The sequence below is a fragment of the Mauremys mutica genome, chromosome 3, assembly GCF_020497125.1.
Source record: "Mauremys mutica isolate MM-2020 ecotype Southern chromosome 3, ASM2049712v1, whole genome shotgun sequence".
NCBI lineage: Eukaryota > Metazoa > Chordata > Testudines > Geoemydidae > Mauremys > Mauremys mutica.
The window spans coordinates 124,288,897-125,358,443 of NC_059074.1; the positions used below are offsets into that span (position 1 = coordinate 124,288,897).

Sequence of the window (1,069,547 nt, forward strand, 5' to 3'; positions counted from 1 at the left end):
GTTGGATCAGATCCAAACCATGACACATGTCACACAAAGTTGCCCTGGTGGTAATAAACACAGATTCCTATCCAAAAACGTGAATGCAGTGCATTAGCGTTAAAATTTGGATCATCATATTGAATGACACCATCATCACAGCAAGGTCACAATTCTCCAATCTGTTACACTAGTTTTATGCCAGTGTAACTCCAGATTTATAGAGTTACACCTGGTAAAGCTGATGTAACAAAGTGGAGGATTGTGCCCTAAAACTATATAACTACATTACTGGAAACCAATTTTTTTTTAATGCACAATGCAGTTCTACTCTAAAAAGAGATTCCTTCCCCCCCAACCCCAATATGGCATCTTAGGGTGTTGTTTACAGCCACTCGGTGATGCCAGATCAGATTACAAGTAAAAGATGACATTAAAAGAAAACTAATCACTAGCTCAACAATGTCAGGGCAGGAACTGAATTTCAAGCTTTGTTGGAGTTATTTTGCACTTATCACTATTATTAAAAATTCTGCATATTGAACTTGGTTATCAGTTATGATGATGACAACATGTGAGCCAGCATAGAACCCAATTCTCTCTGCCAAGAGTAAAAATATAGTCATCAAAATCAATAAATATAACTATACCTCTAAGGGAGCTGATCCGTTGCTTAAGAGGGTGTCATTTCCATGTGGTCCCTTTTCTGACTACATAAGTGCATTTCTACACAGCATGCATTTCATTTAATGAAATTTGACTGAAAGTCAGAAATCGAATGTCCGCAGATTTCTTGTGAGGGAATTAAGAAGAGATCAACAAACTTGTAACCTTAGCCAGGATTTGAACTTGTGTATCAAGTGAGCATACAAACTCGATGACTCAAGTAGCCCTACAGCACCAGGAGCTTTAAAGGAAGGGATCTTTAATCTTTGCTGATGCATGGTATTACCTATGCAATGAATTAGTCTCTCCTCCTATTGCTCTCCATCTCAGATCCTCCATTCAGAGCCTATCATCTTACTCCCAGGAACATCACAAAACAGACATGACAGATGTTAATCGCATCACTTACTGCACTGGAAGACACTCAGCTATTACTGCGATGAGGGTGGTATAAGAACCTGTACAGAATAGATTAGAAAAAAGATACTTCACAGTGCCATCAAGTAGTCAAGTCTACTCAATACACCTAACGTGTTTTGCAATTTCTTATTCCTATCCTCTCTGATACGGATCCATCATACCATGGATGTTTCTGTGTTTTCCCTTTAAATCCATAAACCATTTTTACTTTGTATACTTGAATATAAACCAGTATAAATGATTTGTTAAGATTAAAACAATAATGGGTATGTTTGTGCTTACTCAAAAGTCTAGAAGGCTGCTAACTAGGTAACAGTTTGTCACCGGTCCTTTCAGCCTGAAGCTCAATTACTGTAGAAGAACGAGCATTCTCAGCATTTCACCATGTCAAATAGAAGATTAATGGCAATTATCCGTCTGTCTCTTCCCGCTTCCATGCTCACTCAGACCAGTGTAATATTCAGGCTCGCCCCCTACCCCTTTCTACACCCAGGGCATCGTCAAAAGTTCAAATGCCCCCATCTTCCCACCCCCCCACCCAACCAAACTCTTTTGCTTCAGCTCAGTCAAAGGGTTGCTTGCTTCATTTACAGATAGGCAGCTGAACAAATGTACTGAGCTGTTTGCATTTAAGCAGAAAATGACACTGATTGTCACTAAATATAATGAGTGCCGTATGTACGTTTCATTGGAAACGCAAGCTCAAATTAGCCTGTCAGAATTTCACTGTACCCTGATGCCAGCTTGTCAAATGACACAATTAGCTCAAAAGAATAAAGAAAAGGCTTGTCAAAGGCATCAAGGCTTTCCTCTTGCTCAAGTCCCATCCCTTTGCTCACTACCTTTATTAAATCCAAATGCATTTCATACTTGCAGTTAGGTAAATGCTGTCTATGTCTCCCCTGCATCCCCTCCTGCTCACCTCCCTCCTCCCACCAATCAGTCCCCCTGTCATACTTTAAAAAACCATCAACTCTGTGAAGAGGGAAGGGAAATAACTTCCTTAAAAGCCTCAAAGTTTGGTTTTCTAAAGGTGAAGGGGATGTTTAATGGTAGATGAAATCTTATCAAAGACTGAACCCTAGTGCTGTGCAAGGAAAACGAACAACAACAACAAAAATACCAGATTTAGAGCCAAACTGGAGAGCGCAGAGTTGAAGTACAATAAATGGTGATAATTGTCTTATTTATGAGTATCTTCTTCCTGACCAAAGCACACAGGAACACAATATATCTTTTGTCACAGCTTCAGAATTCTCAAAGAATAAGGAATCGAGCTCAGAATTGGTATCTGCTGCCTCAAAGGGATAGCAGCGTCAAGCACAAAAAGCAAACTCGCTAAACCCAATCACATCGGAAACTGGCTTGGAGGTTGGTGACCCTGGAGTTGCAGCTAGATCTGCAAAGAAAGTAGTAAGTCTAGATGCCTTCCCAGCAGCAGCACCTTCTTCCTCTCCCAAGGAATCTCTTCAACTCCTGCCCAGTGCTCTCCACACTCAGAAGTTCCCACACAATCACCATATTCTCTTTGGATCCCTGAACACTGATCTGATCCTGGGTTAATGTACTTCCTGATATTGTTGCTTGCTCAAATGAAAATGTGGGCAATATTTCAATTACAGGAATTAGTTGTTCCTGAGGTCAATATTTTCATGTTTTTCCCCTCTGAGCCAGCATATAGTTGTAGTGAATAATCAGTCTATGTCTCCTTTTCCTAAGCCTGAACTACAAAGCCTCATTACAGTACTAGTGTTTAAACCAGGATCTGGACTCTGTTCTGATAAACAATGTTCATGGGGACCATGCCTTAGGTGAGAGTGCGTCTCAGGCAGAGTCAGTGGAAGGACACACTCAAGGAAGCACAGGGAGTGCTGAGCAAATGGACTGGAGCCTCTGGGATCCCTTTCTGTCCCTCCAAGCAGCCAAGAGAGGTGGAGTGGAGAAGAAAAGTGTCTTGCATTCTCTCCCATTTGCCATTGGCGAAGAGAGGGGAAATATTGCCTCAAAGTTGTAGAAAGGCACAAAAACAGTGGTATCAATGTCTTGACGTTGAATTGTGATGTTCACATTATAGCGTTGCATCAGCATAGGAGATCACTGTTTAGCCATGGCAAAATGTCATGGTACAAGCACTGCACTGGAGTGTCAGCATGCCACCCCAGGGCTGCCTGACTCCTGGAGATAGCTGTTGAAATGCCTCTCCAGCTCTCTCAGCAAACCCCATTTCACGCTAACCTCCACCCAAATCAGACGTTAAAGTTGTACACTCTAAAAATCTGCTCAGCCAAGGAGTACAGTAAGGTCTTGTCTTGACTATCATCTAATGCTATGATATTACATTGTGTTATCTAGCTCAATCTAACCAGCACCTTTGTACTTTAGCACATGCTAAATTGAGCAGATTAAAGTCTAGGATCCCCCTTAGGCTTTAACTTGACCAGTTTATCATGTGCTCAAGTACAATTTGCCTTGTCTTGACTAGAGTTTAGGAAGGCATTAATTAGATAGAGCTAGATAGCATGAGCTAACACACTTTTAAATCCTAGTCCCAGTGAAGCCTAACAGTCTACATTGCATCCTTAGTTGTGCTTGAAAATTGAGGTTGGGGGTTATAATTTGCCTTAGCCCAGTTACCATCCACCCCCTCGAGCACTTTTTCTGGAGACACCCATGTACATAGGGCTAGAGTCTAATGAAAGACAGTCCCACTCCTTGGATCTGCTGTTGGTGTCTGCACTACTGTACAGCAGTATCCTGTTACAAGAGTACCATCTAAGGGTAGCTAAACAAAAACTTCAGCAGCGCAGAGTAAGAAACAGAAGAACATAACTAATGCTCTAGCACTTAAATATTAATTAGACAGGAATGGAACATGGAAAAGTTTAAAATAAATGCTCTTGGTGATATTATTAAATGTTAACTTTTATGTATACTAAATCATTTTGTAGCCTGTTAAAATAGCTTTGTTGTGGCCTAGGAAATGCATAATTAATATATTTTTTTCTAGCCATTGGTGTTTAATAATTAAATAGCTTGACTAACATTTAGATGCGAAAAGAACAAAAGTCCTTTGAAAAAGCCTAACATTTCATAAAGAACATTACTGAATTGTCATTTTTAAATCATTTATTTTAAAATAGCAAGCACCAGTCTCTTTGGGCCTTTCTGAAGTCCAGTGGGGATGGGAAACAGGGTTTTTTTGGTCAACTCCTGAATTCCAACATATTTCCTTTTTGAATGGACAAGCTAACTACATGGAAAAGCCGAATCAATATAGAAAAACTCTCTTACAGAGTAGCTAGATAAATCTGATTGGAGATTTTTTGCCATTACAATTATATTTAGCATCAAGCAAGAATAAGACTTTTCTTAATACTACTACTACTTATTTAGAACTTTTCACCATAGATCTCAGAACAGTTTGAAAAGTGAGTATGCATAATTTTTATAAAGAGAAACTGAGACTTAGATAGGTGAAGCGACTTGCTCAAGGGCACACAGCTGGTCAGTGGCAGAGATGGGAAGAGACCCCAGGTTCCCTACTAGTTATTTTTATGAAAAGTATGAGAGGATTCTGGAACCTTTGAAGATGAAGGGTGAAGAAATCTATTCTTCCTTTCCAAGGTAAACACCAAAAGTGTAGCTGTCTACTGCTACTCTTTGTCTCACATAGCCAAACACTCCCATCTCTCCAATTGATCACTGCACTAACTTGCACTGATTTAGGTTTTCCTTGTAGTCTGTTTAAATAGCTACATGTACATGCAATTAATATCTCTATCACCTTTTTCTGTTAATAAAAATGTACTAAACAAAACAGAGTCCCTGTCCCATGGAACTTACAGTACAACTGAAAAAAATAGGAACAGGACACAGTGGCATGTCAGTGGTGGACACAGGGTGGAGCAGGTGGATTATTGGAAAGGATTTAAAACAGGAAAGGGAGAGCATTTGAGGAAGAAAACTGAGTAGCTCTTTCTTGCATAAGACATGATATGAAAGAAGGTACCAAAGAGAAGACTCAGCACCTGTTGAAGTCAAGCTCCTATTGACAAAGGAATGGCATGCAGATCAAAGTTCAAGAAGATATTTTTCCGTTTGCTTATTTTACGAAGTATGAGAGCATTGCCATTTCATTTTAGTCAGAAAGAAACAATCTGAGCTCCAACAAATGCAGTGATGTGGCTATTTATGCAGGTACACTGCTGCTTTATAATAAGCGTTTTTCATCAGAAGCAGCAGCTAAGCTGATAACTGACTAATGCAATTAGTGGTGAATCATTTCCTCAAAGTTTGGTAAATAAGTATAAAGTATGTTTTACTGGGCAACATTCCTTCTGAGCAATAATGTTCTGTGTACAGAAGAAGAAGCCTGGAATTGTATGTTAATGAAAATTTCATATACGCTACATTGTTCTCAAAAGCTCACAGAAAAAAACCTGCAGCCTCAGGGAATATGTCAGAGGGGGTTTAAAACTACAACAGTTTTTGCCTATTGCAGTGTTCAAACAAATGGCATTTTGTAACCTATGTACAGAATAAATATGAAGTTGCTAACAAAAAACTTCAGCTCCAGTTCAGCAAAGCCACTTAAGCATGGGAGTAGTTCCACTGAAGTCGATGCACATGCTTAGTGGATGGGGCCTTAGAGAATGAAGTATCTTTCCTCTTAATAGATAACTGTGGTTAAAAAGAATTGACAAACAATTTTACTTCAGTCCCTAAACTATTCCCCTGTGATCCTGATATATTCTACTCTTATCAACCACTTGGCAATACTCTCACTGGAGAGGACAGTTCTGACACACTGCTGTTCAACTTTCTTCAGAAATTTCATCTGTCATGTTTCAATCAACCAAAACTTCAGCCTGTTTTAACTGCAGTCTGCAACCTAGCATTTTCTAACCCGCTAAGATTTGGGCTGTACTGCCATCTAATGGACGTTTTGAAAGAAACTTGGAAAGTGAAGCTAGCAGGAGGTGCTGTAACATTCAAAGAGGATGAAATGGATTTGATATGCATTGTTATACATGCTGTATCACAGACTGACCTCTGAAATAGGTGTTGCTGTATCATAATAATTAGTGAAGTAAAAAGTGCAGCATACTTAGATAAAAATCAACAGGATGTCAACCAATTAATATTCAAGATCCATTTAGTATAAGTTAATAAAATCATTTTCCACAAAATTGTATTTAATACACTAATTTCTCAGAAATCTGTGAACATATATCCAGTTTCATTTGTAGTACAGTTTGCAAACACTATCTGACCATTGAAGATTACATAATCTTCAGACTTCCCCCGACAGGTACTAAAGGCATCTCCCACAACAGGTAGTCATAAAACAATTAGTTCATTCTTCTATAGTATATGCAAATATTGGCAAAGTGTAGCACAGTCAAAATAAACAGACACAAATCCAAGGTTTCAGTATGTAGCACTTTTCACAAATAAAACTTCACAAAAATGCTACAAAGAAGATGAAGTTTAAAAACAATGGAAAGTATTTCAAGAACATTTTCTGGGATGTGCAATTTTGGGGCAAAATTCCTCTGACATCAGAGGAAATTCTGCATATGGATCAAACACTGAAGACACAGGAGATATTTGTAGTGCAGATGGCAGAGGAGAATTTTCCCCTCAATCTCTGTGTAGACTCCTAACAGAAGGCAAGGAGATGGTGATCTAAGCCCAAAAGAAAGTGGAATACTGGGAGAAAACACAAGGAGGATGGTACAGCGGGGAGGAAGTTGGGCAATTGGCTAGTTATCTTAGGTGCCTGTACACAAATGCAAGAAGTCTGGGGAAAAAGCAGGAAGAATTGGCAGTCCTGGCACAGTCAAGGAACTATGACGTGATTGGAATAATAGATACTTGGTGGGGTAACTCACATGACTGGAGCACTGTCATGGAGGGGTATAAACTGTTCAGGAAGGACAGGCGGGGGAGAAAAGGTGGAGGAGTTGCATTGTATGTAAGAAAGCAGTATGATTACTCAGAGCTCCAGTATGAAACTGGAGAAAAGCCTGTTGAGAGTCTTTGGCTTAAGTTTTGAGGTGAGAGCAACAAGGGTGATGTTGTGGTGGGCATCTGTTATAGACCTCCAGACCAGGAGGATGAGATAGACAAGGCTTTCTTCGGACAACTAACAGAAGTTTCCAGATCACAGGCCCTGGTTCTCATGGGGGACTTCAATCACCCTGACATCTGCTGGGAGAGCAATACAGCTTGCACAGACAATCCAGGAAGTTTTTGAATAGTGTTGGAGACAACTTCCTGGTGCAAGTGCTGGAGGAACCAACGAGGGGCCAGGCTCCTCTTGACTTACTGCTCACAAACAGGGAATAATTGGTAGGAGAAGTAGAAGTGGGTGGCAACCTGGGCAGCAGTGACCATGAGATGGTCGAGTTCAGGATCCTGACGAAAGGAGAGCAGCAGAATATGGACCCTGGACTTCAGAGAAGCAGACTTTGACTCCCTCAGGGAACTGATGGGCAGGATCCCCTGGGAGGCTAATATGAGGGGGGAAGGAGTCCAGGAGAGTTGGCAGCAGGGGAGAAAGTGAGCCAGTATGGGCTGGTATTCCGTACCGGTAAGAACCCGTACAGGCCCATACCCAGCCCACATTAAAGTGCTGCAAGGGGCAGTGCTTTAAGGATGGTCCTTTGCCATGGCAGCACTTTAATGTTGCTGCGCCCCCCCCACACCCACACCCACACATTGGCGGGGCCGCCAACAGGGGGGGTGGCGCAGCAACGTTAAAGCGCTACTGCAGCAAAGGATCCTGCAGCGCTTTAACGTCCCTGCCCCTTTTGCCCCTCCTCAGCTGCTGATGGGCGGGGGGGGGGAGCAGCTGCCCTGGGGCTGGCAATTTAAAAGGGCCTGGGGCTCCGGACGCTGCTGCCGCTACTGCAGCAGTGGCATCTGGGCTCCGGGCCCTTTAAATCAACACGGGAGTCCTGGGCAGTGCGGGCCAAGGGCTGGCTGGGGGATGCTCACCCCCCCAACCCCTCCTTCTGCCCGAGGCCCTGCCCCTTCCGGGGGCCAGAGCCACCTCCCCTCCCCCTGTACTGGTAAGTGTCCTCAGTTTCTTTCACCCCTGGCTGGCTGTATTTTAAAGAAGCCTTATTGAGGGCGCAGGAACAAACCATCCCAATGTGCAGAAAGAATAGCAAATATGGCAGGCGACCAGCTTGGCTTAACAGGAAATCTTTGGTGAGCTTAAACACAAAATAGAAGTTTACACAGATTACTAGGGAGGAGTATAAAAATATTGCTCGAGCCTGATTACACCCCTACATGAAGGCCAAAGCACAACTGGAGTTGCAGCTAGCAAGGGATGTAAAGGGTTACAAGAAGGGTTTCTACAGGTATGTTAGCAACAAGAAGGTGGTCAGGGAAAGTGTGGGATCCTTACTGACTGGGGGAGGCAACCTAGTGACAGATGATGTGGATAAAGCTTAAGTACTCAATGCTTTTTTTGCCTTGGTCTTCACAGACAAGATCATCTCCCAGACTGCTGCACTGGGCAGCACAGTATGGGGAGGAGGTGAACAGCCCTCAATGGTGAAAGAACAGGTTAAAGACTATTTAGAAAAGCTGGACATGCCCAAGTCCATGGGTCCGGATCTAATCCCTCCGAGGGTGCTGAGGGAGTTGGCTGATGTGATTGCAGAGCCATTGGCCATTATCTCTGAAAACTCATGGCAATTGGTGGAGGTCCCAGACAATTGGAAAAAGGCTAATATAGTGTCCATCTTTAGAAAAGGGAAGAAGGAAAATCTGGGGAACTACAGACTGGTCAGGCTCACCTCAGTTCCTGGAAAAATCATGAAGCAGGTCCTCAAGGAATCCATTTTGAAGCACTTGGAGGAGAGAAACGTGATCAGGAACAGTCAACATGGATTCACTAAAGCAAAGTCATGCCTGATCAACTTGATTGCCTTCTATGATGAGATAACTGGCTCTGTGGATATGGGGAAAGTGGTGGATGCGATATATCTTGACTTTAGCAAAGCTTTTGATATGGTCTCCCACAGTATTCTTGCCAGCAAGTTAAAAAAGTATGGATTGGATGAATGGACTATAAGGTGGTAGAAAGCTGTCTAGATCATCAGGCTCAACGGGTAGTATCAAGAGAAGTACCCCAGGGGTTGGTCCTGGAGCCGGTTTTGTTCAACATCTTCATTAATGATCTGGATGATGGGATGGATTGCACCCTCAGCAAGTTCGCGGATGACACTAAGTTGGGGGGAAAAGTAGATATGCTGGAGAGTAGGGATAGGGTCCTAGAGTGACCTAGACAAATTGGAGGATTGGGCCAAAAGAAATCTGATGAGGTTCAAGGACAAGCGCAGAGTCCTGCACTTAGGACAGAAGAATCCCATGCTCTGCTACATGCTAAGGACCAACTGGCTAAGCAGCAGTTCTGCAGAAAAGGACCTGGTGATTACAGTGGATGAGAAGCTGGATATGAGTCAACAGTGTGCCCTTGTTGCCAAGAAAGCTAATGGCATATTGGGCTGCATTAGTAGGAGCATTGCCAGCAGATCGAAGGAAGTGATTATTCCCCTCTATTCAGCAATGCTAAGGCCACATCTGGAGTATTGCGTCCACTACCTAGGGAGGTGGTGGAATCTCCATCCTTAGAGGTTTTTGAGGCCCAGCTTGACAAAGCCCTGGCTGGGATGATTTAATTGGGGTTGGTCCTGCTTTGAGAAGGGGGTTGGATTAGATGACCTCCTGAGGTCTCTTCTAAACCCTAACCTTCTATGATTCTATGGTAAAAAAAAAATCAGAAAAAAAAAGTGGAAAAAATATTTTTGGTAGCATGCGAAACAACTGAAAATGAAAATGTTGACAAAGAGGAATATACCATAAACCAGAATCTGACAGACACCCTTATTCATCTTGGATAAGTTGTTATTCTCCAGGTAACCACAATGAAATCAATGAGAGAAGTAAAGAAAAAAATAAATTCACAACTAAAATTCTAGGGTTTGTTTTGTTTGTTTTTTTTACTTTATTTTTCAAAACACTCATCAGTCAGTATAACAGCTAGTGAACTGCCCTTATAAAGGGACATCTGTAACTATAGTTTTAAAATTAAAGTTTGATTCTCAGAAATACAGAGCTCAGCTCTGAGAAATTGAAGTATTTCACACTTTCCGAGGGTCGCACCATGTGATAACTGTACCTGTAAGCATAGGTACAATCGAGTTATTAGTATGAGAGCATCTACAAATGAGATCATGGGACTGATTTTGCTAATGTCCAAGGTAAGCTTTAGAACATGCCTAGTGTGAAATAGAGGTTTTCAGAAGTCTGAGCAGACTCAGACTGCTCTGAGTGCCGATGCCATTAATACAAGCACTGAGCCTTCTCTCCAGACAAACCTGATTCCTGAGTTCCTTAGTAAACATTCCAATCTGAGGTTTCTCTTCCAGAGCCTGGCCTCTGCACAGAACTGCTATTGACTTCAATACACGAAGCAGCTGCTGGACCCTGTTCAGCCTCAGAACACCCATTTTTATTCGACAGAGTCAAAGGAGAGAAAGAAAACTGATTATAGCAAAGGGGAAAGAGAGGTGTCATTATTATAACTACCGCCTAGAGAGAACAAGGATTACAGGGATTTTTTTTCTCCAAAGGTTATAATGAGGGCTGTATGAAATTCAGATGCTTTGGGAATTCAAACCACAATATTCTTCATAGGCCCATCCAACTGCTGGACTTCTGCTTTGAGTTTCAGATTCGAATGAACACCTAACACTTCATTCAGCAACTTTGCTGAGAGAGGGTGCGAGCAGCCCTTACCTTATTGAGAGAGGTGTTTCAAGATCCGGATCTGAACTCTGCAGACCAAGCGCAGATCTAGTTCAGATTCCAAAACCATAAAGTGGTGCAGCATCACTCTAAACCAGGTCCACATTCACTCAAAAGGCTTGTGAACTTTAGCTGGGACATTTCTAGGAACCTGAGCTGAGTTTTCTGTTTCCAATAAAAACCTAGAAGAGGCAAGTCTCACCTGGATTCAGGTTCCACTGTGAACAGTTTGCACAGCTCTCATTATGTATGATACATGATTTCTACAAACATTGAGGGCAAGTCTAGGTCAAGACAAAACATGAAAACTTCACACACCCTTCTCCCCAGGATCAATCTGTCTTGCTCCTTGGGGCCCTCTTCTTCTGCATTATCCCTTCCCTCTCATAGGACTCCTTGACCTCTCCAAGTTTTCTCAAAGATTCTTACGCTCAGATTCTCAAAGGTATTTAGACACCTAATTCCCACTGTTTCCCATAGAAGTTAGAACCTAAATACCTTTGAGGATCTGGGCTTCAGTTTCTTAATGACTCCCTGCTGTGACTGGGTCCCTCACACCCAGCTCTCTGTAGCCTGCCTTAACCCTAAAGCAGAGCTACATTGTCTCTTTAATTGAACAAGGACTAATTAATGTATACAATTAAAACACAGTAACCTGGAAATGGCCTGAGACATTGCAACCAAACATGCTGGGAAAGAGGTAGCCTCCTTAATATAACACATGGCAAGATCTAAGGTGAGGGATACTACTTTGAATCCTTGCAGCCAAAACTCCAAGTATCAAACACGATTTCCTTCTATTCTAACATATTAGTTGACAATTTCCTTCAAATCAATAAACAGCAGGCTATTGCACACCAAAGTATGGATTGGATGAATGGTAACCAAAAATCAAATATTTAAAAAGCCTAAAAGGTAATAAACAAAAACAGAAAAGAAAGCATGATTTGACTAAGAGTTCAACCCTCAAAGGGTCTTCATTTGAGACATTCTTTGTATAAAAGAAAACACTCTTGCCCAGCACAGCAAACTGGCTGATTATATTCAGATCAGGTGCTTTAACCAGATGTTACATATAAGCTCATCAGCATAATACATGGTTATTGTGATAATCATGTAGATATCAGATTCTGGAAGAACCAATATCTGTGAGCAAAATAGGTGCAGTGGGTGTCATTACAATTCCGACATTTACTATTTGTAGTAAGCATACTTATGTTATTTGTGGAATTTCATTCTAAGTACATGGGGTTTCTGCAGACCATGTTGTAATGGTAAATACTGAAATACTGTGCTACAGTCAACTCCAATGGCTTGAGTTTCTTTTACCCTAGGGTCCACTTTTACCACTCTGGCAGCATAAAGGGGTCTTAAAGTGGCTCTAAACTGCACCTTAAGTGCGTGTAAGGACCCTCTACGCTGCCAGAGGGGTTTCAAGGGCCCTTTGGTTAAATGCAAATCAGGCCTTGAGTTTTTTAAAGACAATATAACTGCAACAATATACCTTAAAATATAGACTCGCACCAGCAGTCACAGCCTCCAAAGTTTGATAGTCTGCTTGATAAATATCTGAGGACAACTCAGTGAAGGAAAAGGGTGACCAGTCCACACAAGCCACTGTGGCATATATAATAATGGCTGCAGTTGGAAAGGGTCAAGTAGAATTAGTTTCCAGTTAAATTTCTCCTCTGACATAGGAATAGTTTTGACTGGTTTCATTTTCTGTATTTTCCTCATACTAGATTAAAATCAAAGCAACAGTAACATAAATGTGCACAGTCACTATTTTAATCTAATTCCAAAGGAAAGCTGCTGCTTGACACGAAGCCCCAACTCTATTAAAGTGCTACTTAAAAAACAAGAACAAAATATTAGTAATTGTGTAAAGATAATCAGATTTCATAGATGATGCAAACATAGTAGGATGAAATTTAATAGTGAAAAGTGCAAGGTCATGCATTTAGGGATTAATAACAAGAATTTTTGTTATAAACTGGGGACGCATCACTTGGAAGTAACAGAGGAGGAGAAGGACCTTGGAGTATTGGTTGATTACAGGATGACTATGAGCCGTCAATGTGATATGACTGTGAAAAAAGCTAATGCGGTTTTGGGATGCATCAGGCGAGATATTTCCAGTAGAGATAAAGAGGTGTTAGTACCATTATACAAGGCACTGGTGAGACCTCATCTGGAATACTGTGTGCAGTTCTGGTCTCCCATGTTTAAGAAGGATAAATTCTAACTGGAACATGTACAGAGAAGGGCTACTAGGATGATCTGAGGAATGGAAAACCTGTGTTGTGAAAGGAGCCTCAAAGAGCTTGGCTTGTTCAGCCTAACCAAAAGAAGTCTGAGGGGAGATATGATTGCTCTCCATAAATATATCAGGGATAAATACCAGGGAGGGAGAGGAATTATTTAAGCTCAGTACCAATGTGGACACAAGAACAAATGGATATAAACTGGCCATCAGGAAGTTTAGACTTGAAATTAGATGAAGGGTTCTAACCATTAAAGTGAAGTTCTGGAACAGCCTTCCAAGGAGAGCAGTGGAAGCAAAAGACATATCTGGCTTCAAGACTAAGCTTGATAAGTTTATGGAGGAGATGGTATAATGGGATAGCCTAATTTTGGCAACTAATTGATCTTTGACTATTAGTGGTAAATATACCCAATGGCCCATGATGGGACACTAGATAAGTTGGGATCTGAGTTACTACAGAGAATTCTTTCCTGGGTGTCTGGCTGGTGAGTCTTGCCCACATGCTCAGGGTTTAGCTGATCGCCATATTTGGGTTTGGGAAGGAATTTTTCTCCAGGGCAAATTGGCAGATGCCCTGGAGGTTTTTCACCTTCCTCTGCATTATGGGGCACGGGTCACTTGCTGGAAGATTCTCTGCACCTTGAGGTCTTTAAACCACAAGCTGAGGACTTCAATAGCTCAGACATAGGTCAGGGTTTGTTACAGGAGTGGGTAGGTGAGATTCTGTGGCCTGCGTTGTGCAGGAGCTCAGACTAGATGATCATAATGGTCCCTTCTGACCTTAAAGTCTATGAGTCTACGTCCAGACTCCAGGGCTTCTAAACATTTACTATAGCAAACAAAAAAGGGATTGAAACCCCATGATTTCTGTAGGTACTATGGAGTCATCCGTAAATATGTAAAGCATGTTGGAAAAAAGCAGGTGCGTCTCTGTGCGCTATGAAGCAACAGATCTTATGTGCTATACTGGTCGGGGGGGCTGGAACTAGGTGCAGCAGCACCCCCTGGCTTGAAGTGATTTCCACCATATACAGGGTTTACAGTTTTGTTCAATGGCTCTCAGCACCCCCACTATAAAAACTGTTCCAACACCACTGATGCTGGTTTTATTTCTTTTGGCAGATCTTCATGGGCATATGTTTCTGAATGGAGCTTCCACTTCTAGCCTTTTCATAGGACAAAGCCTAATTCTGTGTAATCTCACTCACGAATAATTCTTATAAACTCAGTGGCACTACTCGCATGTGCAAAGACTGTTGCGTGAATAAGGGTTACAGTATCAGCCCTGGCACAGTGTTTATATTTTTGATTAGACATAGGTTGTACATATTCATTTATTTAAATGGCATTGCCCCTGGTTGTCCAATCCAAAATGTGCTTCCAGAGCCATATGTTTATTAATAGACATAACAGAGCGGAGTAATAAGTTTGCATGTGAACTAACATACTGATTATTCCCCTTTGTGGCATTGTGCAAGCATGGATCTGAGAGAACTGAACTTCTTTTGATCGTTAAACTAAATGTTACCATCCCAGAACAGCCTGTGCTTTCTGTTTAATTCACATTTTCTGATGCTACAAAAAATGTTGATTGAACTGAAAAAGGATCCAATTGTAATTTCTGTCAAATCCTTTAAAGTCTTCTTGCCCAATCTGGATTCTTTTTACGCTCCTCAAATACATTGGGCCAGACTCACCACTGGCTTATGTTGAGTTGCAGCCTTTTCCACCACTGGTGAATTTGGTTCACTCAAGAAGCAGATACATTTCCTGTCTCTTCTCTTCACTTAGGGCCGTCTGAACAAACTGGAATGCATTGCTTTGAAGTTTTTGTGCTCCGCTCTCCAAGTAATCACATTTTTTGCCCTCTTTATTGACCTCAGCTTCTCTCTCTCTTTATTAATCATAACCATATGGACATGATTTATAGTGGATGCATATGAACACTGAATTTTGGGACCTCTGGAATAAAGCAAACTATTATCAGGCTATGCTGCCTGAAATGGAGTCAATTTTAAATCATTACTGCTACTTAAATTAGTCTTTCCTTTCATTTTGGGCTTAATTTTCAGCCAATATAATCATCCTCTCCAGGCTTTCGAACATTAACTTCTCTGACTTGTATTTTCTATGTTAAAAACCCTCATCAAGATTAAAGATGAGCATGAAGAAGAACTGAAAATGTTTTAATTGTATTCTGCTCCTAAGTTAATATCAAGGACCGCTAAGGGCAGGTATACTAGGAGAGAAGAAATACAGTGGTCAGGGACTTTTTGCATGACCCCTTAGACAAGCAATCCATTATACAGTAAGTGAAATCCTATGCAGTAATTGTTCTGCCTGTGGTGCTTCATTTTTTTTTTTTAAGTATCATAATACCTGTAAAATAGCAACTCAGTGAACATTATAGAGAATTGCTACTCAGGGCACTAGACAATTCCACTACATGCTACTAATATCTGAATGACACAGGGAGACTTATGCTGTTCCCCCTCAGGGAACTGAAGGATGTATGTATACGTAAAGAGACCACCCCTACAATTCAGACCATTTTGGCTTATGTTACTGTGGTAAATTTGGTGGGAACATTGTGATGCTCATTTATAAGGGCATTTGAAAAAAAATGAAATGGAAACCCCTCTGTGTGCGCACACACTCTCTAGAGCTGGTCAGGAAATGGCCTTTTTGCGATAGAAAATTTTGACTTTTTGATAAAAATTTAAAACCAAAATATTTCAATTCAGAAATGCAGCTGCAGGGCCTCATGGTGGGAGGGGAGAAGGGTTGAAATTCAAGTGCCTCATGTTCCCAATTTCCTCTATAGATTGGGCTCCCTGGTCAGATTACACCTGCTATGATGAGAGGTTGTATCATGGGAGAATCTGCCTGTGATGCACAGCAATCAAGGTAAAAATTAACAAAAAAACTTATTTGAAGTTTTACATTGCACAGGTATAGTGGTGGCTTTAGAAAAGTCAGAAAGGTGCTTGTGACAGGAGAGGAAGGCAACCTTTGTTTTGCATTGAAACAGCATATATGAGAAGATACAGATGGTCACTTCAAAATACTATATGCTTTTCAGTGCAAGAAGGAACATTTAAAGCTTTAAAAAAAAAGGCAAATAAAACTGGGCATCTGCAGAATTCTGTCCAGTCGTGACATAACAATCCTATGTACTATTAGTATTATGCTTTATACGTAAGCTTCAATTTACTTTAAAAGATTGTTTAAAAGACTGCATTGCATAGAAAGAAAGGCATTGTTGTGCCACATCATGCTAAGCATTTATTAACAACTGGTCCAGCAATGACCTCTCAGAAATTGCAAGCTGCACAACAGGCTAAAGTAGGTGTGAGGGAGTGACCTCACAGCAGCTTATGGCTTGTAGCAGCCCAGACAAGCTAGAGGCGCAGCTGGCACTATCTCACAGTGGCCTATGGCTGGTCAGCAGCCTAGCAGACCAGAATGGAATGCACAGAGGCTTGAAGCAATGCAGCAGCCTAGAAAGCTTAAGGATATAAACAGCCTAATACAGAAAGGTAAGAAGCCCTGAAGTTTAAATTGAGTTAAGCAAGCACCTCACAGAAACCTTTATAAAGGGGGCTTACCTCCACTGCACTTGAAATTCAACTGGTCCAAAAAGCAAGGTGTTCTCTGTCCAGTCAGGGAGTTTTTCCTCTAAGAAAAAGAAGCTACAGGACAAATAAGTTTTGGGTTTTTTTAAATGTTTAGTTAATTCATAGGCAGCAGGTTAGTTGGAGGGAAGGCACAGGACGTAACAGCACAAGCAGCGAGGTCAGCCTGAAGTTCACATGTAGAGTTACATTTTCAGAAGTGCCTACAGGCCTGAGGACCAGATATTTTTTTTTTAAATCAATTGGAGTTAGGTGCCTAAATACCTTAAAAAAAATCTGGCCCTTAAACACTTAAATCCCCCTGAAAGTCTATGAGACTTACGAACTTCTGAAAATTTACCCATAGTGCACATGATCAGAGGCTTAAAAGACATATTAACAGAATTACACCCATATTACCATATGCATAAGCTCATCTGTATAGTCACTCCCATGATGATAATTCAATATCTAGTCTTTCGCTGCATGCACAGAGTGGTTTTATATGTTGTTTTTAATTTACTTTGTTAACAGTGTCCCTTCATCACATGTTTATCTTTTCCCTAACGAGACTGGTTGTTAATTACAGAATCTTACTATTATCCACTTCATGCACTCAGTTTATTGGAAAATAATAAAAAAGATTGAATACACCAAATGTTCTAGGTTAAATAATTTAATCACTTTGGATAATGGCTTAATTAACTAGAAAAACAACACTGGAGAAATGTGCGCCACATTTTGATTGTCTGTCATGTGTCCAGATTTGTAATGACTTGAGATAAGTGTCCTGCTTCCCGAGAGCTAATAATGGAGAATTACTTGTCTTCTAATTCAACTTCTCTGAAGAGGATAGTTATGCCAGATTCTCACACTTCTGTCTCAGCCCCCTGGCATGAGAAAGACTGAGCTCCCCTAGATCTAAAGGACTTTTTGTTCCTAATGGTAGTGGATAGGAATCTGAGCCTCTCTGTCCACCACTGATGGTCATTCCATCCTGGAACCTTAACCCTTGGAAGCTTCCATACAATTCCTAATACGAATGGGAAACCAAAGCTTCCCAAAGAAAAATAAACCAAGGGACAAAAAATAAATGAACTGACAATTGTAAAACATGAACAACAAAGTGCACAATCCCACCTCTACATCATGTGGGTTGGCGAGTGAGAATCCTGCAGAATGAATCTTCAGAGGATCACCAGGGAAGTAATGTCTCCTTTCTGAAGATACACCCAAGAATGAATTTGGACTGGGTATTCCTTAGTGGATTCCCTGTGGGGTTGGCCAGAGACAATGTACACCACCTCAGCCACACACCAAACTTTTCCATTCACACCTCTGAATTTTGAGTTCCTCTAGTGGGCTCTCCTTTCTGGGGGGTGGGGGGAGGTGATCCGTGCACAGAGGGCCTTTCCATGATTGAGACCCTGGGAGATGACTTGGCCTTAAACTAGGAATTCAGGGTCTGGGATTAGAAGGTCTTCACTTTCCTGTGAGCAATTTGCTGCTATAATGCATGATCAGATAACCAAAAGCTTCCCCACATCATCTCCAGTGCCACAAGTATGAAATATACAGGATACTAACCCTCAGGAGTGAAATCCTGGCCCTCAGTGAAGTCAATAGGAGTTCTGCTATTGACTCCAACAGGTCAGAATTTCACTGCAGACGTGTTTGCCAGAGATGTTTAAACTTAAGAAATGGGGTGTCCAAGTCTGCAAGCTCATCATCATTCACCCTCGTTTACAAAACCGCCACAACTCTTGGGTATATATATTTCATGTCTGCTTCGCTTACAAAAAATCCTTCATAGACTGCTAGGACACTGAAACATGACCAGAAGGGGGAGGCAGTGCAGCTGTTGAAGGTGAAGAATATGTTGTCAGCAAAAGAACTGCATCAAAATCTGCTTCTGAAAATAAGGCCTTGTTCTATGATCACTGGTCTTCCAATCTGAATGGCTCCATTATGCAAACTGCAGTGGATCACATCCTGAGGGTCTTCTCTCTCTGATCCTTCAGCCAGATGGGAACATCAAAGCTGGTCAGCAAGTTTCCTCAGTCCCACCAGTCCTGCTGACAAACTGGGCTGGCCAAATGAGCCCAAGGCAATAGGACTGCTAATATAAGGATCACCAAAGCTCTCACTTGTGTTGCTTGCATTTAAGGCTAGCTCACTGTGTGTTTGTGTATAACACTGAGCATCCAAGAAGCTTGGGGTAGGAAGAGAATTACTAGTTATTTTTCTGATTCAACTTTTGTATATAATGTTATAGGTGTGAACAGCATTTATGCAGTGTGGAGGCACAGCCCCTAAGGAGAGCTTGCCATGGTCAGAGTGTGGCAGCTAGCAGGGGAGGGAAGGCATGCATAGATACAACATAGTGTTGCCAAGATGCCACTGTGAAAACCGTGTTAGTAGTACCAAAGGTTGTTTTCTCTCTCTTTTTTCTTTTTCAATTAATTTTTATGAGTAAATGTATCCGGAATAAAATAATATTTAAACTTTGTTTATAATTGAAAATCAATGTGCTGGAAAGCAACATGTCAAAGAAGGAAATGACAATTTTACTGTTAAACAGAATTCTATCAGTTTAACAAAAACCAAAACAGTACCTCTTCGAAATCTAATTAAGAGGCCTGCTCTCCTTGAACATAATGAGTAACATTCTATTTTAAGGACTCAGTGGAAAGTTCTAAAGAGACCTTGAGAGTTTGCTAGTAGAAAACATTAATCATACAGTCGAAGGAAGACCTAATAAAAGGCATTCTGTATGGAAGGTACAAACACATGTGGAATTAAATCTCAAGCCTTCATTTTGCGATAAGACAATTTGTATTCTAAAAATAACATGCACTTCACTAGCTAGTATCATTTATACCATAGACATGTTAGGAAAGGAGGATCTCATATCCAAGACCATTGAAATTAATACATAGACTCAGCATTTAAGGTAAAGAATGAGTTGTGGCTGTCTATATAGAACTTACTAAACGCTTCTAAAATGTCCTGTTCTAACATATTCAGGGGGTTGTTTAAGACCTGCAAGGGACTCTTCAGAGACGGGATCTACTCTGATTGTCTGAAAGTTTGGGTCTGGGACACAGATGGGAACTTTTATCTTACTCCTCTACCATTCATTACTCTTGCTTTCATGTCTATGCGCCCTTTATGCCTGAAGCATACATACTGTCCCCATCCAACAAACTCTCCAGTCTTTCTTACTCTTCTAAATCCTTCCTTAAAATCCACCTTTTCACGTCATTGCTCTTCCATTCTATTCATTATCAGACTCTCACCCTCCTTCTGCTGAGCTGCTGTCCTGGCTCTTATGTTTTCTTTGTCCTATTTAAACTTTTATTTTCAGGAGATGGAATGCCACCTATCTAGATTTGCAAAATATCTTGTAAATTAAATGTTACACAAATGTTTTTAATAAATAATAATGTTGGATTTTACACAGAGAATGATCATAGTCTAATTTGTTGCTTATCCATCTTTGTGCCAGAGCGAGAGAACTAGGGGCAGTTTAAGCCTTTTGTGGTTTCTTCTTAGGGAAATAAAGTCCACTAGAACTTTAAATCACCAGTGTATTTCCATCTTCCAAACCTTCTTTGTCCGCTCATTGCCAAAAACAGACCCCCCGCCCCCTTGGTGAAAGGAAAAATATTTTCTAGTGTCAAACCCAATCTTCTCTAATATGGGTGTGCCTTCTAACTTGACATCCAGCATCAGATGAGGGAGGAGAACAGCCATAATTGCCAACTAAAACATAATTTCCTAGGCTACTGCATCTGAGAAATGGAAGGAGAGTATTATACGAGCCACAAGCCTTCCTCTTCCTTCTACAAGCAGATTTACCACTGCCTGGGAAGAAGGATGGTAACAATATATAAAAAGGTTATAAAAATAGTTCTGAAATTAGTTGGTTACCAGTCCAGTTCTTAGTGAACACATCCACAACAGAAAAACCACCACAACCACCACATTTGGCACTCCTTGTTGGCCATCTTAGTAGAAAGGCACTGCACTGCCATATGTATGTTGGAAAAAGTGGAGGATATATTCTGAAAAGAAAAATAAAATGACTGAGGGACTGGAAGGATTGATTCATAAGAAGAGATTAAGGGCCTGATCCAGAGTCCATGGACATCAATGGAAGCATCCCCTATAAGGACGATGAAATAATGAGGACGTTCCTTGGTAGCATCTTGTGCTGTCTGTATACAAATGTTAACAAAAATGGAAGGTAAAGATTAAATATGGCCATGAGTGCCAGGTTAAGTGACAGCTTCTCTTATAAATGAGATGCTGTCTAGCATTTTGATTATTAAAAACAAAAGAAGAGAAAACAACTACTTTGTTCACGAGACTAAACAATTACAGTCCTAAGATTTACATATACTAGAAGGCAGCATACACAGAAGTTAGCACAGAGGACTAGGAGTCAGGACACTAGAATTCCATGCCCATTTTGCCCCTGACTTGCTAGGTAACCTTGGGAAAGTCATTATTTAGTTTCCGTTTGTCCATCTATAACATGGAAGTGTTGTGAAACTTAATTAATGTTTGTAAACTACTTGGAGAGTCTCCATTGAAAGATAAGCACAAAACATTATTATACTTTCAACACCTTGGAAGCACCCATATATTTTCATAAATGCACTAATAAATTCGGAATTACAATTACTAATCTGCTGTAACACTTAGCAAGTTCAAAATGCATATTTTAGTTCATAGAATACCTATGTACACAAGAATGCAAATCAAACTTTATGTATTGATTGTTTTACTTTTCTAACAAAAATGTGAGATGAAGAACATTTTCCCTGCATTCAGCTATAAATTTCTGCAGCAGAGCTCCTATTACCTTTTTCAAGTTATGTTATAGTGATTAGATGTGTACAAAAACACAGAAAGAATGAAGTATGGAAGAAAGATGGTCTTGTAGTTAAGGCACTGGAATGGGCCTCAGAAGATCTGTGTTTAATTCCTTGCTCTGCCAGAGACTTCTTGTGTGACCTTGGGCAAATCATCTAATCTCTCTCAGTTCCTCATCCGTAAAATGGAACATAGGAATTGCCACACTGGATCAGCCTCATGATTCAGCTGGTCCAGTATCCTGTCTCCAACTGCAGCTGGTACCAGATGTTTCAAAGGAAGGTGAAATTAACCCCACAGTAAACAGCTGTGGGATAGTTTACCAATATTAACTTCCTAGTCTAATCCATAATAGTTAAAAACTGGTTTAAACCCTGAAGCATGAGGTTTTGTTTCCCTTCCAAAACTGATTTATTTTTTTAGCATTCACAGTTATAAAAACTGGATATTCTTGTAATCCATATAAACATTCAATATCTCTGAATCTTGCTCACTTCTTGGCCTCCATGACATCTGGTGACAATGAGTTCCAGGGTCTAAAATTACTCAGGTTCTGACAGTCCTCCAGTATCTTTCCCAGATTGGACAACTGACAACTAACTGGGAAAGAACTATGGAATATGCCCATAGACACAAATAGGCGCAAACAGTGGGGACACTCATGTCTGGGCTAAGCTTATCTGGCTGCTCTGACCTGGGGACCAGTCAGGAGTTATTTAGCTGTGCAATGTAGACATAACCTGGGTGGAGTGTGAAATGTCCCCTTAGGCTCCTGGGTTTTGGCTCCTTTTTGATTGGGGAAAATAATTAGTAGGGGTACTCTCCCTCTTGTTGCCTGGCAACAAAATGAGCTGTTACTTGCAGTGAAATAGTTAACAATGTTGACACTTAAAATATCATCACTGGCATCTGAATTAACACCCCTTTGAGATGAATGGGGCAATACACACTTCTGAGCTATCTTTTCAGGCACTCTGCAAATTCAGGCAGACATTGCTGCTTCACATATACTTGGTTTGTGTTTTCAAGGTTGTTGGTTTTGTTTTGTTTTGTTTTTTTCAACAGTAACAGCTAGAGGTTTACTTTTCTAAAATGGAAGCTGAGATTCTGTAGAACAAGAAGGCTGCCAGGAGATGTGCCAGTATGCCATATGACTGTATACCAGTCCAAATCAAGTCCTGTATGCAATACTTGCAAGAAAGTCTTTGCACACAGTAATATAAATAGATCTTATTTAGAAGCTGCAGCTTCCATTTACTTGAATAGCTTTTAGTTGTGAGTTTCATCCTGGGAGTTTAACAAATAACCTCTGCCACATGCATAACAAAGGTTCCATGACTAAGCAAGGGCAGCTTCTATTGAAAGCTGCATGGAAAAGGCACAGCTACTTAAACAATTGCTATTATTAATGCAGAGCATTTTCTAGATAGTATATAGTAATCTCTCTATAAATATACAGAATACCAAACCATGATAATTTGTGTAAAAAAATGGCATGCATTTCTATTTCTGACATTGCATTATTATACTTAATTCTGAGACTCAACATCAGTTTTTCATATTTGGATTTCATTTGCATGGTTTCAAGGTGTCAAGTATACATTCAAGGCATCTACGATTTATCTTCCTACACGTTCTTCTGAATTGTCTGAAGTTGGTTCATTATCTTCAAGTGACAAGAATGTCTTCAGCCTCTCCCACAACTTTCTAAAAACAAAACAAGAAGAAAAAAAAACACACAATCAGTACACTAAGTGAGGAGAAAGCACAGGGTAAAAGTGTCACAGAAAACATCTTTGACAGAATAGCAACCCCTCCATGAACTCTTCCACTGTCAGCAATAGAAAAGGAAAGAAAAGTTACTTACCTGTACAGTAACTGGAGTTCTTTGAGATGCGTGGTCCCTATCAGTATTCCATTTAAGGTGTGCATATGCTACATGCACTAAGATGGAAGATCTTTGCTAGCAGTGTCCATTGGTCTGTGCTTGCACCCCTCTACTCCTCATGCTTTGAACTGAGCACATAAGTGGCGGTGTGGCCTCTCCAGGTACTTTTCTACTGTGAATGGCTGTAGGATAAGGCTCCACAGGAGAGGAGCAGGAAGATGGGTAGTGGAATACAAATAGGGACCACACATGTTGAAGAATTCCATTTAATGTAGAGATAAGGAGAGGTCATTTAGCTTGTGCAGTAACTGGAGTTCTTCGAGATGTGTGGTCCCTATGGGTGCTCCATTTCAGGACTTCCATGCACCCATGCATGCTTGATCAGAGATTTTCATCAGTAGTGTCTGTGAATCTGTGCCTATGCCCTGCATATCCTTGTGCTGCTGTGCAAGAATATGCAGGGGAAGTGGACCTGCTGCCACTCCAGTTCCTTCTCAACCATTAAGTCCAGAGAGAAAGACTTTGAGGCAGAAGGGAAAGAAGGTGGGGAGTGGAGCACTCATAGGGGCAAAACTTCTTGACAAGCGTGAGAGAGTAGTGCTGGAAAAAGGTGTGCACTGAAGATCAGGTAACAAATGCCTGAGATGGATGGTTTTTTAGTAGGCCCACAAAGGTTGACTGGACCCTGGTAGAACAAGAAATCACCCTGGGAGGGGGATGCACCCCCAAGACATTGTAACAGGTAACAAAACCCACTTAGACAGTCTTTGAGTGGAGATCAGATCAGATTTGTTCTGTGATCAAGATGAAAAGTCTACGGCAAGCCCTAAACTGCTTAGTCCTGTCAAGGTAAAAAGCAAGCGCTCTTCTAGTGTATGAAATTGAGGCCCCATGGTGGAGTAGGTTCTTTGACAGGAGAAAAAAGGTTGAACAGGCCATTAGCAAACCTCATGGTAGTCAGGTGAGCAAAGACTGAAAAACATTCAATGAGGACGTGAAAAGCTGTAAAAGCAGCCAGGTGAACTTGGATTCAGCTTAGTGACAATCCTGTGGTTTTTAAATTCAGCACGTAATTCAGAATATGTGATAGACAAGAGGAGGTGCAGACTGATGGCTGCACCAAACTTGAAAATGTTTCCACTTCTGTAGGCAGGTTTTCCTCATAGTGGATTTCCTGCTGTAGAGCAGTACTGTTTATACCTCTGCTGACCAAGCCTGTTCTATGCCAGTGAGCCATCTAGTAGCCAGGCCTTGAGGTAAAGAACTGAGAGGCCGGGTTGGTGATGAATCTCAACTCCTGGGTAACAAGATCCAATGTTAGAGGAAGGTGGAGAGGTGGCTGCAGAGCCAGGCAAATCAGCTCTGGGAACCATACCTGTCTTGGTACAACAGTGCTATGAGGAAGGTTACTAATTTCTCCTGTTTCAGCTTGTTCAGGACCTTGCTTAGAGATGGCGTTGGAGATAAGCATATAGCAATATATGAGGCCTAGGAGTGACTAGGGCATCTCCCATTGAGTTGTAGCCATGCTCCCCCCATAACAGAATCATCTGCACTTTGCACAGGATGGTGTTGGGAGAGATCTATCTCCAAGTGACCCCAGGTAAGACATATCCTTCAGAATACCACATTGTTCAGCTCCTGCTCATTGCTGAGGCAGAAATGCCTGCTCAGGGAGTCCACTATTGTTTTCTGCAATCTTGGTAGATAAACCACAGAGATCAGGATGCGGTGAGATATGCACAAGTTCCATAGTCTTATGGACTCTGTGCATAAAGACTGGGGTCTTGCTCCTCCTCATTGATTGATATAATATATTGCTGCTCTGTTGTCCAGCATTATTCTGATTGGGTGGCTCCTGATATGGGAAGTGATGGCAATGACACTCACTACTCTGAGCTCTAATACGTTGATGTAGGGGTTGCCTCCTGGGAGGCCTATTTGCTGTGAGCTGTGAAGTCCTGAAAGAGTGCACCCCAGCCTAGTAGAGAGACATCTGTGGTGATCTTTATGGGGGGAAGCTGTGAGAACGGAACTCCCACATATACCTTTTGAGGATCTTTCCATCAACTGAGGGAATTAAGGACCCACAGAGGTATGGACACCCGCTTAAGTACACAGTTACAGATATAAACAGTTCTCAGTCAGGCTTGAAGACACTAGGAGTGTAGTTGCTCAGGATGTTACACATGTATAGGCTGCCATATGGTCAAGGGCCCAGGAGTTGCAGCCGACCTCTTACTGTAGTTTTTGGGTTCTGTTGTATTGTAGAGATGAGGCTGAACACAATGTTAAACCTGTGGGTGGGCAAGTATGCTCTGTGGTAATGGAGTCCAGAATAGCCCTGATGAAGTCTATTCCTTGTGTGGGTACGAATGCAGACTTCTCTGTGCCGAGGCAGAGGCACAAGGGATAGGGCCTTGCTGGTTGCTGCCTGCACCTCAAGAAATGAGCAACTCTTCAGAAGCCAGTCATCCAAGAGGGAAAAACAATTATTCCCATCTGGCAGAGATGGGCTGCGCCTGCTGACAGGACTTTGGTAAAGTACCTTGTGGCACTTGAGAGACTGAAGGATGGGATGTGATATTAGTGGTAGTCCCTGCCAGCCAGGAAACATAGGAAATGTGTGTGAGGGGGGTGCATAGCTATGTGTAAATAACTGTCCTGAAGGTCAGGGGAGTTAAACCAATCTCCTGGGGATCCAGAGAAGGAATTATGACTGCTAGGGTCACTATCCTGAAACACTAAAAGCAGACAAAGGTGTTCTAAGTCCCTAGATCCAGAATCAGTCTCCAAGCTGTTTTTCTTGGGCACCAGGAAGTATTGGAAATAGAACCCTTTCTCAATGAAATCCAGAGGAACAGGTTTGATTCCAAGTCCTTGCATACAATTGAAGTCAAACTAACAAGCCTGTAGCTTTCTGGATTGCTTTTTTCCCCTTTCTTAAAAACAGGAACTATATTAGCAATTCTCCAGTCATAGGGTATAGCCCCCGAGTTTAGATTAATTAACAATCCTTGCTATAGGTCTTGCAATTTCAAGTGCCAGTTCCTTTAATATTCTTGGATGGAAATTATCTGGGCCCTTTGATTTAATCCCATTAAACTGTTTGAGTTTGACTTCCACCAAAGATGTGGTAATTTCTACTTCCATATCCTCATTCCCATTAGCCACCCTGCCACTATCCCTAAGCTCTTAATTAGCCTTATTAAAAATTGAAGCAAAGTATTAGTTTAGGTGTTGGGCCATCCTAGATTATCTTTAATTTCCACCCCATCCTCAATGTTTAGCAAGCCCACTTCTTTCCTTGTTTTCTTTATATGGCTATAGAATCTTTTACTATTGGTTTTAATTTCCTTTGCAAGGTCCAACTCTGGCTTTTGGCTGTTCTCACTTTATCTCTATACTTTCTGACCTCCAAGAGGTAGCTTTCCTTGCTGATCCATCCCATCCTCCATTCTGTGTAGGCTTTATGCTTTCTCTTAATCACCTGTTTGAGATGCTTGCTCATCCAGGTTGGTCTGCAACCTTTCCCTATAAATTTTCCCCCCTTGCTTGGGATGCAGGCTTCAGATCTTTTCTGCAACTTTGACTTAAAGTAATTCCAAGCATCCTCCACATTCAGATCCTTGAGGTTTTCAGTCCAGTCCACTTCCCTAACTAATTCCCTTAATTTTTTTAAATCTGCACTTTTGAAATCAAGGACCCTCATTGCAGATCTATTTTTGTTTATTCTACAATTTAGTTTAAACTAAATTAGCTCATGATCCCTAGAACCAAGGTTATCCCCATAGCCATATTTTCTATGAGGTCCTCACTACTCACCTATATCAAATCTAAAATGGCATCATCTCTTTTTGGTGTAGCAACTATTTGGGGAAGAAATCAGTCAGCTATCACATCCAGGAAAATCTGGGCCCTTCCATGTTGCTGTCATCCCGACAATATCTGGTTTCATATTCTGTACCAGTGGTTCTAGTTCCTCCATTTTGTTACCCAGTCTCCTTATCTGCTTCTGCTTGGCTTCGCCCACATTCCTCACCCAATTGGGTACATTCATTCTACTGCCAGTATCGCCTACCTGACTGTTAGTGCCAATACCAATGGAGCTATCTTTTCTCTTAACATCCATTCCCCTACTCACTGCTGTTCCTTTCTCCATTGCTGTATCCTTTCTTACCTGATTTTCCTCCCACTCAATCTTACTATCGGGTATGGAGATTATATGTGCATCACCGAGCTGTCTTCCCCGAGTTCCTAGTTAAAGCTCTTTAATCAGTTGTGCCAATCTTCATCCCAGAAGTCTATTTCCCTCACTGCTCAGGTGGAGTCCATCTCATGAGACCGCTCCTCAGTCCATGAATGTCTCCCAGTGGTCAAACATCCCAAAGCCCTCCTTATAACATCACCGCCTGAGCCTGTTGATCATCATAATCTTGTCTCATCTTTGTTCTCCTCTAGAGACAGGGAGAAGAATACCATTGAAGATCTATTTCCTTAACCATCTTCACCAGCCTGGCAGAGTCTTCCCCAGCCTGGCAAGAATCTAGCTGTATCCTTTGTTTATCCAGCTGTATCATTTGTGAAGGACAATCAGTGGATTCTTTCCTACTGCCATTAGGATCCTCTTCAGCCTCTGGCTCAGGCATACATCCCATATCTGAGCTCCCAGCAGCCAGTATACCCTTCTGTTCTCCAGATCCAAATGGTGCCAGCACTGGTGGCCAGTGAGAGCTCGGTAACTACATCGGTACTGGAAGCCAAGACTTCAGTGGAAGATAAATTGGTTATGGAGGATAGGTTAGTACTGGCTGAAAATCCCTCTCAGCACCACTCAACGGAGCTACTTCAAAAGGTCTGAGTGGAGCCAGAAACCACATTGGTACCAGAGGTCGAATCATCATTGCAGAGTATGGTATGACCAGAGGGTGAATCAAATCTGGAAGGTAAGTCAATACCAGTAGGAAATGTGTCTTGATATCCCTCAGCAAAGATGAATGAGGTTCATTTGGGACTGAAGGTCCTCTTGGGAAAGGAGCCTGGATGGTACCAGGGAGTCTGGATAGGACTGATCTCAAGTTGCAGTGGGGGAGGTTTAGGTTGGATATTAGGAAAAACTTTTTCACTAGGAGGGTGATGAAGCACTGAAATGGGTTACCTAGGGAGATGGTGGAATCTCCTTCCTTAGAGGTTTTTATGGTCAGGCTTGACAAAGCCCTGGCTGGGATGATTTAGTTGGAGATTGGGCCTGTTTTGAGCAGGGGGTTGGACTAGATGACCTCCTGAGGTCCCTCCCAACCCTGATATTCTATGATCCTCAGAAGTCAGAACACTGGGGGTACTGAAGCCTGTTCTGATGTGAGGTCCATGTGCTCAACCCAACAGTCTACAGAAGATAGTACTGAAAACAATTTTGCCTTGGTTTTAGAAAATCCTTGTGCTCTGAAGGCACTGAGTCCAGTGCTGATTCTGATGCTGTTTCAGGAGGACTGCTCTGCTGAAGGATGTGTCTGCTATAGAAGTTTGTATCATGACATAATGTTTTACAAAACTGTGCATGGAGCCTCATGCTGCAGCCCTACAGATCCCCAGAAGAGGGACATCTCAAATTAAGCTACAGATGCAGCCAAGTTTCTAGTCAAGAGGAGCCTCAAACCTTGTGAGAGAAGGGTCGCTATTAGTTTATAACAAAGCAAGATGCAGCCCGAACTCCATTTGAAAAGTCTTTGTGTAGAGATTATTTCCCCTCTCATACACTCAGCAAAGGAGACAAAGCGTTCAGGAGATTTCCTGATGGGTTTTGTCCTTTGCAGGTAGAATGCCAGGGCTCAACGGTGTAGTTTCCTGCCTTCTCTGGTAGCATGTGGCTTTGAATAGAAATTTGGTGAGTGTATAACCTGGTTTAAAGAAATTCTGAGATGAGTTTTGAATGAATTTTGGGTGCAACCTCATGGAAACTTTATCCTTGTGGAATTCCACATTTAGGTCCTCTATAAGGGCCCCCAGCTCACTTACTATTCTGGCTGAGGTGACTGCAACCAGAAAGGCAACCTTCACAGATAGATGAGCAAAGGCATATGATGCTAAAGTTCTGAATGGAGAGTTCATTAATGCCAATAGGTCAAGGTTGAGGTCCCGTATTGGGGTAAATGTTAGTAGTGGAGGAAAGAATCTGATAAGTCTCATCAGAAACTAGTAGTAGGATGGGCAAAGACCATATGGCTGTCCACTGGAGAGTGAAAGGCTCTAACAGCTGCCAAGTGCACCCGCAAGGAACGGAGAGACAACTCTGACATTTTTAGAAGGAGGAGGTAGTCTATAATAGTAGGGATCTCAGCATCCTCTGTAGGCATCCCACAATGCTGGCACCAGGTAGAAAATCTTTTCCATGCTATGTGCCATATATTTGAATGAATTGAGCAGAGGGTTGAATCTGTTTATGTGAATTTGCAGTTATAGTTTCTTAAGCTGTTGCTTATGTTGAATCTGTTGTTATATAGTAGTTATTATGTTTTTCTTCTCTCTCTGCAGTATAAGACTTCGTCAGCCATCATGGCTCAAACCATGTGTACATGAATGTGTTTCTAATTAGGGACTTGTGCTATATCTGCCATACAGAACAACTGGCGATGAAGATTTCAAGAACATTCTATGCATCAAATTAGCAAAACAATCTCTGACATTGCTTACAGCCCTGGGTGGGGAGAGGAGTCTGCTATAACTGAATACTCCGAAGTACTAAACTAACAGCAGCAAGGTCAAATGGAAGGCTGTATTGGAAACATGGAGGCCTTCAACACTGCCGTGGAGGACTAGCTCACATACAGAGAGAGTCTGGAGCAGTAGTCTGAAGTAAATGAGCTTACACCAGAAAAACATGTAGCAACTTTACTGTGTGTGTTAAGAGGAAAAACGTAACAGTTTAATATGCAGTCTGTTTGCCCCAGAGAAACCAGCAAGCAAAACCCCTTTAAAGAGATAATGCAAACTGTTCAAGAGCACTTGGCTCCCAAGCAAGCCTCTGATTATAGCACAAAGGTTCAGGTTTCATAAGAGGAATCAACTTGAAGGTGAATCTATTTCTTCCTTTGTGACAGAGTTAAAAAGATTATCACCACACAATGCTTTTAAGGATGGGCTTAACAAAGCCCTAAGTGACAGACTGGGGACCCCTTGGGGTTCACGGACCACCAGTTGAACACCACTGACTTATAGTATTTAATTGAAGGTAGATGCTGAATTGGAACATCTGGAAAGGGAGGGCATACTTTCAAAAATGGCCTAGAGAGCAAGTAGAGAACTCCTATCATCCCAAATGTAAAATAACATGATGCAGTAAGGGTGTGTGGAGATTTTATGGTCACCATAAACCCTGTACTGACCATTGAAAAATGCCCCCTGCCTTGAATTGAGGACATTTTTGCTACACTGGCAGGGGCAATGATTTAGCAAAATGGGTTTGTCACAGGCCTACCTATGAATGGAATTGAAGGAGAGTCTAAGGCAAACCTCACAATCAAAAGGGTATGTATCAGTACCACAGGCTATTGTTTGGTATTGCTTCAGCTCCTGCTATATGGCAATGGACCAGATTTTGCAAGCTATTCTGAGAACAGAGTGTTATTTGGATGACATTACTGTGACCGGTGGAAGTGAAGAACATCATCTGGGAACCCTGAAAAACATATTAAAACATCTAGAAGAATATGGATTACGAGCCAATCACATAAAATGTGAATATTTCAAGGACTCGATAGCTTACTGTGAGCACGTCATTGATGCATAAGGCCTACATAAATCTCAGGAGATGATAAAAGCAGTTCTGAAAGTGCCACTGCCAAAGGATGTGTCACAACTTAGATCATTTCCAGGATTTATCAATTACTATAGCCATTTTGTAGCAGACATAGCAACTGTATTGCATCTACTTAACTGTTTACTGCAGACTGGTCAAAAATGGATATGGTCATGTGAGTGTCAAAAAAGCTTTCCTGGAAGCAAAGCAATAGGTCACTTGAGAAAGTGTGCTTACACACCTTAACCTATCCTTGCCTATCAAGTTAGCATGTGAAGTGTCATCCCATGGAATTGGGGTGGTTTTATCGCACTCCATGCCAGATGGCAGTGAGAGTTCCATAGCATTTGACTTAACATCTCTCCCAGCAGCAGAACATAACTATGCACAAATAGACAAGGAGGATTTAAGTTTGGTATGGAGTGTGAAGAAATTCAACCAGTATCTATATGGGAGGAAATTCACCCTTGTCACCAACCACCGACCATTAATGGCAATCCTTCATCCGAGGAATGGAGCTTCTTTGACAACAGCAGCATGAATGCAATGCTGTGCTCTTGTTACTGAAATATTGGGTTTGCCTAGCTGAGAGCCAATAACAGCCTGACAGGGATAAGGAAAAAATGCTTTATTTTGCAGAAGAAAGGAGAGCTTTGTAATAGATACAGAAGACTTTACTGCACACAAGTTTTACAAGCTTTTTATACATTTTTAGACAAAGACCATGCCGTGTTAACACTTTATTGGTGGGTGTTAAGCCCCGTGCTTTTGTTATCTGGTTAGCGCAAACTGGCTTGGAGCAAGATTTTTTTGTTTTGTGGCAGAAGAGGAAAGATAGTTGGAAAGTTTAGGGTACTGTGTACGTGAGGCCTTTTGGAGGCTTCTGCCTCCACCTACTGGCCGTTTGCAAAACTATTAATGGGGGGGGGGGGCGCTACCGAATTGCTTTTACAATCCGAGGAATAGAGCTTCTTTGACAACAGCAGCATGAATGCAATGCTGTGCTGTGCTCTCTTCTTAGCTGGTTATGTCTACAACATCAAATTCAAAAGAAAAGAAATGCACGCAAATACAGATGGGCTCCACCGCCTGCCCCTGCCAATTGAAGGGTGACCTGTAATAGAGACAGAATCTATCAAATTTGTCAATTTGTTGCAGACCGAGTGCTCCTCATTGTCTTGCAGAAACTAAGAGGGATCCCACACTAGCTCAGGTTTATGAAGCCAACTTTGAAGAGCTTTAAATATACTGATTGCCCTAAGCTGGCACCCTTTTACATACGCAAAGGTGAGCTTACCATACATCAAGGGTATGTCATGAGGGGAATTTGTGTTATTATTCCTAGTAAATTGTGCACAAGAGTATTAGATGAGATTCATGTAGGTCTGTTAGGGGTAGTAAAAATGATGGCACTCACCAGTTTTGTATGGAGGCCAGGGATTGACCAAGAAATAGAGCAGCTTGCTAAAGAATGTTTGGGATGCCAACAGGTACAGTGCATGCCTAAACCAGCACCATTACACCCTTGGGAATGGCTATCAGCTCCCTGGTAATGTCTGCATTTTGATTTTGCCAGACCATTTTTGGGTATGATGTATTTAGTAGCTGTAGATACCCATTCCAAATGGCTGGAAGTTTTTTCCATGAAAACCACCACAGCTGCACAGACAGTATAAAACTTCAACATTTGTTTGCAAGAACTGGACCACCAGAACAAGTTGTGAGTGACAAGGGTCCTCTGTTTAGTTCAGAAGAATGTCCACAGTTCATAAAGAAAAATGTTATTAGATATATTACCTCTGCACCTTACCATCCAGCTATAAATGGCTTTGTTGAAAGGTTTATATACATTTTTAAGCAAGCCCTGCAATCCATGGCAGATGAGAAGGGGTCACTACAGCGAAAGCTGGAACATTTTTTGCTAGCATATCAAGATGCAACATATGCCAATGCTGTTTATGGGCCAAAATCTCAGGTCACACTTGGGCTTATTAAAGTCAGATATAAGCCAGAAATAATCAAATAAGTCAAGTGATGGTGAGAGGGACCAGTGCACCTCATCAGCTACAAGTGGGTCAAACAGTACTGGTTCATGATTATTGGGGACCCAGTACATGGCTTTCATCAACTGTTAGTGCACAAGTGAATCCTTTGTCCTATACAGTACAAGTGGCACCAAATATGTTTTGGCACTGGCACACTGACCAATCGCGAGATTCGTGGGTGACTCCATGTCTGACAAAGAAAGCAAAATTCAGGGAGCTGCTGAATTTGTGCCCCAGCTTGAAACAACAACCAATAACATGATACCAGAAAGCAGCTGTGCTGAACAATCAATATCATCTGAGGGAACATATGAGTCAGACCTTGCTGCAGACACCCCACTTCCTCAGGGGAGTGTTCAAAATGTTGGCAGACATTATCCAGAAAGAAAACACAAGCCACCTGAAAGATATGATTTGTAATTGGACCTTGGGTTGTTCTGCCACAAGTACTTCTGACAGCATTGTGCCCATTATATTGTGGGGAGAAGACAGATGTGATATATTTGAATGTATCAAGCAGATGTTGAATCTGTTTATGTGAATTTTGCAGTTATAGTTTCTTAAGCAGTTGCTTATGTTAACTCTGTTGGTAGATAGTGGTTACTATATTTTTCTTCTCTCTCTCTCTCTGCAATACAAAAGTCAGCCAGCCATCACGGCTTCAGCCATGTGTACGTTTCTGTGTTTCTAATCAAGTATTCGTGCTACATCCACCATACACAACACTGTTAGATGGAGGGATGCTGGGTTGTGGTATTTGCTTCTGTCTGAATCAGCCAGTCTGGGAAAAAACAAATATGGATGCACAAGGACATCTTGAGAATGCTTGGACACCAGAGCTATCTGGGCCATTGGGGAGCAATCAGGATCACCGACTCTCCATCTTGTTTGATCTTCTTCAGAACTTGAGGTAAGAGAAGGATCGGAGGAAACATGTACATCCTCTGTCCTGACCATCAAATTAGACATGTGTCCCCTCTGGAGTTGTGGCCTGGAGCAGTAGGTTGGGCATTTCTTCTTCTGTTGAGATGCAAAGAGATCCCAAGATGGCAATGCCCACAGCAGAAAGATGCTCTTCACCACTAAGTCAGATAATTCCCACTCCTGGGTCATTGGAGAACCATCTGCTAAGGATCTCTGCTATAATGTGTTGTGCACCCATGGAAGGTGCGCTGCTGAACAAGTGATCTGGTAGCAAATGCACCAGTTTGAGATTGCACAGAAGCAGTACAAGAGGGATGGACCTTGTTCCCCCTTGTTTCTCACTGTGGTCTTTGGTACTGATGCCTTCTCACTCTGTGTTGGTACTGACAGCATAGAAGATGCCTAATGCCTTTTTTCCTTTGCCAGTTAGAGCTGTTTTCAGGGTGCTGCTGCCCTTTGGTGCCAGGAAACCAGTACCATGTTCCTTGTTGAGCTCCTGACACTCTCATACTGGGGTGCAGCGTCTCACCTGACTTAGTGGATGTCAGAGATGAGGATCCCTTCTTGGATGTGGACATGCACAGGCTACAGCAGGAGCTGAAAAGGGAAGCAGAGAGTAGCTCACCTGCAGCAGCCAGTGAAGGTGAGTAGACCTGCACTCTGAAGCTCTGCAAAAGGAGAATTGTGGGAGGCCCAGCTGCCAGGGCCCCTGACTATTGATGGTCTACACATCTTTCCCTGCTAAGAGAAAAGGACTCTGGACATTTGCAAGGTCAGAGTCTTCTTCTCTGGCTTATTTTCTTTATCTGTCTTTGCTGTTTTCTCTTGCATGGGGAGACTGTTAGGAAATGATCCAGGGAGGCAGTCGCATAGCACTCCAGGGTGCAGGACTCAGCTGTCTGCATCTGGGCCCTGAATCAGAACCTCATGGAGAGAGTGGGACCAGGTTCCCCTACCCATACACCCTGCTTCTGATAGGGCTGGAGGAAAAAAGCCTACGTCTGACACCAGAGAGTCAGTATTAGGAAGACCCCCATATCCCACAGAGTCCTGACTCAGGGACTTTGGCCAGGTGAAGCCAGACGCCCCGAGCTGGGCTGCAGAACTATATTTTGTGGGACTCTTCACATACCCCAGAAGGGGTGGATGCAACTTGTAGCCCACTCAGAGGGCCAGTCACAGAACAGTGCCTGTCACCCTTCTCTGACCACTTGGTGGTACCCTGTGGGTTTTAATGGGTAAGGCAATAGAGCAGGGGTGGGCAAACTACGGCCTGTGGACTGGATCCGGCCCCTCAGAGCTTTGGATCTGGCCCACGGCACTGCTGGCACCATGTCCCTGCAGCCCCTGGATGGGGGAGCGGTTCCGTGCGTTGCCTCTAGGCACTGCCCCCCGCGGCTCCCATTGGCCGGGAACGGGGAACCGCAGCCAATGGGAGCTTCGGGGAAGGTACCAGGAGGCGCAGCAAAGGCAGCACACAGAGCCCTCCGCCCCCCAGGGGCCGCAGTGCTTCTGGGAGAAGCGCAGGGCTGGGGACAGGGCAGGTGTTCAGGGAGCCAGCCCTGGCGCGCGCCACTGTCACCCCGGAGCCACATTAGGTAAGCGGTGCTGGGCCGGAGCCCAAACCCCTCCTGCACTCCGCCCCCCAACTCCCTGCCCTGAGCCCCTTGCCTGCACCTCGCACCCCTTCTGCACCCCAACTCCCTGCCCTAAGCCCCCTCTCATGCACCCCGCACCCCTCCTGCACCCCAACTCCCTGCCCTGAGCCCCCTCTCATGCATCCCGCACCCCTCCTGCACCCCAACTCCCTGCCCTAAGCCCCCTCTCATGCACCCCGCACCCCTCCTGCACCCCAACTCCCTGCCCTGAGCTCCCTGCTGCACCCTGTACCCCTGTGCACCCCAACCCCCTGCCCTGAGCCCCCTGCCGCACCCCTCCTGCACCCCAACCCCCTGCCCTTAGCCTCCTGCTGCACCCCACACCCCTCCTCTGCCCCAGGGGCGGCTCTACGAATTTGGCCGCCCCAAGCAGTCATGCGCGGGAGGTGCACCGGAACCCCGGGAGCAGTGGACCTCCCGCGGGCATGACTACGGAGGGTCCGCTGGTCGCGCGGCTCGGCTAGACCTCCCGCAGCTGCGGAGGGTTCGCTGGTCCCGCGGCTCCAGTGGAGCTTCCGCAGGCGTGCCTGCAGGTGGTCTACCCGAGCCGCGGGACGAGCGCCCCCTCCGCAGTCGTGCCTGCAGGAGGTCCAGCCGAGCCGCGCGACCAGCGAACCGTCCGCAGTCATGCCTGCGGCACGTCCGCTCCTCCCGGGGTTCCGGTGGACCTGCCGCAGGGATGACTGCGGGAGGTCCGCCGGACCCGCCTGCCGCCCCTGCCGGCAAATGCCGCCCCACGCGCGTGCTTGCCGCGCTGAGGTCTGGAGCCGGCCCTGCGCTGCCCCAATTCCTTGCCCTGAGCTGCTTCCTGAACACCACACCCCCTCCCACACCCCGCACTCCCTCACACACCCTGAGCCCCTGCCACACCCCACACCACTCCTGCACCCCAACTCCCTGCCCTGAGCCCCCCTGTATACTCCACACCCCTGTGCACCCCAACCCCCTGCCCTGAGCCTCCTGCCGCACCCCTCCTGCACCCCAACCCCCTGCCCTTAGCCTCCTGCTGCACCCCACACCCCTCCTCTGCCCCAATCCCTTGCCCTGAGCCCCTTCCTGCACTCTGCACCCCCTCTCACATCCCGCACCCCAACTCCCTGCCCCGGCCCAGCATACAATTTCCCCACCCACATGTGGCCCTCGGCCCAAAAAGTTTGCCCACCCCTGCAATAGAGGCATGAGTTGTGGTCATCAGTGATCAGAAAAACCCAGGGGAGCAAGCCATGCACATTTTTAATGCAGGTCACATTTTTAATCCAGTTAGTTACCAATAGTTGTAAACCCGTTTTTAATAGTCACAGATCTGTACATCCTTTATAATGCTAAATGCAGGCATCTTCACATCCTGCGTTTAGCTCTCTCCCCACAGCTACATGATGCTTTCCTATGGAAAGAGGAGTAAGCCATGGATCAGGTGTTAATGATGCAAGAAGCAGCATTAATTTATACTATTAACTGCCCTATGTGCTACTAGGGATGACTTTGAGGGCAGAACAATAAATGCAAATTTTCTTGTAAATATTCACATGTTTAAACACATTCACTTCAACCATCTTTGTGACTCATTTTTGGCCATTTTCTACAAATATTTGAGGGATCTAGAACTGTGAGAATAGCTGTTTTTTCAGGTTGGTGTCCCAACTGAAAAAGTGTTTAAGAAAAGAAAGATTGTTTCAGGTCAAGTGACACAAGGGGGAGGTGGAATGGCATTTAATTTTTAAGGAGGTTCTTTTCCATTTTTAAATAAAAGTGAAGTACAATTCAAAACAAAATGTCATGTTGAATTGAAAAATCAAAAGGTTTTGATTTTTCGCTAGTTTGTTTGTTGCGGGTGGGGGTTATTGCCCCCAAACAATTCCGTGAATTTGACACAAATTTTCAAAATGTTTCAATCTTCCTGAATCTGCATTTTTTTTTTTTGGCAAAAAAAGTTTCATCTGAAAAACTTCATCTAACTTTAGAGAAATCCAGTTTACTAGCATAAATGATTTCAGAAAGCTAATTCTGAAGGGAATTTTTACTCCTAGTGCTGCAATCCCATGCACACTCATCCAACCAGGGAAACAAACAATACGATGTGACTTAATCTGTCCAATTACAACTAAACAACAGAATTAGAGTTTAGAATATTTGCAATTAATCAACAGAGCAAAGATACTGTAAAGCCATTCGTCAAATGGAAAATAAATCTGAGGAATTCACAGTCATCTTGCAGAAAGCTGAATAAATGTCTGCAAAAGATTTTCTCAGCTCTCAGCACAGGCTGCATGTTTCACCCCTAATTCACTGAACAATCCCACAGCACCTTGGGGAAGCTGCTGCTGTAGAGATTAAATAATTAAATTGTTAATCTATGCCTTGCCTGTAATTAAATTCCATATTAATAAAGTTATGTGCTTTAAGGGCAAAGGATGATAAAGTTCTGACATCAGACAATTAGATAGTCTCCTTCAATTGTGCCTCCAGACAGGCTTTGATTCAGAAATCTCATGCTTTTGCTAATGTTTTAGTTTTCCTGATCTATCCTGGATAGGAAGAGTAATGTCAGCTCCAGAATTGAGAATCATAATACTAGGAGGGCAGAATTTGGAAATATCTCATTTATAAAATGCCTTATTATGCAAATATCCTGAGGCACTGTACATTTTTAAAGGGTTTAAACTTGAGCTCTGCTGGAAGCAAAACTTAAGTCTTTATGTTACATTAAAAAACATTTAGTGAGGGCACTTTCTTAAGTACCTCAGGGCTAATTACTTTTAATAATTAACACCATAGAAATGAAACTAATTAACCTTGTATTCAAGTATATCTACTACTAATTGCCTTGATATTTTATTTCTAATAAGCTCTTGGCTAAGCAAGCACTGCATTTGAATGATTTTAAAACAATGCTACTGAATTTTTATTTTTTACAAAATAGTTCTCATTATTCTTTCAGATGCAGTGACATTCCATTTTCTTCCAAGTTTCCTGTGGTTCCATTGAGTTTGGTTTGTGAGGTGCCACTCCTGCTCTCTGGGACATGCAGTTCTAATCTAAAATGTTGTTTTACCTCACAGAACCAAAGGAATATCAGAAACTAACATCACATGCAGTCCTGTAATTCTGATCCTCCCTCTAACCAGATCTGAGTTGTCACAGTTCCTAGGCTAACCCACACCTCTGACTTCTCCAGCTGTTCCCACTTGGTATCAATAATCAGTGGGTCAGAGATTGACTCTATAGCCTGGTAGTCAGAGCACTCACCTGGCATTTGGGAGACCCAATTCTGAGCTCCAAATCAGGCAGAGCAGGGATTTGAAAACAAGTCTCCCACCCTCCCCCGATGAGTGCCCTAAGCACCAGGCTCTTGGCTGTATTGACATGGGAGGGCCTTTTCTCCCATCCCCACTGCCCTCTCCCCCCCACACACACACTTTCTCCCATGAGAAAGTGCTGAGCTGGTTTAGGTGCCTAATTCCAGGAGAGGGTTCACAGCTGTGAATCCCAAGGAGAGATGGGCACCTCCTCCCAGCCCTGCATTAGGGCAAGGGCAGAGTTGAGGCCCCACCTCTATCCTTGGCATTTTCTATTGGCCAGCTGAGTTAGCTCCCCACTCACATGCTCTCTTCTATGAATTCCATTCTTGAGCACCGACTCTCCCCATGTATTGTGGAGTCTGAGAGCCTAAATCGGGTTTGTTAATTCTACTGGGCAACAACTAATTCCCTTTGTGAATTTAGGCCTTTGTAACTGGTTATAGCCTTTTGATCCCTTCTTCCCAGCTCTGGCAAAGCAGCCTTGCAACTTTAGGCTGAAAAGTAGGTCATTGTCTGAGGTAATTATTTGTTGGGAGATTGCTTATCTAAATCCATTGTGTTGCTTTCCTGCCTGTTTTTCCAACAGTCTCCTATCAAGCTAGTTTAATATATTCATACAGGAAAGTCTAATAACCCAAAATACAGCAACTTCACTTTACTGACCTGGTCACATAAGTATTCATAGCATTACTACAGCTCAGTATTCTTAGATAATTACATAGCAGTTCTGTGTCTCCCCTAGGAATTGTGAGCCATTTGGCAATATGGTCCTCCCAAAATAAAAACCACTGTGATACCAGGTGCTGACAATCCACAACTGAGTAAAAGAGCATGAAGCAGATTCTGAAATCTTCTCTTAAATTTAACACTGAACTGAAAAGCTTTTAGCATGCCAATAGTTAAGATCGCAGTTCTCTATTTGCAACAAGACTTCATTAAAATACCTAAAAGAGGGATGTGACTTGTCTACATTCCAATGGTCAATTTAAAAGTTAGTGATTCTGTCAATGGCAGCAAATAAAACACAGACCCCCTTTAAATGCAGGACTTGGCAGGTGAGCAGAGAGGAAAACAGTGTTCCACTCATTGGTATTAATATGCCATTTTAATTTGAGTCTACACTTATAGATTCAGATTTGCACCATTAGTCACATAACTGCATGTGTACATTTGGGAATGTTGCAGATCATGACCCTGTATCTACTGGCACCATTGTTGTCTGCGGGGATTGAACGTGGGACTTTCAGGCGTACATACCTCCCATCTGAGCTCAGGGAATGCTGTCTGTAGCTATGGTTAAACAGCATAGTGTTAAAATACTATGGGGACAGATACTGTAAGGAGATAGGCACTTAATGTCTCAGATCATTAAGTCAATGAGAGTCTTTTCTTTCAGGGTGCACTGGATCAGACCCTATACCAGTATATGATGTGTGTCTAACTGGCATATGAAAAAAAATCTGGCCCAAATACTATCACTGAAATGGACTCTTAAAACTTTTTATGCTTCTTTCAGTCTATTGTTAACCTCTTTCTGCTACAGAAGTTTGCAAGTTAGGTTTTCATAAAACTATATTGCAGACCTATAATACATACCCAAATCTAATGTTATGCTACACTAATTTGAATACAGACTATTAAGAGAGAGAGCAGTATGCGGTTAGCTGAAAACCTCATCTGTGGACAGAATAAATGAAGTCGGGCTAAATCTTTGCACATAATTGAAACCAAAACAATAAATACATTCCGTACTTACCTCTGAAATAAGCATAGATGTCAAAAGTGTACTCTTTATGATGCAGACTTAGCTGCCTGCTGTCTCTTTTTTCTTTCATTCCATCTTGATACTAATAAGATGTACTGAAGGAAGGTGAGGAGGATGCCCGAGGGGAGTGGTAATGGAGTGTACAGTCTTCTGCCCCTGGCAACCAATTCAGATCCAGCCCAGCTCAGTAGTGACTAAAACTTTCTAACTCATTACTTTACAAAGCACTCTACTTAAACCCAGAGTGCGACAGACAATAAAGAAGCTCTGTGTGTGAAATAAGGTCTCAATTTGGTTCCTATGGACATGAGGCCACATAATAAAAAACATTTCACACCTGGCATTGGACTGCAGCCTCAGAACAGAGGCCAAGGACTGGATGGGCATGGAGACTGTGCTACCATCTCATGCCTAGAGGTCACCTCTCTGGGGCAAGTCTGAAGCATATCAGCAGGGCCGTGGGCGGAAGCTTAAACAGCCTCTGCAATATATCTGCTCTGTAGCTGAATAGACAACTGCAGCAAGTGCAGGTGTCAATCAAACACCGTGCATAAGCACTCAGATTCACATTCTTTTTTCTTAGCTTATTCTAGACTACAGGGCCTTATTTAAATTGAGTCTTTACCTTAATCCCTAAAATGCTACTGTGTATGTTGTACTAAGTAATACTTAAACCTAGCAGCTATAAATAACTGATCTTTCTTACTCAGCTCTGGGAAGTTTTTATAATAGGGGTTTCAGTCATCATTCTGTAACATGTAACATTTATAATATAGACGTAAAACAATATAGTAAATCCAAAATACGTACTAACATTCAAAACTCACCGCTGACTTTCCTGGGTGACCTTCTGTCTATTTAAGATGTCTGTGATGTTGTATTGAACGTCCTAAAAAAACACCAAAACCAAAAAAACTCATCTATGTATAAATGCAGAGAAATATTTGTCAGGGGTTAAGAAAAAAATTGTTTGTGATATTAGTGGCAATATCTGTGATAAGTACTTGGTGGTGCTGAAGTCTTTTTTAACGTCATAACCATAATTTATGGGAAAGGGATACTGTGGTTCCTGTGCTTTAAAAGGTTAAACTTCAGCAGGAAGGTGGGGGGGGGGGGGTGCTTGTGAGCGAGAGCAGCATGTGGAGACTCCTGGCCCCTCCACCTAGGAACTGGATCTGCTGGCCGTTTCCGGGACACAGTGCGGAGCCAGGAAAGCCAGGGAGCCTGCCTTAGACCCACTGGCCATTGACTGGGAGCCGCCCGAGGTAAGCCTGTGCCCCAACCCTGAGCCCCAGCCCCCTACCCCAGCCCAGAGCCGCCTCCTGCACCCTGAAGCCCTCATCCCCAGCCCCACCCTAGAGCTCCCAACCCAGAGCCCATACCCCCTCTTGCACCCCAACCCCCTGCCTTAACCCGCAGCCCCCTCCCAGATTCAGAATCCCTCACCCCCATCAAACCCAGAGCCTCCTCCTGTACCCCAAATCCCTCATCCCCAGCCCCATCCCAGAGCCTGCACCCCCATCCAGAGTCCACACCCCTTCCTGCACCCCAAATCCCTGCCCCAGACTGGAACCCCCTCCTACACCTTGAACTCCCATTTCTGGCCCCACCCCCCAGCCCACACCCCCAGTTAGAGCCCTCACCCCAACCCCCTGCCTCAGCCCAGTGAATGAGGGTAGGGGAGAGCGAGCCACCCAGAGAGGGGGGATGTAGTGAGCAGGGGGCAGGGCCTTAGGGAAGGGGCAGTGCTAGGGTGTTTGGTTTTGTGCAATTAGGAAGTTGGCAACCGTACTCTGTTCTGAGTTATGCATTTTGTGGGTATGTTAAATCCACCTAGCATGGGAACCCGTCCTTCATGCTAGTTCCCTAATTAGACTAGCAGCTTTAGCATCATCAGCTGGGTTATGGATTTTGAAGCTTTGACAAGTTCTTGTAAAAAATAATTCAAATGGTGATCAGGAGAAATTTGCTTCTCAACAAAGTACCATAATAGCTCTCGTAAACAGTGAACAATAGAGTAGAGGGACAACCAACACCTTTCTACTCTCTAGCAGGTGGTTCACCTTGGGCTCATGCAGAGCCCACAGTAGTCAATGGGAGTCTTTTCAATGACTTCAGTAGGCTCTGGATCAGACCTAGTGAAGGCAACTGGAGCAAACAGCTTTCTAATGGGGCTTTAGGACCATATCACAGTTCTAAAGAAGGAACTTACTTTGATTTGGTGTTGAAGGAAGCTGTTGGCTGAGTTGAGTTTGAGAGCTTCCGCCTGTAAAAAGCAATAACCCAGCTTTGTTAAACTGTAGCACAACATTTCCAAAAAAGCAAACAATTGAACTGACCTATTTTAAAAATTCCATATATGTGCACAGTACATGTTCCTGCCATCTTAGCATTATGAAATCACAGTGTTAGGAGAAATACGAAGATGGGCTAGTTCAATTAGCTTGCTCTTCTTAAATGATAGCATACTTGCCCTTTGTCTAAATATCCAGTGAGTGCAAGGTTTAGATTATAGCTTTATTATTACGAATAACAATTTGAAATCATATACACTTTACACATACAGACCCAGATTAACTAACCAACCATTTGCTGGGGGGCTAATGGCTCAGACTGTGTAGAGCAGTGGTTCTCAACCAGGGGTATACTCACTCCTGGGAATACGCAGACGTCTTCCAGGGGGTACATCAACTCATCTAGACATTTGCCTAGTTTTACAACAGGCTACATAAAAAGAACTAGCAAAGTCAGTACAAACGAAAATAGGGTAAAGACAAATGACTTGTTTATACTGCTCTATATACTGTACACTGAAATGCAAGTACAATATTTATATTCCAAATGAGAAAGCAAGCAATTTTTCAGTCGTAGTTGCTGTGACACTTTTGCATTTTCATGTCTGATTTTGTAAGCAAATCGTTTTGAAGTCAGGGTATGCAACTTGGGGGATGCAACCTGAAAGAGGTACAGTAGTCTGGAAAGGTTGAGAGCCACTGGTATAGAGGGTCCATTCACTCCCAGAGTTCATATACTTGTTGAGAGTGCCTGGAGTGGCTGCAAATGAAGCATTGGGCCTGCCTCGGGCAGCTGCTGTGTCTCTGAGGCTGACAGTGCTGTGCAATATTGCCCTCTGCTGGCTGCTCTTCCTCATTCCAGCTCAGGTAAAGTTGGTCAAAAAATAAAACAAATGAAAATGACATGAACAAAGTTAAAACCATATAAGGAACTTCTGGATACTCATCTCTCTTTTAATAGGTGTCTCTGGAGCAGCGAAAATAATTTATTCTCTTAAGGTGCTTCACATTTTGTCCAGAAATTAATTGTTTATTTAGCTGTGAGGGGCATAACTCATGCATTGTTGATGAGTTTGCAAAATAAACTTTTCAGAAAACATCTTGGGCTTATACCTTTTCTATGCCAGTACAAATAAGGAAGACTTTGGTGGCTTATAGTTGTTATTCTCTGATCTAATATATTAACACTCTATACATTCATCTGAGTCAAGACTTTCTCTCCAAACGAGTGTTTGTCATTTGTGGGTAGCAGGTTTTTTGTTTTGTTTTTTTAAAGTGAACTACAGTTTTCTGTCTTGTACAGTTCGATAAGAAGACAAGATTGAATAAACTGGCAGGCAAGACAAAGAATTGGAATGTAGCCAGTCAGTTTAAAGGCATCCAAGTGAAACCCAGCAAACATAATGATGGTATGTGTGTTTGATCTGGAAAAGACCAGTGTGGAGTGTGCATGATTTTTGGTCTGTGTGTTTGTTTTCATATTTTTTCCTGGATGCTACACAATTGCATGGCTGCTCTGTTTTACTACCAGTACAACAAACTGAATGGATCTGATGTCCTCAAGGAAGGCTAAATTCAGCCTCAGAGGATAAAAGGTTGGGAGAAACATTTGAATGTTTTTTTTAATTTTATAGAACTGGAAGGGACCTTGAAAGGGCATGGAGTCCAATCCCCTGCCTTCACTACAGGACCAAGTACCTCCCTGAAAGATTTTTGCCACAGCTCCCTAATAGCCCCCCCAAGGATTGAACTCACAACCCTGAGTTTAGCAGGCTAATGCCCAAGCCACTGAACTATCCCTCCCCCGTGTTAGAGGTGTATTTCAATCATGTCTATCCATCATTAACTGTGCCACATTTCACTTTCTGCACAAGCAGAGAATATTCAGCTTTTATTTGATTTCAGGAAATTACTTCACTTAAGACACCTGGGATTCCTATTCACCTGATCAGGGACAGGGAAAGCATGGCTCTGTTGAGCGCTTGTGGTATTGCTAGCGGCACAATTTCCAAAGGAAAGAGAATGCTGCTTTTAATGTGTTAGGCACCAGTCCTGCAGACACTAACACACTGTCAATGGGACCACTCACAGAGCTAAAGTGAGGCCCTTAAGTCTCTGCGAGATCAGAGCCTTAGATTGCACGCTCTGGAGCAGGGGCTGTCTCTAATGCCCAACACAGTGAGGCCCCAAGCCTCACTGGGACCTCTGAATGTTACTGGAATACAAACAAATAGATGATAATTTTTGTAACAAATATTATTAACATATACTTGAGGTTTTATTCCTCTGCTTGGCTTTATTAAATAATTATTTTATTAGATATTGACAGTATATTATATAGACCTTATATTTTCAGTCTGGAATTGTCCAGGCTTTCCTTTCTGTGCCTCAAATGTGCTCACAGGTAAGTTCATTTAGACATCCAAGAAATTGATTTGCAGGCACATTCATATATTTAGATGTCTACCGGTAGGATTTTTAAAAAGTGCTCAGTGCTGGCCCAACCATGATCCCTTTAAAGCCCATGGGAGTTTTACCATTGTCTTCAATAGGAGAAGAGTTAGGCCAACAGAGTGCTTCTGAAAATCTCACCTATTATGACCTTACCGGTGCACACAGTTATTGCCACCCACCAAGTGCAGGAGCAAAAGGCGAGAACATCAATTTAAAAAAAAAATAATCAGACCCTGCACCTGTATCACTTACATATGTACTTTAAATAACATATGACTCTAAAGCCTCAATCTTGCAATGTGGGGTGTGCAGACAGACCCCTGTGTCTGCACAGCTCATTTACTTTAACGTGGGGGTCCCCCCATATGCATCACATTGCAGGATCAGAGCCTAAACACCATGGTGTTTGGGGCCATATAAGTACAAGGAGTAGAGATGTATGTTCTCAGAGGAGAAAATACAGGCAACTGAGTCACTATCTGTCTCTTCTAAAGAGCCTATCACCAAAGTAACTAGGCACCAATAAACTTGATAGGAGCTGTTTAGAAATAAATTATGTCATGCCTCTATGTCTTTAACCGTCTTCTCTATAGTATTTGCCATCCCAGCATGAGTCATGGTTTCTCGAATCTCTTTCTCTATCGCTTGCATTTCCTCCCACTTAGCGAGAACTTGGCACCTCATAGATTCAATCTGTTCAGCAAGGGAGAGATGTTTCTCTTCAGGCAGTTTCATAGCCTGGTCACCGGAGGTCTCTGGAACTATAAAAAGGCAGGCATGGGTAATAGCACACTGTTGCCAGAGAGTTATTTGGCTATTTTGAGCTAAACTGTTGCAATCTCAGTTTGAGGACCCAGTGAAAATGGCAAAATGTCTACAGAGAGGCCAATGAGAAATTAGATCACATGCTCTTTTCTCAGAAATTGCCAGATGACAAATCAGCTTGCAGACATGTATGGTACCTAGGAATTACATCTTGTCTGGCAGCTCAATGGGTATGATAGTGTCTGGTTCATTCCTAGTAGATAATAATGTTGATTGGGTGTTTTAACAAAAGAACGAAAAATCTGCCCAGTTAGTGAGTGAAGTATCACTGCTAAGTATCTGCTAAACTATTCAAAAATAACCCTTCATAAATTATACACTGTTTTGTTATGGTGATGCTCTAATGTTCTTTTCAAACCAAGGATCCTTCTCTAGCCAGATGACCCTCCCCAACTGCACACGTGCTTGCCATCCCCTGCAGCTACCTGCGTTTCTAACTTAGGCTACGCCTACACCATGCACATTTTAGCGACACAGCTGTGCCGCTAGAGCCGAGCCGCTAAAAGGTGCACAGTGTAGCCGCTCTATGTCACCGGAGAGCTCGAGAAAGCACTGTTCACATCAGCGCTTTTCATCAGTAACACTTTAGTCATTCGGGGGAGGGGGGGTATGTTTTTTTCACACCCCTCCCTGAATGACAAAAGTTTTACCGATGGAAGTCCAGTGTACACAGTGTACATTTCCTGTTCCAAGCAGTGAGCATCATCTTCTTCCACTCAGCCCCCACCAGGAAACAGGCGGCATCATATTTCTGCCTTTGGTTTCAATAGTCCTGCCAGTGATCATACTTGGTATAATAAACAGTGGTCACAGCATACCCACCTGTCCATTGTAGGTAGGCCTCACAGTAGAGGTGAGTTTTGAGGAGGGGTTTGCTAAAAACAATGCAGTAATTTGTAATGTTTGTAAAGGTTTTGAAGGCACAAACTGCTAAAGATTATCATTATGGTTAAGGTTCTATACTCAGGAGACCTGAATTCCATTCTTGCCTATGCCACAGACTTCCTGTGTGACCTTTGCCAAATATCTTAATCACTCTGCTTCAGTTCTTCATCTGTAAAATGGGAATAATAGTAGTATCTCCTTTTCTGTCTTGTCCATTTAGACTATAAGCATACAGAACAAGGACTGTCTCTTACTATGTATTTGTATAGTGACTAGCACATTTGGGCCTCAATCACATATTGGGTTTTTAAGCGTAGTATTCAACCCCTTCTGATTTTGTTCTCTGCAATTCCTTTTCATCTGAAGCTTTCCACATACAGTTGTCTAATATCTTGAAAATGTTGGGGAGCTTGGATTAATTGGACCAGCATTTCTGAGATGCAAGACTTTGAAAAGGGAGGCGTTTTCACATAGTTCATAAGTCTTTTAACTCGTTTCATGCACAGCCATCCCTGAGAAATGTCTTAGCCTAGAAACTTCAAATTCATTAGTTCTGTCAGTGATCTAGAGCCAATGATCATTTCTGAGAGGGACAGCTGTAAAGCTTTGGAATTCAAAGCCTGTGCCAAGCTGTAGAATCAAACATAGCAAGGCAAATGCAGCCCTGGCTAAGTCCACTGACATGCATGGAGTTACATCAGGGAGGAATTTGGGCCAGCGCATTTCCCGAGTGATGAAAGAGCAAAAGTTGGTTTGATTATATGGCACTTTTCATATGCAACGTGCGTTCATAGTAATGAGTAAGATACTGATAGTAGCACCTAAAATACAACACCGATAACAGATCACATGGAGCCTTGGGTATGATGCTGTGTTTAATTGAGAGGGAGAGAATGGGCCAAAACAGAGTTATAGCCTCCCTTTCAGAAGCTGCCATGTTGTATTTAATATATGTGTGGAGCAGCTATCAGAGACAGTCAGAAAGCATCTCACCTTAACAACTCATGTGGCTATTTATTCTCCCTATTTCCAGTGTAGAAGCTTACCATGTTATATGGTCACATGCTATGTGAAGAAGCCATGTTTTGCATTTGCCATAAATACAGAAGTTTAACCAACGCATGAAATATAGATGCGCTATGCAATCAGTCTTGGCACAGTGTATTCTGCCCTGATGACATTTTACAGAAATTCAGAAATGGCCTAGTTCATGAGAAAATAGTCTCTTTCCTTTTTGCCCTTTCATGAGCTTCCAGATTTACATACTCTTTTTTTTTTATTGAATCAGCTGAAAACTCTGATCCAATGCTCACTGAAGGCAAATTCAAAACTGATCAGAGGAGATAATTATTCATGCAGCACAGAATTAGACTGTGGAACTCATTGCCACAGGATGTTGTTGAGGCTGAGAATTTAGCAAGTGTCAAAGAGGGATCAGACATTTATATAAACAACAAGATTGTCCAGAGTTATAATAGCTGATGCTTAAAAGAGTTTATGAAAGGACTACAAAAGCTCATGCTGCACAACTTAACCTGCCCTCTCACTGTTAGAGATCAGGACAAGACCTTAATGAAGTGTCAGATTATCTCACATCTGAGGCATCTCCTGCTGGCTATAACTTATTTAACAAGATGGACCACAGGTCTTATCTGCAATGGCACATGCCCTGTGTTCTTTAATAAATGCAAATTCTCCTGTTGATTTCAGTGGGCTTTATCAGGCCCAGAATGAAAGGCAAGAAAAATATTATCCCACAAGATGCTCAGCACCACTGAGAGATGTATTTCTTTGCTTTTTGTCAGAAGCTGTTTAGTTTTAGTGTGTTTCGGTACCCTGATTCACAATATTTGTGTGTTGGGGTGTGTTTGTTTGTTTAAATAAATAAATATAAATAATTTTGTTTGTTTGTTTTTTTCTTGCAAGACACCCCTTCTGTAAATCCACACTGTATTGTTACTTACCAGTTTTACTCTCAGGAGACTGGTTCACCCATAGCTGAATTTCTAATTCATTTCTGAGTCTAGAATGGAACAAGAGAGAACACTGTGTTAATGTGATCACAGCCATGTTTTGAGTATCACTCTGTGGATTAGACATGAGCCAAGGCAATTCAGGTAATCCTGCAGCTCTTCCCACTGACATTCATAGGCCAAATTCTGAGCTCAGGTATACTTGTGTAAATGCAGACTAATGGTAAATTCAATTAAGTGACTGGAGTTACTCTGGATTTGAGTGATATAAATCAGAGAAGAATTTGGTTCATGATCCCTGCTCTGAGAAACTTGCAGACTCGAGACATCCTCACACTGAGCCCTTGTTTCATGAAGGAAGTAGCATTAAAATGGCAACAGAGAGAAAACAGCTACACATTATTTAAACACATGGTAGGAAACACATCTGGAGTGCTATCCATGTAATCCATTGCAGACCCATGTGATGATCATCTGATCACATACTTGGCCCTCCTCACCTGCTCTCTGCTAATTAATCCATGTCCCCGGACTCGTTTTAAAATTGCAATCAGCTTCAAACAAATGCCATTTTTAAAAGATATCAACCAAGAAACATTTCCTTCTTCTCCCTCTCCTCCACCACCAACAATTACATGATTCCAAGCAAAATTCAGACCTCCACCAGTAACACCTTTGGTCAACTTAAAAATGTTACAGCTTTAAATTCAGATTACTACTGGCACAAATGAAGATACTATTGGGACAGGGAAATCCTCAGTTTCTCTTGTCCTGGAAGATTTTGTGATAATGGACTTCTACCCCTAGCATTTTCACAAATTTGAAGAACTATTTTAGTTCATATTTGGAGGTTCTTCTTCGAGTGATTGCTCCAATGCATTCCAGTTAGGTGTGCGCGCCGCGCGTGCACGGCTTCTCCGGAACTTTTTTCCCTAGCAACCCCGGCGGGCCGGCTGGCGCCCCCTGGAGTGGCGCCGCTATGGCGCTAAATATATACCCCAGCCGGCCTGTCCGCTCCTCAGTTCCTTCTTACCGCCCGTGACGGCAGTTGGAACTGTGGAGTGCTTGATAGCTCTTCACGTCCCTAGCTTTCTCTAGTTCATTGTTGTACATAGTTAGCATAGTTAGTTATAGTTGTTAAGTTAGCATAGTTAGTGTTAGATAGATAGGCTAAAAAAGGGGGGGTTCCCCCTTTTTTTTTTTGCCTTAGCCGGTGCGGGCTCATGCCCAAAGCACCGGGCTTTAAGCCCTGCACGGGGTGCCAGAAACCGATGCCCGTAGGAGACCCGCACGACGCGTGTCTCCGCTGCTTGGGCGAAGGGCACCGAACTGACAAGTGCCAGATCTGTTTGAAATTCAAACCGCGGACCCGCAAGGATCGAGATAGCCGCTTGAAACAGATCCTCATGGAGGAGTCCCTCCAACCACCAGCACCGCCCGCGCCGCCTCCGCGGCCTCCTCCCGTGCAGGACACACCGCCGGCACCGACTGCGGCACCGCCGGCGAAGAAAGCGGTTGCAAAGACTCGGCACCGCTCGCTCTCGCCCGCCAAGAAACAAAGACTGGCGAAGGCTCTGGCTCAGGCTCGCGTGCAGGACTCCGCCAAGGCGACTCCGCAGCCTGCAGCCCCTGTGGTGCCTCTGCACAAACAGTGCACTGCACCTATGACTCCGGCGCCGCAAGGGCCGTCGAGTCCGGCGCCGCCTCGCTCCCCGGTGCCGTCCGTGGTCGAGCCTCGGCGGCCGTCGACGCCGGAGACGTTTACCTCCGCGCGAGAGCTGATACAGCTCATAGAGGCTCCAGGCCTCCGGCCCCCGGCACCGCCGGCGCGGGCTGTCGTCTCCAGGGGCAAACCGGCAGCAATGGTCCGGCCACCCTCCCTGGAATCAAGGCGTGGACGTCGGACACGGTCCCGGTCTCGTTCCCGCACTGTCGACAGCTTGCCGTCCCGCTGATCGCGGTCCCAGCACCGCACTCCCTCGCGGCATCGATCGCAGTCTGCCCGTCGGTCGAAGTCCCGGTACCGCTCCGCTTCGCGGTACCGGTCGCACTCCCGACGTCGCACCAGATCGAGGTCGCCACCATATCGGCACCGACGGTCTCAGTCCCGGCACCGTTCCCGGCACCGCGACTCCCGCGGCCGCTCCAGACGTCGCGGTTCGCGCTCTCGGTCGAGCTCCCGGCACCGGTCGAGCTCCCGGCACCGCGATGGCCAGGGTCGGTCTCGGCATCGGAGATCTTACTCCCGGTCGAGCTCCCGGCACCGGTCCAGCCCCCGGCACCGATCGAGGTCCCAGCACCGGTCGAGCTCCCGGCACCGTGGAGAGAGTCGAGCGAGGTCGCCTTCCCGGCGTCGAGGGGAAGAGCAGCCCTCGGCGGTATGCCCTGGACCCTCATTGGCACCTCCCTGGCCTTCCCGCCCTGAGTCGGTCGCCTCCGGCGTAGAAGCCTATGGGCTCCCGCCTCCGACGCCACCAGCCCAGCCTAGCGGGGCCCAGCAGTGGGGTTTTTGGGTCCCATGGGCACACTATGAGTCGGACGCTGTGCCCGTTCCGCCGAGGCCTCCAGGGGCCCAACGCAGAGTCCCAGAGGCGTCGATATCTTGTCCACCGCCATCCCCACCACCAGCCGTTCCGGTGGCGCCAGAGGGCCCCTCCGGACCCCTCTTCGGCTGAGGTCGTTCGGGAGTTATCCTCCTCATCCTCTCCCGATTAGGCAGTGGCCGGCGCGGCATCAAGGGAGCCGCCCCCCGTTGATGCCAAGGCGCATCAGGACCTACTCCACCGTGTGGCGACGGCTATGGACCTCCCTGTAGAGGAGGTAAAGGAGGACGAGGACCCCATCACAAACGTAGTGGGGTCAGACTTGCCGGTCCGGGTTGCATTACCTTTTGTGTGCACGGTCCAAAAGAACGCCGCCACCATTTGGCAAACGCCCGCTTCCGTGCCCCCCACAGCCAGGGGCGTGGAAAGAAAGTACTCAGTCCCTCCCACTGGTACAGTCAGTTAACGATAGGGAGCGTAACGGCCAGCCGGCCGCTGCTCCGAAGTCAAAAGAGGCACGTCGGATGGACCTTCTCGGCCAAAAGGTCTATTCTGCAGGGGGCCTGCAGATGAGAATTGGTAACCAGCTGGTCCTCCTGGCCAGATACGTGTTCGACATACTCACGTCCCTGGCCAAGTTCACTGACCTCCTGCCGTTAACATCCCGCCAGGACTTCACCACAATGTTGGAGGAAGGGAGGCGATCCTCTCGCTCCTCCATTACAGCCGGCCTTGACGCGGCGGACTCAGGGGCACGGACCTTAGCAACAGGGGTCACGATGCGACGCATCGCCTGGCTTCAATCTTCCACCCTGCCTCCAGAAGTCCAGTTTACTCTCCAGGACTTGCCCTTTGACACCAAGGGCTTGTTCTCGGAAAAGACGGATTCGCGGATCCAATCACTAAAGGACGGCCGGGTGGCGATCCGTACACTCGGTATGCATACGCCGGTGACGCAGCGCAGGCCATTCCGCCCGCAACCCTCCCGCTATCAGTCGCGGTACCGACCCTACCCGGCTCGGCGACCGGCCCAAAATCGCCGTCGCCCGTCGGGCAACCGCCGAAACCAGGGCCAGGCCGCTTCCAAAGCCCCACAGGCGCCGAAGCAACCCTTTTGATGGGACGCACGAGGGCTGCACATCACTCTCCCCTCCGTATCCTCCCCGTTTATTTCACAACCGCCTCTCCCGTTTTTTCTTGGAGTGGTCCCGAGTAACGTCGGACAGCTGGGTGCTCAGCACGGTCCACTCGGGATACCGTCTTCACTTTGTTTCGCCCCCTCCCTCCCACCCACCTTCCCTGTCCCTCTTCAGGGACCCCTCTCACGAGCAAGCCCTCATACAAGAGGTCCAGACTCTGTTGAGCGTGGGTGCCATAGAGGAGGTGCCTCCCTCCAGGCAGGGCAGGGGATTTTACTCCAGGTATTTCCTCATCCCCAAGGCGAAAGGCGGGCTCCGTCCTATCCTGGACCTTCGCGGGCTGAACAGATACCTACTCAAGCCCAAGTTCCGCATGGTCACCTTGGGTACCATCATTCCCTCCCTGGATCCGGGAGACTGGTTTGCGGCCCTTGACATGAAGGACGCCTACTTCCATGTCGCTATCTACCCCCCTCATCGGCGCTACCTTCGGTTTGTGGTCAACGACGCCCACTACCAGTTCGCCGTGTTGCCATTCGGCCTTTCAACCGCCCCCAGAGTATTCACCAAATGCATGGCGGTCGTCGCCGCAGCACTGCGACGGAACCAGATACACGTTTACCCGTATCTGGACGACTGGCTGATTCGCGGTCTGTCCAGGCAACTTGTGGAGAGTCAGATAGTAGAGGTCCTGGCTCTCTTTCGGCGCCTCGGTCTTCTCGTCAACACCGAGAAGTCAACTTTGATTCCGACGCAGCGAGTCGAATTCATTGGGGCGGTCCTCGATTCCACGATGGCCAGAGCCTGTCTCCCTCGCGCTCGACACCAGACGATGGTCTCCATCATCCGAGACCTCGTCAATTTCCCGACTATGACGGTGCGGTCATGCCTCCGCCTCCTGGGCCACATGGCATCGTGTACGTACGTCACCGCGTACGCACGACTTCACCTTCGTCCGTTTCAGTCCTGACTTGCGACGGTGTACCGCCCGCATCGCGACACCATCGACATGGTGGTCACAGTCAACAGGACGGCTCTCGACTCCCTCCGCTGGTGGCTCGACCCGGAGGTCGTGTGCGCCGGAGTCCCGTTCCACCCTCCTCGGCCATCGGCAACGTTGACCACGGACGCCTCTGCGCTCGGTTGGGGGGCTCACCTGGGAGACCTGCACACTCAAGGCCTCTGGTCAGCGAGCGAGCTCACACTCCACATCAATGTCCGCGAGCTCCGAGCGATCCGCTTTGCATGTCACACCTTTCGGACCAACCTACAAGGCCGCTGTGTGACAGTGTTCACGGACAACACAACAGCAATGTTCTACGTGAACAAGCAGGGCGGAGCCCGCTCGTCCCTCCTCTGCAAGGAAGCGATCCTCCTGTGGGGCTTCTGCGTGACCCACTCCATTCACCTGGAAGCGTCCTTTCTTCCGGGAGTGCAGAACACGCTGGCCGACCATCTCAGCAGGTCGTTTCTCTCCCACGAGTGGTCCCTCCGTCCCGACGTTGCTCACACGATCTTCCAGAGGTGGGGGTTGCCCCGGGTCGACCTCTTCGCCTCCAAGGCGAACAGGAAGTGTCTCCAGTTCTGCTCGTTCCGGGGGCACTCGCCGGGCTCTCTGTCGGACGCTTTCCTGTATCCGTGGCAGACTCACCTCCTCTATGCCTTCCCTCCGTTTCCGCTCGTGCACAGAGTGCTCCAGAAGCTTCGGAGGGATCGAGCCACCATGATACTAGTGGCTCCAGCCTGGCCGAGGCAGCATTGGTACACCCTGCTGCTCGAGCTCTCCGTTCGGGAGCCCATTACCCTCCCTTTCTGGCCGGACCTCATCACACAGGACTTCGGCAAACTCCTCCATCCGAACCTGCAGTCCCTCCATCTTACAGCCTGGTACCTGCGTGGTTGACCCACGCAGAGAGGGACTGTTCGGCGGCCGTGCAGCAAGTCCTGCTTGAAAGCAGAAAGCCTTCCACTCGTACCACCTACATGGCGAAATGGAAGAGGTTCACGCTCTGGTGTGACCAGCAAGGGCTCAACCCATTCGTGGTACCTGTCTCTACCATCCTAGACTACCTATGGTACCTTAAGGAGCAGGGTCTGGCGATTTCCTCCTTGCGGGTCCACCTCGCATCGGTGTCCGCCTTTCGTCCGTCAGTAGAGGGTCGAGCCATCTTTTCCAATCCGATGGTCTCACGCTTCCTGAAGGGCCTCGACCGCTTATACCCGCCAGTGCGTCGCCCTGCCCCGACCTGGGACTTGAACCTCGTCCTGGCCAGGCTCATGCGTCCACCATTCGAGCCTATGGCCACGTGTTCTCTCCTCTACCTCTCCTATAAAACGGCCTTCCTGGTTGCCATAACATCGGCAAGGAGAGTCTCGGAGCTCCGAGCGTTGACGGTGGGCCCCCCCTACACCGTCTTTCACGCGGATAAGGTGCAGCTTCGTCCTCACCCAGCCTTCCTACCAAAGGTGGTCTCGGCCTTCCACCTTAATCAGGACATCTTTCTCCCGGTCTTCTTCCCGAAGCCCCATGCTTCGCCCCGGGAACAACAGCTCCACACCCTCGACGTCCGTAGGGCGCTGGCGTTTTACATCGACCGGACAAGGTCCTTCCGGCGTTCCACGCAGCTCTTCATCGCAGTCGCTGATCGCATGAAAGGCGAGCCGGTCTCTACCCAGCGCATTTCCTCCTGGGTGACTCAATGCATCAGGTCATGCTACGAGCTGGCTCACGTGACACCATGCCGACTCACCGCTCATTCTGCGAGAGCGCACGCCTCGTCAGCCGCCTTCCTGAGCCATGTCCCCATCCAGGACATCTGCAGAGCGGCCACCTGGTCTTCGGTCCACACCTTCGCCTCCCACTACGCGTTGGTGCAGCAGTCTCGAGAGGATGCAGCCTTTGGCTCTGCGGTATTGCATTCCGCCACGTCTCACTCCGACCCCACCGCCTAGGTAAGGCTTGGGATTCACCTAACTGGAATGCATTGGAGCAATCACTCGAAGAAGAAAGGACGGTTACTCACCTGTAGTAACTGTTGTTCTTCGAGATGTGTTGCTCCAATCCATTCCAGACCCGCCCTCCTTCCCCACTGTCGGAGTAGCCGGCAAGAAGGAACTGAGGAGCGGACGGGCCGGCTGGGGTATATATTTAGCGCCATAGCGGCGCCACTCCAGGGGGCGCCAGCCTGCCCGCCGGGGTTGCTAGGGAAAAAAGTTCCGGAGAAGCCGTGCACGCGCGGCGCGCACACCTAACTGGAATGGATTGGAGCAACACATCTCGAAGAACAACAGTTACTACAGGTGAGTAACCGTCCTTTTGTTATTCCCTCTGAGCCCAACACAGTTGGATTCATGGTAACTAAGGCAGCTGGGTTTGCTACTGGACAAATACAGAAAATAGTAAAAATAGCATTTTTCTTAAAATCTAACCATTTGTAAGATATGGTGCATATACAGAATGCATGAAGTTGTGAGATGTTATAAAAATTTTACAACACACTCCAAACACAACACACAAAACCATTCTCTGAAGTGTCCCTAGCCACTGTTTGCCAGAAGCTGGGAATGGGTGACAGGGAATGGATCACTTGATGATTACTTGTTCTGTTCACTCCCTCTGAAGCACCTGGCACTGGCTACTGTCAGAAGACAGGATACTGGGCTAAATGGACCATTGGTCTGAATCGGTATGACCGTTCTTATGAGCCATCCCAAACTCATGTCAATAAAACCCTTCTCCCATACCACTCTGTCACACAATCTGTCTCTGTAGACACCTACACACATGTATAATTGTTTGGTATAATTGTTTGTCCACTGTTAATTAGCTACTTGTTTTTGCTGCAGTTTCCTTTGGTGTAAACAAGGCTTTGTCACACTTTAATATCGTAATGATCATAGAATCATACATAATAAGTTTGGAAAGCACAGTGTTAATGCTGTTATGTACACAGTTTTGATCAAATAAAAATAAGTACACAACAAAATAAACAGACCTATTTGTCTAGGTAGCTCATGCATCTAATCTAGGTAGCTCATCTAACCTAGGTAGCTCATGCACAATCTAACCTAGTTGACTTTTGCAAAAGGGGGCAAAAGTCAACTAGGTTAGATTGTGACTCGTTAGTTCTTGACTTTGATGGAAGGGGTGTTGGAGGCAGGAGCATGTGATTGAATGAATGTAGGTGTAATAATATTGTAAGAGTGTATTTGAAACAAAAAATGGTTTGTCTCCAATTCATGTGAATGGGTCACCAGCAAGATTTCAACAGTCCAGTATGGACTCAACAACTTGAGCTAGGAATAACTCCATTTATTTTGCGGTAGTAACAGATTCTCATCCTCTATGCATACTAGGCACTAGAGTGAGATAACACATCTGGTTTGCATGTCCCTTACACTTATGGCACTTACTCTTCATTTCTCTCCAAGACACTTTTGGCTTTTTTCACAAGGGTCTGTACTTCTCGCCTGATCGCTTCTATTTCTTGTGTCTTCACGGGTCTTTTCCCCATACCTTTCACCTGAGCCATCAGTGTCTGAGATTAAATAAACAGGAGTGAAATATGAGGACATGCATGTTTATAACGGGCATACAGAAGAAACATACAAGAACTTGTACCATTTTTCTTCACTGAATATGCAGGACCTAGCACAATATATATATATATATTTTAGGTGAAAAATCAATTCTTAGGGAAGCTTCTGAATGAGGATAAGTGCTAATGCTAACACTTCCACTGATGAACCAGAAAAACACCCATCTCTATAAATAGACAATTCATTCTAATTCCACAGAGACATTGGAAAGGTAAAATAAAGGTGGTTACCAACAGAGAAAGGACTGACAATGCTGTGTCTCCCCTAGCCGACTGTCTCTCCATTCCTACCCAGCTGAAGGCTTTGCTGCTTGTGGGATACACAGTAGAGAAGCAACGAGAGGGATTAATGGGCTAGTTATGCTAGAGCAGGGGTAGGCAACTTATGGCACGTGTGTCGAAGGCGGCACGCAAGCTGATTTTCAATGGCACTCACATTGCCCTGGTCCTTGCCACTGGTTCAGGGCCTCTGCATTTTAATTTAATTTTAAATGAAGCTTCTTAAACATTTTTAAAAACCTTATTTACTTTACATACAACAATAGTTTAGTTATATATTATAGACTTATAGAAAGAGACCTTCTAAAAAGGTTAAAATTTATTACTGGCACGCGAAACCTTAAATTAGAGTGAATAAATGAAGACTCGGCACACCACTTCTGAAAGGTTGCCGAACCCTGTGCTAGAGAAAGCACACTTCCACTGCTGTCAGCTGTGCCAGGTTCATCATTACCTTCCACCGTGATTTCAACAGATCATCATAGTAATACAGCAGCACCAGGACCCCAGCACAGAGTGCCATTAAGGAAGGGAGGTGGTATCTAGGGTGAAATCCTCACCCCATTGAAGTAAATGGTAAACTCCCATTGGATTTTACTCCCACAGGATTTTCACCTTGAGCCTACAACAAAATCATGTACTTGTGGTTGGCAGGAGACCATTGACCTAAATGATTACTTTTATATTTCACAGTAAAAGCAAAATGAAAGTATAAAATGTCACCCAGTATCCTTGTGTTACGAGCTTCATGACAGCAATATATAACACAGCAGAAAACAAAACAATTGCCAGAGAGAATAAGGTGTGTCAACACAGCAACTGGGAGCATGCTTCCCAGCGCAGGCTGACGAATGTGCCCTAGCTCTCCTTGAGTAAGAGTGCTCAAACTAGCAGTGTGGTCACCACAGCATGTGTGGCGGGTTGGGCTAGCGCCCCTGAGAACAAACACGCCAGATTACCTGACTCCCTGGGTCTGTAGCCACACAACTATTTCTAGTGGGCTAGCTCAAGTGGAGCTAGTATGCGCCTGTCTACCCACTCTGGGATCATGTTCCCAGCTACTATGGATCCATACCCTTAAAGAGCCAGTTTCTGCTACCTGATTCAAAGCTACCCAGTCCCTGGCCCAAAGGACTACATGCTGCTGGAGAATCAGGTGAATCACGGCACTCTCCATCCCTGTCCTGCCTGCACTGCACCCCAGAACACTCCTGACATGTCTTTTTCTTCCCTTTTTGCTAAGGGGAAAGAAGGGGAGAGGGGCAGGGAGCTGATGCAGAAGGCGCAGGGAGCTAACTTTTCCAGTTTCATTCCAGTGGTGAGTTCCCGTGCACAGGAGGAATTCTCTTCCTGCTTTAAGGGAACAATACACCACCAAATTGCCTTGGACAGGAGTTTCTGGCTTGAAATGTTTACACAGCTCTGTGTAATTTTCAGTACAAATACCAAAGTTTAAATTCAGATTTTGTGCTTCCCACAAAACCACTGTGCAGAACATTTCTTGGAGGCACCCTCCCCACTCTCTTAGCTTTAAACATCTGGCTGTGTGAACATATTTTTATGTAACGTGTCTACACATAGCTGGATATTGCAGTTTGGCACTTATTCAGAATGCTTTCTTTCCCATTTGTGTGGGTGGTATTTTATGACGCAGATATAAGTCCACTAGGAATTGGAGTGAAACCGCTAGCTCACTCAACAGAGAGCAACAAAACAGATGTCAGTGGTAGTGACGAAAAGTCACTATCATTCTGTGGGTACTTCAACCAGTGACTTAGAGATAAATACTGAATTTAAATTACGAATCCCCGAGCCATTCGTTCTACTCAAATTCCCCCTTTGGACCACAGAAGAAAATGGAACATATCTTAATACAGAATGAACAGTGTGTAGATGCAGTATGCATCAATGAAGTCAAAGCCCCCAACAATACATATACTGCACAGCCAGAGTTCATGGTTGGGTGAACTGCTTCAACACATTCAATTCATGCTGTTTCTGCCAACTCTGTTTTTATGCCTGAAATCTGCTTCCACCTTAACCTTTTGCTTTTGGTGCTCCTGCAGAAGTCCTCATGAGCAGTGAAAGAATGGGCAGACTTTGGATCTTTGTATCAAAGATAAGTGCACATCACTTTCAGTGGTCCTAAATGTGTCTAAAGCACAGGACAAAATAAGGGCTATTCAGTTTCATGTAACTTGTTTCTGTGTGAGCATGTGTGTGCATGTGTCTGTTTGCATGTGTCCAAAGGAAGTTTTAACTTATGCATTTGGCTCCGCTCGCTGTTTTCTAAGTTTTGAATGCAAATAACGTTGACCTTGTGACCTCATTCTGCGCTGCCACTGGCAAATGCCTATTACCTTGTATTGTGTTGTAGGCAGAGAATCCAGAAGTATCACCATGTAGAGCTCATATTCATTCTAAACAAACAAAGAGGAATGAGGAACATTACAGAACAATTATCAACAGTGTTCAGAGATTATACAGACTGGATTCACTTTACATACTGTATGTGCTCTACAAGAACCTTTTCTGAAAGGGCTAGGAGTGAGTGTGGTCTTGATCTCACGGAAGTCATTTGAAAGAGCTGGATCATGTCATTTGTTAGTAAATATACCGATCAGAAGTGCATTCTTTCCACCCCCTTGAGCTTCCTTTAATGTAGACTGTCTTTGTTCTCCAACCCTCTTCCAACCCGCCGCTCCTTCCTTCTTGCTGCCATTCATCCAAGATAGTACTCTATTTCCTGCCTTTTGCCATTACCCACTGCCAACTATTGGAAGGCATTGGGGTGTGTTCACTTTCTTAACAAGTGTGAATTGTTGCCATTTCTCTCCCTCTCAAATATCAGACGGTATGTCAACCTGGCACTGTCTAATGGCAATGGCATAACTCGACTATGTACAGAACAGAAAGAGTGAAACTCAATTTTCGTCACTGAATTTTTAGGTTCTGTTCCATATTAGAGTCACTATCACCAGGGTACAGTTGGAGGGACAAATAGATTTGATGTCCAGAGAGTTTTACATGTTATCTTTCAACCTGACGACAGTTCAGAAACAGAGGGGGGATAACAAACACTGACTAATGCAGCTAGTTGATAATACAGTCATCAGTATTTTTCATACATAGATCTCTAAGGCCTGGTCTACACTGGGAGTGGGGGAGAATCGATCTAAGTTACGCAACTTCAGCTACGTGAATAACATAGCTGAAGTCGATGTACTTAGACCTACTCACCATGGTGTCTTCACTGCAGGGAGTCGACTTCTGCCGCTTCCCAGTCAACTCTGCCTGCGTCTTTCGTGGCGGTGGAGTACAGGAGTCGACGGGAGAGCACTTGGGGGTCGATTTATCACGTCTAGACTAGACGCAATAAATCAATCCCTGCTGGATCGATCACTGCCGATCCAGCGGGTAGTGTAGACATACCTTTAGAGCTTTACACAGGAAAGTATTATCATCCCCATTTTACAGAGAGGGAAATTAAGGCACTGAAAGGTTAACCCTGAATGACAAAAGTTTTGGCCAATGAAAAGTGCCGGTGTGAACAGCACTTTGTTGGCAGAGCACTCTCCTGCCAACAAAGCTGCCGACAAAGAGTGACTACACTGTGCGCCTTTTAGCAGCACAGCTGTAACTGCACAGACATGTCACTAAAAGGTGCATAGTGTAGACAAACCCTTAGAAACTGGAGAACAGCAGCCTAAATGAAGATGAAAGGCAAATATTGAAAATATAAGGAAAGATAGAGTCTGTAGCATTAATAAAGTCACAGTTAAAGACCTTGTGAAACTCAGGATTTAGTACCTTTTAATGGCATGTGCTCTATGCCTATTAAGGTTGAAGATTTTGTCAAGTTATGTTAAGAGACCTAGTTAATTGCTATAAACCTTCAAGTGTAACCTTTGATTTATGTATTTCCAATTTGCAGTTTAAAAATGAGGGAAAAAACCAAACTGAATTTTTTAAGGCTTGAACCTGCAGAGTGATTATAGATAATTTAATTTAGTGGTGGACTATGAATGGCACATTATGTGATAACATTAAAAATTTTATTTAATATAAAATAGTTAAGAAAATAGTCATTACAATATAACCATACGCTACATTTATACTTACATTTTAAGGTGAAATGAGGCATTTTTAGAGGTGATTAGTCCCTAAATGAAGAAAATGGGTATAATCCTTTTTCTAGTGGTTCCTTCATGGTGGATGGGCTTACCTAAGCTAAAAGTAGCAGGCTACCCTTTTTATAATCAGTTATAACACCCCTTAAATAATTAAAATTAAACGTATCTTTTACCATTCCTATATTTCCACTACCATGATTAACTATATTTTTACTTTTTCATTGGCTATTTAACATTAAATATGATTTTAATTAGCATTTGTGTAAATACCATACCACTAACATTTTCCAAAACATTAACAATTTATTTAAAACACTTGTAAAAACCAGTTAAGAGCAAACCATGTTTACAATGACCGCACTGCAGCTTAAGTTGGGGGGGTACGGTGACCATTTTGGCTGGGACAGGACCTTTTTAAGCCCTGTCCTGACTTTTTTTTTGGCAAAAGCGGGCATTTGTCCCATTTGCTCTTGCTGACTTGATCAGTTGGCAAGAGCAAACGAGACAAATGCCCACTTTTGTCAAACAAGCGGGGTACAGAGGAATGTGCGGGGTGGGGGGGCAGCAATGGTAGCCCACGCGGGGGGGGGGCGCTCGGATGAGCGACTCGTGCCAGCCCTGTAGGGGAGGGGAGTAGCTCAGGCTAGCCCCACATGGTGTCCCATTTTCCCTTTGGGAACTATGGTCACCCTAGCCGGGGGAGGGCATTGCCTGGCTTGCCGGGGGAGGGGGAACAGTTATTTACAGGCAGGAAGTGAGAGAAGGGCTCAGAAGCTGCTGCAAAAGTGGGTGTGGGAAGGGTTTTGGAACAGCGTGATGGATACTGGCAGGGGCAAGAAGTGATGGTCAATGACTGATCAAGGAGGCAGGGGTGAATCCATTATTCTACAGGTGGGTGGTGAGGCTGAGGTCTGCCCCATGGAGGCTTTGAGGGTATGCATGGGGATACACCTAGAGAGGGGTGGGTCTCTCTTTATGCATGGTGACGGGAGTCCCCTCGCAATGTACCAGTTCGTTACAGTGTTGAGACAGGGACTGACAAGGCTGATACTGCCAACCCAGGAATTTGATTCCCACTCATTCAGGATTGGGGTGTCACCAGCAGCAGCACTGCTGGGCATGGGGGCAGAAGCAATTCAGGCAATCGGATATTGGCATTCAGAAGCCGACAGAATGTATGTGAGATCCCAGGTAGTGAGTCAGTGTTAATTTATTGTACTTCCATTCCAGATGTTGGATGACCAGCCATGCAGATGGTGGTGTGGATCTGCAGGCACAGTATTGGGGTTTTTTTGAGCGCATAGGTAGGCATCCAAGTTGCCTGAGGGTTTGCAGCTGGGATTCAGTGATGAAGCAATCCTGAGATGGCACAGAAAGAGGGGCATGTTATGGAACCAGCTGATGCCACAGCTGTATGCTGTGAGGGCTTATCAGCAGTCACCAGATTTAATTGTGGTGCACATAGGGGAATGTGTGAAGGGGTGGACTTAATGGAGAACTTTTTCCAGGAGTAAAAGTTGTGTGGTTAGATATGCTTCAGTGCAGAATCTGGCAGGGAGCTGTGAAGCCTCCCCAAGGTGGACAAGGTAAGGGGGTATGTGAACAGGGAAGTGGCCAAATTCCTTGGAGCCATAGAAGGGTCAGTAATTTTGCATTCTGGCATAGTGTATGGGGCACCAGAGTTATTTCAGGACGATAGGGTCCACCTGACAAACTTGGGCACAGACACATTTTTGGCTGATATAACAGGGGCATTAGGAGATGTCTGGGAACCTGCCTGGATGGTAATTACTGGCACCTCCTTGTGGCAGATGTCCAGTTCAGGGGAAGGATAAGGTGACCAGATAAATGGCTTGGTGAAGGTCTTAAAAAGGAGCTGTTTTTTAAAGAAGCAGAAGTAGGGGTGGGGATTCGGGGCTCCTATGACTGGCATGGCAGGAAGCCGACCGCTCTTTCTTATAGTCCACCTTCAGGCTCGTTCAAGGGGTGGTGGATGGTAAGTCCCAGCAACAGGTTGGGAGGGGAAAAAAGGGTGGGAGAGGTGCTGGTGGAATCTCCTGGGAGATATTGAATGATCATGGAGTTTCCTGCACTGTACACTTTTATCTGCCAGGTAGTCCCAGACATCCAATAATAAGGTTGCACCCTGATTAAAACCGTATCAGGTGTCCCCTGTCCTTCGTTCGGTATAACCAGATAACATGACTTGGGGTTATGCCCGAACTTATTTCCAACTTGCTTCTGAACTGTTTTACTTAACTTTCCTTATATTTTACCAGGCCTCACTTGGCTATTGTCAAGCCTTTTGGGGCCTACATACATTTCAACATATTTTTATATGAATATAAGCAAACATTATCTTTATAGGCTACGCAAGCCCCCACCTCCCACTGTGTGCATGTTTACAGCTTGCGCAATGCTGCCATCCCCTGAATGGATCTGTGGAAGATTAGCAAAGTGATACCTGGTGATGGTAGGGGTGCAGAACAAGCTTTTGTCACCTCAAATTGCTGGGCATGCAGGCAGACTGACTTTTTCTACAGTTGCTCTCTCTCGCTCAACACTTCTCTGCTCTTGTATGTTTAGCAAAATAGAGCAGAGGAGCCAGGAGAGAGCATAAATGAAGACAGAATCATCCAACCCCTGTGGGAGCATAGCAATTACATACAAATTAGGAGGTTCTTTGAGGATATCAGGAGCACAGGAAAACTTAACAGGTGTGTCTGATTTTAATGTGTGGCCAAGAGATCAGGGAGGAATAAAAGGAAAGTATAAATGTGGAAATGCTGGTTGCATAGAGTAGTGTTAGCTGATTCAGTGACATTTTGTGAACGGTCCCTAGGGTGCATAGGGCACAACACTGGTAATACAAAACAGGAGTTAGAGAACCTTTAGATCACAATGTGCTAAGCCTGACTGGTATCTCTTACCTTAACTTCCTTCAGAATATCACCAAATATCAAAGAGCTGTTGCAAATATCTTCAAACACATCCCCAAAGACCTGCAACCGTTTGAAATGGGGACGGTTACAATCACAGATCTTCTGGAGCTCCTGCAGTAAAAATCAGAATTAACAACTGCACGCAGGTGCGTGTTGGATGCGTCATCCCCACTCAGCTCTAGGAGGTACAGACAGCACAGCACAGGCTTGAGACTCAGGGATATACTTTAAAGCAGTGACTCTCAAACAGCAGTCCTTCAACCCTCTGTGGATCTGTGGAGCCCTTTCTGAAAGATTGCAGGATTAGGCGGAGATCACTCAAGGAAAGATTTTCTCTCACTCATATAACATGGTTCACAGGATGAAAAATACATGTGGCGAACCCTGCTCAGCAATAAGAAGAAAGGCTCAGATTGGGAAATGAAAAGTAAGTGTTGTTTATAACAGCCAAGAGGAAATAAAGAGAAGCTTGAGGAAGAGTGTTATAGGCAGTGATTAGTATATTACGCCTGAATATATTGTTAAGTATCACTGCTTAGACATTTAAGGCCTATTCCTCAGCTGTTATAAATCAGTGTAACGCCACAGGCTTCCACAGATCTATGCCTGTTTACAACAGATGAGGATGTTGCCCTTAGAATCCATCATCTCATTCCTTAAAGAAAACTGTTAGCATGGAGAGTGAGAAAAAGAAGAAAATCTTGGACAAGGTATGCAACATTTATAACCTCATGGCTCGGGCCCTACCAGATTCCCAGCCATGAAAAATGCATCTCGGACTGTGAAATCTGGTCTCCCACCATGAAATCTGGTCTTTTGTGTGCTTTTACCCTATACTATACAGATTTCATGGGGGAAACCAGCCTCTCTCAAATTGGAGGTCCTGACTCAAAAGGAATTTGCAGGAGGGTTGCAATTTTAGGGGGGTTATGGTGCCACCCTTACATCTGTGCTGCCTTCAGAGCTGGGTGGATGGAGAGCAGCGGCTGCTGGCCGGGAGCCCAGTTCTGAAGGCAGAGTCGCTGCTAGCAGCAGCACAGAAGTAAGGATGGCCTGGTATGGTGTTGCCACACTTACATCCTGCCGCCTTCAGAGCTGGGAGGCTGGAGAGCGGCAACTGCTGACTGAGGGCCCAGCTCTGCAGGCAGCAGCGCAGAAGTAAGGGTGGCAACACCATACCAGGCCATCCTTACTTCTGTGCTGCTGCTGGCAGAGGTTCTGCCTTCAGAGCTGGGATCCCGGCCAGCAGCCACCGCTCTCCAGCTGCCCAGCTCTGAAGGCAGCGCCGCCGCCAGCAGCAGTGCAGAAGAAAGGGTAGCAGTACCGCAACCTCCCCTACAATAACCTTGCACCCCCCTCCCCACACACACTTCTTTTTTGGATCAGGACCCCCTACAATTACAACACTGTGAAATTTCAGATTTAAATAGCTGAAATCATGAAATTTACAATTTTTAAAATCCTATGACCATGAAATTGACCAAAATGGACCATGAATTTGGTAGGGCCCTACTCAGGGTGTTGTGACTGTTCATATAGGCATCTCTTCTGATTACAAAATCTTAGGCATTAGAGACAGAAGAGCTATGTCAGGTCATCTGCTCCATCCCCATCCACTGCAACATTTGCTCTATAGTGCTTCTAGTCTAGTCTTCTAGTGCTCTGTCCATCTCCAAATCATACCTGTTTCAGGGAGATGTCCTTATTCAGGTGATGAGACATGCACAGTTTCACTTTGTGAACATTAATATTTCCCAACAGAGGCAGAAAGGAAAATTTGCAGATTCGATCAAAAGCCAGAGTTTGCCATTGCTGCTGGCTAACAGCTTTAACTGTAGTCGACTTTCACAAAGTCGCAAAAAAATGTGATGGACTCAGACTTGTCCTGGAGGAAATATTCTCTGCATTTTTGTAGAGAAATGTCAATGTTTTTGCATCAAAACAGTTGTGGGGTTTTTTTTATTAAGGCTACACTGCTCTTTTATTCTAATAGCAAGATGCCATTTTCCTGCTTATGATAATGAACAGCATACAATCCCTTCATTTCAAATTGTGGCAAACCTCGCTCCTCTGATTCTGATTCACAACAATGTACCTTCTCTAGCTCATTCTACTGGCAGCATGACCATACTTTCTTCCCAGTGAAGAAAAGTCTCTCTTGATTCGTTATCACCTGTAACAGAGTCTCTTGGATGAAGAATTAGTAAATGCAAGGTTGGCCTATAAACTCTTGGTTTTCTGGGCATCTTTAATGCAACGTCAAGTCTATAATCAGGCAGTTCCTGGAAGGTCTCTCTCAGGCAGTTGTTCATTCCTTTGCCTACTCTCCTCTTGTTCTCCCTGATGCACCCTGGGACCAAGTGGAGAGATATTCCTCTAGGGCAGTGGTTCCCAAACTTTAACAACCCACAAACCCCTTTCACCTAAATGTCAAGTCTCGTGAACCCCCTCCTAAAAATGAATATTTCCAAGGATTTTCTCCCTAACCTCAGCATAAATTATAAAAGCAGTGATCTTGTAAATATAAAACTTCTTTTTATGACATGCTTATTACACACTATTTATTATTATTTATCGTTACAGGATTTTTATTACATTATGAAAACGGCAACACTCTTCCAAGATCTCACTTTTGTAGCTTGTATCAATTTTGATGAAGCCTGTTACAAGACAAGGCTCCTATCAGAGGCACCAGTAGAAGAAAGGGGTGGGCAAAGCCCCCACGCAACCTGGGCCCTGGTGGGGGGGCACCACCAGAAAATTGGGGGGGCCCATGGGGACCGCCAGAAAAAAAGGGGAGGGACCTACGGGGGGGGGGGCAGTCCAGGCAAACAACGCACGTTACGACAAAGCTTAAACTTGTTCTTCATAATAATTTTAAAACAACACTAGCAGCCTATTTAATTTTAAAAACAGCAAAAAATATTCACCTCTCTTTCTATTTCATATAAAGAGTCTTGAAGTTTCAATCTCCTCAGTGTGGTAGATATGCTTGCTCTGATCTGCTTAGCTCTTCGAAGTCCCCAAGGCTCCGAGCTGCTGGCCCCGTGCTGCCTGGGGTCCCTATGGCTCTGTCGCCATTACGGAATTTTTTCCCCAAGAACCCCCTGTAACATTTCGTGAACCCCCATGGGTTCACAAACCCCAGTTTAGGAACCACTGTTCTAGGAACACGTATTGCAAGTGGAAGTAACCAACTTCTTAGCCAATTCTCTCAGCATGGCAGCTTGTGTCTCAGAGGAGCCAAAGGTCTGGTGGTGGTTATCCATCCTCAAGCACTTGGCCCTCTTACCAGAAATGTACACTTTGTCCTAGTGCAGCTGCTGCAGTAGGTTGGAGGCATCCAAGAAGTGGGAGCACTCCTTTCCTTAGCTGTTCATCACCCATTTCATTGCCAACAAGCGGTTTGCACAATGCTCTCACTGCTGCCTCTTTCAAGCCTGGACTATCAGTCTCCCTCTCTGCCGAGCAGCCATGACTAGTCACTGGCCTGTTAAGCTCAACTCCCTGTCTGCAAATACCCCTGATCACCTACCTGCGGCACTCTTATAAAATAGCTAATGTGCAAATTGGGGGAGGGGGAGCTTTGGCTCTTGCACAGCCACAGGATAACATTTCAAAAACCTTGTATGCTGCAGTCAGACAGATTTCTGTTTCTGCCATAGTAGTTTTAGCTCTCTAGTTATCTCCCTGCCTACTGCATCATTCCCAAGGTCTCTGAATACCACGGTGACCTAGGCAGACAAAGCTGACAGAGAGGACAATTAGGAGCCATTGTATCAATCGCCAAGGACAACTAAGCTATCTAAAGTCCCCCTGGCCCATCAATAGAGTGGCCCATCAGCAAAACAGCATCCCTCCTTAGAGACCTCTGCAACCTGGTGGGTTTCAAGAATACACAACAATTAGTGTTGGTGACTTGAATGCTGCAGTGCAAGCAGGGATTCTATGGTGCACCAGAGAACCTCTGCTAGTACCATCTTCATCCCATTCTGAGATTCACATCCAAGCTGGACACCCTTAATCAAGGCCAGTTTTAGAGTGGGAGACCACTTGCATTGAAGGGTGGATGCAAAAAGCTTGGCTACATCACCTCCCAAACTCTCTCTTGATTCAAGCTGAATAGAGTGCCCAACTGGAGTCATCCAGTATGCAAAGCCCAAAGCCTCATCCCAAATCAAATCATGGTTAGCCTGTATTCCTGCTGTTAAGTTTAAGAACTCAAGAGCAAGATCAGGATTAGCCAATACCCTGTGCTTCTGAGAAAGGCCCCATGCGATACATGGTCATTGGGACCAATACTGACACACTGTCAGCCTGTGCTATGATTCTTCCTTGGCCTAGAACAAATTTGTACCCACCCTCACACCCCTGCGCACCATGAAAAGGATCAAGGGACACAAGCCCTTGTAAAAATGATTCTCTCACATGCCCAGACAGAAATACATTTCCCTGCTCACAGCAGTATTAATCAGCTGTTAGGTGACCCAGCATTGCAGTTCGGTGCCCAAATGAGAACCTAACAAGTCTTTTCAGTCTCTAACTACTACTAAATGAATCTGGGACTGTAACTCCTTGGCTACGAGTGGGGCTTTCATGTAGCAATGATCAGATTTATCATTTCTTACCGTGTCCAGTTTAGAAAGTTTGTAGGATCTGGGGGGAGATGGTGGTGGTGTGGTGTGGTGTGTGTGTGTGGGGTGGGAGGATGTGTTGTTTTTGTAATAATTACTGAGATGCTTTTCCTTACCTGAGCCAACTTCCTTTCATGCCGCTCTGATGCTTTGCTCCCAGTGATGTCATTCTCTAGCAGATCGTGCTTGGCAATAAAATCCCTCTGAAAATGTAAAAACTTGTTAAACTGATCAGTTTTAGTCACTCCAGCCAAATATGAAGGCATAAACCGGTACTCGTCCTTAGCAACTTCAGCAGCACAACGTCGGCTGTTCTTAACTGGCTTGTACTTCAACACCTTCATCTCTGGCACATCTAACTCTTCTCTTTTAAGTGGCTTTTTGAGTCTGTCGGTTTCCTCCTCTATTTTCTTTTTAAGCTCTTTCAGCTGCTTTTCCAAAGGAGTAGAAGTTAATGGGCCATTCACTGAGCGATCAACACTGGCCATGAGGGCCTGAGAGTGTCTGGAGATAGGAGAGGCGGATTTGGCAAGTACTGGAACCAGTGTGGTGCTGGGGGTGAAATCAGCCAAACTATTTTTCATCTTCTTGGCTGTCTCATTTTGAGCTGGGAGTTGCTTTCTTTCTGTCATGAAACGTGCTTGTTTCTTGGCGCTGTCCCAGTATCCCGGTTTTACAGTCTCTCGGGGCTTATAAAGCTTGTTATGGTTTAAGTGTCCTGAGGTGTAAAGTTGAACATCGGCTCTGTGGGCCTTTTCCAAGCCATCTAAAAGATGAGTCAGGCTCCTCTCTTGCTTGCTTTCCGCCATAGTAAAACTGATGATTATATCACAGAAAACAAGAAAAAGTAGTATAGTTTTAGTTGAGAAAAACATTGAAGATATGCCTCAGCTCTTCTAGCTTCATAATAAAATATTTTAAGTGAAATTAGTGGATGGATTCTCAGCCCTGGATAGCCAAGCCCATGAAGTATGAAATCAAACAGCATAGGAAGCAGTCGTGTCAAATTCAACATGACTTCCTCACAATGTGCCCCATTCAGCATGCCTCAATCTTGAGCTGGGAGTACCACCTGTAGGGCTAAAAGTCTGAATCCATTCTCCATGCCCAGTAAATTGCTGATCTCATCCCTACAACCATACCTGTAGGTGCCAGTTGTGCTGGGAATTTTTGTAGGACCCTTGAATGACTTTAGACTCTACAATGAGATAGACTGCAAACACAGTGATCTGTGGAAAACTATAAGAAAGAATTCCAAGAGTTGCCAGAAATATTAGTGACGTGGAAAACTGTGAGGGGAATTTCCTGATTATTTGCAGAGAGGAAGTGAGGGGTTGTTTTTGTTGTTTTTTTAAAAAAAAGCCTTTTGTAACACATCTGATTGTCACTCACATTCTGTTTCAAAGTTATGTCTTAAATCAGATCACTGTCCTGTCATGGTCTCTTTGAAGTCACTCAGGAAAATGCCATTTCTGCAAAGCATCTGACAGAGGACGTCTGTGTAGTTTCATCAGGAAGCAATGTGGGAGAGCTGTGCATAAAGCCCTAATCCTACACCTATTTATACCTTTGCTTAACTTTAAACACTTTAAAGTCCCACTGATTTCAATGAGATTACTCATGTGCTTACAGTTAAGCATGTGTATGCATAAAAGCTTGCAGGATCAGGACCTTAGTACTACACCCAGTGTGTGACTCAGTCTACAGTAGCTAAACAACCAAGTGTAACTAAGGTGCTTAAGTTTAAACTCAGTTGCAGCAAAAAGTTCATCTAATAGAGTTTGGGCAGCCACACTAGACGTGTTAGAAGGAGAAATATTTTGCATATGCAGGAGCCTAAGCTACTCAACGTGGTTTTTGAGTATAGCTGTAACATAGTTTGACTCCATGCACAGCAGCCAGTTATCACAGCTTTTTCGTCACTATATGTAGGTTGGTATTTACCCAACAAATCTGTTGGACAAACCAGGCTTTGCAGAAGTATGTGCTGGCCCCCCATCTTTGCTGGCCGTAGGACAAAGTTTGAAAATCAGATTTAAACATGGTTCAATCACTGCTCCATCTAACATAACACAACGTGACACATCAGTATTGTCTGTGGCCACCCCTTGTTTGGGGCTAGGCCTGGCAGAGTGTGGGACACGTTTTTTAAAAAGGAGATTTGCCAAGGCTTGGTTACAATTTTCCTTGATAGTAAATTGATATGAGAAAGTGACAAACCACCCAATACTCCCCCTGCCCTCCCACCCCTCAAGGTTTACATTTCTTTTCTTTTAAAAAGCCAATTCTAATTCACTTCTAATTCTAAAACAGCTTCATTGTTATCTGGACAGACTTGTGTGGAGGGATTGAACTGAATGTTCTTGTGGTAAAAGCACATGAGAGAGAAAAGAGCACACTGCCAGGTTTAAGGAAGGGGAGAAGCTATGACAGCTGGAAATGAAGGGTTAATGGGGTTATCCGTCATCAATTAAATCCCAGCTTGTTTCTTTAAATAAACAAAACAAAACCCCTTTGTAGCAGATGCTTTTATTTTCTCCTGCAGCACAATAGAGTGACCAGTAGGATGGGTGCATGTAGGGAGGCAGAAAGGGTCTGGCAGCATCTAGCCATTACAGTGCAGTTCTCCCGTGTGCAGTCAGGGGAGGGCCCGAGGAGAGCTCCACCCTCGATGGAGAATATAGAGCTGGGCTGAGATCAGAGCATGCTCACAAGTTGTCTTTTTAGTTCCCTGTGGGGCAGAGCCATGGTAGCCCACAGTTCTCCTGTGGCTTTGGAGACTAAACTAGCCCTGGAGGTCATCTCCTCCAGGTCAGATTTGAGGCGCAATAGTAGGGCAGTGTGGGGAAATGTTCATTACTGCTGCCTATGCTGCACCTGGTCTGTGGATTTTTTTTTTAAAAAAAGGAACTTCAGTTTTTCAGGATCACTAAATTCACACACTTAAAACCAGAAGAAAAGTCCTGGCATATTTAACCAATCCAGCGCCTTGATTAAATTAACACCCAGTTTTATACTAAATATAGCAATGAAATCCACTGGTTGGACCAGAGTCACAGGTAAGTAAAAAAGTCTAGAGGGAGGCTAAGTGGAAGCAAACCTATGCTTTCATACAGATCCCTCAACATTTATGATATGCCAACTTAGATTCCCTCTAGACTCTTTCTAAACTCATTTATGTAGACTCACAGGGGCACATTCAGTCAGGAAATGTAAATTAGATTCCCTTACACTAAACAGGACAGCCATAGAGCTACTTACACCCACTCGCCCAGTGTCTGGAGTGTGTGCTATTGTAATTTGCACCTCAAAGAGTTAAAAAATGTTCATTAATTAGCTCCTCCCTTACTTTGGTTTACACCTTTTACATCTCATTCCAGGCTCCATGGTATACACGGTACATCAATGTATAATCCTTTAGACATCAGTGTGTACAAATAGCTTAAAGGGAACTTAAACTAGAGAAAGGGGATCTAACTTACACATCCCATCTGAACTTGGCCCATTGCATTTTATTATAAGGAGACAAGTTGAGATTCTAATCTGATTTTAGATTCTAAATGCTCTGGAGCAGGAACTGTGTCTTTGAATGTGCTTGTACAAAACTTAGCACAAAGGGGTCCAGATCGTACCTCTGGACATTGTTATAATATAGGAAATTACATACAACAAACTATGTTAAAGAACATTATTAAGGTTGCAAATTCAAGTACGCAAAAGTTAAGATTAAGAAATGCCAGAATTAAGTTAGGACTGTCTGTGCAAACTTAATTCACTCCCCCCTTGTGAGTCCGTCCTGTATACTGAATGAGGTAGGGGCCCTACGGGAAAATATACTATAGTACTAAAGGTGGGTGGGAGCATGGCTCATCTCCCTTGCCCCTCCTTACTTGGGAATTCAGGGAGCTCCTGCCCAGATGGTGTCCCAGAGGCTGCTAAAACCATGTGCAGGGTCTAGGGCAGATTTACAGAAGCACATAAGCAGGGGAGGGATAGCTCAGTGGTTGGAACATTGGCCTGCTAAACCCAGCGTTGTGAGCTCAATCCTTGAGGGGGCCACTTAGGGATCTGGGGCAAAATCAGTACTTGGTCCTAGTAGTGAAGGCAGGGGGCTGGACTCGATGACCTTTCAAGGTCCCTTCCAGTTCTAGGAGGTAGGTATATCTCCAATTATTTATTTATAGAACGTCCATACTGGGTCAGACCAAAGGTCCATCTAGCCCAGTATCCTGTCTTCCAACAGTGGCCAATGCCTGGTGCCCCAGAGGGAATGAGCAGAACAGGTAATCATCAAGTGATCCATCCCTGTCACCCATTCCCAGCTCTTGGCAAAGAGAGGAGCCTGGTCTGACTCTCTCTCACCCACCCAGATGCTAGGACTATGTGCTGGCCTGGGGGTGTAAGGAAAGAAGGGGTTGTCCAGGCAGCCCAGCCGGGCTCTCTCCATTCCCCTGCCCACAGTGCTGCTACGGCTCTGGCAGGTCACTGGTATTCCTAGTGCAGTGGGAGTGACAAGGCTGAGCTCTTCCCAATATTTAGTGATTTGAGCCAAAACATTTGGAGCTTATCTACAAGAACAATTCCTGTAGTTGTTCATGGCAAGCAGGGGCGTGAGTGTGCGCTGTACTAGCCTTCTGGGGTCTGATTGTCTGTCAGCATCCTGCTGATGTGTGTTAGCAGCTTGGCAGAGCGCTTTGAGCTAGTCCTCTTTGAAATGAGACTAGCTCAAAGCGCATCATCAAAAACTGGGGAATGCGCATCAGCACAGTGCTGAGGGACAGTCAGACCACAGCAGGCTAGTGCAGAGCAGATTAACACCCCAGTTTGCCACAAACTCATTGTTCTTGTGGACAAGTCCTTAGCTAAATCTCAATAGACTCTCACCAGACACAGAAAAGGCACTTTTGTAGCATGAGGGGATCTCCCCGTCCTGAATGTCAAACAATGGAGGTGCTAATGCTTCTTAGAGAAAAGGTCCCCAGAATCCATTATAATGGACAGTATTAGGAAACAAATATAGGGGCTTGCTACTACCTCACCCTATAATTAAAAAAGAACAAGCAACAGCGTAAATAAATGTGTTTTATAATATTCTACAGTATTTGTCCAAAATAGTACATTGTACAACAGTACATTATAATACAATACTACATTATAGCTCCAGACTGCAGAGCCTGGAGCCTTTCCTGTGCAAAACTCGAGTAGTTCTTTTACAAGGTTACTTATGCCTGTTGAGTGTTCTCAACCCCCAAGTGCTGCTCAGATCATGCTCTGACACTGTAAGCTCACAGGGCAGAGAACTTGAGTTCAATTCTGGTCCTATTTATGCTGGTGTAAACAGAATTATTGGAGTCTTTGGAGTTACTCCATACAGGGCCGGCTTTAGGGTGATTCCCCCGATTCCCGGGAATCGGGCCCTGCGCCTAAGAGGGGCCCCGCACCCTCTGCCGAAGTGCCGCCGGAAACAGCAGCAACCGATTGAGCTGCTGCCAAATTGCAGCCGTCTTCAGCGGCATTTCGGCGACAGCTCTTTCGAATCGGGCCCCACACGTCCTAAAGCCGGCCCTGACTCCGTATTTATCGCAGCGAAGCTAGGAGCAGGTTGGGACCCTGCATCTGCCGTTATGCTTTACGTAGCACCAACTACATGGCTGGTATTGAATAATGAATGGTAGTAATCCTGCTTTGCTTCTCGGGCTTGAGTAAACTGAAAGCACAGTTCATTTTCAGACATTCCAAACCTGCAGAAAAAACGCAGACATTGGGCTTGGTTTTGGCTTAATTGGGTTGTGAGAGTTGCTTGTTGGCTAGTTTTTGGCCTGTAGCTTGTTGCAGCTTGTTGCTTCTGTTTTTTTTATCAGCCCCCGGCAAGCCGGGGCAAAGGGGGGGGACAGAGTCAGGGATGCACAGTGGGCCCACCACAGTCCCAGACTGCACGCTGGGGGCAGGGTCGGATTAATGCAGGGGCTTTAGGGGGCTGCATCCCAGGGCCTTGGACTAAGGGGTGGCCCCGCAGGCCCACGGGCTGGATGGGGCCTGCTGCTTCTTTTGATCCAGCCGGCGGCAAGTTTCTGCGCTGAGGGCCAGTCACTAGTCCCTGAGCCTCGGCACCCTGCCACCCGCTCTCATGGGCAAGGGGCGTTCAGGGGCATGGGCAGGGAAGGGGATGCGCACACACGCTTAGCACCGCTGCCACACACAGTCATGCATGCAGGGAGACGCGCACACACGCTGTAGCTGGACTGGAGCCCAAAACACCTGATTCAAGCTCTCATTCTGATTGGCCGGGACCAGGGGCGGGCCAGGGCTGGGAGCCAAACAAGAAACTACAAGGTACTGTAAAAGCCGTGAAAGCCAAAAAGCTAGCCACCACGCAGCGCACGAGCCAACTCAGCCTAAACCAAGCCCAATTTCCACTTAGTTTCTGCGGATTTGGCAACTCTGGGGGATCCTGCCTTAGCCCCGCTGCGCCGCCGACCAGGAGCCGCCCGAGGTAAGCACCTCCTGGCCAAAGCTTGCACCCCACACATCCCCTCCTGCACCCCAACCCCTTAACCCAGCCCAGAGCCCCCTCCTGCACCCAAACTCCCTCTCAGACCCCACACCTCCACCCCAACCCTGTGTCCCAGCCCTGAGCCCCCTCCTACACCCAAACTCCCACCCAGAGCCTGCACCCCAAACCTCCTGCTGCACCCCAACCCCCTGTACCATCCCTGGCCCCACCATCCAGCTGAAGCTGCACCCTCTTCCGCACCCCAATCCCCTGCCCCAGGCCTGAGCCCCCTCCTGCACTCCAACCCCCCAGGGACCCCATAAAATCGAATAGCCCTAGGCCCACAGGAGAGTTAATCTGGCCCTGGCCAGGGGGATCTAGTCACATGGAGTGTTGGGGTTCTTCGGGATTGGCTTGTTTTGGCCTTGTTTTGAAATGGGATTAGCTTGATTTTTGGCTTATGGTGATAGTCGCGGTGCTTAAAGTTGGCAACTGTGATGGTTTTCTGTAGCGCCCTTTCACTGCACCTTCTCGTGGTAACTCACTCATTGCGCACGGCCCGGTGCACGGCCTCCAGGACCCACCCAGGCACCTGCGTTGCTTTTTAAAAACGATTTGCTCTAACCACTTTCCCACAGAACCCAGCCACGAGAGACACATTGCAGCAGGGGCCCGAATGGCGGAACAATAACTTACGTCAAGGCTCCGCCGTCCGCTCGCACTGGCTCCGCTGTGTATCCAGCATAACTGCTTCCCTTCGGCCGGGTGCTGTTACCGAGGAAACCAGCTAAACATTCTGCCTTCCACCCGCCTCGCTCCTGCTGCTGCTGCTGAGCAACCATGCACGCTGCTGTGAAGGGAACCTCAGAAGGGAAGGGTATTTCCCCGTGGAGCCCAGCAAGCTTGTGGAATCAAAACCGCCTCCCTCGTGGGAATCCTTTTTCACCTCAAGGTTTCCAGTTGATGACTGGTATTTTAAATTCCAACCAGATTGTTTTTTGTTTGGAAATACTGATCTGTTAAAACACACTGGACAGTTGGACACATTCCTAGGAGCTATTCTGAATCCCAAGGAGCAATAGCCTGTCCTTCTTTGTATACTGAATACACTTAACACCTTGTGCAAAGCCTATTTCTCCCTGCTGTCACAGTTCAATATTTGCAAACAGAGAACACCCCTGAAAATTACTATCTCAATAATTTAAACTCTTCAGATCAAAGACTATCTTTGTTTTTGAGTCTGATACAGCATCTAGCATATCATAAATAATCATTAAATAATAACTTAGTACTCATGTAATTGAGGGCTGTTAGGCCTGGCTTGAGCCAGGTATTGTGCGGGCAGATGCATTGCAAGCTCTTATGTAATATGACTCAATGACAGCACAGTGCAAGTTCAGTTTTGGCACAATGATATACTGTGTCAGAGATACGCTGGTAATATAACAGGGGTTTATATTTACAGATGTGTGGAGCACAGCAAGGGCCCTGGTCCCATGGTATACTTCCTGCGTAAAGTATTCTTGATAGATATCACAACACAATGGCATCACAATGGTTAAACTTAACACCCACCTTCTGCTTACTCTGTACACATGATACCATATATCAGAGGTTAATATCTGCTGCTTTGTGAAGGGGTGCTTCCATGGTGGGCTCATTCCAAGCACACTTCTAAACGCATTATTAATATATAATTATTAAGCTTTCCACCTAAGACACTCAGATACTATAGTACTGGAGGACACAGATTCTTAGTAGATCAATAAATAACTACAGTAGTAGTATTTAACTGCTATAAAAGTACCACTTATTACTGATCATCTTACTACTACAATACAAAAGGCATCATGAGGTATTTATAAGGTATTTATTTTACAGAATACTTCTGGAAGGCACAACAATGAATTATGAACACAAGGAGCACCACAAAACAGAATTTAAAGAGATCCAGGCCACCAACAAATATTACAAAATAAGAATAGGAATGGGGAAGAACTAAGAATGGGCTCAGGCCTGCGAAGATGAATTTGCAGAACCAGGCGCAGTGTTTGGGGAAGAAGCTGAGGCTAAGGGTGAAATCCTAGTCCCATTGATTTCAATGACAAAACCCTGCTTGACTTCAACTGGGCCAGGATTTCACCCTAGAAGTTTTAGAAGACATTTGGAAGTCCATGTACAGAAATAATATATTACATAGCAGAAAAGAATCTATAGATAGAGTTTGTTACATCAAAGAGAGGCAAAAAATAGAAAATGGATGGAATCAGGAACTTAATGGAAGAGCAGCGTGCAGTGGCTAGCAAAAGAAAGGGTTAGATTTAGGTACGAAGTTTGGATAGCATGGAAACAAGATGGGCCAAGCAAAATTGTTGAATCAGAACTGTGAACTCCATGTAAATTTGACTCAATAACCTGATGAAGCAGTGAGAGAACAGGCGAAATAGGATGGGCTGTAGAATCCATTCCACGTAAGGTAAGAATGACCACCTCTAGGACACAATCTGTTTAATCTCAGTTTGAACATCTGTATGTGTTCATGGCAAGGGTAGAAACAAGGTGACTAGAGACAATGTTAATACCTGTGTATTAATCCTCTGAGCATGCTCAGAAGCCTGAGCAAAGTCAGTCTGGTCGAGTGCTCATGGTGTTAACATAAGCATTGTGCTGCCTTCTCCTGACAAACCAGATGACTGCGTGCTTACTGAACACTACACCCAGCACTGATTTTTTTTCTCTACCTCAGAGTACAGGCATATGGCTGTTCTCATTGGCAATAGCATTTCTACAATCTGGCACAAAGCAGCCCAGATTCTCTTTCCAAGGAATTGTAGTATTTACATGCATGGGATCCATGAGACAATTGGATCTGGTAATAGTTTGGAATAAACCTGAAACTGTCCGTCTGTGCCCAGAATTGATGTTTCCCAGATGGTAATGCTGTATGTGGCCACAAAGCCAGCTAAAGCAACATCATTTTTTAAATCATGATCAACTTAAGCACTGACCAATATCCTTCGGCTAATTCCCTATTCCTCAAACTATGTTTGTTTAAAGAGTAAAGCGGCTGAAGCAGTCTTTTCAGAACTATTGTTAGTGCCACAAGACTTTTGTTTGCAGCAACCACCACATTGGGCTGCCTGGAAACCAGACCCACTGTTACAAATGTTATAGATATTATCATTCCAAAACATGTTCATGAGGCACATTTCTAATGTTGAATGTCATGTTTAAAACAGAAGTTCACATTGCTAGTCCCACCTGCTTTACTTTCACTCTGTTATTGAACAATATGTATTCATAGTAAGGTAAATTCACCCTACCACAGAGGGTCCATACATATCATATAAGCCCTGAAGGCATAATTCAGGGATTCAGAGCTCAGTTGAAGTATCAGCATAGATGGGAGGAGCGAATCTTCCCTCTAGGCTATAGAGCTGTTCCATGGAGGCTGCTTTAGCCCAATGGCACACTACGCTGGCAAGTTTACCTTGACTGTGGCCCCGAAGGGTGGGATTTTAGCAATATCACTGGCAGTAGAGCTAGGCCAATGGTGAGTGCCTTCAAAAATTCTATCCTAAATTATTTTTTGTGTGTGTTAATAACTAGGGTAGTTGGGTCTATTGCCTGTTATTCTGATGATTGGGGTTATTTGCTGTTTTTTTAAGAGGACTGTTTGAGATATGAAATGGCTTATGAACATCATCCTACCAAGTTCTGAGCACCTCTTGCAAATAATACCGAGTGCTTCCCTCTGCTTCCACTGAAATCAGTGAAATTGATGTGCTGATCACTTTGCAAGACTGAGCCCTATACATTCATAGCCTCTAAGGCCATAAGGGACCATTGTGATCAACTAGTCCAGGGGTTGGCAACCTTTCAGAAGTGGTGTGCCAAGTCTTCATTTATTCACTCTAATTTAAGGTTTCGCATGCCAGTAATACATTTTAACATTTTTAGAAGGTCTTTCTATAAGTCTATAATATATAACTAAACTATTGTTGTATGTAAAGTAAATAAGGTTTTTAAAATGTTTAAGAAGCTTCATTTAAAATTAAATTAAAATGCAGAGCCCCCCAGACCGGTGGCCAGGATCCGGGCAGTGTGAGTGCCACTGAAAATCAGCTCACGTGCCACCTTCAGCACGCGTGCCATAGGTTACCTACCCCTGAACTAATCTGACCTCTTATATAACACAGGCCATAGAACTGCCCCCAAAATAATTCCTAGACTTTATCTCTTAGAAAAAACATGCAATCTTGATTTAAAAATGATCAGTCTTGAAGACTTCATCATGAACCTTGGTATATTATGCCAATGATTAATTACTCTCACCATTAAAAAACTACACCTTATGTCCAATCAGGGGTAGCCTTGTTATCTAAGTGTTACATGGCTAAACTGTTTGAGGTTCTGTAGTGTTCAAACTTACATACTATCTCTTCCTGCTATTTCAGTTGGAGATCCTTCACTTCCTATCCTACACTACTGTGCAATATATCTGGTCCTCTTAAAAAACTACCATGGTCAACCCCACAGACAGCTTTATGTCATTGGTGGATCAAGTAATCCCTGTATATAATCTCTAAAAACGTCACATGGTCTCTCTGTATGAACAAAGACGCTGTATATAAAACAGATGGAACTCTCAGGGTGAGATTCTGTTCTGTGCCTCTGAGGGGTGCAACTCAGAATTCACAGCTCAGCTCTGAGGCACTTTTGAAAATCCCACAAGCTGCTTAAGCACCTAACTCCCATTAATTTCAGTGGGAGTTAGGGACCCTACCACTTCTGAAAATCCCACTAGGTGCCTATATGCATCTTTAGGTGCCTGAATATCTTTAAAAATCTGACCCTTGGTGACTTGTCCAAGGTCACAAACCCAGATCTCCCAAGCACTTAACTCCAAATTGAAATGGAAGCATCAAGCAGGATTCTTCACAAAATCCCATCATTTTTATGTCAACTATCATGTGCCCACCGTTTGTCACCCTTTCCTTCCCCAAGCTGATCCATACTGCTAACAATAATTGTCAAGCGAGGTGATTCTTTACTGTTTAAAAGTAACTAAACTTTAGTACTTTTACAAGAGGCACAATACAGGACTTTACCAATCCTTAAAAGTGGGAATTGAGGGAAGGGTGGAATCTCCTTGGAAACTAGGCAAATCACGTTCAAGTTCCACTTTACTGTCATTAAGATCAATCTGTTGGTCTGTGGTATTTCTGGACTACCTATTCCCCACAGTATTTGGACACTGATGGTAATATTTTCAGAAGTGCCTAGCAGATGCTTGAAGTCCCTCAGGTACTAGTGAAAATTTTACCCCGAGACTTGGAAACTAGGGCTCTTTTCTGGACCCATAATTTTCATTTATTGGTGCAAGATGCTGTTAGGTTAAGAACAGTGTAATTAGAGGTAGTTCTCTAAACAATGTACTGGATCAACAGCCATTTTTGCTGTATTCTCTCACTGGTGTTCAGGGCCCTAAATAAAATTCCTTAACAAAACAGGTCAAATATTTAACAGGCACTGTGACTGCAAAGATCATCTAGACCTTCCAGTAATCTTAGAACATAAAGGACAATTACTTACCTGCTGTAATTCAGCTTTTCCAAAGGTATCATTTGACTGGATTCCTATTGTTGGATTTCAAGTTTCCAGTGTGATACAAGAAGGCACTCTTGTTGCTCTCAACAGACTTTTGACTTTCAAGCACAAGTGGTGCTTGAAACCAGACCCCAGGGCCTTCTAACATGTATCCCTTGGGCTTCATCAGCAGGAAGCAAAGAGCTCCTTCATCTCCAAACAGCATTTATGCCTGATATAAACTTTCCTAAGACAAAATGAGCAGAAAGTTGCTGAAAAAGCTTCAGCTTCCCAATGCTGAGGGGAATGCAGGTGTGGGTGAACAGTCAAATGATATCTTCAGAGAAGCTCTCCAAAGATAACGGGGGAAATCCTGGCTCCTCTGAAGTCACTGGTAATTTTGTCACAGACTTCAATGGCACCAAGATTTCATCCAACACATTGACCTGGATACCTATATGGGAGGGAGCCTGATCCCAAGTTCATTATAGTTAATGAAATGATCCCTCCAGTAGCTTCAATGGGCTTTGGATCAGGGCCTTGGAAACTAAAATGTTCAAAGGAAGTATCCACAAAGCAGTACATTCTTTAATTTATAAGTGGGCAAGAAAAATTCAGAGGCATTTTTGTAAGTCTTGAGAAACACCTTTCATCAAACAGGAGGTAAAAGAGTTGGAGAAAATATTACTGACTGGGTAGCGAACAGCCACTGGCATGCAATATTCTCTGCAATGTAAGAGCAACTACATTGCCTGTATTGCAAGGAGGAAAACGTGAAAAGAGCAAAGAACATGTGCTCTATTGCCACCAATTTGAGAAGGTGGATCAAATAGTAATGAATCGGTCCAGAATACTAGTTCTTATCAACCATATAAAAATTGGTGGAAAGGACCAGCTTAATGGAATTTGCAGAAGCATTGACCTTGTGCAAACATGTTGGGATGGGGGAAAATGCCAAACTAGGATGAAAAAACCTTTGTCCTATACACACATGTCAAATCTCAGCACAGTCAATGTATTAGAGGTGGAAACAATCCAGTTAGATAAAAGGAGTTTAGAAGGAAAAGGGAAAGGGTTTGTTTCCCTAAGGAATTCAGAAACAAACTTCAAAACACCCTAAGTGAAGATGGGAAAAGACAAATAGCCTCTGAAATATCTTTGAAGGAGGCACTCAGCTTTAGCACAGCATCAAAACTAACTGCATTGGTGAGAAAGACAATGCTCCTCCCCTCAGAAGAGCTGAAGCTGTTGATGTGCTAGGGATTGAGGAGTCCCACATGCCATATTGACACATCATAGCTGAGAGAGAACTGAAATTCCCCATCAACACCAATTTCAAAGTCCTAGTTGGTTATGAAGTTGAAGGGCTAAGAAAGAGATCAGTTCTCCAAGGAATCTACTGGCAACAGGGCACTGAAAAAAGGATACAAAGCACTGTCCAAGTGGAACTGAGGTCTGCAGAACTGGATCCAGCCTCTATGGCGGCAATTCCAACAAGTAGCTCCTTTGACAAAGTCAGTAAAAAAAAAAAAAAAAAAAAAAGGAACCGAAGGGGAACATTACACGGTTGGGATTTTCATGCTTTTTAAGTGTGTGGACCCAAACCATAATAGACTGTTTCATGGATCATCTCCCCTTGATTCCTGACATCATGGATCTCTCTTCCCCCTCCACATACTGTCAATCGCATAAAATTCTTGTGGCAACTACAACAATTGCTTACTTGGAAAAGTAACATAAGGAGATAATGTATGTATTTGTATTAGTCATCTAATGCAAGGCAGGAGCTGAAAACAGAGGGAGCCAACAGCATCTCACCAGCCAGTTCTCCAGTGATCACTAGTGAGTGCCCTGTGTTCAGTGGGTGGTAGTTTGAAAACTGTTCAGGAGGGCATTGAGGCACCTATTAATGTCTTGAAGGGTCAAAAACCATTGAGACAGATGAGAGTTCCTGCCATTCATGCTGGAACTTTGATACGTAAAAGTAAGAGTCCAGTCACCATGGTATCTTTAGATGTATTTTTATTATAGTGATCACCATTAAAAAGTCAACGTTTCCCCATAGCTACCCACCATTCTAGACCCGAAATAACACATTTCCCTGCACAAACAACAAGAAATCTCAATTACTATGGGCGAATGTTGATTTTTAATGGCAGCTACTGATGAAGCTCTTGTTTTGACAGAAGCATATATAAAATCACCTGTTGTATTGAAATTAACTCATCCATGTTATTTTCTACAATTGCCAATACTACCTCACATGATCACATGCTAACCCAACAGAAGGCTCTTTGGAGCAAGGCTTTGTTTGTATAGCATCAAGCAGAATCCCCGTCTGGAACGTCTGAGTGCTACTGTTATATAAACCGTAATAAAAGGAGGAGTGGCAGAATTATAAGTACTGTAATAAGGTGCATTCATATTGTCTTTTTTTAAAATCTGTAATTTTGTCTAGCCATTTCTACTGTGAGGTTTGCTTTAGCACACCTTGCTCTTCCTGGGAACAAACCTTTTATCTCAAAGTCAGCTGTATCTGGGTGGGTCATGAAAAACAGGGTTTGGAGCATAAGAGTTCTGAAGGAAACCCATGTAAAGAAACTATTCTAACAATACTAATTTTTTGCCCTCTTTCCTCCTTATCACTGTGCCTAGACAAAAGGGGCCACAAATCTTGTCCAGCAACATATATGTAGTTCCAAGATGCTGGAAACAGATGGATTGTAAATCTACTCAATTAAATGCAATTGTGAACTAAAAACGGTAGCCCAGATTTTCAGCATAGAAGTCAATGTAGCTCTGGCAATTTACATCAGCTGAGGAGCTGATTGTAATTTGAGTATTTAATATACAGTAAGACATGTTTTGTTATAGAAAATACCTGCAACAGCAGATGTTTGGAAAAATGCACCTCAACTGATAAGTTGTCACATGTACAGAAAATCAAATGTTGATCTTTTTCATGGATTCCATTGCCTTTTGTTCTCATTTTTCCTTGTATTTTACTTGTAGTATATCAACAAACATACACACAGGTCCACAAGAAGTCCCCATTCCTCTCCCCCACTCACAATAACACCAAAAAATGAACATAGAAAATATTAAAAAACTCTGTATTCAGTAATATTCACACCAAAGTGTATGGATATATATATCCATTAAAATTATGAACATTTCTAAATATATTTTATGTATCATACATATATTTATATGTATAATTACATATCCACAGAAGTTGTCTTGCTGTGCTAAAACCAGCAATTAAAGCAGAAACAGGTTTCACAACAGGACACCCATATATGCATATGTACTGGCTGTTTGGTTTGTTAATTTATTTACAATTTAACTATATCATAATAAATGAGTACTGCTCTATTGTACAAACATAATAGTAAAGGTTTAGGTTTTGTTTTTTAAATACAAAGACTGCAAATGAATACATGAAAAAATACACACCATGTACAGTATTTATAATTTATAAATGCAAAGGTAAGACCTCTTTAAATTATTGCACTTGCATTTCTTTTTACAAAGAAGATAGTTTATATGTGTCATATACATAAAATCAATTTTTCAGCTTACTAGATGTCATAAAGTTGAATGCTGTTATCTTGAAGTTCTTTCTTCACAGAACTGCCCCCTCTGAATTTTGAATATACATGGATCTACTCTACAAACCAGTTTGATCTACTCTGCAAACCAGTTCATTACTAACTTTTTCAGTTTTTGACAGAGCATACACCCAAATTACAATCAAGCACAGTTTTTGGTCAGCAAGCAGACAAAAGATAGTTGTAATGTGCCTTTGCTAGATTGGGATACATAACCTAAAATTTGAATATGAGTATCCTTATAGAAGAGTGAAGAAAGTCACTTACCCTCCTTATGATGAACAATTTACTGCACCATTTCACAGAATGGCAACTATGTCACAGTGTTTTAGGCAAATGCATTTCTTCAAGAAGGTTGCAATTGTTTGAACAGGTAAGGGACTTGGGTATTTCTTTTAGATAAATAATGCTATATGTTGCCCTTACAATTTTAACACTAAGTGGCCTGAACACAGTAACAGCAAAAGACTGACTAGCTAGTACAAAATATTTCTACTTCTAAATTTGCAATCCATGCAGATTATTTAAAACACATCTAAGTACTCTGTACTGTGTGCCATATGAAAACATAAGTGCCACACTGCATGCCTCTGAGGATCTAATTAACATATTTGAAAATGTTCTTCCATTTAAAAAAAACCCAGTACATTATTCTAATGTATTGCTTCTACAGTGCTACAATGTATAATAATGTAGCTGCAATGTGCTGAACCATTACAGTAGAATATTGCACTATCTTACAAAAATTCTTGATTACCGCAGTAATGGAGTTTCCAGCAAAGCTTTTATAGACTACACAGTATATTAAGTGAGAGCTAAAATAGCTAATACCATCCTGTGCCATCCACTTTTCACAGGTTGGCTACATTTTCCTAATTCGTTATGTTCCTGGTATTGTTTCAAGATGCTGAATATGCATCCTTCTCAAATTCAGCTTCTTTTACCTACTCAAAAGAATGCTCAAATATTAAATACCGGTAGTCCCTTTTTTCTATTGTTTTGTTTAGAGGGGAAAAGGTCATTAAAACTTTAATAAAAAATGCTCTTTTGGAAATAAAAACTATACATTTTATAAGACTTCTAGAAAAAAAAAGTCTGCCAATTGTTAAAAAGTTCTTATTCATTTTGTGTGGCTAAATTTTTAAAGGGATTCAACATGGACCTGAGTCATGACATTCAAATGACAAACTACTACTTAGATTAGGGTTTTCAGTTCTGGGATACTGATTTGGGTTTACTGCTGTCAAACACCTGGATGCCTAAAACTGTACTCACTAAATTAGTCTATAGGACAAATTGATGCAACTTAAAAAAATTCGCCCATTAAAACTATTGTTTCCGTTGTTGCCTAAAATATAGGTAGACTTTATCCGTATGGTTTTACTCCTTTCCCCTGTCTTACTCCAGAGGAGAAGAAAGGGGGTGAGGGGGACTGTATTAACTCTAATGGAAATTTAACTGTAACAAACTGTTTGAAGTGGTTCGGGTTACTCAAACTGTCAAGTACCAATATGGTTGTCTCATCACATTAATAGAACTATTTATTGCAACTTTGCTTAATTTGTTAGGGAAATATATAAAGCACCTATATGATACTGCCAAGCATTTTCAGCGACGACTCATGATCTAGCTAACTTTTACAGTCAGTGACTGGAAATCAGACAAACTTTCTGTGACATGAATATAGCATGTGACAAGGAAAATTTTGCAACACTGACAAGATCAGCAAATAGAGGGAGAAGGGGATGGTAATAACAGACATGCTTGAGCCATGAAAGAGATTTTCAATGAGTTGTTTTGGGTATCTCACAGATATACAGACAGACTGTATTTGAGGCCACCACAGATCTGTGAAGTTTCCACATAAATCAGTAACTCTGGGTCGTGTCCCAAGTTCTTTGCTTGCAGTAACAACACAGGCTGCGTATGAATTGCATTATTTAAACCAGAACTGATAAGGAATAAAGTAGAGGACACCACTTACATTGATCTTGTTTGTTTAGTTTGATAAAACTGCATCCTTATAATTTTTTTTCATTTCAAAAAAATTCACTGGTGACTATGCAGAGAATAAAATCATTTAGTATTGGCAAAGCACACTAAGTGCTTGCATGGATGCTGCTAGACATCCTTGGTCCCCTGTATGATTCAAATCTGAACTTCATATAAAAAGATTTGATCAAGATACCCCAAATCTAACCCTACATGGTATCTAATGTGCTGCAAAGGCTTATGTATAAATTACGTGATTATAGATCACATAATGTATATGCATACAAACATAAACTGGTTTGTGCTCGACCAGAACAAAAGGCAAATCTCTTCAGGGACCCAAACATTTAAATAATAATAAAAAAAATAAGATGCATGCTTATTAGATCAATACAGTTCAGTAAACAAGCAGAATGGGAAAACAGATACTACCTATTGCCTTTAAACTGCTGACTGTACTACTTGTTGTTTTTACACTACACTGTAGTGTTGCCACTGAACCACTTCAAGACTTGCCTATCTGCAAGCAGGTAAGAAGAGTTGTATAATATAATGTAGGCTCGGCAGTGCAGACTAAACTAATGCAGTGTTGCTAACGACCGGGGTATAGAAAAGATGTACTATATCTATGCTGAAATTTTATTTTATTTTTAAAAAGAAAGATTCAGGGTCAAATTTTGTATATTGAATTACACCCTTTGCAACCACATTACAATCAAAAGGGTTGCATTGAGCATAGGGCCCCGAACGTCAAACAGTTATACATGTGCTTAATGTTAAGCATGTGCATAATAGTTTGCAGGATCCAAGCCCTACAGCAGCACAGAATTTCTTCCAGAGCTTCAGTTTTCTGAATCAGCTGTTTTTCTGCTTAGTTAGGTAGCTGTAAACTTGGAAATGTTTGCTGAACTAGAAAAAAAAGCAAAACATAAAAAAAGGTAAATGGCTTCCCTTTTTTTTTTTTTGGTAGTAGAAAACATACAGTACTGGTGACCAACATAAAAACTAGTCAAAGGAAAATACTTTCCTCTTATTGTGAAGGTACCGCAGTTATGCCTTGTATACCTGACTTTGCTGACAAGGCTCCTATTTCCAGCAGAAAGTATTGTACGTTAAACATGTCTAATATTTTCTAAAATATGATTCGCCACGAAAAATATTAGCATGACCACTTGTCATACAGCTAGCTAGGCAGCCAGATCTCTGCTATTACATTCAAACTTTAGCCTGTCATTTTAGTCAATGTTGATAAAAAGGTCCAGCCTGAAATTATGCCTGCATCTTTCCTCACTGGAGATAAATATCCAGTACTTCCAGTGTATGAATGGATGAGCTCTCTAGCATTTCACATAATTACAAAGAACCAAACACCACAGCCAGTGCTTTCAACATTTAACTTGAGAAATAAAACAGTTGCTCTGTGATACCTAATAGAGTTTTTGGAGCCTTGAACCTAAAAGTTGATTTTCCTTCCGTCTGCAGCAAGATAATTCAAGTACTGTAACTTCAGGAAAAGTTACAGTCCCAGAGGTTTTCTGCTAAATTTCAAACTGATTACAAGTAGATCACACATAAACATTCACAATAGCAATGTGTAAAATGTTCTATTTATAGCCAAGAACTCCCAAGTGACACTGGTGTTAAATCCAGCCACAGTACAATATAATAAAAGTACCATTGAAACCCTTACTAGAAAGATACAATTTTAAAAGTACCCCCTAATATTTTTCCCTTCAGTTTTGAATTAAGGCCTCAGCAATGTAGCCCATGAGAAAAGGCCAGTCTTTTATATTCACATGTCATAAGTTTGCTTTGATAGCCGATTCTGAAGCAACCGAGTTGTCAGTCTCTCTCTGGTTTATGTTGTGTCACTGATGTTAGACAGGAGACTGGCAGACAGTCGCCTAGCTGAGGTAACTCTGTAGGTATTACCTCCACAGGCAGATCTGCTTCTTTGCATTTGTAGCTTTTTTTTTTCCTTTCCAAAAAAGAAAAAACCCAAACCAAACCAAAAAAACAAAAACAAAAGGAGAGATGCCTTAGAGTTAAACCAATTTGTCATGGTTGTTTAGTCATCAATCTTCACAGGAAGTGAATCCGAGGTCTGGGGATCATGTGGTTGGGATGGAATCCATAATGAAGTTTCCTCTCCTTGCGTCAATTTTTCCCATTGTTTGAGATTTTCCCTGGAGATGCAAAAAGAGCAATAAAATAATTTAATATTTTGTTCATAATAATTTCTGCTATATTATACCAACAGAAGTAGTTTTATGGCGTACATAACACTGATTGATAACGTTTTTCTTACTACTGTATTATTTCAACTTATTTCTTTCTGTCAACTCCATATTTTAATCTAAATAGGGGAAGTATATGCTGGCTATTGCCAGGATCCTGTTTGTTCTGCAATACAACAGCTGCCGATTTGCCACAGAATTCACCCCTTGCTAAAGAATTGTGCTAAGGAGTCTAATTCTCATGATTGCAGAGATGTCTTTGAAAGCATGACCTAATGCAGTGATGCCTGCTCAAGGCTGCAGAGAAACTGAAACAATAGCTCTTGAGAGATGTGACCTGTCCCATACCTCACTCAGGGCATCATGGACTCTGTGGCAACCTAATTTGTCGTTTTTCCAGGATGCCACAGAATTCAGCATTCTTGCCATGCCATTTGCCTCTCCGGAAGCCATGGCAACCCATATTATCTCAGATGTGGCTGCTTTGGTATGCACTATGTGTATTCCATTTCCAAAACAATAATGGAAGTAACACCATACAAATACAACACTGTACAAATTCAGTAAGAAAGTAAACTTATTGTTCAGAACAACAGATTTATTAAAACAGAAATGTAGAGCAAACTATCAGATAAATTAACCTTTCAGATTCTTAGGTAATATCTTATTCCAACAAGTCTTTTTAAAAGGTACAGCTGGTATGATTCATATGCCTTTCTGCTCACCAGCAAAGCTCTGGCTCTGAAGTGCCTGGAATAAAGGCCCACAGTCTCTCAAAGTTAAAACCTTTGATGCTGACAGGATGTCCTGGCTGCTTGTGTTGCTACTACTTTGCAGCATTTGTCTGCATTCCAAAGAATTCAAGGACACAGCATCTTAAACATCGCATTCCAGAAATTAATATTATGGGTATAAGGGTGATATCAAAATGTATTTAGTCAGCAACTGAAGCAGTATTGAACGCGTCTCTTCACTGTGATGAAAGTCATTTGCCTCTCACTAAAAGGGCCATATGCAGCACATTCTAGTTATCTGAGGGTATGTCTACACAGCAACTAGACACCCATGAGAGCCTGAGTTTGCTGGCATGGGCCAGCCACGGGTGTCTAGTTGCTGTGTAGAAATACTCCCAAAGGGCCCTGGGGAAACCCAAGTCCCTCAGTTAGACAAGAATTTTGATAATCAGAGGAACTGGCCAGTGAACTTTGAAATACATATTCAGGGTTGAGTTCAAAGCCCCTTGTCTGGCTCCCCCAGCTATAGACAGCCCAGAACTGGCTGGCTCAGTGCAGCTCCAGTCTTGCTGAATTTAGGATCTCTGCAGAGGTGGCTTTGGTTGTGCAGAGCTGCTACGTTCTGAAATCAAAGAGCTGCTGATGAATAGGAGGTTAGGCAAAACTCTTACATTGTAAGATTTCAGTTTATCAGGAGCCATTTCAATCTTGTGGTGATCATTAATTCTGCTCACCTGAATATTAGCAGTTCTACACAACTTTAGTCAAACCTTAGGAAATGTACTGGACCTTGAGATAAACCAAGAGTTTAGCTTACCTGGTGTCTGGATAACTTAAGTTTGACTGTAGTTGACAAGGGATTTTAGAAGTAAAAATATTGAATCTTGGATCCCTAATAGTGAAGCATGATTACTGGGATAGAGAACACCAGTGCAATCAGTACTAAGCAGTCTGATTACTGTTAATTCACACACCATATGCTGGTCCAGAAGAAACACATTCTTTGAAAGATGCTCATATTTATTCTAAAAGACTCTGCGCCTGACCTTCAGAGGCACAGAGCACCTGTAATTCCCACTGAAGGCAAGTAAAGTTGTGGGTGTTTGGCACCTCTGAACATCAAGCCTTAAGCATTTCTATTTGAGTGTCCAAAAAGTGAGACTCCCAAAATTAATAGATATTTTAGAAAATTTATTTTAACAACATTGTTTAGAGTAGGGAGGTTTTGCTTGTCTAAAGTTTTGGGAATCTGGCCAGGAATCAAGAAGGTTGGGGTCTAACTGGAATCCTCATCCTGACTAGAAGTTTGTGAAATTTTTCAGCCAAAATTTTTTTTCAGCAAAAAATGTAGATTCAGTGACACTGAAATGTTTTGTAAATTTGAGCTGAATTTGCCAAATTGTTTCAGTTGGACAAGAAAATCCCAAAACCCTAAATGTTTTATTTTGACATTTTGAAAATGAAATGTTTCTATTTTTCTGTTCAAAATGACTTTGGTCTGAAACTTCCTTCAATGTTATTAAAAATTTTAATTTTTTTTAAAAATGCTCAAAATTTTTCTTTTCAAATCAAAATAAATGTTTTGGTTCAACCCAACATAAAGGTTTTGTTTGATTTTGTTCAAATGGAAAGACATTTAAAAAAAACCCATTTTGATAAGCCTAAAATTTTGAAAAGTTTTGGGTCAATCCAAAACAATTTTTTTTGGAACGTGCCTTGTGCTAAAAGTCCTGACAATGATATGCTTTGTAACCTTATGGATCTTATTTACCCTCTCTAATCCTGAATTTCCATACCTCTAAAATGGTGATAATGATGCTCAACTACTTCACACAAGTATTGTGAGGCTTATGTAAATATTTGTAAAATAAGTGCAAAACATAATTAAGGCCAGTCAGGTGACTGAGGAGTTCTTGGCTTCCAGTCCTGAGGTTAATCCATTAATCATGTGGCCTCTAAGAAGACTTCTTTCCCACCTACTTCATAATGAAAATATTTAAGTACATATTTCTGAGCAAAAGTAGGTTTCTGATTTTGAAGACATCCAGCTAATGGGAAATATTTCATGAAGAAATTCATCTGAAGTTTTCATAAATGTAAAACATTTTGAGGAAGTTGAATAAGTTTAAAAAAAAGACAGTATACTTGAGAAAAATTGTGATGGGAACCAGCTCTGCCACAGAATACACAATTTGTCTTTAGGCCACAGTGAAACAGGCAGCCAACATCTAGCTTTCAGCTGTTGATATTACTGGATGACTATTTAGTAATCTATCCCTCACAGGTATTACAAATCTAGCAATTAGCTAGGTTGCAAGACTGCACAAGCTACCTTTACAAGACAGCTGACTGATTCACAGTCCAGTAAAATTAAGAATGTTTACAAGTAGTTTTATAGGGAACTTCAAGTGAACTAATTTTTTGCTGAAATTCTTGGGGTTTAGCTTTGGCCTTTTGTTTCTAGCATTAGGAAGGGAGTCTGGAGCCTCCAACACTGAAGGGAATGAGAGACATAAGGTTCCACCGAGGGAAACTCAGTGTAATAACAAAAACCATGTTAAAGCAGATAGGAACATCTGGAGTAGGCAGGCGCAAGTCTTGTCACCACAATTACATTTAGGCAATTGATGGGCTTATATCCGATATGTAGAAAAGGAGAGAATGCAGAGGGAAAAAGGTATGTGCATGCATGGGTGGGAAAGAATCAGAAAAAGCCTCCATCACAATGGAGGTCCAGAAGTGATAGTATTTATTTTATTTAGCATTTGCATATTTGCTGAGCCAAGCAACGTGGCCAAGTGGAGCTCTCGGAGCCCACCACTGAATTTAGTTAGCAGGCACTCCTCAATAATGTATATCATTGTTTGATCTGCACCACAGCTGCAGCATGGATTGTCTCGAAGATTCGAGTGGTGCTGGTTGTCTGCACAGAGGCCTTGCCCAGTCCAGGATCGACTAAGAAGGACCCACTGATGACGTGGCAGGTTGAAGCTGGGCGGGAGAGCAGTAGGGTCTGTGATGAGGAACCGATTTGTGGTTGGTGATAAGCACCAGTCTTCCTGCCACCGGGATTCTGCTGTCATGTGCTGGCATGGCAGCCTTGACCACAGTGGGTGTTGTAATGAAAGACATGTAGCTAGTGGGCTAAAAAGGGCACTGAACAAGGGCAAGTCTGGGTTGGCATGTACCTTATCAAGCAGCTTGCCAGCTGCTATCTCCCTCCTGATGTAAGGGGGAGCAATGTGGCTCAGAATTGGAAGCCACAGAAGATGAGTCAGTCAAACAGTTCCTGTGATAATGTGTAATTGTTGAGTTGATTTGCATGTCAACAAGTTTCGTGTTCCCTGTCCAACTCCATACTGGCACACAGAACTACTGCTATTGAGTACGAGATGGCAAGGGCTGAGGTCCTTAGGGCTGGAGCATCTGCTCCCCATGAAGAACCTGCCAGTTTGCTGAGAAGGTTGTTGTGTGTCTTGACCTTTGCTTGCATTTTGCTCAGGTGGCTTTTGTATGTCAGTGTTCAGTCAAGGGTCATGCCTAAGTAAACTGGGTAAGCTTCATGCTTCAGCCTCTGGCCATTCATTATGATGTTTAGTTCCCTCTTAGCGTTGGCATGGTGGAAGTGGTATGGGCTAGAGTCTGTCTTGCTGGTGCTAGGTGAAAGTGCCATGTCTTGAAGTTGTCAGCCAGGTGTGGCAGTTGGGCTAAGTAAGCCACCATCTGAGTATTCTTGTCATATAACCAATGGAACTACTGTATGCAAATTAGCTGTAGAGCAAGAGTAGTGATTTGACGACTTACCTGTGAAATCACATTAGTCTAGGACTGTTGGCATGGCATAGATACATACCTTGCTGTCACATGGATATAATCTGTGAAGTCAAAGTGGCTGAGAACTTAAAAATTGGATGATAACAGACCACGTATCCCAGTGATGACTGAACCTGGTGATATTCTGAATCAAAAGAGCTTTCAGCCAAGCTTGTAGCTGTTTCCATGACTTCACGCTGACTCAGTCATTCTAGGCTTCAGAGTATACACAAACACACACACTTCTGGACCTCAACTATATATTTTAGATCAGGGGTCTCAAACTCAAATGACCCCGAGGGCCGCATGAGGACTAGTGCATTGGCGCGAGGGCCGCATCACTGACACGCCCCCTTGCTGCCCCTGGCCCCACCCCCAATCCACCCCTTCCATGAGGCCCCGCCCCTGCCCTGTCTCTTCTCCACCTCCTCCCCTAAGCGCGCGGCTCCCCGCTCCTCCCCCCTCCCTCCTGGAAAGTGCTAAGCGCCACCAACAGCTTTTTCAATGCACTCTTCCAATCCTTGAAATATGTCACGTCCCGTTGTGATACCCTTCAGTGGCATTAAGTCTAGCAATTCTTCAGTTATATTCAAATTGCAGTCCACATCTCTAATGAACACTGCACACTGTGCGGTATCTGATACATCTGTACTCTCATCAAGAGCAATTGAAAATACTTCAAAGTCTTTTGCCATTTGAATCAATTGTTTTTGCACATTATCAGCTAAATCCGTTATCCTGCAGGCAACTGTATTTGCAGACAAGCTTATGCCTTCAAAAACTTTCTTCCTATCAGGACATAAAATTTCACTGGCCTTCATAAGACATTCTTTTATGAATAAGCCTTCTGTAAAAGGTCGCGATGATTTAGCTATCATTTCGCTTATCACAAAACTTGCTCTTACTGAATCTTCGCTAGACTTGTTAATCCCTGAAAATAAATGTCTTTGCTTGGCAAATGCTGCTTTAAGTTGCTGAACTTTTTCCTCTCGGATTTTTCCGGTGAATGCATCATATTTTTCACCGTGCATCGTGTCATAGTGCCGACGCACGTTATACTCCTTGGGAACAGCAATCGTTTGCTGACAAATAAGGCATTGAATTTTATCTTTTACCTCTGTGAAAAAATATAAATTCTCCCATTTGTCTTGGAAAACTCTCTTTTCTTCCATGAGTGTTCTTTTTTTTGACGAAGTCATTTCCAAGCAGTTTTAATAAATATATACACTCAGTAATGCACCTCACTCAAAGGACAAAACACACACTTAGATTTACTGCCTAAGGCTCTGGGAGGGAGTTTGGGTGGGGGAGGGGGTCTGGAGTGCAGGCTCTGTGCTCGGTGCAGGCTCCAGGCTGCGGCAGGGGGTGGGGGTGCAGGCTTTGGGATGGAGTTTGGGGATAGGAGGGGGTGCAGGGGTGAGGGCTGTGGGGCTGAGGGTGAGGGGTTTGAGGCATTGGAGAGGCTCGGGGCATTGGAGAGTCTCAGGACTAGGGGAAGGGCAGCCTGCCCTGGCCCTAGTGCAGGGGGGCGCTAGGACCCTGCGGCAGCAGGTGATGCCGGAAGCCGGCATAGCAGAGGAGTGGAGTCAGCGTGAGCTCCCGGGCGGTGAGGGGGCAGCAAGTGGGGGCTGGTAGACACTGGGGGGAGGCGCGTGGGGGCGGCAGGTGGGGCCAGGGGAGAGACCCGGCCCCAAACTTTGGGGAGCAGCGCGCGGGGAGCTTAGGCACAGAAAATAACTCGGGGAGGGGGGCGGGGGTGAGGGGAGTTTGGCGGCGACAGGAAGTAACTGGGGGAGCTCCGCGGGCCGCAGGGAAGAGCTCCGAGGGCCGCATGTTTGAGACCCCTGTTTTAGATGGATAAATGGATGGACAGATAGAGAGAGGGGATTTCCTTCTGTTTACTTTACACTGTCACTATACCCAGAAGAGAAAATGCTAGTGGTTTAAAGATCTGAAGAATGAAGAGTGTACTCTGATTTGCCACATAGGAGAGAGAAACATGTCAGTTCAACTAGAATACAGGAACACAATCAGCAGAAAAGGAATAAGAGAGAGATGAGGTGACAGTAAAAGCACAGAAGAAAAAGGTATTTTAATTCCCAGTAGTTATGCGCATGAAGCAGACAGAGGGAAGTTGAGTTGTACTGGGCTAGATGGAGGCAGCTAACTGGGGGCACATTACCAGTGGACCTGCTTGTCTACAGGTAGTTTTGACACTAAATAAATTTTAATAGCTGCATCCATAGACCTGTGTTGGCTGAACCTACCCAATAGTCCCTGCCTCCAGGTGTTGGATGCACTTGCTAAGAGAAGAACATTTATGTTTGTCTATATGAAATATTTGCAATGTAGAGGCATATATTTTTAGACAGAGATATGTAGTGGGGCATGCTCTCACCCAGCCAAGATATATGCTGTGCAAAAACTTGCACTGCTACTCACCTGCATGCCCGGAGTAGTGGCCCAGCAGGAGGGAAGATCTGTGTGAGTGTAGTGTAACATGGGATGGCTACAGCATTGTAGAATCCAATCTGTGAAAAAAACAGTGGAAAAAATATTGTCAGGAGCCAAATTATGACACAGTTAACTGCAAAAGAGCCCCAAACTAGTCTATTTACTTTCTTACAGTCTATCTTACTGTTCCATACTGCTGCCCATCACCATAGCCTCTGAGCACCAGTCAAAGTGAACTCAGTAGCAGGCAGTTCTCCTTTTGGGGGTAAAACATACTACTTGAGGTAGGTTTTCTCTTTGGATTTTGTTGCTAGGTTGATTTGTTCGTTGTGGGGGTTGGAGGCAGTGGGTAGATAGGACTGTCCATGTTCAGAGTGTCATTATATGGAAAGGCTTTTCAAAGAGGAAAATATTGCAGTGTTTCCAAAAGAGGGTCAGATTCTGGATTTGCCTTATGTCCTCTGGAATTCTGATTCATCCCTGGATTCCTAAGGATGGATGTTCTAAGGATATTGTATAGTGGGAACGTTTTCTAAAAATGTCTCCTGTTTCTAAATACTGGTTTAGCTCTAACTGTGGGGCCCCTCAGAAGATGGTTCAACTGACATTTTTAATGCTGTGTCTCATAATACTGCTCAGATCTGGTCTAGTCAACACAGTGTTAAAGGTGCCACTAGCCCATCTAGGGTAGGGCTCCTAATGTTGCTACCACTGGTGTTAACGGCAGGACATTTTCTGAAAACGGCCCTGCTGTAATTTCACTGATTTCAAGGGAGTCGTGTTTGCTTACACTACACGTTTAAATTTGACCCCCTCCTGCTGCCTCTCACTTAAAAAAAAAATGAAAAAAATCCCCAAAGCTTTAATAGAGGACCACACGTTAGCCAGTCTAGTGCAGGAAGATCCACAGCGTGGGCTACCAGTCTTTCCTTCTGATATATAGCTTTAAATGCATTTTAGTGAAATAGCATACTGTACCATTATCACAGGGTCTGACATGTAAACCCCCTTTTATCTATTGACATATTAGACCTTATCCACATATTAAAAAGAAAATCCTGACTCTACCTCCACAGAAGCAGAGGCTCCCTCTGCAATGGAACTGGAGTGTAAATAGGTGTGTTTGGTGCTTTACAATAGATGGGAGATACAGTCCCTGTCCTCAGATTCTTACAATCTAGACTACAGAATATATGACATGACTGACAGAGAGGCTGCAGTTGGTAAGGGGGCAGGGCTGCAGCAACAGGAGGGAGGTTTAAACATCATAAAGGAGCTCACTATTTTAAACTGTATGTTTTATATGCACTCCATGGGGTTTTTTAAAGAGGTTTGTAATTAATTTTTATTTTACTTTAAGAACTGATAGACTGCTACAGACCTGTCACAAATTCTAAAGGAGATATCTGCTTAACCTACCAATATTAATACCATGGCAAAAAGAGAGACGTTTTGCCAAAATTAAACACATCTGGGATTTACATTATAGAATCCTATCACTGAAACCACAGTATTTAAAAATAAAATAAAATATTATGGTTTTGGGCCATGCAAATAAAACCACTTTCTTTTAAAAAATACACAACAAACTGGACAAACTCTGAGAGGGTTAAAAAGAGCTAGGGTGAAAAAAATGAATAAAACCAGTTAATCCATGACAATTCCTTGAGATAATTTCCATTTCTGACCAGGAGTTTTAAATGTTATATTTTTTTATTTTAAAAATGGCATAGATTCTCCAAACTAACATTCCAGTTCTCATCCTCTCAACCATACATCCACATTTTAAGGACAGACTGTGGCTAGATTAAAGAATTTCATATAGTTCCTCTTTAATTCTGTTTTACAAGTACATGAATATGTAAAAGATCGCAGGAAAATTTTCAGAAGCACCAAGGTGACTTGGGCACTTAAGTCTCATTGACCTTCAGTTAGACACTGGCTCCTCAGAGCCTAAGTCCCTTTTTAAAATGAAATTTAGGCATTTTTGAAAATTTTACCCAATACTTTTCCATTTATTAATAACCAACATGTTAAAACCATCACTAGCTTTCACAAACAAGGCTTTTACCTTTCAGAGAATAAAATTTAAAACAACTCTTTCAGTTTTACTGCATAAGAAAAATTATATTTTATTTTCCTACCTAAAAATCCGATTTCTGAGAAAAGCTGCCCTTAATCTGAAATGTGTGGGTAGCTCTTTCTTCCCTCCCTTCATTACTATGGCTGCTTATCAACAGGGCTTTCTGCTCAATGCATAATTGTGGCAATCATGCATCCGTTCAATGAACCTCAAAAATCATACTCTTCCAGGTGGGAGTGGAAGTCTTCTGAGTGAGAGCTTTGAATCTGCCCTCTCCCAGCAGTTGGTTAAAAAGAGCTAAGGTCTAGAGGAAACAGAGCTGCAACACACTATATTTCAGGACAGCATGAAATAGCATGATCTTGTTCCAACAATGTCTCTGAGGAGGATGTTTCCAGTTGCAATTTTAAAATCAGCTATGGGTTTGTATGTAAAGTGTGGAATATGGCATGACAACTCACAGGTCAAAAAATTATCACATGCCTTGCTACAGGCCAGTATCATATCCCTTATCATGTTTTACTTGTGTGTATCTTGCAGCCATTATAAAACATTTAATTTTAGACAGCCCATACTTGGCCTTGAGGGACCTCATCCTTCTTATCTCTGTCCATCATAGGTATAGGTTGAATACCTATCTTCTTCATTTCATCACCCTGGAGAGAGAAAGAAAAGAGAGTCATGTACTTCCTGAATAACTAAGGACATTCAGAAGAAAAATCAAGATTTCTTAAATCAAAAGGTGTTTCTGGTTTGTATTATTTTTAATCTAAGTATTTAGAATTCAACATATCATATGGGAACAACTGAAGATACAATCTCAGAAAACTGTACAACAAGGACTCCTTTCATGAGGATGACACACTCAAATGGTAATATAAGCTATAACTCCTAGAAACTAAGCATGGCTGTGATATAGTTTTGTGTATTTAACTTTGTTTTAGATGGGCCTATCCAAGGTTGAAGCACTTGTACAGAGTAAAAATAACAGACCAATATAAAGATTTATCTGTCCTCCCCACAATCAACCCCATTTCTCTCAAAATGTGTCACCAATGCCTCATAAAATAATGACCTGCTTTGACAAGTTATCCCACATCCCTCAACTAACTCATTCAGGAAAAGCCTAAGAGATGAATCTTGCAGCATGTCCTGAAGGTCAGTTGATCCAGGCAATTTTGGACCAAAGGTGAGGAGTAAGTTTCTCAGTATTGGGCACTTTGCAGAAAGTATCTTGCCAATCAGCCATATCTTTTAGAAACAGGTGGTACCAGCCACATGCTCGTGCTCATCACAAATGCTGCAGTATTACATGGTGAAAGAGGCAGAATTTCAGGTAAACGGGAGCCACACCTTTTATAGGGCAAAACCATCACCTTAAATTCTATCTGGGAACTAAAGAGAAGCCAGTGCACCCTGCTGAGCACCAGCATAATGCTGTAAAGTTGCCCAATGGTCTTAAAACAGAATGTTTAGAACACTGCAGAAGTGTGATCTAAGAAACGTATAGATGCAATAAGATTAGTTTTGGCCACCGCTATTATTTGAACATCCAGGAATAGTAGAAAACCAATTGTGACCTTCATACTGCAAAACTGAGTAATAAATGTTCTAGAAACTACCTCATGAAGTTGCTGATATAATCTGTGCTTGTTTCAGACCTCTACTGTATTCATAAAAGGCAAATAATTTGAAAAGCAGGTACAGTTCTGCACACTGTAAGAGCAACACATCTTACAGTACATACTGCTCTCTAATGGCAGATGTATGTGCAAATCTGGTTGTGAGTGAGGTTTCCATATGTACACTTCTGGCAAATATGGTCAGTGTTTAACTCATATATGAATGTGTATGGATCTTTGTTTACACGTTTTTGTCTGTTTGTATATCTTGTTCGGGCAGTCCAGTCCAGTCCAGCCTTCCTAGCCATTTCTATAAACCAGAACAGTAATTGAAATTAGCATGATGTGAGACTAACAAGTTGAACCAGCAGAGTCCAAATAACTAGATAACATATGCAGGTATAAAGGAGCTGGAGAGAATTATTCATTTGCAGGGATCCTAGAAATCCATTTGCCATGGAAAAATGCAGAATTTGTGTTTTTACAGAGAATCTTTAGATTTTACATGTTGTGAAAAAAATAAAAACAAATATTAACTACATTTTACGGAAAGTATCAGTGTCACTTATTCAATGAGTACAACCTCCCCCCTTGTGGCTGATTTTTGAATGTGCTGACCACCCTAGCCCCAGGTAGCTGGCGGTTTGATTAATACAGAACGCCGGATAATGGAGGCTTGGATAAACAGAGTTCTATCGTACATTGCTAAACATACTCCAATAAACTGCTTCCGGAGTATAGCCGTTACTCAATGCATATAGGGATTTGTGTTTTAAAACATCTCAAATTTCACTTTAGCCTCCAGGACTAATTCAGAAAGTGAGTAATGTTAATATAAAAGCAATTTTTACTTTATTTTTTATGCTTTTCAACAAAAAATCTGAAAATATAGAACACAGACATAGAAGTATTTGGTATATGTAAGAAATACAAATTGCAATTCTATTAATTTTATATTATAATGATCGATGGCACTGGTAGGCTTCAAACTTGCTTAAAAATTGTAAATATATCAATAAAACATTGTGTTCAACTGATACCTATATATAGATATATGGTCCTATTTAACAATCACACAAAGTGAAGAACGTTTTAAACATACTGGTATTATTAGTAACTTGTATTCAATATATTGAAAGTAGCTATTAATCTCATATGCAGATTGTAAGCAAGTGGCTTTTCCACTCAGCTCTGAGAACTGTACAGACAACAACTATATCTTGTCCAAACTTACCCCATTACCAGAGTTTATCATTATTGCTAACTTAAGTAACAACAAAACATATGGTGGAATGCAGTCAAAATTTTCTACTGAGTTTGGCTGTTCTTAGAGTTTCCCCTGCTGGATACATCTGTACCTGCCCCTAGTTTCCTCTGCTTCAGAGGAACCTTCAGACCCTTTTATGTTCCTGCTGGTGCACCCGCCTGTGCTGTCTGCTAGGACAGGTGAGGCACCGGAATAAATGCATCTTCTACCATCTGACACCCCCTCAGATGATCTTTTTCTGAAAAGTGATCCAGTAAAATATTATTGCGGGGCTCTGTGTTTGTGTTTATTGTCAATAGTTTCCAAAGAAAATATCCTCCATTTACAAGTAAAGAGATGTTTCTCCCAGACACATCCTGGGATTAGAGAGTCAAGTTAAAGTTTTTCCTTCTCGTACATCCTCACCAGTCAAACACTTTGCAGGGCAAATTTTTTCCTTAATCCCACCTTTATTACTGATAAGAAGAAAATAACCCAACTTGACTCTCCTGCTCCATGTTAGGTTTACAGCTCTGGCAGTTACAATAGATGTCTTTATACTTGTAAGCAAAGCAAATTTGCTAAGGAATCATTGAGATAAAATAAAACAATAACCAAATCATTCACATTTTGAATTCCAGAAGAAAGTAGTCAAGAAACAAACAAAATCTATGAAAAATCCACGTAACATCAACTCTGTGGGCCTGATTCTCGCCTCACACCATTGTAGATCAGGAGTAACTCCATTGAAGTTAACAGACACACACCTAGTATATAAGAGAAAGGAATCAGGCCCTACAATTTACACATGCAAGATCAGTTCAGAATATAGAACAGATCTTCTGAAACTGAAGAATTGTAGGATAGTTCTGGTTTTAGTTTTTTAGCCCATATTCTCATCTTTGTTCATCTAAACCACTGGCTATTAAAAGGGAAATTATCAATCTCTTTAGGCTCTAAAAATCTTTTCTTCAAAAGAAAGCTAAATCCAATGCAACATTCTTTGAATAATACCTTACATTCACTTCAACAATCATCCTTTACCTTCTTGGTTTTTTTGAATTACCATAACAGTATTTGGGTTCTCATTTATCTAAGCATAGGACATAATTGTACAAGTACAACTATGTTCCATGTATAGATTCTCATTACATCGTCTTTGTAAAGGGAGCTTTGTGGCTTATTACAAGGCTACCATCACAAACAGCTAGGTCTATTTCAGAGAGCTTTCACTAGTAACCTGAAAATCATACAGATTTTCTTCTCTTTTGTCTTGTTACCCATTAAATCACTTTCTATTATGATGAGATGCCTTCTAAATATAAATCTTTTATTTTGGGAAAACAATATACTTCTTGCTTGCAAGTTGATGACAAACCAGCATACTAATTTAGCTGCTCAAATGCTTTCCAGGGAGCTTACAATACATCTGCACGCATAAATAAATATATTTCAAGAAATACCTAGTAAGTAATCATTGAAAATTGTTCTAGATCAACCTACTGTTGTGTTCCTTTCTCTCATTTATCTGGATATTTTCCATATGTAGAACAAATGTGAGAGACATATACATACCTCAGCCCAGAACTCTGCATATATATCATTAGCTGTCAATCTGGTAACTGGCCACAACTTTGTTACAGAACATAGATCACAAGCTGTCATCATCAGACCAATCATACGATCCCTAGAATACAAGAATATGAAATTTGTTACTTAGATAAAGCTTTATATTATTGTGTTTTGAAGCTGTGTGTGTCCTGTCATATATATGCCCAACAACAAACAAAAAGTACAAATTCTACAAAATACCTCACACATAACTCTCCACCATCCCCCTTTGATATTAGCTCATTGATAATTCATCACATGAATCATATTAGTACCATATCATGCTTATTCAGTTCAGTAGCTTATATTATTGAAAAAAGGCTCTATTCAAGAGCAGCCAAGTGAAAAATTTGAGTCAAATGGCTGACCCAAGCAAGTGTAAATAAAATGTAATGTTTCGAGGAAGATCATGCTATAAGAAAAATTTTGAGAAAAATTATGTCCTGTGATTTATACCTGTTGTATTTGTGAAGTTTTTAAGCAATTATTATATCTGACTTGGTACTATACTAAAATGTCCCTTTCTATTTTAAATATTGTATGATTCTAGTCTGTTTTGAACATGTGTTAGTAGTAAATTAGAATTTCATTTGTGCTAATAGCCTGTATTTTTATTATAAGGTAGATTAATTTAGTGTCATACATATAACGTGTAGGAAATATGAGCAAAATGAAGATCCTTTCATACTTATGCAGAGATATAAACATTAAGTAGTTAAAGGATATCAGTGGTCAGGCAGTCTCATTTTTAAGCAGTAATATATGTGCCCACTCTAGGATGAGTAAATTTAGCCCAGAGTTTATTTTCTATTAATTTACATAATGGCACGTCTACTCTTGGAAATTTACCAAAATATCTATTTTGTAATAATTATTTCAGAATTGATATTTTGGTAAATTTCCAAGCCCTCAGAAGGACTTTTCCATTCCTGGGACATTCTCAGGGGTGCCATCAGGAGGATAATCCACTTTTGTTGTTTTCAAAGAGGGCTTGGGAAGCAATGGGGAAAAAGGAACTTGCTGCCTTCCCTGAGCTTCAAGATACTACCATGATGGGTGCTATAAGAAACCCTTCAAAATAGTCAAGGTGGAAATATAGTTATTCTTTATATGGTCAGGAAGCTTGTTCCAGAGTGTTTTCCATTCAAGTACCAGTTTTGCATCAGTGTAAGACATACCAAGGGACTGAAAACTGGTCAAATGGTGGGATTTTCTACAGGAAACTCTCTCTCTCTCTCTCTCTCAATTATTTCGAAAAGTTTTGTCAGACTGTGCTATTTTGGTTTGGAGGGATGGAATGTGTCTATGTGTGGTGCTTTTTTTTTTTTTAAATAGGTATTTGGGCCTTTGTAATTCACAGGTATTTGTAATTAAGGACATATATTGGAATTGCACATTTGAATTGAGAAATTATGATAAATATATATCATAAATGTTTAATGTGATTATTGCTAATGACAATTAAAATGTTATAAAGCACAAAAATATGAATAATTTGAAATATCCTGAATTAACTCTCTGAATTGGTTTAGGGTAACTGATTAGAATCTGAGATACTAGGAGAAAGCAGGGGCTAACATATTTAAATACCTTTTTACATGTCACAAAAATGCTGCATGTTCATATTGTGGATAAGTAATGATCATTCTGTTATATCCTCTCAATACATGATTAAAAATACTTAATTAAAAAACTGCATCTATCCTATTTTGTTTTGTCCAGAAGTATTAAATTTCAAAGGTTAATGCAAAATTGCTTTAAGTATATATTTCTGAGTTTAGTTATGTTGAAAGGTACTTGTGATCTTTTGTGCTTTCAGCTGATCAAATTCTGAAGTACTTGGCACAAGAGTCCATTCTCCCCTATACCGGATATTTTAATATGGTGTAGTGGTAGTGCTCAGATTTTCATTTTGGTATGGATGAAAAAACATCCCATACAATCCCTGTGTTTTGCATACCCAAAAGTAACAGATTTCATCCAACTCACTCTGTCAAGCAAAACCTTAATAGTGACCTCAGCAATCTTAAAGCAGAGTAAATGGACTGTGTGGCAGTCAGATGTGTCAATCTGTTGATATAAGAGAGTATGAGATCACCATCAAGATTTGGCATGACAGACCAAGCTGGATGAAGCTGGGGTATGTACTGCTTTTCAGTATGTGCTGGAGGTAGAACAAATGTCTTATAGAGTGTGGGGTGGGTTATGTGAAAGTGGCAAAAGAGATTGGAGACTTTTCCCTTAATTTCTTATTTTCATGCTTTCAAGGATTTAGGTAGGTGATGTGAATCCTGGTGCAACTTTCATTGTCACAACACTTAGTTTTTGTTTAGGCATGCAAGTGTGAATGTATATTATAAAACCTGATGTTTCTGTGGTCTAAATCTTCTCTCACTAACCCTGGGTTTCCAACCAGTATAACTCTACTGATGTCAATGTAGCAACTCATTATTTACATTGGCATGGGAGGAGAATCAGGCCCTAGGGCTAAAAGTATTTTTATATTAACTGTATGAATAGGTAATTACCACTAAAAGGATTAATTGATTTTAACTAGAGTCAGATCGGGAATTTAGGCCCTGATCCTGCAAACACTTATGCATGTGCATAATTTCACAAATATGCATAATCCCCTTGAAGTCAATGAGACAGGTGTAAAGTTAAGCACGTGTGTAAGAATTTGCAGAATTGGGGCCTGAGTTACTAATGAACTCCTCAATAGGAACAGTTTGAAGGCTATGAAATGTCAGTATGATAGATTTAAACAAAGTATCTGAACACTGTAAATTGCCTTTTTATATCTGGAATACTATATTTGTGCATATATATTTGGTCTTAGAGCTTACTCTGTGTAAAGCAGGGTTTCTCAAACTGGGGTTCAGGACCTCTCAGGGGGTTACGAGGTTATTACATGGGGGGGGTCGTGACCTGTCAGTCTCCACCCCAAGCTCCACTTGGCCTCCAGCATTTATAATGGTGTTAAATTAAAAAGCGTGTTTAATTTATAAGCGGGGGGGGGGGGGGTCGCACTCAGAGGCTTCCTATGTGAAAGGGGTCACCAGTACAAAAGTTTGAGAACCACTGGTGTAAAGAACAAGATATTGTGTGCATGGTAAAAAATCTCATCTTAATTCTTCTTTATTGTCATTTCCAGAAACAAGGCTCTTTCTTCAAGTTATGAATGTTTGCTTGTTTGCTTTACCTATGTGCTTGGTTTTTAAGGTTTAAGGCTCCTGTCTGATGCAGTTCTTCCAGCTGTTTTCTGTTTCCAAAGTACAGGGCAAGGTCTGTGGCAATGATGGCTTTGCGGATGATCTCCAGGACCTGCTCATACTCGTTGGAGCTCAGTTTGGAGAAGATATTGTGCCCTTCCAGCTATGAAAAAATAAAAAATAAAACCAATAAAAAGCACAAGCTCTAATTTTGAAATGATTCATGGAGGATAGGTCCATCAATGGCTATTAGCCAGGATGGGCAGGAATGGTGTCCCTAGCCTCTGCTTGCCAGAAGCTGGGAATGAGCGACAGGGGATGGATCACTTGATGATTACCTGTTCTGTTCATTCCCTCTGGGGCACCTGGCACTGGCCACTGTCAGAAGACAGGATACTGGGCTAGATGGACCTTTGGTCTGACCCAGTAGGGCCATTCTTATGTTCTTCTTATTCCTATATTTATTTATCAGTTTAGAAAAGTTTCACAGCCCGCTAGGGATTTTTGTATTTTATAAATGAAAACATGAACAGCATGAAACGTGCTTTGATATTTTCTTTTTAAAAGGTTAACATGGAGCTGTTGCTATGATTGAATTGCTGCTCTGTGTTTAGGGTTCAAAGACATGCATACGTTAGACACCATCTCTCATAATACTCCATTCATAGATCCCTGTTTTTTGCTGTAATTCGTCCTACCGTGATTAGCCCAATCCATAGTCATTAACAAACATAGTATCTCTATTATGAATCTTAAATCTTCACTCCATTGATCTTTGCACTCTTCATTTCCACAAAGTTTACAAATGAATTTACATTGTGGGCCAAAGTTTAAAAATTAGGAACAAATATCTGCATGTGTCTAACATGTACACAAATAACACATGTGCAAGTTCAAACCAAAGATTTGGGCTCTCACATTGTCAGATGTGTGGATAACTGGGCATTTGCCCACCTTAGTACCTGAACTGCACACAAATTAGGCACTTGAAATATTTACATGTATCTAACTTAGAAGATCTAGCCCTGCAACCCTCCCTAAAGATCTGGCCTGATGCTGGAAGGTGCTGGGTACCTACTGTCAAGTACTGAGTGCCCCTCCAGCCCTGGAGCTGATGGTTCTCAGCACTTCTCAAGCCCAATGTTTGCTTGTTTGGGGTTTGTTTGTTATTTAAACACTCCTTTCTCCTTCTAAGTGGAGAAAGCTCTCTGAAGGTAGAAGAAATTACTCGGCAGAAATACATTTTAACAAAACGTTTCCCAGCAGTTCTACAAAGCACTCCCACTTACAGCTGGCTTGGGAGCCTGGGATTCCCAGCCTGATCCAGAGTGCTGAGATGCCACTAGCCTGGCAAACTGGCTTGGGATTTCTTCCTGAAGATAACAGGAGTGTTTTAATAGTGCACAGTGTATGCGCAATATTTAATATCAATAAAGAAATATCTAGTTACTGTAAAAGACGGTTACTCACCGTAGTAACTGTTGTTCTTCGAGATGTGTTGCTCCTATCCATTCCAGTTAGGTGTGCGCGCCGCGCGTGCACGGCATCTCGGAACTTTTTTACCCTAGCAACTCCGGCGGGCTGGCTGGGCGCCCCCTGGAGTGGCGCCGCTATGGCGCTGAATATATACCCCAGCCGGCCCGTCCGCTCCTCAGTTCCTTCTTGCCGGCTACTCCGACAGTGGGGAAGGAGGGCGGGTCTGGAATGGATAGGAGCAACACATCTCGAAGAACAACAGTTACTACGGTGAGTAACCGTCTTTTCTTCTTCGAGTGATTGCTCCTATGCATTCCAGTTAGGTGATTCCCAAGCCTTACCTAGGCGGTGGGGTCGGAGTGAGACGTGGCGGAGTGTAATACCACGGAGCCGAAGGCTGCGTCGTCTCGAGACTGTTGCACCAACGCGTAGTGGGAGGCGAAGGTGTGGACCGAAGACCAGGTGGCCGCTCGACAGATGTCCTGGATGGGGACATGGGCCAGGAAGGCGGCCGACGAGGCGTGCGCTCTCGTGGAGTGAGCGGTGAGGCGGCATGGTGGCACACGAGCAAGCTCGTAGCAGGTCCGGATACACGCTGTGACCCAGGAGGAAATCCGTTGAGAGGATATCGGCTCGCCTTTCATGCGGTCAGCAACCGCTATGAACAGCTGGGGCGAGCGCCGGAAGGGCTTAGTCCGCTCGATGTAGAAAGCGAGCGCCCTGCAGACGTCGAGGGTGTGCAGCTGTTGCTCCCGAGGCGAGGCGTGCGGCTTCGGGAAGAACACCGGGAGGAAGATCTCCTGGTTGAGGTGGAAGGCTGACACCACCTTTGGGAGGAAGGCCGGATGTGGTCGAAGCTGCACCTTGTCCCCGTGGAAGACAGTGTATGGCGGACTAACCATCAGAGCGCGGAGCTCAGAGACTCGCCTCGCTGATGTAATGGCGACGAGGAAGGCCGTCTTCCAGGAGAGGTAGAGCAGGGAGCACGTGGCTAAGGGCTCGAAAGGAGGACCCATCAGCTTGGTCAGCACGAGGTTCAAATCCCAGGTCGGGGCAGGACGCCGCACCGGCGGATACAAGCGGTCCAGGCCTTTAAGGAAGCGGGAAACCATCTGGTTAGAGAAGATGGACCGACCTTCCACAGATGGACGAAAGGCGGACACTGCTGCCAGGTGAACTCTCAAGGAGGAGACCGCAAGACCTTGCTCCTTAAGGTACCAGAGGTAGTCCAGGATGGTAGGGACAGGGACTACGAAGGGATTAAGGCCTCGCTGGTCACACCAGAGCGCGAACCGCTTCCACTTCGCCAGATAGGTGGAGTGAGTGGAAGGCTTTCTGCTCTCTAGTAGGACGTGCTGAACTGCCGCGGAACAGTCCCTCTGTGCGTGGGTCAACCACTCAGGTACCAAGCTGTAAGATGGAGGGACTGTAGGCTCGGATGGCGGAGTCTGCCGAAGTCCTGAGTAATGAGGTCCGGCCACAACGGGAGGGGGATGGGATCCCGAACGGAGAGCTCGAGCAGCAGGGAGTACCAATGCTGCCTCGGCCAGGCCGGAGCTACGAGAATGACGGTGGCTCTGTCCCTCCGAAGCTTCTGTAATACTCGATGGACGAGCAGGAACGGAGGGAAGGCATAGAGGAGGTGATCCTTCCAGGAATACAGGAAGGCATCCGACAGGGAGCCCGGCGCGTGACCCCGGAACGAGCAGAACAGGTGGCACTTTCTGTTCGCTTTGGATGCGAATAGGTCTACTTGGGGAAACCCCCACCTGCGGAAGATTGTGTGCACGACGTCGGGACGGAGAGACCACTCGTGGGAGAAGAAAGACCTGCTGAGATGGTCGGCCAGCGTGTTCTGTACTCCCGGAAGAAAGGACGCTTCTAGGTGAATGGAGTGGGTCACGCAGAAGTCCCACAGGAGCATCGCTTCCTTGCAGAGGAGGGAAGAGCGGGCTCCGCCCTGCTTGTTCACGTAGAACATTGCTGATGTATTGTCCGTGAACACTGTCACACAGCGGCCTTGCAGGTGGGTGCAGAAGGTGCGACAGGCCAGACGGATCGCTCGCAGCTCGCGGACATTGATGTGCAGAGCGAGCTCCTGGGGCGACCACAGGCCTTGGGTGTGAAGATCGCCCAGGTGAGCCCCCCAACCGAGCGCTGAGGCATCCGTGGTCAGAGTGGCGGACGGGCGAGGAGGGTGGAACGGGACTCCCGTACAGACAGTCTCCGGGTCTAGCCACCAGTTGAGGGACTCGAGGGTTGGCCTGGAGACTGTGACCACCATATCGATGGGATCTCGATGCGGCCGGTACACCGACGCGAGCCAAGTCTGGAACGGGCGGAGGTGAAGCCGCGCGTACGCGGTGACGTACGTGCATGATGCCATGTGGCCCAGGAGGCGGAGGCAGGAGCGCACCGTCGTGGTTGGGAAGGAGACGAGGTCCTGGATGAGGGAGACCATCGTCTGATGATGAGATTGCGGCAGGCAAGCCCGGGCCAAGGAGGAGTCGAGGACTGCTCCGATAAACTCCACCCGCTGCGACGGGATCAAGGTGGACTTCTCGGTGTTGATGAGAAGACCGAGTCGTCGGAAGAGGGACAGTATGTCCGTCAACTGGCCCATCACCAGCTGCCGAGACTGCCCGCGAACCAGCCAGTCATCGAGATACGGGTAGACATGTATCCGACGACGGCGGAGGGCTGCGGCAACCACCGCCATGCATTTGGTAAATACCCTCGGTGCGGTGGAGAGCCCGAACGGCAACACAGCGAATTGGTAGTGGGCGTTGTTGACCACAAACCGGAGGTAACGTCGATGGGGAGGATAGATTGCGACGTGGAAGTAGGCATCCTTCATGTCGAGGGCGGCAAACCAGTCTCCCGGATCCAGAGAGGGAATGATGGTCCCCAGGGTGACCATGCGAAACTTGGGCTTGAGCAGGTACTTGTTCAGCTCACGAAGGTCCAGGATAGGACGTAGCCCTCCTTTCGCTTTGGGGATGAGAAAATAACGGGAGTAGAATCCCCTGCCCCCCCTGTCTTGAGGCACTGTTTCTATGGCACCCACGCTCAACAGAGTCTGGACCTCTTGTAAGAGGACTTGCTCGTGAGAGGGGTCCCTGAAGAGGGACAGGGAGGGTGGGTGGGAAGGCGGGGGCGAAACAAACTGAAGGCGGTATCCCGACTGGACTGTTTGAAGCACCCAGTTGTCTGTTGTTAATTGGGACCACGCCGAAAAGAAATGGGAAAGGCGGTTGTAAAATAAAGGGGAAGGATCCGGTAGGGAGAGTGATGGGCCGTCCTCGAGCGTCCCATCAAAAGGCCTGCTTGGCCCCCTGAGGGGCCTTGGAAGAGGCCTGGCCTTGGCTACGCCTATTGCCGGAAGGACGATGGCGATTTGTAGCTGGTCGCCGGCTATTATACAGGCGGTAGCATTGTTGGTTGAAGGACCGGGGGGGTTGCTGCCGGAAGGACCTGCGCTGCGTTGCCGGCGTGTGCATCCCGAGGGTGCGGATGGCAATGCGGCCGTCTTTCAGGGTCTGGATCCGGGAATCCGTCTTCTCGGAAAATAGACCCTGCGTGTCAAACGGCAGGTCCTGCAGTGTATATTGCACCTCCGGCGGCAGGGTGGAGGACTGTAGCCAGGCGATGCGCCGCATCGTCACGCCGGAGGCTAAGGTCCGAGCTTCGGAGTCCGCAGCGTCGAGGGCGGCCGTGATGGAGGACCTAGATGATCTCCTTCCCTCGTCTAACATCGCCGCGAACTCCTGGCGGGAGGCTGTTGGCAGGAGCTCTGTAAATTTCGCCAGGGACGCCATGATGTCGAAGACGTACCTGGCGAGGAGGACCATCTGGTTGGCGATACGCATCTGTAGTCTGCCAGCGGAATAGACCTTACGGCCTAACAGGTTCATACGTCGCGCGTCTTTCGACTTGGGCGCAGGGGCAGGTTGGCCGTGCCTCTCCCTGTCGTTGACCGACTGCACGACCAACGAGTCCGGGGTCGGGTGAGTATATAGATACTTGTAGCCCGTGGGAGGGACAGAGTATTTGCGCTCAACCCCACGGGCCGTAGGAGGGATGGACGCAGGCGTCTGCCAGAGTGTGGTGGCATTCTTTTGAATCGTCCGCACGAATGGCAATGCCACTCGCACTGGAGCCTCTGACCCAACGACGTTCGTTATGGGGTCCTCGTCCTCCTGGACCTCCGCCACCGGGAGAGCCATAGCCGTCGCCACACGGCGAAGTAGGTCCTGGTGCGCCTTCAAGTCTATCGGCGGAGGATCCTTGGTCGACGCTCCGGCCACCGCCTCATCAGGTGAGGACGAGGAGGATAAGCCCTGGACGACCGCCTCCGACGATGGATCTGCTGCCTGCTCGTCAGGAGGGTCGGGCTGCGCGTGCCCCTGGGGTTCAGGCGGTATGGAACCCGCGCCTGGTGGCGAAGGGGCCCGTCGGCTGATTGTCGCCTCTGGAACCCTGCGCTCGGACGCCGGAGCTCTCGGGGGGAATGACACCCCCCTGAGCCTCATACTGGGCCCAGGGAACCCAGAAGCACCACGGCTGTGCCCCCTGAGGATGGCCCTGTGGGGTAGGTGGCAGGTGGCCGTAGCCGTCTGTCCCGGAAGCGACCGACGCGGGGCGGGATGGCCATGGAGGTGCCGAGGCGCTGACGGAGTGCGCCGCCGAATAAGGCAGTCTGTCCCCGGACGGCAGCGAAGATCGATGCTGGTCCGCTCGGTACCGGGATGGCGACCGGGAGCAACGTCCGTCACGGTGCCGGGAGCTCGACCGGTGCCGGGAGCTCGACCTGGAACCGGATCTGCGGTGCCGGGAGCGGCCGCGCGAGTCGCGGTGCCGGGAACGGTGCCGGGACGGAGACCTCAGCTGGAGCCGACGCGACGGCGACCTGGACCTGGTGCGACGCCGGGAGTGCGACCGGTACCGCGATGACGAGCGGTACCGGGACTGCGACCGGCGTCGCGACGGCGATCGGTACCGCGACGGCGAGCGGTGCCGAGATCGCGAGCGACGGGACGGAGATCTGCCATGGGACCGGGAACGTGACCGGGAACGGGTGTGCCGTCCATGTCGTCTGTCCAGAGAGGGCGGCCGGGGTCATTCTGGCCGGCTTTCCCGCCGACACGACAGCCCGCACTGGCGGTGCCGGGGGCCGGAGGCTCGGTGCCTCTATGAGATGAATCAGCTCACGCGCGGAAGAGAATGTCTCCGGCGTAGACGGCAGCCGGGGCTCAACCACGGTCGGTACCGGGAAGCGTGGTGGCACCGGACTCGACGGCCCTTGCAGCGCCGGAGTCAAAGGCCCGGTGCACGACTTGTGCACGGCCACCGCGGGGGCCGCAGGTGGCGCAATCGTTTTCGCCGAGTCCTCAGCGCGGGCCTTAGCAAGCGCCTTCGCCAGCTCGTGTCTTTTTGAAGGTGAGAGCGAGCGGTGCCGGGTCTTCGTAGCCGCCTTCTGAGGCTGCGGTGCCGCCGGTGCGCTCTGCACCGAGGAAGCTCGCGGTGCCGGCGCGGACGGTGCCGGGGGCTGGAGCGACGCTTCCATCAGGAGCTGTTTTAAGCGGATATCCCGCTCCTTGCGAGTTCGTGGTTTGAAGGTGGAACAGAGCGAACACTTATCTGTTCTATGTCCTTCGCCCAGGCAACGGAGGCAGGCGTCGTGCGGGTCTCCGACGGGCATAGGCCTCTGGCACGATGCGCAGGGCTTAAAGCCCGGTGCTTTGGGCATGAGCCCCCACCGGGGGAGGCAAAGGGGGAAACCCCCCCTTAACCTTATCTAAACACTAACTATCTAACTAACAGAACTGTAAAAACTAATCACTAAACTAACTATGTACAAACAAGTAGCGAGAGCTAGGGTTGTGGAGGACAGAGAGCACTCCACAGTTCCAACTGGCCGTCACGGGCGGAAGAAGGAACTGAGGAGTGGACGGGCCGGCTGGGGTATATATTCAGCGCCATAGCGGCACCACTCCAGGGGGCGCCCAGCCGGCCCGCCGGAGTTGCTAGGGTAAAAAAGTTCCGAGATGCCGTGCATGCGCGGCGCGCACACCTAACTGGAATGCATAGGAGCAATCACTCGAAGAAGAATAAGGTTATTGCAATTTGATTAAAGTGCCCTTAATAAAATTTAATTAATAGTCATTAGCAGATGCAATTTCCTCTTTCAAAATGAAGTTAGGTATAGTACTTTCATGTGTGTATATTTAGGGAAAGGCATCTTTGTTTAAGAATGAGCTGACTTATGAACTAGAGAGAATAAATGTCTTACACCATGGAGACTATGGCAACATGCCATGCTTCATGCCCTTTCCATTTTTGCTATCATTAAACCATATGTAATGAACAATATCCATATATGGTGACTGCTAGTGAAAACTACACCATATAATTAGAAAACTCTGCACTATCCAATGTTTCTCTCCTTTTGGAAACAATTAATTTAAGGTCTTGCTAAAACCCAGAGGGGGCAGGAAGGAAAAAGGATGAACTAGCCAAATCAAGGTGCATATAAACAGAAAACATTAAAAATACATTAAACTTGGATGTGCTTCAACATTTCATTGCCACTTGTGCAGAACATAACCAAAGTCTCCCTGCCTTTTGTCAAGCATTATCCATAAGGATAAGTTGTTCTAAAACAATTTCGTATTGGTACAAATAAAATAGGCTTGTTTTTGCCCATCACCGGGAATGTGAGCTTTATTTTACAATATTTTGCTTGGACAAACATATTTATTGTGAATAATGAAGAGAAAAAACAATCCATTTGTGTCTCAATGTTCCTTTGACAATGTCCCAAGTCATGGTACAGGATGTTTCAAGAAACTCATTGAAATCCATCGTCAGCATTCTGGTGCCAGACAGTGTTTAGCAGAGTTCTCCTAGTCTGGATTTTTGGCATTTATTTTTTTCCTACTCTTGCTGCATGATTACCATTAATATGCTCCATGTTCTATTACTAAGGTTATGCAGTGGAATAACACCACAGGGTGTGCAGTAGGCACCTTTTAGGACCTCAGAAGTTACAATATCAGGAACATTAACATGACCAGATGGTTATGACTGTTTCTGCACACAGTATTAACCTACAAGAACTAGTTGCTTTCTTATGTACTAATGGAAGCTGCCACTTTGGGTATGCCATTTATGTTGCTGAACAGTATGTGGAATGCATGCCTGCTGATAAGATTTGATTCTTTCCATGATCAGCTAAAACTGGTAACTAGAATCCTCTATATTTATACCAAATAAGTAGGGCAGTCAATTAATCATAGTTAACTCAAGCAATTAATGCAAAACAAATTAACTAGATTTAAAAATATAGTCACAATTAACCACAGTTTTAATCACACTGTTAAACAATAACAGAATACCAATTTAAATATATTATAAATATTTTGGATGTTTTTCTATAATTTCAAATATATTGATTTCAATTACAATACAGAATACAATAGTGTACAGTGCTCACTTATATTATTTTTTATTACAAATATTTGCATTGTTAAAAGATAAACAAAAGAAACAGTATTTTTCAATTCATCTCATACAAGAACTGTAATGTAATCCCTTTATCATGAAAGTGCAACTTACAAATGCAGAATTATTTTTTTACATAATTGCACTCAAAAACAAAACAATGTAAAACCGTAGAGCCTACAAGTCCGCTCAGTCCTACTTCTTGTTCAGCCAATTGCTAATACAAACAAGTTTGTTTACATTTATGGGAGATAATGCTGCCCATTTCTTATTTGTAATAAATAATAATATATGAGAGCACTCTACACTTTGTATTCTGTGTTGTAATTGAAATCAACATATCTGAAAATGTAGAAAAACATCCAAAATATGTATAATACATTTCAACTGGTATTCTATTATTGTTTAACAGTGCAATTAAAACTGTGATTAGTCACAACTTTTTTTTAAGTATCAGAGGGGTATCCGTGTTAGTCTGGATCTGTAAAAGCAGCAAAGAGTCCTGTGGCACCTTATAGACTAACAGACGTATTGGAGCATGAGCTTTTCCACGAAAGCTCATGCTCCAATATGTCTGTTAGTCTATAAGATGCCACAGGACTCTTTGCTGCTTTTTTAAAATCTCATGATTGTGATTTTTTTAAAATCATTTGACAGCCCTAAAAATAAGTATGGCATAAATCTATGTTTATGACGGTTGAAACAAATAGCTATAAAGTTCTAATTAATGTAACATTTTTATTATTACTATTTTTACTGCTGACATACAAGGCCAGATCCCTCAGCTCTTGTTGGTGCTAGTCTAAGAAGGTTCCCTGATCCTGGGGCCATCCAGTCCCTAGTGCAAAACAGAGCAACCTAAAGGTGACCATTTTGGCTGCCAGTATTTTAGCATACACAGTAGCATCCTGGCCATGTCCCATTTCCCAAAACACCACCCTGTGCCCAACTGCCAGGGCTAGGATGTGGCACAGATGGTGGATCTGTACAACTCAGGGATTCCACCATGCAGAGGAAACCCCAAATAGGCCATTACAATACTGATTTAAGTTTGCTTCGCACTGCCAGAGTAGCAAAGAAGTCTTAATAGGGCTGAGTTTCTTGCTCACTGTATATAAACTCATTTGAAAAACAAATATTAAAAATCTAATGCCATATTAACACTGAGGGACTCATTTTCACCCTCCTAAATGAAGGAACATTAGGAGTTAAGGCTTACATTCTGTGAAGGCTTCCATGTATATGATTCCTAAAAATATGAATCTCAAGATGTGCTTATGAATGTGATACAGAACATGTGTTTTTATGAATAGCTGATAAGATATTTAAGAAAATAAATAAGCTTCCCTTGAAACACCAGGAAGAGAAAAAAGTTAGCAAGGGATTAGAGACACATTACCATGAAAAGGGTGTGTATAGGGAATATGCACACCAAAATGAAAAGCAGTGAGCACAGAAATCATAAAGGACTAGGAGCTATTTTTGTAGCTATGAGGTCTCTCTCTTTCCAGTTCAACAGCAGTTTATTTTTAATGAATGACAAAATACTTATCACTAAGTTTAACTTTCCTGAAATTGGTTAGCACACTCTTAGTAGGTTTGTATTAACTCAACACACAAAGGCACTACTACTTCATATTATGGACCCACTGGCATACAAGATTTAATATTTAAAACAGTTATTTTTAAATCACAGAAGAAGAAGAAAGCATATGAAAACAAACTATTATGTACATTTTTCCATGCACGCCAAAAATTATGTTTGCTCCTAGGTATAAAGGATTCATGCACAGTTAAAGCCACGCATTTAATTCTCCCAGGAATTTATTACAGCAGATTACTAAAACTCTGAAATAGACTGAAACAAAAGACTAATAAGCACTGTTGCCAATTCTTGTGATTCTATTGTAAGTCTCAAATTTGGTCATTTTAGGTATGTCTACACTATAATCCAACATCTGTTTACCTGTGCCAGAATGGCTAAAAACAGCAGTTCAGGTGCAGTGATGCGGACTTTAGTGCGGGCTGGACCAGCACCCCGGGGACCCAGGGTACCTACTTGCATTGCTAGTCCATGCCGTGGCATCTACCTGCCATTTTAGCCATGTTAGTGTGCGTAAAGACAACGTAAGCCTACCTGAGCTGCAACCACATTTCAGAGTGCAGTGCAGACCTACTCTTTCTTGAAGCATCAGCTGCTGGAATCATCTGACAATATGGGAGTCTCAGGGAATTTTTCATTTAAAAAATAAGTAAGTTTCTAGGCTTTCATGGCTAGAGAAAAAAGAATCAAAACACGACCCAAGTGCACCCCAAAGGCTCAGAAACCAGACAGCAAATAAAAAAACCTCAATTCTTTATATTTTTAAAATCTATGGATTTTTATGGAAATCTCAAAATTTTGGGGGAGGGAGTGATTGACTCCTGATTTTTTTAACACTTAGGATTTGCCAATAGTGGAATACAGGCTTGCTGTAATAAACTGTGGCCACATCTCTTGCACATATTTTTATTTTCTAGACTAGCACTACAAATCTAGTAATGAAATTAAACATGCTTAAAAATAGCTATTAAGAAATGGTGAGTCGACTACATTCACTATTATGATTCTAAGCTCTAGTGCATTCAGTAATCCTACCTGCAGAATGGCCACTGTCTGGGAGAAGTGGTGTTGCTCCATAGTTGAGGTGGAATAAAGAGCTGCCAGAGGGTGATCAAATTTCTGAAGGTAGCTGTTGCTGTAACCCCTGTGATCCAGGTCATGACACAAGCATGCAACTAGGAGACCTTTTCGCTAAAGAAATGTGTGAGGCAAACACAAAGAAAATGTAAGAAATGAAGAGATGCATTGCCTTGCCTCTAGATTTCACTTTAATCTCTTTAAATATTGTACAGTCACACTACAATATATAAGTTAAAAAGAAACCAAATGGCAGTTTGTTCACTCTATGCAATGGATTTTTGATTATCTCAATTTTCCATTTTATTAGTATGACTGTTTCAGGTTTCCTGTTTAAAACATGTTTTCCCGGTATTCTAAACTTTACGTAGTTGTCCATCAGATGCACAGACTATAGCTTTGTTTTATCACAGAAGTTACACAGAGTGTAAACATATTTGGCCAAATTGTTCTCATTAGATACATGAACTGAGCTTGACCTTCTCACTTGCGTGTGTGTGTATCAGCTACCTGCCCCCCGATCCACTGACGAGTTACATTCTACACTCAGCCTGAGCTCTGCTCAGACACATTAAAGGGGGAGGCATGAGAGCTGGTTATTTCTAGGAGCAGAGCTCATTTACGCCAGTAATGTAAGGTCCATCTTATACCAGCAGAGAATTGGGAGTAGAGAGGAGCAAAGTGGATTTAGCAGACCAGAGAGAATCCAGCCCAAAGATTCTGTGGCCTGGAAGGGATCATTGTTTATTTAATGGGATTTAACAGCAACATAACAAGCTAACCTTGTTTTGTTTTTTATCACATTTTTTAAAAAAAATTGGTCTGTCTGTTCTTAAATTACAGGACAAAACAAGGATGCTAATTAGTTTTAGATTATTTTTCCCATACAAGTTTCACAATGATAGTACAAAGAATTAAATTTTTATATTGCAGGCGCTCTCTCTACCATATAGACAAATTGCATTTGATAAGAGTTTTTAAATAAAATCCTTATTTGAACTAGAACATCAGTGTCAAGCTCTGGGGTGCAATCCAGACCAGTGAAGAGTTGTGTCACCTTTTACCCTGGGACCCTGAGTGCCTTGCTACTGTAGCTCTTTGCCCAGGACACCCACAACTAGCAACAACCATGAGCTCTATTGTCTACGCATTGGGCAGCCCTGATCCAAAGCTTTGGATCCTGGAGCTTGCCTGCAATGCCAGACATCCACTGCTCTCCACCAGCCTTGGTTAACAACTGGGAAGGTGATGCCACACTCCACTCCAGCCCTGAATTTTCCCAAAACATATGATCTGATCCAATCAGAGGAATGTTAAGGTTCGTTGCTCCTTTAAAGGGTCACTATCCAACAGTTGTTATTTTAACTGGAGCTCCCAAACAGTTCAGTTCAAACACAGCATTGGATTGGTACAGATTAAAAATAAAGCAAGTTTACTTCATTCCAAAGAGATAGATGCTAAGTGTGTACAAGTATAACGATTAAAGCCAGAAATGGTTACAAGAGAAATAAAGATCAAAATGATTTCTAGTAATTAAAACTTAACAAGCTAGACTTGGTTCAAGGTAAAATCCGCACCACGGCTTTCCATCAAGATGGCTGATCAAACCCACTGGTCAGGACCTATCCCCCAAAATCAAATGGTTGGTACCTTTGTCTTCTTAGTAACTACCTTCTATCATAAATTGCAACATGAAATGAGACAAAGGCAGATGTAGACGGGGAGGGGCAGAGTTGAGGAGGGTCTTCAAGGATGACAATTTTTATTATTACATGTGCGAGGTGCTTTCCAAACACAGAGGATGAGAGAATCTGTGCATTTAATAGAATATAATCTGACTACTGAGGATATTCGGAACCCTTTGTTTCCTATGCTACCAGGAAATTAAAACAAATATTAAAAGATTATTTCGCCATATAAAAAAAAGAGAACAACAAAATAACTGGAGTCACTTTGCAGCGAGGAAGTGTAGAGATTAAGAATTATCTAGTTATGACCCAAAAGCTAGAGCAGTGGTCCCCAATGCGGTGCCCGCGGGCGCCACGGCGCCCGTGGGGGCATCTTAATGCGCCCATATCCTGGACCCCGGGAGAGCACCCGCTGAAATGCTGCCGAATTTCAGTGGCATTTCGGCGGGGACACCTCTTGATGACGCCATTTGCCGTCGACAAGTGATGTCATCGAGAAGCGTCGCTCCCGAATTTCGGCGGGGACACCGCTCAATGACGTCACTTGTCGACGGCAAGCGGCGTCACCACCGAAATTCGGCACCATTTTGGCGGGTGCTCCACCGCCACAGTGGTCCTTCGTCTGGCACCCGCCAGATGAAAAGGTTGGGGACCACTGAGCTAGAGGAATACTTTGTCTCCATTTTCAGTAAGGATGCTAATGTAGAATATCGGGGCAAAGGCAGGATGACAAATGGGTGCGAGTAAACAAATGCAAATGGTCTTATTTAAACTCAAACAGTTTCATATGTTCATGTTGTGGTGACTGGCTAAGCTCCATCCCAGAATATTGAAAGAATTTGCAAATAACATTTTAAGTCTGGTAGCAAAGATTTTTAATAAATCTGTCAGATTTGGGGTGGTACCATATGACTGGAGAACAGTAAAAGTACTACCTATATTTAAGAAAGGGAAAAAAGGTGATCTGGACAACTGCAGACCTGTTAGACCGACCTCAATAGTATGCAAGGCTTTAGAACAAATTCTGAGATGAAAAATCATTAAAGATGTGGAGGCAAATGAAAAATGAGATACAATGCAACATGGGTTTACCAAAAGTAGGTTGTGTCAAACTAACCTGATATCTTTCTTTAACTGATATCTTGGAGCTAAATAAAGCCTTTTATGGATATCACATGGGAAATTATTAGTTAAACTGGAGAAAATGGGGATTAGTACAAGAATTGTAAGGTGGATGAAGAACTGGCTAAAGGGGAGATAACAGATTCACCTAAAGGAGAACTATTGAGCTGGACGGAGGTTACTAGTGGAGTTTCTCAAGGATTGGTGTTGGGACAAAATGTATTTAACATTTTCATTAATGACCTTGGCACAAAAAGGAGGAAGTACTAATACAATTTGTTGATGACACAAAATTGGGAGGCATTGTCAATCCAGAGGAGGATCAGAATGTGATACCAGAAGAACTGGATGACCTTGAGGACTGCAGTAACAGAAATCAGATAAAATTTACTAGTACAAAGTGCCAAGTCATGCAATTAGGAGCTAACAGCAAGAATTTCTGTTCTAAACTGGGAAATCATCAGTTGAAAACAACAGATGAGGAGAAAGACCTGTGAGCATTAGTCAACTGTTTGATGACCATGAGCCATCAATGTGATGGGGCAATGAAAAAGGCAAAGGCAATCCTAGAATGTAACAGACAAGGTATTTCTAGTAGAGATAATTAAAATACATTTATTCATGTCTAAATTAGTGATATCGTAGCAGAATTTTTGGAAGGTTTCTTGATCCATTGCTAACTTCAAGCACTCAGCCACTGACCTCCCAGGGATCTGCTGCACACCATCTACACACCTCCTTGCTGGTTGTCTGCTACTGCAATGACCTGCCACCATTCCTTCCCATAATAACTTTCTCCAGTTAATTTCCATTTCTATGCCTGATGTGATCAAAATTCATAAGTTTGCACCTGCTGATATCTGACAGCAGGGTCTGCTTCTCTCCAACAAGGAAATGTAATCAAAAGGTGGAAGAGTTGAATCATTCAGGGAAGGAAACTGGAATCCACCCTCTGTACTTTCGTAGAGATAGGGAAGTATTAATGCCATTGTACAAGATACTGGTAAGACCTCATCTGGAATACTGTGTACAATTCTGATTGCCCATGTTGGAAAGATTAATTTAAACTGGAATAGGTGCAGAGAAGGACCAATAGGAGGATTAGGGGAATGGTGGATCCATCTTACGAGAGAAGACTGAAAGAGTTTGGCTTGTTTAGTTTAGCAAAATGAAGGCTGAGAGGGGATATGACTACTCTCTGTAAATACATCTGGGGGTAGGCACTAGGGAGGGAGAAGAGCTATTTAAACTAAATGTTGGCACAAGAACAAATGGTTATACATTGGCCATGAATAAATTTAGTCTGGAAATTAGAAGATTGTGTCTAACCATCAGAGGAGTGAGATTTTGGAACAGCCTCCCAGTAGCAGAAGTGGGAGCAAGCAAACTAGATTTAAAATTGAGTTTAATAAATTTATTAATGGGATTATATGACAAAGTTGCCTACGATAGCAGGGGACTGCACCCAATGACCCAGGGGGTGACTTCCAGGCTTATGATCCTCTGAAGCAGGGGAAGAAAATTCCCTGTGAAATACCACTGCATTTTATAGTGAAATTTGTGCAAAAAAAAGTATTACATTATGCACTGACTTCAAATGGGAATTTTGCATGCATATAGAACAGGATGTGTTTTTTCTTTTTTACGTTGTTAACCGAAATACCACCCAAATGAAATGTATTTTGGGCAAAGAATCTCTCTCTAAGACCAAATTATTTTTGTCAAAGTTCTGAGAGGTTGAAAATATATAAATAAACCCAACCACCTCCCCCCGCTCCAAGAAATCCCCACACCATCCAATACACACTTGTAAATCTGAACCCTAGAACTGTTGTCTTGAGGATGGAAGAACTCCCAATTTAAGAAATACATTTTGAAATCTTATATAGCATGGATTCCATCTAAATCAATTGCTGAACTAAAAACATTTTGTTCTTTCAGATCTGGAAATTATTCCTTGCACAGTATTAAAATTCTGAACAATCATCATCATGCTGTGTAAGAATTCTAATTTTACTTGGCTTAAAGATCATTCTTCATGACTGTAAGCATTATGATGGTAATTTTATCCATCCTGATCTACATCTGAATTGTACAGAAAGCAAGCTTTAACTTAGAGAAAGAACCCCTTTGCTTTAAAAGAATATAGAAGGGCTTTTTTCTTTTACAGAGTTTGCCATTAGAAAGTCAATATTTACACACAATTACCAAACAGTGGCACCAGATATCACATTATTTCCTGTATTTAGAACAGCTATGTGTTGCTGACAACACTGTGTGGCAAGCATGGATAAACGCTGACTTTTTAATGGCAATCACTGTATGGGAGAGTGCCATCTTGAGGACACCACTTTGGTATATAAAGACCAAATTTTATGGAGAAGCCCACAGAGAATAAGTTTACAGAAAAACTCAAAGCAAAACAATAATAGAGGAAAGGTACTGTATGTATTTCCAGGACAATTGACACCTTCCTTCCTAGACAGCAATGTAATTCTGAGCTGAGTTATGAGATTTCATGAGAGTACTATGGTCCCCATGCTTACCTCCAGGTCTGTGAAAAGCCCTTGGTTGTTCTGAAGTATGGCATACATGCAATGTGCAACTGTAATTGCATGCTTCCAGTTGTGATAGGGCACACGGCGATAGTTCTTCTTTACAGACATAGTAAAACGACATAGCTTTTCAAGTTCAAAGCTTCAAAGAAAAAATTTGAGAGAGAGAAGAAACAGAATGGAAAAAATGACAATAATTCTAATTCACCCAAAAATAACCCACTCTTTATAACAAAAAATATATGATTTGGTTCCCTTTCTAAGATCTATTAGAATTATGAAACATTTAGATTCCAATAGTCAGAGTATAATCCAAGGTGGTGGTCTGATTTTGGTCTGCCATTTTCTGATACAGTCAATCTTCCCAAGTAACTCTCAGGGTTCATTTGCACAAAACCCTCAGAATCCCTGACTGTTGCTTCCTTAAACAGGTATCTACTGCTAATAATCTCAAGAGAAATAATGAGCTTAAAGTGGACTATGTTTGGCAAGAAAACATAACAATTTCTCCTCTTTTCTCCTTCTTTGATACATGTTTGTCTATGACTCCATTCCAATTGTTGGAGCATGCAGCGGCTCCAGAAATAGTCTCACTGGCTTTTTTATTGGGTTATTGTCACTCTAAACATAATTGACGTCCTCTGAACATAATCCATGTCTCAATCCAGATAGTTTGAGGGGCTATTTTATTTAAGGAAACCTATTTCGAAGCCTGTTTACCTACCATAATTACTTAAAACAGACTGGTGGTCAAAAGAAATTGGAGGGGGGGGGAGGTAGCAGTAAAAAGGATTGCTAAATCAGCATTATGTGATTGAGCATAAGCACGCAGCATTAAGAATATCTACCAGCATCACTGTTTCTGACTGTCAGTGTATTTATGTGGCCCTTGTCAAAAAAGTGTCTGAGTGTCTCACAATCATTAATGGATTTTATCCACATAACACTCCTGCAAAGTAGCACGAAGCAGTATTCTCATTGTTACACAATGGAAATTTAGGCACAGATTAGTTTAAAGGTAAAATTTTCAAAAGCCCCTGCATGACCTGTTGAAGGTCACACAGTAAATCTGTTGAACCCAAGTCTTTGAATTAAACCCGAGTCTCCTGATTTCCAATTCTGTGCTCTTTCAAATTGACCATTCTTCCAACCTATTATCCCAGTTTCTTTGAAACTGGGGGGTTGTTCTGTAGCATGATAATTTCTTCTACATGACATTAGCTAGTTATTATCCTGATACTGTTTGTGTGTCTAAAAATTGAGGTTACTTACTTACTTCAAGATAGATGGTCCCTATCTGTATTCCACATGGGCATGCATACCCACAAGAGGAATATACATGGAGACCAACACTCAAAGAAGAAATGGCAGTTACTTACTGTAACTAGAGGTTCTTTGAGATGCGTGGTCCCTATCTGTTTTCCACTCAAAGGTACGCATGTGCGTGTGGAATACACAAAGGATTCAGCACTCAAAGAAGAACTAAAACTTTGATTCTATATAATAGTTCCTCAATAATAGTTACATTTCATACACAATACTTCACTCAAGTTTAAATGCCTGGATATTGAAATGTATGTCATATGCATGATTACCAACCACATGGTGAGTTCTGCAATATTATGGTTGAACATGGAAAGTTAAGGATGACATGGACACTTTAAGCATAAACCCCTTCCTTTTGGTTAGTGTGAATTGACTGTCTGACCTCATCTGGGTGAGTTCTCTTTGGTTTTGTTGCTCTTTTATATAGTGGCAGTATTAATGTCCTGATTTTACAGTGTATGTGGGCTGAAAAAACAGAGCTAAATGGCTCTGACCTATCATGTAAAAATGTAAACACATTTACTATAAGAAGCTATTTAGACAGAAAAATATAGTTCTTCGTGCTTATTATTTACTATTAGAACATTTACAAAACTTTAGCCTTGCATCAGAAAAAAAGCTGGAGGCATATTGTCTTTCACAAAATGTTTAGTGTTTTTTCTTCTCTTTTTTTAAATTCCAGAGGTTTCAGTCAGACATTTTCAAACATTTGTTAAAAATCTTTGAAATAGGATATTCCTCAGAATAGATACATTACAACGATCACTTCCATTCTGTCAAATACCTGTCCGTGCCTACTTACTTTCAGAAACTACTAAAGGATAGGACAATCACCACCAAAAGCAAAACCACCACAGACAGGATACCTCAGCCTAGAATATAACTATTCCCTCTACTGCTGTGCTCTCGTTAGAGGGCAGCAGTATATTACTTCTCACTGGGAGCAAGCAAGGAATTGTCACTGGGAGTTGCAGCTCTTTCCCTACACTCCCTCTCCGTGGACAGCTTAACAGCTACACTCTACCCTTTACACAAGACTGTGCCAAATGGCATAATTCTAACCTCAATACACTCAGCATCTAAATGCAATGTTAAGACAGTTGCAGACTTTGATTTGGAGAGATAAGAAGCTTTTTTCTCTCTCTATGTATTTTTAAAAACATACAAGAAACTTCAAAATAATAAATATATTTGGATGGGTTGAAGGATGTTAAATTCCAGGCCTCCCAATCTTGACAGTGTTCCTCTGAAATTATTTTTTTCACATCTATTTATTTTTTTTAAATATCTGTGGGCTGAGACTCACTAAGCAAAGTTTCAACTTGGTGCAATTTTTTCCACAGCAAATTGAAACCCCCTGGAAAACAAAATTTAGAAGAAGCAATTTAGGAGTAAATTTACCCCCTATCTCTGGAACCAAAGACTTCTGACATTGGAAACAAGATGATTTTGCTGTGAAGCAGGGTGCTGTATTTAGGAGGGGCTACTGCTCATCCACTTTGCAGCATGGAGGAAGAAGGGAGCAGAGAGGGTCAGGAATGGGGCCAGAAGAGCCATTCATGTCTTCTGTTCCTGTCCACTGTTCTAATAGATAATATCTTTTTAGACACTATTTAAATAATATTTTAATCTAATTCAGCAGCTATATTTTGAAATCCTGGGTAGATGGACCTTAGATCTCCTTTACTATTGAGAGATTACTATTGCAGGGGAGGGATAGCTCAGTGGTTTGAGTGTTGGCCTGCTAAGCCCAGGGTTGTGAGTTCAATCCTTGAGGGGGCCGTTTAGGCATCTGGGGCAAAAATCTCTTAGGGATGGTATGTGGTCCTGCTAGTGAAGGCAGGGGTCTGGACTTGATGACCTTTCAAAGTTCCTTCCAGCTCTATGAGATAGGTATATATCCATTTATAAAAAGTTGTCATCATCCTTCTCATTGAGGAGCAGCAGATGCATTTCCACTCAGAACTGAGCAATGCTGCTGTTTACTCAAAGGGCCGTTGTCCAATAGGAAGAGTTCCCTCACTTGGAACTGAACCCACAACATCCCCAGCCCTACCAGCTGAGGAACAAAAACCAGGCCTGGAAATCCAATTTGCTTACTAGATTCCTGTGTAGATGAGGTATACTATGTTACTAAAAAAAAAAAAATCCAAGCATGAGGAGTTTCATTACAACATTCAGTAAAAGAAAAAATAATAATCACAGAACCAAAATAATAGTGATGAAAAATACTTGTAATTCATACCAGGTTGCACCACAGGACTGGTGGACCATGTAGACAAAAATGGCTGGCCAGACATCCTCATAGGGACCGATATCAAAGTGGTATCTGACAAAAAGAATATTTAAGTTCAGCAGCAGCAAATATCTTTTAATTCTTATTGTAATTAGGCTAAAAAGTGCTAGATGACATACTCACCTGGCAGCAGAGTCTTGTTTCTGAACATGCACACTATATTGACGTTGTTGACCAGATCCTCAGCTGGTGCAAGTTAGTGTAGTTCCACTAACTTCAATGGAGCTATGCAGATTTACATCAGCTAAGGACCTGGCCCTATTTGCTTAATAGAAATATCCTCCCCTTTCCCTTTTTAAGGGAACTATATCGTTTAAAGAATGTGTCAGAGAGTTCACCAGAATCTTCTTTGTTGAATTAGGATAATGAGGGGAGTTATAATGTCATTCAAAAGTATTCAAATTCAAATTAATCCTTCGCTACAAAAAGCTTTAAGGGTGGCTCATATATAATGAGAAATTCACTGGTGTTTTCAGGGCTGGTTGAAAATCACTTATTTCAAGAACTGGATGCAACTTCCACCAAGTTTCATTTTTGTAGGGAAAAAAAAGAGCTTTTTCTATTTAATAGAAACTAAATTAAAATGTCAAAATTTACAGATTTAATACTGTATTTTTATGCTTCATTAGTTGATGTTTCCCCCCGTCATATCAACAGTCACAGCCTCATGTTGGGAGGCCAGCATAGCAGAGCTGCGTGTTCGTCCATTATTAATTAACCCCTTTCATTGCACCTGCTGTGCTAAAATGTTCTATTTACTTCCCATTGAATCTAACTAAATGTTAGAGTGTCTGTGATACACTGAACAGCACAGCAGGTGTGTCAGATCTGAAGGTAGCTGAATTGTTTGGAAAACGATTACCTATGTTCAGATTCTAAAACAATGGGGGTTTGTGTTTCCAGAAAGAAAGCCTGCCTATATTTAAAAGTAAAAATCATTTTGTTGAGGAGGTGGGTTATATAATATAATTCAACAAAGCATTAGAAAGTATACTGCAAAGAATATCCTACATTAACGCTTAATGCTGAAAACTCCTGAGCACTCCAACAAGCAAAGCACTTAAGCACATGTTTAACTTTAACCATGAGTAGTCCCAGTTAAACTTAAGCACATGCATGCATGCCTTGCTGGATTGGAGCCAGAGTGCTCAACACTTTGCATCACTGAGCTTCTGTATTTTCATATTTTTTTGTGGTTTGCTTTTTATATGATCAGAAAGTCAGGTGTCCCTTACTTGGTTTCTCCTGGAAGCCTCATTCACTACAGGAGGACTAGTAGAATTAAGATAGCAGAGATCCTATGCAAATAAAGCCTAATTAATAGATCTTTTTTCTCTACATTCCTTGGGCTTGATTTACTGTTGCTGTGCAAAATATATCGTTATTTACACATGTGCAAAATGGATGCAAAATGCTTCTACTCTGATTAGGTAACATTTTACATCTGTGTTACACTTACTTTGTACAGATATAACAAGGTGCAAAGCAATTCAAAATCAATCCCGATAGCTTTAGGATGTTTCTTTGATAACAATTTCCACAAACCCTCTGTTGTACATGGAAAATGTATCTTTATGAGCCAAAGACAGGTTATAGCTGCTGCTGAAATGACAAAAGACTCACAGTTCAATTTCTTTGCAGATGTGGGTAGGGAGTGTGCAGTTCATGAGATTTTGCCATTCTTCTGCTGTACAAACACTGTGATAGGACAGCTTCTCCATCGTTACACGATAAATACACTCCGAATGGCGAATTCTGTGGTACATCTGAAAGAACAATTGTTATTCATTAACACTGGACTTCGGTTACAAAGATAAAGCCTGTTTCCCTCAAGATCAAACATTTATTCTTAAGAATAAAGGCTTACATTTTCAACACTGACTAGTTATTTTGGATGCCCTGACCTGACACATTTTATAAGAGCCAGACTTTACGAAGATGGAAACTTAGCGCTCCTGAAAATCAGGTCCTTTCCCTTTAAGGTGTCTAAACCTGGACACTCAAAAAGGTAGCAGCTCTGCAAAGCCTATTTCAATGCCCTTGCTCTGACCTGTGATGTGGGTAGAAGGTGCAGAACTGACAAAGGGTCACACTGCATCCTTTTGCACCACTGCGCTAAACAAGCCACAATTTAGCCCAAAAGAAGTAATTAAAATAACAATATTTTCTATACATTTTCAATCTCCCACTGAGTTTCTCCAAGTAATGTTTTTGCACTGTTGCTTCAGGGACAGCGTTTTTCACAACAGAGAATGGACAAATTACCACTCAGCGCTAGGAAAAAACAAGTTCAATTATATATTAAAAGATTGAAATTCAACTATATTAGGCATGGTATGGATTGTAAGCAAGTAAAGAGAATTATGCTTCATTTGAAGAAAATCCCCAGGTGGAACATGCCTTGAGGGTTCATCCTCTAACATGGTAGATCCATGTCCAATAGAGGGACTTGACTGGACCTGATCCTGATTTACACTAAGACCACTTTATACCACTCTAAAGAGGGCTTAAAGTGGGTGTAAATATAATTGACTTCCCCTTTACACTGTCAGAGTGCTGTAAAAGGGGTCTTATGAGATCTCTGGCTTGACTATGTCATTGTAAAATATCCTTCTGCAATAAAATGTGTTGAGTTCCTTTTTGTAATGGTCAATATTTCATTTTTATACCTATATGGTAATGATTATAAATGTTTTTATGCTTTATAAATGAACAGTTATCTTTCTTAAAAAAAAAAAAAAAAGGTTGACTTTCACAAATAATAGCATCAACACTCATCTACATGCATGGGTAGTTATATGTGGAAAGTCCAGTATGTTAAAATAAATGTATATTCAAATGTATTTGATATACTCCCTCCACACTAGGTATTTGAGTACACTCCCACTACCATGCAGTAAACTGTGTAAAATACATACTCTGAACCTGAATAAATGACTCGGGCCCATTCACCATATCTGAACAGAGTTAAGTGGTGCTCTACATACTTTGACTGGAGTATATTGTTTTACGTTAGCTGTATATAACAAATATATCAATTGCACAATTATTTCAGAAGAAATCAACTGAATCCTTATTGTGAAAGAATCAACATATTACTGATGCCCCATTAGCTCAACAAAACAGAATTATTAATCAATTTTAATTATTTGAAAGATGAAGTGGAATTGATAAAATCCCAAACTGATCCTAACTCTATATGTTACAAGCAATAGCTGACAGAACTATTTTCTTCACACTTCATAAGCTTTTGGGGGATAAAACTTACATTAGCACAGTGTAAGGCTAAAGCACAAAAGACTGCAAACATTTTAAAGTTGTTCTCATCGGTTTTAGAGAAGGCACTTCCACTTATTTTGTTCACCATCTGCACAACGCCTATTACACTCCCTCGGCTCACTATAGGCATGCACAGAATGTTCCTGGTTGTGTAGCCTGTGTAGAGGTCAACTTCTCTGGAGAGTTGGGGAAGAGAAAGAGAAGGACAACAGTTAATGGTCATCCCTTCTTCCCTAGAAAGGTCATTTAAATATACACAGGGTTCACTAATGTAACATGCATGCATCAATTATTATAATACCCATTTAAAAGTTAAAGAAATAAAACTTCAGCCAATTAAGTCAGCTCATTCATAAAAATACTGTAAAAGCAGCAAAGAGTCTTGTGGCACCTTATAGACTAACAGACGTTTTGGAGCATGAGCTTTCGTGGGTGAATACCCACTTCGTCGGATGCATGTACACCCACGAAAGCTCATGCTCCAAAACGTCTGTTAGTCTATAAGGTGCCACAAGACTCTTTGTTGCTTTTACAGATCCAGACTAACACGGCTACCCCTCTGATAAAAACACTGAAATGTTTTAAAAACTCTATTTTTATGACTTCGCTGGTCATCAAGTGACTGAAATACACCGATTTTCTAAATCAATCAGATTGAGTTAAGGTTATTAATCTACAGCGGGCAATAGTCCATCCAGCTGTACAAACTTGTATCTAGAACAAAATAACTAATGCTTCCTCAATTATTTGGTAAAACAGAATCAAAATCATGTTAATAGAATACAGTCACAAGATCAGATTGAATGCTATGAAAATAAATGTCAAGTTTGTTTCTTCTTCACGACCCCTTAATCCCATGAAAACATACTAATCAATTGATAATGTCTTTAAAATTTGAGTGGAACATTAAGTAAAAAGCTAGCTATTTTGTTTTTTCCTGTCCTAGTTGTAACTAAAGAATGTCTTACCTGTTAAAGCGTGGATCTGCATAGGCATCAGGAATGTTAAGGACTTCACCTGTTCTTGCTACCTGACCCGCTATTCCTTTCTCAATAGAAAATCTGCACATATTAAAGAAACATGTTGATCAGCATATGAACAGTTTGAATAAATATCTGTTCATTGTAGACTACCCTGAACATACAAATGTACCTTCAGTCCAAACCAGCTTAATTTTGTTGTTTGTAAGGATAAAATTCTTGAAATACAAGAAGGAATTGTAAGGAATAATATAGATATCTACTGAAAATAGTTTATATGGATATAGAGCAGAGGTGGGCAAAGTTTTTGGCCTGAGAGCCACAAAATTGGGGTTGGGGTGTGGGGAGGGAGGGCTCTCGTTGGGGGTGCGGGCTCCAGGGTGGGGCCAGAAATGAGGAGTTAGGGTGTGGGAGGGGGCTCCAGGCTGGGCTGGAGTGCAAGGGAGAGAAGGTGTGGGCTCTGGGGTGAGGCTGGGGATGAAGAGTTTGGGGTGTAGGAGGGTGTTCCGGGCTGGGACCGAGGGGTTCAGAGCGCAGAAGGGGGATCAGGGCTGGGGCAGGGGGTTGGTGTGTTGGAAGGGGTGCAGGTTCTGGCTGGGGGTGTGGGCTCTGGGGTGGGGCTGTAGATGATGGGTTTGGGGTGCAGGAGGGTGCTCTGGGCTGGGACAGAGGGGTTAGGTGTGTGGGAGGGGGATCAGGGCTGGGGCAGGGGTTTGTGAGGGGGTGAGGGCTCCAGCTGGGGGTGCAGGCTCTGGGCTGAGAGGCTTGGGATGCAGGAGGGTGCTCCAGGCTGGGATCGAAGGTTTGGAGGACAGGAGGGGGGATCACGGCTGGTGCAGAGGGTTGGGGTGCAGGGGCGGTTCAGGGGTGTAGGCTCCAGGCGGCGCTTATCTCAAGCAGCTCCCAGAAGCAGCGGCATGTCCGTTCACTAGCTCCTACGCAGAGGCACAACCAGGTGGCTCTGCACACTGCCCTATCCACAGGCACCGACCTTGCAGCTCCCATTGGCTGTAGTTCCCAACCAAAGGGAGCTGCAGGGGCAGCGTGCAGAGCAGAGCCCTTGGCTGCCCCTAAGTGTAGGAGCCAGAGGGGGGCCATGCTGCTGCTTCCTGGAGCCACGTGGAGCAGCCCCCGACCCTGCTCCCCAGCTGTAGCGGGGCAAGCCCCAGACCCCACTCCCCAGCAGGAGCTCGAGGGCTGGATTAAAATGGCTGGTAAGACGCATCCGGCCCGTGGGCCGTAGTTTGCCCACCCCTGATATAGAGCTAAAAAAGGTCCCATACTACAATCATTTTGGTTCAATAAGGATTGCTGTCCATAATAAGATTAGAGGTTATTTCTAATTCACGTTCATTACATTCAATTATATTTGTGCAGTCTGATGACTTGTGTTTAAGTCATCAGTGTACTTTACAATTTATCAATTGCGTCTCTTATATCCAAGCTATTTTATGAATGAATCTCATGGATAAATTTCATTTTACAGCAAGCTAAGATGCACTATTCCTGACAGAATCTTGTAGACCTTCCACAGTGAAATCAAATACATGAAGCATACTATAGTTGAATCATACAAATCCTGCAGTCAATATTATTACAAGAATATAATTGGGATCATTCCTCAATATAAAATACTTCTGGCTTCTATAATTCAAAGGAGGCATGGATGAAATAAGCAGAGACGCTCAAAGGTGGGCCACACACAGAGTTAGTCAAAGTGGGTAAATCCTGGCTCCACTGAAATCTATTGCAAAACTCCCATCGACTTCATTAGGGCCAGGATTTTACTCAGTACAGTAGAAACGCAGAGTTATGAACTGAACAGTCAACCACACACCTCATTTGGAAGCAAATACAGTACAGTACTGTGTTAAATGTAAATTACTAAAAAAAAAGCGAATGTTTATAAAAAGATTTGACAAGGTAAGGTAACTGTTTCTGTGCTTGTTTCATTTTTCTTCTGTATAACAAAGTTTCAAAGCTGTATTAAGTCAACATTCAGCTATAAGAACCACCATAACGTTTTGTTCAGTTATAAACATTTCAGAGTTACAAACAATCTCCATTCCCCAGGTGTTCATAACTCTTAGGTTCTACTGTATGTCTAGAAGAAGTTTAAGTTGGTGTATGCTATTCCTTCTTCTGCCTATCCCCACAACATGTACGCCGATTACAGCATTATACCAATTCAGACTACTTCAGACAAACTCTTACCCTCTTGCAAATGTATATGTTACAGTCCTTTCATAAGAACATAAGAATGACCCTACTGAGTCAGACCAAAGGTCCATCTAGCCCAGTATCCTGTCTCCCAACAGCAGCCAGTGCCAGGTGCCCCAGAGGGAATGAACTGAACAGGTATTCATCAGGTGATCCATCCCCTGTCACTCATTCCCAGCTTCCGGCAAACAGAGGCTAGGGATACCATTCCTGCCTATCCTGGGTAATAGCCATTGATGGACCTATCCTCCATGAATTTATCTAGTTCCTTTTTGAACCCTGTTATGGTCTTGGCCTTCATAACATCCACTGGCAAGGAGTTCCACGGGTTGACTGTGCGTTGTGTTAAGAAATACTTCCTTTTATTTGTTTTAAACCTGCTGCCTATTAATTTCATTTGGTGACACCTAGTTCTTGTGTTATGAGAAGTAGTAAACAACACTTCCTTATCTACTTTCTCTACACCAGTCATGATTTTATAGACTTCAATCATATCTCCCCTTAGCCGTCCCTTTTCCAAGCTGAAAAGTCCCAGTCTTATTAATCTCTCCTCATACGGAAGCCTTTCCATACCCCTAATCATTTTTGTTGCCCTGTTCGGAACCTTATACATCACCCCTGAATTTGCCTAAGACTCCCTTACACTCAAAGTCAAAATTTGTGTAATTCTCGCACAGAGGCAACAGACGAGAGGACTGTAAACAAGAAAATCAATTTTCAGGAGGGTGTAAGAAAGTGTAAGTAGGTCACCTCCTTCTTTAATTTACACCATCTTCTTGCTCCTTTGTATGTAAACTGCACCAGTGTAGACTCCCTTATGCTCACGCACACAATGTAGTAAGAAAGAATAAACATCAGCCTACGTGAGCCCTATTGAGAGTAAGGGAATCTGACTTACATTCCCTTATGAACCATATCTGATACTATAAGTTTAAAGATACAAAGAAACAATTGAATAAACCATTTTAGAATGTCATTGCTGAGTGAAGAGCTGGGTGTATTTTATGTTTGAAAGGTTTTGAAGTAATTCATGGGATTTAGTCACACATTTTTTCACTAATTATAAAACAATGTGGACCCAAATCCCCTACCCTGCTTTGAAAAATCTCAACCTATATCCATTAGGGATTTTCCTGGATGAAAGACACTATATAAATCATCATTCTCTCCATAAACTAAAATATTTAAAAAGTTACCTTGTTATTCTGACTGTTTTTTCCACTAAGGAGGGGTGTATGTGTAAAATATAAACATTAATGAGGCAATTTGTACCATGCAGATGATGCATTTTTTTTAAAAATAACCTTCCACACCTGTGCAAAGCTTAAAATTGACCAATTCAAGTGCACTTTAAAATCACAATTATTCAAATCAGAACAAAGTCCAGATTCATCATATCAGGTGAGGTAAGGAGACACTAAACTAAGAATAAATGATTAGATTAGATACGACCCAGTTGTTACTGGCAATGCCTGATTCCCCAACCAGAATTACCCACTATAATTTCCCTACTTTGCATGTGTTTGAGAGAACATGTCACATTTAGATTGATCTTGGGAACACCAATAAATGTCTTGTACTTGTAGAACTGTAGATAAGGGGGTTTAATTTAACACCTGCTCCTTTACCTACCTTGGAGCACCTGTGTTTTTTTCCAACATGATTTCCAAAAGGACCGCCTCCGGAAGACGGCATTTCCAGGAGTGACGTTATAGCTTCAGAGACGTTGTTTCGATGGCACTGCAATGTCATTCCCAGAAGTACTACCTTCTGGAGGCGGGTCCTGGTGGGAATGATATCACAGTATGACAAGTATTGTCAGAGTAGGCACCTGCAAGTAGGCACAGACACTGGGTAACAAGATACCTGCACATCGCTAGTTAGAATTAAATTGCATTCTTCTGCTGTTCCTACCTTATTTCTTTGGTCTTCTTGAAGACAGGTTTCCCCTCCTTCTCCTCTCCAATATCGAAAAGGTCTGAATACAGTTCCTTGTTCTTGTGGTCAACCTGGAAGAGTGCACAGCGGTCTGCATTCACCAGGTTTTTTGCATATATCTATAGACAAAGAACAAAACTAAGATTAACCATCATGAGGTTCAGGTGAATTTTAGTCACTAATCTGTTCATGAAGGTAGACCTTTCAAATATGAAAGTTCTGCCAGCTTTTCTAATAGAGAAAGCATTTTCCAGAAATTTCCTCAACTAAAACAATTTAGGCTACAACTTAACACATAAAAATAATGTTTTTGTTTTATACAATAATTTAAATCAAGCTGCAAAGAGTCTTGTGGCACCTTATAGACTAACAGACTTTTGGAGCATGAGCTTTCATGGGTGAATTCCCACTTCGTCAGATGCATGTAGGACTACATGCATCCGATGAAGTGGGTATTCACCCATGAAAGCTCATGCTCCAAAACGTCTGTTAGTCTATAAGGTGCCACAAGACTCTTTGCTGCTTTTACAGATCCAGACTAACACGGCTACCCCTCTGATACTTAAATCAAGATGTCATTTACAGTTTTAACATTTACATTTTAAAAGTCAGGGTTTTTTTTTAGATGCTTCAGTGGGTGATGTACAAGGAGAAAAATGGGTCTCCACTGAAGAGAGATATTTTGTGGGTACAAAGTCCTTGCTTTTGGACTGAGAACCTTTTCCCTACTTTTTAAAATGATTTACTTTCAATTACTTTAATAGATTTGAAGATACAACATCAAAGAACTTTTTATGGGCATTACGACTTCTAAAACTCTGAATAAACAGTGTTCCTAATGGAAATGCAGACTGACAAGTCACTATATCATTACAGCTAGATGCACCTATCAAAATGTGCTTTGAGGCCAAAGAGAGAAGCATTGGTGCATCCTCCTTTAAAATTAGAACTTGATGAGATTTTTCTGACATTTCTTTTCCCCTTTTTTTAATAAAATAAAGACGACAAGTCCTTGCTTTCTTACATCCTTTATCATTAATAGCATTTATTGTATTGCGGTAGCATTTAGATGCCTCAGTCAGATTGGGACCCCTTTGTGTTAGGCACTGAACAGACATATAATAAATGTCAGTCATTGCCCCCAAAGACAGAGAGACATCAAACCCTTTGGGGTTCAGAGTGTTTTCTCAAGATTAAAATACTCCACATTTTAAATGATAAGCCAGATAAATATTTATTGTCTGAAAATAATAACATGCTTAACTCCTAAAGTGCTTACCTGGGTTACTTCTGTACTATACAAGAGCAAGAAAATTCTGGGATTAAGAGCTAACTCGAGTATATGAAACACAATCCCTCTTGCGTATATAGTGCAGCTCATAAGAGCACAGTTTAGCCCAAATACACCAAACTTCTCATCTGCAGAAGCCTTGAAAAATAACTTTATGCATAAAGTCCAAAAGTACTTTTGGTTAACTCAAGTACAAAATGCATATCCTTTTCTAAGAGTTCTGAAATATCCAGGCCTAACAGTGTGACCTAAGGACACAGCAAAAATCTCATCTCTGAATTCCTCCTCTCACTTCAAATGAGAACAGGTTAACACTTCCCACACACTACTCTGTGGGGTCACTTTTCAGAAAATTAGTTTGCAGCAACTAAAAAAAGAAGAGAGAGAGAGAGCAATGTACAGAGAATATCCAAGTGTATGATTCCAGCTGAAGTAAAAGACGACTTTATATAAATATTTTTCAAATGTATTGTGTAACATAGTAGTCATTTTGTTATGAAGTAACAGGATTTAATGCTACTGTATGTATTACATAAATTATATTCTGACATCTGAAAATATAGATCACAAAACATGTGTATAGCAGGAGTGCTCTCTCCTTATACTACTAATATAAGGGTTTGCATACACACAGTTTCAAGCTTCTCCAGGACACACACAAACGTGAAATCCATCAGTAACAATCCCAACCAGATTTTTAAAAGGATGCAAAAAATAAAATCAAAACTGGACTTTAGGAGACATTCCCAAAATTGAATGCTCTAATCATGATTATTTCAGCTGGACAAAACACAAACACACCTGATTCTTTTTTTTCCCCCTCATTTGCTTTGCCATTGTGAAGAATACCCCTAGATATGTTCATTTACAGCAGACAAAAGGGCCAGACCTTAATCTCAGATTTTAACAACTCTACATTTGTGTGCATGAATTTTGTTAAAATATCATGTGTGTGTGTGTGAAATACTCAAGAATGCTAGGATTCTGAAGTTTGCATATATTTCTAAAGAAGCAAAAAGTGCCATTTTTGTCATGGATAATAGCGAGATATAAAAATATTGGGTCAGATTCTCATCTGTACCAACGTGCACTGGACTCAGCCTGGCTTGCAAAGAATCTGTGTGTGGCTCCCTGATTCTGAGGCTAATTCTATGCCAACTACATAGGTACCGACTGCCAGCCAGGGACTGCTGGACCACAGCAGTCCTGTCGTATTTTCTATATCCTACCCTTTATGCTGCGACCTGTGTAGGACTCAGCTACACCAGCTGAAGGCTCCCCTCATGCTGGAAAAATCCCCAGCTGGAGAGATCCAGCTGTATTCTGGCTCCTTGGTGCCACCAGACTGATGCAAGAAGGGCAGATGGCAGGCTGAGAGTCAGGCCCAAGGTATCTTTTCTCCATGTGGGAATCAGGGCCTGCTCTACAGTTTTCGCTGCCCCAAGCAGCGCACCGAATTGCCGCCGCGGATGGCAGGGGCAGTCTGTGTGCTCTTAGGGCGGCACATGCGTTTCTGTGGCGGCTCCAATTCAGCGGCAGCTTCTATGTTTAGCTGAAGCCGCCGCGGACAGCTAAACATAGAAACTGCTGCCCAATTGCCACCACTGCGGAAACGCACGTGCCGCCCTAAGGGCACACGGACTGCCCCCGCCATCCGCGGCGGCAATTCGGTGCGCTGCTTGGGGGCAAAACAACAGGGACTGCCACCCCTTGCAGATTGCCGCCCCACGCACCAGCTTGGAATGCTGGTGCCTGGAGCCGGCCCTGGTGGGAATTCATTAAAAAGTGTAGCCATTCCCATTATTCCTTTATTCTTTCAAAGCAGAGGAACTATTTAAACCACTTTGGCAATTCCTGGGATTACAGTAAGGGCGGTTTCCCTATGTACCTTCTGAAACCATATCAGGTGCTTTGTAAAGCATCAATATTTTAAAACACATCACAAGGCATTGTGTTCTAATACATTCAACTCTTGAAGGATGGTGTCATTTATCTTATGTCACAACCTATTTTTGTAAGACTTGCCTGCTTAAAATACTACTGTTTGTGGAGTAGATGCCTAATGGGTTTGGCAAAGCCCTTCTTCACTAGGTCATTGTCTCAAATCCAACCCAGCTTGACACTGACTGTCAGGGGATACAATCACAACAGGTATCCTTGTATATAGAGTAATAGGGAGGCCAAGGACTGAAGGGAACCAACTTATCATCTCTCCCTTTAGGGCAGAGCCTTCAGAATAGTACTGAAACACATTAGTGAGGCAGTTTGTGGAGAAACTTGCACTCCTGTTCCCCACGCTGCACCACTTCTGTGGATGAAGAAAGACCTTTATTTTCAGGTGCTCCCAGTCAGGCACCTTTTACTCCACTAAATTCAGTAAGGAGTTCGAATAAGAAAGAAACAAAGATATAAAGACAAACAAGCAGAGAAATGTATCAGAAGGGTAGCCATGTTAGGGTACGTCTACACTACAAGACTATTTCGAATCTACTTAATTCGAATTTGTGGAATCGACCTTATGAAGTCGAATTTGTGTATCCACACTAAATACACTAATTCGACTGTCTGAGTCCACAGTAACAGGGCCAGTGTCGACTTTGGAAGCGGTGCACTGTGGGAAGCTATCCCACAGTTCCCGCAGTCCCCGCTGCCCATCGGAATGCTGGGTAGAGCCCCCAATGCCTGCTGGGGGAAAAAATGTGTCGAGGGTGGTTTTGGGTAACTGTCATCATTCAACCGTCACTCCCGCCCTCTCTCCTTGAAAGCGCTGGCGGGAAATCTGTTCACGCCCTTCTCTGGTCGGTTACAGCTCGGACGCCACAGCACTGCGAGCATGGAGCCCGCTGCGATCATCGCTGCACTTATGGCCGTTGTCAACTCCTCGCACCTTATCGTCCACCTCTTCCACAGTCAGCTGCTGAGAAATCGGGCGAGGAGGCTCCGGCAGCGCGGTGAGGACAGGAAGTCACAGAGTGGCGCAGACCTCTCACAAAGCAGGGTACGCCGCGCAGTGGAGATCATGGTGGCAATGGGTCAAGTTCATGGTGTGGAACGGTGATTCTGGGCCCGGGAAACAAGCACGGACTGGTGGGACCGCATAGTGCTTCAGGTCTGGGATGAATCACAGTGGCTGCGAAACTTCAGGATGCGTAAGGGCACTTTCCTTGAAATCTGTGACTTGCTGTCCCCTGCCCTGAAGCGCCAGGACACCCGGATGCGAGCAGCCCTGACTGTGCAGAAGTGAGTGGCCATAGCCCTCTGGAAACTTGCAACGCCAGACAGCTACCGGTCAGTAGCGAACCACTTTGGCGTGGGCAAATCTACCGTAGGGCTTGCTGTGATTCAAGTAGCCCACGCAATCGTTGAGCAACTGTTCTCAAAGGTGGTGACCCTGGGAAACGTCCAGGTCGTCATAGATGGCTTCGGCGCGATGGGATTCCCAAACTGCGGTGGGGCTATAGATGGCACTCACATCCCTATCCTGGGACCGGCCCACCAGGCCAGCGAGTACATTAACCGAAAGGGCTACTTTTCTATGGTGCTGCAAGCATTGGTGGACCATAGGGGACGTTTTACCAACATCTACGTCGGGTGGCCGGGCAAGGTTCATGATGCGCGTGTGTTCAGGAACTCTGGTCTGTTTAAACGCATCCAGGCAGGTAGTTTCTTCCCGGACCACAAAATAACGGTTGGGGATGTGCAGATGCCTACAGTGATCCTCGGGGACCCAGCCTACCCGCTAATGCCCTGGCTCATGAAGCCCTATACAGGCGCCTTGGACAGTGAGAAGGAACTCTTCAACTACCGGCTGAGCAAGTGCAGAATGGTGATGGAGTGTGCTTTCGGACGTCTCAAGGGGAGATGGCGGAGCTTACTGACTCGCTCGGACCTCAGCGAAAAAAATATCCCCGTTGTTATTGCTGCTTGCTGTGTGCTCCACAATCTCTGTGAGAGCAAGGGGGAGACCTTTATGGCGGGATGGGAGGTTGAGGCCAATCGCCTGGCTGCTGATTACGCTCAGCCAGACAGCCGTGCCGATAGAAGATCCCAGCGGGAAGCGCTGTGCATCCGGGAGGCTTTGAAAGATAGGTTCCTCGGAGATCAGGGTAACCTATGACTCTCCAGTTGATTTACAGAGAAGCTGAACCTGAGCCTGTTTCAGTGACTGTTGACTTCGATCTGCGGTTACATACCCCGTTCTCCAGGTTTCCCCCCTTCCAACACACGTTTTAAAATAACTTTAATGGAACAGTGATTATTAATAAAGTTTTCTTTAATTATGAATTCCTGTTCAAGGGTTGAAACATGGACGCGGACTGTGGTGGGAACGGTGTGCACTGATGTACAGACCGCTTCTACACTAGAGGAATGACAGGCTCCTGCTCCTACAGCGGTCTCTGGGGGGAGGACGGTTGCAGGTGGGTGTGCAGGAAGGGGTGGGTTTGCAGGAAGGGGTGAGGGGTGCCGTCTTTGGGACGGAGTTTGGATGCAGGCTCTGGGCTGGGGGTTGGGGCGTAGGAAGGGGTGAGGGGTGTGTGGGAAGGGTGAGTATGTGTCTGTGGATGAGGGCTCTTGCTGGGGCTCAGGGCATCGGAGAGGCTCGTGGCTAGGGTGGAAGGGCATGGTAAGGGCAGCCTGCCTTGCCATTTGTGGATGGCAGGCGCTAGGACCCTGGGGCAGCATACACCTCACAGACTGACCCGGGGCAGCATTCACCTCCCAGAATGACCCTAGTGCCTAGTGACTGCACCCTGGTAATGGAGGCTGTCCTATGCAATTAAAAAACCCCTCCCCCCCCTTCACACAAAGTCTTCTGACAAGGAAAATGTGACGGAAACAGTGAATAACAACAAACTACTCTTAATACTCAACTACACAGTGGGGGTATGAAACTTGGATTTGGGACTGGGTGATCCAGGAAGGGAAGCACTTCTCAAAATTTATGCCATGAGAGCTGTTTGGTACATGAGCGCTCCGCTGGGGTGGAGTGACAGTTTTCACAGCCTCTAGCGCCCCTCCTTCTTGTGATTTTGGGTGAGGGGGGGACAGGACTTTGTGGCGGGGGAAGGCGGTTGCAGATACAGTTCAGGGGGGCTCTCTGCTCCTGCCTGCGGTCCTGCAGAACATCTACAAGGCGCCGGAGCGTGTCCGTTTGCTCCCTCATTAGCCCAAGCAGCGTTTGAGTCGCCTGCTGGTCTTCCTGCCGCCACCTGTCCACCCGTTCGCTGTGTGAGCGCTGGTGCTGACATAGGGTCTCCCTCCACTGTCTCTGCTCGGCCGCCTCGGCTCTGGAGCAGGCCATCAGTTCCGAGAACATGTCGTCCCTAGTCTTTTTCTTTCGCTGCCTAATCTGCGCCAGCTTCTGTGAGGGGGAAGCCGGGGCAGTTTGTGAAAGAGCCGCAGCTGTGCGATGGGAAAAAGGAAGTGATTTCCTTGAAAAGATACATGTTTGCGAACACTGAACACAGTCTAGTCAGTTTCTGTGAACAAGACCATACAGGGCACCTAGTCTCACGAGCTCTCAGGACAAGTTCGAGATTTCGGAATACGCTTTCATTGGCTGTGGTCTTGCACAGGAGATCGGACAAGGGGGGCGGTACAGCTGAATCCGTGTAGCAGCCAGGCCTGGTAAGCCCTGCACTATAGGCTGCTTAACAGTTAATGGATAGCTGTGCCCTCCCGCTGAAGGCAATCTGTAAAGCATAAAGTCTGACCCTGTTCCAGCCACTCGCGGCTGTGCCCGGGAAAGATCACTGTATGCTTTTCCTCTGCGGCCTCCAACACGTGGCTGTTAAACGAAGGTCATTGCTATGCAAAGTAAAAGTCAAGCATTCACAATAGTAACAGTACACTAATTGCCCTAATTAGATGCAGCAGTCGCCGAATGAGATCACCCTGGGGCGGGTCACTCGGAGAGAGAGAGAGAGGATGCTGCTAGAATCCCTGCACAGACCAGGACCGTATGCTGCCATGCTGGTGGAGGCAATGATTCCGCTGTACATTAGGATGGCCTGGCGCGGAAGAGTGTGCTTCCACGGAGCACCAAATAAGGCACCTCTCCCCAGGAACCTCCTGCGGAGGCTTTTCGAGCTCCTGTACGAGAGCTTTGTGGAAGTGTCCCCGGAGGATTTCTGTTCCATCCCTATATGTGTGGACCTTCTTTTTATATAGTTTTATATGGAAAAGTTTTTATATAGTTTTTATATATTTTTTATTCCTGTTTTTTAAAAAATAAATGTTTCCATGTTTATAGCACTTACCGACTGATCCTTCCCCTGATTCTGAGTCCGGGTTAATGGCCGGGGAGGGTTGGTAGGGGATCTCTGTGAGAGTGATGAAGAGATCCTGGCTGTCGGGGAAAGCGGTATTGTAAGCGCTGTCGCCTGCATCGTCCTCCACAAACCCTTCCTCATCTTCCCCATCGGCGAACATCGCTGAGGAACTGCCCGTCGACACTATCCCATACTCAGAGTCCACGGTCACTGGTGGGGCAGTGGTGGCAGACCCACCTAGAATGGCATGCAGTGCCTCGTAGAAGCGGCATGTCTGGGGCTGGGCTCCGGAGCGTCCGTTTGCCGCTCTGACTTTTTGGTAGCCTTGTCTCAGGTCCTTGATTTTCACGCGGCACTGCGTTGTATCCCGGCTGTATCCTCTGAGTGCCATGGCTTTGGAGACCTTCTCGTAGGTCTTTGCATTCCGTTTGTTGGAGCGCAGCTCCGAAAGCACAGACTCATCGCCCCACACAGCAATCAGATCCGAGACTTCCCGGTCAGTCCATGCTGGGGACCTCTTTCTATTCTGGGATTGCATGGACTCCTCTGCTGGAGAGCTCTGCATCGTTGCAGGTGCTGCTGAGCTCGCCCCGATGTCCAAACAGGACATCAGATTCAAAGTGCCCAGACAGGAAAAGGAATTCAAATTTTCCCGGGTCGTTTCCTGTGTGGCTGGTCAGAGAATCCAAGCTTGGACTGCTGTCCAGAGCGTCAACAGAGTGGTGCACTGTGGGATAGCTCCTGGAGCTACTAAGTTCGATTTGCATCCACACCTAGCCTAATTCGAGATAGCCATGTCGAATTTAGCGCTACTCCCCTCGTCGGGGTGGAGTACCGAATTCGAACTAAAGAGCCCTCTAGGTCGAATTAAACGGCTTCCTGGTGTGGACGGTTGAGCGGTTAATTCGAATTAACGCTGCTAAATTCGATTTAAAGTCCTAGTGTAGACCAGGCCTTAGTCTGGATCTGTAAAAGCAGCAAAGAGTCCTGTGGCACCTTATAGACTAACAGATGTATTGGAGCATGAGCTTTCGTGGGTGAATACATGCATGCATCCAATGAAGTGGGTATTCACCCACGAAAGCTCATGCTCCAATACGTCTGTTAGTCTATAAGCAGAGAAATGCTACTATTATTAGTACAAGAACCATTAAAAGCTTTCATTGTAATCTCTAGGAGGTGGACTGGGGAGAGGAGATTGATTCTTGCTGTTCTCTCACTCTAGGAGATAGGGTGAGTCACAGAAACGATACATCTGGTCTCCAGTACAATTGCAGTGGATGCACAAACTAGCAGATCCAGTCTTCTCTTTCTGCTAGACCCAGAAGAAGCCAATTGGCACAGACTTCAAAGGAAGTTGACTGTGAAGCATTAATGCAGGTTGTACAGCAGAATGCTGAGAGAGCAGGTGTTGGGAAGGAAGATGAAAGAATAAGCATCTTGCATTGCCATGTGTGTATTCTACTTGGTGACTGTTCACAGAGAAGAATATCATTATCTGTCATTAAGTTCTGTGTATTATCTTTACCACAGTGCTTTTAAATATTAAACAATGTTGTGAAGCAATTTGTGTAAATAAGAACAGACAAAGCTGCTGAAACTGAGGAATGTTTCTTGTGCATTGAAGAGAGCAATACTTGTCTGTGTAGTACCTGGATTCAATTAAGACTGCAAAATATTTCTCCTGAATATTTATTTGAATTTCTAAACAAATTTGCTTTGTCATGGTTTGCACTCTTGGTGTGCTTACTTTCTGTGAAGATTCTAGCTAAAAAGTTCACTGATAAGATTAGGGCAAACATTGGAGAGTATTGTTGGATAGTGATTTTTAAAGTGGTAAAAATGCAAGCACTCATCAGAAAACTGACTCTTATTTATGCTCATTCAATCAAGGAAGAGAACCATATTATTCAACATGTTTGTCCCAAACTAAACACCACTGCTCACATTCAAACACTCAACAAACAATCTACAGGCAAATTTATTTGCAGATATGTTCAATGAATCATTCTGAATAATGAATAAATTCAAGAAAATTGTGATCGGTTTATGAACTCAAAAAAAAGGGAAATCCATTGACTAAATAATCTTTTAGTTATTACTATGCAACCAGCTTTAATTGCTGCCATAATGTTCTGTGACTGACTGTGCCACTCTGTAATTGTGGAATCTAAATCGGTTTATGTCCTAATTGGGAGGTAACAACTCTCTTTTGTACCTATCACATGTCATTGGATAAACTATCTATGGGTAATGCTGGCCATTTCCACATGGCTTCACACAGACAATGCTCTTCAATCAGAAGGGCTATTTTTGTGGGTTTTTTGAGGAGTGCATTGCAATGTGCGGTGATTTGAACGTAGAAAGAACCAGTCAGAGGAACAAGTTGAAATGCTAAGAAAATACACAAATATACAAATATTCTATTTATCTAGCAAATCTAAGATCAACATTTAGTTCACAGAGACCCCATAACTCAGTACGTATGAAACTGTGAAATGAAGTTTTTGTAATAAATAAAACCAAGTGGACCCTTAGCACTATTTCCTTACAGACCATCCTCAGAATTACCTATCATATGAACACATAAACAGCTTCTATGGTTCAACAATGCTGCACTTTACTTGAATGAAAAAGAGACTGGAAGACTAACAGATGTGATGTGTACATTTAAAGATGAAAAAAGATAGCTTACCATTATATGTTCAAGTAGAGAATCTATTGCGACTATATTATCAAAATAGGTTCTGTAAAGAAGAAGAGATAAAAAATTAGTAAGTAATGTTATTTAGATTGCTGCAGCACAAGGATTTGGGCAGGTTCCAAGTTTTAGTCCTTTTTAGATAAACATGCAACTCTGTTAAAAATAAATAAATAAAATAAATTAAATGAATGAATGAATAAATAGAGAGTCTACCATATGCTGCTTCAGGCCCTTATTTAGCAACACACTTCAGCACATGCTTCAGTGCTTTGCTGCCTTTCAGGGTGAGTATTCCTTACACACTCTCTCTCTCTCGTTAAATGCTTTAACATATGCATTATTTAATTGCTTCCAAATATACTTCATTAGGTTTATGTATTAGGTTACTTGTCAAAATTAATGTCATACCAAACCACTTTTCCTGATGGAGGCAACAACCTAGAAAACACTTAAATGAATGTTCTTTATTAACCCAGGTATTGCATGGTGTGGCTGGAGAGAAAGTCTGACCTTGTGGTTGCAAAGAATGAACGGAGATCTCATTCTCACTATGAAGTGAGATTGTCCAAGGAGAGTCAAAAGTATTGAAAGATTAAAGTCGAACTTTTAAGTTAAAAAAAGCCTAAATCTTCCACAAACTTAATAAACTTTGGATTACAACATTCCTACAGACAGGAAAAGACATTGTCCCATGGCCTTGAGCACATATACAGCTCCCTTTGTGTTGGGTCCGGGGGAAGGAAATATATAATAAATTAATTTTGCATTTCCAGTGACTGCATGAAATGTGGAGCATTTGTATTCTGTATCCATTCTAAAACCTTACAGAAAATATCCCAGTAACACTGCGTGTCAACAATTTGCTCAATGAATTGGAAACCTGCTTTCTATAAAATATAAAGTGCAGACCATTTTTAAAGGCGATTCATATTTTGCTGCTAGTGCAAGCCCTTCACCTGCAACTGCTTGGACAGTTGTCACTACATGAGTTCCTAGTTTGTGGGTGAAATATATTTTTCTGCAGACAGTGATAATCCTAATCACTGATATGATTAATCATATTTATTTACCTATAAAATTCCCAGGATTAAAATATTAAAGCCAGAGGTGCTTTTAGAAGGTTTTAGGGTAATCTAGCGCTACAAGGTAGGGAAGGTATATCTTTTATTGGACCAACTTTTGTTGGTGACAGAGACAAGCTTTTGAGCCACACCGAGCTCTTCTTCACCAACAAAAGGTGATCCATTAAAAGATATTACCTCACCCATCTTGTCTCTCTAATACCCTGGGACTGACACAGCTACAATTACACTGCATATAACATTAGAATAATCTGTCAGATGCAACAGGCCACCTGATCCTAAAACAGGTAGGCCTTGATTCACCCCAAGTTTTACAGCAGGTTCTGTCAGTACAGACTAGTAGCACAAAGTCTGCTTGGGTGGGTGGAGGCACAACAATGCAAGACACCTGCACCAATGGGGGCATTAGGGAATGCCAGTGCAGAAATGGGTGGTGCTGGCGAGGGAGGGCCTTGGGTGACAGGAAACACACTTTGAGTCCTGGCAGAAATTAAATTCTGGGGAAAGCAGTAGCGTAAACACCACCTGCCCTCCCCATTTATGGCTAAGTTCTCTCTCAAGCACAGAAGCCCCCACACTAGAGAAGCTGACCCACACTGCTGTATTCTCAAAGTAAGATAGAGGGCCAGACTTTTTTTTAAAACTGTAAGTATGACAAGACATCTCGGAAAATAAAATAGTCTTGGATACGCTCTGTCATCATCACAAAGACAATGGAAAGACTTCATCCACACAGGCCTTGAATTTACTATATTATTATAGACAAGGTGTCAACCCTTTGTGCTGCACCTGGTGTTTCTTCAGATTAAGGAGATGTTACTTACCTGCACAGTAACTGGAGTTCCTTGAGATGTGTGGTCCCTATCTGTATTCCACTTGAGTTGTGCATGTGCTGCATGTTCTTGATATCAGAAAATTTTTGCTAGCTGTATCCATTGGTTCATGCCTGCGCCCTTCTCCTCCCTCATATTCCAAATAGAGGGCATAAGGGGGAGTGAGGACTGCCTGCCTCTCCAGTTACCTTTCTGCTGTGAATAGCCCTGGGATAAGGCTCTGCACCAGAGGGGAAGGAGGGCAGGTAGTGCAATACAGACCACATATTTCAAAGAACTCCAATTAATGTACAGGTAAATATTTTCTTCTTCTTCAAGTGATTGTCCCTATGTGTATTCTACCTGAGGTGACTTATAAGCAGTATTCATTGAGGAGGACAGTGCAAGGAATGCTGCTGTACCACATACTGAAGGACTGCTAAACCAAGAGGCTTCTGCTATAGAAGCCTGTACCAGGGCAAAATGTCTAACAAAGGTACAGATGGAACCCCACGTTGCCACTTGGCAGATATCTAGAAGGATGTCTCAAAGTGAGGTTACTGAGGTAACCTGGGTTCTGGTTGTATGGCTCTCACCACCTGAGGGGGAGTAGTCACTGATAGTTTGTAACATGTCAGGATTCAGACCAAAATTTCTATAAAGAGCCAGCTTATCTTCTCATGTATTTGGCCAAGGAAACAAACAGTTTGGGAAATTTTCTAAGGGGCTTCGTCCCTGTAGGTAAAAGACCAGGGCTTGGCGAACATCCAGAGAGTGGAGTATTATGTCCTCTCTAGTGACATGGGCATTTGGATAGCAGACAGGAGGGTGTATGACTTGGTTCAGATGGAATTCCAAGATTACTTTAGGAGACTACATCCTAAAGTCAGGAAATCCTTATCCTCATGGAAGACCATACATGGATGGTCAGCTATAAGAGCATTCAGCTTACTGACTCTTCTGTCTGAGGTGATTGCCATGAGAAAGGCCACCTTCATCGAGAGACATGTGAATGAGGATGAAACTAATGGTTCAAATGGGGTCTTCATCAGTGTTAATAAGAGAAGATTGGAGGTCCCATGTCAGGGTGGGTCTCAGCACCAGCGGAAAGGTTCTGATAAGCCCTTTTAAATCCTTCCTGTGGTAGGATGGGTGAAGACTGGAGGGCTTCCCACTAGAGGCCGAAAACTGCTAATAGCCACCACATGAACATGCAAGGAGCTGAGGGATAATCTCATGTCTTTCGAGAGAGGAGCTAGTCTAAAATAGTAGGGATTTCAAAAGTTTCTGAAGGTATTCATCAATGCTGGCCTCAGGTAGAGAATTCTTTTCCATTTTGTGGCATAGTGTTTTCTTGGGAATCTTTCCTACTATTGCTAAGGATTGTACTGCCACTGAATGTGCCTTTTCTATGTCTGTCATCCAGCCAAATAACATGTTGTTAGATAGAGGAATACTGGATTGGAGTGTTTGATTCTACCTTCATCTTGAGTCAGTAGGTCTGGGAAGAAGTGAATATGGACACAGGGGCTCGAGGCCATCTGGAGAATGCTCAAAAACCAAAACTGTCTAGGCCACGGGGGAGTAATCAGGATAATCAGCTCTCTCTCTTGTTTGATCATCCTCAGAACTTCAGGTTCGCCTCAGATGCAAAGAGCTCCCACAATGGTAATGCCCATTGCTGAAAGATACTTCATACCACTGAGTTGTGCAGTTACCACTCATGGTCCTTGGAGAAATGCCTGCTGAGGCTGTCTGGCGTGACCAAAAGGTGCACAGCGAAGAGGGTGAGCTAGTGGTGAAGACATTAGTTCCAGCTATTTACTGCAAAGAGGGGTGGACCTTGTTTTTCCTTGTTACTTGATTTAGTAACTATTAGAGAGACAAGGTGGATGAGGTAATATCTTTCAATGGAAAAATGTCTGTTGGTGAAAGAGACAAGCTTTTGAACTTACACAGAGCTCTTCCTCATGTCTGGGAAAGGTACTCAGACTGTCTGAGTTAAAGACAAGGTGGAACAGTTTGTTAAGCAAGAGGAATTAACACATATTGCAAGAGACCTCATCCACTTTCTCTCTCAAATGCCCTGGCACCAACCTGGCTACAACAACACTGCAAATATAAACTATTGTTATGTTGTCTGACATGACCTGGATGTGGAAGGTCTAAATAAAGAGTAGGAATTGTTCATAGGCATTATATACAGGATGCAACTTCAGAAGGTTTATATGCAACTGGGATTTTTGGCTTATCCAGGAATCCCTGCATTACATGTTCATGTAGGTGAGCTCCCCGCTCTAGCAGGAAGGCATTTGTGATCAGCATTTTTGTGGATGGGGGATAGACTTCAATTCCAAGCAATTATAAGCAAGGGTTATTCTTGATTCTTTGAAGGAATGCAATGATTCATCTGTCTTTCCTCTCAAAAGGTCATTTCCCTCAAAAGGCAGATCTTCCATGGTGGATTGGACTTCTTTGGGAAATCTGGAGGACTGGAGCCACAAAGATCATCTCAGGACTATGGAAGTTGCCATCAAGTGGGAGATTGTATCTGCTGCATTCACTGAGGCCAGGAGAACCAATCTACCCAGCTAGTTACCTTTGTTGATAATTGCTTGAAATTGAAGTCTATCTTCTTGAGGGAGTTTGTTGGTGAAGTCTGATAACTTCTTATAATAAAATCATATTTTCACATTAAAACTTGGTGGTTCACTATGCACAACTGTAAACTCACCAAAGTGAAGTTCTTTCTCCCAGAGGGGTCTAGATGTTTGGACTCCTTATCAAAGGGTGTAGATCTGAAGCAGTATTGCCTGTTTATTTTGGGGAAGCTTGTTTTGATTCCTGGTGTGATCTTATGGATTTGGGATGTTGCACTTAGGATCCTAGAGACCCCAGTAAACCCAGTGTGAGGGGGCTGAAAGGAAAAGGGGGCGTCCCCATGACTGTATCTAACCACTGACCCAAAACTATGGACCAGACTTCTTTCTTTTGGTCACATCAGTGGTGTTGGTCTTGCCATGGTCTACAGTACTGACTCCTCCGTAGGCTGCATTGGTATCATTGGAGTAGGAGGCATCTGCTGCCTTATTTCCCTCTCTGGTACTGAGTATGTTCCCAATATCATTGATCAGGTCTGGTTTTGGGGCACTCTTGCCCTTTGGTGCCACAAAACTGGTACCATGCTCCCTGTGAGCTCCTGACAATGTTCACAGGGATCTTATAGGCCAGGATCAGACTGGGGCCTCATAGCGCAATCCATTAAGGATGCTCTGAAGCATATACCCAAAGGCTTGACAGGTTCTACTTGAAAAGGACCAGCAGATACTGCACTTGGAGTAGAGAGGAACTGTAGAGGTGGTCAATCTGCACTGCTGCTCCTTATGCCCTCATTTCAGAGCATGAGGAGGAGAAGGGCATAGGCGTGGACCAATAGCCACTGCTAGCAAAACTCTTCCAGTCTCAGGCATATGAAGCACATATACACCTGAAGTGGAATACACATAGGTACCATTACTTGAAGAACTAACAGTTCGATATAACAGTGTCCAGCAGTGCAGTAAGGACTGCAATCATCATCAGTGGCAGCAGCAACTTCACATGGCTATGATGTAGTTGTGGGGGCACACAGAATGGACTTCCATCTTGAACAGTCCTTTGCAACTCTTCTTCCTTTGGTAAGATTCAGTCTGGGAGGATTCAGGCTTATTAAATCCTTCAAAACTGTAACTTTCAATCTCATTCATGGTCAGCCTCCTGCTCTCCTTCCTTGACCTCAGCTCCATAAACATGTAAAAACATACTTTCTTTTGCACGGTGGACATAACCCCACCACTGCAGTCAATCTTGCTCTCAACTGGTGCAAGAATGCAACTTGGTGCGATCATCTAAATATCTCCTCCATTGTGACAAAATCAAACCAATGGATGTTAAGAATACAGTAACTCCTCACTTAAAGTCGTCCCAGTTAACATTGTTTCATTGTTATGTTGCTGATCAATTAGAGAACATGCTCGTTTAAAGTTGCACAATGCTCCCTTATAACATTGTTTGGCAGCTGCCTGCTTTGTCCACTGCTTGCAGAAAGAGCAGCCCGTTGGACCTAGCTGCTGGGGGCTTGGAACCACGGTGGACCAGAAGCCCCCCATCAGCTCCCCGCTCCTCTAAGTTCCCTGTGTGGCAGCCCAATAGGCTATCGTTTGCCGGCAGTTCAGCTGTCCCTCCCCCCACTGCCATGTGTTGCTCCTGCCCTCTGCCTTGGAGCTGCTCCTGGGAGCCTCCTGCTTGCTGTGCAGGGGGGGAAGAGGGCAGTTAATGTCAGGGTGTCCCCCTCCCCCCTGCTCCTGCCTCCCCCCGCTTACCCCTTCTCTATAGAGCGGGGGGGGGGGACGACGACAGGGCTCAGAATGGAGGGAGCTTGCTGGCAGCAGCTGCTGTCTCAATTTGCTGATCTACTTAAAAAGGCTATGTACTTAGAGTGCGGTCAGCATACTTAAAGGGGCAATGCACATCTTTCTCTCTCACACATACACATGGTGTGTGTTTCTGTCTGCCATGCTGTCTCCCCTCCCTCCATTTGTGCTGCCTTTTAGAGTGTGACATTAACAACGTGTTAACCCTTGAGGGCTCAGCCGAGAGCTAGATCATCATTTAGCAGTAAGGCATTCCCTGGGAAATATCCCACCCTCTTCCATCCTCTGACTTCACCACCTCAAACTTAACCAAGCTTCACAACTATCATTGCTGTGTACAGTATTAAATTGTTTGTTTAAAACTTATTGTGTGTGTGTGTGTGTGTGTGTGTGTGTGTGTGTGTGTGTGTGTGTGTAATTAATGTAATGGGGGGGTTAGGTTCCAGAGGAAAAATATATATATGTTAGTCTTTTTTCTGGTGAACAAAATTTCCCTGGAACCTAACCCCCCTATTACATTAATTCTTATGGGGAAATTGGATTCGCTTAATATCGTTTCACTTAAAGTCGCATTTTTCAGGAACATAACTACAACGTTAAGCGAGGAGTTACTATTTAACTTTTGACACTGAAAACTTTTGATTACTTCCTCTCCTCAGCTGTTTTTAATGGCCATGTTTCCATCTCCATATAACAGAGTTGTCATCACCAAACATGTTGAACATTTGTATCTCAATTGTCACACAAACATCTCACTCCCCAAACAGAGGTCTTTGATATTGCTGAAATGCCAGCAATGTAAGACCAATCCAATGAGTGATGTCTTTGGACATAGAACCTCTTGCTGTCAAATGACTACCCAGACAGATAAAACTACTCATCCATTCAATGTCATTGCCAACTACATGCAGTATTAGCAGGTCATTCATTTCCATTTTATAGGAGGCATGCATAAATTTGGTTTTTATCACCATTGATCTTAAATCCTATAGGTTCTGCAGTTTTTCACAGTTCTTCCAGCATTAGCTGTAGTTGGTCAGTAGTCTCTCCAAATAAGGCAATATTATCTGCCTACCCAAAATTCACTCCTTCTCCTTTAACCTCTATCAGCTGTGTCATCAGATAGTCTATTAGAACATTAAATAATGTAGGTAAGAAGATGTGACAAAGTGGGACTGTTCTTAATGTTTCCTCTGAATACTGTGTGAGTGCCTCAGTTTTCCGTATGCATTTCTTAAGTCTCTAGGGGGTGAGATTGTTGCAGAGCAAAGGACCAGTGCACATAAATGGCTGGCACTCTGTCTCCTGGCAACTAATGGCCGGGGCCCTTCCCTCCTGCAAGGAGATAGCTAAAGGTGTTGGAGAACAAAGAGATCAGGTGACCTCCTGGCCCAGGAAAGGAACAAAGCCCAGAGAGAGGAGGGGCTGGAGGGTGAGTCAGTTTCGGGCTGGCTGGAAACGAGGAGTGAAGTGCAGTCGTGGTTGTCTGGCTCACTACCCCCACAAAATGGATCTGGCTGAGGGGTCCTGTTCTCTGTACCTACAAGCTCTGTTTTAGACCATGTTCCTAATAAACCTCTGTGTTACTGGCTGGCTAAGAGTCACTTCTGACTACGAAGCTGGGGTGCGTGCAGGACCCTCTGGCTTCTCCAGGACCCGACCTGGGCGGACTCGCTGTGGGAAGCTCATGGAGGGGCAGAGGATTCTGAATGCTCCAAGGTCAGACCCAGGAAGGTGAAGCCATCTGAGCTTCTTGCCCTGAAGACAGTCTGCTCACAGAGGGGAGACTTCACCAGAGTCCTGACTGGCTTTGTAGGGAGCAGTTCCAGAGCATTGCCCGGGGACTCCGGGACAGAAGCATCCCTGGTGTATCCTTGATTCTACAGAAAACGAATGTGTAATACAACCACTGACCCTCACACAGTTAAATGTACCATAATACAGTTCCTCCACTGGGCACACTAAGTTCTCAGGCACCCCATATCCACAGTGTTGATCAGTGCACTGAATCAAAAGCTGAATTAAAATAATTAAAAGAATATTAAAAAAGACACCACACGCTTGTATAACACTTTGAAAATGTAAATGGGATCCTCCAGCAAAGGCAGTAAAGACTAGTCTTACCATTCCTGACGTACTAAGGTTAACAAAAACCCAAAGCGCAAATTAAAAAAAAAAAGTTTTAAACAATCCTTTTCAAACCTTCTAACATGTATTAAAAGCTAAAAGAGATACAAATACAATTTTCTATTTTTCTGTAGCAGGTCACCTTTAACACTGGAGAGAGGAGAAAATCATGGAGACAAGAAAAAACAAAGACAAACAAACAACCCAAATAGAGAGCAGCAGCAAATACAACACCTTACTCTTGTTTTAATGAGATGTGAATTTCAGAGCCTGACACCATTTAAATGCTATTATTAAGTAGAGTTACTTTCTCCTCCTTTCCTCATTTAAACAAGGTAACTAATGGAAAAAATATTGACCCGCTGGTTAATCCAATGATACTTTATGGGCCCCTTGATAAAGGGTTGGGGCTAAATCAGAAAGAAGGTTTAAGAAGCCAGCTCCTAAGTGACTAGAAGAGCTAGTGAACTGGTGCAGCAAACAGGGCAGTTTGGTGAGGGAGTTCTCCATGAGAAGGAGGAGAGACTACATGACCCTTGCACTTGGGGCGAATTTGTCTGTTACCTTGTTGTCTGCTAGTTTGTTATCTGCTTGCTTGCAGTGTGTTTGCTTGATTAAAAAGTGTAGCGTGGTCTGCTGTGGGGCTGTGTGCTGAGCCAAGCGGCCTGCTACACTAGGCTGAGAACTTCCTAACAAGGCTCTAGCCTGCCATCCTTTGGTCCCTTACCCCTTTACAATCCCTTGATGGGGAGAAAGGGAGGTGGGTTAGCTCAGGGAGAACAGGGGTTTAAAAAGCCAGTTCCTAAGCCACCAGAGGAGCTAGCAAACAGGGGTGTTTTGCAAGGGAGGGTGAGAGGCAGACACACCTAACAAGTATACTCTAAACTTAGGCCAATAACCCCCCAAAAAACAACCAACCAAAAAAATCCCTGCTAGAGTAGAAACAGTGCAGGCAGAAGTCTAGTAGCAGAGTAGGGGCTATCCACTTTATTGCTCTGAATGCAGCATGTACGATACCTGCCTTGTATGCAGGTGCTGTATTGTGCAGTCAGCACAAGCAACTCGGGGCCCTCAGAGACCAAAGCTGCTGAACTTGACAAGCTAAGAGAGACAGAGAGATACACAGAGAAGACTTTGAGAGAGACAGTAGAGCAGACCCACACGTAGTGTGACAGCCTTTGTGCTGTTGAGAAGGATGAAAGTCTCAGGGAAGGAGTGGAGGGAAACAATCCCATATTTGGGACCCTCCTTTTCCAGATGATGTCATGATATCTTCTCTCACTCAGGATACTCTTCAGGGATGGGACTCCAGTTATGAGGAAGAAACAGGTAATAATAATGGAGGGATTTGATTATTAGAAATACAGAAAGCTGGGTTTGTGATGACCAGGAGAACTGCATGGTGAACTGCCTGCCAGGTGTGAAGGTTGCAGGCTTCTTGAGACATCTAGATAGATGTATGTGCGGTGCTGGGAAGGAACTGGTGGTCATGGTACCTGTAGATACCAGTGACATAGGGAAAGGTAAGAGAGAAATCCTGGAGGCCAAATTTTGGCTGATAGGTAAGAGAGTAAAGACCAGGACCTCTATAGTAATATTCTGTGAAATGCTTCCAGTTCCATGCTCAGGGCCAGCTAGATGGACAGAACTCCAGGGTTTCAATACATGGATGAGATGATAGTGTTGAGAGAACAGGTTTAGGTTTAGTAACTTGGAATCTTTGAAGAAAGGAGACTTTTATACAAGAAGGATGGGTTCCACCTAAACCAAAATGGAACCAGACTGCTGGCATGTAAAATTTAAAAGGCCACAGATGAGTTTTTAAACTAAGGCCTAAGGGAAAGCCAACAAGTGTGGAGGAGCATATGATTTGGAGAGATACAGCCCTTAGGGGAGGATTTATTTAAGATAATGTATATACTAGTAAACAGGAGAGGATAAAAGTTGATAAAGTACAAGTAAGAGCTGAAGAGAAACAGTCAAATGAAAAAGAGTCCCATTTAGTTACAACATATGAAGGCAGACAACTAAATATTGACAAGTTTTATAAGTGCTTGTATACAAATTCAAGAAATATAAATACTAAGATGGGTGAACTTGAGTGCCTGGTATTAAATGAGGATATTGATATAATCGGCATCACAGAAACTTGGTGGAATGATGATAATCAATGGGAGGTGGTAATATCACGGTACAAAATATATAAAAATGACAGACTAGGTCACGCTGGTGAAAGAGGGATACTATATGTAAAAGAAAGCATAGAGTCAAATATAGTAACAATCTTAAATGAATCAAACTGTACCATGCTTGAATAATAAGTGTATAAAAGTAGGAATACATTACTGACTACCTGACCAGGATGGTGACAGTAATTGTGAAATGCTCAGGGAGAATAGACATGCTACGAAAACAGAAAACCCAATAAAATAGGGGATTTCAACTAACCCCAAATTGACTAGACACATATCATCTCAGGATGGGATACAGAGATAAAATTTATAGACAACATATGACTGTTGCTTGGAGCAGCTAGCCCTAGAACCGACACGGGGAGATCAATTCTTAATTTAGTCTTAAATGGAGCACAGGATCTGGGCCAAGATGTGAACATAGATGAACTACACGATAACAGCAACCATAATGTAATTAAATTTAACATTCTTGGGGGCTGAGGGAAATATCAAAGAAACCCACCACAGTCGTTTTTTTAACTTCAAATAGGGGAACTACACAAAAATGAGGAAACTAGTTAAATGGAAATTAAAAGGAACAGTCACAAAAGTGAAATGCCTGGAAGCTGCATGGAAACTATTTAAATACACCATAATAAAGGCTCAAATTAAAGGGATACCCCAAATAAAAAGAACTGTAAGAGGACCAAAAAATGCTACCATGGCTAAAAAGGAGAGTAAAAGAGGTGGTTAGAAGCAAAAAGGCATCCTTTAAAAATTGGAAGTCAAATTCTACTGAGGAAAATAGAAAGTAGCAAAAAGTCTGGCAAGTGAAATATAAAAGTATGATTAAACAGTCCAAAAAAGAATCTGAAGAGCAACTAGCAAAAGACACAAAAACTAAGATAATTTTTTTTAAATACATCAGAAGAAAGAAACCTGCCAAACAATCAGTGGGATCTCTGGATGATCGAGATGCTAAAGAAGCACTCAAAGAAGACAAGGCTGTTGTGGAGAAGCTAAGTGAATTCTTTGCATCCGCCTTCACTGAAGAGGATGTGAAGGAGATTGGCACTCCTGAGCCATTCTTTTTATGAGACAGATCTGAGCTACTGTCTCAGATTAAGGTGTCAATAGAGGTAGTTTTGGAACAAACTGATACATTGAACATTATTAAGTTACCGGTATACCAGATGGTATTCACCTAAGAGTTCTGAAGGAACTCAAATATGACATTGCAGAACTACTAACTATGGTATGTAACCTATCACTTAAATCAGCCTCTGTACTAGATGACTGGCTGATAGCTAATGTAACACGAATTTTTCAAAAAGGCACCAGAGGTGATCTGGCAATAAAAGGCCGGTAAGCCTGACTTCAATACTGGGCAAATTGGTTTAAACTATATTAAAGAACAGAATTATCAGACACATTGATGAACACGATATGTTGGGGAAGAGTCAATATGACTTTTGTAAAGGGAAATCATGCCTCATGAATCTATTAGAATTCTTTGACTGTGTCAAACATGTGGACAAGGGTGATCCAGTTGAGACAGTGGACTTTCAGAAAACATCTGACAAAGTCCCACATGAAAGGCTCTGAAGCAAAGTAAGCAGTCATGGGATAAGAGGGAAGGTCCTCTCATGGATAAGTATTTGGTTAAAAGATAGAAAACAAATGGTAGGAATAAATAGTCAGTTTTCACAATGTAGAGTGTTAAATAGCAGGGTCCCCCAAGGATCTGCACTGGGACTTGTGCTGTTCAACATATTCATAAATGATCTGGAAAAAGAGGTAAACAGTGAGGTACAAAGCTGGCAGATGAAACAAAATTATTCAAGATAGTTAAGTCCAAAGCTGACTGCGAAGAGTTACAAAGGGATCTCACAAAACTGGGTGACTAGGCAACAAATGGCAGATGAAATTCAGTGTTGGTAAATGCAAAGTAATGCACATTGGAAAACATAATCTGAACTATACATATAAAATGATGGGGTCTAAATAAGCTATTACTGCTCAATAAAGAGATCTTGGAGTCATCGTGGATCATTCTCTGAAAACATCCGCTCAATGTTCATTGGCAGTCAAAAAAGCTAAAAAAATGTTATAAACCATTAAGAAAGTTATAGATAGTAAGACAGAAAATATCATAATGCCACTGTATAAATTGATGGTACACCAACACCTTGAATATTGCATGCAGTTCTGGTCATGACATCTCACAAAAATATATTAGAATTGGAAAAGGTACAGAGAAAAGCAACAAAAAATGATTAGGGGGTATGGTACAGATTCCATATGAGGAGAGATTAAAAAGTCTGAGACTGTTCATCTTAGAAAAGAGACAACTCGGGTGGCGGAGGGGAGATATATCAAAGGTCTGTAAAGTCATGAATGGTGTGGAGAAAGTAAATAAGGAAGCATTATTTATACCTTCATAAGAACCATGGGTCACCAAATGAAATTAATAGACAGTAGATTTAAAACAAATATAAGGAAGTACTTCTTCACACAACACACAGTCAACCTGTGGAACAAAGTAAATGCCAACTATGATTTTAACAGCCACATTAACATGTTACTCATGTTTATTATTTCTTTTACTATTTTTCTAATTAAATGCATAGCTGAATTATAGGGAAGCAATGGACTCCACATTCTAATAAGGACATAAAAGAATGCATATGTGCTGTGGCCATCTTCAATTACATTCTAAACATTAGCAACTTCACATATTTCTACAAAACAGTAGAAATGTGGTAAAATGTCTTAAATTTGAAGTGTAATGATCAGAAAACACACTAAACACAGTAAGTGACCTTGAATCAAAAATACAAATATTTATCATGTGAATTAATGAATAAAATTGGACTTTACAATACTTGTATTGTACAAGAGAAAGCCTCAAGCAGAATTGAAAAAGGAGCAAATGCAGATAGAGGAAACCCATAACCAAACAGGGAAAATGGAAGGGAAGCACAAACATACACATTGCCAAGGAAAAATATGAATTGGTAACTTTCACTTATCAAAAAAGGAGCCTGTCACAGAAGCAATCATTCAGCTGAAACGGTCTTGTTGCAAATCACACTTACTTTGATACGTCAAGCAGGAAGTCATTCAGTTCAGTCTGTTTGGCAAGACCCCTGCACACCTGAGGGAAACACATTATACATTGTTGCTTATTCCAGGAGAGCACTGCACTCATAGTGAAACTGTAGGACAAACATTTTATTGGTCTAATCTGTATATAAACAAACAAGCGTAAGCCACTACATATAACAACATTGTAAACTGTACCAAAAAGCTAATACAGACTTGTGTGTCAGGCTTCAAGTTTAAATATCTTTTTGCAGAGCTGTGGATACGTTAACATGTATGAGCAATACGTTTCTCCATCTTTGCTAAAAAAAATACTGCCTATTGTTCAGTGCTGTAAAATTTGAGGTGCCATTGACTGGCATCTTTGGGTCCGGCTATGAAATCAATTTAACTACTGCACTTCCATAACAAATTCTACAGCCTTGCTGGGAATGCTAATAGCATTTGTTTCCTTTATCCCTTATCCTGTTCCTTCATCACTTCTCTCAGTTTGCCAAAAGAAGCCCATAAAGGCACCTAATGAGTGAAGTGAAGCAGAATTGCTAGACTCCCCTTTCCCATGCTCTTTCTTTGGGGAAGTCAACAGGATTACAGAGACCGAATACAAATAGCAGTGCAGAGAAAGGAAAATATTGCTAGATGAAGTGAGGACTTTGAACCCCATTGCTACTTCATCAGATTTCATATTCATTTCATATTAGTTGACAAAAGAATTTTATTCCTAGAATGTGCAGGGAGCTTTGTAGGAAGAATAAAGAAAATGGACCTTTACCGCTATGCACCTTTTATATCATAAAATACTATTCCAATCTCATAATGCTTTATGCATATGCAAAGTGGACATAAATAAATACACAAAATGTGAAGAATCAGATCCACCGTTTCTACTTAGATTTACTCTATGGCTCCTTAAAAGTGCTATGAAACAATTAACAATTAGGCTAAGGGATGACTTGATCACAATCTCTGGAGAACAAAATTTTGATAATCGGTTCTTGAGTCTAGCAGACAATGGTATAACATGATCCAATGGATGAAGTTGAAATAAAAAGAAATTCAGACTGGAATAAGGCACACATTTTTAACAGCGAGGACAATTAGCCATTGGAACAATTTACCAATGGTGCTAGTGGATTCTCCATCACTGCCAACTTTTAAATCAAGATTAGATAGTTTTCTAAGTTATGGGCTCAGACTTTTAAAGGAATTTAGGCATTCCTGCACTGAGTCTTGCAATGCCTAACTGGTTTAGGAGCCTACATCTCATTTTTCAAAATGGATTTAGACACTTAATCAAGGGGATAGACAATGGGATTTAGGCTCCTAACTGCCTAAATCCCTTTTGAATATAAATTTTAGTCTCCTAAATCAGGTGTTGCAAAGCTGAGCACAGCAACTCCTAAATACCTTTAAACTCTGGGCCTTGCTCTAGTTCAAACAGGAATTCATTCAGGGCTGTCCTATGGCCTGTATTATGCACACGATCAGATTAGATGATCACAATAGTCCCTATGAGCCTAGTCTATGAATTCAGACTCACCTGTACTTGATGTATTGCTACCGAGGCCCATGCAAGATTTGCTGTTGCAACCTGAAACAAAATATAAGAAACTAACTTTGAGGAAGTCCAATAAATTTCAAATCAGTTCTATCATACCGTTTTTTTATCCAGTTGCTAAATGTCTTTGAATATTCTAACACTTTACCTGCTGAGATGTTTTAGATCACCGGCAGGGAACTATATTTTGTAGGGGAGGGAGGACACACAATGAATTTATTAAAGGTGTAACATGACTACCAGTGGTTCATTGTTCTAAAAGAGTATTCAGGTCACACACAGGAAGTGTTTAATACTTCTAATTTGTTTTGTGCCATTGGGAGGCTCACAGAGCTGTGCTCTCCAGAGGCAGCATGAAAAATTCACCCCCAACAAATACAAGACAGAAGCAGCCCTTCCTAGAACTCAAGAGGGGCTTTAAAAACTACATTTCATACATTGTTAAAATGTTTCTGCCACACAGTGAAAGATCCCATGACAATGAAATATTCTTCGTGAGGACCAATCCATTAAACAACTAATATTTCTAAGGGAAAATCTCTGCTTGTGGACAGAGACTGCTTTTTTCATTGCCATTTGTGTTGCAGAAGAATCAGATATGACCACTAAAAGAAGACTACTGTTTAAAATATGTCAGTTTCTGTACAACATTTCAAACAAATGTCATGTAATTTGTAGTTAACTAAGTTTAAATAAGATGTGCTATCAGGCACACTCTCCTGTCCTTAGAGCACACAGGTTTTGTTGTGAACAAACAGAACTGTAAAAAGTCTACTGCTATATACTCTATTACAGTATTTCTCAAACTGGGGTGCGTGGACCACTAGGGTCCCCGAGGGTACCCCAGGGGGTCAGCGGGCCCCACTGATCAACTGCTCCCCCTCCCTTCCCAGTGCCTCCTGCACCCAAACTCTCTCCCAGAGCTCGCATCTTGCATCCACTCCTGTGAGTGAGGGTGGAGGAGAGCAAACAACAGAGGGAGGGGGGATGGAGTGAGCAGGGGTGGGGCCTCAGGGAAGGGGTGGGGCCTCGAGGAAGGGGCAAGGGCTGAGCGGGAGGTTTGGGGGTCCCTGAAAATTTTTACATGAAAAAGGGGGTCCTCGGGTTCCTAAAATTTTAGAACCACTGCTCTATTAATATACATATTTCCTATAGAAGATACTGTAGCTTTTTTAACTGCATAACTGTTGCATATGATGTTCGCGAGATAAAATTAAAAAGATTAAAAGGATACAAGCTACCTTAAAAATGCTTAGATTAGAACTAAAACATTTTATGCAGCATTTATTTCTTAAACAAAAAGCTAATGAATTATTGGAAATGTGGCAATTAGTTTAAAGTAGGTCCCAAATGTAAACAAACTGTCCAATATATACACAGCTTTGTACAGAACAAAATATGTGTAAGACCTACAAGAAGTATGGTTTTACTAACTGTTAAAGTTACTCTAGGGAAGGTGAGGTTACTCACCCTGTGTAGTAACTGTAGTTCCATAGCTTTATTACTTTGGCACAAAGAGAAGGGGATCTTGCCAACCATTGTTGGTTGACGTAAAACATGCAAGCTATGCTGTCTGTCATGATATTAACAGATTTGTCTCTGATTCCTGACTGCCCTTGGCTCCAGAAGGTTGTTGTGTAAACGACCTTCTTGGGCAGACCATCTGCCATAAATGGTATATGTCCCTAGATGAGCCTCCCAACCCAACGACAAAGTTAAATCTGTCTTTAAGGTGATGGTTGGAGCTGGCTGGATAAAGAGGACACTGGCACAGACATTGTGAAGGTTCTTCAGTATATAAACTGGAAGCAGAGAAGGCATCACCTTGCATGACATGTTATGACAGTGTCTACCTTTGTATGTCCCAGAAGCTGAAGACAATTTCTTGTCAAAGTCCAGGGGCTTATTTGAATCTTTGCAATGAGATTTGAAAGGGTCGAGAATGAGTCCATGGGTAGGTAAGCTCTGGCTGCTAATGTGTCTAAGGAGGCCCCTATGAATTCTACCCTTTGTGGAGGGGGCAAAGTGGACTTTTCTACATTGACCTGGAGACCTAGCCTGAGGAAAAGGACAAAGCTGTCTTCATGGTGGAAAGAACCTCACAGAAAGACCAGCCTTTGAGCAGCCAATTGTTGAGGTATGGAAAAACTATCATCACCCTCCAACACAGACAGGCAGCAACCACTGCCAATACTGTTGAGAATACTCTTGGAGCAGAGAAAAGGCTGAATGGAAGTACCCAACACTGGAAGTGGTCTCGGCTGACCAGAAACCAAAAGAATCTTGTTGTGAGATGGGTGAATCGTGATATGAAAACATGCATCCTGAAGGTCAAGGGCCAAAAACCATTCACCGGGATCCAATGATGGACTTTTTAGCTGCAAGGGTCCCCATCCCAAATTTCTGTGCTTTCACTAAGATGTGCTCAAGTCTTAGCTCTAGAATAGGTCTCCACTCTCCATTCTTCTATGGGACCAGAGAATACTTGGGAGTAAAATCCCTTCTCCCTGTGCTGAGCAGGAACTGCTTCTATGGCTCCTAAGCATAAAAGGGAACCAATTTCCTGTCTCAAGTATTTGTAAGAGGGATCCTTGAAAATGGACAGGGAAAAGGGGTGAGGTAGGAGATGCAGGTAAAATGAATGCAGTAACCTGATCTTATAACCTCCAAGTTCAAGTGGTGAGTCAGGTGATCCCAAGGAGACATGTAATTCCAGCAGCTGTGTCAAACCTGGCACCAATAAATGCTCAGTACTCATCAGGGGAGGGGAGACTCAGGATCATCTGAAACTAACAGGTAGTTGGAATACCTAAACTCCTGCAAGACCGTGTGGGTTAGCGGTACTGAGAGAGGAGTCTACCTGGATGAGTGTGTTGCAGTGGAAGTCGGTACCAACAACGTTCACTGCCTCAAAGAGAGTGTGGTCGGAGGTGGCTTTTTCAACTGAAGGAGTCATTGTGCTAGGTACCAGAGGTACCTACGAAGGTCCATCGGTACCATCTTGCTAGAAGCAAGCTGTTTCTCTCTGCTGCCCTGATTGCGTTTTGATGGTACCAAAAATGGTTTAGGTACCAATGCACACTTGGAATCAGGGCTCCTAGAGGAACTCAGAGTCTTAAAAGCCTTATTGGTACAGGAGGAGCATGGAGCCTCAAATAGTACCCAGCCCAGAACCTGACTTGGACATGGTCAACTTGTGAGAAAACCAAGATCTTTTTGAAACAGGCTCTTTGTGAGGAGAGGTAAAACTCATTTTCTGAAAGGCATTCCCAGAATGTGGTGTCATGGTAGAAAGAGCACTCTGTTCACTTGGAGACTCATAACCTGGGTCTGAGGCCGGGTGAAGAGAGCTCTCTATGATAAAGAATTGCAGTCTAATCTCTCAGTTTTCCAAGCCACAGGACTGATGCAGTTAAGGCATGTCAATTTCATAGCCAACAGTACATAAGGAAGTGATGTGGCCATCATCATGTCCAACGGCCTTTGACTGCCCTAACCCAATAGATCAAATACTCATTTTGCCCCATGTGTACTGGAAGTGGCTTTTCTGTGGGAGACTGAGTAAGATTCAAACCTCTAACCTTCAGGATTGTAGTCAAGGACCTTAAACACTCAGCCACCACACCTCGAATAGCACTACACCTCAGCTCTGAAGGGCTGAACAGAAATTGCATTTCTGAGGAATGTGCATGCCCCCAGATAAGGAATGCACCAGGAATGTCTGCTGCTGTCCAGGATAGCCTATTGGTAGGTGAGACAAAACATGAATCTTCGTGATCCTGGCATACTCCCTCACCTGGAGGGAAAACCTCCCAAAATGAGGTGGGGGAGGACCCTGAACAGGCACTGCTACCAAACATCTCTGATCAAAGATGCATGTAATACATGCACACTTGAAGGGGAGCACCCGTAAGCACAGTACTCAAAGAATAAATGCTTTGTAAAAGCTGACCATTTGAGCTCTGGGTAACTTGGTAAAGGCCTTTTAAACAGGAGCAGTTTCATTCTGTAACACTATTTCATGCACTTGTAATAGGCTGAGCTTTCTCTGATCCACCCTTCCATAAAGGTGTTGACAACATCTATAAAATCTATTATTTTAAAATTCATAATCAATAAACAATTGATAACTATATGCTTGAAATTATTTCCACAAGATGGAACAAAACAATTAGAGAATTTTGTGCGTATTAAATGAATCTTCCCACTCGGAATACCAATGAGCATCAACCAGCCTTATAAAGCCCACTCTCCAAGTATGTAACAAGGCTCAATTACAAAAAATATCAAAACAAAATGAGGAAAGAAAGAAGTCTGGGGTCAGAAGTAGCTGGCATCACCTTGAAGAGGGAAATTTAAAATAAAACAGTTGCAGCATTTTAGGCCTTACCTCCTGGTGACTGAGATGGAAGGCTTCTTTGCCCCAATGCCGATAAAGCTCCAGGATACCAATCAAATCACCAATTGCAGTGACAATCGGCAAACAAAGAACAGATTGGATACGAGTCCCTGATTCCAGTCCAGTACCTTTGGGAAATCGTTCATCCTAAAAAGTGCAAACAACGTTTCATCAAATGTAAGTATTATAACATTAATATAAAAAATAAATTAACATTTCTCTCTCAGCTGGCTGAACCACTTAGCACAAACAGCTAAACCCTTCGCATTCAAGAATTCAATCAAAAATATCTCTCCATACTTATTTTACAAATAGAAATGACCTTATCCAAAGTTAGAGTCAGTTATAGTAACAGATGCAAGTTTTGTATTTTTTTTTTTTTAAGTACAACTCTTTTACCCTCACGCTCAGCAGAAACAGTATTTTATTGCTGAGACTAGTCTGGACAATGGTAGAAAGAAAACTAAATACACTGGTAACTGCGGCTATGTCTACACTACTGCGGTAAGTCGCCCTAAGTTATGCTACTCCAGCTACGTGAATAATGTAGCTGGAGTCGACGTAGCTTAGGTCGACTTACTGCTGTGTCTACACTGCGCTGGGTCGATGGGAGACACTCTCCTTTCATCTTCCCTGATTCCTCTCGTTCCGGTGCAGCACTGGAGTCGACGGGAGAGCACTCTTCACTAGACCCGCTAAATCGATCCCCAGTGCATTGATTGCAGCAGTGTCGATTCTGCAGTAGTGTAGACATAGCCTCTGAATTGAATTGCAGCAACTCAAACCACAGGGTTACCAAGCAGGCAATAGCCTCTGTGGAAGTAAGTAATCAAAGCCTAAGGCACTCACTAGGTGCCAAAGGCCCCATGGAGACACAAATCTGCACTAACAATTCCCAAACTATGCCAGTACTGAGAACAAGTGTTTTCTCTCTACACCTATGCAAGACAGAAAGGCTCTTCTCCATATCTTATTGTGCTTTACCACCCATCCTTAGTATACCTGTTCTGAAACTTGTGCAAAAGTTACAGGAAAGAATGTCATGACAACGAACTGCTACCACAAAGGGGTCCAGTCTACCAAGCTGTGCCATTAATAAGATTGCCCCAGGCTTTACAGACTAAATGCCCCATGAAAGGGAACTTATCATGAATAGAAAAATTGCCCATATGTTATTTTTTACTGGGGTTGTAACTAATCCCGAGTTGTAACTGTGGGCCCACACTCTTGAGCACTAGCCCTTTAATCCTCTACTCTGAACAGATGATCCTTGCAGTGTGCTCCAGGGAAAGGAGAACACCCCTCCTAGCTTGGCGAATGTGCTGTAGTGGAAAAAAAAATGCCTTCCTCACCCCAAATAAGGTGATCAGTTTCCCGATTAGCATGACAGCGAAGGTCAATCTGAATGTCACCCATCGCCTGAAAACAATTGTCACTCAAGCCAATGGTAAATAATCCCTCCCTCAGGCAACCCCAAAGGAAGGAGAATGTGGAGAACTTCAGGCTGTCAGCAAGGAACATACCAGGAGGATCCTACTTCCACTGGCAGACTCTTTAGTGCCTGCTTGCATGGAGAGGGATCATGCAAGTCAGTGTATAAGGGCCTGCTGCTTCCCCTTGTTGAAACACTCCCAAAGCCTCTGGAACCCATTCACCACGGTCAATAACCCCCTTGTAGAAAAGCAAACAAGAATAAGGGGTCTGGAAGGAGAGGAAAACAGGCCCAGTGGAAACAGACCTTGAACTTTTCCCAAATCCAACCCACAGGCCACCGTAACACTGCTTACACTCTGCTGAGATGGAGAGCCTGAATTCCAGAAGAACATACACTAAATAGAAAAGATTTCTTCTGAGCCAAAAGTGAATGAGTCGGCACATATGGATATGCACAATCTTTGCAAATAAAGAGCTATTTGATAAGAGAAAAGCTGCCATGCTATACTGGTGCTCTGGTGAGAGTGTAAACCAGAAGTTATCATTCATACATTTTCCCCCACAAAAACTCTAGAATTTGATTATGAATATGAAATATACATATATAAAACATGAAGGTATGCACTGAAAACTACAGAGAACATTTTAAAGTAATGCAAGTAGTGTCATGTATTAAATCAAAATTTGGTTGGCTATGTGCAAGTTAATAGAGTGCCAGTCACTTTAGCAGTCGGGCTTGGCATACTGCCTGTTCTGAGGGCTAGGAAGGGAATTTTTGGCTGATCATGCTTTTTTCCTCCATGGATTTTTATTGCACAGAAGTGTTATTTCCCTCATCTGGCACAAAAAAGTTATTTTTTTAAAAATGTGTAACATTTGTAAAAGTTAAAAAAAATATATAGGGAAGAGTTTTTATTAAACTAATCCAGACATAGAGAATTCATGCTTTTGGTCAGACACTACTAGTAGCAATGTAAATTATTTACTATATGAATAATCCAGTTTACATTTCAACAGTAATACATTTTTTGGGGAAAAAATGTATGTATCTCTTTAAAAAGAGAAAGTAATTTACCCCCAGAATATCTTCTACTAACAAAGTTTTTCTATATTTGGCTACATATGCAGATATTGTGGTGCCAAGTGCAATGGGCCCTGCAGGAATGAGCTGTGGTTGTCCTTCCTTAGCTCCCGGAGGTGTGAACACACAGAGGCTCTAATCAGAAGAAGAAAGAAAATGCCATTAGAAAGTTTCACTGTACTTGCATAGTAATTTGTGTTATTATGTACAATAAATAATAAGAAGAATTAAAAGGATACATTAAAATAATTTAGGTAGATCCATTTTTAAGATGACGACAATGAAACTGAGGTGGACTGATGGACTCAGCTTAATTCTGTTAACAACTGCATCAAGAGATAATAGCAAATTCATCCCTGGCATACATGGATACAACACCTATTGTAGTCAGTATCAGCTGTGCTCACTTACATCAGAAATCGATTCTGCCCTTTTGAATACATTATGTATTGTATAGAACTCCAGAGCAGTAAGTGACCAGATAACAGAAAACTACTCTTTTGTCAAGGATACATTTACTTCCATCTTTTCATAGAAAAGTTTTAACAAACACGGATAACTCCACGTTCTAATTTCTCTTTCCCGTTACTTCCCCACCTCTGTCTCCATGGTCAGGTGGCTTTGGCCCTGAACCTGCAATTGTATCCAGGCAGATCGATATTTGAACCAATGTGGAGCACAACTGACGACAGTGGGGCCTCTGAGCAAGTATGAACGTGTCCCCCTGCATGCACTCTGATTTGCTGGCTTTGCTACTCGAGATCAATCCGAGCTGATTATGTTGCTGGAGACTCAGAATTAGTTATGACAACTTTCACTTTATGAAAGCCTTCCACAAAACAATGACTTTTTTTCTTTTTTTATAAAGCTGAAGTATAAACCAAGGTAGCATTAGTAAAGTAAATGGGGTCAGCACAGGAAAAAGCTGCTGGCTACATAGATCCAACTGCAGCATCAAGGCCTAAGGGAGACTAAACTAGAACATCTATATTTTTCCTCTTTATTATTAAAATCAAACATTAAATTACAAAAAATAAATAGATTGAACACAACCCACAAGCATACACAGAAGCTAACCTGCCAGCCCTCCGGGTGCCCATCTCCCATTGGGAGTCTAGGAGAGTCGTGTTCACAAGGATTTTAGGATCAACTACATACTGCAAGGAATAATCACATGCTGTAAGGCAAATGGACTAGATGATCACCATCTTCCATTTCATGAGTCTATGGAAGTAGTTATGGCTTTCTGACTGTAAGGTATTTATTGCTAGATGCATGAAACAATTTCCCGGCCTGCAATGAATCAAAGTAGCACCATTATCTTCAATAAGGAACTGGCCCACAATTTTAGTACTATTTGCCTGTTTGTTATTGCAATGACAGTGCTGTTTGAGTTACTGTTTTTTGTTGGTCACTACTTCAGAGCTATTTTGGCTTTCTTCACTAGCCAGTTGACACTGTACTAGCTGTACAATTTGAAGGTTTGCTTGGTCACTCAAAAGCATCTGACAGGCTGCCACTAGTGGCTGAAATACTGAGAGAATCATGCATATCAGCAAGAAAATTAGCTAAAATTGTGATTAATGGGTTAAATAATTATTTAAGTTGTATTTCTAGAAAGCAGGACCATTCAACTTAATTTCCTCTTTGCTTGTTAGTAAAAATAAATCCACAAATATACCGTTCTCTACTGTCAGAGTGTTATTTTCTCTTCCCTGCTCCTAACCACTTCCCCTTTAAAATAATTTCTTTTTTACTTCTCAAATAATCAGACATCCAAAGTTGAATGGCAAAACAACAAAGCAACATGTTAGTGATTGTCAGTATAACAGTAATATAAGACAGTTATATGCACAGGAACCAGAATGATATTTCAAATCTTAAGTGAAATCCTGGCTCTACTGAAATCAATAGCAAAATATCCATTGACTTCAAGGGGCCAGGATTTCATGCCCTTATCTTTATCTACTTTAGGTAATTATATGGCCCCTGATATCCATCACAACCACCCGCAGTGAGGTAGGGCAGTACTATCACACTCATTCTACAAATGGGGAACGGAGACACAGAGAGGCTAGGTGACTTCCCAGTCACACAGGAAGTCTGTGGCAGAGCATGGAAACACATTCTGGCTTCCCAAGTCTGAAGCCTAGTGCTCTAGCCACTGGACCATCCTTTTCCCTCCTCCTTTTTTATACATTCTTTTCATTAATAAAACCAAAATCACTTTTTGAAGACACTCTTTTTAAATAGGCAAGGGGTGGCTTATTATTAGTTTGGTGCTGAAACCATTAGTCCAAATGGTTTGATTTATTTCAATAGCAAAATTAAATAAATCTGTTTTAACCAATAATAATATGCAGGATTTCCATACAGTAAGTAACAGTAATGCTAATTAGTATTATGATTTTTGGTAAGAAATAGACAGGAAATATACTAAAGATGAAAGATCTTTATTCATGCAAAATGTCCCTATTAACAAAAATTATGGAAACAAAAATCAGAAAATATAGAATATTTAGGGAACGATTTCTCCGAACAGAATGTATTACAAGCTTTTTCATTAGGCATCAGAAAGTCTTAACTGTCCAGACACATATGCAGTCATATGATTGCACTGATTAATTTTACCATCAGATGCTGCTTTCATTAAGTCTATTATAGGGATTAAATTTCCCAAGCTTCAAATACTATCACACACATTATTTTTAAGGATAATTAATATTAATGAATTTGTCTATATCCTAGGTATTCAAACCTAAAGATTCCTTTGCCAACAGTGGAAAGTGATACTGCATGTACTCTTCCGCTATGAGAGAATCCAACTGTTCAGAACAGAGCATCACCTTGAAAGCCAGAACAAAAACACCACCTTCTTTCTGAGGCCCTTTTATTTTCCTAAAATGGTTTCAGTCTGGACATAAGGTTGAATCAGGGGATTAACAGTAATTTTGTTATTATTTAAATATTACAGTGCCTTAGATATGAATGACCCTTTGTAGACAAAGCAGCAGCAAATCCCAGTAGATCTCATAATCTCAGGGGCTGATCCTGGAAACACTACCAGACACAGGATTTACCACCATGAGTAATCCCAGCCAACTGATTCCTCATTTGGTAGGTTCTTGAGTTATATCTGATTGTTGTTTGTTTTACAGCACCCAAACTGTGCTAAGCATGTTATTAAAACACCAAAAAGACAGGTCCCTATCCTGAAGGAGTTCACAATCTAAGTCGATATGACATGGGTACAAAACACAAAGACAAGGAGTAGCAAGGGGCCAGAAGGACAACGGGTACAAATACAGAATCATGAGCTGACTTTGGTGGTGCTTAATGCATCTTGTGGATTTTTTCATGTATTAAATGTTTTGTCAGGTGGAGGTTTTGACTACGCAAAGGGGGACAAAGAAATGGTTGGGAAGGTGAGACGAATGGCCAAGCCAGAGGAGCAGAAGAGCATGCAGAACTCAAGCAGAGTAGGAGGAAGGAATGAAAACTGAGAAGGGGATTGGATCAGAGGATATGTAAACTTTCACTTGTGTCTCTGGGTGGGTGTTATAAAAGTAAATGCCACCTGCTTGCAGGGGCCTACATTAAATTAGATGGTAGTCTTGTATCCAGATCACATAAATACCACTAGAACGATTGTTGACGGTGTTAGAAGAGAGGTTAAGGGCTTGTCACTGCAGAGACTTTGGACAGGGCAAGCCAGGCTGTGAATCTACAGTGCACTAGCCTGCTATGCACTAAAAGTTACATAGTGCGCTTTGACCTACTGTTTCTAACTTTTAGCTCTCATGGCAGTTAAAGTATCAGAGTGACATCAAAAAATACTGAAACAAATAGTGGTATGTCAAATCACACTATGGAACTTTTAATTCATGGTAGCAGGGTACTCATTGCCACATAGTACATGGCAGCTCTAGGCACCAGCAAACCAAGCATGTACTCGGGGCGGCATTCTGGGAGGGTTTTTTTTTTTTTTGCTTTGACAGTTGTGCTCTTGGAGGTTTGTTTGTTTGGTTTTTTTTTGCTTGGCGCAGCAAAAAATCTAGAGCCAGCCCTGATCCCGGTTCACTAGATCTCTGAATAGACATGCCCTTAGTACAGAATGGGCCTGGATGCTGTGCTCCCTCTAGATCAGGACTGAGGCACATTGATGGAGGTAGTGAGGAGAAGCTGTATCTCTTTTGTAGATACAGACCTTCAGTAACTTGTGATATCAGTCTGATATTCTCACAGTGATGGAAACCAAATTATCTTAGAAATAAAAAAAAAGAAAAAAAAAGAATAAATAAATCAATAAATAAATCGTCCTTTAGCTCTGATAGATTCCACCATGTTGTATTCCATACTACTTACGTGATCTGAAGAAACAACACTTCTTTGGACAGGAAAGTGCTAGTGACCATACACAAGACAACCATTTTCTTCTGCTGCACCTAGTAGAGGTAGGTGCAATACTGAGGTCTGGCGCTCATTCACTTAAGTCTAATCTGAGACATTATGCTCTGAACCCATATAAATTCACAACTTCTTTTTAAGTTTGGCCTCTTGAAGGGACAAGGGAACTGTTCAAGTCAGATTTTTTGCTATACAAGCATAGTTTCTTATATGTAGTGAGAGAGCAAATTTAAGAATCCAGCAGAAATCTCCCTTTCAATATATTGGATAAACCCATATAAGCCTGCAAAACACTGCCAGAATAGAAAAGCATTTTTATTCTGTTTTCAATTACATTCTTATAATCTGATGGCATGCATATACATTATTATATTCAATTAGGAATTTTACATTTACATGGCTACCTGCCTTTCATGAGACTTAAAACTTAATCCAAGTTTGATGTTATTAAGCTTATTTGAATAAAAGCAAGAAGAATATTTTATGCAACAGACAGAAAGTAGGTGTCTTGGGATCCGAATAGAAATGAATCTTAATAAAACTCAGGAAACCAGAGCACACAGAAAAAGCAGTTCACTCCCCACCCCACTACCCCAATTTATTTGTTTTTTAAAAAATAAAATAAGCTAATAAACCTACATGCACATTTCTTTCTTTCTAAATGTTTTGTTTGTTAATTTGTACCCTTCTAAGGGAAAGAAGGGCTGAAGATTTAGAAAAACATAAGACTATGATTATTGGCATGTGTTAATAGTATTATTTGTTTAGCACTGAGAGTATACTTGACATTGTACAGTTTCCAAAAATGCAGATGGTCCATGAAACACACAAAGATGGGAGTAAGAATGATGTAATATGACATGTGGGAGTATGAATGAAAATTGCATTAATGGGACACTGACAAGCCAAGATGACCTCTTGCAGACTTTAAAGCTAACAGTTTGTTTCAAACCAATCTCCTGACCCCCTCCCCGCCCCCCGCCCAAATGTATCTGGTTCCCCAAGATGACAGCTGAACATATGTGAAACTCAATTCAGCAAAGCAATGGTATCACTATTTTATTAAGTAATTAATTAGATGTATTAAATGTGCTCTTCCACATAACTCCAGGGGCATGTCCAACACCAAATATAAAAACCCTACACACACAAATCTCTCTCTTCTCAGAGGCAACCTCCAACCCCCTTTCCTCCTCAAAAAAACCCAACAAAGCAAAGCAAAACTAACAAAAATCTCGTAATAAAGGATGCTCCATCCCATTCACGGGCCTTCCACTGTGTCCTCAAGGCCAATAAACTGAGACATCTCTATTAATGGGTAAACATCAAAAGGATGGGAGAATCAGTTTGATTTTGAAACTCTGGAAGCTTGCTTGAAATTCCAATCCTGTGTCCTAGAGAGTAAGAGCTCCTTCCATCCCACTCAACAGCCCTCTGCTCTTCCCTATCTTGATCTGTTATTCCCTCTTCCAGAGGCAGCAACAAAATCTCTTCACTTAGGTAGGACAGTGGCAAAGATTGACAGACCTTTATCCCCCCTTCTTTCAGCAAGGTCTGTTTGGTGACAGACTTCTCCCTCAATGAACTGTGGCTAGTTAGAACGACCCAAGACTCTCACTGTTGACCCTACTGCAGAGGCCCCCAGAGTGTACTGGAAACTCCCTTACTCCCTTCTCTGTCAGAACTAAAAAGTTAAGAGATTTGCAAACAAAGAGGTGAAGTATTTTTCTATAAAGTTCCCTCTAGTGTCAGTTTTTTAGACTTACATTAGTGTTTATCATCCATGAACAAAAACAAAAAAATCTCATGAATCTTGGTTGAATTGTATAACTATGCATAAATAGTGATCACTTTTCAAACTCAAATAGCTCAGTCATTATTTATGAATTCTGAAGCATTTCAATGTACCAGGATTCATATTAAGGATTGAAGGCCTGTAAAATTTTAGTTGATAAAGAAATACATTTTTAGTTACAGGACTGTACAAAAGTATCTACAGCTACACAACCCACTACCTTTGCTGCTGTTATTGTTTGGTTGGTTGCATGTTTTGCTGTGCGGTGATGGTTTTTTATTTTGTTTTGCTGCCTATAAAATAACATCGACCAAACCAATTTAAACCAAGTTTAGCACTATAATAATTTGTTAAAACAGTATGCTAAATTTTGGCCTCAAATCTGCACTGGTCATATTCTGAGTCTCACAAAATAAGAGTTGCTAAAAAGAAACCCTAACAACTTTCACTGGTAGTGGAAAAAAAACCAAACCCCACACAACTGCCACTCAACTTCTTATGTACGCTACATATACACAACCTCTACTATAATAATATCATCACCATGACACTAATATATTAACAAGTTTTATGGTTTACCATAATGAGGAGTGATGCATGTTATAATGAATTTTGGAAGAATTTCATCAACTGGAGAATATTCTCAGGTACCTGTTACTGTAGCAAAACTGATTTGTTGGATATTTTAAGTGTGATTTTAGTGTTTGATTGAAGTGCTAGATTGAGAACCCCTGAGATCGAAGCCCTCTGTCTATCAACAGAAATCATACAGCATGAGTAGCAGTAGTCTAAGTTTCCCCACACTGTGCTACCAGTGTTCCTCAACCATCTCCTGGAAGATCCACTTCTAAGGCTAAGGGGGAACTTCAGTCCACGGGCTCAGTCAGTCACTGGCCTTTCAGATGAGACTGATAATAAAGGAGCCAATTCATGCCAGCTCTTATTGTGGTTGCTGTGCTGTAGCAATTGGGAACCTGGTAAATCGCCAAATACATTTTACATAAGCAGTCATCAGATGATAAAAAGTTTCCTTGGGCTGCATTGAACAGGAGACCTGAGTCATTAACAACTAGTGAGCCATTCAGTTGCTCTTTTTCTTTTTAAAAAAAAATACTCCTGCTCTGTTAAGCAATAACAATAACAAACAGATTTTTAGAACACTTCGGATTTTTATTTCACAAAGACAGAAGCCAGATTTTGCAGTTAGAATGAGTTTAGGGTTAAAGTAAGTACACACGTTATAAAGCATTCAAATAAAAAATTTTGGTTTGGGGTTTTTTTTTTTGTTTTTTTTTATTACAAGGGATGTGATCTTGCCTCTATTTCATTCACAGAGAGTTTTGTAGCTCATTTCAATGGAAGAAAGAATGGGTCCAAAAAATGCTGAATGGAAAATTATTTAACATCCAATTAATATTAAATGGACACATCAGTGCTAAATTATTGTTGTATACTTTGATGCCTAGAAAAGACATTTCCATTCAAGAGAATTCTATATTAAGCAAATTGATATTAAGTGAGCTTAAGCATATCTGCATCTCATATTCTCTTCCATTTGGTAATAGAGGCAGAGTGGTTTGTTTTGTTTGTTTTTTGTTAAAGGACATGGCAGCCCAACATATAAGAGCATATTCAAACTCTTGTACAATAAAAATTCTTAGCAAATATATATCAAGGACTGTGCCTTAAAATCATATTCTTAAATGAACAAAACTAAGCCCAATAGAAATGATGACCAATACAATAAACCAAATTAATAGAAAAGTATCCCCAGCAGAAAAGGTTGGAATTGTAAAATGCCCAAGTTGAAGAACCAGCCAGATGCTATAGCTCTAAAAATCTCCCACAGTTAAAGCCAACTGTATTCTGTGTTTGAACACAATTGCCAGCAATCCCACTGCTAGGAGAAGTCAGCCAGGGGGGAAAAGAACAAACAATAACTTCTTGCATTTTTACAGAAACATTGATAACTCATGATTTATCTGAAGAGCTCTGCATTTTTCTATAATACAGTATTTAGTATGCTGGGAAAACAGATATAATGTTAGAAAACTGAAGCGAAGACAACATATGTGTACACTGTAAAACAATTTGTAACATAGCTGATAATTTTGGGGGCCTATGATAAACTAATCACTTAAGAATGCGGAAGCTGAATGATGGGAATGCTAACTTATCTCATAATTAAAAGTCATGTGCTAAAATTCCAAACTAGTTGGTATATTTTCTGAGTTAGTTTGTTTTTAAGATGGAGGCTACCATTTCTAAATGTATTTAATTTCTGGAGACTTTGCTATTGGGCAGTGCAATGGACACTGTCAAATATGGAAGAAACAAAGATTTTTCTCTGTACATATACAAAGGATGTATAATGGCAGAAATAATTTTAGTGATTTTGGGAGCTACCAACTTGAGATACCTTAAAGTGATTGATTTTCAGAGAATGGGTGCTCTATACTTTCACAAAAATCAGTGGCCTTTAAGCTGTCTCCATTTGGCCATCCAAAAACTGAGACAACTACAATCACTAGTCATTACTCCAGAGTTCTTAATATCTACAATCTTCCTTCTACATAAAGTCACTAGATGGCGCTGCATATCTAGCTAGAACAATAATTTCTACATACTGTAGGAATTCTAGAATAATAACTCTATTACATTCACCCTGAAGCGCAGAGTATGTGCACACACTTGTGGCCTCTAACAATTCTCTTTACAATAAAGCTGTTGTGAATCACCATCTGAAGGGAGGATGATTGGTTTGGCATAGCAATTTACAGCATCAGGAAATAGATAATGCTCACAATATAAGATAGAAACTAATGTAAGGGTCTTGCTATTATATTTCAAAAACTAAATGGGCCCAAACCTGCACATCCTTATTCACATGAGTATAGTATTATAATTAACCAGTGCGGAATTACTCACAGGAATAAAAACTACAAGAGTAAGAAAGAATTTGCAGGAACTGCTCATATATTAATACATAAATATTGTAGTTATGACACAAAACAAAAAGTTTTGGGAACATTCACACACAGGCCCCAAACTGGAAGCATGTGCTTAAGTCCATCCCTATTTAATATAGTACTTAGGAACATGAGTAAATTCCACTGCAGTCAATAGGACTTAATTAAGTCATTCAAGTTAAACACATGATTAAATACTATGCTCAATTAAGACCAAAACTTTTGCAGTTATGAACTGTATGTAATTCCCTGTTTTGGGTAATAAAACGGAGGGAACAAATAGGGTAAAAGTCTTTCCCTGAGAGTTGAGAACCATTGCCATTTGCTTACAAGGCTGTTCCAGTATCCAAGGTAAACACAATTAGTTGGTATTTTCAAACGCATGTTAGTGTCCTTAAGACCAAAGTGTCTTATTTGTAATTGTACCAGCCTATCAGACAAACTTGTAAGTAGACCATTTCACAGGCTAGTTAGGACAGGGGCACAGGGAATGTGTGTGCAGCAGGGGGGTAAACAGGACACAAGAAGCCCTTTACACTCTTTCAGGGAACAGTGTAGGAAGCAGCAGAATCCTGGTGCTTGAACTTCCTGAACACATCATGAAGGGAGTGTTAGCACTGCCAGAAGTTCTAGACAACCGAATGCCCATGTTCCCTTTAACATCTGCTAGAGGCTGCTGGTTTGTGTGAAAAAGCACAGTGAACACTTTAAACAGATGTAGCGGCTGACACTTCAGAGATCCTACTCCAGAGATCTTGGGGGCAATCTACTTGCCTCTTTTCTCAGCAGGAAACTGCTGCAGGTACATAGCATCACCACACAACTCCAACATACCTTTATGGAAAAGTCCTGTAGAATTTAATAGAGATAAAACCAATAAGGTTATACAGAAATTACTCTGAAAACCTATGGAATTTTATTAGGAGTGACAACTATTTAACATATATTTTAACAATCTTATAAAATTCAAGAGTAGGAATATAATTTCCTATTCAATTCTGTAAGAGGGTTAAAACACCTACAGAAAGATATCTTGTTCTGTTAAATTATATAGGACTTTTCTCCATTAGTGAGATGCCTCTTTGGAAGCCAGTGTGACACCTGTATTATGCACAAAGCAGAATACAGCAGACGGACTAATTCAGAACTTTTTTGTTGTATTAATCAAATATGCAGTCATTTTTTTAAAAAGGCATATTCATTTCACCATATTCAAATGCAATTTTCAAGTACAGAAAGGGCTATCCATACTAAAAAACCAAGAGAGTGGGAAGCATTTATGACTAATTTACTAAAGCCAGTTTTAAAATTGCAATGATGAGGCTGTTTTCCTGTTCCTTCAACATTAAAAATAAAAAGCACAAACATCTTCCATGATATGAAGTAATCACTTGTTGGGTCTCACTTTGTAAACCTAGATTCTAAAGTATCTGAAACAAGGAAACTTTCTTCTCTGCTGTGTATAAATTCATGCATTAAAATTGGCCAAAAGGTATTTATTGGAAATCTCATACCAAAAAGTTGCTCTATGGCTATCAACTTTGCATGGCAAGATTCCCACAGTAAGCTTTTATAGCAACTATAAATTGTACAAATAAGGATTCATAATGGAATCCCCAGCTTAAGAAAGCAATTGCCTTCACTTTTCTCTTGATCCTGACTTTGTAAGTCCTTAGATGGGGTCACAGCACACGTTACCGGTGGATTTGATACTGTCTTGCATTACCTTCTCATAAACTAACTAGGGAAATGCAACTAGGGTGACCAGATGTCCCGATTTTATAGGGACAGTCCCGATTTTTGGGTCTTTTTCTTATATAGGCTCCTATTACCCCCCACCCCCTGTCCCGATTTTTCACACTTACTGTCTGGTCACCCTAAATGCAACCTACATGGAGCTACTATAAGGTGGGTGCAAAACTGGTTGGAAAACCGTTCCCAGAGAGTAGTTAGTGGTTCACAGTCATGCTAGAAGGGCATAATGAGTGGGGTCCCGCAGGGATCAGTTCTGTTCAATATCTACATCAATGATTTAGATAATGGCATATAGCAGGGGTGGGCAAACTATGGCCTGTGGGCTGGATCCGGCCTGTCAGGGCTTTGGATCCGTCCCACGGGATTGCCACCCCCAGAAGAACCGCGGCCAATGGGAGCTTCGGGGGAGGTACCCGCAGGTACCTACAAGTGAGGGCAGCACGCAGAGCCCTCTGCCTCCCCCCACTCCCCAAGGGGCTGCAGGAACATGGTGCCAGCCGCTTCCGGGAGTGATGCAGGGCCAGGTCAGGCAGGGAGCCTGTCTTAGCTCTGCTGCGTGCCGCTGCCACCCTGGAGCTGCTCAAGGTAAGCGGTACCAGGCCGGAGCCTGCATCCCGCACCCCTCCTGTACCCCGCACCCTAACCCCCTGCCGCACCACTCCTGCACCCCAACCCCGTGCCCTGAGCCCCCAACCCCCTGCCCTGAGCTTCCTGCCACAGCCCGCACCCCTTGTGCACCCCAAGCCCCTAACCTGAGCCACTCTCCACACTCTGACCCCCTCCTGCACCCCAGCCCCCTGCTCTGAACCCCCTTGTACACCCCGGACGCCTCCTGTGCCCCAACCCCTTGCCCTGAGCCCCTTCCTGCACACCGCACCCCTCCCACACCATGCACTCCCTCCCGCACCCCAACCCCCTGCCCCAGCTCTACACTCATGACCCTGCATGCGATTTCCCCACCCAGATGTGGCCTACGGGCCAAAAAGTTTGCTCACCCCTGGTATACAGAGAACACTTATAAAGTTTGCGGATGATACCAAGCTGGGACGGGTGGCAAGTGCTTTGGAAGATAGGATTAAAATTCAAAATGATCTGGACAAACTGGAGAAATGGTCTGAAGTAAATAGGATGAAATTCAATAAGGACAAATGCAAAGTACTCCACTTAGGAAGGAACAATCAATTGCACAAAATGGGAAATGATTGCCTAGGAAGGAGTACTGCGGAAAGGGATCTGGGGGTCATAGTGGACCACAAGCTAAATATGAATCAATGGTGTAACGCTGTTGCAAAAAAAGCGAACATACTTCTGGAATGTATTAGCAGGAGTGTTGTAAGCAAGACATGAGAAGTAATTCTTCCGCTCTTCTCTGCTTTGATTAGGCCTCAACTGGGGTACTGTGTCCAGTTCTGGGCGCCACATTTCAGGAAGGATGTGGACAAATTGGAGAGAAACAGAGAAGAGTGACAAAAATGATTAAAGGTCTAGAAAACATGACCTATGAGGGATGATTGAAAAAATTGGGTTTGCTTAATCTGGAAAAGAGAAAACTGAGAGGGGACATGATAACAGTTTTCAAGTGTGTAAAAGGTTGTTACGGGGGGGGGGGGGGGGGAGAAAAATTATCCTCCGAGGATAGGACAAGAAGCAATGGGCTTAAATTGCAGCCAGAGAGGTTTAGGATGGACATTGGGAAAAACTGCCTGTCAGAGTGGTTAAGTTCTGGAATAAATTGCTTAGGGAGGTTGTGGAATCTCCATCATTGGAGATTTTTAAGAGCAGGTTGGACAATCATCTGTCAGGAATGGTCTAGATCAGGCCTGCACAACATGCGGCCCGCGGAGCCTCACTGTGCGGCCCGCGGGGGGATTCTGAATCCCCCGCACACGGCACTCTGCGGGCAGCCCAGAGCCCTTTAAATCCCAGCCGCGGCAGGGAATCAAAGGGCTCTGCGCTGCCCGCAGCGGCGGCGGGCAATCAAAGGGCTCTGGGTTGCCCGCAGCGGCGGGGAGCCCAGAGCCCTGTAAATCCCAGCCGCAGCGGGGAATCAAAGGGCTCTGTGCTGCCCACAGCGGTGGCAGGCAATCAAAGGGCTCTACGCTGCCCGCAGCAGAGGGTAGCCCAGAGCCCTTTGAATCCCGGCCCGCGGCCGCTGATTGCCCCCTCCACGGACCCCTGCCCTAACTGCCCTCCAGGACCCCCACCCCCTATCTAACACTGCTGGTCCTTGTCCCCTGATACCCCTCTCCCAGGACCCCACCCCCTATCTAAATGCCGCTGCTCCTTGTCCCCCGATTGTCCCCTCCTGAGACCCCTGCCCCTAGGGACCCCAGCCCCTATCTAAGCCTCCCTTCTCCTTGTCCCCAACTGCCCCCTCCTGAGATCCCCCCAACTTCCCCTCAGGACCTCACCCCATACCTGTCTCCTGATGAACCCCTGAGACTCCCATGCCTATCCAACTGCTCCCTGTCCCTTGACTGCCCCCCAAAACCCCCTACCCCTTCTCCAACCCCCAGCCCCCTTATTGTGCCACTCAGACCAGCGTGTCTGGCTCCATGCAGCTCCAGACACGTTGCTGCCATGCTTCCCCGCGGAGCCCCCCCACCCAGCCCCTGCCTTCCAGATTTGAACACCTCAAAATTCAGGAGTGCTCAAGCTCAGTTTGGGCAGCTGTTACTTCATTTCTCCCAAATCAAATATACTGATCCACTGTAACTTGCTGTAGAAAAAGTAGGATAAAATTGAGCAAGAAATGCTTATTAGCACTGGAATTGCTATTTTCAACAGCCATTGCCTTTTTGTTTGTTTAAAAGGAAGACAGTGATATTGCATTGGCAAATTACCCATAGAAAGAAAGAGTGGAACAAAAGAATAATAAAGGCACCTCAACTTTCCCTCATTTATGGAGGACAGTCTTATAATATGCATCCAGATATCCTCCAATCACACAAGCTGAAAATTGTTCCACTTTACTGCAGCTCTGTAACCAAATGGGAACCAATCCTGTCTGTGTTTTGTGCACATCCAAAATTCCTGCTGAATGACCCACCCTGGGAGTGAGTTACCAGTGACCCAGGGCTGAGGCGGCAGGAGGTGTGTGTGGGGGGCACTGGTGGGGGGGAGCCCAGGGCTGGGGCAGCAGCAGGGTGGGGGGAGGGCACTGGTGGGAAGGAAAGGGGGGAGCCCAGCGCTGGGGCAGCAGGGGGTGTGGGTGGGGGGAGAGCCCAGGACTGGGGCAGCAGGGGGGAGCCCAGGGCTGGGACAGGGGGCAGCCAAATTTTTTTTTGGTTGGGGCAGCAAAAAAACCTAGAGCCGGACCTGCCAGGTTCCCCCAGCCGCTGGAGCCCCGGGCCCTTTAATTTGCCCCTGAGGGCTCCCAGCCACCTCTTCAGCTGGGAGCCCCTGGTTGATTTAAAATCAAGTATCACCTCCCCACCCCCAACCTTCCTTTTTGGCCCACAGCTGTTTTGGTGGGGTGGCGCTGGGGAAGGAGGGTTTGTTTCTGCAGGGCTGGGCGGTGCTGGGGTGGGGTGTTTCCGCGGGGCCGGGAGGTGCTGGGGGCAGGGCGTGTTTCCACGGGGCCAGGAGGTTTCGGCCCTCAGCTGTTTTCTTTGGAGGAATATGGCCCTCGCCGCTTTACGAGTTGTGCAGGCCTGGTCTAGATAATATAGTCCTGCCATGAATGCAGTGGACTAGACTAGATGACCTCTCTAGGTCCCTTCCAGTTCTATGATTACACTAGGTACCAGGATTCCTAGGTTCTTGATTACCCTGGGTACCAAAGAACACTGGGTGCCAGGATTCCTAGGTTCTTATACAACAGCACACCTCCTCTCTCCAGATACATACATATATACAGACCCACACACAATGATGTCAGTAGTCTCAGACACCAAAACTTCTCAATTATTCCTTCAAAAAGCATGATGCTATGAGGCTCAAACAAAGATTGGCTTAATATTAAGGTAGTCATCCTGACTGTTGAGATTACTGACTGGATGGATTCAAGAAGCTTTACAAATATTTCCAAAGCTAGCTAAAAAAGCCTAAGGCCAACATTTCAAAATTGTCCACTATTGTTGGTTGCCAAACTTGATAGAGTATAGCTATCCATATCTCAAGCTGGATACCTGAAACACAGCCACCAAAAATTAGAGGCCACTTTTGAAAATGTGGGTGTAAATATTTAACTGCATCATTCATCTAAATTTAGAAACTTGTATCATTTTGCATTTATATATGCTATACAGAATAGAAGTGCAAAACATGGGAAGTTTTATCTGTGCAACAGAAATAACTGTAACTAAACCACCAAGGGGGATACTTTCAAACACACAACTGGCAATGAGAGATACCTACCTCACACTGATAGTCAATGGTAGTTAGATACCTCACTGCCATTTGTGCCTTTGAAAATGTAACCCCCTTAAAACCACAAAACTTAGGGTAGGACAAAAATGTTAAAAGTCCAGTACACAGGAACAAGGATCCCCAATTAACTGTTAGTTACCATTTTTTTTTTACAAAAGACATCTACTGCATTACTATTAAGTGACAGGAGTACAATATGGACCTAACCTATGTGCTTAAATTGCAGCAAGGGAGGTTTAGGTTGGACATTAGAAAAAACTTCCTGTCAGGGTGGTTAAGTACTGGAATAAATTGCCTAGGGAGGTGATAGAATCTCCATCATTGGAGATTTTTAAGAGCAGCTTAGAGAAACACTGGTCAGGGATGGTCTAGGTAATACTTAGTCCTGCCTTGAGTGAACTAGATGACCTCTTGAGGTCCCTTCCAGGTCTATGATTCTATGATAAGTGAACAGAAAATCTCACACGGATTTTGATGGGCTTTGGATCAGGCCCTATATGAGCAGATGAACACCATGCCATTGTGGGGCAATTGTAATCACATTTCAGTGACAAATGTAATCAATGTGTATTTTTATGCAGCTGGTATTTTTTTTCAGTGGTAGAATTAATTATAATGGAACACATTATCTTGTTTGTCTAAAAAGCTATAAAGACAGCAAAGATCAGTTTGCATACAGTCTCCTTGTCAGCTGCTCAAGAGGTCATGAAGTTGTAAGGTACCCCTCCTCATCTTGTGCCCCCCATGCAGGAGATGGGCATAATCTGAAATCTTGAGCTGTAAGGTTAATGCTGCTACTAGTTTCTGCAAAGAGCAAGTGGAGGAGGTAGGGGCATTGTTCAGTTCTCACAGAGTACAGCCAGAAGCAGAGCTAGCCATCCATCCACATGCTGCACCCTCATAAGTGAAGGCTAAACTTCCTGCGAGCTCAGTGGAGGTTTTCATTACCCCCAAACTGGAACAATGATTAAATGCCAGAATTGGGCAGAAAAAACTGAAGATGGTATTGACAGTAGGTGGGCAATGTGTGGTGAAGCATATGCCCACGGAAGAAAAGTGGTAAGTCTTTTGCAAGAAATACCTATGTTACAAAACTCTCTCAGAACAGGACTGATTTCCGAATCACAAAATGGGTTATCTTTATTAGACGAAATATTTATTAAAGGAGTGAACTAGAACCCAAAAGTTAGATTCATTTCTTACTTTGAAAGGGCTATTGTACGACATTTAATTCATACTTTTGAATGGGACACTGGTCTGTTTTTAAAAAATGAGTTAAAAGTACTTTCAGGTAGTATACTGGCCCCCTGTCAGTTTGTGCATCTTAACAATCATGCTTTCCTGCTGTTTTGTAAGTCATTTTCTCTTCTCTTTTGCTGCATGAAAGACCCACACAAACAGCAGCAGGGGAAACTGAATAATGGACTATGCAGGAATAAACCATGAGAGCTGACTAATGTGAAAGATTAGACTAAAACAAGGGAGAAAAATGTTTTGCCTCTCTAATCAGTTTCGTTTATAAGAGTTGGTGGTGTTTCCTGTACCAACAGTAGGCAAACATTTTTTCAGACAAAAGTGTGATTTTTAACTCAATGGTGTGCCTTTAAAGTGTAACTACATTTTCCTGCATGCAATTTTGTCAAGTAACTAAATCTTATATGATGGTATCTGGATAGAATTGCCAAGATAAACATTTTTGCTTAACTTAATGCATTCTAAACACCACAGCAAAATTGTGATTATGCAACTAACAACATTGGACTAAACTCATTCCTGTTATAATTATTGTAGCCAATTAATTTATACCACAAATTAATTTGGCTAACTCATTTTAAATGTATGTGATCTATTTCTTCAGGTTAATCAATGCCTGAGTTTGAAATTTAGGTTACTTCATTTTCAGGCTACCGTTGACAACAACAGAGAAACTGATGAAGTTTAGAAACCAGAAACTTAACAGGATAAAAAGAATAAGTCACATTTAGAGGAAATCAAAGTTACATTTTCTCTCTTTAAAGAGAACATCTCTGGATAAATGCCTGGACTTGTGCTTGGCCATGTTGTGGGGTAAACTGTATAAGAACGCAGTCTTGCAGCTTCATAATAACATAAGAGCAGCCATACTGGGTCAGATCAACATCCACCTGACCCAATATCCTGTCTTCTGACAGTGGCCAATGCCAGATGCTTCAGAGGGAATGAACAGAACAGGGCAATTATTGAGTGACCCATGTCCTGTCATCCACTCCCAGCTTCTGGCAGTCAGAGGTTTAGGGACTACTAGAGCATGGAGTGGCATCCCTGACCATCTTGGCTAATAGTCATTGATGGGCCTATCCTCCATCAACTTATCTAATTCTTTTTTTGGAACCAGTTACATTTTTGGCCTTCAGAACACCCCCAAGCAACGAGTTCCACAAGTTGACTGTGTATTGTGCGAAAAAGTACTGTATTTTGTTTGTTTTCAACCTCTGCCTTTTATTAATGAAGTTGCTAGACTTTAGAGAAAGAATATGATTATAAAGCAAGGCCCTTGGAAGCTCAGTGCAAAAAATTATTTTGCTCGTCACTAAATTCAGCAACATTGCATCTACAGAAACAAAAATAATGTAAAATTAATATTCAGCACTTAACTAGCATTTCCTGCTGAATGATGTACAAAATAAGATTACAGTATATTTGGGGAAGTGGAAAATGCACTTTTAGTTAACTGTACAGAAAAGCAGCATCTAAATCCAGAATACTTACATTATTGCAATCTCCCAGGAAATATAGTGCAAATCCATCAGCTTTTGTAGCTGCCAAAGCAATAATAAAAGAAGTAATTGTACTCAGAGGGAGAATATAACTTTTGCATGTTCTCCAAGGTGAAACCACAGACTCATTCCACTTAGGACAATCAGCTAAACTTCTGAACGTGAAACACCATTGCTGTATCCCCTGAAACTGCACAGAAACCCTGCAAAGTTAGTGGCATATGATAATACTATCTGTTTGCCCCCCCAAAAAATTTTAATATATTTGAGACATAATTGGAAGCTGCAACCTGATAAACTTACCTAGTCTTTACTTCATGTCTACTGAATATTACAATGCATTAATACATATTACAGCATATGAATTAAATAAAAATACACATCCACAATGTAATCATATAGAACATAGATAGCACATTTTCCATCAACAGAAGAAAAGTTGTTTCCCATGTATAGAGCGTAAATATCTCTGTCCTTGCCTTAAGATACATAAGCATGGCAAAACAATGAATAAGCCTCAAATGCTGCCACTAAGTGTGTATGACGGGATTGTTTCTAGTTTCTATGACATGTGGAGGCCTATGTTTTCCATAGCTGTTCTGTATTAAATACATTAAGTCACTCCAGGGAATAAATATCTGCTGGCAATTACTGCAAGACTCAGGTGGTGTTGTGAGGCATAAGGCCAAAGGCTAAGTGTTTAAACATGAAAAAGTGCAACAATCCCTTAGAAATAAACCATCAGAGGTATCTTATTGCTAAAATGAAAAAAACTCTTGGAAATAGAAGAACACATCAAGCCTGTGCTTTTACATTCAGTATTACAAAATAGGCTTAACACTTTGGGCACAAGTAGACCCCTCTGTCCATCAGTAATGCTATCTCCTGTGAATACACAGGTCTGAATGATTTCCTCATTTTTATGAGCAAATAAAACACATCAGGCAGTGCATTTCAGGGAAATGATTATATTTTGGGGGCGGTTAAAGTCAGTTGGCCTTCTATGTGTGTCTGACAGAACCAAAACCCCACTGTCTGATTGCTTAATTATTTACATGGATATGAATGACATCATTGCCAGTCAGTGAGAAGCTCATTTGTATTTGAGTTCCAAAGTCATTTCTAGAGAAAATATTATGTGTCTATTGGACATTACAGAAAAGAAGTGCATTGTAAGTTAAGGAAAGAAAATGTACTCTCTAGTCTACTAGGAGTATGGAAGGATGTGCTGCCTCTGTCTCTCCTCCAGCCTCTCATTTGCTCTCTAACATAAACCAGTACTGACCAGCTGGGTTGAAGTTGAATCAGAACCCTCAGGGGTTCTCAAACTTCATTGCACCACAACCCCCTTCTGACAACCAAAATTACTACATGAGCCCTGGAGAGGGGGCCAAGGCCTGAGCCCCACTGCCTGGGGTGGGGGGGCAAAGCCCCACTTGGCTCCAGACCCCATAAAAACAGGGTCCCCACCCACTTTGGGGTCCCCACCCACAGTTTGAAAACCGCTGCATTAAAGTGACAATAAACAAATACAGTCCATTTGAAACACAATACATATAAAATAGAAGAACCAGCTTCATGTTACAAAGAGTCAGAGTAGTAGGGATATGTGGGAAAGGTTGTAAAACAACTATTTGCAAAGTATGTGAGGTAAACAAGCCTGAACAGTTGCTTTCAATGCAAATCTGTCTGTACTCACGTTGGTTAAAATTTGGGGCGAGGGCAGGTTGGATGAAAGCTTTACATTTTTACAGGAAACATGATTCACTTTTATTCTTGGACAATATTCTTTTTCACAAAGAGGCACCTATATCACATCAAAAAGTGCTGTAACTCTATAGAGTTTTATTTTCTCTTCAAGGAAAACACACACCCAAATCACCTCACTTTTGTTAAAGGAGCAGTCAAGATTTGCAATAATATTGCTGATAGTTAATTCTATGACTTTCCAAATCAATCAGGCAGGCAACACCAAAACTAGAATAATCTAACCCTAACCTTAATCTATCAGGTGGTTTGCCTTGCAGTTGGCCCTGATCCTGCAACTGGATTCATAGCTGGGTGGACCCTTGCCCCAAGTTGGAGTTCCACTGACATCAGTGGGGCTCCATACCAGTGCAAGGGCTACGTGGTGTGGATGCAGTTGCAGGATGGTGTACCAAGCATGTGCGGCTATTCTGTAATAACTATATTTATTTAATAGCATAAGTAATGCACAGAGTACCAGGACAAGGCTTCAAATAGAGGGCATCAAATCGTTTTCCTTACCTATTTTAATGATGCTGCTCAGTTCATATAAGAGAAGCTGGTTGTCTCCGCCTGTATCCAACCGTTGTTCTATGTAGCTGTTCAGTTCATATACCACTCCTTGCATATTTGTATCCTGATACTATTGAACCAAAGAGGAAAAACCCAGTTTAGAACAAACATATTCTACAACTTGAAAAAAGTGTTCTCAACATACGTCTATAAAAATACAGAGTGGATGCAATGTATCTAATCAATCCTCGATTGTCAGCCCTAACCCAATTACCTAAATATTCACACCATGGCCATGTGATATGAATTTAGCATTCCATGCTGTAGCCAGCTAGTCAATTGTTCAAAAGGTATTGATCAATTATTAATTGGCTACACATGGCCAGAGTCACGATCATATCTCAAGAAACTGATGTGTGACAGTTAATAGGCAGGTACCCTTCATATGCCTCCCTTTAACTCCTTCTTCCATTATAAACAAGGCTGCTATTTTTGCCTCCACCTTCCAACTTCATTACCTACTTCTCTAGTACTCCAACTGATGTGTGTCTGTTTTCCCCTCACAGCTTCATATATATCTACACTTTGGAGACTCAACAGTGTCCTAGAATCCTCTCCATCAGATGTCACAGTGCGTCAGAGCTTCCTGGCAACTGATATTGAGGTTACTGGAGTGCACTGGAACCCCAACATGTTGGTTCATGAGGCATCATTTTTGCAGTGGGGAGCATCAGAGTTTTGAGGAGCTAGCACAAGCAACTCAGACCTTGAAATATTGCATCAGCTGGCACAAAGTGTTCTACGTTGTCTATGAGTTAAACAAAAGTTACAGAAATAGCAGAAATGCTAGCTGCTGCGGCTTAGTAGGCATTCATTGCAAATAAAAATGAAAGACAGAGAGCTGGGAGGGAAAAGAGTTTAACTTCAATAATTAGGACATTGAACTGGAGGCAATTGGGAAGCTGGCTGCTGTGAAGAGTTGCTGGTATGAAAAAATAGGAGTTCCTACAAATAATTCAGGTAACCTCCAACCTTCCCTATGATGTTGTGGGGAAAAGGAGGTGCAGCCTCAAACCCCATTCCCAAAAGCCTCAGCTGCATCCTGGTTGTCAAAAACCTCAAGAGACAGGTATCCATTTCCTGGGTGGAAGTGCAATTGTACAGTGAATGCTCCTGTGTAGCATGATACCATGGCAAATACAGCATCATAAAAGGCAGTACATGACAGTGAGCACAGGTTCAGAACCATAACCAAAACTGGTGAGGTAGTTACTGGAAAGAGGAGAGGAAACCCAGAGTATAGTAAATTATGTAACTGGGCCAAAAATAAAACAAAAAGAAAGCAGTAGGTGAAATGTGCACAAATGAATGCTGTGTGAAAAAGCCACTAGGTCGCATTCTCCTGCCAGCTCACACCGTAGACCAAAATATGATTAGGTCAGATCTGTACTGGTAGTATTAAGGATTATGCCATAACAAGATTCTGAGCATCACAACCTGTCATTTTACATGAATAAACAGGGCTGCATTTGTATGCTGGTATAGAGCCTTTCCATAAGAATGGCCCTACTGGGTCAGACCAAAGGTCCATCTAGCCCAGTATCCTGTCTTCTGACAGTGGTCAGTTCCAGGTGCCCCAGATGGAATGAACAGAACAGGTAATCATCAAGTGATCCATCCCCTGTCGCTCATTCCCAGCTTGGCTAGGGACACCATTCCTGCCCATCCTGGCTAATAACCATTGATGGATCTATCTGCCACGAAATTATCTAGTTCTTTTTTGAACCCTGTTATTGTCTTGGCCTTCACAACATCATCAGGCACGGAGTTCCACAGGTTGACTGTGCGTTGTGTGAAGAAATACTTCCTTTTCTTTGTTTTAAACCTCCTGCCTATTAATTTCATTTGGTTACCCCTAGTTCTTGTGTTATAAGTAGTAAACAACACTTCCTTATCTACTTTCTCTACACCAGTGATGATTTTATAGACCTCAATCATATCTCCCCTTAGCTGTCTCTTTTCCAAGCTGAAAAGTCCCAGTCTTATTAATCTCTCCTCATATGGAAGCCATTTCATACCCCTAATCATTCTTGTTGCCCTTTTCTGAACCTTTTCCAATTCCAATATATCTTTTTTTGAGATGGGGTGACCACACCTGCACACAGTATTCAAGATGTGGGCGTACCATGGATTTATATAGAGGCAACATGATATTTTCTGTCCTATTATCTATCCCTTTCTTAATTATTCCCAGCATTCTGTTTGCTTTTTTGACTGCCGCTGCACATTGAGTAGATTTTTTCAGAGAACTATCCACAATGACTTCAAGATCTCTTTCTTGAGTGGTAACAGCTAATTTAGACCCCAACATTTTATATATATAGTTGGGATTATGCTTTCCAATGTGCATTACTTTGCATTTATCAACATTAAATTTTATCTGCCATTTTGTTGCCCAGTCACCGAGTTTTGAGAGATGCTTTTGTAGCTCTTTGCAGTCTGCCTGGGTCTTAGCTATCTTTAGTAATTCTGTATCATCTGCAAATTTTGCCAACTCACTGTTTACCCCTTTTTCCAGATCATTTATGAATATGTTGAATAGGACTGGTCCCAAAACAGACCCCTGGGGGACACTACTATTTATCTCTCTCCATTCTGAAAACTGATCATTTATACCTACTCTTTGTTTCCTATCTTTTAACCAGTTACCAATCCACGAGAGAACCTTCTCTGTTATCCCATGGCAGCTTACTTTGCATAAGAGCCTTTGGTGAGTGAGGGACCTTGTCAAAGGTTTTCTGAAAATCTAAGTACACTATATCCACTGGATCCCCTTGGTCCATGTGCTTGTTGATCCCCTCGAAGAATTCTAGTAGATTGGTAAGACATGATTTCCTTTTACTAAAACCATGTTGATTCTTCCTCAACAAACTATGTTCATCTGCTTCTTTTGGGTATGTAGGCACATTTGACTAACCACACTTATTGATGGATTCAACACACAGCTTACCCCGGGCATTGCAGTATATGGTGTGCTGTGATTTCTGCTATTGCTTTCTTGCATAGATTTCTACTATTTGTATAACTCCCTCCACACTTTCTGCCACGAATACAGAACATATGACCCTATACATCTGTGAGTCATTTGGTTTCCTTGTTTCAAAACAATTAAATGCTTGCTGAGTGAATAGCATTAATTCCCAACAGCCTTATTTAAATTGAACTTTTGTCATCAGTGGAACACAATACTGACCAAAAATGCTGATGGGAGAACTACTCATTGTTTGACCCATAACTTCTTCTTAACTACCTTAATACTGTGTCCATCTATTGCTCCAATAGACATGTAGAACTGCATGATACCTGGCAGCTCTGGATATCCTCCTTGAGGCTAAGGCATAACAAATTGTTTCTAAATGATATAATTTTATTATTATTATTACAGACATTCCTGAGGCAAATATTAGGTGAGAGTGTATGTTTGTGTTTACATTTTGGAAGAGTGTGGTGGTTACCTAAAAGAACATCTACTAACATTTTTTTTAAGAGGTGCACACAGTGCAAGTAAGGTGCTTGACAAGCTTCATCCACATACTGGACCTGGTTCTCCACTGCCTTGCCACTTGTGTAGTCATTTACACCTTTGCAAAGGGAGTACAATCAGAATGATAGTATTCTACATATAACTTAGCACTCACTTTGCACAGGCACAAGTAACTACACAAAGAGCAAGACAATGAAGAATGAGGTCTGGTGTTGCCAGCACACTTGAGCCCAGATCTGCAAACTCATGTTGCCACAGTATGGGTTTCTCTAAAACCAGAACTGTACATCATGAAAAATTACACAGTGGATTTGTTATGTGGAAAAATGTCCTCAAAGGACTTGGGGGTGACCAAATTCATTTTCACCTGTGACCTAGAGTAATCAGGATTTGAAGCTAAATCTTCAAAGGTTAAGGTTTGCATTTTAACCCACTCCATCATCTACATCAATCTATCAGCATATTATAACCCTTTACTCAACTTTCACATAACTAAGAACTACATGCATATTGTAATTATGCAGTTAACTACGTGAATAAACTATGTCACCTTTGTAACGTGTTAGCAAATATAAATCTAAGCAGACTGAAGTTCCTGCACACATTTATGCAACTGTAAAAATGCTGCTGCAAAACAAGAGTATTAATTTGTAACATGGCAGATTTCCATCCTGAGATTATCTGGATTTGACAACTGGCAAGATGAGCAGAATTTGTTTAGAATCATAATCAAGTCATTTATAAGAGGTTGATGAGGTCTAAGACAAGTGGAAAATAAAAAGCTAAATCAATCACTATGATGTTAGACCTGTACTGGATTCATATTATAACACGGACTAGCACATATTTTATACAGATTTGGCAAAATAAAATCTAAACTGATCCCAGCTGATGAAAGGAATACCTCAAACAATTCAACATTCAACAGGAAAAAAAGGCATTCAAACATGGTTATTTGCCATCACATAATTATGAAACAATATTTAAACTGTAACAGGACTCCTGAAGTTTAAAAATGATCAACAATACTCAAATCTAACTAACCCATTCCTCTCACCACTCAACACTTTATGTATCAAACTGATGACCCTACCAATATTTTGTGGCTTTTAATTGGGAAAGCTCAATGTCACTGTACTAAGATAAGGTAGCATTCATCTATTTTAAGTAATTCTATCAGTGCCAGTGATAAAACTGCATCCTACTCACATGTTAACTCTACTAATCACTTAAATCATAGTACCGTAAAATGGGATAATAATTTAAAGGACAAATCACTTTGTAAACACCCATGATTAAAGAACTTCTTGCAGAGATTTTTCAGAAATACTTCTAGCACCTGTTTATCTTTAGAACATACGAGTAATGCGCAACAGCTGACAGCAAATCAACAGTGAAAAATAATTGGAAGAATACTGCTAGATTTTCTATCTAAATAAAAGGACGCATACTTTTTTTAAAAAAGCTACACAAAAATTACAATGATAGCTTAGTCCATGCAGAGATATTGTGACTTCAGAAAGAGTCAGATGGATGTGAGTCATTCAATATTAAGAATTAAGTAATCAAAAAGTAAAGTGTATGTAACATTAAATGAAATATGAATAAGTATGAAGAACTAAAGTGACAGATTAATCTGCATGCCTTGCTGCTTATAAGATAACTGTGCCAGGAACATTCCTCCTCTTACTATTGGGGAGGGGGAGAGGGGACTCAACAAAAAACGACTGATACAATCTGCTGTAAAAGAAGGGCTGTGGTAATAGGGATCAATGTCAGTAAATACAAAGTTAAAAATCAGAAGAAGACATGTGCCTATCTTAGTGTTTTCTATAGCTTCTTGCAGTGTTTGCAGTGTTCCTGTGGTAAAATAGTTAATTACTATAGTATCAGTTTTGTTATTGTTAATTATTATTATTATTTTCTGCCCCCAAATCAGTGATTCCCAGCCTGTGAGGTACAGCCCTGTCCTTTTATGTGAATTCAATTACTCAGCAGAATTCACTTTGCAGTGTATGAAATTACCTACAGGAATTTAAAAAAAAACTAGGACTGTAGCTTCCCTTTGATGTGGAAGAAGGGCATCATGGGAGTATAGAGGATTGGAACTCAGAAACCTCTCTGGATGAGGTGAAGAGAGGTGAGGAAGCCACAAAACGTGACGGAAGAAGGGGAGGAAGAAGGAAAGATCACAAGCTTTAAAACAACATTGCTTGAGACATTTAAAAAATGAACTGGCCAGAGCACTAGAAAATATTTATGATGGATTTGGAGCTATTCTGTAATAAAGTTAGGGTGACCAGACAGCAAGTATGAAAATCAGGATGGGGTGGAGGATAATAGGCACCTATATAAGACAAAGCCCTGAATATTAGGACTCTCCCTATAAAAATGGGACATCTGGTCATCCTAAATAACGTATTGTAGCAGGGTGCTGCTGCAAGGGCACCTAATTAGCCCCTGCTCAGCCAGCCCCAATCAGGGGAAATAGATTGGGGCTGGGGAGAAGTCTGGTGCCTGGCCTCTGGAACTGGCTGCACCTGTGGGCCTGCCGGTTCAAGAGCCATAAAGGCTGGCTGGCAGCCAGAGCAAGAGGGGAATGGCCAGGGAAAGGGCAGTCTCCAGGCTGGGGGAGACTCCCTGTAAAAGAGGAGACAGTAAGACCTGTAAGACTCTGTAAATAGTATCACCGGTGGTGGGAACTTTGTGTGAATAAAAGCCACGGGTGCTGAATCAAGAAAAGGCTCGCAGTGCTTTATTGGAACAGCAAAGAGCCCAGCGGGGGCGGCCGAGGAAAGGACTCGGTTACACATGGGGGCTTGTCCGGGATCCTTGCCATAGATGCAGTGTGGCAGCCTGGGCATGGAGAACACCCTGCAATGGCTCGCTGAACAACAGACTGAAATGCAAAAGACGCTACAGTCCTTCCAGGAGTCCCACCAGGTGGAGCGGCAGGCTCTCCTCGTTTGGCAGACAGAGCAGCAGAAAGCCCTCCAGGACTTCATCAAAGAGCAGTCGACTGTACAGCAACAGCTCCTGCAGAGATTGGTGAGTCCTGCTGTGGGGGAGGGTACCCGGATGCCAGGCCTCAGCCTTTGTAAAATGGCCCCCGCCGATGACCCCGATGCCTTTTTGGGTACCTTTGAGTGGGTGACCCTGGGCGCTGGTTGGGACCGGACCACCTGGGCCCTGCGTCTGGGCCCTTATCTCACCGGGGAGGCGCAGGCCGCATATATGGCCCTGACGGAGACCCAAGCCAGGGATTACGATGCGGTGAAGGTGGCAATTTTGGACCGCCTCGGGCTGTCGGCTGAGAAATATCGCCAGAAGCTTCGGGCAGCCCGGTGGACAGGGTGCATGCGACCCTGGGCCTTTGCGCAAAAGTTAACGTACTGGGCAACCCGGTGGTTGAGGCCCGATGCCCAAACGGTGGGCCAGATAATGGACCAGGTGGTCCTTGAACAGTTTCTACAGGGCCTCCCTGACAGTGTGCGGGTTTGGGTGCAGCGACATCAGCCGGCCACTCTGGAAGCGGCCGTGCAAAGGACCGAGGAGTATGCGGCGGCTGACTTCCCAGTGAGGGAGCATCGAGTCCCCGGGACCCAGAGGGGAGCAGGAAACCATGTGAGCACGGCGGGGTGAAGCTGCTGGATAAGCGACGGGAGGAGCCCAAGGGGTCCCCTAGCCACCCGGGGCAGCTCGTGTGTTGGCGGTGTGGTCAGCTGGGACACAAAAGTCGGGACTGCCCGGTGATGGAGTGTGGGGCGGCGGACTTTTGTGGATGGACTAGGAGTGGGGCATGGGAAAGGAGGCGTGGGTTGGCCACCATCCCAGTGCGGGTAGGGAAAAGACCCCAGAGGAGTCTGGTGGACACGGCCTCCGCCCGCTCCTTTGTACAGCGGCGCTTGGTGAAGCCGCACTGGCTTATCCCTGGGGGACGAATGCATCCACAGGGATAGGAAATGTTGTCCCATGGCCCAGGTACCTCTCGAAGTGGACAGGCGGTTTACCTGGAAGTGGGTGGGGGTAATTGAAGGGTTAGCTTACCCCGTGGTCCTAGGCCAGGACTGACGCTTTCCCCTGAGGGGAAAGGCGGATGGGGGGAAGCGACTGGGAAAGAGGAGAAAGAGAACCCTGGAAAGGGAGGGCAAGGCCCTGGGGAAGGCGGATCCAGAGCAAGGGAAGGCCCCACAACCTCCAGGGGGAAAATTAGAACAGCCTAGACAACTGAGCCAAAATAGCAAACAGGGGGGAATGACTGAGAAGCCCAGGGAGCTCCCGGGGCAGGACCACCTGGGGAAGGGAGCCCTCGGGGAGGTAGAAGACGCTCAGCAGGGGGAGGCCCCGCAGCACAGGGGCGGAGGGCCTGGACTGGAACCGGGGGGCCAACTCGGAGCAGCGGGCTCTGAGTCAACACCCCCAGTGAAGCAGGAGGAGGAGCCTCGGGAGCGGCCGGCCCAGCCGTGTGAATGGTGTGAGGACCTCTGGGTGAGGGTGGACCTGTGGGGTGCCCCACCCCCTACTGAATGCACCTTTTGTGGGTGGGGTGTGCCAAAGCCCCAGCGGGTTGTTCCTGGGGGTCCCTCAGCTGGGCAGGGGGCCCCACCGCATAGTATTGTCTCGGGCTGAGGGAAGCGAGGTAGAGGGAGACCAGGCCTGGCACCAGCTTAAGGGGGGAGGTATGCAGAAGGGTGCTGCTGCAAGGGCACCTAATTAGCCCCTGCTCAGCCAGCCCCAATCAGGGGAAATAGATTGGGGCTGGGAAGAAGTCTGGTGCCTGGCCTCTGGAACTGGCTGCACCTGTGGGCCTGCCGGTTGAAGAGCCATAAAGACTGGCTGGCAGCCAGAGCAAGAGGGGAATGGCCAGGGAAAGGGCAGTCTCCAGGCTGGGGGAGACTCCCTGTAAAAGAGGAGACAGTAAGACCTGTAAGACTGTAAATAGTATCACCGGTGGTGGGAACTTTGTGTGAATAAAAGCCACGGGTGCTGCATCAAGAAAAGGCTTGCAGTGCTTTATTGGAACAGCAAAGAGCCCAGCAGGGGCGGGGCCAAGGAAAGGACCCGGTTACACGTATGAATATTATATATTCTAAGCATTTGATTGTTGGGGGGGGAGGTTTACTGTATGGATACAAAGGGTTAATTCAAGTAGGGGCCAGCTGCAAATATGCAGAATAATGGACAAGAGATTTAAATAGCAACCCATTTACTCAAACTTCAGGGAAAATATTCCTCCTATTCACTTTAATGTCCTACATCCAACCCGCTATGGAGATCAAGAGACCAGTTTGTCATGGGGTGATCTCAGTTTGTAAACATAAGAGAACCAAAAAGCCTGTGAGTCTAAGACAAAGGGCTCCTGGGGGGATAAAAGTGCCATTCTTGAGGGAGCGGGGAGCGGGTGTTGGGAGTTGCTGATGAGAAGCAGGTTCTCATTGGGTACGTCTTCACTGCAAAACAAACAAACCGGCAGCACTATGCCCTAGAGCAGGGGTAGGCAACCTATGGCACGCGTGCCGAAGGCGGCACACAAGCTCATTTTCAGTGGCACTCACACTGCCCGGGTCCTGGCCACCAGTCTGGGGGCTCTGCATTTTAATTTAATTTTAAATGAAGCTTCTTAAACATTTAAAAAACTTTATTTACTTTACATACAACAATAGTTTAGTTATATATTATAGACTTATAGAAAGAGACCTTCTAAAAACGTTAAAATGTATTACTGGCACTTGAAACCTTAAATCAGAGTGAATAAATGAAGACTCGGCATACCACTTCTGAAAGGTTGCCGACCCCTGCCCTAGAGCCCGGGTCTATAGACTCAGGTTTGCACTACAGCACTAAAAATAGTGGCTTAGTTGTTCCCACCAGGGCTGGAACTTGGGTTCTGAGACATATCCACAGAGACAGACCCAAAAGATCAGGGACTTGCTGAGGGTCTCTGCAAAGGGATGGCAAACCTTTAGGTGAAACAGACATGTGTATAACCCTTTTATTGGTTTAAAAATCTTTTATTTTCTTTTATGTTATGCTTTGTTCCTACTGTGGTAAATAAACAGTACTTTGGAGAAGGCCCACTGGTCATCTATATTAACCACCTGTCACAGCTCCCAAAGGGAAGACTTGGAGGTGGTAAACACAGTCTGGCCTGTTGAGTAATCACAGTTGGTACAAAGGATGCAGGGAAGGAAAGTGCACGAGGCCTGACATGTGAAGGGGTGCACTGAGAGAGACTAGCGAGGGGTCAAAAGTGCAGTTAGCCCTATAGCTATGATGATATTCTCCAGAGAAAAATCCTGCACTGACCCTGGGATAAATTATCCACTCCTGCTAGATGAAGTACACATTCTGCTAAAGTGTAGGTAATATGACTGTGTGTCTTGCCTATAACAACATATCTTGCCCTGCCATCAAGACAAATACTTTTACGAAACATATAAAGGAGAGAATCTTTCAGTATTGCTGGGTCTCTGACAAGAAATCTGATATTCTAGATATTTGGCCAACCCCCCGAAAAAGTCAAGCCTCCTTAGAATGAGCACCAAAGAGTCAACTCTCACTTTATGTCCTCAATACTTGGGCCAGCTCCCCAAGTTTCATATCTTGTTCTTTACAACTGGCAATTAACTTTCTTTTCCAGGAAGAACTGAATATATGCCTCATCTAGTTTAGCAATGGTTAAGCAGTTAATGTCAGCAGAGCCACTGTCCAGTAGAGGTCTCTCGTAGTGTATTCTAACATGAGATTTCCGAAATGGTTGGCAGAAACCTACTGACAGAATTCACTGACTCATCATTTTGGGCTGCAGCTCAGCAGTGTCAGAGAGAGACACTGGGGAGCGGGCCCCCCTCAAATAAGTACAGCAGAACTTCAGAGATATGAACTGAGCGGTCAACCACACACCCGATTTAGAACCAGAAGTATACAATCAGGCAGCAGCAGCGCGCGCGCACGCGCACACACACAGTGCAGTACTGTGTTAAATGTAAACTACTAAAAAAATAAAGGGAAAGCAGCATAAATAAAATAAAATCTTCTGCATAATAAAATTTCAAAGCTGGATTAAGTCAATGTTCCGTTGTAAACCTTTAAAAGAACAAGCATAACATTTTCTTCAGAGTTACGAACATTTCAGAGTTATGAACAACCTCCATTCCCAAGGTGTTTGTAACTCGGAGGTTCTACTGTAACCTATCCAAGCCACTCATTCTTTGTTGCTGTGTCCAAGACCTCTGGAATGTGAATAGATTGTAGGGTCAAATCTACATGATAGTGAAGAGAATGAGGAATTTAGAGTGAACCCTGAAACCTCTAGGTCCAATCTCCATCAGTTTGTGAGGGTCAGAATCAAAGTCTGAAGAAACCTGATCTCATTTCAGAAGGAGCCTGTTTTGTGGGCCAGATAGTTTAGGCAGGTCTCTATAGGGGGGTCTCTGATTCGCAGAGTCTTGAGGCCTAGTGGCTCGAGTCAATAGTGGTTCCCTGGGTAGGCAGACCTAGTGGCTGGGGTCTCTGAGAAGTCCCTGGGCCACAGGGTAAGCAGGCCTAGTGGCCAGAGTCCATGAAGAGTCCCTGAGCGGCAGGGTAGGCAGGCCTAACGACCAGAGCCAATGGAGCATCCCTGATTCACAGGGTAGTGGACCACCCCCTGGGGGAGGGTGGCGGCATAGGGTAGGGGGATCCGGACCCTCCCTACTCCATTGGGTCCCAGCCCAGTGCCCTAGTAGTGGCAGAGGGTTCCACTACTGAGGTCAGCAGGGATCCAACTGCAACAAGCTGCCTGTGTCCGGGACTATGGCTAGCCCCCGCCAGGCTACTTCCTACCATGGTTCTGATGGCAGTAGTTGGGGTGTCTTCTGGTTGCTCAGCTGGGGCTGTTCCCAGTGTCTACAACCCCTCTTGAGTATCAGCAGGTGTTTGGGCATGGGCCGGGGCCTCAGCACTTTGGGCTTCTGTGGGGTGGGTTGGTAGCTGCTCCCCAGCAAGAGTCTGTATGCTATATCCTTCCCCTCCGGCGGTCAGCCCCAACTGAACTGGGCTGCCTGCCTTTATACAGCCACGGCACCTGGAGCATGCCCAGTAGGGCCATGGCTTCCTCAGCTACCAAGGAAGAGTTAACCCCTTCCTGTCCAGTGTGAGGTAAGTATACCCTGTCACAATCTCACAGAAAGCCATAACCAAAGTTCCTTTAAAGACCATGCATACTGTAATTATGTGATGTTTGTTCATACACAAATGCATTACAAAACATCATGTCAATGTTTTCCCTGCTAGCAGCTGCTAATCCACAAACCACCATCATGATGATCTCCAGACAGCACAAGTTCATTACTTTAACAACAAGATCCTTAGCACTGAAACAGAGAACCATCAGTGGACAAACTATGCCACCATTTTAAAGGGCTAGAATAATATTTTGTCTGGATGCAAATAAAAACAATGTGATCCTCAATGTAGTCAGGGCTGAGGAATGCTGATGGTGTTACATAGGGAAGTTTGCAATGCCACTGATGTACTATATCTGTTTTGTAGATCATTAAAAGATTTCAGCTCCAACAGCTACGATCCTGCACCTTTCACTATTGCTATATTATTCAATAATTTAAAAAATAAATCAAGATAATTAAAATTATTTGATGTCTTCTGTTTAAATGCATTAATTGCCCTTCTTTTGAAGTAGCATTGTGGTCTTATGAAAAAAAGAAAGTCAATTAGGAGGTGAAAATGTACTGCATGAATTTATTGGGCTCTCTCTACATATGATTTATGCACTGTCTACACCATCATCTTTCTTCATGGCAGAATATTACAGGCTGTTGATCTATCGTATCATAAAAAAAAATCAAGATATATAAGATGAAGAATTGTATGACCATTGGCTTATTTGTCCACATAACTACCCTTCTCCTAATTTGCTTTTAATACAGAAATGCATTATCTTCTCCCATCTTCCTTTGTGGCCCACTTTAAAAAAAATATTAGAAAAGAAACACTGCTGTAAAACAGTTTTCTTAACCTCAGCCTACCTGCAATGATACTAGTGCAATGATACTGTGAAAACAGTTAAACCACACCTGTGAAGAACTGAAATATGGGACACAATTTCATGCTTCCCAAAATTATGGAAGGTCATGAAATTCCATTAAGTCAAAAGCTTGATTTTTGAGGGCAGAAGCACTGAGCGGTGGGATATCATTTACTTGGCTTCAGAAATAAAAGTACACCTCTACCCCAATATAACGCTGTCCTCGGGAGCCAAAAAATCTTACCATGTTACAGGTGAAACCGGGTTATATCGAACTTGCTTTGATCCGCTGGAGTGCGCAGCCCCGCCTCCCCCTAGAGCACTGCTTTACCATGTTATATCCGAATTTGTGTTATATCGGGTCGCGTTATATAGGGGTAGAGGTGTATAGAGGAACAAATAGGCTTAAAGTATCCACCAGGCTTTCAAAGCACTAGAGATGTTGAAGAGAGGAAACAAAGAAATCTCCTTGATCCAAAAATCAAGGGCTGGCCTGTGCAAGTAGTTTTGTTTAAGCTTGGACACTGGAAAGCATGAAGCTATAAAAAGCTATCTCTGCTGTGATTAATTTTAATGCTTGTACATAGCCTGAGAGAAAACTGCTGCTACACGTATTTGTCTGACGTCTATTCTTCTTGTTTTGACTGAAGAGGACATGGGTTATAACTTGTTCAGTAAATAAAGCTTAGCTGCAGCACCATGCACAGGTATTTATGAATTGTTTGTTCACACATCAAATGCTGCTCATGACAAAATCAAAGGAGGGAAAAATATGAAATGACAGCTGGCAGGACATGCCCTATTATTAAGTTAAAGGCCGCAAAATAGCTCTAGTACTACACAGAGAGAGCTCACAATTTTTGAAGGCATACATTTCCCAGCTTGTTTATACAGCTGATTTTCAGGCCTGATCTTAGAGAGAGAGAGAACACACTGCCTTCTGAACATCAACTTCCTGCCACATAGTCACTGATCACTGACATCCAATCCCAGAGACTTTCCTTCATTGGTACATGTCAATATTGAGATAAATTTAATGTTTGCATTGAGGGAATCTAAAATTATTTATAACAGAGTGAAGGAGGCATTGACTGGACTATAAAGACAGAACACTTTGATTATGTGGAACAGAAAAGACAGCCCCATTTTATAAAATCTGATATTCACTGAAGTGTTACAAAGACCACACTGTACCTTGGTTATACCACTTATCCAGACAACAGCATTGTGAAAAACATTTAATGAAGTCCATTAACCTTTACATTTTAATTTGGCAGGTCTGGATATTACCATTTATTTAAATTTGTCTTGATAAACTGCACATTCCCTGTTAATATAGCTCTGTTGATGCCTGACCTGCAACCACTCCAAAAGACATCATGAACAAAATTAAAAATATGGTCCAACCTTTTTCCATCTCCATACTGCTTTCCCTAGTCTCTTACTATACCAACAGTATCCACAAGCCTCCTTCTCCATTCCAACTTCATAACATGCATTTTCGTCTGATAACACTTGATGTCGTATTATATGCATTATCTTCTGAAGGATATATATATTGCTCCTGAGGATTATGCACCACTGCGCATGTGCGGAATTCACGTCCCCGTCAGATTTCTTTACTTCCCTGCAGAAAATGACTTTCTGACGGGGAAGCAACGAGAAGCCACAAGAGCGGTCATATGACTCTCCCCAGCAGTATGTTTTGGGTGCCAAGGGCAGCTGGCAGAGAGGTAAATCACTGTGAGGAGGGGGCAGGACTGGAGAAGACCCTGCTGGGCTGGGGAGGATGGGACTTCCTCTTTCCCTGCACAGCATCCAGGGCCAGGTCAGACCCATCCCCAGATTTCTTCCCAGGCTGCAGGGAGCTTTGCAAACTCAGTACTCCCCGACTTCCTGCACCCATCACTCCTCAGCTGCAGGAGGAGGGATCACTCCCTCATCCGACTAGACCCCCTCATACTCAGACCCTCACACCCCCGCACCCAGAAACTGTCCCTCCACCACTCCCCCTACCTGGAGCACCCTAACGAGTCATCCAGACCCAGATCCCCATCCCACCGAGCCTCAACCAACTGCACCTGGATCCCCACCCCACTGAGCCCTCACTCTCGCCAGCATCTGGACCCCCCAATGAATCCACCACACCCAGACCCCGCTGCTGAGCTCTATCACCCGCCGAACCCAGACCTACCCCTGCTGAGCTCCATCCACCTTCACCTAGACCCCCCTGCAGCATCCCATTACTGTTGCACCCAGAACCCCACAACAAACCCCTGTGCATCCAGATCCCTCCCCCCACACACTCAGGTCCCCCCACTTAGCTGCTCGCACCCAGATTGCCCCATACATAACCCTCTCAACCGACACCTGGATCCCCCCCCCCACTAAGCCCCTCCACACTTAGATCCTGCTGGGCTGAGCCTGCCTGCCCACACCTGGTGCACCTGGCACAGAGGGGGCAGGGCCCTGGGGTGTTTCTAGGGCAAGCCCAGTCCTTGCACTATGTCAGGGTTGGGTGCAGTCTCACTGCAGAGTTTGTGTCCCAGGGGGAGCTGCAGAGTGATCTCCACCTCTGTGCAGCCAGTGGCCTGTGCTCTCCAATGCCATGCTGGAGCCTCCACATTTATTACACAAATAAAATTTGCAGAATTTTGCAGAATTTTAAAATGTGCGCAGAATTTTTAATTTTTTGGTGCAGAATGCCCTCAAGAGTAATATGTATATGTCTGATGTCCTAACCCTTTTCTTTTAACTGTTCATTAAACCATTCATTTTTGGTTTGTTGTGAAAATGTTTAAATCCTATGATCAATAAAGAAACAGTGTGAAGAATGAATAATGAACTTGCTGTGGCAGGGAGATACGGAAGGGATTTAAATGAGACAGAGAAATCATACAATTATTAACTGAAAAGATACTAATTCTGTAACTTTCAGTGGCATATTATGCCAGGGTGTTACCTGGTGCCAAGGCAGCTGCCAAAAGCCCTAAGTCCAAAAACGGGAAAGAAGAGGATTAATGTGTTATTGCCATTTCCAAGAATAAAGTACTGTAAATGAGTTAGTCACTTGCTAGGTAATAATTTCATGGTGTTTATACTGTAAACTACAGCAAAGTGAATTGCTGCTGTGATCACCACGGTTTACAAAGCAAACATGCTTGCCAAAATGCAGCTTCACCATGGGTACTGTACAAGCCAAAGTGGAATGGAAAAGAAGCCATTATTTGAATGAACAAGGGTAATTTCACTGTGATCATATCAGGCACATTGAGCATTTCTGTTTAAGTTTAAGGTTCTGAGATACAACATGGCACACAGCCACCACGGGAGAAGGAAGCAGCATACAGGACAAAATCCTGGTTATGATTTAAGCAGCAGTATTGGATATGTTAACCCCTGGTCTGCATACACATGCCAGCTCTGCACCAGATCCATCCACCACACAAGTGATATCTTGTACTTTCCCCTCCCAGCACAGCTGCCTGTGATCCCAGTCCTTTTCTACCCATGGACTGGGAAAGCAGACACACAGTACCTTTCACTGGTCTGTGTGTTCTATATAGTCTCACCAGTCAGCCCACTCCCCCGTGATCTTGGACGGACATTGTACATGCTTAATGTCTCTCTAATGTCATTTCTAATGTCTAGATGAGGCAGAATTATGGACTTTACCTCTGTTTTGGCAGCCATAGAAGACTGACACCTCTCCAATTCACAAATAATGTTTTACTAATATTGTGAATGGAATGAGTCCTTACCCCAGTCTAGCACAGAACACACACATGTATAATTAGTGCCCAAACTCACCCTTCTTCCTGTAGTAGTTCTTTTCTTTGGGGGTAAAAGAGCGATAGCACAATATGAAGCTTAACCTACTATCTCCACTAGGCTGATTCTAGGTTTTCCATCCAGAACCTCTGTCCCAAGACCCTCTGCCCTGATAGCCACACCCACCTCTAGCATACCTAGGAAAATGAAAAATGAGAATAAAAGAAAAAAATGAAACATGAAACAGAACTCCTGGACATCATTTTAAACAGTGTTCAGTGACAAAAAGGTTTTTAAAAGAGTGGGGTGGAGGGAACAGAATCTCAAAAACTTGAAATTTTCAGAAAAACAAAAAATTGTTTCACTTTGAACCCTGCAAAATAGAGACAACTAAGCGAAACTGTCTTTCCATTTTTCAACCATTTCTACCCATACCTAGGGTGCAGGAAACAAGATGATATCTGCACAGTAAATGAGCAGGAATTTCCATACAGGTTCCCAACATTTGTTCACAGGATGGGTCAAAAGAAGGTGCTTGCCACCCATTACAGATATTGAAAGATATTTCACAAATGTTACAAAGTTCAAGTGATAACATGCAGAAAAAAAAGTTCCTAGGTTCAAAGTTTGGTCACGGATGTTTATGAAACATTCTGTGACCATGGTTCTTGCATTTTTGATGGCGGTAACAACTCCGTGTAATCAGAAAATCCTTGGTAGAATGACTTCCATTTTTGTGGGGGACAATATTTATATCAAGACAATCTAACATCTTTACTTGTGATTTCTGAACCCAAGTTGGTTGAAAAATGGAAAGAATTGTACTTAGAACCTGGCAAAATAGAAACAACTAAGTGAAACAATTTTTTTTAATGTCAAGTTTTTGAGATTCAGTTCCCCTCACTTCCACCCTTTCAAAAACGTTTTTGCCAATAGAAAATGATGATGTCCAAGAGTTTTGTTTCACGTTTCATTTTTTCTTTTGCTATTCTGTGACTTTTCAAACCTTTTTCAATTTTTGAAAAGATGCAGAAAGGAAAAATGAAATTAACTCTGGGCCTCTAATTTTTCAATACTTTGCCACTCTGTAACTTTTGAAAAGTTGGAAGAGTTACAAAGCTTCATTGTTCCGTTTTCTGTTCTCACTTTTTCAAAAGTTGAGCAAATTCTGAAATGTTACAGAGTGGAAAAATGAAAAAAAATGGAAAAAACTCTACAAATCACTCAATCAATTGAATTTAGTGATAGAAGGGAATAAAAAGAAAAAATTGGAATGGGGGGAACAAAACAAAACAATTCAAATCTTTCAATTGCAACAACTCCTCTCCCCCAAAATATAAAACTATTCCTAAATGAAAGTTTTTATAACATTTTTTACTTTTGAAAAGCCATTTTTAATTGTGCAAGAGAGTCCAGAACCAAGTTGATGGTAGAACATGAGTCTGATTTTCATTTTAAAGTAATTTTTTCATGACACATGGTGTAAAGAAAAATGATTTAGCTAAGAAAAAACAAGTAAATTTCCATTTTAGAACTTTGAATAATTTAAGGTTTTTCCATCTATGTGCTCATTTTTACTCTGCAATAAAATAGCTTTCATTGAGCTCTTTGCTTACACTGTAAATTGCCTCTGACACAGACAAAAGTCTTTTTTGCAACATTTCCAGAAATTAAAATGTACCATTTATTGTCTTTAAAACTCCCACACAGACTTAAAACTACTTTAAAAATTGTATTTTTTCTGGGTATGGAGAACTCTAAAATTATTCAAGTTTATTATTTTCAGAATTCAATTCTTGAGCAGAGATATATTTACAATCCAATTACATTTGAACCTGTTTTGGGTTGTTACTGAAGGTAAGCAGTGCACTACCATAGTCTAGATTATTATATACTTTTTCTCAGATAATACAATATATGCTAACAAAGATGTCTACAACTTTATATACACATGTCCATTTGTAGTACTGTGTTTTAATCTGTGCATGTTAGACGGAGTCCATTAAAATTATGCATATGAAAAGTGCATCATACTTATTTAATACACTACACATATTACATACAGAGTTACTGATATTAAACATTTGAGGAAAAGGGAGACCCACATTTATACCCCAAAATTCTGCACTGCACATTTGTATGCAGATAAGTTAGCTTTGTACTCAATTGGCTCCAAGATCTATACTGAGGACCCAATGGTCTCTGGCTGGAGTTTAAGGTGTTTCTTATGACTTATACACCTATAAAAGAGTTGGGACTGGCCTATCTGAGGGATTGCCTCTCTCCCGCTTCCATACTGCCACAGCTGCAGTCATGGGAGATACCCAAGCTGGATCCCCTCACAATAAAAGAGAGGGAACAGCTGGCAGGGCATTCTCTGTCAGGACGCCACGACTCTGGAAACTGTTCCCCTGCTAGGTCCTAAATAACCTGAATCTGGAGGCCTTTTGAGCACGCTGCAAAATAAATGTGGTTGATAGGGTTTTTGGAGAGGAGTGAAGAAATGATTCCCAGAACATGTAAGGGGTGGAAAGGAGTTTCTGTAGGTGGCCGGCCGGCTGGTTGGCTGAGTTCCTGTTGAAATGATTAATGCTGCTGGGGTTTTACTGTAATGTTAATGGTGTGTTAGGGCATCTAGAGCTATGGCATCATTTTAATTATTTTAAATCTAAACAAAATAAAGTAAATTATTAAATATCCCCTCAATTATACAATTAACAGTCACATGAGTACACAGACAAATTAGTTTTATAGATAACCACACTATCCCCCTAATTTCAAAAGCCCTTCAGACATTTCTGGCATGTAAAAGGATATGGAGGACTGACCTCGGCATAAATGCACTCAGAAATCTTTCAGTTTCTCATAAATAGCCTGCTTTAGGGATTAAGGCTCAGTTACCTAACACATCAGTCCTCTGCCTAGAGGGTTACTAATCCAAGAAACTTGGTATCAGACTTCTCCTATACTTTCACAATACCTTTCTTCATAGCTGTCATGCAAAAAAAAGGTTCACAGTGCAAGCATGACACTTCAGCCTGGGTCTGTGGTCCACTGGACAATCTTCTTTTTAATCCTCTAGTGGAGACCTCACTATATTGGTTTCTGTCTCCTTCTCACTTTGCACACAAACAGAAACCAGAAATAAAGACTGGGTGTTTTTCTAAAAGCTATGCTCTAGGAATTATTTTGGGGAAGTTCTACAGTCTGCGTTATACAGGACTTCAGACTAGATCATCATAATGGTCCCTTCTGTCCTTGGATCTTTTCCCCATCTTTTCGAAATTATATTTTTGGACTTCAGGCTGAAAAGTTTGGACACCGCTGCCGCTGTCTTAGAAGGAAATATACTGCCTTATATTGATGTTTCTTCCCTCTCCAGAAGGAGCAGTTAGCCACTAGTAGCTAATGGGGCTAACTCCCACCACTGTCACAACTGTGTAGTGTGACTGATGTATTGCAGGGTGCAGTAGCACCTGATGCTACTGGCAGGACTCTTGGCATAGGTGCTGGAACTACAGGTACTGGGGGTGCTGCCGCATCCCCTGGTTGGAAGTGGTTTCCATCATACACAGGGTTTACAGTTTGGTTCAATGGCTCTCAGCATCCCCACTATAAAAATTGTTCCAGCACCCCTACCTCTGGGGGGAGGGGAGGATGGGGAGAGGAAGAAGTTGTTCTAGCCCCTGGAAGATGCAATATATATGGCTGCCACCAGGGGACTTTTGGCCCTCAGCCCATAGACTGCAAGCCTCAGAGGAAGGCAGTATAAAATAGGGAACACAGGCTTCACTGATTCTAACCCCACAGGTGCAGAATCTAGCATGCTTTGTACATTCTCTCAAACTCCTGAAATCCATGCACCATATGGAGAAGACACAGGCTATTTCAGATCACATGCTCCCTGCAGCCTCTGCTACTGCTTTTCCAGACCCAGCAACAAGTCATGGGGAATTTCTGAGCAGGGTGGAGTGGAGCTTCTGAGTCTGGTGATGAGTGTCAGGTTGTAGGGAGAAGAATTCTGAGACTGAGTTTCCTTTCCCGGAGGGATTGAGTGTATGCAGGGGAGATACTCTAAGCTATGGAAATGTTAAATAGGAAGAATAAAGAGGAGTCCAGTGGCACCGTAAAGACTAACAGATTTATTTGGGCAGCTTTCATGGGTAAAATGAGTGAAAATCATGGAGCAAAAATTACAGATACAGGCATAAATATATATTGGCACATGAAGAGAAGGGAGTTACAAGTGGAGAACCAATGTTGAAGGCCAATTTAGTCAGGGTGGATGTTGTCCACTCCCAATAATTGATGAGGAGGTGTCAATACCAAGAGAGGGAAAATTGTTTTTGTAATTAGCCAGCCACTCCCAGACCCTATGCAAGCCCGATTTGATGGTGTTATGTTTGCAAATGAATTGTAGCTCAGCAGTTTCTCTTTGAAGGCTGTTTCTGAAGGTTTTTTGTTGAAGTATGGCTACTTTTAAATCTGTTATTGAGTGTCCACGGAGACTGAAGTGTTCACCCACTGGCTTTTGTATGTTACCATTCCTGATGTCTGATTATGTAGAGACTGTCTGGGTTGGCCAACGTACATGGCAGAGGGGCATTGCTGGCACATCATGGCATATATTACATAAGTAGATGTGCAAGTGAATGAGCCTACTGATAGTGTGGCTGGTGTGGTTGGGTCCTATGATGGTGTCACTAGAGTAGATATGGGGACAGAGATCCATCAACTTCATGAAAAAACTTGCACAGATACGGAGAGACATCTTCCTCTCCAAGTGCAAACAGATGAACATCATACCAAATGTACTGAAGGTAAAAAATCCATTGCAATCGACATACTATATTGACTATGGTTAGAGATTGTGCCACACACTCTCAAAGAAACTGAGGAACCACCTGATCAGCATCCTGTACAGCAAACAGGAGAAGGTCAAAAATGAGCTCTCAAAACTAGAGACTCTCATACAAAACCAACCTTCCACACAAACTTCCACATGGCTGGACTTTACAATAACAAGACAAGCCATTTACAACACACACTTTACTTCTCTACAGAGTAAAAAGGACAGTAAACTATCTGAACTCCTACATGCCACAGGCCTTCAACGCTGGTTCTCGACTTGAAAGGTTCTGGGTTGTAAGGTTCATTAATGATCTGGAGGGTGGCGTGGACTGCACCCTCAGCAAGTTTGCTGATGACACTAAACTGGGAGGAGTGGTTGATACACTGGAGGGTAGGGATAGGATACAGAGACACCTAGACAAATTAGAGGAGTGGGCCAAAATAAATCTATGAGGTTCAACAAGGACAAGTGGAGAGTCCTGCATTTAGGATGGAAGAATCCCATGCACTGCTAAAGACTAGGGACCGAATGACTAGGCAGCAGTTCTGCAGAAAAGGACCTAGGGTTTACAGTGGATGAGAAGCTGGATATGAGTCAACAGTGTGCCCTTGTTGCCAAGAAGGCTAAAGGCATTTGGGGCTGTATAAGTAGGGGCATTGCCTGCAGATCGAGGGACGTGATCATTATCCTCTATTCGACACTGGTGAGGCCTCATCTGGAGTACTGTGTCCAGTTTTGGGCCCCACACTACAAGAAGGATGTGGAAAAATTGGAAAGAGTCCAGTGGAGGGCAACAAAAATGATTAGGGGGATGGAGCACATGACTTATGAGGAGAGGCTGAGAGAACTGGGATTGTTTAGTCGCAGAAGAGAAGAATGAGGGGGGATTTGATAGCTGCTTTCAACTACCTGAAAGGGGGTTCCAAAGAGGAGAGATCTAGACTGTTCTCAGTGGTAGCAGATGACAGAACAAGGAGTAATGGTCTCAAGTTGCAGTGGGGGAGGTTTAGGTTGGATATTAGGAAAAATGTTTTCACTAGGAGGGTGGTGAAACACTGGAATGGGTTACCTACGGAGGTGATGGAATCTCCTTCCTTAGAGGTTTTTAAGGTCAGGCTTGACAAAGACCTGGCTGGGATGATTTAGTTGGGGACTGGTCCTGCTTTGAGCAGGGGGTTGAACTAGATGACCTCCTGAGGTCCCTTCCAACCCTGATATTCTATGAACTCCCTTCTCTTCATGTGCCAATATATATTTATGCCTATATCTGTAATTTTCACTCCATGCAACTGAAAGCTTTTTTTTTTTACACCCAGGAAAGTTATGCCCAAATAAATCTGTTAGTCTTTAAGGTGCCACCAGACTCCTCGTTGTTTTTGTGGATACAGCCTAACACGGCTACTCCTCTGATACTTAAGTAGGAAGAGGAGAGTGAGTATGTGGAGGGCTATTTCTTGAGCTGGTGAGGATTTGGGAGGCTGCAAGCTGGAAGAGTATGTGTTAGGTTGGCTTAGGTTGGTTAGGTCAACTGATGAATGAGATTGTGTGTAAATCGGACAGGAGATGGTAGGATCAGAGCTAGATTGGAGGAGCAGAAATTGGTTTAAGAGAGAACACTGAAGGAGTAACAGTATAAAACTATTATTTTCTCCAACACTTTCCTTTTCTGTAGAGTGCCCCAGTTTTTCACTTCAAAAATACAATCAACCTCAGGGGAGCGGGAACTGGAGGGAGGTGCAGATTGCTACTTGCAGCCCTACCACTTATTTTGGGAATGAGCTGTCACTCTAGGAATCGGCCTACTTCTTGTTACTTCCCGTAAGCAATGTCCAGATACATGACTATCCATGACTGAGAAAGAGAAAATTAGTTTCCTTACTTATAAATTTTATTTCCCATAACAGGAAGCATCTGGCTTGGATAAACTCTTCCTATATATCAAAATGTTTTTGATAAAACAGACTGTAGATGTAATAGTCTTTATTCTATTAAATTTACAATCTACAGTGGTATTACCTGTCTCTTCTAACTAGTTTACATAGTTTCAACTTCAGAAGATTTCATCTGTAATAAGAGTATGGTACTGCAGCAGACTCACAAAAGAGGTCCGAATTCAAAGCAAGGAGGAAGGAAGGGGTGGTCGGGGGGGAAGTGTTTAAGATGCCTGTATTGCTGTGAAATTAGTAAGGCTAACCTAATGAGTAATGCTGAGACCAGTTAATTCCCTCCATTATGAGAAATATAACTACAGGGAAGGAAACTAAATGTCTCCATTCTCAGGAACTTTTATTTATTCAGATATATATTTTGATTTTACACAAACTAGAAAAACTAAAAAGGCACACATTTCTCCCACTGTAGGGGATGTTTTGGAGGAAACTACGGGAAAAAATTCAATACTCAGAATTACACACACACACAAACACACACACGATACCTTTGGCTTCGCCGCTCAAGTTTATGCTTTTATATGGTAAATATGACAAATTACAGTTAGGTTCAGATTGGTCTGAGATGAGTGAGGTAGTGTTTCTTCTTTTCTATGATTTTGGTTTTAAAAAAACACAGCAGTTACACACCCCTCTCACTAGTTACCCCTCCCGCACCATGGTCATTTTAATGAATCTAGGTTTGATGCATGAACAGCTCAATCAAGTGACTTTCGCATAACTCTCCATACTGGCAGCTAGTTAGGTAGGTGGTAGGGGTAGAAGGTTCTAGAGCCCAGGTAGCTCTAACAAGCCTTAAACTGATGACTTGGGCAAATGTGTGTATTGTGCTGGGAGATTTGCGTTGACTTGTGTGGGTGGCAAATGAGAGATGCATGTTGCAGTGCGGGTCACTGTGTGTGCTGGTTGTATTGCTTTGTGGGTAGTTTGACTGATTTTTTTCAGGGAACTGTGCTGGGGGTTTGTGCATTGATTTGCGTGTGGGTTATGCTGGGAAATTTTGTGTTCCTTTGTGTGGATTGTGATAGGGAGTTAATGTTGAGTTGTATGAGTGGCAAATCAACCCCTGAAGAACTGTGGCAACTGGGCCAAGTAACCCACAATCTGTTCAGTCTTCCTCATATCATTGATTACAACCAATGAAATTAGCAGTAGCATGAGGGTGGTGATTGGTTGAGCTACTTCTCAAAGCACAACAGTCTAGGATTCTTGCCATAGAAACATCTTTCCAATAGTCACAGCAAATTATATATATCTTATACATTAAATATATATAATTTCCTGTAAAACAGGAGTACTTGTGGCACCTTAAAGACTAACACCACTAGCCATCACCTACAGCCCCCAACTAAAACCTCTCCAGCGCATCATCAAAGATTTACAACCTATCCTTAAAGATGATCCCTCACTCTCACAGATCTTGGGAGACAGGCCAGTCCTCGCTTATAGACAGCCTCCCAACCTGAAGCAAATACTCACCAGCAACCGCACACCATACAACATAAACACTAACCCAGGAACCTATCCTTGCAATAAAGCCCGATGCCAGCTCTGTCCACATATCCATTCAAGTGACACCATCACAGGACCTAATCACATCAGACACACCATCAGGGGCTCGTACACCTGCACATCTACCAACGTGATATATGCCATCATGTGCCAGCAATGCCCCTCTGCCATGTACATTGGCCAAACCGGACAGTCTCTACGCAAAAGAATAAATGGACACAAATCTGACATCAGGAATCATAACATTCAAAAACCAGTGGGAGAACACTTCAACCTCTCTAACCACTCAGTGACAGACTTGAAGGTGGCAATTTTGCAACAAAAAAACTTCAAAAACAGACTTCAAAGAGAAACTGCTGAACTTGAATTAATATGCAAACTAGATACAATTAACTCAGGCTTAAATAGAGACTGGGAATGGTTGGGTCATTACACCAATTGAATCTATTTCCCTATGTTAAGTTCTCCTCACACCTTCTATGGGCCATCTTAATTATCACTTCAAAAAGTTTTTTTTCCTCCTGCTAACGATAGCTCATCTCAATTGATTAGACTCTGCCTGTTGGTATGCATACTTCCACCTTTTCATGTTCTCTGTATGTATAAATATCTCCTGTCTGTGTGTTCCATTCTATGCATCCGAAGAAGTGAGCTTTAGCTCACGAAAGCTCATGCTAAAATATATTTGTTAGTCTTTAAGGTGCCACAAGTACTCCTGTTTTTTTTTGCGGATACAGACTAACACGGCTGCTACTCTGAAACCTGTCATAATTTGCTGTGACTAACAGTTTTGTAAGTGTTTGCCTGGAAAAGATGAATTGTACAATGCTTATTTCTTTCGTAAACCAAAAAAGACGGTTACTCACCGTTGTAACTGTTGTTCTTCGAGATGTGTTGCTCATATCCATTCCAGTTAGGTGTGCGTGCGCCGCGTGCACATTCGTCGGAAGATTTTTACCCTAACAACACTCGGTGGGCCGGCTGGGTGCCCCCTGGAGTGGCGCCGCTATAGCGCCGAATATATACCCCTGCCGACCCATCCGCTCCTCAGTTCCTTCTTGCCGGCTACTCCGACAGTGGGGAAGGAGGGCAGGTCTGGAATGGATATGAGCAACACATCTCGAAGAACAACAGTTACAACGGTGACTAACTGTCTTTTCTTCTTCGAGTGATTGCTCATATGCATTCCAGTTAGGTGATTCCCAAGCAGGGCCGCCCAGAAGGGGGGGACAAGTGGGGCACTTTGCCCCAGGCCCCAGGCCCAGCAGGGGCCCCCACGAGAGTTTTTCGGGGCCCCTGGAGCGGGGTCCTTCACTCGCTCCGGGGGCCCCGGAAAACTCTCGCGAGGCCCGGGCCCCTGGAGCTTCTTCGCTCCCGGTCTTCGCTGGCGGGGGGTCCTTCCACTCCGGGGCAGAAGGACCCCCCGCTGCCGAATTACCTCCGAAGCGGGAGCCGCCGCTGGAGTGCAGCCGGGTCTTCGGCGGTAATTCGGCGGCGGGGGGGGGTCCTTCCGTTCCGGGACCCGCCGCCGAAGTGCCCCGAAGACCCGCGGTGGGCGCTGCACTTCGGCGGCGGGTCCCACTTCGGCGGTAATTCGGCCGCGGGGGGTCCCCGCTGTGGGTCTTTGGGGCACTTTGGCGGCGGGTCCCGGAACGAAAGGACCCCCCCCACCGCCGACTTACCGCCGAAGCGGGGCCCCCCACCGCTGAAGACCCCGGGCCCCCGGAATCCTCTGGGCAGCCCTGTTCCCAAGCCTTATGTAGGCGGTGGGGTCGGAGTGAGATGTTGCAGAATGCAAAACTGCTGAGCCAAAGGCTGCATCATCTCTGGACTGTTGAACCAATGAGGCAAAGGTGTCGACTGAGGACCAGGTCGTTGCACGACATATCCCCTGGAAGGGTAAGTGAGCCGGGAAGGCAGCAGAAGAAGCTCGAGCCCTGGTGGAATGTGCAGTGAGGTGGCTCGATGGAACATGGGCCAAGTCAGAGGAGGTGCGGATGCACGATGTCATCCCAGATGAAATCTTCTGGGAGGAGACAGGTAGGCCCTTCGTTCGGTCTGCCAGTACGACGAAGAGTTGGGGCGTTACGAAAGGGCTTTATCCGCTCGAGATAGAATGCGAGCGCCCTACGGACGTCTAGGGAGGGCAAATGTGCTCCCCTTGCGATGAGTGTAGCTTCGGAAAGAAGACCGGAAGGAAGATATCCTGGTTGATATGAAAGGTCGACAGCACCTTGGGGAGGAAGGCCGGACGTGGTCACAACTGCACCGTGCCCTTGAGAAACACAGTATATGGTGGGTCCACCATGAGAGCCTGAAGCTCGGAGACTCGTCTGGCCGATGCAAAGGCTACAAGGAAAAAACTGTCTTTCAGGACAGGTATATTAGCGAGCATGTTGTCAGTGGCGCAAATGGGGCAGTCATAAGACTGGTTAGAACCAGGTTGAAGACCCAGGTTTTGGCGGGGCGGCGAACTTGGGGGTATAAACGTTCCAAGCCCTTGAGGAACCTAGAAACCACAGGGTGTGAGAATATGGTGTGGCCACTCTCTCCTGGGCGGAAGGTAGAGATGGCTGCAAAGTGTACCCTTAATGATGACCGCGCCAGGCGCTGCTGTTTGAGAGACCAGAGGTAGTCCAAGATGGAATGGATCGGAACCTCGGTGAGAGAAACATTGTGCGTTTCGTAGCTGCAGGAGAAACGCTTCCACTTGGCCAGATACGTTAACGGAGTGTGTTTCCTACCACCCAGTAGAATCCTGTAGAACCGAGGCCGAACAACGTAACTCGGATCGGTTTAGCCACACAGCAGCCATGCTGTGAGGTGCAGGGATTGCAGGTCTGGGTGAAGTTTGCCGAGGACCTGCGTTATGAGGTCTGGGCAAAGAGGCAGGGGAATCGTGTTGGGTACCGACAGGTCTAGCAACATGGGTGTGCCAGTGCTGCCTGGGTCACGCTGGAGCGATCATGATCAGGTGCGCTCTGTCCCTGCGGAGTTTTAGCAGGACCCTGTGAACCAGCGGGAACGGTGGAAAAGCGTACAGCAGACGGCTCGTCCACGGCATCAGAAAAGCCTCCAAGATCGAGCCCGGGGAGAGGCCTTGGAATGAACAGAACTTCTCTCTCTTTCTGTTCTCGCGAGAGCGAAGAGGACTATGCGGGGAAAGCCCCACTTCCGGAAAACGGAATGGATAACGTCTGGAGGAATCGACCAATTGAGAGACAGGAAGGATCTGCTGTGGCGAGCCACCAGAGTGTTCCGGACCCCTGGGAGAAAGGACGTTACCAGGTCTATCGATTGGGCTGAGCTGAAGTCCCGGAGTTGGATAGCTCCCTGCAAAGAGGGGAGGACCATGCTCCTCCGTGCTTGTTTATGGAACACCTGGCCGTTGTGTTGTCTGTGAACACCGAGACACAACGGCCTTGCAGGTGCTGCAGAAACGCCTGGTACACAAGGCAGACTGCTCTCAGCTCCCGGACATCGATGTGCAAGGCCAGCTCTTGAGCCGACTGAAGGCCTTGAGTGCGAAACTGATCCAGGAGAGCTCCCCTGCCGAGAGATGGGGCGTCCGTCCTGAGGGACACCGAGGGGTGAGGTGGATGGAACAGCATCCCTGCACACACCAGGGAGGGCGTCGACCCCCAGTCGGGGGAGCCTAGGACGCTCGGGGGGATCGAGGCGACCATGACTATGCTGTCTCTGCCCGGGTGGTACACCGAGGTGAGCCACGATTGAAGTGGACGGAGGCGAAGCCTGGCATGATTGGTTACGAATGTGCAGGCAGCCATGAGACCCAGGAAACCTAGGCAACTGCGAGCCAAAGTTGTCGGAAAGATCCGTAGACCTTGTATAATTACCATCGCGTGAAACCGAGGCTGAGTAAGCAGGCTCTGGTGAGACTGGAGTCCAGGATGGCCCCAATGAATTCTATTCCCTGTGTGGGAATCAGAGTGGATTTCTCTATATAGATCATCAGGCCTAAACGCAGGAATAGATCCTTGTCGACGCCCACATGACTGGTAACTTGGGCCCCGGTGGTCCCTCGAATGAGCCAATCATCTAGATACGGAGAACGTGTATCCGACGGTGGTGGAGAGAGGCAGCGACTACAGCCATGCACTTTGAGTACACTTGTGGCTGTATAGAGGCCAACCGGGAGGACCGTAAACTGGAAATGATGATGGTTGGCCACAAACCGTAGGTACCTTCTGTGTGGAGGATAAATGGCGACGTGAAAATACGCGCCCTTCATATCGAGGGCGGCATACCAGTCTCCGGGATCCAAGGATGGGATGACGGTCCCCATGGATACCATGCAGAACTTCAGGTGTATGATGAACTTGTTGAGTTCCCGCAGGTCTAGGATAGGTCTGAGACCTCCCTTCGCCTTGGGGGATTAGGAATTAGTGGGAGTAGAACCCTTTGACCCTTTCGTCCTTTGGTACCTCCTCTATAGCTCCGATGGTGAGGAGCGTCCGCCCCTCTTGCAAGAGGAATTGCTTTGGGGTCCTGACTGACACCTACGACAGCCTCAGCGACGCCTGCTGGCAAAGTCCTGTCTTTGTCTAGGTGCAGGGTAAGGGCGGTGAGGCTGGGGGCGGAAAGGTCGGTGCTGAGTCACCGGCGTGTGCATGCCGAGAGGGAGCGCACAGTGACCTTGCTGTCCTTTAGGCTTTGCAGCCTAGGGTCAGGTTTTTGTTTTGTTTTTTGGAGAACAGGCCTTTGCTATTGAAGGGCAAGTCCTGTATAGTGTGCAGCAGCTGCGAGGGAAGGCTCGATAACTGGAGCCATGAAATGCGCCTCGTGCCAACACCCGAGGCCAGAGTTGTGGCTGCGGAGTCATCTACATCCAATGAGGCCTGGAGGGAAGCTCTCACCTCCTTCTTCCAGGAGGGCAGCAAACTCTTAACGGGAGTTCTGAGGAACCGACTCCGTAAATTTGCCCACTGCCGCCCATAGTAGCGGCTAAGCAGGGCTTGCAGGTTTGCTACACGACATTGCAGGGCCCCTGCCGAGTACATCTTATGGCCCAGTAAGTCCATTCGCCTAGCCTCCTTGGATTTAGGGGCTGGTGCCAGCGGGCCATGGCGTTCCGTCTCATTGGCGGACTGGACGACAAGGGAGCGGGGTGTGTGTGTGTACATATAGGTGCCCGTAGCCCCTGGAGGATACCATGTACCTGCGTTCGACTCCCGTGCCCGCGGGTGGGTTAGTAGCTTGAGACTGTCAGATGGTATCCGCATTGGCCTTGATCGTCGGAATGAACGGTAGGGCCACTCTAGTGGGGGCGTCAGCCGAGAGAATGTCTACGACCAGATACCATATCTCCAAGACTTCCGCCACTTGGAGATCCATATTGAGTGCCACCCATCTCAGGAGGTCCTGATGGCCCCCCCCCCAAGTCGATTAGAGGAGGGCCTGAGGAGTACGCTCCTGCCACAGCCTCATCTGGGGAGGAGGAATAAGAAAGGCTGGGGAAAGCGGGTCCTGTGTGGGCTCGCGCTCCTGGACGACCTCCTGATTCGGTGGGATGTGGGAGTCCGGTGGCTGAACCGGGGCTTCCTCCGTACCGGTCGGAGGGGGGCAGCTAACTGTCGCCTCTGGCACCCAGTGCTCTGATGGAACAGAGGTAGGTCTTTGGCCTGATGGCACGCCCAAGATGTACAGGGTGACCACTGATGGGGTCAGGGTCCTGGGCCTGGGGCACCTGGAAGACTCCGGTGTGCACATCCGAATCACAGTCCTGCGCATGTAAACTGCCTGCGCAGGACGACAGTGATGCATGTTTGGATGGCCATGGAGGAGCTAAAAAGCCCTGGGCAGAGTCTCCCTCTCTAGCTGACATCGCTCGACGCGGCACCGGGGATCGGTACCGGGAGGCATACCGGTACCAGGAGCGAGAACGGGACCTGCGACCGGAGCGGCGCCGGGAGGTTGACTGAGATCTTGAGGCTCGACGTCGGGAGTGGTGACGGGAGTCCAGTGCCTGGAGCGGTGCCGGGAGCTGGATCGGCGCCGAATGTACCGGGCCGGCGAACGGGACGCTGATCGGTGCCGCGAGTACGACCGGTACCGAAATGGAGAACGGTGCTGGGACTGCGAGCGGCGTTGGCACCTGGATTGGTGATGGGACCGAGAACATCTGCGGGACTGCGATCGTGAACGGTGCTGCTCTGCGGTGCCGACGCAGGGTGGTCTGATCAAGGCAGGCTTGCCGATCGACTATATAACCCGCACCGACGGTGCCGGGGGTTGAGGCAGCGCAGGCGCTGTCATTGCAATCAACTCCCTCGACGTGGAAATGTCTCCGGCATGGAGGGAATAGTGAGCTCCACCACGGCTCGCACCGGGGAGCGTTCAGGTACTGGACTCGATGGCTCTTGTGTGGCTGGAGTCGACGGTGCCGATATTGTCGGTGCCATGGCAGGTATCGGAGCCAGGCGGTCCGACTTAGTATAGCGCTCGGGCTGCGGAGCAGGCGGCTCTGACGCAGCTTAATAGTGAGCTCAACCACGGCTCGTACCGGGGAGCTTTCCGGCACCGGACTCGACGGCTCTTGCGTGGCCGGAGTCGACGGTGCCGATATTGTCGGTGCCATGGCAGGTATCGGTGCCAGGCGGTCCGACTTAGTATAGCGCTCGGGCTGCGGAGCAGGCGGCTCGGACGCAGCAGGAGTCCTGTGCCTCTTCATCCTCCAGGAGAGGGATCCGTGCCGAGCGGACGTCGGTGCCAGCGACGGCAGGTGCCGAGAGGCCTTGGTGGTACCGGCGATCCGGTGCTGAGGGAGCGCTTCTTGAACACTGACCAGCGCTCGGTGCCGAGAGCGGAGGAGTAAGAGCTGCCTCCCTCAGGAGCTGCTTGAGACGAAAGTCTCGCTCCCCTATTGTTCTCGGCTTAAAGGCCTTACAAATGCAGCACTTATCTGTTAGGTGAGATTCCTCGAGGCACTTAGGAGAGGATCTCTTGTCGGCATCAGCTAGTGGCCGGCCGAGCACGGTTTGAAACCCTGTGAACCGGGCATAGTACCCGGCACCGGGTGCAGGGAAGGGGATAATCCCCGAACCCCTGTAAACTAAATACACAAACTATACTACAAATGACGAAAGTTAACTACAACTTTATAAATCTGAACTATATATACAAGAATTAATGAGAGTAACTACGAGTAGCTAGGGAAGTGGAGGTCAGCTAAGCCGCGCTCCACTGTTCCAACAACCGATACGGGTGGTAAGAAGGAACTGAGGAGCAGATGGGTCAGCAGGGGTATATATTCGGCGCTATAGCGGCACCACTCCAGGGGGCGCCCAGTCAACCCACCGAGTGTTGCTAGGGTAAAAATCTTCCGACGAACATGCACGCGGCGCGCGCACACCTAACTGGAATGCATATGAGCAATCACTCGAAGAAGAATATGGAGTTTCAAGATTACAATACACAATTTGCACTCAGTAGTTGGATTCAAAAACTTAACTACTGTGCATGTAATCCCTGGGACTTCAAACAGATTTCACATATATCTTAGATAAATAGTCTCTACCAGACTTATCTCCTCAAGGACTCAGACCACAGTGAAGATGAAAACTGCAGATGTACAATATAATCCCAGGTGTGAAACTGAAACCTGAAAGGCTAGTCTTGATTCAGACACTGATGCTACTGGATTTATTTGAGAGTAATTAATTTACACATGTATAATTATTTATATTAATAACTTAAATACCAGGATAGTGTCAGAAAAGTAACTAATGCTACACAATGCTTTTCTTATTTCCTGTTCTTTGTCTAACTTTTATTTTATGCTGTCTGATTGTTATAAGGATTATAAGCATGTCATTGTGATCTTAGTAATGTTTAAGAAATTTGGAAAGACTGACTTTAAAGTAAGTCCTTACTCTTTAAATTTCCACCCATTTAAAAGATTCTAACCTATTTCTGGGCAGAAGGTTTACTTAAAAGGTTATTTTATCATCACTTCTCCCTCACAGACAGATATACTAAAAGGTTTGCATGACAAATGTATTGAAAATATGCTTAAATAATAAACTGATCACTTTTGGATTTACTTTTAAGTGCAGTATATACTTAAATTCCATTTAAAGTAATAGAATTGTTACTCTAGATTTTGTTTTTCTATGTTGTAGTCTTCTGTGGTAACTTTTGATTCTGTTAAAAGTTAAAGTTGCTACATGAAAAATATATCAAAAAATAAAACATTTGTAAATCTTGAGAAAAAAATGTATACAAATATTTTGATTGAGATACTGAACTTGACTGACTATAAAACTTTCTACCTTTAGCTTATTCAAAGTTATCATAAGATTGATGGTTATTGGGCTGATGTTCCATTTTCCCCTCTCTGTGAGGGCACCATTAATAGGTGTGAAAGAAAGAGGGCACTGAAAAAAGACCATCCTTTGGCTAGGGCTGATACATCAAGCAAATCCACCATTCATAAGCAAAGTGTAGAAAAGGCTGTTGATGTCCCTTGATGACATGATTATATCTATAACTGGCTGATGACACAAGACAGACAAAATAATGTCATTGGTGGAAGAGAGTCAACAGTGACAAAGGGAAGAGCAGAGAAGTGTTTTTAGAAGGAATAAAGAAGGTGGTAACTGTTTGTTTGTGTGGCAGATGGAAGGTTAAGAATGCAAATAGAGCAGAATTATTGACCAAAATATCAGGGTATAACATGGGAGCAAAAAGACATCACCACCTAGTTATCACAAGATACTACATGGTAGATTATGGGTAACTCATTCAACATGAAGTATTTGTTCACTGTATATATCTCCCAAATAAATAGGACACTGAGACAGAAAGAAATACATCATTCTCAAACACTGAAGTTGTGTCACATTAGTTTTCATTCAATAGATTGCAAAATATTTTACATCAATGAATTTAGTTCTTCTGTACCCTACCATATCTCAAACGGCAGAATTATACAGGACATAATCCTTGCCTTGTTTCCTCTTCAATAGTATCATGCATGACATCTCTCATGGTAGTAATACTGATTAAATAGTGGGTAGTCATATTTACAATTAATCAGAAAGTTCAAAGTTGCTATGAATTTCCTGTTTTCGTTTAAGCAGCCTTGTTCACATGGGATCATACCAGTAGTTCCCGTATAATCTCCCTTATTTTGCTAATGAAAAGTAGTGAACTTCACTCATTTACAACTAATCAAATGTTTTGAATGCTAGGATTTTGTTTTTAATTGCTCTGCAAGTTGTCAGTTAGATATACTTCTCTGGAGATCTGATTCATTCAGGGAATAGAGCAAAGCCTTGATCAGAGACTGAAAGAAAGTTACCTCAAGTGACCAGTGGCCACAGAGACCTCTCTTTTTTCTCTAGTGTGGGATGGAGAGACATCTGTAAGCAGTACTTACCCTGCTGACTTCCTTAGGAGTCGACTCATCTGTGAGGAAACAAAACAAACAATTAGGCACTCTGGGAAGGTTCTAGAATGAATGTAGAACAAGATATTGTCCTTCAAGAAACTTTTGTTCTGTTGTACAAGACTTTCTCTGACTTAGTTCATTATTTTGGTCGAAATGTCTGTTTTTACTGATATATATTCAACTGGCTTGCCAATAATTAAGGAGTATAAAATTCCACACCTAGAACCACAGCAACAGTTTGATTAAACAGGTGGCTTCACTGTGTGCCGTAACACTTAAATTAGGACTCTATTAGACAAGCTGGGGAAGAGAGTTACCACCAGATCCCACATATGCAATGCTAGAAACTGAGGGCTTGATTCTGCTCCACTTGAAGCCAATGACAATACCCCCATTTACTTCTTTGGGTGCAGGAGAAAGCCTTAGTGACATTGATGATGTTGTCTGGCATAACATTCAAAAAAAGAAGCATAAATTATAGAAATATATCTCACTATGTTTTCCATTTTTAGAATATATACAGGCTGTACTGTGCATTTTTTGAAGTTTACATTTAAAGTTATAAAGACAGATATAGAAACACGGCATATCTTTAAAAGCATTGTGCAACATTTCAGCAAGTGAGCAAAGGGAAAGTGATCATACAGTAAGAGACCCATTACCACATGAAGGTGATTGTGAATCTACAACCTCATGCGTCTTCTGCTGCATAATTATTTCTTATAAGAAAACATGGAACAATCTGTATCTTTCTATTTTTGATCCCACAAGCTAAATTATTACTTTTTGGACATTAACTCCAAATCACAAATCGATTTCTTCATACAAAAAAGGTCATATCCTTATTGGATCCCATATGTATACATATTTGCATGTATCTGCCTAGATGTGGATTTTCAAATACTGCATCTCTGCCAAATGCAGTCATAGCAATACCCCAGCATAACCACAACTGCCTTTATTTGGTCACACTTTGTTCCCCTGAATAGGGTTCATTGTATCTCATACCCACTATCAAAGGAATTAAAAAAAAAGTGTTTGTGACATAGTTCTGGACAAAATTTACAAGGAAAGTCTGATATCGTGTTCATCTCCCCAGATTTGTTTGAAAGATGCTAAGTAGAATAACAAATTTCATGTTTATGAACCAGCATTATGCCTTACCTTAGTTACAAAAAATAAATCTTACATTGAAAATTCTATGCAGAAAGAGTACAGAGACATGCCCAGCTGAGCCATTTTAATTAGTCCTGTTAAATACTTATCAGCGGACCCCATGCACTTTGCAATGTGACATACTCATTGTACATGGAAGTGTACATCAAAGACAATAGATCACCTTCCCTGGCTGGATCAGTCCAATGTGATTGTCCTTGCAATCACATAGCTTTCATAGCATTTCAAGACGTGATTCTCACTACAACTCCAAATGATAGCTAGAACATGGATAAACCAAATGCCACAAACCTAAAATCAGCAAAGAGTCTATCATGTTATATGCAGCCTGATTAGACCTCCATTTAAGATAGTAATTCCAATGTCTTAAACACCAATCCATGGCTAGATATTGTTGTGCACCTTCACATTGTGATTTTAGACTCCTCTCTGAGCTAAATAATTTTAGGTGTATTATCTGCTTAATTTGAAAAAGCATTTCATTCTTCCTGTAAATGTTTTGTGCAAGGCTTTGGTATATGGGTTATCAGACATTTTGAGGTCTTGCAGTTCACAGTTAATTCCTTTATTATTATTTATATTTTGTAGTAAGGAAACATGTAGAGGCCTCAATCAAGGCTTGGACCTTATTAGTGCTAGGTACAGGACATGCAACATGAATACACCGTCCCTGTACCAAAGAATTTACAATCTAAGCGCATCGATAAGCGGATATAACAAACAGATAGGGAGGAGGGGATGACACACACAAGGAATCAATGAGACAATTACGATTAGAATAATAAACAGCAGTCACAACACACTAGCCTCCTAGCCACTGTCTTTTTATTGGGGAGGAAGGCGGGGATGCATCACAATGGTAAGTTTTAAGAAGGAGTTTCAGGAAGGACAATATAGTGGTGTTGCAGATTTTTCCATTACGTTCCTCCCCGTGGCAACATTGGGAAAAGCACAATGGTATCTGAGGGAAAGCAGAGGTTGAAGGCTAGATGCTAAACAAGAGGTGACAGGACAGGGCTACGGCATCAAGGGTCTTAAAAGCAAAGACAAGTTATTCATTCAATATTCATAAACGGCCTATTCCAAAGTCCACTGAAGTCAATAGAATGTTTCCACCGTCTTCAATAGGCTTCGGAGAAGGCCCAAAACCAGCAAGCTTTCGCGACAGACATGTCCCAAATGGAACTTAAACCACAGTGTTTAATATGTTGAGTTTCAATTCTTCCAAACTGAACTACATGAGAACTTTATTTGCTGCTCAGTATAAAAAGAATATACTGGTACATTAAAATTCCAACTCTCAGTCTCCATGGGGAAAGCATGTTACTCAAGACAGAGTAACAGTAATTGAGGCAAAACAGTCCCCAACCCACATCATAACAATGGGCTCTGTAATAAAGTGCGGCTCAATTCTCCTCTATGTCTGAGAGTCACTTGGCACATGAGGAGAGTAGGCGGGACAAGCTGGCTCCCTGATTTAAGCCTAGCTCTGAGATAAGTTACAGCAGGGGGCCACAACCTTCGGCATGCGGCCCATCAGGGTAATCCACTGGGGGGGCCACGAGACATTTTGTTTACTTTGACCATCCGCTGGCACTGGCCCCTGCAGCTCCCAGTGGCCATGGTTCGCCATTCCTGGCCAATGAGAGCTGCAGGATGCGGCAGGCCTCAGGGACGTGCTGACCACCACTTCCCATAGCTCCCATTGGCTGGGAATGGTGAACTGCCTTACTATAGAGTTAAAAGCTTAGGGCAAAATTCAGTCCCATTCTAAGTAGATGGTTCTCATTTAGTCCATGGGGATAGGCGGAATTGACAGAATTTGGCCCTTAGTGGAAAGAGGAATACCAAACGCATGTAGTACACAATTTTCAATACAATTTTTTCATTAATGTTTTGACCAACCAATCCATGGTGTCCATCTTTATTGACAACTAAGTCCATGGCAAGTTTAAATTTTGGAGTTAAGAGACTGCAAAAAAGAGTGTGCTGGGAAAGTCTTCTATTATCATGATCTGTTAATTTAAAATTACTGAACAAAGTGTTAAATTTAAAAAAAAATCAGCTTTGAACTGATGGGGGGAAAATATCAGCCATTCCCCCACTTCCCCAGAAAGTTATAAACAATTAAAAAACAGGGTTTAAAATGAAATTTCTTCCTTTGTAATGACTGCTGTATGTTGTCACTAATATGACACTAAAAAGAAAACAATGGTCCATAAAATCAGTCCTTCCTTCACTTACCTGAGTGCAGGGTTTCAAGCAAGGGTCACACTAGAATAGCTCCCACTGGCTTGGCAAGACAGCACTTTTTTTTTTTTTAAATTTAAAGAGGCTATCATCTTGTGCTCCAAATGCTAAACTTTCAATTAACATTAACTCTCGAGCTCTTATGGTTGAAAATTTTTCAAATGTGAACCAAGTCTAACAGTGCAGTGATATCTCCCTGATTCCACAGACAACCTGAAACAATGATTTGGAAAAGCATGACTTGCCCCAGTTTGTTTCAGTGGCTGTTAACATTGAAGCATAACAATGACAATTTCATTGACAACATTGTTAACTCTTGTTAAAATGGCAGATCATGCAGAAAAACCTGCATATTCTACAGTGAATGGTCTCCCATTTTGGCATACCAAACAGATTGATCTTTCTTTGTGAACAGAGCCTGGGAGAGTGCATCTACTTTATTTCCAGCTCAGTCTCTACCATCAGGGTGTAACTTAAGATATTCTGTAATAGTCTCTGGAATCATTAACACCAAGCACTGTGTAAAGAAAGGATCTGGGGAATTTAGTTCCTGCACTGTATGAGTTGCTAATGTCATCAACTGTTGCAGGAGCAATATACGTATATCCTGTTTTTCAGATATTAGAATCCTTTGGGATATTACTACAGTCTGGCTGGCTGTGGAGAGAAACAATGCTGATAATCATTCCTGCTATAGTTCAATATGTGTATAGATGATAATTCCCAGAAAAAAAAATACCTGACTTTCAAGAGACAAAATATGCCATGTTCCTGGGAACTCTTATAATTAACTCGGCCACATTGCTCATAGTTGTGTAATACACCGTCTCTTACAATTGTGGTTTGTGAGGTACCTTCAATTAGTTAGCAGAGCTGCTTCCATCACACCTCTGAAGAATGTGCAATTGAAACAAGAAGTGGGTTTGCCATTCTAAAAACTTGCAGTTGGGCATGTGTCAGTTTTCGAGCAGAGTTCCTTCAGTTAGGCTGGTGCTTAGAACCTAAAGACTGATAAGTTTCAGGGAATTAAGGTTAACATCCTGCAAGGAGGGAAAGGTAATAGTTCAGCTACAAAATGGGGGGAATATAACCAAGTAGCTATCCAGCTCATTAAAGCAGTTACTTTTTAAATCCTTTTCCTTAATACTTTGCAAATTTACTTTAAAAAAGCCGCAACACCATCATACCCAGGCATTAACGATGCCACAAAGGAAGTGTGGGATAGTGAGGGGAAGTGCCATAAAAGGATCTCAGTTTTAAGTGGTTCACAATTTGACAACTTTGAATGCCTCAGCCTTAGTATGTGTAATTATGACTAGCATCTCTACATATAGCACCACAGGTGTGCATAGCACTTAACATGGTAATTAAAGATAACCCCTGACCAGAAGAGCTTCCAGTCTAAACTAAACGTGGGAAGACTGGAGAGGAAACAGAGAAAAAGATTAGAAGGCTGAATGGAAAGAGTACATAGAAGGTGGTTATGGGGATACAGTTTAATCTCAGAGTGACTAACACCAGAGTTACAAACTGACCGCTCAACCACACACCTCATTTGGAACTGGAAATATGCAATCAGTCAGCAGCAGAGACACACACATACAAAAAGCAAATACAGTACAGTACTTGTTAAATGTAAACTACTAAAAAATAAAGGGAAAGCAACATTTCTTCTGCATAGTAAAGTTTCAAAGCTGTATTAAGCCAATGTTAAGTTGTAAACTTTTGAAAGAACAACCATAATGTTTTGTTACGAACATTTCAGAGTTATGAACAACCTCCATTCCCGAGGTGTTTGTAAATCTGAGGTTCTACTGTCTTCTTCTTCTTTCATGTGGCTTGGGTAGGTAGCAACAACTACAAATTTATATCTAAATTTGACAGCCAGCACATTACCGCAGAAGTGAGCTGCTGAATATCCTTCAGGGCCCCAGCAAAAGAACAAAGGGGACACTCAGATATGATGTGCTCTATTCTTTGTGCCTGGTGATCACAATTGCATACAGGGGTTTGCCTCATTTTCTATTTAAAGAGGGTTTGTCCACATCTCCCATGAGATGTCCTGATGAGATTCAATCTGCATCAGTCTTTCTGACACAAATCAAAATGGTGGTTCCTCAACAGGATCAATGACAAGTAGTTTGTTTTGAGTGAAATGTTCCATGTGACTCTCCATTGAGCCTCAGCATCGAAGTTGGGTGTAAGGGTCTTGATACGGTTGCATAGAGGGTTGCAGAATTATAATCTTATCTTTGGTGGGTTCTGCAGGTCATGGTGCAGTGGGATACTCGCATTTGCATTAACAATGGTTAAGAAAGCGAGATGTCTGTGCAGCCCTTTGAATCTGTGGAGGCTTGATGTGCGATAGGACCGTAAGCCAGTCAACTGTAATTGGGAGGTACAGTACAAATCAAGCTACTTGCTAAGTTTGTTTTCGTTTTATAATATTTTGTGTAAAGCAAGAACCTTAATTTTGGAATTTCTTGATTTTTGTGCTTTCAAAGTTTCATCCTTCGGATATGCATATTTCATAATAGAAGATGTAAACTTCTATTTTACAGAGGGGGATGATTCTCTCACAGCTGCACATGGGTAGACTAGAGTTGTAATGAAAAAAACATGACGACAAGCAGTCTTTCAGCATCTCAACCACAATTTATCTGATGGGTGTATTGAGGAGACACCTAGTAGGATGACCAGTCATTTGTAGTTAAGAACTTATTAGTAACAACAGTATTGTATTTTCCCTTGGGTGTTGAACTGCTTTCTGTTCTGTGCAGAAAAATAATGCGGTACTATATTGGAATATGTTTCAGGTGCACAGATTAAGGGCTGATGTTTATGTTCAACAGGAGCTTTAGTGGGGGGAAACTACAATATGAAGTCAGGTCAAATATAGCCCAGATTTACACCTCACAGAACTCCATGGAAATCAAAGGGACTTCTGGGATATGAGTCAGGAGAGATTTTTGTTCCAGAGGCGGGGGGAAAGAAGAAAAGAAAGTAGTGGTAGTCTAAGCTTCACCCACAAACTCCACACACTTGAGATCCCAAAATGATATACTGCTCAAGGTAGAGTGGTCATCAATTAAAAATATGATGATGCATTCTCTCTGGGCTCTTTTGGGCCCCTTGAGTTTAGTTTGCTCATGTTTAGCCATGGATGATACAATACCCTCATGACTTATGAGCAGGCCTCTAGCAGTTGTGACTGGACAGAGTCAAGTGAGGCCATAACATGATTCTTCACTGTGTCTGAGCACATGGGAACCACAGTGGTTGTGGCTTCCTGATCCCAAGCCACTAGCTCTGACACTAGTTAGAACTGCATAGAACTGCAAAGGAGGACTGGACATATTACTTGTATTACAGTAGCGCTTAGAAGCCCCAACTAAGATTGGGGACCAGTTGTGCTGGGTGTTATACAAACATTAGGTGGGGGAGGAGGTGGTAGCACCGCCTGTCATTAAGGATGCCTGACACTCATTTATAGGAACCTGTTTTATGTTGCTTCTAACTTTGTCGAACTACAGTTTGGGCTGAAATTTTCCAGGCCAGATGCCTGACTCAGGCTGATTTTTGAAACTTTCAGACAAAACAGTTGACCCATTTCAGAGAAAAAGGCTAGTGGAAAATACACTGTTTTGCTCATGTTAAAAAAAAATCTGGTGATCTTTTATTTGAACAGCTCTAGCTCCCCCATGCTACAAAGTTACACACGAAATATGTATGGTAAAAGTTTATTAATGTTATAAAGTCCAGCACTCAAAAGTTAAGAAATATCAGAATTAAAGTTTGCCTATGCACCCCTAATTTTGCCCTCTTGTGCTTATGCATGTTGATACATGGATCAACCTGCTTTGCAAATACATCAGGGTTGCATAGTGAAGGAGACTGTTACCTGTAGGACACTGGCCCCAGTAGTTGTGGTAGCTGGAAGGTGTGTAGTGAAGGAGACAGGGGATTACAGACAGAGAAAAGGGAGTCTCGTGGTTAAGGCAGTTGAATGCTGCCCTGGAGAACTGTATTCTGTCCCTGACTCAGCCACACAGTCCCTGGATGATGCTAGGCAAGTTACTTAAACCAATTTTTCACAGGTGGCCACTAATTGTGAGTTCTTGGTTTTATGGGGGTTAAAAAAGACAAGACCCTAGTCTGTGTTGCAGAAGTGCTGAGCATTCACAGCTGCAACTGTGAAATCAATGGGAGCTATGTTCTGAACACTTAAATTATTGTATAAAGCGAAGTACTCTGAAAAATCAGGTTCTAGGCATCTCAAATTGGGCAAACCAAATTAGTGGATACTTTAACATTAAACTCTCTGTGCCTCAGTTCCCCATTTGTAAAAGGGGAATAATATCCAGTCATCTCACAGGGGTGTGGTGAAAAATAAATTCATTAATATTTGTAAAGCACTCAGATATTATAGTGATGAGTGCTATAGAAAATCCCATGAGAAAATTAATTGTCTTCAGAGCAGGATTTGAACAGTGTGCAATAAATGAGGTTTTGAACTATGAGGATAAAACAAAATGTTGAGGAACTGCTCATTGAATGTGCTTCATCCATTCTATACACTGAAAGAGACAGGGGTCCTGTGGAAAAAATAGTCTGGGATCATGTAATTAAGGTCCATATCATAATGCATACATACAGTGCACAGGCAACCTTAACTCTGGCATTTCTGCAACCTTAATAATGTGCTTTTAATGTAGCATGGGCATTTGTAATGTAGCAAGAGACAGTGTCTGCCCCCAAACAGCTTACAATCTAAACAGACAAGACAGACAAATGGTAGGGATATAACATACAAGCAGATTTATCATGATGGGCTTGTCTTCATAGTGCATTAGTCCGCGTGAGAGGGGTCTAAACTCTAGTTGTGCACTAGCGTGTTGAGCACTAACTGGCTAGTGTGGACTCTGGTGGTGTGAACTAGAAGTGCCCTAGAACAAACCTTGCTGAAGAAATGCTATTTAATCACTAGTTTCATGGAAGCAATATTTAAAGTAACAACATCCTTGATGTCCTTAGCCTTTCTATCCAATTTTGGCAACTACTCCCAGCTCCTAAGAGCCTGAACCCAAGGAGATAATTACAAATACAGGGATGGAAAAAAGAGTAATAGTAAACAGGTCCTTGTATCAGAGAACTTCAAATGTCTTTATGTCTGTATTGTGTCAGAAACCAGGACTAGCTGAAATTACAATAACTAGCCCCCACTGCTTCCCCGCTGTGTTCCTGAACAAATGGTGAAGTACATATTGGTTGATATTGGCTGATGATATAGCGCACACTGTCAAATAAAAGGTGTTTGCTCACCAAGACTTTGCATGGTTGGATTAGGATTCTTTTTCCAAGGGATATGAGTTAGCACATACTGGGAGACATATTCAGAAGATATTTACAGAAGGTTGGCCATATAATTTCGTTTGCAAAAATGTAAAAGTGAAATTGTGGGCACTAATTTTTGCACTCAGTTATCATGTTTGGTTATCATGACCACATGCACAAATTGGGTATTTATGTGCATAAATGACCTGATAATTCTCTGAGCCAGAGAGTCCTGATCCTCACGTAGGAATGGAAAGGACAGGCACTGCTTTCTCCTCCCTCAAGCTCTGAGTGACCCCCCTCAGCCATATATGTAGAGGAGAGGACAGGTCTGGGTGGCTGGGACAATGTGATGGGGAATTCTCACCTCTGGTCAGAAGCACTGTTTCAGAACGGACTCAGAACTGACTCAGAACCCAAATGGGCCATGCACATTGGGTGAACTCTGTGCTTCTGAAGCAGCAAAAAAAGGATTTAGTACTGTAATAGGAATATGATGTGATGGTCCTTGTTTCACTGTATTGTAGAAGCCCTGGAAAAATTTCAAGTGGTATGCAAATATTTTTACTTCAGTTCTGCATTTTTTCCTTTGGTGCCTGTTATGTTACTCTCATTACTACCCATTTTATTTATTTGCCATATTTTCACCTGTAACTTTTTTATTAAGGAAATAAACAAAAAAATATTCCTGTGCCACAAGAGAAGAAATGAAGTTATTATACCTCTGTGAAATTGCTCCAAACTCCCAGCTTCCACTTCTCATCAGCCACAGAATATGAAATAGGCTGAGGAGCTTTGCTTACTGGCTTACTTACTGCTGCCTATGTCTCTGAATACATTGAAAAGAAACAGATTTGTGCTGAACTTTGTAGTGGAACTCTCAACATCTGCAGAGAAGTCAAGACTGAGCAGTTCTCTCTTCTCTTAGACCAGCTGACAAAGGAAACAAAAGGAAATGTCCTGGGGGAATAGTCTGCTAACGTCAACAAGGGTAAGAAGATCATTAGTAGTTGAGATGATAGGTTATCACATGGGAGTACCATAGTGATCCAGTGTGGAGCATACTTACGTCAAGGGAATCATTTAATTCCCTCTGAAGGAACCCTGCTGTAACTACAACATACGTACATTTGTATTAGAGACGTATGTTATTTATTTTGCCCAAGGGACTGAAAACAAGGAACTAAAATGTGTTCTGTGTCGTTTAAATAAATACTATAATAGAATAAAAATGACAGAATAAATGCTTGTATGCAGTCATTTTAGGATTTTCCACTGACCTATTTGTAATCCCAGTCCAGGATGTGGATTGTATATTACAGAATAAATGATATGCAGACAGTTCAAGATTTTAGAGTCTTTGGAAAATGGCAAATTAAACTAACATGATAAAGTATCAGCAGCTCACAATAAATCTGAATGATTTAGCACTCATCACCCTTCTTAGCAATATCGCTACTGGGAGTAAAGCATTTTTCTCTGCTATAAAGAAATTACTTATCTGCTGATGTCTGAAGATGTATGTTGTAACAGATTCCCACACTCACATCCATTCTCCTAGTGCGTGACTGGTGGGAACTACCAAAGCTTCACAATTTGGGGGGCAGACTCCTCAGCTCCACACTAGAACAGTGCAGGAGTCCCTAGAGTTAGTTCCTTTTTTAAAGACACTAGAAAGCATTAAAAAATATCCAAATGTACCACCAAGTCTGGGGGTACCGACAGGAAGAACCCAATCCTCAGTGCATTGGTGACTTCTCCATCCCTGGGCACATCAATGTTTAAGGTAGTGGTTCTCAAACTTTTTGCATTGGTGACCCTTTTCACATAGCAAGCCTCTGAGTGCAACCCCTCCCCCACATATACATTTAAAATGGAGTTTTTAAATTTTAATTTAACAGGGGTTTGGGGATGACAGCACCCACACATGGCTGGGCTTGACACTCCCACATAACTACTTTGTGACCCCCTGAGGGGTCATCACCCCCAGTTTGAGAACCCCTGGCTTAATGGAATCCCCTTTTCATCTCTCTGGTATCATGACTCTCCATCAGCACTTAAGTGCTGGAGGGAGACAATGATATGTACCATTGTTTGGAACATCAGTGGTTCCTTGGTGCACCAGTGCTTATCTAGTTATCAACACTCACTGAAACTCCAGTATGGCTGCAAATTGATCAACTGTGGGTTGACGAATCCTATGTTTGTCAATTACAATTTCACTTTTACAAATTTCATTTGCCATTCTGTGTCTCTACCAACACTGGCCCACCTTTCTAATGTAACCAGGTGCCACACTTATAGCTTGAATAGGAATTTTGAAAAACAAGTTTGAGTATGTGACTGATTCTACAGAAATCTTCTGCATATACTGCTGCATCTACCTGTAATGAGGAACTCAAAGAGTTTATTATATTGTCTGCAACCACAGTTCAGTTTGTTTCTAACTTTTCATAGCCAAGCAGAGTAGCATGAAATCTCTCATATGCCTCAGCTTAAATTTTAGAGTATTGTGAGAGTGAGTTAATACTTTTACTGAAAATAACCTAATTCTTTTCTAACAGGGTGAGGGAGGAGCGACTTGCCCAACCCCACTATCTCCCGTCCCAGAATTATCTGGGGAGGTAGTTTTCTTTAATAGGCGTCCAAGAAACTTTAACAAAAGTTTGTCTCATCAACACGCAGCGTGTTCAGGCTCCTTTCTGGTGGTAGGGGGTCCCCAAACAAACTTAAAAGGGAAACAGAGTCCCCAAAATCTGTCCCAGGGCATGGATCTTACCTCAGAGCCTGAGTGAGTGAAAAGGGTTCCTTCAGAGTGTGTTTCTTATCGGCTTGCAGATGCCCCGCCCAAGCTGACTTCCTTGTGGCTTCTCAGTCAGACTCACCTCTCAGAACTGCTTCAACTTTCTTACAAAGGAAACAGCCGTTTAAGGTTCCTTTTCTGAGCCAGGTGTCTCTGATTGGCTTGTTTAGTAACCCTGCTCCAGGCTTTGAGTCTCCCGCAGAGCAGCTCCCTCACTCCCTGTCACATCCTTACATATCCTTATCTACACACACTTCAACAGTTTAACATAAAAGATGGATTTTTTAAACACACAAAACTAATAAGAAAGACACAAGAACTGTCAATTGTTTAAAAGTGCTAAATAGAGAGTAAGAAAAAGGTTATATTACTCTTTTACTGACGTTGCTGTATACATGCAATGTCTAATATTTGATTTAGGATTGTGCCATAAACAATATTTACATATCAAATGGAAAAATAGTAAAAACTAAATATTCAAACTTTACCTTCCTGCTAATTTACCACAGAAGAGAATAAAATCCCTCCCAGTCTTCCATGCACACAAATAGAGGTGTGTACCACTGATAATCCTTGCAGCAGTTATTTAGTCCTTACTCTTTCCTAACAAGTCTTTTTCAAGGTCTCCTCCTCAGAGCTCTTAGGGCTAGTCTACACTTACGAGCCGGGTCGACGCGGTGAGTTCGACTTCTCGGAGTTCGAACTATCGCGTCTAATCTGGACGCGATAGTTCGAACTCCGGAAGCGATAGTTCGAACTCCAGTACTCCACCACTGCAAAAGGCGGTGGCGGAGTCGACCTTGGAGCCGCGGACTTCGATTCCGCGGCGTCTGGACGGGTGAGTAGTTCGAACTAGGGTACTTCGAATTCAGCTACGCTATTCACGTAGCTGAATTTGCGTACCCTAGTTCGACCCCGCTTCTTAGTGTGGACCAGACCTTAGAGATACCCAAACAGTCTCTTTTCTGTCTAAAGATTTCCTCCTCAGAGCTGAAAGTCCACACCCAAATTATCAGAAGGCAAATCCAACCTTCTCCATTGCAGTCTGACATACAATCCCCCTCACAAACATGTTATTTCAGAAACTTCTAAGTCCTCTTTCTAGAACCCCAGGCAAAAGATTAAGGAATTTACATTGCGAAGTTACTATGGTAACTGCTGTGTGTCACATTTAGAATGTCTTGAGGCTCTGTAGATTCCAGCTCTACAGTTCAGATTTCCATCCCATGCAGTTAAGATGATTTTTGGGGGTCCAATTTAATAGGAATCTGCAGTCAGAAGTGATGAGGAAAAAGTGCTCAACATCCATTAGCACTGAATTTTATGGGAGCTGTTGGACACTTTACCACTTTTGAAAATTAGGCCATTTACACAGATGCCTAAATAAGGGAGTGAGATCAAGTAGAGAAATGAAACTTCAGAACAGAGCAGAACCACTACAGCATAATAACGAAGCAGTGAGCAAGAGGTGCACAAAAGCAAACACTTGAAAAAAATAACTAACAACTGAGAAAAGGAAATGGAAAGTCAAAGAAAACAGCTTCAGACAGAGTTGCTACTTGCTGAACCACTCTGCGCAGGGGGAGAAAGAATAGAGATTCTGGGAATATTAAGAATCTTAGGGAAAATTCTCTATTGCAATTGGCTGTGACTTGCTTCACTAATTTCTGTAGGAATTACCTCATCTGCTTCCCTGGTAGAAAGAGCACATTCTGCCATTCTTACCCAGAGGAAATAGAACAGTATCCTACTTCACAAGTAATCCCAGTGAAATCAATGGGTCTATTTAAGGAGTGAAACAGTACTCACCATAACTATAGGTGGCAGAATCTGAGCCAAAATGAAGACAGAATTGTGAAAAAAAAGTAAACTTTGAATAAAAAAGCAAAAACTGGGAATTTAACCCTCAACCTTTTGAAACAGTCAAGTCAGGCATTGCAGTGTACTAGATTGATTTCCATAAAGTGAACAGATGGCATAATTAAAATTTTAGAAGAATCAAGTATTTGTAAGTTCCTTAGAAAACTTTCACTAGATGAAAAAATTGAGATAGACAAAATTAAGCTCCAGGATTCTACATGACATTAAAACACAAGCAACTCTTCAACATTTATAAGACCAAAATTTGTGAATTAGTTTTAAAAAATATTAACTATTGCATTATGGAACAAAACTACTCAGGAAATACATTGAAGGGACTATAAACCAATGATTCAGTTTCAAAGACTATTTCCAAGTTGTATAATGTTTTCTGAACTGAATTGCTGTTAATTTCATTTGAAGGATGGAAGATGAGGAGTAAGCAGTCTATAAAAGAACTGAGGGAGGAAAATAGTTCTGCACGCTTGTTGGTCTCTTTGCATCTTTCTGCCTCAAAGCCACGGCATTAATTTGAGGGATACAATACACTTAGTGTGCAAAACTGCCTTTACATATATATTAAATAAATAAAAACAAAATTACACTTTAAGCATAATCTATGCAGAAATACAAACCTTATTATCTAGGGTGAAGGTTCTCATAAGATAAACAAATGGTCATCCAAATGTCTAAAATACATTTGCCAAGGCTTTTTAATGTAATGTTAGATCTGCTTATTTGACACCCAAACTGTTTTACTTTACTGTCCATTTCACCAACTTGAATTATTATACTGGATGGGATTCAACTAGGCACCATATGATTTCAAACAGCTTGTCTTGTTTTCTATTGTCTTGGTTCTAGCATCTGCAATGGCTTGATTCAGTAAGATGATGTCTGCTGATATTTTAATTTACACAAAGAGATGAAGATTCCTTGTCACCTACAAAATGTGAAAAACTCGGTCTATTATGAACAGGTGACAGACTAATGACACTGCGAAAATTCAACTTTCCCCCACAAGCTAATATGCAAAATTTGCATGTAGGTTGCCTTACTAAGATAGATATCATTTCTTTCACCTCAGTTTTTATTAGCATAATCTGGAGTGTAGTGAAATTTGCCTCTTTTAAGCCCTTTACCTCCTCATTCTAGATAAACATTCAACAAAATAAAACAATTACATGACAACTGAATTATATTCTCAAATTTTCATTTTTTAGAAGACAGTGTCAGTTATGGGTGTTCTACAAGAATGTGTACATTACAAAAACAACAGCAAGCATTTTCCCAACAGTCAAGGTCAATGCATGGACCAAACCTGTTAAAAATGCTAAAAGGCGAAACTATGAGACAGCATTGCCCAGCCAAAAGTGTCCTTCCGAAGCTTCCTCAGGTCCAAATTTGTAACTAGAACTCTGAGGAAGAGGGAAACATGCATGTAGAGTGACACTGTGGAGAGGTCATCTCAAAGAATTTTGGTAACAGGTGAGCAACCTTCACTTCAAGTAGCCTCTGCACAACCTCACACTTAGAAGTTTGGTAAGCAGTGCTCCTCCCTCCAGATGCTGAGGCCTCATTTAATTGGGATTGCAATATTGCTTTACCAAATGAATAGTGTGATCTAAGAAATAATTTTCTGAGAAGTATGAATTGAGATTCAAGTAGCAACTCTAGAGATTTCTAATATTGGAATATGTCTAGAAGGACATGAAAATGGCCTGTGTTAGCTGAGTGAGATCTAAGCCTTTCTAGAAGGGAAACAGAAATGTATTTTTAACACTCTTCACTACAGACTCTAACCTCTCAGAAAGGTATTGGGATGTGACTGCCCGACCGCTCTACTCTTATGAGAAGAGACAGACAGTCTACATAATTTTCTGTATTCCTTAGATCTATTCAAACAGTAGGCAAAATCCACATACTTTGCTGGGTCATTAGGTTTAGATTTGTAGGAAGTAACAAACTCCTTGTGATATAGTTGCAATAGATCCTAGAATCATTTTTGTCTCACTCAGGCTGGGGCTATCAGGATAACCTTCAGTCTCATTTGATTTTGTTGAGAACTCCCTCAGTTAGATGAAGGAAGGCATGGAGGAGACCTATCCCCCAAATCACCCCAAGCTTAGAGGAAATGCATTTGAGATGGACTGGTTGTCTTCTCCTAGTTTGGAGCAAAATTTTGACATTTGGAGTTGTGTCCCGTTGCAAATAGCTCTTTGGATACCCCCAAAGGGCAAAGATGTTTGTTACTGAGTTCCTGAGTGGTCATTCATGCTCATGGAAGCAGTTTCTGCTCAGCTGATCTGCCAGTATATTGTGCCTGCCTGCACAGTGAAAAGCTATAGGATACCTTTAGTGTACTATGCACCACTCACACAGATCTATGGTCTCTTTGCACAGCTGGCTGAAGTGTGTTTCCTCTCTACTTGTTGTAAAATCTCTGTACTGTTGTCATTGACTACTTCAACCAATCTGCCACGTAATTAGGGACAAATGACTTGAGAGCTCAACACGTCACTTAACTCTAGAACATTGGTATGGAGTTTGTTCACCCAGATGCTCTCAGAAATTGTTCAGTTCTTGCAATTGGCTCCCCGGTCCAGACAGAAAGCATTGGAAGTGACTGTGAGTGACGGAGCTTGAATGCAACTCCTTTGAAGACAATGTGATGTTGAATCTACCGCACGAGGGACAGAAACACATCCCTGGGCAGTGTCAGTGCTATAAACATGCTGTTTGTACTGGGCATATAGTGTCTTGCAAACCAATATTACAAAAGCTTCATCTTTACATGTGCATTCCATTATGCATATTGCTGAAGACACAAAGGCCATCCACTTGAGGAAGAACATTACTGTTTGACATGAGTTCTCCTGCAGTATTTGTACAGCTATAAGGATTTTTAAATTCTTTCTTCTGGAAGAAAAACTTTGCCTTTTCAAGAATCCAAAATGGCCCCAACAAAAGGTATGATCTGCACTGAGACTGTGTCATTTCTTCCAGTTTATCTTGAATCTCAGTGTTTGGAACAGAGTACCTGTTTGTGACATAGCTTTTGCTAGGTCCTGCAAGGATAACCTGATGAGCCAGTTGTCCAGTCAAGGGTACATCTGGATACCCTGACACTTCAAATAAGCTGCTACTGCTCAAAGGCACTTTGTGAATACTAAAGGTTCCACAGCTAAGCCAAATGGAAGGACCTTATATCGGTAATGATGATCTCCTCCGAAAACAAATCTTAGATATTTTTGGTGCAATGGTCAGATTGAGATGTGAAAACGTACTGAAAGGTTGGAATAAATTCTCAATAATGCTCTCAAGATTCACCGATCTGTTCCCTGGGAAGAAAGGGCAAAGAAAGGTATTAGGCCAGTTGTTGTGTGATTCTGGATCCAAGTGTGGATCCCAGGGTATCAACAATAGAGTGGTTAAGTGAAAAGCCAAAAGGGATGAGAGATATTTCACTAGGGAACAAGCAGGGATCCTGGGGGCAATTCATGTATCTTCAGGATAGCTAGGGAAATAGTTTTAGCCTTGTAAGGTTTCTTTATCTTTCCCCGAGAAGTAGAAGGAACTGACCCCACTGCCATACACTTCTTTCCTGTATGTTTCACTTTGGAGGATAATGTATACAGTGTTGCATGACGAGGCCCCGATCCAAAGGGTCCAAATGAGTGTGTTGCAAAGGCACAGCATGATTAACCTGAGCCACCATGGTAACTGTAGAGCCAGCAGGAATAGATGGCTCCAAAAAATCATCAGGTGCCTTTTAAGGCTTACAATGAGGTTCCAGTCATGGAACTGATGGCTTCGGATGGGGGCAGGTTGTGGAGTTAGGTGTTTTGCAAGATGCATGAAGAAGGCATGAGAAAAACTGCTCCCGTACCACAACCAGTAAGATGCATTTGTCTGAGATTTTTGTTTTTAATTGTTAGGGAAAGAATGAAGAAAAACAAAGTCAGATGTCCCTTAATTACAGACTTTTATCTGGGAGACAAAAATGATTGTCATGCATTTGATCTGGCATTTGTTCCTGAGGAATCTGTGGAATCCTGCTTGGTTTTGCCTCTTTCATTGCTCCTATTTCAAAATTTGGCTCTGCTATAATTGGAATCTTTCTTGATTAATTTTTTTGTTATACAGGCCAAATGAATGCTTCTTCTTCAAAATAATTTCATCCCATCTTTAATGTTCTGAGGAAGGTTTGGAATGTTTAGCTTTTTCAGCTGATCCCAGGACTAGTTTTTTTAGAATCTTGCCAAACTGTCCACCCTTTCTTAATTTAGCAAATGAAAAGGTTTAGCAAATAAAAATTATTATAAACTTGCCAACCGTGTAAACAGAGGAGTCTTTTCCGCTATGGCATTAGAGACAACTTCAAAGTAATCTATAGCAACATCTGCTATGAAAAATGTGACTAAGGTGAACTTCTTCAAAGTGGGTTTGAAATTATTTTTTTTTTAGCATCTAACCAGTATCGCTGCACCAGGAAAGACAGCACTTAAACTGAGCTGTCTGTGAGAAAACATACAACTTCTACATTTATCTTTATAGTTCTTGAGTGTTTTGACCTCATAGATTTCTCTCCAAGGAATATTCTGATGGAATGACCATATCTGTGACGAACAATATTACTCCAGTTTTGTGTTTGGGACAGACACAATGCGGGATTTGCAATGTTGCAATTTATAGCGTGGTTTACAGATTTACCTTCAGGATTCTCACTCTGAATGGGCAGTCTCCTCAAAAGAAGAATAGCGAGATAATACCTTATTTTTATTTGTGGTACACTGAATTGCCATACTAGATCAGGCCAAGAGTCCATTTAATATTCAGCCTCTGAAAGTGGCCAGTAAAAGAACTTCAAAGGAAAGTGTAAAAAAGACTGAGTGTAACAGTATTTCTGAGAAGATTTACTATATTTTTATTAACTCTCCATTATCCCTATGTGTTGAGTACTTTGAATCAAGGTTTCAAATATTTTGCAGGGAATAATTTAGCTTACTGGTCCCAGTCAAACTGTACTGATTCATAACTTGACAACTCCCATTCCACAGTTGAACTAAGAACTTTTGCTAGAAAAAAATAAAACTTGATACCAGATTTCTTAATTTTTTCTACATTTAATTTTAAAGACTTTTTCCTGTCGACTTCTATGCTGCCATATTCACTGTATTTTACCATATGTATAATGACTGCTAATATAAGCACCTTGGATATTAAAATGTCCCAGAAATTTATTCACAATGGTCATTGATGCAGCTGTCATGGGCGAATGCGCACAAGCTAAGCTTTCTGAGGAAATGTGGTAACAAGCACATTGCTGGAAAACACTTAAGTCATTGTAGTATAAATCTTTTATCTGACTGGAGGACATGTGAGAAAGAGTTTCCTACAAAGACATGGCTATGACAAGTTACTAGTATTTGTACAGTTACAAGTTTAACAAGAGGAATAGGCAACAGGGAAAAAAACACAGGACTGTTCCTAATGTGTATTTAACACATACATGATGACCAAAGAGGAAGTGTAACCACAACATCACTTCCTAGCTCATTTAAAGAAAGAGAAAATTAGATATTAATTACAAATGTCAAATGAAGTAATCCTCTTCTTCCCTAAATAGGAATTTATTTTAGTGGTCATGATGATACTGACTCAATAAATAAGTAACATTTTATAGTTATTAGGAGTTATATAAACTGTGTTTTAATAAATGTCGACAAATGTTCCACAATGAGCTTAAAGATGGTGCCTACAAGTCTCTTGGAATAAACTTATCTCATAAACTAATCAAGGCATACATATGACTGTGTGCACTCAAGTGCAGATATGTCAAAATGTTCATAATGAATGCTGAATCCACTTGAACTGAGTCTGCGTACAAGGATTACTATAACAGTATATCGTGAACCTCCTCTCCTCAACCAATAAAACCCAAGCCTCTCTGCTGCTAATTACTACTAGTGTCTTCAAGAGTAAAAAATCCCCAACTTTAATAGAACCATCAAGGTGTGCACATACACTTATAGAGTAACAATGGGATCTTATTACTGTAACCCTTGTCCTTCCTCATCCCATCTCCCTTTGTTTCTTTCTCTCTCTCTCTGTCAAGTCAAATTAGATTGTAAACAGATCAGGAAAGGACCATGTCTTTGTTCTATAAAACACTTAACACACTTCTGGCAGCTGAGCAAACAAATAATTAAAATCTAGCTTCCTATTAAACTTAAAAGATCCAAAAAAGTTATTTTATTGCTCAACATTGCTCAGGAATTTCAAATGGCAATAGATAACATGCACTCTCCTTGAAAAATGGTACTCCTTACAGATTCAGTGCATGGATGCTGTTACAAATCACAATGGGATCACAAAAAAGATGTCACTTAGAGATGGCTCCCAAATCGTTATACAGCACAGTTGGGAAGGTGAGAGTGAAATAACTCCACTCAGCCTTGGAGCCATCAACATGAGGTACATACAAAGCGTTATTACTACAGAGCCCTTGTGTTACAAGTTGGCCCCAAGTACATCTTCAACATAACTGACAAGGTCCATGAACAACATTTCATAATAGACAAAGTTTTTGTATAAAGTACATTTCAATGCATTATCAATTTCAGCTTGATTTACAATTATGGAGGCATTGGCTGCTGCTAGGGGTCCCGTCCCTAGGTCAGTAGTTCTCAACCTGGGGTAGATGTACCCCTATGGGTATGCAAAGGTCTTCCAGGGGATACAACAATTTATTTAGATATTTGTCTAGTTTTACAACAGACTACATAAAAAGCATGAGCGAAGTCAGTAGAAACCAAAATTTCATACAGACAATGACTTGTTTATACCACTCTATATGTTATATACTGAAATGTAAGTACAATATTTATATTCCAATGGATTTATTTTATAATTATGTAGTAAAAATGAGATCAGCAATTTTTCAGTAACAGTGTGCGGTGGCACTTTTTTGTTTTTATGTCTGATTAGTAGTTTTTAAGGGAGATGAAACTTGGAAATCAGACTCCTGAAAGAGGTGGTCTGGAAAGGTTGATGGCCACTGGCCTAGGCAACAGAAGCTTGCACACTGCACTGATCAAGATACTGCTCTGCTGTGAAATTGCAAAGTCCAGGGCCAAATAATGGTCTCTGCTGTTACGGCTGGCATTAGCACCAACCATACTTCTACACCAGATAGCAGAGGAATTCACCAACAACAAATATATAAGCAACAGTAAGTGGTGTTCACAATAAATGTGGCTTTAGGAGCTAAACAGATTAACAGAAGCACCTGTTCATGATTACTGATTATTTGATTATTGATTATTTGAAGCAACGAGTTGGGTGGTGGATAGAATGAAAGAGCTGGGAATGAGATGGCATATTCAAGTCTTTTACTAAAGAGCTGCAAATTAAGATGCATTCATAAAACATGCTACTGTAGGTGACAAAGTAGTTTAATGCAGTCTAATTTGCATTTAATTGTCAGCATTTATTTCAATTTTTACAGTATAAAGAAGTGCACAGGATAACTTGACTTTTATGTAATTTTACTTCTTCAAAGAACTACTGATTTAGAACTACTGATGGTCAGTAAGATAATAAGGTGAATTTCAATTACTCAAAAGATAAAACAGGCTCTCTCAGAAATATTTTTTCAACGGCAGATGAAAAGAGACTGGGCAGACAGATTAAATCTATATCTAGCCAAGCACACAGTATAGAATAATCAAATTCCTATAATCATCTATCTGACAAGACTGCTAGAAATGATAGCTATAAAACTGATAGCCCTGATTCATCTAATACTAATTCCTCTGTTACAAACATTTTAAAATTGATACACTTTGTGTGTGCTTCATAGTCTTAGACAACCTGAATGTTTATAAAAAGCCTGAGTATGAAAGAAAATTTACTTTAGTTGGCATTCTTTACTAAAGGTCAGTCAGAGATTGAGAGAGATGTGGATACTTGCCTCTTCCCATAGAGACACAAAGACATCAATTTGTGAAGCATAATATATATATTACCATTAGCACATTTCCGTGGAAAGAGATGAGTTTACATTCAACTTCAGGTGTTCTATGTTTCCAGGGAGATAAGTAAATGGCAATATTCACTGCATGACTCACCAACACCAACATATTTTTAATACCATATATACAAGATATAGAACACATTATCTGGATTTTTGCTGCATTTATTTTTCAATTTATGTAGCCAATATGTAAATGACAAAATAAATGCAATGTTAATTCATAGATTAATGAAGTATAAGGCCAGAATGGACCACTGTGATCCTCTAGTTCAATTTTCAATCTTTTTTTCATTTGTGGATCCCAAAAAAATTTTGAATGGAGGTTGGGACGCTTTTGGAAATCTTAGACATAGTCTGTGGACCCCGAGGAGTCACAGAAAACAGGCTGAAAACCACTGTTCTATGGTAACAACCACCTTTCACAGACCTCTTAATCCAGAGGTTTTCAAACTGCAGGGCAAGCCCCACTAGGAGGGCATGTAGGAATTTTTGGGGAGGGGGTCTGGAGATGCCAAGCAGCTCGGGCCAGCAATGCCAGGGGGGCTCAGGGAGGAAGCTTCACCTCCTCCCCAATTCACCTCAGCAGACCACCCCACGTGTGGATCAGTGTCAACGCTGCTGCACCAGTTTCCGCTCCCAGAAGCCTCTGCCCCCAGAGACTATTGCACACGCCTTCCCCCATCCTGCAAACCGGGGAGGGACAGGTATTGTGTCTATTTTTGTCTATGCAGGGGGGCACAAGCAAAAATTGTAACTCGAAGGGGGGGCTCAGCTCAAAAAGTTTGAAAACTGCTGCCTTAGACATAGTCTGCGGACCCCCAGGGGTCTGAGGACCACAGGTTGAAAACCACTGATCTAGACTGATATCCTGCATAAAACATGTCAAAGGACTTCCCTGAATTAAGTTCCTGTTAGATTTAAAGCATATCTTTTTTTTTTTAATCTGACCTTGATTTTAAAATTGCCAGTGATGAAAAATCCAACACAACCCTTGGTTCATTGTTTTAATGGTTAACTACCCTCATTGTAAAAATTTTCCAACTTATTTCCAATCTGAATTTGTCTAGCTTCAACTTCTAGGCTTTGGATCCTGTTACACCTTTGTCTGTTAGACTGAAAACTTTTCTATTATCAAATTTCCATTCTCTATGTAAGTATTCAATTCATAAAATATTAGGGTTGGAAGAGATCTCAGGAGGTCATTAGTCCAATCCCCTGCTCAAAGCAGGACTAACACCAACTAAATCATCCCAGCCAGGGCTTTGTCAAGACAGGCCTTAAAAACCTCTAAGGATGGAGATTCCACCACCTCCCTAGGTAACCCATTCCAGTGCTTCACCACCCTCCCAATGAAACAGTGTTTCCTAATATCCAACCTAGACCTCCCACTCTGCAACTTGAGACCATTGCTTCTTGTTCTGTCTTGTTCTGTCTGTTAAGAGATGACTGTGATCCATGTCATCTCTTAACCTTCTTTTTGAGAAACTAAACAGATCAAGCTCCTTTCACTACAAGGCATGTTTTCAAATCCTTTAAACATTCTTGAGGTCTTCTCCAGTTTATAAACATCCTTCTTCAATTGTGGGCACTAGAAATGGACACAGAAATAGGGGGGAGGGATAGCTCAGTGGTTTGAGCATTGGCCTGCTAAACCCAGGGTTGTGAGTTCAATCCTTAAGGGGGCCATTTGGGGATTGGTCCTGCTTTGAGCAGGGGGTTGGACTAGATGATCTCTTGAGGTCCCTTCTAACCCTAATAATCTATGATTCTAGTATTCCAATAGTGGCTGCTGTAGTGTGAATACAGAGAACAGTACAAAGGTAATATAACCAATTGTAATCCTGCTCCATATTCCCTTGTTTATTCATCACAGGATCACCTTACCCTTTTGGCCATAGCATTTCACTGGGAGCTGATTATAAGCCTGTCTTTTTCAGAGTCATTGATTCCTAGGATAGAGTCCTCCATCCTGTACACTTGGCCTACATTCTTTGTTCCTAGATCTATAACTTTACACCGGTCATACTGAAACACATACTGTTTGCTAGCATCCAGTTTATCAAGCAGTCCAGATTGTTCTGTATCAGTGACCTGTCTTTTTCATTTTCTACTACTTCCCCAATCTTTGTGTCATTTGCAAACTTTATCATTAATGATTTTATGTTTTCTTCCAGGTCACTAATTAACACATTAAATAGTGTAGGGCCAGGAACCAAGACCTGCAGGACTCCACTAGAACGCACTTGCTTGATGATGATTCTCCATTTACAATTACAATTTAAGATTTGTGTTGTTTGCACTGATGTTGTAGCCATATTGGTCCCAGGACGTGAGAGACACAAGGTGGGTGAGAGAACCTTTTATTGGACCAACTTCTGTTGGTGAGAGAGAGAAGCTTTCAAGCTTGACAGAGCTCTTTTTCAGGTCAAGAAGAGCTCTGTGAAGCTCAAAAGCTTGTCTCTTTCATCAACAGAAGTTGGTCCAATAAACGATATTACCTCACCCACCTTGCCTCTCTCAGTTTAAGATGTATCAGTTAGTAAATGGATTAAAAACTGGCTATGTGCAATATCTTTCTAGTTTTAGTCAAAATATTGTGCAGGACCAATTCAAATGCCTTACAGAAGTTTATTATGTCAACACTTCTACCTTTATCAAGCAAACTTGTAACCTCATCAAAAAAAGATATCAAGTTAGCCTGACAGAATCTATTTTTCATAAACCCATGTTGGTTGGCATTAATTATATCACCCTCCATTAATTCTTTATTAATCAAGTCCTGTATCAGCTATTACATTATTTTGCCCAGAATCGGTCAGGTTGACAGGCCTATAATTACCACCACCCTAGGCTTGTGCTTATGCATTATGATACAGTCTTCAGTTACATGATCACATACTATTTTTTCTCATGACATCTGCCTCATTCAGTGCATAGGACAGAAAGTGATCATTATATGGGTAGCTATTCAATATATTGTTTTATCCTCATCATTTAATATGTGGTCCTAGGCTTTATTTACTGGACACCATCCAAATCCTGCATTGCATACAGAATTATTAATTTTCTTGTGGACTCTTCTATGGTGTTCCTCACCATAGCATCCAAGAGCATCAAAAATATTAATGAATTTATCTTCACAACATCCCTCTGAAGTGTGGGAATGATATTATTATCCCATTTTACAGATGGAAAACTAAGGCATAGAGGAATGAAAGCTAAATTTGTCAAGTATCCACTAATCTGGAGTGCCCAGGGTGCAATCCCTATGGCCTGATTTTTCAGAGTACTTAGCATTGTATAGCACCTTTATATGTTCAGAGCAGTGGTCCCAAGTTGCAGTTGTGAGTGAGTGCTCAGCACTTCTGCAACTCTGACTCCAAAAGTTTCAAGTTGCACAACCAGAAAATGAGAATCACAATTAGTGGCCACTTGTGAAAAGTTTGGCTTGGGAAATGCAGGGATAGAATCCAACTCCCCAGGGCAGCATTCAGCTCCCTTAACCATGAGACCATCTTTTCTCTTCCTGCAATACCTTGCCTGAATCACTACACACCTTCCAACTGCTGCAACAAATGAAGCAGTGGTCCTATAGATAACAGTTCTTCCATTATGCAACCCCAATTCATCCCCTGATAAAAGCATACAAAGGCATAAGAGTATTCAGTGATTGATAGCTGAAGTTAGACAAAGTCAGACTAATTTTTAACAGCAATAGTCATTTACCATAGGAATAATTTACCTAGTGATATTGTGAAGTCTCCATCATTAGAAGTCTTTAAATAAAGAGCGGACGTCTTCATATAAGATATGTTCTAGCTCAGGGGGTTCCCAAACTGTGGTGCATGTACTACTGGTGATACCTGAACTTCATGTTCCATCCATTTACTTCATAACATTTTTTAAGGTGATACATGAACCAGTAAAGTTTGGGAGCCTATGCTCTAGCTCAACCAAAAGTTAACGGCTTGAAGCAGGAAACACTTTGTGAGGTTTTATGGCGTCAGTTATGCAAGAGGTCAGACTAGATGATCTTAAATGGAACCTTATTCCTGACCTTCATATTTATAACGGGGAAGGGAAGGAATGGAGATACGTAAGGAAATAAGGAAGAGGATTAAGGGAAGGAGAGGAGTGAAGAAGGATAGAAAATGAATTATTTCTCTCTCATAATGTCATGTTGGTATATGTGACAATGCTTGGGGCATCTGAAATGCTACTGAGTCAGTTACGTAGTTCAGTAGCCTCACCAGCCAACTTTATTATTTCGAACAAGAAGTAAGCCATTTGATAAAGCAGGGTATGCTCATAACTTTCTTTCTAATCCTACCAGTCTTCATGGTACCTTACATTTAAGAGAAGACTCCCCAGATACTTCTGAAAATTATAAATGGTAGGATTAGATGATAAACTGTAAAGCTAACAATTACTATCTCAGTGCCGTACTGTAAGTGGAACACTGCTCAAACAATTCACATATTCACTGTTCATTTGTGGCAAGTATTCATGCTTGTCTGTATATCCTGGGGACTCAAGCACAGCAGGGCTGCATCAGGATGAAACAGCATGCTTACAGCATCAATGAAGCATGAATACAGCTTAAATATAAAACATGGAGGTTATTAACATGCTGCCATGTCATTTCCTTTTGCACAGTCTGATGAGGTATCAGAATTGCAGCGAGTTATGGAATGTTGCTACTAGAGTAATACTCCCCACTTTTTGAATATATTTACTGCTCTTTCATATACACAATTTAGAAGTACGTCATTAACCTGCAGAAAAAACTAGCATCAGCAACTGGGTGGTTTGAAGCTGTAGAGCTCCCCAAAATAGGCAAACCCTCCATAGGCTCCTTCCTCCTATTTTTACGGGCTGACAGCAAACTGCCAGATTTTTAGCACACATATACACTGATACAAGAACGTTCCTGCTAAGTAGAAACATTTGGCAGTTAGCCACCTTTCACACATTAAAAGTCTGTAGACAAATTGAAAATGACACATCTCTATATTGCATCATTTAGTACAAAGTTCTTCCAAATAAAACCTTGAAAAATGTAGGCTGTACAAAAACTCAGAAAGTAAATGAAGGGAAAACAAAATCATACCTTACTCTAAAACCATACACTTTAGTATTCCCTTTGTTGTACCCTTATTATTAACATGCCCACAACACAGCAGAAAAACAATTCCCTTTTCATACCATACCCACAGGTACTGAGAAATTACCTACTTCCTATTGGTAACAACCCATCAATTACTCTCAAAGACTCGCTTGTGTAGGAAAGGAGACTGGGGTGAAAGGAAGAGATTAATGTAATAGAAGTCAGTGTAGTGTACTCTAAAGTTGAACATTATAATGTGAGGTATTGCAAAAGAAACAATTCCCATTCTATTTTGGACCACAGAAGAATTGTTTTTCCATGATGCAGCACTGGACAGGTTTGCTTTTAATAAGCCCTAAAGGACTAGTGGAGAAATTCTCTCTTCTGTGCAGAAGACAACCTCAGGGTTTGAGAATGACTGAGTATTTTGGTGCAGGTCTCAAAGTTTAATAGCCATTAAAACAGAAATTGTCAACATCACATGTCAAGATATTCAAAGTAAATATCCTTCAATAGACCTATGAGTCTATGAATCTAAATCAAACTCCAAGTTCTCAAGCAGCATTTTTCTTTGCCTATCTGTACATTTCTACTATCACTGATGGAAATATTTTTTCTGTCAGTTTGTATGTGTATGACGAAATTGATGTTTACTGACATTTACCATTAAAAATCTAATCCTTTCAAGTCTAGGTGTAATGTAGCTGAGTCTGGATGGCATAGTTGCCCCTCCTTCTGGGAGATTACCTCCAGAAGAAGAGGTACATATATCCTGGCAGATGAATGGATAGATTCACTGGGGCTGAATATCAGAACTGATTATAAAGGCGGAATCCTGTCTGAGCTTCCAGATGGCCCGTAGTACCAGCGGGATAGGTAGGCTGATGTACATTATTCCTGGAGCCAGGGTATCACAAAGGCATTTGACAGAGATCTTGGGATCTGGCTCCCTCTGGAGCAGAACATGTGGCATTTTATGTTCTCAGTCTTTGCAAATAGGTTTATAATTAGGTGATCTCACTTGTTATATGTCCTGTTTGAGGGTGTCTGACTATTCATGGTCATTTGCAAAATGCTTACTGAGGTGGTCTTCCAGGATATTCTGCAGCCTGGCTGCAGAAACAGAATTAAAGGCAGAACTGTAAAATATGCGAAGGAAAGATAGTACAAATAGTAAGAGGCCAATATGGCTCTTTCAGGAGCTCTTTAATTATCTCAAAATCAAAAAAGAATCCTACAGAAAGTGGAAATATGGAAAAATTGATAAGGAGGAGTACAAAAGAACAGCACAAGCACATAGGGACAAAATCAGAAAGGCGAAGGCACAAAACGAGTTACACCTAGCAAGGGACATAAAAGGCAATAATAGATTCTTTAAATACAGAAGGAGCAAGAGACAGATGAAGGAAAGCATAGGTCCTATACTTAGCAGTGAAGGAGAGTGAGTACCTGATGATATCAAGAAGGCTGATGTGTTTAATGCCTGTGTTGCTTCAGTATTCATTAAAAAGCTTAATGGTGACCAGATACTCAACACAATTAATATTTACTCTAAGGGGGAAGAAACGCAAGCCAGAATAGGGAAAGAGAAGGTTAAAGAATATTTAGATAAGGTAGATGTATTCAAGTAGGCAGGACCTGATGAAAGTCATCCTAGGACAGCATTTCTCAAATGTGGCCACTGTAGCCGCATGCAGCCAGCCAACAGGGGCTTTTCTTGCAGCCACGGGCTTCTGGGTGGTAATTGGGGTGGGGCAAAGAAGTGGCTCCTCCGCTGGGGTGCCAGCAAAGTTTGGGTCCTGCCCCCCTCTGGAGCCACAAACACCAGAAAAGCAGGCAGCCGGTGTGAGTTCCCCACCTTCCTGGAGGCAGTCGGGGGCAGACTTCTGGCTTCAGCCCTGAGGTGGCAAGCTCTGGGCACATGGTGGTGGCTTCAGGTGCCAGCCCCAGGCTCATGACTCCGAACATTGCCCCAGGCCCCTGCTGCCTCCCTATCCATCTCCCCATCCAGGACTTAATTTGTCCCCTGGCTTGCTGGGGGTGAGTAAGTCTGCTGTGAAAAGTGATATTTGTGTATTAGTTAATATCACTTTTCAGTGCCTCCCAGCTAGCTAGCAGACTTACTAGCTAGCAAATCTAAAAAATAAACCAAAAAAGCAAAAGAAACAACAAAAACAAAAAGACAAGAACATGCAAAGCACCTTATTTGTGTTTCTATTCCATTTAGGTTCAGTAAAGAATAGAGATAACCATACATTATTTTTATTATTCAGTCTGCAAACAAAACCCTACATAAATAAATTACAATGATTTGGACATGTACATGTGCATATTTATTTGTTTTTCCTAAAATTAATTAAGTAATTTAGGAAAAATTGGTGGCTGCACTCTGAGGCCATAAAAGAATTTGTTGTGAAAATCCTTATTCTAGGCTACTTAAGGAAATAGCTGAAGTAATCTTAGAACCATTAACAATTATCTTCAAGAACTCGTGGGGTCTGAGTAAAGAGCCAGAGGACTGGAGAAGGGCAAACAAAGTACCTATCTTTAAAAAGGGAGAATTAAGAAGACCTGGAGAATTACAGACCAATCAGCCTAACTTCGATGCCCAGAAAGATACTGGAACAAATTATTAAACAATCATTTTGTAACCAGCAGAGGATAATATGGTTATAAGAATAGCCAGTGAAGAATTTGTCCAGAATAAATCAAGCCAAACCAACCTAATTTCCTGCTTTGACAGGGTTACTGGCCTAGTGGATAGGTGAGAAGAAGTAGATGCAACACATGTTGATTTTTGTAAGGCTTTTTTTGATACAGCCCCATATGATAGTCTCATAAGCAAACTAGTGAAATGGGGTCGAGATGAAATTACTAGAGGATGAGTATGCAATTGGTTGAAAGGCCATACTCAAAAAAGAGTAATCATCAGTAGTTTGCCATCAAACTGGGAGTGGATATCTAGTGGGATCCCACAGAGATCAGTCCTGGGGCTGGTACTATTCAATGTTTTCATTAATGACTTCGAAAATGGAGTGAAGAGTTTGCTTATGAAATCTGAAGATAACACCAAACTGGGAGGGGTTGCAAACACTTTAGAGGACAGGATTAGAATTCAAAATGACTTTGACAAATTAGAGAATTGGTCTGAAATCAATACGATGAAATTTAATTAAGACAAGGACAAAGAACTTCACTTAGGAAGGAAAAATCAAATGCACACCTACAAAATGGGAATAACTGGCTAGATGGTAGTAATGCTGAAAAGGATCTGGGGATAATAGTGGATCACAAATAGAACATATGTCAACAATGTGATGCAGCTGCCAAAAAAGGCTATCATTACGGGGAATATTAACAGGAGTGTTAGACATGGGAGGGAATTGTCCGACTCTACTCAGCACCGGTAAAGCCTCAGCTGGACTACTGTGTCCAATCCTGGGCACCATAATTTAGGAAAGATGTGAATAAATTAGAGAGAGTCCAGAGGAGAGCAACAGAAATGATACAAGATTTAGAAAACCTGTCCTATGATGAAAGATTAAAAAAACTAAGCATGTTTAGTCTTGAGACAAGAAGACTGAGGAGGAACCTGATAACAGTCTTCAAATACGGTAAGGGCTGTTAGAGAGGACAGCGATCAATTGTTCTCCATGTTAGCTGAAGATAAGACAAAAAGTAATGGGCTTAATATGCAGAAGGGAGATTTAAATTAGATATTAGGAAAAACCTTCTAACTATAAGGGTAGTTAAGCTCTGGAACTAGCTTCCACAGGAGGTTGTGGAATTCCCATCATTGGAAATTTTTAAGGTTGGACAAAGGGATAGTCTAGGTTTCCGGTCCTGCTTCAGAGCAGGGGGCTAGACGTGAGGTTCCTTCTAGACCTTCATTTTAATGATTGTATTAAGTCTATTTTTAGATACACAGACTTCAACCACCTTTGCATGCAGTAAAGCCTGAATGCAGTGTCACACATATGCAGGAGGCCATACATCCCAGCAATCTGAGGAAGTCTCTTACTGATGTCTATGGATGAGCTTGTAGCTAATTGACAAGATTCACTATGTTGTCAAAAGTATCTTGAGGTGAATAATCCTTTGCTGTGGTGAAGTCTAGTATTGTCTGTATGAATTCTATCCTCTGGGTAGGCACTGCCTTCTCTTTATTGACTCTTGTCGCAATCCGATTCATAGTTATGGCTATGTATGGCCACTTGTCGGTCCATGGCCATCTTGTCCTGTTAAAAGGACAAGGCAGCCTCCATTTTGGACCAGGTTCCTGTTGTATAAGAGAGGGCAGAGACTCAATCCTGCCCAGCAACACTAGCTGTGTATGCTCTCCTGTGTTTTTGTTTTTTTTCTCTCCTGCTGGGCCATCTAAAGGTCAGGCTAGTTCTGTGTGTGGAGGCCTGATTCTGCCCAGCAACCTGTTTTTTTTGGGTCGGTCGTCTGGAGGTCAGGTTAATTCTGCCCAGAGACTCATTTTCCTGCTCTTTTTTGGACCCAGTCATCTAAGGGTCAGGTTTGTTTACTCGTCAACTCCAGTGTGCCGTGTGCAAAGCCTTCCGACGTGGGGTGGCAACAGCTCGAAACCTGAAGGGAGGAGGGACCAGGGAGCCAATCAGATGCTGACACGAGGGAGTGAGACCCTTCTATAAAACTAGGTTTCCCCCCAAAATTTGTGTGGAGCATCCGCGTGTTAGCTGAAGGACCTGATCACTCGTTCGGCCAGGGTCTCCTCCCGGTAAAGTGCACTCGTGTCGTATCGTTTGGATTCGTTGTCGTTTGGACCCGATCCCTGTCTGCTCGTCATGCTTCTGGTGTCTGTTCTGCTGGTCAGCTGCGCCTGGAGTGCGGTATTTGCTTTTTGATATCTGACAGTTAGCTTATCTAGCCTCTTATTTGTTCCCCTCCCTGACTTGGTACCAAATATCTACTCAGGATATCAGGATTGTATTAGTGAGCTCAGAATTGCACAATTGCTTAGCTAGCTTGTATAATAGTTCTAGCTGTTATTAAATTGTTAATTGCCAACTGCTTTATGTGTTTGAATCACTGCTCTGTCTGTGTCCAGTGTGTGTGTGTGTTTAACTTGGGAGCTGCCTCTACTTAGAGGGTAGCTGACCAAGGGGGTCCAGTCCCCGCGGTCTGAGTGAGTGGAATCTGCCCAGCTGCAGCCGCACCACACTCTGGGTTTACCCTCTGTGTGAAAGCAAGGGTGGCCGAGGCAGTGGCCCGTGGGTCTCTTTTCTGTGTTTGCACCGGGCATCGCCCTGACGAACCCGATTCCTATCTGTGTGAGTGGTGTGTCTGCCTATTTGGTGTGGTGTGGTGAGCAGTATAAAGTGTATTATTACTGTGTTTTGGGGTGTGTTTGTACTTTTGATACCATCCCAGCCAAAGTTGCCTACTCCCCCAGCCCAAGTTGTAATTATCCCCTAAATAAACGCAGCCACTTGGCTTTTTAGTGTTACCCTGGTCCTGCCTGTCTTTTCCTCACTCAATACCAAGCTTGACGAACCCCCAGCTAATTCAGACATGGCGTCACGAACAGGATTGAGTGAGGAAAATCCTTCCCGGTTGTCTGTACAGTTTGCTTGTCCGTGGCGAACCAGGGTCACCGACAAAACCCCAGAGGACGAACTTAATCATTTTCAACACCATGTTTTACTTGATCGGGGGAGGCAGAGGCCATTGGCTGGAATTGTATTATTGGGGAGGGCCACCTGAGCCGAACCTATGCTGCTAGCTTGACTGTTGGTGCTGCAGGCTGTCTCCTGACATGCCACATGGGTCTGCGGTTAACCCCCACGGAGGCCAGTGACCGGCCAACGTGCATTAAGGCAGGGGAAGCCGGCGCTGGGACTGATCCAGTCCAGCTGTGGAAAGGTGCCCGAAAGATTTTAAAAGCAGCCGGGGGCACTTGTCCATCAACTGTTACTCCCCCGAGACTCCCAAGTGGGGGCCCTGCACATGAATTGGTAGTCCAGCTAGTGCAGGAGTTAGAGGAAGGGAAAAAGTCCAGAAAGCTCCTCCCTGACCAGTACAAATCTAAGATCGTTGCCAGTACCTATCACAAGATTTTAGGTCTGGCTCTGGACAAATTGACCGTTGTTATGGGGGCTCTGGCGTCCACTGCTCGGGAGATGGCTGATACCCCTGAGGATCCCGGTACAACCCAATCCCTACCTGCAACCCCATCTCCTCCCTCTCTGCCAACTCCTAAAACCCCCGAACCCTTCCCTCCACCATATCCAACAGCGCCTAGTTTGTACCCGACCCTGCCATCATTGACCCCCGAAAAGGTAGCTCTTAATCCTGCCGAAGCTATGCCAGTACAAATCACTCGGACTAAGGTGGACCCCACAGGGGCACAGAATGTCGTTTTTGAGTGGCGTACACGCAGCAAGGCTGAGATGAAGGAGTTTATCAAGGACACAGGGCGGGGACCAAACGAACCTGTATTCACCTGGTTAGGACGGCTTATTTTAGAATATAGTCAGGAACTTATTGATCAGGAGGAGGCAACCCTTATTTCCCGGAGTGCTGCCTGGTCAAGGGGAACGGGCCGAGGGGTACTGTTAGCTGCTCCTGTCTGGCCAATCTCCGTGCCAGCAGCTGCTTTCCTTCAGATTCAAAATAGTGCTGTAGCTTTTCAGCTACCTCCCAGCGGGATCACTACCCCACGCGATCTCATTTTTACCATCGCGGGGGCATCTCTTATTTGGTGGGAGCCTGCACAAAACCCCCTAGGCTTAACACTGGCACAGCAACAGCTTCGGTCATTTGAAGCTTATTGCTATGTTACTGATCCAGCTGCTATTCCCATCCAAGAGCAGGGGATAGACGTGGCCCTTGATAGCAGCCCTCTGGGGGACACTAGCACGCTGCTGTGGATGCGGGGGTTCCAGGGGCGGCCGGTAACCGCGTTGTTTCAGGCTATGGATCGCCTGATGTGGCCTGGGCCCCAACCGCCTGCGGTGGCTGCGGGCACTGCACCCCACGGGGGCAAGCCCCGGGCTCCTAAGACCAATAGCGGGGAGCCTAGCAAAAACACTGTTTGCAGGGTAAGCTCTATATCGCAAAAGCTTCTGGCTGTAGTGTTGGGGTGGCATAAATATATTGCTCCAGAGCCGCCTCCACTTTGAGAGCCAGTTGTTCCTTTTCCCCCTTTTGTTTTTCCAGGATGCGGGTATGGGTATCTGCCCTAATAACATCTAGGCCAGGCGACCCGTCTTGCGTCCCAACCCCTTGTATGCCACGAAGCCCCACGACCCTGACTCTTCAAACCTGGGCATCGCTGGCCAGTCAAAAAGTCGGCTGGCCCACATCATAACAGGACCTGCCCTAGGGCTCGTCCTATTCTCCCCATTTTTCATTCCAGGTTTGTTCACAGCGGCGCCATCCCCATCCAAACCCTCTACTTAACCAAACTGTGGCTTACACTCATCAGACACTTTTGGCCACCAAGTCAAGTGATGTACCCTCCATGTCTCCAGACCGTCCTGGCTGGAACAATGTCTCTGCCATTACCCAGCAGCTGTCGTCCCTGGCGGTCCGCATCCGTGAGGAGCGTCAATCCTGGGACTGGTGGCAAACAACCTTGTCAGGCTGGGGACGTGGACAATGGGCACAATCCTTAAAATATTGGTTAATTGCAGCAGCAGTAGTTATTGTTATTTTCTGCTTAAGCCTTGCATGTACCAAAGCTCTAATTAACAGAGCTGTGTCAGCACTTCCTATCCAGACTGTGCACTACACTGCCTTCACGTCAGCTGACGACCAGTCAGGCTCTGAGCTTTCCGCTTGAATTCGGTTTTCCCTTATGTTCCCTAGGTTCGTTCCCTCCTAGGTGTAAGCTGACCCTCCCGTGATGGACCGCCAATCGGCCACGGGGGCATGTCGCAATCCGATTCATAGTTATGGCTATGTATGGCCACTTGTCGGTCCATGGCCATCTTGTCCTGTTAAAAGGACAAGGCAGCCTCCATTTTGGACCAGGTTCCTGTTGTATAAGAGAGGGCAGAGACTCAATCCTGCCCAGCAACACTAGCTGTGTATGCTCTCCTGTGTTTTTGTTTTTTTTCTCTCCTGCTGGGCCATCTAAAGGTCAGGCTAGTTCTGTGTGTGGAGGCCTGATTCTGCCCAGCAACCTGTTTTTTTTTGGGTCGGTCGTCTGGAGGTCAGGTTAATTCTGCCCAGAGACTCATTTTCCTGCTCTTTTTTGGACCCAGTCATCTAAGGGTCAGGTTTGTTTACTCGTCAACTCCAGTGTGCCGTGTGCAAAGCCTTCCGACGTGGGGTGGCAACAGCTCGAAACCTGAAGGGAGGAGGGACCAGGGAGCCAATCAGATGCTGACACGAGGGAGTGAGACCCTTCTATAAAACTAGGTTTCCCCCCAAAATTTGTGTGGAGCATCCGCGTGTTAGCTGAAGGACCTGATCACTCGTTCGGCCAGGGTCTCCTCCCGGTAAAGTGCACTCGTGTCGTATCGTTTGGATTCGTTGTCGTTTGGACCCGATCCCTGTCTGCTCGTCATGCTTCTGGTGTCTGTTCTGCTGGTCAGCTGCGCCTGGAGTGCGGTATTTGCTTTTTGATATCTGACAGTTAGCTTATCTAGCCTCTTATTTGTTCCCCTCCCTGACTTGGTACCAAATATCTACTCAGGATATCAGGATTGTATTAGTGAGCTCAGAATTGCACAATTGCTTAGCTAGCTTGTATAATAGTTCTAGCTGTTATTAAATTGTTAATTGCCAACTGCTTTATGTGTTTGAATCACTGCTCTGTCTGTGTCCAGTGTGTGTGTGTGTTTAACTTGGGAGCTGCCTCTACTTAGAGGGTAGCTGACCAAGGGGGTCCAGTCCCCGCGGTCTGAGTGAGTGGAATCTGCCCAGCTGCAGCCGCACCACACTCTGGGTTTACCCTCTGTGTGAAAGCAAGGGTGGCCGAGGCAGTGGCCCGTGGGTCTCTTTTCTGTGTTTGCACCGGGCATCGCCCTGACGAACCCGATTCCTATCTGTGTGAGTGGTGTGTCTGCCTATTTGGTGTGGTGTGGTGAGCAGTATAAAGTGTATTATTACTGTGTTTTGGGGTGTGTTTGTACTTTTGATACCATCCCAGCCAAAGTTGCCTACTCCCCCAGCCCAAGTTGTAATTATCCCCTAAATAAACGCAGCCACTTGGCTTTTTAGTGTTACCCTGGTCCTGCCTGTCTTTTCCTCACTCAATACCAAGCTTGACGAACCCCCAGCTAATTCAGACAACTCTGAGATCTAGTGAGGTGAAAAGTTGGAGTATCTGATGATTGGAGTATCTGATGATTGTGGAGATTTCCCTTGAATTAACCAATCAATCATCGAGGTATGGGGAAACTTTGATTCCTGGTTCTGAGGTAAGCCGCCACCACTGCAATGCATTTGATGAAGTCCCTTACTGCTGTTAATAGCTGAGGTAACACTCTGTCTTGATGATGGAAACTCCTCACATGGAATCTCAAGTATTTCCTGTGAACAGGATGGATTCCTGTGTGAAAATAGGTATCTTGGAGGCTGAGAGCTGTGAACCAATCTAGGGAGAGGATTATAAAGGCCAGAGTTATTATCCTGAACTTGAAGCTGCAGATACATGTGTTTAGCCATATTAAGTCCAGAATTAGGTGTTAGCCCTCCATTTTCTTCAGTAAATAGCCTTCCTTCTATATTTTAGAGTCACTCAGACCACTGCTCTGTGGCTTATAAGTGACTCCCCTCTTCATATAACAGGCTGTCATGACAGAGGTCCCTGAAATGGGACCTTGAAAGGGGGTAGGGAAGGTCTGGAATTATATAGAATATTCCACCCTCCACAATCTCTAGGACTTAAAGAGCTGTAATGATAATGTTCTAAGTCCTTCAAAAATAAAATAAATGGTACCCAATAAAATAAGAGGGCAGTGAAAAGATCTTCCTGAAGATGTACACAGCTCCCCACCAATGAGTCAAATTGACTGCCTCGCTGATGGTGTTACAGAGTAAATCCCTGATGAAGAGGCAGATAGTCTCCATCCCTGATACCTCCTTCTCCTTCCAAGAGGTTAAGATGGCCTCCGATGAGCGTAATAGCTCTGTTAAGAATAGGGCTATGGCCTTCTCCTCTAAGCAGATGGTTAGACATCTAAAGATCTAAATGTTGCTCAAGAATATTTAAATGAGCATAGAGCCTTGTCATAACTATAAAGGGAAGGGAACAATACTATAAAATCCCTCATGGCCAGAGACACCAAAATCCTTTTACCTGTAAAGGGTTAAGAAGCTCCGGTAACCTGGCTGACACCTGACACAAAGGACCAATAAAGGGACAAGATACTTTCAAATCTTGGTGGGGGGAAGGCTTGTGTTTGTGTGCTCTTTGTTTTGGGGTTGTTCGCTCTTGGAACTAAGAGGGACCAGACATCAATCCATGCACTCCAAATCTTTCTGAACCAGTCTCTCATATTTCAAACTTGTAAGTAACAGCCAGGCAAGGCATGTTAGTTTAGCTTTGTTTTCTCAACTTGTAAATGTTCCTTTTGGCTAAGAGGATTTACCTCTGTTTGCTGTAACTTTGAACCTAAGGCTAGAGGGGGTTCCTCTGGGCTCTATGAATCTGATTATCCTGTAAAGTTATTTTCCATCCTGAATTTACAGAGATGATTTTTATCTTTCTTTCTTTCTTTAATTAAAAGCCTTCTTTTTAAGAACCTGATTGATTTTTCCTTGTTTTAAGATCCAAGGGGGTTGGATCTGCACTCACCAGGAACTGGTGCGGAGGAAAGGAGGGGGAATGGTTAATTCCTCCTTGTTTTAAGATCCAGGGGTTGAATCTGTGTTCACCAGGAACTTGGAGGAGAAGTCTCTCAAGGCTACTGGGAGGGAGATAGTCTGGGGGGAAGTAGGCAGAGTTTCCCAAATAACTGTTAAAGGATTTGGGTGGTGGCAGTAAAACCAGATCTAAGTGGGTAATTAAGCTTAGAGGTTCTCATGCAGGTCCTTACATCTGTACTCTAGAGTTCAGAGTGGGGAAGGAACCTTGACAAGCCTCATCGGTGTTAATATTAAATAAGTGACAGCCTTCAAACAGAACATCTTCTATTGTTGTCTGTACCTCTGCAGGCATGCCAGAAAACCGTAACCTTCAGGATCTCCTGTTAAGAGATGGCCATGGAACCTCAGAGACAAGAGACTTAAATTCTTCCCTGCTGTGATGATGAAATTTGTCTATGAATTTAGAACCAGTGTCCCAATTCAAATAATCCTATTTTGTGGTTGCTTCTAACCCTATCTGTGACACTCTGTACCTCAAACCAGCATCCTGGAGCCCCCATATTCACCACTATGATATGATTATGATAGGTTTTGTACAAAGTGTGCCTCGTGAGGTATCATTTGAGATGTCATGATCTGTTGAACATTACCATCCTGTTGAATTATGCGTGTTATCATTGTATCTGAACTTATGAAGTTTTGCTATGTGTGTGTTACTGAAATATGTTGAGTCTGAGAGATGCCCACAGCTGGCATTTCTGTGGCAGCAAAGGAGCAACTAACACCCTCATGAGAGATTTACATTAGGCAATGTGTTGATGGCCCATTAAGGAGAATCCGCTCTCTCAGTGAGCCGCTCCTGAAGCACTTAGACAATGGGGATTGCTTAACTCAGCAGGGGACATAGAACATGTGATTCCTAACTCCATGTTTAAGACAGTATCTTTCCAAGCTCATGGATTGGGAGGGTATAAATTGGAGTCTGTGACATCAGCCCAGGGCCTCTCTCCTACCTCTCCTGCTCTGAAGGCAACAAGAATATTTAGTAGAAAAGACCTTGCATTGGAGAGACAGGTCCAAAGCTGAGCACAGAATTAAGCCTGTGTATTAAGAACTGTGGATTGCTTACAACACCTAGTGGGGTGAGAAACTGCTTGATTCAAATCTTACTTAATCTGAAAAAAATGTAGAATTTAGACTGCAAATGTATTTTTATTTCTTATGTAACCAACTTTGGTCTCTATGCCTACCACTTATAATTAAGGCTAAGATTTTGTCACGGTTATTTTTACTAAAAAGTCATGGACAGGTCATAGGCAATGACCAAATATTCACAGAAGACCATGCATGGAGTGTTTCTGCTCAAAAGTTCAATTTTTTCAGAAAATTAAGAGCACGTAAACCAAAGGGTTATTCACTCAAATTGTTTTGCAACCTTAACGATAGCATTTACTGTCAAGTGAATGTTATAATATACAAAAAATTAACTGCAAGCTGAATTTGTATGGAATGGATCTGCTGATGAATATTAATCTACACAGGAAGGTAATTAAATATACCAGTTACATCATGGAATGCCATCATCTGTCCACACATTGAGTTTGCAGCTCTTCATGCTTACTTTGAGAGAGACTAGTTAACCTTTCTGTCTAATTTTCTTGGAATAATAAATAAATAAATAAATAAATAAATAAGCACATACCAGAATGTTGCAAAATTTCTATTTTAGAGACAATTCCAGGTTTAGGAAAGAAGAGATAAAACTCAGCCAATGTCTAGAAGGTACCACTGGATGTCCTTCACATGCACTTAAATATTAAATGAAGCTGCAGATTATGTTACAAATCATATTTATAAGTATGTGAATCATAGACGTGAAAGATCCTAATGTAACCAGAGCAGGTGGTGTCAATGCTTCAATTTTTCTACTTTGTGATATATTACAGTGGTTCTTAACCTTTCTGTACAGCTAGCCTGCACATTCCTAAAATTGTTCCTCAACAATAAATGTTAGAGTGTCTTCTTTCTGTTTGTCTTAGTTCTAGGATAATTTGTTCTCTTCATATTTCTTCTAGTTTGTTTCCGTCTGATTTTGTTTGCATGCCTCAGAATTGTCTGTTTTTTGTTGTGTCTCTGTTCAATATTTTGTTCTGAGTCGTTACTAGATAGATCATTTGCTATGATAAGTGAAGTTATAAGATCTTTCTTTTTATTTCCTGAATTGTTGTATTCAGTCTTTTGTGTGCATTTTTTTCATATGCATTTTTCCATTCTCTTTTGGTGTCTTCTGTTTTCTTCTTTTTAGTGCCAAGGGTAGAAAGGGAAACTTGAGACTGTTGAGAAGGCCAAAACCATAATGGGGTTCAAGAAAGAATTAATCCAAGAAAGTTCATGGGGGATAGGTCCATCAATGGCTATTAGACAAGGTGGTCAGGGATACAACTCAATGCTCTGGGTGTCCCTAGCCTCTGATTGCCAGAATCTGGGTGTGGATGACAAAGGCTGGATCAATCAATGATTGCCTGTTCTGGTTTTTCTTCTGAAGCACCTGACACTGGCCACTGTCAGAAGATAGGATACTGGTCTAGATGGACCATTGGTCTGATCAAGCATAGCCATTCTTATGAGAAGGAAAAACAGTTGGCGTGCATTACAATGGTGCATGTCATATTCTGCACATGTGACTACAGGCTTCCAAGAACAACCTTAATTTCAAAGAACTGAGCAATTTGGAGTAGTTTTAAAAAATAAATATCTGCCTGTACAACTCCACAGAGCCAAGAATGTGTACAACCACACCTCCCCTGCATAGCAAAGAGAATTTTCAAAGCCCAATAGTGAGCATTCTTTCAACTCTGAGCTGCATATTACTTACATATGGAAGTCAATCCCCTATTTCTGAACTCCCTTTCCATTCTGCTCCACAGCATTTGCTTACTGTAGGTATACAGTAAACTACATAATAGTAAATATGAAAGAATCAACACATGTATGAAAAGGCAATCTAGATGTTCAAGCAATCCTCTACACTTGTATAATAATATTTTATACAGTTACTGGGCAGAGATGTAAGTATATACAAAATCTGTCATGTCCAATTATATATTCATTTTATTGTTGTCAAGATACACTGTAAGATTTCACTCATTCCAAAATTTCATACTTATCAAGCTTTATGCAACTCATTCAGAGTTTGCATTTGCAGCTAAACATCACAAGAAAAACATACAATAATGACTGCTTCTCATTATAATAGCATCCTTAGGATGTATTAAATATGTTAGTTTCTTAAAAGATGATGATTTTTTGCCATTACAGCTAATATATAGCATATGTGGCTTTCTTTCAGAAGTTAAAATAGTCTTTTTGGCTTATGTTTATCTAAAACATTTTCCTTTGCAAAGTCCAAAATGGAATAGCTGAAGTATTTTTGTATGTACAATGGTCCATTTAGGGCAATTGCTTCCGAAGCCTTGGCAGGATCCTACTCATAATTTAATCTACAGGATATTTTATTAACAAATATGGATAATTAATAACATTTCTCCTGTTATTTATTAATTGTGGTTTCCTCATCTGTAGACTGGGGAGTGTAATACTTTCCTATCTTACAAGAAGGCTGTGATCATTAATTAATGTTTGTATAAAGTTTTGAAAATATAAATGCAAATTATATAATAATATGAATGCAAATTAATAATAATTTGAAGGAAATAATCTCTCTTCTCCTTGGTTACAGTTGTTCAGATGTCACGTGAGCAGCATGAAGGTTGCTGACAGGCATATTTATTTGCCTGATTTTGTAAATAGCTCCAGCCTTTTTCCATCTAATTTTTATGAAGTCCTGAAATGGCAATATAATGCCACTCAGGCAAATCTGCACCCCTCCCCCTAAACAGTTTGAAAATACACTCATGAGTATACCTAAAATCTGGATTTGGACATTCAATAAATATGCAAAAATATGCTTCCTTATTGGGCCAATGGAAATCACAATTATTGTTTCTGGAACTTTTAATTTTATCTCCTTCAAAATGTTACTTATAAAAAATGTTGTTAGATTTAAGAAAAACCTAGCTCAAAATCAGAGACTTCTAGCTATCTCTCACAAAAATATAGAGAAAATATGTAACAATCTATACACTAACTTCACGTTTCAAGGAAAACCAACGTTTATTGACCCTAAAGTTGCCAACTGTCTAATCACACAAACCCAAACACCCTTGCCCCGCCCTGCCCCACCCCTTCTCACTCCATCCCCCTTCCCTCCGTTGCTTGCTTTCCCCCACCCCAGCAGGGGGTTGGGATATGGGAAGGGGTGTCGGCTCTGGGCTGGGGCCCAGAGTGTAGGAGGGGGGCAGACTCTGGGAGGGAGTTTGGGTGCTGAAAAGGGCTCAGGGCTGGGGCCGGAGGTTGGAGTGCAAGAGGGGATGTGGGGTGCGGGCTCCAGCCGGGTGAAGCTTACCTCAGGCAACTCCTGGAAGCGACCGGCATGTCCCTGAGGCTCCCAGGCCAGGCGGCTCCGCGCACTACCACTGCCTGGCGGCACTGCCGCTGTAGCTCCCGCTGGCCATGGTTCCCAGCCAATTGGAGCTGTGGAGCCAGCGCTTGGGGCAGGGGCAGTGTGTGGAGCCTCCCTGATTGCCCCGTGCCTAGGGGCCGCAGGGACATGCCAGCTGCTTCTGGGAGCCACACGGAGCCAGCCATCCCCGCTGCTCCACCGACCAGATTTTTGGCCTATTAAAATCTTCCAGATTGCTTTCAATAGCAACCGGGAGATTGAGGCCAATTCCAGGAGAGTTGGCAACCCTAATTGACCCTCAAGGTCAATATTTACCTTGTCTTTGTTAACTGGCTGGCTCAATACAACTTGAAGCTTACTTCCACAGAAGTCACCATTATTATATTTTTTTCATATCACACCCAAGTGTGGGAACAAACATCATAACATAATGGCAGCAGAAAAATTCTAGGCAAACCAAAATAACTTACACTTAAAACTGCCATGTTCTCTGAACTGAAACACTATCCAAAACTTTATGCCACATTTGAGCACTCATATTCTTAACTCACATCATAACCTACATTTCACACTGAAGATCACTCCCTGTACATATCCTGGATTGTTGTAGAAAATCATCCTTTGCACAGGGTGGCAAGACACTATTGTCTAAAATAATGATTTTCCTGGTAGCACCAAAGTATTTACTAATTTGTAAGAAGTCTGACTCAAATTAGTCCATTAGTGGTTAGTAGGTTATTCTGCACCCCATCCCACAAAGCTCTCTCTACAGATATAGTGCACACTTATGGTTCTATTGGGTATCACAGTTCCCATGAGTATCAGTCAAAATAAAAAAAACCCACACCTTTAGCTCAATACTTGACACACAAACTTGATACACAACAGCATTTTTCTGTATGTGTAGGTAGATTATAAATATAAACACTGTGTTGTGTATCTATTAAGGTTGCACTATACCTAAAACAAAACCACAAAAGTAAATGAATGAACAATGAAGGTACCTAATAGTACATACCCACCACTCCTTCTCCTTAACACAGGTAGATCACCATTAGAACAATCATTATACACCAAAGAAAATACACTGCATCTTAACTCTGCCAACATAATAAAGCCATCCATGGAGTACCACCTTTCACATACTCCTTAGCACCATGACCACAAACAGACCAGATTCACCCACTACTGTCCTTTCTGCATTGTTTTAGAAAATCATATTCACCCGTATATGGGAAAGTGGCAATATTCCATATATTTAAAATGGGGAATGTTATTCAAACTATTATTTTTAAAAAACAAAACAAAAACTATTTATTGCTGCATATACCAAGCAAAATCAGGCTTTTCCCTCAACCTACTGTACCGCAACCTTGCGTACAATTTGCTACTGTGATACAGAACTTTACTAGAATTCCCTCTTTCCAAGTATCTCCTTCGCATTGACTCTCTGATGTCTGGATGATGTTTTTCCCCCAGATGAATTTATTCACATTTTTCCAGAAAAAATATCATTGTTATTGCCTGTCAATATTTTTTCCTGGTAATTTTTATTCTCTTCATTCCTCAGTGTTTGCAACAATTTGATTTCATTTCATCTGCAGATCTAGGTTCCAATGTTGCAAACTACTGAAAAAGAAAGGACCTTTCAACTCTCAGCTCCACTAAGGTCAAAAGAGTTCCAGGGTACAACAGCTTGTAGGACTGAAGCATTAGTCAACAAGTTGGTTATCAATAAGTCAAGGTAATTAAAAGGAGAAGAGCTCTGTGTAGCTCTAAGTCTGTCTCTTTCACAATAGAAGCTGGTCCAATAAAAGATATTACCTCACCCACCTTGTCTCTCTAATGTTAAGTATAAGTTAAGCCTAATACTGATTCTGCAGCAGTGCAAGACACCTCCCCATAATTCAATACATTGCTTTTTATCATTACCCTTTGCTTACAATCTATGTGTCACTTCTCATATCCAAACTCTTTTTAATTCATGTTGCATGTAGGAATTTGCGATGTAACGTACCAACTATTTTACTGAAGGCTACATATTATGTGTTGCATAACCTTCTTTCAGTATTTTAGCAATTTTAGAGGCAAGAAACCAAATTATGTTCTCAATAAACTTGCACTGATGTAACAAAGATTAATGCTTGGCCCAAATGTTCATATTTATTCATTTTCAGTTACAAATATTGGACTAAACTTCCACAAATGAATACCAGTACATTCAACCAGAAATAGCTAAAGGCTAGAAACATAAGGAATTCTTAGTCCTTTTTTTTAACTTTATTAAAAATTGTGCAACCTTGACGTGTAAGCTACAAAATACAAGTTTTAAAAAATGAAGCTGGTTCCTTTATAAAACCAATCTGTTTAACATTAATGTTTAAATCACAATTAATAAGATTTTACCTTCCTGTCTGTTGTTTTTTCTCTTCAGCCATTTTTCCACTGTCTCAGCACTTACACTCTCTGACACAAATTCATCCAGTACCTGGGGGTGAAGAGAAAGATAAGCCTTCACTTTTTCATCTGTCAAACCTGCAAAAGAGCAAAAGAGAATATTAACTGATTATATTATCACATTATCCCTTATAGTAATGCTTAGAGACCCCAGTCTGGATCAGGGCTCCCAATTGTGCCAGGGACTGTAAAAATACAAATGTACACATGGTTCCTGACCTGAAGCTAGGGTTGCCAACTTTCTACTCACACAAAATCAAACACCTTTTCCTCGCCCCCCACTGAGGCCCTGCCCATGTCCTACCCCTTCTCCGAGGCCCAGCCCCTGCTCACTCCATTCCCCCCCTCCTCTGTCACTCGCTTTCCCCACCCTCACTCACTCGCTCATTTTCACCGGGAGGGTATCAGGGGTGCAGGCTCTGGGCAGCACTTACCTCAAGCAGCTCCTGGAAGCAGCCGGCATGTCCCCCTCCAGCTCCTATGCAGATCAGTAGAGGTGCGGCCAGGTGGCTCTGCACACTGCCCCAGTCACAGGCGCCGCCCCCACAGTTCCCGGCCAATGGGAGCTGTGGGGGTGGCACTTGGGGCGGGGGCCACGTGCAGAGCCCCCTGGCTACCCCTACATATAGGAACCAGAGAGGGGACATGCCAGCTGCTTCCCCAGAACTGCGTGGCATGGAGGCTAGCAGGGAGCCTGCCAGCCCCGCTGCACAGCGTCGCCAACCGGACAGTCAACGGCCCAGTCAGCGGTGCTGACCCAAGCCTCCAGGATCCCTTTTTGACCGGGTGTTTTGGTCGAAAACTGGACACTTGGTCACCCTACCTGAAGCATTTACAATCTAAGACAGGAAATGACATGCAAAGAGTGGGAAAAGGGGAAATTGATCCATTCATGGAATATATTCCTACTATAAGAACAACACACAAAGGCTGTTACTGGTGTTGTGGGAGAAAAGTATAGGCAGGAAATCAAGACTGGAATCCCTGGCACAGTGATAGGAGACATGTAGGCAGGTCTGAAGGGAAATGGGGAGGCAGTGGAGCAATTTCAGGGGCAGTATGATCTAAGCAAGAGGATCTTAGCAGATGCATTTTGTTGGATTGAAGAGAGGGGATGTGAGAGAAGGAAACTGCAGTAGGTGGGGCATAAAGGCTTAAATGGGATTTTTTGAAGCAAGGACAGAGATTTTAGAGACATTATAGAGGAACAACCAGCAACCTTTGGACACAGCCAGGGGAGTGTAGGGTAAAGAGTGAGGAGTCAAAGATCACCACTGGGTTACAGGCCCGAATGACAGGGTGGCTGGTGAGAGTATCATCAGTGACACAGAAAGGGAGAGTAGGGATGGTTTTGAATGACAAATCCAGAGTTCAATTTTGGCCAGGCTGAATGTAAGCTAACAGTGAGACAGACATTCAAGATGATATAATTGGAGAGACAGGCTGAGATGTATGGTTGGATGGAGGAAGGTGGTCAGGGGTAAACATGTCTCATATACAGAGCCAATCTCAGTGTCATCACTTAAACAGCAACAAGAGCAATAACTACAACAACATGTAACATCAAAATTAGGTGGAAACTTAAAAAGGAAAAAAGTTACAGATGTAGCTTTAGAAGCAGAAGCAATATTCTAACCAACAGGCAATCATTATTTTAGAAATTCAGTTATCATGCTAAGATTATACTGAAGGGTAAATTTCTTTACATCTAACAACAGGAAACCAGTGGTATGTATTTTAGAAAATGCAGGACATCCAAAAGGCCAAATCAGAAAGTCTGATATGTGAAATTCCTGATATCACAAACCTACTGCACCATTCAGAAGTCCACTTAATGTTGCAAGTGAAATGAAGCTAAAATTTTTCAAAGGAGAATAGGAAACAAATGTCACTGTCTTGAGAGAGAGACATGTTTTCACAAACAGAAGGCATACTGAATGCAGAAGTGTTAATTAGTTCTGCTGGGGACTGAAGTAACAACTGCAGTAACTCCTTAACTACTGCTTCTCCTCCAGAGTTGTGTGTACATAAACATATTTTCAGTGCAACTGTGAATTAACAACAGAGCTAGCACAAGTAACGTGAAAGCAGATTAGCATTAGACAAACGTAAAACTCTTCTCAGTGTTAAGTTCATTTTGAGAATACTGACAAAATACCAAAACACTGATGCTTCTTTTCATATTTCTTGCTTAATACAGTGTTAGAATGTACTGAAAAACATCTTCAGTCAGTGAGATTATAAATTGTAATACTCTATAGTAATTTTAAAAATATTATAGCTACTGTCTTTCAGAATGAAAATATTTGGCAAGTAATATCAAAATACAAAAACAAACACAGCATTGACATAATTTTGTACTGTCCAGATTCACTAACACTGAATGTTGGAGCTACAACACACCAACACTAGATCAGCCACACCAGACCACTAGTACCAAATTGACTACAGATCATACCACTAGTGCCAAATTAGTGCAAAATCTCAGTCCACCTAATCCAGCAGCAATCAGTACTTGATGCAGCAGGTAATAGTTTCAAAATACCAACAGCCTGTGCTTGCACAATTTAAGTTAGACCACTTAGCGAGATGCTTGATTTTCATTAGTGATGAGCAGTTGGAACTCTCATTTAAGTCAATGAGAGCAGCAGATGCTCAGCAACTCTGAAATTCAGGTTACTTCTTTGGATGCGTAACCTTAGGCAACATATTTTAAATTTATACCATAATGCATCTACCATAATCCAGATGTATATGCTCTGCATGGATTAAAATCTCTTTCAACCGATGTAGATAATCAGCTCACATCCTGAAGAATGAGATTTGATTACCTATATATAATTTTTGTAACTGGCTGCACAAAGAAATACATAATAATATTTTGGCATATAAAGTCCTGGTATTCTTATAGGACAACAACATGTTTTAATTTGATAATATGTTTATAGTAATGATGTATAACAAACGTTTTGGAGATTCAGTTCAGTTAAGCATCAGAAAGTTGTTTGAACTTAGCCAAAGCTCTCCAGTCTAAAAATATGACTCTTAACTCGTTAGTACAGCCTGTGTCACAAAATGCCTACTATTTCCAGGTTATATGCAGGTTGCAACTACAGAAAAAATAGCATTTTGCAGTACTCCTGCTTCTGGCCAAAATTAGGAATTGGGAGGCATGTAAAAAATAAAATAAATAACTCCTACAAGGTTTGATTTGAATTTTAAGTGAAAGTTCAGGTCTCCTCTCATTTATCTGAACTAGTCAGCTAATTCTTAAATTTACATTGCAACATAATGCTAAAAAATTATTAACTATGGCCCAATCTTGTAAATCATTACTTATGAGTAAAGCCCTACTTAACTTGAGATATTGCGGAAATTGCAGATTCTGCAATATTAGGTTTCCACCACAGTTTTGACAGTGGGAGCCCCCGCTCTGAGCCCCAGGCGTCCGACAGCAGAAAATCGCAGAAAAGTAATAATGGACTTAAGTATTACCACAAATAATAAAGTCCATTATTACTGCTCTGCTATTTTCCATGGCTTATCCACAACTCAGCCACAATTTTTTTGACAATCATCCTGCAATTCAAGTAGGACTTTACTTACGAGTATAGTCCTTATTCCTTGCCTTCCAAGAAAATGAACATGTGCTTTAAACTTTTATAGGATCAAGTCCTAAGTTAACACTTGCCATCATTCAGTAAAATGTCCACATGAACTAAGAGCTTACATCTACATTCCATAGATGTAACTATAACTTCAAAAATAATTTTGTCCCAAATGTCTTGCAAACTTCAGCTACCCTGTGCTGAGGCTTCTGTTTTAACCACATGGGGACACGAGTCTTTCAATCAATAGGAGAATTCCGGCAGTAATCCAAAAGGAGCACATCTGCATTTAGCTAAGCTGTACATGTCCAGACTTGGGGGGGTGGGGGCGGGGGTGGGGGTGGGTGTGAGAGTCAGACAATCAGAATAAATAGAATAGAATTTAGAACCTATAATTGCAGAGGTGAAAAGAAGTTGCAAGATTAATTAAAAAATAATAATTTGAACTAATTTTCTTTGGAACATAACACAGATATTTTATCTAGGTTCTAATCTTTGGCCTTCTCTATAGAAAAAAAAATGTTATAGCCACACTAAGAAATCATGTTTTAACCTTACAGATTTTAAGCACTGTTCACTTAATATGGCTATAAAATTTATTTTTCTTCTGTACACAAAGACAAATACAAGTGTTATAATACAGTTTGGCCACAAAATTTTTATTGCATTTAAACAAAGCTATTTTGTGGTGTAGATGGAGCTTTCCAGGTCACATGAATTTATAGCTGTTAAATTAACTACACCAGTGCTATCTTGTTGATCCCTCAGTGCAACGGAACCAGAATTAAAAAGGCAATAGTCAATTAATAAAAATTTAACATAAAGGTCTATAAAATTTGTACCAAGATGCACGTGCCAGAAATTTTTCATGCAAATCTGATTTATTTATTTTTTTAAACAGGGCATTTAATTTCTTCAATAAAAAAAACAGAATGAGAAGGAAGAAAAGGGCAAGACAATTTTTGCAATAAAGCTCTCTTTAAATGTGGCAAAGCCTTAATTATCAGTGCTCTTAAAATATCCTTTTCTGTAATACAAAAATGTATTTTTACATTAAAAATATTTTTTCACTTTCTCTCCACCTCCACCCAAACTTACAGCTTATGTAAATGTAATGAACTTCATTCACCTATATGACTTAGAATTTACACTTGCAGATCTTTCGGAAGATACTCTGAATGAAACCTTAGATCTCACTGACTTCATTGGAGCCAGGATTTCACCCTTGTTGTTAGCAATTCTGACACTGAACATTTTAAAACTATTTAAACAGCATTTTACAGAAAACATCTCTCCAGAACTTTGTTTCTATTTGATGAGCTCACAAAGCTTCACAGAGCAATTTCCTCCAAGGACGTACATTGATTCTTCTGGCAGAAAATAATGAGCATTCTCATTTCCTGAAAACAATTCTATCCTCCAACAATGCAGGGATAATATCAAGAGGGACTATCACTCAGGAGACCTGAACTTGGGCCACTAGTTTACTATACACAAAGCCAGAGTGCACAGAAAGGTTTGGAACTGATTCTTCTGGGAATTAAAAGGAAAACTTGCATCTCAGTTGACCATTCAATGGTTCCCTATACGCATTAGACTTTGCCTTGCTGATTCATACATAACCTGTTGAATGAATTAAAAAATAAACAACTACAATGCATCTTTCTTCCAACTCCCATTTTTCCTCTTTTTAGGTGACAACCCTATATTTTGGTGCTGACAACCCTTGCTGCAACCTGCTAATCCCCTGTTACATACATGTTAACGATTTGTTCTGGTTTTGTGATTAAACAATGACAAATATAATAAAACTAAAACACAAAAAGGACACGCATATCAGATAAGCACTTCCTTTCCCTCAGAGTAAACTGCAAGCAGAGAAACTGTGCAGGGTCTACCCTCTGCTTGTGCTAGGTCAGTAGCTACTAACTTCCTGACCAGCACATTTGTTTAGGTTCTCTTTGTGGCGCTCACTTAGAAATGTTCCCTTAGGCCATGCCATCCAGTTCATAAAGTTAATTCATATGTGGGGAAATCATCAATCAGAAGGTTATGTTATTTTCCCCTGGCTATTGCTGTCCTAATAGTCACCACATCACAACATCACGGTTGTATAAATGACAACTTCCATGTGAGTTTTACACACTGTTGTTCTCTGTGTGTCATTAAGGTTAGCCTGTTTATTCTATGGTCAGGAAGAGATTAACATTTTTGGAACCCTGTAAAATGAAGAAGGGAGAGAGGAAACAGCATGTTTTTTACTAAGACAATGCTCTGATCCGTAACAATGGTATTTATAACTGACGAGGGATAACCTCTGTTGGAATTGGTTTACCCAATAGCGTTTGGGCAATATCCATCAGACAAGAGGGAAAGAAAGGGGATAAAAAGATGAGTTTTCATGGTATTTTTCTACTTTGATTTGACATGGTTAGGGTGTTAGTTGTGGCCTACTCATATAGTGACTATAAACATTTCGATATTGCGTCCAGTGCAGTCAAGTGTACAGTTAAGGTATGATCTGTTCCCTAATCTGGCACCAATGCCTAGGCAGTTTATAAGGATAGATTTTTAAAAAAAAATTAACTTCCTGGCCTTGAATGGAGCACGCAAAATGGCAACATTTTTATTCTTTGCACAAAGCAACAGAAACCACTGAATTTAACATTACAATTCTCTTTATATCAAGGCAGAATTAGGGATGGAGTCTTTCCTCCTCCTCTTCCTATTTTTTTTAACCCATTATAGAAAATTGGAACATACATGTTTTTCTAATATTACTATTTAATGACAGAGTTTAGTTTTCTAAGCACAAAAGTTGGAGCCATGAATCTGAGTGCTAAGTCTGGCTTTGCAATTTTCTTTTTCTTTGGCCTTAGGCCTGTCACTTAAAGTGCAAAACTTCAGTTTCCTCATCTGAAAAGCAGAGAGAAATCTTACAAAGTTATTGTGATGATTAGAAAAGTTAGTGAATTAAATCACTTTAAAGATGAATAGCACTGAAAGTACATGTAACGGCTAAGCATTAATATTATCCTTTATTTCTGATTCCATCATTCTACTGGCACTAGAACATTGGGGCCAACAGCATAACTAGAACTTGGATTCTATTGCTAGTAGTCGTACGACTCTACTTCTTGTTTTTTTAAAGAAAGTATGGTATGAATTGTAGTATTGGTGAAAGGTTTGGTTTGCAAAAGACTGTCTGAGAACCTCCACTTGTCCACATGAAATCCTGAACATTTTATTAGCTCTCACTTTTTATTTGCAGTGACTACAAAGCAAACCCCAAAATGGATTTTTGAACTCACTGCTCAAAACTGGATTCTGTTTCATCTAGTATCCAATGTTAGTAAATAATCAAGAGCTTCACTAAATCAAACAGCAAATCCATAACAGAGTACATGCTATTGGCTTTGATGAGAAAGATTTATACGATCTAAAGAGAAACCAGAGCCTGCACAAGAGAAACAAAGTGGACTTCTTGTAGCAACTGTGAGTACTACACAAGTGGAATATGTCCACAGAATCAGTTTCACTGCAACTCAAGTGAGCCCTGGTCTACACTAAGGTCGGGGGTCGAACTAGGGTACGCGAATTCAGCTACGTGAATAACGTAGCTGAATTCGAACTACCCTAGTTCGACTTACTTACCCGTCCAGACGCCGCGGAAGCGAACTCCGCGGCTCCAAGGTCGACTCCGGCAACGCCTCCTGCCGCGGTGGAGTACCGGAGTTCGAACTAGCGCTTCCGGGGTTCGAACTATCGCGTCTAGATCAGACGCGATAGTTCGAACGCCGAGCAGTCGAACTCGCCGCGTCGACCCAGCAGGTAAGTGTAAACGTGGCCTGAGTCTCCTGTTCACTATAACCCTTTTCAAAACGGCAGTCCCTCACAGAGTTTAAATAAGATTTGATACAGTGACTGTGAGCAAATGCTTCAGTCACAGTGAGCTCAGCAATAGTTCACTCACAGCCTAGGAAACTCTTATTGAGAGAGGAATGTTGGCCATAACACTGGAGCTATCTTTATACTTTTTTTAAAAAATGCAACATGAACCTCTAAATTCCACCTGAAAAATCACACAGTCACAGAAAAGATCTTGAGTTAACATTTTATATGGAATAATGAACCTGTAAATACAGCCAAGACCCTCACCAATACTTTAGTGTTAGAAGCAGAGGGTATCAGTGCAAAGAGTTTTTGAGATGTCTGAAATCAGAACAAAATGTTTCAAATGAAATGCAGATATTTCCATTTCAATCTGGTGACTAGAAAATAAAGAATAAAGCAAAGCCAGAGGACGAAGCTTACAGAATAGGAAGACTAATGCAACAAATGTATGGGCACTCTCCCAGTTGATAAACACAATACTCATAATTTCTATGGTAGGATTTAGGAGAGACAGGACCTCTAAATACTGTCATAGTCTTATATACAGCAGTCCCCTCAAGATGCCCGCAAAATATTCCATGGAAAGTTAGTCTGTATGAACATTTTAGTTTGTCCAGTGCAAAACACTATCACTTTAACTTAAAAGACCATCGTATATTCAGCAAGTATGACAAGGTATATCCTTTAGAAAGTAGATGCCTTAAAAACTAAGTTTACAGATTTAAATTAACTGTATCATATATGGACTTGAAAAACACAATGGCAACTGAGTATGAAATGGGATTTCTTTAAAATAGGAGTGGAGGGGAGGTAGGATTTACAAAGAGAATAAAATCTTTCATTCCTGCACCCCTCAAAAAAAATAAAAATCCTTCCTTCATTTGGAATTTACAATGAAACAAAAAAATATCAAAATTACATTTCTGCTATTAAGTGTATTGTAAGCCATATAAAAAAACATAAGTTCCTTAGACATTTTGTTAGTTTTGTTTTCATTAACAGCCCAATTCTGGGACTCTTACACACACTGTATATCACTTTGCTCTGGGAGTAGCTTCATTGAACTCAGTGTAAAGTACTACTCACTTCCACCATGAATAGGTGGAAGAACTGGGCCCTATAGCTACACTTTAAAAATCTGCTGTGTTTGGCACCAAGAGCAAGTTACTGCCTTTCCGGCTCTGAGTTTTATCACAAATCTTGCCTTACTTGGTGTTGTACAAAAGGCGCCAGCTAACAGAGCCACCCATGTGACTCTGTGAGAATCTCATCTTTCATTTAAAACAAGTGTCTAGATGCCCTGGCTGTCAAGAAAAATTTGAAAACATAAAACCTAAAGGCTCAAACACCAGGAAACAAATAAAAACAACCCACATTTTATTTATTAAAAGCTCGTGATTTTTAAGCCAATCTTGTGATGGAGTGGGGGGGGGAGGGGGCTGGCTCACAATTTTTCCACAAACCTATTTGGAAATACTGCAGTCACTGCTATATCTCAAGACCCTTCTGCAACACCCTCAGTGGTATATCTTGTTGGTCTAGACATGGCCAATCGCTTTAATAACCATTGCAAGAAAGAGCACTAAGAAATTAAGCAGATTTTTAAGTATAGACCAACAATGATGGTGAAAAACAGCTTCAAATATTACAACTTCTTTGGTAATAGAAGTTTTTTTTAAAAGTTGGTTTTGCTCTAACTTTGATGGACCACTGCAAAATATTTGGCAAGGGCAAAATCATCACTTCTTCATACAGTTAAGACAGATATTGTACCAAGCATAAACTTTAGCAGAAACACATTATGATAGACTACAGATTAGAAAACAACCTTACCTCCAATAAGGGTACAAATTTTGTAATATTAAAATAAATCCTTTAATTTGGACCCTAAAAAATGATGAACAGAGATGTGTAATAGCACTTCCTATAAATAGGCATTTGAACTGGAGTGTCATAGTTGTACACAGTGAGATATTTGCCATGAAACTTTCTCAAATTAATCCAGCAAGGAAATTAAAATGCATTTTTGCACCTATCTTCCTTCCTGAATAATTTAAACAGTCCTGTCCCATGCCCACCCAACACAAAAATCACCTCAGAGTGTCTCAGTACAGAACCTTATAACTGTTATTTGTACTCATTCTTGAAGGCATTCAAAGCATGTGTGTACATTGCTTCACTTGGATTAAACACTAATCCCATTAAATCAATCCCTTCTTTGTTCATAACATCAGGGTTCAAAACCACAGACATAGTCAGTTTTGGAATATTCTTTTCAAGTCAGACTTTTTATCTTAATCCATTTAAGTATACAGGAATGTAATGCAACCAAGTGCCCAAACTGCACAATACCTAACCTTACACTGGTTTGGCAAAAAGTGTAGTTGTCAATTGCTAGCAACCAGAATGGTTGGATCTCTTCTTTTGTTTAACTGGCATTCAGGCTATCTATGAACAGCTTCATTTAATCTCTTTTCCTTCTTCCTATCCAACCCACCACAATTAACCCAAGACTAAACTGACAGAAAAAAAGAAACCATAAATTATTCTTTTGTACACTGAACAGCAAACCAAGTCATTTCTATATTAAAAAACAGTTACAAATATTACAGTAGTCGTAGATAAAGATATTATAGTGCACATCAAAAAATACAACAGTGAAAAGGTATCTAAAGGTAAAAAGGTAAAAAAAATCTAAAATTGTCTTTAGAGTTAAAAAACGTAGGTGTTTTACACATCCGATATAGTTTACAAATATATTTGTATACATGTTTTACATATTTTAAAATGTGCCTTAGTTGTGAAGGGACTATGTTAACTTGAAATGGTATGATAAATGTTAAGTGAAGTTATGGGAAGGGGAATATTGTTGGACAGATATCAACAAAACACATGCTGCTGTGTGCAAGGAGATACAGAGGCTTAGACATCTGGACAGAAGCTCCACTCAACCTGCTTGTTGGGAAGTTGGGGGGTTGGGGTGGGGGTAAAGAGGAAGAGTTGCTGGTTGTCTCCTGAGGGAGGGAGCAAGCGAGCACGATCAGGGAAAGGGCAGAGCTAGACTGTGGTCAGGAAGGGAAGCACTGCTGGGCACTTATAAGATTAGGCTTTCCCTTTGGAAATACGAAGTAGAAGGGTTATTGAATGCTATTGCTATTTTAATTCAATATTTTATTATTTTATTTAAAGTTTAGTGGTTTTTTGAAACCCAAATTTGGAGGCATCATTAATCAGTGTTTTTTGAAGAGATCTTCAGGGCCTTCAAAATATACTTACAAAAAAAGCAGCCAGAATAGCCCATTATTCACAGGCAAGTGTCCTGAAAGGAAGCTTTGGAGGAGTGAAAGGGCTGTACTAGGTGACGCAGAGACACCATTGTTGAAAGGGGCATGCTCAGGAAGGGGCAGGTCATGACACTGTATGGTATTGTAAACTGTGTACGTATAGGGACTGCTTCATTTCATCCACCACCAAAATGCCATCTCAAAAGTGGAATATGGTAATTAATATAAGGATTCCAGCAGCACTACACAACAGTTTGAGAGAGAGAAAATGAAGAATACCTCATCCAATTAAAGCAACGAAGAAATTTAGGCAGGTAGAGCACTAGTAATTATACTGGAATTTAGCCAGGATACCACGGTTCAAGTCCCTTACTCTTGTGAAAAGTGCCTTAAGAAACTTTAATGACTACAGGGGGCTTGATCCCACAGTCTGAGCAACAACTTGAGGTGCTGATCACCCTCAACTCCTACTGACATCAATAAAAGTAGAGTGCACTGAGCACCTTCAGTAACTGCTCAGTTTCTTACAGGATCTAACCCTAGAATTGGTTATGCCCTCTATCTCATGTGTCATCCAAAATATTACATGCTGATGCTCCAGTAACTCCAGGGCAGAGTCCAGATTCAGTACTACCTATTATATGGAAGAACACCATCTACAGAATCCTTATCAAGTTTAGTTTTTATTAACTAGGGTAACAAAGGTCTGTTTTCTTAGCTTAAGACTTACACACGTGTTCAATGGGTGAATAACCTCCCATGATTTTCGCATTCAATTTTCAATAAAGACAAATATTAATACTGAATTGAAAATCTATATATTATACAACACTGCAGTACATGTATACTGTTCTTATAGAACATTATCCATCAGTTAATATACAGGTATTTGATAAAATTGTGAACATTACTGTTATGCCCTGAGAGCAGGTCCACTACATTTCTAACTAGAACTTTGCAACAACTTTAAAGAATGCATAACAAGTTTTAGTCTCCACCCAAGTGCATGCTGGGGCAGAAGACGGAGTATTTAGTTAGTGCTATGCAAGAAGCTCATGGAATGAATGTAGACACACTAACAGTTTCAGATTTTAATCAAACTAATTGCAAAATTTGCCTGAAGAATAAACTAAATATTCACTCAGAATTCATGCTAAAGGTGATTACCAACATTTGTAATAAAGAAGTTTCAAAATTTCTATAAGTAGCAGAATTAACAACAAATATATAATGAATATTTCACTACAGTTTAAAATCATTTGCCCTTTTTTCCTTCTCTTGTGTAGATTCATGAAAATATTTCCTATAGCCCAGGTTTCCACCCAACATACTCTGTGCTAACAAAGTCTAAATTAACATCAATCGGTGCTGAAGCCTGGCTCAGCCATATCTGATTATATATTATATAATTCATCCAAAATCCAAAACTAAGTAAATTCCATAAAATAAACAAAGTTAATTACTCAAATGTCAAAAAATGCCAAAGGATGCAACCTTAGTCCTGCCCTTGGGTGTCTGCATTATGATACAGTCCTTAAATATACATTATTTCTCCTATAATACACTTTAGTATACAAACAACATTTTCTACAATGCTGGGCCTGATCCTGCAACATTTATATATTTGAATAATCTCACTGGTCTCAATATTAGTCTCATTATCTATAATCAAGTACTACAGTATTTTTTTATATTCATGGTTAGAATTCTAGTTACATTAGCCAGAAGGTAATAGTTTGCCTGATGAACAAGTTGGATACAGGGGTATTTACTTCTGAAAGGAGCAAACAAATCAGCCAAACAGTTGCATGCTCAGACAGTTTACCTGGAGCACACAGAAAATCATTATCATGACAGAATCTTTTGATGTAACAATTAACACAGAACATTTATGCAAAATAATCTATTGCATAGCAATGAGACTGTGTACATGTGTGTTTTCCACTTTGGTGGTATCGGGTGCCCATTTACAGCAGCATACCATAGCTCCACATTTCATTTTAATTGTTTCCAACCTTCAATGTATGTTTTCAGAGAAAAAAAAAGGCAAAGTGCACTAAGGGTATGTCTACACTACCAGATTAGTTTGATATAAGTTAATTCGAATTTGTAGAATCGACCTTACAAAGTCGAATTCGTGTGTCCACAGTAAGGACACTAATTCGACTTTGTGAGTCCACACTAACGGGGCAAGCGTCGAAATTGGAAGCGGTGCACTGTGGGAAGCTATCCCACAGTTCCCACACTCCCCGCTGCCCATTGGAATTCTGGGATTTCCCCCAATGCATGCTGGGGGGAAACTGTGTCAAGGGTGGTCTTGGGTAACTGTCAGCATTCAACCGTCACTCCCGCCGGCGGGAAATCAGTTCGCGCACTTTTCCTGTTAGTGACAGCGCGGACGCCACAGCACTCCATTCCACTGCGATCATGGAGCCCGCTGCGATCATCGCTGCACTTATGGCCGTTGTCAACTCCTCGCCCCTTATCGTACACCTCTTCAACAGTCAGATGCTGAGAAATCGGGCGAGGAGGCTCCGGCAGCACGGTGAGGACATGAAGTCTCAGAGTGGCAGAGACCTCTCAGAAAGCACGGTACGCCGCGCCGTGGAGATCATGGTGGCAATGGGTCATGTTCATGCTATGGGACGGCGATTCTGGGCCCAGGAAACAAACACGGACTGGTGGGACCGCATAGTGCTGCAGGTCTGGGATGAATCACAGTGGCTGCGAAACTTCAGGATGCGTAAGGGCACTTTCCTTGAACTTTGTGACTTGCTGTCTCCTGCCCTGAAGCGCAAGGACACCCGCATGCGAGCAGCCCTGACTGTGCAGAAGCGAGTGGCCATAGCCCTCTGGAAACTTGCAATGCCAGACAGCTACCGGTCAGTAGCGAACCACTTTGGCGTGGGCAAATCTACCGTGGGGCTTGCTGTGATGCAAGTAGCCCACGCAATCGTTGAGCTCCTGCTCTCGAAGGTAGTGGCCCTGGGAAACGTCCAGGTCGTCATAGATGGCTTCGCCGCGATGGGATTCCCAAACTGCGGTGGGGCTATAGATGGGACTCACATCCCTATCCTGGGACCAGCCCACCAGGCCAGCCAGTATATTAACCGAAAGGGCTACTTTTCAATGGTGCTGCAAGCATTGGTGGACCATAGGGGACGCTTTACCAACATCAACGTCGGGTGGCCGGGCAAGGTTCATGACGCGCGTGTGTTCAGGAACTCTGGTCTGTTTAGACGCCTGCAGGAAGGTAGTTTCTTCCCGGACCACAAAATAACTGTTGGGGATGTGGAGATGCCTATAATGATCCTCGGGGACCCAGCCTACCCGCTAATGCCCTGGTTCATGAAGCCATATACAGGCACCTTGAACAGCGACAAGGAACTCTTCAACTACCGGCTGAGCAAGTGCAGAATGGTGGTGGAGTGTGCTTTCGGACGTCTCAAGGGGAGATGGCAAAGCTTACTGACTCGCTCGGATCTCAGTGAAACCAGTATCCCCATTGTTATTGCTGCTTGCTGTGTGCTCCACAATCTCTGTGAGAGCAAGGGGGAGACCTTTATGGCGGGATGGGAGGTTGAGGCAAATCGCTTGGCTGCTGATTACGCTCAGCCAGACACTCGTGCAATTAGAAGAGCCCAGCGGGAAGCGCTGTGCATCCGGGAGGCTTTGAAGGATAGGTTCCTCAGGTTGCAGGGTAACCTGTGACTGTTCAGGTTCTTTACAGAGAAGAAAAGTTTCAGTTACTGTTGACTTTCTTTTGCGGTTACATAGCCCGTTCACCACGTTTCCCCCCTTCCAACACACGTTTAAAAATAAAGTTAATGGAATATTGTTAATTAACAACGTTTTCTTTACTAATGAATTCGCGTTAAAGGGTTAAAACAGGGACGCAGACTGTGGTGGGTAGGGTGTGCAGTGATGTACAGACCGCTTCTACACTCGAGGAATGACAGGCTCCTGCTCCTAGAGCGGTCTGCACTGCCGGACTGGTTGTTTCAACTAAGTCTGCCATCCCTCCATTTCGGGACTCTGTGTGCGGGGGCTATGTGGCCTTGTGGCGGGGGAGGACTGGGGGGAGGACGTTTACAGGTGGGTGTGAAGGAAGGGGTGAGGGGTGTGTGGGAAGGGGGAGGAGGTGTAGGGGGATGAGGGCTCTGGCTGGGGCTGAGAGTTTGGGGCATTGGAGAGGCTCAGGGCTATGGTGGAAGGGCAGGGTAAGGGCAGCCTGCCTTGCCATTTGTGTATAGCAGGCGCTAGGACCCTGGGGCACCAGACAGCATTTCTGCGGGGAGCCGCTCTACTGTCAGGCAGGTACGCAGCGCGGCGGGGCGGGGGGAGACCCGTGGGGGCCAGGGCCCGATCCAGGCAGGGCCGGGGGAGAGACCCAGCTCCAAATATAGCTGGAGCAGGGCACCTGCCGCCTATGCACAGAACAAGAAAAACACCTCCCAGACTGACCAGGGTGCCTAATGACCACACTGTGTGTGTGACCTGCTGTAGATCCTGCCCCCGTGTCTGTACCCAGGTAATGGTGACCGTCCTATGCAATTACCAAACCCCTCCCCCCCCTTCACACAAAGTCTTCTGTAAAGAAACATGACGGAAACAGTAATGAACAGCAAACTATTTTTAATAATCAACTACACAGTGAGGGGATGAAACTGGGATTTGGGCTTGGGTGATCCAGGAAGGGAAGGACTTCTCAAAATTTAGCGAATGAGAGCTTTTTGGTACTTGAGCACTCTGCTGGGGTGGAGTGACAGTTTTCACGGCCCCTGGCGCACCTCCTTCTTGTTATTTTGGGTGAGGGGGGTATTGGACTTTGTGGCGGGGGAGGGCGGTTGCAGATACAGTGCAGGGGGGCTCTGTCCTCCTGCCTGCGGTCCTGCAGAACATCCACAAGGCGCCTGAGCGTGTCTGTTTGCTCCCTCATTAGTCCAAGCAGCGTTTGAGTCGCCTGCTGGTCCTCCAGACGCCATCTGTCCTCCCGTTCGCTGTGTGAGCGCTGCTGCTGAGAGAGGTTCTCCCTCCACTGGCTCTGCTGGGCCGCCTCGGCTCGGGAGCAGCCCATAAGTTCAGCGAACATCTCGTCCCGTGTCTTTTTCTTGCGCCGCCTAATCTGCGCCAGCCTCTGTGAGGGGCATGCTGGAGCAGGTCGGGATACAGTTGCAGCTGTGTGATGGGAAAAAGGGATTGACTTCCTTATAAAGATACATTTTTGCAAAGAAGAAATATAGTCTAGTCAGTCTCTGTGAACAAGACCATGCACAGCACTCACTCAGGGAAAGTTTGAATTTTCGGAATTCGCTTTCATTGCCTGGGGGATTGCACTGCAGCTCAGACAAGCGGGGCAGGACAGCAGAATCCGTGGAGCAGCCAGGCATGGTAAGCCAAAAACTTTTGGCTGCTTAAAAGTGAATGTATACCACTGTCCTCTTGCTACAGGCAATCCTGAAAGCATAAACTCTGCCCCTGTTGCACCCCCTCGCGTCTGTTCCCTGGGAAAGATCCCTGTATGCTGCCACTCTGCAGCCTCCACCACGTGGCTGTAAAGTGACGCTCATTGTTATGCAAAGGAACAGTGAAGCACTCCCAATACTAATAGTACACAAATTACTGTAATTAAATGCAGGAGTCTCCGAGCGAGATCACCCTGAGGACGGTCACTGAAGGAGATAGAGAGCGCATGCTGCGTGAAAGCCAGCACAAACCAGGGGCCTATGCTGCCATGCTCGTGGAGGCAATGCTCCTGGAGTACCTGATGATAGCCTGGCGTGGAAAAGTGTGCTACCACGGAGCACCCAATAAGGCAGCTCTCCCCAGGAACCTCATGCGGAGGCTTTTCGATTACCTGCAGGAGAGCTTCTCGGAAATCTCCCAAGAGGATTTCTGTTCTATCCCCATATATATTGACCTTCTTTTCAACTAGTAACTATTCCTGCTCCATTAAAAATAAATGTTAACATGTTTAAAGCACTTACAGACTGATCCTTCCCCTGATTCAGGGTCCGGGGTAATGGCTGGGGAGGGTTGGTAGGGGATCTCAGTGAGGGTGATGAAGAGATCCTGGCTGTCTGGAAAATCAGCGTTGTAAGCGCTGTCGACTGCCCCCCCGTCCTCATCTCCTTCCTCATCTTCCCCGTCCGCGAACATCGCCGAGGAACTGGCCGTCGACACTATCCCATTGTCGGAGTCTACGCACACTGGTGGGGCAGTGGTGGCAGACCCACTGAGAATGGCATGCAGTGCCTCGTAGAACCGGCATGTCTGGGGCTGGGCTCCGGAGCGTCTGTTTGCCGCTCTGATTTTTTGGTAGCCTTGTCTCAGCTCCTTGACTTTCACGCGGCGCTGCATTGCATCCCGGCTGTGTCCTCTGAGTGCCATGGCTTTGGAGACCTTCTTGTAGGTCTTTGCATTCCGTTTGTTGGAGCGCAGCTCCGAAAGCACAGACTCATCGCCCCACACAGCAATGAGATCCAAGACTTCCTGGTCAGTCCATGCTGGGGCCGTCTTTCTAGTCTGAGACTCCCTGGACTCCTCTGCTGGAGAGCTCTGCATCGTTGCCAGTGCTGCTGAGCTCGCCACGACGTCCACACAGGAAATGAGATTCAAACTGGCCAGACAGGAAAAGGAATTCAAATTTCCCCGGGGCTTTTCCTGTGTGGCTGGTCAGAGCATCCAAGCTCAGACTGCTGTCCAGAGCGTCAACAGAGTGGTGCACTGTGGGATAGATCCCGGAGCTACTAAGGTCGATTTGCATCCACGCCTAGCCTAATTCGACATAGCCATGTCGAATTTAGCACTACTCCCCTCGTCGGGGAGGAGTACAGAATTCGAACTGAAGAGCCCTCTAGGTCGAACTAATTAGCTTCCTGGTGTGGACGGGTGCACGGTTAAGTCAAATTAACGCTGCTAAATTCAAATTAAAGTCCTAGTGTGGACCAGGCCTAAGACATCATGTGGACCTCACTAGTACACACCACAAGTTCCATATTGTGGTTTGTCGTAACTGCAGTACGTCAAAGTTCACTATGAACTTGTAGTATCTGATATCTGAGCATGTGGTAAGAGGGCCCACTCAGCAATGTAGTGTACTGCAGGCTAGTTCGCTGCAGATTTACAACCCAGCTAGCCATGCACTAAGTCTCCATATAAACAAGCCTTTTGTAAGCTAAACCCAGTATCTTGACCAAACTCCAGCACAGATAACCAAAAACCCAATTCTGAAAAATAAAATGTAGCTGGTTTCCACACAATACAAGTTCCCCAAAATTGACTTGTATACCATGGACCCTAGATGTACTGCATTTTTTGCTACATCTGACTCCTAAACATTAAAAGAACAGGAATACTTGTGGCACCTTAGAGACGAACAAATTTATTTGAGCATAAGCCCACGAAAGCTTATGCTCAAATAAATTTGTTCGTCTCTAAGGTGCCACAAGTATTCCTGTTCTTTTTGCGGATACAGACTAACATGGCTGCTACTCTGAAACTAAACATTAAAGTTGCTCATGTCAGAGAAGTTAATAGCACATTCAGTGCTCTGAAAACTACTCTTCTTATTCTGTCTCAATACTGCTGCAAAATACAGATACAATATGTGTCTCTCTTCAAATCCAATGCAGTTCTTGATTGACATTAAAAATAAAAATTACCAGTCAAATTCTTCTGTGGGGAAAAAAAAATCCCACCTTCAGACTAATTAAGCTTTGAAAGTTCGGCGCTGACTCCATCAAACTGTCAGAAAAAAGTTAGAAATTCCAATTTATTTAAAACAAGATAAATGAAAAACAGTGTGTTCTTTTTCAACATCTCAGTCTTCAGATGTGCAAGTGAATAGAGTGAGAGAAGACTCTTTAAAGATGCTAATTCTGCTCAATTTTATGGTGATGGATGTAATGATATCTCCATGTCAGTAAAATATGGCCTAAAAAGAGCAGTATAATTTAAGATATTTCAATAAACACTCTGCTAAAGTGAACAGTGATTTAAAGTGACAATTAAATACTTGTTAAGCTTACTTTTATATTATAAATAAGACCAAGTTACACAACCCGTGCTGTAAGCACTTACTCAACTCGAGTATTCCCACTGACGTCGGTACATTTGTGTGGGTAAACGGTCACCAACATGATCAAGGGTTGTGCAACAGAGCCCCAACCATGTTTTATTCCACACATTGGTTCAGACTTTATTTCTTTGCCAAAAGTTGCTGCTTAATAGTATGTACAATATTACTTCATTAAATCATGACAATACACAAAACTCTTTTCATGCACAAAATATGGTTACAGAATTGTTCAACAGCAAGTTACAAATTATGAACCCAATCGGGCTCCAATTGAAATCAATGAAAAATCTTCCACTGATTTGGGTGGGAGCAAAATGGGATCATAAACATAAATGCATTTCAAAAGATGCACGGTAATTTGGGAGGATTTACTATTTGCTCTTAAGATAAAATAGTGGGAGATAAAAGGAAATGTAGAACAAGCAAACTATGGATATCTGCTGAACATCAGTGTGCAAATTCAAAAGATACGCATGGGCTGTAGCTATTAGAATATGAACACCATGTTTAAATTTGAAATATGAAAATTGTTGATGATCTTAATACTTAATAGCTCGTTAGTGCCCTTCATCACAAAAGATCCCAAGGCACCGCATGAACTATGGAAATCCTCCTGCCATCTTTAATCATCATAAAATTCCTAAAGGTTCAATGTGCTATTATTTTCACAGGCCCTGAAATATTAATACAGAATTTTGAAGTACTGTTACTCCCATATTTGATGCTATGCCATATTAATAAATTCAGATCAAATTACAGTATATGCAATTCAAAAAGTTTTCATTAAGAATGTATACAGTTTCCTTTTCAATATATTAAATATATTATATGCGGTGAATGCAATTAGCCAATGTTGCCATGAGCATATTAACAAATTACACATTCCAGCATTTGTAATTCTTTTTTGACAGAAACAGAATGAAAGGTTCTAAGTTATGATAACATCAAATCAAGAACTGAGTGGTTTGCATGTTACATGAATGAAAACTTGAGAACGTCTGGACTAGGTTTTACAAACTAACCGTTTACACCACTACAAAGCACTACGAGCTGACAATAGCTAGACATATATTGTCCCAAGACCTTTGCTTATTGTACAGTAATTTGCTCACTTACTCTTCCCTTATCACCCTCATTCATGCCCTGATCACCTCATGCCAGGACTACAGCAATGTAGCACAGCTCGGCATGATGCCTTCACCACTTATGAAAAACCAAATAGTACAGAACGCTGCAGCACATCTCAGCAACATGGGTTACGGTGACCACATCAAACAGGTCCTCCACTTTCTACACTGGCTTTGTCCTAGGACTGCAGAGATGTTAATTATCCACTTCATTGTGAATGGCTTCTTGTATTATGCATTAACTCCTTATACTTAATCTGTTCCATCTTGATACTCTGATTATCTTTCCCAAATCGGAAGAAGAGCTCTGTGGACCTCAAAAGCTTGTCTCTTTCACTAACAGAAGTTGCTTCAACAAAAGGTTAAAAAGTTATATTTTACAGAATAGTGCAGACAAGTAAAAGGGTTTTGAATATGTGTGCCGCAGTTTATGGGAGATGGTCAGTTTTCCATGAAGTTGCATAGATGTTTGAAAGTACAGCCAGTATGTCTCTTCTGCCATCCTTTTCAGTGAGTGGTAGTATATTGTGACAGGTTTTTTTAATTACATTGTTCACCTGCACAACCATAGGCAGGAAAAACAATGGAAGGCAAGCGAAGACAGGTGGACCAATTGTGGATGCAGAGACTAGCAACAGTACTATGAGTGGAAGGGACAAAGTTCTGAACGTAATAGAAACACAGTGTCCCAAAAAGGTAGAACAGCCATGGAGAGGGAGTGCTATTTACTTTTCCCCCCCAAAGAATAATTTTAAAATTCAGAATATGATTTCTCTTCATCTGCAGCTCCAATTCTATTTCTCAAAAAAAATTCTAAACATACATTTTAAGAATCAAAATTGACAAAAACAACATAAGATTTTAGCTTTAATCATAAATACTAGTGATAATAATACCTTGACACCATACATTGCCATGTATATGAGAACCTCAAAGCACTTTCCAAAGGTGGATAAATATCAATGCCCACATTCTGTAGATAGGGAAAACAAGCACTGGGAGGTAAAGTGACTTGCCAAAGGTAACATAATGAATCAGCGGTAATGTCAGGAATAAAGAACCCTGGTCTCCTGCCTCCCAGGCTTCTGCTCTAACCATAAAAAAAAATTCAGAATGCTGCCTATAATATCTAATATTGGAAGTGACTTGCAGAAATAGCAAGATAAATACAGAGGTGACTGGCACTCTGGAAAGGGACACATTTTGAATGGCTGGTTTTCCAAAGCTTTCTATTGGGGTGGCAATCTTCCACTAATGGTAGATTACTTGGCAAGTGATATTCTAATCAATACAACTTAGGACATGTAGTCTAGTGGTAGTTTCAGTTATAGATGTTTCCCCTCCCTACACCCAATCTAAAAAAGTCACAGGATTCCTGTCAGGTCTTCTAGTTTACCACAATGCTTAAGCAAATGCCACAGAATTCAAGGCTGGCCTCAGAAATTAAAAGTGAGCAGCTGTTTCTCTTCCCTGTCCTCCTCCCCCTCATCACTTCCCCACCCTTTTTTGTTTGTTTTGGAGACAGTGCAGCTCTCCACCATGTGTTAATGTCTGAAAAGCATCTTCAAAGGAAAAAAGAGTTGGAAAAGGAGTGGTAGATGGAAAAGGAGAGATTTTCCCCTGTGTTTGTTCAGGACTCAGAAAACACCTAAAAGAATTAAATTGCAGCCCCCACCTTTGCATTCACAGTGTGTCTTTGTTGTAATGACTTACATAAGTGCCTTTCACACAGAAGGATGATAAAGTACATTGCAAACTCTCTTCACGTACAGAAATAACTTCACCCCCCTCCACTGCAATGCAACTTTATGATACATTGACATATATATGCACATTCAGAAAACACTTTAAAGTTACAAGATGATTCCTATAAACTGTCTAATGCAGAAATACCATGTACAGTTTTGTAGGATGTGTACAGCATTAGTCAGTCAATAAGCATTGTGTAATGCTCTCATTCTAGACTGTTAAGCACCTAAAGCCCAGGATTCTAATTTTTGTCTGGTGCACTGACCAAACGCAATGGTGCACAAATTACAGTGCAATATAAATGTCAAAATAATAATAGTGAAAAGAAATGTGGAAATCATGAATAGGGCACTTATAAACAGACTGACCTGTTGTCAAAATGAATTAGTTAGAAATTGCAACATTAGAAAATCTCCTGTAGCAGAGGTATACTGTGAAATAATCACTTAATGTTTAACTATTAAAATCAGTGAAAAAACACAGAGGCTTAATAAAAATGTAACTTTTCAAAACCTCAAAATTAAAACCTTTTTTGGTTGACTCAGAGAGGGCCTCCAGATTAGCAGTAAAATTGCTGCACTTGTAGGCGAGAGCGCATTAATTTAAAGGCAGCTCAAATTAATTGACAGTGACAAGAAAAGTCTGGAGAAAGAATCACTAGGGATAGCAATTGAGATACTAAAAGTACTGCATCTGTAGGATGCAGCACAGGGAAAATTGCATACAGAGGTCTCTCCGAGGTATGGCACAACACATTACTGTTTCTCCTTTTGCTCTTTAGATTGCCCCAGTTTCAAACCTTGAGTGACAATTTTTGGGACTTCATCCTGCTGACATGCTATTCATGTTATTCCATGTGTTAACACTTAGGAAGGCATACCTTACACTTCACTTCTAGTTAACCCTCTTGGAAGGAACAACTTATTCCATTGAACAATGAGTCCCAAAAAGATACAATATGCTCAAACTACCACGACTCAAAGATAAGATCTTAAGTGTGAGACGCACTTTATGCAATTATTTAATTCAGTAAATATTATACTATTCAAGAAATACAAAACTTTTTCTTCTAAAGTGTGTTTTTTTTTGTTTTCCTGGTTTTAATGTGAAAAGTAACCCTGTAAAAATGACAATGTGAGGTTCCATATTTATACTCTCTTAATTGCTCCATATCAAGTGACTTGACAAAGTGCATCCAACATAAGAGCAGTTGGAGACTTCTTAATCTGTCGGTATTTTTAACTTTGAGGGGGCAAGCAGAGAGGAGGACTGCACAGAATGAAAGGGGAAAGAGGGCAGACAAAAGGGGATAATGAGAGCCACGCTGACTCACAATTCTGATGAATAGCTGCCTCCCACTGTAATTGGCAGGCCACACAAAGCCTGCTGGGTGCATCAGCAACAGGGAACCATCCCAGGAGCTCTGGGAACATCGCTATTATACAGGGAGAGAAAGATAGAGCACAGCTGGAAGACAGCACAGATGGGAGAAAGATATGATCTCCAGAAGGTGTGCAGATAAGCAGGGAGCCAGAAAGAATGAAGAGGAGATTTAAGAAACAAGTGAATGAAATTTCTGTGTAGGTGGTGGTATCATGATCAGCTGAAATGGAGTCACAGGACCCATATTCCTTGGAGGGATTGTTATTGGTGGGACACCAGTAGAACAGGAAATGCAGGGAGTTAGGTGGGAAGCAACTTGGTCACATGGACACAGCAGTGCACAAACTTAATGATGTTTCATTTGTTCAACCTAATCTGCATTCAGTTTCACATTTTGCAAATGAAACAGGTAGGTGAGGCAATTCTATGGAAGGGTGGAAACGAGAAAAACAAAAGAGAAAGGACAATTCAATTGGCCGTGGACATGACTTCTTGGAAAGCAGGGAAAATGTTTTGCAAGAATGATAGGATGTATACTATTTTATCATAAAAAATAAGGTCTTAAGGGAAGCATAGATAAATCCCATGACTGCAGCATGACTCTTCTCTCCCTTCCCTCCCTCCCCCCCAAACCTGAAGAAGGAAAAAAATCAGCCATAAAACCACACCAAGATAAAATACCTAGTGGAAAGCAACCTCAAAGAGAAAGGGGAGTGGACACGACACTGGAGGTGGGAGGGATCGTGGAGGATGAAGGGATGAAGATACCGAGGGAATACTTTCAATGTAATCTCAGAATTTTATTTGTATTGTTTCATTTTCTGCCCCCTTTTGGGGCCAGTAGTACTGTATAGTTATATTGGGTCTGCTGTGCTAAAAGTAATTCACGTCAGTAAAGTAGAAACATACATAACTAATAAACATAGGGAGCTAATATGTTGTTAGATGTCATATAGCCACATTTTTACCTGCAAGTATATAATGTATAGAAAAGATCAACTACCCACGTTAATTGTACATGTACACACAATCATTTAATAGTTCAACTGGATTTTTTCACTTGTGAGATAAAACAAATAAGCTCCACTGTGATAGGATCCCTGAGATACAACCTGGAACTGTGGGACCACTACGCCCCCTTAACTCTCCAGCCTGGGCTGTCTCCCACAGGGCTTTGCTAGTGACAAGCAGCAAACCCCTCCAGGTCCTGTTAGCACTCAGCCACCAGCATAAAAGATATACACCCAGCTAAATTGCATGAATGCTCTCTAACCACTCATGAACTATACAGAGGGAGACATCAGCAAATCTCCCCAGCCCCCAGCCTTGCACCCTAGAAATGTAGCATCTTACACTGCTCAAGACCATCTCTTGAGCAACACAAGCTCATTAATTAATTCACCACTTTGTCAAAGGATAGTGGACATGCACCAACCTATGAAATCTGATCAGATTCCCCTAGCACTTAGGATAAACTCACTGGTAAGGATAAAACATTAAAGTAAGTTTACTGACTACAGAAAGATAGATGTTAAGTGATTATAAGTAGTAGGCATAAAAGTCAGAGATAATTACCTATGAAAATAAAAAATTAAACACCCATTCTAAATTCTGAACTTTCAGACTAAGCAAGATTTGAATTAAGCAGCTTTTCTCACCCCATTGGATGTTGCAGGTAGGTGGGAGAGGAGAGAGGTAATCTCCTGGTGCCACTGTCCCTTATTTTATACTCTTAATTCATGTTTCAGGGAAGATACTGTCCCAGGCATGTCCTGGTGGGCCCTGCTGAGTCACAGACTTGAGCAATTCTCATTGTGTGGTGCTTGCACAACTGTCTTACAGAATTGTAAATCTCTTGTTTACAATACCCCTGCTGATCAATGGCTCATGATAGTCACTTAACGACCACCTTTGTCATCACTGAAGAGCTAGCAGTGAGTGTCTACCAAATTCACAACATAATTATTAGGTTTGGAAGGGACCTCAGGAGATCATCTAGTCCAACCCCCTGCTTAAAGCAGGACCAATCCCCAAATCCCTAAATGGCCCCCTCAAGGATTGAACTCACAACCCTCAGTTTAGCAGGCCAATACTCAAACCACTGAGCTATCCCTCCCCCACATATTTCAATAATAACCATATAGCAAAATCTCAGAACTTTATACACACTAACGATATGCCTATTTTGACAGAACAATGAGTTTCAGCAGATCATCACTTTTCATATGATATCTTACATGGCATGCTTTGTATGAAATATCACAACCATATACAAATGACAAATATGGGGGCTCCAGGGTGCTACTTTGAAGCCCAGTGCGTCACACCCATCACAACTGTTCTCACTGACTACACATTCACTTTATGGGAGCATGAAGAATATGTCACAATTTTTAGGGGAAAGTATCTTCTGCACAAAACCTTGATCTGCTCAGCCTTCTTGGCATACAATAATGCACCCATTGTACAGTATTGTGTTTCTTATGGCAAACTGTTTCTATGTCATCAACTCTGTCATCAAGCCATTTTATTCCCTACAGCTGTAAAATTTCTTTAAACGCTGTTTCTTGTGATAGAGGTGTTTGCTCACATTCAGAGGCTTATCTAAAGGGATCATGTATGAATAACTTGCCTTTTTAATATTTAAGACCAGTGTAACAGCCTCGGAGATTAAGTACCACTAGACAGCTACAGAACAGATGATGCAAGCTTCCTCGCAACTCCCTGCTCCAAAAGGGCCACCTCTAGGAATGAGAGCAAGATTTGAAACTATTTGCCAGTGGAAAATGGGAAGACTGCAAGGTGAGCATGGGGATCCTAAGCCATCAGTTTTTGCATAATTTAAACTTTCATTTAAAAAAAAGGAGTATGTTTTTAGCCCTTATGGTGGCATGTGAAGATTTCATTCTGTTCACTTTTTGAAGGTTAACTGATGAAGCCACCATAGTCTGCAGAGATAACTCCAGTGGCTCTGTTGTTCAAAGCTTTATCAAGTAGCCTTAGAGTGAAATAACAGGTCTCTGTTCAATGTATTGTTCTTATTCAGAACCCTGAGGGTCATCAGGAAACTTTTAAGAATGTCAGTTTCATGTTGCTACTTTTTAGGGAAAGCTATCAGCAAAGGCAGGCAGCGGAGTTATTCACAGGAGAGGAAAACACCTCCCCCTGCCCCCCCCCCAAAACACAACAAAACAACCCACTGCCACATACCAAAGGCAGTTTGAAGAGTAGAGCAGTGGAGATATCTTTCCATTTTCATCACAGTGGGAAAGATACTCTTTGGGAATGCAAGGGGGAAAGGAGGGGAGAAGAGACAAAGTTCTTTCTCCCTTCCATCAGCTAGTCAAAGAGAATGGGGATAGATTACAAATGTACAAGCTACTAGCTAGCGACTGATAAGAAAGATGGAGTCCCCCCACCAAAAGGGTCCATGGATATCATCCTAGTAGATATCACTCATTTCCACCAACTGGAGGCAGTAAGGAAGCTTGGCTTCTCAATATGCATTTACTACTGCACCTCATTAGTGGGGCTCCCTATCCTCATTTATTTTATCTATTTCTGACTATAGTCCTCTAGCAACTAGGTGTCTAGTAAATTTTTGAATCCTCTAGAGAAGCGTGTAGCTTATCCAAACCTTGGCCTCTGTGCTAAGAAAGTTACCAGTTGGTGCCAATGTGATATATGAGTGGCATTGGCACCAGTCCAGTGGGAAAAGGTCTGCAAATACCAGGGAGGACAAAAATCAACAATTTTTGTTAAATAAAAAAAATCTGGTATTTTTATTTAAATTGGAGTTTTTTATTAAAAATTGGATTTTATGTCGATCAAAAAGGTTTACTTTTAAAAATAAACATTTAAAATTCAATTTGAAATTAACAATCTACATTAAAGCCTATACTTATAATCGATTCAAATACACCGCTACCTCAATATAACACGACCCGATACAACACGAATTCGGATATAACACGGTAAAGCAGTGCTCCACGGGGAATGGAGGGGCTGTGTGCTCTGGCGGATCAAAGCAAGTTCGATGTAACACGGTTTCACCTATAATGCAGTAAGATATTTTGGCTCCCGAGGACAGCGTTATATCAGGGTAGAAGTGTAATTTAAATTAAATACCAAAAATAATACTAGGCAGTACATGTTTGCTGTCAAGTTTTAAAGAAAGCCAAATCACTGAATTGGTGAAAGTCACTGGCTAAGGACCTGGAACCAGAGTTTATGGAAGTGCTAAACCAGCTTCTGGCAGCAGTAGCCTCTTTTGTAGGTGCAGAGAGAATATTTTCATTTCAGTTTATTCAACTAGTTCAGTATAAATTAAGAAACTAACAGGAAGTTGAAAAAGGAGAAGAAGAGATGGTTACTCACCCTGTCCAGTAACTGAAGTTCTTTGAGATGTGTCCTCCTGTGGGTTCTCCTGTAGGTGAGGCAGCCCACATCTGGGATCGGAGATCTTTGGAAGCAGTGCATGTCAGACCACACATGCGCTGCTTCCCATCTCGTACCATGAGCAGCATCTAGATATAGCACTTTTCAGTCCAACTGTTCCCCAGCTCCTCCTTTTCCACAGAGCTTATATGTCAGCTCCGAAGCAAAGGGGAGGAGAGCAGGTAGTGGAGCACCCATAGGGGGACACATCTTGAAGAACCTCGGTTAGTGCACAGGGTGAGTAACCTTCTCTTCTTCTTCTTCAAGTGATGTCCCTTTGGGTTCTCCACTGAAGGTGACTATAAAGCAGTGCCCTTAGTTGGAAGGCTGGAGCTTCAGAGCGGCATTTAATGCAGAGGACAGGACAGTGCATCCTAGTAGGGCATCTGAAGCTCCCTCATGAGTAATTGCGTAGTGATGGCTAAAAGTGTCCGCAGGTGCCCATGTGGCTGCTTTGCAAATGTCAGTAATTGGGACACTGTTGAGAAAGGCAATCAAGGTGGAGAGAGAGCAGATGGAATGTTCTCGAGTTCCAGGAGGAGGCTGTTGAATGTGTAGTTGGTAGGAGAGGTGTATACACTGCGAGATCCACTTGGAAAGATGTTGCTTAGAAATGGCCATGCCTTTTGATCTTTCAGCTGTTGATAGAAATAAGCTTGGTGATCGTCTGAAAGGTTTAGTTCTGTCCAGGTACAAGGCTAATGCTAGTCTGATGTCTAAGATGTGTAATGCCACCTTCTGATGGTTGTTGTGTGGTTTTGGAAAGAAGCAGGAGAGGTGAATAGGTTGATTTAGATGAAAGGAGGATAGTACTTTTGGGTAAGAATTTCAAATGTGGATGTAACGTAACTTTATCTTTATGAAAAATCATGTACATGGGAATGCCATGAGCCTGCCAATTTCACCTACTCCTTGGGCAGAGGTGATAGTAACAAGAAATGCTGTTTTCATGGATAAATGAATATAAGAACACATTGCCATAGGTTCAAATGGTTGTTTAGTAAGAGAGAGTAGAACCAGGCCAGGAATGGGATCTTGTATGTGAGGGTAAAGATTTTGGAGGCTTTTCAGGAATCTTTTTATGAATGGGTGAGTGAAAACAGAGTGGCCATCTATATTGGGGTGAAAAGTCATCATGGCAGCTAAATGTACATGAATGGAGCTTGTGGATAACCCTGATCTTTTAAGAAGTAAAATACAGTCTAGGATGAGCAGTAATGGAGTGCTCTTTGCCTCGACATGATTGGTGGTGCACCAGGATCAGAATCTTCTCCATTTGTGGAGGTTTAGTGCATCGAATTGTGTCACCTCTGCTATTCAAGAGTACTGCTTTTACTGCCTCTGAACAGGTCATCTCTGAATCCCGAAATGATGGAGGAACCATGCCTTCAGAGGAAGTAGCTATGGATTGGGATGGAGGATTCAACCCGCATCCTGCGAGAGGAGTTGTGGAGTCGATCACAGAGTGATAGGAGGACATATCACCATGCAAATAAAGTAAGTTCACCAGATCTATCATGGCCATGTTGGAGCTATAAGGGCTCAGTCCCCTTGGATCTTGTGGAGTACTCTGAACAAAAAGGGGAAAGACTCATAGACTTTAAGGTCAGAAGGGACCATTATGATCATCTAGTCTGACCTTCTGCACAATGCAGGCCACAGAATCTCACCCACCCACTCCTATAACAAACCCCTAACCTATGTCTCAGTTACTGGAGTCCTCAAATTGTGGTTTAAAGACCTCAAGGTGCAGAGAAACCTCCAGCAAGTGACCCGTGCCCCACGCTGCAGAGGAAGGCGAAAAGCCTCCAGGGCCTCTGACAATCTGGCCTGGAGGAAAATTCCTTTCTGGCCCCAAATATGGCAATCAATTAAACCCTGAGCCTGTGGGCAAGACTCACCAGCCAGCACCCAGGAAAGAATTCTCTGATGTAACTCAGATCCCACCCCATCTAACATCCCATCACAGACCATTGGGTATATTTACCTGCTAATAATCAAAGATTAATTAATTGCCAAAATTAGGCTATCCCATCCCTTCCATAAACTTATTAAGCTTAGTCTTGAAGCCAGGTATGTCTTTTACCCCCACTACTCCCCTTGGAAGGCTGTTCCAGAACTTCACTCCTCTAATGGTTAAAATCCTTCGTCTAATTTCAAGTATAAACTTCCTAGTGTCTAGTTTATATCCATTTGTTCTTGTGTCCACATTGGTACTAAGCTTAAATAATTCCTCTCCCTCCCTGATATTTATCCCTCTGATATATTTATAAAGAGCAATCATATCTCCCCTCAGCCTTCTTTTGATTAGGCTAAATAAGCCAAGCTCTTTGAGTCTCCTTTCATAAGACAGGTTTTCCATTCCTCGGATCATCCTCATAGCCCTTCTCTGTACCTGTTCCAGTTTGAATTCATCCTTCTTAAACACGGGAGACCAGGACTGAACACAATATTCCAGATGAGGTCTCACCAGTGCCTTGTATAACGGTAATAACACCCCCTTATCTTTACTGGAAATACCTCACCTGATGCATCCCAAGGCTGCATTAGCTTTTTTAACATCCATATCACATTGGCGGCTCATAGTCATCCTGTGATCAACCAATACTTCGAGGTCCTTCTCCTCCTGCTACTTCCAACTGATGTGTCTCCAAATTATAACCAAAATTCTTGTTATTAATCCCTAAATGCATGACCTTGCACTTTTCACTATTAAATTTCATCCTATTACTATTACTCCAGTTTACAAGGTCATCCAGACCTTCCTGTATGATATCCCGGTCCTTCTCTGTGTTAGCAATACCTCCCAGCTTTGTGTCATCTGCAAACTTTATTAGCACATTCCCATTTTTTGTGACAAGGTCAATAATAAAAAGATTAAATAAGATTGATCCCAAAACCGATCCCTGAGGAACTCCACTAGTAACCTCCTTCCAGTCTGACAGTTCACCTTTCAGTATGACCCGTTGTAGTCTCCCATTTAACCAGTTTCTTAGCCACCTTTCAATTTTCATATTCATCCCCATCTTTTCCAATTTAGCTAATAATTCCTCATGTGGAACCGTACCAAATGCCTTACTGAAATCGAGGTAAATTAGATCCACTGCGTTTTCTTTGTCTAAAAAATCTGTTACCTTCTCAAAGAAGGAGATCAGGTTGGTTTGGCACGATCTACCTTTTGTAAAACCATGTTGTATTTTGTCCCAATTACCATTGACCTCAATGTCCTTAACTACTTTCTCCTTCAAATTTTTTTCCAAGACCTTGCATACTACAGATGTCAAACTAACAGGCCTATAGTTACCCGGATCACTTTTTTTTTCCTTTCTTAAAAATAGGAACTATGTTAGCAATTCTCCATTCGTACAGTACAACCCCTGAGTTTGCTGATTCATTAAAAATTTCATGTGCCAGTCCCTTTACTATTCTTGGATGAAGATTGTCTTCTACCTCAGATGTGGTAATATCTACCTCCATATCCTCATTCCCATGTGTCATCCTACCATTATCCCTAAGCTTCTCATTAGCCTCATTAAAAACTGAGGTAAAGTATTTGTTTAGATATTGGGCCATGCCTAGATTATCCTTAACCTCCACTCCATCCTCAGTGTTTAGCAGTCCCACTTCTTCTTTCTTTGTTTTCTTCTTATTTATATGGCTATAGAACTATTGGTTTTAATTCCCTTTGCAAGGTCCAACTCTACATGGTTTTTGGCCTTTCTCACTTTATCCCTACATCTTCTGACCTCAATAAGGTAGCTTTCCTTGCTAATCCCTCCCATCTTCCACTCCTTGTAGGCTTTCTGCTTTTTCTTAATCACCTCTCTGAGATGCTTGCTCATCCAGCTTGGTCTACAACTCCTGCCTATGAATTTTTTCCCCTTTCTTGGGATGCAGGCTTCTGATAGTTTATGCAACTTTGACTTGAAGTAATCCCAGGCCTCCTCCACCTTTAGATCCACAAGTTCTTCAGTCCAATCCACTTCCCTAACTAATTTCCTTAATTCTTTAAAGTTAGCCCTTTTGAAATCAAAAACCCTAGTCCCAGATCTATTTTTGTTTATCCTTCCATCTAGTTTGAAATGAATTAGCTCATGCTCACTTGAACCAAGGTTGTCCCCTACAACCATTTCTTCTATGAGGTCCTCACTGCTCACCAAAACCAAATCTAAAATGGCATCCCCTCTTGTTGGTTCTTCAACTACTTGGTGTCACATCCAGGAAAATCTGAGCCCTATTATTATTACTAGCACTTGTCCTCCAGTCTATATCTGGGAAGCTAAAGTCTCCCATGATCATGCAATTCCCATTAGTGTTTACTTCATTTAAAAACATTAAAGAGGTCTCTATCCATATCCAAATCGGATCCTGGCAGTCTGTAGCACACCCCAAGCACTATCTCAGGGGAGGCTTTAGTAGCTTTCTTTCCCAATGTGATTTTTGCCCAGACAAACTCTGTCTTATCCATTCCATCATTCTTATTTCTTTACAGTTAACCTCATCATTGATATACAATGCTACTCCACCACCTTTGCCTTTATTTCTGTCTTTCCTAAACAGCACATAGTCTTCAATACCTGTACTCAAGTCATGACTACTATGCCACCATGTTTCTGTTATCCCTATAATATCTGGTTTCCCTCCTTACTCAGGTGAAGTCCATCCTGAGAGAACAGTCCTCTGTCCATGAATGCTTCCCAGTGGCCATACATCCCAAAGCCCTCCTTATAGCACCACTGCCTGAGCCATCTGTTGATTGCCATAATCTTGTCACACCTTTGTTGCCCTTCTCTAGGAACAGGCAGAATCCCACTGAAGATCACCTGAGCCTCGATTTCCTTAAGCATCTTCCCTAGCCTGGCATAGTCTCCCTTGATACGTTCTAGCGAGAATCTAGCTGTATCATTTGTTCCCACATGAAGGACAATCCGCGGATTCTCTCCCACTGCCGTTAGGATCCTTTTCAGCCTCAAGTCCACATCTCGGATCTTAGCACCCAGCAGACAGCACACCCTTCTGTTCTCCAGATCAGCTCTAGTTACAGGCCTGTCTATTCTTCTCAGTAAGGAGTCCTCAATCACAAAGACCTGCCTTTTCCTGGTGACAATGTGATTCTCTGGTCTGTTCCCTCTGGCTGCAAGTCCTCTCAATTTCTATTGTCCCTTGCAATCCTCCGCAACCCATCCCGTATCCTCCTGGGGCTCATATTTGGTGGTGTTATCTCCATTCACTCTTCCCCTCTTCCTATAGGACTAGCTGCTCTTTTCTTCCTTGCCATCTCACCTTCAGCAACCACCTACTTTGCCCCTTCTTCATTTTCCAACTCTGCAAACCTGTTCCTGAGCTCTATTTCTCCTTCACTAGCCCATCTTTTCCTCTGCCTGGTTCTCTTAGTCACATGCTTCCACTGTCCACTTTCCTCACCTAGATGTCTCCCCTCAGAATTCTTTGTTCCTGCTTCCATCTGCAAGTCTGAGCTTTTCCCTTCAGCCTCCTCATGTCTTTGCTCCATCATCCACTCAAACCCCCCTCTAAACTCAACCAGAGTTTCCACCTGCATCTCCAATCCTCGAATCTTTTCTTCCATCAGCTCTATCAGGCGGCACTTCATGGATCACGTATATGCCATAGCTTCCACATCCACATTCCACAGAGAGGAAAGGTGTAGAGTAGTTAGGCATTCTATGTGAGGAGGAACGCATCTCCCAAGGGATCCATGGCCTAGGCCTCCTCTCGAGCAGAAATGAGAACGTTAGGCATTCTTCAGGGTGGTGAAGAGATCTATGGTGGGGAATCCCCAATGGCTGAATATGTGGTGTAGAGCTTCTGTATCCAGCTCCCACTTGTGGTCTTGGGAGAATCTCTTGCTCAATGAGTCCACTGTGGTGTTCTGATGTCAAGGGAGATATGTGGCTGTCATGTTGGATACACTAGTTCCAAAATTCCTGTGCTTATGAGCACAAAGAGAGGGACCTCATTCCACCTTGCCAGTTAATGTAGAACCTGCAGGCAATATTGCCCACCATAACTCATACTGCAATGTCTGATCAATAGTAGAAAATGTCAGCAGGCATTGTGGACTTCTCAGAGCTCTAGGAGGTCGATATGCTGGGTGGATTCAGCTACGGACCATCTGCCCTGCACTGTATGGGTCTGAAGGTACGCTCCCAAAACAATTAAAGAGGCATCGGTTGCTAGCAACATGGATGGTGCTTGCTGAAGGAAAGGGACCCCGACGCAGAGGTTTTTGGGCTGTCTACCAGAGTAGTGAGTTCTTGACCTTGATAGGCATGGATAGGATCTTGTGAAGGCTGTGTCTGTGAGGTACATTAACTGTATGTAGCCATGCATGGAAACGGTGCATGTGCAACCTTGCGTACTTTACCACAAAAGTGGTTGCTGCCATGTGGCTGAATAGTTGAAGACATGTCCTGGCTGATATCTGGGGACAGTTTCTCACCATGGATACCAGATCGACTATTGCTGAAAATCTTTGAGGTGGAAGGAAAGTTCTGGCTTGTATGGCATCCAATTGTGCCCCTATAAACTCCAGGTGTTGCACCGGTGACAGTGTAAATTTTTCTAGGTTTATGCAAAGGCTGAGGCTTGGAAAAAGGTCCATTGTCAGTCATACAGCATGAAGGGCGTTGGCCTTGAATGGAGTTTGTGGAGACAGTCATCTAAGTATGGAAATATGACAATGCCCTGTTTGCATAAGTAGGCAGTCACTACCATAAGGACTTTGAAGAATACTCGGGGGTGTAGAGAGTCCGAAAGGTAGTACCCTGTATTGATAGCGATTGGTCCCCATGATGAATTGGAGGAACCGTCTGCAGACAGGGTGTATTGTGTTGAGGACCGAAAATCAGTCCAAAAGGGGAAGAACTTGACCAGGGCTGTGACAGATGTGCAAACAGAATATCTAACTCAACAAGAAGGATTAAACTACTCCTTTTGAAGGTGGGTGATATGCTTTTATCAATTCAGAAAGATTGGTTACTTTCCTAAGGATTTCTCCAAACAGTTTTGCACCTGAAATTTTTTTTAGAAGTCAGCAATAGTTTTCAGTGGTTGTCAGCCTTCCAAGGTACTATATTAATATTTTTTCCTTACGAGCCATCAGTGGCTCTTTCCCAACACAGTCCTTTCTCAACACAGTCCCAGTCCTAAATAACTTACAATATAAGGGCCTCATCATTCAGACTACTTCACCTCAATAAAGCTGAGCACCGGTACCTAAATCAGAGACACAGAACAATTCAGACACAAACACAATGGATGACTAGATGACGGTCAAATCTCAAAGCAGTGTACATTGGGAGAGTGACTTCAGCCAACAATGGCAGAAAAATGTTAACTCCCCTTCACTGATTCAAGCAATAAAAGGAAAGAAGGAACAGAAGATAGAAAATCTTTTCTTGGCTGGATGCCAAATTGCTAGTGGAGAAGTCAACCCTGGATTTTATTTAAAGGGGTGAAAGCATTTGTGCAAACTTGTCATATTTAATATATGTCTACAGTCCTCTGTTGCACAAACTGAGCTGAAGGTCCTCAGCTTTCTCAGAGATCATGAAGCAATGCATGTTTTTTGCAAAACACACAAATTATAATGGCATGGTTTTAACCCAAAATCTAGACTTAACCCCTTCACTCCTGGAGAAGCATCATAGCATTGTGCGCTAGAAAGCATATATGCACTAGAAAGCACCATTATTCTTGGGATTTCAGAAGAAGATATTTAAATATTATTGTTGCATACAGCCTAGGGTGGAACTTGCAGGAAATGTTAAGCATTATGCAAATGTTAAAGATTATGAATAAAACAGAATCAATCAGTATTTTGTACTATGTACATTGCTGGTATCTTGAAATTCGACCTGTCCTGAAGGAAGGAAAGCTTTTGTTTTGATCTTAAACAGGAACCCACTAACATTTAATGGTCTTTGCCCTACAGGAAAGGAAATCTCCTGCAGGACAGGTAGAATTTTATCCTTCAGAATCTTTTTTTTATATATATAAAAATCACACACACACACACAGAGGGAGAGCGATAAAAATCCTTAAGAATTAGTATACAAAAATGTACATCAGAATAAACCACTGTTAAATACTACGAAGTAACTTTGTTCTTTTGACTAATTAGAGAAAAATATAGTAACAAAATAGTGATCCATCTGTGACACACATTTGTCACAGTACTAAAAATTGAGTTTTTATTCAATATTTGGGCCTAATTCTATAGTCTGGGATATCCACAGGCAGGTCTCCTGACTGCCTATGGGATCTCTGCATATCAGCAGAGCAGCACAAAGCAGTCCGAATACCTCCCAGTAGATCTAGCTATTGAAGAGTAGTTAACACATACCGTTTTCAAGCACATAGACAGGGTTCAAACAATAGCTTGCCTAACAGCCAAGTTTAGTTATTAAAGAAGCAAGGTGTGTGAGGTGCTATCTTTTATTGGACCAACTTCTGCTCGTCAGAGAGACAAGCTTTTGAGCTAACACAGAGCTCTTCTTCAGGTCTGGGAAAGATACTCAGAGTGTACAGCTAAATACAAGGTGGAACACACGGTTTAGCATAAGTAATTAACATATTTCAGGGGACCATCTGATAACACCTCTCCAATCACTGGAGGGAAAGGACAGCTGGGGGGGAGGCAGGGGAAGGAGGAGAGAATGCCGCAGGAGAAAAGGGAGTTGTTAGTGGGTTATAGATTGTTGTAATAAGCCATAAATCCAGTTTCTCTAGTCCACGATTTTTAGTGTCTAACAAAGTTATGAATTTAAGCTCCTAGGTTCATCTTTTGAAAGCACTGTGGAGGTTTCCTTTAAGGATGAGGAGGCCTGAGAGATCAAATATAGCATGATCACTTTTTGAAAAGTGTTCACCCACAGGTGATATGGTGTTTTTCTCTTATCAATTTTCTGTGTGCATTCATTCAAGAGCATAGTGATTGTCTGTTTCACCCACATAGTTGTTATTGGGGCATTTAGTGCAGTGGACGAGGTACGCCACATGCTGTCATAGACAAGTGTGGGCCACATGGATCTTGAAAGGTGTGTTGTGGGCAGTGTTGATCATCACAGCAGTGGAGACATGTTTGCAGGTTTTGGATCTGTTGTTCTGGCAGGATCTGGTGCTGCTTTGAATTGGTGTGTCCTCTGTCTGCGGGGAGCTTGTTTCTGATGATGAACTTAGAAAGGTTGGGGGTGGGTGTTTGAAGACCAGAAGAGGGGGTTCAGGAAAGATATCTTTCAGGATGAGGACCCCATTGACTATGGGTTGTAGTTATTTGATTATATGGGTTACAGTCAGTGTGGGGTGGCAAGTGTCAAATAGAGGTGTGTGGTCAAAGGGGAGCTTATTTCTGTACTGAAGCAGGTTTTCTCAGGGTAGTTGGTGGGCCCCTTTCCATTATGCAATCTACTTCTCTGGTGGAGTGCCTTTGGTGAAGCCAATTTGGAGTGTGTTAAGATGTATATCTTGAACTTTCTTCCCGGAGCATATTCTGTAGTATCTGAGTGTTTGGCTCTAGATAACATTTATTGATGTGTTTGAGGTAGTTACTAGAGGTATGAAGGTAGGTGTGGTGACCAGAGAGCCAAAAGGAACATGACAGACAGATGGCCAGGGCTGAGGCTGCCCACAAAAGAGCTATGGAGGAGAAACAAAAAGAGATGGAGGCGAGAGAAAAAGAGATGGAGGAGAGGGAAAGAGAGAGAAAGCATGAACTGGAATTAGCAAGGGCTAAGCAGGATGTACCAGCCAACCCTAACAACCCTTCTCCAGGTACTGCTTCCCATCCCAGAAAATTCCTCACCTACAAGGCAGAGGATGATACTGAGGCCTTCTTAGAAAATTTCGAAAGGGCCTGCCTTGGGTACAGCATCTCTACAGACCAGTACATGATAGAGCTGAGGCCACAGCTCAGTGGACCCTTAGCAGAGGTGGCGGCTGAAATGCCTAAGGAAAGCATGAACGATTATAAACTTTTTCAAACCAAGGCCAGAATCAGAATGGGGCTAACACCTGAGCATGCCCGTCGGCGGTTCTGAGCCCTAAGGTGGAAACCAGATGCGTCATTTAGCCGACACGCCTACCACATTGGAAAGAATTGGGATGCCTGTGCTAGTGCTGGATCTGTGGAAGCTCTGTCCTTTCTAATGCAAATGGAGCAGTTCTTAGAGGATGTTCCTGAGGAAATAGAAAGGTACATCCTAGATGGGAAGCCCAAAACTGTAACCGAGGCGGGGGAGATTGGAGCCAAATAGGTGGAAGTGGCAGAAAAGAAAAAAACTACTAGCAGTTGGAGCAAATATCAGAGAGGGCAAACCGAAACTAAACCCTATCACCGGGGGCAACCCAAGGCCCCACCTACAACCCAAGGAAAGCCCCAGACACCTTATTGTCCCACCTCACCAGTCTCCAGCAACCCACCTCGGCCCAGTGACCAGTCAGCTGAGCGATGTTTTAAATGTAATGAACTGGGACATATAAAGGCCCACTGCCCCAAGAACCCCAACCGATTACAGTTCATTACACCACAATCACACCAAAGATCCCCAGGCCCAGATGCCTCTCAAATACCCTCGGAGCGAAGGGAAACCTTGAGAGTGGGCGGAAAGAAGGTTATCACGTGGAGAGACACTGGGGCACAAGTGTCAGCTATCCACCAATCCTTAGTGGACCCCAAATTCATGAACCCAGAGGCCCAAGTGACAATTCACCCATTCATGTCAAAATCTTTAAACTTGCCTACAGCTGAGTTGCCTGTCCAGTACAAGGGCTGGTCAGGAATGTGGACTTTTGCAGTCTATGACAATTATCCCATCCCCATGCTACTGGGGGAAGACTCGGCCAACCATGTGAAGCTGGCCAAGAGGGTGGGAATGGTCACACGCAGTCAGGCCAAGGAAGCTTCCACACTCATCCCTGTTCCTGAGCCGTCCACCAGGGCCCCGTCTGTGTTACCAGAGACCCAGACAGAGGTGGTGGAACCGGATCTTCTACCCATGAATGCTACAGCCGTAGTGAATCCAGTCCCAGAACCAGAACTGGCAAAGCAACCAGCACCAGAACTGTTGCCAGCACTGACTCCAGCGCTTGCAAACACATCCACAACTCCAACACCAGAGGGCACCAGCGGGCCTGAACTGGCAGAAGCAGCAGACAACCCTACCCAAAAGGCTCAGCCAGAGCCTGAAATATCACATAGTGCACCAGCGGAGAGCGGTTCACAATCAACGAAAACAACCCCATCACCTACATCGCTTCCAGAGGGACCAAGCCCAAGTCCACAGTCTAAGGAGTAACTGATGTCTCCAGCATCAAGGGAACGGTTCCAGGCTGAGCAGGAAGCAGATGACAGCCTTCAGAAAGCTTGGGTGGTGGCACGGGGCACCCCACAGCCTCTCAGCTCTTCTAACCGATCCCGGTTTGTTGTAGAACAAGGGCTTTTATACAAGGAGACTCTTCCTGGTGGACACCGCGTCCTCAAAGACAGTTGGTAGTTCCAACTAAGTACCGAGTAAAGCTCTTAAGCTTAGCCCATGATCATCCCAGTGGCCATTCTGGGGTGAACAGAATCAAAGACAGGTTGGGGAAGTCCTTCCACTGGGAGGGGATGGGCAAGGACGTTGCTAATTATATCTGGTCTTGTGAGGTGTGCCAACGAGTGGGAAAGCCCCAAGACCAGGTCAAAGCCCCGCTCCAGCCACTCCCCATAATTGAGGTCCCATTTCAGCAAGTAGCTGTGGATATTCTGGGTCCTTTCCCAAAGAAGACCCCCCAGAGGAAAGCAGTACATACTGACTTTCATGGATTTTGCTACCCAATGGCCGGAAGCAGTAGCTCTAAGCAACACCAGGGCTAAAAGTGTGTGCCAGGCATTAGAAGACATTTTTGCCAGGGTAGGTTGGCCCTCTGACATCCTTACCGATTCAGGAACTAATTTCCTGGCAGGGACCATGAAAAACCTGTGGGAAGCTCATGGGGTGAATCACTTGGTTGCCACCCCTTACCACCATCAAACCAATGGCATGGTGGAGAGGTTTAATGGAACTTTGGGGGCCATGATACGTAAATTCGTAAATGAACACTCCAATGATTGGGACCTAGTGTTGCAGCAGTTGCTTTTTGCCTACAGGGCTGTACCACATCCCAGTTTAGGGTTTTCACCATTTGAACTTGTGTATGGTCGCGAGGTTAAGGGGCCATTGCAGTTGGTGAAGCAGCAATGGGAGGGGTTTACGCCTTCTCCAGGAACTAACATTCTATACTTTGTAAGCAACCTACAAAGCACCCTCCGACACTCTTTAGCCTTTGCTAAAGAAAACCTAAAGGATGCTCAGGAAGAGCAAAAGGCCTGGTATGATAAACATTCCAGAGAACGGTCCTTCAAAGTAGGAGACCAAGTCATGGTCTTGAAGGCACTCCGGGCCCATAAAATGGAAGCATCGTGGGAAGGACCATTCATGGTCCAGGAGTGCCTAGGAGCTGTTACCTATCTCATAGCATTCCCCACCTCAACCCTAAAGCCTAAAGTTTACCATGTTAATTCTCTAAAGCCCTTTTATTCCAGAGAATTAAAGGTTTGTCAGTTTACAGCCCAGGGAGGAGATGACGCTGAGTGGCCTGAAGGTGTCTACTATGAAGGAAAAAGTGACGGTGGCGTGAAAGAGGTGAGCCTCTCCACAACCCTGGGACGTCTGCAGCGGCAATAGATCAAGGAGCTGTGCATTAGCTTCGCACCAAATGTTCTCAGCCACCCCAGGACGGACTGAACGGGCATACCACTCCATTGACACAGGTAATGCTCACCCAATTAGAACCCCACCCTACAGGGTGTCTCCTCATGTCCAAGCTGCTATAGAACGGGAGATCCAAAACATGCTACAGATGGGTATAATCCGCCCCTCTAACAGTGCATGGGCATCTCCAGTGGTTCTAGTTCCCAAACCAGATGGGGAAATACGCTTTTGCATGGACTACCATAAGCTAAATGCTGTAACTCGTCCCGACAACTATCCAATGCCATGCACCGATGAGCTATTGGAGAAATTGGGACGTGCCCAGTTCATCTCTACATAAGACTTAACCAAGGGGTACTGGCAAGTACTGCTAGATGAACCCGCCAAGGAAAGATCAGCCTTCATCACCCATGCAGGGGTGTATGAATTTAATGTGCTTCCTTTTGGGCTGCGAAATGCACCCGCCACCTTCCAAAGACTTGTAGATGGTCTCCTAGCAGGATTGGGAGAATCTGCAGTTGCCTACCTTGATGATGTGGCCATTTTTTCCCGATTCATGGGCAGAACATCTGGAGCACCTGGAAAAAGTCTTCGAGCGCATCAGGCAGGCAGGACTAACTGTTAAGGCTAAAAAGTGTCAAATAGGCCAAAACAGAGTGACTTACCTGGGGCACCAGGTGGGTCAAGGAACAATAAATCCCCTACAGGCCAAGGTAGATGCTATCCAAAAGTGGCCTGTCCCAAAGTCAAAGAAACAGGTCCAATCCTTCTTAGGCTTGGCAGGATATTACAGGCGATTTGTACCACACTACAGCCAAATCGCTGCCCCACTGACAGACCTGACCAGAAAGACACAGCCAAATGCAGTTAAGTGGACTCATGAGTGTCAAAAGGCCTTTAACCAGCTTAAGGCGACACTCATGTCTGACCCTGTGCTAAGGGCCCCAGACTTTGACAAACCATTCCTAGTAACCACAGATGCATCTGAGCGTGGTGTAGGAGCAGTTTTAATGCAGGAAGGACCGGATCAAGAATTCCATCCTGTCGTGTTTCTCAGCAAGAAACTGTCTGAGAGGGAAAGCCACTGGTCAATCAGTGAAAAAGAATGCTACGCCATTATGTATGCCCTGGAAAAGCTACGCCCATACATTTGGGGACGGCGTTTCCAGCTACAAACCGACCATGCTGTGCTAAAGTGGCTTCATACTGCCAAGGGAAACAACAAAAAACTTCTCCGATGGAGTTTAGCTCTCCAAGATTTTGATTTTGAAATTCAACACATTTCAGGAGCTTCTAACAAAGTAGCTGATGCACTCTCCCGTGAAAGTTTCCCAGAGTTAACTGGTTAAAATTGTCCTTAAAATGTGAAAAATCTTGTAGTTTTACATAATTAGTAGTATATGTAAAGGTGCATGTGTTTTATTAATCTGTTTATTCTAAAGTTCTAGGAAGAAATCACCGCCAGTGTGGTTCAACACTATCTGAGATTTGGGGGGCGTGTCATAAACAGATAGTTAAGGGTTAATGCCTCTTTTACCTGTAAAGGGTTAAGAAGTTCACCTAGCCTAGCTGACACCTGACCAGAGGAACCAATGGGGGAACAAGATGTTTCAAAAGGAAGGAGGGAAGTTTTCCTTTGTTTAGAGTTTCAGTTTCAGCCAGAGTGAAAAAGATCAAGGAACCAGCCTCTTATCAGAGTAGTAAGTTTTAGAAAAGGATAAATAGGTTTATGTTTATTTTCTTTGTAAAATGTCTTGGTACCATTAAGGGAATTATCAAATTTGGGTATTCTTGTGTGTATTAAGATTTTTGCCCAGGGGAACATCCTCTGTGTTTTGAATCTGTTGTCTGTGAGAGTAGCTGGTATGCTAATCTCTCCCAGAGGGTTTTCTTTTACCTTTCTTTTCTTTAATTAAAAGCCTTCTTTTTAAATACCTGATTGATTTTTTCCTTGTTTTTAGATCCAAGGGGGTTGGATCTGGATCCACCAGGAGTTGGTGGGAGAAAGAAGGGGGATGGTTAATTTCTCCTTGTTTTAAGATCCAAGGGGTTTGGATCTGTGTTCACCAGGAAATTGGTGAAGTCTCTCAAGACTACGCAGGGAAGAATAGTAGTGCTTGGGGGTGGTGGCAGCAATACCAGATCTAAGCTGGTAATTAAGCTTAGAAGTGTCCATGCAGGTCCCCACATCTGTACCCTAAAATTCAGAGTGGGGAAGGAACCTTGACAATTGTCTATAGGGCTCCATTATTGCAGCTAATTGTGGTATCCAGGAAGTTATGTTAGTGTGGGAGTGTTCCAGAGAGAGTTTAATGGACGAGTGGTGGTTGTTGAAGTTGTGGTGGAAATCCATGAGGGATTTTAAGTCATCTATCCAGAGGATGAAAATATCATTGATATATCTCAAGTTTATCATTGATTTCATGATACATGTCGTCCAGAAATTCTTCTTCAAGGTTGCCAACCTCTTCATGGGCCATCTTGATGATCTCGATTAAGAAAGGTGTACATTGGATGTAAGGCAGTGGTTAGCATCTAGTGTTGGCTTCTTCAGGACAAGTTTGATTATTGCCTACTTCATGGCAGATTTTGATGACATTGGATACTAGTGGGTACAGATGTTCTTAACTGCTTTTCATCAACCATGAGGGGTAGACATCTGTTGCACATATGGTGATCTGGACCTGCTTCATAGCCTAGAGAGCTTCCTATTTGTATGGTCAGAATGAATTCCCTGTAGTATGGATTCTCTGATTTAAAGAGGCTTGTTGGTTCAATGCATCTTGTTCTAGTTGTCAAACAGAAGCAGACTAACTTTTTTCAAATCTGAGTATCATCCTAATTGCATAATACAATTGTCTGAAACATTGTATCTGTGTTTCTTCTGAAAGACGAGGATCATATTGGACAAAAATACATAAAGTTCTAAACCAGATAACCTCAAAAAATGTTTTCTAAAATTGATGCATACCAAAAAGTCAAAGGTCTCACAACTCTTGTGCTAGACGCTCAGTCAAAGCATGTTTGCGGTCATCAAAAGATTTGGCTCCAAAAGAATGCACTTAGGGTCACAGCATTTGTTGGCATATTGCATACGTTACAGCTAAAAATCAGATGTGTGATCCTCTTCACTTTACTGATATGCAGACCATAAAAACCCTTCACACATTGGATAAACATCTTCTATTGCTGCAGTCTCATAAATGTTCAAACACAAAAGTACACTTTTTGTTCAGTCAATAAGTGTGAAGTTTCATCTGTTGCCAAATTAATATTTAAACTATAAATATTTCTGAGTTTGTTTGAGCTGTATAGCAATGGCTATTCTTGTTCAAAAATGTGCATGCAACCTGAGTTCACTCCTGCACATGTGCTCATTATTTAAGGGCATTTTTAAAAATGCCCTCCCAGTTCTCTACAGTGGCTGCCAAGATATTCAATCCAATTTTCCTGCTTTTGCTTTGGAGACTTATCCTGGAATGTGCACATGGGCACTACACAAAGCTTGGCGCTCTGATACAGCTGCCCAAGAATATGTGAAAACTCTTCTATTACCAGAACATTAATACTGGTGGACACCATATAGAGTTGAAAGAAAGATATATTTATTTTAGGTTGTCCCAAGATGCCAAAAGGAAAGTTTTGGAAGTAAAATCCTCCCACATCATCTCAAATCCATAAAAGGTTCATGAGTGATAAAGTCGGAGTTGGACTCTTTACATTAATACATAAGAACAAAGGGTTAAACTGAAATATAAATTAAAAACAGAAATTAAAAGGTACAGTGCCAAAAGTGAAATCCCTGCAAGCAACATGGAAACTTTTTAAAGACACCATAATAGAGGCTGAATTTATATGTATAAGCCAAATTAAAAAACATAGTAAGAGAACCAAAAAAGTGCCACTGTGCCTAAACAAAAAAGTTAAAGAAGCAGTGAGAGACAACAAGGCATCCTTAAAAAAGTGGAAGTTAAATCCTAGTGAGGAAAACAGAAAGGAGCATAAACTCTGGCAAATGAAGTGTAAACATATAATTGGGAAGGCCAAAAAGAATTTGAAGAACAGCTAGCCAAAGATTCAAAAAGTAATAGCAATTTTTTTTTAAGTACATCAGAAGCAGGAAGCCTGCTAAACAACCAGTGGGGCCATTGGACAATCAAAATGCTAAAGGAGCACTCAAGGACGATAAGACCATGGCGGAGAAACTAAATGAATTATTTCTATCCGTCTTCATGACTGAAGATGTAAGGGGAATTCCCAAACTTTAGCCATTCTTTTTAGGTGACAAACTGACGAATTGTCACAGATTGAGGTGTCATTAAAGGAGGTTTCGGACCAAACAGATAAACAGTAATAAGTCACCAGGTCCAGCTGGTATTCACCCAAGAGTTCTGAAGGAACTCAAATGTGAAAATGCAGAACTATTAACTGTATTTTCTAACCTATCATTTAAATCAGATTCTGTATCAAATGACTGGAGGATAGCTAATGTGATGTCAATTTTTTAAAAGGGGTCCAGGGTGATCCTGGCAATTACAGGCCGGTAAGTGTGACTTCGGTACTAGACAAACTGGTTGAAACTATATAGTAAAGAACAAAATTGTCAGACACATAGATGAACATAATTTGTTGGGGAAGAGTCAACATGGTATTTGTAAAGGGAAATCATGCCTCACCAATCTACTAGAATTCTTTGAGGGGGGTCAACAAGCATATGGCCCAAGGGGATCCAGTGGCTATAGTGTACTTAGATTTTCAGAAAGCCTTTGACAAGGTCCCTCATCAAAGGCTCTTAATAATAAGCAGTCGTGGGATAAGGAGGAAGGTCCTCTCATGGATTGGTAACTGGTTAAAAGGTAGGAAACAAAGGGTAGGAATAAATGGTCAGTTTTCAGAATGGAGAGAGGTAAATAGTGCTGTCCCCAAAGGGTCTGTACTGGGACCAGTTTTATTCAACATATTCATAAATGACCTGGAAAAAGGAGTAAACAGTGAGGTGGCAAAATTTGCAGATGATACAAAACTACACAAGATAGTTAAGTCCCAAGCAGACTGCGAAGAGCTACAAAAGGATCTCACAAAACTCTGTGACTAGGCAACAAAATGGTAGATGAAATTCAGTGTTGATAAATGCAAAGTAATGCACATTGGAAAACATAAGCCCAATTATACATATACAATGATGGGGTCTAAATTAGCTGTTACCACTCAAGAAAGATTTTGGAGTCATTGTGAATAGTTCTCTGAAAACATCCACTAAATGTGCAGCGGCAGTCAAAAAAGCAGACAGAATGTTGGGAATCATTCAGAAAGGGATAGATAATAAGACAGAAAATATCATATTGCCTCTATATAAATCCATGGTACACCCACAATTTGAATACTGCATGCAGATGTGGTCACCCTATATCAAAAAGATATCTTGGAACTGGAAAAGGTTCAGAAAAGGGCAACAAAAGTGATTAGGGGTATGGAATGGCTTCCATATCAGGAGAGATTAATAAGACTGGGACTTTTCAGCTTGGAAAAGAGACGACGACTAAGGGAGGATATGATAGAGGTTTATACAATCATGATTGGTGTGGAGAAAGTAAATAAGAGTTATTTACTCTCTCTCTTAACACAAGAACTAGGGGCCACCAAATGAAATTAATAGGCAGCAGGTTTAAACCAAACAAAAGGAAGTATTTCTTCACACAACACACAGTCAACCTGTGGAACTCCTTGCCAGAGGATATTGTGAAGGCCAAGACTATAACAGGGTTCAAAAAAGAACTAAATAAGTTCATGGAGGATAGGTCCATCAATGGCTATTAGCCAGGATGGCAGGGATGGTGTCCCTAGCCTCTGTTTGCCAGAAGCTGGGAATGGGTGACAGGGGATGGATCACTTGATGATTACCTCTTCTGTTGATTCCCTCTGGGGTACCTGGCATTGGCCATTGTCGAGAGACAAAATACTGAGCTAGATGGACCATTGGTGTGACCCAGTATGGCCGTTCTTATGTTCTTAAGCTAAGATTTCTACATTTATACCAGAAATGTTCTATATATTCTGCAAAGAAAAACAAAACCCTTAGAGACTGTGATGTCAGCCTTAGCTAAAGAGCTGCACAGTTTTAATTAAAGGAGGCACCATAACTCCATAGTTAAGAATACTCTTATAACTCTCTCCTCTGGTTCTAATTCACAAAAGGAAATAAAAGAATAAGGAAGTTCAACCCAGTACATTTCTCTATGTGAAGTCACATTGCTAATTAATTGCTGTAAATATGCCCACTGTGCAAAGGGTGTACATACAAGGCAAAATTTATCCCTGGTGCAGCTCTCACTGAAATCAATAGAACTACAACAAGGATGAACTTGCCCCACTTCTTGTCAATACTCTACGACTATTTCCAAGAATATTCATTTATGCTCTCAAGATTAATGAAGTAAATATGTTTTTAATATCTTTATACATATATATATACTTATTATAATGATGCACAGAACACAGCTCAATTACTCAATAACAGTATAATGGAAGTGTTCATCAAAACATTATTAATAATTAAATATAACACAACAGACGTGCATGGCACTTGACAGGCATGTCCTTGCCCTTAAGGATTTACAATTTAAAATACAATGTATAAAGAGCACAGACAAAGGAGTGGAAGGGTGATGAGTAAATAGTGAATAGAAAGGATATAATTAGAATTATATTACCCTAGCATGTAGGGGTATGTCCACACTGCAAATGTAAGCATGCTTCCCAACCCTGGCTGGAAAGACACGTGCAAGCTTTGCTAGAGTTGGTGTGCTAAAAATAACAGTACGGACACAGTTCAGGCTAGTCACCCAAGTATCTCCTTCATTCAAAGTTACAGCCTTTCTAAAATGCTACGAATAGCTATGCTGCTTTGAACACTGGCTCACTGTAATGTTATGAATAGGGCCCTACCAAATTCACACCATGAAAAATGTGCAACGGACCATGAAATCTGGTCTCCCCACGTGAAATGTGGTCTTTTGTGTGCTTTTACCCTATACTATACAGATTTCATGGGGGAGACCAGAATTTCTCAAATTGCGGGTCTTGATCCAAAAGAGAGTTGGAAGGGAGTCACAAGGTTATTTTAGGGGCGTCACGGCATTGACACCCTTACTTCTGCGCTGCTTTCAGAGCTTGGCGGCCAGAGAGCGGAAGCTATTGGCCAGGTGCCCAGTTCTGAAGGCAATGCCCCGCCAGCAGCAGTGCAGAAGTAAGGGTGGCAATACCATACCATGCCACCCTCTGTGCTGCTGCCTTCAGAGCTGGGTGGCCGGAGAGTGGCGGCTGCTGACTGAGGGCCTAGCTCTGCAGGCAGAAGCGTAGAAGTAAGGGTGGCAATACCGTATCATGCCACCCTTACTTCTGTGCTGCTGCTGGGATCCCAGTCAGCAGCCGCCACTCTGCAACTGCCCAGCTCTGAAGGCAGAGCCACTGCAAGCAGCAGCAGCACAAAAGTAAAGGTAGCAGTACCACCCCCCCCTCAAATAACTTTGCACACACACCCCCCAACTCCTTTTTGGGTCAGGACCCTACAATTACAACACTGTGAAATTTCAGATGTAAATAGCTGAAATCATGAAAGGATTTTTTAAATCCTATGGCTGTGAAATTGACCAAAATGGACCACGAATTTGATAGGGCCCTAGTTATGAACTAAGAAAAACCTTGTTATGGGTTAAGGTTAATAGGTGTGAACCTTCAATTAACTTAACTAAGGATACATTAATTACAACTCTCCCACCCCCCACTTAGAACAAATAGGGTTATGTGAACCTAGCCAGAAGTTTTGGATTGTGTAGACAGAGGGGCTTTTGCTGAGTAAGCACAGTGTGGCTTTGGAAAAAGTTAAAGCAAGTGCACTTTTGGGTCTGGGAGGCTGGCTGAAGAGGAATGGGGCTGTAAATTAAACTGTTCCTTTTCCCTTTGGTTCCTCCTGTGTTAGCAGAAGCAGGATGTTGTATATGCTTTACAAATAAACAAGATTGCATCAAGAAAATACCAGACTCCATCATCAATTTCTGCTCCCAATGGAACATCCCCAGGGCCTCAAACTTTGACTAGCTGCTCGGTTCAGAAAAGGTGCAACAATCACTTCAGAAGCAGTAGAATCTTCAAAATGTGCTTAATGTACCCAAATAATAAGAAAACAAATCTGAACCTCCTCTTAAAAAAAAAAAGTTAGTGTATGAAATTTGGAAAGCCGTAACATTGATGTCACAATAGCCTATATTTATATTCCTGTTGTGTCATTATTTTTAAATAATAATATAAATTGTTTGTACTCAGCAATAACCTTTTCTAAGACTTTCTGTGTATCTTGTTCCTAAACCAAACAACATGCATAAAAATCATGTTAGTATCCACTGCCTTTATATTGTTATTTCAATATCAAAACATGGACTTCCCATATTTTATCAGAGAGACTCCACAATACTCTATCATTTTTTGTCTAGCAAATACTACTTTGCACTTAAACAGAACTTTGAAGCATTTTGAAACACATTAAATTAATTAAGCCCATGAGGTAGGCAAGAATTATGAACTCATTATAGATATTTTATAGAAGTAAAAACAGATACAGGAAGGCTAACTGATTTCTCCAAACTTATACAGCAAGAGCTGAGAGCAGAATCCAGGATCTGATTTCCAGTTCTTTGTTTTAACTATTGAACCACTCCCTATCATCTTGAGGGAGCTAACAGTGCTCTCAAACTACTGACAATTGTTTATGATAAGACCCCTGCCAAAGCTTCTTAAAACAAAAACAAAAAGCCTTTTAGTTTAAAAGGTTTTGACATCACTGACACAGAGGGACAAAACTTTAATGAGAATTTTAGCTTTAAATGCTAAAGCTGTGTTCTCATAAGTCCAAAACCATTACATCATTAGCATCTAATTATCTGGAAGGCATATACAATATTTACAACTTCTAAGAATATGCCTATGAATATTTGGAACACCCCAGATTCTGTATGCAATGACAATACTGTTCGGAGCTTATGTGACATGAAGTAAGTATAAAAATGTTAAAGATCTTTCAATTAACAAGAATATTTTCTCCCATGATATCTTCATTCAAAAATTAGCAAGGGTGAATATTTATGGTACAGAGAAAGCAGAATCAAAAGCCCCTCTCCCCCAAATGAATTTCATTGGCTGCCACCTTCTTGACAACAGAGGGAGAGACCAATGCATCCATTTTCACTGGTGGCAGCCTGATCACAGATCTGTCAATACAGAGTGTCTTGAGTAAGAGGTGGTGTGACTCCATGCTGCAGACAAAGGACTGAACTATGACTCAGTCCCTTGCTCCACTGGGGAAGTAATCTGTGGCAACCCTATACCTGATGTAGACAAATTCCCCTCTGTGCTGACAGGAGCATTGGGAAGGCAGAGTCAAAACTCCACACATTCCCCACCCCTGTCAAATCATTCCCTATCAACCTGTATGGGAGGAAGAGTAGTAGCTCCATGGGACTTCTCCCCAACTCCCTCCCCACACACACACACACTGTGGTTCACAATGCAGGGGGTCTACCCCCAATTGCTCAAAAACAGCAAGGATTTGAGAAAGCAAGGAACATTTCCAGAATATAGTCACTCAAGTAAATACAAATCTAGTACATTAGGCCAAGAGTTAAAAAATGAGTGCCTAAAGTTAGGCTTGTAAACCCTTATTTAAGCTCCTAAATAAATAGCCCGATTTTCAAAAGTGCTGAGCATCTGTCAACTCATATCAAACACAACAAGAGCTACTGGGTGCAGAGCACTTTTGAAAATCAGGTGGCATGATGGGCTAAATATGGCCTCAGAAGCCTAGTTTAAGCATACATTTAAAAAAAAACTTTATGTAGGTAATCTGCATACCTATACAGCACAATACTGTAAGGAAAGATATTATGACATAAAACAGGACCAGGCATGTAAATCAGCCCATAAATACAAGACAATCATGGTAAATAATGTAATGAATTGAGGCTATACCTGTACAACTCATGAATTATGTTTGATATTGTGAAGTCGGATTATGAAAAACTGCTTTATCATCTCTGCCTACATATATGAGACCACCACTACTGAGAGGACCTATAGCAGAAATGCAATGGATGTGGTCAATGGGAAATACTTCAGGTTAACAATGGTACTTAAATCTCACAAAAAGTTATGCTAAAAAGCAGTTGCAACCTTAGAAAAACCAGTTTAACTGATTCCTCTGAAGGGATGGGGGAAGGTAGGAATAGTGGAAAGTTATCAGGAAGAAAACAATAGAGGCCAAGTGAGAGCAAGTTCACAGAAGCTGGATAAGGGGATTCAGGAGGGAGAGAGACCACCAATAGGTCTGCATAAGGAGGGACAAAGTGGGTGAGGTAATATCTTTTATTGGACCAACTTCTGCTGGAGAGAGATACAAGCTTTGGAGCTTACACAGAGCTCTTCTTCAAGCCTGGGTTTGAGAAGGGGGCACCATAACCACCAGCCTTCCTGGACACCGATGGTCCCTAAAGACTCCCAAGGGAAGGGTGAAATAGAAAGAGACATGTGTGTAATGTTTCTTGGTTTATATGATCTGTATTCTCCTGTGTCTTACATAATTAAGTATAAAGAGCATAAAGGTGTTAGACCAGTGGTGGGCAACCAGCGGACCGCAGGCCGCACGCCACCCATCAGGGTAATCCGCTGGCAGGCTGCAAGACACTTTGTTTACATTTGCTTCCTGGAGCTCCCACTGGCTGGAAACAGCCACGGGGAGCTGCGAGCGGCCATGTCTGCGGATGGTCAAGCGAAACAAACTGTCTTGCGGCCTGCCAACGGATTATCCTGACGGGCAGCGGGCAGCCCGCAAGTTGCCCACCACTGTGTTGGACCATACAAAGTGTGTGTGTGCTGACTGCATTACAACTGCTGTGTGCCCAGGAGAGAGCCAAACTGTAACCAGAAGTTTCCCATCTTTGGAGCTGAGTTCTGGGAGAAGGGTATGTTAAATAACTTGGGGCATCTTTGGGTAAGTGTTGGTCCAGGGGGCCTAGGGCAGATGGGCTGAGGAGCTCCATTTCCAAGAAGGGGTAACAGGGGCCATGTTTACACTACCACTTATGTCAATATAACTTATGTCACTCAGAGGTGTGAATTAGCCACCCCCTCGAGCAACGTAAGTTACACTCACCCCAGCACTTAGGTCAACAGCGCTATGTTGGTGGGAGAGCTTCTCCCACCGACATAGCTACTGCCGCTTGTTGGGGGTATATTAATTAAGTCTATGGAAGAGCTCTGTCCCATCAGCTTAGAAAGGCTACACTAGAGAGCTTACAGCAGTGCAGCTACATCGGTGCTGCTGTAAGCTCTCTAGTGTAGCCATAGACAGGCAGAGTCAGTGCCCAGGAAATGTGCCAGAGTGACCAAGGGAAGAACCAATGCTGCAGCCTGATGAGGCTCTAGAAGTTTAACAAACCCCAGGGCATCCACAACAGCAGAGGCTTGGATTCCACTCACAGCAGTGACAAGCAGGGAGCACTCACCAGAATCCATGACAATCTGCAAACCTGGATAGCACAAAACTGTAAGGAAAGATACAATATAAAATATGACCAGGCATGGAAATCAGCCCACAAGTCAGAAAGAATCATGGTAGATATAGCAACTCCATAGGTCACACTTCCATTCTAAGCTCTACTTTCCTTTTCCTCTAACTTTTTATTAGAATGACTTTGTGGGGGCGGGGGGGAGCGCAAATAGGATGCTAAAAATATGGCATGAGAACTTTTTCTGGTCATTTGGAAAGCACAAAATTAATCATGTTTAGATGTTACTCATTCAAAAGTCATATGAGTTTTAAAAAAATTTCCCAGTGTCCCATGATTTTTCAGTCCAGACATTCTCAGAAGGGCTATACAGGGATTTAAGGCAAACCACCCTCAATTCCTTCTCTATGTCAGTGTTCCCTAGGGAACAATAGGAAGCACAGGGGAAGGAGGGTGGACGTTGGAGCACCCATATGACACACATCTTGAAGAACTACAGCTACTGTACAAGGTAAGTCACCTCTTCCTCCTCTTTGAGTAGCATCCCTATGGGTGTGCCACTTCAGGTGACTTTCAAGTTTCAGAACAGTCTAGAACTGAAGATAGTACTGCAAAACCAAGTGCTGCATCAGATCATGGATAAGGGCATAATGTTTTGTAAATGTATGTATCGAAGCCCATGTAGCGGCTTTACATATCTCAGATATTGGTTCATTCTTCAGTAATGCTGTAGACGTTGCCTGAGATCTTCTAACATCCTGGGTATGGAAATAGGATTTCTGCTGAGAACTATGAGATTTCAGAAAAAAATACTCATGGACAGATTGATTGAGGTGGAAATCCAACAGAACTTTTGGTAAGAATTTATGATGCGGGTGCAAGGAGTCCTTATCCTTGAAGAATACTGTAAAGAAGGGATCTGCCATTAAGGCCCTGATTTCCCCAACCCCACAGGCCATGTGATGGCAACTAATAAGGCAGTCTTCATAGGTAAATGGAGCTGGGAGCAATTTGCCATTGGTTCGAATGGAGGTCTCACAAGGTGATTGAGAAACAGGTTGAGGTCCCAGGTAAGGGTAAGCTATATAAACATGGGGGTAGAGATTTCCTAACCCATTAAGGAATCTAGATGATACTGGATGAGCAAATACAGAGAATCACACTTCACTGGGGGATGAAAGGCTGATATAGTGGCGAAATGGACCTTAATTGAGCTGATGGATAATCCTGATTTCTTCAGATCCAACAGATAATCAAGGATGAGTGGAAGTGTAACTGAATCAGTTCAGAAGGAGCAATGACCGCATCAATGAGAGAATCTCTTCTATTTCTGTAGGTAAGTAGTGTGGGTTGAGGTCTTTTTAATATTTAATAGTACTTGTAGTACTTCCGCAGAACAAGAAGCCTCTACCCCCCAAAACTATCAAGGAATTACACTTGAGGCATAGAACCACTAGACTGGGCTGAAGCACATGACCCACATCCTGAGATTGGAGGTGAGGAACAGCTGGAAGGTTGAACAGATAGGTGAAGCAGGTACAGGGAACCAAGGTTGTCTTGGACAGTTTGGCAATATAAGGATACCTCTGGCTCTGTCCTATCTGATCTTGATCATGACCCGGGGAATTAAGGATGTAGGGGGAACCGCATTAAAAAGACCCTTCTTCTAAGCTAGAAGGAAGGCATCTCTCAAGGAATGGTGACCTATATCCCCTCTTCAGCAGAAAAGAGGGCAATACTTGTTTTTGGAGGTGGCAAAAAGGTTGACCTATGGCAGTTCCCATTTTTGGAATACGCTGCGGAGAATCTGAGACTCCAACTCCCATTCATAATCCTGTGAGAAGCATCTGCTGGGGGCATCGACTATGGTATTCTGAATGCCTAGGAGATAGACCACTGAAATATGGATCTGATGGGTTATGCAATTCCATAGCTTCAGTGCACAAGGAAAGAGCCCTTGCTCCTGCTGCCTGCTGATGCAGAACATGCAGGGCATGTTGTCCATTAAGACCGTGATTTCTTTGCCTTTTTTGAGGGGCAGAAAAAGACAGCAAACATTCCTGACAGCCCTGAGCTCCAATAGACTAATGTGTAGACTGCTTTCCTGGGCTGTCCATCTGGCCTGAATCATGAGGGCATTGAGATGCGCTCCCCATCCTAACATGCATTGGTTGTTAAAGCCACGATGGGGCTGGGCAACAGAAAAGGACACCAGCACAGACGTTGATTTGCTCCTTCCAACAGCTTAGGGGTTTTTTTACTTGCAGAGGAACCATTACTTGTCCGTCCAGGGTGTCCCTGACTGGGGAGTAGGCTGATCTGAGCCAACCTTGGAAGCATCGAAGACACAGCCTTGCATGATCAGTCACAAAGGTGCAAGCAACCATGTGTCTCAAGAGCCAAAGAAAGTTCCTTATTGTGGTCTAAGGGCTTCCCTGAATTGCCCCTACCAGACTTGACAAAGTTAGCAATCTGTCCAAAGGAAGGTAGGCTCTGGCTGTCTGTCAGTGAGTCCAAATGCAGCCTTCTCCTGGCTGCTCTTCCCAGGCACAAAGCCCCTTTCTGACACTCATCTGCATGCCTTGCCACCTCTCTTTCTCTTTATGACCCAGGGTGCTCTCCCTTCTTGACTTGGCCCTCCAGCCAGATCACTGTGTGCTTTCCCCTTCCGGGGGATCACAGTCCCATTGCACAACTGTCCTAGGGAGTCTTCTGGTCCACTACTTGGTCTGTGCCACTTCCCCAGTGTCTGGTAGGGGAACCTGGGCCTGCCCACTACTCCAGGTTCCAGCCCAGGGACCCTACAACCAGCAGCCAAGGTCTGCACAACCCCGAACCTTGCTATTATTTCCCTGGGCTACTCCTATTTTGCCTCTTTCTTCACCGTCGTCTGGGTACACCCTTCCCTCAAGGCCAGGATCCCAGGGCTTCTATTCTCCCCTTGGTTTTTTCCTTTCCTTCTCTACAGCTAGAGTGAATGCAGGCCTCCACACTGCAGCCCCTTTCTGCTGCCAACTTCCTGGCTTTATCATAGCTTCACCTGTTCCTTCTCAGATCAGCTGTATGCCCCATCACAGGTTGCTTATCCCACCTAATTCCCCAGATTGTCTAATTCCTCAGATGTGGTCTATCCAGTTATTTCTTAGCCTCATTAACCCTTTCAAGGCTGGTGTAGGGGTGAACACCCAACCATATCCCCTATAAACTGTATCCTTTGTACGAGCGTCAATGTGGATTTCTTTTCATTCAGCTGCAGGCTCAATTCCTGGAACAGGGCAAGGGGAATGTGAATTGACAACAACACTGATTCATATGAGCAACCCTGGAGCAGCCAGTCATTGAGGTATGGAAAGGCTAGGATCACTTCCTGCTGAAGGTTAGGTTTTATCAGAAAGAGTGGCTTTTTGAGAATACATTTGGAGCTGATGATAGACTGAAGGAAAGCACCCAGTATTGGAAATTATTCTGGCCTGTGGTGAAGCATAGTTATTTCCTCTGCAATGGGTGTACTGCTATATGAAAATAGGCATCTTGTAGGTCAAGGGCTGAAAATCAATCCTCTTCCTCCACTAAGGGAATTATAATTGCCAGAGTTACCATCCTGAACTTTTGTGGCTTCACGTACTTGTTTAATGTATGTCTATACATACAGCACTGCAGTGCCACAACAGATGCACTTAGAGTGGCCATCGCTTACAGGAACAGCCTCTCAGGAGGAGAAGCAGTGTTTAAAGCCTGGCAAGCCAAGCATGCCCTGTGAGATAAACAAGGCTCCCGGAGGAAAAAGGGAGAGGAGAACAAAACAATCCACTCACTACCTACACAAACTATCTATACCTATACTAACAACTACAAACTAAGTATATTAATACTAAGGAGATAGAAAACAGAAAGGCCACGGCACGTTCAAAGCAGACACGCTAAAGTTCCATCACAGGCATAGGTGATTGAGAAGGAACTGAGGGCACTTTGCCCGTGCACCCCTAAGTAGCCTCCGTTTCTGGCACAAGGAAGCTTAGGGTGCATGCTTGGGCATTATGGATACTGCTAGCTGGTTGTGGGTCCCCTTATCAAATAAGTTGCCTGTCTTTTTATTGGCAGAAGCCTAGAGGCATTCAATTAAGCATTTTCAAAAAGAATTCCCATCACCTTACCATGAAAAAAAGAGTGAAGCCTGTTTCTCTAAAGGAGACTCCAACACTTGCTTAACAGAGTAGTTGGTACCCACAGATGTCTTCAGGCAAACATAGCTTACTACCTCATTAATTAAACTTAGATTGGGGTTGAAGATAATTTTTTTAAGACTATGGGCCAGACTTACAAAGGTATGTAGGCATGTAAAGAAATGGGTAGGTGCTCAAATGTGTCACTTTGAAACCTAAGACCCACCTGTTTCAATGGAAGTTAGGCATCTAATATGTTTAGGTGCTTTTGAAAATCCCACTAGGCAACTATCTGCATCTTTGGGCACCCAAATCTTTTGTAAAGCTGGCCCTAAGACTCTCTCTATTCTGTTGTCAGAAACAATTCATTTATGTTTGAATAATTAATATCAAGTTATGGTAATGTATTGTAATAACATTGTGCCTTTCATAAAAGGACGACTGTCAGTTTAAATTAGTTTACAAACAAGGTGCCAAAACATTTTTGCTGCCTGGCCAGACCACCATCACCACAAAGAGGCTCTGAGCAACAACTGTCTCATGGCTGCTTCTTTTCAGCCCACACGCTGTACTCCTTCAGGCCACTGACTGAACTTGCCTGCCTATTGTAACTGTAACCCCCACCTTTTTTTGAAGTCAAACCTTCCATCATTTCTTATTTGTCCTAGTCCTGTCTCCTCCTGTACCACTATATTAAGGTGTGCCAACTACTGAAAGAAATAACAGCAGCTAACTGTACACTCAGCTGCTTCACTTTGGTTTAGATATTGTGTAGATGACTGAACATGTAAAAATTTCAACTGCCATGCTGACTACGATGGGCTGCATTACAAGTGCTGAAGGCTTATCCAATGTGTCAGCTCAGTGTGACACAAGAAAATCTTTGTTTTCTCTTAAATTGGTTACAAAGTTCATAATATGTATCAGTAAGATTACCTGCTTTACATACACCATTGTGTATAGCACAGTATTTACAGAAGCAATAAAATGCTACTGACATATGCTACAGCAGGGGTCGGCAACCTTTCGGAAGTGGTGTGCCGAGTCTTCATTTATTCACTCTAATTTAAGGTTTCGAGTGCCAGTCATACATTTTAACGTTTTTAGAACGTCTCTTTCTATAAGTGTATAATATATAACTAAACTATTGTTGAATGTAAAGTAAATAAGGCTTTTAAAATGTTTAAGAAGCTTCATTTAAAATTAAATTAAAATGCAGAGTCCCCCCGGACTGGTGGCCAGGACCTGGGCAGCGTGAGTGCCACTGAAAATCAGCTCACATGCCGCCTTCGGCATGCATGCCGTAGGTTGCCTACCCCTGCACTACAGCATTCTCCAGACTTAGACTCACTGATATCTCTATTCCTGCCTAAATCACTTCGTTCTTGACTTCTGCAACTCTCTCTCATTCGGGCTTAAATCCACACTCCAAATTTCAGGAAGCCAAGAATACTGTGGCTGCATTCTGCAGTCATGCCAGGAAGTGAGTTTATTTCATCTCTGCCCTCCATTGCCTTTACTGGCTTCCTATAGCCACCTCCATCTCCTAGTCTAAATTCGTTTTCAAAACTTTGCCTGGACTCACTCTCCACTCTCTCTGAACCGTTCTTCATCTTTTGCTTGTTCATCCTGCTCCTCTAATCTTGGCTCTCTCTCTATTCTCACCTGGCAATTTTCCATAGTTGGAAGTGGGGGGGAGGGGTCACCCTTTCTTTTGTCTTGAGCCCTAATTCTGGAATTCTCTCCCCCTTCTCTGAAAAACTGAGTCACTGCCTCTTTAAATCTTGCCTTAAAAAGCCTTTCATTTTCTCCTTAGATTATGATTGTGTAACTTCTTTGTGCAGCATTTTGTGATACTTGCTACGAAAGAAGCCATATAAAAAATACAGTGTAAAAGTGAATGAAGTTGCTCAATCACATTAATTTAACTATAGTTTAATGATGACACTGTACATCTGTTTTTGCTGTTCTGGAGGGAGTAGGAAAGCTGTGAAAGGAGCTCAGTCTATTGTTTTTTGGAGGAGAATGGGAGGGATTTTCCAAAATGCATAACACACAAATTATGAGTTGCCAAAAGATTCAGGCCAGGGGCCAACATGTAGGTTGGTCTCTGAATTTCTCACATGAATTACTGGGAAAAAGGCAGAGCTGAACATACTTTTGCATCATTAAAAAAATGTTTAAAACTTAAGCATTAATTCTTTATTTTTATGGAACCATCAAGGTTGCCCTATTAAAGTTATCAAACAAAGTGACTGTAAATATAGAATTACCTGACCTTTCTGTACTATCCTTTCTGTAACTGTTGTTCTTCAAGATGTGTTGTTCATGTCCATTCCATGTTAGGTGTGTGCACACTGCATGAACCATCATCAGAGATTTTTTCCTCAGTTGTATCTGTTGGGCCATCTGTAGCACCCACTGGTGCCACATGCCTATGCGCGGGTATAAGGGGCACTGCTGACCCCGCACCCTCTCAGTTCCTTCTTGTCAGAGAACTCCGACAGAAGGGCAGGAGCATGGGTCATGGAATGGGCATGAGGAATACATCTCAAAGAACAACAATTACAGAAAGATTAGTAACCATTTTTTTTCCTCGACTGCTTGCTCATGTCCATCACATCTTAGGTGACTAACAAGCAGTACCCTAGGAGGTGGGCTCAAAGTTCATGGATATGCAGATTGCAACACTGCTCTCCTGAACCTGGTGTCATCTCAAGCCTGCTGGATGATGGTGTAGTGGAAAGAGAAGGTATGCACTGATAACCAGGTTGCAGCCCTGCAGATGTCTTGGACTGGGACCTGGGCCAGAAGCGCCACTGATGAGGCCTGAACTCTCGTCAAATGAGCAGTGAAGGTTGCTGGAGGTGGGATTCCTGCCTACCTATAGCATGCCTGAACACAGGTGACTATCCAGGATGAGAGTCTCTGGGCTGAGACTGGCTGGCCTTTCATCCTTTCTGCTATTGCTACGATCTACAGAAGGGCCTGGTCCTCTCAATATAGAAGGCAAGAACACATTTAATGAAGAGTGAAGAGATTGCTCTTCTGAATTCTTGTGTGGTTTTGGGAAGAAAACTGGCAGGAAAATGGCCTGTTTACTATGCAACTGCGAGACCATCTTTGGAAGGAAGGCTGGGTGGGGGTGCAGTTGGGCCTTGTCCTTAAAGAATACCATGTATGGTGGTTCTGATGTAAAGGCCCTGATTTCTGAGACCCTTCTTACCAACATAATCACTACTAGGAAAGTGACCTTCCAGTAGAGATACAGAAGAGGGCATGATATTAGCAACTCAAGGAAGGGCCCACAAGTCTTGACAGAACCAGGTTTAAGTCCCACGGTGGAATCAGTTTGCGAATTTGAGGGTGTAGTCTTTCTAACCCCTTAGGAAAGCTAATGGACATCTCATGCAAGAAGACTGACTTGCTGCTCACTGGAGGGTGGAAAGCTGAGATCACCACCAGGTGTACCTTGATAGATGCAAGGGCCAGACCTTGTTGTTTCATGTGGAACAGGTATTCCAGAACAGATTGAAGGGAGGACCAAGACAAGAAAGACCCCATTGGGAAGACCATACCAAGAAACATTTCCACTTGGCCAGGTAAGTAGCTTTGGTAGACAGCTTTCTACTACCCAGCAAGACCTGGCTTTGAACAGGCTTGCTCCTCCAGATTCAAATACCGAGCTTCCCAGGTGAAGGGAAGGGCCCCGAGGTTCTGGTGGAGTAAATGGCTGTGCTCTTGTGAGATCAGGTCTGGGCAGGTTGGAGGCAACAGCTGGGGCACTATTGGTAAGTGTAGTTGTGTGCCAAAACAGTGTTGGCGTGACCACGCAGGGGCCCTTGCCTTGTCCTGCTTGACTTTCAGACAGACCTTGTGCTCCAGAGGAATCAGAGGAAATGCATAGAAAAAGGAGTTCTGTCCAAGGGAGCAGAAAGGCATCTGAGATGGAGCCTGGGCTGAGACAGCCTAGTAAGCAAAACTGCTGACATTTTCTGTTCTGCCTGGTTGCGAAGAGGTCTGTCTGGGGAGACCCCCACAACTGAATGATGTACCTGGTCACTTCTGAGTGAAGGGACCACCAGTGGTAAGAAAAGAAAGGTCTGCTGAAGTGATCTGTGAAGGAATTCTGGGCTCCCGGAAGATGGGAAGCCTTGAGGGGAATGGAGTACTTTACACAAAATACAGACAGAAGGCCTTCCGGCACAGGGTAAAGAAGTGCACTCCTCTGTGTCTGTTGATGTTGATGTAAAAAATAGCTGCCATATTGTCCATAAGCACTCAAACACCTCTGCCTGTGATCTGGGGAACAAACACTTGGCAAGCTATGCGGACCGTTATGAGCTCCCTGACATTTATGTAAAGGGAGAGCTCTTCCTGTGACTGCAGGCCCTTCATCCTGAGGTGTTCAAGGTGGGCTCCCCAATCTAGATTGGATGTGCCCAAAGTTAGGGATCCTGAAGGCTGATGGGTGGTAAAGGGAAGACTCACAGCTACTGACTGGGGGCCCACCATCAGTCAAGGGATGCAAGTCCCAGGGAAGGAACCATAAGCACTGAGTTCAAGTGGTGTCTGTTTGGTGAGTACACTAAGGCCAGCCACATCTGCAAGGTTCTGAGGCACAGCCTTGCGTGTCATACCACATAAGTGGACACAGCCATGTGCCCCAAAAGTATGAGCTATTGTGATGGGGTGGACCTTGACCCTGGATATCAGATCCAATATTGTATGGAAACAGGCCTATGGAATGAAGACTCTGGCCTGGGTCAAGTCTAGCACTGCCCTGATAAACTCTGTTCTCTCTACTGGAACAAGAATCAATTTTTGTTTGTTTATCAACAGGCCCAATATTTGGAAGGTGGCTTGGACCAGGCTGATGCTGTTCCTTAGTTAAGTCTATGAGTGGCCCTTGACCAACCAGTCATTGAAGTATGTGTAGATTTGATCGCCTTGCCAAGGGGCTGCCAACAGGCCAAAGGGGAGGATGGTGAATTGGTAACACTGGTGTACAATTTTTGAGAAATCGTCTGCTTCAGAGATAAAATGTGGTATTTATTATGTATTTTGATGTGCTGAATTCAAATATGACAATTAAAATAACTGATTGACAACTGTTTCTAAGATATTTAAGTTTTTACACTTGATGTCTATGTATATTGTGTAGATAGAGTTTTAATCATAAATTGTAAACCTAGGTCTTTTCATGTGTTTATGGTTGCTTTACATGATAATATTTCACCTGTCCTGTTTATGTAACACTTTAAAATCAGCAAAAGGGTTATATAAATAAAATTTATTATGAAACAAAAGGCAAAAAACTATTATGTACATAGTTTAGTCCTATTCAGTGTCTACTCGGCGCTTCTTGGCTTGTCTCTTGTATTCATTAAATGGAGCATCTCTTGTCACTGTCCAGCAATAGTCTGCAAGCATTGATGGGCTCCATTTGCCCTGATAGCGTTTCTCCATTGTTGCAATGTCCTGGTGAAATCGCTCGCCGTGCTCGTCGCTCACTGCTCCACAGTTCGGTGGAAAAAAATCTAGATGAGAGTGCAAAAAATGTATCTTTAGTGACATGTTGCAACCAAGGCTTTTGTATGCCTTGAGAAGGTTTTCCACCAACAACCTGTAGTTGTCTGCCTTGTTGTTTCCAAGAAAATTTATTGCCACTAACTGGAAGGCTTTCCATGCCGTCTTTTCCTTGCCACGCAGTGCATGGTCAAATGCATCATCTCGAAGTTGTTCACGAATCTGAGGACCAACAAAGACACCTTCCTTTATCTTAACTTCACTTAACCCTGGAAATTTTCCATGGAGGTACTTGAAAGCTGCTTGTGTTTTGTCAATGGCCTTGACAAAGTTCTTCATCAGACCCAGCTTGATGTGTAAGGGTGGTAACAAAATCTTCCTTGATTCAACAAGTGGTGGATGCTGAACACTTTTCCTCCCAGGCTCCAAAGACTGTCGGAGTGGCCAATCTTTCTTGATGTAGTGGGAATCTCTTGCACGACTATCCCATTCGCAGAGAAAACAGCAGTACTTTGTGTATCCAGTCTGCAGACCAAGCAAGAGAGCAACAACCTTCAAATCGCCACAAAGCTGCCACTGATGTTGGTCATAGTTTATGCACCTCAAAAGTTGTTTCATGTTGTCATAGGTTTCCTTCATATGGACTGCATGACCAACTGGAATTGATGGCAAAACATTGCCATTATGCAGTAAAACAGCTTTAAGATTAGTCTTCGATGAATCAATGAACAGTCTCCACTCATCTGGATCGTGAACGATGTTGAGGGCTGCCATCACACCATCGATGTTGTTGCAGGCTACAAAATCACCTTCCATGAAGAAGAATGGGACAAGATCCTTTTGACGGTCACGGAACATGGAAACCCTAACATCACCTGCCAGGAGATTCCACTGCTGTAGTCTGGAGCCCAACAGCTCTGCCTTACTCTTGGGTAGTTCCAAATCCCTGACAAGGTCATTCAGTTCATCTTGTGTTATGAGGTGTGGTTCAGAGGAGGAGGATGGGAGAAAATGTGGGTCCTGTGACATTGATGGTTCAGGACCAGAAGTTTCATCCTCTTCCTCGTCTGACTCAAGTGAGAATGATTCTGGTGCATCAGGAACCAGCAGTCCTTCTCCGTGGGGTACTGGGCGTATAGCTGATGGAATGTTTGGATAATGCACAGTCCACTTTTTCTTCCACACTCCTTTCCCAACTGGAGGCACCATGCAGAAGTAACATTTGCTGGTATGATCTGTTGGCTCTCTCCAAATCATTGGCACTGCAAAAGGCATAGATTTCCTTTTCCTGTTCAACCACTGGCGAAGATTTGTTGCGCAAGTGTTGCAGCATATGTGTGGGGCCCACCTCTTGTCCTGATCTCCAATTTTGCAGCCAAAAGAAAGGTGATAGGCTTTCTTAACCATAGTGGTTATACTGCGCTTTTGTGATGCAAAAGTCACTTCACCAAAAACATAGCAGAAGTTATCTGCACTGTTCACACAAGTACGAGGCATCTCTGCTCACTTTGGCTAAACAGAAATGTGTCCCTTTGCAAAATCAAACACTGACAAATAAAAGAGCACAACACTGTATGATTTCTAGAGCTGATATAGGGCAATTTATTCAGTAGAGTGATGTAAGCTTCATTATGATTGCATCATCCATGACTTCTAGGAATAGCATGATGCAATTCATATCATGTATGATGCAATACCAGCTTCAGATTGCATCATTCATTGTTTTGCCTAAAAAGCAAGTACTGTCCAAACCCAGTCATAGATTTATTCATAGATCCAGTCAAAGATGTATTTTAGACATTTCTGGTTTAAATTGAGATCCCTTCCCTTTATAACTCCACTTATCCCCCGCCATTCCCAAGTCAAGGGTCGTATATACTGACCCAACAGCATATCTTTAAACTAGAGCCAATCAACAATTTTAAGCATCATTTTCGTTCTCAGTGACCCAGAATTAGTAAAGTTTGACTACATTTATTTCAGAAGCATTTTGGCTGTAGAGCAGTGTAATGGGTTTGGGTTACAATAAACCTGAGGAACCTTCTGTAGCCTCAGAAGACAGAAATAGGCATCTTCAAGTCAAGGGTGGCATACCTGGATCTAGGGAGTGAATGATGGAGGCCAGGGAGACCATGCTAAATCTCAGTTTCTGTTGAGGCAGTGCAAGTCCAGGACTGGTCGAAGGCCTGGCACTAGCGGGGGGAACTGCACTGGGGTTCGGTGCCAGGTAAGAGCTCAGAGCCCCATGCTGCCTTCTGTTTGTTGAGCTCATTGAAGCTGGTGGTTGTCCCATCGGGTTCAATAGTACTAGGAATGATAGTAAGTCCCTGCCCACTGCAAAGGCCCCTGGGGTAGAAGGCACCGCGATCCCGCTGTTACCGCAATGACTCCCTGGCATTGGTGGGGAGGTCCTGCACCGGACTCAACGGCACCTGCGATGGGGCAGAGTCTACAGTGCTGCTAGGGAACCAGGAGTGAAAGAGTAGCCTGACATGGGTCAAACTCCACTACTTTCCCTGTTTGTTCTTCCTTGGTACCGGAAGGTGTCCCATCTCAGACCCCTGCTTCTTATGTTCTTCCTTGGCACCAGAGATGGAGAATGGTGCCAAGAAATGTCCAGTGCCGGAGAATCACTGTGCACTGAAGCTGAGGTGCTTGGTGCCAAATCCAATCAGTATGGCTCCAATGCAGATCTAAGTGTGGCTTCCATCAGGACAGCCCTCAGTCTAGTCTCCCTGTCTTTCTTTATACAAGGATTGAAGTCCTGACAAATTTGACAGCACTCTCGTACGTGAGTCCCTCCCAGGCGCTTCAGACAACTGGAGTGTGGGTTGCTCACCGGCACAGGCTTGCTGCAGGAGGCACAAGGTTTGAAAACCGGGGACCAGTGCATGCCCATCCCCAGAGACAAAGGGAGCCCCTCTATGCTAAGAGAGGGGGACAAACTATATACACTATACTATTTACACTACTACTAACTAAGACTAATAAAACTAAGTTGAAGAGAAAACCACTGAATAATACCTTGTCGAAGCAAGAGGAGTTGTTCCAGCAACTGTCATGAGCAGTAAGAAGGAACTGAGAGAGCGCAGAACTGGCAGTGCTCCTTTTACCGGTGCATAGGCATATGGAACTAGAGGGTGCTGACTCTAGCACCCTTTGGTGCCATATGTCTATGCATTGGTAAAAGGAGCACTGCTAGTTCTGCGCTCTCTCAGTTCCCTCTTACTGCTCATGGCAGATACCACTGATGGAAAAATCTCTGGCAATGGTTCACGTGGCGCGCACACATCTAATGTGGAACGGACATGAGCAAGCACTTGAAGAAGAATGACAAGTTCTCCTTAATTAATGCTAACTTGTACAGAAATATATTAACATTTTAAAGCACTTAAAATATGTTGCACAAATGACAAAAGAGTTAATTAATATTTAAGGCCAATCTGCTATCCTTAACTAATAGAGTTATTGTAAAGTGGCTTTGACAGATGTATTTCAATCTTTATTCAAAAATCAATTTAAGTGATTATAAACATACTGTAGTTTGTGGTGTTTTAAAGGAAAATAGTACGGTAATATAAAGAACATCAGAATCACTGTATCTAGTTACAAAGAAGGGGGCATGATGATGCTTCCCCCACAGAAGTCAACAGACTATCTCCACTGACTTCAGTGAAAGCAGATTGAATCCCTCATCACAAAATGTAAACAACAGAACTATTTACATTCAAATAGGAAGCTGTCCTCTTGTCAGTCTGATATTGTAAAGAAGAATACTGAATGTCTGAGATAGAAGGTGACTTTCAAAGTTATATGCTAATTGTATTTATTTTCTAAACTTTTTTTAATCAAGTATTTTATATGGATAAACAGAACTTACAGTTTTAAAAGTCATCAATTCAAATGGGAACTGAATAACCTGTTCTCCCACATCAGATTTCAGAAACTCCTATTGACTTCAATTGGGGATATTCATACCCTACTGCAAGAGAATAGGGACTCAAGTCCTAAGGTAAAATCCTGACCCCACTTAATTTATTGGGAATTTTGCCATCGTCTTCAGTGAGGCCAGGATCTTACCCCTAATTTACAACATCAGGTTCTACCTCTTGTTGGGGAGTAAAATTAAATAGCAGATCCTACAGAGAGACACGATTTAGAGTTATGGAGATAATGAAACAGTGGTTGGTATTTCTAAGATCTTCTGATAATTCATTTTTATTATGTAGTACTTTTGTACTAAATATTTAAACTGTCTATTGATCATTGCAGTTTTTCTTTCAAATAAAAGTTCGTGCAAAAGTTCTAAAATACTTGGTTATCCATCGGACCAGACAGCTCCAAATGTGTCAGATACATTTAAAAGAATAAATTATTCAAATATAATGTATGCCACATATTCTGTTTTTTTATATAAGCAAATATGCACATTGTCAAAAAGGTTTGACCAATGAACGGAAAAGTACCTCCCCTCACCCCCTGAAATACCAATAGGGCTAAAGTGATTAGCTTACACAGTGGGTTACCTTATGCCAAATTTCATTTCAATATCATTCAGATGAACTATCCACATGAGCTCCTCACTTCAACAGGCTCTTATCTGACTGTTCAGTTGGGAATTAACATGATATTTTTCACAAAGAAATAAAAACAGTGTTCTGTCCAGTATTCCCACTCTGAATAAAATCTGTTTGAATGCATGAGACAGTGTATAAACTGCTACCAATACAGTCACTCCTACATTACCTCCTACTCAATCATTGTGAGCCCAATCCTGCAAGCTCTCCGTGGCTGGAACTCTGACTTTAGTAGGAGTTCCACATGCAGAGAGAGCCATTGTAGGATCAGGCTCTTGATTGACATATTGTAAAGCTGAATTCTGAGTTGCCCAGAATATGAAATGAGCTATATAGAACTAAATTCTATTACACTGGTTTTGAGAAATATCCATAAGAGGTTTTTCCAAACTATTGTGTGTTTACAGGCAGGTGTGCATTCCATAGGTAAGGATGAATTGACTTTTGTACTTAAAGGAGCAATTCAACCATGTTGTTATGCATGAAAAACATAACATGAATCCATCCGTGTAGCTGCTCTATGCCGACAGGAGAGAGTTCTGCCATCGACATAATTAAACCACCGCAAACAAGCGGCGGTAGCTATGTCAGCGGGGAAGCGTCTCCCACCGACATAGCGCTTTCCATGCCAGTGCTTCTGTCAGTGTAACTTATGTCACTCAGAGGGGTTTTTTTCCACACCCCTAAGCGACAAATTATACCAACAAAAGTGCTAGTGCAGACACAGCCTTAGAAGTATCAAAACTGGAAATGCATTATAAAATTTTACAGAATAAGAACCATAAAGAGAGAAGATAAGGAACAACAGTAAACAAAGGAAAACCAGTAAGAATATTGTGTCAGTTCTCATACTCTAGAGACATTCAATACTATCAAATTATATTAATACTATTACATTTCAAAATATATCACTTAAATTGTGTAATATTTTGAGACAACACATGCTTTATCTAAAATTATTCTTGATTTCATGACATTTCTTTCTGGTCCTCAGCAAGAAATTGGGTTCTTGAAAAGCATACTTCACAGAGCTTTTAAATAGCACTCTGTAATACGCAAAAAGTGGGTTCAGACATCCCATTTTAAAAACAATACATGCTGTATTCTGCATCTGATGCCACAAGCATAATGAAGTACACTTTATGAATGATGAATTAAACACACTTTTTTCTAGCGGACATTTATTCTTGCCAAACAATTTAGAAATAATACTAAATAGTTTAAACAGACAGGACTCTGGCTTCAATTCAAGAAAAGCAATAAGATGTTAAAAAAATACCTCAACAAAGCTGCCTTTTTCAGACAAAGAGCCCTTTTTCCCCTCTGGCACAGAAGTTTGGGAACAGAGCCAAGGTGCTACTTATCAGCTGTTTGACATCAGGGGAGAACTGCTTGCGTCAGTAGGCCCAATAGAGACCCCAAGCTTATGGCAATGGACCATGTGGTTCTTATCTTATCACTCGCAGGGTTTGGCACTTCAATCCATTGCAGTGTGAACAGAAAAATAAATAAATAAATAAAAGCAGGAAGGTGTGTATAATTGGGAGGGAAGAGTTGAAAGATGACTAGTGAACCAGGTTATGGTGTGTTACAGCTGGCAGCCCGATTCTGTTTGAGGCTTAGTTTACTGTACAGTGTTGCGGGGAGGGCGTAAGAAGCTTTCCTCACAGTCCCCCCCATTTAAGGTTCAGGCAGTACTGCAACCCTTGTGTTCTGTGTCCACAGGGATTGCTCCTTCCCTGTTTGCCTGGGAGCAGGCAGGGCAATGTCTCTGACTCCTCATATACACCAACCAGTGGAACTGGCTACTCGGGTAAGGGGGAAAAATGGGGTATTATAACAAACATACTGCCTCCTCGTGACCAAAATCTTTCTGCAGCAGTACAGCACCACATGATACCTTACTATGGAATGCGTCTAAATTGCACAGCACAGGGCCGCCCAGAGGATTCCGGGGGCCTGGGGTCTTCGGCAGCGGGGGGCTCCCGCTTCGGCGGTAATTCGGCGGCGGGGAGCCCCTTCCATTCCGGGACCCGCCGCCAAAGTGCCCCGAAGACCCGCGGCAGGGGCCCACTGCCGCGGAAGTGGGACCCGCCGCGGAAGTGCAGCCAGGTCTTCGGCGGTAATGCAGCGGTGGGGGGCCCCCCGCCACGGGTCTTCGGGGCACTTCGGCGTTAGGTCCCAGAACGAAAGGGCCCCCCGCCGCCGAATTACCGCCGAAGACCTGGCTGCATTTCGGCGGCGGGTCCCACTTTGGCGGTAATTCGCCAGCGGGGGGGTCCTTCCACCCTGGAGCGGAAGGACCCCCCGCCGGCGAAGACCGGGAGCGGAAGACGCTCCGGGGGCCCGGCCCCGCAAGAGTTTTCCGGGCCCCCCCAGAGCGAGTGAAGGACCCCGCTCCAGGGGCCCTGAAAAACTCTCGTGGGGGCCCAGGCGGGACTCGGGGCCTGGGGCAAATTGCCCCTCTTCCCCCCCCCCCCGGGCGGCCCTGGCACAGCATAGTCCTTAGCACAGCTTCAACAGGACTTATTACTAAAGAATATTAGTTTTGGAGCAATACTGTACCACGAGGTACATAACTCACCATGCCTAAGACCCGATTGCACAAAATTACCATTTATTTTTAATTAGAAAAAAAACATTCACCCAGAAAGGCAATCATAAAGTAAAACATTTCCTTTTCAACAGTGCTATGCCAACTGAAAAATGAGTAACTTACAGATACCACTCAGAAAAATATAAATCTTCCCACCTCTCTCTCTCTCTCTCACACACACACACCCACACCCACCATGTACGTGCAAGTTGGTGAAACAGAAAGCTGTCTCCTTTGGATAAATTTTCTTTTAAGTAATAGACATCTCTGCTGAGAATGAGAGTGCAGTTACCCCATATGTTCTAAAGCTGCATCATAAGGCACATATTATACAAGCTTCATTAAGAAGCTGGTTAAAATATCTGTGGAAACTAGCAGTTTTATGTCCTTGACTAATTATAATTCTGTTCAGATTTTTTCCTTCCAAAGATTTTTTACCTTATACTGCAGTAAACCAGACTAACAATAACAGCAGTACACAATACAGTTCAATTGCATAACATTTTAGCAGCCGCACAGAAACCTTGTTTATTAAAGATTCAAGGCACTTTTCTAGAACTTTTATCCCCTCTTACCAAAGTCAGAATTAGCAATGGGCAGTTTATGGTGAACCTCTGACGACTTTAATTGAAGGTTCCTTGCTTTGTTATTCCAAATACATTTTATATAAATAATGTAACTGGGAATAAATATTTTGCTGCATACAATCACCCTTTACTCAAAACATTACATAAGTTTTGTCCATCATGTTACGGCAGCTCTCTCAATCATAATAAACTCAGGCAGTTTGTGGCCCAACGTTGAGCTTAAGTATTATTCATCTGAAGAGGCAATATACTTTTATGGTAAAAATATACTACAATTAATGATCAATTGAAAAAAACCATACCTTAAGCCTTGGTCAACATTGCCACTAGAAAAATTAAAGCTATACTATGAGCTAAATGTATTTTGCTGAATTTTCCAGTACACGTAATACAGTTTCCTCACCCCAGCTTTATAAGAAAGCTCTTGGTATTTATTAGGTAAGACTAACAATGTGCTTGGAGCGATACAGGGCACAGAATAAAGGCAGTCCTTGCCTCAAAGAGTTCACAACCTAAAGTCTTGACCCTGCAAATACCGCCTACTCAGTGAAATGCTATCTATCCTGTGTTTTACAGTGAGACCATCACCTCAGTATCTAAGCACCTCTGAGTTCAAAGGAACTACCTACTGACAGTTTCCCCTGTTTAGCAGTAAGTATTTGAATGTTCAGATTCTAAAAGTCAGAAACCAAGAAGCCATGATGCATTGGAAAACCCACAAGAAGAGTTTGCAGGTTTGGGGGTTATGCTATCTAATCTTTACAGGTGGACCTTTGGGCCCCATGAGGGAAGGCACCATTAACTTCAGTGAGGTTCTGTGCAGATAGAAGGGTCTGTGCATGTTGATCTGATTATAGCATCAGTGTCCTGTATTGTTCTGGGGGGAGGGAGGTGCAGCGAGGGAATTGCTTTTTCTTGGAGTTAGGGCTTGTCTACATAGGAGACAGGGGTTAATCCACAGCTTTTCAAGTTAATCAGGTTTGAAAACACTTATGTACACACGACAATCTATTACAGTGCTCTGACTCCACATTTATCACGAGCTCTGAAGTCTTCTTTCAAAATGAACTAACTTTAAATATTAGTCCAATATCTGGTTCACATGCACACAATGCTGCTCATAGACTCACAGACTTCAAGGCCAGAAGGAACCACGATCATCATATAGTCTGATTCCTGCACATCGCAGGTCACAGAACTTCACCCATCCACTCTTGTAATAGACCCATATCCTCTGCCTGTGGCAAACAACTTTAGTAGTCTTCCAACAGTGGTCCCACACTGCTTTGCAGGCAACTGTTACTGATCTGTCTGTTTCCCTGTGTGCTCCCTCCTCCCCCATTTATAAACTGGCACACCACCAGATTTTGTCCATTTGCTTCTGAATTTCAATTTATCATAATAACTGCACTATTACCCCAAAGCCCTACAACAGCTGCTTGGAGCTGCACAGAGACTTTGGATCTCATTGTCATCTGGGGAAAAGCATCAATGCAGGAAGCTCTTGTGGCCAGCTACTGGAATAAAGACCTTTTTGTGGACACTGTTAGGCAGATGTCCACAAGGGCCACAACCGGTACTCCAACCAGTGCCCAGGGCTGCCCAGAGGGGGGGGCAAGAGGGGCAATTTGCCCCGAGCCCCACGGGGGTCCCCACCAGAGTTTTTCGGGGCCCTGGAGCGGGGTCCCTCACTCGCTCCGGGGTGCCTGGCAAACTCTTGTGCGGGGCCGGGCGCAGGAGCTTCTGCTGCTCCGGGTCTTCGCTGGCGGGGGGTCCTTCCGCTCCGGGGCGGAAGGACCCCCCGCTGGCGAATTACCGCCGAAGACAGAGCGGGAGCGGGACCCGCCGCCAAAGTTCAGCCCAGTCTTCGGCGGTAGTTCGGCGGCGGGGGGCCCTTCCGTTCCGGGACCCGCCGCCGAAGTGCCCCGAAGACCCGCGGCGGGGGCCCCCCTCCGCCGAATTACCGCCGAAGACCGGGCTGCGCTTCGGCGGCGGGTCCCGCTTCGGCGGTAATTCGGCGGCGGGGGGTCCCCGCCGCGGGTCTTCGGGGCACTTCGGCGGCGGGTCCAGGAACGGAAGGGCCCCCCACCGAAGACCCCGGGCCCCCGGAATCCTCTGGGCGGCCCTGACAGTGCCAGGTAAAGAGCAAACAGCTCAAGAGGACCTATATTAAAATAAGAGACAACAGGAAAAAATCCAGCAGGCAACATGTAACCTGTCCATTTTTTGAGGAACTGGTCAGGATTTTACATAACTACATGATCACCCCACCCAAGCATCTTGTGGAGCTTGCTGGCTACCTTCTCTCTGGTTGCGCACAAGGAGACCAGTTAAGAAATCAACCCGAAAGCCAGGATCTTTTTGGGACTCAGGACCCTGATGCCAGTCAGGCTGAAGGTGAGCCTGAGTCCTGCCCTAGAGCACACTGACCCCAGTTCCCAGGTTGCTATCCAGACTGGGACTAAGGAGGCTGATCCTATGGAGGGACCCTCAGCATGTAAATTTGTTTGGTTTTTAAATAATTCCCTATTAAAAAGTTTTATTTTATTACTCTGCTATACTGCCATGCTAGCTTCCGTTCTGGGTGCCCAATCAGCACAGACATTGTAGGCATATATGCACTAAAAGCCTTTCTGAGGCCCTCACCTCCCTCCCTCGGCCCACATTATCCATTCCCCGCAACCCACATCTACCTTTCCAAAATGGCAGCTACTCCAGCGGGGCAATGGGCTTCTGTCTCTTGCTAAAGCCCCAACTACCAATCATTTTTAGGCCCATGCTGGTGAAGACACATGCCCAGGGCTGGCTCCAGGCACCAGCTGAGCAAGCTGGTGCTTGGGGCGGCAGATTCTAAGGGGCGGCATTCCGCCCAGGAGGCACTGACCCTTTTTTTTTTGTTTGTTTGTTTGCTGCTCTGGCCGCCCTGTAGGGGGCAGAGGAGGGGGAGCGCCCTGCAGCAAGCCCGGCAGGGCAGCCCGCGTCCTTCCCTCCCCACCGACCGGAGCAGCTTGGAGCCCTCCCGGCAGGCGGCGCGGAGGTCGGGGCTGCGGGGTGAGCGCCCCCCTGAAGCCCTGGCTGCCCCCCGTCTCTCTCTCCCCCCTCGCTCCCTCCCCTTCCCCCCATTAGACCGGGCACACACTCTGCAGCACAGGGAGTCCCCTAGCTCCGGCCGCCCTGTAGGGTTTTTTGTTTTGTTCTCCCCTGCTTTGCCGGCCGTGCCGTCCCCCACCCCCACTTTGCCGCTCCAGCCGCACCGCAGGTTGGTTTTTTTCCACCTGATTTGCCGCTCCAACCGTGCAGGTTTTTTTGGTTTTCCCCCATCCTGCTTTACCACTCCGGCTGTGCTGCAGGTTTGTTTGTTTTTTCTTCCCTGCTTTGCCATTCCAGCTGCACCGTTTTTTTTGTTCCCCCACCCTGCTTTGCCGCTCTGGCTGCGCCGTGTTTTCTTTTTCTTTTTTTTTCTTCACCTGCTTTGCCGCTCCAGCGCCCTGTTCCCGCCCCCCTTTACCGCTCCAGCCCCACCATGGTTTTATGTTGTTGTTTTGTTTTTGTATTTCCCTGCTTTGCTGCTCCGGCTGTGCTGCAGTTTCTCCCCCTCCCCCTTTGCCATTCCAGCCGCACCGTTTTTTTTGTCCCCCCCCACTCTGCTTTGCCGCTCTGGCGCAGCTGTGGTTTTGTTTTTGTTTTTTCGCCTGCTTTGCCGCTCCGGCGGCCCCTACCCCCCCCCTTTGGGGGGGGGGCAGCAAAAAAGCCAGAGCCAGCCCTGCACATGCCCATGTATCTATTTTCCTTTCTCTTCCACTTACCTGTCCTGCCCATTGAATGCCACCCCCCCCCACACACACACACTCTCAAAGTATCCTCATTTGCCACCTCCAAAATGGCAGTTACCAGCATGGCACTGGCACAGCCTCTACTCCACCCCTCTCTGCTCCAGATTTGAATATGGGAAATATTCTTCTGTGCAAAGCACAAAAGTTTACTGAGACAGCAGTTACAGGAAAAGAAGTTTGGTTGGTGTTTTGACTCTACATGAGGTAGACATGGGCAGTGCATGCCCATAAAGCTATGAAGAGCACAGCTTCCCTATAAACGCACTCTAATATTCATTCTTATGTACTGGTAACAGCGAATGTTTCAGACAACCATTGCAGAACCCAAGCTTTTTTTCATTGCACGTTCAACATGTCTGCAGGGGAGATAAAGCAAAATCTAAGCCTGAGAAATTGCTCAATTTTTGTTTGGAGATTGAGGAATAACTGCACAGTCATTTCCCCAGCTATAGCTCGCAGTTCCTTTCCATTCAATGCAATACTTTGGGCGTGGGGGGACACCATATCGGTGAATAACTTCACAGTGTACCTTGCTTTGTCTTTTTGAACATGGCCATTCTGTGCCTTCTAGCCACCCACCTCAGTGTAATGTCATCCAGAGTCAAGACACCCTAATGTGAATTTAGGGGGGATTACTATCAAGCTCACCCCCAGATGCTCTCCGCTAACCCCTCCAATACCATACAGGCACTTCCAGGCACAGCAAAACTACAAAGACAGACCAGGAACCTAATTCCCAACCCCATCTCCTGACCATGAACATGATTCCCAATCCCACTCCACCCACAGCCTCCAAGGCACAATGGCAAAGCCACACCACATACACTGTACAGACAAAAATCCCAATTCGCACACTACTGACTATCTCCCAGGTTCCCTCGCGACTGGGACGAATTCCAGGGAGGTAAAACCAGAAATGCATGTTTAAAAAAATACTATCACAGCCTCCCTAGAATATGAACAATAAGTGCTTATCTTTTTTAAAAAAATATCTCCACAACTATGGTAACAACACCGGCCAGACCTTCAAGGACAGGGGCCTTATCAATGCCTGAGCAGCTGGAAAACCTAAGGGGGAGAAAACAGAAAACTCATGATGAAATGTTTGTGGACATCATTACAGAACCTCTCAAAAAAACAGCAAAATGCAGAGAGGTAGAGGCAACGTGTGAGGGCAGAGAAGAATCTGATAAGGAACTTTCCAGGGAGCTCATTGCTGAGTGACCAGTGACAGCATGGCAGTTTCCAGGGAAAGCCTTGTCCTGGCCAAAGACAGTACGGAAAAAGACAGGAAGATGCAGAGGCAATTCCTGGAGGCAAGACAAAGCGCAATGCCCTGTTGCAGCACATATTACTATTAGGGCAGCAGGCAATACAATCCTGTAAACCAACACCCAGCCATGTTGTACAGCCCCTAGACCGGGGTGGACAAACTACAGCCCGGGGGCTGCATCCGGCCCTTCACACATTTTAATCCGGCCCTCAAGCTCCTGACGGGTAGTGGGGTCTGGGGCTTGCACAGCTCCCAGAAGCAGTGGCATCTCCCTCCTCTGGCTCCTACATGTAGGGGCAGCCATGGGGACTTCACACACTTCTCCGCCTCAAGCGTTGCCCCCACAACTCCCATTAGCTGGGAACTGAGGCCAATGGGAGCTGCAGGAGCGGCACCTGCAGACGGGGCAGCGGGCAGAGCCACCTGGCCGCGCCTCTGCATAGGAGGTGGAGGGGGAACATGCCGCTGCTTCCAGGAGCTGCTTGAAGTAAGCGCTGCCTGGAGCCTGCACCCTGACCCCCTCCTACAGCCCAATCCCCTGCCCAAGCCCTGATCCCCCTCCCACCATCGGAACCCCTTGGTCCCAGCCCAGCACATCCTCCTGCACCTCCAATGCCTCATACCCAGCCCCACCCCAGAACCCGCACCCCCATCTGGAGGCCTCACCCCCACTCCCCCACGCCCTCAACTCCTCATTTCTGGCCCCACCCCAGAGCCCACACCCCTGGCTGGAGCCCTCACCCCCTCCCGCACCCAACCCTCCAATTTCATGAGCATCCATGGCCCGCCATACAATTTCCATACTCAGATGTGGCCCTCGGCCAAAAAGTTTGCCCACCCCTGCTCTAGACAATACAGGCTACCGGGAATAACAGAAACTCTACCCTTCTGTACCTCTACAGCACTGCTCCCAGAGGCCATTCCCCTCTTAGACCCCAGCTTAGGGCACAAAGAACAGTGATACCTGGGACCCCAGCTCTTTTGAGCCCTCTGTCACTGATGGTAGATTGAGCCTCAGCACTGCAGGCCAGAAGAGGCAGAGACAAGACGTATACTCACCTGTGACTTTGTGCCCTGCACTGCACTGTTGCACTTTACTGTTTTGTTTCGCTGCCGGTTAAAGGAAAGGGTTCTTTGAGTTAGATCACAGATTGGTTTTTAATATATTGTTTCATAATCAGAAGCGGTTTTTCATTTAAGCTGAAGGTTCATTTCTGTTTGTTACATGTTTAATATTGTTTAATAATAAACAAACTTTAAAATTTCATTCATAGAGAGAGTCAACAGTTCATTTTGCATAGAAAATAATTAAGTGTGCACTAATTCATAAGGTTTTGCAAACACAGACAGACAAAAATACAAGATACAATTAAGGATTGCCACAAAGTTGCACTTCTACTGCCAAAAAGCAACACTGAACCGCACAAAAATCTTCCACTCCAGGCATTAACTGCTGGAGGTACAGCCGCACCATTTCGGGGCTGACATTCAAAATCAGAGCAACAGGCACCCCTGACAACCTTCCTTTGCCTATTTCCATTTTGTATTGGATGCCTTGCTGCTTGTTCAAACCAATGAGCAAGTCTCTGCACCTCGGCTTTCCACTTATCGCTAAGGCTTTCTCCTTCCCTCTCATAAATACTGTGAAAATACAACATGCTGGGTTAATCCTTTTTTTTTCCTGCCTGCAACCTATTCCACAAAAAGTGCCACCTTCCTTTCAAACAGCCCAATGCACCCTCCAATACCATTCTGCAACTACTGAGGGAATAGTTAAACAGCTCCTTCCTTCTGTCCAAGCAGCTTGTGAATGGCTCATTAACCAGGAAAGCAGAGAGTAAGCCGGGGTATCCAGGATAACTAGAACAACGTCCATACAATTAATATCCATAGTGCTCTCAGGTGCAAACACGCCTTTTTCCGTTAATCTAAACAGAGCTGAATTCTGCAAGATCCTAGTATCATGGACCCTTCCAGATTGCCTAGCATCTATGTCTGTAAACATGCCACAGTGGTCAACCAGACCTTGGATCACTGTGTACAAATATACTTCCTGTTAACGAATTCTGAGCCTGGGCAGCACGAGGGCAGGGGGACGACAAAGGATAGGTACATGGGTTCCATCAACTGCCCTAATATGGTTTGAAAATCTCATGGGTGCAAAGCCATCAATAATATCTTGAGTATTGCCAAGCTTTATAACCGGGTGCAACAGTACCTATTCCATGGCATCACACACCTCCATGACAAGGGCCCCCAACATCTCTCCCCAACCCAAGCTGGTTTGCTACAGACCCCTTACATTCAGGGGGTGACCAGCTTCCAGATGGCAATGGCAATGTACTTGTGCGTGGATATTGGGCACCCAGTGTTGGCAGGCTGACATTTTAGGGTTAGTTCAGCACATATCTCCAGAAAGGTAGCCTTCCCCACCCTGAAATTCTCGTTACTGTTGGTCATCTCAGGTCTGCAGAAAAATCCTCTCTCACCAGCATGAGCCCACAAACAGCACTGCACCCTGTGAAGCTGCTCCAGGAACCAGTCATCTACTATCAGTTGCCCGGTGTCTTCCTCTTCTTCCTCAAACACATCCAAGTTCAACTGCCACTGGAGTTTTGGTGCTTTTTACTCTTGTGACACAGGAAAGCCAACAGAGTTCTGCAAAAGTGAACTAGATTCTGTTCCTTTTTGAGCATTAACCACAGCATTGTTACTAAATCCCAATTAGTTATATTTTGACACATCTACTGAAGACAATCGGTTTCGCAATGGTGTTGCTGTAGGCCTACTTTTACCAACAGAATATTTATTACAGGTGATGACATAGAAGAAAGAAGGAATCCAATTCGATTTTCAGGTCTTGGGTTGAAAATGTATGTTCTTACCTGAGAACTGAGCACACCAGACATGAAAAAAAAAATCAGAATATTAAACAAAGAACCCCACAATGCTATTTTTACAGAGTCATATTTCAAAGCAGAACTGTGCTTTAAGGGAAATCAGTTTTGTGGTAAAACTGAAACACTGAGTTTTCAGTTTTCAAGATAGTTAAGACCAAAGCAGACTGTAAAGAACTTCAAAAAGATCTCACAAAACTAAATGATTGGGCAACAAAATGGCAAATGAAATTTAATGTGGATAAATGTAAAGTAATGCACATTGGGGGAAAAAAAAAACCAACTATACATACAGATTGATGGGGGCTAATTTAGCTATAACTAATCAAGAAAAAGATCTTGGAGTGCTCGCAGATAGTTCTCTGAAGAAGTCCACGCAGTGTGCAGCGACAATTAAAAAGGCAAACAGAATGTTATGAATCATTAAAAAGCGGATAGAAAATAAGACGGAGAGTATCTTATTGCCCTTATATAAATCCATGGTACGCCCACCTCGTGAATACTGCGTACAGATGCGGTCTCCTCATCTCAAAAAAGATATACTGGCATTAGAAAAGGTTCAGAGAAGGGCAACTAAAATGATTAGAGGTTTGGAACGGGTCCCATATGAGGAGACATTAAAGAGGCTAGGACTTTTCAGCTTGGAAAAGAGGAGACTAAGGGGAGATATGATAGAGGTATATAAAATCATGAGTGATGTGGAGAAAGTGAATAAGGAAAAGTTATTTACTTGTTCCCATAATATAAGAACTAAGGGCCACCAAATGAAATTAATGGGCAGCAGGTTTAAAACAAATAAAAGTAAGTTCTTCTTCACACAGCGCACAGTCAACTTGTGGAACTCCTTGCCAGAGGAGGTTGTGAAGGCTAAGACTATAACAGGGTTTAAAAGAGAACTGGATAAATGCATGGAGGTTAAGTCCATTCATGGCTATTAGCCAGGATGGGTAAGGAATGGTGTCCCCAGCCTCTGTTTGTCAGAGGGTGGTGATGTACGGCACAAGAGAGATCACTTGATCATTACCTGTTAGGTTCACTCCCTCTGGGGCACCTGGCATTGGCTACTGTCGGTAGACAATATACTGGGCTGGATGGACCTTTGGTCGGACCCAGTACGGCCATTCTTATGTTGTTATGATGTGAGTAAACATCCACTAGGGAGTAGACTCAAATAACCTGATTGTCACTTGTAACACTTTCATTTAAATAAACAAAGGTTCCTTCCTAGACTACTGAAGTAATATCTACATGGTATGTTGCACTTATTAGGAGAACTTGACTTGGGATTGGAACTCTGGATCAGATATCAGAATCTACCTTTGAGACAAAACATTCCTTTTGAAGAGGGAAGTGTCAGATGTTTCCTACTGTGGCTAGATTTCTTGTCAACAGAAGAAACACACTGCTGCCAGCTATAATCCTACCCTAGAGGAAGAAATCCTGATGACACATTGGCCTAAATACCGGAAATAATAATTTTAAAAAAAAGAAAGAGAGAGAGAGAGAGAGAGAGAGAGAGAGAGAGAGAAAAAGAGAGAGAAAGTGAGTGTGTGTGTCTGGCCCTCTGGTAGAGTATATGATCTGCCAGAACCATATTTCATGAGATTAGTAAAGATACTGCTGCAGTGTAAACAACAAGTCTGTTAAAACTTGGTCTGGTATTCAGAAAAACCAGTAGTAGCTGCTGTCCTGAAGTAGGCTAACACAACACAACAGAGATGAATTAAAACTAGTGATTTTAAAATTCAACCCAGTTTCAATATTAATACTTATCAGACAGTAAATTATTAAGAGGTGTTTTGTTAGGGGTTTTTTTTTTGTTTGCTTTGTTTTGTTTTTTTGGTTTACCTGGTCATTTTTTGAGGGAAGTAAAAATAAATGTTTGAATAATCACCTCAGTTCTTCATCACTGCCATTTTTAATACACTATGGTACAAGATGTTAAATATTAATTTGCCTGAGGTTAAAAAAATATATTGAAAATGAACAAAAATCCTCATTTACTATTTCATCTTTTTTATTTCCCCCCTCAGTAAATGGTAGCAAATGAAAATTCAGAATGAGAAGTCTATTTTTCTTAAAAATCAAGAGCAACAAGGAGCTCCACTATACAAGTGCTAGACATCACAGATAAAACAGTACCTTGTTGAATCACTACATCAGATAAATGACTGGCTTGCTGTGCTATCCAATGATGTAGGCAAAAAGTTCAACAAAACTACATAGAGCGAGTTTTGATTGTTAAAAAGGAAGACTTGCCTTGTGAACGAAGATCTGAGTTCAATTTTCACCTCGGTCTCAGACTTAGTTGTGTGACCTTGGCAAATCACTTAATCTCTCTGTGGCTAATTTCCATATCTGTATAATGGGGGAAGACTTTTCTCCCACACTTTTCCTCTTCTACTTGGGCTAACACTCGGACACTTAACTTGACTCTTGCGAGTAGTCTAATTGAAGTCCATGGAACTAATCATGTGCTTAAAGGAAACAACCTATGGAGCCCTGGACTGTAAACTCTTCAATGCAGGAACTGTATCTCACAAGGTATGTGTACAGCACTTAGAACAATAGGGCCTCAATGTTGATTGTGGCCTCTAGGCACAACTGTAATGCAATAAATCTTGTCATTAAATAGCTCCTTAGAAATAATCAAAGCAATAATATTTTACACCTTCACAGCAGGCTTCTCCTGAGGATTCCAAACTGCTATACAAACTACCTAATTTAAGAGACAACACCCTTGTGAGATAGATAAGGGATATATACAGAGCACTTCACCCACCAGTGAAATGGCACATCACCTGGGGTGGAACCCTGCATAGTTTTAACACCATACCACAACACTAGTAAACAGTCAGAGATAAGCAAAGAAGAGCACAGTATCTTACTGAAACTGAAAGGGGAATTTAAGTAGCAAAAATTAAATTACCTAAGTTAAAATTTGACCAGGTCAATTGGGTTAACATCCTCACCCAAAGAGTGCCATGAGAAAGTCAATTACCCCAGGTAGTAGGGACTATTGTTTTACCCAGAAGTTCACACCTCAGATAGCAAACTTCTCCTAAACACTATGCTGGAACAATGATTCAGTAGTGACTCAAAGGAAGAAATGTCACTTACTGAATCACCAACATGACTTCCTTACCACCTGCATGTTTCTTGGAGATCCCCACTCAAGTACTAACCCAGCATAGCTCTGCTTGGTTTGTGACATCTGCAAAGATCACAGCTCAGTTTGTACAGTTGCAGGCAAACTGTCTCAAATAAAAATGAAATAAAAACACATAAATACATATAAAAAACTCAAATAAAAACACATTGAATATTCTAAAAATACAACAGAAAAGTTATACATAACTGTGCTCTTTACAACCCTAAACATTTATTTTTTTATAAGTGTATATTTTAGCCACAATGTTACATGACCTACATCAACTTTGACAAGGGAAAGAGTTGAAGAGGGATGAATCATAGACCACAGAACATTTGCTACAGATAGGTGTTTTGAGGCCATTATAATGGGGTTTACTTTTTTAATATGAATTATGCAAAATCACCTAAAATGTGGCTTTATCAGACATTCTGCTATGTCTTACTTCCCCTTAGAAAATAACCACCTTTTTATAGACTTTTTAAACTAGTCTATTTAATAATGACATATCTGCTATGGAATTCTACAGAATGGATAAAAATATACGTAAGAGAGATTTTTGAGTAATTTCTATAGAATCCTATTATTTTTAATGAACCCTGTAATGTTTTTCCATAAGGGTATTAGTACAAGAAATTAATATTCTATTACATAAAGCATGCAGAATTGGATACCCTTACTTTGTGCCATTTATGAGAATTGTGTGATTATTTCCTCCCAAAATACAATGAAAACGCATATCCCATAGCTTTTACAGAAACAGACAATCTGAACATGTAACCTTCAAAAATAAATGAGAGCCATTATTTGTATTTTGGCACTTACAACCATCCTTTTAATCTTCACTAGTACAAGGCGGTTTATTGCCTTTTTTAACTCCTGTTTTTATTTTCTCATATAGAATAGTTTTGTGGATTTTAAAATCACAAAACAAAAGGTTGTAATTTCAAGGTGATTTTGGAAGGACTGCAACCAATGGCGACAGACCAAGGGAAGGGTCAGGGGACCACTTTTAAAAGTGGCAGAGTTGGGAGGCGGGGGCAGGGGACGACATTGCCCCCCTGAACTGCAAGCCTCGGGCTGCTCTATGCCTGCCCAAGGCCTGCAGTGCAAGGGGGCAATGCCATCCCTTGCCCCAAACTACACCCATTTTAAAAAGTGGGGGGCATAGCCCCCACCACCCACTACCACAAATGTTTTGGCACACCTGACTGCAATAGCATTCATATCAAGAAAGTTTGCAGTAAAGGATCCAGGCAATTATTATTTTCCTCACAGTAACAAAAGCTTTACTAATACAAACAATGCTGTCTTTACCTCTAATGTTGCCATGCAGCACATGGGGTTCCAGGCCTACACATTGCATTACCTGACCTTCCTGCAAATTTATATTGTGTCCCCAGTACATACCTTTTTTGCAAACTTAAGCCTTGTCTACATGACAAAGTTTTACCAGCATAAGTTCTGCCAGTGCTCTAGTTATTTCACCAGACTGCATTCATATTTGTCTGCCTTTGACAGTGCAGTATATCTTCAGAGCATCAGGCGGTACAGACCAAAGATGTGTGGCACTGTCAGTAGGCATGCCAGTATTCCCCGCTCCACCATCTGGTGCACTACCTTGTGGGCAATGTTTGCAGTTTATTGTGGGGCTGCTGCCATGTATTGTGGGATATCATCCCTCCTCCCAGGGAACTTTTCATTCTATCATCTAGTCTTTTTCGTGCCATTTTTTCATTTTGCACCCAAAATACATGGATGTGATACAGATCAGCAGAGCTCTCAACCATTTTAAAGACAGGGGAAATTATTGTTGTGTATTTGTGGAACAACAGCTAGCACACAACACGTTAAAACAATTTCTTTGTCCCATACATGATCAGCCACCATTTTGAGAGAGAGATGTTTCAGGGGCCTCGGAGAAAATAAACAAAATGGCCTCTATTAGAGGAATAGTCTTACTAAATTGCACGTACCCGAGCCACCTTCCTCAGTGACTGACTGAGTCTTTGGGGCTGGCTGGTTCTCTAAGGGTTTCTGGCTGTTGGACTGGCCCAAACATAGTCCATGTCCCTGTTTTCGGTGCTTTTTTCTTTGGTCACCAGTTGTGGGGTGCCATACACTGCAGCACACGAGGTGTCCACTGTTTCTCTTAGGGGAGAATCTCAACTCAGTATGGCTATTATAGGGGCAAGTCTTGGGGAGAACACAAACTTGAGGTTGTGCTCCTTTGTCTTCTGGTAAGCCTCCACAGCTCCCCTCAAATTTGACCAGAGTGGTCACCACTGCAGGGAGAGCTGCACTACAAGCTTGCTGCTGGAGGGCTGCATTTACCTGTGTAGTGTTACTTCTGCATCTGCATGGGCATGGTGCTAGTCAAACTATACCAGTAGAGGGCTTGTTTCATTCATTCAATTTTGCTGGCAAAAGTTGAGGGTGTTGACAGCAGACTCAAACAGAACATGAACGCACGCAAGGCTATGCTGACATAAGGAAAGTTTGGCTGGTAACACTTTCTAATGTAGTCAGGACTTATGCTCAAATCTGCAAATATGTATGCATGAAAAATCCCACTGAATTCAAAGACACTGATGATGTGCTTAAAGTTAGTTACTCACATACAAAGGTATTTGCTGGACTGAGGTCTGATGCTGTATGTGCAAGGGTGCTAAATTTGTTAAAAAGAAACATTTTCATAAGGGCTGTCAAAATCTTTCAAGACTCCTCATTTATGGTACACTTTGAACAGTATTTTTTTCTTCAAGTAAAACTTATAAAAATAGGGATATTTATATGTGCTTATCTGAAAATGTCCTTTCTTCAACTAATGAAATCCAGAGATCCTAAAGGGCAGCTCTGTGCCTAAAATGGAGGGGGTTGGGGATTTTTTTTTTTTTTTTAAGATGTACATCTTCATGGAGACACACCCAGGGTCAGAACCCTCCTTGGTTTTGATCCTACAGTTTTTGCACTTCTTTATGAATCAGATACAGTAGGTATATCTGAGGAAGGCCAAAGAATTTCCGTAGAATGCCAGAGTCTCCCCAGATGATTGTAGCTTTAGTTTGCCCTCCGGGGCTAATCAAACCTTTGTTCTCCTTATCTAGGCAATAAGGCTTCATTTAGATTAGAATTTGGAAGGGGTTTGTTATTACCTGTTATTCTAGACAAGGCCTTAAGACTTTCTTAATCATTATTTTAATTGACCAACAATTAACTCAGGTTGTTTGCACTGTTGTACCAATGTTGGTCCCAGGATATTAGAGACACCGGAGGAAGTTTTCTGTGCGGCTAGAAAGCTTGTCTCTCTCACCAACAGAAGTTGGTCCAACAAAAGATGTTACCTCACCCACCTTCTCTCGCATATTAACTCAGGGTAATTTACATATTTGTAAAAACTAAATCTGGACACTCCTCAAACATTTATTCCAGGCTACAAATATTTATGAAGTGTCCAGACGAGCCTTTATAAAATGTTAACAACCTTGAGATAACTGGCAGTCAATTAACTCAAGATAAATTTATAGTGTAGTCAAAGCCTTAGAGGTAAATTCTGAGAGTGGGCCGCTGATACGTGCTTGGGCTTCTCTATGGGATTTTTTGCCCAGGATGGACAGTCTTAGGGGACCCTCAAGGTTCATTTAAGGTATGTCTACACCGGAAACTTCAAAGCACTGCGGCAGGAACGCTCCTACGGCAGTGCTTTGAAGTGCGAGTGTGGTCGCGCATGACTGCTGGGAGACAGCTCTCCCAGCGCTCCTGGTAATCCACTTCCACGAGGGGATTAGCTCCGAGTGCTCAGAGCCTGTCTACACTAATGCTTTAAAGTGCTCAGACATGCTGCACTCAGGAGGGTGATTTTTCACCCTCCTGAGCCAGCACGTTAGAGTGCTATAAAACGTAAGTGTAGACAAGCCCATAAACTAAGGGCTTATCTTCAAGTACAGCGCTACATGGCACAGCTACACTGATGCAGCTCTAGTGCTGTAGTGAAGATGCTACTGCACCAACAGGAGAGCTTCTCCCATCGGCATAGTTAATTCACCTCCCCAAGAAGCAGTAGCTATCTTGGCGGCAGAAGCCCCCCCATTGACATAGCTATACACATGCAGGGTTGGGATGGTATAATGAGGTCGCTCAGGCGTGTGGATTTTTCACATTCCTGAGTGACACAGCTATAGCAATATAGATCTGTAGTGTACACCTGGCCTAAGACTTTTGCATGCATGCTTCTGCCCATAGCAACACCTACTGATTCCACTAGCTAATCAGTTACATCACAAACTGCTGCCACAAAAAGGACAATGAGATTTTAAACAGAACACATTAAGGGCTAAGAAAACTGCAGATTCAGAAGACGGACAAGGGGGAACTGTTTTATGAGTCATGGGAAACTAGAACAAATAGTCTTATTCTTATTAATTATGTAGCAAAGGCAAATACTGAACTTCAGAAGATGGACAGATAAGTCAAACATTGCTGACAAATGTGATTGAAAGCAGTCTGTCTGCACCATTATTTAGCTACAGGAACAAAGCTTTTTACTGAACTCAGATTATAACATACCACTAACAGTCATGACTCTGAACTATTAAAATTGTCACAAAATGTCATCACAACAAAAATGTAATTCTACAACTTAACATAACCGTTCTTTACATTTTAGCTACTAGTACTTCCATCTGAATGGCAAGAGAAGTGGGGGGAAAGAAAGAAAAATTGGGTGGATTAAGGCCAAGGCCTTCCATCAATTTGCACCAAGAAATCCCACTCAAGTCAATAGGTTGTGTGTGTAAAGAAAGATGACAATCTACAACCTCAAGTGCCAAGGATTACACATGAAGGCAAGCTATACATCTCTAAGGCACCTCCTTTTTAATGGTTAGATAAGAATACTATGCTGAGAATTTAACACAAAGAATAAAAGGGGTGCTCCTGGAATAAAGACTATTTTGGGTTTACATTTGATCCAAAACAGGATTGTGCTTGGCAACATCTTTTGCCCAAGCAGACTGAATAAAGCTGCAATAATAAATACCATGATGGCTAGGGGCCTTGAAAATAAAAATAAAAAAACCTATTAAATGTCTGACAAATCTTTGCATGGTTGGTTGGAACTTTAATCTTCAAAGGACTGCAGTCATAACATTCATACTATGCACTAGGTGCCATGCTTTTCTTGAGAGTTTATGCCCAATTGCTTATTTCCTACCCTTAATTCCATCTTTTCTCTCCCTGCTCCATTTCTTTTTCTCCAGTCTAGCTGCATTTTTAAAACAAATCCACTATTTTTAATCTCTATTATTTGTAATAAAATGTATTTTCTACACCATTTTAAAGCAGCCTTATCATGAGGGCTTGAAAATTCTGAATGGTTAAGAGCACCGTGGCCCTGATCCTGCAAAGCACTGAAGCATGTGTTTACTTATAAGCATGCAGCCACATTAATAGGCACAAATTTCTACTAAACAAAAATGTGCGTTGACTTCTCTTCATCTCTACAAGCAACATCAGTGATGTTTAACAGGACTGATAAATACACAGACTTGAAAATGTTAATGTATTACCACATGGCAGGGGTACAAACAACTGTTTTATTTGGGGTTGGGGAAAGCTAGATTTAAGAAAAATAATAAAATAAGAGATGTTGAATATCGCTTCAGTGAGCAGTTCTGTACCATGAATAAATCCATCAATTTTTAATAAAGTGAGATAAATGATCTAATACAGGTGTTTTCTTTATTAATGCAAACCCTAAATTCCTAAAGCCTCACTAAGTCCTCAATTGCCTATGCACATACAGAGGAGGACTGAATAAAAGTATTAACTGTAGTACAGGTCAAATCCCTTCCACTTCCACCAATAGAGTGGACTCAAATAGGGTGGATGGCATATAGAAAGCAGAGGAAATGCTATTCCAATGTTGTGCTTTCCCCAATCCCTAAAATACTCTTTACAGGTGCAAAATGGTGTCTTCATGCGTCTAAAGATGTGCCAGTGACAGGGGGAGAAAAAATGATGGTCACTATGTGGCATCACCCTTCCTTATACTCCTCAGGGATTCCAAACGTGAAATAATGCTAACTATCAGAATTATCTTAAATGAAGGGCTGTTCCATGCACTGAAGGAAGTTATAGGTACAGCAAAAGCAAGGAGGCACTGGCAACACGGCTCCTGAGTAAACTGGGAGGCCTTGAGTGATGGGGAATGATGCAGAAGTGAGGGTCTCTTAAGTATTGGGCATCCATGATTTTAGTGGTAGCAAAACCCCTATCCCAGCTCTCTCTTCCTCATGACAACAAAAACACAGTTTGAAAGAAAGTCTATGAGCTGAAATTTGAAGTTTCCTACCCTCTTTAACATAGCTTTATTTTCTCATGTAGGATTTGGCCTTTACATGTTAAAAAGGAATCTTCTTAATCTGTTTAGAACTAAAATGTTACCTACTTTTTTAATTTTCTGGTGAAATGGTCTTCTAGGCACTAAATATTAAAATCCACAAAGCTATTTCTTGGCAAATTAAAGTTGTGTTAAATTTTCAAACAAGCACCTTCATGCTGTCCCTCCCAATTCTGAGGAGCTCCTCACAAACATCCGTAAAGCTACCTCATTATCCTCCTCAACACTCTGCTTTGCCGTGACGCCTACAAAAATAAAAACTGACAATGTTTAGGCTGTTGGTGTACAGAGACCACTGTCTATCATGCTGATCAATGTTGTCTAATTGTTTCCTTGAACTTCTCCTTCTGTCTGTATCCATCTGTTGTCTTCCTTATACTTGGATTATAAGCTCCTTGGGACAGGGACGGTCTTTGTGTTCAGTGTTTGTATAGCATCTAGTACAACGGGATCCTGGGTCCATGACTAGGGCTCTTAGGAGCTACTGCAATACAAATTATTATTTTGACTTGAAACACTAAAAAGCAATATGCTCCCAGCAAGCAACCACAATTTTGTGAACCTGTGTTTTGGGAGACCTGGTACCAATGCTGCAGACACCATAATTTTAATATGCTCATGTTTTTTGCACTCCTGTCATTTCGTTCTCTGGAATAATAATTATGGTTCTTAACTTGCTTCAAGCTTAAAAATCAAGGTAGATGCAAAATTAAACCACCAAAACCCAGCAAACCCTGCCTGTTCAAGATTAAAGGATGAATAATGTGACCCTTAGAGAAATAAACAAAATGAACATCTGTGAGATTTCCCACAAAAAATAATGTATAGCAAAATTCCTTTCTTCTTGATGAATTATGGTGTCAGCTATCTTTATTTTTCTTTGGAAACTGCACACTGTAATATGAAAAATTAAGATTTATAGTAGGACTGAAGCAAAAATAACCGACTTTATCCAGGATAATGTGTAGTATGTATTGTATTACACCATGGAATAAGAAGAAAAAAGTGAGTGCTAAAAACATGGACATGCAATTTGGCTGCCTGCAACAGAGACTGTATTAATAACTTTCACATAGATTTATAGGCCATTACAGATATTTAAAAACTAATGATTGTAGAGAGAATGTTGAAAACTGGGATCAAATCTCAAATATATTTGCTGCATTGAACCACTGGTATAACATGTAGTAGTTGCAGTTAGACACAAATCCTCCCATGCAGCACACAGACTGATACTTTGCTGAAGAGCAAGGCCAATTGGGAAGGAATCTTCCTCTGAACCATGGGCTGTTCTGCAGTCACTACTGCAGCTCAAGGTGCCAGTAGCCTCACAATCCTGCAAGCAGGTTGCCACCTTAGGGTTGAATTCTATATAATACCAGCCCCCGGTTTACCCCCCTAGAACTGCACCATTTCCACTGTTAAGAGGCTCTCTGCACTCAGAGGAGGGGGAAGCAGATTTTACTTACTAAACAAGAACTAGCTTCATCTTCATAGAGTGCAAAGGAAACCTCACTAAAGCTGTATGGAGTTTAAATTGATTAGCAAGTTGTGATCTTTAATACAGTCTAAGACAGGGTTTTCAAACTTCTTCCACATTTTAACACAGAGGATTGCCCCCCTTTCAATGGACCGACTACTTCCCTCTCATTCCAATCACACAGCACAACACCTCTGTGGCATCTACAGAAATTGCCAACATAAAAAAGTCATATCAGGAAATTATTTTATATATTTAATGTCCATCACCTTGTGACCAGCTAGCTGCCTCCACAGATCACAATTTTGTCACTCTAAAATTCAGCCCCCTATCCCAATACACACACACACTTCATGGGAAAATGGCAGAGCTAGCATAAGGAGGTAGAGTAATCTGGATAGTCCTCAAATTATTAGTCTTTATTTTAAATGGGTCTGAATCAAAACCAAAGATTTAATCTTCATCTCTGTATAATGGGCCACATCACAAATGACCACATCTAAATATGGAGGTTCAAAATCTGTATGCAAACTTGAATGCCAATTAACAAAATATATTGGAGCATAGATTCAGTAATCATGCATGTCCCAATAAAGACACAAGTCAGAGCTACAAATTCAGACCTAAACTCAGATCTATGTCTTAGGCCAAACACCAATTTAAATATAAACCAAATCTAGGGTCCAAAGATATTGGCAATCCATTTGGAACAACAGTTGCCTCTGTTTTGTTTTCATATTTATTTGTTTTGTTTTCTCTACATCCATTCTCAATTATTTAGAGGACTGACCCTGTCTTCTTTTCTCTGCAATATCTTTATCTATTCTTGACCACATACCACATTTCCCCTTTGTGCTATAATAGATGGGTCCAAATCTTGACATCAGAATGAAAAGATGAACAAAAGTGCTTTCTAAAGAAATAAATGTATAGCTTAAAAACTCAAATTATGAATAGAAATGTGTAAGCTTAAATATTATGAACAAGTGCATTTAAAAACAAGATGAAAATATTTTTTGCTGTCAAGTAGCTGACAGTACTTGTATTCAGACCTTTTGGGTTCAGTGTTCCCTCTGTTTAATTGGTAGCTCTACTGATGCTTAAAGCAGTGAAAGAAATGCAATTCCCCCAGTTTAGGTATAAGTGACGTCTCCAACTGTTATGGGAGAGAAACATAACTCTGAGGGCCTGAACTCTGTTCTTGGCAGGAAACACCCTTTCAATTGACCTTTACATTTAAACTGCAGCATTACTTACTTTAAATCATAAGGTGAAAAGTAAAATTACTTTTTAACTACACAATATACCATACCATTTAGCAGATTTGCATTAAGTTTTTGTTGTTAAAACTACTAAAGCAGGTATGGGTTGATATACAACTTGGGTGTATATTATCATCCCCTCGTTTTCTTAGGAAATAATTTTTTATTTCTAGGTAGAGAGTAAATCATTGTGTGACAGATATGGCAATTACCTGCAATATCCTTGAATACCTTGTGGTTTTAAGTTTATGTATTATTGTGGGCCAGGACTGTATCTAACCTCTTAAGGAGAGAGATGAGAACTGATATTGCAATGCCATGCAGTATCTTTGGGATCCAATGTGTTAAATGAAAGTTTTATGTATGACTGTGTTATACTCCATGGGGGAGGGATATCACAGCTCTCCTCTAGGAACTAAGCACCATGTGTGGTGATTATGGCAAATCAAACAGGTTGTAACCCCCCACAAAGGTACCATGTATACTAGTTCAAACTGGATTCTCCAGAGGCCAACAGACAAAGAAAGGACTTTGGGATAAATAGCCTGCATTTGAACTGACTTGGTGCCTTCTTTCAGATCCAAACAATAAACAGAACCTCCAGTTCAAAGGGGGTCCCAACCCTTGCAGAAGGGTCGGAAAGACTTTGGCCTACTGAGGCCTCGTAAGATTGACCGCTGGTAAGCTGATAGCATGAGTTTAGGAATGTTTATTTTTTTTATGTCTTATCTGTAATGCTTTTTACCTGAAGAATAAATGCACTTGCTTAGAAGGAGCTGTATTGTAACTTATAACTAAGAACATAAGAATGGCCGTACCAGGTGAGACCAAAGGTCCATCTAGCCCAGTATCTGTCTACCTGGCCAATGCCAGGTGCCCCAGAGGGAGTGAACCTAACTGTGGTCAATGCATGGGTCTTATCCTCTGGAGAGGCAGCAAAGCACAGATGCTGGCCTGTTTTAGGCAGTCTGGCTTGTTAGGGATATCACAGTGTAAATAAATCCATTTTTCCACTGCCTAGACTCAAGTATTTTAATTGTTAAAACACAAGTTTAGCACTTAATCCAGAAAAAAAAAATCAAAATCATCTGATATTTAACCCAGTTTTTGTAAATAAGAGTGCTGTCTCTGTTAATCTGAGCTTCATGTCAGCTGGTTTTGTATGCAGTTTAAGCTCCTTTAGCTTAAACAAGTTCCTACATCATCATCAATTCTTCCATATTTCAAATGTGTAGGATTTTCTATTTCTACTTTATTGGTTAATGTAAATCTCAACAGACCGCATTACAGTTTATATGTTGTTAAATGAGTAACTTAAAATATACAAAGTATTCAACATGTCCAAGTTAACGTTGCAAACTTCAACAGCCTTTAACAGTGCAGAAACATTTTTTCTCCCCTCATGTTTTCCACCTTTTCAGGTGGAATGTTACATTGTCATGTATAGTCTGGGGTCCCAATCTTACAATGCAATGTACATAGGCAGACCTAGGAGCTCATGCAGTTCTGAAGTCCATGGGAATGAATAATATCTTAAGACGAATAAAAAACATATACAACAAATCACATAAGCACTACTATGCAACTGTCAATCACTATTCAAGAACATCATGCAATCAGAGCAGCTTAGGTGTTTTAAGACATTTTTGAAGTACACTGACAGAGCTGTGTTGGGAAGCATGCACGAGACCCGTTTGCTAGCCAAAGCACTTGGATCTAGCTAGTAGTTTAGTCCCTCACTTTTGTGAGTACTAAATACACTCAAATTTGAAAACAAAAGCACAGTCTATAATACATCAATTAAGCCCTGTAAAGAAATTCTCAGAAGTGATTCAAGTAAAATTCTCACAAAAAAATGTCATGGGGAAAAAAATTAGTAACAGAAAAAATTAAGCTAAGGGAAAGAACAAAGAAGCTGAGTGCAAGTTTCTGTGTGCATGTATATCAAATACAGCATCTTTGGAATAGAGCGGCTAATTACTAATGTTTGTTACTTATAGTCACTCTCTGCAGTAGTAGATCCCATAGCACTAAATCTGTTCCATGTAAAACTTCAGCTTCAGAAAAATCACATATTAGTGTTGTTATAATTGAAATTTAGGAAAATATGTTCTTTGGGTGGGCAAAAATGTTTTCCTCCCTGTTCCACACATATCATATTTTAGGGCTAATAATTATGAGGTTATGTTCAACAGGCATGTTGTTCAAGCATCATACCACTTTTTTTTTGGGTGGGGGGGGAGGGAAAGAGCCTCCAAACACTACCTGCAATTCAGGTTGACCGAAGACCAACAGCGGCATGCGAGGGTGTGCATGAGTTGATGTACAGTCTGCACAGTATTTACGTCTTTGTCATAATACTGCCAGAGAAACTAGCAGGAGAATAGTGAAGGACAACTCTTGTTATAATTCAAAGGGTGTAGACCGTGCTCCTCCTAGTGTTGCTTTACTGATGCATTATGGGCAGAGCAACAGCTCTATATGCACACATTACTACCTTGCCCAGATACACCCTTTTTGGTGCCAATGACAGCCAGCAGTAGTACAATCTCCCCACAGCCATCAGCCAACTTCTGGCTTCCCCTGCTCAGATGCATAAAGAGCAGGAGAGGGCTTCTTATGCCTCCTTTCCCTTCTAGGGCGCCATGCTAGAGCAGCCGTACTCTGAGCCAAAGCCTAACAGTTAACATGAGAAATAGCAGACCAAAATCCAATTATCCTGAGAAGAATTGTAGGTAATACATATGACTGAGTTATTTGATAATTTGTAATAAATCCAGCAAAGTAGTGGTAGTCTAATTAACTGAACCTGGTAAGGAATACAAGCCATCTGAAGACTGTGACACAACTTCAACTAATTAATGCTACAATTTAAATTTAAAGGTGAATTGAACAGCTTTAACATTGCCAAGATCAGAATTCAGGACTTAGGGTTACAATTATTCTCCTGCAATAGTCAATGACATCACTAATGCCAACAATTACACCACTTTAGGTGTTAGTGAAGCTGTCAAGTGCAGCAATGGCAACATGGAATCAGAAAAGACAAATAATATGAACACACACTATAAATGGGACACTGTCAAGGACAAAAGGCTTAAATTGTGATGTGTATGTCACACCATCCTTCTGCGTTGCTCTTCAGCTCCATTCTTAGGAGCAGGGGAAGTGTGAACATATACAAGTGTCCTGCTTTCCAAGGGGAGCTGTACAAGCCACTTCCTAGTAACAAGCTGAAATTTTATCTGTGCTGTTGGAAGGAGGAACTGATAATATTTTCTCAATCAAGGGCCATGAGTGTATTTCAAAATTTTGGATTGTGATGACCGGACATTCATTTTAAGTTTTTTTTTTGTTTTTTTTTTAAACAAGCTCTCTGTTCTACTCTTGAATGTGTGTACAGCACTTAGGAAACCTCAGACATAACATTCTGGCGAAAGCGTTAACATTTACTTTTCATTTGGCCTGGCAAATGACACCTTTTTTATAAAACCTCCTCCAATTTTGTCATTTGGCTGCTTTATATTTCACACTATTGGTGGAAATGTATTAAAATACAGCACGTTAACGTAAAACAGGGTGGGGTTTTGTTTGTTTGAAATCTAGACATTTATATCAATAAATAAAATCTGTGTGAAAGGGAAATGTTTTTGTTACAAGATCCCCTCAATTTTCAGATGTATTGAATCAAGACAATTAAAATAATGATGCAGAGCTTCTTTTCACAGGTTTCATCTGAATGTGTTTGTCTTTTATTAGTCATGTGCCTTAGAAGTGCAGCCCAGCAATGTTAAGAGGTATTTTTATAAAGCAGGAAGCGCACATTTGGGAGGGAGGTGATTTAAAAGGAACTATGCACAATACTCTCTGGATAAGACAGTTCTGTCAAAAAGGGAATTATGCTGCTACCTTCCTGTACAGCCAACACAAAGGTGCTTTTCTTTTACAGTCACAAAGAAGGGTGAACATGTTTAGAGAATTTTATTACTGCCAAGTTTTTCCAGTCTTTTTTTTTTTTTTGCGCGCTGGGGGGGGGGGGTTAGGGAGGGGAAGGAGAAATGTCTAACACAGTGGCTCTCAACCTTTCCAGACTACTGTACCCCTTTCAGGACTCTGATTTGTCTTGCATATCCCCAAGTTTCACCTCACTTAAAAACTACTTGCCTATAAAATGAGACATAAAAATATCAAAGTGCCATAGCATATTATTACTGAAAAAATGCTTACTTCCTCATTTTTAACATATTATAAAATAATCAATTGGAATATAAATATTGTACTTACATTTCAGTGTATAGTATATAGAGTAGTATAAGTCATTGTCTGTTTAAAATGTTAGTTTGCACTGACTTCACTAGTGCTTCACATGTAGCCCGTTGTAAAACTAGGCAAATATCTAGAGGAGCTGATGTACTCCCTGGAAGACCTCTATGTATCCTCAGGGGTATATAAAGTCTGGTTGAGAACCACTGGTGTAAAAAACTTTGTAGCAGACGCTAAAGCTGTTCCCACTGTATTGATGGTAGTATTTTGTTTTATTGTAACTGATCTGCCAAATTCCAACTGTTGCCTCTCATTTAAAACCTACATTTTGCAATAAATAGGAACCACAGCTGCTTAAAACAGTTCACCAGAGATTTGAACCACCACAAACATTACTCATCTGGTCCTGCCCTGATCAGTTTTTTTGTCCAAAAGTCAGGGTCAGGCATGCCTGAGACTTGGGACATACAAAGTAAAACTTTAAAATATTACTTTTCTGAAGATGAAAACTATTTCTCATGTAGCCTCTAAAAAGTTACATATAGTTCTGACCTAGGAGGCAATATAATCTACCATGGTTGTTTTTTATGGATCCTCTACATTAAATAGTTATGGGATAAAAGGACTATAACTTATAACTTGAAACATAGCCACAAAACTACATCCATCCAGCCATCATGGTTACCAAAGGGGACAACACTTCACTTTAAACAAAAGCAATCTGTAAATGTTTCTCTATACACATTCATCTAACAGGTGCACACAATTATAAAATGCCATTAAAAAGCATTGCATTCTGATTGACTAATAGACAAGGCATTGTGTGGTATAAACAATAGCACAGGCTCAATTTAGTTTTGTTTGCTGAACTGCATCACAAATACTATCAATAGAGCCACAGAAGTTATGGGTACTGACATTTAATGTTGCATTGCTCATATTTTAATTGTATTTTTAATCAATAAAAGCTTTGCACATGACAAAACCAAAACCTTCCTTTCTTCTATCCATTTATTCCTTGTTTTTTGTTTACTAGCCTGTATTTATTTAAAAATACATGTCTTAACTTTTCCCTTCCTCTTTCATCATGCTTCTCTGGAAGGCCATGACTTTACCCTCCTGCTGGCTTCTTCTGCCTCTTGGTCTCGGATTCTCTACCTCTCTTTGCCTCTATTACCTTCCCTCCGCCACATTTTGTACCATTCTGGGGAGGCTATTGTAGCTTTACATTTGAGAATACTACCCCCACACACACACACATTTGTATAGGACTTTTTCATTTTGAAGGATTATAAAACGCCCTACAGACTAACACGAATTTTTCTGTTATTAGGCAAATAGTCTCCCTAAACTTACTGAATACAAGATTGTTCCACCTATCCAGCCAGCAGTTTCTGTCAAATACATAATTGTTCCTGTCCCTGGCAGATGAGTGTGTACTGTATATGTTGTAGACTGAATTAGAGAAGATAAACCACTCCCTCACTACTGAAATGCAGCTTTTCTGAGTACAACATGGCAGACATTCTGCACCAGTACCAGGCACACCAGCCTTTATGAGAGAAGTGGAGAATATCTTCTTCCATAAAAAGAATTTTAGGTAAGCAGCATGGGTATTCGAACAGGTATTTAGTGAAGTGACAGTAGCTAACACCACTACGCCTAAACAGAGTAGCGTGGGATATTTAACAACAAATGGACAGGATCTTCGGTTTTAAAGCTCATCCAAAGCCACAGTCAACAGCATAGTGTCCTCTAAATTTACATGCAGGCATTACTTCATTATTGACACAGAAGAAAGAATGCCATGCACTGAATCGCCAAACTATTTCCAACACCCTGGGTTTGAAGGCATCTTCTCCTAAATGCTGACCAAGCTTATTCACCTGCTCTGGAGATGATATACTACTGCAGGCACTGAAATAATATTTTCACCAAAATAACTTCTCATCTCTCCTGCAAGGTTTTCTAAACTTTTACATTTAAAAGTAAAATAGCTGAATCATTAATGATTCCAGAATCAAATCTAAAAACCTCTCAAGCAAGAGCAGATGCTATGTTGGTGGATGATGCGGTGAGACCGGAAAGGAGACTGTGCAGGATGCCAGTTTCTTCCAGAGACAAAAGAAACAGAAAAACTAAGAGGAGCAAGTTTTTAGATTTTAAAGGTCTTTTCTTTTAAAAATGTATTTATATATTCCATCTTTAAAGCTTTCAGTGGAGAAAGTTGAGTCAGCAATTTGTGGCAAGTGTTTAATGGCAAATTTAAGATTTTGCCTTTTTTGAAGCTTTTACAAGCTCAACTGGCAAATTTATAGAGGCAAACAAAAGGAACTGACCCACTTGCAGTAGTGACTAACAGGGATGTTTCAGTCACTCAGAGTGACGTATGCATAATACTATTTTGCCTAAAGCTTTCTGGGACTGAAGCCAAAACACCTACCCCTTAGAAAAGCAGCTAGTTTCACTTGACCCAGCAGACTCTCTCTGCCTAGTTCTTCCTTCTCTCTCTTGAAGGAGCCAGCCAGCCCACTCCATTCACTCTCCTGGTCGAGTTAGCCAACTTCTGTCCTGGTGAGAAATTGATATCCCATCCTGCCAATGGGGCTAGCCAGTTGCATCACTCTCCTCCTTAATGAGACTTGCCAACTCACCCTCTAGCAGGGTCCAGGTAGCTCTGCTTCCTTCCGTTCACTTAAAGTATCTAACCTTTCACTGCTCCTTTCTGATAAGGCTGGCAGGCGCCAACCTGCTCTGCCTTGCTTCTCCCAGACTCCTCCTCCCCGGTCCAGCTTTCCCTCTCCAACAACTCTCTCTTGCACCTTCCAAGCTCCTGCAAAACCTTCTTGACAGCTTCCCTTGTCGTCCTCCCATTTTCTGTAGGTCAGCCTTCTTCAGCAGTAATTACAGGGTGTGGTGTGTCTGCAAACCCTGCTAGCAAGGGCCTAGTTACCAAAAAGGAAATTAAACTTTAGTTTGTAGTGTTGACAAAGCCAAAGTCACTTAGGAAACCATTTTTCAAAAAAAATTACTTACAGTATCTGAAAACTATCAACAGGGGCATCTGAGGAGATAAATAAGGACACAGAAATACACTGGATTTGGGGAGCTTTTGAGAGACGAACACGGAAAAATGGTACGTAACTGGCTTGAACAACAGGTCTGTCCCTCCAACCTAGCAGTTCAGTCAGCATGGGTTTTGCCACTTACATGAACAGAATTACAAATATGGTAATTAGAAACAAACAAAGAAAGAAACACACACACACGCAAAACTAGTTTCAATTATGCCCTGCTCACACGGGCAACAAAACCATGTGAGGCTGAAATGTTAAAATTTGATTTGTGAAACTCTCTTACTTTGTTGTACCATGTAATATTTTCCACCATTTCAATAAACGTGCCCCCACCACCACCATGCGCTGTCACCTATCTGCGCCCACTCAAAAGTTTGAGACACAAACGCTTCTCCTCACCGAAGTTTTTTCCTGCCATCCAATCCATGCTCTGGCTTTTGGTTTTCTGGTCCCTCTTACATGCTGCAGCAGGTGGTTCTGGTGTTTTGAGCATGCCAAGCTTGGCTGTCTTGCTCCTCTTCTCGCTGGTGTCATCCATGCGCTCGTGCTGAGCGCCTGGCACAGTGCTGCTTCTGGTGCGGCTGGCGAAGCACAGGGAAGCATCAGATAATGGGCCTGCTCAATAGAGTGCCGTGACACGGGTTGGGACAGCAGACGCTGAGTGACGGACACACAGACAGGGCTCCACCCAACAGACGGTCTGTCTCTAACTGACCAACTGACTCTTCCTAGAACTTTCTCCCCAGGCCACTGTGACATCAGCGTCTCCTCCCTTTCTGACCCACTAGATTCTAAGCAGCTCTCAGCACCAGGTGACTGTAAAAAAATAAATATTACAAAGGGGCACTACAGGACTAATACTTACAAAAACTTTTATTGTGCTAATAGCGCTGTGTGAGATGACTAAATCTGAAAGTATCTTAAAAATCTAATTCAATTTACTTTTCACTAGTCATGCCATTGGTTTATGTGTCACACTTCCCTCAGCTTGGGCAATGTACGTCACATTACTCACTGCTACGTGATTATGTTCTGAAAGACCTTACTGTATATGTATATACAAGGGGGAAGAGGTCAGACTGTTGTAGGAAACAACCTTTAATGAGACTGAAATCACAACTTTAAAGATTCATCAACTTTTTTGTGCATGTTATTTTTAACAACACATGTTAATTTTTAATAGCATGTGTTAGTTCAGTGTTTCTCAAATTTTTCCCTAGTGGGACTCCCTTTTCCATATCAGAACTTCTTTTCCCATGCCTCCTCGATCTAGCTGGACCTAGCTGGCAGCACCCACCCATATAATCATATGGAAAGGGCAGGGTTGGCAGGACCCCTAGAACCTGTTTGCAACATGCTTTTGCAGTGTGACCTCCATTTTGAGAACTCCTACATGAGGCACTTCACAGGGGTGGCAGGAGTGAAAACAAAACTGCAGAAAAATCCTTCTGGAGACAAAAGCGTGGCAGAAGTCTAATGTAGAAAAGATACACATTTCAAAGAGTTCTTCCTTTTTTACAAATTGGCATTCTCCTGTCCACGAATTGGCCATGCTTAACTTTGCCTAGCTGAGAGACCTGACATAGCTCACAGCGGACATCAACCCCAAATAATAATACAAATAACTACCACTAGGCCACAAGGCAAAAGCTCAAATATATAAAATCTCTACACTTAATACCTCAGAAAAATTAGACAGAACAGTAGCATTGCCTACAGTTAAGGTTGCCTAACACTTTCCATTATAATCCCCCTTTACAGTGGTTTATGATTACAACAATTTTTAACTATTTAGGAGGAAATTTTCCATGTATGGTCTCTACTTCAGGTTACTTTTTTTTTTTTTTAAATAAAGTTGAGCAAAAATGGCTTGACTGTTTCGTGGTGAAAAATATATAGGCTTACCAATGCTTAAAAAAAATCAGTTTGTTTATATATTTATTTTCTTAGTTCTAATGTCTCAGGAATTTAGGAGTAGGAATTTGACATTTGGCAGTGGGTACATCTGAGGTCAGAAACGAGCCTTTCACTGTCTATGTGAAGATTTGACCAAATATGGCTATGTTATAACCAGCCAAAAATCATCCACTGAACATGGACAGAACTTGTTCTACACTTGTCCTTTAACTTTCTAAATATTCTGACTGAACTTCACATGCTCCCAGAACCTGCTGAGCCTCCTGCAATACACACAGCTTCAGACAGGTCACAGAAAAAAACGTTATGCTTCTGCTCTTCATCAAAATACCGCTAGCCTTGTGGAAGATGCACTGTGTTGGGAGCCAGGAAACCATTTATTCTACTCTTCACTCTTCCACTGACTTCTGGTAGTACTTCTGTGCACTTCACAATCCTCCTTATTAAGCAAGGCCTCATACCGCTAACTCAGGAGGCTGGCATGTAGCCTGCCATTTCCCCTCATTTACAAACGAAGTAACAGGATCTCTTACAGTTGCGCATAATGGAATTTCTTTGATTTTTCAGTTTTCTGTTTTAAAAAACCTAGGTAATTTCATATTTTAAAAAAAATCTACATTGTACAACCTGAACTGTGCTCTGTGTTTTGTATATCAAGACATTTTATAGTGAATACTGTACCTCTGTTCTTTGACAGAAAAAAAATTGGGATGGCTGAACTATACTTAAGTAAATAAAGAGCACCTGTGTACTGTGGGTAACATTATATAGAAGAATGAGAATGATCAAAGCACATCAGGCACTGTTAGCATAGACAGCATTTGTACAGAGCAATTGGCCTCTACGTGAACTATAATGGTAACATTATCACTCAACAAAGTTTAGCAAGTTAGCTGAGCTTGTTGAGGTCAAAGATTGTCTGTGACCACTACAGATTTGCCTGCACGACAATATAAACTTAGCCTGCTCCACAAAACTCTGAAGCAGAGTTTTATTCATCTCCCATAAGGACTATGGGGCTCACAAAATCCTGACCTCAAAGTCCAAAACTAAGGAACTATTATTGTCGCCACAGAGGTATTACCAATCTTTAACAAATCTTACCCATCTCCGATAACACCACTACAGATAAACTGACTTTAATTACATTATTCATTGTTGCATAAAATTGCTGAATGCTGTATTATCACTGAATTGCAAGTACATCTTTCCCTCTGGAAAAATGCTAGTACTTTGAAATGTAATACAGTCTCTCAACAAGTATCACTTGCGCCAGGGATGATTATACTGCTCAAGGTAAAACACCTAACATTAAGAGACTGGAATAACCATTTCTGACCAGAGCTGACATGCCCCTGCACATCACAGCTGCTAGGGTTTCCTGTTACTTCGCAGATATGAGAATGGCTTTTATCTGCTGCAGCTAACTCCATTAGTGAAGTAAGAAGGGGAAAAGTGCGACTGCATTATTTAGGAGTAGAATTAAATTAATTACGAAACATACCCAGGGTTACTGATATGCCTTCTAAGGCATTCCTTTTCACCAAAACTGCTAAGAATGCTTCTATTTATACATTAATAAATAAATCCCAACAGGATAGATAAGGTTCCACCCATTTCTCATTTACTAGGTAATTTAAAAAGGTAGCCCTCATGGGGCTCCTCCTGTCCCCTTGTAATCAAGGTAAGTTTCACTGCTGACTTCCATGGAAGCAAGATCAGGCCTGTGTTTATTATCATATTTTGCATGATGTTTTTAAAATATATATTTTCTGGAAAGTAAAATAAGTAAAATTAGAACTATAAAATTTAACTGAGCAATGACACCACATATCAGACTGCAGCAATTTTTAAGATCAACTCTGCTTGCTTTGTACGACAGCTAGCATGCTTGGTTATACGTACTGACCTGCCTACCTGAAATCATTATTTAAGATGGGTCTTTCAGTTCTATGCATTAAGCCTATTATGCAATTTTACCAAATAGCTTGAAATATTATAGTACTGTAGTCAATTTTTAAACATAAAAATTAGAATTGTGTTCCAAATGCTATCTCGATTATCTTTCCAAGCACAAAGATGCTGCTGACTCATTTGCTGAATCTGAATCCAACTTTGCACTCTGTCCAAACTCATTCACATTCCCTACATGGGCAGCTTACTGTAGAATAGGCATTCACAAAACCTACATGTGCATAAAACAATACCAAAGTTTTACTATGTACTGTAAATACAAAAGCAGACTAAATATAATCAGCATATTTGGTGAATACAATCACAATTAGAGAATGATAATGAACACACCATTTATTGAATAAATTAAAAGAACTGCATAATTAAACATTGGAACCTTTTTAAAAACACACATGGATAAGATTTTAAATAAATTATTAGACTTAATACTTATCTAACATTAGACATTTTTCATTTTAAGTGCGAGTTTCCTGAGCAGGTTCTGTACAACCCACGTCACTAAAACTGTTTATTTTAATATTGTTGGGATGACAGACAGTTGGGATTTCATTCATGAGTGACACACAAAGGAAGATTATGAGTCTATAATGAAAGCAAGTGGATATTATCATTGGGTAAAAGAGACAAGAAAATAAACTTTGAACACCAATAATTGTACTGATGTAACTCAATAAGTTACAATATTCGGCCTGGATTCCACAAAGAGATCCACCAGTATGCACCCAAATCTCTACACTTACCTGAAATACTTTAGTAGGACTCCAATGAGCATAAGGGTGTTGTCTAGTGGTGGTTCCTTTTGCAGGATCAGGGCCCTAAATTGCTACAGAAAGTTGAGGGGGAAATCTCTATGTTCTGAAGATAACTGCAAAACAGTCAAAACAACACTGACATAAAATACTTTTAAAAAAGCTGATCACTCTAGGTAACCAAAACTGATAGAATCATTAAAAGCTAAATTAATTTCTATCATGTGTTGTTTACTCTTTGCATGTCATTTATCCCAGACAGTGACACTAGCCTGGTCACTTCCACTTTCTGGTTCTCAGGCAATAACAGTGCAAGCCTACAAGGAGTGGTTACATTAAAAACAAAAGAAAAGGTTAAGTTCACTGAAATTTTATTTTAAAAAATTAAAACATCTAGTAATTTAGGTTTCATGAGCACATTGCTTTTTATTTTTAACAGAACCTACATTTTGGGCCTAAACTAAGCACCATATGACAGTGTCCTTGTAATTCATGGCTGATGACCAGAAAGGCAAGTTTTCAAACTCTTGAAGTTATTTCAACTTAAGTTTTCTTTCTGCATTGCTTTCCCAGTTTCCTCTCTACATTACTTTCCACGTGCACAAAAATCTAAAAGTTCAGTACTTTGACTATTTGTTATTTTAGAACAGATGCACTAACTACTTATCATTAAGTTTACACAAAGAAATAAAAACAGTTCTTCCAGAATTGCTCATTTTACTGGATCTGGTTATAAATACTGAAAAACCTGCCTTAGAGATCACCTCTGAAGACAGAAAAACATGTAACTACTTGCAGGGGCCAGGGAACGCCACACTCTCTGGTGTGCAAATTTTTGGAGAGAGACCACTTTTGCTAAATCCCAGGTCTGGTCGCTCTTGGCAGGTTTTACTGTAAGTATATAATCATACAGGAAAAATCAATTTCCACCTGACATCCAGTGCAACACTGACTACAAGGAAGTTGCAAGGAATCTTGCTTTAGCAAACAAAGAACCAGACTGGGAGTCAGCAGCCCTGAGCTCCATTCCCAGTTTGGTCACTGATGCGATGTTCAGCTGGGGCAAGTCAGTTCACCTCTCTGTTCCTCTCCCTCCTTTTGGTTGTGTCTCATGTGTTTATCATGTAAGCTCTTCCTCAGGGCAGAGACTATTTCTTATTATATGTGTTTGTACAGTGCCTAGCACAATAGAGCCCCAACTATATTATTTGTAATTCAAACAAAAGTAAAATCAAGAAATTATGGGCCAGACAGCGCATGTTAGATTCACTTACAAATCTCACAAATCTCTTCCAGGCAGAAAGGGAACAGGACACAAATCAATCACCTCTGCAGTCCCCTTCCTGAAACCACGAGAAAGATACTGCATAGGTGGTATTCACAAGGGAAAGGAGGCAGGGATCCAGTAGTCCTATATTGGGCGAGGACATGGTCAGGCCAGTGTGAGGCAGAATGTACCTTATCCCTCTTATCTTTAAGGAATCACATTCTAATTCCAGAGGGGATTCTCAAGTGATGATGTCCATGCTTAACAGGAGAAAGATTCATTTTATTAATGTCTTTAGCTGCTATTCAGATTAAACTAGAATAACCCCTAGCAGAATATGTGCTGTTAAATTTAATTAAACAAAAAAAATACACATGTTCCAATGGCCTGGTGGTGGCACTATGTACTGCCAAGTGGGAAACCAAAGTTTGGATCTCTGAAATAGCATTTTGCTTCTTAGGCCAGTAGCTTTAAATTGATGCAATAAACTCCCTAGAGCAAGGGAGCCTCATGTTGCTTTAACAGCAGTTTACTCCCTTAAATGGCTGCTCTATGAGCAGCTTATGCTTGGAAAGGTGATCCAGGTCTAGTTACATGGCCAGAAAAAAGATTAGGGGAAAGCAAAGCAAGATCTATTCATACAGGATAGATTTGGAGAGAAGGACAAATTCAGATCTCCGTTTCTCCAGTTTAAATCTCGACTGACTTCGCTGCAGTTACTCTGGATATATACCAATGTAACTGAGGTCAGACTCTAGACCAGAATGTTCAAAAAGAAAAATGTGTGCTCTTCAGACCTTCCAACCAGGGCCGGCTCCAGACTATTTGCCACCTCAAGCGGCGGGGGGGAAAAAAAAAGCCGCAATCGCGATCGGCGGCAATTCGGCAGTAGCTCCACCGCCCCGCTTTCTTCTTCAGCAGCACTTCGGAGGCAGGTCCTTCCCTCCGAGAGGGACCCGCTGCCGAATTGCCGCCCCTTCGCCTTGGCCACCCCAAGCACCTGCTTGCTGAGCTGGTGCCTGGAGTCGGCCCTGCTTCCAACCTAGGCCCTGACACTGTTTCTGATTAGTCTAAGTATCCCAAAAAGAGGGGGAAAAGGTGTCGTGTATGTCAGCTACTCTGAGGTTGAGGAGACACCTGTTAGATGCAGCCAAGGTGGTTAATAAAGGAAATTAAAAGATTCAAAGAACCTTGTCATCAAGACTAAACACATCTAGCATTATGGTTTAAAGAGTCCTCTTCACTGTTCAGGAAACTCCATGGGGATCCACCAAACAAGTTATAAACCAGCTGGGACATTGCAACTGTCACATCAATCTTTATGTAGGTGGAGAAGATGATAATCTTCTCGTCATTTGTAGTTTCAAAGTAAATTGAATTTTTATTTCCAATTTTAGAGTCATACAATTTCATAAACATATTTTTCTAACTTTTGACAACTACCTCAGACACAAAGCACAATCCTGTACCTAGTTATGTAAATGGAAGTTTTGCAAACAGATTTGATGGCAGCAGGATCAAACCCAAGTTAACAAATCACCTAAAAATCAAGATAGCATCTCAAAACAATTTAATACATAAAACTTAGCTATACTTTATAAACGAACAAACATTAACAGATTAAACTGGCCCATGGCAAGATACTCTCTCATCTGGACTAAAACCCTGCAGTCTGATTCCTTTGCAATGGTTGCTACATATTTTTAATGCAGTACTTCACCATTTTCTTTGCAAAGAGTGGAGAAAACACATGCTGACAAGAATTAGCTACCTCTTGCATAGCCTGCAACAGTTGGTGTAGCACAGAATCAAGCCAAGGTTTCTACAGCATTGCTGACTTGACCACATTGTCCATATAGAGCATTTTCTATTCCTGATTCTGGGGCAAATGTGTAATTTATCATCTTTCTATGTTGTTGTTAGATACACACCACAAAATATACAAATTTAAAGATTCCAACAAGACTTTGAAGTTTACACCTCGTTAAGATGAACAGGTTAACGGACAGCAGTGTTTCCATCTTTGATGATGATTCTGTTTGCCAGAAGATAATCTTCTGCAAACCTGAATTAAATACGGCGGCATCACATTGGCTTATATAAAAAGAAAAATAGAAATAAGAGTCCAGAAATTGCAGAACATCACAAAAAGCAGCAGAAACTACAGAGGCACCTTAAATTGCCGGATCTGTGCTTTTTTTTCTTTGAGACCATGGTTTCTTCCTCTCTTTGATGTTGAGGCAGGTTTGGTTTGATTTGGTTTTTTGAAGATTTTGTTGTGTGTGTTTCAGTAAGATATTTACATCAGCCTTGCATAAACTGTCTTAGCAGCAGTTATGGACAATGAGAATGTGGCATTCAGAGAAAAATGACATGATGTCTCAAAGGAGATGGGGTTTCAGCGGGCTTTGACAAAAATCTGAGATAACCTCCAAGCATGTTCTGCAATGACGTTCTATCACTTAGATGTTAACCAAGTGTCATGCTACATGTGTGATGCACCTGCAGGCCAAATACCACCATCACCACCACACACTTCTGTAGTCCTGCAGGATTCTCTGACCCATGGGCTGCAGGGTGGCAGTAGTGATTCCCCTGCAATTTATTCTATAGAGTGCAGGGGCTGCTGTGGAGCAGAGATCAATGGTATCTATTGGGTTTCCAGGAAATGGGGCGGGCGAGCCCGCCCCATGCTAACGGAACCCCCCCAGCCTAAGGGGAGGTGCCACAGAGCCTCAGAAACCCACTAATTGCGGGGGACAACTAATAAAAGAACAGGGACAGGAGTGCGGTCAAAGGGTCATAAGAAGGGAGCCTGACGGTGACACCGAGCAGAGAACTCCGGACAGCGCCCACTGCTCCTCGAAGGCGTCAAGGGAGCCAGCGGACGCCGCCCAGAGGAACTCCGCCCGGAGACGTGAGCGGACTAAGGATCGGAAACAAGCCCCACAGGAGTCTTCATTGGCCAACCGCCTCTCCCTGGTCGCGTAGATGGCCATTTTTGCCAGGGCGAGGAGGAGGTTGACCAGGAGCAAGGTTTCCTCTTTTTCTCTCCTCATAATGTTACTCCTGGAGGCCATCCAGCATGGAACAGCCAGAAGTAAAGAGGAGACAGCAATGGCAGACCTAGTGCAAGTGGGTGAACTGAGCATTGGGGTCAAATGGGGGAAAGCTGCCTCTGGTTCTCCATGATCCTGGTCAACCACCCCCTTAGGCTGCCCCAGATCCCCTGCCACTTCCACACACACAACCCCCTAGTCAGTTCCACAGCCAAACTACATCTCTTGGTGGCCTAAGGCTCTCCGCCTTCCTCTCTCAATAACTGCCCTTCCCCAAAATATTCTCCACTGATTTTGTTCCAACACCTCCCTCTTGTCAGGCTTTTTACCTGAAACTCAGGCTTTTGCAGGATTTCTCAGGCCTGCCTCCAAAATCTCAGAACATGTGGTGCTGCAAGTAGGTCAATGACACTGAATACCACAGATGAGGAAGAGGGCAGGGAGTCCTCTCCTGGAAGTCTGCAAAGATGATAGTTCTCAAGCCATTTGGGCAACAGAGGATCTTGAGTCACAAAGTCAAGGAACATATTATTGTTTGATCAACAAGAAACTTTGGAGGGAGGGAATACAGGGAGTGGTTGCCAAGATGAAATAAGGAAGCAGACAGCTGTGGAGAGCAAGGAGGCACAGAGACGGAACAAAACTTGAAAGAGGCTCAGAGATCTGAGGGGACAAGAAACAGAGCATAAATAAGTTACAGACTTATATGGAACATGTCCAGAGAAAGCAGGGAGGGGGTTGGCCCTTATTGGAAAGAGGAGAGCATCTCCTGAGGTTGCTGCAGGGTGGCAGACCATCTGCCCCTGCAGATGTGGAAATTAGGGGGGAAATGCTTGGTTTCATTTTCCCAAAGAGAATGACTATTAAAATATACACAAATTAGCAATTACGTCAAGACACATATAAAGGGTTTATCTAGATTAGAAAAAAAGTCTTCAAGCTTAGGTCAGGCTTAGCTAGCTTGCATTAGCTGAGCCTCACCTAAACTCCAACTTTCTCCTACTGAAGACAAGCCCAAATATTGGCTCTCGGCCTAAGGCCAGGCAGGATAAAGGTCAATCTCAAAAGAATTTTCTTTTTAAAAGAATGGTGTATAGAACCTGAGAAGGCGGAGGCCAAACCAAACTAACAAAAAAACCCTCCACTCTAAGAAGGCCTCCTAACCGACCTCCACTGGGCAAGTACCTAGATCTTTTATGATTCTAGGAGGCAGGCAGGCAGGCTTTCTTCTTTCCCTTTGACATCAGGTTGTGGGAAGAGCAGATTAACAAAGTTTATAACCCCCTTACCTCAGAGTCTTGAGTCAGTGCAACCAAATTTACAGTCAGCAAAACAAGAGTCTCTAGGGCTCTGGTCAAGCCCATGTCCTTGTGCCTAAGGGGGCCTACAATCCATGGCAGCCAGCAGGACTTCTGCCTCCCCAGATCAGCATCCTTTTCCTGTTCAAATAGCCCAGCCCCTAGTCTGGGGCAGGATGTTCCTTGATTGCATCAAGGCTGTCTCAGCTATAAGCACCAGACTGTCTCTTAAAGGGGTAGTACACCTCACTTAGGAACTTCTGAAAAGAGAAGGTTGTAACAGAAACCATTTTGCAGCCCTAACAGTATCTTTTGCTTCTAGCAAAAGTTATAATAGCAAAAAGGAAACCACCAATGATTTTAAGTTAGCTTAATATAGACAGGAAGATAAGACAATGTAGTGATCATTTTCACAATTTAGGGGCTACCAATTAATTAATTAGAGCAGATATGGTTGTACCTCAGTGCTTGGCTGTAGACGATGGATCTTGTGGTGTGTCCGGGATGGAAGCTGGAGGCATGAAGGTAGGCATAGCGGTCAGTAGGTTTTCAGTATAGGGTGGTGTTAATGTGACCATCACTTATTAGCACCGTGGTGTCTAGGAAGTGGACCTCCCGTGTAGATTGGTCCAGGCTGAGGTTCATGGAGGGGTGGAAGCTGTTGAAATCGTGGTGGAATTTTTCCAGAGTCTCCTTCCCATGGGTCCAGATGATGAAGATGTCATCAATGTAGCGTAGGTAGAGAAGGGGTGTGAGTGGACGGGAGCTGAAGAAGCGTTGTTCCAGGTCGGCCATAAAAATATTGGCATATTGTGGGGCCATGCGGGTGCCCATAGCGGTGCCACTGATCTGGAGATATATATTGTCATCAAATTTGAAATAGTTGTGTGTGAGGATAAAGGCACAGAGCTCAGTAACCAGTTGTGCTGTGGCATCATCAGGGATACTGTTCCTGACAGCTTGTATTCCATCAGTGTGTGGGATGTTTGTGTAGAGAGCCTCTACATCCATGGTGGCTAGGATGGTGTTTTCTGGAAGGTCACCAATGCATTGTAGATACAACAGTATCTGCTCTAACCCCGCAGACAGAGACCAACACCTAGAAAATCTCCACCAAGCATTCTCAAAACTACAGTACCCGCACGAGGAAATAAGGAAACAGATCAACAGAGCCAGATGTGTACCCAGAAGCCTCCTACTGCAAGACAAACCCAAGAAAGAAACCAACAGGACCCCACTGGCCATCACATACAGTCCCCAGCTAAAGCCCCTCCAACGCATCATCAGGGATCTACAACCCATCCTGGACAATGCTCCCACACTTTCACAGGCCTTGGGTGGCAGGCCAGTCCTCGCCCACAGACAACCTGAAGCATATTCTCACCAGTAACTGCACACCACACCATAGTAACTCTAGCTCAGGAACCAATCCATGCAACAAACCTCGATGCCAACTCTGCCCACATATCTACACCAGCAACACCATCACAGGACCTAACCAGATCAGCCACACCATCACCGGTTCATTCACCTGCACATCCACCAATGTAATATATGCCATCATATGCCAGCAATGCACTTCTGCTATGTACATCGGCCAAACTGGACAGTCTCTAAGGAAAAGGATAAATGGACACAAATCGGATATTAGGAATGGCAATATACAAAAACCTGTAGGAGAACACTTCAACCTCCCTGGCCACAGAATAGCAGATCTTAAGGTGGCCATCCTCCAGCAAAAAAACTTTAGGACCAGACTCCTAAGAGAAACTGCTGAGCTTCAGTTCATTTGCAAATTTGACACCATCAGTTTAGGATTAAACAAAGACTGTGAATGGCTTGCCAACTACAGAACCAGTTTCTCCTCCCTTGGTTTTCACACCTCAACTACTAGAACAGGGCCTCATCCTCCCTGATTGATCTAACCTTGTTATCTCTAGCTTGCTTCTTGCTTGCTTATATTTACCTGCCCCTGGAAATTTCCACTCTTGCATCCGACGAAGTGGGCATTCACCCACAAAAGCTCATGCTGCAAAACGTCTGTTAGTCTATAAAGTGCCACAGGATTCTTTGCTGCTTTTACACAACCAGGGCTGGCTTTACTGTTTTCGCTGCCCCAAGCAGCGCACCAAATTGCCACCACGGACAGTGGGGACAGTCTGTGTGCCGTTAGGGCAGCATGCGTGTTTCCGCTGTGGCAGCAATTCGGCGGCAGCTTCTGTCTTCAGCCGAAAGACAGAAGCTGTGCCACCGCAGACAGCTGAACATAGAAACCGAATTGCCGCTGCTGTGGAAACGCACGAGCCGCCCTAATGGCACACAGACGGCTCCCGCCGTCCGTGGCGGCAATTTGGCGGGCTGCTTGGGGGCAAAAACACACAGACTGTTGCCCCTTGCAGACTGCCACCCCAAGCACCTGCTTGGGATGCTGGTGCCTGGAGCCGGCCCTGCTCACAACCATAAGACAGAAGGTCTCTTGCTTAGAATCTACTCATGAAATAGACTGACAGAAACAAAAATGTTTTCCCCATGGAAAAAAAAATCTAGGGTAAAATATGTAAGCCAAAGTTCAGAAGTTCAAACCACATCTATCTAATGTTGACTGAAGAGACTGAAGTTTATAGAACCCCACACATTTACAGATAGACTACCGGAAACTACATTATTTGATCTTCTTCCCAATGAATGCAGTCAATCTAGGCGTTGCTCCTTTACATTTGACCACACCAATCTCAAAGAAGAAAAGGATCCCCCTGAACTCCTTAAATTTCATTCCGTTTGGCACCAAAAAGTATCTGAGGCTACCCGGTTAATCCTTTTTTAATTTAACATTTAAAAACAATCAAGTTAAAGGGATAATATCAATTTAGGCAAAACCTCTGAAATTATCAAAAAAAAAGAGGCCATTACATTTCAAACTATTGCCATGCCTCCCCAGTCTGCAGTACAATATTTTATAAGGAATACATCTGGGATTGTCAATGGTGCCTAAAAGAATTAACTGCCCAAATCCCACTGGCTTCCCCATTGCCTTTGAAAAATCCCACCCATCATCTTAATATTCATTTTTCCTTGAAAGCACAATATTTAGAAAAAATACCACCTTGGGTTGTGATTTCATAAAATCTCATATGCTTAGAGTGTCAAATTCGGTCAGTTCTAGGGAAATCTTCAGAGAAAATCCAATTGTTGTAGAAAGTGATTTGGTGAGTCAGAAGGTTGCACATTTTCCTTTGACAATGCTTAAACAATGCCCTACAATAGTACTTTTGGGCACTATACTAAAGGTGCACATTTTTTGGATAAGACCTACAAATGAGGTCCTGGCCATCTGCAGCCATTAAAAATCCCAAATCATTTAAAACAAAAAAACAGATCAGGAATAGAGACGTTAAGCATAGCACGCCAGCCAAATTCTAGTTTGGCTGATTACATTCTGTCTACCATAAACATACCAATTTAGTTTCACTTGGCTACAGTATTCTTCACTTCCTGTCCTAACTGTAACATGATGTTTCTGTGTTCTTAGACACAGCAGCTGTGTCTTGCTCTAGAGATAGCTGCATTTCATCAGTGGCTAAAGGAATTCCTAAACATACCTTATAAATCAGCTTGTAGCATTTTAAGATTTCTGAATGAAAACTATGCATCTCCTAGCAGCTTCACACTCCCTTTGTACATATAGGGAAAAACTGGGGCAAAACTCTACAGAACCCCACATGGCAGCCTTCTGGGTGACTGAAAACTATCACCACACTCTGGGATCAATCTTAAACAATGCCTACATGAGGATCAAGGTTTCCCAGGCAGCTCCTGAATCTCCCATATGGTAATGCTTAACATTGTCATCCAGGCCATCAACTCATGCCAATGAAGGACTTTCTGAAAGAGATAAGTGCAGTACTGAGCTGGACATGACCTAAGACGGACATACTGAAGTAGATATGATTTTTGGTTTGTACTTTCAACTTCATGGTAAAAGCACCAAACTTAACTTTAATCCAAATATTTCCAAAGCTTAATAAAGATGTATTGGAAATCCATAGGTCCCATCTGTACCAGTGGCAATGTTGATTTTTCTCAAAATAAAAACTTGCCAAATAAGTAGGGTGAGAATAAACATATTTATGCTAGCCATTTACAGCAGTGATTCTTCTCCAAAACAGTCTCATGCTACAACCTTCAGTCCACACTGTTTTGAACATCTAGTAGCCCATTATTTTAAGTTGGACCTTGGTTTACAAACCCTTCACTTTCCAAAAAATCGTGTAATATTCTATGCTCTTCTGAAAGATTACTGCTTCTACTCAGCTAGGCAGAAAATTTGTCCATATATGGACAACTGAGAAGACAACAAATGGCTCTTTTCCCAATCTATCAAGCCAGGAAATTAGAGGGCCTGAGGTAGTCTGGCTTACTTATTTTGTTCAGAGCCTTGACGAAAACCTTTATGAATTAGTTAGTTTTATGAAGAGATGGATACGCTACGATATTGGCTGCAATCAACACTGTTAATTTCATAAAAAAGCAGAAGATGTGGCACTCGTATAGATACAGAGAAGAACTGATGCTGACTGCTGCCATACTCCCCAAAGGAGTGTCTCCTGATAAAATGCATATCAATAAATCCAACAAAGCTTACAGGAAAAACTGGCACCAAGGAGAAAGTCAATCCCTTATTTGCTGCTTAAAGCCGTTCAGAACTTTCCTCTTGATTGCTAAAATCTTGCTTGGTTCTTTATAAATGTAAAATTTGCTGACTTTGATCAGTATGCAACATTGGGTTATCTGTAAGACTGTTTAACTTTCTGCAGTGAATTCTAGCTGAAACTGTTTTCTTCTGATATCAGAAAGTGCACTGGATGAATCAATCAAATTATGGTACTTTGAACCATTCTCAAAACATAGATTTAAGATCTAAAACAAGCCAAAATTTCACAGGTAAGCTTTCTCACATTGAAACCCTGGAAAGAAATTCCCTTCCGAACAGTCAGCTCAGCTGTCTAGAAACGTAACAGTATGCCGTGCCTTGCCTTTTTAAGCTGCAACAGAGGAAATGATTAAGGAAGCATTAAAACCTAAATGCACCATAAAAGGCATCTGCCGGAAAACTAGCTGCTATTTGCAGTAAGGAAAGTATGTTATTCACACAACATAAAGAAACAGCAGCATTGTTCTCTAAACGTTCCTAACCAAACATGGATGTCACATGAACCATGAACAGAGGTTGGCATTTCAGAGTCTCTAACTGGCAGAGTTTATTTCAGGAACTTGAATAAGTGGGGCAGTATCTCTCCAGTGACAAAAAACATGAATCAAAGTTTTAAGAAGCTTCATGCCCCAATTTTATTTGGTTGGGTTTTTTTTAAACCTTTACCTTATGCCAGAAAATCCTCATAACCCCTTCAATTTCCTGATGACTGAATTGATTTTTTTGGCAGTGCTTATTTTCTTACTGGAAAGAAACACTGACATTCTCTGCCTTGTTTCTTTTTGTGTTTTCTGTCTTCTCTTCTGTTTTCCTACTAATACGCCATCTTGTCAGTCACCCCACTCTTAACCTTTCAGAACACATCTAATGGTACAAGTTAGCAGCCATTCTAGTATCTTAGCCAGCCAGCATTTAACACTGCCAGGAATGGGCATAAAATACTGATACAATTGATACCTGCTATTGGATTTTTCAATCTCTCCTGGCAATAGTAGCATGATTTAGAATTCATTACTAGAGAAAAATTCCTACAAACTTTTCTTAAAGCTCTTTTGTTGTAAGAAAAAATTAAAATGGACCAGGGAAATAGTAGTCAATGAAAAGCATTTGAGTATTCCAGTGTAAATTGGATTTGATCAAACTGATGACATAGTTGCACTCTGCATAAATGCAGTATATTTTACATGGGATTTTCTTGTTCAACTCATAAAAGCGAGGAAGGAAGGCCAATGTGCACACAATGCGTGTGGTGAAAAACATAGTGCAAGTGAATAGTGAATGAGGCAGGGCTGTGCAAAACTGATGTATAGTATTCTTTGCTTCAAGAGTTGACAGCCTCACCAAGTGAGGTCAGATAAGGCGAGTCTAAGAGCTGCTAGAAAGAAGTCTCTGTTCTGTACAGTACTAGTTTAATAATAAAAGGGTTTACAGATTAATATATTCATATTAAAATCATGCTACTATTACCAGGAGAGATTGAAAAATCCACTTACAAAATACAAGACCAAGCATGGGGATCTAAGACATTAATGACAGCAGCATTTAAGCTTATATATATATATATATATATAAATAAATAAATAAAATGTATGTGCATTAGCCTTTATGCACCCTCCACATGGGAGCTTACTGTAAACAATTTCAGTGCCATCTTCCTGAGTCTGCAGACAGACAGATAGATAGTTCCAGGGCTTCTACTGCTGCTCATCATAGAGTGAAACTACCAAGATTTTGGGAACTTTCAGTGCTACTATTCAAAAAATCATGGGGTAAACATCAAACTGCCCGTTTTTCTCAATTTTATGCTGCTTCTGCTTGGGAAAGCTGTGATAGAACGCTTGGGAGAGCAGGCGAGGCAGAAAGTAGAGCTGTTGAAGGGTAAGGCCTCCCACACCCAAAAAATGGAAGATGGGGTGGGAAAGAAAAATGAAAAAACTTCCTCCACCCTCTCCCCCCACCACTGCTCACAGCAGCCAGGAGGCTGTGGGTAGATTAAGATAACATTGATCTACACAGCTGGCAGAAGTTCTGGAAGGAAGAGAAGAGACAGAAAGCTCTCTTTCCTTTCCAGCAGCTAGAAGGCAACTTTATAATTCACCTGTCTGCCTCAAGAGGATATGAAAGGTGGAGCCGTGAAGCAGGGTTCAGGAAAAACATATATTGGTAGAAAACCCAGCACCCCATTTTCCCAGTAGCTAAAGGGACACTTTATGCTACTGTAAAATAGATATTAAATATTTAATAACAATCTACACAATATTAATAATCTAAACATATGAATAAGGATTTTTACCATGTCAGTTTGAAGTCCATGACTTTCGTGACTGATTGTCGTCATCATCATCATGTCTGGGGTTTTTATTTTTAATATCTAACCTTTCACTTTTGGGGATTTGTGTGCACGCACACATAAGTGTTTGGGAGGGTTAATGTGATTATTAGCTTTCAAATATATTTCACTGAGAACAGCAAACTTATGCCATTCATTGCATAAAAAAAGCTAATCTACAGCATAACATAAAAATGTAAGAATGGCCACACTGGGTCCATCTAGCCCAATATCCTACTTTCTGATGGTGGCCGATGCCAGATGCTTCAGATGGAATGAATAGAACAAGGCATTATCGAGCAATCCATCCTGTCATCCAATCCCAGCATCAGACAGTCAGAGGCTTAGGGACATACAGAGCATGGGGTTGCATCCAGGACCATCTTCGCTAATAACCATTGATGGATCTATCCTCCATGAATTTATCAAATTCTGTTTTGAATCCGGTTATATTTTTGGCCTTCACAACATCCCCTGACAATGAGTTCCACAGGTTGACTGGGGGTTATGTGAAAAAGTACTTATTTATGTTTTAAACCTGCTGCCTATTAATTTCATTGGTTGACCCCTGGTTCTTGTGTTATGTGAAGAGGTAAATAACATTTTCTTATTCACTTTCTCCACACTATTCATGATTTTATAGACCTCTATCATATCTACCCCTTAGTCATCTTTTTTCCAAGATGAACAGTCCCAATCTTTTTAATTTCTCATGTGGAAGTTGTTCCATACACTTAATCATTTTTGTTGCCCTTCTATGTACCTTTTCCGAGATGGGGAGATCAGAAGTGCATACAATGGTCAAGGTGCAGGGGTGTACCATGGATTTATATAGTGGCATTATGATATTTGCTGTCTTTGCAAAGGCTGTGCTGACTCTTCCCCAACTTATCATGTTTCTCGGTGTCTCTGATATTTCTGCCCTTTACTATAGTTTCAACCAATTTCCTTGATACTGAAGTTAGGCTGACTGGCTTATAATTGCCAGGATTGCCTCTGCAGCCTTTTTAAAAAATTGGCATCACTTAGATCATCCTCTGTACCAGATGACTGGAGGTAAGCAATAGGTTATATTCCACAGTTAGTAGTTCTGCAATTTCATATTTGAGTTCTTTCCGCATACTTGGGTGAATACCTTCTGGTCCTGGTGACTTATTACTGTCTGATTAATCAATTTGTTCCAAAACCTCCTCTATTGAAACCTCAATCTGGGACAGTTCCTCAGATCTGTGAGCTAAAAAAGAATGGTTCAGGTGCAGGAATCTCCCTCACATCCTCTGAAGTGAAGATGGATGCAAAAACTCCATTTAACTTCTCCACGATGAAAAAGGTATGCATGAATTGCTATGAAGTGAAATCAGTATGTTTTGCCCAGCTGTATGTGTCACACACGCTCTAATAGACAAAAGACGGTTACTCACCGTAGTAACTGTTGTTCTTCGAGATGTGTTGCTCCTATCCATTCCAGTCAGGTGTGCGCGCCGCGCGTGCACGGCATCTCGGAACTTTTTAACCCTAGCAACTCCGACGGGTCGGCTGGGCGCCCCCTGGAGTGGCGCCGCTATGGCGCTGAATATATACCCCAGCCGGCCCGTCCGCTCCTCAGTTCCTTCTTGCCGGCTACTCCGACAGTGGGGAAGGAGGGCGGGTCTGGAATGGATAGGAGCAACACATCTCGAAGAACAACAGTTACTACGGTGAGTAACCGTCTTTTCTTCTTCGAGTGATTGCTCCTATGCATTCCAGTCAGGTGATTCCCAAGCCTTACCTAAGCGGTGGGGTCGGAGTGAAACGTGGCGGAGTGTAATACCGCGGAGCCGAAGGCTGCGTCGTCTCGAGACTGTTGCACCAACGCGTAGTGGGAGGCGAAGGTGTGGACCGAAGACCAGGTGGCCGCTCGACAGATGTCCTGGATCGGAACGTGGGCCAGGAAGGCAGCCGACGAGGCATGCGCCCTCGTCGAGTGGGCGGTGAGTCGGCACGGGGGGACGCGAGCAAGCTCGTAGCAGGTCCGGATACACGCAGTGACCCAGGAGGAAATCCGCTGGGAGGATATCGGCTCGCCTTTCATGCGGTCAGCAACCGCTACGAACAGCTGGGGCGAACGCCGGAAGGGCTTAGTCCGCTCGATGTAGAAAGCGAGCGCCCTGCGGACGTCGAGGGTATGCAGCTGTTGCTCCCGAGGCGAGGTATGCGGCTTCGGGAAGAACACCGGGAGGAAGATCTCCTGGTTGAGATGGAAAGCTGACACTACCTTCGGGAGGAAGGCCGGATGAGGGCGAAGCTGCACCTTGTCCCCATGGAAGACGGTGTATGGCGGGCTAACCGTCAGAGCGCGGAGCTCAGAGACTCGCCTCGCTGATGTAATGGCAACGAGGAAGGCCGTCTTCCAGGAGAGGTAGAGCAGGGAACACGTGGCTAAGGGCTCGAAAGGAGGACCCATCAGCTTGGTCAGCACGAGGTTCAAATCCCAGGTCGGGGTAGGACGCCGCACCGGCGGGCACAAGCGGTCCAGGCCTTTGAGGAAGCGGGAAACCATCTGGTTGGAGAAGATGGACCGACCTTCCACGGATGGACGAAAGGCGGACACTGCCGCCAGGTGAACTCTCAAGGAGGAGACCGCAAGACCTTGCTCCTTAAGGTACCAGAGGTAGTCCAGGATGGTAGGGACCGGGACTATGAATGGATTGAGACCTCGTTGATCACACCAGAGTGCGAATCTCTTCCATTTCGCTAGGTAAGTGGAGCGAGTGGAAGGCTTCCTGCTCTCAAGCAGGACCTGCTGAACTGCTGCAGAACAGCCCCTCTCCGCGTGGGTCAACCACTCAGGTACCAAGCTGTAAGATGGAGGGACTGCAGGTTCGGATGGCGGAGTCTGCCGAAGTCCTGGGTGATGAGGTCCGGCCACAACGGAAGGGGGATGGGTTCCCGAACGGAGAGCTCGAGCAGCAGGGTGTACCAGTGCTGCCTCGGCCAGGCCGGCGCTACGAGTATGACGGTGGTTCTGTCCCTCCGAAGCTTCAGGAGCACTCGGTGCACGAGCGGGAACGGAGGGAAGGCGTAGAGGAGGCGATCCGTCCAGGGGTAAAGGAAGGCGTCCGACAGGGAGCCTGGCGAGCGACCCTGGTATGAGCAAAACAGGTGGCATTTCCTGTTCTCCCTGGAGACGAATAGGTCTACTTGGGGAAATCCCCACCTCCGGAAGATTGTGTGCACGACATCTGGACGGAGGGACCACTCGTGGGAGAGGAACGACCTGCTGAGATGGTCGGCCAACGTGTTCTGTACTCCCGGAAGAAAGGACGCTTCCAGGTGAATGGAGTGGGTCACGCAGAAGTCCCACAGGAGCATCGCCTCCTTGCAGAGGAGGGAGGATCAGGCTCCGCCCTGTTTGTTCACGTAGAACATTGCTGTTGTATTGTCCGTGAACACTGTTACACAGCGGCCTTGCAGGCGGGTGCAGAAGGTGCGACAGGCCAGACAGATCGCTCGCAGCTCGCGGACATTGATGTGCAGGGCGAGCTCCTGGGGCGACCACAGACCTTGGGTATGAAGATCGCCCAGGTGAGCTCCCCAACCGAGCGCTGAGGCATCCGTGGTCAGAGTGGCGGATGGGCGAGGAGGATGAAATGGGACTCCCGCACACACGACCTCCGGGTCGAGCCACCAGCGGAGGGACTCGAAGGTCGTCCTGGTGACCGTGACCACCATGTCGATGGGGTCTCGATGAGGCCGGTACACCGACGCGAGCCAAGACTGGAACGGGCGGAGGTGAAGCCGCGCGTACGCGGTGACATACGTGCACGAAGCCATGTGGCCCAGGAGGCGGAGGCAGGAGCGCACCGTCGTGGTCGGGAAGGTGATGAGGTCCCGGATGATGGAGACCATCGTCTGGTGTCGAGCGCGAGGGAGACAGGCCCTGGCCACCGTGGAGTCAAGGACCGCTCCAATGAACTCCACTCGCTGTGCCGGAATCAACGTGGACTTCTCGGCGTTGATGAGCAGACCGAGTCGCTGAAAGAGAGACAGGATTTCTGTCATCTGGTCCATCACGAGTTGTCGGGACTGACCTCGAACCAGCCAGTCGTCGAGATACGGGTAGACGTGTATCTGACGATGTCGGAGGGCTGCGGCCACTACCGCCATGCATTTGGTAAATACCCTCGGGGCGGTGGAGACTCCGATCGGTAACACGGCGAACTGGTAGTGGGTGTTGTTGACCACAAACCGGAGGTAACGACGATGGGGAGGATAGATTGCGACATGGAAGTAGGCGTCCTTCATGTCGAGGGCCGCAAACCAATCTCCCGGATCCAGAGAGGGAATGATGGCCCCCAAGATGACCATGCGAAACTTGGGCTTGAGCAGGTACTTGTTCAGCTCGCGAAGGTCCAGGATAGGACGTAGCCCCCCTTTCGCTTTGGGGATGAGAAAATAACGGGAATAGAATCCCCTGCCCCACCTGTCTTGAGGCACTGCTTCTATGGCACCCACGCTCAACAGAGTCTGAACCTCTTGTAAGAGGACTTGCTCGTGAGAGGGGTCCCTGAAGAGGGACAGGGAGGGTGGGTGGGAAGGTGGGGGCGAAACAAATTGCAGGCGGTATCCCGACTGGACCGTTTGGAGCACCCAGTTGTCTGATGTTAATTGGGACCATGCCGAAAGGAAATGGGAAAGGCGGTTGTAAAATAACGGGGAAGGATCCGGTAGGGAGAGTGATGGGCCGTCCTCGAGCGTCCCATCAAAAGGCCTGCTTGGCCCCGAGGGGCCTTGGACGAGGCCTGGCCCTGGTTACGGCGGTTGCCTGAAGGACGACGGCGATTTTGGGCCGGTCGCCGGCTATTGTATGGCCGATATCGCTGCTGATAGAAGGGTCGGGAAGGCTGCTGCCTGAAAGACCTGCGCTGCGTCGCCGGCGTGTGCATCCCGAGAGTGCGGATTGCAATACGGCCGTCCTTCAGGGTCTGGATCCGAGAATCCGTCTTCTCTGAAAAAAGACCCTGTGTGTCAAAAGGCAGGTCCTGCAGTGTGTATTGGACCTCCGGCGGCAGGGTGGAGGACTGCAGCCAGGCGATGCGCCGCATCGTCACGCCGGAGGCCAAGGTCCGAGCTCCGGAGTCCGCAGCGTCGAGGGCAGCCGTGATGGAGGACCTAGATGACCTCCTTCCCTCGTCCAACATCGCCGCGAACTCTTGTCGGGAGGCTGTTGGCAGGAGCTCCGTAAATTTCGCCAGGGACGCCATAATGTCGAAGACGTACCTGGCGAGGAGGACCATCTGATTGGCGATCCGCATCCGCAGACCGCCAGCGGAATAGACCTTACGGCCTAGTAGGTCCATACGCCGCGCGTCCTTCGATTTGGGCGCAGGGGCAGGCTGGCTGTGTCTCTCCCTATCATTGGACGACCAACGAGTCCGGGGTCGGGTGAGTATATAGATACTCATAGCCCATGGGAGGGACAGAGTATTTGCGTTCAACCCCACGGGCCGTAGGAGGGACGGACGCAGGCGTCTGCCATAGTGTGGTGGCATTTTATTGAATTGTCCGCACGAATGGCAGTGCGACGCGCACTGGAACCTCTGCCCCCACGACATTCGTGATGGGGTCCTCGTCCTCCTGGACCTCCGCTATCGGTAGAGCCATAGACGCCGCCACGCGGCGAAGTAGGTCCTGGTGCGCCTTCAAGTCTATGGGCGGAGGCTCCTTGGACGACGCTCCGGCCACCGCCTCGTCAGGTGAGGACGAGGAGGATAAGCCCTGGATGACCGGCTCCGAAGATGGATCCGCTGCCTGCTCGTCAGGAGGATCGAGCTGTGCGTGCCCCTGGGGTTCAGGTGGTATGGAACCCACGCCTGGTGGCGAAGGGGCCGGTCGGCTGAGTGTCGCCTCCGGTACCCTGCGTTCGGACGCGAGGGCTCTCGGGGGGAAGGGCACCCCCTGAGCCTCATACTGGGCCCAGGGAACCCAGAAGCCCCACGGCTGTGCCCCTTGAGGATGGCCCTGTGGGGTGGGCGGCAGGTGTCCGTAGCCCTCCGTTCCGGAAGCGACCGACGCGGGGCGGGATGGCCATGGAGGTGCCGAGGCGCTGGCGGAGTGCGTCGCCGAATAAGGCAGTCCGTGCCCGGATGTCAGCGAAGAGCGATGCTGTTCCGCTCGGTACCGGGATGGCGACCGGGAGCGACGTCCGTCACGGTGCCGGGAGCTCGACCGGTGCCGGGAGCTCGACCTGGACTGAGACCTGCGGTGCCGGGAGCGCCCGCGCGAGTCGCGGTGCCGGGAACGGTGCCGGGACTGAGACCTCTGCCGGTGCCGACGTGATGGCGACCTGGACCTCGTGCGACGCCGGGAGTACGACCGGTACCGCGATGACGAGCGGTACCGGGACTGCGACCGACGTTTTGACGGCGATCGGCACCGCGATGGCGAGCGGTGCCGAGATCGCGAGCGACGGGACGGAGATCTGCCATGGGACCGGGAACGTGACCGGGACCGGGTGTGCCGTCCATGTCGCCTGTCCAGAGAGGGCGGCCGGGTCATTCTGGCCAGCTTTCCCGCCGACACGACAGCCCGCACCGGCGATGCCGGGGGCCGGAGGCTCGGTGCCTCTAGGAGCTGAATCAGCTCACGCGCCTCAGAGAATGTCTCCGGCGTCGAAGGCAGCCGGGGCTCAACCACAGTCGATACCGGGGAGCGTGGCGGCGCCGGACTCGACGGGCCTTGCGGCGCCGGAGTCAAAAGCCCGGTGCACGACTTGCGCACGGTCACCGCTGGGGCCGCAGGTGGCGCAATCGTTTTCGCCGAGTCCTCAGCGCGGGCCTGGGCAAGCGCCTTCGCCAGCTTATGTCTCTTTGAAGGCGAAAGCGAGCGGTGCCGGGACTTCGTAGCCGCTTTCTGAGGCTGTGGAGCCGCGGAGCCTGAGCGGCTCGGCGCCGCCGGTGCGCTCTGCACCGAGGAAGCTCGCGGTGCCGGCGCGGACGGTGCCGGGGGCTGGAGCGACGCTTCCATCAGTAGCTGCTTTAAGCGGATATCCCGCTCTTTTCGAGTTCGCGGTTTGAAGGTGGAACAGAGCGAACACTTATCTGTTCTATGTCCTTTGCCCAGGCAACGGAGGCAGGCGTCGTGTGGGTCTCCGACAGGCATAGGCCTCTGGCACGCTGCGCAGGGCTTAAAGCCCGGTGCCTTGGGCATGAGCCCCCACCGGGGGAGGCAAAGGGGGAAAACCCCCCCTTTTACCTTATCTAACACTAACTATCTAACTAACAAACTGTAAAAACTAATCACTAAACTAACTATATACAAACAAGAAGCGAGAGCTAGGGTTGTGGAGGACAGAGAGCACTCCACAGTTCCAACTGGCCGTCACAGGCGGTAAGAAGGAACTGAGGAGCGGACGGGCCGGCTGGGGTATATATTCAGCGCCATAGCGGCGCCACTCCAGGGGGCGCCCAGCCGGCCCGCCGGAGTTGCTAGGGTAAAAAAGTTCCGAGATGCCGTGCACGCGCGGCGCGCACACCTGACTGGAATGCATAGGAGCAATCACTCGAAGAAGAATGATACATACACAAAGAGCACATTCATGTGAAATCAGTAAGAAAAAGCCCTACTTTAATTTTCTAGATGAAAGGTCTGTCAGAGTTAAAGAAATACCTTTGGAAGATCAGCTGCTCATAGGGGAACACAGTTCTCATCAGTAGAGTACATTTACATAGATTCCAAATTGCTGAATACCTGACGATAGCTGACCTAATATTTCTGAATCAGTATCAGAAGTGAGAGACAACATTTTGATATGTAATTTAGGCAGAAATAGTGGCCACAAAAATGCCAGCACCTCTTCCTCCCAGCAGGAGTTCATATTATCAAGAGACATGCTCAGCTCCTATTAAGTGGTTTTAAATACTGTTCAGTGGAATCTTTTTTACAGGGAAGAAATATTTTTACCACAACAAATACAGATTCACTTACCGTTACAGCAATTTGAACACTGCCACAAACTGAAACAATGCAAAGCTTTCAACGTTCTGCACTCACGATTAAGTTTTACTATATTAGGCTTATGTGCAAGTGGGCTCCAACAGTACTTTAAAATAATTGATAACTTACGTTCTTTAGTAAGTTTAATTCAGTGACTTCTAGGAGGGGAAGAGCAAGTTTGACAATTCTGAAATGATCCAACAGCCAGGCAAACACAACTGTTCCACAGTGGAAAAATCAAGGTGTGACCAAAAGGAAGACTCCTGCATAGGCCAATCCAATGTCTATGCACCACTCAAGTCCTTCTTAAACCATATATGGAGGGTTTTAATGGGACTTGAGTGGTGCACAGACCTTGGGCTGGGCCTCTGCAGAGGGGTGCATGTCATCCTACAGTGTGCATAGCTTTCTCAAAAATATACTTTATTTTAAAAGCGTCTTTGGCCATTTTGACAAGCTGCCTTAGAAAAGCTTTGTGCAAAGTTGACCATTTGGGAAACCTCATATTCAAGAAGTGTGTCAATCTAGCCCTTCTACCTTAAGGCGTTAGCTGAAGCCACGGAAAGAGCAGTCTGTCCCATTTCTTCTTTTCACTGTAAACTGGGAATAACACTTATCTTCCTCCCTCACACAGCTGTGGTGAGAGTCAATCAGTGTTTGTAAACCTCTGAGATCCAGGGATGGAAGGTACTATACAACAGTGAAACAATTGCTCTTTATTTGCAATTTGTGTCTACTTCACATATCAACAGAATGGCAAACAATCTTGAAGTCATTTTTGCTATTAAAACAGCATCTCTAATTGTTCAGATAAACTTTAGAGAAATGTCTAAAGTGAATATGTTCATAACTAAAGCCATTAAATGGATTTTGCTGAATCCTGAAAGCATCCAAAAAGTGCTTAATACAAATAGGCTGATTCTGAGTTTAAAATTCTTTCTTCAAGGATAATCTAATCTCTTTCATGATATACCTACATTAGTTTATACACACACACTTTATTATATACACACAGATTCCCTTTACCCCTATCTTCACCTCTCATCACACACAAAAATTTACTTACAAAATTACCAAGGGCCAAACTGTGCCCTCAGTTATACCCATTCAATCCCACTGAAGTTAACAGGTATAGCTGAGGGCAGAATTTTGCCTTGCAAGTACTGTTAAAACTCTTCTGAGTATGCCTTCTTTACACAATTATTCACCACATAAATTAGGGAAGTTTGTGGTGGAGGAAAACACATTTGGACTTCCCAGCAGTTCAGAGTGATTGCTGGTACATCAAGTAGCTCATATGTGCAGACTGTCAGCTTTCCTTATTCTTTCTGAAGTGACTAGAGAAGAGGCCATGCCAGACAGTGTGTAAGAAAGTCATTAGCTTCAGAATGCCAAAACCCAAATTCAAAACAAGTTATTTCATTTTAAATCTTTAAAAAATATACAGTAATTCCTTGAGTGATGGAGTGTGGTGTGTTCATACTTCAAATTAAATGAATTATTGTAATATATTTGGACTAAATAGCTGAAATAATACATAATATATCAAACTGATTTGGTTTAAACACACATTAATGAAGTGGATAAGGTCCAGGTGATTATGTCTCTACCTAATGCACTTTATCTTCCAAGAATGCAGAGTTTAGCTCAAGAAAGGCCAGGAGGGAACAATATGTCTTCATCAAAAAGTATTTAGTTGTTAAGGTTAGTCATTTTCCATGAAAGTACCATACATTAGACAGCTGTATTCTTTAAATACATTAAATGTTTATTCTTATTATCAGATTCATGAGCTTTTATGCATTTAGCAGCTCTTATTATTGAATCAATTATCAAGGATTCCCTGGTTCAGCATAATGCAAAACTAAACAGAGGTTTCATTAGTGCAAGGAAATTTTCTGAGTTTAAGTTTAAAAATAAAGCTCTTTCACTAGTTCTGTAGACAGCTGTAAGTGAACAAAACAAAAAACCTGCAACTTTGCAATGAGGGACCAACCTCAGGAAACTTGTTTCCTAGACCAGCAGACAAACAACAAGGGTGTCACCAACAGTTAGGGTGAAATTCTGGCCTCACTGAAGTCAATAGCAAATCTCCACTGACTTCAATGGAGTCAACATTTTGCCCTTACTTTGAAAGGGACGCGAATGAATTCATCAATGGAGAGGCATTAATGGTATAATCGTAACTGCAGAGACAAATCCCATAATGACAGCTATTTAGGTGAAGGTATATTGGTGAAGAATTTTGGGAAGGTATGGAGCCTCCTCAGTGGTCATGGGAACTTTGACCACATTCTGAAGCCTAGTATGATCATATCCTCCAAGAACAGAGAACTCTTCAGTCTTAAAAGGCAAGAGTCATCATCAGAGAATCATGGCTGCATTAGAAATGAGTATGGGCATACCCTTAAACAAATCCTTTCTGGAAATTCATTTGGACATTTTTCTAAAGGATTTATTTTTTTTAATTGCTGAAATGCTTTTTCATGATTGCACATATGCATTTCACCAAGATCTCAGCAGAAAAACAGAAAAAACATGCAAGTCAAGAGCCTGGAAAAACACAGACTGATCCTGTGAAAGGAGACCGTGATTTGGAAATATTCAAACAAGTTATCACACTTCTACTAAAAAGGTGAGCAGGTGTCAGTAAAAGTAAATATAAGTCAACATTTTGTGTTTTACCCACAGATACTCACGTTACTTGGGTAACAGAATATTTGAATGGTGTAGCTTTTCCAGAGAAGTACTGTTACCAAACAAGTGTGGGATAAGAAATCATTGTAAGAATATCTAAAAGTGAATCTAAAAAAGGTAAATTAACATAGGCCTTTATTTGACAGAAGGTGGTACTAATTACCAAAGGATTAATCCCCTGCTCAGATACAATACTGCACAGCCAATCAATAAAAACCAAACACCAATAAGCAGAGGTCTGTAGACAAGCATTAGTTCTGCATTTTATCGTATGTAAATACCAGCAAATCATCTGGTAAGCAGTCTAGGAAAGAACTGGCAACCAGCACTGCGGGGCCTGAGAGCACATTCCAGCTTCTCTGTGATTGCACTGCACGATGTTAAACATCAATGTTCAGTCCTCTTTCCTTTCTCCTCCCTGTCCTCTGGTATTTATGAATGCATGATGGTTTCAGTGCAAGAAGATCTCTTACAGTTTCTAAAACTTCTTCATAAAGTTTCTGAGCACAAGCAAAGGAGAATGCTGGATAGGATATCGAGAATGACCATAATAAGAGCCACCTTGCATACTCTCCAGTTCTGCCACCCTTAGATTAAGCAGTAGTTTACTCTGCAAGTTATGCCACTGAAATCAATAGGACTACTTGTGGACAAAGGTTCTAGTCAACATAAAGGAGGAAGAATTGGGCCCTTAGTCTGAAAGCATGAGGCAAGTACCACTGCTGCAGCTGAAGACCGATGGGGGAAAAGAACCACCAAGGTTAAGAAGCAAAATTTGCTATAAATTATGAGGGCCGAATATAAGTATGGCAGAAGAGACCAACTGTCCAGAAATCTTCTGGGCCATACACAGAGTCTGACAGCATTTTAATAGTATCCTTCCCTATTTTCATCTCCTTTATTTATTTTCTTATTCCCCCCCCCTTTTTTTTTAAATTACTATTGCCCAGGTAAGATGGGCTCCATTATTATTTCTGCCATTTCTCAACAAATATATCATTAGTTCCTGAAATGGTGATTGCTTCCAGTGAATGAGGACTTGTCTAACTTAGAAAACTCGCACCGGTGTAATTAAATTGATCTAATTACACCATTTCAGCACTCTTAAAGCAGTTTATATATGCCTGTATGAATCAGTGTTTCCCAAACGGTGAGTCTTGACCCACAAGTGAGTCATAGGAAGGGTCTAGCAAGGTTGCTTGTCATTGCCGCCCTCCCTCCGTGTCATTCCCCACCCCGTGCATACCCCGGAAGCACTCCCCTACGACAGGGGCAAAAGGGGCAATTTACCTCAAAGCTCAATTTGACACGGTTCCCAAATTGAGTGATGTTGCAATCAGGTGCACAGGGTCACAGTGCCACTCAGTTTTGGCCTGTGCACCATTCTGTCATGATGGAGGGGGGACCATGCCAAACCTGAGTGGCGCTGAGACCCCATGCAACAGGAAGCAATGACCGAAGTGGGGACCCGTGCCCAGCTGGGTTGGCGCGGGCTCACTCTTAAAACCACCACCAGGAATTCTCCAAACCAGCTGAGGAAGGTAGGACAGGAAGCTGGGAGGTGCTAGCAGTGTAGAATGCACATAATATTGTGATTTTCTTTCATGTTGGAATTTTAAAAAGTTAATATATAGTAAATAGTAGTTACTACACTTACATACGTACTCTCTCTCTGTATAATATATGCAATGGTCTGTCACCTTAATAAAAAGCCTGGGAACCACTTGTTTAAATAGCTCTTGAGCCATTTTAGATTAAACACATTAAATTGTGTTCCTCATTTTCTAGGTGCTCAATCTGAGACATCTGAAGCCTGATATGCAGAAGTTCTGAGCCCCCACAACTGCAACTGAAGTTACTGGAAGCTGTAGATACTCAGCACCTTTGCCAAGGCAAAGTGATTCAGAGAACTGAGGACAAGGTAGGGAGCAAGGAGGCCTGAGTTCTAATTCTGGCTCTCTACTGATTCATTGTGTAGCCTTACACAAGTCACTCTGTCATTCTGTCCGTTTCCCAGTCTGTAAAACAGGGATGACGATGATGCCTACCAACTTACCTTCCAGGTGTGCTCTGATCAGCCAATGCCTGTACAGTGCTTTGAACGAAAAAAACACTCAGAAAAATCAGTATCTCAAATTGGGGGGCAATCACTGAGGTGCCCAAAGTTAATGAAGACTTTTGCACAGTGGCCTCAATCTCCCTGTTTCGCAGCTCCTCATCTGTACAATGGAAATTACATTACTGTCTCACAACGGAGTTGAGTAGATAAATTCATTAATGCTTGTGAACCTCAGATATTACAGGGCTTAGTACCATAGGAAAGCACATGGGAAACTAATCACTCCATGCAGGGTTTGGACGGTGTGCATAAGACATTGCATAATGAGGAAAAAATAAATATTACATAGTAATAAATAATAATACCTATCTCTTATATAGCACTTTTCATCATTAGAGCTCAAAGCGCTTCACAATCTGCTTTATTCCCAAAGCACTATCTACCCTGTGCACTGAATGAGGCAGAGGTCCTGTGGAAGAAACAGTAGGTGATCATGTAATTAAAGACTGTTTCATAATGCACATGCACAAGGTGGCAAAGGCTGTACAGGGATCCTCAAATCAGGCATTTCTTAACTTTCAAATGAGGTAGATTTTGCAACCTCAGTAATTTTTTTAATTAGGGGTTTTTACTTGGGAGAGTAGGAGAAAGAGAGAAAGAATGATTGCAGGCAGAAAGAGCATGCTGGTACAACACTTTTAAAAACTTCTAAAGCTAATCAACATTAGCTAAAGGTGCACTGAAAAGCAAAATATATTTTCTTGTTAATTTAAAGTAAATATGTACTATTACTTTGGCTCTGTATGTATCACCAGTAATCTACCCCCAGACTGAACCTCCTCTTTTTCCTATCCTTTAAAGGCATCTATGGTGAGCTTTTTTTCCCTCCCAGGGGTTCTCAGCACCTTGCAGGATTAGGCATTTAGTGCCCCTTCTGATCCTATTGAAATCAATGGGGAGAAAGATACTAGCAGTCAATAAAGCTCTTTGGAATCCATCTGGATGAGACACTCTACAGAAATGTGAGATCCTTATCAGAAAGACAAGTAACCAGCACTTTGAACCTTGGCAATTTAAGCAAATGCACACTGATTACAAGACACTTGAGCACACAATTTAATGTAAGTATATAGAAAAGAATAGCTCCTGAGAGTTGATACTTCTAGTTTCGAACATAAAGGAGAAAATAAGTCACATTAAGTTACACACAGCTGAATGCACCAAAACAAATAAAAGTCCAGTTCTTACAGCCATGTTGGAAGTGAACACAAATGAACATCATATTTGTGACCCTGACAGCAAATATCGACACTTGTCTGGGGGCCAGAGTAATTTACATACTGCCCACATAACTGTCATCTGGTATCACACCGACACACAGGTCCTTTAGAGCAGTGGTTCTCAACGAGGGGGTACGCATACCCCCAGGGTATGCAGAGGTCTTCCTGGGGGTACATTAACTCACCTAGATATTTGCCTAGTTTTACAACAGGCTACATAAAAAGCACTAGCAAAGTCAGTACAAACTAAAATCTCATACAATGACTTGTTTATACTCCTCTATATACTACACACTGAAATGCAAGTACAATATTTATATTCCAAAGAACTTATTTTCTCATTTTTACCATATAATTATAAAGTCAGCAATTTTTCAGTCATAGCATGAATGCTGTGACACTTTTGTATTTCTATGTCTGTTTTGTAAGTAAGTAGGTTTTAAGTGAGGTGTAACTTGGGGAAACGCAAGACAAATCAGACTCCTGAAAGGAGTACAGTTTTCTGGAAAGGCTGAGAGCCACAGCTTTAGAGACAAATCAGATTAACAAATCAAAGATGGGCAAGCAGTATGTATGTAACCATATTTGTATTATTCATAGAGAAACTGTGCCGGGAGGGAGAGGAACAATAGGCACTAATCATTGTGTTACAAATAAAGGATACAATGAAATGCACTGAAGAAAATACAGAAAAGTCCTAGAGTGACTTAGCAGAAAATGGTAAAAGACTGGGCCAGTTTACATATTTCTTTATACCAAACCTTTGTATGAGTCAGATAAGAATAATAATGTTTAAACTGCAAAAAGTGAAGAATACACATTTTAGGCATTTACTGCAAATGTATAAATAAAGTCAGAAACAATATACCAGCATGGATGCTTGGTGACTTTTATTGATATTAAATAAAGGAAAGAAAAACATTTTTGTTGAAGGGAGGTGATGATGATAGTTAAAGAAAGGGCTGGAGCCACGTACAGGAAAAAACCTCATCTTACTTCAATGAAAGAATATCTACAAAATCCTATCAACAACTTGCTGACAGATATCATTTACACAGTAATGGAAAAATTGTTTCATCTACCCCAAAGACATAAGATTAGAGTTTAAATATAGCCTTCTCTAAAGGGATACACCTTTTCTTCAAATGTAATCACGTTCTTTTGAGCACTGAAAACGTTGCATTCTCCTTCTTTCCTATAATGTTTTTCACTTTGATTTCTTTGTAATGCCACCACTTTAACTAGATATGTTGCTGTCATTTTCCCCTAATATCTGCAGTCAAAATTATTAGCATATTCTAGCCTCTTGTCATGAATAGATAAACTTTTCCCCCAACTTATAAATATACTTAGCACTTATATAGCAGTTTTCATCCACAGCTTTCAAAGAGTTTTACAAAGTATTGTCAGATGGGCAACAGACACAGATGGGTCAAATGATTTGCTCACAGTCGCACAACAAATCAAAGTCCCCCACTCTGGTGCTATATCCAATGGACCACTCTGTTTCACTTATCAATTTGTATGACATATGGCTCTGCTTTAAAGATGAAATACTGGCCTATGATTTTGTGGAAGTAAGGGCTGCATTAGCCCATTCAACAGCATATGCTAGCTCTGCACTGGTTCAAACAATTCCAAGGTATAAGAGGTGCAGACAAGCTCCACAATCAGAATCTGTGCAACTGCTCAGCAGGCAGGAGGCCCCTGTGGATCACAGACCATGTCCTTCCCACACAGTCTATGCAGGTTTCTCTCACTAAACAGAGTAGATACATGAGGAGAAAGAAAGGCTGGAGCAATGTCCCATTCCCCCTAGTTAATATCCTTGACCAATGCAGAGTTTTCACTGAAGAGAGTTTTGCAGGGATGGCTGGGGAAGCAGTAATCTCCTTTCCCTCCACAACCAGGACAGATGTTTCTGCAGGCCTGTACACATTCCCAGGCTACCTAGTTCTTCCCAAACTCTGCATTACATCTGGAATTTGGCCTTCAGTTCTTAGAAGAGGACATAATATTATTTAGTCATGACCCTGAGTCACCTAGAGTTTCTTGCCTCCTAGATGCAGTGGCTGGAAAGAAGCCAGCAGTCCTGAAAGCCATGCTGAAGCTGATTATACTCATAATCATAGACTGACGGATCTGAAAACTAAGTTCCACAAATTAGGATCTATGCTAAAGATCAGCTTCTCAAGGGAAGCTGACTCAAAAACACTATTTGTGAAAATTAAAGACAGACAATCTCCTTCCCCATAAAAGTAGTTTCCGTACAGATTTGTAGTGAGGCACATCAGAAGGCTGGAGTGAAGAAACGTGTGTATGCTGGTTGAGACAGCACCAGTTATGAGAATAGATTACTTCAGTTTTCTATTACATCAAACTGCACCTTTTATGAGAACTGTTTGCTTTAAGAAAAAAAAAATACTAGTGATCTCACACTTAAGGCAAGGCAGACAGTGCCAGATTAGGAAATTCAGTGAATCACAGGAAACATGCAACACACATAGGAAGGTTTTTGAGATTGCTGGGTGAGATTTGGAATTCTTTGAGGGGGGGAGGAAGGGTGAAGAACAGGACATATAGGTAAAATGAACGTGAACTGAAGTAACACCAGTGCACTGGCTCAGAGGAAAACAGCTGATGGGGGTATGGGGGGGGGGAGTAATTAAAACCTGTAGATAAGGATAGGGTAAGGAGTCAGGCATATGGGGGGGAAGGGAAGGAATCTCTACAGAATCCAGCAATCAGGAAGGAAACAGCAGCTAGAAGAAGCTGATGGGTGGATAAGGAGGAAATAATATTAAGCAGAGAAACAGATAAGGCCTAAAAGGGGCGGGGGGAGGGGGGGGATGATCATGAAGACAAAACACAGGAAACAGGGCAAAACTCCAAGAAAGCAATAAGGAGTTCAGTTAGAAGAAGTTTCCAAGATATATGAAAGAAGCATATCAAAAATAAATAAAATAGACAGTACAGGCAAACAAGTAATAATATATCACAAGCTTGACATGAGAAAAGTCAGTGAGGGATAAATATTGAGGGGTATAACTTTGCTTTTAGGAAATCTCAGTGTAGAAGAGAGACTAGTAGCTTTAGACATACAGAAAAGTTTGGAAGTAAATGGAATAAGACATCATGGAAGGAACTACTGTTGAGGTACAAAGATTAGATAATGAAGGGGGAGGACAGATATCTAGTTATCACACTAAAGACAGGAGAGCTCAAGTTTTGCCTCTTGTTCTCTGAATCAACAGAATTTCTGAGAGTTGCAGAGATGTTGCCGAAATACCCAGGGCAAGGAAAAGATTGTGTTTTCTGCTAATATGATGTTACCCTACAGGCTGAAGCAAATTAAAATTGCACTCCTAAGGGGTATATATACTAGTTTATGTTTTTAGCTGCAAAGCATTAATTCCTAAAAGATCAGGTGTTCCCAAGCAGGAAGAGGGATTAAATGATCTAGATTCTGACCATCTACAACTTCTGAAGTTCCCTCCATCATGCAAGATCAGGATTATTATTCTTGTTGTTATAGGATTTTTTTTAAAAGATATTTTATTTTTGAAAAGCCACTTTAAAACAAAACAAACCACTAAAGTAGTTTGGGTTGCTCCAAAACTGGGCTGCGATTAACATCCCGAAGTCATTTATTTTGTGACTTTTTAGGGCTAGGTCAGCATGCTAAACCCCACCGGAAATCAGGGATTCTCCCTCCCAGTGGTATAGAGCTCCCATTTCCAGCCCTTTGGGGCTGTGAGATATCACTTTTTGCAGATGTGACAATTTAATGTACTGAAAAGCTGTTACTTGCCCTGGATTAAATCTTGCCTATCCTGGGATACAGACATGTGTATTGCGGGGAAGGTCAATATTTTAGAGAAGAAAACATTGCTCTGTCAGCTTTTTTTTTTTTTTTTTTTAAATTGTACCTGTTTGAAGCTGTTAAATTTTAGCATGAGATCAGGGCACTGGGGTTGAAGGGTGTATAAATGAATTCATCCTCCATTTACATAGTACATAGATTTACAATGATCCAAGTGTTTCACAATAAATCAATTAGCAAAATCCATCTCTAATTAACAATTACCCTTAAGTGAATGATATTGCTCGTGAGCATTAAAAGAATGATTCATTCTTTTTCTTCAGGATAAAATACAGCATGTTGATCTCTAATTTAAATTGGGGTGTTTTTTTTAAATAGTGGATTTGATATGCATAAGGTAGGAGAGAAGACAATGAGGCTCACTTGCAGCCTTTGTTAATTCTTGGCAAGAATATACTGTAATACGTACACGAATGAATCTTAGGAAATAGCAGTCATCTAAGTACATACATATACACAATACTGTTTTCCTCCACACCATTCCCACAACAGGAGATGCCATGTTTCATTGATGTTCTTCAGTACTGCCAATGCCAAAAATTCAAAAAATTTTGAGTCAGTCCCTTAAAAAAACCTATATGATTTGAAAAGATTAAATCGTGGAATTTGGTCTGTCTGTGTTTTGAACTCCTTGACTACTCCCAATGTGTGTGAGATAATGAATAGTCAGAACTAATTCTGTCTTGCACATTGATTCCAGCTCACTCTGCTTCTCCAAAATCCATACCTGCCAACATCTTCTGTCAAAATAAGCAGCAGATCTTTAATTTGCATAAAATTAGAGAAAAGTGTATAAAGTGCTTCTGATGCTGTGGAAGGTTTCCAACTTCTCCCAAAACTCAAAAACGTCATTTAAATAATTCTGTCTCCCCTCCAGCCCCCTCTCCACTACTCAGCAGGCCTTCTGTCTGTTTTAAGCTTGACAGTCCTGTTTTATCAAGGTTTGTCTGCTGTCTGGTACTGGTATAAAGCCAGATATGGTTTTGCCCAGCATCGGAAATGGAGGATGCTATTTTGAAGTGCAAGACATGCTACTTCCGCTGGCATCCTCCAGGGGCAGAGTAATGTAGGCACCGTGGGCTCATGACATTCCTGGATGTACCGGAATGTCCAGTATTGGTATTCTGGAGATGCATGAGTGGCCACCTTACTATCCATCAATTATCCACTCCTACATCAATCGGTTCCGCACCTCCAGCCCTGTAATGTGTGTCTGCTCTCAGCTCCAAATCAATCGTTTTTTGCCCCCCAAGCCCACATCAATTCTGCCCACTCTGTCACACAACTGTCATTGGCCTCCTGCCTTTGCGGATGTTGTATACCAGTGGTTCGCAACCTGTGGTCCATGGACCCCTGGGGATCCACAGACTAAGATTTCCATAGGGGTTGGCACCTCTATTTAAAATTGTTTAGGGGTCCGCAAATTAAAAAAAGTTTGAGAACCACTGTTCTCCAACCCCTACTAGGATGGAGCGAGAAGGGGAGTGAAAGATGGAGAGGGTCTAGGGATTTTTCCACTCCCCTCCCAGTCCTGGGACAGTTCCAACAGCAGTCCTCTTCTGACCCTTCCTGGCATGAGGCTGATGGAGAAACAGGAGGAAAGGAGCATAGATGAGCTGACAAACTTTTACAAGGGAGGAGGGAGCAGAGCCATCCTGAGATGCTAGGCTCTGATTCCTCCTTATGACAGTGATATCAGCTGCTCTTTGCCCCCAGAACAATTCTGCCAGCCCTTAAGGGGACAGAGAGAGCACTGCCTGCAGCAGTTGTGATTGCCTGTCCATCCCCAGGAGGCAGGGAGTGGGGAAGGCAGACAATCAGAGGGAGTTTTCTCTGGGCAGGCCTGAAAATCACATAAGACTAGAGTTTTTTGCATCATGGTGTGACTGCTTGCAGCATGTGCCAAAATCACCTGCACGAGTGAGCAATACTAAATCATTCTGAATGTTATTCTTTGAGTAACAGATCACTACAGATCACGGGACCAGCCTAAATAACTCCTGCTGTTCTATACCTTAGGACAAAAAAGTAATGAAGAAACAAACAAACCACAGAATTATGCCATTTTGTTACATTTACATGACTACCGTGACAATGAATAGCTACATTAAAAAGAAATCTTCCAGAATCAAAACTTTGTTTCCTTGCTTTGTTTGAATTAGATAGTAAAAACCTGGCATTGGATGGAATAGGTCAGAGCTGAGGCTTGATTCTGCTTAAATTCCACATGCAACCACACAAATCTGTGCAGAGTGACAGTCAGATCTCACGAGTTAAGCAGAGTCAGGCTATGTAAGCATCTGAACGGAAGAAACACCCAGGTGCTGCAGGAAGGGATGTTGTGATTCAGTCTGTGTTAGAATTAAACCAGAACACTAGCACAGATGAGGTATAAAACATTGGCCTTAACCATTGGTGGTCACTAAAGATCCTGGAGGCATGGTCCAAAAATTTCCCTTGCAGTTTCAACTAAATACAGTGGCCTTTACTTCCCGCTCTGAAATGTTGCTATACAGTCTTAAAATTGCCTTATTCCCCTCCAGAAGTTGCTGCATTTCAGTGGTACATGAAGCAATCCCTGGCTTAGTTTGTAAAATGCTCAAGGATGGTAGGTTCTATAAGAGATAATTATTGTACACTGGTGCACAAATCAAGTTTCCTGCACAACTAGCTATTGCATTTGTACAAGATACACTTGAACATGTGCCTGCACATCTAAATATAAGACTGAGCACTGATTGTGGTAACCTTACAAAATAAAAAAAAGTTCATGGCCCTTTCTGCAGTTTTTAAATACCCTAATACGACAGAAAATTGTTTGGTGTATAATGCATCCATCTCAGACTTTCCAGTGCAGTGTGATGTTATGTTTATTTACTGCTAAGGAGATGCTCACTGCAGCTAAAGGACATCAACTTTTCTAAAGTTAAAATCAATGCAAAGTAAAACAAAACTGAGAAGACCCTTCTTAGAAATTTGAACATATTTTCCTTTTCCACCATTTTTTTTCATTTCCCAACTGTAGGTTTTTCTGAATTTCTAATGAAGATTGAAATGAATATGGATTTCTGCAATTCTGAATACCAATGTTTCTGAAAGCATTAGTAATATCAGCACGGATTTAATACTGGAGTTTGATATAGTTATTTACAATTCAAACAGCCAGCAGAGGGAGTAGAAAAGCCCAAAATATACTGAGTCAAAGAAAATAAACGCAGTTAAGTTTAAACAACAACAATAAAAAAAAAAAACACTGTATGCAGTGTTGCAGCTGCGTTGGTCCCAGGATATCAGAGAGACAAGGAGGGTGAGGTAATATCTTTTACTGGACCAACTTCTGTTGGTGAGAGAGACAAGCTTTTGAGCTTACACAGAGCTCTTCTTCAAGTCTGGGAAAGGTACTCAGAGTATCACAGCTAAATACAAGGTGGAACAGATTGTTTAGCATAAGTAGCTAACATTTTCAGGGACCATTTGAGGTGAAGTGCCAACACCTCTCCAGTCATATGGGTTGGGGGAAATGCTGGGAGTGGGGTAAGTGGGTTATAGGTTGTTGTAATAAGCCATAAAGCCAGTGCCTCTATTCAATCCATGAGTTTTAGTATCAAAGTTATGAATTTAAGCTCCCAAGTTTGTCATTTGAAGGTGTTGTGCAGCTCTCCTTTGAGGATAAGGACTGAGAGTTCAAATATAATGGGATAGTTTTATGGAAAGCATTCACCTACAGGTAATAATGGGTTGTTTTTTGGTTTTGTTTTATTGTCGTTTAACATTTCCTGTGTGAGCTGAAGAATGCAGTAATAAAAAACATTAACATCTTAAAAGTACAAAAAGTATAAATTCTGTGCTAAGGAAAACATGCCTTTTTTTAAATAATAAATAGAAAAGGAACAGAGACTATTCTTTGAACAGTGTTATTCATTTAAATCTCATTGACCAAACTATTATTAAACTGAAACCCTGTATAATTTTGGATATATTCAAGCCTGACACTAAGTTGCGCTCTGTATTTAAATTATGAACATACATTCAGAGAATGTCTGATGGGCATGTTTTATAAAGCTAAAAGTAAATTAAAACAAATTTCAAAAATGTACTGGAAGCTGCTACGCACACTCTATTGGTATTAGAATAACGAATGAGAACAATTTTAAAGCTGAATACGAGGAAGTTTTGGTCTGTACAACAAATTAAAAAGTTGGTAAGAACAAATACTTACTGAGTTTTATCAGAGATAAGTGACTCAGTGGTTTGGGTGTGAAAGTTATATAAACACATACATATATACCCATCCTAACACTCTAATTTCCACCAGACAAGATTAAATGACAGTGGCTGAAATACCTGATACCACTACCAAAGGCAGGAGGGAGGTCAGTGTGTGTGTCAGGAGACTTCATTACAGTCATAAAGCTTTAATCCAACAAAACACACAAAAAGACTGTCCTACTCTGAAAAGTGGCCAGATAAAAGTGGCATCTCACTCAAATGGAGTGATCCCAGTGTCCATTTGTTTGCTTCTCCCACAAAGATTCTTGTGCTTTCTTTCACACTGCCCCTTCCACAAGGAATGTGCTCCCTAACTGAGCTGTGAGATCACTACCTCCCAATTTAAGACCTAATTCTGCCGCAACGCCTACAAGAAATCAGTCAACTAATGACGCTGAGGACCAGCTGCTTTATTTATTAAATAAATCACAAGATTTAGAGCCATGAAGTTGTTCAATAGCTAACCTATGTAACTTCATGAGCTTTTTATCACTACCCTGCTCTTCACTGCTCCCATTCCCTCCTACTCCCAGATATATACAATATTTTTCAAAAGAAACAAGTGAAAGCTCTTCACAGCAAGGCCCCTGGTGTTCCTACATGTTTGCACAATGCCTAGAACAACAGAACAATCCTGATACAGCCTTTCAGTGATACCCGAAATCACATAAATAATTGTTTATATTACTTCAGTGAAATTTCTACTCCTTAAACAATGCAGAACCAGCACGTTTATGAGAGTGAGTGCCAAAGCCTATGCTGGCTACTGCAACATCAACTACGTTTTAAAGGAAGATTCAATTGCAAAACCTACTTCTGCTCATAGTTACACATCTGAATCACTGCTGAAGACAAACATTTGTCCTACAGAATCTTGATGACAAGTGATGATACATAAGCCAGAGATAAAACAGCTTGATCCCAGGTTGAGTTTCCCATTAGCCAGGCTATCAGAGGCATTCAAGATACTATTTTAGCTAAAATCTCATTTTTCCCCACCCTTCCACATCCCAATACATCCACCCTTCTCAGATGATTACTGCATAGTGATGCTTTAAGTTTGCCACATTTAAATGCATGACAAACTTGTGGCATCACAACAAAGCATTATTGAGACATGAGGTTGAAAACATGAGGCCCAAAATATCAGTGTCACAATAGTGTTTCTACCAGCACAGGTCTCCAATCTGCAAATACTTATGCATACAAGTAATTTTCTGCATGCGTGTAGTCCCGAGGGGGGACACATGGAAAGTTATATGTGTGTTTGCAGAAATGGCCTCTTGGAAATTCAGACCAATCCACAAAAAAAAAAAAAAAAAAACCTTACAATATCACAGCTACTGTGGAATTCCACTGGAGGATGGACCCAAAATCCAGTCTTATGGATTTATTATATTGAATGTTTCCCAAAGTTTACTATTTTATATCCCAAATTATCTTAAATATATCGTTTTAAAACTTTGAAAAACACAATATAATGATAAAAGACATTTACCTGACCCACTGCAGGCCAGTGCAATGCTCTAGTTGTGACAAAACCAGTATGTGGCATGTTTGGTCATCACAGCGGAGCAAGAACCAGCCAGATGTGGCATGCCTGATACTGCAGGACCTGAAATAAAAAATAATCAGCTTTTAGCTAATATTTTGAATGCCACTATTGGCCTGGTTAGCGTGTTCATGTGGGAGAACAGTGAGGGAATAAATCCCTAGCAACTTCATCTGCATCACAATGCTGAGAACTTCAATTAGGTCACCTCAATGTCTCTTTTCTGAGAAACCCATCCCAATTCCCATAACCTTTCCTTATGTAAACTGCCTTTAGTCATTATATTGTGCAGTTTTTTCAAAGATTTTATTTACACCCACACAGTGTTTGGGATAGAAAATAATAAACTTTGAGATATGCATAGTATAATCCATCAGAGTCATTATCTTCATTACCCTACACTACCTCACTGTCTTCATAACAGTAATATCCTTCTTATGGTACTGTACCCAGTACCGCACGCGGTATTCCAAATGTGGACTGACAAGTGCATTTTCCAAAAGATATAGTTCTGCCTTTTGCCATAGCCCCACTAAAGCTGTCTAGACTCTAGTATTTTGTGTGACTTTCTTCCTTTATTATTTATTTATTTATTAAGAGCTTCTCTGTGAACTGGACTCATGTTTTCAAAATATTTTACATAATAATCCTGCAAATTCTTTTTCTGCTGATGTGTGCCAGAGAACTGCCCAACTGGCAGAAATTCTCTGGTTTAGTCTCTTGTTCTCAGACTATTTATTTTAAAATATCTGACTTGTGCTGTAAGTATGAGTAGCCTTCTACCCTCTCTCTCACTCTCAAAGTGGGAACAGGAATAAAGACAGCAAGAAACCCCATGGGTTTGGCTTTTTTTTTTTTAATTTCTACTTCTACAAGCACTTCTGGAATTAGCTATACATTTTCGTAGTGTGATAACACTGTGCATGTGAACATGCATAAACAGCTATATATACACATTTGATTGTATGGCAGGGTGACATATTGATCAACATGGAAAGAAGTGCTGAAGCAAGTGTAAGGGAATCCTTTCCCACCCGGATCAGATCACAAAAACAACAAATATTCACTATGCTAATTACACTAAAATCAGTGATGAGTTATCAAGCAACGTGGTGCGATTTTAGCTGGCATCCCTGAAATTTTTGACATACATAAATATAGACATTTTGGAAACAAATAGCTTTTACATGCACCCAAAAAAGTCACCTAATCAAACTGAACCTGTGACATTAAAAATAAACTATGATTCAACATCCTTTAAAAAAAAAATAATGCAGTAACTGGCTGTCAAAACCAGCCCCAAAGCGTTTTCACACTAGTACAGTTATAATATCATTGGGGGGGAGGGGGGCGATGCAACTCAAGTTCAGTGGAGAAAATTCAATACAGTTTCACAAATATTTGCACTTGGGTGAAATGAATTTCTCCTAAGACAGAACCAAGAGCGCTGGAACAATTTGTATAGTGGGGGTGCTAACAGCGATTGAACCACACTGTAAACCCTGTATATGGTGGAAACCACTTCAAGTCAGGGGGTGCTGCAGCACCCCCAGGTCCAGCGCCTAGGCACAGAAAGGCCCGATCCAGGCGCGTGGTCAGAGAATGGCTAGTTCACGCGGCCCACTAAACAGAGCAGGGAGAGGTCCCAGAAAACAGCCCCGTTTGTCGTCCTTCCTTCTGTGTGTGCAAACCTTTCCCTCTGCGTGCAACCGCCCCGCGTCCAGCGCTTGCAGGGCGCGACTCCCACCGCCAATCCCAGCCGGGAAGGGTGGCGGGGCGACGCTAATGCGAAGCGCAGCACGGCCGCGGCGGAGGTGGGGGGCAGGCCGGGGGTCGCTCGCGGGGAGGCTGGCACACGGGCGCGGAGGGAGAGCCCGGCGCCGGGTTATGAATGGAGCCGTCCTGCAATGCGAAGCCTCGCTCCCTTCACCACCTCGCGGATCTGGCTCCCCCCGCCTTGTGCTCCATACCCCGGCACCCGCCCTCCTCTCAAAGCTGCCCCCCGTCCACGCTACCCCTAACCCGCCCCCCTCCCGCTTGCCCTCCAAGCCACCCCGCCACTCCCATGAAGCACCGAGGAAACCCCCCTCCCCCGCTGCGATCGGACAACCCGGCGAGCCTGCCCCGGGCCCCGACTGAGCAGTGCAGGGAGGAGGACGTTGGATGTATGGGTCTCACTGCCACCTTTTGGCACTTTTGTAACTGGGCCCACCGACACCTGCTGGGGGGGGGGTGATCGCTCGCTTGGGGGTGGAAGCTATTAGATGTAAGAAAGTCCCTTGTGACGGCCCAGCCCCATTGATTCCAGCCTCCCGCCACTCGAGCACCTCCTCACCCCAGCGGTATCCCGCAGCACGTGTTTCTGCCGTGGCTGTTGTTATCCCGGCGGCACTGAAAGCTGCCGCCAGGAGGAGAGGGCATTGGATGCTGAAGAGCGAGCAAACACACACCCATCTCCTTGTGTCAGAGCTGCCCGGCGCGTAGGGGGTTTTGTTCGTCTTCTTCCAAACATCCATCCCACCCTTCCTCGTCCCGCTTCCATATTCTCTGCTGCTGCTTTCCCGCCCCACACCTTGAGAGAGCAGGAGCTTGCTGATTTTACGACTTTAGGCAAGTCCTGAGCCCGGAAAAGGTGAAAGTCTCCGATCCTCCCCCATGGTACCCACAGTATGAATGGCCAAACAAGCATGCACCAAGCCAAACACTGATTCCCTACTGATTCTAAAATAACGCTCGAGAAATTCCGAACACATCATAGGCTCCCCCAAAATAAAACTCCATCCACCCACCACCCCCTTCCGCCATGCAGCTTTACGCACCCCGCTCTGTGCATCCACAGCCACCCCATCTTCCCCACGCGGAGAATAAAAGGCCTCCCCCTTCGTGTAGCTCGCCCCAACCCCCGTTCGTGCACCCAGCCCCCCCTCCATCCTCCCCCCGCAGGCAAGCAGCCAGCCCCTGCCCTAAGTGCTCGGCCACCTACTTGTGCCCAGGAAACAGTCTGTAAACCTCCTAAAGCAGCTTGTAGAAGAAGATCCATCTTCCATGTCTGGCCTTAGCAGCAGGGGAGACGAGAAGGAGAGGAAGGAGCCTCTATGCCGCTGCCTAGGGGTCCTGCTCCTGCCGGGGCCGTCTCCTCGGATCCCGTCGCCGCGGGCGGCTGCTGCTGCAGCACCCAGGAAATTGTAGGACCACAGGCGAGAGGCAGCTGGGGCCAGGAGGAGCCGCGGCTGGTGCTGCCGGGGTCCGGCGGCTGGAGAGGGGAGCAGCAAGCCCTGGATGGAGGAAGAGAAGAACACCCTGCTCCTGCTGCTGGGATAGACGATCAAGGGAGCTGCTGCTGCTGCTTCTCCTCCTCCAACATCTCCTCCTCCTCCTGCCGCCGCCGCTGCCGCCTCTCCTCCTCCCCCCCTTCCTTGGAGACTTGCGAGCGCAGAGGCAGCAGAGAGGGGGAGGAGAGGAGGAGGCGGCGGCGGCAAGGAGCGAAGGGAAGAGGGAGCAGGGGCGGGGAAGGAGGGGACTGGAGGAGCCCAGAGAGGAGCGGCGGCTCTGGGGACGATGCTGGAGGAGGCGGCGGCGGTCCCCGCGGCGCGGCGGCGGCAGCTGCTTGGGAGCAGGGCGGAGGGGGAGCTGCTGCAGGCAGCCGAGCCGCTTCCCGGAGGAGGAGCCGCGGCGCTGCCTCCGCTGCTCTGACCATAGGAGTGGACGGTGCCGGAGCCGGGCTTTCCCCCGGCTGCAGCCAGGGGGGCCTGGGGGCGGGCTGAGAGCAGCCTCTCGGGGTTGGACATCTCCCCGCCGGCCGGCCGGCCCGCCCCTCGGCGGCAGGGCGCTTGCTGGAGACACGGAGCGGCGGGAACCGGCTTCGCCCCCTGCCACTGGCGTCACATCTGCGCCCCCCCCCTTTAGGTCGGAGGGGCCACGGCGCTGCTGCTGGTCGCGAAGTGGCTCCGCTCCGGGTCCCCCCTCAGTGTCCCCTCGCCGGCACGCGCTCGCCTCGCGATTCAAAACAGCTGGAGCGTCTCCCCCGCCATGCAAACATTTCCGCGTGTGTGTCTGCGGGAGAGGCGGGGAGCATCGCCGCCGCCGCCACCGCCACCGCGCTCCCTCAGCCCCGGCCCCGCCGCCAGACACCGCCCACTGGCGGAGCTAGCGCTTCCCCGGCCGCCTGCGCGCCTCTCCCTGCCCGCCGCCGCCGCCAGCGCTCTAGCTACGGGGCGGGGGACGCTCGGGCTTTGGGGTTTTCTTTCTTTCTTAACCGGCCGAGCCGGTCCCATGCCCGAGCTGCTTCCAGCCTCAGCGATCAAAGAGGGTGATGTGAGCAGACACGATGCAGCAGCGGGGATGAGCAGGGGGTAGAGGACTGCTGGGAGCATAGTCCACTCTCAGCTAAGCACCACCGACCCCTTCTCTAGATTTAGAGAGAAAGAGAGGGACTTAATGATGTGCATAACCCCTCCCCTCCCCCCATTTACTATTTTGTCTGACGCTCCAAGTTTCTCTTACACTCATGCAGCCCGAAAAATAGTTCACACCTTTTAACCCCCTCATAAAACTCCCTCTTCCCAGCCCCACGAAGAACTAAATCCTGATCTCCCCGGCGGGGTGGTGCAAATCTGAAGTAAATGCATTAAATTCGCTAGAGTTACTCCAGATTTACACGGAGCGTAACTGACACCAGACTCTGGGGGAAGATGTGCATGGAAGAGTAGCACATTAAAGTTTGTGGTTGAATTTAGGGCATATACACACTCAGACTGGTAAAATGAATTAAAAGATTGTGTAGCTTTCTTAAAACAAACAAAAAACAACACAGCCACCACAAACAAAGAAACCCAACCTCTGCTTGAGCTGATGCATCACTAATCGGAAACCCCAGGGTAAACCCCAGGGTGGCTTTCCAGGCTCTCTCATTTAGCAGTGCATGGACCTGTCAACACCGCACAGTTTAGGACCCGCAAAGAAATGACAGGTAGCAAAGCGGGGTGTTTGGAAAATAAACCTCAGTTGATCAGCGTGTCAAACAAAACAATACCTAATAATGGGGGGCTGTGGTGGGAAGCAATGACCCAAGCACATCCTCCGGAGAGGTTTGACACGGGGCGGGTTGAGGAGCTCCACAATAAAGCAACACAATCCGGATTTCGTTTTCACTTTAAATCCTTTTTCAGCACCACGTAGAAAAGGAAACGATATGGGAGTTTTAAATATGCCCTTCACCCTCAAAAGGGAGAGGGGATCATTGCAGTTACAGTAAGATGTGAACAAGCATAAACAATACCACGCGCAGAGTTACAACAGGATGTAAGAACGGCTCCATGTAGTAATAACGTCCATCCCACATTTTAATAGACTAATAATACCCCTCCTCTCCCCCCGTGGAAAAATTTCTCTCTCTCTAAGGTGCATGGTTAAAAACAAACTACAAAGTCCAGGTGTTTGATATTTTCTTCAGTGGAAATCAACTGCCTGCCTGCCTGCGGTTGAGCTAGCCATTCATGAAATGTTCCCCTCTTATTTTAACATCCTCTTCCACAGGGATGCTATCATTTTTGTTTCTAAATGGTAGTGAAAATTCATTAGCTAACGGAAATCAATCTCATCAGGAATTATACCACCATTAGAAAGCCCCAGTGAAAGAAAATACAGCCACCGACTTGCTTATTAAAGAGAGCTACGTTTACATTGGGACGACTTCTTTCAGGGAGAAAAATCTAGTCCTCGCTAGTCTGGGAAACGATTTTTCCCCAGACATCCAGCGCTGAAAAATCCACGAACAAGCTGGTCTACTGTTCCTTTCTTATTCTGACAGCTGAGTCCCCGGTGCTGGGGGCATTTCCTTGCATTTGCTGTTGTTTTGGGGGGGGGGGGCGATTTGCAGCAGCCTCCTGAAAAACAGTCCGATCCTATATTTGGTTAAAAGGTGTCAGCTGAGAAATTTAGTATTAATAATAGTAGCATCCAAAGAGCTGTCTTCCAAACCTTTAGCTCTTCCTCCAAAATAGAAAGAAAAAAAAAAGTCCTATTACAATTGTATCAAATTCAGAACACAAAATATTTTTCCTTGGGGAGCACACACTTTTGCTATACTATCCCAAACTTAAAATGAGAGCTTCATGAGTCTAACAGAAGCATTTAATATAAACTTCCCTCCTTTACTAGATTCAGTCTCATCTTCAGTTATTATTTACTCCCCCTCCCTATTTGCCAGTTTTAGTATATAGAATAAGCTAGCTACAGTTCTCTCTTCTTTTTCAAAACTGGTAAGAAAGGTCTTTATATAAAAACACTCATTCTAGCAATGTTGTTAAAAGCTTTTAGAGCTACTATTAGGAGAACAAACCAAACTCTTTAATTAAAGATTATTCGAATTTACATTCCTACCTTCCTGCATATAATAAACCACCATAAACTGAGTTAACATAGAGGTCAAGGTCTAATTTGAACTCACAAAAGCAAAGGAATTATTCTTTACTTACCCTTTTGTGCTCAGACATTGGAATAGGTATGGTATTTCTGTGGACAAATTTCCTTTGTTTTGATTTTTCTATAATAATGTAAAATAAGGGGAATCTGTTTAGTTATATGTATATAGACCTATGGAGGCTCTTTCAGAGACCTGTTGAGTTTTGCACATCATTCTTATATTTAACACAGTATACTATAAAATCAGATCAACAGTAGTATGTGCATAATGGATCAGAATTACAGGACATGTTTCTCTATTTTGCATGCTCTTTTTTGAATTGGTACCATAACACTAGCTCTTATTTGCATATTATGGATTTATAACACTAATGCACAAAAAGCATGAATTCAAAAGTATTTGTATGAGTATTAGCACTTATCTGTATTACATGTATATAGTATTATACATACATAATCTATTGCATATCTGTCATACGTACATATTGATAAGTTATGTGTTACATGCATACTTCATATATGTGACTGCACATATTAAAAAGCTCTTGGCATACATAATACAATAACTAATTTGCAAATATTCATTTTAAACTATATTTTTTGTCAGACAAAAAACTGCTGTAACTAGTAATATTCTATTTTCTTTTAGGTCCACCTTTATCTCTAGATGGACCAAAACATTTAATTGCCAGGTTTCATTCCTGAGTTAATTGTTATGGCTAATTTATTTATAAACCCCCTGAACACAGGGGTTTATATTAGGAATCCTGACAATGTTCACAATTGCAACTGAGAAAGAGAACTACATATCTTTCTATTTTAACTCAAAATATTAATCCTTCTTCCCAAAGTAGCTACTTATTTTTCCACTCACAAATACTAACACTAAAGTAAGATTTTGTCCTTCATTGTAATAATACAATTATTTTTACGTATTACTTCAGGTACAGTTTTAAAAAGGCTAGGATGACTACTATTTCAGTTTGAAGATCAAAGCCCTAATGTATCATCACCATTAATACTGAAAATTAACAAATGAGATGATATTTCTCTCAAGATCATACAGCCTTCCTAGTGAAATGCTTTTGTCAGTTATTTGAATGCTTTGTAACTATGGAAAACAATCCACACAGTTTTCAAAAGTTCAAGATGTCAAAACAGATTATAGAACTAATTTTATAAACCAACAGAAACAGAAGTAGGAAGGTTTTGGTAAAGTTGCTATCATACATATATAACCTATTTTTACCTAAAAATGCTGAATTGAAATACAGAAAAACAAAACCAGTGGATTTGCTTTCATGACTCATACTTGCCATTTCATACTGTTTGTGTTTTTGTCAAAACAGCTTAACAACTGTTATTTCACATATCTATTGAAGTTGGACAGAAAGTAAATACTTTTGTTTGCTTGAATGTGAATATGTTATTTCTTGTGAATGCAATCAGGATTCCTAGAGATTTATAAAATAATACAATTCCTTTACAAAAGATTTAGTTTACAGAAAGAAGAGATTAATGAATGGTGTTTTAATGTTGCAACCTATTTTTAAATGCAGATATTTTGATGACATAAATTTGTAAGCTCTTCAGGGCAAGGACCTTGTTTTTATCTCTGTCTGTAAACCACCTAGTACAACCAAATACATTAATGAGCTGTCAACTGCTAAGCAAATATCTGTAGCTACTGTTACAAAATATTTAATAATCAAATATCTTACATAGAAAAAAAGACCGTCAAATTAGAGTAAAACTGTCAACAAGGAAAATCATCACCAAAAATTAAAGATACCACTCCATCCAAAATTCACCTTTACTGTATTTAGGTATTGCAGTCAGTATGAGATTAAATTAAATTAGTTACTGAATCTCTACATTTTTAGATCACACACACACACACACACACACACACACACACACGTATTCTGTATTTGTAAGAAATCACCAAATACTCCAGACAAATAGTTTTCAGGCCAAGAGTTATTTGCAAACTGTTCACTTCATTTATATATTATTCATTAATTATTTGTTATTCATAGATGATTGGTCCCATAATATTGTTTCTGCTTCCTGACTACATGACTGCATTATTAGAACAAATATAAAATTTAATTTTCATTATTCTCTAAGATATACATTTGGGAACTTTTCTTGATTTGAGAACATTTTCATGAATGCCTGGTGATTATCTGAATATTCTGAATAATCAGGAATAAATCAACAGAAATTCTTATTTGTTTATTCACAAATCTGTTTGTGAATCCATTTTTTCATTATTTGACCAGCTCAATTCAAAACCCAGTATAATACAACTTCCAGTGTCACTGTGGAATGATGGAGCTGTTACAACAATAGTGCACAATCCTACATGCTTTGTATCTCATAGAAACTCCCATTGACTTCAACACCACTTTTGAGTGTGAAAAGACTGCAGAATCAGGCCTTAATCTAAGAAATCAAACAAACTTTTCTTGTGCAAAAATAATAAAAGTTAAAATGATCCTCTCTACCCACCTGATTCAGATGTGTGGGTCCCTCTGAGAGCAAATGATGCCAATGCAGTATGGTCAAAATGTATTCTAGATGGCATTTGCGTTTGCAGTTACAAATGTTGATTCTGATCCTGTAAGAGCTCCCCAGACAGAACTCCCATCAAAGTCATCAGAAGTTCTGTATTCAGTGCACTTACATCATTAGACATGTTATGAAAAGCAGTTCATGCATCTATCTAGCAGCTACTTTACAACAACAGTTTGGTTTTGGTTTTGTTTGTTTTTTAAAAAAACAAGTAGAGTTAACCAACAAACTCCCAAAACTTGCCTAATTCCACCTGAAACTGTGACCTTTCAGAAAAGACAGAAAAGTAGGCTGTCTGATGTGTGTCCCCCATTCTCTGTTCTTCTGCCCACTCTAGGAAAACCTGGTCTACTCCCTTGAAAGAATAAGGAAAAATAGCCGGAGAAAGGGGAAGGCAAATTTAGCAAAATCTAAGGGTGAAGTCATCCTGGATTCAAGATTCAGCAGATGAGAGAGATGATTTCTGCATGGGTTAGAGAGGAGCCACAGCTGTGAAATGTAACCTGCCAGAAAAGTGGAGCTGTAACCAGAAAGGGGAAGGAGGGTGAGGGGGTGCAGGGAGGAGGAAGAGACAGAATGATAAAGACAGATAAGACTCTGTCCTAGCACTGAGTAAATACCACCTTTAAAGAAATCCCTTATGTAAAAGTCCTTTGTAATTCAATAAAAATGACAGCCTTTTTATAGTTTTTCTGCTAAATTATCTTACAGAATGTAATAATTATATCTCAACTACCAAATTCCATAGAGTGATTAAAAACACTATATAAAGGACATTATTCTTTACTAAATTCTATATTTTTGAATAATCTATGTAGAATACTTTTGGTTTAACCCCTATTACATTCTATAGCACACTCTCATGAGGGATTACTCAAAGATTTATAAATAAAAAGCATGAATTCACTACAAGAGTATACATCAGTCATTTTATTTGATTTCCATACTCAGTCAAGCTCATTCTTGTTCAAGATCATTGACTAAAAGAGGAAGTGTTCCGAATACTTACATAAATATGTATTTACACAACTATTCATGCTGCTGGCCATTTTGAAGGCTCTTTATGAGTCTCTTTATGAGTCTGGGAGTCATCTAATCCAAGAGCAGAAACAATATGGTTTGATTTATGTGACCAGAATGACTCACAAGGTGCAAATAAGGAAGTACAAATACACAAGGCAATACTTGCGGCAAATAATTTGTGCGCATCCCATAGGCTGCAATATATTCACATAAAACTATTCACTGAATAATTCAAAATAATGAACACATTCTTAAAAATCATAGATCACTGGCAAATAGAAAAAAGGGGCTAAAGTAAATGAATATATTGCTCATTATGAGTAGTTCCCCTAGTTCTGCTCATCTCACTCTGCAATATGGCAGCTGACAGAATATGTAGCCAAAGCTACCAATAGATACAAAATATTTAAAACTTTCACAGGAGTCTGTTCAGTAGCAGTTATTCTTTAATGTTAATGATATATTCATTTTCATAGATATTTGTTATAGTTGGTTGGAAAATATGTTCCCTCCCTCCTTACAGAAAATTTTAATTTGGGAGCAGAGGACTGAAAAAACAAAAAGTAAAAAAAATAAACCAAAAAAAACCTGAACAAAAATTCATAATTCCCTATGGAAAGCAGACAACTTGTGCAAAATAAATAAATACATACATACATACATACATCATTTAGTCAAAAAAAAACCCCAATCTTCCATCAAAAAACATTTTGACAGAAAAGTTTTGATTTAGCATTGCAGACTCTGTCTTAAAAACACCACAAATTTTATGTTTAAAAACAGGAAAAGGCTGGTACCAATGCACAAATTTAATTCTGAGTCTGATTTTCTTTTTAGTAATGGGCTTGGATTTGTTCACTCTAAAAAGATAATGTAAACCTAAGAAGCCAAAGAAAACCTAAATTTTGTGGCTTCTCCCACTTTGTCTGTCACCATGAAATACACAGGTCAGATATTGCATGGTTTTTAGGTGTTTTTTGTTTGTTTGGGGGGGGGCTGGGGGAGGGGGGGAAGAGAGAGAGAGTTTGTTTTTTTAATTTTAATGGTCAGAATAAAGGACATAAAAATCACCAGTGAAGGACTGACACCTTCTAACAAATGGAACCTTAGATATTATTATTTATTAACTCTCACAGAGTTTTCTGGCAGCAAAGGGCTTTACAAGGGCAGTCAGTACTATTTCCCCCCTCCTCCCATTTTACAGATAGGGAAACTGAGGCACAGAGGTGACATGACTTACACAAATTCCCCCAGTGGGGCAGTGGCAGAACTATGAATAGAATGCAGATCTCCTTAGTCCTAGTCTAGTGCTCTGTTCACTAGGCCAGCCACCAGCTTTAACAGTAACATTTAGAACATACCTTGTTATTTGTATAACAGGAGTTCCACAAACAATGTGAGCTCTTTGAGGCAGGGCCATCTTTTTTTGTTTGTTTGTACAACATATGGCACAATAGGACCCATGACCAGAACTCATAGGTGCTCTTGCAATACAAATTATAAACAATAACTACAAACAGCAGCAGCAGGCAATGTAGACAGCAGAATCAGGAAACTGATGCTAATAAAACAGCCATTTTTGTTATGCAAATAAAAATAAAAACCAGGCTACCAGTATTTTTGTAATCCTATTTTTCAACTATAATATGCAAACAATTTATAAAAATCTAATGATTACAATTATGTATCTGCTAAGTGACAAGTAATATTGACATGTTATTTCAATTCAGTAATTAATCAGCACACCAACATTAGGTTGTGTGAGAGTTAGCATCCCTCTATACAGAACGTACCTAAAAAAACAAAAAAGCAAGGAAATGAAAAGGTAAGGCATCTAACAGGACCTATCTTTTATTCCTCCACCCAGTGACACACATCTGACTACTACACAACCACTATATACCACAGACAACCCACCACAACCTCAACTCTGCCCCAATGGGCATACCAACCTTCCAGTGCCCCCTTTCCTAAACTCACCATGCACCATAAACATCCAGACTTTCCCTACTACCTGTTCTGCACAGTTCTGGAAAATTGCACTTGTGGTTAGGAAATTCTTTTCTAGACCTTGCAAAGTTACCCATCTGTATAAATTTAGGGTTACTTCATACTACCCTAAATGTACAGCCAGTTTCTCACTGATGATGGTGGGAGATTTGCACAAAGATCTAGGCTGGAATATGGCCTTTATGTGGTAACTAAATTAAGATATTATAATTATGTATTTGTTCAATGCCTTCTTGCCCCATTCAGCATCACCGGGGGGAAAATAAGCTCATCTTCAGCATCACTATTATTTCTTTGTTTCCCTCTCTCATCTGTCTGTCTTTTGTTCTTCCCACTGTATTTTCCTCCCTTGCAGCAACTCTCAATTCCCCCGTTTTTGGGTTTCATTCCCACCCCATTTGGGAAAATGATCAGCAATGAAACAGTTATTGTTGATATGTGAAATGCAAACATTAGGCTTTCGAGTCAACATCCCATTTAGACAAATAGGGAACAGGGGCGTGCCCACTTTGTAAAGCCTTTGTTTCAGGCTGCCTATGTACATTTACACACTGAGGAAGATGTGCTGCATCAGTTTACATTTAGAAGTTTATCTTTGCAACTCTGAGGGCTAGAATGCTTTTTAAAAAAAAAAAAAAAAGCAAGTTTGAAGGCAAATGCATCACAAATATGTCAAGTGGGCCATCAGATGACACCACTGTTGTATAGAATACATATTAAATATATATACACAGGCACACAGGGCTGGATTGACACTTTATGGGCCCCTAGGCAGAACATCTTCAGCTCCCCACCCTACCCAGCACCTCCCACAAACAAACTCTTAGTATACTGTAAAAAATGGCAGGAAAGTTTGGAGAGATTAGATAGAAATATCGAGATCCTGCAGTTGTTTGTACTACTAGTTTAATTATAATAAAGTACTTATTTTTGAAGCAATTTCTCTTGAACCTTCACAGTAAAATACAGAAAAGAAAGACTGCACAGTTCAGCATAGTCCACTGGACTCAATCTCTAAAGTGTTCTCAGTGGAAAAACCAAGTTTTATAGAGAGGCTATGCCGGGATGAAATCCTGCAACTAAAAAATTGTGGGTTTCATATACATGATCAGATGAGTGCCATACTGCTGCTAGCCACGGAAAATAGTCAAATCCACAAACTGACATAAGGTACTTGACAACTCCTTGAATTTCTGATTTCCAGGGAGCAGTAAAACTATAGCAATGCAGCAGTTTCAATATCCTGATCACATCAGATGATCCCTATCTCTGATCTGGCTAGTACACACACAAGTGTCATTGTCTATCATTACCTTTTTTTTGTAAAGATAGATTGACACTCAGACTAAACATATTAGGGCAGAAGCAACTTTGGGTTTTTATTTGTGGAAAAAGGATTCATTTGTGAGACCACAAAACCTCATAGTGAACCTAAAGATGTGTTGGAGTGTTTCACAAGTTATTCTAACCTAACTCGTGGCTTAACTGGATGTGACTTCACTAAAGAAAATCTAGGGGTGTTTATTAGAAAAGCCAGATACCTGTTGCCAGTAGCTTTTGCAACCTGTCAGTCTCCTGTCCTGAGCATCATGGCCTAACACAATATGGATGCAGAGTTCAAAGAACATCTCTCAACTACAAAAATGACGAAGAGTTGATTCTCTACCTTCAGAGGTGGTTACATCTGTTGCTGTTTAGACTCTCTAGAACTCCAGAGAAAGAGTGACAGATTACCGCTTTAATCAGTCTCTCAGACAAGACTTTGAAAAGGGGGAGCCATGAAAACATTTAAATGGGACAAAAAATAAGCATATATTTGAAATGAAGCAGATTAGGTAGGTGGAAAGTTGAGGTGAGTAAAAGCTTTAGGAACAGACCATTTGTCGTACCAGGTAAGACCACTGTTACATTAAATCTGCAGTCTCGTCTCTGGCAGCTTTTAATGGCAGACAAAGGCCATATGCAGTTTCAGGTTATTGCACTTATTTTATTTATTTATAGGTATTTCTAAGACACTCGTGATTGTAGTACCTCAGTGCTTTACAAATATTCATGAATTTGACCTCTTAATACCCCTGCAAAGTACATATTAATTACACAAAGAAAAACAGAGGCTAAAATGACTTTCCCAACGTCATGCAGGAAGTCTGTGGCAGAGATGGGGGAAAAAATTGGCACCCTGGTTCCCAGCTCAGCATTTTACTTACAACGCCACCTTAATACCCTTCCTCTCTTTCCTTCAATGGAGAAGAATTAGTAATTCCTTCCTGATTCCTGTGGTGATCAGCTTACAGCCGAAAGCATGAGTGTGTGTTATCCTTATGTTAACATCTTAAAAGAGCAACACTCCAATATGGAAACTACAGAACCCGAACCACCAAAAAAGAAAATCAATCTTCTACTGGTGGCATCTGAACATGCATTGGTCCGCACTGCTTTGGATTATTATCCAGCAGAATCCGCAATCAGCATGGACACGTCCCCTGGAATGGTGGTTGAAGCATGAAGAGACATATGAATGTTTATCACATCTGGCATGTAAATAGCTTGTGACACTGGCTACAAAAGTGCCAATAGAATGCCTGTTCTTACTTTCAGGTGACATTGTAAACAAGAAGCAGGCAGCATTATCTCCTGCAAATGTAAACAAACGTGTTTGGCTAAGCGATTGGCTGAACAAGAAGCAGGACTGAGTCAACTTGCAGGCTCTAAAATTTTACATTGTTTTGATTTTTGAATGCAGGGTTTTTTTGTACATAATTCTACAGTTGTAAATTCAACTTTCATGATACAGAGATTGCACTACAGTACTTGTATCAGGTGAATTGAAAAATACTATTTCTTTGGAGGTTTTTTACAGTACAAATATTTGTGATAAAAAATAAAATAAAAGTGAGCACTGTACACTTTGTATTCTGTGTTGTAATTGAAATCAATATCTTTGAAAATGTAGAAAACAGCCAAAATATTGAAATAAACGGTATTCTATTGTTCTTTCACTTGTCAGCCCTACTAGTTATACATCATACCTGGTAGCCTTTTAACCAAACATGTGATCCAACAGAAGTGTGATTTTTCAAAACCACTCTTAATGCTGGGACTCAACTCAGCTTCCTCCACTGAGGACTACCAGCACATCTTCCTAAAACCCCTCTACAGAATGTTAAATTCCATCATGTGTGTTAGTTTCTTAATTTCATTTTACATGAAATTTTAAAACGCCTAGCAACAGTAACTGCACTATAATCTCAGAAGGAGCTCTTGTTTTATATGTATGTTCATTGTGGGATTTAAAGCAGTTAGTCAAGCTCCAGCAGATATCTTTGCTTAAATGACAGCTTGTTCTTTGGGTTTGCTAGCATGTCTCATACAAAATGTGAAGAGGAAAAATAATTTACTGCCAGATTGCCACCCAAGAATTAGTAATGTTTATTAACAATAACTAATTGATTTCATAAGATTACTATGTTAGGTTATACTTTCCTCACAAATATATTTAAATGTATAAGGCTAATTCTTCTAACATATTTAAACCATGTGGTAAGGGCACAGTCTTGAAACGCTGCATTGCTTTTATCCAGGAGAGCTGGCTGTATTTTAAAGACTTCTTATTGAGGTTGCAGGAAAAAACCATCCCGATATGTAGAAAGAATAGTAAATATGGCAGGAAACCAGCTTGGCTTAACAGTGAAATCATTGCTGATCTTAAACGCAAAAAAGAAGCTTACAAGAAGTGGAAGATTGGACAAATGACCAGGGAGGAGTATAAAAATATTGCTCAGGCATGCAGAAGTGAAATCAGGAAGGCCAAATCACACTTGGGGTTGCAGCTAGCAAGAGACGTTAAGAGTAACAAGAAGGTTTCTTCAGGTAGGTTAGCAACAAGAAGAAAGTCAAGGAAAGTGTGGGCCCCTTACTGAATGAGGGAGGCAACCTAGTGACAGAGGATGTGGAAAAAGCTAATGTACTCAATGATTTTTTTGCCTCTGTCTTCACAAACAAGGTCAGCTCCCAAACTGCTGCACTGGGCAGCAGACTATGGGGAGAAGGTGACCAGCCCTCTGTGCAGAAAGAAGTGGTTCGGGACTATTTAGAAAAACTGGACGAGCACAAGTCCATGGGGCCGGATGCGCTGCATCCGAGGGCGCTAAAGGAGTTGGTGGATGTGATTGCAGAGACATTGGCCATTATCTTTGAAAACTCATAGTGATTGGGGAAGGTCATGGATGACTGGCAAAAGGCTAATGTAGTGCCCATCTTTAAAAAAGGAAAGGAGGAGGATCCGGGAAACTACAGGCCAGTCAGCCTCACTTCAGTCCCTGGAAAAATCATGGAGCAGGTCCTCAAGGAATCAATTCTGAAGCACTTAGAGGAGAGGAAAGTGATCAGGAACAGTCAGCATGGATTCACCAAGGGCAAGTCATGCCTGACTAACCTAATTGCCTTCTCTGAGGCGATAACTGGGTCTGTGGATGAGGGGAAAACAGTGGATGTGTTATTCCTTGATGTTAGCAAAACTTTTGATACGGTCTCCCACAGTATTCTTGTTGGCAAGTTAAGAAGTATGGGCTGGATGAATGGACTATAAAGGTGGATAGAAAGCTGGCTAGATCGTCGGGCTCAACGGGTAGCGATCAACGGCTCCATGTCTAGTTGGCAGCTGGTTTCAAGTGGGAGTGCCCCAAGGGTCGGTCCTGGGGCCAGTTTTGTTCAATATCTTCATTAATGATCTGGAGGATGGCGTGGACTGCACTCTCAGCAAGTTTGCAGATGACACTAAACTGGGAGGAGTGGTAGATACGCTGGAGGGTGGGGACAGGATGCAGAGGGACCTAGACAAATTAGAGGATTGGGCCAAAAGAAACCTGATGAGGTTCAACAAGGACAAGTGCAGAGTCCTGCACTTAGGACGGAAGAATCCCATTCACTCTTACAGACCAGGGACCGAATGGCTAGGCAGCAGTTCTGCAGAAAAAGACCTAGGGGTTACAGTGGATGAGAAGCTGGATGAGAGTCAACAGTGTGCCCTTGTTGCCAAGAAGGCTAACGGCATTTTGGGCTGTATAAGTAGGGGCATTGCCAGCAGATCGAGGGACGTGATCATTTCCCTCTATTCGACATTGGTGAGGCCTCATCTGGAGTACTGTGTCCATTTTTGGGCTCCACACTACAAGAAGAATGTGGAAAAATTGGAAAGAGTCCAGCGGAGGGCAACAAAAATGATTAGGGGGCTGGAGCATATGACTTATGAGGAGAGGCTGAGGGAACTGGGATTGTTTAGTCTGCAGAAGAGAAGAATGAGGGGGGATTTGATACCAGCTTTCAACTACCTGAAAGGGGGTTCCAAAGAGGATGATCTAGACTTTTCTCAGTGGTACGAGATGACAGAACAAGGAGTAATGGTCTCAAGTTGCAGTGGAGGAGGTTTAGGTTGGATATTAGGAAAAACGTTTTCACTAGGAGGGTGGTGAAGCATTGGAATGGGTTACCTAGGGAGGTGGTGGGATCTCCTTCCTTAGAAGTTTTTAAGGTCAGGCTTGACAAAGTCCTGGCTGGGATGAGTTAGTTGGGGATTGGTCCTGCTTTGAGCAGGGGGTTGGACTAGATTACCTCCTGAGGTCCCTTCCAACCCTGATATTCTCTGATTCTATACACTTCGGATGTGTTTCTTTGACCCTGTATACACTTTCAGCCATTGGTGTAGCTGCGCTGGTAGAAAACGCCATTGTGGACATGAGTCACACAGGAAGGACATAATTTGCATTAGTGCAAATTGTATTCACTTCAGGGGGTTGCCCCAGTTCAGTTACTCCACTAGTTGAAATCCTAGCATAGGCAAGGCCTTGTCAGTATGCAGAATAAGTTTAGATAAGGACCAAGACAGAGTGGAGAGTGAATTCTGTAACACTGCAGCTTGCTCCAAGACACCTATTTCAAAAGACATGTTGAAATGGCTATTGTTCTGTGCCACAGTGCAGCCACCTCTGGGGTGCCCCCTCATGGCCTCACAGTGGCACTGAAAGAGGTCTCTTGCCCCTCTTGCTGGGGTGCTTCTCCTCCCTGTTTCTCCGCAAGGTATGATTTCTGCTCTTGCCTGAAGACATCAGCAGGCTCATCTCTCCATCCCAGTGCATACTTCATCTTTGGTTCTCTTCATCTTCCTATGCTGCTCTCAGCCTTCAGGTTCCTCCAGCACTCTTGGGCCTGGCAAAAATTTAGGTGGCCCTGAACTGTCTTCTTTCCTTCTGTTTTCACCTGCCAGCTCTGTCTCCACCGCTCTCTCAGGAACTCTCAATCCATGCTCCTTCAGGCGCATCCACTCCCTGAAGCTCTCAACCCCTGCTCTTCTTCTGAAATCTCCCTCTCTGGAATCTGACTTCCGAACCCTCCCGTGCTTTTGGAGCTCTCACTTATAGCTCCCGGGGGCAGCCCTGGGAGGAGGAATAGCTCAGTGGTTTGAGCATTGGCCTGCTAAACTCAGGGTTGAGAGTTCAATCCTTCAGGGGGCCACTTAGAGATCTGGGATAAAATCAGTACTTGGTCCTGCTAGTGAAGGCTGGGGTCTGGAGTCAATGACCTTTCAACATCCCTTCCAGCTCTATGAGATAGGTATATCTCCATGTATTTAAGTACACCAAACTAGGGGGCATCTGGACTGAAACAGGAGCTGGGTCCAATTTCACTTAAGGGGCCAGCTCCCCTGTTACATTGTGATTAGTAGATTTGCACTGTTACACCTTGGTGAGAATAAGCTTCTGTGAAACCTATACAAAATATTTCTCCAAAGAACCCCACCCCCATATATGGATAGAGTGTTTCTGCTGAAACCTAGCCCCACAACTAGTCAGTGAATGTGACTGAGTGAGAAAAACCCAGCAAATGGTCTCAACATTTGCAAACATTAAAACATCAAGAGAAAAAAACCTGAGCTTTATTATCTGATGGCAACTTCAAATAGGCAAGAGAAAGGAAGGTGGGGGAAGGTAATGAACTATAAGCCATCTATTAGGGTTTGGGGTTAACCTCCGGTTTAGGATAGGTGGTCTTTGAACACTCTGTCCCCCTCTCTCTTTAAAAAACAAAATAAATTAGTTAATGGTTTAGCCAAGGTTTTTTTGTTTTTTTTTAAATACAAGAAGTGATGGCCTCTAATGTCTATAGCCAAGCAATCAGAAATAGGGTGATGAGCTCATCCCTCAGCCAGCATTATTGTCTGATTGGGTAGCACAATCTTCCTGAATGAGGAGGAATTAGAAGTGAGTAAATACGATTCACAAATGCAGCCGGAAGGAAGACTACCATAGGAGATGCACACAGTCCAGATCACCCTGGCTGACCCTGAATGAGGCCATAAAATGCAGGAAGTCTTTAGATAAGGCTAAATGATTCAGGAGCAGTTTAATCACTGTGTAATAGACACAAAACCTCTCTCTCCACTACAACTGAAACATTAGGCCTGATTCTCCTCTCATTTATGCCAGTGTAACTCTACTGACTTCAATGGCATCACTTATTTACATATGTGGAAAAGAAAGGAGAATCAAGCCACATACTTTAGCCACTTTCTTCCAGTCATTCACTGTCCTGCATTCCTTTCTCATTCTCCCTAATGAATTCAAGCATCACTTGTTGCCTTCACTATAGATCAGCAGCAGGTCTCAAACTATGGTCTGTGGAAAGCTGGCTGATCACAAAAAGCTGGTTTCCTCTCCTTGGTTCCATCAGCTAAAGAGCATTAAAAAGATGCATAAAAATGCACTGCTTTGCTAATATTACTTTTCCAGATAAGCACTTATAGTAGTTGCCCCATGGATGTTATGTGATCAAGAATGGAAGAGGAAGCGTCTATCAAACAATTTCTCGATAAGCTGTGGTCCACACTATGAAACAAAGGTTTGAGAACCCCTGTTATGCATATGTGGGTTACACATAAGAACTATATGAAGCTAACAGTAATGCCCAGTTTAAGTGGCATTGCTCCAGCTGGATGAAGCCACCAGACAAAAAATTTGCTTCATGCTAGAGCTCTTGCCACACTCAGTATGTGACTTCCAAGGAAGTTTGAGTTAGAAAACAAACAAATCTTTAGAAAACTAGGAAATGCAGAGCTAAGATTGCACTTGTCACACAAAACACCCAAACAAAACTGCCCTAGTTTGAGTCTTCTCCGGCTACATAGATATCAGGGACATTTTTCATGCACTGAGTAATTCTTAGATTAATGGGACTTTCCTAGAACTGACTACAATAAAGCATCATTTAAAAAGAAATACAGATGGGACAAAACACACATGATAAGAAAGCCCATTTGTGCTTAATACACGGAAGAAATTGTTTAAAAATTGTTCATTCCTATAACATTGCCATGGTCAGTGTCCTATTAGGTAACTGGTCAAAGCCAGTCACCCCATGGGCAATTTTGACTTGCACAATCAAGATTTTCACAGGCATTCTATGTTCTGCATTTAGGAACAGGCCACCTTGTTTGGAAGAAAGGAAGCCTCTCTTTTTCTTTGCCTCCACCTCAGCTCATACGTCCCACTACTGTTCACAGGGCTGAATAAGTATTTAAGATCAATTTGGACTTTATTCAAATATGCACATGGGATAGTGCTGTTTTTAGAGCTTTGCATGTTCCATACACAAGACACTGGCCTTCTATGGGTTGCAAGTGATTCCAGAAGAGAGTTCTCAAAGTTTAACCCCTTGGACACTATACCCCTGTGCACTCAAGGTCTGTAGGGATACCATGTATATAAAGTTATGAGTATAGGAATCACTGTGCAAATAAAACTGGTTCTATCTCAGTATGGGGATGACTGTGCTAATACCTGTGGGCATGCCCAATGTGAGCTGGATGTTTTCAGAAATCTGAGCAGACTCAGAATGAGATAAACATTTGCATAGTTAATTAAGTGCTGTGCATTCTTCTCCTGAAAGATGACACATGCCCCACTGAGAACAGAAAGACAAGGTGAGTGGGGTAATATCTTTTTTTGGACCAACTTTAGTTTGGTAAGAGAGAAGCTTTTAAATTTACACAGAGCTCCTCTTCAGGTCACTAATATCAGCTCTCATTCTTCAGCTCTCTACTATCCCGGGACTGACATGGCTACAACACCAGTGCATACAACTAATAAGAAATGTTTAAAATACACAATGCATAATTAATCTGTAGAACTCATTGTCACTAGATTCCATTGATCCCCAAAGCATAGGAAGATTAAAAAAAATGATTAGACATTTATAGGGATAATAAAAACATTCACATTTATATTAGGATAAAAATTAGCAGAGATGCAAACCTTCATGCTTCATGTTATAAGCCAACCATTAACTGAAATGTGAAAAATCTTCTTGCACCTTCTTCTGAAGCATCTGGTCCTGGCCTCTTTCAGAGACAAGGCACACTGCATTAGACATTGTCACCTGGCATGGCAATCCTTATGTTCCTGACAAACCCCACTCCTGTGTGCTTATTCAACATTACTGGGGGATAGGGAGACCAATGACTTAATCAGAGTAGTGGAACAAAGTCAACGGGAGTTTTGCCAGCATAAAAATTGAGTAAGAACTTTAGGATACAGCGCTTGGAAAAGATTGTACTGCAAATGGTACCTGCAAGAACAGCTGGTTTTATGTTTGTGTGTGACACAATGGTACCTCCGAATAGAAGTGATTGTCTAAAAAGACTAGTGTTCATATAACGTTAGTAATAATATTTCCACAGCACAGTATAATATTGTCAGAAAGAAGACAACACAACATGCAGTTTGCTCTTCATGATTGCAGCCTCACATTTTTAGATCTCTAAAAGGTGCATCTTCCATTAGCAAATATCTTTTGAATAGCAATCTCCTCCTCCTCTCCTCCATCCCCCAAATACATTTTCTTTTTCAGTTCTGGGAATCACTAAAAAACTCCCAATTCTAATCTAAAAGGCAATTGCTGACCTTATTGAAGCCCATGTACAAACAAAGCCCTGCACTCAAGTTGTGACTGCACATGGCACAAGCATGGTTGTGGCCCATAAGGAGTTAGAAGTAACAGTCGTGCATCTTTATCCATATATGCCACTTCTCACTCAGGGACAATATGCCACATTTGAGGAAATGTATCCATTTCCCCCTCAATGTCTACCCAAAAGTGAATGGATTTATCAAAAACCAAAAAGAACCCCCCACACACACACCCACACACCTCTTTTAGCCATATTGGCTAAAGGAGCGTCTGTATATGACGGACTGAAATATCCCGGACAAACATTTGGAATTAAGTTAAACCTTATTGAATTAGGTTTAATACCTTTGGGGTCCATTGTATTAAAAATGCCATTTGGTGTGTGTTATTGTGGAGCTGTAACTTCGCAAGGAGGAGGGGGATGGTAATATAATTCCTCTGGTTATCAGCCCTTGGAAGCCACCCCCTAGAGAAGTTCACATAAACTAGTTTAAATAGGATTCTTCAGGGACCACCAGACAAAGAAAGAAGCTAGGCATAAATAGCCTGGTTTTAAATAGGCTTGTGGTTTTCTTCCTGATCCAGCAAATGGACAAGACCTCTGGTCCACAGAGGGCCCCAATCCTTCAGGAAGGTTTGGAAGGATTGGGCCTACTGAGGCCCCATAAAACTGGGTGCTTGTTCTGAACTGAAGCTAGGATGACCAGATAGCAAGTGCAGGGCCGCCCAGAGGATTCCGGGGGCCCGGGGTCTTCGGCGGCAGGGGGGCCCTTCCGTTCCGGGACCCGCCGCCAAAGTGTCCCGAAGACCCGCGGCGGGAGCCCCCCGCCGCCGAATTACCGCCGAAGCGGGACCCGCCGCCCGGTCTTCGGCGGTAATTCGGCGGCGGGGGGGGTCCCCGCTGCGGGCCTTCGGGGCACTTCGGCGGCGGGTCCCGGAACAGAAGGGGCCCCCCGCCGCCGAAGACCGGGCTGCGCTTCGACGGCAGCGGGTCCCGCTTCTCCCCCCCCGCCCGGCCCCGGCCCCGGCTGCGCCCCCCCCCCCGCCTGGCCCCGGCCCCGGCCTCAGCCTCTCCCCCCCCGCCCGGCCCCCGCTTCTCCCCCCCGGCCCCGGCCTTGGCCCCGGCTTCTCCTCGGCCTCAGCCTCTTACCGAGCGCGTCTCCGGCGGGGCCTGAGCTCCGTCCCGCTCAGAGCCGCGTGGTGAGGGGGCGGGGCTGTGAGCTCCACGCCGAGCGGAGGCAGCTGCCCCGCCCCCTCCCCACGGCGCTCTGAGCGGGGCGGGGCTCAGGCCCCGTTGGAGCTCCCAGCCCCGCCCCCTCACCACGCGGCTCTGAGCGGGGCGGGGCTCAGGGGCTCGGCCGGAGTCTCGGCGCATCCAGGAGAGGGGCGGAGGCGGGAGCCTCCGCTCTTCTCTTGGGGGCCCCTGCGGAGCCCGGGGCCCGGGGCAAATTGCCCCCTTTGCCCCCCCCTCTGGGCGGCCCTGAGCAAGTGTGAAAAATCAGGACAGGAGGTAGGGGGTAATAGGAGCCCATATTAGGAAAAAAGCCCCAAATATTGGGACTGTCTCTATAAAATCAGGAAATCTGGTCACCCTAACTGAAACGGTGATGAACTTGAAATCACAAGGAAATCCTTGGATGGGGTGCTGAAGAACTGCTCCTGCCAGAGCCCAGGTTAGGGTTGGAGTGATCTCTGGCAAGTTTATTCGCAAGCATGTAGGCTCTTTTATTGTTTTTAATGTGTTTCTCAGTAATGCTTTTACCATAAGAATAAAATAGGCTTCCATAGGAAGTACTGTGTGATACCTTATAGCTATGGGCAATTACTCTGTTATTCATCTCTGAAGAGAAAGTAAGCAGCCCTGATTAGGCAGAATAACTTGCAGGAGTATCACAGTATAGTCAAGGGAGTGTGCAGACTGGAAATAGCTCAGAAGGGAGCGAGGTGTGTGCTTCCACCCAAGAAGGGATGGCCAGGGGAGCCAAAGCCCTTGCTGGACCATAGACGGGGAATACAGGTGCAGATACCCTGAACTGTGAAACTCATTCTTTTCTCTCCACACCCACACAGGGGCCCTGTTAGTATCTTCCAAATTGTGGCAAATTTTTGTTTTGATGATTGTATCAAAGTATCTTAACCCTGTTAACACTGCAGACTGGCTTGAGCCTCATCTGTCAGGCCTCTGTGTTAGGGCACCATTCTTCTTTTACATGGCCTCCAAAGTCAGCAGGCTATTAGAAACTGTCTGCTGTGCACAGCCCTAGACGATGGAATTTATTCTTCCTTGACAGATATTCATTTAAGTTCTTCTTTCCCCATTTACAAAAAATTAAAAACCTTTGAAGTATGTTTGCTTTTTTATTTATTTATGAATACAACTGACCTCATATTTATTATCTATTATCTTTCTCCTCACCCCCCCAACCCTACTTCTACAGACATCTTTTCCTCTGCTTTCTCCCAGGGGATCCGCTTGGACTACTTTTGTTTATTTAGATATCTAGAGGCTGGCGTTTCATTTTTAACATTATTATGTATGTGTTTGAGTTATGGCTCTTATGTGGTAAGCACAATAAGAACCTCCAGAGGGAATGTTGTAAATCCTGTGGGTTTCATCTCAAATCCAGCCACTTCTCTCCATCTGCACTGCTAATACCCTTGTCGCAAGTCTTGATTCTCTTGTGCATTGACTGCTGCGGTTTCCTCCTCTCTAGTGTCCCTGACACTCACCTCACTTCCTCTCCAAACCCATCCAAAGCTATGCTGTAGGGATCATCCACCTCAACCTATAACACATTGAGCACCTCTTAAATTGCCTTCACTTGTCTTCCCATTGCCCACACCCCAAATCAAACTCTGTGTTTTCACCTCCAGGGCCCTCTACAGTCTAATGCCTCCCATCCTCCTCTTACTACTCTCCTCTGCTCAGCACAAGCCACTCCCTCGGACGCCCCCTGCCCCCAATCCTCTTTGCAGTCTCTTTACACGCCTGCTTCCAAGTCATCTTTCATGCTGCCACTATACCTGGATTTCCCTTCCTAAGCCCTGTCTGCCATTTATTCTCTCCCTCTCCTACCTTAAATCCCTGCTCAAAACCCACGTCAAGATGACTTATAACAATGGCATCTTGTACATTTCAAAATGCATTGACTTTTTTTAGGATCTCTCATTACTTCCAGCCCATCACGTGCATTAGTTTCACAAGCAGCCACATAATCATACTGGTCTTTTCTTCATCCTCTCTTCCTCCTGTGTTACTGCCCTCTCCAATTTGCTCTCGCCTTAAATCAAGTTGTGAGCTCTTTGGGCATTTCTGTCTTGACTGCAAAGTGCCACGTATATCTATGGCACTATGGAATAGATAAGTAACTGAACCGACTGGAGTCAAGATGACTCAAATCTTGCTGAAGATGCTGCGTCAAAGCCTTCTCAGTTGCCTTCTCCAAAAGGAGCAGATTTGAGATAGGTGATAAAGAGTTTGTCTGTGTTAAGAGATGATTGCTTGAGCTCATGTCTAACAACCACTTCTTTCACAGAAGATGGCATCTTGCCCACCATATGGAAGGCAGTAAATCTACTCCAGAATTTCCTTGCTGTGTTTCACCAGCCAGGAATAGCATAAATGCAACTACAGGTTTTACATAAAGCTCCCCCAGCTTCTCTAGAACTTCAGTGAATGACACTGGCTAGATTTCAGGATAATAGGACTCTACGTTCCCCTCCTAACGCCACCCCAGACACGGCTCTGCTACCATAGAGACTGACAGTTGGGTTTGTGATATCACAAAAAAGTTCCATTGCAACAATCCTAGTTTTGCCACTGGCTGCCTTTGTGAAGTCACTTCATCTCTCTCCCTCAGTTTCCTAGTCTGTACACTGGGAACAATATCTATCTATCCAACAGAATGTTGTGAGGACTAATTCATTCTTGCCCTAGGCACCTGAGCAAGGAAGTAAGGGGGCATAAGGCACGCCCTTATTTATTTGTATTGCAGTAGCATTTTGGAGCACCAATCACGGACCAGGACCTCACTGTGCTAGGCACCATACAAACACAGAACAAAAAAGATGGCCCATGCCCCCAAATAACACATAATCTTAATCCCCTACAAACTACCTGCATCATAGGTCACAACAGTGGGGAGAGCAGCCTCTGTCGGGGTTACCTTTCCCCTTCCCATGCAAGTGGGCAGGCAGTGGGAGGAGCGTTGGCTTCATCAGCCCCCACCTAAAGACAGCTGAGTCACCGCAAAAAGAGAGATGTCATCTGCTACCGTACTCCTAGCCAGGATCAAGGGAGGAGCTAGGGAGAGGACTGTCCATGTGGCATTTATCATAGGCTATAAATCCTATTATCAATCTCAACTTCAGAAAGAAAGCATATTTTTCAACGCATCAAATACATTTCTTCTTGATCTTCCACCTCTTCCGCTACTGCCTGAACATAGCTCAGAATTTAACAATAAAACCCAGTCTCTTCACCACAGCCAGTGAAATACTAAGGGGCAGATTTTCCAAAGAGCTCAAGGCCAGATTTTAAAGTGTTCACCCTCTAAAACTGGTGTCCAGTTTTCGGAAAAATCCAGTTCCCTTTTAGGTATATGTCATAAATAAACAGATCAGGGTTAAGGTCTCTTTTCCCTGGAAAGGGTTAACAAGCTCAGTAACCTGAGAGAAACCTGACCAGAGGACCAATCAAGGGACAGGATAATTTCAAATCTCTGTGGAGGGAAGCCTTTGTCTGTGTTCCTTGTTGGCTCTGTGCTCTCTTTGGATCCAAGAGAGGCCAGTCATGTCTCCAAGTTCTCCTGGAATAGTTCCTACTATCCAATAGTGAGTATTAATTAGAAAAGCAGATTAGTCTTATAATTTGATTTCTACATTTGCAATTCTGTGTTTTGCTATAGAATTTCTTTAATTCTGTACTGTTAATGCTTTTACTGAGAAAGAAAGGAGGGGGAATTCTCTCCAGAGATTGATAAGTTTAGACCCTGTATTTTTGCATCTTGGTAATACAGAGATAGTGTACTTTTTCTTTCTTTAATAAATTCTTTTCTTTGGACTTGGTTAATTCCTTCTCTTGTGGAGATTCAAGGGAAGGGGAGGGGGGAAGAGTGAGTTCCTCCTGAGGCTGATTCACAGGGTTGAATCGGTGTGAATCTCTCCAGAGTGGCTAGGAGACCCTCTAAAACTGGTGTCCAGTTTTCGGAAAAATCCAGTTCCCTTTTAGGTATATAAATCAGGGATAGATTTTCAAAACTGTTTAGCACCCAAAGTACTGAGCTTTTATGAAAACGTAAAAGCTTATTACACAGCCTAAATGAAAGTGAAGCTCTTTTGAAGATCAGTTTCTACCTGCTTGTTTCTAATATCAGAAATAGAGATATTCAGCATTTCCCCAAATCCTAACAATAACTGTATAAGCAAATACAGTGGCTGATTATTCCAGAATTCATACAAGTATACACAGCTGCACATACTAATGCAACACTGGAATTCATTAGCAATATTCTTATTATCATTGATACATTCAAGAGCAGCAAGCAAGGAGATTTAATTAGCCTGATTATGATCTCAATCTGTGGCCTGATTTACACCAGACTGAGACCAATATCAGGCCCAGTAGCCCTAACATGCCACAGAGAAAGTGAAATGACAGAAAAGGATACAGAATCTCTTGGAAGATTCACGGCTGAGGATGTTAGGGAGATTTCCAAACCTGAGCTGGCTTTTGTAGGTGACAAATCTGAGGAACTGTCACAGATTGAAGTGTCACTAGAGGAGGTTTTGGAATTAATTGATAAACTCAACATTAACAAGTCACCGGGACCAGATGGCATTCACCCAAGAGTTCTGAAAGAACTCAAATGTGAAGTTGCTGAACTATTAACTAAGGTTTGTAACCTGTCCTTTAAATCGGCTTCGGTACCCAATGACTGGAAGTTAGCTAATGTAACGCCAATATTTAAAAAGGGCTCTAGGGGTGATCCCGGCAATTACAGACCGGTAAGTCTAACGTCGGTACCGGGCAAATTAGTTGAAACAATAGTAAAGAATAAAATTGTCAGACACATAGAAAAACATAAACTCTTGAGCAATAGTCAACATGGTTTCTGTAAAGGGAAATCGTGTCTTATTAATCTATTAGAGTTCTTTGAAGGGGTCAACAAACATGTGGACAAGGGGGATCCGGTGGACATAGTGTACTTAGATTTCCAGAAAGCCTTTGACAAGGTCCCTCACCAAAGGCTCTTACGTAAATTAAGCTGTCATGGGATAAAAGGAAAGGTCCTTTCATGGATTGAGAACTGGTTAAAGGACAGGGAACAAAGGGTAGGAATTAATGGTAAATTCTCAGAATGGAGAGGGGTAACTAGTGGTGTTCCCCAAGGGTCAGTCCTAGGACCAATCCTATTCAATTTATTCATAAATGATCTGGAGAAAGGGGTAAACAGTGAGGTGGCAAAGTTTGCAGATGATACTAAACTGCTCAAGATAGTTAAGACCAAAGCAGATTGTGAAGAACTTCAAAAAGGTCTCACAAAACTAAGTGATTGGGCAACAAAATGGCAAATGAAATTTAATGTGGATAAATGTAAAGTAATGCACATTGGAAAAAATAACCCCAACTATACATACAACATGATGGGGGCTAATTTAGCTACAACGAGTCAGGAGAAAGATCTTGGAGTTATCGTGGATAGTTCTCTGAAGATGTCCACGCAGTGTGCAGAGGCGGTCAAAAAAGCAAACAGGATGTTAGGAATCATTAAAAAGGGGATAGAGAATAAGACTGAGAATATATTATTGCCCTTATATAAATCCATGGTACGCCCACATCTCGAATACTGTGTACAGATGTGGTCTCCTCACCTCAAAAAAGATATTCTAGCACTAGAAAAGGTTCAGAAAAGAGCAACTAAAATGATTAGTGGTTTAGAGAGGGTCCCATATGAGGAAAGATTAAAGAGGCTAGGACTCTTCAGTTTGGAAAAGAGAAGACTAAGGGGGGACATGATAGAGGTATATAAAATCATGAGTGATGTTGAGAAAGTAGATAAGGAAAAGTTATTTACTTATTCCCATAATACAAGAACTAGGGGTCACCAAATGAAATTAATAGGCAGCAGGTTTAAAACAAATAAAAGGAAGTTCTTCTTCACGCAGCGCACAGTCAACTTGTGGAACTCCTTACCTGAGGAGGTTGTGAAGGCTAGGACTATAACAATGTTTAAAAGGGGACTGGATAAATTCATGGTGGCTAAGTCCATAAATGGCTATTAGCCAGGATGGGTAAGAATGGTGTCCCTAGCCTCTGTTCGTCAGAGGATGGAGATGGATGGCAGGAGAGAGATCACTTGATCATTGCCTGTTAGGTTCACTCCCTCAGGGGCACCTGGCATTGGCCACTGTCGGTAGACAGATACTGGGCTAGATGGACCTCTGGTCTGACCCGGTACGGCCTTTCTTATGTTCTTATGTTCTTATGGAATCTACATTTTAAAGTGATACTTCAATTAATGTTGTGTGTCTATGCCATGCTATCCTTAAACAATGTAAAGAAAACAACCAGACCAACAAGGAGATCAAGGAGAAGAATGACAAAGGAAATAAAGAGAGAATAAGGAAAAAACCTGATATCTGAGCTCTTCCCCATTGTAGTTAGGAACACTAACCATCTCCTATATTTGAATTTGTTTACAATGTCCATGCAGTATTCCCACATACCCTGAAACTTTGAAAAATTATCGTTATGTCACAATATTAGAAATTAGTCCTTGATTATGTGTATTCAGTTATGGATTTCTCCAATGGGCACAGCAATATTCTTTTCACATACAGCATTGCTAAAGCAAATCACTAAAGCTCTGATCCTGCAATGAACTCTGGAGATATGTAGGGGGTCCACCCATAAAGAGCTCTTTGTGGGATTGGAGCCTTACTGGTTGGCTGTAATACACTGCTCAGATCTTTAACACAATGTAACGGTAATAAAATGCCAGGACTATGTATTGTTCTTGCCATCACTTGGTCATTTCTGTCTAACTACACTCATTGACTGAAGCCATGCTTTTAAGATTATATTCATCTGTGTATTTAATATTTATCTGTGCCAAATAACTGAACCAAATGTGGACTTTATACTGTCAGGCAGTATAAGTAAAATATAAAACAAGAAACAAACAATTAAATTAAACTTATTTAATACAAATACAATTTAGAAAATAACCTCTCCCCCCTACTTTATCATGCTGATAGCTCATGTATGTTATATTTTATTTCTGTTGCATCACTTACTCCTGTGGGACTGGATTGTAACCTTACAATTAGAGTAGGCCAAACCTCTGCGTTTCTGGTTTGCAAGAAATTTCAGCATTTCAAAATTTGGTTTTGTTCTGAATTGGATCAAAACCAATATTTTTTAAATTTCTCACAAACTGGAAATCCCCCAAAAATTAATTTTGGAAACGTGTGGTGTTTCTGAAACCAAATATGTACCTCGGGACCACTGGCTGCTGACTGAAACCAACAAGAATGTGAATTTCAGTCAGCAGCTTTCTGTGCTCTATGGGTCTGTGGCTCTAAGGCAGGCCCATGGCTTCCAGACTTCTGGACCAGCTGGCTCCTTAGGCTGCCCGCCAGCACAAGAAGACAGTTGGCCTAGAAGTCACGAAGTCCTGAAGCTTCCAAAACCAGCCAGTCCTCGTGACAGGACTGCCCCAGAGCTGCAGACTTTGGAAAACCAACTCAGGAGGACTTCTAGGTTCCCAGCTCTATGACTGGAACCTTGGAAGCCCTAGTATGGGTCAGGCTGCCCCAGAGACAGGGATCCTGGAAACCTGGGGTCCCAGGGCTTGGGGCAGATAGCATGAATGGGCAGTGTGGAGCCAGGGACCCTGGAAGCCTGGGCTCTCCAGCATCCTGTCAAGCAAGCTGGCAGGGAACCAGGCAGGTTTCCAACATAACTCTGCTTGTGATTAGATGAAAGTTTGTTGAAACTAGCCCACTTTTGAGACATTTCAAGTTAAACAATCAGCATTTTCCAGCTAAGTTTCTACTTAAAATCCTACCGACGTAAGGGGCAGTGCTGCCTCAAAAACACGGCAGGAACCAGACTGCAGCGTTACCAGCTGTCAAGATATTTGGTGGTGTTCTTAAAATCCAAGATCAAAGATGGACAACCCACATCAGTGACGGGATACCCAGAGACCACAAGCGACTGGTAGGCAGACCGAAAATGCACGGGGCTGATCCCATGATGAAACTCTTTGGCCAGAAATGGAAAGAATGTGTTCACAACAAAACAGAATGGTGTGGCATCAACTTGCATTCGTGGAGGGACAGACGAGGACAAGCCAGACAAAGGTAATAAAATTCCAGCTCCTGGAATCATGTGAGTATGAGGAAAATCTCATCTTTCATTTAATGAAATAAAAAGAAAAAAAATGTTTTTAGCCCTCATGGTGGTGGTGAAAAGCTTGAAAATGTGACCTAAGTGCACCCATAGCGGTTCACAAATTAGGAAATAAATATGAGACCCCACAATTTTTTTTTAAGCCAATCTCATGATTTTGGGACCTGACCCCTGATTTTTGAATGCTTGGAGTTGTCAGTACTGAGACAGCGATTCGAGTCTCAATCTTATCCCTGCTTCCTTCTCGCTCTAACAGAGAAGTCGTCTGTTATAACCCTTTTGCTGCCACAGTTTACTTCCCCTTCTGTAGCTAGCTCAGTGTCGCTGTCCAGTGCGCTGGGATGGCAGAGCCAAGAATCTACCCAGTCTCCACCCCTGACGAGCCACAAGCAGCAACTTGGCAGCAGCAGCTCTTCCAACAAGCAGGCTGTGGTGTTTGTGGGTTGCCCATAAAAACAAAGTTGCGGGGTTCCTGTCACATTCTTACTTCCCTCTGCACAGATGCACAGCTGGGCTCACGATTGAGCCCATGTTAAACTTCCCTACTAAAATGTATTTTATTTTTAAATGTGTAAAATAAACCTAATGTTACACACCCAGAAAGAACATATCACATACATACATACCTACGATGACTTAACACAAAAGTCAGATAGGCAACAATTTTTGAAAATTTTGGCCTAAAGTGCCCAAGTGTATATTTAGGTGCCTAAGTATGGACATTTCAAATGCACTTAAGTGTCTTGGAAGGCCAAGGGCTAAGATTTTCAACAAAAGATAGGTCCTCAAATCCTGCTGATTTTCAAGCTGGGAACATGATAACTTCCTTTCTTCCCTTTGAAAGTCCCCATCTGAGTCCCATTTTCAAAAGCAATTTAGGGTTTTAGTTGCCTAAGTTTCAGTGAAAGTCACTGAGATAGTAATTAAGATCCCCTTTTTCTAAAGTTAGACTTTAAAAAAAAAAACACCAAAAAACAACCATCACTAATTTTTAACACAAACTGGAATTTTTCAAGACAGAGACATATGACAAGGATCTAATTAATCCAATAACATACTTGATTTGAGAAACGGGTGACAGAGACTGAACGTCAATTTTCAGGGACTTGTAAAGCCTACTATATCTTTATAAAAGTATGACACAATTCTACAGTAATGGCCCAAAACGATGGAGGTAAATTTGAATCTCGATTACACCACTGCAATCCCAGTGTATTCTGTGGCGTTTTACCAGTGTTAGCAAGAGTAGAATTTTACCCAAAAGTAGTGTTTTAGGTTACAGTTTTTTCCTTTAAAAAAAAATGCTGTTGAATGCTACTGTATTCTTGTTTAAGGAGATGCTTGAATAGTGGAGACAGTTTTGCTGAGTTCAGCTCTGTGTTTTCTTTATATTTTACTCAAATAATTTATTGTCTAGCTTGTAAGCTCTTTGGAGCAGGGACCCTCTACTACTTAGAGTTTGTACAGTGTCTAGCATAATGAACCTCTGATCTTGGCTGGTTCCACAGCAATACCATAATAAATAATAAATATGTTTTAATACTGGTAATGGTGTATAAGCAGCACCATTTTTGACTTGTCTTTTTTTTAAAAAAACCTTTTTACATTCTTAGCTGGAGCTCAGGAGAAATCTGCATAACTGGAGTTAATAAGATGTCAGTGTGGCCTACTCATTGTGCTCACACGGCCATATTTATGGGACCACATACAGGCCTCTCCTGTTTTGGGCTGTAGGAGAAAGCATTCAGCCTACATGCGAGCATGGGGTGTATGAATGTTTGGGGGCAGAAGAGATTACTGAAAAACTGATTTAAAATACCGTTGAATTCCATCATAGCAGTCCAAAACACTGTAGCCATAACACAATTTTAAGTTATGTGTTTTTAGCCATTGCTATAAAATCCTGTACATTTATTTCAGTGCTTTTTAATAAGAGGGAAGGAAATGCCTTGCATTGCTCAGGGATCTGAAAGGAACATGAAAGATACCCAGAGGGAGTAAAGACCAGGAATCAAGTTAAATCAGGGGAAGTAGTGATAGCTGTATAAAGCACGTGCTATTTTCTGTGTTCAGGTTTATAAAGCCTTCTGCAAATGAGTAAGTCGTATGAAAACGTTAAAAGGTTACAGTTAGACATGGAGTAAACTCAGCTGTGTGTGTGTGTCACAAACAGCAATATGTTGCATTCCTAACTTGGAGATCCTGGATACATTTTGGAAGAGACCCAAGCTGTCAGGCTCTGGGCCAGCTGTATCTGTGGGTAGGTGCCAATTGCACTCCTAGAACACCACCCACTGTCAGCTAACCCATGGAGCAATAATGGCATTGGTTTTGGAGGGAGATATTGATCTGCGTTCCAAACAGGATATGAAGTGTTAGTATGGTGGCAGAGGACAACACGATGGAAGGAATTATAAAAAATAGCTTTGCCTCAATTTTAAGTAACCCCCCCCCCACTTCCAAAATTATTTTCTGATGCCCTGATGAATGTTGTTAAACAGCAGATTAAGGAGAGACTTGATGAGAGGATCAAAGACAAGGTAAAATCATATATTAAACATTTCTTAATCAGTATTTCTAACAATACCCAAATGTATAGGAAGGAACAGAAAGAATACAAAGAGGCTATTCAAAGAGCAAAAAAGAGTAAGTGAAACATATTAGGTAAACATAACGAGAGGCTGAAAACTAAGAGAACAAATTGGGCCATTAATAGGGCCACAAAGTAGAGAATTTTAGGTTACTGAATAAGAAAACCTAAGAAATAAGTAGTTTGATCAAATCTGTATTTGTTAAAAAAAGATATCCCTGGAGAATGTTTTTCTGAGCACGGATACTGACAAATCAGAGAACACCATTTACTAAAAGAGTGATAAGCAAGTATTTGGACTGGATATAGGTTGCTAATGCATCACGTCAGGATAAGTTACATCTTTGGATTACTGAATAATATACTCCACTCATTCGGTAATACATTATTAAGAAATGAGCCTCGATTCCGTGGTCTGGATGCTGACAGAACTCCTCCTGATAATTCCCAATGGGAGTTCTGGCTATCTAAAGAATGTAAGCTAGTAGGTGGAAAAGAGAAGGCTGGCATTAGTCATGTATTCTTCCTGGAAGTTCGTGAGAAGTGGAATTTTTCAGGGCTCTATTCTAGGACCAATGCTCTTACACCGTTTCGATACAATAAATAAAGTAATACGGCTGCTGTGTACTTCTGTCGTGCTTTTTATGCAAGACTTTCAAAGCATTTTACAAAGATGTGCACTGCTATCTCCATTTTACAGATGGAAAAACTGGGGCAACGAAAAGTCATAGGACTTGTGTAAAGGTATAAAGCAAGGGCTTTGCACCACTGAAATCAATGGTTGTTTCACTTCTGAGTTCAACGGTAGCAGCATCGGGGTCAAAATCAGTCCAGAATCAAGAGTAGAGCACTTCATCTTTCCTGTTTCAAGTCTGTCAAACACACTGAAGCTATTAATATCATCCCCTCCCACCACTCAAACTAGATCACCTCCTCTTTGAACCTCCCTGTTAGTTTCCTCTCTCTCTTGCTGAGTAAAATTCACATGCCTTGTGCTCACCTAAACCAGCTATTCTATCGACATGTTCTCCTATACTCCCTGCTACTCTCTAGACTTTCCAGTCCTCTCAGCTTACTCTGCTTTTCATCTCCTCGTTCTATTCTCAGATTTACGTTTTATATTATCCCACCCCCTCCAGTAGGGGCACATTACCTGCCAAGTGCCCTCTTGCTCTTCCTTTAAATCACTTCTTTAAAACTCTCTCTTCCAGAAATCCCCCTTTTCCTAAGTCTTGTCATGCATTTGTCTTGACTCTTAACTCTCTTCAGAGAAGGGAACATGTCTTATCTATGTTATGTAAAGTAGTTATGTAAAGTAGATCTCCTAATTCTCAATTCCCTGCTCCAACCACTTAACCATGTTATAACATTGTGTTTTGGGTGGCAATTGTTGAATTCCTGTTAAGTAGACAGGGAAATAGTTAAGATTTAGAGGCACACACATCTGTTGTAGTGGATAATTGTAATAGATTAGGTGAATGGACTCAGAAATGGACTATGAAATAAAATGTTTCATTGCAAAATAAATTTATGCTAAATAAAGTTTAAATGGCACTGGATTCATTATTACAGTGGAGAAAAAGAGATCCAGGTATTTTGGGATATCCAACATTCAAATACTACATCCAGAGAGGAGCACCAATAAAGATGATCAACAAGATGTTTGCTTGCACCCAGGGACTAATTAGATTAAATTTGAACTATAGTGTCCAGTCTGGGTCATCTTATTTAAATAATATACTTAAGTTAAAGAGAACACAGCATAAGGCAATTAACATACTGAATGGAGTAACATGTGAAAGACTGACAAACTTGATATCTAGCTTTGAAAAAAAGACTGTTAAAGGGGAGGTATTTGAAGTATGTAAACTAGCTAGGGTCTAGTTTAAGTTATTAATGTAAAATAAAAAGGTCACAATCACATTTCTATTGGAAATTTTTGTATCTAACAATCACAACTAATATCTAAAGAGGGCTAAAACTGAAACAAGTTGGAAAAAAATTCTCTAGGTGTTCAATTTGTACATTTGACAGCATTTTGTATATAGTAACTTCCAATGTTTGCAAAGAACCTTATTCACCATAAAAAGTGAGCAGAAAAACCCTTATAAATGTCTTTAATTTTTTTTTAAATTAGGTTATACTATTTAATAGCTACTTGTAATTAGTCAGTTTTTTTTAAAAGTCAAGCTGACAGTATCCCTTTAAACTTGATCTAAATCCAGCTGTCAGAGCAGAACTAAGGGACATAGGTATATGAATTAAATGGAAAGGCATGTCAGAACAATTAAAAAGGTATTATATGTTAGAGTGGTGAGTAGTTAAAATAGACTTCTAAAGCCAAATGGTTTAAGGTTTTTATGCAAAAACTGGATGACTATATGGAATGGAATGAGACAAAGTATTTGTTTTCTGCTTGGATGCAGTCACCCTCCCTGCTGCGGTGTATCCTGCTTTCCCTTTGTTCCTGTCCCTGTCCCCCACAATTGGCGATGTGGTATTTTGCATGGCAGTGTTTCTGGGAGCCCTCTGCCAAAAATGTTATAATGGAGAATGATACTAGAGTTGCAAGTTTCACTTTCTGTTTATGGTTCATTTCACTCCCCAGCAGTGATGCAGGAGCACAAAATTCTTTTGTTTGGATTCCCATTACAGGGGAACTCAAATATTTTTTTTAAAACCCTCCCTCCCCCCAAAAAATATTTATGAAAACAATTGTTTTCATGCCAATTTTGTAAACCAAGCCTTTCAACTAAGCCCACCAACTAAATTTTAGGCCTCAACGACATTGAAAGTGTCTTTTTAATCCTCTATAATAACCACTCTCAAAAGGATCGGAAAGTTACAAGTAACTTTCTCAGATTAGTGCGTAGGCGCTTAACTAGGTTCCACTCCCCCGCAACACTATTCAATCAGCTCTCCACATAGAATCTCCAAGGAATTTGCATGTGAAAACATCACAAGATACTGAAAAAATCTTTGAAAACTGGAATGTCTTAAGTAATTGGTTTTAATATATAATTTAGAATACCGGTTTTAATAAAGAGCTGTTTGGAGGTTGTCTCCTGTGCCCTTGAGTTTCTGCTTATGAATATTTATGTTGCACTGGGAAACAAGGAAAAAGGCTTCTGTTCAAATTCAGCCTGTGACAAACAGATGAGTCCCTTGGCTCTATCCCAGATAAGACAGCCATAAAACAGGTAGCGGCTAAGCAGTCACCATGTTCTGCGTTCCTGGGCCACAACTTCATTACCGTCTCCTAAGTTTAGCACCCCGCCCCTCCCCCCCACAGTAGTAACCAGGTCCAGTTACATGCTTGGCGGCTCTTATCCTCCTGGAGGTTCAGACAGGGCATAGGCTTGTTAGGAGCCGTACACACCAGTGTTTCCCAGCTCCAGATTCGGCCTGCCTAATCTCTGGCTTGCAGCGTCTCTTTCCAGTCACCGCAAATCTTACAAGGTATTCCTAGGTTCAGAGAAGAATTTCACAGGTAAAGTGACCTTCTCTAGCTGCCTTATGGCCCCATAGGCAGACCCTCCACAGAGGGAGGATGGCCCAAGGCTCCGAAAGGTGACAGGAGAAAGAGCCCCTCCAACAAGTTATTGGTTCAGAATAGGGGTAACTGGGTGAAATTTATGGCCTGTGTTATACAGGCAGTCAGACTAGAGGAGCACTGTGATCCCTCTGGCTTTAAAACCTATGAACACACTTCACAAATTGCACAGCACAGAGTGTTCCAGTGGTGTCTTGTCAAATAGTTCAGGACTGGCTATAATCTGATTATTTTAAAACAAAAACAACTTCTAAGAAACGTCATACAAAAAAATGAATGAAAAGAATGTTAAGACTGCACAGTGAAACTTTCAAAAAACAGGAACCGACAAAGTTAAGATTGCACATGCAACCTAAACTCTATCGCTTTGTGGATATGCATCATAATAGTCTTCTAATTACACAGGGTCACATACACTGCATTATTTGAGCAATTGTAACATTTTTTCTACCAACTTAGATACATATGTGAAGCATCTTGTATTACTGCATACCAGTCTGTGTATGCCTGAAAGAGTCCATAACAGTCAGTTATTTTAAAAGTACATATTAAATCATTTACTCAGCATATACAACAGTAATAAACACATATAGAATACCTAATTTTTCAGATAAATTAGCTTTGGTCTTAACTGCCTCATCCCATAAATTGCATCTAAAAAAAGCTTCTAAGTTCTGGTATTTCCTGACAGGCTGGAGTATGAAAAACACTGTATTACTATAGGGGTGGGGGGGCTTCAAGGTCCATAATGGCATGGATAAAAATATTATTTTGAGTCTTATAGATGCTTGAGACCCTGGATTTTAAACCCCTCCCTAGCAGAGAAGTGAATGTTGCTCATCCCGTAATTTTGAGGGAAACTCCACATTAAGTGGGGAAAGAAAAACATTTGGGGAAGAGAGAGCTTGTCTTGTTTGTTTTCATAGATTCGTAGCATTTAAGGCCAAAAGGGACAATGAGATCATGTAGTCTTATCTACTGTACATCACAAGCCATTAAATTTCATCCACTTACCCCTGAAACTTGGGTGTGACTAAGCATAAAACTTTGTTTGACCTAAGCATACCTTCCAGAAAGGTGTTCAGTCTTGATTTGGAGATATCAAAAGATAGAAAATCCACCTCTCCCTTTGGTAGTTTCAGTGATTAATTACCCTGGCTGTTAAAAAAAAAATACCTACCCTATTTCTGGTTGGAATTTGTCTGGCTTCAGCTTCCAGCCATTGGTTCTTGTTAGGTCATTCTCTGCTAGATTAAAGAGCTCTTTAGTACCTGCTATTTCTTCCCCATGAAGGTACTTCTACACGGTGATCATGTCATCTCTTAGTCTTCTTTTCAATAACTTAAACAGATCCAGCTCTTTACATCTCTCACTGCAAGGCATTTTTTCTAGTCCTGAAATAATTTTTGTGGCTCTTTTCCGCACCCTCTCCATTTTTTCAACATCCTTGTTAAAATGTGGATGCTAGAACTGGACACCTTATTTCAATATTAGTTTGACCAGTGCTGTATACAAAGTTATTATCACCTCCCTACTCCTGCTCACCACTCCCCTGTTTACACATCCAAAGATAGCGCAGTAGCCCTTTTTGGCTCCGTATCACACTGTGAGCTCTTGTTCTGTTGCTTGTCCACTGTGATCCCTAAATCCTCTGAGTCACCGCTTTCCAGGATTCAGTTCCCCATTCCTTGTCCCTAGATGTACAACTTTGCATTTGGCTGTAGTAAGACATTTGTTTGACTGTGCCCAGCTTACTGAACAATACAGCTCGCTCATTTCGACTGCCTTGTCCTCCTCATTATTTACCATCCCGCCAAACTGAGTCATCCACAACTTTTATCAGCAGTGATTTTATATTTACTTCCAGATCAATGAGAAAAAAAAGTGTTGAACAGCTCGAGACTTAGAAGAAATCCCTGTGGAACTCAACTAGAAACATCCCCATTTGATGTCAGTTAGCCAATTTTTAATCAATTTAATGGGGTTCTCCATTGATACTGTATAGTACTGCACAACATTCAGATTAAAAAATAAGTATTAAGTCAAATGCCTTACAAAAGTTTGTTACATCTGTGCAGTTAACTTTATCAACCAAATTTGTAGATGCCTTAAAAAATGAAATCAGGTTTGTTTGACAAGACCTTGTTTCAGAAAACCATGTTACTGGCATTAATTAGATTCTGTCTTTTCTTTATCAATTGAATTCTGTATCAGCTTTTCCATTATTTTACCCAGGATTTATGTCAGACTAACCAATCTATTGTTACTTCCTGCCCTCCTTGAATACTTGCACAACACTAGCACTCTTTTAGTCTCCTGGAACTTCCCTGGTATGCCAAGGTTTACTAAAAATTAACATCACTGGCCCAGAGATCTCCTTAGTCTGCTCTTTTAGAACTGCTGAGTACAAGTTATCCAGTCCTCATGATTTAAAATGTTTATCCCTAGTAGATGTTGTTTAACATCCTCCCGAGTTATTAATGGACTAGAAAGTACAACCTCATATGATACAAACACATCATCTTGCCTCTTTTCCAATAGAAATATGTATTAAACCTTTCTGCCTTTTCTGAATCAGCAGCAATTTTTCCATCTCCATCTAGTAACATGCCTATATCATTTAAGTGCTGTTTGAAGCTTCTCAGAAGTTTGGAATGTAAAACGTAGTCCAGGTGGAGATGATTTAGTGGGAGAAGGCTGGTGAAGTTGGGAACGAAAGACGGTCTTATGCTTAAGGCACTGGAAAAAACTGGATTCAATTCCTGGCTCTGCCACAGACTTCCTGTGTAACCATGGGCAAGTTACTTCATCTTTCTGTATCATCATTTACCCATCTATCAAATGAGCTTCCTTCCCTCAACAAGGGTTCTGTAAAGATAAACTCATCAGGTTTGAGTTGATCAGGTACTATGGTGATGGGGATTATATAAATACACCTCTACCCCCTATATAACACTGACCTCGGGAGCCAAAAAATCTTACCGCATTATAGGTGAAACTGCATTATATCGAACTTGCTTTGATCCGCCGGAGTGCGCTGCTCCACCTCCCTGGAGCGCTGCTTTACCATGTTGTATCCGAATTTGTGTTATATCGGGGTCACGTTATATCAGGGTAGAGGTGTACTTAGATAGCAAGCTAAAGGTGCATTTATTGCAAATGAGGTATTAAAAAAAGAACGGATTCCTGTCTACATCAATGGTAACCTAGTCTACACAATCATACATCCAATATACAAAGGTTAAGTTGGTTTCACTCAGTTTAATGGTAATAAAATTTTTATCTTTAGACACCGGAAGTATATACAGCATCAGGAACAGAAAAGCAACCAAAAATAATTTACAATCCAAACACCCAAGAACTTTGAGAAAGCTTGAATCTTTGAGGCTGGTCCCTATCTGTATAATGGATTAAGCTGAAACACAAGATCCAACACTAAAGTGCACTGGAACAATTATCATTCCACTTCACCTTAATATCCTGAGTTACCTCAAGCCACAACTGTCACTTCATGTCCCTCTAAAGCAATTGAGAATTGTTACATTGACCATGTTCTCTGTCCCATGGTGCCATCTTGACAAGGCTAAGGACAGAGGTTTCCCAGTTCAAAGCCCTTGCTCATGGAACTCCATCTCCAAGGATATCCACCAGAATCATTCTGTAGCCCTTACCAAAGGCAGGTTGAATGCCCTTTCTATCATTTTTACTACGTTAGCCTTCTCTTGTGGGTTATTTTTTCCACGTGCTGATCATTTGGTTTGTTAAGAGTGGCCAGCTTTACGGGGACATAAATATTTCTGGTAATATATTGGAAGCTTTTTCCAGATAGAAATTCCTATTTTTCATTTAGACGAGTCATGATCTGCTAGCACCATTTTGCCCAGAAAAAAATATGTTTTTAGCAAAGATGACATCACTGAACTTTAAAAGGGTTTCAACAGCCAGACTTCCAGTAAAAAGAACGAATAAAGTTAATTAATGGCTCATTCAAAGCTCTTATTTAACTTTTAGAGATTGAATATGCACATTCTAAGCCTTCTATCTAAGCAGAAGCATTAACAACTCTTGGTCATTTACTTCAATTCTGTTTCCAAACCAAAAACCTGGTTGTAGCGGCATTCATGGAAAAATAAATAAAATTATTAAGCTTGTGCCTTTCAGATCCAAACACATGGTTACAAAATGGACAACTCAGTTAATAAAGCAAGAACTTCTGGACCATAAAACTTCCTATTTGTAATACACAAGCAAAAAATAAAGCAGGTTTCAGGAAGTGATAGGATCAGGGGTTTTGCTACTCCCTCTGTTTAAAAAAAAAAATCAAAAGGAGTCTTATCCTCGTGAGATTTGGGTACTGTGTTAGTATTTTTACATCTAACCATCATGAGAAAGGAAATTAACTCCATATTGGTGGGTTTTCCACAGCTTGACACAATCAATAAGGTATCTTCAAGGTGTCTCAATCAAAGGACAAGAGGGATACTGTGAGGCTATTTTCAGATGCCATGGTAAAAGTGATCCCAATTATCTCTCTCTCAAAATAAACACAAATACTCACACTTTAATTTATGACACAGAATCAATTCAAGGAGCAGGGTTATTGGATTTATTGTTTGAGGTGGAGAAAGGTGCTGGTTACCTCAATTTTCTCTCTACTTTTGGCTGTTCAGGTTAACTTGCATGCCAGCCACTAGCCATCAGGAGGAAGTGCATGACACTGGCTCCCGATAGATGCGGTGTATGGACTAAGGAAAGGGTTTGCCAGGAAAAAGTATTCCAATTCTGCTAATGTCATGTCTACCACAGAGTTCATAGGGATACTATTACTAAGCATTTCTATAACACTGACTTATATTTAAAAGTACTAAGCAAATATTAACTAATAGTCATAAACACTCCTCGAAGGGGAGCAGAGAAGCATTATCCTTGTTTTCAGGTGGATAGCCAAATATATTCTCCGATAATGTTGCTACCCCGACTCTGCCTATCATCTCTTGTTCACTACTGAGATGTTGACTCCCATCTCTGATAAGCCCATGATCCCACCCTCCATTGCCCACTGGTTTAAATTTCCAAATGAGCATCTTCTTGGTTTTCTCCTATCTTGCCCCTCACGCTGGGGAGGCGCTCCCCATAAACATCTATAAAGCTACCTCATTATCCTCCTTCAAAACGCTCCTCTGCCATGAAGCCTACAAAAAACCTGACAACAGTTAGACCACTGGTGCACTAAAACCATTGCCTCATCACGCTGGCCAATACGGTCTCATTGTTTCCTTGTACTCCACATCTGCCTTTATCCAGCTCTTGTCTTTTACTTAGACTGTAAGCTCCTGGGGCAGGGACTGTCTTTTTGTTCTGTGTTTGTACAGCACCTAGCACAGTGGGGTTCTGGTCCTTGATTAGGGCTTCTAGATACTACAGTATTACAAATAAATAATAATGACACTTCACTGATTGACTGTGTTGTCACTTGATATCCTGTCAGAATTTTGGAGATAGGGTTGGGTGGAAGAGTCTAGAAGATTCTCTCCACCACTTGCAGTTCAGTTAACTTATTAAGCATATTGTTTCATTTGCAAAGTGGGAGGCCAAATGCAGGTTAACAAGGTTGAATGCAGGTTGAACAAGTAAAACCTCATTAAAACCTGTGCACGGTCTATGGCTGATTTGTTTCCAGCCTTACTCTCCACATTCCCTGTTCCACTCATGTACTCTCAATAACAGTCCTCCAGGAAACACGGGCCCTCTGACTCCAGTTCCACTGATCACAGTATAGTTGCTTGTTATTCTTCTAATCGGCCTTCAGACTTCTAATTACTGTTGCTCCAAAAGACACTGCCACAGCTTTGATAGAATGAGATTAAATCATTATAGGTACAGGAACTTCTGCTAATATGTCACATTGAACAATTCATTGTTCAATCCATCTAGAAACAGTGTGGGAAGACACAGAATAACCTGTTTGATTCTTAGCATAAAACAGAAATTATCTAGATTTTAAAAAACTTTTTCTTCTGTTGAAATAATACATCAGAGCTCTTCTTGCATCCAAAGTATGTAAAACAGTTTCCCCCTTATTAATATGGAGCTTTGGAAAAAATACCAGCAAATTCATTGTCTGATCGATGTGAAATTCAGAAACCACTCATGGCAAAAACCTGGGATCACTCGAAGAAAAAAAGGTTACCGTACTTTAATATAGCAAGAGGACAAATGTCACTCGCAAGAAATTAAGTCATTAAAACAAAACTTAAAGGGACTCTGAACTGTGGAATGAAACTCAGCCATCTCGAGTCTTCACTTGCTGGCATAAATCAAAATGACTTATTTGTTACGTCCTGTGAGGCTTATTATCCATTGGTGGGCTAGACAGTAAAGGAGTTAGACTACAACAATAATCATAAAATATCAGGGTTGGAAAGGACTCAGCAGGTCATCTAGTCCAACCCCCTGCTCAAAGCAGGACCAATTCCCAACTAAATCATCCCAGCCAGGGCTTTGTCAAGCCTGACCTTAAAAACCTCTAAGGAAGGAGATTCCACCACCTCCCTAGGTAACCCATTCCAGTGCTTCACCACCCTCCTAGTGAAAAAAAGTTTTTCCTAATATCCAACCTAAACCTCCCCCACTGCAACTTGAGAACAAGGAGTAATGGTCTGTCATTTCGTACCACTGAGAACAGTCTAGATCCATCCTCTTTGGAACCCTCTTTCAGGTAGTTAAAAGCAGCTATCAAATCCCCCCTCATTCTTCTCTTCTGCAGACTAAACAATCCCAGTTCCTTCAGCCTCTCCTCATAAGTCATGTGCTCCAGCCCCCTAATCATTTTTGTTGCCCTCCGCTGGACTCTTCCCAAATTTTTCCACATCCTTCTTGTAGTGTGGGGTCCAAAACTGGACACAGTACTCCAGATGAGGCCTCACCAATGTCGAATAGAGGGGAATGATCACATCCCTCAATCTGCTGGCAACGCCCCTACTTATACAGCCCCAAATGCCGTTAGCCTTCTTGGCAACAAGGGCACATTGTTGACTCATATCCAGCTTCTCGTTCACTGTAACCCTTAGGTCCTTTTCTGCAGCACTGCTGCCTAGCCATTCGGTCCCTAGTCTGTAGCAGTGCATGGGATTCTTTCGTCCTAAGTGCAGGACTCTGCACTTGTCCTTGTTGAACCTTATCAAGTTTCTTTTGGCCCAATCCTCTAATTTGTCTAGGTCCTTCTGTATCCTATCCCTACCCTCCAGCATATCACTCCTCCCAGTTTAGTGTCATCTGCAAATTTGCTAAGGGTGCAGTCCACGCCATCCTCCAGATCATTAATGAAGATATTGAATAAAACTGGCCCCAGGACTGACCCTTGGTGCACTCTGCTTGATACTGGCTTGCAACTAGACATGGAGCCGTTGATCACTACTCGTTGAGCCCAATGATCTAGCCAGCTTTCTATCCACCTTATAGTCCATTCATCCAGCCCATACTTCTTTAACTTGCCAGCAAGAATACAGTGGAAGCTCATATCAAAAGCTTTGCTAAAGTCAAGGAATAAACATCCACTGCTTTCCCCTCATCTACAGACCCAGTTATCTCATCATAGAAGGCAATTAAGTTAGACAGGCATGACTTGCCCTTGGTGAATCCATGCTGACTGTTCCTGATCACATTCCTCTGGCGATCGTGATAATGATAACATGATAATCTGTTTTATTTCTCATAAGCCAGAGTGCTTTTCTAGTGAAACTGATTATTAAAATGAAACACACCACTTTTTACACTAAATAAACAACCCTCAATCTTATTAAAATTCAGATCAGAAACTTGTAAGAAAAACATTTTGCAGGAAATGGATATGTGATTTATAAAGACAGTTAAACATGCTACTCCTTTTTCAGTGAAGGGACAAAATAAATATCAGTCTTGTAATTACTGGACTGTCATACAGGTCAATAGCATTTGCTAACAGAGACTGCATTAGTGTTATGCAGGGGGAGAGGACAAGATACAAGGTTGATTCTAACCTACAAGACATATTTATGCTTAGTGCCTTAACCTGGTGGTCCAGATAGAGTAAGGCCTGGGGCAACAATAAACAAACTTCAATATCTAAGAGTCAAAAGAGTGAGAAAAGGAACTCAGATTTCTTATCCATGACATTTTTCACTTTTTAATTTTACTCACAGTCATGTGTTTTGTTATGGCCCACTGGTTGCTCTCTGATCATTTGTCCAATGCATTTTTTCAGATACTTGAAGTTGTGCCTGTTTGCTGAATTCAGTTCCAGTAGCCTAGGCAAGATACAGAGGTATGGGGAGAGAGAGAGAGAGTTTTACTTCCTGCCCTTCAGTGGAGCAGGCTAGGAGGCAGCGTTTTGGGGGTTTTTTTTTGTTTTTGTTTTAGCCCAAGGCAACAGAAAGAGTTAATCCATCACTGCCCAGGAACTGCAGTCTTTTATCATAAGGAAACACACAGATATCCTGACTCAAATATCTGCAATTGTCTCCAGTCTTATGTACATCACAAACACTGCCATGTTGTTTGGTCCTGCCGCTGTAGACAGAACTGAAATGTTTTAACTATGTTGCAGATTTCTGCTATAGCCTTGGACTTTACAAGGCTCTATTATGATTTAGTAACATGGTGCAATATCATCTTTAGGAGGCCAGACCAGACAATCACAGAGGTCCCTTCTGGCCTTAAAAATCTATGAATCCTCAAGCCATGTTTTGGCCATTTTGTGGCACTACTTTCCATGTACGAAAACAGGAATACGCATGTCCTAAGACTACTCATGTGCTTGAAGTTGGGCCTGTTCTTAAGTACCATGCATAACTGGGACTTGAACCTATAACACTGTAAAGAGCTTTTAAAATGTTCCGTTTCCACCCCTTACAAAACTGCAAAGATGACATCTCTTTCAACACATCCACACAGCACACATTTTAAATTTAGACAGCATGTCAGACTGCTGCATTTTGTTTATTAATATTTAGAAGGTTCCTCTCCAACACGTAAGTGTTTATGGCAGCCTCCTTTTAACCTGGTCACCATTTAAGGCATTGGAAGATACCAAAGGGAGGGCTCCAGGCAACTGTGCACTCCAAGGCAGTACTTCTATTGTGGAGAAGGCAGGTAGTGACTTTGTAGTTAGAGGTGTGTTCTAAAATGGGTTTAAAATAGGACACAAAATCCTGTCTCTTTAGAAGTAGGTGGCTTATTCAGTGTGAAGTGTCATACAGGGATAATTTTTTATACCCTTTGAATTTTCTGTTTCATTTTTGTTTGGTTTCTATTCATTTTTTTTAAAATAGTCTTTGAACTTAGGCTCTATCTGAGTTTTTCCCTTGTTGACCAAGCTCTCTTCAAAAATCTTTGTCTATACAAAAATTGACAGAAAGATGGACTCTGGTGCAAAAGGTAGGGTTTTTTTTTAAAAAGTTACATTTAGATTAATTTTTAATCATGATTCATGCTGTAGGTGTAGGCACTGTGCATGCAAGCCGATGGCGGCTGGCCAGATGCATGCCTTATTTGTTGATATAGGCCCTTTTCTGTCTGACTGTCCTACAGCGGAGGAGGATTCATGTGCAGCTGCATTCTCTATCAGCAGCTGTACTTCTACCCACACCCTCTCACAGCCAGTAAACGAACAACAAAATAGAAAATTAGGGTTAGGGTTGCTTACATACAGAATTCCTGATTAAAAAAGGAAATGAAAAGATAAGCCACCTAAAAGCACATATCATCTACTCCTCCACCTAAAATTACACACTTTGCTATTAACACAACCATCATGCCTCATGCAGACCATGCAATGTATCCTTAACTCTCCATCCCTAGGGAAGTCAGCCTTCTGTCACCCCCTTTCGCTGCCCACCTGCACATAACTTGTTAGTGAAATATCCTCTCCCAATGCAACCTACTATTGCACCCAACAGCCACAGCTAATAATAGCGGGGGTGTGGGTGTGGAGGGAGAAGAATAATCTAATAAAGGACTACATGGGGAGAAGGGCAAAAAGGGAGGCAGCATTAAGGTTGAGTTGCATACCCTGCAGAAGGTACAATAGTCATGGTACTGGAAAGATGCGAACTTGCAGAGGGAGGAAGAAGCAGCAGATACGTACTATTAGGAGGCTTAACTGTTCATTCCTTGATTTTGTGGCTTTGTATCACACAAGGTTGCTATGCGCACAACATAACTGCTTCAGAATAAAGATTTCTGTGTATTAATACTGCTAGCACTCTGACATCAGGGGTTGTATGTACAGGCAAATACCATTTCCAACAGCAAAGAGATATGAGGAAACCTTACCCAGCAGAATCTTAAGCCATAAAAGGATGGGAACACGAGGAGAAAGTGAATATTGGATACCATATCTTACCAAGAGACTTATTAGATAGATCAATAGGATGATTACATACACTAGACTAAATTCATCCCTGATGAAATTCCATAGACTTCAGCGGTGTGAGAGGGATGAATGCAGCCTGTTTTGTTGAAAATTGCTGTGCATTTATGGTGTATTCTCGCACATGTGGGTGTTATTTTAAAACTATAATGAAAATGAAGCTGAAGAGATTTTAGCACTTTTGTGGACTCCAGCAGCTGCAGATCATATGCTTTATATTGCTGTTTATTTCCTCAAAACAAAGTCATTAGAACTTGGAAAATTCAGTTTCAATAACACAGAAGGTTTGGGTAAACTTCTGAAAACATGAACTTTTATCCAAATAATCCAGATTTCTTAGTTTGGCAAATTTGAATGAGAAATTACAATGAATGAACTTTCCTGGAATGTCAGCTTTTCATTTTATGGTCCTTGAGAAAACTGGGACAATCAGAGTAATGTGGATAAAAAAAAATTAGTAAGTACACTTGCCTGGAGGAGGGTCATCTACTTAAACATACGCCCCACTCCCAAACACCTTTCTGCAAAACAGGGTTCACAATCTTGATTCAGGTCCATACTTTTTTTAGCCAAATTTGGTGACCTCTTTCTAGTCCTAACAAATCAGTTTGCAGCCTGTTTACTTTATGGGATATTAACATGGACAAAGAGACAACTTAAGGTACATCACAAATATTTGGATGTTCTAATATGTCTCACAACAATAGAAGGACCATAACATCCTTAAGAGCTCAAGTTAGCCAGTCCAGAATTTGGCTCTCTTTATTGCATAGGGCACTGCAAGGCTGTGTCATGGTAAGTAGTTCCAGATTCCATCAAGCAGTCCACAATGAATTAAAAAACAATACAATCCAGATGTTTTCTCTAGTAAACACTTCCCTTCTCAGCAAGGTGAACTAAATGCGAAGGATATTGCAATAATTCTTTCCCCTAGAACATTTATTTTACACAAGCGAAAGTCAAATGTAAAATACCATAAATGTCTTTTCTTTCAACACAGTAGAGCCTTTTGGCTTACTTCTTTGTGCTATCCATGTTGTAAGCCAAATTCTTGAGGACATAAATCATTCATGCAAGCAAGATATATTTGCCTATAGATATTTTTAAGCCTACTCTTACTAGGACTGACAAGTCAAATTTGGCCCCTAAAACCTTGTAACACAAATATTGGTGTTCTTTTCTACCTAGAAATAGGAACATGAAATTGACTATGCTTAAAAATGAAACCGACTAGCATAATTATTGTCCAAGCTGAGAGAGAGAGAAAAAACTATCAAATACATTCATCAATTAAAAGCATAAAAATTACAAAGTAAATACATTATTTTAAAATCTTTTCATTTTTAATCATCTAAACTATTACTTGTACCAGAGATAAGAATTTTTAAATATAATTTTTAACCTGATGGTTACTTTAAATTGAGGCAAATTTTCTCAAAGTATGAAACTTTAAGTTCAGAAACATATTTCAATTAGGTTTGGGGTTTCTGTTTGTGTTTGCTTTATACAATTTTTGGCTGCTGAAATTAACAAAACAAAACTTTTCAAGGGAGACAGAATGTGTGTGTCAAAGCTGGGTCTGTCTGAATGTGAAAATAATTTAGAACTGCAAACTCAAAATCTCACAGGAAATGACTAAATTCTCTCAAGATCAAGCCCTTAGGAATGACCTTGGATACCATTTAGGTACATTCTTCCTTTTAGAATCCAAGGTCCAGATCCCTCAGCTGCAAAGCCCTGTTGAACTCAGTGGGGATCTGTGGGGATGAATCTAGCCACAAGTCTAGGACCTAGTGGAGGCTTCTGTGATCCTGTTTGGAGAAAACTGAAGGTCAAATCCTGCCCTGGATGACACTAAGGGGGCTGGGGAGCAGAATAGCTGTCACATGGTGGAGAGAATTTGCTGTGGCTCTGAAAAGGAGTATATCGTATCCCCTTGGGCCACAGCATGTCATCCACCATGTTCACTGTCTCTTCCTTTCTAGGGTTCTCATGATCAGTAAAGAAAGATCCTAACCATCTGTTTCTACATACACCCTCTTCCCATCACAGTGCATCAGATGGAAAGATCTAGCCCTAAGTATCAACAACAGATTTCACTCAATAAAAAGGGTGTCAGCTTACTTCATGTAATTCCTCTTCTATGTATTGTCTGCCACAGATCCCCCTACCTGAGCATGCAGCTTCCACGGTGTGGCTCTGTGGAGGGAAATGTCCTGAAGGAGAACACATTTTAAAATACAAATCTTGATGCAGCAGCCTCCGTAGCACTGTACAGGGGATCGATTGCGTCAGCCAATGCCTTAAGAAACTAAAACTATGCTACATCTGCTCTTCCTCCAAACACAGCGTGTTTTGTAGCTTGAATGAAAGCTACAGAGCATCTGACTTCTTGATTTAGGATTTTAGCTAAAATAAATAATTTCTCTTGTAATAGGTTTTTAAACCTAACCTTGTCATCTTGAAAAATGATGTAAGATTCAAGTATAAAGAAATTGACAAGCTCAAGGGTCATTTTTATATGCATACATCCCATACGATACCTACTGTATCAGCAACCATCCAGAAGATTCAAAAATCCCATCACAGCTTTTACTTTGGAGCAGTTACATTAAAAAGCAATAAATGAAAATTAAAAGCCATCTTACCCAATACAGAAAAACATCAAAAAATAAGTGAAAATGAGGTATTCCTTGGTGAAAATTAGCTTATATAAATGAAACAGTGATCATAACTATTGCTCCATACATCACAGCATTAAAGGAGATCTGAAAATCTTTTTGCCTGCCAGAATATGACTTCATTGCTTTGAGTTTCTTCTGCTAAGGCCGATATTGCTAGCAGCAAGAGCAGACCATTTTCCTATACTTCTGCAGTTTTTAGTTGCATCAATCCAGATTCTGTTCTTACTGATCACTACATGAATCCAGAGTTCCTCCACTGAAATCAATGGAGATATTCTAGATGCATACCACAGAAACTGTTGTTTGCAGTGTTGATGTAGCTGTGTCTGTCCCAGGATATGAGAGACACAAAGTTGGTGAGGTAATACCTTTTATTGGACCAACTTCTGTTGTAAGACAAGCAAGCTTTTGAGCTCCAGAGAGTTCTTCTTCAGGTCCTGAAGAAATCAAACTCCAGTTGTGACATCTATAGTAAATAAGTGAAGAAATGATTTTTAACTTTAATTTTAAATGTTGGATATTTGTATATTTGAAAGTATATTTTCAGAACTCTGACACATTTTTGAAAATCTGTCCTGTTAAGTTAACACATGTATTCTGTCAGAGTAATCTGGGAAGCTTTTTAAAAAAGAATTATTGAAAAGAAAAGGGAAAAAAACCCTTAAAAGTGGTTTAGGTAGAAGGAATGTAAATTTCTCTATAAAAGACCACACAACAAAGGTTTATTTGATGAGAAGAAGTGTGTTGATTTATTTCTTTCCTTTCCCTTGCAGCCTGGTCTGTGTAGAGTAGGCAAATGATGCAATCCCTCTGGGGGATGGGGAGAGGACAGCAAGCAAGCAAGCGACTATTTCACAGCACAGCGTATTACTGGCATGTCTGAAGTTATGTAAGCTGTTCCTGAAGCGAATGCAGGAACTCTCAAGTTCACTGCACTGCAGGCAAAGCTGAAAAACAGGGTGCTCAAATCCCCTTTCTGGCTGTAGAACTGCCAATTGCCCATCTCAGTTAAGTACATAAGATTTGGGCTGAATTAGGAAAAGCATCAGAAGTAACCAGATAAAATTACAATTTTTAAAAATGTAGATTAACATTTTTATTTCTAAAAACAGCCAATCCAGAATCAGAACATTGATGATTTTTCATAACTGAAGATTAGCTTTTGTTCTGGTGTTTGAACTTACCAAATGTGTCTACCCTTAAAAAAAAGCAGCCAGGAATTATATGGCTCTTCTAAATTTCTATACGATCCCTTACAATTCTTATACAACATGTTTGCAAGAGTAAATTACAAGTCACATGCATCCTCTCTATTTACAAGTGAGTGACTAGTTAAATGGAGTTTATTTACACTACAATTACACAGAATGAAACTCAGGTTAAGCATTAGATGATTCTACAGTGTAACAGGTTTAAACTGTTCAGCATCAGGAATGAGTTGAACCTCATTTGTATGTCTGCCTATGGGCCTGAATCAATTCCCATCAAAGTCAATGGGAGTCTTTCATGGATTTCAGTGGGTTTTTGGATCAGGCCGTATCTGCAGTGTTGCTAAATTTCATGATTTTATCATGACTCTAATCTTTTTTTCTTAAAATGCCAGGTGCTAAATTCGAGAGACAGCATGACAATTTCAGCATTCATTTCTAAACCCCATGACATGTTTAGCCCTCCTAGTTGTGGAAAAAGTGTAAAGTGAGTGAACACTAAAAAGAGCTCCCTCCCACAGACCACCAACATTGCTTTAACCTCAGGATTTTTGAGGGCTTGATTCATGATTTTTGAACATGGACCAGGGAATATGGTACCTATGTGTGTCAGGGGGTGGGGTAAATGGTGCAACAGTCAAAGGACTTTAAATGGAATTCACTACTTGGTGCTAAATGAATCAGGTTCCAGTTCATTCCAATTTTTTCTACCTCAAGGAGGTTCATTCATTTTAAAACTAGTCTACCTCTAGATTTAGCTCACACTACTTGTCACTGCCCAGCAGTAAAAGGGATCAGCCACAAGGATGGCTGTCATAGTGTTGCTGAATTGCAAATGGGAAGCAGTGTGGTCTAACAGAGCATGGGACTGGGATTCAGGAGACCTGGCTTCTATTCCTGGCTCTGCCGCTAGCCTGACATATGACCTTGGGCAACTCATTTCAACTCTGTGCCTCAATTTCCCCATCTATAAAATGAGGAGAACGATACTGACCTCCTTTGTAAAGCACTTTGAGATCTACTGGTGGAAAAAAAATGCTGTCCTGGAGCTAGGTATTAATAATAATACAATTTAGTCTAAAACAAAGTGCCAGCTACAAAGTATATTAATAAAATAATATTACGTATAGTGCGACATTCCTCCCAGAAAGATCCCAACATACTTTATAATTGTACATTATGGAAACACTACGAGGTGGAAACATGGGAACTATTTAACAGTGGATGTAAATGCTACAACAATAATTTAGGACAGAAAGTGAGGAATACCTTATTCAACAAAAACTGCAGAGGTAAATGAGGGAGAGAGAAAGTAGTTACTCAGCAACATTCTTGTCAATGGAACCATATGCCAAAAAAAACACAATTAAGCACTTAAGTGTATCCTAGAACATCTGAAAACAGAATGCAACATTAGACAAGGAAAAATGCATTTATGAACATATATTTTCAGACAAAAGTGTCAGCCTAGAACTTGTAAAAGTCAAAGCAATCAAGATGACAATAACACGGCAGTGTTGCAGATGTCTAACCATTCGTATGCCAGTTCCTGCTTGTGTCTCCTCTTACAATTTCCAACTTCGACTGCTCCATTTAAATTATTTATAAAACAAGACAAGGTGCTTGCATGGATGATTGGAGGCATTTGAAGGCATAACATCTAATCTGGCTGAACGCATAGCATTGCTGGACTTTAGCACTACTTTTTTACACAGAACTTGTGGCTAATGTACGTGCATTCTGATTTTCAGCTAGGATGACTCAAATAAATCCAGCTGGATCATCGTCATGTTGTAGCCCTTTCAAGCGGAAGCCAATCAGATGACAAAAATAAATAAAGATTTGTAGATAGCAAGATGAGCTTTGGCTGGAGTGTGGGGTGGTGAATGCTTTTATCCATCCTTGTATTCTGCTCTATTAATCATAATTACTGGCCACCAGACACTGGTAAACCCTTCTGGAAATACTAATGCTAAAGCAGTCAGCCAGGACTAAATGATGGGACCTATGACTCTAAGCATATACTTTCGAAATACTTCACAGATCTTGAAAGACCAGGCCTGCTGACTCCGTCATCAGACACTGCATAAACACTATAAATTCCCCTCCACCAACTGCTGATAGAACATCAATCATATTGTCATTGACGCAATTCCAAAAATCTTGGACTATGAAGGAAACTGCAGACACATCATGAACTGACCCTGCTCTGACCTCCATTAGACAATGAAGACAAAATGAATAGTGGTTGGTAGAACATCTTACTTTAAAAGAAGATGAGGATTTTGTTCCTTCCTGAAACAGAAGAGAACATACCACACATAAGGATGCTACTCTTTAAAAGAAAAGGAATCTGGCAGTACCTGCAACTCCCAAGAAGCTGGTCCCTGAAGTTGTGTATTTTTGGCCTATGCCACATGCACATTGGAGGATGATTTAGACCCCTCCTCTGCATTTAAACTACTCAGATCACAGAAAAAATTATTTTGCTGAAGACAGCAAAACCTCTCTGGGACTAGCCATACCAGGTGACTCAAGATAAAATACTGTTACAAGGCTGATAATTTCACAGTCTCCCAATGACACTGTGCAATGCTATTTTTGAGTTCTGCATAATGATATAGTACATTATAGCTGACTAACTGAAAAGGCTAGTGCAACAGCCATATAGTTCCTCCAGATAAGAAGAGCTGTGGCTAATCATTCCCCAACTTGTGTAGGTATCTTGGTTTCCTGCTACACAAAATAAAAAAATGACTCTTGTATAATTGCCCCAGAATATCGTCTTGAGCCCAAATAATCTCCAGATGGCAACTTCAGACTAACATGCTCCATTCTTGGGGCCAGATTTGGGTGCCTTTACTCAAACCAAGTAATATTTTATCTGCTAATAGTCTCCTCAAGGAGTAAAGGTATACTCAACATGACTAAAGGTATCAGAATTAGGCTCTGGCTTTAGGTGGACTGCTTTTAGTAAATGTAACAAACAACTCAACATGATACAAACAAAGACAAAAACTGCCAAGAAACTGAAATACATATGGCGTGACTATTATTTGGCAGCATTTTGTACCCAGTTTGCACTAGTGTAAATGATTACACAAAGTGCAGAGAAACAGATAATCTGGCCCAAATTTTAACTCTCCTGCCCCATTTCTCCCACTCCCATACATCTGTCTAACCCAGTGATACTCAGACTGAAACTCATGAGCCACAAATGGCTCTTTAATGCATCTCCTGCAGCTCTTTGCAGCATATGATATTAAAACACTCCCATGGGGAGCGCACAAAATGCCACCCCCTGAATTCTGCCTAGGGCGCCAGAAACTCTGGTGCCGCTCCTGGGTCTGAGTATCACTGCTCTAACCCTTTTCAGGCAAGAGATTTTCTTTCTATTCAGGTAAATGGCAGGCTCAGGCCCATGGTGGCTGTCAAAGAAATATAAGCCAACAACAGGGGCAAAAGGAGAATCCCAGCCTTCTATGGACAGCTGATTAACCAAAAGCATTGAATAATACTGTACTACTGCATGGGAGAGAGAGATGTTAAAGACTTGGATCCAGAAACATTTGGTTTGTCCATTTTCAGAGCTACTAGTGGGGTTTGCATAATCATATCTCAACCTAAGAGTCCGCATTGGGGGTGGTGGGGGGAGGGGGGTGGCAAAACTCAAAGCCATGTGTTTCTCCCTAATTTGAGACCCCTACGTGTCAGAGTTAATCTAATTGTTGTTTAAATAATAAAGCACATCTCCGGCCTTTTTCCTTGCAAGAATAGCCTTGAAAACACAAATTGACCATTATGGTTGAAAGTTTGTGGCGGTGAGCCTCAGTCTGTTAGCGTTAGTGAAATACTTAAAGATCCCTGGATGGATGGCACTATAAAAGTGCAAAATGCTGTTATTGTTGTTAATATCTTTATTTCCAAGGTATTCAAACCTGAAAGTCTCTGCACAGCTAAGAAAACCCAACAACTAAACTCAAGAATTCCAAAAACACAATAGATTTGAATAGCAAAACCAATACTTGAGACAGTAAAAATATCGCCCCACCCCAAACACTATCACCTAACCCAGGGTTTCTCAAACAGGGGTCGCCGCTTGTGTAGGGAAAGCCCCTGGTGGGCCAGGCCAATGTGTTTACCTGCCCTGTCCACAGGTCTGGCTGATCGCAGCTCCCACTGGCCACGGATCGCTGCTCTGGGCCAATGGGAGTTGCTGGAAGTGGCGGTCAGTAAGTCCCTCGGCTCACACCGCTTCCAGCAGCTCCCATTGGCCTGGAGCAGCGATCCACGGCCAGTGGGAGCTGCGATCAGCCGGACCTGTGGACAGGGCAGGTAAACACACTGGCCTGGCCCTGCCCACCAGGGGCTTTCCCTACACAAGCGGCAACCCCTGTTTGAGAAACCCTGACCTAACCTAGATAATGAAAAAAAAAGGAAATAAAGAAAAAAACCCACTAAACTCACAACACGCAGCCTGCAATCTTAAATGGAGATGTCAAATGGCTTTCGGTCATTGCCAAGTGCTGTACTACTATGTTTACCTCTGCACAATGTAAGCACGATAGCTGCAGATCTGGTTATAATCACTAATGTAGAAGTAAAACTTGTTGAATAGGCCACACAATGTCTAAGAACAATAAATCAGTTTGCACGTGATTTGAACAGCAGCAAACAATGTCTGCTTTAAAAGTTCAAGGGTGAAATCTTGGCCCCACTGAAGTTAGTGGCAAAACTCTCACTGATTTCAGTGAGATTGGGATTTCACCCCAAAGATATGCAAGCTTATGCCTCCTGTAAAGTTTAAACAACTGATTTCAGATAAGCCAGGCAAAACCTTGGAAGTCCAGGCAAAACACAAATAAACTCACTAAAAACACAATATACCTCTCTTCCACTTGGAAAGGCTTGTCCTTCTGAAAACATTTCATTTTAAAATGTCTCTCACAAGCCAAAATATTAATGTGCTCTAGTCCTAAAACTACTATTGATTTTGGACAAGTCACTTCAATCTTCTGTGCCTCATATCCCACATCTGTAAAACGGAGATGATAATCAAATTTATAAAGCACTTTGAGTTCTATGAATGAAAAATGTTGGACAATTGCTACAATATAGCCATTAATAAAGTTTACAATGATCAGCCAATTCCTTCCCATCTCAGTATGGTAGTTTTTCTTTTCTGTTGTTTCACACAGTCTGCCTCAGTAGTGGCATGGTAGTCCAGGTCTGGTTAGTATCTCGCATCACACACAATAGACAACAAATAGAGGAGCCAGCATTTGGGATTAAACATGCCAAAATTCATTTTTATAGAGCTGATGACTCACTTAATTCTCTTCCCTGCAGCAGGAGCAAGCAAGCCTAAAATAGTCAGGACTCCATCTTATGCTATATTCTGTCCTCCACCCAAAATTTACCTTGATTTTTGTCTTTTGAATAAATTTTCCTGGACTAACACAGCAGGCTTAAAAAATTTAAGCGGAAGATATTTTAAGAGAGTCCAATATAAAAACATGCACAGCACATTTTATATATAGAGAGAAAATATGGGATCCAATTCTTCCTTATAACAGAAAATCATACTATTATTGTATATAATGGTCCAATAGTACCATTCAACGCTACTGTCCAGTTACATGGTAGCGAAACTGGAGCAGAAATATCCAGTAATGGACACCAGTGACAATGAGGATAGCCAATACATAGGCATCCGGTTATAAACAGACACTTGCCAAGAAAGATGGACTGATGTCCATAGACCGAACTTGTCAAATGATTATAGTCACAAGACTATCATGCCACCTATGGATAGTCACTGAGGAAGGTAATATAAAGGGATAACTATAACATACATTTCAAGTTTTTGCAACACAGTTGATATTGTCTACTTAAGCCTGGTATGTTCCAGTCTATTTTTTACAGCAGATGAGTAATTATTTAATATTTATCAAATGCAGACAAGATACTCAATGCTGTATAAGATGCAAACACCACAGAACCCACAGGTGAGGTTTCTGAGCAGTATACTTACAATGCTTTGCAGGAATTACATTTTAATGTCAGGCAAAACGTCAGGCTAGTTTAAGCCCAAAATTCAAGTTTCATGTACAACCCCCCGCCCAAACAGCTGATATGATGAGAAATGCATTCATAAATGGATTTAACATTTCTACTTGAGCCACATATTTTCCTCTAGGCTATCACAGCAGGTGTTTGAGAACAACCACTCACTCAGTCTTAAAATAGGACACCCCAGATCCTTTCTACAGCTTTACAATGAACAACACAGTGCTGAAGCTGTATTCACAATTGTCCAATGTACCCACTGAATGAGGATCAAGGAATGTTAATATCACCTCTCTTGCTAACAGGACATAACACAGAAACTAAAAGGAGTTGTAAGTCAAAACACATATTAAGAACAAAAAAACTCCCTAATATTTAAGGGAACAAATATTTAATATTCTTGCCCATATGGACAAAAATCAGATTGGCTTTTGGACTGATTCTCCTATAACGGTAGCTGTCCAAATTGTGCATCAAATAAAAGGTTGAAGAAAGAATTAAGCAAATCCAAAGAGAAGGCAAAATCTAAACTTTCTACCCTCTATTATAAAATGGGGCAAACAACAATCAAAGAAGAGACTGATAGTTCCAGAATAAACGCAGTATTATTTTCTCTTGCATCATTACTCATCATGACATTCTAGAAAGAGACGCCCAGATACATTTTAACTATAAAGTTATCAAAGGTAGGTGTTTCCATTATGTCCATGAGGATCTAGACTACTAACAAGAGGAAATGGGGCACACAGAGGGAGTAAGGTAAAATGGGGGAGTCGAGTAAAAAGCAAGAGTGCTAAAGACACAGGTACCCAAAACATCCTTACAGGATAGTCACAAGGAAATGGGGATGGAAACCCAGAGGCAAAACTCGCATCTATCTGTGCTTTCTTCGTCTTGTTGACAGGGCAGAGACCAGAGGACCTGATTCACCTTTCATTTCCACCAATGTAAACCTGAGAAGTGAAAGGAGAACCAGGGTTCTAAATGGCTCTCAGTTACATGGATCTAGCCTACATCGAGAGGAGGACAGGGTCTTATCTGAACTGAGATTTGTGGGGTGAAATCCTGGCTCCATTTAATCAATGGCAAAACTCCCATGGAGGCAGGATTTCACCCCAGAGCTGCACAGCTGTGTACCAAGTGAGGCAGAAAGAGAGCTGAAGTGCTGCGCTGGAGATATTGAATACACTGAAATAACCACATAATATGCTTTTCTGCTTCCAAGAGCTTCTGAAATAATCTGTAAAGCATTTCTCTCTAGTTTCCTTTTTACCTGTAAAACTATGTCATAGATAGTTTAAAGGATACTATGTAAAGACATTTCATTTCATTGTATTCTTCACATGAATTCCCTCATTGCTTAGGAGCATTAAAGAGCCAGACATTTAAGTAAAGGGAGTGCTTTGCTCTGAACCACACCCTCCCTTCTTTATACCACCATCCTGACGAAGGGAGGAAAGTTCAGCTGTATTACACTGACCTAGATAACACACTAGTGTCTCCCATTAAGGGCCCCACACATTTTACCTAACTGAGGATGTGACTTACCTCTCAATACTATGAGGTTGGTTTTAGACAAGGGAAAATACAGGTAGTAGCTGAAATGTCAGTAGCCTTCCAACTGCCTATAACTTACTTATGCCAAGTAAAAGCCCTCTTAGGGAAAAGAAAAAGTCACCCATGTTTTGGTGCCAAAGTCTCAGTTTAGTATTCCCCCCCCAATGTTCCTGCTGTTCCATCCTGGGTGAACGTCTTCGCTTCTTGAAGAGGAAGCAGGTGGCAAAGAGAGAAAGCGATGGGGAAGGGTAGAAGAGGGAGAAGAGCAGGTAGGTGTTTCCTGATAGGAAGTTATAAAAAATGTGTCAGTATTTTTTGTGGTAACTCTTGTCATTTTTGCCACTGCTGCTGGTGCTTCCGACCCTCAAAGCAGCTGTGGTCAGCAAAATGAAAAGAATCCTGTCCGAACTTGGTCTCAAGCAGAAAATTAATATCTATCCTTGCACCAGAGAGCATGAAATTTGTTCCCTTCTCTGATATAAGTGATTGAATAAGGTTAGTGATTATAATGAATTCTGATTATTTAAATGCCAACATTGGAACACAATAATACTACAATGGAATAAGAATGCACCCCAGATATTAATTAATTCAAACTGACAACACCTTGCTGAGGGAGCCCATTTTGCCTAGTACGGAATTGAAGCACAAAGGGATTAAATGACGTGCCCAAAGGTCACCAAAAAAAAAAATCCATAATTGAGCTGGGAAAAGAACTTAGATCTTCTGACTCCCAGTTTTGTGCTCTAGCCACAAAACCATCCTTCCTGACAGTAACCTTTTACCAAAGTGTGTGTTATCAGAGAGCTTTATACTAAGGGCTTGTTTACATGGGAAAGTTATACTACTATAAGCTAAGGTATTAATTTAAAATTAAATGCATGTATAACTCCCCACATGGACACTCCTATCCTGGAATGATTTTTTTTTTGTTGGCTTACCCCATGTCACTTTGGAAGGAATTAAGCTAAATGAAAAAAAATCACTTTTATTCTGGAATGAGAGTGGCCACATGAGAAGTTATAAATGCATAACTGGTAAAACTTTCCCATGTAGACAAGCCCTTAGACTCTTGGGTGATAATCACTAAACCAAGTATAGATTTAACATGGTTTCAACATAACTGATTTCTAGCAGTGTGGCCTTCTTTACACTGAGCTGGTTTTGTTTTTTAAGTTTCCCATCAATGCAGAGCCATCCATTAGGAGCTCATGTACAAAAGGTTCTGGTTGCCACTAGCAATCTGAGCACCATGTCATCTAGACTAGCACTGAGCAGGGTTAGGAGACATATTGGTTAAAATACTGGTTGTCACAGATACCTTGTTTAAACTAGAGTTCCAACTACTGCTGTCTCCAGTGGAGCTGACCCATCTCTAATGTTATCATAAGAAAGGACCAGGACAAAACAAAAAAAAATAACACATCTTAGATACCTAGTTTTTTTTTGTTGTTTTTTTTTGTTAAATAGTTAGGTCACATCCACAAGGCATAACTATGTCAGAAATCAGTTTTCCCTGAAGATGTGCAACACCACAGTTCTGTAACTCAACTCACTTCAAGCATGTTGCAGATGGGACCTATTGGTAAAGAGCATCACTGACCAAAGAGTATTTGCACTCTGTGTGCATGTGGCAGGGAGGGACAGGAAAGGAAAAGAGAGCGGGCAAGTATTCTGACTATCTATAACTAACGTCACCAAATTACTTACCACGACAAGTCCAATTAAAAGAAAAAAAAATCTGGAATTTTTCCACCTTATGTATTTTGAATTTCCCACTGAAATTAAAGTCTTAGGCATCAACAACAGGATAAACCAAACATAGGTTGAGTGGAATTGTCTGGGCTAATCCCTAAACCACCACGAATGTAGAGTTTAAATACCTGGTTTAGATATATTTTTCTTTGTAGACCAAAACCAACACACACACACACACACACACACACACACACACACACACACACACACACACAGTTTAAATATCCACTCCCCTTTGCCGATAACCGGAGAGCAGCACCATTTTAATCACACCAAACGGTGAGAAAAGATTTTTAAGAAATCTGAAGCCTTGTTTAACTGTGCCACTTAAAACTTCCCTGGCTGGGTGTGACATCAGACAATTCGGCATATCCCATTAAGTCCATACTTTTTTTTGGTATACTGCAGTTTCCTGAACAAATTCCTTTTTAACCAGTGCTAAACGCTGACTGACGTAGACAGACAGACAGAATAAAAGTTGTGGTGGTACATTGTTGTGGGTTTGGTTTCATAATGTAGTTTAGAGTCTGTAGTTAGTTGTTTTACATGTTTACCTTACATGCAACTGCTGCAGAATAGTACTGAGGAGTTCTGTGAACCCAGCCATAGGGTTCATCTGAAACTTGGACTGTAGACTCGATTCTCCTCACATCATTTATAATGATTTTAAGCTTGTGCTACTCCTATTAACTTCAGTGGAGGTGCTCCTGATTCAAGCAATGAAAACTGAAACTAGAAGTCAGGCCCTGTGTTTTTATACAGAAAAAAATTAACTAGTGGCATTGAAATGGTAACCAAGGGGGCTAAGTTAGCTCATTGGCTTTCAGACCTGGACATACAGGTTCAAAACGTGCTTTCAGTCACAGATGAAAAGGTTAGTGTCCCATCCGAAACTGCAGGAGGACACTGGTTCACACAACACAATTCAGTAACCATATTTCACACTTAAAACACTTTCAGCTTCAAAGTCTTTTGCAAACTTTAACTAATTTCAGCATTTCCCCAAGGTGGGGCAGGGTAGACAGAACAAAGGCACCATAAGTCTCCCTTACATTGTTCTGCTTACTTGGTTGGATCAGGAGTGGGCATGATTGGTTTTATTTTCCTGAAGGGCAGCTCAACTCTCAAAAGTTTGGGAAACGTTGAACTAGTTAACCCATCCTCAAACTCCCCTGCATTATGATTCTCTTGTACAGATAGTGAAATTGAGGGAAAGTGGTTAAGGGCCACATTCTAATCTCTGTACTAGTAACTCCAGTGCTTTCAGTTTTATACCTGTGTAATCAGAATCTAATCTCAGAGGATCCAATTCTGTCATCCTTATACTGTGGGTACATCCAGACCTTGAGCAGATTCTCACTGAAAACAGAGCGTAGCTGCTGCAGTGCAAGCAACAGGGGAGGCTAGCCACCCCAGATACATGCCTTGGGTCTCAGAAGGGTATGTGCTTGGGGTGGGGGTGTCTCCTCGAGCTGGGAATTGTGTAGACAAAGTGTAGTGTAGACATACCTGCAGAAAAGCACTTCAATCTGAGAACATGCCTAGTGGTTTCAATAAGATTATCCATAGAGCAAGGTGGTATTTGCTGTTTGTAGCAGTGAAATAATCAGGCTCAGAAAGAGCAGGGAATAGTACTGACAATTTCTTAGCCTCCAGTGTTAGGTTTAGACCCTGAGACTAGGCTTCTATCACAGCAGGCAATTTTTGCTCAAGAAAGGCCTGGAATTAGAGGAGTGTTGCATGTCAGGACCGAGACCATGTCTACACGAGCGAGCTTACAGGGGTATCGCTGTACCAGTACAGCTGTGCCACCGTAAGCTCGCTCGTGTAGCTGCTCTATGCTGACGGGAGAGAGCTCTCTCATTGACATAAAACCACCTCAACGAGTGGTGGTACCTATGACAGCGCTGTGCACGCTAGTGATTATGCCAGTGAAACCTGTGTCATTCAGGGGTGTGTTTTTTCACACCCGGGTGACATTAGTTTTGCCAACATAAGTGGTAGTGCAAACATGGCCTGAGGTGCATTGACAAACCAGAAAAGAGCCCCAGGACAGTTGAGCCCTGCCCTCTACCATCACAAAGAACCCTATCATACAATCACACTCAAATTTGTCCAACTCTTTCAAAACAAATTAAGTTGTTTGCCCCACAACTCCTACAGGGAGACTGTTCCAGACCTCACTCCTTTGATAGTTATAAACCTTCTAATTTCCAACCTGAATATTTCATGGCAAGTTTATACCCTTTCGTTCTTGTGCCAACATTGGCCTTTAGCTTAAATAGCTCTTTACCCTTCTGGGTCTTTACCCCTGTGACGGGAATGACTCCCCACGCTAGCGCCTCCTGCTGGCTGTCCCATGGATTAATTCTGCTCGCCAGTGCGCCTTCTTTTGGTGGGTATCTCCATCACCACTTCTGCTCCTGGACCTATGTTGTTCCAAGGATAATTTTCAGGACACAGCCCTCTGCTGTGCCACACTCTGTGTTCCCCCCTTCCAGGGGACCTGCAGTCCACTGTCCAGCCACTCTCTCAGTAGCAACCGCAGCCCATTGTCTGGCCACTTTCTCAGTGGCGAGGGTGGGAGGGACCCAGGCCCACCCACTACTCTGGGTCCCAGCCCAGGGACTTTGTAGTAGGCCACTGCTTGTGGCACTCCCTCTGACTCCTCAGTAGATTTCCCTAGGCCATTCCCTGTGGCCCCAGCACCCTCCTTGCCCTTGCCTGGGAGCCTCAGCCTGCAGGTCCCTGCAGCACACCAGGAGCAGCTGTTAGCTCCCCGAGTCTCTGCCTGAAGCACTGCTCTGTCCAGGGTACTTGCTGCCATCAGCCTGCAAGGCAGCCAGTCCTCCTCAAGATCCAGGGAGTGATGAACCTGCTCTGCCTTGCAGTTCTTCTTATGTAGGCCTGCCTAGCCCTGATTGGCTGCCTCCTGCGCAGCCTCCCGGTGGCTCTATTAATCTCTTAGAGCCCAGTGTGGGGCGGGCACCCTATGACAATCCCTCAATATATTTATAGAGAGCAATCATATCCTCTCTCCCCCTTCTTTTTGTGAGACTAAACAAGCCTAGCTCTTCCCATCTCTTCTTATAAGATAGGCCCTCCATTCCCTGATCATCCTAATAGCCCTTCTCTGCACCTGTTTCAGTTTAAATTAATCTTTCTTGAGTGTGGGCGACTAGAATTATACACAGTATTCCCCAGGAGGTCTAAATAATGCCTTGTACAATTGCATTAATACTTCTCTCTCTCTCTACTGGAAATGTCTTGCCTGATACAGCTTAGGATTGTCTTTACCCCTTTCACAGCTGCATCACGCTGGGGCCTCAGTCATCCTGTGATTGCGCTCCCCCCGTCCCAGGTCTCTCTCCTCGTCCGTCACTTCCAACTGATAAACCCCCACATTGTAGCAAAAATTCTCATTAGCCTAAGTATACGACTTTGCACTTGTCACTATTGAATTTCATCCCATTTCTCTCTCTCCAGGCTTCAAGGTGATCCAGATCTTCCTGTACAATACCCTGATCCTCCTCTGTGTTCACCATGCTGTCCAGCTTTGTATCAGCATCAAATTTCATTAGCACGTTCCTACTTCATGTGCCAATATCAATAAAAATATTAAACAAAATTAGTCCCAAGACCGATCCTTGAGGAACCTCAGAAGTAACCTTCCTCCAGCACAATAGTTCACCTTTTGGCACAACCTATTGCCTTCTCCCCATTTATCCAGTTCCTTATTCACCTTACAATTCTTGTACTAATCCTCATCTTTCCTAATTTAACTAATGATTTGCCATATGGTATGGTGTCAAATGCTTTACTGGAGTTCAGGTGTATTAGATCTACTGCATTTCCCTTATCTAAAAAAATAGTCACTTTCTCAAATAAGAAAATCAGATTAGTTTGGCAATATCGACCTTTGGTAAATCCTTGTTACATTACATCCCCTTTAACTCCATGAATTTAATTGTTCTTTCCTTCAAAACTTATTTTAAAGCCTTGAATAGTACTAAATTCAGACTAACAGATTTGTAATTGCCTTTTTTAAATATAGATGTGACATTAGCTATCCTCCAGTCATATCGTGCCAGCCTCAAACAGATAGTTTGATTAGCAATCTGATATGCCAGTTCTTTTAGTAGTAGTTGTTTGTGCGGCATGTGCAACAGAGTCAGAACGTACAGAAGGAAAGCGAAGTCAAAGAAATGATTTTTTGATTTAGTTCTGCATATGGTAAAGTCGACAGCCATTGTTCTCTCTTCTGGTAAAGAGGGCTGTAAGCTACCTCTATTTCCTGTGACAGTCCTGTCCCATGAGCTGACAAGCCTCAGTTTCCTTGGGCCAGTCCAATCTGTTGTGAGGATCATCATTTTAAGGTTGCTGAGAAATAAGCCAGGGCCAATCCCATCGAGGAGGTTGAATACCAGGACAAATTCTTGAACTGGATTTTCTATTCAATGGGGTATCAGTGATGAGTCAGAGCAACTAGGCTGATGCATTGTTCAGCAAACAGGCAGATGCATTTTGTTTCAACTAGACTCTTTCTGGGTGTGTGGCTTCAATCATGGAGGTCACATATCATGGTGTCTGGGCCTATATCTGACAGACTGGGAAACAATCTTGGGGCCTGTTGCAGATGGAAGTGGATATTTGTGACCCAGCAATCTCTTAATGGCCGTTGGCAAGAGGGTGCAGAGGGGTTACAGGAATCACCTGAATCTAGTGTGTACATTCTAATTAATCAAAAAAGTCATGTGAGGTCTCAAATAAAAGCTGGTGTCACAGTAGTTATCCCTATCATCACAAACACATGTATGGATATTGTGCAAGGACTTATGTATATGTACTGAAAAGATGTTCTTAAAGTCTGTGTCTGGGGATTGGTCACCAGAGAATGTGAAAAACAGATTTTCTGTCAGATAAGAAATGTATATCCATCTGTTTACGTGTAAATTGAGTTTTGCCTCATTCAGAATGGGCCTCCTAACATCAGTCTGAACTAAATGCAAATGAAGGATTATAAGAACTTCAGAAAGAAACAGGAAGAGAAAAGACAGTGGGGGGAAGAGAACCTTATCTTGAAGTGCATATTAAAGGTTTTCTTGAGTATATTTTTGAGGACAAAGAAGATGCCCAGGCACAGTTCCTTGATGAAGTAAAAGGACCGTTGTTTTGCTTCATGAAAAAGTGGTCTCAATAAGGCATGGTTGAAAATGCTACAGAGAACTTGGGTTGAGACAAGTTTCTTCAGACAGGAGGTTAACCTGTTAGTTGTGTTTAGTCTCTAGAAAGTGATTGTGATTTTATTTCACAGTAGAACTTCAGTGTTACAAACCACACACCTCATTTGGAACCACAATCAGGCAGCAGAAGACACCAAAAAAAGAGCAAATACCATACAGCACTGTGCTAAACGTAAACTACTAAAAAAATAAAGGGAAAGTTTAAAAAAAAATTTGACAAGGAAAGGAAACAATTTCTGTGCTTGTTTCATTTAAATTAAGATGGTTAAAAGCAGCATTTTTCTTCTGCATAGTAAAGTTTCAAAACTGTATTAAGTCAATGTTCAGTTGTAAACTTTTGAAAGAACCACCATAATGTTTTGTTCACAGTTACAAACAACCTCCACTCCCGTGGTGTTCGTAGCTATGATGTTCTACTGTATGTGTAACCATTTATTTCCAATGTTCTAATTCACTATTATTTGAACATCTCTTCTTTGATAATAGATATATTTGTAGTGAAAACAAGAATGAGTTTGAGTGCTTTGTGTTCAGCAGAGTTGTGTACTAAGGTATAACTAGCAAGCTGGTGTGTACTGCTCCTTTGGGACCAGCAGGCCTGGTAATTCTCTGAGCATTCAGCAGCTAAGGGGCTGGACACTGCAGGGAATGCTCTGAGGAGTCAGGGGTTGGTCTGTGCCTGCCACTACCTGCGCAGAGAGAGCAAGGTCTGTGTCAGGGTCTGGAAGGCAATACAGTTGTGCTGCCAGAGGCTGGTGATTTCAGGAGCTGATCCAGAGCAGGTACAGACAAGACTGGTTCACACTAAGGGCAGGTGACAATGAGGTGTCTCATAACTCTGGGTACCCAGAGAGCATCATGACAATTCACCATGGCTATTTGAGCATGCAATAGTACTGAGGAATCCAGAAGGACCCCAAAGTTTGTGGGCCAATTTAGTAATTGGAAGGAAGATGCCCATGTTATCGGGGGTGATATAGAGAAGCCAAGTTCAGCTTTAGCCTGGTCCTCTTCACCCAGGAGACTATTTTGGCTGGGCACTGAGAAAACTATTAGAAGGTTCTGTTTACATTTGATATTAAAGGAAAAGTAGAGTGTACTGCTGGCACTTTATATTATGTTGTCCCAACCGCTCTCCCAGTGGCTTCAATAACAGGGGAATAATATAGCAGGAAAGACTGAGCCTTATCAGCCCCTGCAGGTAAGGGCTTTGGAGAGGGAAGAATAGTTGCCCCCCAGTGACCTCCTGGATTAGGTCTGAGACACAAGACCTGAGTTGTTTCAAGTCATCTCCATAAACTCCTGCAGGTTCTTGGAGGTGAGCGAGGGTATTTGTGTGATAACTTTATCAAATACCACAGAAAGGACCCGTAGGATGAGTACTGATGCAACTTCTCTTGTTTATGGACAAAAGGAAGTCACCCAGCAAAGCTACAAGTACTGTCTCTGCATTGTGTTCTGGCCCAAAGCCTGACTGGGAGGGACCAACTATACTGACAGGTAACAGGTGATGTTGGAGACTTTTCCCCCAGCTTCTTCATTAGCTTGCCTAAAAAAGTGAGGTTATTTAGTGGGTGGTATTTTTTCCTAGTGTCAACCGATATTGACTATACTGCTGGTTGGACCACAGCTGGTTTTAGGGCAATATGTAGACTCCCTTCATTGAAGGGGACAGTAGCAATCTATGTTAGGGCTTCTCTACCATTGAAACGCTACAGTGACACAGCTGCAGGCCCCACTGTAGCGGGTTCCCCTTTGCTGTAGTTATTCCACCTCCCCAAGAGGCAGTAGGTAGGTTGATGGAAGAATTCGTCCATCAACCTAGTGCTGTCTACAGCAGGGATTAGGTTGGCTTAACTATGGTGCTCAGGGGTGTGGATTTTTCACACCCCTAAGTGACATCACTGGGCCAACCTAAATGTTTAGTGTAGATCAGGTCTTAGTCAGGTTCTCAGGCATTCTCTACCCTCTTTTTGAAGTCCTAGGTGGTGGTCTCAACTGCCATCTATGCTTTCACATAACCTATTTGTGGATTCTTTATTAAAGCAAACATGGAGAATGTCAAAAATCTAATCATTTATTTGTGTTTTTTAAAAAGCAGTTCTGCTAGGATAGATAAGACCATTCTCTTATTAAATGGCTATTGAGTGCTTAATAAAAGTCTAAATAAAAACAAACCGCTTAGCATTCCACCTTAGCACTCCACACATCTTAGATCAGAGAGATAGCTATTAAAATTTAACAGTGGCTCTTGGACCATAGGACAGAAGTATCTTCTTATTTCCAGATCTGAGACTACGCATGCACCCAGATTATGGAACAGGGTTGTCTTAGAAGCAGGCCTCCTAATAGGAATCAGAGACAGTGTTACATTCTGGTTAAAATGCAGATCCATCTCACAATGGAAAACTATACTTCTTTTGACAAGGCAACCCTAGTCAGCTAGTGATCCCAAACTGGAACGAATGCAAGTACAGATGTCAGGCCCTGAAAGCTAAACACATTAATATAACAGAGCCATTAGACTCTTCTGAAATTTAGGAATCTGTGTATGATTATTCATATTTATGAATATATTCATTAAGAGAATTGGGATGTTTAATGTGAGTTGGTTTATTCATAAAAGACATAAGAAAGGCCGTACCGGGTCAGACCAAAGGTCCATCTAGCCCAGTATCTGTCTACCGACAGTGGCCAATGCCAGGTGCCCCAGAGGGAGTGAACCTAACAGGCAACGATCAAGTGATCTCTCTCCTGCCATCCATCTCCATCCTCTGACGAACAGAGGCTAGGGACACCATTCTTACCCATCCTGGCTAATAGCCATTTATGGACTTAGCCACCATGAATTTATCCAGTCCCCTTTTAAACATTGTTATAGTCCTAGCCTTCACAACCTCCTCAGGTAAGGAGTTCCACAAGTTGACTGTGCGCTGCGTGAAGAACTTCCTTTTATTTGTTTTAAACCTGCTGCCTATTAATTTCATTTGGTGACTTCTAGTTCTTGTATTATGGGAATAAGTAAATAACTTTTCCTTATCCACTTTCTCAACATCACTCATGATTTTATATACCTCTATCATATCCCCCCTTAGTCTTCTCTTTTCCAAGCTGAAGAGTCCTAGCCTCTTTAATCTTTCCTCGTATGGGACCCTCTCTAAACCCCTAATCATTTTAGTTGCCCTTTTCTGAACCTTTTCTAGTGCTAGAATATCTTTTTTGAGGTGAGGAGACCACATCTGTACACAGTATTTGAGATGTGGGCGTACCATGGATTTATATAAGGGCAATAATATATTCTCAGTCTTATTTTCTATCCCCTTTTTAATGATTCCTAACATCCTGTTTGCTTTTTTGACCGCCTCTGCACACTGTGTGGACATCTTCAGAGAACTATCCATGACGACTCCAAGATCTTTTTCCTGACTCGTTGTAGCTAAATTAGCCCCCATCATGTTGTATCTATAGTTGGGGTTATTTTTTCCAACGTGCATTACTTTACATTTATCCACATTAAATTTCATTTGCCACTTTGTTGCCCAATCACTTAGTTTTGTGAGATCTTTTTGAAGTTCTTCACAATCTGCTTTGGTCTTAACTATCTTGAGTAGTTTAGTATCATCTGCAAACTTAGCCACCTCACTGTTTACCCCTTTCTCCAGATCATTTATGAATAAATTGAATAGGATTGGTCTTAGGACTGACCCTTGGGGAACACCACTAGTTACCCCTCTCCGTTCTGAGAATTTACCATTAATTCCTACCCTTTGTTCCCTGTCCTTTAACCAGTTCTCAATCCATGAAAGGACCTTCCCTCTTATCCCATGACAACTTAATTTACATAACAGCCTTTGGTGAGGGACCTTGTCAAAGGCTTTCTGGAAATCTAAGTACACTATGTCCACTGGATCCCCCTTGTCCACATGTTTGTTGACCCCTTCAAAGAACTCTAATAGATTAGTAAGACACGATTTCCCTTTACAGAAACCATGTTGACTATTGCTCAAGAGTTTATGTTTTTCTATGTGTCTGACAATTTTATTTTTTACTATTGTTTCAACTAATTTGCCCGGTACCGACGTTAGACTTACCGGTCTGTAATTGCCGGGATCACCCCTAGAGCCCTTTTTAAATATTGGCGTTACATTAGCTAACTTCCAGTCATTGGGTACCGAAGCCGATTTAAAGGACAGGTTACAAACCTTAGTTAATAGTTCCGCAACTTCACATTTGAGTTCTTTCAGAACTCTTGGGTGAATGCCATCTGGTCCGGATGACTTGTTAATGTTGAATTTATCAATTAATTCCAAAACCTCCTCTAGTGACACTTCAATCTGTGACAGTTCCTCAGATTTGTCACCTACAAAAGCCAGCTCAGGTTTGGGAATCTCCCTAACATCCTCAGCCGTGAAGACTGAAGCAAAGAATCCATTTAGTTTCTCCGCAATGACTTTATCATCTTTAAGCGCTCCTTTTGTATTTTGATCATCAAGGGGCCCCACTGGTTGTTTAGCAGGCTTCCTGCTTCTGATGTACTTAAAAAACATTTTGTTATTACCTTTAGAGTTTTTGGCTAGCCGTTCTTCAAACTCCTCTTTGGCTTTTCTTATTACACTCTTGCACTTAAGTTGGCTGTGTTTGTGCTCCTTTCTATTTGCCTCACTAGGATTTGACTTCCACTTTTTAAAGGAAGTCTTTTTATCTCTCACTGCTTCTTTTACATGGTTGTGAAGCCACGGTGGCTCTTTTTTAGTTCTTTTACTGTTTTTCTTAATTTGGGGTATACATTGAAGTTGGGCCTCTATTATGGTGTCTTTAAAAAGGGCCCATGCAACTTGCAGGGATTTCACTTTAGTCACTGTACCTTTTAACTTTTGTCTAACTAACCCCCTCATTTTTGTATAGTTCCCCCTTTTGAAATTAAATGCCACAGTGTTGGGCAGTTGAGGTGTTCTTCCCACCACAGGGATGTTGAATGCTATTGTATTATGGTCACTATTTCCAAGCGGTCCTGCTATAGTTATCTCTTGTACCAGCTCCTGCGCTCCACTCAGGATTAAATCTAGAGTTGCCTCTCCCCTTGTGGGTTCCCGTACCAGCTGCTCCATGAAGCAGCCATTTAAAGTATCGAGAAATTTTATCTCTGCATTTCATCCTGAAGTGAAATGTTCCCAGTCAATATGGGGATAACTGAAATCCCCCACTATTATTGGGTTCTTAATTTTGATAGCCTCTCTAATTTCCCTTAGCATTTCATCATCACTATTACTGTCCTGGTCAGGTGGTCGATAATAGATCCCTAATGTTATATTTTTACTAGAGCATGAAATTTCTATCCATAGAGACTCTATGGAACATGTGGATTCGCTTAAGATTTTTACTTCATTTGAATCTACACTTTCTTTCACATATAGTGCCACTCCTCCCCCTGCACTACCTGTTCTGTCCTTCCGATATATTTTGTACCCCGGAATGATTGTGTCCCATTGATTGGTCTCAGTGGGGGGGAGGGATAGCTCAGTGGTTTGAGCATTGGCTCAGTGGTTTGAGCATTAGCCTGCTAAACCCAGGGTTGTGAGTTCAATCCTTGAGGAGGCCACTTAGGGATCTGAGGCAAAAATTGGTCCTGCTAGTGAAGGCAGGGGGCTGGACTCGATGACCTTTCAAGGTCCCTTCCAGTTCTAGGAGATTGGTATATCTCTAATTATTAAAAAAAGTCCACCAGGTTTCTGTGATGCCTATTATATCTATATCCTCCTTTATCATAAGGCACTCTAGTTCACCCATCTTATTATTTAGACTTCTGGCATTTGTGTACAAGCACTTTAAAAACTTGTCCCTGTTTATTAGCCTGCCTTTTTCTGATGTGCCAGATTCTTTTTTATGTGACTGTTTATCATCTGATCTGGCCCTTACATTATACTTTTCAGTCCTCTGCTCCTGACAATAACCTGGAGATTCTCTATCATCAGACTCTCCCCTAAGAAAAGTCTGTGTCCGATCCACACACTCCTCTGCAGCAGTTGACTTTCCCCCCATCTCCTAGTTTAAAAACTGCTCTACACCCTTTTTAATGTTTAGTGCCAGCAGTCTGGTTCCACTTTGGTTTAGGTGGAGCCCATCTCTCCTGTATAGGCTCCTCCCATCCCAGAAGTTTCCCCAGTTCCTAATGAACGTGAACCCCTCCTCTCTACACCATCGTCTCATCCACGCATTGAGACTCTGAAGCTCTGCCTGCCTACCCGGCCCTGCGCGTGGAACTGGGAGCATTTCTGAGAATGCCACCATAGAGGTCCTGGATTTCAGTCTCTTCCCTAGCAGCCTAAATTTGGCTTCCAGGACATCTCTCCTACCCTTCCCTATGTCATTGGTACCTACATGTACCACGACCACCGGCTCCTCCCCCGCACTACACGTAAGTCTATCTAGATGCCTCGAGAGATCCGCAACCTTCGCACCAGGCAGGCAAGTCACCATACGGTTCTCCCGGTCATCACAAACCCAGCTATCTATGTTTCTAATGATCGAATCTCCCATTACTAACACCTGCCTTTTCCTAGAAATTGGAGTTCCCTCCCCTGGAGAGGCAACCTCAGTGCGAGAGGCAACCCCAGCACCATCTGGAAGGAGGGTCCTGACTACGGAAAGGGTTCCCTCTGCTCCCATTGACTGCTCTACTTCCCTGGGCCTTTCTTCCTCCTCAACAGCACAGGAGCTGTCTGAGTGGAGGTGGGACAATTCTACAGTGTCCCGGAAAGCCTCATCAACATACCTCTCTTAGCTCCAGTTCCGCCACCCTGGCCTCCAAAGCCCGTACATGGTCTCTGAGGGCCAGGAGCTCCTTGCACCGACTGCACACATACGCCACCCGCCCACAGGGCAGGTAATCATACATGCAACACTCAGTGCAATAAACTGGATAGCCCCCACTCTGCTGCTGGGCTTCTGCCTGCATTGTCTCCTAGTTAATGGAAGAGTGGTTTACAGAAGGGAGCTTTGAAATGTGGTTCGGTTTATAGGTTTTAGGGGGACCACAGGGAAGGGGTTAGGGCTGGCGAGGGACTCCCGCTCCCTTCCCACTCCCCTTCTAAACTCCCTTGCGAAACTCCCTGTTAGCAGCCCCTGGTTGCTTGTGCGTGGCTTTATAAAGTCCTGGCCTGAGTGAATGCCCCGCCCACTGATTAAGGCTCAGCCAATTACCAGAGGCTTCGAGCTTTCAAACCTGCCTCCAACTGCCAGCCAGAGCACACGGTCCCTCAAACAAACAACCAAACAAACAGACTGACAAACACAAGCTCAGCACACAGCAAGTAACCCCCAACACACACACAAACACACACTACAGACAGTCACTTACCCCACAGATGCTGTATTAGCTCCTCCTTCACCTGGAGAACTCCCTTGCGAAACTCCCTGCGAAACTTCCTTTGCATGGGGATTATAAAACAATTATAAGAGAAACAGCTGCATATTAGGGGACAGTATTTTCACCCAAAAGTTCAAACTTGTCCTAACAAATGCTGAATCCATGATGAAAATCCCAGCCATCTGGAAAACTGTAACAGTATCAGTGAACTTCTAAAATGTTTTTTGTTCAAATCTGAGCCGGACACTGGGAACAGGCCAAAGATGTAAAAGTGATAATGTGTCAAATTCTGGGGCCACACAGGATGCAAATGAGAACTGAACTTGTTCCAAAGTGCTTACTTACTACAAACCCCTTGAATAAGCAGCAACAGTGAAGCCATGATGTCCAATCACAATCCTAATATTGCATGGATATCCTGAAATCTTACAGAGATTATTTATTAAGTGGATTATTTTTTATGACCCCATTGAATTCCTATTTTTCCCCAATGCTCTTCCTGTATTGTCTGCTGTAATCCTCACTTTGTTGGCTTTGTCGTACTATGAAACACATACACACACAAAAAATAAAAAATCACTTGATACGTCAGTACTCAAGGAAGAACGAGTGTGTGATCTCACTGCTTGTTCAAGACGTACTCTTTTTTCCGGTCCAGATTTGAGACGTACGTTCCTCCAATTCCAACAATGTGATCTTATCACAGGTATTTGGCTTGCATTCTACACTTTCATTTTTATTGTGTGGGTTCTGAGTCTCTGATGCAAACAGTCTGCCAAACATCCTCCCTCAACTGCATATGATTTCCACCCCCCCTTTCAAACTCCTCCATGCAGTGCACTCTAGAGTCACTCTGGCTCGAGCCAGCTCCCATTGTTTTCATGTCAAGGGCGTGAGAAGGATCTTTTTGCCAGAGCAGCAGTTTAAAGAATAGGCCTTGAAAACATACTTGCTGTTTGCAGAACAGCAGCTATCAGGCTCTTCACAAGGCCAGAGATGAGGGACAGTTCCCCCCCCGCCCGTGGTTTATTTAAAAAAAAAAAAAGGGCAAATGGAACTAAATGATAGGACCAATGTTATAACACTAACACACACACACACACACCCCCACACACACACCCACACACACCAGAACTACGCAGAGACACCAAAACCAAAGTCTTTTCTGGAATGGCACATATAAGGGGAATTGCCATAGCAGATTAGCCTACAGCTCCAAGTTGGCTGGTGTGCCGACTCCAGTAGAGATCAATACCTGATGCTTCAAAGAAAGTGTGTGTTTGGGGATGACAGAGGGAGATAATAAATTTAAACTAATTGTTCAGTGTCAAATACAGGGTATGAGGAGTTTCTCCCTAACCCATGCAGACGAGCTTTAGTATTAAGCTGTTAGCTTGCTTAGGCAGAAATGTTACTACAGGTCATAAAACATTGTCCAAGCCTTTAAAAAAATAAATACATCCACAGTATTTCTCATTTGTCTAATCCTTCTGTGACAGCAAATTCCTTAATTTGAGTGTGTGTTCAGAAAGGAAGTACATCCTTTGATTTGCTCTAAATTTACTACACTAGCTTCATTAAACACATCCTTGTTTTTTTGCATTATACAACAGGAAAAAATAGCAGGACACGATAATTTTTCACTCTCTCCATAATTTTTTTTTTGATAACTACTCGCCTTCATACTTTTAAATGTCTCAATCCCATCTCCTTTATCTCTTCTCCTTTCCACGTCCTCATTATGTGTAAATCCTATCATCCTTCTAGAACAACTCTTATCAGCGCTTTAACTTTTCCAATCATTATTAATTTTTTCTTAAGAGGTGACCAAAATGAGAGACATTATTCCAGGCTATTGTGAGTCTATACAATGTCACCTTATATTTTCTAGCTTAATTTTTATCCCCCTTTTTAATGCAGGCAAGTATCTTAGCAGCATTGTTAACGGCTGATATGCCCACCACAAACATCTTCCTTGAGCTACCCACAGTGAACCCAAGATCTTTTCCTTCAAACAATCCTGGAGCCCATCAAGTGTCCATGGGCAGTACAGACTATTTTGCCAGTATGAATTAGCTTACCCTGTTCTAAGTTAAGTTGAATCTCTGTTGTGTTACTCAGTCCAAGAAGACATTTACATCCAAGTTCTCACAATTCTGCACATATATTACTGACAAAACACTTTTGTGTTAACTCACTTCACTAAAGGCATGATCCAAAGTTCACTAAGATCAATGGGATTCTTTCCACTGACTTCATGGGTTTTAGATCAGATCTCAACTTACATTCTGCTCCCTCCTCTAAACCAGTGGCTCTCAACCTTTCCAGACTACGGTACCCCCCAGTTACACCTCATTTAAAAACTACTTGCTTATAAAATCAGACATAAAAATACAAAAGTATCACAGCACACTATGACTGAAAAATTGCTGACTCTCTCATTTTTAACATACAATTATTAAATAAATCAATTGGAATATAAAGATTGTACTTGCATTTCAGTGGATAATATATCGAACAGTATAAACAAGTCATTGTATGAAATTTTAGTTTTCACTGATCGCATTAGTGCTTTTTATGTAGCCTGTTGTAAAACTAGGCAAATATCTAGATGAGTGAGGTACCCCTGGAAGACCTCTACGTACCCCTGGTTGAGAACCACTGCTCTAAATCGTTAGTAAACATATTACACACTTATTCAGTTACCAACTTCTCACTGCTAGTCCACTGTTACAACTACCAACATGCTACAAACTTCACTCTACTTTGAGGAGCTGCCATTAATCACTCATCGTATTGTTTTGTAGAGCACCCAATGACATAGCAAATATCTATGGTTCTGAATCTACCGCTTAGCCAAGAAGTAATCCATGCCAAGACTTGACCCCTTACCCTGTGATTTACTTATTTTCCTTCAAGTTTCTTATAAAGGGACTTCAAAGTTTTTGAAAGTCTAAATATACCATGTCTGCCAAGACACCAATATCTATTGCACTGACTTTTTCAAAGCATTCTAACAGGGTAGAAAGGCACAGCGGCTCTTTCAAAAGCCACACTAACTTGGTCTTATATGGGTATATGTGGCCAAATGTTGCCCTTTCCTCTCCTTAATTACAAGTACAATAGTTTCAAAGAGAAGCACAGAGCAGTGGTTGGCAGGTGCAGGTTGCCCACCACTGGTAGAGAGTCACCCATCTGAAATAGGCTCCCTCTGATTAGTTTTTGGCAGTTTGGAAAGTCACTAATGTGGTGCCTACTTTCAAAAACTCTTGCTGTTTTTACAGCTGTTTCATATATATTACACTTAGGGCCTGATCCAGAACCCGGGGGGCGGGGGGGAATAAATTAAAAAAAAAAATCAATCAGTGGGAGTCTTTCGATCAGGCCCATATGGAGTATATTAGTATTTTTTCTGCTGCACAATTTCTTTCAGAACTCTTAGATGAATACTGGTACCTGAAAGACCTGGCAATTTATTGAACTTCGGTTTCTCCAGTGGCTCTATATCTTCCTCCTCGGACACATCAATCTCTGTTAAAGAGACAGACTGGTTAAAAATTGTATTTTTAAATGTCAACATTTCCTTTAGAGAGACAAGGTGGGTGAGGCAAGACCTGGTTTTGGACCAACTGCTCTTGGTGAGAGAGACAAGCGATCACTCTATAGCTGACCTGTCAGTCCTCATCCTCAAATGAAACCTGAGCAACACTTTCAAAAGACAACCTTGGAAGCTTAAATTCATAACTTGGCTAGACACTAAAAAAAGAACCAACCATGGACTCAATAGAGACAATGGTTTTATGGCTTATTAAAACGATCTACAACCTGAACTCTTAAAAAAAATAGCAGGCTGGGACTGGACATGCGGCATTGGCAAGTGGGAGGAAAACACAACTGCAGAGGCTGCAGAATTTACTCTCAGTGCCGCAGTAGCGTAGCTCCATCTCATCTCTTCCGACTGCACTTCTGGGGGGGCTAGTGGGAAAGGGCATGGAGTTAGCATCCCCTGCGCACTCCTATGGCCACTGGTGGCAGCAGCGTCCGCAGCCAGGGCAAAGAAAGCATACCAGTCGGCTCAGTCCCAGCCCTAGAGAGGGCTGAACATGTTAATAAGAAGGGCCATTCGTGGGCAGGCGGGCAAAAAATTGTATGTCATCTCACCCCAAACATACCTGATTCATAAGTACCAGCCTTTCAGCATCCGTGCATGGGACATTTCTCAAATGGAAGGTGGTCATGGATTTCTCTTCCCCACAGTACCCCAAGCAACTAGGAACAGGATGAGGTTTAGGAGCCTATTAGACCTGTCCACCATTCACAAGAACACGTAAGGATTTGGCGGAGCATCAGTGATAGGAATATACATTTATTTTTAAAATAAAATCCCCACTATGTTTTTTTTTTTTAAATCATGCACAAATTTCTGTACAGTTTTACAGGAATGATGAAACTTACATTTGGGATGGAAATTTAACTGGACAATGTTCCAATGGCTGCTAATTTTCTGGAAAAGTCCTCTTAGAAGAGATTTTCTTCACACTCCTCCCCAGTAAAATCCAATATGCATAGTAACTATAGAACTTGATCATGTGGGAGCCCTATGCTCAGAGTGGCTACGTGATCCAATCACAATTTAACTCTTTTCCGACTTCACCATAATTCTATGCTATACTTCCTCTCTGTGAAGAGGAGCAGGATGGCGGAAGGTGGGTTTGCACTTCCTTGTATTCTAAACCCAGTCCTGGCATGGGTTAGTGCAGCCTCAAGGCTGTTGTAACTTGTGCTCAGCAGGAACACAATTTCACAGCTGAGAGTAACTGGAGCACAGCAATGCTCTAGCCATGACTCTCGCATGTGCCCTAAGCCAAAGGCTGCGATTGGGCAGCACAGAAATAGTCTGCCGGCTGTACCCAACCCAGACAACCCCACTTCGTACAGGTTATCATCCAGGGGCTTGTTCTGCCAGATTTACAGTCTCTTTATGCCACTGTAATTGCATGAAAGGGTGAGTATACAACATAGAGGGTAAATTCTCTGATTCATATATTCATATTTCTCCCTCTCCCTCCCTCATATATATATATAAATAAATAAAACATAACTAGCTGCAGTGCTTTAGCTGCATCTTATCCAATACCATTGCCTGTTTGCCATGCTATTTTCACTGCTCACAGAGGATTTAGCCTCTTAGGCCTGGTCTACACTGGGGGGGGGTGGGTGTCGAACTAAGGTACGCAAGTTCAGCTACGCGAATAGCCAGGTCAGCAGCTATCCATAGTAAATTCTGGATTCAAATACTCCAAACTTCAGAGGGGTTTCAAAATCTAAACCTTGATCAGGATCTGAATTCTGTAAATAGCCCTTATAATCATCAAAACCAAAATTCCAGATTAAAACACCCCACAATTGAGTGCATTTGAAGTCCAGATCTGTGGCTTCAACTCATCTTCTTTTTAATTTCATTAGGCTCTGGAGGCATAGGCACCAACTCCGTGGGTGCTCTGGGGCTGGAGCACCCACAGAAAAAAATTGGTGGGTGCTCAGCACCCATTGGCAGCTCCCCGTGGCCCAGCCCCTGCTCCAGCTCACCTCCGCCTCCACCTCTTCTGCCAGCGCACTGCCACGTCCTGCTTCTCCCCCTACTCCCAGCGCTTGTGCCGTGAAACAGCTGATTCACAGAGCAGGGAGGAAGGGGGGAGGAGGGGCTGGGGTGGGGATCTGGGGGAAGGGATCCAATAGGGGCAGGAAGGGGGTGGAGTTAGGGTGGGGACTTTGGGGCCGCCAGAGAAAGTTGGCACCTATGTCTGGAGGAACCTTTTTGGGAAAGGGACACCTTATGCTGAGAACATGGTTTCCACCAGTGACCAATGGCCGACAGTGAAAACATAATACATTTGGGAGGGAATTAGATTCAACAAAGGGGTCATATGAAAACTGGCAGGTGCTGATGTGGAGTCAAGCTGAACCACTACCACTGTCTGTGGCTAGAGTGCCACAAAGACTTGACAGACCAAGTCGGGCCGAATAGCTGATTCAGATTTTTATGGAGCATTCACCATTTACATTTCTACCAGGTTATGCACCCTTTCAGCTAAGACTATTATATTAAAGTGCTTTGCCAGAAGATATGAAGTCCATTTAGCTTCAGCATGGTGCCGAGCAGGAGGCAACTGAGTGATGAAATAAACAAATATATTATTTTTTTTAAAAAACATCTGACCAGGTTTTAACCTAAGTTTGGTCTTTGAAGAAAGCTGCTAATATCCACAGACTACATCCCCTTTCTGCCTATCACCCCCTTGTTTCACACCAGACTAAATTTTACACTCCGGGAATAGCACTGCTTACATTTGGAGCCATTGCCTCTGAATATGCTCATCATCTCACTTTCCCTATCATCACTCTTTGTCCTTTGCATGTTTTCCCCCTTCTTTCCCTTATATCCTTTTCTCTGGCATAAAAGGGAACATGGAGGCTGTGAGGATTAACAGGCCACAAGATTCTTACCAAAAGATGAAAGCCACCTCTACCCAGTTACTGACCACCTGAACGTTCTACGCCTCTATTCTTAGTTTTATGAACAGGAGTTTGGCTGATCATATGGATGAAATGCAGACTGAACACCCAACACTGCAAGCATGATGCACACACTGACTTTCAGCCAACCTTCCACTGAAAGGCATCACCATACTATTCACTTGGAGCTACTGTAAGTGGAAAAACAAAACACCCACTTTTTAAAATAGCAATACTAATAATGCTTTTTCTTGGATGAAAACACAATAAGAAGGCAATCTACACTCCCCTGTTTCCCCAGCCCTCATGTATGTTTGTGGAAAAGTTCATCTGACAGCATGGAAGCCTTTCAGTTGTCCGATAACTGCCCAATATTCCAACTACCAAGTGCATTTTCTTATACTGTTTCCTGTATTCCACCGAGGAGCCTAACTGGGTCTCTGGACCTACTTACAAGTTCCTACCCTGAACATACATCTATGCCTTCTGACTGGAATGAAATCTATGCTAAGGAGAAATGCTTATCAAACCATATCTACGTTAGGATGTTAGCCGCTGGTGCAGCTGTGCACACACAAACCCCTGGTGAAGACAGCATTTACCACAGTGCAGCATTGATTTGTATTGAGGTAAGATGCACCAGTTTAATAGCGTCTCCTCCGCTTTGCACCCTCACAGCTGCACCAGTGACTAAAATCACAGTCCAGACATCTTAAGGAGAAACCAATGTAGGTCTAATTTTCATGAGCACATTTTTAATAGGCCTCACTAATACCCTAGTTCTGGCTTAGTGATTAACAGTAGCTGACCATATTATGAAATTCTTTCAAAACAAAAAGTGATAGGTTTTTCATTAAATCTTTTCTATAAGTGTCACTAACTGCACTGTCCAAATTACTCAAAAGATTACACAATAGAAACAAGAGCTTGTTCAGTATATCATTTTATAACCCGGTATACAACAGTTCTGCACAGCTATTTCATGGTAATTTATACTCCCCGCCCCCCCCAAAAAAAAAAATCCCACACAGACAGATGTGGATCAGACTAGATTACTTAGGATCTGGAACGATACTGAGTATCTCCTACTGCTCGATCACACTCAGTTACTGTTAATAAAAGAGATCATGCAGCAAGGCTATTAATTTTAACTACACTGACACCATAACCCTTAAAACATATCATTGACTACATGAGACTGTAGAGAGAAAGGCCAGCAGCAAAGGGAAAACAGCGTGGAGTGCAGGAGAGTAGTCAGAAGAGGGCTGGGATCTTGTTGGTCAGAGAAAGGGGCCTGGAGAAGGGAAAGAGATGGGGATACCTTTGGGGGAAAACATTCGAATGGTTAGATATGAACTGTGCACATTTGATGTGGGAGCGAGTCCATCTTTATTGATTTTATATACAAACCAAAAAAGAAAGAAAGACAAGACTCTGCTAATTGCGACCCACTTGGGCGAATAATCCAATACATACGTTAGGGATTCACCCTACTAAGCAACACCACCATGGTCCCCTCTCTTTTACGAATACAATAATCCAATTCCCGAAGGGATAAGATAAACTACTTGGCTTTCATTTTTGTAAGTTACAACAAGGGAATCCAATTATTCCTGAGGAAACAAGAGGGGCAAGGATATCATTGCTATCATCAGACAAATTAATGCAACAGTGAGGCTAAGAAATTAAGAACAAAGTCAGGGTTCCATTTAAGAGACATATCATGGAGGAAACTGGTTCCACTGAAAAATATCTTTAAACCAGGGGGAACTGCTGGCTCACAATCTTCCTCCCCCAGCGTGGAAGGGGGATTAGTCCATGGAGATCAGTTCCTTCTTTAGTGGGCGACAGTGATCTGTAACTTTCTTGATGCCTCTAGAAGGACGCCAAGAAAAGGGTAAAATCTCCACTGCCCCCATCCTCTCCTATGGCCTAAGGGTAGGTAAAGAAAGAAAAAGAAAAAAAAAGACCCCTCCCCAAAAAGAGCAGAGCCAAAATTGAGAGGCTGGCCAGTCAGTTCCCCACAGAATATGGTATCTGACTAGTTAAGCAGAGGAAGATGGCACCAATCCCTGAGTGTTCTATAGAATTATGTAGAAGAAATCTCTAAACACTGACACATTGAGTCCATTCCTAGTGACAGAGCTCCAAAAGGCCATTGCAAGTGAAATTCAATGATCCTGCAATTCACTGAACATCTGCTCTTACGTTTAAGAGCACCCTGCTCACACAGAATACACCAAGGAACTCTGTGCAACCAAAGAAAAGAGCTGCAATTACTGTTATTTAGATTACAGTAGTACCCATGTATGTTAGGTGCTTTCCAAACATACAGGAAGCATACTCCTTGTCTCAAAATGGTTACTGTTCCAAATCCCAACAACAGATGAAGAGCAGGAGGAGCAGAATAAAATACACAATCAACGCAATCAGGGTGCAGATACACATGGACCTTATTAGTCCCATTGTTCCCCTCCAAAAGTATTCAAAGCATCCAACTCTTCTCCATCATTACCCATCCATCCATCTATTCATTTTAGAGACATTTTCAACCTATGACCATCCCCAACCCCTTCTATGCATTATGTACTAGCTACTTTTGCTCTGTTTGATGACGTGAATATTTTCTAAATTTCCCTATTTTATTTGGGTGGTAGGGCTTGTTTGTGGTTTTACAGGTCCCACCCCCAAGCATTATCACTTAAGAAAACATGGAGTGTCAGTAAAAGTTGAAATCAATTAACCAAAACCCTCCTGATCTTCAATGGTCCAATTAAAAATGGAATCAGTTCTGAACCAACCCCAATTTTGGCTTTGCAAAATAACTCAAGCTGGAAGGTTTTACAAAACAAAAGCCATCACCTCTGTTTTCCCCATCTACAAGGTTACACACAAGAAATCTTTATATTGTAAGAGAGAGATTTGCTTTTTCCAAAAATAAATATCCACTAATTATGTAGCCCGGAGCTATATTTGTTGCAAGCATTGATAGACTGCCCATCATTTTAGTGTCTGGCCACACTTGTGTCTGTGTGTTTACCAATTTTACTGCAAGATAAACTGAAGTTGAGTGACTTGCCCCAAGCCACACAAAAAATGTAATGTGGACTAGAACCCAAGAGTCCTGATTTATCAGTCCCCTTTTTTAGGGCCTGAACCTGTAGACACCTTATTCATGGGAATAGAAACAAGGAAATCATTGGAACTACTTAGATGTGTGGCTGTACTACACGACCTAGAGACAGTAGACCACATCTGCTGACATTTGACATTTTACCATTCTAAGATGTTTTTAATGAAAAAAAAGTACCCAAAGCCACATATTTCCTGAAATTTTAGACTGTTTCAGACTTATTTATACAAGTTTTTTTGGGGAGAGGGGAGCGGGTTGGTAGTCTTTTTTTGCGGGGGGTGCATGTGGAGGGAAACTAACTACTTTGTCTTGTCCTTTCTTGTGTTGAATTATTTTTACCAGTACAATTATATACATCACTTTCAGTAGACAGGAAAGTGGCATAAATGACAGGTTGCTTCAGCTGATCCTTGTGTCTGCTCTCTAATGCTTCTACTCATCCAGCCACATTTACTATGTATATATGTGACTTGATGAGTAGAAAATTTAGAGGGCAGACAAGGATCAGCTGAAATGACAGGTTGCTTATGCCACTTTCCGGTCTACCAAAAGTGAGCTAAATAAGAACACCAGCCCAAGTTATTTAATCTGCATTAAGCATCTCTTGCACCACCAAAGTCCAGGGAGATTTGCTCTTAAGAACATAAGAATGGCCATACTGGGTCAGACCAAAGGTCCATCTAGCCCAGTATCCTGTCTACCGACAGTGGCCAATGCCAGGTGCCCCAGAGGGAGTGAACCTAACAGGTAATGATCAAGTGATCTCTCTCCTGCCATCCATCTCCACCCTCTGACAAACAGAGGCTAGGGACACCATTCCTTACCCATCCTGGCTAATAGCCATTAATGGACTTAACCTCCATGAATGTATCCAGTTCTCTTTTAAATACTGTTATAGCCTTAGCCTTCACACCCTCCTCAGGTAAGGAGTTCCACAAGTTGACTGGGCGCTGTGTGAAGAACTTCCTTTTATTTGTTTTAAACCTGCTGCCTATTAATTTCATTTGGTGACCTCTAGTTCTTGTATTATGGGAATAAGTAACTTTTCCTTATCTACTTTCTCCACATCGCTCATGATTTTATATACCTCTATCATATCTCCCCTTATTCGCCTCTTTTCCAAGCTGAAAAGTCCTAGCCTCTTTAATCTCTCCTCATATGGGACCCGTTCCAAACCCCTAATCATTTTAGTTGCCCTTCTCCGGACCTTTCCTAGTGCCAGTATATCTTTTTTGAGATGAGGAGAATACTGTGTATAGATGTGGTCAAGATGTGGGTGTACCATTGATTTAATAAAAGGTCAATAAGAAGGAGAATATATTATTCTCTATCCCCTTTTTAATGATTCCTAACATCCGGTTTGCTTTTTTGACCGCCTCTGCACACTGCATAGACGTCTTCAGAGAACTATCCACGATGACTCCAAGATCTTTCTCCTGATTTGTTGTAGCTAAATTAGCCCCCCATCATATTGTATGTATAGTGGGGTTATTTTTTCCAATGTGCATTACTTTACATTTATCCACATTAAATTTCATTTGCCATTTTGTTGCCCAATCTTTTGAGAGATCTTTTTGAAGTTCTTCACAGTCTCCTTTGGTCTTAACTATCTTGAGCAGTTTAGTATCATCTGCAAACTTTGCCACCTCAATTTTTATGAATAAATTGAACAGGATTGGTCCTAGGACTGACCCTTGGGGAACACCACTAGTTACAGTGAGCAAGAGTGGAGAGGGGTAAGAACAGGAGCAGGTCCTAATTTATCTGTGCATTTGATTTCTTGAAAGGACAGGCATGGTGTTCAGCCTCACAGCATGAAGGAGAACTGTATTATACACATTCAGCAACAAATTATTTTTAATCCAGACAGAATTAGTATGGACAAAAATATAATCAGATTAATTAGGTCTGACTGGTTCATAATAGTTTCCCCAGTAGTAGCCCAAGACAGAATCAGAAAGGGACCTGTCTACATTCACACAGTACCATCCGATGGCCACGTCTCCTGCCCAAACTTCAAAGAAACACTGCAGTGATTAGTCATAATTTGAGAGTTAAAATAAATATTCAGAGCCAGATTGTGTCTAACCCATGTGCAGAAATCAAGCATGTCAGGAGGGGAAGGACTGCTTAAGGGGCATTACCTCCTTTGTCTTCCCAAGGCCCTGACTCAGTTGTAGTACCTGGATACTGCTCCCTGCAGCTGCCCCTTGGCGTGCAGCCACTCTAAACAAGGCTTTTAAAATAGTAGAACCTGAATTTTCAAACCAAATTTTAGAACCATCTGAGACTAATTCAGTGTCTTCAGAGCTCTGAACAGTTTAAGTAGCAGATGTAGAGATTCAAATATTTTATATATTTCTTTCTTTGCAGTTTTCCTACAAGCAATCTCTGACAAAAACATAGCTGCCAAAATACGCTGGCCTCACCCTGCAAGACTCTCTCACGTGATTAATCCTTATGACTTCACTGGATGAGTAAAGGCTGCGGGGTTGGGGCCGGTGTTTGAGGAACATACTTTACACCCTCACTCATCACAATAAGTTTTCTGCTTCTCCCCACCCGCATCCTTAAATTTTAGTTAGAGCCTTTCAAGTTCCAGAATGATTACCTGGGATTTCTTATGTGACTAGGAATAGCTAGTGAATTACTTGCAGGAAAGTCATTGACTAAGCAGGCTGACATCACCACACCAACTGTTTCCAAGAACAGCTGTCAGAACACCACCACCCACACAGAGAGGTATACAAGTATTTGTTGATTTATTCCAAACCCATTGGAGCAGACCCTGGCCCTTGCTGCAGCAACTCTGAGCAGTCTGCGAGTACAAAACAACCACAAAGTCACTTTATCTGGCTGCACAAGGATTCTCGTCGCAACAGGGGAATCCCTAGGTGATGCAGGGCTGGTATAGCTGGCTCTCCATCACTCTCTCATGGCTCCTCCACCATAGGGACGATGGTGGGGTGTAAAGGGACAAGGCTAAAAAAACCCTTGTGTTCCAGCATTCTGCCAATGACCAGAACAACCCACTGGGGGATACTCCAGCTGGGCACAAATTAGAGAAGCCCAAAAGCTGCTCTAACTTTAACTGAGGACTAAATTAGCTTCTAGTCAGGATCAGAAAGAAAGACACATGCTCAGGTCCTGAGCCAAGTGATCCTAAGACAGGCCTGAGGATCTAGCCCATTGTTTCCAGGTTCATATTCGTATGATGAGTATTTCACATATAGCCTTTAACAACAAGGTTCAGACACTTAAAGCAGAACAAATGGAGCCAAATGTATTATTTAACGGGGTTATTACCATCTATCAGTAATCAACCTTGCCTCCATTAAATTCCCCCCCACACACACCCCACATACACACACAGCGCTTTTTTTTTGGTCTTGCTGTTTTACTGGAATTAGTGTGCGCACTAATTTTCCATTCATTGCTTTACAGTCATCCTTTCCAACTGCTTATGATTATCACCTCTTTACTCTAATCTTCCTTCCCAAGGACACTCTTATAAAGAAGATGCAATTTACAGCTGCAGGCTGTTTTCTGAAATTTTAAAACTAGCAGTCTTTTTTTTTTTAATTGAAAAAGGTAAAAAATTAGGCACGGGGAGCAGAAAGAACAAAAGCTCAGGGGGCTCTAGTGCATTAAAAAAGATCAATAGCAGCAGTCTAATAGCGCTAAAGGTTGATTCATGTAAAAGGTGGTGCATCAAATACATATAATTTCTGCAGTTACGTCAAGGGCTCAATCTACACACATGCTCCCTTGTACAGTCAAAGCCTGGAATGTAAAGCAAGGTTGAGTCAGACCATTAAAAGGGCTGTTCCATTCTCTATACGCAAAACAAACAAAAAAAAAATCCAAGTTAAGAACATGCCCTTTTAAAACCTTGGCAAAAAACTGGGTACAATAAGGTCTTGTCTACACTACCGAGCTTTTTCAACAAAAGTCAGCTTTTGTTGACAAAAAAGAGTGGAGGTGTACATGCTACAATACTCCTCTTGCCGACAAATAAAACCACCTCGATGTGAGGAGTGGAGCTTTTTGCAGCAAAAGTTATATTGACAAAGTGTCAGGGTAGACACTGTGCTTGGTTACGTCGCTGTAAATGACCTCCAGGAGGCCACAATGCCCATCCTGACTGCTCTGGTCAGCAGTTCTAACTCGCTACCCCTGCACCCAGGTACACAAGCATCCACACCTCCCCCTTTAAAGGCCCAGGAATTTTTGGAATTCTACTTCCTGTTTGCTCAGCGTGGAAATCTCATATTGCATCTTCTCAGCTGTCCAGGGTGGCTCCATGCAGCAAACACTCTCCAGCTTGGAGCGCACCTGAGTTGTTGGATCCACTGGCTCTGTGGAGAAAGGAGGCTGTGGAGTCCTAGCTCTGCTCCAGCTGTAGGAACTTTGATATCCAAGGTCAGATTTCTTGTGGCGGGTTGGAGAAGGGCTATGAATGGGGCATGCATCAGTGCCCTGCAAAGATCAAGTAGCTGAGGCAGGAGTACCAGAAGGCAAGGGAGTCAAACTGTCACTCTGGTGCTGCACTGAAGACCTGCCACTTCTAGAAAGAACTGGATACCATCCTTGGCAGCAATCCCACTTCCAAGAGCCTTGTGAATATGGCAGCAGAGCTGGAGCCAGCAGAATCAGCCCAGAGGATGAAGATGTGGATGAGGAGTTCGAGTCGGAAGACAGGTAATAGGATCATCTAGTACGTGGGGAGTAAGGACCTCTTCTTGACTCCGGAGGGTTCTAGTCAGTCCCAGTACTCAGTCTCTGGGTCCAGTTCTGTTCAATATCTTCATCAATGATACAAGAGAGGGGAGCTCTGGTAAGTGATCTTTGTGAGTTGATGCTGCTTGGTTATGAGGCAGAGCTGTCTTTTGCTTTGTTATATTCTAGAAGTGGGCAAAGGGATAGAAACGTACATGACTAGCTGTGTTTTGTGTGCTTCACATTCCCCTGTGCAGCTAAGCAGTGAGAGAACAGTGTGTTAATGCACACCAAGAATTCACAGTAATCTTCCTAGTGATCTCTCTGGAGACTTTCCTGGAGGTACTCGCCAGTCCTTTGCTGAAGGTTCCTTAGCAGAGCTGCTTTGTTCCTTCCCCCATTGTAGGAAACTTTCCCACACCAATCAGCAATCACTTGTGCATCAATCAAAGCGGCACACAAGCGAGCAGCATAGTGACCCAATCTGAAGCTGTGCACATGCAGGAGATGCGCCCCTGCATCCTTGTTTGCCCTCAGGAGTGAGATATCGGCTACAATAACCCCTGCCTGTGGAAAATGGTGGCAGAATTTACAATTTTGTCCTAGTCACCTGCAGTGATCTCCTTTAAAAGCCATGTATACTCTCTGCCCCATCTTGAGCCCCGCCGCCTTCCACGGGCCAAATTCAGGGTGTTTGCCAAGCTGTGTGCTTGCCCAGGGACAGTGAGAAACTGATTCGTATTTAAAAAGAGGTGGATTTTACTATAGTGATTCAATGCTGTGAGTTCAGTAACAATCATGCTTCTGTTTATTGTTTGCTTCTACCGGTATGGCTTTCAAGAGAGCCCCCTACACACCTGCGGAGTGCCTCCACCCACAGAGGAAGCGACCGAGGAGGAGCAAGGACAACAACACGTTTCAAGAGGTGCTCCAATCCTCAGAGGATGATAAACAAGAATGTAGGGTGTGGAGAGAGACTTTAAAAAGATATAAAATAGACAGGCAGGACAGGAAGGATAGCCATGAGTGAATTTTGACAGGCCAGGAGTGGTTGACAAAAGTGATGGAGAACCAAATGGCGATGTCGCAGTCCCTAATCACGCTGCAGGTAGAATTAATGCATGCTCGCCTCCCCTGCAACCGATACAGAACTGCTTGCTCTGCACTCCCCAAACTCTCACACAGTCCTTGCAACCTCCCAGCCTGTCTCAATACCCCATACACTTCACCCTTTGGACAACTTCCAAAAGGATAGCTGGACTTACACACAGCTATGAGTGCTTATACTTTCCTTCACAGTTATCTCCCTTCCCGCCAAGTGTTGTGTGTTGTTAACTGGTATTTAATAAAGATGATCTTTCAGATAATGTTTTTATTTGTCTCCTACCCATGGTGATTGCTGCTGAAATTAATACACAGTGGCAATTGGATCATTTGCAGACTACAAATCCTGGTCAGGAATCCAAATTTTCATGCAAGGCAGCAAATTAACAGAACATGGCAGAGTGCTCTACAGAAAGACACATTACTGGTGCTCACTGTAAAAATGGTGCCTCAAGGCCTCCCTGATTCAAATAGCCTCCGCCCCTTCCCTTCCCCCCAGTTGTGCGCCTCTCATAACCCTGGTATCTGGCTGCTCATAATGAGCTGCCAGGTGATCCACCTTACATGTTCCATGCCAGGGGAAACTTTTCACCCTTAGCCTCACAAATATTACGGCACACACAGCAGGCTGCTATGGCCATAGGAATATTTGCCTCATTTAGGTCTAACCTGCCATAAAGGCAGCACCAGTGTGCTTTTAATCTGCCAAAAGGCACATTCAGTCATTCTGCACCTGCTCAGCCTATTATTGAAGCTCTCCTTGCTGCTGTCCAGGTTTCCCAGGTTTCATGAGCCATGAGAGTAAAGGTAGGCTGGATCTCCCAGAATCACTTTAGGCATTTCAACATCGCCTATTGGTCTGGAAAGAAAGTCCCCGCTTGCATCTTTCTGAACAGGCCAGTGTTCCTAAGGACGCATGCATCATGCATCTTCTCTAACCACCCCACGTTGATGTCAGTGAGATGCCGATGGTGATCCACAAGCGCCTGAAATACCATAGAGAAGTACCCCTTTCTATTGATGTACTCCGTCATAAGATGGCCCAGGGCCAAAATAAGGCTATGCGTGCCATTTATCGCCCCACCGCAGTTAGGGAATTCCATTGCCACAAAGCCATCCACTATTTCACACACATTGCCAAGAGTCACAGTCCTTTGTAACAGATCGCAATTAATAGCCTTACACTCTTGTGTTACTGCAGCCCATCAGGTACCTCTGATACCTGTCCAGACTGTGAGCTCATGATATACTGCATGACCATCCATGAAGTGGTAGACATGGTATATCTTGACTTTAGTAAAGCTTTTGATATGGTCTTGCATAACCTTCTCATCACCAAACTAGGGAAATGCAACCTAGATGGAGCTACTATAAAAGGTGGGTGCAAAACTGGTTGGAAAACCATTCCCAGAGAGTAGTTATCAGTGGTTCACAGTGATGCTGGAAGGGCATAATGAGTGGGGTCTTGCAGGTATCGGTTCTGGGTTCAGTTCTGTTCAATATCTTCATCAATGATTTAGATAATGGCATAGAGAGTACACTTATAAAGTTTGCGGATGATACCAAGCTGGGAGGGATTGCAGGTGCTTTAGAGGATAGGATTAAAATTCAAAATGATCTGGACAAACTGGAGAAATGGTCTGAAGTAAATAGGATGAAATTCAATAAGGACAAATGCAAAGTACTCCACGTAGGAAGGAACAATCAGTTGCATGCATACAAAATGGGAAATGACCGCTTAGGAAGGAGTAGTGTGGAAAGGGATCTGGGGGTCATAGTGGACCACAAGCTAAATATGAGTCAGTGTGATGCTGTTGCCAAAAAAAAAAAATGAACATCATTCTGGGATGTATTAGCAGGAATGTGATAAGCAAGACACAAGAAGTAATTCTTCCATTCTATTCTGTGCTGATTAGGCCTCAACTGGAGTATTGTATCAGGAAAGATGTGGACAAATTGGAGAGAGTCCAGAGAAGAGTGACAACAATTATTAAAAGTCAAGAAAACATGACCTGTGAGGGAAGATTGAAAAAATTTGGTTTGTTTAGTCTGGAAAATAGAAGACAGAGGGGGACATGATAACAGTTTTCAAGTATGTAAAAGACTGTTACTAGGAGGAGGAAGAAAAATAGTTTTTCTTGTCCTATCCTCAGAGGTTAAGAAGCAATGGGCTTAAATTGCAGCCAGAGAGGTTTAGGTTGGACATTAGGAAAAAACTTCCTAACAGTCAGGGTGGTTAAGCACTGGAATTAATTGCCTAGGGAGGTTGTGGAGTCTCCATCATTGGAGATTTTTAAGAGCAGGTTAGACAAACACCCGTCAGCAAGGGTCTAGATAATACTTAGTCCTGCCATGAGTGCAGGGGACTGGACTAGATAACCTCTCAAGGTTCCTTCCAGTCCTATGATTCTATAACAGTGACTGCAACAATGGAGAGCAGTGCATGATCCATGCTTTTGGGCAGAGATGGTGGGTGCACAGTAAACATGGGCTGTTGAAAAATGCAACAAAACACAGTTGGAAGCCCACTGAATGATGAGACAGAAAAAATGCATCATGGGATGTTGAGCCTGCACCCATGATGTACTGCAATCCACTCTGCCTTCACACAACTCCTAGCTGTAGGGGGTGGTGAGTTGCACAGTGGGAGAGCTGTGCACAGTGCACTGCTCTTACAGTCAATGCTAGAGCACCAACTGTGGACACGCTCCGTTGACAGAAGGAGCATTGTGTGAATATGCACAAGCGAGATAAATCTAGTGCTTTTTGATAGTCTGTGTAACCAGGGCCGGCTCCAGACCCCAGCGCACCAAGCGCGCGCATGGGGCGGCATTTTCCCGGTAGGGCAGCAGGCGGCTCTGGCGGACCTTCCGCAGTCAGGCCTGCGGGAGGTCCGGCGGAGCCGCGAGGACCGGTAGACCTGCCGCAGGCATGACTGCGGAGGGTCCGCTGGTCCCGCGGCTCCAGTGGACCTCTCGCAGGCATGACTGCTTGGGGCGGCCAAATTCCTAGAGCCGCCCCTGTGTGTAACTCGTGCCAACAAAACTCTACTGTAGACAAGGCTTAATATTCGCAACAGGAATTTTGATGACAATGAGTTCCTCAGGGGCAGTGTTTCCGCTCATAATTTTCTTGTACATGATGTAAATGGTTGCTTCTCAAAGAGACACACTGGGTTCATTTACGTTATAAGGCCAAGGTTTTCAAAAGTGACTAGTAATTTTGGGTTCCTCACCTGAGAAACCTTCGAGATGCCTGATTTTCAGAGTGGCACTTTCCAAAAAATCAGGCCTCAGTAAGATGCCAAGTTGGGCACTCAACGTCATTTGTGAAAATCATGGCCTCATTTTCCAATTTAGATGTAGGAAGTTAGACACCTAAATACAGAATTTGGCACATAGATACCTGCTTTTCAGCACTTACTATAAGTCCTGATAGGTCAAAGTTTTCAAACTCAGGCCTATAAAGTTAATCCCATAGTTTGGCACCTAAAACAAAAGTAGTCCAGTCTTCCAAGATAATAAGCACTTGCAGCTTCCATTATACTTGTATATGCTCAGCACCTCTGGGGTGGGGAGGAACCACCTATTTCAGGTGACCAAATGTGAAATTAAGTACTTAACTTTTCATGACCACATTTGAAACTTTGGCATAATACTTAACATTTCATACTAGCACTTCAGAACTCAAAGTGCTTTCCAAAGGGGGATAAACATAATTATCCCCATTTTATATACAGGGAAACTTAAATGTGAAAGGAAGATTACTTCAATAGAGCCAAACTAGCACTGACAGCTGCCCGATACTTAAGCACCTTTGTTTTCAGTTTAAATCAGTTTTTACCGAAGAATTCCTGGGTTTTACTCAGTTTTTTCTGATTTTCACCCTACTCTTGTATCATTCAAATATATATATATATATATATATATATATATATATATATATATATATATATATATATATATATATATATATATATATATATATATATATATATATAAAAATTATATTTTCCTAACAAAACACATTGCATGAAATATATGTATTGCAATAATACATTAGTCTGTGCGTAGATGCAAAACTGCCTGTTGAAGTAAGACTATGTATTAATCTAGAAGATGCATGTCTGTTTGGTGTATGAAAGCTCTGAAGTGCATGCACATCTGAACGTACTGATGAATTTCACGCCCACCTCATACACGTTTCAAGCTGTTAGCAGCTAACGGTTTAAAGATTTGACGCAAGAAAATGAAAATGTGTTCTGAAACATATTCTGATACAGAAGGAAGTATTTGGAAGTTTTAAAAAACAAAAACTGGAGAAAAGGATGAAGTTGAGTGTATGAACTGCAAATGGTGTGGCCCAATGTAAATATTTGTTCTGCAGCAAACCACACTGATGAATACAATTCAAAGCATTAATCTACTGAATACTTTCTCCCCCCATTTTTCTGTTCACCAGAATAAACCCTGATATTTGTACAGAAAATTAATAGTTTTTGCACCGATTTTCACTTTGTTGTTGTGGAAATAAACGCTGCTAAATTCAAGAAAAATTAAATAAAATGAAAACTGAAAATGAAGGGGCCTATCTATATGGGACACAAACACACACTTCAGCATTACTAAATTTCATCAAGCTATGGAAAAGGCTTACCTACTGGAGATCTGCTACCAGTCAATGGCATGTATTGGGCAAATATGCAACTGAACCTAGGTAAAACAGTAGTCAGATACTTTACATAGGCAAAACATCCTTTTGACACATGACTTTGGCTGGTAGAGGATTAAAGTTACTATCGTATATACACAGTAGAGATTCAATCCTTAGAGTTTAAAAGGTGAAGGTTAAATAGTGTGACTAAATGGGCAAGGATTGACACAATAAAACTTGTTAACCACTGGCGCATGGCTTTAGTGACTGGCCCAGGGAATCTTAATCTTCTTGTGAGACAGGTGTTTAATGCCTAATCTGGTAAGGTGCTGAATCCCAGCAGCTCCTATTGACTTCAGGGGGAATTGGAATTACTCAGTGACCTTCAGCATCAAGCTTCAAAACTCTATAGATATTAAAGCATGGTTCTGTGTCCACTAGAAGTGGATAATCTGCTCCAGCCAACAGGTCAGGGGCGGCTCTAGCTTTTTTGCCGCCCCAAGCACGGCAGTCAGGCAGCCTTCGGCAGCGCGCCCGTGAGAGGTCCCTGGTCCCACGGATTCAGTGGCTTGCCTGCGGGAGGTCCGCTGGTCCTGTGGCTTCGGCGTACCTGCCCCAAGTTCCCACTGAATCCGCGGGACTGGCAGACCTCCTGCAGGCAAGCCGTCAAAGGCTTCCTGACTGCCGCTCTCGCAGGGACCGGCAGGGTGCCCCCCACGGCTTGCCACCCCAGGCATGTGCTTGGAACGCTGGTGCCTGGAACCGCTATTCTGTGCGCCTGCTGCAGCAGTGTCATGGCTTTATAAAGTAATTTTCCATTATTGCATTTAAAATTAGCAGCTAATACAATATTCATTTTTGGTTTTGGATATATCCACACAGAGCCAGCTCAATACTGATTCGTTTGTATTGTTACTGGTTTGATTTCTGCTTTTACAGTTAAGTTGCATAGAGCAGGGGATTGTCACACAGTAAACTTGGCAGATGTACTTTTCTAGTTTCTATTGCATTCCATTTTCTGCATAAATCTGATGCTGGCATCCAACCATAACAATCAGTTGCATCTTCCCTTATCTTCAAATTTCAGATCATAATTGTGCTTATGAAAGTTTTTAATAATTTTAAATTGCAATTTATTTTTCTTAACAGGAATCTGGCACCCTGACACTTTAAACATATTTTTGACTCAGAAAAAGTTTGGGATGCATTAGCCAAGACTGCAAGAGACTTTCCAACAGCGTTGTGACATTCTGCAGGTTTTTGTTGGTTGGTTGGTTTCAAAACAATGTGTTAATTTGAAAGTAGTCGGTTTCACCTAGTTGTCTGAAATTTTCTGCTTCTCCTAATCCTGCTTTTTGTGGTTATGAAAATGATCTGTTGGGAAAATGCTGTATTTATAGGACGAAGGAGGAAATCATAGGGAAAGTGACAGCACACAAGGTGGGGAATGTTTTGCCAGGAGACTGCTTTGAATGTGGTAACTTTATACAGTGGAATATTAAGTGTTCTTCTGACTCCTACTCATATAAATTTTGCTCCTGCAATTGACTCAGTGTTGGAGGATGCTGCTGACTTCAATGGCATTCTATATAGTGCAGGAGTGTGTTCACACAGAAGCAACTGCAGGATGGGGCCATGTTACTATGTCCACACACAGTGCCAAATTAAGTTCTTCATTACACTGGCTTGAGCTAAACCAACTGTGAAGTTACTCCAGTTTTACACCATTGTTTGTGAAACAAGAATTGGGTCTTCGGCCCCCCATTTCCTTTTGATTGATGTATAATTTATTAGAGAAGAAACCAGCCATGATGCCTTGTAGCATGCTGGACGCTTCAGAGTTTATAAACCCCAGTGTGTTATTTATTGGGACCCCCTCCACCAATTCACTAGTACAGCTTTGTGCAGGAACACAATCTGAAGTAAACTCTCTCCTTAGCCTACTCTGTGGGAATAAGAGGGCAAAAGCTTACCAGCCTAAGATCCTGTATCCCCTGCTCCATGCCAGCCTCCCCACTTATGCTTCCTTCCTCTCCTTTAACTGCTCCTAGCTGACAGGGATTGCTCATTAGCTTGCCAGCCTCTGGCCTAATCAAGCCATTGTGCACCCATCCCCCAAATTAAATCCACTCTTGAAGGGAGAGGAAGGAACAGCTAGTAACTGAGCTACCGGAGGGCTGGGTCGGTGCTAGGTTCCTAGTGCTTGTCACCTGCCTCAATATGCATTCCCCCCGCCCCCATAGACAGGCTGCCTTAGTACCAGTAAAACTTGGCTCAAAGGTCCAGCTGAATGTTTCTGCACAGGAAACCAGGTAGGCAGGTTGGCTGGGAATCCAACTGTGGCATTTAACAGGCTTTGCAAATTAACGTCAGTGCTTCATGCAATTGTTTTTTCAACCTGGTCAGGTTTCTCTGAACTCTGTAATTGTTCTATAGCAATGTGGTAAACACTTCCTGCAGACAATTTGTTAGGAAGTTTGGATTTTATATAACCCAGGAAATGAAGTCATCAGACCTGTAGGCTGACTCTAATGATTCAGTCCCTGGTTCCCAAAAGAAGCAGATGCTTTGGACCCATTAAAAAAAAATCCACAAACAGTGAAATTAATTGAAAGAAAAAGTGTGCATAAGTTTATCAACTAACTCCATTTGGAGAGTTGTAGAGAACTCAGATGCTTCTGAGCTATTTATTTTGTTCTGGGACTACAACCTTATATACTATGTGTCATTTCATTTTTTTTCCCCCATGATACAAAAAGGGTGGAAAGAAAAAAAGAGTTTCTGTCCCTCTCCTTTTTCCATTGGGCAAATGTTGATTTTCTACTCTATTTCTACTTGAGCTGAAAGGAAGATGGCATTTTTTTATTTATTTCCCTGCTTATGCATCATCTCCACCACTCACCATTTAATCACAGCTCTGGGAAAATGTTATAGAAACTACTATCCGGTACAGAACAGCAGGCGGAATGTCACAAAATTATTTTTGAGTATTCTACCAAACTTCTGACTGTGCTTTCTGGTCAATGGAGGTAGAGTTTTATTAAGATTAAAAAATAAAGATATTTAGAATTTGGAGCACTTTCCAACTAGTATCACACACTATACTACCTCTCTCTCCTGGACACAATGCCACAGCTTTGAAAAGTGCCTGTACTCCAGACCCCTCTCGGTGTAACAGAAGGGGCTGCTGCCCAGTGTTCTCTGGAATAGCTCACTGGTTCAAAACAGCTCCAGCTCTGGTTCAAAATAACCTGGATTGTCAACGGTGGAGCATGCTGCAGGTCTCATTTGTTTCACCAGGCCTCAGAGGCAGGGCTGGCTCCAGGCACCAGCAGAGGAAGCACGTGCCTGGGGCAGCACATGCTAAGGGGCAGCATTCTGTCCATTCTTGGGGCAGCACAGTCCCGGGTGGCCCTTTTGTGTGTGTGTGTGTGGGGGTGCGCGCTTGGGGCAGCAAAAATGGTAGAGCTGGCCCTGCGCAGAGGCAAATCAGGGAACGCTCAGAGGCTGACTAATAACCCCATACATATTTTATATTAAGAAATATGTCTTTGTAGGACTGAGGCCAGTTCAAAATGCACAACTCATTTTGGAGGCTTAAACAGGCAGGGTGCACAGAGCCTGTGAGAGGGTGCTTTTTAGTGCTGCAAATCAAAATAAATTCAACAATTTCCAAAATAGTCACATATTGGATACACATTATGACAGTGTACATATAAAGGTGATCTGAATCAAATCAAACAGTTCTAACCTTCACTGCTCATATATGATGAGGCACTCAGTTTCTTTGTTTTCTACTAAAAAATAAAGTTTGTTTGTTTCGTACATTAGGAATACCAGGTCCTGAGTGCGCTCTTTTTCCTGGAAGACAATTGCAAACTTCAAAGCACCTGTTTTCCTGGAAACTAAGATTTTCCCTCTCTTATTATAGACCCATTGAACCATGCAGTGCTTCACTATTGAAGTTCTAATGCAGACAATTCCTTCCATCCAGCTGGGGACCTGCACATAAATGTGGAACACAACCTCAATCTGGCCATTCCCCAAGGTACTCTAAGTGTGTTATACCGGAAGCAGAGCAAATAGCCACAAGGAAAAAAACCCACAATAAGTATAAAAAGATGGAAAGAATTTCATGTTACAAACAAAGGATAGTCCTCTCCTGCCTAATACCCTGGAAAAAAACAGTGCACAAGCAATTCATCTAGGAGAAAATTATACAGTACTCCACATTTAATCAGGAAAACTGCTTAATATCGCACATTTCCCAGTAGACAGACTGAAGCTGACTGCTACTCAGTGGTCTGCCACTGAAGCAGAAAGCTTTTGGGTTACTTACTGTGTCAAACAGATAGTTAAGGGTTAATGTCTCTTACTTGTAAAGGGTTAAGAAGCTCAGTAAACCTGACTGACACCTGACCAGAGGACTAATAAGGGGACAAGATACTTTCAAATCTTGGTGGAGGGAAGTCTTTTTTTTGTGTTCTTTGTTTGGGGGCTGTTCGCTCTTGGGGCTAAGAGGGATCAGACGTGCAACCAGGTTTCTCCAGTCTTTCTGGAACAGTCTCTTATATGTTCAAAATAGTAAGTACTAGTTAGAAAGGCGGATTAGTCTTATGTTTGTTTTCTAACTTGTGAATATGTATTTTGCTGGAAGGATTTTTTACCTCTATTTGCTGTAACTTTGAATCTTGGAAGGGGGGAGGGAGTCCCTCTATGTTATATGAGCTGAATACCCTGTAAACATTTTTCCATCCTGATTTTACAGAGATAAATTTTACTTTTTCTTTCTTTAATTAAAAGCTTTCTTTGATTTTTCTTTGTTTTAAGATCCAGGAAATTGGGTCTGGACTCACCAGGGACTGGTGGGGGGAAAAGAGGGGGGGAAATGGTGAATTCCTCTGTTTTTTTTAAGATCCAAGGAGTTGGGATCAGTGTAGCCTCTCAGGGTAACCAAGGGAGGGGAAAGGTGGGGGAATGGTTTATTTCCCCTTGTGTTAAGACCCAAGGGGTTTGGGTCTTGGTTCCCCAGGGAAGGTTTGGGGGGGAATGGAAAGTGTACCAAAACACTATATTTTTGGTTGGTGGCAGCACTATCAGATCTAAGCTAGGAATTAAGCTTAGAAGGGTACATGCAGGTCCCCACCTTTTGGACGCTAAAGTTCAAAGTGGGGAACAAACCTATGACATACTGGCACTCAGATATTTTACTGTGTCTCAGCTTAATACTGTTTTCGCTAGTCTGCTTTTCAAACCACAGTTTTTAGTTCCTGTTTAACCATTGTATGTACTGGAGGTGATTTAAGTGCTTCCTCCTGATTGGCCCCTTGCTCCTTCCACATCACTGGCAGCTGTACCAGACATTTTGAAGCAGCTCAAATGCCAAAGGTAGGCAGACACCTCAACCTTCACCCAACTGCATATCTAGGGCCTCCGATAGCCAAGCAATATGCACTCATGTGATTAGATCACTGCAGCTTAAAGGACAGCCATGTTACTGTTGAAATGCCACCTCAGTCTGGAATTCCACTCACACTAGAATTACTGATCTTCCCCTGAATGGTCTTGCTTAAGAGGATTCTACTCCACTCACGTACTACTGCACAGCTCAAGTTCTAGTGTTATGCGGTGTTAGTGCTGATCTCACAAGCTAACACTGACTGAGGATTCTCTTCACTTGGGGCCCAACCCAACAGCCACTGAATGTACATATCAGGAAAAAATCCCATATCAGGTATATGACATGACAGTAAAAGGTAAGTTTCCCTTCTGAAAGAGGGGGACTTGGCATAATCTGAATAGGAAAATACCATGGTTTCAACCTTGTAATTCAATTTATGCAAACAATCTGAGTTGCAGAAGGCACATAGACAACCACAGGTGAGCTCCCATGTAGTAATTCGTTTCACAGATCCTTGATACATGTGTGCTCAGTGGATCTGTCCCTTTTAAAATCTGATTATCCAGGTCTAAGCAGGCATCATCCCAATTCCAACACATGTATTTGCCCAAGGAGAGGTTACTTACCTTTCACTTGAGTTCTTCAAAAATGTTTTGTCCCTATAGGTGCCCACTGTAGGAAGTGTGTGTATCCCTGTGCTCTCGGAGATTTGTATTAGCAGCATCCATGGGGCCACGCCAGCACACCATGAAGCCTCATGCTTCAAAACAAAAGGCATTTAGGGAGAAGTGGACCTGCCACCACTCCAGTTCCTTCTCAACTACAGAGCCAGAGACTCCCCAGCAAAGGAGGACTGGAGGTGGAGCACCCCTGGGGCAAAACTGAAGTTATTGAAAGGTAAGTAATCTCTCCTCCTCCTCCAACTATATGTCCACATGGATGCTCCTCCACAGGAGATTCCCAAGCAGTAACTCAACATGGAGGGGGATCCGCGAGCGTGTGGAGGATATCACCACCAAAGGTCGTACAAGTCCTGGATGCAGGTAGAATAGCATAATCTTTAGAAAATGTCTGAACAGAGGACCAAGTTGTGGCTCTGCACATTTCCACAGTGAGTATGTCCTTGAGGCGGGCAACAGAAGTGGACTAAACTGTCACCCAAGGATGGGGCTGTACACCTGTGACCAGATAGCAGGCTATGAAGGCAACCTGAAACCCACCTTGATTGTTTGTTCATATCCTTTTCTGAAAGAATGAAAGGACAATCTAGGAGAAGTCCTAAAAGGTTCTAGTCCTGTCCAGACAGAAGGAAAACAGACTCCAAATGTCTAAAGTGTGAGGCTAGCCTCTTCTCTTGAAGAGAGGTTTGGGAAATAACGCTGTCTGCCCTTTCTTTTCGGAACCAGGAAATATTTGGAGTAAAATCCTCTCACATTAAGGGAACTGGCTCTATCACCCTCAGATTGAGGAGGGACTAAACCTTCTGTTTCAAGAGATTGTTGTGAGAGGGGTCCCTGAATACGGAAGGAAAGGGAGGGTGGGCCATAGATTGGAAGTGGACAGAGTAACTCATAGTTATTATCTCCATGGACAACTTGATTTTAGAAGTAAGTTCACACATGTGTAGGAAATGCAAGAGACTGTTCCCAGAGCGATGGCAGAAGGCAAGGGTGTGCAGCATACCCAGAGAAGGGGAACGATTGTGACCCTCAACAAGACTGTCAAGATGGTTGTTTGGAGGGAGGCCCACAAAGGGAGGTGGTTGTCCCTTTCTTCTGTGAGGCCTGGGTCTTCTTTGGGGAGGTTCTGTAGGTCTGGAATAGGCCTGGTATAGTTGATACGGAATGGCTGGGATTGTTGTACTATCTGAAATTTACTCGAATGTCTTTGTACCAGGTAAAGATTCTGAGCGACCTTGGGGTTGCCCTTGAAACCTCAAGGGAATGTAGTGAGGTGTCAGTATTGTCATGGAACAGCTTCAGTCCTATGAAGGGGAGATCTCCCATTGTGTTTTGTACCTCTCTCTGAGAAGGCCAGACAATTGAAGCCAGGATGCTTACCTCATTACAACAGCAGTGGCTAGAGAACATGAAGCTGTATCAGCAGTGTTGAGGGCAGTCTGTAAAGAAGTCTTGGCTAGGAGCTGGCCCTCAGAAATGAAGGCTTGGAACTGCTCCCTCTTGTCCTGTGACAAATAATTAACATGAGTAACTTTGCATAGTTAAAGTCATATTTTGTCATCAGGCTTGGTAGTTTGTGACCCAAAACCGAAGGGCAGAGGAGGAATAACTTCCTGTCAAGGAGGTCTAGGCATTTGGTCCAGGGCCCTAGCCAGAGATGAAGGACGAGGTATCAAGGAGGATGCTGAGGTGATAGACTGGTATTTCTCTGGCTCTCTACTGTGCTTGCTAGCAGGCTTGTCTCAAGTTTCTCTGCCTGTTTGGGCCGTACCAGGGCCCCAGGGCGGTGTCAATAGGGGCCTTGGAGGTACCCATTTTGGGACATGAGTTGACCTACCTCTTTTTCTGGAGGCTTTGTCCAGAAGGAGAGCTCTTTTTTTTAAAAAGAGAAAGTGCTTCACCTCTGAAGGAGTCTCAGAAGCCACTGAGGTACTGGGAGGAGTGGGGAGATAAGAGCTGTGGGGTCTGAAGGAAAGCTCCATGAAGAGACGTTTCAACCTCACCTCCCTTTCCTTGCAAGACCTGCTCTTAAAATGTTGTGCAAACTTCACCATGTTTAAGAATCTCCAACACACCAGAGATAGCTAGAGTGCCCATTGCTCTGGGGGGGAAATGTTCTGCAAAACTGGCAGGCTTCAATGTCTGGCACTTTTGGCATGCCCCAGCTTATGGCCAGTGGGAAGGCCAAAGAATTAGTCCCCAAAAGCAGGAAAGATGGGGGCTGAGGAGGGTCTCTAAACACAATCTGTGCAGGGGTTGGGGGAAGGGCAAATAAAAACTAAATACTAGGAAAAAATACAAGTGAAGGAAAGTAAGAAAGAAATTAGTATAGCTACTAGAAGCAGAGGCCATGCAGTTGCTCCATCTAAAGTGGCAGATTTCTGAGAAAGAAGTAGAGTGGCAGCGGGCCAGCTCTTCCCTATAGGCCCTCTTTTTGGAGCATGAGGCTGCATCATGTGCAGGCATGGACCTGTGCACACTGCTACTTCAAATCTCCAATCAAGAGCGCGCAGGCCTGTGCACATCTTATGGTGGAGCACCCATAGGGACATATACTGGAAGGAGAATTCAGACTCCTTTGTATTCTGCTTCGGCATTTCTTTAGTAAACAGGATCAGCCCTTCAGACAATACTAGCTTGAGGGGTTTTGCTGCCTTATATAAAAGTAAAAATGCATGCTGTTCCCAGTCTACAGTCACTTATACCATCAGTGATCAGTGGAAAGTAGGGAATTAACTAAAGAGTCGAATAAATTGACCAGAATAGCATGCTGCGGGCTAGACAGTGTATTATGAGAGCATGGATTGAAGATGCTGAATCAATGGTCTCAGCAGGGATACGGAGAGAGAATTCTCACCCTTCATTAGAGGGCATGGTCATTTAGATGTGGTTACCCTATATTGATTTAAGGGTGTATAGAATATTTAGCACATTGTAATTATATTCCAAGATTTATTTGTTTTCATTGGAGTTTGGGTTTGTCATTTTTTATAGGCAGCCTGATCTTGGAGCCAATGAAGTTAATGGCAAAACTCATCTTCAAAGGGAGCACAACTTGGGCAAAAAATACATTTATTTCAAAAAAACTGAACACACATTCTGGGGAAAAATCTTACTGACTGTACCCACATAAATAACCCTATTGACTTTGGTGGGACAACTCCTGGAAATAAAGCTTATTACCTTGCATGCTGAAATGTGTTTGTTTCCAAGCACAGCATCAATTTTGTTGCATGTTTTTAGATATTATAAATACACACACACACAAACTCCCCAGTTCTTCCCACCTGGAAAACAGATTCAGAACTTCAGATGAGTAAAAGAGGCAACAGTCATAAGTAAATCCCAAGAGAGAAATGAAAGGACTTAATAGCAGGCTATTATTAAACTCTATTTGACATATTAAAAAAATCACAAGCATGCCTGTCAGAAAAGATTACCATGCTCAAATAAATTGCAAGGCAAAGCTGTCAGTCACGTCATGTGAACAGGTGAGGCAGAGACATGATGGAAAATAAAGAGTCACAATGTCAGTGAAAAGTCAGCTCTGTAACACTGAACAAGTTGATGTCCTGTTGCAGCCACCTGGTCCCCAGCTAATCCTGATCACCTGCCACCTTCATAGGTTGGCCTTCTCTACTTGTTGGCTTGGTGAAACTTAAGAGCAGTGTCCTGGTGAAGAGCCCCCTCTAAATAAAACCCATTCTGCTCAAAGCGCTGTGCTAGCTACTATCTACAGAGTCACTGTACTAACTTGTAACTAACTGCTTTGCAAACTGCTTTTGGGATTATTTTGGTGGTTTATAAGACCAAAGATTATTCCACATCATTGTAGCACCTATCTTACAGATACTGCCTTGAAAAATGGGACACTGGCAGAGACTTTCGTTTAAAAGTGAAGCTTTTTAAAATAAAAAGAAACCTTACTTCTGATGTTTGTCCCCTACACACACCTTGCAAAGGTGCAGCACAACATATCTAATGCAAATCAAACCCCACAACACACGCTACATTAAGGTTGCAAAGTTAAGCACTCAAGTCCAGAAATGGGAAAGTCAAGGGTGAACATGTAACCTCATCTCTGTCCTTTGCGCATCTTCATTATAATATGGCTAGGATCACATACTATTACCCAAATTATAAACACACAAAGCAACTTCTTCTACAGCCTCCAATACGCACGCATATCAAAGACAGAGTGGCATGGATTTAAAGACCATATCATAAGGCATATGTGGAAGAGGGCAGAGTTAATGTTGAATGTTCAGCTTCACTTTTTAAACTTAATATTTTCCCCCTTTTCATTTGCTGGGGGGAAACAAAGTTCCCAGCTTTATAACAAGGACATTCAGCCATCAACGTAGTTGGCAAACAGAGCACTTGAAGATTTAACAGGCACAAGTCAATAAAAGATTGACTAGTGTCTATTAGCACAGCAGGCTAAGTGTGCATTTCCATACCTATTGTATCTATATCTTTATAAGTATTCAACTTAAGAAATAATTAAAGGTAGAAAATACTCCCCCTGTATCCTGTCCAATCTTCTAGGACATTGGCACTCTCCCACTGTAAGTGGGAGATTTTGCCAATTTAAAATTATCCCAAGTCTTAATTTGTCTTAAGTAGCTTTAACCCACCTATCATGGGGGCTGGCCCTCTGAGGGGTCAGGCACCCAGCCTCCCTGTGACAGGCTCCCCGCTGTGGATAATTAATTGCATAAGTAAGCTGGGCGGTCATTAATTAGTTAAGGAACATCCAGGCATTCTAAGGGGTTATGAGGGCTCAGACAGGAGCCCAGAACACAGATGAGGAGCTCGCTCCCTAGGAGCTTCAGGAGAGCTGGAGAGAAAACTACTCTCCAGAAAACTACTACTCCAAGCTGTGTCTCCTTGGAGAGCAGAGGCTCCTAGAGAGAGGAACAGCTGCCAGAATACAAAGAGAGAAAGCTTTAGAGGAGACAGACTATGAAGCTCTCCAGGAAAAGGGGGCCTGAGAGAGTCCCCCCACTAACTCTGGGTGACTGCAGAGCTCCAGGCTGTGGAGAAGTCTGGAGACCTGCAGCAGAAGTCAGTTTATATATGTACCAGGTCTGGCAGTTGATTAAATAAGTCAGACCCCTGAAGTAGCACTGTTCACTGTACACAGTCACTGAACTTATTAAAAGCTCAGTAGGGGAAACTGAGGCAGAGATATAACTGCCATTCCCAGGGGCACTCCAGAGGTGAGTGCCAGCCACTACACTATCTGAAAGCCAAAGCTGGCTTGTTTAAGACAGACAACCTAGTGAAGTCAGCAAAAGTATTGACATAAAGAGGACAAGCGTGACTTGGCCTAAGATGGGTTCAAACCCCACATTTCACTTTAAGGCTTTAGAGTAATAGTTGAAACTGCAGAAAGTAAACAACAAATCGCCACAGTGAGGGAAGACTACAGGACTGCTGCAACTTAATCAGTCTCAGAAAGTGTGCACTTCTTCAGTTACACACCTGCATTAGGTGCATCTCCCAAGGAAAACGCCACCATTCTATTTAACATGCTCAGTAGTTTTTGAACACTCCTAAACATTTTCTTTCAAACCAAGCGAAAGCACTAGTCTAGAAAGCAGAGCAACTAGTGCATACTCAGATGTCCCAGCTGCATGCATGCTCCTGTAGGAAACCCTGCGGCAGACAGAAGCTGTAGGTACAGCATTGCAAGGGAAAGGCTGGGAAGGCCCCCACTGCCAGCAATGTGTAGTTACATCCCACCCATTTAAAAGGGACATGACAACTAACCTTTAGAATCCAGTCAAGTGGGACCCCTCCATAGCAGTGCAAGAGATGCCCCAAAAGACATGGCTTTCAGCTCTACAGCATACCCATATGCAGGCTGCAGACCCATCTGGTAAAGAACTCTTGGGTTTCCTTTACATTTGCGGTGATATAAATTCATTGCCATACCATCGTTTATCCTTGTTTATACTGTATAAGCCTCAGTATAGCTATTGTGACTTCTCAGACAACTAGCTCACTGCATTCTGCCATGGGCCTAACACTGTGTTGCTAGGATAGTCTGATTACTTTTTCCTCTGGTTCCTACTAAAGCAGCGACTCCTGAAACCCAAGTAAAATGGCCCACGTTATACAGGAGGTCAGAATAGATTATAATGGTACCTTTTGACCTTAGAAATAAAATAAATCAATCCATGTAAGTGCACTACTCTAGGTCAAGAGCTACAATATTTCACTGGCTGTACTCCCACTGCTGGACTATCCTCCAACTAACTACTGAATATAGGGTAGCAGCTGGAGCAACTGTCTGGCCACTCTATATTCTCCATTTGCCCTGCCCACTTTGCTTCCAGGCTGTGCTCTGTCATGCTTAGGGCAGGATGAGAGGATGCACAACCTAGGGCTTGGCTACACTTACGGTTTGCAGCGCTGGTAGTTTGCAGCGCTGGTCATCCAGCTGTGTAGGAGCAGCGCTGGTGTGTGGCCACACTCACAGCTACCAGCGCTGGTGTGTGGCCACATTTGCAGCATTTCCAGCGCTGTTGGGAGTGATGCATTATGGGCAGCTATCCCAGCGTTCAAGTGGCCGCAACGTGCTTTTCAAAAGAGGGGGGTGGAGTGGGGTCTAGTGTGACAGGGAGCGGGGGGAGAGAGAGAGTGGATTTTTGGAGCCAACACTGTGTGTTAGCTTCCTGCCTTGAAAAATCAGAACATTTTTCCGACCCCTTAGTCTTAACTCTTAATTGCAAACAGCCTGCAGGCAACACGACTCCCCACTGTTTCCCTGCCTGCCTCTCATTTGATTGTTTACAGCCAGGTACAGATGATCACAGCAAACAGGAGCTTTGTTTGTTTTTTAGATAGCAGCAGCGGCAACGGAGGAGCTCCACAGAGCTCGTTCACAACAGGGAGGAGGATCTCATTTGATTGTTCACAGATTGATCACAGCAAACAGGAGCTGATAAGCAGCTCCGGTAGAAACGGGAGCTCCGGAGGTTCACAACAAAACAAAGAGAGGCTGCATAACAAAACAAAGGGAGTAATTTAGTTAAAAGCATTCTGGGATATCTCCTTATTCCCTGGAGGCCAATAAAAGCGCTGGTGTGTGTCCACACTTGATGAGCAGCGCTGGATCACCAGCGCTGCAATCGCTACACCCCAACCCGGCCAGGTGTACAGCCAGCGCTGCAGCCAGGGAGTTGCAGCGCTGGATGTGCCTTGCAGGTGTGGACGGTTACTAATTGCAGCGCTGGAAAGCCTCTACCAGCGCTGCAACTTGCAAGTGTAGCCAAGCCCCTAGTTAATTATTTCAAAAGGAAAAAAAACACAATAAAAACAAACATTAAAATGGATTAGGTTAATCTTAATTCAAAACCAAATTAAAATTAGGTTACTGATGCATACTCCCAACTGTAAGGATAAAAAACATTACAGGGTGGTTTTAAGTATCCCAAAACCCAAACGTAAGGTTACACTTAAAAGAAATCCAAACATGTTAAGGCCAGAAATGCATAGTTGAGCACCCAAACCACCTTAAATCTGCCTTATAGGGACACCAGGCAATAAATCATATGATTAATTTATTCTGGGACCACAAAAACTAAAGTCTTACTCACTTTCACAGACCCCTTCATTTCTCCCACTTCACAGCATCACTACAGGGTAGAATTAATGTGGAATTTCCATGGTCTTTCAAAATAGTTTAATACACAAGAAACCCAAAGAGAATGCTGTGATGCCTTCAAATCATTAGAAATATCTAGTATCAACCTTAAAACACTTTTAAAATATTTTAACTTTTGAGAGCAGAATCACAGATACACCAGATGGCTACAGTGCACTGAACAGTTAAGCTGTGGTTAGAGCTGCTTTCATAGATGTTAAGGCTAGAAAGGACTATGTGATAATTTAGTCCAACCTAGTACATAACACAGGCCATAGGATTTCCTTGAATTAATTCCTGCTTCAGATCCACTACCTGTGGTTTAGCTAGACTATATCTTTTAGAAACTAATCCATTCTTGATTTTAAAGTTTCCAGTGATGGAGAATCCACAAATACCCATCCAAAACTTGCAGATGCCACTCAATCTAAAGTCCCTCGTGATAACATAGCTTTCATTCATATTATAGATAGGTGCTTCAGGAGACAGTCATCCTGTTCCCTAGTGTGACTTTGTGGTCTGTAGCACACCAACTAGTGCCCCATCTTGTGCACTTTATCGTTAGATCACTGATCCATAAGCATTCAAGAACATTCTCTTCTGAGTTATCTGTGCCTTGGAAACATGTCATGCCTTTTCTGACTGAGTGCCACTCCCCTTTTGCCCATTCAATCCTTCCTAAATAGGTTATAACCATTTATTTTAACGTTCCAATCATGTGACTCCTCTCACTAGAGTTCAGTATTTAGATGGGGCTACTATAAGGTGGGTGCATAACTGGCTGGATAACCATTTTCAGAGAGTAGTTATTAATGGTTCCCAATCCTGCTGGAAAGGTATAACAAGTGGGGTTCTGCAGGGGTCTGTTCAATATCTTCATCAATGACTTGGTATAGAAAGTACGCTTATTAAGTTTGCAGATGATACCAAACTGAGAGGGATTGCAACTGCTTTGGAGGACAGGGTCATAATTCAAAATGATCTGGACAAATTGGAGAAATGGTCTGAGGTAAACAGGATGAAGTTTAACAAAGACAAATGCAAAGTGCTCCACTTAGGAAAGAAAAATCAGTTTCACACATACAAAATGAGAAGAGACTGTCTAGGAAGGAGTACGGCAGAAAGATCTATGGGTTATAGTGGACCACAAGCTAAATATGAGTCAGTGTGATGTTGCAAAACAAAAAAAAAACCAAAACGTGATTCTGGGATGCATTAACAGGTGTGTTGTGAGCAACACTCTACTCTGCGCTGGTTAGGCCTCAACTGGAGTATTGTGTCCAGTTCTGGGCACCGCATTTCAAGAAAGATGTGGAGAAATTGGAGAGGGTCCAGAGAAGAGCAACAAGAATGATTAAAGATCTTGAGAACATGACCTATGAAGGAAGGCTGAAAGAATTGGGTTTGTTTAGTTTGGAAAAGAGAAGACAGAGGGGACATGAGAGCAGTTTTCAGGTATCTACAAGGATGTCTCATAAGAACAGGGCCACCCAGAGGATTCCGGGGGCCTGGGGTCTTCGGCGGTGGGGGGCCCCCTGCTTCGGCAGTAATTCGGTGGTGGAGGGTCCTTCTGCTCCGGGACCCACCGCCAAAGGGCCCCGAAGACCCGCGGTGGGGGCCCCCCGCCGCCGAATTACCGCTGAAGCAGGACCCGCCGCCAAAGTGCAGCCCGGTCTTCAGCAGTAATTCGGCAGCGGGGGGGTCCCTGCCGCGGGTTTTTGGGGCCCTTCAGCAGCGGGTCCCGGAAGGACCCCCTGCCGCCAAATTACCGCTGAAGACCGGGCTGCACTTCGGTGGCGGGTCCCGCTTCGGCAGTAATTCGGTGGCGGGGGGTCCTTCCACCCCAGAGCGGAAGAAGCTTCGGGGACCCAGGCCCTGAGAGTGTTTTCCGGGGCCTCCAGAGCGAGTGAAGGACCCCACTCCAGGGCCCCCGAAAAACTCTCCTGGGGGTCCCTGTGGGGCCCAGGGCAAATTGCCCTACTTGCCGCCCCCCATCCCTGGGCCACCCTGCATAAGGAAGGAAGGAGAAAACTTGTTCACCTTAGCCTCGAAGGATAGAACAAGAAGCAACGGGCTTAAACTGCAGCAAGGGAGGTTTAGGTTGGACATTAGGAAAAAGTTCTTAACTGTCAAGGTGATTAAACACTGGAATAAATTGCCTAGGGAGATTCCACAACCTCCATCTCTGGAGATATTTAAGAGTAGGTTAGATAAGTGTCTATCAGGGATGGTCTAGAGCAGGGGTCTCAAACATGCGGCCCTCGGAGCTCTTCCCTGCGGCCCGCGGAGCTCCCCCAGTTACTTCCTGTCGCCCCCAAACTCCCCTCACCCCCGCCCCCCTCCCCGAGTTATTTTCTGTGCCTAAGCTCCCCGCGCGCTGCTCCCCAATGTTTGGGGCTGGGTCTCTCCCCTGGCCCCACCTGCCGCCCCCACGCGCCTCCCCCCAGTGTCTCCCGGCCCCCACTTGCTGCCCCCTCACCGCCCGGGAGCTCACGCTGACTCCACTCCTCTGCTATGCCAGCTTCCGGCATCACCTGCTGCCGCAGGGTCCTAGCGCCCCCCTGCACTAGGGCCAGGGCAGGCTGCCCTTCCCCTGAGACTCTCCAATGCCCCGAGCCTCTCCAATGCCTCAAACCCCTCACCCTCAGCCCCACAGCCCTCACCCCTGCACTCCCTCCTATCCCCAAACTCCGTCCCAAAGCCTTCACCCCCACCCCCTGCTGCAGCCTGGAGCCTGCACCGAGCACAGACCCTGTACTCCAGACCCCCTCCCCCACCCAAACTCCCTCCCAGAGCCTTAGGCAGTAAATCTAAGTGCGTGTTTTGTCCTTTGAGTGAGGTGCATTACTGAGTGTATATATTTATTACAACTGCTTGGAAATGACTTCGTCAAAAAAAACACTCATGGAAGAAAAGAGAGTTTTCCAAGACAAATGGGAGAATTTATATTTTTTCACAGAGGTAAAAGATAAAATTCAATGCCTTATTTGTCAGCAAATGATTGCTGTTCCCAAGGAGTATAACGTGCGTCGGCACTATGACACGATGCACGGTGAAAAATATGATGCATTCACCGGAAAAATCCGAGAGGAAAAAGTTCAGCAACTTAAAGCAGCATTTGCCAAGCAAAGAAATTTATTTTCAGGGATTAACAAGTCTAGCGAAGATTCAGTAAGAGCAAGTTTTGTGATAAGCGAAATGATAGCTAAATCATCGCGACCTTTTACAGAAGGCTTATTCATAAAAGAATGTCTTATGAAGGCCAGTGAAATTTTATGTCCTGATAGGAAGAAAGTTTTTGAAGGCATAAGCTTGTCTGCAAATACAGTTGCCTGCAGGATAACGGATTTAGCTGATAATGTGCAAAAACAATTGATTCAAATGGCAAAAGACTTTGAAGTATTTTCAATTGCTCTTGATGAGAGTACAGATGTATCAGATACCGCACAGTGTGCAGTGTTCATTAGAGGTGTGGACTGCAATTTGAATATAACTGAAGAATTGCTAGACTTAATGCCACTGAAGGGTACCACAACGGGACGTGACATATTTCAAGGATTGGAAGAGTGCATTGAAAAAGCTGCGCTGCCATGGAACAAACTCGTATCTTTGGCTACGGACGGTGCGCCATCAATATGCTCTGAAAACATTGGTGTGGTTGGATTATTGAAGACCAAACTGAACAGCCTCAATATACCAGGAATTAGCTTCACCAGTATACATTGTATTTTGCACCAAGAAGCCCTGTGTAGTAAAAGTCTACAGATGAAAGAAGTTATGGATGTAGTTGTTAAAACTGTTAATTTTATACGTGCACGAGGGCTGAATCACAGACAGTTCACTTCTTTTCTAGCAAGTATGGACAGTGAATATGGGGAACTTCTGTATCACACTCAAGTTAGATGGCTGAGTCGTGGAAATCTTTTGAAGCGTTTTTTTGCACTTGAGGAGATTGATTCCTTCATGAAAATGAAAAACAAGGAGGTTCCACAGCTTGCTGATTCCACTTTTATCTGCAACCTTGCTTTTCTAACAGATGTAACTGATCACCTGAATGCACTGAACTTGAAACTTCAGGGTAGAAAACAGGTGATAACACAGATGTATGACAGTATTAAGTCATTCAAAGTCAAGCTTACTTTATGGGGGAAACAGCTGACTGCTGGCAATTTGGTCCATTTCTCAACTCTGAATTCCTTAGGAAAAGTTGAACCCAAATCCTTGAAAGAATATGCAGAGATCATTTCTAACTTACACAAACAGTTTGATGTGCGGTTTAAAGATTTCAAGGCACTTGAACCACATTTTCAACTTTTTTCCACACCATTTGCTGTTGAAATTGACAATGTTGCAGAGGAAATGCAGATGGAGTTAGTGGAGCTTCAGTGTGACACGATTTTGAAGCAGAAGTATACAGATTTGGAATTCCAGAATTCTACAGGTTTCTTTCACAAGAAAGATTTCCCATGTTATTCTCTGCTTCTGCAAGGATAATGGCAATGTTTGGAAGTACATATATATGTGAACAGTTTTTCTCTTCCATGAAGATTAACAAATCTGTGTTAAGGTCAAGGCTCACTGATGAACATTTGCAAGCAACACTGAGATTGGTTTCGTCTCAGGATATCAAACCTAATATTGATGCTCTGGTTGATGCAAAACGCTGCCAGCTAAGTGGCCAAAAATGAAATGACTGTCAAAATTAGCACTGACGTTTCATATTACAGTTAAAGAAGTTAATAAAAAAGTTAATAAATTGACTTTTAATAGCATACTATATTTTAATACTATACTACTCTTCATTTTTTTTTTCTGCCTACCTCCAGGCGCTTCCCGCCGCCAAGCAGCTGTTGGTGGCGCGTAGCACTTTCCAGGAGGGAGGGGGGAGGAGCGGGGAGCCGCGCGCTTAGGGGAGGAGGTGGAGAAGAGACAGGGCAGGGGCGGGGCCTCATGGAAGGGGTGGATTGGGGGTGGGGCCAGGGGCAGCAAGGGGGCGTGTCAGTGATGCGGCCCTCGGGCCAATGCACTAGTCCTCATGCGGCCCTCGGGGTCATTTGAGTTTGAGACCCCTGGTCTAGACAGTATTTGGTCCTGCCATGAGGGCAGGGGACTGGACTCGATGACCTCTCGAGGTCCCTTCCAGTCCTAGAATCTATGAGATAGAACAATGACTTGTTGCAGATCACTCTCTGATGCAAGAAATAGACTAAAGGCTAGATTGTTGCTAACACTAATGCAGCCATGCAGGGGAATGAGCTCCACACCTCTTTGCATAGATGAAAAAGGACTACTCAGATCTTGGGACCAGGCCATGGGTACAGCACATGCACTATAAGGCCAATGCTCCCAACTATGAGCAAGTAAGCAGGAAGAGGATGGGGAGAGAAAGTGTGAGGAGCCTTTATTCTGCCCCCCACATGCCAACCAGCACATCTGGCAGGGCAGACATAGCAGAGGGAACAGGGGAATATGATGCACTCTTTCAAGGGCTAAAGTAAATTATTCACCCCTCCTCCGAGTCACAGATCATTCTAGGCAATGCAGCTTGTGAACCACCCCTTTTGGGGCTGTGCCTATAGGCAAAATCTAACCGGTAGCAAGTTGATGTAAGATCCTGCAAGATTACTCCATCTGCAGGCAACGTACTGACAAAAAGAATCCCAAAGGAAAGTTAAAGTTTCCGATGTAGAACAACAACAAATCTGCAAAAACTTTCAAAGCCCTAACTCCCACAAGGGGTGGAGGGCGGTGATGAGAGACAAAGAAAGCAAAGCTTGAGTGGTTGGCAATATCAAAAATACCATGCTGGAAATGGAATTAAAGTTTGCATTTTGTCATTTATATTGCTCCAAAAACCTTCCAGAATATCTTCCATGAACCTGAAAAACAGTTTCTGTTCTCTCTCCTCCCTTACATCCCCCGCTTCAAAACCCACTCCTTTCCACAACCTCACCAGCAATGACTCACATCAGCCTAATAAGAAAATTTTAAAATCCCTGAAGTAAAAAAAACTAGCACATCACAGGCCTCGCTTATACAAGCAACCTCATGACCCTACTGTGTGCAAACCTCTCCTCTTTAGGTCTCCTCCCCATGAGCCATATTATATTACATCTAACCTAGACCGAATGCTTCTCAGGGCTGGCACTAAGTGCCACAAATATCTTTGGAGCTATACAGAACTAATATCAAAACTTAGTTTGTTCTCCAGGTTGGCAGATTGCCAGTTCAAGAGTCTGAAGCTCTCTGCAAAGTAAAGGTACAATACAGGCAATGGCAATACAGGCTGCCCTGCCAGTGTGCCTCAATCCTGACTCAGAAGGATCAATTCCATGGGGGTGAATTACTTTGCTTATCCAATCCTTGGTCCCTCTAATGAGACTGCCAATGAGAGCCTGCTGGGTTCATGCTTTTGTGATATTGACCATAGTCCAGTTTCTGGTGCACTAAAGTCACCACAATGATTCCAGAGCAATTTGATATTAATGGTTTTCAGTAGATGCTAACCTAGGATGGAGCTAGTCTATAGGGGAAAGAATCCTGACTCCTTACCTTATTAAGAAGCCCCGGTGCCAGCCAGTGCCCCATAGTACTTGAAGAGCAGATATGGAAATATTTCAATTATGATGTAACTTCATTCTGATTGTAAAATAATCTTCGACACTGACAATCTGTACTATAATTTATTTGTGAAACACTATTGTAATCTACTGTAATTCCTCTACACACTATGGCCCTATTCCCCCAGCTGCAGTCAAGGAGCACACAGGACAATTCAGGAGGGGCATGTGCACACAAAGATGGTTCAGGCATCTCTAGCTTACAACAGTGTACTTGCCTCTCAATCCTGAGTCAGGCAGTGCACTGGCATAAGCTAGAGATGTCTGAAGGCTGCTCTAAATTAGATCAGCTGCTAACAGCTCCAGGGGGCTTAAAGGGCTGCTAGGGATTGCTGGGGGTAAAGGGAGTTCCAGCCACAGGCAGGAAGTGGCATAGTAGCCATTATACTAACTCTACAACACTGGAGTACCCCCAGAGGTTGAGTAAATCTCTAATGCAGTCCCAATGCAGCCAAGGATCAAAGTTGACAGCTCTTCTGTTGCAAGAGGTGTTCTTAGGTGATTATTATAAAATACTGCCTTAAAAAAATTTCAGTGTACATATAAATATTGTGATAATTCTATTTATAGTTGAATTTGTCTTTACATATTTCTAGCATACAATGTGAAGCAATTTTCCCACAAATATTTAATCACATTAATCAAAAACAAGGTCAGTGGAGGAAACAAGATTAGACATTTCAGAGACCTGATCTTTGCCATAACAAAAAGGTACTTCAAAAAAAAAAATCAACATTGTTAAGCCGAATAGTGGTTAGACTTAAGCAACCTCTCCAAAGTAATTGTCCCCAAAAGTTCTCCTTCCTACTCTAGTATTGGCCATTGCAATCAGAATTGCATAACAGTAGTAACCAACACTTCCTTAGCAACTGGCTTAACATTATGCCCTCATCATCCATTATTATGGCAACCGGCTGATTTTTTTCCTATTTATCAACTTTATAAAAAGTCATCAGAAGAAAAAAAACAAAACAAAAAAATGTTTTTCTTGGACTTTTCCCAGGCACAAAATACCCATGAAGCTACCAGAAACACAATTTGTGCTGCTAGACTAGTAAAAACAAAGTTTCCATTAAAAAAAATTGCCTTTACTATACAGAACAGATAAGAGGAGTAGAAGGGTAGAGTTATTACAACTCTTTGTTACGGATAGAAAGGGTTCAATTCTGCACCTATATGCATCAGGCAGGCATCCCTTAAAATGACAGGTGTTAGCATCAGGTGAAAGAGGATGGCAGATTGAGGGTTGGTCTATACCCAAAACTTAGGGCTGTGAAAAATTTTACTCTCTGTGCAATGTAGTTCGGTTGACCTAACCCTGGTGTGGACACTGCTAGGTTGATGGAAGAATTCTTCTGTCAAAATAGCTATAGCATTGCCAACTTTCCAATTTCTCCAAACTGGACACTACACACAGCTATGGTCAAAATTTTTGATGCTGAAGAGGACTGTCTCTCTCCTGCTCCTTCCAGTAGCAGTTCTGAGGCAAAGGGAGCAATGAGGGCAGGAAGTGTGGGAGGAGCTTCCTGAAGCTGGGGGAGGTTCCCAGAGGTGGTATCCCTCTCCCCTGCCTGTCTGGGACTAGCAGCTGGGGCACCACCAGCTCTGACCCTCCCCATCTCTGGGGCCAGCACTCGGCGATTAAAGGGGCCTGAGGCTGGCATGACAACGGGATTGCAATAACTGGACTTTTGGTGTCTGGTCAACACTTCTGACTGGAGACTGTACAGGTCCCCTTAAATCTGGACTTGCCAGTCAAAAGCCAGACACGTGGCAACCCTACATAGCTACCACCTCTCAAAGGGATGGATTTACTCCAGTGACTGCCATCACTGTAGCAAGTCTCTACACAACAGCTGTGCCACTGCCGTGCTTGGAAAGTAGACTACCTTCAGGAAATCTTGGGTCTGCCATAGGGTGACTTTGGGAGCTGGGACAAATCCCTTGGGGGAGCTAGATGCCTCACTATCACTTGTGCCTTTGCAATCTCCTCCTTGCGTCTCTCTGTACATCAGTTCCCCCATGTGGAAAAGAAGGATGATTATACTGCCCTTCTTCCACACAGCCTTGTCTACTGAAATTGTAAGTGCATCAGGGCAGGCTGTCTCTCTTACTATATGTACAATGCCTAGCACACCAGGACCCCAGTCTCAACCTGGATGGCTCAGTGCTACTAGAATACAAAGTTAAGTAACATCACTGGTTGAGAAACCAATTAAAATGTTGTAGGAAGTATTTGCAAATTTTATTGATTATTCAAAATTAGAAGAATAAGCTTAATCAAGCTCTGTAGTTGGTTGAGAAATGAACTACATCAAAAAAGATTTCATACACACCCCAAATTGAATTTACCAAATGTTTCAAATACTCACAATTCAGAAAGTTTTGATCACTTCATAAAATAATATTTTACCAGAAAATAAGTTTATCAAACTTATTTCCAGGACCTATCTTTTATGTTCTTTAAAAATAGTCTATTTAATCTTCGCATACTGAGAGAAATAAAAAAGGGCACTAAGGGAGGCATCCTGAAGCGTGCGAAGCATTTCTGCCAGGCACTGAGGACCCACTTCTGACAGTGAGGAATTGTGGGTGCTCAGCAGCACACAGAAATGCTCAGGGCCCTGCAGCATTAACCCCCAAATGTGCTACCTTCTTAAAAGGAATTGCTTCACATTGCTGCAATATTCTATTTCACAGCAGAGAATTTCATCAGTTCTTGTATTTATACTATATGGTGCATTTGTAAAATACCAGAGGAGGGTAGCAAATGAAACCTTGGGCATTTATTTACCCTAGCACATGATCATGGAGGGTTCTTCCGTTTAACTTCTCCCCACAAATTGAATGTACTGCATGGGAAAGGTGCCTGATTTGGAGGCTGTTGACTCACGATTCCATTATGGTCTATGTGTTAGAGATAAACTCAGACCCAAACTGAAGATCTAACTACCCCAAAGTAACCCTGACCCAGCCTTCCATTTAGGGTCCATATTAGAGAGCTGGCCTGAAAGGAAGATATTTGGATCCAAAGTTCTAGGGGATTGCATCTGGTATCCTAGTTTGGGACCATCTCTACTAAATATCTCACACCCACAGAGATTAGTAACATCGTGGGAAACATGACAAAATTTGAGTGGTTTACAATGTCAGAGAATGGTAGACAACATAATGGCGGATTTCTGTTCAGAGCTTTGTCTCAACAATTGGGTGGCATAGCCTCAGATAGTTACCAGGTTCATTGCACAGCTAAAAAGAAACAGTGCGATATTTTAAACCCAGGACATTAGATGAGGTATAGTGTAACTAAAATATTTTTAAAATAAAAAGGTGCAGAGTATTTCATTTGCTCTATATGAGCTACCCCTGGGTAGTTCGTGTAATTTGTTGCTCCATCTTGAGCAGTCAGAAGATTTGGAAATTATTTAAAATAACTGCTAGTTTTATACTATTAGATATGGGTGAGCCAACTAATACATTTCCCAAACAGCATGAGTATTAGCCTTATTCAACAAACCACCTATTCCCAAATATGGATTGGAAAATACTCAACTGCCAGATACTTGAAAGTACAAGCACCAAAACAGAATTAGATGTTTGAAACAGCTTTCTAAATCTCAAGAAAGCATTTCCTCCAATTAGCGACTGGATTGAGTTTCAGTCATCTATTCTGCAGTATCCTTCACTTGTTTGGGTGTGGACTGGAAGTACAGTTGCTCTCAGTTCCTGAAAACTCAATGTTGTGAAATCTCCACACCTACAAGCAATGCAAAATTAGGAAAGGAAAACAAAAAGACTTATCCTACCTGCCTGCTATTGTGCTGCTGCTGCTGGTGATAAACTCTTGCTGCCAAATCCAGTGTTACTCATCTTAACTTTTCCACTTCCTACTTGTGCGCCCTCCTTTGCAGGAGCTGTTTATTTCAGGGTTCTGTGCGGATGTCGGTCACTGTAGTTCCTGAGCCCTTCCATATCTTAGTTATGCTCCCGACCTCTAGTTTGAGAACCCCTGAGCTAGCACAAGTACAAATAGCAGTTGTATGGATAGTGACAGCAGAGGAATACGCAGAGCACATAACCTACCTGAAACTGGTGGATTCTATTTGGCACAGGTCAGCCCTGCCTCTGCTGCTACTACAAGTGTTACTGCAATTAAATAGGAGTACTTGTGGCACCTTAAAGACTAACAAATTTATTTTAGCATGAGCTTTCGTGAGCTAAAGCTCACTTCTTCGGATGCATAGAATGGAACACACAGACAGGAGATATTTATACATACAGAGAACATGAAAAGGTGGAAGTATGCATACCAACAGGCAGAGTCTAATCAATTGAGATGAGCTATCGTTAGCAGGAGGAAAAAAAACTTTTTGAAGTGATAATTAAGATGGCCCATAGAAGGTGTGAGGAGAACTTAACATAGGGAAATAGATTCAATTGGTGTAATGACCCAACCATTCCCAGTCTTTGTTTAGACCACAGTTAATAGTATCTAGTTTGCATATTAATTCAAGTTCAGCAGTTTCTCTTTGGAGTCTGTTTTTTTGTTGCAAAATTGCCACCTTCAAGTCTGTCACTGAGTGGTTAGAGAGGTTGAAGTGTTCTCCCACTGGTTTTTGAATGTTATGATTCCTGATGTCAGATTTGTGTCCATTTATTCTTTTGCGTAGAGACTGTCCGGTTTGGCCAATGTACATGGCAGAGAGGCATTGATGGCACATGATGGCATATATCACGTTGGTAGATGTGCAGGTGTACGAGCCCCTGATGGTGTGTCTGATGTGATTAGGTCCTGTGATGGTGTCACTTGAATGGATATGTGGACAGAGCTGGCATCGGGCTTTATTGCAAGGATAGGTTCCTGGGTTAGTGTTTATGTTGTATGGTGTGCGGTTGCTGGTGAGTATTTGCTTCAGGTTGGGAGGCTGTCTATAAGCGAGGACTGGCCTGTCTCCCAAGATCTGTGAAAGTGAGGGATCATCTTTAAGGATAGGTTGTAAATCTTTGATGATGCGCTGGAGAGGTTTTAGTTGGGGGCTGTAAGTGATGGCTAGTGGTGTTCTGTTATTTTCTTTTTTAGGCCTGTCCTGTAGTAGGTGGCTTCTGGGTACTCTTCTGGCTCTGTCAATCTGTTTTTTCACTTCAGCAGGTGGGTATTGTAGGTTTAAGAATGCTTGATAGAGATCTTGTAGGTGTTTATCTCTGTCTGAGGGATTGGAGCAAATACGGTTGTATCTTAGAGCTTGGCTGTAGACAATGGATCGTGTGGTGTGTCCGGGATGGAAGCTGGAGGCATGTAAGTAAGTATAGCGGTCAGTGGGTTTCCGGTATAGGGTGGTATTTATGTGACCATCGTTTATTAGCACTGTAGTGTCTAGGAAATGGACCGCTTGTGTGGATTGGTCTAGGCTGAGGTTGATGGTGGGATGGAAATCATTAAAAATCTCGGTGGAATTCCTCGAGGGCTCCTGTCTGTGTGTTCCATTCTATGCATCCGAAGAAGTGAGCTTTAGCTCATGAAAGCTCATGCTAAAATAAATTTGTTAGTCTTTAAGGTGCCACAAGTACTCCTGTTTTTTTTGCGGATACAGACTAACACGGCTGCTACTCTGAAACCTGCCATTAAATAGTTATTTACACACACTACCTCAGTGAGAGCTAGCACATGTTTGTGTACACAAGCCAGGGAATTACACCCCTAGCTCATAGTGTGTAGACCAGGGGTCAGCAACCTTTCAGAAGTGGTGTGCCGAGTCTTCATTTATTCACTCATTTAAGGTTTCATGTGCCAGTAATACATTTTAATGTTTTTAGAAGGTCTCTTTCTATAAGTCTATAATATATAACTAAACTACTGTTGTATGTAAAGTAAATAAGGTTTTTAAAATGTTTAAGAAGCTTCATTTAAAAATTAAAATAAAATGTAGAGCCCCCGGACTGGTGGCCAGGACCTGGGCAATGCGAGTGCCACTGAAAACCAGCTTGTGTGCCGCCTTTGGCACCTGTGCCATAGGTTGCCTACCCCGTTGTAGACATAACATTAGGTTGTAAGCCGTTTGGGGGCAAGGACCATCTTCGTATTAGGTGTATGCACAGTGAGGTCCCAATTGGGGTCTTAAGGTGCTACCCCAATATAATCATCACCATCATTATGCCAGACCAAATTCAACCCTGGTGTAAGAGGAAGAAATTTCCATTGAAGTCCATAGGAACTGCCCATTACTATGAAGCTTATGAAGACCATCAAGAACAACAAGCCCTTTTCTAAAAAGGTAAACATTTCCCCCAAATGACTGGGATCACCATACAGATGCTTTCAAAAAGCATATCCAGCAAACTATTAGTACTTCACCATTTATTAATGAATTAGTTCAAGTTCTCATTTTAAAAACAATTTTAGAGTGAAGATGTCTTTACCTTTGGGTTGCAGAAAACTAAAATTGACAGTTTTGTTTAACACAATCTTCTTTTAATCTCTTATTGCTTCAGATGAGCTTGAAGGAGGGATGTGAACAATAAGCGATTGAAGTTGCACGATTTGAGGAGCTACAAGCCATTGTATTATATTGTAAACAAGTGATATTACATATAATGGTTTTGATCGCTTTGCAGTAACATATTGCATATTAGCAAGATTATACTACTTGGTTAAAAACAGATCATGTTTCAATAGACAACTAAACGCAAAATCCTCCCTTAAATGCACTTGACAATATTTCCATACTCTGAACTGTACAGTTATACATATTAAGCAGGATTATGTATATTAAAAACATAGTCAAGGTTACAATTTTGTCAGGGTTATTCTTAGAGTCATGGACAAGTCACAGGCAGTAAACAAAAATTCATGGAGCCCATGACCTGTCCTTGACTTTTACTAAAAATAACAGGGGGGGGGGAAAGGAGAGGGACTGACCACGGGAGACTGAAGCCTGAGCCTTGCAAGGTAAGGATGGAAGGAAGGCCTGACAGCTCCAGCCACAGGGGCTGAAGCAGTCAGAGGTTCATTAAAAAGTCGCAGAATCAATGACCTGCATGACTAAATCACATCCTTAAACGTAATGTGTGTGACTTGTAAAAGTTATACCATGCTTCACAATTCATCTTTCCCCATCAATCTCCTCCTACTCAGCTTACACTGACAACAACAAGCTCTTCACAGCAGGAACTTTATCTTTATGTCTTTTGTACTGTTTTACTTATAAGATGTGCATAGTGCCTATGTCTCTGTATAAACAATACAGAGTGCTGATCCTAGGCTTGTTTACCAGACATGTGTTCAATGTCTGTTAACCACAACTCCTTATTGGACATCCAAATTTACATCATAGTGGTGCATCAGACAAAGACCTTAAGTTGTGGTTCGTTCAGCTGATCTGGGCGGGGTATAAAAGAAAATGAGAGGCTGGCGAAAAGGAGTCTATCCTAGGAGAAGGCTGCGTTGTCCCCCCATCTAGCTAGCTGGTGCTAGAAAGGTGCCAGTGTTACCCAATAATTTGAGTTGATTTGTTTAGTCTTGGAGGGTGTGTTTTTGGAGATCATAGCTTTTTCCTCAGGGCTTGCATTAAGAGTCCTGTAGTTGGGACTCCCCTCCCCCTGCCCTCAGCAGCTGGGTGTGCACGCTGGCTCACACTGCATTATTGGGTGCACTACTCTGAAATATACTAGAAAATACAAACTCAACCATATATAGACTATTTTACTGCTGTTACATTGAAAGAGTGCTCATGCAAAATTAGAGCTCTAAGAACTCTGGAAAATCCAAAATTAAGGTTGACCCAGTAATGGTGACTTGGCCATGCTGTATATCCTATGTATTTCAAGCACTAAAACTGGAAACATATTTTGCTGTAAAATAAAACCTTGTCTATATGTTAATTAAGCAACCAAAAAACTAACACTTGGGACTTCAGATATGATTGTAATACTTTACAGTGGTATGTTTTTAAATGCACTTTTCCAGTACTAGTAAATAATACACATTAAAAAATATATTTTATGTTTCCATCCTTACCAAATAGTAAGTAGCTAAGGGATTTTTCTCAACATTTTCTAAGAGGAAAAAAAAAAATCTTCCTAGTGTGACAAAGTTCCTCCTCATTTTGGTAGGTCCTGCGCTTATTGGTGGATTTGCTCGCCTCACAGATTCACCCTGTGGGTCAGGAAACAGAGACCTTCCCCTCTGGCAGAAGCCACAGTCCAGGTCAATTCCTCCTGTGTTTGATCAGGAGTTGAGAGGTTTGGGGGGGAACCCGGGCCCGCCCTCTACTCTGGGTTCCAGCCCAGCACCCTGTGGACTGCAGCTAGAGTGCCTCCTGGGACAGCTTCAACTCCCTGGGCTACTTCCCCAACACCTTCTTTGTCCTCACCACCGGACCTTCCTCCTGATGTCTGATAACACTTGTACTTCTTAGTCCTCCAGCAGTATGCATACTCACTCTCAGCTTCTTGCATGCCTCTTGCTCCCAGTTCCTCGCACACACTTCCTCTCCCTGGCTCCCTTTGGCCTGACTGGAGTGAGCCCTTTTATAGCATCAGAGGGGCCCTAATTAGAGTCAGGCGCTAAACTGCCTCACCTGACTCTTAGCAGGTTAATTGGAGTCAGGCGTTCTCATTAGCCTGGAGCAGCCCCTGCTCTGGTCACTCAGGGAACAGAAAACTGCTTCTCCAGTGGCCAGTATATCTCCCTTCTACTACTCTGCTCTTCCCAACTGGCCTGTGTCTATCATACTAGGAAGAGGTCAACTTTGAATGTTTTCATGCGAAGCAGTGAAAGTTTCAGAAGGTGAAGGCAAGAGGCTGTAATTTAAACTGTTTTGCAACCTTAATTATGATATCATGGAGGCTACCAGCTGACTACCACAATGCAGTACAACTGCAAAGTTACATATCAATTAAGAGTCCTTCAGACATTAAGGGCCTAATCCAAAGGTTGCTGAAGTCAATGGATAGATTCCAATTGACTTCAATAGCTTTTGAATCAGGCCCTAACAGTAGGGGGTCATCTAAAGTTTTGCATATCTACTCTGAAAAAGAAACAAAAGAATTTCTAAGTGTAGAAATTTTATGACAGTAAATTTCATTAGTGAAGTTACTGTAAAACACAAAAAGGATTAAATCATTAGATGAATCACTGACATGTTAATCAGCCTCTGGGAGTCTGTCATTCTCATCAGGAGTCAAATGCGTTCACGAAGTTGCTTCACTCAGTTTATGAGTGCACTTTCCAGAACATGCACCTACTGATTCGGTCACAGTCACAGTCTCACACTTAAGCCAACCATATATGTTGCTCAGAATCTCCGGGCTAAATTAATCCCAATGTAGATGCAGGTTCTGGAAGAGGGGCTGTGTAACCGCGTGTCCTGCTCCCTTATGGTCTGGTGACCTAGAGCCAGCCTGTCCTGCCTGCCACACCTGGAATGAGATGTGGGGTCTAATTAGAATCAGCTAGGTATGGACTACAGGTCTGACTATATCTTCCCGATAAAGGGAAGCAGGAAGCTGCAAAGCTGGTGAGGGAAAGGAGCTCAGGAGGGCGTAGAGAGACTGCAGGGAGTGGGAGACAGGATTGCTACTCCAGCTATGAAGGGCTGGGACAGGCCTATTAAAACAGGAAGGACCCTGCCTAGACCAGGGGCTATGCCCAGCTGAAGGCTGCAGGGAAGGCTTTCCTGTTTATTTTTTAACTTTAAGTTCATGAACCAGACCCAAAGGAGAGCTGGTGTAACTGGACTTGTAAATACTTTTAATTCACTGAGGAACCAAGATGGTAAACTGAGATGACAGGGCACTCACAGGGCCCCCGAGGCCATGAAATGGTGCATGGGATGAAGCCACTTGTTGACAGGCTGCAGCCTTCTTACAATTGAGACAAGCCCGCCAACAGGGGGGACAAAGGGACAATTACCCAGGGACCTGGGTGATTTAAAAAGGGCCCAGGGGCCCCTGGCCACCACCAGCAGCACAGCAGGGCTAAGGCAGTCTTCCTGCCCACCCTCGCTCTGCACCACTCCCTGACCCCCAACCTCCTGCCCTAGCCTACAGCCCACATCCAAACTCCCACCCAGAGCCTGCATCCCACACCCCAACTCCCTGCCCCAGCCGGGTGAAAGTGAGTGAGGGCAGGGGAAAGTGAGTGACAGAGGGAGTGGGATAGAGTGAGCAGGGCCTTGGAGAAGGGGTGGGAGAGGGGCGTGGTCTCAGGGAAGCAGCAGCAGGCAAGGGTCTTCAGGTTTGTGCAATTAGACCATTGGCAACCCTACCAGGCGGGCATGTGGAAGCCCTGGCGATGCCAGCAGCTCACTGGGCACCAGCCAGCGGCACCACCCAAACGTCAGGCAGACCATGGCCACACGGACGCGGCTTGTGCATGCATGGGGGCCCACTGATTGTTCTGCCCTGGGGCCCAGAATTGCTGTCAGCAGACCTGAACTTAGAGGACTCCAGGGGTTCGGTCACCATCACCCAAAAAACAGAGCAACGCTGTCTGGAAAACACGTGTGGCCAGTGTATGCACTCATTTAGCACATCCCTTCAGCAGAGAGTCTGGTGATGAGTTTATAGGAAACCCAACAGCAAATTAAACTGCCTTCCCCCATGGAAAGCCCCCAAAAGAATCCCCCCGCCCCCCATGCACTGTGTGTGTGTGTGTGTGTGTGTGTGTGTGTGTCTGTGTTTTTAAGGAACCTTACTGTTGCAAGGATGTACAATTTGCTTCTCCTGTGCTAGATTTAATCTAGTTCTATACAACTATGATTTTTTGGACAGGAATTTGAGACAGTTACCATACCTTTGAGATCTTGTCTTCGTTAGGAAAAGTTTCTTTTAAAAATAATCCAGTTGGAATTTCAAATCCAGTTAGCTAACTGGATTTGAAATTCCACTTGGCACCTAGAAGGGACACAGTTTAACACTTTAAAAAAAAAGAAAAAGAAAAAGAAAAAGTGAGTGAGTGATGGGGTGCCCTGCCAGATAAATTCATGGTGGTAGATCATGGGGTACCCTAGGTTAAGTTCCCAGATCCTGAGACCTCTGAGCAGCAGGCTTCCTTGTGTCTGACAGTCTGAGCAACATCGCAAGTGCCATAAATATAGATTTTCTCCTTCTAATTTTAATTTATATGTAGTACGTGCTGTGCCACTCAGCCAGGTAACCCATTGCTTAAATTTCTCAGTGTCTTCAGGCAAGAATTTGCTAAAATACACTTAAATGCCGTGTTAAACAGCCAGACCTGCTATTTCTTTTAGTATCTTTCAAACAAGTTTTTCAATTCACCTTTAAAGAAAAAAAAAACTAAAATTTTGAGAAAATGTTGGATTTTTTTTTACAATCCACCATTGGCTGCAATCTGAAAAATCCTCCACATTTATTCTATTTTAAAATAAAGTTTGACTCACAGAGATGACTTGAGCAGTGTTTGCTATGCCATACTTTGAGTAGTTCATACAATACTTCTACAGGCTTTGGTTAGTCTGTAACTGACATTTCTACATAATTGAGATTAATAGACTTGCCATGCAGCACCTTGTTTTCTGTCCCTTGACTTTTACTGACATCCAGTGGAGATAGTCAAACCTCTTTCACGCACGATCATCAATAGTGCATTTTAAAGATGCTTTAATTAATTTGCTAATGAGCTGGACAAGTCTGTCCTTGTAAAAGCTGAGACTTCTCACGTTTTATCTATTTAGCGTGTTTAGGAAACCAACTCTCAGAAAACCAGACCTTAAAATCATTTCATTAATTTAAATAATTGCATTTCACAATTCAGTCACTACCCTCTTCTTGGGTTAGATCTCACCACACTGGTGTGAATTCACAACCTCCTTCCTCTTCCCCCCAACCTCTGATCACAGAAAGATTAAAAACAAGTGATGTGTTATTCTTGCACATGTAAACTCAGTCTGTTAACTGGAAGAGGACAGCAATTGTAAATGAAAGCACCTGGGCATACACACAGGACATGGAATCCAAAGAGAGCATCTGGAATATTACAACTAAAATATTTTATTTATGAATGTAATTAAATTATCTGATCTAAACTCTCCTCAGTCCTCATTAACCATAGCTGTGTTATGGCCCCCACCATCCATTATTTGCATTGCAGTCTCCCACCTTTTTGTACAAATACAACCTCCCATATATCCAAGTAAACTCAATGTTCTCCCACTGTATTTGGATAAACTGAGCCCCCTTATAATAAAAAACAAACAAAACTTGCTCTTCAAGATCCCATATGGTACTAATTGCTATAGTATATTCCAGTCACAAAGGAAGATGAATCTGGTATAAGGATCTTTCAATTTTGTTCTGGTTTTGTATAGCATATAATAAAACTATTAAGATAAAGGGACATTTACATAAATTTCCCTATATATTGGAATCTCTGAACAATGCACCCAAGCACAATGAAACAGTCAAGTGAGGAGAAACAATTTGGAATTTGTTTCCAGGAACAGCAATGGACAAACTAATTCCAGTTACAGTGAAATTGCTTCCCCCCGCCACCCTCCAAAAAAAGAACTTAAAGGGTTCGTTAGCATTTCACTTTTTTATTTTCTATCTTCAATTTTTAAATAGCACTAACAAAATATTTCAGCCTGAACTGGATCCTCATAACCCAATTGCCTTGAATTCACACAAGATTAATTTACAGATCTGTCTCTGAGCTTTGTGGTTTAGCCATCTACACTCTTCTAGGTCTAGCGCTTATTGTGGGCAAAAGTTTGTGTGAAAAGAACAAGTGTGTTGTAGAAATTTGGGGACTCATTTACCACTCCATTACTCCTGTTTTATGCACTGCTGAAGTCATACCAGCATAAAAATGATTTAATGGAGTGGTAAATGAGGCCCTTTGTTCCATAACCCTTCATTTACCTACGTCAACTTTTCATATTCTGAGGACACATTTGGAAAAACAAATACATTCTGGATCTGCCACAAAAAAACAAAAACAAAACTGATAAGCAGTAGGGGGGAGGGATAGCTCAGTGGTTTGAGCACTGACCTGCTAAACCCAGGGTTGTGAGTTCAATCCTTGAGGGGGCCACTTAGGGATCTGGGGCAAAACTTAGTCCTGCTAGTGAAGGCAGGGGGCTGGACTTGATGACCTTTCAAGGTCCCTTCCAGTTTTAGGAGATTGATTGGTATAAAACCAGTGAATGTTCTGAGATACATTTCCTCCCTGCCACATAACCACTAAGAATCTTCCCACTGACCTCAATATTATGTCCAAATTTCTAAACAGTGGTATAATAAATTATGCTATAATCACCAAGCCACAGGGCCTCTGTATATGGGTGCTACTTTTCCCACAAAACACAGTTCTTACTCATTTATAATATGTTCTCATACAAGTGAGCCTCTTCTGGTGACTTGCCCAGCTCAAATCCTGGTTCAATTGAAATAAATGAAAATTTTGCCATTGACTTGAACTGGATTAGGATGTAGCCTCACATCCTTCTGTTTCGGTGCTTTCTCAGAAGCAATATTTAACACATACAGCTTCTCACCCTTTTTCCAAAGTGTTGAACAAACAAATTCATTAATGCTCACCTCACCAAACGTCCATCAATTAAGATGGTCCAGTGTTTCAATTCTTAGTTCCAGGTGTTCATTTCGTTTCTACTTCTACTCAGCCTTTGCCCCAGGGGGAGGGGAAGATCAGTTACACCCTTCCGACCCTCTGTCATCACTATCAACTCCTCTCTCCTCCTCCTCCTCTCCCTTTGTTCAGTCAAATATTTTACCTCTAAAACAAAAACAGTTGATAAAATGTTTATATGATTTGGGTTTCAAGTATATAAGAAAGTGTTAACTTTTAGAACAAACAATGGCCCAGATCATCCCATATCTAGCAGTAAAATCCATGGAAACGGGCTCTGGTGGAAGTTTCCCCAACGATCTGCTCACAACATTCCTATCTTATTATTCCATCTGTGGAGCAGAGGTTGCCTTCTATTCCTGGGAAAAGGAAACTGGGTCCACCACCAAACCTGGTAAAATCTCCACACTTAGGTACAATGATAGGCACTTCCCTGGCAAACTCCTGAGTACCCTCAATTTCTGTTAGAGCATCTTACAGGGCTGGCATCTAATTCATACAGCTTTGAAAGAAGCAATATACCTCAAAATGCTACATGATATTGCAACATCATGAAAAAAAAAACCACCACACTCACCCACACGCACACACCTTGGTCTTACTCTAACATTATGGCAAGAAAATACGCCTCTGCCTCGATATAAACGCTGTCCTTGAGAGCAAAAAAAAAGTATATATATCTTACCATGTTATAGGTGAAACCACATTATATTGAACTTGCTTTGATCCACCGGAGTGCGCAGCCCCGCCCCCCGGAGCACTGCTTTACCGCGTTATATCCAAATTCGTGTTTTATCGGGTCGTGTTATATGGAGGTAGTGGTGTATGTGGCAGTGGTTAACGGGCAACTTTCAGAATCTGCTAGATTAATGTTTTCAGAGAATGAAAATATCTTTTGGTGATGGAAATCCTGACTTTGGGTTTCTTCAGACATGTTCTTACTTGATGTCCTGCTGAGGTGTGGTGTTGCATGGAATAGCCAAAGAGGCTTCTCCCATCCACACACAACTCTGAAAGAAGTAGTAGTTAGTTTTCTAACCCACGTCAACACTGTTAGGATCAAATCCTGTAACGTGCAAGTATTTGAGACTTCCTTTGACTTCAGAGACAAAAGATGGGTGGCTCAAGATTTGGCCCTGAATTGCTAATGCTCAAACAAAATAAAAAGAAATCCACACAAAAAACCTACCCTCCTTTCTATTTTAAACTTTTATAGATCTAGCCAAAAGGTGCCTACATGCTATTTCAGCTATTCATTTCAGCTGGCTGTGGCAGGTGCAGGTGTTATTCTGTTTAGTATTATTGTTCATGAGAGCAAGAATGCATGCTATCCAAAATATAAAATCACTATCAGACTGCGTCCTGGCATGTCTAGGATCACCTGGATGACCCTCTGCCCTGTACTTTGGATAGGAACATTCTTTGTTGTTTTTCTCTGGCAGGAATTTCTCTTGCTTTCTTCAGCTCCACATCAAGTTTCCTGGTTTTAGAGATCATTTCCTTGACTAACAGAGTGTGGTCTGGCAAGCTCAGATATGAGAGCAAGATTTCTCCATAGGAATCTACCAGTATTTTGTGTAGTATCAGATACATTACACATCTGTGCCAGGGTCTTCCCTAGTCAGGGAGAGCTCTTCTTGAGAATACCTTTATCATATACAAGTGTAACACCGACAGACCCCAATAATCGGTGGGCGGAATCGAACCTGAGACCTCAGTGCATGGGTCTCTACTGCATGAGCTGAAAGCCAACTGGCTCTTAGCTGAGGTGGCAGAGCAGACTCATTAATCTTGCTCTCCAAGTGGTCTCAATGCCACTAATGGGACAGAACACCACAACCCAAAAGGTGTGGGGGGGGTTACACAAAGTCTCCTACAAAATGTCAGATTTCACTGAAAGCGAATATACCTACAGCATTAACAGTATCAGACCTTGCTAGTCACTGAACTGTGTTAAATGACCAGTTAATAATTCACTCCTAAAGGACAAACACCAAAACAAAGAAGCAACTTTTACTGAAAAAAATTAGGGATGATCCAGATTTCAAACAAAGGTCAGGGCTGTTTGGATCTGGAGCATTTGTTCAGGGCTCCTCACTAAACAAAATAAACATGAAGCATCAACTCATTTAGACCCTTCAAATGGCTAAAGCAGATATAGAAAGGATATTTATACTTTTTGAAAGTAAAGTAGCTTCATTTTAGAGGCAAATAGAACATTTTCCAGGCAGAGAAAAAGGTGTGTCACTGTGGTATGTTCCCATGGGTACCAACTACATTGTGCTGAAAAAGAAGGGCATTTGATCATTTCTTGCCTAGAACTCACAATGAGGGGTAAGGGGCAGGGGTGAAAGAACAAGGTTCCCCCCCCAAAAAAAAGATATATTACAGGTTATATAAATATAAAATTATTTCATTATAATCATTTATTTAGAAATAAATATTGTATTCTTGCAAACACTGACCAGACTGACCTGGTTTGCACCATATTTTATACTGTTTTAACTGACCTGAAATGCCCCCTGTAAGCATGATGTTAAATGGGCTGTCAAGCTGTCGAGTTTCATTTTACATGCAGTTCTTTATCTTCTGCTAAATACCCTTTTTAAAAACAATTTTTACAAGGTCCTCAGTGAATTACTTCAGATATGCCCACGCCTGCTGCAGCAGCTTTTATGTAACACAGCCTACATCTGTGGTGCTATAGAAGTGACTGATTAAGAACATCACCTTTTTCACAGATGGGTAATAGACAGCAGCGCTAAGGGCAACCAGCTTAATGAGTGTCTACTAGTAAGTTGTTTGGGGCAGGGACTGTCCTTTATTCTATGTTTATATCGCACTTCGCACAATGAGCCTCAACCTGCTTGAGGCCTTTATATACAACCATGATGTAAATGAGACATTTTAATAACTCTTTTGAATGCCTCAGGTTTGGGGCATTCTAGAAAGACACCAATGGCCTAGTTATCAGAAGCATTAAATTTGGAAAATTGAAAATGTAGGTTCTCAGCAACTCTGACAATTAGGCCCCATGCATCATCTTAACTTGGGCCTCCCCACTTGAGTAGGGTTACTATCTGGCCAATATTTGATCGATGTGACCAAGATTTATATGGATTTGCCAGTTGCCAGAACAAAAAATTAATTTGCTGTTTGGTTTTTTTTAAGTGGTCTAAAGATTTGCATTATCACCACAATATGCCAAGATATCAAATGTTAAAAGTGTGTGTCCCGCTAAAGATGGTGCAGTGTTCCCTCTGCCGCCGTTTAAGAAAAAATGTTCTCTTTAGATACTAGAAGTGGCTGTTGAAGCGAGGAAGGTGTGGCGTTGGGGTTGCAGTGGGCACCCTCTTTTTGCTTTTCAAAGGTGGTAACCCTACAACAGAAGCACCCAAGGTGAGCGGACACTTTTCAAAATTTGGGCTGAAGCGACTTGGACAAGGTCACACATTGAGTTAGTGGCCAACTGGAGACTAGAACTGAGGAGTTTTAATTCCCAGTTCCCTGCTTTAACCAACAAACCACATTATCTCCCCAAAGTCATGATGCTGTACTAGTGATCCCTGAGGGGACAACATACCATGCTTCCACATTAGAAGAGGGAGATTGTTTATGTTGGACATGCTCACAGCGGATGTGAATTATGAATGCACAGACAGCATCAGAAGACTTAGGAGGTATTTGATAAGATAAATCAGGAAACCGAGGAACCAGGTTAAATTCCATTTCCTAAATATTCTTCATAATCTGCATTAATATTGTACCAAGATAATTATGGCCTCAATTCTCCAGTAAGTCCAACCTACACTTAGACATGGTTCCTTGTGGCTCCACCCTGCACTAGTTGTGGTTCCCTAACCTTCGTAGTTTGACCCCACTGGGAGAGCCCCCAGCTATTCTAACTTCTGCCACTCTTGGCAACTGAGTTTGTATTAGCTAGGGATCAAGCATTGTGGAGCACAGCTCTACCATGGCCCCCCACTCCTGCTTACACCACAGGTGGGGAGACTGCAGAGGAAAAGTTGGCACAGGAGGCAGCTACACTGCTTCTGTCGGTTTTGCACCTGCAGAGATTCCTCCTACAGAATTTCTTCTGTGGAAGGGAAACCTCTGGCCAGTTTAGTAAGCTTTGTGCTGCATAAGCCAAAGAGGCAAAAAGTGAACTCTGCCAACTGAGAATCCAGCCTTGTGATGTTTAAACTATTCTCTTTTTAAAAGAACAATTACTTATGTGATACATATTTTCCAGATGTGACTTTTAAAAATTATAAGGTGATTCATAAGACTTTAAAAACTTTTGAAGTGGGTACAGAACAATGTTAAATCGTGTACCTAATTGTCAGTTTTTCTTAAATCGACAAGAGTTATCACACCTATAGTAATACAAGTATATCTTAAATATAAGAGTGAACTGTCACGACGGTTTATTCAAGCTTATATTTTAATTTGTACATTATATTATGAACTGTAGAGTACCATTATATATTAGCAGAAGATCTACTGTCATCTATAAAAGTTTTTTAAAATATACTGAGAAGTGAGATAAGAATTCACAGAAGTTCAGTTTTTAATGAATCTATGATATGGCAATTTGCAAGTCTTGAAAAATAACTTATAAGAAAAGCTGCAAAAAAACCCAAACAAATTTTAATTAAAAAACACTATCTGATAGAGAATATGTAGAAGAAACCAAGTGGTACAGAAAATTCTTTCCCAATGCCTAAAATTAGAAAAATACTCCTAGGAAAGCAAAGAAACTGCACAATACAAATATCTAGTTTTAAATCTTGCAATGCATAAATGAAAGCAAATAAGGAATGAACACTCATGATGCAGCATGTCCATCAATCACAGAATGTTAGTGTATAATTATGGCCTAGTTAAGTACATGCTGTACTTTCTAACAGACATATGGAATATTATTCACACACATTTGGGTCAAATTTATACTAAGTACAGTATATGTAAAAAATATTGAGTGAAATTCTCATGCACACTAAAACTGGAAAAACGATTTCCCTTAGTAGTCGTAATAGAAATAATGCAAATACCGCTTTTAATTATCTCAAATTATACAGAAGTCTATTGAAGTATTTTTCCTGTAATAAAACCCATTAAAAGCTAGGTTGTGGCTAACCCCTGCACAGGCATGAAGGAGGTAGGGGGTGGAGAAGCAGTGCCAGAAGCTTTTCCACTATCCTATTGCAAGGACCAAACAACTGCAGACCACATAATCAGGGGACAGCAGGAATTTCCCTCTTCTACAGCACTCATAGAAAAACCATCCCAAAGGGAACTGAGTGGAGGTAGGGCTATAGCCTTGTCTTCACCACCATGCGCACACAAAGCTGGCTTACAACATAGGGATAATGCAGCTGGCTCCCATCTAAGGAACTGAGAACTCCAAGAAATTGTGCTTCAGGAGATACAATTTCATCAAGAGCTCCCTCTCAGGAGGAGCATTCTATACTGCCCTAAATAAGAGCCAGTGACTATAAGGTGCATCTGGTCCAAAACTAGGATGGCCAGGTGCTTGGTTTTTGACCAGAAAGTCCAGCCGAAACAGTGTCTGGCCAGATCTATTGACTGGACACTCAAAGTCAAGTAACTGGGGGGGGGGAGGCGCCAGGTCATCACCTGTGCCAGCCCATCCTCAGCTGGGGCGGCCTCCTACCTGCGTTGGGCATCTGCAGCTCACAGCCCCACAGGCAGATGGAGCTTACAGTCCAAGACCATGATCCTGCAAAGACCTACTCATGTCCAGACCTACTGATCTGGGCAGATGGAGGGAAGAGGAAAAGCAGCGAGTGATGGGGAGGAGGGAGGGAAGAAGAGTGGACAGGGACGAGTCCTCAGCGGAAAAGGTGGGGCAAGGGAGGTTCCAGCACTCCTGCTGGAGTGTACAGTTTTTAATTACCACCAATTAGCAACACTAGTAACAGTGTATAATGGTATAAATAAGTGAAATCAGGAAGTGGCACATTACATTGAAAGCGTGGTATTTGTATAGGGTAGTCAGTCCATTCCCTCAAGATCCATTGTCAAAGTGCCTTTGTGTTTTTTACATGATGGAAAGGATAGATCAAAAATAATCTTTGGAGGTGAAGGGCAAGGAAGAACAGGCATTAACTCTGCAAACATACAGAAAACAAAAACGTGTCTGCCGTCTTTGCCATTGGTGACACAGCATTTCCAACTTGTACACTTTTAGTGATAGTCTCACAGTATCTGGTGTATTTCTTAAGGTCTCACCTTCTGGAGTCATGTAATTATATGAGCAGAGCAGCTTTAGTTTAAAAACAACAGTTTCTAATCCTCCTGGTTGCAGAGAAAAAACCTGAAAACATGACCAGAATGTACTCTAAAGGCTCAGAGAGCCAAAAGCAAATAAGAATCATCCCAAAGTTACTAATTTTGTTTAAAGCGCATGATTCTTGGGGCCTGATTCATGATTTTTGAATGCTTGGGTTTGACAGTTCTGGTACATGTCCTTCATTTAGGGCTGATGTTAATCTTGCAAAGATTTCCACACGTTTAACTAAATTCCACACTAAATCCCATTGATTTCAGTGGGACTACCTATGTACTTAAAGTTAAGCACATGAGTAGGTCTTTGCAGGATCATGGTCTTGGACTGTAAGCTATCTGCAGATAGGGAATTAACTTCACAGCTGTCTGTAAAGCAGTATGTAAATATATAAATAATGAAGTAAATGTCAAAGACGCATGTGAAATGATATGACAAGTCTATTCATATTGTTTTCCTGGTCTACCTTTACGATACATATATAAAACTAAAACTTAGTGCTGGGCATGTTAGTGTGCTGTATATTCACACCCTCCCTTGCTTCACACTATGTCCCTGTGTGGACCAGCAAAGCCGAACACCAGAAAGAGGATAGGGTTGGCCTTAAGCAAGGTATGTAGACTTCACTTAGCATTCCTATCCTGCCCCACCTGCTCAACATAATATTTTCAATCTGAAGTTACATACCAATATTCCATTGGCTAGCGTTTTCAAGGGAATATAAAGTTAAGATTGTTTACTTCAGCATTCTACAAATACTGAAACACAGTTTGATCCTATACCACTGCAGTCAACAGATATGCTGTCATTTATTTCAAGGTGAGCCAGGACCAGGCTCCCAAAGCACAATAATTTATAGTCTACTCTTGATCTTAATGAAGACTTTTGTCCAAATTTCTCCCCCTTCTTTTCCTATCAGACATTTGGGACAACAAAAGGGAATGAACAATAGCCTTCTTGAGTTTATGGCAACAAATTATAAAGAACAGAACATATTCTACATTGGTCTACTTTTTGATGTAGACTGTTAGGAAAAGATCTGTCTCTTCAGATCAGAGTTACAACAGAAAACGATGATCCACAACAGCTGTGTACATATTACAAATATTTCTTGTAAATAGTTCAATATCTGTATCTCATCCACAAAAATAGTTCACTTTTGTTTAAAAAAAGACTTTCAAAGCCATTTGTTAAAAACAGTTCTAAATAATTTTAGTGTTCAAATGCAAACCGGAAACCAGCAGATGGTAAATCTTGTAATATTAGAATACTACAAATATACTGGTGTGTTTTATCTTGATTATACAACAATGTAGTGTCAATTGCAATGTGAATGGAAATCAAACATTTCATGCTTCCAAAGAAAACTGACTGCTATTCAAAAGCCCACATACATCTTGTTGTAGGCTTGGGTTCATTTTCTATTACCTAATTAATGAAATGTACTAACTGTATAGACCCATATTTTCAGCTTGTGTGACCTGGCATAGTTCTATTGACTTTCGTACAAATACCTCAGTTTACACCAGTTTCTAATCTGGGCCTCAGTGTTTAAATTAATGAGCCATTCTAAATGGATGATCATTTTACAAAAGCTAAAAAACAAAAAACCACACACAACCCACTCTTAGATTGTTTTCAGAATATACCCTAACTGTAGCATAGAAAATAAGCTCTCAATACTTGGAATTTTTATTTGAAAGTATACAGAAATGTTCTTCTGCTCCAGTCAGCCAGTCATAATCTATGGATGTAAATAAGAATTGCAAAATGATTTACTTGGTGGCCACAGACATTTTTATTTTAGAGATTTTGTATTCCCAGCCAGCCATTGTGTGATGGAAGTCCAGAATCCCAAAAATGTGAACAATTCAGATAAGCGTGATTCATATGCTATACACTTTGAATTGTATTACAATCCAAAAGTCTGGGCAAAGGGAAAATAAAAAACAATATAAATATGACCATACATTGTATCAAAAGATGAAATATTGAAGGCATTGTAAAATAGTTTTATCTTTCAAATTATATATTGATATTGTTAAAATGGGGCAGTTTAAATCAATTTCAAGAACAGTAGTAAGCTGAAGGAATGCTGGAAACCTATGGAACGCAACCGAGGCATCTCAGACAAAGTAGAATGGACATTACCAAAAAACACGGCCCCAGAGGTACCATCTTTGCAACTTCTTTTCTTTTGCATTGGATTGACTGCTTGCCTACCTCCAAGAGAGAGGATCTACAATGAAATGAAAGGATCTACAAAAGATATGGCCACTCAAACACTATTAAAGCTCTTGGCATTTGAAGACCCAAAATTTGTTCAAGTGTTATGGAAACTGGCCATTACCAAGATACATGGGTGTATACCACACAAAGCATAACAGCTATGCTCCTTTTTTGATTACCTATTCTTGGACAAGATGAAACAAGCAGGTAATCTCACAATTCTGAATATAAAAACCTAGCCAGTGCCAATACCTTCAACACTTTGTTAACCCAAAGGAGTGCTATTATACCTTCAGAAGCTAATAGGGGTGCCACCATTTTGATGACTGGTAACCAAACCCGAGGCCACACCCCTGTTCTGCCTCTTCTCCCCCCGCTTCTCCAAGTCTCTGCCTCTCCCCCACCCTGTCCAGATGGGAAAAAAAACCAAACAGATATCAGGGCTTGTCAAATGGCACCTGGACACACTAACCGAAACCCTGACTCTCCAGGTGGAAAAACAGAAGGTGGCAACCCTAAATCTAATACGTAGGTTATCTGGCTTCTTACTGTAGGTTATAGGTGTGACAACTGCAGTTTTATTTTAATCTTAAATTTTTCTCTCATCCACCTCCTGCCCATTCTTCCAAGGACTGTATAATAATTCTGTCATTCAATAGTTGCTACAGACAGACATTTTACTTGGCTTGTCATTAGACTGATATGCAACACTGCTGCCTAGATTGTTTTACGCAAGATTTTTTCCAAGTCTGTTTTCTTTCCATGGTGTCCCTTAACATTATAGGATTTTTCATGCCAATTCAGTGTCACTTTGTTGATCTGCTGTTTCACATGTATCACATTCTGTGTTTGACAGTCTTAGTTCCCCTGCCCAGTTAATAAGCTCCCACGTCTCTTGGAAAGTAGTTTCTTTGTATTGACTAGATGTGTCATTTCCGACACCATAAAACTAACTGTCTGCCATAAAAAGCTGAGTGGGTCAATTTTAATACCAAGGGTGTAATCCATAGAGGGTGCATGTCCCAACATGCTCAGCTCTATGTTGATCAGAGCAGACCTGGCTGCTGGCAAATTAGCTGCAATAGCTTTTACACGTTTCTTACGTTTATGACTCAAACAGGGAAATTCTTCTATTCTATCTGAAAAACAAAGTTTCACTATAACCACCAGTGCCCACCATTTTAGAGGCTCAGCTCTTTGATCACTTTACAGCTACTAGTGGGAAAGCAAAGCACTCTTCTCTCCTGCCCATCCCTCCCGTCTTCTCCAAATCTTCAAGAGGCAGCATGGTTTACTGGGATAGGACATTTGATTGGGAGTGAGGAGTCCCAGGTTCTATTTCTGGCTAAGTCACTGATCTGCTGTCTGACTTGGAGCAAATCACTTCACCTCTCTGCACTTTTGTTTCCCACCCTACCTGCCTGGCCTATTAAGTTCTTGATGACAGGGGCCATGCATCAGTATGAATTTGTACAATGCCAAGCACCCTGGAGTTTGGATCTCAGGTGGGTCTTGTGAGCACTATCATGCTTCAAACACACAACAACAACAAATATAGCTCTCTGGATATGTGAATCAAAGAGGTTTATTATACAGGCCCCCTAATGAAGGGACTGGTTCCATCTGCACACTGTAGTTGAAGAACCTTTCTAAGGGCTTGGCTACACTTACAGTTTGCAGCGCTGGTAGTTTGCAGCGCTGGTCATCCAGCTGTGTAGGAGCAGCGCTGGTGTGTGGCCACACTCACAGCTACCAGCGCTGGTGTGTGGCCACATTTGCAGCATTTCCAGCGCTGTTGGGAGTGATGCATTATGGGCAGCTATCCCAGCATTCAAGTGGCCGCAACGTGCTTTTCAAAAGAGGGGGGTGGAGTGGGGTCTAGTGTGACAGGGAGCGGGGGGAAAGAGAGTGGATTTTTGGAGCCAAACTGTGTGTTTAGCTTCCTGACTTGAAAAATCAGAACATTTTTCCGACCCCTTAGTCTTAACTCTTAATTGCAAACAGCATGTAGGCAACACGACTCCCCGCTGTTTCCCTGCCTGCCTCTCATTTGATTGTTTACAGCCAGGTACAGATGATCACAGCAAACAGGAGCTGTGTTTGTTTTTTAGATAGCAGCAGCAACGGAGGAGCTCCACAGAGCTCATTCACAACAGGGAGGAGGATCTCATTTGATTGTTCACAGATTGATCACAGCAAACCGGAGCTGAAACGGAGCGAAACGGAGCTCCTCCGGAGGTTCACAACAAAACAAAGAGAGGCTGCATAACAAAACAAAGGGAGTAATTTAGTTTAAAGCATTCTGGGATATCTCCTTATTCCCTGGAGGCCAATAAAAGCGCTGGTGTGTGTCCACACTTGATGAGCAGCGCTGGATCACCAGCGCTGCAATCGCTACACCCCAACCTGGCCAGGTGTACAGCCAGCGCTGCAGCCAGGGAGTTGCAGCGCTGGATGTGCCTTGCAGGTGTGGACAGTTACTAATTGCAGCGCTGGAAAGCCTCTACCAGCGCTGCAACTTGCAAGTGTAGCCAAGCCCTAAGTGGCAGAGGGAAAAGTCATGCGACTTACAAAGCTCAGCTGTCAAAAATAAGGACGTTAGTAAGCCTATTGGGGCAGAGAGCAACTTAACTCTCTGCGGATGTTGTGTATATGCCTAGAGCGTAAGTCAGGCATGTGGGGCTTAAGTGCCACCACTATACAATCAACAAAACAAGTGCAATTAGAGGAGCTGCCGACATCACTGCAATTCAATCACTTCACAGCATGAAGGGTGTCTGAGCAAATGAGACCACACTGTCTACAATTTTAAATGCAGCCAGGAGTGGCTCTCTCCCTGGGCTGGGTGCAGGCAGCAGCATATGTAGCACCATTTCTCTCACTCAAACCCAGCTGTCAGGCTACGGGGAACCCACCACACTATCACGTTCCAGAAAGAAACTAAAACTTTTACAACTTGACTTGGAGTTGGCAACACAGTTGTTCCAAAATCCTTTCCCCAAGCAACAGGAGACCCTTCCTAGAAGGATGTTATCAATGCATCAGAAAAAGTTATTTTTCATTCTTTGAGCTGTATATACAATCAAAATAACCCAATAAAAGTACATCTGTTTGTAGCAAAGCCAGAAGGTGCAGAAAGTGATCTTCTCCTTGCAGCAGCAAACTTCCCAGGAGATTTCCCATTCATAATGCTTTGAAAATTAGGTTCATCCACCCTGGCTGTTACTTGAACTCAAGAGAGCTAGTCTAGGTTTTAGCCTCCCACCCACTGAGCAGATGTGCTTCCCTTCATTAAGGCTTAAAGACCATCAAGATTGGTATTTAATTCAATGTAAATAACTCTTTACATGTGGTGATTAACAGAACACATTACCCTTGGAGAAAAAAAGAAAGTTTCTTCCACCAAACATTCTATAAAAAGGGGTTGGGTTATAATCTATTGTATGTTTTAATGAGACTAACTACACAGTTTGAAAAGGCTTCCTATGGAATCTGAAACACAAAGGAAAAAACCTCTTTATATCCAAATAGTTGACGAAACAGAACCTAGCAAGAGCTCTTATTAGACAGGACAGTGATGAGCACCACATAAATCCCTCAAATATATTTCAGGACTATTGATAGCACATGGAAGATGAAAGGTCAATAAGAGGGGTAGCAACTAAAGTTATTTTCTACATACATTTGCACTGTATGTGTGGGGGGTCGGGAGGGTGCTAACCTGAAGCCACACCCTCTGTAATATGAGCTGTGCAATGAAAGAGGACTGTGCAAAGTTTCCCACAATTTGATCTTATCACTGGAAAAAAAAAAGAATATTCCCAAAAATAAACCTATTTAAGTAGCAATCTATCCATTATATGAGAGCTACATACACTCATCACAGATGGGCTAACAGCTTTAGTGAAAGTAAAAATTATGCAACAAGACTCAAAGCTTTGCAAAGCACAGAAATGGCTCTAGCTATTATAGAAAGTCATATCTAGGAGTGAGAAAACACACTCTGAGAAAGCTCCAGTTGGTGCAAGAGGTGATAAGGCTGCCTGTTTAGCAATCCAGGTAACCATGAAAACATTGCCTTGATACTCTGCTCTCTGTGCTGGCTCCTCATTCAGTACAGTGTCCACTTCAAGGCCTCTATGTTGATAGCCAAAGCCCTTTGGAAACTTTCACAGGAACAGCGCCTAGATGACACAACTCACTCCCAGAAGACATACAAACCACCACAGATTTAATCATAACCCAGTTAAATACAAGATTCGCCTCCCTCATCTTCCCCTCAGTAATATGCACACACCCCCCCCCTCAAGTTATTCCCTTGTATTGGTTAGGGAGGAGCATGTGGGAGATTTTAAATATTTGGGAGGCAGTTAAAAATGAAAAGAACACAGATACAACGGTGACTGGGGCCAGACATCAACAGCAATTGATTAACTAGTTAGACTAGAACTGAGGAGAGGAATAGAACAGTCCCAGCAAGAATGATCAGCTGCACATGCTTGCACTAGAAAGTGTCCATCACTAAGTCTCTTTGCATGATCAATCCCCACACAAAACATTTTAGTGTAGGAGTACATTCTCTGAGAACTGTGCCAACAGGTCAAACATGAGCTTTGCACTAGAAAACGCCGATGAACAGGCCCCCATACATATGTGCACACGCACACACATACACTTGTGTCTTATTTTAAAGATGGACAAAGGAGGCCAAACTATTTATCCAAATGAAATGATGCAAGTGCAGTTCTAACTTGACATACCATGATGTAAAAGTAGCACTTTATTACAGTACTCAACTTCTGTTTGTATACTGAGACTTGAAAGAAATAGTTTTTGTTGCTTTATTATTCCTGTTAGCCCTGCAAAAACACCACAGCTAAGGAAGAGCAAGCAAGACTTCATTCCCTGTAGTACCTGAACAGATTGTTCCAGTCAGTGGAATCTGTGTAAATCCATTGCCTTCAATGGGTTTGCATAGGTGTTGCTATGAGTTTAAATGGGCCTGCAAAACCTTAATTACTGATGATAAGCAAATTAGGTCCCAGGCTGAATTTGCAGGACTAGGAGTTGTGGGGAGGGGGACTTCATTGTAAACTAAACATTATTGCATTTCAGTGACTTCCAGATCAAGAAACCTCACAATTCCATTTTTATAATCATTTTTCAGAACAGACTTCCATTTTAAAGACCCAAATTCTGCTAGAGCTTGCTCTTCAGAAAGAAGTCAAATATAATACAGGTGGGTGTTGCAGTTTCTAGCATTATTCTATCTTTCAAAGGCCAAAATCACCACGTCTATCCCTAGTAATAAAAAATCCTTTAATAGATACACACACCACTCACCGAATGATGGCAAGGACAGTTATATCCAGTGACATAGTAACAGACATATTGCTATAGTTTAGAAGGGGTCTCAGAATGTTCCTGAGAAAGGTAGACCGTGACAGAGACAAAAATTGAGGTAGTAGACTATTGCTTAGTTACCCAACAAAATTGCTCATGAAGTCATTGATTTGGCTATAGATCATTATCCCCATTTCAGAGATAGGTAGAACTGAAATGCAAGGAGTTTATGTAACTTGCCTAAGATCATACAGCAAAGCTGCATCTGCACCAGCTTTTCCTCGCCATTCCACTAGCATTGCTGCAGCTGTAGTAATGATGGAAAGCCTCACACAGACTTGGCACAGGTCTTTAATTACTGTGAACTAGATTTTAAAAAGGTATTTAGGTGCCTAGTGGGATTTTCAAAAGCATTGACATGCTTAACACCAAGTAAAAAAATCAATTAATGATGCTCAAGGCAGTGGTAAGCACACTTGCAACTAATCTATGCTAGCTGCTAGCAGAGGCAGAGTCACACTAATGCCAAGCCAATAGTGAGTAAAGGGCTGAAAATCCCCTGTAGAGACATGCCCCAGGAGTGGCAGAGTAGGGTCACCTGACTCAGTCCAGTGCTCTAAGCTCTAGTACTTATCAATGGGCAAAGGGGCAGATCTTCTGTGAGTTAAGTGGTCATTATTCCAAATTTGCTCTAGGTGAGGACCTGACCCCAAGCAGTCTTTAAATAAAATATTCACTGAGTTCTGCATCAGGGTAATGAAGTGTCCTCAGAGGTGCTTTGTTAAATTAAATAGTGCCATTAGATTAAAAACAGGAATAACTAAATATTTTAAAATTTACCTCAAATCAATTGGGGAGTAGTCAAGCGGTCCCACAGAGTGCATGATTGTGAATTCTGTAGAGACTCAGTTTTTATATCAGCAGGCACTAGGCATAATGGGAGCAATAAAATTTTAGTTTCAAGTGTTTTGAACAAGGAGGCTATGGAAAAGGTGAAGAGATACATTTAAGGATAGTTTGAGGAATACTGATCTCATTTTAATAAGGTTCCAAATACATTGGAAGGAGCTCAGCTTCCAATATGATAAACCTTGTAATAGGAGAAATAAAGTGAAATAGACTGGCACAGTTGATAGAAGTACCATAGATAAAAACTAGCTACAGTTTAAAGAAGTGATGGAGTTAGCTCAAAGGGAGTGTATACTATTATGCAAAATTAAGCACAAAATTTCAAAACCAATGAGTCTGAGTGACAACTTGCTTAAGTTAATTGCAAGTAAAAATGGAGCTCTAAAAAAATTACAGGGAGCATAAGACTACAGCATTGTTAGTTTTAAAAGGAAAATCAAAAGGAATGGAAAAATGGTATTTGAAGTGCACAAAGGAATAATGAAGCACAAATAGCTAGGAGTATTAAGACTAACAGTAAGATTCTTTAAATATATTAGAGAACTGAAAAATAAGAACAAGTGGTTCCATAAATAAAAGAGACAAAGTAAGGAAATATTTGTTGTTGAAAAAAAATTAGAAGAACTAAATACTTTTCCACATCTGTATTTGAAAATATTATTAACTACAAATTCACAGTGAATGTATTTGTGGTTACAAAGGAGGACAGAAACTGAGAAGGATTAAGATTAATATCAAACAAGGATATTTGGTTAGTGAACTGCTGAGACCCCATTTGCAGTAAAATGTTTAATTGTGTTCATGTTTAGGTAGCCTAATACTTTTCCATTATACAAAAACATTGGCTTAAAAAAAATTCAAATGCCAACATGACTTGCAGCAGGAACTTGAATTTTAGCAGGGGAATAGTCTCAGTGCACAAATTGTTACTCTAAGGAAAACTCACTCAAACTGGACAATGTTATAAACCATAAATAATAAAAAAAAATCACCCTTTCCAGTCCTCATTTTGTTTAACAGAGCATCCAAAGAAGTGGGCTGTAGCCCACAAAAGCTTATGCTCAAATAAATTTGTTAGTCTCTATGGTGCCACAAGTACTCCTGTTCTTTTTGCGGATACAGACTAACACAGCTGCCACTCTGAAACTTGTTTGTAGAATTGAGTCGCTAACTCTAGCATCCCCTCTGGACTCAGCATGCTCTATCCCTACTGAGCCTCCTCACAGACCCCTTCATGCTAAGCATGCTCACCAACATCAAACCTGAAGCAGCCACAAGGAACCACAGGGGCAATGAGAGATGAGAATGTTGCCCTCCTATAACAGAATACACCCCTTGTGACCAGGGGTGACAGCAACCCCCAGCTAAGTTAGCATCCCCTGTTGACAGTCACTCTAGCACCATGGTGGTTTCTCTGTCAGAGAACTCAGCCCTCTAGGTAACTTACAGTCTTTTATTCACCCTTCCAGGTCACAATTAGCCAAGCTAAACTTAAAAATTATTTTTAACAGAAACAAAAAGTTTCTACCCTTGTCTAGGACTCTTCTTCAGCCAGTACCTTCCCTGGTTATTCAAGGTCTACTCCCCAACCTCCCTGCTGGAAAAGCTTGCCTCCAGAAAAGCTTGCCTCCCTACTCATTCACCCCAGAAGGCACTTCCTGCAATCTCTTCCCAGCAGCTTTTTCCCAGGTATGCCCCCTCAGGGCTTAAACCTGGCCCCTTTTAATACAGTAATTATCTGATTCCTCTCAGGTGGGGCCCATTCTGTAATCAGGACTGGCTTAGCCTCAGGCTCTCCAGTCCACAGGGCAAGTCACCCTGTTATGCCTCCCCATAGTGATTTCCATTCCAACTTTGCTTTGCCAGGCTGTAAAAAGAAAAGTCTCTTTCTTCCCCTTTCTCTCACATGCCCGCCTGCTGTTGCTAGTCTCCCTTTAACACCTACTGGACCAAGCCATTAACTTACCTCCTGTTGGTGCCACCTAGCTTCTGGATTGCTAGAGCCAGCAGATCCTGAAGGGAGAGAAAGAAGCACAGGTACTGTAGCTCCTCCTCCTGTTAAGGCAATGCAGGAAAAAGTGTGTCCTGTGGGGACAGGGAATGTGCTGGGGGGAGGGAGGCGGGGTCAGAGAACATGTTGGAAGCGGGACACAGAGGGGAAAAGAGTACTTGATTACTTATATGAAGTATATCATAATTCATACAGATAGGGGGCAGAACTGAAGTTGCATGGGCAGCCTTAAATCCAACATTTCTTAGCTTCCCCATGCTTGATTTTGTGACCCATGTACCATGCACTTAGCACAGTGGGCTTTTTAACCCACTAATCCCCTCTCTCTTTTTTTGGCCTATGACTGCAATGGTATTAACAGGCCACTCTACCATGAATGGTCCCCTAGAATATGTGCTAACCACTTATGCTAAACAATCTTCCAATGTGCATTTAGCTGTGATGCTCGCAGTCCCTTTCCCAGGCTTGTACACACTGGCACTTATGTCGGTATAGCTTATGTCACTCAGGGGCGTGAATACGCCACACCTTTGAGCAATGTAAGTTACACCAACTTAAGCATGGGTGCTCACAGTGCTATGCTGGCAGGAGAGCTTCTCCCGCTGACATATTTACTGCGGCTCATGGAGGTGGTTTTATTATGCCAAGGGGTGAGCTCCAATGCAGCTAGTGCTTCTAGTGTAGACTAGCCCGCCGACTTGAAGAAAAGCTGTGTGTGGCTCAAAAGCTTGTCTCTCTCACCAACAGAAGCTGGTCCAATAAAAGATATTACCTCACCCGCCTTGTCTCTCTGATATCCTGGGACTGAGACAGCTAGAACAAAATGGCTTTTTAAAATGTAATTTTAATCCATAGCTAAAGGGAGATAGTATAGCGTAGGGAAATATTGATTATAGGAGGGACAGAGGGGATTATACAATGTGCGGGGACACTGACAAAAGAAATTGCTTACTCTCAAGAAAAGCCAAATGAAAGGTGACTTGATTAAGTATGGAAACTAGGCTAAGAATTGTTCTAAAAATTAAGCCTCTTCATGATTTACCTGAGGTCACTGGACAAACCAGAATTAAAGGTGTCAGAAAAACTCAAGGAGATATTATTTTAGAGAGCGAGTGTAGTGGGTACCTGGAGGGGGCTTCTAGTTGAGTGAAAGGTGTCAAGTAGTATTAATGTGTTTCAGTCAGAACTGGATGACTATATGGAATGTAGTAAATCTAGAGAAAGGCGTATTAGCTTGGTACTTGGGAGCTGCTAACTAGAGCTGAATGGGAATTTTTCAAGTAAATGTTTTTTCGTTGGAAAATGCCCATTTTTCAAAACCAAAACTTTTCCCAGAAACATATCTGTTTAGACAAAACTTTAGCTGGGAAGATTTCTCACATCCAAGAAGAGATTGTGTGCAGGCATGCACCTACAGTAGCTAATAACCCACTGCCTAGGGCACTCACCTGCGATAGAAGACCCACACTCAAGTCTGTACACTGAATCCGCGCATCAGAGCAGGGATTTGAACCTAGGTCTCCCTCATCCCAGGTAAGTGCACTAGCCAATTGATGAGTCTGGAGTGCGTGTCTCACTTTTGGACTGATGCAGAAAACAAAAAATTGTGGAGTGGAATTCTGGTCAGGTCTCTTGCTAACCCATCTTTTGAGGGTAGGTCACAAGAAAATTTCCCCCACTGTTTTGTTATTTCCCTCCTCCCTGAGGCTGGCTTTGGTGTTTGCTTTATTCTGAATGTGTTACTTTTGCTCTGGTACAAAAGGTTAAGAAAAAGCTTTTTTAAAATGTAAGAATGTAAAAAGTTGAAAAAGAGAGGAGGCGGAAGAAGCAGATTGTTATCAGTTGTTCATGAGATTAAAGCCTCTTGGCTTGCTTCTCTTTCCAGCTACGCAGATCTGATGTGGTAGCATAGCATGCTGCTGTCCGAGTCACTGGGTCAGCCAAAACAAACACAGAGGCAGCAAAAATTGAGGAAAAGGGGACATTGAGCCATAAACATTCTGATCTTTAGACAGCAAATCAATCAAGGAGTTCCATGCTGTTAATCAGAGTACTGATTCTGTCCATTTTCCAAGATATTGAAAAGAAAGCGAGTTCAGAAATCCATACAATATGGTCTGTATTTCTCTCCTACAGATTACAATAACCTTTTATTTGGGAGTATATCATCGGAGCCTGTACCTAAGAGAAATTAGTTCAATGACTAAACCACTTACTCCTCTTTTCCTTTCTTTTAGCTCAGTTAGAATGTTAATACTGCTTCAGAAAAACACAATGTACTGCCTGGTCCTTTAGCTTTTACAGCCTGGTTATCTGTCCTGCAGCAGAATGGATAAACAGTTTTCTTGCCAACTAGAAGTGGATTAGTTAGAGCAGTGGTGACGATAGCACAGTGTGTGGATGGATAAGAGTTATAATAGATATTCCCAGAGACGTAACATGAGATGGGATAGGAGGGGATGAAATGGCATCATTCAGGCGAACATTTACATGCTGTGGAAATGATGACCAGTATTTGGATGGAGCAGAAGGGCGAGTTCAACGTCACACATCTCATCAAAGTGCACTGGATAAAAGTTATTGGTGCTGCACTTTAACTCCAAAGAGTCCACTTCAGCTTTAGATCTGAAGATATAAATGCAGATTACGCTGCTATTATAAATTCCATGCAGCACATCACCACTAAAGTATTCAGGATTCCAACAGCGTTAACAGATCAAGACTTTGACATTTTCTGTTGTCAGCATTTTGACAGAGTGGAGTATTCTGTCTCCATATTTCTTTACTCAGGGTCTGATCCTGAGAGATGCTAAGCATTCTCAATTCCCATTCATTTTAAAGAGCTGCCAGTCCTCAGAATCAATTTACAAGCCTGATCCTGGTGGATTCTAACTGGCCATGAACAAGTTGTCCAAGATTAAAGGGGTCTGGAATAATTGGAGGGAAAAATCCCATGCAAACATTGGGTTACTTACTACATGAGTATTGTACCACAGCAGTGTTTTTCCAGTTATATATTGGTGTTCCTAGGCCTGCCCAATTTAATGCACTACTTAACATACCAAACATCACAAACAAAACATTTTATGGATTGGTATGTGGTACTTCCTTCAGTGTCTTCTGAATGAAGTAAAGCTCAAGTACCCCTGAGAGGTATCGAGGCATTAGCACCATTTTACATACAGGAAGAATGAAGCACAGAGCTGTTAAGAGGAAGTTTGGCCCAGTGATTAGGGCACTGGAGACAGTTGCAATTTCCTGCCCTGCCAGAATCTACTTGTGAGACTTCAGAGAAGTCACTTAACTTCTCTCTGCCTCACTTCCTCTATCTGTAAAATGAGGATAACAGCATTTCCCCTGAATCCAACTCAGGTTCTTTCACTGTTTTGCTCTCATTAGCAAAGCATCCAGCCAGCATTTTTCTCTGCTCATGTTGGAGAATTTGTTCCAGGTCATTGCTGAGCTGTAGATAATGTCCTTGAATGTGTAACCTGTAAGGCAATGAATGATTCCCTTATCAGTTGCCAACTGTTCATCCAGGACTTTTTTTCCCCAGACATTTCATCTGATTGTTGGACTGGCTCCCTATTCCACTGCTGAATGTGCCATGGTGGGGTAAAAGAAAAAAAAGGGGAAGATGGAAAAATTAGAGCCTTCCCCAGTTCACATCTGGTGGGATCCTATGGATGACCTGAGCAACAGTCCAGCCACCAAAATGGTTTGGACTTTGCAAACTGTTGTGTAAGTCACTATGGGGGGCGGGAGAGGGATAGCTCAGTGGTTTGAGCATTGGCCTGCTAAACCCAGCGTTGTGAGTTCAATCTTTTAGGGGGCCATTTAGGGATCTGGGGCAAAAATAGTTGGGGATTGGTCCTGCTTTGAGCAGGGGGTTGGACTAGATGACCTTCTGAGGTCCCTTCCAACCCTGATATTCTATGATTGACCCATATTTGGGCAGAATTTGATATTTTCATGAAGTGCCTACAGACTACCCATATTACCATGCTTAAAGAACTTAGATTTATATATAGCAGTCAATTATACATAAGTAGCATCCCAAGCAGCATCTACCATATATCAGAAGTGGAGACTATGCATTACAGAAGTTGCATCCTAATCCTTTTGAGCTAGTTGACCCAGGCAACATACCAATGACCAACTATTAGTCATCCCCTCCGAAAGCAAAGCTGCCATCTCCTTCCCCATCCCAAATCAACTCCCTGTCATGGCCACAGAAGGACATAATTTATTTACAAGTGTTAATTTGTGTGTTTTTACAACAACATTTCAACATGAAATGTAAAAAAGTTTGCTCCTCCTTTGCCAGGCAATGCTGCTTGTGCCATTCACAGCCAGTCTTCAATGTGCTGCATATAGAAACCCACCAGAAGACAATGGCAGAAGCTGCTAGAGCCTGAAGGACTCAGGCAATAGGCATCTATTCCTTTTGTTTGGGAGAACTTTCTTTGGGAGAGGAGAGGATAAGGAGCATCCCCAACTCTTCTTGCCTTTTCTGGCTATATTGTCTTAGCCATTAGACTAACTGGTTCCCTCTTTCCCCCTCACTCACACACACTTAGGAGCTCTGGGGTGAAAGGACATATGAAACAGATATGCCATGAATGATTAATACCTACTGATTCCTTCTGGCCCTCATAACGTTAGAAAAACTGTCCACCTTTGCTTATCCAAAATAGATTCCACCTAAATAGTAGAGACAATAAGATGGTTCACAACATGAGAGACGCTTTGTCAAAGAACCCACAGATCAGCCCAAGATCAGGAGTTTCTCTCCCCAAACACAGAAACTAAACATGGCTAAAATGAAAGTATTGTTAATCACCTAGGCAATCGTTCCTCATAATTTGCATATAAATAAAACACCTTCTCTCCCCCAACCTAGCTGAAAAAAATGCAGTTACCAAGCAAGGGTCATGCCCTGCTTTCCTATGCAAGTGTTTTCACCCAAAAGTAATAAACTATACAGTATGTTCCTTGTAAAATCAAACTTATCATGGAAATCTCTCATCCCAAATTAGATGACCTACGTCCACATCCATCTATATGTGAAAAAAAGTCTCATTGTTATAAGTCCTAAATAAGGTGAAGTGCTTATGTACAATCAAAGAATGTTTGGATATATGTCCTCCAAATTTAGAAGATTACAAGCATTTTGTTGGTTTTCATTGTAAATGAAGAAGAAGAAGAAGAAGAATTGTGTGGCACAAGAAAGAAAAAACATGTTAAAAGATATAAGTCAGGATAAAACTTTGGGATATTAAGACCAATTGCTTAAGAGGAAGGATCCCAGTTGATAGTAGGGGCAAATAATGAAATACAATCCTTAAAATGAATCAAACTTAAAGCCTCCAATAACAAAAGGACTGACGAAATTGGTTATACACCAAAAGCCAGCTACTGGATACCAATGAAAGCTACTGGATACCATTGGATACCAAGAAACCTAAGCACTCACTTGGCAGGTATCCAATGGGATTAAGGGGGTGGGCCCCCTCCCCCGAGCCCTGAAATGAAGGTATATAAACTGACATCACCATGTGCTGAAGAGAGTTGACCAGGGTGCTGGAACAATTTTATAGCAGGGTTGCTGAGAACCATTGAACGAAACTGTAAACCCTGTGTATAAATGGAAACCACTTCAAGCCAGGGGGGTGCAGCAGCACCCCCAGCAGCACCCCTAGTTCCAGTACCTATGGGGTTGACTGCACCCAACAAAAAGGTGAAGAATCCTCAGTGCAACCAACAGTTGGACCAGTAGTGTGGAAAGGACTCTCACCCATCCTACCGTTAAGAGAATACAAAGTGGTGAACCTGGGACATCACCAACTTCATTGGGGGCTGGAGGACCTGGAGATCCATGCAAGACCTCAGCCACCTTCAGCAAGAGACAGAGTTCAGCGTTCCAGCAAACTGCTGCCCATTCCCTGTGCCCCAATCGCAGGTGACAGTGCTGGCTGCTGCTTCTCCTCAGATATCCCAGGTGGTAGCTCCCCAGGTGCCCCAGGCTCGTTAAAACTAGTAAGCTGATGACCCTGGACACAGTAATAATGTGTTATCCTACTGGATTCTATATATATTAGAATCCAGTAGGATAAATTTAGTTCATTAGATTTCAGGTTTAAAATCTAATTGGCACCCTGGCAAATTCATAAACTCACCCCCTTTCATGCTTCACGTGATGTTATGAACACGAGAAAGAGGATAAAATCAAGACTTGCAGTAATTATGTCCTATTTAAACTTGCCCGTTAAGATGGTTACTTTTTTTAACGTGTCTCTTTATATAGCAATAACATTGTTATATGGCTGAACAACTTCTAATTTTACTCTTTTTTTTTTTAAAGGACATGCATGTGAAAAATGTTGACACCAACAATATGATAGATGGATTTAAAAGAGAGACCATGAACAAATAGCCCAGGCAAGAAAGTCGGGTTTCACTAAATTTGCTCCAGCTACATGGGTCTCCCAAAAGAAAGAGGAGAGGGAGGTGGAGAAACAACTGTGAATGTATTGCAGCTCTTTCTTTGCAGAATTTTCTCCCCCTCCAAAAGCATTTAAGTTAATTTTGACTAGGTTTGACAAGAGTAGGCTTCAGCCTCTGTGCTGAAAACATTTTCAATGTGACAGCTCTTTCAGCAAGGGGGGGGGCGGGGAGGAAGGAGAGAAAGAGATCTGTGATATCTTAAAGTTACACAATAAAGTTACTTTTAAAATGTCTTCTTTGTTTGCATGTAGCTTTTCACCAATGTCCTGAATAAGCCCATTCTGTCAAGGAAGGACAGAAACAAGGTGGTTAACATAAGCCAGCTGAAGACGCCTGCTGCTTTTCCTGTAAATAACGCTGACCTTTTGGAACACTGACAGAAACTGCTGTAAAGCAACAAAATAAACTCCTTGTTTCTCTCCCTTACGTGCAAAGATACATTGGTGAGTGCATGTATTTAGGTACACCTCATGATATTAGCCAAACAGCCAGCTTTCATGCACAGCAATGCAGGACAGTGCACAGCTTCAGCAGCCAGTCAGTTTGCTGTGGAGACTAAGCTCCTGGCAAAAAGTGTGAATGTTTACAGCATACTTCAAGGAGCCCTGAAACTGCAGGCAGTCAGAAATCCAATGACAATTTAACTACGTAATCACTACAGTAGCAGAGGAGTATTTTTGTCCACTGCCCTTTTTTCATGCAGTGCGCTGCTCTTTATTCAGAGCTGTAAGGAGAGAGAAAGCGTGTGAGCAGGTAATAGTTTAAAGAACTGTGTACTAAGAAGCCTGAAAAGATTAAAGAGCTACAGCAGCACTTTCCAACTTGCTCACTTTCTCCAGTTAAAGTAAGTAAATTCCTTGGAGACTATCATCAGTTTTTCTGCTTCTCACGGGTTTGAGAAATAACTGAGCACTTTGACAGGCAATAGGAATAGCTGTCCCTGTACTTATATGGGTCTCATCACTGCAGTATCTGAGTACCTCACATTTATTAGTAGATTTTATCCACACAACATCCCTGTGAGGTAGGAAGTATTATCCACCTTTTACAGACGGGGAACTGAGACAGAAGATTAAGTGATTTGCCCATTGTCACATAGGAAGCCTGTGGCAGAGGTGGGTACTGAACCCAGGTCTTGAGTCGCAATCCAGTGTCCTCTCCAATAGGCCATTTCTTCTCCCCTGGGAATATCTACCTACCACATCTGAAATATTTACAAAGTGACACTCTCCCTCCAGAGCCATACCAATCTTCTGTATAGAGCCCCTCTCCTACTGCCTCCCCAGCACTCCAGCCTGAGAGAGGTGAGCTGGACCAGTTTCCCCCTAGCGCTAGAAACATCAATCTAGCAATAACAGTTTCTCCTGATCAGCCAGAACACCACAGATCCACACAGGAATTGCTGCTGACCAGCAACTAAACCAAAAATTAGTTTGTGTATATAAACTCCTCCCACCCCAAATCCCACCCCCACAGCTTTTGTACATTTCCCCTTCCATTCTAAGGTTCTGTGCTGTCCCAGAGACTTCATGCCATGTGCTCTGGCAGTTTCAGGTTTGGCTTTCTATGCGCTCTGGGATAGAGAAATTCGGAGATAAGAGGAATGCAGACAAAATATTAAAAAAAAAAGGAGATTTAACGGCACTCTGGGAAATAGAGAAAGAGCTCAGCTGGCTACCCTGCTTGCTAGTGCTTTCTGCTGGCAAAAGCATGGGAACCACAATGGTGTTGCCCACAGGCTGTGTTGCATTTGGAGCCATCAAGAGAAGGAGCAGAAGGGCTAAAGTTTATGGGGGAAATGGAGGCTTCCCAGGAATGAATCAGAGGCAGCTCGCTCTTTGGGATCCTGCTTGGACCAACCTTTAGAATGGGGGCAGGCCTAACAAGGAAGATTCTTGTGTTGGGTTTTAAAGAAAGCAGAAGTGTCATCCGAAGGAAGACAGCTTGTATAACCGGTCTGTCCTTCCTACTAGGAATTAGTTTTACCAGCCCCTTTTCCTTTAATTTTTGAGAGAAAAAGGAATAGACCTAAAACCTTATATCTGAAGACCCCAATGATGATTGTAGTACAAGCCTCTCTCTGTATTGCAGTAGCATGTAGGAGCCTCAGTCATGGATCAGGGCCCCATTGTGGTAGGCGCTGTGTAAACATGTAGCACAAAGATTGCCCATAATAGAGAATTTAGGTAAGGCTCCACCATCATTAGAGTAAACATCCAAATGCATGATTCCACTCATACACGTGCATGGACAGCCAGATGAGTAGTCCTGTTCATGGACCATTGAAATCAATTATCCTTATGCAGTTAGGTGTAGCGCTAAGCAAATTAACCTTTAATATATTTACTAGTTTGAAGACACCACTATAATGCAACATAGTGGTTACATATTTTTTAAGTAGAAAAGTAAATATTCTAGAAATTGGAGCCCCCCCCACCCCCCCCGGCAATGAACTTCCATTCATTTGTTCCTTTCTATTGTACTGAAACCATCCACAAAGGTAGAGCTGGTTACCGCATGCCTCCTCCAGGTTTAGTTCTGTTCTGCCATCATTACCTTGCTCTCAAGAGAATTTATTGTTATGTGCACTAAAGAATTTCAGAAGGATGTCAGGATGGAGGGGCCAGTCAATTAGATGAAGAAAACATCCAGATAATTAGATTGGCAAAATGATCCAATTGTTTACACACATTAGATACCATAAGTTATCTCTTCGTACAGTATCCCTTCTTGAAAGGCTCCATTAATCTCTTTCAACGAATCTGTGCTCAGAAGGAGCCATGAGCACCAAATATGGACTGTGCTTTCATCAAATTAAAAAGATCTTATTGTCATCCAGTTTCACATTATGCCACTGGGCAGCCACTTTGAAAGTAGTAGTATATTTGCACTCAGCTCCATGCCATTGGGCAAATCTGGACAGTAGTTTTTTTAAGGAGACACTGTGAAGAGGTTTAAACCAAAAATGTAATTTTTGACAGAAAGCAAAAGAAAAAGGGTTTTACAGGGAAGTTTTAATAAAAACTATCAGTGAAACCAATGAATTATACATTCCTCTGTAATCAGACATCCAAAACACAGGTGCTAATGAATGAGAAGAAATCAAAATGGACTGTTAGATTCTCAGAGTCAAAGCTGAGAGAAAAAACAAAAAACCAGTATAAATAGGGAAATGTACACTTGATTTTTTAAGGTTTTTTTTTTCATTTTAATCATGTGGTATTATTAGAAAGACAAGGATTTATGGTTTTTTATATTAAATTTACAGGTAAAACTATCCAAGTGTCATCAGTGCAATTATTAGTCACAGAAACATTATCCAAACCACAAGCTCATCTGCTTCCTGTAGGGATCTACAGCCAGGGCCGGGCTCCAGGGTTTTTGCCCCCCCCCCGCCAGCGGAAAAAAAAAAAGCCGCGATCGTGATCGGTGACTGCTCCACCGCACCACTTTCTCCTTCAGCGGCAATTCAGTGTCAGGTCCTTCCCTCTGAGAGGGACCAAGGGACCCACCACCGAATTGCCCCTTGGCCACCCCAAGCACCTGCTTCCTGAGCTGGTGCCTGGAGCCGGCCCTGTCTACAGCTGAGGACAAGTAATTCTGGGCCTCATTCATAGCACTTGTGCATATTTGAATAAACTCCCTGTACAAACATATTCACACTCCAGGTAATTCATGAGCCATCTTCTCCCCAATTTCCAGCTCATCCATTTCACCTCCTGCAACTCATGATTAAAATCACACGGCGTCCTTCAAGCTCCAGAGACAACCAGAATACGAGTCAAAGTCCAGAGGTCCCTCCAATAGCTACCAATGAAAAGACTGACATCCTGTTTGGAAGAGGAGACCGAAGAGGCCATGATACCAGTGAGGAGATTACTAAAAATCAACAGTGCTCATAAGATGGTTAGGCTGGATTTAAACACATTAGAGCCCACTCTGATGTGGATATGGAATAGTCAACACTGGTACTGGTTGGGTGATGGTCAAACTCTACAACAGGAGTTTCTGCATTTATAAAAGAAGATATTCTATTTCCACATGGTCCATTTAAAATTTTAAAAAATGGCAATATTCCTAAATTATCCTAAACATACTGCAGTGTAAAAACAGACTGATGCAGAGTCCTCAATAGAGTCAATGCACTCCATTCCAAAACAGTAAAATAGAGGCGCTAAACAACAGCACATTTTTAAATAAAATGTACACTTTCCACAACGACCAATGAAATGTCTATGTATTCCTAAATCTAGTATCCTTAGAAAAACAATTTCAAAGGAAGAGCCTAGCTACCTCAGCTATCAGTGAGATGTCAGAAAAACTAAATTATTAACAGAAGACTGAAAGTGACAACCAATATTATGCATTAGGCTGTACGAGAGAAGCTGCAAAAAGACCATGAAGAGCTTTGAATGTAAGCAACATAATCTACTACTTTTACTGGAAGACAATAAAGAAACCGTAGTGGTGATAAAACATGTCCACCAGAAGGACACTTGGATCTTTTCTTTTAGAATTACAGTTTAACTTTAATAATGCCAGTATTGTTACTGAAAAAGAAAAGATACTGAAACCATTTGGGAGATAGCTGAAGTTGGAATGACTAATTCAAATGTAAGAATTAGACACTGGAGAAGAGAGGATTTTGATTCTCTAGATCCCAAAAGCTGGCATGATGTGGCAATGGAGAAATCAAACTAGTAAGTACATCTGGCTTTTTCCTGCAGAAAGTCCTTGGAACTGAAAGGATGTATGAATCACAATCACACATTTAAAGTGGATTCTCATGCAGTATGTGGTCTAGAACAGGAAGAAAGTGTTCACAGCTATTACACTTAGCTTACATTTGTTGCAAATTCAGAAAACCTAATTTAAGGCATTTACTTCTCCACTGAAAGCAGCATTTTTGAAGCGCCATGCATCAGACTACTACAAATGATATACATTATCTTTACTAACTTCTGTCAACCCATCCACTTGATCACATAGATTCAAACTAGTTCTTTGTAGCTTTTATAGTTAAAGTTATGGTCCAAAAAGTGGCTATGTAAAAAATACTAAATGTGCCATACTTGTTCTCTGTATATATTCATATTCAAAGTCATACCTCATTGTTGTATTGACAAGCAAGTTTTTACTATTGTTAGCTCTGAAAAGGCAACTTTATTCTTCTTCAGGCAGCAACAAAATTGTCAGATAATTACAAAATCTCATTATAGACAACTATGTAAGATGCAGAAAATACACAAGCCTGGTTTTCAGATGCAGGGGGAGGGGGAATGAAGAGTATTTTGCTAATAACTAAGCCTCTGACTGAGTTCAAATATATTCAAGTCTATGAGAATTCACAAATTTGCAAAGCTTTAGAGGTGTTCTAGATTAACTTGTTTGAATATATGTATTTGATGTCTAGTACATAGATTTGTCCCACCTCCTCTCTTTATGTACACTTGCTGTGTGTCACATACCAGTGTGGCAGTAGGGAAGCTAGAGAAGGAGCCTGTGACTCTTGAACGTTAATGTATTGAGTGTTCACTCAGAGGCAGAGCATGAGTGTTGCTCTTAGAAACAGTGCAGGAAGGAAGTGGGATAGGAAAAGTACAGGGACCAATACAAAATATCAACACTATCTACTTCGCTCATTATCTCGAGGCTACTAATTTTTTATTTATTTATTTGCTTGCAACCGTCATCTAGTATTTTGAAAGCCAAGTGTATCTGCAAACACCAGAAGTAGTTCAAATGATTTGTAAAGACATAAATCCAAAATTGGCTTAATTATGTATTCAGTGAGTACTATTCAAATAGATCCCATTGGAAGTCATGTTTTCAGAATATAATTACATTTTAAAATGATTAGCAAGCTTTCATGGAGGAACACAGTTTACAAATGTTTGGAGACTACATTCTGACAGTTTAGTATGAAGGTGGCTATCTACTATGGTTTAGAATTGAAATTCAAAGGTATTTTGGCATGTTATTACATATTAACGGTATACACATTAATGAACTTTGGTACAGTATATAACCATTTAATACCCAGTTAATTGTGTTGCATCGGGCATTTCTGTACCACAAATGTACTTTTTGTTTTTGTTCCTATAAAGATAACAAAGAAAACAGTTACCTAATTAGGGGTTACATTGTCCCCATCTGGAGAAAACTGCCTGGCATCACGAAACTCTCCTTTTGACTTACAGCATTTTCTTCCTACTTATTCCATTGGGGAGGATGGAGAAGTTTGTTGTTCACCTCCAAATCATGAACATCCCAAGATCCACAAAGACCTCAGGACAACTGTCGAGATTCTGTCCCTCTGCACTGCTTCCTGTCACCCCAACCCTGCATAGGATTCCTATGACTTTCTGCTGGTTGCTGCCCATAATCCACAAGAGGTTTACTCAGTGGAGGGGAAATGGATATAAGATAAGGCTATCTGGGTCCACATTAGCTTACACAGGGAGTAACCTGTCTTGAATAGTGGTCATAACCTCAACCCAGCCCTCCCACCCCTGGGCCCTGCCTCCTCCCCGCCCACAGAGCTGTATGCGAGGCAACTATGGAAGGACTTGTGGACTGGTGGGCAAAGAAGGGGATAAAGCCATATTCTATATTGGAGTGCCCTTCACCCTAGCTCAGATAAATGTTGAAGACTCAGACTGGAGTTGTATAAGGGAGTGGATGGGACAATTGGGTCAAAAAAGTGTAACCCCCAAGGAGATTACATAGATTCCTGGAGCTCTGTCTGCTGGCAGCTCAGGGAGGAGGAGCCAAGGCAAACTCAGAGTCTGCCCGGCAACCAATAGGGAGTGAGATGCCCCTCCCAGGGAGTTCAGGAGAGGGGAGAAGCTATTTTCAGGAGAGGCTGGAGCCAGCCAGGGCCAGGGCAGGACTGGCTGTGTGGGGAGCTAGTGAGTCCCAGGCCCCCTGAGAACTGGCCTCTAGGGACCTGACCGCAGATCCCTCAGCTGGGTTTTCCTTCCCCACGGATGAGTCCCAATTGTTAGGTTTGCTGAGAAATTTCCCCAGCCAGGCTGGGTTCATCTCCAGCTCCCCTGGTGAGACCAGTCCCCACATGGTCAGCGCTGCTAGTCCAGGGAAGCTGCCTGCGGAGTGTGTGACTGGAGGCTGGGCTAGGAGGCTACAGTTTGGATGTTAGGGTAGTTGTATAACCTACACCTTGAGCCCTGCACCCCCTTGTGGTGAGGGGAAATCCTGGGACCAACGCAGCCTGATTCCTGCTTGAGGAGGATCCCTGTGAGCAGACAGCAGCCAACCTGCAGTGACTGAGGAGTCCAGCATCATCTTCAAACCTGAAGGTCATTCATGGAGTTCGTGAGTGCACCAGCTTTTAGTTAGTCAGTCAGGGGATTTGTTTTGGGGACCCCCTACTCCCTGAACTGTGTCCTCAAGCCAGGGAGTGAGGGTTTGAGGATTTTATAACCTGCTGCTTATTACACCTGTGGAGGGATTCACCACCTCCTCCCACTTGTGGGTCCTTTGGGCTGTACTGAACCCAGTCAGCCACACTGCTAAACCACTGCAGGGAATTTTATAGGTCATCAAGGGCCCCAGCAAAGTACGCGTACCAACAGGACACTAATTTTACACTTGTTACATCAAGTCACGGGTATTTTCAGTGTGGGCACCGGTGACCCTAAAAATAGTGTTTCACCCTGTCATGTTGTATATGTTGCCTGTTTAATATAATTATTGTGTTGAATATATTTTTATGTGTTGTATTATTTCTTGGAAGTCTCCAACTATCTGGCAAGTAAGTGGGATTACTCTGGAGTTAGAATTTTCCACCCAAGCTGCCCTGGTGACCCTGTCAGGAAGGAGCGAGGGGGGTGGAGGCACCGCCAAATAATTTCATAGCAAAAAAGAAAAAAGATTCACCTTGCTGAGTGGGTGGCGGGATCCAAAAGAACCCAGACCCGTCCATCAAAACCTGTAAGCAGATTGCCATTAAAAGAGGTAATCAGGTGGAGAGAGGCACTACAAAAGCATTAGTGTAGCCAGTGACACAGATTTCCACTGGGGTTTCTCTTTCAGAAGCACTTATGCAAGAGATAAAAAGATCCAGATACTATACCAAAAAGTTTATTTCCAAGAAAAATCTGAATTTTAGCATATTTACCAGATATAAGAAAGGAAACACATACAAAGACCAAGTACAACAAACACTCCTATAACTAGTAATGAAGCATTAAAATACATTTTCAGAAAAAAGATGCAAGTCATAGAGGGCATAAATCACATAGGAGGCTAGGCCACATTAACTTTCTATGGGACTTAGGCTCCTAAGTCACTTAGATGTATTTGAAAATTTTATCCAGGGTGACCATCTAATGGATTTTCAAAGGAGTGTAATGTACCAGACTTGAATTATGGGCTGGCAGTTCAGGAAGATATGTGCTTTTCACTGCAAAATCCACACCATGCAGCTTTCTAGGTAAAGGGCATCTCAGTATGTCTTTTTAAAATATATATATTTTTTTTTAGTACTGGTGGAAGGTGGCGGGTGACAGCTCTGAAGACAGGAGTCCTCTATTTTACCATAGCCTGGGTAACAGAACTGCAGCTCTACGTTAGTCTGGTATCAAGATGCACCATCAGTGTGCTTCAATCCTGATCCTCCAGGGACCACTTATAATGATGATGAGACAACAGTTCAGGCTCAATGCCCATCAAGTCTCTGGCCTCTCTGCTGCAACTGCCAGTAAGGATGCCAGCTGGGGGAGGTGGTTCTGGGGATGGGCACACCTCACAAGGAGCTGCACCAAGGTCTACTCATTTCACAGAAGGCACCAAACAGGCATCAGATGCCTATAACTTCTGCTCCTTGCTAGACCTGGATCTGAACCAAACCCACCAGGGCTGAATATTTCTGAACTTTGTGGAAAGAAAGACCTTTGTGGAATCTGAACCTTGATCCAAACTTTGCAGCCAGTCCCTGTCCTTACAATGGGCTGTGCCAAAATCCTGCATTCCAGCAATTTTCAGCGTTGAAATTTGGATCCAGACCAGAATTGCATCGTTCAGAACCAATGTTTAGTGACTGACAACTTGGGTTCAAATTCACACTATCACCTAAGCCAGACCTGTTTCACTTTTAACAACCAAAGAGCCATTTTGTTATCAGAGTATACGCCACAAAAGAATGAAACCCAGTAGAAAGTATAACACAAGTTTATTATTGGACAAATGCAATTGTCTCTGTCAATGAGACTGCAGGGAGGCAGTAGAGTTACTGATGCACAACTTCTCAGTTTTTCTCCAGATATGCAATACCCTGCCTTACAATTGGTTGTGGGTGTTCGATTTGCATAATCACTCATGATATTCCTCAATAACCACATAGCACCCAAATCCCTATACTTTGCCTGACAGCCACTATTAAGCAATCAGAGAACAGGAATTTTCAGGCTTTTTACTAGCAACAAAGAAGCCATCTCTTGTTCTTGCTTCCTTCAGCTGAAGCACAAAAATTGCAATAAGTATCTGAAAGGAAAATATGTACAGCAAAAAGCAAAGAAAACAGGTGTGAAATCAGATACATGGATTTTACTTAAGTTTTAAAAAAATGAAATCTTTTGACACTTCAGTCCTTTCTCTGATTCCTACACCCAACTTCGATTACCTCCTCCCTCCTATACAATCCATCAGAGAACTAGCCACATTTTTTTTTAAAATGATGCAACAGTTTTCTGCTTCTGGAACATGTCAGTTCAACAAAATTTTTGATTGGAAAAACTGAAATTTTTTAATAAGGTCCAGATGTTTCAGTTTGGACTTTATCATTTTGTTTCAACTTGAAGGATATATAGATGTAGCTACAGATATAGATATATACGATAGTGTTTCCACATTATCAAAAAGAAAAGATTAAATGATTCCCATACAACATTTTTTGGAGTTCTTGTGCTGGAAATTTCACCTTTTCATTCTAATTTGGAACCAAAATAATTTTTTTAAAACATCTGAATTGTCTACAAAACAGAAATTCCAACCGGCTCTAATCTATACGAAGACCTGGGCAGCAAAGTGAATTTTACTTCTGCAAAAGAGGTCAAGGTTTTGGAAGACAATTTTGTCCTGAATTGGGATGAAAAACCAAAACCTTGAAAAATTTCAAGGAGGGGAAATTCTATAATATATGCCAAGACTGGTGTTTCCAAAACAAAGTATATTCCCCAGGAACCTGAAATCCCTAGGTGAACTGACTCTGCGGCAGCCACAAAATGGGTTTCTGAGGGTTCAGGGTTCCCAGGAAGTCCTGCTCCCCAGCAGCTCACCAGGTAGGTTGTTAAGGAGCCAGGAGATGGGAGGGCAAGTGAGCAGGAAATCAGGCAGGCAGGGCCGGTGCAAAGATGTTTTGCGCCCTAGGCGAAACTTCCACCTTGCGCCCTCCCCCGTCCCCGAGCCCTGCGGTGGCTCCCGCGCCCCCCCCCCCGCGGCAGCTCCCCCTTTTGCCCTGAGGCACCCCCCCCGGCCATGGCAGCTCCCCCACCCAGGCCCGGGGAGCCGTGCGGCAGCTCACCCCTGCTCTGCCTCCTCTCCGAGCACGCCGTCGCTGCTTCACTTCTCCCGCCTCCCAGGCTTGCGACACCTGAGCTGATTGTGCCCCCTCCCTCCGTTACTTGCTGCAGGCAGCCCTCCCTGCATCCCCCATCCCAGATCCCTCCACCTAAATGCCGGTGGCGACCAGGGCAGCCGAAGATCCGGCCGCCGCGGTCGCCACCGAAGAAAATGCCGCCCCCCCAAATCCTAGCGCCCTAGGCGACCGCCTAGGTCGCCTAATAGGTTGCACCAGCCCTGCAGGCAGGAGAAATCTGCCTGTTTCCTTCACAAAAGTAAAAGTAACAAGCTCCTGTGGAATGTGTTGGTTTTGACAAATTATAATTTTCTGATGGAAAAAAACTTTCTATCTGAAAATTTCTGACCAGCTCTATCTATATGGTTGGAAGCTAAAGCTAGACAAATTCAGACTAGAGAGAAGATGCAACATTTTCCACAGTGAATGTAATAACCCGGTACAACAACTTACTGAGAGACAGGCTGGATTCTTCATCACTTGAAGTCTTAAAATTAATCCTGGATAGCTTTCTGAAATATATGCTATAGCTCAAACAGAAGTTATAGGCTTGATGCAGGAATCACTGGGTGAAATTCTATGGCTTGTGTTATGAAGGATGTTGAAATGGACCCTTCATATGGGCCTTCTGCCCTTAAAAGCTATCCATGTCAGTAAAGATGTTCTCACCAGAAACATGGTCTTAAATTTGTTTACATTTAAAATTATATTCATATTTCAGAAAGACTAATTCTCCCAAAGCAAACAAAAATGACACTTATTTTAGGGACAAGTGTTTTGCTGTCCTGTATGACGGGACCCGTCGACCCTGAGAAAAGAAAGAATGTAAATGAAGAAAAGAAAAAGAAGAAAAGAAATGGAAATGATGAGAAAAAAGCAGGTGTGACCGCTGTACCAGTGGGGGCCAGCTACGGTAACTCAATTATGGTGAACTGCAAAAAATGGGGCAGACAACCCCCATAGAGCTGGTGGATATTCCAATATTAAGATTCACAAAGCCAGCATAAAACAGCTTATTACTTTACTGGTTACTCAGAAGTCCAAACAACACAGTTCCCTTAAAGTGATCCAACCTCAGGCCTCCATCCAGGTACCCAGGTCAAATAAGATGAAAATTTCTGTAAATCTTATTTCACCATATAAAATAAAAGGTTCTACTAATCCCAAAGGATCGGACACATTACCTCCCAGGTTAATGCATGTTTCAGATCTTACCCAAAAACACGCTACAGCCAATTCTTATTTACTAAACTAAAATTATTTAAAAAAAAACAAAACAAAAGAGAGTATGGTTAAAAGATCAATATACATACAGACATGAGTTCAATTCATTGAGGTTCAGATCCATAGCAGAAATGATGAGCTTTGTAGTTGCAAAGAGTTCTTTCAGAAATAGTTCATAAGTTATAGTCCAATGTCCAAATCTCATATTCAGGATGTACCAGCATAACTGGGACCTCAGTCTTGTGACTCAAACTTCCCCTGATGAAGTCTAAGCAGATCTGAGATGACCGAATCAGGACCCAGGGATCTTTTATACAATTTCACCTCCTCTTTGACAAGTTGGGATTTCCTCAGGGAACAAAAGGTAATTAGGATGACTTTGGAGGAGGTCCATCACCGGTACTTAGCTATACGAATTAACAAAGCCATTTGCTTATTCCTCCACCATTCACAATACATTTCAAAGCGAGAGGAATACTGAGATATCCCGTGTTTACAATTCATTTAAATGATAGGATGTTCTTTTGACCTCTGAATTATCAGAATACAGCATAGACAGGGACTGTTGTTACATTGTCGACCCTACTCATACATATGTAAATACACAAAACCACAAACATTATCTCCCTACATGTTTTATGAGAGTTATTTATTTTGCAGGATGTTTAACTCTTTCTAGCCATACGTCACAGAAGGAAAAGACAAAAGGGATAAAAAAATTAAACATCAACAAATACTAAAGTTGTTTGACAGCTCAATTTTTGCCATTGTACATTGTGTACATTTAATTTTAAGTTTCAGCATAGTAATTAATAGCACTAAGTCAAAGTGCTTCCTGTTCACTCAGTAATAGATGGGGCTAATATACTCTGAGCCTTTCGTTCTGTACTGTATTCGGCCCAGGATAGGGTTATCACTTTGTAAGCAGAAAGCATCTAGATTATCATTGTAGTCATAGATAATACGTTCATCAAAAAGGCTAAGTAAAGGAGCAGTGTTTTTTTATGGCTCAGTGATCTGGCATTCAACATTTGTCAGCAGTTTCAAGAAGTCCAGGTCTATTAATGTCAATACCACTCATTTGTTTAAGTGTAGGCTTGTCTGTCTGTCTTTGTTTTGCACTGCCACATTGTTACCAGGATGACATACAATTCATTACTCAAACAAGAAAAAAAAATAATTTGCTGTCTGGTGTCTGAGCCTTTAGGATGCACTTGCTTCACATTTTCTAGCTTTGCTCTGCAACCATGAGAGCTAGAAATGTAATTTTTTAAAAAATGAATGCAGATATTGTCATGCAAGCTCTTGTTTCCAGTGGAGCTTTAAGAAAAATAATGCAAGTCTCACAATAAAAATCACAAGAGGTGGCAACATTGGGTAGGGGAAATGTCCTACCATACTGATTAAAACCTGTTCATTACCAGGGCTGGTTGACAATTTTTGAAGGAAAATTGAGTTTTTGACAAAACAAAACATTTCTATGAAAAACGTTTGCTTTCCTAAAATTTTTTTTTAAAAAAAAACAAGAAGTTGGATTTTCCTCCACTGAAAGTTTCAGCATTTTTTGACCAGCTCTACTTACTACCCATGAACAAACTGGAGTAAAAATCTTGTGTATGTTATTCTCTGCCAATTTTCCCTTACCTCCATTTTTTTTAAACTGTAGGAGTAAGTTTTAGATAGCATGGAATTTGATACAGTTCTTATTGATAATGAAAGAATATCCAAGAGGGAAGAATGAAACACAGCATCATAGCAAAGATGTAGGAAACAATCATCAGAATCCTTCATGCAGTTAGAAGATATGCAAGTAGCGTTCTGTTTGCTCATCAGTTAGCAAATGAATCATTTCTGTCCTGATCGATCTGTCAACTATTGTAAAGACCCAGATTTTAGCACACAACTATACTGCCGTGTTTGTATGCTTGCTAACATTGCCACCCTATGTCGTTTGGAGGGATTTGCCTCCCGTTTCCATTTTATGATGTTCTACTAGTGATGTTATTGTCTATACTTCACAAATCTGCCCATATTTGTTTTTGATACTTGGCTACAGAAGCTTTACCTGTGCTTCTCTTGTATGGTCACCTGGAGAGCTCGTTTCATTATAAATTACTCTATAGGCCTACTTTTCTTACATTTCCAGCTGCGCTTTCTATATTACAAACATATCTGCTTATTTGGACTGCTGTTTGGTCAACGGCTTGCTGAACTCATGCCCTGCTGCACAGCTCCAATGGTTAATACTCTGCCTCAAATTACCCATTTCTTGCACTGCTGCCCAAATTAATTTTTTCTGCCGTGTCAGTTGGATATTGCTGTTTATCATTGCATAGTCCTATTTACTGCTGTACTGTTTCCCTTCATGATATACAGTGGAAAGGCCACCTTTCTTGCTGCGTTGCTGAATCATGCTCTGTATCACTGGTGCAGTATTCTTGCCCTGCTTCTTTTTGGATTGCTCTGTGATATTATTTCTCTCAATGTGCTGTTAAAACAGGTTAAGCTTTACTGCCTGGCCCATTTCTCACCTAGTTCCTGCACAGATCCAGTTCTTGTTATACTTCATACTTGGTACAAACATGTATTCCCTGCAAACCTTTTCCTATTTCTAGGAAGAAGTGCTGGATTGACAGTTGTGGACAGTGAAGACCAGGTACAAGTTTCCCCTCTCGCTACTCCTCTAAAATGCTCACAACTGGCCTGGAAGGAGCATTTTTAAGAGACCAGAAAGTGGTCCTAGTGTCCACTTACTACATTTCATACAGGCCACTAAACAGCCTTGGAATGACACTGACTTTCAGCCAATGCTGATTTAGGCCATATTAAAATAATAATAATTGATACTTAGGGACAACTGACTCCTTATTTCATCACCAATTCCCAGGGCTATCCAGCTCTTCCCACTCCTGCTCCCCTCCCCTCCTTTTTTTTTTTTTAACTTTCTAAATGACCAACAATTACTTTTTTCCTTCCCAGCTCATCAAACTTTAGAGACTTGAAATAGGATTAAAACGCTATCTAAAATTCTCTCTTCCACTAGAAGATGTAAACCTTTGTTGTGCTCCATACTAATATCCTTTTCTCTACAAAGGAAATGTTTGTTCCCCTCGGAGCTCATGCTGTGACACTGAAAGCATGAAATGGTGGCTTTAGCTGCTAGGTGCTGCTAATCACTGCTGTCATTCTTTAGCTGCTCCTGATGTCATTACAACAACTATTAAAAAACACTGTCTCTCTATTAAAAAACAGTCCTTCCCAGGCCACAATATTTCCATTTCCCCTTGAAAATGAAATGTTACCGTATCATAGAATCATTGGAAGAGACCCCAGTAGGTCATCTAGTCCAGGGGTCTCAAACTCAAATGACCCCAAGGGCCGCATGAGGACTAGTGCACTGGCCCGAGGGCCGCATCACTGACACGCCCCCTTGCTGCCCCTGGCCCCACCCCCAATCCACCCCTTCCATGAGGCCCCGCCCCTGCCCTGTCTCTTCTCCACCTCCTCCCCTAAGCGCGCGGCTCCCCGCTCCTCCCCCCTCCCTCCTGGAAAGTGCTAAGCGCCACCAACAGCTGTTTGTTGGCTTGGCGGTGGGGCACTTAGGCGGCGGGTCCCGGAACGGAAGGGGCCCCCCGCCGCCGAAGACCGGGCTGCGCTTCGGTGGCGGCGGGTCCCTCTTTTCCCCACCCCGGCCGGTCCCGCTTCCCACCCCGGCCCCGGCCGGTCCCGCTTCCCTCCCCCACCTCCCGGCCCGGCCCGGCCCCGGCGGGTCTCGCTTCCCTTCCCCACCCCCGGCCCGGCCCCGGCGGGTCTCGCTTCCCTCCCCCACCCCCCGGCCCGGCCCCGGCGGGTCTCGCTTCCCTTCCCCACCCCCCGCCCGGCCCCGGCGGGTCTCGCGTCCCTCCCCCCCCCCCGGGCCCGGCCCGGCGGGTCTCGCTTCCCTTCCCCCCCCCCATGGCCCGGCCCCGGCCCCGGCGGGTCCCGCTTCCCACCCAGGCCCCGGCCCGGCCCCGGCGGCTCCCGCTTCCCCCCACCCCCCCTTACCCGAGCGCGTCTCCGGCGAGGCCTGAGCTTCGTCCCGCTCAGAGCCGCGTGGTGAGGGGGCGGGGCTGTGAGCTCCACGCCGAGTGCAGCGCTCAGCCCAGAGCTCCCAGCCCCGCCCCCTCCCCACGCGGCTCGGATCGGGGCGGGGCTCAGGCGCTCGGACGGAGACTCGGCGCTCTATGCGCCGAGGCTCCAGGAGAGGGGCGGAGGCGGGAGCCTCCGCTTTTCTCTTGGGGGCCCCTGCGGAGCCCGGGGCCCGGGGCAAATTGCCCCCTTTGCCCCCCCCTCTGGGCGGCCCTGGGGAGCTCCGCGGGCCGCAGGGAAGAGCTCCGCGGGCCGCATGTTTGAGACCCCTGATCTAGTCCAACCTCCTGCTCAAAGCAGAACTAACCCCAACTAAAATATTCCAGCCAGGGCTTCATCAAGCTGGGCTTTAAAAACCTCTAAGGATGGAGATTCCACCACCTCCCTAGAGAACCCATTCCAGTGCTTCACCATCCTTCTAGTGAAATAGTTTTTTCTAATATTCAACCTAGACCTCCCACACTGCAACTTGAGACCATTGCTTCTTGTTCTGTCATCTGCCACCACTGAGACCAGCCTGGCTCCATCCTCTTTGGGACCCCCTTTCAGGTAGTTGAAGGCTGCTATCAAATCCCCCCTCACTCTTCTCTCCTGCAGACTAAATTAGTCCATTTCCCTCAGCCTCTCCTCATAAGTCTTGTGCCCCAGCCCCCTAATCATTTCCATTGCCCTCCACTGGACTCTCTCCAGTTTGTCCACATCCCTCCTGTAGTGGGGGGCCCCAAAACTGGATGCAATACTCCAGATGTGGCCTCACCAGTGCTGAATAGAGGGGAATAATCACTTCCCTCCATCTGCTGGCAATGCTCCTGCTAATGCAACTATTAATCATAGTACTAAGGTAAGAGTCATGACGCTAGCAACAGCACCTCTCATGGTAGAGGAGGCTTCAGTTTACATCTAAGCCTGCACTTATTTGAGATTTAATCAGAGATGTGCAGTGGCTCTGAACTGCATCTATGGAAACCAGCCCACATTTTACAGCAACAGAAGCAGGGGCAGGAGCACAACCATGCAACTCTTAATTGACGCTTGCTACTCAAACAACTGCAAGGTATTGTTTTTGGGGGCCGGGGGGACAACACAAGATACATGCTGACATTAATCTCAGCTAATGAAACCTTTATCAAACTGTAGCAGGGCGGTTACCCATTCCAGCCCTGACAGGGTAGAAGCCAGCCCTGGGAGAGGGCTAGGGGCTAGGAGAAAAAGCCCAAGCTGATTGGGGAAGGTGCTACTCCGGGGCCACGCCCCAGTCAGGGCAGCTGGGCCTTATAAGAAGGCCAGGGCAGCCAGAAGCTGAGCAGAGTCTCTTCTCTAGTTGTGGAGAGAGACTGACCTGGCTGCAGGGGAATAAGAGGGTACCTGGGAGTGAAGCAGGGCTGGGGAAGAGCCAGAGGAGCAGGGGAGCTCCAGCCTGGCAACTCCCCAGGCTGCAGGGCCTGGTCCCAGGCCCATAGAGGTACTGGATGGTAGAAGAAGGCAGCAGGTCAAACCCCCTTGCCTGTGATGAGTGGCTTTTATACTGCAGTCTGCCCCAGGGAGTGGGCTAGGTGAGGACTGGCAGTAGCCCAGACTGAGGCGAGGTGGAGGTAGTGGGTGAGGGCTCCCTGGGGAAGGGAGACCCACAGAGATTGTTGGGGTATTGCCAGGGGGCAGCACGCCAGAGAAAACAGGCACTGGGGTCCAGGGTGGGACACACGGGGCCTAGTTGTGGTGAAATACTGGGTCAGAGCAGTGGAATGGATTCACGAGGGCCTTACCTCTGCAGAGCCCTGTTGTCGGTGTCGTATGGAACAGCTGATCTTTACACTGGCACAGCCGCTTGTCATTCAGCATTCAAAGACTGCTTCTACTAACTATCTGAACGTGGCTTTGATGGGCAAGGGGAATTGGGAGGGTGGGCTCTCACTGGCTCCATGACAGAGTTAAGAGGATGGATGCCAAGTCGCTCTTTTCATGTATACAATCAGAGCAAAAAGTGAATAACAATGGAAACTGAGCCCCCAAAGGCAATGTTTGCAACCTTTGACCATGCAAAATGCTGAATGGCATAATGAAAAGAGTTGGCTATGCTGGAAAACAAAGCCAAAAACATCATAAGTGATTTACTATGACACCTGCACAGAAGTGTGTGAAAACCCCACCAGGGCAATTGAAAGACCAAATCTTACAGGGTGGGAGATTCAGTATTTTTTAATTTAAAAAGGATTTAAACAGCTCAAAATCTAAGTGTAAAATATTATAAGTCTCATTTAAAAAAAAAAAGAATGACAAAACTACTTTCCCCTACAATGCATGCCTGGAAGAGTTACGTGATGTGTGCATATGATTAAAAACAAACAGAAGGTTTTTACACTTATATCCCCAGGTTCTTTTTGGCCAGTCTCTTTCCTGGTGTACTCCAAGGACGAGGCAGTGAGTTGAATGATGTACAACTCTATGCGATAGAGTCATTATGCAATTATTCACATTGGAGAGATTCTTTGGTTATTCCATGAGGGCTAGGATCAAACCAAATGTCTGCAAAAGATTGGGAGCATGGACAGCCAATCCAGGATTTCTGTTCCAGCATCCAACTTCTGTAGTTACTTCTGGCAGGGAGACAATGAAACCGGCAGGAGAAGTATTAAAAGCCTCTGTGCCCTGCAGAACTGACACACATGATGCAGAGCAAATGGACTTACAGTGAAGCTTGTAATTAGATTTTTTTCGTGTGTGTGGGAGGTTCATGGGGGGGGAGGGTTGGTACCAACAGAAATGAAGGTCACCTTGCTGACCAATGCAACAGGGCTAATTACACAAACAATGGCAAAAGGCAGGATGAAATTCAAAAATTAATTAACAGTAATTAGGGCTGTCGATTAATCACAGTTAACTCACGCGATTAACACACAAAAATTAACCGTGATTAAAAAAATTAATTGTGATTAAACGCAGTTCTAATCGCACTGTTAAACAATAGAATATCAATTGAAATTCATTAAATATTTTGGATGTTCTACATTTTCATATATATTGTATTCTGTGTTGTAATTTAAATCAAAGTGTATATTATTTTTTATTACAAATATTTGCACTGTAAAAGGAAGAGGATTTTTCAGTTCACCTCATACAAGTACTGTTGTGCAATCTCTGTCATGAAAGTCCAACTTACAAATGTAGATTTTTTTTTGTTACATAACTGCACTCAAAAATAATACAATGTAAAACTTCAGAGCCTACCAGTCCACTCAGTCCTACTTCTTGGTCAGCCAATCGCTAAGACAAACAAGTTTGTTTACATTTACAAGAGATAATGCTGCCCTCTTCCTATTTACAGTGTCACCAGAAAGTGAGAACAGGCATTTGCATGGCACTTTTGTAGCCAGCAGTGCAAGGTATTTACGTGCCAGATATGCATTCGTATGCCCTGGCATGCTTCGGCCACTCCTGTTCCCACCATGTGCCTGAACCATGCTTGATCTTTGCCTCTCCTCCTGCCCTTATGCTTCACCTCCAGTCCTCAGTGACCTTGATCCTCAGCTCTGACCCTCAGCTTTGATTCCTGGTTCTGACTTTGGCTTGACCCCTGGCTCTGGTAACTGGCAGTTGACTCTGGTGTTGACGCTTGGCTTCGTTCCTCAACCTGGACGCCTGCTTCACCCACTGGACCAGACTCCTGCTCTGATTACTAGGTCAGACAGACTACATCAGGGGTGGGCAAACTTTTTGGCCCAAGGGCCACATTTGGGAATAAAAATTGTATGGCAGGCCATGAATGGTCACAAAATTGGGGTTAGGATTCAGGAGGGGGTGAAGGCTCTGGTTGGGGGTGTGGGCTCTGGGATGGGGCCAGAAATGAGGAGTTCAGGGTGTGGGAGGGAGCTCTGGGATGAGGCGGGGGGAGGTACAGAGGGGAGGGCTCCAGCTGGGGTTGCGGGCTCTGGGGTAGGGCTGGGGATAAGGAGTTTGGGGTGCAGGAGGGTGCTCTGGGCTGAGACCGAGGGATTTGGATGGCAGGAGGGGGAACAGGGCTGGGGCAGGGGGTTGGGACATCGAGGGGGGTGAGGGCTCCAGCTGGGGGTGTGGGCTGTAGGATGGGGCTGGGGATGAGAGGTTTGGGGTGCAGGAGGGGGATCGGGGCTGGGGCAGGAGCGCGGGGGGAGGCTCCGAGGGCAGGCTCTGAGCGGTGCTTACCTCAGGCAGCTCCCAGAAATATCCGCATGTCCCTTCTCTGGTTCCTACACAGAGGTGCGGCCAGGCAGCTCTGAATGTTGCCCCATCCGCAGGCACCACCCCTGCAGATATCATTGGCCACAGTTCCCAGGACCATGGAGCAGCCCTGGACCCTGGTCGCAGGCTGGAGTGCCGGAGCGGGGCAAGCCCCATGCTGCGCTCCCCAGCAGCAGCTCAAGGGCCAGATTAAAATGGCTGGTGGGCCAGATCTGGCCCACCGGCCATAGTTTGCCCAGTCCTGGTCTATATCTCCACTCATAACAGCTGTCCTCACAGGATGGTAGATAAAACAGACTGTGTGTAGACTGTTTTAAAATCCTTTTTCTCTAATGCTTTGTTCCTAATGCAAAATAAATAATAAATACTTTGGTTTAAGTAGGCTCTCTGATCACTGTACACCACTGGTCATCAACTCCCAGGTACCCAAACTCCATCAGTCCTGCTGGGTAAGCACAGTTGATAGACTGGGCTCTCGAGGGCCCAGCCTATGAGTGGCAGAGCTGCAGAAGTCTGCCGCAGGGAAGCATGAGGCCCAGCACCTGAGGGGATGCACTCAGAGACTAGAAAGGGGACAGAGATGCAGCTATCCCTCAACGTGCTAAAGGTCTGACATTGTGATAGAGAAAATGAATCAGTTAGTCTGTGCTCATTAAAAAAAAAGTAGATAAAATGCCCTGGATACAGACACTGGGCAACACTTTCATACATGAGAGTGAAATCTTGACCCCATTGAAGTCAATGAGAATTTTGCCACTGCATTTAGCGGGGGTCAGGATTTCACCCTGAGTGCCTAAAGTTAGGCTCCAAATGCATATTTAGGAAATTAAATAAACAAAAATGGCCTCGTTTCCAGAGGTGCTGAGTACCCCTGCTTCTGGTATAGGGTTGCCAGGTGTCCAGTTTTCGAAAGGAATGCCCAGTCCAAAAAGGACCCTGGCAGCTCCGGTCAGCACCGCTGACCAGGCTGTTAAAAGTCCAGTCGGAGATGCAATGGGGCTAAGGCAAGGTCCCTTCCTGTTGTGGCTCCGTGCAGCTTCTGGAAGCAGCGCCATATCCCCTCTCCGGCTCCTAGGCTTAGGGGCAGCCAGAGGGCTCCGCATACTGCCCCCACCCCAAGCACTGGTTCCGCTGGTGGGAGCTGTGGGGGCGGCGCCTGTAGCCAGGATAGCATGCAGAGCCGCCTGGCCGTGCCTTGTGTAGGAGCCAGAGGGGGACATGACGCTGCTTCCGGGAGCTGCTTGAGATAAGCGCTGCCTGGAGCCTGCATCCCTGACCCCCTCCCACACCCCAACCCCCAGCCCTGATCCCCCTCCTGCCCTCTGAATCCCTTGGTCCCAGCCCGGAGTACCCTCCGACACCCCAAACCCTCATCCCTGGCCCCACACCAGAGCCCACACCCCCAGCCAGAGCACCTGGTGTTTAGTACGTCTATAAACAAAAACAGACCACTTTCATTTCAGTGCCCAAGCATGGATTTAAAGAGCCTAACTCAGGTTTACTCAGTAGCAGCAATTGTAACCTGAAATAGTAGTTACAGATGCTTCAATAGGGGGATGGAATGATCACCTACTGTCATGGTAAATTATTGCGTACTATTTGTTAATATGTATTTCACAGGAGTCCTCAGTGAACAACATCAAATATCCCTGTGCTGCTGCAGCAACAATGCACCAGACAGATTAAGGCCTTACATGGAGAAACTGATCAGCACAGCTACAGCAGAATAAATTATTCCACTAGAGCTCATAGACTTTAAGGTCAAAAGGAACCATCATGATCATCTAGTCTGACTGCCCATGGAAGGCCATAGAACTTCACCCATCCACTCCTGTAATAGCCCCCTAATCTCTGGCTGAGTTACTGAAGTCCTCAAATCATGGTTTAAAGACTTTAAGTTACAGAGAATTTACCATTTACACTAATTTAAACCTGCAAGGGACCTATGCCTCACACTGCAGAGGAAGGCGAAAATCCCCCAGGGCCTCCACCAATCTGACTTGGGGGGAAATTCCTTCCCGACCCCAATATGGTGATCAGTTAGACACTTAGCATGCAGGCAAGACCCCGCAGGCAGATATCTGGGAAAGAATTCCTTGTAGTAACTCAGAGCCATCCCCATTTAGTGTCCTGCCTCCGGCCATTGGATATTTTAAAAGAGCTATAAAAGTGACTTTTATTCTGGAATAGTGTGTCCCCACACGGGGCGCTATTCTGGAATAACTACAGAGGAACAGCTACTGAAGCTGTGTTAGTCAATTTCCTCATATGGACAAAGTCTATATTTCCTCTTTCTCCACCAATGGAAGGAGGTGGGGGGAGAAATCCAACAAAGCTGTGCTAATTTAGGTAAAGGTTTTTGCTCCATCAGTTAAACTATGTAAATAGTTCCCCACGGCAACACATGGAGTTTTATATTGGCATTTAGATAGTCAAAAAAAATAATTGCAGCCTTTGGAATTTTTTCCCTCTTTAATGAAACCTCTCCCACGGGTACCTCCATTACTCGTAAACAGATGGCACAGAAAATACGGTGTAAAATACCTGTTTATGGGAGCTGTAATCACCCAAAATTTGGTCTGCCCAACCACAGTGAGAAATGACTACTTTTAAAATAAACATACACTTGTGTTTCCCCTTAAATTTTCAAGTACTGCACATACACAGTGTGTGTGTCTTTTGCTTCTCTAACTTAGCCACAGACAAGAGTTTTCAAGATAATCTTTTTTCATCTCTTGTTTCTTTATGGGTTTTCCTGGCACAAGGCAATGATTTATCCCCCATTCCTTCATTGCATATCAGGCTGACTGGGGCAGTTATTCTCCCCAAAGCTGGAGGTGAGAAGTAATAAGGGCACTCCAGGAATCATCATGAAATCCCATGCTCAGAACTTAATCGAGTTCCCAGAAGCATCATGAGCTCCCCTGTGAGATGGTCCCCACTAGCTACTTTGCTCCTACGAATCCTACTTGGGCTTCCCTCATCTTACCCTTCCTTCTTTGGCTGGACTTCCCTCAAATTCTCCCTAGCAGCATCTTCAGATGGTGTTCAAGTCCCTCCTTTTGTTGTGTGCCTCTCCTATCCTCCACCCATAGCTAGACTCCGCCTCATTTCCCCATTTCTATCTTCCTCCCTAGGCCTCCCCACATCTGTCTGTCCTTTGACGTTAATGGTTATTTCTTCTCCCTGAGTTCAGGGCTTTACTTTGATTAATATCTCACTTCCCTTCATTACCTGCAGTCCCCAGCAGTCTGTCCCAGATCCGAACACTCAGTCTTTGATGAAATTCAGATCTTGCAGGCTCATTTTGAGACCTCTCTTTTCCCCCCCAAACTCACTGACTGAGGCATCTGAAAGTCACTTTAATTGTAGAGTAACCACAGCAGTGAAAGAGTTTCTATAATTTTTGCTGCGCAAATACAGAAAGTGATTTTAATTATTTTAAACTTTACAGACTGAGTCAATATATCATGGAAAAAGGAAAAATAGACCTGCACTGAGTTACCTGGAGCCAGCTTAATCATGGGGTTCAAATGACATTGTAAACCACTCTGCAGTAGCGCCACTCAATTCAGATTCTCAGCAATACTCTTGGTGGATTTCTTTCCCCTTGTTAATCCTTCTAGCCCGTTCATTGTTCTCTATCTTCAATGAAAAAAGCTTTATTAATGGAACATTATGACTGAGATACAGATGCAAATTAAGGCTGAGATTTAAACCCACAATTAAGGGAATTCTGAGTTATTTTTCCCCTCACCTTCCCCACTGCCCAATTAATTCATGCCCCATCTCCCCCAAACTTCTCCATCATGCACATATGCACTTAGTGCTTTGCCATTTCCAAAGTATTTATCCCCATTTCTGAAGACAGGGTAAGGCCACTTTTTCAGCTTGGGTGTGAAGAAGTAGGTGTGGTGTGATTTTCAGAGGTCCTGAGCACCCGCAAGTCCTGTTGCTGTCCATGGGAGGTGTAGATGCTCAGCACCTCTGCAAGGCATATCACACTAGTTTAGGAGCCTAGGGGTATATCTACACCACAAATGAAGGTCTGATTGCAGCACTGGTAGGCATACCTGTGCTAGCTTTGTCTAGCTAGTAACAAAAGGGAGTAACAATAGTAGTGAAGAAGATATGTCAACATGGACTTTGGTGCTGGTTAGCAAACCAAGTACATCCCCAGGGTCCCCCCTAGCCTGTGATGAACTCTGTGCCACCATGTCTTCACTATTATTGTTACCTGAGCTATCTAGATTAAAGCCACTGCAAATATGCCTGCGCTTGCTGCAATCATTCCTTCAGCTGTGGAATAGACGTACTCTGAATGTGGATCTAGGTGTCTAGTTTTAAACACCCAAGTTTGAAAATATTGGCCTAAGTGAATAGCCGAATGTCACACAGTAAATCGTGTGCAGAGCCAGGATTAAAACAAAAGAATTCCTGGTTCTTCGTCATCTTTTCAATTCGCTAGTCCATCCTGCTGCTTAACAGACGATCCCAATAGGGAACCTCACCTATGTTAATTTACCTATATAAAGCACTGTTCATTAAGTTACTTGAATTATTATATATTATGTGAATAGCATCAGCAGCCAGGATAGAAAAAACAACCTGCACAGAGATGGATTAAGATAAGATCCATGGATCCACATTCTGGAATAGAAGGAAGCTCATGGACCCTCAGTGTTTGGTTCCAAAGATTCATGGTGTGTCCCATAGCCAGAAAGAGCTGACATCTGCCATGGGGACTAGGAAGTATTAGCAGGGCAGGCAGACAGGAGTTCCACTGCACTGCTGTTCCCAGGCTCTTCCCCATTCTCCCCGCTTCTTCTGCTAACTCTAGCCCTGCTGCCGTCAGCTGGCCAGCAGCACTGCACTACGAGGCTTGGGAGCAGTCTGCAGTTTGCTGACTACTAACAGCACGCAGAATGGTGAGCAGCGGCACTCCTTTACTCCCTCCATCTCCATGTCCATCCCAGTGGCATCTCCCACCTCACATCCATCCGCCATGCCAACAGAGACCGACCCAGCCAAGATTAGTGCTCTATTTCAGTTTTCCTGTCAGCGTTTTCTTTTTGTTGGAACTTTAATGACCGAAAGGAGGAGGGGACACATTATCCAGCAGGAGTCTGATCAGGGTGCATCTCCCGGCCCTTGCTCCGTATAGCCATAAGGGCCCAAGCCAATCACCTAGCCATTACACACAGGCCCACTACCAGACTTCAGCATCAACACAGAAATTATTTAAGTAGGGCCCCTCAGGAGTCATCTGAGGGAGCGGGTTAATGTATCATAAAACACACAAGCACATTTGCTGGGCGAGGGGGCTGTTGGATTGGATCTAGGGTCCAGCACTTCACCTGCAGTCCCCTCCCTGCAGCAGTCTAGCCAGCACCCCTTTGGAGACACCACGTCCCGCTCCTCCCCATCTACATGGGAAAGCCACAACCTCACCAAAATCCAGGTCGTCGTCGTAAAGGTCCTTGCTCTGTAAAAGCCCCTCTAGCCAGCCGCAAACAGCAGGAGCCCATGAGAAGGGAGACATCAGAGATATGACCTGTTTCTTAGAACTGTGAAGGCAATGTAACCAGTGGTGATGTTCTCTTACCTCGGACTTGGTTACGTTTGTTTGCATCCCCTGTTTTACAGTATTGAATCACAAATCCTGCTTCTCATGCCTAACTGGCCTCTGGGAGCCTCAGTCATGGACCAGGACCCCACTGTGCTAAGCACTACACAAATACAGAACAAAAAGATGGTCCCTGCCCCAGGGACCTTAAAGCTCTGTGCACATCCATAGTACTATGAAACATTCTTATGACGCCCTTTCTCCTGATCGTCACCACTCGCTATTAGTGCAACATTTGATTTGCAGTTAGAGATGGTTGAAAGATTAAATGAATTTTACACAAAAGTTCACATGAAAAAAGCACCAATTTTTAAGTAAAAAATGTTTTTAATTTTAAAATGTCCTGACCGTCTCTAGTCATATTATCTTTTCAGGTCATCCTAAAGGACATCAAAGCATTTTACAGAGAGAAAGCTAGCTCACTCACTACCGTGGTGAAACGTCAGCCATTTCACAATGAATAGCACCATCACACAGGTGGTTTACACTTTCTTTTCTTCTTTTAAACTAGCTTCACCATTCCCCCTACTTCCTGTTCCTAGAGTCCCACAGATCTGAATGGTGGGAGGTTGCCTTAAAAAGTCCTAAAAAGGGCCATCTTCAGTTAATACTGAAGATAAAGCTTATAAGAGCAAGTGGACACTTCAGCAACATTGGTATGGGGGTCTGCAAAATCTGCAGCCAAGAGAGATCTTTGATGGTTTCTCCACCCGTTTATGGTAGTTCTGAATTTACTGTAGGAATGGAGGTGTCCTATGGCTAGCTGCATCCTTCAGTGCTCTGTTAATTCTGCTTCGTCTTAGGCAAAGCTAGCAGAGCAAAGATCAGTGGGCACTCTGCTGACTAGTCCTGGGCTAAGACCCAGTAGCCAGTTTCACTTTGTCTTAATGGTTGCACCTGCCAACTAAGTGCCCTCTGAATCTGAGCACAAACTGTTTTAGAACATTACTTAGCCAGTGCATTTCTAGAGAACTGGTCCCTGAACGTTCCTCTGGGTTTTTCAATCACAGGAAGCACAAGGACAGCTTTTAGTAACACTTCACTACTATGGTTGGGCAATAGGACTTCTCATCACTTGGGATCCAGTGAAAACTACAGACTTCAATTTTCTGCTGAAGGAAGGAAGAGGGGATTTTTGAGCTAGAATACCTTTTTCTCCCATCCAAAATTACCAACAAAACTCTATTCAAATCAGTGGTGGATCAAATGAAATGAAACTGGGAACAGCTCTGATACTTTTCAGCACTTAAGTCCACCATTTTGAAATCTGGATTGGCACTTCTGCCCTCCAATTAACAAGCAGAAAACGTAAAGCACGACAGGCTTTATCTCCTTTTGGCATTCACTTAGCTCCCATTAACCACCTCTTTGAGAAATAAGAGATATGAGGTACAGCATGTTGCACTGCAAAACAGGTCAGAAATCTGGGAGTGATGATGTTTGGTAACAGCAGCTTGCATGATTTTACTCAAAGCAATTTGAGACCTCTGCACATACTGTGAATAGTCTTACCAAGGGAAGTGGTGCAAACCCCATTCCTTGAGACGTTTCAAACTATACTGATGGACCACTAGAAAACACAGCAAAAGAAACCACCCCGAAAGGGATGAAGCTACTTCATCAAAACATCCCACCTCCCTGATAGCAGCCTCCTGGGCCTAGAGGCAGACCTCCCTACCACTTCTGTGCAGGAACCTGAGCTACTGTGGGAGGTAGAGAAGTCAACAGCTTTATCGCACCAACACCAGACATTCCAAGACTACAGATTCCACCATCAACCTACTCACCATCGCCACTTGCTTCAATTCACTTAGCTTTTATCATTACCAATTTATTTTCCTTGCTTCTTCCTATGAAGTGCATTTGTCCTCCTGATTCTTGCTTCTTCCCGTGTATGACACCACCCCACAACTCCTCTACATTAGAAAAATATGTTCTGAAATTTAAGACTATTAAAAGGTGCTGCATGCATCCAACATTTTCTAGACCAAACAACATAGTAACTGGGTTTTTTAAAAAGATTTCTATTCACAAAATACGAAGGGATTCTAGAATATGGCTTGCACATTCCTGTTTAAAAAAATAAAACTATGCTGGCTTTCATAGTTATAAGACCACAGAAAAATAAAAGCATTGAGTCCCTCTTTTCCTACTCTATTTCCACTTTAATTACTTTAAGGACAAGCCATTTTTCAAAACACTTTTGGGAAAAAAATTAGGTCTGGGGGAGAAACTTTAGGCACCAAGTTTAAACCCACAATTAAGTATGATGGCAGAATTGTCCATCCTTGAAAGTAAGGGTCTATAATGCAAGTGAAACAATGCAACTGTGGCAGTGCAAATGGTGCTGCTAGGAGAGCCATTTAACTTATTTATAATAGGAAATACTGCTAGATTTAATCAATCCTGCCAGGGTTTTATTAATGTACTTAAAACATGAAATTTGGGCAGACGTGGTAAGCCTGACTACGCTTGTTTAAAGTTCAAGGCTGTTTATTAAATGTTATTTATATGCTGCTAAACCTCAGAGAGAGAAATATTAAACATGTCTGGGGTTCACTGAGCACACAAGACAGGCACTAAATTGTACCATGTGTTATATAATTTCCTACAGAGAATAAATCCACCACCGACTGCTAAATATGTAAAGGATTTACGACATTTTCATAAGGTTTGCTTACTACGAAGACATCAGGACTTAAACAGAAACAACTGAATATGAAGAAAACTGGTATTTCCAAGCTTTCTAATTCCAACTGCACAAGGTGCAAAAATATTTCCTCATTGCTGTCGCCTGATGGAAGAAATAGCCCCGAAGCTGTAGAACTGGCTGAGAGAAGGAGAGAAATTGCATCTCAGGTCTTGTTTATAGGACAGAGTCCTTGTGCTTCTCTTGGCAGTTACCAGAGCAAGGTACAGTACTGCATATTATCACTCTCCAAAACCCTGCTGCTGGACTCAGAGTCAACAAAGATTATAGCACAGTGCAAAGACCCTCCCTGCCCCTGAGGGAGAACGTGGCAGGCTTTCCTCCCGAAGGATAATGAAATCAGACATTTATTTTGGCATTCAGAGAGCTCTCTCTAAAAAATGCACAAAACCTAATAAGTTCCCATATGCTGGGAACCTTTGATTAAATGCTATAACGTTATCGTATCACTAAGCAATAATCCTGTACACTGACAATAAAATGGAAAATCTGGGTACAGTGAAATCCTGTTTGCACTAGGTCAGGGAAATCCCATTATCCCTTCCCCCCCACCTTCTCTCTCCCCACAATGTATTGCTGTTCATTTTCATGAACAGTCAATCTTCAGCGTCACGGTAAAATTGATTTCTACGGTTTTAGGGGGGAGAGAGAGAGAGAGAGGGGGCAGGCTTAATTAGGATGCCATGGAAAGCAGAGATTTAGCCTTTTCAATGGGGGAATAAAGAGGAGTATCTGCAATTACCAAATGAGAAAATAAGTGAAAGCACCAGGGATAAGAAACTACATGTTTGAGGCCAAACTGGGTGCCACTCCACTGACCTCAATGGAAATTTTGTGTGTGTGTGTGTGTGAAAATCAAAGAGCAACATTTGGCCCCTGGTCTCCTGTCTTTATTCCCTGAGTACTACTGGCTAAAATCAAGTGTAGTATCACTTCAATATCTGATGCAGCCCCCATCATGGAATAATATGTCCCATCCTTGCAATGGGATGACGTTTATATAATCTAACTCAATTGTTTCCATTTCTGTCCTCCTTTATTTCTACAGTTCCTGCAACAGTTCAGGTCAAACTTTAAGGGAAAATTTCATCCTGAGATATTTGCACACAACTTCCTGTGAAGCAGAATTCAACAAGCATTTCACATGCATCTTCGGGAAGACTCTGGCCCTGAGGGAAAGCAGAAATGTTAGCTCTGTCCTAGCTATTCTCAGTAGTTTAAAAGCCAAACAACTGTCAGTGCAGGAGCTGTGACCACCACTCAATTTTTGATACCTATACATGACTTTGGGGTGGAAAGGCAAGAGGGCATTTCCAAGTTACAAACATCACAGTGCCACTAATGACAATTTGCCAGTACACCACCATTCCCACTGATGCATCTTTTTACAGGACAGTTGTCCTAGCACAGTATATCAAAATACAGCTGTTGCACCTACAGGGATGGACTGAGGTGTTTATACACATTTACCTCTAATTTTCTTATCAACATCCATATAAAAGCCTGAATCATAATTTGAGGTCATAACTTACAATCAAAATTCTCCAGGGCAGGAATGCTCATAGTTTTGTGAAGTGCTACTCCCATCTAAGGCATTGTACAATGAATAATAATAATTCATTGCTAGTCAGTCTATAGCTAGAATGATGCAGTCCACTCTCAGCAACCAAGGCCTGGTCTACACTAGGACTTTAAGTCGAATTTAGCAGCGTTAATTCGAACTAACCGCTCAACCATCCACACCAGGAAGCCATTTAATTCGAACTAGAGGGCTCTTTAGTTCGAATTTGGTACTCCACCCCGACAGGTGGAGTAGCGCTAAATTCGACATGGCTAGCTCGAATTAGGCTAGGTGTGGATGCTAATCGAACTTAGTAGCTCCGGGAGCTATCCCACACTGCACCACTCCGTTGATGCTCTGGACAGCAGTCCGAGCTTGGATGCTCTGACCAGCCACACAGGAAACGACCCGGGAAAATTTGAATTCCTTTTCCTGTCTGGGCACTTTGAATCTGACGTCCTGGTTGGACATCGGGGCGAGCTCCGCAGCACCTGCAACGATGCAGAGCTCTCCAGCAGAGGAGTCTGGGCAATCCAAGAATAGAAAGAGGTCCCCAGCATGGACTGACCGGGAAGTCATGGATCTGATCGCTGTGTGGGGCGAGGAGTCTGTGCTCTCGGAGCTGCGCTCCAACAAGCAGAATGCAAAGACCTTCGAGAAGGTCTCCAAAGCCATGATAGACAAAGGATACAGCCGGGATGTGATGCAGTGCCGCGTGAAAGTCAAGGACCTGAGACAAGGTTACCAAAAAGTCAGAGCGGCAAACGGACGCTCCGGAGCACAGCCCCAGACATGCCGCTTCTACGAGGCACTGCATGCCATTCTAGGTGGGTCTGCCACCACTGCCCCACCAGTGACCGTGGACTCTGAGGATGGCATAGTGTACCTGGACAGTTCCTCGGCGATGTTTGCCGATGGGGAAGATGAGGAAGGGTTTGTGGAGGACGGCGCAGGCGACAGCGAACACAATACCGCTTGCCCTGACAGCCAGGATCTCTTCATCACCCTCACAGAGATCCCCTACCAACCGTCCCCGCCCGTTAACCCGGACTCAGAATCAGGGGAAGGATCAGGCGGTAAGTGCTTTAAACATGGAAACATTTATTTTTTAAAAAACAGGTATAGAAAAAATAGAAATACTATATACAAAATTTTAAATGTCAAACTATATAAATAGTAGGTCCACACATATAGGGATTGAACAATAATCCTCTTGGGACAGTTCAACAAAGCTCTCAGAGAGCTGCTCGAAAAGCCTCCGCAGGAGGTTCCTGGGGAGAGGTGCCTTATTGGGTGCTCCGTGGAAGCACACTCTTCCGCGCCAGGACATCCTAATGTAGAGAGGAATCATCGCCTCCACCAGCATTGCTGCATATGGTCCTGGTCTGTGCAGGGCTTCCATTAGCATCCGCTCTCTCTGACTCCGAGTGACCCGCCTCAGGGTGATGTCGTTCTGGACAGGCTGCATCTAAGTAGGGCAATTAGTGTATTGTTACTATTGTTAATGGTTTAAAATTAGGTTGCATAACAACGACCCTCGCTTAACAGGCACGTGCTGGAGGCCACAGAGAACAAGCATACATTGATCTTTCCCGTGCACTGGTGGGAGGGGCTGGAAAAGGCTCAGCCTTTCTGCTTTCCAGATTGCATTTAGCAGGAGAGCACAGCTATCCACTAACTGATAAGCATTATCTACTTTAAGGCTTACCAGGACTGTCTGCAAGACGGATTCAGCTGTCTCTCCCCGCTTGTCCGCTCTCCTGTGCAATGGCGCCGCCAATGAGAGCATATTCCGAAATCTCGAACTTGTCCTGAAATCTCGTGGAACTTGGTGCCCTGTATGGTCTTGTTCAGAGAAACTGACTAGACTGTGTTCACTGTTCGCAAACATGTATCTGTTCAAGGAAATCACTTACTGTTTCCCATCACACAGCTTCTGCTCTTTCCCGGACTGCCCCGGCATCCCCCTCGCAGAGGCTGGCTCAGATTAGGCGGCGAAAGAAAAAGACTCGGGACGAGATGTTCACGGAACTGATGGCCTGCTCCAGAGCCGAGGCGGCCCAGCAGAGCCAGTGGAGGGAGACCCTCTCTCAGCAGCAGCGCTCACACAGCGAACGGGAGGACAGGTTGCGGCAGGAAGACCAGCAGGCGACTCAAACGCTGCTTGGGCTAATGAGGGAGCAAACGGACACGCTCCGGCGCCTTGTTGATGTTCTGCAGGACCGCAGGCAGGAGGACAGAGCCCCCCTGCACTGTATCTGCAACCACCCTCCAACGCCAAGAAGTCCTGTCCCCCCCTCACCGAAAATTACAAGACGGAGGGGCGGTAGGGGCCGTGAGACCTGTCACTGCACCACAGCTGAGCGCTAATGTACCACACACCTCTGACGCTATAACTGTGTAGAAGCGCTTCCCTTACAGGATCACCCAGTCCCAAATCTAAGTTTCATCACCCCACTATGTAGTAGATTAATAAAAGCTGTTTGCTGTTGTTCACTCTTTCCGTCACGTCTTTCGTGTCAGAAGACTGTGTATGTGGGGGGGGCAGGGGATTTATAATTGCACGGGATAGCCTACATTAGCAGGGTACGGACTATCGGGGGCAGGATCAACTGCAGGGCACACACAGACTGCAGTCAGTAGTCACCAGGGTCACTCTGTGTGGTGTATGCTGCCCCAGGTCATTCTGTGATGTGTACGCTTGTCCACGGTCCTAGCGCCTGCCACCCCCTAATGTTAAGGCATGCTGCCCTTACCATGCACTTCCACCGTAGGCGCGATCCTCTCCGCTGCCCTGAGCCCCAACAAAAGCCCTCATCCACGGACAGATACTCACCCTTCCCCCACACCCCTCACCCCTTCCTACGCCCAAACCCACAGACCAGAGCCTGCATCCAAATCCCTATCCAAAGATGGCACCACTCGCCCCTTCCTGCAAACCCACCCCTACATGCACAACCACTTGAAACCGTCCCCCACCCCAGAGACCTATGTAGGAGCAGGAGGCTGTCCGTCCTGTATTGTACAAGCGGTCTGTACATCAGTGCACACCGTACCCAGCACAGTATGCGTCCATGTTTCAAACCCTGAACAGAAATGCAAAGTAAAAGAAAGATTTATTAACAATAACTGTTCTGTTTAATTTTTTTTAAAACGTGTTTTGGAAGTGGGGGAAACTTGGAGAACGGGGTATGTAACCGCAGATCTCACTCAACACATAGAGACACAGGCCCAGGATCAGCTTCTCTTAAAATCAAGTGGAGAGTCATAGGTTACCCTGCTCTCCGAGGAAACTTGCTTTCAAAGCCTCCTGGATACACAGCGCTTCCCGCTGGGATATTCTTTCGGCACGGGTGTCTGGCTGAGCGTAAACAGCAGCCAGGCGATTTGCCTCAACCTCCCATCTGGCCAAAAAGGTCTCGCCCTTGCTCTCACAGACATTGTGTAGCACACAGCAAGCAGCAATAACTACGGGGATATTCTTTTCGCTGATGTCCGAGCGAGTCAGTAAGCTCCGCCACCTCCCCTTAAGAGGTCCGAAAGCACACTCCACCACCATTCTGCACTTGCTCAGCCGGTAGTTGAAGAGTTCCTTCTCACTGTCCAAGGCGTCTGTATAGGGCTTCATGAGCCAGGGCATTAGCGGGTAGGCTGGGTCCCCGAGGATCACTGTAGGCATCTGCACATCCCCAACCGTTATTTTGTGGTCCGGGAAGAAAGTTCCTGCCTGGAGGCGTCTAAACAGACCAGAGTTCCTGAACACACGCGCGTCATGAACCTTGCCCGCCCACCCGACGAAGATGTTGGTAAAACGTCCCCTATGGTCCACCAATGCTTGCAGCACCATTGAAAAGTAGCCCTTTCGGTTAATGTACTCGCTGGCCTGGTGGGCTGGTGCCAGGATAGGGATGTGAGTCCCATCTATAGCCCCACCGCAGTTTGGGAATCCCATCGCGGCGAAGCCATCTATGATGACCTGGACATTTCCCAGAGTCACTACCTTTGAGAGCAGTTGCTCAACGATTGCGTGGGCTACTTGAATCACAGCAACCCCCACGGTAGATTTGCCCACGCCAAAGTGGTTCGCTACTGACCGGTAGCTGTCTGGCGTTGCAAGTTTCCAGAGGGCTATGGCCACTCGCTTCTGCACACTCAGGGCTGCTCGCATCCGTGTGTCCTGGCGCTTCAGGGCAGGGGCCAGCAAGTCACAGAGTTCAAGGAAAGTGCCCTTACGCATCCTGAAGTTTCGCAGCCACTGTGATTCATCCCAGACCTGCAGCACTATGCGGTCCCACCAGTCCGTGCTTGTTTCCCGGGCCCAGAATCGCCGTTCCACACCATGAACTTGACCCATTGCCACCATGATCTCCACTGCGCGGCGTACCCTGCTTTCTAAGAGGTCTGCGCCACTCTCCTCACCGCGCTGCCGGAGCCTCCTCGCCCGATTTCTCAGCAGCTGACTGTGGAAGAGGTGGACGATAAGGTGCGAGGAGTTGACAACGGCCATAAGTGCAGCGATGATCGCAGCGGGCTCCATGCTCGCAGTGCTGTGGCGTCCGCGCTGTAACCGACCAGAAAAGTGCGCGAACAGATTTCCCGCCGGCGCTTTCATGGAAGGAGGGCGTGATTGACGGTTCGATGACGACAGTTACCCAAAACCACCCTCGACACATTTTTTCCCCCAGCAGGCATTGGGAGCTCTACCCAGCATTCCAATGGGCAGCGGGGACTGCGGGAACTGTGGGATAGCTTCCCACAGTGCACCGCTTCGAAAGTCGATGCCGGCCCTGTTAATGTGGACTCGGAAATTCGAATTAGTGTATTTACTGTGGATACACAAATTCGACTTCATAAGGTCGAATCCACAAATTCGACTTAAGTAGATTCGAAATAGTCTTGTAGTGTAGACAAGGCCCAAGGGATAAATACACAGACACCAATAATAGAAGAAGTCTGCCTTTACCAAAGTTAACTTCCTAACACTCTAGTGAAAAATATGCCTTTCAATGAATGAAGCACTGATTTTATTACTATTATTTAACATATGTAGGTTAGAACCGCATGTGTGAATTGACAAGGCAAAAGATATTGAGGAGAAACATTGTTACCCCTTGTAGAAGCACATCCCTAAGACTATGTCTACACTAGCACTTACTGCAGTATAACTTATGTCGGTCAGGGGTGCGGTAAAAACACCCTCCCTCAGCGATGTAAGTTACACTGACCTAAGTGCTGGCATAGACAGCGCTAGATCAGCAGGAGAGTTTTGCCCGCCAACATAGCTATCACGACTCGCAAGGCTGGAGTGGTTAAGGGACAGCTTAGAGCAGTTACATTACAGAGCTCACAGTGGTACAGCTGCATTGCTGCAGCTCCGCGGCTGTAAACTCTCTAGTGTAGCCATAACCCAATTACATTACAATCTCCTACTGCCCAAATGGAATCGCCAATGATTTTCCTGAGGTCTGAAAGCACCAGATTGCGCCTGGCCAATTGAATAGTAGATCAAGCAGTGTTAAGCAATGCACAGCTGCTAATAATAAGGAAATTGTGCTTATAGGGCCTGATTCAAAGCCTACTGAAGTCAATGGAAATCAAATAAGCAGCAGTACAAGTATCTGATGGCTATTCTTTGGAGAAAGGCCAAAGAGTGGTGTTAAACCATTGGGGAGTTCCTCCTCTCAAGATATTTATCTTATTTAAAAGGAGTGGGACAAACTCTGATCTCCATGCAAATTCAAAGCAATTCCATTGACTTCAGCAGCACTGCTCCAAAGTTACACCAGTGTAACTGACTCTAAGTTAGCCCATAGTTTCTCTGTAGGATTATACCCTTATCTATAGTTGAAATGGCTGCAGCCTCTGTTGATATAAAAGTGTGTGGTAGGTTTTTCTGAATGTATGCAATGTATAAAAGAAAGAAAAAGATGAGGTACTTAGTAAATATTGCAACAAGCTGGTATCTGCATGTAAATATATACATTAATCAACAAGTAAAATTATTATTAATCGTTGATTGAGAGCACTATGGGTATGACTATTGATAAAGTGCTTCACAGACATGTACTATAGATTAGGCCTTTACTCCAAGTAGTTTATGGTCTACCTCAGACAAATGAAAAACGCAGGCCAACATTCTCACTCCAAGAGAGCTGGACAGTCAGGGAAGGAATCAACCCTAGAAGGCTTTGTGGAAGATGGATTTTGGCTTAATTTTTAAAATGGTCAAGTACATAGAAGAAGGAAAAAAAACCCTTTTTTAAAGGACATAAAGTGGCATTGAAAATACCCCCTCACCCTCAGCTCAATACTGGTCATGAAATGAAAACTGTGATTACCCAGCACCATACAGAATCAGGGCACCTGGGCAATTAAAACTCCATGCAGGACTTGCATTTTTTTCCTCAAATAACCAACAGAAACCATTACTGTACCAGACACCTCTTCCAAGGTTAAACAGGCATACGGAGCAATAATCTATACTCTTACAAAATGGATTTCTTCCTCCAGTAAATCATAATACAACTAGAAGTGGCCTGTAAAAGATTATAAAAGGACCAGGGTGCTTGGAGTACACAAAGGAGGTGGCTCTTCAAAGCAGAAGAACCACTCATTAAAATTCACATGTATTATTGATTAATAGGAATGACTCCACTATTAACATTAACAAATCTGCTCATAAAACAGATAAGGCAGCCTTTTTACAGTCACTTTTCTGACCATAATCACACTAACTTCAAAAGATCAGCATTTTATATATTGGATGCTGGATGAAGCTCGCCTACTTTCATCTCTGCTGCTCCAGAAAGCTCAGCTTCTCTCCATTTAAATAAACTTATTAATACTGTGGGTTTGTCTGTTTTGTTTTGGGAGTTTTGGGGGGAGAGCAGGTTAAATGCCCAACATTCCACTTCCACTTTGTCTCTTTATCCTTTTCAAACATTGCCGCCTTCTGGATACCTGTGTGGTTTCAGAAACAGTTACTTTTGTGTTTCTTACTTGATTTCCCATTTTATCATAGTGTATGTTTATGTGACATGTGCATGCGCGCACACACACACGCACACACCGTTCTGTCTGAACAAACTTAGGCCTTATGAAAGTGAAGAACCATGGCTACTACCATAGATTAGAGTCATGCATAGCACAGGTAAACTCTTTTCAGCTGTCCCAACACCCTACAATCCCCACTGCCATTATCCAAATCATTCCGCTCCCAGACACCTCTCGAATACAAAGATAAGCAGTAGCTAATAACAGATTTATTTAATGGTGTTGATACAGCTTACAAAAACTAATTTCATGGTGATTTTTACATGGGTACAAAAGGACTAGGAGGATTTGTGATTTAAGAAGGATTTTTATCTCAGATTTTCAGGGGGTTGCGTACTAATCAGAATACAACGGGCATTGATAGGTACAGAGAAACAACCTGAAGTTATGTTGGAGATTGTATTTACCTCCTTGACTGAAGATGTGCACCTGCCATTCGGAGTCTGAGGTCTGGTTAGAAGCAACTGTTGGTTTAGAGAACCAGCAGCTATGGTCAGAACAGCTTTCTTTGCAATCTTCATCCATTCCTTTGTCGTTAAACGATTGCAATGCCTTCTACGTGAAGCTACACCTTAAATCATTTGAGAAGCTGAAACTGGGGCAGAATGTAGCTGCCCACTTCCAGAGTGGAGTGCCTTGCCAGGAGTAAGTGACATCAGCCTCCCATGAGCTGTACTGCTTGTTAGCTGGCTCTGGGGAGAGTTCAATGTGGTGGTTCTGACTATAAAGTCCTAAATAGCCGCCCATGACTCTGACTGCCAGAAAAGACTACATTTTTCCTTCCACCATCCCATTACAGTTGAGATCAGCAAAGGCGATTGCACTGGAGCTCCCTTGGTACATACAGGAGAAAGCTGCCAGCAAAGCTCTCTCACTAAGTGGTTCTACCGTGGAATCCATAAACTCTTTGGTCCAAAATAGCCTGATTAATTAATAATAATAGAATTATTAATATTACAATAGCACCTAAAGGGCCTAATCAAGGTCATAAATATTGTGCTAGACACTGTACAAACACCTAGTTTAAGACTGTCTTGCCCTAAAGAGCTTACAATCTTCTATGGGCCCTGAAGTTCAATCTCTTGCACATTTGCAAACAACGAGAGTATAGATGGTGTCAATCACTTTGATACATATATAGTATCGGAGCACCTTACCTAATACACTTATTGTCACAATACCTCAGTGAGCTCATGCTTTCCAATTATTCCCATTCCAAGATTCACAGCCCTGCACAGCTTGAACCAGAGCTTTATGCCATCAGAGAGGAGAGGTTTTTAGCTCTGTAGAGGGGAACACATAATTGCTTCTAGATCTGGAGGGTCCCCAAAATAGTGATTAAGTCCCTAGTTCGGCAAAGCATTTCAGCTGATGCTTAATACATACACGATGACATGGTATAAATGTCTTAATAGGAATTTCATGACTGCATTACTCATGAGTGATGAAGCCACAAGTGAATTATGCAGAATGTGTTTAAGACCCGCTGAAGTCAATGGGACTTGAGCATAGGCTCGTGGTAGCAAAGACACCTAGTTCCGCAGGTGAAGAGATGCAAGAAATAGTCCAAATAAATGTATTTAAAACTCTCCAATATATTTCTAAATCACTTTCTGAAACATGTGTTATATACAAAAACCAGTAAGTTGTGGTATAAAGCTTCATCACTCATGAGTAATGCAGTCATGAAATTCCTACTAAGGCATTTACACCACATCATCATGTACGTACGTATAAAACAAAATCTACATAGTAACATACACATACCCACACATGCATAGACACACAATTTTATGTAGTATCTAGAATATGAGAGTGTGTGTGTATATATATGAAACATCACCATCCTCAATTTCCCCTTACATTTCCATTTAAGCTTTATTTTTCACTCTTCAAAGCTTGATTCATTTAGATTTGTCTAAATGTTTTTAGCACATTCCTACTGACAAAGACTAGGGACAAGGCCAACTTCTGGAGAATGTGTGCCCTCTGCTGTTCATTGGAAGGCACTGAATTAATAAACCATTGCAGTTTGTCTGCGCTACTACAGCATTTTCTTATTGCCAAGCCCCGGCTTGCTGTAATACACATAATTTTAACAGAATGAATTATTTAACCAATGCCCACTTAATAGTAGGATTAACAACAATATATTGGGCAAGGTTTCTCATTTTTAATATATTTACACTTTATATACAAGCCTATTAATAAAACAGTGGACAGGCTATAAAGTATTCATTTGAACAGATGATACTCTGGTTTCAAAGAAAAAGTGAAAACATTTCACAGACCCTAGGAAAGGTGCCCCTTTTATATTTTTTTGTAAAAATTCAAACAAACAAAAACAACCCTGGTTATCCCTAGAGTCTAATGAGGTTGTCAGTTGATTTAATGTGTTGTAAACTTCCTGGTTGTTCACATAACATACACTGCATCATTTACAGACGCTTCCTTCAGCAGGGCTATTCTTGTGTTTTGTTTTCAATAAGTTAAGGCAGGTTCCAACATCACATTGGCACATCTGTACTATCGGGTTTGCAGTTTAAGCTTTATCATCTAAATAGGCAACTTGATTTGAGCCTATTCAGGTGCTGATAATCTGGAAATCCTGCTACACACTTTTAGTTAGTTAGTCCAGTGGCTCTGACCATTTCCAGACTACTGTATCCTTTTCAGGAGTCTGATTTGTCTTGCGTACCCCCAAGTTTCACCTCACTGAAAACCTACTTGCTTACAAAATCAGACATAAAAATACCAAAGTGTCACAGAACAGTTACTGAAAAAATGCTTATTTTCTCGAGCAGTATAAACAAGTCATCGTCTGTATGAAATTTTAGTTTGTACTGACTTCGCCACTGCTTTTTATGTTGTAAAACTAGGCAAAATATCTAGATGAGTTGATGTACCCCCTGGAAGACCTCTGTGTATCCCCAGACATGTGTGTACCCCTAGTTGAGAACCACTGACAACTTACTATCTTTTATTGCACTCAGATTTAAGGTGGTTTGTGGTCAGGTTTTCGTGACCGTATTGTTGCGTTTTGCCATCTTCATTGCTCTACCACCTTCGCTGCATTCTTGATCTGCTCCCACTATTTAAGAGATGCAAAATTTGAAATCAAAATTTGAAAGAACTGTCCTCCTTAAAGCTTTACAAAGGATTACACAAAAGTTTAGCAGGCTATTTCAGGGGTTAATCAGCTGAGGCAACCAAAAAGGAGGGTTTTAGGAGGACTCCAGTGGGAGTTCACAAGTATCCTGCTCATTGGCAGTACTGCATCACATGATCTCACAGTCTGCCTCCGTCTTCAGCAGACCCAATGGCCATGAACACACCACACTAGTGTTCCACACTTTGCATTAGCTGCCAGTTGAATTCTGGGGCCAACTCAGCCTCATCTTCCACACCTAGAATAGGCAGGGGCCCATTTGCTGTACCTCAGGAACCATCTCCCTATGCTCCTCACCATCCTTACTTCATTCCAATTGTCACTGCGCTGCTGACAGAGCTCACATTTCCTCCTGGGACAGTAGAGGGAAGGATATTCGCAGTGAAAGGCCCATTATTACAAAGGAGACTTAACCCCAGTCTCATCACCCATAGGATGTGCTGCAAGACCCCACACTGAACAAGGACTTCCCCAAGTAGCTGTATCATAATGACACTCAACACAGAAGGCATCAGTCACCAGCCTCCAACACTGGATGGAACTGGTTTAAAAAATAAAATAAATAAATAAATAAATAAAAAAGAGAAGAGAAGAGAGAGGGCCACAGAAATCCCTAGGAATAAAATTAAATAAAACCCTAATAGCCCTTTGGCACAATTGCATTAATTTGACTGCTGGTGTGTGTGTCATTACAGGAATGCACTCAGACAACATGTTGTGGTAATAACTCACGCAACATTTACATTTCAACAAAGCCTTCTTGTGTATTCTCCTAACCATAACAACACGTTTAGACATTTTATAAACATAGCTGATTTCTTTTAACATGAAGTTTCACAGCAATGCACTCTGATCCCTTAATGTCTCAACTCCTAAACTTCATTATTATAGCATCCTGGGAATTAATCAAACATACATCACATACTGTTTGCATGAATAAAAAAGGCTTTCATCCTAAGTAAGCTAGTGGTTTAATGAAGTGCAATACTGGCCCACCCAGTAGACCCATAATGGTCCATCCCCGACACTCACTGGAAGCTACAGACTGAAGCTTTCTGTACAGCTCATGATCAGCTTTCCAATTTCTTGGAAACTTCAGATTTATTTAAAAAACTGCAGTGTCACAAGTGTGATTAAAATCACTAGTCTGACAAGCACAGTGAAAGCTGTTTGTTTTAGTGGCATGGAATTAATTTCCATGCCCATCAGTCATGTGATAAATTTCACAATCCCATCATTACAGTCTAACAAAGGCAAGGAATCTTCTCAGTCCCACATCCCACATCAAGCAAAAATGATTCTAACGGAGCTCAAAATTTGGGAAGCTAAAAATTTCCCCTGCATGCAATTCATAGCCCAAAGGAAGAGTTGGGAAGTGCACTCAGTCTGGCAACAATTTCTTCCACCAATGTGTGTTTGACATGGGCAGCGGGTATCATAGGCTGGGGGAGGCTGTGCTGACCCAAACAGTCTGGCGTGGCCCGGCCCACGCTCCACCCCTAGGCCCCTTCCTGCAGTTCCTTCCCGGTTCCCACTTTTCTGTAGCCCAGGCTGGCTAGTGCTGGGGCATGCTGGCATGCCACAGGGACTTGGAGTACTGGCGCTGGGGCTGGGCCACACCTCCTACCCAGGGCGCTGGGACCATGCCATCCAGCGCTGGGGTTGGGGGCCCACCCGGAGCTCCAGGTCTGGGAGTACTCCGGGGGGCTGCAGGTGGGGGGCCTCTGGGCTCCTGCGGGGGGGGGGAGGGGGAGCAGAAGAAGAGAGCAAGGGGAGGGACCTCAGACAGAAGGAGAGGGACTGGGGGCTAGTCTCCCCCAACAGCTGGTTCACTGGCCGCCCATGGTGTTTGAGATTAAGGGTATGTCTATACATCGAACACTGCAATGAAGCAGTAGTACTGAGGGCTATCCCCAACAAGCAGCAGAGCCTCCATCAGCAAGAGAAGCTCCTCCACCAACATAGCACTGTGCACGAGTGCTTATGTTGGTGAAACGTATGTTGCTCTGGAGGGTGGCTTATTCACACCCCTGAGTGACATAAGTTTTGCTGACATAGGCTGTAGTGTAGACATAGCCTAAGAAGGCAATGGAAGCACTGTGTAGTGACAAGACTCCTGATTCTTACGAGAGTTTCAAGTACTTGGCCGTATGTTTAACCTCAAAACAGCTGGCAGGATGTGATGAACAAGCACCAATCACTGATTAGTCATTATTTCTTGGAAAACCTGTAAGAAAGATTCTGAGTAACTACAAATTTCAGGGCTGTTATGACAACCATAGGATTTTCCTAAGTGGTTTCTAGCTTAACAGATACAACCGGCCACACTCTGGATATCATAGATTGGGAGGTAGGATCAGAGTGCTGGGCTGGAAGTGGAAGTGTTAGCCTTTCAGTGACCTATTCACTACCCTCTCTTGTTTAGAATGGGGCATGCCTTTCCTGTGGGGACAAGATCTGTTTTCATGGTCCACTGTCTCAGGCGAATGGAACCAGTGCATCTCCAGTCGTGTGTTTTAGTTGTCATTATCATCACTGCTTAAGAAAAAACAGCAACAAAAATCCCTATCCAGACAACTGATTCCCTCCTACTATATCATAGCTGGGGTGCCTTATAATCAACAGTAATGATAATATCCTCTCTCTCAGATTCAATATAACAGGTCATCATGATTCATGGACAATCAGCAACAGCAAAAACAAGAGGGGAGACATGAGCACCAAGGGCAGGAATCTTGTGTCAAGTCCGACACATGACAACACAGAATAGTGCTTGAAGTTTTCTACCATGTCTGTGTAGAAGGTGAAGAAAGGCGTCTTGGCCTCCACCACAGCAACTGTGAAGTCTTTAGCAGCAGATTCCTGATAATGGACAGGCTTAGCTAATCTAGCTTGCCTCCACCTCAGTGTGGTGGTATTCACATCAGTCTTCTATGTGCTGTTCACAAACATGTAGAGGTTTTCATATAATAGCTGTCCAAGGCTTGTATTTGCATAAATAGGCTTGTTTGTGCAAGAACATGAATTGTCACTGGAAATGACAATACAATGGAACTTCATTGACCCATCATACAAGTTGAAAAAACAAATACTGAATAGTAAATAAATAATCACACGAAAAAGTCTGTGAGTAGTCCATAGTCTGAAATTCATTTACATACCATAACACCTGCAACTTCCCCCATGATTACCTGCTCTCCATTGCTGTTTGTTTACAGGAGGTGAACAATATTGTAGAAATTACCACCAAGTTATGCAGTAGATTTGCCCAGAACATTTCAGTTAAACTTGGCCTTTTGATTGCAGATAAGATTTGTTTGATCTTTAATGGAAAAATTGAGCGTAACCCAGTGAGAACTTGAGGCATACCTTACAGTTCCTGTTTACAATTGCTAATGCTGACCAACCATTTAATAAAGCTTTCCCCGATGAAGAGCAAATGGCTCTCAACAATATCCTGGGGGGCCTCTGGGCTCCCCCTCCCCCCCCCCCGCAGGAGCCCAGAGGCCCCCCACCTGCAGGGTAATGATGAGCTGTATGCCATTCTAGAGGGTGCCCCTGCAACAACCCCACCTGTTGCTTCCCTCCTCCCGCAACCCTCCTGGGCTACCATTGCAGTGTCCCCCCATTTGTGTGATGAAGTAATAAAGAATGCAGGAATAAGAATCACTGACTTTTTCGCGAGATAAAATGAGGGGAAGGCAGCCTCCAGCTGCTATGATAGTCCAGGCAGGACAGAATCTTTTCTTTAGACACGAAGGGGGGGGGCTGATGGAGCTCAGGCTCCAGCTGCTATGATGAGCACGGTTACCCAGCATTTTGTACCATCTGCCAGGAATGACAGGGAGTCATTCCCATTTTTACCCAGGCTCCCCCTCCGACCTCACCGAGGCTAGCCAGGAGCACTCACAGGATGATGACGGTTTTCCACCATTTTGTACCGTCTGCCATCAGGAAAGGAAGGGGAGGGGATGCTGCTGTTCAGCGCCACAGCACCGCGTCTACCAGCAGCATGCAGTAGACGTACAGTGACATTGAAAAAAGTCGAGAAATGATTTTTTCCCTTTTCTTTCACAGGGGGGGGGGGGGTAAATTGACGAGATATACCCTGAACCACCCCGGACAATGTTTTTGTTCCTACAGGCATTGGGAGCTCAACCAAGAATGCAAATGCTTTTCGGAGACTGCGGGGACTGTGGGATAGCTGGAGTCCTCAGTCCCCCCTCCCTCCCTCCCTCCATGAGCGTCCACTTGATTCTTTGGCTTTCCGTTACGCTTATCACGCAGCACTGTACTGTGGCCTCTGTCTACCATAGCCTGGAGATTTTTTCAAATGCTTTGTCATTTCGTCTTCTGTAACGGAGCTCTGATAGAACAGATTTGTCTCCCCATACAGCGATCAGATCCAGTATCTCTCATACGGTCCATGCTGGAGCTCTTTTTGGATTTGGGACTGCATCGCCACCCATGCTGATCAAAGCTCCACGCTGGGCAAACAGGAAATGAAATTCAAAAGTTTGCGGGGCTTTTCCTGTCTACCTGGCCAGTGCATCCGAGATCAGATTGCTTTCCAGAGCGGTCACAATGGTGCACTGTGGGATACCGCCCGGAGGCCAATACCGTCGATTTGCGGCCACACTAACCCTAATCCGACATGGCAATACCGATTTCAGCGCTACTCCTCTCGTCGGGGAGGAGTACAGAAATTGGTTTAAAGAGCCCTTTATATCGATATAAAGGGCCTCGTTGTGTGGATGGGTGCAGGGTTAAATCGGTTTAACGCTGCTAAATTCGGTTTAAACGCGTAGTGTAGACCAGGCCTTTGTTACCAGCTGGTCGACAGGAGGTCAACGTGTATAAGTAACCACATACTTAAGTTTCTAGGAAATCACACTGAAATTATATAACAAAAAACAAAGAGAACGTTTCAGGGTTGGAACTGTTTGGCTAGGCACTGCTGGAACATACTGCCTCTCGTAACCTTGGCAGGTTCCAAGGCAGATCATCCTCCCCGCCATGAATCTTAGGAGCTGTCCAGCTTTTGCCTTAGAAGGCATCCAAATGAATGAGAACCCTTGCTTCCTTGTGCATCTTATAAGACAGGCCATGAAGGCAAGGACTCCTCTGGGATCCTATTTATTATGGGTCCAGACCAAAGGCCATTGAAGTTAATAGAAAGATTCCCATTGACTTCAATAAGCCTTGGATCAGGACCAATATAATTCAATATGTAGATAAGTTAGTCTTACATGCATACACGGTAAAGCCTATCTTTATTCCAAAGAGCTCTAAAAAGAGAAAAGATGTATCATTTGTACTACTCATATATGAAACATTATTCATAACTCAGTCAAATAAAAAACAATGGTCACCAGAACACTCAAGCATGTTTCGCCATGAGGACTGTTTCCACCACAAATTTCAGCTTGCTACCCTTAGAAAAGCAGATATATAAATAAAGGGTTTCCCCACCACATTGCACAAACGTCTGAACCATTTTTGTTCAAATTTTCCAAATAAAAATTTGCCTTCAAACAGAGGCCAAGCCTAGGAAATTTCAACCTGAAATGTGAAAGAAAAAAAACAACAAACCAACAACCAACTTTGAAAGTTTATAAGCATCTGAAAACAAGGGGTTAAAATGGAAACCCTTACAGAGCCTTAACTACAGTGGTAGCTACCGAATATAGGAAGGGTAGGTTAGGCAATAAAGGAGGAAGAGAAGTACTATATACACAGCTTCATGTACTTCACACTTCCATCCCCATGGGATTTGCCACAGACTCCACCCTTTGCTTTCAAATTGGGCTCAGGAATGTGAACTTTAATATTTTATGTGTGACAAGATCCTCAGGTGATGGAAGCCTGCATGGTTCCACCCTATGTTTCTAGTGCATATGCTTTCCGAGGGCAACTTCCAAACCCAAAGTGACTGTACACAGATGCAATATTGCCTGCCCGAGCTTGAACCCAGCCTGGAACACCTTGAGAGATGTGATCAGCTTCAGTCATCTCAGTGGGGTGTCAGTTCTGAAATCTAATGAACTGCCTCTCTCACCTTCCCCAGGTACCAAAATACCTAACGGTTCCCTATTCAATACCCAAACCTCCCTCTTCCCCCAACCAACAGGTTTCTCCATCATGTGGCCAGGCGACCCTATCCCCTTCAATGGGAAGGAGTTTCCCGTGGGTTGGAAGGGCTGGATCTGGCAAAGCTCAGTCAGGCTGCAGAGATGATCATGTGCCTTCCCCTGAATATTGTAGGGCTCTCCGTGGGGGGGGGGGAGAGGAGGCGCTATGGCCTCCTAATTAGCAGCCCTCTGAAGATGGAGAACTAGCCACAGACTGGAGGAGAAGTCATCAACACTCCCCCTCCTCATGAATACTCCTAAGGTAAGAGGGGAAGCCAGGAACTGGAGGCTAGATGCCAGGAAATGGAGGGATGAGAGGTGTGGAATGGGGGGTCCTCTGGGCAGCAGTCACCTCTGAAGGGGGGGCACGTGGTTCTGAAATCCTCACCTCGCACACGGGCCTTGCTAGCACATTGTAGGTCTCTCCTGTTGAAAGCAACAGGGAACTGGGTAGCAACTGCTCCCCAGCCAGCTCTCAGACTGAATGGCTAGACTGAGTCGCACAGGGCTCCAGCCCTTTGAACACAAGGCTGGTAGGTAGCTGGTAGAGCTCTGCCTGCTACACCTGGCAAGGGACTGGGTCATCTATCACCAAATGTAGCAAGTCTGATTGGCTATCTTTCCCCAGGAGGTGGGTGAATGTGAAAGAACAGACAAATCAGATGGGATTTCCCTTGTGACCAGGGTTTTCCCAACTGATCACTAAAAGAGTCTGAAAATTCTTTGTCTATGCCCTAGTCTACACTCGGGACATATGTCAGTATATAACTATGCTGCTCAGGGGTGTGGAAAATCCATATCCCTGAGCAATGCAATTATACCAACCAAACTCCGGGTGTAGACAGCGCTGTTGATGGGAGGGCTTCTCATAGCTCATCGACATAGCTTCTCATAGCTTCATCGACATAGCTACCACCTCTTGGGGAGGTGGAGTTCCTACGCCGATGGGTGAAACTCTCCCATCAGCATAGGTAGCATCTTCACTGCCATGTTTTTTTACCAAAAGTTATAGCACTTTTAATGAAGCACTTTAATTAAACTGCTGTTGCACATCCACACTGTGCTCCCTTGTGTCGCTGGAGCGCATCCACACTAGCAGCTCTTGCATCGACATAGAGAGCAGTGCACGGTGGGTAGCTATCCCACAGTGCAACTGGCCGCAGGGTGCTTTGGGAAGGGTTTGCAATGCCTCATGGGGCAGGTACAGTGTCACATGATGCAAGTTTCTCAATCCCACCGTTCCATGGGCATCCTACTAAATTGCCAGCCACTTTTCAACTGAAGTGTGTGGGGGAGAGTGAGAGATGGGGAGCATGTGTGTATGGGGACAAGGAGAGAGACAGATAGTGTGTGTTGGGGCGGTGTGAGTGAGTCGGCATGCTGTCTCTACGTCCAGAAAACCACCGAAAGCAACCTGTCCTGAGGCAGGGGGAGGGGGAAACCTCAACACAGGGGCGGCTCTACAAATTCGGCCGCCCCAAGCAGTCATGCCTGGGAGGCGCCCCCAAGCCGCGGGAGCAGCGGACCGCCCGCGGGCATGACTGCGGAGGGTCCGCTGGTCGCGCGGCTCGGCTGGACCTCCCGCAGCTGCGGGCGGTTCGCTGCTCCCGGGGCTCCGGTGGACCTCCCGCAGGCATGACTGCGGGAGGTCCGCCAGCCCAGCCTGCCGCCCCCCCAGGAAAGGGCCGCCCCAGGCGGGTGCTTGCCCCGCTGGGCTCTGGAGCCGGCCCTGCCTCAACATCAGCCCTTGTCTCCAGGGGCAGCTCTAGGGATTTCGCCGCCCCAAGCACGGCAGGCAGGAGGTCCACCGAAGCCGCGGGACCAGAGGACCCTCCGCAGGCAAGTCGCAGAAGGCAGCCTGCCTGCTGCCCTCGCAGCGCCGGCAGAGCACCCCCCCACGGCTTGCTGCCCCAAGCACGTGCTTGGCGTGCTGGGGCCTGGAGCCGCCCCTGCTTGTCTCCCTCCCTGGCTCTGCCCAGCAATTGCGCACTCTCTTTCTTACACACACACACACACACACACACACACACACACACACACACACACACAGAGTCAGAAGGGAGCTTTGAAAGGGGAGGCACGCATGCCTTCAGAGTTCAAAACAATGAGTAGAGCGATCACCGCAGGCATTGTGGGTCACCTCCGGAGGCCAATTACAGCGATAAAAGCAAGCGAGGTATTTACACTGGCACTTTGCTGATAAAAAATTTGCGCAAAAAGCCTTATCGCTCTCGAGGTGGTTTTATCACAGCACTGCAACTGAGGAGTTTTGTCACAAAATGTGGCTTTGCAGTGTGTACATCTCTGCTGTTCATTGCCAAAAGCTGCCTTTTTGCAAAAAAAAAACCCAACCTTGGCAGTGTAGACCAGGCTTAAGTATTACAGTGGTGCAGCTGCACCAGTGCAACTGCGCCGCTGCAGGGCTGTACATGCAGACAAGGCCTATGAAAAAAAGCTGTAGCATTGGCAAGCTTTTTAAACGCTGGGAAAGGTCAAAGAGGTAACAAACTCTTCTGGAACAGTAACTGTGGGAGAACTTTAACAACCTCAAAATAAACTGGTTTACCAGCACATCCAATCCTGGTTTGGCAGTAAAAATTTCTTTATACCATAAATGATTGTTTCTCGAAAAAATCAGTCCTTGAAAAAGGAGAAACTATTCTTGACTCATTCCTGAGTAACTCCCAGGGGATGGTTCTGTGAGGTAAGTACCATGAGCCACTAAGCAACAGTGACCACAACATAATTAAGTGTGACATCTTCTCTGGAGAAATTCATAACATTTGTTAATACTGTGATACTATGTCAAGAAGGCTGGAAGGGATTTTCTGAAAATAAGAAAGGTAGGTAAAAACTGCATGAAGTTAGGAAATTGACATCTTTAGGATTGGCATGAAATACTCTTCGTGCCAATTTCATTTCTGACATAAGGGCACACAGCAAAGGGTATCCCTCTGACTTCAGCTGGAGCTGCATCCATTAACCCAGGGCTGATGTAATCATACTACATTCACAGAAGGTTGCAATACTTAACAGAAAATTTAATTCAAAATAGGCGGGGAAAAGCTGGGGGCGGGGAAACTCAGTGGCTTAAGCATTGGCCTGCTAAACCCAGGGTTGTGAGTTCAATCCTTGAGGGGGCCACTTAGGGATCTGGGGCAAAATCAGTACTTGGTCCTGCTAATGAAGGCAGGGGGCTGGACTCAATGACCTTTCAAGGTCCCTTCCAGTTCTAGGAGATAAAAAATCTCCATTAATTATTTTTATATATATTTTTATTTATTTATTTTTTATTTTATTAAAATTGCTAGTTATAAGAGTTACTGTATCTTTTTAACTTTATTAGTTAAATAACTGACCCTTTTCTGATAGGGCTGCTTTTATAGGAAACACGTCAGATACTGTACAGCTGCATTAGCCCCTCTCTACACTGACTTAAAAATGAAAAAAAGACAGGAAATATTTTGATGAGTTCCCCCCTCCCATTCTAGAAAAGAGCTAACCTTCAGTTGAGAGGAATGAAGAAAGGAGAGAGTGCCATGTACAAAAACCTGTTAGAAAACAATTGGAGTACTTTATACAGTTAGATAACTCAATCTTCCTTTGATCTTTCTGCAACAGTTTGGCTACGGGGAAGCATCTTATTTGATACACTGATTGTAATCTATCTAGACTGACATAACCTGGCTACTTCCATCTATACCCTTTGAATGGAAGGTGCCCATAAGAAGCAGATTTTTTTATATTTCACACACACACATGCACACACACACCCCAGCTCTATGACAGTAGATCAGAACAAAAATATAATAATAAAAGAATGGGGGAAGGCAAGGAAGAACATTACCATCTCTCCTTTGGAAAAGAAAAAGTGTTTTCAATATTCTTAAATTCTTTAGCTTGAAATTTTCTAATTCAAAAATCTATTTCATTTTCATAGCAGGGATTGGTTTATATGTTTATACAGCACAAAGGTCCTCTGATTCTGAGTGGGAGCTTTAGTCATTACCTCAATAACAAACAAACAAACAAAAACCATACACACACAGTACATTTGAAACCCTTTCCACTGGTTCTCATATAGTCAGATCAGTATAAACCTTACTAAAATATATATCTCATAAATAGTGTCCTTGTGGCAGAAGACAGCTCACTAAGTCCCTATATCTTTTGAAACAGAATGTTCTAAAATGCAATGTTGCAAAAATATCTACAGTACTGCTCAGGGTCAACCTAAGAGTCCAATGGATATAGTGTACTTGGATTTTCAAAAAGCCTTTGACAAGGTCTCTCACCAAAGGCTCTTAAGCAAAGTAAGCTGTCATGGGATAAGAGGGAAGGTCCTCTCTTGGTTAAAAGATAGGAAACCAACATAAGGAATAAATGGTCAGTTTTCAGAATGGAGATAGGTAAATGGTGGTGTCCCCCCGGGGGTTTATACTGGGACCAGTCCTGTTCAACATATTCATAAGTGATCTGGAAAAACAGGTAAACAGTGAGGTGGCAAAATTTGCAGATGATACAAAACTACTTAAGATAGTGAAGTCCAAAGCAGGCTCTGAAGAGTTACAAAAGGATCTTACAAAACTGGGTGATTGTGCAACAAAATTGCAGATGAAATTCACTGTTAATAAATGCAAAGAAAGACACATTGGAAAACATAATCCCAAGTATACATATCAAATGATGGGATCTAAATTAGCTGTTACCACTCAAGCAAGATCTTGGAGTCATTGTGGATAGTTCTCTGAAAAACATCCATTCAATGTGCAGCAGCAGTCAAAAAAAAAAGCTAACAATGTTGAGAATCATTAGGAAAGGGATAGATAATAAGACAGAAAAATCACATTGCCTCGATATAAATCCATGGTACACCCACATCTTGAATACTGTGTGCAGATGTGGTCGTTCATCTCAAAAAATATATATTGGAATTGGGAAAGGTAAAGAAAAGGGCAAAAAAATGATAAGGGCTATGAAGCAGCTTCCATATGAGGAGAGATTAATAAGACTGGGACTTGAAAAAGACGACTAAGAGGGATATGATAGAGGTCTATAAATCATGGCTGGTGTAGAGAAAGTAAATAAGGAAGTGTTATTTACTCCTTCTCATAACACAAGAACTAGGGGTCACCCACTGAAATTATTAGGCAGCAGATTTAAACCAAAGAAAAGGTAGTACTTCTTCACATAATGCACAGTCAACCTGTAGAACTCTTTGCCTGAGGATGTTGTGAAGGCCAAAACTATATAAATTCATGGAGGGTAGGTCCATCAATGGCTATTAGCCAGGATGGGTAGGGATGGTGTCCCTAGCCTCTGTTTACCAGAAGCTGGGAATGGGTGACAGGGGATGGATCACTTAATGACTACCTGTTCTATTCGTTTCCTCTGAAGCACCTGGCACTGGCCACTGTCAGAAGACAGGATACTGGGCTAGATGGACCATTGGTCTGACCCAATATGGCAGTTCTTATGTTCAACCTGCTTCTCACAGCAGACATGTATCAACATGAGGAAGAAACAATTACTTATCTTACTGGAACTGTGGTTCTTCAAGTTGCACGGTCCAGTCTCAGTGCCCATATGGCCCATGTGCTCAAGTATACCACCACCAAAAACACTGGATTCAGAGATGAGTGGTTCTTTACAACCAGTCTCATCAAATAATAGGTTCTTCTGATCCCAAAGGACCAGCCACACACCCAGGTCAATATATAACTTAGATCTTACCCAAAAATTACACTGGTGCCAATCCTTTAGTATCTAAAAATCGAAAGAATCATAGAATCTCAGGGTTGGAAGGGACCTCAGGAGGTCATCTAGTCCAACCCCCTGCTCAAAGCAGGACCAAACCCAACTAAATCATCCCAGCCAGGGCTTTGTCAAGCCTGACCTTAAAAACCTCTAAGGAAGGAGATTCCACCACCTCCCTAGGTAACCCATTCCAGTTCTTCACCACCCTACTAGTGAAAAAGCTTTTCCTAATATCCAACCTAAACCTCCCCCTCTGCAACTTGAGACCATTACTCCTTGTTCTGTCATCTTCTACCACTGAGAACAATCTAGATCCATCCTCTTTGGAACCCCCTTTCAGGTAGTTGAAAGCAGCTATCAAATCCCCCCTCATTCTTCTCTTCTGCAGGCTAAACAATCCCAGTTCCCTCAGCCTCTCTTCATAAGTCATGTGTTCCAGCCCCCTAATCATTTTTGTTGCCCTCCGCTGGGCTCTCTCCAATTTATCCACATCCTTCTTGTAGTGTGGGGCCCAAAACTGGACACAGTACTCCAGATGAGGCCTCACCAGTGCCTCATCTGGAAAGAAAGAAAGAAAGAAAGAAAGAAAGAAAGAAAGAAACTTAAAATTGGCTAAAGGAATCAAGTACATACAGTAATGGCAAAGTTCTTGGTTCAGGCTTGTAGCAGTGATGGAATAAACTGCTGGCTTAAGTCAAGTCTCTGGAACAAATCCACAACTTGGGTGGGTCATTCTGTCCTTTGTTCAGAGCTTCAGTTTGCAGCAAAGTTCCTCCAGAAGAAAGAAACAGGATTGAAGACCAAATGGAGGTGTTTCCAGGGCTTTTTATAGCTTTTGCCATGTGGATGGCATCCCATTGTTCTTACTGTGGAAAATTACAGCAACAAGATGGAGTTTGGAGTCACATGAGCAAGTCACATGTCCATGCATTTTGCCTAGTCACAACAGGAAATTTGATTAAGTGTAGATAGGCGTCTCCCATGGTCCACTGTCAATTAAATGTTCTTTCATTGGGCCATTCAATTTGAATATTCCCTCCAAGATGTGCTGGCTAATTACTTTGTGGGCATTACTCTAGGAGCAAACATTTGAAATTCAGGTATAGAGCCAATACTCATAACTTTAAATACAAAAATGATACATTCATACAAATAGCATAATCATAATCAGCAAATCATAGCCTATTCATAGACACCTCACTTGACATCCTTTGTACAAGATTTGCTGCAAATATATATAACAGTGGTTGCAACAATGATTTATATGGTTATACTGTAATCAGATAACGTCACACCCCACTATTGACATTTCAATCTAGGATAGTTTCTCAGATCTGTCACCTAAAAAGAATGGCTTAGGTGTGGAAATCTCCCTCACCTCCTCTGCAATGAAGACCAATGCAAAGAATTTATTTAGCTTCTCTACAATCACCTTGTCTTCCTTGAGTACTCCTTTAGCACCTCAAACACTCAGTGACCAGATTGTTTGGCAGGCTTCCTACTTCTGCTATACTTTTTTTAAAAATTCTGTTTGTTTTTGTGTTTTGCTAGCTGCTCTTCAAATTCTTTTTTTGGCTTGTCTAATTGTAGTTTTACACTTGACTTGTCAGATTTTGTTCCTTCTATTTTCCTCAATTTTTAAAATGTCTTTTTGTCTCTAACCACCCTTTTTACTTTTGTTTAGCTATGGTGGTGTTTTTTGGTCCTCTTACTATTTCTTTTCATTTAGATTATATAGTCTGAACTACTATTATGGTGTTTTTAAGAAGTTTCCATGCAGCTCGCTGGCATTTCACTCGTGACTGTTCCTTTTAATTTCGATTCAACTAGCATCAGTATTTTTGTATAGTTGCCCTTTTTGAAATTGAATGCTACTGTGGTGGGTTTCTTTGGCACTTCTGCCCCACCCCAAGGATGTTCAATTTAATTACATTATTGTCGCTATTACCAAGTGGTTCAGCTATATTCACCTCTTGGACCAGATCTTGCGCATCACTTAGGACCAAATGAAGAATTGCCTAAGGGATGTGTCTATCTGAACCGTGTGCTCTTCCACACCTGTTGGTTTGCCCCCAGCCCTTAGTTTAAAAACTCCTCTACAACCCTTTTCATTTTACACGCCAATGATCTGGTTCCATTTTAGTGTAGGTGGAGCCCATCCTTGCAGTTTAGGCTCCTCCTTTCCCAAAAGGTTCCCCAGTCTATAATAAACCTAAATCCCTCCTCCCAACACCATCATCTTATCCAGGCATTGAGACCCTGCGGTTCTGCCTATCTAACTGGCCCTGCACATGAAGCAATTCAGATAATATTCTAATGGAGGTCCTGTACTTCAATCTCTTACTTAGCACCTAAATTGAACCTCCAGGATCTCTCTCCTACTTTTCTCTATATCACTGGTACCTATATGTACCACAATCACTAGCTTTTCCCCGGCACTGCACAGAAGTCTGTCTACATGTCTCAAGAGGTCCACAACCTTTGCACCCAGTAGGCAATTCACCGTGAGGTTCTCCTGGTCATCACAGAACCCAACTATCTATATTTCCAATAATTCAATCCCTCATTTCTATTCCATCCCTCTTCCTAATAACAGGGGTCTCCTTCCTTGGAGCAGTATCCTCAGTGCAAGAGGATACCACGACATCATCTGGAAGGAGGGTCCCAAATATGTGATTGTTTCCCTCCACTCCAGCCTGGTGTTCTCCTTCCTTCGGACTTTTATCCTCCTCAACAGCACAGAGGCTGTCAGACAGGGGATGGGACCACTCTACCGTGTACAGCAAAGTTTTGTGTATGTACTTCTCTGTCGCCATTAGCTTCTGTAGTTCAGCCACTCAGGTCTCAAGAGCCCATACATGGTCTCTAGGGGCCATCAACTGCTTCCACCTAATGCACGTATACATCACCTGCCCACAAGGCAGCTAATCATGCATGCTGCATTCAGCACAATATAAAGTGGTTAGCCCCCACGTTGCTGCTGGACTTCTGCCTGCATTACTTTCACTCTTGCAGGGGTTGTTTATTTGTTCTTTGCATATGTGTGTGGTTTTTTCTTTGTCTGTTTTTGAGGGGGGCAGTTATTGGCTTAACTTTAGAGAATGTTTGTGAGGTGTGTCTGGCTCTCATGTTCCCTCTCTCAACTCCCTCGCAACACACCCTAGAGTTAGTATTGACTTTGCTTTGTCTACTTTTAGACCTGGAGAGGTGAAAAGTTGCAGACACTGCTGAATGCACTCAGTTACCTGTGGAGACAACTTTCCGCAAATGAGCCAATGGCCTAAGTATGGATAAACCTGGACCCATTTTCTCCTCAGGAAAGCTGTCACTACCATTAACTATTCTGTGAATACTCAACTGGCAATGGAAATTGCACACTTGAAATCTCAGACCCTTTCTGTGAGAAGGGTGAACTGCTATCTGGAAATGAGCATGCTAGAGGGTAAGAACTATCCATCAACCAAGTGAATCTAGGATTGGAATTATCTCGGCCAGAGTTACCATCCAGAACTTGAACTTGCAAACTGAAAGGTTCATTTGTCTCAGGTCCAGAAGAGGGCACCAAGACTCTTTCTTTTTGGGAATTAGAAAGGAAGGAATGTAAAACCCCTCCCTCTGTGTTCTTTTGCTACCTCTGAGAATTAAAAATGACTGTACCTCCTGCTAGAACATTCTGTTGTCAGAGGAGTCCCTGAAAAGGAACTGGAAAGCTGGTTAGGGTTTTGTGAGGGACTGATATTGGGTGGAATAGCCCCCTTCTACAATTTCCGGGGCCCAGCAATCCACCATGATGGTGGTCCAAACTCCAGAAAAATAAAATAAATGACTCCCAAATGGAGGGCATATAAAGAGGAAAATCCAACAGAATTTGTACCCCACTCACAAGGAAGGAGTCAAATCTGCTGCCTTGATGATGACGAGAGCGGAGGTTCTGACAAGGCAATGGATGCAGAGGAGTTCCTTCTGTGCAATTTGTGGGGGTTTCTAGGTGGTTCAGGTTGCCAGTATGGCATATTGATGGCCTCTGATCTGGTTATGACTTCAAGTGCTTCTGCTTTGGTGTAGGAGCACAGACTCATAAAAACCTCTGTTTGCTGAGTCCTTCAGAGAGTATAAAGCTTCATCTGTTTTCACATTGAAAAGTTCTCATCCCTTAAATAGAAGATCTGCAGTTGCAATTTGCACCCCCTTAGTAATCCCTGATGACTAGAGCCAAGATCTCCATTGCTATTAAAGTGGCCACAGATCTGGAAGATATATTGGAAGCACCAAGGACTGTTTGGAGGGATGTACGTTCCATAAGTTGAACTTCAGCAAGCCAAGACTTAAAATCCTCCCTTTTATCTTAGGGAAGCTTGTCTGCAATTTTAGATACAAAATCCAGTTCAAATAATCATACTTTGCCAACAGGGCCTGGTTATTGGCAATTCTCATTTGGAGACTTGAGGTCAATATTTTTTCTAGCCAAGCGTCTATTTTTTTTAGGTTCCTTGTCTTTTGGTATCATTTTCTGTTAGCTTTTTCTGGACCTCTCATTCACTACAGTGACAAATAATGACCCCGAAAGCCCTCAGAAAGCACTTGGCTGCAATAGTCTGCGCTCAGTGCTGGTGCCAGAGATTTGTGCCGTATTTCTCATTTGAATTTGTCTGGCTTAAATTGCTAGCCACTGGTTCTCATTTTGCCTTTCTCCACTAGATTTTTCTCTCTTTGTAGGTATTTATATATTGTAATCAAGTCACTGCTCAGTCTTCTTGTTGATAAGCTGAACAAGTTGATCTCCTTAAGTCTTTCACTGTAAGGCATTTTTTCTAGTCTTCAAACAATTTTTGTGGCTCTTCTCTGCACTCTCTCTGATTTATGAGACTCCATCTCTCTACGCTGCATCTCCAAGCTCTATGGGAATAATTGCACGTCAGACACAAAAGGAACTGTGGCAAGACCGGATCATATCACCAGCTATCTATCTTTTGCTCCTCTGTCTCCACAGTAACAATTCTATACCAATAAAACGCATGGCTTCCAGTACCTCTGCATATATCTAGCTAAACTAAGTATTTATACTACCCATCCTGGTGGTAACTGAGCAGGTGTTTTGAACTCTCTGATACTCTATTTAACATGTATACTATGGTAGCACCTAGAGGCCCCATCCAGGTCAAGGCCCCATTGTGCTAGGTACTGTGCAAACATATAGTAAAATGATTAAGTTGTGGGATGAGAAAGAGGCTCAGATTATGATCTCAATGACTCTGGTATACATCCAAAGCCACTATACTGAAGATAGTGAAGTTATTCCAGATTCACACTAGTGTAAACAGAGCAGAATCTGACCCATAATCTCTGACATGGCTGAGAGGGAGCCCAACATGGCCATGCCACACCTGATTTTTGAAGCCTTTGCATGCAGCACATGGACTATGTCTTGTGCTTTCTGGATCAAAAACATAGGACAGACTCGCAAAAAAATCAAAACAAGAAAGGGCGAATATTTTCCAATAAGCAATGCTGTGAACTAAGGCCTACAGACTAGTTCAGACCAGGGGAATCAGAAGATGAAGGGAGCCTACATTACTAAAGTTCAGAAGATTTCCTTCTCAGCTCCCTAATTCAGATTTTAAAATTTGACTATTTATTGCATTAGCATCAGTTCTTTGTTCAAAGAGCTCACTGAGCTTTAAAAAGGTGAGAAAAACAGCAAGGCCATATAATGTTCCCAAATTACATTCAAATCTGTGCACTATCATCATTTTATAGGCACATTAATCTTCTAAGGAACTTTTCAGGCATTTAATTAACATGTGACAAGATACCAAAGTTAAGGAAAAATGCCACTATTTAGTGCACTATCCATACAGATTATTACAACATTTGAGAATTTAAAGTTTCATAGGGATTTGTCTTTGTTTTAATGTGGCACTTGGGTGTGTATGTTCTGTCCTATTTTAATAGTAAAACTGAGCCCATGCTGGGTCATATGGTAACAAGGGGTAACATTTTCTAATGCACTTAAGTGACTCAGGAGCCTAAGTTTCATTTTCTAATGAGACTTAGGCACTTTTTAAAGCTGTGCGTACCGACATACTGGCAAGAGCCAGTGGCTGGGATTAAAAGGGCTCTGGGCTCCCCGCAGCGGCAGGGAGCTCCGAGCCCTTTAAATCCTGCCCACAGCTCCGGCGGCTGGACTGGGGCCGGGATTAAAAGGGCTCTGGGCTCCCCGCAGCTGCAGGAGCTCCAGGCCCTTTAAATCCCGGCCCCAGCCCAGCAAGGCTCAGGGCTCCCCGCAGCTGAGGGAGCCCCGAGCCCTTTAAATCCCAGCTGGAGCTGCAGTGGGGATTTAAAGGCCTGGAGCTCCGTGGCAGCCGGAGCCCTGGGCCCTTTAATTTGCCCTTGAGCCCCGGGGGCTCCCAGCCACCTCTGCAGCTGGGAGCCCCGAGTTGATTTAAAGGCTCTGGGGCTTCCAGCCACAGCCGGTGCCCCAGGGCCTTTAAATCTTGAGAAGCCACGCCTCTTCTGGTTGAGGCCACGCCTCCCTCAGGACTCCGGCAGTACTGGTAAGTCCTGTAAGTTACTTTCACCCCTGGAAATAGTCTACAATTAATGTACAAATAATAAATTCAAGAAGATTAAAAAATGCATCCAAGAATGAAGAGGCGGAGAAGAGCTATTATCTGAAGTAAACTGTCACATCAAATCAGAGCCCCAGTTCTTTTACAGGCACAAATCCTGCTCCTTCCACAACAGATCTCAATCCTTACCTTTCCTGGAGTGTAAAAAACAACCTGGTAACTTCTCTTCCAGAGTATTTGCCACCTATCCTGCCCATTTATCTTTGGCTTCTGAAGCACGTCGTTCTAAACCAGGGTTTCTCAAATTGGGGGTCAGGACCCCTCGGGGGGGTCGCAAGCTGTCAGCCACCACTCCAAACCCCGCTTTGCCTCCAGCATTTATAATAGTGTTAAATACAAAAAAAGTGTTTTTAATTTATAAGGGGGGGGGTCACACTCGGAGGATTGCTATGTGAAAGGGGTCACCAGTACAAAAGTTTGAGAACCACTCTTCTAAACACTATCAGGAGACCGAGTGTATGAGACAATCCTCAGTTTCTATCCAGTCAGCTGGCGACACAATTTGATGGATTCTTTATAAGAGGATAAAACATTAAGTTTTTGCTGCCAGATTAAATTCAGAACACATCACATGTTTTAAAATTCTCTAGTACTAAAGACAGTCTCCCTGGATTCCTCTTTGCATGTCGCGTAATATGCCTCAAAGGCAATCACATTAGACCTTACTTCTCCTTTACTGCATCACTACTGGTATTTAAAATAAAGCACTGTCCACCAGGCATGTGAATACAAGTAGTTAAAATATTTAATTTACTGAGTAACTTTTACTAGGTGATAAACAAGAGTACAGAAAAGAAAAAAACCACCTTACACAGGTTTAATCAAAATCTGAACAGCTGTAAAAATATTGGAAGACCAACACTGACATAAATATATAGAAACAGAAGAAGATTGTAAGTTCAACCTCAATCTATTTTCCCTACTTATGATCTTAAACAATGAGTTACCTTAGCATCCCTCTTGGTCTAGAAGTTTGAAGATGCCACCTTTTGCTGTTAAACACAGCTTGGCCTGCCTTCCATGCTCTATCAGAGACAATGGAGCCATTTTACCTTATTCACTCATCCCTTCAGTCCACTCACCAAAGGATTCTGCGACTCTAACTCTGCTCTCAGCCAGAGATGTTCCATAACGAAGCCTTTTCATTCTCCACAAGAGCTTCTAAAATCTGCTGTCTAAATTTCCACAGTAACAGCATACAGCTAACAATGACATCTGCCCATTCAACTTCACAGCATGCACCAGAAGACAGAAAATCAGTCAAAGGAGAAAAACTAGAACTGTGCTACTACTGTAGAAATCTGACCTGAATCAACACAACAGAACATACAAAAGTTGATTCTTAATATTGCAACTGCACAGATTTGACAGGGTTTTGTTTGTGACTGTATCATTAACTAAACCCTGCACCTCAGTGGACAGGTCTTTAAGCTATTCCTGAAAGCTGATTTGTAAGCTCAAGTTGAAATGCCAGCCATGACCTCACTCAACATATCCCTCCACTCCTGTCCAGTCCTCATCATGCCCTGTGATATTCCTGTTTACCATCAGTCTCACCAGGAGGGATTATTATCCTTCTACTACTCCTGTGCCTGCTGGTTGGCTCCCTTCCCATCTGGTTTCTTTGGAGGGAGATGACTGGATGAAGCCACCAAGAGTTTCATTACCCCACAAGGTCCTCTGAAGGGCTAAGAGGTGTCCCAGTTCTTCTCCCCATTCCTCACTTAGGACAATGGAAGAGAGAAACCCTCCCTCTCCTCCTGCTGCAGCAAACACTGCACTAATCCCAGTGGCAAGGAGGGGCAAGCTTCATAAAGACCTAGTGTGGTACCTAGGGAACCTGACGTTTCCTTTAACAACTACCTGCTAGCCATTACCTTCCTACTTCCCCTGCTCTTTTAGAGGTGAGGGGGAGTCAGACCACCTCTTGCCTTTGCCAGGAGACCTTGCCTGTCAGCCCCTCTCGCTCTGGAAAGACAACTGGGAGGGAGCAGCCAGACAGATTCCCCTTCCCCAAGAACAGGATGAGGAAAAAGGTAGTAAGTGGCAAGTATGGGAGCCAGGGGGCATGGTAGAGAGAGCAGGAGGGAGATCAGGCAGCAGTAGGCAGGAAGTCCGGCTATTTCCCTAATGTACAAACTTCCTCTGCCGCAGTTTGCAAAATGTAGCATCCAAGGACACTGAACAGCTTGCACTTAATAGCCACATGTTATCTGCTCCTTAAAAAGAATAAATCTATACGCCTCCCCTTAAAGGGGCATGAACAAAATACATGACAAAAGTTTGCTTTTACAAGTTCCAAGTAAATATTATGGAACTTACATACCATCTGCTGAAGTCCATGCTCTATCACTTGACTTTTTTATTTCATCGCTTCCCCCATTAGTTGTCCAGGATTATAAGCTCTTTGGGGCAACTGGAGAGGATCCAGAATCAACACCAGACTCACCTACAACAATCATCTTGATCAACAGTGATAAGCAATATAAACACTTCAAGAGGAAAGTAGTACAATAAGGAAACCATGTGGGTAGACAGACACAGGGGGCGACTCTTGGTACCCTGGACAGTAAGCATGATCCGGGGACAATGAGAATACTGAATTTAAAGAAATAGGAATCTGAAAAAGCAAACAGCTCAAACTGGAGATAGCAGGGATTCAAAAGTATTAAATATGTACAATTTGGCTAAAAAACCACTTGGGGAGGATACGATAACTATGTGAGATTTTGAATAGGATTTACATGAAAGAGGGAGAGAAGTCGGCTAGGATGATTAATGGGGACAGAACTAGGAGTAAGGGGGACCAGGAGAGACTGGAATGATGGGGAGGATCAGTAGTAATTAACTTAAAATCCTACTCCCAGGGATAAAACAAAACAAAACAAAACCACGCACAGCAGACACAAAATGGCGGGAGCTTGTAACCAGACACCCCCCACCCATCTAATTAAAAGCCTCAGCCAAAGCCCACTAAAACCAATGGGAGTCTTCCTATAGATTTCAATGGCCTTTGAATCAGGCTCTAACATTTAGTTTCATCTTGTCTTAATTTACTATATGACCAAGTCCTATAGCTGCCTCAGGGAAGGTACAAGCTGTCTGGTCTCTCTCCTGAAGCAGGAGCATCCAGCATTGGTAAGTTTTTCACATTCCCTGTCAACCTCCTATAACCACCTCACATTTCCACTGATTTGTACCATTCTCTGTCATCACATTTTAATCCATCTTTCACTTCTGACACATGACCAGAGTAGAAAACTGAGTTTGGGTCAAGGGAATGTTCCTTGTTCTCTGGTGTGCAATCCCTGCCCTGACTTGTATTTGGTTCCCTGAGCTGGCCTTGGATCTCAAGTTTTGTGACATACCAGACTGATAAATAGTTGTGTCACCCCGCCCATCTTGCAATTCTTTGGCTGAAGCAGCTCCCACCTGGGCTGCTCACAGACAGCCTTCTAGCATGCAAAGCACACCCTGAGCATGTGTGGGTAACTGTGGCCTGCCAGCCACACTTGGCTTATGTTCTGGCTCTCACCATCTTTGGTTATACTGCAGGATGACCCCAACACACTCCCAGTCTTAGATTTCCCCCAGAAATGTATCTCCTGTACTGCTTAGCAACATTCCTGAACAGTAGAAGTTTATATAAATTGCATTATTTCTTTAATAGGAAGAATATGCACACCCCTGCATGGTTATAATATTTTATATCATGTCAGGTCACCGCTCGCAGGAGCCAGCACCCTGCGCAGGTAGCTCCTCTAGCGTGGCTATACCGTCCCCAGCCCCATCCCCTGGGGTGAGCATCAGGCTCACCAGCAGATGTCTCTGGTCATGCTAGTGCATGCAAGAGGCTTGCATGTTCCTGGACAGGAGACACAGACTGCTGCATGGAAGGGACACCTGTCCAAGGGATTGCAAGCTGCTTGCACACTGGCACAACCAGGGAGAGCTACCAGTTAGCCTGGTGCCCACCCCAGAGGGCAGGGCTGGTGGCAGTACAGCTACGCCGGAGGAGCTGCCCATGTGGGGCACTGGCTCCTGCGAGTAGCAACTTGACATGCTGCTGCTTTCACCACTGCAGTTTCCAATAGAGCCCTGCAGCTCTGTGGAGATCCGATTTATATCCACATCTGTTGATATACATTTTGTATGCGCACAGGGCTCTAAAAGTGTACACACACACACACACAAAACTTGCCACCCTAAATGGAGTTTCCCAAGCACTTCAGTTTGAACACACTGGATAAGATAAAACAATAAAACAAGTTTATTAACTACAAAGAGATAGATTTTGAATACAAATAATGATGCATGAAAGTCAGAAATGGTTACAAGAAAAATAAAGATAAAATGCAACAGGTGCCTAGCTTAACAAACTGTGTTAAATTCAAAGCAAAGCTCTCTCAGCACATGCTTTCAGCAGTCTTACTGATCAAACTTCTTAGGTCAGGATCCCTTCTCCCAGAATCCAACTCATGCTTCCTTTGTCGCTTCAGGTGCTGCAAATGCGATGGTCAAGGGCAGAAAGACAGGTGCCTTGGGGTGTTTACCCCTCCTGTCTATAATTACAGTCCCCCTCTTGAAAAACATTTCCAGCAGTGTACCAGGAGACAAAAAGTCTATGGGAAAGGATGTTCCCTGCTGCTTTTTCCTCACTTCTTTGATCTTCAGAAGCTGGGAATGAGCAACAGGGGATGGATCATTTTATAATTACCTCTTCTGTTCATTCCCTCTGGAGCACCTGGCACTGGCCACTGTCGGAAGACAGGATACTGGGCTAGATGGACCTTTGGTCTGACCCAGCAGGGCCATTCTTATGTTCCTTTGTTTCCCTTCTGACTTGACTACTCTGTTTATTGCTTAAATCCACATTAAGCAGAGCACACATTCCTTTGTTTGAGAGAGACCTGTTTGCCAAGCTCAGTTTGAAGCATGTGTTAATAATGCCATACAGAAGAATCTTATAACTTCACATCCAATGTTGCCACACACATTTTATGAAGACAATAATGACCAGTAAATTATGAGTTTTCAAATGATAGTTCACAAGGCATACTTTGTACAAAATATATTACAATAGTGTGTGGACACAGGGGTACATTCTGTCACACAGGTGGAGTGAGACATTTGATGACTGGACTGTCTGAGGCATATGGCACGCCCTGGTGTGAGGAACAGGGAGAGATGAGAAAGTTTTGAGAGAGCAAAAAAAGCAATGGGAGAGAAAGTAAAGCAGGAGAAACAAAATCCAAGCTTCTCTCCAGTCCCCTCCTACATACTTCTACTTACCTCTTATATAGTACTTCTCATCTAGAATCTTAAAGCACTTTACACAGGAGGACACATCACCCCTCCTCCCCCTTTTTATAAATAAATGGGGAAATAGAGAGAGATGAAGTGATTTGCACAAGGTCACACATCAAGTCAATGACAAAACCTTGAAGACAACCTTGTTTTCCTGACCACCAGACTAGTGCTTTTACCACTGTACCACGCTTCCTTCCTTGCAAACTTTGCCAACGTTTCTCAAGCCTCAGGTTGGAACATGGCAGCTCTCAGGTATTTGTAAGACACCTATCACTGTGAGATCTAAGCAATTAAGAGGAGATGTTCAGGAGATCATCTTGATATTAAGAGGTGTTCCCCAATTAAAAAAAAATCTGACAACCTCTGTTCTAGCAAGATGGCCTCAGGGAAGTTGCATATTTACTTGCTCCTGTCTTGACCTTTAAAACATGCTCCATTTAACTACTCTAGTAAAGCAGGACTGAGTGTGTCTCTGTGTCTCTCTGTTTACCACAGGGTGGCAGCAAGAGTTAAAGGATAAAAGGAAAAATAACTAAAGGGGAGAAAGAACACTACAGTTGCCTTCTTAGATATCACTGTGACTTAAAACAAAAATGCCAATTCTTGACACACATTCTGGAATTGAAACTCAACCCCCCAAAATCTGGTAGCCTCACTGCTAGACAAGGGTCCACATTCTAAACCATTGTCAGCACATGCTTCTCCACCTGTCAAGACCCAAACAGGGGACACAGTATGTGTCAGACCCAAAATGAGGAATACAAAAGAAATTAATATAGAAAATTTAAAATGCTGTGGAATTCATTCCTATCATGTAGATTACTCTAGAATGTTCATGATTCTTTGCTTTTGAGATCAATAAATAATTTTCAACAAAAGTGAGGGGAAATTGAATTTTTGTGGGACAGATAACTATGGGACTGAATGAGTGATATCCTTCAAATGAGTAATCTATAGAAAGAATGCACCAGCAAAACTTCCTACAGAGAAAAATTAATGTTCAAAATTAATCTGCACAGAGAATGAATTTTCCTTCTCCGGGTATATTTAAAAGTTTATCTAGAATACATCTTAAGCCTTAAAACATATTCCAGATAAACTTTTAAATGTACCCGAAGAAGGAATATTCAAGGACTTGATTTCAGAGTAGCAGCCGTGTTAGTCTGTATCCGCAAAAAGAACAGGAGTACTTGTGGCACCTTAGAGACAAATAAATTTGTTAGTCTCTAAGGTGCCACAAGTACTCCTGTTCTTTTCAAGGACTTGAATTTGCTCAACAGGGGGCATCTGACACAAACTATAAAGGACCTTTGGCTTTTTAAAAATTAAACAAAGTACACATCTACCTAGTGTAGAACATTCATAGTTTTCTAACAAAAATAATTTTATTTACAAAGCCACTCTGCTAAGGTGATTATAATGATATAGAACAGAAAAACTCCCTATTAAAACATGTATATTATAGAAGAATCCAAAAGAATTAATAGAAAAGTAAATCCTTCCAATAGATGTTTTTAAACCAAGGTATAGAATTCTCTAGCAGGGCTATCTTTTTTTTTTTATTCAGCTAAGTTATAGAATGCAACAGAGAATAGTACCTGTGCTGCTAAACTCTACAATGTTGACTGAAACAAAAACCATTAAAAGGATTCCATTCTTTAATAAATTCTATAGATTTTAGAGTAATTTCCATAGAACCCTCCTTAATTTCTACAGACCCTTATTGATTTCATCCTTACTAAATTCCATAGGGTTTTTCTATAAGTGGTATGAGAACGAAAGCCCTAACAATGCGGGGATGCAGGAGGTCAAGGCTATTCATGAGAATGGTGCCTGGAACAGAAGTCTGGCTAAATGTCACCAAGAGATTTTTAAATTTTAAAGTAAATTCTTGAATCACAATATCCTCTTTTTTCCGAGCCAGATCTTGTTGGCTATTGGTGATGGCTGCTGATTGTTCACTGCCAATCCAATAGGCCCTCCAGGATAGCTGGTAACCCATCATACTTCTAAGCAGTAGGATATTTCAGATATTTGGAAGACATCTGTCACTGAAGTATCAGTGGACCAAAACAGGCTTTGGATCAGACATAATTAGGCTCTGGTGTGGTTGCAGGACTCCAGTCTCTTGGGTTGTCAACACACCTGTAACATGCGCACAACAACAGGTTAGCTCTTGGCCCCACTGCTCTCACATACTCCTCTCCAACGGTTGTGTCATTTTTCCCCTTTCTTAAGGACTTAAGGACTTAATAGTCCATTCAGCTTATAGTTTGACTGGCCAGAAAGAATCCATGCTCAGATACCTGGGGACTTTCAATGTTCTAAAATCAGACTGTTTCCCATATACATCAAGTACACCAAAATGATTTATTCTGGAGCAACTAGCAGCTGCATTCCTACATTTCTCCCATCCACGACATTGTCATTCCACAGCTACGAAGAAAGATTCTGGAAAAGGTGTTTTTATAGCCTTCTGAAACCTTCTTGCTGTAAAAATAGACTGTAACCATCTTTATGTTGTGTTGTTGCTCAGCAACCTTTTTTTTTCTTATCTCCCTGATCTCTAATTTCTCATAGGTCTTAGCAGCTATCAATCAATCTGCAAATCACCACTGCTTGCTAAGCTTGCAGGACATTCCACCCTCAAGTGATTATGGAGAGCTAGAGAGATGGGACCGTGAGCAAGCAACTGCAGATAGGACACAAACTTGAGGGAGAGCAGCTAATTCGAAAGAAAAAAAATAGTAATAGCGAACATTCTTGCCTACAAGTAAGGAGACGTGTAGTCCCCTACCCTAAGGGAATATCTAAAGAAATTTCTGTGGCGTCTACTGGGTACCTTTTCCCCTTGGTCAAGTTCAGCACTAGAAAAGGAGCATGGAAGAGACAGAAGGGAGAACAAAAGAAGACAACATGCAGGGCATATTCTTTCCTTCTTCTCTGGTGGCTAAACAGCAGTGGAGCAATAGGAGATGGGATGTTGGGGTCACTCATTTTACAACTGTTGGTGAGTTCACTTTACTAATGGGAAATGCTAGGAACAGGGCTAAGAAGCTCTTGTGCTGAGCTCTATCACACACAGTCCTGTTTATAGTCTCTCCCAAACTGACCCAATGGGCTAGTATAACACAGCACACTAAGAGAGACAGAGGAAGCATCCTGATCTTTTAAAATGTACCTCAATGCTCGCAACAAAATACCCCAGGAGGAGGAATACAGCCAGTATTTCTTCAAGTCTCATTTTCCTAGACCATTCCTCCTCATTCCCAAGATTTCCTAACAGCACAGGACAAAGGAAATTTTTCCTGCTTTACTGAACGTGAAATTCCAGCATTGTAAAAATTTTATTATGGTAAAATAGTATGTGTGTGACCAGGCTGGTCCTGCCCAGAGCACCTCCTGAATCAGACCATCCGACACAAAAGGCACGCCTGCCTCAGTTTCCTCTTAAACCTGCCATGAAAAGAGAACAGTTTACATCTCCCTCCAATACAATGCCCACCTCTGGGCATAATTTATGCACACACACATACAATAGTCTGTAGAACCCTCATGGTCCTCCCAATTCCCACAGTAAAACATAAAAGATACCATGATTTTCCATTCCCTTCTCCAGAGACATCATCACTTCCTGGTCTCCCACTCGTGACTCCACCACCACTCAGTTCCCTGATCTTTTCTGCTCTTGTTCCAGGCAGGGGTGGCTCTAGCTTTTTTGCCACCCCAAGCACGGCAGTCAGGCAGCCTTTGGTGGCTTGCCTGCAGGAGGTCCGCCAGTCCCGCGACTTCGGCGTACCTGCTGCTGACTTGCCGCCGAATCCATGGGACCGGCGGACCTCCTGCAGGCGCGCCGCCAAAGGCTGCCTGACTGCCGCCTTCACAGGGACCGGCAGGGCACCCCCTGCAGCTTGCCGCCCCAGGCACACACTTGGAGTGCTGGTGCCTGGAGCCGCCGCTGGTTCCAGGGCCCCACTCTCCAGGCCAACCACCTGCAAGTGACCAGTCTCAGGATGCTTCTATCCAAACACAGTCCAACAACTCAGCCTGTTCAGCCTTCCAGCACTGGATCTCTGGCTCAGGAAGATCAGCAATCTAGCCCCTCCGCTGGTCTCCAAAGAACTGAGGCTGCAGAACTTTCTGCTCTCTGCAGCTTCTCTGTCTCTTCCAGGCAACTCTCCCCTGCCCCTTTTCCTTGCTCCTCCAGTCTGTCCTCTCAAACAATGCTGACTCTCCAGGTTTCTAACTCACCCAGACTCGTCCCCTCTAGAGCCCAGGTGCCCTGTGTATCATGATCAGTGGAACCCATTTTCTCTGAAGAGACTGTTATTGACAGGACACCAGTGGAACAGGGAATGCAAGGAGTTAGGCTGGAAGCTACTCAACCACATGGACAGAGCCGTGCACATAGCATAATAAAGCTCCATTTGTTCAACTTAACCTGCATTCAGCACCACTTTCTGAGCGAAACATGGTGGCAGCATCTAAGCTGTCAGTTCTCTGCAGTCCAGCAGCTGATGCCATGAGACATGGAACTTTGTCTGAAGACCCCCACCCCCAGCCCTGCAGCTCTTGATTTTGCGGATGCAAACCTAGCCCAGCGATGGACCTGGTGGAAGGAGGAGCTCAAGCTGTACACTGACCTGTCCATAGAGGACGACAACAACAGGAAAGTAAAATTATTATTTTACCTTATCGGGGAACAAGGCAGAGAGATCTGCAGCACGCTGAAGCTCACCACTGCCTCAAGCTTCACAGCAGTCCTAGCAGCCCTGGGAAATCATTGTTCCCCGAAACAAAATGAAACTGTGGAGTGACAAGTTTTTCACTAGAGACCAATACAAAGTGAAGGGGATAGACCCCTTTGTTACTACCTTATGCACACTGGTGGCTACCTGCAATTTTGGGGACTTGGACTCCCTGATTCGGGATAGGATAGCCTGTGGCACTTAGGATCACCACTTGAGGGAGCGGCTGCTCTGAGAAGGCAATATCACATTAGTCAAATGATTGGACATGAGATGTGCAGCAGAAGCCTCAAGAGAACGGATGAAAGCCCTAGAAGGCACAGCACCACCAGAAAAACAAGCAGTGTGACAATAGCAAAGGAGAGCAGGTGGCCAGGGTTCCATACCCACAGCAAGATGCATTTACTCTGTGAGACAGCATGAGCCAGTAAAGGAGACGTGCCCTGCTCTAGGACTCAAGGAACGTGGCCTGTTGAACCATTCTAGCAGTGTGGACCAGAGCAGAGGAAGGTCCCAGAAAGATTTAGCTAGATTTCTACAAGAGGGGGATGGCACATCAGACAGCGGTGATGATATCATGACTCTTTCCCCTTGAGACCAAGAACAAATCAGATTCAGGCTGTCGGGACAGGAAAGCAACAAGGGATGGCGTACACACGGAGGCTGATAACGATGTTAATAGGGAAATTCCCTGTGTGATTTCAGCTGGAAAAGTGGGCCTCCTGAAATGTGATGCCTCGGGATGAATTGGACTTGAACACACCCATTACAAACAGCAGTCACAATCTAATCCCACACAATGACAGCATAATGCAACCCACAGGAAAATGTGGCAGACAAAAATAACAGATGGTAACAACTGAAATTTGTGGTGGTGGATGGTAAGTGCCACAAACCCCTCTTGGGGAACATAGCCGTACCAGCCATGGATCTGATCTAGTGTCAGAATGTTATAGTTGCAGTGCAAGAAGCTAAAGAAGGAGTCCCATGGACAATGGAGACAATTTTCAAAGCATATGGGGATGTTTTCCAAGATGATTGCTGCTTCAAAGGAAAGTGGAGACTGGAGGTAAACCTCACAATGCAAACTGTGTGCCTAGTATGAAGAAAAATTCCAGTGCTCCTGCATAATCCATTATGCAAGGAGCTTGAAAATCTGCAACGCTGGACAGGCCAGGACAGCTTGAGTAAACAGCATGGTGGTGGTAAAGAAGTCATCAGGGAAATTATATCTGTAGATACCATAAGACTCTGAAAAGATACCATAATTCACTGCCCCCAATTGATGACACCTTGCCAGAACTTTCCACAGCCACGATCTTTACACTCTGACGCGAGGAATGGATTTTGGCACATAGGCCTAGACAAGAGTGTCCACCATAATAACAACCTTTGCAACACCATGTGGTTGCTACAGATGACTGTGCCTAGCAATGGGCATAAGCCTTAGCCTAGCACCAGAAGTGTTGCAGAGAAGAAACACCCAAGGGCTAGAAGGACTGCCTGGGATGAAAATAATTGCAGATGTCCTCATTGTAGGTGAAAGGAGCAACAATACAGAAACTGAACAAGACCAAGACAGAAAATTACAAGCTTTTCTACAGCAACGAAAGGAAAAAAACATGAAACTGAACCCAGAAAAAAATGCAGCTCAGATGGTGTGAGGTGACGTACATTGGGGCTGAGGGACTGAAAGCAGATCCCAACAGGATGAAGGTGGTCAGAGACATGCCAGCCCCACTGGATATGAAAGTTCTGTCCACACCTGGCTGCAGTAGCGGAACATGTACATCAGCTCAGAAGGCAGAGTGTTGAGTGAGGCTGGGCTGGTCACCAACAGCAAACGTTTGACACACTGAAACAAAACGATAACGGATGCTGTGATGGGACACACCACCCTCCCACTAACAGCAGCCTTAACAAGAGTCCCTGCATTCAGACATTGCTAATTAGGAGCAGCACCAGGGACTGGAGATAATTAGACCCAGAGAGGACTCCACAAGTGAGGTCAACTACCATGGGGATCGGTGATCTAGCCCAAGAGTGGAGGCTCTCATAGGGCACCCAGAACAACAGACTGGAAGAGACTATGGCCAAGCCCAGGCTAAGGGTCAGCTGACTACAATTGGGAATGCACGCAACAAAGCCCTAAGGCCGATACAAGGCCCTGAGACAAAAACAGGTTCCATACTACTCCTTTGAGAGGGAGGTTCTGCCAAGATGAACCCTGAGCATTGGCATAAGTGGATGGCAAAGTGGCAACAGCAGCAGGCCAACCAGCAACAGCAATTCCAGCAGCAAACCTTGCAGCAGTGAACAGCCCAGCAAGCCCCAAGCAGTGCAGCAACAGGAACAGCAGCAGTAGCTGAAGGAGATTGCGTCCCAGCAGCAAGAACTCCAGAAAGACTTCCTGCAACAGTTAAGACCACCAGCACCTGCCCAGGGAAGCCCTGCAGGGCTCAGTACACTGAGGAGCCCTGCCACCCATACCAGTGAAGTTAACTAAGATGGGCCCAGACAACAATCCAGAGGCATTCTTCACTGCCTTTGAGAGGGAGGCACTGACCCCTCAATGGCCTCTGGAGCACTGGGCATTAGTTTTGGCTCCACACTTGATGGGACAGACACAGCTGGCCCACCATAACTTGATACAGAGCAGGCTCAAGACTATAGTTGGGTGAAGGCTACTGTTTTAGGTTATCAGGGTCTATGCAAGGAGACACATTGGCAGTGCTTTACAGCAGGACTGTACCCCAAGGGGGCATGCCCCGGTGGTAGTGCATCAAAAGAGTATTGCTGGCGGTAGCTTCGCCTAGAGGAAAATTGCACAGTTGGTCCTAACGGAGCAGTTTGTAGCCATACTTCCAATAAGGGGCCAGGCATGGGTGCTCTGTGAATGCCAGATGCGGTGTAGCTAATGGAAAAATTTCTCACAGCTGATGAGTCTCTAGAGTTGGGACATGTAGAGCCTCCACCCACTTGACAACCAGGGCCACTGATGGTACTGGACTCCCGCCAGCAGATGCTGCACCCTGGGCATGACAGAAAACATGTACAAACCCCACCCCAGTGACCTGAGCTACTTGCACAGAGAGGAGACGTCTTCAGTGAGACACAGGGCTGAGCCATCTCCCAGATAACTGCCCGGGGACACTAACAACCAGGCCAGAGCCCTTGAGCTCAGATGCAGGTCACACTCATAGTTTAAACCTGCTCCCTGCCACCCTAAGGGTGAGCTCAGCAACCGACTTCTCCTGTGGGCAACAGGGGCATATGAGGAAAGAGTTCCCATGGACAGAATTCCAATACACAGAGGGTTGGACAGCACTAGAGAGGGCCTGTAGGAGGACTCCTTCCTCTCCCCGTCCCTTCCCCCCAAGTTGATGGTCCCAAAATGAATCCAAGGGAACGAGATACTGGGGCTTATAGACTTGAGGTGCAGCCAAATGGTGATGCAAGCTGCCTTAGTGGGCAAGATGACCACTCCGGGGGGATGATTTACTTGCAGTATTGAGATATAAAGCCAACAAATCATTTGTACCAATTGGATCTTGAGATCTGGTGAAAGGGCCTCACTCAGTGGTACGGGTCCAGATTCCAGGCATACAGCTACCTGGGCCTAGTTCAGGGTTTTTTGGCCAAAGGTCAATCGGGAGAGCTTGACGCTGCAGCCCCCAGAAGGCTTGATGTTGGCCTCCGACAGTGCCTTGTAGCTGGACCAGAGGAGCAACGACAGGGACTGGAAGTAATTTGACCTGGAAAGGACCCCGGGGAGTGAGCTCCACTTCCATGGGGAACAGTGAACTTGCCCAGGAGTAGGGGCTCCCGTAGGGGACCCAGGGGAAAGAAACAGGAAAAGACTATGGCTGAGCCCAGGCTGAGGGTCAAACGACTACAAATGCCCCTATCCTGAAGCACCACTGACACTCCAGCATGAGGCATCAGAGAAAGAAGTTGGGGTAGCTCTTTTGCAGGAGCAGCTGGTCACTTACGTGAGCAGAGCCATGTCTGAGGAGACTGAACAGGGGATGCCCAAACAGAAAAAAAGAGCTTTGGGCTGTGGTATCTGGAATGGAGTGATTCCATCAGTTCAACTATGACCACCCAGTAATACTGCCATTCAGACCACAAACTTCTAGAGATAACCATGGCAAAATCCCTTCTTAGTGCTCCAAGGAGATTGTAATGCATTTCAATGCACCTCCAGCTTTACTAGGCAAAGATCAGATATGGTCCAGGACGATTACTAGTATTAACTAACAGTGGAGTTGGTTGAAATATTATGTCAGGGTGCCACGAGGTCTGTGGGTAAAAAGGAAGGTAAGCATCACTAGACCCATTTCATATATTAGGAAACTGAGGCACAGATGTGATTCACCTAGAGGTCATGCAGCAGAGCATTGGCAGAGCCAAGAATAGGATTCTGGCTTCCTTTCTCCCAATCCAGTGCCCTGTCTATTAGGCAACATTGCCTTACCATTTGTACCATCATTACATCTGTTTGAAATACAAAAAAATAAAATTCTAACTTAAAACAGATTATTTAATTTCTATTCCATTTAAATTGAGCAGTGTGATGATTTTTAGCTAGCATTATCAGGTAAAATCTAAAATTACTTCTCCTATATACATACATGCCCTGGAGTGCAGCTTGATTTTTGGAATCAAATTATGCTGGAGAAGACTAAAGCCAGTAACTAATTTTACAATCAGTTGCTTCAAAATATATGTGTCAAAAGCAGCACCAAAAATATACTAGGGAGGCCCAAATGTTTGGTTTTTCCCTTAACACTAAACTTTTCTCTGTTAGTATCCAAGATTACTCAAGACACTACAGTTTGATTTTCAATTCCAATTTAAAACAGATAATGAATCAAAATTTGACATGGATATGGTCCTCAGGTCCAGTGTTGCTAACAATAATATTTCACCTGTTTAGATTTTGACAGCATTTGAGTCATCACAGTTCTGGATCAACAGATTGCAGATTAGGAATTGGCTGTAGTCTTTTCCAGCACAATCTGTAATGGTTATTTCTCCTGGGTTTTTTTTTAAAAGCAGAATAATTATACATTCCAAAGTTAAGGTTCCCATAGCAATGTTAACTCGGCCACATTGCACATATGTAGTATTTTCAATAACTGTTAATTTATGCTTTACTATGTCTCTTAAATGTGGCCGAGTTATCGTTGCTGTGGGAACCTTAACTTTTGATTCTCTTGACTTCTTTGCATAGTTAAATTCTCAATTATAGAATTTTATTAGCATAGAGGATTTTTTAAGCATTGCATTTCCTTGTTATTTTTCTGGGAATAGAATGAGAGGGAGGAAAAGAGACAAAGGACCAAATCAGAAGCTATGACTGTATATGCAAATAAAAACTCTTAACTTGTACCTCTTTCTTTCAACCGATTTCCTTAGCATATATATTGTAATCACTACGCCATCTAAGAAATGTGCCAATTTTTTCAGGAAGTGCAACGTGAAGTACCTGTACCAACACTCCTGTTTGCATACTAACTTTTTCATAGTGTGAACCACACCTTAATAGAAAAATTAGACCACTTCCCTAGCACTTGTAATCACCTGTGGCAACTACAGTAATTGCTGGTTACACTGAAAATTAAAAGTATTGAATGCCTCAGCTCTCTCTTTAATAACATTTAACAAGCTGAGTCAGCTCTGTGGCCTAAATTTTCAAAAGCGACTAGTGATTTTGGTTGCCTCTACTTTTGGGTGCCAACCTAAGACACCTTTAAAAGGGGCCTTATTTTTCAGGGAGAATTTCTCAGCACACCTGAAAATCAGGCTCCTATATAAAGATGCCTGATGAGGGTCACCCAAAAGCACCAGTCACTGTATAGAACAGGGGTAGGCAACCTATGGCATGCGTGCCGAAAGCGGCACGCAAGCTGATTTTCAGTGGCACTCACACTGTCCGGGTCCTGGCCACCAGTCCTGGGGGCTCTGCATTTTAATTTAGTTGTAAATAAGGTTTTTAAAATGTTTAAGAAGCTTCATTTAATTTACATACAACAATAGTTTAGTTATATATTATAGACTTATAGAAAGAGACCTTCTAAAAATGTTAAAATGTATTACTGGCACGCAAAACTGTAAATTAGAGTGAAGACTCGGCACACCACTTCTGAAAGGTTGCCTACCCCTGGTATAGAAAATGTAGGCCACATGATCAGCCATGTGATCGACCAGCTCTCTGCATACCACAATTTGGGAACCTTTGCTATGAATTGACAGAGAGATGGGTATGGGGAAAAGGGGAGAAAATATGCCATGATTCTTAAACTTTTAAATGTTAAAATTGGCCTGTATCACTAGATATCACAGGAGGATTTACAACACAGAACATTCTGAGTATTTCTGAATGCTTTTGGTGCATGTTAGGGTTGCCAGGTACCCGGTTTTGGACTGGAAAGTCCAGTCAAAAAGGGGACCTGGCAATGTACGGTCAGATGTACTGACTGAACACCAACATTCCCGTTACCACGAGGCGGGGAAAGGCAACAGGTCATTAACCCATGCTAGCACCTGCTCAGCCAGGGCTTCTTCCTACTTGCAGGCAGGCTGCAGCAGCTCCCATCCCAGCCCCGGAGCAGAGGGAGCCCAGCGGAGGGTGGGTGGGGGGTGGGAAGGGAGGTGGAGATGATTCATTGAGCGATGTGGAGAGGAGTGAGCAACAGGGATGAGGCCTTGGGGGGGAGGGGGAAGAGGTGGAGCAGGAGCGGGGCCTTGGGGAAAGAGGTGGGGTGGAGCCAGGGTCTCAGAGGTCCAGTTACTAGTAATTAGAAAGGTGGCCACCCTATGGTGTGTGCATTTTTAGAATGAAAGTACTATATACTGCAGCTAACTGGGGTGGTGCCCCAAGGACTGATTAATGCAAATATTACAGGTACAGAATCCCTCAAACCTGTTTGTGACATCCTTTAGTGACCCAACCACACAAGACTTATGAGATCTATAAGCATGACTACTAGTAGAATTAATGTGGAGTCTCCTTTAATTCAAATGGTAGGGGCCTGTGCTTTTGGAGCTGAAGGTCTTTTGTTGTATCCCACTAATAACATTGAAGTTTAAGTGGTCATGCTGTGCATCTGACAACCTTGTCCGGTTGTAAGGAATCGACATACTCCAAACAGGGCCAGGTTAGGTGACCACCTGTCCCAAATTATGCAGCACAGTCCCAAATTGCAGAGTTCAAGCCCCAGTCCCAGGCTGAATGACTCCTGGGACAAATGCTGTGCCAGATTACCTGTGGCACCACTCCACGACTGCCCAAGGCTCAGAGGCAATGCCAGCCTCTTCCTGATGGGGGAGGGGGTTGAAGTGGGTGGGGCCTCGGGGGAAGATGAGGAGCAGGGCTTCTGCATGTGTCCCACTTTTCCTTTCGAAAAGGTGATCACTCTAGGCCAGTTCTACTTAAAACACACAGACATAAGGAGCTGTGGGCCCTTCAACTCCCTCCCCACACGCACAGTATGTCTTGCCTATAAACCATCTTGCTGTAATTATAATTACTGGTATCTTTGGGCATAGGTAAAGGTTGATTTGTTAGTACAGTTGATTCGAAAGGATTTGATTTAACTAGTGAGCACAAATAAGTTGGCACAAAGCTGTTCAGGATTCACTAACCCTGTGAGAAATCTTGCAGTTAAAAGCATAACAAGAACCAGTGTCTGGAAGTCAAAGTCAAATTCAAATGAGAAATAAGGCACACATTTTTAAGAGTGAGAGTGCTTAACCACTGACACTAACTGAGAAGAGAAGCGGCATATTCTCCATCTCTTGTCTGCAAAGCAAGACGGGGTGCCTTTCAGGAAGATAAGCTGTTGCCGAACACAAGCTATGGGGCTCGGTACATGGGTTACTAGGTAAAATTCTCTGGCCTGTGTTATGCAGGAGTTCAGACCAGATGATCATAAAGGTCTTTTCTGGTCTTAAAACGTATACATGTGGAAAGAGTCACAGAAGTTTCAGGATGCCTACGTTTGAAGGAAACTTGACATATTTCCAGACTTAGTTTAGTTCACTGGTGACGACATACAGTCACTGTCACCTAGGAAATGAAATATGTTGCCATAGGAACCTCAAGACTGCATTATTACACAGCTTCAAAATGTTGGCAATTGGAAAAAGGCCTCTTCTGATACCCCAAACCCAAAGTTTTTTCTTAATAAATATTACTAACAAATAACACATCAGGTTTTATGTGGAATGGCTCAGGGGAAAGGCATGCATCTTAACATAAAATACCTCTGTGGTATTAAACCTTTGGGGAAAAGTGCATAGCCAGTTTAAAATAAAAAAGAGGCCACTGCCTCCTATAATTTTATTGAAGTGTAAGGTGCTCTACTTGACTTGAATTTCAGCAGTTGCCTGATTCACATGCTGGATCCTCTTACATAGTTTGACACGTCTCCTGCTATAAACCAGAGGCCTGTTTTGTTAGTGTATAAATATCTGGAAAATGAACCCCACAGTTTGATACTATATGAACAGAGCCACCTTTACTATATGTTGTCTTTGGAATTTCTTCACTATTTCTTTACACAGCAATGTTCTTGGAACTACTGTGAAACAGCATAAAAGGCTCAATCTGGCCTTCAATAGTTTTGCATACATAAAACTTTATAGGAGCTGCATAATCGATTGGTCAAGAGCAGTGGTCAGTTGTAATATGCACATCATACAGTTGGTTAGTTGTGGCAAAAATCTGGAAATGCTTCCAGACAAATAATCTTCACCAGGGTGGATAAAAAATGATGGGTTTTTTTTAATGGATTTCTTTAAATCAGATTTTTATTTAAATTAAATATAGGTTTATTTAAAAAAAAACTATTTAAAATTAAATTTGAAATTGGCAACTTATGTTAAGGCCTAAACTTATTGTAATCTATAAAAATCATTTAATTACAAAAAATAATATTAAAACAGTACGTGTTTACTGGCAAGTTTGAAAGGAAGTCAAACCACTGAACTGCTGACGTCATTAGCTAAGCACCTGGAAGCAGAGTTTGTTGATGTGCTAAACCAGGTTTTGACAGCAGTAGCCTTCTTCTGCAAGCGCAAAGAGATTGTCTTCATTTCAAATGATTCAACTAGCTTAGTTCAATCACTAGTTCAGTCAAAGTTAAAAAACCTATCGAGAGCTGCAAAAGCAGGAAAGATTGTATATTGGAAGAGTAAAACTAACAGAAATCAGAAGTGAGATGGTGAGATCTACTAGTTCTAAAATCTTGAAGGACATAGTGACCAATAACAATCAGTTCAATTCTTTAACAACAGATATACTTCTGTAAGCATGTGGCTCGCCAGCTGGCACGCCCCACGCTGGCTGAGTATGTAAGGTGGACAGTTTTTGACCAGAAAGTCAGATCTACTGACCAGACACCCAAAGTCTGGTTACTGCAGGTGGGGGAGGCGCCGAGTCATGAACCTACCAACACCGGGCAGCTGCAGCTCCCAGCCCCAGCTCTGCAGGAGAGTCCCTCCCAACCCACGCAGGGAGAAAGGAGAGGGGTAAAGCAGTGATTGACAAAGGAAAGGAAAAGAAAATGGGGGCAGGGATTCAGGGGAAGGGGCAGGGCAAGAGAGGGGCCTTGGGGAAGAGGCGGGGCAGGGGCAGGTCCTCAGGGGGAAGGGGAAGTTCCAGCACCACTGCTGGAGTGTCTGGTTTTTAAAATATTACAAAGTTGGCAACCCTAAGGCATAGCACTCTCTTCTCCTTCATTGCCCCCTGCTGACAGCCACTCTGGCCCTGCAGTGGTCTGCTGTTTCTTGCAACTCAGCCCACCAGCTAGATCACAGAGTCCCACCCCTTCAGGGTAAGCCAATGGGCCAACAACTAATAGTCCTTCAACTTCACATTGGAGGCTCGGTCCAATCTGGACTCACTAGCCTTTATCCCTGGCATTGGGGTGGGGTTAGGGTTGCCAATTTTGGTTGGACATATTCCTGGAGACTTAATCACATGACAATCTTTAATTTAAAGATTAATCTTTAATTCCTGGAGACTCCAGGCCAATCCTGGAGGGTTGGCAACCCTAGGTGGGGGCAGGGGGTGGGATTTCATTTCCACTCCACCTTCCTCAGTGGTCTGGTAGGGAAATCCAGATTCTCCCTCCCCACTGCATTCTGGTCCAGGCACCCTTGAACAGGCATTCAATGCCTGGGTACATAGGAAGTGGTCAAGGGAGGCAGCAAGGGGATCTATTTTGCCCTGGCCTGTCTTGGCCCTTTGCCCCAGTCACACTGGGAGCCTGGGAAGAATCAGCTCAGCTCTCTCTAAGCCTCTTCCACCAGCTCACTGCAGAACTTCTTTGCCCTTTCTGCCACCGTGTCCTGCTGAAGGAGGCTTTTCTCCACTTCCCCTGCTGTGCAGGCCCTGACTCAGCAGGAATCTTCCTGCTCCCTGCAGGCCTCTCCACCAGCATGCAGAGTCCTGGACAGACTCGCCATCTGCCGCTCCTTCCCAACTGCCTTGAGTTCCCTACTGCAGACCTACCTTCCTTCAGGGCGGCTTTGTCTGCCAGCAGTCCTACTCAGCTCCCTGCCTCCATGCCAGGCTTCTCTCCCTGAGCAAGTGCCAGACAGCTGTTCTCCTTCTGGTCCGGCCTAACTGAACCAGGGTTAGCCCTTTTAACTCCTCCCTCCAGGCTTGACACCTACTGCAGGTGTACCAGGGAGTCACAGATTGTACCCACAGGCTCTCATTAACCCTTTCAGGCCCAGTGTGGGGTATGTACACCCCATCACAACTTCCTTTGTTTAACTAATCAGTTTTAAATTCAACACGTTTTGAAAAACTCTCTTATATACCCATCACTCTTAAGGAAGTTTTATTTAATAAAACCATTTTAAATGCTGTATCTTGTGCATTTTTATTTGAATTTCCACCCAAATACAACTTGACACAAGATACAATTAAAAAATGAATCATCAACTATTAAATAAGAAATCCATCATTCACCATTGTCTAACAGGATCAAAAAATGTACAAATTAAGAATCTGAATAAATGAATTAAGCTACATAATTGTTTAAATAAATGTGTATAAATATAGTGTAGCTTCCTGGCTAGCAAAAATAAGCACCAAATTTAATGTAAAGGCTCTATTTGCAAATCAACACGTTTTAACGGCTACCAACGAATGAGAATCAACCTTTCTTTAGGAAAATAAGTAAGGAATACAAATGCAAAACATGATTAAAATTGATTATTTAAATCATTTGATTTAAATCAATCCACTCTGCCAGCAGCATTAAAATAATTATTCAGAAAGGAACTTGGCCAACCTGCCATCTCCCAAAACTAAAACTAAACTAAGAGCAGCTCTTCCCACCCTTTCATTGTGCTAGGAGCATATCCTCAGCCCTCTCCAAAATCCTTATCAAACAGATTTCTTTAGCAATGTGTGTCACCAAACCCACAGTGTTTTGGATCAAGCAGGGGAGCTAGTTCCAGAGTCCTGGAGCCATATGGAAAAGTATTATTATGAAAGCACTATGCAGTGAAAGTGTAAAATCCTCCAATCCAATCAGTATGGCAAGTCTCCACTGTGGTATTCCACTCTCCTTACATGCTTGCAATTGTACTGATATCAGCGGAATTTCCTTGTTTGTATGGAAAAGCAGAATATCGGCATTGAAACAACCCACCTGGTTCCGAGAGATCCCCATTTGGATTACTCAAGGTGATCCTGATTTCTTGACAGTTATAAGGCAGTATCACTGGAACATGTTTTTGTGAGTCATAAGATTATATAGAGATTGTAACCTGAAGGTATCAGAGTGGGTATGGTTTAAAAGGTTTTCTAAAAAACACCCTAAAAATGGATAAATTAGTTTATTACTGACCCTACTGGTATTCCTTATAAGTTCAAACCAGTCATAGCGTCTCCTGTTGGTTAAAATAAAAAAAAGGTAAAGAAAAACATTGAGCCCACTGTATATAGTGTATGATGCTTTCTCACAATAAAGAGCTTCTGTACTATATATAGTCAAAAGATGACTAGATTCCTCTTTGGCTGAGAAGAGCGCAGTTCCATACATTCTCTCCCCATCCCCAAGGCAAATTATATTTTTTTATTTGGTTTTAGGCAAGTGGGGGCAGAGACAACTGAATCTGCAGAAAATTAAGGGCAGGATCATAATGAAATATTTATTTTAAAACTTTATTTTTGTAAGATTAAAAATATTTTCAACTTTCCTTTTTCAGATAAACATGTATTGTAATTTCAAGACATTTGCCACAGTCTCTCGATTAACTATGTGACATACATGGCTAAGCAGCCTTTTATTATTATGGTCACCACTTTTACAAGACTATGATAAGTTTGTACAAAAGTTTACACCTTGTGAATTATCATTTGAAATAGCATAATCTGCTATTATTGTCCTGGTGAAATAGGTGTATCGGTATTGTATATAAAGTTACAAGATGCTGCTGTATAACATTGTTATAACATGCCCCATGGTTAAGAAAAGCAGGCCCAAACCAGTTTTTCAGAGATAAAGACTCACTGGCACCCCAACCAGATATTAAAGAGCTATCACTGGCTTAAGGAGCCATTCCCCAGCAATAGGAAGGTGTAAACAAGGAATTTACATTTCATCATAGGGATGGTTCAACCCTCACAGCCACAGGAGACTACTTGTCACCTGCACCCCAGCTGGGGGTAACCCTCAAAGATGGAAGAGTAGTATAAATATGAGAGACAGTGGACTTCACTTCACCTCACTCCTCTTTCATCTCTGTTCATGACATCAACAGTTAGAGAGCTGAATTAAGTGGAAGGGGTCCCAAGCTGAAGAGGCGCAGCCTGTGAAATTTACTGCAGCGTATGGTGAGACAAAACCTTTTGCTTTTAAGTTCACTTAGCTTGTTAAATTAGGTATTAGCTTGAGTTTTACCCTTTTATTTTCTCTTGTAACCAATCCAGACTTTTATGTATCATCACTTGTAATCACTTCAAATCTATCTTTCTGTAGTTAATAAACTTATCTTACTGTTTTATCTTAACCAGTGTGTTTGGATTAAAATGTATGGGAAACTCCACTTGGGATAACAAGGCTGGTACATATATCATTTTCCTTTGATGAAATGATAGACATTCTATGAGCTTGGGTTGTTCAGTAATGTGCTAAACAGTACAAGATGCATGGATAAAATGGAAATCTTCCCAGATATTTGTGTCAAGAATGCAACAATATATATTTTGGTGTATAAGCGTTCTGCTGAGTACAGTAAAACCTGGAAATGTCTACATGGCATGTCCAAGGCAACCAGGATATACATTCCAGGCACCTTTTTCTTGGGACTCCTCCTCAAAAGCACCTACCACAGTAGTCCCTAGGCATTGTATAGTATATGGGCCACAACAAAGGAGCCATTGAGGATATCCAGAGTGCAGTCAAGTTTTACACCTTGCGCTTGGTTTAATTACAAGTTTCTGTCATTGAGACAGACACCTAACTTCCTATTTTTCACATTGTTTGGGGAAGAGGTGGGACCAACAGCAGGTCCTGACTATAGCAAATGAGGGACTTAGATTTCTTTGAGAAGGTGATACAGAGCTTAGGGTGAGATGTAATAATCAGCAGACACAATTACCTTCTCATCAAGTTTATACCTGGCTATAATACATTCCAAAATTCAGTCTGGAAATGAAAGCCATACCAGAAGGATCACTGAATCTGAGCAATCAAAGGAGGTAGCACTGGTAGAAAGAAGCACTGGGGAGTCTTACACACCCCCATTAAAGTCTGGAGTCTAAGTCTCTTCTTTCTGAGACAAGAGACAGGAGCATTAAAAATTCTCTTAAGAGCTGAAGAGTTATCCGGAGGCTGCTGGCTGGGTGATCTGAGACTCTGCGAAGAGCCTGCAGTAGGTGTCAATAAGAACTGATGACCAATTATGACTAACAGTTAAAGTATTTTTGTATCATTTTGCATAAACTTTCTCCCCCACCCGCCCACCCCCATATTTCTTATACATACTAAAACCCATCTTCCCCCAATAATTGTGGCTGCTGCTCTAAGGAATTGTAAGCAAGTAGGGAAAAGCTGTCTAAACTAAGCAACCAACCAACCTCATATGCTATATCATCATCATCATCACAGCTATATCATCAGCCCTGAAACCCGATATAAACAAAACAGGGGCTATTTGGTGGCAGTGTAATTCATTTTAAAATTTCCCCCCTCTAAAATTAAGAGCACCAAATTGCATGTGGCAGTCACCTATGTCAGGCAGGTCAAGCTATATTAAATTCCCATTCAGTCAACATGTATTGTCCCTTGAGCTAAAGTCAAGATTTACCTCTCCGAGGATACATTTTATCACCTCAAGAGAACTCAAGTCAATGGCCAGACTCAGCTGCAGGTTACACTGGCACCTACAGGGCTTCTGCAGTGGGAAGTTTACTCATAAGAGCTATTGCAGTGAAACTCCCACTCCAGCAGGGGTCTCACAGTTGGCCAGCACATTTTCAAGGGTGGGTGGTAGGTGACGTGGCCAGAACAACATGAAGATGGTCTGAATCAGTAACCCCAAGTAACCTCAGCATCTCTTGTGAAGCCCATTCACAAATTAAAGCTGCCTTCCCCTGGCAAAATTTGAAAGGGAGAGTGATGTTACAAACATTCTTGCCCCTGCTCCAAAAGTGAAGCCCCCCATAGAGTGCTGCAGCCGGTTGTCATAAGAGATGCAATCTGTGCCCACACATCTGCACCAGCAGCAGTAAATCAAGCCCAGTAACCGCTTAGTATTGAACTATGTAAAGCATTTGGGAATGTTTCTTTAAAAGACGCTGTATAAAACAAAGGCCTGACCTGCCCCCATTGAAGTAGTTTGCCACTGGTTTCAATGGGAATATGATCAGGACCTAAATCTGTAATGTAGTGTGATATCAGCCAGTCAGCCTGACATTTGCCTTTAATTCATTTGCAAGTTCTAATCCCAATAATTATTAATACTCACAAATTGTTTTCAGCTTTCCATAATCCTTAAAAGGACTTTTATGGCACTGATGTCACAGTCATGAATTACTACTACTCTACATACTTCTAAACTGCCCATCACTGAAGTGTCTGCATTACTAATGTCATTTTATAGCCCCTCTCAGGCTGTGGAGTCATTAGTTTCTCTTCCTAGCAGTGGGGGGCTTTGCTACGTCCCATTGTGTATAAATAATTGCTTATCAGAAGATAAGCAGTTTTACCCAACACACCTTCCATGCCCTTCCAACCACTGAGAAATATCCAGCAGAGCAGCAGGCCTTTGAAGCATTAATTTTAAAAATGCTTTTTGTTACACATTAAAAACAGATTCTGTTCTATGGTCAAATACAGAGTACACAGACAAGGCTGTGCACCTTTAAACCTAATATATGGGAACTTCTTAAATACTTGCAATGTCAAAAATACAGCGAGCTGAAATAGTTCCAGAATCTCAGCAAGTAGAGAAAATTGCACATGCTTAGTTCTTAATCTGTCCAGAAGAGGGCAATGCTACGCATACAGAGAAACAAGTTTTATTTTTAAAAATGTAGTATAGGCATAAGAATGCTTACAAAAATTGTTTAGTGCCTTGTATATTGTCTATACATTTTAATTAAAAAATGTTTGCTCCTCCAGAGTTTTTAGGTTTTTCCTCCTCCAAGAAAAGACACTGATCTTAAAAAAAAAAAAAAAACCAAACCCCACACACCCAAAAACGTAAAGCTACTTAGCCCCCATTTTGGGGAATCAGACATCCAACCACTGATGCAAGTACAGAACTGCAACTTTTAGCCTTCAATAGAATTAGGGTGCCTAGTGATTTCAGGTCTGGCTGCAAAGTGAGTGCTAGAAGTACTTCCCCTCTCCCCCCCAAAAAGCAGCACAGATTTTAGTTGCTAAAAAAAAGCACTTAGTTTTTTGTTTGTTTGTTTAAAATTGGAGCTGTCACTCTGGTCCAGAAGAATGCAGCATATTGGCATGTTAAACAAGAAAAATGTCTTGTCTTTAAAAGAGACTAATAGTTATTAAATACGTTTTGAAAATCTTGTTATTTAGATACACATATTTGCAGGGAGACTTACTGCAGCAATCAAACATTTTCTTGCCATTCTCAAAGATTATTTGTGCATTTTTATTAGCACAATCTCTCATCTCTTGGAAGTTATTACTATGCCGTTGTGCAGTAGGCTCTGTCTGTGTTCAGGTATTAGCGGTGGTAGGGTAGTGATGAATTGAATCACATTGTGATGTCACAATGACCACACTTACATCACCTGAGCTGTTGACTTGTACTTGTCTGTAGCTTAATAATCATAACAATCAGACACAACAATCATTAATGATTTAGTTTAATTACAACCTAACTTCTTCAAATATAGCCAGGGGTCAGAATAAGGGGAAATGTGTGGGTTCTTTCACAGGATTTTACTCACCACTGGGGTGCCCCCTCATGGCTGAATCTGGGGAATAGCTCCAATGGGTCTGATGCCCCCTTCTGTCGCTCACTTGTGGTGTAGCCCCGCTCACGTATTTTTCCAGGAGCTGCAGTGCTTCATCTTTGGGAGTCAAGATGCTCCCTCTTTGTGGTGTGGCCCTCCAGCCAGGTCACTATGTAGTTTCCCCCTTCCGAGGTCTCCAAGTCTCACCAGGCTGCCTGTTTGGGTATCATTCCCAGAAGTCCTCCAAGTCAGAGGTTCTCAAACTGTGGTCCATGGGCCACCAGTGGTCCGCGAGTTCCATTCATTCAGATGGTCCGTGGACAGTTCCCTCGAAGGTGCATGCTTGGGCAGCTGCACATGAGAGAATGAAGGGCCACTCACCTAATTAGTGGAGCCACACAGGCATGGGGGGAATAGGAGGTAGGTGGGAGGGGGCAGTGGAGTGAGAAGAGGTGGTGGGGGAAAATTTGGGATGTGCCGGGCTGCAGCAGCCAGAGAAAGAAGTGACTTTCCCCAGCTCCAGGGCTGCAGCTGCCGGGAGAGAGATGGCCCTCCTTCCTAGCCTCAGCTCTGTGGTGAAGGGAGAGACCCGCACTCCTTCCCAGCTTCATCTCTGTGGCGGGGGGAAAGACCCCCTCCTTCCCAGCCCCAGCTCAGGGGCTGCCACAGTGGGGGAGAGAGGGTATCTCTATTGCACTAGAAAGGTAAGACTACTGATATTAACATATGAGTTCTGTGCTTTTATTTGTAGAACAAAAAAACTTTATTATTATTAAGGTTTTTTTATATAGCACTTTTATCCAAAGCGCTTTACAACAGTTAGCTAATGGTACAAACAACATTTGGAAAGATCATTAAACGGTCCACCGAGACTCAGCAATTTTCAAGTGGTCCACGAAAATAAAAGTTTGAGAACCACTGCTCTAAGTCAAAGCTATGCCACTTCCCCCAGTGGCTGGTAGGGGAACTAGGGACCACCCACTATTCTGGGTTCCAGCTCAGGGACCCTTGAATCAATGGTCAAGGTCTGCACTGTCACAAACCTTGCTGCCATTTCCCTGAGCTTTTTCCTACTCCACCCGCATCGAACTTCCTTCTCTACCACTTCTCTGGGTGCGCCCAACCCTCCTGGCCAGGATCCCAGGACTTCCACTCTCCCATAGGTTTTCTTCTTTTTCCTCTAAGCCCAGAAAGTGACAACAGGCTTTCATACTACAGCCCCCTTTTGCCCTCACTGCTTGGCCTTATATCAGCCCTGCCTGCTCCTACTCAGCTGGCTCCATCCTCAATTAGGGATTGTCTATCAAGTGTAACTCTCCCTCACCTGAGCCTTATCTGGTTACTTAGCCCCCTCTGAGCCACATGAACTCTTTTCAAGTTACTGTAGGGTGAACACTCCATCACTGGTGCTCTTCCAAGCTTCTCCCACAAAATAAGATCTGCCCATGTGAGTCACCATGATGAACACTGCTCATAGCAGATTATGCATATATTCAAAACATGATCATGTGTGCCACTTGGCTCCTTGGGCTTTGCACCCTCTCAGTGGGGCTTGAATACACCCATGGGTTCTCCTAGGCATCTTGGGTCTGGCTCCTTCTTGACTGTGGCGAGGGGACAACCAAAAACTGGTGGGATCTCCCATACACCATGCACTTGTGGTACCAAAATGAGAGGCCACTCACAGCACATCATGCAAGTCTGACTCTCTCTCTTTTTTCTTACATGATCCATTTAATTCTTCATGTAGATGTTGAAATAATCATCACTGGGCATCTCAGTTAACACTTCACTGAGATGAATGGGATAGTTCACACCTCTCCGAGCTATTGTTTCAGGCTACCTGCAAACTCATCTCTGCCTCAGTTACACCATGGGTATGTTGACACAGTAAATGAAAGTTGTGATTTTCTACTTCAGGTAGGCCGACCGGGGACCCTGGGTTTGTGGGTACAAACTACTTTGTTGCCCACACTAGCTAGACTGAAGCTAGTGAGGATATACCTACCTGCACTACGATCATATCTTTGTTTGCTGTGTAGATATACCCTTTGTTCACATTTGAGATTTTCTTTGCATTTTAAATAGCTGGTAGGGCTGTTGATTAATCGCAGTTAACTCACGTGATTAACTCAAAAATATTAATCGCGCTTAATCGCAGTTTTAATTTTACTGTTAAACAATAGAATACCAAATGAAGTTTATTAAATATTTTGGATGTTTTTCTACATTTTCATGTATGTTGTATTCTGTGTTGTAATTGAAATCAAAGTGTATATTATTTTTATTACAAATATTTGACTGTAAAAATGATAAACAAAAGAAATAGTATTTTTCAATTCACCTCATACAAGTACTGTAGTGCAATCTCTGTCGTGGAAGTGTAACTTGCAAATGTAGACTTTTTTGTTACACTCAAAAACAAAACAGCGTTAAACTTCAGAGCCTACAAGTCCACTCAGTCCTACTTCTTGTTCAGCCAATCGCTAAGACAAACAAGTTTGTTTACATTTACAGGAGATAATGCTGCCCTCTTCTTATTTACAATGTCACCAGAAAGTGAGAATAGGTGTTTGCATGGCACTTTTGTAGCTGGCGCTGCAAGGTATTTATGTGCAAGATATGCTAAATATCTGTATGCCCCTTCATGCTTCAGCCACCATTCCAGAGGACATGCTTCCATGCTGATGATGCTCATTAAAAAAATAATGCACTAATTAAATTTGTGACTGAACTCCTTGGGGGAGAATTGTATGTCCCCTACTCTGTTTTGCCCACATTCTGCTATATATTTCACATTATAGCAGTCTCAGATGATGACCCAGCATATGTTGTTCATTTTAAGAATACTTTCACTGCAGATTTCACAAAACACAAAGAGAGAACCAGTGTGAGATTTCTAAAGATAGCTACAGCACTTAACCCAAGGTTTAAGAATCTGAAGTGCCTTCCAAAATCTGAGAGGGACGAGGTGTGGAGCATGCTTTCAGAAGTCTTAAAAGAGCAACACTCCAATGCAAAAACTACAGAACCCGAACCACCAAAAGAGAAAATCAGTCTTCTGCTGGTGGCATCTGACTCAGATAATTAAAATGAACATGCGTCGGTCCACACTGCTTTGGATTGTTATCAAGCAGAACCGGTCATCAGCATGGACACATGTCCCCGGAAGGGATGGCTGAAGCATGAAGGGACATATGAATCTTTAGCGCAAGGGTTGGCAACCTTTCAGAAGTGGTGTGCCGAGTCTTCCTTTATTCACTCTAATTTAAGGTTTTGCGTGCCAGTAATACATTTTAACATTTTTAGAATGTCTCTTTCTATAAGTCTATAATACATAACTAAACTATTGTTGTATGTAAAGTAAATAAGATTTTTTAAATGTTTAAGAAGCTTCATTTAAAATTAAATTAAAATGCAGAGCCCCCTGGACCGGTGGCCAGGACCCAAGCAGTGAGTGTGCCACTGAAAATCAGCTCGCGTGCTGCCTTCGGCACATGTGCCATAGGTTGCTTACTCCTGCTTTAGCGCATCTGGCACGTAAATATCTTGTGATGCCAGCTACAACAGTGTCGTGAGAACACCTGTTCCCTCTTTCTGGTGACATTGTAAATAAGTAGAGGGCAGTATTATCTCCTGTAAATGTAAACAAACTTGTTTATCTTAGCGATTGGCTGAACAAGTAGTAGGACTGAGTGGACTTGTAGGTTCTGAAGTTTTACATTGTTTTGTTTTTGAATGCAGGTTTTGGGTTTTTTTTTTTTTACATAATTCTACATTTGTAAATTCAACTTTCATGGTAAAGAAATTGCACTACAGTACTTGTATTAGGTGGTTTGAAAAATACTATTTCTTTTGTTTTTTAACAGTGCAAATACTTGTAATAAAAATATATATATATATATATATATATATATATAAAGTGAGCACTGTATACTTTGTATTCTGTTTTGTAATTGAAATCAATATATTTGAAAATTAGAAAACATCCAAAATATTTAAATAAATAGTATTCTATTATTGTTTAACAGTGTGATTAATTGCTTGACATCCCTAACAACTAGACACTTCTATTTTTAAATAAAAGTTGGAGAACAAGATAGTAGCTTCAAAGTAATACCAATACAGGAAACAGCCATGTACCAGCCATTTCTGAGACTTGCATATAGTCCATGCACAAGCTGCCTGTGAAATGTAACAATATGAAAAGTTAGAAGAGTAGCCATTTTAAAATTAATTTAATTCAAACTAATGAAAAGACAACTTGTAGAGTCTCAAAAAGCTCATCCTGTATTCACGGAATAAGTGCTGCACATTTGGAGAGGATATGCTGCATTTTTCATACATAACAGAGGTTGAACAAATCTGTTATAAGTGCAAAACTGTACTCAACCTTAACTATGGAACTGCGACTGGCACTTCCACAATACAAATAATTTAAAATGCTCACAAGGTTTGAATTTCATACCTTGACATGATTTAGCTATTGGAGGGCAAGAAAGATACCTCAGTGGGTTCAATCTACAGCATAACACCCCGAAGAGATAAAATATTACTCTGTTTTAATGAAACAATGCAGCATTTGCTATTGCATATATCAAAAGGAAAACAAAATGACTAGAAATACTTAGAAACAATGTTATCTCAAGTTTTCTGCTGGGTTCAATCTACAGAAGCTCCCTGACTTATGCAAGCGTTCCATTCCAGAATGCCTTGCGTAAGTTGAATTTTGCATAAGTCAGGAAAGTATCTCTGACAATTACGCAAAAAAAAAAGCTTTCAGAACTTATGGAACTTTTTCCATAAGTCCGGATTTCTGTAAATCAGGTTTGCGTAACCCGGGGAGCATCTGTACTCATTTCTTTAAAACCATGGTTCTCAACCTTTCCAGACTACTGTATCCCTTTCAGGAGTCTGATTTGTCTTGTAAACCACCCAAGTTTCACCTCAGTTAAAAACTACTTGTTTACAAATCAGACATAAAAATATAAAAGTGTCACAGAACACTATTATTGAAAAAATCCTTACTTTCTCATTTAGTCTGTATGAAATTTTAGTGGTACTGACTTCGCTAGTGCTTTTTATGTAGCCTGTTGTAAAACAAGACAAATATCTAGATGAGTTGATGTACCCTCTGGAAGATCTCTGCATACCTCCAGGGGTACACGTGCCACTGGTTGAGAACCACGGCTTTAAAATATACATAGGGTGTCATTTTTAGCTCCTGGGTGCCTGGCTTATCAAAATGCCTTCAAGTGAACCAAACTGGTCTTTTTTGTAACACATTTACTGTTATTATTTCTTCCTTGCATTATCATAGTACCTAGGGACCCCATTCATGATCCACGACCCCATTGTATTAGGTGCTGTACAAACGGAGCAATGAGATTGTCCCTATCCCACAGAGCTTACCACTTAAAGTATAAGACAGGAGACAACAGGCTGATGTAGACAGATGGAGAACACAAGGAAACATTGAGACAGCACTGATAAGCAGCATGATAAGCAGTAGCGCTGGTTGGAACAATTTTGTCAAAAAACAGTTTTTTGTTGGAAAAAGCTGTTTCAATTAAAAGGAAATTTTTCTGTGAAACTATTTAATTAAAACATAAATGTAGAAAGATAGTTGAATGTAGAAAGTTGAATGTAGAAAGATAAGATGTTTCATTCAGTACTGAGTAGCAGATGACCTTAGTAGTTTTAATAATAAAAATATAGAATATTCTAACTATGATCATATTTTGAAATAGTAGCACAGTAGAACCTCAGAGTTACAAACACCAGAGCTATGAACTGACTGGTCAACCACACCCCTCGTTTGGAATCGGAAGTACACAATCAGGCAGCAGCAGAGACAAAAAAAGCAAATACAGTACAGTACTGTGTTAAACGTAAACTACTAAAAAAAGGGAAAACTTTAAAAAAAAGATTTGACAAGGTAAGAAAGCTTTCTGTGCTGGTTTCATTTAAATTAAGATGGTTAAAAGCAGCATTTTTCTTCTGCATAGTAAAGTTTCAAAACTGTATTAAGTCAATGTTCAGCTGCAAACTTTTGAAAGAACCACCATAAAGTTTTGCTCAGAGTTAGGAACATTTCAGAGTTATGGACAACCTCCATTCCCGAGATGTTTGTAACTCTGAGGTTCTACTGTAGTAGCACCGACATGCCATGAAATATCATACAAATATAAAAACGAAAAAAGCCAAATAAAATTTAGAACAAATTTTTGAAATTCCAAAATGACATTTTGATTTTTTTCCATAGGAAATTTCAAAATTCCTGTGAAACAAAAATTCTGAGTTCCAACCAGCTCTAATAAGTGGCATTCACAGCACACCAGCTGCCTTCCCTTGTCAACTTTTTGTAGCCACGATGGCAAAGGACAGTTTCAAGGAGGAATTTCCAGGAGGCAAAGCGAAGACTGGAGTCCACACTTGGACAATGGGTAAGAGATTCTAGGTAGGGAAGGGGGTAGGCCATGAAGTGCCTTAAAAAGGAAGGCAAGTAGTTTGTGTTTGGTGCAGTAGAAAACAGGGCACCAGTGGAGAGGTGATGTGGTCAAAACACAAAATAATCTTTGCAGCAGCAAAATTCTGAATACTACAGCTTACTATTCTGTGATGCCCAAAAGCAAATAGCTTCTGAATTCCTATGGATTAATCTGCCCCAATGGGATATTGCCCTAAAGCCTAGTGTGGATTCTCTCTTCTTATTCAAAACCCTAGCAGATTCCTTAGCTGAAGGAGTGTTTAAGGTGTTTTAATTACAGCAGGAGTGCCTCTGTCTGAGCAACTACATTTTCATTCAACTAAAGCTGCCCAGTTGGAAAAGAAACAGCTCACACCGTTGCCCTCTGAAGGTTAGTTGTATGACAATATTTGTAGCTCTCTTCATTTTCGAGCACAGTAAATATACCTTTGCCAGGGCCTCATCCTGAAGATTTTATTCACATGAATAGCGCTCACTCATGCGAGTAACTGTACTGAACTGTATATGCAGGGCTCATGAGTAACCTTGGCAGGATCAGGCCTCATTTGCACCCAGTTTCATAGCGCTTGATTAAGGCAAAGGCATGTGTCTAGGGCCCAGCAACTCAGCTTTCATTTAAAAATGTGTGTGTATGTCTGTGTCCAAGCCCTCTCTTGGTTGCCAAGAACAACCTTGAAAATTTGAAGCGAGTACTGCATAACTGATGCAGTGCTGACTTACTCTGTCCGCAGAGAGGCTGAGAGGAGGAACTGCCCCATTTATTTCAATGGACTGTTAATGCAAATCCACAGCTCTAGCAGAGGAGTCTCTGGGAAGTGGAGACCCTCACTGTCATCATCCCATCATGGCTGCACAGGTGTGGTTCAGCAAATCCTCACCACCACCAACTCTTGACCTCTGCTCACTTGAGTTATCTCCTCTGAGACAGACCCAGTCCACCTTAAGAGAGGACTAGAGAGTGGGAAGAGAACAAGCTTGCTTAAACAACAGTGCCAGACACCCCTCTCTCCCACCTCAGAAGATGGCTTGAGTAAAGGCTCTGGTACCTCAAGGAGGGTTGGGGCCATGGCATGGGGTACAAGGCCAAGAGATGGCTCTTACTGGAGTTTCCCTAAGGCCCTGAAATGCCTTAGTCTGACCCTGTAGTTCAAAAACGTTGCACTTGTCCAATTTCATATGTGCCAACTTCCACACAAAAGTTTTTAATTTTTACTTCTGCAAATAGCATGCACTATTTTGCAAATCTAGCCTTGAAAGTCTATAGAGTCAAATTCTACCACTCCTCTCTTCCTCTGCTACTGAAAACAAGACAATGGGATTGCATAGGTATGACTGACAACAGAGTAAGTCAGGGCTGAATTTGGTACTCTTATATTTTTACCTTGGGAAAAATACTATATGGAAAGCCATTGTGCTCTTTTTCGTCGTAAGTGTTATTGCTGGACGGAAGATAAATTAGTTAATTAAGTTCCACAGCTGCATTCCTATCAGGTGCATTGAGAGAAGGAATCTTAAGCAGACCTTTTGAAGGTATTTTAATAAATATTCATTTTCTGAACAGATGTAAAAAATCCTGCTGCCATCTAGTAAAATCAAAAGTGGAAACCAAAACATATTCCACAGTTGTGAGTCCAGATGCTATATTTTTCTCTACAGCACAGATTTTACATAACTTTCATAGTATTTTAACAAATAGGATAACTGCCCTCCTCCTGCCCCCTCACCCCAAAAATCCCCAAATGAAAAAAAAACTGATAGATTAAATGTAAAGTTCCCAAATGCAATTCAAGCAGGGCAATATTATTGAAAATATACATTAAAACCCAAACGTCGAACACCTGTTAAAAAACCAGTATTCCAAATTTACAGAAATCACAATCTAAAGGTACAAAAACAATTTGTATGCCATACCAACCTCAACAGTTAATTCATGCACAAGGATCAGTGCTTAATACCCAAAATGACCTTAACTGTGACCCTGGTTTTTATTTTACTATTTTAGGGCTCGATCAATCTTCCTCTGAAGTACCTGGCAGTCTATCTTTTAATTTTAATGGGAATTAGATGAGGCCCTTGTATGCCTTTTTAAAATTATAAATGAGGATAACTTAGTATTTGTTCTGTATTATTAAGTTTAATGGTTTGTTGCAACATGAACAGTTCCTGTTTTAATGTAATGGCCCTAGTTTTATGGTCTGGTGTTAGTTACACTAGTCTATTTTTAAACAGTAGTTTTATTAGTTAATTAGAGGTAGACTGAATGATTTTCTTCAGTAGGAAAACACTTTTTGGACATGCTTATACACTAAGATCATGGATGCTATAGAGAAACAGATTAGATATTCAGGTAGTCTTGAATTCTTGACGTTTTTATTTTAAGGTTTGTGTACAGTTGTATTAAATGCAAGACTTTAAAAAAGAATTTTGGGTAGAACTGACTGAAATTTTTCTCGTTAAAATGTGATTTTCATAACAAGGTTTGCAAGAATTTGTTTTTTCAACAACCAAAAAAAAATCAGTTTGGAGTTTTTTTCTTCATCCCTTTTTCTCCATTTTTCCTCAAAGGAAAAGGGGGGGGGGCAGGGAGGGAGAAAAGTGCAGATTTTTTTTTATCTTTCAGAAACAAAATAAAAATCAGGTTTCATTTTTCTATTTTCCTATCGCACAGAATTTTTAATTGTTTCAACGAAAAATGATGAAGAAATAAAAAATATTTAATCTCATTCAAGGTTTTCACCGAGAATATATATCGTTTTTTTGACCTTCTCCACTTTTGGATCATATCCTGCAACTGGATGTGTCTGAATGCAGGCCCACTCCACGTGAGTTTAAATAAAGGATCTAGTCCTTTATAAATAAAATCATGGTATTGAAGCGTTTATGTTCACTTCTGAAAGAAAGTAATAGATGAACAGACAATGTTGTAGTTATTGTGAATGTTTTGTTACAACTGAAAACATGAGTACTACTCAGTTTTTCCAGTTTCATGGAATTTGTGCATTAATTGGGTATTAAGGTTGGTATCCGAATTTTAACTTTGGCTGATGATTTCCATAGTTTTTTCGTGTTCAGATTTTTTTTAAATGGATGTGTTTAATGGTATTTTTCTCTTGGAATGTACTTAGCAACCTACCTCTAATTTAATAAAGAACCTTGTACTGGAATCCCATCTGACCCGCAAACTATCTGAAATGTGGCTCAGTCAATCTTTGGATCTGAAACCTTCAAGTTATCAAGCTGCTAGCTACTGTAGGAAATGACTGATGTTGGCAAGTCAGTGGGCTGTACTCTTTTACTTTGAATAGGTACCAAACTTCACCCCCAAACATGGTGTCCGGAGGCTGAGCATTTTTGCAGATGCTGACCAAAAATTTCTAAAAAGTAGACTAAGACCCTAATTAGACATCTAACAATAGGCTATGCATAAGCACTTAAGACACTTAGAAGCACAAGTCTCACTGACTTCAAGGCATTTTAAAAAAAAAATCTCACTTTTAGAAGCCTAAAGTTTGGCTATTGTAGAAAACTTTGGCCATTGTCTTTTGGTTGAAATGTAAAATAGAGGTGCTGGCCACTTCTGTTTATTCCAGCAACTCATCTAAGCACCCAATACCCAGAGGAGAGACATCCATATCACTAAAACCATACTCAAAATTAGCATTAACTAGCATCCCTGTTGGTACGCCCAAGACAAGGTAGCCAGAGACTAAACTGCCCTGTCACCCCAGAGGTGGATCTAGGCCAGCGCTGAGGCATATGGCCAGGACAGTGTAGGGAAAGTAGGACAAACATCATGCTGCCAATGAACAATTTCAAAAGGCCTTGCATCATTGGACAGCTTGTGGAATGCATCCTATATGAAAGCTGAATGGTCTTTCAAGCCCCCAGGCACCAGACCTGGAGTGGCTGCTGCCAAAAAAACTTTCTTGATGTAAACTCCTCGGTAGGCTCGACTTCAGATCATAATTGAAAAGCAAAAGTTACTTTGACTTTTTAAAACCCAAGTTGCACTTAATTTCAGACACAGTGTCAGTCAAATTAGTCTCTGTTGTAGTCCAGACTCTTTGGCATTTCCTGTTGTCAAGGGTTTATAAATTCAGGGTTAAAATTTTCTCAGTGTTGAAAATTTGGCACAAACACACCACCTAACCAGCCCATTCCAGCTCTGTTCCATTCCACCTGGGACCTGCTAGAGAAATGGTGAGCAATTATAACTTCTAGAGTATTGCATTGTGTCTAGTTTTGGTTGGCTCTCTTTGACAAAAGACACTGATCTCTTCAGCCCACAGTCAACACGGTTAGAGGTGTAACAGGATTCATATACAATGAGGGACAGTGGACAGTAGGAGTAAATTTTTCAAAAGTGCCCATCTTTTGAAAAAAAAATACCTTAGGATTATTTAGTCTAGAAAGAAAAGTTAAAAAGGACATGAATGAAGAACTCACAATTACAATGAAGACCCATCAGTTTCAACTCCTTTATCCTATCTCATAACACAAACACTTCATGAGCCTATAGGCAAATTTAGAATAAATATAGGATATGCTAATATTCATTGTCAAAGGGAAAAGGTTATTGATAGAAATGTGGCTGTATTTTAAAATGGGCATAGTACTGGTCATTTGCGATCGTGGTTTTAGTCATGCTGCCTGGTATTTAAGAACGCAGTCACACCAGCTGACTGTTGTTATACTTGGGTGAATGTTGAACACATTCTGTAGTTCTGTATTTAGTTATGACTTTAATATGGATGCTTCAGACATAAGCCTTCAGAAACACAGCACTTAAGCTATTTCCTTACTTTTGCAACTTGGTTTAAAAAAAGGGGGATTTGCAATCAAAGAGCACAGATTCACCTTGCAGAAGCTGAATGCAAAAGAGAGGGGAAAAAAAGACACCCATGTGCACTTGATAAAGAAACAGACAGGTAGGCATTAAAACAGTAAGAGGCATGATTGACAGCCTAACATTTGTATCGGAAAGATCTTAATTACGCCATGGTTCCCCTCCCCAAGAGGGAGTACACATGCTCAAACTTGGTATTGGCTTTTAGCTTTTGCTACAAACTTGGAGAAACATTCCTCACCTCCTACCCCCACAAAGAACCTAAACAACAAAAACATGAGTTATCTCTAGGTAGAATAAAGGACTCCGTTGTGCCCTTCCTTCCTCCAAAATGTTCTGCAATAAGGTAAAATGCTTTAAGAAGCACATTATGTTCTGGTTCATTAACAAACCCTTAGAGGGTTTTAGGGAAGTCACAAAAACAAAAAAGCACCAACATAATTTTTCCCTTTCAAGATGAAAATTCAAGTTGGAGTTAATGACCACAATAAAAGTTAACTTCAGCTGAATAGGAAGCCTATTTGCAAGTTGGTTGGGTTTTCCCCATCAGCATGGGCAGCATGTGACTCCTACATTTGGGGAGGCTAGGACTGAGCACGAGAAGCTCCCCAGAAGTGGAAGGGCCACTGGCACCCAGACCATGGCCCCACCCACTGCTCTGCCCTGAGGCCCATCCCCACTCAGCCTCCTCCCCCTGAGGCCCTGCCCACGCTCCACCCCCACTCTGCTCCAGTCCAGTCTCAGGGGGCCAGGAGGCAGAGGAAGGGCCACGGGGGAAGTGGTAGAGAAGTACGAGTGGTAGGGGCGGGGGGGACCATGGGAAAAAAGGCAAAGAGGTGTGAGAGGCGGGGGGGGGTTGCTGGGGAAAGCAGTGAAGAGGCATGAGCGGCAGCGGGGGCCCACAGGGAAAGAGGCAGAGCAGGGATGGGATAAGGAACAGCATGGGTGGGGCTATGGGGGAAGAGCGGGACCTGGGAGTGGGGCCTCAACGCAGAGTGTGAGCAGGCCATGGCCTGGGTGCCCTTTCGGCAGCAGTGCTCCAAAGGCGGCAGGCTGGCGGTGCACTGCGAAAGCGAGGTACAGCACATCCTGTTTGGGGAGGCTTAGTCTCCCTTGGCCTATTATACCCGCCGCCCATGCCTGTCAGATATTTGCCGTCAGGTTCTGAGAGACATGTCTTTGTCCTGAAATCCCCCTTTCCAAACAATGATGATGCAAGACACAAAAGAACTTCATGAGCTTCCTATCTGACTGACTGCCAGCAGTTCTGAATTAGCTATTAACCTTCTTAGTATTTCGATGTGCCAGGACAAACCCAGAGGGAAAGCGAGGATATTTATTCTGGAGAGGCTGAGGGCCATTTTGGAAAAACCATGGCAACCCTTATGGGAAAACTCTTATGCGCTGTAATGCCTAGAGGATTATATCTGCACTATAGAATTCTATAGGTTAGTTAAAAAGAGAAAATCTATAAAAAGGATAATGTTTTGTATTAAATAATGTAAATTGCTGAGAAACCTCTATAAAATTTAGTTATGTCCCTAATAAAGGCTATAGGAATTTTTCCTAAGGGAAATGACATCTTTCCATGTATTACATTTTTGTAAACTAAAAGTTCTCTTCCTCTTACTCCAAAAGAGATGCTCCCATGCCAATTTCCCTTTCATTAACTATTTATCCAGCACCTGAGAGTGTAATGGGTTTCACACAAAGAGAGAGAGAGAGACTTATGCTTCCTGCTCCTAAAGAATGATCTGAAACTAGAACACAACCAAAGAGCCACAGATGCTGGAAGTGGGAGGAAAATATGTGACATAACTTTGACCATGTGTGCGCCATAAGGCTCCAGGGGCAGGGAAGGGCTTCACTGGGGGGAGATGGCATGCTGGAGAGGGGTGGATGGTGAAGGGCAATTAAGGGCATTCAGAGCCTTTGAAAAGGATACCCTACTTTCATTATGCAATTGACAAAGCAGGGAATCATCTGTTCACAGGCCCTCTTCCCACCCCACACTATGTGAAGTTATTCTATTCTTTAGGTCTCCTCTGCTTCACCTACTGCTTAGTTAGATGAGAACAGATGGGAATGAATCAGTGGGCAGCTGCCGTTGCCAACACAGCAAGCTCCTGCATATGACATACTACCAAGCCAACCACTACTTCCTTAGCAAGATGACCTGTTTGATCGCTTAGAAGTCTTCCCCTGTTGGTGAATATTTTCCTCCTGCCGAAAAAACGAAGTGCTTGGAACAAAGGCTTTCAAAACCTTGTCATAACGGAGATCACGTCTTAACAGAGAGATTCTTCCCCAGACACCTCTCCTCCCAATTACACAAACCACCTCGCCTCCCCTCCTTAAGTCCCTGTTGCAACAGCAATTTGAACCAAATTATATGATTAACTCATTACATTCAAAAATATTTGCACCAACTTACAGTGCAACCCTGGCCCCATTGAAATCAATGGCAAAACTTTCATTGACTTCAGCAGAGCCAGGACCCAATTCTTGGTAGTTTTTAGCGGGAAGGATATGTGTAGAGAAACAAAGACTGAGCCATCAAATACACACTGAAACTACGCTTACGTGAGCGTGCACAAGAGAGATATATCGCATACAGGAGTACATTTATAAATATATAATTTTTGTCTACACAAACCTATTGTCATTTCCTCATCCCTACAGCTTATTTCTTCTGCACTATTATGGGTACAAGTGTTTCTCTGTAATAATCTCTTCTGGCTGTGATTTTTAAAACATTGGCCAGTACTTAGGACTTTTGAAAATCCCACTCTGGGCATATGACAGTTTTTTCCCCTGGTCATTTCTTTCTGTATGTAAATTCCTACCACTAACCCTGTGATTTGATTTTAAAAAGCACAGTGGTCACCCTCCACAAATCAAAAGTTACCACACAGCTGTGCCTCTGATACAAGTGTTTTCCCCTATACTTACAGAAGTTTATCTGAACTTTTGGCAAATGGCATTATTTCAATGGCAACTGCAGTACAGAGGATCATGCTTAAATGTTTTCCCCTAAGAGTTTCTCCAAGTTCTACCAGTTTGAGAGCCATTCCCTATATTTAAAAAAAAGGATGAATATTAGAGGAACTAGTAATATTGCTCACAAAAGAAGAAACATTCTAACTGTATCTATTGTATAGAAGAAGGAAACCCCTTACTAGGTTTCAGGTGATCTTTTACTCTGGGAGGCTATGGGGCACTGGCAGCTGAGAGTCTAGAAAAGGCTATCATTTGAAGGTGGATGACCTTTCAGCCATACAATAGTTTAACCCTTATTTCTCCCAAATTACAAAGGGCCTGATTCAGATATCCTCACTCACAACAAGCAGTAGCACCTTTCTTTGCAATTAGCTATTGGGACTACTCCTGAAGTAAGGTGCTATTGAGTGTGAGCAAAGGCATCAGAATCTGGCCTGTGTCAGATTCCTCTGTTGACACACACCTAAATACTGGCAGACTTTATTTTCTTCTGAACTCAGGACTAAAATATTGTTTTGGATGCAAGAATGCTCTTCGCATTGCTGGATTTAATGGAAATTTGCTCATGCTTTTTGTGCAACAGAGCCTGATCAAAGACTGCAAGGGCAAGCCCTGAGAATTTTGCATGAGTTATAGTCTTACGAATATCCTAGAGCATGCTCAAGCAGTCAGCTTTTATTCTGCATTCTGGGAAAGAATTTTTTTCTGCATTATTTCAAGTATTTTGTGCTGACAGCTCTGGTGTTTTATTATATTCTCTGTCTTACTGTGAAATGCCATCCTATTTGGCATGACTGAAGTTTTGAAAGCTCTAATTGATTAATTGTAACTACATTTAAAATCATTAGGTTTTTTTTTTTTTTTAATCTAGCTAGCCCTAATTGTGAGAAAAAAGTGGGGGTTGTGGGAGACTTGTTTAGATCAGTGGTTCACATCCTTTTCCATACCATGACCCCACATTACAACAGAAAAAAAAAGTTCAGATCTTCCTTTCCCATCTAGCCATTAATGACTGTGGTTGTGATACCCCTGTGCCTGTTCATAACTTCTCTAGGGGTTGCCACCCCAGGTTGAAAAGCACAGCTTAGTTAGCTTACTATGGAAACAATCATTGGTTTGCTTTTGGTCCTCTAGTAGATTGTGATAGTCTTGATGGTCACAAAGAGGAGTGGTCAGATTAGAAATGGAAAATGAAGACACTTGTTTACCAGGATATGGGATGTATACATGATGGAAAACCTCATGTATCAGAGGCAACATCAGGCAACCAGTTAGCAAAAGCTAAAATAAATACAGCTGCCATTTATCAAATGCACAGAGCAGAAAACCCTGGCCCCGTTTCAGTCAAGCGCTTTAGCAGGTGCTTAAAGTGCTTGGAGAGAGTGGGACTTGAGGCACGTGCGTAACTGTTTTATTAAATATGGACTTGGGGTGGTGAGTGTGGGATGGGAGAGCTACCAACTTTTCAAATTTGGGGCTAAAAAGGCTGAGGAGATCCAGAATACATAGATTCTCTAAAGGTACCATAACAATCAAACAAATAGCCACCAGTTTGAAACTTTGATGGTTTTCAAATCAAATCTCCTCAAACTTTGGAGAAGTTCCAATCCAAATCAGAACTTTTGCCATGCTGGCCCATCTGCACGTATACAAAAAGATGTTTCATATGGGAGAGTCTGATAGAAATAGAAATGAAGCCTATAGGGTTCTATAGAAATCACTCTAAAAATATGTAGAATAGAGAATGATATACTTTCTATATAGTTTTAAACCAACAGAGAATATTATAAAGAGCGATAGAATTATTGAATTCTATAGGATGTTTTAAAAGCTATAGAAAGAGTATAATTGAAAATGATAAGCTATGGGAAATCTTCCTTAAGGACCAATGACTCACAGTGAATTGAAAGGAAGGGAGAAACTGAGAATGGTTTGATCCTTCCTCTTTTGTTTGATTCTCTTGCAGTTGTGTCACAACAGCTCTATATTTCAATAATAAAAATGACATTGGCCTCACTACAAACCTCCCACTTCTTAGAAAAGAGTCATGCAATATACAAACAATGCTTCTATTATGAAAACATTTCTTTGCTTTTGGTTCACACTAGTTTGCAACTCCCAAGTTTCACTTTAAATGTGGGATGTGAATGAACGCTGAAGTTCAGTTAAAACTATGAATTTCACTTGGTCTGGCTGGAAAGCTTTAAATATAGGCCCATGTTTGCTTAATAACAGTGTCAGGTTTATCAGAAAGGTTTTGTGAACTTCATCTAAAACTTTCAAACAAACCAGGGTAGAGTTTAGCGTTTGTACCAAAATGAGGACTGAGGCTAGTTTAGTGTGGTTTTAGGTTTCATTGCCACTATCTTGCAAGGCAGTACAGCACTTTACATGCACAAAATCAGAAACCCTGAGGTTACAATAGTATATACAAATATTTCTTATAGGACAAATCAAGACAGAATAATCCTGAACTGTTTTACACCCAAATATAAGTAAAGCAGCATATAGAGTCAAATTTTAAAATTTGTTCCAGGGCTTTTTCATGACAACTGGCAAAAACTCCTGGGACACTTTCTGCAAATCCCACCTTTCCCATATTTAGACAGGGCCGCCCGGAGGATTCAGGGGGCCTGGGGCAAAGTGGGGGAGCTGCAGCGCTTGTATTCACCCGGCGGCGGTCCGGGTCTTCAGCGGCGGGGGGTCCTTCAGTCGCTCCGTGTCTTCGGCAGCACTGAAAGGCCCTCTGCTGCCGAAGACCCGGAGCAACTGAAGGGCCCCCTGTTGCCAAAATGCCGCCGAAGACCCGGACCGCCACCAGACCAGGGCTCGCAGGGCCCCTGTGGGGGCCTGGGGCAAATTACCCCACTTGCCCGCCCATCTGGGCAGCCCTGTATTTAGATCCGGATTTTTGCAATATAAAACACTTCTCTCCAACAACTGAATTTTAGAATGTGCAATGAGGCCTGATCCTCAGCCTGCTGATGTAGTCAGTGAGAACCTTTCCATTGGTTTCATTGGGCTTTAGATCAATTTAGAAGTGTTCATTTCAGATCTTTAGAAGACACATGTTATGGTCTCCCAGTTCACAAGGGTTTTCACTAGAGATTGTTTCTTTTCTCTCTCTTTTTTTGGTTATGCCTCATTTTTGTGCCTGCACAGAGGTGATTTTCACAACCCACTTGCGACAGTAAATATTTATTTAAGCCAGAAAGGGCAAGGGGGGGGGAACCTTGCCAGTACAAGGAGAAATAAATAAATTAATTGTGAGAACACTTAAAAAAATATATCCCGCCCCCCTTGGGTAAAGCTAGGGTGGTCATAAAAATGTTTACAATGTGAATTATCCATTAAATGATGAGCAACTAAAACAAGTAAAAATAAGCTATTGCATAACTGCTTTTGACTGCACATGTTCCCAACCAGTAATTAAACTGGTGTAACCCTCTTCATTTAATGATTGTATCTTTTTGTGCAAGACCAAATTCTGTTCTAATTACACCAAACTGCAGCCACTGACAACAGTAAGGCTGCCCTAGTGTAGCATGGTAGAATTGGCTCATAACAGAGAAAGGAAACCAATAATTAAGCAAAGACTTTAAACAAAAAACTGTTCAATGGATAACTCTGATTACCTATACGTTCTATCCAGAAGCCAAATGCAATGGCACTGGGATATGGAAATGACCTTAAAAAAAGTGGGAAAAGAAAGCTCAAGTTAAGGCTTTGTGGAAGAAGAGGGTAGACAGCACATTTTTTCCTCTGATAAGAAGGGGTTGTATAGATGGATTTACCAACAGGGCCAGCTGAAATTCTTGTAACAAAGAGGTATTCAAAATAATGAATGCTACAAAAGAAGGTACGATCTCTCATAATACAAGAGCAAGGGGACATGCAATGAAAGACAACAACAAAAAATTTTTCAAGTGCATTTCTTTTTATTGGAATGTATAACTAGCATGAGGAACTCATTGCCACAACATATAATTGAGGTGAAGAGTTTAGTAACATTCAAAATATATATATATATTTATATGGACGAGAACATTCACATCAACTGTTTCAAGGCCTAAGTTAAGCATTAGCTGACGGGGGTTATTCCAAATGGATTAAATAATTATCCACTACAGAGTTTCTCATACCTTCGTCTGAAGCATTTGATACTGGCCACTACCAGGGATAATGCTGGAAAACTAAGCTGATGACATAACTTATGTTCCCAGGAAGTCAGGACCGTAGTTTTATGTCTCATCTAAAAGCCAGCGTTTTCAGTAGCCCAGTGCTCCTAGCACCATGCTGGGACAGTGGTTCAGTACTGACTCAGAGGGAAGAGTGCCATTTATCAAATCAGTACCACTGCCTACAATGCCTTGACATTCCTTGGCGGTCTCCCATCCACGTGTTTGTCTTGCTTAGTACAACAGATCTGATGGGAGCACAACTCAAGGGACTATGGTTGCAGTAGAGTGCATGAGCAGTAACATGTGTCAGACTACCTAATAAGTTAAATAAAGAAAATCCTAGTTTCAAGCTCACCTCCTCTCTCTCTCTCTCTGTGGCTGCTCTTGGCAGACATTTTTATACATATTACAGTAAAAAAGTTTACAATGTGTTCAGTAGATCTGAGAGCCAAAGTGAGGCCATCCTTAAAAAATGTTCAGTTTCCTATTCCCAACCAGACTAATCTCTGCCACTAGACTTTTGCTCATAGGATGGAGTTTTTATGTCTCTTAGATTTCTTTTTTGTTACAATCACACTAAAAAATGTCCAGGAGTCAATTCACAAAGGATACAGAAAAAAGACCCAAAAAAATGCAAACCACATTTTTAAAGGTTGGCCACACTGCACCCAGAGAACATGTTGAACTCTATTTAGGAATTGCACAGAAGAATATCTGGCAGAGTTCACAGTGTCTGTCAGGCTTTTGGGATAGGAAAGGGTGGTTCTGAGGACAAGGAGTCCCAAAGAAATGGAAAAGCTTCACAGAACTGTATATCGCAGCTGGTGTTAATACAGTGTTCCTACAGCTCGTGCAAGTCTTCTGTTACCAGCTGTTGAGTAACTTTTGATCTTCCAACTGTATTTTGCTTAAATTACACAGACTAGTGGATTATTGTAGAATTCTGGATACAACTGAGACTTCCTGATTCACTGTCAATGATGTCCTGATTGACTGTCAATGATTTCAAATTCTTATCTATAATGCCAAACAAATGCACATGCTCAGCTGTTTTCCTTATGGTACATTTCAGTTCATAAAAGCAATAAGGCACTTTAAGGAGTACACTGCTGAGTGTGGTTATCACATTACTTGGGTACACAGTCACACCCTTTGGCCATAATTCTACCCAAAGTATGTTATTATGGTCTACAAAATTAACTGCTTTCCATGTCTTATGACTATGGTATGTACTGTAAAACTTGGCTTTAATCTACTTTAAAATATCAAAACAGGAATATTTAATGGCTTATGACAGAATGCACTACAAAAAAGTTAATTTTTAAACTTCCCTTATTTCCTGGAGAAAGCATTTAAATGTGGAATAGGGCTCTGAAACATTTATAAAAAAATAAAAGTTTTCTTAAGTTTGCTGCATTCACAAAATAAAATTTAAAAATAAAAGTGGTTACATCAGCCTTGCAAAGTCAAGAAAAGTATTTATCAGCCCACATAAAAGTCTTCTAGCCCTCCCTTACTATAAACATTAACATGTGTATCCCCTCACCCACCCACACCTGAACAGTCTCTCTCATACACACCTCTCACGTGTGCATCTGCATCTGGTCTATACTAGAAAATTAGGTCAGTTTAACTATGGCAGTCAGGAGTGTGAAAAGTCCACATCCCTGAGAGATGTAACTATGCTGCTCCAACCCCCAGTGTAGACAAGGGCAGGTCATGTATCAGAATCATTGTAGGGGATGGTCAGGAGTAAGTCACTGCACAATTTACTGAAATAATGTACATTTTAGTAGTTTTCATAAGTTTCTTCCTTGCTACCAAGTCCACTCCCCACCAGTGCCGTCCAGAGGATTCAGGGGGCCTGGGGCAAAACAATTTTGGGGGCCCCTTCCATAAAAAAAATGTTGCAATACTATAGAATACTATATTCTCGTGGGGGCCCTTGCGGGACCCAGGGCAAATTGCCCCACTTGCCGCCCCCTCTTCCCCCCCCGGGCAGCCCTGCTCCCCACTACTCCCCCAACCAGTGCATTTTCCAATAAAGGGATAGAGAGCAAGTAATGATACGCCTATATTCAACCAACCCAGTAATCAGTAATATGAGATATTTAAAATATTTATTCAAGATTTTAAAGTGTGTTTGAGCTATATAGTATGGGTACGATAGTCGCAGCAGCCTAAAGAGGCTCTAAAAGCCTTCATTCCAGCTTGGGGAGGATTTCCCCAGCAAAAGCACTGGAGATTTCAGGCTGTGCTGCACCCAATAGGGCAGCCCCAGGAAGCTGCCATCCCTTAAGAAAGGCCCCCAGGGCTGCCATAATTATGCCATGGACCTCTCCAGTTTCAAGCCACCTTAACCCCTTGATCCTCCTCTTAGAGGTGCAGCACAGACTCTCACCCTAGATTTTATTGTCTCTTCCTCATTGAGCCTCCAGCAATAACTGCAGCATATAAACACATATGCCACAACTGAATAGAAGAATTACATACACGGGGCAAATTATCCTTCTTGGTGGACAGAGTTGAGCCTGAACCCAACATCTAGATCTAAACTCCCCTCCAAATGTTGTGGAAAGTTTGAATCCAGACAGGGTCTTTGTGGCTCACCCCATCTCTAGAATGGGCCACACCTAGATACTAGATCTGAACCACCACAAACTTGGAAAGGCTCCTCTCCACTCTATACTTTGAATGCACTGCCATCATGACAATTAAGTCGCCTGACCAAAATTTTAGGGAGCAAGTCCTGGACACATTCAGGATGAATTCTCCTCAGTACTTACATTTTATCATTAAGTTTCTGGATTGGATATTTGTCACTAAGATCTTAGGGGAAACCCTGTCATTTATTCTACATTAGCACAATGGGACCCCACCTGGTTGTAGCCTTTAGTCATTACCACAATATTAATAACACTGTATATACAAACAAGTAGTTTCTGTACAGTTTATGCACCCCGGCCTCAACTGAAGTGCCCTGATGCCAATTACCTGTGTTCAATACATAATGCATGCAGCACTGGAAAGAGACTGGACATGCGGGTACATGCCCATGTCTAGGAAGAGCCAGTCCCAAGGGGCATCTGACATAACTGATGCTCCAGGTTCTCTTCACAGGATTTTAATGTTTGTGAAATTCTCCCTCAAACTGAAAAATGCTAGTGCAAACACACAGTCCTGACTCACCATGTTAAACACCTTCTCTCCATGTCCACAGAAACTGAGAGGATCACGATTTGCCCACAGAGAGAGAGAATAATTTAGACCAGTAAATCTGAACACATGACATTTTTCTTAAAAGAATAAAACATAGAAGGAAGAAAGGAAGAGTGAAGAATCTACAGGAGACAGCTACAGTGTGGAAAGTTATTCTCTGAAAACTCCAGCTTTTAACATTACTAGACTTTATTGACCACTGATATGGGGGGAAAATCAGTGGCAAGACTCCCATTGACTTCAGTGGAGCCAGGTGACTGACTGACTGACAATCTCCTGTAATACCCCAAACAAACCTTATGGAATTAAGATTAGCTTTACTTAATTAGGATTAGTATCTTTTGGGTCCATTGTGTTAAAAAAGCAACTGTATAGGTGTTACTGTGGCATTTTATGTACCTTCTCAAGTAGTGAGGGGGATGCTAATGTACCTCCTGTTATTAACCTCTTTAAGCCACCCCTCAGGAGAGGTGCACATACACACACTAGTTCAAACTGGATTCTCCAGGGGCCAACAGACAAAGAGAGGCGTTTGGGGGATATATAAGATGGTTTTAAACTAACTCAAGGCCCTTTTCCTGATCCAGCAAACAGACAAGACCGCTGATCCATGGAGGACCCCAATCCCAAAGGAAGGATTGGAAGGGCTGGGCCTACTGAGGCCCCCTAAGACTGTGCGTTTGTTCTGAGCTGAAGCTGTGATGAACCCCAAAGACATCCCTTGTGTGGGGATTTGAACAACTGTTCCTACCAGAATCCAGGTTAGGGTCGGGGTGATCGCTAGTAAGTTATTAGCATGTGTGTAGTTTCTTTGATTGTTTTTAACAGGTCTTGCTGTCACCTTAAGAATAAAACAGGCTTGCACAGAAAGAGCTGCATGGTCAGTTACAACCATTGGCAATCGCCGTTATCAGTCTCTAAAGAGAAAACAAGCAGGTGTCCTTGGGCAGCCAGTCTGTGGAGGGACTAACACAGTGCAGGCAGGGAACTGTGCAGCTTGGAAATACTCTGGGCAGAAGGGAGAGAGCTATGGGTCTCTGCACAGCAAGGAAACTGCTGTTAAGCGGGAACCTGAAAGTGGGTGCCCTTGCTGGACCACTGAGGGGAAATAAAAGTGCAATTGCCCTGAACTGTGACACCAGGATTTCACCTATGGTTTCGCCCCTCCCAAACTTCTTGAAGATTTTACAGGCACCTCCCTAGCTGCCTAGCGCACAAGTAGTTTCTCAGGTGAGTTTTGACCAGTATCTAAAGGTGGCACAAAACAAACTTCATCGGATATCAGGTTGTGAGGTAGCAACATTGTCAATGCAGCAGGAAAAGGTTACTAAAATGACCCGTGAGGTAAAGTGTGTATGTAATATATGAAAGAAGTGTTACTAAATAGGGACTGATGAATGAACATGGCTCATGTAATATCTACTCACAGAGGGATATATGTTGACCAATATGACACGTGGCAGGAATGGGTCTTCTGGTTATGGCCCATACATTATGATAGTCTAGAGTGCTCACTCTGGACGGTGCATAATCCTAAAGAGAAAGGAAAGCATCATAAGCGGATACCTCCATGTTACCTAGTAGCCTGCCAGCAACCCAGTGTCACTTTACTGTAAGACCCTCCCAAGGTTGTCCATTTTAGGGGAAGCAACCAGACAAGCCCAAGGCTTTTCAGAGAGGAGCTGTGTTTTGCTTATATGGTCTGCTTAAGTTATTACAGACAGTTAAGAAGAAGCAAGACAAAATGTGGAATCATGATGCAAAAATCTAGGTAGGCTACTACTGTATAAGAGAAATGATCCACAGCTGGAGGAACAGAGGACTCAGACAAGAGAAGAAATTGCTAGGGGCCATTAAAGGCAGACATTGGCACACCAACCTACTCCAGAGTTATCTGAAGGGGGTCCTTTCCTCACCCTGTCCCCAGTACAGAAAATGTGGTTACCTGCAATTCATGGTGATGAAAGGGGCCGAGTCATTGCAGAGGCAAGTAAAAGGAGAAGTAAAGTAAGGTGGAAGTTTCATCTCAGACTATCTGTAACATGTTTATAGAAATTCCACATATCTAAGAGACAGAGAGCAATAAAAAGTAATGGACATGTATTATGGGGAAATATGCCCGTTTCAGAAATATTGCATTTATTTTTAAAATCTGCTGACCAAAGTGTATTTGTTAAACAATGTATTCAGGACTGAACATCTTAAGTAACATTCAGTTCAGTCACCTTATGTAGATTCTATACCTTGAAGCCTCATCCTAGCCTTTCAGCCAGTTCAGGTGAAGATACCGTGAAAAGCTCTTTGCCTCCAAACTCATCTTCATCAGCAGCATTGAATAGGTTCCTCTGGAATAGCTAAGCAATTTATGGGCCAGATCCATTGAAGTCAACCAAGACACGGATTTGCACAGCAGGCTGAAGATCTGGCCCGACGTGCCATGCCAGCAAGGGCATCTCCAGGCTCCAAAAGAAAAATTCAGTTCCCCACCCTCTTCTGCATCTAAAATATTGCTCTTAATAAGTTTAGGTTTGTTTAAAAGGCTAAATATTTGTACAATATTTGTTAATATTCAGGACCACCTGTTTGGGCCTGCTCTGGTATGCTGGTAGAAATCATCTCAGGCACAGAGAATCTCTGGGGATTTCCATGGTAAGGTGCATATACACTGCCAGATGGGGAAAAAATGCCTCAGCAGCTGATATTTCATGTACTTCTGTGTAGCAAGAAAATGGCAACAGCAGTTGCCATGAAGCTAGGAGCACCAGAAAACAGCAAGAATAGTAAAAATCTCATCCTTCTCATGGATCCAGAATCACTCTACTCTCTCTCTTTGAGCACATAACTCTCACTAAGAGAAGGCAGGTATCTGCTCCAACTAGACAATTCTTCCTGCTTTATTGGGATAGCAGATAGATAGCTGTTCATCACCTAAGGAAAAAGAAGCCCAGTTTCAGTGGATCTAAAATGGAAACATCCAGGTACGCTGAAGCAAGGTAGAAACAATAGATGAAGTCTGCAGAATAGAGAAGCCTCCAATGATCAACCTGTAACACACCATCTCCTTTTTCCCCTCTCCAGTGCCTATTGCTGCTCCTGATCAACTCACATCTCAAAAGATGGTCATTTCAACCAGTGAATCTTGAGCAGAGGAGAGTGGATGCAGAAACAAGAGCCCTGGAAGGGACAAGAGGTTTCTCCAGGATGAGGAGCTGGAGTAAAGCATGCAGAACAAAGCCAAGTGAAAGAGGATAGTTAGTATGTAGTGTTGCTATCCTCTTATCCTATTATTTGTGGAGTATTGATAATGCTCTCAGCACTGTAGAGAACACAAAGTAGAGCGGATATGGTAGGATATTTGTTGTTACAGATCTCCCCAAAGTAGTGAGGCAGCTGGGGAAGTTAAAAGCCTCTGACCTGTACAGAACTGATGTCCATGACAACAGAAGACCTGCAGTGTCTAGTCATCATTTCAGAAGAAATGGAGCAAAACTGAGGTTTATTACAGTAGAACCTCAGAGTTACAAACACCAGAGTTATGAACTGACCAGTAAACCACACACCTCATTTGGAACCAAAGTGCGCAGTCAGACAGCAGCAGAGACCAAAAGAAAAAAGAAAAAGAAAAAGCAAATACAATAATGTGTTAAATGTAAAATATGAAAAAATAATAAAATAAAAAGGAAAAACAGCATTTTTCTTCTGCATAGTAAAGTTTCAAAGCTGTATTAAATCAATGTTCAGCTGTAAATTTTTGAAAGAACCATAACATTTTGTTCAGCGTTACGAACAACCTTCATTCCAGAGATGTTCGTAACTGAGGTTCTACTGTACTTACATGTGAAGAAACAAAAAGATTACTTAAAAACAGAAAAAGAAAACAAGAGTTATTATTATAGCATGGAGTTAAGATAGAATATAGCAAGTCATTTAAAATACTAAGTTAAGAATTTATGTAGGGCTTCAGTAAGAACTTCTGAAGTTTCCTGAATCTTTTCCATGCTCTAGATCAGGGGTTCTCAACCTTTTTCCTTCTGAGGCCTCCCCAACATGCTATAAAAACTCCTCACCCCACCTGTGCCACAATAACTGGTTTTCTGTTAGGGGGTAGCAAGCTGGGCAATTGCCTGGGGCCCCATGCCACAGGGGCCCCCAAAGCTACATTGCTCAGGCTTCGGCTTCAGCCCCAAGTGGCAGAACACAGGGCCCTGGACTTCAGCTTTCTACCCTGAGCCCCAGCAAGTTTAATGCTGGCACTGCTTGGTGGCTCCCCTGAAACCTGTTTGTGCCCTCCCCCCCCCCCCCAGGAGGCACCAGACTCCTGGTCGAGAACCACTGTTCTAGACCAAATCCACTACTACTAACCATCACCACTGTGGTTGTAGCTTTCAGAAGCACTTCAATAACAGTGCCAGCATTTCACTCACTTTTTATTGAAGAAAAAAATCCTGACCAGAGATTAACATTTTTTTAAAATAAAGTCAAAAGTTAGGTGTCAGTAAAGACAAATGTTGCTGAACAGAAGAGCTGTGCCAGCAGTTTCCCATGATAATCTGGCATTATTTTTCTCTAACTGGCATCCAGGCAACTGAGGTTGTTAACAGCCCTTTACATATATTCAAACCTGCACTCATTTAAAAATATAAATCTGGGACACTATGCATGGTACTTTTGGGGGAAAAGTGGGCAGGAAGAGAGACAAAGTTTAAGTGAAATAATTAAGTTACACACTGACACAGCACTAATTTAAAAACAAGAAAAGTTCTTACATCAGGTCTAAGTCATATGAGGGGAGTAAAGAACAACCCGTCTGTAGCAAGAGAGTCAGGAGACTCATTCGGAAAATGTGAAATAAATCAATTTTTAAAAAATTATAAAATCACTTTCATATTTTCAGATACACTGTGTGTTTATGGAACTGTAGGAAGGGGCTATAAAAATGGCATCATGAAGTTTCTTATTTATGGTCTCACCAGGATTTCCATATTAAATGAGTTCAATTTAAATGTAAAATTCTAATTGTTAGCCCTACAAACTCAGCCTGAGCTCCAAGAACCAAGCTGAATTCATTCCATCTCACACATCAGCACAACCGGTAATAAAGGTTCCATTGGCCAAACTATGCTCTAAACTAACCTTGCTGCTGAAAGTAGTGCCATTGCACACTTGTTCAAATCCATTGTTTTCAGTGGGTTTCCACAGCTATTGGCAAGTGGAACATAAGCAGCCATCTTATTGAAGATACAGAAGATGGATTCTGTTCCTCCTCAGCTGTATTGACTTTGTAGAGTTAAAAGAAGTAATAATTTTTTTAAACTAACTTACTTTGTCACTAAAGACAGAAGATGCATCTCAGAATACCCACAGAGAGCAGATCTGATGAGTAAGGTAATGTCTTTTTTATTTTTTTTTTAACAATTACTTTTAGAGTAGAATGAAACTTTAAGAGCTTTTTAATTTTTCTTCTGAAAATAACTGAATTTTTAAAAAAGATCAAAAGGAAGTGATGTCAATTTAAAATTTGCTACTTTTAAAAATATTGATGGCTGTTTCATTTTAGTGGAAACATATTAGGCTCAGTAAAAGGGAATCAGTCTTCGTAATGACAATTTCATTGATTAGATGGTCAGTTACACAAAATGAGGATTTCATAATTTTCTCTCTTTAAATGTGCTTATGTAAACTGAGCTGTACAGTTTTGCCCCACAAAAGAATTGCAGCAAACCCACTCCACCTAAAATCCTTGAGGAAAATCAGACTGACATACTGGCCACCTAACAAATTGCCTCTTTTGGTTTGTTTCTCTTTGGAGGTTTCATCTTTGCTTCTCCCCAATGCCATTTTTTTTAAACATGTGATGCGTGGGTAGAAGGGTTTAAACATCGTGCAAAATAAATAACCCTCAGAAGGCATGTGGAGAGATAATGTTTGTGGTTTTGAGTATTTACGTATGTATGAGTAGGGTCGACAATGTAATCAACAGTCCCTGTCTATGCTGCATTCTGATAATTCAGAGGTCAAAATAACATCCTAGCATTTAAATGAATTGTAAACATGGGATATCTCGGTATTCATCTCTCTTTGAAATGTATTGTGAATGGTGGAGGAACAAGCAAATGGCCTTATGTTAATTTGTATAGCTAAGTACCGGTGATGGACCCCCTTCAAAGTCATCCTAATTACCTTTTGTTCCCTGGGGAACTCCAACTTGTCAAAAGACATGAAGTCGTATAAAAGATCCTTGGGTCCTGATTCTGTCATCTCAGAACTGCTTCATCAGGGGAAGTTTGAGTCACAAGACTAAGGTCCCAGTTATGCTGGTACACCCTGAATATGATATTTGGACATTGGACTATAACCTATGAACTATTTCTGAAAGAACTCTTTGCAGCTACGAAGCTCACCATCTCTGCTATGAGTCTGCACCTCAATGAATTGAACTCATGTCTGTATGTATATTGATCTTTTAACCATACTCTCTCTCGTTTTTTAATAAAATTTTAGTTCAGTTAATAAGAATTGGCTGTAGCATGTATTTGGGTAAGATCTGAAACATTCATTAACCTGGGAGGTAATGTGTCCGATCCTTTGGGATTGGTAGAACCTTTTATATTTTATATGATGAAATAAGATTTACAGAAATTATCATATTTGATGTGGGTACCTGGATGGAGGCCTGAGGCTGGATCATTTTAAGGGATCTGTGTTGTTTGGACTTCTGAGTAACCAGTAAAGTAATAAAGAAGTTATTTTATGCTGGCTTGGTAAATCTAAGTATTGGAATATCCACCAGCTTTATGGGGATTGCCTGCCCCATTCTTTGCAGTTCACCCTAGTTGAGAGACCATAGATGGCTCCCCACTAGGGCCCTGGTCATAGAACAGCAACATTACAAAAAAGCAAAGTCTGTACAATTCCAAAGGACTAACAAATAATGGTTGCTGAAGATGGGGCATCTTTAAAGGGCATGCAAAATTGTACTAGAAAACTGGAAACAAGGAAAGGAGTAGGAATGGATAGATACGTGCCCACTGCCTCTTCCCTTTACAGACCGGCTATCATGTGCTTTTGGCCAGTCTCTTGCTAACTTATTTCCCCTTCTTTGCCGGACTGACCCAGTGTTAGAAGGTGGGCAGGGTAAAAGGAGGGCACTTTGGGCCAGCAATGGTAAAGCTAGTTGGCTGGGGAATCTGAACAGAGAGGAGGAACTGGGGGATAATTTGGTGATTTCTTTTTAAAAAAATGGTACCATTGTACGTCTAGTGTTTGCTTTATGTTCTCTGTATTGTCTATTTACATTGTAAACTCTTTTAGGCAAAGACTATGCCATACTGTGACCCAAAACAACAGGGCCCCCAATCTGGATTGCGGCCTGTGGATACAACTTCAATATAAAAATGTTAAATAATAGTGGTCCCTTAAAGCAAGGGATTGCCTACTGGGAGGTGGATTCTTACTGCAGCCTTCACTGTATTTGGTGAATGTAATTGTGTCTCTCTCTTTATAAAAGAAAGATGTACCTAAAGCAGGGGGTAGGATTCAGTGAGGAGGGGAAGGGAAGAGAGACTGCATCATCATGGGTCTCCCAGTCCCACTAATAGAAGCTTCCCACTCAGATTCGGCTTCTACTTGTTCATCTTTTACTGGAAAGAACTACTCCTAACTGTGTGAATTTTCCCCAGTGCGGGTTAATGTTATAGAATGTGTTGGCAACTGCTTACCACCAATAGATTTCCAGTGAGTGAGCTTTGTTGCACCTCTGTCAATACATATGGCACCTCTCTTGAGCCAGGGTCTGTCATGAACATACAGCTAAGGGTAGCATAAAATCCCTCCTTTACCTGTAAAGGGTTAAGAAGCTTGAATAACCTGGTTGGCACCTGACCAAAAGGGCCAATAAGGGGAGAAGATACTTTCAAATCTAAGGGGCAAGGTTTTTGCTTTGTGCTCTGTGTGGGTGCTCTCTCTGAGACAAAAGAGAGAGATCAAGCAAGTAATCCAACGCCTACTGAAATGATACATCTAATATTACAGTATTAAGTAATATCAAGGAAGTGTGTTAGATTATCTTTTGTTTTAGCTTGTGAATTTTCCCTATGCTAAGAGGGAGGTTTATTCCTGTTTTTGTAAACTTTGAAGTTTTGCCTAGAGGGGAAATCCTCTGTTTTTTAAATCTTATTGCCCTGTAAAATTACCTTCCATCCTGATTTTACAGAGGTGCTTCTTTTATTTTTTTCTTTATAATAAAAAGTTCTGTTTTTTTAAGAATGTGATTGTTTTTTAGTGTCCTAAACACTCAAGGGTCTGGTCTGTGCTCACCTTGTTTGCCTATCTGGTTGGTAGATTATTCTCAAGCCTCCCCAGGAAAGGGGGTGAAGGGGCTTGGGGTGATATTTTGGGGAAACAGGAACTCCAAGTGGTCCTTTTCCTGAATCTTTGTCTAACTCACTTGGCTGTGGCAGCAGTACTCATCCAAGGACAAGGAAGGATTTGTGCCTTCGGGAAGTTTTTAACCTAAGCTGGTAGAAATAAGCTTGGGGGGGGGTCTTTCATGCGGGTCCCCACATCTGTACCCCAGAGTTCACAGTGGGGAGGGAACCCTGACAGGGTCATTTTAGGGGAACCCAGAAGTCAATTCATGACTTACTTTATACAGTTATTGTGTTAGTTTAATGCTATATTTTGAGAATTATTATCCCCCAGAAGTTAAAGCAGCTACTTTTGCCAGAAGAAGTGGATAATGAACCACTTTATTTAAGAATGAGCTTTGCAGATCCTTAAAGATCCATCTGAAACTAGACAGCCATGATCTCAGCACCTGGCTGGGCAAAGACATCTCAGCTATGTAGGTGTCATATGTGCATCCAGGAAGTTCTGCCAAAATATTTAATGAATAAAATGAGATGTTCCTTCATTTAAAAGATTTAGGATTCTCTGCCCCCATCCCCTTCTCCCTACAAACCCCATCCTAGTCCTGAATTAAAAATTTATAGCATTTGATTAGTAGAGTTGATCCAAAGAACTTCTAGTCAAAAACTGGTACTCATTATTTATAGTCATGGAAAGAGAAAAACAGAAAGGTTAATGAATATATTCTTGTCATTAAAAATAAATAAATGAAATCACATGCTATCTGTTTTTGAAAACTGACGCAGCGCTTTCTATTCCTATATACTTTCTGCTTGCCTTATAGAAGTGCAAGAAGATCACTTATTTATTCTCAGGACACTGGAAAAACTAATAGCAACACACAAGCTCTCCATGACTTTCAGTTATTGTTTCGGAGTGGATGTAAACTGTTAAGAGCTACACACAAGAAGCCATTTGCAACACTCAACAAAAAACACGCATTGGTCCTACAAAACCCAAGAAAAAATGTGCCACATTCTTGAGCACCAGCAACTGGCACCTTATTAAGCGTTTACGTATGTATAGACACCTCTCTTTTACAGAGAATGCCTGTAACAGAAATTAGATGGCTGAATGCATTTCAGAATAGACTTCATCTCCAGTAACCCTCTGGAAAGGCCCAGTGCCTTGAACTGAAAGATGAGTAGAGTTCTTTCCACAGAGTAAAAAATGAAGGACTTTAGCTTGTCCATTCTTCCAACTATCCAGAGATAATAGATCTGCTGTGGATCTTCTACCCAACCATTAGCAGTAAGTACACTGGTTAGCAGTCATTCTCAGTTCAAGCATTTATGGCCTGCAGATGCTCTAATTTCTTAATATTCTACAATATATCGCTGCTTAGAGCTGTAACAGTATGATCATAACTTTCTCCTGCTACCTAAATCTGACATTTCTCAAAGTTAAGCTAACTCTGACCCCCAAATAAGGTTGCTTACGGGGCATGTGGAACAGTGAAAGTTTCCTATGTATATGTGGAAGCTGCATACACTTTGTATGTACTTTATATTGCTATCTTCCTGCCTCATCACAGTGTTGTGGTTCACAGTGTGTGGGGTGGGGGGGAAGAAATGAGGAAGAAGAGAAGAGAGGAGCCGCAATTCTCCTTCCTCTGTAAACAGGCACGGAATGGGAGGGGCCTTGGCTTGCCTTTTTCACCCTGCCACCCCCTCTCCAAATGCCCCAGACAGCCCAGTCGAGCCTGCAGAGAGAAGAAAGTTATCTTCTACTGGTATAGACCTGGAAAAAAAAAGGGGGGGGGGAAGATCCAGAGAGAAAGAGAGAGGTGGCTAAGTCACAATTCCTTCCCCAGTTTTCTCCTGGGGCCACATATCTATGTACTGCTGCTGGTTATGGGCCAAAGTAAACTCTGTCTTAAAGTGCATTTTCATCTTTCTGCCTAAAATTTCAGCATTTCATTTTTCTGCCTGACATTTAAACCTTGCCTAAATAAATTATTTCAAGCGTCCTCATGCTAAGGTATGTTTATCCACAACTTAAAATGAGAGAGAACATAAGAATGGCCATACTGGGTCAGACTAAAGGTCCATTTAGCCCAGTATCCTGTCTACCAACAGTGGCCAATGCCAGATGCCTCAGAGGGCGTGAACCTAACAGGTAATGATCAAGTGATCTCTCTCCTGCCATCCATCTCCACCCCCTGACAAACAGAGGCTAGGGCCACCATTCCTTACCCATCCTGGCTAATAGCCATTAATGGACTTAACTTCCATGAATTTATCCAGTTCTCTTTTAAATGCTGTTCTAGTCCTAGCCTTCACACCCTCCTCAGGTAAGGAGTTCCACAAGTTGACTGTGCGTTGTGTGAAGAAGAACTTCCTTTTATTTGTTTTAAACCTGCTGCCTATTAATTTCATTTGGTGACCCCTAGTTCTTGTATTATGGGAATAAGTAAATAACTTTTCCTTATCCACTTTCTCCACATCACTCATGATTTTATATACCTCTATCATGTCCCCCCTTAGTCTTCTCTTTTCCAAGCTGAAAAGTCCTAACCTCTAATCTCTCCTCATATGGGACCCATTCCAAACCCCTAATCATTTTAGTTGCCCTCCCCTGAACCTTTTCTAGTGCTAGAATATCTTTTTTGAGATCTGTACGCAGTATTCGAGATGTGGGCATACCATGGATTTATATAAGGGCAATAATATATTCTCAGTGTTATTCTCTATCCCCTTTTTCATGATTCCTAACATCCTGTTTGCTTTTTTGACCACCTCTGCACACTGCGTGGACATCTTCAGAGAACTATCCACGATGACGCCAAGATCTTTTTCCTGACTCATTATAGCTAAACTAGCCCCCATCATGTTGTATGTATAGTTGGGGTTATTTTTTCCAATGTGCATTACTTTATATTTATCCACATTAAATTTCATTTGCCATTTTGCTGCCCAATCACTTAGTTTTGTGAGATCTTTTTGAAGTTCTTCACAGTCTGCTTTGGTCTTAACTATCTTGAGCACTTTAGTATCATCTGCAAACTTTGCCACCTCAATTTTTAATCCCTTTCTCCAGATCATTTATGAATAAATTGAATAGGATTGGTCTTAGGACTGACCCTTGGGGAACACCACTAGTTACCCCTCTCCGTTCTGAGAATTTACCATTAATTCCTACCCTTTGTTCCCTGTCCTTTAACCAGTTCTCAATCCATGAAAGGACCTTCCCTCTTATCCCATGACAACTTAATTTACATAACAGCCTTTGGTGAGGGACCTTGTCAAAGGCTTTCTGGAAATCTAAGTACACTATGTCCACTGGATCCCCCTTGTCCACATGTTTGTTGACCTCCTTCACAAAACTCTAATGGATTAGTAAGACATGGATTCTGTAAAGGGAAATCATGTTCTTCTATGTGTCTGACAATTTTATTCTTAACTATTTTTTCGACTAATTTGCCCGGTACCAACATTAGACTTACCGGTCTGTAATTGCCAGGATCACCCCTAGAGCCCTTTTTAAATATCGGTGTTACATTAGCTATCTCCCAGTCATTGGGTACAGAGGCCGATTTAAAAGGACAGGTTACAAACCTTAGTTAATAGTTCAGCAACTTCACATTTGAGTTCTTTCAGAACTCTTGGGTGAATGCCACCTGGTCCCAGTGACTTGTTAATGTTAAATTTATCAATTAATTCCAAAACCTCCTCTAGTGACACTTCAATCTGTGACAGTTCCTCAGGGTACGTCTACACTACGGGATTATTCCGAATTTACATAAACCGGTTTAGCAAAACAGATTGTATAAAAAAATCGGTGGTGTGCGTCCACGGTCCGAGGCTAGCGTCGATTTCTGGAGCATTGCACTGTGGGTAGCTATTCCGTAGCTATCCCATAGTTCCTGCAGCCTCCCCCGCCCCTAGGAATTTCCGGGTTGAGATTCCAGTGCCTGATGCGGCAAAAATCATTGTCGCGGGTGGTTCTGGGTAAATGTCGTCAGTCACTCCTTCCGCTGGGAAAGCAACGGCAGACAAGCATTTCGTGCCTTTTTTCCCTGGATTGCCCTGGCAGATGCCATAGCATGGCAATCATGGAGCCTGTTTAGCCTTTTGTGACTGTCACCGTATGTGTACTAGATGCCGCTCACAGAGGCGATTCAGCAGCGCTACACAGCAGCATGCTTTTGCTTTTGCATGATAGCAGAGATGGTTACCAGTCATATTGTACCATCTACCATACCATAAATTGGTAATAAGATGATCATGGCTACCAGTCCTTTTGCACTGCACCATTTGCTGCTGTCATAAGTGCCCCTGGCTGAGATCAGCCAGGGGCGCAAAAGCCAAAATTGGGAATGACTCCCTGAGTCAATCCCTCCTTTTTGGTATCTAAAAATAGAATCAGTCCTGCCTAGAATATGGGCAAGTGTACTAGAGAACCACTGTATCATAGAACCAGAGAGCACAGCTGCTCTGTGTCAGATCCTGCAGAAATTATGAGTTGTATGCTATTCACAGGGGGTGCTCCTGCAACAACCCCACCTGTTGATTCCGTTCTTCCCCCAGCCTTCCTGGGCTACCATAGCATTGTCCCCCCACTTGTGTGATGAAGTAATAAAGAATGCAGGAATAAGACACAGTGACTTGTTAGTGAGATATGAGTGGAAGGCAGCCTCCAGCTGCTATGATAGTCCAGACAGGACAGTAAGGAGTGTGGAGGAGAGGAGCCCAGCATCCCTCTGCTAGTCCAGGGGCAATTGAATCTTTTCTTTACACATGAAGGGTGGGGGCTGATGGAGCTCAGCCCCCTGTTGCTATGATGACGATGGTTATCAGCCATACTGTACCATCTACCATGAAAAATTAGGACCAGGCGCCCTTGATTGACCTTACCGATGCTAGTCAGCATGGTTACCAGTCCTTTTGCACTGCCCCATGTACCAATAGGCTGATGATGAGGACGGATACCAGTCATATTGTACCATCAGCCATCCATGGCGTGGGGGGAGCAAGGATGTTGGTGTTGAGTGCTGCACCATCACGTCTATCTGCAGCATTCAGTAAAGGTAGGGTGACATGTAAAAGAGTCAAGAGAGGATTGTTTTCCCTTTAACTTCTGGGGGTGGGTGGGGGGTGTGTAAATTGCCTAGCTATGCCCTGACCCACCGCGGACACTGTTTTTGACCCTAGAAGCATTTGGAGCTCAGCCAAGAATGCAAATGCTTTTCAGACACTGCAGGAACTGTGGGATAGCTTGAGTCCTCCAGTCCATGAGCGTCCATTTGATTCTTTGGCTTTCCATTACGCTTGTCACGCAGCAGTGCGCTGAGTCCCTGCTATGGCATCTGTCTGGAGATTTTTTAAAAATGATTTTGAATTTCGTCTTCTGTAACGGAGCGCTGATAGAACAGATTTGCCTGCCCTTACAGCGATCACGTCCGCATTGTCCATGAGGGAGCTCTTTCTTTATTTTGATTTTTAACTGCATCACCACACGTGCTGATCGGAGCTCCACGCTAGGCAAACAGGAAATATTCAAAAGTTCGCGGGGCTTTTCCTGTCTACCTGGCCACTGCATCCGAGTTCAGATTGCTGTCCAGAGCGGTCAGTGGTGCACTGTGGGATACCGCCCGGAGGCCAATACCGTCGATCTGCGGCCACACTAACCCTAATCCGATATGGTAATACCGATATTAACGCTACTCCTCTCGTTAGGGAGGAGTACAGAAACCGGTTTAAAGAGCCCTTTATACCGATATAAAGGGCCTCTTGGTGTGGACAGGTGTGGCGTTAAATCGGTTTTACGCTCCTAAAACCGGTTTAAACGCCTAGTGTAGACCAGGCCTCAGATTTGTCACCTACAAAAGCTGGCTCAGGTTTGGGAATCTCCCTAACATCCTCAGCCTTGAAGACTGAAGCAAAGAATCCATTTAGTTTCTCTGCAATGGCTTTATCGTCTTTAAGGGCTCCTTTTGTATCTCGATCATCAAGGGGCCCCACTGTTTGTTTAGCAGGCTTCCTTCTGATGTTCTTTAAAAACATTTTGTTATTACCTTTGGAGTTTTTGGCTAGCCGTTCTTCAAACTCCTCTTTGGCTTTTCTTATTACATTTTTACACTTAATTTGGCAGGGTTTATGCTCCTTTCTATTTACTTCACTAGGATTTGACTTCCACTTTTTAAGGGAAGTCTTTATCTCTCACTGCTTCTTTTACATGCTTGTTAAGTCACGGTGGCTCTTTTTTAGTTCTTTTCCTGTTTCTCTTAATTTGGGGTATACATTGAAGTTGGGCTTCTATTATGGGGTCTTTAAAAAGCACCCATGCAGCATGCAGGGATTTCACTTTAGTCACTGTACCTTTTAACTTTTGTCTAACTAACCCCCTCATTTTTGCATAGTTCCCCTTTTTGAAATTAAATGCCAAAGTGTTGGGCTGTTGAGATGTTCTTCCCACCACAGGGATGTGAAATGTTATTATATTATGGTCACTATTTCCAAGCAGTCCTGCTATAGTTACCTCTTGTACCAGCTCCTGTGCTCCACTCAGGACTAAATCTAGAGTTGCCTCTCCCCTTGTGGGTTCCCGTACCAGCTGCTCCATGAAGCAGTCATTTAAAGTATCGAGAAATTTTGTCTCTGCATTTTGTCCTGAGGTGACATGTTCCCAGTCAATATGGGGATAATTGAAATCCCCCACTATTATTCAGTTCTTAATTTTGATAGCCTCTCTAATTTCCCTTAGCATTTCATCACTATCACTGTCATGGTGGTCGATAATAGATCCCTAATGTTATATTCTTATTAGAGCATGAAATTACTATCCATAGAGATTCTATAGAACATGTGGATTCACTTAAGATTTTTACTTCATTTGATTCTACATTTTCTTTCACATATAGTGCCACTCCCCCGGCTGCATGACCTGTTCTGTCCTTCTGATATATTTTGTGATTGTGTCCCATTGATTGTCCTCAGTCCACCAGGTTTCTGTGATGCCTATTATATCAATATCCTCCTTTATCATGAGGCACTCTAGTTCACCCATCTTATTATTTAGACTTCTAGCATTTGTGTACAAGCACTTTAAAAATGTGTCACTGTTTATTTGTCTGCCCTTTTCTGATGCTTCCGATTCTTTATGTGAATGTTTCTCATCTTATCTGGCCCTTACATTATCCTCTTCCATCCTCTGCTCCTGACTCTAACCTAGAGAATCTCTATCAATAGACTCTCCAAGAGAAGTCTCTGTCCGATCCACATGCTCCTCTGCAGTAGTTGGCTTTCCCCTATCTCCTAGTTTAAAAACTGCTCTGCAACCTTTTTAATGTTAAGTGCCAGCAGTCTGGTTCCACTTTGGTTTAGATAGAGCCCATCCTTCCTGTATAGGCTCTCCCTATCCCAAAAGTTTCCCCAATTCCTAATGAATCTAAACCCTTCCTCTCTACACCATGGTCTCATCCATGCATTGAGACTCTGAAGCTCTGCCTGCCTACCTGGCCCTGCGTGTGGAACTGGGAGCATTTCTGAGAATGCCACCATAGAGGTCCTGGATTTCAGTCTCTTCCCTAGCAGCCTAAATTTGGCCTCCAGGATGTCTCTCCTACCCTTCCCTATGTCATTGGTACCTACATGTACCACGACCACCAGCTCCTCCCCAGCACTACATATAAGTCTATCCAGATGCCTCGAGAGATCCGCAGCCTTCGCACCAGGCAGGCAAGTCACCATACGATTCTCCCGGTCGTCACAAACCCAGCTATCTATGTTTCTAATGATCTAATCTCCCATTACTAACACCTGCCTTTTCCTAGTGACTGGAGTTCCCTCCCCCGGAGAGGTAACTTCAGTGTGAGAGGATACCCTAACACCATCTGGAAGGAGGGTCCCAACTATGGGAAGGTTTCCCTCAACTCTACAGTGTCCCGGAAAGCCTCATCAACATACCTCTCTGCCTCCCCTGACCTCCAAAGCCCATACACAGTCTCTGAGGGCCAGGAGCTCCTTGCACTGAATGCACACATATGCCACCCGCCCACAGGGCAGGTAATCATACATGCTGCACTCAGCGCAATAAACTGGATAGCCCCCACTCTGCTGCTGGGCTTCTGCCTGCATAGTCTCCTAGTTAATGAAAGGGTTTTGTTTAAATAAAGAAGTTTTGAATGTAGTTTAGTTTATAGTTTTAAACAACAGCAAGGGGCCATTGCCCACTTCCCACTCCCCTTCCAAACTCCCTTGCGAAACTCCCTGTTAGCAGCCCCTGGTCGCAAAGCTCATAATGTGTACTAATAGTGGTATGCATGCCAATGGACAAATGGTATGTTAAAAAAAGAACATTAGTTACAGGGGCAAACTGGGAAAAAGCAGTTCTATTAACAATCAGTTTACTTTACATATTATCATCATAATCCCTTGTATTGTGTGAGATTCCTCAAAATTGGCCACAAAACCCACCCAAGCTGCAGAACTGTGTTGCAGAATCTAAACTTTCACTGGAAAAAAAAAACCCACATACATAGCCCTTATGGTTGAAAAGAAACTGTAGGCTCACATATTCAAGGTTAAATCAAAGCTGCAGTGTCTTCCTGAGTCTGTAGACGTCTGAAAGCATACCTCTAGGAAGTAGGAACTGCTCCGGTGGACTGCTAAATAATCATCTTTAGGTTTCACACTTAAACTATCAAGATTATTTCTTCACTGTTTATCATTTTTAATCAGACACATACAGCTAATGTGCTTAACCCCTCAATTCCACGTAGCTTCCTTGTCCTCCCACGATATATAGAGCCTCAGTCGCCCCCTACCAAGTCGCCATAATTTCCACTATTGTCCCTGGCAACTTCTATAATGTGGTTGTGCTTAGTACAACAATCTTTGGAATACTGAAAAATGTGAGAACCACAAAAGATAACTTCAATATCAAACAAACAACAGGTTGCCCCTAGGGGATGATTATAGTCTTTATTTTCATATTTAATGTATTCAAAACCTCCATTTTTAAATGTAAATGAAGCTGCTTCCATATGATCTGTCTCTCACAGAATCTAGGACTCTGGAATACATGGCGCCTTGATTACTTTATACATTCCATTGCTATTAAAGGAATCAGATAAACGGTCTCCCTCCCAACCCATTTTCCACTTCCACCTGATCCTGGAATGAGGTTATAAGCCTGTGTTTTTAATGACATCACACCAAGCCGCCATAGTTTTGAGTGCACCATCAATGCGACGCACTGCAGCATGAGGCTATATGAGACAGCAGTTGTTTAAATGCAAACAAACATACTTGACAACAAGTAAAATGGCAAGGAAGAAAAAGGTAAAATGAATTGTGTTCAAGTCAGAGATTTTTAAGAGGCTTCCTGGGAGTAACAACTATACCTTAAAAGGGACACTCCACTATTTTTTCCATTATTTTGTAATAGGCTCCTACAGGATCTATGTATTTTGCCTTGTTTTTATTCCTATACCCTCCATGATCTGAATTCCTCACTTTATCACTTTCTGACATTTTTAGGAAGCATCCTAAGTCAAATACACAGAAATCTGTGAATCATCTTTAAGAATGCATGGGGCCAGATTCTCAAGTGGCATAAAATCAGCATAGCACTACTGAAGTCAATGGAGCTACACTGATTTACACTAACTGAGAACCTGCCTCCTGACTGCCACCTTCAGGGCCAGCCCTCATTTTGCTACCTCTGGATCAATAAATACTTATATACTAGTGCACCAATATCCAGAGAAAAATAGAATGAAGAATTTTGTCTTACACCCACCAGCATATGGAAGTAGGTCCAGGACAATGTAACACTAACACCTTCATTACTAACTCCACTTAATGCAAAAGAAAAAAATCTTACGTGGGTACTACTGGACTCCAGGGGGAATATTTTCAAAGGCGCCTACTAACTTTGAAAGCCAATGGGACTTAAGATCTTAAATCACTAGTGCTTTTGAAAATGTTACCCTAAGTACTTACATGGCCTATAATCACTGAAGGCTCCAAGTAGGGGGCAAGGATAGCTCTGGTTTGAGCATTGGCCTGCTAAACCCAGGGTTGTGAGCTCAATCCTTGAGGGGGCCACTTAGGGATCTGGGGCAAAAATCAGTACTTGGTCCTGCTAGTGAAAGCAGGGGGCTGGACTCAATGACCTTTCAAGGTCCCTTCTAGTTCTAGGAGATTGGTATATCTCCAATTATTATTATAAAAAGAATAAAATTTCTTCTCACCACACCCCTCTAGTTAAGAAGTCATCCCCATTTCTATTTACAGAGAAAATAAGTGACTTGTCCCATGTTACATTTTTCAATCAAGGAAAAAATGACTGTGTCAAATATTAAAAATGTCAACACTTCCAGTAGCTCTACCTCATAGCATCAGGTGACAGAATTACTTCCCCATAACATGTAGACTGCAATCTTACCCCCAAAGATCTAAATTTCTCCCTCACAGTTCTTCAAAACCAAACTGTATTCTTCAGGTCTAGGTACAGTTAATCTACTCCAATATATATTAGAAACATAACCTTAGTGATCACTCTCTTAAAAGAGGCCATTATGACAACAGGCGTGAGCATGACTCTCCCACTCTTGAGGCCTTGATTCAGAAAGTTACTAATTTAGTGGCTGCTTAACTCTAAGCATTCTCTAAGCTCTCCAGTGGGGCTACTTGTATGCTTGAAGTTAGGCACACGCAAAGTAACTTTATAAATTAGGATCTGAATTACTAGAAATGGGAGGTTTCAATAGTTATGGAGAATCAACAGGAACCGTTACAGAAACAACAACAACAACAACTTGGGAGTTATTTTTCTCCTGGTAGTTTCTACAAAGCATTATTCCATGATCCACAAATCTTATCTACCAAGACACATCATCTCTCTTCCCAGGCATCCATACTTCTACTTACCTTTTCTTCCGTCCTCTAGTCCTTAACTTTAATGTACCCACTACCAGTAAGTCACCATAGCAAACACCAAAGGCCAAGGTCAGCCCTGGTGAACATGGACATAACTCCACTGAAGTCAGTGAGTTTGCCCTCACTTTCATCAGGCTGAATTTAGTCCATAGAGCCAACAGTAGACTAAAACATATACCTTACCCAGTGTGTTAGTTACATTTATACTTTGCTTACATACATGACACCCTTTATCCTTCCAGAGCCCTCAGAAGGAATCTGTAGTTACTCCAATAGGTCTCATTTTTGTCCCCTAAAACAAAGCTTTTTTTGGTTGTTTCCTAAGAAGGCCTTTACATCACAGTTATCATCAACAAAGCACCAAGGGTTGGACATTACTCTTTCAGCTGACTGGAAATGCGTATGAAGGAGGAAGGCTGGTAAATTTCTGAGAAGCAAACATAGGTAACTGAGCACTTGCCTGCTAGAGGAGTGAGAGCTCAAGCTCAAGAGTCCCAACTCACTAGCCCAGGGAGCCAGCCCACTTTTTAAAAGCATTGTTTACTCTCCAGTTTTTTGTCACATCCCCTAGAAATTTCTTACTGGACTATTTTTCATTTGGTACACATATACGCAGGCTTCTGCAGCAATACCCAACAGGGGCTGCCCTTTCCTCATTGTTTCCATTACAGTATGTGTGTAGTACCAGGCTGTACTCAATGTTTTATATCAAACACACACACCGCCCCCCAAAAAAGTCAAATAACCTTTGTCCCAAAATATCTACACTCAGAAGATAAACACGGATCACACAGTAGAGTGGCTACTGACATTATGAGCTGTACACTTCCTGGATCAGGCATTTAAGGAGGAAGAGGGTGGCTGACTTATATTTCAAATAGCTGCTTTGACTAATGTAAGACAAATGAAACATAAGAACAGCCATAATGGGTCAGACCAATGGTCCATCTAGCCCAGTATCTTGTCTTCCGAGAGCGGCTGGTGCCAGTTGCTTCAGAGGGAATAAACACAATAGGGCAATTATTGAGTGATCCATTCTTTGTCATCAAGTCCCAGCTTCTGGCAGAGGGACCCACAGAGCATAGGGTGGCATCCCTAACCATCTTGGCTAATACCCTCTGATGAACTTATCCTCCATGACCTTATCTAATTCTTTTCTTAACTCCATTATACTTTTGGCCTTTACAACTTCCCCTGGCAATGAATTCCACAGGACTTCCTTATGGCTATTTTAAACCGAATGCCTATTAATTTTTTTGGGTGACTCCTGGTTCTTGTGTTGTGTGAAGGGGTAAATAACACTTATTTACTTTCTCTACGCCAGTCATGATTTATAGACTTCTATCATATCCTTACTTACATCTGTTTTCGAAGATGAACAGTTCCAGTCTTTTTAATTCTACCTTGTATGGAAGCTGTTCCATACCCCTCACCATTTTTGTTGCCGTTTTTTGTATCTTTTCCAGTAGGAAGGAGAAAAGATTGGGCTGAGCACAGAGAGGGGAAGGAGAAAACTAGTGCAGAGACGGGAGTGCTCTAAGGGAGAAGCAGCCTGAATTATAGTTAGTTCTGCCTTGAGTGCAGGGGAGTGGACCAGATGACCTCTCAAGGTCCCTTCCAGTCCTATGATTCTATAATTTACATAGAAGGTGACAAGTAGCCAGGTTACTTCCATATGTACACAACAGAATCATGACACCAGCAGGAATGCACACAGACAATGAATGGAGTGAACAGTGTTTGAATGTACCTGCTTCTACCAAGTGAAAGGGACAGAATGAAGCAGCAGTATAAGGCAAACAATGGGTCAAACTCCTAGCTCAGTGACATCACTGTAAATTTGGAGTAAGAGCAAAATTTGGCCTCCTATATTTTCATGTGCCCACATCAAGATTACAGCAGTTTATTTTTCTAAAACATCTACAAGATTTAATCAATAATACTTTATACTGATCAAAAATACAAGGCATAAGGATGAATTTTCAGTAGGTATTTAAGATCTCACATAACTAGACATTTTTAGACAGAAAAATGCGTATCTCAACTGTGCCTTTTAACTTGGAGTATCTTTGTACAGGAAAGAAACTCAAGAGGACTTGGTTAATATTAACCAAGATCCCTTATCCAGCAAGCACGCACATGATAATTTTATGCACAAGACTGGTCCCACTGAGCTCAATGGAACTATTCATATATGTAAAGTTACACATGTGCATAAGTGTCTGCAGGATTGGGCCTCAAGTTTGCCTCTGAAAAAACAGGTTTTAAACAATTTTTAAAAAGCTAGCTGTCAGGAGCCCAGTTCTGCAGAATGCTGAGAGCCTCAGTCACGGATTTCTGTGAAAGCTGAGAGTATTCAACACTATACAGAACTGGACCCGAAGAAAAAAAATTATCTGCTTTCATAGACAGTCAAAATACAGACAGTGAAAAGGAAAATACAGCAGGTTAAATTATATTCTCAGTTACATGTGTACAAGAAAGCTGCATTTGGTCAAGCAAGGACTCATCAGAGAGTTATTTTGCCCACCAGCTCCCACACCAACAAATCTCCCCACAAAAAGTTGTCTGAAATATTGTATTACACTAAAGCAGTGATCACTGGATAATGACAAAAGTAAAAGCTGTGAACAGGATTACTCAATTTTAAGTTTATCATATTTTGTGTTCCATTATTACAAGAGCGCAAAATCCATTTTAACTTGCTAAAGCCCTTTATCTTTGCACATTCTCCACCAGCTTTCAAAGGAACATGGAAAAAAGGGGCAAACAAGGTCTTCTGGATCATTAAGTACGTCCTAATACAATATACAGTAACCACGACGGGCTTTCAATTTGTGACCCAAGATCCTCTTGGTGTCATTTAAATGACACCAAAACCAGCAAGATGCAGTCAAAGGTGCTGCTAGCAATGTGAAATGGAGACGCACACTGACTGACCAGTTGCACATACTATGGTATACCCATAGGGCTCAATTCTGAGGTTAGTTACTCTGGTGGGACTCCATTGACCTTACTGGAGTTACTCTTGATTCAGACTGATGTAAGCAAGATCAAAATCAGGCCTGTTTGGTCTCCACACTTCATTAGTAAGGCTCTGATGCTGGAAGTACCCACTACCCCCGCTCAAGTCAATGTAATGTGCTGAATGTTCAAAACTTGCAATGTCAGGATCTATTTTAGGAGGAGCAGTTAGAGAGAGTTCTAGCAAGGCCTTCATAAAATGCTTTGTGAAAGAATAAAAGTCACCCCAAAGAACTTAGAAATTGTATGCCACGGCCTACATGACATCTACCAACCTGCTCCATGTATACGGATCACACATGGGAGAAGAACAAAGCTCCACAAGCAAGAATTTCATTTGGCCAAAGAACTGACATACACTGCAGCAGTTTGGAATTAATCTGTGTTAGCTAGATGTTTTTAAACCATCATAGGCCCTCAAAGTAAGGATACTTGTTTATTAGCATAGCATGTCCCTAATTTACCAAATAGCACACAGAATTAAGATGGCCGAACTAGAACAAGTCTCTCTATGGTCCACGTCTGTGCCACTGGAAGAAGGCCCCACAGTGGAGCTGCATTTGCATTCTGCATGGATGCTGGATTTGGTAGTGTCCAAAAATCTGAGCTTTTACTATTATTTTTTTTGGTCTGTTTATTAGTAAACTAGAACCTATGATTTAAACAAACAATCACCCTACACGTACGTTGTAGAACTAAATCTCAGGAGTTACATGGCTTTTTCATACTTCTGGGCAAATATTACACTCACTTGCCAATCTAATAAGCATGTTCTCTCTACAGAGGTAGAAAACCTACCATAAGCACACACAGCATGTAAATCATCATTTCAGATTAATCCAAAAATAACTGTACATCTGATGTCAAAAAAAAAAAATCACATCCACCATTTTGCACAAAATATGCTCACTACAGTATTGTGGTACATTGAACACTCAATGGTTTCTACAGTTACGTATTATACAGACAATATAATTAGCAAGCAGCATTCTTTTCTGTGAAATACAAAGGAGAAAATAAAATAAAAATCACTACATGTTCATAAAAAACACACTTGATCTCATTAACTAAAACTATATTTTAAACTACATTCCATAATTTACAATGCCATAGTCTACATAAACCTGGAACATATAGGCACAGCATAGGTTCACATCCAGTTTGATTTGCAAAATACTTTGTTTTCCTACAAGATATTTATTATTTGCTCTCTTAATACAAGCAGATCAGTGCTTTGCTAAATATTTTTCCACATTCATTTTATTTCTTATTCAGTGTACTTCCAAAACAAGAAAAATATCTGTATAAAGTTAAATGTCATTTTCTGTTCCTCATTACATAACCAGAGATCTTGTAGGAAGTACTATTGCGGAGTTTTTAAAAAATTACCACATACACACCACTGCTTTACAATAATGGTCACTCTGTGTCCACACACACCATTGGTACCCCCAATTAAATGAAAAATATATGTAACCTATAGACCAACTTTCAGATCAATGCTGAATATCCTTTCTGTGTCTGACATCATCTATACCTGGCAAAGAGGTAAGCTTTTCTCGGTTAGTGACAGCAAAACCACAGTTTTTCCTACTGATTGCATAAACACTGTATGCTATCATGCAAATAAAGTCATTCACAGAGATAAAAATGTTCCTCAGGTGACTGGATTTGTTTTAATAGACAAATGGTTTTAGGAAATGATGGACATGGATTTTGTTTTATTGTGGGAGAGACAAGCAATCGAAAATAACAGCCATGTAAACCCTAAACAATCTCTTTTGAGATAAATGGTGCATCACTATGACTTCTTCTTTCTAACGAAGCTAAAAGAGCACGCCTGGAATCAGATTTGAGATATTTCACTTCAAAAAACACAACCCAATGCAAAAATATCCCTGGTGGAGGTTGAATTTCATGATTTTTAATTACTTTTGTGACATTGTGATCCTTATCATCATTCTTTATAAAAAGGACCATTGACTCCATATTGGAGAACACACTCATTCCATCCCTATCAGCTCTATGCTCAGGTTTGCACATGCTAAGACAAAAGCACCATATTTCTGAATTCTAACATGGTAAAGAAATAAATTTACATTTTCACCTTACTCCACCATACACACCATCATCTCCCACCTTCGTCTTCAAAGCCATTATAAACAGCTTTAAACATTGCTTTTAACCCAGCTGGTATTTTTTCCTCTCTTCTGCATTATAGCCACAACCCCTGAAACACTGTAGCTTGGCTTGGCTCATCTGGGCCCACTTAGTCAAAATAAACACAAAGGAAAGGAACTATTGGGCTGACTGAAACAAACAAACAAAAAAATAGGCTGCAGAACTCCCTAATACTTGTGTGCATAGCTGATTTTACACCAGCTCAGCTTCTACATTGATATTATCTTGTCAAAAAGTGCAGAACAGCTTTCATCACAAATACTTAGAGCTCGAAAATTACAGCAAAGCACCAAAGCTGTTGAAAAACCAACTTTAGCTGGATGCGAAGTGTGCTCTGCAAGTGCAGCATTTGAAGCCTCAACATGACGCAACTGAAATCATATCAGGGATGGGGGCTTATGAACTAAAATGGAACACCCCTCTCCTTCCCCCACCAAAAAAAACACACACACACACCCCACCTCAGAAATACACCACTCATTGCTCAAACTCAGTAAACAGAGATTTACACAAGCTGCAAATCGATGATACAGTGTGAATATACCAATGCAATTGACAAACAGCAAGTGGTGAAGTGAATCTGGATTGATCAGCAAACCTACAATTCCTCCTCAGCAATCGATCAATAGCCCCTTCTCTCTCCTTCCTGCCCCCCTTAACCCCTTCACGCTCAAAAGTTCAGTGTTGTCGCAATCACAGCAGACCTGCTCTTTTAATGCCCTTATTGGAAACAATCTGGCCTAATTATTAGAGTCACCTCTATAGCTCTCTTTACTCAGGGAGATAAGCCAGGTTGATGCATTCCTGTGCTGGGATCCCCCTGCACTCCTAATTGCCTCCCCTCCACTTGAAGGCTCCCTCCTCCCTACCTTGCTCCTCGCTGCCCCCAAAGCAGGCTCTGGGCTCCTCCTGGGGGAGCCCGGGTCCTCTACCCTCCAGGGTTTTGCGTTTCTTCGACATCTGGCCGGTGTTTGGGAGTTGGGTTTCTCCTTTCTCTCTCCGGGGAGATGAGTGTATGCGGAAGGAGGGAGAGACACACACACACAGAGGGGGAGAGGGAGAGAGATTGAAAGAAATCGCTGCTTAAAGAGAGGGGAAGAGACTTTGGAGTGGCTGGAGAGCAAGTAGGAGGCAGGGACTAAGTGGAGAAATCCTACAAATCACAATCCCATCAATTCAGCCCCACGTCTAAGGGGGTTGCCCCCCCTTTCCTATCCAACTGGGGGAGAGAGGCAGCATCCGAGAGGGAGGCAATGGGCACCTCTGCAGGTTTTACACATGTTGGTGGCCAGCTGGAGGGGGAGGGGTTGATTTATATTTATTTGTACTGGGATCCCTTCGGGTTAAAAACTGGTTCAATGGACTGAGGGAAAGGAAGGGGCTGGATGCGGGGGACAGAGACAGAGGAGGACAAACGACAGGCGCTTCCAGGTGTGGGAGGGCAGAGTCCCCTGCAGGGGTCATGTGTTCTGTCGCGGGGGATCCTGAATTCCCCGCAGGGCTGATGGGGCGGGGGTAGAGGAGGGCTGTTCTCCCCTAGGTGGGTGGGGGGTCTCCCCGCCCCAAACTCTGAGTGTGTGTGGCGGGGGGGGGGGGCACGGGCTGTGGCTGCTAGCCGCCCAGGCAGGCAGCTGCGGGATTAGAGTCATTGCTGCTGAGCTTCGCAGCTGGCTGGGAATATTCACGAGTAACTCGCACCTTGCAAACTCCGCTGTGAAGTCAGTGGCCGGCCCCCGCACACTCACTCTCCCCCCCCCCCCCCGGGTAACCCTTTCAGCCTTGGATGTAAAAAGTGCCGCTCTCCCCCTGCCTTCACCACATCCCCCCTCCACCTGTCCCACTTTCCAGCCAAATACCGAGGCTCGGGGCTGATGCTCCATGGAGGGAGAGAGCAACTTACCCTCAGAACTAGGCACCAGCTCATCTCTGCCTTCCCCTTCAGATCAACTTTAAAGAGCAGATCCTCGCTCACGCTTCGGTCCGGGAGACAGAGACGAGGGGGCCGGGGGGGCTCAATTAGTAGCCGCTGCAAAGTGGGTGAAATTCGGGGAGCTCTTAGGGCACGATCCCAACTCTTCTGTGCTCCCAGCAGCAGGGCTTCTTCTTGGGCGCTGGAGAACAAGGTGCTCAACAAGTCTTCCTCGCTAACAAAAATGAAGAGCACAGGCTGAGTGATGATCCCTTCCCGTCAGGTGGCATTTAAGAAAACGATGCAGCGAGCTACTCAGCTGATCAGGAAATTTTAAGTGGAGCTTGCAGTGGCAGCAGGTTTTCCTAGGTCTCTCTCTCTCCATATATAGACACACATATATATATAGTGTGTGTGTGTGTGTTTGTATTATACCTATATATGTGTGTATATGTATAATATAAACGTTTGGTTCTTAGGCTCTCAGAAAATCCTGTCTGCCGGCTGCCTGGAAGTTAAAGAGTTGTTCTTAAGCAAAAGGGGCTGATGCTTGGACACATCTCACGTCCAACAGGAGGCAATGACGTCTGTAGCTTCATTGCTATAACAGCACCAAGGCTGCAACTGCCATTCATTGAAATGATAAGGGGCGCTCAGACGTAAGCAGCCTGGACCTTTTGCAAGAGACTGAAGATGATTCCCCCCCTCCCTCCAAAAAAAACCCCACCAAAAATGAATAACAACAATAAACAGCAAGCGAAGGGGCTGGGAGGGGAATTTCAGCGCTGCGATCAGATGCTTGTTTCGCAGCTCCAGGAACATTTTGTAACTGACTAGACTTTGGGAGATTTTTACATATTGGGGCGGGGGGGGGGTTAATTGTTCATCTCTCCCCAGGCAGAGGTTGATGGAGGCTGGGGAAGTGCTCTCCCTCCCATCTCTCCCCAGTGCGTTTTAGATCGGGTACATGCTAAAGTGTTTGGGGTGTATGGCTGAATCTTAAGGAGCAATTTTATTTTATTGTACTGCTGTACACACAGCAACGATCTTTTTCTGCAGCCGTGGAAAGGAAGGTGCTTTAAAAAAAAAAAGAGGATGCGAAGCAAGCGTTTCATTTCCGTGTGGGCTCTCTGAATTGTCATCGTTCTGGCCGCATATAGAGTCTGTTTCCTTGCTGTGTGCCAAGCTTTGCTAAACTGAGGTGTGTGGAGGCGGCGGCGGCGGCGGCGGCGGCGGGGGGGGGGGGCAGAGTATATAAATACCTAATACTCTCAGTCCTCACAGTCACTGTTTGGAGCTGCAAAATTATCAGGAGGGGGAAATAAGCAGGATCCTCCCCCCTCCCTCAGTGATCTAGTGTCCTAGAAATGACAGCTCGGGTGTTAAATAACCAAAGAAACTGCCTGCCAACAACACACTGCTCCAGGATAGGACCAAGTATATTAGCATCAGCGTTGAGCAGCACTCTCATTGCATGCAGCAGAATCAAAACACACGCATAGGCAGAGTTGCAAAGTAAGGTAGTGGGTGAGGGGATCAGCCTTGCATCTCTGGACACCGCAACCTGCACTCCTTTCCCCACTTGAAAACGCGCGTGTGAGATCATAGCTTAGGCCTTGATCCAGCCCCACTGAAGCCAATGGGAGTTTTGCCATTAATGTCAATGAGAGAAGGATCATAGAATCTTAGAGCCATAGTATTGGAAGGGACCACAAGGGTCATCTAGTCTAACCCCCAGCCAAGATGCAGGATTTGTTGTCCAATCCATCTCAACAGGGCCCTGTTCCCTACTGGACAGTCAACACTTTAGTGCTGCTCAAGCCGCACTGTGTTCACTAGAGGCCAGGAGGGAGCTGGCAGGGCTGATGCCAGATAGGGAGGGGAGCAAAGCGCTCAGTGAAGAAACTTGCACAGCTTCCCCTCACATTTGCCTTTCATTTCAAAGACCCAAGGAGAGAGAATGAAAGGGAGAAGACACAGACATGCATCTGAAGAAGTGGGGGTTTTACCCACGAAAGCTTATGCCCAAATAAATCTGTTAGTCTTTAAGGTACCAACAGACTCCTCGTTGTTTTTGTGGATACAGATTAACACGTCCCCACCTCTGATACTAGACATGGCCTAGTGACCTGAGTGTGGGCTGGGATCTAGGTGAGCTGAGCTCTAGTCCTAGCTATGCCAGTGCCTTGGTGCATGTCCTTAAGTCAGTTGCTCATTGCTCTGCGTCTCTTTCTCCATCTGTAAAAGGATACTTTATTACCCCACCTCTGACGAGTGCATTCAGCCCCACTGCTGAAAGGTGCTAGGTATTCTACAGATTCTTACACCAAACAAAGCTATTGGGGCATTGTGCCCTGACGTTGGCAGTGCTTTGGTGCCACCCACTATCCCTGTTTTCACACTACGAACAGTCACTGAACTATATGAAAAGGAAGTCATGTCGCTGAATAAAATGTCACCTACCGCTGTTGTGGTCTTTCCTTATGAATAATAGATCCCTCCACCCAACCTAAATAAAGAAATTGGCTTGGACTGCTATTGCAGACAGCTCATCAATACCACACATACACACCAATATCTGGCCCAGGGATGCTTTGTATTTGCAAGCCAGCCGGGGGTCGTCAGAATTACTGGAGGTTGTGATATGGAACTCTGGGAGAGAAAGCTGTCCATTTCCCCAGGCAATAACCACCTTTTAGAACAGGCCCAGTTTTGAGGTAAGTCACAGCTATTGCTTTCTCCCTTCTCTCTCACCTCTAAGCTACTACCAAATGCTTCTACACATCTCCACATCTTGAACATGGTTTGTCTAAACTAGTGTTTAGATGGGCAAAAGCACCCAAACAGGGCCCAATTCGCCAATCCATTACACCAATTTTATGTTGGTGTAATTTTACACTAGTGACTTCAATGGAGTTACACCACAGTAAAAGTGATGTAACAGAATGGTGAATCTGCCCCCCTACTAGCTACAAGATGTTGAGTTCTTATTAACTTCTCACTCTTTTCAGTCACTTCATGGGGAAAAAGAGAAGGCAATAATCATGAATGTTCAAGCACCATCTACATCCCCATCAAACACATGCCAGAACTAATTTTATGCCTGGCATGGCCCACTATTTTATTACACTAGCTACAAATGGCCTTTAATGTCTCTGTCAAGATAAAGTGGACAGTCTTCCATGTGAATCTTTTGAGGGATTTGATCACCAAGTGAATGTGGAGGCTTTTCCAATGAACAGGCAATAACTATCTTCTTTGTTATACATTCTTATGTAACCCTTCTGCCAGGTGGAGCCGGCAGCAACCAGGGCCAGGTTCAATATCTAGGGGCTCGTTTTCAACAATGCAACACAGAACTGTCTCGAGCCCCCACCCAATAACCTGGGAAACTTACACACCATCCTGGGCACCTCTGAGAGGCAATATTTCCCCTCTTGCAAGCACAGTCTGAGTGTAGAAAATAAACTTTTAATGAAAGGAGGGAAATCACCTGACATTAATGAAGGAAAATGCCATGAACTAGATTCATAATCATAAAACTGGAAGCAGGACACCAACCCCAGAGTGCATGGGGCAGTGTCTTCTGCCTCATGTTCTTGAGTTCTACAACCAAAAGTTCCTTTACTGTGTCCCTCTCTGCTCCTTCATCCACACCTTGCTCTCAGTGGTTGTCCTTGGCCATGAGGACCCAGGGTTCAGAGATGCATCTGTGTGAGTTCACCTCCCACCAGGGAAGAAGGGACCTTGCTTCTGCCATCTGAACACTTGCTCTGGCTGGCCACTCCACCAGCTGTGGTTCCTCACTGCTGTCCATCCCACCAGCCAGTCCTTCTGCTCCTGCTGTCCAACTGCTCGCTGCTCCCACCTGCTGACTGTCAGTCACCTTCTGCTGCCACCTGCCTCTCTGCTGTGACCTCTGCAAGTCAGTCTCCTAGTGACTGTCAGTGACTTTCAGCTTTTAGGAGGCTGGGCAGAAATGCTGTCCTACCACAAGTGATTTCAGTTCTCATTTAAGTACTTAAAATAACAAAGGCTCCTAATGGAGCCTATTTAGCTCTATCTTTGAACAGTGGGGAACAGGGTAAACCAGACCAGGGACCCTTAGGGACAGTCCATACCTCCTGGCTGAGACACCTGTCCCCACCCCTCTTACTTTCACGGGGGCTGGCATTCGAGCCCCTGGCTTAACGAGGTCCTTTCAGCTGGAGGGTGACCCCATCATTTGAGACAGGTTAAGCACAGTTCTGCTCCCCTTTATTCATACAATAAAGACAACAACATTTCACCACCCCCGCATTCAGTACTAAAGTGGCTGTTGTTGGGTTACAAATCAAAGTTGATCACTTTGAGCAACACAACTCTATCTGCTGGCTATCTTGGCAGAGTAGGTGTTTTCATGTAAATACAGTTTGCTCCTGAAGTCTCTCCCCGTCCCAAACTAGCTGTCAGGGGAGAGTTCATTCAGACCCCACTTACACCATTTTTACCAGGTGTCTAAATTTGGAGGGTTTTTTTCAAAGTCCCCTTTTTGAGGGCCCAGCAATACCATCCTCTTTTTTATACAAGTGTCCTAGAGAATTTAATAAGGATAAAACTGGAGTAAGAGATCCTGCCTGGAGGGTTTTTTAATCACCCTACAATATTCTATAGCATGGATATAAATTTCCATTAAATTTTATATCATAATCTTCCCCCTCCAAATATGTTTTTTTTTCTGTAACATGTTGTAGGACTTTTGTCCATGTTTTAGGAAGTTACAGCCTGGCTCTGGCTTTTCAGAAGGGCTGCTACTAATACTATAATCATGCCGCCAGATCTTGTTCTTTATTATAGAAGCACAGAAATTAGAGATGGAAATATGGATTAGGTCATGTATTGTGATACTGGCAAGGAATGAATGTTCCATAAAATATATTCTGAGGCTTTGTCCAGTCAAACATTAATTAATTCCCTCAGAAGTTTATTCCACTATTAGATCGCACCAGTGGGAAGTTTTTCTTACTGTTTATTCTAAATATTCCTCTGCTTAATTTCTTCCCACCACTTCCTACACACTTTGGACCATTTTAAGCAACTTCTCTTGATATTTCTCTAAGATGTTTGACTTGTGCAATAGAAGAAGAGGAGAAAGAAAATGGGACAGACATCCCCATACCATTAGTGGTAGAGTTCCAGATCAAGACTAGTTTTCTAAGATAACAGTTCTGACTTAATGCTTGTTCTTTGAGAGGTGCTCTCAGAGGAGTTGAGGAAAGGGGAAATTAGGTCAGATTGCATGTCACACAAAGGTTGGAGGTAATTTTCCAGTGAAGAAAAGTGGGGTGAGGTTGCTTTGGGGATGAGAATGCAGCCAGCTTGGAGTAATTTGTCAATGACAGTATTTGCATTTTCTTGCAAATAAAAAACATAGTACTCACTACTTCCCCTTTAAAATAAAATTTGCCTTTTTTCTGTACATGGTAGCATGTAACTCAGACAAGCCATTAGGAGTAAAAAATGTAGCGTACCAACATCTTGCACTAAGTTAGTTTTCTTATTTCCTGATCTATATTAACCAACTCTTTTATAAAGTTATTTACTGAATGTTGTTCATTTTTCAAAGGTTTCGATCACTTCTTTTACCGAGAATTCCAAGTGTTGTTTTCATATCTTTTGACGGAGGTCAAGGATATCAGTGGGAATGATTCTGTTAAAATCTCGTCAAACCGGTAAGGAATTCAAACTCTGTGGGCCTAAGTCTGAAGTCTTTCCATTAGCTTCAATGGTTTGCCTGAATAAAGACTGAGAGCCTTGGCCAAAGCCCATTACAGTCAATGAGAGTCTTTATGTTGACTTCAGGAGTCTCTGAAGCAGTCTCCAAAAGTAAGGATTTCAGGATTAGGCCCTCCACCGTGGAAGTAAAGGCTCTGCTAAATTGATTCCCCATTTGAGGTCGACTTATACTGCTTTCAGCCTGATGCATTTAGACTGAATATTTGCCTCATCTGAGACAGTATTGAAATCACCAGATGAAAGACCTTCAATAAAAGTAGCTCAGTTTGCAAACACTTTACTTTTTACTTTATTTTTAATCAAAGGATGTGTTACCAGCTGAATCCATCAATCGTGCTTACAAAGGGGCATTCAGGTTTTTTACTGACAAGGTGGAATGACTGCAGCTTATTTTAAAGGGTATAAAATTAAAAATCCAGAGAAGAGAGAAACAGCAATGGTAGGAAAGCCCTGTTCTCCACTTCATACAGTACACAGATATACAAAATTCAGTTCAACTCCAGTGCAGACAGAGCAAACGACCAAATTCAAGAATCATAAAACCAAAAGAAGAAAAATATTTTGTTAAACTTCTTTTCTTCTTTACCTTTCTCTCAGAAGGCTTACCTTACTCAGTCGAATCACTACACTCCCTTCCCTTTGAAAAAAAAATCTGCAGCCTCATGTGTGCACGGTACTTTTCAGACCTAAATTATGATTCTAACCCTTCAAAAAAACCCACCAAAAACTTATGGAACATATCAAGCGCTTCCTCAAAGAGTGCTGTGTCCTAGGAATAAGGCAAAGAATAGATATGAGAAGCCTCTAAAATACATGTAGTTATATTTTAAGGGATCCTGCATAAACCTGCGTGCTGTGGTTGTTTTGGGGAGGGGATGGCTGACAGCACTAAAGCCAGCAGCTATCCCAGAGATCTGAAGTATGGCAGTGGCCATTGCAGTTGGAAAACATAGAGAGGTTTTCTCATGCATAATGACTCCAGAGACAAGGAAGTGCTATATGTTAAGGTAAACTCTTTCAGTAGCCCAGATTAGCCAAATTCTCCCCTCAAGGTAGTAAAATCCCTTTAAATAGCCAATGATTACCCAAAGTGGTAAAGTTATACTTACCAGACTTTTCTGATATATGACCTAACACCATGTAACAGGCACCATGGCATGAGAGTCAATTCTGTTTCAGGCATCCAGTGACATATTAGTTTTCTCAAGCTGATGACCGTTATTTCTTAATAAGTCTTTGTGAGGTCACTTGTAATATATTGCTCTGGATATTATATCAGTATGGTCTAATCTTTGCAAAACCCTTCTCCAAAACTGATAGCAAAACATTCACCCTTAGTGGAGAATATACTCTTTCATACTTTGACAGAATAATCCTTATCATTTATATCACATTTTTTAATCTTCAAATAAATTTTCAAATGCTAACTATTTATCCATCCAACACCCAGGGAAGTAGGTACATTTTATTATCCTTATTTTATAGACTAGGGAACAGAAGACGAGAAAGGCCCATTCTGCCATCCTTATTCATACTGAGTAGTGTTTTGATCCATAAGTAGTTCCATTATGGAGTAAGATCCATAAGCCCTTCCATTCATGGAGTGAGATACTACTCAACATGGGCAACAGTGCCAGAATCTGACCCTCTGTGATTTGACCGAGGCCATGGAGGGAAATTAGAGGTAGACTTAGATTTTAAGTGTAGAGCTGAATAATTGATTTTTCAGTTCAGCGGCTGAGCTGGAAAATCTGCGGGGGAAATGGTTTGTTTCTAATCAGGCTAAATTTTTTTTTCCCTCACTGCAATTAAAAACTGGAAAAACAGCAAAATATATTGACATTTCTACATTTTTTCACCCCAGACAAAACTTCTCACCAAATTGGACCCAAATTCACAAATAGTTTTGGTGACCCCAAAAATGCATTTTTCAGTGAATGTACTATTCACCAAAACAAAATTGCCCAGCTCTACTTATGAGTCTCTGGCTCCATGGGCGGCCAGTGACCCGGCTGTTGGGGGACGCTAGCCCCCAACCCCTGCCCATGTGCCTGAGACCCTGCCCCTCCCTGCCTCCCCTCCCCCACAAGAGCCCAGAGCACCCCCACCATGGCCCTGGCCCCAGGGACCAGGCTGCACAGCCACAGTGCCTCCAGCCCTGGTGTGCTGGATAGCGCGGCTGCAGCTCCCCAAGCCCCAGTGCACCAGGTGGCCGGCCGACACAGCCCCAGCCCTAGCCGTCCTGAGTTCCTGCATCAGATAGGTCGGCCAGCCTCAGCCTCAGCCAGCCTGGGCCAGGGGCAGAGCACAGGAGGGGGCATAGCATGGGCAGGGCCATGCAAGGCTATTTGGCACAAGCTCCCCCAGCTTACGATACCCGTTGCCCATGCCTGGCTCCCACTCCTTTGCTCAGACCACCTCTCCCATTGAAAAACAAAAGCTGGAACCTATTTACATCTGTACCATTTTTCTGCCCCATGAGCTAATTTACAGTAGCAATAATGATCAAGTATCCCTATGCAGCTGACACTGCACACAGTACAAACTGATACATACTACAAATAAAACTCAAAGGACTGATTCAGATCCCATTTTCTTATGCTAGGAAATGACCACCTTTATAGATTTTTTTATCATCTCATAGCTTAACAATTTGTAGGGGATGAAGTGTGTATTTATAAATGTCACCTGAGACTCTACGCCTCTAGTGAGCCAATATCGTGCCCATTTGCAGAAACAAACTGTGCTGCTGTAAATAAATAAATAAAATAAAATAATGCTATTTCAGCATAGAACAAGTATGGCAATTTCATTACATTAATTTCCATTTCCTCACCTAACAGAACAGGAGAAGAATCAGGGCAGTAATCTAGAGAGGTGTGATTTAAATTTGCTCCTTTATACTTGTAATATCTGCTTCCTGTATTCCAATCTTTTCTCCTCCATGAATGAAGTTCTTTTCTTCCATTTTTTCTGGCAAGTCCTTCAGATGTGCCCAACATATATTGCTGCTCCAACCTGCCCTATCTCTGTTCACAAATGCTAGCCATCATTATGCAACAAGAGTGGTCTATGTTGTAAAAATATGTTAATTCATTTTGCGTACATCTGATCTCAAATTAATAAGGATACCAATTTTTAGGTATTCTGTCAAATTGTAGACTAGATTTCCACACTAAACTCAGAATAATTTTGAATGACACCCAATTGTGGTGGGGTGGGGGAGGGGGGAGAGAAGGTGCTGTCATTGTATGTCACAGACTCATTTGTAATTCTGATCACTGCAGAAAGGGACTTGTATAAAGCCAGGTAGTTGAGGGCAGAAAGGGGCTGCAGGGAGGATGTCTGCAGTCACTCGCTTTGAGGCTAGCGGGAGAGTGGAGCTTGGCCCAGATGGAAGGGAATACCCGAAGAAGGGTAGAGAAGGAGCCTGAGTGTGCTGTGTGTTAAAAGAGATATAACATCCATCTATCTATTCTTAAGGTATTGGAAAGCTGTTTGCACACAGGGCAATATACTGATACACACAAGCAAACTTTTCACCATTAAAAAAAGTCACTACTTACTAACAGTTACCACACCTTGGCATCTGAGACACCTTACACTTAAAAAAGGGAAACAGCGTGCAGCACCTCAGATAATAAAGAAAGATATGAAAGAGGAGGAACGATCCTCACAGGCCTCTAAGCCTTGAGCTCTGCACTCTGGACTTAGTCTATGCTCTTCCATCTTCCCCAAGAATTCTTCTCCTGAAGAACCAGGACATGGAAACCCCAGTCCCTGGAAAAATCATGGAGCAGGTACTCAAGGAATCCATTTTGAAGCACGTGGAGGAGAGGAAGGTGATCAGGAACAGTCAACATGGATTCACCAAGGGCAAGTCATGCCTGACCAACCTGATTACCTTCTATGATGAGATAACTGGCTCTCTGGATATGGGGGAAGCAGTGGATGTGATATACCTTGACTTTAGCAAAGCTTTTGATACGGTCTCCCACAGTATTCTTGCCAGCAAGTTTAAAAAGTATGGATTGGATGAATGGACTATAAAGTGGATAGAAAGCTGGCTAGGTCGTTGAGCTCAATGGGTAGTGATCAACGGCTCGATGTCTAGTTGGCAGCCGGTATCAAGCGGAGTGCCCCAGAGGTCTGTCCTGGGGCCGGTTTTGTTCAACATCTTCATTAATTATATGGATGATGGGATGCATTGCATGCTCAGCAAGTTTGCTGGGGGGAGAGATATATATGCTGGAGGATAGGAATAGGGTCCAGAGTGACCTAGACAAATTGGAGGATTGGGCCAAAAGAAATCTGCCAACCCTACTGCCATTGGGCCTGAATCTCCTGTTACTTTTACTGGTGAGACAAGGTGGGCGAGGTAATCTCTCTTTTACTAGATCAGCTTCTGTTGATGAGAGAGACAAGCTTTCAAGCTTACACAGAGCTCTTCTTCAGGTCTGACTATTGCAAGACCTGGCACCTTCAGCCTAGCACCAGCAGGACAGTCTCTAGCGCAGGGATTCTCAAACTAAGTGTCGGAACCCCTCAGGGGGGTCACAAAGTTATTACAAGGGGGGTCGCGAGCTGTCAGCCTCCACACCAAACCCTGCTCTGCCTCCAGCATTTATAATGGTGTTAAATATATTTAAAAAGATTTTTAATTTATTATGTGGGTCGCACTCAAAGGCCTGCTATGTGAAAGGGGTCACCAATACAAAAGTTTGACAACCACTGCATCTAGCACATTCCATCCTCACTAAGCTAACACTAAGAGGGAACTAAATATAATAAAGAATGGCCAGAGGCTGAAGCATGATGAAGCACACCCAGCATGCCAAGAGTGTGACCCTCGACTGAACACTGACATACAAAAGCCACCTGAGCAAGATACATAATTTTCTCAGCAAACTGGCAGCTTTTTCATGAGGCACAGATGCTCCAACTCAAGGACCTCAGCCCTTGCCATCTCGTACTCAGTAGCAAAGTACTCTGTGCCAGTATGGAGTTGGTCAGCACATACCAAACTTGCTGATGTGCAAATCAACTCAACAATATGCATCATCACAGGAACTCTCTGACCGACTCATCTTCCATGACTTCCAATTCTGAGCCACATTGATCTGTGCTGCAATATCCCTCCTGATGTAAGGGGGAGCAAACAATGATACATATTGTTGAGGAGTGCCCGCTAACTAAATTCAGCAGTGAGCTCCGAGAGCTCCACTTGGCCACTGACAATGCTATTGCTTGGCTCAGTGAATACACAAACGCTAAATAAATATATTTTATAAGCCAGGGCTGTGAGGATTCCAGTGGCCAAAACTGAATTATCTACTGAGATCGAAGGTGTATGTTTGAGGCTCATCCCTCCGCGGGGCTGTGGGGGATCCCACGGCCTCGCAATAGTTCGCTATGGGCCCTGGCCCTGGGTCAGGGCGGGGCAGTAAACAAACAGTCTGGAGCTCAGGCTCCTGAGCATCTGGTGCGAGGGAGAGACTGCCACCCGTGTGTGGGGTAGCAGGGGGGACGCAGGCATCCCAGCCCGGGACCCTAGCAGCGGCAGGAAACTCACTGCTGTGTCAGTGGGGATCCTGACCGCAATACACCGAGATGGGTTCTGGCTGAGCTGCGGCCAGACCGGGATAGGCTGCCCCTGGGCTACTTCCGGACTCCCCTTCGGAGGGTACCTGGGTTAGGGCTGTGTCCTCGGAGGTTTCCAGCACCATCGGTTCCTCCTGGTAACGGGTGAGGAGGCTTGGCAGCTCCTCAGGGTAGCTGGCCAGGGGCAGGCTTGGCTGGCCCAGCTAGTCCTCATGTCGGCCGCAGCCTGCGGGTGCGTCCCAACCCGGAGCTAGGCCACAGGCATCTGGCCTCTCCGGTGGCTTCCTTCAAGTGAGCTCTGCAGTTGAGCTTTTCTACTTCCTGTCCTGCGCCCTGCCCTCTGGGGGGCGGGTGCAGGACCCGCTGGCTCCGCCCACATTGGTGCTAGGGGAGGCTCGTCCTTCCGCAGGGCTGTGGGGGATCCCACCGCCTCACTACATTGAGAAAGAGAAATTCATTTGGATAATGAAATTCCTTGGGGATTCAGTAGCTCCTGGCAGATATTTATACGGTGTAGGCCAAATTCTGCTTTCCAATACATCACTGTACATCTAAAATAACTCCAGAGAAGTCAGTAGAGTTACTCCAGATTTACACTTGTGATAATAAAGAGTATAATCTTGCATTGTATGTTTAATGAAATCATATCAGATACTCTGTCATTCTCATTATGTTAATAGTGATATTTCATACTGTTGGCCTAATTCTCATTTCATAATGTTGGGCCCCGGCCCTGCAACTATTTCAATGTGGGCAGAGCTCCATTAACTCCAGTGGGGCTCTGGGTGGGCAGGGTGATCCATTCATCCATCCAGCTGGAGACAGTTGCAGGATCTGAACCAAAGTTAGGAGTAATTCTATTGAAATCAGTGGAGTTACACTGGTATAAAATCAGTGTAAATGAATCCAGCTACAACCAGCTACCTGTGTTCTTCCACCTATAAAAATAGTCCCTCCAAAAATAAATGAAAGAAAAGTAGCAGTAATTTCTAGTGTTATTCAGACTCTGAAGCATGGGGTACTCTATTAATTGTACCAAACAGTATTTAGAGTTTATTCCATTAAATTCAGAGCTTGGCTCACTGTATTAAAGGCCAATCCTGTATATCAAGACTGCTCAGGAGGGATCAGGTGGCTTATCAGGAAGAGGGATTCTCTCCAGAGAGAGAATGGGTCAATAGCAGTCTCCACACAACATGATGTCACCAGAAGCAAGTACATAAGAACATAAGAACAGCCATACTGGGTCAGACCAAAGGTCCATCTAGCCCCATATCTGATCTTCTGACAGTAGCCAATGCCAGGTGCCCCAGAAGGAATGAACAGAACAGGAAATCATCAGGTGATCCATCTTGTGTGGCCCCAGTGTAACTCCACTGATTTCAATAGAGTTACTCCTAACTTTGGCCCAGATCCTGCAACTGGCAAACAGAGACTAGGGACACCATCCCTACCCATCCTGGCTAATAGCCATTGATGGACCTATCCTCCATGAACTTATCTAGTTCTTTTTTGAACCCTGTTATAGTCTTGGCCTTCACAACATCCTGTGGCAAAGGCTTCCACAGGTTGACTGTGTGTTGTGTGAAGAAGTACTTCCTTTTCTTTGGTTTAAACCTGCTGCCTATTAATTTCATTTGGTGGCCCCTAGTTCTTGTGTTATGAGAAAGAGTAAACAACACTTCCTTATTTACTGTCTCCACACCAGTCATGATTTTATAGACCTCAATCATATTCCCCCTTAGTCATCTCTTTTCCAAGCTGAAAAGTCCCAGTCTTATTAATCTCGCCTCATAAAGAAGGTGTTCCATACCACTAGTCATTTAACCACTAAACTCTTCCCACACTCTTGCTGGGGGGATTGGTGGCTTTTTGATTTGTTTGGTTGGGGTTTTTTTGGTGGGGAGGGTGGAGATTGGGTGTTTTTTTTTTAAAGGAGGAGCAGGCTGCTGCCTCCCCAGGCAAATCCTGCATTTTGCAGGTGGCTGTAGCTTTTTCTGGTGGGGAACGGCTACTGGGAAAGGATCAGAAGAGATATTGGAATTAATAGAGAATGCAGCCCCACTTCTACACAGTAGTCTGGAGCGATTGTCTACACTGCAATATAAGGCATGCAGGGGCGGCTCTAGCAATTTCACCGCCCCAAGCACGGCGGCACGCCGCGGGGGGGCGCTCTGGCGGTCGCCGGTCCCACGACTCCGGTGGACCTCCTGCAGGCGTGCCTGCGGAGAGTCCGCTGGTCCCGCGGCTCCGGTGGAGCATCCGCAGGCACGCCTGCGGGAGGGCCACCAAAGCCGCGGGACCAGCAGACCCTCCGCAGGCACGCCTGCGGGAGGTCCACTGGAGCCACCTGCCGCCCTCCTGGCAACCGGCAGAGCGCCCCCCGCGACATGCCGCCCCAAGCATGCGCTTGGCGTGCTGGGGCCTGGAGCCGGCCCTGAAGGCATGGTTGTGGCTAGTCCATATCAGCTGATTTGGGCTTGCTGGGCTCAGACTGTGGGGCTATTAAACTGCAGTGTAGATGTTCCAGCGTGGGCTCTGAGACCCTGCAAGGGAAGAGGGTCTCAGGCTCCCACTCAAGCCTGAATGTCTGTGCTGCTATTTTTAGTCCTGCAGCCCTGTGAGCCTGAGTCATCTGACCTAGGCTCTGAGATACAGTGCCATAGGTTTTTTATTGCAGTGCAAATTGTCTTCCCACTTATACCAGTGTCATTCCATTGACTTTAATGGAGATACTTCCACAAGTGTAATTCAAGGGTGAGAAGAGAATCAGGCCCTACGAGTAAATATTCATGGGGCATATTCCTCAATAGCAATCAGTATGCTTTTTTTTTTTTTAAATCATTGCCTGTTTTTAAGCACTACATAAGACAACAACCATGAGTGGCCTACTTTGAAGGCAGCTATTGCAGCAGATTCGGCCACCTTTTATGTATCTTATTTTTTTAAGCAGGGGCTTTTCATTACTCTTCTCAAGAGTTCTCATTGTAGGAAGAGAAGACTGTCGATTTCTGCGCTAACACTTTTTTCCCCACCTATTGTGAATAGTGTTGGTAGAAGGTATGGGACTGACAGCCCTGGAAAGCAAAGTCCCTTCTAATCACATATTGGGTACAGCACAAACAGTGTCCTCAGCCACATGCCACAGTCCTGATCGGGTTTCAATATAAAGATCTGAAGACAGAATAGTATTTTCAAAATTGCTGGGCATGCTAACTTGTACACTGAAAGTCAGAAGGCACATTGGTGTTGCCAACTCATTCAATTTTATCATGAGTCTCATAATATTTGGTTGTTTATTTCAAGTCCCAGCTCCTGAAGACAAGCAAATGCATGATGGTAGCAGAGAAAAGCTTTAAAATGTGACCCACAAACATCCTGAGAGCTTGCAAGCCAGAGGCAAATAAAAGGGACCCAGAATATATTGGTGTGGTTTTCTTAATCTCACTTTTGAGCATTTGAGGTTGGCAATATAGTACTGGAAAAGCTTTGTGACATTTAACAAAAGTATGAATTACCCCCTCCCCCATGTCATTTTTGTAAAGCTTTCCATAATCCATTTGAAAAAGGCAAAAAGGATGACGGGGGTGTTTTAAGCGTTATACAATTTAATTCTGAACTCCAGCCTGTGAAGAGAGGTTTATTACCACACACAAAAATAAGATGAGTTCTATGAAAGTGTTTGTTCATTATTAGTAGCCAGTCGTCAGAGCTCTGGTTCATTAGTCCTGTTGTTCTGGCAGTTTAACAGCTACTCCAGACAACTGTGCTTTTTCTCCTGTCTTGGAGGTGGAAGGACAGAGCATGCTAGCAGCTACAGGCTCTAAGGGACACTGCACCCACAGACCTGCGTGTGGGTGGGTGGGGGTGGGAGGGACACATCACTGCACCTGGTGGCAACTACCAGAGTTGGATTGTGGTGTGACACTGCACCCAGAGACCTGCTAGCGGGGGACGCTGCACCTACAGACCTGCGTGTGGGGGTTGGGACAGACACATCATTGCACCCGTACGTCTGTGGGGAGCTCTGGGTGGGCTCGTGGGGTGACACTGCTGGAAGCTATTGCAGAAGGATGGTGAGCACACACACTGAACCTCGCAAAGCTGCATGCAGAGGTGGGGGCACCTCGAGCAGCCTCATTTACAGCTCTGTCTGTGCGGGGACATGGCACCCAGAGACCTTTCTGAACTTAGAGACCGCTTTGCAGAGCTGTCTGGACTGCAGCTGCACTACACTTGGTCGATTCCTCCCCCCACCCCCTTCCCTTGACACCACATGCTGGCACCAGAGCCGCAGACACACCCTCCCCCATCCTGTGCCTGGCTCTTTGCCTTCTCCAGCAGGAGCTGTGCACACATCCCCCCCGGGCCGGGCCAAGCTCTAAGCAGCTGGACCAGCACACACTGCTCCGTGCCTGGCACACTGATGAGGGCTGCAGCACAGGCTCGCATCATCTGGGCGGGGGGAAAGGCTGGCGGCGGAGCTGTGCCGAGCGCAGGAGTGAATGGAGCGCAGGCAGCTCGCTTCGCCCTCTGCTCCCCCCTCCTGTTCCATTCAGCCAGCCCCGGCCCTGCTGCTGAGGCTGCTGGCGTCAGAGCTGCCTGCGTCAATGCTGCCTCAGTGACACACACAGGGGCTTTCTCCCCCCTCCTACTCCTCCACTTTTTTTTCTCAATGAGCAGCCTAATGGGATTTTTATGATCCTGCTTATAAATCAAACCATTAGGGCGACTCACTGCGGCTGGCACGTTTACAGTTAATGATCCCTTTGTCCTTTTTTCATCATTTTTTAACCCTGGGTTTCCATGCAGAGCCTGAGCGGAGTGTGCCTTCCGCCTCCATGCGTTTGCACAGCTACCTGCCCACGGCAGCTCCCTGCATCGGGGTTGATGCAGAATAAAAATACAGGCATCCTGCAGAAGGCCAGAGTCCACACAACACCCTGCTGCTAAAACACCCACGGAGCCACCCGGTTACTACAGGAGTTTGGTGATTTTCCCTCTTAGGCATCCCCCCCCCAAAAAAGACACAGCTTTATAGTCGAGCTGGTTAGTAATTTTCATTATTTATTTTAAGCAGCCTGACATTGTCTCCTCTCTCCAGTTTAACATGCTTGGCTCTGAATGCATATAAAACAGGTGCTTTATGCATGTCTATATAGTATGGATTAAACAGGGGCCTGCACGCTGCCACTCACCAAGATCAATGGGGAGTTGGCATGTGGCATTGAGCCTGTAATTAGTGCATGGACCGGTGGTTATCAAAATTGGGGGCATGATCCTCTCCCCCCCGCCACACACCCCCATCGAAGTTGATGGCAAAGCGCCCATTGATTGCAGTGGTGCAGGATCAGGCCTTGCCATTAAGAGTATCTAGGTTTAGATATGCACACCGGACTATGCGCCAGTCCCACTGTAGCCCGTGAGAATCCCTGAACACAACAGGCCCCAGATTTGGCTCACGGAGAACATGTACCCACACCTTGGCCCACATCCTGTCCTGTGTTAGTTCAAGCTGACCAGAACAATACCAAACTGCTCTAACACTGTCTTACCCTGCCACCACAGCATTGCCCCTCCATAGAGTCATCCTTAGTGACATGGACCAGCTCCTATCCTACACTTCCCCCAGTGCCAAGGACATGGGCATGGTTCTCTCAGATGTGGTCTACACCTAAAGCTTAAAATTCACACCTAGAATCTCAGGGTTGGAAGGGACCTCAGGTGGTCATCTAGTCCAACCCCCTGCTCAAAGCAGGACCACTCCCCAGACAGATTTTTGCCCCAGATCCCTAAATGGCCCCCTCAAGGAGGGAACTCTCAACCCTGGGTTTAGCACAAACCACTGAGCTATCCCTCCCCCTGAGACAGTTATGCCAACCTAAGTTCTGTAGTAGACACTGCTAAGGCAGCAGAAGAATTTTCTGTTAACCTAGCTCCTGGCTCTTAGGAGGTGGATTTACTACAGTGACAGAAAAACCTCTTCTGTCACTGTAGTAAGTGTCTATGCTACTGCGGCATAGCTGCAGCATTGCAAACTATAGTGCTTATAGCATAGACATATTCTTATACTCTGTCCCCAGCTGTTGAAGGGCCTCCTGAGGCCACAGGTAGCTAGTGTAAATTAGAGCAACCCTCCGGCTCTGGGCCATTATCTACTATATTATATTTTTCCTATGGATACAAAAAACAACAACTTTATAAAACACCTGTCCCATTGTATCAACTGTGTTAAAATGCAACAGCAGCTTTGGGTTGAAATACAAAAACAGAAATTTAAAAAAAATCGCAAGCAATTAGACCACAAAATAGAATTTTGGAGAGAAAGAGAATTCCAACAACTGAATGACTCATGCACAGCAAGGGCTTTTACTGTACAGTTTAAAACTATATTGTTATTTGCATTTTTAATACAAAAAAGGAAACATAAACCCAATATCTTAACAACAATGTGCTGTGGGGCAATAAGAATCATTAATGAATATGTACTTTAATACCAAGATACATACATTAAACCTGCATTTACAGTACCTATGTGTTAATCTGCATTTTATTAAAGTATATCAACATGAATTCAAATTTATAAACACCAGTTCAGCAGATAGACCAAAAAGCCACAGATTTTTACCAGATAGAGGACCAGTCAAACAAAGTGTATTGGGGGCTCATTATGGACTTGGATATCAGCATACCAATGCAACAGCAATCTAACCTTTCCTACCCATGAAATGTGTGGGGAAAGGAAGGCAGACACCTGGGAAATCTGAGTACCACAGTGGACCAATTTAACATTACTTGAAAGGCAGATTCTGATTCTAGAAGTGCAGATTAATGGACCATATTCAAAGATGCCATGAAAATCATTTAGGTTCTGTCACTGAAATCAGGGCTCATCATCCTTACTCAAGGGGGCGGGGGAAGGTGGAGTAAAAGGAATCGATCTTGTGATTTGTTCTTTCATGTCCTTCGCAATATGAAGGACAGATATGTTCATGCATTAGCATGTCACAAGGTAATTTGAGCATATATATTGCGTATTAGAAATAGTGATCTAGTACTCTTCCACTTACTTCTTCAAACTAAGATCAGCCTGTTTATTTCAAGCAACCATCCCTCCTGCAACATCTGGGGCAGTAACCTAGGCACATCAGTGAATCATGTGCATGGCTGCCAGTTATAGATACAGCTTCCTCATGGCTCCCTCCTGGCTCATGGTCCATCCAAGGAGCTGGGCTTGGTACTCCAGGACAGTGCTTGGCCACTATAGAAGATCCTAAGACTTGAGAGGCAGACTTTAGGGCCAGATCATGCAATGCCAGTAGGTAGGGCATGGTACTGAATGGGGAGTAATGGATATGGAGCTGGAACAGGCCTACTATCCAACCAAACAGCTCCTCTTCCCTGACAGTGTAATAAAGAGGAACAATAGCTGCACGATAGATTCAGAGGTGGCTCCACATCCCTGTCCTGAATACAGAGCACTCTCTGGAGAAGCCTGCTTGGAAGGAGTGAATCTTTGCCCTGCCTCAGGAGATACTCAGGGTCTTTGATTGCACATCACTGCTAAATTGAGCCCATTATCGTGTATTTAGTTACTTTCATCCCACAGTGCTCTACAAACTTAACAGGCTATGTGATATTCCTACAAGAATCACTTCATCCACTAATGAAATGCAGCCACCTCTTAAGTAGAGCTGTTTTGCCTGGTCGCTGGAGGTAATAACTTCCAGAAAAGATTTTGTTTTATCCAGATGAATAGGTTCGGCATTTTTGGTTACTTGAACCCCTCCAACTGTTTAAATGAGAAACTAGCATGGGCTGTATGTACAGATTAGAGGCAAGTGCAGTGAGCTATGTTCAGATCTGGATTTTGAAATCCCCAACATTAAAGGTGATCCATTTTGGAGCTTTTGGGGGGGGCGGGTCTCATATCAGCTAATAAGTTTTTTAAAAATACCTCTACAGGTGATAGACTGAATTGCTCAGGGAGCTTATAATGGGATATGGCGCCTTTCAGCTGTAGGACACTAGTTCAAATTCAGCCTAGGTCGATGGGAACTAAGAGTTGATGATGATCTGATGGCTACTTGATGGCCTATATGTGAAATGAGCTAGTGGTTTCAGTGTAGTTTCATGTAGGCAGGTGTCTACATCATTCAGACACCACCAAAACTGGCATTAAGTGGCACTGGATGGTTTCAGAGGTGTCCCAGGCTAGAACAGGCATGGAAGCTGAACTCTCTCTTGCCTTCAGAAGTAGCCCCTCTGCTTTATGGCTGACACTAACTGGTCACAGCAGAGTAGCTTGCACTGCCATTGCTCGTGCTGTATCTTAGCTGTGGATAGTGGACTTCAGTCTCAATGGCTGTTCAGTCTTCCACTAAATTCATTTTAAAATGTAGAAGTGAAATATGAAGCCTATAGCAGGAGTTCATATTATAGACACAAAATACTGTACATACACCTTTGTATATAGAGTATAGATATTGCATTTAATAACCATGCCTCTCGATCTCTAGTTAGTAAGGAGAGGGAACTGTGTGGTGGAAAACATAATTTGTACATTAGGAAGTCTCTGCTGCCAGATCAGCAGCAGCACCACTGACGTCTGTACTCTCTCGCTTTGTTCCTGCTGCTATAAATCAAAATGACTACAGTCCAAATGCCTTGCTTGTTTAACTACAAATGCACCGCTAGTCAAGAAAAATCAACACTGGGAGGGTCCTAGATAGTCTAGATATATTTCAAACTGATTAACCGGAGAAGGTCCTAAAACAGGGTGAAAGAAAGATTTTTCAATTCATGATAAAAAATAGCTTTTAAATGATGGGATCCAGCAGAGCTGTAGAGATTGTGTATCTACAAGGCACTGATGTCTTTGCTAAATGAACTATCAAATTTGCTTTTCTTAATATGCACTGGGATTTCTTTCCGATTAACACAACCTCTTCAGAAACCTTTTTTCCCTGTGTCATGTATTTTCTTCTTCTTCTTCATCATGTAAACTAATAAATAAAATAGCAAATTAAAATAGGGAAGACAATAGATGAGGTTTTGCTTTCCCTGCTTGTATATTTTTTCTTGAGGATTTGCTATATTTATTTGGAATTTTACAGGGGATGGTTTCTCTTCATAGCCAGACTGCTTGACATCTTCTCTTTAGAGGTGAAATTAACCCTTGTGTGCAGCACAAGGCCTAATACACCACTTAAGTCCTAATGAAGTTCTCAAAATAAGACTCGAGTGTGATATAAATATGATACCTAGACCTTGTGCTTGCCCTCTGCGCAGAAGTCAGTGCCACCTTGAGTCTTATTGGGAGCCTGGAGTCATCTTATTATACATGAAATGCAACCTAGCCAAACTGAAATTGCTATTGGAACCTTTACATTGCATTTCCTGACTCTGCTAATAAAGCTTTTTACATTTAATTGCAAAAGTTTTTTAAAGCAAGAAGTCTGGAGTTATTTGGTTTACAGAGCTGGGCTATTATACCATCCCATCAGCTGTGCACTTAGGGCCTGATCCAAAACCATGCAAGTGTTGCTCAGCTATTTTGCTATGCAGGAAAACTGCATTTGAGACTCAAATCCAAATACTGCCTACTTCCACCACCCAGAGATATCTCTGGCTAGCCCATGTTCAGTTAAACCAATAGGCATGGTCACATGAGTGAAGAATCCCTGAAATCTATCTGTTCATTACGGGAAAGGGAACCAAGAGTCCAGTTGCGCTAAACCTCTGAATGATTAGTCACTGGTGAATGATGATCCCAAATTAACCCAACCTTAGCCCATGGTAGGAAAAGTTGCATTTAAGGTTCACAGTTTCCCCACTTACACACATTGCCTTTTATGTGGTTTGCCCCCAGTACTTTAAGAATAGCTCCACAGATCACCCAGTATCCATGTGTCTGATGGAGGAGGGTGTGTGAGGGGGAGGAGGGTGGTATTAGGCAAAAGAACAATTTAAAGCAAAGAAGAGTCAAAGATCAGGAATTTTAGTGGGGCTGAGACATTGTCCAATGATCCCTTATGTACATGTGCACACACACTGAATTCAGCCAGAGATTGTTAGGGGCAGGTTTTAAAACTAACAAAAACTCATGCAAAAGCTGGTAGAATTTTAGTGGAATGGGGCCATCTAGCTGCCTGCAATCTACTAACAAGGGTTTATGGAGCAAGAAGATTTCTATAGAGGAATGCAAACAAGCCACTCCTTGTCCAAGCAGGAATATTAATCAGAGCAGGGATGAAGAGGAGAGTTTATATTTATATTTCCTCTTGCTTTCTCTAGGGCTTCCTTGAACAAAGTCAGTTTACTTTTATTCCTTTGGTTTTTTAGGAAAGCCTTTTTATTTTGGTGGGGTGGACTAAGAGGTTTAAGAGATGCAGTGCATTTTTATTTTCTTATTTATGCCTTATACTGTAAGCAGGACCATTTCCAACCTGCTGCAAAATCTGCTGTAGTAGGGGTCTCAGGTAGAGAACAGCCTCCACAGAGAGACTGGATTATGCACAAGTCTGCTCCTCATTCCTCCAACCCATACAAGGAGGGACTGAGCAAGCTGAACTGCACATGGCCTAGTGGAGATATAGTCTTGATGCCTGAGAATGTCCCAGTCCACAAGCCAAGACTTCCTGAACTACTATTTAGCCAAGATATTTTAGAGCGCTTCTGTATTAGAGTGTGCTGGCCTGCATTTAAATTCACCACCTAGGGTGACCAGATGTCCCGATTTTATAGGGACATTCTCTTATATAGGCGCTTATTACCCCCACCCCACCCCACCCCACCCCCGTCCCGATTTTTCATACTTGCTCTCTGGACACCCTATCACCACCAGAGGAGAGATTGAGGGCAAAGAAGTGGAGACTGTGTGTGATGTGTATGTGGGGGTGGTCTGATCTCTCTCGCCTTCCTACATGCTCCCCCTCAGCTTAGACACTCCTCTTGGGACCCCCAGCTGCTGCTGCCTGCTCTAAACTCCCAGCCTGTGGCTACAACTCCCAGATGTAGACAATGCCTTTGCCTACTCTCCAAGCCTGCCCGTGCATCTCCTTCCGTCTTCAGCCTGCACTGCGGTGTGGTGGTCTTTTCAGGCCAGGATTAAGGACACCTTTGTGGGGTTATGTGTGGGATACTTGCAAATGTTTTGGCCAATACTATTCTGCAGATAAAGCGGACTCCGATCTCCAGAGTTATTAGTCCAGCACCTGCCACCAGTACCACATGCACCAAAACAAATAATGAAGGTTATAGTCCAAGGGCTCCTATGAACAGCTTTATTTTTCAAAGAGGCTGGTGGGGGAGGAGCTAGATTTTATCTTAGAGATTTGAGCTGAACACCTCTTCCAAGTTTCAAAACTATGCTGAGACCAATGAGAAAGAACGAGAGAGTGAAAGGAGATGCTATGCTGACCTGATAAAAGACCCTCACTGCTGTATTAGAGTCACAGTGCTAATTTAAACCTTGCTCATAATAAGTCCTCATATTGCCACTACTTATTCTGGAAGTCTCCCAAAGCAGGGAGAAACTCAATGGATCAAAATAATTCTTGATAAACTTTGTGAAATTATACCTGGGCTGAGCTTGCCCCTTCATTCATTGAAATAAAAGAGCTATCCTGCACTCTCTCAAGAGCACAAGTACCATCCTCAGGGCAGACTACTAAGAACCAGAGCGCAAACCACAAACAGGTTAAGTTTTATATTTAGATTTCACCAACTGATTATCAAGTGGAAACTCTTCAGCCACTACAACAGTCTAAACATGGAGTCGCAGACAGGCCCCTTGGGTTCTCCCATCTGTCTCACCATCCACATGAGCCTACCTTTGTGATAGATGGCTGGCTTACACCAAGAATCACAGCGATATTCAGGTTACTCCCAGTCCCAAAGGGCCAGCCACTTACCCCAGGTCAATTGCACCTTAGATCTCACACCAAAGACAATGCTTTTAGCCAATCCTATAAACGATGTACAGCTATACAGGGAAAGGAAATGAGTTATTTACAAGGTTAAAACATACATACACAAATGAGTTATAATCCTGAATTTCAAAAAGGTAAGCTCCTATAATAAGCAAGCTCTATATGTCTTTTAAGGCTAACCCAGATTAAGCACTGGGGGTTCTCTTGTTTATGCCTAGAAAACCTTGCCCCCCAGAGTCCAAGCAGCATAGAGATACAGTTCCTTCTTGTTAGGGGTTTTTATTCCCCTCCTTCCGTGTGCTATGGGCTGTGAACTCAGCTGATGGGAAGAATTCAGCTCCAGGACTCATCTTCACCTCGTTGGGGGGAGGGGCATTGAGAAGGGCAAAGTCTTTTGTCCTCTTCAATGTTCCACAATATTCAGTCTGGTGTCAATGGGCCTTCCTTGTTCCCCAAGACATATTACCTTCTGCTGGAGACCAGCACTTTATACTAGTTAACGGCGCACTCCTCTCAGAGTCTTACAATACAAATGCTTACATATTACCTTACAATATGGGATACAGATATTATTAGTGAGATTAATGCAGGCAGCAACTCACAAGTATTCAATAAAGTCTAAACACTAAACATATTCCTATAATCCTAATACCTATTTTAACAGTACTAACACACAGGTGAGCCAGGCTGGTTCCAGCTATGTATTTGTCAGCGTTCAGTTGAGACATGTGGACCTTGGCATGATCTGGCACCTGATCTGCCACCACCACAGGAACCGCTGCTCCGATTGTTTCTTCTGTCAAGGGGCAGGGCATGTCAAGAGAAGCAGTTAAGGACTTAGAAGCTTGGCCTTTTGGTTTTATATTTTGGAAAAAAAGTTTCCCTTTAACCATTCAGGACTTTAAGAGGAGAAAAATGGCAATTGCCTCTTAAATTCTCATGTATGTAGACTATCAAACGTAAAAAAACTACTGATGTCTTCATATACATCTCAATGCTTGAATACTAAATGCCTATTGTACTGCAAGTGAAACCAAGCAACCAATCAGAATTTATAGCAGCTCTGTCTTCTCTTGTTGTATAGTACATGCAACTAAAGGTGCTTATGATTAGACCAGTAACATGACGTACTGTAACAGCGATAGCCATTGTTGCAATGGGTGTTCCTCCAGTACCTTGACTTTGTCTCATCATTTGCTGCTGCAGGATAGATTCCTAACGGCCTTGAACACCCCATCATTGTGAGGGGGGGTTAATTTCACACACAAGTCTTTTGAGACTAAAATAAAGGATGTTTTCCCATGCGGTATATTAAAATAGCAGTCAGTCCAGTGTATTAAATTTCTATCAGTGTCCTGTGTTTCTGGAGAACATCTTAATGGCAGTAAACCCCAAAAGTGGAATTTAATCCATTTTGTTGATTTAATCTGGCCATATAGATGTGGTGCTTATATTCTTGTGCATCTGAGGCAAAATAATTCACGTGGAGAAGGTGAGTTATTTAACCTTGGTCACAAATTGCCACATGCGCCAGTTCTGGACTAGTTCCAATTCTTGGAAATCTACATCCAATGCTAGGTTCCAAGGGGTATATTTAACATGGGTTCTGACTGGTGAAAGAAAAGGATTACAGAGAAAAACAGAAGGCATTTACTCCAGCAACTAACTCCCTCCTCTCCTCTTCTTTGAAGTTGTAATCAAGTCATCAGGTTTCGTCAATTACCAAAACCAGACTCAAGTCTAAAACTGGTGGAAATAGGGGAGGAGCAAATAAACATTGGTCCAGATCAGGATTCTGGAACAATAAAAGCAGAGAAAATGCTTGACAAATCCACCACAGGTTTTTGGTAAGACCTTAGCTCATTCTTGGATGGGACGCTTTGGAAGCGTTTAGTCAGTTCCACGTAGACAGCTGGTCAGGATGTATATATTGAATAAAAGCTGCAAGTTATTTGCTGTCGTGAAGTGATTTAGCTAATTCTTTACCTAATGCCATAAGTTCAAAGCAGCCAGTTATCTGGATCACAACACAAACCATTCTACTTTCAGAGACCAGACACTTGGGATAGATGAACCCTTGAATATATAAATTTCCCACTTTTACAAATATTTATTATCTCCTAATTCACTTCAAAATCTAGCAGATCTTTGGATTTAGTTTTGTTTGCAGTTGCAGAATAGACATCTAAACCCTAATATATCTATCACAGAGGAGATAAGTCATGTATAGTTCTCCAGAAAAAACTTAATACTTGGAAATACTGAGAACTGTTCTAATAGGATTTGAGTATTAGAAGCTATTTGTTTGGGCAGGAAAAAGAAAGGTTATTTGCAAAGGTTTAAAGCCACCTTGAAAAATATTTGAATGGAACAAAGATTTTTCAGAAAAAAAAAATCACAATTTTTCAAATCAGATACCTTTCCCACAGTTTGCTTTCTAAAGGAGGAACATACCAAAGTTAAACTCAAATAGGGGGCCTGTAACATCCTCAAAAGCAATATAAAATTCAGCCTTATCCCCTCCAAGGAAACTGCATGTACTAGCAGCAGCAGCAGCAGCGTTGGAGGATTACCATATACTGAATCACCCTCTCTATCAGAATTAAGATGGTGCCTCATTGGGATGTTTGGGACACCGTACTGCTCTTTAACCTTGTGTTGAGGCATAACAAACAGGTTGCACCACGCATTCTCTGTGTGGCTGCACTTATGCTGACAGTTTTCGGGGAATCTCCCCCCAGCATTGGCACCATGGTAGTTAAGACAGAGAGGAGGTCATAATGCATCATGGGAGATGTTGTCTGGACAAGGAGCCCAGCCCACAGAGGAGATTTGGTACTTAAAGCACCAAACTACTGTGCCCATGAGGCACCATGGAGACTCAGAAGGACACAGTGTTGAACTTAATATTTTGATTGTTAGCCAAATTAAAAATTTGTATTCAGCATGACCCAGCCCCAGTTTTCCCAGTCAAGAAATTCATGGAAAAGATTTCAACAGAAAATTCCAACGAGCACTAGTTTTTACTATCATGTTGTCTAGACCTGCTCTAAACCAGATTAGATGACATAGATAAAAATGCCAGCACATAACCTCACTTAGTGCTTCCACCATTGTGAGGACCAGTGCTAGAGAAGTTATGGGAGAATGGCTAAAAATTCTCATTAGAAATGCAACCATAAGCCCTGATCCCACAATAAGCTCCATGCAAGTGAGTTCTTGTGCTTGTGTGGAGGCCCTTTAAAATCAGTGGGGCTCAATCATGGTACAGAAGTCCCTCCATGAGGAATTCACTGGAGTATTTGGGCTTAAGAGGTTAACTATAAGGGCTAGTCTACACTTACCATCTGGGTCGACACGGTGAGTTCGACTTCTCGGAGTTCGAACTATCGCGTCTGATCTAGACGCGATAGTTCGAACTCCGGAAGCGTCGCGGTCGACTCCGGTACTCCACCACTGCAAACGGCGGTGGTGGAGTCGACGGGGGAGCCGCGGAGTTCGACCCCGCCGCGTCTGGACGGGTGAGTAGTTCGAATTAGGGTACTTCGAATTCAGCTACACTATTCACGTAGCTAAATTTGCGTACCCTAATTCGAACCCCCTTTTTAGTGTAGACCAGGCCTAAGACTAGAAGCCTGCAATAGTTGCTAAATAACTAGACTCCCACCGTAGCACAGTTGTCTGTGATGATTGGGTCTATAGTCTAACTGTTTTACTCCTGGTTTGGATGGAAAGATGCAGTGCTATAACCATCTTAGGCCTGGTCTACACTAAGGGGGGGTGTCGAACTAAAGTACGCAAGTTCAGCTACGCGAATAGCGTAGCTGAACTCGAAGTACCCTAGTTCGAACTACTCACCCATCCAGACGCCGCGGGATCGAAGTCCGCGGCTCCAAGATCGACTCCGCCACCGCCGTTCGCGGTGGTGGCGTTCCGGAGTCGACCGGAGCGCGTGGGGAGTTCGAACTATCGCGTCTTGATTAGACGCGATAGTTCGAACTCCGAGAAGTCGAACGCTCCGCGTCGACCCACGCGGTAAGTATAGACCTACCCTAAGTGATAGAGCCAAGGTTGGAGGCCTTAAAATGTAGGCAAATGGCTCTTAAGATCCATTTGTGTCTCATATTAGAGCATTTTATGGTTTACACTTGAGGAGGAGGAGTGGGGGTTTGGAGCTAGCAAAAAAGTTCCATTGTACAGGCACCGACAGCTTTAGCCAGCCTTTCTGCATTTTAAAACTTCTGAAACAGTATGTGAAAACATGCTGACCCTTGGGAAAGAAGTTGAGCTGTTAAAATAAATAGGTTCCAGCTTTTTCAGGAAGAGCAGATTGACAACAGTGACGTATAAACACCCAGCAGCTTGTCGTCCATTTCTCACAGGACTTTGGTGATTTAGTAAGAAACTGCAGTTCATGCAGATGGTTGCCTGGAAATTTAAATGCCAGCATGTTCCTTAGTTCTTCATTCTCTATTTTTCACAGCTCACTTTTGACATAGTCACACCTGGTAAAGTGCTTTAGAAAAAAAAGGAGCATTGAAGGTTTTTGAAAAGGTTATTAACTTAGTGGAGATGTAATAAGTTTCTCTTCCCACATACCTGCCTGCCTCACAATAGACACAAGATGGCCAGGTGTAGGCAGCCTTAGTACCAAGAGAAGCCCATGAATACTGGAGTGGGGTTTCAGAGGTAATGAAATTCAGGGGTCAGCCTTTAATTTCTGTTGGAAGTGAAATCAAACAGTCCTGGTTATATTGTGGATGCCATGCTGTTGGGATACCATGACCCAGAGACCACTTGTTGCCAACTGGCAGAGGTTTACAGAGATCCCATGGGTCTGTCATCAACACACCAGGGATTGCAGGTGAGGTTTGTACCAACAGCCAGTAATAGACTGGTTGTCCTAATCATTGCAAGGTGGGTACAGATGATATTTAAGGAGTTAAATATCTATACCAGAAATTATGGTCTTAAAGTTAAAAGCAGATCACCAGGAGGCGATAGGCCTTGGATGACTTCTGTTCAGGCAGGGGGGAGGAGATGCTTCTCTCTGTCTGAGCAGGTGTATATTGTGCAGCTCATAGTGTAAGCCTTGCTGCATGCAGAGCCAGATGCTAATCAAAGTTTGCAAAATCTACAAGAAAGAAGCCTACAGCAAAAAAAAAAAAAAAGCAGCGGTGGGGAGCCATCCTGTTTATTAGTAAATATAACGGCTAGCTAGAATATAGCAAGGGATATAGGAATGCACCCCCTATCCTTCACCTAGGGGACAAGCTGCTAGAGTGCTTGTCTTATGAACAGAGGAACACAGCTGGTTTGGCTGTTTAACACTGGGAGAAAGATTTTGGGTGAGTTAACTTTTATGAGACAGGAGAAGGTCCTGATAGTTAAGTGTCATCTCTAGAAAGTGTTTTATGATTTTGATATGTAACCCTTTGTTTCCATGTATTCTACTTGCTTCTCACATCTATCCTTTGTTAAAGAAACTTTTGTTTTCACTACAAACGTATTGAAGTGCTGCAAGTTGAGCAGAGGGGTAACTGGTAAGGGGGGATTAGGTACTGTTTCTTTGGAAATAGCAGATTGGTGAATTCACAGAGCAGCCAATGGAATAGAGGCAGGACACTCCAAGGAGTTGCTCTGAGGGCTCAAAGGTGGAAGTGTGCCTATTGCTTACCTGCAGAGAGACAGCAGCCCCAGGTAGGCTGCAAGGGGGGTGCTTAAAGTCAAGGAGTTCACCCTTGACAGCTATAGACAAGTCTTCCTCACACCAAGGGGGCAGGTGCTACCAAGCCACCCCCAGAAAATGTCACCGATAAAGTCATCAGCTGGTAATGTGACGATGTTGTGGCATTGCAACACACACGACAAAATAGTTGTAACCCACCCCAGGATGTCACAATGCTATCTCGTCTATACCAACAGAGAGAAATAAGTTGGAGCAAGAGTAGAGAACTAAGGTGTCTATCACATTTTGAGATCGAACAAGCATCTCCCTCATTTTAATTTGCAGTAGCAGTATTTAAGTCAGACTAGCAGACTATTTTTGAGACATTATGGCTGGGACCAATAAATAAAAGGGACAGTTACCTGGCTTTAAATTTAGGATTTAATTCTGAGTCATTTAGTTGGGGGCCAAGCGAGTAATCATGGAAGTGTTACTAGTTAGGTCATTTTATTAATTTGGAGTATAGTTTTCCCCCTAAGTTTTTCTTGGTGCAAGACGGAGATAATTAATCAGTGAGCTGGTTGTTTTAGCATTTCCTTCTTAGATTTAAACCACCGTTTTCCCCTCAAAATCCTGTTAATTCCTAGTTAACCTTCTCCATAAAGACAATACAGATGACTCAGTGTCTATTTATCAAAAGGTACCATGCAGGAATTACCATGCTGGAACAGGCCCTTTGTATGTTAGGATGGAAAGACACATGCAAAGCTATCCAGTATAGAAATGCTTGTAGTCTAACAAAGAGCAAACTGCTGGGTTGGTTTAGTTCTACTTGTGCCCAGAGGGAAAAAAAATAGACAATTTACCAAAAAAGAAAAAAAAGATTATGGGTAGGGGAAAAAAAACAAACTGAAGCAATCCCAAGGAGCACGTCTCCCTGATCCCAACAGAAAGCCAGTCAAACAAAAGCCAGAATAAAATAGGAGTCTTCAACTTGCCCTCAAGGTCACACCACCTTTGTTTTAGGGAAATGAAGGTCAGAGACATGGAGCTCGCACTGCTTCTAGCCCTCCAAATTCAGTTTGGGGAATTTTTTTAGCAACAGCTCCCCATCTTATTTCTCTTTAGGCAACACCTCAGCAGTTGAAAATGAGAGTCTCTACGGCAGTTAAGTCCCCAACTATATGGAGATTTAAGTCACAATGGACTAGACACCCAGTAGCTTGTGCATCCTACAGAGCAAAGGTGTAACATGCGCCACACTAAAAGCATGGCCTCACGTATACAACCAACAGGAGAAGGTGACTGAATACAATCCTTGGAGCCCCAGGCAGAAGTGCAACAACCTGATACCACCCTCTGGGATTTCTCAGAGAAGCAGCAAGAAAATCATTTATGTGTAAAGCCAGCCATCCCTGCTAGAGTCCACAGACAGATCAACATGGTCAATGGTATCAAAGGCTGATATCAGCATGAACATCTTGGGTAAAATTCTGATCCTATTGAAGTCAGTGAGAACTTTGGCATCAACTTCAATGGGACCAAGATTTTACCACTTATCTTTTTCCAAACACCAGAAGAGCTACTGACCAATGAGAGCAGTGCAGTCCATAACTAGGCCTAAAGCCAAACCAATAGAGAGGGTAAGGAGGTCATAAAGTTAGAGAGTGAAGATGACAGCCTTTAATAACCTCTCTCACAAGAAAGGAAGGTTAGAGATATGGTAGGTAACTGGTTGGATCATCAGAGCGATAAGATGTTTGACCCTGCTGTCCAACATCAAAATCTACAAGAACGAACCCTACAGGAAAAAGAAAAAAAAAAAAAGCAGTGGGGAGATATCCTGTCAAACAGACCCTATGCTACAGGTCACACTCACCGTTGGAGTACCTCCACCGGGCGCTCTGGAGACTAGCTCTTTTCAGGTCTGGCACCCCCTTCAGTCAGATCCCTATAGTCCGCCCCTTCCAGGATCCCAAGAGTCCCCTTGGGCAACAATCCTAGGCAATCTTCTGCTCCACTGCCTGGTTTGTGCCACTTCCCACAGTGGCTGGTAGAGGAACTCAGGCCCACCCTCTAGTCCAGGTTCCAACCCAGAGACCCTACAACCAGCAGTCAAGGTTTGCACAGTTCCAAACCTTGCTACTGTTTCCCTGGGCTGCTCCAACTTTGCATCTGTCAGGCTCCTTCTCCACTCTTCTCTGGGGATGCCCTTCCCTCAGGGCCTGGACCCCAGGGCTTCCATTCTACTCATGTTTTCCTCCTCTCCCATCCTGCAGCTATAGAGTGATTGTAGGTCTCTACACTGCAGCCCCCTTCTGCTGACATCTTCCTGGCTTTATCATAGCTCCACCTGTCCCCTCTCAGATGGGCTCTATTCCCAATCAGGGATTGCTTATCTACTTTAATTCCCCTCAGGTGTGGCCTATCCAGTTAATTGGCCCCTTTCACAGCCTTATTAACCCTTTCAAGGCTGATACAGGATGAACACCCTGGCATATCCTGGCTCAATAAAACCAATATTTAGTTGAAAAAAGTTTACCAGACAAGAAGGAAATAGGCTATGATTCCAAGTGCCTTCTCACTTTTACTAGCTAGATGGGGTATGGAGTCCACATTACAGGTTGTAGGCTACTGTTCATCAAATACCTTCATGAACTCCATGAAAGCAACCAGCTACATTCAACAGGAAATGTTGCATTTGCTTTCTCCTGTTTTGACTTTTACCATGGAGATGGAGAATCTAGTTCTGAATCTGAGCAATCTTGCCAGTAGAGAAGGAAAATTCCCCACTATTAAAAAGTATTTTTCCCCCAAAGGGGAAGCATTCCAAATTCACCAGACTGACCAATAATTGGAGCAGCTCTGCTGAAAAGGACTGCCTAGGCTTTAGAGACTAAGAACAAGAAAGTCTCCAAGGTCTTCACAGCCACAAAGGGAAAGTTTTTTTAAAACTCTTTGCCACAACCAATTTCTTTGTGCTCCTTGCTCAGCTCCCTCTTAGCTGGGAATCCTACATCTAGTCTTAGAGGTCCTCCTTGGAGAGGCGCACAGGCAGCTCCCTGGCTCCCCTTGAGTCTCAAAGTATCTGGCTTTTTGACTGTACACTGCCTCTTATCAGGGTCCTTTCCTCAGCCCTACACATGTCACCCTCGGCCCCTTTCTAGTTGTGTCCACACAAACCCTCTCCCATGCCACAGCTCTTTTGGCTCAGGCAGTGGAGTACCATACCCCAGGTCTTACCTCATCTCTAGCCTCCCGCCTACTGGGAAAAGACTGCTTTCATTATAGTCCTGCTAGTCCCTTGTTTCCAGTCTGCAGTCACATGATCCCAGGGGATGACAGTTCCCAAATGCCCATCCTTTAGGTGACAACTTGGAGTATGGCGGTTTGGACTTGGCCCTTCCCTTAAAAAGGGACAGCACACTGCATCCCTATGCTAGATAGTTCTACCACAGGAGTATTGTTAAGTTCTACAGGATGGTTACAATAAGAAAAAACCCCAACTGCTCTATAGAATGGTTAGCATTTTTCTATTAGTTTATATTGAATTTTTCATAAGGAAAGGACCAGTGAAATAGGTCTACCACCCTGACAGGAGCAAGCATCAACACCAACCTCAGTCTAGAGAAGGTAATTATCTCACCATGACAAAGGTGTTGATCCTCATACCTCCATTCTACAATTTCAATCCAAAACATGCTCACTTATGAGTTGAGCCAGAAGCCATCTAGACTATGGCTTTCATAACAGCTGTAAGATCACAAGTCAAACTACAAAAGTCATCATTCAAGTGGATGTTGAAGTCATCCAGGACATCAGAAAACACAAGATCCACAAAAGCAACTCGCAATCCTATACTATGTCATTATCACTTAAGGGTATCCTTTTACTCCTACAAGGAAAAAGGTCAAAAATTGATGTAAATACAAAGATAACAGCGAACAAAGCTTCCACATTGATATAGACCCACGTCCTCCAGGAACAATGATTGAGTGGAGATATTTGCAAATATGTTCTTTACAAAGCAGATGTCTCCAGGGAATATCAAGTTTATAATGGAGTAATCAAAATGAATCCAAGTCTTCAAAATTATATAGATAGTACAGGTAGTCTATGATTACAAGGTAGTCACAGAGCTAATTAAGGTTCTTTGCAAAAAGGACCATTTAAAGTCCAATATGCCTCAAGAGTCAGACCAAATCCATTGTCTCCAGCTCACTTAGAACCAGTCATTTTTTAAACTCTGATTAGCTACTCCCCTAGAGATGTCCCTGTTTAAAGACAGCAAGACCTACAGCCCTTTTCCTTTCAGATAAGCATGTTGAGACAGCTTCCAGTTGATCAGTTATTGTGCCTGACTAACTCAAGTATGAGGACCACTGAATTGCTAACAAAAATGTTGAAAATTGGCTTCTCTAACATAAGATTACTGTTCAGAGAATGGGCATATTAAAAATAGCCACATTGCCACAACATTGAGATCATGGGTCAAAACCATAGCAAATCTAGGGAATATTAACTTTTCAGTAGGAATGGGCATGACCTTCATCTCCTACAAGTCCTCCATGAGGAGCTGAAGTTGAACCATTTCAAGTCTGGAAAAAATCAAATCCAAGATTTTATTGCAAATCCATAGCTTTCACCTCCCTGTAGTCTAGGAGTCTGCATCCAACCTTTTGTTCAAGCATGCAAAATTAAACATTGCATAAGATGAAGATCTGACAGACTTAGACCTTCTCCTTGCCTTAGCTCTTCCCTCCCTCCCATCCCCAAACCTGGTTGCAGTTAAATATGGAGCAAGAAACTTATCGTATTACATGGCTAGGGAGAAGCTTGTGACAAGGAATCTTATTCTATTTCTTTCTTTAGAGCCACTAATTATTATTAACTGAACAAGGTGTTCAATACTTACTGGTCTTGCAGGCAACTAATGCTTCAGAGCTTGTGCGTTTCAAATATCAGCTTTTGTCCCTCCCAACTCACCCAACTCCCTGGCTTAGATGGCTCAGACCACTGCTACCAGAATATTTATCTGTACATGTTGTTAATTTAACCACTCTGACTTTGCAGTCATGTCATTAGCTAGTTACAGTGGGGACTTGCACCTTCCTACAAAAAGTAATTTGCTTTCTTGGGTACACTCAGTTGCTCTTGTGGAATAGGGAAGGGAAGATTACTATCTGTAAGTCAGTCATAAGAATTCCTGGGTGCAACTCCAGACTTCTCGCAAGAATGAATGAATCCGAGTTTCAGCCTAGTCCTTGCTGATCTACCAGACTAGAATTCCAAAGGCAAACTTTTCACCAGCTCTGTTTTGGGAGGGGTAATATAAAAAAAGATCCTATGGATCGAGTAGGGCCTGATTTTCTGATGAGCTGAGCACCAGTTGACTTTTACTGGAATTGCTGATGTTAAGAACTTCTAGAAGTCAGGCCCATAGTCTTTAGTTGTTTTGTTCCAGAAACAACAGACCAAATGTCACCCTCAGCTATGCTATTACAGCCCCACTGAATTAAATGGGGTTGCAGAGGTGTAAGAGTAGAAATTGGTCCAGGGTGGCTAAAGCCTGGCTAGAGACTGGGATTTTGAGTCAAAACATGCTTTGCCAGCATGTGACCTTGAGCAAGTTACAATCTTCATGCCTCAGTTTCACCTACATAAAGCACCTCAAGATCCTCTGGAGAACAGCACTCTATGAAAGCAAAGTAATGTTATTGCCCCATCTTTGAAACTTGCCAGTAAAAGGGGGATAGAACTCAGGTTTGTCATTTTCAGTAAAGATACATTTAACAGTAAATGGTATTTTGAGCATTTTGCATCAATTAGTACTTCATTAAAAAATTGTTCTGTGAACAATCTTCCCATCAGAGTGTGAATTTGAACTTCAAAGTGCCCAGGGATATTCTGCACAAAAGGCACTCAGGAAATGCAAGATCTGCTCTATTGTGTTACAACTGCAGTGTTATCTAGCTCAGTTTTCCTTCCATGTTATATTGTCAATGAATCTGCCTCAGGAAAAGACCACCTGCTGTTTTCACACTGAATTTTAGGATTTACAAACAGAAATTGATGCCAAGCACTGATGCTTCAACCTCATCTCTCTCATAGGAACTCAGATACCAGGGTGAAGGGCATTGTATGAATATCTCGATTCTGGAGATAAAAACCTATGAGTCTTTTATGACTGTGTAATATGAACAAACATACATTACAGTAGAATAAATATGCGCAAATCCACCTTTGTTTGTCCAGCTCAACTGGCGAGGTTTCATTAGGACTCTATCTTTAGAATAAGTATTAAAATGGACAGTGTTTAACATAGTTTAAGCACAAAATAAGAAAGGTATTTGTAGTTAAAGGAAAGTTTTGGGAATATACAAATTGCTCTCCCAGATCAGATTAACAGTCAGGACTAGATGTTTCAGAGGTAGGTGTGAGAACCTCTGAAATAACCGTGGAAAACTTTTCCTAAGGAAAGTTTCTTTGTAACCCCCTATTACTTAGTCTTTGATTTGTGCCATGAAGCATGAGGGTTTATATCCTTTCCAAATCACTATCTTAAAATTCTTACCCTTGTAAAGCCCAATAGGAAGAACAGAAATTATCAAGATTAAAACACAGTTTTTAAAACTGTAACTCACTGGGTGTTGGTCACCCTCGGTGCCCAATCCCCAGAGGATGAGTCTGTTACAGCCGAGCTCAGAGGTCCCCAACGCGGTGCCTGCAGGCACCCTGGCGCCCGTCGGGGCATGTAAGTGCGCCCACGTACTGGTTGGCGGACGAGCATCCACCGAAATGCCGCCGAATTTCGGTGGCAACGCCTCTGGATGACGCCGCTTGTCAGTGGCATTTTGGCAGAAGCTCCTCCACTGCCACGGTCCTCCGTGGCTTGTCATCTGGCACCTGCCAGACAAAAAAGGTTGGGGACCACTGGTCTAGCTCATATTGTAGCCACTCATTGAGATCCATGGTTCAACCCCTGATAATGATCAAGAGGGTGGTCATCATATAAACACCCACAATGTGGCAAACTCTAACATGAGAACCAGAAAAGAACAGGCTTCTCTAGTTTTTTTTGGCTGCGTTGACTAGGAAACGTGGGGGTGGGGGAGAAGAGGAAGGAACAGCATATGAGAAGGAAGTTGAAAAAAAAATCTAAGTCTTTCCATTTTAATAATATAGGATCCAATTTTCAGATGTAAATTGTATAAAACTGGTATAGCTCCACCAAAGTCAGTGGAACTACTTTGATTAACATGAGCTGAGGATCTGACCTCTGATGTGTCATTACACAGGTTAGGATAGCATGTATTTATATGATCTTATGTTGGCAATGTCCCTTTAAAATTTTGCCACTTCATGTCTTCATAAGCCGTACTTGTTCATGCACAATTACCTGAAATCCAAGTGCAAATCTAGCAATTAAATGTACAATTACTTCAGTTTTGCACCTGCAACTTAGAGCTTAGATACTACCATGATGGGCGCTAATGAGCATCTTGATTGCAGGTAACTTTTGTGGGTGCAGTAGAGGCCGTACAAATTGCACCTGTCCAAAGGCAGCTAGATTTCCCTCTTTTTAAAATGTTATCCCAAATGTACCTGTAAATGTGTTTATCGTGTTAGAAGAATCTTCCTCTGTTGTTCTTTGATGACCATAAAGGTTAGGGGTGGGGTAGGGTTTAAACGGATAATGAAGTCAGATGTGACAGACATGGAGGTACATAAATACTGTACATTACTGATAAAGTCAATCTATTTTAGGGTATGTCACTACATCATACTATACACCTAATTATTAGCTACAGCAGTGGTCCCCAACCTTTTTCATCTGGTGGGCACCAGACAAGCCATGGAGGACCGTGGCGGCGGACAAGCATCTGCCGAAATGCCACCAACAAGCGGCATCATCCAGAGGCATCGTCGCTGAAATGCTGCCGAATTTCAGTGGATGCTCATCCACCAGCCAGTACGTGGGCGCACTTAGAGGCCCCGGCGGGCACCATGGCGCCTGCAGGCACCGTGTTGGGGACCCCTGAGCTACAGCATCAAAGCAGGGAATAACTAGCTCCCAGAACTAATCACCAACATCAGACTGTACAGAGTACTCGAAGACATTTGGAAGATGATTAGAAGCAGGTATTTGGACCCAGCATTATAGTAAAACAATATCACCACCTTGCTCTTATAAACATGTTTATCAACAGTAGGTCTCCAGGTGCAATACAATGGATGTCAGCATCATGTATCCCCATTGTACAGATAGAAAAAACTGTATTAAGAGAAAACTATTCTCAGTCCTGGTGTTTTTCCTGAATCCATGGCACATTTGTGCCGCCATCCTGATCAAGAAGATGAACTTTATAGGGAAACTTATATGAGTCACCAAGTATCTGTCACACAATTTATTTTATAAGCAAGCCCACACCAAAGCTATGAAAATCCCAGGTATCCTAGATCTCATCCCTTCGGCCATGGAGACTGAACTCTGGAAATGGTCCTTTCAGAATGGGGATAAGGCATATTGACAGGCCACTAGACTGAGGAAATTTGTATTCCCACTGCCTGGCCTGTATCCAGGGTCCTGGATGTAATTCAGTTAAAATTATTTGTATTGCAGTCGTGTCAAGAAGCACTTGTCATGGATGAGGGCCCCACTGTGCTACGTGCTGAACAAATAGAAGACTGTCCCAAAAAGCTTACAGTCTAAATTGTAGACTTGTCCTCCAGAATCTATGCTTTGATTTTAAAAATTATGCCTACAGTTCTTACCGCTCTAAAGATCAGCTCACATTCAGAGGGCTGGTGATATCCACAGCCTGAAAACAAAGCTGAGGTGTGAACTGCCCCCAGTCCTCTTAACCGATTATTAATTCAGACATCTGCAGACTTTTTAGCGTCGACACACTAAACTTACAATCCAGAAAACCTTCTATATACTAATGGAACTTCCACCAGATGCCCCTTTGCATTTTACTTACAGATCCTGAAGTATACACACAAACATCATAATTTGATCAGCACTATACATAGTGATGAGCTGCCAAATTTTTAACAACGGGTTCCCTCCTTCCCCCCCCCTCCGTGGGGGGGGTCGTGCCCCATCCAACCCCTCATGTTCCTTAACACACACACTCCGAGACCCCTGACCCATCCCCCCCTTCCCTGTCCCCTGACTGCCCCTTGCCGCCCCACCCAACCCCTCCTCTCATTCTCAATGGCCCCCCAGAACCCCTACCCCATACAACTACCCCTTCTCTCTGTCCCTGAGTGCCCCCACCACCTCATCCAACCCTGCTCTTTCCTGACTGCTCCCCGGGACCCTTGCCCCCATTCAATCCCCCTGTTCCCTGCCCTCTGACTGCCCTGACCCCTATCCACCCCCCCACAACCCACCCCCTCCCTGCCCCCTTACCACACTGCCTGGGGACCGGGTCCACTCTGCCAGGACCACGACCGGCGCCGCTCGGCCCGACTCCCCGGGCCGGGCCGGCACCGGGGCCCAGCCACGGGGCCCGACTCCCCGGGCCGGGCCGGCACCGGGGCCCGACTCCCCGGGCCGGGCCGGCACCGGGGCCCGACTCGCCGGGCCGCTCGGCCCAACTCCCCGGGCCGGCGCTGGGCTGGAGGGAGCCGCGGTCTGGGACCGGGAGCTGCTGAGCCAGCCGCACCTCCCCTCCCCCTCTGCGCCCCAGCTTACCTGCTGGCTGCCTCCATGCTGCTTGTTCAGGCTTCCCGCGAACATCTGATTCGCGGGAAGCAGGGGAGGGGGAGGAGAAGGGGGTGGAGCAGGAGAGGAGTGGGCGGGAACTTTTGTTAAATTTAGCAGCCCTTAACAAGCGGTTCTAAAATGGCTGCTAAATTTAACAACGGGTTCCCGCGAACCCGTGCGAACCCGCTGCAGCTCACCCCTGACTATACATTTGCTTGGTAGCAGCTGTGCATACTTCATATTTTTCACTAATACATAAGCATGTCACCCTCTAAAACTTTTCCAGCAGTGGTGAAAATGCTGTTTCTCCTTCTGCTAGGCTAGACACACCAACGCCAGCCTTCCTCCATCCAATACCATCCAAGAGACACATTTTAAAAACAAGCAGTTTCATGCAGTTGGTTAGAGGTTAGCAAGTAGAATCTAGGTCAGAGGTTCTCACAACAAATGTTTTGGTGGCCTCAGAGTACGGCCACCAACTCTTGCTGGTGGCCGCTCTGACAACTTTTCCTAAAATACTTTAGGAAAAACAAATAAATATGCATACATACATGTCCAAATATTGTTATTTATTTATAAAGGGTTTTTTGCAGACTCAATAATAAAAATTAAATGTACAGTTATCTCTAATCTTTACTGGACCTAAACAGAATAGAAATACAAATAAGGTGCTTTGCGAGTTTTGCTTTTTAGGTTGATTTTTTGTTTTAATTTGCTAGCTAATAAGTCTGCCGCTGTGAAAAGTGATATTTGTATATTTGTTAATATTTTTCACAGCAGACTTACTCATCCCCAGCAAGCTGGGGGACAAATTAAACCCTGGATGGGGAGGTGGGTAAGGAGGGCCAGGGGCGATGGGACACTGGATGGGGGGGCGGGGCTCAGGGCAATTGGGGGTGGGTGAGTCCAGGGCTAGATCCTGGAGTCCTGCTGCATGGCTGGGGACTGGAGGAGGCAGCAGGGGGAGGAGTGACATGGGTGGGGGGGAAATGAGCCCAGGGCCAGAGCCCAAAGCTCTGTGGCTGGGGGATGAAGCCCACCACCTCATGGCCAGAGCCTGCTGCCCACCACCCCAGGGCTGAAGCCCAAAGCCCAAACTCCACCACCCCTGGGAAGGTGGGGGACTCACACAGGTGGCCTTGAGGGAGGAGCCTCTGCTTCCCCCCGAATCACCACTCAGGAGGCTGTGGCCACAAGACAAGCCCCTGGTGGCCACAACTGAGAAACACAGAAGGAAAGCCTTAGTCTGTGCCATGACAGATGCAGGTTCAATTCCAGCTGTCCATAAACCTCTTGTGTGAGTTTGGGAAAGACACTTAGTATGTGTGCTTCAGTTCTCCATCTTACCTCATAGTGGTGTTGCGGGGGTAAGGACATTAAAAACTGTGAGGCACTCAGATGCTACAGCAATGGGGATCATGTAAGTACCTAAGATAGTTTCCTTACTCTGATGATGATCTTAGCACTTCATTTTGGAACTCTTGACTTTTTTCTACAGAGCAGACTTGAAATGGCTTCTGCCATTTCATTTTTTTTTTAAATATGGTAAACAGCTTCAGAGGGCTATTCATACTACCTGAAGTAAAAATAGTACCAAGCACAACAGCCACATTACGCGGGCACAGACTTAGGTTTGTAAGGGTCTCATTTCTACACAGGTATTCCTTGAGATGAGAGGAAGATTGCAAGCAATTTGGGGATAACATGGAAGAGTCCGCATATTGTATTGTATACAGTTATTGTATACAAGTTCTCCAAATCACACCACAGTTTATTAACTAAAGAAGGAGAACAATGAAGGAATTGGTAATGTGACTCAAATACCTTACACCTCTTAAAACCACTTTTTCCCTTTAATAGAATATCTGAAAGCAGTATCCTGGCATATTTCAAACAAATTTAAAGTAATGCAGACTGATCTGCCAAGGTCTGTTATGTTTGTGAAAAATTATTTCTTTTCTTAAGCCCAGATTCAGTAAGTCTGCTATTCATGAAATAAGCAAGCAGCAATGTCTCAGGCTGTAAATGCAACATTTTTCCCCTCAGAGTCTGAAACAAGACTCCTACTATTAAGACAGCTCTTATTTCTCTCTGCAAGTTTCAGAGATACAGGCTAATGAATGAGTGGTTCTCAATATATTTTGTTACTGCAGTAGTGGGCAAACCTCAGAATGTCTGGGTCAAGATTTTCAAATACTGGTGTCTGGAGTTAGATGCTTAATACAGATTTAGATGCTTAATTTAGGCCCCCTTTTTAAAAAACCTTCACCTTGGTGTTTGGATTTGGGGTAGGTAAGTACACAGATTTCTGCATGCTTATCTGAAACATCATACCCTTTGAGGACTCAAGAAATCCCATATTCTCCTCCCCTTTTCCTCACACAATCATCCTTACCTGCAACAGGCTCTGGTTCCTCTTTAGCTGCTGTATTTTGCTCTTGAGGAATGGGTTAGAATCGGCAACTTTATATGCATATAGGTGGTCTCCTTTGTCTTCAGGAAGGAGGCACAAGGGCCTGTTAGCTCTCTACAGCACTGAGTTAAGCTCCATAGGCATTCTGACATTAAGTCTCTAGGATATAGCCTGGTGGCCTACTTCATCTCCATTTATTGAAGCATAACCACATGTCTGGAATCCTCTTACTCTGCTGCTTTAAGATAAGAGGCATTATGTATTTTAGGCCTCAAAGTGCACCATAGTACTGTAAAATTCTTGAGGCCATCCCTGTGGCATTAAAGAAGGGTAGATCATTACCAAAGCCTTAAAAAAAAACAAAAAAACCTTGCTTTTGGTTTAAGGGACATGCAGAGTTTTGTACGTGAGGGAGAGGAGATAGGTGTTTTCTTCAAAACTGCTTGTCCCTCCCTACTTGTAACATTTCTAATTATAGAAGAGGTTTTAAAGACATTATGTCCATCCTCTATATCAAAAAGAGAGGAGATTTTCAGGCCCACAGCATGGAAGCTGGACTTTATATAAAAATAAAATAAATTAATAATAATAAAAAAAAAGTCTAGACCCATTGCAGCTCGATCCCAATACCTCGCTACCCAGTCTTTAGCATTGTTCCTCATTGGTTTAGTAGAGAGTTACCCACACAAAGACTGAAGAATCAATCCCTTGGGAAATAGTGAAGAAGGAACTGGAAACAACTTTCAGATCCCTGTGATGTTGAGGAACCTTCTATGGAGTGTAATTCTTCCTGGTCTGAAGTTTCCTTTACCCCTCTGCTCCAATTTCCAGGGCCTCCATCCTACTATTCAGCAAGACATACTGCCATTAGAACTGCTTCTTTGCTCTCCCATTCCTTTGCATCCTGCTGAGATTACATCAAGAATTATAGCAATGTTGTCAGTAGCTACTGGTGTGGTGCTCTGCTCTTGTTCAATGATAACAGTTGGCTGCGTGCATGTTCCCTCTGTGTGCTGCCCCGGCTCTGCACAGAGAACTGACACAGCAAACCCCGAGAGAATCCCCAAAGACCACAGACTCTAGTAAGGTACAAAGGAACCCGAGCAAGGTTTATTGTCAAACGAAACACAGTAATAGTTTCCCATAGACTCTACAAGACATACTACAAATTTGTGCCCCCGGCAATGGACTGGCTCAGTCAGTGGTGGGACTTTCCACTGCCCCCTAGGCCAGAGAAAGAGGTGGACTCCGGGACCTACTTTTATACAGTTACAGGACAAATTACTCATCCCTACTGACGTATTGAGGTACAGTCCCTTGGCTCATTAGGGTGCTATCTCCCCTTTGATCATGTTGTTTCAAACAAACAGATCTATCCATCATGTTGTCCTTTTGACCCTGTCTAAGATGCACCTGCCTGTTCCTTGTTATGTCTGTGGAGTATCCTTGTATTGGGATGTCCAGGTGGCATCTTGGCACAAGTTCCTCTTATTAGCACTTATATGTGAATGCACCTTGTTATATCCTTGGGGGCAGCCAGTTTAGGAAGAAATCACTTGAGGCCAGAGAGCAGACAGCTAACAAAACCACCATTTTATTTACAGACCATAATACTCTAACTCAGTTGCCATAGCAACAGAAACCATGACAACCAAATACACAACATATTCCTCCCCCCCTAATAAGAACATCCCCTAAATAAAAAAAAACAAACACACACTAGACTAGAGAAGGAGGGTAGACTGCCTCCATTCCCGGCTAAACCCTGGGGATTATTTTGCCCCATAACCGTGGGTTCGCCCTAGCTAGAGATCCAGCCGATGAGGAGGCCTTCTGTCTCTAGGTGGATTACGGCGAACTTCTGGTGTTATTGCACCCGAAAGCACTAGGGGCTCAGGGTCCGCAGCACGAACGGGTGAGGAGGTGGTATCAGCTCGTGCTGGGCAAAGGGGTATCTCAGCCGCCGGCAGTAATGGAGGAGAACAGTCAGGAACAGGTGACTCGTGATTCGGTGCCTCACCAGAAGAGGTGAAGTCAGACCCCTCAACTGCAGATGGGTCCTGAGGACTGGCATGACCTGGCAACAGCTGATCTACATGTCGCCGCCAGGTAACATTCTCTGCAGTCCGGACTGTGTAGGAAACAGGTCCTGTTTGAGTGATGACTGTGGCTGGGACCCATTTAGCTCTGGAAGTATAATTCCGAGCCAAAACTGGCTGTCCCGGGCTAAAGGTTCGGTCTTTTGCTCTGGGTGCCCGTCTGATGACTTGATATTGCTGCTGATGTTGCACAGTTTGTCGGGGTTCAGAAGGTTTCAGCAGATCAAAGCAAGTGCGCAGCTGTCGTCCCAACATTAGAAAGGCTGGGGATGCCTGGGTCGTAGCATGAGGGGTGTTTCTGTAGGAAAGTAAGAAGATATCAAGACGCTTTTGAATGGAGTGTTGTCCCCTTGCTGATTTCAAAGCGTTTTTCATTGTCTGCACAAATCTTTCAGCTAATCCGTTGGTGGACGGATGATATGGTGCTGACGTGATGTGGTGTATCCCATTTGCCTTCATAAAATTTTGAAACTCCTGAGAAACGAACTGCGGTCCGTTGTCGCTCACAAGTTGTTCTGGCAGACCAAAACGACTAAAGAGTCCTCGTAGTTTTTGGATAGTACTCTCTGCAGAAGTGGACTGCATTATAGAGACTTCTGGCCATTTAGAATGGGCATCTATTGCCACCAAGAACATGCTTCCTTCAAGGGGGCCAGCAAAGTCAACGTGAATACGTTGCCACGGGTTTTCAGGCCAGTCCCATGGGTGTAGGGGTGCCCACTGGGGTGCATTCCTCACACCCTGACATGACATACAATCTTTTGCCTTCTCTTCAATAGCGCTGTCCAATCCAGGCCACCAAAAATAGCTTCGTGCAATTTCCTTCATGCGCACTATTCCACAGTGACCGGAATGTAGCTGTTCTAACATCTGTGATCTCAGTGGTGGTGGAATAATGACACGTCTCCCCCACAACAAACAACCAGATTGGACCGATAACTCCATCCGTTTGGACATGTAGGGAACAAGGTCGGATGAGACCGGAGAGGTTTGTCGAGATTTTCCATGCATCACCAGGTCCATAACTTGGGACAATACTGGGTCAACGCGAGTTGCTTTCTTTATCTGAGTAGCAGTGATGGGTGTATTCTCTACCTGTTCAAAGTAGAAGATTTCCTTTTGGGCGCTATCTTGATGTTTGACCGGCAAAGGCAACCTCGAGAGGCCATCTGCATTGCCGTGCAGAGTGGATTTCCGATATTTAATTTCATATGTGTGTGCTGAAAGTAACAATGCCCAACGTTGCATACGACTAGCAGCTAATGGGGGAATGCCTGTGTAGGGTCCAAAAATTGACGTCAGAGGTCGATGGTCTGTAAGAAGAGTAAACTTTCGCCCAAAGAGGTACTGATGAAACTTCCGAATTCCAAAAACAATTCCTAATGCCTCCCGTTCGATTTGGGCGTAGTTAGTTTCTGCTTTGCTTAGAGTGCGTGAAGCAAAAGCAATAGGTCTCTCTTCTCCCGAAGGCATAATGTGTGACACGACTGCTCCCACTCCATAAGGGGAGGCATCGCAGGCCAATTGCAGGGGTAAGGATGGATCAAAGTGCGTTAGAACTTCAGAATTTAACAATGCATCCTTAGCTTTGTTAAATGCAACATCACAGGCTTCAGTCCACTTCCAGGCCTTGTTCTGCCCAAGGAGCTCGTGAAGTGGTTTTAGCAGTGTGGCTAACTGTGAGATGAACTTTCCATAATAGTTCAGTAGTCCTAGAAACGAGCGCAGCTGGCTTACATTTCGTGGTGGGGGAGCCTCCACAATAGCTTTAACTTTTGCAGGGGCCTTATGAAGACCTGCAGAATCGATGATGTGTCCCAAATATTCAACAGAGGGCTTGAAGAATTCACACTTGTCTTTGCGAACTCGTAGGCCATACTCTTCCAATCTTTGTAGGGTAGCCTCTAAATTCTTTAAGTGATCCTCTTCATTTCTTCCAGTGACCAGGATGTCATCCAGATAGCACTGAACTCCTGACAAGCCACACAAGATCTGGTCCATAGCTCTCTGGAACAGGGCGGGAGCCGATGTTATTCCGAAGGGTAGGCGACAGTATCGATAAAGCCCCTTATGAGTCACAATAGTCAACAGCTCTTGGGACTTTTCATCGACGTGCATCTGTAAATATGCTTGACTCAGATCAATCTTACTGAACTTTTGTCCCCCAGCCAGGCCTGCGAAGAGGTCATCGATGCGGGGAAGCGGGTATTGCTCTGCACACAACACTGGGTTGACAGTGACTTTAAAATCACCACAAATCCGGAGAGAGCCATCTTTCTTCACTATTGGAACGATAGGAGTGGCCCATGAGCTATGGGTAACTGGTATTAGGACTCCATTGGTGACCAGGCGCTCCAGGTCTGCTTCAACCTTTGGCCTGATGGCATATGGCACAGTTCGGGCTTTCAGATATTTTGGTGGACTGCCAGGTTTAATGTTCAATGTCACAGTGATTCCCTTCATACTTCCCAAATCATCTCCAAAAACAGCAGCATGTTTCCTTAGTATAGGGGTTAGACTGGTTTCTTCTTTAGTCATCCGGTGCACTTCTGCCCAGTTCAGTTGAATCTTCCCAAGCCAAGACCTACCCATTAAGGCTGTGTAGTTACCTCTCACCACAAACAGTGGCAATCTAGTGGCCTGTCCATTGAGCTCCACCTTAACATCAATAGTGCCCACCATGGGCACAGCTTCTCCCGTATACGTCTTCAGAACAGTTTTTGTTGCCTTAAGCGGAAGATGCTGTAGCTTTTCTTTATACACAATCTCAGAGACCAGCGAGACAGCTGCACCGGTGTCCAGTTCCATGCGTATAGGTTTGCCCTCCAATAAGGGGGTTACCCAGTATTCATGTGAGCCCGCTGCCAAAGACAAAACATGCAGTGGCACTTCCTCTTGTGATGAGGTGTCTCCTTGATCATCCTGGGTCTGCTCTAGAGTATGCAAGGTTCCTCTTTTTGTCGGCCAGACCACAGGCCTCTTTTTCTTTTGTTTACAGGCACACTCAATGTGTCCCTTTTTGCCACAGTGTCGACACACCAGGTCCTTACACCAGCATTCTGATGCCTGGTGTCCTGGCTTACCACAGCGGTAACATTCTTGACTCTGCACAGTTTTGTGGGTCCGTTCTTGTGACACTTTTTGCACCCTAGGGGGTGCACTGATGTATTGTGCCTCCCTTGTAGCCAGTTCCATGGAGACAGCAATATCAACAGCCTTCTGTAAGGTAAGCTGAGCCTCTGTCAGTAGGCGCTTCCGTATAGCTTCACTGTACAGGCCACACACTAACCTGTCACGCAGGGCATCATGTAACATTTCTTTAAATTCACAGTGTTCTGCTAGCTTTTTTAGAATGGCTACAAATTGTACAACTGTTTCATCTTCCTTTTGGTCTCTTTTGTGGAACCTATATCTTTCAGCAATTACCAGTGGTTTTGGGGAAAAATGGGACCCCAGGATTTCCACAATGTCACTGTAAGGTTTAGTTGCTGGCTTAACAGGGTGTAGTAAGCTGTGTAGCAGGGAGTAGGTTTTAGCTCCTACAACACTTAAGAATATTGGCACCTTCTTTGCTTCTGTAATGTCATTTGCAATAAAAAAAAGCTCAAAACGCTCAGTATACACATGCCACTGCTCTGTATTCTCATCAAAAGGCTCCAGAGGCCTGGTCAGAGTAGCCATGATTTTAGTTTCACTTTCACAGTCAGTGCAAAGAAGCAGCTTTTTTGTTTGTTTGTTCTTTACCTTGACTTCTACTTCCTTCTGTTACTGGAGCAGCACCGGAGTCTCACCCTCGTCGCCACTTGTTATATCCTTGGGGGCAGCCAGTTTAGGAAGAAATCACTTGAGGCCAGAGAGCAGACAGCTAACAAAACCACCATTTTATTTACAGACCATAATACTCTAACTCAGTTGCCATAGCAACAGAAACCATGACAACCAAATACACAACACACCTGCTTCTAAACAACCCTCTTCTCACCAACTTCTGTGAGTGAGGCCTGCCTCTGGCTCACAGCCCAGCTTTTGCTTAGCAATGCCTGGAAGTACTTTGGTTCAGGCTTCAGACTGGGCCTCTGACACAAGAGTTTGTGTTTCAGGGCCTCATCTTACTACAATAGCCAATTCACTTGCCTGCCAATTAGAAATACTATGTCAAAGTCAAGTGAGTAAACACTAATAAACAACGTCAGCTGTCTAGCCCTTTTGATTCGGAGACCATTTTCAGTGCTTTCCATTTTATTAAAATGAGGTATTAATAGAGCAGATACATGGCCCTATCCTCAGTACTTTGAATTACAGTTGATTTTTTATGAGCAGAAGATTGGTTCCTTACTATGTTGCTGGGGTCCTCGTATTCTTGGAGTTACAGATTACAAGGTTATTACTGTACATTGATTTTGTTGTTTCAGTTAAAAAGTTACCCTGGAATATGATTAAACAGTCACCACTAACCTCTTCTCTGTCGCTTATTATTATAGGCGGAGCTGGTAGACTGAGCCTAGTCACATTCCCTGACACTTCCCATTGTAAGACCCTGTTTCAGTTGCTTATAAACTTTTCCCAACTTTAACCCATTAGGATGACATTTTCCTTACTGGATGTCTGCCTCGGGATGACTTTTTTAGAAGAATTTCAGCCAAAATGGTTCTGAGAATAAAGCTAGGGGAAAATACAGTAAAAACGTCAGAAATGCATTAATGTAGCAGAACTTAACAAGGGGAAAACACATTCATCTCCATTTCAATCCATATCAGCTACACATACAGCAACTGTGGGGCTCTCACAGGTTGATGTATGAAGCTGAGATTGTCCTTACTGTCCCCAGGGGTAGTGTGAGAGGGATGCAGCCCCTGATGCAAGTGGAATGTTGTGGGGCGGGAAGGAAGGGCTGTTCTCCTTTGACTGAAAAGGGAGCCAGGTCATGCTTGTTGAACTTGTAGGTTCACAAGAGTCTGCAGCATCTGTGTTTGCTTTCAGAGAAGCCCCATTATAACCTGGTGCGTCGCCCTCTCCTTTTCCGGCTTGGCATGCCTGCTGCCTATGCTTTCCTTCTCCATACAGTCTGAAATATACACCCTCCCAGACCTCTGTTCATGATCTGATACAGCACTGGTGTGCAGGCAGTGATTTCCCTACACCTCCCCCCCCAGGGGGGGTGTACACCCCCCCTGAATTTTCCCAACACCCACCCCAGTTTTGTGAGCTAGTTACATACCAATTTAGTGACCGTTTGGAAATCTGAATTTAAACTGAAACATTAATACACACTTTAAAAGCTTATACAGTGTATGATAAAATATGTGTATCTGAAAAAGTATAATAGGTTTGAAAAGTATGAACATAGACTAGCTTCCTTATACAGCTGTTTTTTATGATGTCAGTGCATTCATTTTGGTGATGTTGGCCAACCTAATAATTTCAAATGATGATTTGTAAGCAAAGTCTAAAAGAGTTCTCCCTGACAGCTAGTGATGAGCTGGGGGCTAAGGCTTCAGGGCCAGATTATATTTACATTCACACCTAATCTACCTAGGTATCCAGCAAACAGAGCTGTGTTGTCCAAGTGATAGATTTTGGCTGGGGTTGGGTTACAAACCACTTGAATGTGGGGGGAAGGGTGGATGAAATGTTGTTCTTATTGTATGAGTAAAGGGCAGTAGAACTGAACTTAGTCTGTGATGATTTGAAGGCATCAAGAGAGAGGGTGGGGACCTGTCCCTCTCCACTGTTTAAAGACAGAGCTGATTAGGCTCCATAGATAGTCTTTTGTTCTGTTAAGTGACCACTGCAGCTGAAATCACTGAAAATCAGGTCTAAGTGCTTAGTCCTGTTGTGGGGACAGTGTTCCTGTGGGGACAGTGTTTTTGTATAAGAGACGGCCCAGACTGCACTAGCAGTGAGGTTCCTGCACTGAGGGCTCAGCTGAAATCACTGACAATCAGGTCTAAGTGCTTAGTCCTGTTGTGGGGACAGTGTTCCTGTGGGTACAGTGTTTTTGTGTAAGAGACAGCCCAGACTGCACTAGCAGCAAGGTTCCCGCACTGAGGGCTCAGCTGAAATCACTGAGAGCTGGTGGAACCTCAAGAGACCAACTCACAGAGGTCACAGTGGTAGGTGACAGCAGAAGGTGACTGTGCAGGGCCATTGGCAACAGAGTGGTGGAGTGAACGGTGGCACAACGAACAGCCGTGGCCAGAGCAAACTGTGCCTTTTTGTCCCCCACCTGGAAGGTGTACTCATGTGAAAGCACCTCTGAACTCTGAGTCTCCACTGACCAAGGACAACACCGGTGAGTGGAGTGCGGTGGAGGGAAAAGTGCGGGGCATGTTAAATAAACATTTGTTTGTTGGACTATATTTTAGTCACTTTGCTCCAGAATGCTAGATTTGTGAGTGGGAATGGAAACTTATATAAATGTTTCCCAGTAGGCCAAGATTTTTAAAATGCAGTATTTGCCAAGGTTGTTATCTCATTGTTGCTATCTTGGGAGGTCATTATGTTGGGGAGTTTCTGTACTAAACATTTTTATTATAATTAATTTTTACATAAGAATGGTCAGACTGGGTCAGACCCATGGTCCCGTACCCTGTCTTACAACAGTGGTCAAGGCCAGGTGCTTCAGAGGGAATGAATAGAACAGGGAATCATCAAGTGATCCATCCCCTGTTGCCCATTCCCAGCTTCTGGCAAACAGGCTAGGGCCACTCAGAGCATGGCATTGCATCCCTCTCATCCTGGCTAATAGCCACAGATGGACCTGTTCTCCAGGAATGTATCTAGTTCTTTTTAAAATCCTGTTATAGTTTTGGTCTTCACAGCATCCCCTGGCAAAGAGTTCCCTGGGTTGACTTTATATTGTGTGAAGAAATACTTCCTTTTGTTTTTTTAAAATCTGCTGCCTATTAATTTCATTGGGTGACTGCTAGTTCTTGTGTTATGTGAAGGATTAAATAAAATGTCCTTATTCACTTTCTTCGCACCAGTCAAGATTTTGTAGACCTCTATCATATCCCCATTAGTCATCTCTTTTCTAAGCTGAAAATTCCCAGTCACTTTAATCTCTCCTCCTGTTTCATACCCCTCATCATTTTAGTTGCCCATCTCTGTACCTTTTCCAATTCCAATATATATATTTTTAGGATGGGTGACCAGATGTGTACACACTATTCAAGGTGTGCATGTACCATGGATTTATATAGAGGCAATATGATATTTTCTGTCTTATCTGTCCCTTTCTTAATGATTCCCAACATTGTTTGCTTTTGTGACTGTTGGTGCACATGGAGTGGATGTTTTCAGAGAACTATCCACAATGACTCCAAGATCTCTTCCTTGAGTGTTAACAGCTAATTCAGATGCCATCATTGAGATTGCTTTCCAATGTGCATTACTTTGCATTTATCAACATTGAATTTAATTTGCCATTTTGTTGCCCAGTCACCCAGTTCAAAGATCCCTTTGTAGCTCTTCACAGTCTGCCTGGGACTTAACTAGCTTGAATAGTTTTGTATCATCTGCAAATTTTGCCACCTCACTGTTTACCCGTTTTTCCAGATGAATATGTTGAATAGGACTGGTCCCAGTACTGACCCCTCAAGGATACCACTATTTATCTCTCTCCATTCTGAAAACTGATAATTTATTCCTACCCTTTGTTTCCCATCTTTTAACCAGGTACTGATCCATGAGAGGATCTTCCCTCTTACCCCATGATGGCTTACTTTTCAAAAGTCAATTTAAATTAAATACATTTTTTTAAATTATATATTTTTTTAGAAATCTAAATCTGTTATGTGTTTTGGTGTAACTTGCATTTTCCTTATGTTAAATTTGCATTATCCTAACAAAACATTTACTTTATTCACTTTATTCACATCAGTCAAGATTTTATAGACCTTTAGCATATCCCCCCTTAGTCGTCTCTTTTCTAAGCTGAAAATTCCCATTTTAATTTCTTCACCTGTTTCATACCCCTAATTATTTTAGTTGCCCATCTCTGTACTTTTTGCATGTCCAGTATGTCTTTTTTGAGATGGGGTAACCAGATCTGCACACAGTATTCAAGGTGTACATGTGTCATGGATTTATATAAAGGCAATATGATATTTTCTGTCTTATTATCTATCCCTTTCTTAAAAAAGCAAAGGTTTCAGAGTAGCAGCCGTGTTAGTCTGTATTGCAAAAAGAACATAAGCTTTCGTGGGCTACGTCCGATGAAGTGGATGAAGTGACGCCCACGAAAGCTTATGCTCAAATAAATTTGTTAGTCTCTAAGGTGCCACAAGTGCTCCTGTTCTTTTTAAAAAAGCAAACAATGTTGGGAATCACTGACTGCCGCTGCACACTGAGTGGATGTTTTCAGAGAACTATCCACAATGACTGCAAGATCTTTCTTGAGTGTTAACAGCTAATTCAGACTCCTTCATTTTGTATGTATAGTTGAGATTGTTTTCCAATGTACATTACTTTGCATTTATCAACATTAAATTTCATCTGCCATTTTTGTTGCCCAGTCACCCAGTTTTATGAGATCCCTTTGTAATTCTTCGCAGTCTGCCTGGGACTTACCTATCTTGAATAGTTTTGTATCATCTGCAAATTTTGCCACCTCACTGTTTACCCATTTTTCCAGATCATTTATGAATATGTTGAACAGCACTGGTCCCAGTACCGACCCCTCAGGGATACCACTATTTATCTCTCTCCATTCTGAAGACTGATAATTTATTCCTACCCTTTGTTTCCCATCTTTTAACCAGTTACTGATCCATGAGAGGACTTTCCTCTTACCCCATGATGGCTTACTTTTCAAAAATCAATTTAAATTAAATACTTTTTTTTAAATGTATATTTTTTTAGAAATCTAGACCTGTTATGTGTTTTGGTTTAACTTGCATTATTCTTGTTAAATTTGCATAATCCTAACAAAACATTTACTTTATTCATATCTCTTTTATATATCTCATTGGTCCTGACACCCCCCCTGTAAATTCGAACACCCCCCTAATGTCAATTCCTGGGGAAACCACTGTGTGCAGGATCTCACTGGACATGTCATCTCAAGTTCTTTTTCCTCCTCATCTGGCTCAGGTGTTTCACAGGTTTAGGGAGAGGGGAGGGAAGACACACACCCCTCAAGGCTGCAACTGCAGCCGCTACAGATGAAACCTAAGATGGGCATCATTGTATGATGAGTCACAACAGAAAGTGAAAGTTAATTTCAGAATTCTCTTCCCTTGCTTTTAATAATAAAGACATGCTTATTGACACCAGCTGCAGAGTGCTTGTGCACAGCACTGCTCTCCAATTCCAGTCACACTGACTGGGGCCTACCCGGGGCCGGTCAGGAGGAGGAGAATGAGGAGGGAATTGTTTGATTGTGTGAAACAAAACAAGTATAAGACAAGGACACTGAATACTGGTACCATTTTCCACAGGTGGTGGTGGTGATTTTAGCTGATCTCACTCCTGCTGGTAACACAGACCCAAAGCACAGCTGCTGCTAGCATCTGAAGTACCACCTGGGCCATACGTAGCTTGCTTGTTTACTGCACTGTGATAACTTTGACAGGTGCCAGAGTGGCACAGGAAAACTTCCTACTGCTGTAGAAATAAGGCTGCCATCCCTAGAAACCTTTGGGAGAGGATTCAGAGTACCTCCATGAACATTTCATTGGTATCTCTCAGGAGGATTCAAAAGGACACCAACTTGTGCATACGTAAACAAACAGTTCTGCATGGCCTCCCTGCCCTCACCTAAACTAAGGTTGTCAACTCTATTTGGATCTATTCTGAGAAGTTTTACCACATGATATAATGGCATTAGTGACTGACCAGCTATACTCTAGAACTCATTCACTACAGAGCCATCATTTTGCCTCAGTGGAAATAAAGAACATCTGACTCAATTTCACATTAAGCATTTTGCATAAATATTGCAAAATCTCCATTTGTAACGTGAATCTTATTTTTAAATAGCGAGAGCAAGTTTAGGTTACTTTGCATGTTTAAATGTTTGTGTGTATGTGTGCATTAGTTAATTCCATTATTTAAATACAGAAAATAAAATTGCATACCATTAGAAAATGATATATAAAGCAAAAATTCATTGATTAGACTTAAAATCAAATGTTATTGTATTTTCCTTATAGATGTTGGCTCTCCTGTAGCAGAGTGCCTTTGCTCACAGTTTCTTTCTTCTTAAATGTGTACTTCAGCTGGCTTCTTGCTGCTTTCAGCAACTCCGGGGACTTAGACGTATTCATCAAAAAGTCAGTGCACAACATACTGTAGTTCAGTTGTGTTGCCGGCTCAAAGAGCCCGAGGCGGAGCAACAGCGGTTCGTTGCCCGGTGTGCGTCGCACTAATTATCACACCAGGGTGGAGAAGCAAAACCAGGTTTATTTGAGCCCAAAGAAAGGTGCCAGGGAGAAAAGCATTCTCAAATCCTGCACACCCGCGCGCAGGCGGGGTCCCAGCATTTATACCCCCCTTGTTTGTGTAAGCCTTTTGTTCGGTTTTCCCCCTCACCCCTCCCTTCCCAGCAGCAGCTACATTAGGCATTACATTTCAGCGTGTTAGAAAAGGTCTCATCCACAAGCTTATCTGTGGCCTTGACAGAACAAACGCATACAGATTTTCCTCCCCCCTCTCCCCCTCTTCCCCGCCGCTTCTGCTGTTTCAAACTCCTACATTTGCAAGCTGAGATTGCTGACAGTTACACATTTTGCTTGCAGTCTGTTAGCATCTTAGGCTGGTTAAAGTTCACAGCATGGAAGACCTCTGGTTTACTCAGGCCTGCAGTCACAACTTTGGTTTACTCAGGTCTAGTGGCACCAACAGTTGCATCTGTAATTCCGTGTTCACAACACTTTCAGTCTGTTTCTTTGTTTGCTCCAGAGCTAAGTCCTTAAGCAGAAAACCCTTTCACACTAGAAATTTGAGACTGGAATTGAAAATGTGAAAGACAGGACTTTAAACACTTAGCTGTTTCCACTCTCTGGTATTTGTTTGAAAACTTCATAAGAACAGCCATATTGGGTCAGACCAATGGTCCATCTAGCCCAGAATCTGGTCTTCTGACTGTGGCCAATGCCAGGTGCTTCAGAGGGAATGAACAGAACATCTATCCCCCTCACCCATAACCAGCTTCTGGCAAACAGGCTAGTTGGGGTTGGACTAGACCTCTTGAAGTCTCTTCCAACCCTAATCTTCTGACACCATCCCTGCCCATCCTGGCTAATAAGTCCATCAATGGCTCTCTCATAGAGCTGGAAAGGACCCTGAAAGGTCATTGAGTCCCACCCCCTGCCTTCACTAGCAGGACCAAGTACTGATTTTGCCCCAGATCCCTAAGTGGCCCCCTCAAGGATTGAATTCACAACCCTGGGTCTAGCAGGCCAATGTGCAAACCACTGAGCTATCCCTCCCCGCTATCCTCCATAAACTTATCTAATTCTTTTTTGAACCCTGTTATGGTCTTGGCCTTTACAACATCCTCAGACAAAGAGTGCCACATGTCAACTGTGTGTTGTGTGAAGAAATGCTTCCTTTTTTGTTTTAAGCCTGCTGCCTATTAATGTTATTTGGTTAGCCTTAGCTCATGTGTTATGAGAAGGAGACAACAACAACACTTCCTTATTTACATTCTCCACACCAGTCATGATTTTATAGACCTCTATCATATTCCCCCCTTAGTTGTCGCTTTTCTGAGCTAAAAAGTCCCAGTCTCTCCTCATACAGAAGCTGTTCCATGCCCCAATCATTTTTGTTGCTCTTTTCTGTACCTTTTCCAATTCTAATACATCTTTTTTGAGATGGGGTGACCAGATCTGCATGCAATATTCAAGGTATGGGCGTACCAGGGATTTATATAAAGGCAATATGATATTTGTCTTATCTATCCCTTTCTTAATGATTCCCAACATTCTACTAATCTGATCTATTTTTTGGTCCTTTGAAATGAATTTCTCCTCATACTTGCTGTAAAACGCAGTAATCATCATACAGCCTATCAAAATAAATCTTTATGCAAAGAACTTCAGCCAACTTCAAGATCAGATCATTTTACTTCATTGTCCAGTGAGAGGACTGACATTTGTTTGAAAACAGATGTCTTTAAATCATACCATTTCTGAAGATATGCAATGCAGCTTGACAATGCCTTATCTGCTTCCTCCTTAAAATTGCCTCTTATTAGATGGAGGCATTGCATAAAGTAGCCTGAGCTGATCTTCCATAGAACTTGTCCTCTTTAGTTTGTGTCATGGAAGGTCTTCGTTCTAATCTAATTCTCTACAGCTGGCAGCGTTGCATTCTAGCTTTTGGAGTACTTCATAAAAATACTCCCATCCGGTTATGCAGAAAGTAAACATAAAGAGGGCAGAGACTCCTGCTCACAGGGGCGGCTCCAGGCACGTGCTTGGGGGGGCATGCCGCGGGGGGCGCTCTGCCAGTCGCCTGCGGGAGGTCCACCGGAGCCGCGGGACCGGCAGATCGCCCCCGCGGCGTGCCGCCGTTCTTGGGGCGGCGAAATGGCTAGAGCTGCCCCTGCCTGCTCATCCTCACTGAATGCTTCCAATATCATCTTGACATCCCCACCCCAACAGGAAATATGCCTTTAATGCAGGCCAGCATTGTAGGACTCTCTAGCGCAGGCAGAAGGGACAGCCACTTAGTCGGTACAGGACACAAATTCCTTCTTTGAATTAGTAGAAATTGAGTATAAGGAACCGAGAGCTTGTCTTTTTAGCAGAGGAAGAGAATTCTCCACTCGTTCACACTTTCAGGACAAGACTTTCAATGTCAAAACTCAAAGCTCTCATGCCATTTTTTAATACAGTTATGAATTGCATAGCATTTGCATCCAACCTGAATCATTCTGTCATTCGGTTGTTTAAGCTTCTGATAAACTGACCTCTGTTTCCCAAAATTAAGAGAGACATTTTCAGCTACATAATATGACATGCAGTTTTATACCAAGGCCATTTTCTTCTAGAATATTTGAAATGCATGCAATGGCCTCACTTGTCTCATTATCATCGTGGTAAAAAAAGTCTAGTAGGTCATGTTTAATCCCTGCTGTCTTGGAAAAATAAGCAACAGTTACTGGGGGAAACTTCTATTTCCTTTATTAGAGGCAGCTGATCCAACTGAAGACACACAAATGGCTAACTCAAGTTCATTAAGCAGAAGTTCTTGCAATTTTGGTGCCAAAACATGCTCAGTAATAACTAGTTGCTTTTGTCCAGCCACAAATTATTCTTCTTGCATTTTCTGTATCTGGTAGAAACCATGGAAGCATTTTGTTACCACAGTCTTGACTAACAAAATAAACTACACGGATTTTCTGAGGAGTTGTCCTTTTCTGTAAAAGAGGACAGAATCTGAGGTGTTAGTTTCAGATTTTTCACATATTCCTGCTGTTTTGCACATTTTGCATGGATGTTATCAGCTCACCTCCTTTCATATTTAATGGAAAATGCTTGACAACACAAAATGCATTCTGCTGCAAAGCCAGTTTTTAGAGTCAGGTCTTCACACCAATAGTCTTTAAGACAATAGTACTTTTGTTTTTACAGTACCTTCAGAGCTGCTATATTCTGTTCTTTTTTTACTGAAAGTGTAAGGCAGTTGCAGTGTAGCATAGACTAGAGAGACAATGTGAAGGTGCCTGCGTATAGCAGTTACTGTGTACGGACTTTACCATCATGACAGAGTCGCAGCCACCAAGCTAAAGACATGCTCTCCCAGTGCAACTGTTGGACAGGCAAATGTACATTACCATGGCATTTTAAATACTGGCTGGACTACTGTATAAATCAGATTAAACAATATTCATTTTCAGAATGCCCTATGATTTATTTCCCGGGTTGCTCTCAGCAGTCTCCTGGAGATTTATATCTAATTCCTAGAGACTCAAGGGCAACCCTATGCCTAATTCTAGAGGGTTCTGAAGAGCAGATAACTCTACCTCTCTTTCTTGTACCACTGCCTCTTCTAGCAGAAGTAAAATTAATGAAAAGTCAATAGCTGTGTCCTGCTATGTTAGCACATTTAAACAATGGGAAGTGCATTCACACACTTACTCAAGATTCCTTGCCTTGCAGCAGGCAAACCCATGCTCAACTACTAGGACTGATTAGACTGCGATGGAGTCTCAAAACTGGTCCTGGTTCATGGCATAGCTGGACCTCCCGGTCTCATGTCCCCCATCCTCCTCCTCATTGTGCACAGCAGGGACCTGTGTCATGGGGTCCCTGGAGGTATCCATGGTTGTGTGCAAAGTCATGGTGGGGTCTCCACCAAGTTTGGCATCCAGCTCTGTGGCTTGCCCCGGATTGACTCTTGGTCTTCTGGTATGTCTGCCAGAGTTCCTTCGCTTTCCTGTGGCACTGCTGCTGATCCGTGTCGTACCCTTTCTCCTGCTTTCCCCATGAAATCTGCTTGTAGAAGTCAAGGTTTTTATGACTGCACCATAGTTGAGCCTGCTTAGCCTCTTCTCCCACAGGCCCAGGAGATTCAATACCTTCTGCCTACTCCAGGCAGGTACATGTCTAGAGTGTGGAGCCGGCCCACTGGGTTATGCAGTTGCACACACCAAGGGAGAACAGCTAGGTGTGCTCACCAAGCTGGGCAAATCAGGAAAAAGCATTTCAAAAGATTGCAGGTTTTTTAAACAAGGGTGCAGGCTTCCAGTCTGCATGACCTCAGGGCAGCAGAGTTCACAACTGTGACCAGAACAGTCAGTATCAGGCACTGAAAGACAGCTGCTAGAGGACTGTTAGGTCATGCAATGTGTCAACCTCAGTATGTTGACCATGGCTCAATGCCACTCAGGGAGGTGGTGTTACTGTGTTGCCATAATGGGGTGTTTATATCAGTGGGAGACAAGTTTAAATGCAGACTTGTGCACAACTAAGTCGATGCAAGGTGGCTTACATTGACATAATTTTGTAGCATAGACCAGACCTTAGGCTAACTCAAGTTTTCTACACTTGAGTTACTGCTCTCAAATTAGCCTAGTTCAAGTGAGAGTGGCCACACTGCAAAACAACACTCAATCTGCAGCAGCGACACTGGGCGTGTGGGTGGGAGTGAGAGAGTCTTCTGGAGCCATATCCCATTGTTCTTTGTAATGTGGAAAGCTGATCAGATCTATTAATTCCTTCCCAGTGAATTGTTGGAGAATTTGTCTGTCCTTTTGGGGAACACAGGGGGAGTTGTGGGAGGGTATTGGAAGACTTGTGGCACTCACAGGGAGTTAGCCTATGTCCACAAAACAGTGGCTGTATTAGCAGCTGATGAGTTGCACTAAGTAGAGCATGGGTCTCTCACCTCCTGACAAACCAACCAAGTTAAAAGCACCATTATACTCAAGTGTGTGGGGATGGGAGCCAAGTTAGCAACACTCTAGTTATAACTCAAACTAACACTAAAGACAAGCCCTTACAAGACTTCTCTCTTCTGTCAGGACTTCAAGTGACTGCAGTGACATTCTCTAGTAAATTGGTCCAAACAAAAGTTCCTCCAAGATGGCCAGAGAACAATTTGTACTATAGCAACATTGTAATAAAGAAAAATAGGGCAAGTGTTTGAGCAAGGATGGGTTTACAAAGCAAATGTCTTGTTTGTACTACCATCACACACACACACAAAATTTCTTGTAAAATGTAATAAGCATTTACCCATGGGCATCTCTTCCACTTAACCATAAAATAAGTATTGATGGTAGTTAAGACAATATTTAGATTCAGGAAATCTGGGTTAATTTCCTGGGTCCCTGTTTGACCTTAGGCAATTTCTTTAACCTCTTTGTGCCACTGTTCCCCACCTGTAAAATAGGTATAATACTTCTTCTCCTACCCTTTGTCTACCTTGTTTACTTAGATTGTGAGGTCTTGAGATGAGACACTATGTAGCACAATGGGACCCAGAACTTGACTGAAGTCTCCAGATGCTACCATAATAGTCTTACATTATGTACTTAATGGTTTTTTTTTAATACATACAAAGCTTTAAATCCAATACAGAGAAAATTATATATCATATGTACTTGAAGCAATAAAAGCCCAGCAACCCACGAATCTAAGTAGCTTAATTTGCAACACTAAGTTGTTCACAAGCCTCACATCGATGGAAGCTGGTTGCAGTTTGCTAGTGGACAGCTAACAGAGCACGTTTATAAGACTTTTCTGTCACAAATAAATCTCTACTCCCACCCCGATGTGTTCCCTCCTTCCTTTTTTGTGGCACTTTCCCCACCAGCCAATAAAGCTGATACAAGGTCTAGCCCCATGAAGTTGATAGCTTATCACTGGAGCAGCACTAGCAGGGAGAACAGAACAGCGCCATTGGGACTATCCAAGGCTAATTGAAGTGTAGACTTAACCCAAGAGTATGTGACATGTTGCAATGATGTTCAGAAGGTTTGTTCGTTAAAAAGTCTTATTCAAATAGAATATCTAAAAGGTTAAGAGGAAAATAATCCATGGGCATGAGCACAGGGCCAGGAGCCTCAAACGCCTCAATTCTAGATACAGCTCTGACATTGACTCCCTCTGACGCCTTCAATAAGTCACGCTCTCCCCCTCAGATCCCACCCATGCCCTGTTTGTAAGATGGGTGTTGCGACAATTAGTTAATATTTGTAGAGCTCTATTGGTGCTTAGTATGGCTAACCCTTTTGACCAGAGTAGCTAGCCAAAACTTTGGGATCTTGCAGGTTGTTCCAGCTGAGAAGAAAAGCTGATGGAGTCCAGTATTTCTGATGCAATTTTGTTTATATACAAAAAGAATGTGCAAAGTCTTATTTCCCTAAACACAGGAAGAAACAACCATCAGAGAATTTCTTTAATCACAGCTTCAAGCTGCTTTCAACCAGTATCCAGTCTGAAAAGAGTCCTCCCAGAGCCACACACCATGCTTGTTCAGGCTGTTTCTGTAGCTTCTTCTCTATTTCTGTATGCTTCTCTGCCCCACCCCCAGCCCATTCAAACAATGCCCAACAAACCCCTTTTCCCCCATAGTTCAATTTCCTGAGTGGCCTTAGATGCACCTATGTTTTGAGCAGAGACTGCTCTTATTTTATAAAGGATTTTTAACTATTTCTACTATCTTAATAGAAGAGTGGTGGTGGATGAACCCATCAGCTTCACTTCAACAGTGTTAACCCAGCCTATAGTGGTAGTATTATCCCATTAACATGTTAATGGCATTCCCCGCTCCTCTTACATCATATATAGCTATCTGCATACTGGGGGGGGTATTTTTAAACTCTTCCTTCTCCCATACCCACATTTTCAGGCCATTTCTATGCTCACATAGAAATGGTTGCCAGTGTGCCACAAAAATCACTTATCAACTTCACCGCTTCAGAAAACTGATATTCAATTTAGCTAAGCAAACTAAGATATTTCTGAACTGATTTTGATGATCTTTCTGTAAGCTGGACAGTTGGCTGGTAGGAGGCAATGCAGAGTATGGTTGATCATAGTTGAAATCAGAACCATTCACTCCAAGCAAACCTTGAACTTATGTTTGGAGCTGTTCCAACAAGCTTGAGGTTCTGAATAACAAAAAAAAGTTTCAAAGTTCTCTGTCCAAGTCTTGATTTTGATAATGTCCTGTATTCAATTACATCAGAGAAGCTGCAATTATAAAAATTCCTTTGCTGAGTTTTGGTAGCTTGGTTCACTTTTCCCTATTTGCATTTTCTTGGGAATTTGTCACTTCCTGGGAAGGTCAAGCATTCCAACTCTCTCCAAACTTTAAAATTTTCCTGATGGACTTCTTCCCAGAATACACTGTTGCTTTCATCTGATCAGATGAAATGAAGTGAATTAAGTGTCACTTTCATAAGAGATTGGCCTTTTGTTGCTAAAAATGTCTGACCCTTGCAGAGTTTTGAACAGGTTGTCTACTATTAGGACTGTTTTGTCCTAGTTCAGTACCAAAGAGAGGATGTTCAGCTTTACCACTGGAGCTCCTATGCCACCAATTGAACCTCTTATTTCAGGATCTTTTGCTGCACCTGTTGCAACGTCTGAAGTTGCAAACAGCGTAAGGTAGTTCTCGGGAACTGAACCCAATACTTCTGCATGACATGTCCATCATGTTAGATAGAGGGTAGCGATGTCTGGTGATGCACTTCATAATTTAAATGTCCTGAAATATAGCATCTCATTTGGGTCATTAGTTAATTTTGTGAACAAAGTTTCAGGAATATCTTAAGATAGTATTTTTAATAGCATTGTGGCATGTCAAATTTAAGGCATGCCCACAGCAATGAGTATACGTGGCTCATGATTCCTCCTGTGGCAATATGGTTGCTACAACTGATTCTAAGCCTGCCATAGTAGTAGCACCATCACAGCATTGTCCATGACCATTGTTGATCCAATAGATGCAATAATATACAGTATTGTTCTTTACATTCCTGGTTATTAGCTCTGCTGATGTACAACACTGGATTGTACAATGAAGCCTTTGTGAATATTCATATGTCATACACTACATATTGCATGCATAAAGCCATGTGCTTTTTATTGAAGCAGTCCACTTCAACTACCATAATTGTATAGCATTTTCCAGAAGTTCAGAAAATCCCACATGATTTTAAGAGACAGGATTTCCATTATCTCGTTTTGAATAATGGGACTGGTGAATTTGTCTTGGCTCTGTATCAGCCACTTTGAAATATCAGGATTGTATTTTGCCTACAAAGCAGTTGAACAAAGCTTCAGCCAACCTCTCCACTTAAGGGCATATTTTCAGAGTGTTCATGTAATAGCCTAGCATAATGGCCTTGCAGTGCAAGTCACTGTCTGGCAAAGTAGTGTATGCTACTTTGTATTTCCATTACAATCTTCCTGTTTTCTTCTCAGAATACTGAAAACTTGGCATGTCACCAACATTCTTTGGTGAGCTTTTGAAGACTATCAACTGCTTCACGGTGACATGAATAAGCTTGGTGCCTCTCAAATTTGTCTCAAGACTTTTTCCAGTTAGAGAATTCAGAGTGCATGAAAGCTTTATCTGTATTTGATCAAAAAGTAATTTTCACCTAAAAGCTGTACAATAGTAGAAACAGAGCACACCATCACTAGCTTCAGAATAATGGAGCCATTGGAGAACAAACAAAACAAACCAGGATGAGCAGAAGAGTAAGACTAGCATAGGATTGCTGAATTTTTAAAGAAAAAAAAAAGACCACCACATACCACCCACAGTACTCTCTTGTGTTTACATATTTAGCTGGCCTCTTGGTTTTTATACAGTCACTGTAGTTGTAGAAGTCTATATGTGGCAGAATGAAGAAAAAGCAGTCTAGACCTGGTCTGCTGCTTACAGTGAAAAGCAACTGCTTTTATGCTTTGCAGAGGATACCCTCTAGATTCCCCCTGACAGCCAGAAACAGATAAGGGGGAAAAATCCCTACGAGATGGCAGCTAGAAGCCCTTTAAACCCCTGGGCATGATATGACTGGGCTCAGGGATTGCAAAAGGACAGCTAAAGAATTACAGGTGCCATGTTGTCTGGTCTTCCCTCGCCTGTTGCAAGAGCCACACGTTGAAATGGTGCAGTTTGGGGAATGGGGAGAAGAGCCAATAAGAAGGCTCTGGGAGTCAGCCACAGAAGAGTGGCAGCTGGATGGACTATTCCAGGTGTTCCTAGAAAGATCACAAGCCTTCCTGAGATAAGGAGGGAAACAGCCATCCTGGGGCCAGAAAAGTGACAGAGGCACAGACAGATGAGCCTCACCTGAGCACACCCAATTCACTTTTCACAAAAAGGAGAGATCCTGCTTGTCATAGGTCTCACCCCCACTTGGAGCTGTTGGGTTCCAATATGGGGACCTGTATGGATCCTTCTAAACTTAAATCCTAGTTTAGATCTGGTAAAAGCTGCCACCATCCAATAATGTACGTGTATTGGGACACAGTCCTTCCCCAAAATCCTTGGGGATCCCAAGAGCCCCAAATCCATGGAGTTCTTACACCTAGGAGAAAAAAACCATTCCCCCCTGCTTCCTCCCCCCTCCCTTTTCCTAGGAGAGGTACTGGGATCCAACTACAGAGGGATGCCTCCCTCCTCCCCTTTCCCTGAGAATACCCAAGGAAAGATCAACCAAGTCCTTAACAGAAAAGATTTATTAAAGAATAAAAAGAAAGTAACTGTCTCTGTATTACCAGGATGCAAAAATACAGGGTCTAAACTTATCCATCTCTGGAGAGAATCCCCCCTCCTTTCTTTCTCAGTAAAAGCAAAGTAACAGCAAACAGAAATAAAGAATTTCCTTCAGCAAACGCACAATTGCAAATGTAGAAATTAAATTATAAGACTAATCCGCCTTTCTAATTAATACTCACTATTGGATAGTAGGAACTACTCCAGGAGAACTTGGAGACATGACTGGCCTCTCTTAGATCCAAAAAGAGAACACTAACAAAGAACACAGACAAAGGCTTCCCTCCACAGAGATTTGAAATTATCTGGTCTCTGATTGGTCCTCTGGTCAGGTGGTCATCAGGTACTGCATGTTAACCCTTTACAGGTAAAAGAGACCTTAACCCTTAACTATCTGTTTATGACACTGCTCAATGAGTTATTTCCCAGTCAGGGAAGAAGAAAGCTAGAGCCTGCTGCAGGAGAGACCTTCAACCCAGCCCTGGCTACTTAGAGCCAGCCAACTCTGGAGAAACGAGACTGACTTCTTGAAGTCAAGACCAGAAGACTGTACACCTGCTTAGCTGAGGAGAACAAACTGCGAGTTATCAGGGGACTGTCCCTGCTGCAATCATTGCTAGACATTGAATATTGTTTTTACATTGTTTATTTGAACTCTAGCCTCCTTCCTCTCCTGCCCAAGCAAATAATGGAGAGTTATCTATGCCCCTGCTACCTCAGGGTATGATGTCTTCACTGCAGTCAGCTCAAATTACCCATACTCATGTTAGCTCCTCTTGAGTTAGGACAGGTCTACACTGGGAACATTCATCAACATAGCTACATCTCTCAGGGTTGTGACAAATCCACACTCCTGAGAGACACAGCTATGCCCACCTAACCCCCAGTGTAGACAGCTACATCTCTCAGGGTTGTGACAAATCCACACTCCTGAGAGACACAGCTATGCCCACCTAACCCCCAGTGTAGACAGCACTAGCTTGACTCAAGAGTTCAGTCAACTTAGCTACTGCCTCTCAGGGAGGCAGATTTACTATGCTGATAGAACCCCTCCTGTCAGTGTAGGTAGCAGCCAAACTGAAGCACTACAGCGACTTAGCTGCAGCACTGCCGCTGTAGTAGTTTAGGAATAGATATCCACTGAGGCTAGCTCAAGTGAGGCCACATGGCAAAACAAAAACCTGAGCTGCACAAAGTGGTAGGATTAGCAACAGAAAGCAATTGTATTAGTAGTAGATATGTGACATTGAACCAAACAAAAACAAATAAACACAAACACACACACACGTTCCTCTTCCCAAAAATAAAAGATTAATTTTGGATCAAACAAAACAGTTTCATTTTAGTTTTGAACATTTTTTAAGAGTAAACTTGAAGGAAATTGCAAAACAAAAAGTAGCTGTGAATTTAAAAAGTAAAACGTTTGACTTTCAGGATCCTCACTAGCCCTTAATGTTAATTTGGTAAAAAACTAATACATTCACGAAATGCTTTGATAAAAAATTTCACTCAGCTCTAGTTAGCAGCAAAGAGTAGCTGCATCCACACTGCATTACTAGTTGGAGCATCAACAGCACTGGAGCTTCAACCTCTAAAACTGGATAAGCACCTGAAGTAGACAGGTAAAGAGCTATTGGTGATGGCTTGGATGGGTACTAATGACACTGCATTGTGGGATCTCTCACAGATAATAGAGGACTTCTGGGAACTTGTAAGTGTGCTGAAGAAAAAGATGGTGGTCCAAAGTGATCTTCTGAGATCCTTCCTGTCCCATGAGCAATGGAAGACAGAAGGTGAGGGATTCTGGAAGTGACCCACTGGCTAAGTGAATGGTGTCGTATGCAGGATTTTGGTTTTGTGGAACACTGGTCTACCTTCTATGGGGTAGGGGTGGCTGCATAGTTTGGATGGCCTCCACCTCAGTAGAAAGGGGCGGGGGTCAGAGTATTCAGGAAGGTGTGCAACTAACAGAAGGGTAGGGTCAAAATATGGAAGAAATGAGCACAATACAAAAAAAGATTGAGATGTTTAAAACAAAAAACAAAAAAAATCAAAGAACCAGAGAACATGAAGGAGAAATTCTTGGATTGTCTACACACCAATGCTAGGAACCTAGGTAACATGAGGAATTGGAATTGCTCATTTATTAGCATAAATTCAATCTAGTTGCTATACCTGAAGCCTGCTGTGATTTGCACTGTTGGAATATTAAAATCAATGGTTACAATCTATTTAGGAAAAAAATTCTAGTGGGCAAAAGAGGAATGGCACTGTCAAAAATGGCATTACCTGCCTCCAAGTCACTCATAACCTGGATGAAAGTGATCTTGAATGCTTATGGATTAATGTTCTTTATCTGTTAGGACAAGATAGGGTGCTAGCTGGTGTTTGCTACAGACCAAGTCACACAAGGGAACAGGTTGAATGGCTCCTTAAACACCTATACATAATGAGTAGGGGAAAAGCTGTGTCATCATAGGAGACTTCAATTAGAATGACATATGCTGGAGTCCTCCTGCTGCCAGTGCTAAAACATCCTTGGAATTTCTAAATGATAGAGGACACGTTCCTAACTCAGGGTGTTGCATCCTCTCTCTCTCTCATATGCAGACATCACAGCTCAATCTTCAGGTTCTGTAATCAGAAGATAGCCTCTGTATCCAGGGAAGCTAGGGGTTTTAAACTGCCCTCCAGATGTCGGGCTAGGTGCTCTTCTACCACATAAGTTATTGTCTGCAATGATGCCTCATAGTCAGTCACAGTGTGGGGAGTAAGCCAAGAGATGCTGATGCAAATTTGAATGAGCCAGAGAGTAGCCTGTTGAGCCTGGTCCAGGATCACGCAGATAAGGACATAGGTGTAGCGATGGACACCTGAGGTTAGTGTTAGAGTCTAGGTCCTTATAGAGAGGAAGAATCAGTGGAAAAGTTCTCAGCTCCCTGCAGTGCTGCTTGACTGTGCATAGTAAAAGCCCAGTAGCACTCAGAGAGCGTGAGAGCTGCCGTAGCAAGGGGTGTTGAGATATCAGCCCTTGTGTCACAGATCCACAGGAATGGGATTCTTCCCCAGAATACCAGGAGACCTTCACATTGGCACTATGTTTCCTGTCTGAGAATGAGGCAGTTAGCCAGACATGCAATAGGTTGATATAACCTGCAATAGCTCTCCAGGCAGGCTTAACAGTAATGGCATCACAAAAGGTATGGTGAAGCTATGTGTAACCCTTCTGAGTTGGCAGCAACAAGGGCCGGGTTCAGTTTCAACAATGCAATGCAAAACTGGCTCGAGCCCCCACCCAGTGACCTGGGACAATTACATACCACCACCACCCCTCCCCCCCCGTCAGGTGCCTCTAAGAGGCAATACTTCCCCTCTTGCAAGCAGAGTCTGAGTGTAGCAAAATCCTGTTAATAAAGGAGGAAACAATGTGGCATTATGTTGGGGAAACACCACAAACAGGATTCATAACACAAACCATGAGCAAAAGACCCACCCCCAAGTAAGTTTGGCAGTATCCTTTTCCCCTCAGGATCTTAAGTCCAGCAACCCAAAAAAAAAAATCACCCAAAGTCCAACACCCCAAAAGTCTCTGTCCCTGGTCAGTGCAGCCCCAGAGTTCAAAAGTTTATCGGCAGAGTTTTACCTCCCAGCCTGGGGTGGGGCCCACAGTAGTGTTAAGGGGCACCTTACATGGTCAGAGGCCGACTGCCCCACCTCTTCAGGGGGTTCTGCTGCAGCCTTCGCTGTAAGCCATTCTGCCACCCGCTCTGCTCCACCAGCGGTCCCACGAGCCGCTCCAGTCATCCCGCAAACTGCTCTGCTCCTCCAGCCGCTCCGCAACATAGCTTCAGGCCCCCACACAACACTCAGTGATTTCAGCTTGTAGTAGGGGAGTGCTAGTGCACCATTGGCCCAAAGTGAATTCAGCTCAGCAGCCTGTAACTAGACTCCTACCAGAATTAAAATTAGCTCCGATATTCCGCAGTAGAGAGAGAAGGTGGTGCAATTGATATTTCAGACCCTCAAAAGGGGCCCATACCATCAGATACAAATACCTATCCCCAGCTTCTCTCAATTCACTAGGTTTTGGAACCCATGTCCCTTGTCTAGCAAGTGCTACTTAGTTGATGGCAAGTCCCTCTGTAATAAAACAGTTTCATTGTCCTTGATTCACATAACCAGGGTAACACCACTTTATTCTTCCTGCCCCAATAACAGAAACTGGGGATCCCACAGAAGCCAAAGTGACCACACACACACACAAAGTGCTAGACAAGGGACATGGGGGGGGGTGTACCAACTCGACAAAATAGTGGCCAGACTATATATAAAAGGTTCTATTTATAAGTGATCAATAGACATTAGGCTTAATGTGTACTACTCATGTCAGCAAAGGTATTCTAGATAATTATAAGCAGCCTATTGACCTGTTGGACTAAACTGGATTAACCATTTATTAAAAACATCTGTCATTTAATCCTTTTTAAAAAAATTGTAAATCGAACCTTTGTATAAAAAGGTGACCAAAATGGCTCAACTCTACAGAGAGGGCGCATTCTTAGAAGTTTAAAGTTGCCATATGCAAAAACAAAAATTACATATGGTAAAACTTTATATACAGTATCAAGCCCTGATACACTACCTCGGTTCAGCAAGGACCAGAAACAAATGCCAACATACTACATACTCCAGGACACAACTGACTTCCTCCACAAACCCTGCAACACCCATCCTTTCCATCCTGGATGTCACTTCCTTATACATCAACATCCCTCGCAATGACATCACTGCCTGCCTTAAAATATCTACAAGGTAATTGACACCCTCAGACATTCACCCCAAACACAAACTCATCCATTTCAGTCTGTCTCACTCATAACACTTTGTCCAAACCATGGGAGCAGCCATGGGTACTAGCATGGCTCCCCAATATGCCAGCCACTTCAAAGAATTTCTGAGCAAATGCACTGTGAAACCAGTGATATATACACCAATGATATTTTCATTCTTTGGACAGAGGATTTCAACAACCACCACCCATAGACTAAACTCTCTAGAACACTCCCACACAGAACATCAACTTCCTGAACACCACAATCAGCTTCAACAATGGAACCCTACAGACAAACCATATATAAGAAATCCATGGATCTACCTTCATAGGTCCCATAACCACCCCAAACACACCAAGAAATCTGTTCTCTACAGCCAGACACTCAGTTACCACAGAATATGCTCCCAGGAAAAAGTCCAGGATATACACCTTAAACTCTCAACTGCCTTTACCAAACAAGGACACACCAGAGAAGTAGATTGGATCATGGAACAGGCCACCCAAATGCCCAGAGAACCTACTTCAATACAAAAATAACTCCACATTGGAACCCATATGGGGGTACCAAACAACTACAACCCATATTCAACGGGGACCCCATCCTGAATAAAATCTTTCATGAACCCCCTCTTCTAGACATCCATCCAATCTAATCAGAAACAAGCTCCCCACAGACAAGACACTAACTGAAAGCACCACCAGACCCTGTCAGAACAGGTGCAAAACCTGCAGATATATTTCCACAGCTACAAAGTTCAATACCTTCTTCCCACCCACCCCCTCCCAAAAAAAAACAAACACAAAATACACCCCACACCTTTCAAGATACATGAGTCCTATACCTACCTATCACAACATGTGGTGTAGTGCATCCAGTGGGCTACATGACCCAACAGCTATGTGGGTGAAACCAGACAATAACTACTGTGATGGGTTCGGTCAGAGACTGTTGCATCGCAGGAGAGCATGGACAGAGTCTGACAACCCATGTGATCATAAGCAGAGAGTTCTTTATTCATTTCCAGCATGCTCTTATATACCATTATGGCAAGCAATCAAACAGTTGCTAATTGGTTAATTAAATATACACAGCCGCAGCTGTAACCCCATAGGGTAATTATCATCCTAGACAGCTGTTTGACTTATCATCCTATTTACAGTTAGCTGGCCGATGAAAGCAAGCCCAAGGCCAGCCCTTTACACACAGTTCCCAGCGTTATCGGCTCGTCCCAGAAGCCTAAACAATCTCAGCATTTCACATTCTATTCCCAACACCTCCCCCTTCTCCTTAAAATCAAAAAAGAAGGGGAAAAAAAAGGGATAAAAACATTAGCAAAACATTTCCAACTTATAACAACATAACACCACAATCTATCACAAGCCAAAATTAAAACTTTATAAAACCAACCTATATAACCATGCAATTTTTAACATAACCCCAACAACACCAAACAAAAACAAAACACAACAAATAAATGGTGTAAATTCTACAGGATTCCCCCCTACTCTATAGCACACCAACTTGTGGCAAACTTCTATTACCAAATCATCCCTCAGATGTCAGGCGATCAAACTGACACTGAGGGAGGGGGGGTCCTAGAAAAAACACAACATAGACCACATAAAACGCAAAAAACAATTCTGGCCAGAAAACAAACAAACAAACACCGCAAAACAAAACATAAAACACATAACATAAATTTAAACTCCATAATAAATGCATGGTCCTTATTAATTTCAGGCAAAACAGGGGAATCACTTCAACAATTAAATCATTTACAGTAATACAATTACATCCTGGCTTACTTCCAAATTCAAAGCCATTCACAGCTTAAAAATTCTTACTATTAACTTCTACTTTTAAACACTAAAAAAAATCACCACTTATATGCCCTTAGCCTAATACAATTACAATTACATAGCACAATATACAATCTTCAACTAATGCAACAAAATATTTATGGCCAAACAATTGCAAACCAATTTCTTTGCCTAAATTTATTTACAAACATTTCAAAAACACCAAAAACTTTTCTCTTTAGCATCTTTACAAAATTCAACTGCTATTCCCTCCAGCAACCACAGAGTTAACTTTTTACTCTGCCTAACATTACTCGCTTGTAGTTAATTACCTTTTCTATCAACTACACCCTCAAGGTTATCAACCAGTTTTCCAAGCTTGTAGTCTGTTGCCCGCCGCCTGGGCCCGATCCTTTTTTCCTCTTCAGCTTCTCTGTCTGTTGCCTACCCGCCTGGGCCCGATCCTTTTTTCCTCCAGCTAAGCCGTTCCTTACATGAACACCAACTTATTTCACTATCAATATAGCTAGGAGGGTGTACTTCTTAACTAGCCCCCACCCTTCTAATCTCTACTACAAACAATTATTTATACTTTCCTACCGTGGGGGCTACATTTTTATGCATAACTTTAATTACAACATCTGCAATCAACCTATCTATTATAATATAGGCTACATCTAATATCAAGCAATCTTACAGCTACCAATAATCAGCACATAACACAAAATTTACAAAAATCTAAAAAGGCTAACAAAAGCACTTTACATAAAGGTACTTTGGGTCACATAAATTCAAAGCCATTCTCCCAAATTACCTAGATTTATGCCTAGTGACCTACAACTCCCCCCATTTGAGAATACTCAACAAACCTTTTGGCCGAGTTTTCTTAAACTCTAAAAACAAAAAACAAATAGGCTCTAAAAAACAGGGGTTAGTAATGGGGGGGTAATATCATTTACAATCCAATTAGGGAGGGCAATACATGCAAAAAAAAATTCCACAACACAGGGCGCAGCCTGTAAAATAAACCCCAAAATCCAATTAATACCACATTTTTCAGCAGGAGTCCCAAATTTCTTCCTGCCATTGTGCAATTCTTTGCTTCTTTACCAGGGTCAGTTCTGAATGTCCTTTTAGTCAGGAATTTATAGACATTGGCAATATCAATGATGTAAGTGTTTTTTCTTCTGTTACACCACCGTTGTGGTTCAACTTGTACGGGGGAAATTATCAGGACATCATCCTATACATTCAGGCAAAGCAAAAATTATCTCAATCAATTAAATCATTCAGGGAGGATCAAACAAAAAGGATCCTGGCACAGCTAACAAGCAGTTGTCCTCCAGGGGCTCAGGTTGTGTAAATCTTGTTGCTTTCTCAGTCATTCCATCCACCATTGCAGCAGTCATCTTTTATACTGACACTGTTGCAGTTTCTTCTGTCCTACTGTTTGCAGCCTCAAATCCCGAATGAGCAGTGGTAATATCTTGGACTAATTCAGGAAATAATTTTTCAGGCACTGCTTCTAAAGGCTTTAAAGTTTCAGCTGAGGTTTCCATAGATGTTACAATTTCTGCAATGATTTGTGCTTCAATTGCTGCAGCTGTAACAGGCACAGATGCTTTTTGAGCCTCAGAGCTTTCAGTACTAGGAATGGGTGAGCCAATATCTTCCAGCTGCACTGGAGTTGAATAAAGTTTATCACCGCTTGCAAGTTCTAATTTTCCAGATTCAAACAAATCTTTTTCCACTTCCGTCCTTAGCTCAAACTTGGTTTCCCCTCGCTGATTGTCACGTGAACTTGTCGCAGTCAGTAGAAATGTTTGTTTTGCTTCCATAGGCTCCTCTTCATGTCCCTTTCCACACACAGGCAGTTCTTGAGGACACATGTCGCTCTGTAGAGGGGCCCCATTTACAACTGCCCCTGGGCATTCTGATACTAGGTTAAACGGCGCATCTCCTACATCATTTTGCATGGGGGCCTCAGCTGCAACCGCTTCAGTGGGCCCTGATTCCAAGGTAAACACAGTATCTTCTACCTCTGTCGTCACAGGTGCCTCAGTTACCCTACTCTGCATTGCATCCCCAATAAAAGCTTCCTGAGTGATCTGCCGCCCATTGGATCCCTGAAGCCGAACAGTTCGGATGGGCTTACACGAAGTAATGTGCATAGCAAAGGCAGTTTGGGGAGGGCCAGTGGATCCAAACCCTCGAGACCCGCGGTCAATCGGGGTCGATCGGGGCACACATCCCTTGAAAGGTATTAACTGAGCAAGACGTGTACCAGCAATTATAGTCACAGGGGGACAGAGGGCACGTACCATTATCCCAATATTCCCCGTATAGTCGGCATCAATAAGGCCAGGCAAAACAAAAATACCTTGTTTCGATGTTGACGAACGGCCAATCAAAAGGGCACTCAGTCCAAATCCTAATGGACCATCGATGTTGGAAGGAAGAACTTGAACCTCGTCAGTCTCTAAAACTACATCTGTCGCTGTGGCCAAGTCCACTCCGGCACTGCCACGGGTTGCTCCGGTGAGGTGTTCCAGGCAGCCGGGTTGGCGGGTGGAGGCACTTGTGTCGTCGCGCTCCTCCGAGGGGCGCTCCGCGATCCGTTTCCTGGCAGCGGTGTTCCATCCTTCGTGTAACGTGCCCAACAGTCGGCGGCGCGATGTCCAAACTTATCACATCGTGTGCAAGCGCCAGTTGCAGCTTTAGATGACACATCAGAGGCCCGCTGCCCATTTTGCATAGGGCAGTCCCGCCGGAAATGCCCGGGTTTTCCACAACCAAAACAGGGGCCGGCTGGCCGGGTCGGTCTTCTAGCCCCCCGCTGTCCCCCGAGCAGGGGTTGTAACGCCACGGCCAGTGCAGAGGCCTGTGCCTTAGCATGAATTGCTGCCTTATCCGTCTCCTCAAGCATAGCGGCCCTACCACATGCCTCGATCATTTCTATCAGGGTCGCAGTCTTGGGCAAGGTGGCTAATATACGGCGGCAAGTGGGATTTGCATTCTGGGTTGCAAGATCAAGTCCAACTGCAGTTCTGGCCTCTGGCGTCAGATTAGGAGATCTATCAATAGCCTCTCGAAGGCGATCCAAAAAGGTGGAATACAGTTCCGATGGGCCTTGTGTAATTTTAGCATAGGGAGGGCTCGGCTTTCCCATCTGGAGCACCGCTTTAAAGGCAGCCAAAGCCAGTTCCTGTGACTGCTGCAGGATCCGGGGATCGAGGCGGGCTTGCAAATGCGGGTCAACAAAGCGGCCGGCTCCCAAAAGCATATCAGTAGTGGCCACGCGCCGAGGATCATCATCCGGTAAATCCAAATTGCGGACAAGAGCCAAGTCAACTCTCTTAGCCCAATCATCTTTCCACAACAGTTTCTGTGTAGGTGTAAGAAGCATATCAGCTAGCTTAATCGCATCGTACGGACACATTGCTTGGCCAGCAAATACCTGTTCAATGATAGACTGTACATACGGATTATCTAGTCCATAAGCCATGATCGATTTCTGTGCCTCACGGATCAACTTCCAGTCCAAAGGGGCCCACCGTCTATGATTAGGGTGTTGAGGGTCTGGCGTAATCACCGGAAAGGCCTCGGGTGTTAGACCTTCAAGGATGGCTTCTCTTAAAACCCCATGCCAGCGCTGTACCGGATCCGGAGGGTCCCCAGTTGGAGGGTCCCCGGGGCCAGGCGGGGCGGGGGGGCGAGTCGAATGAAAGCACTTGTGAAGATGCGACCGCGATGATCCAGGTGGAAAACCTTCCAATTGGTCCAACTTATCACACATATGCTGCAGCTGTCGACCCTGGCGCTCCATCTCCTTATAGAAGGCATCAGACTGAGTAAACTGAGTAAACGTAGTCAAATCGCGTGGGTTTGATGGCACATGTTCCACCCGAGCCTCCTCTGTCCCCCCGCAATCGTGGCACCCCCAGGCCCCGTGGACACGGCATGGCTTTGGAGGGGGTGCATACGGCAAGGCTGTCTCCATAGGCTCGGGTGTATCGGGGGGTAACGGGACCGTAGCAGGATCAATCATGTCGGGGCCGATAGCCACATTGGAGGGTAGTGGGTCCGTAGCAGGGGCAACATCATCCATAGGGTAGGGGTTGGAAGCCAAAGGTATCACCGTGTCCTCACCACCGAAAAACTCTGTGGCTCCAACCGGCAACACAGAAGGCATTCCGGGCGTTGGGCGGCAAAGCTCAGAAAGGGCCGCCTGCACTCCTGCCTCGGCCACGAGAGTTTCAATTATCTCCTTCGCCTTATTCCATACTGGACTCAGGGAGAAGGCCTCCTTATCGCCCTGAGCCACCGACTTCCAAAGCTCGGAGCCTAACCGCTCCCAAACAGTTTTATCAAAAATTGTACTTGGTTGAACAGAAAGTCCCCTTCCCCGTCCCCACCGCAGCAGACGGGATAACGTATCAGAGGGGAGCTTCTCTCCCTGCCCCTCCGCGATGTGCATCAAATATTCATGCACCGTCCTTTCTTCCGCTGATGCAGCGGTTCCCATGTTAGCTGCTCACCTCTGGGCTGGGGTGTGCCTCCCTTTTCAGACGCCCTGCGGCTTGCCGCTCGACACTGAGCTCAGGTGCGCCCCTCTTTTCGGACGCCCTGCGGCTCCTAGCCGCTCGACACTGAACTCAGGTGCGCCCTTCTTTTCGGACGCCCTGCGGCCGCCGCTCGACACTGAGCTCAGGTCCGCCCCTCTTTTCGGACGCCCTGCGGCTCCTAGCCGCTCGACACTGAGACTCAGGTGCGCCTCCTTTTCTTCTTTTCAGTTCAGGCCACCAACACTATCCTCATTCAATCACGTCGGGGTCACCATTTGTTGCATCGCAGGAGAGCATGGACAGAGTCTGACAACCCATGTGATCATAAGCAGAGAGATCTTTATTCATTTCCAGCATGCTCTTATATACCATTATGGCAAGCAATCAAACAGTTGCTAATTGGTTAATTAAATATACACAGCCGCAGCTGTAACCCCATAGGGTAATTATCATCCTAGACACCTGTTTGACTTATCATCCTATTTACAGTTAGCTGGCCGATGAAAGCAAGCCCAAGGCCAGCCCTTTACACACAGTTCCCAGCGTTATCGGCTCGTCCCAGAAGCCTAAACAATCTCAGCATTTCACATTCTATTCCCAACAAGAGACCCCCTTGGGACTGTTATCTGATGTGCTGAGACTACCTCTGAGCCCGTTTTCTCTGCCAGTCTGTGCCTTCAGAACCCAGTCTTGTTGAGCCAGATACACTAATCTGCTGCCACACAGACCCAGGGTCTGACCCATGCCCCCAAAGCTGCAGACTTAACTGAAAATGGCTTAGCAGGTGCTCCTGTTTCTAGCACCCAGACACCCAGCTTCCAAAGGGTTCCAAACCCCAAATGAATCCGTTTTACTCTATATAAAGCTTATACACGGTAAACTCATAAGTTGTCTGCCCTCTAACACTGAGGGAGAGATATGCACAGCTGTTTGCTCCCCTGGGTATTAATCACTTACTCTGGGTTAATTAATAAGCAAAAAGTGATTTCATTACGTAAAAAAATTAGGATTTGAGTGGTTCCAAGTAATAACAGACAGAACAAAGTAAGTTACCCAGCAAAAACAAAACAAAACATGCAAGTCTAAGCCTAATACATTAAGAAACAGATTACAGATGAAATTTCACCCCCAGAGATGTTCCAATAAACTTCTTTCACAGACTGGACTCCTTCCTGGTCTGGGTCCAGCAATCACTCACACCCCCGTAGTTACTGTCCTTTGTTCCAGTTTCTTTCAGGCATCTCTTGGAGTGGAGCGGCCATCTCTTGAGCCAGCTGAAGACCAAATGGAGGGGCTCCCATAGCCTTTTATATTCTCTCTTGTAGGCAGAAATCCCTTTGTTCATCAGTGCAAAATTACAGCAACAAGATAGAGTTTATAACTACCTGGGCAAGTCACATGTCCATGAATGATTCAGCTTTTTGCAGGCCAACACCACTGTTTACATGTTACTTTGAACATTCCCAGGAAGGCTCAGATGTGGATCAGCATCTCCTAAAGTCCATTATCAGTTAAATGTTTCTTGATTGGGCACTTACTGAAAATAGTCCTCTCTTAAGAAGCTGACAAAAAGCCTCACTGAGGCTACTTAAAATCAAAAAACACTGAGATACAAGTACATAGCCAATATTCATAACTCCAAATACAAAAATAATACACATACAGACAGCATAATCATAACCTGCAAATTACAGCCTTCCTATAGACACCTTACTTGACCTCCTTTGTACAAGATTTGGTGAAACTATAGGACCTTAATTGCAGTAATGATCTATACAGTCACAGTTCATGTCATGTCAATAACGTCACATCTACACTTAGTTGCCTGTGTGCATTCATTTAAAAAAAAAACCACACCATCTGGGGGTTCTGTTAGCGATGAAGGCAAAGGGATGAGAACAAAAAGTTGCAGTGAACTAAGAACAGCCACACTGGGTCAGACCAAAGGTCCATCTAGCCCAGTATCTGGTCTTCCGACAGCGACAAACATGCAGGGCTTTGTGGAGTGGAGGAGAAGTTCAGAAGGCTTCCCACCAGAGTTGCCCATTCTTTGGCTGCTGCCCTCCCCCACTCCCAGTTCTGTGGGGGGTTTTACACTGTGCCAAAGAAGGTGAAGGTGTATGCTGTTGGAATGTGGTCCCATCCCACTTCCTGAAGGAGTGGATGTAGGCAGGGCCACAAGGAGATGGAGAGCACTAGTTTACCTAGTGGTTTGGGACCAGGAATGACTTCATCCAGTTTTGCCCACATGGTAGTTTGGGGGCCACGGTTGAGGCAGTCCTGATGCTGTCCCTGCTCTGTAGGAGAAGAGGACTTTGTCTTAAGTCTTCCTGGAAGATGCTATATTGTCAATCCAGAAACCACTCTCTAAAACATAAGCAGCTTCATTTGAAGTTGATGCAGAGAGCGCATATTTTTTAATAAAGGAAAAATATTCTTATCACTATTTCAGGTAAGGTGACCACCTTTTCAAGATGCAAAAATGGGACACATGCAAGAGCCCTGCCCGCTCTGTGGCACTGCTCCCTTCCCCTCCTCCTGAAGTCCTGCCTTCTGGCCAAGTCTGGCAGCGGTAAGAGGCACTGAGGGAGCCTGGGCCACTGGGTGAACCCTGGACACTACACCTGCCCTGGGTGGGATGCCAGGATGCCCAAGAGCAGCCCTCAGCCTTCTGCCCACCCTCACCCCAGGGAATGCTGCCTCCCCTGGACAGAGGATCTGGGGCTCCCCATAGGCGGCTCTTAATACTGCCCAGCTCCAGCTTCTGGCCTGGCTGGGGCCTCCAGGAGGAAGAGGAGCAGCAGCAAGCAGGGCCTCAGGCCTACTTCAGCCCTCCTACACTGAAGAAGCTGGTACAGGCATAGAGCGGTACTGCAGAGATTTTGGGACAAATGCTGTCCCAGAGTCATTCTGCCTGGGAACTGGAGTTTAAATGTACATTGTGTGACTGTCCTGCTCTTAGGGATGGTCATGACTCTAATTTCAGGAAATGTTCTCTCCCTAACAATGTAAGATTGTACAAGTTACTCAGAAGATCTTTTCTGATTCTAGAATTAGTTCTTAATTACTCTAGGCTCATATAGGACAATAAAGGCAATATTCTCTACCTTTCCTGATACAACATCATAGCCTACCATACAACCTCCTAGATCAAAAGTCACTCAAGCACACCATATAATTAATGTCAGTGTGCACATGCATGCAACCATCCCCTCACCTACAAGAGAAGTCACTGGAGTTAAAAAAAATTAATGATAGTGAGATCAGAAGCAGGTCCCAAGATTTGCTGTTTGTTTTTGCAGGAGGACGGTCCAGTGGCAGCTGCAGTCTAACTCTGGTTCAGATCCCTTTACCTACTCCCTTGCCTTAGAACATTGTTTTTCTGTATGCCCTTTGAAAATGAAGGTGGCTCCAGCTTGGCATTATACTTGCATTTTTTCTTAATTTTGCCTTGAACTGCTCTTCGTTTGCTGATGTTCAGTGATGTGTTTGTGTTGGATGGGGAATATTAGTTATAGCTTTCATGAAATGCTCTGACCAAGAGTTACAGCACAATCTTGCTAGCAATGAAAGCAAACTCTGGAAAAAGCATTTTGTGCAGTAATCCAAGACACCCTCTAGTGGTCAGTTCATGAACATTGGAATCCTACACAAAGGAAAATTCTGAGCAGTGTTCTAATCTAGCAGGCAGGACAGGGAGTGGGGTAGAAGTGTAATCAGAGGCACAGTCTTGTGGCCAGATGTGGCCATGATTCCCCTGAAACAGCAGGCAATGAACAAAGCTCATCAACTGCAGGATTGTATGGTTATCTGAATTCCTTAACTTAACCTGAGTAATATGTATTCATGCAAGCTCACAAATAAGAGCCTTAAAAAGACCATTCAAGGAGTGACCCTGTGCTGTGCACCGAGAGTTTACTCCCCCTTGCACACAGGCAGGACAGATTATGGTCCTAGAGCTCTCTTGGTTGCTAGAAAGCGGTGCACTGACTAACATCTACCTGTGCTGCACAGTATGGCTGTCTGTTGTATCAGAGGATGACATGGCATCACATTTGTTCTCATATGGCTATAAATTCAAAGCTAAGAGGAGCACGATTGTGAAGATGTCACATAGGAATGTACAGACTTGCACTGAAGACATGATAGGATGTTGTTCACACACAGTTTTAAAAATTTCTCAAAGTGTTGACAACTTTTATTGAAAGGTACTCTCCATTCAGATCTGTCATGGGTTGTTTCTTCAAAGTTATCGCTATTTAGCTTCGAAGTTAGATTCTGCTTAGAGGTGTCTTAGAAAGATTTTTGTTTGGCCACCCCTGATGTGCTTTCTGAGTTTTAGCTTGCTACAGAAAGTTTTCAGGATTGTCACCACCCCCACTCTGATAACATGACCTGTCCAAAGTTCAGCTTTGATGATCATTGCCAAGATGCTGGTTGTTTTCATTCTCCCCTTCCCCCTCTCCCCGCAAAGGATGGTAGCATTTGGCACTTCATCATGCCAGTGGACCTTCAGAGTAGAAGACAGACAACATGTGTGAATTTTCTCAAGTTGCTTAATGTGTCTGTACTAAACTGTCCATGTTTCACACCCATCTAGGAGGGAGGCTGTCACTGTTCCCTGGTAGGTTGTCAGCTTTGTTTGATTGTGTTTTGGCTGCATATCCTATGACAAAGGATTCCCAAGACCTGGCTTGCTTTTTGTATTCTGTTTGACAGTTCTCTGGATCAAGAACTGTCACTTGAGATACTACTGCCAAGGTACATGAGGTGATTGAGACACTTCAGTTCTGTATCATCAATGGTGATATTCGGCTCAATGGTAATGCATCATTCTTTTCCTTGAGGATCTTTGTGCTTTCATCATTTTCAGGCCAATCCATGTGCCATCTTGGATGTTGTCTAGAGTTTCTTCTGAGGTCTAGAGAATGGCTCATTTGAACATATGCCACTCAGAGGAAAAAAGATAGAATTATATTGAGCATGTTAAGTAAAGTTTTCCCCTTAGTTTTTCTGCACATTGTGATCAGCTAGTTTGAGGGGCCATGATGAACCCATCCATAGGTGCAGAGTTTCTTGTATCTGGTTACAAAAGTCATATTTTACTGTGCACCAGACCATATTTCTAGAAATGACGACTTCAAAATGTTAATGCACACAAAATATTTTTATGGTATGAGAAGTGGACATAATTGCATACAGTAAGGGAAGTGGGAGAAAAGATGCTGGGGAGTCAATTGTGGCTAGTATGTAGATATGGGAGACCAATAGTCCCATATGTGAGAATAATCAGCTCTGTTTTTAATATTCCTACATGCACATATCTCAGTGCAAGATACAGCAGCCTATTATAAGCCTATGGTTTTGGTGTGCATCTGTATATTAACAGGATGGAATTTGCCACGGGGACATTATTCTTGTGCAGTGTTTCAGATAAATGGCAAGTAGTTGCTTACTTTCTATTGCAAAAAAAAATTGTTTTGAAGTTCTTGCAAAATTCTAAAATGCAAGAAATGGCAGCTTTAATCTACATAAGTGTAAAACAACTTCAGCGGGTATATTTAAGAGGTCTACAATAGCTTAAATATTCAACTGAGCTTTCTGAAAAAGTGCGCACACAAATTTGCTGCCAAGTTTCAGCTTGGATGGAGTTTTCCTAGTACGCTTATGAATTCTGCAAGAATAAGTATGACATCTAAATGCAAGTTACATCCTGGGAAACACCCTAATACAAGATAAACTCAAATCTACACAATTTGAGTGCAGACAACACTCTGCTCTTGTGAGAATAGATTGTGTAATCTCTGTTATGGCACTTTGGTACCTCTGTCTCTATTTACAGCTGGAATAGAGGTGTACAGGAGTATGTATAAATGCACATACACACATCCCCTGAAGATCACCAAGGTCCCCATCCTGCCATCACTTACAAATGTGCTTATGGCAGAGACAACTGGTACCTGCTGATAGTGGGGCAGACACAATTTTAAGGTTCAAACCACCCCCTAAACAGCTTGAGTCATTCCCCTCCCAGGCATGTCCCCCCACACACCCCCTTCCCATTTTACCCTCAGCAGTCCCTCCCTACATCTCTCTGCTGCTACCTCTCCCCTATTTTAGCCTCTGATCCTACCTCATTTTCACTGACATTCACTACTTTAGACATCCAATCACTACCAACCTTCTTGGTGAAAACCAAAACAAAGAAGTGCAAACAGCAGAGGTGCTTAATGACATTTTCTGTTATTTCTGAATGGAGCCTTGAATGGTGAGCTCTTCAGCCCAGGGACCAGCTCTGTGGTATTTTCTCAAGTGCACAGCAAAATGGAGCTCAGGCCTCCAGCCACCACAATACAATACAAGAATGGAAAATTAGTCACTAAACTTCCAATCACCCATCTCTGACAGCACAGAAGAAAATAGTTTTAAGGCCATTTGAAAGCCCCAGCCTTAGTAACTAGAAGCTGTTCACATCTCTCTCTAAGATGAAAACAAAACAAAAAAAGGAGTGTTATGAAAGTAAACATGATTTATTACACTAAGGCCTGGTCAACACTTTAAAATGTTACCAGTATAGCTATGTCAGTTTGGATTGGAAAGGAAGATACAAAGTAAATACACCCCAACCAACAAAGCTATGCTGGGAAAAAAAATCTCAGTGGAGATGCACTTATACCCGCTAAAGAGTCCTTTTGCAAGTATAGGTTACTTCATTCAGGGAAGTGGCATAAGGAATACTAGCAAAAGGACTCTTGTTGGAATAAGCCAAATCTCCACGAGCTTTTAAAAGACCAGAAAGAATCATGATCATCTAGTCTCATGTGCTGCCTAACACAGGCCATAGAATTCCAGTCAAGTAAACTCCCGAAGAGAAGAAAGTCCCGTCTTCTGAGTTGTAAATGCCAAAGATTAGAAACAAAGAATTTTTGGAGTCTAGGCTTCCTGGTGGATTTGCCAGTCTGCCACATGAGATGACCCTGCTAGCATTGCAATGATTTCGAGAGCTGGCTCTAGAAGCCAGTTTCAGAAGAACTAGCTGTAAATTCAGCTGTTTGTTTACTATGCAGTTCAACAGTGTCTTGTTTCTGACATTAGAGAAATGCTGAAAGTTACAAGACAAGCTTTTCAATTAGTTTCCTGACATTTGAGTATCATTTTTTCACCTTACCAGCAAAGCATGTCCTTTTTCTAATGTTTGAGACCTTAGTCCTAGCCTTAGAAGAATCTATTTTCAACAATGTAAAAAAAAAAAAACAACAACAAAAAAACACTAAGCGGAAACTACTGGTTTCCTCCCCACTCCCTTCCCTGTCCCACCCCCATACCCTAGAAAAAGAATGTAGATCAAGTTGCATAAATATGCCAGTTCAATGGATAAATGAAAACATTCATTAATGCTTGTAGTGGCCTAATCATGGGGGAATAGAACATTTGCTAGCAGGGAATGTCAATTCTCCTATTCCTGAATTGCTTGCAAATGTCAGAAATAACAGTCATGTGTAGCAGAAAGCCTCATGTGCTTCAATGACACATATGACTTGTTAACAGTCATTATAGCAGAGAAGCTAAAGCAATGGCATAACTGGAACTGCTGTTCCACTTTTTAACCGCAATGTGCTATCACTCAGCAGCAAAGGGGTGTCTTCATTTGCCTTTTCAAATGAAAGAATTCTTATCTACCTTCAGAAAACAAACAGCAGCTATGAGCAATGGAAAGCTCTGTTGGCTGGCTGAGGAGAGGGAGCCATCAAGATGGTTGTTTCCCCTTTATCTGCCTAGCTACTATGCTTCCTATCAAATTACCCACACTTTTTTAATGAAGCTGTTAATTCCATCACCCAGTTTAGCTGGAAAGTTGGGACATCTTGGTTGAGTTATTTTTAATTTGTAGCCGCTAGAAGCCTCAGACAGGGAACCTTTGTGCTATGCATTGTGCAAAAAGGAGTCACTTCCCAAAAGAGGTTTAAAATGGTCTCCTCTTTGTGAGTTTAGAGAGATGAGAGGATTTGGACACCATAAATTTTAAGTGTTTACTGAGCTACTATAATTCATACAGCTTCAACATCCCCAACTGGAACTACATTTTTTTTTAAAAGGCACCCACATTAGGTAGTCTAATGCAGGTAAATCAACATTTGTTTCCAGACCTTGCTGTTAGATTTGAAGTGGGGGGGAGGGAGAAATGGTGAGGAAAAGAGCAAATACCTAACAGGGGCTGTAGAAATGTCTTTACTGTACATGTTAAATCCTACTTGCTCTCATGCTGCAAAGTCTGTCCCTCTTTATGGTAGAAGTTATTTATAAGAAAAGAATTGGGTGAAGAGAAACAGACAACTCGGTTAAAGCAAGTTTAAGAGGATGAGAATTTCACTCAGGCCTTGTCTACACTAACACTGTAAGCTGATCTAAGTTACGCTAGTTAAGTTTCATCGACTTAAGTCAACGTAACTTACATCAACTTAAAGCGGTGTCTACACTGCGCTATGCCGATGGGTGAGTGCTCTCCCCTTGACATAGCAGACCAGATCTGCTAAATCAACACCACTCCATCAATGGCAGCGATGCCAATTTAGCGTGGTAGTGAAGACAAGCTCTCAGTAAATTCAAAAAGTTATGGTCTCACAGCCAAAGCAATTATAGCTCAGTGCCCTTTTTTGTGTAGTATTTTGTATACCATATTTGCTGTCAAATTTGTACTATATTTGCACACAATGTGGCAGTTTTGATTGCTAGGGAAATTTAAAGCTTGGTTTCACAAGTTAAATCTAGCTAAGAATTTGTTTATATTAAATATATTCCTCCTTATGACACCCTGCATTTTATTTATATATATATATATATATATATATATATATATATATATATATATATATATATATATAGTAAACTTTAAAAACTGAATATTGGTCAGTCATTAATGGGAAATGCCCCTTCATTTTACTGTTAATAGTTAAGTGACAGACCTAATGTGAAATTGATTTTAAAATTTTGGGACTTCTTGCTGACACCAGGACTGAATTTGGCACAAGTATAATTGATGTCTTGTGCAGTTACTCACTCACAGAGGCACCTTCAGTTCAGTAAACACTGAATTATAGCAGGGACAAGGGAAGCCCATTATGTTTAACATATTCATACACAAAATATATATGCCTAGTAGAAATTCATCTGTCATTAGCTTTTTTGACCTGTGCTGTGGTTCTGCTGTATCATGTGTTATGAACACCTCAGGAATGGAGGTTGTTTGAAATGTTCCTAACTCTGAACAAAACGTTATGGTGGTTCTTTCAAAAGAAAGACTGAACATTGACTTAATACAGCTTTGAAACTTTACCGTGCAGAAGAAAAATGCTGCTTTCCCTTCATTTTAATATTTTACATTTAACAGAGTACTGTACTTTTTTTGGTCTCTGCTGCTGCCTAATTGCATCCTTCCGGTACCAAATGAGGTGCGTGACTGGTGTTCTTAACTGAGGTTCTAAACTGACCAGTCAGAGTTATGCTGTACCACAAATATTTTTTCCTGCATGGTTATGTAAAACAAGTTACAGCCACAAGGGGGAGCACAGAGATCAGCAATAGGAGCAGCAATTTTTTTCCAAAAGCTGTTCTTCCAAATATACTCAGTCAGAACCTGCTTATGTGGCACAAGACCCAAGTAAAGAGATATAGGGTTTTCCCCCACTGAACAGCCTGCATGGGCAAAATGAGAGTTCAGACTTCAGTTGGATTTTCTACAATATAAGTGTAAAGAGCCATAGGAAGATCTACTTATTCTGAGATCCTGAATCTGCCAAGACAGTTGCTAGACAAATGAGGAAAAACCTCAGCCTAATACAGAATCAGACAAAGCAGCCACTGAACTTGCTGTATGCTTATCTGAAAAGAACTTTGAAGTGTTGACATTGAGATTCTAGTGGCAGTATGAAAGCTTATGTTTTGCATACTATGGCTAATGTGATCCTATTATTATAGCACTAGAACAGGGAGGCTTGACTCCAGAGTTCTATTGCCCACTCAGCCACCAATGAATTGAGGTCACTGGGCAAGTCAGTTAAACTCATCCCTCAGTTTGGCTGTCTATAAAGTGGGCACAATACTTCTTTACCTCAGGTATGATTTCTATGCATCTTCTAAAGCAGTGGCTCTGAAACTTCTTACTAAGGGAACCCACACACTGCATTTTATCTTTGCTTATGACCCACCATTTTTACACACATCAACCCTAACCTTGGCTTGATGCAGAGGAGACTGAGCCTGCTCCATGCTCGTCCCACAACAGCAACTCCTGCCCACAGGGCTGTGCCCAGCTCCCCACTCCACACTGTGCCCTGGTGCAAGGGGCTGCAGCCCCACTCAGGTTTGGCCCCCCCACCCCCTATCCTGACAAAGGGGCAGCCTCATTGAGCCTGGTCACAATGCCTTGTGTGAGGAGTTGGGCTCACCCTTGCTGAAAAAGAGCTGCAGTTGCAGGGTGAGCTTGCTCTTCAACACACAGCCACCACCCCCCTCTGCCCCCCCCCCACCTTCCCCTCACACCAGGTTTGGGGGGGGGGAAGGAGTATGGGGGAGAAGAGAAGTATGTTGGCCAAGGCCAGGGCCCACTGATGGGTTAATCCGGCCCTGGATGTGGCAACCTATCCAGAACCTTCCCATGACCCACTGTTGGTCAGGACGCCCTGTTTTGGAAATGCAGTACTAGAGCTCATTAGCTAGTTCCAGCACTATTATTTTTTTTCCCTTTTATACCTTACTCATAGTTTGACAGTAAATAGCCCCAAACCATCTGAAGAGCGGAGACTCAACAAGATGTCATTTTCCTGTATAATTTTCTTCTTGCAAAAGTTGTTTTTCCTGATTCTCAGTCATTGGTAATGGTGCTCCTGAGGTGTATATTTCAAAAGTCTTAAGAAATGAACAATATTTTCCCTTACTGGATGTGTTGTGGGTATTAACTAATGTTAGTGAAAGGAGTGGGGATTCTCTGATCAGAGGAGCTGCATAAGTGCAAAGCAGCATGAATAGATGTGTCAAAGTATTGCCAATCCCTTTAATTCAAAAATCATGAATCAGCTCCAAGATAGATTTGGGTTCTTTTCCATCTTAAAAATTCTGTCGTTTAACATCATGCTTTCAACCTTAGCTCCAAAGCCACAAGAACTAGAAATGTATGTGGATCTTCCTCTTAGGACAAGGAGGACTGTTTGGATTGGTCTCATCCAGTGTGACTGCGTTCAGATGAATCAGACAAAAGTGATTAAACGAAATGTTTTGCAGCAGTCTGATGCATTCATAAACACCAGAGGCTAGATCCACACAGGGGACTTAGACTCGGTGTTGCAACACATAACATGTAGGTGCCCTGATGCCTAGTGGAATCCACAGCCCTGAGTTAGGTGCCTAGGCTCCCTACCCACTGTATAGGGAGAGTCAGGTCATTAAGAATGGGATCCATAGAAGCCAGCCATCTAGGCAGGAAGCCATTTAAGCTATTATGAAATGCTGATGAGAGGCCTACAACCCACCCTTCAAAGGGAATTAAGTACTTAACTCCAGGCATAGGCTCCAACTCCGTGGGTGCTCTGTGGCTGGAGAACCCATGGAAAAAAATAGTGGTTGCCCTGCACCCACCAGCCATCTGCTGATCGGCAGCAGGTGGGAGGTTCTGGGGAGAGGGGGCAGGAAGAGGTGGCACAAGGGTGTGGTCTTAGGGAAGGGGTGGAGTACCCACCCAGAAAATGAAAGTTGGCACCTGTGTCTCCAGGTTGGGTGGAGGCACCTCCCTCAACCAGGAATTCACAGCTGTGAACCCTCTCCTGGAGTTAGGCAGCTAAGCTCTTTCTCACAAAGAGGTCAAGGAGGAGACAGCAGCAGCACCAGCACCCTTGTAATTTTTAGCTCCTCTGCCTGCTGGAGAGTTGGGAATTTGAGCATAGGTCTCCCATATCCCAGTTGGGTGACTCTAGAGCCCAGTGATTGGGCCAGGTAAAGAGTGAGAATGCCCTAATTATTCTTTGCGCACAGTAGAACAGCTTCAACAGGAGAGTGAGAGCCCTGCCTCACAGTGCTCTGCACCCCAGTGGTTAAGGCACTTGCCCACAAGACAGGAGATGTGGAGCAGGGATTTGAACCTACATCAGCTGGAGAGGGGAATTGAAATGAGTTTTCCACATCCTGGGTGAGTGCTCCAACCCGAGCTAAAGGTTATAAGAAAGGGTTGTACAGTAGCTCTTTCTCCAGTGTTGTTTCATGTAGGCCCTAAACCTGCTAGGTATGCTTAGAGGCTAACTGCCAGATTGGGTCCCAGGAGGAGAAACAGGCAAACTCCTGGTTCGAGGATACCACTGCAGCTTAGGCATGACCTAGGTGGCCAGGTGCCTATCTGCATGCCTAGAAGCAGGCTTTTAGGGTCCTAATGGACTTTAAATTCTCTAGGTTGCTAAGTTTTTCTGCCATTAGACAGCTACAGGGTTTAGGCAGAAGCTGAACAGGATTTTTAAAGATGCCTAATGTGGTAGTTAGCTATTAAATCCTTTTGTAATTTTTAGCCCCACAATTCTTATTGCCCCTTGGAATATACATTGCTGACAGACTACCTTCCATAAAGCTCTTTTCCCTAATAAAGACCCAAATAAGGCTGGTTGTATTGGGTTTCTGTGGCCATCACAAGTCAGGGGCTGTCCTTCAAATCAGCCTAAGAAATTTGTGTTTTACAACTATGTTTAATTTGTGCTGCTTCTTGCAACTAAGTTGAGCCCTAATATCACTGTGTGGTTTCGGGGGGGGGGGTAGACTTATAAAGCCAAAACTAGGAACTTGAACAAGTGGTTCTCTTCCCATGTTTAAGACCACCAAAGCCTTCATGGTCTCTGATGATTTCAGTTAACAGAGGATTTGGAGAAGCTATTTTGCCAGTTCTGTTCACATAGTTCTAGATACATTCAACTCCACAAAGCAACTAACTGAAGAAAGGCAGACACCCAACAATGTTTCATTAACTTCATTAATACACTGCTTAGGTAGTCATTCCATTTTGACAGAAAGCATGAGCAGAGCTAGGATCCATCTATGAATGCCTCAGTGAGGAGAGGGGAAAACACCAGATTTGAGACAGCTTTTGAGTGTCTATATTCAAGTTTTAAAAGGAAAGTATAGAGGAAAAGAATGTAAGTGAGGAGTATGAAGTTCCTGCCCCAGTAACCCACAGGCCAAAGCTTGGTTCTTGGGGCAGAACTACTTCTTGCTTGCTCTGGGTTGCCAGCCTGAATGTCAGGGAACTGGAAGAAGGTACAAGTTAAGGAAAGGTGAGAGCCACTGTAACTTAAGCCTTTGTTCAACTTCTAGGCACAAACGTCACCAACTTTGGTATTCTAACAGATGTCAGTAGGCTAAACAGAGTCAGTCTAAATTAGTATGTGGGGAGGTCTATCATCATCACCACCTTTGCATCACTTCTACATTTGGTTTTTGCTTCACAGTTTAAAATAAGACTTAACAAAAGCACTGAGTTTGGGTAAATCTACAATGCCAAAACTCCTTCAGCAGCAAGTCTCTGATGCTGGGTCTACTGACCCATGCTCACGCTATGGGGCTTTTAAACAAAAAAAGAACAGTGTAGACATTCCCACTCACCAGGTTTCAGAGCCCAGGCTCCAGCCCAAGCAGGAATGTCTAAAGTATTTTTTAGTCCTGTAGCATGAGCCCCAGCCTGTAAACTCTGGCTCTGAGACTTGCTGCCATGAGGTTTTGGTTTTTGTTCTGAGTGGTGTTGCCATACTGTAAAGAATCTCACTGAAAAGTCTGTGGGACTTCAGCTCCTGAGTCATATTGGAAAGTTTTAACACATGGCTAGCTCATATGCTTTGAATCATATTCTTATGAAAGATCCCCAGGAACAACTACATTGGAGTCTTATGACTTAATTGTAGTGTGTTAGAGTTCCATTTTAGAATTGACTGAATATGTAGAAACTGAATTTTTTTTTTTTAAGTGAGGCAAGTATGCTTCTGATGTGATGAAACAATCACTGAAATCACACCACCAAGGAGAGAAATTCACCTAACAAATTAAAGCTGTCCTATTCTTAGTGGGGGAAGCAGGGGAAAGTAGGATAAGCCCCTTTGAAAATGACAGATCTATTAACAAAAAGCTATTTTGGATTTTTCACATGTACTTGACATCTCCAAGGCAATGAGAACACACTGAATTGCTTTCCCCGGACTCAGCCATTGCAACCTTAGTTATTTTTGTCTAGAGTCACAGAAGTGAACCCCAAAACAGCATTCACTTCCCAGCGGTAACCATTCCTACCTTCAAACATGTTTCCAGGTAGTTTACTGGAGGCTTCCAGGTCTTAGTTTGGCAAAGTTTCAAGGGTAGAGCTTTCCCTTGTGTTCTTGAGAAACTGCAGTGTGGGGCTAAGAAAGGAGGTGATGCACAGAGTGGCACAAGTCATTCCAGTAAGGCCCAAAGCCTGGACACTCCTCACAATGGATCCCTGCACCCATGTGGCGCTAGGGTGACCAGGTGTCCCAATTTTATAGGGACAGTCCTGATTTTTGGGTCTTTTCTTATATACGTTCCCATTACTCCCCATCCCAATTTTTCACATTTGCTGTCTAGTCACCCTATGTGGAGCCCGCTACAGGATCAGAGTCCAAACACCTTTGTCAGTATAATGTACATCCCAAGTCACAGAGGTTGGAGTTCAGGAGCGGCGCCAGGGTTTCTGGCACCCTAGGCAGAATTCAGCCGGCGGCATTTTGTGCGCTCCCCATGGGGCGCACGCGGGAGCTTCCGGTTCCACTCCCATTGCGCCGCCGAAGAAGGACCCTCTGCCGAAATGCCTCAGGCGACAGTGGCAGTCACTGAGCTGCTCAATTGTCTGCCACTGTTTTCCGCGGCATGTCGGCAGAAGGTCCTTCTTTGGCAGCACAATGGGAGCGGAACCGGAAGCTCCCGTGTGCCCTGTGGGGAGCGCACAAAATGCCACCCCCCGAATCCTGGTGCCCTAGGCGACTGTCTGGGGCAGGGCTGCCCAGAGGATTCAGGGGGCCTGGGGTCTTTGGCGGTGGGGGGTCCCCGCTTTGGCGGTAAGTTGGCGGCAGGGGGTCCTTCTGCTCCGGGGGGTCCTTCTGCTCCGGGACCTGCCACCGAAGTGCCCCGAAGACCCGTGGCGGGGGCCCCCCCCGCCACCGAATTACCGCTGAAGGAGGGGCCCCCCCGCTGCCAAAGTACAGCCGGGTCTTTGGCGGGGGGCTCCCGCCGCTGGTCTTTGAGGCACTTCGGCGGCAGATCCCGGAGCCGAAGGATCCCCCCGCCGCCGAAATACCGCCGAAGACCCGGCTGCACTTTGGCGGTGGGTCCCGCTTCGGCGGTGGGTCCCGCTTCGGCGGTAATTCGGCGGCAGGGGGGGTCCTTCTGCCACGGAGCGGAAGGACCCCCCGCCACCAAAGACCCAGAGTGGAAGAAGCTCCGGGGGCCCAGGCCCCGCAAGAGTTTTCTGGGGGTCCCGGAGCAAGTGAAGGACCCCACTCCAGGGGCCCCAAAAAACTCTCATGGGGGCCCCTGCAGGCCCCGGGACAAATTGCCCCACTTGGGCCCCCACCGGGGCAGCCCTGGCCTAGGGTTGCCTAATGGAAGCGCCGGCCCTGTTGGAGTTAATCCCTCAGCAGCAGTTTTCTGCAAAGATCTCATCCTCTCTTACACCTGTTTGCTTAGACAAACTTACAGCATTTGTCTCAAGTGTATTTGGCCCACATGCTGTAAATGCTTTCAAAGCATTGGCTATAATTATATTTCGGTTGGACTGTTTCAGTTTAAGGTGCACAGGTTTCAAAATGCAATACAGGAACTTTTTTAATGCAAACTAGTAACTATGGAATCCTACAAGAGAAGCTAAGGTTAGTTATCTCAAAGTTATTTAACACACTATTAACACACTATTAAAAAGCTACAGTTCAGAACCTTTGTAAAATAAGGTGTTTTCCTTTTAATAAGGTATGCACCTTGCATTATACTATTTATCATAGACACTTGTGTAAGAAAGAATTTAGAAACTGCTGTGCCAGAATGGATCAATAAACCAACTAGTCTGGTACTCAAGGTCAAAAACATTTTTACTGGGCATTTCAGAGGCATGTACAACCTACCATTACAGCATATCTAAGCCCCTTCATTTTCAGTTTAAACTAATTTTTACTGAAAAATTCCCAGGTTTTTGGCTCCCCCTGATTTTCACCTGAAAATTTGAATCATTCAAATTTTATATATATATATATATATATATATATATATATATATATACACACACACACACACACACAAAAAAAAGACGGTTACTCACCGTAGTAACTGTTGTTCTTCGAGATGTGTTGCTCCTATCCATTCCAATGTAGGTGTGCGCGCCGCGCGTGCACGGCTTCTCCGGAACATTTTTACCCTAGCAACTCCGGCGGGCCGGCTGGCGCCCCCTGGAGTGGCGCCGCCATGGCGCTGGTTATATACCCCAGCCGGCCCGTCCGCTCCTCAGTTCCTTCTTACCGGCTACTCCGACAGTGGGGAAGGAGGGCGGGTCTGGAATGGATAGGAGCAACACATCTCGAAGAACAACAGTTACTACAGTGAGTAACCGTCTTTTCTTCTTCGAGTGATTGCTCCTATGCATTCCAATGTAGGTGATTCCCAAGCCTTACCTAGGCGGTGGGGTCGGAGTGAGACGTGGCCGAGTGTAGGACCGCTGAGCCAAAGGCTGCATCGTCTCTAGACTGTTGCACCAACGCGTAGTGGGAAGCGAAGGTGTGTACCGAAGACCAGGTGGCCGCCCTACAGATGTCCTGGATGGGGACATGGGCCAGGAAGGTGGCCGAAGAAGCGTGCGCTCTGGTCGAATGAGCGGTGAGGCGGCATGGGGGGACGCGAGCAAGCTCGCAGCACGTTCGTAAACATGACGTCACCCAGGATGAAATCCGCTGCGAGGATACCAGTTCGCCTTTCATGCGATTGGCGATTGCCACAAACAGCTGGGTCGAACGCCGGAAGGGCTTCGTCCGGTCGATGTAGAAAGCGAGGGCCCTGCGGACGTCCAGGGTGTGGAGCTGCTGCTCACGAGGTGAGGCGTGCGGCTTCGGGAAGAAGACCGGGAGGAAGATCTCTTGGTTGAGGTGGAAGGCCGACACCACCTTGGGGAGGAAGGCCGGGTGCGGTCGAAGCTGCACCTTATCCGCATGGAAGACGGTATACGGGGGCCCGGCCGTCAGGGCGCGGAGTTCCGAGACTCGTCTGGCAGATGTAATTGCGACGAGGAAGGCCGTCTTCCAGGTGAGATAAAGCAGAGAGCACGTGGCCAGGGGCTCGAAGGGCGGTGCCATCATCTGGGCCAGAACCAGGTTCAAATCCCAGGTCGGGGCAGGAGGACGTACCGGCGGGTACAGATGGTCTAGACCTTTAAGGAAGCGGGCAACCATCGGGTGAGAGAAGACAGACCGACCTCCGATGGCGGGCCGAAAGGCCGACAGGTGCACCTTCAGGGAAGAGATCGCAAGACCTTGACCTTTCAGGTACCAGAGGTAGTCGAGGATGGTTGAGATAGGGACCAAGAATGGGTTAAGACCTCGCTGGTCGCACCAGAGCGCGAAGCGTTTCCACTTCGCGAGGTAGGTAGAGCGCGTTGAAGGCTTTCTACTTTCGAGCAGGACTTGTTGCACCGCCGACGAACAACCCCTCTCTGCGTCGGTCAACCACTCAGGAACCAAGCTGTAAGATGCAGTGACTGCAGGTTCGGGTGACAAAGCCTGCCGAGGTCCTGAGCGATGAGGTCTGGCCATAACGGGAGGGGAATGGGATCCCGAACTGACAGCTCGAGCAGCAGGGTGTACCAGTGCTGTCTCAGCCAGGCCGGAGCAACGAGTATGACGCGGGCCCTGTCCCTCCGAAGCTTGAGTAACACTCGGTGTACGAGTGGAAACGGGGGAAACGCGTAGAGGAGGGGACCTGACCACGTCAGGAGGAACGCATCCGAGAGGGAGCCCGGAGCTCGACCTTGGTACGAGCAGAACCTGGTGCACTTCCTGTTGACCCTGGAGGCGAACAGGTCTATCTGGGGAAACCCCCACCTCTGGAAGATTGTATAAGCCACATCCGGGCGAAGGGACCACTCGTGGGAGGCGAACGACCTGCTGAGATGGTCTGCCAACGTGTTCTGCACCCCCGGCAGAAAAAACGCTTCGAGGCGAATCGAGTGGGTCACGCAAAGGTCCCATAGGAGCATCGCTTCTCTGCAGAGTGGGGAGGATCAGGCTCCGCCCTGCTTGTTTACGTAAAACATTGCTGTAGTGTTGTCCGTGTACACCGCTACAGAGCGGTCCTGCAGGTGGGCCCGAAAGGCGAGACACGCCAAGCGGATCGCTCTCAACTCCCGGACGTTGATGTGGAGGGAGAGCTCCTGGGCCGACCAGAGACCCTGGGTGTGCAGGTCGCCTATGTGAGCACCCCAGCCGAGTGCCGAGGCGTCTGTGGTCAGGGTGACCGACGGGCGAGGAGGGCGGAACGGAACCCCTGCGCAGACAACCTCCGGATCCAGCCACCAGGTGAGCGACTGGAGAGTGGGCTTCGTAACCGTAACCACCATGTCTATGCTGTCGCGGTGGGGGCGGTACACCGATGACAGCCACATCTGGAACGGGCGAAGCCGCAGCCTTGCGTTCGCGGTCACGAAAGTGCACGCCGCCATGTGCCCTAGCAGGCGCAGGCATGATCGCACCGTCGTTGAAGGGAAGGCCTGCAGGGCCCGTATGAGCGAGACCATCGTCTCGTGCCTAAGACGAGGGAGGCAGGCTCTGGCTAAATTGGAGTCGAGCACCGCTGCTATGAATTCCACCCTCTGTGCTGGAGTTAGGCTGGACTTCTCGGTATTGATAAGGAGGCCTAGTGAATGGAACAGATACCGGACTTCGGTCACCTGAGCTGCTACTAGTTCTTGGGAACGACCCTGAATCAGCCAGTCGTCGAGATACGGGTACACATGTATCCGACGACGGCGGAGGGCTGCGGCCACGACTGCCATACACTTGGTGAACACCCTTGGTGCAGTGGAGAGGCCGAAGGGCAGTACCGCAAACTGGTAGTGAGCTTCGTTGACCACGAAGCGCAGGTAGCGTCTGTGGGGGGGGTAAATTGCCACATGAAAGTATGCATCCTTCATGTCGAGGGCGGCAAACCAGTCTCCCGGATCCAAGGAAGGGATGATGGTCCCCAGGGTCACCATACGAAACCTGAGCTTGCACAGGTGTCTGTTGAGCTCCCGGAGGTCCAAGATGGGACGAAGGCCTCCTTTCGCCTTGGGGATGAGAAAGTATCTGGAATAGAATCCCCTGCCCCGCCTGCTGCGAGGCACCTCCTCTATAGCACCCACGCTCAACAGAGTCTGGACCTCTTGTAAGAGGACTTGCTCGTGAGAGGGGTCCCTGAAGAGGGACGGGGAAGGTGGGTGGGAGGGAGGGGGCGAAACAAACTGCAGGCGGTAGCCGTGCTGGATGGTGTTGAGGACCCAGTTGTCCGATGTTATAGAGCACCACGCCTGGAGGAAGCGGGAAAGGCGATTTGAAAATAATAGGGATGGATCCTGGGGGGAGAGTGGCGGGCCGTCCTCGGGCGTCCCGTCAAAAGGCCGATTTCGGGCCCTGAGGGGCCTTGGAGGGGCCCTGGGTCTGGTTACGCCTGCCCCCCGACGGCCTGCGGCGGTAGGGGGCCGTCCGGCGATTGTTAAATGGCCTAGACCTGGCCTGGGTGAAGGGCCGGTAGGGCTGCTGCCGGAAAGGCCATCTCTGGGTGGCCGGCGTGTGCCCAGAGTTTGGATAGCAATCCTCCCGTCCTTCAGGGTCTGAATTCTCGAGTCCGTCTTTTCTGAGAAGAGACCCTGTGCATCGAACGGGAGGTCCTGGAGGGTGTATTGTACCTCCGGCGGCAAGGTGGAGGATTGCAGCCAGGCAATGCGCCGCATGGTTATTCCAGACGCCATAGTTCTGGCTCCTGAGTCAGCGGAGTCCAAGGCTGCCCGAATTAGGGTCCTGGAGGCTGTCCTGCCCTTGTCCAGGAGCGCCGAGAATTCCCGGCGGGAGTCTTGCAGGGTCAGCTCCGAAAATTTTCCCAGGCACCCTAAGATGTTGAAAGTGTACCGGGACAGGAGCGCCATCTGGTTCGCTATGCGGAGCTGAAGGCCACCCGCTGAATAGATTTTTCGCCCCAACAGGTCCATGCGCCGCGACTCCTTTGATTTTGGCGCAGCGGCCAGCTGTCCATGCCTCTCCCGGTCATTTACCGACTGGACCACTAGAGAGTCCGGGGTGGGGTGCACATAGAAGTACTCGTACCCCTTGGGTGGGACAGAGTATTTTCTCTCCACCCCTCGCGCCGTGGGGGGGACTGAGGAGGGCTACTGCCAGATTGTCGTATTGTTCCACTGAATAGTGCGGATAAAGGGTAATGCCACTCGCACTGGGGCGTCCGAACCCACAACATCCGTTATAGGGTCATCGTCCTCCGTGACCTCCTCAACGGGCAGGTTCATGGCCTTTGCCACACGGCGAAGAAGGTCCTGATGCGCCTTCAGGTCAATAGGCGGGGGTTCAGATGTTGATGCCCCCGCCACCGCCTCGTCAGGTGAGGAGGACGAGGAGCGGCCCGGCAGCACCTCCTGGGATGCCTGGTCTGCTCCTGGGCGGTCAGGAGCCACGGACTCCGGCCCCGGTGCCGGGCCTGGTGGCGAGTTAGCCTGTTCCTGTGGAGAGGGGGGGCCTGCTAACCATGGCCTCTGGCACTGAGCGCCCCGTAGGCGCCTGCCTCAGCGGCAGGGGAGGCCCTTGCTCGTGTTGGCCCCAGGGAACCCAATATCCCCAGTGTTGGGGTCCAAGGTCCCGTCCTTGAGATGCTGCCCTGAAGTCCACTGCGCTACCCTCAGGGGAAGCGATGGAGGGTTCACGCGAGGGCCAGGGAGGAGCTGAGGCGGTTCCCGAATGCCCAACCGAAACCTGCGTCAGGTGTCTAGCAGGCGTTGAAGGTCGGTGGCAGTCATCACGTGACCTAACCGGAGAGCGGGACCTGCGTGCGGCGCGGTACCGGGAGCTGGACCGACAGCGCCCGGAGCTCGACCGACAGCGCTGGGAGCTGGATCGGCGGCGCCGGGAGCTGGATCGGCGGCGCCGGGAGCTGGATCGGCGGCGCCGGGAGCTCGACCTCGACGGCGATCGGCGGCGTCGGAAGCGGCTCCAGGAGTCCCGGTGCCGAAAGCGGTCACTGGAGCAGGACCTCTTGCGGTGCCGGTGACTCGGTGACCGGGACCGTTGCCGGGAGTACGACCGGTGCCGGGACTGCGACCGGTGCCGGGACGGGGAGCGGCGTCGCGATGTTGATCGACCTCTGGATCGGGACCGCCTCCGAGAGTGGGACCGGGATCGAGACCGAATCCTGGAGCATCCATCTCGCTTGTCAGGGGAAGGAGGCCGCATCATCATCGGTTTGCCCACTGACTTGAGTGCCCGCACCGGCGGTGCCGGGGGCTTGGAGCTTCCGCGAGCTCGATTAGCTCCCTCGCCGTCGCAAACGCCTCCGGCGTGGACGGGATCCGCAGCTCTACCTCGGTGGGTACCGGGGAGCTGGGTGGTGCCGGACTCGACGGCCCTTGCGGCGCCGGAGTCGACGGCACCGTGCACTGCCTGTGCACTGCCTCAGCCTGTACCGCTTGTGTCGGAGGCGGCTGGGCTAGCGGTCTCTGCGGATGTTTAGAAGAGACCGCCTTCGGCACCTTGTGCTTCCTTCCTGGGGAGAGGGAGCGGTGCCGGGACTTCAGTGCCGGGTGCCGAGGAGGCTCAGCACCGGAGCGGCTCGGTGCTGCCGGTGCGCTGCCCGCCAAGGAGGGCTTCGGCGCCGATGGAGTTGGCGCCGGAGGCTGGAGCGAAGCCTCCATTAGCAACTGTTTAAGGCGCGAGTCCCGCTCCTTTCTCGTCCGGGGTTTGAAGGCCACGCAGATCAGGCTCTTGTCTGTTCTGTGTGCCTCCCCAAGGCAGCGAAGGCACAAGTCGTGCGGGTCACTCACCAGCATGTGCCGCTGGCAAGCCGCGCAGGGCTTGAATCCCGGTGCCCCGGGCATAAGCCCGCACCGGGTGCGGAAGAAGAGGGGCTAACCCCTCTAATTCCCTATTTACACTACTATACCTATCTAACTATAAAACTATACAACTATCAAACTAACTAACGAACTATATACAGTAAGAGATGGAGAAACGCTAGGGCTGTGGAGGTAAGGGAGCACTCCACTGTTCCAACTGGCCATCACGGGCGGTAAGAAGGAACTGAGGAGCGGACGGGCCGGCTGGGGTATATAACCAGCGCCATGGCGGTGCCACTCCAGGGGGCGCCAGCCGGCCCGCCGGAGTTGCTAGGGTAAAAATGTTCCGGAGAAGCCGTGCACGCGCGGCGCGCACACCTACATTGGAATGCATAGGAGCAATCACTCGAAGAAGAACTTGTTTTATTAGGGAAATACAATACATTGCATGAGATATATTATAATACATTAATTTGTATGTATATGCAAAAGCTGCCTGTTCAAGTAAAGCTGTTGTGACATGGTTCCTCCTCTACCTTGGTGGGTCCTGCGCTTATTGGTGGATTTGCTCACCTCAGTGATCTTCCCCTCTGGTGGAACCCACAGTCTGGGTCAACTCCTCCTGTGTCTGATCAGGAGCTGGGAGGAACCCAGGCCCACCCTCTACTCTGGGTTCCCGCTCAGGGCCTTGTGGATCGCAGCTGTCTATAGTGCCTCCTGTAACAGCTGCATAACAGCTACAACTCCCTGGGCTACTTCCCCATGGCCTCCTCCAAACACCTTCTTTATCCCCACCACAGGACCTTCCTCCTGGTGTCTGATAATGCTTGTACTCTTCAGTCCTCCAGCCAGCTCTCACTCTCAGCTCCTTGCACCTCTTGCTCCCAGCTCCTCTCACACACACACACCTCACTGACTAACTGGGAGGCTATTTACTAGTTCCAGCCAGCCCTTGATTGACTTCAGGTGTCCCAATCAATGTAGCTATCTCCACTGCCTTCTAGAAGGATCTTAATTGGCCCCAGGTGGCAGTTGCTCCACTTAATCAAGACATTTGATTACCATGGCACCAGGGATTTGTTTAGCCTGGGGCTAACATACCTGTCCCTCACTACTTTACTGTAGTCATCTGGCCTTGCCCCATCACACTATGTATAGTCTAGAAGATACACATAACAGGCATACATGCAAGCTCTGAAGTGCAGGCACACCTGAACGTACTGTGAGTCATATTTCAAGCTGTTAACAGATAACCGTTTAAAGATCAGACACTAAAATGGGAAGAAAATGAAACTATCAGAATAGATGTCAGAACACAGGAAGTATTTGAAAGTTTAAAAAAAAGCAGACTGGAGAAAAGGATGAAGCTGAATGTATGTGCTTCAAATGGTGGGGCCCAATTATTAAATAGAACTATTAGCCTCTAAATATTTAGAAGTCTACAACAATAAGTTGTTTATTCAAATGAAAAGTTTTATTGGGGGGGGGATTAGATACATGTTCTTAAACTCAGAGGTTAAGCACTGTGTTCTGTTTTAGTTCTGCTGCAAACCACATTTAATGCTCTGAATGGAGTTCATCTACTGGTTACTTTTCCCCTGTCCTTCCATCCACCAAAATAAACCCTGATATTTACTCAGAAAAAACAGGTTTTTCCACTGATTTTCACTTGTTTTTGTTGTAGTAACAAAAACAGATAAATTCCCCATGAAATATTAACTAAAACAAAAACAAAGGCCCTAAGTGTGTGCATTGGGGATAGAGCAGGAAAGTGCTTTATTATCCCAAGTGGTGAGTGACCAATAAGGGGTGTAGCATTTTGTGTATCCAGAACACAGTACACTTACTAGCTCATCCCCACGACACCATTTTTAAAAACATCCCTGAAGTGCTCTCATCACCGCATTCCCTAGGCCTGGTCCATGGAATCGTGTCCTGGAAGAAAAGTTGCATTTGTCTGCTTCTCTGCCTACCCTCAGCTACACCAGAGTGGACAAGATTTAGCCAGAGTTTTAAAATCCTGTGATCAATTTTGATAGATGAATACAGTACCAGATATGAAGGATATCTAAAAGACAAGAGTCCTCAATAAGGGAACGCCTATACAATTTAATAGTTTTATCAAATTTATTTAAGTACTTAGATAATTTCCTATATAGTTATGTTTTGTGAGCCACTCTACAGAATTGATAGAGACGTTTTTAAAGAATGAAGAATAGTTTTCTCCCATCTGTTTTTCCTCCATAAGAGGTAACTTATGGATGTCTGATTATGTATTACACACAAATTCCTGTAAACAATAAAATCTCAGGTCATGAGGAAAACCCAGATTCCCAGTATACTTAAATACTGTTTATACAGGATTTATCGTGGAGTCACCACTCTGACTTAAATTAGAGCTAAATGAACAGGGGCGGCTCTAGCTGTTTTGCCACCCCAAGGACAGCAGGCAGGATGCCTTCGGCGGAGAGCCTGCAGGAGGTCCCCAGTCCTGCGGCACTGGCGTACCCGACGCCAAATTGCCGCTGAATCCGCAGGACTGGCAGACTTCCCACAAGCACGCCGCCGAAGGCAGCCTGACTGCCGCCCTCGCAGGGACTGGCAGGGAACCCCTTGCGGCTTGCCGCCCCAGGCACATGCTTGGAGCGCTGGTGCCTGGAGCTGCCGCTGTAAGCAAATAGCTGAGGGGAAAATGTGTTATTTGTTCAGATCTGACAAAATTTAGATCTGCAGTGTTGACAGCCTGTGTTCACTTTCAGCAAATATTTGTGGTTGCATTTACTAACACAATTACATGCAAAAGGAAGGAATTTAAGCTTGAATAGTGCTGAAAGAAAATTACATTTTATAATGAATGGAAGACATTTGCACTTTTTTGGTTACACAAGAGAAGTCTGCCAGTCGAGGAACAAAAATAACTTTACATAATTTGTGATATGCTACAATACAAACTTTGAAGAATAGAAGTTCATGGATCAGAATGTCACAGTTTCTAATAATGAGTAAACTTAAGGATGTTGCAGTCTGCTTGTTAACAGAAAGAAGCAAACTACTTTTGCTCAAGTTATTGACTCAGCTTTCATAGCATCTTACAGTAGTTTGCTAAGAGTGGTCATTTAAGAGTAACCAGGAGGTACATCTTATTTCTTTGTTAGAGATTTGGCCTAACTCAGCTAGGCATCAGTTTAATTTTCTGAAAGGGACTTCTTCAAATACTGTTTAATGGCTACTGTTTTCTGGCAGCCAAAGCATTTGTGGGTCAGGTTCCTTCTGGCAGTCTCTGATGGCTGCTGTGTTTTTAGAGGCAGACAGTTAAAAGATGAATGCCATTCCTCACCTATATAGAAGAATTTGCTCATAAGGAAAAATACATAGAGGACAGATTACTGAAGCCAGACCCTCAGATTGTCCAGTTTCTAAAGTCTCTTTTCTTATTCTTGAAAATGTTCAATTTTAAACACATTGAAGCATACAACCAGTGTATTTTCAGGTTATTGCTTGCAGCTGGCTTAAAAGTAATAGGAGGAGACTTAACTAGTATTAAATACCTTGCAACAAGCAGGCACCACTTGTACCACTGTTTGGTCTAACACTCTCTCCAATTGAGAGAAAAATTGCCAGAAATATTTAGAGGAATTATGCAGCTTTTAGAGTCTCTCAGTGAAAATACACCACTAGGAAATCTGTTCAGGAAGGATCCCTACTGATCAAACTGCAAACTACTTCATCAGCTCTATTGCATGATTTGGAACTCTTGTTGTCTACTAGTAGAATATTCTTGTAGCCAGATGACCTGGTTTAAAATTTAGAAAGCTAAACTAAGGGAAAAGTGTTTGGTTTAAGGCATTTTACTTCTTTCCCCTCCCATTGTATGAAGATATCTTAATACCCCATAGAAGTATTCCAATAAGTGCAGATGCTATAAATGCCCTTTTGAATACAATGCCGAAAGTGCAGAGACCTCATTTTCTGAAGTTTATTAGCCACTCCCCTCCTATGTAGCTCTCTCAAGTCAGGAGACCACCTCAACCTCATCTTCATTTTTAATTTTATTTAATTCCTCAGTGTGTCAGATAGTGTATTCTTGTGTGTGAAACTTTGAGGAAACAGTACAGAGCCAGCAGCTGCATCAGCAGAGCCCACCTACCATAGAAAGCTACCAGAGCGTTTAACCTCTCTCCATAGCCTGAATGGAGAAATGGCATTTACTACTGCCTTGCAAATTTTTGTAATCAAAGTGGGTTTTAAAATAAAAAATGAGCACCAAACAGGAATTTACACTCACACCTGTGGTAGGATTTTGCATAGGCATCAGTGGAGAATCAGGCTCAGTCTACATACATATCCTGTGTTGCAGTTATAGAAGAACTGCCTCTCCCCGGGCATACCCTTCAAGTACGAATTTAGGCGGAGAACTCAGAGAGGCAAGGACCATACTAACATGAAATGGGCTCTGCTGTATCAGAACTGAAATTTGCATATGGGATGACTGAAGACAGTTACACAATTACTGATGCTGCATTTTGACAGAACATAGCAAGATGCACCTGAAATACAATTGCATGCAATATCTCAACAGTGCACCTTATAAGAGATTGTGACACATGTGAAGTTGGACAAATTGAGTCTTAGAGGCACAATAGGCTCAAGATGCACTCTGTCTGTAAATATGCCATTTAAAATAAAAATAAAAAAATAAAAAAATAAAAACAACCACAAGTCTATTCAGCCAGGCCTATTGAAAGCCAGTAAATAATAGCCCCACAAACTTGGAAAAGGGAATAGTAAATATTCCTATTCACCCAGTCCATCAATCAAAAGCTTCATAAGGCAAGAAGCACTTCTTGTCATACAGGAGATAAACATTCTTCGCAAACATGTTTTTAATTTGAGTAATCTCTGGTGGCAGCCATCTTGGTGTTAAAATAGCAATATTTGTAACAGTGATCATGTGAATTCAGCAGAAGAGTCTACAAATGAGTTACCATCCTTCTTTAAGCACCCTTTTAAAGAAACTCCACTTTTGATACCAACTAAACGCATGGGAGTTGTGACTAGTCTGAGTCTGTCAGTTAGAGAAAAAAACTTCACCTTCAATTGCCCTGCAGTTACCCTCCCACGCACTTTCTGTGCCTTCTCCACCCAAGGTGAAAACATCTCTCTAGCTGCTTGACTAGCAGCCAGTTTGACCCTTGAGTTCTGGTATGCCTCCATGCCCCCATGCTGTGGAATCTGCATGTATAGAAGAAGGCTGTAGCTCTATTTCTGTTAAGTTTGGCATTATCTAGGGTTTCTCAAACAGGGGTTGCTGCTTGTGTAGGGAAAGCCCCTAGCAGGCCGGGCCAGTGTGTTTACCTGCCCCGTCCGCAGGTCTGGCCAATCGCGGCTCCCATTGGCACGGAGCAGCGATCCGCAGCCAGTGGGAGCCACGATCAGCCGGACCTGCAGACGGAGCAGGTAAACACACTGGCCCGGCCTGCTAGGGGCTTTCCCTACACAAGCGGCATCCCCTGTTTGAGAAACCCTGGCGTTACCTGTTAGAGTCGTTTTCTTCCAAGTTATCGTAAGTACTTATAGATCAACGTCTTACAAGATTAAGCACGAGATGGAGGTATCATTTGGTGTCTGCTACAGACCACCAGATCACATTAGGGAACAGAGTGACTGACTCCTTATGCAGCTATTTACAATGTGTAGGGGAGAAAGAGCCCCATGATCATGAGGAACTCCAATTACAGTGACAAATGCTAGAAATCTCATGCTACCAGTACTAAGACATCCTTGGAATTCCTAAACATTATAGAATTAAGTTAAGAAATTGTCATCTATATTAGACCTTGTCCAAACAGATAAAAAGGAACTGATCACAGAACTAAAAGTTAATAGTAGCTTAAGTGATGACTTGATTATATTTGTTATGTGCAAACAGAATAGAGTCCAGACCAGTTTGGTGTGTGTGTACACACACACTTTAAAGGGGCCAGTTTCAAAAAGCTAAAAACAATTAGGAGCCAAATCAGCTGGGAGGAAGCATTTAATTAGAAAAACACTTCCTAATTACCATTCACATTTAAGAACACTTTACTAGATGCCCAAGAAGCCAAACAAGAAAGAAGGTCATACAGGTTTAAAAGGTTGGCCTGGCTTAAAGCAGAAGTAAAGGCAGCTAAATAAAACAATAATAAAGTATATAGCAAATGGAAGATATGGGAAGCTAATAGTAATGAATACAGGTCAGAAGCTCAGAATTGTAGAAAATTTATAAGGGAAGCAAGAGGGTACAAGGTGAAGTCTATGGTCAGAGTTAAGGACAATGAAAAGGTATTGATTTGTTACTATATGGAAAAAGGTAGAATTAATGATAATGCAGACGTGTTAAATAAATATTTGTCTGTATCTGGGGAAAAATATATATAGTCACATCATACAATAAACACTCTTTCCATTTCAATAGTAACTCATGAAGATTTTAAACAGCAGCTAGTGAAATTAGACATTTAAGTCAGCAGGTGCTGATAACTTGCATCCAAGAGCTTTAAAGAAGCTGGCTGGACTAGTAATGTTGATTTTTAATAAACCTTGCAGCACTGGGGAAGTTCCAAGAGAAGGTTAATGTTGTGCCAACATATAAAAAGGCTAAATGGGATGACCCAGGTAATTATAGGCCTCTCAGCCTGATATTGATCTCAGGCAAGATAATACAGAGGCTGATATGAGACTCAATAGAGAATAAAGGAGGATAATAGAATGGGAAACAATATGGATTTATGGAAATAGATCTGTCAAACTATATTGATTGGCAGGGGGGTGGCCCACAGGGGGGGAAGAATTACAGGTTTGGTTGATAAAGATAACTGTGTTGATATAAGCTTCTGTATGGTGTTTTACCTGGTGCTGCACAACAACATTTTGATTCAAAACTAGAATGATCTACAATAACATGGCACATTAAAAGCTGGATAACTGAGGTGAGGTCTCAAAACGTAATTATAAATAGAAAGTCATCATTGAATGTGTGTGTTTATAGTAAGTCCTGCAGGGATCAGTTCTTGGCCCTATGCTATTTAACATTTTAATCAGTGACCCATAGGAACACAACACTACACCTAATTAAGAGCATTTCATAAGGCCCATGGCTTGCTTCAAACACAGTATACCAACAGCCAATTCATTAGCATTTTGTCTTCGTATTTACATCATTTTAGTTTACACAACTGTATAAATAGGCAATACTATACATAGGATGTTTCTATCTAAATAGATAGCCTGGCCCTTCCCTGGGGGCTTAATGCCATTTAGCCCCAGGCCTCTTCCACAGCCCAGCTTTCTTAGCCACTAGAACAAGGGGAAGATTAACTCCCTTTTCAAAGATCTCATCTGTGCTTACCCTTCTTTCAGGGCCCACTGTCCAGAGGTGTTCATTTTTCTACAACACAGCTTTCCTAACCATCTTCCAGAGCATCCTATCAGCCACAGCCTCTAAAACCTACTTCACTTCCTCTCTGATACCCTGCTCATATAGCAGCCACCCACACCACTCCACCCCAGCTGGGTCTCATCCCAAATTGTGTCTAGCTCTTCATCCAGGTGCAACTGAATGCACTAACTGAGCTTGCCAACTCCTCTTAACCCCTTCAGTGCTAGTGTAGAGTTTATACCCCATCACAGATTGTTTTGGAAACACAAGTAAAGAACCTGGAATATCTAGTTAGAGCCCAAAATATCTAGATCCTGTGCTTCCCTGACAACTGGGAGAACCTGGATCTAACTGTTGATTCTTATTATCTGAAAGCTCTTTCATATAGACACAAATGAAGACACCGATCACAGAGATGGTATAAGATCCTAACCAGAAATATAACATACAACTCTTCTCTGGAGACTGGGACTCATCGTCTCTGCCTTAACTGTCAGGGACACAACTAAAATCAAGATTCTTCCCAGGGAGGGAATGCCTAATCCCACAGAATACTGCCTCCTTAGGGATCAATTTGATGAGGTGGAAGCCAAGAGGTCCACAGAGCTTCTCTGAGCTAACAGCTGCTCCTTATACAGAAAAATACGATAGCAATGGCCCAGTACAGAATATTATATGTTATAAAAAGGACCAAGACCATTTTCTGCTGGATTAAGCCCTGAGCAATTGGACACCCTTGGGTAGTAACCAGCAGTCTGTAATCTAACATCTTTCTGGCCTGTGTCATAATGACACTAAATACGTACAAAAGAGTATTGAGTCAATTGTTACAGAACCACACAGCACCTGTAGGCAGACTCAGCTAGGTCTCACTAGATGGGCTTTCTTCATAATTTGGAAATGTTCAGCAAACTTGCAACTTCATGTCCCATCCTGAAAACAAGTGAACCCAAAGCCTCATTGCGGGAAGGGGGCGGGGGCAGGTATATGTGACAGAATAGGGTGCAGATGATATATTGCTCTCTTATTACAGGCCTAACTGTGAGAACATTCTCTCCAGATGAGTCAAACAGATTCCATGTATTTTTCATGCCTGCTCAGCTATTTGTAGAGTTAGCCAGGTCTGACCTCACAGCTCCTTCAGCAAATATGACAGTCAGTAGCTTTGGAAGGTAAATGTGCACAAATAACAGTGACACTCTGTTCCAGTGGGTCTTCTTTGACAAATTATCTGCAGTATTACCAAAGTATGGGGGAAACAGTACAATCCAGAGCCTGGGCAGTTGTGGGGTGGAGGTAGAAGAATAAATGCAAAATGTTCAGACAGCCCTCAGTGCCTGGTTTTGAATTTTGTGCAATTCATATTTAGTGGCATGGAAAGTGTTTATTATTGGGAAATATGGAAGAAAAGACTATAAAATGGAATATGGTGTACGAGTTTTTACAGCCCATTCCCAGAACAAAACACATAATCGTGTACAGCCTGATCAACAGGCCTCTGCCAACTACTGCCTGAAGCGGTAAAACATTTCATTTCTTAATTACTCCAGGGCAAAAGGGCCAGTTTATGAAGGGCAGAAAAAGTATACCAGAGCCACCACTGTACATAGTTGCTTTGTAGTCACAGGAAACCAGGCCTTCTATAGCCCACATTACCAGACCTGTCTTAAATAATAAATTGTTCAAAATGTTTGAATAGCAGAAGAAATCATCTAAGGGAATCCAGTCTTGTCAGCTGGCCCAGGGTGTTCATTATTCCCATCCAGGAGGAGCCATAACATGCCCCTTTCATTAAGCAGAACACTCTCCTGAGCTCAAGGGAGAATTCTGCCTTAAACTCGGGCGTAATATGACCCAAAGAGAATTACCCATATATGGCAAGAGTTGAATGCCTCCCGAGTGGTTAGCTACTATTTTAGGGTTAGAAATCTAGCTTTATCTTTGAATTATTTATTGAGGAAGAGCTTGGGGCACTACATTTAATCTAGGAAGTTCCCAAATTACAGAATTCCCAAAATGTTCATATCCTTATGTTTGTGTCAGGTATCTTCTTTGTGTAGCAACTTTCATTATTTCACAATGACATATTCGTTTCTTAGGGGTTTTTAAATCTTATGTGTAACGTTTTAGTATTAGATCTCACCCCCTACATTGAAATTCAAACAATTACTGCTTCTTTCTTAACCTCTGGGCTTCCCCAGCCTTGGAATGGCAGCTGGCGCATGATTTCTCAGGCCAATGAACTTCTCATAGTGTGTCACAAAGGAGCTTCCCAGGAGGTGACCCAGGGGAAATTTGTTAGACCCTGTGGCTGGTTCATTAACTAGAATTGAAAGGTGTGTTGTTAGAATATGATGTCTAGTTTGATCTAACACCTTCTAAAACTCTAGTCCAGTGGTTCTCAATCTTTCCAGACTACTGTACCCCTTTCAGGGGTCAGATTTGTCTGGCGTACCCCCAAGTTTCACCTCACTTAACAACTACTTGTTTACAAAATCAGACATAAAAATACAAAAGTGTCACAGCACACTATTACTGAACAAGCATCCGACGAAGTGGGTATTCACCCACGAAAGCTCATGCTGCAAAACGTCTGTTAGTCTATAAGGTGCCACAGGATTCTTTGCTGCTTTTACAGAACCAGACTAACACGGCTACCCCTCTGATACTTATTACTGAACAATTGCTGACTTTCTCATTTTTACCATAATTATAAAAAAATCAATTGGCCTATAAATATTGTACTTACATTTCAGTGTATACTATATACAACAGTATAAAGAAGTCATTGAATGAAATTTTAGTTTGTATTGAATTCACTAGTGTTTTTTTTATGTAGTCTATTGTAAAATTAAGCAAATATCTAGATGAGTTGATGTACCCCCAGAAGACCTCTGTGTGTCCCCAGAGGTACGTGTACTCCTGGTTGAGAGCCACTGTTCTAATCAATGCAAAGCAGTTGTATTTTTTAGCACATGCTAAACTGGTCAAGTTAAAGCATAAGGGACAGCCTAGATTTTAACTCAGCTTACATAGCATGTGCTAAAGAACAATTGCTTTGTTTTCACTAGAGTTATTAAGGTCTTTTCTGCACACACAAGTTGTACTGCTTTAACCATACCGCTATAGTTAAAGTGGTACAATGCTGCCCCCCCTCCTCCTGCCCCAGTGTGGCCACAGCCCTCCTAGTATAAAGGTGTTTTATACGTCTATAGCTATTCCTCTACAGGAAGAGCACACAACAGTGAGACATCCAGCTGGCTGCTTGGACAGTACTCTCCTAAGCCTTGGGGTGAAGCAGCTGCCATTCTATACTACTCCGTCCTCCTCCCTATCACTATCCTGCCTCCAGCTAATCCTCCCCTCCCTCTTCACCCAGCTTCTGTCCCATTCACATTCTTGTTCCCATAGCCTGTCTTTCATGTGCTCCTTCCCCTCTCACAGTGTCCTAACCCCTCAAATTCTTCCTGCTCCCTCCCATATTTCCTGACTCTCTCCTGCATTTCCCTGGGCCAGTACAACCCAGTTTTCCCCTTGCCCTTCCTATCTCCCATATTCACTTGCTCCTTTAGTGATTTCTGGCTGCCTCCTGACAGCACAGGGGGCTGACAGCTTCCCTTTGGTTCACTCCCATTGGGAACAATGAGGGATCTGGGGTGGCCATCTTTGCTAAGGGCAGTCTAAACTGCAAAGGCTATAGGGAAATGGCAACCTCTTAAGTGAGGACAACCCATGGCCTCAGTCTTCCTGAAATCATAGCCATTTTGAAAGAGGGCAGTTTTTGGCAAATTCCTCTAAAGGAGATTTTATTTGTCAGCCTCTGCTGACGGATTAACTTTTCCTTTCCTTTTTTTTATTGATCTTCATGAAGAAACACACAAAAAGTGTAAAATGACTTACAGCTTGTATATGTTTTTAAATACTGCATGTTTCATGGGCTCTCCAATAAAATTGTGCAATTACAAAATTTTAAAACTGGTCAAAGTTGCAAGACCAGACAATAGAACATAGACATAGCATGTTAGAGTGGTGATAAGAGTAATAAAATAGGAGACGACATACATGAATAGGAAGAAGAAAGAAGGAAAGGACCAGGGGGGTAGGTGGAATGGAGCATTCGTTGAGCCATCTCAACATTTCTAGCCAAATGTATCTAGAAATGGGGATCCAAATTTCTTTGAGTTCATACAATTTATCTCTATGATGATAAGCTATTCTTTCTGTGGCTGCCAAGCCAGACTGGTCCAAATAACTTGCTCTAGTCTGGGCATAAGCCTACTCTTCCCTTTTTGTAAAATCATGAGCTTGGTGATCATTGCAACCCTCAAGAATGAAAGTCTTTGTGGTGGAGTTAACCACCTGTTTAGCAGGTAAATAACTTGGATATAATTTTTGGCTGAGGTTTGGCTGCTGAGGCCAAGCACTATTCTAACTCTGGTGTCCACCTCTTCCCACAGCTGCCTGACTGATGGTCAGTCCCATAGCATAGGGTTCCTTTTTCTTTGTTACAATGTGAACAAACGTCAGAGGACAAGGCCTTTGTTTTGTGCAAGCTCCGTGGCGTCCAATACACTTTGAATAAAATCTTTTTGTGGTATCAAGAGTAGCCCGAGATCCACAGAAGCATTTTTACAATTCCATAATAAGCTCTGCCATTAAAAGGGCTATGATAAATCTCCTTCCCGCACTTCCACAAAGAACTCCAGACTAATGAAGTTCCTCTTCATTAACTGAGTATATGTTGGACATGAGCCTGGGGAGTTTATGAAGCATTTTCAAGGTTCTTGGTAGCTCTGAGGCCTCTGGCAGTCCTATGGCACCCAGACCAAATTAATATGTTAGCAAGTGTCTTAGGCCACACTTACTTTGGTATAACTACGTCACTGAGATGTGAAAAATCCACAACCCTGAGTGACATAGTTCTACCGACCCTAATCCCCCCATGCAGACAGCACTAGGTGGGTGGAGAGGCTCTCCCGCTGACATAGCTACTGCCTCTCATGGATGTGGAGTAACTAAGCTAATGGGAGAGCTCCTTCTTGTTGGCTTAGAGCATCTTCATCAAAGTGGTACAGCTGTACCCAATGTGGCATTTGAGGTATAGATAGAGACCTGGCCTTAGTTGTAAGTACTGCCACTCCTTTGAGGATGGCAAGTCATAAAGTTGCTTTAGCATTAGAAAAGAGGCAAAGCCCTCATCAGTGACTAATTGGGAAATCCATACAATGCCCTTGCTCAGCTAGTTCTTCCAAATTAGAGGTTTGTTCCCAGTTGGGAAATTTGGGTTGCCCCAATAGGTGTTTTGCATGATGGTGTGGATGAAATTGGTATCACTTTAACTAGGATAGCCCAGACCTTTTGCACTGCCACCACTGTAGGCACCTTATTTCTCTACATTGGACAACAAGAGGAACTGAGTAGAACCCCAGGGGAATTGGATGCATTAATGCATGTTCAGTTTCCACCCATGTTCACGTAAGAGTGTTACCATGCTTGGACCAGTTTGACATCTGTAACATGATAAAAATATCATAGATATTTTGTAGGTCTGAGAGCCCAACTCCCAACCTACCTTGTTATAGCAGTTGCAGTTTTTGAAACTATACCTGTGGGCATTGAGCAGAATCCTACAGAAAGGCTCTGCTAATGCTATTACATTTTCTAAAATAAGATGGATGGATGTATACAGGTAGGCCACTTAGCATATAGAGAAACCTAGGCAGAATATTAATTTTTATTGTGTTAACCCTTCCACACAGGCTCAGGGAGAGAGGATGTTACCTATTTGTATCACTAACTAGTTGAGAAAGTACCCGATGTATGGATCAACTTTTAATTACGAAGAATAATAACACAAATTTATCTTCAGTCCTAAATATTTCTTTCCAAAAACAACCTGATACACCATATCTACTTAAGATTCACCCGTCAAGTTTTGTGTAGATAGACAAGGTTTTGTAGCAAATTCTCTGCTAAACCTGTGAACTAGTGCTGGTCTGAAAACAGAATTTCTATTCCAGGCAAATTTTTGACATTTGGAAATTTTCCAAATCAAAATTTCTCAAAATGTCAAAATATTTTGATTCAGAAACACTGTAATGTTTTGACCTTATTTGAAAGAAAGATTTGTGGATCTAGACTGTTCTCAGTGGTAGAAGATGACAAAACAAGGAGTAATGGTCTCAAGTTGCAGAGGGGGAGGTTTAGGTTGGACATTAGGAAATACTTTTTCACTAGTAGGGTGGTGAAGCACTGAAATGCGTTACCTAGGGAGGTGGTGGAATCTCCTTCCTTAGAGGTTTTTAAGGTCAGGCTTGACAAAGCCCTGGCTGGGATGATTTAGTTGGGTTTGGTCCTGCTTTGAGCAGGGGGTTGGACTAGATGACCTCCTGAGGTCCCTTCCAACCCTGAGATTCTATGATTCTATTATTATAATATAATATTAAATATATGTAAATAAACAGGCCTGATCTCTCACCCTAGCCCAAAGTTTTCTTGTGCGGATAAGGCTAGATTTGCTCTGGTATATTGAGTGGGTCTGGGAAACATCAACCATCAGTTTTACATCACATGATCTCCCAGGCAACCACAGGTTCCTGCTGCTCCAGTGCATTGATTTCAGCTCTGTCACAGAGACTTGTATGGCCAAGTATACTGTTCACCTAGGAAATGGTTAAGGACATTTTCCATTCTGCAGCAGAGTGAGCCCTTAATTGTACCCAGGGCAGGTCACTTTGGCAAGAGCAGTTCTAAAACAACAGATGCTCCTGCCCTTGGAGGAAGCATTCTTGCCTGCAGACCTAGCCCAATTTCTTTTTGTGGTATGAGCACTCAAAGAATTCAATGTCATTTCACAGATCTACACTCCACACACCAGCTTTGCTGCTCACACCTCTTGAGAGAGGACCAGAGAGCGCAAAAACATGGCTGGACTTCAGTTCCAGAGGGAAAGACAGCCCTGTGTCTTATTCTCACTGCATCCCTTCCTCCCTACAATATCCCTTCCTTTCCTGGCCACTTGACAGAACTACTCCCATTCCCTTTGAAATGTCGTCTTTCCCACTGCGATGGATCTGAGACTTAAATAATGGAGCCTATTGCTAGACTGCAAACCATCCAGAGAATAGTGAAAGGTTGATCTCTAGTTCATGCCACCATGTGAGTAGGCCTAATTACTGACTATACTAGACTTTCAGAGTCACATTTGTAGTACCTACTTACACCCACAATGACTGTCCTTCCGTGTGCACGTGCTCAGACATTTGGGCACCCAAAACCAGAAGATGTCAGTGGGCAGTTAGGCATGAATTACCCACTTTGTGCAAGTACTAATGCAGGCTTTTGCATGCATGGATACATTTATTATCATGGGTATATATTTAAAGGAAAGTTGAAAAGTTTGGTTATCAAGGTTGAACACAAGGCATCTGCCAGAATTTAAATTCAGGTCCATCTTTACTCAATGGATGAGATTCTCATTACGAAAAACATTGCTCCCTAGCCAGTAATATACTACAGTACTCCTGATTTCGATTACTATTGTACACATTTATGTACAATGCGCATGACTAAGGATTTAAGATGAGCATGAGGAAATCTTCCCTTCCCATGGAACAATAGTAACACTGCACAATAAAGTGCAAAGTGGGGTTATTTATAAAACACCTAGCACAGACGTTCTGTCTTTGACAGGGGTGAAAGTAGACAGACTATTCATTTTTCCTGATATGGCAGTTCTATGTTCCCATCCCATAACGGGCCAACCTACCTATTAGTTCAGCAGATGTGAAATATGACCACTGCCTGTCACCAGTATTGTCTCACTATATCATTGTACTCTCCCCATCTGTCTGCATCCATCTGTTGAATCTTGTCTTATACTTATAAGAGTGTACGCTCTTGGGGCAGGGAGCTTTTGCTCTCTGTCTGTACAGCACCTAATGCAGTGGGGTCATAGTCAGTGACGAGGGCTTCCAAATACAGATAATAAATGAAATTCATTACGTTAAACTTATTTCCACAAATTGAAAACTAAGCATTTATTTTATTAAAGAAACTTTACCAACAGTTTTTCAATTTAACTTAATACTTTTGAAATCTAAGTACAAAACATAATGAAAAATACTTTGCTAACTTCTACAGAAGAGTCTAAAGAACAATGCACTTACATCATTTACATGATTCACTTTCACAATAAAATAGGAGAGCTTAGATCCATATTTACAGTATTGAGAGAGGACATGGTTTACAGCCATCTGACTCTGGTGCTGCCCTTTGTTGTGATTGGCTCATTTGGAATAACATCTAACTCCCAGATCCTGCTGTTGGACCTGCCTGGGCAGATTTTTGTGCCTGGCGCAGATCCCCACCCATGTGGATTCAGTTGCCGGAACAGGGCCTGAGAAACCAAAGGTGCAGCAAGCATTTGCTTTTTCATCTTTAAGCTGCCATTATAGCACATGAAATATTAAATGAATCCTCTAACTTAGAACTCTACTTTCCAACCTTATACACTTCATCAAAAAGGGGTTTGTTATGATTTATGCATAAAGGTCAGATTCCACCCTCACCTGTGTGTTCATTGAATTCAGTGGGAGAAGCATGCACAGCCAAAGGCACATTTTGACCCAGCATTTGGGGTTTGTCTTCAGCAGATTAGGTCAACTCATAGTACAGTAGTTAATAAGAGCCCTCAAAGATATGAGGCATGGACAGCAAGAACATTACCATGAGCTAATCTTCTAATGAAGACAAGCAATTGGTGTACATTAAGGCTTATATCTATACTCCCATCCCAAATTACTGACATTTGGTATTTGCTCATGTATAATAACTTAACTACTTGGATCCACACTATTTCCATATGTCATGTGGTGACATGTCCTATGTATGATTGTCTTAAGGTACACAGCATATTGACGGATTATATACACATCTTAAAATGTACAAAACAGTCACATCTTAACAAATAATAAATATTGATCAGAGTACAATATTGAACTAAAATAAATTAGAAAGAACCGTTAGGTATTGACTTTCTTCTCTCATTTAGGGCCTGGGCCATAGACCATTAATGTCAATGGAAGTCTTTCCATTGGTTTCCAAGGACTTTGGATGGCACCCTCCATTAGATAACAGCTGTTTGAAAGGCAGGAGTTTAGTTAGCCTGAAAGCTGCTCACTGGCTATATGATCAAACAATGAAACTCACCTTAAAAAGTTCTTGCTGATTGTCTTCATCATTTAATTCATATAAGCATATAACTGTGCATAAAACTGTTAACTACCAGAATATCGCATATTCTCATGACAAATATACATTAGTGCACACAGTTCTCCAAATTTCACTCATTAGCTAAATTTGTGTAGATTTGAGAATGATTCAAACTGTGCACTTAATAAAACTTCTCTCACAACTACCGCTAAGCAAAATGTTAACTGGCAATTGACAGGAAGTAGCTTATTTAAAAAAAAAAAAAAGACTTTGACAAAACTGTCAAGATGGGCATGAAACAAAACCCCAGATCCAGATACTCCCAGAACATTGAGAAGTGTGGCATATGGGTCACATTTTGGTGTTCCAGGCCCATCTCTGCCAAATTGAAAAGGATTAAAAATATTTATTTTAAAAAGGAAGAGCAGTGGATCTGCTAGACGAGAATTGCACTCATAAGGTCTATATGCTGCTAATGATACACTGTTATACTGTAAGAAGTATAATTCAATTACTTTACACAAAAGCAGTGCAGTCTTTTTGTTTATAATTTACTTCATGTCTCTTTTTCCCCTCCTCAAGACTTCATTGTGGATTCAGTATTCAGAGTAACTAAATAGCTAGAACGTCTTTATCTTAAAGAAAGGGCTTGGTTTACATGGAAGGTGGTGTGACAGGAGTCCATGTGGATGCCAGCCTATTATGTGCAGAGGTATCATACTGACTGTCAGAAATGTCTGTTGGTGTGCCAGCGTCATACAGTGGAGATCCCGAGGAGGAGGCAGTGACAGAGTGAGGAAGGGGTGGATAGTGTGCTGTAGAGCCTCGCAAAAACTGGGAGCTCAGTCCATTGGCCATCCCACCTGACTGAGACACGGGTGTGATGGTGCTGTTATTCACAGACCACAAGTTGGGATACTGACTGTAAGAGAGAAGAAGGGTAGATAATATGGATTATTAATTAACCCAGTTTTCCCTGTCAGCTATGCAGTTTTACACCTCACAAAGCACATTCCAGGTGTGTTTTTACTCAGCTACTTTATGCATAGTGAAGAACTTTGGGAAGGTTCTTGCTACTTCAGTACACTAGAGAAGTCTCAGGCACTTAAACTGTGGATCACACTGATTTGCTCCAGCCAGCATGCTGTGAGGGTAAGAATCTACCCAAATCTTCCCAGCTCCCACCTCATGCCTCTACTTCCCCCACCCACACACCTATTAAAAAGTTCTTTACTGGGGGCCAGAAATAAAAAAGTTGATCTGTGAGAAAAATTTAAAGAGGATAAATTTAGCGTTTCCATTTATTATTTAGCTCTTACACAGCACTTTTCACCCATAGATCCCAAAGCACTTTACATTATCTCCGTTATCCCCATTTTACAGATAGGGCACCAGGGCCCAGAGGGGTGAAGTGACTTGCCCAAGGTCACACAGCAATTCAATGGCAAAACCAAGACGACAACCCAGTCTCTTGACTCTCAATCCAGTACCCTGGACTTTCTTGCCTTCCAAATGTAAAGACAATTTTGGGAGGGAGAAGAAGTGCTTGGGAGTACTTGCTATTTCAATAAATTTATGTTTAGTAAAAAAAGTATCTAGTATGTTGTATTACTAATATACATGGTGTATTTTAATAGATAAATGCTAACTTGCATATTTCATAAATAAGTGTGCCTTCCACGATACATGTATATTAGCAGAATATTTAGACTACAGATTTGAACTGCAAGTTGTTTAAAAAAAAAAAAAAAGAGGGCCAACCCCTGATCCTATTAAAGTCAATAGCAAAATCCCATCTGACTCCCCAATAACTTCTAGTTTGGGTTCCTAGGCAGTGGGTACAAATCCAACATCATATAACTTCTTTCAACAGGTGAGCCAATATTTTATCAAGATAATCATAAGTCTAAAAAAAAGAGACATGATGTACGTCCGTGACAGGAGGATGGTTTTCACTGAGCTCTCTTAAAAGCAATAAACAAGGGTGATTATTTAAAGGAATACTGTTTGCTTGATCTCTCACACTTGTCAAAGTGTTATTTTACTTACTGTTGTTACAAATAACACTTAAGATTCCTAGAACTGAAAGATGGGAGAAAATAATTGTTCCTTATTTCTCCATAAGTTTGCATTGTGCATTTGGCAGCAATGTGTGTAAAGTCAGTTTCATCATTTCTCCTGTATGGCCAGTTATTTTCACATATTTATAGGGGCTTTTCATATATCAACAGGGAAGAGAAAAGAAGCATTCAAAAAGGAAAATGCAACAATAAAGTCATAAATAGGCAGAGAGACTTAGACCTGGTCTACACCTAAAACTTAGGTCAATTTAACTATGTTGCTCCAGGGTGTGAAAAATTCACACCCCTGACAGATGTAGTTAAGCAGACCAATGCTCCAGTATAGACACCACTAGGTCAACGGAAGAATTCTTCTGTCAAACTAGCTACCACCTCTCAAGGGGATGGATTTACTATAGCAATGGAAAAACCCCTTCCATCGCTATATCGAGAGACTACACTACAGAAGCATAGCTGCAGGACTGCAGATCTGCCACTATAGCCCTTGTAGTACAGACATACGCTGAGAGACAGGTGTAGTACCTGAAACTACTTTTAACTCTTTACTTTAAAACTGACTAGATTTCAAGCTGACGATGACCTGTGCACTCCTTTTTTCAATTTAAAAAACCCAACGTACTCTAATTTCTGAAGATTTGGGGGGCTGCATTGCAAAGGGACTGAATCCTACCTGGAGCTGGTAGATGTGCCAGTGCTGTGACTCATGGGCAGCATACTAGTGTGTGTGGGAACTCCTAGACTGGACCAGTTGTCATGGGATTGGAGCATGGAAAGACAGGCCGAGGAATTATCAGCATAGGCTGCTGTGAAAAACAAGCAAGCACTTAACAAGCAGATCAGCAGTTAAAGTGAGGCACAATTCTCATTTTCAGTGCAGAGTATGGCTTTTTTATTACTGCTTTGCATATTATACACACACACACACCCCTACCAATTGTGTCAAACTATCAATTTTATTGGGGCTGTCGAATGGGTGATGTGCCAGTCTGCTATACGAGGTGCCCAAGTTCAGTTGCCAAAGCATATTTCACTTCCTACCTCCAGTAGTTCCTTACGCCAAAATGCTCAGCCTCTGATGAGGGGAGTGCATTATGTAGCTCTGTGGTAACTACAGGGCTAAATTAGCAATGGCCTCAATGCCATTCCACCCTCCACAGCCAGAGAAGGTTGCTGTGGCACATGAACTTAAGGGGAGGAGAAAAATCCTTTATGGGGGATGGGAGAAGAAGCAGGGCACACAGTGAAGTTAATTATTCTCATGGAATTTTATTTGAATTTGCAAAACCTATGCAAAGGTTCAAGATGCAACAAAAATCAACTACATGCAAATTTTCATCTTTAACACGCTTTACAGAGTTACGTATTGTAAGAATAGTCAGGCTATGGGCTGTGTCTGGAACAATTTGATGGTGACTATGTCACCTAACCTACATAATATTTTATAAAATTTAAAATATTAAGCTGTTGGTTTTTTTTAAAACAAACAAACAAAAACCCCTTTCAATACCTTTATTGGCCAGGAGAGAAAAACCATAGCAAGTCCTGGATGGGCAGTTAGTTAAACATCCCCTCCTTTCTTCTCATGGAAGTGCAATTGGATAGACATATGACACACCCAGTTCTGTCATCCTGACTTATTTTGAGGAGTACCTTACTACACATGTAGTCTTGTTGATTTCAAAGGGACTACACACTGATGAAGATGTTCCTCAATGTGAGTAATGGTGGCGGAACTAGGCCCTCAATAATTTACTTAGGTTATTGCCACTTGACTCCACGACCATAACTAGAAATCTATTCTATTCGCTTCCATTTCTTCAAGATGGTTCTTCCTCAAATTCTTCAGATACATATATTCCATCTTCACTTAAACCAAGTCCCCAAACTTCTCCTCTTGCACTCCCCCTTACCAGCAATAAAATGTGTCCGCACCCTTTTGGGCCAGGAGCTGAAAAGGGGTCCGGCAGCCAAGAGCAGAGGCTGAGGGCGGGGCCGGAGCGGGCTGGGTGGTGCTCCCTCCCCACCCCCTTGTGAGGGCTGGCCCAGACCCTGCCGTGCTCCTCGAGATGTTCCTCAAAATTCACTGACAAATATTGCCAGAATAAACCAAGCTTTCCTAGGCTAAAAATCATTGAAGTATTCCTTCATTTCAAGAGTCTTGTTCTACAGTAGGACACAGGGATAGAGTTACACAGAATTGTCTAATAACCTAACATTAGATAGAGCATTACAAAAATCTTACTTTTCCATTGTTAAGAGGCTAGAGAAACGGATTTACTTTTTGTTATTGCCTTTCAATCATTGTCACAAGCCCTCAGCACAAACTGAGCTACTGATCTCAGTTCAAATGACATTACGCCAGATATACACCGATATAATTTATCAAAATTTGGACCACTAGGTTAATTTCCCTCTTTAAACAGCCGCAGAATAATAAAAACTTACTTGGAGAGTTGTTTCTATGGGCATATGGATTGGGGTAAGGGGCAGAACGGTGATTCCTCAGCGATGAGAATCTTTCACAGCTGTGAGCAGAGGACAGTGATAGAGGTGCTCCAAATTGAGCATGAGGATTGGAGGGGGGGCACAGACTCCCAGTTCCAGGAATAAGCCAGCCACCTACTATGAGAAAGAGAGGACATTTCGTAGCACTGATACATAATGCAACAAGGCAGGCTATGAATGTTATGAGCCTTTTTAACACTATTACTCTGAAGTTAAATATTAGAGCTGGTCAGAAATTTTCCAACACAATGTTTTTCCATCAGAAAATGCCAATTGTCAAAAGTAAAATGTGGATACATGTCACCTCACATCAAAATTCATTTTGAAAGAAAAATTGAGAAAAAGGGCAATTTTAATAAAGGCAAAAAACAGGTTCCCTCCCAGCGCTATTGAATAACATTATTCAGGTTGGCTTCTCCCTGCCCCTGTGTTCCTAATTACACCTTAGACTATTAAAACTGAAATATTTTTAAAACTTTGCATTTTTTATCTTGTGTGTGTACGTTTTGTATATCATTCACTTTGGATGGTAAAACCACACTGGTTAATTTAATCTTTTGTGTATAGCATCTCTTTTTGGTTCTCCTCCATTAGCACAACATTGCTGTGCTTGGGGTTTCCAATACTGATGTGGGATGATGTTCAAATGCAAAAGAAAATGTTTTCATAGAATTTTTTTAAAAATTCTATTCCCATTATAATTTGTAAATGCCCTTTTATTCAAGTTGTGGACCTAATTTTTTTTGACAATGTCCCTTTAAAACCAAATTCAAATTAAAATATTAAAACAGTGACATTTTAGCCATCTGAAAACAAAAGAATTTTAAAACTAGTGCCTCCAATTTCCTTAGTGTACTTTAAAAATAAATTAAATAAACTGGTGAGTTTATTCTCACTATTTTTTTTTACCATTTGAAGTAAAACACTCCTTCCATTAATCTCCCCACAGATATTGCATTATTAATATCCAAGACTCATTGACTTGTAGAAAACTAATATGATTATAACATTTCACTACAGAATTTTTAAGGCAGTATTAATGTTTAATAAAAAATATTGTACACAATAAGAAACATGAAAAAACTACAAAACAATAATCATAAGAATCAGACACCAACAGAGCCGCCCGGGGAGGGGGGCAAGTGGGGCAATTTGCCCCAGGGCCCTCAGGGGCCCCCACGAGAATATAGTATTCTATAATATTGCAACTTTTTTTTATGGAAGGGGCCCCTGAAATTGCTTTGCCCCAGGCCCCCTGAATCCTCTCGACGGCCTGGACACCAATCATAGAACTGAAAGGGACCTTGAGAGTCCCTTTTAGTCCAGTCCTCTGCACTCAAGGCAGGACTAAGTATTATCTAGAACAAGGGTAGGCAACCTATGGCACGCATGCCAAAGGCGGCACACAAGCTGAATTTCAGTGGCACTCACACTGCCCAGGTCCTGGCCACCAGTCTGGGGGGCTCTGCATTTTAATTTAATTTTAAATTAAGTTTCTTAAACATTTTTAAAACCTTATTTACTTTACATACAACAATAGTTTAGTTATATATTTTAGACTTATAGAAAGAAATCTTCTAAAAACATTAAAATGTATGACTGGCACACAAAACCTTACATTAGAGTGAATAAATGAAGACTCGGCACACCACTTGTGAAAGATTGCCGACCCCAGATCTAGAATGTCATACTTAATCTACAGTGAGAGTTAACATATGCCTGCAAACAAACACTGGTGTCTGAATTTTACTCAGATACAACATACTACTAAATTGTAGTAGAAAGGAAGTACAAGAGAAGCTGAGATGAAAGATAAGGTATTTTTTAAAGTTATTTACTTAATAGAGTGAAATTAAACATACACTGTGAATACCCAGACTGTTGATTGTCTCCAACTTCATCCATCATATCTTTGTGATCACTTCTGTCAAAGAAGCCACATTTCATTAGTCAAAGAAAATGATTTGAAAGAAATGTGTTTTCACAAATATGTAATTTTTCTGCAAACTTTGTAACTGGGTTTAGTCAAGAATTCTCACCTTTCTTTTGCATCAAGGAAAGCCTTTGCAAACGGATTGTATTTAATTTTTAAAGCTGTGATCTATAAACAACAACAAAAATCTTATTTTGCAAGTGTTACTACTCATTATCATACAGTATTTAGGACCTGATCCTGCTTCTCTAAAGTTAGAGGGATTTTACCATTGATTTCAGGGGCAATAGGATTAAGGCCATAGTATGGACTTATGTAAAGTAACTAAACTGCATCCAAACATCTCAAATGTTAACAGTAGACTTGAAATTATTCTCGCTACAAAATTTAAAGACATCCACTGTCACTGCCTAACTAAGTTACCTGGTTTTATTATCCTATTAAGGAAACACATATGAAAGGGGATACACTAATGACAGTTATAAAAAGAGTTTTGGGTTTCTCGGTAGACCAGAATGAACAACAACAAATCTCAACTAGGATAATAAACTTAGTAACTTACAGTTTAATTGAAGTTATTTGAAAACAAGAGTCAGTTTTGAAAATGCCATTTCCAGTTAGTTCATGTATTATTATTTCATATACTTTAAAATGGTGAGTTTATTCTTACTGATTTTCTAACATTAGTAGTTAACTTTGATGAATTCCAAAGACTCTTTATAATTCTACTTAACAAATAAAGTTACAATATATAGGAAACAGGGAATTAGTGTTACTAATTGGGCTTTATTATTATTTATTTATTGGGCTTTATTATTTAATTTCAAACAAACTCACTTTATATACAATTTAAAATGAAACACAGAGAATTGAAAAAATGTTACATGACAAATATTTTGCTCCAGTGTCTTCCACTTTGCTAATTCAGAGGATATAAGTTCATGTAGGTTTCTTTCCCATTTTGTGCATACCTCCTCATTCTGATAAGCTGTCACAGCTATAAACTGGGTCTCTGGGAAGGAATGGCTGGTTATCATACGCTGAGGGCCACCAACTCTCACTATATGAATCCTAGGCTCATACTTGTGCAAGGAGTTCAACATGATCTGTAAATATATAATAGCACAGATAAGCATTGTCACAGTGGGATGCACATGTCTACAGTTACAGAGCACTATCTGATTTTAAAAAGCTAAGGCTGGATATTTTGGGGTGGGGGAGGTCCCAGAAATCAACAAACACTAGTAAATTCTAAAAGTGAAGCCTGACAAAAGATGATAAACATGAGGCAACTAAATTATCTGCCTAAATATTATCCGTCATTATATTTGGCAGGGCAGCCTATTGATAGATAGATAGATATGCACACTGGATTATCAAATAATTAAACCCTGAAATGACTATTTTAAAAAAATCCCCCTCTGCTTGGAAAGTTTCATCAGGACAAAAACAGTCCAGTTGGTTTGTCTAAAACTATAGATGATATTGATTACAACCCAGTGTCAACAAAACTGAAGAACAACTTTATAGATAATGTAGGGATCAAATGAAATCTAGTTCCCCTTTCTTGGTGAAATCTACTAGGCAGACTCCTTGGCCTGGTTTGCAGGTATATACGTCTGCGTTTTTATTTTTGCTCATAAAAAGCAACCGGTTTTTTTAGACCACTCCAGTACACTACATAAAATAAATAAACTCGTCCATTTAGAAGACCTGGCTGTATTTCCGACAGGTGAGAAAAGTCCCCACCTTTTACAGGGGCAGCCTTTGAAATGTGTCACAAGTTTACAGACAATGCTGGATAGGTGTCATCGGAGGAAAGTAGTCACACAACTGAGGCTGAGCTGCTTGTTACAGCGAGAGGCTCTGGAAAAGTTTTCTTCCAGCCCTGAATTTTAGCTACACCCTGATTGACTTGGGGGTGGGGGTGTCTCCTCCCTCCCCTCCCCACTGACTTCTGACACCCCGCAGACGGAGGCTGCGGGAAAGGGTCTCTGCTGCCCTAGCGCAGCGAACTAGCAACTTGCGGGCGCTATTTCTGGGCGCCCCTCCCTGGGGCTCCTGGCCGGCCAGGTCCCCGGGCGGCTCCAGCCCGGCACTCACCTGCCCCCCTCCATTGAGCTTGTTGGTGAGTTTGACTTTGCTGAAGGAAACCGGCGCCTTCATCCAGTGCGCTCCGAAGTTGGGCGAGTCCGGGTGGATGTAGACGCAGCTCGGGGCCTGCGGCTCGGGTTTGCCCCCGGGGACCCACTCCCCGTTCACGTACTTCCAGCGGTGGTTGTCGGCGGCCACGAAGTCCAGCAGGAAGGAGTACATGGCGTTGGGGTCCAGGCCGGACACGCTCACCTTCAGCACGGGGAACATCCGCCTGGGGGAGAGAGCAGGGCCAGGAGAGGCGCATTGTCCGGGGGAACTGCTCCCCGCCGCCGGGGGAGCCGGGCCAGGGCTCCTGCTCGCCCCAGAGCAAGGCCGATCGCGGCTCCGCTGTTTCACAGGACTCCGGGAAGCCGCGTTAGCGCCTCACCTGCCTCTCCCAGGCCTGGCCCTTGACCTTTCTCTGGGTGTCCCGGTGCAAAGGATCGGCCGGCCCTAAATCACCCCCCAGCGGAGCTTCAGGCCCTTTGTGCGGCTCCGGGCAAAAACTAATCGGACCCCACCTTCGGCTCCCGCTCGGGGCTGCAGCCTCCCCCGCTCCGGTGCCGCGTTGTGCAGAGGGGAGGGGGCTCCCAGCAGCATTGGGGGGACGGCACCCGGCCAACATCAGGGGGCCCCAGTAGCGGAAGCGGATCTGGGGTCTCCAGTCACATTACGGGGAGATCCTCCCCCGCAGGACTGGATTGGAGGGAAGGAGGGAAATCTACTGTACAAAGGGGGAGAAATAAATACCACCGGGGCGGGGGCAGGGGCGGGGGCAGAGTCTCCCGCAGCATTAGATTAGGGGGTCTCCAGCAGCGTGGGGGTAGCAGACTCGGCCCAACATAATGTTGCAGGGGGGATCCTTTAACTGAGGGGAGAGAACCCCAGCGGGACTAGAGGAGAGGGGCCAGAGGGGGTCTTCAGCCCCAATGGCTGTGCAATCATTTGGGGCTGCAGCGGTCTCCTGAAGCAGTGGGAGCTGGGCAGGGGGACCCCCGGGGTTGCCAGCAGTGTCCCCGACCCTACCTGCCGTTCTTGGTCACGATCATCTCGTTGGTGAGCTCCTTGAAGCGCAGCCACAGCTCATTCTCCTCCAGAGTGACTCGCAGCTCCCGCTCAGTGGGGTCCCCCTTCTCGCTGCCAGCCTGCAGCTCGTTTTCCACCGCGCTCAGGAGATGGTCCACCCGGTACTGCAAGCTCTTGCCGGAGCTCTCTGTGCCGGGAGAACTCATCCTCTCTCCTCCCCCTCCCCCAAAACCACTTACTGCCCAGCAGCCACCTCCAGCCTCAGGTCTGGCTCCAACTCCGGGTAGAAATGATCAGAGGCGATTCCACGCCGAACAGCCACGCGGGAGAGGAGGACCCCGAGGCTCCTGGGAGGGGGTCCTGGCTGCTTACAGTGGGAAGGATCCAGGCTGGCTGCAGTGTGGTGGCAGAAGGGTTAATCCACTTGACCTCTCTGGTCAGCGCGACTGGAACTGGCCAAGGGGACAGTAATTATACCCCCCCAATAAATATCCCCTGGTGACATCACAATGCCTGTGGGGGGGCTCCCCTGATTGGAGGAGAACCCCTTTGATGTGTCCGGCCGACCCAGCTGATTGGCTCCCTGCGGCCATATCAGAACGGTGCCCGGGGAAGCCTGTGATGTTAATTGCGGCCAGTGGGATTAAACACGGCTATTTTATGTAAATCTGCCCCCAAATGTTTGCACCTCTATCAAAGCCGCCGGGGTTGGGGCTTCAGCAGCCTAGGAGGAAATGGCCCATCTCAGCAACAGCCCCATAACCTGTGTGCAGCAGCCTCCTGCCTTCTCAGCAGCAGTCATTATAGGTACATTGACATGCCGCTCGCAACACAGGGCAGCAAACCCTAGAGATTTTATTTTACACACCATTCTAGACCAGCCAACCCTAGAAAGTAGACACCGCTAGCGCGAGTTATTATTTAGGCACTATTAAAAGCCCCCCTCCCCTCTCCCCCGCTGTTGAAGGTACGGTATTTGCAATGTATTTCTATTAGACATTTAAAGTATCACCTCTTAAAACAGAAACCTCACATTCACATTGTCACAGATTGTGGCATTCCTGTCTATATGACCATTAAAATTAGCATGAGGCCAATTTTAAGTCGACAAGAAATGTTTAAAAAGAATAAAAAAGCAACTAACCAGAAAGCACTTCTCTGAAATAAACCCTCAACCTCAATTTGATGATCTCATTGAACTATTACCTTCACACAACCTAAAGAATTTATTGACCACCTCAGATCATCTTTTAGAAGGACTGTAGCTCTGTCTCTTGCCACTAATCTCTATAGTACATGTGCATATTTAAACGACTGATGCTTACCACCATCTAAGCACACTAACATTTAAATTGGAAATATTTATAAACATTATATCGATACATTGACGCTTAGTTTCCCCCCACCCTTTATAACAAGGAGAAAATTGTATGTTTGGATTAGGAAAAAAGGGCTTTGTGTGTTTTAAATGAAAAACTTTCCAATCCTCGGAGTTTCAGTCAGTCTCACGGGCCAAGACGTAAATACAGAGTGAGAATGAATATTTTGAAACATACTAATGCTTTCGAACGGTTTGAATTCTCAGGAGGTGCTGCGATCTGTGGTGTGAGGGAACAGTTTATTACCTTTCTGTGAGAATCTCTGGATAGAGGGAGAGGGGGGAGAGAGGTGACAATGAGCAGGAAATAGTTCAATGGGGTCTCTTTAAACAATAACAATCGCTTTAAACAGGAGCAAAAGAAGGGGAGGGGAGGCAGTGCAGTGTAAAAATAAGGATTTCTCAAAAAAAAAGATTTCATGCAAACATACATTCAAAATACTGGATATTAGTTTTATTTGAACTGATTTAATGAGGTTTTTTTTAAGTTTGCTTTTTAAGAAAAGTTTCTCTGTTAATGGCAATCCCTTTGGAAGAGCAACAAGTTGAAACCAATGTTTAGTATGGAGAGCTATACTCAAAAATTGTTAATCTTGGGGATAGATAGATAGATAGATACGTTTTATGTACATGCACGCACATTTTATATAAACACATTTTTCACATTGATATACGCATCTTGATTGCAGGAATAAAACTGCTACATTAGTCACATTTCAAATACATCATCTATTCTGCACCCTTTTTTCATCTTAAGTTTAGAAATCAAAGTTGTATTTTTAAAAAGCTACATGAGGTGATCAAGTTAATGTTATTTTGCTCGACCGTTTTGCTTTTTTTTTTCATCGCGAATGCAAACATTCTCTGTTACTTTACGGAAATAGGGTGAAGACATTTCCCTACTTTGAGTTAGTCTTTGCACATGATTTTTAAAAAGCTTTGTAATCGACATGCTTTGCTTACTGAGCGCACCTAGTCCACTTCTGATGGGGAACGATCTTTCTCTGCAAGCAGGTTTTCAAAAATCGGGCAAGAAGAGTCACCGCTCTCAATATTTTCACTATATCCTTTCCACCAGCCGAACATCACACACTCGTTTTACTTACGGTGTTTCCTACAAAAAATAATACTTTACTTGTAAAAGGCATGAGCATTCAAGCTCAGAAATTCTATGCGAGGCTGTCAATCTGTGACAATCTGCGTTATTTTTTTAAACGATGAGATTTCTAACATCTTATCATCACACTGCAAAATCCTGCATCTCAAGATACTCTTAAAAGTAATCCAAAATGAGGGAGTCTCCCTCACAGCCCGTAATGCTTAGCAGCTCAGTTTAGATCTTTAAAAAATACCTCTCTCTGCTTTCGACACATTCTGATTTTTTGAAGTGTTCTGAAGTTATTTTTATTTTAGTGGATCCAGGGTAAGACAAATTTCGTTCTAAATTCTTCGGCAGATCTAATATGCCTGCAAATGAACCATCTGTAGAGCTGACACACCGTAATAGAGTCAAGCGGAATCGAAGGCGACGCGTCTGCTTTAGTGGATTTAGGTATGAAAGGGAAACGGGATTCGATCTGATTATATATTAAGATGGTTTGAAACTTAATAGAAACATTGTTATTGACGATTCGGAATTAAAATATTTCTAAGCAGGCTAATTCCTTAATTTTAAAGAAGAACAATACGTGAAAGGAAAGCTCCAATACCACTGGCAACACAAATGCTTTGAACATTATTATTAAATGTTGCATGTAGTATCACGAGATGTAATCATTTTCTCTAATTTACCATTCAAAAGGAAGATGGAGTTTATTTCACTTCGCATATTTCACTTTTATATTTGTTTTAGTGACTTCGCCATTTAGCCCCAAAGAACTAAGGAATATCCCAAGATTTAGCTGACACTTTTTAAACAGTCTTCCCGGATTTAAGTTAAAAATGATCAAAAGAATACCTGCAGGGTTTTTTTTTAAACAACATAAAAATGAGTGCAAACGGTGGGAGAGCTGTGTATGTTTTGGGAGGGATAGGGAAAATACTGATTTTTTCCTGGGCAGCTATTCGTGCCCTCTTCTTTATTATTATTTTCCCCCTCTGCCCTACTTCTCCTTTCTGATCTTAATTGCACTTTGGTTCTCAGGAGAGAAAACTCCCCACTTTCACAGCCTTTTCACCGAGAGCTGCAGTGCATGACAGTTTACAGCCAAAAACTTCCTCCAGCCGAACAGCTATAAAGACTCCCAATTTATAGCAATACTTTCCTTCTTACACTGGGCGAGTACCAGCTTCCAGCTGTTCCCCCTACGTTCCTGGGATCTGTCTGTCTGCATCTGCATTATCATCTCCCTAGGTGTAAGGTTATGTGAAGAAGACTGCCATGGAAATAATCGCAATCACGATAAACCGAGCATGCTATTATTATCCTCCCTTGATAATAACCAATACATATATAATATAGTCCAACTGAAAATGCTAAGAATCAGTGAGTAAATAAATGTCTGGAGTATTTGTTTTCCTACTTTTCAGCTTGCAATGCGGGATTATGTAGAATGTACACGATCCTTTCCCCCAAATCACTCTTCCTACCTCACAAAAAAAAAAATCCAGGATTGATTTAATGCAAACTTAAAAACAATCAAAAAGAGCAACAACAAAAACCGGGCTATTAATTAAATCGTCAAATTAAAGTGCAAATTAGAAGTGTCAAGATGTTCTAGCCCTTAAAAATAAACGTCTGTTTTCTCCTGACTAGTCTTAGACGTTTAAATGTAATTTCAGTTTATATTTACTGTATACTAGTTGAGTCTCTAGACAAGTCTGTTGCCTTCCCTTTGAAACTGAAGGCAAACATTCTGCTGATACCAACCAGTTCAGAATTACCGATGTAGAATATATGTGCTCGATAAATATGTAAATATCTTTTTAATTAGAAACCTCCCTTCCTTTGTTGTTGTAGTCTTGGTGTGCCTTTTACTGAACATTTTCTTCAAACCAATTAACATTTTACTTTAATTTTTAATGTAAATCAAGCAAAATTATTCACATTATTCAGAAATTCCCCAAATTTACTAACGTGTCCTAATCAAACTCAGGAACATATGTCCTAACTGGGACAGGTTCCCCTATAAACATATGTCCAAACTGTGAAAATGACAACGTACAAAAACCTCCAGTGTTTTGATGTATTTATTTTAGGTTCATAAAGATGAGTAATTATGTTTCATGCTCCTGTTTTTTAATTTTAGAGGCATATGACTGCTACCCTTTAGAAGTGTTCTTGTTTTTGTTTTTACATTTCAGAAAACAGTTGCATGTCAAGTAGCCAAACAGAGTGAAATAAAATGGTTTCTACTTTCTCACTTGGCGTTTTGGATGGTAGGGCATATGTAGGTGCCTGTCCTGCATTTTTTGATCACGGGCAAAACTCTCATTGATTCAACCAGAGCTTTACTTGAGGACTGCAAAGACCTCTACTTGTTTTTTTTAAGTCAGTGTAGTTACTTGAGGCCTGATTCTTCTCTCATTTAAGTCAATGACAAAACTTCCACTGATTTCAGGAGGAGCTGGAGTAGGTAACACCAATGGGGCGGGACCTAAAAATACTTGACACCCCCCTTACACAAGCTCTAAAGAAAAGCTGACTGAAAGATTAATTAACAGGGCTGGCAAGACAAATATATTTTGTTTTGAAAATAAGTAGCATGATTTCTTTCCTATTTTTTTCAATGCCACAGTAATCTTGCCTAGAAGTATACTTCTAGTTAAACGAGTATCTTTGCATAGGCCAGCTGGTGTAATTGGGATGACAGAAGAACCATCCACCACTGTAGTAGCCTATTTCTTTTAAAAGTGCAAAGAGGAGGCGGCATAATGGGTTGTGAAGGGTGGGGGAAGGAAAGAGGGATTCTTTACTCTTTAAACCTGCCCAGGATTATCATCTGTTTAAAAAAAAAGTCTATTTTGCTCCCGGTGGAGCCAATGGGAGTTTGGGGTACACAGAGTGCAAGGTCACCCCTATAAGTTTAAGGCTTTAACATACCTTCCACCTATTTTCTTATACCTCCACTGATCCTGATCTCTAACTCCAACTGAAGTCAATGGGACTTTTGCCTGCAAAAGGACATTAGGGTTAATTGAAAAGCTAGTGGTTCAGAGATCAAAAATATCTAATAATGCAAAAGTAGTGTTCATCTCTTCCTCCATAATAGTTCTCACAGTAAAAAAGTAATTTCCCAAAATATTTGGAAATTATAACTTAACAACCAGAATCGCCATAACAACACTAATCTGCATTTATAGGGCACCAATTCGCCATTGCCCTGAATCTTGTGCAGCTATATACACTAGTCTAAAGTGAATGTAAAAGGCTACCAAATCAAAATGGTAGTAATTAACACCCACTTTACACTGGTGTAAATGACTATACAAGATGTAAGGCTATAGTGAATTAGACACAGAGTGCCTCCATTCTCCGAAAGGGCATTTCAAAACTAGTGAATTTGATCAATTATTGTCATAAAACCAACATCATCTTGGCATTTAAATCTCACGGAACATTAAGACTTCTAGAAAGGGATTTGAAGCCTGAGAGCAGGTTTTGTAAAACAAAATTAATTTTCCTCTATTTTGTTTCTTCATCCTACTCTCTCAATACTTTTTCCCTCTGACTACCAACTCCACCACCAAGGTAAATATAAAATAGGAATATTTTAGTTGTGTATTATACAAAAGGCAATAAGAATTACAGTATTTGGTAGCCAGCTAAGTCCTGAGCATCTCATGCCTTGACTAGGGTAAGCACCTCCATGGCCTTAATGCTTGCAAACTTGCCCTTTTCAAGTCCCTTAGAAATGTTGCTGCTAAGATCATTTCCGTGGCTTGTTGCTTTGACTATGTCAGGGTCACACCATTGTGACAAGGTGTAAAGGCACTTCCTAAGTTCCAACATGTAAGAGGTTACAAGAACTTTCAGGTTCCTTGCCCACCCCATGGGTGATCTCGGTTGGCATTATAAAAGGAAAGTGGAAGCTGTTGCAGAGTGTGTATTCTGCCCTTCCGAGTTTGCTGAAAGCTGGAAAGGTCTGTGTTGCTTGTTACCAAGTGTTCTGCATTACTTTGATCCAGTTTTGGAATATTACCTGTTAATAAAGCCTACCCCGCGGAAAGAGACTTGAACTGAATTAGAATTTGGATGTTTTTTGAACTCCCTGCAGGTGTGTTTCTGCTTTTCCCCATCTTTAAGTCTCTCCGCTGGCTACCTCTTTTCTCCCACATCAAACACAAATGTCCTGTTCTTTCTTTCAAACCCCTTATGACTTCCCCCTGTCCTACCTGTCCAGCATTTTACCTTATCAGTGATGCCAACCTTGATCATCCGACTCTGCATGTGGTTCCTTAGGCATGGGAAAAGCCTGCAGTCAAAACCCATCAGCCCACCACTTTATCCTCATTCAAGTTCTTCTTCAAAACTCACCTCTTCCTAAGTATTCATTATGTTGAATTTGATAACAGCTAGGCAGTGAGGTGCAATTTATGATTACTGCTCAATTACACACATCATATTACCTTTTTTACTCTGCCCTTACCCTGAGCTGCTTGTTTGTCTCATCCATCTAGGGTGACCAGACAGCAAACTTGAAAAGTCGGGACAGGAGGTGGGGGGTAATAGGAGCCTATATAGGGAAAAGACCCCAAAATCGGGACTGTCCCTATAAAATTGGGACATCTGGTCACTCTGCATCCATCTGTTATTTCTTATTTTTTAGACTGCAAGTTTTGGGGACAGAGACTGTCACTTTCTTTATGTCTGTAAGACATCTAATACAATGAACCCTTATCTGGTTGACGTCTAGGCACTATGGCAGTATAAATGTTAAATAAATAAATATAACAACAATGACAACAAGGGGCCCAATTCTGCAAACCTTTAATCAGGTGGCTTACTGAGGGACTGGAGGCTGTAAAAATAGATAGACATGGTGGAAGGACCAGAACTCCACCAGGGGATGGGGTTGCAGTGGCAGCAACTTCACTGTAGGGTCAAGAGATCATAGGGGCCAATGCAGTGACATGAATGGGCAGTGCTTTTTGAAGAGTGGGCACTTACAGGAAACAGCAAGTCTGTAACAGCTCACTGAAGAAGTTCCCAGTAGATTTCTCAGGGCGCCAAAGTACAAATTAAGGCTGGCCCCTCCTCCCCACATTCAGAACTCTGATGGAGGACCAAATGGAATTACTACCTTCCCTTAAAGAGGATGAATACCCATTTTGAGCTCATAAACTTAACTGGCTCTTGGAGTTGTATTTTGCCCTACCTTGCGCCACTGAAGTTAGTCCTATAGGAAGCAATGAAGTCTGTTGGCAAGGGCAAGAGAATGGGAGTCAGGAACCCTGGGCTCTAGTCCCACCTTCTCCATGGACTTGTTTTGTGACCTTGGGCAAGTCTTTAATGTCTTTGTACTTCAGTAGGCCTTGTGATGATGTTTTCAAACCTTTGTAAAGTGCTTTGACATCAACAGAGGAAAGTTGCAGTAGAAATACTACTAATTAGTATTATACTACAATGTTATAATAATATACTATAATAATATTATTAACATCTATCCCAGTCTTCTGTTCTCTCAAACCAATTCACACGGAAACAAATATCAGGTAAGTTGGTTCTTAATGGTCTAAAACTTACTTTTCCGTATTTTGGGGGTTGGTTGTTGTTGTTTTTTTGGACTGATGGTCTGTTTCCCCCAATGTGCTCTGCCTACTGGATGCCCTTAGAACACTTGCCCTTCTTTTTTATTATTCCACCCCCCCCCTTTATACAGATGCCATTTTGGTTCATGGTTCCTTTACAAAAATCTGTACATCATATAAAGGCCTCTTTAAACCTTGTCTCGTCATCTAGCAGTTCATACATGTTCTCAGTACCAGACAATATATTTTGTTCTTGCTAAGGAAATGACAGATGAAACATAGGAACAAATGTCCATTTAGTCTATCTTGTCTTGTAATGACGTGTCAGTCATTACATAGGAAAGTGTAACCCTCTACCCTCAACAAAGGACTTAATCCTGCAGTGCTATTACCGCAAGGGTCATTTTCTTCCTGACCCCAGATGGTGACCTGTTTATGCTTTGATGCATGACGATTGATAACCCTTGTATTTTTATCCAAGCTGATTTAACTATAAATTCTTATTCATGTAAGTATCCGATCTTTTAAAAAATCTTTGCTAAACTATGAGCCTGCCTTTATCATCTAGCACAATCCACTGGGTGTTTACCACATTCCTTGCTTAATCTAAATACTTCTAGAGGTTGTTAGAAAAACATATTCCTCCCCCTGATTGGCAGACAAGAATCTAGACATTCCAAAAACTGTACATATTTAATTCATTTAGTTTAAATTAGTTGAGTTAATCAGTTCAAAGTGATTTACAAAGATAAGCACTAAATACTTGTTAAGTATTATTATCTTACATAATCGCCCCACAAGATCATTTCACTTTTGACCTACGGGTTCCAGAGGTCAAATTTCTAATTTATAGATAAGTACAATTAAACCGCAGTAAATTTGACAGCTACTAGTATTTCTTTTCATTCCTCCAGTCTGAGAGTTCTTCTTCTGCAAGTTTCCTTTCATTCTCTCTTGAGGGTTCTTATATTTCCAGTAGATACATGGTTTTTGTAGAGAGTGAATTATTAATTAAAAATAACAATAAGAATGTTAATACAACACATTCTCTAAAGTACAAGAAAATAACCTCATGAGTGCCCATCTCTACTACTTTTAAACTGAATTATGGGCAAAATATTTCACTAACCATTCCTTCTTCCTTTCCCCATCACAGGCACAGTTTTCTGATGATTGGGTAGTAAATGTTTGATTGTGCATCTCTGATACCATGAGGGGGTCTGATTCAAAGCCTACTGAGGTCAGTGAGAATTGTTCTATTGACTTCTGTGAACTTTGGCTCACTCCCTAGTTGAAACAATAGTGGTATGTACAAAGCTTAAAGAAAACTCTGTGCCTTGTTCTGACATTTTCTTTGCAGTTGTGCATGTGAATTATGCACAGAAAGAGAAGAAACATTGACCCCCCAATCACCTCTACATAGTCCAATATTCCTAACAAGTCCAATTACAAGAGGTATTTGTCATTTGCAATGCTGTTGCTAAGTGCATTGGTATCCCATGCCCTGCACACCTTTCCCAAATGAGCTCTAGAATTCTTTATACCAGCTGCATTACTGCTCCAAAGAGTCTCAGGGTGGTGAGCACAAAAGATCGAAGGATTCTGAGGCACTTAATTCAAAGTAGGAATCTCACTACAAAGCACCTATAAATACTTTAGTTTGATTTAAAATTAAATTCTTCCCCATGTACTGTGGTAACTTAAAGTGAGATCTGCTAAAGCACTTTAGCTAACAGTCTCCTGGTTTAAACAGGAGGGAGCTGTTGGCAAGGTATTTTCATTGAGAGGCCTTCAACTATGGAGCTTGCTTCCCTCTTCTTGTAACAGAGTTACATGCTGCAAGTCCCATCTGTTCTCCCAGTTTTATGAGGAAGGACTAGGTTAAGCAGGGTGGTACTTGTTAATCTGGGGTTGAATGAGATGGGTGAGGAAGAATTTTTGAGCTGATATTTGTTTATTTTGTCTATTTTGTATTGCATGTGCGCCTACAGTAAAAAGATATTCACATTAAATGAAAATGAAACAGATACGTAAAATAATTTTTTTTTATCTCAGCAAGAAACTATCCTGACATCTATTTAGACATTCTATCCCAGAGGCAGTTGTCTATGTCATCTGTCTAATACTAAATCTGAGCTCTCAAACTGGGAGAACCATATTTCTTTTTAAAAATAATCTAGGGGGAGATTTTCAACTCTGCCTAAAACTGTAATTTAGGGTACTTTGACTACTCTTAAAATTCCTTGAAAGAAGATGATGTACATATAAGAAGTCACATTTTATTTTATCTTGCTGAGCTTTGAGGAGGAGATCTCTCCAATTTTTGTAAACCTAAGTAGCTTTCCAAAAAAAAAAGTGTAGCTTTAGTTTCAAGGTGTGGAATCTTTCCTTTTGGAAAGGACTCTACTTAAATAAGTTCCTACATGGGCATGGCTTTGACAAAATTGATTATCAGACTTGAATTCAAGAGTTCCATTCAAGATAGAGGTCTCCCCACCTATCAGCAGTAAAAAATTAACATATACATACAGTAAACAGATTTGTTAATTCCATTAAAATATAAACTGCAGTGATTTAGGTCTTATTCACTCAGCAGGGAAGCCTCAAGATTAGCTAAGGTTTTCCCATTGTTTTAAAATCTCCAATAAGTTTTCTACCTCTTTGACATCTAAAATACAATAGAGTGTGAAAATAATTTCAGACGCCATGAACTAAAATATCACAAGATTATAAAGTCATGGTGTATATTTTAGATCATGAAACTGGATCTGCAGCACATCATCTTGTTAATTGTGTACCAAATCTAGGGTGACCAGATAGCAATCGTGAAAGACCGGGACGGGGGTGGGCGGGTAATAGAAACTTATATAAGAAAAAGTCCCCAAAAATGGGACTGTCCCTTTAAAAATGGGACATCTGGTCATCCTAGCCAAATCAATGCCTGCCTAACAGCTGAATCCTACAGTTTTACTCAGGAAAAAATTCTCTTTTTTTCTCAATGGCAATTTTACCTGAGTAAGATCTGCATGGCTGAAACTGTATCTAAGACAAACTTTGATCCATACAAATCTTATCATTTTGTTCTCAGGGCATCAATGGAAGACTTAAGCTGTTATGAAAATCTTCGTATTTGTAAGGATGTTGCCTTTTTGTACAGGAGATTACATATGACATTATTGATTAGCTTCATAGAACCTGGATCATAGTTTATTTGCTCCTTGATATGTTATCTCAGGGCAACAATCTTTTCTTTTTTTTGTTTAAATTCCTTGTGCAAATGATGTGCTGCTCTGATTTTCAGCAAGATTCTTAGTATAAAGATAGCAAGGTGGCTGTGATTTAGATATATGAAGCCTTCAAAATTGAGCTCTCCTGAAAGGAATTTATCAACTCTACAGAGCTTCTTGGTTTTGTCCTTCTGCCTTTTCTGTAAAACAGTTTGTATTGCCACAGGGAGGTTTCCGAAAAGGGTTTTTTTGTTTTTTGTTTTTTTTTGAGGAACCTCGAAATCTCCACCTTTTGGCTGTCTCAAGTACATGTCTGCCCTGAAGCTCAATATGATGCAATTAATGAACAGCCATCCTCCTCCCTCAGCTCTTCCTTTCCTTTCCTGAGACAGATGTGCTGACAGTATGGCACCTTCTTTAAAGGAATTCAGTTTTATGGAAGGTGATCTTTGGCAGGAAAGTATAAGTGGCTAAAAGCTTTTGGCTGCCCTCTGTATTCCAACTGTTGTTTGCAGTGTTGTTGTAGCCGTGTTGGTCCCAGGATATTAGAGAGACAAGGTGGTTGAGGTAATATCTTTTATTGGACAACTTCTGTTGGGGAAAGAGACAGGCTTTAGAGCTTACACAGCGCTCTTCTCTAGGTCCTGAAGAGGAGCTCTGTATAAGTTCGAAAGCCTCTCTCTTTTACCCACAGAAGTTGTCCAACAAAAGATATTACCTCACCCACCTCATCTCTCTCTATTTGAAAGCAGTCTCACCAGCTCTCATTCCAAATACCTATGGAGAACCATAGAAACTAGAGATGGAAAATACTTATCTTGTGAATCTTCTAGAAGCCAGTGCAAGAGTGTTTCCTATAATATATTCTTTGTCCAGATGACTTTTAAATGTCTTGTATGCTGGAACTCCCATTAATTCCCTTAAGAAAATATTCTCATAGACTAATATATATTAGGAATTTTTTCTGATAATCAGACTACATTTTTCTTTGCTTAACTTCATCCCATTGCTCCTAATTATACCGCAATGGACCACCTTTGTATTTACATCCTTCAGAATAATACAATGCCAATCTCTCCTCATTGAAATTGATCCTTAAAAAAACACTTTTCTTTAAAGGCCTGTCAACTTTAACTCCTCAATTGAAACTGAATTGTAAAGCCGTTAGATAACAGACAAAATACTTGAGTAACTTTAAGTTACAAATGAACATTCAGTAAAACATGTAACATAAAAACATAAAAAATATAAGGTCAATATTTTTAAACCCGGGAGCCTAAAGTTAGGCAGGTAAATGAGATATCTGTTTTCTTGGGGAGTCAAGTGGAGCTGAGGGTACAGTACTTTTGAAAATCAGGCCACTTAGGCTATGTCTACACAGAGATAAAAAACCCATGGCTGGCCTGGGTCAGCTGACTCAGGCTTACAGGGCTCAGGCTCCGGGGCTGAAAAATCACTGAGCAGACAGAGGGTACGTCTACACTACGGGACTATTCCGAATTTGCATAAACCGGTTTTGTAAAACAGAATTTATAAAATCGGGTGGAGCGCGGCCACACTAAACACATTAAATCGGTGGTGTGCGTCCATGGTCCGTGGCTAGCGTCGATTTCTGGAGCGTTGCACTGTGGGTAGCTATTCCCTAGCTATCCCATAGTTCCCGCAGCCTCCCCCGCCCCTTGGCATTTCCGGGTTGAGATCCCAGTGCCTGATGGGGCAAAAATCATTTTCGCGGGTGGTTCTGGGTACAGCCTCACCCCTCCCTCCCTCCCTGACAGCGGCAGACAACCGTTTCGCGCCTTTTTTGCTTGGTGAACCGTGCAGACGCCATAGCACAGCAAGCATGGACCCTGCTCAGCTCCATACCGCAATCGTGGATGTTTTAAACACCTCGCGCACTCTCGTGCAGTATATGCTGAACCAGGACCTTCGAACCGAGGCGAGTAAGAGGCGGATACGGCAGCGCGGCGATGACAGTGATGAGGACGTGGACACAGAATTATCTCAAACCGCGGGCCCCGGCGCTTTGGAGATCCTGATGGTAATGGGGCAGATTCTATCCATTGAACGCCGATTTTGGGCCGGAAACAAGCACTGACTGGTGGGACCGCATTGTGTTGCAGGTGTGGGACGATTCCCAGTGGCTGCGAAACTTTCGCATGCGTAAGGGCACTTTCATGGAACTTTGTGACTTGCTTGCCCCTGCCCTGAAACGCCATAATACCAAGATGAGAGCAGCCCTCACAGTAGAGAAGCGAGTGGCGATAGCCCTGTGGAAGCTTGCAACGCCAGACAGCTACCGGTCAGTCGGGAATCAATTTGGAGTTGGAAAATCTACTGTGGGGGCTGCTGTGATGCAAGTAGCCAAAGCAATCACTAAGCTGCTGCTACGAAAGGTTGTGACTCTGGGAAACGTGCAGGCCATAGTGGATGGCTTTGCTGCAATGGGATTCCCTAACTGTGGGGGGGCGATAGATGGAACCCATATCCCTATCTTGGCACCGCAGCACCAGGGCACCCAGTACGTAAACCGAAGGGGTACTTTTCAATGGTGCTGCAAGCACTGGTGGATCACAAGGGACGTTTCACAAACATCCACGCGGGATGGCCAGGGAGGGTTCATGACGCTCGTGTATTCAGAAGCACTACTCTGTTTAAACGGCTGCAGCAAGGGACTTACTTCCCAGACCAGAAAATAACAGTTGGGGATGTTGAAATGCCTGTCGTTATCCTGGGGGACCCAGCCTACCCCTTGATGCCATGGCTCATGAAGCCATACACAGGCAGCCTGGACAGTGGTCAGGATCTGTTCAATTACAGGCTGAGCAAGTGCAGAATGGTGGTGGAATGTACATTTGGCCGTTTAAAGGTGCGCTAGCGCACATTACTGACTCGCTCAGACCTCAGCCAAACCAATGTCCCCTATGTTATTGCTGCTTGCTGTATTCTCCACAATCTCTGTGAGAGTAACGGGGAGACCTTTATGGCGGGGTGGGAGGCTGAGGCAAATCACCTGGCCGCTGATTACGCGCAGCCAGACACCAGGGAGATTAGAAGAGCACACCAGGAAGCGGTGCGCATCAGAGAAGCTTTGAAAACGAGCTTCATCAATGGCCAGGGTACAGTGTGACTGCTGTGTTTGTTGATGAACACCCAACCCCCTTGATTGACTCAGTCCCTGTAAGCAACTCCCCCTCCCCCTTCGAGTACAGCTTACTTATGCAAATAAAGTCACTCTCATTTAAAAAGCATGAATTCTTTATTGATTCATTATAAAAAGAGGGAGAGAAGTAAGGGTGTGCTTTGGGAGGAGGAAAGGAGGGATGGAGAAGGCCATTAAAAAAAAATTCAGAGTAACGGCATCCTTCTGGTTGGGCTGTCCACGGGGGTGGAGTGGGCGGGTGCACGGAGCCTCCCCCCACGCGTTCTTACACGTCTGGGTGAGGAGGCTAAGGAACATGGTGAGGGGGGAGGGTGGTTATACAGGGGCTGCAGCGGCACTCTGTGATCCTGCTGCCGTTCCTGATACTCCACAAGACGCCGGAGCATGTCAGTTTGATCACGCAGCAGCCCCAGAGTTGCATCCCGCCACCGCTGATCTTCCTGCCGCCACCGCTGATTTTCCTGCCGGTCTTCCTGCCGCCACCTCTCATCTCGGTTGTCCCTCCTGTCCTCACGTTCATCCCTCCTGTCCTCACGTTCACTGGCCTCTTTCCTGTAATTTGAAACCACGTCCTTCCACTCATTCAGATGAGCTCTTTCATTGCGTGTAACTTCCATAATATCCGAGAACATCTCATCTCGCGTCTTCTTTTTCCTCCGCCTTATCTGTGCTAGCCTTTGGGATGGAGGAGGGACGCTTGAAAAATTTGCAGCTGCATGAGGGAGATAAATATTTAGAAAGATACATTTTACAGAACAATGGTTATACTCTTTCACAGTGAAAAGCACTATTCACGTTACATAGCACATGTGATTTCCCTACAAGGTCGCATTTTTCATCTTAATAGTGACTGCTTGCATCTCTGGGGTTACAGATCTCAGACACAGGTCCAGGCATCAGGATTCAGCTTGCATGCGGCCATGGTAAGCCACTGTCTCAGTGATTTACCCCTCCCCCCCAACGCATGGCTAATACCACGCTAGCTCCCTGCTAATCAACAACCTTCCCCCTCCCCCCCCACCCACTGCTTGTCCGGTAGCTTGGGGAAGATCGCCTCGCCGGTGACCACACAGAAAAGATCATCGGCATTTCACTCCTCCCCTCCCCCCGCTTCGCTACGTGCAGGAAAGTGTTTTTTTTAAGCTGCTGCATTCCACGAACCCAGTAGAAAAATGGCCACCCCCCTTACTTAAATTCCTGATTTTTAACCAGGTTATCCTGAACGATATCACTTTGCTGAGGATAACAGAACAAGATAAAGAGCGGATGCTTCTTGAATGCCAGCAGTCACCAGGACCATACGCTGCTATGCTTTGCCACGCAATGATACCTGATTACTTGCTACATGCATGGCATGGTAAAGTGTCCTACCATGGTGGGCGAACAAGGATGCCTTGCCCAGAAACCTTCTGCAAAGGCTTCTGGAGTACCTACAGGAGCGCTTCATCGAGATGTCCCTGGAGGATTTCCTCTCAATCCCCGGACATGTTAACAAACTTTTCTAAGTAACTATACTGTCTGTGAATGCATCCCAAGTCCTCAGGGCAAATCAATCATTAAAAAAGGCTTGCTTAAAAAACACTGTTTGCTATTTGCAAAGGTACACTCACCAGAGCTCCCTTCCAGGGCGTCATTCTCTGGAATAGTTGCTTGTGAGGGCTGGGAGCAGGTAATTCCGTCAGGGTGATAAAAAGCTCCTGGCTGCTGGGGGTCACGGAGTGCTGTGTGCTCTCTGCGAGGTCTTCCTCTTCTTCTTCCTCTTCATCTTCCCCGTCTGCATAATCCTCAGACATGGCAGAGATTACAACCCCCACCTCAGAATCCACGGTCGGGGTGGGGTACTTGTGGCGCAGCCCCCTAAAATTGCATGCAGCTCATCATAGAAGCGGCATGTTTTTCGACCTGCCCCGGACCTTCCGTTTGCTTCTTTGGTTTTCTGGTAGGCTTGTCTGAGCTCCTTAACTTTCACTCTGCACTGCACGGAGTCCCTGCTGTGGCCTTTAGCCGTCATAGCCTTAGAAATTCTTTCAAATACTTTTTCATTTCGTCTTTTGGAACGCAGTTCTGTTAGCACTGAATCCTCTCCCCATATAGCGATCAGATCCAGTACCTCCCGAGCGGTCCATGCTGGGGCTCTTTTTCGATTCTCAGGAGACTGCATTGTTAACTGTGCTGATGAGCTGTGCGTGGTCACCTGTGATGATGAGCTCTCCACGCTGTCGAAGCAGGAAACGAATTTCAAAAGTTCGCGGGGCTTTTCCTGTCTACCTGGCCAGTGCATCCGAGTTGAGAATGCTGTCCAGAGCGGTCAGTGGTGCACTGTGGGATAGCTCCCAGAGGCCAATACCGTCGATTGCGGCCACACTAACCCTATTCCGATATGTTAATACCGATATTAGCGCTACTCCTCTCGTCGGGCAGGAGTACAGAAACCGATTTAAAGAGCCATTAAAATCGATATAAGGTGCCTCCTAGTGTGGACGGTTGTGGCGTTAAATCGGTTTTACGCTCCTAAAACCGATTTAAACGCCTAGTGTAGACCAGGCCTAGACATTCAGGCTCATGTTGGAGCCTGAGCTCTGGGACCCTGTGAGGGTGAAGGGTCCCAGAACTCAGGCTCCAGCCCGAGTCCGAACATCTACACAGCAATTTTCAGCCCTGCAGCCCAAGCCCACACCAAATGACCCAGGCCAGCTGCAGGTCTTTTATCCCTGTGTAGATGTACACTTAGACCTGCCCCGCGCCTCCTGCAGCATACATGCATATGCTTAATTTTACTCATCTGAGTAATCCCACTAAACTAAACTACTCACCTACATACAGTTAAGTATATTGGTAAGCGTCTGCATCATCAGTGCCTTATTTAGGCTTCTAAATATAGGTTTAGGTGCCTTAACTTTAGACACCCAGGTTTGGGTATTTTGGCTTGAGTATGAAAAAATATAGGAAAGGAAAAGTTAAGGAAGGATACATAAATATTCTAATATTATCACACGTTACACCGTATCTTTAATCAGTGGACATATGTTTAAAAAAAACATATATAGCATATTCCTGAACCAGACTTAATTCTGCTCATATCACCTGAAAAATGAGGACTCCCAGAAGTCCATTAAGAACTTTGCTATTCTTAAACTATTTTAGGCAGAAAGTGTTCAGTTACTACAGTGATGAATATTTTAAATTTTAATTTTAATTTTAAATTTTAGGAATAGAAAACCCAACCACAGACAGATAGATAGACTAGAATCCTAGTCCTTTTAATGGTGTGCAACCTACAACTTCAGACCAAGAAAGTGATATTATCAACATTTTGTCCTATCATCAACTGACAGTTGTGAGAAGTGGAGATTTCGCATAATAATCTTCCCCCATCTTGAGTATGGTATTGTCCTTCACAAACCACTTCACACACTTGGGTGTATCAATGCATACAGGCAGAAGAGGAAAAATCATGCGTAATTACTATCAAGAATAAAGCAAAACAACTGAAATTTAATCCAAAATAGGAATTAATAGAAAATTTGGGATGCAAACACTTCAGGTGAATGTTACTCCTTTGAACAATTTCCACTGATAGTTTTAAAAATCATGGAAATCTTTCCTTTGATGTAAGGCTTCATAAAACCTTGAGAAATATAAGGAAATAATCTATACTGATATAAGCACTTTTATACCAATATAACTGTGTCCTCACTAAGGACACTACCCAGTTTCTGAACTGATATAGTTAAAGCAGTACAAAAACTGTTATGTTAGACAAGTCATGGTGTGTTGTTGCTTCTTCGGTTGTGTCTGCTGCAGGAAAGGTGCATTTGTAACTTGAGTTAGCTAACACGTGGCAACTAACTCGAAGTAAAGCAATTGAAGAGAAAGCAATTTGTAGTTTTCACACAAGTAAATCTTTAACTCAATTTACTAACTTGTGTATAAACTACAAACTGCCTTGTCTTCAGAAGGATTTTACTTCAAGTTAGTTAACTCAAATTGGATAACCTGAGTTAAGAACATATCTATTTTTCCTAGTGAAGACAAGGCCTTACTCACGCACCATGGGCAGATGCAAAACTGAATGTTAGCCATCAAGAAGGGCCTCTCTGCAAAACTGGCATACAATTACTTTTACTGAGTTCTGGGGTATTAAAAGATCTCCAACCAACTTCTTCTTGGTTACACAGTTATAATTCCAATTCAAGTCAGTGAAGCTGAACCTATATAATTCAACAGGATTTATTCCCCCAGCTCTAGTGACAATTTAATATCAGGATAGTTCAGATATTTTTTTCACATTCAACAGTGAGAACATAGGGTTAGATGCACAAAGGAGACTTAGAGCATTGAAACACTTAACATTTAGGTGCCCTGCCACTTTGTGGAATCCTCAGCCCTGAATTAGGCACCCAATCACCCTATACAACACATGGGAAGAATTAGGCACCTAAGAATGGGGTTCAAAAAAGCCAGCACACTGAGTGAACTGCTTAAGCTAGCTAATAGGAAATGCCAACCAGTGGGGTGTGGCCTACACCATGCTCCTCAAAGGGAGTTAGATGTCTATCTCTGCAGCAGAGAGGGTGCTTCACTCCACTCGGGACTCACAGCTGCAGACTATCTCCTGGACTAAGGTGGCTAAACAAGGTTAGCCTCTTCTCACAAAACATAGTGGTAGTAGCTTTATAGTCTAGTGGTTAAACCATTCATCCAGGATGTGGGTGAGCCAGGATCAAATCCCCACTTTGCCTGGTTTGGGGTAGGGATCTGAACTAAGGTCTCCCACCTCTTTGGTGGGTGCTCTAACCACTAGAATAGAGGATGTGTCTTTCAATTGCTCCAAATATGTAAACATTCATTGGGCTAGATAGAGAGTGGGGATGACTGTAGCAGCATGATTAGGCCTCTCATCTGGGAAGTGGAAGACCTGGTTTCAAATCATGCAAAGTGGGGACTTGAATCCAGCACCCCCCTTATCACTGGGACACTGCATCTAATTGGGGTTGGGGGAAACACCACCCCTTCCTCAACTGGGGTTTGTATGGGGCCTGATATTGTAGGTTGCCCACCAGATTGGGCCATGCAGGCAAGGTAAGCAGCAGAGTCCCTATTTTGAAGATCCTACCAGGGCTTAGGTGACAAGCTGCACAGCAGTGTCAGGACTTAAGTGGCAGAAATTTAGGCACCATGGGGATTTTACCAGCATAACTTAGGTACAGGGTTAGGCAGCAGCTGGATGTGAGGTTGGGTTGATTATCTAAATTTTGGACTTAAGTAACCTAAATCTCTTTGTTGATCTAGCTCATAGCTCACAAATGGATCACTGATATATGCCTAAATTACAAAGTGAAGCACAAATTGGAAAGCCAAAAGAGGTCAATCATTCCACAAACAAGCATACCAGCTGCCCACTATTATCCACACTGCAGCATGCTATTGCTGTTGTAGATCTTCTCATTTGTAACTATTAAGAGACATTTAAAATGTTTTGTTAAAAATATATTTATGTTAAATAGTTCACAGCAGCTACATGGACAAGTAATAGAAAAAAAGTAGACAAGAGAATCCTTCCCCCCCCCCACTGATAGTTTAATGTTTTACTTCTCATAATCATTATTTTAAATTAATCTGGTGACTTACTTTTTATATATTTTAGTTTTTCTTCCTCAGATTTCAGACCCTAATAGTGTCAGATTTAGTATGTGCTTTAGTTAAATGTTCAGCCACCCTAATCCTGAACATTTACATCATTTTCTTTCTTTTAGTTCCATTTCTGCTTCCTTCGAGCAAATAACAAAACCTACTTTGGCAACCAAAGTAAATGAGCAATGTAGGAGAAAAGATAATTTAATCAGTATAGCTGATTACAAAGAATAAATCACTATAAACTCTTCAGAGTGTTTAATAATACAATAAAAATAAAGGATAACTGACTGACAGCTAGGAAATTAGGTATCAGAGGGGTAGCCGTGTCAGTCTGGATCTGTAAAAGCAGCAAAGAGTCCTGTGGCACCTTATAGACTAACAGACGTATTGGAGCATGAGCTCATGCTCCATCCGACGAAGTGGGTATTCACCCACGAAAGCTCATGCTCCAATATGTCTGTTAGTCTATAATGTGCCACAGGACTCTTTGCAGCTAGGAAATTGTAGTTTTGACAATCTTATGATATAGAGTAGAACATATGGATTATAACTCCCATTAATACTGAGGGAAATCAGAGGTGTTCAGAGATGTTATAATTTTTTTAAGATTTGGCTTAAAATCAGTTTTGGTTTTTTTTGAAAGATTAATGTTATAGAACCCATGAAATTGTGACAAATATGTCTAAAAGCTGTTTTAAAATTTACAAAGCACTGTGAATACCTTCACTACAGTAATTAACTATCCAATCTATATATTTTCTTAAGTATCTAACTATTTCTGATTATATAACTATCAGAGGAGTTATATCACTTAATAAATCCTCTGACCCAGAAGACTGAGCAAGAATTCTGAGAAGGGGTGACAAACAAGTCTTGAGCACATTCTCAGTGACTTTATTTGAGACAAGGATTGAGGAATTTAAGCAGTATAGCTTCAATATCTTTGTTTATTTCTAGGGTGACCATATTTCCCTATGCTGAATACAGGGCACCTGGTAAAATTACTCATATTCAAGCGAGTTCAACAGCAATCAATCCAAACTATGCAATACAAATGTTCAAATTAACATCAAGTTGACTGAGCCCGTTAAAAAGAAATACTGTGTAGTTGGATTCATTTACCTTCTTATCTTTAAGGCTTTAGAGTTCACACGATGAGGGGTGACACACACACACACCCCTACTCCCCCCCACATACACACAGAGGGAGAAGTGTCACACACACACACTCTCATACACCTCTCTCACACCAGGAGGGTAACCGACCTACCCGACCCTCCATGCCCGTGCTCTCCACTCTCCATGCCTGGCTGGGCCCCCAGGACAGACCCACCTCTCCTGTACCTGGTGCCAAGTCTTCCCAAGGCAACACATGGGGCACACAGAGTCACATGCCCCGCCCCCCAGATTTCTGCCAGGGTTCACACCAGAATGTGGCCAGCAGCAGCCTTTCAGCACTGTGTGGGAGGGAAGGGATGGGAGCTGCTTCCAGCTGCAGGGAAGCAGAGGGTGGAGGGGGGAGAGATGACCTGGCCACTGACAGCTCAGCCACCTCTAGCTACAGTGCGGGCAGGAAGGGGTTAAGCCCTAAGGATGCATTGTGCACCAGGGCCCAAGGAACCTGATGATATATTCTGTGGAGCCTGCAGGTTCGGGGCATGAACAGGCTGGAAATTTCTCCCCCTACTCATCCCCCGCCACTCCAGAGCTTAGCTGAGGGGCGGCGAGGCTTCCTTGTGCCAATGCTGTGCAGGGCTTTGGCACATGCAGGGCTCGCTTCTTCTGGCTAGCACCCCGGGCCGGAGGGTCTTCGGCTTTCCCCGGGGCACTGGTCCAGCCAGAGGCAGAGGGGGAAGGAAGGAGCCTGCCAGCCAGGCTGTTGGTGAGCTGAGTGCTCCAATCAAGGGGCTGTTCTCCATACAGCGCTGGAAGCGGGATGCGCCCCGCTGGTGGAACATGGAGGAGCAGAGGGACGAAGGGGGTGAAGGGGCAAAGCACGGAGTGGACAGTGAGAAGGGGAGCATGTAAAGGGCCGATGGGTGGGCAGCAGAGGCAACATGTAACTGGCCGCCGCCTGGCGCCTGCCTGCACTCACCAGCCACTGCATCTTGCAGCATGCAGCCAGTTCCTGCTGGAAACAGGATGGGGGTTGGGGCCCCACTGGCAGAGAGCCGGCATGCAGCAGGGGCTGCGCTGACGGACCAGCCAGGTGAGCAGCCAGTCCCGTGTGCTGCATCTTCGCCCTGCCACCAGTCTTCCATACACACTCCCATCATCAGCCACTGGACGCCCCCTTCACCACTGGTGGGCAGATGGATGGAGAGCAGGGATCCGGCCAGCAACAGGACCTGCCAGTACTAATAGGGGGAGACAGAAAATATGGGACAATCTGCCCATTTTTAAGAAAAAGTCAGGACACCTGCAGGAAGGCTTAAAAAAGGGACATCTGGTCACCCTATTTATTTCTATTTTTGTTAACAGGCTTTAGAATGGAGTTCTTGGTGTGGATAAACAGGTACCATCATCCTTTCTCTGGCTATCTGGGGAGCCCTATAGTAAGTATTCAAGGAGTTCTTTCCCTTGCTGAAACAGGACCCTTGGAAGGAATCTCATTCAAGTGGAAATAATGGGGCATGAAGGCCTCAATTAGAGGAAAACAATACTACAGTCCTTGTCATGAAAATATTTTTCTCTTTCTGGGAAAAGCATCATCCAGGGCTCTAAAAGGCTAGCAGCATTTTGTAGAAGAATTTTTACAGCTTACCTTGAAGAAACAAGTGTTTAGTCATTCATTTGCAGCCTCAACACCCACCAAGCTTTCCCTTAGAAGCAGGACTGTCTGAAGAGCTTGCATATAAAGGCAGTCACAGCAGGAGCAGGATCGCTTTGGAAAGGGAGTGCTGACTTAGCTATACATTTTTAAAGTACACTATTCACCTTTAACGAGGAGTTTCACCTTTTACATTTTTCCTCTATCCCTTCCCACCAAGCCAGGAAGAAAAAGAAAACTAGAGAGAGAAATGGAGTCCTTTTTCAAAATGCTTGCCTGTGGTGCAAAGAATTGTGGGAGCTGAAGGGTTGAAAGCCCTGCCCCAAAAGCAGTTGAACAACTAGCAAAAGACACAAAAAGACACAAAAATTAACAAGAACAAAAACTGTAAGTACATTAGAAGCAGGAAGTCTGCCAAACAATCAGTGTGGCTACTGTATGATCGAGGTGCTAAAGGCACACTCAAGGAAGACAAGGCTGTTGCAGCGAAGATAACTAATTCTTTGCTTCCATCTTCACTGCAGAGGATATGGGGCAGATCCCACACCTGAGACATTCTTTTCAAGTGACAAATCTGAGGAACTGTCCCAGATTGAGATGTCAATAGAGGAGGTTTTGCAACCAAACATAAATGAAACAGTAATAAGTCACCAGGACCAGATGGTATTCACTCAAGAGTTTGGAGGGAACTTAAATATGAAATTGCAGAACTGGTACTTCTGGTATGGAACATATTGCTTAAATCAGCCTCTGTACCAGATGACTGGAAGATAGCTAATGTAACGCTGATTTTTAAAAAAGGCTCCAGAGGCGATCCTGGCAATTACAGGCAAGCGTAACTTCAGTACCAGGAAAATTGGTTGAAACTATAGTAAAGAAAAGAATGATCAGACACACAGATAAAAATGATATGTTGGGAAAGAGTCAACATGGCTTTTATACCAGGAAATTATGTCTCACCAATTTGAGGGTATCAATAAGCATGTAGACCAGGGGGATCCAGTTTATATATTGTACTTGGACTTTCAGAAAGCCTTTGACAAGGTCATTCACCAAAGGCTCTTAAGCAAAGTAACAAGTCCTGGGATAAGATCCTCTCATTGACCAGTAACTAGTTACAAGATAGGAAACAAAGGGTAGGAAATAAATTGTCAGTTTTCACAATGGGGAGACGTAAATAGCAGGGTCCCTCAAGGATCTGCACTGTCACCTGTGCTGTTCAACCTATTCAGAGATGGTCTGGGAAGTGGGATAAACAGTGAGGTGGGCAAATTTTGAAGACAATACTAAATTACTCAAGATAGCTAAGACCAAAGCTGACTGTGCAGAGTTACAAAGGGATCTCACAAAACTAGGTGACTGGGCAACAAAATGGCAGATGAAATTCAATGTTGATGAATGCAGAGTAATGCACATTGGAACATATATTTCCAATTATACATACAAAATGTTTGGCTCTAAATTAGCTGTTACCACTAGATTAAGAGCTTCCCCACCCAACTACACTATAGTCTGGTGGTTCAAGTACTCCCCTGAAAGGTAGGAGACCTAGCTTCAAATCCCTCCTTCCCTCTGTCCGTGGAGAAGGGGGATTTGAACATGCATCTTTCATACACTGGATAGGTGTGCTAACTGCTGGGCTAAAAGTTAATAAGAGCACCACTGCCACCTTTTTGTATGTATGCATGTGCAAATGAGGGCTTATAACCCCTGGAGAATTCACACCCATGTATCCTGAGCAGAGAGAGAGATGCCTCCCTACAGCCCAGATTGAGAGGGGCAGTGCTTAACATACATTCCCGCTCCCCTGCATTTTGTGTTGGCTAGCTTAGGTTGCTCCCCAGTCAGTTTTCTGGCTTTTGTGAATCCCATTATTAGGTGCCTAACTCTCCTTATACATTGTATAGTAAGTATGGGTGCCTAACCTGGGGTTCTGGATTCCAATAGGAAGCAAGGTACCTAAACATTAGGCATTGCATTACTGAGCCTCAGTCCTTTTTGTGGACCTAGCCCTATGTAAATATCTTTTCCACAAACTCTCTTACTGATTAGTCTTTTATCTTCTATCAATTCTTGCTTCTAAATCTGTTTTGGGACATGTACCTTATTTCTAGCCAGAAGAATTTTATCCATCCGTTATGTTGCTTCATAAACTCTTTTCTGATTAGTTATAATTTAAACCTAATTATCCTAACTTATCCTCATAGTTATAAACCCAGAGAACCTTTATCATCCCCGTTGTCCTTTACTATCTCTTTTCTAGTTCTTCAATAACCTGCCTGAAATATGATGCCCCAAACTGTTCCCATTATATCACTTGGGGTCTGCGCGTTCCACTCTTAGTTCAATGCCCTAATTAGGTCTTTTGATTTTTCCTCTGTTCATCTAATTATACATCTCATTTGCTTTCCTGAAACCAGACACAGAGGAAATACTTTTAATATTCTCACCTCTTTCTAATCTAATGTCTACCGATATGCCTGGTACTTCTAAGGTGTTTATCACTTTACTATCTAGGCACTGCATAACAATTAAGAAGCATTGAACATACCTGCAGAAAGTTATGATTGCATTGTCTTCCCTTTTGCCCAGTGGACAGTTTTTGGTTTTGTCCCCATCTTTCTTGTTCTTCCAGATCCTTTTCTTGATCAATGTCTTGCTATGATTATGGCCATAATGATCCCGTTGACATTTCAATCCTATTCTTGTTTCTTTACATTTTGTAAGGCACTTAGCCTGTATCTCTTTAAACCCACCAAGTAACCTTGTAGTCACTGTCCTTTTTCTTAGGTGTTGGCCCTCCTGGTTTCAGGTCATAAGAAAATGTGCAAGTCTTGTTGAACATTCCCTTAAGAGAACAAGATTGGGTATAACATTGATCCTTGTTGCATTCTACTTGTCACCTCCCTACTATCTGATCTGTAACCATTTATACCTCTCTCTGGTCTCAGTTAATAAGTCAAGGTTTAGGGTTTTTTATCTTACTATTTTACCATCAATACCATAGTTGTTCACTTTATCTGTTGTGGTGTAAGCCTTTCTGAAATCCAAGGAAATTAGGTCTACTACTATATAGGTCTACTATTCTCAGTCTCTCTCTTAAATAATTTTTTTTTTAGAGACAATGCGGGCAAGGTAATATATTTTATTGAGCCAACTTCTGTTGGTGAAAGAGACAAGCTTTTGAGGTTACACGGAGCTCTTATTCTTTAATTTCTTAAAGTGCAGTCTGCTCCAAAAAGAAGACACCTTTTCATTCAACATTTCTTTCGTTTGTGTATTTAGAGTTGTATCTACTTACCTTAGTGACAAAATTAAGTTTTTGATATGTTTTACTCTTGTCTTGTTAGCCATACAGACCCAATGCAGTTAGGAGGGAGAGAAGTAGATTCTATTCCTTCTTGTGCACCACCAACAGATTTGTTCACTTAGTTCCTGATAGTTACAGCTATGCAACCCACTGAAAGCAGTAAGATGAAACTGAAGGCAGAATTTAAGATGAAAAGGTAACACAAGTGTAATGGAAGGTCTAATTGAGCATACAGAACTTTAATTCATCTGTATAAGTAAAAGGCATATCTACACATTACATTTTACTGTGCCAGTTCATATGTTATTTTATAAGCTATACAAGTTTAGCTAATGTGTAAAAAGAAGGGAAATCTTGGGTATCTGTCAGAGGTAGATGAGTATATCTTGAGAATATATATATCTTGAGCTTGAGTATAAGCATCGATCTACCCATGATAGGGTTTCACAATGTCTTTGAGTTTCTATCCTTAGTCCATTTGTCATTGTTGTCAACTTATGATTCAGTGACAGATTGGTACCTGGTATGATGCTATCTCTGCCATATTTCTGCCAATTTTCCTTTATTGTTGCTCAATGGTGAAGTAGTTTGTAGGTTGCTTTTTTGGCAGTCTAACTTGTTTTTCATCTGTTATTTCCAGTGACATATATTGTTGTTTGTAGGTTTTGGTCTAAAGTCTTGAGCATAATTCAGTTTGGGTGAGGTTGTTTGTTCTCTTGGTCTGGAGGTTATTAATTTGTTGAGGCTTGGGAGTGACCTTACACAGGAATTGAATATAATTTTGTTTTGATTTAGATTTTGATTCCCAAATGCTTTGCAGGTGAAGTAGTCTATGTTTTTGGTTTACATGGCACCAGAAACTGAATGTAAGGATGTAGCAGGTTCTACTCAGAGGCCAGCAGATCAAGTGGACAGGCTGTGGCTCAACAGTCTTTCCACTCCCAAAATCCCAGGATGGGTCACTTGCCTGATGGTCAACAGGCCCAGCAGTCAAACTATGGTCCATCAGGGACTGGGAGTGAGGGGGAAATGTAAAGAGACCAGGGTCCTCCCTCTCCACTGGGTCTCGGGCCAAGGGAGAGAGGCATGGAATGTCTCAATCACCTCTTCCTGGTGCAGCAGACAAGCCTTCCTACCTCCCTGATCTCTCTTTGGTTTGGAGCATGATCACAGACTCTATCCCCTTCCAAAAGAGAGTTCCTGATCAGTGTCGGTGCTTAATTGGTCAAATAAGTATTCCCCCAGTTTCATGGGCAGCAGGTGAACCCCCCCACCTCTTCTGCCCGAGGCCCCGCCCACTGGTGCCCTGAATGCCCCCCCCCAAGCTGCAGCATGCTCTGTAGCTGCTGAGGGGCAAGTCCCTCTTGGCCCAGTACTGCTCCTTCACTCCCTTAGCTTGGTCTACATTACACAGGTTGATGTAAGGCAGCTTACGTCAACCTAATTATGTCAGTGTAGACACTACAGCCTTGTCCCGCCAATGTAAGTGCCCTACTACAGCGATATAATAAGTGCACCTCCAAGAGAGGCATAGGGTTTATGTTGGTGTAGTTAGGGCCATGTTCTTTACATCGGCTCTTGGTTGTCTTGTCAATTTCATGGCACTGTCTGTAATGCCCATCACAAAAGATGAGTGCTTCAATGTGGTTCAGTAACATGCTGTGATAATGCATTTAGTCCCATATACCTAAGTGAGACCACACTGTGTCTATGCCTTGTGGCTAGGGGAATACCCTGTTAGAACATGACCCCTGACATGGACAAAACTGATTGTGTAGAGGGGTGCTTAGCACCAGAGGTAAAACCTAGGAGCAGGACTGATGTGAGTCGTTCCCTTGGGGCCAGCGCACGTCGCGCTAACCAAGGGCTCTCCTGGCTGGAGCCCGGGGGAGTAACGGCTAGTTCAGCGATGCGATCACGCCGCTGCTTAGCTCACGAGAGGCGCGACGGCTTTGCACGTGCGCTGCGGTGCCCCCTCCCCACCCGGCACCAGCCTCTCGCGCGGGCAGCCCGCCGGGGGTCACCCGCCACGGCCTCTCCGTCCCACGTGACCCCAGGGGGTAGTGCCCCGCCCCGCGCGCTGCATTCAAACGCCGGCCGGTGGCGCGGGGCGCGCGTTCGGTAGACTCCTCCCCCTCTGGGGGGCTTCCCACCATGTCGGGCAAGGAGCAGCGGGCCCGGACCCTCGGCGCGAGAGCGGGGCCGGCGCGAGACCAGGAGGCCGCGCGGCTGCAGGTTGGAGTAGAGCCCCGCCCCCTCTCGCCCCCACGCGCGCTGCCGTCCACGTCGAGTCACGAGCGCCTGCTTCTTTGGGCCGCGGTGGCGTCCGGTGGAGCGGTGCATGCTGGGATCGGGGCGGGGGCACTAGCCCAGGAGAGGGGGGCTGAGGGCTGCGCGGGCTCAAGGGACCCGCCCCGGGGGCCACCTGGGGGGGTCCCGCCTCGATGCCAGGGGCCCAGCGGCGCCGGTTCCCTGAGTTTCTCGTGACCGTGGCGGCAGGCGGTGCGTGCGGACCGGCCCAGCTCCGCGCGGCCGCAGCCCACCCGGCGGCCGGGGGGACGCGCAGAGCCGTCCCCGGCGCGGCGAGCTGAAATCTGGCGATGTTTAAGCCAAGTCCGGGGGGCGAGGGCTGGGCCGGCGGCTCCTCAGCCCGTGGCCTTGACCCGCCAGCGCCGCGCTGGTCCGCCGCCGCCCCTCCCCCTCCCCCTCCCCCGGGCCGAGCCTGCCGGGGTAAGAGCCCCCGGCTGGGGGAGCCGCATAAACGTGATTCCCGTGAACGGACCGCGGAGCCTCGCAAGCCGAGACGGTGCCGGGCGATACGGGGCAGCGATTAGCGGGCGAAGCGGGGGCGGCCTCTGGTCAGACCTCGCCGGGGCGCTGCCTTCAGTTCCCCTGGCGCAGGTAACCGCGGGGAAGGAGGGAATGTAAACGTGCCATGTGTCCGCGCCGGGATTAGGGGCTGGGAGTCCTCAGTCCTGGCCCTCCCCTGCCCCAGCCTGCCCGCCAACGCCACGTGACAGGCGAGCGCCAGCCAGGCGTGATTTGACCCTAAAGAGAGATGGGGTAAAAATAAGTGTGTACAAAACCTAACTGACAGAAAATGGTTCTAGGATTTTTACCTGAAATGGAAAGAGTTAACTAAACTACTGCCTGGCCTTATTTGCAACACAAACATCTCAGTACCACCTATCCATTTCCCTAAAACATTACAATGATGTACTTTACGATTATTGTGAAGCAAGTAACTTGTGTCATGCACCCAAATTTCAGCCCAGGAAGAGGCTGCTTTTAGATTAATAGTGAAAAGCCTGTTTATGCCAGAAAAAGTTTTGCAATGTGCCTTGTGGACTTAGCGCCTTTTATTTAAAAATGCATCATGTGTGTAGACTCATCTGTCCTACAGTAGTGATCTTGTTATGAAAACTTAGCTAGAGACTTGCAAAATTAAAGAAAAATCATTGAGGCCAACTATTCTATTGAGTATTTTGTACAGTTTTGCTACTGAAATAAGTGGCTTGCTGAATATTAAAAGGAGTTTCTGCTAATGTCATGTTTTCTTTGTGCAAATCTCATAACTGCTCCGTGCCTCAGTTTTACATCTGCATAGTGGGTGTGGGTGTGTATATATATGTGTGTGTGTGTGTGTATATGTATGTATGTGTGTATATATATATATATATATATACACACATACACACACACACACACATGTATATGATACAACCTACCCTTAACAGATATGTTGTGAGGCTTAATATATTGTTGTTTGTAAAACATTTGAGATGCTTGGTGTTATAGAAAATGTTATTAAAAAAACAGAACCTCAACATTTTAAAAATGTACAATTAAAATGGAGGTGGGCTGGGTTTAGGTATATTTTGGGAAGAAATGTGAAATCAAAGCATAGAGTTAAGTCCTCCAACAAAGTGGTATGCAGGTGTGTAAAGTTATTTATGATTTTTGTCTTTCCTTTTTTAAAAAAAATTCCTTTTAAAAACTCCAATAGGAGGAGTTAAAGTCTCTTGAGCAGATGCATTCATCCCTGAGAGCCCTCCATCAAATGGTTGCCTCCTGTAATGAGGTAAACTGCATGCACATTTACAAAGTACTATGAACATAAATTCTCTTTGCTGGTTGGGTGTATCTAGGCACTGCATAACAATTAAGAAGCATGATGCGGAATGGGAAACTTTTTGAAATCTTGACAGTTTTTGCAGGACAGGAAGAGAGTTTCCCACCCAGCCGTAGTCCTGGTGTCCTCACAGAACACCCCCTGGGAGTCTCCCTGCACTTATAAGAAGGGGTATAAAGCTTGAGTGTGTGCGCGCTGACCACAAATGTGGCAGTTTGGCACAAGGAGGGAGACCTACCGGCATTTAGGGTTTTATAAGTCATAACCACCGACATAAACTGTATCTGGAGACCAATGGACCACCAGTGCAGATTCCAGAGTACTGGTGTCATACGTCCCAGTGAAACAGTGCTCAGTAACAGGCTTGAGTGGTAGCCATGTTAGTCTGTATCAGCAAAAAGAATGAGTACTTGTGGTACCTTAGAGACTAACAAATTTATTTGGGCATACTGTATTCTGTACTAGCTTCAGTCTCAAAAAAGTTTTAAATAAGATCTGTGGTTTGAATGCTTTCAAAGTGACCAATCCACTGCAGAACTCACTACACCTAGCAGTTTCTAGGTGTGGTTTAGCATTGGAATGGAATCTAGAGCTAGAAAAAAGTATTAGGTCATCTTGTCCATTTTCCTGGCGATGCAAAATTGATATATTATACCACTGTTTTACAAGTTACTAGTGAATTGCAGGTAAGGATGAAAGTACTTTGTTAAAACTCGACTAAGCTAAGAGTTGTTATATGGGCTAAAAGCCCTCTTTAAGCACCATGCTGCCCTAATTCAGGTAGAATTTCCCTTGACTTTGCTGGGAATTTTCCCAGGGTAGGGCTTCCTGGATTACTCCCGAACAAGTTGCAGTTCTTATGAAAATAATTTTTATTAATGTCTGCTGGTGTTCAGAGTTCACTAGAGGTTCTCTGGAACATAGAAGGTCATAATGCAAGAATTCTCGTACAACACCAAACTATTCTGACCTCTGTGACTTAGGGATGATGCCTTCTGGGGCATCTCTAGTTTCTGCTGCACTCTCTGGAGCATGGAACCAATTAATGTTCTATGGGATAGTACATTATTAGGCTTTTATATTTGCTAATTTAGTTTTGTTATATAAAAAATAGCAAGTATTATATAGATTTCTAACTCCTATTTTGGACTGAAATTTAGAACTGCTTGAAGAACCTACTAGAAAAAGAAGGATGTCTTTCTGAAAAACAAAATGCCTTTCTTAGGAAAAGGTTTGATCATGCATTAAAGCCAAGCCTCTGTCCTGTCTTACCTTAACTAACCGATTTGTTTTTCTTGTCTGAAAGGTTGTTTTGAAAAGAGACTCCTCTAACCTATTATGGGGTGAGAGGCACGATTTCTAGCAGTGTCATGAACATTTGTTGGGATATTTAGCTTCTTTCCAAAACTTGGGAACTGATGGCATGATTGTTACTTGTGCTTTCTTTTTTAAACAGACGATAAATTCTCTTGTCCAGAACAACAACACACTAACAGGTTAGTATTATGCTACTGAGATTTTTTTTTTTTAAATCCACATAGAGGGGACTACTTTGTTAAAGACTGGGAATTTCTTTAAAAGCTTTGGGTATGTCTATGCTGTAATTAAAAACTTGTGGCACCAAGTCTCAGAGCCCTAGTCACTTGACTTAAGCTTGGGGTTGGGATGTCAGGCTGTGGGACTAAAAGGAGCAGTGTAGACATTGAGGCTGGGTTCTGAGATCCAGGGAGGGCTCAGGCCCAGGGTCCAGCCCAAGTCCAGATGTCTACAGTGCTACTTTTAGCCCTGCAGCCTGAGTCTCTTGAGCCTGAGTCAACTGCTCTAGGCTTTGAGACTTTGTGCTGAAGGTCTTTTATTGCAGTGTAGATGGACCCCCTGTGAAACATTTTGAAATCACACTCTCTCTCTCTACTTCCAGGTGTAAATACCTTTAAAAAGAGCTGCTAGGGAATTTATACCCCCAGCTATCTTTTTTCACTTTTAAAAACCCAGAGGTTTTACAAAACCTGATTTTAATAGAAATGTGCTTGTGACATCTAATGTCAGTAAACAGTTTTTGTTTGACATGAATGTTTAAATGCATGCATACAACCTAAACACTGTGGCACTGTGTCAATGCTTTCCTTGTGGTTTGTGAGCTTTCTGATCCTGGAGTGTTTCTTGTGGTCCACGTGTCTCCTTCTGAATGGAAATGTTGCCGTGTTCCACAGTAGTGCTTTCCGGCAGCATTTGGCAAATCCTTCCTTTTGTTGTCCATTGCCAGTGGGACTTCCACTGCTCCTGGCTCCACCAGTCAGCAGAAAGGTGTGTTTGGCTCCTGCCTGCACAGCTAAGTAGTGCTATGGGACCAAAACTGTTGGCTAGGAGGAATGGAATAGGGTCAGTGAGAATGGGCAATAGAAGAGCATGAGAGAGGGAAACGGGGGAGGAGAGGTTTGAAATTGTGAGAAGAACAAAAGAGTGAATAATGGAGATGGAGTGGGGAATAGAGAAGATGAGTTTTAGGACTGGAGGTAAGTAGATGGAGAGGAAAACTTTGATGCAAGAGACTCAGTGGAAGAGGGAACAAAGAAGGAAGAATAGAAGGCAGGAGTGAATGGAAGAGAGCAAGTAAAAGCATAGCTTTCAGGCTAAAGTAAACTATTTTTCATGTTCAGTTAGTTAACATCCTCTCAAGGGGGAGAATGCACCTGGAGTGATAATGTAATATTTCTTTGTATATGCAGAAGAGATATGGCTCTTGGCGGCTGCATATCACAAAACGGACTAACTTTTTGCACTTAATTCATCTTGGACAAGAACAATAAAAATTAATTTGAAAATTCAGTTTTCAAAATCTAAGATATTAGTGCTATAGTTAATAAAAAATCAATAAAATTGTAACCTTACAATGTGCATTTAATTATGCATACTTTTAGCTGCACTCAACTATTGCTGGTTTTCTTTCTCTCTGCAAATGCTAGGACTCTAAATGCTCTCACTAAAAAAGTAAATTGACCTAAAAATTAGAAATTCTAGTTTTGTGGCAAATTCAACTTGTAATGTGCATTTACAGGTTGTTGATCTTTTACTTTAGTTCTTGGGTGGTACTAGGGGTTTAGTGGGGAAGGATTAATATTATTTAAATGCCAAAATCTACATTTTATTTTCATGTGTAATTATGTGGACTTGACTAAAAACTCTCCTTATGGGAACCTGATTCTGTTGTGGAAAATGGAAGTGAAGTTTCAAGTGTAGGTGACAAGTTAAACCCCCCCTTTCTAAGAAAAGTATATAAAATTACAAAAGTAATAGTAATCCTTACTGACACTTTTATGGTCATCTAATATTAATTTGTTCTACTAGGTTGTTTGCACTATACTGCAGCAAAGTATTAAGCATTTCTGCATAATCTGCATTACAGTGCCCTATGTTAATGCAGACTGATATGTCAAAACAGGGCAATGCATGAATAGTCCTCATGGTAGAACTCTTGGGCCTAACAATTAATAGTTCACTTATTAGTAGCTAAGCATAGACCTAGAGCATTAGATTTAAAAAAAAATAAAAATCTTTGTTCTACATTTTAGCACAGTGACTCCTTAAGAACTAATTTCTTTACTAATCTGTTTTGAAAACTTGCATGTATTGTAGGTGTATTAACAGCATTGTAAATGCTGACTCTTAGTGATTTGAAATATAGGGCTAAGAAAATAAAAATATATGCTTTGTTTCCATAAAAAAACCTCTCTCTCTTTTAGACATGAATAAAGGCTGGCAGATTTTCTTCACTGGACAGAGAGGAGATTTAAAGTAACTTGTTTCATACTCCTTGTGCTTTTTAAAAAAAAAAATCAAAATATAGCATAAGTTGGAAATCAAATTGATTATCTTGAAGTGGAATCTTGCTAAACCATCACAGAATTGTTCGTCACCGATTCAACTGGATTGAACATATTTACAACTGCAGGCCTGGTGATCAGCTATGCACAACAGCTTGGAGCTGAAAACATCCCATCAACTTTAGAGAAGATAGGTGTGATTTTAATATTGGACTTGAAGTGGCTTAACAATGAACACACCTTAAAGTAGTGGACTCACAGCAGCTTCATTTTTGCTATTTCTAAAAGTGTCTTATTAGGTGCTTCATTTTCTAACTCCTGTCTTGAGAGCAGCTACTGGTTACATTTTTGTTTACATAAATGACCTGTTTTATTAAAATACTCTGGCTGTGAAGGTACTCACTTCTTCAAATTGAAACTTGCAATGGAGTTTTTACACAGCAGTGGGAATGCTTGATAGCTATGGAGATTACTGACCCTAGCAGTTGTCTTCAGCACGTTGTCTTCTGTCTTTAGGATATTCTCTTTGATGGTAATGCACTATGAAGGAATATTTACTTATCAGGTGTGCAGTGGTGATTGTATCTATATACAATAACATGCAACACCAACCCCATTCTTCCAACTTGTAAAGTCATGAAAAGTAATTCGTATTCAGCCATGCATAAATTGCATGAAAGTTGGCCAGTTTGGTCGAGGGATGGATATATTAGCTAAACTTGTTCTAAGCATCACAGCTGTAAGATGGGTAGGAAAACTAAAGATACTACATTTCCTAAAGAATCAGATAAACCATCTTTATATGTTTTAAGTATGTAAAACTTTGATCAATTTAAAACATTGCCTTTAATATCTCACTCATGATGGATGATTTTCTATGGATGTTTCCCTCCTGTTCTCCTCTGAACCTTCACAGGTGGGTAGATCTTTACTGCAGTAATTGGAAGCAGTGCCTGAGGGGACCTACTCATCAACGGACAGCCTCAAATTATTTTGCCTCCCAAGTAGTCTGATTATGACACCTATGAGTTGCTTGCACTCTTTCAGTAGAGCACCATTATTTCACTTGGTGTTTTTTCAAGTCTGCTCTCTCTCCCCTGCTGAGTTGGTCTCTCCTCTCACAGTGCTAAGTGTCCTCCTCTGCCCCAAGAGCCATTGATGTTTGGTTTGCAAAATGGCTGATGAGCCCACTTGTATATGAAGTGCAAAGTCTCCCACAGCATGACACACAATAAGCTTCTTGTATCCATTAAAAAACAAACATCTGAAACTGAGCATATTTAATAGTGAATGCTTAGATGCTTACACTATAGATTTACAGGTAGATTTTTAGATTAAAGAACTATGAGTTAAGTGAATTTCTGACCAAATGCCCATAAGTAGCCTGTCTGCCTTCTTTGATTAAGTGAAAGCGTGTCTTGCATCTAAGTCATTGTTTATCTTAAACTAGATTTCTCTACTATTGTTAAAACTCCCTCCTTTGATTTCATTGCTCAGCCTGCAAGAGCTCAATGAGAAATTGTTTATTTCATCACATCAGTATAACCTGCAACTACAAAAGCATCAACTAGTTCATTGGTGTGTGTTCTAACAATTAATACTGTAGATCAGTTAAAGATTAGGAACTCAGCCAAATTGTACAATAAATTATCTATTTTCACAAGACACATTTATCTGTTTTGAACCATTCCTTAGTAGCACTGCTGTAGAGCCAAATCCTGCTGTAAATAAAGTGAATGACAACATTCAGATGGTCTTCAATGAGACCAAGATTTTGGCCTGTAGAAAGTTCAGTTACATTCAGTATAGTGATTTCATAATATAGGTACATTACAGTATGTGTGGGATACAGCGTAAAGATCTACATAAAGCTGCAATTTCATTGCTGTTGTGAGTTTCTGTATTTTAGTCATCCTTTTCCTCTTTAGAAAATGGATTCTTCTTTGTCCACATAATTAGTCCAGTAGGTAACTGTTGACTTAGCTTCCTAAAATTAAAAAAAAAAAATCATAGATGTATACATCTGTTAGTCTGAATAATCAACATTTGTGGTTGTAACAGATAGTCATAGCATGCCATAATACTTTGTTATAAAATGTCTATTTCTCTGTTGTCACCTTGCCTCATGGGAGTAGTAGTTTGGATTCCCATTTCCTCCCCCAATAGGCTGAGCTTCCTTGCCAGAGTACATCTCCCAGCATACAATGTGGTCACCCCTCTGGCCAAGTTGTGTGGTGTGTCTTGAGAGTCACATAACTTGCATCATGGGTGATCAGACTCCCAAACTACAACTCCCATGAAGCAATGCAACACAAATGGAAATTATTGAACTGACTGAATGAACCTTTTTGGGGGGGTTCAGTTCAACTAACCAAAATGAAACATTTTTGGCTTGGGAATGTTGAAATGTTTCATTTTGATCCAAAATGAGAAACTTTTGCCATTTCTAAACAGACTTTCGTTGGAATTTCCATTTTGCAAAAACTGATATTTCAAATTTTTTGTCCCAGTTTGGGATAAAAACGGTAAAGTATTAAAATTTCTGACAGGACAAAAATTCTGAATTTTTGCTCAGCTCTACTTTTGATGCCCTCAAGTAGACCTATATTAGTGGCCTATATATGAATAAAGGGATTTTTTAAAATGGGAGATTGTCAGAGCTAAAGCTTTAGGATTCGCTTTTAAGTGGAAGATGCCCATAGAAGCCCATCCTCTCATTCTAATGTTTGGCAGAAATGTTTGTAACATTTAAGGTCAGAGTCCTGCAGTCTTTACTCACAACTCCTACTGAAGTCAGCTGCAGGGGAGGAGAGATTCCCTTTGTAAAAGCTAGGCCCAATGTGACTATAGTAGTGGGGGATTGCCTTGAGATTTGCACATTGAACAATCCCTCTTTCACAGTTTAAAGATTAGTTTTAGTCTCCAAATTTGCCATGATAATTTTTCCACAGGAGAATTTAGTTTTCCATTTATTTTTTTGGGACAAGAATTAATAACTTTTACATGGAACTTATTATAAAATTCCCTCTTCAAAAACTTTCACTGTTTTCCCCTCACATTTCTGTGGTTCTTCTCCAACTTTAAAAAAAGGTTCAGGTTTCTCATTTCACACAGCAACTGAACTTTACTGCAATAACTTTATTTCATAGTCCTGTAAACCTATATCAGCATAATTTGTCACAGCCAAAGGGTTTTGCTAAAGAAAACAGCTGGACACACTGACCATATGTCATTCTCCACACTGTTACAGAGCTGGAGATGTATGAAAAAGTGTTTTGTATGGTGGGACGGAAGTGTGGAGGAGACATGGGGAAACATGAATGTTGGGGAGATAAACAGCCACATTAGGGGAGGGAGGAAATACAGGAGAAGTATAAGGTAGGTGAGCACTAGCACTTTTCTGTCCTCTCCCCTTAATAGACAGCCCAACATGGGGCACCACTGCTCTGAACCAGTATCTGGGTGCTGCAGCCTGGTGCCTTGGCCAGCTGGTTTCTGAGAGAGTAACTAATAACCTTTTAGACTTTCCACCAGGAGATCTATAGCTCTTCTCTGGCTCAGAGTGGCGTAATTCTCCAGTGATCTGCAACAGGTCCATCCAGTGGAGAGGGTAGGGAAGTGCTAGTAGTACTCCCCAGCTGCTTTCTGCCTGACATGGCTGTAATCTCCCCATGTTCCCTAACATCTTTTCTCCCTCTTCCCCAGCAGGCCCACTCCCTGCCTCATGCTCCATATGTCTTGTCTTGCTCACCCCTACAGATTCCTTCTGATGCCTTGATAAACTCACCCCTCGTTGCCCCAATATAGTCCCACTCACCCTGAAGGTTTCTGGCCAGCAAAAGGATTGGTAGCAAGGGTCGTGCTCTGGAGAAGCTCTGGTGGTGAACGCCAGGAAATTTGCCAAACCCAGACTGTCTTTGTTGTGGCAGGGTATGCTGGGCTTGTCAGTGTAAGTGGCTGCAAGTTCAATCCTCCCCTCTGCCTGACTTCCCACCATTTCAAAGGGATAAAGCAGTGGATGAATGATGCTCCTGTAAAGCAGTTTAAGTGAAAAGGATCCCCCCCCCCCAACTGTGTGAGTTTCTGCATGTATCTGTTGGTCACTTGGCCATATTTCTGTCCTTCACTCTATGTTCACAGCTTCCACTGATCTCAAGGGGAGCCCTCTGTGTGCACTGGAGGGTAGAATTTGATGCTATAATAGTTCTGCTCTCTGAATACTACAAGGAACTTTTAATCTATGGGGTAAAAGTGTATGACAGCTCCTTCAGGCTATACAGCACTGACCTGATGGGGGACAAAAGAGTAAATAAAAATACATGCCACAACTGGATTGTTCAAAACCACATCTTCCATGGTAAGAGGCGCAGGGATCATTTCATGTGGGGGCAAAGGCGCTGTTATTGTATTTCTGATCCTCCAAACTGTAAGACACATTCAAAACATCTTTAGAAAAGCTTACTCGAAATAGCCAATCTAAATAATTCCTCAGTGTATTTATCTGTATTTTAGTGCTATGGTAGCAACATCATAACTATGGTTGAGATAGGAATTTTAGAACAGAAAATCTATTTTTGCTTTTCATTTTCTCCTTTGGGGTAGAGAATAGCTAACCTTTTTCCTCACTCTCTCTCAAGTTTTGGGTACATTTTAACTCCAGAATAGATAACATGAATTTTATTTGCACATGAGACTAGTTGACTGGTAAGAAATATATTAACAAGCACTCCTACAGTCAGATGAAATCAGCCTGATTTTAAAATTTCCAATTTGGCATGCATGGCACATTAATCCTGGATGAGGAGTATGTGTTTGCTTGAAGAGATCTAGTTTCAATAGAACAAAATTATGGACATTTTAAAACATATCCTGAGTTTGCACAGCAGGTTGAATGTTAACTTCAGAAGCAAGCACCAGGGTGTGATGCTCTGAATATTCACTGGTGAGGATATTTGAAAGCTCACACCTACATGTATTTTAATGTGTGATTGCTCTTAAGAGCTGCAATGTTTCAAGTCAAATTTACAAAAGGAAGAAGGGAATGGGGCCCTTATTATATATCATATAACAAGTTTCTATTTCCAGTCTAAATTAAGGAGCATAGGCATAATGCACTGATTCAGGCAAATCATTTAGACTGAGCATACTCACATTTCAACAGCTCCTTTATTTTCATGTTTCTCCTTTGAATGGTTTTTCATTTCTTTAAAAACGATGTGTGTTTTGGAGAAGCCCCTGTGATATTGCTCGTGCTGTTTCCTATCTAGCAAAATGGGAAATGTGCTTTCCTCTATCCCTCTTTCAGTGGAGCTATTTCCAGGTTGTTTATGATGACTTGGAAACAAGTATTCCATCTTGGGATAACAGAAGCACAAGTGTAGGTTATACAAAGCAGCCCTGCATTTTCAAAGCAGAACACTGCAAACTGTTCTTGTAAAAAACCCACAAATGATATTGGAAACAAGGCACCTGGCAACATAGTATGTTCAATTCAACCTCAAACTTGTGATTCATATTTGTTAGTTACTAGAACTATATGATCCTCTTCAGCTCGATACCAGTTTTAGACTCTAAAGGAGAAGCTCTCCCAGCTCTTCTGCGACTGCTACTTCAGCTGGAATCATGCCGGTATGGTCATACTCAGCTGATATCCAGTTGAAGTGCCTATAAAATCCAGACCATGATATAGCTCAGTGAACCATAGAAGAGACACCTTTGAAAGAAAAGTTAATGAAATTTCTTTTTCAATCCAGCATCATAAATACCTGAAATCACTGTAATACTAAAGACCATTATCCAGTTTCAGATACAGCCTTCAGGGACTGTGCTGCTTTTAGGAATTTTTCAATAAACAGGCATCTCCAGTCATTTAGAAGAGAAGAGAAACTTATGTATTGCTTAGTTCCTTTTAATTTGAAATAATGTTTCTTATTTATGCTAATAATCTGTCACACATCAAATGGGAATTCAAGAGATTATTTTTAGCAGTCACCTGGGTCAGGAAGGAATTTTTCCCATCAGGGCCAAATTGTGGGTGAGCATGTGAGTTTTTTTCGCCTTATAGCCTCACCGAGACACAGTTAGGTTAAATAGGAATAGGACTTAACATTAGGAATCGTAGGACTACTTAATCCATTGAAACTTGTAGCTGGTGTCCAGTGCAGATAAAAGGCCAAAAGGGCCAGTACCCAGAAATAAGAGACCTGGAATTTCACTAATGGACCTCAGGCCTATGGGGAAAAGGGAGACCTGAAGTCTTCACAAAGCCAGGTCCCTCTTTGATACTTCTATCCTCTTCACAGGGAGCAGAGTGAGAGGATTCAGCAGAGCTGGCTGAATCCTAGGGGTAGGCAGTGCAGAGTCTAGCCTGTGATATGGGCTACATGATAGGAGCACTGTAAACCCCACATTGGATCCTCTTCTAAGCCTGGTACAGGGAGACAGGGCAGTAACACTGGGGAGGGGTGCTAGGTTTAGAAAAGTTGTGGCTGGCTGCTTAAAATCCATCCCAATGTCCTCAGCCACCTGCATGTCCTGATCGATTCATCCAATGGATTCTAACTTATGTATTGAAATAGATTATTCAGTTATACATTTTGTCATTATTTGAACAGCTCTATAGATACAAATTATTATTCAGTTATATGATTTATTCAATACATTTTCCCCATTAATTGTTAAATTATTTATTAGTAAATAACTTTTCTCATTATATTACCAGTTGTAATTTCAGACAGACAGAGCAAACTGCTTATGGTGAACTAAGATACAGAAAAACTCCAGTTATAGTGAAGTAGAATGAAAGTTCCTAACAGTTTCTGTGCCATGCAATGTGCAAACTGCAATTCCCGTTACACTGAGCCTCTGCTAAGAGTAAAGCTTTTCTATTAAAAAAAAATCAAAAACAAAAACCCAATTTCACTATAAAAGGGCTTCACTGATGACTCAAAATCTTAATACAAACTGGCAAGTGTAGGAAGGAGATGTAAAGAGAATTTTCACAAACAAAAAGGTGATATAATCAAGCCCAAAATTTTAAGATTGCGGTGTTTAGCGTTAGAACCTAAAATCCATATTTAGGCAATTAAACAAGTGACATGATTTTCAAGGGTGCTCAGCACCCACCGCTCCACTGAAAAACAGGTCACTTATTTAGCGATTTAAGACCCTAATCCTGCAAACACTGATGCATATGTGCAGTATCAGGGCGTAAATATGGATTTAGGAACCTAATTCTAAACCATTCGGGTCTAGAAAGATTGGTCCTACTTCTCTTTTTAAACATCTAAGAAGACAGCATTAACAGTAGAGTAATCTATGCAAGTAATGTCCAAAAGCCCCAGAAAATGTTTTAGTGAAAACCATCTCTTACACACAATTGTATGCAACAACATGGTTTTTTAATCTGTTCTGTGTGGAAAGGATGCTTCTAAAAGAATATTGCCTACGGGAAGTCATATAATCTTTATTTTACAATCTTTATTTTTCTACATCACTGCTCACATTCTCTTATAGTAGGTCCCACTTACATGGTGGTGACACAGGTTATGTTTGCACCACATCTTTTTAAAGTTGTATAACTAAACTTGGAAGGATGAGATTTTTCATCAGTAAACATCAATTTTACCATACACAGTCCCAAACACAAGAAAAAATATTTCCATCAATAATAATCAAAATATACAGATGGGCAAAGAAAGGAAAATTCTGCTTGAGAACTTATAAGTTTGATTTAAGAATATTTACTCTGTATATTTTGACAAGTGATGTTGACAATGTGTGTTTTACTAGTTATAAAAGCTTTAACTTTTTGAATCTCAATGTCTAGTGTCATTAAATAATCACTGTCTGACTGCCCTCATTGTCTGGCCCCTGTGTAATTTCCTGCAACTGTGAAAATTTAAAAACAATAAAAATCTAAAAAGGCTTAAAATAAATATTGATATCTGTCAAAATTATAAACAAATAAAAATCAAATTCTGCCAAGCCTAGGTATAACCAAGTCCCCTGATAATGCCTTACTCCACTCCCCTGCATTTAGCTAACATGTAATACTGCAGAAGGAGATTGAAAACGGGGGAGGAGAAAAATTGTGGCCCCACTAAAGTTGATGGGAATTTTGCCATTGACTTTAATGAAGTCAAGATTTCACTTGGGGTTTAGTTCTAAGTTTATTTTAGCTGTTACGTAAGTAGGAAGCTAATAGGGCTGGACTGATTCAGGCATAATACACATAGGAATTGTGCAAACTTCGGCACATAGTTCTATCAACGACCCTCTGGCCTGAACCCTATATTTCAATCCTGGGCCTCTACAGAGACTATAAATTGTAACAAATTGTGTGGTGGTTTTGTAAGGTGAAAGGCCAGTGCACAAATCCACATACCTACCACTGATCTGTCTGATATGCAGTCTGGACTGTGAAGAATACTGTAAAGCTTTAAAATAAAAACATTCTAGGCCTGTAGCATTTGTAGCGACAGTCAAGAAAAGCGCTTTAGCTATTACTTTGCCTTGGTGAATTATTCATTAAAAAGCAGAAGGTATAGATGATAGCAATGACCATTTGACTACTAACCAGATCATGGACACTGTGCTCTTTTTCAGCAACTGCGAACTGACCATTTTTCTCCAGCAGTCTGTTCCAGGTAGCACCAAACAGAGAAAAGCAAATTTAGAAGAAAGGAGTCAGGATCATCACTCTTTGAATACACAGCAGATGTTATCATAACTAGAGCTGAGCAAATATTTAATTTGTCAGACTGGTGGCCATGTGGGGGGAGGGGGGGCAGGGAAACCCACTTTGGTTAATTTCAAATCAAAACTGAATTGTTTTTTCTAAGCAAAATGAAAAACTGGAAAACAATAGATTCAGATAGAATTAACTTGAAATGAAACATCATTTTGAAGTGAACCATTTTGACTTAATTATAAAAAGAGGGAAATTTTTTTAATACAGCTCTAACCACTTACTGAATATGACCCAAATTAGCGGACAGAAGTGGTCATTCCGAAACTACATTTTTTGGCATATTTACCAGTCTCTTAAAAAAAAAATTGCCCAGCTCTAATGATAACTCCTACATGGTGTTCTTTGATAGTCACCTCTGTCCATTCCCACTTACAGATATGCCATCTGGCATTGAGCTGCGGAACCACCTTGAAAACCTGTGTCTGCTGGGAGGGCGCACAAAAGAGCTTGTGAGAAGATGACATCATTGCCCTACTTTGAATGAAGGACTGCAACCACCTCAGTTCCTTCTCCCTAACTACAGAGTCCTCAAGTTATATAGAGCTCTGGGCAGAGGGGAAGGCAGATGGGTAGTGTGAATGCACAGACGTGACTCTTGAAGAACGACAGTTTGCCGGTAAGTTTTTCTTTCTTGTTTGAGGCCCTCTGTGCATTCCCACTTATGGGAGATTAGCAAGTAGTGCCCCACCAGGTGGATGGTGGATGAGGAGTTCTTAGACAAATATGAACTGTAGCATTGCTCTCCCAAACTGGTCATTGGACACGCAATGCTAAAGCCAGGGAGTAGTGTTGTAATAAGTGGGCCTGCACAATTACAGTAAACGTGTTCTTAACTGTAAATACTGTAAGAACATTTATTAGCTGTCACAAGAAGCTATAACAACAAATGTCGATGGGAAAATGTGCAAAAGCAAGAGACTGAAATAGTCCAAACACAAAGGACAACTGATATAAAACTCAAGGACTGTATTAAAATTATGCCTGGTAAGTGTAAGACCAGAAATTAATGAACCAAAATTGGTGCGTTGGAAAGTATGCCTAGTGAGTGAACAAAATAATGAAGGAATGGACTATTCCGCCCATCACTACCTTTTTGGGGTCCTAAAAAAGAGACCGTGGGCTGAAAATTAGCAGAGGCTGCTGGAACGCTGGCTGGCTGCAAAAAGGGGAAGAAATAAGCTCCATCATTGTCACCCTTGCCATCTCCTGGGACCCTGGACCTTCTTCATCCTAATCCTGAGATGTCCTGACCAGACCAGGCCAGGCCAAGAGAGGGACCCAGATGACATCTCCAGCTGTACTGGCTACTTCTGAATCCCAAATACCACCTGGGATGGGAGACTTTATTCTCCACCCCACCCATCCCTTGTGTGTCCTTTTCCTTCCCCACCTTACTTCTTTTCTTTCCTATCCCTCTCCTTTTGTCTAAGGAAAGTCTGGCTTAGCGAGCCAAGACTTCATATTTTGCAATGCTGCTGTGAGCCTCTGACTAGAAAGAGGCAGTTAAATACAGTGCCCTAAACAGTCATATGCTGGTACAAGTTTGTCAGGTCTCGGAAGGTATGTCTACACTGCAATGAAAAACCTGCGGCTGGCCCATGGCAGCTGACTTGGGCTCACAGAGCTCGGACTAAGGGACTGTTTAATGGCTGTGTAGACATTTGGTGCCAGGCTGGAACCTGGGCTCTAGGACCCAACAAGGTGGGGTGAGGGGGTCCTAGAGCTCGGGCCCAAATGTCTATACTGCAATTAAATAGCCCCTTAGCCCAAACCCCGCAAGCCTGAACCAGCTGACATGGTCCAGCCACCGGTGTCTAAGTACAGTGTAGACATACCCAGAATGGCTAATAAGACTATGTGCTGTGCCTGTGTTTTTCCAGCAGTGGGGTTAAACGAGAGTCGACATCAGAGAGAAAAGCTGCATTTTCTGTCTTTGCTGTTCTTTTCTTTCCTCTTTTGGAAACGGGACTGGACTTCAGCAGCAGCAGCAGCAACAATGACCGCTCCAGCCCATCGCAACTAACTTCTCTTTTCCTCAAAAGGAAAGTTTTTTCCATCTTTGGTATCTTCTAAAAGACAGTTAGACTAAGGGGGTTTTCCTTCTAAAGAACCTCTCCAGCTAAAGGGAAAAGGAAGTGATGTTGTTAAAAGCCTTACTTAATATACCTCTACCCCGATACAACGCTGTCCTCGGGAGCCAAAAAATCTTACCGCATTATAGGTGAAACCGGGTTATATCGAACTTGCTTTGATCCGCTGGAGCGCACAGCCCTGCCGCCCCGGAGCGCTGCTTTACCGCGTTATATCTGAATTGGTGTTATATCGGGTTGCGTTATATCAGGGTAGAGGTGTACTTTACATTTCAAATGCTTTACCTGTTTTTCCTTCTTTTTCTCTATCTTTAATAAAAGGTAAAAAAAATAATGCATTTGCCATGGTATCAAGAAGGCTAAGGACTCTGTAAACCAAACCTTATTTAAAACAGTTTAATACTGGACAGTGACTGGGTCGTTAACACCTTTAACTCTTTGGGCCCATTTATTCCATCTATAGTAATACAACAGTAGTATCTGGTGAAGGTGTGCGATGAACTCAAAGTTAATGCTTTGCAGATCTCCACTAGGGGAACGTACGTAAGCCAACCCCACTGACAGGTGGCACTCATAGAACAAGTCTTTAAACCAGGAAGTACTGCTTTCCTAGCTAAAATATAGCAATGCTCTATACACTCCCCACTCCAGAATAAGCATCTCTGTTTGGTAATGGGTTCTCCCTGGCATCTCTCCCGATATGCTACAAATAATCGATGAGACTTTCTAAAGGGCTTGGTCTTTTTCAGGAAAAGGAAAATTACCCTCTTTACATCCAGGGACCTTAACAGTAGAAGCTGAGGCATGGAAGGACTTTAGGCAACTATAGGGTTAGACTGAAGCTGGTTTTGAGGGTCTCAGTGGCATCTAAATGTGTGGGACTTATGCGGCTAAAATGGCAGTTGGGCACTTAAGTCCCCCTTGGAATCCCATCCTTAGTTTATCTGCCTTGGAAAGATGAAGGGCTCAGCCAACCCTCCTAGGATTTGTACCAATGACTCCAAGGAGACTTGGTATTCAAACCTCATGTGTAGACCATTAATTGACTTATGAACTATATCAGCTAACACAGCTGTGTGTTAAGAACAGAAAAATACAGCACATGAAAATGTTCCAACTTAACTTACACAAACATCTTCATACAGTTTGTTCATGACATTAACTGACCTCTTGGAAGATGTCATATTAAGAAGGGCGAGATGATACATATGATGCAAGTAAATCAGATGTCGTTCATGGTGGAAATGCTTCCTAGTCCTTTTGCAAGGTTTGCTCTGTAAATAAAAAAATAGCATGTAACAACTTATACAGAGTACGAGCTTACTGAGCAGAAGGTTGAAAACTCAAAGCAACTTTTATATTTAGGAAGAATGGAAGACAATGATTACTTTTAGGTTTCTGTACTAACTCTTACGTCCTGAAATATCTGTGCACTTGATTCATTTGAAAAAGTTTTGAGCTTTGCACTCGGTAGGTCCTATTACCAATACTGAAACAATCTCATTTATTACAATGACATAAACCCAAACTAACAATACAAAAGTCAATTTACACCTCGTATGTCAGATCAGGATGAGCCCAGTAAAGTTTATTTTTTAATTTAGTTTAATTTTTTATCAAAGGAAATGTACGTTTTCATATAACATACATTTTTAAAACCGATACTTTTAACATTCACAGTCACTTGCAACACACTTCCAGCTGCATTTAGCTTTCCCTAAACTTCTAGCTGTCTAGTGCACTGGAACGGCTTATCCTAATAGGCAGTGCCTTCCTTTTATTTTGAGAAAGTCCATTCCTATCACTTTGTGGCTGGTCTGGTTACTCACAAGTCCCCCCACTAGTACGCTTCTCCCAGTTTGCATAGCATACAAATGCTTTCTACATTAATAACTACATCTGAATAACAATTTTTAGCTCTAATCATATTTTATCATTACATGGATCTCTAATTGATTCATAAATTTGGCCTTCTTTGTAAACTGAACAATTCTCAGCACCCAGGGATTGAGTTAGCCGATAACACTTCCATAAATAAAACAAAATAGAGAAGGAGTTTTATTTTTAATACAAATTGTTTGGTTTCTGGAGCTTTGAGCTACTTAAGGGCCCAGTCTAAAGCCCATTAAATGAATCGGAGTCCTTCTACTCTCTACAATGGGCTTTCCATCAGACCCTACAGGCAGGATCAGTTTTTAATCCATGACTGAAGTGGCCCACTATACAGTGCCTTCCACATTCTACCCTCTCTGCAACCCTAATAAAATCAATAGGCTTATAGGAATGAAATGAAGAGCAGAACTTGTCCCAGTCGATACACTCAATGGACTGCTCAAGTGTATTTTAAAAATTGTTCTTGTTACTTGTACTGTACCCCACCATTGCATAGCTCTTGTATGTAAAAAAAAAAAAGGACAAAAAGTTATTTCGATTACATGCTCAAAACAGCAAATGAAGTTATATACAACTTATATACAGGGATAAGTTGTAAATACCAAATGGCTAGTGTATGTGTTTTAAATTTTATTTAAGAAAAATTGACTTAATATACTATGTTCTCAATCCTCTAATGAGCTCTGCATGGACAGATGCCTGTGCTTCAATAATCTGCCTATGTGGAGCTCATTGCAGGGTCAGAGCACATATATATATATATATACACACACACACACACACACACACACTATGAAGAACACCACCGTGGAACCATACATCCATCTAGCTGTTGATTCTAAGTTCCTTGTGGCAGGGACTCTCTCTTCACTTGTTCTGTAAAGCATTATGTACATTTATGGTGCAATTTAAATAATCATTTATAAAGGTCCATATTCTGCAAAGACAACAGGACTACTCGTGCATAAAAGTTATACAGTAGAGAGCAAATACATCAATATTCATCTACTGAAATAATTTAAAAAATAGTAATTCCTCCACCCCGAAGGAAAATTATTATGGTAAAAAGACAGTCACCAAAAATCCTTCCACATTTTACTGACTAAGTTATTTTAAGTAGTATGGTCACGAAAAGGGTGCTTCTTTGTTGCTGACATTTCCTTTTCTTGTCTTATAGTTTTGCCTTTAAAGCCATGTAGACAGATGCAGATGGACAGATAGGTGGGAGTTTTTTTGTTTTCTTTTTTAAAAAGCTTTTGTGGTGAGAGAGTCACTGTAACCAAGGTTTCATTGACATGAATGGCAAATAGGCAAGTTTACAGCAGGATTAAGCTAATTGATTAGAAAGCCTGATTGTGTCCCTGAAGGGCTGGATATCCTGCATGGGCAGAGGCACTGGATTTAAAAGAAAGTTAGAAGAAGGTACAGAGTTGGCCGTGTCATTTTGGAGGTAGGGTAGTGGGGGAAGAGGCTGGCTGGTGAAATAATTTTTCACTGACCACCTCCCAAGTGTGACAGAATCCCATCCACTTTTGGCACCCCACTATGCCCAGGGCCAGCCAGCCTACAGACTTTGGAGAGGGGCAGCAAGATAAATCTTTGGGATACACCCCATATTTAACTGACATTGAAGGACTAGTATGAATGGCCTCAACTCCCACCAGAGTCCATCAGAATTTTAAGGGTGCTTAACACCTTGGATTGTCAGGCCCAAAATGTTACCATGCCCAACCCATCATTTGTAATCAATAAACCCCACAGAGCTGCTCATTTGTTTTGAGTCCACATTTAATTTTTCAGGAACAAAAACTATGTCTACAGGGCAGCTCTGAATATCGGAAATGTTAAGTAGTGGCGAATTTCTGACAGAAAGTCAAAACCAGCTCGCCTGGCTTTGTAGTTCTCTAATCAGCCGAGTAAAGGTGACTTGTGAATTTCAGTGGCAGGAAGCAGTTTATAGTACAGTAACCTAGCCCATTGTCTGGGCTTCTTCTGCTCAGCTTCATTACTATTACCATGATAAAGACAAGTGTTTTTCCTACTTCCCTTTCTTCCCCTTCAAGTCTCTGCTTGCTCTTGACTCTTCTGAATTTCACTTTGATACTTCGACACCTTGGCTCCTCTCCCAGACAGAATAATTACAAGAGCTCAAATAAACTTTTTTCTTTCTTTCTTTCTTTTTTTTTGGTGGGGAGGGTGGGTGATGCAGAGATGTTGTGAAGATTTGCTGAAGGAAACTCACCACCTCCTGAGTTCTGGATTGCTCTTCAGGCCTTTTCTGCAATTCAGAAAGCCAAGAAAGCAGCAGCTGTGGGAAATAATTCAACTCTCAGATTTAGCATGAAACAGAGATAACCAAAGTGGGGCTCACCAAATGTGGCCCATAGCTTCACTCATCTTACACTAACAAGACCTCAAGCTTCTGCCTTGAGAAGTTCAGAAGCTGATAGTAATTTAAAGTAGCGGCAGAAAAGCCACAGTCATGTGATCCAAAAGTTAGCTAGAATATCCAACTCAGCTGCCTTGTTCAGGTCTCATTCAGCTGAAGAAAAGGAACAGCTAAGATTTTAAATAAGCATTGTCTACTGCTGTGACTGCATTTCTGAAACAACTGTTAGCTTGCTCAAGTGGTGTGATTCAACATAGCTGAGCAAAGCAGTTAAGAGACAGGCTGGGGATATGAAATATCCAGCTTCAGGGCAAATATCCTGATTCCATCCATGTACATAGGCAGAGTAACTCCATTGACTTCACCGGTGAAACATAGATCAGAGTCTGACCTTATGTACAGAAGCCTTTAACCAGCCCTATTTTAACTGTAATTATATAGAACAAAATAATTAGGTCGACTTGTGCTTTGCATATAGCTATGCAGCCCCATGCACATAAATAAGGTGAATGGGTGTAAATAACAGAAGAATTTGGCCCACTGGGTGCAAATGAAACATTATTAACATAAGGAAAAAAACAAAGAGAAATGGTATTAATTTTTCAGTCTAACGGAATTTGAAACCTTCTTGACAGTGGTTAAACCATTACTTGATGGCAGGAAAGTGGGATTCTATTCCTAGCTCTACCACTGATTCAGTGTGTAGCCCTGGGCAAGTCCCTGGACCTCTCTAAGCTTCAGTTTCTCCTCCTTTAAAAGGAGGAAAATAACACACACATATCTCCTGGGTACCAGAAGCTACATTTATTAGTGTGTTTATTAGATTTCCTGATAAAATACATTTATTTTTATCCACTTACAAACATGCTACTACTATAATTTAGCACTTTGTTTCCAAAGCAGTGCAGAAATATTAATGTCTTACTATTCAGTTGCCACTTTAAATAGCAAAGCCATTAAGAAATATTAATAAAGGGAAAAAACCCTCTGTTTTATGGCTCTTTGAAAGGGTCGCATTCCAAAACAAGACAGCAGCCCCTACCAGCCAGCTAGGACATGGCTCAGTAATGATGCAAAGGCAAAATGCCATCTATGTCATCAACATAATTTCCTAGGGTGCCTGGACATTCTCTGCAAGTCTCCTATGCAAATATAACAGTGCTTAGCTTATGAGATCCAGAGATCCCACGCTGCAAGGGCTGCAGACATAAATATACCAGAGAACAACAAATGTATTCTAGCTCACATTATACTAAGGCATATCCCAGATTCAGCCATCACTGTTCTCTTCCTGACATCAGAACAATGGACTGTGACTTCATCAGCAATGTCCGCTGCAGCTATTACAATAGTGGCAGAGAGAGAGAGAGAGAGAGAGAGAGAGAGACACACACACCCCCAACAGACTCCTTTTCTTCAATACAAAGCAAAGGTAGCCAGCTGGTGGAGAAAAGTGAAAGAGCAACATAGCAGGCATTCAATCTCCAATCCATATTGAAATAGAAAACAATATACTGTGGAACTCCTGTGTTCTGGTGACCTCATAAATCACCTTGATCCAAAATACATAAGGACTCTAGAGACCAGCCTCAAGAGAAGCATTTCCTTGTATTTCCCTCTCAACATCTATTTTATTTACTAAGGATACTGCCACTTATTAGGAAATGAGATTACAGAAAATAGATCTTGTTACTTTTTCTTTTTAATCTGTTTTTCACCCGTATATTGCATCTCTTCTAGAGTCTTGGGGCCTGATTCTCCTCTTACATTACTGTAGCTCTGCAGACTTCAGAGTTACTCCCGACTTACAGTGCTGTGAGACTGCAATCAGGCCCTTACGTCTTGACATGTCATCAGGCTAAGACATCATGTTATATTATAGGTAATGCACCTAAAACCATTATGAAAGAAAAATATAGTTTCTTAGTAAAATATGCTACCTTATATTTTTCACTACCTGATCTAAGAAATGTAATACATTGTTCTAACAACACAACAAGCCCAGGAACTTTAAAGTTAATGTTATTTGTTCAGGGCCTTCCCCTATCCACAAAATTTGCAGGTGTTGCCAATGTTTTTCATTTGAAGAGCTCCCAGAAGTCTTTGTGCCAAACTGTCAACTCACCATTATTCTGTCAGCTTCCTCATCAATTATGCCAGATTTCCAGAGAGAGAGAGAGAGAGAGAGAGATGCAGCCCTAAATGAAAGGTTTTAGCACTACAAACAATTTCATATTATTTATCATAGTCCTATCAGGATGCAATTTTTGCCAACCACTGACTGGGGAAAAGAAACCCATTGACACATGTATAGATTCACAGATCCTGAAGGCCATGAATTTAGGAATGTTAGGGGAGTTTTTCCCCGCCAAAATTGGTTCCTGATAGGACTAGGATGATAAAATATTATGAATTTGTTTGCAGTACTTGATTTTTAAGTAACAAAATCAACACTCCTATATCTTTTCTCGGGGAGCTGTCTGGCCACATGTGTGGTTTGTACACCTTTCAGTTAAATCAGAGGTCCTAAGCAGGGGAAAAATACAACAGTAAGGAGCATCAAATGGACTTATGGTACTCCCTTGGAGGAGTCTAAGTTAATAAACCATTGAATGGCTGACAGATAAAGAAAAAATATGTATATGAATTAGTGTAATAGACAATATAGATAAAGTCCTTATTTGATAAATAAATGAAGTTTAACTGGAGATTATAAATGAGTTAAAATACTCCTTTTTCCCCTGTTTCTGAACTTCACATATGAACCATTTAAACTAAAAATGATGCTATATGTACTAATGAAGTAAATTATTGTTGAGCTAGATATATTTTTTCTTTTCCTTTCAAGCTGTCCTTTTACCTTTTTCAAAAGAAGAGACATAACATTCTTTTAAATACTTAAGATAGTTATAGGTCTTATCCTGCAGTCCTTAATCAGGCAAAATATCCTTTGGCTTCAGTGGACGTTTTACCTGAGTGACTAGTGTAGGATCAGACTCGTGAATACAAAACAAAACAAATATATTTACTGGCATAAATCACACATCAAGACACTAGTTGTTCTACTCTAAGGGTCTATTTTCAAGTACTGTAACTTCCCAACTAAATTACTCTGGCCTTGATTCAACTCCCATTGAAGTCATTCTGCTTTCTTTCCATTCACTTCAATGGGAACTGAATTGGACCCTCTTTTGGTGGACCTTTCTCATGCTTGTTCTCACTCCAGCAGTGATTTGGATTAAGAACTCATTCCAGGATTTCTGAAATACTAGAGCATGACATTTTATGTATTTATTTATTTTTTTTAAAAAATCACTAGTTAGGGCATTAGATGCTTTCTTGGGCAGCTCTCACCTCAAATCATTTTCTCTTTTTTAGAAACGTCAAACCTCCAGTTTGGAATACACCATGGAGATGAATGCCTTTGCCAGGTTTATCAAAACAAAGTCATCTGAAAATGTATCGTGCATGTCCCTTATCTTTTTAAGATGTGCCATGATGAGGCACCCTTGTTGCATATACAAGATGAATAAGCAGATATTTTGAGTTCCCCACCCTGAAAATCAATGGATGGTTATTTTAACAAGTACACATTCAAATAAGCACATGTATCATTTCAAATCAATGTTTGATAGAGTTCAATACAGTTAAAATAAACACACTCAATATGTTTGAGAGTCCCCTCAATCTGAGAGCTCACATTTGAAACAAACACACTCCTACACATAAAGGATCAGATTTTAAGACAGACCATTGACATCAATGTCGTTATTCCAATTTACACTGCCGTAATCAAAATTAGATTCTAGCCTCTAAATATACAACCAAACAGAGGTTTTTAAAATTTTTCTTTATCCTTCTGTTAATCATAATTAAATGCAAAATAAAAACAAGACAAAACAAAACCACACACACTCCAAAGGTTCAGATTTGAATAAATTCAAAATTGTAGTTGCCACAGCAACTGTAATTTTTCCATGGTATCACCAAAGTATGCTCTCAGTTAAGCTAGTGCTAATCTAGAATAGCCACTGGAGCTACCCGGGAAATTCACTCATGTGACTAAGATTAGAATTTGCTGTAAGTTAACACCATATAAAGTAATCCAGAATTCTGCATATGCACAAGGGGGCTGAGTTATTGTTGCTGTGGGAACCGTAACTATGAATTTCCTGGCTTGCATGTGATTCGAATTTCAGCTTTAACGCTGCATTAATGTAGCTTTTCACACTTGACAGGCACACACCATTTTTAGCTCCGAGATTCCCAAATGGAATACATTCTTTCCTTTAATACTCAAAGTTAAAAAAATTTAAAAAGGTTTTAAAAAGAAAATTATATTTTATACACACACACACACACACACACGACTTCACATTTTAACTACAGTACATTGACTAGTTCCAAGCAATTCCCCACCCACCCACGTTTTTTTTGTTGTTGTTTTGGTTTTTTACATTCAAGCTGGTGGCCAATATCTCAATGTACCTGAGACAGCTAATTTAAAAAGGAAGTGGTCAAAGTCATGCTTTTTTTGTAAACTTCAAAGGTGATCCCTCTCCTTCCTCCTCTTTACATTTTACTGTCTGGCTTTCTGCCCATCCTGCAGCTGTTAGCTAAGCCTGTGTTTCATGGCGTCAAACCTGCCTCCTCACGGTCCATAAAGTTACAGCAGGGATCGTGATATGCAGGTGTGGAAAAGGGAGAAGTGCAGGATGAGCCTGTTAATGATTTTTCTGGCACCCCATGCTGAGTTGCTGAAGGAAGAGAGCAGCTTGCAGAAGAGTAACTCTTTGTTTGCGAAGGTGTTCTGGGCCATATTACTTCTCCCCACAGCAAAGGTGTTGGGTTTTTTGCTTTAGGGGCTGTTTACAGAAATGATTCACCTTTTATACAGCTTTTAAAAAATGCTTTGAGGCTTTAATTAGACACAGGAATTCCATCACACCACTACGAAGACTTTTACTTTCCATTTAACCTCCCATTAGATGATTCAATGATCTTATTCAACAATAAGTCCACACAATTGAGGCTGATTGTTTAAGACACCATCAACATCAACTGGTGCAAGCTTATGCCACAAGCCTTAGTTGGAGTCCTAACACATATTTATAATTTGTTAATGTAGACAGAGAATTCCACCTTTAAAAATGTTCATTTGCTGCTTTAAGATACAGCTAATAACTAAGATTCTGATTCAGGAATTCACCTAACTTTAAGCATATGCTTAAGTGCTTTCCTGAATAGCGTCTAATAGATCTGCAAATTTACTGCAGAATAATTTAAATACATTTAAGTCAAGGTTTTCAGAAATGGGTGCCTAAAATTAGTCTGCTAAAGGCAAAAATTTCAGAAGGGCCTCAGGGTACGTCTACACACCTATCCGAGGTGTGATTGCAGCACACGTAAACATGCCTGAGCTAGCACAGCTAAAAATAGAAGCATAGAGGTGACAGCATGGACTTCAACACAGGCTCACAACACATGTATGTACCCAGAGTCCCCGGCATGCTGGTCACTAGCCTGTGTTGAAGCCCATATTGCTACATCTCCTATGCTACTTAGGTATGTCTACCTGTGCTGCAGTGACCCCTCAGACCCCCCAGAGTAGACATAACCAAGTGGCTTAGGAGCCTAGGTGCCATTGAAAGCCAATGGGATGTAAGCTCAAGTCACTTGAGTGTTTTTGAAAATTCTACCCCAAAGGCTATATTTAGGTGCCTAAATAAATGGGAGCTTTGGACACACAACACTTTTGAAACCTTTCAATCCAATTGTTTAGGTGCCTTAATAGCTTGTATTAATAAATACAAAATAATTTAGTAAATAACTATAGGCAAAGTTTGAGGGCTCATTGGAAGTTTAATAGGGGCTACTGGGATAAGTAGACACAGAGAGCACTTCTCTCCTACTCAGCTGTCTGTATGTTGTCCGCTTAGATTGTAAGGTTATCCAGGCAGGGATCTGTCTACTTATAGGTCTAAAAAGTAACTTTTTTTTATCTATATAGCTCCCCAAATTGTATGAAGTGAGAACAGCCTGCTTGGCACCACACACAAGGCATTAATAAAGACACAGGTCCTGATTCTGGTCTCACTTAGGAATATGCATGATAGAAGTGCTTTATAAATCAAAAAATAAATACATGATTTTTAAGTTCCAAAATGTTGCACACATACAACTGGTAATATAGATATCTTTCCAACACTGGGGTTCCCCAAACAACCACATCAGATATCCCATACAATTCTCCTGAAAATTAACTGAATCAAAACTGACCTGCTCTCTCCAAGAAAAAATTGATTAAAAGAATGAGGGAGGTCTGCCTTGTTAGGCTGCAACGCAAAAAAGCACCTACATGAATGATGAAGTCGATCCTTATTCAGGACAGCACTTAAGCACAGGGATTTGAAGCAATCAAATTTTTGAATTGCTCTGCTCCGTCCCCGCTCCAGCTCCAGCTACTTGTCCACGCTCCAGCTCTGGGCTCCACTCCAAAGCCCTGCTTAAGCATGTGCTTAAATTTAGTCATTGAGGTCAACAGGATTTAAGCACACTTCAAAGTAAATGGGAGGTTCAAGTGAAGTCCTGAATAGGGATGCTTTCCTCAATCACGGCCTAAATGAGGTGATGGGACGTTTTAAAATACACACATTATTGTTTGTATTCCATCTCACCTAGGGGCCCTACTCATGAATCCGGACCCCATTGTGCTAGAAGCTGTACAAACACAGAACAAAAAGACAGCCCCTAGCCCACAGAGCTGCATATTTTTGCCATCACCATGTCATCTTTAGTCAGAGATAGGAACACTGTCAAGCCACCAGTAAAGGTATGTTTTATTGTTATGAAGGCAGAATGGGTGATAGATCTGAACATATATTAAAATATAACTCTGTGGGACAAGTTACGATCCCACTACAATCAACAAAAGCTTTTCATTGACTTCAGTGGGACTAGGATTTGGCCTTACATTTGAGCAACAGCAAAGGGACATTTTCTTCTCTATCAAAGGATTTCAGCTTCTCTCTTTAAATTAGAAATAAAATAAAACCAATGAGTGCTCGCACACAGACTCTACAATTAAAAAAGAAAAGAAAAAAAAGACCACAACTAAAGTTCCTGGTATTCTAGATTCTGCTGACCTTCAAGTCACATTGCAAGGCTTATTTGTTCTCTGAGGGGATTGGGAAGTTAAACAAACAAAACAAAAAACATTTGCCCAAGCAGTTGTAGATTTTATAATATTTGTACATGACCCAAAGCACTTGATAGTTTTTTTTTTTAATGGAAAGAAATAAATACAAATAAATAAGAAGACTGATTGAAGATCTGGGAGAACGGCTCTTGGACTCAGCAGTGATGTGTGGCTTGATCTTTTTCAATTCTTCCAAATCTGCTGCTAGAACCTAGCTCACTTTTTATTTTCTCTTCGTAGGATGATAGGTACACCCCTAAAAATAAAACAGGCTTAAAAGCTACTACTACCTGTAACCAACATCATGCCAAAACAGCCACCCTAATTAAACATGACTACTACACTGCCAAGCCAAATGCTTTGATTAATTTATCAGTCATATTTAAAGTCAGGGGTAACAATGAGGCAAAGCATAGCTGTGTCTCCTACCATTAACAAGTAGGGCCCTGATCCTGCAAAGACCACTGGGACTGCTCACAGTGAGTAAAGTTAAGTGCATGCATAAATCTTTTGCACCTGGATGAGTGCCAGGAAGTACAGTGCCTACACTGCCTTGCTAATGGCAATGCTGTGTTATGCTATTATTTGTTATTATTTACAATAGTTCTAGGAGGCTAAAATTAGGATCGGCCCCATTGTGTAAGGTGCTGCACAAATGCATAATAAAAGAGTCCCTATGCTTAAAATCACCAGTGCCCTGTTTATGCCAGCATTCCCACCACTGCTTGTACTACTGGAGCAGCACTGGTAATAATGAAATGGTAGGAGATTTCTTTTAAAAGGCTAGTGTAAACACTTGAGGGTCAACCCTTGAGCATCCACCATGTTTTCTGAAATGGTACTGAACACTGTTTGGTCCTGTCTACACTCGCATTAAAATCATTTACAGCACCAGTTCAGCGGCACCTATTGCTGACAGCAAGCATTAACACCAGTTATATTTCCTAGCTGGCATGAGGCTTATAATAACCAAGCATTTCAAACTGGCCAGATTTAACATCTGACAACAGAAATATAAAGGAGTAAAAGAAAACTAAGCTATTCATCTTTGTTCACATAAGGACATATCCCTCTGTTCTGCCGGTTATGTGTGGACCATCATTCAGTCCCCCTGCCTGGTTTTATAGTAAATCTTGTTCTTCCCAAGACTCCACAGAGATGGGCTTGTGTCTAAACTAACAAGCAAAAACTGCCCAGGTCAGGAATGGAATTTATTTTGGGCCTTGCAGTATGGGGTGGAAGAAAAGAGAGGAGAGAGACCACAGTGAAGAAAATGTTGGCTTTATACACTCTTGCTGAGAAATATCCCAAACTGGTTTCTCAGCTATCAGAAGAGTAAAATGTGTTCACATGAGTAATTGCCTTTGCCAGTCCCCTTGACCACCAGACTCAGCTTTATTTACCCATCCTGCAGCAGTCTGTAATGATCCCCCTTTTCTGTTTGAGTGGCTAAATTTTAACAGCAAAGTGTGAGAAACAAAATCTACTTTTAAACCCAGCGAGTGGCAGTAAACTTTGTTTCATACACACCAGCCACCTGGTTATAACAACTAGCATCTTCTGGACATTTCAAAAATGTTTTCCCAAACACTTGTTTTATATGCCTCATGGAAAAGTGCTATAGAGTAAGCTCTTTGGGGCAGGGACTTTCTTCTTCTGAGTTTGGATAGCAACTACTGAAGCCTGGATGCTACCAAGGGGAGAGGAAGGATTGTCCAGTGGTTAGGACATTAGCATAGGCCACAGGAGAGCTGAGTTCAGTTCCCTGCTCCGCCACAAACTTCCTGTGTGACCTTGGTCTTTAGTTGCTTAGTCTTTCTGTGCTTCAGTGTCTCATCTGCAAAACTGGAGCAATAGAACTTCCCTATCCAATGGGTGTTGTGAGGACAGATACGTTAAAGATTTTGAGGTGCTTACGCAGTATGTAAATGGAGCGGGGGGGTACACAAATGTCATAATAGAGGCAAACAGAAAATGAAAACGGTTCTACAGAATACTTAAATAAGCCTGTAGAATTCTATAGTGGGATATAATTCTATAGGCTGATTTTATGGAAAGGATCTCAAGTCTCAAATTCTGTGGTTTTTCAGAGTACTTTCTAAAGAATCTTATTGGTTTCATCACTATTAAACTCTGTAGGACTTTTTCGTAGGGAGTAGATTCAGATTAAATAAAAGTATCTTTGTAATTGAATATCAGATCTGATTTCTGTCAATTCCTTGGCATTTTTCCAACACTTAAGGCATTTATTCTCATTCTATTATAAAATAGGTTGGCTAACAAAAGTTCCAACCCTGCGCCCCATAGCACAAACAGACACAAAGGGCGCAATTGGTTTGCCACATCAGGGTCTCTAGAGCCCCAAACTCCTAAGGTCTCAATGAGTTTAAACTCATTTAAGCATGGGAGAATCTCAGGGGTTTACCATCCATCACCACAGTATCTGAATGCCTTCCATATCAAATCAATAGCAATATTAAATATATATATTTAAACATCTCATGATTTTTTAATGCTTGGGGTTGGCGATACTGTGGGACATGACAGATGGAAGAATGTCTGCAAAATAGTAGGAAAAATAATCTTATCTGCTTCCTCATAAGATTTCTTGTCTCCAAACACCATCCAACTACAAAGAAACACACTTTAGATGCTTCTGTTCCAAGGAATCTGATGGTAGGCTCTGCATGTTGAATTGCAAGAGACAAACTGAATAAAAGTGAAACGTCACAACACTTAAACAAAAACACAACACCACTAACCCCCAAATCCTGTCCTTAAAATTGAACTCATTCCACAGACTAGAGGGGAAAAATCAGTTGTGGAGAAAAATCTGATTTTCACACCAAGAGCCTTCAGACTGAAAGTCTCAGTAGCCATTCTGACTGAGCAAAGATTAAGTGTCCATCAGTCAACACAGCTGCACAACATTTTTTCTTCAAACACTTGTTTTTAAGGGGGAAAAAAAAGAGTCAGTTGAAAATTCTCAAAAACAGAAAACTTTCAAAATGATTTTCTCAAAATTTTCTGTTTTCAAAATTTTCAAACAGAAAAGTTTGTTTTCCTTTTCCTCTCTCTCTCATTGCCAGCTTTGACTGATCAGAGTAGTTACCCAGTAAGACTTTTTTTTTTTAAATCAACACTTCTTGTTTTGGAAATATTTTTATTTTGAAATTTAAAAAATTGTTTTTTGAACATTCCAATTTCAAATATGAAAAAAATCTATTAAATTATATGGAATTTTTAAAAAAAAAAACCAGTCCATTTTGAAAACCAATGGAATGAAAACACTTTAGAAGTGTTCATGATTTCCCTTTCTTCCTCCATTTTTAAGTCAGCTCTGGCCAGGGGAATGGGATAAGAACAATAAGGAAGCTCTAGATATAAAACCGGTAATATGACAGCAGCTGTAAAAATCAATGGACACCAAATTGGAATCCTAGTTGCATTGACTGGCAGAATTAAACAACTGTGTGGAAGGAATTAAAGGGAAAATACAGGAGGTGGAAATTAAATTGCAAGTCCACAAAACAGTGCTCAAAGGGTACGTCTACATGTCAAAAAACCCAACCCGTACCCTGCAGCAGTGAGGCTCAGAGCCCGTGTCAACTGAATCAGGCTCATGAATCTCACTCTATGGGGCTAGAAATAGCAGCGTAGATGTTTGGGCTCAGGCTGGAGCACTGGCTCTGAAATCTGGCGAGTGGGGAGGCCTCAGAGCCCCAGTTTTGGCCCGAGCAGGAACATTTACACAGCCGCTTTTAGCCTGCAGTGTGAGCACGAGTCAGTTATGTGCTCTGAGACTCACTTCTGCAGGTTTTTTCGTTTTGCTTTTGCAGTACAGACATACCGAAAAAGCAAGGACTTCCTAGACACACTGAGAAAATTAGATTTTCCTCCACGCTCATGATTCTCCACCCTGTTTTCTCACCATCAGCCTGAATGGTGCTGATCTTCTACGTAAGAATGTAGATAAATATGTGAAAAATAAAAGTGATGAGATAGATTTCTTCTTTGGAGCTTCAGCTCCTGTTCTGCTGTCATCATCAGTGAAATGTGGCTTGATTTTGCCTTTTCATAAAGGCAAAGTCCAAACTGTAATGTTGTTTGCATTTTGTACACATCACATACTATTTTTTAAAAATAGATCTATTGGAAAGCCACTGATTATTATGAGTAGTATTCATTAGTTGTTTATGGTAATGCTAGTCATTTCCAGACATTCAAGAAGGGACTGTCACTGTTCCAAGATCACAATCTAAGGATGGACAGACAGGGTGACAAAGGTCAGGGAATGGGCACAAACAGGGATTTTAATGAGAGTCAATATGATTCACTGTAACCACTGCAGCAGTAGTGGAATTTTAAATCTCTCCAAAACTGCAGACAGGGCTCTGTGGATGAAGTTGTAGAATGCCACATGGACAAAGGCAAAAAGGCATTTGTGGGAGAAGCTAACAAATGGGTGAGTACACTGGCAGAGTGAGGCAATCCAAAGTCCAACAAGGAAGGATACATAAGGAGAAGAAAAGTTATGTAGAGCTTTCAAGATGGTGACAAAATCACTTACATCTGATGTGACAGCATATGAGGAACCAGTGGAGGAATTTTTCCCAAGATGGTAGTGACATGATCAAATCAACACACAAGGGAGATTTTAGCAGCTGTATTTTGTATGGACTGAAAAAAGAAAATGAATGAAGCCCATCCCTATGCTATAGCTTGCACAAAGCCTACGCATCACTGAGGTTAAGTGATAAATAGGCCTTAGGCTTTCCCTCCGGACAGGATTGGACTTCCCCCTTTGCATTTTATGCACATACAAATAATGTGTAGGTTAAGGCATAAAACTTGACTTAAATGGTTTGGAGACATCGGAATTGAAAAACAAAACAAAAAACCACACCTAAAATGGTAAATTTCTGGTGATGATTCAGTAAGAATAAAAAGCACAAGAAAAACAATTGCCAGTTCTGGGACAGGAGGGAGAAAAGCTGGAAATATACTGAACTGCAGTGTATGTTCCTTTTCACAGCAAAAGTCACAGCTCCAGAGAAAACAAAGCAACCTGCTGACCTATGAGCACAAAGGGCCAAAATGTATCCCTCGTGTGACTCCACTGAAGCTAATGAACTCCTATCAGGGAGGAATTGGCCTTTATCCCCAACACTCAACACCAGACAATTTATCCCCAACACTCAGCCTTGGCTTGGTGAACTAACTAGCAAGCTGAGAAATTCAACTGAAAGGATGCAACAAGAGTCAGGGTTTTCTCACCTACCTTAGGAAATTGCTCAGTTTCTTCTTCGGCCTTTGTGTGTTTACTTGGATGATGAGCTGGAGGTTGGCAGGACACTGATCCTGGTAGAGAAGCTGAGCTCTGTAAGATAGCAAAAGCAAAGTCAAGAACAGTATGTCTTCATAACTGGGCATGAAAAGTAAGTGCCTAGCTGGTTACTTCATTGTGGATTTGTGTATTCATCATTTCTATGCCATTTTGAAATGTGCCTTAAAGGGGAAAAATAAAGAGCAGTACTGATTTAGAGGTCTTTATTTGCTCCTTATTCAGGCAAAACCCTATCTGGCTTGAAAGAGTCAAGAATACTGAATAGGACCGCTTAATAGCCCTACCACAATATTTCATATTTTAACTCACCATTATATTTTGGGAATAGATTCGGATTTCAGATACACCAGCATAAAACATAGAGTAAGGTTATTGATTTCAGTGGACTTTTTCTGGATTAACTCTGCTATAATGGAAAGCACAATCTGTCCTAAGTTAACACACTTGGGTGTATTTTCCCTGCTTGTGAACACACAGTGTCGCTGCCAGGGGCGGCTCTAGGCATTTTGCCGCCCCAAGCACGGCAGGCAGGCTGCCTTCGGTGGCTTGCCTGCGGAGGGTTCGCCGGTCCCGCGGCTTCGGCGGACCTCCCGCAGGCATGCCTGCGGAAGTCCGCTGAAGCCACGGGACCAGCGAAACCTCCCGGGAGGTCCGCCGAAGCCGCGGGACCAGCGGACCCTCTGCAGGCAAGCCGCTGAAGGCAGCCTGCCTGCCGCCCTCGCGGCAACCGGCAGAGCGCCCCCAGTGGCTTGCCGCCCCAAGCACGCGCTTGGCGTGCTGGGGCCTGGAGCCGCCCCGGTCGCTGCAGTAGCATGGGTAGTAGCTGCAGAGGAATGGCTGAACCATGTCAAGTAAATACCCACCTGAAACCAGTGAGTACTTACTTGGCATAACTCATTGGACCTTTGCTGCCACTATCTGTGCTACCGCAGGTATGCTGCTATTTATACTCGCACTAGCTCGATAAGAGCTAGTGTGAGTATGTGCATACGAGTAAGGGAATCACACCCCTAGCTCATAGTGTTGATATAGCCTTACTTAAACATACAAAAAACTACCCATTTTGTGTCACTACTTAGGAAATGCAATGGATTCTTTATCAGTACTTTCATTTTTGTCACAAAGGTGAAGTAATACATGATAATAATCGATGAAATCTGGTTCAGGAACTAAGAGCCAGAATGAAACACCAACATTCCTTGGACCCACATGTTCAAAGCAGGGTCTGGTCAACTCGGTCTTTCATACTTCCAAAGTGGATACATTAAGTACCATGCAATTAATGTGCAGAGAACTTAAAAACTGAAATCCTATTTATTCTGGGTGAACATTAAAGATATAAAAAATGTCATGGTAAAAGCAGGTGTTTTGCTCCAGTGTCATTAGCTATCATTTCCTTCATCTGTTCCGCCCATGGTTGTGCAGTTGGTTGCCACCTTCAACTCCCAAAAATAAATGAATTTTATCAATGTGGTCTCAGATTTCCAGAACTTATTGGTTTGGCTGAGCTCAGCCAAAACAAGAATGTTCTGGAAATCTCAGACAGCATTGTTATAATTCTGCTACTTTTGAGGTACAAAAGTACATAAAAATGTGTAAGATAGCAAAAGTGAATTCATTCTTTGAGGAGATTACAAGCTTAATTGATAAAAGTAACTGAGAAGATGTACTTAGACTTCTGTAAGGCATTTCATTTAGTACCGCACACCATTCAGATTAAAAAAAGCACTATATAGTATCCATATAGCACATGTTAAACAGATCAAGAACAGTCTAACTGACAGATCTCAAACAGTAGTCATCAATGGGGAAGCATCATCAAATAGAGGTGTTTCTCGGGGGATTCTACAAGGACTGGTTCTTGATCTGATGCTATTCAACATTTTCATTGGTGATTGAGAAGTAAATATAAAAATTACTGCTGATAACATTGCAGATAACACAAAGATTGGCAAAATGGTGAGTAATTATGAGGACGGGGAGGTCATACACAGCAAATACAGCCAAATGCAAAGTTATACATCTTGGAGCAAGGAATGCAGCCCATACCTATAGAATGGGGGACTGTATCCTGGAATGCAGTGGCTCTGAAAAGAATGTAGGGGTCACAGTGAACAAACAATCAGCATGAGCTCCCAGGGCAACACTGTGTCAACAAAGGGCCAGTGCAATGGTTGGATGTACAAACAGGGGTGCGGTGAGTACGGAGGTTATTTTACCTCTGTATATGGCATTGCAGAGACAGATCCTGGAATGCTGTGTGCAGTTCTGGTGTCCACATTTCAAAAAGGATGTTGAAAAATTGGAGAGGGTGCAGAAAAGAGCCACAAAAATTATTTCAGGATGGAAAAAAATGAAAAGTATCTTAGTGAGATACTTACAGAGCTCAATCTGTTTAGTTTAGCAGAGGAAGAGCAAGAGGTCACTTGATTTCAGTGTATAAGGACCCTCACAGGGAGAAAATACTAGGTACTAAAAAGGTTTTTTAATCTAGCGGAGAAAGTCATTACAAAGACCCAACGGCTGGAAGCTGAAGCCAGACAAATTCCAGCTGGAAATAAGGCACATGTTATTGGCAGTGAGGGTGATTAACTATTGGAACAAACTACCAAGGGAAGTGGTGGATTCTCCCTTTCTTGATGTTTTTAGCTCAAGACAGGGTGCTTTCTGAAGATTGGCTAAAGCCTAACAAAAGATATTGGGTTCAATACAGGGGTAACAAAGTGAAACGTAATGGCCCATGATATACAGGAGATCAGACTAGATGATCTACTGGTCTCTTCAGGCCTTAAACCATGAAGCTATGACTAAAGAATGAGGTACTAGGGAGAGACCACTTTATGAGCTTTTAAGAGTCTTCTATGACAAGCAGGGTTAGGAATTATATTGGTACTATGGTAATTCTGTAAAGTAAATTCACAGTGCTAGGTTCTCTGTTAGAATTCTTCAAGTCACAAGATTACTGTCCTGACATTTATCTACAAATAAAACAACTACAAACATCCTTACTACAGCAGGCAGTTTAAGCACAAGGCCAGCTGAACAAAGAGAGAGTGCAGTGTATTAGCCTCCCCGACTTAGTACCAGATGTTAGCCATCTATTTTACTCTGCAAACAATAAACTGTTTTCTGTCCTCAGAAGTCCACCACCTCCTGCAAACAGAGCTGAAACGAGAGAGGGGATGTATTTATATTGACTCCAAAAGTATGTACACCCAGTAGTTCTGTGTCAAATTAAATGTTTTATATTCATGGTCAACTGTGAGATTTATATTCTATTAAATGTGTACATTTAGCTTGCCTATATAAAGTTCAAGGACAGGACAATCTCAGAGTAATGAGCATTTCTATAGCCATAGTTTAGTATATATAATGGTTTTGTTTTAACTTCATTCAGGGAGAAAACATTCCTGCCAATATGTATAATGTGGATGATTTGAGTCAAGAGCATCTATGCCATTTTAATTGGTACAATACTGGCTAGTGGGGATTATGATGCCACAAACACCTTGCCTAGGAAGCTTGGGAGCTAAGTATCTCATTTTGTTTTACATACAAATGTATTTCCATACATTTGTTCACGAGAGAGAGAGAGAGAGAGACACTTCATGGATGACAGGAAACCTGACAGATCACTCAACTAGCAGAAGAGGAAAGTCAAAACAGGCTCATTTGTTCTCTGAAATCACTATTAAAGGGCCATACTTTTTAGAGTAATACAGGAAAACAATTAGCAGGTTATGTTTCACTGAGAAAGAAGCTGCGCTAAAACCAAACTACTTAAAGGGCCACATCAAAGTAATTATTGCATTTGGCAGGGCTCAATCCTACAACCAACAAGTCAGGCCAGTGGCTGGCCAGTTCTTTGTTGCTCTTCACCTTGTACAGTAATTCACAACAGTGCAAAGTGAGTGAAAAGCAAGTATGCTTCACACTGGTGTAAATAACTGCACAAGATGCAGGGCATCATAGACTCTATGATAGACTCTATGCCACAGGTCTTCCATCTATTAAAATCATCATCAGACAAGAAGTGAATGCTGCTTGCTTGTGGAAGTGGGTAGTGAGGCTCCTCCACCTCGCAGAGAAGACACCTACAGAAGTGTGAAAACTTTAAAAAGGAAGAAAGCTGAAGACATTTATAAACTAAAAGAAAGTTGAATTTATAAGAGAAGTATTAAAAAAAGAGGTGGCCAATAATAAACAGGAAAACGGACTGAACAATGCAACAATCATACTGTTTAGTCTTCTGGAAAAGAGCAGCCTGGATGAGGTTGGATTTTTATGTTACCTGCTGCACAGTCCTGTGAGTAAACGCAGCTCCTTGCTTTTTGCCTAGGGTCTCTTTCAGGAGAGATTTTTGCACTCAGCAGCCAAAGTGTGTCAGCACTGGAGTGAGCGGTGTTATCGGGTGTTAGCTGCAGCACGCTGATACGTCCTTGAGAACTAGCACATCATTAGTGATACCTTCACAACTGAATGTGTGGGTCTTAGGTCATATGCCAGACAAAGCCAAGGATACTTTTTAGAAAAAGCAATTTCTTATTATAGTCCCTTACGTGCCCCTATTGCATTTAATTTCAGCTCTGTTGTTGAGATAATCAATGAATGTCTGATAGAGATACTCTGTTACAATGCTGTTTGGCAAAGGAGTACAGTAGAAGTCCCTGTTCATTTGAACAAATGTTGATCAAAAGATATGGGTCAATACACAGAGTAAATTGGAAAGGGGAATCCATTTCGCAGTGTATCTATAATGTCCTCAGTTACAAGGCCTGAATCTCTGTTAGGGCTTGTCTGCACTGAGTCACAGTGCAGGCTGTGGGGATGTGAATATAGTCCTGTTTCAAAGAGGATTACGTTAATGTGAACTAGATACCTTTTAGTTCATGCCAGCAGTGTCCACACACAGCACTCAGAGCCCAACTGTTTGGTGCTCTCTGCATTAACATCCTGTAGTCCTCACCATGGGACAGTGTAGACATAGCCTTCTGATTTAGTACCAGCTTACACCCACTTTGCATTCACTTTGCACCAGGGCAAATGACAACACAAGGTTCAGGGAGACAAAGAAACAGTCCCAACACACATACAAAAGGGGTTTCCTTGCAGAACAAAAATACATGTAAATTATATGTGACTGCAGTATAAGTAGCACTTATTTTAAATATTAGACTTATGTGAAATTATATATTGACTCATATGCACTAATATTAAAGTGACCTCTTTTGTATGTTTTACTCCACCCACATATGTGACATTTATAAAAATAAATCATATGACCTATGTTTATAAACATATATCTTTTCCATATAGTTTGTATTATAGGTAACACATTTTTATAATGGTTCTTACATTCCCAAAATTCACTTCTCAGATCCACTCACAGAGTTTCCTGCAGAGCTGAGAAATGCTCTTTGACATGCATGAGGCAGAATGTTATCACCAGGCAGCCAGTTTCAGATGGAACAGTGAGAGTTCACACTAATAAAAGACTAGTCAGCACAAATCATTGCAATTCTTCTAGATCTCTTCCCAGTTTCTGCTGGTTGAGTACCTGTCCCAGGGTACGTCTTCACTACCCGCTGGATCGATGGGTAGCGATCAATCCAGCGGGGATTGATTTATCACATCTAGCCTAGACATGATAAATCAACCCCCGAGCGCTCTCCCATCGACTCCTGTACTCCACCACCATGAGAGGCGCAGGCGGAGTTGACAGGAGAGCAGCAGCCCACGGTAAGTCGATCTAAGTACGACAACTTCAGCTACGTTATTCACATAGCTGAAGTTGCATAACTTAGATTGATCCCCCCCAGCGTAAACCAGGGCCCAGTTACACAGCCTTGAACATGCTGCAAACTGCTACTAAACTAAGTTAGAAACTCACTGACAACTGTATTAACTGCCTTCATCAGCTACTGCTTGTGCATAAATAATCCCATTTTCACAAGTACGAATGAATATTCTGACCTTCCTTTTCAATACTAGTCTGTCTGAAGTACCACAATAAGTCCCCCCACCCGCTCCCGAATTACCTATCTATACTCCTAGGCTATGTCTATACTACAAAATTATGTCAACCTACTTACGTCAGCATACAGCCATTAAATCACTTGTTTGTGTGTGTATGCTTGGCTCCTTGTGTTGGCAGTGTGCATCCTCACTAGAACGCTTGTATGAATTGTATTGTCACTGTGGAGCATTAACAGTCAACGTAAGCAACACAGTGTCTACACTGACACTGCGTCAACCTAATTACATCGGCTGTGACTCTTATCGCACTATGTCTACACTACGGACCTTACAGTGGCACAGTGTTATCGCTACAGCTGTGCCGCTGTAAGGTCTCCCATGTAGCCGCTCTTTGCTGGTGGGAGAGAGCTCTCCTGCCAGCATAATTAAACCACCCCAATAAGTGGGATTATCTATGTCAGCAGGAGGCCTCTCCTGCTGACATAGAGCTGTCCACACCAGCACTTTTGCCGGAGAAACTTACGTCGATCAGGAGGGTGTTGTTTTCACACCCCTGACTCACAAAAGTTTTACCGACAAAAGTGACAGTGTAGACAAAGCCTAAATCGGCATAGAGAGGCACTTACATCAGCAAGAGCCAAATTTAAGGGAAGACAATTCCTCAGCTAGGTCAACGCAAGGCAGCTTACGTTGATCTAACTGTGTAGTGTAGACCAGGCTTTAGAAATATGCTAACAGGGCTCACACCTTCCCCACGCTTGCATTTAAAATATCAGGCATCTCTGCATGGAATCCATGAGATGGGCAACATCACCCCTATGGTCTTGTCTACACATGGAGTTATCCCTGATTATCTATTTCTAGTTAACTTCATGTGTGAACATTCTTATTTCAGAATAAGACCGTCCACACATGGAATTAACCAGCAATAGTGACTTGGGGATAACTCCAGGGGTAAGTGCATTAGCATTAGGGTGACCAGATGAGAAGGAGAAAATATCGGGACACATGGGGTGGGGAGTCCACCGGCGGGGGGGGGAGGGGGAAAGGCGAGTGCGGCCTGCGAAGCGAAATATCGGGACAAATTGCGTCCCAACCAAAGATCGGTCAGGATGCAGGACAAACACCTAAATATTGGGACGGTCCCGATTTTATCGGGATGTCTGGTCAACCTAATTAGCCTGCACCAATATGTTGTGTTAACTAACATGTGTGGACATTAGCTGGTGCACACTAAAAGTTCCCTAGTGTGCGTTAATGTAGTATTGTTTGAAGTGGGACTATGTTAATGCACACTAAGGAACTTTTAGAGCATGCTGGTTTGGTCCACCTGGGCCAGTTAGTGCACAGTCTACTGGTGCAGGCTAGAAGTTACATTCCACTGGTGCACACTAATGCATCGTGTAGCTATGCCCCAAGATACTCTCTCACACACTGTATCTGACTCTCCCCTGGAGAAACACTTTATGCTGAAGCGAAGTCATGGGACTGCCTATTCAACGAGGTTCTTACAAAAACCTGATCACAAAAGTATCCAATATACAGTCGTTTTTTTAAAGGTTCTTTCAAAACTGGCACATCTGTTCTCCTACTGCTGGTGCTGCTCCACCCACCACACATTCACATTTGCTTTCAAATTTCGGTATACAATATTTCATTTGTCTGCTAATAGTATCATTTTGGAAAGGTCAAAATAAGCTTCTCTTAACTTTCAGCCATTTAAAAAAAAATAAAATGGCCTCTCCAAAGAGAGCAGATACATTAGTACACTGGGAGACAGAAGAATGCAATTTTACTAATAATTATGTAATAACAAAGCATATGGACAGACAGTCCTTGCAGTCCAGGTGCTAGTGAGTCTCTCTTTAGTCAAAGCAACACAGCCACATACCCTCTCTCATAAGCCCCATACAAGTGCCAGATCATTGTCCCCTATGGGCTCCAAGGGGATTCACTCTGGCACATATCCCTTCTCTGTGCAAACAATGCAGCTGTACCTGTGGCCCTTTATAAACCATGGCTCACCCCCTACACAATTACAGTATCAATGATGTCCCAACTCCAAAAAAATGACTCCTTCAAATTTTTATTTCACTGTTTCCGGATACGTCCAAACATATGTGAAATACGTAACATAGTATCAACCCCTTCACTTCCTGGGAGCAATATATGAGGTCTGGCAGATGTATTGTTGTTGATCAGACTTTTTAGTAGTGTGCTCTTGTACATCTAGCTATATTTGCTATGTTACTGGCATATCTGATCACATTAACTCTTAGTGTAACGCCAATGAAGTCAATGGAGTTAAACCAGGGATGAATTACGTCTAATGGCCTGTGTATTTGGGGAGATTATGGACACGGGGACACTAAACAAACCACTGTCTGTACTAGTTTCAACTTGCTAGCTCAGCTTTGTGCTCTGACCCGCTCCTTTTCGGAAAGGTCTATAATACAAATGCATGATTATTAGTGGGCTCTCTCACAGAGTTCCATAAAAATTATTTCAGGAAAAGAATGTGTGTCTTTTCTCCTGTTCCAAAGTGCCCCATCCCTGCAGTGCTGCACATCAATTGGCTGCTGCAACCATCTCTATAGCGAGGGGCATTTCAGTGGTGCTCTCAGGTGAGTCCCAGAGCACGTCACTTCAGGTTGAAAGGCACTATATTTATACACACACACAAGACAATACAATTTGGGGAAAGGAACTCCATCCAGCCTAACACATTAGGAGGAGAGAGCTTTATTTTTTTCAATTACAGTGATTACAGAAAACCCATGCTTGTATCGACCCGTGTAGCACACAAGCACACTAGTATCTGCCAGCCTCAAAAAATTGAAATTGGTTGTCTCTCCAACTGCCATCCCATCCTTCTAATTCCCTCCACTCCTAATATCCTTGAATGAGTTGTTTACAATCACTGCCTTAACGTCCTGTCCTCACACCTTGCTCCACTCCAACTTGGCTTCCTTCCTCTCACCTCACCAGTTCTCACCAGCATCTTGCTTCTCTTCCTGCCAACAGCTCATCAGGATCTCTTTTGCTTTGTCCTTCTTCTTGACCATTCTGCACTCTGAAACACAGCTGTCACTTTTTCCTCAAGGACATCCATCCTACCGTGACTTTCCTAGTCCTGTCCTTCTTTGGCTCTCCTCCTATTTCTCTGACTCTTTCAGTGTTTCCTCTGGTGGTTTCTCCTCCTCCTTCCCTCTCTCCTGTCAATGGGGGATCCAGAACTCTATTTTATACTTAGAGGACCTCTTCTGATCACACTGATTCAATTGCTATCTTTAGGTCAATGACTCACAAATCTACATCTCCATACCTGACCTATCTTTCTTAGTTTTGTCCTGTACATCTGACTATGTCTCCAACATGTTACCTTGGATGGCTTGCCATCAGCTTAAATTTAACATGGCCAAAAATGAGCTCCATATCTTATTTTTCCTTCTCAGCTACTTTCTCCATTGCTGGTAACATCAACATCCTTCCCTCCACTCAAACTTTCTTCTTTAGAGTCATCTTTGACTTTTCCATATTCTTCTGTTCAATCATCTGGGTTGTTCCAGTCTTGCTGGATCTTTCTCCACAACTTAACAGAAATCCCAGCCTTCCCATCTGTCCAGGTAGGTAAAATCTTTGTCTATGCATTATTGGCCATCTGCTTGACAGCTGTAATCACCTCCTCCCCGACCGCTCCAATACCCATATTGCTCTGATCTGTTCAAAGTGGATCTGCAATGATCTGGACCTAAATTATGTGATAAAGTTCTTGGATTCTCTGATACCCTACCAGAGCAGACTGGAATTATCCCAGTAGCTTCATTTACATGGGTTTCAGTGAACAAATATGAAAATCAGTAATATAAACACAGTGGCTTCTGTACTATTTATCTTTACATTAAATTAAATTTATTTTATGTTGACCCTACATTTTCAGCTTTTAATAAGACACAGATTTTTGTCTTGACAACACAATTGTATCATGGAAATTATCTGGGTCATGCTGGAAGTTTTGTATGATCAGTAGGAGCTATTTGCTATTCACCAAATAACCTAATACGAGTGGGGCAGAGTGCATGACTGTTTAGTGTTGTGTGACAAATACATTAGCCAGATACTTCTACTAAATGGTCCCTAGTGAAAAAATTAACAATTTTGACATTAAGCTATCATCTTTATGTTTCAGAGTTAACAGTCTTAGGAAATAAATAGGATGGTTCACACCTATGAGAGCTATTATTTCAAAATGTCTGCAGATTAAAAAAAAACAAAACACTTCTTCAGTTTCTATGCTAGATTTCAGCATTTTCTTCACAACCATTAGAGCACCAAATGATTCTGTTAAGGGGAAGCACAGTTTCTGGAGCACACTTCTATACAAGAGATATGTTTCTGTAAATTCCACCAGTGTGGAATTGCAAAATATACAGGGCCCTGCATATATAGCACCGAGAACATTGTTGACACCTAAATAATCGCCACCACCAATACCTTTTTTTTTTAAATCAGTATCTTAGAATTTACTTTCAGCATCTACTGTTAGTGGTAGCATCATCTCTAGAATAGAATTATCTGTTTATCCATGTTTTCATCTTTTTTATTTAATGGACATAATTCTGAAAGCATTTATCAAAATAACAGTTTAATTGCAAAGTCTTTAGATACTGATTTCTGTTCTGGTTTAACATATGTTAATAGTGTATGGCAAAAGTAGTTTCTGAATATAAACTACATGGGGCAGTAATAATATATATTTGGGGACTGGCTCTCATTTATTCAAAGGCCTGTTTCTAGCACTCTGGCAGTACAAAGGCCCCTCTGCCACTGTGGTGTGAATGAGAACCAGACAAAGGGGAGACTTATTTTAAAGAATTATTAAATTCCTTTGGCTAAAGCTCTTTACTTAATCTACAAATGGAACAACTGAAAAGGCTTCCACACAACGTATCCGAACCAAACTAGGATATAAAAAAGCAGGCTCCATAGCTCCCCCGTCTCTGAGTGTGTCTGGAGAGAGAGAGAGAGAGAGTCTGTATATATATCTTGCATCAAACAAAGCAGAATAGCATCTAACTTAAGAAATATTTCCATTTTTAAACATATCCACTCAAAAATATAAGCAAATCTTAGTTAATAGGCATATGGTGTATATTGTGGAGGTGGAATACAAGAATAAGGGCAGGTCTACATTACCGCTTATGTCGATATAATTTATGTCACTCGGGGTGTGAAGAAGCCACCTCCCCGAGCAATGCAAATTACACTGACCTAAGCACTGTATACACTGGTGCTATGTCAGCAGAAGACACACTCCTGCCAACAGAGATTCTGTCTCTCATGGAGAGCAACTATGCCAACAGGAGAGCTCTCTCCCATTGGCATTGAGCCTCTTCACCAGACGTATGACAGCGACACAGCTGCATCAGTGCAGCTGCGCCAATGTAGTGCTTCTAGAGTAGACTAGCTCTAAGAGAAACTATCTTAGGCCCTATCTACACACAAGCTTGCAGACATTTAACTAACTCAGTTGAAAAACAAAAAACATACCCTTAGCTAACTGATGCCAGCTGGTGTGAGGACAAGGCCTTATACTGGGAGCCACTTCCCCTCATGGAAAATCTGAAAACATTCTGGGCCTCATTCTCCACTGCCTTGTACTCTACACAGTTATTTACACTAGTGCAAAATGAGTGTAACGTTACCATTCTGAATGTCTATCGGTTTAAAACTGATTTGCACAGGTGGAAATGATGACACAGGGGACAAAACACTGAAGAATAAGGTTCTGTGTAAAGAAACAATTCTGCCTATATGTCATTTCCCCACCCCATACTTTTCTTCTCTCCTCCAAAACCCAGGCCTCTTTGGCATCCCCCCAAAATGAGCAATCTTGCATCACCAATCACTTGAAAAATCTTAGTCCTGATTTTCCCTTAATTATTTTTCCATAAAATTGTAATTCTTCTTAAAAAAAATGTTGATTGCACTTAACTTTGTCTCTGTTGATGCTCTGTCAGTTTAATTGCCTGAAATTGGTTTTGAATTAATTTTCAAGTGGCACTTTCCCCTTTTCATGTTTAAAAGGTCACTCCTTCATTTCAGTTTTATTTTTCTCTCACATCTCTGTGAACAATCTCTTCTGCTTCAGTCAGGCTCGTAGTAACAAGGAATGAGCCAAGATATATTTGTCTTAGGCCAGGCAAACAGGGACCCATGTGGCCTACCTTTAGACTGGGGCAGGATAAAAGGCGAACACGGCCTCCTCACGGTTTGGTGACATCTCCACTAATCCTCCCTTCGTTTGGAAACAATTACAAAGTCACCTGAAAATGTCTACTGAGGAAGTTTTCTAGAAGAGTTAGGTGGGCCAACATGCTGCTCTCACTTACACTGGTTGAAACTGAGAGTAGCTCCATTGGTTTCCATGGAGTTACTCAACATTTACAATGGTGTAGGTAAGTGCAGAGTGTGGCCCTTTGTGTTCAGAATCCAGAGGGACAATAGTTTGTGCATAGTGCGTGGCACAGAGCAAAGCAAGTTTTTTTACATGAGTATATGTTTAAAAGTTATTTTGTTAATGAAGTGCAATGCACAAGTGTATTTGTGTGACTTAACACATTCATTTATACACTGTGCTTGAAGGGTTATATATTCATCTCTGCGCAGACAGATAACACAAGGTCTATACACTGCTAATATTACACCTGAGCCCTCTTTTAAAATTTTAACTGGTGCATAGATCTTGTGCTAGTCCTCTGCACAGGGGTGAATTTCACCTTCTATGAATAAATTGCTGGCGATAAAACTGGCAAGTGCAGATTATAGTAGACAACATTCAGTAGTGGAGCAGAGCAAGAGGGAAACATGAACATTGCCTACAAATTAGATTCTTGGCAATGGCATACACTGGCTTTGGTCAGGTGACCCTGTTTAATAAAACCTGACTACATACTGCAATACAAGGGCCTGATACACTGTTCCACATGTATGCAGGACTCCCAGGGAAGCCCCTGACTGCAAACCCCTGACTGGCAGGCTGAGGCTCTTGAGAGTTTAAAGATTTTAATAGATTAACACATATATGCAAGAATAACTGTACAGGAAACTTTCCCCTCCAACCTGAATCAAAACGTTATTATTCCATTTCTTTATGTATTAACCATATATAGAGAATGACTCTAGGCGAGGTTGTGAAAAGCCTTTGGCTGCAATGCTACTAGTACACTAAATATACCCAGCTAAACCTCTTTCTTAGCAGACACAGCCAACACTCTCACCTAGATGTGACCATGTCAGATAAATGTATATGAATTAAGAACAGCTGACTGACTCAATCCAGATAAGAGACAATATAGAAAGAGAGAGGAGACCTCTCAGGAGCTGGGTGGGACACTGTCCTCATCCTCCACTTTCCAGTCACCAAGGTAATGTTGAAGTCCTGAGGTTCTCTTGGATTCAACATTGCTCCTGGATACTCATATAGCAAGAATGAAGAGAAATGCCTTCTTTCAAATTCAGCTCATCAGAAGTGTGTGCTCATTCCTCTCAATAACCCAGCCATTGATCCAGGCTTTTGTCACTTCCAGGTTCGATGCAGCACAATCGAAGGTCAAGTGGGAAACCTCCATTTGGGCAACACAGAGGAACCCACCTTTTAATAAAAAAAAATAGCACATCCCACTGTGCTCCAATAACTTCCCCATTACACTTCAGATCCACTTCAAGGTCCTGGCCCTACAGCTGCCTCAGAACCTTACGTAAGACCCAGCCCATGATCTCCATCCCTGACACAATGAGACAGCTCTACTTTATAATGACAAAAGCTGAAAGATCCTATGCTGAACTTTCTCAAGCAAGGGGCAGTGCCACTCTTTACCATTAGAGAGGATGACAAGCTCAAACCTGACCAGTTTTAGAGCACAAATGTAAGAACCATTATTTTGCCCTCTCAGAAACAATGGTGGAAGAATGGTAGAAGCTGCAAAGTATTAACTAACAATGGCTGAATCAGAGAGTGGTGGACACTTTATGGACACAACTACTGCAATTGTTAATTTTGTAACTCATATCTAGATACCATGATGAGTGCATTAGAAATGCAAAGATAAAGAAAAGAAGATATTCTGATAACTACAGGTATCAAAATCTGACCTCACTTTGACACTATAACAATTCTGAATAGAGAGAATAAAAGCTATAATCAAATGTAACAGTATCAAATGCCTCTGCTTCATGCCCCAGTTTTCACATAAAAAAAAGATTGTTAAGGTAAAATGAATTTTAAAAACCCAACATGTTAACTAGAGTTAATTGAAAAAATTTCATCAAAACATTTTTGGATGAAAGAAGTGTTTTTTTAACTACACCAAAGTTTTTGTGAGAACATTCATTCCCCCCTTTTCCTTCTTGCCACTAGGAGCAGAAAAATGGGTGGGGAGAGGAAAAAGTGGAATGAAAAGTGTGTGTGTGGAGGAAGGGGGGGGAGATGAAGAGAAAAAAAAATAAAAACCTTGACATTTTTGTTGCAAAGTGGCCTTAGCAGACCAGAGATTATAGCCGCAAGTGCTTAAGTAAAAACTCTTCAGAGGGGTTCCTTGGGTTTTTTTTGTCTTTTGTTTATAGGATAACATGCTATTCCAGGTGTGCCTGATTTCTTGCTAGCAATTGGCCACCCTGTCATTCACTAGTCTGGTCATACCCATATCACTCACTCCTCATCAGTGCTGGACCAAGGAATCTGTGTGGGACAAAAAAAGTACTCTCAGTACTGACTGGGGGTGTGCGTATTGCTTCCTTTTAGTGGCGGGACCATGGACAAGATATCGGCACTCCTAGTTTTTGGAGTGGAAGGACGAGACTCTAGCCTGAGCTCCCCAGATGTGAATGTATTTAGTAACTCTGTCTTCAGCACAGGGATTCATTACAGCTGGACTGATTCTAGAGGGTTCAAATTTTGCATCATATCAGGAGCTCATTGCAGGATTGGGGCCTAGCATATAAATGAAAATAAATCTGATGACTACAGTCTAGCCCAGTGGTAGGCAACATGCGGCCCGTCAAGGTAATCCGCTGGCGGGCCACGAGAACAGTTTGTTTACATTGACCGTCGGTAAGCACGGCTGCCCGCAGCTCCCAGTGGCCGGGAATGGTGAACCGAGACCACTGAGAGCTGCGGGCAGCCGTGCCTGCAGACGGTCACTGTAAACCATTGGGCTAGCCCCTGGTAGGCATCTAGACTTACAGTAAAACGCCTCTTCTCAGTTTGGCATAATTGGTGAGCCCTGCTCATAAGAGGCTCCAAACTGGAACAGCAGCAGTGTTGCAGGTCAGGACTGAGGGGCCTCAGAGGAATGCTGCAGAAAAGCTTGCACAGCAGCTGCTTGTGGTCTGGAAGTCTGAGTACAGGAGTGGGTGCCAGGAACTCCCCAGTTCTAATCTCAGCTCTGACAGTAATTCCCTCTGTGACTCTGTTATTTAACTTTCTTTAGCTGTAAAACTACGACTACACCTCTTTCCCCAGAATATTGTCAGTATTCATTCATGACTGTAAAGCGGTGTGAAGATCAAAAGCACCATGTAAACACATTGTGTTCTTATAACTAGAACTTTCAAACTAAATATAAAAATAAGTAGGAACAACCTTGACTTTGGTATTCTATAATTCCCCAACCAAAAATATATAACTATTCTTGTCCTTGTTAGGTTGGATTATAGTTTGGTAAAATTAACAGATATGTTAGGCAGAAAAATCCATATGCAACTCTGCCCCTAGTTCATACATGCAATTAAGTCATATGCACAAATGAGGTAACTCCATTAACAAGGGATCAAATTGCACACAACTGTGCACAATTAAGTAATGGCATGTGCACACAACCAAACATCTAAATTGTCTGAAGACCTGCCCTAGACTGCAACATTTAATTTGGCATGAAAAGATGGAGATTGACAATATTTTTAGATTGTGTAGTAATAGAGTAAAAAGAACAGGAGTACTTGTGGCACCATAGAAACTAACAAATTTATTTGAGCATAAGCTTTCGTGGGCTACAGCCCACTTCATCGGATGCATGCAGTGGAAAATACAGTAGGAAGATTATATATATACACACACATATATACACAAACATATATACACACACTCACACACACACAGAACATGAAACAATGGGTGTTACCATACACACACTAACGAGAGTGATCTCTCTCTTGATCACTCTCGTTAGAGTGTGTATGGTAACACTCATTGTTTCATGGTGTGTGTGTGTGTGTGTGTGTGTGTGTGTTATATATATATATAAATAATCTTCCTACTGTATTTTCCACTACATGCATCCGATGAAGTGGGCTGTAGCCCACGAAAGCTTATGCTCAAATAAATTTGTTAGTCTCTAAGGTGCCACAAGTACTCCTGTTCTTTTTGCGGATACAGACTAACGCGGCTGCTACTCTGAAACTAGTAATAGAGTGTAATTTCTTTCATCACAGTGTAAACAAGCTTAAGGTGTCCAGTATATGAAATGTCTTTTGGACAGAACTGACTTCATTAAATTAAAAAACAGACAGATGTAACCACTGAATCCATAATCATAGGACTCTTTTTGACTTCTCTCCAGAGCATGTAGTACCCTGGAAAAGAATGCAAACTGCAAATTAAACCTTCAGTTACATTCAGCAACCTGACAGACTGTCCCAAGAAATACTGCTATGTCTAGCAGATTGGAAGAGTGATGTGTTCATTGCACAGAGGTGTGAAGGACCCAGCCCACCCCAGCTCATCTCACAGGGCACAGCTGGTGAACTGTACACAAAGAGGGAAGCAAGTGGGAGGGGGAAGAAGGGGCCTGAGGTAAACTAGGAGACATCTTTGCCTTCCATCATCCACTCCCACCCTTTCCTTCCATGCAGTTTTGGTTGCCACATCACCAGAAAAGGATTTTCCACCCAAGCAGCATTCTTGGAAGTGCTGGATCAATTTGCGAAAAAAGTATAACAGGATCCAGGAGCAGTGAGCTTTCTCAGTGACGTTGGGTGTCCATCACTCACTCACACTTAAAAACAGTCACTGCAACACAAGACCATCAGAAAGCTTTGTGCTGAAGATCTCATTATGACTAATATTAAACAATTAGACACGTACGTCATAAGCAAAACGGAGCGTCCTCTGGGGCTGCAGCCAACTGGCATACAGGACACACTGCGCAATAGCGGATGGGAAGGAAAAATGTTGTACTGACATACTAGGGAAAATTCTGTTGACCATCTCTCTTTTTTTTTTAAATCAGCTTCTCCCCTCAGAAAATGCTTCTTCCAAGCACCTGCCCTCCTCCTTCATGTATAGACCCTCAGACTTCTCCATCTGCTCCATTCTCCACAGACACTGTGCGTGAAAGGCAGAAGACGTAGGATATAGACAGGGAGGTGATCCTCCCAGCTGTAGGAGCACCTCATTTTTACACAGTGCTTTTTGTTGTTGTTGTTTAAAAGCAACTTTCGGAACTTTAAGTAAGCATTGTTAATTAATCCTTACAACACCCTATAAGATAGGTTATCACTGACTGTGTCTGTAAAATGGGAATTACACAATAGTAACTTCATTCTCAAAGAGCCGTAAAATGAAATGACAATCCCAAGCCAGTCTTCTTCTGGCAGGGAAGGAAGAGTGAGATCTATTCATACTTATTCTTTGCTTTTGGGAAGTGCTCCAGGACTGGCATTATGGTGATGGGCACAAATATAAAAAACTGGAAGGACAGAGAGTGGGACAGATTCTCAAATACAGTCTGCCCCCTTTGTGCTACTCGGTATCTTCCTGGGAGGGGGACCCTCAATGGATGTAAAGCCAGTAAAGCCAATGTTTCAGCCAGCCCCATCCCCCCCCAACCCAGGTGCAGGGTGCATACCGCAGAAGGAGCTGAGAAGGGGCAGAGAGGAAAGTTCCTAAGGAAATATATGCCAGTGGCCTAAGTTGAACAGCCTCCTAGAGCAGCTCCCACCTGGACCATTGCTGGTGCAGACTGGGCCATGGAATCAGTTATGGCTGCATCCCAACAGCTCCCCCTGCCACTCTCTTACACCAAATGGAGTTTGGACACAGGGGAGCATCAGTCCTAGACAGAGCAAGAACTAGGTCATTAAAGTAGCATTTTTTGAAAGCACAAGTTTCTTAAATACAAAACTGTTACTTACCATTTTCAGCTGCCCACATTGGTTGCTCAGAAGGACATTCGCTGACTGTGCTGCACTGGTTCTCACAACAGGATGTGAAGGAAAAGACTTAGCTGCAACCACTGTAAGGTAACATCAAAATCTCAGTAACAAAATGTTATGGAGCCGAGCGAAACCTTGTTCTGGGTTCAGTTAAAACCTCATTGAAATAGATAGGCGTAAACTCACGCTTCAATTAACATGACTATAAGGAAAAGCCCCCACCTAAGACAAAAAGAGTATCAGGGAGCTTTTGCTGAGTATTGTTTTGGGTAGGGGTATATATCTGTGTGGAAAGCCAGAACAGACAAAAACAAAAACTGGGAATGACAGAGAGAGGGAGGGAGGGAGCGAACAGCTGAAAGCCTGGTGGTTGTCCTTGGGAAAAAAACATGGGGAGAGGTTTTTGGGTCAAGTGTGCAGGCTGAAATGAGTGAGTTCTTGGAGCTATGAGTAAAAGAAACTGTTTCCTGCTATTTGAGTCATTCAGAGAGACAGAACTTTGTACATTCTTTGTAGCTAAACAAAACTGCATCAAAGAAATACCCAAATATCACCAATTTCTCCCCCTAACTGGATCAGCCTGCTAGACCTAGAATATTTGACTAGCCACTCTGGTCAACAGGGATAACAGTAATAACAATTTCTCCCTGTGTTATAATCTTGCCTCTCAACTAAAATGTGATTTTTTTAAAATTGTATTGACTCAATATAACGTATCTTCCTATTTGCTCGAGTCTTGAGGATTCACTCTTTCCACTTTAACTTCAAGAACTTGCAACTCCAATTCAAGCCTCAAACCATGTTTATGGCAAACATTTTCTCCCAATCTTCCCAGAGTAAAGGGTCAAATCACCCCCTTCTGTGGAAAAACTCACCAAAGGGAACAAAACCCCCATCAAAGAGCAAAATTGCTATTTTGACACACTGAAAACCAAGCTGAGTGTCCTCTTTGAAAGGGGAGTGGAAGAAAAGAGAAACCAGCAGCCACATGGACAAGGCAAGGGCCGGGGTTTGACCTTGGAATCATAGACTTTAAGGTCAGAAGGGACCATTATGATCATCTAGTCTGAGCTCCTGCACAATGCAGGCCACAGAATCTCACCCACCCACTCCTGTATCAAACCCCTAACCTGTATCTGAGCTACTGAAGTCTTCAAATCATTTAAAGACTTCAAGGTGCAGACAATCCTCCAGCAAGTGACCCTTGCCCCATACTCCAGAGGAAGGCGAAAAACCCTCAAGGCCTCTGCCAATCTGCCCTGGAGAAAAATTCCTTCCCGACTCCAAATATGGCAATCAGTTAAACCCTGAGCATGTGGGCAAGACTCACCAGCCAGGCACTCAGGAAAGAATTCTCTGTAGTAACTCAGATCCAACCCCATCTAACATCCCATCACAGGCCATTGGGCATATTTACTGCTAGTAGTCAAAGATCAATTAATTGCCAAAATTAGGCTATCCCATCATACCATCCCTTCCATAAACTTATCAAGCTTAGTCTTGAAGCCAGGTATGTCTTTTACCCCCACTGCTCCCCTTAGAAAGCTGTTCCAGAACTTCACTCTTCTGATGGTTAGAAACCTTCATCTAATTTCAAGTCTAAACTTCCTGATGGTCAGTTTATAGCCATTTGTTCTTGTGTCCACATTGGTACTGAGCTTAAATAATTCCTCTCCCTCCCTGGTATTTATCCCTGATATATTTATAGAGAGCAAATCATATCTCCCTCAGCCTTCTTTTGGTTAGGCTGAACAAGCCAAGCTCTTTGAGCCTCCTTTCACAAGACAGGTTTTCTATTCCTCAGATCATCCTAGTAGCCCTTCTCTGTACCTGTTCCAGTTTGAATTCATCCTTCTTAAACATGGGAGACCAGAACTGCACATATTATTCCAGATGAGGTCTCACCAGTGCTTTGTATAACGGTACTAACACCTCCTTATCTCTACTGGAAAGACCTCACCTGATGCATCCCAAGACTGCATTAGCTTTTTTCACGGCCATATCACATTGTCGGCTCATAGTCATCCTGTGATCAACCAACACTTCAAGGTCCTTCTCCTCCTCTGTTACTTTCAACTGATGCATCCCCAGCTTATAATAAAAATTCGCGTTATTAATCCCTAAATGCATGACCTTGCACTTTTCACTATTAAATTTCATCCTATTACTATTACTCCGATTTACAAGGTTTACAAGTTTACAAGCATGCCCCACCCAAAATTCCACAGGAAATCCTGGCTCCAACCTCATGCAGCACATGGCCTGCTGCATGTTCTCCTGGGGACACCTTAAAAATGGCAGTATGGTTAGTTGTGGCTGTATTATCATTGATCCCCTGGTTTGTGGCTGCATAGTATTGCCCATCCCTCCCCACTAGAAGGTCCTAACAATGCTACAAGATCAGTTCTACTGGGTTGTCCATTTACAAGTGAGGGTTTCACCGGGGCACAGCCATATAGAACATTGTCTCACAAAGGTAAGCGAAAACCAACACATCTTCCCTTTGGATTAATACCATGCAAACCCAGGACATTTTACACATTTTCCAGAACCATAAATCCATCCCTAGCTCTTGATACAATGATCACGTGTACCAAAATCAGAGCCCAAGTTCATGAAAAGATTAATGAACTTCAGCCAACATTATGGCAAGCTTGCCTTGCATTTTGAGTTTGTAATGAAGCCTGACCTCGAGTACATTTCACCTATGCTTGGTCTTTGTTTATGAATATATCTACACACCTCTAGCTAATGTCATTCTAACACATTGGGATGTGACATTTATTCTTTTCCGACTAAAAAATATTCCATTTATTTTAAAGAAAGATGTGCTATAGTCTTAGTCTCTAACACTCAAACTGTAGCAGCGAGGCACATGGCCCAGGTAAACCCTGCTCCAATTTAAATAGCCACGTATTAGTGACGGATTAAAACTTTTGTTAGAAAATATATAAGCTAAAAAAAACCACAAATGATTAAATATAAAACAACCATATCAGTTCATGTGTGTGTAAAAACTGTATTATAACCATGAATAGCAAAAGAAAAAAAAAGTATGAAATGACAATTGCCCGAGGTAAAAAACAGTTGGGGGTTAATGGTCAAGTAAATAACTTGTCAGTATTTACTTTTTCTTTTTACTCTCCTTGGGCAATGGAATTAGACTTCAGATGCACTTATAATTCTAATCAGTTTCTCTTTCTTTCAGTTTAAAGAGGTTTTAATATGTAAATAAAAACCAAACATATGTCTGAGTATTGTAGATGTATGCAAACAAACATAAAACTCATCGGTATATGTAAAATATTATATAATATAGATGCTTTCTTGTTCTCACAAACAACACAAATCTGTTGCATCTTGGTTCATGGCAACTGCAGGAGAATATTTAAATAAAACTTTTAAAAATGAAATTTAAGACACATTCAAGAGTATTTTTATTTTCATTGGTCTCATTTTCAATGTCCGTTGCACATCTGCACCCCAAGTTTGCATACACAATCATAAAGATTGATAGTCATTTGCCTAGGTTATAGTCATATTTGTGTGTGCACAATTATGCATTGGACTTTTGAAAATCAGGGCCACTGGGTTTTGCAAAGCCTTTTAAAAATGTAATCTATTTACTATAGATTTTATATATAAGCAGAATACAAAAACGTAACTGAACATACTCAGTTTAGATTTTTAAGTTTTGTAACATTACTGCATTCCCTCAATTGTGTTTAGATGCTAAAAAAATTAAGGCGGAAGAAACAGTTGGTTCTCAAGCATAAATTGCCCTGTTGGGTTCTCTGCTGTAGTTTTGTTTGCTGTGAAAATGGGATTAAATAAAGGGAAAATTTATTTATATTGTGCTTGATTCAATGCCCACTGCAGTCTATAGGGGCCTTTCCACTAACTTCAGTGGGCTTTGGATCAGACATATTATGATGATGCTCATGAGTCAGATTCTCAAAGATTCAATAAGAAAATGGTTTATGACAGGGATTCAAGTATAGAGTTTTCATACTCTTTGGCACCAGACTTGTAGACTGGACACAGATAAATAGTAAATGTAATAAATGTTATTTTTATTTTAGTAGCACTCAGAGGTCCCAATAAATCAGAGCCCCATTGTGCCACAAATTAAGATACATTGCAGATTCTCTGCTGGCATAGACTGATGAAGCTCCCATGAAATCAATGCATCTACACTGATTTATATCAGCTGATGATCTCTCTCTCTGACTCTCTGAGGTCGAATCCTACAAACAGGTATGTGTGTAACTTTATTCATGGGAGCAGTCTCGTTTAGTTCAGTGGTACTACTGACATGAGTAAATTTACCCATGTGCATGGATCCTGTTTGAAGGATCGAGGCCTGAATTAAGACATGATGCGACAAATGGGCGCAAAACAAATGGAGGGAGTGGAGGAGGAAGGGCAAGGGTAACAATGAGAGAAACACATGGTTATATAGACTACCTATGAGCACAACTTGGTTGCAGTGTTGTTATAGCCGTGTTGGTCCCAGGATATTAGAGAGACAAGGTTGGTGAATATCTTTTATTGGACCAATTTCTGTTAGTGAAAGAGATGAGCTTTCAAGCTACACTGAGCTCTTCTGCAGGTGTGGGAAAAGTCACAGTTGGCAACAGGTTTCAATTATTTTTTTAAAGGATAGAATTGTACAAATGATATTAATGATCGCAATAATCTTATGTTGACTAATTATTTCCTCATTTTCCTCCCTCAAATGATGATGAGTGCAATACAAGATTAAAATTAGTGTTAATCCTAAAACCAGTTTTTTCAAATACGTCTTAGGCTGTTTAGGGATTCCATTTACAAAATAACATTAAGACTTAAATCTGTACACACTAGCTTTAGTGTTTCTTGTTCCTTATGATTACTAAAACCATGTTTCTTTAAGAATTTTTTTGCCTCTATTTTAAATTTAATTTCTTTTTCCTTTTCTTCTTTCTAAATCCAAGATTTTTGTTATTTTACAAACATGAGGGAAAAAAGGTGATATATAGTACTGATTTGAAGGGGTAAAATTTCACAACTTACTTAGCCAGATTCTCAGCTGGAATAAATCAGCATTGTTCCATTGACTTCAATGGAGCTATATTGGTTTACACCAATTGTGAATCGAGTCTCTTATTTTGATGTCTTGTTACAGATATTACATTTTAAAATCAGATTAAAAAATAATAAAAGTAAGCTCTTAAAAGTATTCAGAAGAGACAGTGTGTGTAAGAAACCCAACTTTTTAATTTTATATCCTGAAGTTTTTCTTTAAGCCGTGAACCGTGAGTGCCCTCTAGGATCAGTGTCCAAAAGTCATCATAATCTTGCTTGTTCTTTAAGATTCCATGTCTAGTTAACTCATTCTGCAATCCTATAATCTAAAAAAAAAAAAAAAAAAAAGTGAATACAGAACTTACTATTCTGAATTCTTATGTGCAACAAAGCCAAATATAAAATTCTCAAACAACGGGCCAACTCCTGTACTGGTTGATGCAGTGCATATGAGCAAAGATGCCTGCTGATGTGCCCTTTACATTGGAGAAGCTGCTAGTGTGGGCAGAATTTCTCAGTGATCCCAGGGTTATGAGTTCAATCCTTGAGGGGGCTATTTAGAGAACTGGGGTAAAAATCTGTCTGGGGATTGGTCCTGCTTTGAGCAGGGGGTTGGACTAGATCCACTGGGATATAAAACTAAAGTGGGACAGATCTTACTGCTTCACTAAGAAAGGCCAAAGCCCACCTCCATCCCCCGCCCCATATGTGCTAGCTCAGTGGTTTTCAACCTGTAGGGTCCACAGACTATGTCGAAGATTTCTAAAGGGGTCTGACCTCCATTTGAAATTTTTTTTTAGAGATCTGTAAATGAAAAATGGTTGTGCTAGCTAATGGTGATGAGATCTAGACATAATCTGAAAAAATAAAATGGACTATGTCCCCCTGGGGTTGTGGTCACTGGGCCGTCGTGTTAGGTAAGAGTACATTCCATCAGAGAAGCGTACACTATACAGGTATCCTAAGTGGCTACTTGTACAGGCGAAGCGGTTCTCTATATCTTCTTTCCCCACCGGTACCCCATCACTGTAGAACATGGGGTTAAACCCTGGAACTTTAAATCTAAATCCTGTTCCTTTAATACTGGAGAAACTTCCTGGAAATCACACCAATTTAAAGATTCAGTGTCCAATAAAGATTCTCTCCAAATGGCACAGTTAGCATGTGTGATGCCATGAAGATACTTCAACTGTAAAGTGTAGGCACATTTGTATTTTATGTCATTATAAGCAGTATGCCAGTGACAAATGTATGAAATGGAGTTGAAATAGACTTAAGTGGAGATCCTGGAATTTAATTTATTTTCTCTCTCGGGGACTTAAAAAAAAAAACACCTCCTCAGGATCCCACCAGCTATGCTACTGTTCACACCCTAATCCAGCTCTTCTCAATCCAGTTCAAACAATCACTTTCTGTTTAAAAATAGAAGTCAGTATTAAGCACTGGAGCTGTGGATGGATGGCTTCAGTTGCTTTTCCCCCCAAGCAGAGGGCATAAAACTGAAATTTGCATATGCCTAAAATAAGTGATTAAAATGACCAAAAATAAAATCACAGGACGTCAATTTTTTCAAGTACCAGGAGGTAGCCATGTTAGTCTGTATCCACAAAAACAAGGAGTCTGGTGGCACCTTAAAGACTAACAGATTTATTTGGGTATAAGCTTTCGTCAGTAAAAAAACCCACTTCTTCAATCATTCAATCTCAACAGAAAATACTCTTTGCATTTTCACATGTAGCTTCATTTTATTTTCCTCAGTCAGTTAGTTAGCAAGAGAGCTACACTAAACCAATTTGTCATCCATTCTGGCTGTCACATGGGAAAGCACTGGCCACAAATAAATCAAGGATCACAAGGACAAAATGCATAACATTACATGGAAATCTAACCCCCTTCAAATCAATTTGCTCTGTATCACAGAACATTGACACCTTGACAGAAATAAACAAAACGTTAAGAAAGTTAAGGTATCACCACTGCATAGATGGCTTCCAAACTTAATTTTATCACGAAGAAATTGATCCAATCCCCTGTGGCTATACACTGTTTCCCCATATAAAAATATATATACACATAAACTAAAGTGAAAAATCTGCATTTGAGAAAGAACTTCTAGATATGCAGATTAAGGGTCGGTTCCTAAAGAGAGGCATAGATAAGACGCATTTTCTCAAGGGTCTGTGAGTTGCTGTTTAGGGTCCATTTGTAATTCAAAAAAAAAATCATTGTAGGAAGAGCAGATGACTCGGGAGAATGAGATTGGGAGCTTTTCACTAGTTCTAATTCTACCCAAGTCAATAGTGACTAAAATCAGTTACTCTTCAACAGCTGTTCTGTGGCTTATTTTAAATTAGTAGTTTCAATCCTTTTCCTAATGCGTAAGTGTCCACATTACAGCTGGCATTATCCAGCACTCTTATGGGTGGTCTCAACTGGGAGGCCAAGGACTGAATGGGAATGAGGTTTGAAATATTTTGTCTTCTGCTGATCTAGAGTGAAGGTATATTTGTGCGCAGTGTGGGAAAGCCCAAAATGCTGCAATCTGTACCTGCTCTGTTGATAATCAGAGGTTTTCAGTGCGCAAGGCTTTCAGCCTGGCACCTTTCAGAAGCATTAAACTCAATAATAAATTGAGATTTATGGGTGATGGTGGAAATTTTAGGCACATGTCATTCTTTAAAGAGACAATATTATGCACTCATTTAATATGTCCAAACGGAGGTTTATAGTAGACACAATTGCTCCAAATCCTTAAAAAAAACCCACAATATTTATAACATTTGCTAAAACAATTCAGAACTCTTGCAGCATACCAGGTAATTACTGGACTGTGGAATAGACTTGAGGTACTTAGCATCGTGAGACAATTTGCAGTAGGGCACTTGATGTCCAGGGGTACACTTAAAAGAAAGATAAAGTTTTGGTCAGTATTTTTTTTTCCAGTAGCTGGGAAACAAAGCACAAAACAAATGACAAGTAAACACTCAGCCACAGGAAGCCATTAACAACAGTGGGCACCAATTAGGACCCAGCAGGTATTCCTAACACCGCCTGGTGCTCTAGCTCCGCCTCAAATGCTTTGACATAACACTCACAAACTTAGGCTTAGGAAACAACAGGCTGTTTCATTTACTCAGCAATTTGTAGCCACATATTCCTGCTTATAGGCCCATAAACCTGTTTGTAGTCGTCTTCTGTTTCCCTTCAAGTTTGTGTCATTAGAAACTGCAATTACTGTCTACCCAAAGGAGAATACTTTCAAGGAAATAAAATAAAATGAAACTACTGTGATCTCCTCTTTCTTTCTCTTGTCTCCTATTTCCATCCTCTCTTCTGCTAAGGAATGTAAAATGCAATGGCTGATTTAAGGAAAATCTATTCATGAAGAATATTTTTGCTAGTTTCCTCTTCTCACCACAGACTTTTTTTTTTAAACAAAGCAGAATTTTCAAAAAGCATAACTTGTTGTTTGTTTTTTTTAAAAAGGGGAAGAAAATGATTATTCTCAAAATTAAGCCATGGCCTTAAGTAATTACAAAGCGTTTGCACAACAAAACAAAATACACCTTTCCCCCCCAATCACAACCCCCCAAAAAATAATAAAAAAAAATCAGTAAAGTAGTTGCAATTATAAAATGTGTGCATTAATTATAAAGATATTTTGCATCTCTATAGCATCTTCTATCCAAGAAACTCCAAAGAACCATCCAATCCCTTGAAAAACATTTCTGAATTAAGCCTCACACAATGCCCCTGTGACAGAGGTAAAGAAGACTACCAAAAATACAAGATGTCATCAGTTTTTACTCTTGGGTCACAAGTCTTCAAAACAAGACTCATCTTCACTGCTTTAAAAAAAAAGTATATTTTTTTTACCTCGGAATAACTAATATGTGTGAGTTATCCTGAGGCAAAAACACTGAAGACCAGGAACTTTAGTTTTACCATAAAGTAATCTCAAGGAGGTAACCCCTGGAGGGAGTATAGCATTGTGCCTGGTCTTCAGTGTGTTTTCACCTCAGGATAGTTTATGTGCTCTAGTTACCCCAAGGTTAAAAAACAAAACAAAAACAAAAAACCCCACCCCTTTCACACAACGCCCCCTCCCCCCCCAAGACTTTTTTTTAGCAGGAAAGACAAGACCTAAGAGAGACTGGTAATTCCCAAAGTTATTGTGTCTGATTCTGTTCTCAGTTGTGCCAAGAATCAAGAGGAACTCCCTGGGAATTACACTATTGCAAAACCAGTGACAGATCAGAATCCGACTGAGTTTTGAGGACTCTTCCTAGCACGCATCATAGTATATTCTGACCCTGTGAAGTGGGTAAAACAACCTACTGATGCCATTTAGTTGCCCATTTTCTTTTTCACCACTCGCTAACAGTAAAAGTTAATCAAAAGATCAGTTAAAGTCACATAATTTCTTGATGCTTTCTTTGTATCTTAGTTAATTCATCTCGACTTTATTAACAGGCCAAAATAATAAAATAAAATAAAATAAAATAAAGAGGAACATAAGCGGAATAAAGAGGTGACTATAGTCTGAAATAATTTTGAACTCCCCAAGTCATTCAGATCCTATGATGCCTTAGGATACGATTCAGTCTTTGTCTTTAGTTTCCTGCATTTTTTCCTCTCTTTTTCAGGAAAGCAAATCTGCAATCATCAGCAGCTTAGCAAGTCAGCTTCCAACACAGCCTCACATTAAACCACCTGTCCAAGTTCCTTGTGGCATTTCTGGCCAGCTACTCACTTCAGGGAGCCCGTTGCCAGTTTTCATAAAAGTTTGCAACTCTAGCCTCTCAGAGCTCTAGGGGGACTGTCCCCCTACCTGGTGGCTGCAGGAACCAAAAAGCTCCAGTAAAATGTGACTAGCAGCAGCAGTGGGGACAAGTCTGCAACAGAGCTTCAAGATTTCATGTAAAATGGATTTGGAAAGAACATCTAGATGCCTTGGGCCTTACGTGCACATCCTGGAACCAGTGTAAATAGATATATAGTACACAGATGCTCTTCAAACTCCCCACCACTTGGCCACCCTAGAAGGATAATCACTCAATACCTCAGAATCCCAGTTTGTGCTGATGGCTCACTGTGTCAGATGATGGAACGCAGCTGGCAGGCTTCCAAGCACTGATGTAATGTAACAGGGCCCATGCATTGTTGAGGTGCTACTTCTCTGCATGCTGGGCATTAGTGAGGTGTTTCCACCACTGAACTGCAGGTTAGGGAGGCCTTGGTGCCACAGGTGCAAAGGGAATCAACGGCAGAAACGTGGGCACTAAATTGTCAGAGCCTCAATGGTGACCCAAGCAGGCCTCAGCTCCTTTGGCTCCCTGTGCACCTAAGCTCAGAGCCAGGAGTCTTTGCAGGTGCCAAGGCTCCTAGTGAATAAGAGTTCCTCCCAGCACATCAGAGAGCTGCACTGAGGAGCCTTTGCAGTGTCAAGACTGACACATGGAAGCAGAGGAATTCTGTAGCTGGAGTTTGAGTTACTGACCCCCTCCAGGCATTGAAATGGTACTGTCACTTGGAAAGACAGGCAGATGCTTTGCAGGTGGGGAAACTGAGGCACGGAGAAATTGAAGTAATTTGTCCACAGTCAGAGAGAACTCCTATGGCAGGGCAAGAAATAGAACCCAGAGCTCTTGATACCTGGCTCTGTATCAAGCTAACCACAAGCACAATCATCCTCCCTTTATATCCACCAGGGGCAAAGCTGTAGTTTAATGCAGGGGTAGGCAACCTATGGCACACATGCCCAAGGCGGCACGCAAGCTGATTTTCAATGGCACTCACAGTGCCTGGGTCCTGGCCACCGGTCTGGGGGGCTCTGCATTTTAATTTAATTGTAAATGAAGCTTCTTAAGCATTTTAAAAACCTTATTTACTTCTTTACATACAACAATAGTTTAGTTATATATTATAGACTTATAGAAAGAGCCCTTCTAAAAATGTTAACATGTTTTAGACTGGAAGGGACCTCTAGACATCTAGTCTAGCCCCCTGCATTGAGGCAGGATTAAATACACTATAATTATTATAGCTGTTTGGTGCAGGATACACCAAACCTCTAAGGTGCCCGCAGCATGCCAGGTTACTGCGAATTGGAGGCAAGAACTGTTCTAGTTGCTGAAACACCTACATCTTGTAGGCACTACAGTAACCACTCGCACACCTGGTTCACTGAAATGATATTTTAGTAGCGCTGGGAGGAAAGGGAATAACTGCAGATACTCTCGCTATAGAGTCTTAAACAATTAAAGTTCAAGTGAGCAATAGGGGTTCTTGTTTGGGTTCCTGGGGCAGCCAAGTCAAGAATCAGGGCTCTTCTCTAGTCCAGTCTCTATCCCACAAAATAGGATCTTGCAGGTTTCCAGGCCAGGCTTAGTTAGCGTCTCTCATTGTGGCCCCAGTGCACCATTACCTACTACCTAGGCCTCCACTGATGGGGATTCCACAACTTCCTTATGTAACATATCTCAGTACCTAACTATCCTTATCGTTAGAAAGTATTTCCTAATATTTAATCTAAACATCCCTTGCTGCAAATTAAGACAATTACTTCTTATCCTACAGGTTAGATCTTTTATGCAGTGAAAGACACACTTTTGAAAATCCCAGCCTATATACTTTTATATAAGTAGAATAATACAGTATAAAGAATTAAATGCACACAGATACACACACATACACATGAGATATTTTCTTTATACTCATGAAGGAATTCAAAATTTAAATCCCTCACTGAAGAGATATGTACAGCCTCAACTATACCATCCATTATACCTTTGTTTGACTCCTCTTAAAAGCTACAATTTTTTCTTCTAACCCCTCTTTCGTTTGCTATCTCATTTCATCTGACATTACACTATCAATTTACTATATTACACAGAGGATTTTTCTCTTTAGTTCTCCTTATTTTCAGTGCTGCAAGCTTTTTGGTTAGATTTAATTTACAACAATATATTCATTATACAACAATATGTCTCTAGTAAAAAAATAACCTAACAATTGCCTCAATTGTTATTTACTTCACCTTTGTTATTAAAGCAGCAAGAGTTATTTCTCCCTCCCCATGTCAGTGAAGCAAATGCAAATTGCCCTTATATAAATCCATGGTACGCCCACATCTCGAATACTGTGTACAGATGTGGTCTCCTCACCTCAAAAAAGATATTCTAGCACTAGAAAAGGTTCAGAAAAGGGCAACTAAAATGATTAGGGGTTTAGAGAGGGTCCCATACGAGGAAAGATTAAAGAGGCTAGGACTCTTCAGCTTGGAAAAGAGAAGACTAAGGGGGGACATGATAGAGGTATATAAAATCATGAGTGATGTTGAGAAAGTGGAGAAGGAAAAGTTATTTACTTATTCCCATAATACAAGAACTAGGGGTCACCAAATGAAATTAATAGGCAGCAGGTTTAAAACAAATAAAAGGAAGTTCTTCTTCACGCAGTGCACAGTCAACTTGTGGAACTCCTTACCTGAGAAGGTTGTGAAGGCTAGGACTATAACAATGTTTAAAAGGGGACTGGATAAATTCATGGTGGCTAAGTCCATAAATGGCTATTAGCCAGAATGGGTAAGAATGGTGTCCCTAGCCTCTGTTCGTCAGAGGATGGAGATGGATGGCAGGAGAGAGATCACTTGATCATTGCCTGTTAGATTCACTCCCTCTGGGGCACCTGGCATTGGCCACTGTCGGTAGACAGATACTGGGCTAGATGGACCTTTGGTCTGACCCGGTACGGCCTCTCTTATGTTCTTATGTTCTTAAGAAGATCCTCCCACAAAAACATAATCCAGAACAAAAAAAACCCACTCAAACCACTGGGAAACTGAAAATCTTCCACCTCTTTAAATGCAGAACCTGTTTTATGCCACTGTTACTTACATTAGTTAGTGTGTGATGTTTAAAATTAATACTCATTTTGGATCCAGTCCTGCCATTCTTACTCAGACAAAACTCCCACTGCAGTCAGCAGGAGGGTTAAGGACTTCAGGGCTGTGCTCTTGATACACACAATCTACATCATACTGAACATTCAGAACTCAGATAACAAGAAAGCAAGCAGAGCACTCACTCCTTCATCAGCCAAATGTGTGACATCGACCTGCTGAATATGTGACTATGACCCAAAAATGAAGTACACACACCCAAAACCAGATTGAGAAAGGCATGATAATGATGTAGAGTTAATTAATTTATTTTTTCCTATAGGCATCCATTATCTTCTGATTCAGGACTTTCACTTCTGATGTTAATTATTTGTAAGCGGGGAAAAAAAATACAGAGCTGACACCAGGTTAGCATCAAATGAAATTAGATGTGGATCTGAAGTCTGATGTGCCTTGTAAATATTTACCTTTGAGAGGAATGAAAGAAAAATGTAAACTTAAAACCCAGCCTTCAATCACGTTTCTGTGCCTGGTTGAGGCAGTTTGTTATACCTACAACCACAGTGTTTTGATCCAAGGCAGAGTGGCTTAAATTATTGAAGGTGTAAAGTCTCATATCACACAGAAGCCTACATAGGTGTTTCATTGTATCACTTTAACCACATTTGTAGGCCCTGTCATGTTAAGGACAGGAGCAAAAAGCCATAATTTACTCGTCAATTCATCACAGCCTAACCCTGCCTTATCTTAGCTTTATGGTCCCCTCCAGTAATGCGAGCAGAGAGAAAGATTGGGCAGACCAGGGCTGTAAAAGAGAGAGAGAGAGAGTGCGAGTGCACACGTGCAACAGTTCGCAGCATGATTCCTAATTAACCTAGCTCATAGAAACCCACAGGATTGGGGACCTGAAGAGTGGCATACAAAGAGTAGAGCCAAGCAGCAGCTGCATTCTGAGCATGGTCACCTCCAGATCCCATGTATAACTTATGTATAGTTACAAAAAGCCTTAAGATCTTGGTTCAGAAAAGCATTGAACTCATTGGTACAAAAACACGTTTAAATGATTTGCTGAACCAGGGCCTAACTTTGAAGGGTTCTCACTCTCTCGCTTGTACAGTGCCAGCAGCACCAGAAGGTAGCCAATGGCTAAAACTGCTCCCTAAAAGCTATCTTACGGGGGAGGGGCCACTTTGCAGATCCCTGAAAAGACACTAGGATCTGTGAGGCTGAGAGCAAGCCCTCACTGCAGCCTCTCAAATTTGTACCCACCAAGGGGAGCATTAGAAGGAAACTCCATGAGGACCTCTGTCCCCCTCCTACACGTTTCTCCACAGGAGGGTAAGACATGGCCCAAAGTCTGTGTATTAACTTATTTGTTTAAAATAAAAAGATACCAGAGATTGTAGATGGACATTTTGAGCTGATCCCATGTTAATGCATTACATAAACTAGTCACCGAATTGAAGACCAAATACTGTTTCAATTTTTCCATCAATATTATGGACTCAATAGATCATGTACTTAATATTGCCTCATGCACAAAGCAGATGCTTCAAAAGCATTGAAATTAGCACAGAGCGGGATGCACATCTTTGCACCTTATTCCACAGAACTAATGCCATATATTGTGTCATTTTGGGAGTATCTAGGGAGTCCTCACTCTGCAAAGCATTGACAAAAGAATCTAACAACTGTGTTTCAAAGCATGTTTATGCTAATCCATTAATCTGTGGATGTGATGATTAATGCTGCATACTAAGGATTCTTATGAAATTTCTGATGAAAAATAAAGTTCATTTGTAAGTGCAGAAAACTCTCCAAAAGGGACTAACTGCCTGAAAAAAAATCTTTAATACGAGAAAAATTTTACATCCAATTTAAAACTGTGGGGGTAGGGGGAGCTTAATTTTGGTTTTAGAATTCTTTGTTTGACAACCACCACAATTATTTTATCTAAAATTTGTTTATTCTCCCTCTCCAAAAACCAAGCAACCACACACACAGGCTATCCTTGTGTGTGCTGAAGTTCAACTCAGAGAACATTTCTAACACAACATTATAACAGCAAACACAGGCGTTCATAACAGAAATGTTGAAATAATTTACACTAAAACATCTATGCAGATGTGGTCGCCTATAATTATTAGTATATTCTTATGCAGAAGATCTGTGTTTCCATGAATTTTCATTCTCTGTTGGTTTGTTTTCATATTAACCTTATACATTTTGCAGTGCAGAAATATACCCAGTTTAATAAATATTTAAGAAGCTATTCATTTTAAGAGTGGAAAAATTAACACAGTGCCCATTTTTACAACTTGGGACCCCAACGCTACAACATCTGAGAACATAAGATTTGCATTGATCTCTCTAAGAGTGGCATAGGGTGGGGTAAAGTGGGGTCTATATTTTCCACTCAATGTATGGCTTTCATTCACATTAACACTGAGTGGGAAATAGTCACATAAAGCCCCTAATCACTGATGTGTGAATAGAACCCATAATATAAAGCATTAGCATAGTTTTACAAATCTGAATGACAACTTAGTAATTGGATGCAGTGACTTTCCATGGGTTTTTAGGCACATTGGCATGGCAGTGTGGGGGAGATAGAACAGAAACACTCTTGACTGCCTCAGTACAGTGGATAAACAAAGGACATCACTCTGTAGAGCTATTCATCCAACACTTTCACCAGCAATTAATTCACTAAAATTAGAAAAAAGGTAAGAAGCCACCACGAGATTCCAGAAGCTTTCGACAACAGACATTTATGGGTTTAAAACGCTAGAAATAATTGTTTCTTAAAAAGAAAAAAACACATTTATTTAAATGCACAGATTGTTTATTTTTATTTAATATTAAAACTTCAGTTCCCTTAACTAAATGAAATTCTCATTCACCATTATGCTGCAAAATTATTTCCCACAATTATTTTCTGACTCCTTAAGAATATAGGGATGGACCTATACTTTGCTGGGCAGTATGCAAAATGACATATACCTATGCTCACATCATCTTGCATGCAATCCCCACTGAGGCAATGGTGAATCCCTGCTCCCAACACCTCTCTCCACATAGCACCATAGCTTGCGGTGATTCATATATGGGGGCCAAGTAGCCAGGACTGGATTCAGAGAACAACTTTTCGAACGAGCTTTGAGAGAGAGGGGAATTCATTCTCTTCTGCAGCCAGCCAGCAGAGTCAAATTGCATCATAGAACAAGACATGTGATGGTGCGCGGGCTGGCGGATCAGAGAAGTATATATGTAGTGAGTGTGGGACCCCAAGAAGGGTTAAAGCTAAGACTGGCCTTGAGAAAAAAATACATATATGACTAATTCTACAGACCCGCAGAGTCCTCACTCAGGGAATACACCATTTGAGTGGGAACTTTCCTGTTAAGGAATGAAGGTATGGGATTATTAGTGAATTAGAACAGCATTTCCATCAGTTCCAGTTGCTAAATGCTTCAGGTAATATTTTTACACTAATATTTTCATTGATTTGCATAAGCATAAACATTACAGTGCACGTCAATAAATGCAATCTAAAATTGTTGTGCTCTTCAAATATAGCCAGCTCTGATTATCACAACTGCAAAACAGAATCATCCATGAACAACTGTACAAAGGAAGTGCATCCGAAGAAGTGGGTATTCACCCACGAAAGCTCATGCTGCAAAACGTCTGTTAGTCTATAAGGTGCCACAGGATTCTTTGCTGCTTCTACAGAACCAGACTAACACGGCTACCCCTCTGATACTTGTACAAAGGAAAGCAGAATGAATACAAGAACACTTCCAGAAACAACCTTCATGGGAGAAGGTACTTCGATATACAGGGTATGAGTACAGCATAAATACAGGCAGGTTAGGCAGACAGTGTTCTGTCAATTTTATATTGTTTTCTATTTACAATTTTTAAAAATGTATTGTTAATTTTAAACAATGCTGTTAGTCACGTTCCAAGTTGGTTCTCTTCTAATTGAAAAGAATTAATTATGCAGTCATCAGATGGACACTGTATGTGACTTTACAACTATTACAGGCCTTGCCTAGACACAAAACTTGCACTAGTTTAACTACAAGTGTATTTTACAATTAATTCAGGCTCTCTCTACGCTAGAGATCTTACAGCAGCACAGCTGTACCAATGCAGCTGCGTCGCTGGATGATCTCTCATCTAGTGGCTCTATGCTGGCGGGAGAGAGCTCCCTCCCCTAACATAGTGCTGTTCACACTACCATTTATACCAGCGAATCTCATAGCTCGGTGAGGTGTTTTTCACACCCCTGAGCGCTGTGCACACTACCACTTATGCCAGCAAAATTTATGTCGCTCAGGGGTAGGGTAGACATGGCCTCAGTTAAAGTGAGGCAGACCACTGTGTAGATGCTCTTATTTTAGTTTAAGAGTGGCTTTTATGGATTTAGCTTAAATCAACTGGTTACTAACTTAGGCTAGAAAGAAATAAGCCATTCCTAAATTGAAGTGTCTACATACGGTTTTTCACTGCAGTACCTAAGTAAGTTTTAAATTAGATTGTTGTAATTTTCCTATGTAAATAAGCCATTAGACTCTCAGAAACAAAACTTGCTACTGCCGTCGGGCATATAAACAAAAACATTTCTTTAAAATTCCGTTCTTGTTCATACTTACTGATGTTGGGTGTATGCATACTTTGTCACAGCAACAATTCATTATTTCTTTTTCATTTGAAAAAGGATCTAAATTGTTGAACTTTAAAATAAATGTTTATGTTATACAAGTCAAAGTTAAGATTCAGAACGTTATGATTAAAGTACTTTCTTTCCTTTCAGTGGCTATGTGTCTGCAAAACATAGTTCACTGCAGTATTCTCCTGTTAAATGTGGAGAAGTGTTTCCTTTAGAAGAGGAAATTCTCTTAAGGAAGTTGTTTTAAGATAAATAAAAGTTCAGGATGAAGCCAGCAAAAGGTGTGAAGGATTTCTCTTTGATTTCCCAATTTGTGTATTTGGGCTCAGACACAGACTACATTTTATGCACATATTAATAGGATGCTAATAAGTCTACAACTCTACTTTAACATGGACCTGTAGAGACAGCCTGATATGTGGCACCAAATATATTAACCTTCTTAAGTAGGGACATTTTGTTCCTTTCTTGTAAAAGAGAGAATCAGATCATGCCTTCTTAATTTTGAGTTAAGAAAGTCTTGCAAAGGCTGCCTATTAAGTTATTTTGATGTTTGACTGTTTAGCAGTGTCACTGACCAGTTAAAATTGTCTTTGAACATCAAGAGAAAGGAACCAGATCTGCCTAGAATAAACTTTAGTAGCATAGTCTCTTTATCAGTATTGTTATGGACAAGAAAAAAAATGACTAAATTAGGAAAACTACTTATATCAAAGAGCTGATAAAAACAACATCAAAATAACGCAGCACTGAAGCTCATAGAACTGTATTTAAATGTTTGCTGAGGTCTCATGGAAAATTTTGAAAAACATTCGATTTAAAGACAATTCTGCTTATGTTTTCTAGATTTCTCTTCCCTTTGGTTGTTTTCTTAAAATTCCCTGGGAAATTCACATGAAACCAGGCCTCTGTTCCTCAACAGTTAATTTTATCCTGGCTAGTTACTTCTCAGCTAATAATGCCAATATCTTCTCTCTGGTGACATTATAATCATTTCTACAAAGCCAAAGGTCATGTCACAAAGACAGGATTTTAATATCAAGTAATGGAATAAGGGAGTAGATGAAATCTCCAGAAACAAAGATCTTGTTTTCATGCATTTTTCCGCAGCAATACAAACAAAGGAAAGATAAAGCCCCAGAGAACATACATCCAGTTGTACAGTGGTCCAAGAACTGAACTCAGGAATTATATTTAGAGGTACACTGACAATTTAAAAATCATACACTGAAAACAATGTTTTTACCTGTGATATGAACACCCCCTGAGATGAGTAAAACAAAGATTTTTACAAATCAAAAATAGCTTTTTACCATTTATACTGTTTATCTTTTTTCATAGTTCAACCACCAAAAAAATGGAAATCAATTAAGCCAGTTTCACTTTGGTTTATACTCAGTCTCATTCTCAGGCACTGCAAGGAAAATGTTTATTGGTTTAAAAACCAAACAAAAACAAAACAAAACAAAAACACAAAGTCATGATTCCACTGGAGTTTAAAAGAAAAATCATGGAAAAACATTACTCGTGGGGTTAGACTATTTGTACAAAACCTAAATACTGGATCACATTTACTTCATTAAAACACAATGGGTAACATTTTCAAAAGCACCTAAGTGATTTAGGCACTTATGAAAATTTTACCTAATATCAACTAAGCTGATTTCTAACATGGTCTCACCTGGCTGGACATCATGGATGAGGCCAGATGGTGTTAGAACTGTGTTAAAAATACTTTTTTCCTCCTGTGTTACTAGGGACCTAAACTAGAACACTTCGCCCCCCCACACACACACAAGATAAAAGAGTTCTAACAACATTCATCCCTATTCCCGTTGGCTGGACAAATCTCGTTAAAGTACAGCAAAAATAAAACAGTATTTAAAATTAGACCTTAATTTACACGTTAGCTCCTTCTATAAAGGATTTAAAAGAAAACTGATTATCGTTTTTCTACTGTGGTAGCCCCTAAGAGCCCCAGACACATGTCTAGTGCACAGTGGGGCTGTGTACTATACAACACAGAACAATGTTTTCCAAAGTTCTCCAGAAAACATCAGTAATTCTAAGATTGGGTCCAACTCTCCATCTACATTACTAAAATAACCACATTACTGAACCATTAGACAAACCATTGCATTATTTAACTATTAAAAATTGAATATAATAGTTAAACTGTGGGTTAAACTGTACCTAGACAGACAGAGGAAAACCATGTTAAACATATTTTTGTTTAAGTATCTCTCAAAATGAAAACAGTTCTCTAACACGGTTAAAATATGGCTAGAGCACAATCGTGTTGTATGTGTACTTTTAAGCACTGAAGTGCAGATGACAGCTAAGTTTCTTTTATAAAACTTATTTTCCATGGAAAAAGGAGTTCACCTCAGCCATTAGTTACCTCTAAGGCCGAAACTTGCCATGGTGAGTTTTGGTATTTTTATTTTTTAAACATATAATATTTTAAAATTAAAACAGTTCTTAAATTTATGAAGTTGCTAAATGGTTTAATAAAAATAACCAATCTGAATGCTTTTTTTGCATTTCTAAAACTCAGTTTCATTGGCAAAATTAACTTCTTTCTCAAAAGGAGCTGATGAAAGGGGTGTGGTGTCAAAGAGCCATTCAACTGTATTTCAAGATTGAATTGCAAATTAGTCAAAACCACTGAGCCTCTACATGCTCATCTAATCCCCTGCAAATCACTCTCAAACAAGCAACAGGGCATGGATTGAAGTGACCCCTCTAGTATTATAGTGAAGATGGATATATCCATGACTGTTAATCACTTCCTACACCAAGCTGCTTTTAAACCTCATTGGTTAGTCCCACCTGTTGCTAGCAAGGGGACTCCTATAAATGACTCCTGCTTTGAAAACTCCTGTATGCAGTTCTTGTGTAGCAGCCACCAGATTCTCTTGCTGGGAGAAAAGGGAAGGCTGCTATACTGCACATTCAGGGAATCCCAAAGCACTTCACAAAGTGATGATTTGTGTGTCAGTGCTATGACTGGGCTGGTCATGGCAGTGGTCAGACTACAGAACAGGGATGAGTCAAAATCTGGGGCATCCTGCAAATCTATTCTAGGTTCCCCAGCTGGATAGCCCAAGATTCAGTGTCAACCTTCTTCTCCCCAGCTGCAATGCCATGGTATCAGAATGAATCTGGGGGATTAGTTCATAGGCACACTAGAGTGTGCATTTGCAAAAGGATTTAAGGGACAGCAGGAGAAGGGGGAACCTGTGAAATACTTCAGCCAGGGCCATGCTAAAAGGGAGGACATCTCAACTCCCCTGGAACAATCAAGTTATAATCTAGAACTCAGTCAATAAAAAGCAGCCCCACTGCTGGCACTATACGCCGGGGGCAATGAAGCACGAACAATTCACATCACAGCCGGTCCTTGGTGGAGTGGAGATTCCCCCAGGATGAAGGACTATTATCTAAACTATCTCTCAAGAGTATTAAACTGCACCTCTCTAGGGAGCCCTTCAGACAATAACCCTCGTGTCCTCCTGGCCCATATCCCCATATGAAAACTTCCCCAATGACGGTCTTAGACCAAATGTAATCTATTATGAATGCCCACTTTCCCCCAGAGGTTTGCCAGCCATTCAAGTGAACCTAAGCAGAGTTTCGAGTGTCACCCCCCTCCCCCACACAAATTGTGTGTGAGAATCATGCAAAACTCCCTGGTTTCAGTCAAGTTTGTTTTGAATTTGGGCCCATTAGAGCTCAAAGTGAAACTCCAGGGGTGTGACGTTCAAACTGCGTGAACCAGAACTAGCAAGTCTGGCATAGCTCTACTTCTAGAGCACAAGGCTCTCTTCTAGGAGCTATTACTGAGTGCATAGCGAGTGCCATATCCGCTCACCTAATCCCATCTGGACTGCTTTGTGGGATACTTTTTAAACCATTAGATGCCTAAAGGAAGAATATACTTGTCTTTAGAATAAAAGTTCTTCTCCTGTTTCTCTCACCCCTTCCTTACCCACACCAGTCCCACTATATACTCCACTTCCCTCTCTCCGAAGAGAGCTCTCTCTGCTCCCTAACTTCTCTTGCCCCCAACTCCCATTCCAACAGCACCAGAACAGGTGCCCCTGAGCCTCACATTCCCTACCTGCCAAGCTCTTCAGCAGCTCCCATAAACCCCAGGGGAACGGGCCAGTCTGATGCAGTAAAACACTTCAGTACTGACTGGCATCCTAATGGGAAAATGTTCCACGTGGCTCCTTCTAATCCCATTGGAGTAGAGATTGCTCCTGCAGTCAGGACTCTGCTCACTAGGCCTAGTATCTGACTCAGCAGCTATCACCATGCTTCACCAGCAGACTTGGTAGTGCGAGAAACACCACAGTAAGCTTGGAAGCAGTCTTGCCAATAATCATGTCCTTTTCAGGATAATTGTGTCAATCATGAATTATATGAAAGACACTCAGATCTGTATGGCTGGAAAGTGATGGCAGGGTTGCTATTCTTTAGTTTATTCACGCTGGGCAGAGTCACGTTTTTAGTGATAACTTTGTTTTTATTCCCACCATCAAAATACTTGTTTTAGAGCAAGACCTGGGACCAGAGGAAGAGTACATAAATCATCTCCCTTATGGAAACAGCCTGTATATTTCAAGAGATTACATCAATATGATTTATCAAAAACAACCAACAGCTGTGAAATTAAAGAGAAAATTAAGTCCTTTCTATTACTTATGGCTAGAAAACTTCTACCAAAACTATTTCTGAGAGAATATTTTTAATGAAAAATCATAAGGAAAATTGGTCCCATTTTTCATCCAATGCTACTTTCCAGAGATGTTTTAAACCAACATATAGAATGGACTAGAAAGCTACATTCCTACTATACAACTCTATAGATTGATTTTAAATGGCTACAGAAAAAAGTTATTCTTTATGGATTGCAATAGACTTTTTCCATATGGGCTGACTCTCCTGTAGTTTTTGTTTTTAACTTGGTTGTATTTTCTCTTTTTGAAGGTAAAAATTCAACAGCACTGTCAGAACTAAGCTAATGATTGATGTATCCTGCAATGGTAGCCATCTTGTAAATTGGGAACCTATCAAAGCCCAAATGTGAGAGACACCAAGTTGGGCTTAACAGACTCAAAATAAGGGACATAAGATAATTAGGGCTGTCAAGCAATGAAAAAAATTAAGTGCACTGTTAAACAATAATATCCAAAAATATTTAAATAAATAGTATTTTGTTTTCTACATTTTCAAATATATTGATTTCAATTACAACACAGAATACAAAGTGTACAGTGCTCACTTTATATTTTTATTACAAATATTTGCATTGTAACAAAAGAAATAGTATTTTTCAATTCACCTAATATAAGTACTATAGTACAATCTCTATCATGAAAGTTGAACTTACAAGTGTAGAATTATGTACATAAAAATAACTGCATTCAGAAATAAAACAATGTAAAACTTGAGAGCCTACAAGCAAACTCAGTCCTACTTCTTGTTCAGCCAATTGCTCAAACAAGTTTGTTTACATTTGCGGAGATAATGCTACCCGCTTCTTGTTTCAATGTCACCTGAAAGTGAGAACAGGCATTCGCATGGCACCATTGTAGTCAGTGTCACAAGATATTTACATGCCAGATGCACTAAAGATTCATATGTCCTTTTATGCTTCAACCACCATTCCAGGGGACATGCATCCATGCTGATGACAGGTTCTGCTTGATAACGATCCAAAGCTGTGCGGACCGACGCATGTTCATTTTCATCATCTGAGTATTTTTCAATTCACCTAATATAAGTACTGTAGTACAATCTCTATCATGAAAGTTGAACTTACAAGTGTAGAATTATGTACATAAAAATAACTGCATTCAGAAATAAAACAATGTAAAACTTGAGAGCCTACAAGCAAACTCAGTCCTTTTGTTTATCATTTTTACAATGCAAATATTTGTAATAAAAATAATAAAGCGAGCACTGTATACTTTATATGCTGTGTTATAATTGAAATCAATGTTTTGAAACGTAGAAAACATCCAAAAATATTTAATAAATTTCAATTGGTATTCTATTGTTCAATAGTACAATTAAAACTGCGATTAATTTTTTTGAGTTAATCGCATGAGTTAACTCTGATTAATCGACAGCCCTAAAGATTATCTATTCAGGGAGTTGGAAATGATGCAGGATTCATTGCTTTAGTATAAATCACTTCAGTTTCATGATTTTTCATTGCTGATAAGCAGTTCACAACGATAAATATGTGAAGACCAGATATGTGAAGAAAAGTGATGAACTTGAGTCTGAATTATGGATGTCCCTCATAGAGGCCCCAATTCAGGAAAGAACTTAAACACACGATTACATCCACCCCTATTAAGACAGCACTTTCAATCATGCTTAATTTTAAGTATGCACTTTCTGTCCTGAGGAGGGACACTTTCCCGAACTGGAGCCAAAAAGAAACAGTTGACTGCTATGGTGAGTGCAGCTGAGTTCTTCCATTTTTAAAATGGCCAATATAATTTTGTCTGCAGAGGTTCTTTGGTTCCTCCATACATTTAAATAGAGAACAAATTATTTTTATTTTCTCTGTGAACTCCTGTGGCTGTTTAGAATGCTAGTTAGCTATATATGACTCTGCAAGCTGTCAGGTGAAAAGAGTGTTTATTTTGTTTTGAAATGTTATAAAGAAGCGGAGGATAAAGGTTTGTAGGTTTGAAAGAAAAGTTCAAGTTAAAGCCTTTGAGAAGAACCCGTGTTTGGTAGAACCCAGGGTAGGAATAATTTACTAAAATATTTCAGATTTACTTGTTATTTGGACTAATATGCAGTGTAAATATTGTGAAGAGCGATTTATTTTCATACCAGATTGAATAAATCCAAAGAAAGTGAGAATTTACATCTAACATCTCAGACTTCTGCATTTCCTTCTCCCCATGAGGTCTCTAAAACCTGTTTTACCATGAGAAATAGTACACATTTAAAAAGGTGACAGAAAGGGACAGACAAAATGGAAATACTGGCCCTGATCCTGCAGGATAGTGCAATTATCTGTTCAGAGACCTTCTTGCAATAAAATACAAAATTCATTAACCACCTCCCTGATAACTGAGAATGCATTCCATAAAACTATTTAAAATAAAACAAAGCAAAAATGTAACACTGAAGTTTACACATACTTTCTATTATGTTATCTGGCATATAGAAGGAAACCAGGATCTGGTTACTAAAATTTTTTTAGACGTGAGCACATTGAAATCATCTTGATTTCCATTTTGTATGGCTTGTATATAAGTAGCAGGTCACTCGGGCATTAAACAGGAAGTGTTCTGAGACCTGCTTGCAATATCTCAGGGGAGTACAAGCTCATGTTCCAGTAATATTTTAAATTTTATTTATTTGCCTTTAAGTCTTTATTATAGTGCTGGTTGACAAGTTTCCACTGCAACTGTTTGATGGAGAATTCATGGTTTTTGACTAAGCAAAGGACATTTTCCATGAAAACATGATTTCCAGAGATAATTTTAAGCTTTGTCAAAAAAACTGAAAATCCAAAATCTTTTTGGTTTTTCAACAGAGTCAAAATTTCCCCGACCCCATTTCATTTTCATATTAGATCTTAACCTTCAGTACTTGTATCTTTTGGGCACTAAAAGGGTGATTTTTCTTCATTTTACAATGTGAAGAAATCAAAGCATGCCAATTCTTACAGCGTGTAGATAAAAAAATCTGTATGTGCATGTGCGTGCAGTGAGCGCTGGGGTTGAAGGAAGGAAATAAAAATAATAGGACCAAAGTCTCTAGCATATTGTGGCAAAACTCCACTGAAGTAATTGGCACTGTGCCCATTGACACGTAGAAAATTTGGACCTCAATATTACAACCTGTTACAGGAAAATCTAAGCTTCTGATTAAATAGTTTAAGTTGCTCAGAATATTTCTGTAATAGTGTCATGTACTCCGGTAAGAATGGTTGCAATTTCATGAACATGTCTGTTTTATTGTCTCCAGATAGTCTTGAAAACAGTAGCGTAAATTCCCACACACTGTTTTAACCTAACACCAAATGAACCTAATACAAGCGCCATCTAGTGAAGCTGGTGATCATGCAGTTACAAAGGGGGTGGGGGGAAGAGACCCACGGCTGCCCGATTGTTTTGACTTCAACTTGTTAAGGACCCTATGCATAAATAATGCTACAAGTTCGCATGCAACAATAAAACATTGTATTTCCCAGCATAGCATTGTCACTTGGTTTCAGGTTTTGGGGATCCCAGTTTCACCAGTACACTCCCATATCCTGCTAGTAGGATGGTTCAGCTATCCTGAAAATTATTATTAAATTATATTTTATTGCAATGGTGCCTCGGGACCCCGATCATAAACCAGGACCCCACTGTGCTAGCGTTGTGCAAACACACAAGAGGACCCTGCCCAGTGCATTGTCATCACAGCACAACACAATTTTCACATCATCATGTGTTACAACATGTGAAATAACAGGCTAGACTGTGGAACCTTTCCCGATAAGAGAAGCAGGTATGTCTACACTGTTTTAAAACCCTCAGTAGTGAGTCGGGTGACCAGACAGCAAATGTGAAAAGTCAGGACGGGGGAGGGAGTAATAGGAGCCTATATAAGAAAAAGACCCAAAAATCGGGACTGTCCCTATAAAATCGGGACATCTGGTCACCCTAGTAGTGAGTTTCAGCACTCGCACTACAGCACTAAAAACAGCTGTGGAGACATCTGGGCTCTGGCTAGAGTTTGGGCTCTAAAGCCCAGGGAGGAAGGTGGCTTTCAGAGCCTGAGCTGCAACATCTACACAGTTTTTTATAGTGCCATAGCACAAGCCTTGCAAGGCGGAGTCTGTAGACCGGCGCTCTGAGACTTGCTGCTGCAGTTTTTAAAATGCAGTGTTGATATACTCTGACTGGCTTCAGTGGGACTCCTCACATTAGTAAGTATTCATCAATACAAGTTGTACAACCAAGGCCAATTAGTTCCTGAGATCAAAATATCAACTACTGGAGTCCTCAATATTATTCATCAGTGGAGAATAAACAGTTGCTCAAAAATGTTCCTTCTACAATTCTCCTTCCCCATCTAACTTCTGAGGGATTACCAAGATCCAGAACTCACTTGCCACCCCAGTTTCACTTTCTCAGCTTGACACGCAGCCTTGAGAAATAAACTGTGGTCTTTTATTTAAGGCAGCAGCGTTCTCTAGTGCTTAAGGTGAACATGACATGCTCAGCAGTGAAGATTCAGGGGGATAGCTCTGATTTATTTATTTTTTAATTAGAAGAGGAATGTAAGTCCTCCCAACAACCTCACAGATCCACAAGCGGACTCCAGGAAAGAAGCTCCATTAGCAATGGATGAGTAGCAAATTCCCAGTATCCACATTTGGGGAGCTACAACCTATGGAAACTGGTTTTTGTGGAGCAGCTGTGGTTTCTAGGTATTGCAACATAATTCTGCCTAGTTTCAAAGTCTAGTTAAATTTGCTAATTGACAACAATTTATTTAGCTCTCAACATGTACAACCCCAAGTGTTTAAATGCAAAGACATGAATACTTAAGGATATTGTAAATCTTACACTAACAAAACACACAGCACAATCTCTGCTGGCATAACTGATTTGAATTTAATAGAAGCTGTTGGGTCCTCAACACTTTTGAAAGACAGACCATTTATGTAGGTGCCTAAGCAAGGATATAAGTGCCAACTTCATGCACCTGTTTTCAAAAATTTTGGCCATAGCCTTTAAAGTAATCTACAAAGGAAAGACCACTGGGCTTCTACTGCATAAGCAGGTGCTTTTCTTAACTTACTTTAACACACAGTCCACAAATAAGGCAGAGTCTAAAATGACCACTCTTCCTGGGGCTTGGATTATTGTTATTTTTTATTATCCCTCAGTATTACATCATAGGGAGGGTGGGTTTTTTTGTTTTTTTTTATTTTTTAAGTCTGCAACATACAAGTTTTTTAAGCATAAGGAAAAGAACGGTTACTCACCTGTAGTAACTGTTGTTCTTCGAGATGTGTTGCTCCAATCCATTCCAGTTAGGTGTGCGCACCGCGCGTGCACGGCTTCTCCGGAACTTTTTCCCTAGCAACCCCGGCGGGCCGGCTGGCGCCCCCTGGAGTGGCGCCGCCATGGCGCTAAATATATACCCCAGCCGGCCCGTCCGCTCCTCAGTTCCTTCTTGCCGGCTACTCCGACAGTGGGGAAGGAGGGCGGGTCTGGAATGGATTGGAGCAACACATCTCGAAGAACAACAGTTACTACAGGTGAGTAACCGTTCTTTCTTCTTCGAGTGATTGCTCCAATGCATTCCAGTTAGGTGATTCCCAAGCCTTACCTAGGCGGTGGGGTCGGAGTGAGACGTGGCAGAATGCAATACCGCAGAGCCGAAGGCTGCATCGTCTCTAGACTGCTGCACCAATGCGTAGTGGGAGGCGAAGGTGTAGACCGAAGACCAGGTGGCCGCTCTGCAGATGTCCTGGATGGGGACATGGCTCAGGAAGGCGGCTGACGAGGCGTGCGCCCTCGTCGAATGAGCGGTGAGTCGGCATGGTGTCACGTGAGCCAGCTCGTAGCATGACCTGATGCATTGAGTCACCCAGGAGGAAATGCGCTGGGTAGAGACCGGCTCGCCTTTCATGCGATCAGCGACTGCGATGAAGAGTTGGGTGGAACGCCGAAAGGACCTTGTCCGGTCGATGTAAAACGCCAGCGCCCGACGGACGTCGAGAGTGTGGAGCTGTTGCTCTCGGGGCGAAGCATGGGGCTTCGGGAAGAAAACCGGGAGAAAGACGTCCTGATTAAGGTGGAAGGCCGAGACCACCTTTGGTAGGAAGGCCGGGTGAGGACGAAGCTGCACCTTATCAGCGTGAAAGACGGTGTAGGGGGGGCCCACCGTTAACGCTCGGAGCTCCGAGACTCTCCTTGCCGATGTTATGGCAACCAGGAAGGCCGTTTTATAGGAGAGGTAGAGGAGAGAACACGTGGCCATAGGCTCGAATGGTGGACACATGAGCCTGGCCAGGACGAGGTTCAAGTCCCAGGTAGGGGCAGGGCGACGTACTGGCGGGTACAAGCGGTCAAGGCCCTTCAGGAAGCGGGAGACCATCGGATTGGAAAAGATGGTTCGACCCTCGACCGACGGACGAAAGGCGGACAGCGATGCGAGGTGGACCCGCAAGGAGGAAACCGCCAGACCCTGTTCCTTAAGGTACCATAGGTAATCTAGGATGGTAGGGACAGGTACCACGAATGGGTTGAGCCCTTGCTGGTCACACCAGAGCGCGAACCTCTTCCATTTTGCCATGTAGGTGGTACGAGTGGAAGGCTTTCTGCTCTCAAGCAGGACTTGCTGCACCGCCGCCGAACAGCCCCTCTCTGCGTGGGTCAACCACGCAGGTACCAGGCTGTAAGATGGAGGGACTGCAGGTTCGGATGGTGGAGTTTGCCGAAGTCCTGCGTGATGAGGTCCGGCCACAACGGGAGGGTGATGGGCTCCCGAACGGAGAGCTCGAGCAGCAGGGTGTACCAATGCTGCCTCGGCCAGGCTGGAGCCACGAGTATCATGGTGGCTCGGTCCCTCCGAAGCTTCTGGAGCACTCTGTGCACGAGTGGAAACGGAGGGAAGGCATAGAGGAGGTGAGTCTGCCACGGATACAGGAAAGCGTCCGACAGAGAGCCCGGCGAGTGCCCCCGGAACGAGCAGAACTGGAGACACTTCCTGTTCGCCTTGGAGGCGAAGAGGTCGACCCGGGGAAACCCCCACCTCTGGAAGATCGTGTGAGCAACGTCGGGACGGAGGGACCACTCGTGGGAGAGAAACGACCTGCTGAGATGGTCGGCCAGTGTGTTCTGCACTCCCGGAAGAAAGGACGCTTCCAGGTGAATGGAGTGGGCCACACAGAATTCCCACAGGAGGATCGCTTCCCTGCAGAGGGGGGACGAGCGGGCTCCGCCCTGCTTGTTCACGTAGAACATTGCTGTTGTGTTGTCCGTGAATACTGTCACACAGCGGCCTTGCAGGTTGGTCCGAAAGGTGTGACACGCAAAACGGATTGCTCGGAGCTCGCGGACATTGATGTGGAGTGTGAGCTCGCTTGCTGACCAGAGGCCTTGAGTGTGGAGGTCTCCCAGGTGAGCCCCCCATCCGAGCGCAGAGGCGTCCGTGGTCAACGTTGCCGATGGCCAAGGAGGGTGGAACGGGACTCCGGCGCACACGACCTCCGGGTCGAGCCACCAGCGGAGGGAGTCGAGAGCCGTCCTGTTGACTGTGACCACCATGTCGATGGCGTCGCGATGCGGGCGGTACACCGTCGCGAGCCAGGACTGAAACGGACGAAGGTGAAGTCGTGCGTACGCGGTGACGTATGTACACGATGCCATGTGGCCCAGGAGGCGGAGGCATGACCTCACCGTCGTAGTCGGGAAATTGACGAGGTCTCGGATGATGGAGACCATCGTCTGGTGTCGAGCGCGAGGGAGACAGGCTCTGGCCATCGTGGAGTCGAGGACCGCCCCAATGAATTCGACTCGCTGCGTCGGAATCAAAGTTGACTTCTCGGTGTTGACAAGAAGACCGAGGCGCCGAAAGAGAGCCAGGACCTCTATTATCTGACTCTCCACGAGCTGCCTGGACAGACCGCGAATGAGCCAGTCGTCCAGGTACGGGTACACGTGAATTTGGTTCCGTCTCAGTGCTGCGGCGACGACCGCCATGCATTTGGTGAATACTCTGGGGGCGGTCGAAAGGCCGAATGGCAACACGGCGAATTGGTAGTGGGCGTCGTTGGCCACAAACCGAAGGTAGCGCCGATGAGGGGGGTAGATAGCGACATGGAAGTAGGCATCCTTCATGTCGAGGGCCGCAAACCAGTCTCCCGGATCCAGGGAGGGAATGATGGTCCCCAAGGTGACCATGCGGAACCTACTCAAGCCCAAGTATCTGTTCAGCCCGCGAAGGTCCAGGATAGGACATAGCCCGCCTTTTGCCTTGGGGATGAGGAAATACCTGGAGTAAAATCCCCTGCCCCGCCTGGAGGGAGGCACCTCCTCTATGGCACCCACGCTCAACAGAGTCTGGACCTCTTGTAGGAGGACTTGCTCGTGAGAGGGGTCCCTGAAGAGGGACAGGGAAGGTGGGTGGGAAGGAGGGGGCGAAACAAACTGAAGACGGTATCCCGAGTGGACCGTGCTGAGCACCCAGCTGTCCGACGTTACTCGGGACCACTCCAAGAAAAAACGGGAGAGGCGGTTGTGAAATAAACGAGGAGGATCCGTAGGGGAGAGTGATGTGCAGCCCTCGTGCGTCCCATCAAAAGGGTTGCTTCGCCGCCTGTGGGGCTTTGGAAGCGGCCTGGCCCCGGTTTCGGCGGTTGCCCGACGGGCGACGGCGATTTTGGGCCGGTCGCCGAGCCGGGTAGGGCCGGTACCGCGACTGATAGCGGGAGGGCTGCGGGCGGAAAGGTCTACGTTGCGTAACCGGCGTATGCATCCCGAGTGTGCGGATCGCCACCCGGCCGTCCTTGAGCGACTGGATCCGCGAATCCGTCTTCTCCGAAAACAACCCCTTGGTGTCAAAGGGCAAATCCTGGAGAGTAAACTGGACCTCTGGAGGCAGGGTGGAAGATTGGAGCCAGGCGATGCGCCGCATCGTGACCCCTGTTGCTAAGGTCCGTGCCCCTGAGTCCGCAGCGTCGAGGCCGGCTGTAATGGAGGAGCGAGAGGACCGCCTCCCTTCCTCCAACATTGTGGTGAAGTCCTGGCGGGATGTTGACGGCAGGAGGTCAGTGAACTTGGCCAGGGACGTGAGTATGTCGAACACGTATCTGGCCAGGAGGACCTGTTGGTTACCGATCCTCATCTGCAGGCCCCCTGCCGAATAGACCTTTCGGCCGAGAAGGTCCATCCGTCGTGCCTCTTTCGCCTTTGGGGCAGCGGCCGGCTGGCCGTTACGCTCCCTATCGTTAACTGACTGTACCACCAGGGAGTCCGGAGTTGGATGCACGTACAAGTACTCATAGCCCGAGGGAGGGACTGAGTACTTCCTTTCCACTCCCCTGGCTGTGGGAGGCACGGAAGCGGGCGTTTGCCAAATGGTGGTGGCGTTCCGTTGGACCGTGCGCACAAAAGGTAACGCAACCCGGAGTGGCACGTCTGACCCCACCACGTTTGTGATGGGGTCCTCGTCCTCTTTTACCTCCTCTATAGGGAGGTCCATAGCCGTCGCCACACGGCGGAGTAAGTCTTGATGCGCCTTCGCATCAACGGGGGGCGGCTCTCTTGATGCCGCGCCGGCCACTGCCTCATCGGGAGAGGATGAGGAGGATAACTCCTGAACGACCTCAGCCGAAGAGGGGTCCACTGCGTGGTGGGTTGGGGGTTCGGAGGGGCACTCTGGCACCACCGGTACGGCTGGCGGTGGGGATGGCGGTGGCCGAGATATAGACGCCTCTGGGACTCTGCGGTGGGCCCCTGGAGGCCTCGGCGGAGCAGGCATAGCGTCTGACTCATATTGCGCCCATGGGACCCAAAAACCCCACTGCTGGGCCCCGCTAGGCTGGGCTGGTGGCGTTGGAGGCGGGAGCCCATAGGCTTCTGCGCCGGAGGCGACCGACTCAGGGCAGGAAGGCCAGGGAGGTGCCAAAGAGGGTCCAGGGCACACCGCCGGGGGATGCTCTTCCTCTCGGCGCTGGGAAGGCGACCTCGCTCGACGGTCTTCACGGTGCCGGGAGCTCGACCGGTGCCGGGAGCTCGACCGGTGCCGGGGGCTGGTCCGGTGCCGGGAGCTCGACCGGGAGTAAGATCTCCGATGCCGAGACCGACCATGGTCACCGCGGCGCCGGGAGCTCGACCGGTGTCGGGAGCTCGACCGAGAGCGCGAACCGCGACGTCTGGAGCGTCCGCGGGAGTCGCGGCGCCGGGAACGGTGCCGGGACTGAGACCGGCGGTGCCTAGTTGGTGGCGACCTCGATCTGGTGCGACGTCGGGAGTGCGATCGGTACCGCGAAGAGGAGCGGTACCGGGACTTCGACCGACGAGGAGACTGCGATCGGTGCCGCGATGGGGTGCGGTGCCGGGAACGCGATCGGCGGGACGGCAAGCTGTCGACGGTGCGGGAGCGAGACCGGGACCGGGACCGACGTCCACGCATTGATTCCATGGAGGGTGGCCGGACCATTGCTGCCGGTTTTCCTCTGGAGACGACAGCCCGCGCCGGCGGTGCCGGGGGCCGGAGGCCTGGAGCCTCTATGAGCTGTATCAGCTCTCGCGCAGAGGCGAACGTCTCCGGCGTCGACGGCCGCCGAGGCTCGACCACGGACGGCACCGGGGAGCGAGGCGGCGCCGGACTCGACGGCCCTTGCGGCGCCGGAGTCACAGGTGCAATGCACTGTTTGTGCAGAGGCACCACAGGGGCTGCAGGCTGCGGAGTCGCCTTGGCGGAGTCCTGCACGCGAGCCTGAGCCAAAGCCTTCGCCAGCCTTTGTTTCCTGGCAGGCGAGAGCGAGCGGTGCCGAGTCTTCGCAGCCGCTTTCTTCGCCGGCGGTGCCGCAGTCGGTGCCGGCGGTGTGTCCTGCACGGAAGGAGGCCGCGGAGGCGGCGCGGGCGGTGCCGGTGGTTGGAGGGACTCCTCCATGAGGATCTGTTTCAAGCGGCTATCTCGATCCTTGCGGGTCCGCGGCTTGAATTTCAAACAGATCTGGCACTTGTCAGTTCGGTGCCCTTCGCCTAAGCAGCGGAGACACGCGTCGTGCGGGTCTCCTACGGGCATCGGTTTCTGGCACCCCGTGCAGGGCTTAAAGCCCGGCGCTTTGGGATTGAGCCCGCACCGGCTAAGGCAAAAAAAGGGGGAACCCCCCCTTTTTTAGCCTATCTAACTAACACTAACTATGCTAACTTAACCACTATAACTAACTATGCTAACTATGTACAACAAAGACTAGAGAAAGCTAGGGACGTGAAGGGCTATCAAGCACTCCACAGTTCCAACTGCCGTCACGGGCGGTAAGAAGGAACTGAGGAGCGGACGGGCCGGCTGGGGTATATATTTAGCGCCATGGCGGCGCCACTCCAGGGGGCGCCAGCCGGCCCGCCGGGGTTGCTAGGGAAAAAGTTCCGGAGAAGCCGTGCACGCACGGCGCGCACACCTAACTGGAATGCATTGGAGCAATCACTCGAAGAAGAACTGTCTAAAATGTATCCCCTTGAGTTACCAATAAATCCTGAGCACAAACAGACTCTATAGGTTTGGGTTGTCAGAAGTTGTGTTAAACCCTCTGCAGAACTCCTGCATTTTAGGTGCTCAAATATTATAAAGAAGCAAGGAGGGGGGGAAATAGCACATAACCTACAAAGGATCAGAAATGTGGATACCTTTAGTGACTGCATGATAGCCTGAAAAGTGATTTTATTGGTTCACATGCATTGTCCTCTTTTCTTTTGAATGACTTTGGAAAAGAAAGAGGGTACTTAAGAGTAACTGTTGCTCTTCAAGAGTCACCTCTGTGCATTCAGACTACCTGCCCGCCTTCCCCTCTGCATTGGAGTCATATATAAATGTAAGGACTCTACAGATAGGGAGGCACATTCCCTCTGCAGAATGGGGCAAGAAGTTCAACTTCACGCAAGATCTCTTTTGCGCAATCCTCCTCCCCACTCCCCCAACACACACAGCTTTTCAAGGAAGTTCCATAGCTCAACACCAAGAGCACAATATCCCACAAGTGCAAAGGCACAGAGGCAATTCTCAAAGAAGAGTAAGTCACACACAGATATTCCATTTCCTAGGGATGCCTAAAAAACAACTCCTAAAAATGTACACGTCTCTCTCTCAAGCCTTCCATCATCATAAGGGACCATCCTTCTCATTTCAGTTTATATCTGTTTTATTTCATAGGAGAGCAAGGAGACCATTTGTATTTTCCACAAATCAGAATTTTGTGATTGCTACATAAGAAAAAATAATTTTATTTTAAACATTTTGATATTTCTTAAAATATTTTAGTCCTAATTTCCTCTGAAAGTGGCTGTCCTATACTTGCGTTTTAGAGCACTAGCCTATTCAAATACACACTTTTTAGCCTTAATTGACATGGAGCTTTCTCTTAGAATGTCCCATTCTTGCATCATCATCATCAATTCAGCTCCACTGCTGGTACCAACAGGGAGCGCTCCAGAGTAATTAACATGTAAGCTCAGAATAAATTTCCCAGTCAAGCCTTCCATTTATTTCTAAACATTTCCTTATATTTTCAAATCTCCCTTCTTTTCCCTCAAAATAAAGATTCATACCTTTTTTCTTCCTTGCTGTTCAAGATTTTGCTTGAAGTTGAGATCAGACATTTGGATCTGAATTCGTTGCTTTTGAACTTTCTTGTTCAACAAATCCCTGTAACACACATACATGGCATTTCTCAGCCTGTATAGATTCTTGTAGTTTTCAAGATGGTGCTGGAAAAAAATATCTATATGAATTTGGGGTTTGGGTTTGTTTATTTTTTGTTAAATGTGTATTTTCTTTCCACTTTTACACTAATCACTTCCATTTCCAAAATAATGGACATGGACTTTATTGATCAGAATATAGGCTCACTTTTAGAGTTGTGCAGGAACCAGATTTTTTGCTTCAGAGAAAGAGTTTTGCGATTTTGAATTTTTTTCCGTTCTCGAACAGAATGAATTTTTTTCCCCAGATTTCCCATGAATCAAATTTGGGATGATCAAAACATTGTTTCAGTGTGGACTCGTCTCACTTTATAAAACACAAACAAAAAACAAAGTCATTTTGAAACAAAAATCAAAATGCTCCATTCCAAAAAGGTTAAAATGCAAAGTTTCAAAATGACATTCAAATTCGCTTTCAATGAATCTGCATTTTCCAACCAGCTCTACTCATTTCTGTTCTAAATACAGACATCAGAATCACCACAAACAGGGAATGGAGTCAGAATCTATGTGCTTAATGGGATCCCTAACTCCCACATTAGGAGGGGCTGGGAGTGAAGGGAGAGAATATCTTGCATTGCTCTCAAAGAAATGATATGGGCATCCATCTGCTGTGAGGAATGAATGATACTTGAGATTGTGTTGAGGTGGATATCAACCGGAAAGAAGAAGTTGGGAGGGGGGTGAAGAGAACATGTCTCTCTCATCTATCTAATGGCTGTTTCTAAGTATATCTCCCTGCAACCCCTCTAGCAGACCCATTGGCTCTTCCAATTCTGCAGTGAAATCCTGTGCGATCCTACTGATTTCAACAGGATGTAAATCAGCACAGAATTTGGTCCCTGAAGTAAGCTGGTAGGCACCACTGGAAGTTACATTCAGTCCTCATTTGAAAACAAGGAGGAAAAGCAGGCTCCTGGGCCCTAGAACTCCTGGAAAGATGGAAGAAAAAGCCAAGGAAGTTATGAAGTGACTTCAGCAGCAGCACCACCATTGCAGTTTAAACAATTACATAAATGCTTTTTTCCCCTGTATATTGGGGGAATGGGGAGTATCGATGAGTGAAAAATTCCAGTCAACTAAGAGGAAGGGAGTTTGGGTGTGGGAGGGGGCTTGGGGCAGGGGGGTTGAGGTGCCAGATCCAGGGGGCACTCACCTCGGGCGGCTCCCTGCAGGTGGTGACCTGTCCCTGCTGCTGAGGCAGCTCTGCGTGCTGCCCCCGCCCCACTCAGACTGCTAGCTCCGCAGCTCCCACTGGTTGGGAACCACGGCCAATAGGAGCTGTGGGGGCAGCGCCTGTGGGCGGAGGTAGCACACAGAGCCGCCTAGCCACGCTTCCGCTTAGGAGCAGCAGGGACATGTTGCCGCTTCTGGGGAGCCATGCAGAGCCCCACGCCAACCAGACTATAAATCGGACTTTCTATAAAGATAAAAAATGCCAGTTTATAGAGCTTTCCGATTAGTACAGGGCCAGATAACACAGCTTTTACTGGATTTAAAACCTATCAAACCTTTTGATGAAACATTCCTAGAAGGCTGGAAAATAGTTCAGCAGAAAAAGGGGTGATTGCTGCCATGAAAACAGAGAAGCATATTCTGCAGTGCTGACTGGAAGGGGCTGACTTCACATTTTGCCTCCACAACCCTCCAGCTGTGGATGTAATTCTAATCCACACATCTAAGCAGCTGTTTTTATGCAGTACCTGGATTAAGGTGCAGGCACCAACGTTCAGCGATGATTCTTGTCATGAGACACCTTCAGAGGGACTAGCTTCACAAAGCATTAGAGAGAAAGAGACACCTATAATCATGCTCTTTTAAAGAAGTTTTTGATGTGACAAATAAAACCAAGAGAACAGGGAAGAAAAAGAGAACAAGTCACAAGTTGTTGTTTTTGATTTTTTAAAAAAGTAGGTTCAGTTTAGGCTCATTCTGGTGACTATCTGAAAAAATCTTATTAAAAATAAAAAGCGCTTTGCCATTTTAACAGTTGTTTTGTGTATCCTTACTTGCTTTATACGGTCTTTAAATTATGGGGGGAAGGGACACAGTGAAAGACAAACATCTTTGATGTATTTAGGAATTGCTTAGGATAATAAAATAAAGCTAAGGAAACAGGCATGTGAGTTAACACTTTTTAAAATACTTCCTAGCTCCAGGACCTTTTGGGCTTCTCGGGAAAAGTTTTAGTAGAACTTCCATTCAAGTCAATTGACTGCTGGGACTTACTGAGCTGCACTGGAAACACTCGTTATTTGAATGCCCTAGGTATGAGTCAGATTTTCATTTGGAAAAAAAACAAACCACCACACCACACACCCCTAAGCGCCAGCAAGTCACTCTACGGAATACCTCATAAAAAGAGAGCATACTACGTATGGAAAAAAGTGACTTGCCACTAACTGTTGGCTGCAGTGAGTCTGTCAGCCAAGTCATAGTGCACATACAGGTCCTGTATGGCTAGAACTTAGACAATTAGAAGGTCTCCCTCTATGATATCGTGAAATTAGATAATGGATAATTCAGGTAACAAAATTCTCTCTCAGCTCAAGCTTGCATCTACATCACTGTATTAAAGCATACAGTTAGTATTCTGGTAACTAGAATACTATCCGGTAGTATATTTAGAGCCCAGTTCTGTGCCACTGAAGTCAATGAGTCTTGCCATCAACTTCAGTGGCTCAAGAACAGGCTGTAGGGGTAGGTTCATAATGGAAGATGTCTGAAAAATCCATGAGCAAAACTGCACACCTATATTTATACATGCAGTTACTATGACTGCATGTTCAATACTAATTACAGTAGAACCTCGGAGTTATGAACACATTGGCAATGGAGGTTGTTCGTAACTCAAATGTTCGTAACTCCAAACAAAACGTCATGGTTCTTTCAAAAGTTTACAACTGAACATTGACTTAATACAGCTTTGAAACTTTACTGTGCAAAAGAAAAACACTGCTTTTAACCATCTTAATTTAAAATGAAACAAGTGCAGAAACAGGTTTTTTTAAACTTGTCTATTTTTTTTAATTAAACTTTCCCTTTAGTAGTTAACATTTAAAACAGTACTGTCCTGTATTTACTTTTTGTGTGTCTCTCTCTCTCTGCTGCCTGTTTGCATACTTCCAAATAAGGTGTGTGGTTGACCAGTCAGTTCATAACTCTGGTGTTACATAACTCTAAATATACAACATCCCAACAATTGTGCATGCAAATGTAAGAGCACAATTGTACACATACTTTATACACAAATCTCAAAACGCCTTTAAAAATTTGGGTCACTGTATTTCATGGTAAGTCATTTGAACACTAGTAATAAACTTATATCCAAGTACCATTCAATACTTAAAGCTGGAAGTGCATAAGTACAATACAACAGCCAGTGCTTTCTTGTGTCTTCGAGCTAAATGCATGTGCAATATCAGCTTTATGTCTGATCTATCTGGGAATTATGTGCTGCATTAATTTGGGGACAGGTGACTCTACCAGGTCTTTTCTTTCTCCATCTTCTATGACCTGGTGTTCTTAATTCTAAATCAGAAGAAACTTAAGTATGAATTATTTTGTTCACTTCTCTGTGTATTCAAAGTGCCAATATACTGCCTACTATTATATTGATAACACTCTGCATATTTACAAATAGAAAATAAATATCCTCAGGTTAATATATTGCAGAATAACTGAATTAAACTCAAAGTATCATAGTGAGTTCCCAGCAGATGGTGCTGTTGACTATGGTCTGGTTCAATACTACCAGGTTCCCACTGGCCCAAGCGGAGCATACTGTCATCCATTTTACCCCTACCACAGCAGAATTTCTGTGGTCAGTGTCTCAGTAAACTGCCAGGCCCCAAATCAATTTTCAGTAGATATGCGTGCTTTACTCAATGGCAGCTAAGTAAGTAAGGGTGCCTGCTTTTCTATATAAACTGTTTTGGACCCTGACAACAGATGGAGGTTTGATCGCCAAGTTCCCAAAGAACTTATTATAGCATCATAGTTGTATGGGGATATGATGCAACAACCCACAACATCTCTATATGTTATATACTACTTTGTCTGTACACAAATGTCCATCAGGGAGATATTACAGAAAGCAAAAAATATTGATAAGATTTATCTTCTTTAAATCAATTAAAATTGGGGCTTTAAATACAATGACAGTGTCTCTTCAACTTAATATAGTAACACCCCTTTGGCACCTCCTAGGACTTCCAGACTGGCACACTACTACATGCCATGGCCACTCAGAACTTCACTGAGGCACTTGAACTAACGGAGAATCTGCCTTAGCCATTAGCAATGTTGGAGTTAGGACACGCACACCTGACAGTTTCTGCTTCATCCAACAAAGTGCAGTGGTAAACTCACCAGGTAGGCACAAGCCAGGTCACAACTACACAGCAATGTATAGCAGTATAAAGGTGAAAAAAATTGCCTTCCATTACACCACAAGGTGGTACCTGGCAACTGCCATATTATGAAATGGACATTCACTAATATTGCCCATATAATGTTTACTTTAGCTAAACTTTCAGTTTGATACACAGCTGAGCATTCTAACCTAAGAATTTACAAATAGCTAATAAGCCACACTCCCTGGTTTATCTGCAAGCTGCTTTAAAACAAAACAAAAAAAATCTATCCGTTATAAGAGCAACCTGACTCTCCCAAGTAGTATACTGGTAATTACAGCTACCTCAATTCCCATGAGTCTTCTGGTTTGAGGAGAGTTTTTAATACTAGAACTGGACCATTGGGTCCAATTTTTCTCATTTACACCGAAGTAGGTCAAGAGCAACGCCACTGAAATTAATGGAACACCACAAAAGGGTAAAATGGGCATTAACATCAGCATCAGTTCCTTTATCAGCCAAAGGAATGAATGAACCCTACCAACCAGAGAAGCCATCAGGCCATATGGATAACAATGGAGCACTCTCTGGGTTCTGGTAATCCAAATGTTCTAACTCTATGGAATTATTACACACAGTTTAAATTATCTGCAAACATCATACTGGAATTACCTGTTCTAGCAGGGCCCGTTTCATTGCATCTTCTTTGTCTTCATCACTAAATGATGACTTGTTGTTCCTCTTCTTCCCATTGTCATCTTTCATCATCATTTTTTGGGGGGTTTTGTCATTCTGGACAGAAATATATGAATGTCAAAACAGGGGCTTTAAAATATGTATTCCTTCTTCAGTGCATAACAGAACCCTTGCTTGGTCTCTTTCACTGAAATCAAAGAATAACCAAATAATACAAAAGTTACACTTCCAGAATTGTGGCAGTGTGGAGCTAATGCTTGGCTCAGCTTGAGAATTTGTTTATAAGTCTTAATCCATAAATATTTTCCACTCAGTTATTGTTCAGTATTAATATTGGTTAGTAAAGTATTCCAGAGAATATATACAAACTAGTATAAGAACTTTGTTTCTATGGCTGTCAGTTACTGACTTCACTGTATGTGCTTGAACCAGATCACTGGCAGATCTCCCGCTCCAAGTGCAAAGGCCTCATGAATGGCTATATCTACTTAATGACGTTTTCACCTTTTTTTAAAAAGCAATTTTGAATTGTGTACACCCACCCACCCACTTCCAGAGTCTAATCCCAATTACCAAACATACACCTTCATCAAACTGGAGGTAGAGATGTAAACTCGTGTCAACAATATATATTTCTGCTCCGCTTGAAAGTAACACACGCAAGCACCTGGGTTAATGCAGTCCCAAATCATTGGCCCTAGAGCCAGGATTTTGCAAGCTGCACCAGCAACCTGTAGAAGTTTCCCCATATATACTTTACAATCTCTGCCAGAACCCAAAGCCTGCTAGATGCAGCCGCACGCACATACAAAACTCAGAAGTTCCAAATCAAGGGACCTGTAATGTGATGGGTCCAACACACTTAGTAAATTCTTCTAAACTCAGAAATGTTGGAATATCAAGGTGCCACAGATTATTTCTTGTAAAATCTATAAGAATGTAAGAACCACAGACCCCCTCCCCAAAGAAAAGTTAATCTAGAGATATAGCAGTGAGATTATATCAATGCCTTACTCAAACTAAACCGGATTAGAACATTGTGGCTTTACAAACAATAAATGTTAGAGGACCAGGAAACTATGTCAAGATAAATAAAATGAAGCATGGAATGGCAGAACTGAGGTACCCAATCACCCTTAACTCTGACCTTAAACTACTCTGTATACTGTTTGTATTGCCCTGTCTGGTTTATTAGGTATCTCTCAGGCTGTATCCAGAACTTGGAGCAATTTACCAAACACCATGGTGGATTTTCCATCAGACAATTTTAAAATCAATCTTGATTTAAAATCTAGGAATTATTTTGGGGAAGTTCTATGGCCTGTGTTATACAGTAGGTCAGACTGGATGATCACAATCATCCCTTCTGGACTTAGAATCTATAAATCTAGAAAATGAGCAGGATCCCAGTATTTAGAGAGCAGACATGTTTAAAGTGAGGATCTGGTAGCCTTTGATTTTGAGATTTTTGTTGGAATTGCAGTTAGCGAAGGCTGTTGGTTGCAGAGTGAATAGAATATAAGTGAGTATTGGTGTCTCTCTCAGCCTGTTCTGGCCTACTCTAGGAGCTCAGTTTTTGATCTTGATGCTCTGGCTGCAAGAAGACATTTAATTTTATATAGCAATTCTGGCTGTGGAAAACTTTTTGCTTCATTTATTTTTAAATCACAAACCTGTGGCTTGTTTGTTCATCAACCAGCCTTGGCTTACTTGGCCCATCTCATGGGCCTACCATGTTCTTAAATTACTCCCATAAAATGAGCCCCCAGAAGGGTGATATTCCGGGGAATTTGGTCCCAACAGAAACCAATCATTGTATGAGGCAACTCTTAAAAAGGTCCAGATTTGCATGGTAATTGTTTTGGGAGTGATAGAAGCACTCACACCAATAATTAAGTAGTTGGGAGCTAAAATAAGTCAAATTTAAAAAAAAAAAAAGTTAATCTGCTCCTCAAATTTGAGAGGGCAAGGAGAACAAGCTTTATAGCAGATTGGCTGTACTCTTAAATATTTATGTGCATGTGCTCCAGGCAGTGAAAATGTGTTGTTTGGGATTCAGTGTGAACACATCCCTTTTGCTGACAGGAGACCAAAGTCAATATCGGAAACTGCTACCTCAAATAAATTTGGTACTATTTAAAAAAAAAAAAAAAAAGCATTTATGCAACCCTGCATATTCTTCCACAGTGATACAACTGGTTGTAATATGTCCAGAATAGCATTGAATTTATATTGGTAGTTAGTGAAAAGTACTGTATAACACACACAATAAAGCACACAGGACAAAAGTTTGCTAAAAATATAGAAAAAGAAGAATGATCTACATCTAAAAAGAATCCATGTTAAAAACAAAAACCCAAACTATTGATTTTCCTCCTATTTACAAAAATCTGTCTCTTTGGATGGGGACCAAGGTACAGCTCAATAAGCACATTGCTCACAGTGGGAAGAATCCCCATTGCATTGTAAGTAATTCCTTGCTACCAAGGCCACACTGCAAACATGCATAATCCTGGCCATTCCCGTCCTGCAGAAAGGTCTGTGTGTGAATATTGAGTTTAGAAAAATGGCAGCCTGCCATAGCACAGCAGTTGCAACAAAAGCGAGAAGGAGAGAGTCTGGACTGAGCACAACTTTGCTTCGAGCAAAATGCATCAACTGTAACTATAGCAAAAAACGTGATGGAGAGAACACACTGCCATTGCTGTGCACTGCAGCCAGTTCTATTTGAGGGGGAGAAGAAAATCTGACAGACAAGCTAAACTCAAAACTATCACAGGAGACGCCTCTCAGTGCCTTGGATGGGCTACAACCCAGGTGCCTGAATCAAGAACTGAGATAATCATTAGCACACAGTCTCAAAGGCTCAGAGGTCCTTATCAAAAGTAAATCAGTGGAATAAACATCCTTTACATTACAGATGCAGACATATCTATGCCCATGCTGGGGTAGCCTTGAGTGACACATGGCTCATGTCTGAAGAGAGATTGAGTGACGGTCCAAACACATGCTCTTTACTCCTCTCCAAGCATGTAAGATTACTTTGCTTAGGGCTGGTCTACACTACGGAGGGGGGAAAAATCGATCTAAGTTACGCAACTTCAGCTATGTTATTCACGTAGCTGAAGTCGACGTACTTAGATCTACTTACCATGGTATCTTCATTGCAGTATGTTGAGAGGAGATGCTCTCCCATCGATTCCCCTTGCATGTCTCGTTGAGGTGGAGTACCGGAGTCAACGCTAGAGTGATCAGCAGTCAATTTATTGCGTCTATACTAGACACAATAAATCGACCCCCGCTGGATTAATTGCTGCCTGTCGATCCGGCCAGTAGTGTAGATAAGCCCTGGGAATTATAAACTTTAGCGTTGATTTCCCATACCTTCTCAGTGCAACTACAGGCACTTTGCTCCACCAAGGAAGTCAGCCCAGGCACCCTGTTTGGCCACTTATAGCTGTCTCTGTGCTTTTTACCACCCTCTCCCCAGAATAGAATGCCCTTCTGAGCTGGTCCCCAAAGCCACATCATCGCCTTCCTCTTCCACCATACCTACATGAAACTGGCCAGTTAGGTGCCCAACTTCCTGTTTTTATTATATTTTAGAACGAAGTCTTTGCTCCATCATGGCGTGCACTTGTCTTCACTGAGCATTTGTATAATCTTTCCCTCTCTCCTGATCGGTTGTCTTGTAACTCCACATACCCACAGTTGTGCCATGTCTGAAATTAATTTATAAGCTTCATGTAAGCACCAGTCTTTTGTCTGTATTGGAAGGTGACTGACACAATCCTGGGCACTGATAATAAAGTAAATAATATTGTAATAGGAACGATATACCTAAACCTGAATGAGGAGTGACTATCATGAGTCTGTGGCTACTCATTTATCTCCTAACAAGAAAATCCACTTCTAGAGTTCTGGCCCAAGAACAAGAGGGTTGAGGGGGAAAAAATGGTGATCTATTACTGCAAAAGTCTCAGTGCTACAGGTGATTAAATAACCAGGAGTGAACTTAACAAAGCACTGTTTGGGTCCCCTTTAAAGTCATTCGTTTGGGCTGCTTAGCTGCAATGCCTATTATTCTGTAGGTAGTTTTCTTTGTGCTATCACAGGCTCCAAACACTGTGCTATGCCAGCTGAGTGGGATTCAATTCCAAGCAGGCAGGTGAGGAAACAATTTGTAGAGGAAGGAAAGGAAAGGAAGTAACATAAATGATGCAATGATGGCATTGTGTAAAATTCATTCATACACAGTGCAGTATCACAGCATATACACCACGATAAACAGAGAAATTTCAACAGATGAATAATCAGTTAAAGGAACAAAAGCTACATTAACATGCCTAAACCAAATTCAGACCTGCAATTATATGAAGTCAATGGAAATGCACTGTTTAAACCAGATATGAGTGTCACTCACTTGGTGTGTTAATGTAGCTCTTTCCTTTAACTGATTATTTATCTGTTGAACTATCTCCACGGCGTACATGTGATACTGCATTGAGTCCATATGAACCAACATTGCCCAATGTCATGGTTACAACATTTTTGTTACTGTTTGTTTTAGGTTATGTGTTGCCTGCCTTATGAATGGAGTTTAAACAAGGTATCAAAGTTAATAGTACTGCAGAACACATTTCAGCTTTACTGCACTATATCATGCCACCATAACACAAATAGGAAGATTCAAGACAGATTGCGTAATGCATCTTCTGGATCTCAGCACCCAAGAACTAAACGGATAGAAGGCAAAAATCTCAGTTTACTAGCATAAAAAAGGAACAGAAAAAAAGCAGGTACAAGCTGTACCTCCACACTAGATTCCCTTGCTATACTCCTTATTGCAGTGGCTACAGGTCTTTCCTGTCCCAAAGTCTAACTCCGACTGCTCTCCCACCCTCTAGTAACTCTTCCCCTAGAGAGGGCTTCCAATGTGCCTTGCTCTTAAATAGCACCTTATTGCAGTTTTGCCTCAACCGAGCCTCTGAAGTTTATACAGCAATCATTTCTGAATGAAAAAAAAATCATAAGCTAATTTGTCAGGTGTTTTTATGGGGTTGCCTGTACAAATCCTTCTTTCACACATAACTATAGTATTTTGCACAAACACATCTGCAGGTAAATATTTAGAGTCTGTTTTTGAAAATCTGGCCCTGCAAGTCATATACAACACAGTTTTACCAAAGAATTATTTAACGCTTACAGATAAACAATAGGAATGTTCCTTGGGCAATTTTTCAATGTAATGAAAAGAGAATGGGTCACATGATCCATATTTATTCCAATCTCAAAATTCTATAGCAGATAAGATAAGGAATGCCCTCTACCAAGCAACTCAGTTCATAATAAGCCCTTTACCAAAGCATAAGTCCAGTACAATAATACCACAATAATTCTGCATATGATGTATGCAGTGATATGCTAGCAAGTAGCTTAATAGTTTCAAAAACCTATTCTCAATACACACCAGCAATGTTCCCTCTATTTTTTTACATCCATGCGTAGAATGAATTTTCTTGTGTGCACCAATATGGAACTGATGTGTGGCAAGGGTGGGGCCGAGGGGTTCGGAATGTGGGAGGGGGCTCAGGGTTGGGATGCAGAGGGTGAGGTCTCTGGAGTGGGGCTGGGGATGAGGGGTTTGGAGTATGGGAGGGGGATGAGGTCTCTGGGGTGGGGCTAGGGATGAGGGGTTTGGGGCATGGGAGGTGGGCTCTGGGCTGGGGCAGAAGGTTGGGGTGCAAAGGGTGAGGACTCCATCTGGGGATGAGGTCTCTGGGGTGGGGCCGGGGATGAGGGGTTTGGGGTGCAGGCCGCCCTGGGGCTGTGACAGGGACAGACTCCCCACAGCTCTCTCTCCCCGCCATAGGCCAGGGCAGAGGCACCTCTTCCAGCCTGCATGGCTCTTGATAGCCTGCTGCACGGCCATGCAACTTAGAGGGAACTGAGCACACTAGTCAGCAAACTGCATGTAAAAATTGTTGCTAGAATTTCCTATCACTGGGCGAGGGAGCTGTGGTAAAAATATTCATGGCAGGACCCAAGAGCCTCCTTCACTACAAATCCCTGAATCATCCCCAGTACTGGTCAATCTGTGCACTGAATGAGGCAGTCATCCAGAGAGAAAATTAGTGTGTCATCATGTATTTAAATACTAACACTAAGCGTATGTGCAAGGAGGCCAATTAAGGTTGCACAAGAAACCTTAATTCTGGCATTTCCTAACTTTTGAGTGCTTGACTTTGCAAACTTTGTGTGTGTACTTTCCTCGGTTTTTTAAATAAAGCAAATTGAAGAAACCAATTCTATCATGTGACATCATATTGACACCCACATGGGTCATCAGCAGGGTTCGAACCTTTAGATCCACTACAAAGACCTCTTCCATTATAGATACTAGCATAACTGGTAGCAGTAGTAGGCTGTTATCCTCTAAGGACCAAGCCACTAGAGGGGGATGGCACACACTTTGCCAGTGGGGTTCACCAATATTTGCTGACAGGGGAATGGTGAGATTCAGGAATGCTGGGGTCTATTCCAGGTTCTGAGGGGTGGATACTCGAATGGTTAGAAACCCATCTACCCCTGTTCCCCTGCAAGTCTGACTCCCTTCTACCCTCCAGCTTGTTCCTTTTCCCATCCTAGCTCTTCCTCACTCCCCTGTTAGGCTCCTCACTCCAGTCTCCTGCCTTCCCCAACTCTTCATCCCAGTCACCTCCACCCACTCCCTCCAGGCTTCTTGTCCCCATTTACTCCCTCCATTGCCACCTCCCCAAGTCTGACTCTTGTTCCTTCTGTATTCTAGTCCAGTCAACCAGCCTCCTCCTCCTCCTCACTGCCTGGTTACCAGCTGTGGGAGCGTAGAGAGAACAGGAGTGACAGTCTCCCTCCAGAGAAAGTCGTACTCATCCCCTGCAGCCCCAGGCTGGAGCATGTTCCACACAGATGGAATCTTCAGGGAATTTAGCTGCCAAAATCGTACAAGAGACTATTCAGCATATGTGAAATGAGGTGTTTCTAAGGCTTATAATTTGATCAACTAGAGGCAGTTTTTCCACAAGAACAGCAAAGCCAAACCCCTGACACAAAGTCAACCCTCCTGTCAAATGTCAAGTTCCTGCTCCAAAGCATGGAGGTGCTAAAGCTTCTCAACAAAATGGGTGTGAATTTTTTTTAACATGGGCAAAAAAAAAACATTTTTCTCTAACCTCATTCTTGAAATGGCTGAACCATTTTTACTGAAACTTTCCAAAAATATTTAGCTTGTGACTGACACCCCACAAGAAAAACTTCAGCTGAAATGGTTAAAATTTGGCAAGGTTTCAAGCAATTGAAAATAAGAGTCTTATAATGGAAAGCACTGGGCAACCTTAATTAATTGGCAGCACTACCAGCTCCATCTATAATGCACGTACACTTTACACAATGGATCTTGATTGGGACCTCTGGGCATTACTGTAGTACAAATATTTACACAACAACAGGCAGTGATCTTATAGAAACAAAATAAGCAGAAGAATATGTTGAAGGGAGACACTTGATATACTCATATAAATTAAATGTCAGAATACATAATCTGTGACTGCACTTCGCAGCTCAGCATGGCTTTCATGTGGAAGATATAATACTGTGATTGATAGCTCTACAAATGTCTGCTGAATGCCCTAATTACCCTCACATAACGTACAGAGGCACTTAACTCCTGACTTATAGAATGGGCCATATAAGGGAGACCTGTTTTTCCTTAGCTCATCATGGAGACCTTAACATTTTACTTTTATTACAGTAAATACGCATAACGTCTGTTTTAGCTCAGCATTCTGTGATGAATGGCTGTATTTACCACTTTGTTACTATGGCAATATTTATTACATGTGAAGTACACCAACAAGCTGATGCTTTCATCTCTCTTTGTACTTACAGTATACTCCTTTTTCTTAGTCTGAGGGTGACCAACTATAAAGGGGACGATGAATTTTTCTGAGACTCAAGACAAGGGCTTATTTTCTAAATTTTTCTATTAACTGTAGTAGATAAACTGAAAGTTGTGTGTGACAAATTCCAGAAACCTTAAAACAGGAACTGGAAAACCATATTCTCTTCCCCCTTCAGAAGAGATTTAGCGTAGCTACACTTCTTCAAATGAACAGAGAGCAAAACTGAAACCCTCTGCTTAACTATGGAAGGCAAGGGTGGGAGCAAAGAAACATTCACACACCTGCATACCCATAGCTTTCTTGGCAACAACCTAAACATTAGTTTTTGGTACATTTTTGATGGATAGGCACAAAAAAATTAGGTGAGTGGGACTGAATACCAAATAATGGTGAAAGTAGGCAGGTGCATTATTAGTAACAATAGCCGTTCTGTTCCCATTAAACACAAACTCAAAATAATTCAGGGCAAAAAAGCTGAATGTAGATCAAACTCTTAGGTGGGGAACCCAGGACAAGGAGAAAGTATATTCAACTTAACTGGATACAAGACAGCAGACTGATTTATAGCACAACCTTGCAGACTCTTCTGTTTAATTGCTAAATTAATTAGTTACTGGTAGAGTTACTAGGTCTTTCGTACTTCTACCCATAATATTTCTCTTTTTGATTGGTGGTTCCTAGGTGGGGGAACGTAGGGTTATTTAGGGTCAGAGCAGGGGACAGGAGTCAAGAGAATTGGGGTCTCTTTTTGTCTCTGCCACTGACATACTGTGTGACCTTGGGTGAGTCACTCAGATGAACAATTTTTCTTAGCGCTAAAATGAGGATAATACTTCTCTCACGCACAGGGAAGTTTGAGAGGCTTAATTCAGTGAAAGGTGTAAAACGTTTTCAGATCCTCATATGAAAAGCTCTATAGAAGTGCAAAGTAATATTACAAGGTAAACATTTAACTCATGGAAATAGTTTAATTGCTTTATCAGTTATTTATTTAGGAAAACTGAACTGGTTTGGGGCATTACATTCTGCAACTTTATAAAGCATTATTGCTTCATCAAGCATTTTTCTTCCCCAGCGTGGCTTCCAAAGCCCTGAACAATCATATATTTTTTTCTCTCTTTAGCAGTTTCCTTGTACAGTTTCTATTCAGATTTTTAGGGCACTGAATTTCACTCTATTTGTATTTTGGTAACTGCTATTTTATTATTGTCCTATGGTTTCTGGGTGGATATTCACACAATATGTCTAGTAGTGCATTTCTGATTCCTGGACAGTTATTCAAATGAGATGGGTTTTTTGTTGTGTTCCGGGAAAGACTTACTTTCTTCATGTTAAGGGCTGGGCCGTGTGCAGTCTTGCCTAATGCTCAGGGCAGGAGACTGACCTAATGTTGGAGCAGGTGACCAGGCCTAGTGACCAGAGCCCCAATCAGGAGCTGAGTTACCAAGTCCAGTGAGAGTCAGGCATCAGGAGCCATGGATCAGAATCAGAGTATAAGCCAAAGCAGGGCAAGAGCCAGAGGGAGGAAACCAGGAACAGGAGCCAGGGATAGGGGCAAGGAAAAAGATGTCCTGCTTCCTGCTCTCCAGAAATTGTCCTGCTACAGAATGTGGAATGCTGCTGAGAAGCCGGAAACCAGTCCTGCTGTAGGGTTTAAGAATGTGCCTGCTGGAGTCTTCAGCCAATCAGGGGGCCAGGTTCATTTGCTGAACCATCTGTTACTGCACATCTTCTGCATGTTTTGAGTAAATAAAGACATTCTCCCAGAATGCAAATACTTCTCACGTTTTAAAGAAGTATTTCACTCACAACTTTGACATCTTTTAAAATGATTACCTGATTCCTGAAATGCGGCGGCTGATAAATATTCAGAAGAGGAGGAAATGTACTCTTCTTATAAAGCTGTAAGCTGGTTGCCATGTCCTATTACAATTTCACTACCAGTCTGCTATGAAACAGAAGGAAAACAAAACAGTATAAATAAAGGACAATATTACAACATCTAATTATATTAGCCAAACTTCAAAGCCAACATTAAACATATTTACAAAGCTTTATATTACAAACTGACATCTTATTACTTAAATCATAAATAAAATCTATTTATTGGGAAATTGCTTAGCAAGCAGAATACAAGTCAACTGCCTTAGTAAATTATGTTGTCTTTAAAAGTAAATACTAGGTAAATGAACACACTCTGAAGCATTACTTTTCCAAACAAGGATATTTTTTTTCGGACAGGTCATTGCCAAGTCAGAAAAATTGATTCCGGGACTTACTACTATCTTTATGGGAGATATACAGACCTCGTGACATTACTCCTGTACCTTGACTCCCATGAAAAGCCATTAATATTACCCACCCTCCACCAGCTAGCATAGTGTTACATAGAGTTATGAAATTTTTAGACCACTTCCAATTTAATTGCCAATTTTCTCCATGATTTTAAATGGAGAAGCTGCATAGCCTTCCTTTTAAATGTGCTACCCGCCACTCTGATGCAGAGAGTAGAAAATATGGCCCATTAGGGATCAAACTCTGGAGAGGGGTGGGGAGTAGCAGTCCTGCTGCTTTCAATCCTTTCCTCACAGACACCTCACCTCCATCTGGTAGGAATGTTACAGCTCAGAGCAGAAGGAAGAAGGGAAGCAGCCACATTCCATAGTGTGCCTGCCTTCTCCTCAAGTCCATGAAAATTGCTGAATAGCTATCCATCTGGAACTTAATTTGGGTTTGACCAGCAGTTAACTCCTCCTCCATGGTGTATGCATGCTCTAAGGGTGGGATTTACAAAGGTACTTAGATGCATAAGTCCCATTTTTAGGCACCAGTGTGATTCACAAACCTCCGGCTCGGCTACCGCCTAACACTGTAGGCACATAAACTCTCTCAGCACCTATGTTTTTCCTCTAGGCATGCGCACTGCAGCACCAAGATGCCCACCTCCTGCCTGAGCGCACGCACACACTCAATACTTCCTCATAATAGGCATCTGGACACCTGTCTCCCGCCTGTGCCCCAGAGCGATTAACAACCCAAGGTAGACATTCAGCTGCCCTAGTCACGGGCAGGGGACTGTCCAGTAAATGGCCTCTGAGCACACCTACCAGATTGGCCCCCTCAGACAAATTCACACAAAATAGCTGTGGCATGGCAGGAGGGAAGGGGTTAGGAAGACAACCTCCTTTATAATCTTTAACCTAGTGCATAAGGTTAGGGTCCAAGATGTAGGAAACCCCCATTCAAGTCCCTACCTCTGCCTGATGGGGAAAAATGATTTGAACCTTTGCTCAGGGAAGCATCCTATCCACCAGGCTATAGAGTAGTTCGAATGCTCTCTCTCTGGCCCAATTAATATTTACATATTCCATTGTTTAATTCAAGTGACACCACGTCAACAGCAGAGATTAAGAAACCCCTCCCCTCATCAGAATATCCCGTAACCTTGTGGTTAGAGCACTGACCTGAGAGTTGGCTGAGCCCCTTTGCCTCATGAGGAGGATGTGGGGCTTGAAGCAGGGGTCCCCCTGCCTGATGAGCACCCTATCCCCTAGGCAAAAGGTTATAATGGAGGTGGTCCTCCTGTTTTCTTTAATGCAACTTAGGCAGCCAAGTGGCCTCTTGCCCAGTTTGTGGATCACTAGTCAAGGTACAAGGTGCCTCCATGGAACCTGGACTTAGGCACTATCTCTGACTGAGGGTTGGCACTTAACACCCCCCGCCCCCTTACCAGTATCTCCCTTTGGTTAGATTAGGCAGCTAGCATGCTGGCTTCACAGATCACCATTCTCTGGTGCCTATTTCTCTCCCCTTTCATTGCATAGGAAGCCTAAGGGTGCCTAACTCAGTCTTTGTGGATTACAGCATTGTCCCTGTGATTTTCTAGGCACCAAGGTGCTCAGTGTTGCAATGCCGGTATCCCTTCATGGATCTCACCTAAACCTCTGTTCCTGCCCCATCTGTAAGTTTGGATGAAACCTACTGCTAATAGTGTGGGAGAGAGGGAGCAACCCCCCCATACCACTTACAAAAGTACAATTTGCAGGAAACCTCATCAATGGTAACTCAAGTCTCTCACATGGAGGCAGCATGAGCTTCCCTTCACACCCACAACAGAGTCCAGATTGCAGAAATTTATTTATTTAGAACAAAGAGAAACTCTATGGGTGATTCAAGTTTAAAGGAAAATTGTAAGGGGGGGGAGGGTAGGAGGAGAGAGATGTCACTGTAGATTTCAGTTAAGCTAGAATATGGTGAGGACTAGTTTTTAAAAATACTAATAGCAGCTGTGCTGCACCCCAGAGCTTGCTGCATCTCAGTGGCGCAAGAAATAATCCCACCCTATGGTTTGTGCTGTTAGCTGCTTTGGGACTCTTTGAGATGAATGGCAGCACAGAAATGCAGAATCCTGGTTTCTGAATGGCAGAATAAGTCAAACATTGTTTGACTCGCTTTTAAAATGAAGTGCAGCCTTATTCATGTGCGACACATGAAATTCAGCCAGATGCACTGTTTGGGGAGGCGACTTTAAGGAAATGCAGCGAATCAAGCGGGAACAGAAAGGCCAGACACCCCAAGGCGATCTCCCGGTTGTTTCAGATCCGCCCGCTTAGCACCATCATTGAGCTGCAATAAGCTTATTACTGGGGGTTGGAGGCGGGTGAATGGTATCAGACCCTCCCCGGATAAACAGTCGTGTCCTGGCCGCGACCCAGCGTGGGCGATTTAGCCACAGAAGCGCCGTCGCGTCCCCACGTCTCTGGGGCTGGTCCCAGGAGCCCACCCCCTGGTTGCCCACGCACGTGTGGGCGGGAGCCGCGGGACTCGGCCTCCCCAGCGCGGTTATTCCGCGGCGGGGCTCGCATTAGCCCCCGCCCGGCCCGGCACTTACCGCTTGCGAGGTGGCCCCGGGCGCAGTGAGACGAGCCGCTCCCGGGTCCGGCCGGCGCCGCCGCCCAGCCCAGCGCCCCGGCTCTGCCCAGCCCTCGCGCCGCGGGACGAGCGGGAGCCGCCAGGGAGCGCGGCCGGGCGGCAAGGGGGGGGAGGGGAGCGGTCCGGCGGGTTCCGCCCTGCACGCGAAATAAGCCGTGCTGCAATCAGCGGCACAGCCCAGGTGCGGGGGGTGCCCGCTTTTTCTGCTTTGGGGGCTTGTGTGGTTGAGTTTGCACTTGAGCTGGGCCCCAGGGTGGAAAAGCAAAACGTGCAGCCAGGCGGTAATGAGTGACATGAAGAAATCAGGGTGGGGTCATATTTCCTGCAAAGGGAATCCTAGAAGATCAGGGTGGGACGGGACCTCAGGGGGTCATCTAGTCCAATCCCCTACTCAAAGCAGGCCCAACACCCACTAAATCATCCCAGCCAGGGCTCTGTCAAACTGGGCCTTAAAAACCTCTAAGGAAGGAGATTCCGCCACCTCCCTAGGTAACCCATTCCAGTGCTTCACCACCCTCCTAGTGAAAAAGTGTTTCCTAATATCCAACCTAGACCTCCCCCACTGCAACTTGAGACCATTGCTCCTTGTTCTGTCATTTGCCACCACTGAGAACAGCCAAGCTCCATCCTCTTTGGAGCCCCCCCCCCCTTCAGGTAGTTGAAGGCTGCTATCAAATCCCCCCTCACTCTTCTGCAGACATCCCATGCAGTGACATCATGCAATGAAGCCTTACATCAACCGAAATGGAAATCAACAAAATATGAGGCATTTGATTAATGACCATTGATCTATCACGGGTCTGGCCCACAGCTTAAGAACCTACTGGGTCAGGTCAGAGAAAGGGCCCAGCTAGCCATGGGTGTGTGTACAAGAGGGGACAGGCAGGGGCACAGAGCTCCTCTTGCCTCAGGGCCACGGGGGAGGGAGAGAGTGAGCTCTTCCGGCCCACTCACCCCGGCAGCCAGGGGAGCTGAGCTCCCCGTGGCCAAGGGAGCTGTTCCCCCCACCCTCTTGCTATAATGAATCCCTGGCTATAATGGCTTGGATCGCCAGGGCTTTATTATAGTGAGGGTGTACAGCAGGGCCACCCAGAGGATTCAGGGGGCCTGGGGCAGGACCAGGTCTTTGGCAGCAGTTCAGTGGTGGGTCCCTCTCGGAGGGAAGGACCCGCCCCCGAATTGCCACTGAAGAATGAAGCGGCAGTGGTAGAGCAGCCTAAGTGCCGCCGATCTCAGGCTTTTTTTTCCCTCTGCTTGTAGCAGTTGTACTCACCGGGTGGCGCTCCGAGGCTTCGGCAGCACGTTCTTCACTCCCTCCGAGTCTTTGGCTGCACTGAAGGACACGCCGCCGAAGACCCTGAGCGCGTGAAGGGCCCGCCGCCGAAGTGCCGCCGAAGACCCGGAGCGGCTCACAGGGCCTGGGGTAAATTGCCCCACTTGCCCTTCCCTCTGGGCAGCCCTGGTGTACAGTACTTCCTCATAACATCATGTATTTAACGTACCTCTCCAAAAGCAGGCAAATTTAAATGCCTGTGCAGGCCCCTGGGCATCCAGCCCAGTATCTTGTCTTCTTCTGACAGTGGCTGGTGCCAGATAACTCAGGGAGTGAACAGAACAGGATCCATCCCCAGTTTTCCAGTCGCAGCTTCTGGCAGTCAGAGGTTAGGGACACCTGGGGCATGTGGTTGCATCCCTGACCATCTTGGCTAATACTTACAGTATTCCCATAGCCGTTGTTACCATCTAGTGGTGATGTGACTTGTTTTGTTGACAGTGTTCTTGTTGCTATCTTTCTCAATCAACTGGTTTATGATCTTTGAATAGGTATGTGCATTTTGCAACTTACCATTCTTTTACTTAGGAAACTCAATAGTACAAACATTTACTCACTTGCATATGATATATTTTTGCAAGATTGTGGTTAAAGACCCAAATCCTGCAAGCCCTTGTGCACTTATCAGTGGAACTACTCAACAGGAGTAAAATTAGTTACATGCACATTTGCAGAACAGGGGCTGTGGATTGCAAAATAAAAAGGAAAGCTAAAACAATTAATTAAAATTGGGGTGGGCAGTTTTTTGTATTAATTATAATTAAGATTACAGTGCTCCCTTGCCTTGAAAGTTGGTTAGTTTATGAAAATCATTACTCATATTCAACCAATATGTAATATTTACCAGTTAAATTAAAAAAAATTGAAAGCAGTTTGGTCCAAATTTCTTCCAAATTACACTTTTCAATTCAGAAAATGCTCTTTCATTCAACACAGGAAAAGCTATATGCTGAAAAACTGTATTGGACCCATCTGAAGATGGATTACTCAACTTCTCAGTAACAAATTTAGGAGCGTAATTCAGTCAAAGTTGAAAATATTTAAAAATTGAAATGTCGTAAGTGTGTAACATGTTATTTTCTGTACTTATTTTTAAAAAAACACTTTAAAATGTCTTTGGCGGTAGCTGTCGCTTCTGTAGTTAATTTAGCACATAGACTCACATGGTTGTAACAAAAGCATCACTGTCTTTACCTGGATATAAAAGGCTATCCCTGTATGATGATGCAAACCTTGGTGCATCATGGTGGCCAGTTCCAAGAAGTTTACATCGGGTTGGTGAGGCAAGCTACAGAACAGGATGCTGATGGCAGGACTGATTGTACCATTGCAACTGTTATGCCAGTGCTTGCTATCTATTCTGGTGCAGTACTGACTGGAGACTGACAGGATGTGTAGACTTGCATACAGCAAATGCAATCCTAACCTATGCACTCTTTATGGCAATTGTGTGCATAGATGTTACAGGGATACTGGTAAGGAGTTCATATGAGGGTTAGCACTCCTTATGGAGATACAACCTTTGACATCTGCAACAAATTGTGGAGGCTAGCATTTTGTGCAGAACTGTCTTCTCTATTGGCTTTGCAGCACAATTAAAGATATAATAAGAAACACTGAGCTGTGTTAAGGACAATCACTGACACTCCAAAAGTGGCTAAGTTGGGTCTAATTAACAATATATCACTATCCCTAAGTAACCAGCAAAGAAAAAATAAAACTTTGTTTGTCCCCTTTCCTCTGTTTATTTAAGAGTGCCTAAATGTTTTTGTTTTTCTGAATTAGAAATTCAGTTCTTATCAGCCCCGGAAGACACTGTCATTACTGGACAACTCATGCAATTATGACATCACAAAAGCCAACAGACTGAAAATAGATCAGTCAACTCTGTGACTTTACTTTGATTCTGCTGATCCTTTGTGTAATTTCAATAAGTAATGAACATTTAGGAGAAAAGAAGTTTTTGAAAATAAATAGATCTCCCTTCTCTCCTTCCCCTCTTCAAGCAGGTGCAATAACTCACAATACACATGCTCTAAGATCACTGCCCCAAGAGGCCCTCCTGCAAAACACATACTTGGTGTCCTGGTATTTCCAGGTTTAAAAGAAAACAAAAAACCCCACCAACTTTTAAAAGCTCACACAACCTTTCAGGCCTTCATTATACATCATAAAGAAGCAAAAAGAAAAAAAAAAGTGAAGAAGCCCAACTTTTTATAAACATTTTGCAAGAAACCTTTAACAGCCCTATTAGTTTAAAACTGATTCTTAGTGCACAATTGAAGTTCTAAAAGGCCTGCTTTTATATCATTGCTTGACTCTCCCCTACCCCCAATCTTACATGGTGTTAAAGAGACAATTACTTCCAAGGTTCTGACCACATTAGGATTTATAATTATGTTCAGAATGTTTTTGTTTGTTTTCTGAGTCTCTCTCTTCGCTTGGGTAGTTTCATAAGTATTGTTTTACGATGTTTTATTTTGTATGCTGCAAAAGCAATAACATTAGACTTACAAAAAGGCATTATGGCATGGATTTGTAATGGCCACATTACTCACACGTGGTGAGCTGTCACGACTAGAAACAAGCATCATATACCACTAGGAAAGGGAGAGTCACAGCTCTCCAATGACATAAGTCATTTTTACCTTCATGGCTTGTGAAATTAGATTAATTTAGTTCACATATTAGACTACCACCAGTGCTGGGCCTGTATACTTTTTTATGGGCTGGGTGTAAAATGGAGAGAGGAAAAAAAAATCTATATTTGTGGAAAAAATAAAACATTGAGGCAGTTTTTCTCCCCCACTGTGGGTTGTTTGAAAGCTTTTTACTGGTTTGGAATGTTAAACATAGGCTGGTGGAGATGGATTAGTGAGCAGAGTGCAGATAAGGTTTAAATAAGTTCTGCATGTAACATATGTTATTGATTACAAATCACAAAAAATTTCCTGGTCTTTCCTGCTCAGGTAAAATATTAGGTGAAATCCTGGTTCCATTGAAGTCGATGATAAAACTCCCACTGACCACATTGGAGCCAGGATTTCACCCATTCTATATATAATTTTACTATATACTATAGAAAATGACACTAAGACAATATTAAGGTTGCAAACTGAAGCACTCAAAGATTAGAATATGCCAGAATTAAGGTTGCCTATGCAATCTTGGCCCCTTTATGCATATGTGTTATGATAGAGCAAGGGTCAGCAACCTTTCAGAAGCGGTGTGCCGAGTCTTCATTTATTCACTCTAATTTAAGGTTTCGCATCCTGGTAATATATTTTAACATTTTTAGAAGGTCTCTTTCTATAAGTCTATAATATATAACTAAACTATTGTTGTATGTAAAGTAAATAAGGTTTTTAAAATGTTTAAGACGCTTCATTTAAAATTAAATTAAAATGCAGAGCCCCCCGAACGGTGGCCAGGACCCAGGCAGTGTGAGTGCCACTGAAAATCAGCTTGCGTGCCGCCTTTGGCACACGTGCCATAGGTTGCCTCCCCCTGTGATAGAGTCTTTAATTACATGACCATATACTGTTTTTTTCCCCACAGGATTCTTGTCTCATTTAGTGCACAGGATGGACAGTGCTCACTTAATGAGCAGCTATTAAATATTTGTTTTATACTCCTTTTTCAGTGTGTGGCCCCAGGCCTTATTTACTGCACATTATTCAAACTCCACTCTGAAGACAGAATTATCAAATTTCATCATGGACTTTTCTCTGGTGCTTATCACTGTAGTAGTCGAGTGCTTCACAAATACTAATTCAATTTAACCCCTCTTCGCAACACTACTGTGAGAAGATATCCCCATTTTATAGATGGGGAGCTGAGGCACAGAGATTACAGTCAAAAGTTTCTACTAATTTTGAGCATCCAATTAGAGATGCCTAGAACCTGATTTTTCAGAGTATTTATCATTTTATAGCACTTAATATGCATAGCTCCCACTGACTTCACTTGTGGGAGTGAGTGATCAGCACTTCTACAAATCAGATTCCAGGGTATCAAGCTGAATATCCCAGAAAGTGATGAATAAACAATTAGTGACCATCTCTGGAAAGTTTAGCTTAAGTGAGGAATTCTGTGGCATAAGCAGGGATAGACTCCAGTTCTCCAGGGCAGCATTCTACTGCCTTAACCAGGACACTATCCTTTCTTCCTGATATCTCCTGCTTCATTCACTACTCACCTTCCCACTCCTGCAACAAATGAGACAAGGATCCTACAGACAATAGGTTTTTTACACTACACAGCCCTGATTCATCCCCCAAGGAGGGCCATTCTGTGCACTGAATGAGGCAGGGGTCTTGTGGAAGAAAAAAACGGTATGTAATCATGTAATTAAACTATCATAGTGCAGACAACAGTGAAAAAAAATTAAGGTTGTGGGGGGAGCCATAATTCTGGCATTTCCCAACTTTTTAGTGCTTCACTTTGCAATTTTAATAATTTTAACATAGTTTGTATGTGTAATTTCCTAGGTTGTTTGTCTTTTTTTAACTGAATAAACAGAAATCCCATGTTGTGGCATCACATTGACACCCACATGGGTCTTCAGCAAAAGTTGGAACCTTTAGATCCAACACACAGACCTCTGCCACTTGAACTAACAAAGTAATAGATAGCAGTGGTAGATTGTCATCTTCTGTGCGGACCAGCTCTACGGGGACGAGACACTTTTTGCCACTGAGTTTCACATGTATTTGCTGACAACAGCAGAATGGGTAGACTCAGGAATTTGGAGTTCTATTCTAGGCTCTGGTGGGGAGAATACTCTAGTGGGCTCCCCTGCCCCAGGTTGATCCCTTCTTTCCTTGTCCCCTCCAACCTATCCCTGCTCCAGTCCTGTCTCTTCCCCACCTCTTGCTCTTTGTCCCAGGCAAGACCAGTCACAGTCTCCATTCCTCAGGTTTCTTATCACAGTCTCCTTGCCCAGCAAAGCCTAGTCTCCCTTTCTGGGCTTACTGTTCAAATCCCAATTTCTCCACCTCTCCAAATCCAGTCTCCTTGCCCAGTCAGTCCCAGTTCCCCCCTCCCAGTATCCTTTTCTGATTGGTCTCTCTCCTCCACCCTCTCCCACTGGCTCCCAATCTCAGTCTCCTCATCCAGCCAATCCCAGTCTTCCCCCTGTCCTCATCTGATATCAGTTCCCTACCACAGCCAATCCTTCCTCCCTCTACCCAACCTCATTTCTCTCACTGGCTCCATCCCAATCTCTTCCCCAATTTAGGGTTATCAGATAGCAACTGTGAAAAAACAGGACAGGGGATGGGGGGTAATAGGCGCCTAAGAAAAAGTCCCAAAAAACATGACTGTCCCTTTAAAAACAGGATATCTGGTCACCCTACCCCAACTCCTAGTCCCAATGTCCCCTCTTCCAGCTCCCCGTTCCAGCCACCCCTCCCCCCAGTTCACAGTCTCCTTGCCAAGCCTGTCCCTGTTTCTCCCACACACATTCTCCAGTCCAAGTCTCACCAGACTCCTTGTTCTAATCTACTTCTTTCCGTCCCCATTAGTCAGGCAGCTTCCTCCTCCACGCTGCTGCGTGCTGGCAAGGAGGTCATTAAGAGAACAGGAGGGCCTCCCTGCTCTCTCAGGTGAGAGGCAGACACCACCGATTTAGTTGACTTAATATATCGTCTCTCCACACATGCATATAATACATCTTTATAAAGCTTATGATGTCTACTTTAAGATGAGGTATGATGCAGAGCTGTCAAGTGTTGCTGTTACCATAGAAATGGTGATAAACAATGACACCATCAACTCATTAAGATGACAACTTTAAAACATGTGCCTTTGTTTGTTAGTTTAATGGCTCTTTGTATTATTTTAAGACAACGCATTTCTTTGTGGTTCTGATGCTTTGAGGTCACAATCTAATAATAAAAGTGTATAGATGTCATTGAAATTAATAGCACTGTGACATTTGTGGTCAACATCATCGTCATCTTGCTCATCATTATGATCACTCCCAAAACGTGTGGATTATCACAATCTTCATTGCCTTGGAATGTACACAGTTCTGTGCAGGGAAGATTGTTCTGACTCCAGACACAGTGGATTGTGCAGCAACCCCCTACTGGTACTGATTCAAATAAGGTCTTGTAGAAGCTCAGATGGCATTGGGCCCTTGAAGAATAAAAGTAGTTCATCATCTACCTTTTTCCATCCATGTTGCAATGGTGATCCAATATCTGGATTACATATGTGCAAAAACATCCAAGTCTTCGTTTGCCAAGATGTTCTTTTGACATGCTCTTCAAAACTGTCCTCGCATGGGAAGTTTGGCCAGTGACTTGTCCTTTTGCATGGCTAGATTGCACTTTAGGTGTCTGTGGGTCTCCAGGAATTGTGGCTTGTCCATCACTCTCCCCGAGCATGGCAAGATCTCTGAAGCAATAAGCTACTTTTGTTTTGACAACATTAAACACCCCCCACCCATAACAAATAGGGATGACACAGAGTCACATCTGGTTAATGCGTATACAGCAGGAGTAAGTGTATCATAAATTGCATGCACAGGTATGAAACAATGGTTGTCAGTTGTGCTGGCAATGGTGCCTGTTTCAATCCACATGTTATCTGTGTGTTCCCATTTCTGGAAAGTAATGAATAGCAAGGACCAAAACATCTATATCAGGTGACCTAATTCCTATGGTTCCTTTAACACCAAGAAACCCAAAAGCCATATTGGCACATACAGCATGCAGAAGCCTTCGGTCCGGAATAATGACTGTATCCCCCTTGTTGAAATCTCTCATTGGGTCAATTAGCCAAACTAAGTGTCTATCTGAAATGACACCTTGAAAAAGGAAGAACATTGAAACCATAACTACAGCAATCTCAGAACAGAGAAGCAAAAACCATAGCACATATCAAACATATTTCTGCTTCCAAAAGTTGTTGCTGTGGTTTCTCTTTTCTGGGAAGGTAACAGAAAAACTCTTCAAATGGGTCTGGCACAGTCAGAGTAATCAGCATTTAAAAACTGTTTAGATCTTTGTTAGATTTTGTGGGCCAAATCGTGAGCAATACTAAGTAACTTCAACTCTCACTGAAGCCAATAGGCATTTCATGCTACTCAGCACCTCTCAAGATTTGGCCTCATTAAACAGATGAGAGCTGCATGTAATTTTGTCATAGCAGCATTGGTCTTAGGATATTAAAGAAACAAGGTGGGTTTCTTGTCTCTCTCTATTGGGCCGCGAGAGACAAGCTTTCAAGCTTATTCAGAGTTCTTCCTAAGGTCTGGGACAGGTACTCAGGACATGTCTGCACTACAAAATTAAGTCAATTTAAGTTAAGTCGACATATAGCCACCACAGTAAGTAATTCAATTTTTAACATCCACACATGCTCCTGTTGGTGGTGCGCATACTCACCAGCAGTGCTTGCACCGATTTAACTGACATTGTGGGGCACTGACAGCTGCAGCCTCACCACTTTTCAATCCCTCCTGGGAAGCAGCCAGGCTCCGGGTCTCCTCCCCCGCAATCCCTCATCAGGAGGCAGTGGCAGGACTCTGGCTGTCAGCCCTGGCTGGCGGGGCTCCAGCTGTCAGCCCCAGGCGGCAATGTAAGCAACACAGTGTCTACACAGACGCTGCATTGACCTAACTACAGTGCCTTAAGTGCTACAGCTCTCGCAGAGGTGGAGTTATTAAAGTGGTGTAGTGGGTGACTTACATTGGCGGGAGCGACATTTTAGTATAGATGCTTACAGAGTTAGGTTGATGTAAGCTACCTTTTAGCTCCACAAATGAGGGATCCAGCAGTGGAGGTGAAGTTTGCCCATCATCACTCTTTGGATGCATGCCTCCAGGAGGGACACAAACCATGTTGGTGCATTACCCTGGGTCTCTGCCATCTTTCAGGTGACACAACCATGTCTCCTGGTTGACAGTGTCAAATGCTGCAGATAGATCCAGGAGAATGGGAATGGATGTTTGCCTTCTATCCATTCACAGTAGGAGATCATCCATCAGTGCCACTAAAGCAATTTCCATCCCATATCCTGGACTGAATCCAGATTATGCCGGGTCTAGGATATTCGCATGAATTAGATGATTGTATAGTTGACCTTTGTCTACCTTCTTTATGAGCTTGTTTAGGAAGGGATGGTTTGATAATGGATAGTAATTGACTAGAACCTATGTATCAAGGGTGCATTTTTTGTGTTGGTCAGACTACTGTGTGTTTGAAGGAGAAAGGAGAGATTTCTTCTCTAGGTGAGGTATTGGCTGTTCAGGTCATGAGTGGCATGAGTTGCTCATGAATCTCATTGTACATAAAAGTCCTGAGTTGGAGTCACAGATCTTGGTTGTGATTCATTGGGGTGTCCAGTACTTCTTGAGGAGCGAATGTATGTAGGCAGGCTGTTTGTCAGGCAGAACAGATTTATGCTGTTTGAGACACCTTCGTGAATATACTGGATCTTTTCAGCAAATTAGGATGATAGTCTTTTCAGAGGTTGGTGCTGAGTTCTGTTGTGGGTTGTAGGCATTCAGGATCGATTAATCCCTTGGACAGCTCCTCAGGGCAAGATTTGATAACTACAGTAGAGGCTAATAGGAAGGTTCTCTGAGCCTGTAGCAGCTTTATTAGAGGCTTAGAAGTTCTTTGTTGTGTGTCCGTTTCAGCCTTTTGTTTTACATCATGCGTGCTCAGTTTTCTGACACACTGTGTCAAATGAAGAGAGAGGGTCAGAAACTCAAGATTTGTATGCGTGATGGGAAGGGGCAGTCTGGGTGCCAGCACATTCATGGTTGAAGCAAGTGTACTTGACTCCTTGTTCTGTGCACAAAGCATTGCTGTCCTTTGGCATGCTTGGAATTTGATGGAGCGTACAAGTCTTTGTGGTTAAATAAGGGTTGTGGGTTTTGTAGCCTCACAGAGCTCTGCCCACTGCCTTAATTTGGTGATGGCCTGTCCAAGACATTGGCTGGGTTGTGATAACCTCTAGTCTAAGCCAAATATCAGGTTCAGGGTGTGACCAGATGAGTGGGTTAGACCAGAGGTGACCTGTGAAACTCCTAGGGAGGCAAGTAAGATTAGTATGGGGGCTTATATATCTGTGTGGCCTTTTCATCCTGGGAGATTTCAACATAACAAGTCTGGGGTATTCCACTTTTTCCACCAACAGGGTATCAGTGTTGTACAGATTACATGGAATACATGGGCTAAAGCGATTCACATAACTCAGTTACCATCTAAGATTAAACATTGTTAAACAAGGTCAGGGGTTTGGTATCCATGGATGTAAGGCTGCTTAGTACTATGGCAAACACACTATTAAATATCTTTTAAAATCTTTTATTAAAGACACAGAAAAGAAGGAAAAACAGTTAAAGCATTTGAAATGTAAAGTATTAAGTAGGGCTTTCATTTTAATAACATAGGTTATTGCCTTTCCCTTTAGCTGGAGAGAGTTTTAGAAGGAAAATGCCCCTTGTTTGGCAGTCTCTTAGATCAGGGCTTCTCAAGCTTTTTCTTTCTGAGGCCCCCCAATATACTTGAATTCCAGGGGGGCAGGGGCTAGGGATCTTGGCTTCAGCCACCGGGTGCAGGGGAGGGCACTCAGGGCTTGAGCCGGGGGGGGGGGGAGAGAGCTCAGGGCTTTAGACTCGGGAGCAGTGCCGGGGCTTGGGGATTCAGCCCTGCAGCTCCACTCCCAGTTTCTGTACTGGTGGGAAGCACTAGGGCTCACGGCTTTAGCCCATTGGCTCCACTCCTGGCTTCAGCTCCAGTGGGGAGCACTGGGGCTTGAGCTCTGGGGGGGCACTGGGGCTCAGGGCCCTGCACTTCAGTCACAGGGCTCCACAGCTCCCTAAAACCAGCTTGGGGCCACAACCCCCTGGTTAAGAACCACTGTCTTAGATGGTATTCAAGATGGTAATGCCTGTCCTTTTGCGGAAAAGAGAAGTTAGTTGAGATGAGCTGGAGCTGTTGCTGCTGTTAAAGTCTGGTGTTATTTTATTCCGGGTGGTGTTTGGAATTTAGCTGGAGCAAGTAAAGGGGATGTTAGCGGGGTCCCTCTCTTTGGCTGGTCTGGTAAGGACACCTCTCAGGATCAGGATGACAAAGGTCTGGGGTCCCAGGAAACGGTCAGGAGAGCAGCCATGATGGTGAAGCTCGCTTCAGTAGCCTTCATCTGTTTTTCCCTATTTTTAACTCTAAGTCTTTCTTTAAGGAGCCACAAAGGGAGTGATGATGGAATAGCCCATCCTCTCATTATTTTGTTTACTAATTAGGCTTAAATTTGACACACTAATTTATTAATTTTGGGTTTTATATATTCTGTTTTTTAGTATTATATATAGTCCTGGAATTATATTAACGTGGACTTTTTATTTGTTTGGACAAATAGAGTGTGTCTGTCTTTTGCACCTGTTTGTAACTATCATTATAAAAAACAAGTTGACCTATTTTTCATTAACATTGGTTACTATAGATTATTGTATTATTTTATAAACTTTTACCTACTTGTTACAACTGATCTTACAATTAGGGTAAATATGTCAGCCCAGCTGTTACAACTGCTCCTTTATGAACCCTGTTGTGGCCTGTAAATGAGCATAAAACATATATTATCCTAGTCATAGATTAAATAAATATGTAAAATTTTATGATGTTTTACTGCAGTCTAGATTATTGGTTAATGAGCTGGGATACACTGGATTAAAAGGAAAGGTAGAGAGGGCTGTCAATCGCAGTTAACTCACACGATTAACTCAAAAAAATTAATCGCAATTAATTGCACTTATAACAATAGAATACCAATTGAAATTTATTAAATATGTTTGGATGTTTTTCTACATTTTCAATATTGATTTCAATTACAGCACAAAATACAAAGTACACAGTGCTCACTTTATATTATTTTTTATTATAAATATATGTACTGTAAAAATGATAAAAAATGAAATAGCATTTTTCAATCACAAGTACTGAAGTGCAATCTCTTTATTGCAAAAGTGTAACTTACAAATGCAGATTTTTTTTGTTTAAGAACGGCACTCAAAAACAAAACAGTGTAAAACATTAGAGCGTACAAGGCCACTCAGTCCTACTTCTTATTCTGCCAATCGCTAAGACAAACAAGTTTGTTTACGTTGATGGGAGATACTGCTGTCTGCTTCTTATTTACAATGTCACCTGAAAGTGAGAACAGGCGTTCACCTGGCACTTTTGTAGCTCAACCTTTGAATGCCCCTTCATGCTTTGGTCACTATTCCAGAGGACATGCTTCCATGCTGATGATGCTCATTAAAAAAATGCTTCAATTAAATTATTGACTGTACGGCTTGGGGGGAAAATTGTATGTCTCCTGTTCTATTTTACCTGCATTCTGCATATATTTTATGTTATGGCAGTCTCGGATGATGACCCAACACATGTTCGTTTTAAGAACACTCAGCAGATTTGACAAAACGCAAGGAAGGTACCAATGTGAGATTTCTAAAAATAGCTACAGCACTTGAGCCAAGATTTAAGAATCTGAAGTGCCATCCAAAATCTGAGAGGGATGAGGTGTGGAGCATGCTTTTAGAAGTCTTAAAAGAGCAACACTCTAATGGGGAAACTACAGAACCCAAACCACCAAAAAAGAAAATCAACCTTCTGTTGGTGACATCTGACTTAGATGATGAAAATGAATATGCGTCAGTTCACACTGCTTTGGATTGTTATCAGTCAGAACCCATCATGAGCATGGAAGCATGTCCTATGAAATGGTGGTTTAAGCATGAAGGGACAGATGAATCTTTAGCACATCTGGCATGTAAATATCTTGCAACACCAGCTATAACAGTGCTGTGCGAACGCCTGTTCTCACTTTCAGGTGACATTGTAAACAAGAAGCAGGCAGCATTATCTCCTGCAAATTGTAACCAACCTTGTTTGTCTGAGTGATTGGCTGACCAAGAAGTAGGACTGAGTGGAGTTGTAGGCTCTAAAGTTTTACATTGTTTTATTTTTGAATGCAGGTTTTTTGTACATAATTCTACATTTATAAGTTCAACTTTCATGATAAAGAGATTGTGCTACAGTACTTGTATTAGGTGAATTGAAAAATACTGTTTTTTACAGTGCAAATATTTGTAATAAAAAATAAAGTGAGCACTGTACACTTTGTATTCTGTGTTGTAATTGAAATTAATATATTTGAAAATGTAAACATCTACAAATATTTAAAATAAATTGTATTCTATTGTTGTTTAACAGCGCGATTAATTAAGGACATATTTTATCTGTGAAAAAATATCTAGAGGTTCATGATATGCACACTTCTTGAAGGATAAAATCATCTCCAATGTCTTAATAAGGAGTCCATCTTTCTCAACCACATGTGGCACCTTTTCAGACAAAATCAAGTCAACTCACAAAAAACAGAAAAATATTCACTAACCACAAATTGATGGATTTTGTTGTGAAAGGGAAATCTTTACATAGGAAAGTGGTTTGCAAAAGATGTAGATGGAGTGCAGTGTCATTTTAGGCACATCCTGCCTGCACCAACAATTTAAACAGTTTTAAAGAGCTTGTTAACTTTTAACAGGTCCAGTGGTGGATCAGTGATGAACAACAAGGAAATAGTATCACACTGTATTAACAGGAAATAAAATACTTAACATTTTTCTTCTTCAAAGCACTACAAACATTAATGAATACTCACAACATCCCTGAGAGAAGTTCTCCTTTTTACAGATGGAAAACACATAAAGTAACTGACCCAAAGAAAGACAGGGAGGCTCAGCATCCAGACCATTAGAAATGCTATTGGTATGTTCAATGGAAAAGTTGAATGAATGAAAACATTCTCGTGATGTCCTTTTCTAGAGTTTACCTCACAAATGAGTACTGAGGTCTGGAGCTATATTAGCCAATTAGATGGCATACGCAAACATATGCATTAGCAGTGGCTTCAGCAGAGTTCAGGGAAAGCTACTGTACTTCTTTGAAGAGCCAACAAGATGATTGTAGCATATGAATATTTGTACTTCCTATCTGGCTCATAGGTGAATAACAGTTGCTGAACCTCTGCATCCATCTCACCTTTAGAATACAAAGGAAAACGTTAAATTTCTGAAACCATTGGCTATAAGGTAGAGGTTTATGGACACATTTAGATGAACCTCAATGTTTGTTATCCTTCCAGTCAATAACACTTAATATTCATTTCAAGTAAAGCTGGTTTCTGCTTACTGTGCCCGTAAAATTGAGAGGCACACAAACCAAATTCATGGGTTCAAACATCTGAGAAACTGGTAATCCTTAATATCTGGACCCAAATCTTAAACCAGTGGTTCAGGCCCATCTCTAATTCAAAGGCACAGTGGTGCACCAGCCCAAAATGCAGTAAAAGCTGGATACCTTTGCACAAATTAATTCTTCAGAAAAAATGCTATTGACAATCTTCAAACTGGATATTTTCAATCAGATTAGCAATTAGGGATAATACATTCATTGATGCTTTGAGTCTTTGGAATTTTTCTTCCCCACCTACTTCCAACAGCAAGTACTAGCCTTCAGGTGTTCCATATTTTCTCATGATGTAATATTCCCTTTAAATTCATTTCACTTGATGTCATATGGAATAAAATCATGCTACCAAGAGTTTATGCTGCTGTCAGGCATTCATATGAGTTGAATTCTCACTTCACACTGAACTTAGCAAGTTCCAAATATACAACTTTTTTTTATACTTGATACTTTAAAAGTGATTGACTGTTCTTTGCAACTAGATGTAGTGATTAAATATATTTGTATATAAAAGTACATTGCAGTTGTCTTTAGCCATAAGTGGTAATTTCCAAAACAGACTAATGTGGTACCTTACAATTAATGATGCCAAAAAGAAAAGAAAATCCAACTGCAACTTCAACTGTTGATGCATCTTTTTTCACTGTGGCCATAAAAGGAATGTCTGAGACTGATCCAGTAGAAATCAGATTTGTGTAGTCACTTTCTATTTGCTAGGGCTGAATGGATTCAAGGTGCTAATATTCTTGCTGTACTGAAAATTAAATCAAACAGCTATGGCAGAGGCATGTGCAATGCATTGTTTAAAAGATGTCAAGGAAATTTTAAGTGACAGTTACATTTCATACACAATATTACAAAGCAGCCTCTAAATTGATTTTTAACGACATTAAATTATTTGACTTATTTTCTCATGCACCACATTTTTCTCTGGGCTTCTGAGCACAACTATTTCACATTTGCAATAGATTAGTGAATTATTTTTACAATGACCACCAGCACTCTGGTATTTAATTAGTAGAAATCCAGACATGTAGGCTTTGTGGCTTATATTAGGAGAGTATGAAAAGGCCCAATTTTCTGGAACAAAATCAAAGAGCTATTTCAATAATGAAATATCATTTAAAATGAAGCTAAAATACACCATCACTCTGAGCAATTTATCTGTAAAAATAAAATCTCCTGGGAGTTCATCGCATTGCCAACATAGACAATTTTTTTCTGCTCTGCGGCTTTAATGTCAGAGTAATCCACTGCATAAAAAGCTAAAACCAATTTGCATAAAAAGTGAATCTTTCCTAAAGTACCATGAAACATTTTACATCAAAGCAACATTAAGTTTTCAATTTCTAACACTAAGTAGTACTTTGCAGCATACTTGATAAATTCAAGTGAACATGTTCATACATGTTTAAACAAATTTATTTCTTATGAAAGGTTTGCCACAGTATCTTAAGTATTTACTTATGAATTTTCTAAGTTAGTGAATTATAGTATTGTGGTGGCAACAAGTAGCTGAGGAGACCCTTTAGTTATCAGCCTGTTTTCACACCCTTAACTTTATTTAAAGACTTACCCCTTCAGAGGCGTTGCTAGCCCATCAGGGACCCTAAACAGGAATATTTTGGGTGCCCCCCCAACACTAAAAAAGCAAATAGGGGGCCCCCTTTAGCGGCTCAGGGCCCTAAACAATTGCTTAGTCTGCTTATGCCTACTGTCGCACTTTCCTTTCAACTGACATTTTTTACATTTGTTCCCAGCCTCAGTGATGGGGGAAATTTTTGGTTAAGTACTATTTTACTGTGCATTTTTAAGTTTTTGAATAGCATGGAGCAGAGAGAAAGGGTTCCCACCTCCACTAAAATGTGTTTAGCATGTAGCAACTTTAAAATCTCATATTTTTCAATCAAGACAAGTGCCCTTAAACATGTCGGAAAGAGTTTAATTTAGACAATGTGATTATAAGTGTTAGCACATTCATACACTGTTCATGCACAATGCCACTTTTTTCGAACTGTGCCCCCAGGTAAGTGCTCCATATTATATATAACACATATGTAGAGCTACAGCTCTGTATGTTGATTGCAAACCAGTTGAAGGGCTCATCTTAACCTGTTCTGTTCTGCACACTCCCTAAACCATGGCCAGCTATCCATCTCATTGAATCCCCATCAAATTCATGGTCCATTTTGGTCAATTTCACAATCATAGGATTTTTTAAAATAGTAAATGTCATGATTTCAGGTATTTAAATCTGAAACATCACAGTGTAATTGTAGGGGAGGTGGTTGTACTGCTACCCTTACGTCTGTGCTGGTGCAGGTGGTGGTGCTGCCTTCAGAGCTGGGCAGCTGGAGAGTGGCTGCTGGCCGGGATCCCAGTTCTGAAGGCAGCACCCTGCCAGCAGCAGCACAGAAGTAAGGGTGTCAATACCATACCACACCACCCTTACTTCTGTGCTGCTGCTGGCGGCAGCTCTGCATTCAGAGCTGGGCTCCCAGCCAACAGCTACCGCTCTCCGGTTGCCCAGCTCTGAAGGCAGCACAGAAATATGGGTGGCAATACTGTGACCCCTCCCCCCCTAAAATAATCTTGAGACCCCACTCCAACTCCCTTTTGGGTCCAGACCGCCAATTTGAGAAATGCTGGTCTCTCCCGTGAAATCTGTATAGTATAGGATAAAAGCACACAAAAGACCAGATTTCATGGTCCATGACGCGTTTTACATAGCTGTGAATTTGGTAGGCCCTACCTGTAAGGGTTTTGGTTCCAATTCCCTAGCTTTTAAATCTTCTGGACATTTTAGTCTAGAAAGGAAATTAAAATGATCCTAAATAAGCTGCACATTCTCTGCATATTATCAGCCCACATTTATCTTTGTGTAATCACTGCTTATCTTTCTCAATCCCACAACTAAATACAATCAGATGACTGCAATAGATTAAGAAACAGCCCCATTCAGTTACAAAGGTGCTGCTGTTGCAACACAAAAGGCTTTAATCATTTATTCAAATAAATAAATATGTTCATGTACAAACAGACAAAATCAATGTACCCTACCTCTATTTACAAAGTAGTTTATTTTCAAAAGGAAATCAATACATTTATCCTTCAGTAACTGAACACTTTGTCTTGAGGGCCTGTATTGCGCAGCGGTTTTGTTTTCCTTTTTGCTTGACTGCCCTTTGTTGTTTAACACAAAGACACTTTTGTGATAGTTTCTGATAAAGGCTCTATAGTTTTAACAAGTTTCACCCATCTTCCTCTCCCTACCCTAACCCAGAGATCATAAACAATTCTTGCAAATGTCAGGAGTCAGCTTTTGCTACAAAAAAACAGGGAAGTGAATATAGCAGATGAAGCACCTGTTGCATTAGAGTAAATTAACTTGCTGAGAACGTTTGTCTCTGTTTCTGCCCATATCATATTTGATCACATTCAAACACCTCCCCATCCTGTCCATCATCCGCTAGAAACTCTGTCTCCTGATTTCAGATAAAAAGCATCCAGCAGCCCAGCCAATCAGGAGAAGCATCTATACAACACTGATTAGTCAGCCCCCCTTTTTTTCTCTCCCCACAAGATGTGAATGAAAATACACAGTACACAGCAGCTATAAATACATTTTTCCCCGTTTATGTAGCGCCTGGAACAGCCGCCAGCCCCCACGGGGTCAAAGCGCAAGTCAGTTTCCTCAGGCGGGGATAGCAGCAGGGCGGGCGGTTAAACCCGGCACCAAAACTCCGCTCTCTGTGGCTGAGTCTGGGGAGACGAGCACGGGAGGAGGCTTTGGAGCAGGATACGGCGCTGTCCAGCTTCCCGGGGGGGGGTTAATGGGGAGAGAGGGAGACCCCCCCGCTGCGGGGCACATCACCTGGGGAGCCCCCCCGGCTCTTGCTGCGAGGAGGGGCGGGGGCTGAGCGCTCCCTGGGTGCGGGCGGCTGGGCGGGCAGGTGCCACCCAAGATCAGAGGGCCCCCAGGTGGGGCAGAGTCTCCAGCTTGTCGGCCCGGTCCCGGCCGGCCGCGCTCTCCACCCCGCGCAGCCACTCGGTGCATTTGCGCACCAGCCCCTCGTCCGCCACGGCCCCCGGCGCCGCCTCCTCCTCGTACTCCACGTCGTCGTAGCGGTGCCGCTCGTTCAGCAGCGAGATCTTCAGCAGGGCGCGCAGGTCCCCGGGGCTGGACCCCGGCCCGGCCCGGGCCCCCCTCCGCGCCGAGCCCCCCGCCGCCGGGGCCGCCTTGCTCCGGGAGCCCGGCAGGAGGCGCTCGGTGCCGGCGGAGGGGCTCGGCCGCCCCCGCTGCTTCTCCAGGCTGCGGCGCTGCAGCACCAGGGCCGCCTCGGGGGGGAGGCTGAGCGAGAAGCGCAGAGCGGCCTCTCCAGCCCCCGCCTCCGGCCCCGCCGCCGCCGCGCACAGGCTCTCGCAGGAGCGGCCGCGGGGCTGTGGCGGGGCCGGGGCCGGCCGCCGCGGCTGCTGCCTCTGCAGGGAGGCGCAGGGCCAGGAGCTGGGGAAGGGACCGGCTCGCTCCGGGGGCGCCCCGCGCGGCTTCCTCGGCGGCTTCTCCTCGGCGGGCGGCGGCGGCGCTGCCTTCCTGGGGGCTGCCGGCTTCCTGGGCTGCGCTCGGGAGGCGGCGGGGGTGGCGGCCGGGGCGGGGGGAGGCAGGATGGGCGGCAGGGACATGGTGGTACCTGGTGACCCCCTCTGCTCCTCACAGCGGCTCAGGGCAGATCGCACCCCGGGCAGGGCCGAGCATCCCCCGCGGACGGATCGGTCCCGACTGCAGCTCCATAGGAGAGCGCGAGCGTGCTGGGACCGCCAGGCTCCGTCGCTGGCTCCCGATGAATGAGCCAGACACGCAGCGGCGAGGCTGAGCAGGAGGCGGGGCCGAGTGGGCGGGGGAAAGCACTCACCGGCGAAGGCTTCCCCCCCCGCACTTTGAGCAGTGAAGGAAAGAAGGGACGTGATTTTTTTTTTTTAAGTATTAAAATAAGAGGCAAGAGTGGCTGTGAGGAAGAAGAGACAGAGACGTCAAAACACAACCCCCCAAACGTTCGCAAGAGCTGTAAGCACAGTTTGAGCAAGACTAGGGAATTTACATCTGTAAACTATTAGGGGACAGAATTTCAGAATGTATTATAAAAGCGAGCGCTATGGCAATACTAATGCTCTCCTACTGCAGCCCTTGCAGGGGGTCACTGCTTTTAACATTTTTAAAAAATCATTTAAAATGTATTTCTATTGCAATAATTAGTTCCTAATAAACGATTAAAAAGGAATAGAGTAGATTGTTTAAATTTAGAAAATGTAAATGCTTCCTTTATCTATTCAGATAGTCACTTTCCCTTTTTGCTGTCCTCCACATGCTCTCCTCACTCTTGCAACTGCTATTTATAAATTTACCAGTTCATCTCTACTGAAATGTTGTGAACTAGGCAATAGCTACCACTTCCTTTTTACATTCATAAGTACATTTAAAGAGACCTACGAGGGACATAAGGTGGCACAGTGAAAGTTTCATTATATTTTCAGCCCCTCATCCTTCATTCACACTCTCCTTGCCCTAGCCACAAGCCTCTTTTAAACTCCCCCCTCTTTCCTAATCTCTTATCTTTGTCATCTGAGTATGGCAGAAGAAGGGACCTACTGTTCTTCAGGATAGTCACTGTTAAGAGCTGCTGCAAAGCTGTGACATCAAAAAGGCTCACACCGGCAATCAAAATGAGGTTTTGGGACATACACACACACCTCTCTCACTGTTTTCATAACAAAGTATTACTCATTTTTTAGTTAATATTTGAATTAGTGTGAGAAAGCTAAGGTCCAACCAACTGAATGGATGGGTAAGAAGAGAAACTAATATATCCTTCCCTTATACTGACTGACTATGGGATGAGTTTAAAAAGTTACATAGAACAGCTTGCAAACATGAGTGATGGGGAGGATAGTGAAGTTGTCAACAGTGATAAGAGAAAAGAGATAGCCTAGGAGGAAAAAATGAGAAGTTAGGTTAGTGAGAGGATTTGGTAGAACAGCTAGGAGAAGATATCAGTAAGACAGGCTGAGATGTAAGACTGGTTGGGATGGAGAACTACATTAGTCTGCAGCAGAGAGCAATGGTTACATAACATTCACCAAGAGCATGGATGAGATCACCCGGAGCATAGAAAGAAAAGTAGTCAGAGCAACAGTGGAAGATAATCAAAGTTATTCTTTCAAGTAGGCCAACAAAGTAGCTATATCATATTGTTATAATAAGACAGTCCACAACAGCTAGTGATTGAATGTGGGCAACCACACCAGAGAAATATTTTGCAGGACTGTTTGCAAAGGGCAATCATATCTTGCATCCGACGAAGTGGGTATTCACCCACGAAAGCTCATACTGCAAAACGTCTGTTAGTCTATAAGGTGCCACAGGATTCTTTGCTGTTTTACAGATCCAGACTAACATGGCTACCCCTCTGATACTTGACATATGGCTTAAAGACAATGTTTCAGAACATGGTATTCTAATTGAAGAAAATGTGGAAACAAGGACAATTGTTAAAGCCAAATCAGATAAGATGTTAAAAGCAGGAAAGTAAGGATGACCCAGTTGTTAGGATACTAGCCTAGGATTTGGGAGGCCTGGGATTCCCTGCTTCATCACAGATTTCCTGTGGGACTATGGACAAGTCATTTGCTCAACATGTGCCTCTGTACCCCATACAATGAGGACAGTAGTACTTCCCTATCTCACAGGAGAGCTGGGAGGATAAATACAATGGGGCCATGTAACTACTAAAATAAGGGATTAAATGTATGTTGATTTAATCAGCTGGAGATTAATTATTACCATTCACAAGTGATTGGAGCAAAAACTGTAGCAGCTGGTTCTTAGAGAGGCCTTATTACAACAGTCATTGAATTTTTTTAATATTTAGTGTACCTGAAATTTATGGACATGTTTTAACTGTAGCACTGCAAGTTTCTTACTGTGTGGAGCTGAGTCCAATTGTATATGCAAACAACTTGTCCAGTTATTGCATAGTGTCTGGAAATAAGGAAAGTAGCTGACACAGTGAGACCATGATAAGCAGTTATCCTACAGCTGCAGTTCCTGCCTACATCAGTGGTTTTGATTTTAATTTCAGTTCATTAATGATAAAGTTTTCAGTTACATTTTCTGACTTTATGAAAATATTTGGAAACAAATTGTTTTGAGGAGGAAATGCTTGCCCTTCGCTTATAGAAAGGATGAATGCTCCTGTAACTGACAAAACATTTCTTGTAATAGAATGTGCATGGAATGTAACTTGAGTTCTCCAGAAGTGAACTTTCTAGATAGTAATCTAATTAATAAAATATTCCAGACTAAGCAGTAATACTGATTAATGAAGACAATTAAAATATGTAATGAGACAAGGTGAGTGGATCAGCAGCATCTGATTTCAAACTGTGTAGTAATGACAACTGAAGTGTTTAATTGGAACTAGCATCTGTGACTAACACCTGTAGAATAGTTTTAGCCCAAAACTAGTTTCTTTTAACTTGTCAGTCAAATGCGAGGTCTTGTCTACCTTTTCCATATTTTCTCATGGACCAAGCATGCTTTCTGCATAGATAGAATTATAAAATGGGCACTTAAAGTATCACTGAGAATTGAAGAGGCTAATGAAGACAAATACATATATCTGACATTTTTGGCCAAGTGTTCATGACCTCATTAATTCCATAACAGGATAACTTTTTGGGGCAACCTGATTTGCCAGCAATTTGGAAGAGAAAAGGTGATCAATGCTCCCCATCACCTGCCTTACCCCTTTTTGTTGCTCAAATTCCAAGCACAAGAATCCCAGGTTTAACACCAAGGCCTTCTCAGAGCCTGATTTACTCCCGATGCCTATCATGGCCTACAGCCAGAACAGTCTACTGCCTGAGAAAGCCTTGGCTTTGTAGGATGGCTCAGGCTCACCCACAAGTCTACTTCTTCCCTTGAGAAACGCATGTTGATGTCAGTCACAGGGAAAAGGAAGGTGTCTCCAAAAATCATGCAACTTCTATTGTTTTGGGAGAATAAAACCAATGTCTATCCCACTGGAAGAGTTGACATCCCTGCTGCCAGAAACAACTGCTCAAAGTTGCGATCCTATGAAGCATATAAACAAAATCCCAGTGCTCATTTGTCCTTTAATTTCCATTTCAACTGACAGGAGTCCACAAGGTGTTCCATGAAATTCTTCCATGTCCGTTAATATCTGTACAATTGCTGCAGTCCAGGTGACCCGTGGAAGTCACCAGCTGGAACTGCAATCAACAACATTTATGAATACCCTCCACCACTAACAAAGATGGGAAGGCCAGAGCAGTGAAAGGCCCTCTTGTGCCTTGTTTGCTAATGTCAACTGCCCTGTGTCCCAGCTAATCAACCCAACAACCTGTTGAAGGGACCAGAACTACCTAATGAGAGCCTCTCTCAGAGATTCTGCCCCATTGGCTAACTGCTGCAACAGGACAACCCAGAAGGTATGCACCCCCTGCAATACCACACTGACTGGTAAAGCCAACATGCCTTAAACTGCTGATCAAACCATACCCATATTGCAGGATCTCTTCACCACATTTGATAAATTTCAGTGGAATGTGGCTGTTGTCTTACATACAGGGGTTTAGCATTAATCAATACAATGGCTTCCTTGTCCTTCTGCCTGAAGGCGGAGGACTGCCTCCAGAGTCCTCACTTCTGAATCCTCTTCCCCAGCCCTGTTCTATTTAACACCTATATGAAGCTGAGACAACAGGGATGCATATGCTAGTAAAATGTAGCCACCATGATGTTTCCTTCACAGAAAATGCAAACACTATCTCCCAGCCATCCCACTGTCTCGGAGTCAACATTCACATGAAGACTAGCTTGTTAAAGCTAAACCTGGAAGAGATGGAGGTACTGCTGGTAGAGAGAGGGAAATAAAGAACTTTCTACCATCATAACATCAGCCATGTAAGAGGTAGGTTGTCTGTAGCTTCAGGATCCTTATAGGACTTATCTTTGCTCTTCAATGCCTAAATAACTACAATTGGAAAAATATTTCAACCAAGGCTTGTCCCCAAAACACTGCTTTCACAGAAGCTAAGCAAAGTATATTCATAGAACTGGAAAGGACCTCGAGAGGTCATCTAGTCCAGTCCCCTGCACCCAAGGCATGACTAGACCATCCCTGACATGTGTTTGTCCAACCTGCTCTTAAAAATCCCCAGTGATGGAGATTCCACACACCCCCTTCTCCCAGGCAATTTATTCCAGTGCTTAACCACTGACAGTTAGGAAGTTTTTCCTAATGTCCAACCCAAACCTCCCTTGAAGCAATGGGCTTAAATTGCAGCTTGAACTACCCTCAGAGATTAATAAGAACAATTTTTCTCCCTCCTCCTTGTAACAGTCTTTTATGTACTTGAAAACTGTTATGTCCCCTCTCAGTCTTCTCTTCTCCAAACTAAACAAACCCAATTTTTTCCAATCTTCCCTCATAGGTTATGTTTTCTAGACCTTTAATCATTTTTGTCATTCTTCTCTGGACTCTCTCCAATTTGTCCACATCTTTTCTGAAATGTGGCACCCAGAACTGGACACAATACTCCAGATTAGGCCTAATTGGCGCGGAATAGAGCAGCGGAATTACTTCTCATGTCTTGCTTACAATATTCCTGCTAATACATCCCAGAATGATGTTTGCTTTTTTTGCAACAGTGTTACACTGTTGACTCATGTTTAGCTTGTGATCCCCTATGACGCCCAGATCCCCTTTCGCAGTACTCCTTTCTAGGCAGTCATTTCCCATTTTGTATGTGTGCAACTGATCCTTCCTAAGTGGAGTACTTCGTATTTGTCCTTATTGAGTGTCCTATTGGAATATTCCATCTAGTTATATATTCACTTCATGTACATTATACCACCAGGAGCATTTTTTTAAAAAAGTATAAAAATTAAAGATGTTTTAAAGTGACTTGTGTATTCTGAGACTGTTTGAGTTACGTACATGTACCAACACAATTATTTTTAGTCTGACAGATAGGAAAGGGGGTAGCAAGAAAGATTTGAGGTAATAACTGGAAGTGTGTTGACTAATTTCAAAGTGAAATATATATTGCAAGCATGTTTTAATTTTCCTCCCTATGTGGCTCAAGTCTAAAAATTACATAGTCTAGATACTTACAATAATTCATTTATTTTGTAATCATTGATTTATATATTATCCATAAGACATTTTAATCAAATATATTTTAAGTTTCAAAGTGAAAAAAATGGTGCTTAAAATGTAAGCATAACAAAACTGAGCAAGCTTTTACCAGATCTCTCATGTTCACACCAAACTTTCTCCATACTGCCCACGTACAAACATTTCAAAGCAGCCCTACCAGCTATAATTAACTAAAAATATTTCTCTATAACAATGACAAAATCCTGATCTTTGGGGAATGCATAGAGTGAACAAATAGTAATAGCACATAAGAAATATGTAAAAGTTTCATATAAAAAGTTGTCTCATATTACCCAGAATCCTGAATTGTCATTAAACTGTGTTAACAGAAACAGAGTCAAACAGTTTTAATATTACATTGCATAAAGTGTTAAACCTATTCTAGTTTCCAGACGGTTCAGACACTGCTTACCTGGCTCATATTTAAACTTGGTTCTGCTAAAATGATTTAATCACCAGCGTGCAAAAGGCAAGGAAAATACAAAAACTGTCACGAGGTGTTGTTTCAGGAGTGGAAGTTCATAATTTTTCTGAGCAAAACTTCACAAAAAATATCAAGTTGTCTTTTTTAAAAGATGTTGAATAGTTTGTTTTGTTTAGTCTAACTCAGGCAGGACGTGAAGCATTTAATCACAGCATCCCTTAAAAAAACAAAACACATTTTTAACATTTTTTTTTTTTAAATACACACAGGCCACATTCAGGTCACTAATATTTTTCAGACTACACAATATTTTGTGTTACATTTCCCAAAATTAGTTATAAAACATACAAATTGAATGATGCACTATTTTGGATGACAAAATGAAAATTTTAATTACTTGTCAGATGCAGAATTCTGATAACTTATTAAACTCTGTGGAGAGACTGAAAGATCTGAAGGGGCATTGCTTCCCTACTGAGCATTTTGTAAATTAGTTTGTATACTGCTCCGTTTGGATGAGGCTGAATTTGTTCAGCCTCATTTATTTTTATTTTCCCAAAACTTAATTATTTGCTATTCAGCAGAATTTTTGTACTTGGCTGTTAGCCACTTTGAAAATTCAGGGACTCCCCATATTCTTGAGTTTAAGTGAAATAAGTTATTTCCGTATGCCCCAACACAGCTGTCCTATAATTAAGATTTATATAATAAAACGAGTTCTAAAAATATGGCAGATCACAGTCTTCTGGAAGTGAACAAGCCTCCTTGGGGTATTTTTGGGTGCTACAATTTTTTTAAGTGTAAATTAAAACACACGAGTACTTTAGACAAGTTACGCAATACCATTTCCTGGCACCATGTAATAACTCAGCCAACTATTTGCATAAGACAGAATGTATGAAGCTCAACTTGTGATGGCATTTTATACTAGCATATACTTCAGTTACTTGAAAAAGAATTAGGCTAGTACAGTATTTAAAAAACCTATCAAAAAAATCATAGGGTCCTTCGTTTTTATTACATAGACTTAGGGGTAGGGATAGCTCAGTGGTTTGAGCACTGGCCTGCTAAACCCACGATTGTGAGTTCAATCCTTGAGGGGGCCATTTGGGGAACTGGGGTAAAAATCTGGGGATTGGTCCTGCTTTGAACAGGGGGTTGGACTAGATGATCTCCTGGGGTCCCTTCCAACCCTATGATTCTATGACACTTTTTATTTGCTTCAGTTCAATTGTTTAGATAATTGAACTCATGTTTTATCAGATCAGCATTCAAACAAGAGAAAGAAGGCCAGGTACCAATGGCTGTTAGTATCTTTGAGCATTCTGAAACATAGTAGTATGAATTAAACTGATTTAAACAAAAATAAGCCTATAGAAAGTGAGACATGATTGCCGGAAATGTAGAAGTTTAGAATGCTAGTAATCGGACTGGGGAAGTTAGATGTGTCAAAATTAAGGTGACATTTTATAGTATTTAAATATGAATTATTTCACTGCTTTGCAACTATCTTGAAGACAGTCTTGTTAGAATTAATGAGATCACCTATTGCTATAACTAAATTTATATTACGGTTTAATTCTGCCACACCTAAGAATCTATAGCATAGAATTTTGTGGCTTATGTCAGGTTTTATTGGAATATTATAGAAAAGCAGTGAGAAAATACAAGATGAAAATAGAGGTGCTATGAAAAATTTAGCAAGGCAGGATATATTTATAGGAGCAGTCAGTCAATGTAAAAAAAAATCAGAATTAAGTGTTTTAAATAGTGTTGTTAAAAAACCAAATTGCACTATAGTTTCTCTCTAATCTTTCAATTAAACTAAAAATTTACTTTGTGCATTTGACAGCACTGTGTGTAGTGCCAGTTTCCCCTGGGCACATGGGTCTTTTACGAAGGAATAACCGGGGGGGGGGGGGGAAGGAGGAGAAGAGAGAGGATTTTAAAAAACAGGAAAAGGCAAAGCCACAAACACTGACAGGTGATTAAAAAACAAATTTACTAACAAACTATTTAGTTTTTTTAAACTGACTAGATTTGAAGTTCATTGTGTCCATTTAAGCTACCAAATATTGTCAAATGTATATGAAACTTTATGTAGGAAATATCCTTAAACTACGCAGTGTTGTAGCATATTATAACAATTATTTTGGTGATTAAAACTAGAGAAAATGCTACAATGCTTTAACAAGTAAATTGCTGGGTATCTTTATCTGCACCCATCTTAAACTTCAGAACAGGCATTGCTTATGGTAGACTTGGCAGAATTCAGTTTTTTATTTTTTGTAATTTTGACCCATAATCTAAATGTTTAAGCATTTTTTTTATTTTTATTGATTTAAATGTTCACAGTTGCAGGAAATTATTGGAGTTCTGACAATTTTTTAATGACAGAAGCTGAGATTCAAAAATTCAAGCTTTATAACTGTTAACACACAAACTCATCACCTGTCAACACACAAAATAAATATCCTTAAAAAAATCAAACACTAGTAAATTCTCAAGCAGCATTTTTCTTACTCTGCCTATCTGTACATTTTGATGGAAATATTTTCTCATCTGTGCATATACGATGACATCGATGTTTACAGACATACCAATAAAAATCTAAACCTTCCAAGCCTACTTATGGTACAACTGTTAATCCAAACAATTATCCTCCAAATACTAAAAAAATTAAGACTGAGGATATTATATTTGGCTTTTTCAAAATTAGTAAGTTAAAAGATGTGATTTTCAAGAAAATTATACTTTTGAAAAAAATTATAGAACAGGTTAACTTTTATTTTTATAAAATGAGGGCAATTAAGGGAGACTCACCTTGCAAAAGGAATATATGAGAGACTATACCTGAAAAAGGAGAGAAACAATAGTTAAAATTTGAGATGTTTCATTTGTTTTCTACATATCAATTCGCTATTTTAGTCCAGAATTAACAAAAGCAGACTGGTATAATAAACCCTGTCACAGGATTACGTATTCAAATTATATCCACTTGAAAATAAAAGGGGCTCTGCAAGAACTAAGTGTACTGCCAAGAGATTCTGGTCTCCTTTTTTCTTTGAATGTTGCTATGTAGTATATAACTTCCACTGAATATGAATTCCACTATAAAATGGAATATGGAGATTTACTATCACTTTAGGATTCTTAACTTTGGTTGCTGAAGACTGATTATTGAACTATGAAACCTACAATTCTCCCAGAAATCAAGATAGCAAAAGACATCATTGTCTAGTTTGACTAGAACAAAAGTAGTTTATGCAAATATGTACCTGGTGGTGTTTATAGTGCAAACAAACACACACAGCTGAAGAGTAAGACTACTTTATGGCATTTTGCTCTTATAGCAAAATGTCCTGGCTTCCCTGAAGTGGTGGTTAGACCTGGCCTCAGGTTAGGGTTAGACCAGAGGTGGGCAAACTACAGCCCGTGGGCCATATCCGGCCCACAGGACCCTCTTGCCTGGCCCCTGATCTCCTGGCCCAGGAGACTAGCCCCCAGCACCTCCCCTGCTGTCCCCCAACCCCCACAGCTTCAGCACGCCATGCCACCGGCGCAACACTCTGGGCAGCCAGGCAGCAGACAGGGGCGGCTCTATGTATTTTGCTGCCCCAAGCACGACAGTCAGGCAGCTTTCGGCAGCATGCCTGCGGGCAGTCTGCTGGTAACGCGCCTTCGGCATACCCACCGCCAAATTTCTGCAGAAGCCATGGGACCGGCTTGGTGCGCTGGTGCCTGGAGCCACCCCTGGTTGCAGAGCCACGACCTGTCCCAGTGCTCTGGGCGGCATGGCAGTAATGCTGCCAGCCACTGGTGCTCTGTGCTGTGCGGTAAGGGGGCAGGGAGAAGGAGGGGTTGGATAGAAGGCAGAAGGCAGGGGAGTTCGGGGTGGTGGTCAGGGGGTGGAGGTGTGGATAGGGGTCGAGGCGGTCAGAGGGCAGGGAACGGGGGTGTGTCAATGGGGCGGGGGGGCAGTCAGGAGTGAAAGGGAGGGTTGGATGGGACAGCAGGGGGCAGTCAGGGGTGGAGGGCCCAGGGGGGCCGACAGGGAACAGGGGGGTTGGATGGGGCAGGCGTCACAAGGGGGGCCCGTCAGGGGGCGAGAAGTGGGGGGGGTCGGTTAGGAGGTGGGGACCGGGCCAGGCCTGGCTGTTTGGGGGTTGGGGGAAGACAGCCTCCCCTAACTGGCCCTCCATACAGTTTTGTAAACCTGATGTGCAGGGGCGGCTCCAGGCCCCAACACACCAAGTGCGTGCTTGGGGCGGCATGCCACGGGGGGTGCTCTGCTGGTCGCCGGGAGAGCAGCAGGCAGGCGGCCTTCGGTGGCATGCCTGCGGAGGGTCCGCTGGTCCCGCGGCTTCGGTGGACCCTGCGGGAGGTCCACCGGAGCCGCGGGACCAGTGGACCCTCCGCAGGTACGCCTGCGGGAGGTCCACCGGAGCCACGGGACCGGCGACCAGCAGAGCGCCCCCCGCGGCATCCCGCCGTGCTTGGGGCGGCGAAATGTCTAGAGCCACCCCTGCTGATGTGGCCCTCAGGCCAGAAAGTTTGCCCGCCCCTGGGTTAGACCCCAACCACCGCTTCAGGGAAGCCAGGACTGACGCTGGGATGGTGAGAATGGAATCCAAACGGTGCCTGCTCGGAGAGTAGACTGACGTGAGCCACATCTGAAGCTGTCTGAGGTGCAGGGGCACATGCCATGCCACATATGTACATGCTGCCATGTGACCTAGTAGAGACAGACGCACCTGGGCTGTTGTCAATGGGTGTGCCGACACCTAGACGATTAAGTCCATTATGGCTTTGAACCGGACCTGAACAAGCACTCGAAGAAATTGTGTTTCATTCTCCTGCTTGTGCTGATCAGACACTGGGATGGATTTGATATCAGAAGACCTTAACTTTTAGTTTTAGTTATAGGTCCCTAACCTCCACCAGTCCCCAAATACCTATTATTTACTTGGGTCCAGTGCAACATTAAATGGCCTCCATATCAAAAACTGTCAGGGTTGGCCCACTTCAGCCTAACTCCTAGGCATTCAGCCTACTTCAGAATCCTCCCTCCTTCCCATGAGAGGGGACATATGGGTAGATCTGAAAGCCATCTCTATCTACAGGAACTTACTGTCTCCCCTTTTTCCTCCAGGCTAAAATGGTTTACCAGTTAGCTCAGAGTTTTCTTCTGTTTATCTCTGGGGACTGGCCATTTTGAGCCTCATCCCTGCACTGGACACCAAGGGTGCCAGCAAATAGCTTAGCCATAAATCCAAACCCACTGCCCAATATCTGCCCCCCCTTGGTTGAGAGAACTTAGAGGTTGGACCATACATTGTCCAGTGTCTGATAAATGTGCTCATCTTCCCTATTCCAAATACAACACCATACCTGATTTTCCTCTATTAAAATCACCAGTGCCCAGATCCACAAAGGAATCTGCATATCTAAGTCCCAATTTTAGGCACCAATGGGATTCACAACCCCCACCCCATCCCTGCATTGCACCTAAGCTTCTGCTGTAAAAATTCCCTAGTTGCTTAAGTTTATGCCCCTGAGCACATGCACTGCTGCCTTGCTCTAACTATCCAGATGCCTATTCCCAGTGTGATCCACAAAGCCAGGGAAAAATAGGCATTTATCTGCCTCTCTCATCCATGGGCCCCAATCTGGTATGTGTGTTCAGAGCATGCCTACCACATCAGTCCCCAGTCAAAATCCTGCCAGAGGAAGAGGAGTAGGTGGTTGTACTTTCCTTAACTTTTAGACCAGTGCTAAGAAGGCTCATTTGGGATGTGGGAGACCTGGGTTCAATTCCCCCACCTGATGGGAAGAAGAGACTTCAACAGGGTTTTTTCCCACCTCTCAGGAGCGTGTCCTAACCACTGCACTATGGAATATTCTGATGTGGTCCTCCATCCGTCTCTCCTAACTGAAGCTGGTGCACTTCAAACAGTCATTACTGCAAGGCGACTGGACCTTAGGTGGGCACCCTACCCATCAGGATACACAGTCACTCACTCACTCTCAGACCCAGTGAATTAAGGATCACATTTTCATATATCTAAAGCTATCGGACATTTTTCTGCCAGATAATTTGAGCAAAATCCTGCCACGCTGCACATACACAACTCAATTTAGAACAGTATGCGACTTGTGGGCAGAATTTGGCCCTATCTTTTTTCATAGGTACCTCTTAATTACACGTCAAGGTTATGTGGCAAGTGATAAACAATTCAAGATACATTTTTAAAAAAGCACCTTACCAGGTCATTGCTAAGAACTGGAATATGCAGAATAGCAGGGCCAAACCTTTCTTACCCCACTAAAATGAAAGAAACACTGCAGATTAAAATTGATTTGTACAAAATAATAATTTAATTTAGTAACTAGAAGTACTAGCCTATTCAGTCCAGTTCACTCCAAAACTTTAGCTGATCCATGATGGTCAATCTCCTTAGTTATGAAGGTCTAGGAGCTTAAACAGATCTCCTTCCCCTTTGCAATAACTATAATCAATTGTTAGAATATCATTCTAACTGAAGAGAGCTAATTAGCATCTTTGCAACTTAAGTCTTCCCTAGTTCTGAAACTCTTCAGAACGAAGAATTCCAACCACCAAACTACTATCTCTTATATTTCACCTGTGCAACATTACAGTGTATGTTCTTTTCAGATACATGTTTACCTTCACCCTTGTATTGATACTTGAATTACAAAAGCATAGAACTGAGGCAGCTGAAGATACTGTTATACAAAAAGAACAGGAGTATTTGTGGCACCTTAAAGACTAACAAAACAAATACTCCTGTTCTTTTTGCGGATACAGACTAACACGGCTGCTACTCTGAAACCTGTTATACAAAAGTTTATCATTTGTTTTCCTTTACTCATTTTAAGATCTTATGTTCTGAAAGTCCTTTCCCACAATATGCAGTTGTAAGAGTGCTCTTACTCTGTAGCCAAGATGCTCAATGCCATCCACCAACTAAATGTAATTCAAACACCAATGTTGCACACTTCCATTAAAAGTGGAATTTTTTTTAAATAAATAATTCATAAGAACATAAGAATGGCCCTACTGGGTCAGATCAAAGGTCCATCTAGCCCAGTATCCTGTCTTCTGACAGTGGCCAGTGCCGGGTGCCCCAGAGGGAATGAACAGAACAGGTAATCATCAGGTGATCCATCCCCTATCCCCCATTCCCAGCTTCTGGCAAATAGAGGCTAAGGACACCATTCCTGCCCAAGCTCATCTGTCCCTCTGACTTCATTGAGCTTTAATAATACAGTCCCTGAACTGCTCTTAAAAGCATTTGATGAACCACAGACTGTTACCATAGCCAAAAACCTAGCCAAACCAGCTTGCTCTTAAAAAGGGACAAAAAGAATTTGAGTTAATATCACTTACCCAGAATACAGCACACAGAGTGCATATCAAACACAACTGAGGAAAAAGAAAAAAAAATCAATATGTATAGTGTGCAAATATCCAAATCAAGCAAATAGTTGATGTGTATTCTCAATAAATCAGCATTTTCAAATGCACCATCTTTAATAAGGAAATCCATAGGCTTTTCTATAGTATGAATGGTCTGAACTTAATCCTGAGCATTAATGCCATAAACAGCATCACTGTGAATCTAGAATTCACAATATCCATCTTCTGACAAGACAGGCACTAGCATTATGATGGACAATCTACTGTTAAAAACATCCATTCACAATTATTGTATTTGGCAAATTCAGACTTGGTTTCTGCCAATGTTTTTTTCTTCCAGTAATAGTGAAAAGAGGCCCACTAGGGAGCAGCTGTTTTGTATTCAATAAAAAAAGCTCAGATGAAACTTTATTCAAGCTACTCATGAGGCTCTTTGTTATTTCCTATCAGTTGCCAGTTTGCATTTTAATAGGACAAAGTAGGGATGCCAAGTATATTTAGCTTCAGTATCTTGCAATATGTGATTCCAAACAGCATAAAGGCCAAATTTTTGAACAGAGTAATTGGTTTTTCTAATTAAAATCCCAAGAGATTTGCAATTGTAAGTACAGTGTCGTTAATTGAAAAGTAGGATTTCCCTTCAGGGCAGAGTATGGGCCATGAAGAGCCTAAAGTATCTTGCTAGAAATACTGTCACTCTATAATTCATAGTTTTTCCTGCATGTTTTACACATTTATGCTTTCCAACTACCCTTTCTTCATGATACACCTTTCCTTGGTGTAACATTACAACTAAGTGATTAAAAATGAAATGGTTTATAATCCCAGATTAGTCTCAGAATTTATCAAGTATAAAATGCAGAAATATACAGTTAACCATTGCCTTGAGTTCCTCATCCAACCAAATTTCTCCTAATCTGGTTTCTGTCCTCTGCACTCCACTGAAACTGTGCTCAAAGTTTCTAAGAGCTTGTCTACATGAATATTTGCTTCCGAGCAAACTGGAGCGTAAACTGGAGTGTAAACTGACCCTTAGTAGGGTGAATCATGGCAACTGCTCCAGGCCCTGCGCTTCGGGGGCCCCCTGCGCTTCAGTGTGCGTCTGTAGTGCGGGACCAGGCGCCGACTTTTCAAACTGCCGAGGGGTACTAGACCCCAGGCTCTTCCCCAGGCCCTGCCCCTGCTTCACTCTTTCCCCCAAGGCCCCATACCCCCCCTTTCCAGAGCACGCTACATCTCTACTCCTCCCCCCTCCTTCTCAGCCTCCCTGAACACCATGAAACAGCTGTTTGCAGCAAGCAGGAGGCACGGGGAGGAAGGGGGAGGTGCTGATCCGTGGGGCCACTAGCTCCCAGTGGGTGCTCAGCACCCACTATTTTTTCCCTATGGGTGCTCCAGCCCCGGAGCACCCAGAGTCAGCACCTATAGCCTGGCCCAGGGGAGTGGGGTTAGGGTGCGGGGGGCACTAGGACAGTGTAGGCTTCAGCAGATGTTACTGTGCCTGCTCAGTTTGGGTGAGTATGCTCAGTACAACCTCGATAGGAAATTCTGCCAGGGAGCTGTTTGTGTCACTTCACCAGCCCGGGCAGGGGGAGAGCATCCTGGCTGATTTGTCCCGTAGGGACGGCCCTGACTGACCCCATACTAGCCTGCTGCATACTAAGTATCCATGTAAGCCATGCTGCCATGCACTAACAGTTCCCTAAAGCAGTTTAATCTACTCCCATTTAAAAACGGGATAGATTAAAGTTCACTGGGGAACTTCAGGTGCACGGCAGCAGGGTCCACATGGACACTTAGTGTATGGCAGACTAGTATGGGGTAGATTTGTATCCTATATTGCAGCAAATTAAGTGTTCACATAGACAAGCCCTATGTGGCCTCTATGGAACAAATAATGTGTAAGTAGTCAAGGTGATGACTGCAATGTTTCCATTTTCCTCACTTTTTTGGTCCCATTTTAAATTCTTTGGGACAAAAGACTATCTTCCTGTGCAAATGTACAATGCAGAGCACATTGAGAGCTACTGCAACATAAATAACAGTAAAAAAAAATACATTAAAATAACTAAGGTTGCAAAGTCTAGCATTCAAGTTAGGAAATTCCAGAATTAAGGTGGTCTGTGCAGCCTTAATTTGGCCCATGTGCATATGCATTATGACAGTCTTTAATTACATGATCACATGCTTTTTCCCTCTACAGGAAATCTGCCTCATTCCGTGTACAGAATGGATTTTGCTCACTTAAAAGAGCAGGTATTCAATCTCTTGTTTTAACTTCATAGTTCAGTGTGTGGCCCCAGGCCTTATTTACTGCACTTTTCTAACTCTGCTCTGAAGACAGAATTAGTAATTTCCTCATGGGCCTTTCTATGGTACTCATAATTATACAGAGCGCTTCACAAATATTAATGAATTGATTTTCACAAAACCTTGTGAGATGGTTGGGTATTATCCCCATATTACAGTTGTGGAACTGAGGCATAGATCAATTAAGGTCCAAAGTAGCCATTAATTTTGGGTGCCCAATTTGAGACACCTAGGACCTGTTTTTTCAGAGTCTTACATTCAGAGCACTTTACGTTCAAAACATAGCTCCCACTGACTTCACTTGCAGCTGAAGTGCTCAGCACTTCTACAAATCAGATCCTAGGGCAGGGATGGCCAACCTGAGCCTGAGAAGGAGCCAGAATTTACCAATGTACATTGCCAAAGAGCCACAGTAATATGTCAGCAGCCCACTATCAGCTCCCCCCAGCCCCGCGCCTCCCACCCACTGGCAGTCCCACCGATCAGCACCTCCCCTTCTCTCTCTCTCTCGATCAGCTGTTTCCATGGCATGCAGAAGGCTGGGGTATGGCCCCTGGCAGAGCCAGGGGTTGAGCAGCGAGCACCCCCCTTCACATTGGAAAGCTGACACCTGTCGCTCCAGCCCCAGAGTTGGTGCCTATACAAGGAGCCGCATATTAACTTCTGAAGAGCCACAGGTTGGCCACCCCTGCCTTAGGGTTTTAAGTCAGGCCGCCAGAACACTCAATTAGTGCCCATGTGAGAAAGGGTTATTTTTTAAGTGACCAGCCCAGCATCACAGAGAAACTCTGTGGCAGAGGCAGGGACAGAATCTAGAGATGACCAGAATCTGGAATTCCCATTCCATTGGAAGTGGGGAATCCCCTTTCCCCCATCAAACATTTCAGAAAAAATTGCATTTAAAAATGTAACAACTGAAATTTTCTGCAGCCTGGGAATTCTGATATTTTGTTTCAACTTTTTTGAAACTAGATTTCATTTTGACCTTTTTGAAATGTCCGCGGCTCCCCAAGCTGCCCAGGCCCTAGCAGCTCACCAGTCAGGGGACCAGACAGCTCGGGGAGACAGGCATCCCAGACTGCCAAGGAGCTGGGAACTATTTTCCCCTGGAAAAATTTGATATAGCAAAAACAATGAATTTTCCATCAGAATATCATTGACAAAGTTCTCAACCAGCTCTAAATATAATCCAGTTCTCTAGGGCTGCATTCAGCATTAACCATGAGGCCATCCTTTTTCTTCTTTGGGTTTCCTGACTCATTCACTACACACCTTCCAACTGCTGCAACAAATAAAGTATGGGTCTTACAGATAACAGCATCCTTTCCTGCACAACCCTGCTTCAGCCCCAGAGCAAGTAACCTTGTGCGATGAATGAGACACAGGTAAGGGGGGAAATAATAGTATGATCATGTATTTCAAGACTGAACAGTGCATATGTGCTAGGGCAGTGATTCTCAAAACTTTAGCAACCTGAGGACCCCATTTTGATTTAAAATTTTTCAGGGACCCCCAAGTCCCCCTGCTCAGCCCTAACCCACCCCCTTTCCAGGCTTTGCCCCTGTCCTGCCCCTTCTCCAAGGCCCTGCCCCTGCTCACTCCATCCCCCATCCCTCCCATGATTCCCTCTTTCCCACCCTCACTCACTTTCACCAGACTGGGGCAGGGTGTTGGGGTGCAGGAGGGGTGTGGCCTCTGGGAAGGAGTTTGGGTGTAGGCTCTGGGCTGGGGCAGATGGTTGGGTGAGGGAGGGGTGAGGCACTTACCTCGGGATGCTCATATTTCGAAAGCAACTGGCACACCCCTCTGGCTGCGGCTCCTAGGTGGGTGGAGGGACAGAGGGTCTCCACACACTACTCCTACACACAGGCACTGCCCCGGCAGCTCCCATTGGCCAGGAACTGCAGTCAATGGGAGCTGCAGAGTCGGCGCTCGGGACAGGGGCAGTGTGTACAGACCTCCTGCCCCCACCCCACCCCCACCCCAGGGGCCACAGGGACATGCCTGCTGCTTCCAGAAGCAGCAGGGAGCCAGGACAGGTAAGCCTGTTCTCCACATGCTGAAGGCGTGCCTAGGAGGGAGGGGGAGGAGTTTCTCAGTGAGGCCCACGGACCCCCAGGGGTCTGTGGACCACAGTTTGAGAAACACTGTGCTAGGGAGCTGATCTAAGGTTACACAGCAACCTTAATTCTGGCATTTCCTAACTTCTTAGTGCTTGACTTTGCAACTGTTGTGTGTGTATACACTTTCTTGGGTTTTTTTAAAAAAGCAAACAAAAAACAAATTCCATCATGTGGCATCATATTTACACCCACATGGGTCATAAATAGGATTGGAACCTTTAGTTCTACTACATAGACCTTTACCACTTGTGCTGGTAGGTTGTTATCCACTATGTGGACCAGCAGACTGAAGGGGGGGGCCGGGGGAAGAGAAGAGAAGAGGGAGGGAAAGAGGAGACTGCCAGTGAGTGTCACAGATATTTGCTGACGGTAGAAGAATGGTGAGACTCAAGACTCCAGAGTTCCATTCCAGGTGCTGGAGGGAAGTGTGCTCTAGCTGGTCCCTGGAAGTTTAGCCCCTTCTGCCCAGTGCCCTCCAACCTGTCCCAGGCCTGTCTCTTCCCCACCCTGGCTTTCCAATCCCAGTTCCACTCTCCCTGCCCAGCCATTGCCAGGTCCATCCCCCACTCCGACCCACCACAGCTCCTTGTCCCAATCTTTTTTGGCCAGCCAGACCCAGTTCTTCTCCTATATCCTGACTCATCATCAGATATGTTTCCCATCACCCTGCAGTGACTCTCATCCCCGTTGCATTACATCAGGCAGCTCCGTCCTTTATGCTTTCTGAGCCTAGCAGAGGGCACTGAGAGCACAGGAGCATCTCCCTTCTCTTAGTTCCAGTGCCCTGCACTGTGAGATTCCTCAAAGGTTTATAACCGGGCCCAATTTTTTGGAGGTGGGGGGGTGAGGGAGGGGAAAGCAGGGATGGCAAAAGGCACACCCTGACACAAAGGAAACCTGGCAAATTTCAGATACCTGCTCCAATCCATGCAGGCATTAAAGCCTTTCAAAAGGAAAGATCGGATTTTTTTTTTTTTTAAAAACATGAGAAAAAACAAAAACAAAAAACAACCATATTTTTCCTAGCCTCGGTCTCAAAACAGCTGAACTGTTTTACGTGAAGTTTTCAGCCTGAGGTTCACACCTGGCATGGAAAATTTCAGCCAAAATGATTAAAGTTTGGCAAAATTTATGAGCAACTGAAAACAGAATCTTATAATGAGAAATGTCAGGCAATATTAAAAGATGGTGTTACCAGTCCAGCACATAATCCAATAAAAACATAATGTGCATCTAGGCAATAGTTCTTCCTGGCCAAAGCCTCAGATTTGCTTCCTCCCCCCTCCCCCACCCCCACCCCCACCCGTAGCAGTAAGATTTAAAAAAATAAATAAATAAATAAATAGTAAATGTAGTTTACCAGCATAACAATTGTAGCAATTAATCTTGTTGGCTCAAACATTTTTTTCAGCTGCTTCACAGGCCCCATCAAGAAACACGTACTAATGAAATAAGGAAGAAACAGTAAGTCACATACAAATAATCTTTGCAAGGTATCAAAATAGGTAATTTATAGAGCCATCCAATATTTAATCTAGAGAAAGGCACCACACTTCAACAACAGCTACTGATAGAGTCAAATATTAATACTCTTTATATGTTTGTCCTGGGAATCAGCCTACATGTGTATCTGCTCCTCATTTCCTTCCAAAATATTCCTAGTCTAGTCTATCTAGGAGTATCTCAAAATGAAATTCACCAGAATTGAAGAAACCTGAAGGATTCTAAGTAGGAAGATTTGTCAGGCTGAGTATGACCAGCGCCAAACCTGTACAGAACTTACATTTTCATTTAAAAATAATAGTTTCTCGCCCTAACAGTTGCAAAAAAACTCAAACCTCAACGGAGCTGCCAGGCAGTGAAAGCATCTGCTATTACACAGTCAAACCTGCAGAGCAACACCATTCTTTGTGCCTGAGCTCATGACCAGATCAAGTAGAGGAACAGCTGCAGCAGCCCTTGCTGAATCCTCCAGCCTTCCTCTATCCTGTGCCTAAAACTGAAAGAGAATGAAGGTTAGCAGCTCTTCTGAACTTCTCTGCCAGACAACATGAGGAAGGAGCAGATCTGGCCTAGGGAGGAGAACAGGATCAGAATAATACTGTTCTGCCACTCTGCAGCTGGACTCAGCCTTCTCCTCCTAGATATAGGCAGGAAACAGAAGATATCCAAGATCTTTCTTCTCCAGAGAGGGGCCAAAGATTTCATCTGCTCCAATAGCCTCTCTAAACAAGGATGGTGTTAGAAAAGAATGCCCTATCCCTCCCTGGAAAATTAGGTCATGGGACTTGTATGTTGAGTTGCCAGGAAAAGTAGTGAGGTATCTGCTATCCACAGAAGACATGAGATCTGAACTAGAGGTACTGAAGGCTGCATGAAGAGGCGCTGCATGAAAAGACACTACTGAGATTTCATGGGAGCAAAGAGGAGAGCAGATGAAAGAAGGAAAAAAAAACCTGAATAACTGGTGGGAAGAGAATTGATGAGGTGGGGTGAATGGCAAATAGAGTGGTGTCAGAGCTGAGTGACTCAGGATATCTAAGCAAACAGCGTGGGGTGTTTGTGAGGAACAGGCATGGTGACTGATGTGAGCATATATCCAGAGATAGGAAAATGAATCCAGGGACCGTGATGGAGCAGGAGATAAGGAAGGAAATGACAAAGTCTTCTACCTATGTACAAGTCCTGGGCAATATAGGTAACACATTAGGCATTAGTCTAAAACAGGGGTGGGCAAACTTTTTGGCCCAAGGGCCACATTGGGGTTTCACAACTGTATAGAGGACCGGGTAGGGAAGGCTGTGCCTCCCCAAACAGCCTGGCCTCTGCCGTCTCCCACTTCCCACCCCCTAACTTCCCCCCTCAGAACTTCCAACCATCCAACCCCCCCTGCTCCTTGTCCCCCGACTGCCCCCTCCCAGGACCCCCGCCCCCTATCAAACCCCCCTGCTCCCTGTCCCCTGACTGCTCCACCCCCATCCACACCCCCAACCCCTGACAGCCCCCCCCCAGGACTCCCACCCCCTATCCAACCTCCCTCTGCTCATCCCCTGACCACCTCCTCCTGGGGTCCCCAGCCCCTGACTGCCCCCCAGGACTCCCCCACTCCCCGCCCCCTTACCAGCAGCAGGAGCTTGCAGCCACGACACCTGGCCAGAGCCAGCTGCACTCCCCACACTGCCCACCAGAAGCAGCGGGCCAGAGCGCGGCCTGCGCAGCGGCGTTGCTGCAGGGGAGGCGGGACAGTGGGGAAGGGGCTGGGGACTAGGCTCCCCGGCCAGGAGCTTGGAGGCCGGGCAGGATCGTCCCACAGACCAGATGTGGCCTGTGGGCCGTAGTTTGCCCATGTCTAGTCTAAAAGGTATGAAGACATGACAATCACCCCGACCCCTACCATATGGTGTCCCACAAGACTCAGTTCTTCCTCACACCCCTCTATAGAAGGCCAGAGAGAGGCTGCAAGATGCTGCAGACTTGTGCATTACCAATATGCAGATGAAACAACTATACCCCTCCTTTGTCATCAATGCAGTCTCTGCCACTACCAGCATCTCTTAATGCTTGGAAGAAGTCAGCCGAAACTCAACTCAGAAAAGACTGAAGTGATCTTAGCAGAAGGAGAAGGGAGTAAAAAAACAGTAACATTTGCCAACACTATCATCAACTTCAGATAAAGGCATCAGATTGCAAGAAGGGGATAACATGCTTCAGAGTCATGTACTCATCCCCATGTCTGGACACAAATTGATATAACAGGGAGCAATGCATTCTTTCCACCTTCCACAACCATTTGGACCCTTTCCTATCAGATAGTACTGCAATATGCTTTTGTCTCTTTCAGGTTACACTACTGCAGCTCTACCCGAGGATGACAACTGACAAAAGAGAGGGCTGAAGATGGTGGCAGCACACAGTAGTGAGCCTGAGAAGTCAAAGGCAAACCCATCATCATGCTTCACAAACTCTACACCTGAAGCAAATGAGGAGCCAAATTAAAAATCCTACTCTGCAAGACCCAGAGCTTGCAACCTGGCTACTATTTCAAATGGCCTTACCTTTCAAAACAGCTACACTTCAGGGGATGATGCAGCTGATGACACTGAAATTCAGACAACTGACACAGGAGACAAAGGGGCAGTGTTCTCAACAAGCGGCCCAACTATGATCCTTTCTGGCAAAGAGCTCCAAACAGGACCCAAGATTTTGTGTAGATCAAAATATAAGAAAATGTTGACGGGTTTTTTGGCGCTATGCACAGGGTTTGTAAAAGCAGAAAAAGTTCAAAAGCCCTGAGCTAACCCTTTACACAAACACTCTAGTGAAAGTGGAGAGAGAGGACCAGGACTGAGAAAGAACTTTACAGACTCACACTTCATGTTCATAGAGTTTGGCACTTCACCCTGGTGAAACATATAGGAGAATGAAATCAGCACAATCTCTTTTGTAGTTTAGCAGCAGCAACAGAAAGTTAAGTTTGCTATTGTTTTTCCTGAGAGCACAGCCTCAAAAGCCACAGTCTCAGCAGCATGGCAAGGCATCTGCCTACAAGAAGGAGTGGTGTGAATAGATAAAATACAGCAGAGTTTTAAAATTTTAAAGCTAAACAATTTTTTAAAAGACCATACTTGATCTTATTCTAAGGCAAGATTTTTCATGGATTCATTTTTCGGGTCTCACAGACTGGTTTTCCATTAAAAATAAGATGAAAGGAATTCTGGTTGAAAGCAAGATGTTTCCTATCATAAGATGCCCATATTGAGTTGCCTACATTAGTGATTAATTACTGAAATTGGGGTGTGAGGAGATGGCAGATGGATTTAGAAGCACACAGAAGTCTAAAACCTATAGTCTACAACCTGCCAGCCAAAGTAAATAGAAATCAGGATGCATTTATGAAGTGATCACAAAAAACACAATATAATTGCGTAGAAGTGCGAGGGAAACAAGTAACTGGTATATTCCCATTGTAACTAGTGTATTAGTAACATGAAAATGTAAAGTGCAAGATACATATGACCTGAAATTATAGGCAGCATTGTTCTTCACATTTGAATATTAATGTTACACACAAATTTGCAGTTAGAAATTCAGATTCCAAAATGGTAGAACTTATTAGTGATAACTAGGAAAATAATGCATACCTGGCTAATGCAGAAATATTTCCTATGGTGTAGAACACTGCAAAAAGTTTCAGCCCCGAGGGAAGCCACAGAAATGCTGTCCCCTGCACAAGAAAAAAAATATTTTCATACTTTCAATTGCTAGTCCATCCAGTTTAGTGTGTCTGAAAATAAATGTAAACCATAAAATTTAAGTCAGAAGAAAGTCACCATGACCTACACTGGTCATACACTGTATTCAGAGACTGCACTAACCATCCAGCAGATTAATACCTCCCTCTACTGGCAAGTGAGATGTAATGATTTCATGTATTTAACCGAGTCTCCCTAATATTATTGCAGAGGTGTGAAAATAAATCCTATCAATATTACTATAGCCAACATTTGTATAAGAGGCCTATTTCACAGGTTCTTTTAGTAGTAATTGTAGATGTTTACTTTTTAGGTTATTGTACAGCAGATAGACTTCTGTTTCTTTAAAACCCATAATTCTAAGTTGGAAGCTCCTGTACATTATGTGAAAGGAAGACATCCATGAAGTTACACTGGACTAATATCCACAATCCCTCCAAACCCACTACAAAAAGTCCTCCATCACTTCTCCCACTCATTCCAATCATAACAGTTCTAAAAAGAAGAAGTCTGAGTCATCAAACCTCGGCTGGCAGACCAAGCATGTGCATGGACAGGGGAGGAGAAGTTTGAATCAAGCACCTCCACTATCAGCCTCCATGTTTAAACCAGGGGGTTGATAATTCAAACCCCTCCGCTGATCAGAACTGCCATGACTAACAAGCAAGAGAGGCAGATTCTAAAGGTAACCAGAAGCCAAGCCACTTAGCGCTTCTTCAGACAAAACCAACACCTTAAATCACACAAACCAAAAGGAGGACAACATGGACCAGAGCACAAGCCTAGTGTTCCATGTAAAAAGTACCACTTAAGCAAGCAGTGACATTTTGCATCAAATACAGTTTGAGTCATCTTACAATGAAGACCCAAGTGCAGCTCTCTAAATGACAAAGGAGTGGATGACTGTGGCTAGGTTCAGATAAAACTGTGCCACACCCAGATAAAAAAAGCACACATGGCCTCTGCTACTTGATCATCCAGAAGTGGCCAGGAATACTATAAAAGACTACCAGGATGTGAATATGACAAACAGTCTCTGCCAATTATTCCAGATGCTTTCTCCAGGGTCATCTCACTCTTATCTGGGTTAAACCTCAGCCAGCTAGCTCTTAGCCAAGCCCTAATGAAGGTTAGGCCCTGCGTAAGTCATTTGTCTGCACCAACCAGACCTGCAAAAAGAGCAATGTAAAGCTAGGCATCATCCATATAGAGACACTGCAGTCCACCTACTTCATTCACTATCTTCCCCAACAGTCTCACAGACTTTAAGGCCAGAAGGCACCACCATGGTAATCTCATCTGACCTCCAGCACATTGCAGGCCACAGAACCTCACCTACCCATTCCTGCAGTAGGCCCGTAACCTCTGGCTGAGTTACTGAAGTCCTCAAACCTTGAGTTAAAGACTAAGTTACAGAGCATACACCATTTACTCTAGCTCAAACCAGCAAGTGACCTGTGCCCCACACTGAAGAGAAAGGTGAAAAACTTGCAGGGTCTGCCAGTCTGACACGGGAGAAAATTCCCTCCTTACCCCAAATACGGTGATCAAGTAGATCCACCAGCCAGACACCTGGGAAAGAATTCTCTGTAGTAACTCAGAGCCCTGCCCATCTAGTGTCCAATCTCTGACTCTTGGAGAAATCTGCTAATAGCAGTCAGGGATGGAAATACGGAACAGAAAAGGGGACAATGGAATTGTGGGAAACCTACATGAACCTTCAAAGCATATCATATTGCTTTGGACAACCAGCTTCAGACCTGTAGAGGCAAAACCAACCAATGGAATCTCAAAATTTTTATTAGGGCTGTCAATTAATCACAGTTAATATCTGACTAACTGAAAGCAAAATTAACGTGTTTAAAAAAATTAATGTGTTGTTTGCATACTTGAGGGCTGCACAGGAGACATCAGTAATGGGGGGCTGAAACACTAGCCCATGGCTTCCAAGGCAGCTGGGGCTGAAGCAGCCCATGCCACCTGAAGCCCCAAGCAGGGCTGAATCCCAGAGCCCCCAGCCCTGACCCTATATTTGAAAATATAGAAAACCCCCAAAATATTTAAATAAATGGTATTCTAGTATTAACAGTGTGATTAAACTGCAATCAATTGCATGATTAATTTTTTTAATCATGCGATCACTATTAATTTTTTTTAATCGCTTGACAGCCCTACTGTTTAGCAGTAGTCCAAGTGAATTTGAGCCTAGTGTCAGCATACCAGATAATTCTCAGATTGAATGATTATTTTGTACGCTGTCAGATTCAACGCAAGACTGATAGCAGTACCCATCACTACAGTAACATATTGCCACCTCTCTGAATATTTGGTTCCTTTTGCATTCCTCTACCAGTTCTCAGTGTCCCATTCTTGCCTGCCTTCCATGAAAGACAGGGCAAGAGCTATTACTACTAGCAAGTAACATTGAAAAAAATGTAAATGACTTCACTACTACTTAGTCTTGCATCACATCTGCTTCAAGTACTCTACAAGATGCCTTCCCGACAGGGTTTGGCTTGAAATAGGAGATGCCCCTCCACTACCCCTCCCCCAAAACAGCTCAGTCACAGGCACATGTATAATTAGTGGTTATGTTCAGCTAACTGTTCTAAGTGTTATTTCCTGAATAGAAGTTTTTGAAATATTTCAGCTCACAGCTTCCTAAAGACCACAGGTTGCCCTGCATCATCCAAAATCATATAGAAACAGCATAAGAACTCATAAGCCAGCATCACTTGCATTTTCCCAGGAACAGATTTCAATCAATGGGACAGAGATGATATGTCTCCATACGTCTCCACTTAACACCGCAGAAAATATGTATTCTAAAGTGACAGTGAAAGCTGTTCATCCATGTGCTTGAATGTGCCTTTAATTTGACCCTTTTCCACATTAAATAGGAGATAAATAAGTTACCATTTTATGTTATGGCCAATAAAATAGAGCCCATGGTATAGGCATTCACTCTTGGGAGAAAGATATCACATGGCAAGTCTAAAGCATCTGACAAGGAAGGTTTTATTCTCATTGTCACATGCTGTAGAGAGGAATAAACTATGCCTGCTTAATTTCTTAATATGAAAGAATGTCACTTCTGCTAAGTTATCTTTGTGTTTCATACTTTATTAAGACTCTGATAGAGACTTATTTACTTGATTTTCACTGTATAGGAGACATTTAATAAGTCCTTTGCCTGTAAAGCATTTCTATCCTTTGTGGTTGGAAGTCATATTATATCAATATTGATCTACACTCCATCAAAAAGTAGTAACTTAAACCATACCACTTTGCAAACAGTTTTTCCAAGCTACATTTCAACTGATTAGTCGTGCTTTTTGGGTGATGTCACAACTATACACCAACACTCACAAGAACTTCACTACTCTACACATAATGAGTGGAGAGATTTATACATTAATGGATGGTTTAAATAAAGGTGTAAATACTCACAAAAATTACGGTTCTAAATGTGGCTGTTTGGTACACAGTTTGGAAGTCTCTGCAACACATGCAGCAGATTTTTAAAAAATGACCACTGATTTTGGGTGCCCAACTTGCGACATTTTTGGCTTAATTTCAGAAATGCTGAGCAACAATGCTAGGTGAAGTCAACAGGAGTCAGATGCTCCGCACCACTGAAAGTCAAGACAAAAGGTGTCAAGTTGGGCAAGCAGAACTAGCAATCTCTTCTGAAAATAGTTTCAGAGTGGTAGATGTATTAGTCTATATCAGCAAAAACAATGAGGAGTCCTTGTGGCACCTTAGAGCAGGGTGGGCAAACTACAGGCCGCATCTGGCCCGCCAGGGCTTTGGATTCCGCCTGTGGGACTGCCACCCTCATGGCGCTGCGGGCCCCACGCCACTCCTAGAAACACATGGCACCACGTCCCTGGGGGGGGAAGAGGAGGGGACAGGGGGTACTGCCCCCCACAGCTCCCATTGGCTGGGAATGGAGAACTGCAGCCAATGGGAGCTTTGGGGGAGGTACCCACAGGGGAACAGGCGAGGGCAGCGCGCGGAGCCCTCTGCGCCCCCCCATCCCCAGAGGCTGCAGGGAGATGGTGCCATCCGCCACCAGGAGCAGTGTGGAGCCAGGGCAGGCAAGGAGCCGGCCTTAGCCCCATTGCGTGCTGCTGCCACCCCAGAACCTTCACCCCGAATCCCTCCTGCACCCCAACCTCCTGCCCTGAGCCCCCTGCTGCACCCTGCATCCCTCTCTGCACTCCAACCTCCTGCCCTGAGCCCCCTCCTGCACACCACGCCCTTTGAAGGTATACATTGTCCCCAAATCTGAAATAGTTGTGGATGAGGACAAAGTCAAAGTTCAGTCATCAGGTTTGCTGTGACGTTATTAGGGATACTGTTCCTGATGGCACGTAGTCCATCTGTGTGTGGCATGTGGTAATTAAAACGTGGCAATTCAACAGAAAACTTCAAAAACAGACTCCAACAAGAAACTGCAGAACTGGAATTAATTTGCAAACTGGACACCATCAAATTAGGCCTCAATAAAGACTGGGAGTGGAAGGGTCACTACAAAAATGTAATTTTCCCTCTGCTGATACTCACACCTTCTTATAGACTAAGACATTTTGGAGCATGAGCTTTCGTGGGTGAATACCCACTTCGTCCGATGCATGTAGTGGAAATTTCCAGGGGCAGGTGTGTTTTAAGGTGGAGTTTTGAGAATGCTTGGTGGAGATTTTGTAGGTGTTGGTCTCTGTCTGAGGGGTTAGAGCAGATGCGGTTGTACCTCAGTGCTTGGCTGTAGACAATGGATCGTGTGGTGTGCCCGGGATGGAAGCTGGAGGCATGAAGGTACGCATAGCGGTCGGTAGGTTTTCAGTATAGGGTGGTGTTAAATGTGACCATCACTTATTTGCACCGTGGTGTCTAGGAAGTGGACTTCCCGTGTAGATTGGTCCAGGCTGAGGCTGATGGTGGGGTGGAAGCTGTTGAAATCGTGGTGGAATTTTTCCAGAGTCTCCTTCCCATGGGTCCAACACCTACAAAATCTCCACCAAGCATCCTCAAAACAATACCCGCACGAAACAGATCAACAGAGCCAGACGTGTACCCAGAAGCCTCCTACTGCAAGACAAACCCAAGAAAGAAACCAACAGGACTCCATTGGCCATCACATACAGTCCCCAGCTAAAACCCCTCCAATGCATCATCAGGGATCTACAACCCATCCTGGACAATGATCCCACACTTTCACAGGCCTTGGGTGGCAGGCCAGTCCTCGCCCACAACCTGCCAAACTGAAGCATATTCTCACCAGTAACTGCACACCGCACCATAGTAACTAATTCAGGAACCAATCCATGCAACAAACTTTGATGCTAACTCTGCCCACATATCTACACCAGCACAGGACCTAACCAGATCAGCCACACCATCACCGGTGCATTCACCTGCACGTCCACCAATGTAATATACATCATCATATGCCAGCAATGCCCCTCTGCTATGTACATCAGCCAAACTGGACAGCCTCTACGGAAAAGGATAAATGGACACAAATCAGATATTAGGAATGGCAATATACAAAAACCTGTAGGAGAACACTTCAACCTCCCTGGCCACACAATAGCAGATCTTAAGGTGGCCATCCTGCAGCAAAAAAACTTCAGGACCAGACTTCAAAGAGAAACTGCTGAGCTCCAGTTCATCTGCAAATTTGACACCATCAGCTCAGGATTAAACAAAGACTGAACGGCTTGCCAACTACAAAACCAGTTTCTCCTCCTTTGGTTTTCACACCTCAGCTGCTAGAAAAGGGCCTCATCCTCCCTGATTGAACTAACCTTGTTATCTCTAGCCTGCTTCTTGCTTGCATATATATATACCTGCCCCTGGAAATTTCCAATACATGCATCCGACGAAGTGGGTATTCACCCACGAAAGCTCATGCTCCAAAACGTCTGTTAGTCTATAAGGTGCCACAGGACTCTTTGCTGCTTTTACAGATCCAGACTAACACAGCTACCCCTCTGATACTTCACATTTTCTTATGAACTGTTGGGAATGGGCGACGTCCACCTTGATTGCATTGGCCTTGTCAGCACTACAAAAGTAATTTTCCCTTGGATATTCATCCCTTCTTATGAACTGTTGCGAACAGGCCACTTCCACCTTAACTGAATTGGCCTCGTTAGCACTGACCCCCCAACTTGTTAACGCAACTCCCATCTTTTTATGTGCTGATTAGACAGACAGACACTGTATTTTTCACTCCATGCATCTGATGACGTGGGTTTTAGCCCACGAAAGTTTATGCCCAAATAAATTTGTTAATCCATAAGGTGCCACAAGAACTCCTTGTTATTTCTTCTGAAAATGTTATGCTTGAACAAGAAATTGTGAGGTATATCACAGGTTTTTGCTTCAAAAGTTACTGCCCCAACTTGCCTGTCTATCAAAGCATCCTGTCCCACTACCTCTTCCCACCACTACCTGTCCTCCCCAGGTCATGGAATACAGCTTAATTCAAATATAGTGGTATACACTATTTTCAGTCATTTCAACAATACATATTATCTAGCAAAATATCATTAATTACACCAACAACTGGGAGATTAATTGCAAGTTACTGAATTTTGTGAATTAGCCAGTGGACAAAAAAATGAGAAAGTTCTGCCCAATCTTTCTGGTTACTGTATATTTGTTTTAATTTAAAATACTACATAATATACTAGGAAATTTTGTCAATAAGAAGGTATGTCACTAGACCATTTACTGTAAATAGGGGAAGACTGCCAGTAGTGTGGATTATGAAGTGTCAGATCCAGCAAGGTATTGATCACCCTTTATTCCAATTGAAACAATAGGGAGAGGGTGCCCCGCACCCCACAGGATCAGGCCTAGGGAATGAAGATTAGCAAGATTCTACCACAGCATCTTCATAAAAAGGTAGAAGAAAAATTCACTTACAAGAATAGAACAGAAAATACCAGTTGCAAAACATATGGCAAACCATTTCACTCGAGTACCGAAACTAAGCGTTGAGGAATCAAGGACCTTGGGGGAAAAGAAAGTTGAAAATTAGAATAATATATTTTGGACAGTACCTAAAACTCAAATACTTCTTTTGCATTTAATGAGCTTTAATAATAAGTACAATCATCTTGATTTCTCAACCTGCAACAAGTATTTACATTTTACCTTGCTTGCCTAAGAAATCTCATGTTTAATTTGTTCCAATTTAGAGATGGTATTAGCAATTTGATTAGACAGGTTACTTTAGTCCACTTTAAAATAATATGCATACCATGGCATTCAATAATAAAATGTTGCCCCCACAGATAAGCAGACATATCCATCACCAAACAGTTACAACTAAGTCATGTCATGCCAAACTAGTGAGACCATTTTCTGCACAAGTTCACTCTAGTGAGCAACATGTGTTTAGCAGCTGTCAACTAATTTGCTCCTTTATACTATATGGAAGAGAAAGAATGAATGATCATATACAAGTTTGCTAGTGAACATTCTAAACATACAGCTTTGTACATCCGTTTGACAAAGCTACAATTTTTGTTATCAAACAAACGAAGCAGTCACATTTTGCTGCTACAGAAACAGAACAGCAAAATGGAACGTGTGCCAAACAGAAAATTGAGAAGATATTTAAGTGAAGAGGTATAACAAAATTTGACACAGTCCAGTTTGTTTGCTGAGAAACCACTCCCAAAATTAAAACAAATGCAATTAACCTGTGTAACTTCAGGAGTTTTCTGTATACCAGATTTCTTACTCAATTGCATACCTTCCTTTAACCATCCCTTAAAAACAATTCCCTTGTTTTAAAAGGGATGGTTAACACACTACTGCAGGGGTAGGCAACCTATGGCACGTGTGCCGAACGCGGCACAACAGCTGATTTTCAGTGGCACTCACACTGCCCGGGTCCTGGCCACCAGTCTGGGGGGCTCTGCATTTTAATTTAATTTTAAATGAAGCTTCATTTAAAATTAAAACCCTTATTTACTTTACATACAACAATAGTTTAGTTATATATTATAGATTTATAGAAAGAGACCTTCTAAAAACATTAAAATGTATTACTGGCAAGCGAAACCTTAAATTAGAGTGAATAAATGAAGACTCGGCACACTGCTTCTGAAAGGTTGCCGACCCCTGCACTACTGTATGCAATAAGTAATTAAGTGGTCTTGGTTACAGACTTTGCAAATAAAATGTATCAAGAGACCAGTTAGGGATGAACCTCAAATTCACTCTAGTAACAGGAAGGATGACTTCAAAGCACCACATGTTGCGGAATAGCAAGTCCAGCTCTTCTTGATTTTGTTCATTATGGTTGGAGAGTTCTACACATTGACTAACCAGGGAGTGCCACATCACAAGCAGTAATCCCCATTTCCATTAGTGCTTCAAGTCTGGCAACCACGAAGCACAATATAGGATAATTTGCCTTGGGCAAAGTCAGTGAGTTTAGATTTATACTCAACTGCACCATGGTCAAACAGTCTACAAACTAAATCCTAGCTCCAATTTATCTAAGATAACTATAAAGGAGTTGATTTAACATATGCTAAATCATATCTTCAAACTTTGCCTCTCATTTTATGTCCTCGCTTTCAGTTTTCTACGTAATTTCAAACAGACATCATTATGATAATACTTCATAGTGATTTGACTTAACTGATTTCACATTCTGTATGTGGATAACCCATTTCCTGGCTAGATTCTTCAAGAACAATGTTCAGCAGATTGTAAATCTGTAAATTTAGTTGCACATCTTTTTGAATCTTTATTACCTTAAAATACAGCATGTTTACTTTACACAGGTTTAGATCCAAGGATGGGGGAGACAGAATATTGTTTCTCTTCATGCCACTATTGATCGAGCTTATTTTTTTTAAGAATCTATTTTAAAACCTACCTGTTTATTTTTGCATAATCAGGTTAGTGTGAATGCTTGAAATTTTTTTAGGCATAAAGCTAAACCAAATTATAACACTAATTAGAAGTCTTTTTGGCAAAAACGACTATATTAATGAAACAAATTATAGAAGGTGCTCAAACCATTAAAACTGTTATTGAGATAGTTTTCTTCAGTGACTTTATTCTTTGGTAAGCATTATATACACTACAAATGTGGTTTAAATCTATCATTTGATCACAGCTAGGATTTCAAATGATTTAACATGAGGTGGATTTACCTATATACTACTGCAGTTAAAAAGGAGACCATTAAAAAAAAATACACCACTCAGACTTCTCAAAGACACTGAATTTGAAAAACATAAAAGATACCAAGTCTATTTAATTAAAATGTCAAAATATGTAATTTAAAAATAAAACAGAATACAGGTACTTAATGTTTGACATTTGCTTACAGATTCAATGCAGTGATGAATACAAAGTATCAGAGTTCTCTTCTCCTGTTTTCAACAATTAAGATCCGCCTTTCCAAATGACAGAATATGTTGCTTACCTTATTAGATCAAACTCTTTATCCTTATGTAGGCATAAAGGAAGTAGATAAAAGAGTAACTATATGTCTCAAAAAATGAAAGAATATGTAGTGATTATATTCCTGAACAAAGAATCAAATGGGAAGCATTTTCTGCACATTTATTCAAATAGCTGAAGATACATATTTGCATCACATGTTCAGGTACATTAATTCATGCAAATAACCACAAGTGCATATAAACATGTTAAATCCTTTCCATTGCAGCTCAGAAATGAAGTGAAGTGCTATCACCACATTAAAGATACCAGACAGCTTCTTTTGGAAAGCCACCATTTTCAGTCTGCCACAAGGAATGGGTGGGAGAGGGCAGTTGTTTCTTCAAGCCTATCAGGCATAGTGTTGCCAACTCTCGCAATTTTATTTCAAGTCTCACAATATTTGGTGGTTCTTTTAAGTCTAATCTCCTTGGAGCAATTGATTACATGAGAATCTCAGTACTAATTTTTAAATCGAAGTAAGTTCTTAGCCCTCCTGGTTGCAGAGAATATCCTGAAAACATGAACAAAGTAGCCTAAAGGCTTGGAAACCAGAAGGCAAATAAAGCCCTTCTCCACCACTCCAAATATAAAGCCTCATGATTTAAGACAATGTAATGATTTTTAAGGACTTGACTCATGATTTTTGGATATTTAGGGTTGACAATGTCAGGCAACAATTAAAATTTAGCAAACAGTTAAGACAAAAACTGCAGAACAAGCAGGAATGCTTCTGTAGGAAGGACACTGACAACTGTAAATAACTGATAAGCTTATATGGTCAATGCCCGCCCACTAACTCAGCTCTTAGAGCAGAAAAAACCCTCCCTTCACAGCCCACCAGATATCTGTAAGCTCTCATCCCTACCCCTTCCCACCCCACCTCTTTCCCCCACAAGGTAGGCATAGATGCTTGATGCAATAGGAGGCCTCTATATGTACATACTGTTTATTTTTATCTTTGTTCAGGGTTCTCTCGACTTGTAACAATGTCTGTCTCTGTACGTACAAATAAATGCAAACAAATTGATAAGAGAATGTATATAACTGGCCACTATGGCACCATAGTTTTGAAGCTGCTTGTCAGTCTTCCCGGTACCATGAATAAACCCGCTTCAGTATTGTCTGTGCTTGCCTGATTCTTGGGGAAAAGAATCTTATTGCCCAACAAATCGGCTTCGGTACCCAATGACTGGAAGTTAGCTAATGTAACGCTAATATTTAAAAAGGGCTCTAGGGCTGATCCCGGCAATTACAGACCGGTAAGTCTAACGTCGGTACCGGGCAAATTAGTTGAAACAATAGTAAAGAATAAAATTGTCAGACACATAGATAAACAAACTCTTGAGCAATAGTCAACATGGTTTCTGTAAAGGGAAATCGTGTCTTACTAATCTATTAGAATTCTTTGAAGGGGTCAAACAAACATATGGATAAGGGAGATCCGGTGGACATAGTGTACTTGGATTTCCAGAAAGCCTTTGACAAGGTCCCTCACCAAAGGCTCTTACGTAAATTAAGCTGTCATGGGATAAAAGGGAAGGTCCTTTCATGGATTGAGAACTGGTTGAAGGACAGGGAACAAAGGGTAGGAATTAATGGTAAATTCTCAGAATGGAGAGGGGTAACTAGTGGTGTTCCCCAAGGGTCAGTCCTCGGACCAATCCTATTCAATTTATTCATAAATGATCTGGAGAAAGGGGTAAACAGTGAGGTGGCCAAGTTTGCAGATGATACTAAACTTCTCAAGATAGTTAAGACCAAAGCAGATTGTGAAGAACTTCAAAAAGATCTCACAAAACTAAGTGATTGGGCAACAAAATGGCAAATGAAATGTAATGTGGATAAATGTAAAGTAATGCACATTGGAAAAAATAACCCCAACTATACATACAACATGATGGGGGCTAACTTAGCTACAACGAGTCAGGAAAAAGATCTTGGCGTCATCGTGGATAGTTCTCTGAAGATGTCCACGCAGTGTGCAGAGGCGGTCAAAAAAACAAATAGGATGTTAGGAATCATTAAAAAAGGGATAGAGAATAAGACTGAGAATATATTATTGCCCTTATATAAATCCATGGTACGCCCATATCTCGAATACTGTGTACAGATGTGGTCTCCTCACCTCAAAAAAGATATTCTAGCACTAGAAAAGGTTCAGAAAAGGGCAACTAAAATGATTAGGGGTTTAGAGAGGGTCCCATACGAGGAAAGATTAAAGAGGCTAGGACTCTTCAGCTTGGAAAAGAGAAGACTAAGGGGGGACATGATAGAGGTATATAAAATCATGAGTGATGTTGAGAAAGTGGAGAAGGAAAAGTTATTTACTTATTCCCATAATACAAGAACTAGGGGTCACCAAATGAAATTAATAGGCAGCAGGTTTAAAACAAATAAAAGGAAGTTCTTCTTCACGCAGCGCACAGTCAACTTGTGGAACTCCTTACCTGAGGAGGTTGTGAAGGCTAGGACTATAACAATGTTTAAAAGGGGACTGGATAAATTCATGGTGGCTAAGTCCATAAATGGCTATTAGCCAGAATGGGTAAGAATGGTGTCCCTAGCCTCTGTTCGTCAGAGGATGGAGATGGATGGCAGGAGAGAGATCACTTGATCATTGCCTGTTAGATTCACTCCCTCTGGGGCACCTGGCATTGGCCACTGTCGGTAGACAGATACTGGGCTAGATGGACCTTTGGTCTGACCCGGTACGGCCTCTCTTATGTTATTAAGTAGCTGCATACAGAGGGGGCAGCTTGGGCAAAGACCAAAGCGACCCAGCATATGCAGCCATGTTCAGATCAGAGCAGAATAATAGGAGTCAAAAGTCAGAAAAGAATTTGATTTACTGGCCACTTTTTATACCTCCCACCCTGCATGAAATAAGTCTGGACCAAATTACTTCAGCATGCAATCCAGATGTCTTGTTAGCTTTTTCCTTTATTCTCCCTTCCCACCTAGCATATCCACACAAGATTCCTCAAGACTACCACTTTATAAACACCTAACAGAGTACTATTTGAACCTTCTCAATAGAGACTAGTGAATAATGCAGCTGAGCAAATGGCTGCACAATTTACCCTTCTGGCAAGTTATTAAGTGTGCAAACCACAGATTTCTCTAGCCACCAGGAGACAAGCAGCTCTAGTAGACTTAGGAACTGCACATGGCAGTCACCTTCTGTGTCCCTGGGAGACCCTCAATGCCAACTGGCAGAGGGCCCACCATATTGTAACTCATGTTAGGCCTGACAGCCACTACCCCCAAAACACTGTTGTCATAATATGTATCTAAAAGATGTCATGTAAAGTATCCTATGTAAACTGGTGACACATTGATCCAGAAAAATCACCATGATATAGAACTTGTGCAAAACCCATACATACATGTATGCTGGAAATATGTTCTTAAAATATGCACTGCCTCCCAAACATAAACCCAACCTTCCCTAGACAAACGAAAGTGGATTACCCCATCCGACTGGCTTGATTACTGGCAGAGGACAATGAAAGTATATTTACATAAAAGGTAAACCAAGCAATCAAGCTAACTAGCAGCAACTCAGGGAGTACCCTACTGGACAGTGCGTGTGCCAGGAATCCTTCCTGGCTCTTGAGACACAAAGGTAAAAAGCTCTTGAGAGACAGACAGCAAAAAGGGATTTTAGTTATCCATCACTTCGGGGACAGCACACTGAGTCCATGAAAGTTAGATCCCCGAGCCTGGAGGGCTCAAGATGCTAGTAACCTGATATGAGTAAAAAACTGCATAGGCAAAGATTGTAACTGGCTAAAATTAAATTTTAGTCACTAGAAAGCGTGACTTGTTTTGTTTGTAATCACGTGTTTCTTTCCCTCTCACTTAGTACCACTTAAACCTCTGTTCTTTGTCAATAAAAACTTATTCTTGATTTTTAACAAAACCATCTCAGTGCTGTGTATTAAAGTGAAGTGTGCCTTCAACTAACTTAACACACTGGTGTGTACACTGTCTCACTGGAGGCAGCAAACTTAATTTCTGAGTGTGTCTCAGTGAGAGGGACTGGATATTGCAGAGACACATCTCTGGGGAACTCAGTAACTGGCATTCACTGGGTTTCATTGTTACCAAGGTTTAGTTTGGCAGACTCTTGAAGAGCTTGCTGGTATGGCAGACAGGTTCTGGGTCAGCTCCCTGACAACTTAGCAGCAGCAAAGCTCCCACTTGCTGAGGCAGGGAGCTAACACAGTGGCTTACAGTTCTGGGTGTTGTGAACAGAACTTCACATCTTCTCCAGCAGCACAGCTCAGAAGTTGTGAAGAGGTTAGGCTCCCTGCTTGCTGGCCTTAGGCTCTTCATCATGCTAGGTACTGAACACGAAAGAGGAGTAGTCCCAGTCAAAATATTTACAATCTAATTTGTCCTTCATGTCAAACAGGTGGATATGACAGACACAGAAACCGCAAAATAAGACACTATTATGGTACAATTAAAAACTATAATGATTGTGGTTTAACACAAAAGCAAGATTGATTATTTCATCCTGGACTCCTGATTATAGCATTATGCCACACACTACAATATTTGCATTATTAGTAGCCTTTGCTTAGTAGAGGCCCACGTAAAGATAGCAGTGCATATTCCATGTCTGGAAAGAGATTATCAGAACTGTAGCATAGGAAGGAAGGGAATTTGTACAGCATACATCCTCCTAAACATCTTTAGCTGTACTGCCCTTTACTGCTTCGCTTCCCAGGGGCCCAAAATGCCATGATGAAAAAGGAACAAGCAAAATCACCACCACCTCCCCATTTTGTGTAATTAAAGTTTAATTCACCCCACTGACAGGAAGCACAATGAAACAAAAGACTCCGATACGGACATGTCAAGGAGAGGAACTGTCCACTGAGACATTAGAAGGGTGTGAAAAGTGAAAAACTGAAATCAGGACAACAGGCTTTCTGACACATAATTGTTTTGTAACAGTCTAACGTAGGATCTCCCACTGAAAGAAAACACCTTATGATGTCACTGCTGAATTGCAGTAAAGCTTGCTATGGGCCCCCAACAGATCAAGTGAACGCTGATCTGCAGTGTTGCCTTTCTGATCATAAAAAGATCTATTTCACTTTCCAAATTGTTTAGTTATGGTTCTTCCATACATGAGTCACTCAGAGAAGAGTTGGGGAAAGTTTCTCTTATGGGTAACTTATTCCAAAATTGTCTACTACAGGATTTCTTGCACCTTCTTCTGAAGTTGTTTGTATTAGTCACTGTCCAAAACAGGATACTAGATTTCTTTGACAGGGTAACAAGCCTTGTGGATAAGGGGGGAAGCAGTAGACCTGGTATATCTTGAGTTTAGTAAAGCTTTTTATACTGTCTTGCAAGACCTTCTCATAAACAAACTAGGGAAACGCAACCTAGATGGAGCTACTATCAGGGGAGTGCAAAACTGGTTGAAAAACCATTCCCAGAGAGTAGTTATCACTGGTTCACAGTCATGCTGGAAGAACATAATGAGTGGGGTCCCATAGGGATCAGTTCTGGGTCCAGTTCTGTTCAATATCTTCATCAGTGATTTCGATAATGGCATAAAGAGTACACTTAAAGTTTGCAGACAATACCAAGCTGGGAGGGGTTGCAAGTGCTTTAGAGGATAGGATTAAAATTCAAAATGATCTGGACAAACTGGAGAAATGGTCTGAAGTAAACAGGATGAAATTCAATAAGGACAAATGCAAAGTACCCCTCTACCCCGATATAACGCAACCTGATAGAACACAAATTTAGATATAATGCGGTAAAGCAGTGCTCCGGGAGGGGATGGGGGGACTGCGCACTCCAGCAGATCAAAGCAAGTTCGATATAACACGGTTTCACCTATAACGCGGTAAGGTTTTTTGGCTCTCGAGGACAGCATTATATCAGGGTAGAGGTGTACTCCACTTAGGAAGGAACAATCAGTTGCGCACATACAAAATGGGAAGTGACTGCCTAGGAAGGAGTACTGCGGAAAGGGAGCTGGAGGTCATAGTGGACCACAAAATAAATGTGAGTCAACAGTGTAACGCTGTTGCAAAAAAAAAGCAAACATCCTTCAGGGATGCATTAAGCAGGAGTGTTGTAAGCAAGACACGAGAAGTAATTCTTCCGCTCTACTCCACACTGATTAGGTCTCAAATGGAGTATTGTGTCCAATTCTGGGCACCACATTTCAAGAAGGATGTGGACAAATTGGAAAGAACCCAGAGAAGAGCGACAAAAATGATTAAAGGTCTAAAAAGCATGACCTATGTGGGAAGATTGAAAAAACTGGGTTTGTTTAGTCTGGAAAAGAGAAGACTGAGGCGGGGGGGGGACAACAGTTTTCAAGTACGTAAAAGGTTGTTACAAGGAAGAGGGAGAAAAATTATTTTTCTTAACCTCTGAGGATAGGACAAGAAGCAATGGGCTTGTAGCAAGAGGTTTATGTTGGACATTAGGAAAAACTTCCCAACTGTCAGGGTTGTTAAGCACTGGAATAAGTTGCCTAGGGAGGTTGGGGAATCTCCATCATTGGAGATTTTTAAGAGCAGGTTAGACAAACACCTGTCAGGGATGGGCTAGATAATACTTAATCCTGCCATGGGTGCAGGCGACTGGACTAGTTGACCTCTCGAGATCCCTTCCAGTCCTATGATTTAACGAGTCACTGAACTGGTACATCAGTTCTTACGTTACTAAACTAAGCTGTCTGATTCCATCTGCCTTGTCTTGCTGCTTCCAAATATCTTTTTCAGTAAATTATACCTTTTGACTAAATCATTGCAATTTATACAAAGCTGTGCATTTCACACTTTGACAAGGCTGTCACTAATAAGAATGTTTAGAAGAGTAGGAAGAATACTACAGCTGAGACTTGTTGAATTAAAACTTAATTCAATGTCTCAAATTAAGTAATTAGTAATTGAGATCTTAGAACTCTATGTATTCTTTTATGTGGAAAGACTCTAGAGATTTAGGGATTGATATTTATGATTCATTCATATACATTCTCCTCAAAGCATGTTGACTGCATGGTACGCTACACTAGCACATTTCTCTCTACACCACTATGCTCCAGGGCAGCGTTAAACATCTAGCTGACAGTCAGCCCCATACCATTTATGGGTGCAGCATGCTGCTTTCAGTCACTTCTATAACTTCCTTATTTCTAAAAGTGATTTCTTCCAATGTAGGAAAGACTTCAACTGTCAATCAGAATTCAGTCCCGGATTTGAAGTTAAAAAAAAGAAAGACTTTAGATTAAACTACAAATGTTTTCTTTGCATTTGTATAAACAGCTGATTAGTTGGTATATGGGCTAGTGTTAAACAGATTCCTTCAAAGCTTTAAAAAAATAATGTAAGTGTTCAGAGCAAACATGAAAAATGCCAGCCCAAAGAATATTTTTCAAAAACTCAGTGAAAATATAAGGGCTTTTAATTAAACTGCTTTCACAGCCATAAGAGAGACAAGGTGGGGGAGGTAATAGCTTTTATTGGACCAACTTCTGTTGGATAGAGACACAAGGTTTGTCAAAAGACTGCTTCTGGGACCAACAGGGCTACAACTACACTGTTCACAGCCATAAGCAACACTGAAGAATGAAAAGGGAAGGAAAGAATAAAAGCATATGGATCCAAAAGAGGGAATATGTTTCAGAAGAGCCTTAATATTTAAATGCCATTTAGCATTTAACAACATCCTTAATAAAAGCCTTCCTAGACTGCGGTGATCAGAACCACACAGAAGTACTATAATTCTCCTATTTGTAATCCTCACAAAATGTTATTGTGAAGGAGCCCTAGCAGCCCCACAGTTAGAACAGTTCCTTTCCCACTTCAGCATTACGTAGATACCTTAAAAAACTGAAAAGATTCTACAGTATGTATAATGTATGTCATCTGTTTTTAAAGGTCATCAAGGCAATATAACACATAGGGTAATGTCACCAAATTAGGGGTTGTAATATTTAAATAGTGGATTTGAAAAAACTCTTCCACTTAAACTATCACTTTTAATGATAACTTAGTTAAGCCTTTGATGGAATATGCTGTCCCTACCAAATGCATGTACTTTCTTCATTAAATGTTACATTTAGCACACAACATTGCTCTGCTCAAGAACTGCCCAAATAAAGGGGCCTCTGGGAACATCCCAATCCCCACTAGGTAACATACTTTTTACAGCTTCAGGTTATCAAAACATTAATAATATTACAGGCTAGGGATCAGCAGCCTACCTTTTGCCAGGAAGCCACATCCTGATCTGAGAAGTTCATTAGAACAAACTAACTTTAATAAACACATATGTATGTCAGTAATAAATATCCCAGATAGTATGTCTATTGGGAGGTGCTGGGAAAGGTAAAATACCACATCTACTCTTACTAAGTTGAGTCAGGCAGGAACTGAGCAGATTGGTTCAAAAAGGAATATTTCCCCCCTTTAGAGTAGGGACTATTCAGCAAAGCAAGTTGTTTGGCAGTTATTTAAACCTGACCTGTTGAATTCCAATACAAAAAGCAAAAAAATTATTTAATACAATGTATCTGTTTGTGACAGTGAGCTCTCTTATGTATTTCACACTAGATGAAATTGAATATTTATACTTAGCAATAAAATTACTTATTTAAAATTAGTCACATTGTTCTATAACTCATTTTTTTAAAGATGGGATTCATTTCATGACTTCTTTTGTCACCTTAGTTTTAACTATACAGGCAAGTCTCATCTTACACGGAGTTGAATGGCGGGCAGAATTGCACGCAATACAATTACAGTATTAAAATTGTTTTTTTTCCTCTTTTTTGTGTTTTTTTTGCTGACCACTTAAAGCTGAAATCGTGTATGTTAAATGCATGTAAGATGCGACAAACCTGTATAGTTCCCATTTTCTTCAGGAAGTTTAAGTTTAGTTTAAGAGGAAGTTTTAACTTATTTTACTGAAGGTGCCGCGTCTTTAATGAAAAAAGAAATTAATAGCTTCTAAACTTTTATTTATCTATTTCCTTGACAAAACTGGTCTGATATTTTAGGGCAGAGATTTTCAGGAATGGGAGGGACTTTTTAAAAAAGGACTAGGAAGTGATTCTCAATGTTTCAATCTTCAAAATATGAGTTTATATTTGAGAAAAATCTTCCAGTTCTAAATGGATAGTTACAATTTAAGAGTTCATATGAAAATAGGTATTGTTTGGGGATTCGTTTAATTGTGTAGAACCAATAAATGTTGTATACCCCTCTACGGGGTCAGCAGAAGCAACTGAACTATTCCTAGAGCTCTGCTAACATCCTTGTTAATATCAACAACCAAAACAAGATGTTATTACAGAAGTCACTATGTAAATTAAAACAAAAATAACCATGCTAGTTAATTAATGCACTAATTAAAAACACTAGGACAAGTTCAGGCTATTGTAAACGTAATGACAATTTTTAAGTTATTTTTTAAAGAGTGTGTCCTCTCAGTGCCCTGAATCACATCTTCCGACATTTTTGTGGCAATGACCCATCTACCTATTTTTCACCCCACATCTCAAAAGGGCTAAGTAAATTTAAGTCTGAATTAGATGCATTTCAAACAGGTTCCAAAATTAACGATGAGCAGAGGTTAGTAAAACAGAGTCAAGGAACTACAGGAGATATCTGAATGGGTATATACATTTTCTGGTGGCTCTGGGAAGAGCATTTGAAGGAAGATACTGATAGTTAGCTACAATAACGAAATATTTTCTGAAGAGCAAAGATAACAGTATGTACACAAAAGTCCCGATTCCTACAAGATATTGAGCAACCTCAGCTCTCGGAAAGTGCACAGCATTCTGCAAGATCTAGCTTTAAAAGGATTTTTCATAAGATTTGGTAGAAACATCTGTCATTATTTCACTATTTCCATTCACTAAATCATGTTTTCGGTGAAGCTGACAGTTTGCAGATATGTCTGGGAAGCTTTAGCCCAAAAAGTACATTTCAGCAGAAAGGTGATTGATTTAATTTTGGAAACCTGAAGAAAGGCATTCCAGCTGTTTTAGAAAACACAGTAAACACTCTGTCAGAAAAGGGGCCAGAATCCAGTAGCCCCCAAAGTTCTCTACCTTAAAGAGAGAATGCAACTTTCATATCAAATTTACACATTAGAAAGTCATGAAATTCAAAGTGCAAGGCCTCTGCTGCAACACTAACTCAGCCATGTAGCACACACAGAGCATTTATTCCTTTCTCACTCTTAAAATGGACCTTTTACATCACTGTTACAGTCACAGGTAACACTACTGTAAGGCTTATAAAGAAGCATACTAATCTTTCTTCAGTAAGTTTTTTCACCTGTGCTTTTAACACCATATTAGAGTAGGATTGAAAAGTTTTTAGAAGTCGTTTACTTTTCCACTATTAAAAAACGTATTAAAATGCAGAATAAAGGAAGCCAAATACTACATTCAATAAGGAAAAGGAAAAGGGTACTGGAAACTCATGGAGTTTTTGTTCCTGGGAGTTAATGTTCACTTGATCATAACACTGGGTAAACCATAAACTATTGCTTAAAGATCATATGAACAAACTTTTAAATGCACTCTAGAATTTTTTTTAAAAGCCTCCCTGTATATTCAGTTTCCTCTCTTGGTAAAGACAAATATAAAGAACTATTTCAATTTATTCTTTCTCCGCCCTACCCTTCCCCCATACTACTTTGTGTTAGTTTTACTTTCATTTTGACACAAGTATTCTGAATGGTGTGCTGACATAGTGCTATCCTAAATATATTGCAAGTTACTGGTGTATTTTTCTACACATTCTTCATTTTATTTTGAAAATCAAGCAGTTAGTACTAAATAAATGCATCCCTGGTACCTCCAAAATATTGCAGCAGGACAGTGTAATTTAGTATTTTGAGTGTTTAGAAAGTCTGGGTTGATCTTTTGTTTGATAAAGAGAATTCTCTCAATTTCTTCATCAGATTTATTATTCAACTGAAAATAGCCCTACTTACCAAATTGAGAGTTAATAGGACAGATGAGACATACATAAAATTAACAAGCCATATGATATCTATTGCATAACTACCAGCTATCCTTAAGAGAAACCAGTTGTTTTCAACTAAATATTTGTCAGTCATATGCTACCTCAAAAAGATAACCTAGTACAACATATTTCAATTACATTAATGTAGGTCTCTTATTTTTCTCCCATATCCCTATATTTCAAACAGTATTAGGCATGCTACCATTTAATGCCTTTTTGTAGTGGGATATAAAAGAGGGAAGAAACTTTTTAAGAACAGTCAATGTCAGTTGTTGTGATGTTTAACACTTTGGTAAATGGAACCCAAAGATCTAAATGTTTTGGTGTTTTTGGTTAGATTTTTACTTCCACATTGACCTCTAATCTTCTGAGCAGGCATAGCCTAGAACATGAGAATAGATTTGAATCTACTACACAGACTGTGTATAGTCTAGAAAAAACACAATCTTATTTTATTGTTTTTAAAGGAAGTCTTTCTGAATATGCCTGTCAAGCTAAGGCCCTTTCTACACTATGAAGGGATGCAAAAACTTATGGTTTGTTAACATCGTGTGAATCCATACTACAATTTTAAAAGCTATCCAATACCTGATACAGGAGTCACCAAAGGTATATCTGAGCAGAATTAGCTTCAGCTGGTTTAAGTGTAGCATGGACAAGTATACAAGTTTCATTGCAGATCCCGAGTCTTGGGCCAACCATAACCACAACATGACAGCATAATGCTGAGATGAGAATAGCTTTGCAAATGCATGCTTTCTGAAGCAAAAGGTGAACGGTATCAACACTAGCAATAGTTCTCTTGTGGGCCTGTTTAAAAGAATCCAAGTTCTCAAAGGAGGCCACATTGGTGCATCTTCACTGGTGGTGGTGGTAACAGATCACCACTGTTTACACCACCTCACCTAACCTGCTCAAACAGGCCTAGAAAAACAGGGTGATAAAAATGTCTGCAACCTATCTATGCTAATGCTCCCACCATTAGAGCTGAACCAGTGGTAGTGTAACAACATAAATAAAGAAAAAGGCCACTGCAAACAAGACCAAAGGTTTGGTATGACAACACATTCAAATGCACATACACTACAGGGTGCAATACTCCAAGTATAAGCACCATATAACCATCCATGGCCAAAACATCAATGCTTCTGTCTTGATATAGTTGCCAGGAACACAATCTCAAAGTGTAGACATAAACAGCATCTTTTCAGATAGGACTATTCCAATATATACTGGCTGATGGCTGTACCAGTCAGATGCAGGTGTTGGGGAGAGGTGGCCCTAGGGGATTGAACTGGCAGCGCTTTACCATGGCTTGTGTAGTCATGGCACAGCGCTGGGAGAGCATGCTCTAAAAAACCCCACCTCCACAAGGGGCGTAGCTCCCATCACTAGCGCACTGTCTATACTGGCGTTTTACAGCACTGAAACTTGCTGCGGTCAGGGGATGTTATTTCACACCCCTGAGCGAGAAATTTGCAGTGCTGTAAAGTGTCAATGTAGACAAACCCTCACCTACTTCTACCATGTTAACAAGAAAACTACATTTAAATCTCCCATAAAAAAATGTAATTTATCTCAGGAAACTGGGCAAATAGAATTTTGCAAGACTGGTTTAAAGCTTTATTACAAATGTAAGAAAGTGATATTATAAACTACACTAATAAAATACAGTCAAGTCACTTATACTTTAGCTTAGTGTCAGATATTTGGGAGTGATGCATTTCTAGCTCCCGGATTGATTCTGTGGAGAGATAAGTCAACAATTATGACATAATTAATTAAATGCTCAGACACTCATCTTATGATCACCCCCTATAATGAATGCTACATTGTCCAGTAGGGCAGAATTATGTGAGTATCTATACAATATTTCCAAACCACATAAAAGTTGCCACAGGATGGCAGACGAAGTCTCTTGTACTTACAGTCTCAGATGTATATGCTCCCCCCTCCCAGGAATTTAAGGTGTTTTCTCTCTCTTTTTTTTTTTTTTAAAGAGCAAACAAAACCATAATTTCAGACCAATTGTTCATGCAGTTCATTATCCCACTTCAGACAGTGGCAAATACCAAATGCTTCCCAGGAAGATACAGCCCTATAGTGGACAATTTACAGAAGAACCTCTTCCTAGGGGAAGTTTCTGAAAAGCCCCCAGTAATTTGTGCTTGGTTTAAACATGAAATCATAAGGGATATAAATATATTTTTTAAATCCTATGTGAGAAATTTGAGAGAATAAAACATGAAATTCAGTGCTGTCTAATGAGATTATTCCTTTCAATGTGCATTACATTGCAAGGAATAATCTCAACTACTCATACACATTGCTGAGTTCTAAATTAGCTGAATACTAGATTAACAGGAAAGAAACCAGGGTATCATTGTGACCAGTACCATGAAAACCTCTGCTCAGTATACTGGGACAGTCAACAAAATAAACAGCACACAAGATACTGAAGTTAGAATGACAAAAATATAAATTTGTGGTATGCCTTCAACTCAAATAATGTTATGTAGCTCAGATAACACACGCAGTAGAGAAATAGCAAAACCAAAAGGGATTCAGATTGATGATGAAAATTATTGAAGAGGAAATTGTTGTACAAAAAGAGAATTAAAAGAATGAGACTAGTTTACAAACAAAATGAGTAAGAGGAAAAATAAGAGACAAGCATAAAATAACATTACAGAGAATATAAATTGGGTGCTCCTCTTTACCCTCACTTGGTTGTACAATGAAGGAAACACACACAGCTTGAAAGACAGGCAATTTAAATAAATAAACATATCTTGATTTACACAACATATCGTTAGAGTTTCACAGCTTTGCAGAGGTCAAACAAGAATCAGACATTTATATGGGTAACTAGAAGATCCACATATTTTTTCAGTAGGATTAAAAACCCAAAGACTTGGCCCCTGTATATTCAGGGGAATATCGCCTGGAACAGCTATTGTGGGTCATGCACTCATTACTCCAGAATAAAGTGATTTTTACTCCAGGGAAGCGTACACCCAGGGGCCTATTCCGGAAGCGCTAGCCCGGTCTGTTTCCCCTTCCAGACAAGCCCTAGAGGACTCCAAACCTTCACGCTTCAGGATACAAACTAATAAAACTGAGTGACGGAACCACTTTCCCAGTGGGGTTTCCTGCTCGGGTTCTGACCCATGGGATGCTGGCCGGGGTGGGCCCCTGTCTGCTGGGCAGGGCAGCTCCCGTGTCACGGCGGCGGGGGGGGGGGACCCATTAGCCAGCCCGCCCGGCTTCCAGGCGCTGTCCTGGGGCGGGGAGTTCCACAGGCCGCTCCCCAGAGACGGCGCCGGGAGGCGGCTGATCCCTAACTACCAACCCCATCGGAACAAGCGACACAGACCCCACCAGGTGTCACTGCTACAGCGGAGAAACCGATTCTCGCCCCGGGACACGAGCCCCTTCCCGGCGCGGGGCAGCGCTCAGGCACCTGGCGGGCACGGGGGGACCCCTGGGAGGTACCTGCGTGGTCAGCCCCTGCTCCTCGTCCTCGTGCCCGCTCAGCACCCGGCGCAGCTTCTCCATCTCGCCGCCGCCTCAGGCCCCTAGTCCCGCCCGCCCCGCGCTGTCCCCTCCCACCTCGCACCACTGACCCCCCTCCCCCCGCTAACCCCTCACCGGAAGTCACGAGACCACCAACGGAAGGAGAGGCGCCGCTGCCGGGACTTTAATCCAACCGTTAGAGTCCGGCCGGGAGCCCCGCCCCCTCCGGGCGAAAGGCCCCGCCCCGCCTCCTGGTTTCTCCCTTTATCTCCACCCTGCCCCGAGACTAGCCCCGCCCCCTCCCGCCGCTTCCCTCCTCGCCACGCCCCCTTCGCATACGCAACTCCTGGTCCCTCCTCCTCAGCCTTCCTAGTGCCCGCGCCCCCTGCCGGCCGTGGCTCCGCCCCTTTTCTCATCCCCGCCCCCACCGCAGTCGCTACGCTCGGCGTCCTCTCCCGCCCTCGTGCTCCCACGCCCGGCCCGCGTACGGGCCTCAGGAGCGCCGGGCTGCGGGGCGGCTCGGGGAGCCCCAGCTCTGGGGCAGCCTGGCAGTGCCAGGCGGGCCGGGCGCCCAGCCAGGGTGTTAGGTTGCTTAATTTCTTGCTAACAGCTTCAGTCACCTGCAACAGCTGGCTCAGTCCCACAGAGAGGGATTGCTGTAAAAATGCTATCTGGTCACCCTAGGTGCTAGAACAATTTTTATAGCGGGGGTGCTGAGAGCCATTGAACCAAACTGTAAACCCTGTGTATGATGGACACCACTTCAAGCCAGGGGGTGCAGCAGCACCCCTAGTTCCAGCACCTATTGTGACCCCCTGGTTCTTGTGTTATGTGAAGGAGTAAATAACACTTCCTTAGTCACTTTCTCCACACCATTCATGATTTATAGACTTCTTATCATACCCCCCTTTACTCGTCTCTTTTCTAAAATGAACAGTCTGTCTTTTTAATCTCTCCTCAAATGGAAACTGTGCCATAGTCCTACTCATTGTTGCCCTTCTCTGTACTTTTTCCACTTCTAATATATCTTTTTTGAGATGGGGTGACCAGAACTGCATGTAGTATTCAGGGTGTGGGCATACTATGGATTTATATAGTGGCATTATGATATTTCTGGTCTTATTAACCTTTCTTAATGGTTTCTAACATTCTGTGAGAGTTTATAACTGCTGCTGCACATTAAGCAGATATTTTCTGAAAACTATCCACAATGACCCCCAAGATCTCTTTATTGAATAGTAACAGCTAATTTGGACCCCATCATTTTGTATACATACTTGGGATTATATTTTCTAATGTGCATTACTTCACATTTATCAACACTGAATTTCATGTGCTGTTTTGTTGCCCAGTCACACAGTTTTGAATATAGTCTATATGATAAGATTCCAGGAACATTACTCACTGTGTGTCCCTCTGAAGCCTACAATGTCTGTTGAGTGAGTGTAAAAAGTGAGGCAAACAGCTACAAGCATGGTTGAGAGCTCTTTCAGTTCAGAATAGCATCAGATTGAACCATCACTGAATTTCATGGTCTGTTAGTGTCCAATTTCTAAATTCTCAGCCTTTCTGACTTTACAAATTACACCTGGGATGGTGTACAGCTACGGTAAAGCACGTATCTATCTATGCCGTGCCAAGAGTCCTAAACCATTGTGATATCACAGGTAAATCAACTAAGCACCATCCTTACTCTGTGGCTAATTTGCAGGCATCAGTTTCATTGGTTGTATGAGAAGACTGTACTGATGGTGGATTATTTGGCCTAACTGCCACTCAAATAAATCAATGCAAATCTTCCAGCACAGCCCATCCCTAGACACAAATCAACACAACCGCCTACACAACACAACCAGCTCACATGATAACCCCAAACACACATAGTCCTCACACAGCACAGATCCAGCATTTATCTCCTGCAAAAAAAAAATAAAAAAATCCCCCAGCCAGTACAACACAGTGCCCCCACAAATCATAACTTTGCCATCACAACACACTGGTTTGCCCACCCTCACTCACACTTACCATAAAACGATTAACTTGAGCAGAAAAGCTGCTGGTTCATTGCTACTCAGTATATAATTATAGCTATAATGGACTGCTAGCTTCACAATATTTGCAGGAGAACTCACAAATCATCTAGCTGCATAATTCCTTATTGTTGCCTTTCAACTGGTCAGTTTTCGCTTCTGAGACTGGGTTTAAATATTTGAGTGTCAAATCCTGCAAACCTTTATTCACATGAGTATACCCAGTAATGCCCAATGGCGATTAAAGACTACAAATATGAATAAGCATTTAAAGGATAATTCCCCTGGTGATAAGGCCTCTTATAAGATAATGGCAAAATTCTGTTCTTAATGACAAGTACACAATTGCATTAAAGTTGCATGAGTGTTACACAGCATAATCTGGTCCAATATTGGATATCCTTGGCAACCTGTTAAAAACTTTGGACCACCTTTGGCCCCAAGGTAACTTGTTTTACTTCAGTGAAGTTACGTCAGAAATGAATTTGGCCCCTTTAGTTTAAAAGAAAAAAACATTAAAAAACCCAGCCTGTATTTCATTGTTTTCCTGCTTGCCCAGTGGTTCAGTATTAGACTTTGAATTGAAGTCATAGTAGTAGCTTTATGTGGAGAAAGATAAAACAGTCAAATTATCCACTTTCATAGTGCTTAAATTTGGTACCAAAAAGCCAGACTTATTATAGACACCTCAGATAGATATTAGATATACAAAAGTTAGAATCCACTAATTCAGTTTTGGGCCAACATTTGCCTCTGCCATTCATTTCTTTCTGGCATAAATTGGAATTTTCTGCATATGCTCCTGATGTGAAATTTCCCCAATTTCTGCAGCAAAATCCAAAAACAGGTTTTTTTTATAGCAAAATGGCATTTTTTTAAATGCAAGATGTACCTTTAGTTTGTTTGCATGGCAAACAGCAAAGATTTGAGGTAAAGCTACAATAGTTTTGATTTTCATAAAACTAATTAATGTGATTATTCTTCTTGATGATGGCTGGTTAATCTATTTAAGAATTATTAATATTACAGTCAAGCCTAAAGGTCTCACAAAAGATCAGGCCCCCATTCTGCTAGTCCTGTACATACACATAGCAAGAGACAGTGTCTGCCCCAAACAGCTTACAACCTAAATAGACAAGACAGACACAGACAGGGAGAAAGGCAGTGTTATTATCTCCACTTTATAGATGGGGAACTGAGTCTGGATCTGCCCTCTCTGAGCCATATGCCAAGCTGAGCCAAGCCTGCCAGGTGCCCTGTGCCGCACCATCTTTTTTCCCCAGGGACAGGTGCTTACTAGAGAGGGGTCCTCTTCCTGGGCCCCTTCTTTAGGAAAATTCTGGTTGTGCCCTTGCCTTGTGCAACTTAAGAGTACTGGCCAATGTACAACAAAGCCTTAAACAGCTCCCCTAAACCTGGAAGAATTGGTAACAGTAAAATATTGCTCATATAGTTTTTGACAAATTAAACTTACTTTCAGAGGGTGTTCTAAAAGCGAAATATAAAAATAGAACCAAATCCAAAACACAAAACCAGCTTCCATACAAAAGGCAAAACCAAATTCAATGTTGCGTAACGCTTATTGACAGTCTAATTACACTGGGGATAAATTTGACTCACCCTATATAGGATTCCCAAATGGCTTTCAAATTGTGATCATGTAAGCACAGGGGTAGACAGCATGCTGAGATTATATACCTGTTATTATGGATTTGGACACATGATTCTCCCGCTCTAAGCAAGAAAATAGAATAAAATAAAAATGTAGGCCTATTTGAATAGGGAGGAGTGTGGGATGTACTGTTTTACATAGGGACTGTTGCCCTCTAATGGCTGGCCTAAAAAGAGGTTATAAGATCTAGCTATTAATAAGAACTAATGATCATCTAACTACCACTGCATTATGCTAAGGAAATATTTTTGGATAATTATCCACAATTTGGTTTCACCAGTTTTCCTGACACTGACATTATACATTTTCACATTTTGTAAAAATAAGAATTTAGCTGCATAAACACGAAAAATCATGAGATTTTCCATATTTTTGAGTGAAATTGTTTTCACTGCAAAGATGGTTCTATATTAGTACGGAAACTTTAGAAAACCTGGACTAATACTAAGTTTTCAACAAAAGGGGGCATATGCTCAAATTTCAAGTATTTTGAATTTTGCTGTTAGCATTTCCCACATCTCTAATTCATCTCAGATAAACAACAACAAAAAACACTTTGTTCATGGTGTTCAGTTATGCAGTAGCTTGACTGAATCATAGATCTTTGTCAGTTCTTGAGCAAGTGAAAAGACACTAGTGATATTTTTCTAACATGCTTAAGTGACTTAGGAGCCTAAGCCCCGGTCTACACTACAGAGTTAGGTCAACACCCATGTTGACCTGTGTAAATGTCTACACTAAAATGTTGCTCTCACTGATGTAACTCACCCACTACACTGACTTAGGGCTTGTCTACATTACCTGCTGGATTGATGGGCAGAGATCAATCCAGCAGGGGTCGATTTACTAGATGCGATAAATTGACTGCCAAGCACTGCCCTGTTGACTCCGGTACTCCACCAGAGCAAGAGGCGCAGGCGGAGGCGATGGGGGAGCATCAGCAGTCAACTTACCGCAGTGAAGACACTGCAGTGAGTAGATCTAAGTATGTCGACTTCAGTTACGTTATTCACGTAGCTGAATTGCGTAACTTAGATCGATTCCTCCTCCCAACCCCCGGTGTAGACCAGACCTTAATAACTCCACCTCTGCGAGAAGCGTAGTGCTTAGGTTGATGTAGTTAGGTCAATGCAGTGCCAGTGTAGACACTATGTTGCTTATATCACCTCTTGCTGGCTTTCTGAAGCTGTCCCATAGTGCTCCACACTGACAGTTCAATTGGTGCAAGCCCTCCTGGTGAGGACACACACAGCAGACACAAGATATACAGTATGGACGTGCAAAAGCAATGTAATTACTGCGCTGGCTGTATATGGCCATAACTTAGGTCAACATAATTTTGTAGTGTAGACATACCTTAAGTCTTCTTTTTTGAAAATGACTTCGGCATTTATAAACCTAAATCCCAAGCACTTTCAATGAGACATTGGCTCTTAAGTGCCTGAGTCACGTTCTAAAAAGAAGACTTAAGAGCCTAAGTCACTTAGGTACTTTTGAAAATTTTCCCCTCTGTAATGAGGTCTCTACCCTCTTTTGTGTCCCTAAAGCAGACCCGACAGAAGGGAGGAATAAAAGCTTCTCTCTACCACGGCTGATTGTTGGACCAAAAAGCTAGGCAGGGACAAAAACCTGTTCTGTCACTTTCTGTGGGATAACACAGGCATACAAAGTGTGTTTTGTTTAGTCTCTATAAAGCGGTTAAGTATTCTTCTTAACCCCTGGCACAAAAAGGCACAGAAAAAAAATCATTTTTAATACCTCAGTCAGGATTGCTTTCCAGTTTTATGGGCAGGGTTTGTAGGATTACAAACCAAGGTTTTCCTTCATCCCATCTAGCTCTGCACTAAGGCTTCTGCTGAGGAGCCCATCCCATACGCAGGAAAATATTAATCAGGAGAGGCAAACTGATGCAGAAAAGGCAAGACCAACCTAGCTCTTCACCCAAAATTCAAGTGAACTTAATGTGAACATTTGAGATTCAAATACATGTAGTTAGCTTCCTCCCTCCTCCCCTCACCCCACAATTTGCAGTACTAGCTAGAGTTGGATGTGAATCATCTGAAATGTTGGGGGAAAATAGCTGCTTATAATGTATTTTTGGTCCCAGTGAAAGCACTAAAAGTACTAAAAATCTTGCGAGACAGTCTGTTCATGTGGTATCTCAGACTCAGGTTCAGTATCACAGAGGTTTGGATAAGTCTCTGAGCTTTTGGGTACTTAATCAAACTTTGAGATTTGCCTGTTTCTAGATAATAAGTGGGCTGAGAGCTGGTCCTCATTCTCCTCCTTCTGCCAGTGGTTCCTTGCCTGTGATCCATGAAGCACTAGCTCGTAGTCCAGAGATGTGGCTCATCACTTGGTACTGGCTCTGCTCCTTGTTTCCTGCTGTCCCATCACACTGATGGTAGAGTCAGGGGCGGCTCTAGGTATTTTGCCGCCCCAAGCACTGCAGGCAGGCTGCCCTCGGTAGCTTGCCTGCGGGAGGTCCCTGGTCCTGCGGATTCAGCGGCACACCTGTGGGAGGTCCACCGAAGCCGCGGGACCAGCGGATCCTCCGCAGGCATGCCACCGAAGGCAACCTGCCTGCTGCCCTCACGGCCACCGGCAGAGCGCCCCCCATGGCTTGCCGCCCCAGGCACGCGCTTGGCGTGCTGGTGCCTGGAGCCGCCCCTGGGTGGAGTCTCCTGTCAATGTCAGTGTATGAGGATTCAGCAAACATTTTTTTCTTTGAAGTGTTGCATTGCTGAATCACCTGCATTGTGATTGGATTATAGTAGGAAAGGTGTGTACAGTTCCAGTCCAGCTCTCTCATCCATGCAAGCCATGTGCCATTCTGGTGCAGAAACTGCAATAAGTAGGGGGATGAACATGGATGCAGATTTAAATTCAGAGTTCCTTTCCCTTGTGAATACCGTTAACCCCACTTCTAGAAAGCCAATCATGTGCCCCCACAGGTTGTAACTGGTTTCAGGTTTATCTGATGGTGGCCTACATTCTTTGTGTCCAATACTGTCTTTGGGCATCTGGGGCATTTTATAGGGGCAGCAGCATCACCTGCTGCTCCATTACACACTGGGTAGTGGATGATCTTCCTAGGGACAGTGTCATCTGCCACCAATCATGTCCATGGATTGTGGATACTGGAATACCCTCCAAATATGGAGGGTAGCTTCAATAGATTCATAGACTGTAAGGTAAGAAGGGACCATCATGACCATCTAGTCTGACCTCCTGCACATTGCAGGCCACAAAGCCTCACTCACCCACTCCAATAATAGACCCCTAATCTCTGTCTGAGTTACTGAAGTCCTCAAATCATGATTTAAAGACTTCCAAGTTACAGAGAATACACCATTTACACTAGTTTAGAATAGTTTAGAGTACACCATTTACCAGCAAGTGACCCGTGACCCATGCTGCAGAGGAAAAAAACCCCAGAGTCTCTGCCAATCTGACCTGGGGGAAAATTCCTTCCTGACCCCAAATATGGTGATTAGTTAGATCCTGAGCATGTGGGCAAGGCCCACCAGCCACACACCTGGGAAAGAATTCTCTGTAGTAACTCAGAGCCCTGCCCATCTAGTGTCTCATCACTGGCCCTTGGAGATATTTGCTGCTAGCAATCACAAATCAGCTACATGCCATTGTAAGCAGTCTTGTGATACCATCCACCCCATAAATGTATCAAGCTCAGTCTTGAAGCCAATTAGGTTTTTTACTCCCACTACTCTCCGGGGAAGGCTGTTCCAGAACTTCACTCCTCTGATGGTTAGAAACTTTTGTCTAATTTCAAGCCTAAATTTGCTGATGGCCAGTTCATTTCCATTTTTTCTTGTGTCCACTCTGGTGCTTAATTTAAATAATTCCTCTCCCTCCCTGGTATTTATCTCTTGGATGTATTTATAGAGAGCAATCATATTCCCCTCAGCCTTTGTTAGGTTAGGCTAAACAAGCCAACCTCTTTGAGTCTGTTCTCATAAGGTAGGTTTTCCACTCCTTGGATCATCCTAGTAGTCCTTTTCTGCACCTGTTCTAGTTTGAATATATCTTTCTTAAATATGAAAGAATAGAATTGCACACAGTATTACAGATGAGGTCTCACCAATGCCTTTTATAATGGTACTAACACTTCCCTATCTCTTCTGGAAATGCCTTGCCTGATGCATTCTAGGACTGCATTAGCCTTTTTCACAGCCTCATCGCATAGGCAGCTCATAGTCTTTCTCCTCCTCTATCACTTCCAACTGATAAGTCCTCAGCTTATAGCAAAAATTCTTGTTTTTAGTCCCTAAATACATGACCTTGCATTTTGCACTGTTACATTTCATCCCATTTCTATTACTCCAGTTTACAAAGTCATCCAGATCTCCTCCTTCGTATTGGCAATACCTCCAAACTTTGTATCATCTACAAATATTATTAGCACATTCCCACTTTTTGTGCCAAGGTCACAAAAAAATAAAATCAGGGAAACGCATCAAATAAGCAGTCATGGACAATCTGCTGGCAGGACCAACAGTGCCACATCACGCTAAAGAAAGATTAAGATACCCTAAACAATTTTCCTAATATTATTTTTCTATGTAAACGATTACTTTAGTTACCACAGGGATGTTAAGTGATCACCTATGCAAAGAGTGGTGGTCTGACTTGTTGTGAATGGAGGAGGGAGCAGACCAGGAGACAATTTTTTTATTAAGATGTGGTCTCCACTATGAAAAAGCTTGACAACCTCTATATCTTAGCAGTAGGGCCCTACAAAATGCACGGTCCATTTTGGGCAATTTCACGGTCATAAGATTTTAAAAATCATAAATTTCATGATTTCAGTGATTTAAATCTAAAATTTCACAGTGTTGTAATTGTAGGAGTCCTGACTCAAACAGAGTTGTGGGGGGTCATAAGGTTATTGGGGGGGGTTGTGGTACCCTTACTTCTGCACTGCTGGTGGTGGCGGCACTGCCTTCAGAGCTGGGCAGCTGGAGAGCGGTGGCTGCTGGCTGGGATCCCAGCTCTCAAGGCAGAGTCACTACCAGCAGCAGCGCAGAAGTAAGGATGGCCTGGTATGATATTGCCACCCTTACTTCTGCGCTGCTGCCTGCAGAGCTGGGCCCTCAGTCAGCAGCTGCCACTCTCCAGCCTCCCAGCTCTGAAGGCAGCACAGAAGTAAGAGTGGCAATAACTTTGTGACCACCCTGCAACTCCCTTTTGAGTCAGGACCCCCAATTTGAGAAATGCTGGTCTTCCTCATGAAATCTGTATAGAGTAAAAGCACCCAAAAGACCAGATTTCATGGGTGGAGACCAGATTTTACAGTCTGTCATGCATTTTTTATGGCCATGAATATAGTAGGGCCCTATTTAGCAGTCATGATCTCAACTCCAGCCAGCCAGTGAAGTGAGAGCTCTGAGGAGGCACTAATTCCTCTTCCTGCACAGAGACAGTTTTAAGATTTCAGAGACCTAGTCACACTCCACAAGGAGTAAGTGTGAGGCCTCTAATCTCACTCATATCACTCAGCACCACTCTGATAAGGCCCCTTTCTCAGCTGATGCTTCCCCATGGCAATTACTTTTACAAAATGGTCAGTCTGTTCCTAAGCAGACCTTAAAATCAGCAACCATAAACTTAAACCATACTTACAGCAAGGTTCTTCTCCGGGGCATGGCAGGGGTTAAATTCTGCCTGAACCCTAACTCTTTGGCCCGGTACAATCACAGGTTTTGAAACAGTGGGCCAAACTCAGCTGTCGTACAAGCAGGTCTGGCACCACCAAATAGATGGAGTTCCTTCTACTTGGCACCAAGGGCCGAGTTTGGCCCAGCATTTGTCATACAATAGCTTCATTTAGTGAGAACGACATGACCCAGATTTGAGAATGAACCCGGTTGGCTGAAAATTATTAAGCTTGTTGCCGGAGTTACTTGAAAGTTGCAGCAAGAAGAGGCTGAGACTAGGGGTAGTAGAGAAAAAATGAGAAATCGTGGCAATGTGATATGTGGAGTATGTGGGTGGCTATCAAGAAATGTGGTCTACATGATAAAGACTTAGTGCATTTTCCAAAAAGCAAGTTAACTACTTCTGCTCACGTATTATAGAGTCCCATGACTTCCATTGTCTATTTGCTACAGTGCTGATTTTTACTGGCATTCATTACTTATAGAGGGCTACCCCAGTGACAAAACGAGGTGCAATGACAGCTATTACACCAGCAAAGGGAGAGAGAGACTTCTTAACAGTTGTTCAGTGCAGAATAAAGACAAACTGTAAGCGTTTAGAAGATAAAAATGACTATTCACTCAGCACAGCTACTGGATTTTGCAGGGGCTTCCTTCTTGTTCAATCAAAATAAACCTCTTTGAGTCCCTGTTCACAATGTGAGCAGAACTGTGCTAGCTTCAATTGTGTTTAAACAAGGTAATAATTACCACCACGGTTCTCCAAATGCAAGACAGGATTTTAGATGCACCACCTTCCCTCAGAATATCTCAGTTTGGGATATAGTTTGGGGCCCCATAGTTAGTTGGTTATTGTCTGTCATATTCCTTATAATACTGCAATTGATCATGTCTGAAATCTACCACAATAACATGAAAAATGAGTTGTAAACCAAAGCCCATGAAGTCAGTGAAAAATTCTCATTGACTTGAATGGGTTTTGGATCAGACCAAATGTGCAGTGAATTGGATACCTGGGATGGAAGGCTAATCTCAGACTCTTGAAAAAATTGCACAAAGAGGTGTCAGAGGATAGAAATGTAATGGAATGAGGTTTCTATTCAATAATAGATGGTGCGAGTATATGTTGAACTTGCAGAGTGGACAGCTCAGGAGATTAGTAACAGGACATGGAACATTTAATCTATAGGTTACAAGTTTGTGTCCAGCCCAGCCTGCTCGTGACTAGAGATGCATCTGATCCATGAAATACAAGAGCTTGATTGTAAAACCTACAGAAAAGTTTGGATTTGAGGCTTTGGTTCATCCATGATACATTTTTTGAGGAAAAACAAAAGGCTCAGGATGGATTTTGGAAGGATTGTTCTGTTATTAATATGCTCAGTGGTGACATTGTACACAGCACTGTACAATACACTAAGGTGAGGAGAGTCCCTGCCCGGAGGCCCTTACATTCTAAAAGGCAGACAAACAAAACAGTGCACTCTGGGGGCTCAGAGGAGACTGTGTTGGGAGGAGTGAGTGGGAGGGTTCCACCTCTTACTATCAGTCACTTCTCCTTTTATATAGCTGTTATAGCAGAGAAGGACTAGTGGCTTAGCGATAGTGGTCTAGTCGTAATTGCCTTAAATTCTCTTCAGGGCAGGATTCTGTCAGAAAATACACCCCCTCTCCCAAACTGAAACAAAACCACCAAAACAACAAAATCCCAGAGCTGAATTCCTAGCGCTGGGTCTGGGATTACCAGACAACAGAATGTCATTGGGTCATAATAAAACTGCCTCAGATGACTTGCACAAGAACAAATGTGCCTAAACCAGCTACTGGCCATTTCAGCCCCTCCCCAGACATTTGTTTTTTGGTGGAAAGTTGGGAGGTCTATAACTCCAGACAATGCCCTGTGGATTGGAATGCCCTGGTTTGCTCCACATAATAATGTAATTTGTAATCCACTTCCCCTACCATCTTGCAACCTTGCCCCCTGTGCAGGGTGAGCCTCAGGCTTATTGATGCCCTAGGCCAGGGGTCGGCAACCGGTGGCTCGCGGCTCGCCAGGGTAAGCACCCTGGCGGGCCGGCCCGGTTTGTTTATCTGCCGCGTCGGCAAGTTCGGCCGATCGCGGCTCCCACTGGCCGCGGTTCACGGTCCCAGGCCAATGCGGGAGGCAGGAAGCGGCGCGAGCTGAGGGATGTTCTGGCCGCGGCTTCCTGCCTCCCGCATTGGCCTGGGACCGCGAACCGCGGCCAGTGGGAGCCGCGATCGGCCGAACTTGCCAACGCGGCAGATAAACAAACCGGGCCGGCCCGCCAGGGTGCTTACCCTGGCGAGCCGCGAGCCACCGGTTGCCGACCCCTGCCCTAGGCAAAGAGAGGATTTGGCTGAACAGTTTGCTTTTCCTGTTGCTGATATCAACTGTTGCAATTTATTCTGCGGTTTGCTGCTGCACACTGAACAGTGAATGTGGGTCCAGCAATTTACACTTTGAATGCCTCCGTTGTTCCTACTGACAGTCTCACTGGAGTCTAGTACAGGGACACCAAAAACACCTTTTTATTAAGGCCATTACTGAAAATGTCACCACCAAACAATAAAAGATATTACCTCATCTACCTTGTCTCTCCACCAATAAACTGTTGCACTCAGCTGCTGGTAAAATCCCAAACTCCTCAGCTCAGCTGCTAACTTGTCAAATGTAACTCCAAGCCCTTAGATGGTGTTTTTTGTTTGCTGGTCTACAATTCCAATTAGCTATCTCAGAACACAACTGCAATTTGCTGTATATACATTAACCTTTTATTCAGGGTCTTAAAGAAAAGACATCTTCACCCATCTTTTTAGTGATTTCCTGCCTACTCTTTAGGCACTGTTCTATTAGAGATGATGGAATGACATTTAAAAAACATTTGTCTACTGAAAGCAGCAGCTTCAACCTAAAGACCTTATGGATTCTCCATCTCCCAGAGTCTTTAAATCAAGACTGGGTGTCTTTCTAAAAGATTATTTTTTCACATCTTAGCTATAGCTCAAACAGAAGGTATGGATTGATGCAGAAATTACTGGTGACGTTCTGTGACCTGTGTTATGCAAGAGGTTAAACTGCTTGATCAGAATGGTCTCTTCTCGCCCTAAATGCTATGAACCATTCAAAGTAATGTATGCTATGTAGAGTATAAAATGACACAAATAACAACTTTACCAAGTGTGACAGGACATCATTCCACTCCTGTCTCTTTTCTAGCTACAAACAACTCGGAGACCCTCTTCTGGTCAAACCCCTTGTGCAATTTATTTACAGTGTTCTCCCCACCACCCTTACAAACTTTTGCATCTTTCTGTTTACAGTAACTCCTTAACTCACTCAGCCAAGGCGTTGGGAGACAGAAGGTATCTTCCAGCTAAGAGATCTCTCAGATGCAGGGCCGGCTCCAGAGCCCAGCGGGGCAAGCACCCGCCTGGGGCGGCCCTTTCCCGGGGGGACGGCAGGCTGGGCCGGCGGACCTGCCGCAGTCATGCCTGCGGGAGGTCCACCGGAGCCCCAGGAGCAGTGGACCTGCCGCAGGCATGACTGCGGAGGGGGCGCTCGTCCCGCGGCTCGGCTCGACCTCCCGCAGGCATGCCTGCGGCAGGTCAACCGGAGCCGCCGGACCAGCGAACCGCCCGCAGCTGCGGGAGGTCCAGCCGAGCCGCGCGACCAGCGGACCCTCCGCAGTCATGCCCGCGGGAGGTCCGCTGCTCCCGCGGCTTGGGGGCGCCTCCCGGGCATGACTGCTTGGGGCGGCCAAATTGCTAGAGCCGCCCCTGCTCAGATGGAGCCTATATGGCTCTTCAGCCCACTCACTAGGCAATATTTCAACTTACTGGAGTGGGGGAGATGGAAGAGGCAAGTGGGCTTTTCATTCCTTGTTTTTACTAGTGATGGTATGCAAAAAGGAAACAAGCCAGCCTGGCTCCCAGAGCCCAGATTGAGGTTGCAGGTCTGGCAGTTAGTAAAAAGGTGGTTTTTTCCCCTTAGTGCCTTTGATATGGAAATCAGACACAATGGTGGGATCCCACCCTGCCATTTGTAAAGTCACTTTTCAGGGCAGAAAAGCATTCTCTTCTTACACTCATGCAGGTTTTGTTCTTATGTTTTTGATCCTCTTTTCTGCCTGTATTTTTTTCTTCTTTGCTCACTTGTTTTTCTTCCTCCTTCCTTTGGACTTTTCCCTTTTCACTCTCTTCTGCATTTTATTTATATTCTACGTCTCACCACCCACCCTTTTTACTCCTTTTCCTTTCTCTGTACTGGTACACAACACTGGCATTTTCCTGACTGCAGCCACATAGATGTTTAAGAGGCCATACATACACTGAAAGAAACACGCAGGACTTGGTTCAAATAGTATCTATAGTCGAGCCACTAAGTAATGAAGATCATAACAGAATTAAGTTCAGCATCCCATGAGGAGGAATTATACAGGATGCTTGACTAGCTGCATCACTACGCTGACCTAGCTCAGCAGTTTCTATTATCTATTTTATATCTAATCTCAGTTGCCTCCAAAGGGTGGTTAATTTTCCTTTTCTGGTGCCCGTCTCTCATTCTGGAACCTCTCAAGTCTCTTTTCTGTCAATTTCTCTCTCTCCTCTACATTCCCATCCTGCCTGCCCCGGATATCACCATTGTGCTTTGTATGGAGAACAAAGCACTCTCCACTGTGCCATCAACAAATGTAATTTACTAATAGCGTGTTCTCTACAAGAGCCAGAAGGCTGCATTTTCAGTGACCAGGCTGAGGGGAATTTTCATCAGTTGGCCTCATAGTGGGAAGAACCCCATTATTCATAATGGGAGCAAAATGAAAAGAAAATATACAGTACTTGTCATATGAGACAGGTTATAACACAATTCCTCTAGAGACCCGCTTTATTATTTTCATTAAAGGAATCTTTCCCTCAAAGGGCATCCCTTCCCCTCCCATTATCCTACTGTGATTGTTTCTGTGATTTGTTCTTGAATCGCTATGTGTAAACCGTAAACGGCAAGCTTCCAAAATCAGGTGTACACAGAACCAATGTTTTAATCTTGCAAGGACAAAACGAGTTCTATGAGCTATTTTAGCCTCATCATCAGACTAATGAATTCTCAATCATCTCAACTAAATGATCCAATAGGTCTTTTCCAACTCAAATGGCTACGGTTTTGTAAATGGAGTTATTATTCCGTCCTATTGGAATTCCCAAGAGCCGCAACATTCCTTAGCAGCAAAGTGACACTCACTGAAAAAGGTGGGAGATTCTTTTCTGTCTGAAAACATGAAAGAGGAGAGCAACTGAAGTTGTCAACACACACTACAGAGGGACAGGAGAGGCCATGGAGGCCTCTGCCCTATTCTGGAGATGCAGAAGCGGGGAATACAATGAGGTATATGTGGTTACAACAGTGATAAGTGCTTTATTACTAATAGGGCTTGTCTTTGCTTGAAAGTTAAATTGCATTAAGTTATGGTGTGACTTTAAAGTGCAACAGCTATTCTGGAATAACACCATTATATAAACCCTATATAACCTAGAAAAGACACAGGTAGTCAGCTAATGCACAATAATGCCAGGTGTAGTGAAACCACCTGTATTAACTCTTTAAGACAGCACATCTCTACTCTCGTAGTTTAATAAATCCTTAATGATTTTGAAAAGTCGAATGAAATTTATGTATTGAATGCAAAGCCATTAATGCCAAAATTTTTTACTGAAAATACTTTTATCTGGTCTTCAGGTTGCCATAGACTACAGCCCCCAATGACAATACATTTATGAATCTCTGTGCGCTGTGTTCAGGGGGACAGAGGGATGGATAGCTATGCATCCCAATGTAATGTTTCCCAATCTGGTTAATTTATTATTAACCAGATTGGGAAACATTACATATAGCTCCTCTTTCAAGCACTTTTGTTTAGGCAAATCAGGGAGAATGACTAGTGGCTAAATGGTTGGTCACTCTGGCTAGTAAAGACGTCAAAGAAGCCATCAGACCACATGATGGCGCTCCTTCCCTAAAAACTATATGTCAATAGGAAAAAGATTGACAGGTCATGCAACAGCCAAAAGATCACATTCCCTCATCCCGTTAAGTGCTGAGTGCCCTCAAATCCCATTACAAGTGTTCAGCACCTTACAGGGCAGGTCTCTTAACTAAGAGTAGTTGGTAGTATAGTCATAACAGTCCCATTAAATGAGCACTGAAGGGCATTATTGCTTCAGGCAATTACAGCTGACAGTAGCCTGGAGCACTATTTATTCCAGACTGTATAAATATTAGAAGTAAAATGAAAACTAGAATCTCCCCTCAGAATCCTGTTGGGCCAAAGTGGAACCTCATCAAACACTCAAACACATTCTCTGCCCTCTAAAACAATAACCTACTATACAATACCTGGTGTCACCCAATGTCAGCAGTTCCATTGTTACATTCACCCTGCCTCATTACTGATTGTACTATAGAACAAGCTGTACCATGTTCCTGGAGGATCATTCCAAATGAACTCACTCCAGAATGTTTGCACACCTGGCTCCCTTTTTCATTTGATCTTGCCTATGTAGATGGGACCCAGCCATGTTTTAACCTGTTACAACAATATAAAAAAAGGAAAGAAACGTACAGGTCCCTTTAGGCCACTAAGCAGCATGGTGCCTGAGGGTGTTACGTTGCTATGGTTTGTAAGTGACCAATGCTGCCCCCCCCAGTCTCAAGTCTCCTAAGCAGGGCTTCAACTCAGGGTAGGTCTATACACACCGTCCGGGTCGACGCGGTGAGTTCGACTTCTCGGAGTTCGAACTATCGCGTCTAATCAAGATGCAATAGTTCGAAGTCCCCGCGCGCTCCGGTCGACTCCGGAACTCCACCACCGCGAACGGCGGTGGCGGAGTCGACCTTGGAGCCGCGGCGTTCAATCCCGCCGCGTCTGGACGGGTAAGTCAGTCGAACTAGGGTACTTTGAGTTCAGCTACGCTATTCGGGTAGCTGAACTTGCGTACCCTAGTTCGATCCCCCGCCCCCTTAGTGTAGACCAGGCCTCAGTGAAGTCCACCACAGGACTCCACACTGCATTGCAGAGAGGATGCTTTCACTGAGAACAGCCAGTCTCTTGATCTCACCCTCTCTCAAGCCAGTCTCACCTCTGATGTACCTGTGGGAGGGCCATTTAACCAGCACTCCCCACCTTCCACATCCCAAACCCAGCTCTGTCCAGTCTGGATTACCTTCATATGCAGAAGTGGAGGGGCCAGATGGACTGGCCCATAAGTATTTGAGTCATATTTGTAAATCCAAATGTGTGTGCTCCATTAACTCACTCATTTCATCACTCAGCTGAGAAACAACCAAGCTTTTGTGATGCCTGTGAAGTTATCTCCTTGTGAACAGCAAGTGTAAATACCAGACTCCTCCTCCACTAACATGGTTGAAACAGTAAGTTTGGGGCTAAGTCAAAGGAAAGGAGCTGCATTCTCCCCTCTTTCCACTACCTTTCCCCACTCTGGCACTTTGAGTGCAGAAGGTGGGGGCCCCGCAAGGACTCTAAAAATTAATGCTGACCACTTCAGGCTTGTATTAAACTCCCAAGGCTACAGCTTTTCTCTGACCTTGGATTGGTAGATGCTGCCACCGCCCAAGTGCAGAACCCCTTTGAGAGCCCAGGAAGACTCACTTGGGAATTCCTTTCTGTGGGGTACCCTCAAGTCCTTTCCTCCCCCTAGGGAAGAGCTGAGAAAGAAAAACCAAGGACAACAGCTGTTGCCACCAGCTAATTAAACATGTGCATAAACTTCTTAAAACACAAAAATCCAATTCTGGTCTTAAAAAAGGTAAATTTTATTAATAAAAAAGAAAAGAAATCTGGGAGAAAATTAAAAGAAATTTAAAGAAATTTTCTTTAAAATCTAGGCATTTGCTAGATTTTAAAGAAAAAACAACTACAAGGATTAAGACTGAGGTCCATCTTAAAGGTTACAAGCAAAACAAAAAGCACCTGGGTTTAGCACAGAGGAATCCACAAGCCATGTGGAATAAAAAGAGATAAACCTAAATCACATCTTCCTAGATATTTCCTGATCTACTTACATATCTGGGGTTTTAAATGAGTAGTTTCTAGATATAATACCAAGGATTTTTCATACTTGGCGGCCACAAGCTTCTTACAGCATAGCTGCTCTATCCCCTTTCCAGCCACTAGACCCAGAAAGACAGACAAAAGGAGAGGCTTTGTTTCAATTTTAAAATGTTCTAGCCTTCCCATTGGCTCTTCTGGCCAGGTGCCCACTCACTTCCTTTTCCCTATGCATAGCAGTGAGACTGTTTAACCCTTTACAGGTAGAGCAATTAGAGAACAGCTACTAAGAGGAATTAAAGGGAGCTCTCTACTTCCCCCCACCCTTCATTTATTACAGGAGCCCAACCAAAGAATAAAAAAGACAACAGCATACATGCCTGCTTTGCTCAAATGGTGCAGAGTAGCCTTAGGAGGGTAATGAGTGTGATATAAAAGTGCATCCTTTTTTTGTCTCTGCAAGACTGTCATGTACTTGCAGATGCTGGAGGGTGCCAGGAAGGGTTACAATTTATAAACAAGCTGCAATTATTGGTACTCAGCAGGAATCATACTATCTACACAGTGGAGTAAGTGAAGCAATAAGCATTTTATGAGCTAGACCACAACAGTTGTGCTTCTCTGGCATGTGCCTATAGTTTGAGCCATCTTCTAGTGGATGCCACCTGGTAGTTGGTCAGATATATTTAATTTTAAAGTGACAGGCTACCATAGCACCTTAAGGATTTATTATGCTGTGATGCTATATGGAATCTGGGGGACACATTAGGATACTATGACTACCAATATTGTAAAATTGCAATGAGTTGTGCCAGATACACCATGTAAGATAGCTGCAAAAATGTTATCTGCCAGCTATAATAATCTCCTTTATATATGGTTGTATTATGAGTTATAGGTATGTCTGTATTACAAAAACTTGTGCTATGCTTCTGGGTGACACCCCCCCAGACAGTTTGGCATCAGCACTGCTTAGCCTGCTTGATGGCCCATTAAGGATCATCAGCTATTCAACTGAGCCATTGAGAGAAGGCAAGGGATACACTTTATGACTCAACAAGGCATGCAGGGGCATGCTTATGGACAGAAAAGGCTTCCAAGGCCTGTGCTGGGCAGCTTGTGTTGGAAAGGAAGGAAGCACACGCCACAAGACTATAAAAGGCAGCTGCATCTTCTCCACTTTGTCTTCAATCCTGCTTCTTTCCTCTGGAGGAACTTTGCTATCAACTGAAGCTCTGAACAAAGGACTGAATGACCCATCCAAGCTGTGGATGTGTTCCAGAGGGACTTTCAAGCCAGTAAACTCACCAATACTGCTAGGAACCTGATATATGGCCTTTGAAGTCTTTGTATGTATGTGATTGCTTTGCCATTTAACATCTCTCTTCTTGTTCTTTCTTTTTTCTTTATAATAAACCTTTAGTTTTACACATTAAAGGATTGGCTAGCTGGGGGTATTTTGAGTAAGATCCAAACCTATATTGACCTGGTAACATGGCTGACCCTTTTGGGGGCAGGGGTCAGAAGACCATTTTATATATGAGAGCAGAGTTTTAAAATAACTTCTCACTGTACTAGACCTAGGTGCTGACTGGGAGACAGAGAACTGGAATGCAATGAAGGGGGCTGTGTGATTGCTTTTTTGCTTCTTGATAACCAGTGTGGGGAATCAGAAGCACAGTTTGTGACTGGTTGGGGAGTTAACTTCAGTGTTACCCACCAGTCTCTCCCTTTTGCAGCCTGCCCTGACCTTGGCATTTCCAGTAAGGGCTACCCCAGGCCAAATATGCACAAGTAGTTTATAAAGGCACTGGTCTTTCCACACCTGTAATAACAGTATCAGAGAGTGATTTAGACCTATCCACATATGTAAAACCAAGCTGAATGCATTTATGTTATACCATGGTGCAATGACATGAAAAGTCTATAGAATAATCAGGGCTGGATCCTACCATCTGTGGCTGACAAACGGGAGAAGGGTAGTTTTTCTCTTCCTAACTGCCTCATGAAAATAAAAGAGCAGGGCAAGATCTCTCTCCAGTCTCTCAAGAGCATGCGGAGCAACGTTCAACTCTCACTCTGGTTCCATTCTTCAATCCTTTGGAGCTGGCAGGCACAGTCAACCACCCATTAACTAGCATATGTGCTCTGTTTTGGAGCTCAAGCTGTCTAGGTCATACATGCTCCTTTTCAGAGTAACAGCAGTATGTGCTTTAGTCTTCCCCATTAAATACTGCTCTGGCCAGCAACATTCAAGGAACAAAGGAGGAATCTGCCAGCATCCCTATGCCCTGTAAAAGCTCTGGCTAGGACTACATTTGATGCACACCTTTATTTTAGAGAAGCTGCAAACTGTCAGTGATTGGGATGTGGGTTAGAGCAGGAGTCAGGAATTGGGGCTCAGGGTCAGAACCAGAGTCAGAAGCCAGATGCCAGAGCCAAGGGTCACACTCAAGTCAGAAATCAGAGCTGAGGGTCAGGACTGGTTACCTGGAGGCAAGGCACAGGGCAAGGCTGGATCAAGGCAGAAACACAGCTGGAACAAGGCAGGTATGGAGGTGGACATAGCAGAAATAAGGGCAGACACTAAATTAGGAGCCTACAAAATTTGTTTTGACTGCTGTTGAACTTGCCAAGTCCAGGGAGCTTGGGTTCACAGACAGCAGGGGCTGGAGCTGAAGGCAATGCTGCTTGAGCTTGCATTCTACACTTGGGCTTGCAAGGTGTGCAGGGCTCCTGCTGCCACCATCAGAGAGACATTGACTTTTATAGACTCCATGTTCACCCTATCATCTCTAGTTCCCTTATCACTTGTGTTGGGGTGTCCAAACTGCCAGTGACCTGGACGCAGGTGGTTGTGCTTTGAGATCAGAGTAGGAGTCAGGCCTAGTGATTAGAGAAAGTCAGCAGTCAGGAATTGGAGCCCAGGGTCTGAACTGGAGTCAGAGGGCAAGTACCAGAGCCAAAGTTCAGGACTCAGTTACCTGGATTGAGACAAGGCAGAAGCAGGGCTGGGAATAAGGCAGGAGCTATCAGAGGCCTAGGCAAATGCTGTGAGTAGCCACTGAACTGCTGCTGCTTAACAGGCAGTCTGCTGACTCTTCCAATCAATCAGGTGGCCTAGCCAAACAGGCTGCCTACTACAGGCCAGCAGGCCTCATTAGGTTGCCTGGAGACTGACTCCATTGCAGGCCCTGCTTCCTGACACAAGTAGTATATAGCCCATCTGCCACTACCTACTGGTGGCAGATCATTGTACAATGCTAAGGACGGGAAATAGATAACTTGCTTTCTCCTAGATATATGAAAACTGTTTAGTAATGTAATGCAACTGTCTCTGTTTTTCATTTTGTGGGGCCAACCAGAATATCTACTGATTTGAGTAGCAATTGAAGTCTGCCTTCTTATTTCTGAAAGCTTGTGATGTGCTAAACACCTTATGAATATAGCAGGCACAGTTGCTGCCTTCTTGAACTTCTAACTCAACTATTGCTGCAGACCACATAATTTGTAAGTAGTGAAAAAGCCCATGTTGGGTGTATAGTACCTGCTTTTCTAAACACTGTTTTGCAAAAAAAATTCTGTTATATGGTAACTCCTAGCCTCAAACAGAGCATTTGATGCAGAAAATCTATGGCAAGGTTACCCAACCTGATATCAACTTACAGAAGGAGGAAACGGCAGTAAGTGGGAGTAGGGAGGGGGAATGTGGTTAAACACCAAATTTTAGCAAAACTTTTCAAATGTGGGTTCTTAAATACAGATTTAGATTCTTTAAATTTAGATAGCTAAGTGGCCTCATTTTTTTTGAGATGGTGACAGCTCCAAACTCCCACTCATGTTAATGGCCACCTTTTCTCCTCATTCTGATGTTAAACACTACATTTAAGAAGTCCCAGTTTGGATAAGCATGCAAGCTTTGGGATGACTGAGTACATTTTGAGAGTTTTCCACTTCTGCTTCTGTTTTAATTTCTATGGCATTATAGAAAGATAGAAATAAAACAAACCTTAGGAAGTCAGCAATTGAGGTAAATTCTAATATGAACTATTCCACCACTTTTGTTAAAGTAAGTAGACACTCAGGAAGTGAACAGCTGACCACACACTGGTTTTGAGGGGGTTAACATGTTAGCCAAGTCCTGCAGTTACCTGAAGTTATACAATATTTAGACTTCTGCCTCATTTTGAACATTATGCTCAATATTTGCAACAAAGACTTAGAAGTCCCAAATTGTTTCAGAGTCCCTTAGAAACCTGAAATTCTGACCAATTTAACCCTAATTTTCATTAAGGTTTCAAATGAATCTAATGCTGCTTGGGGCTTTATGTTAAAACTATCTAAAGTTTGCATTTTTGGTAGTTTTTCCCCCTCTTTCCATAATTTGTATTGTCAACTGAAAAATTCCCCCAGCTGAAAGACATATCCATGTAACCCCCTTGTTAGTGGCCATTTGTGTGTTTTCTGATCAATGGGATATAAACAACCATTAAGATCAACATTATTTTCCTCAAGTGAAAACTAATGAGATTGATTTGATCTGTCATGGGTACAATTAACACTGTGTGTCACAGTAAGAATTCCAGAGAGATGTTTCCTCATCTCCTTCCTGATCCAACAAATCCCATTTATGTAAAGAACAACAAAAAGTTTGTCTATATAAAGAAGTCTGTCAACTGTATGCCAATAATTCCACAACAGTCAGTAAAAACAGCAACACTATTTTCATACACCAGTTTGTTTTAATTTTAAATTCAGCTCATTGCAACAAAAAATGGCCCCTATATCTGAGAGGCCTTAACCATCATCAGACTTCCCATATGTAGGAGATTTCCTTTAAGATCTGATATTGGCATAAAGGAAGAATATTCCATTTCATGGTGAAGACAACTTGCATCAGAGTTTTATCGAAATTATTTATTGCCATTATTTTGATTAAAACTTTTTGACAGTACATACTTAGTTGGGACACAGATTTTACTGTCCAAAATCATTTTACTGATAATAAAATTATGTCTGTCACAAACATTATTTATGTTGTATGCATTATTTGCAGTTGTTGATGCCACTTTCCAGCAAGTGTAATGAAGTAGAAAAAAAAAAAAAAGGAAAAAAAAACTTGACTGCCACAATGTGGAGGAAAACACACAATGGAGTTTTATCCTTCAGATCTTACCCTGACAAGGCTCCCACTGAAGTAAAGGGAAGTTTTTTTGCCTGAATAAGGACTGGAGCAACCTTCAGAGGCCCAAGTGCACAAAAGGAATATGTTTAACAAAATTATAAAAATCCACAGCATTCCAAACTTCTTAAATATGCATGTTTGTAACCCTGTTACCCTCCTTCAGTTTACAAGAAATTCTTGCTTCTCTCAAGGTGATTCTAGGGACCAGAAATTATGTTTAAAAAAAAAAAAAGTAGTAACATGCCCTTTCAGGTAAAAATCCATTAGTCACATAACTGAAAACAGACATGCAATGAGTGACCTGGCAAGTCTGCAAATGCATACTTTTAGATCAGCAATGTCTTGCTGAAGTCTGGTATAAATTTTAATGATGAAACAGGTCAGGAATGGATGCTCCACAAGTACTATGGTAAATGGTTTTTAAAATATTTAAATATGCAGAACAATTACACCATCTACAATTGTGTCTTACTGATCTCTATGTTCACATTGACCTAGCTGGCTTCAGATGCATGAAATGGTCCTATGCCATTCAGTTATGTTGCTGGTTAAATAAAAACAAAAGTTCTCATCTTTTTAAAAAAAAGATATTGAACACATGATTTGGATAAGTAATTTCACTAATAGAAAAGTAAAGTCAGTACTTGTAAGGCAGCAAAGAGTTAGATGTAATTGTTTACATTCGGAAGAGTACTTTACAAAAAAGGTAGGCTACAAAATTTAGTGGAAGGATGATGTGTTTTGTGTTGACAAGATCTTGTATTCATGATGAATTTTATGATGGAGAAGAAAATGCAGAAAAGTCTGCATCACAGCAGCTGTAGAGCTCTTCCTTTGTTGGAATTCATGATGAGGGGCACATTCCCTGTTTTTCCAAGATAAAGATATTTAGTTCTTCTTTTCCATCCTACCAAGAAAAACAGGATAATTCAGTGAAGGTCTTAGTATTTATATACAATTATTGACTAAGGCTTGAACATACTGTGAAAAATCAAAGGCTGGGTATGAAAAAGACTTACTAAATTATCTGGTTTCTCACCTTACCACAACAAAAGTGGCCCCTAAACTTGCCTGTTTTATGCAGTCTAGTTTTAAAGTGTCCCAAAAGATGGGGGTTCCTAAGCTATTGTGTCAGCATATGAGGAGGCAATGAAATGTACAGCATTTGCTTTGCTTTTCTGCCATTTGTTTCCTGGGAAGCCGCCTTCTCAGTAGCTGCTCTCTGTGACAGAGATGAACAACCAGCAATAGGATGTTACAGCAGGAGGCACCAAAATCTGGCAGCTAATAGTCATTGCTGATTATAGAAGATGAAAAACTGCAACCCTTCTAATCTGCATTCATGTACAGAGAACATCCCTAGCAAATGTTAGTTTGTTTCCCTTTCCCCACACAGATTTTAAAATTCACTCACTTGTATTTCATCAGTCGTCCTCCTTGGATTAGCTGTGCAATTTCATTAGTGAAGTGACATGCAAACAGAAGCCAGTTTCTTGGCTGTACCTTGTAGGCAAATCTCATAAAAGTCAAAGAGTAACAACACAGTGCTGTAAAACAAACAGAGTCAACATAGTGTCAGTGGTAGAGTCCAAGTTTAAGGCCAGAAGGAACCACCATATAATCTAGTCTGGATATTGCAGGCAACAACCATCACCCACACACTAAACCCAACAATTAAATTTAGACCAAAGTAGTACAGCCCACCGGAGACTAGACTATTATGAGCCACAGGGAGAGAATAGAAGGGACCAAGATGCACCAATGCCTAAGGTCTCTGCAGTGGCAGGAAAACAATTAAGTGAGATATACCCAGATAATCCTGGCAAGTGACCTGTACCCACATGCTGCAGAGGAAGGCAAAAAAAACAAAAACCCAACCAACCAACCCCCCGCCCCAAAAAACAAAAAAAACCAAACACACAAAAACAAAAAAAAAAACCCTTCTAATTGTTAAGACACCATTTCATGGCAAACCACTATTTAGCAACTACTGAATGCATTTCTCCTTTACTATGGCAGCACCTCAACAGAGGCAAACAATTCTATAAGTTGTCTGTTTTGCTTGGATCCAAACACAGAGTTGCAATAGCTGTGGATCTCTGAATCCCTCAGTGGCTTCCTATAACCACACACAAGTTGCTAAAGCATCTTCAGTTCAGGGTCCAAATCCATCTCCCATTGCAGTCAATATTGAGTCCAATGGGAGTTGGATCAGGCCCTAAATAAGGCCCTCACAAACTTGAATCTATTGGCACATTCCTAGCAAGAACCTTATTTAAAATCTAATTCTTACCATATTTAAATATGGTTCTTGCTAGGAAAGGACTAAATATTTTTAAAAGCAACTAATGCTTCCCTTGTAAAAAGCCCCGTACATTTTCCAAAATGACAACTTATAAGGGAAAGTCCAACTTAAGGTAGGCATGCAAATGATTAACAATTTTAATCTCAATTTAAGTGCTCTTAGAGCAGGGGTCTCAAACATGCGGCCCGCGGGCCGCATGCGGCCCTCGGAGCTCTTCCCTGCGGCCTGCGGAGCTCCCCCAGTTACTTCCTGTCGCCGCTAAACTCCCCTCACCCCCGCCCCCCTCCCCGAGTTATTTTCTGTGCCTAAGCTCCCCGCGCGCTGCTCCCCAATGTTTGGGGCCGGGTCTCTCCCCTGGCCCCACCTGCCACCCCCACGCGCCTCCCCCCAGTGTCTACCAGCCCCCACTTGCTGCCCCCTCACCGCCCGGTAGCCTGCCCGGGAGCTCACGCTGACTCCACTCCTCCTCCGCTATGCCGGCTTCCGGCATCACCTGCTGCCGCAGGGTCCTAGCGCCCCCCTGCACTAGGGCCAGGGCAGGCTGCCCTTCCCCTAGTCCTGAGACTCTCCAATGCCCCGAGCCTCTCCAATGCCTCAAACCCCTCACCCTCAGCCCCACAGCCCTCACCCCTGCACCCCCTCCTATCCCCAAACTCCGTCCCAAAGCCTGCACCCCCACCCCCTGCCACAGCCTGCACCGAGCACAGAGCCTGCACTCCAGACCCCCTCCCCCACCCAAACTCCCTCCCAGAGCCTTAGGCAGTAAATCTAAGTGCGTGTTTTGTCCTTTGAGTGAGGTGCATTACTGAGTGTATATATTTATTAAAACTGCTTGGAAATGACTTCGTCAAAAAAAAGAACACTCATGGAAGAAAAGAGAGTTTTCCAAGACAAATGGGAGAATTTATATTTTTTCCACAGAGGTAAAAGATAAAATTCAATGCCTTATTTGTCAGCAAACGATTGCTGTTCCCAAGGAGTATAACGTGCGTCGGCACTATGACACGATGCACCGTGAAAAATATGATGCATTCACCGGAAAAATCCGAGAGGAAAAAGTTCAGCAACTTAAAGCAGCATTTGCCAAGCAAAGAAATTTATTTTCAGGGATTAACAAGTCTAGCGAAGATTCAGTAAGAGCAAGTTTTGTGATAAGCGAAATGATAGCTAAATCATCGCGACCTTTTACAGAAGGCTTATTCATAAAAGAATGTCTTATGAAGGCCAGTGAAATTTTATGTCCTGATAGGAAGAAAGTTTTTGAAGCCATAAGCTTGTCTGCAAATACAGTTGCCTGCAGGATAACGGATTTAGCTGATAATGTGCAAAAACAATTGATTCAAATGGCAAAAGACTTTGAAGTATTTTCAATTGCTCTTGATGAGAGTACAGATGTATCAGATACTGCACAGTGTGCAGTGTTCATTAGAGGTGTGGACTGCAATTTGAATATAACTGAAGAATTGCTAGACTTAATGCCACTGAAGGGTATCACAACGGGACGTGACATATTTCAAGGATTGGAAGAGTGCATTGAAAAAGCTGTTGGTGGCGCTTAGCACTTTCCAGGAGGGAGGGGGGAGGAGTGGGGAGCCGCGCGCTTAGGGGAGGAGGTGGAGAAGAGACAGGGCAGGGGCGGGGCCTCATGGAAGGGGTGGATTGGGGGTGGGGCCAGGGGCAGCAAGGGGGCGTGTCAGTGATGCAGCCCTCGGGCCAATGCACTAGTCCTCATGCGGCCCTCGGGGTCATTTGAGTTTGAGACCCCTGTCTTAGAGTAAGGGAGTAGAAAATTAAAATCCAAGGAAAATAAATTTGCTGTAGTGTCAATCTTCAGTTTTTGATGGAAATTTAGATGCAAGCAAACCTTTTGTGAGCCCCAGTGAAATAGCTCTGTGAAAATAGGACAACAGAGCTTTTATCAGAAGGGAAAGCCTTCTATTTTAAGAGAATTATTTGCATTTCTAGCAGAAAATTTGGAAGAAGGAAGAAAACTTTCATTTTCTACAAAATGAAAGCAACTCATTCAAACTTGTAGCAAAAATAACGCTTTGTGGGGAGAAACACTCACCTACTAACCTTTGTAATAGTGCTGGAGGATGACTGCAGCATCAAACATTGTAAACAAAACTATTTCTTAACAGTCATATAACCTTCTGCTTGTAAACTGGTACTAAGTTGAAACTGAACTAGCTAACTAAACATTATGTTGTAGTGTACATATATTTGATGGAGCAAAGTTCTTTGGCAAAATATTTGAAGAGTTATGTAATTTCACTATTTAAAAATCCTCCCAAAACCTAAATGGATGTTTAAGCTTCCATCCTGGAATGTACTATTTCACTATATGGAGAGATGGTTAGTTTCAACATTGGCCTGAAACATCTATTTTACCTGTGCAAAACGAAGACCTTGCAAAACATGTACAGTAAATGCAATACAATTTTAAGTACCCAGCATCAGCTATACAGTAAGGGGACTCTAAAGGCTGAACAAAGTTACACTTCAAACTGTCCCTTTTCATTAGTTGCCTAGGAAAAGGCAATTCCACTGTGAAGATGGAAAGGAAGTGATGTGTTTTGTTTATTAATTTCTGCAGCATGGGCTAGATTAAAAGTGGCTATTTCCTCTTGAGACATCTAAAAACCCAGAATCAGGCCCCAGTAGGATTCACAAAACTCCCACTCAGCTGCCCCTGGTTGCTGTAGGTACCTAAACTTGCTCAGCACCCAAGTTTTTGCAGTAAAAATTCCCTAGGCACCTATGTTTTTGCCACTAAGCATGCACAGTGCAGACCCACGCCAGGCATCTGGCTGCCTAAGCCCTAGAACGATTAATCAACTGCAGGAAGATAGGCGTTCCTCTGCCTAACTTGTCTGCAGGGCCCAATCTGATGCATTCAGAGCTTGCGTACTGGCTTAAGCCCCTATAGATGATCTTATATAAATCCCCACTCCACATGAGGGAGAGAAGTGATTTGAGCAGGGATTTGCAACCTCTCAAGTGAGTGCCCTAACCACTGGGCTATGGGGTATGCGACTCCCTGAGACTATGTCTATGCTTTGAGCTAGGAGTGTGATTCCCAGCTCCAGTGGACATACTTGTGTCAGCTCTCATCAAGCTAGTGTGCTAAAGATAGCATAGCCAGGGTAGCATGGAAAGCAGCAAGCAGTGACATGGGCTAGCAGCCCTGAGTACAAAGCTGTCAGACCCTGTGGGTAAGTACTTGGGGCACCTAGCCAGCATCAACACTTGCTGCTGTCCATGCTACCATGACTACATTACCTCATGTACTAGGTGCCTCAGTCTTTCCTGTTGAAAGTGTTCAAATGTGGATAATTTAAAAAATCATCATGGGGGCAGGGGAAAGAACGAGTGAGCATGGGAATGACTGTAGGGAGTCATGATAAAAGGTGGGAGGTGGAAAACCCAGGATCAAATCCCCTGTTCCAATGACTTTTTAAAATTATTTATCAAAAGTGGAACCACTTCAACAGGAGACTTTGATGGTGCCCCCACATCAGACTATCCCATAGCCCAGTGGTTAGGGCACTCACATGAGAAGTGTCAGAGCCCAGTTCGAGTCCCTTCTCCCCCTCACTTGCAAGGGGGATTTGAAGCAGGGGGTCTCCCACATCACAGCGCGAGTACTGAAACTACTGGGCTAAAAGAAGGGACATAATTTGCTATGGGGCAAGGGGAGCAGTTCCCTCCCAACCCTGAGATCATGCAGAATGCAATATAATCACACAACCTTCTATATGTTAAACAGTCTCCTCCTCTCCAAAATTTTTCTGAAATGACACCCCTGGCTAAAAGCTCTGAGAGAGGTCCTTTTCCTCCTCCTTTCTCCCTCATCTTCTTGCTAAACAGGCATCTGGCACCAAGAGAGGGTTTGCACTGGGGAATCCCAAGCAGAGGAAAGCACCTATCCCAGAGTTCAGGCATCTATCTCAGAGGGGCGGGGGTCAGTACACACCTCTCAGTTTGGCATTTCCCATTGGCTATTGGCCATTCCCCTCCCCACTAATCAAAAAACACACAAACAAAACTCTGCCCCCTTTAAGATGTTTCAAGTTGGGCACTTCAAAAGAGTACCTGGAAGTTACTAGTTACTTTTTAAAGCTTACATCTATAGTATTTTAGATGCAACAAGAGAGTTTACAGGTATGTTAAACTAAAATTAGTGCTTGAAGTGTAGCGTTTGGGAAGTTTTTTATGGACTCTTAGTAGTTTGACATTTTAAGTCTGTCCCAATTTCAACCCTGTTTCTTACCAAATGTCATTCGGCCACTAATGATCTCTGGAGATTTCTTCATGTCATTAACAGCAGCAATAGGGAGTCCCCAGTTGGCTACCGGTCCCCAGAAGTGCTGTAAATAAAGTGGAAGGAAGCAAAGAGTTTATCCTCTAATTTTGAAAGATTTCATTTTTTTCCTACTATCATCGACATGTTATTCTTACATGTTTTTAAGAGAGGAAGTTCTGGAAGAGTAGTAGTGTGGTAGAGCTTCCTTTCAAATTAGAATAGAGACAGCTTTCAAGCACACTTAAGTGGAAGGAAAAAAACCACCTCTTGTCAAATAAGGGTCTCATCCTCTACATTGCAGGAAAAAATTCTCCCCACTTTCCCAAGCCCATGTAGATGGGTTTGGCATAGTTTGTCCCATGGGGAACAAGGACAGAACACACCATTCTTCCCAGGCTGTCAAGTGGCAACAGAACCCACTCTGTGGTCACTACTGTAACCTCAGGTTTATGCTAGAGTCTATAGCCAACTAATGCAAACAAAGAGTGCATCTTGTTCATACAAGAAATTCTTCAAACCACTATTCAATATAAAAGGCAGGAAAAAAAAAACCTCAGTGCAAAATACCTCAGTGACTAACTTAAGAGGTCATTCCAGTATTATGCTGGAGGCTAGATTGCTCCCAACAAGTAGGTCTGAGCTCCGGGCAATCATTGTGGAAGCTGTTGGGCAATAACCACCTTTCATTTAGATAAATGAGAACAGTTAAATGAACTTTGTTTAGTGTCAAGTATCAGAGGGGTAGCCGCGTTTGCTGCTCTTACAGATCCAGACTAAGAGTCCTGTGGCACCTTATAGACTAACAGACGTATTGGAGCATGAGCTTTCATGGGTGAATACATCTGACGAAGTGAGTATTCACCCACGAAAGCTCATGCTCCAATACATCTGTTAGTCTATAAGATGCCACAGGACTCCGCTGCTTTGTTTAGTGGTGGCTGAAACAACAGAAAATCACTGCCCAAAGACTAGACAGCATACAAGTCTGGGCAGTGTCTGAGCCATGCGGTTCAAGGAGTTTCTGGGGGTCTGATAAGTCAAACCCTTATTCCTGCATTTATTTCCAACTGTGTATCTGTGCATGTGCATGAGAGAAGAAAGACCACAGGAAGAGAGAAAAGGCAGCAAAAAGCTACATAAGAACTCAGAGCATGATCTTCAGAAATAGGTAAGAGAGAAAGCTTTGGTGCAGAGTGCTGGCTGAGAGAGGCTTGGAACTGTGTCCTGTGTTCAGGAAAACAGGATTTTATATACATACTATGTAAATAAATATGACTGCATCAAATAAATACCCATCAGGAATTTCTCCTCCTAACAAAAACCACACACACAAGACCAGCAAGTTGGCTAACTGCTAAGGCCAAAAGGAGTAACATTAGGATACCTATTTGCAAGTGAAAGCTGGAATTCTTTGCAGCCAGTTAAACACCACTTTTGCATCTATTTAATATTAACATTACACATTTTCCAGGTTTTAGAGTAGCAGCCGTGTTAGTGATTCAGAACAAGGGAGTATACGGGGAAAGAGAAGTGTTGCAAATAACGAGCCAAGTCAGTCAGTCTGTTCCAGTGGAGCGCCCTGAACGGGGTTTTTCCACGTCTTTTATTATAATTGGTTACATAAATCATCCTATTATGCGCATGTACTAACTCAGTCCAACTTCTCGCCCCTTCTCCTGATTGGTGCTTTATGCACTGCATGTTCCAGTGGTAAACACCTGGTCGGCGCTTAATGAGTGTGTCTCCTGACCGGATGTGGGGGGGGAACCACTTCAGCCGCTCTAAATTCGGGGGCGGTCTTCCTACCCCCTTAGTGCTTAAGAAGAGTAAAGTTCCTACATCCCCTCCTTTTCTGTTTTGTCGACCCGTGCCTGGTCCGCATGTTTCATGATTTTATATGCATACATGACGGCTTGGGGTGTAGGCAGGGGTTTGCGCCGACAGGGTGTAAAACACATCCTAATTATATTAGGAATACACTGAGCAAAGCAACAAAAACCAATCAAGCAGGCGATAACAATCAAAGCATATTGCAAAACAGTTCGGACCCATCCCATGGATGGCAGCCACGCCCAAAGGTCATCCCACCATGATGGGTTCCTGTCCTGCTGAATGTGTTGTGCCAATTCTTGGAGGTTATCTATGTGTGCTTGAATCCGTTTAGAATTGTCTGTTAGATTAAAACAACACATGCCATATACCTCTTCACAACCCACATGGCTGAGCAATAGCAGATAATCAATTGCCGCTCGATTATCTAATATGGCATTGCGAAGCTCCTCCTGTTCTTGATTCAGCAAGGCCAAGGCGGCAGACGTATAATTAATATTTTTCGCTAAGGCACATGCCAATCGACTAAGCTGTTGGTGATTGGCCACTCCCAACGCAGGGAGACCCACCAAGGAAACAGCCAGAGAGATGTACTCAGCCCGACTGAAAAGGCTGACATTGGCATTACATTCTGACCTCATGGGGGTAGAGCTTCGCCGGCGTCGGGTGCGGGCCTCATTAGTTCGGGAGCCAGTCAACATTGACCTTGTGGGGAGTATCAATGTGAGCCTGCTTAGGCAACATTGAGCTTCGGAAATATTGGCCGGAATATAATTAAAGGTCCTCTGACCACACGTAAAAAACCAACCTTCTGGTAACAAAATGTGCCCGTAATTGCTGGACACATTTTGAAAATGTGTACAATTCCATTCCGGGGTACCCACCCGCAAACATCCTTTTGGGGGCCTGTGACGTGTGCAATTAACCATCCGTACACAGGTCAAATTGGCGTGATTGGCTACCCATGGGGTAAAAAGGGACAAGGCACTCGCGGGTTTCGCATAAGTGGCCTGGCCCCATAGGCTCATAGAAGAATATTGAATCTCGGTGGCATTTATAAAATTAGACATCCCCGTTGCATGTGCAGCACTGCCTGGCGCCTTACATACTGGGACCAGGCAGGTGCCCAACAGGCCATGCATCTCAGGGGCCTGCTGTAAACAAAAGGAGGATTGATTGGCAAGGACCGCAAGTCGAGCCCATATATTATAATGCATGCGGCTGCGCAATTCGGGTTCGGCCCCAACCGATAACACACAAAAACAACACAACAATATGGTAAAAGAATTAGCGGTCAAACAGGCAAAAATAGCAGCAGTAAAATTTTCGGGGGTAGGCTCGGCCTTGTTATTCTCCAGCGTTTGCTGAGCCTGCTGCGCCAGCTGCTTCACCTGCCCCCAGGTAACCTTTGGTGCCGTCTTTGTGGCTCGGCACACTTGAAAGGTCTCGGTTAGGTTCAGATTAAAGTTGGGTATCGGGTTCTTGAGGCTTTAATGCCACGTCATCGTGCCACGGTCGCACATTTTTGGCAGGGACCCACAATGGACCTGTGGGAGTAAGCACAGCGGCATGCCCCCGTCCCCAGGTTATCAATGGAACGGGGCCATACCAATTAGGGTCCGGGCTCTGCCTATATTTGACAGATGGGCGTGGGAGCGGGGTTTCCATCTTAAAATGTCGTTCAGTGGCTGTAAAATTCTGAAAAATATTTAAAGTATTTAGGGTAAACAATACTATCGCTAATTGGTTTTGCTTGGCGCCCAGGGTTGGCCCATCATCCCCCACTTTTTTGTTTTGCTTTTTTAGGTACTCTTTAAGTGTACGATTGGTTCGTTCCACAATGGCTTGACCAGTGGAATTATACGGAATACCAAAGACGTGGTTAATTTGCCATTGCGTGCAAAAATCCGCAAATCTGTGAGAAATGTAGGCGGGGCCATTATCGGTTTTTATCTGTCGGGGGCGGCCCATAACGGCCACCGCAGCAAGAACGTGATTAATTACATGTTTGGCCTATTCGCCCCGTTGGGGGGTGGCCCAAATATAATGAGAGTAGGTATCGATGGTAACATGTAAATATTTCCAAGGAGAAAAAGGGGGATAAAGCGTGACATCCATTTGCCAAATTTGGTTGGATTGAAGGCCGCGGGGATTAACACCCAGTTCGGGATAATGATGAAGACTTGCACAATGGATTACAGGTTTGAACAATACATTGGGCCTGAATTAGGGGGATCATAAAATGCTTCACTAAAAATTTTGCATTTTGATGAAAAAAATGCATGACTATCAATGGGATCCGAAAAGAACAGAATGAGTTAACTGAAGAAAGCTAAAGATAAGACACTGGGCACAGTCAAGGACACCGCTCACAGCTAAAACTTGGCGGACAGCGAAGAAAAAGGGGGGCTTGGCGGACAGCCAAGAAAAAGCAGCTATGAGAGCGGCAGAACTCGGCCAGGCAGTAGCAAAATGTGTTAGCCAAAAAGGGAAGGGCAGTAAACTCAGTCATGAATGGTAAGATGTGATCCAAATTTGCTTAACAAGTCTCTTCCCCATAGGGATACAGCAATATCCACGATATAGGGTTTAAGGAGAATCTCCTTTCCCCCTTCTCGCGGAGTTATAGCAATCCATCGGGTGCTTTGTTGAGCAGCCTGCAATCCGCCCACTCCCCAAATGGCTGGCACTTCGGATTTGTCCCAGGTGGACGGCCACTGCCGAGCGGAGATGACTGTAACGTCAGCACCAGTATCCACCAGCCCTTCAAGGGGGATACCGTTGCAGTAATAGGTACGCTTAAATTTTGCTCGTCCTATTGCTTGAGTGATCGCCGCCACCTGAGGATGGGCCTTCGCTAAGGTGGACCCGAAACCCCCAGCGTCCTGGGTCACATTTGTTCCCCCTGCAGGCAAACAGAAGGGAAGGATCACCATCTGGGCCCATGAATCCCCTTGGTGCAGCTGTTTTGGCATATGAGCCCAAATCTGGACATAAATTCTTCCCACATAATCACTATCTATTACCCCAGGGACTATCTGAATGCCATGTTTTCCGGCATGGGAACGAGGGAGGATTAGCCCCATCGTGCCCGGGGGCAGGGGTCCAGAAAGTTGGGTAAGAATCGCCACCACCTCCCCGGGGAAAGTGAGCTCCCTATCTTCCTGCAATAACAAATCAATTCCCGCACTTCCTAGGGTGGCCGCCGGGGCATCATGGGCGGTGCCTCCTCCCACCTTTGGGCCGGGGCTGGGGGATCACCCGTGGCCCAGTTTCCCGGAGGTTGGGCATGGAGCGGGGGGGATTGCTACGGCACTGGTTTGCCCAGCGGTAGCCCTTCTTACATCGGGGACAAATAGACCTTAGTCTATTGGACTGCTGTTGCGTCCCGGTATTGGCCCCCCCCCCAGGGGCCCGACACTCCCTCTTAAAATGGCCTGGTTTCCCACAATTAAAACACTTTCCCTGGGGTTTGGACCCCTTCTGCATGGCTGCTGCTAGCAAATTCATCTGATGCACTTGAGTGCCCACATCTGTGCACGCTTTTAGCATTTCTGCCAGAGTGTACTCCGGTTTGGTCACAATGGACTGTAACACCTTGCGGCAGTCCGCATTAGCATTCTCATAAGCGAGTTTCCTCATTAATTCCCACTGGGCTTCAGGATTATCTACCTGCCTCTGAATAGCCTCCTGTAATCTGTTAATAAATTCCACATACGACTCTTGAGGGCTCTGGCGGGTGACGGTAAAGGACCGGGAGGGTTTTCCCATCACCAGTACTTTAAACAGGGCCTTTAAAACACAACGCCCCACAACTTGGAGCGTTACGAGAGGGATATTCGCAGCCTGCTCTCGTATGCTGGCAAACTGTCCTGCTCCATACAGTTGCTCGGGAGTATAGGCCCCCCCCGATGCCCGCCCCTGTTGTAATGCTTCCTGTTGAAATTCACTATCCCAAATAACATACTGCGCGGGGCTTAAAAGCATCCTACAAAGATCCTTCCAATCTTGGGGGAGCATGCTATATCCATTTGCAATCCCTTCTAACATGCCTCGGGTGAAGGTGGATTTCAATCCCGACTCAGTAACCGCCCGTCTCGCCTCTCGGAGAACGGAATAGGGGAGGGCTGTGATCTCCACTTCAGCCTCTCCCTCTGCGTTGCCAGGACGATGTGTCACTGGGAACGCAGCCAATAACTCCCCTATCTCCTCGCCATTCAGTTCTCCCTTCTCCCTTTCCCTCTGTATCATTGCCTGAAAAGGGGACAGCCGAGAAATCGGCTGTGAAGAGCCATCCGCACCCGGACATGCATCATGGCATTCGGGTGCCGCCTCAGGCGGCTTGGGGGCAAGATCCGAGGGTAAGGGGGAGGGGCCGAAGGCGCGGGAGCGAGAAGGATAGCCCTGGAGGACGCTCCAATCCCGATTGTCTCCAGAGCCTCCTTACATCGCTGCCAAAGCAGGAGCCACTGCACCGCAGCTCGAGGCTCCGCGTGCAGTGTCGCCCCTATCTTTATCCAATCATCTACCGACAGTGACCCATGATCCGGGTACCAAGGACATTGGCGATCGATTTCAACAAGTAGCTGCTCTAACTGACCCAGGGAGACTGGCCTGCCAGCCTGTCGTATGATTTCATGTGAAAGAGCTGCAGGCTCTTTCTGCTGAGCTGACAGTTCCCCCCCCATACTCACGGAACGGGGCTTCCCAGCGAGGTTCGGTGCACCGAAGGCTATTCCAGCCGGTGAGCAGGGGGAATCACGTCGGGGTCACCAGATGTTGCAAATAACGAAGCCAAGTCAGTCTGTTCCAGTGGAGCGCCCCGAACGGGGGTTTTCCACGTCTTTTATTATAATTGGTTACATAAATCATCCTATTATGCGCATGTACTAACTCAGTCCAACTTCTCGCCCCTTCTCCTGATTGGTGCTTTATGCACTGCGTGTTCCAGTGGTAAACACCTGGTCGGCGCTTAATCAGTGTGTCTCCTGACCGGATGTGGGGGGGGGGGGAACCACTTCAGCCGCTCTAAATTCGGGGGCGGTCTTCCTACCCCCTTAGTGCTTAAGAAGTGTAAAGTTCCTACAGAGAAGCAGGGGAGAAATGGGTTTCTTCATCTGTAATTTTAGTTCTTTTGTAGAGGGCCATCCAATGGTCTGGACACGAGCTTGTGGATTTTACCTATGCACTAGAATAGAGACAGTTTTGCTCCAACTCAAACGAAGGAAGATAGATCTGCTTATTCCACCACCGTAGAGGCAGTTTAGATTCTAACTCTTTAGTAGTGTTAAGACTAGTGGATGCCCATGTATGAGAAAAGAGGTAGAAAGCTTACAAAAAACAACTAAAATAACCCCCATGATCAGTTTTGTTGAGTTAAGTGCTGTTTTGTAGCAAGGTTTGCAATTTTACATTACTACAGTGAGAAGTGACCTCATGTGTTTAAGGTCGCAAGGCTAACCACCACAAAGTAACAGTGTCAAAAGTGACTAAAGTGCCTGACAATGGGACTTGGATGCTTCTGAAAATTTTATTCAAAACAGTTTGGTTTAAGAAGTTTAAATAGTGTGACACAATTTACTTGTGAAGGATAGTACAAGACTAGAGAAGTTATAAAGATTTCCATTTCTACTACTGAAAATGTGGAAGAACATGAAAGTTGACAGGGAAAGAAAATGCATGAGGAATCACCAATTAAAATCTAACCAATCCATTACTACTCACAAACAACATTCTGAGTTATGGTATTTCATTTGTACATTAATGGCAATGTCTAGGTGAAGGCATATGTGGTATAGTGACACCTACTACTTTCTCTGAGACACCAATATAAGTTGATACATGCTGTAATAGCTAGAATCACAGCAGCAGAAATTCAGCAACAGTGATCTGTTATTGGAGGGGCTTGTATATAACCAAGTTATGTTAATAGTTTCAATGTTCTGTTTAAAACTACAGCTCTTTATGCGACTAGAGGTACATTCCAGTCCACTTCCTAACTAAGTTTATGTTGCTAATGCATCACTTTAAGCAAATTCTGAGTGTAACCGCAATTGCACATACTGTATATTGTCACTAATACTGTTTTAAGAACCTCTACAGTTTTCTTTGGATTCATTTAAAATAGTGGAATTTAGTGCTTGAGAACTGACACAATGATAGCACTGGAAAGTGGCTTCCATCTACCCTCAAAACAGTTTTAGCCTTAGAAAACTTAATGCTAGCTTCTTGTTCTGGAGGATAGTTCATGTTCATTCAGCATTTGATTCCTTATTAGACTGCCTACAAATGGGAGTGTTCATTAGAAAAAAAGGTCAGAGTCCATTCAACTTGTTTCACATAAATCATAATCTGCCATCAAATAGTAACCTTCAATCACTACTGATCTGGACTACATTTGAACTGGAGACCAAGCGGTAAAAGGCTCCTTTCCAATCCTCTCAGCAATTCAGTCTGACTCCCTCATAAGTTTTATGTTTTTCATCTAAAAAGTAACAGGATTCAATAGAAATATAATAAAGTGCAACTTCACATGTACAGGCTGTCTTCAGTCTAAACAGGAAGTAGACTAGAATAGTCTTCTATGTCAGTATATACTCAGCCATAGTACAGAACTAAGTATACTGAATCCAACAATATGGTGAGCCATGACTTCCAGATTCAGTAATAAAGATAACTGGATCATCAGAGAAAGTCTAGAGTGAAAGCTGTGCGACTGTGCTGTTTACTGTCTGAAGTAAACATGGTTAAAAATAAAACATTCAATTCATCTAGCAACAACACATGACTGTGCAGTAGTCAGAGATGGAGCTCTAAATCAATCCCATGCCCCTAGCAAACAGTGACAGAGGGCTGTGAAGGAAACCCATATCTTTCTGAAGTGATTCCTTAGCTGCTTTAGTCCTCCTTGCATGAGGGAATTGTTAGCCTGATACACATGGGAGTAGAGAGGTGAGGAAAATTTTTACTAACTCACCAGTCCTGAAGGTTAGCAATGCACCTCCTTAGACAGAGTCAGGTCAGTTCATAACAATGCTAATACATCAAGATTACAAACGGCTGAAATGAAGTAGAAAAAGCTTTTTCTTACCGTACTATGTTGTCAGTGTTCAATATGGTTCACCATTCAGACGATGCATGAAAGAGGAGCAGAGAAGAGAGAGTTAGTTTCCTTCAAATTACTGATCTTGAATGGAAAAGTGGAAGACATAAGTAATGCTGCAGCAATTTTTCTCAATTAAGTTATTGTACTAAAACTGAAAATATCTAACAATTATCTTGATAGAATACAAATGTTACCCTCTAAATAGTCTTTTCACTCATCTAATGTACTAGGGTGAGATCCTGGTCCCACTGTGGCAAGTGGGAGATTTGCCATGGACTTCAATGGGGCCAGGATTTCACCTCTAGGTTTTTTTTTGTTTTTTTTGTTTTTTAAGATCAAGAGGGTGGCAAAAGCCCAAGCTCTAAAAGCAATGTGGCTAGCTGCCTCTTCCATCTAGCTACAAACTAAGAAAAAATATAATGAAGTGTAGGGTTTTATTTCTGGTGAATTCAAACAAGCAGTAATCAATGTAAATCACAGAAGAAGTTGCATTTGCTTTTGATAAAGAAACCAAGAATCAAATTGTCCCTCTAGTTCAGGGAAAGTTGCCAATGAGGATTTCACTGTTACAATGCTTAGGAGACCCAGCCTTAAAAATATAGTTATATTGTACATAATCTCTATATTGACAAACTTCAATGGCTTGACACACTAAACACTAAATTGAAGTCTATTACACTCGGGTATTACAGTATGATATGGTTGGGTCAATGCTAGCTGCTGGCACATATCTGGGACTGTCTGCTGCTACATGATACAGGATGGACATAAAAGGGCAAAACCCAACATGCAGTAGAAACTGCCATGCATTGTCTTGAGAGGCACAAATTTTACCCTAATAAATTTCACAATTCTGTACTCTTACATTAGAGTCTGTATGGTAAGAAGTTTCTGAAGACATTGCTCTTATTAGTTTGAGACAATGTGTCTAGATGCAGTAGCTTAGCACAGGTATGTGCATGGCCAAAATGTACCCCTGCATATTTATATTGTCAGCCTCTACTTTTAAATGCATATTCAGTACAACTGCCAGAGGAATGTTTTCACCATTATTTCTACAGTTCTTCCATTTTGTAACCATGCTCGCTGGAGGATTCAAGATCCTGCAAGTGCACTCCTGTGAGTATGCCCCACAGTAATTTATTATTGGGCTGCTGAGTATACAAGGTTTTTTAAAAATAGGACGTGAGAGAATGCTTCATAAACCACAGACTTTTTTAGTAAGCTGCATTTTAGTACCTATGATACAAATGTGTTAGCTTCGTGACTGTGTAGCTTATGTGTTTTCCCCACTGGTCTGCATAATCAACAGTCATTGAGCCAATCTCCACCTGACTCCACTGAAGAGCACTTACATCAGGATGAATCTAGTGCATTTTTTGACAGTTGCAGTGATGGCAGTAAGTGCCATTTTCTTGAAAACACAATTACAATGTATGTTTAGCTATGTTTGTGGAAACACTGCTAATCAAGCAAGTTAAAAGAACTCTCAGACTTTACGTCTATATTTTAATGGGCGTTTAATGCCAATTAAATCCAGTTTGAAACAGGGTCTAAAATATTGTTATTTTAACAGTGGAACTCACAACCTGTCCAGATGGGGGAGATTCTTTTCCCCCAACCAAATCCTTTTTGTTCATGTGCCCTTGGGACAGCTAGGGAGGAATATGAAAAGCCACGGTTACACAAACTCTTCCTTCAAAAGCAAGCACATATTTAGCCCAGTGCTTTGCAGCTAAGAACAGATCAGTTTCACAAACAGATGTCGTAATCTCTCCATTCTTAGATGTAATTAGACTGCAGTATATGCTTGTTCCTGAAGTATAATGGATATATCCCCAGTTAGCCATCTCCACAAAGGTAAGTGCAACCCCTCAAAAGCAAAGCCCCTCTTCTCCTGAGAGAGAACTATGTAAGCGCTGCAACTTTCTCACTCAGAGGTATGAAAAAACACCTCCCCTGAGCGCCACAAGTTTCAGCATTGTAAAGTGCCATTGTAGGCCATGCTCCCAGCACTGGTAGCTGTGCCCCTCAGAGGTTTTTTTTTTTTGTTTGTTTTTTTTTTAAGAGCACTGGGAGAGAGCAGTGCTCTGCCGCGAACATACAAGCCATGTTAAAGCGCTGCCACGACAGCGGTTTAGTGTTGCCAGTGTAGACTAGCCCTTAGATTCCTAGCTGCTCCTTTTAGGGATTTCTAAGGGCTTGTCTACCTGAACAATTAGAGCACAGCAAGCTGGGGTGTGACTCTACCTTGCACCAGTAGCCCGTGATTTAACCATCCTGCTGATGTGTGTTTACCGAGCGCTTTGAGCTAGTCCCCTTAGACATGGGACTAGCTGAGAGCATCTTAACAAACTGTTCATGTACATCAAGCCCTGTATACAAGCCCTACATTTAAATCAACATGGTAGCCAGAGCACTGGCAATGGGTGCATTTTGTAAGACTGGCGAGCAGTCAGGCACATGCTGTACTAGCTTAAGATTCCTGAAGGTTTCAAGTATATTACAGTGAACCAGTCAAGGTGACAGAGGCATGAAATGACTATAGCAAGCATCCACATTAACCAGCAACTGTCACAACTGCCTTGGCCAAGCATATATGGAAAATCTGTCATTTCCTCCCTCCTCCTGCTATGTCTGTCATGGGTCATCTATAAGCCATGATGACCCATGAGAGCAAAGCCAGGAAAGAGGGCATTTTAGGGACCACTATCAATCATGAATAATAGTGTATTATAAAATCCTACCAGACAACCAATGGTGCTCTGCTGGCTTTTAATGGTGCCTCACACTGAGTTGTCCTGAGTTGTAGATGAGGCCCAGGTGCAGCTCAGGAAGTGGCTCGCAACTGGCACCCCTCAGTCTCTCATGCAATCAATCAGTTTCCTAAATTGCAGGAGGAGAACATTGGTAGTCTCAGCCCTTCCCATTTATAGCTGAGCTGTCACTAGATTTTTAACTCCTTGTTCCAGGTCTGCACAAATTGGGATCACAGATATTGCAACTCCCAGAGGTGAGGAAGCAACACCTTACACGGCTACAATGATTTGTCCTGGTGACCAGAGGTATCATTCTACTAAGAAACTTTACTTTCTGCCTCTTTGAAAGTGGGAAGGCTGAGGATAGTCTATTTGGAGGAGTGATAAAATAATCCTAGCTAACAGGTTAGTGACATGGCAGGAATTTTAGCCTTTTGCAAAGGCAAGAAATAAATCCTTCACTCCCTTGATGACTAGTCCCCAAAACATTTCCAAATTGTGTTTGTCCCACCCAGGAGAACCTTTCTGTATGGCTTTATGTTACACAGCTGCTGGAGAGAGAAAGATCTGAATAGTAGATGGGTAGCATGAAGGAGACATTGCACAAGAAGAGATGGGTTCCTCCCTCAAAAGCCAAGACCATCCAAACAACTCTGAATTCTTAGTTTAGAACAGGGGTCGGCATGCAACCTCTGGCACGCGGCTCGCCAGGATAAGCACCCTGGCGGGCCGGGCCAGTTTGTTTACCTGCCGCATCGGCAGGTTCAGCGGACTGCAGCTCCCACCGGCCGCGGTTCGCCGTCTCAGGCCAATGGGGGTGGCAGGAAGCTGCGGCCAGCACATCCCTCGGCCCGCAGCGCTTCCCGCCGCCCCCATTGTTTACCTGCCGCTGTCTCAGGCCAAACTGGCCCGGCCCACCAGGGTGCTTACCCTGGCGAGCCGCGTGCCAGAGGTTGCCGACCCCTGGTTTAGAATTACAAAAGTGAAAGGGACAAAGATTGTGACTAAACTACAGGCAAAAAAAGGGGTTCTTTAAGTCCTAGAAGTTATTGTCCTTCAACTTCTGCCAAAGTGTGCACATTGTACATGCACATTTTGAAGAGCTTACTTTGAAGTACACTTCTTGTTTAAAAAATTATCAACAAGGAGGACTGAGGGTCGAAAACAGTTAGTCCCTGTTCATAATTTTGTCACTGAAAGTAAGAGCAGTCTTTTGAAAAGGGAGATTGCATCTCTGTTTAAATGCAAGTCAAATATACCACTAGGATTTCTAGTCACATTTTAGATGACCTGAGTTAATAAAACTGTTCACGCTTTGCAAGGAATGGAACATACCTGCTTCAAAACAACCCCTAATTATATTAGATCATGGGACTGCCACTGCAATGTTTAGCTACAAGAGATATAGACTCCAAAACTTCTTAGAAGATTTTCAAAGTGTACTCCTGTACAATGGATCACAGCTACTTCGGAATCCTAACTAGTGCGGAAAAAAATCCATCTGTATTTACAATACCTGCAGGGCATCTCTGCGGTGGAGAAATTAAAAGCAAGAAATTTTATTAGAACTTTTTTTTGCAATGTTCATTTCAGTGATGCAAGAAATGCTAGGCAACTGAGTCTTTCTGCCAGTGGTTCAGGGCCTGTCTACACTGGCAAGTTTCTGCGCAGTAAAGTAGCTTTTTGGGCTCAAATTGCAGACATGTACACATTACCAAGCCACTTTGTGCGCAGAAACTCCTCAGTTGCAGCGCTGGGGAAAAAAAAAACCACACCGCAACGAGAGTCGTAAGAGTATTTGCGCAGAGGCTCCAGTGCTCTATTGCCAGTGTAGACACTTGATTGCTTTCTGCACTTCCAGAGCTGTCCCATAATACTTCAAGTGACCGCTCTGCTAATTGTTTTGAATGCCTCTGCCTTGGAGACATGCACTCCTTCCATTTCAAAGCACCATTTCTGATAGCCCTTGCATGCTGTGCTGATCTACTCCAGGACACAAAGCAAACCATTAATGTGGAATGCTCATGCTGTTGAACACAGAGGCGCACACAAGAAAGAGAGAGGGGCATTGAAAAAAAAATGTAGGTAAAAAACACTGTCCAATTATATTTACACAACTGATCATCATACAGGCATCTAGATCCCCATTTAATAATCATTTCAGAGAAACCAGAACTTAAGAGTTGTTATAGCATCTGTTGAATCAACTGATTACATACTTAGAATACAGCTTAATAGGATGACTTGTTATAGTATAGTATTTAGAATCAACATCTATCTTTGAGACATATGAGGCACTAAGTTTGTCTGTCAAAAGTGACTTGTGGGTATAAAATTGGGAAAAAACCCACTATGAATTTAAACATTTTACCCATTAAAAGAGCCTGATTTAAAATGCATTTATGGATGCACTTTTATGACTTGCAAAGTTGTCTCAGTCATAATTCACTAAATGCCCCATGATATGCTTCTATCCCTGTAAGAGGAAGGCAGATAGGTAACCTTCTCCAGGAAAGCCAATTTGGAAAAGGATCCTAGGAAGACAACACAATAAAATCATACTTTCAAATGTTTTAATTTTTTTTTGGGTGTGTGTATGTATATTTTTCCTGTGTAATGGCTAAAACTTTTTTTGGCTGGCATCCTTTGAGTCTTCGCAATTCTTCAACTTCAATCTTTGGAATCAAGATCACTGCAAAAGGCTCCCAGTTAAACAAGAAACAGTGTAGCTTATAAATACACACTGGACAAAATAATCAACTTCAAAAGAGACTTCCAGTGCACTAAAACTGTAAAAATCTAACCAACACTAATTCAGTAAGAGATAGGATCAAATAAGTACCATTTGTACATAGAAAGCAACACATTCCATGAAACCAGAGCCCTCTGAAACATTAAAGAAATTAAGATTTGGAACAATATGGTATCCTGTTTATCAAGTTCCTTCCACACAAACCCCACATATGCTCAGTAGAGACTTGTTAGATTCTGGGAGTTAAAGGCTATGAAGACTCCATTTTTACTAGCCACGCTCCACCCCAGAACTGCAGGAGCTGAGCAGGACCTCCTGGAAATTGCTCCTCACAGCTGCTGTAGGCCACTGTGGCACTAGACACATGAATTGATTTCAAGGAGACTCTTTCCTGTAAATTCAGCTGGTGACAGGCAATGAAAAGAAGAAGGAAGCAACTCTATTTGCTACAAGAGGAAAGGGCGGGGCACACAAGAGTGTAACTGTAACATTCCCCTCTAAAACCTGAAATTGAACCTATGACACCCAAGTCTCTACATTCCTCTGCTGTTAGCAAATAGCTGAGAAATCCCCTGGCAAAGTGTGTAATTCACCACTTCTAGTGGTTGGTCCACATAGGTGTAGTAGGCTGTTTATCATTTAACAGTTAGTTTATCAGCTCAAGTGGTAGATGTATGTAATCTGGGGTGCTGGAACAATTTTTATAGTGGAGGTGATGTAGGACACTGAACTAAACTGTAATCCTGTATATAACTGAAACCACTTCCAGTTTGGGGTGCTGCAGCACCCCCAGCACCTCTAGTTACAACATCTATATATGTAATGTGGCCCTAAAGGTCCAAACCCTGTTGATGACCCAAGTTGGGGATGAATATGGCTCCAGCTGTTGTATATAATTTATCTTTTAAAAAAATCTCCAAAAACAATATTATAAAAACATTAAGTTTGCAAAGTCAATCACTCAAAATACAAGAAATGCCTTGATTAAGGTTGCTAGTAAAACTTTTATTTGGCCTCTTTATTCTTATATAATTAGAGCCTGCATCATAAAGTATGAGCATATACCATTTTTGCCTTGTAAAACTGACTTGACAGCTCATCTGCCCTTACACAACCCCATCTTAACCACGATGGTTAAGGTAAACAGAACGTCGCAAGGTTTCTGTAGCCTGTTTTGATAGTATACTTTGTGCTCCTCTGAGTGCTGCATGACACAATAGACTTACACAACGAAAAAACGGAGCAGGCATTGATTGATGTTGCTTCTTTAACAACACAGAGCACTTTGCAAACTCCTGTAAAGGAGGCCAGTTCCCCACTGCGACTGGCCATTGGACAGCAGCGAATCAGTGACACGGGCCAACGGTATGGGAGCGACGCCAGCCTGGCTCGGTCGGTGGAGCTATGCTGGCGCGCTGGACACGGAGCGAAGGGGCTTCTCGGTGGCTCCTTGACCCAAACTAGCGACGTTAAAGGCAGCATTCGTCCGCAGGCCAGCAGGGCAGGTCCGGGTCAGTCCCTGCGCAGCCTCCCCCTTCTGCCCAGCCGGCTCGCGCCGGGACCGCCCCGCCCCCCCGGCTCGGCAACGGCGGCCGAGCGGCCCCCTCGCGCGGTGGCAGGAGCCGCTCGTGAGAGCCAGTCAGAGCGTGACAGGCCGCGGCGAGCCCGCAGGGACCCAGCCCAACGGCCCGTTAAACGGCCCACACCAGCCCCCGCGCGCGGCAGGGGACTGGGAGCGGGGCGGGGCGGACGGTTGCAGGGCAGCGCCGCGCCCAGCCGGCCCCCGCCGCTCTCACCTCATCAGATAGTCCCTGAAGTCCTTGCTCCGCACATAGTCCGCGGCCTTGCGGGCCAGCACCCCCGCCATGGCGGCAGGGGGGTGTCGGGCGGGAAAGGCGGCAACGAGCGCGGCGACCACCACACTCGCTCCGCGTCCCCAACTCCAATGACAACTGCCCCCGGCACTAGGGTCAAACCGGCTGCGCGCGACGCCCTTAGGCTACCGCTTTACGGCAACGCGTCCGTCGCCATGGCGCTCTGGCCGCTCATTGGCCCCTGCCACTCCGCCCCCTACTGCGGGTGCGTAAAGTAGCGCGGCGGGAGGAGGGAGCGTGACGTCGTAAAAGCTCAAAGACAAATGCTAAGAAGCCGATATCGCCCGCGGAGAGCAAAGCAGAGAGTTTCCGAGCCGCTATTGGCTGCCGGCAGGTGGCTGCTTGCCTGCTATTGGTCGCTGTCCCCCCCCCCCCCCGCGTTCCCTCTCCGGTCTTCTGCCCGCCTCTTGACTTGTTGTGTCAAGGGCACTAGAAGCCGGGCTGTGGCTACGCGAAGGAGAGCGAGCTCCCGCCTGCAGACACGCCCGGTCCCTAGATAAAGGCTGCCTGCCTGCCTGCCTGCCTGCCAGCCAGCGAGCGTATGCCCTCTTCATGCTTGATCCTGCCTGAAAAGTCATAATCCTTTGCGTAGAGAACAGCCTTTGCTCAGGAATTAGTTTGATGGTGGAAAATTGGGAAGTCTGGTTGCCTTTAGACATACCGCCTGCTAGCAGCAGTTTACAGCCCAGCAGAGGAAAAGCAGTAATGTGAGCTCTCTTGGTTTTGTCCTAAGTTTTGGGATAGTTCGATTTAAAAAACAAAACTCCCAGTTTTCACTAAAACATGTAACTCTCTGGCCCTCCTGGTTGTGGAGACGAGTCAGAAAATATGAAGCGAGTGTATCCTAATGGTTAGATAACTGGTACCTCTCTATTGGGGGGGAGGGGGACACAAAATCTAAAAGGGAGGACACTAGTCGGGGAAGTGGGTCTCAGAGCCTGAGTTCCAGCCTGAGCAGGAACGTCTATACTGCTATTTTTAGCCTTGTAGTTAGAGCCTAAGTCAGTTGACCTAGGCCAGGGGTTCTCAAACTGGGGGTGGGACCCCATGGGGGGTCATGAAGTTATTACTGGGAGGGGGGCACAAGCTGTCAGTCTCCACCCTAAACCCTACTTTGCATGCAGCATTTATAATGGTGTTAAATATATAAACAAGTGTTTTTAATGTATAAGGGGCGGGGGGTGTTGCACTCAGAGGTTTGCTATGTGAAAGGGGTCACCAATACAAAAGTTTGAGAACTACTGACCTAGGCAATGGGATATTCATCCCACACAAGCCCTGAGCTAGTTAATGTGGGCCAGAAGGAATCTATTAATCTCATATACTGCACCTGGGAGCCAGTGCCTGATAAAACCTAACTGTAGATGAAGCTCAGCTAGGGGAGAAGATGGATTAGGATTATAAAGTTAGCAAGTGCAAGTAGGGAGAAGTGGCAGGGAAAGGGAACTGGCCAAAAACAAGTAGAAAATATGGGGGACAGTAAGCCCTAGGACCTAATGTGGGGTAGGGAGTCTGGCAAGAGGCTCAGTGGAGTGAAGTAGTTGTAGAGAGTAGAAGAAGCTCTAGTGGTAAAGCCAGAGATAGAGAGGTAGGGCAGGAAGGAGCCCAGGGCAACAGACACTGAGCAGAGCAGGATTCCTAGTCATAAGGTTCCTGGACTAGAACCTGGAGTTAAAGGTAGGTTTGGGCTCAGGCTCCCCTATTAGCTAGTGGGAAGTGGTATGAACCCTAGAGGTAGAATGGAAGGTAACAGCTTGTCTGGTGGAACTTTGATGCCCTGGAAGGGTTGAGGGGGGGACTGTATAGTGACCTGATAGTGGGACTGAGTTAAAGAGGGAGTACTTCTGGTTCTGAAGACCCAGAATAACTGCACTATGAGCAACCAACAAAGGGGTGCCATATTGGGCAAATGCTCATTCCCAGACCTAGTCACAAGGAGGCTAATCTGTAGTGGAGTGGAGCTCTTTACATCTGGGCTTTGAGGGTATGTCTGTACAGTTTAGAAAAACCTGCAGTTGGCCTGTGCCAGCCAATTTGGGTTTATGGGGCTTGGGCTGTTTCATTGCTGTGTAGACATCTGGGCTTGGGCTGGAGCCTGAGCTGTGGGACCCTCCCATCCTGTGGGGTCCTAGAGCCTGAGCTCCAGCTCAAGGCTGGAAGCAGTGAAACACCCCTGCAGCCTGAGCCCAAGTTGGCTAGCATGGGTTTAGCTGTGGATTTTTCCTTTTCTGTGCAGACATACCCTGAGACTCTCTGCCACAATGTGTGTGGCTCCCCCGCATTGTAGACTTACCTTTAGAGACTTGGTGAGAGCTGGTGGGAAGGGATTTAGAGACATAAGACACTCATGTGCAGGGGAGTGGAATAGAGGGGCATGCTTTTGTAGCAAAAGAGTCCTATTTCACTGCTGACCAGGAAAAAAGAAACTGGTTTCAAAAGGGGAAGAGAGAAAAAGCGACTCCATGATTCGAAGCAGCAGCCATGTGCAGGAGGGGTGATCCTGGATTCCATAGAGGACTCTGACCTCAGCTCAAAGAACACCTTAAGGTGAGGGAGCTGAGGCAGGCATAACTATGCTAGCCTCAGTGGAGTTGAACTTGGTTATATTAGGGCTGATCTTTGGCTTGATGATCTGAGGAATTGTGCCAACAAGGTAGTTGGGACCCTGTTAGGGTGACCAGATCACCCAGGTCAAATATCGGGATGCGGGGGGACGGGGGGCAGAGGGGGAAAAATGGCGACAGAGCAAAAAAAAAAATCCCCCACCCCGATTCCTCTTCCCTTCGCAAGCGCTGGAGGGAGGCCCAGGAGACTCAGAGGAGCGCGGGGCCGGGGTGAGTCTGAGTCCGGCCTGGCCCCGAACAGGCAGGACTCGGGCGTGGTACCAGGAGGGAGAGTAGGGGGTGGCCTGCGGGGCCAGGCGGCGGCTCTTCTCCCCACCTGGGCAGCGGGACTCAGGAACAGCCGCTGCTGCAGCTCCCACTGTCGCGGAGGCAGGAAGCGGCTGCTGGCCAGGCTCGGCAGCTGCAGCTCTGGCGCCCACAAACCCCCCGAGCCCGGGCCTGCTGCGGGGACCCACTGCGCACACTGCGTGCACCCAGCCCCTGGCCAGTCGCGTCAGGGCTGGCTGCCCAGCTGGTGCAATCCCGCGGGCGGCCCCGGAGTGGGGGCAGCAGGCCCCAGCCCCCCCATCCCGCTCGGGTCCCACAGGGGAACGAACGGGGCTGGGCTGCCGATGCCTCCGCTGCGGGATTGCACCAGCTGGGCAGCCAGCCCAGATGCGACTGGCCAGGGGCTGGGCGCACGCAGTGTGCGCAGTGGGTCCCCGCAGCAGGCCCAGGCTCGGGGGGTTTGGGCCCGGGCGCCACGTGCTTGGTCACTTCCTCCCCCCGTGGCAGTGGGAGCTGCGGCAGTGGCTGCTTCCGAGTCCCGCACTGTCCAGGTAGGGAGAACAGCTGCCGTCTGGCCCCGCAGGCGGGCCGCCCCCCTACTCTCCCTCCAGGTACCACGTCCGAGTCCTGCCTGCTCGGGGCTAGGCCAGACTCAGACTCAGACTCACACTCACCCCGGCCCCGCGCTACCCTGCGTCTCCCCGGCATGGCGTGCTTGGTAAGAGGCGGGGATTTGGGGAAGGAGGGGGCGGGGGAGGGCGCAAGCCCTTCCGGGCTCCGGAGCCTTTGCTTGTTTCTCCCGTGTCCCGACCTAACATTGGTCGGGACGCGGGACAAACAAGCAAATATCGGGACAGTCCTGATAAAATCGGGACGTCTTGTCACCCTAGACACTGTTCACTTTTCAGAGGAAGCCAGAGGTTCCCTTTGAAATCAGTTGCTGCATACCCAGATAGGTTTAACTATATTACCTTTGGCCTAATTCTTATTAAATCACTTTTGGACTAATTTTCTAACAAGGACAAAAAGATAACAAATCAAATATAGTGGATAAACAAAGTAAGATCACTAGGTTAACTTGTTGTGAATGTGCCAAAGTCCTCTGTAGTTACTGGGATCAGAGTGGAAGTGTCAGGTGCTGAATTACAAGCAGGGCTGGTAGACTCTGCAAGGTCATTTGGGAAACAACATAGTGTGTCTATTTTAGACTTAGAGGAAGTGTAACCAAATAAGTGCCCACCCAATACTTTGGGTGTCCTTGACAGCTTTTACAAAAATACAGTCACACATTTATATGTATTTATTAGAGAGAAGCAGGGGTTGGACTTTGACCTGTGTGCTAAATTTGACATTCGCAGCTTGTCCATCTCTCTCTAATGGTTAAAATCAAAACCTTGCAGCTGAATACCCCAAGCTGTGTGAGTGTCATTCAGCTCCACACTCTACAACATCACTCTTCTCTTTCTCTCTCTTCACTCCGCCCCCCAAAGAGTTTGAAACATAGCATTCTAAGGAAATATGAGTCTGTCTTGTGCTTAATAACTGGTTATTCCAAATCCTTGTTGCCGGCACAGAGGGCCGAGGTCAGCAACAGTGGGGGTTCGTTGCCCGGTGTGCGCCGCACTAATTAACACACCAGCGTGGAGAAGCAAACCAGGTTTATTTGAGCCCAAAAAGGTGCCAGGGAGAAAAAGCATTCTCAAATCCTGCACACAGATACAAGCGGTTTTTCTCTCTTTATACATAACTTCAGCTAAGCATTCCCATCACCCCCACACTCCTCCTCTCCCCCCACCTTTCATTCCCATGCAGCAAATACACTTTGCAATAGCAATTACATTAAGCAGTTAAGTCAGACTTGGCAAAAACCACTTTAGCTCGTTAGTAACTCTTCTGTGAACAGTTATCTTGTTTTATTTCTTTGATCTGTTATTCTGCCCCCCCGCCCCCTTAGCCAGGTGTAAGCAGGCCTCATCATTATCTCCTGGCAGTACCACGGTTGAGCTAGCTGTTGTACATTCCATTCTCGGTTACTGGCCTGCTAGGTTGATTAAAGTTCAAACATAAACATGGAAGCGCTTTGGAGTGACTTTAGTTCATTCAGGCCTAGTACAGGAAGGCTTTATTGACACTTATGGCTTTCCACCCTCCTGAGTTACCTAGGGTTATGCCTAATGACACCAACACCCTGATGTCAGGTGGCAGTGCCAATGTCTCATTTCTCAGGGATTAACAAATAATACTTCTGTTTACTTTCTCCAGAAATGTTGAAAGTGAAATTGGTACTTTAATACTTAATTATACAAGTGTTTGTTATACCAATAAGACAACAGCTGTGCTGACATGATGTAATATCACAGCCATACCTCACTCTTCTTTTGGCCTCACATTTCCATCCCAAGAATGTCTGTGTGTTTAAGGTTTATGGTCCAATTTTCAAAGGTGCTGAGAACCCACATATCTCATCTGAGTCAATGAGAGCTTCAGATGTTCAGTACTTTTGGAAGTTCAGACATTACTCAATTTTGTAATTACACAAGTATAACTCAATTGACTTCAGTGGAATTACTCCTGATTTTCACTGGTTCAAGTGAGAAGAGAATGGTGTACCTAATTAAAATAATTTTGTATATTATACTATCCTAATCCCATCAAAATAACTGGGACCTTTACCCCTGAATTTAAATCAGACTGATTTGGCTCTTGACTTCTAAATAAAACTTAATTTTTAGCCTGTTTTCCAACCCATCAGATCACTTATGAAAAAATCCTGCTGCCTCTTGTTTCTGAAATCCTTTACTCAAGAAAGGTACAAGAAGAATGTGTCATGGAAAAAGGTCAGCTGCTAATTAAAATATAATTTTGCCCCCCTAATTCATGAAGTCAGTGGAGCTTCACGGGGGATAAACTTGGTTCACTTTGTTTTTAAACAGTTTAATTAGCCAGCTTGTTCAAGGGGTAGGCCTTCCTCATCTGTTTATACTGGAAACTTTTTTTTTTTTATTCATGTTTGACTGTCAGGTTTAGGCCCTCTAGTGCTTCACATGATTAGTGCATCACTAATATTTATTATGGTTTTAGTCTTGAATTTTGTTATGGAAACAGCATTAATACAGTCTCCCTACAAGTATTTCAATACAGCACAAACAATGTAAAAGAATGCTAAAAACTAAAACTGTAGAAACTCTGAACAGCAGTTAAGTTTCACCTCTTTCACTGACAAGGCTTCTGGGGAGATCAAAGGTTCAGTAAGTCCAGAGAATGCAGGTACCTTTTTATAATGGTTGTCTGTCTTTTCCAGTTTTGTGACTGCATGGGATCTTTCATCTGATACTTTAGAGATGGGCCATCAAAAATTTATCTCTTGCATGCCCAGTGCATTCACCCTCTGCTAACCACGAAAGCTTATGTTCAAATAAATTTGTTAGTCTCTAAGGTGCCACAAGTACTCCTGTTCTTTTTGGTTTTGGATAATGTCAGTTATAACAGTGTGCTGTGGTGCTCAGGTGGTACTTATCCCTGATCTTTTCTTAAAACAATCTGGAAAAACAAAGGCAACTCCTCACTGCACAGCTGCACCCTCCAATGTTAATCAAGTAACACTATTTAAATGTGTTTAACATTTAATGGTGACACTGAATTAAGGGCCTGGATGTCTGTTTCTGGATGACATATGGTTACATACATGTACAATACTTCCTTTCAGATTTTGCTGTCAATGACAAAACTCCTGTTCACGTTGTGTGGGCCAAGATTTCACCCTATGATTAGTTTTTAAGGGAATTAAGTACTAGTGAAAAGTCCCAAATTGAGAGCCCTGGGAAGAAGACAGTCTTTTATTTAAATACCACCACATGGCCAGAGGCCGTGCAGTCTTTTCCATGCAGTCCTACCTACATGCCTTAATCCTAATCTAGAGGTAGATTTCTGTATCTATTGAGTCTCTGGGGGTGGGTGGGCACAAGCCTGCCCACACCTAAAGGCCCCTCCCCCAGCCTAAGGGAAGGAGCCACTGGACACAGGCATCATGAAATTCCAGGGGACAACAAATGAAAAAACAGAGATGGGAGTGAGGGTCACAGGGTCAAAAGCAGTAGGTGAGGAAGTATCTCTCTCTCCCTCTCCAAATTCTGTTCTTGGTTACTGATTGCATTTCAGTGGAGTTAAGCACAGTAGCTGAGATTAGAATCTAAGAGGACAGGATTATACATGACTGTAGCATTTATAAATTATGTACAAGGCCCCAGACACCAACTCTGTTCGGATTTCAATGGGTGGTACAGTTAAACTTGTCCAGACAAATGACTGAAATGAGTGGTTGACTAAATCTATTCTATCAGCAATTTAAAAAAAAATATCTGCCATTGTTGTTACACTAGTGGAGTGGAGGCTGTTGAAATACAGCGTATTTCTAGTTCTTGATGTTCAAGATTTCAGTGTAATAACTAATATTTGACAGGTTTGAGAGTGGTAGCTGTGTTAGTCTGTATGTATCAGCAAAAAGAACAGGAGTACTTGTGGCACCTTAAAGACTAACAAATTTATTTGAGCATAAGCTTTTATGGGCTAAAACCCACTTCATTGGATTCATGCAGTGGAAAATACGGTAGTAAGATACACACACACACTCTCTCTCTCCTTTTTTTTTTTTTTTTTTTTTTTAGGTCTGTAATCGAGTGACCAGGGAGGTTGAAGTGTTCTCCGACTGGTTTTTGAATGTTATAATTCTTGACTTCTAATTTGTGTCTATTTATTCTTTTGCGTAAAGACTGTCCGGTTTGGCCAATGTACATGGCAGAGGGGCATTGCTGGCACATGATGGCATATATCACATACTGTGGGGCCATGCGGCTACGAGTATGAGTATAAGGCATTAATATCAGACATGGTTATAAGAGAAATAAATATTAAGTTTTAGTTACTGAAAGCATTTTAACTAGACTTGGTTCACGGTGAAATCCTTACCCCTTATTCCCAGTAACAAGGCTGAACAAATAATCAGGTCAGAACCAGTCCCAAAGGCTGATTTCTTTGTCATCTTATTGAGAGAGTAAACCAATAGCTGGGGTATGTTTGCCCTTCTTTTATAGTTGTCACTCTTTGAAATGCATTTTCCTTACCCCTAGATTAAGTTCCTTCCTGCTGTGTGGACAGACGCATGGAGTCTCTGGGGTGAAAGACATTCCATGTTGTTGTTTGTTAAAATGCAGATTGTTCTGGTCCTACCCATGTCCATTGCCAAAGAATGGTCACTTGACTGATAATTGCCAATCCACTTTGACACCTGGCTAGAGGTGTCAGTTTGTCCTTTGTCTTTGAGGAGCAGGTTTACCCCCCTCCCTAGACTTGTATGGTAAACACATCAGTCATAATTTCAGGTTATGTTCATAACTTTACCTATAAAGTTGCTACACACACTTCACCATGATAGTGACCAGTGAGTTATTAGTTTTCAAATGATACCTCACAAGGCGTATTTTGTACAAAGAGTATTACAGTGTTATGTAGGGTGTGAATACAGGGCTGTAGTTGCTCACAGTGGTATTTGGGTTCTCTGGGGGAGTCCCATTCTTTGAACCACCAGGCCTTTAAAGATAGGCATAAGGGATGCCTGGCCTATTTTCTAGGCAAGGCTAGGAAAGTCAGGTCCTTTGAGTCCTCTGGGGAATAGGCCCTGTGCTCAGAAGCTCTGCCACCATGCCTTGTCCAGAGGCTCTCAAACTCCTCTTGCTAAAAGAATAATTAAGCAGAATCCCTGAGTCTGAGCTCTGGAGTTTTCTGTAGCCTCCCCACCCCAATCTTATTGATTTTCTGTGGGGTGTCAGATCATTAGAATCCAATTGTACTCCCCAGTGGGGTGTGTATTGTGGCATATCTGTGGGAGTAAGGGAGGAGGAGGTCAGCTAACACCACACAAAAGATAGAATATTTACTGGCCAGCCTGAATGTACTATCATTTAATATTTTGTGGGTTATTAAAATGCACAAATGTAGTGCTAATGAGCTGATAGTGATCATTTTTACAGTAATGGTATATAATACCAGGAGGAAAAATAGGAGGTTTTTTTTCCTTTTCAACCTGTGGCTGCATGGGTGACACTTCCTTGCACTTTACTTTCAGATCAGATTTCATCCACCTGGGTATTCTGCCACGCAGAGTATTAAGATGTGCCCCCCTTCAGTCTGTGGGGTACATGTCTCTTACAAAGTGGTCAGCTGAATGAAACAGATGGAGTTTTGGGGCAAGAGAACTACAACACTTTTCGTGGCTTACACTTTCTGTACAAAAAATGTACAGTGCTTTCTATTTATTTTGGTCCATTATCACTTTTAGCAAAGTAAGTGCCTGATTGAGTTGCCCATATGACCAGCAGGGGGCCCATTATCCAGTCTCTGCCCTTCTATATCTTGTGCTGTAAAATGTTTCATTACATAATCTGACACAAAGCATGGAGTAGGTTCTGCCTTTCCTTCCTCCAGCCTGCATTTCCCAACATGACTCACTTTCCATAGTTGCTGGTTTTATTCAGTTTACCCTCAGGCCTGGAGCCATGAAGGGGCTGTGGGTTGAATTGGTAGTTCAGTGCATGGAGAGGGCAGTGGGAAGAGAAATGGCTAGGAGGAGGCTGATCTGGTGTATGAGACCAGAGCCCAGTGTGAGGGAAGTAGAATTGTTCTGGGGACAGATGTGAGGCCTAAAGAGGTTGGAGGGAATCTATTTCTTTGGGGAAGGGGGTAAGAAGTGGAGGGGAGGGGGAGAAGTGGAGGGGAAGCCAGCACAGCAATTGGTGGAGGGGGTGGGGGAAGAAGAGGCATGAAGATACGTATATTCAGTGCATAATACTAAGGATGAGTGTATTTGAAATCAAAGGATTAAGCTCCCCTGGACCAGAACTGTATTTTCTTAGTGTTGGAGACCCCAATCTGCATAGAGTGTGGGCCCGATTCTCTATTCTGTTACACCAGTCCATTTCCTTCAAAACCAATGGAAGTACTGGTATAAGACTGGTGTAATTGAGGGGAGAATCAGGTTCACTAATTCCAGAAAAGCAGAACTGAATCTCTGGTGCAGGCCTGGGAGAGATTGATTTTGTTTTGTGGTCACTAATAAGGCTAATGGGCAGAGAACTGATGTTATGCAGGCTGCATACCAGTTACTAAGGAAACTCACAGCATCCAATCGCAGAAGGTTTGAGGGGACACTCATTAAAGGTACAACTCTGTGGAAGCTTTGCTTTGAACAGGAGCGAAGTCCCAGGCTTGTCTGGTGTGAGGATGACAGGCTGAGTGATTAAAGGCTCAGTTGTCCCCTCCCAGGTAGGGAACAGCAGGTCAAATTGCAGGTTTGAGGACTGAGGCTACAAAGCGATAACATCTCCAGCTATTGTTTGAGAAGAACATTGTATGGTTTTATCAGGACCCTATGTACACATCCAAACATGACCAAGTGCTTAGTTACTGACAAGGAATCAGATATGCAAAACCAAAATAGGGTCTTTTTAAATGTATTTCTTTATAAAGAAAGACTGGGCATGACAAGCCAAAATTGCAGAGTACAGATGAAGGTCAGTACTGAGGTTTCTCCTCAGGAACCTGTCAGTAAACTCTTGCCCTGTCACAATACAGCTGAACATTTTCTCCTGCCAGCATCCCCTGGCATGCAGCCAGCCCTTCAGCACAATCACAGCTGCTTTGAAGTGTAGTTCAGACAGTTTCACAATACTATAAACTCAATAGTGTCACTTGGCAGCCGCTGAGGCCAGCAATGGTAGCAGCAGCACTGGTACAGTTCATAGAAAGAAGGAGGCAGGAAACATCTACAAACAGTTGTATGTAACGGTACAGGAAATTCAAAGATGATCATAGTGCTATAAAAATACTACACTTCATAAAACCATGTATATAAAAATATTCAGAAACGCTGGTAAGCATAATAAATCCGCACTGGCTGCTCATTTCAAACAGGAAACTTAAAAAGCATTTGGAAACATGGGTATGGCGCCTGCAAATAAAGTGCTAGACGAATTTATCAAATATTAACCAAGAAAACCCCTCACCCACATTATTTCCTAAGAGCCAGATTCTGCTATTGTGATGCAGTGTGAGTTGTCCCACTGATTTCATAAGCGCTGCTTGCAGAGTAAGGTACTGTGGAAACTAAAGGTGGTAGGATTTGCCCTGAGTTATAATCAAAAGCTAGCCTTTAGCAACTGACTTTATTCCTCATTTCACACCTTTTACAATACTTTTTTCTCTGGTTTCAAAATTCATCTTTAACAAAAGGGACGTGGTACCCTCTTTTTGCCTTTTCAGCCTTCTGTGACATTACATGTATTTAGGACACATAATGGGGCACAAATTGAACCTCTAACACTGCATTTTATGGGACTAATAAGATATAACTAGATACAAATAATTGGTTGTGTAATTGAAAACAGAACACTGAAGATATTCAGAAGATGAAATATTTACATGTGCCTGCTTGTTTTTTACACAAATAATCAGTTAGGTAGTTAGCTACTTTATTTGCATGAGTTGTCATTTGCACATAAAGATGCAGTTTTGTGTTCACAAAACTTAACACAATTTCACAACCTGGCTGAAAATTTAGCTCCACCTATTACTGACTTTACTATATAATAGTCTTAATATTGACATACCAAACAAACTCTACTTTAAAGTTGTTAGAAATCTTACTTAAGAACACAACAAAAGCCTTAACAATAATTTTGATTTTTTTTGCATGTTTAACAACCCATTTTTCACAATTCTTGCCTGTTACATGTGTACTATAATGCTTGTAGACATACTGGGGCATGTTATAGAAGGATTAGACTGTTAAATATAACCTCAAAAGAAAAAATATTGGGGGGGGGGTGCATTTTTTCTTCTTTGTTTTATAAAGGTGACCTGAACTTTTGAAGAAGGTTTTTTTAGGATTGCTTCTTTACCTAACAGATGTCAAAACTTGTCTTCTCAGCTGCACTGGTTGTCTATCTTTTACAACCCAAAAATGTGACTGGGAAGATCTGTCCTTTCTTAAAAAAGGAGTGGGATGTGAACTTTTAACAAGAGAACTTTTCTTCCAACCATTTAAGTTACATAGGCTTTAAAACAAAGTTCCAAACAGTCTGAATAAAAATCACTTCTCTAAGTTAAAAAGGATTCACTTCCATGGTTGCTCTATCTTAATCCTCCAGGAATCCCAAGTCTTTCACAAAATCAGAGTAAATAAGACCTGAATTTCTCCTGTAAAATGGTCTGATTTAAAAACAAAACATTGTTCATGCCCCCTTTATACCTTATATGG

The 1,069,547-nt window shown here is 42.9% G+C and overlaps 7 protein-coding genes and 2 long non-coding RNA genes across 34 annotated transcripts; 2 read left to right on the forward strand and 7 right to left on the reverse strand.

Annotated features, from left to right (window-relative positions):
* Window positions 1-23,206: 23,206 nt before the first annotated feature.
* On the reverse strand, window positions 23,207-77,557 carry C3H6orf118 (chromosome 3 C6orf118 homolog). 6 transcript variants are annotated; one of them, XM_045008833.1, is made up of 11 exons: window positions 76,917-77,555; window positions 69,844-70,543; window positions 65,082-65,204; window positions 60,379-60,438; window positions 57,555-57,679; window positions 49,451-49,509; window positions 46,341-46,537; window positions 43,241-43,294; window positions 41,856-41,917; window positions 34,836-34,903; window positions 23,221-23,361 (listed from the first exon to the last, which is right to left on the reverse strand). In XM_045008833.1, the coding sequence occupies exons 1-11, from the start codon at window positions 77,060-77,062 to the stop codon at window positions 23,342-23,344; spliced, it is 1,614 nt and encodes a 537-aa protein (XP_044864768.1). In that variant the 5' UTR covers window positions 77,063-77,555; the 3' UTR covers window positions 23,221-23,341. The 6 variants fall into 6 exon arrangements, 5 of the variants coding, with proteins under 5 accessions (XP_044864767.1, XP_044864768.1, XP_044864769.1 ...); XM_045008831.1 differs by lacking the exon at window positions 34,836-34,903 and adding an exon at window positions 41,020-41,184 and having other exon boundaries at window positions 23,230-23,361; window positions 76,917-77,556; XM_045008832.1 differs by lacking the exon at window positions 34,836-34,903 and having other exon boundaries at window positions 23,207-23,361.
* Window positions 77,558-83,842: 6,285 nt separating this feature from the next.
* PDE10A (phosphodiesterase 10A) lies at window positions 83,843-689,820 on the reverse strand. Of its 14 annotated transcripts, none has more exons than XM_045008721.1 (28): window positions 640,819-640,943; window positions 638,415-638,522; window positions 481,923-481,997; window positions 455,634-455,731; window positions 450,352-450,458; window positions 411,099-411,166; window positions 266,597-266,725; window positions 222,304-222,332; window positions 188,260-188,380; window positions 185,984-186,033; window positions 177,944-177,958; window positions 167,933-168,073; window positions 165,415-165,570; window positions 161,007-161,057; window positions 159,460-159,518; window positions 145,746-145,797; window positions 135,464-135,606; window positions 131,318-131,410; window positions 130,339-130,525; window positions 128,694-128,836; window positions 127,020-127,103; window positions 123,440-123,590; window positions 118,042-118,197; window positions 106,415-106,587; window positions 103,177-103,288; window positions 99,309-99,389; window positions 96,639-96,727; window positions 83,843-89,598 (listed from the first exon to the last, which is right to left on the reverse strand). In XM_045008721.1, exons 9-28 carry the CDS (start codon window positions 188,363-188,365, stop codon window positions 89,481-89,483), a joined length of 2,160 nt encoding a protein of 719 aa, XP_044864656.1. In that variant the 5' UTR covers window positions 188,366-188,380; window positions 222,304-222,332; window positions 266,597-266,725; window positions 411,099-411,166; window positions 450,352-450,458; window positions 455,634-455,731; window positions 481,923-481,997; window positions 638,415-638,522; window positions 640,819-640,943; the 3' UTR covers window positions 83,843-89,480. The 14 variants fall into 14 exon arrangements, with proteins under 14 accessions (XP_044864656.1, XP_044864654.1, XP_044864658.1 ...); XM_045008719.1 differs by lacking the exons at window positions 638,415-638,522; window positions 640,819-640,943 and adding exons at window positions 506,053-506,177; window positions 514,806-514,844; XM_045008723.1 differs by lacking the exons at window positions 638,415-638,522; window positions 640,819-640,943 and adding an exon at window positions 561,989-562,005.
* Window positions 549,166-556,541, forward strand: LOC123365803. The gene is made up of 3 exons (XR_006577760.1): window positions 549,166-549,380; window positions 552,911-553,095; window positions 556,113-556,541. It is a non-coding gene; the product is annotated as an uncharacterized LOC123365803 (long non-coding RNA).
* Window positions 689,821-803,120: 113,300 nt separating the features above from the next.
* TBXT (T-box transcription factor T) lies at window positions 803,121-812,790 on the reverse strand. 3 transcript variants are annotated; one of them, XM_045010742.1, is made up of 8 exons: window positions 812,324-812,790; window positions 811,265-811,529; window positions 810,133-810,267; window positions 809,268-809,329; window positions 809,091-809,152; window positions 807,169-807,345; window positions 805,394-805,523; window positions 803,121-803,564 (listed from the first exon to the last, which is right to left on the reverse strand). In XM_045010742.1, the coding sequence occupies exons 1-8, from the start codon at window positions 812,527-812,529 to the stop codon at window positions 803,297-803,299; spliced, it is 1,305 nt and encodes a 434-aa protein (XP_044866677.1). In that variant the 5' UTR covers window positions 812,530-812,790; the 3' UTR covers window positions 803,121-803,296. The 3 variants fall into 3 exon arrangements, with proteins under 3 accessions (XP_044866677.1, XP_044866678.1, XP_044866676.1); XM_045010743.1 differs by having other exon boundaries at window positions 803,126-803,564; window positions 805,394-805,526; window positions 809,091-809,149; XM_045010741.1 differs by having other exon boundaries at window positions 803,129-803,564; window positions 805,394-805,526.
* Window positions 812,791-847,666: 34,876 nt separating this feature from the next.
* On the reverse strand, window positions 847,667-945,450 carry LOC123366276. 5 transcript variants are annotated; one of them, XR_006578004.1, is made up of 14 exons: window positions 945,311-945,450; window positions 942,256-942,364; window positions 932,456-932,575; window positions 927,276-927,434; window positions 900,190-900,276; window positions 897,564-897,702; window positions 892,289-892,389; window positions 874,055-874,153; window positions 861,429-861,494; window positions 858,461-858,567; window positions 855,030-855,090; window positions 851,603-851,805; window positions 850,775-850,875; window positions 847,667-848,438 (listed from the first exon to the last, which is right to left on the reverse strand). XR_006578004.1 is itself a non-coding variant. In XM_045009563.1 (13 exons), exons 2-13 carry the CDS (start codon window positions 942,337-942,339, stop codon window positions 848,357-848,359), a joined length of 1,308 nt encoding a protein of 435 aa, XP_044865498.1. In that variant the 5' UTR covers window positions 942,340-942,364; window positions 945,311-945,450; the 3' UTR covers window positions 847,667-848,356. The 5 variants fall into 5 exon arrangements, 3 of the variants coding, with proteins under 3 accessions (XP_044865498.1, XP_044865499.1, XP_044865500.1); XM_045009563.1 differs by lacking the exon at window positions 850,775-850,875; XM_045009564.1 differs by lacking the exons at window positions 850,775-850,875; window positions 945,311-945,450 and adding an exon at window positions 944,150-944,328.
* LOC123366277 lies at window positions 876,276-939,659 on the forward strand. 2 transcript variants are annotated; one of them, XR_006578006.1, is made up of 4 exons: window positions 876,276-876,317; window positions 877,260-877,325; window positions 892,298-892,396; window positions 939,288-939,659. It is a non-coding gene; the product is annotated as an uncharacterized LOC123366277 (long non-coding RNA). The 2 variants fall into 2 exon arrangements; XR_006578007.1 differs by lacking the exon at window positions 939,288-939,659 and adding an exon at window positions 908,859-908,967.
* Window positions 945,451-963,016: 17,566 nt separating the features above from the next.
* PRR18 (proline rich 18) lies at window positions 963,017-964,842 on the reverse strand. Its single transcript, XM_045011100.1, has one exon. The coding sequence runs from the start codon at window positions 964,633-964,635 to the stop codon at window positions 963,922-963,924; it is 714 nt and encodes a 237-aa protein (XP_044867035.1). The 5' UTR covers window positions 964,636-964,842; the 3' UTR covers window positions 963,017-963,921.
* Window positions 964,843-970,141: 5,299 nt separating this feature from the next.
* Window positions 970,142-1,011,877, reverse strand: SFT2D1 (SFT2 domain containing 1). Its single transcript, XM_045011503.1, has 8 exons — window positions 1,011,746-1,011,877; window positions 994,680-994,766; window positions 987,633-987,715; window positions 983,852-983,933; window positions 978,029-978,064; window positions 976,884-976,942; window positions 973,441-973,470; window positions 970,142-970,834 (listed from the first exon to the last, which is right to left on the reverse strand). The coding sequence occupies exons 1-8, from the start codon at window positions 1,011,806-1,011,808 to the stop codon at window positions 970,795-970,797; spliced, it is 480 nt and encodes a 159-aa protein (XP_044867438.1). The 5' UTR covers window positions 1,011,809-1,011,877; the 3' UTR covers window positions 970,142-970,794.
* A 22,075-nt stretch (window positions 1,011,878-1,033,952) lies between these two features.
* Window positions 1,033,953-1,057,516, reverse strand: MPC1 (mitochondrial pyruvate carrier 1). Its single transcript, XM_045009774.1, has 5 exons — window positions 1,057,269-1,057,516; window positions 1,049,947-1,049,950; window positions 1,040,994-1,041,090; window positions 1,035,830-1,035,962; window positions 1,033,953-1,035,322 (listed from the first exon to the last, which is right to left on the reverse strand). The coding sequence occupies exons 1-5, from the start codon at window positions 1,057,337-1,057,339 to the stop codon at window positions 1,035,304-1,035,306; spliced, it is 324 nt and encodes a 107-aa protein (XP_044865709.1). The 5' UTR covers window positions 1,057,340-1,057,516; the 3' UTR covers window positions 1,033,953-1,035,303.
* Between the last annotated feature and the right edge of the window lie 12,031 nt (window positions 1,057,517-1,069,547).

What these genes read in the sequence shown, in the direction of transcription:
- C3H6orf118 (XM_045008831.1), bottom strand. Translation starts at nt 77,062, where the DNA reads ATGGTTGCTCAGCAGCAGCAGCAGGAGCGAGGCGGGTGGAAGGCAGAA. An exon ending in GCGGACGGCGGAGCCTTGAC is followed by an intron (nt 70,544 to 76,916) that starts GTAAGTTATTGT and finishes TATAATCATCAG; the next exon opens with TTTTACTATGGCGGAAAGCA. An exon ending in TCCTTCAACACCAAATCAAA is followed by an intron (nt 41,918 to 43,240) that starts GTAAGTTCCTTC and finishes GTGTTTTTTTAG; the next exon opens with GACGTTCAATACAACATCAC.
- MPC1 (XM_045009774.1), bottom strand. Translation starts at nt 1,057,339, where the DNA reads ATGGCGGGGGTGCTGGCCCGCAAGGCCGCGGACTATGTGCGGAGCAAG. An exon ending in TAGTGGCCGAATGACATTTG is followed by an intron (nt 1,035,963 to 1,040,993) that starts GTAAGAAACAGG and finishes TTTGTTTTACAG; the next exon opens with CACTGTGTTGTTACTCTTTG.
- LOC123366276 (XM_045009563.1), bottom strand. Translation starts at nt 942,339, where the DNA reads ATGGCAACCAGCTTACAGCTTTATAAGAAGAGTACATTTCCTCCTCTT. An exon ending in AATCCAGAACTCAGGAGGTG is followed by an intron (nt 858,568 to 861,428) that starts GTGAGTTTCCTT and finishes TTTTATTTACAG; the next exon opens with AGCAAACCTTGCAAAAGGAC. An exon ending in AATATGACATCTTCCAAGAG is followed by an intron (nt 855,091 to 858,460) that starts GTCAGTTAATGT and finishes TACCTGGAACAG; the next exon opens with ACTGCTGGAGAAAAATGGTC.
- PRR18 (XM_045011100.1), bottom strand. Translation starts at nt 964,635, where the DNA reads ATGTCCCTGCCGCCCATCCTGCCTCCCCCCGCCCCGGCCGCCACCCCC.
- TBXT (XM_045010741.1), bottom strand. Translation starts at nt 812,529, where the DNA reads ATGAGTTCTCCCGGCACAGAGAGCTCCGGCAAGAGCTTGCAGTACCGG. An exon ending in TTCCTTGATGCAAAAGAAAG is followed by an intron (nt 809,153 to 809,267) that starts GTGAGAATTCTT and finishes CTTCTTTGACAG; the next exon opens with AAGTGATCACAAAGATATGA. An exon ending in GGCACATCTACCAGCTCCAG is followed by an intron (nt 803,565 to 805,393) that starts GTAGGATTCAGT and finishes TCTCTCTTACAG; the next exon opens with TCAGTATCCCAACTTGTGGT.
- PDE10A (XM_045008712.1), bottom strand. Translation starts at nt 408,410, where the DNA reads ATGTCCAACCCCGAGAGGCTGCTCTCAGCCCGCCCCCAGGCCCCCCTG. An exon ending in CTCTACTTGAACATATAATG is followed by an intron (nt 135,607 to 145,745) that starts GTAAGCTATCTT and finishes CTTTGTCTATAG; the next exon opens with ATATATGCAAAAAACCTGGT. An exon ending in CCACTACTCCGGGCATGCAG is followed by an intron (nt 89,599 to 96,638) that starts GTGAGTAGCAGT and finishes TTGCATCTCCAG; the next exon opens with GGAAAATCTCAAACAATGGG.
- SFT2D1 (XM_045011503.1), bottom strand. Translation starts at nt 1,011,808, where the DNA reads ATGGAGAAGCTGCGCCGGGTGCTGAGCGGGCACGAGGACGAGGAGCAG. An exon ending in AGCAGGGGCTGACCACGCAG is followed by an intron (nt 994,767 to 1,011,745) that starts GTACCTCCCAGG and finishes TTTTCCCCCAAG; the next exon opens with GTCCTTGATTCCTCAACGCT. An exon ending in GTATTTTCTGTTCTATTCTT is followed by an intron (nt 987,716 to 994,679) that starts GTAAGTGAATTT and finishes TTTCTTGTGCAG; the next exon opens with GGGACAGCATTTCTGTGGCT.